Here is a 1,153,433-nt window from a genome sequence, read left to right on the forward strand (position 1 = left end):
AAAAATATCTTAAGTGATAATTTCGTAAAAGAAATTCACATAATAAAATTAACTCAAAATAAAATTCCGTGACTCATTAGGCAAAACAAAAATTCGTGCAGAGATTGATTTCTCAGAAATAACCCAAACCACTCGTAGAATATCAGGAGAAGTCTCGACAGGAATAATAACGAGCAAACGAAGAATACCATCAAAATATTGACAGAAATAATCAGGAGCACATGGAGAAAACCAAAGAACGTTTTTCTTAATACAAGAAAATGACAGAAAAATAAAAATAAAATAATAAATTTAATAATGAAGATAAAAAATTAATCTCAAATTAAAAAATGAATAAAAAAATCACAAAAACAGCATCTGCCAGTTTGTGAGCAACTATCTGAGTTCTAGTACAAGTAAGGAATTTTTGTAATTTATTATTAATTTTTGTTTTTTATTTTATGAATAACAAAAATTGACTTCCATGTTAGGCAACTCGACAATAAATATTAATTCGTCGGACAGGTATCTTGTATAGTGTTTTTCGTAGAGAGAATGAATAATAAACTCCACGAAAGGTAACGGGAAACAGAATTTAAAAATTTATTTAAGCTTTAGTTATCAATATCACTGACAGAATCAAACCAAAACCTAAATATATCGCGTCAATTATTATTTTTATAAGTAATTTTTTTTTATGAATTTTGAATTTTTTACCGATTTTCTATGTTCATAATTTTAAATTTTTAAGATGGTGTTCAAAATGTTATCATCTGCTTACTGGAGTCTGGTGTTAAGTAATTTAAATTTTTAAGGACTTTTCACCATATTTATTGAAATTATTAATTAAAAATATTAAATTTTTGTATCAATCAAATATCCAAAAAAGGACAGGAATGTATCGAATCCATCAATATATTAATTGCAGTTTTTTTGATGAATTATGTAATTTTTCCTGAATTTCTAGCTAAATAATTACGGATTTCCAAGACGGCGTCCAAATGTCAACATGGCAGGTGCCACAGTAATAATAATTATAACTGCACTCTAGCGGGTAAAATTAAAACTAATATTGTGGTACCGCTTTCTAGAAGACGAAAACAAGATTGTGACCCTCCAGCAGATGAAACAAGATGGCAGACATGACGACCAACTAGCTGACGATATATATACCCTTATATTAGTGGTGGGAGATTAGTCTGTCGGCGGCTTTAGTGGAGAAAAGATCCTTCGCCGTTTTTTTTCCCCTCACCAGGTTTGAACTAATGATGTAAGTGCGTTTTTTAAGTACTAATTTAATTAAAAATTTAATAAATTAAATGTCTTATTAATTGTAATATTTTTCCCATTTTCTATCTAAATATATAAGGATTTTCAAGTTGGCCACCGCGACGTAATAATACAAGATGGCGAAATGTTTTATATCAATTTTTATTATTTTTTATAAGAAAATTTTCCGTTTTTTTCTGATAATAATTACGGATTTTCAAGATGGTGGACGTAAAGCAAATTGCAATGGCATTTTTGAATAATTTTTTTATGTTTCATTTGTTACATTTTTAATCAATTATTGTAAAGTTTTTCCTAATTTTCTAGCATAAGAATTAGGGAATTTCAAGTTTGCGGCTGTAACGAATATTGCAACATTAAGGAGCGGTGCATTCGATTCCAAAAGGCGGAAAGTTCTAGAAAACAAAATGGTGGAATTCAAAATGGCAAAAAGTTCTAGAAATACAAATGGTGGATCCAAGATGGCCGCCATTACGTCACTATCAATTATGTCACCATAACCAGAAGCCAGGCGCCGGAAATACTTTCCTATTCTACTGACGATGTTACACATTCCATTGGGATCTGTGTCATTGTGAAGTGTGAAAGTGTACAAAAGTGCGTAAATTGTGGTAATGTTATTGTGTAAATGTTAGTGTACAAAATTTACTGCGCTAAGGTAAATAAGCTTTAGTGTGCTGTAAAGAGTTGTGTACATAATGTGTGCGGTAGTGTGGAGTGTGCTGTAGGCCATGGTAAATTACTTGAATCATAAAACCAAACAATAAAAACACGCATGGATGATTACTTTTGTAACAAACATGGTGAGGAAAACTTCCAAATATTTTTAAATTTCTTTGTTCTCTATTTTATTTATTACAAGAGCATAACTTAATGATCTTTTTGGTTGATGGACAAAGAGAAATTACATCCACTGTTTGTAGGTTTACAATTCATGTTCTATGACATACGTTCTATGCATTTGTGTTAGTCCAGGAAAATGTGTTTAAAATTTTAACCAAAACATTTTATTTTTTTAAGTCGTGATTGAAGAACTTACATCCAATTTTTGACACATATATTTGTAGGAAGTGGTATTTTGAAATGCATTGATTCAAATTGATGTCTTCGAAACTGGTATTATAGTTACCTCAATTTGTCAGCGTTGGAAAAATTGCATTTTTATCCAGGTAGGTCTGAACAACACTCATAAATTTTCAGCAAATATTCTCAACAAAAACTTAACAGGAAATGTCATATTTTTACAATAACTGTGTATTATCGCCCTTTAAAATAATGACAATCAGTAGGTATATAAATTAAAATGGTAAGATTTTATAAAAATGTAGTAATTTTGATAATATTTCATATAAAGTACAATTTTTACATTGTTTCACAGATAATAATCAAAAATATATTCAAGTATATAAAGTAACTTCTAAAAATTTTGAAGTAAAAAAAATAAATATTACATCACAATTTAAACAATAATAATGTTAAACAATTTACAAAGTATTTTGCATGCTCTCAAGAAATCGAATAAAATTACTATTATTCTATAAGACTACATCCATACTATTAATTGAAACAGAACGTTGATTAAGAATATCGGAATTTTCTAAACTAGGTAACTATATTAAAATAATGATTGTACATTTTAAAGTCTGACTAATATTGTTTACATTGTGGTTGGTATTATCTTGGGTTTCGATGTTCTTGGTTAGAGCATACTAATGAGATCAATAAAGCTATCTGCGCTCATAATAAAGAAAATCTATCACTTCTCCTCTCTCTCTTTTTCTCTCTTGCTCTCTCGCTCTCTCTCTCTCTCTCTCTCTCTCTCTCTCTGTCGATTACAGAGCTATGATTATCAAAGGAACTATTTTGCGAAAATAAGTATGTATATGTAAGGTACAGTTTTTGCATATAATTATTTTGGTCCCGAAACGCAAGTCAGTTTAAAAATTAAATGGCACATTTAAAAATAGGAATTTTTGTCACAAATGTAACACTTCTCTTTTCACAGGAAAATATGGAATTTTCAGTGAAATATGGCATTTCAACATAATTTTTAGTTAATCATTCCTAATAGAACTTGGCACAAAACATATTGTTTTGAGTACTATTTAGTTTTTCTATCTTTTAAATAAATTTTTATATTCAAACAAATGCACTAAATTAATGCTTCATTTCTTTGAAATAATAACAATCTTTTAATAAAAGCATTGGCAAAAATTGTCTTTCAAATCATGTACTCTGTTAAATTATTTCGAATATGGCGCCACTCAGTCTGTGGTGAAAATAAAAAAGTTAGTTTAAAGAGTCTAATTTAAAAATTAGAATAGGGATAACAACACATATACATCCGATTGCAAGCAGTTTCATTTTTCATATTCGACTCTTTAGAATGCAGTCTTAAGAATATGAGTTTTTGCACTAAATTAAACTTTAACATGGAATGCTTAAATATTATAAAAATATACCTGTGACATTAAAGGATAATTGATCGTAAATTTTTTAAAGTTTATTTTTTAGTTTTCTTGATTAAGAATAAGTTTACAGTAATGAATAGAAAAGGGAAGGCCTATGTAGAATTTTGTTTACATAAAAATATAGATATGTACTGTTGGGTTATAGACTAATAATTGTTGCATTGACCGATTATTGTATTTGTGCATGGAACTATCACTAAAATGCTATTTGCCAACAGAAATTTAAATTTTGTATATACCAGCAAAGTGTAACACGTATTTAAAAATCCTGTACTTAAGACAAAAGAGCACTGCGTGCTGGCGTGTCTTATAAATCATTGACCAATATCTGTAAAGTGTAAACATGTAGAATAAAAATCTTTTGAATTTGAATTTGAAAAACAGAAATGGCAACATTAGATGAATTTAACAATAAAAATATAACTGCAGCGACAAATCAAAGATAAGATTCAATCGGACGCAGTACACAGTCATGCAAAAAAACGTATTAAAACACAGACAAGCATAAATATTTTTTATGTTATATCTATAAATACTTATAAACTGTGATCACCATGACAAATATTTCTAAACATTCTATTGGCAAATTAGCATTTAAATTTTTGGAGCCACGCACCACATCTTTACAATGCAACTTGCGTTTTCAGTAAATATCAATATTGGTCTGTTGTCTGAATTTGTTGTGAGGGTAACCAGGAGGGTCTGAGAGTTGCCACTAAAAGAGTTTGCGATGTCGCTTGCTCTGGAGCAGCAAATCTCTAGAATCCTCCCGGTACATCGCCAATAGGAGTAGCCGCCACTGGAAGAAGCCGTCCCTAAAAGCTGTTGCCCTTAAAAGAAATGGAACTTAGAATAAGCCACTTATAAAAGTAGCGGCACTTAGAATTCACCGTCACTAGAATAAGCAACTTCTAGATGTAGCCACATATAGAAAAGCAGCTGCCCCTAGATGGAATGGAACTTAAGACTTAAACAGCTGCTCTTAAAATCATTCGCCCTTAGACGCAGCTGCGCTTAGCTGTAGCCATCCCTAAAACCAGCATATCATAGAATCAGCCGTCTCTAGAAGAAGCAACCTTTAGATGCAGCCACGCCTGAAAGCAGCTGTCCCCAGACGGGTAGTAACTTAAGTCTTAGAAAAAGCTGGTCTTAAAATCATCCGGCCTTAGAAGCAGCAGCACTTTTAAGTAGCCGCTTCTAAAAGCCACGGCACTTAGAATCAGCTGTCTCTAGAAGAAGACACATCTAGATATAGCCACATCTAGAAGCAGTTGCCCCTAAAATGGATGGAATTTAGTCTTAGAAACAGCTGTTCTTAAATTCAGCCGCCCCTAGAAGCAGCCACACCTAGGAGCAGCCGCGCCTAGAAGCAGCCGCATTTCTCCACCGTCATGCCGGGTAGCGTGCTGTGCAGGATGTTGTGTTCCGTGTTGAAGTAGAGCATCGAGATGGAGGACATCTTGCGCGGCGCGCAGCAGATGGTGCGGTTGGTGACCTGCACGAGGTAGCTGTGCGGGTACTTCTGCAGGAAGACATAGGGACAATCGCCGGCGCAGTAGTTGGCCTGGTAGGTCTTGGGCGCGATGATCCAGTCCCACGCGAACTCCTCGAAGTCGATGATGAGCGGGTAGCGGCAGCAGCGCTTCTCGTCGGTCTTGCCGTCGCAGTCCATGCCGAGGGAGCGGCGGCTGCGTGGCGGCCGAGGCGGCCACAAGGGCGTCAGCTCGATGAAGGGTGTCTGCGAACAGCGAGGCGCGCCTATCAGTCCCCGGGCCCCACTCGCGTCTGTCTCCGAGGGCTTTAGCGTCTCTGTGATCTCACAACGACGAAGAACACGAGGAAGAAACTAATGACGACATGGTAGCTGCGTCCTTGGCGAATAATTCACCGACGTTTCGGTCGACATTGAAGTCGCCATCATCAGGGAGCAGAATATCTACTGCTCCCTGATGGTGGCGATTGAAATGTCGACCGAAACGTCAGTGAATTATTCGCCAAGGACGCGGCTACAACCCAAAAGCCAAGCTACTTCAGACAATGGCCGTGAAAGCCTAACTTTAATAATGAGTTTATTGTTTGAGATATAGTTGAACATAAAAATAATTAAGAGGAGTAAGAAGAAAACATATTTAATTTTATTTTAACACAGTTAAAGTAGCGTTTGTAATCCAGTGTGTGCTTATAGCTATGGTTAGCTCGTATTGATTTGTTTATGGAATTTGCAATATACGATTTTAAAACACATCGTAGCGCCAATAGCCCTAGTAGGTTACAGGAATCATTGTTAAGAAGAATTAAATTGCAGCATGGAACAGAGAAATTGTCTATTAATAAAATACAAAACTCCTAGAATGCTCTCACCATGGATAATATCTAGGAGAAAAAGACAGCTAAGCCGATTTGTACGGAAACGGCTGTGATCTTGAGGTCTCTTCGCATGAACGGGAGTCACAGGAACCAATAGACACAATTTCCGTTTCAAAAGTTGTTAAGTCAAAACTACTTTTGTTTTTTTTTAACCCAGCCATGAGACAGGAAAGGTGTAATATTTTAACTATTATGAAGCAAGATTAAGGCATGTTTTAAAAATACAATTTACCTTCATTAAAAACTGTACTATGCATGGCAAAATAAAGAATATTTCGGTACGAGAAAATTGACTTAATGGTTAAATATAACAGGTACTAGTTTCTAAGTGTTTTTATATTTATTTGAATATTTTAAACTGTATAACTGTATAAAATACAACAAAATTTATGTATAGTAACTTTTTCTGAACATATACTCTTACACAATGTTTCCTTTTTTGCAATGCACAGTGCAGTTATGTCTTAAAAATTACTCAATAGCAATTAATAAACATTTAACACGTAAAACCCTCTCTTGACACACAGATGGGTAGAAAATGAGTCAGGTCCATATTTATGTCTAATCCTACTTACACGATGAACTTTAATGAACCTTGGAGGTGCAGAGGTAAAATGCTTGACTCTCATTCTAGATGACTCGGTTTGAAATACCCATTGTTTCGAACGCAGACAGGACCACGACGCGCGCCAGGCTCGGAGTTGGCTGGCGGCCCCGCACGGCCACTGAAGTCACGCTCTGTCCACTGACGTAAGGCATGCCACGCGTGCCTGGCTGGATTACACAGGTCCTCGCTACCCCATACCCCCCTTCTGCACCCCTTGCACCGTACCACCACAGACCATTGCCAAATACCCTTTTAGTGGCGTGGAAATTTTGCGGGTTTGCCGATGTCGCAGCGCGAAGTGGCGCGAATAAACTCCGCCTTTCTGGACTTTTCAGGCGTCGGGTCGGCCCAAGGTGACGCGACACTTGTAAACACCCCTCATCCCCCCAAACAGTTCCAGAAAATCTGCCAAGAGTATAAAAGCAGCGACACCGACCTCTGCGAGATTTTCTAACGAAGAGCTAAGAGCATAGAGCGGAGCAGCAAAGAAAGTCTCCCACTCAGGGAGTGATACTAGCGATACCAGTGGGATCAGCGAGAGGTGAATAGTGCAATTGGCCCTTGCTGAGCGAGATCCATCGGGAGGCGATACCTGTTAGAAGGCCTGTTGAGCCAGTCGGGTGCGATGAGCGATAGCTGGGGACTGTACTGCGGCGCGGCGTGGGTGAATGTGCGAAAGAGGCGGACAGAAAAGCAATCACTGTCGAACCTAGCTCCTGTGAAAGGTGTGAATGTTTCTTTCAACGACCAGTGTAAGACTAATTGTTGTAGACAGAGATCTTGAGTATTATTTAAATTTATGGTGATTTTTTGGCCATATAAAATTGTTATCGATAAATATTCAGAATAAGACGTTCTTTAAAACATGTTTTTATAAAGTAAAATGCCTGAAGATAAACGTGACAGGCTGCTACAAGTAGTTTACCATATGAAATATTTGGCGATTCGTATTGAATTAATTTTTGAGAATAACTAGAGCTATCTTAATTATGTCGATAAACGCGATATTCTAGTCTGCAAGACATTTCAAATTCCAAAGAATGCCTCACATTATGGAAACACTATATCATCGGTCAGTGGCGTAGCCAGGATTTGTGTATGGGGGGGAGGGGTGTTAAGAATCATGGCCCCTCCCCGTATTAAAGCGGGGTGGCCCGGGGGTCCTCCCCCGGGAAAATTTGGATTTTAAGGTGTAAAATATTGCTATTTTAGCAGTTTTCGGTACTTAAATTTAAATATTGTAATGGTAAAATTTTTATTAATTTTATTATGAAATTTATTTGAGTGATGATAAAGAAATTAATTAAAGATTATAGTGCTAAGGGGCGGGGGAGGGGGTTGGGGGGGGGGGGTTGAACCCCTAAAACCTCCCCTGGCTACGCCCCTGTCATCGGTGCTTACTTGCTGCCCGTTGTGGTAGTCGTCATCGGAGAGCTTGATCTCCTTCCCGCTGACGTCGGCGGCCGTGAGCACCAGCGCCAGCTCGCCGTCCATCCTCCGGAACCACTCGGCGACGGTCCTGGTGAGCTCCACGTGCACCCACTTGCCGCGGTGCGCCGGCACCAGGAACTTGTGCGACGCGAGCACCGACCTGCGCAGGCCGTCGCCCGCGCTCGCGTCGGCCAGCTCGACCGTCAGCACGACCGCCTCGGCGGCGCCGCGCTGGCGCGCGTGGCGGTGCGCGTGTCCGCCGCCAGGGGCGCCCCGGGCGGCGCGCCGCGCGCCCGGCGGGAAGGCGAACTGCGGCGGCACGGTGGCGCCGCGCGGCGGCAGGAAGGCGAACTGCTTGCCGGCCGGCGCCGTGAAGTTCAGGTAGGCCGGCGGCTGGAGGTGCACCCACAGCTTGGCGCTGGCGACCTTGTGGCGCATCACGTCCTTGGAGAACCGGAAGAAGTTCACCTGGTTGCCTTCGTACCGCTCGCACTGCTTGGAGTCGTTGCCACCTGCGCGGAGTTAACGCACGGTTTCTTGACGGTAGTACGTTCAGCAGCAATGTTAACAAATTTATCTTTTTAAAGTATTTTGCAAAATTTTAAAACCATACAGTCACCAAAATCTCTTTTAAAAATATTGTAAAACAGGATTATTAATATAAAAAATTTTCCTTAATTAATATAAGATGTTTGAAGTCTAGATATCTTTCGTTAAAAAGAGTCTTCTAAAGACGTTGTCGATAAAAAAGAATGCTATAACTCTTAAATTTATTTTTTGAAAATAATATTTCTGGAAAACTCAATCATGTATACAATTAAATGCTAAAATACAATTCCAGGAATAGTGATTTGTGGGTTTCGTTAATTCGATATGTTTTTTTCCGTGTTTTTGAAAAGCATTAACACAGTGAATAAAACAAGTCCCTTTTATTGTAACTGCTCAGGACAATACGTTTTACGTACCATCATTTCACAACTTTCAGCGCATGGCTAACAAGCTATCTTGCAGACTACGCCAGGAAAGTGACAAACAAAATGTGCCAAAAAAAAGTGCGGAGGGCTTTCACATTTGCGAGATGAACACTAGCCAATGCGTTTGCGAGACGCTTGCGAACCATTCTTTGAAATTATTTTCACAGCGAACTTCCAGCGACCCGTTAGAACTGCCCAACCGTGAACCAAGAGTAGTCATTTCTGCCACAAATTGGTTCAAGAATTTCAAATATGTTATTTATTTATGAATCTGTATGTATTTTCAGTTCAAATGTGAGACTCGTGTAATATTAATAACAAAAGTTGTGTTTGGCTAAAACACAAATTTCGCAGGCAAAAGTAAAAAAAAAAGTGTGTACTCATGTTTGCGCGTTCGAAGTACTTCATTTTGATTTAAGATACTGATTTTTTAATTTACTGTAAAAAATATTTTAATAAATAATCGTAATTCAATAATAATATTTACATGTGTATAAAATAAATTATTTCAATTAGTAAATTAATCTAGATACATTTTAATTATTAGTGAAAATCAGCTAATATTTTAATATTTTAAATTTAATGTGTTATTTTTTATTATTCATGAACAATAAATTATAATTTAAATGTATTTAAATCATTCATATGGGGAAAATAACCTGACTTATATAAATACATTTGACAATACACATGATATATTTAGTAAACACTATTTATTTCACTATTAATCAAAATAAGGGTAAATATCTTACGTCAAGGATTTTCCAAGTAAAAATAAAATTACGAAAATACCAGTTTGCAACACCAGAGATCGTCCATGCACAGGTATTGTAATTTAAGTTGAAATTATGATTTCGCATAAACTTTTGCGTATTTATTAACACTGTTTTCAGGGTAAACACAGGAACGTCTATTGTGTTGGAAAATTGTATTTTCGTAATTTTATTTTAACTTTGCTGGAGAACTGTGACCTAAGATATGTACCACAAGTTTCTTTAATTGGTTCGTTAAGGGGATGGAAATGGGGAATTTGTTATTATTTAAAAAATCATAGCCCTGATAGGAATAAAGCTGGATGTAAAAGATTGGGGTAGTATGTTAATAGTAATAAAAACATTTTATTTTACAATTTTGCGAGATATATACTCCTTAAGTCCTTTAAACTATTTTTGCCATTGGGAAATTTGATTTAATTATTTTATTACGTAAGCCATTGCTGGTAAATCATCAAAGGTACATATGTTCAAAAATCATCAAAAATCTAAAAAGGTGCATTTGATTTTAAGAAGAAAAATGCATGCTTCCAAATCTGCTATAACTAGATGTAAGAAACTAAGTATAAACAACATGCATATAAGTTACGCATTGAATTGTTTTATTTTTTTTTAATTCGTCCTTTAAATGTGAGAAAAGAGACCACCTAAATATGATTTAATTTTAATTTTTTTTCCTCAATTAAATTAAACTGAGTAATAATAACCGACAAATGCATTTCATAGCATCAGTTAAAATTTTATTGCTATTTAATCGAAAAGGGGGTAGAGAAGGTGATAATATTATTTTAAAAGTTAAATTTTGCAGTTAATCAAGAGGTAAATAAAGTATTTGGTAAGATTTCTAAACAAACAAAAACCTTATTACTCATTTATAAAACTTTCGGAAATATTAATCGGGCAAATAGGGTTAAAAAAATTTATTTTAAACATTCCTTCATTATAAGCAAATCCAACTTAATTTAAAATGTAACACATGATTTATTAACCTAATTTAAAATACTTTCTTTTGATAATCGTTTCCCGAAATTTTTCTCCTAAAGTTGTAACAAGTGTGAGCATTGTTTTAGAGAAAAAAATTGTATCCATTGTATTACTAGAAGGTCCTTTCGGCAAGGTAAAATAAATTAAAAAATATTGTATTTTACACCTTGGATAGGAAAAACGGAATGAATTAGGTTTTATTTGGTTAACGCACATCGCTGTGTTTACTTATCTATTCTGAATTTTCACATAGGCGTCCTTGTGGGAAAGTAGGAGAAAAGTTAAATTTTGGTTATTTGTATTAGTTAAACTAAGCATAATTATTTACCTACTAATACGTAATATAAGAAACTTTATACCCGTATTGTACATTCCAAAAACCGTTTAAAATATCTTAAAATAATGCACCTACGTATCTATTATGAGGTTAAAAAGGTTAAAATTAAATTTTAACTATTTTGTGCATACAACTAAATTTGATGAAAGAGGAGGAGTAAAATAGGACAAAATATAAATTCAAACGAATGAATGTTTGGAATTTATCACATATTTTTCTTGAAGAAGTAACATATTAGCCATAATCTAACATTTGTGCCAGTTAGGTCAGGAGTTATTAGTGAAACGCCCCTCGTGTCCTTGTTATTAATATTGACAAGATGTCGACAAAACAGGCCTTGGAAGTGGCGGGCAGGAAATAAAAATTAAGAACAAAATTAAACGTCAGAGGCGGACACGGGGTGGGTCCAACGAAAATTTGTAAACTCCCTATCAAGACCTGGGAGCATAGTATGGATCGTTATGGCCTTAAGTAATAAAAACAAACAGTTATGTTTATAGGCATCCTTTTATTTAAGATCAAAGTTTGTTTTCAAGACTTTCTGTTACAAGCTATAAAGAAAAAAACACTTCTATAATTTAACCATTATTAAAGAGAGCTCAGTTTACCTCATCATTTGCCGACCCGGGACGCGAATAGAAAATTACTTTTCCAACCCATCATTCTTAAAGAAACCGTAAAGTTTTAACATTTTACAATAATCTGTAATCACCATATTAGTTTATCATTGGTTAATTATAACCATTTCACATATACAATTTCGAGATGGCTGAAGAGACCAAAACTGTTAAACTGGTTCGAATCTGATATCTGAAATTACATTTGGAAATTAACAAAAAAAAATTTCACTGGCACTCGCTCTCACGAACTGAAGATTTTCTGTCGGTTCGTAGCTGATGGCGAAAAGGCCGGGAGTGAGGGCTTCCACTGGCCAAACTACCAATTCAAAATTAGAGGTCGCCGGGCTTGCTTAGTTCCCCATGATGGTTTCTTTCTCTTTGGGAGGGGGGACCAGGACCCTGTTGTGGATAGTTCAAACCAAAAAAAAAATAGATCTGCACCACAGACAGAACAAGTTCGGGTCAGAAAACGACCGCAAGAGAGACAAAGTTCAAAGGACCGAAGAGAGAACTTACCAAAACAGGGTAGTAGTTGTTAGGCACAGCCATGTTGCATGGTCGGAAGATGGAGGGCGATGCGCGGCTGACGTCGCGGTTAAAAGAAAGAATATATATGCGGCACCAGACAAGAAATTTGGTTCGCGGAGAAACTAGGATTACTACGTAGAGGCTATACTGAGATGACTAAAATAAAAAACCAAAAGGTAAATAGGGAAACATCCCTTTTCTGATCAGACTACATCTTAGTACTGTTGCTCGGCGTCAGCTTTGATTTAACTGGACGGAGCCCGAAACATGATCAGCGGACTACCGACGCGGTCGTTCCAGAGTGCAGAGCAAGAGTCCCCTCACATCTGCGCCGCGTCGCTAATTAAAACAAGGACTTCGTCCTAGAGGGTGGAGGGGTGTCGGAAACCTTCGGCAACTCTCGTCGTCCGGCCCGAAGTGAACTATCGTAAAAGACTTGCCTCTGTCGGAGTTTGCACGCACTAAGGTCGACCAGGGGCGAGTCGCGGTACAGTCGACTTATGGGAACAAAATTATTTCCAAAACTAATTTAATATTATGATAAAATTTAAAAAAACACGTGGCGTAATACCTAATTTCCGGCACATTAGCTAGTATTCTACAAGGTTTTAGTAATAAACAAGCAGTGATAATACATAAAAATAATAATTTTAATATTAAAAAAGATCAATTATTTACTGTAGCAGTCGTTCAAAAATTAAAATATAACTGCACAGAAAATACATTTTACTTAAAGAGTCTAAAAAATATCTGACTTGATGTAGGCTTTTGGACATACGCCATTGCTTAGCACATGTATGTCTGCAAAAGAAAACTACAAAAAAAAACACAAATTAAGCAAAAATTGCTGTTGTCAGGATTTAACGCCACACAATATTCCACAACAGGAATATGGCCAACAAACAAGGAAAAAACAAAGAAAAATGGACTAACAAACGAAAAACCCCCCACAAATGATGACAGCACAAAAATTCCGAACCCAAAAAAATTCAACACAACAGTTGAAACGAGACAAAAAACACAGCAAAACGAAAAGACGAAACAAACACAATAGTTTTCAAAAAAAAAAAAAAAAAAGAGAAACGAAAAAACCCCCACAAATTATGACAGCACAAAAAATATTGAACCCAAAAAATTCAGCACAACAATCAAAACGAGACATGGTACGGAAACACAGGTGCGACTCCCTGTGTCACCTGTGTTTCCGTACCATGTGCGTCTCTGCCTGAGGACGGGAGCAGATAGCAGTTCCCGAAACGTCGCTTGTCTCTGTTTTAGAAAACTATTGTGTTGGTTTCGTCTTTTCGTTTGGTCGTGTTTTTCTCTCGTTTTGACTGTTGTGCTGAATTTTTTGGGTTCAATATTTTTTGTGCTGTCATAATTTGTGGGGGTTTTTTCGTTTCTCTTTTTTTTTTTTTTTTGAAAACTATTGTGTTTGTTTCGTCTTTTCGTTTTGCTGTGTTTTTTGTCTCGTTTCAACTGTTGTGTTGAATTTTTTTGGGTTCGGAATTTTTTGTGCTGTCATCATTTGTGGGGGGTTTTTCGTTTGTTAGTCCATTTTTCTTTGTTTTTTCCTTGTTTGTTGGCCATATTCCTGTTGTGGAATATTGTGTGGCGTTAAATCCTGACAACAGCAATTTTTGCTTAATTTGTGTTTTTTGTCATTTGTGTTTTTTTTGTAGTTTTCTTCTGCAGATATACATGTGCTAAGCAATGGCGTATGTCCAAAAGCCTACATTAAGTCGTGCACTCCCATTTCACAAATCTTTCAAAGATAAAAAATATCTCTCATTTTTTGAAACAACTTTCAAAAATATTAGAATATTTTTCGTAAAGTTAAACAAACAAAGTATACTTACATTTAATTCTGAAAAAAAAAACATCAGAACATAAAACTTTTTTTCGCAATGCCAAAAAATTGTAAATAATTGAGGATTTCCCATAACCGTTTTATAATTTGGATGGGTTTCACACATCAAGTTAAATTTTTTATTCATTAGTTAGGCTTATGGGCTATTTAAGTAAATTAAACACTTTAAATCTCGTGCACAGGTTTCTGTGTTTCCAATTGTTTAACGTATATTTACTAATAGTATTATAATTGTATTACAAATTTGCGCAAGTAAAATTAATAACTAACTATTTTGCGGCTCTTTGCAGGCTTAAAGCTGTTACTTCATAATATTTATGATTGAACAAGAGAGGTAGACCGTTAAATTTCCAGAAATATGCACTTTATTGATAGTACTGACGAGAAAACTAAAAAAAAAAAAAATAATAATGCTTGCGAAATCCTGCCTTTAACCACGCAATGGTAACGAAAAACAGCCTAATGGAATTTCTGGCAGTTATAAAAAAATTACGCAGTTGTCTAAGGTTTCTTTAATGACCTTTATTTATTTGTTATTTGAAAATATGTATTAGATTAATATAAACTTTTAAATGCATAAGAATAGTGAAGTAAAATGTACATAGTTACAGAATACTGTATTCCGATGTTACCGTAATTATAGCTCTTTATATTCATTCTTATACGTGATTCATTTTCGTTCTTTTTATTAGTACCAAAAATGTTTTTATGGATTTTTATTTTATTTTCCTACAGCTTACAAGCAGTATTCGCTAAACGCACAAGTGATGATTGTTTCTCAATGTGAACTGTGGGAGGTTTCTGCAGGGAACAGCATTTTTTTTTATGCCCTCGCCGCGAGCATGAGACGTATGTGACGTGAATGCCCACGGGCTGACCTCTCGCAGCTCGTCGGCGCGGAACAAGTTCACTGACTCTTGGAGAAGCCGCGCAAGTGGCCGGTTGCACCCAATGAACCGTACAATATGTGCATACGAGATGCACGAGCACACCTGCGACGCCGCACATAATCACCTCGGAGGGCCGAGTGGGAACGATTATGAAACCAGGAACAAGAGAAGTCTTGTTTGTTTCTCAATAAGCTCTAACTTTTTTTTCTCATCCTCCTCGTCCTGCCGTTTGAAGCTCTTCACTGACCCCGTGCTTGTCAAGTCACATCATCACGATGTTTTTTTTTTCTATTTTCGGGAATCACTATTCATTCACTGAGAGAAAGGTTTGTTCGCCTCAACAAAATATTTGTTTTATATAGCGAAATAAATCTACATATTTTGTTAATTCAAACAAATATATTGTAGTAGGAAAGATTCTGTTGACCCAACAAAAAATATTTTTTTCAACTCAAATGTATATTTGGTTAGGTGTAACAAATTATTTTTTTGTTACTTACCGAGTTTGGTTAAACTAACAAAATATTTTGTTCCACCAAGTAAACATTTGTTTTGCCACATGTAAACAAATATTTGTTTGATTCAAACAAACCTTTTCCTCTGTGATTCTTTGAAAGATTATTGTAATGGGATAGAGATTTTTTGACACACTCAACGTATGAAAAATAAAAATGTTTGAATGAATCAATATTTAAAATATAAAATTATGCGACAGTTTGCGTTAGAAATACTCATTATTATCACGAAAAACGTGTTTCATATGTGAAAAAAAATTACATTTTTCGAGATAATACTGAGTGTTCCTTACAAAAATTGGCGCATATCTTAAATGTGAATTCAATAAAAAATTTTTTTTAAAAGTTTCATGTGTCAAAAACTCTATCCCTAGAAGAATCTATCAAAAAATGAAATTCAAAAAATTAAATAAAATACAACAGCGCGCGTGTGAGAAACAAGGGTAGCCACGTGTCGTGCAGGAGCGCTCACCGGCCTCGGCGAAGGCGATGACCTTGCGCGGCCTCACGTCGTCGTCGTCGTCGTCGCAGTCGCCGCGCCGCAGCATCTCCTCGTCCAGCGACGGCCGCGGCGCCTGGTCGCCCTGCTCGTCCCAGCCCGCCTCCTCGAGCGCGCCGCTGCTGCGGTTCAGCAGCACGTCGATGGCCGACTGCGGCGGCCGCAGGTGCGGCGGCACCCGGGGCGGCTCGCTCAGCCCCAGGCGGTCCAGGATGTAGCGCTTGATGCCCTCCACCGTGTCCTGCTCGATCTGGCGGCGGTGCAGGCAGGCGCGCGAGCAGGCGGGCGCGGCGCCCGTCGTGGCGCCGTAGTCGTCGTAGTCGGCGCCCGCTGCGCACACGCGCCTCCCCGTCAGCCTTCCTCCCTTCCTCAGACACGCACCACTGCGGTACTGCACTGATTGTCACGGGAAAAACATTCATCAGTGCAAAATAATAAATAAAAAAATTGGTTGTCTGTAAAGTAGGTTCACGGACGATAGTTTAACGTGACAACGTCATAACAAAACATTAATGAAATGATTGCATACTTTTTATGAATAAAATTGAATGAATTTTTATTGAATTATCACTATCTTGTATGGATACAAAAAAGGAGTGAAATGAAATCTACAATTTAATTGATAAATTTACTTTTATTTGCACTCTTTAATTCAAATATGTTTATTACTTTTACTAAGAGATTATTTTAACTATAATTTTTATACATGTTTGCTATTTAACTTTAACTTCTTCCAATCTGTGTTATTCTGTTAAGGATATGACGATGATAGGAAAAGTAGGAAACGAATGGGAGTGTTTCAAGTTTAATGTGCCTCGAAAAAGTCAAATCGATGGCTGTTCCAATCGAGTGGAAGAGAGTAAGATGCGGCGCAAGCGTGTAATGAGTGTTACGGGACAAGCGTAACGGGACAATGTGCGTAACATGACACTTTTTCGTGCGTGCAGCCGGCGTTCGTTGTTTTATTAGACGTTGTCACGTCAAAAAAACATTCATTTATGAATTCCTTCCCATTACAAACTGCGCAAAAACTCCAATGGCGTATGTCCAAGAAATTGTATTAAATCTAACTTTACATTTATGGGCCACCACGCGGATACAGTAGGTACTAACCCAATCAGCGGTACTACCGCCGTTACAAATAACACAGGAGAAAATATTTTAATGTATAGAAGTATGCTATTTGTTTATGTGTAAAATAAGCAGTTCCCCAGATTAACTAATACATACTTTTTTTTATATCTACACCAAGAATCTCTTACAAGTAATTTTTAAAGAAAAAATAGGACACAAACATTTTACCATATTTACAATTTCGTCAGATATGTATAAGGCACAAATTATTTATTCTTCTAAATTGCCTACAATAAACCAACATAAACAATTTATATTAACTTTTATAATATTTAACCGTAAAATTATTTTTATTGGATATTTTAAGGAAATAAAAAAAATAAAAGAATAAAATATTTAATTATAGGCCAATATTTATAACAAAACATTGGAAAAATCATTAAGGAAATGTAATTGTTCTTTTAAATGCCAAAGTTAATCAAAAAGTGTGGTTTCAAACTATTTTATTTTTATCTTAATAAATGTAGTCACACGGACTATTAGGTTATTACTAATATTTAAGGGCTTTACATCTCTTGCATTTAATGTTATGTCACAAACATTTTCAACATACATTTTTTAAGATGTATGTACTAAGTGTAAAACGTCGCGCAAGTGTTAATTGTTATCACTTGCATGACTTTTTACAACGAATATATAGTACTCAGTAAATTTATATTGAAAATATTTGTATGCAATAAAAAATTAAAGAGCGTTCTACTGCTGAATTACAAAAATGGGTATAATACTAAAAGTAATGAAAATAAATTAAAACAAAAAATCTACATGGCAAGTGAGATCCTACCTGAAGTAATACCAGTGTTCTACGACTGTTGTTCAGTAAACAGTTTTTTCAAAATACCTTCACGTGCCTGTCTTCCTTTAACGATCATCACGTGTTGCTCTGCAAGAGACGCTTGCTACTGCTTTTTATAACTGTCGAATTTTTAACACATTACATGACAGCTTTTACAGTCTTTACATATTTATATGTACCTATAGGTGCATATAAAATGGATTCCCACAAAACTAAACAGCTTTAAATTATTTTAAAATGTTTATTTTTCCCCAAGAAGGCGTGAAATCATTAAAAAAAAGACATAGTCCTCAAAGGAAATCCGTTGAAACGTGTTTAATGCAGACTACGCTTAGGTTCAAATTTGTATAATTATTTAGAGAAAACAAAATGTTTGGATTAGCTTCAAAGCATTTCCAACCCTTGTTCAGCATTCTGAGATTCAAGGAAGCTTTTGACAATCAAATTCGTGTCATGCATTTGAAAATTATTTCAAAATATCGTTCCTTTTCAATAAAAAAATGAAGGTTGCGAATCTTTTATTTCCACTTTAGTTTAACCATACATCGCTTTAACCAGTTTCCACATGAATAAATATTCAAATGAAATTAAAATTTAAGAAAAAGGTCTTATTTTTGGTACACTCTCATGTAACCATAAGCTAAGTGTCAGACGCTACTAATGAAGTCCCTGAAAGATAGGCAAAATGTACTACATACCGTACCTAAGGGTGGCATATCACCAAGTGGATTCTGTAGAAAATCAGCAGTACTACAACCGTTAAAAATAACATCCTAGAAGCTAATTTATGTATCAAAATGTATTTATGTTTACGTTGGTTTATATAAAATGCCTTGAAGAAAGCATGTGAATTGTATTAAATTACCTTTTAATTTATTTAAACGTAAAACAATTTAAATATATTTATAAGAAAATAAAAAATTAACAAATTGTTTTATTGTAATACAATATTTATAGCACAACATACATTTATTAAAAAAATTTTTCTGTATAACGCTCCCGCTCTTATGGCCAGTTGCAACATTAGAGTTCAGGCGTGATTTCGAGTCCTAAGCTGTTTTGATCATTGTTCGACAACATGTTCTGTTGCGACATTTAGTTGTGAGCGCTGAGCGAAGGTCATTGAGAACTCCGATTCACAGCAATGATCTCGGAAAGACACCGCGCGAACAGACATGGACGGCATTTTCACGGACTTTATGAAATTCAATTAATCAGACGTAAATATTAGAGTACTATTTACAAAATGTCAGAACATATGTAATATTCGTATAATTTTTTTTACGTACTTTAGTGTTACAGCCTATTCTTATGAGAAAAAACCCATATTTAAAATATTTGAAGGGCTTGTTTATTAATTGAATGATATAGTATTTTATTTTGTAAATATTACTTTACATATTAAACAGAAGCAATTTTTAGTAGAAAACTGTTCATATTTTCAACTGCTTCGTTTTGTATTAACTTTTAAACACCGGTATGTATATTCATTCGTTATTAAATTTGAAAATATGTGTTAGCGACTTTTGCGTCAATCATTCGCTCGTTGTGTCGCAAACGATTGTAGCGACTTAATACCGTTCCAGCTCACCAATATAAATGCACCTAACATTTCTTTGACACCGTTGCTGACCGTTGTCGCACATTTGAAATGTATGATCAATACGTAGTTCACGTGAACGAAGATCGTGTAGTGCAACATTTAGAGGAATGATCCTTAAAACATTCTTGAGCCAAGATATTTGGATCGAGGATTGAAGAGAAAATTCTGCAGCTGGTTATTAGTCTGTTGTTATAAACGGAGTTGATTTTATAGTTCAATTTAACTGTATCATAATTAATACAGTCACACATTCTATGCCTGTCCTAATTGGAGTGGAATTGTTGTACCCCTCGTTCTAAAGTAGGCACTTAATGCAACTATACTTAGAAGGTTGACTCACATAATTAAACATATAAACTCAGCAAAAAAAAAAATATTTTTTTTTGCAACAGAGGTTTCACATCTGTGAAACCTTTGATTCAGGTTTTATTATTTTCCTTTAGTGATAAAATGAGAGTGGCCAATCATCAAAGAAGAAAATTACGTAACACTAAGCTGCCATACACCTTCAATGGATTACTGTTAATAAGTAGAGAAAATTATCCATAAATATCTTATTTACAAAATGGCTTACAAAAAGTGTCGGTCCCTTAATTTTAAAAGACAACAAGCTTACACGTGGTATGAAATTGTGGTGCTGCACCAAGGGACAGAAATATGAAGCGATGGCAAAAACCAACACGCATCGTCGTGTAGTTGTACCAAGGTCCACTCCAACATGGCGTCACTATCGCCACTAGCAAGAACTGTCCAGAGATGCGACGGTGAGCACCTGGCGGGCATCGTTTACGCAGCACGTGGAACTGCGTGTTCCCGCCGGACAAGATCCTCGTGGGAGTCGCCAGGCGAACCGCGCGCTGCAGTCGGTTGGTACGTACATTTGTACAATTGGCAACCCTTGCGCTTATAAAACACATTGCTTCATTATATTTTGTCTCTTTCAATGTCACTGATGTCATGACTTTTTCAACGATCCAACTCTTATCATATCTTATACATCGTAATCATTCCAATATTTTGTGGAAGAAAAAAAATTAAAATGTACTTATATATTAATTGTAACGTTATATCAATGATTGCCTGTGGTTAACTGGTTTGGACGGTCGTGTTGCTGCACTTTTCAGTTGGCAAAATTTTCCTGATTCAACTTAATGATGTTATGTGGACATTAAGTCGTTAGTAGGCAGCTATGACAATGTAGCCCTTTTTTAACGTTACGTCACTTTTTTTTTTTTGTTAAGTTATGGCTGTGGGCTTATTCCAACGGTACCTGCCATCAGTAGATGAAACGTTAAAAATAATTTACATTGAGTTTTTCGCAGAATCATTACACTCGAGGCTAGATTTGACTTGCTAATGAATAATAAAGCATTTTAAGAGCATTCATTGGTTACATCATGTCGCTGGTTACGCTTGATTGGGTAACCACGCCTTCTCCTTGTTAACAACTCGCTCGAGGTCGTCAATAGCGTGTCAAGAACAATGTAAAAAGTGTCGGTATGTTTGGTTAAACGTTTGGGAGGGTGGACAGGCTTAAAATCAAGGAGGCATTTTTGAGAATAAGTAATGTTTGGGTCTTAAAGGGTGATGGTGGTGAAATAGGGGTAATTGGATTTACGGAGGGAAGAGTATATGGAACCTGTCAGCTTGTTTTGTAATGATGTCGGGGAGTGGAGGGAAATACGTATACAACAAGAGGTCTGGGAACAGGAGTCCAGAAGAGTCTCCCCAGGCTTCCACTACCGAATTCAAGTGGACGTTACTTGAAAAATTTTATGGTAAGTTTAATATCACGTCATCTTGCGGGCAAATGTAGAGATCATAAAGCGTATACAATAATACACACAACTTTTTTTTATTCAAGCCTTCGCTTTAAAAAGACACCATACTGTTGTATTAGACTAACACGCAAGTTTCTGCCTACAACGTGCGCACACGTTTAATATATATATATATATATATATATATATATATATATATATATATATATATATATATATCCTGAGACATTCAAATAGTTCACGCACGCTTACGTTAAATAAACACAGTATGTGTGGCGAGGTATTGACCATCGGCTAATTTCGCATGTAAAATGTAAAAAAAAATATTACACATGTTCGTTATTCTTGTAGTTTGTTTAACTAATGCACGTGAGGAGTCGCGCGGTGTCGGCGCCTTTGCTGGTACATGGAGAGAGCTCCCGGGTCTATATCAGCTCACTGTCTGTCGGCGAGTTGCTGCCGACAGAACCTGGAAGTGCTCGTTACGATGATGCGGGATAACGTGCGTAGGGCCAGCGAACACAGACCATCTCGGCTCGTTTATTTTCAAGCTTCTGCGAGTAATCAACCTATTATTAGCCTAAGGAAAGTTTTTGGAAGTTAAATCATAGAACACTAAATAAAGAAGGGCACTAAATATTTAGTACGTGGGAAGATACAATTTTCTCTTGTAAATAGAGGGTGCTACAGTATGTAGGCTAATTCTATGTAGGCTAATTCCGATGGATGCCAAAACATGGAAACGTTTCCAAAAAATTGAGTCACAAAAAAAATTTTGTCCGGCACACATAGGTGACATATTTCGCAATCGACCCCATGGGAAATAACTGGGGCGTACGGGTGCAGTAAACATAAATATACTGAAGCGAATTCGGGCTACAGTGCACCGTTACAAAATCAGCTTCGCTCTGTTTTCACCTTACATTATCCATGAATGCTCAGTACAAGTAAGACATTTACTCGAAATATTTTATATCGACGTAGATTGCTATTTACACAGTTTCGATAATGAAATGCAAAAACAACCCGATTTTTTTTTAATTTATCGTGAGTTTGAAGAAATCTGTAACGGTTAAGAATACAATATATTTTTTTTTCTTGCAGTTTTATTGACGTAAAAACGTCTAATAAATCGATGAACGCCGGCTGCACGCACGAAATGTGTCCCGTTACGGACATTGTTCTGTTACGCTGTGTCCCGTTACGCTCATTGTTCCGTTAAGCTGTGACCCGTTACGCTCATTGTACGCTTGCGCCGCACCGACAGAAGTGAAAACAATCTTTGTTTACAAATGTGTAATATGAAATAATTTCTACGTCAAATGTACGTAAGAAAATGAATCTGATTACTAGTAGAATTTCAAGTATTCATTCTTTTATTATTAAAATAAAGTAGCATCTGTAGGCGAGTGCAGTAATAATTGGTTATGATAGATATTTGATTACAGTTTATTTATATGAAAACTTGTTCATAATTATATTTAAACGAAAAATTAATGAGGTTTTCATTGCTTATTACAACAACAATTTCGGCAACAAAGTATAATTATTCTTGCATTTTAAAAATCTGATTACTAGTATATTGCTAATATTTATTCTCTTATTATGAAAATAAAAATGATTAAATTTTATTCATAAAAGTATGCAATCATTTCATCAATGTTTTGTTATGTCGTTGTCACGTTAAACTATCGTCCGTAAACCGACTTTACAGACAACCAATTTTTTTTTAGTACGAATCCCTAACGCTGGCTGGCCAAGCCATCGCGTCACGTGTTAGTAGGCATGGATGAATACTCGCTCCTGCGCAACGTAGCGCGCGCTCTACCTCCGCAACTGCACACTCCGGGTCCGGGGCCGAGCGACGCGGCCGGGCGAGCGAGGAAGTGTTTGCAGTGGGGGTGTGACGGGCTGAATGCGAGCTGGCGGAACGGTACAACGATTCAAGTTGGCAGGACCAGCGCACGTGCATTCGGCGCGGGGCGGGATGAGATGCAGCTCTCGCACCACGGTCCGTGCTGATTCACAAGCGAGTGCCCCATTATCACCGACTTGGTGTCCGGGAATATGTGCAGTTGAGTAACACTAGTGATGAGCCATGAATATATACTTGATTTATCTATCAGAATTCGTGTTTAATAATACAGCATGTCTGTAAGAGGATGTCCCAGGTATGAATTTCAATGCAATTAACTGTAAGCGTTGTAGAGTGTTGGTTCGCGGTCACAATGAAAGAGTAACTCAAACCTTTTTTTAGTTACGGTGCATGCGCGATTACTGCTTTGTGGTTTTCTCGCTTGCAGCGCCACCTATCGTAAAGAATGTTTCTTCCCCCAATTAGTAAAGGGTTAATGTGCAAACTTAATTAGGCAACAGGATGGAGTTCCTCCCCATTGGAATATCTTTGTAGGAGAGTGATTGATTGGACGTCGCCGTTTTTGACCATTGGATTGGTCGTAATGGTCGAGAAGACAGAGCTCTTTTTCGCTGGCCACCACGTTCACCTGACATTACCCCATGAGAGTTTTTACTTTGGTTGCTTAGAAAATATCTTTCTACGTTCCGCCGCTATCTAATGATTTTCCAGAGTTAAGACACAGAATTGAAGATGCTATTGCATCCAATACTCCGGACTTGTTAACCAACGTGTGGGAAGAAATGGACTTTAGGTTGGATGTGCGCCTTATAACTAAAGGTGCAGATATGGAACATTTGTAAGAAAAACAAGGTTAATTTACCTTCAATATGACGGATGATTTTTTGTTAATAGTCTAAATTATTGACTGTTATAGTAAACCATTGAAACTGAAACAATATTTTTATAGCTAGCCTGAATTAAAAAAAAAATATTAATCATATTGTTTTATTGTAGCTACAGGTCCTCAAAACTCAAATTTTCACTTGTGTACACGTCAGAATTTTTTCGTCCAGGCACATGCCCGTTTTGAAACCGTTCTTGATACAGGTTGGCAGGTTTTCTGTCATGACACTGATTTGGAAGATCTGCACAGGAGAAAAAAAACTCATGGACTTGTAAGGGTATTGCAATAGCTATGCCACCTTCGATTGCATGGAACCAGTTAAACTCGCTAAATTGCTTACAGGAGATTTTTGGGTGATATATTTATTCTTTCTTTGCACTGCCCTTTTGTTTTTGTATGCTTTTATTATAATTGCTTAGTTATTAAAATGAAATTTTGTAATTATTTTTTATATTTTTCTGTAACTAATTAAAAAACATTGATGACAAGCGAGTACAAAGAAAATTTTATCAGTCTACAAAGCCACGCGTTGCCGCAAAATGAGCAGTAAAGTGTTTTTCCAATCTGAGTTTTCATTCAGTTGGGAAAAAAAATTAAAACAGGGCTAGTGTTAAAAGCATTGTTTCATTGGATTTCCTTTTAATTTTTTTCACCATTTTTTAATAGTGAAAGGCCAATATTATTTATTTATATATTTCTCTAGACTAAGATCTCTCTTAATATGCCTTTTTTCTGTATCCAGTCAGCTGGTTATTAGTACAAATTAATATCATGACTGGATTCAGAGTTCAAGGGGCTAAGGACGACAGTGGCTCGCGCACCACACATCTCCGCGCCTCTACGCGCAACACACATCTCCGCGCCTCTACGCGCAACACACATCTCTTCGCCTCTACGCGTAACACACATCTCTGCGCCTCTACGCGCAACACACATCTCTTCGCCTCTACGCGCAACACACATCTCCGCACCTATACGCGAACCACACATCTCTTCGCCTCTACGCGCAAAACACATCTCCGCGCCTCTACGAGCAACACACATCTCCGCGCCTCTACGCGAACCAAACATCTCCGCGCCTCTACGCGCAACACACATATCTGCGCCTCTACGCGAACCACACATCTCTGCGCCTCTACGCGCAAAACACATCTCTTCGCCTCTACGCGCAACACACAACTCTGCGCCTCTACGCGCAACACACATCTCTGCGCCTCTACGCGCAACACACCAAACCATCGTGCAGTTTTCGTATCAGTTACGCATTTGAAAATGACATTAAATTTAATTAAATAATTTAACTGTAGAATTTTATAGAAAATATCACAACCGTATGCACTTATATTCATAATAATGTTTACTAAATCTTTCATACAAAAATAAGTTCATAAAAACACTCGTTTTACACATTTTTGCAGACCCCAAATTCAATCATAAAATTAAAAACAAATAGAAAAACAAAATTGTTAAGTATATTATTAGAAATAGGATACCTTAATAATTCTTGAGCGATCTGTAAATAGTACGTTAATATTGCACAGTGTTTTACAGGCCATTCTTATGAGATATCTCATCTAGTGTGACGAAAACACATTTAAATTTTCTAAATATTAATTGTTATTAAGTATGTATATTGTATTCTTTTTGGACAAGTCAAATCCAGCAATATTTGAATCATGAATTAATTGATGTTCATTACAAGGATGCTTGTTTCTTTTTATACCAAAAATATAAAATCAAAATTTAACATGATTTTATGTCAACTGAAGAAAAATTTAAGAATAAATTAAAAATGGAAAAGGCAATAATATATTTACTATAAAAACTACGTCAAAACAAAAGTGTTCACCGAAAAGAAAAATTTGTTCAGTTAAGATATAAATATTGAAAATTTTCGTGCTGGACTCACGTAAGCCTTGGCATTATTTATTACGTTTCGCGGTCAAAACATCTTGACCTTGGACCCTGCGAAACACTTCCACGAAGGCGCCATGTCAGTTCTACTACTCATCACTTCCCAGACAGAGTTTTCCATCTCTCTCACCACTCCCGTTGGGGTTGTGAGGGAAGCTGTAAGGGAAGGTAAAAGGAAAAAGGCTAGTATTGATCAATTTGCAAGAGAAGTGAAGATCTGAATTGAGACGGCCAGTGAGGAGAGTGTATGTCACAGCCAATCAAAACTGAAGTGCATTGGCAGGGCCGACTTATTCCCATTCCTGAGTGACGCGTAAACGTAAAATCGGAAAAGGATCACAGACCCGCAATATATTGACGTCTTGCCATCACAACTGCCGCTTTCACAGTGCACGGAAACGAAACAAACGGGAATAAATGAGAACTAATTTCACGGATACCATAAAATAATTTAATAGAAAGAAATTTGAGCTTCGAGAACATCACACAGTCAGGAGTTAAAATTAATAAAAAACATTTAGGTTAAAGTAATGAAAGAACACTGTAAATTCTCGAACTTGGTCATTTTTCAAAGCACTTTAAAACGCAAAAAAACTTGGCCACCACGGTGGCCAAATACTCGGCGCCAGCGTACACGGAATAACTGGGAAATGAGATAATCCCGGCGGGTCCATGTCCTCATGCGCAGCCATTGTAGACTCTCCGCCTCTTTTCACGTGATCCGTCTCCGCTTCTGTCTGGAGCATACGCAGAATTTCATTTCTGTCGGATGGAATCTCTTAGCCTGCTGTTTTCTTTCAAATTCTTTTCTCATGTATGTTGCTGGATATTATAGGATTGTTATAAATTCTTGATGTGTAAACATCTTAGCTCTCGGTAAACGTCATTTGGTAGGAGTAATTACGTGTTTTGACGGAAGTAGATAAAAACGGAAATGTGTACCCGCAGTGCCTAGGTCGTCGAGATGACGGACCCACGTGTAGCAAAATAAACCCGTATATAGTCACTTTCGTGAACATTACGAAAATAAACGTACTGTTGAGCCAAATTAAACTTTATGATAGTGAAACTACCGTGGAATTGGTAAACCAAAATAGTCACAGTAGTAAGTAACGTAAGAAAACTGCCATTATATATAATAATATATAATCTTATTTAAAATCCCAATTGCCTCGGTAACTTAGCGGTAGAACATGCAATTGTAAAGTAAAGTGCAAAGGGTAATATTTAACGTTGTTTAAACCTTGTTATTAAAAAAAATAAAACTTTTACTTACATAATATTATATCTTAATTATGTATAATCAGCTCAATATGCTTAAGGCTTGTTTGTAAGAACTATCTGCAGACTTATTTCAGTCGTTTGAGAAAAAAACAAAAATACAAACATTTTTCTTTATGTTATAATATGTTTCAGTTAATCATTTTTATATTGCCTAGAAGTATAAATTCCAACTTGTGCGAAATCTTTTAAGTATTAACTGTTTAGATTGGTAGGATCTTAATAAAATTCCTAGACGAAATTCAGGTCCAAAACAGGGGTTAAGAATTTTTGCAAGCTTTTTTCGCTTATACCGGAGTCATTTCTATTAGTTAAAATTTGCCGTTAGTTTTGGTTCTGATATCCACAAGTGATGGTGACAAAGCGACGTTTACGATTCAGGCAGTGAATTCTGGCTGCGGGTGCAGAAAGTATGTTTGTATCATTCGGAACCAGAAATTTCAGGTTTTAGAAAGCCAATATAGGTTGTTTTTTTTATCAGAATGTATGCATCACGATTGCCATAATTTTAAGGAATTCTACATTTTATTTCGTTTTCGATTTTCGTATTGAAAGTTTATTTGCAAACATGGACAACATGAAAACACATGAAATTTTCTCGGTAGGGAGGTTAGATGTTCACACATCAATGGCGAGCACTGATATACTTTAGTGCACGCTCCTGGCTCCCGTGCAGGGGCGTAGCCAGTTGGGGGGGGGGGGGGGGGGGGTTAGGGGTTCTAACCCCCCCCCCCCCCCTTAGTCAACATTTTTTTCTCATCTGAAAGCAGCTTAGCTAAAAGCCAAGGTGTCTTACTGCTATCACCGGCCACTTCACTGGAGGGGAAGAGTAAGCGAGATCTATCGATTCTCCTTCCCTTCCCCTACCCCTGTCGCGTGCAGAAGCTATAAGGTTGTGACGCCGTGACAGGTCCCAAGTTTTCAAATATCTTACACCCATTGTATTTAACCAGCGCGGTAATTATAAGCAGGTGGTGACTGGGTAACTCTTCAAGCTAAAGCTAATTGTTTCCAGGAATAGGCCAATTCTGCCATAACCCAACCATTTTTATTCCTTTTTTTTTTTTTTTACTGTCGAGCTTCGAGCATGATTTATGATTTTGAGTGGACATGGACAAGGCACTTGGATTGATTAAAATATCTTTAATTTATTTCTTACTTCATCACTCAAACAATTTTTTTATTAAAAAAATAATAATATTTTTACCGTTACCTACAATATTTAATGTTAAGTACTGAAAACTGCTCAAATTGCACTATTTTACACCTTAAAACCCAAATTTTTCCAGGGGAGGACCCCTGGACCCCTCGCTTTAAGAGGGAGGGGGGGGGCCACGCTACTTAACCCCCCCATACACAAATCCTGGCTACGCTACTGCTCCCGAGTGGTTGTAGAGCGGGCCTAGCGGGGGGCTAGCGCCGTCGAGGCGGTGCAGAAGAAGCGGTCGTCGACCTGCCGAGGGCGGGAACTGCCGAGGAAGGGTGGTGACCGGTCTGCATCGCCACCACCTGGTGCCTGGCCCGCGCCCCGGGGCAAGAGGGCCGGCGCTGCGGCGCGCGATACCGAGAACAGCACAGTGCGTCCACAAAACAATGTCCCGGTTACACATTTCAATAGTACCAACTGTAGGCGATGCAGAATTTTTTGGGGTCAAGATCACAATAATTAAAGTGTAAATGTTTTAGATAAGCGCATGCTCGAATACCACTTTGTTTTTTTTTCCTTCTCTCTTGCACAGCCACCTACGCAAAATGGCGAAAAAAAAAAAAACGTTTTGTAACTCAATTTTCTAAGAGTGAATCTGTAGTTTCAGTTCAACCTGCGTTTTGTTTAAAGTAATTAACTGTCGAAGTCCCTGACCGTTGGATTGGTTGGTCTTAATGGTCGAGAAGACAGTGCTCATTCTTGCTGACCTCCACGTTCACCTGACAAAATGCCATGCTGATTTTTTTTTCCGTTGGCGCTTGATAAAAGATCATATCAACGTTCCGCCGCCATCTAATGATTTTTCGAGTTGAGACGCAGAATTTAAGAGGCTATTGCTTCCATTATTCCGGATGTGTCAACCAAAGTGTGGGCAGAATCGGATTTAAGGTTGGATGTGTGCCGTATAACTAAAGATGCACATATTTAACATTTGTAAGAAAAACTGGGTTATTTTACCTTCAATTTGATGTATGGTTTGTTGTAAATAGCATAAATTAATCTTTTATAATATACTATTGAAACTAGGATATTCTTTTTTGGGCATCCTGTAAAACTGGCTGCAGCGTGCATCGCCGTATTAGCTCCATGCAGGGAAGCCGTACGATTCATAGACTCCCGATCAGTCCCCGAACATACAATTTCAAGTTCGCCGCACGCTCGTACATCTTAGCGGCTACAATCTTACGATTAAAAGTATTCACATTTTTATAAGTCTGCACTGCCGAAATATACATATATATATGTGTGTGTGAGCAAGTCTGTCACTACTCACAAAATATGTGTAACATCGGTAACGTGTAAATTCACGTGTTTTCATGTTGCAAATAGGCCTACACTTATAATTCAAATCTCGGACACGAAATTTAACGTAGAATTCTTTGAAACAATGTCGAGTGCTATAAATATAAGCAAATGTTTTTTCGAGGGCATTACTTGACATGAATCAAAAGTAGTGTCCACGCCCGTCGCTAGAATTCGCCACCGGGGCAGCTATGCTGACTATTGAATAATTTGATTTGCTGATGGAAATTTTAGACTATATAAAGAAACGGTTCCGATAAAAGCAAAAATGGCTTGAAAAAAATCTTTACCCCAGCTTTAGACCTGATTGCCCACAAATATTTTTTTAAAACACTGCCTACCTTGGTTAAATTGACTAAACAGTGAGGTATTAAAACAAAGGTTCCCTTTGCCAAAATCATCTAATATCACATTACGTTTGCAGCCGAAATAATGTATGGGAATTGTTTTTTCGTCAGGAATGTTACTATGTAAAAATTAAAATAATGTTTTATCATTTAGATTTTGTTTTTTTATCACTTATACTTTTTATAATAAATATTAAGTTATGTCGCAACAATTTTTTACTATATAAACTCATATCAACGTCTTATAAAAACTTTAAACCACCCATGTAAGAAACTTTCGCTAGAAAATAAAAAATGTAATGGAATTGTACAGGCGTGTACAAAGTTTTTTTTAATATATTTCTTTTAACGAATGCATGCCCAAAATATTGTAAAATTTTGATGTTTAGGCCCTTTGTATGTGGTTGCGACAAATATACCTATTTTCTCGCCTTATTCTCTGTGTATGTTTAGGTGCATGTACATTTCTTTACATCTCAAAAGACAAATATTGTCTCACTTTTATTTTACTTATCAGGTTATTGAACATAATTTGTTTATGTAATTTCTAACCGTAGATACTTAATTGAAAATAGGTCAAAATTAAAAAGAAATGGGTAACGCATACTAGAAGATACTAGCCTTGTTTCTGTCTGAATAAAAAATACAGCTTTTCTCAGTATGGCCTCTAATTCGGCCTGTCACCTAATCCCTTCGCGTAGGTTATCAAAACACTAATAACTAGTTTCTTAATTATATGATGGATTCATGAATGAAATAACATGTATAAAAATGTAGAGGAATAAAAATGTAACACGAAAATTGTCAAAATTTTATGTATACGTTTACTTAAAGTGTCATAATTTTTTACATCACTTTGCTGCAAGATTAATTGCTTGCGTTGAAGTAATTTTTATTCACGCTTTTAATTGTAGTGTAGGGAAATAAACCATTCATTCTGTACCCTGGTGCAATTAAAATGATTGGTTTAAGGCACTGCCCACGCCCATTTTCCCATTGTCACTAATCGATTTCAGAAGCGACTGCGTTAACCCTTTCTGTCACACTTTGTCAATTCCAAAGATATACTTAATTTTAATTTTTCCTTTGTTACGGAACATATTTTTTTCCTGTGTTGTGTGGTAATAATCTTGCGCTTTAAATATAATAATTATTAAAGGTTAAATAATTTTTATTTTATTACACAGCATTAAAGTATAATGTCCACTAGAATGTGGGTACACCTTAACCCGCACATTCTTCATGTATCACTGAGAAATAAATTGTCCACTTCAGTGTACGGATAGACTGAAGTGGTGAAGAGCCGAAGGCCAGCATATGGCCCGTGTCAACTCGGAGAAGAAGCGCGCAGTGGAAAAGCGCGCGAGTCGACGGTTGACCCGCCACAAGGTCGCGGGGGACATCTCGTTAAATCACTGCGCTCCTGAGATACCCTTGGGCCTGAGGACTTTACAACACCGTAGTCGGTGTTTCGTGTCCTTCTCGGTTACTTCCTATCGTCAACGACTCAACCGCGTTAACCGTACAAATTTACATGGGCAAGATGCTATCTCTTGGTGCGCAGGACCTGGATATCTGATACACCGTTCAATTCGGCCTGTTCTCGAATATCTTTTGATAAATGTACAAGACTCCACCATTTTCGATATTTTTTTATTTCTTTCTTATTTAAATTTTTTAGTAGTGTACTAAATTCCGGGCAATATGAAAAGTATATTTTAAAGCTTTTATGCTTCATTATAAGACACATCAAAAATTTACGTTTTAATTTAAAACGAAGATGTGATGCATACGAGTTTACACTTGAACAGCGTTCTCATTGGACCAAAGATAGTTTAGACCAGCCCTGAACAACGACAAAATATATCAAAATAACATAAAAAACTTCAGATGACCCAAACACATGCAAACCGGCTGGTAGATAAAATTGTGGTAACAGCGAAAGAAAATTACACACCGAATTATAAGTGTGTGGAGTTCATTCGGATATCAGAAAAAAAAAAAGAGTACCTGAATATTTCCCTGATTATTAAAGCCTGGTGTTCACCACAAGGCTGCAAATATTCGACTGTGCTTTGGCATGTTAACCCGGCGCTCTTAGGCTAAAGCCCTTTCCGTCCTGAAAATTCACTTGGGTGCGGGAAATGGACACGCCATTTCATCACAAAAAGGAAGGTGCCAAGACCCCGCTGTGACGAGAGGTTGAGGCGACACATCTCAGCATCGCCACAGCCGGAATCCTCTTAGACCGCTCATTGACTGAGTCGAGAGTTTGTTGACTTGGTTCAGCACTACTGGCATCTACCGCCATCCATCGACTCACTCTGGGACCTCTCACTGCCAGCCGCAACGTTCTACTCTTCGATCCGCGATCCTATGATCTTAGCTTTAAAAAAAGTGTAAGGATCATCCCTCTAAACGTTACGCCAGCACATACTTGGACTATACCCCCGTCGCTCGCGTGAACTGAAGTTCATTCATTTCCAATCTGCGACAATTGGCAGCAGTAGTATTGGAGAGATACTACTATTGGTGGGCTGGAATGATATGAGTCGCTAAATTTGATTGTAACACAGCAAGCAAATGATTGACGCGTTTGAAAAAAGATAGCAGCACATATACAACTGAAAACACATTTTGGCATATAAAAGTTATGACAAAATAATGCAGTCGGAAATATCAATCGGTTTTGATTAAAAACACGCTTCTGTTTAATATGGAAATTAACCATAACACATTTACTAAAATAACAAGCATTTCTTAAGTTTTTAATAAAGGCTATTAATTGAGAAGTGTTTGTAAAACCAGAGTAAGTAAACTTTTTATAAATGTATTATATTATAAACTCAATTTTGTAACTAATACTCTAATATTTACGTCTGATTAAATTAACCTGCATAAAGTTCGTGAAAATGCCGGCCATATCTGCTGGTGCAGTGTCGATTCGCGATCATTGCTATGAACCGACTCGAAAGTGGGTTCGCATCGGAGTTCCCAATGACCTTCGCTCAGCGCTCACAACACAATGGTTCAACAGAAAATGTGGTCGAACCGTGATCCAGCCAGCTTATTACTCGAGATCACACCTAAACACCAATGGTGAAACTGGCCATCATTCACCCAGCGTGATCCAATGGAAGTCAGTAACTAGGTCACAGTCTGAAACCACCTACACATTATAACTGTTTGCTTCACGCACGTGGTTGGAGTGACCAGGTCAATTGCCTCCAGCCTCTGAGCCAAACACGAATTTTTTTCCGCAAATGGGAATGTTAGCCGTTTGAGCTTTCTCAGGGAAATTCCGTTTCCCCCAAACTGTTCACTCCACCAATGCTCCATTAAGGATCTCTCCAAATTTCATCTGTTGTGTGAAGTCATCTCTGTCAACGACAGTTTAACGCTCATACAATTTAAAATCCATTTCACGTTGGCAGCTCCGACTAGCAGTAATCACTATACCAGACAACGAATGTTTTTACCTCAACACACGCCCAAAAAAAAATACTTTTTACAACGAAAATAGCACTGAAAGCTCTGTATTAACCCAAGTAAACTAAGGATGTCAGTACCCGATCCCTCTCAAGGCACCCCTAATCAGGGGTTTATGTATGTTCGTGAGGAAGGTTGATAAGTGTGACGCTCGCTGGTGCTTCTAGCGTGATTTCGCCTCTGAGCGCAAGGCTCCGAGCTGGCGCACTGTGTTCTCTTCGTGTATTGGGCAACTATGAGATTTGAGTGGTCACAATAACATTAAAGTCAGATAAATGAAGATAAATGAGTGCTTCAAAGAATCTGTAGCGATGTTTCGGGCCTAAAATTTATTCTCAAAACATTTTATAGATATTTTCCTTCCAATAATAAAAGTTTAAAAATGAATTACGGAACCAAAATCCATTCGTCCAACCTCAGTGTAACTTTTAATGATTTTCATAAATTGATCCAACACGGATATCTTCAACAGTTTTCAAATCACGTGGTTTATTTTCTCTGAAGCTCTGCATACGGGGAGTTTGCCCGGGTGGGCGGGCCACTTGAACGAGGTTCTGCCAGTTCAACTTAAAAGGGTCTTCGGCGGTCGTGGTCACTTTGCGAGGGTCGTGGACTCAATCCCGACGATTGATGCTCAAATGACTCGGAAATCTTAAACGCAGGGCCGTACAAAGGGCATACAGAGAGGGAAATCCCGGAGTTGGAGCCTAATATCCAGTGGCATTTTTTCGCTCTTAAATCCGCGGTACAATGATCTTAGCACAAAATGATCTTTGGATCATTCATCTAAACATTGCGCCAACAATTACTGGGACTACAATATTTTAACTAGCGTGAACTATATATAGTTCATAAATTTCCAATCTATAACAATAGGTAGCAACAGTGTCGAAGAAATGTAAGGTGCATTTCTATTGGTGGGCTGGATGATATGAGTCGCTACAATCGATTGTGACTCGGCAAACAATTGCCACAAGATAGCAGCTCATATAGTTGCTGCTTAATATTTTTAAATTTAATAACAACTTAAAACACATGCTACTATTTAAACGTTAATTCAAAACGAAACAGTCGGAAATAAGTACAGGTTTTGTTTTAAAAAAAATTGCTTTTGTTTAATATCGAAAGTTATCATGATGAAATAAAATATTAAACATTAAACTAAAATAACTAGCATTTCATGCATTTTTAATATGGACATTTCACGTTATAAAAGTTAGTACCACTTGAATAAGTAAAATAAATTACATATCGTATACATATTTATGATCGGAATACTCCAATATTTACGTCTCATTAAATTTACATGCATAAAGTCCACGAAAATGCCGGCCATATCTGATGGCGCAGAGTGTATCCAAGATCATTGCTGTGAACTGATCCGAGTATCGGTTCACACTGAAGTTCCCAGTCATCTTCGCTCAGCGCTCACAACTTAATGGTGCATTAGACTATGTGGGCGAACGATTATAAAACCAGCTAATGAACTCTTATGGTGCAACCGGACATAAGCTTGGACTTAGGGTTGGCGAGACGGGGGTGGGGCAGGTTGAAGTTATCCCTATGGCCCGGAATCACAGGTGGCTCGGTCGAGTTTTGAGACATTTTTATAAATACTTTTGTTCGTGAGTTAACCCTGATAGTAGGACGAAAATAACTAATCTTTTGTATACAGGTAGACTTAATTTAATTCAGTGGAAACATTGCGAGATATAAAATACGCGGACATCACGTTTACAGGTATGGCCACGGTAACGTCTTATGATAATTTTTTTTTTAAGTGTGGCATCTTAGCTCTCGATATAAGATATTTGGTAGGAGTAATCTTGTGAATGCGAAGGACGTCCAGGAACAAAAATGTGTAACAACCAAAGTGCTGCCATCTATCGTGTAAAGCGCGAACCAAAGTTCACAAAGGCAAAGGGAAACTTTACAGTATTAACTGTTTAATGAACTTTAACAATAGGGGCAGTCTAAAATCAGGTATACAACAAAGGTTTTGTATTTTTTCCAAATGTATTTTTTCGCTATATTTGTAGCCGATTTATTATATAGTTTAAAATTTCAGTCTGATAATCAAATTATTCAGTAGTCAACGTAGCTGCTCCGGCAGCGAATTCTAGCGGCGGTTTCGGAAACTACGTGTGTTTCGCATCCATAAATGTAGTTGGAAACATAATTTACGCATATTTTATCACGCTCGGCATTATTTTAAAGTTAAAATGACGTTAAATCTCGGGTACAATTTTTTTTTTTTTTTTTTGGATTTAAAATGTGTAACTTACATTGATTAACCGGTCGAGTTACCCGATATTAGTATCTGCTCCCAGGGTCCTAAGCTTTCTCTCTAAGACCAGCGACCCTGTTGGAACGCACGCGTCGAGCCTGGTAGTTGCGACACGCTGTATAGCGCGCGTGGTTTTATTTTTCTAATCGCTCCACGAAGAAGAGCGGGTGGTTGACTCACCCTCAGGAGCGCTGGTGGCGGCGGCGGCGGCGGCGGTGGACAGGTACGAGGCGTGGTCTGCGGCGGCGGCGGCGGCGTGTAGCAGCAGCAGCACGCGGGCGGTCGACGTGGTCGTCGGCAGAGGGGACATCTCGACTGGAGGGGCGGTCCTTCTCGCCTCGCCACGGGACGGCAGGTGTCGGGGAGTGTGCGAGTGTTGGGTTGGTGCCCCTGGCTCAGCGGGGCGTGCGGAGGAGGCTAACAGTAGCGGCGGTTTTCCTGGCAACGCATGATATTTATACATGAATCTCTTTCTTTCCTCTCCCATCACCCCACCACGATTCCTTTTTTTTTTTATCTCCCCCTCCCTCTATCAAACTCTCTCTCTTCCCCTTTAACCCCTGCCTTCCTCCCTTATTCATGAATTGTACAACACCGGTTTGGCCGGATAAAAATAGGAGAGCTCGTGGCCAAAAAAGAATCACGTACTGACAGTCTATCAATAACGACACCATGTTCTTGCCACCTTCTTTTCTTTTTTCTCATTTGTATATCCTCTCACTCAATCGCTTTTTTTTTTTTTTCATGTTACGCGCGTTTCACTGCAGGGCAACTGGCCCAAATAAGACGATTCACTCATGGCCTGAGAATATATTTTTTTTATCGTCAGATTTTCTGAAGGTCACAAAAAAAAGTTTTGTTTTGAGTGTAGTGAATGGGGGAAAGAATGAATTCACGTATGCTTTCATCTTTTGTTTACTCTTTGACCCTGAGGAAATTTAGAGCAGTAATTTATTTTTTAGTGATAATTTATTTCAATTTCATTCAACTGATGCGAATGCTGTTATTTTCTTCTTACGGCATTACATGCATCATAATTTGTCCTACTTTGTATTACGTAAATGTTTCTACACCAACGGCTTATTAGCTATCTTAAAAATTCACCTAAGCTCTTATGGAAACAAGGAAAACTCATAAGTCATAAATCACATGCTTCAATATATATAATCAGTATAGGATATTGTTTAAAAGATATAACAAATATCGTGAGTTGATGATAATTTTATCTCTCTTATTTTGTAGTACATACATCAGTTGTTTGTTTACTATTGTAAGTAATTGGGTGTGTTATTATTATGATTATTAAATTACTTACAAATTTCTTAGACTAACTATAACTTACAACTTCTTATTTAGTTATTTTTTAAATCACATTTGGCTATACACTCTCGTCTACATAGAAGATCATTACACTGTTAAAAAGTTTCATATCAAATTTATGAAAAACGTTGTTTCAAAATTATACACGATCTTCATAAATGTATTATAATCTTCGTAAATTTAGGGATATTTTGTTAATTTAAATTGGACGTGAAACCTTAACAATTATATTGGTATATAAGTAAAACAATAAAAATAGTTGGAGAATACTGTATAATCCACCCATTTTGCTTCCACGCGTTTGTTTACCCTGTTTATACCTAATAAACGTAACGCGGAAGTTAAAATACTACGTTGTTTCTACGAAGAACTTGTAATCAGAAATTCCGTAGGACTCTTAGTTTATTTGAGGTAATTCTTCGTTGAAAAGTCCGTTAATAAACTGTAATTTCTATAGTTGTATATACAATAAATAACCAAAAAAACAACAAAATCAGAGAGGAATATCGAGAAAGGAATTAATTCCCATGGCCTATAGTAAAACAATTTGCTGGTAATGACAACAGGAACCCACGTAAAACTCAAATCAAAATGGCAGCGTTCACTGTCTAACAGTGTTAAACCTCCGTACTGTGTGGCCTTTACGCTTAAATATAATATATTATTTTGGAGTAAAATAAAAACAAAAATATATTAAAAACTTGTCATAATTTCGTGATTGTGAATTCATAAAATACAGCCTGCATTTACGCAATATAAAGCTGTGACATACAGCACATGAATTGTCAATTTTTTTACAAAGTAATTGGTTATTTTTTAGCTTTATATTCAAAGTAGTAAAAATGAATTGTAGATTTATTATAATTTACAGAACCAGTTTTAAAGTTTTTGTATATATTACTTAATAAGTAAATATACTTTTTTATCAAACGATATTTCTTTTATCAATTTTTTGTCTTAAAATCAAGATGATTTTAGAATCTAGTAATCAACGTAAAAAATTACTAACCAAATTACGCTTAAAAAATGGGGCAGTTTGAAAATTTTTGTTATATATTCAGGTTTATTTTTATTCTTATATAACTAGACTAACTGAGGAACATATGTTTTCAGAAAAGCTTTTAATAGTAGGCCTAAATTTATTGCAATAAAAATGTTTATTGAAGAGGCTTTTGAACAGAATGATCAGCGACCTTTATAACGTTGGGGCCTACATTAATATGGCTTACAAATTTACTTCGTTACTACACAAAACTTAACCAATCCCGAAGCAGTTTGGGAAAATGACTTGTCCTTACTGGGATTCCAACTCACAGCCTTCCGATCATCAGCAGAACAAACGAGCTGTTTCTGATACTTCTCTTAGGTTTATACCTAACAAATTTTTACCTCAAAAATCTACGAATGAAAAAAATACAAAAACAGCTTCTGCCAGCTTGTACACTTCTCCTTTCTTGAGCAAAGGATAGAGTTCTAGCAAAACACAGAATTTTTTGTATTTTTTTCGGTTTTTATTTTAAATTTTTTTAAATTGTTTTTTTTATTATTATTTGGTAATATATTATTTTTTAGATTTTTTAATTCGTTTAATTTTTCTGTGATTTTCTGATACTGATTAAAGAAAACGTGAGTTAGTTTTCTCCGTGTGCTCCTGGTTATTCCTGCCAATATTTTTTTATGGTATTCTACATGTGCTCATTATTACGGCCGAGACTTTTGATGTTCTTTGAGGGCTTCTTGTTATTTATGAGAAATCAATCTCCGTACGGTTTTTTTTTTTTTGCTTAATGAGTTGCGCAATTTTATTCATAGTTACAGACTTTTGGAGCGAAAGACTGATGGAGGCAAATACTTTTTTTGGAGCCAAAGAATTTTGGAGCCAAATTCTGTTGGAGCAAAAGACAGTTGGACCCAAAGACTGATGGAGCCAATGACTGTTTGAGTTAAAGACTCTTTGGAATAAAATACTTTTGGAACCATTAACTTTTGGACCGAAATAATGTTGGAGACAAAGACTAATGGAGCCAATGACTGTTGGAGACATTATATCCTATCAGAAAATGGTGATTGCATCCTATTGAATTGAATTTTCGTGAAAGAGTACGTCCTTTTCGTTAAATGTACATATTCATACCTGTATTATTGTATCCTACTGACGATATCGAATCATACCAAGATTAATTTTCGTCGAAAGGTGTTAATTTTTAGTCAAATGAGTGTCCTGTGTGTGTGTGTTTTGTCTGTTTATTGCGTGTATTATGTGTCCATTGCATGTCCACTGTGTGTAGTGTATGTCAGTTATGTGTCCAGTGTGTGTATTGCGTGCCCATTTCTTTTGTCGAATTTGCTTCCAAATGTGCTTCCTTTTTTGTGTGTGCTTCCTATTTTTAATATCGTTTTTGACTCGTACATTATAGTAAATGGCTCTTGTTTTAACTAGCATATTAATCGATCGGCCACGGGTATGTAAACGAGTCACAGGCGAAAGGACTGTCAGTTTGTTACTGGCTACGACGATGTAAGGAGCACCTAATTTGATTCGTCTAGTACATAGGTCACGTTATTACATATTTTTAGATATTATTGGCATCTTTATCATTTTTAACAAATAAATCGATCAAATTTTTACTATTTTCTACGGGAACCCTGAAAGCAGCGACGACGATGGTGAAGCACATCCTTTTGGCATCATCGACGACAACCACGAAGACCTTAATGGAAGCTGTACCATCGACTGCGGAGATCTCGCCAGCCAGATTGCAGAGCCTGGTGGAATGTAAGTATATCATCTTCCCAACAAAAATAGAGGAGACTTCAACTGGCGTGGTTCTACCAGCAGAAGAGACTTTAATGTCAGCAGTGCTTGCTGTGGAGGAAACCTCGATGAATGATGTTTTGCCAGAAAATGACACTTCAATGGCTGTTGATTCGTCAACAACTAACGAGCACCGATGCCGTTACTGTGACAAGATATTCTCGAAAAACACTCGTTGACACGGGAAGAGCGAATGTGCTAAGAATCCTCCTTGCAAAGTGTTTAGCTGTGAGAAATGCCATAAGCAGTTTGCCCGAAAAAATAATATGAAAACGCACTTGAAGATATTCAGAGGTCGTGCTGCATGGCAGAAAATAAATGTTTCGCTGCAATAACGATGCACCGATGTGCATAATAATACGTTAGGCATTGGTACAACTGCAGTAGCATCAGCATCCAATTTGGGTGTGAAAGGTTCGTCTTCAACGACTACACATTTTTGCGTTTACTGTGATATGACGTTCTCGTTTTCCCTTAATGCAAGAAGACACTAGAGAAGTAATTGCACGAAGAATGCCTCTCGAATGAAGTTTCGCTGTGATGAGTGTCGTGTGTGGTTTACTCGTATTTACAGTTTGGGACGACACGCAAAAAAACTGTATATGTGAAATCCATGTGCAAACTGTGGAACTTCCTGCACACATTTCGACTCATCGGTTTATGTTGAAGACTCATATGCGTACAAGCACACAAGCAGATGTTCAGAAACCAATCGCGATAACATCTGGACATGACACTAAACGCACGTCTGTACTCGGTGTATTACAGAGAAATGATCATGGATTCCACTTGGCGCAATCTGCATTTCGTGGAATTTAGAAGTACTACTTTTATCTCAATACGGTCAGTGAGTTGAAATACATTTGTACTTTTATTTACGATATCAAGCAGAACATTATAAATCAGCTTACTGATGAAGTATCAACGTACGTTTACTTTAAAATATGACTTGTGGGTGGGTTGCGTGTATGGTAAACCGTATCCTTTCGAGAGCCAAATAAAGAAGTGTGCATTCAAGACAGTGAATACTCCCATTTACAATTCCAAAGATGTGAGGCAGTCTGTTAAACACAGTATCGAGAAACTCTGTCGGGAAGAAAAGGGCTATGTAGAAAAGGATCTGGCTGGTCTCTGTCTTCGATAAACCAATTAGAGCTGAGAATTAGTCAGTTCAAGACAAACTAAATGTTTATTAGATTTCTAGCTTTAGGAAGTGTTCCTGTAGTAGTGTAGGATATATTTAATACAATTTTTTGTTTGTAATTTTGTTTTTTAATTTCTGTAACCTTTTTTTTATGGTATTTTTAATTAAATAAACTTTTTAGCATTGACCAAAGATTGAAGCAAAGACATGAATACTTCGATTCAATCAGTAAATTAATGAGTGATTTTTCTGATGATGTTTGAATTTTTTCTGATTTTATAGGTTAATTATTACAAATTTCTAAGAATACGGTCAATATGTCATCATCGGCTTACCATAAGCTGTTAGTAGAGGAATTTAAGCTGCTTTTAGGACTTTTCACCATATTTATTGAAATAAATATTTTTTCCATAAAATAATTATTTGTATCGGTCAAGTTAAAACAAGGACAGTAACCGATCGAATCAAACAGTTTATTAATGAATAGATTTTTTGATTAATTTTTTTCATTTTTCCCAAATTTCTAGCTAAATAATTACGTATTACCAAGATGGCATCCAAATGTGAAGCTGGCAGGCGTCACAGTAACAAATGATTTCTGCACTCTAGTGGGTAAAAATTAAACTAACATGTCGGTAGTGAACTATAGCAAACGAAAACCAGATGGCTGACGTGATGTCATACTAGCTTGCGATATATATTTACATTATCATTAGTGGTGATAGGTCAGCCTGTCGGTGGCCTCCGTGGAGGAAGGATCCATCATAATTTTTTTTGTCCTCACCATGTTAGAACCGAGTACTCCGAACTCCGTGATGTAAATGGATTTTTAAAAAACTATATTATTAAAATTTTTATTAATTAATTTTTTTATTTAAACATTTTCTCCATTAAAGTCTGATAGTAATTACGAATTTTCAATATTGTGGCCGTGACGTCATAATCCAAAACGGCGGAAAGTTTTTAATTAAAATTATTATTTATTAGTATTTTTATAGGTTTTAAATTTTGTCCCAAATTTCTAGCATAAATATAAGGATTTTCAGGATGGCACAGTACCGAAAATAGAACGGTTACGTAACAATTCAAAATTGTGGCCATTTCATCCTTATTGACAAGGTCATGACGTCGGTGGCATATGGCGGCTTGCTTTACGGACTTTTAATCCGCTTTTAGGAATTTTTAAGCCATCGGAATTTTTGAGAACTAAAACGGGAAATTTTCCCTCAAAATGGGAATTTTTCTTTCGTAATAGAGAAACTTTTTTTTCCCAGATTTTTTGAGAATTTTCGGTGTAATTTTATTTTCTACAAATTGGAAAGTTTGGCAGATTTTGACGAATTTGATAAAATTTTGGCCAATTTTGAAGTTTATTGTCAAGGTCAAGGTCAACCAAAATAGCCGCCATGACGTCATAATCCAATATGTCGGACATCAGCACCACCACCACAGCCAGAAGCCACTCCCAATACCGGCAAATATATACTACTTATACACGATTTTGTAACATTAAATCAATTTCAATATAAACTCTACTCTATTAGTAGTTTTCAAAAACATACCGTTTGAAAAATAGCAGAATTGTTTTAAATATTCTAAACACTGCTTCATTAAACTTTTTTAAATTTCCAGCATGCTCGAAAGAATATTTTCCCGACTTAATGGCATTTCTGTTTGGTAATGATCAAATTGAATTTCACTAACGTTATTTAGATGCTATTTGCATATAAAAAGCAAAAATTATAATTGAAAATGTCTTGTTTTTTATTTGAATAGCAAAGCTATGCGTGCTTAACGTTATTTTGTTAGTATAGTTGATTTTAGATACATTTTAAATACAAAAGAAAACAAACTAGCATTTTTTATTGTTTAAATATTTTCTCAAATATAAAAAAAAAAACATTTTTAAGAACATACATTTAATGCAATTAATGTCTATAAAAATTCGTCTTTAAGGAATTTTCTTCTAAAAAGGTATAATTTATTTGCCACTATCTAATTATACAACAGATATTTGACAATAATCTTTTTCAGTTCTTTTATTCGAAAGAAAGTCGAAATCTTTAAAATATACACTGACTTTTTTTTACAAATTATTTATTTATGTGAACATTTTAGAATAAAAAATTACATACATTTGTAGCGGTTAGGTCCGCTACTTTCAAACGGTGCGCGTCATCGTGGGCCTCCGGCACTCCGTTCCCCTCCTCCTTCACCCTCCTTTCCGCCCCCTCCCTCAGAGTTTGTTCAATTTGTACTCGTTCCCCCACCCTTTTGAATATAGGCGCATGCGCGCGCTGCGGCGCGAGCTTATAAATTAAGATGCAACCATGTTGAGAGCCTTCTTCTACTGGTTGACTTTGTCAGGCTTGGTTGTCAGCAATAGCTGATCTGTTGTAATTCTACTAGCATGTAGTCCGAGAGCTTCTAGTTAAACTTCGTGCGTGTGCGACCTCAGGGGAGAAATGTAAGTTGGTTTGAGTCGTCAGGGAGGCGGTGGCCCTCACCCTAATGTAGAATCATTTATTCTTGAATTTGTTCTATCTAAATTCCTTTTCGGCCGCCACCATCAAAAATTTTTTTTGATTATTGCATTAACTTTAACTTCACCTTCGCTTCCGTTTTTCTGTTTGTAAATGTCTCCCCCTGAGACGTCGTCGCACGTATTTTTTGTTAAAGTTTTTTTAAAGAATAATGTAACTTCATTCTTTCTTGTACCTGCACTTTGCAGTTGTTTTGTAATTTAATGTATTCAGCCTTGCATTGTTTAAACTTAACATTATCATCAATGTTAACGTAATGTTATTTTTAATTAATTTTGATTATGAATAAAATCTATTCCATTCACGTATACCCTAGTCCATGCCAAGTTATGGCCTCCCTCCAACCCCTAGTAGGCCACCTACTTCAAATTGATTTATTAATTCAGTTCACATTTGCACCAAATCGGAACTGTTCATGGACTTAAACAATGAACATTTTTTATTTTATATCTTCAATATAAACAATCATTTTTGATCGCTATTTTTTTAAATGTCTACTAGAATATTTTGTGCACTGTTTTTCCCCATTTTAAACTATTTTAAAAATAATTTTTGTTGAAAAAATTTTTCTTGAGCCTAAAACAAGTGAACATGAAAATTGCTGATATTATACAATAATGTTTTTTTTTTTTGCTATTGATGATAGACTGGATAAGAACATTGTAATTAATATTTTTAGCGTGGTCATAGCATACGTGTATACATATATAGGCCTAAGTTATTTTGGTATTACCAATATTGTGTCTTCTGGGATTGTAATATTCTATCCGACCATTTCCGCTTACGGAAATTGTATTTATGTGCTTATTTATTTTGTGGTTTTTAACCAAGCATGAGTAAAAGAAACTTAATAAAATTACATTTACGTTTAGTAGTAATAATCGAACCCTTTAAAAATAGAAAACTCTTATTCAGATATAATTTACAGATCTCAAAAATTTAATTAATGAATTTCGTAATATCGATTCACAGACTTTTTTTAAATATTAGATTGAGAATATTTATATGTATTGATACTTAAGATCTATTTTAAACTAAAGATGGCCCACGTTTACGTTTAAAATTAACTTCCTTTATTTTATGGTAGACTTCAAATCACCGATGAAACATTCCTGCAGAATCATTTACTTAAGCACATATCTTTTGAGACAAATAAAATCCGATAGCATATTTTTAACAGCAAACTAACCAAAATTTAAAAAATTACCCAAAGAATGTTTATTAATGAACTTCCATTTAAAACATTTAGCGGTGGTAAAAAAATTTTATTGAACTGAATCCTTAACTGGAAGAGTTATTTAAATATTAGTTGATGCAACTATGTTAACCTACATAATGTTATATAAAACCAGCGAAAAGGTAGAGTCTAGGATTATTTCGTGCATAGGAAGGAAGGAAAATCAGTGTCTGCCATTAAGAAAGAGGCGTAAACCAGTGAAAATGAGTAAATAACCAGAAAGTTGTAACAAGAAGAGAACCGTACAAAGCTTTGTTTTAAGTTCTAAAGGCATTTTTTATTAATGTCTCTCTCAAAAGAGCCCGATGTTCCACCACCCTTAACAACTAGATAGAATTTCGTTCAATATCAGGGCCACGGTGACTAGGTGATTCTGACCTCTGTAGCGCAGTTAGATTCACATCTGGTTACTGTGTGAAGGGTTGTGGATTCGAATCTCGGGTAGTCATAGATGTAAGGTTGTATCGTAATAACTCAAAAAACATGTTATAGTAATAAAAAAATTTCAAATACAAATTAATATTTTAATGAATTACCAACGTGTAATCATTTTATTTTTAAAATATATTAAAAAGTGGTCAGAAAACTTAATTTCCATTAAGACGATCAAGCATTGATTACCGGTGGTGTTTAATCCCGGAATTTTTTGCAAGTAGGAAACTTAGGGGACATTTATTATCAGAGGGTGAGTTTTCTCGGAAGTCCCTTTTTTAAGCCCAACAAAAACATTCCCTTATTGCGTCATTCTCATTATTTCACACCTAATCGTCCCAAATTACCTCGTTAATTTATTAATTATAAATTATAAATTATTTTACAAATGTAATAAAAAAATTTACACGCATATTTAAAACACTAAATATTAAATATATAATTAATTTTTTTAAATTTGATTAAATTAATTCTTTACCAACCTTATTTGCAATATCATTGCCGTCAATTTATTATTTTCTTATCATTTTTATTTGCATGCAAAAAAAAAGTTCGTTTTTACTACTTCAAGATGTTTAACCTATAATTAAATTTATATTTATTATTTGACTAATTTAAATAATAAATTTTATACATTATTTTATAAGTGTTTAATACTAAGAATTTATTATATTGCATTAATACTTTATCAACTGTTTTTATAATATAATGCCAGCCATTTTATAAATTTAGTTTCTCTCATTATTTCCATGCAAAATTCAATTAAATGTAGTTTCTTATTATGCCAAGTAAGTATATCATCAAACGCGCGTACAGATGTATGTAAACACTTTTTTTTATTTAATGCCCCTCATCTCCACCTTAGTGTTCTCCGTGATCCCAGTGTGTTACAACCAGAGCGTGTTCATGCACACCACACCGCACATGTGCAAAACTCTCGCCCCCCCCCCCCCCCCCCCCCTCTTCCAAAGCAAATTTCTTCAAACCGCCTTCTGATTATCCTACATATTTGAGCCCCTCGTTCCAATTATATTTGTTGCTATCATTTCTATGGAATGTGTGAACCATGTGGTGACCTTCGTGGGCCATTGATAATTCATATTGAAGTTCAAGTAAATAATATATCTGGTACGTTTTCTAAAACTAATGTAATTTATCCTATTTAGAGATTTTAATTATGCTTCTGGGCATTAATGTTATTAAAAAGATCGACGCAGAAATACAAATGATTTGTTTAGTTGTACCAGAAAATTGTTTGTGTAATATTGTTACGATATTGAACGAAGTTTCTCAAAGCTTCAAAACAAATAAAAAAAATACTAATAATTTTTTTTCTAAATATCACGTGATGTGACCAGTTCAGTGCTTTTTAATATTCACTTCTAATTAGCAACGGAAAATTAAATGTGAGAGAAAATAATCGTCATCATATAAGATAGTTAAGAACAAATTAATCTTAACTCGTAAATATAATTGTTCTTAAAATATTTTTAACACAGATTCTATAAATTAAAATAAAAAAGAATCCACTATCGAAGATAATATCTATTGTTCACAAAATAATATTTTAAAAATTTTATTCCATTTCAAGTTGCAAGCAGTAGGGTTTATGAAGGATAGGGCAGACTCATGACTGGGTATATAGAATGGTCTTTAACGGAGAAAAAGATCCTCCATGTTGGATTCCAGTGACCTCGTCTATGAACTGATAGCCTGATGTTTGACGAAAATTCGATACCTTAAGTGATATTTGACATTCCAGATTTCTTTTAAAACTAAATCTAAAAAATATTAATCGTAATTTAATAATTATAAAAAAATACGTTACGGACTTACAAATCGCCAAGTTGACTTGCTACAGTAAAACCATTTTATTATTAATAAATTTTTCAAACTGCTTAATTTTTTTCTAAGCACTTCCTTCATGGAATTTGGAGGGGCTCCCGAATTGTAGGCCCTCTTTTCCCCACGACTTCGGTTTGTGGTCCTTTTCTAGCGGAGCATATTTCGCATTGTTTACACCAAGCCTTCACATCCCAGCGATACTTCAATCAATAGTAGCGTTGAAGGATGTTGGAGAGTTTTGTTCACCCCTAGATGACCACTAGAGGTAACATCATGGATTTCTTTTATCAACTCTGCACTAGACTCTTCGATAGGAGTAGTCGCATGGTAACTACTTTTGGATTTGGACTCTCCTATGTACTCATTACCATTCTTAAGGAATACCACTGTGCCCAATAAGCTTTCACAGCCTTTCATTCACTGTATATATCATGCCATGATGAATGTCCAGTACCGTTCTCTAGCCAGCTCATAATGGGTTCCAGATCAGGATCTTGTTGCTGTGCTGTTTTCAAGCTGGCGTTATCCCACAGTTGTTCGCTTAAAGTCTTCGATTCTCTCATTCTTCTCTGCCCTTGATAGGTCTACCTTGCAAGATCTTCAGTAGAGATTGTCGGCATTGCTGTGAATTTGGACCCTTCTTGTGTTCTATGCTACAATCATACTGCTGTATCTGTTCAATCCACCTAGCAAGTTGTCCCTCTGAATTCTTGAACTGTGAAAGCCACTTTCCATCTTGAACCTGGAAAAATACAACACCCAACCCATCTTCGCTTGCATCTGTGTCAAGGATATACCTACTCTTAATGTTGATGGGAGTTAAGCAAATATAGGGCTAGTATGCAGGGATTCTTTGAGGTATTGAAAGACAGCTTCACATGCTGAAGTCCATAAAAATTATCTATTTTCCTTGATCAACTTATGCAGTTGTTTTGCGAATGCTAAGAAACCAGGCACAAACCATATATAGTAGGCACAGAGTCCCAATAAATTCTTACAACATGCTTATTCTTAGGTTGAGGCCATACCTTAACAGTCCAAATCTTTTTTTCCAGGATAGGTTCGCACTTAATCCTGCGATACCAACTGTCCCATGAATGTTACTCATGCTGGATCAAGAAGCACTTCTTAGGACTTGACTTAATTTGTGCATGGCGAAGCCTGTCGAACACATCCTGGAGCTTTCGCAATGTTCCTTCACTGTATTTGCCACCATAATAATGTCGTCTAGGTATACTAGGCATGTGTTCCGAGTCAAGCTATGGAGCACAAGTTCCATCAATCTCTTAAATGTTGCAGGAGCATTACATTATCCGAACGGTAACAGTGAAATGGAAAAACCCAGTCCCTGTTGAGAAAGCAGTCTTCTCCTTGATCTCAGGGTACAGCTTCACATGCCAGTAACCACTCTTCGTGTACAGTGTATAGAACCATCTGGTCCCAGAGAGTGTATTAAGTGTCTCATCGATACATGGGAGGGAGTAGCTGTCCTTTTTGCTGATGTCATTCAGCTTCCAGCAGTCCACACAGAACCTCATTTGGCCATCTTTCTTCACTACTAAAACGACTGGGGGAAAACAAGGGCTATCTGATGCTTCTATATAATGACCCCCAATATACCTGAAATCAACGTCTCTGCATCTTCCTGTTTGGTCAGAGGCAGCCGCCATTGTGTTTGTCGGATTGCATCTGCAACACCTGTGTTGATGTGTTGGCAGAAAATACTTATCCTCCCAAGGTCTGTATCACCCTAAGGAAAATAGATCCTGGTTGCTGACCATAAAACACTAACTTCTTCTATTTCTTCATCTGTGAGGTTATTTTGGCCAGTCTTAGTAATGGCTCTAGATTTTGGTTCAGTAGATGATCGATTATGCATAAAAGGTGAAGAAGACTCATATTGACCTACTTAAGTTACTGGTTCACAGCAAGATATAAGGTTCACGAATCGAGGTTGGCCACCCTGACTAGTACAACCTTGCCAATCTTTTAAATGATTCGAACTACCAGTAGCTTTTCTAATCATTATGCCACATATGGCTCAATCAGGTGGCTCAGGTTGCCTTTAGGATATCCTATTATCGTGGCTGCTACGATCTGCTCATGCTTTGCTGTTATTGAAACATATTATCTACCTACCACTTGCATTACATAAACTTCCAATTGGTGGACGTAAAAAAAGCTACCTCTTCCCCTCTTAAACGCAGTACATTGCCTTATGGTGGCAGAAGTGGGATAACATGTTCGTAAGTATAGTTCAATTATTTATATATAGTTTCATTTGCTACTAATATTTTTGTTACTAATTAAATCACCATACTTAATGTCTGTAACAAATCACTAAGAATCTGTAAAATCCACAGTTCTCACTCCTCACTGGAACTAGGCTCAACAGTATCTCGCCCCTTACCTAGCACCTGTTCACACAAAAAGTCTCGCGACACTCGGTCACACACGCATGGTCCTATCGCTCCGCCATTGCACTTTTCGGTGAACTCGCACTTCATTCAATTCGCATTCCGGAGGCCGGCGTCATCGATTGTATAAATGCTGGCCGTCTTTCTGACACTGTCTGGATTAGTTGTGACTTGTTGCGTCATCCCGGGCCGACCCGACACTCGGAGAATCCAGATCAGAGGTGCTTATTCACGCCACTCCACGCGGTGGCCTCAGTAAGCCAGAATTCCCAGACTGATTTATAACAGCACCGAGGAAGGAGGGCGTGGGGGCAGGGGTTGCCGAAGCTGGGCTGCTATAATCCCCAAATGTATGCGCGCGTAACTTCAGTGGCAGTGCAAGGCCGACAGACCACCCGGGTACCTGGCGCGCGTAGCGCCTTTGCTTACAAAGTTCGTAACAATATAATTATCATCGTAAAGTGTTAAAAATTTAATACATCTTAATTAACTAGTTTTTAGAAACTTAAAGGCCAATTTTATGTCCACATAAATATGAACTAATAGCACGTAATAATACAGTATGCATTTTTTAAATTATTCGTTTATGTGTAGCATTTGATAAGTATTACTTTCTTTTTGTATATCATTTATAGGTAAATTAAAATTTGGATTACCCAAACTATGAAGACTCAGATTTGTAAGACTTTGAAAAAACTAATTTGTTTAATGTTTTTAAATCATTTAAAAAATTAATTAATACCTCTGAACGTCTAGATACAAAAAACATATTTAAAACTGTATATTACATGAAATCGTGGTTTTATTTCTTGCTGGGGTTGACATAAAAATTGGCCAATTTCTATTTCAAATACAGGAAAAAAATGTATTAAAATTAATGATAGTTATATATTGAATATTGTTAAAATAAATATTTAAAATACGATATTATATATATATAATTTATGATACAACTCCTTTAACACAAGTACTGGTAGTCTTATGATAAAATAACACTACTGAAGTAGGGGAGGTCCGTGTAATTTGGACCACTTAAATTTAGATGCTTGTAAAATTTATAATATAATTTCAAAACTCTTCAAAATTTAGGGGCCGATGAACCATAACAAGATTTAACAAATCCTTTAAGTAAAATTCCATTTACTTTAATATAAGAAAGAAAATTAAAGATCTTCTAATATTTAGGTTACCGTGTAATTTGGGCCAAAGGCGTGTAATTTGAGCTTCATAGGTGTGTAATTTGGTCCAACCGAAAAAAGAAGAAAAATGAAATAGAAAACATTCTGCACTTCAAATGTATTATTAGTTACTCTTTCATGTATTTTAAAATGTAAAAAAAAAAAATCTTTAAAATGAGAAATAAGCCTTTTGGCCTAAGGAATAAAATGAAATACTTAGCATTTCACACAATCATCACAAAAGTAAAAAAGTGCATCTCTTAAATCTGCACACTCGTCGTGTGACCAAAGTTTACAAGATTTGCACTGGATCCAATCTGTGTCATAAGTGTCACCACAGTTGATGCACATTGTATCCGAACTTTTTGCAATAAACACTTTCTTCTTCTTTTGGTATTTTGGCTTTCCGTTAGTAAATAATTGTTTCATCTTCATTGAAGCAGTAGTCTGAGTTGAGGAACATGGACTCCTGTTAGGTGTAAGCGATTCCTTATGAGGCGTTGATGTCAGCACTATGCCTGAAACCTCCCGTCTTCGTCTTTTCTTTTGCTGTGGTGAAAATGAGCATGAAGGGAGAGGGCTTATTTCCTCTGCAGACACGTAACTCGTTACAGGTGAACCAAGAACATCACTTGAACCATAACTAATGTCTCTGGAAGTTGTAGGCACATTTATTTCTAGTGGATGACAAACTTTAGACAGTCGTACTTCTTCAGCATGCTCCATTTGCTCAGGAATCATCACATCTAGGGTAACAGGAGTAGGCTCAATTGGCTGTTCTTGCTCCTTGCTAGCTGGTTTTTGAAATGGACGATCAGTGACCGATGAAGCAGCAAAGTCAGCATCTGTAAACACGTGGCGATCAACTGGCCACAGCCCAGATTTCCTAAAGCCATTTATTGCAGTGTCCATGGAAGAAGCTCTAGGAAACTTAGCTCCAACTAAAGAGGCGATATGCTCAACAGTAAGTCGTTTTCCTGGAGACGTTCTGAGCTTTTTTGCAATTGCGGAGTCATAGTAGGTGTTCAGTGGCTTAAAAAAAGCCAAATCGAGTGGTTGCAAACGGTGTGTGCAATGCGATGGCAATGAAAGCATAATAACACCATTTTTTCGAGCCAGATCAATCGCATGTAAGCTCTGGGTGTGACTGCTGTGTCCATCTAAAATGAGAAGAACCTTTTCTGTAACGCTAGGTTTTACGTTCCGAATGAAGTGCGACATCCATTCCGTAAACACATCTGCAGTCATCCAACCTTTGTCCTGACAACTGAAAATTGTCCCAGAGGGAGCACCAAACGCTAGAGAATACTTCATTCTTTTTCTCGCATAGATAAGCATTGGAGGGATAAATAACCCAACAGCATTCATGGAGTATACTCCTGTCACATTTTGTCCTCTTTCGCAAGCTGTTATGCCGCCAACTTGGTGCTTCCCTCTTTGTGCAATAACTTTTTCCGGGCGTTGAAGTACAGTATGCGAAGTTTCGTCCATATTAAAAATCCTGGCTGCTGTAATCTTTTACTGGTCTACTATTTTTTCCAACTCATCGAAGAATTTGTTGACAACCGGTTTATTGAATCCAGCAGCTCTTGCTAAAGAAGTAGCTTCTGGCCGTCTCAAACTTAACTGTGGATGTCGTCTCATGAATCCTTCGAACCATTCTTTTCCAGCCTCTTCTTTTTCTTTATTGAAGCTAGTGCTGAGGTTATTTTTCTTTGCTATTTCGAAATCTAGTTTCATAACTCCTTTCCTGGTTAATCTGTAACAAAATAACCAAATATGTGTTGCCACTCAATAAAAAAATAATTGAAGTCAATGTTTAAAAGACTTACAGTAAAGGGACACTCGTGACAAAAAATGCCAATTCGGGAAGCAACATAATAGGTACTATCTGTAGGCCTACTAGCACGGTGATTGTGCCTTATAGCTGGATAATAGGCAAATTTAAAACTTTTCATAAATAATTAAAGGATAAACAAAGAGAATTTTGAGTTAGATATGTAGAAAGCAGCCATTCTCCATTTTATTACAATTGAGAGTCCTACAGGACCAACAGCTGACACTCTAAATTGTGGCTCCAAACTTACTGTAAGAACTTTACAAAAATATACACACCCATAACACATGTTTTCCAAATGCAAGAGATGTTCAACGAGATCTTCTTCGACCTCTTTTGGCAGATCAAGGGGTCGGCCTATACAATTTGAAACTGTAGAATGTTGTTTTATTTTTCTTTTCAGTGTACTCTTTGGGATCTTGAAAATATCCGCAGCTTTATTAATCCCCACTCCTTCTTTCACGGCATGTACGGCAGCAATTAAGTCTTCTTCCTTCCATTTGTTATAAATCCCCCTAGATGTACTTCTTCTCTTGTAGTCATCTAAAACAATAATAATAAACCCGTTTTTTATTTATTTGTACTCATTTTTAATGTATTCGTGTAATTTGGACCACATTCGTGTAATTTGGACCAGTGGTCCAAATTACACGATGACTGTTGGACCAAATTACACAACGACACAACTTAAACGCCATATTTGAAATCCCGGTAAATGTATTTTCATATACGTTTGTCAATACACATAAATAAAGTTTACTTTACGAACTTTAATTCTAAATCAAGCATAACTTAAATTGATGAAACTACTTCACTATCCAACGCTTGTAAAATAATTAAATTATTAAATGAAAACTCTAAAAATCCTACTTACCTTCTTATTTTCCTTGTCGCTTCATCCACAAGCAAATAACTTTGAACCAGCGCTGTACTGGAACGTACGCAACTGCCAAACGTTCACGGTGCTGCCATCCGTTGGTGGCTCTGAGAAACACAGCTGGCCCGAATTACACGCTGGTCCAAATTACACGGACCTCCCCTAATAAGTTTTAAAACGTATTTTTTAGATACGATTTTTTAATAACTTTGTATAACACCAATCTTAAAAATTTACAAAAAATAAACAACTTTTGATACCAAAGCTTTTCTATGAATTTTGACTTAAATATTTGTATTGATCACGCAAAGCTATACTAAAAAAAAAATTATCTGCCACCACGCCTGACCGAATTACACCGTTTTAGAAGTTAACATAATATAAATAACGCAACCTAGTAATAATAAGTATTCATTTTAGTAAAAAACAATAAAGTCATGAATACCTATATTAATCTTAACATGTTATTTTTTTAATGTATTAAATATCATGAATTATTTTTCCTTAGAATAAACAAAGTTCTGGACTAATTTCTGTAGGCTTATATAGTGGATATATTGTTACGATTTACTGCGGGTTCGTAAAGGATAGCCCAATTAATAGATTTTACTACACACAGATTTATTTATTGCCACTATTTACTTTACTAGCTAATAATCTAAAAATTCCAATTAATCAATTGTACTTAAAAAATGTTGCTTCCTCCAGTCACTCGTTTCTCACATTCCACACGCCTTGCTTGGCCACACCTCTGAAGCAACTCTCGACGCAGCACCCCTCGTGCTCCTCCGTCGCAGGACACCGTCGCCGCACTCCGCCGCCGCCGTCGCACTTCCCCTTCGCCGAGATCGTACTCGACGCTTCGCTCGGAACTTCGCTCGGAACGCCGCCGCGCCCGCGACACTATCGCCCAGAACTGAACTCTTCGCCCTGGATCCTTCGTCCAGGGACTTCGCCGCTCTATCGCCTGGAAACTCCGCCGCATGAAAACTCCCGACTTCACTGAACTCACTCACTCACTGCCCTGGAACCTTCGTCCAAGGACTTCGCCACTCTGTCGCACCCGTGGCACTATCGCCCCGGAAACTCCACCGCGGGAAAGCTCCCGCCTGAACTCTCACTGAACTCGTGCTGAGGCCGAAGTCCTCTTTTTATATATCAGCCGTCATTTCTGAAACTCTCGAGCGCGGCTGGAACCAGTCGCGTCATTCCGAGCCGACACGACGGCAGAAATCTCTCGAAACACGTGTCGGCAGCTTGCGTAACTCCGCAGCTGTCAGGTTTCAGATACGTGTCAAAGGCATGGCGCCACACGAGGAGTGGGGGGAAGGAGGGGGGAAAGCGACAGTCCTTGTTATCTTCCAGACGCGCGCGGCGCATATCATGTTGCGGCAGCCGCCAGTCAGCTCTGCACCTGCACGTCTCCCGGCCTTGCTCACGTTCGTAACAATATGTATTTTAACTACAGCTGCATTAGGGAACGTTAAAAAAAAATTGGGGTATTTATTGAGTCAATTTTATTTAATTTATATCATTCTATATATATATATATATATATATATATATAAGAAAATGTATTTGTGTATGTATATTCACCTAAAACTCGAGAACCGTTAACCCAATTGATATGAAACTTTGCATACATATAAGGGGCGACATGACCACTCCGACAACATAGTTACGTTAGTACCGGATAGGTGGCGCCAATGGCAGTGAATTTTATCTTTTGAACAATAGGTCGAATTGATATGAAATTTTGTATATATGCATGTGGCAGCATTGGAACACCAACTTATATGGTTACACTAGTAACTGATAGATGGCGTTAATACCGTTTAGTTAAATAATTAAATTTTGAATCATAGATCAAATTTATTTGAATCTCACTATGTATAACAAATAAACAACAGAATAAAAATAAAAAATTTAACGACTGATTTTGGATACTAATTGGATAGCGAAATTATTTTATTTAACAGCTTAATTAATAGGTTATATTTGCGATTCCACGCCGAAAACGATTATCAATTGGCCAATACAGCCAAGCTGCTAGAAGGATGACACTGACACGTGAATCAGAAAGTGATGAAGTACGATCCCTACGAAATGAAAGCACCAGAATAATAAACAAACAAACAAGGGCATCAGAATCTCAAGAAGATCAATAAAATCGTTTAATTGCAAATCAACAACGTACAAGTGAATTACCCTCTTTAGAGACTGACAGCGAGAGAAAATTACGTAATAAAAATAATCGTATTGCAGTATCTCAGGCAACAGCAAACGTAAATATTGATCAACGACAACAAAGAATTGCAAATAATCGTTCAATAAATTTAATACGACGTAACATGCCATTATTTTATTGTCTCTCATTTAATTACAATAACACCATTGACTTCAGTCAACATGATAAATGCATTATTGAACCAATGAATAAAATTTTTATATTTTGTAATGCGTTGAAATTCAGCGGTGAAGCACCAGTATTGTATTGTTCAAACGGTAAGATTATGTTGCCAAAATTACGCTCACCACCAGAACTATTATTATCATTGCTTTCTGGTGTATCACAAAATTCAAAGCATTTATTAACAAACATTCGTAAGTACAATTCATGTTAATAATTTTATTTGTTTTTGCTCAAGATGGCAAAACCAAAAATATTGTATACCCAAGTGCTTCAGAATAACAAAAATCATAAACAATATAAAATTGTTTTTATTTATGTATTAAAATTGGTAGATTTTTTTTAGGTGAAGCGAAGCGCACCGGGCACCAGCTAGTTTATAATACAAAAATTTCACTATTTTACATACCAAACCAAAAACATTCTTGAAATGTATTTATATATATATAATAGTACATTTCAGGAATGTTTTTAGTTTGGTATGTAATACATATATATATACATATATATAGTAGCAATTCGCGATACTACTATTTAATTGCACTACCCCATCTTAATTTATTTCTTATAAAAATATGTTTTTTATGAGATGTGCTTGCTTATAAAGATTTAAAAAATTTTTACCGCAAATGTGTAATATATAGTAAATAATCGTAAACATGCGTGATATTCTTACAAAGTTAATATGTTACAAGCGTATAAACTTATTTAAATTATTGAACGAGTATAATACATATATTTATTTTATTTGAAAAAAAATACATGAATAAAATTTTATCAATAATATATTTCATTTAAATATGTTTTAGTTTATTATTTACAATTTTATTTTTCTTTTGCTGATGTCTTCATTCTTGAAGCTTTTGCGAGTGCAATGTTACCATCGAAATTTTTTTTCTTTTCGGCACAAGATGCATTATTCAGCTGACTTTACTTTTCATGCACAATGTCGTCGGCGAGACGCATGTGTCGATCGGTATCCGGGCAAGTACACGAACACGAAGTACGTAGATTTACCTGAGCCGTCGCCGTGAATGTCACCTCGCGCAGATTACCATTGCATCGCCGGTAGTCGCTCGCCCGCGCGCGGAATCCTGGCGGAGTCGCTTGCAGGCGGGCGAGCTACTCGCCACGAGTAGCGACTGCGTACGTCACAGAAGATTTTCACGGGAAACTCACGTTCAGAATTTTTAGACCCAATCTTCACTTACTGTTTTTTTTTTACTTCTGAAATAAAAAGAAAATACTATAAATATAAATATAATATAAATATAAATATAAATATAAATATAAATATAAATATAAATATAAATATAAATATAAATATAAATATAATATAAATAAAAAGAAAATACTATAATAATTATTTTTCTATACTTGTGAATAACTGGTTTAAGATATTCTCTGACATAAGAAAATCCTTATTACACGAATAGATAAATTCTGGGGAAGTTTTACTCAAATGCTGATAAGAAATTCTATTCATAGCATAGCAATGCGAACTTTTTTAGTTGTTTATCTGTCAAGGGTATAAATATTTTTAAGTTTATAAAGCTATAAATATTGTCTATTAAGAGAACCAGAACGTTTTTGTAAGATTTAAAATTGTTTATTGCGAAAGTATTCTAATATTTATATATTATTTTCAATCACTAAGCCTTATGTACGTACCAGTATTTAAGAAATAATAGAAAGTTTTAAAAAACTGCAAAAACGTTAAGTTATTTTTATAAAGGACAAAATATTTATATTTTTGATTAATAACTCTGGTCAACACGATTATTGGGTCTGGCTTCTGCATGTGAAATTTTGGTTTTTCGTACGTTACAAATAAAGGAAAAAATATTTTTCTGATACAAGTTTGCTTTTGTAGAAACTAGAGCTTTTTTTTTAATTTTCAAGAAAAATGACTGTTTTTTATACTTGTTTTATAATTGTATTTTAAATTACGATCATAAATCAATATAAAAGTGTTTTTTATTCAAGCATTGTGATAAATAATAGCACAAAAATATAAAAAACCGAAAAATCAAGTTCAAAAATGAACATTTTTAGTGGATCTTTTGTGTTTTTGTATAGGCTTTCTCGTATTAAACCCCAAATGTTATCTCCCATCATATTATTATTGTACTACCCTTGGTAACGTTGTTCAAAGTACATCATAACTTGATGCAAACATTATCCTTGCTCTTCTGAGTAGGCACCCATATTATCTTTAAATTGGTCCAGGTGAGCATGTGGCATATTAAGTTTATGGGACATTCTGCAGCCCATAAATTTAAATCTTTCAAGCATAGTTTCAATAAATTTTTTATAATTGTCAGGTCTGTTGTTTCCAATAAAACCATTAACCCCCGCGGTCCTGCTCTCCTAGCTTAGGCTTGTTTTTCATGAGCATTGAGGAATTCTGTGAAATCATCACTCCTCACTATTTGTTTTATTTTTGGACCGACAAAAATACTTGTTTCACTTTAGCTTCAGATAATTTGTGAGATTCCCTTTAGATATTCAACAGCTTCAAAATTGTAATCAATAGCTTTCACAAATTTCTTCATTAGGCCTAATTTTATATGTAACGGTGGCATCAATATATTTTTTGGTTGTACAATTGGTTCCGATTTAACATTATGTTTTCCTATCTGAAATTCAAGTCGATCAGGCCATATACCCCGTTGGTAATGTACTGAATCTGCTCTGCTATCTTATAGGCATAGGTGAAAGGGTATTTATTACCAATACCCGCCTTGCATTCCTATCAGAAAATCAACCATCTTAAAATCGCCTATTACCGGCCAATAATATTCTGTATATTTATCTTATCCAGTATCAATTTTACATTATCGTAACTTTCCTTAAGCATAACAGAATGTGCTACGAAAATTCTAAGAAATTGGTTTCCGTTGTGAAGAACTGTTTTTAAGCTTTTTGAAGAATTGTCGATGAAAAGTCGCCTGTTAGAAGTTATGCATGGTATTCCAATTTCCTCGAATAAATCAGTCACGCTGTTACAGTAACAAATTCCATCTTTCTCAGTGAAAAAAAAATGAAAACATTTTATAACGTTCTCTTTGATTAGATATTATCACACCATCTTCAAGCAAATTCCACTGTTTCAATTGTGAACCTAGAATCTCTGCTTTAGTCTTGGGTAGCTTAAGATCTCGTACTAAATCATCGAAGTCTGTAGAGCTGATGAAATGTGGTCCAAAACTCTGCGATTTTATCATGAATTCACTACTATCGGTGTTAGTTAGCGGTGTATTGGATTCTGTTAAACTTTGGGACGGTTGAATTCCGAATATATCTAGTTCTGAACGAGATGGAACGGAAATATTTTCACTATGAGGTACTGGAGAAGACGTCGAAGGAAGGTCAGGATAAAAAATCTTTTCAGCATTTTTGCCAGATCAGCGCTTACTTGGATTAACGATACAAAAATAACAATCTTGCACATAATCACTGGGATCCCTCCAAAGTCTTGGCACTGCAAACTTCGTACGTCATTTTTCTCCTCGATACCAGGCTAAAAATAAGGAAAACAATGTGTGTAACATAAGTTTTATGTATTAAAAAAGAGATACTAAAATAAAATATTAATACGTTTGACACGTTTAAAAACTAAGAATTTGTGTTTCTTACCTTCTAAAGCATATTTGCAATTAACACAGGCAAAGTGAGGCACCCATTTTTTTTTATCTTGATTCCGGATTTTGAGGTTAAAAAAGGCCTCATAACCTTCGCAATGCTTCAAATTTGTTGATAAAGCAATTGTTTTTACTTCTTACTTTAATAAATTTACCGCAAATAAAACAGAATGAATCAACGTCTTGTTTACACTGTCTTGACGCCATTTTCTAACTTAGTAATACACAAATTCGGTTGTTACAGCTGTGATAGACAAGCAAACACTCACTACTGAAACCTTCACAAACAAAATGTAATTTGCAATCGGGATAATCAAAGTGCTACCATCTATTGCTCATAAAATGAATTAAAATCTTAAAAATATACTTATCAACGTAAATCGGACAAAAGCAAGCTTTAAAATATAAAAATGGATATTTAAGTGTTTTTAAATGTCTGGAATCATAATTAAAGCATTAGAAAAGAACCCCCACCCAAAAAAAAAACTTTTTTCGTTGACCTGTGAATATTTCTTTATAGCGATGATTATTATTTAGATAATTCAACGCTGCTCGTATTTATTAATAAATAAATTTTTAACATGATTAAACAACCAATATTTTTAAATACAGTTCATTTAAGAGTTTTAACAAAATATCTTGTAAAAATAGAGCCAGTTTGCCAAATCTTTATTATTATTTTAAGTCATTCTGATAAAAATTCAAAGTTAGAAAGAGATCGTATATAAAATATGGTTTAGCCCCAAACATAATATTGGTAATTAAATATGTAGGCTATACTTAATTATAACTTACCATAAGGTGCAAATAACAAAAAATAAAAATAAATTAGAATTTTTTTATTTATTAAGAAATTACTTTGACTGTATTAAATTAAATAATTACTAATTTAAAACACTTTTATTTTGTTGTTATTTGGAAAACTTAGTTGAAAATTTAATAGTTTTAATAATATACCTACACTCTGTATACATCTTAGACTAATTAACTTACATTTTGAACAGTTAAATAACTTAAAATGTTTACTGTCTAATTCAAAGAGTTCCTAAATGCTAGATTTAATGCCCTATCACATCTGAGTACCAAAGTAACCCCAATTTATGAAGATTTTTTGTAGAACATTAACAATTACTTGCTATGTGAGAAATAAATTATGTTTCTTTTTAATCTTACTTGATACTTACTTGCTCTTAACCACATAAATTCCGTTAAACGATTAATAAGTGTATGATATATGTTTGTAAAAAAACACGGGTTTTGGAAAACTGAAACTATTCGACTATAGTAGACTCTCAGTGGAAAGGTACGTTTTGCGAATAGTTTGGATTGCCTCAATAAACAAGGCTAAGGAGAAATTTAGGAACAGAGAGATAATTTTATAATGACTTTGGATTTTATTTTAATGAGACTGGTAATGCCGAAGAGGAGAAATTCACGAGAAAATCGTCACAACCCTTTTTCTACCTGAGACACCCTTTCCCGCTTCATCCCACCCGAGCCGCTGCCTCTTGTGGTGGTAGTCACACTCCCGATAACTTTTTAGAGCAGCGCTCAGATGATTATTCAGACAATGCTGCGATTGGGTACGCTGCAAAATGTATTGTCATCATTGCGGTGACGGGCCTAGTGATGAGGATGTTTCGATGGGTATCGAACAAAGAGTCCCACACGACGAAATTCCGTGTATTTATTTAAATACCGATTTATAAAATTAGGATTAAATATTCGTGTGTATGAAATAATATTGATTTTTAGCGCAGTAGCAATCAGCACTCAAACCTGTACTATGCATTTTGCTAATATATGAAGGTAAATTGTCGAGAAAAAAAGGGAAAATATTAAATGTTTTTACGTTCGGGAAGTGTGGGTTTGAAAACCTTCGGAGTAGGTTTCAGCTTTTCTGTCCTTCTAGCGTGCCTGCTTGCCATTCTTCGCCATATAATTTTGGACAGTTGAGTTGATGTGTTGGTGTTAAGTGTTGTGTTATTCCAAGCACACGTGGTTCCCAAAGCTTGAACATACGTTCCCAGCGCTTGCCTGTCCACGAAATGCTATCTCGTGGTTGTATTATTAATATTCGACCGTTGTGGTCCAGACATGGAACTTGACGGACGAAAGAACGTTCCGGTTAGTTCCGCACAGACCAAGTGTGTGGGGCTGTGGAAAAGGATTTAACATTCAAGGAAACGTTCCTCACTGTAACGGAGCGGTTGTTGGAAAATACGTTAAAATTTTACAGATACAACTCAGGCGATCAATGTATTTTAATTATAAAAGTTATTTTTGGGTATTCTTTATGGTCGTAGCAGACAAAAATGACTAATTGAAATACGTTATCTTTGCTGTGTACGGCAGTGAATGTGAGCTAACGTTTTTTTTCTTTTTTTTTTCATTATGGAATAGTATTAAAGAAAATCACCCAATCCTGCCTCTAACGAGAATGTTGTGTTATTCTGTGATCTATTTTTTTAAACATTTTGCATTAAGGAAGAGTAATTAATAAATTCACCAACTTAAGTCTCCAGAGAGACCTTTTAAGGTTTTGTGAGCACCAATGTTCTATATTTCCTAATGGGAGATAAAGCTTTTGGCATTAATATGCACTCACAAAGATCTTATGGAGGAAAACAATTGACTAATAGGAAACGAAATTTCAACTACTGACTCAGCCGAGTAGTAGACAGATTGAATGTACTTTTAGCATATTGACTAATAAATAGCGAATTTTTCACCAACTTGTCCACTTAATTACATACTTATGTAATAGAATTTTCAAGGCTTTTAAAGTGCTGCAATATTAAGTGAGGACGCGTTATGGTTTCTACTGTGAAGATAAAATGAACATGGTAGGTCTGGAAAAATTTTATATATTACAATCACAAAACCAAAAAAAAAGTAGGCGGAAAAACAGCCAATGCCATGAGAAATGTTTTAGCCGATTACAGAGCACCAACACGCACAGAACAATGCATGTAAACTTATTTTCTCGTTGCTCTCCCGGAACTGCCATGCAAATGATAAAATCTGGCACGTACCTTAATGCTGGAGGTGGTTGCAGACGACAGACACGGATTTCGTTGTTGGTTACGCCATTTGCAGCCTCGTGGCCTTCGCGCAGTCCTGTCATGCCACGCAACCATCTCGTGTGCCGCAGTACACTTCCTCTCGCCGGTTAGCCCGTTTACTTCGACGGTGCGGGCGACAGCATCGCTCCAAGCACCCGTCACAGGAAACAATCCAGTCCAAGATTCTAGTCACCAAGACATTTCACTCAGCTGGTGTCCAGCCAAATGGCATTTTAATTTTCTTGTTTAGCAAAATACCTAATTTTTAATTTTTGTACATCGCCATCGACACGTTATTTAAACGGTTGTAAAGTTGCAAATATATTTCAAAAGAAAAAGAAATTCAATTAAAATCTGAATCTTAGAAAAATACAGAGGTGCCAACTGTAAAAAATTAGCACTAAATTATAAGCCAATACAAGTAAAGTAACCAGTAGGGGAAGCCGAGGAATAATTCAACAGGGGCAGGTTGCAACAGCTAACTTTTCTCGGCGTGTATGAAGACAAGTGGCGGTACACTGCGACGAAATAATGTACTAGTAGAGCGCACTTGTTAGCTAGAGTCAGTTAAAGGCATCGGAAGTTGTACTTCATGTGAAACGGAATAATCCTTTTTTTTTTTTGCTGGTGAGTTATATATATATATATATATATATATATATATATATATATATATTAATGTTTTGTTTAACCATTTGATTTGTAATGTACAGGTGAAATACAGTAACTAGCTGATAGCTTATTTATAACAGTATGTAGGTATTCATGATGTGGGTTTTATTTTGGTGTTGAAAACTGTGCCCAAGGACAAGGTTTTATATACGAATACACAACGGGGCACTTTGCAACATCGTTTTGCAACGTGCCTTAGCCATTTGCAACATGTCCCTTGCTGTGTCCTGAAATATATTTTACTTTTTTACTAACGAAATATTTATTCACTCTTCTAGGTAAAAATATAATTTTAATATTATATAAGGTAAGAAAAAAAAACCGAATAAAAAAGTTGTACATTTTAGGTTAATGTTGAATAAGTGCTGTGGTAGTGAATTTTACATTACCTTAAATAATTTTGCACAAAATAATTTTTTGGCTTTTATTACGTCATATATAACAAATGAATATTATTTGAATTTATTACATGTCGGTTATTTTAAACTATTTTTTAATAATACATAAATAAAAAAATATATTTCCCCAGAAATTTTAATTGTAAAATTTATTTAGAACCTAATTTTTTGTTCTTTTTTATCTATCTGCAATTGTTTGTAGCGTTTCTGCAGTCTTTATGCTGCAGCAATATTAATATTTCTATATGCATTTTAAAATAAATCTTTTTTTAATCAAAGTAGTCTTCTAGTTCGTGACTATCTTCAAACAACAATGTTTATCTTTATTTGTTAGTAAGCCTCATAAGTTAGGGTAGCGGAAAAAATATCCATGTTGTTTCCTGCCTTAACAAGGTCAAAATAGAGGAATGAAAAAGGAGATGTGAAATACTCACCGATACACTTGAGGAAACATTGCTGGAAATGGAAAAAGGCGCAATATAAATCTAGAAGAAACACAAACTAAACAGTAAAACGTGAACATCAAAGGCAGTCTGAAAAATATCTAAGAATAAAATATGAAGCAAAAGGAAAATAGATAATTCTTCTGAGAATGGAAAAAAAAAACTTTGTCTAAACTTTGCGGGAATAAATAAAATAAAATTTGAATGGGTACAATGTTTAAGGTGCAAAATGTGGTCACTTGGTCTTGTGCAGATAATAATCCATATTATGTGTGTATTGATCGTACAGATAATGACACAGATAAATTTAGAATCTGTAAATTCAGAATAACACAATATTACATTGTCGCAATATGCCCCATATGCGAGGTAAATTGAAACATGTGCAAGAATTCTTTTAACTGAATATGTCGATGATAGATATTTCTTTCCAATTATAATTTTTATTTCACACTAAAGATAAAATGTTATAGTTCATATGGACTGTGAGAATTGTTTAATATTCATAAAAGTGATCCAAAAATAAATAAATATTTTTTGTTGTAATACGCCCAGACTTTCCCTATGTTACCAATCCCTACCGTTAAAAATAGGTCTTAGTTACAAAAAAAATATTTATACATCTTTTTTATAAGAAATAACCTAATCACAAAAATAAAATAAAATTGATAAGTTAGATTAGATGAAAAAGTGGAATACAATTTAAAAGAAAATCAGAAACTCTTAAATATAGTGAAATAATTCACAAGAAAGCACAGGACCTCATAACATCAGTAGAAGCATATACCAAAATACTCATAATACTAATGGCCGTGAAAAACATAATTTAAATTAAATAAAAAATAATAAGTACGATCTCGATTTAAATTTAAGTTAATAAAACATATTCCATAGAAAAATTAGTTTTGCATTAATTTGTTTCTATGTGACTTAGGTGAGCTTAATGAGTTTTCAATTGGTTAAGTACAGCTTGCAATAAGACTAATGCAAATCCTTAATACAATGCGATTTTTACTGGCCCACCAAAATAATACTCAAATTATGTTAATTTATAATTCACCTTTTTACTTTGAGAAAACTGCTGACACAAAAAGGTCACATACTATGAACTGGCTAGCAACACTTCCTTTGTTAAACTGGGCACTCATTTTTTCATAGCGTTTCCTAAATCTTCCAAATCTTATGCATTTTATTTAGGTACTTCGTTTTTAATATTTTATTTCAACAGCATAGAGACAAAGAACACGTTTCCAGACTATAGAATTATAACACCCACCTCTTTGGAAATGTATATTTATATTCATTTAGTATCATGTTTTGGAATCTATCATCTGTTTGTTTTAGCAGCTATGTGTACATTGATACAATCAAAAATTGTATTATTTTTATGTTAAATATTTTAAAGCATATTATGCAAACTGTGATAATCAAAAACCTTTTAGACTCTAGTCCAGTTAACCAACCGGATTGGTTTACAGTTTAATTGGAGCAATATTCAAATGGTATGTTTTAGGTGGAATCACAATGCCCCGACGACCCCGATACGACAGTCCCGACACGACGAAAAATTTTCAACAGCCAATAAGAACCTGTTTCGTCTTGTAATTTGCTGGCATTGTTTGAAAATTAGTGATAGTGAACTAGGAAGTAGAGATTGAAGTAATGGCTCTTCTGACATGATGTAGAAAGAATGAATTGAATTTTGCTTGGCCCGTTTTAAGGCATAAAGAATATATTAGGCATATATCCAAGTTAAAGTCTGGTTGCTGTTAAAGCAACATGAGCCTAAAGAGGTTCCTGATAAGATTATGCGTCGTAATTATTAATTGGAAGTTATTGAAGGTAAAATCATTAATGATTTTTATTATTGATCATATAAATTTGGGCTTCTTCTGGGTAAGTGGAACTTTTCACCAACTGAAGTAATATAACTATTTTTGGCTGCATTGACATACCCCAATTTAAGAATCGTTTTTGATGGGATTGTTTTAAGTGATCATTCCAGGGATACAGATTTTGTGCCTAAACTTAGATTGGCACCCAAAAATACTTTGATTAAAAATTAATCTGCAATAGTTAGAAGCCATAAACAGAGGTTAATATATTGAGATTAAAAAAAATTTCCTTTTCAACCGATTGAGCATTATCTTCCATAAATTTTTTATGTGAAACCTTAGAATTAAGAACTAAATTCAAGTGCCTCATATTAAATAAATAAGTTTATGAAAAATACTAGTCAACAATTAAACTTCTAAAGTTTTAAACACTAGCGTAATTTAGTAGCTAGTTTGTAACAACTTTTTGCTTGATTTTATTAATGGTGAAAATTATTGTTTTCAAAATAATAAAAAAATAAAATTTAGTTTTAAAACTTGTAAGTATGTAAAATATGACATATATAATATACTAGCTGCCCGAACGGATTCGCACGGCTATACTAATGGAAAAAAATTAAGCCACATCTCTCATTTACAGTAATGGTAAATTAAAAATAATTCAGTGAAAATTTATTATAATGCTGTATAATGTACCGGAGAGAAAATGAAAAGCACCGATTGTTTCCCGACTCGTGCACGCAACGTAAAACTGATGTACCCGTACTTCACTACGGCAGTCTACAGGCAGATCACTCTTGCGCCGCTCATTATACATGCCCCTCCTTGTAGGTACGCCACTGCCGCGCGATGCCCGTTGCCATGGAGACGCAGAAGGCACGAACAATGCCAAATCCTGTTCTCATGCAGACAAAGTACCCACTGTTGCCTGGTTTTAACCACCCATGGGATCTAATTTTCGGATAAGGTCATCCTGCATAACATAAGGAACATTACTGTGAAGTTTCAAGTCTGTAAAATATATATACTTGAAAAAAAGGGCAATAAAAAACAAATTAAACACAGAGAGAGGAAAAAAAACAGAATTTTAGGTTTGCGATTTAAAGTGATAAAAAATATTTAAATACTAATTGAACTCTTATGAGGGTACTGATTTCTTCGTTGTTAATATCACACGTGTGTTTTTTACTTGTATGGGAAAATTAAGAATGATAAGGCATCTAGTGCGTGGCAACAATGTTAATAGGCAATAGGAAATAAACTTCTATGCGACTGCGGCATTGTCAACACACACTTCGTACGTGTACTGCATGTTGTATCTAACCCCCTCCAACGCATTTTATTATAAATTGGACTTTTAGTAAGGATCCCTAATGTAATTGATAATATAATATAGCCTATAGCCTTCCTCGATAAATGTACTATCCAACACTGAAAGAATTTTTCAAATCGGACCAGTGGTTCCTGAGATTAGCGCGTTCAAACAAACAAACAAACAAACTCTTCAGCTTTATAATATTAGTTTAGATTTCACATACATACATAAAACGTGAAAATTCAAAGCTACATAATAATCCACTTCCCTTTAACACGTCTTCATTAATCTTAAACTAGACATACCGAAACTTTCTTTAAAGTTCTACTAAACCTTTAATTGTAGGTGGGGTAAATTCCTTTCCATAAAAATTTCTGAGGGCTTAAACTTTTTGGCCCCATATTTCACAAGGAAATTTGATTCATCCCGGATTCTCTGATTATTTGATTGAAGATGGCAAGTGCCACCTTTACAGAATTATGTATACGCTTGACTAAATTCGGACACATGTAATATGGTTTTAAGTAATTACTCTTTACATCTCCCCCTCCAAATTTAAACACATGCTAACAAACCTGTGGTTCATAAAATATTTAACAATATCGGAAATAAACATTTCAGGGACCCTACAAATACTCCAATATTTTCGGTCAGTGCTCGAATAGTTTGTCCATGTTTCATTACCCTCAGAGTTATCATGAAAGTAAACTTAATGAAAACAACAATAATTAAAAAAAGAAGTTAGTAGTATGTAAATGTATGTCCTGAAACTGGATTCTGGTTGTGGATTGCGGGGATTGTGACGTCACGGTGATCATCTCGGATTGTGACGTCACGGAGGCCATCTTGGATAAGCGTAACGGTATACAGCGTAACGGGACAAGTTGTACCTTGACCTTGACCCCGGCGGCCATTTAGGATCCGCCATATTGGATCCGCCATTTTGGATGACGTCATTTTGTTTTCTCGAACAATCCGGCGTTGTGTTATCCGCCATTTGGATTTATGACGTCACCGTTGCAATTTCCGTTACGGTCGCCATCTTTAAAATCTTCATTTATTATCCAATTTTAATGAAAAAAATTTAAAACTTATAAAAAAATTCAACTAATTAAATTTGAGTAAAAAATATTGAAAAAACCAACATTTACGACATGGAGCTCGGAGTCCTCGGTTCGAACCCGGTGAGGGCAAAAAAAAAATTGCGACCGATCCTTTCCCCGTGGTGGCTGCTGGCAGACTGACCCCACCACTTGTTTCATAGCATATATCAGGTAGTATGACGTCATGTCCGCCACCTTGTCATCATCCGCTGGAGACCACCATCTTGTTTACGTCAGCTAGAGTGTGCTGATACCATGTTAGTATAATTTTCTGTTCACCATACCTTTGTCCTCAAATGTTGACATTGAACTTTGGCCTTAACGTTGAACAGTGACAAGTGTAAATAAATATGAAAGAAATTTAATATTCTGTTTTTCCATTACCTTTCACGGAGTTTATAAATCATTCTCTCTTCAAAAAAAAAAAAAAAAAAAACACAAGTCAATGTACGACAATGTTCGACGAATTAAATACGTTGCTGATAAGCCTAACATTAAAGTCTAGTTTTTCAATAATCTGAATAACCTCTAAACCATTAATGTACAAAGCCATACATACATATAGACCAAGCGTCTTCGGACCGAAAGACCAGGTCATAATCAATGTCAGACGTATAGACCAGTTATTTACGAACCTCACGTCCTTCCTCATCGTCAGCTAATTATTTTCAATTGAACCAATGGACGATGTTTTTCATGCTTCCAAGAGGACCAAGAATCCAATTAATAAAAAATTCATAAAATTCATAAAAAAATCACAAATTCGAAAACTGATTCTTGCTTGGACTAGAACTCTATCTTTGCTCAGCAATGAGAAGTTCACAAGCTAGCAGAATCAGTTTTTGAATTTTTTGTGATTTTTTTATTAATTTTCTATTAATTTTTTTTCTGTAAGTTTATGAGAACAAAGAAAACTTGTGGCGGTTTTCTCCGTGTGCTTCCGATTATTCTTGTCAATATTATTGTGGTTTTCTGCGTGTGCTCCTGATTATTCTTGTCAAATATTATAGTGGTTTTCTCCGTGTGCTCTCGATTATTCTTGACAATATTATAGTGGTTTTCTCCGTGTGCTCCTGAATATTCTTGTCAATATTTTGATGGTTTTCTCCGTGTGCTCCTGATTATACTTGACAATATTTTGATGGTTTTCTGCAAGTGCTTCTGGTAACAGATGAGCAATTGATCTCCGCATGAAGACTTTTTTTAATTAATGAGTCATGTTAATTTATTTAAGGTTATATTTAATTAGTGTATTTCCGTTACTTAATCAACACTTGTAATATTTTTATCAGGTCGAAATTTTAAAAAATATCATTTCTCAGTCAAATAATAATAATCTCTGAGAAATCTAAGAAGCACTAACAGGAAGGACGGACTTCCTTCTCCTTGGAGTCTAGCGAAGCCATCCTTCTTTTGCGATAGTTAGTGAGCATCCCGCATCCCGCATAAAAGAACTAAATATTATTTACCTGCAAGCAACATGTGGCGACATCTGTTGTTGAAAAGCAGAACTACATGCATCAAGTACCTTTGCATGAGATATATTAATTTACGCTGATGGAATATGAAAAAAATCTATTTAAGTAATGTATCTAATTTAAAACACTCGCACTGGCATTAGTCTCAGTAACTAATATGAATTCCGATTTGGGATCTGACGCTGTATCGAAAGAACATATGTGTAAGTTTTGCAGCAAAGAGTTTATCTTGAGAAAGAATAAAAGGCAACACGAGAAGAATGACTGTGTTAAAAATCCACTATGCAATATGATAAGTTGTGTTCGATGTAGCAAGTCGTTTACGCGGAGAGAGAACTTAAAAAGACATGGCAGAACTTGTAACGCCAAGCCTGCGTACAAGCTAGAGGACAACGATGAATCTACTAGACTAAGGAAGAGTGGGCTACATAACGACAATAATTTTCTTGGCTCTTCCGATCTCGACAAAGAACTTAAATTGAAGGAGGTTGATGATTTACGGAAGAATGAAGAAAATGGAAGAATCCTTAACGTGAAAAGTGAGAATATATTCCAGCCGAAATCAAGTAGATCTTTCCTACTTTGTAAAAATGATGGACTCCTAAAAAGGAAGCATGATGACGATGAAGTCACTTCGACATCATCAACATCGAATTCTTACGGTAATCTGGGTGAAGACGATGCCTTCTACGGTGATTGTTACAGTGACTCTGAGGCTGTTGACAAAGACATAGACTGTGATGAAGCACCTAACGCTGACAAGATCGAAGAATGTGGCGGTGTCCTGAGACCGAAACGATGGAAACGACGTGATATATTAAATAAATCTGATCAAGCTTGTGATGAACACTGTCTCAAAAATGAAAGTTACCCTGAGGTTGGTGGTAAAACGAAAGACGCCAGAGATCATAATATTTATTATAAACGTGCAAGGAAGATGGTTGTAGAAGAGAATGATTACACATCATGGAAAGATCCAAACATATTGGTTGACCGGCTAAGACTTCTACATGGTTCGCTTTGTGCAGGAAACTATTCGTGCATCAAAGAAATATCCTTTTTACTCAAATAACTGAGGGAAGCTGGCTACATACAATAATGGCTTGTTTTACTTGCATTTGTATAAGGTAAAGAAATAAAATAAATAATTTTAATTATAAAAATTTAATGTTTTTATTTCTTGTATTCTGATTTCTAACTAAGACTTAGTTCTCGTAACTTGTGCTTCCTTTTTGCCTTTTTGCTGATGGTGCTTCCAAAATGTGCTTCCTTTTTGATTATGGTGCTTCCAAATGTGCTGCCTTTTTGATTATGGTGCTTCCAATTGTGCTTCCTTGTTTGATGGTACTTCCAAATGTGCTGCCTTTATGTTGATGGTGCTTACAAAATGTGCTTCCTTTTTGATTATGGTGCTTCCAAATGTGCTGCCTTTTTGTTGATAGTGCTTCCAATTGTGCTTCCTTTTTTGATGGTGCTTCCAAATGTGCTGCCTTTTTGATTATGATGCCTCCAATTGTGCTTCCTTTTTTGATGGTGCTTCCAAATATGCTGCCTTTTTGACTATGGTGCTTCCAATTGTGCTGCCTTTTTGATTATCGTGCTTCCAAATGTGCTGCCTTTTCATGATGGTGCTTCCAATTGTGCTTTTTTTTGATGGTGCTTCCAAATGTGCTGCCTTTTTGATGATGGTGCTTCCAATTGTGCTTCCTTTTTTGATGGTGCTTCCAAATGGGATGCCTTTTTGTTGGTGGTGCTTCAAAATGTGCTTCTTTTTGGTTATTGGTGCTGCTTTTTTAGTTTGATTCTTGGTCCTCTTGGAAGCGTAAAAAACATGGTCCGTTGGTTCAATTGAAAATAATTAGCTGACTATGAGGAAGGACGTGAGGTTCGGAAATAACTGGTCTATACGTCTGACATTGATTATGACCCGGTCTCTCGGTCCGAAGACGCTTGGTCTATATGTATGTATGGCTTTGTACATGAATGGTTTAGAGGTTATTCAAATTATTGAAAAACTAGACTTTAATGTAAGGCTTATCAGCAACATATTTAATTCGTCGAACATTGTCGTACATTGACTTGTGTTTTTTTTTATTTTTGAAGAGAGAATGATTTATAACTCCGTGAAAGGTAATGGAAAAACAGAATATTAAATTTCTTTCATATTTAGTTACACTTGTCACTGTTCAAGTATTGCATCGAGGGCAGGAATCCAGCGATTCAATATGTAAATTAATGAGTGATTTTTTTGATGAATTTTGAATTTTTTCCAGAATTTCTAGCAAAATAATTACACGACTTCAAGATGGCACCCAAATTTCAAGATGGCAGGGGAACCTCGGTTATAAATGTTTACTGCACTGTAGCGGGTTGGAATTAAATTATCCAGATGGAAATTTACTCTATAAGACGAGTACATGCACAAGATGGTGTACTCCAGCAGGTGGTAGCTCCTGGTAGCATGTACTGAACTTAAAATGTTGGATCCATGATGGTCGACAAGGACAAGGTCAAATTTCAAGGTCAATGTCAAATTTCAAGGTCAAAGTTCAATGTCAAGGTCAAAGTTCAAGGTCATGGTCAAATTTCAATGTTAAGGTCAAAGTTCAAGGTCAAGGTCAAAGTTCAAGGTCAAGGCCAAAGTTCAATGCCAACAGTTGAGGACAAAGGTATGGTGAACAGAAAATTATACTAACATGGTATCAGCACACTCTACCTGACGTAAACACGATGGTGGTCTCCAGCGGATGATGACAAGGTGGCGGACATGACGTCATACTACCTGATATATGCTATGAAACAAGTGGTGGGGTCAGTCTGCCAGCAGCCACCACGGGGGAAGGATCGGTACCATTTTTTTTTGCCCTCACCGGGTTCGAACCGAGGACTCCAAGCTTAATGTGGTAAATGTTTGTTTTTTTCAATATTTTTTACTCAAATTTTATTAATTGAACTTTTGTATAATATTTAAATTTTTTCATTAAAATCGGATGATAAATAAAGATTTTAAAGATGGCGACCGTAACGGAAATTGCAACGGTGACGTCATAATTCCAAATGGCGGATAACACAATGCCGGATTGTTCGAGAAAACAAAATGACGTCATCCAAAATGGCGGATCCAATATGGCGGATCCAAAATGGCCGCTGGGGTCAAGGTCACGATACAACTTGTCCCGTTACGCTGTGTCCCGTTACGCTCATCCAAGATGGCCTCCGTGACGTCACAATCCGAGATGATCGCCGTGACGTCGCAATCCCCGTAATCCACAACCAGAATCCAGTTTCAGGACATACATTTACATACTACTGAAGTTTTACCTCATTTTGTCTGGTAATCACTTGGTTTTTATACCGATCTTGCTATTAAAATAGTTTTCCAGTAATAGGCATTCCTTATATTCTTTAATGAACTTCCCTCTGTCCACTCTCATCCCTGGCCAGGAAAATTCTCGTATAATCTGGTCTTCCTTTTTTGGTACTTCTCTGTGTCCTCCAATCGAATTATAATGGAAGTACTTTCACATAAACGCCCATAAATCTCAAGATAAGAAAATATTTTGCCATTGCCTCTTTTCAAAATACAAAAGCCCTTTTTCGACACATACCCATTGTTTTTGTTGGACCCTATTTTGGCATTCAATTCCTGAACCACTCTATGCTTTGTCTACCATTCGGATATTTTACAAAGGCTTCCTGTTATCCTTGAAAAATACTACATAAATCAAGGGGCCTTAACAACCTCTATTACCTCTTTTAAATACTTCTACGGAACAAACATAAGGGAAAGAGTATCTGCCACTACATTTTCACTACCCTTTACATGTCTTACTTTAAAGAAAAATGTGTGAGACACATAATCCAATGGCCCATTTTTCCTATTTGTCGTGGGTGTGAAAACAGCCAAGCTAGGACTCCTTGGTTGGTCCAAAATTAAAGCTGGTCATGTTATGAAAGATGTCGAATCTCCCTACAACAAATATGCAAAACAACGCCTTTTTTTTGTACGTACTGTAACATTGTTCATTTTTATTCATCATACTACTGTCGAGCATTAGAGGTTGCAACCCCTGACCCAGATCCTGCAGTAAGATAGTGCCCGTAGCAATACTGAAATCATCAACTTAGACAAAAAATATTATTTTCAAAATCAGAAAAAAAATCAATACTGGAGTGTGTGAAATAGCTTTATTGAGATCTTAAAAAAAATTCCGCTCAGCATAAATCCCATCCAAACCATTTGTCTTTCTTCTTGAGCGCATTCAGTGAAGCACATAATGTGGCATAATCCTGTATAAACCAACTCAAATAGTCCAACATACTTAAAAATTATTATAATTCCTTTTAGGTTTAAGGTTTGACAAACTTGGCTATGAGGGTAACTTTTCTTCACCTATAATCATATTGCCTTTAGAGAATTTAAATTCTAGAAATTTTCATTTCCAACCTGTCACAAAACACTTTCCCTGAATTAAAATTTGCAGGTTAATTATACACAGAGGTGTCAGATGTCGAACTAAAGCTTTTCACCAGAAACCATCACAAGTAGTTGGATAAAATTTTAATTTGATCCTTCACTAGCATTTGTTGTCCTGCTACAATTTTTTGTTGCAGTTACTTACTACGCATCTTCGGTTTATAAAGGCACGCTAGACTTCGTAATTGTCATCACTTGCGTGCCTCTTTACATCTTTGATATTTCGAGTAGGGTAAGTAAATATCTGTTGAAAATATTTGCAGATGAACAACAAATACACAAATACAAGGGAAGTACCAAGTTAAAATTTTAGAAATATCCCTTATATAAGGGTAAGAAGAAATAAAATTTCAAAGTCAACATTTTTGCCTAACCGAGCGGTAAGATAGATGTAAAATTCTTGTGAATTGATGTATAGTTATTTATATGAAATATTTTCTACTATTCGCCTGTTCACAGAGACGCACTGACGTCACACAGAGAGAACACAGTTCCTTCTGAAGTTGCCACTCGAATGGTGCATTTATTGGGCAGAGCACTGGCATAGCACTATGTACTTCTCCCCTGCGTGCTACGCTGTGGATTATACTTTATGAGTCGCTGTTAGAGGTTTTTATAATCACAAATTTAATATTTCCTTACTTTTTACTAGCTCATGTAACAGTGCTTCGCTTTGGAAGTCTACAGGCAGAGCAATCCCGCTCTGGACATTATGAATGAAGGGGACGATATTGCCTTTGTTGATGCTGTTCTTACACCTACGAAAAACTTATATACCTACGATAGGTATTTACATATTTTGTAATTAATTATACAACGTGATCAGTCAGGGAGGGTATCAATATTGTTTTCTATAGTTTATATATACAATGAAACATTATCCTTATTTATACCGTGATATTAAACCGACTACTTAAACACATAATGTTTTGGTTTATTCTGAAAATTTTAATGCAGTAAATTTACATAGTTTCAGCCTTAAATTAATTTAAAAATTTAAAACTGAAACAATAATATTAATGTAACTCTGAACCAAAGATAAACATACATCTTCAGAAAACTCAGCATTTTAAAAATTTTTTTTCTGAAAATAAGAAAAAATCTATTTATTGCTTATTTCCTGTGAGTTAAAAATAAACGCTCTATCAAAAGCATACCTAATGTACTTACACTGGTTCACCATAAATCAGTTTTTGTTCAATAATGTATAGAGAAAAACCTAATTATTTGTGGGGACGCACCACAACGCCGAAAACCACAATGCCTAAATACCAAATTGACCACAACGCTGACAGCTAGAAAACTGCTGTGTACCACAACGCCGAATTACCACAACGCCGAAATACACTAACGCCGAAAAATGTCATTGCAGGACTGCCACAAAGGTTAGGTTAGGTTAGACTAGGTTAGGTTAGACTAGGTTAAGTTAGACTAACCTAGGATAGGATAGGTTAAGTTAAGTTAGGTTATATTACACTAGGTTAGGTAAGGTTAGGTTTGATTGTGGTATTTCGGCGTTAAGGTACATTTAAGAAACACACACAAATTCATTCAGTTGTTATTTTGGCGTTGTGGTACACAGCAGTTTTCTAGCTGTCGGCGTTGTGGTTAATTTTGACATTCGGTGTTATGGTATTTCGGCGTTGTGGTAATTCGGCGTTGTGGTAAATTTTGACATTCGGCGTTATGGTATTTTGGCGTTGTGGTAACGACCCATTATTTGTGACTACACTTGTTTTAAAAAAAAAAAATATTTGGCTTCCTTCCTACATTCTGTGAGACTTTCAAATGGCTTTGACTAAAATATTTTCTAAGATTTTAATAGCGGAAATAATATTATTTGAAGATTATTAGAAACTTATTGTGTCCCAGCCCGTCTTAGTTGGTCCACCAATGATCTTCCTCTTGAGTACGGCTCCACCTCTCCACCAATGCCCCTCATGACACCATCACTGCTCTTCCTCGTAGATCCACCACAGCCTATTTGTTTGTGTCTGCCACTACATAACCTCGTGGGTCTGCCACTGCACTTACTTGTGGGTCCACTACTACCTGAATACACTTTTCCAGCTCTGCCTATCCTTGTTAGTGAGCCAATGCCCCTCCTCGTGGATCCACCATTATCCCTTCTCGTTGGTACGCTATTGCCCCTCAAAATAAGTTCGTCACTCCCCTTCCTTCTGGGTACACCGCTGCCAATTCACATGGGTTCCTTTTTTTTCTTCTTTCTTGGTCCCCTACTGCTGCTTCTCGTAGGTCGGCCACTGCCCCACCTCATAAGTCATTGCTCCTCAACGTCGTTTGGCCACTACTTGTCCTTGTGAGTCCAACACTGCCCATCCTCATTAGTTTCTCATTTACCCTCTACAATGGTCCACTATAGGCGTTCACCTCGGGTACGCCATTGCCCCACCTCGTTGGTCTGCTATTGACTCTCCCTCCCCGTAGGCCCACCACTGCCACTCCTCATGGGTCTGTCACTTCCGATCTTCTTTTGTGCACTACTGCCACTCCTCATGGGTATGTCATTTCCAATCTTCGTTTGTCCACTGCTGCCACTCCTTTAGGTTTCCCTCTGCCCCTCCTCTTAGGTTCACCACTGACCCTCCTCGTGGTTCCTCGAAGGTCCTGTATTGCCTCTTCTCGTAGGTCCACCACTGCATTTCGTTGTGGGTCTGGACGGCCTTTCCTCGTGGGAATGCTGATGCCAATTCACGTGGGAATGCTGCTGCCCATTCGCGAGGGTAACACATGTCTTTGTTAAGACAGGAAGATCACATCAATAATTTACTCAAATTACCACAAGGAAATTATTGAAACGTATATTGGTTTATTTCTGACGTAAAAAGGAACTGCCATGTTAATGGTTACACACGATTGCTGTAAATAAAACGAATACACTGTTAAAATGAAATATATGCTGCATTTAGATTATACAATTGAGACAAACATGGTGACAATTAATTAGCAAGAGTCTGAAAGTTTTTTCTCTACTGAAATACCAGCACGAGATTACGAGGAGCGAAAATATAAACATTTTTAAAAAATTAATTGTATTTTGAATAAAAATACTTCAATGTGCAAACAGAACCACCTCTCCCCCACCCATAATGTTTTTATGTAGCAAATTTAACTGCTCTAAGCCCCTCAGTTTCTGGACTAAGTGGAAGATAGACAGACAAATTATTTTATATTATATATACAGATATTAATACAGAAATAATCCCGAAATTACGAGGGTTGGCAGAAAATGTCTAAACTAACTATTGAACATTTAGCATCAATTCCGAATCCCACAATACTTAGGCCATCTTATTCACTATACGACGTCCTAGGCCTCCGGCTAAAATTGAATTTATTAACCACGTATGGCCATGGACAAACAAGGCTACATATATATATATATATATATATATATATATATATATATATATATATATGCATGACCTTTAAAAGTACCTAACATGACACATATCACCCGCATCAAAACCCACCCCAACCAGAGCAATATTAGATACATCAGTTCCCCTGCCCCGAGCTGAACATCTCCAACTCCTTCGAGGCTTAGTTGACTCAGTCGTGTTGTATGCCTGCGCTGTGTGGGCTTACATCATACCGTAAACTCAACATCCCATACACTTCCTATTCCACAAGGGACTCCGACTCCTTCTCGACCTCCCTATCATTACACCGGTCAAAACCTTGTATGACCGGTCCGGCATGCCCCACACCGAATAACTCATCGATCGAATAGCCACTGAATTACACCATAAACGCTCACGATACACCAACCCAAATAACCTCATTACGACACAGCCATCCTCAAACCCCATCACCAACCAAGATACTTATATCTCCCTTAACATCACGGTCAAACTATCCGTGACCTCCAAAACCTCGAACGTGTACCAAGACTCCAAATAACGGAAGATATGAAACCATCAAGAGACGAATTTTGCTCCTTTGGGAATAACAACCATTATCACTTATTGTCACCATCATCAACACATCTGTTGACTATCATCATCACCAAATTGCATGTTTATATTAATTTCCCTGTTTTTTTATAACATTTCCTGTTTCATAATGGTTTTTTACATGTATTTTTTACGTTAAATCTTTACACTTATGCAAACTGTGCCGGAAATGAGGAATTTCGACATGTTTTTTTAAAATTGTTATTATAATTTTTAATCATTTTTGGAAATTTTCTTTTCTGTATATTTTAGTTACTATAGGGTGATTTACACTTTGTTAGACTGGTGTACTCTACGTAGTTAAACTTTGTGCCAGTAGATTGAAGCACCTTTCTCAGAGACCTATCGGATCTTTTGCAAATCTAAGACTTCGTTGGCAGCCCGTTTGACATTTCTCCCGCTTGCAGGCACGTCCCAGGCCTGTAACATTACTTACAACAGCTCTGGACGAGTTGTTACCTTTTCTCAGAGACGAGCTGACCATAGTCTTTCCTGTCACGAATATGTCTTACGTTCTCTCCTCGAAAGTCACATCATGAACGCTCGTTCCCAGCGTCGTTGCGTTTTTGCCCACCCCCTCCCCTCTCGGTTCTAAGAATTTAGCCCCGGAGCATTGACTGATCGTGAACCTCGCCAAGAGTTGACCGACTCCAAGGACGACTGGCATAAAAAATGTGTGTGCAAAGATGGACCACACACGACATCTAGTTGCGGACATAGTAACTTCTTCTCATGTTACGAGCCCGTGGAGCTGACCCCCACGACATCTGGTGACAAACTTACTAACCTCCCAGCTACCTTCCCCTGTAGGCCGCCAGAGTGCAGCACCAGACTGCGCCGTTAGCCCTATGTTAAAGCAGACGTCTTGGGCGAGTCGATTCTTTTTTATTTCAGACACCCCTCAACAGGTAGCGCTAAAGTAGGCCAGTGCTACCAACTTCGAGACATCAAAGTCAGAGTTTTTTATAAGTCCCACTCGGGGAACTTCGGAACATTTCGGTCCGGACGTCCCAGTCTCACCGTCCACTTTTGATTGAACATTTACTTTTAATTACGTCACGCGGTTCTTCGCGAGACACTTCGCGTTGCGACTGCAGACGGACCGTTTGTGATTATCGGCGGATCAACGCACTGTAAGACTTCCATCCGGCCGTAACCGACGATGTAGTCGATTAAATAAGTGATGCTATCCCTGTAATCTTTTTTAAGTAGTTTAGTCCGTCTGCATAGTACAACGAATAGTAGTTATTTTCTTTTAAATAATTTATTTCTGAAATGGTGGAAACGTCCGCGCCCAGCCACGTATTCGCGGGCTCCAGATCCGAACCAGCGACGCATCAGAAAATAGAAGCCAACTTCCCTGTCTGGTGAGTTATGATCCGCGACATTCCCCAACCTCCCCTTAACTTTTGCGGGCATTTTCTGCCCTGTTTACTGTCTGTGTACAAGTTCTGATCAGTTTTGATTCGGACTGTTCCAGACAGGGTCCGAGAGCCGGACGCCGTATTGGCATTTTCACAACCCTTCCTCAACAACACACCGGTGCCCTGGCATCATGTTCCCGATTGATCTCCGGGAAACGAAGCCCCGACCTCCGGTGCTACTGTATGTTTTAACCTTTTCTGAACTTTCTTAAACTACGCCGTCAGACGAAGTTCATCAGATAAACATCATTTCTGGACTTTAAGAATATATACTGGGATGGTTTAAACTTATTTGTATTTTTTATTGGTTTATGTATTTTTTAATGAAACCTTTTTTATATTTTAATTTAGGGCCGGCACATATTTTTTCTTCTTTCTGAATATACCTGAGAACTGTTTAAGTACGTAATTGATATTGTATGTTAATATTTGTGTTAATATATGTTATAAGTTTCCTAAGTATGGAGTAATTATATTCAGACGGAATCACACCTTGTTTCTGTTCGTTTCTAATATCATTGTGAAACCTTAAAGATCCACCCAGCACAAAACAACCAACATTTATAACAGCGGAGGTAGCTAATATGTTACTTCTATTTCAGCGTTACTATTAAGGCTTAAATCTTGTATTTTTTTACCAATCACAATATGTAACAGCCCTATAAACGGGAGGCTCATTTAAATTTCGGAACTAAGACTCTGCCCACCGGTTGCGTCGTGTTTGTGTCGTAACTTCATGTCGTAACAGCGCGAAATTCAAATTTGTGCGTTACCGTATGCTCCTGTACCTTGGAAAGGTTGCGTTTCATAACATGTATTCCTACCGCCCAATAAATAATTATATATATATATATATATATATATATATATATATATATATATATCACAATGCCCAATTATTCTATATGTAACCAGATTATTTGAACAAATATGGGAAAAAACAATCACTTTAAAAATATTAAGGACTAAAGTGGTTTTTTACCACAATTACTTTGTGAAAAAATTAAAGAATATTAAATATCAGTTAAAAATTAATACAGGAAACCGGTTTGAAACAAAATAAACAAGTCGACAATATGTATAGGATAGATGAAATATAAATTTAAAATTACAAAATTATAACAAAAATGGTTATATTTTTCTTAAAAAAAAAAGAAAAAAGTTATTTTTGCTAGAAATTTGTAGACAATGGTTGTTTTCGATGAATGCAACATATTTCATACCTCGTACCATACAGAATATGGTGTTTTTTGCATTCTATGTATGCCTACCAGGGATCACATCAGGGTGGACAAAAAAAACGCCATTATAAATTTTTTGGGACAATGGTTGGTTTTTCTAATAGCTCTTAAATTTTTTTAAGTTTTTTAATGCTGTTATATAATTATAATTATAAACTTATAATTTTCCGCACTTAACGCTCGAAAAAATAGACGAAATTGTATCATATATACTTAGATAACACATTATTGGTAATGCAGAGAGATAATAATATAAAATTTAGTGACTCTCCATTTAACTGCACACTTCATTATTTAATCAGAATCATACCTTTTTATTCCATTCGAAGTCACAATGGTAAAATCGAGTTTTGTGCTCTCGGGAAGCTATAGCAGGTAGTTTTTCCTCTTGCGACAATCGCTGCAGAAGCCCTACATTGCAACAGAGCAGCTAAAAATATATACATAATGCTTCGCTCACTGAAGCTTTTCCGTCTAATTACACAGCAATTTTTAATCCACATGTTTCTTACCAAGATATTAAGAAATGGTGTGAAATTTCGGTTACTAACCTTCACGGTTTTGGAATAGTTACCAATGCCGTATGTACGTCCAGAAACTTGAACCGAAACCGATTGCCACATATCTTGATTTCATTAGTCATTTTCCCTATGTCTGCAACAAGGTACGCCGAAACGTCACGCACACCATTAGTTAAACCGATGTTGCCTCATCCTAGAAGCCAAGTAGTGAGCGCCTTACATTTTGCTGGAAATACATATAACTGGATAACTAATAACTTGCAGCCTTAAAATACTGAATGTAATTCAAGAATTTGTAACGGAAAATAATTGTGAGAGAGATGAGGGCCAGTGTTACTGCTTATGACCTTGCTGCGACTTTTGTACACCCAAAGCAGAATAGTTGAAGCGATATGACTCACTGTCACGAACTTTCTGAAGTGTTTATTTGGTATTAGAGTGTAGCGTATTTGAGATCTAACTTTAGTGCTGTATTATGTCACTCATACTTTATTATGTATCTTTTACTTTTATTTCAAATTGTAATTAATATTTTATTAATTTCTTACTTACGATTGTTTGACCAACGTAAATATTAAAATCGGTAATTCTAATTTTAAAAACATTAAAAAATTAAAAAAATAATTTTTTTCTCAAAATTATCAATATTGGTATTTGACCTCTAATAGTGGGTTTTTTATTGGGGACGAAATTATGATAGAATGGGTGCATAATTAACCATGGGATAATTTATTTTGCAGATAACTTAGCTGACTAAAATTTTGGGTTAAATCACATTAAGTAATAGAAATGGTTTTACTCAGGACACTTTTTTTTATTAATTTTGAGAAGAATATCACAACGTTTTTACCAAAAATATGAATTTGAAAAGAGGTGTTCGTGATCCTTTACGATATGCATACTTATTTAACCAAGTAAAAATCTACATAATTTCTGAAATATCGTATGGCCGAGGTAACTTTTCGGGGTAGTGCTAGGTAAAACGTAGAAAGGATGAAGGGGAGGGTTTCCTTCGGCAGTTTGGTACAGGGAACTTCGGTCCGGTAACACCTTCGTAAATAGTAAAATCGAAACAGTGCTGGAAAGAGTCTATAGCCTGTGACTCAGTTTCGCGATTGATCATGTCCAATAAGGTGTAAACATATAAATAAAAATAATTTATGATCTTTAAAAAAAATATTGAACTATTTGCTTTACAAATTTGCTGAATTTTTTTATGGTGACGTATTAATTAGTTTATATGTTTGACATTCACTGATACGATGTTTTCGTAGCATTTTAAAATCAATAAACGTAATCTTTACATGTATATTGAACATTAAAATAATATAAGAGATAATATTTTTGTTTGTATCATTGTTGCATCTTTGGATGAAGAGTTTTTTGCATTATATTTTATTATATAATTTTAATTATTAATGATTTAAATCAATGACACACGTTCATGGAAATACGTTGCTGGTATAAAAAAACCTTATAAAATTTGAAAACAATTTGATTATTATAGAGCTTATTGCTTTAATTGAATTATGTATATTAAATGAAACCTTGGGTTTGTAATGGAAGGAAATATTTTATTTAGAGTGATTAGGTCACGCCATCAGCATATTTCTAATATTTTGATAACGTTTGCAGTAAAGCTCGCGTGCTAAATATTTTGGATCGACATGACAATAAGACTTAACTTTGGCTTCTTGTTGAAGCCAACACTCGTGAACTGGTGTGATTATCATGGCAGATTCAGTCGCCCGCGAGAAATAATGAGTTATTCCCTCGCAGCGCTTACAGACTGTTAGTGAATGCGTGGTTGCAAGGAGGTATGTATAGAAGGTCTGGGAGATATGATCTGTCCCTTGAGAAGCCAAAAATTAGGATGGGTGGTTAAAAACTAGAATTATAAGGAAATGATGGGAGAAAGTGACCACAAGATGGCCTTAAACTAGGTTAGTAATCAATATATATTTTTGAAGAAACGTGTACCACTGTTCGAGGGCAGGCCACGCGGTGTCCGGCCGGCGCGGGGGGCACCGGATGTCGCGTGGACAGGAGGCTCGCCTGTGACGCCTGCGGAGGGTCGCGCCGACCCTGAACCGGGGGCAGCCCGCGCTCCACTGACCCCCGATCAGTCCCGTCCAGCACGCTGGTGCGACGTACATGTTATACTTGCTTACTTGACGCAATAACCAGACTAACTTGAATTTTGCATGACAATATTTAATAGAATTAATAAATAATAAAAAGACTGGAATGCTATTATAAGTAATTTTTTTAAGCATTAATTCAATGAAATTAATTTTTTAAATTTCTATTTTGTTCCTATTAATATTAATACGAACACATAATTTAGTAAAATAATACAGGTAAGTTTTAATTAATAATGAAAACTGTAAATACGCTGAATGTTTATTGTATTTAATAATGTTAGTTTTTACTTAATAATAAAAAATAATTTATTATTTATAATTAAATTAAATTATGTAACTAGGAACTTAACCTTATTTCCGTAAATACAATTAATATTCGTACAACATTAATATTCACAAAAAATTTATATTTTTAATTATATGTACCAGTATTTAATGACAATCACCAGAGTATGTGATAAAAAGCACATATAAAATTTTTATTTGTAAGAACCTTTTTTCTCATCCTGTGAAAATTTCGTTGCATTGTGAGCAGGCATCATAAAATCACTTTAGTTTTTTTTTACAACGCGCCTAAAGATGTATAACTAAAAAGATTTTTTGGAAACTTCACACATTCTCATGCTAGAATGTCGCTGACCTAACGTATCCAACTTCTTATTTTAGCTGCGATTACCTGAAAGGGGGAAACCTGCTGCTCCCTCTCGAAAAAAATGTAAAGAACAAATTTTTAATAGAAATTTAATATTAAAATTTTTTTACATGCTAATTATGTAACTGACCTTACCTAACCGTTTTATTTAAGTATCAACCCTTTCGAGAAAAAAAAAGAATTTTTAAGAGACTTTTATTTGTCAGATCTCACCTAACCTTTTGTTTACTATTGTAATTGTTTTCCTAACCTAACTATAAAATAGTGCATTTTGAAGGCGGGGTCTGGAATAGGAAGGGGCCTAGGTATGTCTCAGCCTGAAGCCTATACGCTTAGTCATGCTGGGATCAGCCATGCAGGGAGAGAGTCGCATGCATCGTGTACTTTGTTGGGAAATAGGCCAGTCATAGCAGCGATTGATGCCATGACCAATTCCCCTACCCTAAACCTATATTAAAATTATGTTAAGTTGTGTTCAGGTAAAACATGCATTCACACAAGGAATACCTTGGACTCAGACATGCGGGGTGCAAGAGACATGCATCAATAGTGTAGTAGAATCAGGAAACAGATGATGGTATGGATAGAGAGTTGGTCTGGGCATAAAAGAGTCTACCCTGCGGGAATTCGGGGTACTAGGCCCTCTTTCATATTTTTGTCGCACCTAGATTCTGATTCTCAGAGATGCAAGCGCACCTATTAGTGGGTGGCTACATTTACCCTCTCGCACCCCCCCCCCCCCCCAATTAATTTCCGCAGCACCAATAAACTTAAGAAGGAAGTAAATCCACAAATCATGCAGATGATTTTTTCATGGGCGCACAATGCTTAGGCTAAACTTAAGATAATAGGCTAAAGCTGATTAATTTTGTATTATATTTGTATGGATATATATATTTTTTAATTTTTGGGGTGTTTTGTTGTTATATTTAGGACTTCATATCATTAATGACTAATGCCTTAATTTACTAGATTTACAGTTAGAGTAGAACTGTCGGCGTGTGCAAATGCCAGGCAAATTAAGATGCGAGCATTCGTATTCGTATAAGTTATTTTATAACCCAGTTGCGTTAACACGGCACTAACCCAGCAAGCAGCGTGCCACTCGTCGGTATCTCAGGACTCGATCGGTGTGTGTTTGCACCGACTTTTGCAACAAAAAAGAAAACAATTCCGGACGTGCACGAACGCGGGAATATTCGGGCGCCTGACTCGGGGTCTGTGGATGGTGGAACTCTCCCCGGGCGATACTCGCCTAGTGACGGCCGCGAAGGACACGTGGAGGTCAGCCCGCGGGCCAATCATTTCCCCCGTTGGAAGGAAGGGGGGGGGGGTGTGGAGAAGGGAATCGGGGACATTCGCCGGAAGATATCATCGCGCATGCGTTGGAGTTGGGGGAGGGGCGGTGGCCAGAAGGTTCACGCGGGGAGTGTAGGGAGCTACCTGTCATCTCCTCTCCCCTCCCCTTTTCTCTTCTTCGTGGACCACCTTCCCCTTGCCCCCCTCGGCGCTGAAGGTCACGCCGACCATCCCGCATACCCTCAGAGGTTGCTTGTACCGACGGAAAGCGTATTCAAGGAACAGAGCGGGAGTCACCCGATTCCCAAGATGCATCTCGGTAGCGCACCTGGGGGACAGCTGTGGAGATTAAGAACACTGAACGAAGAAAGTTCACGTGCTTTGTTCTATAGTTAATAGGGAGAAATACGATCCAAAAACCCCAATATTAGTTTCAGTTTTTTTTAGTAAAAATTTCTTACGGTTTAAAATGGACTATTAACATTCGGCACGGCAGAAATTACGCACATTACGTAGTTCGTGATTCTTTTGCCATTTTCGTAGGTGATTTACAGAAATAATAGTTCGTGTTTGTTTCACCACGTTCGTGGTTGTTTTTAAGTAAGTATTAGTTCGTGCTTACTTTTGGGGCATTTTTTATTTTTTCTGTGTTGCATATAAGTGAGTCCAGCAATTGCCGTTTCAATTTCATTTATGATTGTTTTGACAGCAAAAAATTTGGTACGCCCAAGTGGCATATATATATGTGTATATATATATATATATATATATATATATATGTATATATGTATGTATATATAAGCCTATGTGTATATATATACACACACCATAGATTCAGGGGAACTAACTTCAGGATTACTAAGCAAAAGTCGCGCCAAAGTGTGCTTAATAGTTTATGAGAAAAAAAACCAAAAATAATAAATACATAACGGGGACAATCGCACTACAAACACCTGTTTAGATGAACAAAGAACGAAAGACCCGCAGAGGCGATCGGGTTCGCGGCAGGTCGAGGCCTTGCCTCCCGATAGCCGGACCGCGAGGCCCGTGCCTCTTCAAGTTTAGTGATTATTGTGGAGTATGGTTTCCTCGGGTGCTTGAAAATCGCTTGAAATATCGGAAGACTTAAAATATCCCCAAAATAGCTTAAAAACCCATCTACCGGCCACCAGTATTTCGATGGGGTCCTATCACCTTAACTTTAAAACTGCCGACCATCATTGATTCTGACCACTGAGGCCCCCATTTTGAATTTTAGAACTTTCCAACATATTAGATTCCGCCATCTTGTTTCAAAGAACCTTCCACTATTTTGAGTTCTGCCATTTGAATTAAGATGTCACGTTTAACATATTGACAATTATTTATTACACCTACAAATAATTCGAAAAAAAAAAAATATAAGTTATTCAAAAAAGATAAATCATGTTCTGAATAAAATTTTCTTAAAAACACTTATGTTCAAGAATATTGAAGTCCTCAGTTCAATTCCCGACCAAGTCATTAGGTTTAAATGTCGACAGGTTCTTCCTTCATGAAGGCTACTGGCAGACAGATCCCCGACTACTGATGCCAAGGAATACATACTACGCCAACCAGTTATACGTCGTGGCAGCCTGCTTGAATCCGCCATCTTGTATTCTCTTGTAGTCTCCTGGAGTTGGCTGTCGTCATCTTGGATTAATTTGTACTCGCTAGAATACAGGGGCGTCAAAACCACATCATAGCCATTTTAGCCACCAATTGAAATTTTGTAGTTATGAACCAAAAAATTCATAAAATAATATTATAAAAATTATTAAATAATTAACCTAAATATATATTTATTGATTTAATCGATTTCTATCAGTGATTAGATTTTTAATCGGTGTCAAAACATAAATGTTACAATTCAAAAATGTATATTTAAAATTTTTTTATAGCATATCGACAGGCATGTTAATCATCCTCAATACAAAAAACTCTGTACAAGACAACTGGCAGGTTGAATAAATATACTACCTAATCTAATTACGCCTACCAAGAATATCATATTCGGTGCACCTTATGACTACTAGGCTGCCAAATACAAGCACACATATAAAAATATCTCTGAACCAGTTGACCTTCGTAGTATATATTTGTATTTTCGGTTACAATGTATATTTTACGGGACTATGGCAAAATTCAATATCTAAGGGATAAAAAATAATAATTATGTCTCGAATTTAATCAAGCGAAACCAATCATTAATGGTATCCAAGAATAAAATAAAGCCAAACATAATTTACATATTTTTGAAAAATTCGACATAAAAGTAGTAAAAGAGAGGTAGGTTTGCTTTTAAAATTAATAATTATAATTGTAGCAGTAATAAATACACGAAAACTACCAAACCACAATTTTTATATTTTGCGAGAAAAAAAAAACCAAAGGGGTGAAAAACTCTCAAGTATGTTTTTAAGAATAACGATTATATCCCTATATAAATTAAGCATAATAAATGACATCGATACCAATATAAAACACATAAAAAGTAAAAACCACATTTTTTTCCCGTAAATTCAATCGCTAATGTGTGAAAACGGTTTAAGTATGTTTTTAAGACAAATAATTATAACTCAGTATTTAATAAGGGTTATCAATTATAAAGGATGCCAAAAATAAACATAGAAAAATTACCAACAACAATTTTTTTTGCGAAATGCAAACCCTAATGTGTGAACAATATAATATGTGTTTAAATTTAATACTTTAATCTCCCAATAAAATTAAGAATTATAATTTTTTGTTGTATCATTAATAAACTTAAGAAAACTAGCAATCACAAATTTAATAGTTTGTGAAAATCAACCACTAAGGCGTAAAAAAGAAGTAAATATGACCTGGAGATAATTGATTATATATCCTAAGCTAACCAATCAAAACAAAAGATACACGGGACCAATAATTACCATACGAAATCTACCAACCACAATTTTGCCATTTTGTTCATGCAACACCTTATGGTCGAAATTTGGAATGTATGGTTTTAAGATTACTAATTATATCTCTGAATTTAATTAACATAAATTATTTTGGGATTTCAATAATAAACCTACTAGCATCATTAATCAAAATTTGTACTATTTTGCAAAATTCAAACCCTTACGTTGTAAAAGGGTATGTAGTTTATAAAAACAAAAATATAACACTTCAAATACAATTGGAATAAGAAGTAAGAAACTAAATAAACTTGCATCTAGAGTAAAGTATTGATAATTTTTATTATTTATATAATTTTTCTTTTAATGGAGGTGAAAACTGATAGAGTTCATTTACCACAGAAAAATTGTCTCCGAAATTAATTAAATTAATTTCACATAAATTGTAAAAATAAAAATATATTAAATTATTATTTAACTTATGTACCAGATTCCGTCCCTAAGAGGGCTAAAGTGGTTAAGTTTAGTTTAAAGAAAAATTAAATGCATATTTGTGAATCTACTAGATCTAAGGGCTAGAAATTAAGAAACAACGTTAAGTATGCATAGTTAAAAACAATTTTAAAGTTTTTGGTATTTTGTATATTTAAGGTGTTAAAAGTAACACAGGCGTGAATTATCATAAAAATGTCACATCTACATAGCAAACAAAGCGGATTGTAAGAATCTTAGCGTAAATCACGTAAATAATTAATTAAGTAGAGTACATTTTGTCTATTTCTTTACAAACAAAAATATTTGTTATTAGTCACTACTATTCTTTAAAAGGTAAGACTTTAGCAATACTCTGAAATTGCGCGTTTTTTAAGCTAGTACTATATTATGGTATATATATGAATTTGATTAATTTTCCAAATGTATTCTTAGTTACTAATTTTTAATATGGCATTAAAAAAATGCATCGGCGGCTTACTGTAATTGATGGTATTTTAAACTGATTTCATGATTTTCAAATTTAAAAAAAAATTAACCAAATGTTTCTTTTCAGTGACAATATATAGCATCTTGACACGTTTCGAAGGAATAAACATGTTAGAAGGATTTTTTTTACTACTATTATAATTTTTTCCGAATACACGTGTTCTTAAGAGCAAATATTTAATATTTCGAACAGAATGGTGGATTCTACGACAGCTAAAGGTCTGATGATTAATACTACTGCACTTTAGCGGGTATTTAATTAACCTATATGCCGGTATTACATTTTAGTAGAGGGAAAGAAAATCAAGAAGGCAGATTCAAGATGGCTGCCAGGTCATCAAACTGGTTGGAATAAAAATTATATATTCCTTTGTCATAAGTTTGGAGGAGGGGGTGGGAGGTCATTCTGCCAGCAGCTACCATTGGAGAATGACTTGTTATAATTTTTAACAAATGATCTAATCGGGAATCGACCCGAGTACTTTGAGGTCCATGACGTTAGTGCATTTTTGATTAAAAATTATACTTAACTTAATGAAAATATTTTCAAAATAAAGTTTCAATATATATGTTTTGCATTCTTCTACAAAAATTATTCATTTTCATTATTACAAAACTGAGATAACTCAAAATGGTAGAATCAAATATGGTGGAATGTTGCAGAAATTAAGATCGTGAAATTTCAGATGGCCAAAGGTTCTAGAATTAAAAATGGCGGATGTAACATAACAATCTAAGTTTGTAGCCAGGTTCAAGGTCAAGTTCAAAGGCTCAGTTCAATGGTTTCCAGTGGTTTATTGGGACATGTAAATGCGGAATTTAAGCCGCTTTCAGGACATTCAAGCTGTTCCGACTTGTGTATATAGTTTGAGACTGTTTAGTGTAGTGTATAGACTTTGAACATTTTAAACTTCCCGCCCTGCAGGGCATTGTGGTTGGTCACTCTGGAGTGGCCAGGAAGTAGGTTGGTGCACCTGCGCACAGGAAGAGGACAGTCGACAGTCTGACAATCAAAATGGTGGTGAGTGGACGTTGGTTACTATCGCGACACGTTTTCAATCGAACTATAGCTGTTTACAAATGTTGCATCCGCTAATTATTTCAGTCCACATCTCTTCGTGCAACACAAGCCTTAGGGAATACAATGGGAAATTTTCTCTTAAAACGGGAATGTTTTCTCGAAATGATTATTATGTATTTTAAGATTTTTCGTTAGGTTTTTGTGTTTGGAAACTTTTTTTCTAGGGACGGAAAAATTGAAGTCGTTATTTTGAATTGTGGCTCCAGTTTGGCTAATTTTGGGTGAATGTTGGTGAATTTTGGCTAACTTTGAATGTCAAGGTCAAAGGTCCAGTTTATCCAATATGGCCGCCATGACCTCACAATACAAGATTAAGTATGACACCGGAATACCAATTTGACTCTATTTTTTGGACCGGCTTTTCATACTACTATTGTGTACCTACAATAATTTAAATATTTTTTAAAAGAATTTTTTTAGTTTGTTTTACTTATCAACAGTATATACCATTGTAATATGAATGCACAAAAATATTTTCAATAGTTAACATGGTGTGTTTTTATAGCAAAATGCCCATCTCACTTTCCTTCCTGGTCGTGTATGATTCCGTTCATTAATTTTTAAATATTTTATCATTAGCTTTAAGTTTTTTAAGGCTTCTCAAATAACATGTGTTTCAATGATAAGATATATTCAATGCAAACATTTTCAATCAAGACTGTGGTCATGTAACCCTAATTTTCATGTCCCCAGTTGAGGTATAATACGGTAGCAGAAAGAATGTTGAATGAGATAAGTGTCAATTTATAATTAAAATTCAGTAATTTACGGAATGTAGGACACGAATTAATATCACTTACTTCTCTTAATATCACTTGGGTTATCGTTACGTAAGTGCCACCTTATTTTTTAAATTAAATACATAATACTATAAAGTATTGAGTTTTAAATGAAGTTTTACCAACCAACTCTGTGAGACAAGGTATTCACACTTACATCAAATGTTTGAAATTTGTATGAATCTTGTTCTACCGCCAATGAAACATGAGTTTCCTCGAAGTCAAACTTCAAGACAATCACGTAAGAAATAAACAAACTGCATTCTGCTGTGTTATTCATGACGACTTGAGTTTGACAGACACATGTTTAGCTGCAGATAAAGCCTTCGCAATGTGTCATTGCCAAACATAAAAAAATACGTCCATGCATAATTTGAAATCTGGTTTGAACGTTAAAAAATAGATTCTGCTATAGTAACGATTTTCTGGCAAATTTTTGAATTCTTTATCAAATATTTCCACAATAACATAACATTTTTTGGTTAACAAAATTTAATCCAGCTAAGTAAAAAATTCATGTTTTTCTTGTTTGTTTTGTGAGATATTTGTTAGAAATAAGTGTAGAAAATACATTTTGTTAAAATTTTGTATTTTTATACAAACGTGATTATTATTAAAAAAAAATTTTTATTAAAAAAAATCTTATTTATAGGCCTATATAAAATACTAGTTACATTTATGCTGAAACCGAAGTACCTTTGGTAATACCTATTTCATTTCTTTTCAAACTTGAAAAGGATTTTTTAACTATTTGTATTTTAATAATTATTAAATGTATTTTCTTTCACTGGCCAAGACAGGTAGATATTTAAAAAAAAATTTAACTACTGGTGAGGCGGACTTTCGGTAGGATATTTTTTATTGGCTGACTGATTTATGTGTATGAAGATCTGGTAACGTTATGCGGCATTTAAAACGATTCTTTTGTATACACGTAAAAGTAAAATAACTACTAGATCAGATTCAGGCAGTTGCGATTAGATTCTATAAAGATGCAAGTAGAACCTGATAAATTTACGAGATAATTAAAATTTTTACCATAAAACATGACGAAATGATGCGAGTATACATCAGATTCCACGTTTTACAAGTTAGTGGTAATGCATTTTTCCCTGCTCTATGAAGATAGCGAAGCTGTTATGTCGCTGATTGCAACAGCATTTAGTGTCGGTTAATAGATAATGTAGTGAGCTTGAGCCACGGATGATGCTTACATTACTGTGTGAGAGTGGAACTAAATTAAAACAATTATATGAAATATGTAGGTAAAATTGTGAGCTTGTTACATAAACACGATTGAACTCGTAACTTATGTATTGTGATTGTTTTTTTCTATATCAGTATGAATGCGTTGAACGTATTATACTTTAAAGAAATAAAAGCTCTATTTAAATATAGTAGTTCACATACGATTTATTAAAAACTTTTTAATTGTGTCTTCATTCTTAAGAGAATTTTCATTTAAATCATATATTGCATATGTTTTCCAATATATATTATCACTGTCAATGTATAAGATGTTCACATAACTTTGTAGTCCTACATGAGTCCAGAAGAAAATTTATCCTAATTAAAAAAAATTAACAGGTGTTGTATTTGTAACATTCATAGTTTAGTCTGTTTTCATTTTGTATCAATAAAGTTATTTGTGCGTTCTTGAAATGATTCATGCAATGGGAAATTTTCATTGAATTCAGTTCTTTGGTCATACGCCTTTAAAATTTTGAACTCTTTGTCATGGAAAACTTCCGAAAATAAAAAAAAAATCAGTAAGAAGATGAAGATAAAAAATTAACATAAAACGAGACTGAATCAGCTGATGTCGGGCAAACGGAACCCACGATGAAACTAAACAAGTATTACGGACAGCACAACTACGGCATTTGGCGGACATAATGTCGGAATCGGAAAAGGGGTTTAATTTCAGATCCAAGCTGGTAGACATGAAGTCATAAGTGTAAAAGTGGCTTGAGTCAGAATTTAAGATGAAGGATGTAACATCAGAATTCGAGATGGTGGACATGATATCAAAATTAAAGCCGGTAGACATAACAAAAAGCAATATTCGGGGAGTTAGAGGCATTCGAATTCAAGATGGTGGCTGTGACATCATAATTTAAAAACTATGGAATGTTTTAGTTAAAATTATATTGTACAAATGTTTTATAAAATTTAAAATTCTTTCTTTTAACGATATTAATTATGGGTTATCAATATGGCGACCATAACGAAAATTGCAATGGTGACACAATCATTTAAGTATGCTAAAGCCAAGATGGCTGAAAGTACTATAATATTAGATGGAAACAAGTTATAGAATCCAATATGGCGGAAAACAAAATAGAAATGTTATACTGTAATGAAAACTGCAATATTTGAGGGTGGGGAGCTCGATTATATCACTATAACGAAACGTACAACGATCATAATTGGTGAGCTTGATGATGTATTCGTAATGAAAAGTGCAATGACCTTGAGTGGGATACTCGATGGCACGATGGCGGAATTCAAGATAGCAGATACAATGATGGCGGCTGAGGTGAAAGGTCTAAGTCAAGTCAAAGGTCGAGTAACAGGCGATTTGCCTAACGGCGGTTTACCTAAACATGAATTCGTTACGGCGATTTGCCTAAAGTCATTTCGCCTAAAGGCGTTTTGTCTAACGGCGATTTGCCTAACGGCGTTTTGCCTAACGGCGATTTGCCTAACGGCGATTTGCCTAACAGCGTTATGCCTAACGGCGTTTCACCTAACTCCGATTTGCCTAACGGCGTTTTGCCTAATGGCGATTTGCCTAACGGCGTTTTGCCTAAAATGTTACTATGATGACAAAACCTCGCTTTGCCTAACGGCGAATTGCCTAACGCCATTTTGCTAATGGCGATTTGCCTAATAGCGTTTTGCCTAACCTAACCTAAACTAGCCTAACCTAGCCTAGCCTAACCTAACCTAAGCTAACCTAAGCTAACCTAAGCTAACCTAACGTAACGTAACCTAACCTAACCTAAGCTAACCTAACCTAAGCTAACATAAGCTAGCCTTACCTAACCCTACCTAACCTAACGGCGTTTTGCCTAACGGCGATTTGCCTAACAGCGTTTTGCCTTACGGCGATTTGCCTAACGGCGTTTTGCCTAACGGCGTTTTGCCTAACGGCGTTTTGTCTAAACGGTGTTTTGTCTAAAATTAGGCAAAACGCTTTTAGGCAAAACGACACATGCCCCAAAGGTCATGGTGAAGTATCAATGTCGTCAAATATGGCTGCCATAACGTCACAATCCATGATGACGGGGGTGTCACCACTTACCATGCCATGGACCCTGCACCAGATTCTCCATTATTTAAGTAATAAAGTTGTATAATTACATTATCGTAATAAACCATTGTATTTATAATAAAGTGAAATACTTTTTAAAAAACGTATATTAATGTCTATTTCGTAAATTATTTGTAGTCTGGTAACAACCCACTAAACCGGTGTGTACTTTAAGTCGCTCCTTCTCTTTGTTCGTAGTTATAATAATTATGCTTTCCTAAACTTAAAGCTATAATTTTATTTTTCTTAAAATTTTATTTTAATTTTCTTGCTTATTTTGTACTATTTGAGCTTCGTTTAAATTTATATTATTTTTGATTTACTTGAGGGAGGATTTTCGGAAGAGAGCTTACAAACTGACTGATTCTAAAAGCATTAAGGCCCAAATTAGGAGTTGATATCCTCTACTTCCATAACTGTAATTTAACTTGTGTTAAAAACATTTTTATAGTGGTTTTATTGCGATACAGAACAAACTGTCAACGATACTACCTGTTTTATCCTGAGGAAAATTAATCGTTTATCTTAGAGTTAGCTATTTTTCTGCGGTCTATTTGAGTAGAGTTCTGGAGAAATAAACCATTAATTTTTTTTACATATATTTCATTAATGTTATTTAAGAAAATACACATACCATACATTCTAAAATAACATGATCCATTTGCAAATTTTTGTCAAAGCATGCAACAATCATTCAGCCTGTCCATTATTTGATGTTAATTCATTAGCCTTTGGGGTGTTTAAAATTACAATTCACGTAGTTTTGTTTATTTAAAACATTTTCAAACACCTGAAATTTGGCATTCAAAACTTTAGTCCAATATCTTTATAGAATAACATTTATATAAAACAGTTACAAATTATTTTATATTATTTGAAAAAGCACTTTAATATTACATTCAGTGAACTTGAAATCAGCATTCCTAATCTTTTTCGGTTAGACATTTAACGACCGGCTTTGTAGGTAATATTCAATCTTAGTTTAAAATGTAACATATGTATTTCTCTTTAAATGAATGCAAAAGATTTAACAATCGATTTTCCACCACTACAGTTTAATTCTACAGTTATATTATATATTAGATATTACGTATAACTTGAGTTAGCAAACGTCTGACGAATTATTTGTGTTTTTGTTGTATTTAAAAATTCTAAGATTTTTTTAACCATTCTGTACGATTGAGTGTTTTACAAACATCCGTGTAAATAAATTTTCAACATATTCTAAACTTAAAATATAATATATTTTTAAAATTATTTATCACATTAAGTAATTAAGGTTTTTGACCTTGAGCAATTCATGCCTATAAAATGTGTAAATAAAATAAAATAATTTTTTCAGGCTCAGGTATTATTGAAAAAGTTTTAAATTGCATCAAAGTTGATTATTAACAGCAATTATTGTTTTGTGACGAAACTAAAAGTAACAACAGCAATTTTTTTTAAATTCCAATCTCTGTACGTGGTTTTTTTTGTATGGAGAAATAATGATTTGGGAGCTTTCAATAGGTTTGCTCTTTATTTATCTATTTTTTCCAGCAAATAATTAAGTAAGCATATTGATTCGTTCGTCAAAAAAAAAAAACACGTGACATTGTTTAAATGATTCATGCAATGGGGAACTTAGATTTAATCAAATTTCTTAGTCATACGTCATTGCAGTTTTGCACTGTTTGTTATGGAAAATATTCTCTAACGCAAAATAAGAAACAAAAATAGAACGCAGAGAGAACAAGCTTAAATAAGCTATGTCAAACAAATAACCCCAACGATGAACCTAAACAGGTATTATGGACGACACAACGACGAAAGCACAGACGAACACATTCAAACTTAAATGTCCGACAGCACAAGAAATCTGTGAAATGAATTGTCATGTTAAAGTAATAACAGCACAGGCGAACACAGTGTGCTAACAACGACGAGACAGTCACAACAATAACAGTAAATGCCGGCAGACATAAAAAAACTGGACAAGAAATTGTATTAAATATAAACGCGACGTTGGCATTTAGAATTAATAAATTAATAAATGTAACTCAAATAGACTATGAACTAGTTAACTTATTCCATAACTAAAATATTTTTCATCGAATTTTCAAGAAAATGCAAGTCCCCAAATATCAAATAATTATTTTGACATTAAATGCTGAAGTAGTAACGGGGGAATAAGTTCTTTACGCGGTGCTCATTTGGGTTTGTCTAGTGTAACCTGCGTCTGGTGTAACTTTGTCGGTGACCCAGCTGTACGCAGTAACTGACAGGCGTGTGACGTCAGCCCGTGCGGCGAGACTCTGTTTCGACAGTCGCCGAGTCTCATTCAGCGAGACCAATGGAAGCGGTAAGGGAGACGACGAGGCTGTGCCGTGCTTGATGCGGGTCGTCAGCCGAGGACGAAAGGACCGAGCAGAGGCGTGGCTTGTCCTTGCGGCCACTATGACGGGCTACGCCTGCTGTACCCGAGTGTCGACGAAGCGAGCTTGTTCTGCCGGGTCCCGAGGAGGTCGCTCCCGGAGGAACGCGGTGTGCCAGTCTCGTCGCCCAGAGCTGGGCGAGTGTGGGCTCAGCCCGCGGGAGAGGCACAGTCAGTCGCTACGGTGAGCTGCGGAGAAGTGTAGCTGCTCGAGGGAGCGAGCGACGACACCGAGGAGGAAGGAATGCAGCGAGTAACGAGGTAACAAGGTAACGAGTAAGTAGGCAACGCGTCACAAGAAACCGAGGTAACAATAACACGACGTATCAAGGCAAATTAGTAATAAGGTATCGAGGTAACAAGGCAAAGAGGCAACAATGGAACGAGTTACACGTAAACGAGGTGATATGGCAACGCGTAACAAGTGTAACGAGTAACAATTATGTGACAAGGTCACGAGTAATAAGGTAACGAGTAACTAGCTAAGAACGTAACGAGTACTCGACAACTTGTCTGTCCATAGAATGTGTCACACTTAAATGGTGCTTAATGGTGTATAACCTCTAACATTGTAAGTTTTTACCATATGGACTTTATTTTTGTTTAATTTCCGGTTTTTAACAAATATTTATTTATATGGGATATTAATCAGTATATGATTAATTACGATAAAAAAATTTTAAACTAAAGGAACCTTTTGCGTGTGTTCGAAAAATATATATTTTTTTTCATTTAAAACTAAGACCATAGCTCTAAAACCATTTGTGTAATTTTAAACAAAATTTGTGTCGCACCATATTTTTTACTGAATGATGGTGTAATTTTACATCTTTTAATGATTAGTTAAAAATATTATCATATCTGTAGTACAACTGCTATGAGTTGATAAAATTGTCATAATTGGTGTATTTTTACTGCGTGTTATTTTAATTTTTATTTGCGATGTATGATTATTTTGACACCAATGCGAGTAAATCTTTGTAAAATATAAAATAAATTCACACAAAATGTGATAGTGTAATATTTCTTTCAAAAATACTGTTATTTAAATAGCTTGACCATGTTAAAGCACGTTCTAAATTTTTAACCATTTTAATAATATTACCATTTAATATCCATAGAAACACATAATTTCAGGTGGGGTTATCGAACCTATTACCTAAGGATTGTTGGTCAACTGTTTCGATTTCTTAACTTCGTGCACAATCGTGCTATTGTGATAGGTCTCTTCAAACAACGCTTTGAACAAATGCTATATGATCAATAACCTATTGTGAATTTAATGGGGTTTTGTAAAATATTTTTTCTTTGCAATTACTTACTCATTATAATTTTACAATGACAAATATTGTGCACTTTTACAGTGACGTTTGTGTGTACATACAACTGGACTGTACTTATAAGAAAGTAGGAAATTCAATTATTTAACTTTTGCTGTGCATATATATTCAAATATATCTACAAATTGGTAGTTTTAAACTTAAGTTAACGATGTACATTCAAATATTTTAACTTACGCTGTAGCAGATTTTTGTTCTATAAAAACCTTTTAGTAAAATACATAAAAGTATTATTTTTAGAAATTACACGATTAAACTGTTAAATTTCTTAACATTTGAATATGTAGGCTAATTTTACAAAATATTTTTACTGAGTAAGTTAAAACCATGCAAACATACATACCAAAATGAACTTTAATGACGGGGTAATGTTAAATACTTATTCCATCTCATATGAAGAAAAATAACTTCAATGGCATAGGCGGTTTAAGCATAATTGAAAAGCGATGCTATCCATTCTTAGTTCATATCACTAAGAAAATATTTATTGATTTTTTTTTTTACTTAGGTAAACATTTACTTTATAATTCAATTATGTCTTTCCTATTTCCTAACAGCACATCAATATATATATAATTTAATGTACTTATTGTATTACTAGTATGCGATTTAAAAATATTTAAAAAGCAAAAATAAAAAGTTTTCCCGAAAAAGAGTTGACAAGGTGTTTTCTTGTAAATAAATAACAGTGACATGTGTAACATTTTATTTTAAGTTAGATTTGATGAAAATGTAATTTTATCTGAAGAAATATTTATAATTTTATCCAAATTTAAATAAACACAAAGTTACAGCAAATATTTTGTAAGTACCTCAGAATTGTGTTAAAGAATTAACAGTTTTTTATATCACAACAATAAAATGTTTCTGTCTCAAAGTTTCAAAAAATTCTTGTGTCGAAGAAAGAATTTAACTTATTGCCAATAACTGTTTATTTAATAATACGTGTAAAAATACTTTGATTAAGTTATATAAATCCTTTCACCTTTTTTGAAATATTAATACTAAAATTTTTTAATGGAACATTAAAAAACTTTTATTCAGTGCTAAAAGTAAATAAAAATATTACTAGTAATATATTTTTAAATCTCTTGTTTTACATTAGCAACATTGTTTCTCTTATTATTGTAGAAATTTGTTAACTTTGTTTTACTGTTTTTTAAAGTTTAAAACTGTTAAAATTCAATATTTAAATCATCACAACCACCTAAAGAACTTGTGGTATTTTATAAAGTTAACAGAGTAACGACTTATAAAAAGACAATGTTCAAAATCAGCATAATATATTTTATTTACATAACAATTTGTACGTTTATAACAACTTCCATAACCTAAAATTTTTTGATCATGCTCACATTGAAATACTTTTAACGGCATAATGTATGAAAAATCAAAAAACATATTTTTTTCTATTGGTGATGATACAAATATTCTCCCGTGTTTTCCTTCGATTCTAAGTTTAACCACTACGTTTACTTCTTTAGTTTTAAAAAAACATAGTTTATTAAAGATTAAAACCTGCATAGGCAGTAAAAAAATATTAAATGTGGGACAAAAGAAAAAAGTTTTAATTTCAAGACAAGAACATCACAATTACAATTTTTTTTAGTGAATTAAAGTTTATTTTTAACTATTTGGAAATATTTTTGACATTTCCTTCACAAAATCACTCAAAAGATAGATACATATTACAGATAAAAACAAACAAACACAAAGAAACGGAAACGTGATAAAGTTCAATCAATTTTCATTAGCGTATTATTAATGCTATGTAGTAAATAATATTCTATGAGTTTTTAGATTATATTTTTAGAAGGAAAAAATTTGTACGTTAAAATTGGGGTTAAGAGAATAGGAATATCCATTTATCATAAAAAATTAATTTTTTTTAATCTTTCACATTATTTATGTTCCTATATGGAATAATTTTTGTTACTCGTAAATGTAAAATAACTCTCTATAATACTCGTAATAAATTTAAATAAAAAACTGTCTTTAATTATTAAAAAATCTTTTTCAATTAAATTTGTGGGAAAAAGCCTCACATAAGCGTGAATTAAGTACATTGCACATAATAACGACATTTTTAATATGAAATACTCATATAAAAATGCCCTTAATTAATCATGTCTCACATTATATTTGGTTTCTGTGTGTGTGTACTGGATGAATATTCTAAATAAATGTTTACTAATTTCATGCCAATTTTAAGACTTTGTGAATAAAATTGAAGTGTTCATTGACATTATAATTTAACAATTTAAGTGCTTTATCACAATTTTATACTATTTTGAGAATAGGTACTATAAATTCGCTTTATCAAATCATATTATCTTTTATGGTAAAAATAATATGTATACAATATTTTGCAAGTATCCCACACACGTGGTGCCGCTTGAAATAGGTATACAAATTATTTTGATTTTATTCACATGGCTTGGAATAAATCTCTTTAGAATTATTTAAATAAACTTCATTTTACAAACGTGAGACTTGGTGCTCGATGCGTTGGTGATAAAACAATAAGGCAACTAAATTAAGTATCTTTTAGGAGTTCGATAATGGATTCTATTACAATCTCTACGTCCACGCGTTAGATTCAGATAGTACCATCTATTTCCGAAGATAACTCAACAACTTCACAAAATGTTTCTCCAACTTGCTAGAGAAAAGTCTTTTAAGCAATGTTTTGGACCCTAACAATTAAACAATAGTCTTCGAACTTATTCATTCTATGCGAATAATAATATTTTAGTAACTAACTGACGTGTGGTTTTAAACGTCAGGTCCCATTGGCTGAAACAAAAATGAGAGTTCATCTTTGATCACTGCTTTGATATTGATTCCGTTGTTTCAGAAGTATATGAAAAGAATAATTCAAAGTTGCACTTTAATTTTAATGATTTACGCATCGAAGCCATTTCTTGCGGCAGCCGGCTTCGTAAGCAAAGTCTGCTTGTCTTGCGCGCGAACGCCCACCGCCCTCTCTTTGGGCGTCGATATCAGCAGACTGGTGCTGCTACCTCTCGGTCGCCTGGTGGAGTTAGTTGCAACCAGGCTGCGCTGCTGCTGCTGAACGGAGCCGTCTCGACTGGAACGAAAAAAAGTAATAATTAGCTATAATATACCCATATATTGGGCATAACATACTTATTTATTTAGAATCATATTGGGCATAAGAAGGTATAGTTTTATATTTTATTTTAGGAAAGCCGTAACTAAAAAAAAAACTTAAATTGTATTTGTAAGGAAACAATATTAAAATTTTTGTTCAAAACTAAAAACAATAAGGCAAATAAATTAAGTAACATTTAGGAGTTCGATAATGGATTCTATTACAATGTCTACGTCCCCGCGTTACATTCAGATAGTACTACAATTTGTTATAAGAATAACTTTTTTTTTTCGAGAATTTGTTTTAACCGAACAAGTGTGGCAAAATTAATGTTTGGCAAAAGGCGTAGTTATCCGTTTATACAAGAAGAAGTAATGGTATTTTTTAATTTTCTATAAAATCTGTTTCTTAATTTATAAAATAAAAAACATATATTTTTGCATTAAATAAACAAAATTTAACACAATAAATAAGTAAGCATAATTAAAAGTCAGAAAGTATTATTTTCGTAAAAAATAAGTGTAGTTTTAAAATAAAACCACACTTAGCAAATTTTAATTTATATCATGTTTCGCAGATGACCAATGTTATTGATTTTTTCTGTACCTACTTTGTGTATTTATAAATTCAATAGATTACAATATAAGAAATCCCTTTTGGCTCAGCCTTTAGGCGTAGGTAGATTTCGAAGTACATATTTATTATAGGAATAGTTTGGAAACTTCTATAAAATTCTGGAACATCTTAAGAACTGAATGTACACAAAATATTCATGTTCTCCAATATTACAAAATGTTCGATTAAAAATTTGCTCAATTTCCATGCAACGAAAAAATTTAGAATATTTTTAATTCAATGTAACCAGCATTGAATAGTTTAGAACGCAGCATTGAACAGCTTAGATTGAATATCATATTATCTGCCAACTAAGGTATTTATTTAATTTTTTGTACCTTCAAACACTATTTTCTCTTTGTTGACTTATAACGTGGTCGTATAAATAATTTGCTTTGCATTAAATTTTTAAGAAAATATTTATATGATTTAAAATAAATTCAAACGCATTTGATACTAAAAAAGTATTTTTTTTTCTACTTCCATCCCATGTTTTTACAATGGTTATTTATTTCATCAAATATTGTTTCAGAAATAGTTTTTGATGAAATTTAGAATTCAATGAGAAAGGGTAGGATTGTTTTATTAATGTCCACATTGAAACATTTGGTCCAAATCTTTAGGATTTATTTAAGCATCAACGTTTTAGAAAATTAGTGGCAAATGTATTGTAACGACCTATTGTAGGGATAACTGGGTTTGTAAGGGATAAGCCAATAACGTTTAATTACAGTATTATTTACTAAAATTTACATTCATATTAAACAATTGTACTTTAAAATGTCCGATCATAAATCACTGGCACTTAAAAAAGTTTTATTCTCAAGTCACACAATGACTGTCAAGTTCCGCAGTTCGCACTCCTCACTGGAGCTAGGCTCAAAATTGATTCACCCCTATCCACGCGCCTGTTCACACACAGTCTCGCGGCACTCAGTCGCCGCACTCAAGATCCAGTCGAACGCCATGTCTCTTTCCCCCTTTCACCGATGTCGCACCTTCGCTCTCGGAACTCCGGAACTGCCGCGGGTCACGCTCGGAACTCACTCGGAACTGTCGCGGAAGCCGTCGCGGGTCTTGTCGCCGAACTGCCTTGGAGCGCGACGTCACTGCTTAAGTACTGGTGTGTCGTCTTTCCAGAACTGACAAGCGCGGTTGTGACAAGTCGCGTCATTCCGGGGCGACCCGACGCCCGAACAGTCCATAACGGGATGGCATGCCTTAGGTCAGTGGACAGCACGTGACACGGTGCGTGGCGCCAGTTACCGTGTGGGGCCGCCAGCCAGCTCCCAACCTGGTGCGCGTCGTGGTCTTGTCTGCGTTCGTAACACTGCCACCTCCTTAAAAATATTCGTCCCGAACAAGTAACTCGTTTTATCCTGGGTGTCCCCACGCTACTCGAAGTTTAGACCGCCTGCATTTCCTCCATCGTGGGCTGTACAGCCTCGCCAGATATCCCTCTCTCGCAGCAGATGCAGCCTCTCTCGTTACCCGGTGACACTTCTGCGTCGCAAATACCGCATGTCGTTCAGCCAGCTTGCAGAGCCAGGTCGACCATTGCCTCAGATGGGCCCGATACTCTTGATATTATTGCTCACTACCCTCCAACGGTTTGCTTGATTCTTCCCTTTACCTCTCTGTTCCTTCTCTCTCGCAGCTACTTGTTCATACAGCATTTCCTCCCGGCTTTTTTCGTCTCTTCTTGGTTCCTCAATTCTTCTTGGTTCTTCTGAATCTCGTCTGAACTGCACTTAGTCTTTCCCTGTACCATTTCATTTTCTTTTGTTTCTTCTTCATGTCTTCGATCTCGGTCTTCAAAGCAATTTTAATATCACCTTGGTAGTTTTTGATTTTTCTCTTTAATTAGTTCTTAATCTCTTCTTTGTATTTCCCCATCTCTTCTTGACTCATGTACATCACTTCTCGGCTATTCTTCTTTCATATTATTTTCCTCACTGTTCTCTTTTTTGCTGCTATTCTCCTCTTGGCTTGAATTTAACTTCATTAATTTTGAGCATCATAGCATTCAACTTCTCTTGTGAGTTATTCTTTTCATTTTTCACTTCATTCTGCTTCTCTATTCCTCTATTTAGTTGCATTTACTCTTCATGGCCATACTAGCCTCTTATTGGTGGTCCATTATTTCACTATTCATTTCATTCTGATTGGCCTCCTGAATTCTCTTCAACTCTTCCTGACCAACCTTCGTCTCCTCTAGGCTATTATTGACTCACTCTTGTTTTCTTAATGGTGGTGCATACACTCCCTCATTTCACTCTTAACGTCTTTTTCGTTATTCATACAGGTTATCATTTCCCTCATGTCATTCGAAATTTTTTCTAGGGCAAACCTTATCTTATTAATATCCTCAAAACTAACCTCTTCAGCAGCCTCTCTCACTAAAAAATTTAACTAATTAAATAACCTAAAAATTTTATTTATGTCTATAACTGTTGTTATTTTTAATTGACCCAGCCTTAAACGTCTAATCCAAAATAACAATAACTCATACATTCAAAGCTAGCACTTATTACAACATACTAAAACTAACATTCTAACATTCAAAATCCACTAAAGTTCTTAACACTAACTTCATTGTCGAAAAACTAAATTCAATTTTTTTTATTTTCATTTTAATTATGTAACTGAATCCTAAATATATTAATTAGGGCTATCCTACTTCTGCCACAAAAAATGTTACGACCTGTTGTGGGGAGAACTGGGTTCGTAAGGAATAGCCCAATTATGTTTTATTAGTTATATTATTTACTAAAATTAACATTAATAATTAATAATTGTATTTAAAAATGTCCGATTACAAATAACTGTCACTTAATGTTTATTCTCAAGTCAATCAATGTCTGTCAAGTTCCGCAGTTCGCACTCCTCACTGGAGCTGGGCTCAACAGTGGTTCGCCCCTTACTTCGCGCCTGTCCACACACACAGTCTCGCTCCACTTGGTCGCCGCACTCTCACGATCCAGTCGAACTCCGCGTCACGCCACTCTAGGGAGGGAGGGTGTCTCTCACCCTCTTCACCGCTGTCACACTTCCCTTTGCTCTCGGAACTCTTGTAACTCCGGAACTGCCGCGGGACACGCTCGGAACTCTCAGAACTCACGGAACTGTCGCGGAACCCGTCGCAGGACTCGTCGCCAAACTGCCGTGGAGGCCGGCGTCGCTGCTTAAGTACTGGTGGGTCGTGTTTACAGAACCGACGAGAGCACCCGTGACGAGTCATATCATTCCGGTCCAACCCGACGCCCGAAAAGTCCAGAAGGGTGGCATATATTCACGCCAATTCGCGCGGCGGCCCGCGGAATCCCCGAGGCCGCTCAGCGATAGATAACAGCTGCGAGGATTGACGATGCGTGGGGAGCGACGACCCTTGCATTCATGCCAGGCACGCGTGGCATGTCTTAGGTCAGTGGACTGCACGTGACAATGCGCGTGACGCTATTGGCCGTGTGGGGCCGCTAGGCATCTACGAACCTGGAGCGCGTCGTGGCCCTGTCTGCGTTCGCAACACTATGTTGTTTATTAGCTGCGAAAAAAAATGTCATTCACCAAGAATTTACAAATATACTAATGGTCGGAGTGTCTTTTAGACATTCCGAAAGGTTTCTCGTAAGTAAATATGCTTGGACATGAGCTTACCCAAAATTGCATTTCTCTGTTTAGGGGGAAGGGGGATAGAACAGCTTTGTACGCTGTTTGTTTTAAAATTCTTTCGTTTTGTTGGTGAGGATAAAATTTTTTTTTTTTTTTGGGATTTGTTGGTTTATTTCGAATAAGGGGGGGGGGGGGGGGAAGTCGTTCCAACCCCCTTCTTCAAATCCTTGCGTACGTCCCCGTGCGTGAACATTAGATACAGTGCATTAATTAGAGTGCACAGAGCAACCAAATATTAATGCAATATCAATTGATATTATAAAATAGCGGAAGGAAATAATGTTATTCACACTATTTGTTTTACGGACAAACAACACACTAATTATAGAGCCCTGAAAACCACTTGGTTACTAACATGCTGCTCATAATTTGAGTCATGCCGGGCATTTTTCAAGCCTCGTGAGCGTGACGCGTTTGCGAACACGAAACCGTGTCTCAATGTGTTTGAAACACACGTTTTTTTAAGGACACTATTTTGTTTTAAATTGATATTTCGTTACCAAAAAAAATGCCAGTGAGACTTTCATTCCTGGCCAGTGATGTGTTAACATCTAACTTTGGTAACATCCAAATTAAAGTGTTTTCATGTTGCAAATAAACTTATAATACGAAACTCGGACACGAAATTTAACGTAAAATTTTTTAAAATAATTCCGAGTATGATATGAGGGTTGTCTGAAAAGTTTCCGACTTCAAATTGAAGATGTCAGCACCTGTCAAAAAAAATTACGAAATATGTTTGTTTATGCTTTGGAAAGTACTCTTAGAAATTTCAGCCATTTTGAACGTGCGATTGTTTTTTAACAATTAATTACGTGATTCAATGCGCGTGTTTTTTGTAAATATGGAAAATTAAGTATCGAGCTGTCATTCAATATTTGTTTTTGAAAGGCAATACGCCTACTCTAAAATAACCTAATAAAAATAACCTAATAGGACTTTGCACCATCATTTACCACAGTAATATTTTGGGCAGTTGAATTCAAACAGGCTTTACCAACTTGGGTGACGATGAACCTTTGCGACACCAAAAACGGCGAAGGAGGAATCAGCCCCGGGAAAGTGGTGGCCACTGTTTTATAGGATGGTCGTGGAATAGTCTTAATAAATCACCTTTAAAATGGAAAAACATGGAACATGGAAGAAATATACTACACATCAATACTTGACCAGATGAAGACAAATTGTAGTAAACGGTAACATTTGCATAAACAAAAATAATAAGTTTCACCAAGACAATGCACCAGCTCACACCTCAGCGGTTGCCATGGTGAAAATCTACGAATTGCGGTTTTAACTGCTTGACAACCTTACTTGCTCCCCAGATCTAAACCCAATTGACTTTTTCTTCGTACTCTAGGCTAAGAATTGCGCTCGGAGAACAAAGATTTTGTCGAATGATGAGGCCATCACATTCGTAAAAAACTATTTTGCAGGGACTCACGCAAACAATCGTTACAAAACAACTGCACGTTAAATATGGTTTAAATTTCAGAGGGTGTGTTCCAAAGCATGAGGAAACACATTCCCTAATTTTTCTTTTGAGTGCTGTCATCTTCATTTTGAGGTGGGAAACTTTTCAGACATCCCTCGTAAATGTATAAAAAATATTCATTTTAAGGAAAAATGGTAATAATATTTTCCCCTTTTTGAAACCTAACTATAATTTTGTTTAGCAAAATTGTAGTTTTGCATTCTCAGGGCTAGTCGAACAGCATGAGTACCAAACGTGTCGCATGTAAATGCCTCAACGTTAAAATGTGGCATTTCCCCCTAGGCTGAATTATCATCGCCTGCGTTTTTTTAGGTTATCCTTTTTTAGGCAGTGAGTGTGAAATTTAAGTATCAGCCAAAAATGCTACTAATTAGCGCGTATTACACTTCGGAAATTTAACAGGTTCAAAGTACAATGCGCATGGATGCAGTAACTGTTTTAGCCAAGATACGAAGTCATCAAGATGACGGACAACGTGTGGCAACATGCACCCTATATATATATATTAATTTTCGCTAATATCGGGGGAAGTAAGGAGCGTGTTGGTGTGGTAACGTAAACGTCATTGTAGTGAGAACATCCTTGAATACTTTAAGTAAACTTGAATAGATATAACAAGATATAATCGAAACTTTAAAACTACCAATTATTCATTTGCCAGGAAAATTGTGTTTGAACAAACATGTCGACAAAGAAATGGAAGATTGTGTTGGTTTTCTAAAGAATTACAAACGCGGTGGTTAATTATAATATTTTTTTTAAATTAAAGGATTGCAGACCAATAGATTCATTAAGAAAGTTAACCTGAAATATTTTAAAGCACAAATTATAACTACAAAAATATTTTTGTTTATTTGATGTTGATTTAACGATAGAAATAAGTCTGTAAATACTTCCTACAAATATACATAAACCTTATGAAACTGAATCAAAATAAAGATTTTTCAGTGAGAATTGCATTATGAAATTCCTTTATTCAAGATGGCGTCGAATAGGCTAACAAATTTTTGCTTCTCTAAATTTAAATGTTAACTAAACGTTGTCAAAATCGCAATGCCAGGAATGTAACGTCCGTTTATGTTGTCGTTATTTATTTTTATGACATTTAAATAACAACATAAATAATTAAAGAAAAGTTGTATTATAATAATGCACTTAGTACATCCCCCGTATTCGCAAAAGTTAACATATACTAATTAATCACGCAGGTCCGTCATATTTTAGAGATTTCTGAGACTTTAACAGATAGCAGCACCATGTTTACCCATTTCTGTTCCAATCTACTGCCATTCGATTTACGGAATTCCTCCTACCAAAAATGCCGTATCCGAGAGCTAAGATGTTTTCACATCAATTTAAAAAAATTTGAATATGAAAGATTACTGCCTTAAAGACGTATAAGGTTAATATTTGAAGCTCTTCATCACGGACTTAAAGGTCACTTTCAGGCCATACATACAAGAATACCCAAAAGCTTTCATTAAACGATTTTACAAAAAAAATTCATAATTGTGATATTATATGCAAGCACGTAGCCTATTTAAAATAAAAGAATGAGTGAGAAACTACCAACCTCAGGGTGACTTGAGACAACGAGAGGTGTTTATATTTGAGAACGGAGCCTTGATGAAATACGTGGATGAGGTAAACTAAAGTATCCTGAAAAATAATGCTGACCAACACACGCTCGATCGCAAAATGGTCAAAAGATGAGTGAACTGATCGTTCGACCACCGTGACCCTGCCATGTGCGTAAGGGCGAGTCTGCTCTTGATGGAGCATCAGTGTCAACCTTAATGCATTCTGAAAATTGGAAAATAAAAAAAATGTATATATTATTTCCAAACAAGTAGCCCTCTTAATGATGTAGTATCATTGATTTTTTGCTAAAAATTGTTTTGTATTTATGGTCATGATTTTTATATTTCTTAATGTGAATAAAGTAAATTTTTATAACCTTTTTTTTACGAATTTTAGTAGCTGTGGGGCTAATTTATATTTCAAACCTTACATCAGCTATAAAAAATATCTGAGTTATTTTAATTTTTTGCTAAAATATCTATTTGACGGATAGAATTCATAAGTTAAAAAACATGAGTTAATTTTCCAGAAACTAACAAATAATATATTTTTTGGTTTTTAAGAAATATATATTTTTAAATTATGAATGTTTTCAAAAGAATATGTATTTTTTGACAAAAGCTACACGAGAAAGATTTATTGAAAACTGTACGCTATAATACTGTATGCTATAAAGATTATTTTATGATTAAATACATATTTGCATTAAAATTCCTGATAATTTTTAAAAAACACATAATTTTATTACATTTTTATTTACAATCATTAATAAACAAATTAGGAATACAATCAAAATTATGATCAATGTTACGAAATTTTAGGAACGAAATGATTTAGAACACTACACAGTTCGGAGCACCTAAATAACTTTTCCTGTGATAAATAGGCACATATCATTTATTAATATTCAGTACCAATTCTATTAATTCTTTGAAAAAATAAATATATATAGTTTTTTTTAAATACCTCGAAAACAAATAATTTTTTTGTTATATATGACGAATACTAGACACTTTGCAACCAAAGTGTTACAGCATTCACTTTTGTAATTTAGAATTCCACTTGCATTACGTCTCACAAACTGGTTTACTCATTTGAATGAAAAAAAAATGCTTGGGAAACCCATTTTTGGAAGAGTTCACTGGCACTCTCTCGAATTGCGTCAGCTGCTTGTGCATAAATCACAGCCTTTACATTTAATTTTAGTTTATGACTTGAATGTTCAAACACTTATATTTGTACATCTCAAAGACGTGCACATTTATGGATAAATTAGTGAAGGAAAAGCATTAAAGCTAACTTATGAGTGTTATTAGAATTCAGGAATTTAAAAGCAGTGATTTTGGATACATAATATAACAAAATACTAATAACAGTTTCAAGAAAGCTTGTAAATGATGTTAACATTTAATGCTACAGCAATAATACATAAATGCATGTTCTTCCACGACAGCTGATTGAGGAAATCAAATTTTATAAATTTACTAGCTGCTCGACCCGGCTTCGCACGGCTATACTAATGGAAAAAAATTAAGCCACATCACCCATTTACAGTAATGGTAAATAATAAAAAAATCAGTGAAAATTTATTACAATGCTGTATAATGTACCGGAGAGAAAATGAATAGCACCGATGGTTTCCCGACTCGTGCACGCAACGTACAACTGATGTACCCGTACTTCGCTACGGCAGTCTACAGGCAGATCACGCTTGCGCCGCTCATTATACTTGCCCCTCCTTGTGGGTACGCCACTGCCGCGCGATGCCCGTTGCCATGGAGACGCAGAAGGCATGAACAATGCAAAATCCTGTTGCCTTGTTTTAACCACCCATGGGATCTAATTTTCGGAAAATGTCATCCTGCGTAACATAAGGAACATTACTGTGAAGTTTCAAGTCTGTAAAATATAAATACTTGAAAAAAAAGGGTAATTTTTGATATTTAGATACCAGCTAAATTTCAACGGTGATGAGGACTGCACTAACAATGAAATAGTCGTTGTCATAGAGACGAATGAAGCATCAACAAAGCAACAGCCGTTGCCATGGTGATTTCCTACCAAAAAATGGAAATTTTGATATATTACCCCCCCCCCCCTCCACCCTCCGAAACTGCCCTTGGGATCGGATTTCCGCAGAATCCGTTCTTAGTGAGCGTCTACATCACAAAATGAATAATTATGCTAAATTTCAAGTCAATTGGGTTTATAGTTTTAGAGATCTCGTGATGAGTGAGTCAGTGAGTGGTATTTCGCTTTTATAAATCGCAATAAATTAAAATTGCGACTATAATTTGAGATTTAAACTATCCTATCTCTCAAGTTGGATCGAACTGCACATGGTGTGCGAATTTTATTATAATCGGTTAAGTGGTTTAGGAGTCCATTGAGGACAAACATTGTGACACGAGATTTATATATATTAAGATAGTTTTTTAATCCATACTTACTAATATTATAAATGCGAAAGTATGTTGGTTGGTTTGCTGGTTTATCGTTTTTTACACAGCCACGCAGCAACGGATCGACATGATTTTTTGCTTAGAGATAGTTTATGGGCCGGAAAGTGATATGGGCTACTTTTTATTCTGAAAAAATGAACTGTTTCTGTGGGGTTGATCTGGAGCGTAATTCTGTAATTACTTCTTCATGCCAAAATGGCTGAACCAAATGCAATGCAACCCGTGTGTATTTCTCTATATCCGCCACACGGTAATATAGTACGATGTTGTAACTTCTCGTCCTTCTCCTTGGCGAGACCCGTTCATTTGTAAACCTCGCGGTGGCTATCCAACTAACGGCTCTAATAACAGTTTAGTTTTAAATTTACTCAATAGATGGCGTTGCCTTATTTTGAAAGGCGCAATCTTTTGGCGTGCCCGTCATGTCTTGCCTAGAATTTACCTACTTTACCATGAACTGGAACTGAATGTTGGCGTCCCATATTTGCTGACTCGTAACCTTGATGCATTAAGATGCAACGGTACCAGGGTGTGCATCACAAAGCTGGGGAGAAACATATTCTCACCGGATCAGCTAAAGGAGAGGCGTGTTGATTACCCACATATGAATAATTCACAATAATTGGCCATCAAAATTTAAGAGTCTGTAATTTCTGCTAAAGTTAGGATTTACAATGACAATAAGTCCCAGTGCCAAACATAGAAAGTGACAGGAATTCAGCTGAGCACTCCATGCTTCTCGCACGTTCAGCTCTATGTTAGTTGTTCAAGAGTATCGGGTGCCCAAAACTTATACCTACAGAAACATATTGCATTGAACTAAGAATGAGAAACAATATAAATTCCAAGACTTTATCATGTCAATAAAGCGTAAAAATGCAGTACAAATCACAATTGTATATCTTTTATATAGAATTAATTTTCCCTCTTTATTCATTCCTCTCTAGGTCCATTTCTGAAGTCAACGCAGACGAAGTCGCGGGAAAATGCTTGTTATAAAATTAGAAAGGTGCTTAATCTATAAAAAAATAAAAAAAGGCTTACTAAAACCCATATTAAAAAATTACTATTCTTAAAACGTTTGATTACGAATTAAATTACGTACCTTACAATTTATAGTGTATATTTATTTAGTAAAATTGTTTGGAATTAATTGCATACTTTCATTTCAATGTTATGATATCAGCAATACCCTGAAATCGCGTGAGCGAATTCGCGGGTTTTTAGTTAGTATTTTATATCTGTTTAAAATCTAAAAAAAATATTTAAACAATGCAACTTCAAGCTATTTTTTAACACCTTGTCACCATATACTAACACAGCGTTTTTGTAAATGTTTATATCAATTAACGTAATTTTTTTATAAATTCAGGTGAATTTTCATGTTTTTATTTTAACTTAACCAACTAAATTAATAAGGTAAACAAACTCATTTAATGCGTCCGTTTACTTTACGCTGTTTCGTCTATGTATATCATCTGCTTTTAACTGACCTATGATATAGGGAGACCAATCATGAGATCATATGTCGTTCTACTGTTGTCACGTTTGTATTATTAAACATTGATTAGCTTACTAACAACATCCAAAGAGAAATCCTCTTTAAAAGTTAATTAAGTACGAATAACTACTGTGTTACCTGTGCAATTGTTGTAATTTATCAAAAGGTCTGAAATGATCAAATTTAAAAAAAAAAATCGTAAAACCGGATGAAAATATTTCATTGTTAAACGGTTGTTGTAAAGGCCGGTTTATTGATTTTCTCCATCGCGAGAAGAAGCCAGTAACTGAAATGAATCGCGTGGTTAAATGTGAGGTGGCGCAGTTTTGTCTCTGTCTGGCCTGAAGCTGCCCATTATGTCCGCGTGAAAAGCTTCAGGACATCTCCTAATGTCAGTTGCAGTGTTTCAACAGCTGCGCACCCTCTTTTTGGCCATCATTTTACTTGGTGGAACCATTATTTTCAGAAGAGACGCCAGGAAATAAGTTTCCTGAGCGGGAAGCGTAATTCATAAGGACTTTCTTTTATCTCCCAGCAGAATTAAAACCAAATTTCATTAAACACGTATTGCAGACTAGATATGAATTCTATCAAATCACAAGTTTTGGTGAACTTAAGTAGATGGATCGGTCGGTCTACTAACGCATGTCTTCCACGAAGTTATTGCCTCTTATTAATCTTAACGAAATTAGCAGTGTGAAATACCTAGTCGATATATTTAAAATTCTCATTTACTTATTTGGAAATTTATTGATTGGGAAGTCCTCAGAAGATTATTTACTTCTGTAATGATTTAAACGAAATGCTAAAATCGCAAAAGAGTCTGGGACTGTATCAGAAAGTTAAATACCGAGTAAAGAACGTTTTTAACTATTTGTCTTAGGAAAATTATGTTTGAAGGAAACATTACTTTTTTGATGGAAGCTACAATAAAGGAAATCTTAAAAGTTTAACTCCTCACGAGTTAAAAGCTTTTTAAGTCTTCATTCTGCATATATATGTATATATATAGCGAGATTTTTTTTTGGGGGGGGGGGGGGGGTTGTTTGTCTCTTTAAAATATAGTGGTGTACGACAAACATTTTACAGTTTAGATTTGGAAACAGGTTTCAAATTTATAAATTTAAAAAAAAAAATCTCGGATTGCAAAAACAAATGTAAAACAATCTTAATTATCACCTTAATTTTTGGTGTCCCTGATAAGTAAATAAAAAAATAAAAATAAAACTTTCCGTTTATTAGTTTGTTGTTTTGTACGTTTATTTGTTGGTTTTTAAAATTAAAATGTATAGTTTTACTTCAAACTTGATGATAAATTGCACACTTGCACCTTTGAAACAAAAAAAAAAGTCACTGTCTATATGACATTTTTGAAAACCACCCGAATGACCATTGAATACCCCTTGAACTTGATTCGGGTGTTTCCTAGTGAAATTTCGTTTAAAATAATGTTAAACATAGAAATAAATTAATTTCTTCTGATTTAAAAACGGGCACTTACCTACATATTACCGTTCAAATGAAGTTTTAGGAAACCCTCAACTCATTTTACCCCAAATGGTATTTCTGTATTAAATTTGCATTGTTGGAAAATTTGAAAGGAAATTTGGTTCTCCAACCGATCAAAAAAAATTCAATTACATTATTTACTTAAGATTTCGATAAATAACGCCCAGTCCTCTTTACTTCCCCTAAATGAGTATTTGTGTACACGTTGATAAAATTTTGTAAACTGGACGTTCTAGTTAAGAGAAAATTAAATGTCTCCATTTGATTGAAAAACATTTAACCGCATAGTATTGTATACATGTTATTTAAAAAAAACAACCCCGTCTACGTTTTCCAAACATAAACTGGCAACACCTGATAAAATTTAGCACACTTGACGTTTAAATGAAGTGTAAGTATACAGTCAAAATCTGATTTCAGAAATGCTAAATCCACCCTAAAACTACATTAAATTTTAATAACTAAAGCACCCTTTTACTTTCCCACCCATTTGAGTATAATTTGGGCATTCGTTGATGAAATTTTAAACACCTTACATTAAAAAATATAAAGCACATTGGATCCTATATATGGATTTAAAAAAATACCTTTCGGCACAGCCTACAGGCGTAGGTAGATTTCGAAGTACCAATTTTTTTAAAAAATTGTTTTGATACTTCTTTAAACTGCTGGAACATTTTAAGAACTTTTTGTAGGTGATATAACATCTTATATGTTCAACAATATTTAAAAAATTGATTTTACATTTTCTCCTATTCAATGCAGCGAAAATATTTTGAATTTTTTTTTTAACTTAATGCATCCAGCATTAAATTTATTAAAGAATTTTATAATATGCGTAGTATATATTTAATCCCTTGCACTAATAAGTGGTCCTATAATTTTATTTTGAACAAGGTTAGAGATAATATTAAAATATTTATTATTTAATTCCCATGAATTTGAAACTAAAAATATTTATTCTTTAAAATTCGAACCCTTTTTTTACGATACTACTTATTTTTTTTCTTCAAAAATTATTCCAGTTAAAGGCTTTATACAAAATTTAAACGTTTTCCAATAAATTGTAATGGAAATGAAAGTAAATGTATTAAAAAAGCAATGACTTTTTGTTTTTCGCCCCTTATTATTCCATCCCTTGCAGTAATGGTTTGTACTATCAAAAATGTTTCAGACAAAAGTTTAGGATAAAAATTAAAAGATTAATACACAATCTGTATGAATTCGATGCTGTGCCTTTTTATTGTCCTCCAATCCTTGTTTATTCTACCCTTTGCAGTAATGTTTAATCATATAAAAAAATTATTTTGCCGAAAGTTGTAGATAATAATTTAAGGTTTTATAGTAAAAAATAATATATTTATCAGTGCACATAGTAAAATAAGTACGAATTTTTAAAATTGTACCTCTTTATTTTTTAACCCTCTTTAACAATGGTTCATCTTATTAAAAATTGTTTTAGACATAAGTTATAGATAAAAAATATAAGATTAACAAACAATTTGGACGGATATGATAGTATTCCTACTTAGGGCGTTATGATTATTTTTTTAAAATTCTACCCTTCTTTTTTTCAACCCCTTGCAGCGATGATTTGTCTTATCAAAAATTATTTCAGACATACGTTTTAGGTAAAAATAAAAAGAATAATACATAATTTATATAAATTCAAAGTTGTGCCTACGAAGGGAGTTATAATTTTTGTTGTTCTCCTACCCTTGCTGTTTCAACCCCCTGCAGTTATGGTTCAGTTGTATCAAAAAATTATTCAGACAAAAGATTTTGGTATTACTTCTACGAAATATAATACCTTTAAAAGGATGTCATCTTTTCCATACTATGGGAGTTACAGCGATTTTTCTGTTTTTCAAAAAACCTCTATTTCTACCCTGTGCCGGAAACTAGCATTTCGGCACGTTTTTTTAGTTGTTATTATGATATTAAATAATTTTTGGAAATTTTATTTTTCTTTATAATTCGGTTACTAAAGGATGATTTACACTTTGTTAGGCCGGTGTACTCTACATAGTTAAACGTTGTGCCGGTAGCCTGAAGCACCTTTTCTCAGGGACCAATCTGATCTTTTGCAGTATAATGAAATAGTTGGCAGCCTGGTTGAAATTTCTCCCGCTTGCCATCACGTTTTCGGCCCGTAACATTATTTCCCTGCGTGACCAAAACTGCATACAGCAGCTCTGGACGAGTTGTTACCATTTCTCAGAGACGAGCTTACCATAGCCTTTCCTGTCACGCACACGTCTTAGGTTCACTCCTCGAAAGTCATGGCTAGGAGGCTCGTTCCCAGCCTGGTTGCGTTTTCTGCCCCCCTTACTCCAACTACACCCCCTTGATTCTAAGAATTTAGCCCAGGATCATTGTCCTGCGGTGAACCCCGCCAAGTGTTGGCCGATTTCAAGGTAGACTTGACATAAGAAAAAATATGCGCCAGGATGGACCACCCACGACATCTAGCGGCGGACATAGTTACTTCTTCTATTGTCGCCAGCTCGCGGAGCTGACCCCAGCGACACCTGTTGGCGAGCTTGTTAACCTGCCCCTACCTTCCCCTGAAGGCCGCCAGAGTACAGCACTGGCTGGCCATAAGGCCCTATGCTTCCTCCTCGCGGCCTGTAGAAGTCGATTGTTTGTTGCTTTCTGTGACTGCCGGTAGACACAGCAGCAGTCGCCTTTCGCCGCAAACAACTGAAGTCGTGCTTACGACCACTGGGTCACTTCCGGATGTCTTCGGCCCAGAGCCGAACCTTCTCTCTCTTTTTCCCTAGGGCCGACCGCCCGTTTTAATTAGGAGCTTTGTCCGCCATCGCGGCACTTAGTACTCTAACTTCGGCTACTTACCACGTCTTCTCGGCGTCACCTCGGTTAAGAGGCTTTTCGCGGCAATGGCGAAATCGTGTGAATAAGGAATGTAGTCAGCTGTGTTAAGGGATGTGATCCCAGCTAAATTTCAGTAGTAGCCAGTCAGTAGGAACAATGAGAACAAGTCATGTCTTAGTTTAAAGTTTTATTATTATTTTTTTTACTTATTGATGATTTCTGCCGTGTCATCCGCGCATTTCTCGGTCCGCGCCATTCTGATGTCAGCGCGAGACATCTCCTGAGCCCTGGAGCTACACCCTGTTTGGTGAGTGACTTCGGTCTATTTTTCCTCCCGAATTCCCGTTTGTTGGCTTTTCGCGTCGACTGTGTTTGACTGTCTGGAAGCAGGTCTAATTCGTTTGGAATTTGGCTTGTGTTTCAGACAGGGTCCAACATTTGGGCGCCAAAATTGCACCCATCATGTTGTCCAGGACCTCCAGCTTCATTTCTCTCTTACAAAAAAAGAGCTTCCTCTCGGCCAGAGGTCCAACTTCAAATCCCGGGTGATATTTAACATATAACTTCCCCCTACCGGCAACAAAACAAATTATTTAAATGAAGACCAGCAAACAGTGCCATAGCGAACTTATCAAATAAAAATATGTGAAATTGTAATAGTCATGAGTGAACGAACCTAACCCGCTATAAAATGTAATTTTTTATTGTTAAATTTATAGCATAACATGTGTTAATAATTTCGGGCCAGCCCTCCTTTTTAATACTTGCTAATATATTTTATTGTGAAATAAAAACAAAGCTAAAACAAAACCTATTTAAATAAACCAAGGAAACCTATAGACAAAGCTACTTAAGTAGTGTTTATTTATTTATCATAAACCTTAATCTATTTAAACGATCCACTAGCTCCCAAGTGTGCAGGGAGTATAAAATTGTCTTGTTCACCACCTCGTGCCCCCTTTGGTAATGCTTGTAAGTTCTCTATAATTTGGCTCAGCTGTTTCCTAGGCTTTTTAAATTAAATTAAAATAAAATAATTTTAGGGCACGAGGGGCGTAAAAACCCCTTTGGCCGGATATTGCCCATCAACGAACCCTACCTAGATTTTTCACTACTAGATTTTATGTATCAGTTAGGAAGTGATTCAAGAAAATTTTCGGCATTTATTGAGTCCACTAAATTTATATAAATATATGTAAAAACGTCGGGTTAGTTACACCATTTATAACTCACTAGCTGCCCGACCCGGCTTCACACAGCTATAGTAATGGAAAAAAATTAAGCCACATCTCCTATTTACAGTAATGTAAATAAAAAAAAATCAGTGAAAATTTATTACAATGCTGTATAATGTACCGGAGAGAAAATGAATAGCACCGATGGTTTCCCGACTCGTGCACGCAACGTACAACTGATGTACCTGTACTTCGCTACGGCAGTCTACAGGCAGATCACGCTTGCGCCGCTCATTATACTTGCCCCTCCTTGTGGGTACGCCACTGCCGCGCGATGCCCGTTGCCATGGAGACGCAGAAGGCATGAACAATGCAAAATCCTGTTGCCTTGTTTTAACCACCCATGGGATCTAATTTTCGGAAAATGTCATCCTGCGTAACATAAGGAACATTACTGTGAAGTTTCAAGTCTGTAAAATAGATATACTTGAAAAAATATTTTTTGATATTTAAAGAACCCGCAAAATTTCAACGGTTTTGAGGACTGCACTAACAATGAAATAGTCGTTGCCATAGAGACGAATGAAGCATCAACAAAGCAACAGCCGTTTCCATGGTGATTTCCTACCAAAAACTGGAAATTTTGATATATTACGCCCCCTTGGGATCGGATTTCCGCAGAATCCGTTCTTAGTGAGCGTATACATCAGAAAATGAGTAACTATGCTAAATTTCAAGTCAATCGGGTGTATAGTTTTAGAGATCTCGTGATGAGTGAATCAGTGAGTGGTATTTTGCTTATATATATATATATATATATATATATGCAAGTCCTTGTCACAATTGTAACGGGAGAGGAAATTTATTGATTGTCCGAAAAATGAAAATTAATTAAAATAATAAAAATAATTCTACTAAAAGAAAAAAACAACAAATTAATCTCAGAGAGAAGAAAAAAAATAGTTTAAGTTTGCGATTTAAAGTGATAAAAAGTACTTAAATACTAATTGAACTCTTATGAGGGTACTGATTGCTTCGTTGTTAATATCACACGAGTGTTTTTTTACTTGTATGGGAAAATTAAGAATGATAATGCATCTAGTGCGTGGCAACAATGTTAATAGGCAATAGGAAATAAACTTCTAGCGCCTGCGGCATTGTCAACACACTTCGTACGTGTACTGCACGTTGTATCTAACCCCTCCAACGCATTTGATTCTAAATTGGACTTTTAGTAAGGATTCCTAATGTTATTGATAATATAATATAGCCTATAGCCTTCCTCGATAAATGTACTATCCAACACTGAAAGAATTTTTCAAATCGGACCCGTGGTTCCTGAGATTAGCGCGTTCAAACAAACAAACTCTTCAGCTTTATAATATTAGGATATATAAACGACTGGACCGATTGTAATTATATTTGATTTGTTGGATTCGTCTCCAACCCGATTAGCAGAATAAATATTAATTCATTGATAAAATTCACAGAAAAAAATAAAAATGATATTTCTAAAAAAATTAGGTTTGAAACCCCGCCACATTCCGCAATTGAAAGCTCATATCTCGCAGGTTGGCCATATACATACAAATTTACAGACGTACAGACTGTGAGTGTTATTTCTCTATGTCCGCCAAACAATAGCCGCAAAGCTATTCTAAAGAATAAAGTAGAGATAATAAGAAAAACTAAAGCTCTAAACCGTTTGTCGTCGCCATGTATGGGACAATTGTTTTTACCAATTTTGTGATTTGTTGTTTACTTTTATCAGTAAAATTAATTAAAATGAATCACCCAATTACGTTAACACTATAGCACTACCATAGAAAAAAAATAAAGAATGACAACACAGAATGTATGAGAAACTCTCGGAAAATTCCAGCGCCGCTCCCTGTCAGTATATGAGCTGTAATTCGCGAAAGTGTAATTTTTTTTGTTTCATGTTGTCTATGATTTGTTTTAAAAAAAGCATATAAATTTTACCAGTCGATTTGTTGGTTTTGTGCGAGTGTTGTAAATGAATCTTATTATGCGAGTATTATTATCAACAATACCGCAGAAAAGAATATCTATAGTCTTTCCCAACAAAGCCGTAATGCAATTAGGCTTCGGAACATTGCGAATAAATCCACTGAAGAAGAACGAGAAATCGCAAGAGAAGAGCTCCGCGTTAGTATGGCCCGACTTCGTGCTTCTCAAACACAAGAGCGGATTGATTTCATTTCCTCCGAATTTTGGCAATTTCGTCTCATCGAAAGACGAGCTCATCAACAAAGTGTTCCCGAACATCATTGCTAACCACAAAAATAACAAATGGTTGTGTGAGCGAGCAATTTTGGCGGCTAAGAACAAAGATGTGGATGACTTAAACTTCGTAATTCAGAATCAAATCGTTGGTATTCTGCATTCATTCAAATCTACTGACTGTGTAACGAACGAAAACGCAGCCACCAACTATCCAACTGAGTTTTTAAACTCCTTAGATGTGCCTGGCTTACCACCACACAATTTGCAAATGAAGGTTGGCTCGGTAATCATCATGCTTCTAAATCTAGACCAACCAAAACTATGCAATAGAACGCGTTTTGTGATAAGAAAACTGATGATCAATGTGATTCATGCGATGATACTCAAAGGAAAATTCAAAGGTGAGGAAGTTCTCATTCCGAGGATTCCGATGATCCCAACCGATATTCCCTTTGAGTTTAAACGAATTCAATTTCCGATTATTCTTGCATTCGCCATGACGATTAATAAATCACAAGGTCAATCCTTAAGTGTTTGTGGTCAATTGTACGTGGCATGTTCACGTGTCAGCAAACCATCCGCTTTAATTGTTCTTGCGCCTGATAACAAAACAAAAAAATGTCGTATATCACAAGGTTATTCACTAAAGAGAATCAACCTGAGTGCATCCCATGCAGAAAAAAAAAGATTCAATAAAGCAAATGTATTGCTGACACGCCATTGAATACTTGATTTTTGTACCTTGACTGAATTTTTAGTATAAGTATTCATTTTATTACGTTAATAAAATCCTAAATTAGGTTTAGCTAAAAGTTACCACGACATACATTGACTTTTAGGCGGTACGAAGTTCGCCGGGTCAGCTAGTATGTATGTATGTGTATGTATATATATATATATTTTTTTTTTCAAAAAAAATTACATAGTTTTTCGTGACTTGATGTAGGCTTTTGGACATACGCTATTGCTTAGCACATGTATGTCTGCAGAAGAAAACTACAAAAAAACACAAATGACAAAAAACACAAATTAAGCAAAAATTACTGTTGTCAGGTGCACCTGTGTTTCCGTACCATGTGCGTCTCTGCCTGAGGACGGGAGCAGATAGCAGTTCCCGAAACGTCGCTTGTTTCTGTTTTAGAAAAATGTTGTGTTTGTTTCGTCTTTTCGTTTGGTCGTGTTTTTTGTCTCGTTTTGACTGTTGTGTTGAATTTGGGTTCAATATTTTTTGTGCTGTCATCATTTGTGGGTTTTTTTGTTTCTCTTTTTGTTTTTTGTTTTTTGGAAAACTATTGTGTTTGTTTCGTCTTTTCGTTTTGCTGTGTTTTTGGTCTCGTTTCAACTGTTGTGTTGAATATTTTTGGGTTCGGAATTCTTGTGATGTCATCATTTGTGGAGGTTTTTTCGTTCTGTTAGTCCATTTTTCTTTGTTTTTTCCTTGTTTGTTGACCATATTCCTGTTGTGGAATATTGTGTGGCGTTAAAGCCTGACAACAGCAATTTTTGCTTAATTTGTTTTTTTGTCATTTGTGTTTTTTTTGTAGTTTTTTTCTGCAGACATACATGTGCTATGCAATGGCGTATGTCCAAAAGCCTACATCAAGTCATGCACTCCCATTGCACAAATCTTTCAAAGATAATATAGTTTTTCGTTTCTTGGTCCATTAACCCCAAAACCATTGTCAAATATAATACTTTTGATTTGACGATGGTTTTGGGGTTAATGGACCAAGAAACGAAAAACTATGTAATCATTTTTTGGTAATCGCACCATGGTTAAAGCTACAATAGGTAGTATATTTTTTAAAAATATACCTAAAAAGGAATTTTTTCATAATAATATGAGATGTCGGAAACACTTTCCCCAGTCCCCTCTTTTCTCCTACCACTTAAATCAGAATGTGCTTACTTCTTGATGAAATTTTGTACACTTGAGATTTTAACAAAAAGGAAAAAAACACTCTCTACATACAGCGTTTTGAATGAACCTCAACCCTCAGTAGTATAAGAATGGGACTCCGAGTGCAGGGTGCGATGTGGATTGATGATTGTCGGTCACCATCTAGGATCGTGATGTCACGGCAGCCATCTTGGATGACTTTGAGCTTAACCTTTGATCTTGACTTTGACCTTTATATTTGATCTTGAACTTTGACCTTTACTGAAACTTTGGATTCCGCCATCTTGGATTATGCCATTTAGGATTCAAGAACTTTATACCATATTGGACTCAAGTGCCCCACATACATACATTTAACTTTTTGTTATGTAAGAACCTACTGCCATTTTAAATTTTGACATTACATCCACCATATTGTATGATGTCATGGTGGCCATCATGTTTCTGTATGCTGGGGGCCACCACCTTGGATGATGTCACAGTCATTTTATTTCGATTTTGACGACATAGCCACCAACTTGGATTCTGACATCACAGCCGCCATCTGGTTTTATTATGCTGAAGGTCACCATCTTGGATTATGACATTACAGCTGCCTTCTGGTTTTCGCCTGATGGAGGCTACCATGTTTTATGATCTCACAGCCGCCATATTATTTTGTTTTGCTGGAGGTCGTAATTTTGAATGATGTAATTCGCCATATTTGTTTCTGCTTTTGTTCCTAGAATTTGCTAGCATCACTCCTGCTCATGCCCATAAAGTTGATTATACATTACCTACCAGTGTTATGACAATTTTTGTACAAACTACATTGGAAGCGAGGTGATTCGAAAAATTATATTGCGGAAGTCAGGGTTGGATAACATACACATTTAAACACCAGCCATAGAGATATTAACTACTTATATTGAAAATTAAATTAGGTACATAAATAACACACATATTTGGACTTGCAAAGATCACTTTCTAGAGGGGATTACTGCCATATATATTTTCAATACTTGTAACTAGGCGTGTTAGTGTCATAGAGTGCACACATCGTTTGCTAGAGGGTACTGGCATAATCTTTGTTTTCCGTACTTTCTAATTAGAGCGCTAGTATCACATAGCGTACACTTATTCCGCCAAAGTGCACTGCCTCAACAATGGTTTAGTTTTTACCATCTAGAATTCAATCACCAGAACATATTGGTATCCGCTATCTTGTCAGCTATCTTGGCTCCATCTAGATATTCTATAATTATTATCCTAGACATTCGAAAATAATTTAAAAAGTCATTAAAAAATAACCTATTAAAATATTGATTGATATAATCAATTTCTATCCTCGGGTCGATTTTTGGTCAATGCAAAAAAGGTAATTTCCGCAAACAAATATTCACTTCATTTAATACAATGAAAAGTCCTAAGAGCGGCGTTAATTTATCATCCACCAGCCACCAGTAAGCTGCTAATACCATCTTGACCGCCATTTTGAAAAATAAATATTTTTTGCTTATGAATTCGGGTGTATTCTAAAATCATCAAAATATTACCTATTTACAAATTTATTTTACTCGATCGATTGTATTACTTAATTCGATCTTTGGTTGATGAAAAAAATGTAATTTATGGTCAAAAATATTTATTTAATAATCATCCTCACTGAAACAAGGATCTGGGCTCGGCTGAATAAATCTGTGATCGATATCACTATGCCTACAATGGAGGCCATATTCGGTGCACTTTTTAAATACTATAGTATTAACAACATGCAAGTAGGCTAAGTGTCTCTGAACTACGGGGACTTTTCAGTACTTACTTTGCGATATGTCCAAGTAAAAACTTACGACACCAAAGCATATAAAACGTGTCTCTCCGAAACACGAGGCCAGGCCATGTCCAGTATCTAGCGTGTAGACCAAGCGAATCCCAACTGCGAGAACATTTTCGTCGATACTTACCATATATTAAAAAATATATATATGTGACATTTTTCAAGCAGACGAGGCATTTTTTTCCGAACTGTCAGACCTATTGTATGGATATAATTTATCACAAGAAAATAGGACAAATATCTAAGCATGTTTTATGCTTACAACAGAACTGAGTATTCCTGAAAAATGTATCATGCCTACTTTAAGACAGAGGTTTTGATCTATTAAATGTCGTGAATACAGACTTCACTACGTACATTTAACGAAAAGGACGTTCATTTGTAAGAAAATTCAACTCAGTAGGATGAGAGCCCATTAAAGTGATATGAATTCATTAGTAGGGATGTGATCCAAATCAAAGAGAAAATATATCATTAGTATAATACGTTCCCAACAAAGGTATACGATCTTATCAGTAGGATACGATTCCATCAGTAGGGATACGATCCCATTAGTAGGGATACGATCGACAGCTGGCTTACGCGTCAAGAATTATCGCAAAATTTGCGAATAGTGGGGAAGAAAACGCCGCACTATTAGTCCACCCACTTCACAGCAGCGTCGTGAAGGAGAGAGAGGGCCAGGCGCTGGATCTGTCTATCTATTCATTGGCGGCTAACGTCTTCGAAGAAGGCATCTAGAAGCTTGTGTCACGATATGAAAATGCCTTGATTGTTTTGACGATTATGTACAAAAATAAGTAAGACCCTGCTGAACTTTTGGTAGTAAAATTATTATGTTATGTAAATAAGTCTTTTTATAGCCCATCGTCCAAAATTATAGGGAAATTAGGTACTATCAACATATTATTTTGATAGAACTAATCTCTTTTGCCATCTCAAAACTGAAAAAATTATTTGGTTTATACCTAATTAAATTTTGCAGACATGACGTTCAAAATAAAGGAAAATTTTTGTTTACATCGGATTTAAAGTAAAATTATCCCGTTTAATCTGTATGCATGCAATCAGACAATTATTATGTCACACTTTCCCTCTAGTTAAAAGAAGTATTTTCGTAATTTTTAATTAAATCTTGCACCCTTGACATTTGAAATGATAGGAAAAATTGTAGTACGTTTTATTCTAAAATAACCAAACCCATATCCATTTCCCACCCCTTAATAAAAATTTAGGAAATGCCTGAATTTATATTGCAAACTTAACGTTAAAAATAAGAAACAAATACTGCCCAACTGATTTGGAATATATATACATTTAATTATTATATATAAGTTTAGGTATTATTTATTATGACAGTACTTTCAAAGTTTGAGTTTAAAAAAATTTATGTATACATAAACCAGAGGAAATACCCGGCCTGGCTCGAAAAATATATTTTATTTTCTTTTTTCCGATATCACCCATAATGTAAACCACCCATTTTTTACGTCTGTAAATCCTTAAAATTAGCTGTGCTGATTTGCTTTTTAAAAGCTGGGTATTTTTTATGACATCAAGAGATTTTTTTTTTCGAACCTCCAGCGTACTTGAAACGATAAAAGTAAATGTGTGTGGTAGAACTTGCAGATTTTTTTCTTACTTGTGCAGGCATTGTTTGCACTGCTTATACATTGGTTACCTTGTAATAAATAAACCTAATTTTAAATATATTTTTCTCTTTTCAGTCTAAAATATAATACGTACATTTGCAACTTTTGATAAATTATTTAATAGTATTTAAAGTTTGAGTTTTCATATCGATAAAAAGAGTTGACAAAAAATTTAAATGGAAAGAAAGTAAAAAATAAGTTTTTTTATCCACCCTTTTCTTAATAATTGTCAATCTCTACCTATTATTCTATTATAAAATTACTATAATTTAACACAAAAGCACAAGGCGTTGGCGTGATAAATATTTATTAATTTAAAATATATTCTGCAAAAAAACCTTGTAAATATAAAATGCGAATAAAAAAGTAGACCAGGCGAAAAACTTGTCTTGTTTCCAAATATTTTAATATCTCTGTGTGTATAAATTTTAACATTAAACATTTTCTTGTAAAATGCGTAATGGTCGCATTTACACATTTGTTTGCAGATATTTTTATACATATGTATCAAAATGAAATGTGTATAATTGTCAGCAAATATTTCAATTTATTTTCTAGCTGAGTAAATATTTGTGGGATAAGAATATATAAACACTTATAACTAATTAAATGTGTGGCGGTGAAAACGCTATTAAGAATATTGCGATGATAAATCAATGGTTGGTAAACAAATCTGGCAAAAAAACACCCAAACTTGAGAGATGTTTTAAAAACATTTCAGTGAAATAATTATCTTTCCTTTATTTTATTTAACTATATAAAGAACTATTTTTATTAATGTTATTTTATTAAAAAGCAAGTAAAATAAAATATAAATCATATTAAAAGTTTATAGCTTAAAAGGCTCAATAATATGTGAAAAGCAAAAACTAAGGAAAAACACAAATTTTCGTTACCGATTATTTCGTTTTTAGAAAGCGTGAATGTATGTACAAAAATATTCTCTCTCATGTTTAATTAAAAAAGAAAAAAATTAATGAGTAACAATAATGTTATTAATTACTTAAATTAACTAATTTTTAAGTTTTCTCTTTTGGAATTTTATTAATATTTTTTGAGCAATTCATTATTAATTATAATGGAAAGAAGAAATATCTTTAATTACACGTGTTTATTTATGAAACGAAGTTACAGATATTACTTATATAAATACGTTTCCACGCCTGATGATATCACTAACGCCTTATTTTTTTTCTTTTACGCTGCCTTGTTTCAAACCGACCCGGTGCCATTATGTTCTAACAGGGAGTGTAATTCCGTATCTCAAGAAATTTTGTCTCTGTCATGCATTTCTTTTTCCTGGAGAAATGTTCCCTACTATTACCATACGTCACTAGAAACCTGTTATCTTTTTTTGGAGCTTCCAGAGATTGCGCACACGATAAACATAGTTTAACCAAGTTGCAACGACTTCTCCTCACACTATTACTGGTCAATATAAATGCAGTGCATTTACGTGGTAACACTCGAGAAAATAAATACCTGAGAATTTTTGGTTTAAGAAAATTCTTTAAAAGTTTTGTTGAAACACAAAACATCAAAGTGAACTGAACAGTGGCAAAAATTAATTATAACCACCCGACAATGGTTAAAAATATTATTAATAATATTATTTTTTGGGTAGTCCTTATTAATATTGATACCCTAGGGTTTATTCCTGCCATTTATTTAATAATCAATTTATTTACACTCCATTTCCCACAAAATCGTGTTTTCTTAATAAACATTTCTATCAAGAAATCCGATATTTAATTGTATGCTACGGAATTTAAATTTATAATAATAAATTATAATTCATAGTCATAAACAAACCCTTCACAACCTTTGATGCATAATACAACAGTACAACCAGATTTCAGTTCACTGAATTGTTATAATCGGCCTTTGACGCTATTGACATAAAATCAAAAAATTGTTTCGATCAAATTTTTAAACATGGAGGAATAACACAGAGATTCTGAAAAAACTTCTAAAAAGCTTTTTTTTTTTAATATGGCGGGGCATGACGATTTTAGAGTCAAATATATTTAGTTTTAATAAATGACAAGAATGAAGTTTTTGAGTATACTTTGGTGAACTACACGCTCTTTAATGCATTCTTATTTAAGCTGTGTTGTAATATGTAAATCTAAACAAATCAATATGCATAAAAGCTACACTTTAATAAAACTATGCATATGTTGTTCTCCAATTTTATTTTCATTTTTTAGCCCTACTTCTGAAATTTGTATGCTTTTCTACACGTGGGAATTTTAAGCCCATTTATGTCCTGGTTTGAGCGGTTCTTTCCTTTGCATATACGTCGTGGTTATCTTTTTCGGTAGCCGTGTTTGCTAGTCAAGATCTCATTTTTCCAGGCATTAAAAAAAGTCGTCAAACTGTGCTGTGCACATTTTCGTCTCTTTATGTTTTGGGTTTGTTTTAATTTTTTTAAATTCTAAATTGTACTTTCGTTATTGTATAATATATTCAAATCACAACATTTTTCTTCTCTGCTTTAGTTATCTACCTCGTATTCAAGCTTGTTATCTTTCTTTATGGCCTTCACGACATCTGTTAGTACCCTTCCTACTTTCTTTCTCTCTTTTTCTAAATATCTTTTTTATGCATCCTCTATTTACTAGAGAATTTACTAGAAAGACTTATGTGAAGTTCTCTGTAATGGTTAATTCGGTGATACGATCCAGTAGGTTTTATGAGACTTGTTAATAATATACAACAACGACGTGTAGGATCGCGACTGTGCGATTTTTTTGTCAGTTTTATACTGATCCAATAGACGAAAGAGCTAGCTACTTGATATTACCATGGCGAAGTGTACTTGGATTACAAAAACTGCTTGTTGTTGATAAATAGTTACGATATTATGACAAGTAATTTAGAAATGAAACATTTCAGCATTAATTTTACTTAAAATATTCTCGATTAATTCAATTTCAAAATCCCTGCATAGTTTCGACTCAGTTAATAAATTTTAAATTATTTTGACACTTCTATTAGATTATTATTGTTATTAATAACAACGTTGTGAAATATTCATCACCGGTCACTTAATTGTTTAGTTTATATTTAACATTGTTTGATATAATTTAAGTAAAGACATAGGTACTTGTGACACAATATTTAAATTCGTCAAATATTTCAAGTTTAAACATATTTCAAAATAGTCGGTTTTAAAGTTGTTTGTATTAATATATTTTAAAATAATATTTTTTATTATAATAAATTATGTAATTTTTTTGTTTCTTAAATAAAAGATGAATAATAGTAAATTTATTATTTCTATATTTTAATAATTAAGTTAAATTAAGTTAAGATAACACTATAGCTGTTTTAAATTCTTTGAAACCATTTTCTACGTTTTTAAACTTATATAATCACAATCAGAATTTATTAAGAAGTGGTTATATTAAACAACTCTTAAAATTTAAAAAGGACCTAACATTTGTTACATAATTCAACAAAATGCATTTTGAAATTTTTGCAGTAGGTATGATTTATTGAGATGTAGGACTAGATATTTTTTAAATAGTGCAAAATATTCAGATGATAAATAAGATAATGCTTTACATATATTTTGAACCTATGCCGATTACTACACTATTTCCTCTAAAAATTATTCTCTGCCTCTATTCTCACATAACTTACACATTACACAGGAACCTAAAGTTTGTTTCATCGATAAAATAACGATTATTTCGCTGAACCATTCGGTACGAAAGTAGACTTGAAGCACATAAAACCAAACTTCAATATTTGAATTAAAGTTCTCTTGGTGCGTCTAACGACCTTGAGTCAGTTATAAAAAAGTATAACAAAATATCACGCAATCAAGTGCACTACGCCCAATGATGTTAGCTTTTTATCGACCAATTAGCGTTCTTAAAAGGTCTCATTACATATAGACAAGTTGAGTCCAGCGATTTATTCTCCTTGTTTACAACTGTCTCAGGGTTTTCAAGGGCATGTCAAGATCACTGTATCCAATCACGAACCTGAATGTATATATGTTTTTAAAGTCTGCTTTGCTGCCCAATGAATCAGCGAAATTATGGTGGCTATTACCTATTAAACCATAAAAATAATCGTTTACTGATCACTAGGGGTATGCATTTTTCCCGAGAAAATCTGAACACTCATTAGACAGCAATAGGGCATGATTTTACTAGCGATTGTTCCCTTTTATTTGGTGGCCGTCTGCACGAGAAGCCATTACGCTATTTGACCGGGCCATTCAGAATTCGTTTTCTTTCGAAATGGATAGCTATGATTGGTGTGATGACAGTAGACATTTACATGAAATAAAACCCAGTCAACCACCAAACAAAGACAATGCTACTAAAAAGGTTTCACACACAGCTGGCATGGAAAAACATTTCGTGAAAAATAAATGGCCCTGCTGATCACACTGTTAGAAATCGCAGTGAATTTACGGACATTTCAACGGAAAATTTAACTCAAGCAAACGAAGAGTTCTTCGTAATTTCAAATAAATGAATCTTTATAGTAACTACGCGTATTTCTACTTCTGGGTGGTATGTTCCGTTACAAATAACACACACATGGACAAAATAAGAGTTTTCTCGTCGTAGAATTAACCAATTCTGAATGTTTTGTTAATATAGCAAGAAAATTCTTTTGGATTTATGTCCGAAGAAAGTGAACTCAGTGTCAGTAAATTTACGAAGAAAGCCGTAAATTTACGAAGATCCCTGGATGATTTGTAACCTGCATTCAGCGTAAATTGAAGGTGAAAATTAATACGGTACACGTCTACTCGGTATAATGAACGCCCTAAGGTGACTTGAACGTGCATAGAGTAGTTGAATCGAGCCTGAAGCTAGCTACAGTCTTGGCTGTGCCGTGAGGCCATTTGTGTTGGCCTCAGTCGTCTTGATTTTTATTATAACTTTTATTGTGCGTAAAGTTTGTTTTAAGATGAGTAAATTGTTTTATAATATTATTTATAGTATTATATTAGTTAATGGTGTATGTAAATTATTTATTTGTTGTTTTGTTGTACGTTTATTATTCTTATTCGGTAGTGGCAACCGCTAGATTTAACCAGAACGTTCCAGCGGAGTCAGGGGTGGCAGGACAGGAGGGGGGGTGACGTCACCTGACGAGAGAGGGGAGGCGCCGGTCAGCTGTTTTTGACGTTCGGACAGGGGAGTATGTGTTGAGCGCGGGCCGCGGAACTATCCGGCAGAGACGAGAATTGGCTTTTCAGCGATGAGCTACGAGTGCGACGTTACGTGATTAATATTGAAGATGACGGTAATGCCATACACCCTCGGCGAAGTAACACCAGGCGCGGTGTATGAAAACGCGATATCGTGGGCCTAGTGCACTGGTCATCAATGTAGCGCGATGCTACAGGCGCTACAAGGTGAGCGGGGTTTACATCCGACCCCGGCGCACACCGACTGCAGAGGTATGCCTCTAGAACAAGTAAGTGCGAGAACTGGATTTGTAACTTTTGGCTTCGCTGGTTTGACTTGCGGGCAACGTGTTTAAAACAGAGTGCGGCGATGGGAATTTCTGCTAGAACTATTTAGACGTCACTATTTCGTTTTTGCACTTTCCCCTCCTCCGTAATAGACTTTATGGGACTTTGGTTTATTTTTAAGTATAGTGTAAGAGTGTTTGTATGCGAATGTCCCCAACGTACATTAAATTTAATTATAGCAATTGAAATGGTATCAGGAATTGGATTTATAGGTTGCTTTCCCTTCTAACCGTACTTAATGCTGGTCATTTTATTTCTTGTAATTCATTATATATATGTTAACTATCACAATAAGTTTAACAGGGCTGTCGGTCAATTTAGTACGTTAATGATTGCTTTTGCGCACTGGTCAAATTTTAAGCCAGTCTATGCGCGTCTATTTAAGTTAATTTTACGACACTTTCATTTTCAATATGTCAATATACACGCGTATACAGGACTGGCGTGGCGGGTGCGGACGTGTTCAACTACCCCGGTATAAGGGGGGTTGGCCACAAGTGCGCCACTCTCCTTGGGGCAGTCCTGTTGTTGGTCCTTACTGTGATAGTATTTCTGAGTATCCTTGAAACAAGCAGCCTAGCTATGGCCGTAAGCTGGTTGTATAATTTAGGCAAAGCTGAATTGTTGGCTAATATTCGAGCGGCGGGTTTAGTAGCGGGCGAAGACCTGGACATTGACGGGCTCAGGAAAATTTTTTCAACCCATTTGAAAAGCAAATTACGTGTGGAAATTCCCGAAGGCCGAGAGGAGGAGGTACCGGGAATTAGTGGGTCGATTAGTGAAAGAATGGGTTGGGTGAATCAAATTGAGAAAAATCAACTGGTAGAATGCGTAAACAGTATCCCGAAAATTATAAGAGGAGACGCTGGGGAGTTGATTGAGTTTTGTGTGGAAACTGATAAAGTGAGGGAATTGGGTATTTTTGATCAAATAAGGACATGTTAAGGTGTTTAGTAGGAAAGTGTGGAGGCGTAGCTAGACAGATAATGGTTCGTTGTTTGGAAAATTGTATGGATTGGGAGCATACTAAGTCCAGTTTGTGGGAGAATCTTTTCCCTCGTAGATTAAGGGAAAAACTGATTAAAGAGAAAGTGTACCGTTTTCAAGGGGAAGAAGAAAACACAGGGGTATTTGTTGAAAGCATATTATCCATGAATAGAGTATTTGGGACCGGCCTTACTGATAAAGAATTAATAGACATAATTCTTGAAAATATGTACGCCAGCAAAAGAAGGGAATGCTCATTTGTACAGAGGCCTACAACAGTAAGGGATTTGTTTACCTGGGCTATAGAAGTGGAAAATGTGTGGCAAGCCCGGCGTGATTCAAGGGACTGTAAGAATGATAAAGTAGAAAGGGTGCAGGGGAAATCGAAAGGCCCTGGGGGTAATAAAAGGATTTGTTTTAAATGTGGCCAGGAGGGCCATTACAAAGTCAATTGTACAAAATTGAATAAAAATACATACAAGTGTGAATTTTGTGGAAAATATGGGCACCTGGAAAAGTTTTGTTTTAAGGCCAAAGCCAATCAGGATTGAGAAGGGTCGGCGGAGGTATAATGTGCTATGCTTATAGTTAGGTTTTACGTGGTTATAATTAAAAGTCTTGAGGACTGTGTGTTGCCAAGAAGTTGTTGGCGGAGAAAAATATGAGCTTTTTTCACCCGAAAATGGTTTCCAATTGATATAAAAGAGTTGTGATGTTATTAAGTCAGAAAATTGATATACTTTCATATCTATATTTATATTTAATTTATGATTGTAAGAATACATTTCGTGATTTTTGAAAGTGTTTTAGCGAGTCTTTTATATTTACATATTGTAATGTTTGCCGTGATTTTGGCAGGTAGCTGGATTTTTGGACTCTAATAAATTTAGTATGTATTGGACGTTTATCTAAGTTACCTATAGCCATTTGTGGAAAATTTGTTTGAAAAGAAAGTTCAATGGTCACTGTACTTTTTTAAATGGTTAAATTTACATCCAGTATTAAAATATTTTAGTTTAGTTTACTTTTTTTGTAAAACCTTTGGGAAGTTTAGCTATGGGTCGCGCTTTATAGTTAGTGTTTGGTGCTATTTCGAGTTTGCTTTCTGTGTCTTAGTTTTGTGTTTTTCTCTTTCGCGGCTCTTTTGAGTCTTTCTTACTTCGTCTTCTACGTGTTGCTTTTAGTGTTACTTACTTTACGCGGACCTAATAGTTAGATAACTCAAAGGGTTATTATAATTTTTTTTTATTTTTTTTTGTCGGGGTGGTTGAGGCCATTTGTGGTGGCCTCAGTCGTCTTGATTTTTATTATAACTTTTATTGTGCGTAAAGTTTGTTTTAAGATGAGTAAATTGTTTTATAATATTATTTATAGTATTATATTAGTTAATGGTGTATGTAAATTATTTATTTGTTGTTTTGTTGTACGTTTATTATTCTTATTTGGTAGTGGCAACCGCTAGATTTAACCAGAACGTTCCAGCGGAGTCAGGGGTGGCAGGACAGGAGGGGGGGTGACGTCACCTGACGAGAGAGGGGAGGCGCCGGTCAGCTGTTTTTGACGTTCGGACAGGGGAGTATGTGTTGAGCGCGGGCCGCGGAACTATCCGGCAGAGACGAGAATTGGCTTTTCAGCGATGAGCTACGAGTGCGACGTTACGTGATTAATATTGAAGATGACGGTAATGCCATACACCCTCGGCGAAGTAACACCAGGCGCGGTGTATGAAAACGCGATATCGTGGGCCTAGTGCACTGGTCATCAATGTAGCGCGATGCTACAGGCGCTACAAGGTGAGCGGGGTTTACATCCGACCCCGGCGCACACCGACTGCAGAGGTATGCCTCTAGAACAAGTAAGTGCGAGAACTGGATTTGTAACTTTTGGCTTCGCTGGTTTGACTTGCGGGCAACGTGTTTAAAACAGAGTGCGGCGATGGAAATTTCTGCTAGAACTATTTAGACGTCACTATTTCGTTTTTGCATTTTCCCCTCCTCCGTAATAGACTTTATGGGACTTTGGTTTATTTTTAAGTATAGTGTAAGAGTGTTTGTATGCGAATGTCCCCAACGTACATTAAATTTAATTATAGCTATTGAAATGGTATCACGAATTGGATTTATAGGTTGCTTTCCCTTCTAACCGTACTTAATGCTGGTCATTTTATTTCTTGTAATTCATTATATATATGTTAACTATCACAATAAGTTTAACAGGGCTGTCGGTCAATTTAGTACGTTAATGATTGCTTTTGCGCACTGGTCAAATTTTAAGCCAGTCTATGCGCGTCTATTTAAGTTAATTTTACGACACTTTCATTTTCAATATGTCAATATACACGCGTATACGGGACTGGCGTGGCGGGTGCGGACGTGTTCAACTACCCCGGTATAAGGCGGGTTGGCCACAGCCGGTAGACATGGACTGGCTTGGACGTCCACCTGTAGTAGTACATGCTGTTGCTGCCTCCCTTCCTCCTCTTGGGCCGCCACAGGTGGAAGGCACCGTATATCAGAGGGTTCACCAGGCTGTTGGACATGCCGAAGAAGAAGATGCCGTTCTTCAACTCCTCGCTGAACTGTAAACAACGTTCACGCTAGTTCACACGTGTGTACTATGTTTTTAAGATAGTAAATGTAAATGTTAACAGGCTTCTGTTAAAAATATAGATTTGGTTTTACATACCTGAAGTGGTGTCAATAATTAAAGTGGTTTCGGACATGTCGGATATAATACATAGTAGGAATAAATTTAAATAAATACATATTACTTTATGTTAAGAAACACTTTGGTTAGAAACATGTAATTTTCAGGTAAGGCACAACTAAGAGATAATCAATATATTGATTGTAATAGTCGTGTAAAACGGTCAATTTGTACTTTATATATATATATATATATATATATATATATATATATATATATATATATATATATATATACACAATCCTTTTACAAATTGAAAATTTTCAAATTATTTTAATTAAAAAAATACAAATGTACATACTTTTAAAAATTTCTCAGAAATGAGTTATTATTATAAACTACCTAACAAACGTTAAACCAATAAACCAATAAACTTTAAATCTCAAAGATAAAAGAAACATAGTTTAAAATAAGTTTAACTTTAATGTTCTATAAATTGTTTTAGAATCATTTGTTAATAAGTAGTATATAAAAGGGGCTCCTGAGGACGATCGCCATTTTGGATTGAAACATCACGGTGGCCATCTTGGATGACCTTTACCGTGACCTTTGACCTTCAAAATTTGCCCAACATTTCCAGTTTTTTTGGAAAAAAATTCCTCTAAAAAATCTCAAAACTTTTTTTAATTCGAAAATTAGGATTTAAATAACCTCAAAGTCCTCTTTGCCTTAGAAAGAGCACAAATTCCTTAAAGTGGTTTAAGCATCTATGTCTACAGCCTTCGATAAGCAGCTAAATCGGCAGGAAGCCGCTGTAGATACTGTAGCAAGGATTTTGTCATGAGAAGGAATGCTAGACATCTTGAGAAGAATGATTGTGTTAAAAACCCACTACGCAAAATGTTGAACTGTAATCGGTGTAGCAGGTTGTTAACATGAATTGACAGCATTAAAAAACATGGTACAACATGTAAAGCCAAGCCTACTTACGGCATAGAGGACATTGATAAAGACACTACACAAAGGAAGAATGTACTGGTTGATGTAAATAATTTTCCTTGTCGTGAGCGTGATGATATTAGCTCACCCGATCGTGACGAAGTACATAAATTGAAGGATGCTGATGGCTTCGGGAAGACTGAAACTAATGGAAGTATCAACACCGTGAAAAGTAAGAATACATTGAAGCCCATATTCAATAGATCCTCCATACTTTGGAATAATGATGGACACTTAAAAAGGAAGATTTTAGACGTTAAAGAAGCTCCAACGTCATCAACGATTTCGAGTTCTTACAGTAATTCAGGTGAAGATGCTGACTTCTATGGTGATAACGATAGTGACTCTGAAGCTGGTGACGTGATCGAAGACGGTGCTGAAGTACCTAAAGCTGGCAAAATCAAAAGCTGTGATGAAGCCCTGAGACCGAAACGATGGAAACGTCGTGTTATAATAAATAAATCTGGTAAAGCTTATTATGATCACTGGGACGACATAATGACCATGCAAGGAAGATGGTGGTAGAAGAGATTGATTACACATCATGGAAAGATCCAAACATATTGGTTAACCGGCTAAGACTTCTACATGGTTCGCTTTGTGCAGGAAACTATTCGTGCATCAAAGAAATATCCTTCATACTCAAAGAACTGAAGGAAGCTGGCTACATACAATAATGACTTGTTTTACCTGCATTTGCATAATGTTGAGAAATAAAATAAATAATTTAAATTACAAAAATTTAATGTTTTTATTTATTGTATTCTGATTTCTAACTATGCCTGTGTTCTCGTTACTGTATGTGTGTTTATTCCTTGTCTACTGTGTGTACTGTGTATTCATTCCGTTTCCGGTGTGTACTGTACGTTCATTCCGTTTCCTGTGTGTGTTGTGTGTTCATTCCGTTTCCTGTGTCTACTGTGTGTACTGTATGTTCATTCCGTTTCCTGTGTGTACTGTATGTATCGTGTGTTCATTTCATTTGCTGTGTGAACTGTGTGTTTATTCTGTTTTCTGTGTGTACTGTGTGTTCATTCCGTTTTCGGTGTGTACTGTGTGTGCTGTGTGTTCATTCCGTTTCCTAGGTGTACTGTGTGTTCATTCCGTTTCCTGTGTGTACTGTGTATTCATTCCGTTTCCTGTGTGTACTGTGTGTTCATTCCGTTTCCTGTGTTTACTGTGTCTACCGTGTGTTCATTCCATGTTCTGTGTGTACTATGTGTACTGTATGTTCAGTGTGTTTTTTCATGAATGTGTGGCGTTTGTTAAATGCGGGTATTCCAGTTTGTAGTATCTCTGAATGTACTCGTCCAAAACCTCTTTGTCTTGATAAATCATTTTTGAGGGTTTCTTGGTCTTCTTGTAAGCATAAAACATTTTACGTTGGTTTAATTGTATATAATAGGCTGATGTCGAAGAAGGTAATGCGGTTAGGAAAAGAATGGTTTACTGATATGTTGACATTGTTCATGACCCGGTCTCGCGGTCCGAAAATGCTTCGTCTATAGTATGTATGGGTTTGTACATGAACGTTTTAGAAGTTATTATAAGTATCGAAAAACTATACTTTCATGTTAGGCTTATCGACAAAGTATTTAATTCTTCGGACAGTTATATTGTTTTTAATGGTTTTTTGTAGTGAATGATTATTAAACTCCGCGAAAGATAATGGAAAACCCAATATAAAATTTATTTAATATATAGTTACACATGTCACTTACCGAGAATCAAATCCGTCGATTCAATATGTAAAATAATGAGTGATTTTTTCGGTGAATTTTGGAATTTTTTCCGATTTTCTAGGTCAATTATTATGAATTTCCCAGATGGTGGACATAACGACTTATAGGATGTTGGTCGGCTAGGAAACTAAGCTTCTTTTAGGACTTTAAAAATTATTTATTGAAATTATTAATTTTACGTAAAGTTAAAAAATTTTGCGTCGCCCAGGGACAAACCGAGTATATGAACTGATGGAATTAAACAGTATATTGATTGGAATTTTTTTTTGTGAATTTTGGAATTTTCCCTAAATTTATAGGTTAATTATTACGAATTGCCAAGATGGCGCACAAATGACAAGATGGCGGGTGACACAGTAATAATAAATGATAACTGCACTATTGCGGGTAAGAATTAAACTAATATGGTGGTATCATGCTCTAATAAAGGGTAACCAGATGGTGGCCTCCAGCAGACGTAAACAAGAGGGCGGACGTGACGTCAAACTAGTTGGCGATATATATACCTTGGAATTAGTAGTGGGAAGTCAGTCTGCCGGTGGCTTCCATGGAAGAAGGATCCATCGACATTTTTTTTTGCTCCTACCGGATTCGAACCGAGGACTTCAAGGCCTAAGTGAGTTTTAGATAGTATTGTATTATATTTTGATTAATATATTTTTTTTATTTTTTCCAAATTTCTAGCATTTAAATTATGGTTTCCCAAGATGATGATTTTTTTTTGCCTTCACCGGGTTAGAACCGAGGACACCGAGCTCCATGTCGTAGGTGTTTGTTTTTGAAATATATTAATTAATATTTTATTAATTGAATTTTTTACAAATTTAAAAATTTTGTTCATTAAAATCGGATAATAAAGATTTTCCAAGATGGCAACGATAACGGAAATTGCAACGGTGATGTCATAATTAAAAATGGCGGAATGTACGAGAAAACAAAATGGCCTCAGCCAAGATGGCGGATCCAAGATTGCGACCGTAACGTTATGTGCAACATGTTTTTGTAATATTTTATTAAAAGTTAATAAATTATATTTTTATAAAAAATAACATTGTTTTCTTTAAAATTAGATAATAAATAAAGATTTTCAAGATGGTGGCCGTAACGGAAAATGCAACGGTGACGACATAATCCTAGATGATGTCAGAGGCTTATCGGAGGCTGTAGACATGGATGCTTAAGCATCTTTTAGGATTTTGTGTTCTTTCTAAGGCAAAAATCTTTTGAGATTTTCGAAATCATAATTTTTGAATTTTTGTTGAAGAAAACGAGAATTTTTCCCTCAAAACGGGAATTTTTCCCGCGAAAACGGGAAATTTTTTAGAAATGTTGAGTCAATTTGAGTCATATTACAGAATTTTGAGGAAGTTTTGAGTGCATGACAGCCGCCATGACGTCAGAGGTCGGTCGGTCATTGATCCCACCACCCACCACAGCCTGAAGCCTGGCGCCGGTCCGTCATTTGCATACTACTCCGCTCACCTGCTTGTCGGGGCTGAGGAAGATGAGCACTATCATCATGGTGTAGTAGGGCGTCCACCACACGATGAATGTGGCCACGATCACCACGGAGATGCGCATGGACTTCATCTTGGCGCGGTGGATGAGCCGCTTGCGGTTGAGCTCCGAGGCGACAGCGCTGCCGCCAGCCGCCACCTCGGCGCGGAACACCTTCTCGCTCCCTGGAGACACGCCAGGGCTCATGGTTACAATTCCCTCGATTACATTGCCCTTGTTTACAATTCCCTCGGCTACAGACCTCAGCTACAAAACAATTGTTTACAATGCCCTCGTTTACAATTCCGTCGATTACAATGCCCTCAATTACATGGTCGTTGGTTAAAATGCCGTTGGCCACCATCTCTTTATAACAATGCCCTCGGCTACAATGTGTCAGTTACAAATCCATCATGACAATGCCCTCAGCCACAATACCCTCGACTGAAATGCCCTTGGTTAAAATGCCCTCGGCTACATTGCCATCGTTTACTATTCCCTCGGCTACAGTGCCCTTGGTTATCTGCCCCTCGGTTTCGATTCCCTAGGCTACCATGCCTCGGTTGCAATGTCCTCAGCTACAATGCCAACGTTTTCAAAACCCTTGTTTTAATGCCATCGGTTACAATGGCCTCAGCTACAATTTCATCGTTAAAAATTTCCTTGACTACAATGCCCTCGGTTACATGGCCGTCGGTTAAAATGCCGTCGGCTACCATCCATCGATTACAATTCCCAAGATTACAATGCCCTCGGCTACAGTGTCCTCGGCTTCAATGCATTTCTTTAGCTGCAATGCGTCGGCTACAATGCGCTTAGCTACACTGTCATTGGCTACACTGGCCTGAGCTAAGATGAACTCGTTGGCATGGCCTTTAGTAACAATACCCTCGGTTAAAATTTCCTCGGTTGCAATGACCTCGGCTACAATGTCCTTGATACAATGCCCCCGGCTACAATGCCTTCAACTACAATGCCCTCGGCTACATTTACGTCGGAAAATATGCCATTGGTTACAATTTTTTTGGTTACAATCTTTACGCCTACAATGGACTTGGTTAAAGTTACCTTGATTTAATTTCCTCGGCTACCTCAGCTATATGTACTTTACTAACAATACCCTCAGCTACAAAGTCCTCAGGTACAATGCCTTCGGCTACATTGTTCTCGGCTATAATCCCCTCGGCTACAAGGCCATCGGATATAATGCCATCGGCTACATTTTCTTCGGTTACAATGCCATTGGTTTTTATGGCCTTGTTTAAACGTAACGGAAATTAAATATAACAAAATTTAAAAAAATTAAAATTATATTTTTTTTGTGTGGGGATATACTCTAGTTATGTTTGGTATTATATGCTGCACGTTGATATGGTTCTGAAATGGACGAGGAAAACTAATTTGCATTCAATCCAGTACTAGCAAACATTCAACTGTTGGAACTGTCAACTGATTGTTATTAAAACAAATGTCAGAAATTATAAAAGTCTGTTTTTTCCTTAAACCTCGTTAAAATAAATCTTCTTTCAACAGTTAGAAATAACATTATTTTTTTCTGACTTTAAAATGAAGTATGCTATTAAAATGAAATGGGTGTTCTTATTATTTTTTGTAACTAATTATTTTTTTAAATATGTCGTTTCCTGATATCGTTGTTCAAGGATCCATTTAAAACAATGGAGAGAAACACGGTTTTTTTTGGTAACGACTTCACAAGTATTTAAATATTTTTAAATACTCTATTTTTAAAGATGAGTTCATGATCAAACAAAACTAGCTCAGTGTTCATAAACTAACGATGATACCTGTTAATTGACCTACAACACTGGGTTATTTGCAATATATAAATAAATAATATAAAATATTTTATGCATGAAATATAACATTAAATGTGCTACAATTTATTGTCTACAAAAGTAAATATAAAACGCGCACAAGAAATTAAATTATATAATAATTGTTTTTCGTTAGTATCAAAGAAAGATAGTGGAAAAAATATTTATGGCAATTTTCAAAAGAAAAATAAATGTATACAAGCCCATTTATTCAGATAAAATAAAATGTTAACAAGAAGGTGAACAACATTTTCGTAATATTTTTCATCTTACTGGTTGGAGTAATGTTTATGGGTATGTTATTTCTGTGCTTCGTGACTTGTCTAATATATTTGAGATTTGTGGCTATTGTCAGTACACCTATCTTGATCATTCAGTGCAGAAGCAAACGAATCCTGAATAGCGTAGCCTGGACAAATAAGCCAATGTATTCTCTAGCAGCAGCCGGCCGTTGAGAGGTCTCTGGTGCAGATATACTATTTTCAGTCTAAAGAACGTTCAGATATTTTCGCGAAATATGTAGACCCTAAGTAGTGGTAGCCTTGGTAGTGGTAGTGGGGGGTTAGTCTGCTGGCAGTTCCCATAGAGGAGGAATATGTTGTCATATTTTAAAAGGGCATTCATTGGTAATCAAACTCAACACCTTAAAAGGATATGGAGTGTTTCTTTATTTTAATATTTTTGTTTATTTTTGGTAAAAAAATATATTATTTTACTATATTGAACTTTCCGGGATCAAAACGGAGAGCCCGAACTCAATGAATTAAATGTGTTTGTTATATAAATAAGTTTTATTTATTCTTCAAATTTTTTAATAAAGTATTTTTGTGATTTATGAGAAAATGTTCGGGTAATATTTCGGTGGCGGTTATCATATATTAAGGCCAAAGTAATACAAGATGGCGGCCGTGAATTCACTTCCAATATATCAGGCTCCAAAACCTCACAAAACCTTATCTCTATTGCTCATTTGTATAGGTACGACTTTTAATAATCCAAATACAGTCCCTTGTGCGATTCACTGAATGACTCACGCATCTATACAAATTCTAACCCACTTCCAGTCGATCTAAAAATTTGAAAATTTTACAGGAGGCACATCTCGTCCCGTAACCGACGCGAATATTTCGAAAAGTTGAGATTTGAAATTTTGTACTCCACCCCCCCCCCCCCCGAAAATATAAAATTAATTTAAAACTATCAAAAATCTACCAAGCCAGTCATCATAGCATTGTTTTAGATATGACAACACGAACGGACCAATGTTTGTTTATTTGTAAGCCATGGCCATAAACTGCAATAACACGTGAACAAAGAAATAACTTGCTCTTTACTGTGAGCTATATATTGTTTGCTGCGTAAAGGTTTTGAGTATTGTAGCGTCCTCAACGATTTAAGCTGTATGTTTAGTATTCCATTTCATACTAATCTAACAGGCGTTTTTCTATGATGTTTACGTTGCGGCTGAAAGCGCGAATAGATCAATTTCTAACTCAAGGCATAGATTCGGATAAAGGTTAATTTTACAAGTTATGACTGAAAACGTTGGAAATTTTGCACACTTAAAAATAAAAACAATTTGCATCCCGTTGCATGTCTCGCGTAACGTAACGTAACTTTTAGCAGTGCCCGAAAAAAAATATCACTTAATGATTTACATTTTGGTGGTCAAAACGAAGCAGAATTAGTGATCAAGTATTAAGGATGAATTCAAACTCCGTAAATTTACAACGGTAGTAGTCTAAAGTCATGAATTTTACGGAGAAAAAAAATTAATAAAAAAAATTTTGTTCTAAAATACTACTGTGATCATTTTGTAATTGAAGTATTATGATATACCAACAATCATATGATTTTTTATTAAATTAATGGTTGGTTGTTTAGGTATTCGTTTAAAATAATTCAAAACCTTTTGAAAAGTACTTTTGGTTATGTTAACTAAATTATAAATAATTTAAATAGATTTTTTAATAGTTTTTTAAGATTAGTTTTTTGGGCTTATCAAAGAAATATAGTTGTAAAATAAACCATTTTAAGATTTTTTCCATGCAATAGATTTCACTCTAGAATACCTATCACTTTCACATCAGAATACTCAAAACCTTTAAGGGCCTTACCCCTTACGTTGTCATGCGATTGGTCCATTTAGACAATGGAATTCTAATTAAAAATATGTTAGTTTGCTTTTAAAATATGTATACCACCACAATTTGCTGTTAATAACATCAATCTTAAAATCCCTTAGTTTTAAAAACAAAGAAATAACGACAGCACACCAATTTATAGAATTTTAGCCTTTATAAAGCTTCGATTTGTTTTTCTATCCAATTTTTTAACCAGTTAACTACAAATTTACATTTACGCATTAAATAGCAATTAAAGTAAAATAGAAACCCAAAAATCTCGTACTAACAATATTGTTTACATCACTAGGTGCAGCTCATACCACAAGGATCGTTTGGCATCATTCGTCTGACGGATTTTCGACGACATTCATATATTAACCTACTACAATATTTGACTGCAGGGTATCCTTTAATCACGATCTTATATATAGGTTTGTCAACTTCCTATCCTTTCCTTGTCGTGACCCGTCCGCTTAGTGAAGCTCGTTGCGTCTAGCGAACAAACGGCAAATATTGTAGTAGGTTAATATAGAAAAGTCATCGAAAATCCTGGAGACAAGTAATGCTAACCGATCCTAGTGAGAAGAGCTGTACCTTGATTTGTAAACAATTTGTTAGAACAAGAATTTTCAGTTTTTATTTCACTGGTAAATAGGTTACAAACAAATGCATTAGATGTGTGTGGAATATGTGGTTTTATTAGTGACATTTAAAATTCTTAGCAGCACTTTCCGGAACTAGGCGTACTATAAAAAATACTATTTACATTTTTTTACAGAAGAGCGTCTACTCTAGGAAATTACCAACATATTTATTCTAAATATTGTACTATATTATAAAAAGTTGAATTGCCTGTATCCATCAGTTATATGGGTAGAATATGTAAAATTTAGTCAATTTTGTTGACTAAGAATGTTAAGCGTTTATGAAAATGTGAAGCATTAATATATTTTTTCAGATATTTGTAGTAGTATGAAAAATACATAATAGCATTATTTTGTGTAAAAGAAAAAAATTCCAGTAATTAGGGAAAATCCATGTCTAAGTCACCTATTCAAATGTACAGAAATTAGAATTTAACTCGTATGCTTAAAGCTCGCGCCGCTAGGGGTGCTGTAGTTGCGCGTGTTGTACTTCTATGTTAACAGACTTGAGTTTCCTTTATTAACTCTACAATACTTTTTACAGTTCACAGGGATTAAACCCCCAACTATAAAAATGAAATTTCCGTATTTCACCGAAGTAAAAGGCTAGGTTAGTTTGGATTAGTGTCATAAATAACAGTTATTTATATATTTTTATTTTTTGTGAGGGTAGGTAAGGTTAGGTAAGGTTATGGTAACTAAAATGAAAGGTTGGTTAGTTAAGGTTAGCGTTTTTTAAAATACTCTTTGACCGTAAAATATATAGAGCCTTGCAAAGTGAATTTTTTTTTCACAAGCGATTGGCAAACTTCAACTCGGAACTGTCCGTATGTGACTTTCATCTTTGTGAACTGTAGACTTCCTGTTGTTATACAAGCTGTACGTTCTGTACAGCATTTGCCACGTCTTACACATAACGCATGCATTTATCTATGATACCTACGTTGATACTGAAAACGTGCTTGGATTCAGGTTACAGTTTACTCTACCACAACTACATAAAATAATTTATTTAAGCTAAGGACTTCATAATTTTCAACAATTTGCATCCCATTACATTTTTACACACATTTTTAACCTTCTATGAAGTTTAAAGCCATGTCCTAAACAATACAAGCTTGAAGATTAGGATTAATTTTTAAGGAAGGTGTATTAGTGCTCACACCCAACGTTAAATAACACTTCAAGTATTAAAACTAAGCAGACCTTTCCATGAAATATGAAAATGTGTTCCAATTAAGTTTTATCGTAACCAATTATGTAATATCTTAGATATACAACGCCCACGTGGCGGCTAGGGGCCGTAGCTCCCAAGAGCGAAAGTGTATAAATATATATATATATATATATATATATATATATGTCTAACGTCAATAAATTCCGACAAAGGCACATCAAAGAATTTTTCATGGAGAACGTCAGGGTTTAATTTAACAAAATAAAAAATTGTAGTTGGAAGTTTTAGTATGTAAATTGTTGGTAACTAATATAATTTCTTAATCTTGAAAATATTCAAAACTATATTTAATTATCTTATAAAACCTATTTTATAGCTTTTCATACCCTTTGGCGTGGAATTCAGTAATTATGCATTTCCATGTTTTTAATTTAGCCAAAGACATTTAATTAAATATTTTATCAATATCTAACAAATAGTTTTTGCAATCAAACATATAACAGACAAAAGACAAAATATAAACAGGCAAATAGAAAAACAGACAAAAATAGAAACAAACAGAAAATATTTAAAAACGATATATTTATGTTCTCAAAAAAGAAAATATCAGTTTACAATACTTTATTTTCTATATTTTATCTAATTTTTCAGACATTTTGCCTTGAACAGTTTCAATATTAGGTTACATTAGTTTCTGATATTTATTTTATTAAATTATATTTTAGAGGCCAAACTCATACAATCATTCAGTCATACACTCATCACTCATTCAGTCTTTCTTACATACTTTAATAATCTTCGTAAATAAAGACTGTCAAAATATCGTGAGAAATTATAAAATCAATAAGTTTTCTTCTGAATCTCTGAGCGTTGTTTTGTTTGGTCGAGTAAGTGTGCCCCTAAGGAAGAGTAACACAGGAACTCCAAACACACAGGAACGCTCTTTCCCAGCGCCTATAAACAACTTTGTATTATGTATGAAGTTCTGACCCTCATTCTCTACTTACACCAACCTTTCCACTCCCTAGTGTCCGTTATTCTCCAGGGCGAAAGTACAGTAATCGTACGTTAGGTTGGATTGTTTATCTGCACAAACTACAATGTAAAGTTTTTATTTATTATAAATGGAACATAAATATTATTGCAAAATTACAGATATTTGTAAATTTGTAAATTTCATATGAATATAACTGTAACACTACAAAAAAAGTGTTCGCAGTAATACCCGACATTTATCCTTTGTGTTGTCCCAGTATCTCTAATAGTTAAATTTATTTGTAAGCTGTTCTCTGAATAGCATTCCAGTATTAACTGCGCTCATTAATAAGCATTATAAAACTAATTAAAATCAAATGGTTTATTGTTTGATTATTTTTCCATGGTTTAATAAAATATTAAATATTATTATTTCGTAAACATATTTCATATATGCGAATATAACAACAGACATTTGTTACACAAAGTTACAATATATATTTTTGCAGTAGTTATTAAAGTATATATTGGCAACTGTCTTCCAAGTAAATATTTTGTTAAAGTACAGAAAATTATTTCCTGTGTAGCAGCGTCGAGAAATTCCGAATGAATCAGTTCTTTCAGGAAAATGTTACATATATTTTCTTTGTGTTATTTTTTGGAACCAGGTTAGAATAAAAAAAACGTTTGCGTGATCTAGTCAGTTTATGGTATTCATTGGTTGTTGCCACATTCCACTTTCTCTCCTTGTCGCATATGATTTAGTTACATGAAATTTAAGTTTTCATGGTTGGCTTTACGTCAGTGTCAAAGCAAGTGTACTCCAACGAAAGTGTAGAAACATTTGCAATTGAGACTTACACTAAATAAGAACACGTATTTTGTTAGTCTCTGTTCAAGATAACACAATGAATTAATTTAGCTGTGATAAAACATTATCTAGAATGTTTCCACTATTTTTTTTAAAATTACAACTTCTTTAATTAAAAAAATTATTTATTAAAGTGTTCTACAGGATAATAAAATACATTACAAGCAATTTATAAATGTATTTGATGAATAATTGAAATAGTTCCCTTCAAAACACGTCGACGCTTCACATGTATACAAACCAAAGTAATAAAATTACATACACACGTACGTCTTCTTAGTCATCGCCACTGAAAATGAACGAACAAAATGTGGTGAGATGGCGTGGGGAAGGATAGTAACATTATCATAGATAACGTGAATAAACTTACAGCTTGAAAATTAAAACAATGGAAATTTTTTGTACTAAGAAGGCAACGATTTAACATGTTAAAATTCAGGCCAAAGTAGACGTATCATTATAATAATTTCGAAAAAAATCATAACTCATTAATTAGCAGCTTTAAAAAGTGGCCTCAGTAAAGGTTAACAAGAAATTAAGCGTATTGGTAAAACATTTCACTAGCTTCCGGAAACACTATAGCGGAATCCATGCCCAAATATCATAATTTATAAATTACATTGTTTGTCCTTTTATACTCTTGTTACCTTTCCTAACTTTAAAGAAAACTTAAACTAAATTGTACTTTTACCTGTAAAAACTTTTCCAAATAAAGATAATTTCAATTTGCGACTAAAATGGTTTCTTCAGAAACGTCACTGTGCCGGTATTTTTGTAAGTAGGATGTTTAAATTTACTTAAAAATCCGTTGTTGATAATTTATGTTGAAAAATGCTTGAATGGTTGTGGTTGAATGTATTCAAAAACTATTTTTTTTATCGTGTACAAGTTGTAACATAAATTACAGATGGTTTACAATACAAAACAAGTGTACAAGTATTTTAAACCATCAAATCATATATTGCATTTAAATTGTCATTATGTTTGTGTGTGTGTGTCGAATGGGTACGAGAGTGAATGGTCGCGTGAGACCGCGGCTTCTCTGCAATGAGGATGGAGAACGCTTTTACAATCGGCGCGGCCTCGAGGAGGGACCCGCCTCCGCCACTCGGCGGCCCAAGTGCTTCCTCGCACTTTTCACTTCCCGGAGGAGTTTGTCTCGGCGCGGGGACCACGACCCGGGGACATAACTCTCGGGAGCGAGAGTTACATTGTTACAAGTTCCGCCGGGTCGTTTAGGAAGGAGGGCACGGCCCGGCCTCTCTCTCTTTTCCTCCACTGAGCTCCCTTCTCCGGAGGAAGGGTCGGAGAAGGCGGAGAAGAAACCGACGATGAGCGAGGAAGGTCAAACATCCAACAAAGGAAAAGTCGCACACGCTAGAAAAAAATAAAAAATAATAAACAAATGAAATAACTCTCGCCATTTCGCGCTATAGCTGATCATTCATAAATGAAAACTATCAAAACATTAAACACAGAAGTAAGGATGCTCACTAATTGTGTAATTTTGTTTGCCTTGTGGGTTAAAGCTGCGTCAAAGACAGAAATTTAGCCAACGTTTCGGTCGACATCGCGATTACCATCTTCAGGGTATCAGTCTTCTGTTGCAGCTAGCATGAACAAGCCAACTCACCTCAATAAAGTAACTGCTAGAAAAACATCGAAAATTGTATATAGGATAGTTATTAAAATATAAGCACTGAACACATACTCGGTATTATTACTTTATAATGAGAAAAAAACATTTATCTGAATACTGCGATATAAATCAGGATTTAATGTTACAAATTTGTATATGTTATTTAGCAAAAACAGGGATAACACTCATGTATTTAGTAAGCAACAAATATAATCAAAATAGTCAAGGTTAATAACATCCATACTACAAGGCACAACGTGGTTAAATTATTCAGATCACATGTCATGTCTCTCACAAAGGTAATCTTGGTTCGATACCTGGTGGGGTCAGATGCTGACTTGAACCAGTGGCATTTCCCAGTTATAACTCCACATCCATCTCTAATAACTTCGATGTCGAAAATAGAAACTCCATTATTAAAGGTTTGTCATCACCATCATGTTAGGTTTTATCAATCTATTAACCTGCACATTAACCAGGTTTAGCACACTTCAGACCATGATCTCAATGTGATTAATAATAAATGACTGCTAAAATTGATGTTACGTTTGTGTTCTAGATTAAATTACACAAACATAAGCATAATCTGGTGGATTTAAGTGTTCACTGGGTGTTGCCACAGTTTACTTTCTCCGTTGATAACACACGATTCAATAAGATACTTTTCAGAATTGTTTTCATTGGCTTCAATACAATAAGTGACAATACACAAAATCAATATTCCCTACCAAGCAAAAAAGTGGAGTTTGGCTTTAAAGTTCCTATGTTCTGAGAGTAACTGAACTGTAGCATATATCACCTTTATGTGCTTGTATTGAAGCACATATTTAACACTAAGAAACACTGGGCAAGTGTCCCTGCCCTTTTCGGAGGTACCCCAGCTGCGCTGCCACTCCTCCAGGGTTAGCTCCCCCTGCATTACTTGGTCTGCTGGCCTGAGGTTTCCAGTAGTTTTGATAGTGGCAAGACTGCCCCTCTCAGACACCAGCCGATCCAACGGGCTCACCCCAGTGAATACTTGTAGAGCATAATATGATACTGAGCGATAAACTTTGGTCACCACTAGAAGCACTGCATACTGCACCGACTGTGGTTTCCACCTCATGCATAAACCCAGATGGATGGTACCATGCAACCTCACTGTGGGTCAGGACCAGAGTGAACACACTTCTTTACAGGCACAACAATATTTTAGTGGATAGTCCGTGGTTGGTCGAGGACAAACCACGAAGCAGATAGAACAACTCCACAGCTTCCCGAGACACATACTCTAGATTGCGAAGAAAAAGAGCTGGTCATCGAATATGATTCCCATGAACTTGAAGCTGATTACAAATTTCAGGTACTCTTATTGTAGGACCACTCATGGAAAGTAAACCCAAACTCATTTAAAGTGGCCCTTCAGCATACTACATCAGGACATGTTAGACGAGAACCCTAACTTTATCGATGCAGCCCATAAGGTAATATGCTGTGAAAACAAGCTCGCAGCATCACTGAAGGTCAGCACACGAGTTGCCTAGAACAAGGATCAAACCATCATCAGCATACCCAAGGATCTCGCCCATATCAGGCAGCCGAGACAAGAGAAATCCTCCGAAGAGGATTTTCCCAAGCAAGGTATTGCAAACCAATCCTTGGGTCAGATCATGGATAAGGTCTTCTCAACTTTCGCAAACCGCAGATCCATAGACGTCTGCGGTCACAAAGGTTATCCATCGCTAGGAAATAGAGGTTCTGAGGACACTCCAGTTCGCACAATCGGCTGAGAATCCCCATCCACCAGGCATTATTAATTGCACTGGTGATATCCAAATATATCCCCACCAGGTATTTCTCATGAATTCATCCCCCCTACATTCTGCTGAGATTATGCAGGGGTTTCAGTTCTAATTTGCACCAAAAGCTGTACTGATGGACATGTAATCCCCTATTTTCTTAAAGGTGTCTAGAGAATCGAGTGTTGAACGAATTCTCAACAGCCTTACACAGGACCGGGAGGAGAGTTAGTGGCCAATATGACTTAACTTTAGTTGGGTATTCTCCTTTATTAAGTGTTCTCACAATTCCTTCTTTTCATTTCTTTGGAAAGCAGCACTAACATAGGGCTTTATTGCATATTTGCAATAGTTGTTCTGAAATCCAGGGATAGACATGATTCAACACCTCATCAGTGATATTATCATTGTCTGGGGCTTTCTTGTTCTTCATCTTGTATACCACATCCATAAGCTCTTCCCCCCTCAAAAGACTGAATGTCATGTGCATCATATGGCATTCTCGCATTTTCTTGTGCATATTGATGTCCCTCCCAACAAGAGTGTCTTCAGGGAGTATGACCCTTAACAGTTCAGCTTATCTTTCTACAATATCAGAACTGAATCCCATACCCAAGCTCAGAGTATGCACGTTATTTACCGACCGCTGCTTCTTGGCAGCGATCCTGTACATAATACCCCAAGAATCCCTGTAACTTTCATTTTCCACAAGACATTTCCATGACTCATGCCAGACTTCTCGGATCCTCTAGTGATACTCTCGTCAGTGCGCCCGATACCACAAAGCCCCCTCCACTTGGTCAGTACTTTGCAAAAAGGACATTCTATATCGACCCTCAGCCGGGTATGAGCAGCATCCATTTCGTCCATTCACCAGGAATTGCCTCCCCAGCCATGTTTCTGCTTCTTGCGCACAGATTAAGATGTTGTTTGAATTACTTCTGTAATTGCATGTGCTCTCACTACTATGGAGTCAGACAGAGTAGATGCTGGTACTCCATTAGAGTAGGTTGAAGATTCTTATCAAAGACCCTCCAATCATTCCATTGTGGATGTAACAGGTTCTCAGGACCACTGCAATTTCAGGATCTCTCAGCCTCAAAATGCTAACTGAAAACTGTGTAAGTCTGTTGTAACTCGAAGACTGTTCCGTGACAATACAGTCTAACACCAATCCATTTCCATTAATGGTTCATAGTTTCACATCCAGGAGAGATTCACACCCTGTGCCATAGAAACAAAGGTAGGCAAACTCCCTGATGATTGATTCCACTCACAGAGTCCGTAGACCAGCAATTACTTGTCTACCTCCTTACCCTTAGCATCTGTTATGGATGAATGCCAAAACTCTGATTTGGCATTAACATTGGCAAAGAAGACAACCTTCTTGTGACCGATTTCTCGCAACATTCACTCCCAGCACACAAGATAATAACGAGCGTCATCAGCGAACTAGATTTTGGAGGAGACAAGGTACACTTCCTCATGGTTGGGCTCCCATACTTAGAAAACTACATGATTCTGACTGGAGAGGTAACTACACACCACTAGATCCAAGGACTCATTGCAGACCAAAATCACCACCATAGAGTGTTCCGCAAAGGACACTTTATGCCTCGTAAGTCCGGGGAGCTAGCCATTCACAGAGTAAGGTTCAGGCAAAAACCAAGATAATTATTTCAATAATGTGTCATACAGCAATGTGTGCTATCGGGTTTATATGCCAGCAATGATTTTTATGCCAGAAAACCTCCTTCTGTTCTCATAAAATAACACTTTCTACCATGCCTAAGCCTGCCACGCCATACAGTCATAGGTTGGCTGGCAGCCAGGTGGGAAATAATGATGGGCACCCCCCTGCCCCTCCAAATATACAGTAATGCCCAAAACAAATGGGGTCAGTACTGTCCAAGTTCCCGCCCTTTGCTTAGTAGAATTCTTAGACCATATTAACTCTTCTTCCTAGACAGCACTGTTTCTTGTAACCAACCACCTGCTTGCATAATCAATGACCTTCACACCCCGCATGAATGAGCCCAGAGGGAGCACATGATTATGACCTGGATTTTCCAGCACGCCCAATACTTACGGTTTACAGTACCAGGGTTATGGTATTCTAAGGTGGTATTTATGGAACATTGGCGACTATTCAAGTAGAAATTATCGTACTCAGTATGTGTGCCAGAAATATTTTATGGTACACACTCCTAGCCAAACACACCTCTCCTCACCCAAAGGCACCCAAAATAACTAGCTTAGTGTCAAGCAAGAAGGGGAGTTAGTCATGGCATCAATTTTTGCCATAGATGGCCAATCCCATCCTAGCACAAGGTGTGTGCTTCCCATCCTGCATTGCTAAAACCCTGCTTGATAAGACATATAAGCTTCGGACTGAGACGCACTTGGAGAGTTTTTTTTTTAGTTAGGACAGGAAAAATCATCCGTACAGTTAACCTCAAAGTTTACAGATACACACCGAAAATGAGCTGGTTAAACCAGGAGAAGGTATAAAACCCACCCAAAGTATCAAACCCGGTGATTGTGCGGGACCATTGCGTTGTAATCGGTACGACCGAACACGGTGGGTGATGAGGGGCCTTAACAGGAATTGGGGGTTCGTCCTGTAGGAGCAGCCCGGTGACTTACCCCAACGTGGGAGGAAGGCTGGGCGGTAACCGATAATCGATGCGACTGCTCGGCTGACGCGCGCCCAGACGGCAGACAGCGCGGGCTCTGGCTCAGACCCAGAAGGGAATCAGCCTCGACTCGAGCGTTGCGATGGTTCGGAATTAATGAACTGCCCCAGCTCGCCCGCCGGTGCTAATTTAACCAGCTGCTGATTCGCTGAAGTAGGACTTCCGAAGGCCGGGTACCTACAACCTGTTATTTCTGTGCCCAATACAGGTGAAGTGGAGTAAGCGAACTACAGGATGTCCATTAAATTATATCCCAGTCTCAATGGTGCATTATAAGTTTTATTTAGACTATTGACAACAAAGCATACATCAATTTGAAGGCAAACTAAACAATTTTTTTTATTTCTTTTTACAAGTGTTCAATATGTGCTCATTTAGTTACAAGACATACAACCAACCTAAGGTCCCATTTTCCCCACACTTTGGTTAACACTTTTAGAGTAATGAAAGTAATAGCCTGGCTAATCATTAGGTAGGGGCAGAACGTAGACACGATCTTTTATATAGCTCCAAAAGAAAAAAAAATAGCGCATGACGTTATGTAAGATGAATGTGGATACCAGGGTAAAAGTGCTCGGTCGTCTCGACCATTGCGACCAATCCAAAGATCAAGTACTTTGAAGTTCAAACACTCTCGTACAAAGAGATTCCAATGGGGATTGGCTCTATCATATTGCCAGATAAAATTAACAGGTTTACCCTATACTAATTGAAAAAAAGAACCATTCTTTCGAGCGGCAAGCGAGAATAAACAAAGCAGTATTCGCGCACGCGCTTATCTACAACTATGTGAGTTACTCTTTAATTGTGACCTTTACCAACACTATATATCTGGGACATTCTTTTATGGACATACTATACAATCGGAGCATACCTCTAAGCAAGAAGAAAACAGATAAAATATAGCTTTGACAAATAAAAAAGTGGCAAAATGCTAATAAGAATTTAGTTAATGTAATAAATAAGGAGGGACAGCCAATAAGAAACAAGTAGTGGCTAAGGGGCAGCGAATAAACGACCAATATCAATCTTTAAGTGGGGAGGGGGGTTTCGGCCAATAATAGTAATAAATTTAAAGGGGAGACTGTAGCAATTTATAAAGTGTTTAGGGAGACAGCCAAACAGAATTAAGTGTGGGGTGTGCAAAAAAAACAAATGACGTTTAGTCAATAATAAAGCCAGCGTGGGGAGTTTTTGGGTTAGGGGATACGTGATGTGTCCGTATATGCCTTGTTAAAAGTTATGGGGTTTAGTATGCTGCTAGTACCCATGGAGGAATGAGTGTTAACATATATATTAAATAAGTATCATCTGGATCGAACCTAAGACTTAGGGGTTTATGCTGTTGGTGGGATTTTAATTATAATTATATGAAATTTGTGTTTAAAACATTTATAATACTTTTAATTATACTTTCTTATTTATAATAATCAAGGATTTTCAGTATGGTGGACGTAATTACATAATTCAAGATGGTGGAAAGTTCTGTAAAAAAAGGTGAATTCCAAATTGGTGGAAAATTCTAGAAATAAATGGTGGCGGCCAAGATCAAGGTCATCCAAGATGGCGGATGTAACGTCATAAATCCAAGTTGGCATACCGGTACTTCCGCACTTCACCATGGATCATGTCGCCGAGGAACCAATTTATATTACTCACTTGTACATATGTTTAACATTTATATTAGTATAGGTAACATTTTTGAATAAAAAAACCATTATGAGTCCACTCTACTCAATTTGGCTTATGTCTAAAGAATTATATAAATTTAATTCAATCAATGAAATATACAAATATATATATACATATATACACACTTTATATATACACACACATATATATATATATATATATATTCACTTTATACGTCACCAATTCTAAAAAAAAAATTTTATAATTTAATTTAGTAATAAAAAGTGGAAATCTTCCGGAAGTGTATGTGGCTAAATTTCTCTAAAAAAAATTTTTAAATCTTACCATAATCATATGTATAAATGACCCTACAATTTCATCATTGGAAAGAGTGCAACGAAGTTAGATTTATGCTCCCAAGGTGGTTTGGTAAATATTAAGTCTTAAGTCTTTTACTTAAATATTGGCCACGATATCTTATGAAAAAATATACGAAACACCTAACTTTATGAAAATAAACAAAAACATCCACAATGGAAATTCTGTGTTTAGAAAAAAAACCTGGAATTCACAAATTTACATTTTTTGTTAATTTTTTTTAGAAATTATGTTATAAATATAAAGATGTTAACGAGAAATGCCAAAATTAAATTCAATTGAAAGTATTATGCCACACAATTTCGTGATCTTTTTATACATTCTAGGTTACAAAATTTTAAAATTTCTTAAAAGTTCCCGAACCATAAAATTGACAATTATTTAATTGTTAAAAATTATATATATATATATATATATAACAACTTCTGCCATCTATATATTATAAAATAATTTTAAATCTTGATGAAAAACACAAAATTGGTTGAAGCAATTTTTTTTTTAAAATACTACGTTCCTAAAGGCGTGAAACTCAATTCAAACTAGTTCCCTAAATGATGAAGAGGTGAGGGTTCGGGGTTGAGGTAGTGATCTCGGAAGATGAGCAGCGGTGCCATTGGACGGGCGCCCTTCAGTCTGATTGGAGCCAGCTCCGCGCAAGCAGCGACGGCTGGCCATCCCGCGCTCGACCCCAATCAGCCCGCCCCTCCGGAGCGACTCTCCGGCCCCCAGGGCCGGATGAAGAGGGTGTCAGTTGGCGTGCACGGAGGGTGCGGCGCGGGGTGGGAAGAGGGGTTGTTCCCCAGAGTGGGATTCGGGCCAGTGACTCGGAGATTGCCAGCGGACAAGGCGTGATCGGGCCCAATCCCTGGAAGTCACGTGACGCCCAAGAGACTCTTTCAGTTACCGAGTGGGGCAATTCGTTGACCTAGATGAAGCAGTTCAAAACTCACTGTGTTAAAAACTTTCACCTTAAACTATTAGGGATTAAATGTAAAATATATATTTTTTTTCAGTTGCCTTCGTAAATTTACGTGTAATGTGTTTGCCTGATTTGAATATGAGCTTGTAAAAGTATTATATTCTTAGAGTGTTAACAAAACTTTAAAAACTTTGCAAGGGTACAGCGAAACAACTCTTCTTCATTTTACGTGTCTGTTTAAAAATTTACATGGAGCTTATAAATGGAAATAATGTAATTTTTTAAGAGTATCCAGTTGAAATGTTACACTTTCTGCAATGTATATCACTAAATAGGTAATTAAAAAACCTAGAAGGCGCGGTGGATGAGTGGTTAGAGCACTCGCCGGGATCGAACCAGTATTTATCGCAAGTGGAAAATTTTGGCGGACGTTGCCTAGGTCTGTGGGATTTTTCAGAATACCTCTACCCCTCCCCCCAAATTCATTCCATTACTGCTCCATATCAATCTCATATCACCCCACAAACACTCTACGTTGTTAGGAAATACAAGCCAGTCCGTTGGGCTGAGTACCCGGCTCCTACGGTTGTCAGCCTCATGTATATCCTGCTTCAAGGTGGGCTAAAAGTCACGAAGGAGTTATAACTGTAGGTAATGTTTTTATGAATAATTAATTTCCATTGATTTTTCACAGACGTAAAGACCACGGATGGGCGATTCTGTACACATATGTGCTATGTTTACACTTAGGTGTCCGCCATTATGGGCCTCGCAGATACGGGCCCTGTTTAGCACATGATTCATGACAGGGGTCAACACTTCTGGTCCAAGTTCCCGTATTTCTGTGCACGAATGTTGTCCTTGAGCTGCTGTATTGTTTGTGGATTGTTTGTCCTCAAGACAGCCCCCAAGGGAATAAAAAATCAAGCGGAGCGTGATCAGGCGAACGGGAGGGCCAGTTTATGTCAGTGTTTCTCGAGATGATACGATGGCCGAAAATGGTCCTCAGAAGCCCAATTGAGGCACTTGTCGTCCCACGTGGCCGTGCCTTTGCCGCGCTGAAACCACATCTTATACATGTTCCTCCATCTGCAAGTAAATTACAGAGAATGAAGGCGAAAATTATAATTACCCACCAAACAAAAATTATCACAAATGGTTTTCCACCCATAAGTGCTGACAGTCTCCCCGCCTTCGTCTTTAAGTCTATGAAAGTCAATGCAAACTAATAATAAATTTAAAAAAAAATTAATTCACAATTATAATAACCCCTTCGTGACTTTGGGCCCACCCTGTACTCCTGCTATAAAAAATTTCATCGATCATGAATTCATTGGCAGTATCATCAAATTTATTTGATTTTAGTGAATAAATATCGCCGGCAAATTTAAATCTTGATCTATATCTGTGGAGATGGTATACGGGCACCAAAGTACTTGGAATGTTAGTGTGAGTATTTTGTGTACAATGAGTCAATTAATGAATAGGCTTTAAATTCGTGGACACCATGAGGGGCGATAAGATAAGGTTAAGCCTCAACGAGCTGAATGGGTCGGGGAAAGGTAATCCTGTGAGAAAACCCTATCGGCTCATGTGTAACAATCGTGAAAATTTCGGATTTGACACAGCCGGGGATCAAACACGGATATTCGTTGGTAGTAGGCAAGTGATGTGATCAATACAAACGTTGTGGTCCCTACAATAAAGAAGAAAAATTGCATATTTGTTTTATGTATGTTAGAATTGCCTGCATTAATTTTGTGAGACGATTGCTCACGAGAAATAAATTCGTGACTTTAATTTATTGTAAATATTTAATTGAGCGAATAATAACATTGTATTTAAAATTGAACGTCTATTTATGAAGTAAATTTTATCACCTAAATTTCAGTGAAATAATATGTACATAGTAATATATTTTTTTAAATTTTAAATACATTGGTTTAGAAATTTTATTTTTCGGATTTCAACTATTTCGTAAGATGTAGATAATCTTTTGACCGGTCGGTTGGAATACATATATAACTGTGTTTACTTCCAATTATGAATAATCTACGTGCACTGAAAAATAAATAAGTTAATATGATTTTTTAAAACATTGCTCAGAAAAGCACAAATATGTTGAAATGCACGTTTCTTAGTTTTATAAAGTTATTATCACAATTTAAATTTAATCTCAGAGACATGTCTACATTAAATGTTATCCATACTTTTTTCTTCTTTAAAGGAGTATACATACCTACGCGCGAACGTACACATAGGATCATCTGAGCAAGTAGCAACATGACACTCATTTTTATTAATGTTTCACACTCATAAAATATATTTTTTTTTCCCAACAAATTATGCGTAAAATATATGTGAAACTATTTACCTATACCAAATAAAAATAGTGGAAAGTTCTAATAACACAAAAGAAAATTTGTTGAACTAAAAAAGTATTTTTTAACAAAATACGTTGCTAGAATGTTGTTTCATTATTACAAGAATATTTCTTAAAAGAAAATTAAGAATCTTCTTTAAGGTGTTTTATTATTTCTTTCAAAAAATATTTTTATAAGGGAATCCGTAACAGATTTATTTAATCATACCATAAATCTACAAGTAATTAATATGTTAAATTTTTGACAAAATTTTCGTCATAGTAAAAAGGCTTGTTATTAATACCTTTATGTAATTCTATTATGGCAGCAAGACTTTACGCATCTGTTCACATTACACATTTTTATTTTATTTTAAACAACCATGCAGATAACGAAATCATTTTTTAAAAGTCTGTTCTCTTATCTTTGCTTGTTCTGCATGCCATATCTGTTCGGTAACAATTTTTTGTACTTTTTCGATTTTATAAATCACATAAAAAGAAATGAAAAATGCTAATGAAAAATCAGTTTGCAGTATATCAGATTTAAATGGAAGGTATTTGTGCACATAAATCAAACCTAGTTGTGTTTGTCGGCGAGGTAAAATACATTTAAAACCACGAGTGGGAGATATTATTTGTTATGCTGTTTTACAAACGCTAAATAATTAGGGAATATGGAATGATATAAAATATGTTATAAACACTTTAAATGATATTACTTTTCTTCTATTAGGAGCATAGAATAATCTTTAATGACAGTAGCTCGTCGTAAAATTAGTGACCTATTTCAAATTCATTTAATATTAAAAAAATATTTTAAAAATTATATCTTAATTAAAAAAGAGAAAGACAGTGTAAAAATTAATCATAATTTTTCCAAAAACAATTCTTTATTTTAAATTCCATAAAGTTGTGAAAAATTAATGTTTTATGCTTAACTAAAAATATTTAAGTTAGCGGATATGTTTTAAATTTACTTAAAGCTTATGCACCCAAATATTAGTATTACCAACGTCAGATCTTCGTACAAACCAGTGAAATTATTGAACAGAACAAAGCTCAAGAGTATGTTGTTGAGAAACAACAAAACGTATCATAGACAGTACAAATTAAATCGGGTAGAAACTTAAAATATCACAATCATTAATAATGCTTGCGCAGAATAAAATAATAATAGAAAAATTATAAATTACTAATGGGTAGTATGAATTATCACTACAAAACGCCATTCGTACAGGGTCATGTAGGCTATCAAAAATTAGCAAAAGTGATCGCAACCTTTTTGACGGTTCATCACTAGACATCATAAACTTCAATAAGCGATTTCATACAAACGTGAGGCCACGGAAAAGGTTAATCGTAAATTCATAAGTGACAAAAACATGAAGACATTCAATAGTTAATTAGTCCCTAGCAAAAAATGTTATTCAAAGTGTTTTAAAGAAAATATCATGGCTGGAGAAAACATAACGCAAGGATAGACCACACAGTTATTAAATGAGACACTAATTATTTGAGTAGAACCGAAGAAAATGAAAAGGAAATAAATATGAACTAGACAAATAAAGTTTCTGTCACATAAACGGGCTCAAATTCAACAGTTTTCAAAAGTAGTTCCATCATTACATATATCTTATCACTTGAAAAGATACAAATATGTTTGTTAGCAAACGCTGACAGACGCTGAATTGCTCAGAAATATATTTGACAGAATAATAGTGGTAGAAGGCTATATGTGAGCCAATGTTATTCAAAGTGTTTTAAAGAAAATATCATGGCTGGAGAAAACATAACGCAAGGAAAGCCCACACAGTTATTAAATGGGACACTAATTATTTGAGTAGAACCGAAGAAAATGAAAAGGAAATAAATATGAACTAGACAAATAAAGTTTCTGTCACATAAACGGGCTCAAATTCGACAGTTTTCAAAAGTAGTTCCATCATTACATATATCTTATCACTTGCAAAGATACAAATATGTTTGTTAGCAAACGCTGACATACGCTGAATTGCTCAGAAAGATGTTTGACAGAATAGTACTGGTAGAAGGCTATATGTGAGCCATTGGTCCTACTTTCAAAAACAGTAAGATTTTATACATTTTACCTGACCGACTATAGCTACAACATTCACTCAATCTCAATACTGTCCCCAGAGAGTCTATGATTAGTCCACCATGACTTGTTACTCGCGGCCACAATACACACTAACCAACAAACAGATACCTGGACAAGAAAAAAAAAATACCTTCCTCGAATATTTATACCATGTACCCAGACTCTACACTGACGGTAAGGCCGGTTTTATGAACTAGGAAAGCAACATTGCAACACGAAATCAATGCTATAAAATCACGGTCGTTTATAAAGGAAGAAAATGGCAAGACGTCACGAAACATAGAATATGAAAATGTTAAACCGACATAAAATGTTTCTCCTTCGGGAGTCTTTTGAATATTCATAGTTAACGTGAAATCATAATAAATTGTTGATAATTTGATTTTAAAGTTTTTTTTTCACTGTGTGATGATTTAAGGGGCCCGCCTCGTCAGGGGTGTATGTGTGTTAGTGAGGCGGGATGATAAGCGCGACGCTCGCTGGTGCTTCCAGCGCGGTATAGCCTCTAAGCGCAAGTCTCTGAACTGGCGCGCATTCGTCTCGTCGTCACAGGATAACTGTGAAATTTGAGCGGTGACCGTAACATTATATAGCGGATAAATGAAGATAAAGGTGTTATGCAAGCCCCTTAAGTGCTTTCAAGAACCTGTACTGATTGTTTTATGCCCAAAAATTACTCTGGAAACACGCGTTTTAGGCATTTTAACGCTTCTAAAAATACAGTTTAAAAACTTAATCAGAATTAAAAGTACTTTTCGGGCCTCAGCGAACTCTTAAATGCTTTTCGTAAACATACCCCACTCGGATATCTTGAGTAGTTTTGAAATCGCGTTGGTTTCCTGAAGCTCTGCACACCGTGTGTGTGACCAGGTAGTCGGGCCCCTTAAGTGTAAACATTTGCTATATATGAATAAACTTATAATTAAAAAACTTTAAAAAAACTGCTGTTGTCGTTGAATAAACTACAAATTAAAAAAATCAATTTTAATTTAAGTTTTTTGTCAAATAGTCAAATAATGCACCAAACTCTGTATAACTAAAAACGTGGGGTGTTTGATATAATGTGTTTAAAATTTTCTATCACTATTAACAATATGATTTGTAATAGATTTTGTATCACCAATTTTATGTTACAGTCAATATAAAATTTTTACGATATATTCATTACGAAAACGAACATATGAACTTAATAAAATTATTGAACTTAAGATTAGTAATGTGGTGCTTCAGGGGTGCAAATCTGTAGGAAATTTACAGGGGGGCGAGAATATTGCACAAAGGGTTAACCGACACATCATAACTGGATGCAGTGTGCATATGCTGTACACTGCCCATATTTTGGCCTACATGTATGCAATAAGAAGAAAACTTTAAAAAACACAGAATTTTTTTCATATGACATAGTTTTGACATCAAACACGTTCCACAGTAACGCTTTTGCAAGTACAGGCAGGCCCACTTAGTGAAGGACTTCTTATTTCCAGGGGGCCCGTCACCCCCCCCCCCCCCTCCCCACCCACACTCCTCCACGGGATCTACGCCCAGGCGGTGCTTAATACTATTGACTTAAATTTTCTATCACTAGTTTTAGAATATAGTCATTATGAAAATAAAATAACACAGCAACCCACGCTTTTAGTTATACAGAATTTTGGTGTATTATTTAGCTGTTGGATAAAAAACCTAAGTAAATTTACTATTTTGTTTTTTAGTTCTTACAACGATATGGGCGATTTTATTCAGTTTTTATAAACAATAAACATATTTTTTTTTTTAATTGCAAAATGAAATGAAAATATTAAATGAGTAATTGAAACAAATTAAAAATTCTAATTTATTTGTTGCAATGAACTTAGGAATAGTCAATAATGTTCACGTAATCTATTAATTTCAGCTAATGCGTCAACATAACATAGACATTATCTTGTTTTCTTAGAGCAATCAAGTTCTTCTAATTGGAGGCCATCCGGTGAATTGACGCGAATAAATTCCGGCAGCAAAGAGACGCGATCCCAAATAAACAACTACATAATCTACAATGCAGTCATGAATTTATGCACGATTGATGCTCAACTCATTATTATTGGAAACATTCATCTTTCAGCAATACCTTAGCGGTATTTCGCTGGAAACTGAATGGCTATTGGTTGTATTAAATGAACACCATCTGTGCCGAAATCAACACGGACAAATGGAATGTCCGTATCATACACTTGATCATGCCGGAAGAGTGGCCAGATAATTGTCGATATAGTACCCATATTGCCATTAATGAACCCCGAGCACATTTTCCACCGTGACTCAACCTCGGAAACACACTTAATCAAAAATAATATATTTTTAAAATTTACGAAATTAGGGGCAATACGCTCCACCGAGGGGGAGAAAGTCTTACCCCGGACTCATTTTCCACCATAACACGATATCGAAAAATTTTAATTCGGAAAAAGAAACTTTTAAAATTTTCAAAATTTAGGGGCATTTTACGGCCCCGCCCCCCCTCCCCCTTCCCCTTCTCTCTTTAACGAGCACATTTTACACCATAACCCGACTTTTTCGATCGGAAACACTCTAAATCGAGAAAACATTGAGTTTAAAAATTTTCGATATTTTGGGTCTTAAATTTCCACCCCCTTTTATAGTAACAGTCGACCCTGGGGCAAATTCACAACATGCCCCTACCACATGGATACACACAAAGCCTGGTTATTACTCATAGCTTGAAATATGTGGTTTTTTGAACCCCTGACCTCACACGCCCCCTTAACCATATGGTTTTAAGTATTAAAATATTGTAGTGTTAGAGTTTTATATTAGCTATGTAGGCTTTCTAAAACGCAAGGCAAAACATAAGATAATTGGAAGTTTAACAATATCTGCTTTTGAGTTTTCAGCGCCTTGCGTTGTTTAAAAACCGGTAGTCCATAATGTGATTGCTGAATATATTACGTCTTGTGTTCTTTCATTATTACGTGGTTTATAAACTCGGCCTTGAGGTTCAGCTATTTTGGTCGTAGTGGGAGTACAAGGCGTTTGGATAACTAAATGGAAGGGGACAGAGACTGGATAAGTAAAGACTGTGCAATGCTAAGTTTTCTACACCGTTGAAGTTCTCAAGCCGTTTGAAGAAGGGCGAAGGGCGAAGGATAGCCTTAAAGCTCACATCAATTTTTTATGTGTAAACATCTTAGCTCTCGGTAACGGGATTTGTTGCTGTATAAAAACGTCATCACTGTAGATACTGTAGCTAGGTGTTTACCTTGAGAAAGAATGTTAAACGACATGAGAGAAGCGAGTGTATTTGGGTCCTTGTCAAAAACCATTTCATTGCAGTCAGTGTCAGAAATCCTTTGGTAGAAGATATTACTTGGATAGACATTACAAGACCTGTACAATTAAGATGAATAAAGATAAAGAAGACTGGGCTACAACATCGCGGAAGAGGAACGAAGGCGAAAAAGCTAATGCTAAAATAACTGATCTGGATCAAGATAATAATTTAAAATTTAAAACAAACGAAGGAAGTTGTAACCACATTAGAAATGAAAAGATATTTACTCCAATATCTAGTCGTCTCTATGAAAATGAGAAAGATGGAGAACCATCTGAAGCTTACAAAGTCGAAGACTTTGATGAATCATCTGAAGCAGGCATGATTGAAGATTGTGGTGACACATCTGAGGCTGACATGATTGAGTACTGTACTGAAGCACCTAAAGCAGGCAAGATCGAAGACTGTGATGGCGGCTTGAGACCAAAACGATGGAAACGTAGTAATAAAATAAATTATCCTGATCAAGCTTGTGATAATCACTGGCAAGATGACGAAAGTGACCTTGTGGTTGCTGTTAAAACGATAGACACCAGAGATAATAATATTTATTATAAACATGCAAGGATGATGAACGCAGCAGAAGAGATTGATTATACCTCATGGGAAGATCCTAACATATTGGTTGACAGGCTACGACTACTACATGGATAGCTTTGTGTAGGAAACTATTCGAACATTAAAGAAATATCCTTCATACTCAAAGAACTGAGGGAAGCTGGCTACATACAATAATGGCTTAAATTAAATGTATGTGTATTAACTTGAAGATAAATTAATATATTTTCTTTCGAGATGGTAGCTACCATTTATCGAAATCTGATTTCTAAATAAAACTTATAACTTAAAGGTGTAAAAAAACGTTACCACTGCCAGTCAAAATGTATACTAATAAAGTCATGTCAGTAATCATGCCAAGTTCGATAAGAAAAGTAATTGGAATCAGTTGGAACCAATTGAAGATGGAGTTGTTGGAGCATTTGGACCCTTTTGAAGCATTTGGAGCCTTTTGTAGCTGTTGGAGCCATTTAGAGCATTTGGAGCCATTTAGAGCTGTTGGAGCCATTTGGAGCCGTCTTAATCATTTGGAGGCTGTTGGAGAATTTGGAGGCTGTTGGAGAAATTTGAGCCTTTTGAGCATTTGGAGCCTTTTGGACCCATTTGGAGCATTTGGAGCTGTTGGAGCCTTTTGGAGCATTTGGAGCTGTTGGAGCCATTTGGTGCATTTGAAGCTGTTGGAGCCATTTGGAGAATTTGGAGCATTTGGAGCTGTTGAAGTCATTTGGAGCTGTCATGCATTTGGAGGCCGTTTGGAGCATTTGAGCCATTTGGAGCTGTTGGAGACATTTGGAGCATTTGGAGCATTTGGAGCTGTTGGAGTCATTTGGAGCTGTCAATCATTTGGAGGCCGTTTGGAGCATTTGGAGCCATTTGGAGCTGTCAAGCATTTGGAAGCTGTTTGGAGCATTTGAAGCTGTTGGAGCTGTTGGAGCATTTGGAGCTGTTGGTTCTAAGAAGTAGTCGTTGCACGTCTATGCAGGGCTAAATGTTTATAAGATTTCTGGCTTTCGCATGTGATTCTGTAGGATAGAAATTGTGTAATAAATATTATGTTTGTAAAAGACTTTGTGGTGTTTTATTTCTCAAACCTTACACTTTTATGGTACTTTTTTAAAATTAAAGTTGTTTTGTATCGACCAGGGATCGAACCAAGGACCTTAGTCGATCTAATCAATCAGTATATAGATTACAAATTTATTTAATGAATTTTGAACTTTTTCCCGAATCTCTAGTATTAAAATTATGAATTACCAATATGTTGGTCTTGATGTTTGATAGGATGAATGTAGTAGAGGATTTAAAGTCTCTTTAAGAACGTTGAACATGGTTTATTGAAGTTATTATTTTTTACATAAAATTAAACATTATTGCATCGATCGAGTATCGAACAAAGGACGGGAATCGATTGAATCAATATGTAAATTAATGAGAGATTTTTTTGATGAATTTTGGACTTTTCCCCGCTTTTCTAGCTACATTATTACATGATTTCAAGATGGCGGCCGAATTTAAAAATGGCGGGGGCACCTCGGTAATAATGGTTACTGCACTGTAGCGGGTTAGAATAAAATTATCCAGATGGAAATGTACTCTATAATACAAGTACACACACAAGATGGAGTACTCCAGCAGGTGGTAGCTCCTGGTAGCATGTACTAAACATAAAATGACGGATCGATGATAGTCGACAAGGACAAAGTCAAATTTCAAGGACAAAGTCAAATTTCAAGGTCAAGGGCAAATTTCAAGGTCAAGGTCAAATTTCAAGGTCAAGGTAAAATTTCAAGGTAAAGGTCAAATTTCAAGGAAAAGGTCAAATTTCAAGGTAAAGGTCAAAGTTCAAGGTCAACAGTTGAGGACAAAGGTATGGTGACCAGATAATTATACTAACATGGTATCAGCACACTCTAGCGGACGAAAACAAGATGGTGATCTCCAGCGGGTGATTTCAAGATGGCGGCCGTCACGAAAAAGTGCAACAGTGGTTTTAAGCATTTTTTATTATTTAATTAGTTTGATTAATTTTTAATGATTTTTAAATTTTTTCCCGAATCTCTAGCATTAAAATTACGGATTTTCAAAATGGCGACTAAATTTTAATATGGCGACCATAACGATAATTTCAACATTAATAGGATCCAATATGGTGGTCGTAACATAAAGTGTAAGAATGACATGGTACTCTACCAAGATGGCGGGTGTAACGAAATATGTAAAATTTATATAATCCAAGATGCCAACCGTAACGATAACTGCAACAGTGGTTTTTAAAATTGTTATTTAATTCGATCAAATAATTTTTTTAATGATTTTTAAATTTTTTCCCGATTTTCTAACATAAAAATTGCGGATTTTCAAGATGGCTGGCGTAACGAAAATTGCAACGGTGACGTCATAATCCTAAAAGAGGCTTATCGGAGGCTGTAGTTAAGGATGCTTAAGCCTATATCAGGAATTTGTGTTCTTTTTAAGGAAAAGAACATTTGTGGTTTTTCGAAATCCTAATTTTTCCTCGAAACGGGGATTTTTCCCTCGAAAACGGGAAATTTTCCCTCGAAAACGGGAAATTTTGAGTCATTTTGAGAAATTTTTGAGGAATTTTGAGGAATTTTGAGTCAAAAATGGCCGCCGTGACGTCACAATCCAAGATGGTGGCTCGGCTCCCAGCTCCACAGCCTGAAGCCTGTTTCAGGAAATACTATCCTATACTACTCTCGATAAATCTACAAATTTTGAATTAAATCTGGCAGTTTAAAGTGGGTCAAAATAGCACCCAAAGGAGTCGGTTACAAACATACAAACAAACAAACATACAGGTGAAGCTAATATAAAGCGTGTAAAAAAGGTATGTACGAAAATTTAAGTGTACAACAAGCTTAAGATATTTCTGAATGAAGAACAAACCACTCTTAATAAAGCTTTGTTTAATTTTCGATCTAAATTTTATCCCAAACAATAATCACAAAACTCAGCATTAAAATTAATAAATAAAAATATTTATATACATCATGATGGGTCTGAATTCAAAAGACCAACTTTGACTACGAACTACAGACCAAAGTTCTTCCTAAGACTGGTAAAAGCCTGTGAAGTTGGAGTTTCACGACTAATTTATTGCATAACAATAGAGAACGTTTTGAAGATACTTGTGAGGTGTTTTCTGTTTGTTTGTCTTCACATCCACACCGTGAGAAACACATAGAAACAGCAAAGAACGAGTCAAAGAATAAGTCAGGTAAGTGTATTTCTTCTTTCTTCATTGATGTACTGTACATTCATCAAGGGGAACTCTTCTAACTGGTGCCATCAATAGCCTGAGTGAGTTTGAAGTTCAACCTCTGTGACTTTGCACCATCCAGGGAGAGCGATCCTTCCCCATTAACTTAACGACCCTCCACTGTTTTAAGTCTAGAACGAATTCGTCTTGTCAGTGCCTGAAAGCTATTTGTTATCGGCCACAACGCCTCAGAGCTATCGCTGCTAGGCAACATTCTTTGCACTACCACGTTTAGAACAGTTTCAACATCGATTGGGAGATTCGAATAGGACTTTATTACTTGGCACACATGGGGTTGTTGGGTAACTACAAGCAACTTCCGTTGATCTTTCTTTTAACGACGTTATCCCGAATGTACTGAATATTTGTTATATGGCCTTTAGAAAAGCAATGATACTAGATACAAAAACTGAAACATATAGTTTTAAATTGGCTAGATGGACAATAACTACACCAAAAATTATAATGACAAATAAAAGGGTCTCAGATAAACTTTTATTTTTTTATGTTTGAACATATTAGCTCTTGGTCTACGGCATTTGGTAGGAGTAATTTCGTGAATGTAACGGAATATGAACGAACGGAAATGTGTAACCAAGGTGCCGAAGTCGTCAAGCTGGTGGACCCATGTGCAACAACATAAACATGTATATTGTCACTTTCGTAAACACTAGGGGACATAACAATTGTATCAATGTGCCAAATGAAGCCTTATGATAGTGAAGCTACCCTGGAATATATTTGGTAAACTAAAATAGTCAAAGTAAAAAGCAAATGCAAGTTTTAAAATTCGTAAGTAAACTGACATTACAATTATGATGATATATATTCTTCTTTCAAATACTTAATAGGCTCGGTAGAACAGCGGAAGAACGCGCGCTTATTAAACCCAAGGGGTAATTTTTTACTTGGTCAAAACTCCGTCAATGAAAAAAAAAATATATTTAATATCAATATTAAATATTATTATCAAAAAATAATGTTGAATCAGCTAAATAGGTTTACGTATTGTTTGCAGGAAGTATTTACAGACAGATTTCACTCGTTTAAGCAAAAACAAATATACAAACATATACTTAGTGTTGTAATATGTGTTTTAAAGTGTTTCAGGTTAATATTTTAGTAATTCCATGGCAGTATAACTTCTGACGAGGACTGATTCTTTATAGTATTAACTGTTTAGTGAGTTTTAAGAAGATGGGCAATATTTTAATAAAATTCCTTTTAGAAAATCAGGCCCTTAACCGGGCTAAAGAATTTTTTCAAGTCTTTTCGTTTTAATTGGAACCATTTATAAAAGTTTGAAATTTCCTTTAGCTGCTATCTGCGCGTAGTGGTGGCAAGCAAGTTTTAAGATTCAGGTAGCGAATTCTAACGATATGTGCAGAAAATACGTGTGTCATTCGCATCCAGAAAAGCGAATATTTAATTCATCAGTATATTTATCATTATCGTCATATTTTAAAAAAATTATACGTTTGCATATCGTGCCCGAGTTTTGTATTATAAATTTATTTGCCCCACAAAGTAAGTACATTAAAAAAAAACATGACTTTGCTCGTTATCGAGGTTAGATTTTACACATCAATGGCGAGTACAGATAGACTAACTCAAATTTCTTTTTTTTTAAATTTACTATAGAGACTAAGTAACATATATATACATGTTTGTGTGCGTGGATACTCTAACTCAGCATAAAGAATTAAGTAAAGCACAATATTTCCAGAATAATTAATTAATGGTTCTGTTTGAAGGTAAACTTGCTTTACATAAAACAAATACTCTAATAAACTCCAAAACAAGCTGCAAATTACGATCATTACATCACAACCAAACGTTAGATTCAAGTGAGCATTACCACAACAATAAAATGAACAACGGTCTATCTGTCTTTTTTGGGTGAGCCTAATATTAATTTCTGTAATATTTTGTGACACGTTAATTATTGTTCATTAGTCTTTAAATTCGTCAACTGTTACCATACGAAAGCTTTTTTTTAGCTTTTGACCCTTGATTCTCCGTTTGTTAATATTTGTTGTGCTTTATGTTTCGTATCATATAAAAGTTATGAAATCTTAAAATGTAATTGCAATTAGTTATTTTTTAGTCTTTTTTTTCAGTTAATTTGTAAAAAACACAATAACAAAGAGATACTCATAATTACTTTAATTTACGAATTATTTAACAGAATATTTCCTATTCATGTGATAAATTCTAGTAAAAGTAACTCATATTTATTTGAATTTGTGAGATTTCTTTAAAAATTATATTTAATAAAAATTTTACAGTAAAATTTGCGCAACTTCGAATAAACCTATAAAATAATAGCAAGCGCAGTAATAAAATAAAATAAATTTCATGCCATCACAATATTTAACATTGTAGACGTCATAGTAATGATTTCTCCTGTATCTCAACACGCACGTGTTACGCGTCAGGTTGGATGAGAGTATTTTTTGAACATCAAACCTTTTACATGTTATTTAAATAAAATATAGGTATAATCCATTATGAAGATATAAAAAATAGCGGATAAGATAAATATAATAAGTGTATATTTAGTGAGATATATTATGCCATATTATATGTAACAGTAGCGTGACTATGAACATAAAATTCAGTTAGTAGAAGATAATAACCACTTCTAAGCTTCGAGAAATTTTAATTTTTGATTTAAACATGATAAACTGTAACGTTAAAACTTCATTGTTCAAAATTAATTCATCTCTATTTGCTATCCGTAAAATATTGTTTTATTAATTAATTTTATTAATGAGATACAAATATATATCATCCTCGACCGGGGTATTATTGTTTTTATTCGGTTAAAAATTATCAGCAAACTAAAAAAAATAAGGTTAACATTTTTTTTTTTCGAAATTTTTAATTTAAAAACTTAAATTTTGGAACACGTATACAAAATTCAAGTCCAAAATTGTAACTTGAGAAAAAATGTACGTTATAAAAATAATAACATTCCCCACAAAGAGTTTGAAAATGTCAGTATAAAAAACATTCAAGTCAAAAGAAAAATATTTTACGTGTTCTATACATCCCTTCGTTTATAAACAGTTAAATATCTTACTTTAATTAGTTTAATTCATAAGAATTTGTTTTGACACCATTATATGAGGATTTTTGTAACTGCAATAAAGTCACATTGATCGTGATTTATAATGGGCCGTCATCTGAGTAAAATGAGGTTGCAATACTGGTCTATACATTCTGTTTTAGATTTTCCATGTTCTCTGTAGTGATTTTAAGAAAATGCTGGCATCTCTCTTTACTATGGACCATGGTCTATTTTTACACTAATTTACTAAATTAAAATGATATATCCATGTTCTTAAGCTTTCTTGGTCGACGAGAAGTAAAAAAATATATAAATAATATATTAAAATAATATAATATATAAATACTATATTAATATAAATAATAAATAAATATTTAGATCATAATAGTTTCCGGTTAGAGCTCCACATAAAAAAAAGGTCTGTATTTTTACAAAATATTTCTTTAGAAACCAATTGCCAAGAGAGATATTGTAACTTTGTACAACACATGGCTATGATTTTGTTTGCATAAATGAAATACGTTTTACGGGATAATACTAAATATTTCTTATCAAAATTGTAGTTTCATTTAATATATTAATTAATGTTTCCTTCAAGTAATTTTTTTACAACCATGGAAAAGATAACAGAATAATAAACAATTTGACTTTATTTATTGTATCAGTTAATAAAACCAAGCTGTTCAGGTAACATTTTACAAATAAGTTTTAACAATTGGAGGTACTAGGACCACTCAAAGCATAAATGATCGGTTAAGAATCCGTACCCAGTATTTGTTGTTTTCATGTAATAGTGAAAATTTACAAATATCTGTAAATTTACATGAATATTTTTGTTTGAATACAAAACAAACATTAAAAAAACATACCGCTCTTACTATTCCTCGGCGGTTTGAACTGATATGCCGGTGGGCCAATACGCAGCGCTGGAAGGCAGACCTGATACCGCATTCTGAGAGCTTCTGGAGAACAAAGGGAAGAAGGGGAGATAAGAAGGGCTAACGGGATCACAGCTCTGTCCCGAGCCGATATTTCCGGGAAGCATCCGGTGGCTGCTGTGACAGTGGGTAATGGCCACCCGAGTATTTTCTTTTTTCTTTTTCTTTTGCTTTACCGCCCGGCTCACGTAGAGATTCTTCCTTCCTTTTTCGCTCACCGTGGCATGAAGTCAACCAGGACCTTAAAACCGGGCGTTTTGTGACTAGTGATGGGGAAAAAAAATATTTTTTTTTGAATAATCGTTTTTTCAAAATATATTCCAAAAATATAAATCATGTGTTGCTCAAAAGCTGTATCCTTACTCATATTATAAATGCGAGTGTGAGTTTGTTTGTTTGTTTGTTACGCTTTGACGCGGAAATTACTAAACCGATCATCGTGAAATTTAGTGCGCATATTTTCAAGGGTATAGTAAAGGACATAGGACACTTCTTATAAATTTAAATTTATATATATGTATTTTTTAAGGGCAAAAAAATTGATATTGGTATGTATGATCGTCAAACTGAGAGTTTGGGTAAGTTGAATAGAATTTAACGCCATCTGGCGTTTCAATAAGTGAATTAAATAATACACCAATCTAATACTGTAATACCAGCGGTCAATTCACTATTTAATTTTATTTTTCTGTCATCGCCAAACAATACTTAAACTTTTATTAATTTTTGAGGTTAGGTGTCTGTTTATTTTCTTCGGTGATGATTGTTTGGACGTTGATGTTGAAGGTTATATTTTACTTTTAAGAGAATTTTGTAATTTAGTAGAAAATTATGTGGATCTTATTACCCAAGTTTTCCCGGACTTGCAACAAAATTTGAATAGTGATCAGTGGTTGTGTGCAAGAGCAATATTGGAGCCAAAAAATTATATCGTTAATAAAATCAACCCTTATATTTTAAAAGAGGTGCAAGGGGAAATGAAGGAATATTTGTCAATATATACAATTATCACTTGAACTTTCGGGTGTACCCTCACATAAACTTCAAATGAATTAAATGTACAAGTCTTGCTTATGCGAAATCTAGATGCTCCTCGACTATGTAATGGGACGAGGCTTCGGATCATACATTGGGGCAGAATATACTTGGTGCCAACATTTTAACAGGTGTCGGTAAGGGGGAAAGTGTTATCGTACCTCGAATTCCAATTATCCCCACTGATCTACTGTTCCAATTCAAAAGAGTTCAGTTTCCCGTCAGGCTTAGTTTTGCTGTTACCATCAATAAAGCGCAAGGGCAAACATTGCAGGTAGCAGGTGTACATTTGGAAAAGCCGTGCTTTTCTCACGGCCAGTTATATGTAGCCTGTTCGCGTTTGTCCAATGCCCGAAATCTACACATGTTTGCATCGGACAGAAAAACTTATAACATAGTATAGAGGAGCATCCTAGAATATTACTCTGATTTAAGCTCTTTTAAAGAAAAAATAATTTATTATACGTTAATACTTTGAATTTTTAAAATTTTATTATTTAAAATTAATTATTTTTCTTAATAGTGAAAGATATTTCAATAAAGCATGTTTTCAGTTTTTTAAGCTAAATTGTATGTTAGAATTTTTAAATACTGATGATCCTAGTCACACAATAAAAAAAACAATTACCATATTATTTTATTTTATTTTATTTGCAATGATATTTGGTACTGGTTTAAGGATATCAACGCGAGCGAAGCCGCGGGTAAAAGCTAGCAGATTATATTTTTTGCAATCGTAACACATTTGAGCTCGGCTGAAGCTCTTTTTTATTTACTGGTTTGTGAAATTAAAATATAAACATAAATACTACAAAAATACTACGAAATATTTACTCTGCAGCATAGTTGGTTTTTGGTGTAGCACAAAATATTAAAATATTTATATTTATTACTGTGCAAAACGGCAAATTCATATAGTTATAGACTTAAAAGAAAAATATATATATATATACTAATTTCGATTCTAAATTCGATTAATGAGTGATAATATACAAAATGAATAATCGTTTTATTCTTGAAAGTGGATGGATTCGCACGTGAAGCCCTGCAGACGTGCTGCGCGGGTGGGATTATCTGCTATCCGACGGACGCGACGGCTTTGCCCGGTCCGCCAACGTTTTTAGCCGCGCGTCAGGATTTCCCTGCCGAGATAACTACGAAAGAAAAACGATGATCCTAGTTCCGCCTAACTTTGCGTCTCAGCGCTAAGTAGTATGTAAATGTATTTCCTTAAACAGGCTTCTGGCTGTGGTGCCTGTGGTGCCGACAGCCATCTTGGATTGTGACGTCACGGCGGCCATTTTTGACTAAAATTCCTCAAAATTGACTCAAAATGACTAAAAATTTCCCGTTTTAAGAAAAAAAATTCCCGTTTTCGAGGGAAAAATTCCCGTTTCGAGGGAAAATTTCCCGTTTTATTCCGTAAAAATCCCAGCAGCTAGAAATTCCTAAAACTGGCTTAAAACTCCTAAGAGATAGCCGCTTATAAGCCATTTCTAGGAATAAGGATACCATGACCACCATCTTGGATTATGTCGTCACCATTGCAATTTTCGTTACGGTCGCCATCTTGAAAATCTTTATTTATTATCCGATTTTAATGAAAACAATTCCAAAATTCATCAAAAAATTAACTTATTTGAATTCTGTTTGATTATATCGATGTACGTCCTTGGTTCGATTCCCGGCGAGAGTAAACGGTCGATCCTTCTTCCATGAAAGCTACCTAGACTGATCTACCACCAACAATACCAAGGTATATATCGACAACTGGTATGACGTCATGTCCGACATCTTGTCTTCATCCGCTGGAGACCACCATCTTGTTTTCGTTTGCTATAGTGTGCCCATACCATGTTAGTATAATTATCTGGTCACCATACTTTTGTCCTCAACTATTGACAATGAACAATGACCTTTGACCTTGACTTGAACCTTGCCCCTGAAATTTGACCTTGACCTTAAAATTTGAACTTGGCCTTGAAATTTGACATTGACCTTTAAATTTGACCTTGACCTTGAACTTTGACCTTGACCTTTAAATTTAACCTTTACCTTGAAATTTTACCTTGGCCTCGAAATTTTACCTTGACCTTGAAACTTGACTTTGACCTTGAACTTTGACCTTAAATTGAAATTTGACATTGACCTTGAAATTTTACCTTCACCTTGAAATTAACCCTGACCTTGAAATTTGACCTTGACCTAAAATTTGACCTTGACCTTGAAGTTAGACATGACCTTGAAATTTTTCCTTGACCTTTAAATTTGACTTTGTCTTTGAAATTTGACCTTGTCCTTGTCGACCATCATGGATCCGACATTTTATGTTCAGTACATGCAACCAGGAGCTACCACCTGCTGGAGTACACCATCTTGTGTGTGTACTCGTATTATAGAGTACATTTCCATCTGGATAATTTTATTCTAACCCGCTACAGTGCAGTAATCATTTATTATTACTAAGGTGCCCACCATCATGAAATTCGGCCGCCATCTTGAAATCATGTAATAATGTAGCTAGAAAAGCGGGAAAAAATCCAAAATTCATAAAAAAAATATCTCATTAACTTACATATTAATTAGATCCGCTCCAGTCCTTAGTTAAATACTCGATCGATGTAATAATGTTTAATTTTATGTAAAAAATAATAACTTCAATAAACCATGTTCAACGTTCTTAAAGAGACTTTAAATCCTCTACTACATTCATCCCATCAAACAGCAAGACCAACATATTGGTAATTCATAATTTTAATGCTAGAGATTCGGGAAAAAGTTCAAAATTCATTAAATAATTTTGTAATCTATATACTGATCGATTAGATCGTTTAAGGTTCTTGGTTCGATCCCTGGCCGATACAAAACAACTTTAATTTTAAAAAAGTACCAGAAAAGTGTAAGGTTCGAGAAATAAAACAACACAAAGTCTTTTACAAACATAATATTTATTTCACAATTTCTATCCTACAGAATCTTTTGCGAAAGCCAGCAATCTTATAAACATTTAGCCCTGCATAGACGTGAAACGACTAATTCTTAGCTCCAACAGCTCCAAATGCTCCAACAGCTCCAACAGCTTCAATGCTCCAAACGGCCTCCAAAATGCTTGACAGTTCCAAATGGCTCCAACAGCTCCAAATGCTCCAAATGACTCCAACAGCTCCAAATGGCTCCAAATTCTCCAAACGGTCACCAAATGCTTGACAGCTCCAAATGTCTCCATCAGCTCCAAATTCTTCAAATGCTCCAAATGGTTCCAACAGCTCCAAATTATCCAAACGGCCTCCAAATGCTTGACAGCTCCAAATGGCTCCAACAGCTCCAAATGCTCCAAATGACTCCAACCGCTCCAAATGGCTCCAAATGCTCCAAACGGCCTCCAAATGCTTGACAGCTCCAAATGACTCCAACAGCTCCAAATGCTCCAAATTCTCCAAATGGCTCCAACTGCTCCAAATGCGCCAAAAGGCTCCAACAGCTCAAAATGCTCCAAAAGGCTCCAACAGCTCCAAATGCTCCAAATGGCTCCAAAAGGCTCCAAATGCTCAAAAGGCTCCAATTGCTCCAACAGCCTCCAAATTCTCAAAATGCTCCAAAAGGCTCCAAATGCTACAACAGCCTCCAAATGCTCCAATGGCTCAAAATGCTCCAAATGGCTCCAACAGCTCCAAAAGGCTCCAAATGCTTCAAAAGGCTCCAAATGCTCCAACAGCTTCATCTTCAATTGGTTCCAACTGATACCAATTACTTTTCTTATCGAACTTGGCCTGTCAACCAATATGTTAGGATCTTCCCATGAGGTATAATCAATCTCTTATGCTGCGTTCATCATCCTTGCATGTTTATAATAAATATTATTATCTCTGGTGTCTATCGTTTTAACACCAACCACAAGGTCACTTTCTTCATCTTGCCATTGATTATCACAAGCTTGATCAGGATAATTTATTTTATTACGACGTTTTCATCGTTTTGGTCTCAAGCCACCATCACAGTATTCGCTCTTGCTTGCTTTAGGTGCTTCAGCACAGTACTCAATCATGTCAGCCTTAGTTGTGTTAGCACAGTCTTCGTTCATGCCAGCTTCTGATGTGTCACCACAGTCTTCAATCATGTCAGCAACACAAACTTGATCAGGATAATTTATTTTATTACGTCGTTTCCATCGTTTTGGTCTCAGACCGCCATCACAGTCTTCGATCTTGCCTGATTTAGGTGCTTCAGTACATTACTCAATCATGTCAGCCTCAGATGTGTCACCACAATCTTCAATCATGCCCGCTTCAGTTGATTCATCAAAGTCTTCGACCTTGTAAGCTTCAGATGGTTCTCCAACTTTCTCATTTTCATGGAGACGACTAGATATTAGAGTAAATATCTTTTCATTTCTAATGTGGTTACAACTTCCTTCGTTTGTTTTAAATTTTAAATTATTATTTCGATCCAGATCAGTAATTTTAGCATTAGCTTTTTCGTCTTCGTTCCTCTTTCGCGATGTTGTAGCCCAGTCTTCGTTATCTTTATTCATCTTAATTGTACAGGTCTTGTAATGTCTATCCAAGTAATATCTTCTACCAAAGGATTTCTGACACTGACTGCAATGAAATAGTTTTTGACAAGGTCCCAAATTACACTCGCTTCTCTCATGTCGTTTAGCATTCTTTCTCAAGGTAAACACCTTGCTACAGTATCTACAGTGATGACGTTTTGATACAGCAACAAATCCCGTTTCAGGATTCATATTAGTTATGGAGACTAATGCCAGATGCAAACTAACAGTTTTAAATGAGATATATTATTAAATAGAATTTTTTAATTATTTCATCAGCAAGAATTAATTTATCTCATTCAAAGGTACTTTTTGCAAGTAGTTCTGCTTTTCAACAACAGATGCCGCCACATGTTACTTGCAGGTAAATAATATTTAGTCCTTTTATGCGGGATGCGGGATGCTCACTAACGATCGCAAAAGAAGAATGGCTTCGCTAGACTCCAAGGAGAAGGAAGTATGTCCATCCTGTTAGTGCTTCTTAGATTTCTCAGAGATTATTTGACTGAGTAATGATATTTTTTTTTAAATTTCCACCTATTAAAAATATTACATGTGCTGATTTATTGGCAGAATTTCAATAATTAAATGAATCCTTGAATAAAAAATGACATGACTCATTAAGTAAAAAATTCTTCATGCAGAGAACAATTCCTCATTAGTAACCAGAAGCACTCGGAGAAAACCATCAGATGTCTAGTCAGGATTAATCAGAAGCACCCAGAGAAAACCATCAAACTATTGTCAAGAATAATCAGGAGCACACGGAGAAAACTACCATAATATTGTCAAGAATAATCAGGAGCACACGGAGAAATCCACCATAATACTGTCAAGAATAAACGGGAGCACACGGAGAAAACCACCATAATATTGACAAGAATATTCAGGAGCACACGGAGTAAACCGCCGCAAGTTTTCTTTGATATCATAAAATTTCAGGAAAAAATAATAATAAAAAATAAAAATGAATTAACAAAAAAATTTAAAAAAATTAAATTGAAAAATACATAAATATATTCTGCTAGCTTGTGAACTTCTCATTGTTGAACAAAGATAGAGTTCTAGTACAAGCCAGAATTTTATGTATTTTTTATTTTATTTTTTTTAATTTTTATTAATTAATTTACAATTTTTTATTATTATTTTTTCATGAAATTTTATATCAAAGAAAACTTGCGGCGGTTTTCTCCGTGTGCTCCTGATTATTCTTGTCAATATTATGGTGGTGTTCTCCGTGTGCTCCCATTTATTCTTGACAGTATTATGGTGGATTTCTCCGTGTGCTCCTGATTATTCGTGACAATATTATGGTAGTTATCTCCGTGTGCTCCTGATTATTCTTGACAATAGTTTGATAGTTTTCTCTGGGTGCTTCTGATTATTCCTGACTAGACATCTGATGGTTTTCTCTGAGTGCTTCTGGTTACTGATGAGGAATTGATCTCTGCATGAAGAATTTTTTACTTAATGAGTCATGTCATTTTTTATTCAAGGTTGCATTTAATTATTGAAATTCTGCCAAAAACCAGCACTTGTAATATTTTTATCAGGTGGAAATTTAAGAAACAATATCATTACTCAGTCAAATAATCTCTGAGAAATCTAAGAAGCACTAACAGGATAGACATACTTCCTTCTCCTTGGAGTCTAGCGAAGCCAATCTTCTTTTGCGATCGTTAGTGAGCATCCCGCATCCCGCATAAAAGGACTAAATATTATTTACCTGCAAGTAACATGTGGCGGCATCTGTTGTTGAACAGCAGAACTACTTGCAACAAGTACCTTTGAATGAGATAAATTAATTCTTGCTGATGAAATAATTAAAAAATTCTATTTAATAATATATCTCATTTAAAACTGTTAGTTTGCATCTGGCATTAGTCTCAGTAACTAATATAAATCCTGAAACGGGATTTGTTGCTGTATCAAAACGTCATCACTGTAGATACTGTAGCAAGGTGTTTACCTTGAGAAAGAATGCTAAACGACATGAGAGAAGCGAGTGTAATTTGGGACCTTGTAAAAAACCATTTCATTGCAGTCAGTGTCAGAAATCCTTTGGTAGAAGATATTACTTGGATAGACATTACAAGACCTGTACAATTAAGATGAATAAAGATAACGAAGACTGGGCTACAACATCGCGAAAGAGGAACGAAGACGAAAAAGCTAATGCTAAAATTACTGATCTGGATCGAAATAATAATTTAAAATTTAAAACAAACGAAGGAAGTTGTAACCACATTAGAAATGAAAAGATATTTACTCTAATATCTAGTCGTCTCCATGAAAATGAGAAAGTTGGAGAACCATCTGAAGCTTACAAGGTCGAAGACTTTAATGAATCATCTGAAGCGGGCATGATTGAAGATTGTGGTGACACATCTGAGGCTGACATGATTGAGAAATGTACAGAAACACCTAAAGCAGGCAAGAACGAAGACTGTGATGGCGGTCTGAGACCAAAACGATGGAAACGACGTAATAAAATAAATTATCCTGATCAAGTTTGTGATGCTGACATGATTGAAGACTGTGGTGACACATCAGAAGCTGGCATGAACGAAGACTGTGCTAACACAACTAAGGCTGACATGATTGAGTACTGTGCTGAAGCACCTAAAGCAAGCAAGAGCGAATACTGTGATGGTGGCTTGAGACCAAAACGATGAAAACGTCGTAATAAAATAAATTATCCTGATCAAGCTTGTGATAATCAATGGCAAGATGAAGAAAGTGACCTTGTGGTTGGTGTTAAAACGATAGACACCAGAGATAATAATATTTATTATAAACATGCAAGGATGATGAACGCAGCATAAGAGATTGATTATACCTCATGGGAAGATCCTAACATATTGGTTGACAGGCTACGACTACTACATGGATAGCTTTGTGCAGGAAACTATTCGAACATTAAAGAAATATCCTTCATACTCAAAGAACTGAGGGAAGCTGGCTACATACAATAATGGCTTAAATTAAATGTAGGGAGAGTAGGGTATAACGGGGTACTTAGTATAAATCGCTTTAATTTATTGTTTTAATATTGCTGTATCTGTCTGAAAAGATCAGCATGCGTAGATTAGAATGTGAGTTTAATTCTGCATCTAGTACCGTGTCTTCTGAAATATTATTCTTGCAGAGATATTTATTTATTTGAATGTATGCACACTACCCTGTTTTACCCAACTGGTTGGGTAAAACGGGGTACAGAAAGCAGATTTTTAAAATGATTTTACATGTGCATTATAAAAAATTCTGAACAACATGTAGTATGACAAATAAATACAAATGTCAGTAAAAATATGAGAATTTAAAAAAAAATCAATTATAAGCCTTCACCTTACATTTTCCTCTGTATTTGCAGTAAAACTTCACAAAAACATTGGTTTGCGGAAAATCACAAACATTGTTTGAACAACAATAACACAACACTGTTAATTTTGAGGAAGTGGTTAGTCTAAAAGCATAATCTAACTATGTATAATACAAACTTGCATATGCGGTGAACCCAAATATCTGACAAAACATATGATTGTTTAATTAGCCTAATATGGCATAGTAGGCCCATCAGAACACAAAATAAGGCCAGAGTCTTTATTCCAAACTGGCAGAAATCACATTCAAATGGCCTACAGTCATCTGTGTCTACACCAGCACATCCTTCATGGCTCCAAGAATGACACTTTAATCATTGCACCCAACTTTCGGCTGATTTTGAAGTGGAGAACTGTTCAGCGCAATAAATGCAAGGAACGTCATCATCATCAGACACACGCAAAGTTACTGTTGGTATGGATTTGTTGCTGTCTTCTTTATTCTTATGTGTTTTAGAACTGTTTTGAGATTTAGACACACCAACATTTTTCTTTTTTAAAGATTTTGGTGAAGCTGACTGAATAATAATTAGTTCGTTCTTATATGGCGAGTCGGTCAGCACAGCTGCCTTGCCACGTCGTCGTCCTCTTCCTTCTTCAGGATTCTTTTTGACATGGGAAATCGGCATCACTGTAGTCGGTGGAATTGTGAAGCTACTGTTTGATGAAGCATTTCGATTGTTTTTATCAGATAGGCCTAAACGAGATTCAGTTGGTGAAGATACCAAACCAGATGTCCCAGGAATATTACCAACACTGACATTTCCATGGGACTCTGAAGGCATTGTGTAAGCTCGATCAGTTGTTGCAGCAGTCACTGGAATATCACCTACACTGTCATTTCCACTCGGTTTTGAAGGCCTGGAGTTAGCTCGGTCAGTTGTTGCAGCAGTCAGTGGAATATCACCGACAGTGTCATTTCCACTCGGTTATGAAGGCCTGGAGTTAGCTCGGTCAGTTGTTGCCGCTGGCTAAAACATCCAATCTGGGAAGATACTTGCATCAAGGGGAAATATTCCAGTTCTTCTGAAACCATTTACCGCAGTTTCTATAGAAGCGGCCTTCATAAATGCAGCGCCATAGAGTTTCCCGATCTGGTTAATTGTAATGGGACGTCCAGGATGTAAACGAACCCATTTCCTTGCTTCATCACTATAATACTGCATCAATGGGGACATGAAGGAAACATCTAAGGGCTGCAACCTATGGGTGCAGTTGGGGGGAAACACAATAGGACGACATGGTTTTTTCGAGCATGGTTTTTATTTTTAAAAATAGAAAAAAAGATAAAGTCAAATTACAATTTAATTACATGGGCCTACAACATTTTTACGTTTCCAATTTTTTTCCTCACCGATACAAGACTTTTGGTTGACTGTATAAATGTACTGTAGGTAACTCTGTATAACATTTAGTATGCATAACAAAACTGTTTTTAATTTTAAAAGTCATTTGCACAATTGATCGAAAAGATGATTAAAACAGGAAACTGGTTGGACAGAACGAGGTACTACCCCGTTTTACCCATTACCTGTGTACCCTGTTTTACCCTACATGCAGGTTCTCAAGCAAAAAGACAACAGAAAATCTTAACACCCGTCAATTACATCGGTTACTATGGCACAACATAGCAAATATAATACTTTACTTGAATACAACTTACCATAAAATATATCTGCAACCACTGATTAAATATTGTATAGCCAATACACGCTAAACATTTTAGTGAAACATCATAAATTTGTAATTTCCATTATTACGCACGAAAGAATACTGTGCGACACTTCATACTACCTCACTCTAGTGACGACGTATAGAGGAGTAACTTACCAAACGTACACACAGATAGCACCACGTGTACGGAAAATAACAGTGGTACCCCGTTCTACCCAACTACCCTGTTTTACCCAACTCTCCCCCTATGTGTATTAACTTGAAGATAAATTAATATATTTTCTTTCCAGATGGTATCTACCATTTATCGAAATCTGATTTCTAAATAAAACTTATAACTTAAAGGTGTAAAAAAATGTTGCCACTGCCAGTCAAAATGTATACTAATAAAGTCATGTCAGTAATCATGCCAAGTTCGATAAGAAAAGTAATTGGTATCAGTTGGAACCAATTGAAGATGAAGCTGTTGGAGCATTTGGAGCCTTTTGAAGCATTTGGAGCCTTTTGGAGCTGTTGGAGCCATTTGGAGCATTTTGAGCCATTGGAGCATTTGGAGGCTGTTGTAGCATTTGGAGCCTTTTGGAGCATTTTGAGAATTTGGAGGCTGTTGGAGCAAATGGAGCCTTTTGAGCATTTGGAGCCTTTTGGAGCCATTTGGAGCATTTGGAGCTGTTGGAGCCTTTTGGAGCATTTTGAGCTGTTGGAGCCTTTTGGCGCATTTGGAGCTGTTGGAGCCATTTGGAGAATTTGGAGCATTTGGAGCTGTTGGAGTCATTTGGAGCTGTCAAGCATTTGGAGGCCGTTTGGAGCATTTGGAGCCATTTGGAGCGGTTGGAGTCATTTGGAGCATTTGGAGCTGTTGGAGCCATTTGGAGCTGTCAAGCATTTGGAGGCCGTTTGGATAATTTGGAGCTGTTGGAACCATTTGGAGCATTGGAAGAATTTGGAGCTGATGGAGACATTTGGAGCTGTCAAGCATTTGGTGACCGTTTGGAGAATTTGGAGCCATTTGGAGCTGTTGGAGTCATTTGGAGCATTTGGATCTGTTGGAGCCATTTGGAACTGTCAAGCATTTTGGAGGCCGTTTGGAGCATTGAAGCTGTTGGAGCTGTTGGAGCATTTGGAGCTGTTGGAGCTAAGAATTAGTCGTTTCACGTCTATGCAGGGCTAAATGTTTATAAGATTGCTGGCTTTCGCAAAAGATTCTGTAGGATAGAAATTGTGTAATAAATATTATGTTTGTAAAAGACTTTGTGTTGTTTTATTTCTCGAACCTTACACTTTTCTGGTACTTTTTTAAAATTAAAGTTGTTTTGTATCGGCCAGGGATCGAACCAAGAACCTTAAACGATCTAATCGATCAGTATATAGATTACAAAATTATTTAATGAATTTTGAACTTTTTCCCGAATCTCTAGCATTAAAATTATGAATTACCAATATGTTGGTCTTGCTGTTTGATGGGATGAATGTAGTAGAGGATTTAAAGTCTCTTTAAGAACGTTGAACATGGTTTATTGAAGTTATTATTTTTTACATAAAATTAAACATTATTACATCGATCGAGTATTGAACTAAGGACTGGAGCGGATCTAATTAATATGTAAGTTAATGAGATATTTTTTTTATGAGTTTTGGATTTTTCCCGCTTTTCTAGCTACATTATTACATGATTTCAAGATGGCGGCCGAATTTCATGATGGTGGGCACCTTAGTAATAATAAATGATTACTGCACTGTAGCGGGTTAGAATAAAATTATCCAGATGGAAATGTACTCTATAATACGAGTACACACACAAGATGGTGTACTCCAGCAGGTGGTAGCTCCTGGTTGCATGTACTGAACATAAAATGTCGGATCCATGATGGTCGACAAGGACAAGGTCAAATTTCAAAGACAAAGTCAAATTTAAAGGTCAAGGAAAAATTTCAAGGTCATGTCTAACTTCAAGGTCAAGGTCAAATTTTAGGTCAAGGTCAAATTTCAAGGTCAAGGTTAAATTTCAAGGTGAAGGTAAAATTTCAAGGTCAATGTCAAATTTCAATTTAAGGTCAAAGTTCAAGGTCAAAGTCAAGTTTCAAGGTCAAGGTAAAATTTCGAGGCCAAGGTAAAATTTCAAGGTCAAGGTTAAATTTAAAGGTCAAGGTCAAAGTTCAAGGTCAAGGTCAAATTTAAAGGTCAATGTCAAATTTCAAGGCCAAGTTCAAATTTTAAGGTCAAGGTCAAATTTCAAGGTCAAGGTTCAAGTCAAGGTCAAAGGTCATTGTTCATTGTCAATAGTTGAGGACAAAAGTATGGTGACCAGATAATTATACTAACATGGTATGGGCACACTATAGCAAACGAAAACAAGATGGTGGTCTCCAGCGGATGAAGACAAGATGTCGGACATGACGTCATACCAGTTGACGATATATACCTTGGTATTGTTGGTGGTAGATCAGTCTAGGTAGCTTTCATGGAAGAAGGATCGACCGTTTACTCTCGCCGGGAATCGAACCAAGGACGTACATCGATATAATCAAACAGAATTCAAATAAGTTAATTTTTTGATGAATTTTGGAATTGTTTTCATTAAAATCGGATAATAAATAAAGATTTTCAAGATGGCGACCGTAACGAAAATTGCAATGGTGACGACATAATCCAAGATGGTGGTCATGGTATCCTTATTCCTAGAAATGGCTTATAAGCGGCTATCTCTTAGGAGTTTTAAGCCAGTTTTAGGAATTTCTAGCTGCTGGGATTTTTACGGAATAAAACGGGAAATTTTCCCTCGAAACGGGAATTTTTCCCTCGAAAACGGGAATTTTTTTTCTTAAAACGGGAAATTTTTAGTCATTTTGAGTCAATTTTGAGGAATTTTAGTCAAAAATGGCCGCCGTGACGTCACAATCCAAGATGGCTGTCGGCACCACAGGCACCACAGCCAGAAGCCTGTTTAAGGAAATACATTTACATACTACTGCGCTACTATTTCATTCACAAAAAAAAAAAACAATTTTGGTACGGTTTGCAAAATATTTTTTGCAGTTTGATTATTGAGAATATTATTCTCACCCTTACAAATAATAAATGTTCTATTCCTTAACCGTAATTAACAGAAAATAATCGACAAATACAGTTTGTTTATGTGTATCATACGCATAAGGATAACGATAACTGCATATTTTAATACACCATTTCTACAGAAATGTTTTGTAAAATTTCAGCTTCTGTACACATAACATTGTCTTACAATTTTTAATTTCAAGAGATTTCAAAGGATTTGTTAGACTCATTCATTTAAATTTATATGTGCAAGTAATCATAAAAAATACACCGATAAAAGTAAGCGTTACAACAAGCCTAGAAAAATATTCATTTAAATTTTAAATAAATTATTTCCCCTTTAAAAAACCCAACATATTTTCAGTTGATTGATCGTATTAATAAAGTACTAAAACGCTATTAGCCCTACTCCAGAAATTTAAGAACAAGTAACCAAACCTTAATTTAAATTTAAAAAAAAAAATTGTTTTAAATAGGTTAAAAAATTACAAATATGGAAACACAAATATAATAAAAATTATTAACAAATTTCTTAAAATATGTGTGCGAAATAATGAAATTGGCGGATCATTTTTACTCTCCCACGCTGCAGAGGCACTAAAAAGTAATATTATTAATTTAAAAAAAAAAACTGTTTTTCCACACAGAAGGTAGTGCGTTAGTTCACCAAAATTATATATGGCCACGTGATGTTTCGAAATCTCGTAGTTTCCAGCACAAATACTGCTTCTTTTCTCGTTTCCTGCTCGTCCAATAGCAGACACTGCGGACCGTTATTCAACCCTAGGTCTCCGCCCACTAACGCACTATGTCCGTCGGGAATACAGTTGCGAAAAGGGATTTTATAGTGCCAACTGCCAGTACAACAAATTTAATTAAATCTATTCTCATTTAAATTAACTGGAGCTTTAAATGTTTACAACTTTTTTTTCTTAAATAAAGTCTAAGCTTTGTGAACAGTCAGTTTTACGTGGTGCCAGTTATCAATATATTTAGCCTTAAACATAAAAAATAAAATGTAGTGTATATATTTTTTTCCTTTATCTAATAAAAATCAGATATATATTACGAACTACAACATGGATGCACTATTTGGGAATGATTTTTTTAATTCCTGCAAACGCTGAATAGTTGCATTTCACACAGGATGGATTGTAAATAGTTAATATGCTAGCGTCTTACGAAACCCTGGAATAATTCAAGATAACTCAATAAACGGAAACTACTTTCCTCCAAATAACAGTGAAGTATTACTCGTATTAAATTTGACGTTTAAAAGCACTAGCAAACAGTACCGATAGCGTAACGATTATATTATCAAATTTAAACAACACAATGCAAAGAAAACGGATGAAACCATTGCGCGAAAAAATTTTTGTTAGAAAAATAATTTTTCGAACAATGTCTCACGATAAAAAAAGCATTCTGGAACGGAAATCACAAAATACCAACATTTGAAAGATATGTAAGCCCAAGCGTAAAATAAGTTAAAGTATAAACGCATTACATCCAAAATCAACAATGAATCATTCCAAAAACATCAGCTATGTCGTAGTAACACAGCCCTGAGGTAATGCCACACACGTGGTATTCTGGAGCCTGGTTCTTACGCAGCAAACTTTGCATAACTGAATCATTCTCAGGTGACATGGCTGCTACATTTCACTTTCTCTCCTGGTCACAAATGATTCCGAAATTTGATTTAAATGTGTTTTTGTCATTGGCTTCTATAGTCCTTTAAGGTGTGTCTAATAACCTCTGCTCCAATGATGAGAGTCATTCAGCGTACTAACATTTGCAATATATATTGCCCCATAATAATGATTCGAATTTGGCTGGTATGTACGTACACATTACCGATATACATGTGAGTTGCTGCACAAAATGTTAAAAGTTTTTCCTGTTTAACAAACCATTCTACTTTTAAATCTGGACTAGTTTTGTTGTAAATTGTGGGCCCAATAGTAAAACTTAAAAAAAGTTAACTGTTGTTTATTAATCATTGATACATAATTATAGATATATTCAAAACCAGAAAAATACGGCAAAAGAAGTTTTGATGACAGGGATTTCTCAATATTAAAAAAAATAATCAACATATGCGATTTTTTCACTAAAAAGGTAAAATGAATTCATACAAGTTACCCATGTTCCATCTCCTCATAATTATTTTTATTTATTTTCCTATTTTAACTGTTGAATTTTGTTTTTCATCTTGCTATAGTGCGTAGAGGAGTTTAGATGAAAAGTAATTATTGGTTATAAAGTTTTTACACTTATGTGTTAGCGTTTGTTTATGATTAATTTTTGAGTTCAGCCACATGCCATATCCAACATTTTTGTTTTAATGTTGAGAAAAAAAATGGATGCGTGTACTTATGTACGCGCGTGAGAAGTTATAATTCTTTGGCATCATTAAAAAAAGTTTTTAATTGCATGAAAATAATTATTTACAATAAAATAATAAATGGGCTGGAAAAAGATAAGTTAACACAGTCAATAATGTTCAGTTTAAATTTGTAAAATTAAATAGATAAAATTTAGAGAATAATAAATATATATGACATAATTTGTAGTAAATAGTATAATATTCTTAATTTTAAATATTTATTATTTATTATTATTTAATATTTTAAAATAAAATAAATAAATTTAATAATAAATTCAAAAATTTAATTTAAGTTTATTCATGTTTTAAATATTTATTATTTTATTAATTTAATATTCACTTTGATTTTTTATCAAAACGTTTTCATTAAATTTGTTCAATAATTTTTATAAATATTTATTATATATTCAATTTAATAATAAATATTAAAAATTAATATTTTTATTTTAAGTTTTATTTTTATTTTTATTACAATTTTTTATTAAATGTTTCATTAAATTTATTTTTTTACTTTTAAAAAATAAATAACCAATAATAAATATTTAACAATAATAATTAATAATATTTAGTATTAAGTACATTAAATAATAATATTTTAATTTATATCAATAAATAATACATACGGATAGTTAACCCAATTATATTGGATCACTTGAAAAAGAATAAAGGGACAATTTTTTTACTAATATTTACGAATAGTATATAATAATAATCAAAATATTCAATTTAAATCACATCTAAATAAAATTTATTAGCACATATATAATAAACACTTGTATGAAACTAAAACACGTGTTGTGAATGTAGAAACTAGAAACATGTGGATAAATATTATAAACATGAAAACAGTGATCAGAACAGGGGACAGGGTTCAGGGTGTGGTGCCGGTGCCGGGAGCCGAGCCACATCTCTGACGTCACGCCCATCTCTGACGTCACGGCGGCCATCTTGTATGAGCGTAACGGGATACAGTGTAACGGGACATAACGTAACGGGACAAGTAGATCACGGCGGCCATTTTGGATCCGCCATCTTGGATCCGCCATTTTGGATGACGTAATTGTGTGTTCTCGAAAATTCCGGCGTTGTGTTTTCCGCCATATTGGATGATGACGTCACCGTTTCTTTTTTTCGAGACTTAATGAGCGGTTTAGCGGGCAGCTTCAATCTGTTAATTTTGTGTTATAGTGATGCGCGCGCATCTTAAAATTTCACTCTCATAATTTTTTTATAACGCGCCTAAAGAAGTATAACTTCAAAATATATCAAAATATTTTCTAGTACTTTATTTGTTAATCATAAAATTGTAAAAAATAATAATTCGCGGGAAAAATAGGTGATGAAATTATAATTTTGATAACTGAACAATAATTTGTTCACGATACAAGACGTCATGTTTATACAACATTTAATACTAGTAATGTAAAAAATAGTAATTTGTTGTAGTTGCTTGGCTTGTTGGTTGTAGCTGCGTCGAAGGAAGTGATTTCATCGATGTTTTGATCGACCTTGCAGTCGCCAATAACATGGTAGCAGTTGCTTATTCAGGTTTAGGTAGGCAACTACTATTCTGATGACTGCCACTGCAAGGTCGATCGAAACGTTAGGGAAATCTCTTCCTTCGATGCGGCTACAACCCAGAAGCCAAGCAACACCAGACAAGTGCCGCGAAAGTGTGCCATATTCATTAAAATAGATTATTGTTTATAAATAATTTATTGTTTAAAATTTAATGCATATGATTAAGGTTTTTTAATTAGTAAAAATTTTGATATTTTCGGTAAAGATGAGCTTCTCAATGACATGCTTTACTGTAGGCCATACATAAAAAAGTTATGAATGATATAAATTATTTAAATTTTTAATCTTTAAAACGTTTAAGTTTATACATAAAAATTGTTGTAAACATGGTATAGTAAACATCAAAATCATGAATATCTCAGGAATTATTATTTATGTGAAACTGAATAACTTTCCTTAATTGTGGATAAAACATCATGTAGCTTATTATGTTTACATAGTTCTTTCCACTATATTAGTGACGTAGAAAAGTTAAGTTCTTTGCATAAAAATAAAATAACTTAATTATGTTTTGTTAAAAATGTATGAGTTGTTTTCGCATTTGTGGTAGCCAATTATAAATCGAAATTTTTGTTTGTTATTTTTGTTTAAATTAAATAAAAATGAAAAATTTTCTGTATTTAAGTATGTAAGTTATAATGCATTTCATGATTTATTATAAATATATTATTTTTCGTAGTAATAAATGTCAAAAAATCTTATATCAACGACATTTTCCCGCTGAGTTCAATGACCAGAGGCTGGTGGCGAGCTGCAGGGAAGGTATGGGAAGCTCGGAGCGCCAGCTGTAGTTCATCTCGCGCTAACCGGCCATTGACCCCTTGCCAGCACAGCCTCCGCGCGCCTGGACCTCCTGCGCCCGAAACACGAGGCGCTCCCCCGAGGACGCCGCTGACGCATGGACAAGCCTCGCCTCCCTGACTCCGGCTCGGTTCCTCCATCGCAGAGAACCCGGCTATCCACTTTCAGCCGCAGTATCTTTGTGTTACTGGGGGGAGGAACTTTGTCAAGCACTTGCCTTCACGTATGCTGACTATACAGTTGTTTTTGGTACAAAGAAAATTTATATGAAAGCACAGGAGAAAATTTTCATCGTACGTACATAACAAAGTAAAATAAATACATATATATGAGATGATTTTAAAATTATTCATACTAAAATTACACATTCTGAAACCAGAATTTTATACCTGTATTTACGAAATATTACAACTTTTGTAAAAAAAAATGTTAGTAGGTCATAAATAAATATTATTTTGTTTACATTTATTTAGTATTCACTCATGGCTACACTTTCAGACTACACCCTGTGTGAAAGAGTTTTATAAGAGTGAAAGTAGAATTGATTAATTGAAATAAATTAACATACACTGTAAAGAAGAACCCACTATGCGGTCCCTCAAATGGCAAGTAGCACACCAAATTTATGTCACTTGGTAGATTAGTTAGCCAGTGTAAGGTGTGCTGGTAGGCCAAGTTGCAGGTGTAGAGGATTCGAAACGTATTCCTCAGATACTGTTACGAGGTCCATGCAAGTCAATTTTTTAGGCTACAGCATTTTTATTCATCACCCAACTCTAAAGCAATACGGTAGAAGAGACTATCTGTAGTATGTAAATGGGGCTCCGGGCACAGGCTTCAGGCTGTGGTGTCTGTGGTGTTTTCCGCCATCTTGGATTGTGACGTCACGGCGGCCATCTTGGATGAGTGTAACGGGACACAGCGTAACGGGACAAGTAGGACATTGACATTTGACCCTCAAAATTCGCCAAAATAGGGCAAAAATTGCCCAAAATTCCTCAAAATTCGCCTAAATTTCCATTTCTGTGGAAAAAATTCCGCCAAAAAATCTCAAAAAATAGCACAATTCAAAAATTAGAATTTCGAAAATCCTCAAAAGTCGTTTTGCCCTAGAAAGAACCCTAATTCCTAAAAGCGGCTTAAAACTCCTAAGAGCTAGCCGCTCTAAGCTGCCGAGGTCATGACCTTGAAAACTAGGATGCCATGGCAGCCATATTGGATGATGACGTCACCGTTGCATTTTCCGTTACGGTCGACATCTTTAAAATCTTTATTTATTATCCGATTTTAACGAATTTTTTTAAAAAAATTATAAAAAAATTCAAATAATCAAATTTAATAAAGTTTTAATAAAAAACAAACATTCACGACACGGAGCTCGGAGTCCGCGGTTCGAACCCGGTGAGGGCAAAAAAATAAAAATGACGACCGATCCTTCCCCCCGCGGTGGCAGCTTGCATACTGACTCCCACCACTTTTTTTCAAAGCATATATATCATCATCTAGTATGACGTCATGACCGCCATCTTGTCTTCGATGCTGGAAGCCATCATCATTGTATCGTCGGCTAAAGTGCACCGACGCCATGTTAGTTTAATTCGTAATCGCTAGGGTGCAGTTATCATTTATTATTGCTGTGACACCCGCCATCTTGAAATTCGGCTGCCATCTTGAAATAGTGTAATTATTTAGCTAGAAATTCGGGGAAAATTCCAAAATTCATTAAATATATCACTCATTAACTTACATATCGATTCGATCCGCTCCAGTCCTTGCTTCGATCCTCGATCGATGCAATAATGTATAATTTTATGAAAAAAAAAATATTAATTCCAATAAACCATGTTCAACATTCTTAAAGAGATTTTAAATCCTCTACTACCATCATCCTATCAGACATAAAGACCACCGTATTGGAAATTCGGAATTGTAATGCTAGAGATTTGGGAAAAAGTTCAAAATTCATTAAATAAATTTGTAATATATATACCGATTGATAAGATCGACTAAGATCTTTGGTTCGATCCCTGGCCGATACAAAACAACTTTAATATTAAAAAAAGTACCATAAAAGAGTAAGGTTCAGGAAATAAAACACCACAAATTATTTTACAAACATATCATTTATTACACAATTTCTATCCTACTACAGAATCACTTGCGAAAGCCAGCAATCTTATAAACATTTAGCCCTGCATAGACGTGCAAAGACTACTTCTTAGCTCCAACAGCTCCAAATGCTCCAAATGGCTCCAACAGCTCCAAATGGCTCCAAATGCTCCAAACGGCCTCCAAATGCTTGACAGCTCCAAATGTCTCCAGCAGCTCCAAATGCTCCAAATGGCTCCAAAAGGCTCCAAAAGCTCCAAAAGGCTCTAAATGACTCCAACAGCTCCAAATGGCTCCAAATGCTCCAAACGGCCTCAAAATGCTTGACAGCTCCAAATGTCTCCAGCAGCTCCAATTGCTCCAAATGGCTCCAACAGCTCCAAATGCTCCAAATGACTCCAACAGCTCCAAATAGCTCCAAATGCTCCAAACGGCCTCCAATTTCTTGACAGCTCCAAATGTCTCCAGCAGCTCTGAATGCTTCAAATGGCTCTAACAGCTCCAAATGCTCCAAATGACTCCAACAGCTCCAAATGCTCCAAATGACTCCAACAGCTCCAAATGCTACAAAAGGCTCCAATTGCTACAACAGCCTCCAAATGCTCCAAATGCTCCAAAAGGCTCCAAATGCTTCAAAAGGCTCCAAATGCTCCAACAGCTCCAAAAAGGCTAAAATGCACCAACAGCCTCCAAATGCTTAACACAACTCCAAATGCTTCAATAGCCTCCAAATGCTCCAACAGACTCCAGATGCTTAAGACAGCTCCAAATGCTCCAAATGGCTCCAACAGCTCCAAATGCTCCAAATGGCTCCAACAGCTCCAAAAGTCTCCAAATGCTTCAAAAGGCTCCAATTGCTCCAACAGCTCCATCTTAAATTGGTTCCAACTGATTCCAATTATTTTTCTTATCGAACTTGGCATGATTACTAACATGTCTTTATTAGTATACATTTTGACTGGCAGTGGTAACGTATTTTGCACCTTTAAGTTATAAGTTTTATTTAGAAATCAGATTTCGATAAATGGTAGATACCATTTGGAAAGAAAATATATTAATTTATCTTCAAGTTTATACACATACATTTAATATAAGCCATTATTGTATGTAGCCAGCTTCCTTCAGTTCTTTGAGTATGAAGGATATTTCTTTAATGTTCGAATAGTTTCCTGCACAAAGCGATCCATGTAGTAGTCGTAGCCTGTCAACCAATATGTTAGGATCTTCCCATGAGGTATAATCAATCTCTTCTGCTGCGTTCATCATCCTTGCATGTTTATAATAATTATTATTATCTCTGGTGTCTATCGTTTTAACACCAACCACAAGGTCACTTTCGTCATCGTGCCAGTGATTATCACAAAATTGATCAGGATAAATTATTTTATTACGTCGTTTCCATCGTTTTGGTCTCAGACCGCCATCACAGTCTTCGATCTTGCCTGCTTTAGGTGCTTCAGTACAGTACTCAATCATGTCAGCCTCAGATGTGTCACCACAATCTTCAATCATGCCAGCTTCAGATGATTCATCAAAGTCTTCGACCTTGTAAGCTTCAGATGGTTCTCCATCTTTCACATTTTCATGGAGACGACTAGATATTGGAGTAAATATATTTTCATTTCTAATGTGGTTACAACTTCCTTCGTTTGTTTTAAATTTAAAATTATTATCTTGCTCTAGATCAGTAATTTTAGCATTAGCTTTTTCGCCTTCGTTCCTCTTCCACGATGTTATAGCCCAGTCTTCGTTATCTTTATTCATCTTAATTGTACAGGTCTTGTAATGTCTATCCAAGTAATATCTTCTACCAAAGGATTTCTGACACTGACTGCAATGAAATGGTTTTTGACAAGGACCCAAATTACACTCGCTTCTCTCATGTCGTTTAGCATTCTTTCTCAAGGTAAACACCTTGCTACAGTATCTACAGTGATGTCGTTTTGATACAGCAACTAATCCCGAATCAGGATTCATATTAGTTACTGAGACTAATGCCGGACGCAAACTAAGAGTTTTAAATTATATATATTACTTAAATAGAATTGTATAGTTATTTCATCAGCGAGAATTATTTATCTCATTCAAAGGTACTTGTTGCAAGTAGTTCTGCTTTTCAACAACAGATGTCGCCACATGTTACATGCAGGTAAATAATATTTGGTTCTTTTATGTGGGATGCGGGATGCTCACTAATGATCGCAAAATAAGGATGGCTTCGCTAGACACCAATGAGAAGGAATTTCGTCTTGTACGTTAAAGCTTCACAGAAGTCTCATGATATATTATTTGACCGAGTAATGTTTTTTTTTTGTTTCCACCTGATAAAATCCTTCATGCACAGATCAACTTCTCATCTGTAACCAGAAGCACTCGGAGAATACCATCAGATGTCTAGTAAGGAATAATTAGAAGCACTAAGAGTAAAACCATAAAAAATATTGTCAAGAATAATAAGGAGCACTCGGAGAAAACCACCATATTATTGACAAGAATAATCAGGAGCACACGGAGAAAACCACTATAATATTTACAAGAATAATCGGGTGCACACGGAGAAAACCAACACAAGTTTTCTTTGATATCATAAAATTACAGAAAAAAATTTAATAAAAAATTGAAAATAAAAACAAAAAAATACTAAATTAAATTCTACTAGCTTGTGAACATATCATTGACGTGCAAAGTTAGAGTTCTTGTACAAACCAGAATTTAATTTTGTATTTTTTTGTTTTTATTTTAAATTTTTTATAAAATTTTTTTCTGTAATTTTATGATATCAAAGAAAACTTGTGATGGTTTTCTCCGTGTGCTCCCGATTATTCTTGTCAATATTATGGTGGTTTTCTCCTTGTGCTCCTGATTATTCTTGTCAATAATATGGTGGTTTTCTCCGCGTGCTCATTATTCTTGACAATATTTTTTATGGTTTTCTCTTAGTGCTTCTGATTATTCCTTACTAGACATCAGATGGTATTCTCCGAGTGCTTCTGGTTACAGATGAGAAGTTGATCTTTGCATAAAGGATTTTATCAGGTGGAAACAAAAAAAAACATTACTCGGTCAAATAATATATCATGAGACTTCTGTGAAGCTTTAACGTACAATACGAAATTCCTTCTCCTTGGTGTCTAGCGAAGCCATCCTTCTTTTGCGATCGTTAGTGAGCATCCCTCATCCCACATAAAAGAACTAAATATTATTTACCCGCAAGTAACATGTGGCGACATCTGTTGTTGAAAAGCAGAACTACTTGCAACAAGTACCTTTGAATGAGATAAATAAATCTCGCTAATGAAATAATTAAACAATTCTATTTAAGTAATATATCTAATTTAAAACTCTTAGTTTGCGTCTGGCATTAGTCTCAGTAACTAATATGAATCCTGATTCGTGATTAGTTGCTGTATCAAAACGACATCACTGTAGATACCTTTGAATATATATACTGTATAGAAGTCGCGAGTGGATAGGATTTCCTCTACGTTTTTCAAAAGCGTATGATGAGCAGCTTGGGAACTTCACCGCTGCAGTGCGCTGCCGTAACGCCCTGTATCGTCTTAGTTGTTATTTACACGTTAGAGCGCAGCGCTGTCGCCCGCTGTCATTCCACGCACCCCTAATCCATCATTCACTGCAGCTCAACGTCGTTCAACGGGAGGGGGAAGGGGTGTTTGAAGAGTTCGGCACTTGTCCGCTAGGGACCACCACAAGTCCTTGCCCTAGAGATGGTGGCGATTGCGGCGGTGAATTAACCAACTACCTCAAAACCGTATTAGAAATTTTAACCTGGGCTGGCGACTTCTATACAGTATATATATTCAAAGGTAGATACTGTAGCAAGGTGTTTACCTTGAGAAAGAATGCTAAACGACATGAGAGAAGCGAGTGTAATTTGGGTCCTTGTCAAAAACCATTTCATTGCAGTCAGTGTCAGAAATCCTTTGGTAGAAGATATTACTTGGATAGACATTACAAGACCTGTACAATTAAGATGAATAAAGATAACGAAGACTGGGCTTTAACATCGTGGAAGAGGAACGAAGGCGAAAAAGCTAATGCTAAAATTACTGATCTAGAGCAAGATAATAATTTAAAATTTAAAACAAACGAAGGAAGTTGTAACCACATTAGAAATGAAAATATATTTTTTCCAATATCTAGTCGCCTCCATGAAAATGTGAAAGATGGAGAACCATCTGAAGCTTACAAGGTCGAAGACTTTGATGAATCATCTGAAGCTGGCATGATTGAAGATTGTGGTGACACATCTGAGGCTGACATGATTGAGTACTGTACTGAAGCACCTAAAGCAGGCAAGATCGAAGACTGTGATGGCGGTCTGAGACCAAAACGATGGAAACGACGTAATAAAATAATTTATCCTGATTAAGTTTGTGATAATCACTGGCACAATGACGAAAGTGACCTTGTGGTTGGTGTTAAAACGATAGACACCAGAGATAATAATATTTATTATAAACATGCAAGGATGATGAACGCAGCAGAAGAGATTGATTATACCTCATGGGAAGATCCTAACATATTGGTTGACAGGCTACGACTACTACATGGATCGCTTTGTGCAGGAAACTATTCGAACATTAAAGAAATATCCTTCATACTCAAAGAACTGAAGGAAGCTGGCTACATACAATAATGGCTTATATTAAATGTATGTGTATAAACTTGAAGATAAATTAATATATTTTCTTTCCAAATGGTATCTACCATTTATCGAAATCTGATTTCTAAATAAAACTTATAACTTAAAGGTGCAAAATACGTTACCACTGCCAGTCAAAATGTATACTAATTAAGACATGTTAGTAATCATGCCAAGTTCGATAAGAAAAATAATTGGAATCAGTTGGAACCAATTTAAGATGGAGCTGTTGGAGCAATTGGAGCCTTTTGAAGCATTTGGAGACTTTTGGAGCTGTTGGAGCCATTTGGAGCATTTGGAGCTGTTGGAGCCATTTGGAGCATTTGGAGCTGTCTTAAGCATCTGGAGTCTGTTGGAGCATTTGGAGGCTATTGAAGCATTTGGAGTTGTGTTAAGCATTTGGAGGCTGTTGGTGCATTTTAGCCTTTTTGGAGCTGTTGGAGCATTTGGAGCCTTTTAAAGCAGTTGGAGCCTTTTGGAGCATTTGGAGCATTTGGAGGCTGTTGTAGCAATTGGAGCTTTTTGTAGCATTTGGAGCTGTTGGAGTCATTTGGAGCATTTGGAGCTGTTGGAGTCATTTGGAGCATTTGGAGCTGTTAGAGCCATTTGGAGCATTTGGAGCTGCTGGAGACATTTGGAGCTGTCAAGAATTTGGAGGCCGTTTGGAGCATTGGAGCCATTTGGAGCTGTTGGAGTCATTTGAAGCATTTGGAGCTGTTGGAGCCATTTGAAGCAATTGGAGCTGCTGGAGCAATTGGAGCTGTCAAGCATTTGGAGGCCGTTTGGAGCATTTGGAGCCATTTGGAGCTGTTGGAGCCATTTAGAGCCTTTTGGAGCATTTGGAGCCTTTTGGAGCCATTTGGAGCCATTTGGAGCTGTTGGAGCCATTTGGAGTATTTGGAGCTGTTGGAGCTAAGAAGTAGTCTTTGCACGTCTTTGCAGGGCTAAATGTTTATAAGATTGCTGGCTTTCGCAAGTGATTCTGTAGTAGGATAGAAATTGTGTAATAAATATTATGTTTGTAAAATAATTTGTGGTGTTTTATTTCCTGAACCTTACTCTTTTATGGTACTTTTTTTAAAATTAAAGTTATTTTGTATCGGCCAGGGAAGAACCAAAGATCTTAGTCGATCTAATCAATCGGTATATAGATTACAAATTTATTTAATGAATTTTGAACTTTTTCCCAAATCTCTAGCATTACAATTCCGAATTTCCAATATGGTGGTCTTTATGTCTGATAGGATGATGGTAGTATAGGATTTAAAGTCTCTTTAAGAATGTTGAACATGGATTATTGGAATTAATATTATTTTTTTTCATAAAATTAAACATTATTGCATCGATCGAGGATCGAACCAAGGACTGTAGCGGATAGAATCGATATGTAAGTTAATGAGTGATTTATTTAATGAATTTTGGAATTTTTCCCGAATTTCTAGCTAAATAATTACACGATTTCAAGATGGCGGCCGAATTTCAAGATGGCGGGTGTCACAGCAATAATAAATGATTACTGCACTCTAGCGGATACGAATTAAACTAACATGGCGTCGGTGCACTCTAGCCGACGATACAATGATGATGGCTTCCAGCATCGAAGACAAGATGGCGGTCATGACGTCATACTAGATGATGTTATATATGCTTTGAAAAAAAGTGGTGGGAGTCAGTATGCAAGCTGCCACCGCGGGGGGAAGGATCGGTCGTCATTTTTATTTTTTTGCCCTCACCGGGATTGAACCGCGGACTCCGAGCTTCGTGTCGTAAATGTTTGTTTTTTATAAAAAATTTATTAAATTTGATTATTTGAATTTTTTTATAATTTTTTAAAAAAAATTCGTTAAAATCGGATAATAAATAAAGATTTTAAAGATGTCGACCATAACGGAAAATGCAACGGTGACGTCATCATCCAATATGGCTGCCATGGCATCCTAGTTTTCAAGGTCATGACCTCGGCGGCTTAGAGCGGCTAGCTCTTAGGAGTTTTAAGCCGCTTTTAGGAATTATGGTTCTTTCTAGGGCAAAACGACTTTTGAGGATTTTCGAAATTCTAATTTTTGAATTGTGGTATTTTTTGAGATTTTTTGGCGGAATTTTTTCCACAGAAATGGAAATTTAGGCGAATTTTGAGGAATTTTGGGCAATTTTTGCCCAATTTTGGCGAATTTTGAGGGTCAAATGTCAATGTCCTACTTGTCCTGTTACGCTGTGTCCCGTTACACTCATCCAAGATGGCCGCCGTGACGTCACAATCCAAGATGGCGGAAAACACCACAGACACCACAGCCTGAAGCCTGTGCCCGGAGCCCTATTTACATACTACTACTATCGACAGCCAAAGAAGTGGTGTAGTTCTGGTTGTACACCCAGCTGTTAAATAAACTTACAAATATATGTTCATGTAGTACATACTGCAGATGGTAAACCATAGAAACTAATGGAAATTTTATGTTATTTCATTTATCCGAAAATATTTCTATGCTATTGTATATTGGCCATTTAACTGACAATAGCTGATGCTGTTTTGAAACAATCTTAAATCCTGCCCGCTATTTCTTCGAAGAAAAAAAACAGTTCAGCTCCAATAAATTGTTATACTTGTTGTGTTTCTATTCTCCTAACTTGTGAGCTGGCATTACATTCCTCCATTTTAATACTTTATAAACATTTAGATATTTCCAAATTCCTAAAGACCCATCATCCGAATGAGATACATACCTTTAAGAAAGGAGGCTCCCAAATTTTGACCTACCAGATAATCAATAGCGAAGCCCCGTTAGTGTTGGAATATTTCAGGGATGGAGCTAGATGGCGCAGCGACAAGACATGGCTCCCATATCAGAGTACCCGGGTTTAACGTCAGCCCAGCTCTGTTTTTATAAAGAGTTTCCTGAGGTTTTCAAAACAACTCCAGGCAAATGCTGCAATGATCCCTTGCTATTGAGCCATGGTTCATTGCTTTCACCGCGCTTCCTTGAACTTTTCTGTTGAGCCATACTATTTCCAGTTAAACGAATATTCTTTTCTCTCACAAGTTTAAAGTTTGGATGCAGTATAGGATAGCAGCGCTATTCTAGTTCCAGAAGACAATACAGGACGATCGATACAGCCAGCCGAGCGTGGGAATGTACTTTTGAAGGAATGGCCTCGCATTCGCCTGAATTTGCGTTCGTTAACTAGCTCAGCTTTGGGTTTCCAACCCTACTTCGTATCTCAAAATAATTTAGGTTGAGTGTCATTATGGCTCGACCCATCTCGGACCAACCATATTGTCCCCAGAATATTTCATCACAAAATTTTGTCAAGATCAAACAGCTTATTGGTGATCACAAAAACTTTCATAGTCGTTTTACATCTTGTGTCATGTACACAGTAAAAATTTCGTGAAATTACATTTACAAATGTTTAGTTTTTTTTTTTTTAATTTTTGTCGTGTAATTTTTAAAAAAAGCTGGTAAAATATTATCTAAATATTTCTAAAAAAAATGTTCTACAGGCTTTGGTAAAAATCACGAATTTACATTTGTTATTAACATAACTTACGTGTTAAATTACACAGTTGGATGTATAGTTAAAATTAATCTTTGAACCAGTGATAAATATATCAATGTTCTGTGATTTTTTAAGTCCACAATATTTATAGACATACACAAATTTGTAAATATTTTTCACATTAAATTTTAAAAATACCAAGGAACTGCATTTTTTTGAAATTTTATACTGAAAACCCCCATTTAATATAAGTAAGGTTACGAAAGGGTCATTCTCATTACACATAGATCTATTAGCGTGCATGATAGACGATAACGTTAAGACGTTAGATTAAAAACCATGTGCTGCTCTAAGTCACTTATATCGTAAGAAATGTTTACTTGAACAAATGCAGTGATAAAATTAAAAATCGCTCTGAAGTACACAATAAGATCTAAAAGCTAAAAGCTAAAAGCTAAAAAAAAAAAAAAAAAAAAAAAAAGTTTTTGGTAGTTATTGTAAATTTACTCAAAGATGGGGTAAATTTAGCTGAAATATTTAAAAACAGACATGCATAAATATATGAATTTATATATCACAAAATAAAAATACAAAAACAGTCATGAGATTTTACCACAAAATAACAATTCTACTTTTACAATTGTGATAGTATTTTAACTTGAGCACAAGAGTAAAAATAACCAACTTTTATGTAAGTGTAAAATTAACATCGGTGGAGAGTTTGCGGTAACACACATATTATGTGTGAAATTTCATTCTCAAACTATTTTGAAGTGTGCATGTAGTAGAAAAATATTTGTTTGCCAATGAAAATTTGAATTCCTACGAAATGTAGAGGGGGATGCCACGAATTGGTAATCTCCAGCATAGGTACGTGTCTCGCAGTAAAAAAGACAGCCCGCAACAGGGCATGGACCGCTGAACTCGGAATCCCGATGCGGACAATGCTGACGGCGGTGTAGCGATGCCGCATTGTCAGCGGAGCGCACACTCGACCCGCGTAGGAGCGGCCGCCGCATTGTCTCCGCAAATCAATGAGCTCGTTGTCGAGACGTCGAGAGACGGGAGCCTCCCTCGAGGTCCCCCTGGTCTGGCGGGGAGGAGGGGCAGCCAGCTGGGAGCGTGGGCGGACACCTCGGGCACCAGGGGTGTGGCGACCTGGCGCCGAGTCGTCACAAGACCAAGGAAAAAAAAAATTGGTTGTCTGTGAAGTCGGTTTATGGACGATAGTTTAACGTGACAACGTCATAAATAAACATTGATGAAATGATTGCATACTCTTATGAATAAAATAGAATAAATTTTATTGAATTATCACTATTTTGTATGGATACAAAGAAGGAGTGAAATAAAATCTACAATTTAATTGATAAATTTTCTTTTATTTGCACTCATCAACTCAAATGTGTTTATTACTTTAACGAACAGATTATTTTAACTATAACTTTTATACATGTTTGCTATTTAACTTCTTCCAATCTGTGTTCATTTGTTAAGGATAGGGCGATGATAGGAAAAGTAGGAAATGAATGTGAACGTTTCAAGTTTAATGTGCCTCGAAAAAGTCAAATCGATGGTTGTTCCAATCGAGTGGAAGAGAGATAGATGCGGCGCAAGCGTACAATGAGCGTAACGGGACACAGCGTAACGGGACAATGTGCGTAAAAGGACAATGCGTGATCCTTTTTCGTGCGTGCAGCCGGCGTTCATCGATTTACTAGACGTTGTCACGCCAAAAAAAAAGGCATTTTGTACACCACTACTCTTCTATTGCGTTGCTACTCTAGGACAAGTTGGAAAGGCAAAATTTCCGTGGAATTAAATTTCTTGCCATTTACCCATTTTCAAAACATGAAATATTTTACAAAAAAAAATCATCCCAAATAACTAAAATGTTTTAAACTAAAAATTAATTTAAATAATAATAAAAAATTATCTGTCCTTTCAATCTACCAATTTTGTAACATACGAAATAACTTTCAAAAAGCAATGCTGTTTCAGTTTAAGTTTATCTAAAACGTAGAAAAACATCACAGTGTTTGCACAACATTTTAAATAATCATGTTAGGTTAATGTTTTTTATAACCGGCATTAATCCATTTAAATATTTATGTATAATAATGTATATTCAAATAATATATCATATATTTAAAATAAATTTAAATATTTAATAGTTTTTATATTAAACTACATCAAGATATGCAAACGTATGTTTCTTTTTGATTTCTTATGATATAAGAAAAAGAAGTAATGTAACGGCAGAAACATTACATACAGATATAAAATAAATTCTAATATATTTAAATTTAACGGACCAATTGCTGCGATAGCGAAATTTAAATGCATTAAAAATATTAATAAATAATATTAAGGTTGTGAGACATAATTGCCAATGTTTCTGTTTCGGCGTTTCTGTAGCATCTTTTTGAAAGAGTTTTCTCTGGTTGTATTACATCTGAGTATTGCATGTAGCTTCACTTTTTAAAACCCAGTTTTTCTTCATCACAATCTTTGAAGACATTGATCTACCATTAGTATGGCCAAATAACGCAAAAGTAGATTTCATTAACTGTTACATCAGTTGTTAACTTAATAACATTTAGCCCTTTTGTCACCAGAATATTACTTAAATATTTGTTACGAATAATCATAGTCCTTAAAAATTTTAATGCAGTGGTTTTTAAAGCTCTTAAAATGTTTTCATGCTAAATCCTATGATTTAAAAAATACTAAGACATGGCTGATCATGTTATGTGTATTGCTGTGGCTCTGCTATCCCAAACGATCTTTAAATTCTATTTGCTTACATACATGATGCCAGTAGTGTGAATTGGAATTGTTGAACGTAGGATCGAGGGTGAGGAATTGAAGATGAAGTTAATGAACGGCCAATATACTGGATTGTGATGACATGGTGGCCATTTTGGAGAGCCTTCGCCTTGAAAATTGTCTGAAATATGAAATCTCGAGTGTAATTCGAGCTCACTATTTTATTTTCCCCTAAGCATTTTTTTTCATTTTTTTAAAAATCACGTGTTTTGTTTTACTTGAACTTTGTAAGTACTGGGTAGATCCTGGCAAAACCCATTTTATAGAATATTTGTAAATATTTTCTAAAAAAATTATTAAATTTTTTTAAAAATTAAAATTATATAATCGAATGAAAACCGTACTTATGTCATACATTTCAAAGTGATCAGTTTGATTCTCGGTGAAAAAACATATAAAATAAACAGCATTTTCCAAAAAAAGAATCCACTAAACAGTCCGAATATTACCCAGGCATATAATAAAACAGCCAGTATAACGTCACAGCAGCCATCTTGAATCCACCATATATTTTCACGTCTGCTGGAATGTGAACCCACCATCTTGGTTGACTTTTCACCCACTACAGTCCATTATTACCAATCACCAGTTCGACGTCAAGCACTATACCTTGTGGGCGGGCTTATCCTTACTTTATTTTACCAAATAAATATTTCAATATTTGAAGGATTAAAAAAATATTTACTTATTTAACACAAACCTTCGATTATTAATGCCTTGTTGACTCACTAGTGTTTCAGTTTAAAAAAAAATAACAAGATTGCTTTTTTACATTTTTGCATTAGTAAAATAAAATGTAGTTTATTTTTTCTAGTAAAATAATATTTATATAATAAAATTTATAATTAATTTATACTGAAACCTAACATTCATGTTACTCAAATCATCCCGTTTTCCCGTATCCTTTTACACTTCAATTTATACGTGTTTAGATAAAGATAAAGCTTTATTATGTCTTTCTGTGTTTTTTTAAGGAAACTTTTAACAAACTTTTTAAATTTGTTCTTAATGTGAACTCTTCTTCTACATTCTTCCTTGCGGCGGAAAGAAAGGGTGCTGGTAATGCGGTAGGAAAGTTTAAAAAAATAGCTTTGAAATGATCAAGTACACGACATATGTTTATTATTACTTTCCACCGGTTCACTTTTCATTAAAACTCACGCAAATAAAACTTTAGGGCACGAAGTTATTCCTGAGATGTTCTAACTATCAAAAGTTTTTAGCTACGATGTATCGGAAGGTTTCCTCCTGTGTATCTGAAAGTCAGTTGGAAATTCTATTTGTTACTTCTTTAAGATAATATACCTTATCAGAATCGTATTAATAATTAACACGCATATGATGATGCCTCTTAACAGAAAACAAAATATTTGAAGAAAAATATTTAAATTTTAATACGAGTGCCTTGAAGATTGCTTAGTGGTGGTGTGTGAATGGGAAGTGTGACGCAGGATTCAGGTTGTGGATAGGGATTGGACATAGGACAGACGACCATCTTGCATCCCAGAGACGATGACTCCTATTGGTGACCTCGAAATTGAACACATTCAATACCATAAACCTTGATAAACTTTGATTAAAACAAAACACTGCCAGTGAAATTTGATGTCCTGATTATATTTGTAAAAAATGTGGGGTTAAGTGAGTGCAAAAGTTCAGTTTTTCCATTAAAAATTGGGTAAAAAAATTAATATGCACAATTATTGAAGTAATTTTATAAAATGTTTTAACTCTCGTAAGCTTAATATTATATGTATTTTTAGAGAAATAAACCACAGTGCAGCCTTCTGAAAACCAGAATGCTGAGCTGACTGAAACTCCAACACTAGACACTATCAAATGAATAGATATTAATGCCTGATGTGACATCTTGACGGACATATTGGACGCTATATTGGATTCTTTCGTTATATACTTTAGCAGAATGGATATCAATTGTAGAGCACTGTAGCAAACCATCACATCATCTGCTATCATCACGTCAGCCATGTTTTCGAACATCTGGGCCGCATTAAAAAAATCCGTAAATACAAACAGGAAATTACATATATATTTTTTTATTAATTTTATACTGGAAACTATTATATTTCCTTGATTGATTCATGGCCAGTGTAAAAAAATATTTTTTTTTATGTGAATGCATTAATAAAACACTGGCATAACACCAGTGGCATCTTTCACGAAAATATCAGGTATACTATAACAATTCCATTTATTATTAAGTAAAGAATTAGACTCACTAAAAATATTTATTTTGGCCTATTCTACAAGCTGAGGCAGATCTCAAATATTTTTTGTTATTTTGTAAAAGTGTGTTAACTTCTGAAAGACAACAGGACAAATATATACATAAAATGAAATATCTCCGAACCCTAAAAATACTTTGGGGCCAAACTCACTATACAATTAAAAACACAATAAAATATATTAACCAGGTCACTGAATTTTGGACTCAATATATACGCATCACTCCACATCGCTTCACACGCGGCTCTACATGGCTCCAAATGTCAACACATGACTCCACATGCCCACACACATGGTTCTACATGACCACCAAAATGATACAAATGTATGCACCAATGTCTGTACAAAACTAAAAATGGCTTGACCTGATGAAACATGGCTACAGAATTAGCTGCACATGACTACATAATAATTTGCTCCATAAGGTTAGACACACACACAAGACCATAAAAAATCCTACTAATATTATAAACGCGCAAGTTTGTAAGTATGGATGGATGGATGGATGGATGGATGTTTGTTACTCAATCTCGCAAAAACGGCTGAACGGATTTGATTGAAATTTGGCACACAGATATTTAATAACCTGGATTAACACATAGGCTACATATTTATGTGAAATTCCATCCCTAAGGGAGGAAAAGTGTGATAATTTCATTTTATAACAGAAAAAATCATGGGTCATAGACATAAAAATAGTGAGTTTCATTTCTCTATGTCTGCCACACGGTCATAAACATAGTAAGGTCTGGCAAATTCATATCCTTCTCCTTGGTGAGACCAGCCCGCTTAGTGGAGCTCGCAGTGGCTAGCAAAATAAAGGCGCTAATAACAGTTTTGTTCTTAACTTCGTCAATAGCTATAGTTGCCTTGAATTTTAAACGCACCATCGTTTGATACGTTTGTCATGTCTTGAATTTTCTTTTGTTTGTGCCATATGCGTTCCTATACCACTCATCCGATTGCGATGAAATTTTGGTGAGTTAATAGGTAGCCCGAGAGTCGTTTCAATAAATGTGTTTATTTCATATTATATAGCGGCACTTTGTCAGTTTTCGTTGTATAAGTGCGCACGCATTACACAATTAAATTAAATATAAAAGAGAGACAGAGATAGAATGATATATATATATATATATATATATATATATATATATATATAGTGAGATTGAGAGAGACAGAGATAGGTTGAGATAGAGCTAGATATATGAAACGAAATGGAGTTAGATAAAGAGATATATAGATGTATAGAGCTATATAGTGATTGTTATATAGAAGAGATAGAGATGGTGTAGGGTATAGATGTATATATGTATATATAGAGAGATAAATATAGATAGAGAGATACATAGATATATAGATGCAAATAGAGAAAATGATATATATATATAAAGATGGATAGATAATTTGTATATGTATAACTACTTCAAACATATTACAAAACAAAACTGAATGAGGCATTGCAACACATGGAGAGCATTAGCTAGCTAATAGAATCTTTTCTATATAAGTAGTCTTATATTTTTTCAGCTTTTATCTATAGTGCTTTATAGAGTCTAGATTACATACAGACCACCAATGTTTAGATATATAAAGGTAAATAACTAAAAACTGGCAGAACAACGTCTACTGGGTTCTGCCAACGATATAAATTATTTTGCACACTTGACATTCAAACGAAGAAGACAATATTACTGTCTACATCTGATTTCGAAAAAGGTTCCCTTCACCTTGTGTTCAGCCCGGGCAACGCCGGGTACTGCAGCTAGTAAACTTATAAATCCGTTGTTGTGTTAAGAAGGTTGGGCACAAAATAATTTAGTAGCAGTGCCTTAAAAAAACTATCACAATAGTGAAATTTTATATATTTAAAATACAATAATATAATAGTTTTTGTTATGACTATCTGACAATTTACAGTTTCTTATTTTATGTAAATATGTACCGAAATATTCATCTTTAAAATTCTGTGTGGAATCTTCACTGTGTCTATTAAGTTTTCTTTTTATGGTGAACTATTTTAGAATATATAAGCTGTACAAATTAAAAAAAAAATTAAATAAATACATTGAACTTCGCGTATGACGTCACATCACAGCCACCGCCGTCCTACCCCTCCCTCCTACTTTCTCCTCCCTTGGTTCTCGCCGCCCTTCTCCTTCCCTCCCCACCCCTCCGTGGCTCTGCGCATGTGCGGTGACCCGGGTGCTAAGGTATTTAAGCCCCGGAGAGCTTCGAATCGTCCTTGTTAATATTAAAATTTCCTGGGTAGCCTGTTCTCATTAATTGCTTCGGACTTGTAAAAGTTTCAATGTAGGAGTTTAATTTTCTTTAGGCATAGGAGCGGCGTGGTACCCGGCGAGCATGGCAAGTAATGGTTCCGTAGGAGTAACTTAGTTTCCAACAGAAGGTGGCTATGTCTAAATATAGGCGATAGATAAGGTATAGTTTCTTCCCCTTTGGTAAAATTGACTAATTCGGCCGCCACCTTATACAAATTCAGTTTTGGTTGGTAGATGCGGTTGCCGATTCGTTTGTGTGACCGTACCTTAATTGTTTCCTTTTCATGTGATGTCTGCCATGAGTCGTCTAGCCGGGCCACGCTCTCGAGGTTGTTTTGCTTTCCCTTTCAAGTCAGGCTTATAACTCGGGCACGCGATGTTTTCTGAACTTATTGCGCTCGCTAATATTTTTGGACACTGTAATATTACGTTTTGCTATAAATCCTTTGAGACTGCATGGCTCGCTTGTTTGTATGGAGCATAAAAGCTACCTTTGAGCCTATTGGAAGGAGCGACTTTGTTTTGTAGTGAAAGAGTCATAGAGCTAGGTATTTGCTTCTGTTCACGACATCGTTGACCCTTGCTCCTTAAGAGTTTAACGTCCGATATGTTACAGCTGGAATTGCTAATTTGTGACGTAGAAGTAGTATATAATAGGGGCTCCGGGCGCACGGCTTCTGGCTGTGGAGCCGGGAGCCGGTCCGCCATCTTGGATTGTGACGTCACGGCGGCCATCTTGGATGGTTGTGACCTTGACCTTTGACCTTGACCTTGACATTTGACCGTCAAAATCGTCCAAAATTGGGCAAAATTTACCCAAAATTCCTCAAAAATCTTCAAAATTTCCATTTATGTGGAAAAAAATTCCGCCAAAAAATCTCAAAAAATTCCACAATTCAAAAATTAGGATTTCGAAAATCCTCAAAAGCCGTCTTGCCTTAGAAAGAACCCAAATTCCTGAAAGTGGCTTAAGCATCCTTAGAGCTAGCCGCTTTAAGCCGCCAAGGTCATGACCTTGAAAATTAGGATGCCATGGTAGCCATATTGGATGATGACGTCACCGTTGCAATTTTCGTTACGGTCGCCATCTTTAACTTTTTTATTTATTATCCGATTTCAACGAAATTTTTTTAAAATTTATAAAAAAATTCACTTAATAAAATTTTAATAAAAAATATTTAAAAATCATACATTAACGACACGGAGCTCGGAGTCCGCGGTTCGAACCCGACGAGTGCAAAAAAAAATTAAAAATGGCGACAGGTCCTTCCCCCTAGGTGGCTGCTGGCAGACTGACCCCCACCACTTTTACCAATGCACATATACCATCAGGTAGTATGACGTCATGTCCGCCATCTTGTCTTCGATGCTGGAAGCCATCATCATTGTATCGTCGGCTAGAGTGCGCTGACGCCATGCTAGTTTAATTCTTACCCGCTAGAGTGCAGTAATCATCTATTACTAAGGTGTCCGCCATCTTTAAATTTGGACGCCATCTTGAAAATCCGTATTTATTTAGCTAGAAATTCGGGAAAAATTCCAAAATTTATTAAATAAATTTGCAATCAATATACTGATTGGCCCGGTCAGTTCCTATCCTTGGTTCGACACTCGATCGATGCAATATATTTTTTATTTCATGTAAAAAATAATAATTTCAATAAATCATATTCAAAATTCTTAAAGAGACTTTAAATCCTCTACTACCATCATCCTATCAGACATCATGTCCGCCATCTTGGAAAATTCGTAATTGACTTATTAATTCGGAAAAAATTCAAAATTCATTAAATAAATTTGCAACCAATAAAATGATTAGTTAGATCGACTAAGGTCCTTGGTACGATTCGGAATGAAGATGAAAAAAAAAATAAACATAATATAATAGTGGCAGGTCCGAGAAGTAAAACAACACAAGTTCTTTCACAAAATAAACTTTATTACATAATTTCTACTTTACTACACGAACACTTGCGAAAGCCAGCAATCTTATAATCATTTAGGTCCGCAGCGGAGTGAAATGACTAATTCTTAGCTCCAATCGGCTTATACTAGAAAGAGTCCAGCCAGAACCTTTACAGACATAGTCCTCCTCTTCCTGACAGAGTTTCTGGATACCGTTTTTAACAGTATGCTTCACATCGTTAAAACTGTAAATTACTGCAGCCGATGTCTTGAATGCACACTTCTTCACTTCGTCTTCGAATGGATACGGCTTTCCATATATACAGTCCAACCACAAGTTGTATTTTAATGGACCGTTTGTTGCTACATCATCAGTAAGCTGATTGATTATGTTCTCTTTGATATCATCAAGAAAATTACAAATGTCTTTCGACTCACCTAACATATTTAGATAATAGTAGTCTTTCAATGTCCCACGAAATGCAGACTGCGCCAAGTAGAACCCATTATCATTCACTTGTAATGCGCCGAACACAGTCTTAGGTTTATTTTCATGTTCAGATGTCATACCAATCGGTTGCTGCACATCGGTTTTCTTGCTTGTTCTCTTACGAGTCTCCAATCTAAAGCGAGGAGTCGAAGTTTCTACAGGTAGTTCTTCAGTAGACACACGGACTTTACCGTTGCATTTTTTCACATGTCGTCGCAAACTGTCAATACGTGTAAACCATTCATGACACCCATCACAGCGAAACTTTATACGAGATGGATTCTTCTTGCATTTACTCCGCTCATGTCTTCGTGCATCATGAGAAAATGCGAACGACGTATCACAGTAGCTGCAAGGATACCGTGGTGATGAAGACGATCCTTTCAGACCCGAACCAGATGATGTTGTTGCAGCAGTTACACCATCTCCAGACATACTCTTATGAACATCAATACATCGTTGTTGCACCGAAACCTTTACTTTCTGTCGCACAGCAGGACCTTTGCATGTCTTCATGTGCGTTTTCATATTATCTTGTCTTGCAAATTGCTTGTGACATTTCTCACAAACAAACATTTTACGATAAGGTTTCCTAGCACATTCTCTCCTCTCGTGTCGTCGAGTATTGCTGCTGTTTGTGAAAATCTTGTCACAGTAACAGCACCGATGTTCGTTAGTCGTTGTTGAATCACCAGTCATTGAAGTTTCCATCGAGGGTGAAACGAAGTTCGACGAGTTTTCCTGCATAGTCAGCACCACCGGCATTAAAGTCTCTCCTGCTGACGGTATCGCGACTGTTGAAATCTCCTCTTTTGATGACGTCGTCTTTGCCGACGGGATCTGCACCTTCTCCACCGTAGCTGACGTCAGGGTTCCCGTAGACGATGGTGCGTCGTCCATCAAGCTCAACGTTTTAGATGGTAAAGATGCCATCGAAGTCTCAAGAACAAGCAATTACACGACGTATGCACCTGATGAATCAAACTAGGTGATCCTTACACCGACGACGTCAGTAACAAACTGAGCGACCTGCTGTCCAGGACTCGCTTATATACACGCACCGGTTGGAATAATACTCTAGTCAAATCAAGAACCAATTACTATAATACTCGAGTCAAAACACCATTGAAAGAAGAAGCGTACCAAAATAAGGTAACGCATTTGGAAACAAATTCATCAAATGAAATGAACACGCAATGTACACACAGTACACACAGGAAAACGAAAAGTACACACAGGAAAACGAAATGTACACACAGGAAATCGGTACGTACACACAGTACACACAGGAAACGGAACATACACACAGGAAAACGAAATGTACAAACAGGAAAACGAAATGTACAAACAGGAAAACGAAATGTACACACAGGAAAACGAAATGTACACACAGGAAAACGAAATGTACAAACAGGAAAACGAAATGTACAAATAGGAAAACGAAATGTACAAACAGGAAAACGAAATGTACAAACAGGAAAACGAAATGTACAAACAGGAAAACGAAATGTACAAACAGGAAAACGAAATGTACACACATGAAAACGAAATGTACACACAGGAAAACGAAATGAACAAACAGGAAAAAGAAATGTACACACAGGAAACGGAACGATCACACATACAGTAGCGGAAACACAGACTTATTTGGAAATCAGGATACAAGAAATAAATCATACTTTTTTAAAATATAAATAATTCATTTTATTTTTCATTAGTACACACATGACAGTTAATCAAATGATTATTGTAAGTAGCCAGCGTTCCGAAGCTCTTTAAGTATGGTCGATACTTCCACGATATGCGAGTAGTTTCCTCTACGAACAGATGCCACCATCAGCCTTAGCCGGTCAACCAATATGTTTGGATCTTTCCATGATGTGGAATCAATCTCTTCTGCCACCATCTTCCTTGCACGTTTATTATAAATATTATGATCTCTGCTGTCCTCCGTTTTAACACCAACCTCAGGGTTACTTTCATCATCGAGCCAGTGATCATCACAAGCTTGATCAGATTTATTTATTACATCACGACGTTTCCATCGCTTCGGTCTCAGGACACCACCACATTCATCGGTCTTGTCAGCTTTAGGTTCTGCATCACAGTCTTAGATCACGTCGCCAGCTTCAGAGTCACTGTAGCAATCACCGTAGAAGGCATCGTCTTCACCCAGATTACCGTATAAGAACTCGTTATCGTCGATGTCGAAGTGTCTGCATCGCCTTCATGCTTCCTTTTCAGGAGTCCATTATTTTTACAAAGTATGGAGTATCTGCTAAATATAGGCTTGAGTGTATTTTCACTTTTCAAGGTGTTGATACTTCCATTAGTTTCAGTCTTCCCGAAACCATCAGCATCCTTCAATATTTGTTTCTCGTCACGATCGGCGTGCTACGGCTTCCATCATTTCTATATTAATAATATTATTTGTCTTAAAATCTCCGCGTCCGTGTCACTATCACAGACGTAAAGACATCATCTTCGTAGCTGTCATCAATATTGCCATGAGCTGCATCAATATCACTCATTTTATGATATCGTTTCCACATTTCAGTTGTCAGTGATTTACCCGCAATCTATGATCTTGTGAGCTCCATTCTCTTTTTCTTTAAAAGCCTATGTGTCCAGTTTTATTATTTAATCCTTCAACCCATCATCCCAAACCCAATTAAATCATCTTAGTATATAGAAAAAAATCAACAAAGTTCCTTTCATTTAATCTTAGGAACCGCATCATCCTTTCCACCTATATTTTAGTTTCTTGAACCCAAGAGTCTTTCATTATATATACCATGCAGTGTTCTTCAAGAGATGTGGTATACAACCATTTCTACATAAAAATCCATCCTATCGATGATTTGTTTACACATAAAAAAACCTTCACGTTAGTTTTACATGTTTTATCAAATTATCTTTTCAACTAAAATAATTACCACACATAGTAATTTCTACAAAGGACACTTTGTCCAAGACATTTTAACCATCATCATCTCTCTGAAAACAACCATGTTCCATCTATATCACAAAGTAAACGAGGGTTAGAGGAGATGGGACAAACAAGTGCTAGTCACTCATAGGGTAAGAACCATGTGTTCGATACCTATCTCAGTCAATGTAGCATCTATGTATTTCTCTTAGCTCATGTAGAAAAATATGTTCCAATGCATACGAATTTAAACTTATTCACGTACGACTAGTCAAAAGTACATAAATTCAAGCACGTTAACCTCAAAAAAAAATTCTCAAGGATAGAGGCAGAGACTTCTCGATCGAGACATGCCTACCATCACCTGCAAATGAACATTGACCCCTCGCGCGGGAGTTGCAAGCTTGCAGAATGCTGCGACACTCATATGTTTTGCTCGAGACATGCATACATCACGCCGCTAGCCTTCCAACTCAGTGCACGTAAAACTCCAGTGAAATCGTAATCAAGCTCATGTAAAGTACTTGACGGAACCACTTCAAAGTATACATCACCGAACCAGAGCAGAAAATCAGCCTACGAATGTATATCTTGCTACCTACAAAAATAAATGTGTAGCACATATACGAGAGGAGTCGATTCCTACATAGCATACTCCTTACGCTGATAATTATAAGCGGCAAAATACTTCAAATCATGACCCCGGCTAGTATACATTTTTTTCGTGAACCCTAAATTCATGTTAGTAATCGGTACAAATGTGTGAGTAATTCGGACGAATAATCGCTTACCAAGTATCCAGAATCTTACTGTTACAGCCCCGCCAGTGCACCAGAGTACCCCGAAGTGTGGTCATTTGATAAACATTCTTTAATTTTTTAATATCACCTCCGTAGTGTACACCGATATATGACAGGTTACGATTTAAGACCATAAATTTCCCACAAGTCTGTTAGTTTTATTTCGGGAAGTAATAAATTATTTCTCAAAAATAATAAATCAAGTTCTTAGTCAGATTTGCTCTAATGCTACGGTATTACCTGTACCAGCACTTTACCAAAACATCTCCCATAAAAATCTTAAGAATGCAGATGGCATACTCAGACAAAAATAATTTTAGCAAAAAAACAGTCTTCATCATTATTGGTAAAAAAAATAATACACACAAACAAGACATAGCGCGCATTACAAATTCGACCAAAATTACGTGTCACATGTAGTTTATTGCATTAAGATAAACGATGTAGGTTAGGGAAAAATAAATAAAAAATTCTTTACTTCTATAATTTATTTAAAATTGTACATTTATACACATTAAAATCTGACACTATATATATATCGTATACATTTCTCAGTCCGTGCGACATTCATTTTTATTAAAATAAATTATTATAGTTCGTATTAAGAATGACAAAATACAAATAATTCATACAGATCTCGATACATCAGTTCAGGAGTGTAACACCTTAGAGGACCAGAAATTATGCTAGAGACCTTCCTTTACAAAATTTATAATGTTTTTTCAAGTAAAATTTTCGTGTAACCTGTATACCGCACTTCTCACACAGAAATTTTACACGATCAAGATTTCTTCTGCAGCCATGCCTTTCATGGATACGTGTACTTCGTAGTCGTTCAAAACGTTTACCACAGTAGCGGCACTGATACAGATATTCATCGCAATTATCATCGCTTCCCCGCTGTACAACTTGCAAATGAACTTTGCTTTTACAATGCCTAATCAAATTATTTTGTTTGTGAAATGTACACCACACGGGTCACACGGAAATGTCACACGATTAGCGTTTCTTCTACAGACATGATTTTCATGTCTTCTTGCATGTTGACGGTATTTAAAACTTTTGTCACAGTAACAGCACCGATGTTCGTTAGTCGTTCTTGAATCACCAGTCATTGAAGTTTCCATCGAGGACGAAACGAAGTTCGTAGAGTTTTCCTGTGTAGCCAGCACCACCGGCATTAAAGTCTCTCCTGCTGACGGTATCACGACTGTTGAAGTCTCCTCTTGTGATGACGTCGTCGTCGTTGCCGACGGGATCTGCACATTCTCCGCCATAGCTGACGTCAGGGTTCCCGTAGTCGATGGTACAACATCCATCAAGTTCGTCGTTTTAGATGGTAAAGATGCCATCGAGTTCACAAGAACAGGTAATTACGCGTCTTATGCACCAGAAGAATCAAACTAGGTGATCAGTACACCGTCGTCGTCGCCAGTAACAAACTGAGCGACCTGCTGTCTAGGACTCGCTTATATACATGCACCGGTTTCAATAATACGCGAGTCAAATCAAGAACCAATTACTATAATACTCGAGTCAATACATCATCCATTGTTATTACTAAAAAAAAATAGGAATTTCAAGGAATAAAAGTTTAAATTATATATTGAAACAACTAATCTCTCATCCTACATACACGGTTTAATTAGACTTACTAGAAGGATTAAGAGTCTCTGAACAATGGAACTTTCAGAAACCAAACATAATTTTAACTACTCAAATTTAAATTTTATTATGTACAGCTACACATAACCTCCAACTGACTCCAAATGTCTACAACACATTTCTAAAATAATTTATACGATAGCGGGCTAGGTCCAAAGTCAATTATTTTTGTACCTCTCATCTACAGTTCAGAGGACCTTCAGTGTTGATATAGCTACAGACAAGACATGTCCAGTACCATACATCTTCAAAGCCTTCAGAGTCGATCCTTGTTAAGCCTTATGACAAAAGTCTCCGAAACAAGAGACCTACTCTATAAGTTTACTATACACTTTTATGCTTTATATAGCACACATCGATAAATATCTTCGTAAATAACCCAAAATATTATCAGACCACTAGCATTCGATTTATGCACATACAGTAGGACACCAACATATCCATCAACACAAGTCCATTCTACATTAAGCTCCTCACTTATTTTCATCAGTCTACACTCATTACACAAAAACTAAATTAAGTCAATTAACAACCTAGTATTTATATACATCCAGTCATTTAACAGCATACCGATGGCTAGTTAAATAAGATTGACAGTGAACATGTTAGCAAAGTTTAAATTTATATAGGACCAGGGACCCATTGAACCTTTAGAACCGAGCTACACATACTCAGTGCTGGATGCAAGTTAATTCTACACTCATTTGCCATCACTCATATTACATCATCGTCACTCAATTTGACACTCATTTCCCATCAACTACACTCAATTCGACACTCATTTTCCATCATAGACACTCAATTCGACACTCGTTTTCCATAAGACACTCAATTTCCATAATCGACACTCAATTCGACACTCAATTTCCGTCATCGACACTCAATTCTACATACGTACTCTTTCCTTCTTCAACACTCATTTTCCTTCATCTACATAAAATAAAATGTAAACTCACCAACACCCACACACACACACACACACACACATAGATATATATTAAAATAGTCATCCGCAACTCAATTCTTTAAAGTAGCAAACACATGAACTTTATTATGGCATGAATAACGACACATTTTAATATCAATTTTTAAAATTATATTTATATCACAAAATACAAAAGTATAAAAATCCGTCAGTCAATACACATTACTAACTTATTATATATACCCTGAAATTCTAAGTTCATTATGAATAGTCCACGTTTCTTTGATAACTGATACAATTTCGTCATCTTGCGAAACAAGTAAAAGTCGCAACCTGTTCGTTAACACGTTCGAGTCTTTCCACGATACATAATCAATTTCACTTGATGACACCATCTTCTTCGATTGTTTGCTGAACATATTCTGAAAATCGTTGTAATAATGATTATGATAATTTGTATCATCATCATCGCTGCTGTCCACATCTTTAACAAACACACTGACATCTTCATCTTGCATATCCCAGTATTTCGAATTTTTTGACATTGGAGTGCCGTCATTGGTATCAAGCTTACTTGCTAATTTTCCAAAAAAAATATTCCAAAGTCCGTATAAGTCTACTATAAGACGACTTGTCACTTTTTCTGGAGATGTTACTTTCATTATCTTCTACCTTACTTATATCTTCAACACCAGTTAAGCTATTTCCTTCCTCAAGACCTGGAGAGATTTTAACACAATCGCTTTTAAGACTAGGTCGATCAATTTCATTGTAAGACATACTGTCCCCGAGCATAGCGTCTCCATCTACGTACTTTATCTCCTGAACGAGCTTGGCTTTACAAGTTTTATAGTGTATTTTTAAATTCTCTCTTCGTGTCAACCGTCTTCCACACTTGCCACAAATTAGTATTTGACGGTATGGGCTTTTAACACATTCGTTCTTTTCATGTCTACGAGCATTATAGATGTTATCAAAGTATTTGCTACAGTATGTACAATGTCCTCCAGATCGAGATCGATATTTGTGTATCGTACCTTCACTAGTCTGTACGTACTCCATAATGGTTGAATAGCAACTAAAGGTATTTTTTAGGTACTTCGTATTTTCATGTATGAACATTCATCAATTATTTACGAAAAAAAGATTTTTTTTCTCATTTTGAAGAAAAAATCATTTTCCACGTAGTTTTACTACCCACCTTCATATTTCCTCATATGTTATGTTGTAAAAGCAACCAAAGTTGGTTGTAGGTTATGGAATGCTCACTCACGATCTCTTGAAAAAGGTGTACCTCCCTAGATCTCAAGAGGAAGAACATTGACCTTATTTAAAAATTAGTGAATAATATCATGGTCTAGCAAGAATCACAAGATAATCTATTCTCATATTAGCAACCATCATGTACCAGTTGTCTGTATATGCAGTCTCTGTTGTCTGTATAAGTAGACAATGTTTTGTGTGGGATGCGGGATGCTCCCTAACGATCGCAACAGAAGGAGGGCTTCGCTAGAACTCAAGGGGAAGGGAAATCTTCGTGTGTGATAGCTTTTCCCATTTGTTTCAAGACAGTGTAATCGTCTGATTAATGAACTTTTGTTTTTGTGTGATTTTCACCTGTTAAAATTATTTTTTAAGTGTTGATTTGATAATATGATTTCGGAAATTTATACGAAACTCTGAATAAAATTACCTGTCTTAGACACCAAGGACAATACAGTTTGTCCTTCATGTTAATGCTTATCAGCTGTCTCAAAGCATATTATTTGTCTGAGTAAAGTTATTATTTTTTAAATCCGCCTGATAAAAATATTGTAAGTGGTGATTTATTGACAGAATTTCACTAATTAAATGTAACTCTGAATAGAAATGACATGACTCATTAAGTAAAAAATTCTTCATGCAGAGATAGATTTCTCACAAATAATCAGGAGCACTCGGAGAAAACCATCAGATGTCTAGCCAGGAATAATCAGAAACACTTGGAGAAAGCCATCAATAAATAATATCAAGAATAGTCAGAAGCACTCTGAGAAAACCATAAGATGTCTAGTCAGGTATAATCAGGAGCACACGGAGAAAACCACCACAATATTGTCAAGAATAATCGGAAGCACACGGAGAAAACCACCATAATATTGTCAAGAATAATCGGAAGCACACGGAGAAAACCACCATAATATTGTCAAGAATAATCGGAAGCACACGGAGAAAAACACCATATATTGACAAGAATAATCGGGAGCACACGGAGAAAACCGCCACAAGTTTTCTTTGATATCATAAAATTTCAGGAAAAAATAATAATAAAAATAAAAATAAATTAATAAAAAATTAAAACTAAAATACAAAAAATACATAAACAGATTCTGCTAGCCTGTGAACTTCTCATTGTTGAGCAAAGATATAGTTCTAGTACAAGCAAGAATTTTATGTATTTTTTGTATTTTATTTTTAATTTTTTATTAATTTATTTTTATTTTTATTATTATTTTTTCCTGAAATTTTATGATATCAAAGAAAACTTGTGGCGGTTTTCTCCGTGTGCTCCCGATTATTCTTGTCAATATATGGTGTTTTTCTCCGTGTGCTTCCGATTATTCTTGTCAATATATGGTGTTTTTCTCCGTGTGCTTCCGATTATTCTTGACAATATTATGGTGGTTTTCTCCGTGTGCTTCCGATTATTCTTGACAATATTATGGTGGTTTTCTCCGTGTGCTTCCGATTATTCTTGACAATATTGTGGTGGTTTTCTCCGTGTGCTCCTGATTATACCTGACTAGACATCTTATGGTTTTCTCAGAGTGCTTCTGACTATTCTTGATATTATTTATTGATGGCTTTCTCCAAGTGTTTCTGATTATTCCTGGCTAGACATCTGATGGTTTTCTCCGAGTGCTCCTGATTATTTGTGAGAAATCTATCTCTGCATGAAGAATTTTTTACTTAATGAGTCATGTCATTTCTATTCAGAGTTACATTTAATTAGTGAAATTCTGTCAATAAATCACCACTTACAATATTTTTATCAGGCGGATTTAAAAAATAATAACTTTACTCAGACAAATAATATGCTTTGAGACAGCTGATAAGCATTAACATGAAGGACAAACTGTATTGTCCTTGGTGTCTAAGACAGGTAATTTTATTCAGAGTTTCGTATAAATTTCCGAAATCATATTATCAAATCAACACTTAAAAAATAATTTTAACAGGTGAAAATCACACAAAAACAAAAGTTCATTAATCAGACGATTACACTGTCTTGAAACAAATGGGAAAAGCTATCACACACGAAGATTTCCCTTCCCCTTGAGTTCTAGCGAAGCCCTCCTTCTGTTGCGATCGTTAGGGAGCATCCCGCATCCCACACAAAACATTGTCTACTTATACAGACAACAGAGACTGCATATACAGACAACTGGTACATGATGGTTGCTAATATGAGAATAGATTATCTTGTGATTCTTGCTAGACCATGATATTATTCACTAATTTTTAAATAAGGTCAATGTTCTTCCTCTTGAGATCTAGGGAGGTACACCTTTTTCAAGAGATCGTGAGTGAGCATTCCATAACCTACAACCAACTTTGGTTGCTTTTACAACATAACATATGAGGAAATATGAAGGTGGGTAGTAAAACTACGTGGAAAATGATTTTTTCTTCAAAATGAGAAAAAAAATCTTTTTTTCGTAAATAATTGATGAATGTTCATACATGAAAATACGAAGTACCTAAAAAATACCTTTAGTTGCTATTCAACCATTATGGAGTACGTACAGACTAGTGAAGGTACGATACACAAATATCGATCTCGATCTGGAGGACATTGTACATACTGTAGCAAATACTTTGATAACATCTATAATGCTCGTAGACATGAAAAGAACGAATGTGTTAAAAGCCCATACCGTCAAATACTAATTTGTGGCAAGTGTGGAAGACGGTTGACACGAAGAGAGAATTTAAAAATACACTATAAAACTTGTAAAGCCAAGCTCGTTCAGGAGATAAAGTACGTAGATGGAGACGCTATGCTCGGGGACAGTATGTCTTACAATGAAATTGATCGACCTAGTCTTAAAAGCGATTGTGTTAAAATCTCTCCAGGTCTTGAGGAAGGAAATAGCTTAACTGGTGTTGAAGATATAAGTAAGGTAGAAGATAATGAAAGTAACATCTCCAGAAAAAGTGACAAGTCGTCTTATAGTAGACTTATACGGACTTTGGAATATTTTTTTTGGAAAATTAGCAAGTAAGCTTGATACCAATGACGGCACTCCAATGTCAAAAAATTCGAAATACTGGGATATGCAAGATGAAGATGTCAGTGTGTTTGTTAAAGATGTGGACAGCAGCGATGATGATGATACAAATTATCATAATCATTATTACAACGATTTTCAGAATATGTTCAGCAAACAATCGAAGAAGATGGTGTCATCAAGTGAAATTGATTATGTATCGTGGAAAGACTCGAACGTGTTAACGAACAGGTTGCGACTTTTACTTGTTTCGCAAGATGACGAAATTGTATCAGTTATCAAAGAAACGTGGACTATTCATAATGAACTTAGAATTTCAGGGTATATATAATAAGTTAGTAATGTGTATTGACTGACGGATTTTTATACTTTTGTATTTTGTGATATAAATATAATTTTAAAAATTGATATTAAAATGTGTCGTTATTCATGCCATAATAAAGTTCATGTGTTTGCTACTTTAAAGAATTGAGTTGCGGATGACTATTTTAATATATATCTATGTGTGTGTGTGTGTGTGTGTGTGGGTGTTGGTGAGTTTACATTTTATTTTATGTAGATGAAGGAAAATGAGTGTTGAAGAAGGAAAGAGTACGTATGTAGAATTGAGTGTCGATGACGGAAATTGAGTGTCGAATTGAGTGTCGATTATGGAAATTGAGTGTCTTATGGAAAACGAGTGTCGAATTGAGTGTCTATGATGGAAAATGAGTGTCGAATTGAGTGTAGTTGATGGGAAATGAGTGTCAAATTGAGTGACGATGATGTAATATGAGTGATGGCAAATGAGTGTAGAATTAACTTGCATCCAGCACTGAGTATGTGTAGCTCGGTTCTAAAGGTTCAATGGGTCCCTGGTCCTATATAAATTTAAACTTTGCTAACATGTTCACTGTCAATCTTATTTAACTAGCCATCGGTATGCTGTTAAATGACTGGATGTATATAAATACTAGGTTGTTAATTGACTTAATTTAGTTTTTGTGTAATGAGTGTAGACTGATGAAAATAAGTGAGGAGCTTAATGTAGAATGGACTTGTGTTGATGGATATGTTGGTGTCCTACTGTATGTGCATAAATCGAATGCTAGTGGTCTGATAATATTTTGGGTTATTTACGAAGATATTTATCGATGTGTGCTATATAAAGCATAAAAGTGTATAGTAAACTTATAGAGTAGGTCTCTTGTTTCGGAGACTTTTGTCATAAGGCTTAACAAGGATCGACTCTGAAGGCTTTGAAGATGTATGGTACTGGACATGTCTTGTCTGTAGCTATATCAACACTGAAGGTCCTCTGAACTGTAGATGAGAGGTACAAAAATAATTGACTTTGGACCTAGCCCGGTATCGTATAAATTATTTTAGAAATGTGTTGTAGACATTTGGAGTCAGTTGGAGGTTATGTGTAGCTGTACATAATAAAATTTAAATTTGAGTAGTTGAAACTATGTTTGGTTTCTGAAAGTTCCATTGTTCAGAGACTCTTAATCCTTCTAGTAAGTCTAAATAAACCGTGTATGTAGGATGAGAGATTAGTTGTTTCAATATATAATTTAAACTTTTATTCCTTGAAATTCCTATTTTTTTTAGTAATAACAATGGATGATGTATTGACTCGAGTATTATAGTAATTGGTTCTTGATTTGACTCGCGTATTATTGAAACCGGTGCATGTATATAAGCGAGTCCTAGAAAGCAGGTCGCTCAGTTTGTTACTGGCGACGACGACGGTGTACTGATCACCTAGTTTGATTCTTCTGGTGCATAAGACGCGTAATTACCTGTTCTTGTGAACTCGATGGCATCTTTACCATCTAAAACGACGAACTTGATGGATGTTGTACCATCGACTACGGGAACCCTGACGTCAGCTATGGCGGAGAATGTGCAGATCCCGTCGGCAACGACGACGACGTCATCACAAGAGGAGACTTCAACAGTCGTGATACCGTCAGCAGGAGAGACTTTAATGCCGGTGGTGCTGGCTACACAGGAAAACTCTACGAACTTCGTTTCGTCCTCGATGGAAACTTCAATGACTGGTGATTCAAGAACGACTAACGAACATCGGTGCTGTTACTGTGACAAAAGTTTTAAATACCGTCAACATGCAAGAAGACATGAAAATCATGTCTGTAGAAGAAACGCTAATCGTGTGACATTTCCGTGTGACCCGTGTGGTGTACATTTCACAAACAAAATAATTTGATTAGGCATTGTAAAAGCAAAGTTCATTTGCAAGTTGTACAGCGGGGAAGCGATGATAATTGCGATGAATATCTGTATCAGTGCCGCTACTGTGGTAAACGTTTTGAACGACTACGAAGTACACGTATCCATGAAAGGCATGGCTGCAGAAGAAATCTTGATCGTGTAAAATTTCTGTGTGAGAAGTGCGGTATACAGGTTACACGAAAATTTTACTTGAAAAAACATTATAAATTTTGTAAAGGAAGGTCTCTAGCATAATTTCTGGTCCTCTAAGGTGTTACACTCCTGAACTGATGTATCGAGATCTGTATGAATTATTTGTATTTTGTCATTCTTAATACGAACTATAATAATTTATTTTAATAAAAATGAATGTCGCACGGACTGAGAAATGTATACGATATATATATAGTGTCAGATTTTAATGTGTATAAATGTACAATTTTAAATAAATTATAGAAGTAAAGAATTTTTTATTTATTTTTCCCTAACCTACATCGTTTATCTTAATGCAATAAACTACATGTGACACGTAATTTTGGTCGAATTTGTAATGCGCGCTATGTCTTGTTTGTGTGTATTATTTTTTTTACCAATAATGATGAAGACTGTTTTTTTGCTAAAATTATTTTTGTCTGAGTATGCCATCTGCATTCTTAAGATTTTTATGGGAGATGTTTTGGTAAAGTGCTGGTACAGGTAATACCGTAGCATTAGAGCAAATCTGACTAAGAACTTGATTTATTATTTTTGAGAAATAATTTATTACTTCCCGAAATAAAACTAACAGACTTGTGGGAAATTTATGGTCTTAAATCGTAACCTGTCATATATCGGTGTACACTACGGAGGTGATATTAAAAAATTAAAGAATGTTTATCAAATGACCACACTTCGGGGTACTCTGGTGCACTGGCTGGGCTGTAACAGTAAGATTCTGGATACTTGGTAAGCGATTATTCGTCCGAATTACTCACACATTTGTACCGATTACTAACATGAATTTAGGGTTCACGAAAAAAATGTATACTAGCCGGGGTCATGATTTGAAGTATTTTGCCGCTTATAATTATCAGCGTAAGGAGTATGCTATGTAGGAATCGACTCCTCTCGTATATGTGCTACACATTTATTTTTGTAGGTAGCAAGATATACATTCGTAGGCTGATTTTCTGCTCTGGTTCGGTGATGTATACTTTGAAGTGGTTCCGTCAAGTACTTTACATGAGCTTGATTACGATTTCACTGGAGTTTTACGTGCACTGAGTTGGAAGGCTAGCGGCGTGATGTATGCATGTCTCGAGCAAAACATATGAGTGTCGCAGCATTCTGCAAGCTTGCAACTCCCGCGCGAGGGGTCAATGTTCATTTGCAGGTGATGGTAGGCATGTCTCGATCGAGAAGTCTCTGCCTTTATCCTTGAGAATTTTTTTTTGAGGTTAACGTGCTTGAATTTATGTACTTTTGACTAGTCGTACGTGAATAAGTTTAAATTCGTATGCATTGGAACATATTTTTCTACATGAGCTAAGAGAAATACATAGATGCTACATTGACTGAGATAGGTATCGAACACATGGTTCTTACCCTATGAGTGACTAGCACTTGTTTGTCCCATCTCCTCTAACCCTCGTTTACTTTGTGATATAGATGGAACATGGTTGTTTTCAGAGAGATGATGATGGTTAAAATGTCTTGGACAAAGTGTCCTTTGTAGAAATTACTATGTGTGGTAATTATTTTAGTTGAAAAGATAATTTAATAAAACATGTAAAACTAACGTGAAGGTTTTTTTATGTGTAAACAAATCATCGATAGGATGGATTTTTATGTAGAAATGAAACTAAAATATAGGTGGAAAGGATGATGCGGTTCCTAAGATTAAATGAAAGGAACTTTGTTGATTTTTTTCTATATACTAAGATGATTTAATTGGGTTTGGGATGATGGGTTGAAGGATTAAATAATAAAACTGGACACATAGGCTTTTAAAGAAAAAGAGAATGGAGCTCACAAGCTCATAGATTGCGGGTAAATCACTGACAACTGACATGTGGAAACGATATCATAAAATGAGTGATATTGATGCAGCTCATGGCAATATTGATGACAGCTACGAAGATGATGTCTTTACGTCTGTGATAGTGACACGGACGCGGAGATTTTAAGACAAATAATATTATTAATATAGAAATGATGGAAGCCGTAGCACGCCGATCGTGACGAGAAACAAATATTGAAGGATGCTGATGGTTTCGGGAAGACTAAAACTAATGGAAGTATCAACACCTTGAAAAGTGAAAATACACTCAAGCCTATATTTAGCAGATACTCCATACTTTGTAAAAATAATGGACTCCTGAAAAGGAAGCATGAAGGCGATGCAGACACTTCGACATCGACGATAACGAGTTCTTATACGGTAATCTGGGTGAAGACGATGCCTTCTACGGTGATTGCTACAGTGACTCTGAAGCTGGCGACGTGATCTAAGACTGTGATGCAGAACCTAAAGCTGACAAGACCGATGAATGTGGTGGTGTCCTGAGACCGAAGCGATGGAAACGTCGTGATGTAATAAATAAATCTGATCAAGCTTGTGATGATCACTGGCTCGATGATGAAAGTAACCCTGAGGTTGGTGTTAAAACGGAGGACAGCAGAGATCATAATATTTATAATAAACGTGCAAGGAAGATGGTGGCAGAAGAGATTGATTCCACATCATGGAAAGATCCAAACATATTGGTTGACCGGCTAAGGCTGATGGTGGCATCTGTTCGTAGAGGAAACTACTCGCATATCGTGGAAGTATCGACCATACTTAAAGAGCTTCGGAACGCTGGCTACTTACAATAATCATTTGATTAACTGTCATGTGTGTACTAATGAAAAATAAAATGAATTATTTATATTTTAAAAAAGTATGATTTATTTCTTGTATCCTGATTTCCAAATAAGTCTGTGTTTCCGCTACTGTATGTGTGATCGTTCCGTTTCCTGTGTGTACATTTCTTTTTCCTGTTTGTTCATTTCGTTTTCCTGTGTGTACATTTCGTTTTCATGTGTGTACATTTCGTTTTCCTGTTTGTACATTTCGTTTTCCTGTTTGTACATTTCGTTTTCCTGTTTGTACATTTCGTTTTCCTGTTTGTACATTTCGTTTTCCTATTTGTACATTTCGTTTTCCTGTTTGTACATTTCGTTTTCCTGTGTGTACATTTCGTTTTCCTGTGTGTACATTTCGTTTTCCTGTTTGTACATTTCGTTTTCCTGTTTGTACATTTCGTTTTCCTGTGTGTACGTTCCGTTTCCTGTGTGTACTGTGTGTACGTACCGATTTCCTGTGTGTACATTTCGTTTTCCTGTGTGTACTTTTCGTTTTCCTGTGTGTACTGTGTGTACATTGCGTGTTCATTTCATTTGATGAATTTGTTTCCAAATGCGTTACCTTATTTTGGTACGCTTCTTCTTTCAATGGTGTTTTGACTCGAGTATTATAGTAATTGGTTCTTGATTTGACTAGAGTATTATTCCAACCGGTGCGTGTATATAAGCGAGTCCTGGACAGCAGGTCGCTCAGTTTGTTACTGACGTCGTCGGTGTAAGGATCACCTAGTTTGATTCATCAGGTGCATACGTCGTGTAATTGCTTGTTCTTGAGACTTCGATGGCATCTTTACCATCTAAAACGTTGAGCTTGATGGACGACGCACCATCGTCTACGGGAACCCTGACGTCAGCTACGGTGGAGAAGGTGCAGATCCCGTCGGCAAAGACGACGTCATCAAAAGAGGAGATTTCAACAGTCGCGATACCGTCAGCAGGAGAGACTTTAATGCCGGTGGTGCTGACTATGCAGGAAAACTCGTCGAACTTCGTTTCACCCTCGATGGAAACTTCAATGACTGGTGATTCAACAACGACTAACGAACATCGGTGCTGTTACTGTGACAAGATTTTCACAAACAGCAGCAATACTCGACGACACGAGAGGAGAGAATGTGCTAGGAACCCTTATCGTAAAATGTTTGTTTGTGAGAAATGTCACAAGCAATTTGCAAGACAAGATAATATGAAAACGCACATGAAGACATGCAAAGGTCCTGCTGTGCGACAGAAAGTAAAGGTTTCGGTGCAACAACGATGTATTGATGTTCATAAGAGTATGTCTGGAGATGGTGTAACTGCTGCAACAACATCATCTGGTTCGGGTCTGAAAGGATCGTCTTCATCACCACGGTATCCTTGCAGCTACTGTGATATGTCGTTCGCATTTTCTCATGATGCACGAAGACATGAGCGGAGTAAATGCAAGAAGAATCCATCTCGTATAAAGTTTCGCTGTGATGGGTGTCATGAATGGTTTACACGTATTGACAGTTTGCGACGACATGTGAAAAAATGCAACGGTAAAGTCCGTGTGTCTACTGAAGAACTACCTGTAGAAACTTCGACTCCTCGCTTTAGATTGGAGACTCGTAAGAGAACAAGCAAGAAAACCGATGTGCAGCAACCGATTGGTATGACATCTGAACATGAAAATAAACCTAAGACTGTGTTCGGCGCATTACAAGTGAATGATAATGGGTTCTACTTGGCGCAGTCTGCATTTCGTGGGACATTGAAAGACTACTATTATCTAAATATGTTAGGTGAGTCGAAAGACATTTGTAATTTTCTTGATGATATCAAAGAGAACATAATCAATCAGCTTACTGATGATGTAGCAACAAACGGTCCATTAAAATACAACTTGTGGTTGGACTGTATATATGGAAAGCCGTATCCATTCGAAGACGAAGTGAAGAAGTGTGCATTCAAGACATCGGCTGCAGTAATTTACAGTTTTAACGATGTGAAGCATACTGTTAAAAACGGTATCCAGAAACTCTGTCAGGAAGAGGAGGACTATGTCTGTAAAGGTTCTGGCTGGACTCTTTCTAGTATAAGCCGATTGGAGCTAAGAATTAGTCATTTCACTCCGCTGCGGACCTAAATGATTATAAGATTGCTGGCTTTCGCAAGTGTTCGTGTAGTAAAGTAGAAATTATGTAATAAAGTTTATTTTGTGAAAGAACTTGTGTGGTTTTACTTCTCGGACCTGCCACTATTATATTATGTTTATTTTTTTTTTTCATCTTCATTCCGAATCGTACCAAGGACCTTAGTCGATCTAACTAATCATTTTATTGGTTGCAAATTTATTTAATGAATTTTGAATTTTTTCCGAATTAATAAGTCAATTACGAATTTTCCAAGATGGCGGACATGATGTCTGATAGGATGATGGTAGTAGAGGATTTAAAGTCTCTTTAAGAATTTTGAATATGATTTATTGAAATTATTATTTTTTACATGAAATAAAAAATATATTGCATCGATCGAGTGTCGAACCAAGGATAGGAACTGACCGGGCCAATCAGTATATTGATTGCAAATTTATTTAATAAATTTTGGAATTTTTCCCGAATTTCTAGCTAAATAAATACGGATTTTCAAGATGGCGTCCAAATTTAAAGATGGCGGACACCTTAGTAATAGATGATTACTGCACTCTAGCGGGTAAGAATTAAACTAGCATGGCGTCAGCGCACTCTAGCCGACGATACAATGATGATGGCTTCCAGCATCGAAGACAAGATGGCGGACATGACGTCATACTACCTGATGGTATATGTGCATTGGTAAAAGTGGTGGGGGTCAGTCTGCCAGCAGCCACCTAGGGGGAAGGACCTGTCGCCATTTTTAATTTTTTTTTGCACTCGTCGGGTTCGAACCGCGGACTCCGAGCTCCGTGTCGTTAATGTATGATTTTTAAATATTTTTTATTAAAATTTTATTAAGTGAATTTTTTTATAAATTTTAAAAAAAATTTCGTTGAAATCGGATAATAAATAAAAAAGTTAAAGATGGCGACCGTAACGAAAATTGCAACGGTGACGTCATCATCCAATATGGCTACCATGGCATCCTAATTTTCAAGGTCATGACCTTGGCGGCTTAAAGCGGCTAGCTCTAAGGATGCTTAAGCCACTTTCAGGAATTTGGGTTCTTTCTAAGGCAAGACGGCTTTTGAGGATTTTCGAAATCCTAATTTTTGAATTGTGGAATTTTTTGAGATTTTTTGGCGGAATTTTTTTCCACATAAATGGAAATTTTGAAGATTTTTGAGGAATTTTGGGTAAATTTTGCCCAATTTTGGACGATTTTGACGGTCAAATGTCAAGGTCAAGGTCAAAGGTCAAGGTCACAACCATCCAAGATGGCCGCCGTGACGTCACAATCCAAGATGGCGGACCGGCTCCCGGCTCCACAGCCAGAAGCCGTGCGCCCGGAGCCCCTATTATATACTATTCGTAGAACATTTGTTTTGACTCTCCAGGTAGTGTAAGATTGTTATAATTTGGACCATTGACATTCTATACGAATACACACACACACACATACATATATATATATATATAGCTAGTAATCACGTGCAACCTAGCCTTACTGTTTTTTGTGATTCTCGAGTAAATACGTTGGGTTAGTTATTGCTCCAAGGCATCTTATGTAACCAGTTAGCCTCGTTTTGCTTGTTTATTCAATATTTCACTTGGTAGATCGCTTAGGAAACGATTTATTAAGTGTACAGTGTTGGTTGTACAGCAGTGAGATCTATGTTTGATCAGATATTTCATTGTATTTCCCAAAACAAAACATTAAAAACTATAAAATGAATTGTCTTTACATGCAGAATAATTCCCACTCTGAAGTCTGTAAAAAAACAGACGCTTAAGTATTTCTCCTCTCGTGTGAGCGGCATAGCTGGTAGAGTATTGGGTCGGGCTCGAACCCAGTACGTTGCAACATAGTTAAATTAAAAAGTAAAATGTAAAAAATAATAATTTTTACACATATTAAATTACTAAGAAATTTTAGCATTAAATTAAGATAGGCCTACAAATAAAAAAAATATATATAAAAGGTTTAATATCTGGATGTTAATATGTTTCTCTAATGTTTTGATATTTGTGCCTCAATAACGTTTTTACTACGAAACCCACTTGGATAAAATTTGAACGAAGGTAGCCTATGTACCTACTGCATGATTTCAGAGACTGCTTTGTATTTAAGAAATTTTTAATTATAATGGGTAAAAAGTTTTCAAGTTTTAGGCTACATATCTTCGAAGTGAATGGGGTACATATAAAACAAATTATACTAAAAATAACGTAGTATGTCGTATACTCTATATAAGTACGTAAAATGGCAGTAGGTTAGTTTTTTTCTATTCCAATAATATCTCCAAAACTATTGAAGTGGAAAGGATGCGGGGAAGTACAACACAAGTTAATAAAATAAACATTTTAAAACAAAATTTACAATAAACTTTAAAGAATTTCCATGCATTATAGTATAAGATAGTGAAGCTGTTTAATAAAAAAATAATGTCCTCTAAGACAATCAAGCAAAACTTTATACATCAAGAAAAAATATCAATACTAATATTATAAAGTTGAATAGTTTGTTTGTTTGTTTGAACGTGCTAATCTCAGGAACCACTGGTATGATTTGAAAAATTCTTTAAGTGTAGGATAGTACATTTATCGAGGAAGGCTATAGGCTATATTATATTATCAATAAAATTAGGGATCCTTACTAAAAGTCCAATTTAGATTCAAATGCGTTGGAGGGGGTTAGATACAACATGCAGTACACGTACGAAGTGTGTGTTGACAATGCCGCAGGCGCTAGAAGTTTATTTCCTATTGCCTATTAACAATGTTGCCAAGCACTAGATGCCTTATCATTCTTAATTTTCCCATACAAGTAAAAAACACCCGTGTGATATTAACAACGAAGCAATCAGTACCCTCATAAGAGTTCAATTAGTATTTAAATACTTTTTATCACTTTAAATCGCAAACCTAAACTATTGTTTTTTTCCCTCTCTCTGTGTTCAATTTGTTTTTTTTCTTTTACTAGAATTATTTTTTTTTATTTTTTTTTTTGGACCATCAATAATTTTCCTCTCCCATTACAATTCTGACAAGGACTTGTGTGTGTGTATATAATAAATAAATATATATATATATATAAAAGTGAAATACCACTCGCTGACTCACTCATCACGAGATATCTAAAACAATACACCCGATTGACTTGAAATTTAGCAAAGTTACTCATTTTGTGATGTAGACGCTCACTAAGAACGGATTCTGCGGAAATCCGATCCCAAGGGGAGTTTCGGGGGCGTAATATATCAAAATTTCCAGTTTTTGGTAGGAAATCACCATGGCAACGGCTGTTGCTTTGTTGATGCTTCATTCGTCTCTATGGCAACGACTATTTCATTGTTAGTGCAGTTCTCATCACCGTTGAAATTTTGCGGGTACTTTAAATATCAAAAATTGCCCCTTTTTTTTCTTCAAGTATATATATTTTACAGACTTGAAACTTCACAGTAATGTTCCTTATGTTACGCAGGATGTCATTTTCCGAAAATTAGATCCAATGGGTGGTTAAAACCAGGCAACAGTGGGTACTTTGTCTTCATGAGAACAGGATTTTGCATTGTTCATGCCTTCTGCGTCTCCATGGCAACGGGCATCGCGCGGCAGTGGCGTACCCACAAGGAGGGGCATGCATAATGAGCGGCGCAAGAGTGATCTGCCTGTAGACTGCCGTAGCGAAGTACGGGTACATCAGTTGTACGTTGCGTGCACGAGTCGGGAAACCATCGGTGCTATTCATTTTCTCTCCGGTACATTATACAGCATTTTAATAAATGTTCACTGAATTTTTTTTTATTTACCATTACTGTAAAAGGGAGATGTGGCTTAATTTTTATCCATTAGTATAGCCGTGCGAAGCCGGGACGGTCAGCTAGTAAATAATAAAACTATAAAAACCTCTTTACCATTTCCTTAAATTTTTCCGTAAGGGATATTAAATGGTAAGATTTGATTTTATAAAGAAAATATTTGTAAAACTAGATCAACTTAAGATACGTTAGAAAATTATACGTAAACTTCAAGATTTGGCGTTTTATAATGTGTGTTTACCATGTTTCAATTTCAACTGCTCTGAGGTTAAAATGGGGCTAGTTTTGGTTTTATAGGAATATAATAGTAATAAAGCATACCTCTGAAGCTATATTAGATGTAAGCTATTAAGTAATTAAAATGACCATGCTGAAGCTACTTCCTCTTATCGACGCAATAACTTTAAATTCCTTATTTAACATACTAAGTTTCTCATAAACTGTAGCACTTTAAATTACTATTGATAAGTTACGAGGGAAATCATTTATAGTGGTGGATATAAATTTGAGCACAAAACTAATAGACTATGTATTTGCATAATTCCAACCCTTTAATTTAACTTTTGGCCATTTAACTATTTTCAAGTGCCAAAAATCTACATGTTTTAGTTTTAAATAAGTCGTTTACTTTGTGTAAACCAAAACACAGGCAAAGCTAGTACTTCAATAAAACATGCGGCTAAAAGTTACTCGTAATCTATCTTCAAATTTTTTGATAAGCGTTTCAACTAGATTCCTACTGTAAAAATTACTAATGCAAGCTCCTAAATGTTAAAGCATATCAACTTTAGTGTGCAAATAAGTGTTAAATTTATATATATGCTGGTTAAAATATGAAGTTATTTTTGTCACTGCAGCTATAGAAATACGCATTGATTGTTTAGGTTTGCAAAAAAATAATCTGCAGTGATATGGAAGGACACATTTCTGCAAATGAGCTTTATGATAAGTTCTAAAGTGTGTTAACTTAGAAATATAAAAAGTGCGCAGAAGGTTACTTACACAATTGAGTAAAATACCGTCCAACCCTTTATTAGGGCTAATAGCGTACTTTTTTATAACGTTTCAATAACACGTTTATTTTTAGTATTAAAAAATATAACTTGTGTAAAAATAATAATATTTATTTAATTTTTAACTAAGCAAGTGTAGAATATTTATTTTCGGGGATTTGTGGTATATGTTCATTAATAATATAATTCATGTGTTTTTTTTTTCACTTCAAATATTTGGACGAAATAAGTTATTAAATCAAACGACGATAAAGTTACTCAATGCTGAAACCACTCTGGCCTTAGGTGAAGACGACGGAGGTCTCGAGACGTGCTCTTCCTTGATGGTGAGGGGAACCTGCAGCACACTCTGAAGTGCGCGTGGCGGTAAAAATGCGATTTACTATTCCATCAGGGAGAAGGTGGAAGTATGGAAGACGGGCGAGATCGAACAGAAGGCGCCGTGGAGGAACCGAGCGTAACCGAGTAAGGAAAGACGCCACACCTCATATTGCCCATGGAGGTGCCCTTGAAGCTCAATCGCGCTGGGAACGTCCCGGCGAGGGCACTCTTGTTGACTGTGCTGCCTCCGGCCTGGTGCCGTTTGAGCCCTCCGACTCACAGCTCATCAGATCTGAAGAGACGTACGACCTCACCAAGGTTCCACCATTTGGGTGCAGATATCATGTAACTGGCCCCTGGAAGTGGAGACATGATGAAATATTTTTTTGTAAAATCTATTGACGATGCATGCAGTGACAATACTTTCTATAGTCCATTTGGTACTCAATGAAATACGATATTACATAAATCACCTTGCTTGACGAGCGTGTCTACACTGTCGTGTCTTGGACCATCTCACAATTATCTTTTAGTAGTTATTTGCTAAAACTTAGTGTTTTTTGCGGCACTAAATACGTTTCTAGTAATAATGTCCAAAATACAAACGTGAAAAATTTTAAAATATGAGAAAGATTCTAGTTTATCATAACTAGAGACCTGCAAAATTCGCTGTTTCGATGGCCTTCAGGATAGACTGCACATACCCCTGTACACTCGGGAAAATAACGCAAGTTCATTGGCTGCCGACTTGTAAGTCGTCTCAGCTGGTTTGTCTGTGATTCGATCTTCTTTGGTTGAGGGTTTATAACTGGTTGAGATTCTTCCAGATGAACAGTAAGCCAATAGCAAAATTATCTAAGAGTTATATGTGTTTGAATTCTAGCCTATCACCGAATGAATCCGCGAATTTTGCAGGTCTCTAATCATAACATATTTTAAAGACACGATAACAATACTTATTGTTTTCAGACTGGTGTATATTAATAGCAAGTAACATTCTGACTTAAAAATATGATTTAAATAATATGTTTTGTTTAATTTGCAATTCCATAAAATAATAAAAAAAATGTAAATATAACCATGCATTGCTCACAATGAGCCTTTTAACAAAAATTTTGAGGATTAATTACCAAAATAAATATTTAAGTATGGCTAGCGAAAAGCCATTTTTAAATTTAAATAAACGTAAGCGCGGAAGAGCCGAGTTCGACTCTAGTTGGTGTATCGGTAAATGCATCACTTTAACGCAAGCGCTGAAGTGGCCTACAGTCTATACCTACGTCGTAAAATTGAACCTTAAAGGATAGGACTTCAATTCTTAAATATTACTGAATCCATAATTGTAAATGGAGATATGATTTAAAAAATGAGAACAAAGAAGAAAGTCTGACGTCATTTCCAAGTGAGTTTGCACGACGCAATGCCAAAGAAAAATGTTGATAATACTTTCAAATTTTAAATAACGTTAAAGCAGAAAAAAGAAAACATAAAATGCAATGCACACATATTGGGAAATTCTACGTAATCGTCTTTCGTAAATTAAATTGGCTTCAAAATGTGATATTCCAATATTTCGAGCAAAGCCAAGCTTTGGGGAAGTGCCATTATGAATAGGGGCTTAAAGCGAAGGCACTGTCAAGAATATAGATGACTCTGAGACACTTGGGTGTCGATTATGGAGCGTAAACCAAACTCTTCACACTAGCTACTCGAACGTCATGCCTCAAAGTTCAAGACAACAGAAATACTGTCAGTATTTTTTGAAGATTGAATGAATTCCTGTAGTATTTGTGTTTGGGAAGTTACACAGTGCGAAGCAAAGATAGTGAACAACAATTCACAGAAGATGACCAATGACCAAATGCCTATTATTGATTTATTGTGGTTTGGTTCATTTTCAAGATTCTGATACTTGGCCGGATCAATAGTTTAATTCAAGGCTAATTTTAAATTCATTTCATTCAGGAGACATATTCTTAGCTTATTCCTCAAAATGTAATAAAGCTTTTTAAAGTAAGGAATAGGTTTTAATCTTTAACTAAAAGGTAGCCTAATTCTGTATAAGTGATAAATTATTTTGGACTCTAGTGTCTATAATTTTCCGTATTTAATTTAATTTTTCTCAGAAATAAACTTAATTGTTTATAGCATTAAAATATATTTTTTTTTGTAGTAGGAAATTTTCTGCTAGAAAATTTTAAAATTAAAGAAGTTCGAAATACGTGATATAAATAGTTTTCCTACGCTGCTACAGGCAAAAAAATATATTTTACATAAAATGTGGAAAAAAAGGACAAGAGTCAAAATCAGCTAGTTACAATTAAATCTATCTATTTCAAAAAAACTCTTCCGGAGATGATGTAATGAAAGTAATGTAAGATATTTCCTGCTTTAAAAATTTATTCCCCAGTTTTTAAAAAAAAAAAAGTGGACTGAACTGAAGGGATAGAAAGCTATCAAAATAAACATATGAAATGTGGAGTCATTTTTAATACAAACATATTAAAATCGTCTTAAACAGACAGAATGAAAACAAGAAAAATAAACAAGATCTAGTACTGAAATCATTGCCACGATAGCCTTACTCAAACTTCACACATAAAATACGATTTATCAATTTAATACATGAGTTTTAATATAACTCGTATGTATGAGTATTTATATACACTGCATTGTAGTTACTTTATAATTTTCAATTCAAAGCTAAGTTTTCGTCTAAAGATACCTTTCAAATTATTACTTTTTGAATATTAAAATTATTTATTTTACTAAGCAAGCGTATAGCTATTTTTTTTTATCGTTTTATTCGATGATTATACAATTTCGCATGGTAGTTACAATGCATAATTTTCTTGTGCCATGCGTTGTGATCCCAACAGTTTTATCACGCTTTTCAGAGTCATATTTTTCTCTTAAACATGTTAAGTATTAAAGCTACGATAAAAAAATTCAAGCAAGAGTAATGAAGGAAAAATTACGAAGGTGGCTAAGAGTACGCACTTAAAGGAAACACGAAAATATCTTGACACATTTAATTCAAAACAGAAAACATAATATGCATACAGTTACTGTAATGGTTTAGTTTCAAAAAAATATTTACAAATATGTTTCAAAATTGCTTACAAAGACAGTAAAAGGTTTTCAATGTAATCGTACACTCTGCGTACTCTTGGACGACATGGAGGGCAAGAGTACGAACTGTGTCGGGCAAGAGTCCGCAACACTCATCATAAACAATGATCGCATACATATGGTTCACTGCCTTCATAGTCGGAACATGCCTCATGCCACCATGCACTACAGCTATTACACTGTACCCAATCGTCATCAAAATCACATCCACAGCCTGGGCATTCATATTTCTCCCCTTGATTATCGTCTAGCATATTATCCTATCTTCGTTTTGCTGCCACAACAAATCCCTTCCTCTTCTCATCCCATTTTCTTTTTCTTGCATTTTTCATTCGTTCCTTTTTTTCACTCTCTCACTTTTTCAATTACATATTATTCTGCACTGGTGTTGACAACAGTATTTCAGATTTTTGTGCTCGTATTTTTCGTTTCCCTGCCGAATTGTCCTTTGGAGATGGTTGTAGCTCGGATATTGGTGTGTAGGGCAGTTTGTGTTGATTACCTGTCGAGGTACTTGGTTTGTCATGTAAGTTTATCATAGCCTCTTTGTTAGCTTCTGAAGGCTGTCATATTGGGATCTGACAAGGGTTATCTACTTTGTCCAATGGCAGAAGCATTATGGCTGGAATGAGGAGGAAGATTCAACAATGTAATGCTATGTTCCCCGCAAAACAGAATTGCATCCAGGGTACAGTGAGAGCGGTGATTGTCGATTATCAACAATGCCGGGTGGTCAGCTGATGCTTTCATTTGTTTTTGATAGTGCTTAAGCCATTGTACAAACAGTTCTGACTTCATAAATCCAGAATCCGATATTAGAGGAAGGGTTACTCGAGGCGCGTCTTTGTGTAGTTCATTGAGCATTCTTTTCCTAGGAAAAATGAATGCCGGAGGAACAGGAAAACCTGTAGCACTAACACAACAGACAGCTGTAACATTTTCACCTCTTTCCCCAGAGGACACTTGCATACTGCCCGTTTACCTGTTGTTGTTTGAACTTTGGGAGTTGTGTTTGGCACCATGGAAATGCCCGTTTCATCCATATTTTTGAAGCTGTGGGGAGGAAATTTTAAGTTTTCATAACACATACTTAGGTTCTCATAAAACCTGTCACACTGCACTTCATTAAACTCAATTACTCGACCAAGACTACACTGCTCAGGTGCTCTCAAGGAAATATGACGCCATTTAACAAAGTCTACTACCCAGTCCTTGCCAGCCATTCGCTTATCTTTGTTAAATGGATGTGCAATGTTATTTGGGTCAACAAACTAATACACGAACAGAATTAATTGTTTCCTATTAATACCGTAAAATTTTCAGTCGAAGTCTTTGATGAGGTCTTCAATTTCCTGTTCTTGTTCATCGGTTAAAACTTTGTGGAAACGCCTTAAGAAGGAACGAATTCTTCCCTATAAACATATAAGAACATTCGGTATTATTAGCCAAATGTATAGTAGAGCATTGTAATATTAACTTAATGTTTTATAGAATAATACTTACAGATCTCAGTCTCTTTCGCACAGTGGATTCATTCTTGCCCAATCGAAGTCCAATCTGGCGTATGCTTAATACTTCCTCCCTCAGACTTACGGCTATCTTCATGTCTTCAGCAGTGAAAAGCTTTTTGTTCGTTGCTCGTCTCCGTCTACCCATTTCTGCACACATAAAAGGCATTCCTTTAGTGTTTACATATATAAAAAACAAGCATAAACAGATAATTAATTTCTTTAATCCTCTTCCCTCTATTAACGTTCATATTATATGATGAACACAGCTGGAATAGTGGATCGGGTAAGAGTACGCAAACAGTGCGGGCAAGAGTACGCGCGAACTCTTAGCCGATATCACCGTGAGTACTCTTGCCCGACATTGTAGTGATTACTTAAAAATCCAACAGATGGCATCAGATGCTACTTTACGGGAAACATACTCGGGGGCTACTACAGGAAGACATTCATCAATTCTTACACTACTTGACTTAGACGATGCGAACTCTTAGCCACCTTTCCCCTACCTATGAATTTTTGTACTGCGGATTCTGAGAGAAACTTTAGGCTCGCTTGAAACCCGCCTTCCGGTCAAATTGGAAGGGAGGTCCCGTCCCCGACTCACCCTGGGTAGCTATCAATACAAAAAAAAGGAAAACAAAAAAAAGATAATTCGCTCCAAAAAGTCGCACCCAGGCGGTCGAGCTATGAAAGGCATAAATACTACGAACGTATACAGCAAGACTTTGGCTCATTTCAACAATCAAACAGATTAAGGCTACTCAAAATTTTATTATTAATACCATTTTCAAAAGATCCAAAATACCTATATAATCAGAAAATACAAATACTATAAAAATACTATATGATAAAAACAATTAAATATAAAAGTCCAAAAAGAGTCCTACTGGGAGCCGGATTTATTTACGTGCACGATCATGAATATTTGCAGGTCTTGCTTCCAAGAATAAAACAGCTGATAACCGTGACCTTCAGAAAATAAGTAGTTATAGTTCAGTCAAATGCGCCATGCAAAATATCACTCAATCGCAATGAGGCGGCTGCACTAAAACTGTTTTTAGTTCTGAGGGCAAATCTCGCAGGTAAACATAATGTAAATAATAAATCTCTTCAGGGCATAGCAGCAAATTCTACACTCCACCTTTATCATAGTCCAGCCAAGGATCATTGATCAATTTTATAGAACGGGAAGGTCTAATCCATAAGCTTGCACCGTTATACGCAGTTTATATAAAAGTTCGCCTCACAAAACTATGCTTCTTTTTAATAATAAATCTTGATCCACAACCCGCTACTGCCAAAGCTATGTGTCGCCTCTTTACCTTAGCGTAGATTGCGAATATATTGCCGCTGAAGACGCCTCTGGGTAAGGCAAGGCACCATCTCAGCAGGCCCCGGCAAGGGCTGGCCGGTGCAGAGTTGAAAAAGCCGTGTTCCCCGCCTCGCGACACACGTCAGGTCGCGGCGACTCCCAAAACCAACAGACCGCGGCGCACAGTTCAGTCCGCCCCCGCCGGCACGCGAGCGCTCATGACGTCATCGGTGCAACGAACCCGCGCTCCCAGTAGCCGGCCATGAAAACACAATCGATATATATATATAGAATAACAATAAAATTAGAATGACACCAAATCAGAATAAAACTATAAAAGGAAAAAATCACAATAATTAAATAATTAACCAAAATAACATTAAATAAGATTTAACAAAAAGAAATCATTTAAAATGGAAATAATTCGTAAAATAAATAATAACTAAAATAAATAAATAACATAAATGTGGCCTTGGGGCCACAAGTGCGTGCGGAAAAGGTGTTCCAAATTTCTGGAAATAAAAATAATAATTTAATAACAAAATAAATTTGTATAAAAATACAAATTTATTTGGTAATAAATCATCGTTTCAAAATATAAATGTTAAATTTAATAAACGGACTTGTGTATGTTATGACCATACTTACGGTGATACAAGTGAAATTAAAATCACAAATTTAATTTTAAGTGATTTTCAGAAAATTAAAGCGAAAACTTGGTTTTAATTTGATCATAATCAATCATTTTTTTATATTTTTTTACCTAATACAACTAGTAAATTTAGACTTTTCACGATTTTCATATTTTATTAACATAATTTTTATTAGAAGATAAATTAATTAAGTGAGTTAGCCTGAATCATTCCATTTGAATGACTTAGGAAATCTTAAAACTTAATCTTACAAGTTAGCTTGTTATGTTTTGTATTTGTTTAAAATAATTTGATAGCTTTCGAGTGAAAACTTGTGGGTTCACCTGAATTAATTTTTTTCCTAAAAAACTAATTGACAATAATTTTTTTTTAATTTTTGAACTAAGTTTTTCTTGACGTCAGTACAGTAAAAAATATTTTCATGCGATAGTTTAAAATTTGGTAAACAAAGAAATAAAAAACCTTAAACTCCTAGGATAATAAATGATCTCAATTAAGCAAATTATTTTATTTCATTGGTAAGTTTTAAATATATGTCACTGATTAAAGCCACAACCATCTGGTTGAAAAATTTTTTTATCAGAAAATAAGGCTTTAAGTGTTTTAGAAAATAAATTTTCTTGAAATCAAATTTTGTATTGCTTGTTATAACACTGGATCCATTAGTTCCTTAAATATCAAAACTTCATGCTCGGATGGTGGTTTAATATGAGCTCATTTATAACTGAAGCATTTTAATTTAATGATATTTTATGTCAATATATTTTGTAAATGCATGAAAGGATCTTTAGAAGGGGCCATCAGGATATGTTGCAAGCCAAGTAAAATACAGGCATACTTTCTGTTTCACATTTTCGTCACTGGAAAGTGGTTTCGCTTCTGACTGCTCGCCACGCGTGTAACAGTCTGGATGGGAAAGAAAATCTAATTGCCTACATTAAGACCTAGTTTTTCAAATATTTTGGGCCCATTCACTAGATAGTAGCTTTTAAAATTATGACTAACATAGCTACATTGATTGTGAGAAGTAACACATTACCTGTTATCAGACAAGCAAAAGTGAAAATTTAGTTCACTTTATTTTGGTAGTCACATATTTTGTGTTGTGTCATACTAGAAATTATGCTTCTCCTACTCATTTTTATAGAATGTTATTTTTAATTAAAAACCAGTATTAAGTGTATTTGCAAAATAATTGTCTTGTACGAAGCAAAAGTCATCGATTAGTTAAATAATATTTGTAATGCCAAAACTTTTGATTTGAACCTCTTGTTCGAGTTTTAGGTAGATTTTGAAAAAATACTACCTATTTTAGCCGTTCCCATGGTGCGACTTTTGGAAAAGTTGTGTATATGTTGTATTTTTATGGTCCATAGACCCCAAAACCATCGTAAACTCAAAAGTTTATATTTATTTATAAATATCACACTTTTATGGACACGAAAACTGTCGTAATTTTTCACAAATCACTTCCAAACTCATATATGTAAATAAAGTAGCGGAAATAACGGTTTTATTCGTTAGCGAACAATATCCGACCAAAGGAATATAAATGAAAAAATCAGGTAAATCGCTATTATTCCCATATTATGACGAATACCACATCAATTTAAACAACTTTTAACTTGTAGGAGTAATGCCAAAAACGTTTGTCTAAACAAATTTTCGATATGACCAAACATAACGAAGATAAACATAGGAAGGGGTGAAAAAAAAGGTTTGAAGACCAACAAAATCATAACTCCCTTTGTAGGCACGCCATCAAACCCAATTACATTGTTTGTTAAACATATAATTATTATTTAAAACTTTTGATGGAAACAATTTCTGATAAGACGAACCATTGCTTCATGGGGTTGATTAAAAGAGAAGTAGAATTTAATTAAACTCATAATTCCCTTAGTAGGCACACTATTACGTCCGTTCGAATTATTTATAAGCCTTATAAAGGTTATTTAAACGTTTGTCTGAAATAATTTTTGTTACGACCAACCATTGGTGCAAACGGTGGATAAATATGTGTTTTAATAAAAAACGAAATTCATGATAACCTGAATACACACACCATAGAAACCTTTTAAATTTTATAAATTTTTTAATATTACCAATTTTATTTAAAAAATTTTGTCTGTAAATGTTTTTGATAATATGCGCCATTGTTAGGAGATTTGAAAAAAATAATAAAAAGCGTAAATTTTTAAAAAATCTTAATAATAAATCCGTTCTCATTTACTGTAAAACTTTAAATTACTATATACAACTTTCGTCTTAAATAAAAATAAAAATAAAATTTTTACGACCAACCATTACTGCAAGGTGTGAAAAAACAGGCGTTGAGTGACAAAAAAATGCATAAGTCTGTTTGTAGGCACACTATCAAATCCGTTTATATTGTGTATAAATCTTATAAATCTTATCTAAAACTTTTGTCAAAATACATTTTTGATACAACCAACCATTGTTGCAAAGGGTGGATAAAGAGTGTTAAAATAAAAAAAATCGTAACTATCTTTATAAGCCCATACTTAAATCCGTTTAAATTAATTGTAAATATAAATTTTATCTAAAACTTTTGTCTGAAAAATACGTTTGATAATATTAACTATTACTGCAAGGGGTTGAAAAAAATCTGGCGTTAAAATAACAAAAACATATTACTTCTCTACCATGTACACTATCGAAGCCATTCTTTTATTGTTTGGCTTTTTAAATATTATCTAAAACTTCTGCCTAATTTAAATTTTTATGTTGAATGGGAAAAAAAGGGTTGAAAGGCAAAAAAGTCGTTACTTTTTTAATAGAGGAACATCAATTCCGTTATACTTTTTTGTAAATATCACTATGTTTTATCTAACAAAATTGGCTGAAACAATATGTGATTAGACGATATATTACCGTTAAGACAGGGGTTGATATGAAAAATAACTTCCTTAGTATCAAATTCGTCCGAATTTATTTTCAACCATCTTAATATTATATTAAACCTTTGTCCAAAGATAATTTTTATATGAATATGTATTAGTGTAAGGGATGAAAAAGTGCATAACTACACGTGTAGGCATAATATGATATTCGTTTAAGCTATTCAATGCTGGATGCATTGAGTTAAAACATTTAAAATACTTTTGCTGTATGGAATATGAGAAAATATTTAATCGATAATTTTTGAATGTTAGAAAGCACTTAGAATGGTATGTACATTAAGTTCATTAAATGTTCCAGAAGTTTATAGAAGTTTAAAAAACACTTCTAGAAGAAATAGTTACATGAAAATCTACCTACGCCTGTAGGCTGTGCCAAAAGGGATTTGTTTTTGCTAGTATTTATGGGCCCACCCAACATGGTTTCAGCCGCCACTGTTAGAGTCATACTTCTGTAAATACCTCCTTACTCTATGACTATCTGCCTTGCCATTTGCTGGTTGTTTTAATGTGTAACAACTTAGTTCTCGGTATACGCAGGAGCAGGAATTTTACGCGAACAAATCCAAATGCCCAATAAGGCTGCAATATGGTATGTCCGCGCCAGATGATTTTTCTTTGTAATTGGCGGCTGTCTGCAAGAGAAGCCATTGTTTTATTTTACCGAGCCACCCAGGGCGCGTTTGCTTCCGCGCTTAATTATTGTGATTGATGCTCTGACAGTAGACATGTACCTTAAAGAATTAGACAAAGCTACTGTGTTTTGAACCTAATCTAGTCTTGAAAGCTTATCGCAAAAAATACGTTATCTTAGGTACACGGTATTTGGTAGGAGAAATTTCGTGAATGTAACAGGGAGTAGGGAGTGACGGTGCTGCCATCTGTGGAGAATGGCGCGAACCAAAGTTCACAAAGTTAAAGGAAAACGTTAAAGTGTTAATTTTTTGGAGAATTTTAAGAAGATGGGCTATATTTAAAGAAAATGACTTGGAAATAATGTCCAAGCCGGGGTTTGATATTGTTTAATTTTTAATTTTTTTTTTTTTTGCTTTTTTAACGGAGCCGTTTCATAATAGTTAAAAATTTCTGTCAGCTAATAAAATGGTTTGAGAGTCAACGTAGCCACATTTACGATTCTGTCAGTGAATGCTAGTGGCATGTGCATAAATGTACTTGTTATTCGTGTCCAAAAAAGTCAATTAAAATACATTTTGCGTGTAGCTATTTATCACGCTCGACATTATTTTAAAGAATTATATGTTAATTTACGTGTCCCAGGACCGAGGTTCGTATCATAAGTGTATTTGTAATATAAGAGCACATTTAATCTTCTTGTTATCGAGATTCGATGTTACACATCACTGGCGAGTACTAAAAGACTCGCTCATAGGTTTTCTTATTGTTACAAAAATCTGCACTACGCAAGAATTACAGCTGGTTCTAGGTTCCTGTCGCAAGAGAGCACAGTTGCGACCAAGTAGCTTAATCCGCTATTCAACACCTAATGTGCGTGGATAGCGAACAATAACAGTAATAAATATGGCCGTTGAACATACCTGCATATCTTTGACGAGAAATGCTGTTTCAAAGCCGAGGATGCAATTCTATTATCAAATACCCGCCCAATTCACATTTTTTATGGTACCAGGATGAACTCCATACAATTATACTTAAGCAAGTCGGTCTCTTTGGTCCAATGGCTGCTGTCACATCTTATCATCCGGACAGACTTCACATGGTTTTGTTAATAGGATTTTGTAATGTTCCTATTGTTAATTCAAAGATCAATTGGGTGGCAATGTTCATCTGATTCATTTTGATGATTAGACTATAGTGCCTTTTTCCCGCCCCTGACGACCGTAAGCCAATAATCTAGGAGGATAAGTGGTAATCCTATCATATGTAACCCGCTAAAGGATTGAATGTTGTAATCGGTCAAACTGCATTTGTAAAAGTTGAAATTAGCCTGGAGTGAAATAAAACCACCAAGCAGTCGTGGTTCTACATATGAGAGATTTCCACGTACAAAAAATCAGCGTATTCTATCGTAATTTCTTTGAAATCTACGTGTAATCAAAGTGTATATGTTATAAAAACTGATGCAACTGTTGGAATGGTTCTAGCGTAATTTTTTTGTATTTTTTTTTAAATCAGCTCTATTGGGATGCTGATTCAATTCACTTGTTTACATTACGTGTTCTCTTTGCGTACAGATAAAATGATTTTAAAACCGAAAATAGTCAACCAAGCGTTGCAGTTGGTCTGAAGACGTGATTTTTTATCACTGAAAGATAAATGGTCACATGAGTTAGTTATTCTTGTTATTTTTTCAGCGTAATTTTGTTAACTGTTGGTTACTTCCACTATTAGAACTCAACACATTTATGCAGTTACCATTATTTGCTTTGTACCGTCATTTTTTAGTTTTGGTAATTATCGGACCAATTATTTCATTCGCATCAGCTACAAAGAGGTCTTGTTTCCTATGGTAAAATTAAATGAATAAAAAAATCGACTCATTTCCGTTCAGTTTATTGACTTAATTACATTACTAAATTATAATTAATTTATAATTCTAAATTGAAATATACATATTCCTATTTTAGAGTGTCAGAACACCTCTTATAGTAGGTAAAGGAAAGTGATTAATATTTAGGTGAGATAAAATACAGTTTCAAAACTTACTGTGATTTCATTTATGTTGCATATTCTAACTGTATTATAAAATGACTAAACCTTAACAAACACGTAAACTAAAAAAAGTAACTAAACATTTTGTTTGAAATGCTTCTATACAAAAATTGTATATTACTTTATGTTTTAACAAATGTTTCTTAATAAATTTAAGAGAAACTTACCTGCGATTTTTAATCTATTATCACACACATATCACGTTATGTTCAATTCCTGAACATAGTATTTCAGTGATATTGTTTGGTTGTAAGAATTAAAAGATAGTTATACGTCACGTTAAATTATTGATAAGAAGAATTTTATTACAAATGTTATCGATAACTGTCTTCGCAGGCAGTTTATTTAAGGAGTTTCGCAAGAGAAATTAGCGAAGCGAGAAATCCCTCACGAAATGGGGCTCGTCGCATACTTTCTGGGGCTTAATGAGTTATTTAAAAGTTTTTTTAGCGTTAATATAAACTCAAATAGAGAACTGTTTGTTGACGCGCAAATCAGCGGGGTTCATCTGTGCTTCAGACAGTTTATTGCAAAAAAGAACGGATGGCATCCCGGGAGACCATCAGGGCTGATGAGATCATTTTGGAGGTTGATAAACTGAATCAGCTGAAGGAAAACGCGAACACACCTACACTGTAGATTTTTTTTTAAAAAAATGAACAGAAATATTCACGTAAAATAATAGACATGTGTAAATTTGTATATTTTCATGAAAACAACTATCACTACAAAATAACGTTCGCAGTAATTCTGAGTTATGATTCTTAACCGTGCTTTGCTAAGTAATTTGTAAACTGTTCCTTGAATAGCCTTCCAGTATTAACTGCGCACAAAATAGGCATGATACAATATAATAAAGTTTAATGGTAAATATTATATTATCTTATAGGTGGTAAATAAATTATGCTTGAATGAAAATCCATAAAAATACGTGTTATAGCCTACAAAAATGTACAATGTATTTCTGGTAGCATTACAAACTATTTCTTGGCAGCTGGTTTCCAAGGGAATTTTTTTTTGTAAAAGTACAGCAAAATTTCATGTGCAGTATATCCCACCGGCTCAAGACAACATCCACCACGATTCCCACTTACGAAATATTTGGTTTCGACCCTGCCTGTAATCGAACCCGTCCCACATAAACAGTATAGGCGAGTCACGTGACCGCTTGACCAGCATGGCCATCCTCAAAGAAGTGGGATGGCTGCAATATGAGTGAAATCAACTGTAGAATATTTCGGATTCAAGAAGAGAAATTTTAATCTATTTTCAATCAAATTTATTTCGATAAATTTTCACTGTTTAAAACCTATCGTGTAGAACCTGTGTCATGAACGAGCCTGTCCTCCATGAACTAAACGTAAAAGATACTCTGTAGACACTCAGAAAAAAAATTAAACTACCAAATTCTTAACAAAAATGTTACCTGAAATAAAGGACGTGTTCTTCGGAATTTCCAGAGAAATAGATCTTCTTAAAACTTTAAGCTGGATCCCTACTTTCGCGTTCAATTAATGCAGTAAACAGTAAAAACATGCACGTGTATGGAAGAAGAATGTTTATACTTTAGCTTTGACAAGTTTTTGATTTTAAAACGTCTATTGGCAATGGTAGTCAGTCGATCTTTTTTGGGTAACAAAATACCGTCATATTTAAATAACTTTTAACTGCGAGACTTGAAATGGTTCAGCGCACAACAGATAGATCATTCATGTACGTGTTTGTGCACAGTATTTGTTTTGCCTCTCGACGTCATCGTACCAGTGTAGGCACATGAACGTGATTGTTAGGAATTAGCTTCCTGTAAAGTTATAAATTGGTGTAGCGTGGAAACACGTTTACCCAGTACATTGATTCGGGTGTCATTGTGAAGAGCTTTTGGAGCACTTCTTTAGCCCCAAAGTTATGCAGACAAAAATTCACAAGAATACAAGTGAAAGCCGGTATTAAATTGAAAATGAGCAAATAATTAAATACGCCGTCTTATATGACTTGATCATATTCTCGGCATTACAGCAAGAAAACGCAAGACAGAGGAAAGCTTGCGTCGAAAGGAATCCTAAAAGCGAGCGAATACGATAGCTTCGGCCGCGTCAAATGAAATGAAATATCGACGATTTCACGAAATATCTGCGCCTTTCTTCATGTTATTGAATGATTTTGCTAATACTCTTAATAATCTGTGGATTCTCGTTTTAAGTAAAACTCAGTACTCTCAAATTTACGATACAATCCGATGAGTAGCGAAGAAGATACGTGGATAATTTTGGACTCGTGATCTTTGCACATTTTAGGTGAAAAGTTTTAGCAAGGCGCTAGAGCAAGTAAAGATAAGTGGACTCACACCGGAACTCTACAGTTCAGTAATGTGGAAAATTTTGAAATTATGACAAAACCTGATCTACTTGGCGATAGTCTTAACCAAATCATGTTTAATATTCTGATTCATGTAAGTTTTCATAATTAGGGATATGATATGTCTACTTGGTGATGTCCTCTAAGTCACGCAGTAAAGCATGAGTGAGACGCCAAATATTAAAATAAAATTGTGGTTTCCAAAGTCATAATTTTACATTAGTGTCACCTGGGAATAGACTACCGTTTAGCACCGGAACGTCACGATTATTCCAATTTTGGACAATTTTTAATTGTAATTGGATTATATACATTTTTAACGATCACTAGATATTACGCATTTGTTCATTAGATGTGTAATTCAAACAAAAAATTTACTTTTTGTATCATTAGTTAGAATAATTTGACTATTTTTTGTATCTTTTACTAGTAGGTTGGTTTGTTTAAATAAAATTGTGACAGGACGTATGTGGACAACATAAACATTTGCAAGTGAAACAAACGACACTTACTGGAAATTTTAAGTGAAAAAAAGGCGCTGAATGCGAATGGAAAAAAAAAATAATAGTTTTTTTTGAAAATAAAACTAAAAGAAGTAACATGGCATAAAATAAAATATTTTTAAATAATTAATATGAGTTCTTTCTTATTAGTTTTCGTGTATGTCTGTATGTAGAAAATAAGCGGATTTTTTTTTGTGAAAGTGTCTAAGGTGTTTTTAGAGAGGGGGAGGGGGAAAGGAAATAAATAAATTACGTATGTGTAAATGAGGAAATACGCGCCTGTTTCTCTCTGGAATTTTGTTCCGCGGTACCTACGCTTGCACGCAGCGCAGTGGAGCGCAGGCCTCACCAGCCACCAGCGCGGAGTTCACCTGAGACCGCAGGCACGCGGCCACTCCGACGCGCGCCGTTAACACCGCCGCGAAAAGCGACGGCAGAACTGCTCCTTCCCCACGAGAATGAATGCCTGTGGACGCGCGCGACCTCGTTTCTTCCACAGCTCCTGCAGTCTCTCTCCGCATTCCACCCACTTCACACTGATGAAATTTTTAATATCTTGCCAACTGTTCAAGAGCATGAACGCAAGGTTTAATAATGTTGTCATTTTCACACACACATACCTATATTAACAAACACAATAATTGAACTAAACTAATGTGTAACATTTTTAACGTAATTAATTGTAACTAAGGGCAATTAAAAAAAATTGGTCCGTAGGCTCATAATAAGAGTAATCCAAAATTCACGATATTTGATGCTGTCAGGTAATAATAAACAAAACGTTTGACTAACCGAGTCAATATCAGGTGTTCGTTGTCTGTTTGCATAATTTTTGTTTGTAGTACATTATTCAGTAAGATTAATTTTTAGGTGTTAATAATCAATGGCATACGTTCATTCAGCTTCAATAAAAATTGGTCATTCTGTATGTTGAATATTGAAAAAAAGACTGTCATCTAAAATAACATGAATATTGAAGGTTTTTACTCATAAAAAAAACCTCAAACAGGAACCACACGACAATACAAGATGTTGTTTCTGATAAATACAGCCAAGAATTCAAAATTAATTTGAATCATATTAAAGGAAATAAATACCAGAAATATTTTGCAAAATAGTTTGTGAATATTATACCTCTTCATTTCAAAATACTGCCGAAAAAGGAACTGTAAATAATCCCATAGATTTATATATATATATATATATATATATATATATATATATTCGTCAATGCTTTGTAAATGAACAAATAAATCTTCTGTTTATTCCCACCAAAAATATAAATTTGAAAACACATTTTATATGGAGGACTTCATACATAACGAAGCCACTTCTGAAATACACGTAAATCAAAGACTTTAAAAATATTTTTCATATTTTCCTCACTAAACATTTTAATCTTATTAACTAAAAAAATTCCTGATTCACACAAAATTATAAATAATTATTAAAAACTAAATTAAAAATTTATAAAATTTTGGGATTTTACACTTAAAAAGTAAATTATGCTGTAGTTTTCCTCGGTACACTTTTTTCATAAGTCATAAGATTGTTGTTAAAGGATTCTTGTGTTTTGTGGACGATTGAAATGTTTTGAGATTAAACGAATTAATTAAAGCAGCCAAATTTATGATTGCGTACCATCTGGTTTAATATTAAAGTCAAGGTTATTTACTTGTGAGGTTTAAGCTCGTACTAATGTCAAGCAGCCTTCTCGTGACTGCCGTCGCGAATATTAATGGACGTCGTATCTTGCGTACGCAGGTCATGTACGTCGGAAGGAGAAGACGCTATCCTATCCGTGCAAAATCCTGTTAGTTTGAAAATCTAATTAAAGAAGGCTTACCAATACAGAAACCGTTTAATTTTGTCTGATAGTATTTTTATTCGCCTCTCTGCGAGCGTTTTCTAACAGTTCAGTTAGCATGTACATATTTATTACAACAATAACTATATGAGTTCACCTCCTGTCAGGTTATGTCTCCGTTGTGTTTTAAAACGTTCTCTTGTCCTTAGACACTGAGTGGTTCTATACTGTTGTGCAAGTGGCTTGTTTCAAGCTCAAAGTATTGTTCAAGTGAAAATTTAAGTATAATTTAATTATTTATAGTAGTGTACAAAAGTATGTCCGGGTACAGGGTTCAGTGTGTGAAGCCTGGAGCCGGACCATCATTTTAGATTGTGACGTCACGGTGGCCATCTTGAATGAAAATTATGAACTTTGATCTTCATCGTAACCTTGAACTTCAAAATTTGCCAAAATTTGTCCAATATTTGCCCAAAATTCAAAATTTCCAGTGTTATGGAAAAACATTTTACCAAAATCTAAAAAAAAAAAAAAAAAAAAAAAAAAAAAAAAAAAAAAAAAAAAAAAATAGATAATTCAAAAATTCGGAATTGGAAAAACCGCAAAAGTCTTTTTGACATAGAAATAACACAAAATCCTAAAAGCGGCTTAAAAGTCCTAAGAGCTAGCCGCTCTAAGCCGTCCAGGTCATGACCATAAAATTATGAATCCATGGCAGCCATTTTTATTTATGATGTCACCGTTGCAGTTTCCATTATGGGAGCCATATTGAAAATCTTTGTTTATAATTCAATTTTCATGAAATTTCATTAAAAATCATAATAAAATTTAATATAGAAAATTTAATAAAAAAATTAAAAAAAAAAAACCTTTTACGTTATGGAGCTCGGAGTTCTCGGATCGAACCCAAAAAAGGCAAAAAAAAAAAAAATTTAATTGCGACCGATACTTTCCTCATGGTGGCTGCTGGCAGACTGACCCCCCACCACTTATGTCAAGGTATATATAGTCAGTTAGTATTACGTCATGTCTGCGATCTTGAAAATGCGTAATTTCAATGCTAGACAATCGGGGGGAAAAATTAAAACTTTCAAATTATAATAAAATTTTATTTAAACTTTTTTTTGATAAAATACTATTTTATAACGCACTTACGCCTTGAAGTCCTCAGTTCAATCCTGGTAAGAGCAAAAAATTTCGATATATTCTTCCACAGAAGCCACCTGCAGACTGACCTCCCAACCAACAATATCATCAGCTTATATGATATCATGTCCACCATATTGTTTTCGTTTGCTGGAGGCCTCCAACTAGTTTTGGTTTACTAAAGTGGCGTACCATAATATTAGTTAAAATTTAACCTGCTAGAGTACAGTAATAATTTTTTTTACTGGGCGCCATCTTGGAATTCTGTAATTATACAGCTCGAAATTCGGGAAAAATTCCAAAATTCATTAAACAAATTTTCAATAATTATACTGATAGATTCGAACAGTTACTGTTCATGGTTCTATCACGGGACGATGCAAAACAATAACTATATTATAAAAACCACAGATATGACAGGTTCGAGAAATAAAACACAAGTTCTTTCATAAAGATACTATTTATTACATAATTTATATTCTACTACAGGAACACTTGCGAGAGCCAGCAATCATATAAACATTTAGGCCTGCATAGGCGTGAAATGACTAATTCTTAGGTCCAATCGGTTTATACTAGACAGAGAGCAGCCAGAAATCTTTACTGACATAGTCCTCCTCTTCTTGGCAGAGTTTCTGGTCACCGTGGTTTAAATTTTGCTTTACATCTTCAGAACTGTAAATAACTGTAGCCGAAGTCTTAAATATAGACTTCTACACATTTTCATCGAACGAATATGGCTTTCCATGTATACAATCCAACCGCAAGTTATATTTTAATGTACCGTTTGTTGCTACGTCATCAGTAAGTTGATTGATTATGTTCTGCCTGATATGGTCAAGAATAGTACAAATGTCCTTCTACTCACTAAACGTATTTAGATAATAGTAGTCTTTCAATGTTCCACGAAATGCAGACTGCACCAAGTAGAAGCCATTATCATTAAACTGTCGTGTCGTAAGTACCTAGTTATTTTAGTTATTTTGGGTTAGTATTAGAAATATAAAAATACTATAACTATAATTCTGGTATTAAATTGTATTATAAGCATAAGGTGAATAATGAGTAATGTTTCAATAGAGGGTTTCATGTCTTGTGTATCGAACGATGAGTATGCCTGTCGAAGGTTTACAAGCCTTCTACGTCAGTTGGCTAACCAAATGTTAGTTATGTGTGGTGGTTCAAACAGACTGTTTCCTGCAGAGGAAACTACGCATCACAAGGTTAAACAATGACTGAATCCTTGGACTGAACATGAAACGAGTGTGTAAATGAAAACGACGAATCACGAGAAAGCGTGGGGGAGAGTGCGCTCTGCCCCGGCAGAAGGAAGCGGACGGAAAGAGAGTGTGTCGGGAGACTCCCGAGGAGGAGGTCCTAGGATGGGGACTGAGAGCTTTGTCAGAAGGAACAGACTTGTAGAATCTTAAGTTTGTACTTGTAATTTCTATGTATCAAGAAGTGGACGTAAAAGCTTTGTAGAGTTTAATACTTGTAACGAGCCAAGAATGAAGAATAATAATAAGAGTTGTCCTGTCTGCAGTATTAAGTTATTGCTTTTAATCGTTCCGCTGCCCCACATAGCCTCACCTATAAGGAACCAGCCGCTCGGTCACGACATTATGGTGTCAGATGTGGGGTTTCTGTGAGTGAATACTGCGTAAGGACAGCCAGATACAAATGTACGAGAGAATAAGAGAGAAAGGAAAATCGTCCGTCACTGGTATCAGAGCACCGCATCCCAGGAGCGACGGCGAGTCAGAGTGTTTGAAGAAGATATCAACTTCCGCGAGGCAGTGACTGGTCTACTGATAATCAGCGAGGAAACAACATCAACAACGAAGACGACGTAAAGCCCCACTCGTCATACTCCAAGAGTCCAAGAGGATGTTGACATAGAAGATAGGAACAGCCGACGCCGCCAGCCGAAGATAGCCCCGCAGTAGGGAAGAGGCGACAGCTGCAGACGGCAGCGCGAGGGACGACCAACCGGAGCTACGTGTGAAGAGCTGAGGGCCATGGGTACCCTCACGAAATTTATTATAATAAGGTCAGTACGGCTAATACGTTAAGCATGATACCTACAGTTTGGTATAAATAGGAGGGTTACGTTTACTCCACAATTATGGCTGACAGTAACGAGGAAAGTGAAACTGGGGAAGTTTTTATTTCCGTAACAGAGGCGTTAAAGTTGATAAATCAACCATTTGATGGTACAAAAAACAAACTCAAAGAATTTTGCGATAATGTTGACACGGCTTTTGAACTAGTGAACCCAGAACGTCATAGAGTGCTGTTAAAGTTCGTAAAATCAATAATAGTTGGGGACGCGAAAGCCAAAATTTTAGTCCGCGAAAACACTGATACTTGGGAAGAGGTAAAATAAATTTTAGAGGAGAATTATGCGGTTCGCAGAACTTTAGATTTCTACGCTTTTCGATTATTTAATGCTCGACAGGGATCACATGAGCCTGTTGTAAACTGGGGTAGCCGAGTCGATACAATGGTAACTGAACTTAAAGAGGCGGCCTTAAAGGTATGCACCCGCCCGCAAGAAAACGGGGCAATGGCCTTAATACAACATTTGGCTAGAGCCTGCTTCGTACAAGGGTTATCTGATGAAAGAATTCAAACAGTTATTCGGAGCACGGGTGCTCAAATTGAGACTCTAGGGTTAGCTGTAGAATCGGCACTAGAGGAGGAGTCGAATCTTTTGTCTCTTAAGGAGAGAATTAGACCCCCAATGTTAAAAGTAGGAGATACGGTAACAAGAAGGCCCAGTTGCTCGAATTGCGGAAAAGGCGGACACACACTAGAAAAATGTTTCTTACGAAAACCCGATAAAAATAAAGGATGGAAAAAATATGTACACGTAGGAGAGCTATTTTGTAAAAATTGTAGCACTACAGGACACACAGACGCGAATTGTCGACGTAAAAAAGAGATGACAGAAAGACTTTTCAGCCCCACAAAGAGGAGAGAAACAGGGGAAACTCCAAATGCTTTGAGTGCGGTAAACCGGGACATTATGCCCGAAACTGCTTTAACAAACACGGAAAATACAACAATAACAATTTTGCCAAAGGAAATGATTATCCAAATCAGTACAGGTATGACCAAAGAAATCACAAGGAATTAGGATATATTAACAAAGGAGGGCGAGAGGATAGACCTTCTTATACCGAATCGCGATTATGGAAACATGGGGAAAACGGGGGAAACTAAAAGGGGGGCATTACGAGCAGCGGTATATGCACCCTAAGGAGCCGAACACAGACAGCTGCAATAGAAAATCTAGAATAGAGTATGAACAAAGTAACGACGATGCTATCTGTACCAAGAGTAGTATAGTTTCTTTAAAGCTAGACGAAATACGTGAAGCAGTAGACTGCCTTATAGACACAGGGTCCAACATAACACTAATCAGAGAGAATGTTCTAAATAAGAGTATCCTATCGGCCAGTGATAAAAAGGAGAAGACTAAGATTCGTGGTTTAGCCACCAATGTAATGGCTACAAAAGGGACTGTTAATTTAAACTTTTGTTTACCATCTTCCACAGTAAGATATAAATGTCACATTATAGAATCCTGTCCTCATGCCTGTATTTTGGGCAAAGATTTTCTAAGTTTTACTAAATCTGTTGTGGATTTCGAATGTAATAGACTGATAATCAACAAGGAGCAAATCCCATTTTGTGAAGAAGATCATGCTGTCAAAAATATGAGAATTCATGTACCAGCTAGGTGCGAAAAAATAGTGCAATTAAATGATAGCAACGCAGGATTAGGACTAGTAGACAAAAGGAGAAGTATAAAAGGGAGTTTATCTAGGAGATGGATTGACGGAAGTGATAAATGGCAAATGTTTATGTTCTATATTAAATACTAACGAACACGAAGTAGAAGTAGATATGCACGTCGTTAAATTAGAGGAAATACCCTCTACAGCGAAATTGTTGAGTATTCAAAATTCCGATAGGGAAAGGAAAGATAAATTGGAATTGATGTTAAGGGTAGAACATCTACACGACACAGAAAAAAAGCAATTGCTAAAATTATGCAAAGAGTTTGTAGACATTTTTCACTTGCCCGGTGATACACTCACATGTACTCCGACCATGGAACATAGTATCCCTACAGGTGCTGAGACGAGGCCCATTAATGTAAAACCATATCGTATTCCGGAAATTCACAAGGAGGAAATTAAAAAACAAGAGGCACAGATGTTAGAACAGGGTATTATCAAACCCAGTCTGAGCCCTTGGAACGCGCCTATATTAGTGATTCCAAAAAAACGAGACGCTTCCAATCAACAGAAATGGAGGGTCGTTGTAGATTTTAGAAAACTGAATCTTGTGTCAGTGGACTCGGTGTATCAGATGCTGAATATTACAGAAATATTAGATCAATTAGGACAAGCAAAATATTTCTCGACCCTAGATTTGGCTAGTGGTTATTTGCAGGTAAGGATGAAACAGGAAGATCAACCCAAAACTGCATTTAGTACCCCGACGGGTCACTATGAGATGTGCAGAATGATGTTTGGGTTAAAGGGAGCTCCTGCGACCTTTACGAGATTAATGAACACTGTTTTGTCATAACTAAATGGAATTAAATGTCTTGTTTACTTAGATGATATCATAATACATGGCCAATCAGTAGAGATACATAACGACCGGTTAAGAGAGGTTTTCACTAGAATGAGAGAGCATAACCTTAAGCTACAACCTGATAAATGCGAGTTTTTACGCACAGAGGTAACGTTTTTAGGACACATGATTAGCGACGATGGAGTGAAACCAGATCCGGAGAAAGTGATCAAAGTACAGGGATACCCTAGACCAAAGAACGCTAAAGACATCAAAATGTTTTGCGGATTAGCCTTGTATTACCGAAGATTTATACCGAACTTCAGTAAAATTGCAAAAAACCCCTCTACAACCTTGTAAAAAGTGACGTTCCCTTTATCTGGGGAGACGAACAGGAAACTGCATTTAACACCCTAAAAGAAATCCTGACCTCAGAACCAATTTTACAGTATCCGGATTTTAATAAACCGTTTATCGTGACGACAGACGCTAGCAAACTAGCTATAGGAGCCATTTTGTCCCAAGGAGAAGTAGGTAAGGACAAGCCCGTCGCCTATGCCAGCCGTACGTTGAATAAGGCGGAGGTCAATTACTCGACGACTGAGCGCGAAATGTTAGCGATAGTGTGGGCTGTAAAATTTTTCAGGCCCTATCTATTAGGTCGCCATTTCATGGTGATAACCGACCATAAACCTCTACAATATGTTTTTAACGTAAAAGACCCTAGTTCCAGGTTGTTAAGATGGCGGTTAAAATTGGAAGAATATTCATATGAGATTAAACACAGAGCCGGTAAAACTATCATGCATGCCGATGCGCTGAGTAGGCTTTGCGAAGTAAAATAAATGGAGGAATTGACAACAGACGTATCTCACTCTGTAGAGGATAGCACTGAGAAACAAGAGGGTGAATTATCCACAGAAAGGAAACGGGAAATTATTAAGGAATTTCACAACACACCGATAGGAGGCCATCAAGGGATCGCCCGAACATACGACCGAATAAAACAATATTATAAGTGGAACGGGATGAAAACAGACATAGAGACCTATATTAGAAGGTGTGACTCTTGCCAAAGGAATAAATTAACGCGGCCTTACATAAAAATGCCGCTTGAAATTACGGACACGCCTAATGAAGTATGGGAAAAATGTGCTCTCGACATTGTGGGACCACTAGTTGAGACTGCCAATAATCATAAATATTTACTAACGTTTCAAGATCTATTATCCAAGTATACGGTAGCCATACCCCTTTTCGACCAAACAGCCGAATCGGTGGCGCGAGCTTTTGTGAACGAAATAATACTAAGATTTGGTATACCGCAAGTGATAATCTCAGATCAAGGAAGCAATTTTACAAGTGATCCGTTTAAGAAGGTGTGTTAATTGTTCAAAATTGCCAAAATCAAAACAACTGCCTATCACCCTCAATCTAATGGGAGTCTAGAGAGATAGCACCGTTCCCTCACTGAATTTTTAAGACACTTCATCGCCACCAACCAACTCGATTGGGACGAATGGATAAATTATGCCACTTTTGTCCATAACACTACGCCTCATAGGTCCACGGGATTTACACCCCATGAATTATTATTTGGTACATTACCTAATATTCCTGGCATCCTACAGAAGGACTTTATAGAAAAGAATTATAATTATGAGGATTATGTCAAAACCTTAAAAACAAAATTGCAAGAGACTTTCAAATTAGCAAAAAAACATTTAATCATCTCTAAAGAAATAAATAAAAGGAATTATGATATACATGTGAACCAGCACATTTTTCATATTGATGATCGAGTCCTTCTGTATGACGAGACTGTCAGAAGAGGTAGGTCCAAGTAACTGTCCAGCCAATATGTAGGCCCCTATAATGTTGTAAAAGTAGAAGGAGTAAATATAACCATCCTTACCAAACGTACGAAGCTTGTGAAGGTACATGCAAACAGGTTAAAGCCTTACTTTTAATTGGTATGTTACAGTCAACTCATTTTTACCCTGTTGCTGAACCCTGAACATGTGAGTGGAGTGTCATCAAGACTAGACATTCAAATCACTAAAATTGAAGAAACTTCGGGACTGTACTACGAACATAACGGCAATCGACGATTGTATAATACTGAATGGAGATTAATCTCCTATTTCAATTTAAGTCAGCCTGAAAATAATTATAATACGATAAGACGATATGTAAGTGTTGTAAATGAATTATGTAATAAGGAAATTCCGGTGTATAAGGGTAAAACTCTATGTTCTAATACTATAACAAAATTATCAAACAGGTTAGACGCCACTGCGCGCACCATAGAAATTATAGGAGGTATAACTAAAGACCATGTTAGTCCTAGAGTAAAAAGAAGTTTCTTTCCATTTAACCTAATAGGGCAATTGAGTAAAGTGATTTTTGGTACGCTAGACGAAGAAGATGCAGAATTTTATAATAATAAAATTACGAAACTTGAGAGCGAACAATTAGACTTTCTTAAGCTGAGTAAGGAACAAATTTTTATTGTAAAATCGACCTTGCAAACCATGAACCGAACTGTTAAAGACTTAAATGAGAATCAGCAAATGTTAGCTGACCAACTAGTAAAACTTACAGATGAGATAAACCGCATAAACTCAAATGTAACCGACGCTTTATCTCATCATAACCTGCGAATACGAGTAAACGAGCATTTGACTCTATTAAATCAATAAATTGAAACCCTTTCATTTCAATGTGAATCTATTTTTAATTCCATAATAAATGCATTTGAAGGGATTTTAAACCCCCATATTATAACACCACAAAAAATCGTTGAATATTTCAATGCATTTCAATATACTCATTCTCGAGAATTTAATCTACCATTACCAGAAGGAACAATCAAAGATAGTTCCCTTCTTAACCTGATGGAGCTGGAAGTGTTTAGCAAAAGGAACATTTTATGTTATGTAATTAGACTACCAGTAACTGATCATTTAATTTTTGATATATATAGAATCATTCCATTGCCTGTAAAAATGAAAACTGCCACAAACAAATATGTTTTCATAGATCCGGAAACGGATTATATTATGATGGAACACTCAAAACAGTACTACGCAAAAATAAGCAAGTATGAATTGAGTAAGTGTAAAGTAATAACTAAAACTCTTAGAGTGTGTAGACAAACCTTTCCATTGATCAATATTTATGCACGGGAAGATTGTGCAGCCAAATTATTGTATAATACAGGTCCTATACCTAGCAATTGTGTTAAGAAAATAGTAGAGCTAAAGCAGACCCTATGGATTCAGCTAGAGCACAATGAATGGTTATAAATTGCGCCAGATAAAGAAAAAATTACTATCGTTTGCGATCAAACTGGACCTTTTGACGCAACAGTGGAAAATACTGGCAAACTTAAGTTTATAAGTGCATGTAAAGGTTACGGTACCAACATCTTTATATCCTCCCAACTGGAGTTAACTACTAACACTAGCACAAAAGATGTTATTCCCAAAATAAATCTTGACATAGATTGTTGTGATGAAACAAACTATAAAGTAACACTTGAGAAATTAAAAACAAAGTTACATTTGAAACCTACAATAACTCGGTTAGACGATTTGAAGATTGCCGGTCACAAAATAGAGGAAGTAGAGCATATGATAAATGAAGAGGAATGGAAAATAAAACACACAAACGTGATTTCACGAGTATCTGTAATGTCCTATATCATTATCATATCATTAAGTTGTATTTTATGTATATATTGTTGTATAAAATGTGGATGTTGTAAAACTATTGTCGTAAATTGCTACAAGAGGTGTAAGGACGGTGATTGCTGTAATTGTAAAACCATATGTTTTAAACCAACAATTGTAAACAAATACAGACCTAGGGAAATTATACATAACAGTGGAAGCAATGAGCTGGTCCATTCCGTTAACGAAAGCCAGATAGAGGAAAGGATCGAATTGAGAGGAAATAGTTTACGGAGAACTCAGACTAGTCGTTGATGGCTAAGTCCCATTTCAAACTAAGAGAGGTGTAAAGAAACAATTGTATTTTCTTTAATTGTTTCTTTTTCCCCCGCAAGGGAGGTGTCGTAAGTACCTAGTTATTTTAGTTATTTTGGGTTAGTATTAGAAATATAAAAATACTATAACTATAATTCTGGTATTAAATTGTATTATAAGCATAAGGTGAATAATGAGTAATGTTTCAATAGAGTGTTTCATGTCTTGTGTATCGAACGATGAGTATGCCTGTCGAAGGTTTACAAGCCTTCTACGTCAGTTGGCTAACCAAATGTTATTTATGTGTGGTGGTTCAAACAGACTGTTTACTGCAGAGGAAACTACGCATCACAAGGTTAAACAATGACTGAATCCTTGGACTGAACATGAAACGAGTGTGTAAATGAAAACGACGAATCACGAGAAAGCGTGGGGGAGAGTGCGCTCTGCCCCGGCAGAAGGAAGCGGACGGAAAGAGAGTGTGTCGGGAGACTCCCGAGGAGGAGGTCCTAGGATGGGGACTGAGAGCTTTGTCAGAAGGAACAGACTTGTAGAATCTTAAGTTTGTACTTGTAATTTCTATGTATCAAGAAGTGGATGTAAAAGCTTTGTAGAGTTTAATACTTGTAACGAGCCAAGAATGAAGAATAATAATAAGAGTTGTCCTGTCTGCAGTATTAAGTTATTGCTTTTAATCGCTCCGCTGCCCCACATAGCCTCACCTATAAGGAACCAGCCGCTCGGTCACGACATTATGGTGTCAGATGTGGGGTTTCTGAGAGTGAATACTGCGTAACGACAGCCAGATACAAATCTACGAGCGAATAAGAATTTGTGCCTGTTTGCTCGCAAGTCTCCAATCTAACGCGAAGAGTCGGAATTTCTGCAGGTAGTTCAACAGTAGGAAAACGAACCTTACCTTTACAGTTTATGGCATGTCATTGCAAACTGTCAATTCGAGTAAACCATTAATGGCACTCATCACAGCGAAACTTCATGTGAGATGGATTCTGCTTACGTTTACTCTTCTCATGTCTTCGTACATCATGAGCATATGCAAACGTAATATCGCAGTATACGCAAGGATACCTAGTTTATGAAGACGAACCCGAACCAGAATCTGATGTTACTGCAGTTGTACCATTTCCAGGCATACTCTTATACAAATCGATACTTCGTTGTTGCACCAAATCTCTACTTTCTGTCGTGCAGCAGGGCCTTTGCATGTCTTCATTTGCTTTTTGTATTATCTTTTCTGGCAAACTGCTTATGAAATTTCTCACAGCTAAGCATTTTACGATAAAGGATCTTAGCACATACTCTCTTCTCGTGTCATCGCGAATTGCTATTGTTTGAGAAAATCTTTTCACAGTAACAGCATCGATGCTCGGTAGTTGTTGACGAATCACAAGCCATTGAAGTCTCCATCGAGAGCGAAACAGCGTTCAACTAGGTTTCCTGTGCAACCAACACTGAAGTAATTAAGCTCTCTTCTGCTGTTGGTATCACGACTGTTGAAGTCTCCTCTAGTGTTGACGTCGTCGTTGCCAAAGTGATATGCTCCATCATCGTCGTCGCCGCTGACGTTAGGGTTCCATAGTCGATGGTACAAACTCTATCTAGTTCGCCATTAAAGACGGTAAAGATGCCATCGTGTTCACAAGAACAGGTAATTACGCGACTTATGCACCTGATAAACAAACTATGTGTTCCTTACACCATCGACGAAAGTTACAAACTGAATGTCCCGCCGTCTGACGACTCGCTTATATACATGCAACCGACGGAATAATATGCTTGTCAAATCAAGAACCATTTACTATAACACACGAGTCAAAACCACATTAAAAAAATAGAAGCCCATATGATTGAAAAAATTCGATGCAGTGTTATACGTTCTCGTCACAGGATTTCGATCTCCCTAATAACAGCTAGGCTCCAATAGCTCCAAATCGCGCCATCAGATCCATCTATATTTGGCTCGAATGCTTTAATTGCCCGTCGTCTTCAAGCGTTCCAAGAGCTCCAAAGCTCCATTCACTCCAACACACAATGTTCTCGCAATTTACGTGCAATACACGCAATGTACACGCAATGTATGCAAATTACACGTAATGACTACGCAATGTTTACGAAGGTCAAGCATTTAATGAAAAAGAAGCACATTTGGTTGGAAATTCTACAAAATGGAGGCGCATTTAACAAAATGTGGGTGCATTTTCACATACATTTAACTGAGTAGAATGTAATCGACAATGTTAGGTTCAGATATCATGCCTTTAATAGTATATGAATACAACAGTTTTTAGTTCCAAAAGTTATTGGCTTCAATAGTCATTGGCTCCATGAGTCTATGACTCCAACAGTCTTTTAGCTCCAAAAGTCATTGGCTCCAACAGTCATTAGCTCCAACAGTCATTAGCTTCAACAGTCATTGTCTCCAACAGTCATTTGCTCCATAAGTTATTTGTTCCAACTCTCTTTGACTCCAACAATCAATGACGTCAAAAGTATTTGACTGCAAACAGTCTTAGGCGTAGCGATATTTGACTACAAGACTATAGCTGCGAATATACGAGACTACAGGACTGCTTGTCTACATGAGTACTTAACTACGAAGCTACAAATATACAAGGCACCAATTGCTGCATGTCTTAGGCTGAATTTTTTTTCTTTGGCTCAACTGCTCCAGCAGCATTATGTTATAAGATTACAAGGCTACTTGGTTATGTAGCTACAAGTCTACGAGGTTCCAAGGCAAAATGACTACGCGACTACGAGCCATGAGGTTAGGAGACTTCGCGACTACGAGTCTACAAGGTTACAAGATTGCGAGGCTACAGGGCTACGAAGCTTCCAGTACACAAGGTTACGTGATCGCGAGGCTATAGGACTACGAAGCATCCAGAACGCAAGGTTACGTGGTCGCGAGGCTATGTGACTACGAAGCATCCAGGACACAAGACCACGTGGCTACTAGACTACTTGTCTCTAACTGACTACAATAGCACAATTCAGTGGTGAGAGTTATTTTATTTCATGGGGAAAAAAAACGTGTTTAAAGAAGTGTCTATTCTTTTCAAAAGATGACACCGAATTTTTCTTACAGGTAAATATTATTTAGTTCTTTTATGTGGGTTTCGGGATGCTCACTAGCGATCGCAAAAGAAGGATGGCTTCGCTAGACAACAAAGGGAAGGATGTTCGTCTTTGCATGTTGGTGTTTCCCAGATGTCTGACTCCTCATTATTTGACTGAATTATTGTTGTTTATTTTCTGTATTCCTCCTGGTAAAAATATTGCAATTGCTGATATAGTAGCAGAAATTCACTAATTAAATATAACACCTAATAAAATGACATGTCTCATTAGGTAAAAAATTCTTCATGTAGAGACAGATTTCTCAGAATTACTTAGAAGCACTTGAAGAAACCATAAAAATAATCAGAAGCACAAGGAGAAAACCATCAAAATATTGACAATAATAATGGAGCACACGGAGAAAACTATTACACGTGTTACTTAATATCAGAAAATCTCAGAAGAAAATTTTGAATAAAAAAAAACTATGGCTTGTACTAGAATTATATCCTTTCTCGTCAACGGAGACGTTCTCAAGCAAAGGTGAAGTCCATGTGACTATTGTTTAACTTAATATAGAAATTACGACTCCTCGGGGTTGATAGGAGACTCGTGAACGTACAGGCACCAAAACAGATGAGCATCAACCGAATGCTCTCATTACTGGACATGAAACTAAACCTAAGACTGTGTTCGGTGCATTACAGGTAAATCATAATGGCTTCTACTTGGCACAGTCTGCATTTCGTGGAACATTGAAATACTACTACAGTGGAACCTGGATAATTCGAACTTCTTTAATTCTAAATCTTCTTTAATTCGAATTTTCCTCTTGGTCCCTAGCATTTTGTATCTAAACAATGCTAAAAATCGTGGATAATTCGAATTTTATTTTGGATAATTCGAATTTTTGGTGCGTCTAATTTAGTGAATAAATTATAAACTACGGCTCAAAAAATTGTAAATTTATCGGGAAATACGTTTTACAAACAATACTCGGCAAAAGTTAAGAGTTTGACCAAATGCGCGGTAGCTTGTAGTGTGATGACTCACCCTTCCCCTCCCGCACACTTGTGCCGAGTGCCGACCGCCTGCGCGTAGCAACAACACGCAGCAGTAGTGTCTCCAAGGTCACCCCTCCCCACACTCACCCCTCTCCTCACCGTACTGTACAACTGTGCATCGTTCTGTGTATCGTCTGTTTTGTAACATACAGTGTACTGTAGCTTATTTAAAATTGTCTTTTGATGTGTGATTACGTGTAGTTTTTACGTACAGTGACGTTAAGTGAGTGAACTGTGAGAGTAGCAACCATGGCGTCGACCTCGTCTACAAAATCCCGTGCTTATAAAACTTTGACTCTAGCTGAAAAAGTAGCGGCGATTAGGGAAGTGGACAAAGGCGTGAAAAAGAAATTGGAAATCGCGAAGGACTTTGGGATTCCACCCAACACTCTATCCACTTTCTTGAAGAATAGAGATAAAATTCTCAGTAGTGCAGAGGAATTTGATAAAGACCGAAAACGACTACGAGAACCAGATAACCCAGACGTCGACAATTGTGTTCTTAAGTGGTTCAAGCAAGCCAGAGACAAAAAAATTCCATTGAGTGGTCCCCTAATAAGGGTAAAGGCCGAGCAATTCGCTAAAGAATTGGGCAAACAAAATTTCAAAGCTAGCACTTGATGGCTGGATGGTTTCAAAGAACGTAATAAAATTACGTTCAAAGCAGTCTGTGGCGAAAGTGGGGCAGTGAACCAGCAAGAAGCCGGCCAGTGGAAGCGAGATTTAGAAGAGATGATCCAAGATAGAGACTCAAACAATATTTTCAATGTTGATGAGACTGGCCTTTTTTTTTAATGCACACCGGACAAAACACTGGCATTTAAAAGCAAAAAATGTCATGGTGGAAAACTAAGCAAAGAAATAGTGACGCTTTTAGTCGGAGCAAACATGGACGGCTCAGAAAAGCTGCCCTTGTTGATGATTGGAAAATCGGCTAATCCCCGTTGTTTTAAGAATGTCAAGTCGAAACCGGTGGATTACGTTAACAGCTCAAACGCTTGGATGACAGGCGACCTGCTTTCAAAGTGGCTAATAAGGTTGGACAAGAAGTTTATTAAAGAAAAGCGTCAGGTGGTCCTCTTCATCGACAACTGTACTGCGCATAACACCATACCAGTGTTGAAATGTGTTAAAGTGTTTTTTTTTCCCAGCCAATATGACATCTGTTGTCCAGTTAATGGACCAAGGGATAATAAAAAATTTGAAACATTTCTACAGAACCTTGCTGGTAGAAAACATACTGTCCGGAGATGGAAACGCCCTGAAAATAAAGCTCGATATTCTGCAAGCTTCCAGAATGTGTAAGCAAGCGTGGGACAGAGTGATGCCAGAAACAATCAAAAACTGTTTTAAAAAGGCAGGTTTTGTTAAAACCGAGGACGAAACTGTGGAAGCCACTGAAGCGGAAGCCATTCCAGCAGCAGTCGACGGCTGGGAGAATGTGGGAGCCGACCCGACCATCTCGTACGAAGACTTTCTCAATGTCGATGAAGATGTTGCGGTGTGCGGTGACGTCACTGACACCGAAATCATCGCAGAGGTGCTCGGCAGTGAGAAGCAAGACGATGACGGGGAAGGTTCGGAAGAAGAGATCGCTGGAGTAGAAGAAGAACCGGTGCCGAGTGCAGCTGACGCCATGAATCACATAAAAGAACTGAGACTTTTTTTGAGAGCCGAATTAATTTAAGTGATTCATACTTCATCTCTTTGAATAAGTTAGAATCTTTTGTAATGGCCGAGAGCCTTAATTCGAGAAAACAGGCCAAAATATCATGTTTTTTTCAAAAACAATAGGTTGTTTTTATGTTTCAGTTCAATAGTTTTAAGGTCATTTTAATATGTATGTATCGTTTAGGCATTAATCGATGTATTTATTCAAAAAATGTCAACCAATAAAGAGTTTTAATAGAAAATATGATTTTTTATTGTTTTGGCCCTATTTATATTACGAACTTCCTTAATTCGAATTTTTGGATAATTCGAAGTTTTTGACTGGTCCCTTGAGGTTCGAATTATCCAAGTTCTACTGTATTATCTAAATACGTTTAGTGAGTACTTTTCTTGACCATTTCAGGCAGAACATAATCAATCAACTTACTGATGACGTAGAAACAAACGGTACATTAAAATATAACTTACGGTTGGATGGTATATATGGAAAGCCATATCCGTTAGACGACAAAGTGTAGAAGTATGCATTTAAGACATCGACTGCAGTTATTTACAGTTCTGAAGATGTACAGCAAAATGTAAACCACGGTGTCCAGAAACTCTGTCAAGAAGAGGAGGACTATGTCAGTAAAGATTTCTGGCTGCTCTCTTTCTAGTATAAATCGATTGGAGCTAAGAATTAGTCATTTCTCGCCTATGCAGGCCTAAATGTTTATAATATGTCTTTCTTTCGCAAGTGTTCCTGTAGAAGAATAGAAATTATGTAATAAATTGTATGTTCATAAAAGAACTTGTGGTGTTTTATTTCTCGAACCTGTCACTTTTGTGGTATTTTTAAATATATTTATTGTTTTGCATCGTCCATTGATGCAACTATGGACAGTAACTGATCAAATTTATCAGAATATTGATTGCAAATTTATTTTATGAATTTTGGAATTTTTCGTGAATTTCTAGCTGAACAATAACACAATTCCAAGATGGCGCCCAAATATTAAGATGTCGATTGCCTCAGTAATAGTAAATGATTACTGCGCTCTAGCAGGTTAATTTTTTAACTAATACTATGGTAAATCACTCTAGTAGACTAAAACAAGATGGAGAACTCCAACAGACATAAACAATATGGCGGACATGATGTCATACCAGCTGATGATATATATCATGGTACTGTTGGTTGGGAAGTCATTTTGCAGGTGGCTTTCGTGGAAGAAAGATCTATCGACAATTTATTTTTATTTTTGCTCTTACCAGGATCAAACTGTGGTTTTCAAGGCGTAAGTGCGTTATGAAATAGTATTTTATGAAAAAAAAAAAAAAATTATAAAATTTTAAAAAAATATTTAAATTTTTTCCAAATTTCTAGCATAAAAATTACTGTTTTTCAAGATGACGGCCGTAACGAAAAGTGAAACTATCTAGAATTGAAGATTGTGCCCATAACCATATGTGCAACGATTTGTTGAAAGAATTTTTTTAATTTATTTATTTATTTTTTATTCTAAATATTACATTTTTCTTCGATGTTCTAGCATTAAAATTACGCATTTTCAAGATGGTGGACAGACGTCATACTAGCTGACGATATGTATACATTAACATTAATGGTGGGGTGTCAGTCTGCCAGCAGCCACCATGAGGAAAGGATCGGTTTGCCATTTTTTTCGCCCTCTTTGGGTTCGAACCGAGGACTCCGAGCTCCATGGCGTAAGTGGTTTTTTAAAATATTTGTTATTAAATTTTTTATGATTTTAAAAAAATGTCATTAAAATAAGATTAAAAATAAAGATTTTCAATATGGCTCCCGTAACGGAAACTGCAATGGTGACATCATAATTCCAAATGGCTGCCATGGCTTCCTAATTTTCAAAGTCATGACCTCGGCGTCTTAGAGCGGCTAGCTCTAAGGACTTTTAAGCCGCTTTTAGGATGTTGTGTTCTTTCTAAGGCAAAAAGACTTTTGAGGTTTTTCGAAATCCTATTTTTTTAAAATTTTATATCTTTTTTATATTTTTTTGCGGATTTTTTCTCCAAAAAAATGGGAATTTTGACGAATTTTGAAAGTTAAGGCCACGATCAAGGACTAAGTTCAAGGTCAAGTTCATCCAAGATGGCCGCCGTGACGTCACAATCAAAGATGGCGGTCCGGCTCCAGGCTCTACACCCTGAACCCTGTCCCCGGGCATACTTTTGTACACTACTATTTATTTTAATTAAATCAAAACTTTATACAGAAAAATTCTTCGTTACAAACCTTTTTTTAATATTGAAATACCAATCTATTTTTTTTAAAAATGGGTATGTATCTACCTTAAAACATTATTTTTCTGATTTCAAAAGATGATAAAATATATAGAAGTGATATCACAAGCCGAATTCACTAATTCCCACGCAGATAAGTATAAAATTTCATTCCCAATACGTGTTTCATAAATAAAAGTCAACGTTTACAAAAGAGCCTACACAATCACAGAAAATAATATTATCACGATTTTGCAAATTATAAAAACTTGGGTGGGCATGCTAGGAAAGAAAATTATTTACAATTTGAAAATATTACACGAGTATAATGTACCAGGATCCGTAGCTGCTGTGACACTTACTGATATCTCTATATATTACATTTTAAAGTTTTTACTTTCTTTCCATGTTAGTGCAAGTATAAATATCAGTGTGTATTAGCACATAACATGTTGAGTTGTGTCACACATGTATTTTTATGGAATGAGGCTCCATGTTTGTTGAATATGTGAATTTCCAGTTCTCTCTTGCGTTTATTTGCGGTGTTATACGAGATGGCAAAATATTTTCTTCGCGTTATTTTTGTTGGCAATCGTGCTAGAAAAATTCGAGTCGGTTTCTTGGCTCCTAACCGTACACACGAAATATTTTTTTTTTTTTTGTGTGACTTTTGGCGTAGTGCCAGGGCTCTATCTCGGCTACTGGTAATTTTGTGGTTGTAATTCAACGGTATTTATTTAACACATTTTATCGAAACTCCCTAAAAAGTGCAATTAAAACATTATTGTTTAACTTCCAAGTTAACAGTACCGAACGTCAAATAATTTACTCCTAACTTGTTAAGAATTTAATTAATCCTTTTTATAATGGATATACTAATGTCGTTTATATAGCATATATTTATTTAAATGAATTATTAATAGTTTTTAGAAAATTTTGTTAATTTTTTTAAGCTTTATAATAAACACTAAACATCAACTAAAAAATTTAATTTTTCCAATAATTCTTTAGGCATATATGTATAAAACATGGGTGTTCCAGATTGTTTTATGGCGTTAAAAATTAAAGAAACTACCGATATAAAAATTTGATCATAGGAATAAGATTTTTTTAAGTTTGAGTCCTCTCAATATATTTTTCTAACTCCCCTTTATCAAATGTAAAACAATTAACATCAATAAATTTGAAAATAATAAAAAAAATTTTTTTCTAGATTATACAAGAAAGTATATTTTTATTATAATATTTACATAAAACGCCTTAAATTAATATACCGAATTAAAATTTGAAAAGAATTTTATTCCAGATACATATTTTTAGAACATTTTTGATCTTTTATTAAAATTTCCAAAAATCTTCAAAATAGCGACAAACGTATATTTCAGACCGCAGTTGCTTTAAGAGATGGTTTCTCATACCAGATTAGTTTATTTATTTTTTGTAATTACATTTTCATAGCAATTCCTAATATTATTTCCAATAACTCCTTTACGTTTTAGTCTTTTTTGGACAATTCGGTCATTATAAATTTGCTAAACGTTATTTGCGAGTAGTAAACTATCACAAAAGTAATTATAGTAAGGATTTAACACCTATACAACAACACAGTTATCACGTTTGTCACAAAAATTTTTAGAAAACCGTTCTAGAAATTAAAAAGAATATCTGTAGCATTCAAATAAAAATGAAATAACAAGTCGACCTTTTAGAACTGTCTTTAAAACGTAACTGACCCATATTTATACAAAACTATAATATTCACAAGTTCATTGGGCTTCATGGAAGATATTCCATCAATAAACTGTACAATACGGCTTACACAGAAATAAAAGGTTTTGTACTTATAAAAAATATACCTATGTAAACCAGTTTCCAAGTAACAGTTTATAAAAGTACAAGGAAGATATTGTAACAGTAGGTAATTATAGTTCGTTCTGGGGCAGGGGGTGAGGGGTCGGGTTCCGGGGGATCCGTGGCGTCCATCTTGGAATACGTAACTTCCGGCGGCCAATTTATATTACGTCACTTCCGGCGGCCATCTTGTATGACGTCTCTTCCAGCTGCCACCTTGGATTTCGTCACTTCCAGCGGCCATCTTGGATGACGTCACTTCTGGCAGCCATCTTGAATTATGTCACCTCCGGCGGCAATCTTGGATTACATAACCTCCGGCGGCCATCTTGGATTCCGCCATTTTGTTTTCTAGAAAATTCTTCCATTTTGTTTTCTAGAACATTCCACCGAATTATGACGTAATGTCCACCATCTTGAAAATCCTCAATTATTAACTTAGAAAATCGGGGAAAAAATTATAAAAAAGTATTAATTCAATATTAATTTAAAAACTTGATGACTTCGTCATCCAGCTCCTCGCTCCTGTGCGTTGCACTTTCCGTTACGATACCATCATCGTTAAGCTCCCCACTCCTACCCATGCATTATAGTCTGCTGGAGGCAGCCATCTTGTTTAGTGACGACCGTCATCTTGATTTCATCTGATGGATGTCGTCATTGGGTGTAGGTTTCTAAAGTATGTCAGTGTATGTAAGGTAGAGTTTATATTTTCTACCAGTGTTTTTATGCTCCTAATAAACCAAAAAAGTCACAAATTTTGTTAAAATAAATCCCAAAATCCACAGTCATTTAATTTCTGTGACCAACATTTTTTCTTAAAAGCATAATAATTTATATGTATTAACTAAAATATATGACATCAATACTATCGTTGTGGATGCAATGGTTTAAATAATGATAATTTTATTACTGCATCTTAACGGACCAGAACTTTTTCAGAGTCCTCACAAGTCCGTGTTGGCGTACTCGTGTTTTAAAGCTGCATGGAAGCATTAATTTTAATGTTTGCATACCTGTTTTCACTAACTCTACAACGTAAAAATACCTTCTAAACTATAGCCAGGTACCTTGAAACATAAATTCAAAGAAATAAATTTAAAATATCATTTATTAACGAAAAAACACATAATCAACAAACCCCCTCAAAATATTTATATCATCAGCCACAAAATCGACCACGTAAAAACATGTTCAGGAGCCACACCTCAACACTCAACCCACCGAGCACATACTCTAGACTGTCGTACCGAACGTTAAAGCCCTCTTCCAACATTCGTAGTCTCTCGCCCAGCCCGGCACACCCACACACTTGCCTGCTGTCCCCTTCCGATGGTGTGTCCCACCCACACTGCAACAGTGGGGTAGGGGATGGAGCCGAATTGGGTGTAGGCAGTGGTGATGGCGTCGACATCGTCAGAATTGTAAATTACTGCACCCTTTGTCTTGAATGTACACTTCTTCACTTTGTCTTCGAATGGATACAGCTTTCCATACAGGCTGTATCAAAATTCATGTTACAACGCTTGAGGGTAGAAAGCTCTTATTATTTAAAACCATTTTTGCCAGTAAACATGTTGCCGGAAACGCGTAGTTAAGCCCCTGTAGCCCCAGAAAGAGTCAGCGTAGGGAACCCGTTGTAGAGTGTTATGTTGTGGATGTACGGGCGTTCGAGTAGAGAAATAACCTTTTTAATCGTGGCAAAGATTTTAATTTCACTCTGAAAACAATCACAGCTTCGGCTTTGTTCCACAACATTTAAACTGTTGCATACGTTTTAGCAACGTGACAGCCTAAAGCAACGGCTCAAAAACACGCCCACCTTGAGCGACACAGAGGTGGCAACGGCGAATCATGTTTTCACGGATACGCTGGAGCATGTGTGGAGTCGATCTTATCATTTCGAACGCTTCAATGATTCGCTGTGTAAGCTCTTCTACTGTTTCTACTGGCGTAGCGTGGATAAGCCCTTTTACGTAACCCCACAGAAAGAAATCTAACAGGGTTAGGTCCAGTGACCTTGGCGGCAATGCGACAGGGCCCGCTCGTCCAATCCATCGGTTTGGAAGTGTTTGGTTTAAATACTCTTGCACTTGCAGGGAAAAAATGAGGTGGTTCCCCGTAATGTTGGTACCACATCACACATCGGACATGCAATGGAACCTCTTCAAGAAGACCCTGTAGTTAGTTCTGAAGGAAGTGGAGGTATCCGGCGCTGGTAGGTCGTGGCGGAAGAAAAAAAGGTCCGATGAGTACGCCGTCAACAATACCGGCCCACACATTAACTTAAAAACGTTCCTGGCGAGGTCGGCCACCTGAATAAAACACGTTCGTGCAACTTTTTTTAATGGTTGTAAAAGTAAAAGTTAGACACGTTTAAATGCTACACACTAATAAAATTTTTGAAAAATTTATTTCGGTTTTTAATGTAGTGTTTTTTCACTATTCAGTGATTAAATAAAAAATAAAAAAAGGAACTGGTCATTAATATTTTTTTTTTTGTTATTCAAGTAAACAATACGCAAAATCCTTGCTTGAGTTTACAATTTCTATCAAAAAATTGGGTTTTTGTTTTGTTTTCCTGGAAGGTAGGATTTCGCTCGTGAAGGTGATGGTAACTTAACAGAAGGGTTGGTTGCGTTCAGGGGCGAAACAACAAGGAGGGGGGGCAAGGGTATTTTGCCCTCCCTCTGAAACCTTGAAGTGGGGGCAAACGGGGGCAAAGAAAGTGCTGTGTAATCAATTTTTAGATAATAAAACTGCTTAAATAGCACCATTTTCCACCTTGAAATACAAATTTTCCCGGGGGATGACACCCGGAACCCCCCGCTTCAATAGGGGGGGGGGATCAATGATTATTTATAGAAAATATTATATTGCCCCCCCCCCTCCCTTTGGAAATGTAGTTGTTGCGCCCCTGGTTGCGTCAGCTCAGGTGCTGTTGTTCTCGCGGGAAGCGAGACCGCGAAGTCGTACGGGTTGTACAAGAAGGAGGGGGGGGGGGGGGTGGACTCACTCGCGATGGTGGCCACGGTGCACACGTAGGTGGCCAGCAGCACCAGCAGCGGCAGCACGAACATGAACAGCAGGCTGAATGCGGCGTACACGTACTCCTGCCACGGCTCCGTGTAGAAGCCGTACGTCACGCACTGCTCGAAGTCCTCGTAGAACGGGCCCTTCATCACGCGGAAGATCACCAGCTGCAACACAGCGGGGCCCCCGAGGGTTCGGCACATCGTCCCGGGTTCAGTTTGAATACTTTACTGCCGTACCGGCTGAAGTACCCGGCGCTGCCTGGGGTACAACACACCATTACAACATTACACATTGCTAATGCAAACAAATGTTTTAGAAATTAAACCAAGGGAACTGACTGTAAGATTTTGCATTTCATCTTGGGCCCGTGTTCATGACATCTTTATTGGGAAATGTCACAATGTAAGCCGATAATAATCATAGCCATAGCCACTTAGTCTGAGAGTGTATTTAACCACTTTTAAACAGCAATCTCTGCTCAGCTTTAAAAATGTGGGGAAATTCTTTGTTAAAAATTATTTTTAATAATTGGGGGGGGGGGGGGGTGTAACCTATTTGAGAGAGTAAAACTGCCCGTGTAACTATGGTGTCAATAAATCTTGTGATATATTTGGTCCTAATCACAGAGCGGTAAAAAACTTTCAGAAACTCAAATCGATAACGTGTAATTTCTTTCAAAAGGTCTTGGAATATTCTTGCCAGAGTCTGCAATTTGCGATACTTAGATAATAGAGTGGTCTAACCACTGACCGCAAAGTCTCAAGTTTTGCTCAGCCAAAACTGCACCAAGGCGGAAAGTTTTAACTGCCTATTAGCTACAACATGAAACCAGAAACCAGACATTAGAGTGCATGATAGAAGTTTATTTTAATCATATCACACAAATTTTATGCAGCAATATGTATGTTACGTATATAAACTACTCTACCTGCTTCTCAAACCAATCCGCATGAAGGTAGCCTATTATATTTAAGGTGACCTTTATTCAGCATTATTTTATAAAATAGGTAATTAACTTTTTTACAATATATGAGTAGTCACTTTTTTTATTATATTCCATTAAATTTATCCCATCACTAAAATTCATTAAAAAAACATTTGAAAAGAGGACACCAGTAAATTCCAAACTACGTAATTAACACTATTCTGAATAATACTGACACTTGACAGCCAAAGTTACAATCAATAATCGAAATAAGGACAGCATCTTAATTTATGTGCTAAGACCAAGAATCGATATATTTTTCCTAGTCATTTTCCATTAATGTTTTATTTCTAATACAAAAAAAATATTCTCCAGTTGTACGTTAAACTGCAAATAAAATTTACTTTTACTTGTTTTTCTGACTATTTGTGCTATATTTTGTGACATAAATGAATGTTTCGTTATATTATTCAAGGTAATTGTTTAATACATTTACATTCGCTGTATCAATTTTTAAATAGTTAGTGATTTTTTTTGCTTTAAAATAATTACTACACACAAAAACATTATAGTAGACGCTTTTAATAACATTTGAGACACAGGTACGCGTAATAATCATTACGTAATCTTACGACTGAATTAGTATTTCTATATATATATTTATATTTAGATTCCTCCAAAAACTCAGCAAGATGATCACAAATTAAACATTTATTTATTCGTTATTATTGTTTACTATATATGTTTGCGCTATCGTATTTCGTTGTATTACGCTGTCAATTTTTTAAACTTTAATTCCGAGAACACATTTTATGTTTCGAATAGCCATTAGGGTTTCTTATGTTTTTTTTAATTTTTTTCCGGAGATATCGTGTGGCACTAAAAGGATTCGCATTGTTTCATTATTTTTTGTGGTGAAACCAGATTATAGGTTTTTATCAGTGAACACAGAGTATTATTCGATAAAAAAGACGCCGCGATTGAGAGGTCTCATATCCGTCTCGACACGAGGAAGCTCTTATTTTTTCTTCTGCCCTCCTTTTATCTCAGATTTTCATCAAAAACTTTCAGGTCGAGATCTTTGTTTAGCTCCGGCCTCGGCTACGTCATACGAGTGATGAATATCCGCGGTGCCTCTTTTGTGTGGGTCCTTTGTGCGCCGAAAAACCGCCCGATATTAACGACAAAGTTATCCGCCTCCAGGGATGCCGAGAGAATTGCCATCCTTTGCATTCTGTAAAAGATAAACAACACTACACGTTCTCTATAGTATACTTTCACCACCCATGACAAAGTTCGTACTTTTTTTTTTTTGTCTTTTTACGATTTGAAAACCCGACGTTGTAAAGCTCAGCGCAGGAAAAAATGGGACGTTCTTCCCAATGTAAAGTGGAACTACACGAAGAAATATTTACCTAAGTAAAATTGCCTGGCTTGTTGGCGCTGACCCCTCATAATGGTCGGTCGAGCGTGCGTCGGAGGAGTTGGACGCCCGCCAGCTGTCTGTGCTAGGGTTCTCATGGATGTGTGGGGTAGCAGGCACTAGACCGAAAATCACTTGACCGAAATTTCTGAGAAACGATTTTCGGTGTGATACCTTTCGGCCTAGTGCCTTTCGGTCTAGTTGCGTTTAATTCAAGTGATTTTGGCCTATTTCCAGAGTTAAGACATATTCACACCCAGATAAATTTTCAAGTTTTCTATTTACTTCCTTTCGATCTAATGCATTTCGGTCCAGTGCCTTTCGATCTAACGCTTTTCGGCTAAATAATATTCGGTATAATGCCTTGGTATAGTTGACTGTCTGTTAACATAATATAATACTGCACTTAAGCGGCTTAGAATTAAAATAATTTGGCGCCAAAAATCTCTAGCAGACGAAGTGTGTACTACGTGGCACTAGTGCTCCTTGTATCGATTACTAAAATCAAGATGGCTGCAGAGCTCTCTAACAGGTGATGTGTGTTAACTAGTGTCCCTGGTAGCATGTATTGAAAAAAATAAATATTGCGGTTCAGTCACAAACAGGTGATGATATTTATTATTTATAAACCTTGTTTAAATCTAAATCTGGCAATTGTCTCGATGGTCATGTGGTTAAAGGCGTATGTTTTTCAAACCAAAAGTCTAAGATGTGGTGTTTTGTATCTTAGCATTTCTAATGTATTTTGTTTAAAAAATTATTTTTAATATGTCGATAAGAACCATAACAACTCTTTTACGTTAAAAATTTCAAAATATTTTTACATAAATAAACTTTAAAGTTATATTGAGGCCCCTGTAAGATATAGAAAATAATTTTTATTACGTTCCTGAAACTGGTTAAACTAGACGTATTGTTAGAAAAATGCAATATAATTGTTTTTTTGTTTGTTTAGAATCCCGTCTAGGCGGAAAAAATCTTCAAAGATACGGAAAAATTAATAACAAATTAAAGTATCATCATCTAAGTTTTCTAGAAAATGACAGAAATCAGAAGACCTTAGAAGACTGTAGGAGGATGAGAAAAAAACTGAAACAAATGCAGAAATTGCGCTTTTTTTGGTGGGGAGAAATTGCACTCCTTGAACAATCTTTGGAAGATGCTGACTTGATCTCTTGCTATTGACATAGGTCCTACCAAACATGCTGAACTATCAGAACTACATGACCTCTCGCGAGGTCGGATGTGCATCATGACCGGGCCACTGAGTCGGAAGTAGGTATTCGGAACCGTAACCGATTTGCAGAACCGAGAATTTCGGTACTAGTCTTCAAAGGAACCGAGAATCCAGTGTACTTTCGGTAATAGGTAGTATTTTTATTAATGGTGCAGCAGTCGGTTAATGAAGAAGTAATACTTAATTTTTTAACATTTAAACATGTATAAAAAAGTGAACTTTTGTTTTACAATATTGTATTTAAAAAAGGATCTACTAACGTCAACAAAGCACTTTATTCCAGCCTTTATATCAATCCTTAACTTAAAAAAAAATATACAAATCAAACAAATCATAATTTTAACGCATGCAACATCACAGAATATTTAACATTAAATAACATTTTTTTTTTCTTTTCATAATAAACTTAAAAGGAACAAATATACCGTAATTTTAAGAAGACCGACTAAACAACCACAGGCAAACACACACAGACACACACACACACACAGCATTTCCGAAAATCGATTGGCGACAGAGTAGCCAGCACACCGCCCTCATAGATCACCTCCCCAGAGGAGAGTGTCAAATGGAAGTAACCTCAGGGTGCAAATAAAATAAAAAATGATATTTCATGCTGTCGATGTCGAGTCCCGAAAGTACCGAAAGAGCCGGGGATCTGTTTCAAAATTCCCGGTTATTTGACTACATCGAAAGTAGCGGGAAATCCCGGTGAAGAGCGTAGTGGGGAGCAGGGCCGACTCGCTCCCGTGGGCGCCGGTCTCCACGTCAGTAGGAGACCTCGCGGGACGGGACACCTGCCATCTCCCGCCGCGGGCCCTGGCAGCCCACAAGGCCGAGGTCTGACAAACTGCCTGTTAGAAACCCCTTCCGTGTGGAGTTCACGCATTTCTATACAGTTCATCACAACATTTGTTTTTCCACATATATTCTTTACAGCGTAAATTTTTTGGGTTAAATACGTCGTGTTTATTATGTTTTGTCTGTGCTTTACAATAGATTTGATGAAAATACTGTTCAAACACACAAATTCCTTTAAAATGAACTTACTTCCTTACAATATTATTTTTTTCATGCATTAATTATAACTATTCAACAAGTAGGTATTCGTAGTATGCTTATTATTTGCTCGTTTATGATGTGAGAATCCTACAGTAACATTCTCACATTCATAATTATATAAGAGCCTTTGCTGTTTAATTTAGTAAAAAATAATTTATTATAATTAATGTTTTTGTATGAATAATGTAGCTATTATTTACGTTATGCAAATGGTTTTAATTAAGGCGGAAAAACTTTTCAAGGTGAAATACGATGCACGAAGTGTTGTTTTTTAAGGGGTTTAATAAATATTTTTTTTTTGTTTCTGGATATTATGATTTTTTGTTATTTTTTTTGTAATGTATTGTGAAATTGAGATACTTCTTTATTTGACTAACTAAATTTCAGATACAAAATTTTTCTAGGTTTAGAGAGTAAATATCAGATGGTCGGATAGGGGTATTACTAGAATTTAATGTACCTACTACTTATTAACGCGGCGTTATCTCGAGTGTTCGCTCTTGGACATGGGTATTAAAAAACACCCATAGACTGTGTCCCTTTTTGCTTCTAAGGGTTTAAAAATTATGACATATTCTTTTAAAAGACAATATTATGTCGTGAAAACTGTTGAATGGTGACTTTCATTTTTAATACCACATGGCCAGGGTCTTCATTTTAGAAAACAGAGGGGCTTATACAATTTTCGCTATAATTTGACATACATATGTTTGTTTGTTTTTTTTTTGCATAGCAGCCTAGAATTTTTTTTTCAGTGTTTGTCAGCGTAAACGGCTCCGGCAGATAAAAACAAAACAATTTCCGGATCCACGGTCGTATGAAGTGCAGCCTCCACTGCACACACCACAGTTGTGACGTGTGTACATAAACCACGTGTCTCACCACCCGACTCCGCACTTCTCCCCCTGCTGTGCGCAGGAGACAGCTGAGCTCACTACTATTCCTCCTGGGACAGGAACGCAAAGTCCTTGACACGAAAAGGGTGCATTACCGCATTCCCCCCCCCCCCCCCAAACACAGTTTTTCCCTCAAAGTTTTGATTCCTTTATATCTTAATTATCTTACCAGCTGAAATTCTCGTCGTAAATAAGTCAAACAGAGCACAAACCAATTAAAATGTGTACATATATATATACATTTATATGTTTATATATACATATTTATATATATTGATTGGCTTACCTATTTTTTCTTATTCTTTTCTTCCCACAAAAAAAAACACACACGCTTATTCATTAATACATAATGAGCCAGATAACCAAAAATCCTGTTATTTGCGGTAGAAATTAGCAAAACTGAGCTCCAAACACTAATCAAATTGGATCTTCGTTAGCGTTATTGAGGCCGTAAAACATTCTGGACTGGGGAGGCGGGAAGTGGTGGAACTCGTGGCATGCACACCTAACAGCTGCGGAATGTACAGTGTAATTATAAAGTCCGTGAAACATTTCATAAAATTGGTACAGCGAAATGGAAAATAATAACGTAACAAATTATATACCGCGTGAAAGAACAACTCTCAGAGTTTTTTTGAATGTAGCACCAAAAAGCTATTTTAAAAAACAACCGAGATAGTGCATGTAGTTGCTGAAAATGGCTGTGAACCAGACAGAGAAAACCTTTTGTGTGCTTGAATAGGCTCGTAGCGAATCGGTAGAGAGTGTCCAAAGAGCTTTCCGTGGCAAGTTTAACCAAACACCCCAGTTTACAATAGCATAATGAAGTGGTACAAGAAATTCGAGGAAGACGGTTATTTGTGCGACGCAAAACGGTCGGATCGGCCAGGCGTGTCACAACAGACAGTGGATTGTGTACGGGACATGATGGTGCGGAGTCCCAAGAAGTCAATTTATCGGGCTAGTGCAGAATTGAACATCCCTCAGCTAACAGTGTGGAAAATTCTTCTTAAGCGATTAAGAGTGAAGCCGTACAATTTGCAGCTTCTGTAAGCCATCAGCCACGATGACAAATTGCTCCGACAGCAGTTCTGCATTGCCATGCAGAACCGTCTTGAAGACGATGACTTTGCAAGCAAATTAATCTTCAGTGACGAAGCCACTTTTCATCTCTCAGGAAGAGTCAACCGACACAACACACGCATATGGGGGACAGAGAATCCACATTCAACTCTCGAACACGTCCGAGATTCGCCAAAAGTTAACGTGTTCTGTGCCATGTCAAACAAGACAGTTTATGGCCCCTTCTTCTTCACTGAGAGAACTGTCACTGGTATCACCTACCTCGACATGCTGCAATTGTGGCTTATGTCACAACTTGAAGCTGATAGCAAGGACTCTATCTTCCAAAAATATGGTGCTCCACCTCATTACCACAATGTGGTACGAGATTATCTGAATGAGACGTTGCCACATCGCTGGATGGGCAGTGGGGCGGCCGCTGACCAAGTGCTACTCCCGTGGCCACCACGATCACCGGACTTGACACCTTGCGATTTTTTCTTGTAGGGATACATCAAGGATACTTTTTATGTTCCACCTCTACCACAGAACCTTGACGAATTGAGACACCTCATCGTATCAGCTGCTCTTACCATCACTCCTGATATTCTGGGTCGGGTATGGTCAGAATTGGACTATCGATTAGATGTGTGTCGTGTTACGCAAAGTGGACACATATAACATTATTTATAACTAGTTAAAAAAAACCTTGAGAGTTTTTCTTTCACGTGGTATATAATTTGGTTCATAATTCTTAGCCATTTTACTGTACCAATTTTTTGAAATGTTTCACGGACTTTATAATTACCCTGTATTAGTGATGGTGGACGGGAATCGTTAATGAGGAGGTGGAAATTTAACTTGGTCGGTGGAGTCTCTTGTTTCCGACACGGGTCGTACGCGTTGCCAGTCCGTAATAAGGAAGGAGGTTGAACGACGGAAAGGGGGGAGGGTAGGTGTGATCGCAGCGATGAGTTCGCGCGAACAAGCCCGTGGGATCGTGTAGCCAAGATCGTTATTGTCGAACGTGTGTCCGGTCGTGACGGATGGGTCGCATCGGCAACGGTTCGCGACAATGCTGGCGGAAGAAGAGGCGCCATTAAACACACGTCAGCCGGCGCGTAAGAGTGGGGGGGGGGGGGGGGGGGTGAGGAGGAGTCAAACATAGTCCACCCCATTAGATCACGGCGCGCCACCGCTGGACAGGGCAAACAACATCCTCACACCCCAGCTGAGCCGTAAATCCTCCGCTATCCGCGCGGGTGCCGAGAGCTTAGTCCATCCGTTGCTGTAGCACGACGGCTCATGCACCGGCCTTCGTAAGACACTGTTAACAACTATGTATCAAAGTCCGCCATTTTTGGTCTCTTGCCAGATGGGACTCCTGCTCCCGGCCAGCGCAGCAGTTCACTACGGTATAATAAACTTGCCACTTTCCACGTAACTAACAAACCAAATTCCAAAAAAGTTAAGGTTCTGTTACTTAAAATACACAACCTCCAATGGTCGAGTTTTTAACACTGTAGTTGCTATAATACGACAACAAAAAATGAATACATCGCAAAAAAATTTTGAGGTTTGTGAGAAAATGTTGTAAATTTTCTTTACCGAAAAATACTTTCTTTGCATGAATCATGCAAGGGGAATTTTGATTTAATGCATTTTCTTGGACATACACCATTGCACTATTGCACTACTTTTCATGGGCAAAATTCATAAATGCAAAATTAGAAATAATAATAAAAACATAAACCCACATAGTACCGAGCTTATATCAGGTGTTGACAGGTAAACCCTATGAATAACCTAAATGAGTTTAATGGACAACATAATGACATTAGCACATAGAAAAAATTTAAGCGCAAATATCAGACAGCACAAGAATTCTGTGGAAAGAATTTTGGGAAAAAAAATAACAGCACAGACGAACACAGTGGGCTCAAAACGAAGAAACAGTTTCTATAATAAAAGTAACTGCAGACAGGTAATTAAACCTGGATAACGCACCAAATATACGAACACAACGATAAAGATAAACATAATGTTTAACACAACGACAACAACGAATAAATACAGTAGGTTTCATATGACAAAATAGTTGTGACGTTTCGGGAACTGGAATCTGTTCCCGTCATCAGTACCTGATGAAGGGAACAGATGTTTTACCTAAATTTAAATAAATTTAAAGAAAATTAATTTAAATTTTAAATTTTGTAGTAATTATTTTATATCACGAAATCTTATTTCTAACTAAGCCTGAGTTCTCGTGACTGCATGTTCAATGTGTCCTGTGAGTGTGTATTGTGTGTTCATTGTGTGTCCTGTGTGTGTACTGTGAGTCTGTGTGTTTTCATTGTGTGTCTATTTTGCGTGTACTGTGTGTTCATTGTGTATGTGGTATGTGTTCATTACGTGTCCAGTGTGTGTACGGTGAATCAATTGCGTGTAATGTGTGTGTACTGTGTGTTCATTGTGGGTGTACTGTGTGTTTATTGCGTGTCCAGTGTGTTTGTGAACTGTGTGTTTATCGCATGTATTGTGTGTTCGATGTGTATTTTCAGTGTATGTACTGTGTGTCCATTGCGTGTACTGTGTGTGTACTGTGTGTTCCTTGTGTGTACAGTGTGCGTAATGTGTGTCCATTGTGTTTGTATTGTGTGTTCTTTTCTTTTGTTTAATATTTGTCGTTTCATTAAATGTGCGTAGACAAAGCTATAGTACCTCTGAATATTTACTGGTTTAAAACCTCGTGGTCTTGATAAAACCAATTTCAGAGATTCTTGGTCCTTAAGTAAGCGTAAAACATGTTTCTTTGGTATAATTACTTCTAATTCATTTTATCGAAACTATAGGTCTGACAGTTCAAAGACTTTGTATTCACTGATTGAAATATGTTATTTAAGCTATCGACGAAGAAGGCCTTGTAGTCCGGAGACGACTGGTCCTTACGCCTGACATTGTACATGGCCTGTCTTCGTTGTCCGAAGGTACTTGGACTATACGCTTAACATAGTACAAGACCTGGTTGGAAGGTATTCCAGCTATCGAAAAATAAGACTTGCATGGTAGGCACAGCAAGAGTTATCTTATATAGTATTTTTCGTAGAGAGAATGATTAATAAAATCCACAAAAGTTAATTGAAAACAGAATTTAAATTTTATTTTAATCTTTAGTTTTTCTTACCACGGGCCAGAAATCAAAACAAAGACGGAAATCCATCGAGTAAATCATCATTTTAATAAGTGCATTTTTTTATGAATTTAGAAAATTATTTCCGAAATTATAGTTCAACAAATACAAATTTCCAAGAAGGCCGCCAATAATTTAACGGCGTACTCGAGGCTGGTAGATTACGAACTTAAGATGATTTTATTGATTAAAATTTTTTATATAAATTTAAGTTTTTTGCATCCATGAAGTATCGAACCAAGGACAGGAACTGAACAAATTAATCGGTATACAAACTGCAGAATTCTAATAATTAATTTTGGATTTTCCCCAAATATATAGTTAAATAAATACAGATTTACAAGATGGCGACCAAATGTCAAAATGGCGAGCGTTCTGGAAATTACTGCACTCTAGCGGGTAAAAATTAAACTACTATGGCGGCAGCATACTCTAGCTGACGAAACAATAATTTGGATTCAAGATGACATCCTCCAGCAGACAAAGACAAGATGGCAGATGTACGTCATACTAGCTGGTTATATATATACCTTGGCATTAGTGGTGGAAGGTGAGTCTGCCGGTTGCTTCCGTAGAGTAAAGATCCAACGAAATTTTCATTTTCCCCCTCACCATGTTCGAACTGAAGAAACCATTGTGTAAGTGGGTTTATTTATTAATTGATATTTCATTAAAAATTTTTTTTAAACTTCAAATTGTTTTTCTATTATCTAGATAAATAACAACGGATTATCATGATGAGGGCTCTTACATTATAATCTAAGATGGCGGCATGATTTTTATTACTTTTTTATTAATTATTGTTTATTAATTTTACAATATTTTAAAATTAATTTTTCGAAGGCAAATTTTTTCAAGGTGTTGGCCGTAAAAAAAATTGCAATAGTTACATAACAATTCAACATGGCAGCCATGACATCCTAATTGCCAAAGTCATGACCACAGCGTCTTTTGGTGGTTAGCTTTTAGAACTCTCAAGCCGTTTTTAGGACATTTCGTTTTTTATGAGGCAAAAGTACTGTTACGAACGTGAGCAAGGCCGCGACACGTGCAGGTGCAGAGCTGGCTGGTGGCTGCCGCAACATGATATGTGCCACGAGCGCCTGGAAGATTACAAGGATTGTCGCTTTCCCTTCTTTCCCTCCTCTCCTCGCGCGGTGCCCTGCCTTTGACACGTAACTGACACCTGACAGCTGCGGAGTTACGCGAGCCGCCGACACGTGTTTCGAGTGATTTCGGCCGTCGGGACGGCGCGGAATGACGCGACTGGCCCCAGCCGGGATCGGAAGTTCTGGAAGGTGTCTGGGCCTATATATATATATATATATATGTGCCCGGAACGCCGGCCTAGAGAGTGGAGAGTTCAGAGAGAGTTCGGGCGGGAGCCTTCGCGTGGCACAGCTTCCGGGGCGATAGTGCCGCGGGTGCGGCAGAGCGGCGAAGACCTTGGACGAAGGTTCCAGGGCAGAGAGTTCAGTTCCGGGCGATAGTGTCGTGGGCGTGGCGGAGGCCCGAGCGAGGTTCCGAGCGAGGCGTTGAGTGGGACCTCGGCGAAGGCAAGTGCGTCGGCGGCGGCGGAGTGTGGCGACGGTGTTCCGCGGTGGAGTTCCACGAGGGGTGCTGCAGCGAGAGTTGCGCTTGAGGTGCGGCCCAGCGAGGTGTGTTAATTGTGAGAAACGAGTGACTGAGGAAGCAACATTATTATTAAGTGCAATTGATGATTTGACATTTTAGACTATTATTTGTAAGTGGCATAAGTAGTGGCAATCAATAAAACTGTGTGTGATAAAATCTTAAAATGGGGCTATCCTTTACGAACCCGGTAAATCGTAACAGTACTTTGAGATTTTTCCAAATATTAAAACTTTTTCTTGTATATTTTCTCGCAAAAACGGAATTTTTAATTTTCAAATTTTTTTTAGATTTTTTGCTGAGATAATTTTTCAAAAAACTGGAAATTGCAATGGATTTTTACGAATTTTAAGACTTTATGGGAATTTTTGGCAAATTTTGAGGTTAAGATCAATTTTCAAGGACAAAATCATCAAATATGGCCACTGTGACGTCAGAATACAAGATGGCCGTCAACTACACTGGCTCCACACCTTAAGAGCGCGTGGGAGATAATATTTTCTCGCGCGCGGTCAGTTGAAGTGGTTCATTTTTTCCTCGTAGGATAGCATTGCGTCTGGCCACGGGCGTATGGAGCGAATCCAAGTGGAGATACCGCGAACTAGTAGGAAAACGAAATGTCACCCGGGTGAGGTTTGGGGGGGGGGGGAAGTGAGAGACAAAGAATGATGGACGGCTGATAGGGGTGGGATGAGTCAACTGTAGCAGCCAACGCAACGGCTTTGTGATGTGCTGAGAAGCACAAGACGACACTGGACTATCACGCCCGTTTCAAACATAACCAGGCAGAGCGGATAGAACTTTTTTTTTCGTTTAAAGGAACGCCGTTTTTATGCTTAACTGTTTCGGCGTCCGTGGATGTTACTGTGTGATACAACACCACTTCGTTTAAATAAAAACCGTACAACAGTTCTGGTACATAAAATATTACAAAGTAAATTATCACTCATGTTTATTTTACATTTTACTGCAAGCGAAACAAAAAAAAAATAGAATTTTCGTTACAAGGTTACACTACATACCTAATAGTTTAGTATCGTCATCTGCCTGTCAAATTCAGAACGAAACTTCTTATTTATAACTTTTTTAATACACTGGACGTTTCTGACACGTGTTTTGTAACAAATGTACCGTTGATTTGTAGAGAATAAAACACAACATAATTTGTTAATAGTTTGAGAAGATAACAGCATATTAAACTCTGAAAAATCACCGATCTCGGCACTTTCCGCATTACAAAATATCGGCTTGACCACAACTTTTTCTGCTCTTATCGCGCGAGGTGGCGTTAATACCAATGGCGCGTCCTGATAGGCTGGAACAGTTTTCCGCTCTGTCTGGCCGGCGTCCCGGCACCCGAATTACTAGGTACTGGCTCAGGCAACTGAAGCTGAACTACTCCAGGAAATATTATTCTAATCAGTTTGCTAGTGTACTATTTTCTACATGAACATTTGTTAATTGTTTCTCCAAATTTCGTTTCGAAGTTTAAAAAAAAACATGAAGTCCGTGTAGTCTACGTTTTTGATTGAAAAGTCAAACAAGAATTTGTCCTTTTTTTTCCCCCCGCAATGGACCTAGATACTAGTTTCTATATTTTCTCTAAATCCAAATGTCCATTCTTTAATTTTAACTTTAATTTAACTTTTATAAATGTATGTTGCGTATAATTAAGAATACCTTTTTTTATCGATCAACATAATATTTTCTCCGTAACCAATTAAGTGAACTTAAAAGTGAATGTTACTGGCATTACAGTATATTACACATAAATTATTATTATTGCAATCACAACTGGTAATCATAATTTAAACAGAACTACTATAATATATTTCAGTGTCCGAATTTCGACGTTTATCTTGTGAGAAAGGTCTCTGTAAACAGGATTGCAAAGATCTTATTTTACCAGAAAACTATTGGCCTGCCAGAAACTTTCTAAAAAAGTGAACGTCAAAATTCGTACAACATGGACTTCATCTCAATGTAAGTTATATCGGTTTTTCGAAATTGAATGACAGTTCACTATATAATTATTGTGTTATGTTGAAATTGAGCCAACTTCTCGCTACAGAAAGAAAACTTCTGTCTCTTCACATATAACGTAGTAACGTAGATCATGGTCGTGGTAACTACCCACCTATGTATATACTACCTCTGAAGGTTCAATTACTGAACTCGCATTCGCGTTGGCCTTAGTTTAAATCATTTTCCAGCGAGTCTTGTTATATTTTAAGTAGTGTATCTATATTGCGGCAAATTTTAGACTAAATTATATGTGTCGTTAAGAGCGTCTATGGTGGAAGGCCGCGGCCTAAGGTGTGGGAGGGCTAGCTGCCTGTCGCTCAGTGGCTATTCTGTAATTGAAGTTACGGTTTATCTAAATATGATACAGAGACTATAACAGCTAATGAGCGACAGCCATTAACCCTAGCACACCGCGGCCTTCCAATAAAGATGCCCACGAAAGAGCCCATCGAAAATTAATATTGAAACATGTAATAAATTTGGGTGAAAAATTATGTATTACTTTAGAAATTTTTTTCGTTCATGTTACGTAGCATTTTCTTTCAATTGGCTAGTCATAGGTTCAGCAACTTAACCAAAGTAAGTTTACTCTTGGTTATTGAGCACTATATATATATATAATACACATATATATATAGAATACATATAAAGTTGACATATATACACAACGACTATTTAAAACATACGTACAAACTTCGGCAGGCTGTTTCTGGAAAGATTACAAGACGAAAGCCTAATAACCATTTTACTCATAAATCGAGTTACGAACCTCCAAAAATGGAATTTCCCATATCTTGAAATTAACATCATCAGAAAGTAAACTGTGGCATATGATTTTTAGGAAGGAAACTTTACACCTTGCAAACGTGCTTTGTAATGCCTGCCCTGGTTTATTTTTTATTTTTTATTAGCTTTTCAGGTGATAAAATTTGCTAAAACAGAAATGCCGTTATATTCATTGAAGGATGTTCATTACCAGGGGCATAGCCAGGGGGGGGGGGGTTAGGGGTTCAACCCTCCCCCCCCCCCCTTTAGCACCAAATATTTAATTAAATTTTTTATTCATCACTCAAAAAAATTTCATATTGAAAATTAATAAAATTTTTAACATTACAATATTTAAATTTAAGTACCGAAAACTGCTAAAATAGCACTATTTTACACCTTAAAATACAAATTTTTCCGGGGGAGGACCCCCGGACCACCCGCTTTAATACGGGGGGGGGGGGGGGGCATGATTCATAACACCCCCTATACACAAATCCTGGCTACGCCACTGTTCATTACAACCCACGTATCTCGTGGTGAACAATTTGCGTTCTACAAAAACATCAGACGCAGTGCAAAGTTATTCAAGAATAGGAAAATTTTATTTTTGGGGGTCCAAAACTCCAAATCCATTTACGAGAAAAAAGTATGGTACAAAGGTTTTCGTCTTGTATTTTCGCCAGGAATATTCTGCCAGAATTTGTCAGTATGTTTTAGATACACGTTGTATATAGAATGCATTAGAAAGTTTACACACACACACACACATATATATATATATATATATATATATATATATATATATATATATATATATATATAAATGGAATACAGGAAAAAAATTGGTTGTCTGTAAAGTCGGTTTACGGACGATAGTTTAACGTGATAAGGTCATAGAAAACATTGATGAAATGATTGCATACTTTTATGAATAAAATTGAATCATTTTTATTGAATTATCACTGTTTTGTATGGATATAAAGGAGTGAAATGAAATCTACAATTTAATTGATAAATTTACTTTTATTTGCAGTCATTAATTCAATTATGTTTATTACTTTAACGAAGATATTATTTCAACTATAACTTTGATACATGTTTGATATTTAACTTCTTCCAATTGTGTTATTCTGTTAAGGATATGACGATGATAGGAAAAGTAGGAAACGAATGGGAGTGTTTCAAGGATGATGTGAAGGAAAATGGCTTACCCAACACCAAGATGCAGTCAAAAATAATATATTTGCGCCACGGACTCTGCAGCCATGCTAGGAGGAACGGGTTAGCAAAGAGCAATGAAAATGTTACATTGAAATGCATGAAAACAGAATTACGCCACGGACTCGGTCGCAATGCTAGGAGGTTCAGGTTAGCAAAGAGAAATATAAAATGAGCGAAACGGGACAATGTGCGTAACGGGACACTTTTTCGTGCGTGCAGCCGGCGTTCATTGATTTATTAGACGTGGTCACATCACAAATTTTACACATTACTAACTTCAAAAATGTATATATAATACTTTAGAAAGTTCAAATTCCGTGTTCGGCCCTTGCAAGAATCGAAGTTTTACAATTCGCATCCAAATAATAATAAGTAATGTGTGCAGAAAAGATAAAATATTATGGATTATATATTAAGTTAACGATATGAAATGAATTTACAGTAGGATAGGTCTTACAGTAAAGCACACAAAAACACATTTACTATGTACTTCTTGCATCAGAAAATAACTTTGGCGAAACCTTGTATTCATTCAAACCTTCTTTTGAAAGTTAGCCTATCTTGTGTACGTGCATCGTAGTTAAAACAAATTTTTGATTGAATTTATACAGTTAAAAATAGTAAGGAACATATTCACATATCATTATAATTTAGGTAACTATTCTATATGTAAATTAATCATGAACATACCTTACAAAATGGCGGGTTTTAAAGCATGCTTTCTTATAATAGACCTACTTACACATTTTTATATTGAACCATACAATACCGCACATAACATATATTTTGGGTTTAAGTTACAAGAACAATGAGATACTTAATTACCAACAATATGTAGGCTACACTGATACAATTATGATTGCTGCAATGAGTATTTCAAACAACATAAAAGAAAACATCTGTTGTTTGAATTAATATGCACACAACTGGCACTTGTCAAAGCTCAACTAACCAAATTTTTTTTCATGAATCGTACGCATCTAGGTACATAAATACATAACGAAGTAGTCGTTTTATTACATTATTCTACTATAACTGGGAAGTTACTCCACCTGGCTCCACTTGCATTCAAACATGCTAAATGTTACTAAGATTACTTTCTTGTGTAACTAGAGAATTTGACTTGAAATAAATTAATGTTGTAGATAAATTCAAACCTATAATGTCGGTTTTTAAATAAATTAAATGAAATTTTACAGATGCTTTGAATAATAATAGACAATTATCTTCATTTTGAATACAAATAGTGAACGAACGGTGCGCGATTGTTAAAGTCGCTAGTAGCTAAAGTATTGGCGCCTACGGAGCTGTATTTGATGTTATGAAACATTTTTAGATAGTGTTATAAAGATAAGTATTAGTAACGGTTGTTCTTAAATTTCATTAAGATCTTCGGGGTATCGAATTGCTTCGAAGCTGTAGGTTCCAACAAGTCTTTGAGCGATAAAATACATAAACTTACAAGTTATTTTCCACCAATAAGTATTTTAAATTTACTATATAAATTACGTCAAAATTTATTTTAAAATGAAGCATAATCTTAGTAGAAAACCACATATGATACCACAAATTAACGATTAATTGTTAAAAAAAGCTGGAATAGTACTTTAGTAGTCTTTGCAATTTGTTTTCTATTCATCTGTTCATGCGTATTTATGAAATTTTTAGACACGTGAGATTTTTTACAATGTTCTCCAGTATCAGTCGCGGTGAAAATTACGATTATTGTAATGTACTCGCACAAAACAGAACAAGGGTACAAAAAGTCTTCACCACCAAAAGTAGTACACATTTAATAATTGAAGCTATAGCATCTCGTAAGATTCGTTTACCGTGCCCAAAAGATTGAAATAGTCCTCACTTACAAATAAGTGTAACTAATGTTACACTGCGTACTGATACAAACATTTCGGGACCAATAACATTTTACGATGTAATTATAATATTCTATTAAACTGTACTCCTCCCCTGTATATCCGGCATCCAGTTATCCGGAACTACAGTTATGAGGAAAAAATCTGCTGGCCCGTACAACCTCACAACACGATGCCCTCCTCCTTTTTCCCCTCTCCAGATGTAGCAATCCCAAATATGTAATGACCTAAAAGAGTCCTGGACAAATGTTTTAAATTCTTTAAACTAATGTTTTTAATAGACGCGATATTCGATATATAATTGCTATGCTACGCTTATTTGATAAGTTTCCATTTACGTGTGACATTTTAGAGAGTAGTATTGCATAAGGCTGTACGAACGTTCGAAATTTCGAACTCGAACCGAACTTTAAAATAGTTCGGTTCAAGTTCGTGTCAACAAATTTGGGTTCAAGTTCGTTTTTTGGGACAACACTAGAACTTGTTAGTTTCCACATTTTAATAATACTAGAACCACGATTTTATGTATGCTCACGGCAAGGGCGCCCATATGGCAGTTTTTAAGGGGGGCCAGACTATAAAATAGTTTGTAAGGGGAGGGGGCAGACCTTCAAAAATTGACAAAATGTGTCAAAAATTACAATTTGCCAAAAATCCTCAAAAACCCATACATTTTTTCCTCTTCCTGAAAGCTGGAGGAGGGGGCCGCGGCCCTACGGCTGGCCCATTTGCCCCCCCCCCCCCCCCTTTTTTTTCTCCCCATTTTATTTCTTTAACTTTTCTAACTAAATATATTTGGAATTACTTGTGTGTATTTTTTCGTTATAAACAACATATCATTAAATATTAACGACTATTACTGCAACGAGGGGGGGGGGGGGGGGGGGGGAAACCTCCGGCCGCAGCACATAGAGTAAGTAAAGGGAGAGGCGCCACTCCCATAGTAATGATCGTTTGCTTAAATTTGTAAACAAAACCCTTGCGATCATACCATTTCTTTGCAACTTGAAAACAAAAAAATTACAGCCAGATACAACCTGAGAAAGGTTTAGTGTGTGATTGTTGGCACCTTTGTAGTCGCAATATTTTATATTGTTTCGATAAAGGCTACTGATATTGTAAAATTGCTTTATGTTAGTCCTTATAATGGGACGTTAAACTATTTCCGCAATAGAAAAAAAAATTTCGTTTCAAAGTGGATTCGAACCCTCAATTGTTAGTTTAGAACTAAAACACTTTTACCCACATGACCACCAATTTATCTACAGTAAATTTTAAGTGTATGTACTTATATATATTTTTCTGCACTAGTAAAGTCCAAATTAATTATACAGCCGGATTGAAACTGATGATCGTTTAGTAATGAATTTTATTTCTGTTTATTATATTTATTTTCCATTCCATTATTTATTTTTATTTTATTTTTATTTTCAACTTCAAAAACTACAGTAGCAGCCCTAGCAGGTAATATGGAGAACGACAGGCCAACGTGCTCTAATTTTCGTTTTCGGCAAAATGCCACGCAGCATCTAGTTTTCAGTGACATTTTAAATTATATACTTTTACTTTCAAATCCCATTATTACCACGAGACAATACAAAGATGCCCGTATGTAATTATAATAACTGTATATGTAATAAACTAAAGAGATCAAAACATGTAATTTTTTTTTCCGGTGTTGGTGAAACATGGTATGATCTCATTTTTAAGGATTCAGTTTGACCTATCTACTGTCACCAGCGTGTGAACGTGGAATGCGCACTGGCTTCGCCAGCCCGGCGCCGCCCGCCCTTTCCCGCGCTATCTTCCCACGCTGCGGCCGGTCTCGGATGCTAGTCTCTGCGCTGCTGTTATTTGAAATATTCAGATACATGGAAAGTGTTTTATACACTCGTTTTAAAGATTTTGGAATCAAAAACTAACTAATATCATCAATTTAAAAATAAGTTACCTAACTTTTATTTTTCCGCCTTACAGAAAGAAGCAGGTTTCCTTTGTCACTGTTATTTTTAAAACGCATCTTATTGCCACCAATTGCAGCGTTTTCCATCTATTTCAATTTATAAATGTGGCTTCGTGGTAGCGCGATACAACAAAACAAGTAGTGACGATCTCCCACTTGTGCGACATCTGTTATGTGTTACTGCAATGAACCTCTGCGTGTGGAGTGCCCGACATCTGTGTGTGGACGCGTGAACTACGATGTGTAAAATTCGTTCTTCGTCTACCGATTACAAAGGTTACGGCGGAACAGATTTTTCAACTGGTATTGCTTCTAAATGCATCCTGCTGTTTCTAACTCATGCATACATATGTGTTGTATAATATTATTATTTTGTTTCCCATTTCCAATCAAATTATACTAGCATTCGTCTACTAAACTTCGCCGTTTTTAGGAGTAATTAGTTAATAAAATAAGACGCATACCGAAATTTCGAGTAAAAACATTTTAAGATCCATCCTTACTCTGTAAATAATATTTTACCAAAATCCAATTTATGTCATGGTATTTACAGAATCTGCTCCACCGCAAACGTCGATTTTGCTGCTCGGAACCACATGTATCGCGCACTCTTAATCACAGCGTTCGGACCGGCTATCATATTCTAATCTTCTCCCATTATATCACTATTTTGTTTTTTTAATTCGCTATTTTGGACCTAAACTACGCCCCCATTTCGTTCACAGCGTTTAGTTTTAAATTTTAATTTTGTATTTTAAGAGCTGAACGTCCACAGTATTTGGTACCTGCCTGTATTCCTCAATAGAAACTACGTTCTTTTCCTTGGGTCAATCCATGTCCGCCTCTACATGTCGCCTGTTTCCCTACCAGGGTGGGAAGCTCAGCGAAAGCAGGCGACACGCGACACGCGACAGGATTCTCGGGAAGATTGACGGGTTCGACACTGTCGCTTGCGTCGTGCTACGTCTGTTGAACCAGCGTGAACGCCCGGGGCTAGGCGACAATGTCTATGTCGCATTCCACACGTTGCCCCGGAGGAACCGCGCCTTTAACCGTGACGAGCGAAATGAGAACGCGCATAGCGGGCGCTGGAATGCTCTCATTTCCGTTTAAAGCTCCGCGTCCACTGAGAGTTCGCTGCATTGTTAGTTAATATATTTTTTTTTTTCGTAAAACAAACTTGCAGCGCTTGAATTTCTTGGTTTCTGCGTTGAGAACAACGCAAATCTCGTGAAGTTATAGAATGACGCAATGAACATGGTGAGCCTTAAGGAAACGTCGGGCTCTATCAAGTCTACTTTTCGAAGTGATTAAAGTTAATTTAAAATCTGTTTCATGTAAACTATCACAAATTTTACATCTCTGAAAAGAAGTAACAGTGGTACCCATTTCCTTAATGATACTCCCATAAAAAACATTTTATTTTAGTACTGAAAATCACTTCTAGTTGTTTACAAACAATGTTTACAGAACATCAGTAGCAGGAGGATAGACAACTGTAACTACATTTAAGGACTGTAAAGTTTGAGAGAAGTTACCAAACACGGACTGTACTTAGATCTTCAAGAAATATCGGTATGTGGTATGACATTCTTATTCACACAGGAAGGTTAAAGTGTTACATTCTAGGTTATTAAACATATATTGTCTCCACAAGTAGTACCTGAATTGTTAAACACTGAAGCTCAATATTCTTACGTGCTTTTTCTCATGTGGTTTCTAGTTTATCAAAATATTTGTGCAACACGTGAAATCTGGCTTACCTTCCTAAAAACATGTATGTATGTATATAGTAGCTGAAGTTGTTTAGTGTAAATTGACAAGTGCTTAGATAGCATTTTAATGAAAACAAAAATAAACACGTAAATTAACCTATGTACCGAATTGTGACTGCCTCACGTTTATAAGACTCGTAATTTTAAAATATGAGTGTAATTTGCTATTAAAGTTGGAGTCATGATAAATAATTTAAAAATCGATTCAAGTTATAATATTTTTAGCAGATTTTAAGCATATTTATTAAGATTACGACTTGCATTTAATTTTTCATTAGATCCAAAATCATTTACATCGTTTCTGAACGTATGTGGATCATTTTGTTAATAGGTGTTTATAAATACTAGGAGCTTTTCTAAACCAGTTTACTAAATTGCTCAACTAGAAAACCACACAAACTTGCCGAATGTTCGCATTGTATGAGCGCTCAAGCCGACGTGTGCGACGAAGGCCTAAGGCTACCTTAACTACTAAGGCCGTAATCTTTGGTATTGCGCGAGAAGGCACGCAGCAGTAAAATAAACTCGTCATTGTGAATAAGATAAGATAAATATAGCATAAAGCTATAAGTTTTGCTTCCTTGAAATGCATAGCCTGCAATGGTCCAGTTTCAACAATGTAGTCGTTATAATAAGGCGTAAAGTAAATACTTCGCGAAGAGTTTCTGAGGTTATAAATGGGTTGTTAAATTTTCTTTATCGGAGGATTTCCTAATTACTCTACGTAGGTAATTTATTCTAAATGTATTAAATGTGCAGTAAGGGTGAGAAAAAAAAATCCTATTTAAATTTTGATAAATTTATAATGTTATATATTTAAAAAAATTTCACGATTTTCTAGCTAAATAATTACCGATTTTCAAGACGTGAATCCATAATCCATTATTTTTTATTAATTTTTAAATGTTCTCCATCAATATCAGATAATAATTATAGATATTCAAGATGTCGACCGTAACGAAAATTGCAACGGTTATGTAACAACCAAATTAGCGGCCATGACATCCTTACTGTCAAGGTCATGCATGACCTCAGTTGCTTACCTATGGCAGTTTTTTTTTTGGGACTCTTAAGCCGCTTTTAGGACATGTGTTTTATAAGGCAAAAGTCTTTTGAGATTTTTCCGAATTCCCAATTTTTTAATATTTGGCTGATTTTGCTCTCGAAAATTGAATTTTCAATATTTTTTAGATTATTTGGCGGTATTTCTTTTTCCAAAAATTTGAAATTTTGGTGAATTTAGGGTAAAATTTGAGGACTTTTGAGTCTTTTTTGGCAATTATTGGCAGATTTTGAGGGTCAAGGTCAAAGGTCAAGGTCATTATAGATGGCCGCCGTGACGTAAGAATCCAAGATGGTGGTCGGCTTTACTGGCTCCATGCCTTAACTTAAACCCTGTGTACGGACCGGCTATCATATACATACCATCAAGAGGATTTCCTAAAATAAATCTAAGGAATTTGTAGCTGTCTCTTGCAGTTACAAACTATAACATTGACCACAATCTTACTTTTGTGGTACTAAAATATGATAATTGGTTTCACATATTACCTTATTTTTGGTTTATATTTTTCTATAACAGGGGTCTACTAACTCAGGCCTACTGACAGCCTGCAATGTGGATTTTTAGGGCCCGCCGACGATTTTACTGATTTGTTAACGTCTTAGCTGTCGGTATATGGCATTTGGCAGGAGTAATTGCATGTAAATGGAACCCAGTCGATGAGCAGAATTGTGATGCAAAGTTGCCAGTCTCACGTGTAGCAACATAAACCCGTTTACACCTTGTCACTTTCATTCGTGAACATTAGGGGATACAACAAAACTATTTATGATAGTTATACTGCCCTAGAATATATTTGGAAAAATAAAATAGTCTTTGTGAAAAGTATTCACAAGTTTTAAAATACCCAAGAAAACTGGTGTTACAACATATATATATACACACTATTCTACAGTTCTGAAGACGCTTACTAGCACAGCGGTACAGCGCGTGTTTAGCAAGATTAGAGAACAGGGTTCAAATCTCGTAATTTAATTTTTTTAACTTTTTAATGACACAATATAATGTTATAATAATAATTTTTAATCATCTCAGTGAGGTTAGTGTTTTTTATGTATGAAGTATTTACAGACTGATTTCAGTCGTTTAAGGAAAAAACCATATAAATACTTACTGTTGTAGTATATGTTTTACAATATTTCAGGTAAGCAGAATTTTTATAAAAATTTTTTTGTCGAAAATCATGTCCAAAGCCACAGTTTTATCGAACCAGTTTCTAATAGTTTAAATATTTCCAGTTGTATCGTGCTGCTTATTGCTATCTGCGTTTGATGGTGGCAAGCAACGTTTACAATTCAGGCAGCAAATTCTACTGGCGGGTGCAGTGTTTATGTGTGTGATCCGCATCCAAAATTTTAGTGTTTGAAAGGGACTATTTAATAATCAGTTTATTATAACACTCGGCATTATTTTTACGAATTCCACTTTTAATTTCGTGCCCGAGTTTCATATTATCTAAATTTATTTGCAATATGAACAACATGAGAACACATTAGTTTGGTCGTTACCGTAGTTACATGTTTACACATCACTGGCGACTCGCTCAAAATTTTTTTAAAAATAATTTTTTTCTTCCTAAATATTATTTCGAGTGCAAAAGTTAACATTTGATACTTTTATTCAATATGGTTGAATATATGAATTTTTATCGCAACTAAATTTTTCCAGGAATTTATTTTATAAACCTAGAACAAATTTGGTATAGAAAACATAAAGTGTGCCGTTGTGCACTTGTTGTGTGGGCACGCGCCCATTATTGCTTATATGTTGTTTAATTAAATGCAAACTGGGAGGCTACTTTTTTTATTATATCTTTTTTTAATACCTAATTGTTTTTAACTTTTTTGATTATTTGAAGTATAATGAAATTATTATTTTAAGTATCAATTTGTAAGAAATAATTGTTTTTGTATAAAAATCATTTTTTTGTTAAAATATATTTATGTCTTTGTTAAGCTTTGTGGATTTAAAAGAAAAACATATGGACTTTAAAAGACTTTAAAAGACTTTAAACATCATAAATTAATTTTTCCTTTGGTTTATATTAATATTGTGTTTAAGATTAATTATTGAGTTATTGCACTTAAGTGCAGGAAAGTGTAACTTTTTAAGTTTCTCATCTCTACGTATTGTCATATCTATGGTCATCTTCATATTGGAAAGGAAAAGGTAGATACCTTCCTTTCTGTTTTTGTCAGCCATAATGTAGACTTCAAAAATTTTTGTGCTCGTTACGTATCCATCGACATCCATGTCGAAAGTTGTGTATTTACTACCGCATTAGGTGAGTTTTGCCGCCTTTTCCCCGGGAATCATTGTTTTATAATTATTTATGGGATAGTTTAATTTTTTGTTGTTAAAAAACTTGTTTAGCGGTCCGGGTGTTGGCGACTTCTCGCTGCCCCATGCCTGAGGTGTGATCCATAAGCTTCGCCCATAACATCTGGGCACCCCAGGGCTTGTCCCGTGGTTCTACGGCGATGGGAGCCGCCAACAAATATCCCAGGAAAGTTTTCGACGACTAAATCCTAAGCATGCAGCATGGGTAGTTAACCTGTTTCGGCCACGCGTATCTTGCAATTTCATCGACTAGTTCATCAAACTACCCCTTTGGCATCGTAATCTACATTTAATTCCTGAGCAATATTTTAATTCTTTCTGTATCTTAAATTTACGTTAATTATTTTGAAAATGTAACTAAGTAATAATTATTTTGAAAATGTAACTAAGTAATCATATTGTGAAGATGTAACTAAGTAATATTGGGGCCCCATTTTTGTTTTGACTCTACGAATACTCAATTAATACTCTTTATTGTGTTTTAAATAAATATGTTCTGTTATGGCTGACCCGATATCTGTGTATTTTATGTTGCATTTACCTAACCTTTTTAATTAAATTCTTATCTATATAAATTCTTAACAGGTTATCAACTTTTGTTCGGTAGTTTTCCCAGTCGGCATATTTCCTCTCTACTCATTATTTATTCAATACAACAAAGTGCCGTGCCATTGAGCCTAAGGTCCTGGAGTCGTCCGTCGTAATTTACCTTGGTGAGGTTTGGTAAACCGAACCAAGAGTAAATTAATGGCAGAAAGATGGTAGCAGAGCTGGTGGTTCTGTCATGTTGCTTTGTTGTGTTTCTTGTGCATGTGTAGGATATTTTATTTTCCTTGCATGTGTCCCTGCCTCAGAGTTTTGCATGGCTTGGGGATGGCAATAGTTTGTTTTGTTAATTTGGTCTTGGTATAAGTTTTGTAAGTTATTTGTTTATCATGACGTCTACTATTGTGCCTGAGTTCTTGTTAAAAGATGAACTTACTTTTGAGTGTCTTTCACGTGGTCTACCATGTGAAAACACCACAACTGCCGTTTTGCGTAAATCTCTGCGCACTGCCCTTCAGAATAATGTGCCTGTTGTTAGTGATAATTTAAAGGACATTGACCCTAATGAGGAATTTAATTTGGTCTCAAGTAAAATCCTTGTGTTACAAGAGTTAGTAACAAATCTTGTTGATGATGAGAATTTTGCTCTTACTTTGCCTAGAGTGAGAAATAGGTTGAGACATTTGGAACGACGCGTTCAATCCCTGTTAGAGTTACATTCTCTTGTTTTGTCTGAGGTCCAGGTTGCCTCATTAAAAAATGTTTTTGCAGAAGTTAAGAAACTACTTGAACTTGTCAGTAAATCAGAATTAGATTTTTCCCTTTTAAGAGACCTGAATCCTCTGTCATCTATGACACAAGTCTGTGACCGTCTTGCTGGGCTAGCATTGCCCTCTGCCTCTAAGCAGCATCCGACTACTGCACCTATTCCAGGTCCTTCTCATGTGAATTCCAATCCTCCTGTGGTTGATCTACCTAACCTAACCTACACCACGGTGACACCGCCCACGAGTTCAAATTCTCGTGTCACGTTTAGTAACGCATCATGTGTACCACACCCAGTGACAACACATAACACTTCATTGCCCAATGTTTTTGGTAAATTGACTCACCCGCTAGAAAAAATGTTAAAGGATTTTCCGACCACTGATGGTCTGCATATTCCTACCTTTTTGAATTTTCTCAAGCTTATCGTCAAACTGAAACAAAGTAAAAGTATACATGAAACTCAGATTTTAGAGGTTATATACCCTTTTACGCTTGGTCCGTTGGCTGAAAGGACACAGTTGGCCATTACACAAATGTTTTCATTCGATCAGTATCATGAAGACATACTTAGTTTCTTCATCCCATCTAGGCTACTGACCCAACTACAGTTGAATAATTACAACAGATTACAAAAGCCAGGTGAACATCTTGCAGCCTATGTTAATGAGGTAAAAGAGGCGGCTGCTATTTTTCGTTTGCAAGTTAGTGAACAGGAGGTGATTAACACCATTCTAGATGGGCTTACACCTGATGAACGGTCCAGATTAGTTTTTCTAACTAAGCCTTGTACATTTTCTGAATTGGATAGGATGTGCATTCACTCCCAAAATGTCCGCTTTGCGGATCATCAAAGAAACGGGTCGTTTTCTCAGTATCCTGGAAATAAACAATTTAAGTATTATTCTAGCCCGCGTACTGAAATGCATCCCAGCCATAATACAGTATTTAGGACCTCAAACTCACGATTTCAGAATAATACACCAAGAAATCAGAATCAAACTTATCATGGGCCTATCTGCCATTTTTGTAAGAAGCCTGGGCATGTAATAAAAGAGTGTAGGGAACTAAAACAAAAAAATGCTTAAAGCAGGGAAGTAAAGTGAGCGGCTTCCACTGCAAAACTAAACAAGCCAATAATTCTCAATACAATGCTCACCTATTTCGTCAAATCAAATCTGCCCGGCATTTTCAAAGAAACTTTGGAATCCAAATTCCTTATATGCGAAACCCAGATCATATAGGTAGTCTTGGTCTTCCTAATTTTGTGGGTTTAATTCCTGCACCTGTTCCTCGTATTCCAGTAAGTTTAAATAATTTTGAGGAAGAAGCTCTTGTAGATTCAGGATCCACACGTTCCATTATTTCATATGATTTGTTTTCTAAGTTAAAAGCAGCTAACCTAGTCAAGTTTGTGGAGAAAGGTGATTTCAAGTGTTACACTGCATATAATGATGTGTTACCCATATTTTGTCGTGCGACTATCAAGTTGAAAATTGCACATTTTACTTGGATGTTTCCATGTTTGGTTTCTAAAGAGGTGATTTTAGATTTTATTCTAGGAGCAGATTTTATGTCCAAATCTGGACTTGTTCTAGATATGCAAGAAAAGAGTGTTTTTTTTTTTAAGTTTCAACCTAACCTTAAAATTAGTTTTGTGGGCACCAAGCAGCAACATGATAACCTTGCAGAAATTAGTACAGAGAGCTACAGTAATAAAGAACATGACCCATTGGATCATTTACCTCATCAACAGCGTATCGCTATCAAAAATTTGTGTGAACAATTTCCTAAGGTTCTAACCTCAGAATTAGGGCTTACCAAACTGTTAGAATACGAAATCAAACTTAATGATAAAAGTTATGTCAAAAGTCAACCTTACCGTCTTGCACCTCCCCAAATGAATCTTTTGAGACAGGAAGTACAACAATTATTGGATAAAGGGGTCATTCAACAATCTACTTCACAGTATGCGAGTCCCGCATTTTTGGTCCCTAAACCTAATGGCAAACAACGTATGGTTGTAGATTTTCGTAAGCTTAACCAAAAAATTGAAATTGAGTCTGTCCCTTTGCCTGATTTGCATTCGGCATTTCATTGGTTTTCTAAAGCAAAATATTTTACCACCATTGATCTAAATTCAGCATACCATCAAATTCCGTTGAAACAGGAGTCAAAACCAATTACTAGTTTTTGCGTACCATGGAATTTATACCAATTTACTCGTGTTCCTTTCGGTCTTGCGACAGGCGCACAGGTTCTCACACGATTGTTGGATCAGATTTTTCATGACATCAAATTTAAGTTTGTTTACAACTATTTGGATGATCTGGTGGTATATTCCGAAAGTTTCGAGGAACATTACCAACACCTGAATGAAGTACTGTTTCGTTTGGAAAAGGCAGGTTTAACAGTGAATCCCCAAAAGGTTAAATTTGCAGTTCAGGAAATTTCATTTCTAGGTCACAAAATTTCTTCTCAAGGCATTTCCATCGACCCTGAACGTACCAAAGCAATTAGAGATTTTCCACCACCACGTGATGTCAAGGGTATAGCCAGATTCATCGGTATGATTCAGTTCTTTGGAAAATTTATCCCTAATTTAGCAGAAAAGGCAGTCCCTTTAAATCACTTACGAAAAAAGAATGTGAAATTTAAATGGGGAGAGGAACAACAAAAGGCATTTGAAACTTTGAAACAGGATATTATGAGTCCAACTGTTCTCCGCATGGCGGATTTTTCAAAACCCTTTATTTTACAAACTGATGCTTCTAGTTCAGCCATAGGCGCAGTTTTGGCACAAGAGTTCGATGGTGTTAGACACCCTATTGCATCTGCATCCAGAACACTCACTTTTCAGGAGAAGAAATCATCAATTTATGAATTAGAATGTTTGGCTGTTGTTTTTGGTATCGATAAATTCAGACCTTATTTAGAACATGCAGAATTTTTGTTGGAAACCGATAACCAAGCATTATCGTGGCTTTTGGCTCACCCACGTCAACTAGGCAAAATTGGTCGTTGGGTTATGAGAATTTCTTCATAAAAGTTTAAAGTTCAACATATCCGTGGAACACAGAATGTAGTTGCGGATACCCTTTCACGCATGTTTAATGATACTCAGGTTGATAAACCTCTAGATGAAGCTGCTTGTAAAGTACTCTTAACCGATTTTCCCTTAGCTTTCAAAAATATTCAGGCTCATCAGGAAGAGGATGAAGAGCTGCAGAAAATTGTAACAAGTTTAAGATCCGGCATTTCCCAGGGCCCATTTTTTTTATCTAAAGGTATCTTGTATTCAAGAATTCGAAATAACCAGAAACGTATTGTGCTACCTAAAATTCTGAAACCAGTTGTATTTGAATATTTTCATTCCTCACCTATTGGCGGACACCTTGGCATTTATAAAACTATAGAGGCTATAAGAAAACATTTTGTGTGGAAAGGTATGCACAGTGAAATTTCAGAACGAGTTAAGAAATGTTACTTGTGTGCTTTTAGCAAACCTGCTCAAAATACCCATTTGGGTTTATTGGCATCAGAGGTCGCTGAACGGCCAATGCAGAAATTATTCATAGATTTTGTTGGCCCTTTGCCAAGGAGTAAGCAAGGGCATAATATGTTGTTAGTTTGTGTTGACGCCTTTTCCAAATTTGTTTGGCTTATTCCACTTCGAAAAGCTGATGCACCTTCCACTATCAAAGCTCTTTAAACTCAGATTTTTCAAAATTTTGGTATTCCATCTACTATTGTTTCTGACAACGGATCTCAGTTTACATCAAAATTATTTAAGAACATGTGTTTCACCCACGGCATACGCCGCATTACCTTGTCTCCATACTATCCTCCGCCTTCGCATGCGGAAAGATTCAATCGTAATCTCCGTTCAGCATTAATTGCTTTCCATGCGAAAGACCAGTCTAGTTGGGACAAGAATTTAGTTTGGCTACAAATGGCTTTCCATTATGCCCGCCATGAATCTCATAAATCTACACCATTTAACTTAATGTTTACTTTTGCTCCAAATAACCCTTTGTCAAATCTTTGGTGTCTAAATGATTTGTTACCACAGGATCCACAAGGTGTTAAAGAAGTTTGGGCAGCTGCCCTCAAGAATTTGAAACGGTCTCATGATAAAAGTCTTATAAAGTATAACAAGAATCGTATTGCAAATCCCTTTCGGCCAGGTGATCTGGTTTTGTGCAAAGCACACCCTACCAGCAAAGCAGTTGATAAGAGAATGGCTAAATTGTCTTTTTTTTTTGGTTAGGTCCATACCAGATCCAGCGCTTTCTTACCCCTATTACAGCTAGTCTAGTAAATCCTGAAACGGGAGTTTATGTGACGAGAGCTCACATTTCCCATTTAAAAAGGTATTATTCTCAGCCTTCAGTTTAAGTGTGCATTGTATAGGAGCTGCAGCCTAACCTTGTGTCCAACTGTTGGCGTTGTTTTGTTATTTGGGTCTTTGACTCAGTTGATCGTGGACTGATCACCCACGTGTCCTAGTCTATGAGTCCCTTGTAACTTTTGAACTCGAGTCATAAAAATAATTAAATAAAAAACCATGGTACTAGTTTTTTAAGTTGTTGCAACATTTTTTTTTATATATTCTTTTTTTAATCTCATTTCATGGGAACAAGTTTGGGTGCATAATGTAGTATGTTATTGTATTTACATGTAAGGGTAATTTTTTTTGTTTGTTTGTTTCTTGGGTTAATATTTTCCAGTTGTTATGTGGGATCTCGGGTCGATATGTTTGTGACCACATATTTTTTTGGTTATGTGTTTTAGTGTATTTTTTTCGTCTGCTCCGGGATGTTGGGCACCTTCGCCATGTTCGGGGCGGGGAGTCTTCTTTCGTGTCTCTTCTATTTGATTCTCAGCGATGTTACGGTAAACCCTCTCAACTCTGGTATTATTTTTGAAAAGGAAGATCCACTGTTGTTCTCAGACAATTTCTATTCCGTCGTGTTGAATTTTGACTTGATACAATTGGAAAATCAAAGTAATCAATTGGAGGTGGCGTTAAATGACATAATTAAAGTAAACAATGTGCACCTTATGGAAAACGATTCATGGAATGAAATCTTTGCTTTTGTGATCCACCAACTTGAAGATAATTTTAATGCATATAAATCAGAGACCAGTGCAATGACTTCTTTGTTGCCTCGAAAACATTTGCGCACTAAACGCGGTTTGCTTAATTTCGGTGGAAAAATTTTGAAAACTGTCTTTGGAACTCTTGACAATGATGACTTAATTAGTTTGGAAGAACGTCTCAAGGAAGTATCACTTAGTCAGGATGAAATTTCGGCCAGTGTTGTGAACCATATGTTTGTTGTGCAACATTTAGAAGAAAGAGTGATTAATAACACGAGACTTGTGAGAAATCTAGCTGAACATTATCTTGATAGCCACAATGCATTTTTTAAGCTTTTTAATAATACAATTCATGAGATTTGGGATAAAATCATGTCGGTGAATTGGCGAGTTGATTTGAATACCCTTTTATTTAGAATTAGTGAAGCCCTATCCACTGCACGTGTTGAACTTTCTGATTTGAGGCAAGCCATTGAAAGTAGTGTACATGGCAAATTAAGCTCTGTTTTGTTGCAACCAAAGGTTTTTATCAACATTCTAGAAAAGGTTCAACATTTAATCTCTTTACCCTTACACATGTTTGCTCCAGTTTCTTTTGATAATCTATATATGTTTTATGGTCTTAGTTCGGTCCAAGCAGTAATTTTTAATGGTTCATTGAATGTTGTTATTAACATACCTCTTGCCAATAAGGACAGTAGTTTTTAGTCATACCGTGTTTTTGCTTTTCCATTTTTCTTTAACAAACTTAACCATTACCTGTTACTTAAGGTTCACGATATCCAGTTAGTTAGTCCTGACAGAAACCTTTTGCTACTGTTGACACTAATGTTCTGTCTGGTTGTAAAAAACATGGCATAACTTTATGTCCCTCTGTTTTTCCTTTTTTTGATTCCCATGTCAATAGTTGTGAATTTAACCTTTTTCTTGGCAAACCTTTCTTTGAATTTTGTGATAAATCTATTGTTTCCCTGCAACTACCTTTCTTACTGAAGACAAATTCTTTGTGGATTTTTGCAAGCAACACATCCATTGATGTTACCTTTTTATGTCGAACGACCACCAAATCTCTTTCACCGTTTACCATACCAATAATCGGTAGTGGTTTTATCAGTAACGCCTCACATTGTGATATTGTAAGTCCTTTTTTTAGAACTTTTGGTTCTGTTAGTTCATCCTTGACTTTCAATTTAACATTGCCTACTATACATATTTCTAAAGTAGATTTTAATGTAAGTAAGTTGACTTTTGCACCATTCACTAATTTAACCTTAAATAACTCCATTGTTAAAGATATCAGTAATCTTTTAATATCGCAACCCAGTGGTGCATCTTTTCATGATGTGATTAATCTTCTACGACCTCACTAGCAAGTTGAATCCAGTTCCTACCTTAACATTGTTGCTGTATCCTTATCTGCTCTGGTTGGCTTTGCCATTTTTATTCTCAGTCTTACTCTTTGGTTCAAGTTTCGGTCTCAAACGACCAACCCTCCTGTCTCTTCCTCTCCTATACCTGCAGGTACTATCTTGATTCCCTTAGCATCATCCTCCACCGTGGATTAATTGTATCTTGTGTAATGTTAATTTTGCTTTATTTTTGGGTGTTACCTTTGTCATGGGTATTTTAGTTTTAGTTAGTGCACTATTGCCATCTGCCAGCTGTGGTGTGCTTTGAGGGGGGGAGTGTGTGCCGTTGTGCACTTGTTGTGTGGGCATGCGCCCATTATTGCTTATATGTTGTTTAATTAAATGCAAACTGGGAGGCTACTTTTTTATTATATCTTTTTTTAATACCTAATTGTTTTTAACTTTTTTGATTATTTGAAGTATAATGAAATTATTATTTTAAGTATCAATTTGTAAGAAATAATTGTTTTTGTATAAAAATCATTTTTTTTGTTAAAATATATTTATGTCTTTGTTAAGCTTTGTGGATTTAAAAGAAAAACATATGGACTTTAAAAAAATTTAAAAGACTTTAAACATCATAAATTAATTTTTCCTTTGGTTTATATTAATATTGTGTTTAAGATTAATTATTGAGTTATTGCACTTAAGTGCAGGAAAGTGTAACTTTTTAAGTTTCTCATCTCTACGTATTGTCATATCTATGGTCATCTTCATATTGGAAAGGAAAAGGTAGTACCTTCCTTTCTGTTTTTGTCAGCCATAATGTAGACTTCAAAAATTTTTGTGCTCGTCACGTATCCATCGACATCCATGTCGAAAGTTGTGTATTTACTACCGCATTAGGTGAGTTTTGCCGCCTTTTCCCCGGGAATCATTGTTTTATAATTATTTATGGGATAGTTTAATTTTTTGTTGTTAAAAAACTTGTTTAGCGGTCCGGGTGTTGGCGACTTCTCGCTGCCCCATGCCTGAGGTGTGATCCATAAGCTTCGCCCATAACATCTGGGCACCCCAGGGCTTGTCCCGTGGTTCTACGGCGATGGGAGCCGCCAACAAATATCCCAGGAAAGTTTTCGACGACTAAATCCTAAGCATGCAGCATGGGTAGTTAACCTGTTTCGGCCACGCGTATCTTGCAATTTCATCGACTAGTTCATCAAACTACCCCTTTGGCATCGTAATCTACATTTAATTCCTGAGCAATATTTTAATTCTTTCTGTATCTTAAATTTACGTTAATTATTTTGAAAATGTAACTAAGTAATAATTATTTTGAAAATGTAACTAAGTAATCATATTGTGAAGATGTAACTAAGTAATATTGGGGCCCCATTTTTGTTTTGACTCTACGAATACTCAATTAATACTCTTTATTGTGTTTTAAATAAATATGTTCTGTTATGGCTGACCCGATATCTGTGTATTTTATGTTGCATTTACCTAACCTTTTTAATTAAATTCTTATCTATATAAATTCTTAACAGGTTATCAACTTTTGTTCGGTAGTTTTCCCAGTCGGCATATTTCCTCTCTACTCATTATTTATTCAATACAACAAAGTGCCGTGCCATTGAGCCTAAGGTCCTGGAGTCGTCCGTCGTAATTTACCTTGGTGAGGTTTGGTAAACCGAACCAAGAGTAAATTAATGGCAGAAAAGCCTACTTAAATACAAAAAAAAAATATTTAATTTAAGTGTATTAGAAATAAGTTATTTTTGATTTTGCTAAATAATGAAAATTTATCACGAATATAAAAAAACTGTCATCGTAATAGATATAAAACATTTATCATGTGTATTGTACAGTGCGGCCTCCAACACATTAGCCAAAGGAATGATTGTCCCTTATTAAAAAATATATATATTATTTTTTATGGCACGTAAATAGTTTTGGTTATATATTCATCTTGTTTTAACGTTGTAGAAATTTTTTTTAAAATCTCCTGGTATGTTTGGTGGCCAACTCGTGACGGTGATTGAAGCGATTGTGATCAGGCGGCGCCGATCCACAGGCTCCAGCCCCGTCGGCGGAACAGTGGCTTCGATCGGCGCTCAGCCGACGGCAGGATAACACCCGCTCGCTGGGCAGCTCAGTGCGAGCTCGTTGGAGTGCTCCGAGCCGCTGACACGCAGTTCCCTGCCTCGTGTGTTCCTGCCAGGAGCAGGGCCAGGCCTGGTGAGCTTCTAGTCCATGCAGTGGGGTGATCCGTCATTAGCAAGGGTGGGCCACGTCTGCAGGTTTACATGCACGGTGTTCAGAACTGTCAGGAGAGACAGCAAGTTACGACGCAGTTGAATTAACTTTTTTTTTTTAACCTCGCCATATTGTTCCACCCAAAACATTTGCGGATATGGTGCTTGATAGCTTCCGATGATAGTGAATATGAATTAGAATCTCCGTCTTTAAAATGGCCATTTTCATAAAAATACAAGTCAGTTAAAACTGTTTGCACAGTGCAAACATAACACTTTAGCCATTGTTTTGGGCGTCTTACCAATATTGCGTATCAATCAACAATAAAAAAGGGGGTTGTCTCTAAAGTTGGTTTACGGACGATAATTTTACGTGATAACGTCATAAGAAAACATTGATGAAAAATTGAATACTTTTTAATTTTCAACTGTTATTTACAGTTTTTTCAAATTTAATTTATATAATTTGTTTAAATATAATCAGAAAAATTAGTTAAAAAGCCCGCCTTAACCTGTTTGATATTATAGAAGATTTTCTCGCACGGTGGTTGGCCGGTTCTTGCACGCTCGGCTCAGGCGAAACGTGACAATGATTCATGCTTTTTCGTGCGTGCAGCCGGCGTTAATCGATTTATAAGACGTTATCACGTCAAAAAACAATGTTCAAGACCACTGTTCTTTAATGTTATAAAAATCTTATTTTCTCATTCTAGTGAAATTTTTTGAATAAGATTTATTCGTTGGCCGCTAGTTTTACCACAAAATCATCTAGAAGTGGTATACTCTCTAAAAATATCTCTCTTCTCCACCAACGGTGTTTCCTTTTTCGCTTTACATCAGCAGAATTCATAAACAAAAATACAGCAGCTGCTATCGTTGCCTCCATTTTGAAGAACCGCTGCGTGTATTTGTTGAAAGGCGTGTACACGGGCAGCATGTATCCGGCCACAAGCGACAGCAGAACGATTCTTGTAGAAACGACATGTTAACTTTTTCAACATGCCGCATGCGACATGACAACAAAATGTCGCCTGACGACTCTTGCACGTTGCCTCAGTGGAAGCGTGCCTGTGGTCGATTGTCGTGCAGTCGCAAACAATCGACTGCGCGGGAATCAACCCGCCAGCTCCGCGCACTCCGCCCAGCCGCGGGAATGACAGCATCGCGGAAGTTTCCTTACCAGTCTGTTCCACTGCATCGAAGCCGCCATTCTGGTGGACTACTATCGTCACTAGTAATTGACCGGAGTACCTGGGAATTCAATTATACAATGTACCAAAACGTAATGATTTCAGACAACACGGGGGACAAAACGATTAGCAACTAGTAAATATTTTGACCGCAGAGCATTAAAATATACTAATGATTAGATAATAATGTCATAAAATCTAGTTTTAAAATTTACGGAAGTCTGCATTTCTTGCCCCAAGTATCGTAATATAAATCCTATATCTATTTTAATACTAAAATTAATGTTTTACTTTGTATGTCTATGATAATTTAACTCATAAAATCCTGGACAAATATCGAAAATTCTTTCAATGTTAAAAAGCTCCCTTATACTAAATAGATATAAATTTTTTTATGTGTAACATTTAATCTCTCGGTATACGGAATTCGGTAGGAGTAATTACGTCAAGGGAATGTAAGTCGCGTGAACGGAAATGTGTAACGACGTTATCTCCATCTGTGGCGGTGGCGCGAGCCTAAGTTCACAAAGCCAAAGGGAAACTTAACAGTATTCACTGTTTAATGAATTTTAACAAGATGGGCAGTGTTTTAACAAAACTCCTTGTCGAATGTCCCGTCCAAAGCCGGGGTTATGCATTTACTCAAGTCATTTTTCGCTTTTACTAAAACTGTTTTATTAGATATTTTTTAACAATTTGCCCTACAAATTGAGGGATTCAATAGTCAATGTAGCTGCTTTGGCAACGAATTCTAGCGGCGGGTTTCGAAACTACAAGTGATTCGCGTCAAGAATAAATGAATTTGCTCGGTCCCGAGGTCAGATGTTACACATCTGTGGCGAGTACTGAAAGGCTCGCTCACATTTTTTATTGTATTTCCGTAAAATATAGCATTATTTGTAACTCAAATAGGATAAAAATACCAAATTTATACATTTCTTGGGTTACGGTAGTTAAAAATGAACAGATGAAACCAAATAACCACGGGGCACCAGCCCGCCGTGCGAGCCGGGATTTGGTGCACAAGCGCCTTCAAAATATTTTATCTTATGTAACTTTCTTACACATGTCGCTATTGGACTAATGAATCAAAAAAAACATTATTGGTTTTCTACCAGTGCGAAGTTGGATTCCTATCACAGCAAATAAAAAATAAAGCAGAATTTACTCTTGACTCATAAACCTCAATTCAAGAATACAAATGTGATTATCATTTACCAATACACAACGGGAAAATTCTTTTAGTCAAAATACTTGACTGAATATCGTCAACAACTGCTGGTAACCTACATAACAGCATTCTCAATGTTATCACAGTAGCATAGTAACTAACATCTTATAAATGAAATAAAAATCACTCACTTTTGTTCGAACACATACTTAAACACAGAAAATGATAATTTAGCTTATGGGAATACTACATAGAATTTGATTTATCTAAGCAGCAACTTTGGTCAAAAACTGTCCGTTTTTCTATCCATGTATGGTATTAATGGTATTAAAAAACACTTAAAAACAATTTACAAATCTTTGCAAAGATTCACTAGAATCTTAGATTATTTATTTGATCAAGGTATCATTTTTTGACAAACAACATTAGGAAAATAAAAGTTTGTCGAGAAAATTATTTTTGAATTGGATTTTTAAATTAAAACAAAATCAACCATTTTTTAACACATTATTCTCAGTAAATATTTAAAAGTTATCTTATAACATACTAAGATTATAATATTTGTTTGAGCAAATTTTCTTATATCTACATTCGATTATTTCAAGTGATATGGATCTTTATGTAATTTTGGTTTATAATTAAGTGGTTGCAGTATACATTTTTGTCACATAAAATCATTTTGAATTAGAACACGCTTAAAAATTAATATAGCTTCAAATTTAATTAAAAATTGGTAGTTTCAAAGACTTAGTCTTAAGTTCTAATAAATTGTAGTATAAAGTTAGATTTCTTGACAAAATGAATATATTATATAAAAAAAATTAACATTTTCGAAGTAGAAATATTTTGGTGCTTTGGATATTTTTGAGGTACCTCTAAATCTGTATAACTATAGTGATTTTCGTCAAATTTAAAAAGAAATATAATTTATAATATGTTAAAAATGGTAACTATCAAATTAAATAGAAATCTGTAGACTACAAGCTTTAAAGTAAAACCATTTTAAAACAACTTTTTACATATAAAAAAATATATTACTTATTAGTATGGTCGTAGTAAGTATTTTCATGCTATAAGTTTTTTTTTTTTTTGAATGCTTAAACCACTGCACTTTGGTGGGCCATTAACAATGTTCAAGCGTCTAACAAACTAATGTCTATTGATATATTTTTAAATTTCGTAGAACAAACTTTTTCAAAATTGGGTTAATATATTTAGCTAAAATAACTCAGATTATTTATACTGTTTATATTGTTCAAAGCCCTTGATATAAATTTAAAATCATTCTGGTAAATAATAAAATAATTAAACTCTTTTGAGGTATGTTTTTTTTCATATATTCATTTGGCCCATTATTTTTTATATTGATTTCAAGTGTGATTTAATGAGAAATGGCGATATTATTTTGAAAGAGGTTAGTTAAATTCTAAGGATTACCTTGACCTTTGACCTTGTCTTTGATCTCAGTTGCCATCTTGAATTCAGATATATTGACATCGAGCACCGACTCCCCAAACGTTGCACTTTTAGTTCATGGCTGCCATCTTGCATTTTGACATCATGTCCGCCATCCTAGATTTGACATCACAGAAATTTTTTTCGATTCTGACAGTAAGTCCGCCAACTTGTTTTCGTCTGCTGGAGGCCACATTATTGGATGATGTCACAACCACCATCTTGTTTTTTAAAATTTGTTACTAGAGGCCGCCATCTTGGATAACGATATCTTTGTGTCTGCGGTTTGTTCTAGACAGCGCCAGTATCGCTCATTCTTATGCACATAAGGTCGATGTTCCATACCTGCCAATGTTGTTGTCCTTATCAATATACAAAATTTAATTTTTTATACAAAATAAATAGGAAGCGCGGTGACTCGAAACATGAGCGCTTTGACCTCTGGATTTACAAATCATATGCCTTTGACCACACGTCCATTTAGATATTTGCCATATCGAGAATACAAGAGTCATATAAAAATATAACTACATATTGGACTTGTAATTTTTCTTAATTTAAAGGAATAATAGTATCATCTGGTAGAGAGCGCTGCAGCCATATTGTTTTCAGTAATCGATTTAAGAGCGCTAGTGTCACATAGTAGACATGTTGTTAACTAGAGGGCGCTACCTCCATATTGATTTAATTTTTATCTGGTAGAGTGCAGTAATATTAATAACCGTGGCATCTGCCATCTTGTCAGCCATATTGTCCATAATTTTAAAAGGTTTATATTGTTGAACTAATAAATTCGGGAAAAATTCCATACACCATCCAAAATTAACGTTTTATTTTACTAATTGATTCGATCAATTTCTTTCCATGGTTCAATCCTTGTACGATGCCAAAAATTTGATTTTATGCAAAATAAGTATTTATTAAATTTTATATGGTGAAACATCCAAAAAAAAGGCTTTAATTCCTCCGGTACCAGCCTCCAGTAAGCTGATCATGACATAGTGACCGCCATCTGAATTTCTTTAAGTTTAGGCTATGAATTCTGAATAAATTTCAAAAAGCACTTATTAAAAAAAATGTTTCATTCAATAAATTAATATCCGTGATTTGATACCAGGAAGAACATTGTTAATTAGATTTATTATTTATATAAAAACAGTCAAAGGTCTGAGATATGATAGCTAAAAGTCATCAATATCACATGAAACAGCAGGACAAGAGGAGAAAGGATTTAGCACACGCAATGTAAAGTCACTCATGTGGTAAGGACATATAAGTGTTCGATACCTACCACAAGCATAGTATCAACATAATAATTTGTTCCTCTATCGTGTAGGAAAATATATACAAATACAAATGAAGTTAAGAGTAATCAAGTAGTTTTTTTTTAATATCTAAATTCAAGCACTTTAGCCGCAAAGGTTTTAAAAATATTCACGAGGCTGGACGAACGAGGAAGATTTTGGTCCCCAAGCACACGGGGAGAGATTCGCAAGCATGCATAAGCATCGGGAGTTTCGTATTATAAACATATTTGTGGCATAAGAACACACGAATTTACTCGTTACCGAGGTTAAATGTTTACACATCACAGGCCAGTACTAAAATATTTGCTCAAATTTTTTTACAGACTTTCTGCTTTTAAACTGTATGATCAATGATTTAAAAAAAAAAAAAAAAAAACATTAGTTACTCAATATCGAAAGGATTACTAAAGTATCGCACATGGATCTGATGATAACACACTAACTAACACACGATTGATTTTTACGTGACATTAACAAAATTGCAAATGAGAGCAATATTGTTTAATCATTTGTCTCGGCTCTATGTCAGTTCCCCGACCTCGTCATAACCCCGACCGTTTCCCCTGCACTGCTTCGACCTCCCTCCACGATACCTCCTGGCAGCCCTTGGTCCGCCCCACAGAAATATCACTGTTCCCATTGGCAGTGGCCAAATACTCTCCCATTGGCTGAGGGGTGGTGGTGGACCCGAAGGGGGGAGGGGGGACCCAAGGGGTGGGTGGGACCCGCACGGTGGTTGGGACTCGAATGCGGAGTGCTCGGGCGAACTGGGTATTAGGCGCTCATAACTGTGTGGGAGGTGAAGGAAACTTCCTGCGACATTACAAATGCATTCCTATGGTCTTTGATCATTGGTCTTTTATTTGAAATATTTACTGCATTCCACTTAAATTATAATGCTGTATGAAACATAATATCTGCGTAATTCGCATTTTTTTGTATCAAATACTAGTGTTCTCTCACCATTCAATTATATATGTGCTTACGTGCTTGATTTTTCATGAAAATTATTATTTTTTAAGTGCCGCAACTATTGGTGAAAACTAACGGGTAAATAAGTTACGAGATAATACAGTAACATACATACTTAAAAGTGTTCAGGTTATTTATTCCCCGCAATTTTTTTTGCGTGAAATTGTTTTGGTTATATTTTGTAACAATTAAATACAAATCATTCTTTTACTTGTCAACAAGCTCTATTTGTATCATATCAATATCTTCTAAATCCAAATAAACATCTCTAATATGATCAAAAATTCTAATGAAGGCAACTATTTTGTTTACTGCATGAATTAGTTTCATAAAAATTGGAAATCTACTCTGTGGTTGATCATTCTATTTAGGAAAAGAGCTCAACACGTTTTGGAAATGTATTAGCTAAAATAATTAAACTTTGTATTAGTGTTTATGAAATATTTTTTTCAAATTTATCAGTTTTCAAATTTATTTCGTGTATGATCACGACGATAAAAATTATTTAAAGTAAAGCGCTAAGATTTAAATACATGATTCCTTTTTAAAGTTTTCTCTGTTTGCTCTACTATTAAGAAATTTTTAACAAATTCCCCTAAAGATTTGAAACCACAAATTTAGAAGTATTACACAACACTCAGAACTGGACAATTAATAAGCTGCTGTATTGACAATGAAAATTATGTTTGTGACATCGATTCTTTCCAACTGAACAAAACTGAACCATTAAAATATGAAGTCATAGTTACAAAAAGAAAAAAAAAACTGTTTGCATTATTTTAACATTTAATGAAATATATGTTTATTTTAAGTAATGATTGGCGTCTTTTTGTGGTAGGCCTACGTGTTTTTTTTTGTTGCCTTGTTAGGTAGATCTCAAAGAAATACTACCTATTGTAGCCGTTAGCATGGTGCGACTTCCGGAAAATTTTTGTAATGCTTTTCGTTTTAGGGTCCATAGACCCCAAAACAATAGTCATCTCAAAAAGTGATATAGCCTTTATATTAATATATCTATATCTACTATATATATACAATTCAAACTTTTATAGTCACGATAGACTAACTGTCGTAATTTTGCACAAATAACTTTCAAACTGATAAATGAAATCTCGGTCGAGTTCGTTAATGGGCGATATCCGACCAAATGGGCAGAGATGGCTAAGGTTTTAAGAAATACAGAAAAATCGAAATAACTCCCAAAGTATGATTAGTATCACATCCGTTTGAACGTTTAATAAATGTTATGAGTAATGCCAAAAAATTTTATCTTAGATAACTTTTTGTACAACCAATCATAACTGCAAGAAGTGAAAAAATCTGGGTTGTCAAAAGAAATCATAACTCCCACAGTAGGAATAATATCAATTACATTCAAATTGTGTATAAATCCTTTAATTTTTATCTAAAACTTTTGTCAAAAACAATTATTGATGAGACGAACCATTGGTAAAAGGTGTGGAAAAAACAGGGTTTGAATATTTAAAGATAATAATAATTTCCGTACTATGTACGTTATTGATTCCTTATCTTTTTTATTGAAAGAGTATTAATTTTATTTACAATTTTTGTCTGAAATAATTTTTTATACGACGAACCATTATTGCAAGGGGTGGAAAAAATTGGGGGGTTGAAAAACCAAAAATTCCATATCTTACTCAGTAGGCACACTATCAATTCCGTTAGAATTGTGTATAAATCCTTATATTTTATCTAAAACCTTTGGTCGAAAATAATTTTTTTATAAGATGAACTCGGTGCAATGGGATAAAAAATGTTGTGCGATTAAAAACAAATTAATAATTTCTGTACTATAATCACTATTCAAACTGTTCTTATTCATTTAAATACAGTAAATATTAGATACAAGATACCTCTAAAAAAATTTTAATTAATAAACCATTGTTAATATTTAAAATGTCTCTAAGCGGATATTTATGATTTTTCTGGTAATGTTGTTTAAATGAATATAAGTCACTTTTCTTCCAGCATAAAGAAATATAAACGTCGAAATCTACGTGCTCTTGTAGGCTGCGCCGAAAGGGATTTTTTTCATGTGTTATGTGTCAACCTTGTTCAAACAACTAGGCTTTTATATATATATATATATATATATATATATATATATATATATTTATATAGATATATAAATCACAGCCAATGAAGCAAATTGTCGCAGTTTAAAAAATATGGATAGTTTTATAAGTCACTATAGGCAAAACAAAAGGTTGTTTTCACTTGCAGGTCATGACATATCTTTTAACCCACCTGATTGTTATTGATGAGTTTTTCCGTCTCGTATGACCTCATTTTGACGAAACGTTACCCACCCAGATTAAACATTTAGTTGGCCTATATAAAAATAGAAGTTCAACGAAATTTGTTTTTTAGTAATTGGAATATTAATTTTATTAAAACTGTAATCGGTAAGTCACAATATTCGCATTTTAAGTCATATATAAAGAGGATATGGACATAAAAAGGGATTAAAAATAGAAAAGGTAAAAAACCCAATGAAATGTGATGGGTGTGAAAGAGGTCTGAAAGGATAATCCAATTAATTGAATACAGATTTATGTAGATATTGAATAAAGACTAGCTATTGTAGCCGTTATCACTGTACTTCTTTCGAAAAATGTTTATGTAGTTTTTCTTTTATTTGTCCGTCGACTGTTGTTGCCACCATATAAATTAATTGTTTACCCAAGTCATTGCTTATAATTTACTCACATACAATAAAATATTTAAAACCCCATATAATTTCACAACGAGCCTTCGGCAAAATTTTCATGGAAAGTATTAATGAATATAAAAATTTTTTTCGAAACGACGGCACTTTTATTAGCGAAATGTACTGCAAACTTAGTTTTTTTTTTTTTTGGTTCTTCAAACGTCATACTGCTACGCCAAAAAGAAAATAAAATCACTACCTACAGTATTATTACTAAATAATGTGGAGAGAATCTTCTGGATCTCAGAGAAAAAAATTAAGAATGAAAACCAGCAATTTGAGTTACAAATTTTATTATTTAATTTTTTTCTTATTTCGTCTTTTAAGCGTGGGGAAAAGGGTTCAGTTATGTTTAATCATAAAACGTTATCTATATATATAAAAATGAAACTCGTTTTCCTTGGTCACGGCATCACGCGTGAACAGCTGGACCGATTTCACTAATTTTTTTTTGTTGTGTTTGCTATGGTCAGGAGAAGGTTCTTATGAAAGAAAAAATTAAGAAAATTGTGCGGAAAATTAGAAAATTTAAGAATAATGAATTCCTATTTCCCTTGGTCACGCCATCACGCGTAAATGACTGAACCGATTTCACTAATTCTTTTTTTGTTGTGTTTGTTATTGTCACGAGAAGGTTCTTATGAAAGAAAAAATTTAACGGAAAATTAGAAAATTTAAGAATACTGAACCACCATACATAAAATTATTTCCAAACTAACCCAACACTTTGTACAATATAAATATTTTTAAAGTAACCTTATGACGTTTGACATAGAATTGACAGAATGTAAAGAAACTGTATCGTTTAGGAAATATTTATCAACATTAACGTTTTACTACATATTGTACCGGTACATTCGGTACAGAGCTGCTGGCGCAGGCTATTCTGGCTGTGTACATTCTGCCTAGGCCATTGTCATGCCATAATTCGTTATTACTGTGTTGCAGTTTAAAAATAGAAAAACAAATCAATACATTATGTAAACATTTTCTATGTTTGTTTTTGTGTGATATACTTACTTATAAAGAAGAATACAACCGTTTTCTTTAATTTACAGTTGAATTTTCATTTTTGAACTTTTTTAATGTAAATTTATGTCGTTTGACATATAATTGTTTTAAAGACTAAGAAGATTTTTGTTTGCTAATAAGTGTTTGTTAATCATGGTAAGTTCACAGCTTCATATTGATTTTTAGAACTTTTTGGTGACTACACAATACTATAATTTGGTATACATGGTTATACAGAAAATGTATGAGAGCTTTTTATTTTCAGTTGGATTTTCGTTTTTAACAATGCCACAAACCAGACATACAAGCTTAGGCCGCAGAACTCGAAATACGGCAAGTCAAAGAAATATACGAGCAAATCAAAGTGATGAGCAACGCGAAGCGCGAAATGAACTTGAACGGAATCGATATCAAGATAGGAATGTTGTGTTTAATCCCCACAGAGCTGCATTCAGTTATAATGTGGCAATTGATTACAGTTCAGAGCAAATTGTTGCTATTGGACTAATGAATATTGTGTGTCCACATTGCAAGGCATTGAAATTTTAAAATGAAGCCCCTGGATTGTGTTGCGCCAGCGGCCAAGTCAAATTCACGCCATTTGTACCGCCTCCAGAGCCACTACATTCATTGGTTTCTGGAATTGGCCAAGATTCTTATCATTTTTTGTCTCATATCCAGCAGTACAATAATTGCTTTCAAATGACATCCTTTGGAGCAACAAAAGTTATTCGAGACAATTTTATGCCTACTTTCAAAGTAAGTAAGTATAATGGTAAACAATTTTTTTAGTTTTACAACCATGTAGCTGGTGCAAAATATGTTGAGCCAGTGATGTGTTTATTTTGTAAGCAATAAGTCAAATACTTAATAATAGTCTATAATCAAATGACTTAATCAGCAACATTTTATAACATGTTGTATTTCATAGTGGCATGAGCAAGGTGTTCCAATACTTGGTAAAGACTATTACCTAAAGCTGCCATTGAAGGCTGTTCAATGTCGAGGTTTAAAGTAGTTTTAATTTGAAAAAATGATGTAAAGTATTGTGGCAATATTTTTCCAGCCACATGGTGTTACAATTTGCTATACAATAACCTATATACATATTTATATTTTTGCAGATTCAGGGTCAAATATATCATCGAACAGGTTCCTTATTGCCAATGCCTGATGAAGACTATACATTTTTGCAAATATATTTTATGGGCAATTCAGCTAGAGAAGTCGATCAGCGTTGCGCACACAACAACTCAGTGAAAAGATCCATTGTGGAACAACTTCAAACATTTTTCCATCAACACAATGAATTAGTTGCATTATTCACAACTGCATTAGACCGCATGCCATCAGATAATCACAAAATTGTCATCAGAGCCGATAAGGCGCCTGCAGGACAACATGCTGGACGTTTTAATGCGCCAACAATTGATGAAGTGGCTATTGTTGTCGTGGGTGAAAATTTAGAAAACCGAGACATTGTTTTACATCGGCGGAACAATCAGCTTCAGCGTGTGTCTGAAACACATCGATCATATGATGCCTTACAATATCCTATCTTATTTTGGCAAGGTGAAGACGGCTATCATTTTTCAATGAAGATGATAAATCCAGTTACAGGTAAATTGTTAACAATATGTTTACTACATTAAAATATATGTTTACTAACTTAAAATTTATATTATTAACACAAAAAATTGTTTACAGGTGCTGACACGAACAAAAAAGTTAGTTCAATGAATTATTATTCATACAGAATGATGGTTCGGGAAAATGAGGACAATCACATCTTAAAATGTCGGCGTCTATTTCACCAATACGCTATGGATATGTATGTGAAAGTTGAAACTGAACGATTGACATTTATCAGGTTGAACCAGGCAAAACTCCGTTCCGAGGAATACATTCATCTTCGGGATGCCATTAATGCTGATGGAAATGCACAGAATGTTGGCAGAACAACTATTCTCCCAGCAACATACGTCGGAAGTCCGCGTCATATGCATGAATATGCTCAAGATGCTATGTGCTATGTACGACATTATGGCACACCAGATTTGTTTATCACATTCACATGCAATCCAAAGTGGACAGAAATTCAACAAGAATTATTTACTAGCCAATCACCCATTGATCGCCACGATATCACTGCAAGGGTGTTAAAAATGAAATTAAAATCACTCATGGATTTTATTGTTAAGCATTGCGTGTTCGGCGAGACGCGCTGTTGGATGTACTCAGTTGAGTGGCAAAAACGCGGATTACCACATGCACATATCCTCATTTGGTTGGTTGAGAGGATAAGACCGAATGAAATTGATCATGTGATATCAGCAGAAATTCCCGATTATAATGAAGACCCACTGTTACATGAGGTTATTACAAAAAATATGATACATGGTCCATGTGGAATATTAAATCCCAACTCTCCATGTATGGTTGAAGGTAAATGTTCAAAACGCTACCCAAGACAATTAGTAGCAGAAACTATTACTGGAAATGATGGATATCCACTTTATCGCCGCCGATCCATTGATGACAATGGAAAGTCAACAATAGTCAAATTAAATCGACAGGACATTGAAGTTGATAATCGTTGGGTTGTTCCGTTTTCGCTATTACTCTGCAAGGCATATAAAGCACACATAAACGTCGAATTTTGCCATTCCGTAAAATCTATTAAATACATTTGCAAGTGTGTGAACAAAGGTAGTGATATGGCTGTCTTCGGAGTTGCTGCCGAAAATTCAAATGATGAAGTCACTCAATATCAAATGGGTCGCTATGTTAGTAGTAACGAAGGCATGTGGCGTATATTTTCGTTTCCTATACATGAACGACACCCTACTGTTGTTCACTTGGCCGTAAATTTGGAAAATGGTCAACGGGTGTATTTTACAGATGCAAACGTATTACAACGAGTTGACAGGCCACCATCGACAACATTAACCAGCTTCATTGAAATGTGCCAGAATGATGATTTTGCCAGAACGCTACTTTACTCCGAAATGCCAAGATATTATACCTGGAATCAATCATCAAAAAAATTCCAACGACGTAAACGAGGACAGCCAGTTCCAGGTTATCCACAAGTATTTTCCACCGATGCACTAGGCCGTCTTTATGCAGTCCATCCCAGTCAAGACGAGTGTTTTTATTTGCGTTTACTGTTAGTAAATGTTCATGGTCCAACATCATTCCAACATCTGCGAACTGTTAATGGTCTATTGTGTGGCACATACAGAGAAGCCTGTCAACATTTGGGATTGTTAGAAAATGACACTCATTGGGACCACACTCTCGAAGATGCTGTGATTTTGTCAAATGCTAAACAAATACGAACATTATTTTCTATAATTTTGTCTACATGCTTCCCATCAACACCGACTGATTTATGGCATAAATACAAAGATCATATGGCGGAAGATATATTGCATCAGATGCGTCTTAGAACATCGAATGCAGATTTACAAATGAACGAAGAAATTCACAATGAAGCATAAATTTTAATTGAGGACATGTGCTTGATGCTTACCAACAAAGTATTAACACAAATAGGAATGATAGCACCCAATCGCCCAATGCACGACTCATTTGATCAAGAATTGAGACGCGAAGCTCATTACGATTCTGAAACATTACGAGAAATGGTTGATATAACAGTTCCCCTTTTAAATCAACAACAAAAATATGCCTACGATACGCTCATGAAAGTAGTGAACGATGGAACTGGTGGATTTTATTTTTTAGATGCTCCTGGTGGAACTGGAAAAACGTTTTTGTTATCATTGATTTTGGCCACGATTCGATCGCAAAATGGAATTGCACTAGCCCTAGCTTCATCAGGTATTGCAGCTACGTTGTTGGAAGGCGGTCGAACAGTTCATTCAGCTCTCAAGTTGCCGTTAAACCTTCAAATAAATGAAACTCCAACTTGCAAACTTTCGAGGAATTCTGCCATGGCCAAAGTGCTGCAGCAAACCAGATTGATCATTTGGGATGAATGCACGATGGCACACAAAAAATCTTTGGAGGCATTAGATCGCTCAATGCAAGATTTACGAAATAACAAAAACCGGTTTGGTGGTGCAATGATACTATTGGCAGGTGATTTTCGACAAATATTGCCAGTTGTTCCACGCTCAACGCCAGCTGATGAACTAAATGCATGTTTGAAGTCGTCCATTTTATGGAAATACATTAAAACACTTAAATTGAGTTTAAACATAAGAGTCGAATTGCAAGGAGACCAGTCTGGAGAACTTTTTTCCAAACAGCTGCTCGATATTGGTAATGGTAATATTGCTGTTGATACATCATCTGGATACATTACATTCCCTACCAATTTTTGTAACTTTTGTGAATCAAAGACCGAACTCATGGAGATGGTTTTCCCAAACATTGCTCAAAATTACGTAAATCACGTTTGGTTAAGCGAACGTGTTATATTGGCTGCAAAAAATGTTGATGTGAACGAAATGAATTTTCTGATTCAAGAGAAAATAGCTGGCGAATTGAAGAATTACAAATCAGTTGATTCCGTTACTAATGAAGATGAAGTTGTCAATTATCCAACAGAATTTTTAAATTCGCTTGAATTACCCGGCTTACCACCTCATAATCTGCAATTAAAAATCGGATCAGTAATTATTATGTTACGGAACATAAACCAGCCACGTCTGTGTAATGGCACCCGGCTTGCGGTGAAGAAATTATTGAACAATGTCATCGAAGCCACAATTTTGAAAGGGAAGTACAAAGGCGAAGATGTTTTAATCCCACGCATCGCTATGATACCGAACGACATGCCATTCAGCTTTAAGCGTTTACAGTTTCCAGTGCGGCTTGCATTTGCAATGTCAATAAATAAATCGCAAGGGCAGTCGCTAAGTGTATGTGGCATCAACCTAGAAAATCCATGTTTTTCACATGGCCAATTATATGTCGCCTGTTCCCGTGTCGGAAAACCATCAACATTATTTATTTACGCGCCAGAACATAAAACTAAAAATATAGTTTATCAAAAAGCATTAGAGTAGAGAGAAGCAGTGACTATTAGTTGATTTATAGAGCGCGCGTGGTATTGAGCTCATTGTTTACTTAAAAATGCCAAGTTGTTCAATAGCAATTTGTAAAAACATTAGTGGAATTATTGAATCCTATGGAATAAACACTATTTTGACAATATATATTTTGTTTTTTATTTAATTAAATTAGTAAGGTCCTTTTCAGTTATAGTGATACCAGGGAATTATGGATTCATTTTTATATGGAGGATATTATAGATTCCAGTTCAAATTGAATAGGTACTCATACCTAAGATAGGTCAGCTATACAAAATAAAGTAGTGCATCATTGCTACGCTAAGGCGGTACGAAGTTCGCCGGGTCAGCTAGTATCTCTATAAAAATAATGCTGGATGTAAGCTTTTTAATAGTATGATTTTATTAATACTCAGAAAATGTGCTAGCGAAGACGCGGGTTATTAGCTAGACCCTGAATAATACCATGAATAATAATGAGTCTCGCAATGTCGCGCTGGCCGTGAGAGCTTAGAACCGTTGCAGTGTAAACCCCCTGCGAAACTCGGTCCACTCTAGTGAACCAACCTGTTTAGATAGACTCTCAATCAATACACTGTCTTAGAGCTTAAAGAATACGCAAAAATATTTATACCAAAATTTTTCACATTGGGCTCTTCAGTTCGTTGCAAATCTTATTTTTAGCTGTTCGGGTGGTAGAGATTAAATATAAAACTTACTTTATAAATAATTTGAATTAAATCCTATCCTTAATCTAAACACACGAAATATTTTTAACATAAATATGTTAAATAGCGTTTATACATTATTCCGATTGGTTATTGGAAAAATTCTTTTAAAACTGCATAATTGGGAAGCATTTTAAGGGACTGCTTTAAGTCGCTGTTATATAGAACTTAATTGCATGTTTTCGGTGATACGCACAAGGTCTATAACAGTAACTAACGGTATGTTATTAAGCATAGTCAACTGTACCAATGTATAAAATTTCGTATTTGCACAAATTTTTCACAGATATGTCCTTTTTATTTCTTTGTTTCCTGGGCTAATAGCTGTTTTGAGCGGCAGGAAATAGGCGCAGCGCTGGATGGTTTATTTCTTGGATTCCCTGTAAATCTAAACATGACATTAGTGACCATGACCTGTCCGTGTATTTTTGTTCAGATATTCGTTCCCTTGCCGAGAGTTAGGCTAATCCCATCCTTGCCTTCATTGTTCGGCTACTTGGGGCTGCCACTGTCGATTTCTACCTCACCTCGCAGCGCAAATTTTTTTCTCTCTTCAATGACTCATTTGCATTAATTGATGTTGGATGTTCTGATGTGTAACATGTTAGCTCTCAGTATAAGTTACGGCTGTGTTGGCCTGTGGAATGTTTAGAGGCAGGTCATTAATATAGACCAAAATGTTAATAACTTTACTAGTGAAATTATGTATAGCATTTAATGTTGATTTATGTTATTGAAAACCATATTGATTATTGTTCAAAATATTGCAGTCTCTGAAGAAAAGTGATAGTCTATTGTAAAGTACTTTTTAAAAGATTTTGGCAAAAATTGGTAGTAAACTAATAGGCCTATAGTTTGCTGCATCTGTTGTAATTCCTTTTTTATAGACAGGGAGTATTTTTTGTTTTTTTCTAACAGTATGGTATAATACCTTCCAGAAAAACTTCATTCATTAGTTTTGATATTTGCTTAGCAATGTGATGTCCAGAAACTTTTATCATTTTGTTTGATATGCCATAGATATCTGAAGAATTTGAGTTTTTTAATTGTTTTATAAATTTTATTATTTCTTTTTCTGATGTTGGGTATAAGTAAATGGTCTTATTGTTAAAGGGACAATGATGAATCAGACTTTGAATAGATTCTGTTATTTGTCTGTTTTGTGTTGAATTTAGTGTACAGCAATATTAGTGAAAAACATATTGAATTCTGAAGCAATCTGCTCACTGTCCTGTATTACTTTGCCATTTATTTCTAGTTTATTGATTTATTTTGCCAGTTTAGTGTCCCTACCTAGTTCAGAATTGATTATTTTCCATGTTGTGGTCATTTTATTTTCACTTAGATTTATCCTGTTCTGTAAATACATCCTCTTACCCTGTCGTATTACACTCCTATAATTTTTTTTTGTAGTCCTTGTAATACTGCTGAAAATGTGTGGTCTTCTTTAGCTTTTTACTGGATGAAATTATTCCCTTGGTTAGCCATGGTTTGGGTTTTTGGTCAGTTGTAACGTGTTTTAACGGAAATGTGGCATTTATGATGATTGTTAATTTTTCTGTTATGCATTTAAATTTTTGTTCAATGGTTATCATTTCATCGATATCCATCGAGTTTCCTTATCCAAAATATTTAAGAAAATTGTTTTATTGTGCCTATAAATGCGCCTATATTTTATTTTATTTTTCCTATCAGGTACATGTCATTGATGCACTTTAACTATCTGAGCCATATGATCTGAGAGTCCATAGTCCATTACATTATTTGTAAGGTATTTTGGGTCAAGGTTGGTAATGAAATAGTCTATTGCAGAACTGGATTGTTTAGTGATTCTGGTGTGCTTATTAATTATGTTATTTAAGTTATATGAATTAAGGATGTGCACTATTTTCTTTTTGCATTAGTCTCTTTTAAGAAGTCAATGTTTAGGTCACCACAGAGTATTAATGTGTTTTCCATGCTTTGTTTATTATTTTATCGAGTTGTTTAAAAAATGAATCAATGTCTCTGTCAGGTGGCCTATAAATACATAATATAATTCATCTGTCAAATACAAGTTTGATTTGAATATAGATACAACTACCTCCATTTATAGGTTCAGTTCGACAATAATTGGAAATCATAGTGTAATTTGGTATTGAGTAAAACGCAATTTCTTCATTATTTAACCAATGTTTAATAAAGCATGTAATATTTGGAGTAGTTGCTTCACTTTTTAACAGTGTAGTGTTAAATAACAAATCGAGATCAGTGAGTTTGTTTCTCAGTGACTGCATATTCTGGTGCAATATGAGACGCATAGGTTTGTTAGAAGCATTGTGTTTGTCTTGTTTATTGAGAATATTATCTTTAGTTTGTGTACCATATGTATTGCTATTCCTAGATATTAAATTCCGGGACTTTACATTAATACTTCTGTTGACTTGATGTAGGCTACATCAAGCCTACATAAAGTCATGCACTCCAATTGCACAAATCTTTCAAATATAATACTTCTGTTATTCGGAAAAAAACTTATTACCATTGTCAGTACTTATAGGTAGTGTGAATACATTCTCACCAAAATCAACTTTAAAAGTACTTGTGTTTGAGTTTGAGAACCGAGCTTTACTGTATTTATTATTTATTAGTTCAGTTCCATTCTCTAGTTCCCCTGTACAGTAAAGCTTAAAGGAATAATCTCGGATATGCACTCCCCACCTGACATTGTTTTGGTAGAGCTATGGATTAGAGTAGTCAGTTTCTGTTTACCTTCGCGGCTCAAGTGCAATCCATGCCTGGTAAATAATTTCCTAGCTTATGTACTAGTTTCTATAACTTGAACATTTTTAAACAAATTACAAACATTGTTGATACTCCTATTTATGTCCTTTACTACTACATTAACACACGACCAAGTTGGTTGATCGGGACGGGCCGGGAGGGGGGGGGGGGGGTCGTTCTGTAACAATATCACATTTGTTTCACTAAAAAGTTTCTGTTTTTGTTTCAGCACATTAATCACTTTATCACCTTCATTTTTGAAACATCATTGGATCCACCAATGATTACAGCTGAATCGTTATGACCAAGTTTTTCACTTTTTACCAGGACGGTTTGTATACTTGCACCTGGTTTAATCATACCAAATACACATTTTTCAGGCATTACATTACTCAACATGCCAGCTATGCCTCTGCCATGACTGGCAGCAAGGATAACTATGTTACCTGACTTTTTGTGTTTCACTGAATCGCGTTTGATTGTGTGGTCTTGTTTGGTAGCCTCTTCTGCCCTGTTTTTCAGAGCATCAAACTTATTTGATACACGAATGGAAAAATCACACGGTAAAGTTGTCTTGCTGAACTTCCGCTTACGCACCACTTGCGACCACAATCACGGAGAAGGAAGACTCACTGCAGTTTCTTTACCTTTGTCAGACAGATTTAAGCTCAATTTGCAGTACATTTATGACTTCTCGTAGTGAACTCACCTCTTCCAGAAGTTGGATGACAAGGACCACCTGCGTTTTCGTAGCACTATCGTCTGAGACAGTTGCACAAATGTTATGCGTTGTGTTGTACTCCCTCTACAGTGATGCCGTGTAGTTTTCTTCATCATCCATTAATTTGTATTACACAAGTGGCACACATGGCACAGGCCCACTCATTTTCTGAAATATTTCTTTCCTCTATATTGCGACACTTATTGAAGTGATACCATTTGTCACAGTTTTCACATAGAATACCATTTCTTACTACTTTAGTACATTTCCCGAGTTTGTTATCTCTTAAAACACAGTTTTTTGGCGGTATTAACGAACAACACTTCCGAGTCGGATGCAGTGACATCATGTTTGGATTGACCCCTAAGGAAGTGAGACAACTTGCGTACCTTTGTGATAAAAAATATGGACTAAAAATGCCCCCATCTTGGGCAGAAAAAGAAACAGCAGGAGTGAACTGGTTGTGTGGATTTTTGAAAAGACATCCAGAGCTATCAATAAGACAACCGGAAGAAACTAGCTAAGCCAGGATGACAAGTTTTAAAAAGCATAATATGAATGAATTTTACAAGAAACTCTCTGATGTTTACTCACGTCACCCATCAGGGCTACTTCCTTCAAAAATTTGGAACTGTTATGAATCTGGAGCAACTACTGTGCTGAAACCAAATAAAATTGTCGCAGGAAAAGGAGTCAAACAAGTGGGAACAGTCACATCAGCAGAACGTGGTGAACTCGTAACTGTTGCTGCAGCGGTGATTGCACAGGGAACCTTTATTCCTCCTATGATTATCTTGCCAAGAAATAAATTCAAAGACCACTTCATACAAGATGGACCAGCTGGTTGCATTGGTGCTGCTACAGGATCTGGATGGATGACAGAGGACAGTTTTGTGCAATTTATGAAACATTTTATTGCCTAAACCAAACCGAACAAAGACGATCCACTTCTATTGTTGTTACTAGACAACCATTCCTCTCACCTTAGTGTTACAGTTTTGGATTTGTGTAAAGACAATGGTGTAGTACTCTTGTCATTTCCACCACACTGTTCACACCGGCTCCAGCCCCTTGACATTCGTGTTTACAGACCATTCGAGAAACTCTATAGCAGGGGAGTCGATTCCTGGATAAAAATAAATCCAGGAAAAACTCTTAATATCTACGACTTGCCAAGTATGATTAAAGAAGAATTCATGACATCATTCACACCTTGTAATATTACTTCAGGATTTTCAGCTGCAGGCATTTTCCCACTGAATGTTGATAAGTTTCAAGACAGTGATTTTGCAGCTTCTTTTGTAACAGATCGTACTCTGCCCGAGGAAGGCATACAAAAAATATAAGTCAAATAAGGGAAGTGAATGAAGTGTTTTCGGGCAGTGATCACCAACTAGATATCGTCCCTGGGCCCAGCGGTGTCCAAATATCAGACTATGGAGATTTAACGCAAACATTTTCACCTCAAGCTGTTTGCCCGTATCCTGAAGCAGGGCCACGGCAAGTATGCAGTCGAAATAGGAAAAAAATGAAATGTGGAATTCTCACAGATATCTACACCAGGAAAAACATTGCTGGAAATGAAAAAAGCCGCAAGAGAGAGTAAGAAGAAAAACAAACAAAAAAGTAAAACCTGCCCATCAAAATATCTAAGAAGAAAACAAGAATCAAAAGGAAACTTGAATTCAGTGATGATTCTTCGGAGAATCATCACAACACACTCACTGTCTGAACTGTGGAGAAATATATAAGAATAATGAAGAATGAGTACAATGTAAGGTGAAAAATGTGGTCACATTGGTCCTGTGCTAAAAACAATCCTTTTTTTGTGTGTATTGACTGTGCAGATAATGACACAGAAGATTTAGAATCTGGAAATTCCGAATTAGATAATGTTTCAATGTGGCCCTTCCAATGGTGCAATATGCCCCGCATGTCGGGCAAAGTGCAACATGTGCAAGTGCTTTTTAAATAGATTATGTCAATGATAAATATTTTTTTGCAATCATTATATTATATTGAATACTGTGGATAAAAAATCATAGTATTCATAGGATGTTAAATATTTTAAATATTCATAATACAAAACAAGAAAAAAAAAATTATAACTAATTCCTCTATGTATTCAGCTATAGTTTTTGTTTTGAACTCTTTCCAAATGAAAAAATATTCATGATGGAAATTTGTTTTTTGTTTTTTTACTTATTATATAGTTATAGTAATTTGGTTTCTAGTAGAACTATTACTTGGTACCTAAAACCACAGTTTCACTCCGCAACGCCCCACCGACACTTTATTTTCAGTGTTGTGCAAGTCTTCCGCTGCTGTTCTTTCTTAGGATAATACTTTATGGTTATTGCTGAACATTAAACTGAAACTTAGTTTAAAAAACGCACGATCGCAACAGATTTTATTTTGTACAAATACGTTAATTTCAGCTATGTTTCTTTCAAACATTAGACTCTTAGCCAGCGTAGCAAAATGCAGTGCAGCTTCACTGGCAACACCAGCCGGTGTATGTATACTAGCATGTTCGAATGAAATGTGTAGCTTGGCTTAGATTCAGTGCAAAATTATTGATGAGATCCACAAAGAACTGTTTTGTATTAAGATTGTGTACCATGGAAACGTACAAAGCATGTCATACATCGAATTAATACGGCATGACTACAATGTTTACACTTATAAAAAATACCTCTAAATTACTGTAGATTACTGTCGTTATAAAAAAACAATATTCTTGATAACCGTAGGATATTTAAAAAAATTAGATAATTTTTGTAAAAATGCCTTCTCTACATTTTCACTATCCAAAATACATACTAGTTTATTTATTATTTTCACCTAAAATTGTAAATTTAAGTAACAAATTAGTGAACAGTTTTTATTTAGAAGATTACGATTAATTGTATATTTAGGTCATACAACACACAAAAAAGATGGTGAATTAGCTTTTCAAAATAACATTTTCTCTACATAATATTAAACGCAACTTGTTGGAATAGAAGCTGCATGTTATATTAAAAATGTTTTTCTATTAAAATAAATATTATTTCGATGTTTCTCTGGTGCTCAGCCACACTTAAATTTTTGTGTTTTTAAATATTTTGGTAGAGAGCTGCGTGAGCTACCCTATAACCGTGTTTGTAATTAGTGTTCATTTCTGTATACAATTAAAATAATAATAAATAATATAGGTTTAAGTAAAACCACTTTATATTGCGATTTTACCACGAACAGCGAATACCATACCATATCACAACTTAAAACATATAAAGTCCCGTTTTTCTCTTACAAAATATTATAGTTATAAGTCATTTAATGTGCTTTGTAATCGCCTTCAATCCTCTTGGAAGATTTTGGGCGACGTTATAAAAGCGACTAGGCTATAAGGTTATACTTAACTATAAAATTACAACTATGAGAAGGAACCGTTCACTTCAACTTTTAGCATACAGTACTATTTTTTGTGGGCGTTTTGCATCGATATGTATATGCGCTATCAAAATATTGGCTACATACAAACTAGAAAAACATCAAACCAAGCCCAAATTCATGTTGAATTATTGTTATATTGTTCGTCTGCTGTTATATGAACACTTTTCAAATTTACAAGAAATTCATTTATTTTATGAAAAAAATTTTTTGTACTCATAGTGATCTTTGCAGATATTCAGTTATAATTGGTCATTATTAAAAGTAGGTAATTATATTTTCAGCCAGTTCCATGTCTTATTAGGAGAGAAGTAAGAATAAATTGATCATATTTATAGTTCTAACAGTTCTACGTGACTTTATTCAATCGTTCATACTAGAAAGTATTATTTACATACGCCAGTGAAAGAAGGCACTGTAATGTGGCCATCTGTGTAAATTGATATCGCGATTTTACGAGCTAATATAGTTTTATACCACCAACGAACGCCACCTCCCGTCTCTAAAATAATCTTTAAAAAATACTTCATATTTATTTCATGTTTATCAAGATACGGAAATACAAAGTAGATGATATTTTATTGAAAAGTATGAAATTTACTAACGAAACATAAAAACTGGACCCGAATAATTCTAAATACTTTAGATCCTGATATCGTTCCAGACAAAACTACATTTCTTTGTGCTCATTGGTGCCCTATTTCAGGAAAAGAGAAGAAATTATATTTAGCCTGGGAGTGAAATCTCTGATAACTTCTATACTCCAGACAGCATTGTTGTAGCTTCCAGTCAGACAGGATTATTTGCTGCCACTATGTCTTGTGTGTAAGAAGTTGAGCCGGAAGCAGCTTGTCGCAGAAGACAAAAACCTCAGCCAGATGCAGGTGCGCCTTCAATCCGTTATCGCTGCTAAGTACCCTGCCGGGACAAGACGATGCCTTTCACCCCATCCCCATTCCTTACATATTTTGACCAGCTTTGTTGGGAATGGGAAAGATACCTGGTTGTTCCAACATTACTGAGAATGCAAAGCTCCTCCAACCCCAAACCCCGACTAAATGCACGTGTCTGGCAAACCTATCTGACGTTCATAAACAACCAAATGTATGTTGCTGGCCACTGATTGTACGTTGCTTCTTAATCGACTGTCATATATAACTGCCTTGAAAATACATGTCAGTCCATGCAAAGAACTCGATCCACCTTCCAAGAAGACTGAAGAGTTCGAGAAATGCTAGTAATCCTTGTTTGTACTGGTGGAAATAATATAATAAATTTTCTTATTTGTAATTTTGTTGCATTTTTCCTTTAACATTGTAATTCAATATTAAGTTTAAATAGAGAAATATATTTTAACCTAAAATTATCTGCGCATTACTGGTGGTTGGTGTATGATGAATATATATCTTAGGATTTTTTTTTTTTTTGTAATTTATTACATCTTTTTTCCCCTGATATTACCATTTGCGAATAAGGCAAGGATCGAATACGTGCAGGAATCACTCGAATTAATCAGTAAAATAACAAGCGAATTTTTTGATGATTTTTGGTCTTTCCCCCAAATTTTTGGTCAAAATTAAAGAATTTCAATCTTACAGTCCATGTCGAGGCAGCTCAGAGTGGCTTGCTTTCAGGAGTTTTAAGCCATTTTTAGGACATAAGGTTCTTTCAAATAGAAAAACCTTTTTTCTTTTTAGATTTTAGAATTTTTATTTTTTTTATTTATTAATAAACATGAAATTTTCTCTTGAAACGGAAATATTTCCCTCGAAATATGGAAATTGTTTGGAATTTTGAGTCATTTATAAATAATTCCGATAGCGCACACGCCCAAACATAGCTGAACTCGTACCATCGCTGAAATGGTTTTACTTGTGATGAAAGTTTATTCAAGCAATGATATGGGTAAAATTTTAATTTATATGGTGGCTGCAACCTCTTGCAGACGATAACAAGTTGGTAGATTCAAGATGGCTGCCATGAAATCATACTGGCTGACCAGTCTGTTCTGGCATTAGAAGTGGAATGTCTATCTGCTGGATAAAATGATTTTAACTTAAAACTTAATCAAGCACAATAAAAAAATTGGGAACGAATAATAATCATACAAAAACCACCAAACTCAACATTACCATTTTGCGCAATTCAAACCCTAGGTTTGATAAAAGGATAGGGTTGTTTTTAAATAAAAAACAAAAGCTTCCAAATGAATAAGTAATAGAAGTAAGATACTAAAAAATTTGCATCTGAATTTACGTATTACTTTTTGTCGTTTATTAAAATACATCTTGTAATGACGTGGAAAATGAGGTAGTATGTTTTTAAACATCAAATTTCGGTAACTAAGTAAGATGTAAATAAAATGGTAAGATAATAAATTAAAAATTGTTATTTTACTTATTTGTATGATTCCGTCCTTACGTGGAAGGGGCGACGTTTCATGTAAAGACAAAAATTAATACTTTCGAAATTAATAAATAAAAGAATTAGAAATTAAGAATCAACAAAAAGCACATAAAGGTAAGCACTAAGCATATGATTTTTTCTTTAGTTTTTTTTGCCTTCATTTTTACTGGTGCGAATAGGGAGTAAGTTATGTTTATTATATAGAAAAATTCATATCTCCTTAGCAAATACAGCTGGCTGTAAGCAACTTCACATGAATTACTTTATTAAATTATTATCTGGAATACTTTAAACATTTTTAGATATTCGACCTCAAAGGCAGTGCGTGAAACGGGGCACGTTAGTTTTAATAGTAGTCTACTAAATCATATATTCAAGCAAATTAAGATGTTAAAAACTGAGAAAGAATAACTTTCAAATGAGTTATTATGATTTTATATCGGTTTTAACGTTTATCATTTTTCCACATTCTACCACAAAAGGGGTGAAAAACCATTTGAATTTGTTTTTTTTATAAAAGTCGTATCCCTAAAGCTAATGAAGCGGAATGTAAGTTATGTGGTAGGATTTACAAGCATGCAAAAACTATCAACTCTTTTCTACAAATTACAGAAGTTAACTTTTTAAGAGGTTAAATATTTCAATTACCGTTTTAATATTAAAAAAATATACTATGAACAAATCCCACAAATTTGTGCCTAAGGAAATGATAAATGACCATACCTACGCTACCTAAGTTATTCAACATTCTCCGAATTATCACTTGTCAGTCTTAACAGAGGTTAATATTATTTTTAAAAAGTAATAAATTTATTTAATCTAATACATAAGCTGGGTTTGGTTTTTTTCTGGTTAACCAATATTGCTATATTTACTTAATTCTTAATATTTACATCAGTACCTATCCTAGTGGGAAAGAAGAGATTGGTAAACATTTTGATATAGGCCTACTGCTTAGTTAATAACAAAAAAACTAAGATTCAACTAATAAGTTCGATAATAAACTTTATACATGTATACATTTAAAAGAAAGATGCGATTGCATCAAATATTCTTAAAAACGGGATGTATTTGTCTAAATGTCATATCCTTTGATTATTCTAAGCTTAGGTCCAACCATAGAAAATGAATGTGACATTGAAAAAGATTCGTAATCGTAATTGAAATAGTATAGATGTAAGTTTAATAAATATATTTTTTAATTAACTACCTCATGAAATGGCAGGAAGTGTAATTTCATCAAGGTAAACTATATCCTCGATCAGTCTAAAAAATATGTTCTCAAATCCGATACCTAATCTTTACTAAAAATTAAAAATAGCATACCCATAACTACTTCGAAAATGTTTAGGTATTTTACAAAATATATTTTTATGCACCTTAAAATTTATTGTGTCTGTTTATTTAGTCCAAATATTGGGAATTAATCATAATACACTATTTTAAATTGTAAGATTTTAGCAACCCTCTTATAATTGCTAGAGCGAAGACGCAAGTTATTAGCTATTCATTTAATAAGATTCTTCTGAGCGAAGCTTGGTCATCCAGATATTGTAAGGAAAATTTAGGTCACGCTTGACACCTCGAATGTTACAAATTTATTTACTTCCAGTTGTTATAACATTTTGAAGTCTTGTTCATGTAATTTTTAGACGAAATAAGTTATGCTTAAATTTACTGTCCATGCCGAACATTTCCAGTGGATATTATTGTAACAAACAATAGTCAGCTAAGTCGTCACTAATCTCAGCTCCAATGATATTGTCAAACTTAAGTTATTATGAACATAAATAATTGCACATAATAAAACGTAAGTTTACAAAATTAAAATAATCTAGTTTTGTTCTCAACTATAACATTTTATTTGCAAATTAAAGATTTTTATGAACTCAATACAAACAAAAAAGAATGGCCAGTACCTTGTAATTGAGTTTCTAACGAACCTTAATAACGATAAACCATTTTATCTTACTGAGGAAAGTTATACACAAGAAAAGTGTGGTGAAATGAAAAAGATTAATCGTTGTTTAAAACGGAGAGGTAACATTTAACAGTCGTTAATAAAACATTGTTTAACGACTGTGGTTCAATTGGCCCTTAGCCTTTTTTACATACACAACCGTTATATATATATAATGTGTGTGTGTGTGTGTATGTATGTGTGTGTATATATATATATAAACTGCTAGTGTGGTTGATTGATATTTTAATTTTAAAATATATCAAACGTAAATTGTTTCACAAAATGAAGTCTCGTAGGCACGATCAAGCAGTATACGTCCATGCAATTTCTAAGCGCCGGATATTTCTGTTGGTTCGGCTCCTCTGCTGGAAAAAAAAAAGGTCTTGCGGGAACGATCAAGGCAAGCAAACGTTCCTGCTACCGCCATCTGCCTTGTGGTTCCCGGATACGTTTATTAAGAAAATGAGCATTATTTCTATTATTTACAGTTAAGAAAACATAAAAGTTTCCTTAAGTTTTTCTATTGGCTTAAACATTTCGCTACCCGCCATTTTACGAGTCTTTGCCGCCGCGCGGGGGGTCCCACCCCATAAGCTGGGCAGACAAAGGGCTGACAGGATGTCTCGTGGATGGTGGTGCGGGGGGGGGGGGGGGGGGGGGTCCCACCCCTTCTGCGGGGCGGACCAAGGGCTGGCAGGATGTCTCGTGGAGGGAGGTCAAAGCAGTGCAGGGGAAACGGTCGGGGTTATGACGAGGTCGGGGAACTGTCCACTGGCCTTTGTCTCAAGTCAAAGTCTTGTTGACATTAATTTTTACAGAGAGGTTTCGCTGGCAGCAATCTCAATAGAGACGATAGAACTAGTAAATTAATTTTTTTTTGAAAATGGGGGGAGGTGTAGAAGAAAGTGAGAACCCAGCTGATGAACTATCCCAGCACTTGACAATAGTTATTTAAGGAAAACATTCAGTACAGAAATAAGTTTTTCTGTTCCGTTGTCTGATCCATGATACGTTCAAATGCGAGTTCAATAATTTACCTCTGTCATTTGATGTTGTTATTTTAGAAATAAGTATAAATAGGTTGTTATCTGGTTTTTGCTCACAAACGATGCGTATTTGTCTACAACTTTAACTGGCACGACACTCTCAAACGAAGTTCGCAGGTCGAACCTACTCATGTTGAAATACGTACATATATATTTGTAGCAAATATCGGTGCCTTGTTGTGATATTTACTTATACTTTCGTTTCCATGCAGTGTACAAATATTTTATTGAATTTACAAAACTTTTATTTAACTATACCTGGTATTTTTTTCAGATTTTTGTTTTAATTAGTGAATATTATAATGTAATATATTTTTAACAATTCATATGAATTTCGAAGATTAAATATTTTTTTAAAACTATAAGTGGTTCGTTGTGATAAAGTATCGCTTCACTTCAATCCGTGTGTTATTAAGTGGTATTCAGAAATGATGGCGACCTAAGTCGCAGGTGTCTTATGACAACGCGCTGTCCCTGACGCCTGACTCAGAACTACTCGCCCACTGGAGGAAGTTGTTGCGAACACAAACTGTCAAATTGGGGAGAAGTTGAAGATGTCGCGCCAAGTCCCAAACGAGAGACGTAAGGAAAGGCGGTACGCCGAGGAAACTCACAGCACAAAGTGTAGTAGAGCAGTTCTAGCAGCATCACAATGCAGTCGCGCAACAAGTTTTCACGTCTTCTAGGTCAGTTTACCTGGGTCCACCCGTCTACTAACGTAACTCTCAAAACTCCAGCCGGGTAATGCAGAGAGAGATATAACGTGATATTTGGTGCCCTTATTTCCGGCTTAGTAATGTACTTCGTCGCAGTACGTTTATATAATTTATCAATATTTTTAGAATATTTTCTAAACCAAGATTTTCATTCCAAAATTGTTTAAGAAAATTAAATTATATTCTTTGGGTTCATGACATTCCGGTATCTCGTTAACAAATAAAAAAAAGCGTTGTTTTTTTCGCTTGAATTAGTTTTTATACTGCCTCCACATGACATACGAATAAAATATAGCTGTAGTTAAGTAACATTAAAAAGTAATTATTATATGAATAAACAAACTTGGGATGTGTTAGCGGTACATCAAAATGAAAATAGAAAGCATAAAGCAGAGATTTGTAGGAATATTTCTTTATTATTCGTTTTTCAATGAGTTTCTACACTCACCAAAATAGTTAAAGATTTAATTATAATAATTCCTTAGGCAAATATCTAAAAAAAATAACTTGTAACACACAATACTATCAACATTTTTTTTAAAAACCTTTCAGTGAAAAAAACCCTCGATAAATATATAAAATATTATTTATAACTAAACAACTCACAGTAATTGTTACGGATATAATTTTAAGTAAATGTATTAAATAAATTTCGTTAACTTCAAATGACTGGATAGTATTAGATCACGGCAAAATTTTTGAAAATAACCTTTAGTGAGGTTTCTTTTAGATCCATTGTACTTGTATTATCTAATTTTGTGTGTAATAAGAGATAGTAAGGGATAAAGGCTTATAACTTAAGAGGAAAAATTTTTTTTAGACAATATTTTGAATAGGAATAACATGAAAAGCTTATTTTGTTAATCAAAGCTTGCAATGTTCTTTTTAATAAACTAAATAACGAAGTAAATTTGTAGTGCCAGAAAGTATGTAGAATTTCAAAGCAACATTCGTTTTGCTGCATCATAAAAATTCATAGTGAAAACGCAAAAAAAAAAAAAAAAAATTGCTTCTTCCATAAGCATTTGTATATTATCTCAAATAGGTTTGTGCCACTTACATTTACCGACAGTGCTAAACTTATCCAGTTTCATCGTGTAGACCCTTAAATATACAATTTTAAATTTATTTTTAAGCGGCTTATTAAAATCAGCTCACGCCCAGAATCAACCCAGTTTCATAGAGATTTTCACGTCAAAAGCTGCAAACAATAAATGGGTGTATTTAAGATATCAAATTTTATAATTTACCTAACGGAAAAGCAGTAAGGATAAAAAAAATTAATGCCTTTATTTTGGTTTTTATTAAATTTGTAAACGAAGTGTAAAAATTCATAAATTTTTTTTATTTTTTTTTTTTTTGCTTTTCAAAATTTATTTTTTTCTGCTTCTTTATTTACTGTATTTATATTATAATTATCACTAAACTTTGTAGTGAACAGCAAAAGTATTGTTTATTCGAGACATACAGATATAAAGTGTGTGTTGTAAGGAAAGGTGTTATATATTAATACATTTAATGTATCCAGGTAAAACCAATACATAATAAATGATAGGCTGAAAAACAGGAATATAGGAAACAATTTTAACTATTTGTAATGTTAAAGTATAATGAGCTACAAACTTTATAAAGGCATGTTCATACATATAACAAATACACCAAACTCTCTATTTACTTTTGTTTTCTTTACTCACACAATAATTTATTCAATACCCTGTAATAAACTATTGAAACAACGGTCTTGTATTACTTAAGTAACAAATCTAAACTAATATTATAAAGCTGAAGAGTTTGTTTGTTTGAACGCGCTAATCTCAGGAACCACTGGTCCGATTTGAACAAATCTTTTAGTTTTGGATAGAACATTTATCAAGGAAGGCTATAGGCTATATTATATTATCAATAAAATTAGGGATCCTTACTAAAAGTCCAATTTAGAATCAAATGCGTTGGAGGGGGTTAGATACAACATGCCGTACACGTACGAAGTGTGTGTTGACAATGCCGCAGGCGCTAGAAGTTTATTTCCTATTGCCTATTAACATTTTTGCCACGCACTAGATGCCTTATCATTCTTAATTTTCCCATACAAGTAAAAAACACCCGTGTGATATTAACAACGAATCAATCAGTACCCTTATAAGAGTTAAATTAGTATTTAATACTTTTTATTACTTTAAATCGCAAACCTAATTTATTGTTTTTTTCCCCTCTCTCTGTGTTTAATTTTTTTTCTTTTACTAGAATGATTTATATTATTTTTGATTAATTATTTTTTCTGAGCATCAATAATTTTCCTTTCCTGTTACAATTCTGACAAGGACTTGTATTTATATATATATATATATATATAAGCGAAATACCACTCACTGACTCACTCATCACGAGATCTTTAAAACTTTACACCCGATTGACTTGAAATTTAGCATAGTTACTCATTTTGTGATGTAGACGCTCACTAAGAACGGATTCTGCGGTAATCCGATCCTAAGGGGAATTTCGTGGGCGTAATATGTCAAAATTCACAGTTTTTGGTAGGAAATCACCATGAAAACGGCTGTTGCTTTGTTGATGCTTCATTCGTCTCTATGGCAAAGACTTTTTCATTGCTAGTGCAGTCCTCATCACCGTTGAAATTTTGCGGGTACTTTAAATATCAAAAATTGCCCTTTTTTTCAAGTATATATATTTTACAGACTTGAAACTTCACAGTAATGTTGTGACGGGAGTTGGAAAAACGGCGTGAGAGAAGCAAGTCTTGCCATGAAAAATTTGTTGGAGCGCCGGCTTAGTTTCAGCAAGCAATGGTTAAAATGGGTTGGCGGTTGAACTTTTGATGTAGAAGAGTGATCGACGAGCATCATCACGGAAAGGTGTTGATGGAGTCCGGGATTGTGCAGCCCCTTCTTTTTTGTTTTGAAATACTATAATACGGATCTACGTAATTACGTTTTGCTAACGTGTGTGTTGGTAATGTACGAGAATAGGTCTGAGTTGTGGTGTCCCAGTTAATGTGTCTACGAGCGTACATCCCGTGTATCTGCTACGAGATTATAAGTCCTGTTTATATGTGAAATTTTTTTCAAGAACAGTTTGGTAACCAAGATTATGCTAGGGGCACGGAGAAGTCTAATGGGGAGATTGAAGACAAGAAGGGATGTTCTAAAGTTGTCCGCAGTCTTCTGACAACGGGACTGGCGTGAGGAAGGCGAAATCTACTGAGACATGCAAGATACTTCAGGCTTCGAGTTGGTGCTCTTAGTTTTTGTGCAAACAGCTGTAATTTGCGGGATGCAATATTAAAGGCTGTTCGTCGTGGTAGAGGCTTCTAGAAAAATGTAAGTGATGGACATCCTTTTTTTTTTCTTTTTATGTTGGGAATATTCGTCGTAACTATATAATATATATTTTTTTGTAGACTTGTTGATTCTCTTAGGGTTTTCGATCGTCGCTTATTTGACGAGGTATTCGTTGTTTTTCCCATTTGGGGAGGTTTCGACGGCGCGTCTGATATCTATTTTATGGGGTTATTTTCGCTAAATATATTTTTGTTGTAAAATTTTAAGCCTTTCAGGGTGAACCCCAGTAAATGAGTATCTTTTAACGCACTTTGCGAATTGAATTTATAATTTGTAATTCTGAGAACATCGCTGTCTAATACTGTCTTTTGTCTGGTAAATGAAGGTTTTGTGCTGTGAAATGCAATCATTTTTATATACATGTTATATATTGTTTTAATGATAAATATTTTATTATATTTTTATATTATTTATTTGCTGGTTATCTGGTGAACTTTTATCAGTCCAGTGCAGCGGAGGATGGATAGTAAATATAATACTAGGATTTTGTCAATCCTGGCCAATGAGTACAAACTTGTAAACTGTGGTGTAAATTTTATTTTTGCGCTAGAGATTTTTGAGGCACAAATGAATTAGTTTTGATGTTTGGTCCACTAAACCATTATTATTATTTATTACCATATCTTAGATATTATTCCTATTTGTTGTTTACGGTTAATATTGAATGTCACAGATAGTCGATTTTACTATGTTGCCTTTTTGAAACTTAGTACTGTGTTATATAAATAGTTATTTATTATAGAAGTTTGATTATAAAAATACCACCTGAGATTAGTAAATCTATTTATAATAATTTTGTAATTTTGTTTTGTATAATAATTTTGTGGGGATCAAGGGAATTGTTTTAGGGGTGCACCCATGGGAGGGGCAAGAAAGAGGTTTGTTTATGAGTGAAGTCACTGATGGGTATGGTCTTGTTTTTTGAAGCTAATGCATGTGAATGCAGTGGAGCTGCCTAGACCCTCTCAGAGTTTAATGCCCTTGGCCCCTTTTTTGGCTGTTAATACTTTTTTATGCGTGCATATTGTTGGTTTTATCCCTTTTTGATACTTTTTATTTAATTGTTTTGTATAGTAATTTGTTTTGGAAGTGGAAGTTGTTGACGTTGATTTTTATTTGGCCAATTACAAATAGCATCACACTCTATTCCTTTTCTTTCTTACAACGCCACCTCCCTTTACCTTTTATTTCTTGATAAGCTCTGGGGGTGTTTCACATTTATGATAGTTTGTTACTGTGACTGTATATTAATAAAATTAGTTTTACTTTACGTAAGCAAAGTATTTTGTTTTCAAATAAGATTTTTAACATCTATTACTAGTCTAGAAGATGCTTTAATGTTTGAATGTAGGTGAGGCTAGCGTTGATGGAAATTGTACTTACTTAAAACACTCCTACTATCAACACCTTTGTAGGTAATATACTACATTATACATTTATACAATTAAATAACTTAAAATTTCAGCAGTATTGTTGTGATACTGCTAAATTAAGCAGTCTTATTTCCACCAAACTTCACACAGGCGTCACTTATTTCAGTATCACCATTTTAGAAACAGGAATCTTTCTAATTGTTTATTCAAAAACGTACTTAAATTGATATTCTGGCCTCTGATTGCCTGGAAGGCCGTGCAGATAAAAGTTTTTATAAGTAATAATTACACAACCAGAATGTCAACAATGGAAATAAGGTGTGGTAAACACTAGTTTTAATAATAAATTCACATGGAAAATGTAATAGTTCATAAAATAATAATATTTCAGCTTTACATTATTGACATGACCAATAGTCCTTAAAGGGGCAAAAGCATTGTGTTTGCATTGGAACAAAAAGGTGCCTAGAGTCAGATGTATCGTAGATACGGCTCAGTTTATATGCACAGTATTTTTTTAGTATTGCTAAAGTGATAAATACAAAATATATTAAATAATATTAAATCACCTGTAATACATGTTTTAGCACCATTTATAACAGAATTTAAGAACCAGATATTTACATAGTAAATGTTTTTCACGGATTTATAACTTTGGTAGGACCTGTAAAGTCTACAGATAATATAAAAAAAATCAAAGTAAAGTTGGTGTTTATGCAGGAGGAAGCTTGGACAGTAGCCCAGCGTGCCAGGATAATGGTCTCTGGAGCCACCAGAAGGCCAAGTTTCGGGCATTGGGCCGCGGGATGTGTCGTGGGTCGGCACTCGCGTGGTCGATAACCCCTGCGTGGCTTCGCGCGCCGCCATGCAATCTCGCGAGGCAGGCGTGCCAACTGACCGCCGCACCGCACCACGCTGCCTCGCCGGAAGCCGTAAACCCCCCCCCCCCCCCCCCGCCGATGGGACGGCGTTGTTTTTATGTTGGCGCACCTGGGGCTGTTTGAAGGACTGGAGAACTCGGGGTCATAAGGGCCAAGCTACGGTGGCTCAACGCGCGTAAATTCGTTTTTTTTCCCTCCTTTTTTTATTGTTATTTTTCCTACTCTGCCACATCTGCAGGCAGGCAACTCGTGACGCTTCAGGTAAATAATTAGCAGTATATCTTGGATGTTTGTGTTTCAGTGTTTTTTTCACAACGTGGCCCGAGAGAGTTGATGATGCACATTTTCGTTTTGCCCTGTATGATATCTATATTTTTAAGTTTTCTTTCATTTCAGTCACTTAAATTTCCCACGGCACTGTTTTTTATTATTATTCGTTATTATAAAAATAAAGTGCGTGAAGAGAAAAAAAAATAAATGGCAGAGCGACGGAAAAGAAGAATATAACAAACATATTAATGTTGCGTGAACTGAAAATACATTTTTGATGTTATAGGTACTTCTTTAGGCGCATTATGGAAAAAAAAAAAGGATGAGCGTGAATATTTACGATGCGCGCGCACCATGCAACAAAATATTTACAGGAAGATGGTGAACCCACGTATATCAACATAAACCATATGTATTTACTTCCATAAAAATTAGGGGACATTGCAAACTCATCGGAGTGCCAAATTAAAATTAATGATAGCGAAAACTACCCTGGAAATATTTGGTAAACTGAAACAGTCATAGTAAAGACTAATTTCAATCTATGAAAAAATCTTGTATTACAACAAATATAATTCAATATAAATCTCCCGTCCATCCTGTGTAACGTTTCGTAGAGCAGTGGTTATAGCGGCCGCTTAATTAGCATGGTTTTTGACACGGCCGTGGAATATATATTTTTACTCTTTTTAAATTACATATTACTGGATTATACAAATTATGCTTTAAGCAAATATATATTAAAAAAAAAATTTTTTATATAATTCTATAATATTATTAAATACATAGCTCAGTCCATTGGATTGGTTTTCTCATACTAGGTAGGCCTATATCCTATATGTTTACTTAATGTTATATAAGGTTAATAGCTGCCCGACCTGGCTTCGCACGGCTATACTAATGGAAAAAAATATAAGCCACATCTCCCATTTACAGTAATGGTAAAAAAAAAAATTCAGTGAAAATTTATTACAATTCTGTATAATGTACCGGAGAGAAAATGAATAGCACCGATGGTTTCCCGACTCGTGCACGCAACGTACAACTGATGTACCCGTACTTCGCTACGGCAGTCTACAGGCAGATTAATCTTGCGCCGCTCATTATACATGCCCCTCCTTGTGGGTACGCCACTGCCACGCGATGCCCGTTGCCATGGGGACGCAGAAGGCATGAACAATGCAAAATCCTGTTCTCATGCAGACAAAGTACCCACTGTTGCCTGATATTAACCACCCATGGGATCTAATTTTCGGAAAATGTCATCCTGCGTAACATAAGGTACATTACTGTGAAGTTTCCAGTCTGTAAATTATATATATATATATATATGTGTATATATACTTGAAAAAAAGGGCAATTTTTGATATTTAAATTACCCGCCAAAATTTCAACGGTGATGACTGCACTAACAATGAAATAGTCGTTTCCATAGAGACTAATGAAGCATCCACAAAGCAACAGCCGTTGCCATAGTGATTTCCTACCAAAAACTGGAAATTTTGATATATTACGCCCCCGAAACTCCCCTTGGGATCGGATTTCCGCAGAATCCGTTCTTAGTGAGCGTCTACATCACAAAATGAGTAACTATGCTAAATTTCAAGTCAATCGGGTGTATAGTTTTAGAGATCTCATGATTAGTGAGTCAGTGAGTGGTATTTTATCCCCTTGGGGGTAGAATTAATCAAAATCCTTTCTTAGCGGATGCCTACGTCATAACATCTACCTGCATGCCAAATTTCATCCTGATCCGTCCAGTGGTTTGGGCTGTGCGTTCATAGATCACTATGTCAGTCAGTCACCTTTGAGTTATATATATATATATATTAATGTTTGTTAGGAAATGAATTTCCATGAATTCGCATACGTAATGAAAATAAAATTAACAATAGTACAACTATCCTTTAATACTTAATAATTAATAGTCATCTAACCTGTGCTTTAAATCTATAATATTATAATTTTTTTATTTAATAATGTGAGCAGTATTTTAATAATATTTCTTGTCACAATAAGGTAAAAGCCGGGGTTAAGTCCTTTTTCAAGTCTTTTTCTTTTTATCATAGACTTTTCATTTTATAGTTTAACTTTTCGCTCTGCAAATAGAATGATTGGATAGTCGACGTAGCTGTTCCGGTAGCGAATTCTAACGACTGATGAACTATGTGTGAGTCGCATTCAAAAATTTAGTAACTGATATTGAAAATTGTTTCATATAATTAAGAAACATTTAATTATTGTGAATATTAGTGATTAAAAATTGGGTTTATAAACTTTTTAAAATGTATTTTCAAGTTTATTTATAAAAGTGGGCTAATGTTTCCATATGTATAATTTATGTATTTTATTAAAATTATCTCTATTATTTTAATATTAAATAATTAATTGTTTACTAAATTTATATTACTATTAAATACTGAGTATTTATTTTATTGATTTTTGTTACTTAATTTTAATATAGTGTCTTAAATCATAAAGAATTATAAATTATAACGCGCGTACATAAATACACACACCTTTTTTATTGCGTTCGTAACCCACCTATTTAATTTATAGGCTAATTATATTTATATATTTCGTGAGAAAATTAATTAATATCGTGTTGTTAATATGCGGTTAGTTTCAATTAAAAGAAGTAAAATTAAGAGATTACAATTATTAATATTTTATAGCCATAAGTATTATGTTCTAATTACTGGAATTACGAAAGATCGCAGGCTTTCGCGGCAATGTCTGTGTGCTCATGAATATTCCTGTGAATATATGGTTGGATTTTTACGTGTGCTCCAGGATAATTCTGACGAGATTGTTGTTGGTGTACCCGTGAGCTCCTGATTATTCATGACTAGACTTCTGTTGATATTTTCAAGTGTTTATTGTTATTATTGAGAAAACAATCCATGCATGTAATTTTTTTCGTAATGAGATGAGCAATTTAATTAAGTTTCGTTTTCATAATGAATTCCTGTTACCAAATCAGCACTTACAATATATTTATTTATTTTGTATGATTAAAACAAAAGAGATTCATTACCAGACTATTACTGTGTCTTAAAACAAATGAGAAGCACTATCATGCAAGACTAACTTCCTTCTCCTCGATGTCTAGCGAAGCCCTCCGCTTGCAATCGTGAGTGAGCATCCTGCAGCACACATAAAAAATAAATTATATTTACCTACATGTAACACGTGGTGCCATCTGTTAAGAAAGAATAGGAACTACTTGCGACAAGTTTCTTGTATGAATTAAATGAACTCTCGCAAACGAAAAATAAAAAGAAAAATCTATTTAATTATTGTTCCAAATACAAACTCTCAGTTGCTTCTGGCATTAGTAGTAGAAGCTAACATGTTTACTGGTTCGTTGCCTGTGGCTGTATCAAAAAGACAACGATGTAGCAGCAAGAAAATTATTTTCAGAAGGAATCCTACACATAACGAGAAGAATGATTATGTTACAAACCCGTTACGCAAAATGTTAAGCTGTGATCGAATTAGCAGATAGTTTACAGAAATTGATAACTTAAAAAGACACAGCAGAACTGGTAAAGCCAAGCCCACTTACGGGTTAGAGGACATCTATGATGTCACTATATTAAGGAATATAATGCTGTATGATGTAAATGATTTTCTTTGTCTTGAACGTGACTATGTTCATAGCTCTTCTGATCTCAACAAAAAACTGAAATTGAAGGATGTTGATGGTTTAAAGAAAACTGAAACCAATGGAAGTATCATCACATATAAAAAGTGAGAATACATTAAAGTATATCCATACTTTGGAAAAATTATGGAGGAATAAAAAGGAAGCTTTCGAACTATGAAGAGGCTTAGACTTCAATGATTTCGATTTCTTACAGTAATCCGTGTGAAGACATTGAACTCTACGATGATGACAACAGTGACTCTGAAGCTGGTTACAAGACCAAATGCTGTGATAAAGCACCTAAAGCAGAATATCTAAGACTGTGATGAAGCCCTGAGACCAAAATGATGTAAATTTCATGATAAAATAAATTATTCTGATAAAGCTTACGAAGATCAATGGATCGATGACGAAAATGGCCTTGAGGCTAGTGTTAAAACGTAAGACTCCAGAGATCTAAATAATATTTAATATAAAAATGCATGGACGATGATGGCAGAAGAGATTGATTACGCATTTCGGGAGGATCCTTACATATAGGACGACAGGTTAAGACTTCTACATGCTTTGCTTTTTAGTGCAGGAAACTATTCGCACATTAAAGAAATAGCCTTCATACTCAAAGAACTGATGGAATATGGCTACGTACAATAATGATTTGTATACCTGCATGTGTCTAATATTGAAAAATAAATTATATGTTTTTTTAAGAGATTGTATTATTTCTTGAAATTTGATTTCTAACTAAGACTGTGTTCTCGAGACTGCATGTTCAATGTATGCATTGCATGTTATGTGTGTGCGTCGCATTAACGTTGCATGTTCAGTGGGTGCATTGCATGTTCATTTTGTGTTCGGTGTATGTATTTCATGTTCATTGCATGTGCAGTATGTGTACTTTGTGTTTATTGCATGTACTTCTTGTGTGTAATGTGTGTCCAGTGTGTGTGTATTGTGTGTTCTTTTCTTTTGTTGAATGTGTGTCGTTTCGTTACATGTTCGTAGTCAAATATGTAGTAGCTCTGAATATTTGCTAGTTAAAACCCTCTTGGTTTTGATAAAACATTTTTCAGGCATTCTTGGTCCTTAGTTAGCGTAAAACATGTTCCGTTGGTCTATTTGTTTATAATTAATGCTATCTATACTTTAAGTCTGACAGTTCTGAAGCTTTGTCTTGACTTCTTAAAATATGTTAAATTAGCTATTGACGAAGAAAGAATTTGTGGTTCTGAGACGTCTGGCTTACACATCTGACATTGTACAAGACCTGGTATCGTGGTCCGAAGACACTTGGCCTATACGTATAACATTATACATAAACTGGTTGGAATGCATAAAAAAAAAGAATTCCGTGTTAGGCAGTGTGACTACATATTTAATTCGTCAGACAAGTATCTTGTTTAGTCTTTTTTTCGTAAAGATAATGATTAATAAACTCTACGAAGTGTAATATGAAACAGAATTTAATTTGATTTTTTAAGCTTATTTTACTTTTATCACTGACCGATAATCGAACTAAAAACGAATATCCATTCAATCATTTGTTAATTTAATAAGTGATTTTTTGATGATTTTTGTATAATTTTTAGAATTCCTAGGTCAATAAATACAAATTTCATAGATGGCAATATCGGCTTACTGGAAGCTGGTAGATGAGGAACTTAAGCCGCTTTTAGGATTTTAAATTTAATTAATTTAAGTCGTAATTTTTGTCTAAAATAATTTTATTACATCTATCAAGTATCGTACCAAGGACAGGAATCAATCGAATCAATTATTACTTTCACAAATAATTTTTTTATTTTTTATTTTTCCAGAATTTATAGCTTACAAATCACAGATTTCGAAGATGGCAGTCAAATATCAAAATGGCAGACGCCCTGGCAATAAATAATTACTTCACTCTACTAGCAGGTAAAAATTAAAATACCATGGCGGTAGCACCTTCTAGTAAACATTGTGTATGCTAGCGCTTCTTGTATCGATTACTAAAAACAAATTGGCTGTAGCACTCTCTAGCAGGTGACGTGTGTTAACTAGTACTCCTCGTAGCAAATACTGAAAATAAATTTGGTGGTCTCACCCTCTAGCTGGTGATGCTATTATTCCTTTAAATTAAAAAAAAAATAGAAATCCAAATATGAGTGTCATTTTTTATATTTCTTTTTTAATTTTTGGTCTGGAAATTGTCTCGAGGGCCATGTGGTCACAGACGTATGTTTGTCAACCCAAAGGTCCGCGATGTCATGTTTCAAATCATCCCGGTTCCAATGTATTTTGCATAAAAAAATTAATTTAATATGTCGATAAGGACCACAAAGGAATTGACAGGTAATGGAAAATCGACCTTATGTGCATGAGACAGAGCGATTCTGGTGCTCCCGAAAAAAAAAAAACACCAAAAACAAAGACGACGGAATCCAAGATGGTGGCCTCCAGCATAACAGAAAAAAATGGCGGTTGTGACATCATCCAATATGGCGGCCACCAGCGGACAACAAAATGGCGGCTGTGTCGTCAGAATCTAAAAAGTGGTTGTGATATCAGATTCAAGATGGCGGACATGTTATTAGAATTCAAGATGGCGACCATAAAGATAATTGCAACATTTAGTAATTGAGGCGTTCGATAGCAAAATGGTGTTATTCAAGGTCAAGGTTTAGTTAAAAGTTCAAGGACAAAGTCAATTTTAAAGGTCAAGGTCATCCAAGATGGCCTTCATGATTTCAGAATTCAATATGGCAGCTGTAACGAAAAGTGGAACAGTGACGTCATAATTCAAGATGGCATGTGTAATGTAAGCAGTTTTTTTTAATTTTATTAAAAATTGTAATTAAGTTTTTTTTAATATTTTATACATAAAATACATGTTTACTTGCGCCGGGAATCGTTCCAAGGACTTAGATGAATGCGATAACTACACATTTGAAGTGAGGAATTTTTGGGGGAGATTATTTCGTCATTTTTGGTCAGAAATTAAAGAATTTCATGTTTACGGTCAAGGTCAAAATCATAACCTTGGTGACCTAGTGCACCTTGCTTTTAGGAGTCTCAAGCCGTTTTAAGGAACTTTGTTTCTTTCAATGGCATATCTATTTTGAGGCATTAGAAATTTTGAATTTTTGAGAAATAAAACTGGAACATTTCCCTCAAACCGGTAATTTTCTAGGAATTTTGAGGAATTTTTAGTCATTTTTGAGGAAATTTGACACCAAGATGGCCGCCGTAACGTCACAATCAAAGATGGTGTGTCGGCTCCAAGCTCCACACTCATACTCCTGCCGCAGGAGGATCCAACCTATACTACTTAATATAATGCGCAAAATTTTGTAAGAAATACACAAAAATATCTTTAAAACGTATTTAATATATGCGAAATAACCATTGCCTTGTAAAGTGTAAAGTTGCAATATATTTCTTGTAGTATTAGTCCGGTCAAAATATACATTAAAATAGTGATCAAATAACAAAAATTCTGACAGAGCTGAATTTTAGTAGAGACCTTGGGTACACCAGTAGAAATAAAGTGCCAAAAGTCCCCATAAGATCCCATGTGTGCTAAAATGTTATTCAAGGTCAATGGTCAAACATTTTTTTTTTTTATTTTTCTCAAAAACGGTAAGTTTTATCATAAATATAGCCCAGACAAAAATTGTAGATTATCCTTATAAATGGTCGTGATAATAGTTTTCCTAAGAATCACCATTCCTAATATATCGCCTTTCTAAAAGTTGAAGGAGTTTGATTCTACATGATATGCACACAAATGTCACGTAAATACTTATTTAGGCACTTAATATAAGTAAAAATGCCTATTTGTGTTTCTTATATGTATAAAATATACAATTCTGAGAATATACACTGAATAGAAACTGTCTCTTATCCATTCCTTTCTACCCGCATGGCCTTGAGCAACATATGCTTACTCTATTGTCCACGTGGCAACGGTCTGCTTCTTCAAGTGGTTAAATTGAAATACTTTTAGTGTTGAATATTTCATCAGTATTGAAATTATTTGAGAAAAGGGTATTTAATTGATTGCGCTAAAGTTTTTGAAGAGATTGACTCTACTCCTCAAACGATAATCACAATCTCCTAGCTGTTTATAGAGCTCCAAAAAAATTAATTGTATCGACAAGTATGGATATCCAACTTTTGTAAAAAAAAAAATACACGGAACAAGAAACAAGTAAAACTATCTTATCTTCCTCCAAAATCGGCTTCTGATCAACACTTGTATCGAGTATACTATCAAGTTCAGACATGGCTAGGCAATCAACTGAACCCCGAAGACTGGGGTTGGAAATTAGATAATACTCTGGAAAGCGATTCAAACTATACTCCCACCTGCTCCGGAAAAACTCCTAAACACTATTTTTTGCAATTGCAAAAAAGGTTGTAGTGCTAAATGTGGCTGTAGAAGAGTAGGTTTGTTGTGTTTACCAGTGTGCACTAATTGCCAAGGTCAGTCTTGCTCGAATGTTCAATTTAATCCAATAGACGAAGATTCATGTGATATCAATGAAGAGACAGCTGATTCATCTTCAGTTGAACTATTTCTGAACATCCATCAATAAGAAATGGAAAAATAAGAATAAATCGAAGAAGACGTGACTGTTGAAGTTTAATTTGAAGAATATGAATCAGATTATATCAAAATCAGTAATCATCATGCAGTAAATACAGTATTTTCCCATAAAACTCCGTCATAACAGATCGTGGAGTAGGCCTACCGGGGAAACCACGTTAAACAAAAGCGTCAAGTACACTACCTCACAGGTGGCGTGTAAATGTGTGCATATGGTGTAGAATCTAACTCTTTCAACTTTTAGAATGGCCATATGTTAGGAATGGTGATTCTTAGGAAAACAAGTATTAGGATTATTTTTGTAGATAATTTTATAATCTAATATTTTTGTCTGGGCTATATTTTTGATAAAACTTACAGTTTTCTAGAAAAATCAGAAAACCAAAAATTTTAACCTTTGACCTTGAATAACTGTTTTAGCACACATGGGATCTATGGGGAATTTTGGCACTTTAATTCTAATGGTGTACCCAAGGTCTCTACTAAAATTCATCTCTTTCGGAATTTTTGTTATTTCAAATGTATATTTTGACCGGACTATATTACAAACTATTTCTTGGCAATTGGTTTCCCAAAGGAATCTTTTGTAAAAATATAGACTATTTTTTCTGTATAGTAATCATTTATATCTTATGTATTATTAGTAAAGTTTTTTTATGTCACTGAGATTTGAAAAGTTTAAATGATTGCAGCTTTATGATTAGATAAAAGTGCAGGATAATTTTTCGGGCGCAATTTTCCCGATACTTGTTTAACAAAACATATTGGTTATATTACTTTCTTGTAATTACAGCGTTTTGAGGGACTTTTCTTTCAAATTAGCTCCATTTGGAAATCTTTTGTGAAAAATATCCCCAAATATTTTCCAGGAAATTTTTCTTTTATTCAGCATAATTATAAATAGGTGAGTATATATAATACAAAAATTTGTTTTCTGCAAATTGGTAAGAACTGTTCAATTAAATATTTTTTTTGGTTCCATTCAGTTACTATGAGTACTCCAAATCTCCAATTATAAGTGACCTATTAGGTGGTAAATAAAGCTAAAATTATGTTTTATTTGTATTTATTTTAAAAATATTTGAAAAAAATTTATTTGTATGTTTTGGTATTTTAGAAATGTTTCTGATTTTGCAAAAAACATTTTCTGGTAAATGACTAAAAATTCCCCCAAAAAAGTTTCTTAAAACTAAACTCTCTATTTAAGATAATAGAGGTGACAAAAACAATGTAACTTGTATATGCATGTAGCTTCTACCTGTTGGAACTCTAAGTAGTGTATTTTTGTGATATGTTTCCACCCGTGTGTAATGCTCTAGAAATGCAGGTTTATGGAAAAATAGCTAACGCAGGGATGTGATGTGCATTTAGCTACAATCCAAACATTAGTAAAAGATGACATAAACGTTAAATAATTTTTTGAGACTTTTTTTTGCCTCAGAAACGGTACTAACATTGCATGAAATAAAAACCATTCACTCGTGTAAACCTAACCATTTTAGATCGAAAATTGTATTTAAATTTTACTAAACTTTTAACTTCGGAATTTTCTCTTGCAACAAGGCTATGATAATATAAATATTTATACATTTACAGTTTTGAAGGTGTTTAGTATAAACTTGGAAGTTGTGTCTGTGATCTACTAAATTGCATAATTCTCACGATGGCTTAAAGTTTAATATGATGCAGGACCAATTTGCTTTCGAAGACCGCTATCGCGAGTGAAGTGATTATTTGCCTGTAGATATTTTGTTTAGTTATTAAGAATATTTGCGTTATCCTTACATCCGAGCAAAATTAGCAAAATATTAAAACATTTATTTCTCTCATAGAAATAAATTTTACAAAATTAGCTAATTTGATTCCATACCACTATGGCATTATTTTATTGGCCAGTTTATGAATTTTTATATATATTTTTTTAATCATGTGCTAAGAGTTTCGATCGATAACTCGCTGATTTAGTTAAATATTAATTTCATTTTAGAAGTTTGTAATTTTGTTCAATAAAACAAGTAAATTACATATTTTTCAATAAATAAATCGTATTAATGTGTTTGCAGTAAAATACGATTTTTTAAGAATGAATAAAACATTTAAAATGTGTTTTATTACATTTACTGCAAGACCGCATTGTAACAGACGTTGGATATTTTACATTTTCCAAGATGTATCTTATGTTTTAAAAAGTGATAACAATTTCAGAATCGTTTTTTTATGCTGTTATATGTATGGTATTTAGAGGTCTAATTATAAACCTCTAATAATTATTTACATTTGCTTAAATATTTACATAACATAAATTAATTTGTTGATTGAACTAAAACCAACTTCAATTAGAATTGAAATTCTTTATTTAGTCTGTAAATAGTTTTATATTATTATTTTTAATTTACGATTGCTATTAACAATCACATAATTCACACACCCTTACAGAGTCCATATTAATTTTTATTGGTCAGTTTGTCGATATGGAGCATAAAATGTTACAATATTGAAAGTCTTTAATTAACATTATTTTCGTGTCTCAACACAATATTTTCAATGGAATATTTTTCAAACAGCGTTATTTTACAGTTATTCTCTCTTCATAAAAAATACGGAACGAAGTTACACACACAAACTCAAAGTTAATCTTCGAACAGAAAAAACATTGAGATAAAAGAAATCGGCTGACGTTTTGCGAAATAACACACATGTGGCGGATTTTGTAGAAAGTAAGTTCTTTGCTTCATCACGAAATTGTCGCTTTAAAATAATGTCATTTCATTTGGTTTACGTACCTGAAAGCTTTAAAAAAAATCATGGGAAGAAATTTCAGGTAAACCAGGAAGATATATTTTGTTTTAACGTTTGTGAAGGGAACCAAACATAAACGTAAAGAATAGCTGTTCGTATCAGTAGTATTTATTATGATACATTACCATCTTTATGTTATTTTTGTCAATTTAAGGTACAGGATATTTCGAGAACTCACTGGGAGTGTAAAAATTTATGTATTATAATTTTCAACATGTCAAAGAAAAAGAAGTGTTGTTTTGAACGTGTGTCCACTAATGGATTTAAGTTTTTTTGACTATGAATCATTCAGTAATCACTGCTTACACAGAAGCTGCGACATTTTAAGTGTCACGAGCATGATAACATAGGCAAGGTAATTTAAAAAAATACCAATTGTTCTAAGCACCTTTCCAAAAGCAAAAAAAAAGTACTCTTTATGAGCTGTATCACTATCAATACGCAAATTATACGACTGTTAAATTGCTGTTTGTAAAACAAGTAAATCATCCAAAGCATTTTAATATGTATTTTAATTACTAAACATTATCAATTAGACAAAACTAATATTTTTGACACTTGGTAGAGGGGAGGGGGAGGAAGTACACCTTTTACAAAAGGTTTTTTATGTAAGTCAATGATCTCTATTTGAACCGTGCAAGTACACTACTAAGTAAAAAAAAATTACACAAGCATATTAAAACATATTCATTAATGGCAATGCTTGCTATTTAAACAAAAATTCATTTAGTTTTTATGTTATAAAAATAAGCTAATTAATTAATCTTACTTCATACTTTATGAATTAAAATACGCTGTAATAGGTATATGCTCGTTGTAAGGGAAAAAACAATGTAAATGTAGGTAGTAATATCAACACACAGTACATGTTATAAATGTAAACTATTTAGGTGCCATGCGTGTAAAAGGAAAATGTATTTTTTTGTGTGTTACCCAACGTATATCTCCATCGCATCTGGATCTAAAATTTCCAAGAATATCTCGTAATGGATATATTTCCTCGCGTTTTTTCAGTGAAGTTAACAGTTTTACTGGGATACATGTTATTGCAGTTACCTTTTGCAGAAAAGATTACAAAACAACACCTAAACGGGGAATATTTATACTGAAAAACAAAAGTAAAGAGAATTAAAAATAAATATATTATTGAAGTCTTTGTGATTATTGCAAATGAGGCTTTGGATGAACACTTTAAAGCATCGTAAGATATTTAGCACGTTTAAAAATTTGCACTGCCTTCTTTCTACCGATTTGTTTTTGCCTATTTTAAACGAAAATATATACTTGTTGACGTAATAGAATGACTAGTGAATATTTATAAGCGGACTGTAAAATAAAAAGTATTAATTTTCTCTCATGCTTAATGAATCACTAAAGACACGCCGGTAGTAAAATTAAGTGAGAAATGGTACAGATTGCAACGTGTGGAGGTTATCAGTAACCACAAAGTGAATATCCTCCTCTATGCTGCCAAATAGTAAAAACGCATGTTCTCATAACTGTCAAGTAAGATAATAAAGCAAACAAGCTCACTTTAATCGGGCTTAATGCTTGCTCACGATAAAGAGATGAGCTTCAAATATCATTATTGTAAATTTATTTTGTTTAACGTACTGAATTTTTGATAACTGTTTGGTTCATTCGTCATATATCCTCATAGACTAGTGTCCCGCCTCGTCACTCTGACCTGATGACTGAGGGGAACGAGTGGATCTTTTTGTTCCAGAAGGTAAAAAAAATGATTTTGTCCAGGCGTTGGTTTCTTTGTTTTTATTTTACTTTTGTATATTTGTCATAATATAGAGCTACATCATGTGAGTTAATTAACAGAAATCATATACAACATGGAATTGAGATTACTTTAATACAAGAATGGGCTGGCCCTTATTATACAATAAACACAAATTAAAGAAAGTTCGTGACAATTAAACATTTTAAATAATCGTAGTGAGGTTCTTGATTTCAGATCGAATAAAAGTCGTGGTAAGATGCTAGTCCGAAAAAGGTTTAAAAAAATTGAAAGGCTGGCGTTTTGGAGATTGTTGGATGTAGTGGGACCTCTGACGAGATGTCAGAGGGTCTGAGTCATCTGCCCCGAAGAAGGCTGATCCGGTCCTTGGAAAAGTACCCTGGTTCGGTACTCGGTGCCTTGGTCCAGCGCTTGTACTCTTTTACTTGGTCCCTGTCAAACAGGATGATGTCTTCCAGGGTCTGCCCGCTGGTTGAGCAGACGAGCGCGACGCGGATGATCCATGATTCTCAAAAAAATATATATTATCTACGATGACTTATACATGACTACTTAAGGTAGATTTACGTCGAATGACTAACGCCTAAACACTACTATGTTGGGAAACATCCCTTGTCTTATCTGATCATATCTTAAGAGAACAACACGGCGAGGCGTCCCGATGATTTCTGGTTCTATGCAGTCAGTCCTGAATCGCGGCGCGCAGTGCAGTGAGTTAGGGACGGCCGAGACTCTTAATTAAAAGCGATGTCAACAGAAGAAAAGGAGGGGGGATCTTCAGCTTTTGAACCGAAAGGTTCCAAACATTACCGATGTGCTTGTCGAGAAAGGCAGACTTGGATATCTCTAAGTTGGTGGTACTGCCCGATGTCAGCGCGACCTACTGAGGCATGACTGAACTGAGTAGAGATCGACTCACGCGGGTCAGCTCGTAGCAGCATTTAGCTTATGGAGCTGACGATACCAGCGCTCTAGTGCCCTGGTGGCCTAGGGATGAACTACGGGAAATGGTTACTGCGGGAGAAACCAGAAAGCAGGCGTTCCGCGGCGTTCAAACTCCCAGGGGAAATGATTCGCAAAACTACTGCTAGGTGGCATAAGCATGCACATTTGGGACTCGTGTCGTGGCCTTGGGGACAGGCCGAGCCTGGCTGGGGTTAGTGGCCGTTCAAAGACCCGGGGCGGTGTTCCCAGGAAAACTTGGGGGGGGGGGGGGGGTTGGCTTCTGATGACAGTGGGAAAGGCGGTCTACAAGACCCGGAGGCGTGACTATACTTTGGCGAAGATGATTCGCGATAATGCCAAGGAGTGCTCGCGAACTGGCTCGTCCTAAGAGCTTGCCGGCCCTAGAAGTTCTCGTCAGGAATCGGGACGAATTACAGGAGAGGTCTGTGCGCCAAGGCGGGAATGAAAAGGATCGCCCTGCTGGGTTATTGAAATGGTAAGGCTTGAAAAACTTAGAAATATAATAAACAACTAATTAATTCTCAGCTCCAATTGGTTTATGAAGACAAGATCCAAACAGATCCCTTGTTGACATAGTCTTCCTCTTCCTGACCTAATTTCTTGATATTGTATTTTACAGGCTCTTCTATGTCGTGTGATAGGTAAAGAACAGTATTCATAGTATTGAAAGCGCACTTCTTTACTTCGTACACGAACGTATATGGTTTACCATATACACATTCCAAACACAAGTTATATTTTAAAGATCCGTGCGTTTCTACTTCATTTGAAAACTGATTAAATATGTTCTGTTTGATATCGTCAAGAAAAATACAAATGCTTTTTGACTCACTTAGTGTATTAAATTTTAGAAGTCTTTCAACATTCCACGAAATGCAGATTTTGCTAAGAAAAGCCTTTATAATAAATTTACCTGTTCTGCACCGAGAAAAGTGTTGGGTTTAGAATAATGTCCAAGCGTCATCGCAAATCGGTTGCTGAACACAAGTTTGTGTGCTTGTACACATACTAGTCTCAAACCTTATCCGAGGAATTGAAATTACCGCATGCGGACTTCACCTTTACGGTTTTTCGCATGTCGTCTCAAACCGTCAATACGAATAAACCAAACATGGTACTCATCGCAGTGAAATATCATACGAGAAGGATAGATCATGCATTTGCTTCTCTAAAGATTTGTGCATCATTCACTAATGTGAATTACACATCACAGTAGCTGCAAAGCTATCAAGTCGATGAAGAAGAACTTTTCAGGCCCGAGCCAGAGTACGTTACTGCTATGAATGTTATCGTTGTTGTATCAATACTCAGTGAACTCTTAAGCGCATCGAATCATTTCAATTGCAGCGAAACCTTTAATTTTCACCGCCCAGCATGGTCTCTGCATGTCAAAAAATGTCATTTCAAATTATCCTTTCTTGCAAATTTCTTGCGACATATTATACAGCCAAATGTTTTGCGTGTATAAATCTTAGCACATCGTCTCTTCTCGTGTCGACGAGCATTACAGTTGTTTAAGAAAATCTTGTCACTGTGATGACATCGATGTTCGGAAGACGACGATGCACCTTCAGTGTGCATCACTGATGATAGTGGTTTTGCAGCATTGAAGTCTCCTTCGCTGATAAAAAAAAAGGATTAATTGAGTTTTCCTCTGCAGACGGCAGTGCCCCCATTGAAGTATCTTATAGTGTAGTCAGTGATGTTGGCACGCCTTTCATCGGAGTCGCCACAGCCGTTGGTCTGGATGTCATCAAGATTCCCACTGTCATCAGCGTCGCTGCCAACCTTGTAACCCCGGCCTCCAGCAATCTCAAAAACCTTGATCGCTACCGGGGTCTACAAAAAACCTTCCACAGCACCGTCACAGGGAAGCAAAGGAAAATAATAAAAAATCTTATGTGTACCCTTCCCCCGTCTTGTGTGTATGGGATTCCAAAAAAGATTCTATAAGCAACAAATTGAAGTGGGGTCGATGGGGCGTCACGTGTAAAGCAAACAGACGTACGGTATAAGTATTTAATGCAATTCTGTTACTGCGAGTGATGACGCCGTACGATAATAATAATATACATTTAGCGCTGACATGAAAAATTAATAAGTGATACAGGGAATATAAACGCAACAACACCATGCGCATGGATTTACCAAAAAAAAAAGGAATTTTATTATGATATATTATTATAAAAGTTCAAAAAGTCTGTATGGCCATTTTCACCGAACGGTATTTTCCACATTGTTTTTGCACCAAAGCATCGAGCTATATCGAGCACGCTTCAGAAGTAGTTTTAAGTTCTTGAGGGTATTAATCACATTAGCGCCAGGCGTTAAATGCGGTCACGATCGTTTTACTTATCATTAAATCAAATTGCAATTTTCTTTTTCCACTTTCCGTGCAGGTGAACAATCACCAGAAATAAATAAGGGTCTCTAGTCTTACTTTCAGAGTCGCAGCGAGTCCACCGCTGCCGTGGCACTTGACCACCCCGGGGCACCAGCGATGTCCATCGCCTCGCGTCTCTCCAACGCGGCCCGGCCGTCGAAACCTCCACGCTCGTTCAGCGTAGGCACTCGTCCCTTGCGGTCCGTCCACACCGGCGTCACATCGAGCAGTCCCAGTTCCTCGCGGCCTTCACTCGGAGTATTCCACTCGGAAATCTTCGGCTCGGACCGAACATTAACGAAAGCGTGCAGTATAGTGTACCAACTTAACTCTCGCTAGCTCGAGAGTGCAAATTTATAAAAGTTCAAGTAATTAATTTTACCAATTAAAATACCAAAAAGTAAATAAAAGTAATTAAATATAACAAGAAATTGAATAAATATAAAACAATTATATATAGTGACCAGCAAGTAATCACACACGGTCGAGGCAGTTACCAACATGGTAACAACCTTCGATGGTTGGTCTTCTATCGGGGTCTCCACAGCCGTTGGTGTCGTTGCCATTATATCGCCACTGCCATCAACGTCGCTGCCAACCTTCGATGGTTGGCCTTCTATCGTGGCCTCCACAGCTATTGGTGTCGTTATCATTGAGATCTACACTGCCATCAGCGTCGCTGCTAACCATTGATGGTTGACCTTCTATCGGAGCTCTACAGCCGTTGGAGTGGATGTCATCGAGATCTCCAATGACATCAGCGTCGCTGCCAACCATCGATGCTTGCTTTTCTATCAGGATCTCTATAGCCATTGGCGTCGTTGTCAAGGAGATATCCGCTGTCATCAACGTCACTGCCAACAATCGATGGTGTGCGGACGGTGGGACATGTTCCATCATGAAATACTACGTCGCGGACGTAGCTAGTATCGGGTACTGCGCCGTTCATGGTACAACTTTCATCAAGGTTGACTTTAATGATGCCCATCGAGTTTATAATAATTGATTTTCTAAACGTACATGTCAGACGATACAACAAGACGATCCTTACATTGACGTAGCCAGTAACAAAATAGGGACCACCAACATCTGGACCTGGCTACTTTGCTACATTTGTAGCCTTGTAACCTCGTAGCCTTGTAGCAATATATTCATTTTCGAATTTTATTGGTGAATCTTAAATTCATCAAGATTAAAAATATTATCTATAAATAAATAAATTAAAACTTTGGTTGTTGTTTTGACTCATAATGAAATGAATTACACCAGTGGCGTGTTACACCAGTCGCTGAGATTATATAATTGAGATCCAGATACAAAGATATATAGTAGATAAATCTCAATTGTATGTAATTAAATCGTAAAAAGACGCTTTTAGGGAGCTTACATGGCTTTCAATGTATTTTACATGACTGACACATCAAATTTATGAACTACAGAATCGTAGGTCATAAAAAGTAATAGATTTGAGCGTTGAGTCATTTCACATGGACAGCTATATGCAGCGCTTTAGCGTGTGACTTCTAAACAAAATCTGTTTGTGTTGTTTCATAATAAAAAAGCTGTTAACATTATTTACAAAGAAATTCTATTGTTTTAGGCAGTACGTGTTAGTACATATATATTTTTTTGAAAACACCTACACTTACGAGAACGTGATAGATATAATTACTTACTTATTGCGTATAAATGACGCCAAATTAGAAGAACGAATCCGTGCAAACCTATGTTGGGTGTCTAGATAACAATTAATACATATTTTATGTTTTAAATAGTTATTAACGCGTTATATTCATTTTTAAAGATTCAAAGCACAATGATGTAGAACAACGTTCATAGTTACAGCTGGAAGTTATGTATGGGATTATGTACTGGGATTAAAAAAAAGTGAAGACTTGATCCATTATTCTACTCAAAGAAGCTGCTGTTACTCTTGCGTGTCCTTTTAATAGCTCTCTCTGGATTAAATTCTTCTTTAAAGTATGGCAGCTTTTCAGAAATGTGTGTGTGTATCTTATGTGTGTGCTTTTGAACGTCGACTTGAAAGCACTTACCTTCCTTGTCCAAGCACAGATACGTCAGTTGGCGCAAAAATAAAATAAAAAGGTTGAAAGGAATTCGCTTACTCCGTAATTTTTAGACAATTACATTATTGTCGTTTCTATTACTAGTATTATAGCTGTTATAAACTCATATCCTCTACTCTGTTATAATTCTACATCAAAATAAACATGCTAGAAACATTGTTTGTTAGTGTTTTGATTTAACTTGCCTTTTAACATTTTTGAGATTATTTCTGTAAATTTTCTTATAGGCAAATCACAGAAAATTAATTAAAATTTTTAGTGATAGTCTGTAAACTATTTAAACATTAATAATCGTCTCAGTGAAATAGACAAAAGTGTAAAAACCGCTTCTACAAATTTTCGGCAGAAATATTATGAATTATATCCATGTTTTTGGTGGGCTTGTTACTTCATACTGAATTCACATAAGCAAGTTATAAAATGCCTCAGAAGCTTATCACTCAGAAAAGTTAGGGGATATTATCGTTTATGTAATATTAGTTACATCATATTAGTTCAAAAAACACCTTGAACTAGGGAGTCTCTGAAAACATAAATACACTTAATTTTACTGTAAAATATTTAAAAACAAGTAAACAGAATTTAACCTTGGCATTTCAAATCAAAAATTTAAAAAAATATATAAAATTTTGTAGTAAATTGAATACATTATTAATATATATGACTAAAAAGAAAATACATACGTTTTCATACAAGAAACTAAGGAAAATGTGTTACAGCGCATATATGTGTGTGTGTAAATCTATTATGTCAAATAGCTTTGAATAGCACTATTATACTGCCTGTTTATACTTTATTTAGGTTTTGATTTTATTTCTTTCTAAAATCATGTCAGAATCAAGGAGATTAAAATTCGTTATTATTATTTCATTGCTTTCAAAAAATGTGGCAGAATAAAATAGACGGATTTAGTAATCCTTTTGTCCTACAGCCTTATAAGAGACATCTCAATGTGAATATTTTACATAAAGCCAGATACTAGAATTATTATGTTTAAATTATTCGTTACAAGATAAGATATTAAATTGAAGTTTAACCTAATATTACAAATATTAAGTAGTATATAAATGTTCATTATGCTATTGGTGCCTGGTGCATGGAGCTTGGAGTGGCTCTATTACCGACCGCTCTGACGTCATAGGAATCAATGACCGACCGCTCTGAAATCACTGCGATCATCTTCGATGTCCTTGACCTTTTACTTTGTACTTTGACCTTGACCTTGGACTCAATCGCTATCTTGGATTCCCTCATCTTGTCATCAAGAACCCCAATCCCCTAACGTTGCAATTTTCGTTACGGTTGCTATCTTGAATTATAATGACATGTCCGGCATCCTGGATATGATGTATTATAAATGTTTTAATTAGCTCTATATAAGGGATACCTATTTTTATGAAAAATAATAAGCATTTATACTGACATTTTTTCCTAACATACATTTTATTATATTGATTATATATTTATAATTATAATACATATAGCCAAACGTTCATATTTTTTAGAAAAAAAAAGCTTTCACTATTACTCAAATATAACGAACAGTAGAAGCACCTGCAAAAATATACAGACACAACAACTCGCAAACATACTCATTTGCACTAGATAACGTTAAATTAAACGCTACATAGCTACTAAAAAAATTTAATGAAGGCACAATTCAGCTCTGAAATATGGAGAGAAAATTGAGAATTTTCCAAGAACATTATTTAACATTCATGCAGATTTACAAATACAAAAACTTTAATATTCTTACATACTTTATATCATTGCATAGTCAATAATCCCTTATTCCCAAATAATTGCAAAATATTTCAGCCAGAATGCTAACGGGTATTTTATTTAAAAGCACTTTTTTAACTTAAATATTTCCTAATCATTATTCTATACATCCTGTGGTAAAAAATTCCAGAATCTTGGTGACAAACTTCAGTGTATTAAGGCAGTACTAAATTATCCTTTTATAAAAGAGCGTAAGCTTTGCTTCAAAACATCTCGTTTTAAACTGGTACAAAAACATCGGCAGTGGAATAAAAAATAGCTACAAAAAAAATAAAAGCAAAACATAGATAAAATATGCCTAGGCCTGCACGATTACGCAGAACTAGTTCGGGATTATATTTTTCTGTTATTTCATCGTCCACACAGGAAATATGGCATTTAACAAGTAAGTTAATGGCGTAAAGTGGCGTGCCAAGTTTTACTTGGCCTAAGTGACCCCAATACACGACCTGATTATTTTGAATATCATTGATCCCGTGCCAGGAATGGCTGTACTACCAACCGGTAGGGACTACACTATTTCGAGAATTCATTTCGCAAGTGGTAATACTTCAAAATTATTCTCGTATCGCTTTCCTGATTGGACCAAAACGAATCCGATACCCTACTTTAAATCCCGGTACATTGTCAAACATTCGTCTCCAAATATGTTTGACATTAAAATCCACCGGGTAATGTTTTAAAAACTTTACCTTCAACTTAATTTGAGAAAATAATTTCTCTTCAAATTGAAAAACTGTCAAAGAACCTAATTTTTTAATTTTAGAAATTTATTGTTTCTATTTTAACTTTATTTAAAAATCATGAAACAACAGTGTAATATGAAATAATGAACAATATTGAATTGAAAACTTCTTTAGCCGCGTTGAGCTTTGTTAGGGGCAAAACGTATGGGTTCGCGTCACCGACATGCTAGTGATATAATACCAAAATAATTTTCTTAGATACATTTGACGTAGTAATGATGTCATATTAAAGATTTAAAACAAAGGTTTTACTTCTGTCGACAGTCCCCATGACTGCCTTTTCGTTTGATTTTTTTTATTTAAAATTTAATTTCCATATATCGTTGAATCATATCATTTTAAAAAAGATTTTTGGCCTTTTCTAAAGTAACAATTAAAATTGTTTATTTTGGTTTTTATAGTTAAGTATTTGATTTTTGTAAATTGTTCTTCTTTTTTTGATATGGTTAATAAAGGGAAAAAACACTAGCAACAATCACACAAGCTTCCTTTGTGTTAAATTTCCTTATAAAATTAGTTCCAGGCTTATAAAACATTTTATTTTTTTATGCCATGAAACTAATTCAATTGCCAAACAAATTTAATCTTGTCTTTCCAACTTATTGAGGCATTTTCCAACCATTCAAAGAATTTTATTTTGACTAAAGTGTTTTATGAATCTATTAGTTTACCTTCATAAACATTTCATAAACCTTTTTTTATCCTACATATACCCTTCGCATTTCATTACATCTTTGCTACGGAAACATCTGTCATGTGAGCTTTTACTAGATATGATTAATCTGCTAATCTCAATACATGAAAAAAAAAAATTAACAAATTTGAGAACTTATGTAAGGTCACGATACACTTGAGATGTGTTGGCTTTATTTTTATACAAACAACACAGTTGAGAACTGGATAAATAGGTACTGAACCGTACCTGAGATTAGTGTGGGGAACATGAAAATGTGTTTCGTCATAAATATTATCAATATGTCATAGATAGGGTGATGCAGTGTGCTGAAAAAAAGGTATACATTCGAAAAATCCATGTACTGAGTAAAGGGTTTAGTGAAATTTCTCCTTGTCAACCTTAACCAAATAACTCAGTGGTACCAAGCGGATAGGTCGATCGCTTAGAGAAAAAGAAGACAAGCGGAAGTCTCGTCTTGCAATCAATTGAGCCGAGACTACTACATAATAGTGAAGAATATGCTGGAAGGATTTAGTTGCTTCTCCGATGTTCCAAATTTCCTGATGATTAAGGGGAAATAAGAGGTCGGAGATTCTAGGGTATTAATGCTCGGGTTTTAAGCAGAAGAGAACCACAGAGAGGTGATACACGATGCTGACACTACTTTGACAGAGAGAGAGTGTGAAGGGGGGGTGAGAGGGAGAGTGAAAAGGGGGTGAGAGCGAGTAAGAAAAGGGGGGTGGGGTGAGATTGATACATGTGTTAAAAAATGAGGGAGGTATTGGAGAGCTAAGTAGGTATTTTAGTGTTTATTTTTTTTGGCCAGTCATTTTTAAGTCTGATTTTCTGCTTTCGTGTTGTGATAGTTTTATTTAATATATATTTTTCTTATAGTATGATGGAGTTTGTCTATGGAATTTCCTCGTGTGATACACATATTAAAAAATAGAAAGAGCTTTTTATGTTAGTCATTTCCAGGTTGCACTTATTACGCTTTCTGCGCTTGTTATTCTAACGAATGTTACGTTCTTTAAATGTTTCATGCAATGGTGAATTTAGATTTAATGCAGTTTTTTGGACCTACGCCATCGCAGTGGCGCCAACTGCAATGGCGTAAGTCCAAAAAACTTCATGAAATTTTTTTTGTGGCCCTATTAGTTTCAGCTAATTTACTTTTAACTCTCGAAAAACCTGAACATTTTCCCTATAAATATATATTTAAAACATTTTGAATTTTTCTGAACCAATCTTATATTTTTTTTTAAATTTGATACAGCCTGTTGAGAGTTTTATTTTGAATTATTTGTTCTTGCCATCACAACCTTTAAATTACACCTATAAATACACATATTTTGTATATTATTAAATATACATATTTTCCTGAATATCTTTATCAAGAATAGTAAAATATGTGTTTGGATAAGAAATTATATTCCTGAAAACTTTAATTATTTTAAACAAAAGAAAATTTAAATTAAAATTCAAACCAACATACTTAATCTTGTTGTAGAAATTCTGTCACTCTTTGAAGATTTCGGTCTTAGGTTATTATCCTTCTGTTTTAGTATTTAGTATGCAGGTTAGGCCCCATCTGGGCCAGCAAGTCTACCTTGTGTGTGAGCTGAAACTAGGTAAATGGTGTAGTATACTTGCAGTGAGTCGAGGGTCCAGGTGGGACTGGCCTCAAGTTCTTTAAAAAAATATATTTTTTTGAAATTGAAGCTTTATGTAAGAGCGAAGTTTAACATTTCGTCATGATCCTCCAGTTTTAGTGCTATTGGAAGTTTGGCAGCACGACAATGTGTTCGGATTTTTAAGACACCAACAAAAACAAGCAGGAATATATCAGAAATAACAAACCATGCGTAACCTAGCTGCTATATACATGTTATTTTCATTAAGGCAATGGCTCATTGCCTTGAATGAAAAAAAAAATACTCTCTAGTTTATCCCGAACAGCATTTTCTGAAGTTCATTTACATCGCCTTTAATGCAGGCATAGTCAAGATTTTATTTATCTGGGCCCCTTTATTTTTTCTTGCTATCGTATTAAACTTGTCTGCCCCTTTCCCCGGCATTTGCTTTATTCGGTTTCCTTACGTTTGTCATTCGTCTTCATCCCCATCCCTTTTTTTTAATATCTTGTATAACGGGTTTCCACCCGTCGCTCCCAACTCGGAGATGCGGGAAAACTCGCGAATGTTCTGTCCCTCTTCTCGCACTATAGACGGGTAATATCAGTGCGTGGAAACGTCTGTGCGGACTACGAGAAGAAGGGCGACAGGAAATTATGGCGGCATTTCTCACGCAGAACTTTCCCTCCCTTGTTGGCGGCTTGCGATGTGATGAATGATCGCCGAAGACGGAGGGTTTGAGACGTGGGAGGGGAGGCGCCGGCGGCAATTCATCCCCGAGACCCGCCATGATTATTCATCTTCCTCTCTCTCTCTCTCTCACGCCGTTCGGAATGTTCCTCCCGTCTGCTCCCCAGGGGACGGCTGTGGCGTAGCTCGCTGGGGCGTCGAAGGGGTTGATAGCGTTTATCGACGCGATGGCAGGCGCTAATGCGGGTCCCCGCCTGGATTACGTACGTTGCATGCGTGATCGCTTCTAGGGCGAGATCTCTCCCCCTCCTCCTGATCCTCCCAAAACCTCGCCCTGGATCCGGCTACTAACAGGTGCTCCTGTGGTCCGAGCTGAGAGCTCGCAAAGTGCCTTGCGGTATGAGTAAACATAGACAGATATATAGGATTTGCATTACGTCCCTCGTACTTTGGGTAAATGCAATTTATTTTTAGAGTGATAACAATTACATATTAAAACAAACATTTAAATTTGAAATGCAATTATAGTGTGATTAATTTAAACGTTTCTTCTGGCTCTTTGAATGAAAGAAATTACTTTTTTTGTACCACGGTGATATAACCAAAATGTTTCAAAATACATCAGAGACATTATTTAATTTTCCGACTCGTCAAGTTTTTTATGTATGCCTCAGTTACCAGTTCATGACACAATTATTAGCCTCTAACCCAGGCTTTGTGTTTCACTATCACATGAAGCGTTAACCATAAACTTAGATTTTTTCCTACCGCTGGCGATTTCATATCCCGCTGTTCTTTTCTGTATCATTTTAAGGAGACACATTTTCATTTAATATGCAGGAAAATTTTGCCACATTTATGTACGATAAAAAAAAACAATGTTTTTGCTGCCATTTTAATTACATGTTTAATTCGTATCGCCTCTACCCATTTAAGAGTTTCCGTCCAAATCCAGATCCACTAAATCATCGTTCCCTTCATTTTTATCTCTGTATATACCTTTCTAACTTGTAGAGTACATTCCACTTTTAACAGTAGTATATGACTGTATTTTCTGGCAACATATGCGATTGAATCAATTGTTATTTTAACAACTGATATGTTTGATGATTTTTGGAATTATTACACAATTTAAATATGGCGGCCGAGATTGCCGACAATATGGAGAATATCAGGGTAGTAAATAATACTGCACTCTAACGGGTAAAAATTAAACTAGCATGGCGTCAGCAATTTCTAGAAAACTAAAAGAAAATGGTGGTTTCACGCTGGCCACCATAATGTCACACTGGATGACGTAATAATATTCCTTGGCATTAGTGGTGGGAGGTCAGTCTGCTGGTGGCTTCCGTGGATTAAGAATATGTCGCCATTTTTAATCGAATGGCCTCACCGGTTTCGAACCGAAGACTCCATGACATTAGTACGTTTTTTCTATCAAAATTTTAATTAAATAATTTTTTATTAATTTTAAAATTTTACCAATATTCTAGTATTAATAATATAGATTTTCAAGATGGCGATCGTAACTAAAAGTACAAATTAGGTAGAGGGGCATTCTATTCCAAGAGAAAACAAAATAACGTAAAACAAAATGGCGATAGTACAAAATTATGGCAAAACAAAATCGCGGAATACAAAATAGTGAATCCAAAAAGGCTGCTGGGTCAAGGTCAAAACTAAAGATCAAGGTTGCGGCCATCCAAGATGGCCACCGTGACGTCAGAGGTCGGTAATTGGCCCCACCTCACACCTCAGCCTTGAACCTGCCGCAGGAGCCCCATTTATTTACTAATACTCGAGTCGGTAGGTCATACTTGAAACCAGGAAATTAGGATCTGTAACGACACCGTAAGATTTTGTAGAACTTAGTGTTGAAAAACTTTTTTTTAACTCCCTTGCAACTCGTTTTTGGTAGCTGATTTGTGGAAACCCTCGTTCTCTGTTGATGTCAATGTAATATAAGGCACATATCTGATCAATTTTAAGTCTAAGGACATATAAGTACTTAAAAACAAGGAATTTTTATTTTGAAAGCCCACAAAAAGCCATTTTGGGAGCTGATTTTCGTAAAATCCTTTCTTGGCAGAGCGAATATACGTGCCAAGTCTGCGGGTCGTACTTCCGGAGATTTCATGATGAGTTAGGTATTCAGTGGTATATCACTTGGTTTTGAGAATAGTTTCTTGTTTATTTAAACAAATGTCTAGTTCTACTCTGAGCTTAATGAAATTGTTTTCACTTGACGCTCAAAATAAAGAGGAAAACTAGTGTCTATATTTCTGGACTCTCGGGATGGACAAACGAAAAATATTAAATTGTTTTCATAATTTAAAAAAAAAATGTTAATTTTTTTTACATCAATAATAAAACCTCTAGTGTAATCATAGCTTGAAAGATTTTGCACAATTGACCTTGGACCAAAACAGTGGAAAATCTCTCCCTCCTTTGGATTTCGAAAAAAAAACTGCTAATGAAGCGTAATGCCAGGGCAACGCCTGGTACTTAAGTTAATTTTTTATAAAACTACATCTTAATGATTGGAGATTTAATTTCATCCTGAATGAAAACACTGACCACAATAGCGTTTGTAATAGAGAGTAGCATAATGCCAATATTTAAAGTTTCAGTAACATGTTATTTTGCATTATTTCCAACATTTTAAAACAACGTTGTATACGTAACCTTTAACTCAGGGTAATCTTGCATAAGCTCTGATTTGAGTTACAAGTATTGCTTTGTTATACGGAACCATAATGTGTTTTTTAATATCTAAAATGAAACAAACCTGTTTTTCTAACATTCAGGGAAAGATTACAACAAATAAAAATGTGTTTAACACACACTAAATTTATGTATACCTTTTCATATATTTATGATGTGATTTTATTTATTCTGAATATGCATGATTTTAAGATATATTTATATAGTTTATGTGCTTACTGTTATTTTTAAAAATAAAACTTAGCTAATGTCCAACTAAAATATTTTAGCTTTATAAAAGTGAAATAATTCTTGAACTCGGTCCAGTAGAGATTAATTTGAACATACTAACAAACCAACAAACTCAACATCTTTCATAGTAATAAAAGTACATACTTACAAAAACTGTGAAAACACAGTGGACAGATTTCTCAATTCAAGGATTCGCTGAGGTATCTTGATATGTATATACCTGAAACAGAGAAAATAATTTAATATTATTATATTTTCATGCTTAAATTAAGAGAAAAAACATTTAACACAACTGTAATGGTTTATTAAAAACATTAATCATAAAAATATTTTCCATTAAATTGACCTGCCATTTCATTTATTAAAATATGTCTGTGTGCACTACCTTTTTATTTTTCACTTAGTCTTTATTATTACATAAACTCAATAAAAATATAATTATGAAAATGAGCCACATTGTTTTGAATTTAATGTTTGAGCATATTATTGGAAAGGATTAAAAAAATCTTTGATGTGTAAACATCTTAACACTCAGTATACGGCCTAATTAAGGAGTAATTTTGTGAAGGGAACGGAGGTCGATTGAAAAGGAAACATGAAACCAAACACGGTTTTGCCATCTGTAGAAGTCTCAGAAACCTCGTAAAGATAGCATACCCGCATGATTCATGCGTGATTCATTCGCAAAAACGGAAGATGTACTAAGCGTATTGGTATGCCAAAGTAAACTTTATATTAGTGAAAGTACCCTTTAATAAATTATGTTATAATTTAGCGTTATATAAAGAAATAACTTAAAAATTTAACTTAAAAATTTGCATTATAATTGTAAGCAATACTTTGTTAACATTGCAGTGTAGAGTTAGAGCAGCGTTCGTCATATTGAAGAGACACAATAAATTGTTAATATACATTTATTGTACGCCATTTTGAATAAAAGATTGTCGTGATGAATTTTTTTCTGTTAGATTTTAAACGTTGAATCATCTCTATAAGGTTAAGGTTTATTTGTAGAAAATATTTACAGCCTGATTTTTGTCGTTTAAGCAAAGACGTAGTTTAAATATAATTCGCGTTGTGTATGTAAAATATGTTACAAGATTTTTTTGTTTTTAAGGTATTAATTTGACTGCACTTTTAATTTCAAAATACTTTAAAGAAGTATCCGCGTTCGTAATGCTTTAGAGAACCAATAAAATGTTAATTATCTTGGGTACCATGTTTGTTTCAACACAATTTTTCAGGTTAGTAAATTATAGGATTTAAAAATTTGCGATTATACATTGTTATTACTATTCAAGTTCACAAACTGTATTCCAAGGTTGTTTCAACACAATAAAGTTTACGTTGGCACACCAAAACTTTAGTACATTCCCATGTTTGCGAAAAATGCACGTTTGATTTTTTGCCATAGGTGGGTCCGCCATCTTGACTACTTCGGCTTGTGACTATAGCACTGGACTTTCAAACTGTTAAATTTTCGTTCTATATTACGCTCTTATTTTATTGCATTTCGGAGGGATAATTCTGTTCTAGGGAGCGATGTCAGAGATTCAGCGTGGAGACATTTACATGGGACGCGTTCGATAGTTCTGTTGTTCGGCTAGCCCCGAGAAATCAATAGTACCAACTTGTTGAAGAGAATTATAGTTAGGTTTTAAAGAGGGGAAAATCCATTACCGTTTATTCCTTAAATGAATACTTTTCTTATACTTATCCCTGTCTGCTTTACTTTAAACTATTCTACCTTAAATTTTGGGTCAATTTTTTTATTACTTATAAGTTTGTTTGCAAAATGATAAAACATAAATTTTCTCATTGTCGAGGTTAGGTATTTACAGATTATTGGCGAGTTCAAAAAGAATCGCTCACAATTTTTTTCTATTGGCTACTATACGTTCTAAAAACATGTAATATTTTAACACTTGACATTATTACTAGGTTGGTAACTTAAAAGGAATATTAATGATACGGTCAATGATATTAAGATAAGATTTAGTGAAAATTTATTGATACAAAGATAAAAACACCAGTTGACGATACCGCGGTACACTGCGTGCAACGAGATCTTAAAAAGTATACTATTCTTTCTATGCCATATAAGGGACACCACAACGGAACACAATCCACAATCCTAACCGGCTGCGAAAATTATTCCAAGTCGGATTTCCACATTGGGTATGTTGCCCCTACCCTTCAAAATTGTAAGGAGACTATCACAGAGCTTTGAAAAATATATCCCGTGAAAATTTTCGATTGATAAAGTGGGGAGTGTCTTAGCTATCCTTACATATCCTTGGGACGATTTTGAATAACGAGCGAAACTTATTTTTAAGAAATGAGTAGGCTATGACACAGAACCGAGTTTATAGCACAATTTTAAAGTCAAATATAATCATACAGTAGAACATTAAAATCAGTTGTGTTTATCATTTAATATATTAAAAACCATAGCTATTATAATCCTTCAACTCAATTTGAAATTGAACACATTTGACAACTTAAGTGTGTAAATTATTTCCGTACTGAAACAGTACTATTTTGACTTCATTAAATTTAAACACACGAGGAATATTAGACAGGTTTACGCTCACAAATGATCGTAGTCTTTCTGGGAAACAAACGATTAAAAGTTAATGAATTGGAAACAGTGAAGAAAACCAAGCAAATTCCTTACAAATTCCAGCAATGTAGCATAGCTCATTTGATTTTGTGAAAATGGTTTAACTTACGTTAGTCTTCTAGACTGTTGTGAGTAGTGCCTACCTCTATCTTGGAATGCGACGTCACGGTGGCCATCTTAGACTCAAAATTCCTCTTAAAAGACTTCAAAATGAATTAAAATTCCTAAAAAATTTCCCTATTTCGAGGAAAAAATTTCCGTATTGAGAGAAAATTTCCTGTTTTATTCCTCAAAATTCAAGTATTCGGTATTCGAAAAAACCTCAAAAGACTTTTGACTTAGAACTAAAAATCCCCAAATAGGCTTAAATCCCCCCCCCCCCCCGATAAGCCACCCTTAACCTTTAGCGGTAATCTTGGATGACCTTGACCTTGACTATAATATTGTAATAAATTCTTTAATTTTTTACTAAATAATTTCGAAAAAATTTAAAAAAATATAAAAATTTGCTTACTTCAATTGTTGAGTTACTTAAACGATTTCGTTTTTTGGTTAGATTCTCGGCGAGTGTAAAAATGTAATTTATAAAAAAGAAACTAAACAAATTTGATAAAAATTAACAAAAATTTCTTACATCACACCCACCATCTTAAATATGACGTAACTGCTACAATTATCGTTACGAAAACCTTCTTGTAAGAAAGTAATTTTAATGCTAGAAATCAGGTCGAAATTTTAAAATTCATAAAAAATAATTCTTTTAATTTAAAAATAAAATATTATTTAAAAACACAGTTGCACATTTCGTTAAGGTCGTCATCTTCGATACTAGAAACGTTGCACTTTTCTTTACGCCCGCAATCTTGGATGTAGGCTACATGATACAATCGTCGAAAATTTTTTACGGCAGCACATTGCAATTTTCGTTCGACCGCCAAATAAATAATTAAAATTTTTTATGCTAGTAAATTGAGGAAAATTTTAAAATGTATAAAAAATAATAAAAATTAAAATAAAATACACTCTGCCATCATGTATTATGAAACCAAGGCCGCCATTTTAAAAATCTGAAATTATTATCAGAATTTAATAGGAAAAAATTTAAAATTTATAATATTTAAATGATCAAATTGAATTAAAATTTTAATTAAAAACACAATTACGTCATTTAGTTCTCGAATTTGGGGTTATAATGTAATAATTTTTTATTGTACGTTAGTTAAATATGGTAATATCTGTAGAAAAAATGCATAGTTGTAGCCAAATTTTCAAAAAGGGTAAGTATAAACAAATAAAAGAATTCTAATTATCCGTAAATTCACGAGAGTATACAGAATTGTGACAGTTTAAACAATCACGTAAAAAGCGCAAAAATCTATGCAACAACCTTATAAAATTTGAAAGGGCAAAATTGTAAAAAGTGTGCAAAATTAGGCGAAAATATGCAAAAGAATGTAAAAAGTATGGAAATATGTTAAATTAATGCGAAATTGTTCAAACATAAAACAGAAGTGTGCAAAATTATGTTAAAGTATGAACAGAGTACAAAAATAGGCAAAAGGTAAGCAAACGTATGCAAATACATATATGCTAAAGCAAGCAAAATTATAAAAACAAATTTTAAAGTGTAAACAAATAAGAGAACAGTAATCACTAGATGCACAAGTATAAGGATTTAAGTAAGCATTAGTATAAAAAAGTATTTAAAATTACGTACATATAAAATTACATACATATAAAAGAAGGAAAGTTTTAAGTATGAAAAAATATGCAAAAGTAAGCTAAGGTAAGAAAATGTATGTGAAAGTATGAAAATTGTGCGAAAGTGGGAAAAAATTTGCAAAATATAGCCAAATGTTTGAATTTATGCAAAAGTGTGTGAAAATATGCGAAAGTCTGAGAAAGTATAGAAAGTATATAAAATCATGCCAAAACATGCAAACATATGCGGAAGGATACAAAAGTGTGCTACAATGTACAAAATTGCAACAAAATGCAAGGAAGTGTGTGTAAGAATGAATGTATGAATGTATGTTAAACACTCGAAAAGTATGTAAAATATGAAACAATATAGTTTTTAAAACGTATGTAATCTTAGGGATCATATGTGACAGTATGCAAATTTGCATAAACGTTTTTCTAAGGTTTGAAACTTTTTAAGAACTTTTTTTTTACTTTTTAAACCTTAAAGACAGTGTGCAAAGTGTAGAGAAGATAGAAAAGGAATTGTACAAAAATAATACTGCAAACAAATGTGTGCTTTAGCATGTGCTAGTGTGAGGTGTGTAGCAGTGTGTATTTTGTTATAGAATGTAATGTGCTATAGTGTGCTGCCATGTATGGTAATTCACTTGAAAGATAAACCAAACCAAACGAATACGAAATGTATATTCATAATTGTAACACACATGGAGACGATAATCTGCAAAGAGTTTTATAACGTGTATAGTCTCTTCTTAATTCATTACCTGAACATAACTTCATGGCTTCGCGGTTATTCCTAAGCGTTCATTTATCTACCTAATTATTCATACCCTTTGATATACTTCCTATGATTTTCTATTGTAAAACTGAATATTTCCCCTTTTAACTTCATTTAGGTGTGTAATTTCATAATTATATTAAGCCTACGTGTTAATTCAGGATATGAGCTAGGTGAACTTAAAATTTTATCTACTTAGATTCAGTATTAAATATCCAAGAACAAACATCAAAATATTCACATTTATATATTAGTCGGATTTTACAAATTGTTGGTGGAAAACCTCTACAATATGAGAGGAAACCCGACGAACAAAATATTGTCAGCCCTTTTGCAATTGCAGTTATTGACAACGTCCTTTGAATAGCGGGTTTTAAAAACTACAGCAGTTTATTTTTTTAGCCGTTGTTGCTTGTTGAGGCCTTTGCGTTGTTGCGGTTCTCGCAAAGTTGATAAAAACCTGTGAACGGGGGCGCCCGATGTGTTCGGACCACTGAGTTGACAAGGACGAGTGGGGTGGCCTGGTGGGAATGTTGCGGCAGTCCGGGAACATCTCCTCCAAGGTCAACCAGGTTGCTGGGTTGAGGTGCAGGGGGTGGAGGGATAGAGAACTTGCTTGTAGCCTCACGCGACCCCTGACCGGGCAGGTCACTGCTGACTAGCCACGCCCAACGGACGGAATTCAGCCCGGAATCCTGTGATATACAAACCCTATCGTACACGTCCGAATACTTGTGCCCGTGTAACTTCGGGATTTACTGAACTTCACGTGTAACTAAGGGCGCAGCCTACCCGCGCGCACACAAGGTGTGCAAAGCTTAAGAAGAAAACTCGCGATTAAGAAACTGCTCAAAAGATATCCGAGTGGGATCTCGTTAAAGCTATTCTTTTGAGAATGCGTTGTAGCTCAGTAAGAAGTTATTTCCTCATTTTATTTTTAACCTGTATTTTTATAAAAGTTATACTGGATAGAAAAAAATATTTTCATAGAAACTTAAACACACTGAACGTACGGGAAATATTTTTGAACACACTCGAGGGACTTTTATTACATCTTCATCTTCATTTATTCGCTAATTTTATGTATGCCAATTGGAGGAATTGGAACATTGGAGCTCGAATTTAATGGTTGCCCCATGCTCTACCAGAAGACTGCGCAGCCAGTCCACAGCCTTGCGATTAGAGGCGATAACCGCGTTAGAAGCACCAGCTGACGTCACACTTATCCCTCTCGCCTCACTAACATAGAAAAGCCCAGACATTTGAACGTTCGCCTGCCGCAGTAACGCGGGCGCCACCATGCGGGAGTCCCTACTGTTCTTGCAGACAGCTTGTCTCAATGATGACAGGGACATTCAAATCAGAATCTTTCGAGTAGCATATGCCATTACAAAGATAAATGGCTGCAATTTTCAAATCAATATTATTCTCGTTTTTAATGACTTGAGTATATTTCTTACGCGATTGGATACCGTTATGAGGCACTTTTATCCCGCTCGTAATTTTTTTTATCAACTTAAAAAGAAATGAAATCCCAAAGTTACAACAGACAAGTATTTGGACGTGTACGAAAGGGTCTGTGAATCGTAAATTTACCTTTACAATCTTCTGGCGAGGGCGATGGCAGTCGGCAGCGCTAGGGGTGTTCGGGAAGGATGACAGTTAGTTTACGATTGAGCACTTAAGAATTGTCTCACACAGCTTTAAAATTTTTCTTCTTTAATCTTATCGTCGTAACTATTGTTTAGGGGATCTTTCTGAAATTCCAACACAACATCTCCCTTGCAAATCTTGTTATAAGTAAGAGTAATGCAATACGAGAAAAAAAGTCGCGCAAAACGTCCGTAATATTGTAACTTGTAGGTTTGCAAAACAGGCAAAGCATTAAAGTTTCAGAAAAAGCCTTTTATTAATAGACGCGGCTAGTGGCGAGGCTGACCACCCGGCCTGCCGGAGGGGCGCGATCCATAGAGCGCCCACCCCTCTCCCCTCGACAAAGTAATCCGATTAGCGGCGGCCCCTCACTACCCCCTCAAGGGATCGGCACGTTTACCGATCCCCACCTGTGGCGTAACTAGGACGCCACTGTTCTCGCAGTTTCGAGTGTTCTGTTGGGTATTCTGATGACGCGAAACTTCGAAGGACTACGAGACATTTTCAGGGCTGGGCTGAGAGGTATATAAACGGGGCGGATGACCTACGAGAGCAGTTAAGTTATGATGGCAAGTGACCTGTGGTGAGTGATAAGCGTGAAACGATAATCGCGTGCCAAGGACAGTACATCGGGGACTGTGTCGTGGCACAGATAAGTGAGTAGTGCAAAGCAGTGTGTTGGGACCAAGGTTCGTGGTAAGAGATGAATAGTAAAGAGAGCCACAATAGTGGACTATGTGCTTAATTTGTGTATGTATCATAAAATTGTTAAAAATTAATTCAAAGTGAAATTTTAGTTAATAAATAAAACTAAGAATTATTAATTCAGCTAAACTTTCCGGAAATCGTCCCCCCCCCCCCCCCCTGATACAAAATTAAAGACAGAACATTAAAAAAAAAATATCGTGCGTGTAAGACAGAGTCTTAGGAATAAACAACAAGACTCTGTCGCGTCCCTAAGATATGACCAGTCGTATGAAATGGAGAGGTGTGGGACAAGTAACAAGTAGATGATAAGGATAGGGTCAATAACTGGGAACTGGAGTCCGGCGACCTTAACAAACGAGTTTCTTGCAGCAAGAACACTGGTCACTATCCTCTCGCATGATGCACTTGAGAACTTCGATTATCTTCGACAGGAATTTCTAGATTCCAGCTACTGTATAGAGCTGTCTGTTCGTCATGTACATGTAAACCCTTCTTCAGAAAAGTAGACTTTTATCAGCTTGTCAATGCTGAAGTTTAATTAATGTCTGAGTACACAATTTACAAGCATGGTGAGAGAGTGGCCTACAGAGAAGGAAAAATACTGACCACTCTGCCCCATCCAACTCTTGGCTCAGTACGCCTTCTCGGTGTTGTGTCGGTTCCTAGAGTAATTTTTTTTAGCTGATGATTGTCATTATGTAGTCACAGTACCACAAGTAATTTAATTAGCGAGAATACATTGGTACAAGGCAGGTCAGTGAGACAGGCCACTGGGCATCCAGTGGCCAGCCCCTGGCTGGAGCATGGTGAAGCACGGCACATTCCTCGAGGAAACAGTGGCCTGGCATCGCTCTTTCTTTCCCTCGCTACCACGATCCGCGCCGCTTTGTCATCGACTCTGGGCTGTCCAAATGTATGGTCAAGAAGAGATGCGAAATTAAATAATTACTGCACATGAAGAAATGCGGACTGAACTAGTGGCTGCTCAAGAAGAACTGAAGAACAGAATTGACGAAACTATATTTCTGTTTCAATGTAAAGTAAGGTGTTTGGAGCAGCATATCGTGCAACTGGAATTACAGCTAATTCCAAACAGGACACCGAATGGCGTCTAGAAGCTGTAACCGAGGAGTAACGCATGATTAAGGAAGTTTCTCCAGGAAAGTCCAGGTGGAAGGCGCTGCCAACAGCAACCCAAGATTAAAACCACCCACTTTCGATGACCAATCTTTGTGGAAATATACAGGCGACAGTTCGAGGTGGCTGCGGAGGTGAATAGTTGGAGCGAGGATGAGAAGGTTACAGCATTTGTCTGGGACCTGCGAGGACGCCCACTCGAGCTGCTTCAGACCATGCCAGTTCCGGACCAAAAGAACTATGGAGTACTAGCAAAATATCTTGAGCTGAGGTGTGGCGATCGACACATGGGCTAGGTGTAGAGAGCAGCCATGAAGACACGTCAAAGGCAAACTTCAGAAACACTCCAGGAATTCAAAGCAGATATTGAGCGGCTCGTGCATCTCGCCCACCCATAAACTCCTGCAGAAGCTCCGACAGCAGCTACCCACCGGTTCATTTATAAACGGTCTCAAAGATGCGGCGGTTCAGCAAACTCTTCGGTTCGCTCACCACAAGAAGAACTGCGACGCGTTGGTCCATGCCTTGGATATTGAAGCAGCATGCAGTGCTTCAAGAAACACAAACGTTAGGACAATGAGAGCTGGACTGGAATTCCATCATGGAGTAAACACCAGTTTCACCACTAAAGAAGGTGATATAACCAGTGCACTGAAGAAAATACTGAAATATCCTCCAGGTTCCCAGGTCCAAAGAGCAGGAGGCCCCAGTGGTGCGTTCCATAAGAGGGCTGAGAGGTATAAAATCGGCGATTCCTGTCTCCGAGCTAGTGAAGTGAAGAATGAAGTGAAGAGGGCGAGTGGCCATTTGGCGAGCGATAACCGGACAGCAAGCGACTGGCTTTTTGGGCGGAGACTGGTGTATCGGGACTGTGTTGTAGCCTGGACGAGTGAACTGTGAACTGGACGAAGGCGTGATTAAACTGCGGACAGATATTTTAAGTGTTTTAATTTAATTAATATTGTAAATATATATTACAAATAAAGCCGTAGTTAGTTAACTGGGCTATCATTTTCGAACAGTTTTTATCCAATCGTAATAATACGAAACCAGCTGACAGCCACACATAAGCTTTAAACTGAAAAAAAAAGTATATCGTGGTGTTTTAAAAACGTGAAAGCGTCTCGGACCTAATCGCATATGGCTAATAATGTCAGTTTTTAATGTTCATGTAACTATCCTATTTTTTATGTGTTTATTGTGGAGTGGCAAGACATGGCGGCGATTGGTGCAATGACTAACTCCCAAATAATAATTCAGCTTTTCACTAGCTGCGTGGCAATATAAACATACATTTTATTTGTGGAAGCTTACAGAATGAAAATATTGCATTAAGGAAGAACGATGTATACAGGTCTAATATGGTCCCAAGGAACCGTTTAGTGAGGCAGAAATACCATATTTTGTGTAGCATAGAGTTTGGATTACTAAAATTGAACATAAAGTCATAAAAAAACAGAGAGCATATATCTATCTACTATCATAATTATAAACAATTTCGCTCAAAAAATCAAGATATGAAATGTTATAAAATTTATTAATATATTTTTTTTTGTAAGTAATTACAATACATTCCCGATTATCCGCGAAATTAAGAGGCAGGGCCACCGCGGATGGTGAAAATCGCGGATAATCCGCAAAAAGCCGCAAATGGGAAACAAGAAAGGAAACATTAATTTCAACTTAAAAATCTAAAAATGTATGTACAGTAAACGTTAAAATTAACAGTATAAAAATTTTAATGATGCTAATTTTTTTGTATTTTACTGAATAATTACGCATGCCAGCCTACTGTGTGAGTTCCGAGAAGGCCTGTGGCGTTTTATTGTATACTGCACACAATACACTCGTCAGTAGAGTTAAAATTTGCTCACTTGTAATAAAATACAGATTTACATATTTGCTGTATTTTTTCGTAGAATGCGCGGATAATAGGGAGTTAATTGTAATTTTATTATTTATATATGTTTTTGCACCCATTAAAGCATCTAACGAAAACGGAAATTTTAACATGTATTTAAACAAGTAAACTAATATGTTAAGCTGAAAAATCACGATAGATATTATACATTTTTTGTCTCTTTGATTATATTTTGACAGTGTGCTAGATATCGATATTTTATAAGCACTGAAGTATTTTTAATAATTTCTAGCGTTAAAAAGTTTTCACGAACAACGATGATAGGAAAAGCAGTAATCTTCACAAATGATATCGTAACGTTTTATAAAATCTAAGCACGTTTCACTTTTAACGATGAGTGCAATCTTGTAGAAAATCCCGCGGGCCGCAGTTACATTCAACAGAGGCAGTCGTAGTCAGATGAATTAAATGGGCAGGCTAAGAGCCCTTTTATACCATAGAGTGTTCTCATTAATTAAACCAAGAGCCACGAAAAGACGTTGTATTATCCCCCTTATTATTCTTAGTTATCTTTCTTTTCACTGCATACTTTTAATATCTTTCTTATTTATTGTTGCTCAAAACCCTTCTTCCAAAATATCAACTCAGTCTACTAACACAGGTAGATCTGGAAAATAATAAAAAAAAATATTTTCCGTAAATGAAATCCATGAGTGATTTGTGTGTGCATGTTAGTGTGTTTGTGTGTGGTTTTCGGGACTTGAATCCACGAAATTATAAACATATTTCAAATTTACCAGAGTAATATCATCGTAATGACAGAAAAAGTATTCTTTCTGCACAATCTACCTAAAATATATAACGTTTCCCACTCTTCTGACTCGCTAAGAATATGATGATGATTATAAACAAATTTGAAGTGAAATTTTAATCACAGTTCTTATTTTATTTGTTTCAACGTTTATTGTAAAAAAGCGAAAACTGCATCGATGGCATTTCGGAATTTCAAATACGCGCTGTTTTTCTGTTGCAGACGTTCTGGTTAAAATGCCGAATTCGGCTTGGACGTACAGTCAAATACTCTGAAATCGACAAAGCAAAAGTTAAACCCATTATCGGTCTTCATGAGAGATAATGTAAGCGTTATTTTTAAATCCCATTATTAGCAAGAAATTTTGTTATCATGCTTCTGATTGGTAGAGTTAAAGAACCTAACTTCCTTTGCAAGTATCATCATGTTTTATCTCAGTCTCATAGCTAATAAACTCATTGGAAAATGGTAAAATTTGAATGACTCTTAGCTTGTAAAACAGTTTGCTGAGTGGAAATGCGTTAATAAAAAACTCTACAAAACTTTTCGTACCTAATATTTTTTTTAATAACTAAGAAGGCAATTTTTAAGATTTTTAAAGTTTTATTACCTAAAAAAATAATTTTAATTGATAGAAGAGTTTTTTTATAATTTAAAACTTAATGAGTTTATGTAAATTGGAATACATTTTAGCTCACACACAGGCACGCACATACCCGAGAGCTGTTTTCCTGCCACTTACCAACTTTAATCTCCTATTGTGGTGACGCACAGGATTTAACCCCCCCCCCTTCCCAATTCCCAAATCAACGACTGATCTCGTACCCACGGAGAGAAATTTGCCACTTTATTTGCTGATCACAGTTAGGCCTAGTGAGAATAGCAATATTGCCTTGTGTTTCAAGTAATTTTATTTAATAATTTCTTTTGGCAGGTATGACTTTGCTCAAAGTAAGAACAATACATTTCCAAAAAAACTATCAAAAATAAACAAGCATTATTATTGATTCGAACATCTAAGTAATTCTTTTGTTATTAGCTAAAAGATGCTTTCGATGAAAATTTTTAATTATTTTTTTTTAAATTATTTATTGTGTAACTTGTATTTTACTATTCGTAAACACAACCAGCAAGTTATTATTTTTTTAAATAATGGGTCGGTTCCGACGCTCATTTAACCAGTTTTGTGCACGACACCATACGTCGTATTTACTTACGAATACTTCTGCATGGCTTAAACACATAAACGAACATATCACCTGACGTAAGAAACCTATGAACCGGTTTCTTGTAATCCGTCACCATAAAGACCTAAAATTTATTAGAATAATAGTTGTGACAGGATGTTATTTTTTTAGGTGGGACTATGTAGAATAATAAGTACAAATTCACTTACAAACACATATAGCAGAAAATCTATATTTTTAAAAACCTTACTGTGCACTAAATTTTATTAACTTCACTAAACGATTATTGACTTTTTTTTCATTTTTAAGATGAATCATCCATGCAAAAGAGATAGCGTCTAATGTTTTAGTTACTTATCTGTTTTCTTTGCTTCGTTCGATATCAGTTTCATCACTTTTTTGCTACACAGTAATCTCCCCGAATAAAGTCGAGAACTTAATGTTTATCTTTCCTTAACTTGCTGACGCCTAGTTCCCAGATTGCTTGCCATATATTTGCAATTCGCTTTTTTGTTTTGCAATTCACTTTTTGTAAGCAGAATATTTACTTCAAGTTTGGAAGTGGTTTATTATCGACGGTTTTTATGATGATATTTAACATCTGCTGAGCAAAGGAATTTAAAAGAATTCATGGCAGTGTCTCCAATAATTTGTAGTATTTTGTTGTATCAGTGAGTTCTTAATAGATAATTACCCCAAGAGTACTTAGTTACATTGGAATTTAACACTTCCCCTCGCCACAGCTAGGCCTATATTTTACCAGTTAATTTCTAGGTTTTTTTAATTTTAATGTTTTGGTGTTTTAATAGACCTTTCGTACCTTAACTTATATTAAACAACAACCTTTGAAAATAATATCAAATTTAAATCTGCAATTGGTCAGCAAATGACTTGAAACATATTTCTTAGTAATGTGAAATTTTTCATAAATGATATTGTAGAAGTCACTGCCCAAGATATAACATAAATATTTGATTAAAAATTATGACATAAGTATAGTATGACACGATTTCTTGTGAACCATGGTTGTCATACAAAAACTTCACAAAAATACAACTTAGTTAAATGCATAAATACACGGAGAACGATGTAATATCAATTGATGACTAATTTTAAATGCCTAGAGAGCACAAATAATTCCGTGGAAAGAATTTATTCTAAAATATTTCAGCACTGACGAACACATTGGCCTGAAAACGACGGGAAAGTTGCAACAAAAACAGTTAATTTAAAAATACAACCAATTTGAACAACACAGCAACGCACAGATGAATCCAGATGAAGCTTAAGTGATAATATGGACAACACAACCAAGACAGCATGGATGTACGCAGTTGACTTTCTATGACAAAAACGTTTGTAAAGTTTTTATAAATGGCGTATGCATTTTAATTATTTTGTATTAATCATTTCAAGAAAACGTTTTACAGAAAAAGTTTCATTAAGTGATGTTTACTTTTCAATAAGTGAATTAAAACTTCAATAGTTTGCAATAACACAAAACCCAACAGTGGTGTGTAGCGAAAGGTGTGCTATTGGTTCCGCCGAGTTATGCATTGCAGGCGTTTAGTTCTCCAGCGCCTTGAACCCATAGTGGTTTAATTTCCTCGCCCTTAAAGGTGTAGCACTTTAGTAAGAGAGACCTACAAGGCACGCTACTGGGAGCAACTACTCAATGCGTTGACTTAGAAAATTTCTAACCTTTTTAACAAGCTACCATGTCCGCCTACATGGTAGATGGATAGCCTAACTTGCAGGCGCATTATTTCAAACAGGCGTGCCGTAGTTTTGGCAGGATGTTGTTCTCGGTGATAGTGGCAAGTAATCTTTTTATTATTAAATAAAGTTAACATTTGTGTCATATGAAAATAAAGTGACCATTGTTTTGTATTTAAAATAATACATTTTTACTAAAATCTAAAAATGTTTATTAAACTAAACTTTTTCGATTACATTTTCAAAAATTTGTATATTTCGTAACTAAAGCTACGCTACTCTTAAGTTTTTCACCACAATCATTAAGCTATGCGATATCTGTTACACAATAGTCATCATTCAACTGTGTCACTTTAAACATTACAATTTTAAATAAAACACTTCATTTATGTATACACATTTTTTCCCTTTTTTTACTTAATAGTAGTTTAAGAGTTTAAGTCTTCTTGTTAAATCAGAAGATAATTTCCAAACTAAAAGCTTTAAATCATTGTACTAAAAATGTTATGCTACCCAAAATCAATCATGACTTCGCTATAATAACGTGTTCTGCAATTTTTCGTACTGAATAGTATTTTAATGATTAAGGTTACAAGTATACTATCCAATTTGAAAGTATTAATTTTAATTATCTGTGCTGGTGTTTCAATAGTTAATTTTTCTTGTACCATTGCGTGAACTACAAATACAAAATGACATGAACTGGACAGTATGCGTTAAAAATATCAGGTTTGTATAATATGTTATAGGAATTAATACGTTTGCAAGACAAACGTTATTTAAACGTGTTTAAAGATGATAAGATATTATTGGCATGGAAAGATAATTTCCGAAATTATTTCCCTGGTCTGATTCTACATTTTCCTAGTAAAATTTAATACCCAAGATTCTCTATGGCTAACACCACTATCGTCGTTAGTAGACTATGTCGGAGAAAAAATAATGACAACAAGCCTTTTTGTAAAAAGAAAAAAGGGTTATCTGTAAAGTCGGTTTACGGACGATAAGTTTACGTGATAACGTCATACGAAAACATTGATGAAAAATTGCATACTTTTTAATTTTCAAATATTATTTACAGTTTTTGCAAATTTCGTTTAAATAATTTGTTTAAACATAATCACGAACAATTAGTTAAAAAGCCCGCCTTAACCTGTTTGATATTATAGAAGATTTTCTCGCACGGTGGTTGGCCGGTTCTTGCACGCTCGGCTCAGGCAGAACGTGACAATGAGTCATGCTTTTTCGTGCGTGCAGTCGGCGTTCATCGATTTATAATTTTTAATTTTACGCAAAACTATGCATTTGGGTAATCTTGAAAACTATACGTTGCAACTGTAAACGTATCGGCAGCTCGTTGTGTCATGACTTTAAACGTTCGTCTGATTCCGGCGTGGTATTACCGTGACGAAAATCGAGTGACAAAACCGACGAATAAATCACATGTACGGACACTCATAGATTGTTTACTAGACAATTTACGTAAAACAAACATTAACAGCTCACGTGACAACACCCAGAACTGCTCGGTGAGTTTTTGTGGCGTGACGTGGACACAGCCGGGCACACCTGAAACATTTCCGCGCCAGAGAACCTCGCCGAGCCAAATCAATGCTTGCGGGTTCTCGCCGGCCTGAACGACAAACCGAACACGGGCACCGACAAGCGCCGCGGTAGTTCCTGTGCTGGTCGGTAACACCCACGGCTGCGCCACCGCCAGGCACCTCGGCTACGAACCACCCCCCCCCCTCCCCCCCTTCTCATTATTATACCAGCAAGCTTCATGAGGCGACAAAACATCCAGTGTCTTCAACTACAAACCACGGAATGGGAAGAATACAAGTGGAGTCCACGCGCGGCAGAGGTGAAACTTCTTGATTATTTGGTTTCAGATAGAGATAAATTATTATTAGTATTTTTATAGAACAAGATGATAATAATAATAGTAATGATTTGGTTGTGATCTCAAATAACACACCTATAATAAAATTTTAGATTCTTTAAAATTAAAAAAAAAAATACAAACAAATTTTTTATCGAGCATTTAAAACAAACCTGCGGCAAATACAATTAAATTTAAATTTTAATAAATTTTAAACTTGAAGCTTGCCGATAGTTAGATAGTTAATGCAGATTAACTAATTGTTCATATTGTGCCGCCAATTAGCATATTTCGGCACAATTATAAATTTGAATTTTTTTTAATTTATTATTTTAGCATTTGTTCAGCCCACTATACACACTCACTTTTTTTTTCTGCTAGTTCCTCGAGTCGACCCCAGCGCCGTATCTGAAACTTTGCAGATATAGCACCTTGCCTCATTTCCCCCGTGCCCCGCGCCAGAATCCTTTTCGCAACTCGGCAGCGTCCTGGCCTGCCCACTGTTACCCTTCCGCGGAAGTAAAGTTGTATGTCTTGCCCCCTCTGTCCATAATACTCCCATGTTTGACCTGCCTCGACCTCTCGCTCTACTTTCGGCTCCCTGCGCACTGATACACAGTGCATCCCGCGTTCCTCGAGTACCGCCGTGACGTTACAGAGTGAATTCTTGCGCCAGACGCAACCACCGTGTTCGTCTGAGTTTTGTTGTTGTACAAGTGTGAGTGCTGGATGTGAATTAAAATGTCATTCCCGGATGCGATAAGTTTCCAAATTTTATTTATTTGTATTATGTTGTTATTTTGCTGGCATCTTTTTTTTTTTTTTTTTATCTTCAAGTGTGTAAAACCACGCTTCTAAACTTGAACACTAACATGTTCCAACTTCTTCTCGTCATGTCTTGACCACTTGTTTTCTACCCACATAATTGGTAAGTGGAACTTTAGGTTTCATAACGTCTTTATCGCCCCTTTTTGTAACGTAACGACTTGTGTCGGTTTTTGCGCCTTTTATATTTGATGCTAATATGCTGCATTACTTTTGTTGCGCAGTGGGTTCGCGAATACTACAAGTTTCAAGATGTTCACGATTTTCAAGTTTTTCAACTCTTTTCTACTGCATTCCTGGGGGAGATCTCTGAATGCGCAGCTTCCGGGACATCTCCTGAGATCCTGTTTAGGGGAAGCACATTTTTTATATATTGAAATATCTGAGAAGCACTGAAAATGCAATACTTATAACTATTTAAAATCAATAATTCATTATATTACAAATTTTCTTATTTTAAGTACATTTTGTACAATTGGCCCTTCATTACTATTCATTGCTTGATAATGTTGATAATTCAGTGTAGTGTTAAAATGCTTATAATATATCCCAAAATAAAAGACCAGCAAAATACATAGTTGTTTTCATTTTTATTTATTTAACTATAAATCCTTAGTCTTTATAAACACTAAGATTCACTAGGTACTTTTGAACGCCTATCTCAACATCTATTGATTTGCATTTGTTAATTAATTCTTATTTATCAATGTGCTACAGGCAATAATCATCAGTTCATCATTCGTGTTGAAGCGTCGTCCTCCAAGCCACTTTTTTAACGTGGGGAAAAGGTGATAGTCACTCGGTGCCAAATCCAGACTGTAAGGAGGGTGATCAAACACAACTGAAATGTGAGTTGGCCGCTCCACATGGTTGGTGGAAGGGGGTAAACACTACGAGACGTGTCGATTCGTGTATGAGCGATTAAGGTATCGATTAATGGGCATGCCATGGATAAATGAAGCTGTAATCACACTGCAGGGCACTGTTAAAACGTGGCTGAATAGGCAGGAGGCATCATTTTATGCAGAGGGTATTGGAAAGCTGGTGCATCGGTATGACAAATGCCTCAATCTGCACGGTGATTATGTGGAAAAATAGAGTAAAGATGTACGTTTCTTTTGACATTAAAATAATTTCCCAATTAATTCCCGTTTTTTTATTATAGCCGATCGGAGGTTGAAACAAAAATAACCCTCGTATATTTTCTCCTGGGTCCACACAGTTCTCCTTAATAGTACTTCTGCCTATCTTCTTTTTGTATTTACGACCGTCGTTCAGGGGAGTTGCGGTGTTTGGAATCGCACTTAGTTCGTGAGTTTTGGAACTCCTGACAAAGAGCGGCGAAATTATGCTCCACTGCGGTTTAAATGGTCATTTGATCAGCACGGGAGGCCACGAATCTGCGCAACTCTCCTAGCTTTCGAACTGGGCAAGTAAGATTTTGGATTATTTGAGTATAATGGCTGTAAGCTGGATTTATAACTTATAAAAGGATGATTTGTTTACGAAAGTAAAGAACACTGGAATATTAATTGATGAGGAATATCATGTGGATTTAATGCGGTTAAAATTATGAGCGCATAAAGGGGTTTCGATGCAGTGGATAGTAATCTTCAGTTATTTGACAATATGAGTGAAATAAAAATATTGGTTGTCTGTAAAGTCGGTTTACGGACGATAGTTTAACGTGACAACGTCATAACAAAACATTGATGAAATTATTGCATACTTTTATGAATAAAATTGAACCATTTTTATTGAATTATCACTTTTTTGTATGGATACAAAGAAGGAGTGAAATGAAATCTACAATTTAATTGATAAATTTACTTTTATTTGCACTAATTAATTCAAATATGTTTATTACCTTAACGAAGAGATTATTTTAACTATAACTTTTATACATGTTGGCTATTTAACTTCTTTCAATCTGTGTTATCCTGTTAAGAATAGGACGATGATAGGAAAAGTAGGAAACGAATGGGAGTTTTTCAAGTTTAATGTGGCTCGAAAAAGTCAAATCGATGGTTGTTCCAATCGAGAAGAAGAGAGATAGATGCGGCGCAAGCGTACAATGAGCGTAACGGGACACAGTGTAACGGGACAATGTGCGTAACGGGACTCTTTTTCGTGCGTGCAGCCGGCGTTCATCGATTTATTAGACGTTGTCACGTCAAAAAGAATTTAGAAGTTAAAATTGAAAGTAAAATGATATGGGAAAATATTAAGAGCATACCCAGGTTGAATAATGGAGACAGTATCAATATTTAAAATTTTTGTCATGCGTTTGAAGAATTGCCGAATTTAATTTTTTTGAAAATGATGAGAAATTAATTAGATGTGTTGTAAGCAGTTGTTTTGGGGTCGCCAGAGGAACTCTTTTGTGGGGGAAAAATGTAGGAAGAAATTAATATTGTGTTACACTTTATGCCCTAGGTGAGTTAAGGTAAGTTTAATAAAGTATTATGTGTATTTTTTCCAGAAGGAAGTGCAAATCACCTGCGATATTCGAGAGGATGTAGTTGTGAGTGCAAAGGCTTTGGTAATTACATTTTTGATGATGTTTTAATAAGTATTTTGATAGAAAATATTAATGTGGGGTAATTTTATAAATAAGCATGGAAATAATCCTGAATTATTATATTGGGCAGTTCAGGTTGATAATATTTTGCTGGGAAACTAAAGAGAATATAGTGGAAATGAAATCAAGCATTGGGGATGGAAAAGGAACAAATAAGGTAATAGTAGGCCTAGATGAAATGTCTAAGAGTTTCAAGAGTGAAGAAAATGGTGATGTTAATAAGTTGTCTAGTAAACAGGAGAAAAGTATTTTTATCTGTGCGATTTTTGTGGGAAGATGGGACACCTTGAAGGGTTTTGTTATAAGGAAAAAAGGTTACATATTGAGAGAAATGTTAAAGGAAAAGCAATTTATATTGTGGGGAAATGGAGAATAATAGGTGCAACTGTAAAAGATTGAACCAGAAAGTTAAGGGTTACTGTTATTGTGGTAAACTTGGTCACATGGGAAGTAGTTGTTTCATGAAAAAGAAATGGAAACAGGCAAATTTTGGAGATAAATATAGTTTAGTGGTTTTGCGTAAGGGAAATGATTTTTGCATCTTGGTGGAGAATTAGCAGAAGGCAATTAAGGCTCTGGTTGACACTGGAACTAGTCGCAGTTTTGTGAGTCAGAAATCTTTTAGAGATTTTGTTAAAGAAAGGATGGATAAACAGCATTGTATAAAGGTATATGAAGGCTTTGAAATCCAATTGGCCGATAGTAAGTTGCAAATGGTAAGAGAAAAATTTGGTTACATATTAAGATGGGGAAATTTTTATGGAATAAAACCTTTTAGGTAATTCTTATGCTCATCGATGATATAAGGTTAGGTATGGATTTATTGGAGGAATACCAGGTGGTCATCGGTTGTAAAAATTGGAAGTTAAGTTTTCTGGTCAATTCAAAAATTAAGGTTAAATTACATACAAAGAGGAAGGGTATCAAGGATATGTGGAGGGATTGAAGAGGCAAAAGTTTGCTTCGACAGCGAGCCAATTAAGAAAATTGAAGAAACAAGTTATAAGTTCCGGGATGTAGGAATAAATACTAAGTTGGTAAATGTAGCTTAATGCCATACCGTACTAAAGTTACAGATGAAAAGCCGGTGGAATGTAAACCTTATCAGTATGTTCTCCTCCCTAAATATCAGCTTTTTATAAGATAGTCCAAGAGTTAGTGTAAGATGACATGTTTACGTGTGTTGTCTTAAAGCAATTAAAATCATATGTAGACTCTTAGGGGTCCATATTACCACCATGTATGGGTCAGCAGGTATTTTTGCTCTTTGCGAAACAACTCATTTCAGACTATTTGTGTCCAATAAAATTTCAGTAAATGCAAAAAATGTGTGTATGATAAGTTATAAAAGTTATACACCCATAAAATAATAGATCGAAGTCGTAAAGTGGAAAGTAACTTTCAAAAAACAAAATGGGAGTACATATTACCACCCTTTTCTTTAAGTGTACATATTCCACATAAGTTAGAAATTCTTTGTTGTATGTAGCCAGTAATTTGGAAAAAGCTCGTAAAAAGCAATATAATCAAATTATAATTGCTAACCCTTATGGTGTGGGGCAAGAGGTTTTTTGTCGACGATTTGTTTTGAGGATAATGGCAATTTTAAAACATCAAAGTTTGAAAATGTTTATAATGGGCCATATTTTTTTTTAAAAATGTTAGGTCCTGTAATGGTCCTTCTACAACAAGTAGAAAATGCTTTTAAGGTAAAAAAAAAAACATTTATCTCAATCAAATATTTTCATGAGGAAACGTAAATAATCTACCTTTCAAGGTATTTTTAAGTAGATTGTAAAGTTAAGTTGGTAATTTTTTTATTTGGTTAGCTTGGTAATCTTTATTTGTAATGGTTAATTATTATTTATTTTTGGATCTAAATTGGTGTTATCTTGTGTTTTACTTTATTTTTGTCAAGGAGTAAATTTTGAGTACGAACTAGTTTTTAAAAAATTAAATTTATTTTGCATGGGGAGAATTTGTGGCTAGTTCCCTGGCCTTGTAAGGAATGTAAGTTTTTCCTTGTAAATTTAATTTTTTTATCATTTATTTTTTTAGAATTTTATTATTTATAAAAAGGTATGATTTGTTTTAGTGATTTATTTTAAGTATAGAGTAGCGATTTTTGTAAGTTAAATTTTTAAAATGTTTCATAAGGCAAGGCAGAAATTTATTTTTGGCAAGTTTAACGAAGTGGAACCTGAACTTGAGTGGAAGGCACCTAGGCTGGAGTGCGCTAAAAATGAATTTGCAAACTGTCACGGTTGCTAGCTTGGACCGCGCTAAAAGTGTATTTGCGAACTGTCGCGGCACATACGTTAGCCCGCACTAATGTAAAATTGGGAGCTAGTACGCACCCGAGTTTCAGCGACCGTTTTTGTTGCGTGCAAGAACGACTCAGCGAGCTGGCCTATGACCTCAGCACACGCACGGTGGCCGTGTAGCTGCCTGGAAGTGAGTTAAGCGGTCAGCTGGTGAAATCGCTTACCAGCCGTGGCACGAGCAGGGTAGAATTTGGTGTGTGGAGGCAGACGAATTCTTGGAGGCGTGAATTCTCGTCCTTGCAGGACGTGAAACAGATTAACTTCGTGTTAAATAGTTTGTTATTGGTGACGATCATGATGCTCAAGTTTGTGATTTTTGGTCCCGCAATTACGACGCCACGAACTATAAGTACTGTCTGTTCCAAATTTGTTATTATGTTGGTCGTCCGGAATTATAAGCGTGGTTTTGAATACTTTTGCTCGGTCATGCCAAGGAAACAACGATGTCTTAGCAAGCTCCCGGTTTTAAACAGTTTTAGCAACGATCGTGATTACACTCGTTAAAGAAGAAAATTGCCGTCGTTACTAGGAAGGTGTCTATTATAAAGTGTGAGGTGAAACTTGCTTTTGCTGAGAATACATTTTTAGTAGCCCTAAATAAACTTCGTGATGTGTTGGGTATTTTTATAAAAACTATTTTAAGAAAGTAATTTAAGAAATGTTTTAATAATATTTTATACTCTGACTTGTTAACAAATTGTCATTTAGTTTTTATGAATGGTTTTGGTGTATTTAAATTTATCTAAGCAAAATCATTTTAATATCATAGCACCAGGCAAGTTGCGTAGTTTTAAAGTTGGTTATTAATTCTAAAAATGTATACAAAAATTGTGCAGAACATTTTTTTTTGTTATTCGATATTTTTATAATTGAATTGGGTAAGTCCAATGGTAGCGGTAAAATTGTAAATGAAAAATGTAGTACACAGTTGATAAGCTTTGAGTACGAACAGTTGTACGTTTAGATAGCATTTCCAGTGGCAATATATTTTTTTTTAATTTTACAGTTGGCCCAATTCTACAGCGTTGCTTTTGGTTAACCTCTTTTGCTCTGTTTTTTTAAAGGGCCCCCGGCGAAGGTATTTCGCAAAATAATAGTTTGGAATTAATTTTTAAACTAATTGAAAATAATTTAAACAATATTTGCGTGGTGTTTGGATTTTGTGATCGGCCTCTAAAGCTGAGAACATACAGCGTCCTTGGCCTCAGACTTGTTTCATTTGGATTCCTGCCGGAGAATAAATAACTTACGAATGTTAATCTTGGCCCGTGTTCCCGGGAGTTGATAACTTTATTGACGCTCTTAGTGCACTCTGGAAAAAAAGGCTATTTGTAATTTATTGTTATTTATTGAGTTTCACGTAGTGCCAACAATGAAAGCATTAGAAAAGTAACACGTACAATACTAACCAGGAAATGTGGGGAAGGAATTGGGCATTTGCTCAAGGATTGGAACCATTCATGTATTTAAGCGAAGAGAGTGAGAAATCATGGAAAACAAAACCTGTGTAGCTTGGATGGTATTCTAATCAGGTTTTAACACTGTTATATCTTGCACCGTCACAAAGGCATTTACAACGTTTCCTGGGAAGGGGGGGGGGGGGTTGTAGTGTTAAGGTTAGCGGGAGAACATCTAACAGAAAACATTTTGACCAGCGCGCAGCGTAGCTATTGGTATTTACACATATTTTATAAAAAAAAAAACTAATAACTAAATATAGATAATGCTTCATCTGTGAGAAGTATTAAGAACATACCCTCCCTCCATCATGAGTGATTAAAAAATCAAAAATTAATGTTCCCCCTCCTTTTCCTCCTTAGGGTTCCTTTTTTCTGCTAGATACGCGCTTGTCGTCTCAAGACTTGGGACTAGTTCCTAAATAATCACATACCTCTTACCAAAGTTAAGGCGAAATGAACACACACAGACGCATATATACATATATATGGTAGCTATAAGATATCCATGAATTACTTAGTCTTATATTTGTATATAATATAGCTATTAAAAATTCAACATTTATTTCTCTAATGCTGTTGATATAATGACATAGTTCTTCAAAATTCATGTAATTATCACTGTCGTGATAAAACATCAAGAAAAGACGTCTTCTCAACGTAATTTTGAAGACTAACAACAATAAATTCTGTAGTTGCGCGTTGTTATCGCTCACTGTGAAGCGACCCTGTCGCTCGCGACACGCTGGGTGATTCGCACTTGGGACTCGCTCACTCACCAGGCTGGCCAGCACATTAAAACTTAACATTTCCAAATACGTTCTGCCACTTATATGGACTTCTTTTTTTCGGTTTGCGTTGTTACCAAACACGTTTGAGCCACTTATTATATATATAAATATATATTTGGAACATTTACTTCCCCCTTAACACCACTTAGCTGGAGAGATCGCTGATCAATACATGAACGCATTATGGAGGTGTAGCTTGTCATCAGGATGGTGCTCGCCTCTTCTCTAATTAGCTCCACACCACGCAACACAGCGTTAATGGCTGAATTAGATTATCGCCACGCACTCGTATCGCGAGCGCAAAGGAAGTAATAATTACATCAACTTGTCTACGGTCAGCGACGTTAATTAGTACGCTTTCTGCTAATCGCGCGCATGACTGCGCGCGGGTTTGAAGCACAGCGAAAATATGCGCTGACATCTAGTGACGTTAACGGTTTGGTGAAAACACAACAAACTTTACAGCCGATGAGTAAACAGATAGCTAAAATACGATCCTATAAGATGCAACCGTACATCTGTTTGACATAAAGGTTCATATCCAAGTTTTAATTTAAAATACCGTGGAAGTACTAAAAATGAAAAAAGACTGTCGTAAAATGCAGTAAAGATAATTGATTTGAGTATTTCCAACACAAAAAAATTTTTTTATATGGTAAACGCCAAATATGTTAACATATAAACTCGGTAACGAGCAATTTTTTGAATTTCTCATTTTACAAATACTCTTGTAATAACAAACTTGGACACGAAATTTAACGTATAATTCTTCAAACAAATTCCAAGCGTGATAAAAACACGAAAAAGGTTTTTTCAACTTCATTTCTTGATGAGAATCACATGTAGTATCTGCACCCGCCATTAGAAATCATTGCCGTAGCAGGTATAGATATATATTATTTTATCATTCTATTTTCCGAAAGAAATGTTAATGTATATAATGAAAAGTCTCCGATGAAGGCAAAAAATACTAGAAAAAATACTAAACAATTACTTTGGACCTGATTTTAGACAAGGAATTTCGCTGAAATATTGCCTATACAGTAAAAATTCATTAAACATTTAATACTTTCAATTTTCCTTTTGGTGTCACAGATGGCAGCACCGTGGTTACACATCTTCGTTCAATGTGACTTCCGTTCCATTCATGAAATTACTCCCACAAAATGGCGTATAGCAAGAGCTAATATGTTACACATGAACAAAATTAACCGCACGGTTGCCTTTCCATTACGCTGTGCAATCACACTAGTATACATGTAACGTGGCGACTTTCGTAAATCTGCTTGTTATTGCCATTCTTATCCTCACACGATTGTCCAATATAGTTCCGAGCGCGCGGAAGAAGATTCGGGCTTTGTCTGGGAATTGTGTCTGGTTTCCTCGGTACCGACTAATCCACTGCAAATTCATCCGGACGAGGGTTTTCCTCGACTGTTCACCGTTCTCCTGGTGTTCACTGCTTGGCTGAACAGTCGCCACTGTGCACGGTGCTCTAGTTTTCTTGTGCACTCTCACTCTCAACTTTCCGCACCCAACCATATTTGACCACAAATTTTCATTGGTAATATTGGAAAAAAATGCATTTTTACCCTCACCATCAAATTAATTTGGATAAAAAAAACTCCACGTTCGTTATTTTAAAGTGTAAAAAAAAATTAATTTTCGGTACACGGCTTTTGATAATCAAAATTTCAAGAAAATGGAACGGATGTCGATCAACGGAAATGTGACACAAAAATAACGTGTACACGTGTAGCAACATAAACCTGCATGTAGTCACTTTCGTAAACATTAGGGGACTTAGCAAACGTAGTAGTTTAAAATTCAGTTCAAAGTATCTTTCTTGCAGTGTATGCGTACTGAGCTAGAAGTAAAGTGTGTCTTCAAAACCGATGACTCCGAAGAAATTCATTAATTTCTCTACTCGGATAAATACTATAAATCCTTTGCAGATTCTACAAGCGAGGAGGACTGGCTATAACATATCCAACTAGCTTTTATATACAGTATAGAGCAGTTGTTTAAAAAAAAAATATTTGATTTACATAACATACAAGTTAAAAGACAAAATAACATAACCACCTGCTTAGATGAACAACTAGTTGACTTATAAATTCTAAACATTTGTAATCCATAGAGTAAGATAAATAGTTATTTTTATCATAATATATTCAGTACAGATCCAATACTATAAATAAATTGTCACAATTTCTATCAAAGGAATTTTCTTACAGTGAATTAACTTAAGTGCATGCCTGTATATTTTAAAATTAGTATATAATAGCCGGAGCTGGCACAGGCGCCGGCGCGTGGAGCCGGAGCCGGCGTCCGCCATCTTAGATTGTGACGTCACGGCGGCCATTTTTGACTCAAAATTCCTCAAAATTCCTCAAAAATGGCTCAAAATGACTCAAAAATTCCCGTTTTAAGAAACAATTTCCCGTTTTCGAGGGAAAAATTCCCGTTTCGAGGGAAAATTAGGATCTCAAAATCATTTTGCCTTAGAAAGAACACAAATTCCTGATATAGGCTTAAGCATCCATGTCTACAGCCTCCGATAAGTCTCTTTTAGTATTATGACGTCACCGTTGCAATTTTCGTTACGCCCGCCATCTTGAAAATCGACACTTTTTTTGTTAGAAAATCGGGAAAAATTTTAAAAATCATTAAAAAAATTATTTGATCGAATTAAATAAAAATCTTAAAAACCACTATTGCAGTTATCGTTACGGTCGCCATCTTGGATTATATAAATGTTGCATATTTCGTTACATACGCCATATTGGTTAAGTGCCATGTCATTCTTACACTTTATGTTACGACCACCCTATTGGATCCTATTAATGTTGCAATTATCGTTATGGACGCCATCTTGAAATTTAGATGCCATCTTGGAAATCCGTATTTTTTATGTTAGGAAATCGGGGAAAAAACCAAAATTCATCAAAAATTTAACTTAATAAAATTCTGATTGATTATATCGATTCCCGTCCTTGGTTCAAAACCGGTGAGGGTAAAAACTACAAAATAAAAACGATCAGATTCTTCCTCCACAGAAGCCACCTACAGACTGACCTACCACCAATGTCAAGGTTATATCGTCAGCTGGTATGACGTCATGTTCGCCATCTTGTTTTCGTCTGCTAGAGTGTGCTAGCGACATGTTCGTATAATTATATGGTCACCATACCTTTAACCTTGTGACCGTGTCTGGTCACGAGACGTTAAATTAAATTTCCACCACCAAAACATTTAAGGACATGAAGAAGCTTACCTTCTATGTTGACATGTGGGAATAAACTGACCTCTTGTGACGTCACGACTCATAGATAAGCTACGGCTGTGTGCGGCAGAAGACAGTGCACTTTCAACAAAATACCATAGACAAAGTGGAGACTTCATTCCTACACAACATCGAATTCAGTGTTACCAACTCCGAATTTAGCAAGAAGAAGAATAAATCCCGGAAATTGGTTGTTTATCGATTATGTGAACTGGTATGAAGATCTTTCTGGAACATTCGAAAATAATCTCTATTAATCCCGTGATTGGAGGGGCAATAGGAGGGAAGGGGGGGTGAGAAATGGGTATATATGCCCGGGATTTTGATCAGTTAGGCATGGAGCAGCAGGACCATCACAAACATCATCATGAGGCATTAGAGAGAGAGAGAGATTGACAGAAGGCAAGGTGTTTTGGAGAGCTAAGTATGGGTGTTATAATTATTTGTTATGACATGGCCAGTAGAGTTTAAAGTTTTGATAATGATGAAATCAACTGTGAGTAGTAACCATTGGACTTGTGTTTTGTGCGAATATGATGCACCAGTTTAAGCTTAGTGTTGCTTTAGGTGTTCATAATGTGGATTGGCACTTGGTAAATTTTGTTGCACCTCCTGTGCATTTTGCTGTTGTTGGCGGCCATATTGCTTTCAATAATTAATTGATTTTTAGCTCTCCAAAGACCTTTTCCTTGCGAGTTGATTAATGGTTTTGTTTATTTTTGGTTTAAAGTCATTAAGCATTTAAATGTACCTTGTAATAAATTTTTGGCTCTTCTAGCCTAGAGTATTGAAACCAAAGAAAAGTATCAAAGTCAGGAATATTTATTGTGTGTACAGTATAAAATATTTGTTATTTATGAGATCTAACTATTCTTGTATTATTTATGAGATATCTCTAGTGAATTATAAACATTTGTGATATATTTATGAGATCTAACTATTTTTGTACTATTTGTGAGATATAAAGATTAACAATAAACTTTGAAAATATATTTGATGTGTTCGGTCAATGTTTTTGCCACCTTACATTTTTCAGCATAGGTTTTGATGTTCACTTTGATTTTGAAATTTTAATATACAGGTTAGGCCCCATCTGGCCAAGTATTTACCTTGTGGGAAGTAACAGGGATTTTGTGCTTGCAGTGGGAGTTGGGACTCTGATGGGGCCCGGCCTCAACCTCTACTGTTGGCATTGAACTTTGTCCTTGACATTGAACTTTGACCTTGACCTTTGACCTTTAACTTTGAACTTGACCTTGAAAATTTAACTTGACCTTAAAATTTGACCTTGACCTTGAAATTTGTCCTTGACCTTGAAATTTGCCCTTGACCTTGAAATTTGACCTTGACCTTGAAATTTGTCTTTGTCCTTGAAATTAGACTTTGTCCTTGTCGACCATCATGGATCCGACATTTTATGTTTAGTACATGCTACCAGGAGCTCCCACCTGCTGGAGTACTCCATCTTGTGTGTACTCGTATTATAGAGTACATTTTCATCTGAATAATTTTATTCTAACCCGCTACAGTGCATTAATCATTTATTACCGAGGTGCCCCCACCATCTTGAAATTCAGCCGCCATCTTGAAATCATGTAATAATGTGGCTAGAAAAGCGGGAAAAAATCCAAAATTCATCAAAAAAACACGCATTAACTTACATATTGATTCGATCCGCTCCAGTCCTTGGTTCGATACTCGATCTATGCAATAATGTTTAATTTTATGTAAAAAATAATAACTTCAATAAACCATGTTCAACGTTCTTAAAGAGACTTTAAATCCTCTACTACATTCATCCTATCAGACATCAAGACCAACATATTGGTAATTCATAATTTTAATGCTAGAGATTCGGGAAAAAGTTCAAAATTAATTAAATAAATTTGTAATCTATATACTGATTGATTAGATCGACTAAGGTCCTTGGTTCGATCCCTGGCCGATACAAATCAACTTTAATTTTAAAAAAGTACCAGAAAAGTGTAGGGTTCGAGAAATAAAACACCACAAAGTCTTTTACAAACATAATATTTATTACACAATTTCTATCCAACTACAGAATCACTTGCGAAAGCCAGCAATCTTATAAACATTTAGCCCTGCATAGACGTGCATCGACTACTTCTTAGCTCCAACAGCTCCATTTGCTCCAACAGCTCCAACAGCTCCAAATGCTCCAAACGGCCACCAAATGCTTGACAGCTCCAAATGGCTCCAACAGCTCCAAATGCTCCTAATGGCTCCAACAGCTCCAAATGGCTCCAAACGCTCCAATCAGCCTCCAAATGCTTGACAGCTCCAAATGCCTCCATCAGCTCCAAATGCACCAAATGGCTCCAAACCTCCAAAGCATTAAAATTATGAATTACCAATATGTAACCAACGAATATTGGAGACAATGAATATTGAACATTTAGAGCTGTTGGAGCCATTTGGAGCATTTGGAGCATTTAGAGCCATTTGGAGCTGTTGGAGCCATATGGAGCATTTGGAGCTGTTGGAGCCATATGGAGCATTTGGAGCTGTTGGAGCCATTTGTAGTATTTGGAGCTGTTGGAGCCTTTTGAAACATTTGGAGCTGTTGGAGCCATTTGGAACATTTGGAGCTGTTGGAGCCATTTGTAGCAATAGGAGCTGTTGAAGCCTTTTGGAGCATTTGGAGCTGTTGGAGCCATTTGGAGCATTTGAAGCTGTTGGAGCCATTTGGAGCATTTGGAGCCATTTGGAGCTGTTGGAGCCATTTGGAGCATTTGGAGCATTTGGAGCTGTGGGAGCCATTTGTAGCATTTGGAGCTGTTGGAGCATTTTGGAGCATTTGGAGCTGTTGGAGCCATTTGGAGCATTTGGAGGTTTGGAGCCATTTGGAGCATTTGGAGCTGATGGAGGCATTTGGAGCTGTCAAGCATTTGGAGGCTGATTGGAGCGTTTGGAGCCATTTGGAGCTGTCAAGCATTTGGTGGCCGTTTGGAGCATTTGGAGCTGTTGGAGCTGTTGGACCAAATAAAGCTGTTGGAGCTAAGAAGTAGTCGATGCACGTCTATGCAGGGCTAAATGTTTATAAGATTGCTGGCTTTCGCAAGTGATTCTGTAGTAGGATAGAAATTGTGTAATAAATATTATGTTTGTAAAAGACTTTGTGGTGTTTTATTTCTCGAACCTTACATTTTTCTGGTACTTTTTTAAAATTAAAGTTGATTTGTATCGGCCAGGGATCGAACCAAGGACCTTAGTCGATCTAATCAATCAGTATATAGATTACAAATTTATTTAATTAATTTTGAACTTTTTCCCGAATCTCTAGCATTAACATTATGAATTACCAATATGTTGGTCTTGATGTCTGATAGGATGAATGCAGTAGAGGATTTAAAGTCTCTTTAAGAACGTTGAACATGGTTTATTGAAGTTATTATTTTTTACATAAAATTAAACATTATTGCATCGATCGAGTATCGAACCAAGGACTGGATCGGATCGAATCAATATGTAAGTTAATGCGTGTTTTTTTGATGAATTTTGGATTTTTTTCCGCTTTTCTAGCCACAATATTACATGATTTCAAGATGGCGGCCGAATTTCAAGATGGCGGGGGCACCTCGGTAATAAATGATTACTGCACTGTAGCGGGTTAGAATAAAATTATTCAGATGAAAATGTACTCTATAATACGAGTACACACAAGATGGAGTACTCCAGCAGGTGGGAGCTCCTGGTAGCATGTACTAAACATAAAATGTCGGATCCATGATGGTCGACAAGGACAAAGTCAAATTTCAAGGACAAAGACAAATTTCAAGGTCAGGGTCAAGGGCAAATTTCAAGGTCAAGGTCAAATTTTAAGGTCAAGTTCAAAGTTCTAGGTCAAAGGTCAAGGTCAAAGTTCAAGGTCAAAGTTCAACGTCAAGGACAAAGTTCAATGCCAACAGTAGAGGTTAAAGGTATGGTGACCAGATAATTATACGAACATGTCGCTAGCACACTCTAGCAGACGAAAACAAGATGGCGAACATGACGTCATACCAGCTGACGATATAACCTTGACATTGGTGGTAGGTCAGTCTGTAGGTGGCTTCTGTGGAGGAAGAATCTGATCGTTTTTATTTTGTAGTTTTTACCCTCACCGGTTTCGAACCAAGGACGGGAATCGATATAATCAATCAGAATTTTATTAAGTTAAATTTTTGATGAATTTTGGTTTTTTCCCCGATTTCCTAACATAAAAAATACGGATTTCCAAGATGGCATCTAAATTTCAAGATGGCGTCCATAACGATAATTGCAACATTAATAGGATCCAATAGGGTGGTCGTAACATAAAGTGTAAGAATGACATGGCACTTAACCAATATGGCGTATGTAACGAAATATGCAACATTTATATAATCCAAGATGGCGACCGTAACGATAACTGCAATAGTGGTTTTTAAGATTTTTATTTAATTCGATCAAATAATTTTTTTAATGATTTTTAAAATTTTTCCCGATTTTCTAACAAAAAAAGTGTCGATTTTCAAGATGGCGGGCGTAACGAAAATTGCAACGGTGACGTCATAATACTAAAAGAGACTTATCGGAGGCTGTAGACATGGATGCTTAAGCCTATATCAGGAATTTGTGTTCTTTCTAAGGCAAAATGATTTTGAGGTTTTTCGAAATCCTAATTTTCCCTCGAAACGGGAATTTTTCCCTCGAAAACGGGAAATTTTTTCTTAAAATGGGAATTTTTGAGTCATTTTGAGCCATTTTTGAGGAATTTTGAGGAATTTTGAGTCAAAAATGGCCGCCATGACGTCACAATCCAAGATGGCGGACACCGGCTCCGGCTCCACGCGCCGGCGCCTGTGCCAGCTCCGGCTATTTTATACTACTTTTAAACTTGTTAGTAGTAATCACAACGTTTCTATACTTATATTTTAAGTTATTAACCGTCAAAAATTTAAGGCATAATTACTAGACTAATATAAAATCTCTCCTAAATTTGTTTTAGAATAAGTGAAACACATAAAAAAGGGATCTTTTTCGTTCAATAATTTCTCATGCAATTAGACAGGATAGTTCTTTTTCTTACATATCTAACAATTTTAGAAATCATTTTTACAGTGTTTTTATCTGGTAGACACTTTAGTACTTGATAATGTTTACATTTATTATTTAATTTGTCACAATAATATTTGTTTTAATTTTTTTTAAATAACAAAATTATATATTTATGTATAAAATTAAAAATATGTTTACTTTTTAGGAGTGCATAATCATGTCGTAAAGTTTATTTTGGTATTTCTTAGCAAAATAAAGTTCTAATTTTTCCTTTGTCGTCCTTTTTTATCTTTGCAGGAAAAACACCACCTTCCTTTGCCAGCACTCAAAATTAGAGTTTCTAGTGCTTAATTCTAAAGCGGAACTGTAGCTGGGGAAGACGAAGCGAGCGTTCCAAATTCACTGCAGGGTTATTAGACAAGGACATTAATGATAGTCGCGTCTTCAACCTCCAAACACTCATTACACAGAAAATTACTGCACGATCTTGGAGGCGAGTCACAGATAAACTTAACTTCACAAAGTCTAGCCTACATCATGAGAAATGACAATTTAACGCTGCTTATTAAGTTACGGTATACATTAAATTACATATCCACGTTCACCATTATTTAAACAATTTAATATGTCGCACACATTTTTTTTCGTAAATATAGACGAATCATATGTACATAAAAGCTCAAAAATATATAAAAATATATAAGATTAATTCCTAAGGTATATGGGGAGTCCAATTTCATCCGTATCATTTAGCAGACGGATAGCGACTACCTGTGTTACCGTAGTTAGCTAGGAAGGTTGGAAGTAGAGGTGGTAATAACTACGCCCGAATTCCCGTGTTAAAAGATACTTACTACATTTAGTGACTAAAGTTAGTCACTACAGTCAGTCAGTGATACTACACATCGAACTGAAATATGGCAATATGGGAATTCAATTAAGGTCCTTGAGAGGCTGACTGCAACGATAAGGTTTCTTGCAACTGGCAGGAGCTACTTTTAATTGGAATTTACAGCGATCGTGTCCAAACAATTTCTAAGTACAATGATACCTGAAACATGTGCAGTTATCTACAGGGTTCTGCGCAATGAATATTTGAAGGCGTTTGCCGCGCGATCTACCTCCATTGTCTTTCAAGCCTGCCCTTTCTTAATTACATCACTTTACTCTTTACCTTTAATTCTTCACAAACAAGAGTAACATTTTTGTAGTTCATTCAATACGATTTATAGTATGTTGTTTATCTGGGCTTTCTGCGAACGAAAAACTGTTGTCTTAACGGAACGGAAGAAGGAGCGGGAGTTGAGTCCCACAAACTTATCTGCGTCACGGAACAACTTGTACAGTTTCTTGAGATTTCAGCTAATTGGCTCAGGGCTGAGTCTTTCAAAAGCGCAATCTACTCTCGTTCACCTGGCAGCCTCTCCACTTCTTAGTAGTTCATAATCGCCTTTCGAGTGACTGCCAGCTGGGAGCCTGTATCCCTTCCTCTTTCGGCAGAGATCTGGCAATATTGCAGAACATTTTCTCGGATGAACTGCTCACAAGGGGAGGGAATTACTTGGGAAATTCACTTCGGGATGAAACTCGGTGTACTAGAAGTATACTTTTTAGGTGTTTACCCCTTTAAAATGTTAAAAAAAAAAACTGCACTGACCAGCCAATTTCGAGAAAAAAGCCTTTAAAAATTTAAGTACAATTTATAAACTTGTTTAGTTTACATTTTGCGAACGGCGCAGTGACCTAGGTGGTACGTACTTGCTTGCCACCCAGACGCTCAGGATTCGATACTCGCTGATGGGACAGTTTTATTAATAATTAACATTCTCTTAAATTATATTGTCTGTGAACAAAGAGTAAAAATTTAAATATAAATAATTTTAAATGTATTATATATAACTTTGTATTAATATTAAGTGTAACAATTCAATCTTTAAAATATAAAATAATCACGGGTATAATAAAAGTTCTCATATTAATTGAAAATTAGAATTTTTATAAATAAAATTTTCACATATTTGGTTTTCAAACAAAAACATGGTAGATAATTATCACAAAAACATTTCAAAGAAATTTTGTTTGTCATCCTGCACAATTTATAAAAGATGATTGTTTACACGAACAACGTTGTTTGAGGGGACTGGGAATTATGAAATTGTTTAAAAAAAAAAAAAACATTTTTTATGTTTTTGCAGATTATTTTTCTTCAGAATGTTAGCTTTAAAATGACATATTACACTAAGGGTAAATACTAAAATAATTTAGTTAAAAATAATAATTTAAAAGTTGTGATTTTCACGAAAAACCATCAAAGTACGAAAACAATTACAAAATTCAATGTTCAATAACTTTTTATTTTAAAATGCTATTATATTGGGACTTTTATAGTTAGAAAGATATTGTTGGTCTTGCCTGTGAAATGGTTTTGCATTGTAGTGTGTGTGAGGAGAAACTAGAGTTTTCTAATAGTAATAAATATCATTAGCCTACAGAAAATAAATAGTAAGTTATGATGAAATTGATTTGAGACTGGTTTATGGGTTACGTAGTATTGGGAAAGGAGGAAGAGCTGGCGAGAAGCTTTGTGGTGCCCTGAACTTACCCAAACCTCCATCGAAGTTTCAACGCTATGTAAGCATTTTAGGTTCTGCTGTAGAAGAAGTATGCAAAGACTCAATGAAATCAGCTATGGAAGAAGCAGTGGCACAAAATAATAATGATCGTGATTTGACAGTTGCCCTTGATGGGTCGTGGCATCGTAGAGGGCATGTTTCACTGCATGGTGTTGTAACATGTACGAGTGTTGATACTGGTAATGTTATAGATGTAGACATTTTATCAAAGCACTGTACATGCAAGGATAAACTAAAAGGTTAGCATGAAGAAGCATGCACTGCAAACTACAAAGGCACTAGTGGTGGCATGGAGGTTTCTGGTGTTGTAAACATTTTCAATCGATCAATATCACAGTACAATGTACGATATACAAACTATTTAGGTGATGGTGATTGCAAGGGACACAAAGCTGTTCTTCAGGCTGCCCCTTATGGCGATAAAACAGTATCAAAATTAGAATGCTTAGGGAATGTACAAAAGAGGATGGGTACTAGGTTGAAAAATTTGAAAATCAAATTGCAGGGAAAGAAACTAGAATATGGCAAAGTTTTTGGTGGCCGAGGACGAGTTACTGATTCAGCCATAGCGGACATTCAAAAATATTATGGTTTGGCAATAAGAAGAAATTCAAATAATCTTCAAGGAATGAGAGAGAGTGTATGGGCAGAGTATTTCCATTTACTATCATCGGATGAAGACCCCCAGCATGGATTCTGTCCTAAGGGTTCAGAAAGTTGGTGTAAATATCAGCGTGCAAAGAGTAAAGGAGAATGTTATAAACATGCTGATCACTTTCACCTTCCTCGTGTCGTGGTTGAATAAATGAAACCCATTTTTAGAGACCTAAGTGAGCCCAAGTTGCTGAAGAAATGTTTACATGGAAGGACACAAAATCCAAATGAGAGTGTAAACAGTGTTATCTGGAACAGACTTCCCAAAACTACATTTGTTGGTTTCCGTACCTTGCATTTTGGAGTGGTGTGTCATGTGTATGAAAGATTGGGTTTCCCTCCTGGTAAAAATTGTGTGGAAGCAATGAAGAGACTAGACAGCTACAGAATAGACGAAGCAAAGCGTGTGGTGAAAAATATTGAAATGAAAGCCAGGCAGAAGAGGAATGCAGCAAAACGGAAGTTGGAGGATCTGTATGAGCAGCAAGAAGACCCGGATGAGCCATCATATGGAGCTGGAATGTATTAGAATGTTAAGTGAGATTGTATTGTATACAGTATTTACTTTAAATGCATTTTTCTCAAAATAAAAATTTTCTCTGCAAATGCCCCTTTTTCTCAGGAACTATTCGAGATAGAATAATGAAACTTGGAACATAAATTGCTAGTATGATTATGCGACTTTTAACACAAGATTATTTTTCTAAATTAATTAGAAAAAATGTTATTGCAAAAAATTTTGATAAAATTTTGTAAACAAATTTTAAAATGCTAAATATTCCCCCCCCCCCCAATTATACCACAACACAAGACAATTTCCTTATGTCTATTCCATAAATAAGGCTTCATGAATACGTAAAAAAATTTCAACATGCTGTGACAAAAGGATCCTGAGAAAATGGGACATTAAGATGCTAATTTTAACACTGTCAAGATAGGGCATTCCCGGTCCCCTTAAGTAGATCTGTTTAAAAATAAAACTTTATTCATTCAAGTATAAACAAGCGTGTTTGTTTAGAGTTAGCAGAGAAACAACAATGATCAATTTATAAAAATTTTTTATACAAAACTGGTGTAAACAATAGCATTTAAATTAATAATATTTTCAATAGAAACCATAAAAATTTATAAAAAAAACGCAACTGCTCAAGCCAAATGAAAACCCATTTTAACATAATCTTTATATATATATTTCTTGTGTGCGTGTGTATGTCACTGAACTCCTCCTAGACGGCTGGACCGATTTTGATGAAATTTTTTGTGAGAGTTCATGGGGATTCGAGGATGGTTTAGATTCACAATTGGATACTTTATCTCGATTCTGAGTTAAGAAAAAACTAAAAAAACACGCTTTAAAAGCAAAAAAAATTAAGCATTGTTGATAATTAGCCTCCATGGCAACGGGCTTTTGCATTGTTGTTGCCTTCTGCGTAAACATGGGAAAGGTTTTTGGTAACGGCAGTGGCGTACCCAAGAGGAGGGGTATGTATAATGAGAAGATACAAAATGTCCAGCGTAGAAATACTTACCGCCATATGTACATTTGGGCAGGACAATGTCTGTCGGGTTCGCTAGAAAGATAAATAGAGATATATATGTAGAAAGATATATAGAGATAGAGATATAAATAGAAAGATAGAGAGAGTTATAGAGATATACATAGAGAGATAGAGAATTAGAGAGATAAAGAGAGATGCTTAGTATACGTTAAAAAAATTACAAAAAAAATTGATTGAGGCATTGCAACGCATGCCGGGCACTATCTAGTATTTTATAAAAATTTAGATGGAATATTTTAAAAACTATTAGCTACATATTACTGACCAAAGTCATTACAATTTTATTTATAACTATTATCTTTATAAATACCCAATAAAAAATTTATTTCAAAGATTGAATAATTGCTGTAATTTAAACATCAATTATTATGTAATAAATAAAATATTTATATTTAAATAGTAAATATTTTTAAACAGTAGATTATTTAAAAATGTACCAATAGCGAGGACGTAAACCCGAATTACTGGCCAACAAGCAAGTACATTACTTTCTACGCCACTGTGCCGTTGGTTAAAATGAAATTACACAGAACATAAAACTGTCTTGAACCTTCAAATGCTTTTTTCTCGTGATTGGCTGGCCAGTGCGCTTTTTGAACTGCAGTCGCCCACGTTTCAAAATATAATGCATAGATTTCCAGACTTTCGAAGAATTCACAAAACTTGTCCACGTTATTAATTAATTCCTCCAAATCTACTTCAGTCGCTACACAACACAAGTTGCCTATACAATCCTTATGGGTGAAATGATATTGATTCCTACGGGTTTTCTTTCAAAATATATTGTATAGAAATTAAAATTACGATTCTTCCATGCTGCAAATATGTTTTGTACAATTAATAAGCAAACGTTTAAGTGAAAACTTATGTATTGAAAACGTCAACTGTCTCGTCAACATTCAACCGAACAAGCTTTCGATTGAGCCGCTGAAATCATTGTCTTTCAAGTGGTTGGCTTTCCTCGTCCAGCAGTCAACCGAACATCGAAAGGTGTCTCTGCCGAGAAGTTTCTATTAAAAAGCCTTTCGGTGATTGGATAACCGTCGAAAGACGACTCTGAATATTCGACCATCGGTCTTTCGTCTCGTCCATCCGCCTGTTCACAATAATGCGTGGTTTGCTGTCCAGACGCCACGTATTGGTTGCAACAACTTGAACTGCGCAGGTAAATCGTTGCTGAAAACGTGGCAGGTGAATCGGTCTTGATGATGGCGCGTCTTGACGTATTTTTGTCAGCGCCGACAGTTGGCCGTGGGTTGCGTACCGCTAAGGTTTATTCTACTACCCGTTCGATAAATCCCTGTTAGTATGAGTCTGGCAAAATCAAATGATTTGTTTTTCCGCCTGTTAGCTCTTATGTTCTTCTGTATTAAGTGAAACTCTTTACTTGTTTGCTGCTTTCACGAAGACTTGTGAACGTTATACTTTACCTGCGTATTTGTCATTGCCGATAATAATTAAATCGATATGTGGTCCTTGCGGGGTTAGAATATTACTGAAAACTGTGAAACTCTTGTCTTGTTACACTTTCATTCAAAATATAGATATACTTTCCATCCCACTTTAACATTAATATAAATTTGAAACCGTATGTTAAAGAAATAGTATATATTTGAAACAATTCCAAATTTGGCATTTAGGGTTATGTTCTTATGGAATATGAGTCCATACATTTTTTTTTACAGGGCTATGGGTTGATTCAGTTTACTTTTAACCCGATTCTATAAACTATTTACAACCCTAAATTGATCAGCAATTGGTCGCTTTAAAGACTAAATTGGTGATTACGAGCACGTTAGTTAGCTTTTCAATGAAGCAAAAGTGCAAAAATTGTTAATTTACGATATATTTAAATACCACTTAAATAATAAACAGAAATATAAAAAAAACACACGTATGCACTATACACTGTAAACATTTACCCTGGAGAGTTAATCCAAAAAGATTTATGATTATACAATAAGAAATAGAAAACATGCCACGCTTAGACCCAGGCAGCTAACTGCCGAAAATTCTCTTGTGCCAACTTGCCGAGTGAAAACTCTCTGTTTTTTCTAACATGTTGTAGAATAAACCTTAGTACCGCTGACCAGTAAAGCATTAGATGGGCGGGAGGATGGTATTCGGTTATTTACCCGTTATTTCGGGACAATTCGTGTTTTTTTTTCCATCCATTGATGGAAAAAAACTTAGTTTTGAAAGAGAATTACTATTTTTATTACTCTCCTGTAAATAGGCACAATCGCGACTTACAATCGTTTGATTCTGAGGAAAAGAAATTAATTATTTAGCAATTAAAATATGTAACCGATTTGGCGTCAAATAATCTCTTTAGAGCTGTTTTTATAGACAAACATTCATCATTTAAATATAAGTCTTGCAGTTAATTATGGTTTCGTGTACTTACTGATCACTAAAAGAATAAATATGTAGAAATTTGTTTCGGGTAAACGCACCTTGAAAACGACATTTCTCTCCTGTGGAACTACGGAATCGTGACAAAGTATCGCTTGGTCCTGAGGCACAGGAATATGGACTCACAGCAGCACACTGGTGTATCTCAGATGGCGGGGTATGAACTTCTTTGAAGGTCCCCCGTCCCCCGACCGCGCGGAGGATGACAGGAGACGCCGAGCCCCGCCAGGGAGTAATATCCTTCAGGATGTGAAGGGGGATCGGCAGGAGGAGGGGATGACGTATCGATAAGGAACCCGCGACCCCTCAGGATCGTCCCCTGGAGCGGGATCGAGGCCCCGACCTCTGGCTGCACGTCGTGCGGCGTCGCTACTGCAAAGCGACGGGGAGGTCCGGAAATAGGGCGAAGCCCCCAGGACGGTGCGGACACGTCTCCTCCTTGCCATATTTCCGTTCATGGGTTCCACGTCGGCCATCACTTTAAAGTTTAAAAAACCTCCACGTGACCTTAAATAACAACTGTGCCCGATAAAAACAAAACACTTACTTATTTTTACACCCTGGCTTATTAACGGATCCTAGCGAGATATTCCCTCGCACTATTTTTTTTGACGTGACAACGTCTAATAAATCGATGAACGCCGGCTGCACGCACGAAAAAGTGTCCCGTAACGCACATTGTCCCACTACGATGTGTCCCGTTAAGCTCATTGTACGCTTACGCCGCTTTCACTCTATTGGAACAACCATCGATTTGACTTTTCAATCATGTTTTCGTCGTTTGAATTATTAATATTATGTAATTTAACGATCGTCCACCGATTATCAGCACAATCGGTACGGTTATTTAAAAGTAATGTTAAATTTTCAAATACGTTTTTGTACGAACAATGGTGTTTTAAAGTTACACATAATAATTCAAATTACATCCGGGATCATTTGCACAATGTTTTAAAAAAATATATTGTAACACATTATAAATAAGTTTGGTGTATTTGGGATCCGTATTTGTTGTAAAATCGTATTATAAAAACGAAATAATATTATTTCCATACGGTACTGCCATCTACGGTGACGGACGCGAACAGAACGAATCGCCATATCAATCCGCTTCCGCGGCAACCAGGCACTGGTTAATACATATTTTCCTTCGTTTTTCGTGAGGGGAGTTATTATTAATGAATTATGAATAAAATTTCGTGCCCGGGGCCACAATTGCATATCATTTTGTGCACTGGAAGACATAAAAACGTAAAATATTCTCGACTAATTTTAATCTCGGCCCCAGCGCACCACGAGCGTCTGGGTTGGAGAATAAAGCCGAAATTGTTTCTTAAACTTACTAATACTTGTTTTATTAACTGCAAGGGCATTTTTATTAAATTCTATGTTTAATTTCACAACGAACAAACTTCGTCGTTAAATGTGTAATTGCGAAAAAGCGTAAAACATTCTCGACGACCTTGAAGTTAAATTGCAAACATGTATAAAGGTTATAGTTAAAATAATCTCTTCGTTAAAGTAATAAACATATTTGAATTAATGAGTGCAAATAAAAATAAATTTATCAATTAAATTGTAGATTTCATTTCACTTCTTCTTTGTATCCATACAAAATAGTGATAATTCAATAAAAATGATTCAATTTTATTCATAAAAGTATGCAATCATTTCATCGATGTTTTTTTATGACGTTGTCACGTTACAGATAAACAAATTTTTTTATTCTGTTTAAATTAAATTATTGTAAATTTAGAGCATTCATCGTTCACTGAAAAATGTAATATAAATATGGGTACACATCCTATATATAGTTACACTTATCACTGACTTAATGATCGCGTAATGCTGTAGGCTATATAATTTTCATTGCTCTTTGCTAACCTGTTCTTCCTAGCATTGCGACCGAGTCCGTGGCGCAAAGACAATGTTTTTCACTACATCTTGTTGTTGGATAAGCCATTTTCCAGAACATCATCGGTGAGTGAAGAATCTTAAATGTATGATTCTGTGTTAGTTTATTTGTATAATTTTATGTGTGAATGATTGTGTGTTTGTTCATTATCTTCCCATATACATGACACATATAATTGAATATGTATGCCCATTATCTTTCCTTAAATAGTTCTGTGTTTGAATGACAATGGCATAAGGTAGATGAATGGTCTTTCCTTTTTTGTTGGTATCACATTTATATGCAATGAAATATGAAATACATTTTATTGTTTTATTTTATTGTAATATTTTATTGTTAAATATATCTTCACACGACCAAATGTGTGTGGATTTGTCACAATCAAGAGTTGCATCAAGTGAAAGTATATAATAACGAATAATTGATAAGATGAAAAAAGGCTACATATATATATATAAAAAATACGTAAATGCTTTTAAATCATATATCTATTTGAGTGAATGATAAGGAATACTGGTCCATATAGTTTAACACTTTATTTATAGTGAATATTAGTAATAGAAATTAAGTTTATAAATTTTTACAATTATATTTTTAATTGTAATTATGTAAGTGAGGTTATGTTCTCGTATGTATTATTTATTTGCATTATAAATTATTGCATTATTATTTTAATATAGTATGTTTATTGGTTTTCATTAATAATTAAAATTTATCTCGATTATTTAACTAAAATTAATCATTAATTTTATACACGGATTTATATTAATTTTAAATACTGTTTATTTAATAAAATTGTTTAATTTGGTCACATTGAAACTTTACCAACCGTAATTCTAATCACTCTAGTCCTTTTTATTATTTTATTTCTATTAATTATATGTATGCAGAATTATAGTATTTTTATTATTTTTTATTCGGAGCGTAAAAGCCATGAAGCATGAAATGGCGTACCCACAATAAAGGATAGTGGCGTGCCCAAGAGGAAGGGCAGTGGCGTACCAACGAGGAAGGTCAGTGGCGTACGTAAGAGGAGGTGCAGAGGTAGAATTAAGTACAGTAGCAGTCATTCACTAACTTATTATAGACAGCAGATTAGAATAGATATTCAGAATATCAATTTATTTACATTATTAATTTAAATTTATCTCGATCATTTTACTAAATTAAATAATTAATTTTATATACATGTTTATATTAATACTATATATATATTAACGTTCATCACTGACTAACTTACTCTGTAACGCCAAACAGAGTTGTATATCTTGGAGACAAGCATATCATGAAGCTCAAATATTAGCCTTATCCATAGACATTATGCATAATATGGAAAATTGAAGTGTAACAATAGAGTAAAATTTGAAATTTAGCTACATAAGTGGAACACATCTAAGATATTAAATAAAATATTGTTTATATTCATAATTTATAAATGGTGCTTTAGGTACCTTACGAATAACTATGCTTATAATTAGTAAAAAGGATTATATCTCCAAATTTTAGTTCAAAACTAAAAACGGTGAAAATATTTCCCTTTCTGGAAATCTAAGTTTGCATCACTGGGAATCTTTTGATATTTTGAAGTTTTAACTTATGCCCGTTCGAAAATATATGTTTTAATTGTACGCTCAAAAGTTTTTTTTTTGCAAATTTGCTTTTTTGTAGTAACGCCCTTTCGAATTTTTACATTATATTCTTCTTTTGTGGTCACTTAATTACTTGCTGCTAAAATTATCTGAACTTAGCTCGGGAATATCAGAAATAATTTTCATATTCACATTCTTAAAATAAATATAATTTTTAATAAAAATTTATTGTAAATTAAATTAAAGGGGTTTGTTTTATTCATCACTTTTCAACGGGCGCCTTAGGCGCCTTACAACCTCCTAGTACATAATGTTGCGATTTACCGCGGGTTCGTAAAGGATAGCCCAATTAAAGATTTTATTACACTGCACAGTTTTATTGATGGCTACTACTAATGTCACTTACAATTATTCTTATAATAATGTCAAATAATCAATTGCACACCAAAAATGTTGCTTCACCAGTCACTCGTTTCTTACAATCCACACGCCTCGCTGGGCCGCACTTCTTGCGCAACTCTGCCGCAGCACCCCTCGTGGATCTCCGCCGTGGGACTCCGTCACCGCATTCCGCCGCCGCCGACGCACTTGCCTTCGCCGAGGATCCACTCGACGCCTCACTCGGAACTTCGCTCGGAACTCCGCCGCACCCGCGACACTATCGCCTGGAAACTCCGCCGCGGGAGAACTCCCGACTGAACTCTGAACTGACTCTCTCTTGCTGAGGCCGACGTCCTTTTTTTATATATCAGCAACCATTTCTGTAACTCACGAGCGCGGCTGGTGCCAGTCGCGTCATTCCGCGCCAACACGACGGCAGAAATCTCTCGAAACACGTGTCGGCGGCTGGCGAAAATCCGCAGCTGTCAGGTTTCAGATGTAAAACTAACAGCGCCGCGCGTGGAGGGAAGGGAAGCGGCGACCCAGGTGCGCACTGCACATCTCATGTTACAGCGGCAGGTGATGCAGCCCAGCTAGCTCTGTACCTGCGCGTGACGTGGACTTGCTCACGTTCGTAACATTGCCCCCTCCTTAAACCTGTTCGTCCCGAACAGGTAATGCATCTCCTCCTGGAGGTCCCCATGCTACTTGAAGTTTAGGCCTCCTGCCTTTTCTCCATCGCGGGCTGTATTGTCTCACCAGATAACCATCTCTTGCAGTAGATGTAGCTTCTCTTGTCACCCGGCGACACTTCTGCGTCGCTAGCTGCCCGAGCCGGGCCGACTGTTGCCTTGGACGGGCCCGATACTCTTGAGAGCATCGCTCATTGCATTCCAATGGTTCGCTTGTTTCTTCCCTTTTTCTCTTTTTCTCTTCTCCCGTAGCTACTCGTTCACACAGCATTTCTTCCCTGCTCTTCTTCGTCTTCTGCGTCGCTAGCTGCCCGAGCCGGGCCGACTGTTGCCTTGGACGGGCCCGATACTCTTGAGAGCATCGCTCATTGCCTTCCAATGGTTCACTTGTTTCTTCCCTTTTTCTCTTTTTCTCTTCTCCCGTAGCTACTCGTTCACACAGCATTTCTTCCCTGCTCTTCTTCGTCTTCTGCGTCGCTAGCTGCCCGAGCCGGGCCGACTGTTGCCTTGGACGGGCCCGATACTCTTGAGAGCATCGCTCATTGCATTCCAATGGTTCGCTTGTTTCTTCCCTTTTTCTCTTTTTCTCTTCTCCCGTAGCTACTCGTTCACACAGCATTTCTTCCCTGCTCTTCTTCGTCTTCTGCGTCGCTAGCTGCCCGAGCCGGGCCGACTGTTGCCTTGGACGGGCCCGATACTCTTGAGAGCATCGCTCATTGCCTTCCAATGGTTCACTTGTTTCTTCCCTTTTTCTCTTTTTCTCTTCTCCCGTAGCTACTCGTTCACACAGCATTTCTTCCCTGCTCTTCTTCGTCTTTTCTTGGTTCCTCATTCTCTCTTCGTTCTTCTTAATATCGTCTGGACTGCACTCAGTTACTCCTTGCACCATCTTCACTCCTTGAACCATCTTTATCACTATTTGTGTTCCCATTGTCTCTTCTCGTTTTTCCTTCCCCTGTTCTTGGTCTTTATTCATATCTTCTTGGTCTTCCTGCGTCTCTTCTTGGTCTTTATTCGTTTCTTCTTTGCACTTCTCTATCTCTTTCTTGAGTCATGTTCATCTCTTCTCGGCTTTTCTTCAGCTTTTCTTGGCATTTTCCCCTCTCTCTTTTGTTTATCTTCAATTCTTGTTTAATATTCCTCTCTTTGTAACTCATCTTCACTACTTCTGAGCTTTTCTTCAGCTCTTCTTTCATCTTCATGTCCTGGCTGTTCCCCTCTCCTGGGCTAATTTCCTCTTCGCTGTTCTCTTCGCTGTTCTCCTCATGGCTGATCTCCTCTTGGCTGGTCTTCTCTTGGCTGGTCTCCTCTCCTTGGCTGGTCTTCTCTTCTTCGCTGGTATTCTTTTCGCTGGTATTCTCTTCGCTAGTCTTCACTTTGCTGTTCTGCTCTTGGCTGTTTTTCTCTTGGCTATTCTTCTCTAAGCTGTTCTTCTCCTCTAAGCTTATATTCACTTCGGTCTTCATTTCATTCTTCATTTATTCCTGACCACTCTTCATTTCATCCTGTCCCTTCATTTCCTCCTGTCCCTTCCTCAGTTCCTCTAGGCTATTATTTGACTCACTCTTCTTTCCTTCATGATGGTTCTTACTCTCCTTCCTTTCACTCTTCATTTCTTCTGTAAAGTTCTTCATACTGGTTAATATTTATTCCTTGAAGTTCTTCATACTAGATACCATTTATTCCTTAAAGTTCTTCATACTGGCTAACAGTTCTTCCTGACCCTTCTTCATACTTACTAACATTTCCTCCTGGCTACTCTTCATTTCTTCTTCAAAGTTCTTCATACTGGTATTCATTGCCCTCATGTTATTCACCATTTCTTCCAGGGCAACCCTTATCACCCTGTATTGCTCGACACTAAACTCTACAGCAGCCATCTCTCTCTAAAGCATTTACTAATTAAACAACTTAAATAATATTTTTTTCTAAAACTATTCTTAATATTAAATGACCTAGCCTAACCTTCCAATTAAACTAACAGTAACTCTTACATTCAAAACGAACACTAACTACAGTATAACTGCACTCAAACGAACTATAGGAAATGCCAAATTCAGTAAAGTTATAAACACTAACTATACTCTAGAAAAACGAAATTCTAATTCCTAATTTTTATCCTAATAATAAAACTGAATCATAAATTTATGAATTAGGGCTATCCCACTTCTGACACCAAAAATGTTGCGATTTACCGCAGGTTAGTAAAGAATAGCCCAATTAAAGATTTTATTACACTACACAGTTTTATTGATGGCCACTACCTATGTCACTTACAATTAATCTTATAAAATTGTCAAATAATCAATTGCACTCAAAGAAATGTTGCTTCACCAGTCACTCGTTTCTTACAATCAACACACCTCGCTGGGCCGCACTTCTGGCGCAACTCTCGCCGCAGCACCCCTCGTGGATCTCCGCCGCGGGACTCCATCGCCGCACTCCGCCGCCGCCGACGCACTTGCCTTCGCCGAGGATCCGCTCAACGCCTCACTCGAAACTTCGCTCGGGACTCCGCCGCGCCCACGACACTATCGCCTGGAAACTCCGCCGCGGGAGAACTCCCGACTGAACTCTGAACTGACTCTCTCTTGCTGAGGCCGACGTCCTTTTTTTATATTTCAGCCGCCATTTCTGGAACTCACGAGCGCGCTGGGGCCAGTCGCGTCATTCCGCGCCAACACGACGGCAGAAATCTCTCGAAACACGTGTCGGTTGCTGGCGTAAATCCGCAGCTGTCAAGTTTCGGATGTCAAACTTACAGCGCTGCGCGGGGAGCGAAGGGCTGGAGGGAAGTGAAGCGGCGACCCAGGTGCGCACTGCACATCTCATGTTACGGCGGCATGTGATGCAGCCTAGCTAGCTCTGTACCTGCGCGTGAAGTGGCCTTAATCACGTTCGTAACATTCACTTAATTTCTTGCTGCTAAAATTATTTGAATTCAGTTCGGAAATATCAGAAATAATTTTTATATTCACATTCTTAAAATAAATATAATTTTTAATACAAATTTCTTGTAAATTAAATTCAGGGGGTTTGTTTTTTTCATCAATTTTTAACGGGCGCCTTAGGCGCCTTACAACCTCCTTGAACATAATATAAATATACACGTTTACGTTAGCGATAGTTTTCGCGTTGGTATTAGAGACATCGGAACGGAAAAAAAATGTAAATATTTTCCTGAAGTCGCTCTTTGATAATGTCTGCCAATGCTGAAATATTACTAACAACTGGATTACCTTCAAAAACGAAGAAAGTTTTATGAATTATGAAGTGGTCTTTTACCTACAGTTTGATGCAAAAACAAAAGTAAACTACAAACCCTAATAGCACTATTGTACCGTATAGTGTGATAATTTAGTGTCAGAATATATTTAAAACCTTGCGGTGAGCTTTTTTGACGTCTAATGCTCATTCCCTGATTATCGAGATCCTGGCTGACTATATTCTATGTTCTCCTTTTGTCACCGATAAACAACTTTGTGTGGATGCCCGGTAGCTATGTTGTCAAAATAATAAATCCTTGTGGTTCTGGCAATTCGTAAAAGTGTATCGTAAGACACATACTGTATCAGTTCTTTTGTGTTTGAAGTCGGTCTAATGCGCATACGCATGAGCGAAGCTGCTATACCCACCAGCTGAAGTCGTCCACACAGTCGACCGAGTGTGGCGACTTTTACCTCTTTATAGTCGCTTTTGTGAACATCGGGTGACGCATCAAGCGTATAAGCGTACCCAATAAATCTTCGGGATAGTGAAATTATGCTGTAATAAATTTTATAAGCTTAAACAACCATAAAAAGAAGTAATAGCAACTTTAAATTACGATATAATCATAGGATTACATCATTTTAAAATCTATATATATTTCACATTAATGGATTGTCTCATCAGCTTAGTGGTTTCATACATTATATGGAATCATAGTGTTTAAAGTTCAATTTTCGCTTGTGTACAAAACCTAATTTTTTTTATAAAACTTATTATTGCATTTATATATTCAAATAAGAACACTATACATTTACATATTAGTTATTTGTTTAACTAATTGTTGTAATGTCATTAAATGCCATCCTCCGAACGTTGGTTTACTTATTTTACATTTGGTAGGCATAGACGCACAAACAGTGAGCTTGTGTCATTTCTCCATGTCCGCCACACGGTCATAGCACTGAATATAAATAAGTATTCTAAATATTTAATAGTCATCGTAAGTTATGGCAACTTCTCGTCCTTCTCCTTGGCGAAACCCATCCGCTAAAGGCGCTAATAACCGTTTAGATTAGAACTTCGTCAATAGATGGCGTTGCCTTGAATTTGTTACGCGCTAATGTTTGCCAAGGGGTTATATGTCTACCCATAAAATGAAGCTGAAGATTTGCTTCCTGATTTTGCTGATGCGTATCCTTGATGTGCCGAGATTGTGCAATCAATGGGGCATTAAAATCAAACTTTCCCGTTTTTCATGTGCATGTCCCTACAAACTTTAAACTCGGTAGTGATGTTCCTTGTACTTTAATGTGTTTAGACCGGGCAACGCCGGTTACTTCAGCTAGTAATCTATTAAGCGTAATTTTGGTATTTTTTGATGACATTGAGCACAATTGAAATCAAAAAACGAAAACAAATTACTCCCTGCATCTGATTTCAATATATATATATATATGTATATATCCTATTCCGCATATGTATGTAGATTAAATTATTGGAATAAAATATTTTTTTGTCGTAATCGAGTTGCTGTCTAAACAAAACAAAGTATCTTTAAGCTGCATAAAGCCCGGGCAATGCTGGGTAATCGATTATAAATACATATTGATAATCATATGTCCATTCGTGACAGTGTGAGTTTGTCTCACCTGTTACGTGTGTTTAAAAAAGGTTTAACAACTACTTATGTGATTAGCGCCTGCCGGTGCTGCAACCAGCAATGCCCAGAGGCGGCCTGGGAGGTAGAGGACGCGCACAGCTAGGGAGGGATTCGACCGCCACGCGGCCGGATGTTGTGTTAGTTTCCAGCCAGTCTTTTAAAGAACGTTCCAGTTCCAGATGATCACGATCACTGGTGCCCAGGGGTATTTAAACCCCCTGGCCTTGGAGAACACAGGCTTTCTCTACGTCTAGAAACGCCGCAACAACGTAGTCTCAGCGGTTGTATCTCGGGGCACACGCATCTCTCCTGCGAGCTGTTGGCCGGGAGTGACCTGCGACCTATTGGGTTACCGAAGGCTGGTAGTGCGCGGGAGATTTGTGGCCGCCTGGGGGCGACTTGGCAGTGCCATTTGCTAACAACCGTGTCCCGCGGGTGGCGGATACGGGAATCCCAGCCCGAGAGTTGCAGTCTCGCTGGGGTGGCTGTGAATAACCAATAGCAGTCCGCGTACCACTAGCCTATAGGGTGGAGTCGTTATCACGGCTATCGGTGGTGAAAGTAAGCCCGGATGCTGGTAGGCGCTGAGCTGGAATCAGTTCCGTCGGTGAAGGCACCGCAGGGGAGCTCTATGTGCCTTCGATGCGAAGTGTAGACGAACTGTGGGCTGGAACTTGCGGAGCTGCGGAACGCTGCGCGCGCAACGTAACTGATCAGCATTGGAACTCGGAAGGAAGACTTCAGGGACCTTTCGCTGGGGCTACTGTATGGCTGGCAGTAGTAGCCCCGAGCGGTGCGACCTTAAACCGACTCGGGGATTTTGGGCAGCGAGGTTTGGGATCCTCCCCCACCCTGGCTTGAAAAGTACAAAGCTGTTGACTCGAAGAAGGAAGTTGAAGATGAGCACCGCCAGGCTGCCTGGCACCCCGTGCGCCCGCAGTTCTAGTCTGTATACCGGCTCGTCTGCCCACCGCAGAGAGCACTTGTGCTCTCGGCCACAGCGCCAGGCCTTAGCTGCCGGCGAGTCAGTGGGTTTACCCGCTTGTAGGGCTTGCCTTGCCGTCTTCTGCAGCTGTGAAATTGCTAGAATCGAGACTGTCACACTGGCCTGGCCGCGGCTCCTACAATAGGGAAAGGGAATATTTACAGCAACCCATTTATTTTTTTACAAGCGGCTGCCTGGGCAGCTGGGCTGGGTTGACGAGTGAAGTCGCCCGCCCCTGGGGGCGCATGCGCCCCTGGTAAAAACAACCCTGGTGTACCCAACAAATAAATGTCAAGTGCGCAACCCCTGCATGGTTGAATCTTTCTGCCCCACCAACTCATATTACTTGGACCTTTTTCTCTTTTGTACAGTAGTTCTCTTACTTGTTTTAATGCATGATTAATTCATCCCCGTTAACTTTAAAAGATTTGTGCAATGGGAGCGCATGACTTGATGTAAGTTTTTGTACATACGCCATTGCTAAGAACATTTCTGTTGAAGAAAAACTAATAAATAAAATAAATAAAAATACACAAGAAAGACAAAAAACACACAAAATTAAGCAAACAATTGCTGTTGTCAACAAGAATATAAACACCACAAAATATTCCAAAACAGAAATATGGTCAACAAACAAAGAAAAAACAAAGAAAAAAGTACTAAGTGAACAAAAAACACACAAATGATGACAACACAAAAATATTGAAACCAAAATAATTCAGCACAACAGTTGAAACGAGACAAAAACACGACAAAACGAAAAGACAAAAAAATACAATAGTTTTACCAAAACAGAAACAAGCGACGTTTCGGGAACTGCTATCTGCTCCCGTCCTCAGGCAGAGACGCACATGGTACGGAAACACAGTCGCACCTGTTCTTAGCAATGGCGTATGTCCAAAAACTTACATCAAATAATTCATCCCCGCATGACCCGGCACAGAGTTTTCCCTGTGTCTATGCATGTTTAATCAAGGTCACATTAGTAAGCTTTTAGCTAGGCAACCTAAGACGTGTCAGACATGGAGCCAATCGCAGCCATGGCTGGCCAATAAACTCCAATTAGTACATGATGCACGCGCCTTGTTCTCCATGGTTAAAACCCTGCATGGTAGAGTGTATATGCTTCAGCCTGAGACACATTTAGATCCTCCCCTAACCAGAACCCCTCCCTCCCCCACACACACACACTTAGAATAACTTTGGCTAGGAAAAAAAAATAAAATAAAGAATACAGGCAGACACTGGTCGACCACCGAAGGCTCCGCCGTCCTGAAATTGGAACTTGGTATGCACGAACGCTACGATACGTCACTATAAACTTAAAGAGTCAAGAAGAGAAATCACGGTGGTTTGACGTCAACGATACCGCCCTTTTGGGGAACGAGTAGTGTCTGGCTAGAGAAACATAAAACTTTTGAACTCGTGTAACGAGTGGTAAAGAGGGTGTGGCGCATAGCACAGCGTAAGGCCGGCGAGGGAGGTTAGCGAAAGTGTCGGAGTATTTCACCATGACCAGCACCGTCTGTTACGCGTGACTGACCATTGCCCTGATGACTTTTGTTACTAGCCGAACATTCCGAGACGACGTCAGATAGAGAATTGGGTTAAAAGATTACTCGTGCTCGTCGTTGATCCACACTTTTGAGTAGCGGCGGAGAACGAGTGCTGATATCTAAGTTCTTGATGTAGATGACGAGAAGGCAAATAGGATGTTTAGCGTTAAGAAACCCAAGGTGCTTCCAGGTGACTAGGTCTTCATCTGCACCACCAGGGCGAGTAACCCACTCGTTCGCAGTCGTTTCATGCGTTACGACAAGGAAAAAGATTAGCGCGAAGAGGCGAGTAGAATTCCCACGCTATATCCACGAGTTCAGCGGCTGTTTAAATTTCTTGCCACAATCCATTCTTAAATAACTTCTCTGGTATTATAATCAAAATGTATATTTAATATTTTCTTTTATATTATTTAACTGTGATTTTACACTCCAAATAATACTGCCAACGCTCCATTGACTTAACGTTTAATTGTATTACATTTAATATTTTTGAGCTCATTGGAAGTATGTTAGTATTTATTCTTTCGCTAGTATTTTGGAATGGAAATTAAAACAATCTAAGCCAGAATCTGAAAATAAATTAAAATGACTTTAAAGTTTGCTTGTGAGGCAAAGTAATGGTTTATGTGAGAAGATTATAGTAATTCATACAGCCAATTAATTATAAAGTGTAATTGTTGCTTTAGTGTGAGATAAAGTTGATTATAAATAAAGCCAGTCAACCTCTTTGTTCACTGCTTTCCTGAGTTTTTAAATTTTGTTTTAAGCCAAGCAAGCACTATCAATCCCAATGTTATTTTTAAGTGTTTGATATTGGTTTGTTATATTTCTATTATTATAAAATTTTCTGATAACTTTCGCCCTCTCACAAATTTCTATAACCCTGTGTTGTCTTCTTTCCCAAGGCAGACAACATATTATACTCAAAAATATTTTATTGTGCGATACATAAGTAACTTAACCAAATTTTGAATTATTTTGTAACTTTCATTTTTAAAATATATTAATGTATTTATTAAAAACTAGGTACAATTTCTAACGTGCTTACATAAGTGCACGCACCCTTTATTTATTCGAATTTTTTTTAATATTTTCTTTAATACTTTATACTAACAATATTAACACCAAATATTTGTTCAAAACTTCTTAATTTATTGGAGCGTAATAGGTTCCACGTAATTACAATAAAAATAATAATAATCCATTTGACAAGGTTTACAAGTGAAACTAATAACTCAGTAAGAGTATATAAATAATACAATAAAATACTTATCATTTCTTGATAATCCAAACACAATGATTCACAAAATTCTTGAAACATTTAATTTTTAAAATAACAAAACTCATCATTTAAAATTTTATTATTAATTTTATGAATGAAAACTACAAATTTTACTACCCTGATTATTTCACATTATATTAGCATAAATTCTTTATTACTATTTTACTTCAAATATAAATTACTGACTGTCTCTGCGAATTCGTATGCGCGGAATAGATTATGGTAAGTTTGCGTTAAAAACAAAGGTGAGTGCCCTGCGGAAAAAATGTCATAAATCTGAAATAAACGTTATTACTGTTTTTTATAGCAGGTTATATTAGTAAGGCTGAATTACATAAATATATATTGGATAATTTTTGCTTGATACCTTAACAATTAAAATGATAGAGAGTTTGAAAGAAGTTTTAGAAATAATTATTGTGGCTTTTTTGCCACGTCGTATTACCGAATCAACAATTATTTTTAAAATACATTATTAGTATAAATACAACTCCGGTACCGTTTAATTGTATGCATGGTTTATATTTCAATTACTTTTTTAATATATGTAAGCTCAAGCTCAAAATTTTTACTTTATAACATTATTTTTAAAAGTCTGTGTAACATGTTTTGCAAATATTTAAATACAAATGTTATTCTTACGAACTACTTAAAACATGATCTCGAAAACTTCCTGAAAACTTCTAAAGTATAACCCCTAGTACTTAATACGGAAATATGAAAAATTAATACCAGAAATATTTTTAAAAACTTTAATAAATCCTTGTATTACATTATAAACTGCTGCGTCTCGGATGGTTTGAGCATAAGTGTTTAGTATATCTATCTATCTATCTATATATATATGTGTGTGTGTGTTTGTGTGTGTGTGTTTGTAGGTGTGTGTAGGTGTTTGTGCGTGTGAGTATATATGTATATACGCGCGTGTGGACGTGAGATTTTAAGTTTATTCTTCATTACAATTCCAAAAAGCTGATTTTATTTTAGCGGCAAACAAAAAAGGTTTCTCTATACGAACAGTAGGAACTGCTATCATGATCCCTTTTTGCGAGACGTGGAGTGTGTGCACGGAGAGAGACCAGGAGGTGTGGATATCTCTGCCTCGAGCCACGTTTCTGCGCGCTCATTACCAACTCTGCAACTCACCCCGTCTTGCCAACTTCCCCGGCACAAAACCTCTCCTCCTCCCCCCCCCCTTCCCCTTCCCAAAGGCGTGGCGGGTCGCTATCCGCTGGGTTACCTTCCATACATTGAAGCCGAGTCAGATTGCCGAATAACCCACCTTCGTGCAGCTTCACATTTGTGAAGTTACATCTCTTCAAGAGCTTTACGGAAAAAAAAAAAAAAGATGAGAGTGAATTTTTACGATGCGCGAGTACCAAGCAACGTAATTTTCACAGGATAAAAAAAATGCTACATGCAAATAAAAATCATAAACGTGCTTTAAAATCCTCTACTTAAGTTATTTATATTAAATACTCGTCCATATCATTAAAAACATTTATTTAATATGAATATCAGATATATAAATTGTGTTTATAAAACATTTCATGTGTATATTCAAGTGTTATTTAATAATAAAAGTTTATAGTCCCATATTAAAATTTATTCGTAATAAATATTCAAAAAATAATATATAAATAAATAATTTGAATTAACATTCAGCATATTTATTAATTTTCATTATATATTATAAATAATTTTACACACGTGTTCATATTAATATTAAATATAGAGTATTCATTTTAAAAAAATTTAATTTGATTGAATTTATACTTTACCAATTGTTTTATATAATCCCTCCAATACTTTTTATATTTTATTTCTTTTAGTTATTTGTTTTTGTTTATTAAATTTTTATTGGTCCAAGTAGGTATAACTTTTAATGCGCGTACCTACTTAAGTACAAGCATTCATTATTTTTATATATATTTCTTTTGCTGTTTCAAAACTAAAACTAGGTTTTGTTAGGTGGGTTACATAAACATAGTTTTCAAAAAAAATTTCGTTCATTCTTTTGGGAAGGTACGCTTTTGAAATTTGAATCAGCGGTAACCAACTGTAGGCCACATCCGGCCTTGTGAATATTAAATAAAGATAGCATAATTATCTCTTACTGTATAAAAGGTCTTTTCTTTGCATATATAGAGCTTCAAACTGTTAATTGACATTCTTGAGAAGCCACAGTATGATCACAAAAACACTGGGAAAAAAAAAATACTTTCATCTATATCTAATTCTTCTGTATGTGTGTATGTGACTGAACTCTTCCCAAACGGCTCAACCGATTTTGATGAAATTTTGTGTGTGTGATTAAGTTGGTTATAGAATGGTTTGGATTCACAATTTGATTCAATAGAAAATGATTTTTTAAGTACATTTATTTATGTTTGGATTTTGATCTTTGGATGTTTTAGGTTCATAGTATATATACGTATGTGTGTGTTTTGTGTATTTATTTATGTGTTGTTAATATTTGGATAGTTTAGGTTCACAATTGGATCCGGTAGGCAACGCTGCGATCGTAATTAAAATATATATATTTTTTAATTTTTGGCATATCAGTTAGTTGGTGCTGCGGTCGGATTCTTGGAGTTTTTTTTATTTTGTTGCATTTTCACATATCAATTACTTGCGTCGTAACTCATTATGAAAATAGAATTGCGCGCTTATTTAGAATATTATGTTATTTATTGAAATAACGTTTTAAAGTATAATTAAATTATACATTCTGCAAATTTGTGAGGTGCAGTTATGAAGTGAGTATTTTACATAATTTTTCGTAAATTTTATTGTGTATACACGTGCATTCAACACCAATCAACTTAAACTAAAAATTTAAATTTTCAGTTCTCATTTTATTCTATGCAACTGATGACGTATTAAACGCCTGTTTGAAAATATAAATATAAGTTTGTAATATAAATTATAACTTTTATAAAATAAAAATGTGAATTGCTCATAATAATTATATTTTTAAGTATTTATAAAAATTGAAGTTATATATTTTTAATTTATAGTTTATTTTAAAAAATTTCTAATTCTTGGATTTACAACGTTTGAACAGGACAACGTCTGTCGGGTCCGCTTTAAAGTGTGTGTTCAGGTGAATTCAAGAATGGTTTAGATTCACAATTTGATCCGATAAATTATGTTTTATTAATTAATTAATTAAATTAATGTTGTTGTTGATCTTTGGATGATTTACATTGGATCCGGTAGGAAGCCATGTGATCGCGTTATCGAATATTAAAATTTATTTTATTTTTATTTCAGTTCGATCCGGCAGATGGGGCTGCGATTAGATTCAGAAAAAAATTTCCTGTAAATTGGTTACAGTTTCGTACATCTGTTACTTGCGTCGTAGCTTAGTGTGGTTATTATATTAAAAATTCTGTTATGATGGAGAATATTATATTAAAGTGTAATTAATGTGTAGAGGGTTTTGAAGTGTATTTAAACCTATACATTGTGGGATTCGTTAGGTGCAGTATTGAAGTGAGTATTTCACATGAATTTATATTAAATTTACACGTGCATTGAATTAAATTCAACTTAACCGACAAATAAAGAAGTTACTTATATTTATGTGTTGGGCACTTTTTTACAATTATTTATTTATTTATTTTTTACAGAAAAATGCCACGTCTTCGTAGAAGAGCAGGAAATATTGGTCGACGTACCTAACATGCGCAAGTGTTCCATAACCATCGATTAAATAGAACGGCAGAAGAACATTCAGTGGATAATGTAGATTTAAGAGACCAAGTTGCAAACTCATGTGCAAATGAAAATCAAGAGCAAATTAATTTTCGAATTTAAAACATTTGAACCGAGCAACGTCTGTCGGGTCCGCTAGTATAATTTATATTCATCTAAGATATATTATATTGATCAATAAATTTTTTCTTACTTTTTTTGTAATAATATTTTAGGACTTATTTTTGGTAAATCCATCACTTGACACATGTTTTAATCATTGGTCACCGTACCGAACACACAGGACAAAAAAAAAGTTTGTCAATATTCAATTTTAATTTCAGAAGTAATATATGACCTTCACAATGAGGGAATATGGCCGTCACTGATCTAAGTGATCGGAACTAAAATTGAAAGGTTGGTGTGGTTATTGAGTCAGTCACATATGAATTCCTTTTTTGAATCGTAATAAACGATTATTCGAAGCGATGTTTTCTTTGTCTTTTATTCTGACCACGAAGTTAACAAGTGAAAGGCTAGCTTCATATACATATATATATATATATATACACACACACAAACTCACACACCGAACTGTTCGGGCGTCTGACTTGGTTCCAGTGAACCTCGTGCTCTCCTCCCGAGTTGCACACAATCTGCCCAGCATCCGTTCGCGCGCTCTGCGCGACACGCCCTCGCTAGATTACGGGCGACCCGAACCATCAGTTCTCGCCCCCGCGGCGGCCGGAGATGAAGGAGGCAGGGCGCCCCGACGACGTAAATACCGCGCGCACGCCTCGTTGCGCCGCGCAAATCAAGGCGAACGTGTCTTCACGTGTTTCGAATACATTCACACTTCTTTTTTTTAATCGCGGGAGCTGCAGTAAAATATGAGAAATGGAAAAATAAAAAATTATTTTCTCTTCGACGTGATTTCTTTCGCAGTTATATTCAACCATTTCACAAAAACCCTCTCAGCATCAGTTTTTTATTTTTATTTTTACGCTAGTTAAATCGCCCGCGGCTTGGCTAGTGCGAATTTTAATTTAGTTCCGACATTCAAATATTGTTTAAAATACATTATGAAAACGTTAATTATCTAACAAAGCTGAAACAAAGTAAATTATCAGGTTTAAATTGCATTGTATTCATAACAAAAATATTTAGGAACAAAATTTTGACATTTTTAAAGTGTAAGCTTGATGATTTTAAAATACAGATACAGGATGATACATTTAATAACTTCTATTTAAGTGTATTTGTATGTATATTATATTATGAAGTCACACGCTTTTATATTTAATTCAATATGAAAGATTTTTTTAAAAAAAACTGTGAAACACGCATTTAATTTAATTCATATTATTAACATTATGGCATCTTTAAAATTTACATCAGTAGTACTTACCTATACTGTGGTATGTCCTGCTACTGGGTCCCGCGGGAGGCGATTGAGCCGTATGTTTGCCATCTGGGATATTGAAGTAACGGTGGCCATCTTAAATGACCTTGACCTTGGTCTTAAAAATTAAACAAACGAACTCAAAAGTTTCCTAGTTTCACTTAATTGGCCCTAAATTACTATTTTTAAGAAATATGATTCACCAAGTAGCCTAATTTCAAAATAATTTATTAATATTCATAACTTTTCATTCAAGATGAAATTTTTTGTATCAAAATTAAAAAAATTCCACATATGAAATTCCTCAAACGATTTTGTCATTTAAAGGACCAACTAAAGTAAAAGAGGCGTAAGTTTCCTTAAAATGACCTAAGCATTGACCATTGACCTTGGCCTTGAACCAGGCCATCATCTTGTATTCCGCCATCTTGGATTCTTAAATGTTCTATCAATTTTACATCCATGATGTAGGAAACTAGAACAATCCGCCATCTAATTTTCTAGCATTTTTTACCATTTTTGTTCCAAAAATTTTAAATTATGAGTTCACGTCCACCATATTGAATATCCGTAATTATTTTATCAAAAATGTGAAAAATGTTAACCTGTATAAAAATTTAATTTCTATTTTAATAATTTTTATTTATAAAATCTCATCATGGACGTTGAGTCCTTGGTTACAGTCACGACGAGCTCAATTGATTTGGCAAGGATCATATGGTTACGCCAACCAGTATGACGTCATGACGGCCATTTTGTATACGCCATTTTGTTTTCGTATACCAGAGTTCGTTGCCAATATATTGGTTTATTTTTTACTGGCTAGAGTGCAGTAGTGTCAATCACCAGACCGTCAGCGATTGTAGCATCTTCCAACTTAGCAGCCATTTTTTCCGCCATATTAAAGATATGTACTTATAAACCAAAAAATTGGAAAATTTCCCCAACTGAAGAAAGTTTTAACTTTAATTATGCAAAAAAAATTGAGTTGTAGTTAACAAATTTATGCGTTTAATTAAACTGAAATTCATTTTATTCACATGTAATATTTTTCCTTACGAATTCACGGGATAAATACTACGTGTGATTAACAGAAATATTTTTTTAAAATATATTAATTACATATATTCTATTTAAAAACACGGAAACTTGCAAAAGTCCGTAATATACAAATCATTTATTTCTGTATCGGTTTAAAATTGCTGAAACTCAGTTCTAGTCGGATCACCGCAGACAGTGTCCAACCATATTCTTTTCTCATTTAGTCTTTCACTTACAGAAAATGTTTCTCGATAGTGTGTTTAGCCAACTACTTCACTTTGTTGGAGGTTCGTGTGAAAACATTACATTTTTATTAAGCGAGGTACAATTTAATTGTATATGTATTTTTAAGCGAAAGTACTTTTCTTGCATTGACAAAGTGTTGAACTAAAGAGGGTAATCGATAGAATTAATCAATATATAATTTGAAGTAAATTTTTGAATAATTTTTGGAATATTTTTAATTTGTTTGGTTCATAAATACCAATATTCATTATGGTACCCGAGATGGCCGACAATATGGCAGATGCTACGATACTGACGGTCTTGTAATTGACACTACTACACTCTAGCGAGTATAAAATAAACCAATATGGCGACAGTGAATTCTAGAAGATGAAAATAAAATTTTCAATTCAAAATAGCCACCAGTAGCCACAATTGGGGACTGACCTGACAGCATTTTTGATATGTGCTCGTCGGGATACGAAAATAAAATAAAACTGTTATTAAATCTTAAAATATTGCTTGTTTTTTATGTTACTAGCGGATTTTCAATATGATGAACATGACAGTTGTTATAATATCCAAATCCACGAATTTCCAAAGGAGGTTTTTCTATAGAATCCAAGGTGGCAGAATCTTAAACGGTTTTCTGTTGTAAGTCTCATAGGCTAAAATAAAAATTAATTTTCAAAACTAGAACACAATATCAGAAATATATTATAATAATATAAACGCTTATAAAATAACGAACAAAGACTCACCCACATTTATTTAATTTTTTTACAAAGCAGCAAACTGGTCTAAGTAGGCTTGACGAAGGCGCAAGGGGCAGCCCGGCTTCAAAGGTCTCAGAATGGTCCGTATAACTTGAAATTCTTTCTTGATATGGTTCCAGTTCAACTTTTCTCGTCCTTATGCTTGTATTCCTCGATTTCCAGGGCATGGAAAAGGGCATCGCAGCTCTTCTTGTGGCGGGACAAACGAAGGGTCTGCTGTGGGTACTTCTGCATCCCTGAGTCCATCAATGAATGCACTAGTGGCCAGTTGCTGTTGGAATCCTGCTGGACTCATAAATACCTAGGCGTTCAGGGTGTATCTGTGTTTATGTAACCATCGCTAGTTTCACCTGCATGCAACAAATATTACAACCATCTTTTATACTCTACGGTTACAGCTAAACGTGTCATCCGTGGTATGGAATTGTTCAATCATCTGTCCATCTAGAATAAAATATTTGATTTAAATACTATTATTTGGAGAAAATTGTTACCAATGCTGTTTAAATTTCTCATGTTAAGTTCACGAAGAACATTAGTTACAAAATATCTAGACATTTTCGTAAATTTATGTTATTATTCATAAAATTTTCAGTATCCGTGTTTTTAAAATCTACTAAAAAAAATTTAAAACCTTTTCAAGAAAAAAGTATTACGCTATTCTTACTCCGACGTGCATTTTACCCTTTGTATTCTTAAACTGGAATATAATGTCGTTTCTACGAAAATCAAATTATCGCTTCGTTTAATTATGTTCGTTCTTTATTGATCAGTCCATAAAAATGTTGTACTTGATTTCAAAAAATGTGTTGATTATCAAATGGTATTAAAAATAATTATAAAATCAGTTTGGTTTCATTAAAGTAAGCGTATTCATGGGAATTTCAAAGCCGCGCAGCAAAAATCACGTTATTTTTACGTGACAATTTCCTCTTAAAGCATGAAGATTGTCAGTAGAACCTTTCTGTAATAGCAGTACTTAAATGCCCTTAAAATGGTGGAATATCGTTAATTTTTAATAGATGGTTTGGTCCGCTGAAGTATTTTACTTGAGAAGGTAAACTCTACCTGGGTATATTTCGAAAGTCTGCCGCCGAAGAGCGGAGTGGTTTCAGTTTTATAGACGAGTGATATCGCGAAACTCGGTTACGTCGCGTAATTAAGTCACAGCGTGATTGCAAGATTCCTCCTAGTTCCTTGAAACTTACTGAACCATGGGTTACCACCTTCAGGCGAAGCGACTGTAAACCGTTGGCAAATTCTGGGCTCCCTAGTTGGGCTTCGGGGAAATGGCTAGGGAACGAAATGGCCGCATTAGACGGGTGGGAAAAAAAAACGAATTGTGTTGCTGGTCCCTGTGGCATGAGACACACAGCGACCAGCCCGTGAGAACTCTCTCGTTCCAGCGATTCCACATTCGACACTGCACGTAATCCATATTCATGTTCACAGTCCTTTCGGAAGCCCGGTCTCTGAACGGAAGAACTTCACGTCGCGCCGGAAACAGAATGGTTGATGTACACGAACCTTTAATGAAATTCTCGCATGATGTCTCCTGTTATATGCATACATTACCAATTTTATAGACACGTACGACAAATTTAATATTTCGTTATCATATTATCCAGTAGGTATATATGATGTAATGTATAATTATTTGCAAATTCAGTAAACTTTAATTAGTAAAGAGAAAATTTTATCTGTAAAATGTAACATGCTTTGTCATAAATTATTAAGAAAATTTTAATGACATAAAGTAAGCTTACCGGAAAATTTGTGCTTAAGACATAATAAAATCAGAAAATAAAACTGCACACCGAATAAACTCCAAATCGTAATGTGACGTATTAATTTAAAAATAACATAAATGCTGCAATGCAATACAATAAATCTTATTTAAATTCTAAATGTTTTTTTTAGAATACAGGAAAAATGAATTTGGCTAAGAGATAGTTCATTTTCCAATTTGGTGTCCATTGAGCGTTTCAAAAGTGAGCTACGAAAGACCCGTACCTCCAACTAGAAGCTCGTAAATTACGAGTCATATCGGGAGTTGGGATCGACACATCCGCATCATCCGACTAGCATATTTCTCGGTTTCCTCAACGGTGGAGCGTAATCTCTGTAGCGATGCCATGGTGGTTGAATGGACTAGAATGTCAAGATAACTGTTTCTAAAACTAAGCTCCTTTCCTGCAGTGTAAAGCCGGCTGTAGAGGTGTAGAATATGATTTATGTGAAGTATTTTGGGGACGAAACCTTGAACTACAAGTACCTGCAGCGTTGATGAGTTGTACCACTAAATGATTCGGGAGGATTCCCTTCACCTTGTTTGGCTGTTTATGTATTTTACTTGCTATCCTAAAATTCTCGCAAAGTATATCCTATCAATATAACAATGTAACCAAAAATTAAAATAAAAAAATTTACAAAAGCTGGTATAATTGAAACCAATTACTAAAATATGTACTGAAAAAATATCAGTTCCATTATATTTAAATTGTTTATATAATTTTAACATTATTTCTCTTGTTTATGTTTTTTTTTCCTTGTGTGCTGATTTGGTATGTAAATAATGTTTGACATTTTACGCTAAATATATTCACTTATGTACTGAAATTTTCAATTGTTTGATACGTGGTTTTGTATGTTCAGTTCACAATGAAAAATTATAAAGTAGTCAGATCTCTCGCCAAAATGAAACAAATATTAGGATTTTGCATCAACTGCCACTTACCAAAGTAATCTGGGTTCGATTTATGACAGAGAATCAACCGGAATTTTCACAAGTGTGAATCATTTGTTGGCTTTGCCATTAACTGATCAGTCTCCTGTGTGTGCTTTGGTTTCCCCCACGCATTACCTTCATCTTTTGTGAGTTATTATTCTTGTCGCGATTAATATTGGCTATATGTAGTTCTATTAATCTGCTTATTCTGCTACCGCAATTTCTAGGGATGAACACGAATATTTATCTTCATTTTCAATGCAGATACGAAACACCACAAAATAATTACTGTAATAGCTAGCTAGTAAACACAATGCATCGAAAAACCATCCCGCAAATACAATTTGAGTAAACTCTCCAAGTAAATCAATGCCACATTAAGACTTGAATAACACGTGGTCGTCGTTGTTAAAAAGTGTTTACCAAGCAAAGCTGCACATCATTCATTAAAATAGAAACAACTAAAGATAAATTAAATGTTGTTGAAAAATTCTTTGCGGTGATTATTGTAGTGAAAACTTCTAGGATACTAACTAAACGTTTTGGTAGAGCCTAGAGTGTTGTAAATTAGTTGTTACTAAAACAACAACTTTTCTACTTTGCATTTTGAGTAATTATTTTTATTTAAACATGATAGTTATTTTTTAATATTTAAATGTTTCCTGTTTTATCTTGATTAAATCGTTCGCTTATGTATAAATTATTTTTAAATTAATTATATTTTAAGCCATTTTCTTAAATTCAGACAGATGAATTACCTACTCTTTACGTTAAAATATTATTTCATACCCAGTAGGTTTGTAAGTTCAATTTATTTCAAAGTGGTCTTTTTTCGAATGGAAAACTCAATTGAAGCTTTTGTTTTCGTTTTTCTCAATTTGAAGCGGCCAGAATCTCCTTTGCATGCCTCATCTGATAACGTTCATACCACAACCAAAGTCGGCCTGAGGGTTACGGTAATGGCCAAAATCTCCATGGCGCACCTTGACTTATGAGTGCGTAGATTGCTCGTTAAGATTGGTCAGGTCTTTCACACGTGCCTGGCACCGCTGAAAATTCATTTTGACCTTCCTTGGTGAAGGGGTTTTAAATGACCACTTACACGCAAGGGGGTGTAACTACCACAGTAAATACGCATAACTCACACTCGCTATTACAAACAAAGTAATTGAAACAATGAGATTGGTGTGTATCCATACACACACACGCATATGTAGGCCTATAACTATATATATATATATATGTGTGTATATATAGCCCTTTTTGCTATCCAATGACTCACTCATCTATACAATTTCTAACTCACTTTCAGACGAGATAGAACCTTAAAAATTTTACTGGAGGTACATCTCGTCCTGTTACCGACGGGAAAATTTCGAAATTTTAAAATTTTTAACCCCTGAAAAAAATTAAACGTATCATATATCTACCTATCTAGGTCATCATCTCATTGTTGTAGGCATGATAACACGATAGGTCTAATGTTTGTTTGTTTGTCAGCCATGGCCATATACTGAAAAAACGCGTGAACAAAGAAAAAACTTGTTTCTTACTGTGAGCTATATATTGTTCGCTGCGGAAAGGTATAGAAAATTGTTGCATCCTCAACGATTCAAGCTACATGTATACTAATTTAACGAGCGTTTTTCTATTATGTTAACGTTGATTCTGAAAGAAGCAAAACTTTTATTAAATTTTAAGTCTTTTCTAATCTGAATGTTTCTAACCTAATTTCTTTAAACCTAAGACTCATTCAAAAAATGTATTACCCCTTTTCAAAATAGTTTTGTAAGTCATACTTCTTCAAGAGCATTAAAGGTTTAAGTTTAAGATGCAACAAACGCAAGGTCCCCATGCAACATAAATATTACAGTATGAGGTCCAATGGGCATGCGCGTTTAGTCCATTTGTCGTCAGACGCAACACATACAACGTAGCACTTGGTTAGTTTCAAACGAACGAATAATAGATCGTAAAGTAAACAAATTTGAAAACAAAAGCGCATTTTTTTTAGTGTTGTATTAATGACTTCGAATACTAGTATCTCTATTTTTTCTTAACAAGCAAATATATTTTCTGTAATTTGGTTTTCTCAGGATGACTTCTAATTAAATAGCCGATAAAACTGTGTTTCAAAATGCATGGCGTAGATGATATTTACCTCTTTATTAAATCTATTAAATATGACGAACACTGTGTTATCTAGACCTTTAGAGGCTAACTCCATACTACAGCTAATAAGTTAACTAAACTTTGGAGAAAAAAAGGTTTTGTTTTCAGCTTCTCTAAGACTCTCGATTTGTAATTATAAATTCTCGTATTTTTGTAAGGATTATCTCTTGTGCCATAAAAGATAATGTTAGTGGGACACAAAGTATTCCCGTGTGACTGACAAGAAACTTTTGTTTTGGGTCATCGACTGCGTGAAGCGGGGTCTCCTTAACAACTGCTGCTTGAACAATGAGAAACGCAAGCGCGCTGGTAACAAATATAAGATAAGATTCAAGGCATTCACAGCTGACTATATAAGATACCTATGTATATTTTCTAAAACAAGTGCATGCGCACACTCTCTGTCTTATTCTTTCGTTCATCTATCTCTCTAGGTTCTATTTGGGGGGGCGGGTGGGCAGAAAACTAATTATCGCTTAGAGAGGAGGATGAAAACAAGCCCAGCAACGTTTATAGCATAGTGCTCTGTTTATCTCTTTTTGACCAAGTGCCTATTTTCTGTCCTTTACTTGTCAGAAACGTTTCACAACTATTTTTCACGAAAAAATTGCATTAAAATTCGACCTTAAAATAATATTCCCTAGGCGCCCAAAGAAGTTTCACTTCAAAAATATGCACAAGTATCTACATCTCGTATTATTTAGTTGTAAGGATGTCGATTAATTTGAAATTATTAGTTTTTAGTTGTATATTTGGAATTATTTTAATTAAAGCATTTCTTTTGTTTGTTTATTAGTTCATCTTTTTCATCTTTATATAAATAATTCTTCTGTCCGTGTGTATGTGACTAAACTCCTAAATGGCTGGACCGATTTTGATGAAATTTTTTGAGTGTTTTCCAGTGGATTAGAGAATGGTTTAGATTGACAATTTAGGCCACTGGAAAACGTTTATTTAATTAATTTTTTTATTGTTGACCTTTGGATGGTTTAGGTTCACAGAAATATAAGTATGTTGTGTATTTATTTATGAGTTGTTAATCTTTGGTTGGTTTAGGTTCACAATTGGATCTGGTAGGCAAAGCTGCGATCGCGTGTTAGAATATATGTATTATTAATTTTTGGCATATCAGTCAGACCCGATAGTTGGTGCTGCGATCGGATTCTAGGAGTTTTTTTATATTGTTGCATTTTTGCATATCATTACTTGCGTCGTAGCTTAGTGGTGTTATTACATTAAAATTAAATTCGTATTGCGTGCTTATTGAGAATTTTATATTATTATTTATTTAAATAACGTTTTTAAGTGTAATTAAATTATACATAAGACATTAATGTTTATTGAAGTTCCTAATTTTTTTACATTGAATAAACAATAAAAAAAAATTGGGAACCACGGAAACGAAGCGTTCCAGTCCCACAATTCGCCGACATATTTATGGCAAATACTTTAGGCCGATTATATACAGTTCATCCTAAGCAACGCAAATGCTTTTTTCTGCGTTTGTTGTTGATCAACGTTCCTGGACCGACATCGATCCAATATTTGCGAAAAGTCAATGGTATTTTATACGACACTTTCTTCGATGCGTATCGTGAATTACATTTATTGGAATATTATAACCACTGTGATCTCACACTTGCAGATGCAGAACTGAGTTTATCTCCACAACAAATTCGTCAATTATTTTCATTAATATTAACAACGTGTTTTCCCTCTGAAGCACCTGCTCTGTGGAAGAAATATAAAAACACAATGAGTGAGGACATGGGCGCAAATCGGTAGGATTTCCAGGGGGGGCCCGTGAATTCTGTGGTTTAAGAATTTTGCGCTAGAGGTCAACCGAAACAAGTCTTCTCTGGATGATAAGCTCGTATGTTATACACTTTATTTTTACGTTTGCTCGATATTGAAAACGGCAACAGGTAGACGCTTGAAATATTCACAGAATATTTAGTTATATAATTATTCACTTTAAAAATAAATGATTTAATTAAAATAAAACAAATATTTAAGGGGTCTCCCATACAACAAACGTGAAATCAGAATAAAATTTCACAAATGATGTATTTCTGTTGCCGCTATAACAAGAAATACTAAAACAGAATAAAATACCTTTTTAAGTGGAGCTCCCATAAAACAGACATGATTTTTTTTTTGCCGTTTTTATAGATACTAATGGTACGGAACCCTTCGTGTGCGAGTTCGACTCGCACTTTGTCGGGTTTTTTTATGCCACATCACATAATTACTGCGATTCAAATGCTGTTCGTGGAATTCTTTGTTCACAGTTTTTTGATGCGCCCTAAAAACCCAAAGCGCCAAAGCTAATAAACGGATCAACATCAAATGAATGATCGAGTCATATTAAAACCCTTAAAGACTATTTTATTTAGTAAAGGCATCAACCAGATAAAAAAGAAAAAAACTTAATGACACAAATGAAAAATATCGGAGATAGAACTATGAAATTTATCCTACAGCTAATTGAACCACATACATTTCTCGGCTTATATTTAGTATAATCAGTATTTTGGCAGTGAATTATTTAGTTAAAATATGCCGCTTGATTAGTTATTAAAGAGACGCGTTTGATTCCTTATTAACTTAAATACGGATATGTAACATTTAAATACTTCTTTCTCACTCTTACTTCTGTTTACTCGTGCAGTGTTGCAGTTATCAAATAACAAATGTTATAAAGTGATTATCGGCCATGAATTGTGAAAATTATAGTTTGATAATAGAAGGGGATTGATTTTAAATTCCATATTGACGAGGAAAAAAAACTATTCCCTGTATATTCACATGTAACGTACAGAGCAGCTAGCCTTACAGAATGGAGATGAGCTAAAAAATCCAGAAAATGGTATATAAGTTTCAGTTCGTAAATAAACTAAATTCTGCTATAATTACTGTTAAAGTATTAAGTTGTTTATTTACTGGAAAAAAATAACGTTAAATAATCACTTAAATAAAATATATTACCTAAATAATAGTCACTACTTATAAAACAATCAAGCTTACCAGGTGAGAATCAGATTCTGTTTTCCGTTTCTTCCGCTTCACGAACTTATCCATGTTGATGTTTGCCAAGAAAGCAAAAGACTGGCGCACACGAGAGCAAAACCACTTTAAAAACAGATTACCTGAAACCTCTAATACTGTCGTTTCGGAGGACTAGGTAGTGTGGGTATCAATGGGGAGGAAATGCTAACGGAACCCTACCCTAGCTTCGTCCTTTGGAATGAACGGTTTCTAGGAATTAAGGGTTTCAATGTTCTCACTGGAAAACTCCATACCATGGCTTTCGCAGAAGGGGTAAGGGAAAATAACTACGGAACTCGAAGGTATGAATGTAAAGCATGTCAAAGTGTCTGTCGTCGTTGTAAATAATAATATGATATATATGTTGTGTACACCATTAACTTTAAAATCACGAAGTGGGCCCCCCAAGGAGGGGCCCATTAATTCCAGGGGGGGCCCGGGCCCCCCTGGCCCCCCCGGGATCTACGCCAATGAGTGAGGATATTTTGCATCGGATTAGAATTACTTATCAAAATCACAATATCGAATTTTTTGCTGAAATATATAACGAAGCATTAATAATGATTGAGGATATTTGTATTCTTATTTCGCACATGCCGTTCATCCATTTTGGCATGCCAGCGTCGATCCGCCCATCAGCAGATATCATCAACAGCGATGTTCAAAGTGAATACCAATTTGATATAACTTATTTGGCTACTTTTGTTGCTGATAATTGCTTACTGCTGAGCAACGAAATGTATATGATCAAATCAACTTATCAATTGCAGCTCGACTAGGTGGATTCTTTTTTTTTTTGATGCACCAAGTGGCACTGGTAAAACATTCCTCATCTCACTGAAACTTGCGCGCATTCGATCACAAAATCATATTGCATTGTAAATTGCTTCATCAGGCATTGCAGCAACCCTACTTGATGGTGGACGGACTGCACATTCAGCACTTAAATTACCTTTGAATATTCAAACAAATCCCGACGCAATGTGTAACATAAAGAAGCATTTTGTCATGGCTGAAGTTTTGAGAAAATGCAAAATTATTATCTGGGATCAATGCACAATGGCCCACAAGCATTCGCTTGAAGCTCTCGACAGGTCGCTGAAAGACATCAAAAATAATACTAGGTTTTTCGGTGGAGCTTTACTACTGCTGTCTGGTGATTTCAGACTGACATTGCCCATCATTCCACGTGCTACATATGCGGACGAAATAAAAGCATGTTTGAAAGAATCATATCTATCTATGACGAAGTGTCAGTAAATTATGCTTTACCATAAATATGCGTGTTCAACTGCAAAATGATTCATTAGCGTCGGGATTCTCTGAACAATTATTGCTAGACATTGACAATGGTAAAATTCAATTGTATGAAAATACACAATAATTATATTCGACTGCTAGAAAATTTTTGTAACATGGTGGCTACCAAAGATGAGTTAATAAAAAGTATCTTTCCAGATTTACGACATAATTACATTAATCATGCATGGCTACGTAAGCGAGCTATTTTATCCGCAAGCAACTTAGATGGTGACGCCATAAATTAAAAAAATACAACAGTCATTGCCTGGTAATGAAATTACATTAAAATCGATTGACTCTGTTTTTGATCCTGATGAAATTGTCAACTATCCTGTATTGTTTTTAAATTCACTGGATTTACCTACCTGGAATGCCACCACATAACTTGCGATTGAAGTTTGGCTCACCTATAATTTTGCTTCGAAATTTTAATGCACCAAAATTGTGTAATGACACGCGATTGGTCATAAAAAAATCATGGGCAACATTCTTGAAGCCACTATTTTGAGTGGAAAATTTAAAGGTGAAGTTGTACTTCTACCACAGATCCCAATTATTCCCAGATTCACCTATCCCATTCAAACGTTTACAATTTCCAATTCGCTTGGCATTTACTATGACTATTAATAAGTCACAAGGTCAAACAATGACGATTTGTGGCTAAGGTTTAAAAAAGCCGTGCTTTTCTCACGGCCAATAATATGTTGCGTGTTCCAGGGTTGGCAAACCATCGAATTTGCTTGATTAAACCCCTCAAGGATTAACCAAAAATATTGTACATCCAATGGTATTATGATAAATTAAGTTATTGTACATTAAAAAAATATACCTGTTATAAAATATTTTGAGTTTCAACTTTTTCACCTTCAATTAAAACAGGTTAAAGTTTTTATTCAACACAGTTTCTAAATTCAACTTACCTCATAGTATACACATAGGGCCTACCCACACACTATCAATTGGTCGAATTATAGTAACTGTACATGTAATGACGTTAGATATTGTAATAACTTTTTAATAAAGATTTTCATCAAAACGGTCCAAACTGTTATGGCTTATTCAAAAAAGTTGAATTTTTTTAAAATTTAAGACGTGTGTACAGGACAACGTCTGTCGGGTCCGCTAGTTCCTATATAATTTTGTAAGGAATATTATCTAAATAACTAAAATTTATATTTTTTTACTGTATTGCTTTTTGATTTAATTTGAAAACATTAGTTATTAAGTAGTAGTTCATTTTACTTCAAAATGTTTCGTCGGTTTGTTTATTGGCTTCTTTGTATGTACTTATATGTATATAGTCTACAAATGAGTCATAATACCATGTCGGAGGCAACTTACCTACATTTATAGGTTTTCTATTAACTTCTTTCATGATTTGAAAGGTAAATATTATCTATCTTTAAACATTTTTTTAAAATTTAGTAGTGACTACTCCTACTTACCATATATTTGTAGGTTATCTGTAAAATATCGTATATTTTATAAAAATAATCTTTGATGTTGTGGCTCAGTTTAAATAACAAAGCACGATGTTTTGAACAAAAAAGAAAACTGCTGACACACACGTTAGAGAAAGAGCTTAGCAAAGAAAACCTGAAGCTTCTGAGGAATGAGAATATTGTCCGTCTTATCAATGTCATTACAACAGAGACTCTCATACAAATGAAACGCCGCAAAAAATTCTGAAAGTTTAAGTCTAAATTCTTTAAAAACGGAAATTCATAAGGTCTCAGTTTGGGGCGAACTACTAGTTTAAAAAACTGCATCTAATTCAGTACATGTGATAGAAGTGAAACGTCTTCAGAAATTTAAACTTCGACTGGTATGTATATCGTACGGCGGAAAACGGCAGAAAGAGAGAAACAAAGACAGAAAGAAGACAGTTTACTAAGTAAATATAACTACTGTTGAAATACCGACACCATGAAGAAAAACTGTGCGTGTCACCTTTTCTTCAAACCATTCGTCAAAATGAACCGTCGCACAAAGAGAACATAAATGAGCCCAGCAAAGTATATAGCATTATTCTTTTTATATATCTTTGGCCAAGTACCTATTTCCTGTGATTTTTTTAGTCAGAAACTTTTCATTAAAATTTATCCTTGAAACGTTACTTTCATCGCGCCCAAAGAAGTTTCACCTCAAAATATCTTGATAGAAACTTGCATTCCCTCAAAGCAATTACTAAACTCCATTCGCCACATTTACGTCGTTTATTACTTATGAATGCAACATCCAGCGCAGCGTCTTTTGGTACAGGAGAAGAAGCGTTACCAATGATTCTAAGTGGAAATTTTAAGGTCCGTTTTGACGTAAAAAAATGGCTGCTTGTTGACTTTTTAAAACAGCATCTAAGTTTAACATGTTCTTTCAACGACACATGATATCACAATTGATGCTCTATTCACTTGATATCTAGACAACGTTACGAAATAATAATTTATATCTTTCTTTAATAATAACAAACAATTTTAAATTATGTACTATCTAAGAAGCCTATGAAAGTAGATATAAATATCTAATTCATTTTATTGAGGTTTACTTAGCGTACGTATTTAAAATCTCACTTTATTGTTTTCATCGTTATTTTTACTTAAACCCTGAACCCGAAACTTAACTCTTCGTTTTTTATTATGTCAAATAAGTAAAACTTCTAACTCTCGTACATAAATACACACATACATTTTTCCCTTCTGTTTTTTTGGGAATGTTAAGAGTAAGAACTATGCAATATGCATAATGAAAATAAACCAGAATATTTCTCACATTAGAATAGAAATCTATTTGGGGAAACAGGCTGTAGCTGGTATATATAATAAAATATATAGCTTATATATGCAAATCCCCAAAAACATAATTTTAGGAAACTCGTACCAGTTTATCTCCATATTAACGCCATTGATTTATAAAGGGTCAAACAAACCAATTTAATGTCTACGTTAAATTCTACTACCAGGCCTCGGAGAATACAAGCAAACTAATTTAGCCTTGTGTATATCCAGACCTGCAAGACAATTAAACCCATCCGAACAGTTCAAGAAACACTCAAGACTTTGTGAATGATGTTAAACGCTTAATCTCGAGCGCAAGAGAGAATAGAATTTCCTCTGCTGGAGGGAAATTTTCGCTATAATCGTGCATCACAGATAACGAAGCGGAAGGTCCGGAATGAGTTCGTAAGCCGGCCTAGCAACTCTCGGGTTAAATCTGCGGGAAGAAGGGAATCGCACACACCCAGTACACTTCACCGGCACAGCAACTGAACAGACAAGCCATTCCAACAACTCAGTTCCTCGTGTTATTCTCCTGGTAGCGTTGAGTGTCAGTGATCAAGTAGTACTGGATATCACTATCGTAATATTTGGTACAGGCATTCTTCTTTTGCGACAAACCACAATTTAAGTGTTTGAATTAACTTTAAAAAATAGTAAAAATAGAAGAAAAAAATTTGTCAAATATAAATCTTTTATGAAATAACAAATTTAATTTTATTCTCATGTTAAACTCCATATAGCTTAAACTACTGCATTATATTGCAGACACATAATAACTTTAATTATTGTATGCTAAATAAAATGTTTATTTCTTAAAATTTAACAAGCCATAAGAATTTTAGAACTTTTTTAGTAGTCAGAATTCAAATTCTACAGTGTTCTTTTAACAAATCACACGTAAAATTCGTATTTGATTATTAACATATCCTTATCTATGTCTTCTTATTTTATGATTTCCTTGTGTTTCGTGTTGATTACAAATTTAAGTAAAATTACACAGAATTTTAATTAAATCGTTAAAATATTACTTTCAAGAATAAATTTTAAATATTTATTAATTTATTAAATCAGAAGTCAATGATTTTGAGCAATGTTCATATTACATTTCATATTTTGAAGCGAATATTATTGAACCAAGCGTCGGATTATTTATAATTATTTTCTTTACACAATAGAAGTAAAACTATATGAACTCTAATATTTTTCTACAAGTATTAGTTTCTTTGATGTTAAGAAACTACGTTACCCATTGATGGGTGTAGTGAATATAGACAATGCCACGGTAATGACAGCCATAACATCATATGCTTTTCAAGGCAGCATGATTCTTCGTTGGTTTACCATTGCCATCCGCGGGATGAAAGTGAAAGGGACGTCACAAACATCTAGTAATGAAACCAGTGGGACGGTTTTAAAAATATACCCTCCCCGGACGGGAATCGAAACCTTAGCCTACCAGCCAGACACACTAGCCACTAGACCAAGTGGGCGAACATTGTTTGCTTTAATTGTTTGTATTTTCTTTCTCAAAAAAGTTGTTTTTTGTATCCTCCCAATAAAATAATGAAAGGTTGGGAAACTTAACGCTCATTATATGCATTATTACTTCCAATTATTCTGAAATATTAAATTTTTTCTTTGGAAATTAATGTTTAAAATATTTTTAATACAAAAAAAATATTTTGTGCTTAACACATTGTGTTAGTTATATCTTTATTGCTAAAAATGGAAAGTATTAAAATAAGTTTTGGTATCAACCACTAGCTGTGAGCTGATTGTAAAAAGAAAGTCATATATTGAAAATTTTTGTTAAATGTTAAGTGTTTTTTATGGTTTCTGGTTCTATGTATTTATAAACAATAATCCAAACACATCATCGTTTAAAAACTGAAAGAATAATTTAAAGGCCATATGATGCGTATTTGTTTGTCGTAAAATCCAAAATGTTGTAGTTTTATTATTTTTTAACGAGCATGCAACATTGAGGTCATAAAACAACGCCTTCCATAGTTATTGGGGTGACTTCAGTAAAACACAGATAATTAATTTTAGAATTTCTGGATTGAGATTCGAACGTGGTTGCTCCCGAATGCGAATCTAGTGCTCAAACAATGAATAATCTTGCGTGGTGTGAATCTCAGGTTAAAAACATTTGTGTATAGAGAATGATATCCTATGATTTTTTGTTACATTTAAATTATCGTTACCTTGAAGGTATTTACGCCTGACAGATAAGCAGATTGCGAAGTTTGCAATACTTGCTCGATACCTCACTCACTTGCCATCTTACTCGACGATACTGAATTGCTTTTACCGAGACCACATCAAGAAACTGTTTTAAATAATGAATGTGGTTAACTTAAAGAGGGGATATAAGAGGATTGCTACTGAAAGAATTTTAATAAACTTCTTCCAGTGATTAACTTGAAGTTTCTGATTGAATCCTTAAAATTGTTATGCATCGCCATTGAATTATGTTGATAGAATAAATTACCGTGATCGACGCAAAATGCGTAACATGAATCATACTCGATAATGTAAAAAAATTCCTTTTAAAATTAAAGTAAGCGGTAACACATCATCAAAGCTATTCAATTTAAAATTAAAAATAAGAATTAAGTGGCCGGCAACATAAACCTCCTAGTAAACGTATCCGGGGTACAATCAGGTGCCGGACCATTAGATCAATAATCTGATGTCAGGTTTGGGTTTACTAAGAACATATTTAAACACTAAACATATATAAACACTTCAACATTACAACCCCAAATAACATTTCACTGAGACGTAAGAAGGAACGAGGGCTTAGTTGTAAGACAATGGAATCGCATTCTAGAGGACCCTGATTTGAATCTCTGTCCGGAAATTCCTGATTTTGGCCATCCTTGTTTCCCCTATAGATCTCCTTGAAAACGATGTGATGCTTTATAATAGGCGGTGTGTGGTTCCTTTCCTTTTCGTGTCGTTCTATGTTACCGTTGATAATGAAGTCGTCAACGATGGTAAGTTAAAAACAAATAAAATTAAAAGAGCTGGCATAACGTGAATGCGGCAGATATCGTGCACTACCAATTTGTATGGCATGTGGATGTTTTCTGGATAAGTATGTCTAGCGTTTTAACTAGGTTTATCCTGGAATAACGTTTCCTTGGCCATTGCGTTCGCCATCATCAGGTTAGCAGTAATCTACTGAGATAATAGACAGTTATTTTATTTATCTTGAAATACTTTAACCTGAGAGGTTAGCGTAACCTGATTGCCTCTTACTTTTTACCAATCAGAGGCTACTTTTTATTTTGGTTGGATAAATGTTTTGGCAAATCGAAGATGGAAGTATGTGATTGGTGACGCTGGCCAACCAGTGGCCTTTATCGTATAGTTGGCTGGGTAGGCAATCAGGAAACCCTCACCTCTCAGGTAGAAGCGTATAAAGATAAGCGGATTGCTAAGACTATCAGAAGGAGAAGTTACCCTGATGTTGGCAAATGCAATGTCGACTGAAATGACCGTGAACTTTTTTTTTTTTTTTTTTTTTTTTTTTTTTTTTTTTTTTTTTTTTTTTTTTTTTTTTTTTTTTTTTTTTTTTTTTTTTTTTTACGTGGATTCAACCAACAAGCCTAGAACCCCTAGTCAATGGCCGTCAAACATTGAGATGTAAATTCTGTAATTCGTTGCAAAAAAAAAGTAATTCTTTTTTTAACAATATATTTTACATTACAATGTTAACACGTAATGGTACTGAAAAACACGTTAAATAAGCATATTACGGCAGGATCGGATGTAAAGGTGCACATGCTGCCAGGACTATTATCATTCATTAACTTCCTTTTGGATTTTTAAAGAAATAAGGCGTGGTGCTAAAGTGGTTTCCACATAACAACCACGAGATTGCAGTTACAGTTAAAATATTGCCTCGCTACGCCACAGTAAAAATAAAGGTAGGCGAGAGAAAATACATTTTTTCGATTCTGGTTCTAATGTTGCTAATATATGTAGATACCAATGAAATAACAATATTAAAAAAGTATATATTATTGAGTAGGCTAATGATCTGTGGTTCATATGTTCACCTAGTATTTTTTAATATAATTTGTATTGTGTTTATTTTTGAAATAATTTAATATTCGAACTAAACTAGTTTTAACGAGTTACTAAGAATCCATGATAGTGAGCAATTAAAATATATTTTAAGTATAAAATTCGTAAATAAGTTTGAAGTAACTTAAATTACACGTAAGCAGGTAATCGGTAAGAATTAAGAACAATTAGTTGACATAGAAAATGTTTGATCGAGTATTTTCGCACGGAATCTTACAAATAACATATGTGTGTCAAATTATATAGTGACCAATTCATATCACCAAGGACATAATGAAATTCGCGTTTTAATAACGTAAACTTATCCAATTTGGCAGGGTTTTCTTAAACTTATTACACTAATGAATGAAACTGAATCTCCTGGGTCACATCTGTATATGTTATTAAACTCCATAACAACCTATTTCAGGGATGGTCTGAATTCTCAGGTCGAATAAATTCCAGGAAGTTATCCCATTTAAGTAAATTGGTCCCGTGATAGCCATGGAAGTAATTATAACTGAACATTGCAAGTTGGCTAACTGTCATCCTGAATGCAACATTGGCAAATAAATACATATGGTATTTTTCTACAAAATTAATCAATACATACACAAGTGCATCAAAGAGAGTCCTCAAAAGTGCAGCTTGCAAAAGCATATTGAACTTCTAGGCATTATTTATAGATACTGCATGTCCTAATGCAAGAAGAATTTTAAGAATTTTATTTATTCTCTTTTAACTTATTTTTAATTTTGGTAAATTTTGTACTGGATTTCCGAAATTTCCCATAAAATACCTTCTAAAAAAATATATGAAAAAGAACATTTTACTACAGAATAAATTTAGGCAATTTAAAACTTATTCTTAGAGGCATTGCCAAAATTTCATTAAAAATAATAACGTTTGAAATAAGGATTGAAATACTTTGAGCTGTTCGTACAATAAAACACTGTATATTCAAAGCCAGAACTAGGTAATATAGAAAACAAAGTTTTAAAAACTTTACATCTTTATTCGTCCATACCAAGTGGGAAAAACAGAACAATATTTTACTGGCGTAATTCCCATTCATACATTTTTTATTTGTTCCTTTAACAAAAAGAAGACACTTCCCGAATGGTATAAATTTCTTTTAAATTAAGAAATTACCATATTTTACAGTTTAATGTATTTTGGCTGTAGCTTTCCTTAAAATTACTAAATTATTTTATTTTATTACAGATACCAACATTATTTTAGATGTTTAAAACAATCATATATATCTCTGAAATGTAGAGTAAAGGTATCAAATTTCTTTTTGGCGTATTTGTTGATACTTAGATTTTGCTTAGCATTACTAAAATCAAAATCCCAAAATTTTTACTCTTGTCCTCTTTTCCTACAGGGATATTAAGATACATGACTTCCTGAGTTTCCAAACTGTGTGAAGATTTTTAAAAAATATGTACTTAGAAAAAATGAGTTCAAAGTATCTTAATGGTGTCTGTTTTATCAAACATACAAAATTTAATAACAGTTGGAATGATATTTCTTGTCTTGGGTTACAATTTGTATTATGTATCTAAATTATCAATACACCTAAATTTGGTTGCGTTAATACATTTCTAATTCACAATAGGTACTTTCAATTTATATTAATGTTAGTTTTAATTATGAATAAATTAAGAAATTCTCATAGTTTTACCTAATGTTCAGCTTTTTACAATGATTTTTTTTAAACAATTCCGTCAACTCAAGACCAGATTTTCTGAGACGTCATCTGATCAACACCTTACAACTCCTCGTTATCAAGATCCTTGGAATGTATACAGCATGCTGCTATGGTCAAAACTCAGAGTCTTATAGTTTCCTTACGGACGCAAGTTCCTTACCTTGCGCTTGGAGACGATTTTCCACTAGATTAACCATGTCACAGTTATCGTTTCACTTCACAAACACAAGTAGTCCCTTAAGGCTTGAGCTCCCGTTCCATGAAATTCCATGGAAAACTCATCGATGTAGCTTTCTTGCATTTAATATTTGGCCGTTAATTTTTGCACGAGTTTCGTCAACAGTGTTACCTTAAAATTTTAGTAATCTACTATTTAAAACCCTTTCAAGTGATTTTTAAGATTTATATACTTTTTGAAGTTAATTTTAGCGTTTTTAATATCTTGAATGAATAAAAATATTTTAGCAGCATAAAAATTTGCCTCTCACTGATCTTCTAAACATGATCTTAGTTGTGGCTTAAGTTCACAAAAATTTTGGTTATTACAATTAACACTTAGTACAAATTTGCATGATATAATACAACTGACAACGAATGATAAATTTATAATAATGAATTTTAAAAAGCTATGGTCATAAATCTATAGAAATTCCTTTGAAACCAAAGAAATTGCTCAAAAAAATATTACTAATATGAATAGTAAGATACTGCTTCTGTATCTGTCCATAAAAATAATGTAATTGAAACGTGTTTCCTTATCTTTTACTAACGTAGCGCTACATATTTGTGAAGTATGACTGTTCAGTGCTGTGCATGAAGACCTTTTTAAGGAAAATAAGATAACCCTGATTGTATCACGTTGATTCATAAGCATTTAATTAACTATAATTAAGTGGCTGTACAGTTTTATATATTGTATATAGGATTGCAAGTCGCATAATTACATTCTTCTTGGGCATTAATTGCTTCTTACTCTGCAAAATTTAAATTTTTTTCAGGTAATCCTTTTCACGGTATACTAAAAAATACACACCTAAAAATTAAGTTTACCGTTATTAAACATTTTTGACAATTTTTTTTCATGGATTAATTACATAAAATATAATCTAATAAAATTTATTTCTTGCAACTATATTATTGTTTGCTTTACGTTTTAGGCTAAATTAGTTTAATAAAATGTTCAGTTTTATTTAATCAATGTGTAATTTGTGTCGACGACGCATAGTAACAAATCACCCAATATACATATAGCTAAATGCTTTGTGTCGCTGGACCAAAAGCAACCAGCAATAATAATACACAGAATTACATTACACTCGAGTATGATACATGACAGCACGCATTATGAAGCCATTTGGGACCCATATAATCCTAGTTAATACTTAAAAATAGCTCTTAATGGTTTTGGAACGCATGGAAACTGCTGAATGTAATAACTAGATTGTGTTAAATTTATGAAGGTGGCTATTTTCATCGTACAATATTAAATAAACTTTCAAGAAGCTTTTAGTTTTTAAAATTATATCACAAAATATAAAAACTGATGTGTAAAATTCATCCTTGTATTTAAAAATTTTTAGAAGTATTTATTACACGTATAAAATTAGATAACAAAATTATAAAGTGGTGTGTATAAGATAACATACATTGCACAAAGGCATGCACTAATAAAGTAAAATATATTTTGCGTTTATTATGTTTATTTCAAAAATCTTCCATATTTTATAATTTATAAAAAAAAAAGAATGACAATTTATGTACCAACAGTAAATTATCTATGTGAAAAAACTTAAAAAAAGAGCTTAAACAATAATAATTTTAGGGTAGACTAAACATTCCAGTCTTAATTTCAGTACTTTAGATTGCCATCAGCAGTTGAGGTACATATTTACATAGAAAACATATAAATTGGAAGTTATATAGAGTAAAAGTGTTTAAATTATTGTAAAATTTTATTTGTGCTCAGATAAATGTTCGTTCAGAATTAAACCCTAAAATGTAAATGGTAAAACTTAGTTTTAATATACTGAACTTCACCGCAAGAATTTACTGTTATGCTAGAAATTCGAGAGAAATGTAATAAAAGGTAGTAAACACTTAAGGGAGAGTGCTTCGATGGAAAAAAAATTGTAAAAACGTTACTGCGCTTTAAAACTTTCCACATAAAAATAAATTTTATTTGGTAATGCCCACACACACATTTAAGTTCGAGACATCAAATCTCATTTAAAAATGTATATCATGTTAAGAATAAATAGCTCGCCGATATGGTGAAAAGTACTGTATTGAAAGTGCCAAACATATTGAGGAAGAAGTAAGTTTCGTGCTGATTACGTCAACAGTAAACGCGTTTAGGATCACCTGTGATTGCATTAAATTTTTTTAAATTAATTTGTATGACTTAAATTCATAACCTGTGTCTGTTCTGCTTCTGTGCAAAATAAACGGGCAACTAACTCTACGTGTATCTTGGACATACAAAAAAAATGGTCCAAGAATTATTTGATGGTTTTCTTTTGAGTCTTGTTCTCTTAAATAGTTAAATATTCTCCAAGTAACGTTGTATTAAATAAAACAATAATGAATTATTCAAATTAAACAGAATTCAAAAGATAAAATGTCATTATTGATGTAAAAGTTGAAACACTTTACAAACCGTTAAATTGGCTAATAGTAGATTTCTGATTTATTAATTATATTTAAAATGCATCATGTTTGCGAAATAAAGAGAATTAAACCTTTAATTAAAATATTAATGCCCTTTCAAACCACTTAGTTAATTAAAAGTAAGTGTTTGGTTTAATTCTTACCGTTACGGACATAAATCACATGTATATACACTAGGAAATGCCATTTTTAAATAACTTAAGGTAAAGAGTAATTTTTTTTTAAGTAATGTTATGAAGATATTATATGTGTTACATATTTCAGAATAAATACCCGTAGTGTCCCTTAATATTATTTACTGCGTGATATTTCTTTCTCTTAGTTACAGAAAAGTGCTGTTGATTAAGGTCACAAAAGATATCCGTTATTTGTAACCTGATTCCGAGTGTCCGTGGAAATGCACTAACTTGTTTTATAAACGTAAATTTTTTGTGTGGTTTAAGAATATTATTTTTTTAAATAAAAGGTGATTTCGGTGATGAGACTAGAGCAGGGGTCGGCGACCTTTTGAGTCGAAAGAGTCAAAAAATACAATTTACAAAATTTCAAAATTTTTAAAGAGCCACAATAATTTTTCTTGCCCACAATAAATAGTACTTACATAAATAAAGTTTTTTGATAAAAAAAACAAATATATTTATTCATAAGAAATGTATACACGCTTATTCATATATGAGTAGTGTTTTTTCACAACAAATTAGATAATATATGCTATTATTAGATAATCACTTATTATTTAAATAAGAAGTTAAAAAAATTAATCATTTACTTACAACACTAACTTGTACTTCAATAACAAACAATTGAGCAAACAAATCCAATGGCAGCGATGGCTTTGCATGGTTATTCAAGTAGAAAATTTAAATTTTACTAAACAATGTAACTAGTACAAAAAAAACAATAGCATACATTTGAGCAAACAATTTCAATGGGAGCGTTGGTTTTGCATAGTTTTAGAAAGTTTGGATAAATTTGGCTCATAACTTGTTTTAAGTTTCAAACACGACTCTAAATTTTCATTTTTTAGTTGGCTTCTTACTTTACTTTTAATTATATATTTATGCAAGAGAACGCTTGCTCGCACGAATATGTCGATCCAAATATAGTCAGCATTCCAAATGCCAACTTCTTCACCTTACTGTAACAATCTGGAAGACTATTTATTCCATGCGTCGAATGTAAGTGCTTCAACTCGCAGCATTTCTTTTAAAGCTGTCCACTTTTGTTGCGTTACGTACATAGATAACATTTCTGGAGCTCCAACTCGTCCAACTTGCTTTTCAACTCTGTAAATTTTCCACTCCACAAAGCTTTACTTTTTACATCGATCAATTGCATTTCTAGAGATCCAGTATCAACTCCAAATGGCTCAATGTGAATTTCGTTACTATTTGTGTTGAGAGGATTTACTATGAATGCTAGAGTGGTTTTGTTGGTTTTGAATTGCTGAAATCTGTCAGCAAATTCATCTCTAATTTTTTATAACTGTGATGAAGTTATTCGTGTCAACAGTTGCACTGGTTTTATCGCGATATTGCTTTGGAAATTGAAAATGAAGTTATTTACCGCTTTGAATATCTTCTGCAAAAATAATTAATTTTTCTTCGAAACAAACTAATTCTTCTATCAAAACATAGGCTAGGTTTCCCTTTCCTTGCAGTTTTAGATTCAGCTCATTTTATTTCACTGTAATATTCAACATAAAGTAAAATTTTTGCAACCACTTGCCGTTCCCTAATTCAGGGTGATTAATGCCTTTTTCATTGAGGAATGTATTTATTTAATTCAAGCACAAAGCAAAACGTTTCAAAACCTTACCTTTGGAAAGCCATCGCACTTTATTGTGAAGAAGGAGGTCGGAGTACTGAGTCTCCATTTCGTTTAAGAATTCTTTAAACTGACGATGGTAGAGTACTTTTGACAATATGCTGTTAACAATCTTGATTACCAAATTCATGACCTCAACTATTTCGGCCGGAAATGTTCGGGCACAAAGCGCTTCTTGGTGTATTATGCAGTGAAATGTAAGAATTTCGTGGTTTATTTTGCTCTGAAGAATCGTTGTTCCTTTTTTTTCTGCCATACTTCTAGCTCCATCAGTTTCTATTGAGACGATTTTATTTAAATCGATCTTATTATCTTCGAGGCATTTTTGCACAGCATTCACTATATCTTCCCATCTAGTTTGTCCCTAGAGCGGTAGCAATCCTATAAGTTCTTCTTTGGACCTTGAGAAAACATATATCTGACAAAGAGGGCAACTTGTGCCGTGTCTTTTATGTCGCAAGACTCATCTATAGCAAGTGATAAGGCAGAAGCCATTTGAATGTCTTCCACCTGTAAATATGTTAAATTTGAAGACATTTTAGCTATTCTATGGTGTACTGTTTTAGCAGATAGTGGCAAATCTTTGATTTTTTTTCAAGATTTCTGATTTGCTTTTGAAATCACGAAACAGTTCTTCAGATGCACGTATGAAGCAATATTTGACATACTCACAATCTGTGAACAGTTTGCCTTTTTTTGCAATTTCTAGTGATGCCGCGAAGCTTGCCAGATTAACATTACTTGCAGATTGCGTCCAGTAGTTTCTTAACATGGAACCTGATTGCTGTTTTTGTTTTTGGAGCTCGTTCACAGCTTTTTTTCGTTCTTCGCCGGCTAGATATTTACTAGCAAACTGATTATGTTTTGTAGTGAAGTGTGTCTCTAAATTCTATTTCTTATTGTGTGCGGGTTTTTGGTGGCAAACGAGACAAGTCGGAAGGTCATCTGAGTTGCATATGAAAGTGAACGACTCCGTCCAATCCCGATTGAATTCTAGATGCTCTTCTTAAGTTCTTCTCTTTTTTTTGTAGATGCCATGCTTGCGGTGAAGCTTTAATAAAGAATTTTAAAAATTATTATTTAGGTATCCAAAACAGCAGATGACAAGTTTTGCAATTATTTACTATGTCAACGTATACCTACGTAAATACAAACGAGAAGCTGGGTATAATGAAATATAATTTATCAAAAAAACATTTTACAACGATATTTCCCAATTAAAAATACTTACCTAAATAAAATAAATAATTCTCTTACTGCGTACTGATTGACTATAAGTACATAGTTTCGTCACATCTGTGGTCGCCTCCCGTGTGCGGTGATCGCCGACTGGCACGAACGGACTTGTCAGAAAGTGTTTATCACGGCGCAGACTGCACAGTTTAGTTTTCTTTTAATTTTGGCAAATATAAGGTACTAAGTTTACGAGTAAAGGTGTCATGCTCAGCTATGCCGAAATCAATGAAAATTGCCAACCATATAAACAATCTAAATCTGCAAAAACCTACCTACTTTGATCCTCAGAGTTCAAAAATAGGTTTATTAAATAACAATGTATAGGTACTTACACTTATAATTATTATTTTAACACTAATTTAAAAAAATAAATGGTATAAAGTAGATGAATAACAAAATAGGTAATTTATTAAATATATATTTTAATAAAAACACTTTCTTTTGCGGTAATATCAAACAGTAGTACTTTTTTTTCTTTTTTGACAATTCTTATTGACTTCAAAAAAATTAGTTAGGTATCTTTTTTGGGAAAAAATATGTATAGTATGTGTTTTAAAAATATAATACTTATTATATTACCTACCTTTACTTCGGTTTTTTTTATTATTATATACCTATATGTACATACATACCTTTGAGAAGATAATTCGCTTGTAACCCTTCTACTTAAAAAAAAAACTATACGTCACAGCCAAAGCACTGGTGCAGACGCCGAACTGTCTTGCGTCGAAAGCGAATTAAAACCTACATAGAAACATCCGACTACGGCGTCATTCGAGGGCTTCCGACGGACTGACGAAGTGACGGCGCGTGTCATGGGGGAGGGGCGCGGTGGAAAGCGAGTACAAGTGGCTGACAGATATAAATAGTGCCTAATCCTCGTTCATCGATTTAGAACGATTTTTAGATATTTTTTTTATAAAATAAATAATATTTGCGTATGGAACTAAAGAGCCGCATGTGGCTCGCTAGCCGCAGGTTGCCGAACCCTGGGCTGGAGCATTGTTTTTAAACATGGTAAAGTAAAAAAAAAAAGGTTTTGATTGCTTGGTTTTTAACACGCCAGATACTTAATAGGGTTGACATTTAAACACAAAAACATTCTTATACTAGCACAGTTTTGCCATTTTCAAGAATTTCAAGAGTTTTTCGTATACTTCTGGAGGTTTGATCTACATTTGCAGAAGTATTTCAAAGTGCACGTGGTGTAAACTTCTCATCTACAAAAGGAAAAAGCATTTGCTGCTGTTAATCGACGTAAAATTATTTTGTAGCTTCGGCAATATTTGTCCTTGATTTACGAAGTTAAACAAAGTATAGAAATTTCAATATTTAAAATCTTCGTAATTTATGTAGTTTATGTTTCTGACATTACATGCACCAGTTTTCCGCATAAGTCTCTGCATTTTTCCGTAACATAAGACTTTAATTTACGAACATAGTTAAAAGTATATAAACTTTATTAAATAACACCACTGATCGATGTTTCCTTATTAAAAATAACTTTCTAAAATTAATTTCTGTGGTGTTATACAATATTGTTTGCAGTTATTAAATGTAGTTCAGCTCTAAGTAAACTAAACACACCGTGTTTTTCGTTTTGTATTTTGATAATTTTAGAAACACCGAAATTAACTACTAATTGTTGAACACGAAGCAAATATTAAATGAAAATTTTCAAAATTGTATAGTGGCTTGACTTTAACAGTTAAATTCATAATGCTACATTTTAATAGCTTAATTAATTTTCACATTACACTATTAAAAATTTGAACTTAATTCTTACGAAGGAAACTTGTTAAAGATAATTCAGAGATATTTATAAACATGCCGCAATAAAGTTTACTCAATTTGAAACTATAGTCACAAAATCTTCTTGGAGAAATAATAAAACTTTCAAAAACTGTTCAAGTCTACAGAGATACCATTCTTCCACCTTCTGTTTATATAGGTACTTCATTTACAATGCAACACAGAACTCTAAGGTAGGAGGAGTTGGTAGTATTTTTTTTTTACGAAAATACATCTATTTTAGCTATTTAGAATTATGAAGGACCATGCCTTTATTTTAAAATCATTGTTTAATGAAAAGTCCAATACTGACAATTCTAACTTCAAGGGTTGTAAATTTAACTGGAAATCGACGTTAGTTTGTATCAACCAAGGGTGACGCTTAGCCTTTAAGAAGTTGGAATCCAAAATTATTTTGCTTTACATATTTCGTGTATTTGCAGGTGATTTTAAATACATTCGTAACATATTTGTACTAGTTTTTTTGCAAAATGCCTTTATGTTACAAAAATATACTTAATTAATTTTTTCAATGAACCGAAGTAACATTTTATATCATTCCTAGCATTTTTTTAAAACACGAAATAAATTAGTATAAAGTTTTTGATTGACCGTTAGTATGTACGTAGACTTTGTCTTAAAAATCTTGATTTATAGAATACTTTTAATTTAACCAAAGAAAATTAAATTTTCCCGAAACCATATAAACCTGAGATTTTCGGGGTTTTAGAAGAACCAAATTTTCATTCATTTAATAAATGATAAAAACAAATAAAGAGTTTTAAGATGAAGGCTATATATGCACAATCAACCCAAAACTGTATAGGACATGATTTCATGCTTTTAGTAAATGCTAGGACAGAGACAAAAATTAGCCATTAAGTTCATTAAATCAATTTATAAGGTCTTGCTTGGTAGAAGAAACCTTTAACATAAAATTATAATTGGTTATACTATGAATTAATTTATAATCGTGTTCAAAACCACAAAATGTTAGAAATGAAAGTAATTTTGAATACTATCCCTGAACTCTCAGTTCAAAACTCAATATTGTTTTATTTGTTTTTCCTTGTGGTTTATCTTAAAAATTGACTACACTACCCTACTTGCAATTTGTGATTCGTCATAAATATTGTCACAGGTTATTAACTACATGATACTAAATATAGTTTTTAAGTCACGCAAGTTTTAATTAATAATGTTTAATTTCGTGATATTTAAAAGGTCGGAAATATTTCTTTAGGGGTGTGTGTGTGTGTGTATATATATACATATATATATACATTTTTATATATATGCATACGAAACTCGTGACCGAATGTAAGTTGCGGTAGAGCTACCGTGATAAATGCACAGGAATAGCCGATGTTTTTGAACGAAGGTCACCGCGATTCCCGCGAAACGAGACCACGCCCGGCGATGACGCCGGGGTGAGGAGCGACCAGGCGGGTAATAATCCATTTAACCGCGTCACCGGGTGGTTCCCGGTCTCGTCGCCGGCCACCGTGCGAGTTTCCCCGACCAGAGGCCGGGATAAACCCCGTCCCCCTCATCCCCCTGGTCGTGCAGCTCGGCGCGGCACACCTGACAGCTGCTGGCTGTCGGAGTGATCCTTGCACGGCAGTCGCTAACACTGGTCCAGGTGAGTGCTTCCCGCGGTGAAGACGTGAAACTTGAAGCACTTCAAAAACACTCACTAAACGATCACCTTTACTATTACAATAATTTTTAGTTAACTTCACTGATAATTTTTTACCTTCACGTTTTCTTACCAAATCTATAAATTTAAGAATCATCAAATGTTTTATTCTGAAAATGTGTTTTTGTGATGCCGTGAAAAAAAGGATGTGTTTTAAATATAATTATAAAATAAATTATTAAATTAACAAATTTTTGTTATTTTCATTTAATAAAATTATTATTTTTTTGCTTCATATTCCATCTAGGCAGAAGGATCCCGTGTTCCCGGTAAGTCTGCAGAGTTGGCGTTCGACCAGAAATGTAAAATATATGACTTGAAATCAGTCATTTTATAACACATTTTGTTAGTTAAAAGGCGAGTAAATTCGCGTACATTTCGATTCTTCACAGGACACAGCCCGTAGACCTTGAGTATTGTATGTTCGTTCTTCCCATCTTCTTATTTCTCGGCTTTCGCAATTTAGTCATATTTAAAATAACAATATAATATTAATAAAAAAGCTTTATTGTAGCCACGAACACATGTTTATGTCAATATAAGTACATACTAGCAAATTTATTGTTTTAATAATTATTTATTTTGCAGTCCCTGCAAAAACGTTTATTAGTGATACACAAATTTGCTGCCAAAAATAAGCCACATAATGAACACAAACATTTTTTTAACATTTTAATTTTTAGTTTCTTTATTGGACATTTTTGTAGTAGAATTTAAAATATCAGCTTTCTCCACTACATGGAACTTTTCCGAGCATTTTTATAAAACTTTACTCTTACTGTCGTATTTTAAGAAAGTATAAAATATTTGGAGCCTATTTGTGTTTCACTCGAAACATAATTTTATACAATTATTTTAGGTTCTGGGTGTATGAGAGGGTGACTGTTTGACAATAGTAGAACATTAAGCAAAACATGGCATCCACACAGCCTATATTTCCCCGTTTATAGGTTTTATTGGCATATATTGCTACTAGATCGCTTAGTACACATTCTCATGTTTCATTATATCCTTCTGTGTACCAAGAGTCATGGGTCCCTCTAAAAGAAAATTCTTGTACTATTCGTTGTCATTACGCGTGTTCTCAACGCAGAGTAAGAAATCTAGAAGCCTACAAAATTGTGCTTATTATTTCACTGAAAGATTTTTTTTTGATCACAATATCCCAGCACAAACATTAATCTCGCTCTTGAAAAATTGCATTTGGAAAATTCAAATATTAAAGGCATGTCTCTCAAGATAAAATGCCATTCATTTTATAATGTATCAAACATAAGTTAAAATTTAAAGAATAAACTGAAAAGACTGAAGCTAATGTAGCCTGCAACGCTCAGATATATGTTAAATGTGGTGGCAGATACAAAGATTCGTCAATATCAGATAATTTCCTGCAAGGATACAACCAGGCATGGCTTGTATATTACAAAGTATAGTAAGAGGTTTTCTCCAAAGCTAACTTGGCACGAGAGTGGCTTGGTAAAGGCAGACAAGATAATCATTAACAACATTAATATTTTCATAAATTATGCTAAAATTCACAAATTTATAAACAAATGTTTATGCAAAGGTGAATGAAAAGAATTTTCTGCATTTAGCTGTGAAATCTATAAAACTATTGCTTTTTACGAAAAACTAAACAAATTTATTTTAATAACCGAACTAAAAACCAGCATTAAAATTGTATGGTCGGCATGTAAGTGAAGTACCTTTAAATTTAAAAACGTTACATGATATTTTACAACATAGTTTAAGTCTTTTTTTAATATTTTTTCAACTTGACAATCATGATTTGTACGGTATGAATATAAAGCTAACTTTTTATAATAACTAATCTGGTATCTTTGCGTGATAAACCCTTTATCTTTATTCATCCTATTTTTTTAGTTACGGCAAAGATCAGTTTTAAGTTAGCACTAAACGCATTTTAAATAAATTCCTTACCTCATAGTAACTAAAAATGTTTTAGTTTAAAAGTCCTGAAACAACAAAACATACTAAGTATCAAAGTCTGAAACATAAATTTCAAAATTAACTGCCAACACAATTTTACTTTCACTTTATATAGGCCTATATATATAGTTTTGACAAATTTTACCTGTATATTTTTTGGAATTGAAAAATAATTTTAAAAAGTCTTAAACTAAAACGGATATTTATTTCTAATTATATTTGCCTAAAAATTGTTATTTAAAAACAAATATTTCTTATTACATTGCTGCAAAAAATATTTTAAAACATTTGAGCTGCTTTTAACATTAAATTCAGTACTACAGCATATATATCTATTAGAAAACACATTCAGCAGAATAATCTAAATAAATTATTTAAGTAGTTACCTAGTGCCCAGTAAAGAATAAGTTTAAATGCGGTTGTGAATTAGTAGCTGTTATACTGAATATCATATTAAATGTTTTTATATTCTTTTTGTAGTAATTTAAAAAGATTTTTTTATGCAAATATTTTAATAAAAATTATTGGTTTTACCTTAAGACTGTTCAAGAATTTTGAAAATGCAAAAATTTATTACAGTTTAAATTTGTCAAACCTATTTTTATGTTGTCAAAAATATATTTTGAAAATGTCATACCAATTTGAATGTTAAAAAACCCATATAAGATTTGCAAGACTATCGCCTGATCATAAATATTGATCAGGAATAATTTTAAAGTTTTTTTTCTATCGATCTATGACCTCGCCGAAAGAAAAAAACGTATTACTTGATTTTTCTTGGAAAATAATCCCTTGATTGTTTCATTAACAGAGGTAATTATTCACAATGACACGCAAAGCTATAGAATTTCTTCAACCGCTGTTAGACAAACTGTCATTAACTCCTGCTAAGCCACGGTTATGTAATTCCGCAATTCTATTAAGCGATTTGAAAATTTCATGAACGTTATAGCAGAGGTAATTTGTTCTGAAAACACTATATTCAGGCTGTACGGTGATTTTAACCGGTATAGCAAGGCAAATCCGGGAAAATTTAGTCTTCTGCCTTTTTTTGTTTGACTCTAAAAGAATGAGACCTAAGCGAATTACTTTTATTCATTTCTCAAAGATTTAAGCAATTCCTACTTAAAACTGACACTGCGCGTATAATTTTAGTACTTGGCCTGTATAGTAGGTGGGCAATGGAATAGCTCAAGATTTAGAGAAGGAAGAACTTCAAATGACGTCATCGCTACTACCGATGCGTTGACGACAGAATAGCCCTAGCAATTATATGTTAATTGCCTGGTGGGTAACACCGACGTCTAAAACACTTCCGCTTTCACACGGTTACAAACGTCGTCTCGTTCTCTGTATTTAGTCCCAAGTTACAGGTGTGCAAGCTCTTGGGCAAACTTCGCTAGGGTCTTGCCGAATTGCATATTCCCCGAAGTTTATCGCATTAGAGATTCATATTTAACATAAATATTCGTCCAAATTGCAAGAACCATTAAAACGAAATACAGGTTACATTTGTATACATACTGTAACTTACATAGCATTAGGACGTGTTATAAATGAACGTGTTTCAAGCCGAGAACACTTGATAGGCGTAGAAACATGATTTTTAAAATTGCATTCTTCGTTTGAATTCTTAAAAAAAAAAATAATAAAAAAAAATTGTTCGTGACCGCTAGGCGCGTGAGAATTGCGACTTCATGTTCCGAGTGAATAACTGATTTTTTATATGGTTAACGTAATTAGTTATTGAGCATGAAGTTTTTATTTCAAACATTCACTATTCCAACTAAAAAAATAATCACAGCCATTAAAAAGAAAAAATAATATTTTGTCGCGGCAATCCGAACACCTTAATTATTTACATAGTTACGAATAAATTTCTACTGACTAAATGAATGACACATTTTTTTTTTACCATTTATCTCATATTCCGCTTAAATTTGACGCGCAAACGCTATAGACTATTGACGCAAACATGAAACTGTTAATCTGTTAAAAACCTAACATTAAGGAAATAAAAAATTCTTGCCACTTCCTGCTAGTTTTCAAATAACTGAGAATTTGTTGAAATGTAGATCGCCGGCTGGTAATTGTTTCTGTCGATCATGAGCACCAAAATTTGGTCTAAAACGTTATTTGAAGATTAGCTATTACTTGAAGAATTAAAAAAACTCCTTAACTACTTCTTGACAAAAAAAACTGCTTAGTTACTTGAAGTTCTTAAAAATGTCTACTGCTGAACGATTATTTTATAACTGAGAACAGCGTGAAGGGAAAGCACGATATAGATAGTTTCGTTCATAAAATCGTTGTTGCTGTTTGAGAATCAATAAAGCAATTAAATACACATATCGCTACACCCAGCGGTAACACAAGAGTTGTAGTTACAGTATTTCATTTTATCGCTAGATCCGGGATGTGCGCTACGGCACAGTTGAAAATTAAATTCTCTTTATTCTATAACCGGTTATCAGAGACCCAGCAACGTAACGAAACGGCTATTGTTTGGTAAACGTGGACTATACCGCCTTTCTTAAATACCGCTCATCTCTACTGTTTACATGAAAGGGAGAGGAAAATTTTTGGGTACTATAATATTTGAAACAATCATAATCATGCTTTCAAAATAGACTTTTATAAGTGCCTGTCAATGTCTTCAATGGGATATAAGTAATAATGAATCAGTGGGTTTATGATAGCTACAAATTTGATTAATAACCCTATTGAAAATGTCTATAGCCTACATATTGTCACATTTTTAATGCTCACACCGGATCCAAACTTATATTTGAGGGTTTAGACTTGCGAATTACGAGATGCGAAAATATGCAAATTAATGCAAAAGTAAGAGAAAGTATGTAAACGTTTGCATAAGTATTTGAAAGTATATTAAATCATACTCTGTTGTTGCCATCAGTAACTGTTATCAGTAACCCCACACCATCGAGAAATATTCGTGTATTGCGCCATCGAGCAATCACTCACCTCCTATCTCCCTCTATCTCCCTCTTTATTTTCCCCCTCCACGGCAGCGTTAGAAAGTAACGGAAACATTAAAAGTTTCTCGTATAAGAATTATAACTTTAATAATTGTGTGTGCATGTGTGACACAATTGTTTGTCCTATTAAGACAAGAGCCCTACTAGAGTTACACACCAGAAATTCCACAGAAACAAGGGTCACAGAGACAAACTACCAACGAAAAGACTGCAAGTCAGTTTATTGCAAACTAAGTGTGATGCAGTTTGGTGCTTCCGTGCTTCCGTACATCGGAACTTGGTCCAAAGAAGAAAATCCCTGGCTGATGGTACTTGTATCTCAGATTTTGAGTCAGATTTGTGTCCGTAAAATTATTTTGGTAATTGTAAGCTATTTAAATGCGTGCAGATAGGAATTTTCAGGAGATGGCATTCTGTGACGTAGTCGAAGTCACTTGCTGACTCATCATCACCATTTACAACACTCAGAACACTGCATAAATTGTTCTTGACGACGCCTGATGATGATTAATAGATTTTGTCATTAAACACAGCTACTTCAATAGAGTAGATTCCATTGAAAGGGTTTCCACTATGCAATCACTAAATTTAAGATTTTTTTGGGTGTTCCGCAAACACGGTGCAGATAACAGCGCAGATTTACTCGTCGTCCATGCAGTAATGCACCCATAAACCCACCCCCTCCTTCAAATGTTTAAATGTAAGCAATGGGTGTTTGTGACTAAACAAAAGTGTTTAAATTGTAGTGACTAGTTACTTTCGCACAGCGTGATAAAATAAAGTGGTTTTTTGCCCTTTGCCTGGTCGATCAAAGCTCATCTTACGGCATTCTGCGTCTGGTCCATCTTGTGCGTAAAAAAAAGAAAATTCTCCATGAAGTGATGTTATTTTGACGCAAACTATCTGCAAGCATATGGTTAAAGAGACCTGTGAAATAAGTGTAATTGTTGGGCAACAAACTATACAGCAAATGTAAGTACACTGAATTAACCACGTCATTATAGCAGAGGTTATATGATACGCCTTGAAGGATTAGAGGCCAATGACAAGCACATGAAAATTACCTTACCGAATAATGTGTACCCAGAAGAAAAAGTGAACTGTGGCAGCAGCCATGAACACCTAAGACTTATGACTCCAATGGGCAAACGTTTGAACACTCTACCTAGCGCTAGAAAACCATGCCGATTTGGCAGTTCACTAATCAAAGCATTTGAATTGTAAGATTTTCAAAGTGGGCATAGTTTAGGTACTCAAATCTGCTATTGTATAACGCAGGAAGCGCATATATCTTGAGGTACAACTTCAACATGCTGAAATAATTATAATTATTAAAAGTTTTCTATAGGACCACAAAAGACATTGTACCATCGTAAAGGGGAAGTTTGAAAATTGGTCATAGTTGCCTTTACTTATTTCCGCCCCTAAATGTTTAAACTATCGTTGTGCCTTGAGATCGTTTTCCGTTTCCATCTTATTGTCATTTATCACATAATTTTAATTTATTTTTCAAAACATTTCTTTCCTTATACTTTCATTAGCATAAGTTCAAAGGAAACAAACTTTGAAATTTTTGCATGTTATGTTTCCACTCTTTGAGCACAGCACATCCTATTATTCACTTAAAACATCGCTAAACGCATCCCTCGGTGTAGCAGTCCTTTGTGGCGACGCCCTGCAAAGGGCCCAACAACCAGAGGCGGGACTCCCCCGACTCCCCCATGATAAGCCCAGAATGGAATATGTTGCGCAGTCAAGAACTGCCTTTGTAGGGCGTAGAGACCGCCTTCTCTTCAACGGAACAGCGCTGATAAGCGTGTTGAAACACTTGTTGACCAACACCATTAAACGTGTTTGAAATTTGTACACTTGGAAAAAAATACACTTTAGAGGTACGAAACTGAATCATAAAAACTTAGGAGGAGATATTTTTGTAAACGATAATTATAACATAATTTGTTTTATGTTTATTTATCATTGTCAATATCTTATAGTAAGCTTTATTAGTGTATATAACTTTCAATGTTAAAAACATAATTACAAACATTAACTATTAAGAGATAGGATTTCACAATTGTATTGTAAATATTGTAGGTTTTTTAAACCATTCTGATTAATTAACCTTCCGCCTAATCAGCTTCAAATATATTATATTTATAATATGTGTAATATAATCTGGTAGATTATGGAAATATATTTAAAACATAGAATGAAATTTTATAATTTTTGATATTATTAATTAGTTTCTTATCTCCCACTAATTTGCTGGAAGATCTGAAAAATTATTTTAAAAACTAAAAAGAAAAACTTTTTTACTACCCTTAGAATATAATGTCTACAATGTTATAAGCAATCTACGTAATTAAGTTTGGTATTATTCATACTTAATTTCTTACATTTAACATGATTTTCATTAAAAATTTTATCTTTTAATGTGAAACCGGTAAACGTATCAACTGTTAAACCTTTCACCCTCTTTGCAGTCGAAAATCGAGAAAATATATAAAAACGTGCAAGGTAACTCATTACAAATGTTATTCGTGCTCAGTTTTTACCTCCCGATTGATTTTCTTTGGAGATCTGGATTGTTATAATAAAACGAAGCTTACCCTTTGTAACACCCTTAAATGGATAATTTCAGACAATTATAATATGTGCAATTAGTAAAACTATATTAATTTTATTTGCGTATTCTTACAGTCTTAGCCATAAATATAGTAGATTCTAAGAATGTAATTAAATATTTTTTTTTTTTTTAACTATTCTAAACCATTTACACCACTTAGGGGCGGAATCTCGCAAAATAAGAAAAGCATAAAATGTTGTTTAGAGTTGTGATTATTTTTACCAAATATTTGAAGTCTTACATTGTTATTTTTTGAGAGATGCGATGTTTATAAAAAAACACGCATTTACACCTTCTTAAATAAGGAATTTCTATAAATGAAAAACCATTAAAATATGTTACCACACTTATATGTTAATCATGCTTAGTTTCTCACCTCTAGTTCTAATAGCTACGGAAGAAAGCATTTTTATTTTTAAAATCATACTTACCCCTTTTACATCCCTTAATGGTTGAATTTCGCAAAATGGTAAAATTGTGGTTATTTGTGATTTTTTTAATCTAATATATGTTTATATACTAGATTTGCATCGGAGATATAATTAAGAAAATTAAAAAAACTATTAAACCATTTTTCGTCCACTTAAGGGTGGAATTATGTAAATATAATTCGCCTAGTGTTTTAGTGAGCCAAAGATATTAAGACATCTATACTAATATTATAAAGAAATAAAGTTTGTTTGTAAGATTGAATGTAGGGGGCAAACTCGATAACTACTGATCTTATTCTGACAATTCTTTCACTATAGAACGCTAAATTACCTCTTAGTGCTATAAGATATTGTTATTCTGATAAAGATGTATTTTCAGTAAGAAACCACAATAACTATAATTGAAATCAGAAAAAATCTAGCCAAATGGTTGATTTATCAGCGTGCGCTACCTATTATTTTGATATTAAGATGTATGATGAAAAGCAAATTAAAATATCAAATATATATCAAAAATATTTATCTTCATTATCTTTACAAAAAAAGTCCGTGATACCATATATCCAAGTTTAATATTCCATCCACAGAGACTGTTTTATATTAGAAATCAATTAAATTTTTCAAGAGGAGTTTTTGAAGTATTCTCTATGAATCTCTCTGTGAATAGTTTAATCATTATAGAGCACGATCATATAGATAGGTCTGGTAACTTCTTATCATTTGCCTTCATTTATCTCGTCCGCTTAGCTAAGCTCGCGGTGGAGTGCAAACAAATGGAGCTAGTAGTAGTTGATCATTAACATTGTGTTTATGAAGAAGTGGTAACATAAGTGGGTTGATAATCTGTTGGCTCAGGTTCGATACCAGTTAGGGTTTTTTTTTACATTTAAATTTTAATATTTCTCGCAAAGTGGAAATATTAATTACAGAAATTAAATATGTTTAAACAGTTAAATTACATATTCAGATGAGATTCTGAATAAAATATACATTCACGAAATTTTGAGCAAGTAAAGATCTACTCTGTTTTTTTATTATTATTTGAATAAACATTACATTATTTTTCCAATTTCAATAAAATGATACGTTTTTAACTCTTTGAATTTATTTAATTTCTGTTAAAATATATAACTCCCTTTCTAGTGTTTTCCGAAATATATTGTAACTTAATGAAATCAATCTTATATGCTAGTTATTTTATGACGGAACCCAATCACCATTATTTCACCCACTTTTTCAGTCGAATTTAAAGAATAATTATAAAAACATACAAAAAACATATAAAATACATATAAATAAAAAAGAATAAATAAGAAACTTAAAAATAATTCGTGGCCAAATTCTTACCTCCCACTTGATTTGCTTCACAGACATTTTTTTTTCCAATCCAAACTTACCTCCTTCAGACTCCCCACATAACTGTTGAATTTTAAACAAATTAAAAAAAAAACATAAGTTTATATGCATAGTATTGGTTTTTTTGTTTATTATCTATAGTTCTAGTAGATTCAAATATATGGATTTTCCTTTTTTTTAATTGAACCTACCGCTTTTACATCCTGCCAGTTGGAATCTCCCAAAATGGTGAAAAAGAATGACTAGTTTTATTATGCTCATTATTCTATCCCAATATTTTAAGCTATGACTAATTAGTTTTGGTGACCCAGTTTTTTTAAAAATAAAATAGAACGATTTCCATTTTCACCCGTTTTAACAATTAAGTTTTGACAAATGGAAAATTTCGATATGTTTAAACTTAGTATTTTACTTCAAGTTCTAGTAGATTCTTTAGGAGGTACAGATTTATCATCTTAAAACCCTTAGAGGTAATATTGCAAAATTGTAAAAAAAAAATATTATTAATATTCTTTTATGTTTCCTTAGATACTATTACCAACTATATATTCCACTGATGTATTAGCTTCCTAGAGTATATTCTTTAATTAAAAAAAAAAAAAAAAACTTACCAAATTTGGACAACTTTTAAAGGTCAAACTAAAAAAAAAATTAAAAAAAAACAATACCTAACTTTATTAGCACAAAGTATGCAATTTTCTTCTTAAAATAAAACATTTCTATAATACCATTTGGGATTGGAATTCCACAAAATTGTAAAAAAAAAAAAAAGTTGCTAGCTGCTACGTATTATATTAAAACCATGTTCACCCTCTTTTCACCACCTTAAGGAGCCTGCCTACCTGGGCACACAAACAGTGCATTCGAAGAAACCAAGCAATTTAAAATCCACTCAATATATTCTAGTGGTGCCTGTTTGCGAAAAGCATTTGAAAACACGATGAGGGCGTATGGGTTGTTTAGTTTCCATATTTAGGGGAGTGCAGAAAGGTTAAAACACCTTTATCTTCATTTAACTACCATCTAATTTTATGGTTATCGCTAAAAGGCTTATCCTATGCACGATGTGAAAATCGCGTTCCAGTCCAGAGCATTGCGCTTGAAGTCAACACTGTGCTAGAAGCACCAGCGAACGTCGCACCTATCATCCCGCCTAATGTTCAAGTTAACCAAATACATTACGAACAAAAAAAGAGTTATCGACAACCGTTCCAAAGTTCTTGAGTGATGCCGGAACAAACACACAAAAATTTAAAAAACTATATTTTTGGGTTTCAAAATAATACAAATAGTAATTCAAATATCCATATAATTATGTAGTAAGTCCATGCCATATGCAGAACTTCCACCTTAAACGATTTTATGCCTCTGCAAGAAAAGTTCCGCGCCAACTAGCCAGAACGGACTAGTCAGTGACGTCCACAATCTTCATGAGCGCCGGATACTACTGTCGTTACGTTTCGAGCGGGTCGCGTCTGCGGCGTGTCGACCGGGCGTCCCGAAACTTTACGCAGTCCGCGACATAGGGCGAGCACCACGCCATGGTGGGCGCGCGACCTCGATGAGCACCCGGTCATTCCGACGGTAAGCTGACCGCGCCGCGCGCGCGGCATTCAGAGTCGCTCTCCTGCGGTCGCCGCGTCGCCCAGTCGCCGCCTTGTATCCGGCGAGCATGAAGCGGCGGGAGGTAGGTTGCCTGGTAACGCCGTGACTGTGGTTCTTCTGTTGCTGGCGCGGCGGTGCCGACGGACGGCGATGACGACGGAGCACTACTGCATCGCTTCTTACCAGGAGCACATGGCAGCTGAAGAGGTGTTGCGAAGTGTGTGCTCTCTGGATATCCGTCCAAACCAAATTTCGCGGCTTCGCTCGCGCCAATTTTCAGCGTATTTTCTGCTGATATTATATCATTTTTAAAAAAGCATGTGAAATATTACAAACTTTTTGTGAAACCCATAAACCAAAGTACAATGTAATGCTGATAATATAATGCTTATCATATTATGAGATTCTCTCCATAAGAAAAAAAAAACATAAAGCTTGAAATTTTAAATGTCGTGATGCATAAGCCTCAAACTTTCTATACTAATAATGAAACTGTCTGAGGTGTAAAGTCTGTACATTGAATGAAATTTTGGATAACTATTAATATCATAACTAAAATCTCAAAATGTAATAAAAAAAATTTTTTTATCGTCTGTTTGTTTGTTTGTTCCGGCATCAAAAGAAAACAACTTGATGGAAATTGATGATTTTTTTATTAGTAAGATTTTTAGCTTACCTAAACACTAGGCTGTAAATATGTAATCAAAAAACTTTACCTCTAATGGGTGAAAAAGGGGTTAATATGGTTTTAATATAATTGAATTTCCGAAGCTAATCCTGTATATTAAACCATCCTTGGTACCAATAATAAACATAAATAACAACTATTTACAATCTTACCATTTTGCGAAATTGTACTCCTAAGGGGTAAAAAGGGGTTAAATATGGTTTTAAAAAAAATTAATTACAGTTCCGAATCCAAGCAATCATAATAAAAGATATTGGATACCAATACTAAACATATGAATACAATCAACCACAATTTTACGATATTGCGAATTCAAGTTCTAAGGCGTAAAAATTGGGTAGTAATGGTTTTAAGTGAATTAGTATATCTATGAATCTAATACGCATAAGTTTTGGTATTTTGTACCAATAATATACATACAAAACTAACAACCACAATTTTATCATTTTACGAAATGCAACCCCTTAGGGGTTGTAAAAGTGGCAAGTACAGTTTTAAAACAAAAAAAATTACTTAAGAATAAGTTATAACTAGACACAAGAAAGTATGAAAATAACAAATGGCATATTTAGTTTGATGTTTTATTTAATTTATAGAAATTCGTTTTGAAGGGTAGAAAAGAGGTTATGCTTCTATTTATTTTAAGGTGATTGTCTTTAAAGTTAATAAACACGACATAATTATTTGGTAAGCATTATAAAAATAACAAACCAAAGATTGTTTTTTTAACCACTTTTCGAATCTTCGCCATTCAGGAGTGTAAAAGTGGTAAGTAAAGTTTCTAGGAAAAAAATGAATATTTCCAAAAATACTAGATCTAAGGCTCTGAAATAAAGAATTAACAATAAACATTTAGGGTAACGATTTATTTTTCATATTTCCGGAATTCAATATTTATGGGAGTGAAAGGGTAGGTAAACTTTTTATCATAAAAATTCATATCTCTACAGCAAATAAAGCTAGATGTAAAAACTGAGCATGAATGACTAAATAATTAATTACTTAGGACAAATGTATAATTTTTCGAAATTCTACGCCAAATGTAGTGAAACGTGCGTATATTAATTTTAATAGACATAAATAATCAATCCAAGCATGTTAAGCTGGAGGTAACCAACGGAGCAATCATCAAGTATATTAAAAGAATAGATAGCAGATTTTGTACCTTTAACATTTTTCTATTTTCAACCGCAGAAGTGTTAAAAAGGCGGGCAGTTTGTTTACAGTTAATAGTTCTGAAGCTGATCAAGCGGTACATTAAATACGTAGTATGAAACATGCAAAATCTAACAACACTTTTTAATTTCTTCCTGAAGTTATACATTTAAAGAATGAAGGATTGTGTATAAATTTTTAACATTAAAATATATTATCTCCTTATCAAATTAATATTTATATAAGATTTTAGCAATTATTATACTAACTATATTTTAAACTACATTAAAATATTAAACGTTCTATGAAATAACATAAAATAAAGTTGTAACAGGAGTGAATATTATTTAAGAAATAATATCAAAACGTTATGGTTCGAATACATCAGTATTGGCAAGTTTAAAAAAGAAGGGTATGAGTGCGGTTTTACTTGGTTAACGGATATTGCCATATTAAATTAATCACTAGTTTTGAATTTTCACATAGGCATCCATGCAGGAAAAGAGAAGAGGGGTAAAAAAATTTTATGTTTTGTTTAAGTAATACTAAGCATATAAACAAATACATTTGAGAATAAATTGTTTACCTTTACTCTACATTTAAAGAAAGATGCGATTGTTATATTTTTTTTTAAATTAAGGTATCTGTAATAAAATTATATAATTAATGTTTGTGATGATAGCAATAACCAAAATAAATGGAAGTGTAAACGTTGGCACAATCTTAAATAAAATAATACAGCGCGTATCTCACTTTTTTTAAAAATTGGTTATCCCATGAAATGACAAAGAGATGTGATTTTATCTGGATAAAATAAATATTTAAACAAACTAAAACAGGGGTTATAAAATAAGATACTTGTCTGCTTACACATAACAACTTAAGGAAAAATAATTCTTAAACGGTTTTGTTGTGAATTAAATATTTCATTCTTCTGACAAATTACTATGTCTATTTATTTAGTAAACATTTTTCAATAAATAAAACACTTTTCTAGCTTTGGTAAAATATCAGCAATATCATTAAATTGCCCGAGCAAAACCATGGGTGTTAGCTAGTATTTAAGATAAATTAAAGGAGGGCTAATTAAATAAATACAGTTTTAGTGTGTTTGAAGGTGTAAGCTATTAGAATTTTATGAAATTAAAAATTTTCTTTTTCATTTTAAGATGTAGGCCTAACTTATTTTAAAATATGTGGAACACACACCTATTTAAATAAAATATTGAAATCATGCCAGGATTAACCCAGTGTAAGTTGCGCCTGACCTGTTTTGCAGCTCGCTCTACGCACTGGTCAAGCAAAATGATACCATATATACCGGGCGAGTAAGGGTGTCCACATAAAATTGTCCCAGTTTTAATGGTATATTATAACAGCTTAATTTAGAATATTTGCAAAAAATCATACATCAAATTGAAGGTGAACTAACTTTTTTTTACAAATGTTCAATATGTGCACCTTTTGTTATTCGGCACACATCCAACCTAAAGTCAAATTCTTCCCACACTTTGGTTAACACGTCCGGAGTAATCGAAGCAATAGTCTCTCCGATTCTGTGTCTCAAATCTGGAAAATCATTAGGTGGCGGCGGCACGTACACACGAACATTTATAAAGCCCCAGAGGGAAAAAAAATCGCATGGCGTTATGTCAGGTCAACGTGGAGGCCAGCGAAACAAAAAAAAAGATCTGTCGTCTCAACCATAACGACTAATCCAACGATCAGGCACTTCGACATTCAACCACTCTCGTACAAAGACATTCCAATGGCGTGGGAAACCATCCTGTTGCATAATAAAGTTAACAGGTTCACCGTGTACTGATTGGGGAAAGAGCGCTGCAAGCGAGAAAACAAATTAGTATTCGCGCATGCACTTATCTGAAACTGTTCTTAGTTCTCTTTAATTGTGACCTTGAACCAACCCTCTGCAACGCTTACAGTTGATAATTGGGGCAGTCTTTTGTGGACACGCCGTATACTAACGCAGCCTTCCCTAGACAGTATCGGACATGACTAGTGCGCGACTAGACTACAGTGGTGCGAGACGGGCGGGGGAGAATGTCGCCCACGGGGTCCGGAACCGTGGCGAGTAGAAGCGCGCTCGCCAGGCCGGACGAAGCGGCGAGTAGCCTGAAGCTACGGCCACACAGCGGGCGCTACGCCAGCTGCATCCCAGCTGCCACTGGCCTCACACAGCTGTGCTCGCCATGTTCGCGACGTTGGTGACGTAACCACGTGTTCGGTTCTCAGTTTTTTTTTTAAAAAAATTTTAAACGTCACGTCGCTGACTTCGCGCATGCGCAGATAAACAAAAAAAACACCGGTCTTCGCGTGGAATTGTGCTGTACTTCTGCGTTTGCTTCTTTTTATGTAGTTTAATTTCAGTCAGTATTGTGCTTTAAACAGTCAAAATATCCGTGTTTATGGAATAAATCTATGGAAGAATATAGAAGGCAGGATATGCAGGACAATGACTGGGATTTGATTCAAAGGGAATGCTATCAAACTGAGTAGAATTTATTCTGAAATAATCCATAAATTTGGTTTCGCCCTCACAAGCAACTCCTTCATCAAATGATGAAATTCTTCGAATTATTTTGTATTTATATTAAATTCATGAACACATTTATTTTCCCGTTTATAAAATGTGAGAGCCAGCAGAATATTTTCATCATCGGAATCATCACTGGAATCCCACGGTATGCGCCTCTCCGACATCGCGAACTAGACTACCCTGTCTGGCCGCCTCGCGCAGCGAACATAATGAACATCGCGAACATATCGTAGCTTCCTGTTGTGGCCTCGGCTTTAAACCTTGTCTACGCTACGCTAGAGAAGGAGCACCTGCTCGCAGAGCGAGTGAGAGTACGCGTGGCCTACTAGCGGCGAGTGCTCGGTCGGTTTCTGCCTCGGTAGCGCGGTACAGCCCCGGCTTCCAGGCAAGTTGAGGCGGACACTTCACCGCGAGTCTCTACTCCTTTGCTTCTCCGATAATTGGAGTACGGTCTACATTTTAAAAAAAAAGCCTGTACTTTTACAAATGATTCCTATGGAAACCAGTTGCCAAGAAATAGATTTTTATACTGTAAGAAATATATTGTAACCTTGAAGAACACTTGGCTATGGTTATATTTGCATATATGAAACACGTTTTCGAGAAAATATTGAGTAGGCTATATCTGATGAGAATTTGCGCATAATGTTATATTTTAATTGGTGTTTCATTCAAGCGTATGTATTTCAAACCATTGAGAATATAATTGAATATTCAACAATTTGGCTTTGATTTGTTATATCGTGCTTATTATGTGCGCCGTTAATACTGGCAAACTATTCAAGAAACGGTTTAGAGAAGATATCTATAACAATTAAGGGTGCTTATACAACACAAAGCATAAATTCCTGGGTAAGAATCCGAACTTAGTATTTCTGCGATTTCTTTTTTTTTTTTTGTAGTGATTCAGTCTTTTTCATGTTAATGAAAATATTTACAAATATCTGTAATTTCGCAGCAACATTTCCGTTCTATTTACATAAAAAACATTTACAGTGTTTTAACTTAGCAAGTCTGACAGCTTGTTCGCCGGACATCAAGTTATTACGAAGATAGATGAATGCGCCAGCGACAGTACACGCCGAGCGAGTTGATGGATATTCACAACTAAGGCAAGTCCCCTGCACTGACTTGTTGCTCATTGGCATTACAATACACGAACTTAACGCGAGATAGCGAGTTGACCGGGAGAACTTTAGTATTTGGTACACGTCATCAAGTTAATTCACAGAACTTTTAATAATCTTGTGTACTTAGGAGGTTAAGTTTCCAGTATGCAGGAGTACACAAGTTTAGTAGGTGAAATGTTGATTTAACATGTGAAACCCCTCCTTAATTACGTATTTGGCCCAGTTTAATATAGAGTCACTGTGACGGTCCTCTGTTGTCGCATAAAATATTTGTGTAAATTCAGCCTAAGACACTTTGTAAACTTATTTATTATGTTGTTTAATTGCTTAAATCTAAATTCTTCTAAATGCTTGTTAGAATGTGGCATCCGCTGCAAGTCATTCTTATGCGTTGTTTAGAACAGGTCTTTTGTAAAATAAGTGTTAATAAATATAAAATATTTGATAACGACTCTTGTTACACGTTCGTCTGGCTCTAGTCCTCAACCTGTTCGTTTCATACCCAGTAATTATATTGAGACAGTACATGACTACTCCTTAAAATCGCTTTTTTCTATAAAATATTATTTTCCTGAATACTGCAAAGTTATATTAATAATAAAAATGTAAGTAAATAAGTTACAGTCTTACAGTTGTAAACAGAAAACAATCAGAAAGTTTTTCAAGAAATTATTTTTCTAAATATTTACTTAAGAATCCGCCGTTTACTTATCTAAAACATGCTAAAGGAAAATCACAAAGTACACTTTTTGCATTCTCCCAAAAACATTAATATATTACAATGGTAAATGTCAGAAAGGGCCCATTAATAAAAGTGATATAAATTATGACACACAATGAGCCACATATTTGTATTTTAATATTTGGAACCACAGTTATGTGACTGGTGGTTTTCCGACGTAGAAAAGTTCAAGAATGAATGTTATAAGGAACCATGCAACATCATTCACGGGAAGTCTCCTGACTTTTCGCGAAACCAAAAAAAAAAAAATTCGGAGACGTGAGTCGCTCGCGAAGTGACTGACGTCACAGTCCACTCGCAGCCAGCACACGCAGTGCGGGAGGATGGACGAGCAGGTGTCGAAGATAGAGCGAACAAGCGGGATGAAATATGAGCGAACACTTCCGCACTACCTCTAAAGCAGAATAACTTCTCTCACAATATTCTTATTTCTTATTTAGAATTACTCGAAAGATAAATATAATTCTATGGCACCTTGGGGTCAGATTTTTTAATTTCATCCTCGGTTGCATATTAATAAAAAATCCTACGTGCGCATTTTAATTTGTTTATGGAAAAAAAACTGTTTTGTTGATATCAGGCAAAATAATTGTTTACGTGTTGAAACTCGCAATGATATAATGTTCCAAATGTGTAGATTTGAAGATATATTTCTGACCGTACAGACATACATTCAAAAGACTAATGAGATAAAAAGTGTTTATTATTTTTTATAGTTTATTATTATTACCTTTGTTCATTTTTTATACATATTCTTCCATGATAATAAGTTTTTTTTTGTCTTTTCGATAAAGTAAAAATTTCAAAAGATTTTTTTTTTTTTAGTAAATAATTTATTTAAGCAAAGCATCCAAAAATCCAGATATCCTAATATATGTTAGCTGCTAGCTTCTAGTTAGTATCAATGAAATTGATATTACCTTTTAGTAGTAACTTTACAGTTCTCTTAATATACTGCACATTTATACAAAAAGTAGTTACATTAAGCACTTCCAAACGATTTACTTAAATTACACATAGCGTTTAAATTATTCTAAATAAAAGAATGGACAATATTTTATAAAATATAATACATTTTTGTTTTCCTTTTTCATTTAAAGGAATAATATATTAAACATAGCGTGTTGAATGAAGTAAGGCTGTTCGTGTAGCGTGTAGCTTACTTCAAAGCCTTACCCTGCACGAAAGGAAACAGTTTGGATTTCTTATCTTTATTTGCGTTCTAAGGACGTACGCAGTTTATATTATCAGGTACGCCATTCATCTGAGATAATACTTTTACATGCACGAGGCTGTATAACGAGTAACACGCAGATCGCAGGGTCTAAATGGGGCAGGGCCTAGTATTTTAATTAGGTTGTTTGCTAAAAAAAAACAGCCATTAAGTTTGTGGTTCACATGGTGTCTCAGGTCTAGAAACGAACTTATGAACGTTGGTGTAAGTCATTTCAAATTAGTAAAGGAGAAATGAATGTGAAAATAAACTGATAATAAATATTTCGATACTTTTAACGCACAAAAACCACAATATCCTTATATATGAACACGTAATTACCAAGTTCTCATAACGTGTAAAAGAGAAGAAAACAATATAAAAATTAAATATACATATTGATTATAAAAGTCTTCAATATTAATTTTAAAAACGCTACTTTTTGGTGTTCAAGCATTCTGAAAACAAAGACCTGCCATTTTATTAATATTTGCAGTTTTCATGTGTATGTTATGAGATCTTCACCCAACAATACTTGAACTTTCTTCATTTATACAAGCAAACTCCAGTAAGACAACGATATCTCATACAAAATAGTCATACATAATAATTAACTAAAAATCGTTGACTCTACTGTAGGGTTCTGAACTTTACGTAGTAAGCCGTTCATCTCTCAGTGTAATGAATGCCATCTTAATTTTGGTTTGTGCTGTAGTTAACTGAAAACCTGAATGGCCATGTTTCTGTTCTCATGTTCATGTAACTATTCTCTGTTCTCATGTGTCATTCTGCTAATTACCTTGTGTCGTTCTGTTAATGGCGTTCAGTTGTCGGATTGAAGGCAAAACCTAATAAATATGTAAATTCATAAATAAACATATTATGATTATATTTGATAATAAGGAGATAGGATGATGTACTACAATTTTTTTGCGACGATACAGTCAGCACTCTACTGTATACTTTCTTCAGACTTTAAGTTGTAAGTGTGGGTGTAGCTTTTTCCGTTCAGCCACTGTTTACTTCACATTCTGCGGCGTTTCCGTTTTCTCTTCTCAAATACGCATATAATCTCTGTATATGCAAGCAGTACCTGAACATATGGCATTTTCCTCACGAGAACTTTTTCCTCGCGTGTGCACTCAACCGTATCGCAAGGTGAACTGATGATGAGGAAACTTTCGGTCCGAGCTGTTGGTGTGGAGAGAAGGCAGGACAGGCTGGGCCAGCCAGTCTGAGCTGAAGGCCGAACCGTGCGTGCCTGGGGCAAGGAAATGAGTCGTTTAGACCAGGGGTCTCCAAACGTTTCAGCCCAAGGACCACACTGACATCTTCACCAGTCCCAAGGGCTGAGCCCTAGCTAGCCCATCACACCGACATACTGTGGAACTGTGACTGACCTGACACCGGGCATGTACATGCATGTAGGGTTAGCGGGCTGGTGTTTGCCCACGGGCCTGTAGTTTGGAGACCCCTGGTTTAGAGTTTCGCCTGACTGCCCAGGATTCAATATGCGAATCGGAAATAATAACTTTTCAGAGGTGGTTGACAGAACTGTTGAATATATCCGCCGAACGCCACGAGCGCGTAGAGTGCGAACAACATAAAAGGTGAAGACGTTTACTGACACAGCAGGTAAGGTGAACGACGTTTTGATTGGCGTGTGAGAGAAATGAAAAGGCAGTGAATGCGCTAGACTTAAAGTTTGCGAAGACGGTAGAACTAACCACAGCAACATATGATCCCCCAGGACAGTTTCAAACATTCGGCGCTGTACTAAACATTGACAAAATACTGCCTGCATTCTCATTGTGGACAAATTCTTGCGAGTTTTACTGAACACACTGAAGAAAGACTTTTTGTTAATCTATGGCGCAGAAAACTGAGGCCAAAAAGAAACAGATAAATTGAATATTTACGTGCACTGTGTGTTATTAAATATGAATTAAGGCAGGCGCGTGTGTTGCAACACCCAAAGCATACGGTAGAGAATTTTATATTTCTTTTTACTCGTCTCGTGTCGCCTTGGGACTAGTTATATTAAAAATCGACGAGGAAGAGAATGGACTAACACTTTCAATGCTAGCAGGAGCTGATATCAGTAGATCTACACGGCCTATTAGTGATAGGTGTACGAGACTTTAAAAACACAAGGTATGTGTAAATCTACCCGATCAGGTAGGCCACAGCCCGAGTAGTGATCACGCAATACTGTAAGGACATGATCAGCTTCACTTATGTTTCCATTAGTACTTGTATGTCCTTGTCTATTATTCGCCTTTCGGTCCTTGCTGTCGGGGTCGTTCCAACTTTAAAACATTTTAACGGATTTCTGTGCTCCCCGATATGAAAGAAAAATAAAAGAGATAAAGGGTGCAATCAGGTAGCGGGTGGCTTGCCTCAACGGATAGGATATAGGAAACAGAACGAAAAAGTGGCCTAGGTATATGAAGAAAAATAGAGTGGTCATATCAATAATATTTGCCAACATTTTAAATAACATTGTAAATAACAGTCTTAAAGCATCTTTGAAGGAAAGTGGTATTTATTTACAGTAAATGTGAGATGGCCATACACAACTAAATTATATATTAAATCATATAAATTTAGATTATAGTTATAAAATTTTTATATTACTAAAAATTACTAAGATAAAGTACATTTTTGTAACCAAAACTAAGTTCATGAATAATTTGGTAACACTTGTAGTAAATATCGAATACCCTCAACTAAATTATTTAAAAATAACAAATTATTTGTAATATTATGTGTGAATAGGTGTTCGATAATAATGTGCAAATAAAATGAGAGAGTAAGACTATTGTAACGAAAATAAAATTTTATAAGGTGGCTTGAATTTCCGATGTCACGACATTCTGAAGTAAAATTAAGGGATGGGTACACTTAAGCTATAAAAACCTTATGTACCTAGCATCAAATGAAATTATTTTATTAGTTTATTTTTTGGCTGAGAGGATGTTTAATTTACAAGCAGCCCTTCGAATGATTTATTGTAAACTGTAAGAGAGGTAAACAGATACATAGAACAGAGATCTAGGCAACGTGGCTGGTGTTCTAGTTGAAAAAGGGGGGGGGGGGGGGGGGGAGAGACCTGGGAGGCCATGTCCCAAGCCGGCGGCTGGAGGAAGATATAAGGTGTTCGGTCAAGGAGCAGCAACCTCCGGGCTGGGGCGTGACTCAGCTGTGTGTTATTGGGAAACACATTACCTCTGGTATCGACAAGCTTCACCGTACAGCCGCGTCGAGCTGACGGCGGACCGGGCAAACCGCGACCAACCAGTAGTATTCAGTAACAATGGCGAACCGACTAGGTTGGTTCTTCAGCATGAGACTCTAGGTTCAAGATCCCGGTATAACAGCCGCGCGTATCCGCACTTCCGTGGTGCCAAAACAAAACTATTTTCTTTATTTATTTTTTAACCTCCGGACTTGCAGCAACGATATAAGCGGAGTCTTATAGTTGTGCCGTGCTGCGCACGTCACATTTCTGGTTGGCGAGATTCAGCTGTGATGAGATGGCTGAGATGTGGCTGTTGCTGCGTTCTGTCCCCGTGCGCGTGATCTGCGGTAGTGCGTGAAGCGTCGGGAGTTTTGCGTTCGCGTTTGTCTAGCGGAAATTTTGTTTTCCTGGTTGGTAGTAACAGGAAACTTTTGTTTTGATAGCGAGGTGGCTGTTGTTCAGCTGTCCAGGAAACTGCCTGGACGACGAAGGTAGGAAGATGTCACAGGACGAGCGACTGGAAGATTGCAATTTTTAGCGATTTTACCTGACTTCGGGGTGCCATGTCGTGAAGAGGTTATTGTGTATCAACATGCACTGCTGGAGGAGATGGCTAGTTGCGGTGTTGATTTGCTACTCGTTGAAACAGTTTTAATGTTTAGTGAGCCTAGATGATTTTCGTCTACGAAGTCTGCAAAATTTTTTGTTGGTAGAGGCGTGCCAATTTGCTTGCGGATTCGGCATATCTTGTGTGTGAAGAGGATTAAATATTTGAATGTTTTGGATTTAAACCTGTTTTTTCCTGCTCATCGACTAGTAAGTATTAGACTTTTAGTGGGTTTGTAAGCATGTTGCCGGAATTTTTGACTTGTATCGGCTTCGAGAGTACTGCTGGCTTTATTTTTAAAAGATGAGATTACCTGAAAAGTGTAGGCAGGGAAAATTACTGGTAATTTTCTATCTTCCTGTCTGACTGTAAAAGTACTATTTAAGGTTGCTGGTGAATATGCGTTGGGCAAAGAATTTTCGTTCAGTTAATAGTCAGTCTACATATTAACGAACTAATATAATAACAGTTAAAATGAGCAGTATTTGTTGTTTTGACTGTGTTTTTTATTTAATGAGGCACCCAAGGGATGAATAATGTATGTATTGGATTAAATCCTGCTGGGCAAAAGACAATACATAGCACTGAACCAAAGTTGAGAAAGCTGGATGTGTTATAAAATAATTTTGTTGTTTATATTAAATTTTTGGGAAAATTTAATTGAGGCTATCGGAAATATGAACACAGTAAAAATTTTTTGTGAAACCCGGAAGCTATCGACAGAGAGTTGTAGTCTGAACACTTGCAAGTAATACGAAATTTAAGATTTAATGTCGTTAGTAAACGTATTTAAATGGTTAAATATATATGTTATATATATTTATCAAAGTAATTTTTTCTAATGATGTATATATATATAAGTATTTAATATAGAATATGGTATATTAGATAGGCTGCCACTTTAATAATATTTCAATACAAGGATTAATAGTTAGTTACCTTGATATATTTTGTTCGATTATTAATTGAGAGAAATTGAGGCAAAGGTGTTTAATTACATCTGTGTTATGATTTCGCACCTTGCTGATAAAATAATTGTGCATTTTGCCAGAGCTTATTTACCTGTAAACGATTTGGATTTGGTCTTGTGAGTTCTTTATATTTCTTTGTCGACTTGCAAGTCAATACTGAGAAATTACACGAATATATTTTAGTTTTATTATTGGCTGTGCTATTTTCACATACAATATTTCCTTTGTGAGAAATAGTGTTACCAGAAAGTTTTCACTTCGGTGAGTTTCGAAGTATTTTAAAACTACTGGAGTAATTTTAAATTGTTTTTTTTATAGAAACTGTAATAGGTTTCGATTTTAGGGAGAATGTGCATGTGTTATGCTCTCGTAGCAATGCTCTTATGTGAACATGCAGCGTATGTTGCCTTTTGCTACCTACAGCTTACCATTGTAATTTTTGAGGTAACCTTAGAATCATTTTGCTGATGAGTAAAGTAAAAATATTTGTGTTGATTATATAATATGAGAGCTTAATAATTTTGATTTCCTTTCTTAATATTTTTGGAAGCTCTGTTGAGTTGTAAAGTAACTTTGTTGTTGTGTGATTTAATGTTTTGGAGAGCTTATATTACTGTTTTGATTTTGTTGATCTTTTGAGAACTTAAAGGCAATTAAACTGACCTGACTTCAACCTAGTCTTTTTCCATCTTTACTACATTTTGCCTTTATTGCCTCCTGTTGAGGTTGTGAAAAGCGAAAAGGTAGTGACATAGTTAGATGAACAAGTGTGTGGAGCTTGTCCATTATCACAAAATATCGCAAATTTTGCAATATGCAAAGTTATTTGTTAGTTTAATGTAGGCGTTGACAATTGCAATTTGTTTCTTGCCATACGTCTATGAACGAATTAAAAAATCATTAAGTATTTTTAGAAAGCAAAAGTATTTTTTTTTGTAAATACTACATAATTTTATTAATTGTAGAATCATTAATCGGGTCAAATCCATCATTCTGTTAAATATATTAATGTTTGTTTTTATCTATTAATTAGCTTTTTTCTAGTCTCCCAAAATTTATTATTTCTTTAAATGGTCTAAATAAGTATTTTTCACTGTTATAAATAGAAGGTATCATAATGTTTCAAACAAAAATGTAATAAGAAATATGAGATACACAATACGGCATACTAAATGTCAAGTTTTAAAATGCATACATTTTACCGTCAGTACAAACAATACCCATTTAGTGGTATCCCTTGTTTCAGTTTAAATCAAAACCTATTTTTCTTTTAGCTTGAACCTGACCTAACAAAGAATGTATTTAACTCTTTTCTACATTGTCCCTCAGCACGTGAGTTTTAATTTTGAAATTCCTTTTTGTTAAGTTCTAACATTCATTACATATTAACTTGCTTGCCTTTTATATGTAAATATTTTTGCACATTATTCAGCTTCTTTAACCACAGAGAAAGCTTTACACTTATTAAAGAACGCTTTTTGAATTTATATTGCAAAGTTTGTACGATGAGTTATCTTTTTTAAAGATTCTTTGCGAACAAATTGTAGATCAAATTACTTGTAAAATAATTTATGATAAAATCATTGCTGGACAATCCAAAACCACAAAATAAACCGAAACTAATTTTGATAGATAGTGTATAAAAATTGCAATTTTAGTGCAGTTTTTGAAGCTGCGTCAATTGAAATTATTTCTGAGAAGTTACCATATACCCGTTAGGCCATGTAATAATATATTTTATTTAATTAGTCAGGTGACAAAGTAATAAGAAACTGAACTGGAATTACAGATGACTCCGGGTTTGAATCCCTGTCTCTCCATCCTTATATGGGTTGTTAATGGTCTCCTGAATTTTAAATCACTCCAGGAAATTGCTGGGCTGTTTTCTAACTAAAGGCAATGATCGTTTTTACTGATATTCCCGTTCTAATGGTGTGGTGCTAGCCTAAGTGGTCCGGCATTGTTCTTCATCTAGTTCTTGTGGTCACCTGAGGTGCAGACATTAGCTGATTGCCACTTGCGCCCGATTATCTTGGCGCGGCGTTGGCGGTGGACGCTAAGGTAATCGTTTAAAGGGTCTAGCTCCAACTCAAATGTTGGTTTAACGCACTCTTACATTTAATTTTTAATATTATTGCTATTATTATCTTTACATTGCATTTTTAGAATGTTTAAAAATACAAACATTGTGAATTATTAGTTGTTAAATTGCTTTCAGATATAGCTACTTTAGACGTTATCTTTTATTTGTAGAAAGTTAGCAGCGATAAATTACTAAAATTTTGATTAAATCCGTGCGAAAATGTCACTTCCAAGATGTTTATTTACTGTGTCCTCGCACCTGGGTAGTGCATAGGTACGACATTATTTTAAAAGTTCAATTTTTTTACTATTTGTTCATAAAGATCTCAAATTGGCCAAACCCAACAATCTAGCACATCTCACTTGTTTGTTACGTTTATCATAGCGCAACTTGTTATGTAGAAATCTACGAGATAGTGAGGGTTCTATTTCTCAAACTCAGTAAAGAAGGATTTTTTTTACTTTTGTAAGGTAAAAGTTGAAATATTTTGCCCAGTATGTATTAAGTAACATCATTTTATTTTTAAGTTCTCATAAATATAAGTTGTTTAAATAAATACTCAAAAAATGCATTATATTTTAATTCACCTCCCAGTGTACCTGGCCGACTCGAGTCCGCGCTGAGGCTACCGGTGTTACTTAGCCGCAGTGAGCCCACACATGCTGGCCTGGATAGTCGTGGCGACTTTTGAGTGATGCGGTACCGGACCATTCTGGAAGGGCGTGTGAATTGTTTCCAAGAGGGTGCGGGTCATTAAGACCTCATCACACTTTTAAACTTTTGCTTCCAACATATACAAAATATGTGTGGTAAAATATTGTTGGAAGGTTGTGACATTACCAAAAAAAAAAAAGCTCAGCCATGATTGTTTGACAAGTTGAATGACTTGAATCGCCATAAATATTTTGCACATAGTAAGGGTTCTACAACATGTTAAATGTTGAACGGAATCAGCTTATCAAAACCATGCCCAGCAAACAAGAATTTCACCCGATTCCGACAAAACTAATCATTAAAAAGGTGAAGAACAAAGATTACATGAGCAACTAATTAGGTTATAAAAGAGAAATAACTGGATCTAAACTTAATATGAATGTCGTATACAAATTAATTTTTAGTGTTAAATTATACAACATAAAAAATCACAAGACGTAAGTTTTAATATTTAACGATATTTAATTAAGTAAAAATAACAGAGACTTCATAATTTAAAAAATGAACAAAAATCATAACAATTATCCATCCAGCAATGTGCTGCGTTATTTGAAGGTCAAAATGAGATTAAAATATATAAGTTTTAAGTAACTCAGTAAAAAAATTAACTCTGACAGAGTGACATGATTTAAAATATTTTTGACGTTATCAGTCTTAACTTTATTTAGTGGAGAAAATTGTAAACCATTTTTATTTCGTTTTTTTCCCCAACGCTTTTGTAAAATATTGTTGTAGAAGAAAATTTGATATTGTTGTAGGGCCATTAGGCGAAGCTTCCTTGGACGTGATATGCCCGCGGTAGTGAAATTCATGTATCGTCAAATTGCTTTACATTTCGCTCATTCGGAACGCCCGTGGCAACGAGCGGAAAGGCAGTCGTCAGCGCTAAGTCCTAGGGAGGATGGGCTAAACTTCAGAATCGGTCATCACGTGAGGCGTAAGATGAACATCCTCCGTGAAAGGCTTTCTCTCGCGAGGAGGAATAACAGATTAGTATTTGCCATGGAAGTCACTAGCATTCCTAACAGTAAACCTGGAAACCAAAAACTTCTTTCTCTTATAAATTGATATATAAAATTGTTGTTTGTTTGTTTTTTTTCTATTACAACTTTGTTACAGGTACCCGTGTACCCAAAATAAGGTGTGTTCCCCTAATTTGTGTGATACTGTCCTCGCCGAGTCGAAGTCGGGAAACTTCAGAAATCCTTGGAGCTCCCGCACAGCGGCAATGGCACTCGCCGAACGCGGCTGTCCAGGCTAGTCTGGTCGTTTCGACGACAATATCAAAATCATCTGAAGGGGTATATAAACCGCTTTTCAACTCGTTCAAGCAGGAGAAGCAGCCCAGTGGACGACACCAAAGATTGCCACGCTACCACAACACCTCGCGAGCTGTACCGTCAAAAAGCTGCCCGCTGCCGCTGCCCCGCCTGTGACGTCAGAAGAAGTTGGACTTAGTCTCTGGAGATCCTAGTCGTCTACACATTGCTTGACTGGTCGGAAATAGTTGGAGAAACTAACTTAGTTTGAGACTGCGGTCGTAAGGAGTAGCGAGTGGTAATCGACATTCGTTTACTAAAGTGGAGCGCACGAGCAGTCAAGTAGATAGTCACGAGGGGAGGCGGCGGTATTGAGGTTCGCGAGTTGCAGGCAGGCAAACTACATGTAACAAACACTACCGGACTTGACACTTGTTTCCCAGCAGAGTAGCCGATACCAGGAATTACGTCGACCATTCCCCGTTACGTATACGTCATTTTGTAGAGTCACCGACAGCCAGTTGAAGTTGCGAGCGAGAGCACAGACACTTTGTGCGATTTCGAGACTTCGAGGCATGACGAGACTTGCGAAACCGAAGGGAAGTCCTGCGCGTAGACGCCAGCGGGGAAACTCGTGTCGCTGGTCGCCCGACTGCAGGAACTGCGAGTGGCGAGCTGAATCCGTTACTCGCCGATAGCACGGCTCCGAGCGGAGGCAGCCGTCAGCAAGTTCGCGGCCGGGAGACGACCTGCGGCAGGAGTCGCCAGGTCGAGGCTCCGAGTGTGTGCGGCGCCCGGGTGAGGACGTTTACAACTCCGAGGAGCGACTCGTAAGCACTTAACTTAAACATTGCGAGGCGAGTACGTGAACGAGAGGAATCGCATTTTCAGGCGGTGTTTTCGTTGACGACCACATGAGGACAAACGACGGCGGATTCTGAGGCCATCCTTCAATTACAAGACATTTTATAGTTTTATAAAATAATAATTTTTTAAATAATCTACGTTTTACAATCTTTCATACACGCTCCATATTAAATTTTGTTTTGAATATTCTAGTCTATCGGGCTATCACGATAAGTAGAATTTAATGTCAACTCTTTAAGAGCCGTGTGTTCCCCTTTGTTACTTCCATAGCTGCCTTTTGTAGGCCTATAACATAAAATTAAATATTTTGGAGTATATAAATTCACGTCACGTAAATATTGTTAGCACGAGAGCTTTAGTTATCAAAGTGTTAAGTTAGTAAACATTCACTGTTCAAGTTTTCAGCTGGTAATAGTGGGTCATAATAAAATATGGAGTTTTGTTTTATAAAATGATCGACCACGCATTTGTACAGTTTGTTTTGCAGCGCAGTCGTTTACCTATTGAGTAGCAGAAAACGTTATTATTAAGGTTCTTGCTTGTCTTGATATTCAGGCCCTTGCAGTGTATGATTTTTCAAAATATTGCTTCCACTTAAATTACATTTGTTATGTTTACAGACATGGTGCCGTAAAGAAGGCAATAAATAGTATACGGAAGCCTGAAATTCAAGATTAACATTGTTTTTATGATTATATTAATGAGGTGGAAAATGTTTCAATAAATTGTGTGTCAACATACGTATGCATTTACTCTTGCGTCTTTGTCCCTTTAAGTTGTCTTGGTACCCTCTCCTTTCAAGGGATAGGTAACACCTTATTTAATACCAAATTTTCTATGTGTTTCGATTTTGGTGTAGTGGAAGGCATCTATCTTCATGCCAGAGGTCCAACCTGTAGAGTAAGACAGGGCAAAAGATCCTCGCGGGGCAATGATCCAGTTTTTAAATATTTTCTAGAGTTGAAAACATTTGGCAAAACAAGTAGTACATAGTTAGTTGTGCGTTGTTACAGTTGCGGATCTTTGGCCCACATTATTCCGATCTTTTCCTTACTGTTTGGGGCAAATATCGTTTACTGCACTTCTCAACATATTTGTGAATTAAGTTGTAACAAATTTATTTTTCACAATCATACAACTACAAACGTTGCCTTAATATGAATAAATTTCAGAGATTTGGTTTAGTGCAGCTTCCTCCATTTTCTATACTCACGATAGGTCATTAAATGCGTCCCTTTTGCCACACCTTACTCTAGCATTATTAAGATTACTTGTAGGTAACGGAATATCAACCTAATATGCATGAGACAAAGTAACGCTGGATCTCATTGAAACAAACACATAAAACAAGATGGTGGCCTCCCACACATGAAATCAAGATAGCATCCATGATGGCGAAACTTTCTGTAACTCAAAATGAAAGAATTTTCTTAAATACAACATTGCAGAATTTTGTGTAATCAAAAATAATGTCACAGTCGATCCACGGGTTCAAATGTACAGGTCAAAGTTCGTTATTCAAAATGGCAGTTTTGGTGCTACAAATTCAAGATAGCGGACCCCAGGCAACCCAGTATTCGAAGATAAATTTTAGTTTATTTTAAGTACTTAAGTTCAGACATTTAGGTCTACGAAAAGTTATTGATAGAATTTAATTTATAGATTTAAATTATATTTCTTTATATTTTAGTTTTAGGTCTTGTAATCTGTATTAGGCATATTACTAAGATGTGTTTTTAGCATTTTGTTAAATTTAAAGTTTTCAATTTAAGTGCTGGTTATGTTTTGTTAAAATTAATCTGATCTATTATAAGTAAACTCCTACCAGAAACGGTCTGTGTAAAAGGCTGGGACGTAGAACTGATTCCATAGATGCTGATTTAGAGGTTTTTATTTACTTTTTAATATGTGTTTATATCTCGTGAGAATGATATACTGGTTAACTTTGAATTAGGTTTTTAAAACTGTGCAATTCCTTTTAGTAGTAATGTTCAGATCATAGATGAGTTTAAAAAAATGAAACCACAATATCTACTTTATAAATTAAATTTTAATTATTATATTTACATACTTTAAGTCAAAAAAATTTATTGCATATTAACATGTATGATTAAGTTAATTATTGAGAAAAACATATAACATATGCATTTATATAAGGGGAAAAAAAAACAGTAACTGATTATTATTGAGAACTTGAAATACAACAGTTACAGAATGCAAAAATAATTGAATTTAATACAATTATAATGAGTTTATATTTATTTTTTCTACCTTATTATTTGTATTGCATGCCAAATTTCTAACAAACATGGCTTTGAATCTTAGTTAAAGAATTTAGATTTAAGAATGGTTTTATTTCGGAAGATATAAATATTTATGTTATTTTGTATAATAATAAATAATAACTCGCAATACCGTTATTATGTGTATTATTTTAGTTCAGGTTGGCCCCCTTATGGTCTCGTACATTCGAAATCATAAAGTTTACTCCAATGTATTATTATTAGTATTACTATTGAAGGATCCCAACATCCAGTCGAAAATGGCATTATATTATGTTTAGAGATAGTTATTGAAACAAACGTAAATGCCGATATCAAAAAGGAATTTTTAACAATTTAGATATGGAAGCTAAATTTATGGTATTTCTGCAGCATTTTATCAATTTACCCACCCAATTACTAAATGAAACATCAAGTTGGAGACGGCTGTTGGTGAAGGCTGAGCGGAGCTGCGAATGAAACTCCCCTTCTATAATCAGAGGGATAAATACAGGTGAGGAAGGAGAAAGAGCGAAAAAAAAATGAAAACTGTTTACTGTATTTTCCTTGTGCGAATTAAGGAGTTACGAGGGTAAGCCAGCGGTGGTAAAGGCAAATTGGACGGGTGAGATGCCAAAGCCTGTGCTATGCCGTGAATCTGGTAATCTAGTTTACAGCGACGCATGCAAAGTGATGTGTTCTTTCCCTCCTGCCCGGTTCGAAGTAAGCATCCTCAAGGGACTTAGCTCTCTGAAATTCTTCAAGGAGGAAATCACAGAACTGTTTACTGCCTTTAAATTAATTCCAAGATTCTAACCTTAGCCTTTTGAAACACTGGCACTGTGTCTTGTTTATTTTTATGAAATAATGTGCTCGTAAAGTTTTATACATCCACGGTTCCAAATAATGTGTAAGAATTTATTTACCAATTATATATGTATATGTTAACTTTGTATCTTAAAAAATTAACAAAATGGAAACCCTTAAATAACTCGAAAATTGACCCAACTTGAAAGTAAAACAAAAAAAAACAATGGATCTTAAAAGTTAGTGAATGTCTGTGGCCAGTGTTTTCATTTGTTGGAACTTAAATCAAAGACGAACAACCTTCCATCCCGTAAATTTCTTTTCCTTATTAATACACCTTTTTTTTGTTATAATGAATTATAACTCTGATTCCTTGCTCATGTAGTGTTGAAACATTTGTTTAAGAAAAATATTTATATGATGACATTTTTTACTATAATTTCCAGCAAGTACCTTCCCAACTATTGAACAAACTTCTAGCATAGATCTTAAAAGACCTAAGATTTATTTGGCTAACCAGGGTGACTTCAACTTCAGCACAGACACCCACTTCATAGAACAATACCAAATACTAAAACAATAGTTCTATATTATTTCATTTTACCATATTAACAAATAATTACTTGAAAATACATAAAAATAATAATTTTATCTGTTGTTTATAGCTTTTCATTAAAACATAAATTTTAGATAAAACATAGGCTTAATAAAAATTAATTAAAAATAAAAACTGCATGTTAAATAATGAGCAGTTTCATGGAATTTTCAGCTAATTAAAACGTATATTTATTTTGTCAAATTTTCTTTCATGGTTAAAATAATAGTATATTTTAATCGTCCATGAATTGATGTGACAAATAAGAAGCAAGATTAAACACAATATTATGATCCTAAGTATTTTAGCACAATACCCAAATGTACACAAAATAAGAGATTTAAAATAGGTACGACCTTAAACTGTTTTAATGGCAAATTAAATTTAAATAGTGAAATGATACTCCAGAGAATTTTAGCAATGGCATCGCGGAATATTTAAGAAAATTTTACTATACAGAAAACTACCAAGTTAGATGCGTCTAACGGTCGAATAAACCAGGAACTGCGTAAAGATAAGGAAACCAACGAAGATATGCTAGCTCATGTCAGAATAAATAATTTCACGAGTTAATTTGTTCCTAATGCTTTCATAGGAAATAATATTATTCTTACAAAGCTACATTCGATCTGGGTTATTATATATTTCAGAACTGTCGGTGGTTAACATATCACCTTTATTTTAGTAGCATTTACTTGTAGAAACATTAATCAAATATTGACATAAAATTTGTGTGCGAATTATGCACACATCTACATGAACCCATTTCAAATAATATTTGTTATATTAATCCGTCTGTTTCCTTCTTTCAGTGTGAAATGCGATTTTCAGGGGTCGGAACCATTATTCCGTAAAAACATGGGGCGCGTTTATAATCGATCTGCAGGAAAGCTGAGCACGTCACGATAGATTTCATTTCCTTAGATCGAAACGCATTCTGTGAAATGACAGATGAATTGACAGAAAATTGGATTTGCTAAGAAGAAGAATTCGATTACTGACGCGCAAGCAGTCACGGTGGAGAAGGAATGAATATTGTAATTGAATTCAGAGATTGTAAAAGGAAAATCGCTCGGGTCTTCAAAAAGCTGGCGTTAAAAAAAGAAGCGGGCGTGAAGAGCCAATGTGCTTGCCGCGGAAGAAACTTGGAAAAATGAAATTTTGATACTTATGGAAAAACTGTGGCGTCAGACATGTATTTATCATGGACAACAGCCAAAGAGTTCTCAGACGAAAATGTTATATATATGTATGTATACTACGTTAAAGCGTGATGCAATTTATTGGGTATAAAATAATTTTTATAGAATGAGCTATTATTTGAATCTATGAAACAAGAAACAAACATTCATCTCATATTTAGAATGTTGTAAGAGTTTTTGATTGATTTGCCTTGGATGTGTAGTTTTTGAAAATATAAATATATTTTATTATTCTTATTCCATCATCTCATGGTGTGTTATTTATTATCTTATACGAACTGTTGTTAAACAGACTCCAGTTAAAAGGTAAAAAAAAATGTTGTGCCGGTAATAAAGAGTCTTAATGATATTTGAAAGGCATTTTTATTAATTGAATGTAATAATTTTTTAATTGAGACAAATTGCTGAACACATTTAAATGATTTTTATAAAAAGAAATAATGATATATGATATTAAAGTTTACGTTTGCAAAATGAATCTCCAACATTTAAAATGTGTCTAGTTTACAAAAAGAAGTTAATTTATTGAATAGTATTTATGAGACACATGAAATAATACATGACTGAAGTATTTCTGAATTTTTATAACAAATCCTGTTTGTTTGAAAAGTAAATTTAATAAAGTTTTCTTGTATTGAAAGTTTTAACTACGAAATATTGAGATATGTATATCATTTATTTTTGAATATATTTGATTTTCAGAAGTGTTTTTTGAAAAAGTAATGAATTGTAATAAAGTTTTTCATGGTGGTCTCATATATAAATAATGAATATTTATTTTTATCTGTCTTTACGACCGTCTTTTTTGTTGCTTGGATGTTTGAAATCAAATTAAAACAACAATTATTGAATATCACACGTAATTAAGTAGGTCTTAATTATTCTGTTTTGTTCTCTAACTTAGAGTAATTTCAAAGACAAATTATTCGTTTTAATTAATTTTGTATAAAGTGTGTTTTATGATGTGAATAAAATGGTTTTACTGGGGGAAGTTTGTTTCAATGATGTGTAAATGTTTTGGAATTTTTAAAGCAATATTAAGATTTAATTTTTTATGTATTGCCATTTATAAGTCACCTAAATATAATAGCAAATTATTATTGTAACGTAGTAGTTTAGATGCAATTTATAGTTTTTATTTCTTAATTTACCTTCTCTGCAGTTGAATCTTTTAACTTTATAAAAAAGGCTTCTTAAAATTAAATTTAAATCTTTTTAATCTTCAAAGGCACAGCGCATATTAAGAGACTCAAATACGAAATAACTAAAACACTTACTAACACTCAACCTCGGTAACATGTAAAGTCTGCACTGGATAGAAGGCGCATGAGCACCTATAATGGTGCTAAATTTGGACCAGATCGACTACGGTAGGGATACAAACACGTTAATTCGCCATTGTTTTCCATTCTGATTAACGTTTTATTTGTAACTCACCCATCTTCAAAAGAGCGTTTTAGTAAAATAGCGATTATCACTTTAGAAAATTAAGGCTAGATTTATTTTAGTACACATTTTGAAATTATTTTAACACACTTATAATCAAGCTACCACTTATTAATAAAACATATCGGTCTTAATTGTTTTTGTAAATTATACTTAGGTAAAATTATATATATATATAATTTAACAGAAATATATATTGATAAGTCATTCGTCCAGACTGGATGATTTGTCGTGGCAAGATGAGGGATGATTAAATTATTGATCCATAGATATTACTTTTGAGCTAGACTTCCAGAGCAATATTTAGACTTTCACTTTAGGAATGTTTTTTTCAAGACGAATGTTTTTTAAAGCCATCACTTATCAAGATTCTTGGCATATGCCAATAGGATTGTGTAATTTAAGTTATAATAAGTTAGTCCAATTCAATTACTTAATATAAAACTATTAAAATTTCAAATATTTTAAAGCATAATAAGAAGGATCAGTAATTAGAAATGTAGGAATACATCAGTGGCAAGATTTTTTTCCTATTTTTTCTCATAAAACGTAATTTTATTCAATAAGTTGCGGCTTGAAGGGAGGGACTCTTCAAGCCCTTTGCCAACTCAAATCCGTCACTGGAATGTAATTATGTGAAATGTGAGATGTGATGAAGTCTTATTAAAACCGAATTTTGACAAGAAACCAATGATTTAACTTATTACTTATTTGCTATCAAAACATTACAAATTAATTTGATATAGGCTGCATACTAAAAATTACACGACATTGTTTTTACCTGTGGATTTCGTCTTTAAAATTATGTTTTATTTTGCTTGTAAATACTTAAAATTCTTCAAACTGTAATTGAAAAGTAATCGTTTGAAAAGATTTTTAATTGTGCGACAAACCTTTCTCAAAGGGCACATTAACATATTTACTTATGGATATTTAAAAACTAAACATTTTGGTAAGGTCAAGATCAATGTTTAAAATCTGTTGCCTTATTATGTTAAACTATCTACTTTGTATTTGTCAAAGGTACAGTAAAATATCCTTATACTTTATTATACTTACGTAACGAATCTGGAAAAATGTTTAAGTACTATTAGTAAATTTATAGGTTTTTTTGTTGTTAAATATTTTTTCTTTGCCGGTCTTTAGATTTTTGTTGCTAAACGAAATTTTATCAAGATATTCCGTTTTTGTTTGCTCATGAAAATATTTAAGCTTGCCAATATTGTCTATTTTATTTTGTATTAATATTTATTTAAAAAATTGCAAATGTGAATCTCATTTGACTTGATCAAGAAATGTAAACAACAAATACACAACATGTCTCTGCTATATCGCTATAGACCTGCAAATAACGTGTTATTTTCTAGCGCCAGGTTGGAATCCACAATTAGTTTCTTAATGGTGTCGGTCTCGTTTGTGCATTACCTGCTGCCGCATTTTACTTTTTCTCCTGGTCGCACATTATTTGGTAAGATTAATTTTAAGTGTTTGTTCATAGGCTTCTTGTCATTCGAAGCGGGTGAGAACAGCATGTGGTCCAATGACAAGTTTCATAAAGTGTAGTTAACGAGGCGACATTTTGTCGCCACGATGCTTTCCACATATTGTTTCATGTCGTTACTACAAGAACCGTTTCCACTGCTGTCGCTTATGGCTGGCGACACGTTGCATATTTCTACGTGTTTACGCTGCTTTCTACAAATACACGCAGTTGTTCGTCAAAATGGAGGAAACTATAGCAGCTGCTGCAATTTTGCTCTTGAATTCTGCTGCTGTTAAGCTTAAAAGAAGACCCAGTTTGTGGAGAAGAGGAATATTTTTAAAGAGTATACCATTTGAAGATGATTTTTTGACGAAGATGTTGGCCCATGAACATTTCTCGAAAATACGTAAAGAAGATTTTGATTATTTTCTAGACATATGTGAGCAAAAAATAAGTAAATTTGACACAAATTGAGGCTTAGCAGTGTCACCAAAAGTTAGGTTGTTAGTAACGCTACTATTTCTGGCTACCGAGGACAGCTACAAATCACTAATGTTTTTCTTCAGAAATTCTGTACCCATTAGATCACGTATTGTTTCAGACGTCTGCCAGGCAATATCGAAGTTCTGCAAGATTTTGTGAAGGTAAACTGGAATAGAGCAATATATCACATATGCAATCTCTTACAAATAAATATGGATATGTTTTTTTATTTCTAATTATCAGATAGGCCTACATTTAAAATTTTGCGAAAATGATTTCAAACAACATTACAATGTAAAAACACACTACACACAAAATAGTTTTTACTTATATATTGCTTTAAATTAAAATTTTCTCTTAATTACTAGACAACTTTCGTTAGGAATAATACAATTAGGCTAAGTATATTTTTGTTTATAACCATCGATAATCTCTGATATTGCGCCTCTAATAAAGAGTTTGTGTGAAGATGCTTGACTGACAATGTTCAAAAATTCACCCAGTTCTTTTAAACGATGTGCAGGTGAAGCCTGACATTTTGTACAGCTTTGTTGAACTGTATTTTGTTCTTCATGCAGTGGCTGGGTAATGAAAGATGCAGAGGCGGAAGATGTGTCTGAATTGTCGTAGATGTTTAGCTTTCGAGAAACGTTGTTCAGAGTGACCAGTGTATCTTGATGTATGGAGGTGTCGTACTGAATGCAAAGTATTTGCTGTAGAAACACAAATAGGATATGTTTTATCTGCTTCGTCAAATTTTCCAATTCCTCCGGCTAAAAAAAAAAAAAAAATACTATTTACTATATTTTTGTAATTGTTTGTGACTTTTTTGAAAGTTACCTAATATAATTTGCGACATGCTCGCCATTAATTGCGCAGCCGTCCCTCATCGTTCATTGTTGTAATAGGCTTCCTCTAACGGTTATTCCTCATCGCTTTTACGTTGTTTTTTATTTGTTCAAAATTTCGTGATTTTCTATTCGCATCTGCTTCCTGATCCTGTTTAGGACTCTCTGCCATTTCATTTTCTGATACTTCTTGCAATAAACAAAATATTTTTGTAAACATATTTTCTTTTATCGGCCATTTGTTCACACAATATACAAATTATTCGTTTATTTATATCTATATGTTCCAGTTGCCGCAGATCAAAGATGACGTTGTCAAGGTAGTATGAGCATGCTTGGCAGTTTCCTCATTGTATCGGCTCGGTAGACGCCAAGCACGTTATGTTGCAGCGCCCAAACTTGAGTTCTTTTAGCTATCACAACTACAAAAGGATTGTTCAGCATTCTGTTGATGACTGTTTGTAATGCACAATGATGTTTCACATTTGCCAGTATCGGATGCCAAGGTAGAATTTCCGAAGAATGTGTGATTCGTGGCACTTTTCTCTAGAGAAAGTTGTCGGAAAACAGGTTGCACGTACCACCCCCAAGAATATCTGTTGGTAATACAGAAACCATCCCCATATGTGCTGGTAGCGGACGATTTTTTCCATTACAAACTAACATCATGAAACCCTATCCAGGAACACACGGAAAAGGATCGCACGTGAGAGTATACAACTACAGGCTTTCCAGAGGTCGTAGAGGGGTCAAAAATGCATTCGGTTTATTGGCAAGTGTTTTCAGAGTATTTCGGAAACAATTACTGCTTGAAGTGAAACATATTGAAACTGTAACAACCACATGCATATATCCAACACGATAGAAGTTTATACCACAAGTTCACCTCCAAAATAAATTTTTAGCTGATAAGAAATCGCTGTTATGAAATTAGCTACGCGGCATCCAGTTACGACACGGAAGGTGCCTTGCTCGCGGTGTTTTACCAGCGCTGCGCATTCCTCAGCGCTGCTTTAGTTGCTAATGGGGAAACTTTGGGGAATTAACGCGGCAACGTCACCGCAAAGATCCCGCCCGTGTCGCACAAATTACGTAATGACTTGCAGTTAGCAGCCTGGCACCATATGGCTTCATTTTGGAATCAGACGTTGAAAAAAATTGGAGATAATTTTTAAAAGCATTGAAGTCAGAAATGAACGAATTTTATATTGAAAACCTAATTACAAGATATATGGCCTCAATTACTTTAAAAACTGGTATACGTCTTTGAAAATAAAGCTGAACAACTGGTTTGTTTTAGAAAATGAAATTTTTTTAAAGATTTAACTCTTACCTACTGTCTGGATAACGTTAAATTGAATAAAGATTTTCAACCACAGCAAAATTTGTTACTGTAGTAAAATAATTTCATTGAAATAATTATCAGCAACACCATTCTTTGCCAAACATTTTTCTAAATATTCATTTATAAGTACAACTATTTTAATAAAATAATTGTTCATCATTTACTTGTTTTGCGGTGGTAAACACTACCAGGCGAAGGCCCACAGCTTGCAGGGGAATCTTATAATGGTATATGTCTGCTGGGCCATAGAAGGCACACACCACAAATAAGCACAATCCACAATCTATACCGCTGCAAAAATTATTCTAGGTTCAATTCTCACCTTTACCCCTCTCCTAATTTTAGAATGAATTCTAAAGAGCGCTAACACAATCCAGCCCATGGACACTTTTAAATGAGGAGGGGCTTGGACCCCCTTCCATTTCCCTAGGACAAGTTCGAATTACGAGCGAAACTTTCGTTTTTGAATAATGAGTACGATCCAAATGCTTTGTGGCACATCTTAAATACTTTTTTTACAATATTTTCATTAAACCATCTGCTCAGCTTCAACTTTAAAATCATATATCAGCCTTGGGATGTGAATTCGAAAATAAGTCATGTGGATGTTCTAACATATTATTAATAATTATTGTTCGGCTTGTAGCCGAAGTTTGTACAGTTCTTACTCGACAGAAATATATCATTTCAACAAGATTGACTTAGTTTTTATACTTAAACAACTTTGTAATGCGTACATATTAGAGTACATTCCGCAGATAAACAAGGTCAATGTTATACTGGCTGTCACATTGATAGCATGTTTCTCATTCCTGGAGACTCAACAGGGAAACCGGTTCCTGTGAATAATGTTCGTATGAAATTCAAGTAGAAACAATATCTGAGTAATTCCAAGACATAAAAAGGCAGGCAGTGAAAAAATGACGCTTGGAGCTAATTGCTTTTGCAATAAAAAAGAGTTTTACGTGTTTTAGGTCCTTTAATTGCTGTTCCCTAGCCCCGAGATTGTCACCAGCATCTGTCTTCCTACCGCGTATCATTATTACTTTAAAAATTTAACGATAAATATTTACAAAAATATTAATGTTGCCACTGAGTTATGAAAAGATTTGTTCAAATAATAAATATATTTTTTAATCTAGTTGTTTGGCTTTATTTATTTAACTCTAATATTGTTCTGATCCAGAAAATAAATTAAAAATCCATTTCAAAGCTGAAGACAACCCTTAATGATGCAGTTTAACAAAACATATCCCATAGTAGATTTTTTTTCCCACTCAATCCAAACGATTCAAGGTCAGCTCAAAACTAATACTCTTACGGCTTATTTCTACATGTCAATGTCAAGTTCGAGGTCCAATCGCCAACCCTGAAAGTGATCAGGGTATTATTTCCGGCCAGAAATGCTTGCGATTTGAAAACGTGGTGAACGTTTGCTTGTGATTTGTTATGGCATCACGTTAACACTACTCATTCATTCCATAAAGGCCCAGTTCTCATCTTATCGTCCTTCATCTTCCCTAATGAAACCTGATGTAGAAAATATCTACAGTGCTTATTAATTCATGAATTCTTGGCATTTGCTAATTCACATTATTCGGCAACAGTATTGCAAAAGCTATTTCACTGAATGACTCTTGTTGTATACACTCCTTGCAGAACAGTAAATTAATGACTAAAACTAAAAAAAAAACAATCTTGTAATCGAATCATATGCTACCAGGAGATAAATTGAAATGAGGCAGAAGCCAATGAACAATTGAGACATTCTCGTTCAAGCGAACGTTTGTGCATAATAACCTGACATCAGAAATTACGTGATTTATTCATGTCTCTAAACATGAGAGGGCTGGAGTCTGTGCTGTCACTGAGAGCTGTAACAATGGCGTACTCTTAAGAAGTGATTGTGTTAGAAGCTGCTCACCTGTTGCTTGAAAACAATTTTTTTGTCACCTCATAAAGGCGAGGCCACACAGAAAGTTTCGCTGTGTTCACGATGTTCGCTATGTTTGCGATGTGCACAATGTTCGCTGCGCCAGGTGGCCACACACGATATTCTAGTTTGCTATGTCGGAGAGACGCGTGCCGTGGCATTTGAGTGGTGATTCTGATAATGTAAATATTCTGCTGGCTCTCGCTGTATGTAAACATAAAAAAGTAATGGGTTCATGATGTCAATTAAAAAAATAATATAATTTGGAGTATTTTCTCGTTTGATTAAGCAAGTGCGTGAGGACGTAGCCAAATTTGTGGATTATTTCAGAATAAATACAACCCAGTTGGATAGCATTGAGAAGAAAATTTTAAATAAAAATTACAGGGAAAGCATTTTAGCAGAAGAACAAACAATTGACTGGTTGCTTGAGGTCAGTAAACAATGATTTAATGACGATATAATTATTTAACGATTAATTGTCAACGAAATGAAAGGAAAATTAGGGAAAATAGTAATTCAAACCAATAATAATTATTTCCTTAATAACTTCCCATGAAATAAAATCCCAGGATCATCTCACATATCTTGCTTTCTATTTTCTTCTATCGATTTATTCCATAAACATGGATGGTTTCGTACTTCTTCAATAAACTTTTCCATCCACATAATACTTATTTAAAGAAAGCATAGAAGTACAGATAAATTCCACGTGAAAACGGAAGGTTTTGTTTATCTGCGCATGCGCGAAGTCAGCGATGTTTTAGAAAAATAGCTGAGAACCAAACACCTGGCGAGGTCGCCAACATATCGAACACAGCGAACACAGCTTTGTGTTGCCAGCTATACCTGAGATGCAGCTGGTTATATTTTACTGGCGTTGCGAACATCGCGAACATAGCGAGCATAACGCTCCGTGTGGGCGTAGTTTAAATGGTTGCTAGTAGAAGTTCCAAAGCCACGTGCCAAAATGTAGATAGATAAATGACTGCTTCTCGTGTTCTTGTTACGATGCAAAAAATTAGTATGTGAACACTCCAGTTGGGTGACAAGTCATGTATGTGGACAATGTGTATATTCGATTATAGGTAACGACATAAAATTTATTAATGAAATACAGTGAGAGTAACATAACATTTTTTACTGACACATTTCGCTATACACAGCATACCAGTCATTAAATTGAATTTCTTCTAAGGGTCAAAAAATTTTTAAAAAAAACTGGAGCCAACGTTACAACAAATTCTATTTAGGTTTTTAGGAACTATGCACTGAAATTTATATAGCAAGAAATCGTATGCATATTATACAAAATATATATTTAAAAAACTCAAATTTACAATATTTTTCAATTACCTGTTCAAAAAACTTTTTAGGTCCACAAAGCTCATTGTAAGAAATGGTATATATTGATGATATATTTTTCTGGTGGAAAAAACAATAGTAAGTATTAATTTTAAAATATGTTCTTGTTGAACATAATGCCTATATTTGTGATGAAATCTTCAGGTTCACGGCACTATTATACAAAATATAGTTAAAATATAATTGTACATATATGACTAGAAATTTTCTGCAGTTATTAATTTTAATAAAATCTTAAATGTATTCCTGTAGTCTGGATCATTCGAGGGTACAGTTTAAATAAATATTTTACTAGGTATTCTACAATATTTGGTTTGATGTAATATACACAATTCCCCAAAATTATTGAGTATAAATGTAATAATTCTGTTAATATATATTATTTAAGCTTAAAAACAATTAAAAATATTACTCATAAAATTTGAGTTGTCATTGTAAATTGAAAAAATTCACTTTTTCGTATGAAAACCAAAATAATCACCTTAAACTTTTCGTTAAAACACATTTTCGCAACTCGATTTTTCTTGCCAATGTTTATACAGAGTAATAGTTTACAACTAACACTTGAAACACAATCCAAGATACATTGCATCTCTATATTTTTACTTTGCAGCGAGTTTTTTTATAGTGATGTTACCTAAAATAATATTTTAACGAGATATAATATTTAAATATATATTGGATGATTTAAAGTAATGTGTGAGCAATTTTCTCATACGGATTTTCTCATAGATATAAATATATATATATATATATATATATATATATATATATATGAATTATTTTGTAGTTTATTTCATTTAGACACAATTCCATTATTTCACTACCTATAACAAAGAGAGTATTATTATTTTGGAAAAAATCTTTATTTAACATGTGAAGGCTTTGCGAAAATTAATGCGTAGTTTGTTAGTTATAATCAATTATTAATGTCTGATAAGATTATATTTGCCATTAAATGCAACATTCGATTAGTATTTATAATATTTTAAAATAAAATTTTTTGCATACAAACATGAAAAAAATTAGTACCATATGCGATTTTTTAACTTGATCAGAATTGTCAAAGATGCAAACAACATCCTTGGATTAAAATTAAGGTGTGTTTTTCTTTACCACCTGATTCCATAACGTATTGAAATTCAAAATGTTGGTTGCCTGAGAGGTTTTTAAAACCGCGACTGGCATTCTGGCGGCCGAGTCGCCGGCTAGGAGATTATTTACAGGAGACCGTGCCACACCTCACACCTCTTTTTGCGGTTGAACGGAGTACGGAATTGAAATCTGCGCACAAAGGGTAGATCGGGTCATTGGTTTTGGGAGCGGGGGAAGTTTATACGTGGGGGTTGGGAGGGATGGGGCCGTGGCTAATTACCTGTCAACGGGAGGGTCTCCAACACAGATAAGGGCCGGGTAGGGGCGGAGGAAGGTGACTGCATGCAAATTTATACTGCCCTACCTTAGCGGCCGACCGCTGTGGCGTCACAGCCAGCCGGGCCGTTCGTTCCGCGCGGCGGGTCTGCGCGAAGGCCGGGCGCCCGCGAGACTGCTGGGCCACTCCTCAGCGACACGGAAACACATATATTGTTTAGAAAGAAATCATAAGTGAAGCTCGTACGAAATGAGATACCCAGGGAACGTAGCAGCGTCAAGTCAACAATTTCTAAGAACTCGGTTTTCCAATAAAAAATTTATAGTTTGAACGTTTCATATTTGTGAAACATCGTTAACTCAAAACCGAAAAATGGTTTGGCCTACGCCTATATGTTCCGGACCACTATACCTATATCATTATAAACAAAATAAATATAAATAAATATTGATATAATTATGTACTGAGAGAAATAAACAAACAGAGGAATATAATATAATTGTTGAGGTTTTTTCAAATAATAATAACTGGTTAAAATCATCAATACACTTAAATGTCAAGTTGGTGGTTCAAACAACTTATTTGGATAATAAGTATATATTTTAATATTTTTTTTAATATTTGAGAACAAGCATTAATTGATTGCTCGTTGATATGTTATAGTCTGGTTGTACGAAATAATAAGTAAATTAACATAAAAAGGAAAAAAATTATTAAATTTAAAAAAGAATTTTGAATAAATAATAAATGTATATGTATGTAAGACAAGGATATAAAAACAAGCTTTTATTATAAAATTTACTAATGGTATCCATTATAAGTGTAATAACTGATATCTTCCCTTTAATAAAACCTTACCTCATAACATATATGTTAATAAACACTTTCATTTTATAAACCCATATTTGCCTGCATATTGCACAAAAATCATTAATATAACCGATTTTTTTTACCTGCTTGTGATAACAAAGGTATTATTTGCAGAAATTACAAAGCAAGGATAACTGGTCGTTAATATTTACTCATGCTTCACTTCGAATCGTGGGAAATCCATTTTTTTTTCTTCAGCAAAAGCATTTCACATTACGTGTAAAACCTTAGATCCTCTCCAGTTGATTTCCCCCAGGATCACATAATCCTTTCGTGACATCGATATTAATATCCTGTCTCTTTCTTTTATGAACTTCCAAAATATGACTACTCCCCAATCGAATGACCATTGGGACAAATAATTGAACGTTCACAAAATTCACAAAAGTTAACGTAGCTTATATTGATTAAATCAATTTGTTCTCAAAATAAATTTGCAAACATCAACAGGAATCTCTGAACAACCGCATCACTATCCAAGATGGCGGTCGATAATAAACAATCCGGACTCTGGACCCTGTAGCAGGAAATACCAATATATACTGCTGACGGGATGCTTCTCTGTGAACATGTTTATATTAGTAGTAACATATTTATACCAACAGTTGTGTTATGTTATTAAATGTGTTTTAAAATTGTTTCTTAACCTATAAAGAGCGTGCACTATTAACAGTCTTTACACGCACTTGATTTATTTTTGTTTTAGTTTACCCACTAATCCATATAATACAATTAATAATGTCTGTAATACACGGCCAGTTTTTAGTTATATCTCCTAGCATATTGTCATATTAACAGTATATATATTATATATATATATATATATTGCAAAACACCCTACCTTTATTAAACAAATTTAAAATAACCACAACGAATTAAAAAAAAATGCATTCCACAAATAGGAGTAAATTAATCATTCAAATGATTTTTTTAATCGGCTTAATTAAAGTGGAGCTATTTTATGTAGTTTTTATTTTAATAATATGATTTATTGATAAATTGGTTACTTAAATGGAAAAACGATCCTATGGATGTAACCAAATAAATATAAACGTATCAAATCCACAATTACACAATCATCCTAGTCAAGGAACTCTGTTCAGCATGGCCAGAGTTCCTTAACTACGTAGGAAGGAGCCGCGGGTTAACTTTTATCATTCCCATTTCACAGTTATGATTCCAGGGGGTCCGGGTCTCCCCCCCCCCCCCTCCTTTCCAAGGATCTACACCCATGCAGTTTAGCATTACAGCAAGCACCAGTGATACGTTATTGCGGCGGTGGAGTGGTCCGATCACTCGCCTCCTTCCAAGGTGAATTGTGTTCGATTATCGGCTGGGTCGAACCAAGGTTCTTCGCTGGGGGGAATCGTGGCGGACGTTACCGTGAGTCAGTACATTTTCCAGAGGGGCCCCTTTTTTTTCCCCACCACTTATCATGCCTCAATGCCTCTAACCACACTTAAGTCGAAGAGACGTTAAAGACGTAAGGCTTTAATCTGTTCATTCATAATTGCAATGCGTGAAGAACATCCACTCAGTTGAATTAAATGCTTCATATAAACACTGTTTGCAAGATTCAAAAAAAATTAATTCCATTTTAATCCAACGCGTGGTTAGATTTCCTTAAAACTGCATTCATTTGCTTACCATTTAATGTGGAAATAATAAAAAATGTGGAAAAATAACGAACATGCGAGAACTTTAACAAGTACCGAATATTTTATTTAATGTATGAAATAAAATTGAACGTTTAATGCATATTACACTCACCAACACTACGTGCATCAGGTCACTAGTACTTGTAAATTAGTTATAATTATTCCAATAAATACTTTACAGAGTTGTCGTTTAAATGCGAGTGAAGTAGCTCTTTGAAATGAAAACGAAACAAGAAAATAGATTTTACAAGCCAGTAAAAAAATATTTCAATAAAAGAAAAACTTTTTTCACATTTAAAACATCAAAGCCTATCAGTGATAAACAGCTAACACTCGCGCCAGGCATGGGCCAACATTGTCGTAGGCAGAGTTGAGTGGGTATTTTCCCATCCTTAATGAATGACTGGGGATTGGCACAGAGAGGAAAACATTTTGGTAAGTTCAAACTAAAAAAGGACAATTGCATGCAACTCAGTCACTTCTATACTACCAAGTACCACAACAATGTATGCTTTCTAACTAACTGTTTCTCATAATTGAGTTTCATTTTTGACGTGACAAAGTCTAATAAATCGATGAACGCCGGTTGCGTGCACGAAAAAGTGTCCCGTTACGCACATTGTACCGTTTCGCTGTGTCTCGTTACGCTCATTTTATATTGCTCTTTGCTAACCTGAACCTCCTAGGATAGCGAATTATTCCGTGGCGTAATTATATTTTCATGCAAATATATTATTTTTGACTGCATTTTGGTGTTGGGTAAGCTATTTTCATTCACATCATCCTTGAAACACTCCCATTCGTTTCCTACTTTTCCTATCATCGTCCTATCCTTAACAGAATAACACAGATTGGAAGAAGTTAAATAGCAAACATGCATAATAGTTATAGTAAAAATAATCTCTTCGTTAAAGTAATAAACATATTTGAATTAATGAGTGCAAATGAAAATAAATTTATCAATTAAATTGTAGATTTCATTTCACTCCTTCTTTTTATCCATACAAAATAGTGATAATTCAATAAAAATGATTCAATTTCATTCATAAAAGTATGCAATCATTTCATGAATGTTTTGTTATGACGTTGTCACGTTAAACTATCGTCCGTAAACCGACTTTACAGACAAACTTTTTTTTTTTGTATTCCTGAGAGCGTACCCAAATTTTCAACACACTTGAAGATCATCTGTACAGGATCTTAATCTGACTATTCTACAGTACGAAAATTTAAATGTATATTACGAATAATCTTGTACTATTCCGTAAGTTCTGGACACATATGTATACACTACAGTTTATAGGGCCTTTGTATGAAGAAAGAGTTTTTGCAAAGGAAAATAGTTTCTTTTCTTAGTTAGAGTTATGCGGTTACATTAGGAATGAATAAATGTTTAATATGTTATATCATACCACTGAAATTACTTAGTGATTGTATATAGTTAAAGAATAAAATTTAAATCACTTTAATAAATAACAAAGTGCGTTCCAGACATTCTCAACATTTTTAAATTGTAATTTGGCAATTTCTCACAGAAACAATATCACAGAATTCAATTAAATATATATCATGTTAAAACAGTTCAAACTGAAAAACATATTAGAGTAAAAAGTTTCATATACATTTCTTCACTATACAAAATTTTATCAAATATACAAAATTATTTAGATAGAGGGGATGCACTGTACTGTTTCGCACCACTCAGAATCAGATACTGCAGAAACACGTGGCAGCTGCTGTTCGTCATATCCCTATCACTATTAAAGTTAATTACGAAACATGCAGAAAAATACTTAATTACTCAGACACCCATAATTCCAAACGCCATAAGTAATAAAAAAAGTTGTATTAAAAGTGACGAAAAAGTATTACCATAAAAAACAAATTACAACAGTCGTAGATTAAAAAAAAAGCGCAGCCGAGAGTGCATCAAAGGTTCGAGTGCAGACCTGCTCGCGGCTGTTTGAGATGCAAGGTGGTAGTGACATCCGGTTTACTGGAAATGTTTTGATTTGTCTGTAAAAAAAATATATTTTTTTATGTTCATGTTGGTTTTCCACAGTCTTTAAGTGACACCGAGCATCAAAAAAAATATTCCTTTCTTTTTTATCAGGATGATATACGAATAGTTACCACCACTCACAGGTCTTATTCTTTACACTCTTTTAAGCAAATTATATAAATAAAATAAAGGTCCAATCCACAATTTTTTAAAACATAATAAATATATTTCCTACAACAACTCATTCAGAGTTAAATATAGTAATATATATTCAGACCATATTGCATATTTGCTTGCACTTGCACTAGAAAATATTGTTCAAAATATTTCCGTCCGATTCCACATACTAGGCCGCACATTCTTGCATCGCACGTGTCGCTCTACTTGGATGCACACGACAGTCTTTGTTTGCTGTAGAGACTTAAGCATTATATGTGTTTGTGCAGGCCTTTGGCAAACAATGTCCTTCATCCATGTGTCCATTGTATCCTGGGTGCTGATTCTGCTCTAGAAATGGGAGAACCCGGGAATGAAAGAATGCTGTAAGCTCTGAGGCACCAGAACTGGTGGAGTATACGATGGGCTGGCCCTACGGGACCAGTTACCAGTGCGTCTCCTGCGTCCTGGACCGTGGTAGTTACCGTACTAGCTCACGGGCTAACAGACTCTACAAGACTGCAAGTGCATAGGAAATCTAGGCAGTACCCTGTATAATATTTTTGTACTGTTTACAAGGAAATTTCTTGGAAACCCTGTTGCCAACGACATCACCTGTAAAACTATGAGGCAGAGTTTAGTAAAATTGCATGTAGTACGAAGCATTGCCTTGAAAATTTACGAGTTATATCGCTGGCAACAGGGTTTCCAAGGAAAATCCTTTTGAAAGTACAAAATGAATTTTTAGAGTGTAGCTGCGGGACGACCTTTGATGATAGCTGTGAACTCCTCGGTGAGGTTTTCTCTACCGACCCCGGTGAGGACTCGCTCTGACAGTTGGTAGCTCTGACTGCTTAGAGCACGCCCGGAAGGGTCCCCCTCCCCGCTGAAGGATGGACGCGATGAGCGGTGATGCAGCCCCGGCACTAGCCTGGACAGCTGCTGGAGGCTGGATGTACCTCGGCCAGACCACAGCCTCTCTGGGTTGTCTGCTTATAATACTCTTGCAACAGGGTATCCCTTGAGTGAGTCAACCACAGGTTAGACGAATAAGAACGGGGAGTGTGTGGCTGTTATTCCTGGGGTGGGTTTTCCTCAACCTCTCACCGTAACTCATTCCCAAACACCTCCAAGACACGCTGAAATGGCGTATACTTTTCCCCGTGGCTCTAGGGAGCTCGAGCAATCTGGACTAAGTGGTAACGAGAATACATGCTAGTTAAACAAATGCAGGCCTTTCTGTGGATGTTGAACGATCTGTTCATTGTAGAGAATTTTCAAATTTCCTAACTATACTACATTATTATTAAAAATAGGACGCATGTATACTAAATATTTTGCTCCAATTGATTAAAAAAAAGTAAGCTCTATGTGTAGCGATAACTCTTCCTGAAGCATGTTTTTTCCCCCAAAAATTAATGATACATACTAATATATTTTTTGTATTTTTAAAAATTTAATTTTTGTAATAAAAATTTTTAGTCCATTTATTATGAACTGGAAGTATAATGAAATAGATTCGGGGTTAAAGCGCCCGTTACTTAAATAACAGTCGGAAAACGCATCACTGGCGTTCCCAAACAGAAAATCGAATATTCATTCGAGTCCATTACGCAAATGCAAACGACATTGTCGGGAAACGTGTCCAACACACGCGCTCTCCATAAAGTGTCGTTAGCGTACAGTTGCATGCTTCACGAATTTATACTGCCATCAGTTTTGCAAGCGTAAAACGACCGAGTGTCTTTCAAGCATCAACCTTCGCTTATGCAATACACTTTTAAAGTCAGACACTTGTCGAAAATACAAAATTACTATAGTATTTATATTTAATCAATTAGAAAATTCGCATTTATCTTAGTTTGATGACAAAGTGTTCAGTAATAAGAATCTGCTAGCCAAAACTAAGTAATATCTGAAGCATGCAAGTATCTACGTAACACCATTCAAAAGGCGGGAAATTAAAGAAGATATACATAAGGCCGAGTTGAAAATGGTAAAGTTTTAGACAATTTTAATTTACGAAATAGTTCAAAAATACATATTTTCAGGCAGGGTTAGGAATTTTAATATCAGTTCTTTTCACGAAAAAAATGACTAGTTCCCCTCCATTTACAGTATTATCGTACAAAACTAATAAATATTTAAGTGTAAACGTTTTTGCGCAGGTAAGTGGACCACTCGCCCTAGCAACACTGTAGGCTTTCTTAGCTGCGTTGACTTGGCAATTTGATGTCAGTATTTTTAACTCTCCTCGCCACTTCCATAAAAATCGCTCAGGTACATTTTTTGCTCTTTCAGAATGAGCAATTGTTTTTGCAGTCACGATAGGATATGTTTTTTTTTCCCCGACGCACAGTGGGAGATTTGCCCGAAAACGTGGTCAAAATGCAAATCGCTAACTTAAAATCCCGACGAAACTGGCGATGTGGTAGTAATGTTAGATCATCCCTGCATGGGAAACCGGATATGGCAATGAGAAATTCCCATATCCTGAGGTTTCACGGAAAATGACAAGTGAGGGTAGAGTGAGTTGGGTGGACCTAACTATGTTGAAGATAATTCCATGCTGTACTAAAGTGAATGTCGCGGCTGTAAAAATTGATATTTTTAAGTTCTGAAAAATGGATGCAATTCCTGGAGATATGGCGTCTATATCGCTGCCTTATGTTGTTATATATAAAGCTGTAATGTTTTTTTGCTTTATTTTCTAAAGCTACTTTGTGAACATAATGAAAATTTAGTTTTATCATATTACATCGAGGCTTTTATTTAGGTATGCCACATTATGCACCTTTCTTTCGAAATAGAGTGTTTAGTTTATTGTTTTAGTAATACGAATTTACAATAACTAGCTGCTAATATGTGCTACCCTTTGTGTACGATATTTTTTCCTTCATTGCTGCACTGGTGGCGACTCCCTGAGGCTATGGCGGGTCTAAGCCGACCCATCATTGTCGACAATGTGCATAGCCCGTTCAATACCAGATGCCTTTTTTCTTATTCCTTCAAAAGTTTCACTAATTGTCAGTTCATTCTCGACATCGTCATCGATGTATGTTAAAGTCTGGAGAAGTTTACTAGTGGTGGTCTAGCCTTTCAGAAATCTTTGATGAAAACCACATCTAGTGTTGGTATAGTGCGATTTTTTATTGATACGGAATTTTTTACTACTGGTAAGAAACAAATCTAAAGTCCTTCAAAGTTGTTCACTAAGAAGGACAATTCTTTTAGATTTTCCAGCTGTAAAATAACCATTTAATGATGGGTGGGTACACACAAACCCATAAGGAATTTATTAAGTTTATGTCTTGTGTTGTTTTACAATTCAATGATTGTTATCTAATGAGATGAAGAAACTTCCTAAATTAGTTCACGAGACTGTATGGAATGATGGGATGGAAGAAATGGCAACAATTGAGAAATTTGAGCGAAGTTTAACAGCCTAGGTCTTCAGTGCCAGTGACTGTGATTTGGGGTAGAATCGAAGCATGAATGGAATACAACAGTGAAATGGGAAGCACTCCGAGAAAACTAGCTTTTCTAGGGCCAAGTCAGTTACATTTCCCTCCTTAAGAAATTCCGGATTGACCATAACCAAGAATGAATCCCGCGAATAAGACATTATTCCTAAGGGTCTACTGTTGCGAACGCAAATGAGCACTGAACAAAGAACTTGTTAACGAATTCACCAAAAACAACACAATGTAATGAACAATTTTTGACATCTTAATTATGGTATAATTTTTCACTATAACAGAATGGCATAAAAATATCAGTGCATTTTATTACACAATTGTAATTATATTCAACAAAATGGTATTAAAAATTTGTGAATATTATGTTTTTAATATTCCAAATTGTTTTTCATCTATGTTACTCTATTCATACAAAAAATAATCCAAGAAAGGGCTCCATTACTGCAAACCAATTTCCCTCTTTCCCCGATCTGAACATTTTTACCCGCCCAATGATTTTAATAAGTGCATTTGCATTGCAGTCATGCAAAATTTTCATTTTAGGATCAGGAGAAGAAGAACTGGCATATACTAGGAGGGAGCTATTCTTAATGCTGAAGGGCTTCTTAACTTCAGATATAAGAACAAGTCTGGAACACCTACAGAAAGTGTTGTCCAAGAAACGGGGTTGCATTATAACAATACCTGCGAGTGCAAGGCCTGCTTTGTCCACGTTTTTTTCTAAGCTAAACACTAAATGTAAAGAATATTCAAGAAACATTGACTATTTTCTGAATAAAAATTAAGCATGGCTCAGCAAGAACATTTGTATTCCGGTAAGTAATCCCAGTTCTGGAGAGTCGGCAAAGAAACGTGGATGCCCTTCCGTGAAATTTTGTTCAAGTAGTGAACGAACGAAACGAAGGAGAACAGGGCAACTACGTACAAATGTAGACATGTCGATGTTGTCTTATGCCACTCAGATGAGCCTTCGTTCATCTGGTAATATAGATACTGCCAAAATAGTAAAAGACATAACCACAACTACCCCAACAAGAGCTTCGAAATATCGGAAGCGTTATATAGTATGCAAGTCAAGAAGACAATATCTGCAGATGAGGCTTTGTCTACAATAATTGAAGCTAAATTGAGTAGGCATCAATACAGTGTAATTAGATCAACAGCGCGAAAACACAACTGCAAATTGTATCCCAGTTATGAAGCAGTAAGGGAAGCGAAATCGAGGTGTTGTGCACCTCGTACGAGTATCACAGTTACTGAGAAAAGTGCAGAAGTGAAGTTTCAAAGTCTGTTAGATCACACCTGTCAACGTATTTTACTAGTCAAAGAAGAAGTGATACAAAGTTTACATCCCGACGATGTGCGTGCATTAAGTTTAATTTGTAAATGGGAATGTGATGGGAGCTCGGGACACAGTGAGTACAAGCAAAGATTCAACAACGATTCTGATTCGGATGAAAATGGGTTCTTAATGTCTTTTGTACCATTGCAACTTGTTTCTTCTGAACTGAAATCTCGGGACGAAATTGTTACATGGAAGAATCCGAGGCCTTCATCTCCCAGGTTTTGTAGGCCAATCAGACTGCAGTTTCTCCATGAAAACACTGAATGCATTGTAAGAGAAAAAAAACTATATCGAGCAGCAAATTAAATCACTTGTTCCACTGACTGTAACAATAAATGGGAATGAGATATCTGTTACATAGAAAAATGTTATTTACCATGATGAGCAATTTTCAATAAAATTACAAACATTTAATATGCATATTATAGACCACAAATTATATGTATTTTTTGTTATTTTAGCCTCTATAAGATGAACCGCCATTAACTAATTGATTTTAACATTAAATTCGTAATCAGCGACCTCTAAAACCCCTTTAATGAAGTTTGTATGAAATAACATTGGTTTTTGTATTTTTGACCACGTTTTCGGGCAAATCTCCCACTGTGCGACGGTTGAGTTGGAACTGCTTATTCGGATCAGGCCAATTCATCTTGTAAACACGCGACCCTGTGGGTAGTAGGCCTAGATACATCGACTTTACGGCCCCATTTTGTTGACGCCGAGGATTCCTCCACGACACACGATCTTTTCAATATTGTCGCGCCATGATCGTTCCAGCGGGCGTTAGGGTGGCCACGTGAGGGGGAGGTGTGCGTAGTAATTAGGTGCGACGTAATGGGACCAGGAGTATCGATTCGAGGGCCTGAGCGCCTGCGAAGCATTTCGCGGTCCCGGCTTTCAGAGGAGACACCGACGAAGAGCGGCACAGAATGCAACATGGGCATTCTGGTGTAGACGTTTTTATTTTAACACCAGTGTTATTCGTTTACTTTTTATGACATAGAGAATCCTTCAGAACAATGGAATTAGGAATAGCTAGGAGACAGCATGATGTGACGTGGTTGAAGTCACTTTTTAATCGCGCTTTTGCCGTTACTGTTCCACCCAAAACATTGAGGAAATGGTGCTTGCCACGTCTAATTTACAAGTTTTAATTAGAATTTCCGTCGTTTGGCCCAATTAATTGTTGATGTTTTTTTGAAGTTAGAAACGGAAAACAAAGTTCGCGTTTGTGAGCACCTAGAAAGTCTTAAAAATTCCGTTAACCGGCCCTTTAGTGTTTACATTATTATTTAAAGGCAGCTGCAAGTAAATGCCATAACATTAAAATAAAAGTATGTTTGTTGGCTTGCGAAAAAATACTGGATAAAATCTGCTCTTTGCATTTAGCGGTGGACTAAGAAGTGTCAGGCCTCTTAACTAGATTTTGGAAAAGAATAATCGGTATTTTTATATGTTAAGTTGTCTATAGATTAAATTAATTTTAAACACTTCCAATTTTTTTGAAAATCATTTGCGGTTAAATGTAATTTTTATTCGAGTATTAAAAAAAACCGTTTTACTTATAAACATGGGAATGATTTTTACTTTTATTCATAATCCTTGGAAATAGTTAACACACACTGTAAGAAATGTTTGATATTGTTACGAACACGAGATACCAGACCACGATGCCAGGATCGGAGCTGACAGGCGGCCCTGCACGGTGACTGGCGTCACGCGCCGTGTCACATGCCGTCCACTGACGTAAGGCATGCCACGCGCGCCTGGCTGGATTACAAGGGTCCTCGCTACCCTCTCCCCCCTCCACCCAACCGCATCATCCTTCCTTGGGGCTATTTTCTATCTTTGAGCGGCCTTGGGAATTCCGCAAGACACCGCGCGGAGTGGCGTGAATGAGCACCACCTTTCTCGGTGTTTCGGGCATCCGGTCAGTCCGGGATGACGCGACTCGTTACAGCCACTCTCGTCGGTTCGAGAGGGCGCCTCAGGTTCTTAAGCGGCGACGCCAGCCTCCGCGGAGTCCCGCGACCCAATCCCGCGACGAGTTCCGAGCGAGTTCCGGGCAAGTGAAGGGAAGTGCGACATCGGCGAAGAGAGTGAGACCCCCCTCGAGAGTGGTGCGACGCGGAGCGACAATATCGAGAGAATGCGATCGAGTGGCACGAGACTGTATGTGTGCAAAGAGGTGCGTGGTAAGGGGTGAACCACTGTTGAGCCTAGCTTCAGTGAGGAGTGTGAATTGTGAAACTAGGCAGACACTTACTGACTTGCGAATAAACATTCTTCAAGTGTCAGTAATTGTTGATCGGACATTTTTAAAGTGCAATTATTTATTATATTGTAATTATTAAAACTGTAATAAAACTTTATTGAAAAACGTATTTGGGCTATCCCTTACGAACCCAGTTCTCCCCCAAAAAAAGGTCGTAACAGTATTATTTATAAACACTTAATGGCAGTTTTAATACTAAAACGAAATTCTGGGAAATATACCATACAATAATTATCTGTTAGCCTGTTCATTTAACCCTCCTTAAAAAAATGTTGGAGAGATACTTTTGATCTGCAGCGGACGTTTCCATCTGTGAAGACCGGGCGCGTGCCATCCTCCTTCCCCTCCCCACCTTCACCAATGTGTTGTGACATCACGTTGTTTTATACTCCTTCTTTTCCCCTCCTGTGTCTCTGCTCTTGCGCACTGACTTGATCTTAGGGTTCATTGTGGGTTGCGCTATGGTACTGGGGCCACTTCTTGTTAGGTCCTTCATGTTTTAGGTTATGCTTGTGTGACCCATGGCAGCGGGAACGATGACTTGGCATGACCATTACGTGGGTGAGTATCGTTCTTCTGTTGAGTGCTGGGTGCATGAAGGCTGCCCACATAGCATGCAACAGTAGTAACTTATTTAAAAGTAATATTTATCTACGCGCGTTATGACAAATATAATGAGAGTGTTTTTTTACAATGTGCGCGCACCATGCAACGAACTTTTCTCAGGCTGAAAAAAGGATACATTCGAAAAACCTACATACAAATAAAGGTTACAGAAAAATAAAAATTATTTATGTGTTTTTTAATCTTATACATTTGTGATTGATATTGAAAACTAATTCATATAATTCAAAACATTTATTTTTTGTGAATATTACTGATATAAATTGTGTTTATAAATTTTTTCAAGTGCATTTATATAAGTGAGTTTATGTTATTGTATGTATAATTAATTTGCATTATAAACTACAAATTATAACCTCATTTTTTATAAATAATAAATAATAAATTTAATAAATTAGACTTAACACACAGTAAGTTTACTGATTTTCTTTATTAATTTAAATTTATCTCAATTATTTTGCTAAATTAAAAAATTAATTATATAAATGTGTTAATATTAACATTGAATCCTGATTAATTATTGATTTTTTTTAATCAGATTGAATTTATAATTTACCAACCGTATTTATCATCACTCCAGTCCTTTAATTAATTTATTTTTAAATATTATTTACACGCAAAGTTCAAGTTAATTTTTAAATAAGCCATATTAGTATAACTTCTAATGCGCAAACATCAGTACACACATCCATTTTTTTTAAATATATTTTTGGCGCCTCCCTCCATATTACGTCTAGTTTAATTTCGTTCTGCCGATGACCCTTTACGTGCCTTCTCTTTTCTTAAGCTTTCGTTTTGAATGGCCATGCCGAATGTGGGCGTGTCCCGAGTGCCTGGAGTTGCTTAAAATTTTATATTCTCTTATGCCATCCTTGTAAGGCTGCTTATCTGCTTTGCCCGTTTATGACACTGCCGTTTGATATATTTTTTATTTCTCTGCAGTTTGCAAACATGTTTTGTGCCTTTGAGATATCTGGTGTTTCTACATTAGCCACGTTTTTCCGTGACGTAGTGATGTGCCTAACTTGTTTTCCTGATAACGTCATTGTGGGTTATCACCCTCGTTAATGATTTCCATGTGCCTATTTGGTTGTATTATTGCTATTAGTGATAAATGTCATTTTTATATTGTGTATTTTATTGATTTCATTGTGTGTCTGGAATATTTAGTGTTGGGTTTTATTAATTGACTCTGGCCTGCTCTATTGTCATAACTATTAAGCACTATTACCATTGTGCTTAATTTTTGTTAGTGAATATTGGCGTTAAGTTTTTCCGAATGTCACACTGGCTGGACATGGCATTGTGATTGTGCAATATTTGTAACATGTTTACTCCCAAGCATGACGATCCAGCACGTATGTTGTATTTATGTTATGCTTTGCTACGGGTAATGTTAGGATAGTTTTGTGTCCTTTTGGCAACATGACAACGTAATTTTTTTTCATGGGACTATGTTACTTTCAGGCATCTTTTTAGCATAGATTTTCATGGATATTAAGCGTTGATTTAATGTAAGAACCTATTTATTTCGCGTGAGACTGTTACATAAGTTAGCCGCGTGTTTTCGCTTGATGTGGCTGTTGCTGAATAAACATTTTTTAAATATATGTACGAATGTTAAAGTATAATGTGTCTGGCCTGAGTTCTGACATTACTTTGCTTATTGTCGTTGGCTACGATGATGATCGTAATTTTCAATTAATTTTGACATTGAATAAAAAAACATTTTTCGCATTTTGCCGTTTGAAACCGCTTTGCCAATGTCATTTTTCCAGCACCCTCCAACCCTCTGATCCCGTACCATAACGGGCACTGCTTGCTTTGTGATTGGTTTTGGCGCGTGTGAGTGGGCTGCTCGGATATCTGGACCCAGGAGGATGCGGATCAATGGAATATTATCCATACAATTGATCAGTTAATAACTTACATTAAATATTTAAGAATGTTAACTATATTTTCGTTTCTACTTTGTTTTATTGTAGCGAAATTAAAGCATTATTTTCAGTGCCCTAAGGACCTTCACCCTTTTTCCAGTTCACCGATGCATGTTTAACTGCCACGAAGTTGTTTTAACCATACCTCGATGTTGCTCACTTAAATTCGTTTTTTTTTGTCCGTTCGGTAACAGCTAGCTGTTCACCACACGATTCATTCCTTTTGACAAGCCATCCGTAATGCTATAATAATGCAGCAAGGAAACATGAATCGAAAACTTAGTTCTAATTTATTTAAAAGCACTTTTTATAAGGAATGGCTTTACCGTAAAGTGAACCCACATAGGTGCGGATCTGACTCGTATTTACGGGTCGGTAAACTTGGCTCTTGAGATCGACATGTTTTTTTTTTTTTTTTTTTTTTTTACCACGCTCGATAAGAACACGTTCCAAACTTTGATCGTAAATACAAGCATTGAAAATGAGTACGTCGAAGCAAGTTGCAGCTGCAGTGCTCGTACTAGACGAGGTGTGTTAGCGAGGAGGAAAAAAACTATATTTACTTGTGGGCTGAGTAGTTACAACAAAGATCAAGATAAAAACCTTTAAATTAAAGTATCTCTAATAGAGTTGACATTCAGGCCTGATGACTACAAAAATTATTCAAGAATGACTAACGAGTATAAGAAATAAGTAATTTCTAAACAATTTTTTTTATCTGTGCTGAATAAAAGCAAGTTAAAGCACTGTCACGCATCATCTGCTATAGCACCACCTAATTGCATCAAATGTTCATTCTGAAGGATGGCAGAATTCAGTCAGCTTTTTTCATAACTAGTTTCAATTTGGCATCGAGAAAGTTTTCCCGTGTAAATTGCATGTGCGTAAGACCAGGCTTCATTTTACTTTGCCCCATTCGAAAAAAAAATTGTACTACGAATCTGCAACAAACCTGTAATCGACAAAATTCGTCAGCAAATCCTACCGGAAAGTTAGGGCACGTAACCACCTTCGACCTGGCAGCCGACATGTCTCCTTATCCACAAATTCACACAAACTGCGTTCAGTGCCTGGCGCATTGGAACCCGAGCCAGATGCGATTCCAGAGCCACGGGTTTTCTGGGTGACTGAGGGGTCCCGGAACGATGTGGCATCAGCAGCACTTATAAGGCCAAAGGGCTAAGGACACAGTTCTCCGTCTGGTTAGCTGAGGGAGCTAAGGGATCTTGGTGGTGATATTGAATATTTGACGATGCTGGGATGAGTGGCCTCAGCCTCTCGTCTTTACCGAGGCGCTAGCGCCTTTCCCGATTACGTAAACGGCGTGTCCTTTTCCGAGCTCATGGGGCCCCCAGGGCGGTAGGGCTAACGCTGAGAGCGCAGGATTGGCAAATAAAAGGGGGATAAATCTCTTTCTTGGTCTGTGTCTATGTTTTATATTCCTGCCAAAACCAAGCCGGACTGGCGAGCATGACTCGTACGCGTATGGGCAGCGCAATCCCATTGCAGAAGCATAACAATGAAACTTAAACTCAGTCATACGTATTTATCTGAACCCCAGGCTAACGTTCATTCTGGAACCGCTATATGGAACACCGTGCGATATAATAAGTAGAGACATGCCCATTTCGGGAAATTATTTGGTTACAGTCTAAATTACAAGTCTTAGTGCACTGAATGATAAACGTCATTTGGCACACAGGTTACTTGGCACGCCTTCAATGACTATATGCCACAACTTAAAAACCATCCATGTGAATCGTGTTGGTCCAGGAGAGAAATTAAAATATCAATCATGTGAACTTTTTGAATTCTTAACTTGTACAAGAAAAAAGTAATTATTTTGAAGGTCTTTAATAATAATAATAGTGGATCCATTTAATATCCACGTCCTAATATTCTGTTTCTTCTAACAACAACAATAGTATTATACTCAATTATTTTCAAAATGTTGTGTGGTATTTAAGTGTCATCTCTATGTTTTGTTTGAAAGTTTAAAATACGTGGGGACTGGAAAAATTCGCAGGTCACTGGTTCATTGGTTTCTCACTCGAGAGTTTTCTTAACTGCGTTTATACAGATTCAATATTTCTCTGTTTAAATGTTTCTCATTGGCTCTGATTGCTCCAAACTAACAGTAGGTCAGTCTCAGCAGCAGATCAATGGCAAACATTATTGGATCTTAGCTTCGGGAAGGGGAAAAAGACGTTCATTTTCCTTTTTTTGTCATTTAAAGTATTTTTTTTTTTGCCACTGTTGCGTTTCTGGAACATGTGTATTTTAAAGCTATTTTCTTTGTCACATATTAGATAAGTAAACTGCCCTTAGTCAGTAAATGTTTTTTTTTCTTAATATTTATCAATACGCAAACCTGCGAAATAATATTCCGACATTAGAAAAACAAGAATGTAAATTTTTTGAAATACTTTCACACTTTTTTGAAGGTTAAGATAGTTGTAATAGATATTGGTGAAAATCGTATTTTGTGTGTGCTTCAACACATTTCTCAAATGTTGTGGATACAAATGTGGCAATGGAGCATGTAGTTTTTGTAAGTGAAATAATAGTTTTAGTGGCATGACTGTCAGATGCAGTAGTCTTGCGTTAGTTTCTCTCACAGTCTCTTAGCTATATTTTCACTGCGGAATACATGTCACAAGTTGTTTGGGCTCTGCAGGACCCTAGTTTAATGGAATAAAATTATTGTAATTATTGTAATTCTTTTAAAATTTTACTATTCCTCAGTGAAATATAAACTTTACTAATAACAGAAATTCATATTAATTGATCACCACAAGTAATCTGCATCATCCTTTGATTTCTGAGGACACTTTACCTAACTCTTTCCTTGCATAGTATTTAAAAATTTGGAAAGGCAGAATTAAGAAATTCTTAACCTTATATTTTCTTGCTACATAACTAAGCTCATTAATGTGAATTTAGCTAATGAATACAATGCGAAAATGAGCTGAAACAAACCTCGAAATATAAAGAATAAAATAACGACATAAGCCATCTAAAATATGGAACCAAATTGTTCATTGTGCAAAAGGGCATAAAATTGGCATGAATGAAAATAACAACGAACTATTACTTTAAAAAAATGTACATGATGCACATTGCTTTCACGTTTTATTTCTCTTTACAAAATGGATGTACCTACATTTTTCACTAGAAACTAGTTAAATGAGTGTCAGCAGAATGACCTTGGTCAAAAACCTACTAATGTAAGTAGCGTGTTCTAGCGTAATTATAGACAAGTTTATTTAGAATTCCTGTCATGTGTGTTTTATCTTAGAAAATTTCTTTAAATAAGCAATTGTTGTAGATAAATAACACTTTTATTAATTAAGGGATATGAATAGTTAGGTTACAGTTGCTCTATTACAAACATTCGCCACCTATTAATATGAAAACACTTTGCAAACAAGTTCAGTAGTTTATTTTTTACAGTTGTGTTTCAGACACCCTACAGAACAACCGACGAGCTAGTTAAATTGTAAAAAAACATATATGTGATTTTTAGGTTTTTTGTAGCAGCAAACAAACCGTGCTTTAGTGTGTTCACCGCAAATATTTAACAACCACTTTCAAACCGAAGCCACGTGTTGATCTAGTGCCCTGTAATCTATGACCTCATGTCAATTAAAAGTGGTTTTGTCAATCTACATAATTAGTTTTGCAGTTACTTAGTCGTTGTAAATTTACTCTGACAAATAGTATGCAATTTTAAAATGGCGTGTGTATGTATATATATATATATATATTCATGGTGTACTGATAAAAAAATGGCATTGAATTACTTAACAGTTGTTGTATGTGTGAATTCACATTTAATATATTCAATTTAAAATGTGCATTTTGGTTTTCAAACCGAATCTCGAAGACAATTTAGTAATCGTTAAAATGTATGTAAAATAGGAGATCCTTTTTTTTTTGTAAATTACAGGACAAAAATTTAAAATTAATTATCCTTTGCAAATTCAATTTTATTTTTTTTATATAGATGAAAATCTAGGTATTCAAAAGCAGGTGAACTATTTAAAACTACCAGTTAATTATTTTTTCGCCAACAACGGATGTGCTTTGCACGACAAGCATGCGAAGTAAATATTTCCACTATTTACACGGAACTCAATCCAGGATTAACTAACCAGTTTATTGTTATTTGGAGAACGTACCTGAATAATTCAGGAATCCCACGCCACTGACCTTTATTTAATTAACCTTAATTATAATTTCCAGTTTCTTATTGTCCGGTGCAGCATTCTGACCACGATTGCGTTCTTCCGAATAAGGGCAAAGGATAACGTCAAACAACCTTTTGACATGAAAGCAAATAAAAAAAACAATATCCAATAAGCGCATCGATAACGGAAAGCAAACTTCAATACTATTAAAATACTATTCGGAAATATAATTTTGTTATTAATTTAATAAGCAGCGAAACTTAGGTAACGTTCCAGTAACGGACCATACTTACTATTAAATATATTTGAAATCAACTAACATTAAGTGCCAGTTTATATTTTATTAACTTGGTGCATTCAAGGCAGATTTTTTTTAGCACAGTAAATTAATGAGCGAGAATAAGGCACTTAGAGAAGCAAATAAAAAATAAATAACGGTATTTAAAAAATTTCCCACGAAGATTAAATTTCTATTCAACATAATTAATTCAAATGATTTTTTTTACGTCAAGTCTAATGATTTTCTCAAACCAGTAGTAATAAAAATTGAAAATTTAACACATACACACACTTCAAAAAGCTTGAATTTAGAATTAAATGGCCAGACGCAAGGTATTATTTTATAAAAAATAATAACTAAGAGTTTTATTTCATTCTTTTGCAGTTCCTCCCAAAATTATTAACAGACAATTATGTTACTTTTTTTCGTTTAGAAAAGAATAATTTCGAACGGGAGTTTTTAACACTTTAAACACATTGCATTGTTTGACTGCCGAGCTTAAATGATAATCATTTATTTTTGTTTCTGTATTAAATTTTATGTAAATCAACTTTTATTCCATCTAAGGCCAGAATACTTGATTTTTTCCTTCTAGTTGTATACTACAAAATATATTTCAGAATAGTCGGCAAACGTGTCCACTACGAACAAAGTGTATTTGACATAACACTAAAAGAGAATATATTAATAGGAGAATTATAAATATATGCGTGTCATATACCTAATGTCACAAGCATGATTTGTAGCGGATCGTATCACGTACGAGAATAGCCCCGAAAAGGGTCTAACGTGTGCAGATCGTTTTACCTAAAGTTTTAAATCAGAAATCAACATACTTGTGATCGCTTACACGTACACAATGTCCACAGTTATTCGTCCTTTCTGCCGGTTGGTTGTAGAGAAGAAGGAAGAAACAAAAACAATTTGAAGAGAAGGTGGAAAGGGATAAGCCGGTTTGTCACAGTCCCTTCAATCTCAGGCGAACGGACGTTCAATAAAATCGATGTGCGGGAAGCTCGGTGCTCAGGATCAGGCGGAGACCACGGCCGCGCTCATATTTCACGGACCGAAGGCCGGCAGCTCATAGGTCGCGCCCAGCTGAGCTCGTGCGAGGCAGATAAGCCCGACGCGGTGCTCAAACTGCCGGGTAAGGATTTACGAGTGCCGAAACAACGCAGCCTCCACGCTGTATTTAAAGGCTTCCAGGCGTGCTCCTCTTTTGTGATGTGTCCCGAAGCAAGGCTAGGCCGCGACCGAACAGCTCACATACATGTGGCCTGCAACTTGAGGGCGAGGGATGGTAATCGAAAGACGTCATTTGTGTTTCAAAATTTTTAATTTTTGTTTTACTTCCAATATTGAAAAATAGCCTTCGATAAGGCTTCATCGGATGACGAAGCAAAAATAACTGCTGCTCACAATAAAGCGATGGAAAAATCAATATCTAGGGCACACTATGAGAGGTGAGCTACTGCAACTAATCACTGAAGGGAAGTTACAATGGAAATGTTCTGTGGTGAGAAGGAGGAATTCGTGACCTAAGGACATTCGAAGGTGGAATAATTGCACGCCAGAAGAAGCTTCCCATGCTGCAACATCACGTCCAGAGCTGGCTTCGTGGTCCGCCAGCCTCCATTTTGAGAAGGCGCCTTAAGAAGAACAAAGATGATATAAATAAAATATATTTTTGAACAATCTTACATATTGTGTTTATTTATAATAATGTTACAGTTGTAATCATTCCCAAGATATAATTTAATAGTAAACGCTAATGACTTTACATAAGACAGTTTTTTTTCAGTCATTCCGGTAAATAATATACCTACTATGCTTAAACAAGGACAAATTTGAAAAAAAAAATTGGTTGTCTGTAAAGTAGGTTTACGGACGATATTTAACGTGACGTCATAACAAAACATTGATGAAATGATTGCATACTTTTATGAATAAAATTGAATAATTTTTATTGAATTATCACTATTTTGTATGGATACAAAGAAGGAGTAAAATGAAATCTACAACTTAATTGATAAATTTACTTTTATTTGCACTCATTAATTCAAATATGTTTATTACTTTAACGAAGAGATTATTTTAACTATAACTTTTATACATGTTTGCTATTTAACTTCTTCCAATCTGTGTTATTCTGTTAAAGATAGGACGATGATAGCAAAAGTAGGAAAAGAATGGGAGTGTTTCAAGTTTAATGTGGCTCGAAAAAGTCAAATCTATGGTTGTTCCAATCGAGTGGAAGATAGATAGATGCGGCGCAAGCGTACAATGAGCGTTACATGGACACAGCGTAACGGGAAAATGTGCGTAACGGAACACTTTTTCGTGCGTGCAGCCGGCTTTCATCGATTTATTAGACGTTGTCACGTCAAAAACAAATATACGGTTGTAACAAAAATTACGTTATGGTCTCCCATTAACCATCATTGCCCCCCCCACCCCCCGGCCACCCCCCTCACACACACACACACATGCAATACCATGGTCTGACTCGCCGTGTTAAGTAGTAGGCCTATTTAGTTTTCTTCTCATTACTTTTATTTAAGGGCTTTTACTATGAATTCATCATGAATGCTACCTCGCATTTTATGTAAGCTTGCAATTTTTATCAACTTTTTAAAGTGTTTCTAAATAACGGTAAATAGTTAGGCAGTTGTTGATTTATACGAGTACTTTTGTGATGTTATACAGCTCGCTTGTAACATTTATTAAATATATTAAAAAATAAAAAAGCGCATTATAGCCATTGTTATACATTTAATAAAACAGTCCCTAAATGTTTAGAAATATAAGAGCATAATATAACCAAGATGGGTGTAAGACAGAGCCTTAAGATTTGGCTTTACCAGCTGGTTGGAGATTGTTTTCATTTGTTGCATTTTTTAATATTGAAATACATGCACAGTGAAATTGTAGAAGTAACATTTTATGTTTTACCAGATGCGGAAAACCAGAAAATCAACTCCTTTGAAGAAGCCATGAAGCAAATATTAAGGTAATATTTTTATTGTAAAAATCTGACTAACAATTTTACCAATACCAGGTAATACTTAGCATATATCTGGTGACTCAATTTCGTTAGAGGATTCAAAAAAGTGCTTATATAGGTGCAGTTTGATTCATACATAATTCGTCCAACAAAGTTCCGCTGCAGTTGAAAAAGTAATGCATACAACCTAATGTGAAAACACATTCTAAGGCTGTTTTACACCTTTGAAGTTGTGTTTGAACACTGAGACCTTTGGAATAATGCTAAATTAAACAAAGCTCTACAACCACTGCAAAACTTGTCGCTCTCTATAATGATGTCATTTAAATAAAAATGTAGACTCCATAGTTGTTTTAAACATTTTCATTACAGGTTTCTCCCACAATATTGTAATAAAAATTAATTTTCTACAATGATAAGTTGTATTTTCAATTGAACTTTTTCCAGATTGTACTAGGTATAATTTTTTGTAAAACAATTTATGCTAAGCTTGAACTTAAATTATGTATTGCAGCTCTGAGAAGCATTATAAATCATAACTCGTGTATAATATGTTTTCAAATTATTTGTTGATTACGAATTTGCAGAAATGCTGTGTCAAATTTTGGAACACTCTGTATAGTTAAACATGCGAATAATTTGTCTTGGATAAAAAGGTTAATGACATGATAATGCATCTTACATGACGAGTGAAGCCGAGTGGTTAGGCAATGGAAGTCCATTGTGACATTGTACCTGCCGCGGTGTGTACACTGTAGACCTACACGCTTGTACAAAAAACAGTTTCTTGTTGATATCCTAGTCAGCGAAAACCTTACTCAAGCGATAGCTCTTGAAAACCATCCGTTACAATAGGTTTACAAGCGCAAATTTTATCATGAGATATTAGGGAAGAGTTGTACCGTTTTCAGATTACATAGTTAATGCTTAAAATATTATTTTTTAAAGTAATCTAAATAGATTGGCAATTTTTTCCTTTTTTTACAATTATAAAATATATAGGCAACATCAACTAAACATGGCATACTGCGACGTATTTCAAATCATTTTTCATCTCATCATTACCACAAATAAACACCAAAAATATTACGGAAACGGTTCTTTACCACGCCTTGTGATGGCGTACAAGTAAAAATTAGGATTCCAGTCGTTACAAGCAGTCTCTGCCATAAAATAGAGCTCTGTAAAACTGTTGACAAACTGCAAATATTACAATCATTTCAAAATCATTTTCTGCTAATTAGTTTGTATAGGCCCTATATATAAACTTTATGAATATAGCATAAACTTCTCGAAACATTTTGGTACTTCATTATAAAGCACCATTTACACCATATTTTAAGTATTCCAAGGTCCATCAAATAAAGATGAATTCTCAATGATTCAAAATTACATTTTAAATCCATGATGAAATTATCTATAGTTTTTTAATAATGTTTATTAGATAAAAATTGCACGAGCTTAAAATTTGCCTGGCACCGGCAAGTAGGGAATGTGTTGTGTCGCCAGTGAAAATCAAATTAAAAAATTTTATTAATTAATTTCTATAATATAGCACTTAGATATATACATACTGGCTCAATGAACAAAAGGTTTATGTTATAAAAAGATTTCCGAACAGTTTTTTTATTTTTTTTTTTTTTTTTTTTTTTTTTTTTTTTTTTTTTTTTTTTTTTTTTTTTAGAAATTGTCCAACCATTCTGAAAGGATTTAGTATTCGGTTGAATAAGGAATTAATTTTAGGTTTTTTTTTTTCTCTTTTGAGTCTTTTTAGTAGTAGGAGTTGGTTGTATCACAATTTTTTTTTTCAGAAAAAAATGTAAGCTTATATTTAACAGTTTTTTAATAACTGTGAGCAGATTTAACACTGTACCTACTAAGAAAGTTATGAAATTTAGTACTTTAATACCTACTTTTTCCCTTATAAGCATTAATGTTTGCTTATATATCAACATTTATCTGAGACAAATTTTTAAGATAATTTTTGGAATTACTTCGATTATTACAAATTTTTTTATTAATCTTTCTAAAGGATGTATTTGTTTTCCATTTAGCTAATTTTTTCTTTCTCTTGCAGTTATAATTTATGGTTCGTATAAAAAGAATTATTTCATCCCTCTTGGTCTGATTTTGGCCACTTGGCAGAGATTTTTAAAATCTCGAATAATGTTTGGAAATTACCACAGTTTTCATTTGGCTCCAATTTTAATCAGAAATATATACGTACCTATAGATATCTAAAAAATTTAACTGCATTATGTTTTGTGTTTGTGGACCTCGAAATGAAATAATATGTAAAAAAATAATTCCGAATTTATACTATGGTAATGGCTGCAATCCGTAGCACTTCTTCAAAATCTTCCCAATAGCTAACTTAATGAATAATCCATTATAAGTTGGATCTCGTGTATAACAAACAAATTACACCCTTACAATGAATAATTAAATTCCTTGCACAGTAATCCTCTAGGCCTTGTTAGGGTATTATTAGTGCGATGAAGAAAAAACACATGACAAGGACCAGCACAAATTATAAGCAGTGAACTCGTAAGTAGAGTTTGTATTATAGATTGTAATGTATGTGTAGGTCTCGACCCATTGGCTGCTAGAAAATAACCCGCGTTTATTTCGGTCACGTTCCATTGCTTGAAGACAAATTACAGGTTGGTGAACCTCAAGAGAGTGGCTCTATCTACCTGGCACACTTCTGAACTCAAAATATGCACTTAATCATAATTCGATTGAGTTGAAAATTTATTTTTTCTTACTCAGAAGAAGTGTTATTAAATTACAAGCTATGTGAACTCAAGTGAATAATTTATTTAAAATTTGTGAAAATACCATTAAACTTTTTAAAATAAAATTAATTTCAACGAAACGATTCACATACATACTCAGTTACCTGCACGTAAAATCAACTAGATTTCATTATATTAGCACTCAGTGTTAGTCAAATTCGGAATAACTTTAGACAGGCAAATCTTTTAGCCAAAAACGTAACTGAAAATATCTCAATTGTATACTGTGGTATTTCCTGTCGCTGGAGTCGGAGTATGTTGCTGGTGTCTGTGTCCGCCATCTTAAATTATCACGTCACGACGGCAATCTTTAATGACATTGACCATGACCATGATCCCGGTCCCCATTTGGATGACCGTTACCTATCCTGGCCACCATCTTGGATCTCGCCCTTTTCTTTTCTAGGCTTTACTGCCAATTTGGATTCCGCCATTTTAAATTATGATGTCACAGACACCATTTTATAAATTATGTCAGAGATACCATTTTGAATTTCGACAGCTTAGTTTCTGATGACACAACCGCGATATTATTTTCGTTTTCGTCTGTGGAGGCTGCCATCTTGAATCTAAAGGTCACTATCTTGGACGACAATATGTTTGACATATTTTTTATACTGTTTGTTCCTAGAGTGCACCAGCATCTCTGTCTCATGCATGTAAGGTAGTATTTACATTACCTACCAATGTTATTATGACCCTTGAATAAACATTAAAATTAATTTTTATACAAATTATAATGGATGTGAGGTGATTCGTACCATGACAGGTCGGACCTCTGGTATGAAAAATCAAACACACGCTTTTGACCACACAGCTACAATACTACAATATCACAATAAAATACAATAAATATAACAATATCACATATTTTAAAAGTTTGTAATATTAATAAATAATAGCAGCAGCACCTGTTTGAAGATGAGCCACCATCTATGTAATCGATAATTTCTACTAAGCAAATGTATGGCAAATTACACACATAATCTGCTAGTGTTTGCTACTACTGTATTGGTCTAATTTTAACTTGATAGAGTGCAGTAGTGTCTAACACCAGACGGTCTTAGCATCCGCCACCTTGTCAGCAATTTTGGCCACCATATTAATAATCGGTTCCTATCTACCTCAAATATATAGAAAACTTCAATAATTAATTAAAAATGATGTATTTTATTTTAGTGATTGATTTCAACGAACTCTGTCCTTGGTTCGATCCTTGGTCGATAAGGAAAAAAAAATTTTTCCTTACAAATACTTATTTAATTGAAAAAGTGCCAGATACCAGAAATATAAACAACACATTGTTATAAATGAAACTTATTGAATGAAGTCTGCATTACAGCAATAACCAATAAGCACATTGTTAAAGTCTTTAACATTTCTCGATTTCCGCATCTGCTACCCACTAATTTAAGTAAACAAGGCGGGAACTTCCACTACTCGGCGCAAAGTTATCCATTTATTCGTTTCAGAATCTTCTCCACCAAATTTGTGTCAGAATACATCGTAGGTTGAATCTCTTTGGCATAGGAGACACCACAAATAGACTTGTAGTCCAAATATTCGAGGTAGTTAGGTATTGGGTTCCGATTAGCGAAAGTGGTTCACATGTAAACTACAATTTGAAGTAAAACCTTACCCAGAGAATTCCTTTTGCTTGGATGTCAGTACAATGTCGCTGACATTACTTTTAGCTATCAAGGATTTTTCTTATTTGTGTTAAGAAATGTTGACTGGAGCAGGTTATCGTACTTGAGGTCTTTGGGCTTCATTTTCATGGTATAATTGTATTCGATTAATAGTTTTGGAAAGATAACCAGCTACTTGTTTAAGTTCTGTTAGCCGTGAACTGTCACCACATCATTGTGTGTAATGGTCTGTTTAACCTCTTTAATATGGAAGCTTTGAATTAACTAACTTTAAATTAGTGTTAGATGCCAAACTTTTTCATTCAAACCTAAAATGTCACATTGTACAATTCTTAGCCGAGATCCGTTTGTAGATACGACGGTACACGTTCAACGCGCATAAAATCTGCCACTGCCTTGGATATATGTCACCTTCTTCAATTTCATAGGTCTGCCCAAGTGAACTTGCTGTCACATCAGTAACCAAAAACATGTATTTGAAGTCCTTGTTCATTCGGGAATATGGTAACATCAATACAAGGTCTGCCATAAATAAATCGTATTTCAGGAGCGTGAAGTTCGCGTGCAATTCCAATTCGTCTCATAGTTCTTTAGCGTGCTACTTTCAGTTTTTAAATATGAAGACCATTTTGTTGGAATGCGAATAGTTTCCGGCCTTGGGCTTGGCGCGGGCTGAGACCAGGCAGTAGTCTACACCTCCGAGGAGACGACAGACGTGTCCCGCCGGAGCTGTGCTCGTGAGTAGTGCTAGCCTCACATCCGGCCCACAAAAATTGCTCGACGTAAGCATACGCGCAGCATTATCCCTCCACAGTCATCACCAGGGTATGCCATCGCCTCGTCACAGGTCTACGGGCACACACACGTAGATCCTAGGAGACTTGGTAGAGTCGTAATCGCGGAGAGCGGACCTCTCTTTGTGCATGGCACGCGCGGGGCCTAGAGTAAATAGTTGTGTAAACCATAAGTTCGTGTATGTGACTGCCGTGAAAGTGGCATAAACTGTTTGTAAATACCAGTGTAATTTGTAGTGCATCTCGTAACAAAACTGTATGCCCTGAACCAGCAGAGCTTCCGCCCGTGTAAAACTGCGTAATGTAACATTCTAACTCGCGGGCACGAACTAATGCTAGTAATTGCGCCTATCACCGTGCTAAAATCGGGAGTGTCGGCTATCACCATACCAAGTGCGGCGGGCCGTGACCCGACACTAGATCCGAGACGGGCTGAGCTCCAAGGCATCATGAACTAGATGTTAAGCGCCATCATAATAAACCCAGCGGCGCGAATCCAGTCTTCTTATTTCGTAACATAGCCACCCCCAGTCCCCTGCCACGATGGCCAACACCCTTTCCCTGAGTTCGAGCTGAACCCAACCCTAACCAGCGACCGCCGAGTGACCGACGGAGCGGGGGAGCACAACAACACTTTCTACTTTTTGACTAAGTATCGAAATATGGTATAAAGATTTCGAAGTCGTAAGCATTGAGAACAATAGGAGTTAAATTTTTAATCCTCGAAGTACAAGCGCTACTTCTGAATTTGGAAATACTATGACTTATGTTTGACGACAAACCTGATCGAAACATTTTTGGTACCTGATCTTATATAGACGCCAGAACCTGACTACAACTAGGAAACTGTGCTTGATTTTCCATCACAAAGAGCACATATCTTTAAATTCTTGTAATTTTTAATATGTGCTTACTTGGTCGTCGTAATCATGATATGATTTAAGTTCTTCGATGCAAAACGTGACGACATTCGCAATGTCACGCAGCAAATGTTTAGCTATTAGACTTTATGATTGACAGGTAAATACAGTCACTTTTGGTTGTCTACCCATGGAAAAGTACTCTTGAATCAATCCTTGCTTCTCGCACACGATATCGTCGAAACCTTTTACAGAATTGGCTCTTGCTTGGCTTGGAAAACATTTCAGGCCTTCCGCCGATCGTAGCCAAGCACTGGTTCTTTGACTGTTGCAGCGACTTGGAATACAGGTACACACTCTCGAAATGAAGTCCTATTGGTTCTTTTAGCAAACTTAGTTGAATGCACATTTTTCCAAAGTTTGATGGCCCTGTGATTATGCATCGTCAAGTAGAAGGTAATTAAGAGCCATGTCGTGATTCGCGTGCCCTGGCTCATCGTCCTTTGTAATGCACTAAGGCAAACATTCTTCCTATTTAACTATCGCCATTGATACTGATCGCAGGACCGATAGAGAAAGTCTATTTATAGTTTTACATCCACTGTGTGTAAAGTCTCTAAGAGTTAAGAATAAAAACCTATTGGTGAAGGACTTGTAAATTTACTGATTAATAATTTAGCTACACATTCCCAGCTACAGATTTTGTGGTCGAGGAACTAAATTAGCTAAATAACTACCTAACTATGACGTGGGCATTAATTTTCTTGACACATCGTGCAAGCAGCACGATATTGCCTTTTCTGTCGGCAAAGATTTGTAATCGAGGCACTAAACTGCCCAGATATTGGCAGATAAAACTGAAGATACCATCAAATCGCCATGCAGTACTAGGACAAAATATGCCGGTGTATGATGGTTTGGTGGTCAAGAAGGATAAATCTATATTAGGAAGGGTTATTTACGGGAATCGAGCCATAAACAACAGTACTAAGGCCCACTCATGCAAAACTGGTGCAGGCATGTGAATGATCAATAAAAAAAGGAAAAAGAAATTTCGATAATATTACTTGTGGTTTTTACCTTTGCTTTTGCCTACGTTGGGTATTCTCGATAGCCTCATGACTGCTTCCAGCTGTATTGTGCAGGTAGTCAACGTTTCGAAGAATTATTATACTATTATACCAATGTCTGTGGGTATGTAAGTGAGGCTCAAATGATATGACCCTCTGTCCTTGTCTAGTTGTGGTGCTGTGCGGATCATTTTGTTTGACCGGTCTGATACATATGTTTAGTTAATGGCTATTCTTGTGAATTAGGTGAAATTTTTACCATCATTAATGCCGACCTTGATGGCAATGATACGGACAGCTCTACAGATCCCGATGGCCACGATGCCTGCAGCCCCAAATAATCCGATGGCAACGACTTCGACAGTTCAAGAGACCCCGATGTTGGCCGCACCAACAGTCTCATCACTGCCAGATACATCAATATACGTAATGTCTTCAGCAATGGTGACAACATTGCCAAAATCAATACCGAATCAGACGACTTTGCCCTAGAAATATCCTGGTCGATTGGAAAATTGCTGTGGAAGTTCTTCACTATAACTTAAAGTGTTCATAGTCATAAAAAAATTATAATAATGTATTAAAAACACTGTTTCAGTGCGAAAAGTGTAGTAAATGATTTGGACACAATGAAAACATAAAAATATATCTTATAACCTGCAGTATGTCTCTGACATTGTCTCGGAACACATATAAGTATAACAAAAGCGACAAGGTATTTTCACAATGTAACAGTTAAAGTTATTACAAGATGTGCAAAGGGATACAAGCGTGTAATAAATAGTAGTGCTTACTAACATCATAAATAATCATTTATTGTATTACCTGAATCATTCATCAAAAAAGAGCAGCAGTGAAATGCCAGTACTCAAATGATTAGTTTTTTTTAATGGTGTATTTTGTCAAGACTTGTCGAGGGAAGTCTTCAAAACCATGTTTATAAGAGAATTTGGAGAATATGTACGACTTCAGTAGTCTGGACTATCCATAAAAAATACACCCGATAAAACATTTTGAGTAAAACAATCCCAGAGTGTCAGTTAATGTGTATATACTAAATGAGAATATTAATGTGTACCCAATTTGTATAACTTAACAAGAAAGAAAAGACCATCTCTATCTGTTGCTCGTGACAGATAAAAACAAAATGCACTCTACTGTTACATCAGAATCTTTTCCCAACTTGTGAGACTCCAGATTACAAAACATCAGCGAAATATTCATGTGTGTAAGAAATCCTTTAAGTATTTAGCTGATCAACTTCAGAAATCGGGTTTTTAAGAGTATACATTGTCTTAAACTGCTCAAAATTAAAACTTAATATTTACATTGAGCAGAAGATGTTAAGTTTATGTAATCTTAAATATGTATTCATTAAATGTGCAATGTGTGTAGCTATATGTTAACTTGTAGTGGTGTAAAATTATATCATTTAAAGTTTATATGTAAAAATGTGTTGTTTCATTTCTCGAACCGGGCACTTTTATAGTTAAATGTTAAATTCTACTCATATTTAATTATATATGTATTTTTAACAACAAATTACGTTTTTAACATCGACCAAGGATAAAACCAACGATGAAAATATGTTGAATAAATCAACATATTAATAGGCACATTTCAAATGGATTTTATCATTTTTCCCCTTATTTGTATGAGACAAAATACAGATTTGATATGACAGCCAACATGGGCGCAAATCTGTAGGATTTCCAAGGGGGCCCGTGGATTCTGTGGTTTAAGAATTTTGCGCTAGAGGTCAACCGAAAAAAGTATTCTCTGGATGATAAGCTCGTATGGTATACAATTTATTTTTACGTAAGTGATATTAGCAATAAAGCAGAGCAACATATGTTTTAGTAATTATTAATTAATGACTATAAAAAGTGATCTCTCAAACATGTTTGAATAATTTGCTAACCTTAATACATAAAATATCCATGAAAAAATCTATAAAAATAATATACGTGATTATAATGCAAATAGATAACACCCCACCCATACATTACCATTTTCCAAAAGTGTTTATTCTAATTTCAGATCTTAAAGCAAAATCTTTAGCTAATTCATGTAAACTAAGTTCATCCAAACGACTTTTGTGAACATGACACACAGTCACTGAGTTGAGACGAGTTTGAGTCGTGGTACTTCTTAACCGTGTCTTCAGACGCCTCAGAGCGCTGAAGCTGCGCTCACCTTCGCATGAAGAAGCTGGAATAACTAAGAGCAATTTCACTAGTGAAAACAGAATCAAATTTCACAAATGATGTATTTCTGTTGCCGCTATAACAATAAATACTAAAACAGAATAAAATAAATATTTAAGTGGGGCTCCCATACAACAGGCATGATTTTTTTTTGCCGTTTTTATAGATAATGGTACGGAACCCTTCGTGCGCGAGTTCGATTCGCACTTTGTCGGTTTTTTTTATGCCACATCACATAATTACTGCGATTCAAATGCTGTTCGTGACATTCTTTGTTCACAGTGTTTGATACGCCCTAAAACCCAAAGCGCCAATGCTAATAAACGGATCAACATAAAATTAACGATCGAATCATATTAAAACCCTTAAAGACTATTTTATTTGGTAATGGCATCAACCAGGTAAAAAAGAAAAAATCTTAAAGACACAAATGAAAAATATCGGAGATAGAACTTTGAAATTTATACTACAGCTAATTGAACCACATACATTTCTCGGCTTATATTTAGTATAATCAGTATTTTGGCAGTGAATTATTTAGTTAAAATATGCCACTTGATTAGTTACTAAAGAGACGCGTTTGCTTCCTTAATAACTTAAATACGGATATGTAACGTTTAAGTACTTCTTTCTCACTCTTACTTCTGTTTACTCGTGCAGTGTTGCAGTTATCAAATAACAAATGTTATAAAGTGATTATCGGCCATGAATTGTGAAAATTATCGTTTGATAATAAAAGGGGAGTGATTTTAAATTCCATATTGACGAGGAAAAAAAATTATTCCCTCTATATTCACATGTAATGTACAGAGCAGCTAGCCTTACAGAATGGAGATGAGCTAAAAAATTCCAGAAAATTATATATAAGTTTCAGTTCGTAAATAAACTAAATTCTGCTATAATTACTGTTAAAGTATTAAGTTGTTTATTTACTGGGAAAAATAACGTTACATAATCACTTAAATAAAATATATTACTTAAATAATAATCACTACTTATAAAACAATCAAGCTTACCAGGTGAGAATCAGATTCTGTTTTCCGTTTCTTCCGCGTCACGAACTTATCCATGTTGATGTTTGCCAAGAAAGCAGAAGACTGGCGCACACGAGAGCAAAACCACTTTAAAAACAGACTACCTGAAACCTATAATACTGTCGTTTCAGAGGACAAGGTAGTGTGCGTAACAATGGGGAGGAAATGCTAACGGAACCCTACCCTAGCTTCGTCCTTTGGAATGAACGGTTTCTAGGAATTAAGGGTTTCAAAGTTCTCACTAGAAAACTCCATACCATGGCTTTCGCAGAAGGGGTAGGGGAAAATAACTACTGAACTCGAAGGTAGGAATGTAAAGCATGTCAAAGTGTCTGTCGTCGTTGTAAATAATAATCTTATATATATGTTGTGTACACCATTAACTTTAAATTCACGAAGTGGGCCCCCCCAAGGAGGGGATCATTAATTCCAGGGGGGGCCCGAGCCCCCCTGGCCCCACCCGGGATATACGCCCATGACAGCCAACATGGGTGACAAGATGTAGGATTCTAAGACCCAGGTGTGTAAAAATTAAACCAATATGGTGGCAGCTGACTCTAGCAGTAGCTGTGTGCAATATGCGACACTAGTACTCCCAGATTCAAGTATTGAATACAAAAATTAATATGGCAGCAGAGAACTCTAGCAGACGTTGTCTGAAATTAGCAACTCTAACGCTCATAATAGCATTTACCTAACACGAAGATGGTGGCTTGGCCTTGAACAGGTTCTGCTATTATTCCTTCATATTAAATATTACAAGTATAATTTTCTTAATTTTATATATATATTTATATATATGTTATTTAATTCTTAGTCTGGTATATGTCTTGATTATTGTGTGGTCAAATGCGTATTATTTACGACCCAGAGGTCGAGCTGCCACTATTTTAATCATCTAGCTATCTATGTATTTTGTATAAAAAATTTAATTTAATATGTCTATGATGGTCAATACAACAATGGTAGTTAATGGATAACCGACCATACATGCATGTCTCAGAGTGATGCCAGGAATCTCTAGGAATAAACAGCAGATTCAAAAATGGCTAGCATTGTGTCATCCTCCAGCAAAGGCAAAAATAAGGTGTACATTTCATCATCCTAAATGGCGACCCCAGCAGACGGAAACCAGAAGCCAGCCTCCAGCAAACGACAAACACGCCATACTCAGAATCCTGGGCCAGGAGAAGCTATTATATACTACTGATAATTATTGAATAAACCAAAAACAGAAAAGAAAATTTGACTTGCAATGATAGTATGATTATATGATTTTATATAAAATTTAATAAATCTGTACAAAAATTATCGCTTGGATGTATTTTTATGCTCTGACTAAAGAAAGTGAATTGTCAGTGAATGCCTCCCGGAGCGGCCGACGTTCCTGCATGCCTCCGATGGGCGGTCGTCAACGGACAAGAGCTCTCGCGCCGGCACAGCAGCGCTGGTGCTTACGGTCGGGGAATTCCTCTGAGCCTCTCGTTACGATGGGATTCTCCCTTCCATTCCACCTCTCCTCTTACCGACCCACTTTCAACACCGCCCATACATCTCCGAGCATTCCTTCTGGAGCGGCTGGCCAGTTCTGCAAATAGCGCGGATGTCTACTCGGTCTCACGTGCAGAGGTGCTTATTTCATTTTCTTCACATTTCTGTGCATTAAGGAATTTCCACGTGAATTTATTACAATATCTCTCTTGAAATGTTTGCCAGCTTATAAATTTATCTCATCAAATATTTACCAAACGTTATTTTTGATGGTAAATGTTCGTTGAGAAAATTTCGAGACGAAATATAAAGAGGCAAAATAGCTTTCGTAATAAAGTGCCAGGAAAATCCCCCAAGCAAGAGTGTTTAAAAGAGACCGTGTCTCAAATTCTAGCACTGCCGTTAGCAAAAAAAAAAAAAAATTAAGATGCGGTCCTAAAAAAAAAATCATTAATGCATCGGTGACCAGATGTGTAATTTCAGCTTTTTCAACTGGGGTGGCAAGGCGTACAAGGGTTCTGGGGATGTGGAATGTCCCCACGTGTAAGGGAGGTCCGGAGGTCCTCCCCCGGGAAATTAAAAAAAGAAATTATATTTTTTAATGGTTTTAGACTACAACATTATAATATACATGTTCCAATAAACAATTAATTTTTCTGAGCTCAAAAATACTTGATTAATAATGAATTAAGAAAGTTCCATGCTTGTAAAATTTAATTTTACAAGTGTTTGTAAATTATTGATGATTTAACTTTATGGGATAGCTTAATGGTGGGTTGAACCATTCTGTTGGCAAATACCACTCTTTGTCTCCCCCGAATTACGTCAATGTCGGTGACCCAAAGTAACTTCTAATTTCATGTAATAATATGTTTTAATTACTCTTTAAAATTAACTTCAGCAATTTGAAACTTTTTAATCATGCCGGATAATACACTGAATATACAATGCTGTTACATGTTACACTTAAAACAAATTTCTCCATGGATTCTTTATGCTCCAAACATTGTTTTATTATTTTCTAAGAACCTACCTGGTTTTCTTAAAACTGGTCGCAATTTTAATGGTGACCCTGAGTTTCTATTCACTGTTTAAGCATACACCTGTCATATGTATAAGAACTGAAACAGCATGATATTAACTATTTCCATCAACAACGGTAGTATGGTTCTCTAATCATTCGCTTCCATTTAATGTTATCCGGGGACGATACCTGCATGGTCTTTCCCGAAGATTTTTCCAGTCCGAAAAGTGGCGGATGTTGCCATGAGCCGTTGCTTATTCTCATGAAGTGCAGTGCTCGCTGAGTTACGATTTTTTACTTAATTCTGCGAGTTGAGATAATTGCTGGTGTATGTTCCGCTAGTTTTTAAACCTGCGATGAATGGTATTAGTGGAAGTGTTTGGTCATGCTATACCATCTGGATGGTGTTCATTTCATTGGCTGCCACTTGGGTGAGATGCCAGCTACGTCTTTTAATGTCCACGTGTGACTCGCACAGCACAACCCAACTCGTTCAGTTGCAAAAACTTACCGCCAGCAATATCTCAGCTCGCAGAATTGTGTTCAAGAGTGGTAACTTAGCACGCACGACACTTTCCGGGATATCATCACACTTTCTGTTTGTGCTCATTAACGTTTTCCTCTGAACCATATCCTTATTTCCGAGAAAGCAGTTTGTCGTCCCCTCTTCCCCTGTCCGACACCACGGAGGTTGTTATTCTAGCGCAGGGAAGGAAAAAAAAGCGTTTGAAACCATTTTCTTCTCGCCACTCGTCGAGGGATTTTCCCTAAGTTCGTTGCGTAAGTTTCACGCTCGCGACACGCCATTGTACCGACTTCCTCAGGCGCGATCCCACACACACAGCCGTGGGAACTGACCGTCAACGATGTTTAGCGCATTCACAGGCTGCAAGGGTCGGTTTCCAAAGGACCAAATACGCAGGAATACGCGACAATTGTCTTAACTCGCTTGTCTTGTGAGTTCCAGACGCAGCGAAGTCGAATAATTGGTAGAATGAGAACGCTTGCCATAACGAGGTGACTGCAGGGTTCATTGAAATGTGACAAAGCTACATAAGTGAAAAAAAAAAAAAAAAAATTGAAAGTTTTAAACTAACGTTAAAAAGAAAAAAATACAAACTACAAAATATAATATAATTAAAGGTTTTTATTTGACAATGTGGGGTAGGGATTGCATGTTCTATTCAATTTGAAAATCATTAAATGTTTACTGAATTAAAGCGATGAGATGTATATACCACTAATTGAATTTATAGCGAGAACCTATGTAAAAGTATAAAAACCCAGATCATCAAACAACGCCTGAAACATGAGATTATTAAAGTCTACCGGTGTGGTAATAAAATATAATTTATGGTTGCTTATTTATTTTTCAAATTATGTTTGTTTCTCTCTAAATATATCAAAATAATCAAGACGAAATTTTAAACCGAGTAAATGAAATAAAATGATTGCAATACTGTAAACTTTGGTCAAATTAGCAGTAGTGCTGCATTCCGTGGCGTTCAGATGTAGTATACATGATCTAAAAAACTTATTTGTTGAATTTTTACCCATTATAATTTCTATGTTAAAATAATGCAGTGAATTTAGTGTATCATTTAATTTTATTGTAAGGTTTTCTTTAACAGACAACAAATATTTTTTCTGAAATTTATTGGATTCGTATATTGATTTTTGAGTTATTATTGCATTGAAATATTTAAAAGATAACTAGTGTAGAATATATAACCAATGAAAGTCGACTTTTTTCGTTCATTGAAAGGTTCGTGGGTCTAGTTCTCGGCTGGGTTTTGGAAATAATTTGACCAAACATCACGTAAAATATTTATGTACCAATCATAAACAACATTTTAATTTTTTTTATATAAAACAGAGGCGCAAACCACATCAAAGTCACGTCAACTTGTATTTATACATCTACGAAACATATGGAGCTAGCGATACGCAGGGTTCTGAGATATAATCCGGGAATGTATACTTATATGTTTGTTGTTGTAAACTTATGTTATTTTGTACGGAAAGCCACGATCTGTTTAAAATTGCAGCGTGAAAAAGGAAATTTTAAAGTTAACTAAACATAATTTATTTTTTATTTTTTTGCACGTATAAAATCCACTTTTTCTTAAAAAGCGTTAAACAAAAATGTGTTATTTATTTAACAAAAATTATTTGTAAATAAGATCAACAAAGTTTTAAAGGCAAATAAAATATTCTGTGTTTAGTTGAAGTACATATATGTAGAGTTATTATCATTTTTAAATAATTGAGCACAGTTAAGATAGCAATAATATTATGTATTCACATTTTTTAACAACAGGCCTAAATTGTTTTAACTTAATGTTGATTCTTTCTTCGTCACCGTGCCAACTGCCATTGCATTTTTTATTTATAAATCTTTGCTTGACTAAATTAAGCGATGTTTGTATACCGGGCACTTTAGCAGGTATCGATATAAGTAAAGAGGAATTTTTGTAAACTCTCCGTTTTCTTCGCAATAACGGACTGCCTTCCACTCGCGAATGTGTTGGTAGATAACTCTTGTTCTACCATCAATTTTAGCTGGCCTGGTGGACGTGGCAGTGTGTTTGTTTTAAATTTAATTTTCAGTAATTACGATTTCCCTATACTAATCTCCATGGCAACTATTGCTGCAATATTGATGATTCCTTCGTCTCCATGGCAACGGCTTTTGCAGTGTTAGAGAATTTTTCAATTAGTAAAATTTGCCAGGAATGCCACTGCACTGCCTAAAAATGATGGTAGGCCCACCAATCTTTTTTCTGCAAGATCGAAATTCGCAGAAATTATGTTATTGCACAAGAAACGGAATTAAACGTTATCTGGATAGCATCATCGAAGCGAGAATAGTAATAGACAAAGAAAAAAGGGTAAACGGTATTTATACCACGAAAACCTTTAATTTCCACTGGAATGCTCTTAAATTTTAAACTTTTGCAATTTATTGTGGCATTGACTTATAGTTTGACAATCAACAAACTATCAGTCACCCACTTTAATACTAAAAACATGATATATTCTTGTTCGGGCAACGCAGGGTATTGCAACGAGGTTATTATTAATTAAATAAATGCTTAGGTACTTGAGTGGCCTTAGAAAACTGTTTAATCAAATATCTAATCCGGTTGCCTTAGTTCTACGAAATATTTTTGTCTCATTTTTATTCCTAAAATAGATTTATTTTTGTTTTTATTTTTTTAGGCATGTATAATGAGCAGTGCAAGAGTGTTCTACCTTTAGATTCCCGTAGAAAACAAGGACACATAAGCTAGTAATACACAAAAAAAAAGGAGTTAAAAGGAAATTTTATAGTTAAGACAAGAATTGGGGAATTTTTCCTGAGACAACTGTGAAGTTACCGAAAAACAAGGTTAAAATATAGTTTTCATCCTCGGTGATAGGTTATTTCATTTAAATGCAGTTGTTGATGTTTAAACTTCATATCTTTCAGTATAAGGCTTTTGGTAGGAGTGATTTCGTTAAAATGTAACGGAAGTCGATGAACGGAATTGTGACACAAATACGGCAGACCCACGTGCAGTGAGTGACATAAACCCGCATACAGTCACATTCGAAAATATTAGGGACCATACCAAACGTGCTGGTGTGCGAAATGTAACTACATTTATAATATTTAAACTACCCTACGGAATATATTTGGTAAACTAAAATAGACACAGCAAAAAATAATCTCAAGTTTTAAAATATCTAAGAAAAATTTTATTATAATTAATATAACACATATTCTTGATAACCTCGAAGAGCAGTGTTATAAAGTCATCACTAATTATTTTTTAAACTTTTTTAATAACATTTTAATATAATTATATTATTATGTTGAATCAGCTCAATAAGGTTAAGATTTGTTATTTACAGACTGATTTCAGTCGTTTAGGCAAAAAAATATATACAAACATACAGAGAGTGTAATATTGCGGTTTTAAAATTTTTTTGACGTGATAACGTCTAATAAATTGATGAACGCTGGCTGCACGCACGAAAAATCATGACTCATTTTCTCGTTCTGGCTAAGCCGAGCGTGCAAGAACCGGCCAACCGTCGTGTGAGAAAATCTTCTATAATATCAATCAGGTTAAAGCTGGCTTTTTAAAATCAGCAATTTAAAAATTTTGATTTATTTGTTCAATTACGTCATTTAAAATTAACAATTTATTGACATTAATTTGATTTCAGTTTATTTCTATAGCCAATTGTTCGTGATAATATTTAAACAAATTATTTAAATTAAATTTGCAGAAACTGTAAATAATATTTGAAAATTAAAAAGTAGGTAAATTTCATCAATGTTTTCTTATGATGTGATGTTATCACGTAAAATTATCGTCCGTAAACCGACTTTACAGACAACCCCCTTTTCTTAGGGTCATATTTTAGTAATGCCATCAAAGAATAACTTATAACGTGTGCAGAATCTTTATCGTATTACCTGTTTAGTGAATTTCAATAAGATGGGCAGTATTTCAGTAAAATTCCTTGTCGAAAATCAGGTACAAATTAGGGGTTGTATAGGAGCCGTTTCTAATAGTTTAAAATTAATATGTTTTTTTTTTTTGCTGCTCTGCTATCTGTTTATGATGGTGGCAAGCAACGTTTACGATTTAGGAAGCGAATTCCAGCGGCGAGCGCAGAATATATTTGTGTGATTCGCATCCATAAATTTGGATTTTTGGAAAGTGACTATTTTATTTATCAGTTAATTTATCACGTTTGAAATATATATATATTTTTTGTGTTTAACGTTGAATTTCGTGTCCCAGTTTTATAAGTTTATTTGCCACATGAACAACATGAGAACACACACTGAGTTTGCTCGGTGCCGTGGCTAGATGATTACACATCACTGGCGAGTAAATTTTTTTTATTTACGAATTTTTTTTACATATGTTTAACTTTAAAACCATTGCGTTTTGCGATATCTATGCAGCAACAAAAAAAATGTCGCCAGATGATACAAGCAACATTTCATATGCTATGTAAAATTTCCGGCAAATATTTACAACCAAATTTTTTGCCTGACTAATTGCGTCGTGCTCGTCACTAGTTTGTTTGTTTTCGAGAGCTTTGTAACGAATACATAAATTACTTCATGGTTTGATTTTTTTCGTATTTCTGCATTAAAAATACAGTGGTTTGGCAAGCGGAAGAATCAATTATAGTGGGTGAAGCTAAGCTTTGCATGCTGCACCACTTTGTGTGTTTCTAATTAGTCCCTTTCGTTACGCTTGACCTCAAATACCAACAAACAAACAAACAAAAAAAGTAGAGTTTTGATTCCCTCGGTGTTCCTGAGTACGCCTTTGTCGATCTGTTGTGCGTCTACTCGAGCGAGACAAAACAGGACCCAAATTCTCTGAAATGCATTGTGTTTGGTCGCGGCTCGATCAGGGGTGCGGGTGTATCAGAAGGGGGTAGAGTGGGGAGGCAGCTATCGAGACGGTGACGAGAGAGCCACATACGATCTGTCGCGCCACAATAGCAGTCCTCTCGGTCGCAGACTAACGCGGAGCAGAGATGTCGTGTGCCAAACATCGAGCATTGTACGGCTTAAGGGGGAGGGACGAGAACTGAAGGACGCCATCTTTGTTTCAACACCTTTTTGCAAACAACCATTTTCCTTTTTCAATTGGTTAATTTAAGAATATTTCATCATTTACAGTAAAGACTATATATAATAGCATTCAATATAATCAGTGTTGATATACACAGCCTCATGTGCGACTCAGTGTCTGACTCACTCACTGGCGGATCCACAGTTAGGCCGGGGGAGGGGGTGGGGAGCACAGCGATTAATAATTTTCAGATCCCCGCCAAATTCCTGATCATAGATTACAACACTTACAAAAGTATTATTTTATTGCGGTGCTAAAGATGATAGGATGTTTTGAACCATAACAAAAAGGTTCTATTTCACTAATTGTAAATGTACTAAAATTATATTACAAAATTTAATTTGATGTTCCCTTGTCCATCTTTTTGGATGCGCCACTGACCCATTCATCAATACAACAACTAGGAACGTGGAATTTTGACAGAAGGTAGATTTACTCCCTTAAACGACGGGATTATTCCGAAAATTTGAATTGTTTTTTCAAGCCCTTGAAATAAAAATTATCTTTCAAGCCAGCCCATTGTAGTATTCTTATAGAATAATGTTCATGACAACACCATTGTAAGAGGTGGTGGAAATTCTTATAAACGATACAGCCCTGAATAATTGATACATAATTGATGAGAAAACACTATATCACTAACAAGCATATTTTCGCGACACCATTATTCACGCTTGTTCCATGTTCACGATGGAACCAATGATTTTTTTTTAGCGGTGGCCATAGACTGCAATAACACGTGAACAAAAATAAAACTTTGCTGTCTTCTGTGAGCCATATATTGTTTGCTGCGGAAAAGAATTGAAAAACATGGTGTTCTCAAAGATTAACTGTATGTTTTGTACGTGTGTCATATCTTACAAATCTAACATGTGTTTTTCTATGACGTTTACGTTGCTGCTGAAAGAATGCATATATTTGGGTTAAAGTTAATTTTTGAAGTTGGGAAAGAAAATTTTAGATTTTTGGCGCACTAAAATGTTAAAAAATTCGCATTCTTTTGATTGTTTCACGTAGATGTGTAACCTTAATAGATGTTTAAAACCGTGTTAAAAATAATTACCACCTTAAAGATTTACGTTTAAGTGGTTAAAAATCACTGATCTAAGCTGAAAGTAAACTCCGTAAAATTCACACTGGTAGTTGTTATAGTCACGAATCATGTGAAAAAATTGATATAATTAGGTACATAATCATGTTTTCAGTTTTAATAAATAAATTTCATTACTATGTAAATGCAGGTTTGTGATATTCAAATAATATTACCATCCTTTAAAGTGAACGGTTGGTTTTTTTAGTTACGTTTAAAACACTGTAAAATATTTGGATAGTTCGTTCGGATAGGTTAACTACATTAAATTATTTCATTGTTTTTTCTTTATGTTAGGTTTTGTGGGCTAATAAAAGAATTATTTTCGTGAACCATACCATTTTTGATTTCGTTACTCTAGAGAATTACTTTTACACCAGAATTCTCAAAACTATTTAGGACCCTAACCTTAACTTTGTCAATCTATTGGTCCCATTACACACTGAAATCGTAATTTAGAATTTATAGTTTGGAGAGCACAACAATTTATTGTTGATTAAATCTTTCTTGAAATTCGTTATGTGCAAAAAAAATTACGGCAGCACACCTCACTTCATTCAACAATACTAATTAACATTTTTCGTGGAAAGGTTACATTTTTCATTTCACGCATATACATACAACAACCGTGCTTATAGAGATCAGAAATGTACGCTTTACTGAACTTGCCCATGACAAAATCAATTCAGTCCTTACCTGTAGTTGATTAAACATGAATCCCGGTTAATGTTTTAAAATTTCATATAGCATTATGTGCTGAACAAAATTAGGACATTTCAATTTAAAATGAATAATTTATTTGAAGTTTGGATGTAGGATACATTTAAAATAAAGTAAACCGGTTTCAAATTATTAACTGTATCTTAAAATACTTAAAAAATTTGTGAATATTAATAAACGCTGTAGAACTTAAAATAAACGCATTAAAGTATAATCATAAATGCTATTATCCATCGTCATAGAAATGGTTGAAATTACAATTCCTAAAATTTTTAAATTTTTCATATGAGGACGAATAGCAAAGCACTTTATAATAAAAATAAGAGTATGGATTTAAACCCATTTGTGCGTTCTGGAGGCATATTCCTAAAGAGCGAAAGAGAGATGAGCTAGGGGCGTTTTTTTTATAGTCGATTCAGACTTTTCTTCGGAGGTCCGTTGTGTAAGAATGTTAAAACGTATTCAAGCACGGATTAAACAGTCGAATCAGATTTGGAGAGATCTAATATTTTGGTTTTGTGACTTATTATACCTTAGTTATACCTTAATCAATTATACCTTAGATACAGTCAAATTCTTAGGTCCAAGGTAATATTTATATTTTTTTTATTCACGAATTTTTCATTAATGAGATCTGTTATCTCTGTCATCGGTTACCAAATTTGTTATAAAAGGCATTGTGCTTTATTTACCTATTTAAATTTTGCTGCCCATGCTTATGCGGCATCTATAATCATCAAATTTAACAGATTTTACGCAGTTGGAAGTGCGTATATTCGGTTCTTTATAGCCAATAAACATTTAAGTAAATATTTTTTTTATTTTAATAAATTTATACAACACACTAAATATACAGCAACAGACCCCAAAGGGGGCCTGGGTAGTTTGGGGGTGAAGCCTCCACAGAGTGAAAGCGAGTGTAAATAAATTTATGAAGTCATCACAAGCCATAAATAAATTTCACTGCACTTTTGAATGCTAGTAAGGTTGTCCGATACGAGATGGAAATGCGATTACCTCGTCAAGCTGGTGGTGTCTTTGTGCGGTGAGCAGAAAAAGGAACCAATCATTCATAATTCCGTCTCCTTTTGATAGTTTCACGAATGGCCGAGGAGAAAACAAAAAAATTAAAACAGTTAACAAGCTGCGCGATTCCTCCTTGGGATAGCTGAGATTATTTTAACTGTCTTGATAAATATATATTTTTTATATTTTTCACTTTATTTTACAATTAAAATGGGAACAGATTGATAAACTATAATGCTTGTGTCCTACTATACTCTCTGAGCTTATTTTGATACCCACATTGATTTAAAAGAACTAACCTTCAAACTGTGCATTGAGAATTTCAAAAACCTAAGAAAGAACTTCATAAATTTCATCATAACGTAAAATGAAACCAAAAATGCCAACAAAGAAATCGAATAAAATATCAAGTGATAATAGCTCAATACATTAGGTTATCATTTTATATTTAATTCTTGAGATTGTACTTTTAAGATTTACAGTTAAACCTCTATAGATTTTGTCACTGAAGAAAACCCTAGATTGAAAGAATAAATTTTAACTTAATAAACACAATCCAATATCAAACAAAACTATATAGTAAAATTCTCACTATTAGTAATTATAAAATATATAGAAAATTTGTTTTCTTTCAAGCTTCCTAAATACATGTTTGTTAGGTATTGGACGTTATAGACAGGCACGAAAGTGCACAATAATGGTGACTTAATGTCACGAAAAATCTTTTTATCCTATTATTACCAGTTATTGGAGACATTATTCTGATCGACATAATCTACAATGTTAAAAATAAAAAAAAACACCGGCAAAAAATTCAAATGAAAGAAAAACAACTTAAAAATGCATTAAATAAAAATTATATATTTTACTTAATGATATCAGCAACTTTATAAAACTATATCATTCAATAGACGATATATAAAATTATATGCTCTGACAATTTCATTACATTATCTTGAATAGTGACGAAAAAAACGGGAAATGAGTTGATCAAATTTAACGTGTGTGATACCTTTCTTACTACCCTTAAGTTTAGTTTATAAATTTTTGGTGTATTGGAATATGTTCTTGATCGCAATACATATTTTAATTTAATAATTAACTAAGTCCGTTTGTAAAGTGGAATTATTTTAATAGCGCTGATAAAGTTTCACGAGTTCATGCTGGCTTCTTGCGCAGAAAACCAGTTTTGGTCTGCATGCGTCAATGGTCTGCATGCGTCATTGGTCTGTCTGCATGCGTCATCGGTATGCGCCCAGGACGCGCGTGCCCCACAGCGCATGCGCGCATTCCGCGCATTCTGCTTCTGGGCCATGCTGTGAAGCCGAAGATTCATTGGATCCCGGACTATTCCGAGCGTATCAGCACTGTCAAAAATGTTCACCTTTAATTTACGAAGAACGCTGGTTACAAATTAGCCAGGAATTTGAGTAAATTTACCTCTTTCTTCGTACATTTACGTACATTGTGTTCACTTCCTTTTAACATGAATCCAAAAGAATATTCTTGGTATATTAAAAAATATATATAGGAAAATAGTTCAGTTGCTGTAAGAACACTCTTATTTTTAAAATGTGTGTATTTACCTTTGTTTATAACCAAACAAATTACTCGGAAGTCGAAATACGAAGATTCAGTTATTTGAAATTACTGAAAACTCTTCGTTTATTTCAGTTAAATTATTCGCCGAAAAGTCCGTAAATTGACTGTAATTTCGAACAGTGTGAATCTCGCCCACCGTTCCCGCAGCTTTGCGTCGAAATAAAAAAAAACCGTTGTGCCATATTTTTTGACAATTTGACAATATTATAGAATAATTTTAATGTCCCTTAACATACTCAACCAAATTTTCTATTATATTTAGGATCACCTAGATGTGCGAAAAACGAACTTTGCAAAAAGAATAAACAAAAATAAGAAACAATTTTTGTACGTTCACTGAATCTCTCCAAAACTATAAGGCTTACATTACAGACTTTAAATGTTAACAAGTATTCATTTCTTTCGCTACATATGCATATTCTATGAATGGATTTTACGAAAATCAGCTTCCTAATGGAGTTGCGGGGGCGTTAAATATCAAAATTCCCGTTTTCAAGTACCTACATATTGGTCCTGTATACTTGAAACTCGCGAAGAATGTTCCTTGTATTACATTGACATCAACTGAAGACGTGGTTTACCGAAAATCAGCTCCCAAGAGGGGTTGCGGAAAGGCTAAAAATTAACATTTCACGTTTACCAACAGTAAGTTCTACAATATTTAATGTTCATGCTTTCTTCGTCACACAAGCTACAGCAACAGCTATTGCATTTTTTTTTATTTGTAAATCTTTATTTGACAAAAATAATTATCTTCACGGTGAGTTTAGCCTGGTTAACGCTTAGTAGTTCATTTAGTATGTATTATAAATAATAATATACATGTGTGTGTATTCGAATATTCACAATAAGTGGTTTGTTTGGGCATCTGAATAGGGGTTTATGAATTTTTAGGTTGCTCAGGCCACACGTGGCGTGGTGAATGAAGAAAATGAAGAGAGGGGTGTAGCGAAACGAAATAGCTCTCGGCGAACGGCGAAACATCAATCTACAGCAACGACCATTTCCGCGAGACAGGAGGCGTGTAGCGAAGTACGTCATCAGCCCGACGGAGCGAGAAGAAAAACAGAGGCCAGGCCCACTGAAAACACTGAAGGAAGTGTGTTCACTATGCCCTTAGCGCATTCCGGTTGTACGGTCCCTCTCCTATTCATCTCGGGTATTTTCTTTCAGTTGAGTTAACGTTGAGTTAGAAAACTACTTATCATTATACGCTCTCAGTTGTAACAAGTGTAAATCATTCTAAGCTTAAGGTTTGGTCTCGCACGCACTGTTAGTTTCTTTCCATGTATACTTATTTATCAGGGCTACAGCTGTTTTACAATTTTAAGTTATAGGTTGACATCTTTCGACTTGCCTGCTTTATACAAACGACTGTGATTTTCTTGCGTTGGTTACGTAGTTGCGTTTTTTGTGTCCCGTGCATAGTTTATAGACCAAACCTTAGCCACTATGGCCCCGTTGTGCAGTGGTTGCCGTCAGGATTAAACTAGATCGTCTCCGTTCACCATACACATTTCCTTTTCCACTGTGCGACCCATATGTGAGAAACCTGAAGTTAATTCTAGTTGAGTGTACGAGATCCGCTTACTTAACTGTCAACTGTCAGCTATTGTCTTGCGACCGTAAAGATGCGTGACAAAATAGGCGGAGCAGTCATGCTTAAGTAGAAAAGTTATTAATCTTACTTCCAACAAGGTGAATTTGTAGATTTTCCTGGTCAACGCCTGATAAATAGAGGCCTAAAAAATCCGCGCTAAAATTTGGTGACAGTCTGTACCGAAAAAACTAGCGCCTTGAATGATCATTTTGATTGGAGCACAGCTTATACTTGGCAAGCCTTGAAGGATAAGAAGCCGATGGCAAGCACCTAAAAATAATCTTGCCGAATCAAGTGCGACCAGGAGGGAAATTGATACTGAAATTAAACAAATGGTTTAGTATTTACAAAATTGCTGATACATAAAAATTCGGGTATCTTGAAAACTAAATGTCGTATCGCAATGTTTTTTTTTTTATAAAATGTCTCGTGGTTTGATTTGTTCACAAAATATCCAATATATTATAACTAAAAAATTCACTAACTAGAGTAATTTTATAAAAAAGTAGGCTTTTGTTATTTAACTTTTATTAGGCACGTAAAGGTAGAGCCAGGATTAGTTTGCAGATTCGTTTGGTAGCAAAGTAAACTTGGAACACAAATACCTGTGCTTCACGTTGATGATTGTACTGCAGTGCTCTTGACGCACTTAAACAAGGAGAAGAAGTGGCAGTCGAATAACATTTAATACACCAAAGGGCATGAATTTGTTACAGACCAGTGAACCCTCTAAAGAGACTTGAATATGTATGGATGTGTTGAGTTAGGCCAAGCGTGAAATGAATCAGCGAAATAACAGACTCGGTGTTCGAGGGTGAAAATTAGCCTTTCCGTATGTGCACAGGTGTTGAAAACTGAAACCTTGGCAATTTTCAAAGCAAACTTTATTCACTGTAAAGGATATATATATAGGCCTATATAAATCCTTTACAGTGATATATATATATATTTATAGCTGCTGCAACCATCATTATTCCAAACTTATTTGTAAAATTAATCCATTAAGTATCACAATATCAAGTGTTCCTCCTTTTAATGTTGCTGATATATATATATTTATATATAGCTGCTGCAACCATCCATATTCCAAACTTATTTGTAAAATTAATCCTTTACGTATCACAATATCAAGTGTTCCTCCTTTTAATGTTGCTGATATATATTTATATATATCCATATTCCAAACTTATTTGTAAAATCAATCCATGAAGTATCATAGTATCAAGTGTTCCACCTTTTTATGTTCCTGATATTTTTTTTTACTCGGTTAAAAAACTTTTTAAATTTTTGTTTGTTTGTGTATTTTTTTGCTCGAAATTAATTCTTAAGGAAACATTAAACTGTCTTCTGATTGTGTATAAGCTCTCTTAAAAATATATATATTTAATGCTAGCCGATAATTAATCCTTAGCACTACATACACGATAAAATTGTATCCCTAATATTTTTTTTGTAAATTAAAGAACAATTTGATACTGATGCTAAATTGTTTTAAATATAATTATATTCCTCTCTCTCTCTAACATTATGTGACTTGATAATCTTCTTGCCGTAAAGGTCACGTATACGTAATATTAACTTTTAACGAGGTAAGTAAAGGATAGTACAGTTAAAACAAACTGAAAAATGGTTCAAAATGTTTTCTGTTAAACATATTAATTAAACTCAATATTATTAACAACCAGGCTGATTTTCGCAATTTTTATATTTCAAAAAATGATATTTATATAACTTAACGAGCATACACAGAAAAATTAGGTGGTTACAGTTTACGAGTTTTTTAGACTTAGAAACCGTATTGGAATCTATAAATTCCTTATTATTAAAATGGAACAGCTTCAAATAAAACATATGATAGTGACATAGTTATCAATGACAGAAGTGGATAATGTTTCTACAGCTGTATCAAGATTTTGAATGAATGAGTGAAAATGTACTACATTTTAATAAAACCAATAAAATAGCTGAAAGATTCTTATGAACAAAGTAATTTAAATATCATATAGTGCGCAAAGAAATTATGATGTCTTTTTTCTCTGGATCTATGAAGAGAGATATATAGTTCGTGAAGTGTTTATAAACTTTTTAATATTTTTTTAAAATATTAATTAATAAATGCTGTACAATTATGATGTTTAGTGTAACGCGCATGGGCTCACACACACATAAATATAGCAAGAATATTCTTTAGTAGAAAGTTTCTCGAGTGCTGGAAAAAAAAAACAATTTAGATTAATCATTTTTTTTACAAAACAAATAGATGTTGCGAAGATATGAGATAGCATTGAAAACCAAGTAAATTCACCATGAAAGAGACCAAAATTTATTTTCAACTTTTCTTTTTTTACATTGCAGCGTAATTTTTGATGTGTAACATCTTAGCTCTCGGTATACATTTGGTACTGAGAAACTCGCTCACTTTTTTTTTACGTTTTTTTACGTTTTTTGGAAAATTTGTAACCAAGTTCCTTTTATAAAATGAAGTTCACATTACAAAGTTTGTTAAATTATTTTTAAATTAATTTATACTTAACATATTTTGTAAAAAAAATATATTTTAATGCAATTGAGCTCACCGTGACTAAACGCGAGTATGCAAAAAAAATCTCTTACGAGTAAGATAATATCCAACAACATCTTGATCTGCGACTTGTAACCGTGCCGTATAATAAAGAAACAATATACTCCCGTGTAGCTGACATCGTGGGTCTACCCTACCCCCCGCGTCACTATTCACAGCACGTGTCGGTTCCACGAAGCAATAAAGCGGAGAATGGTAAAGCGATGTTTTATTTGTCGTCTACAAGCACGCCGACACCGCACATGCTATAGAATCTCTCGCGTTTAGTGCTTTTTGCCATGTGTGAACATCTTATCTCTCGGTATACGGCATTTGGTAGGAAGTCGCATGGAACGGAGATGTGTAACAACGGTGCTGCCATCTGTGGCGGATGGCGCGAACAAAAACTTCATACAGATAAAGGGTAATTTTAAAGTATTAAATATTTAATGAATTTTAACAAGATGGTCAGTATTTTATAGATTCACCATCGAAAATCAGCTGCAAAGCTGCAAGTCTTTTTCGCTTCTATCGGAGCCGTATAATTATAAAGCTAAACCTTTCGCTCTGCAAATCGAATGATTCCAGAGTCGACGTAGCTGCTCCGGCTCCGGCAGCGAATTATAGTGGTGGGTGTGGAAACTACGTGTGATTCGCAAAAAGAAATTTAGTTTAAAACAAAATTTTCTTATATTTATCATGCTCGGTAATATTTTTTAAGAATTCTACGTTCAACCCACCAATATGCTCGTTGCTGAGGTTAGATGTTTACACATCATTGACTCACTCACTTTTTTTTTAGTTTAAAGCTTATGTTACATCGATTTATAAAACACTGTTTTCAAGACTCACTGGTTTAATAAGCCACATCATATGACACTCAAAATCACATATGTCTTCTGCGAGTCATTATATCAGGCGTATGTTATTACACATAGAACATTAATAATTAAATACTGCAATAGATAAATAGTCATTCAGTGGCTCCCAAGCTAAACATTGCGGACATATTGATCAATATTCAAAACTATAACTGCCAAATATATAATAGCGTTAGGTGTGAACATTCACTTCATGCTTTACATTGAAAATAAATATGTGGCTATGGCTTTGTAGTTTCACCCCTGAATTAATGGAGAAGGGGTTAGTGAGAGGGAAGAGTTAGGATGTGTATTATTTCGCTTTTATGATACCTACGCCTATCATTTATTATAAAAATATGGAAAATAAGTAATTTGAAAGTAGTTATATACTCATGCATTCAATAAAGTCGTTAGGGGTTTCCATTTTAATTTGTTTTAATTTCATACGTTATAAAGTGAAAAGTGTTGTATCTTATGAAGTATAATATAAAATGCAAACAAATGTAACTGTAATTGTGGAAGTTTGCTTATCCTACCTTTAAAAAATATCGGCATCTATTGTTTTTTTTTACAATTTAATAAACTCAATTTCGTGAGAATGAAATGAACATGATTTTTATGAAGGTTAAATGTATGTCCGAATATAGTGAAAAGAGAGACAAGAAATTATAGTCGTAAACGTAATTTTAAAAAAGATCTTAATTCATTAGCAATTAGAATATTACAAACCTAAAGTATTTTGTAATGAATAAAAACCGGAAATATACCTGACGTATTATGGCGAATACTTATTGCTTTACTTATTGATGTTTGGAACTTATCACTAGAGGCCTGCAAAATTTGTCTCATTTTTGGAAAGAAGCTGGAATGCACAACATGATTTAATTTTATAGGTTCTCTTTTAACCATATGTGCTTTGGACACGCCTCCAAATGTAAAGAATCCAACTTCAAAATACAAAATTAAAATGATCCAATGAACTACATAATCCAGCCGGTAGGTAAATGTAGCAGGTAACTATGGAGAAAACGAACCGACTTATTTGTGTTCATGTGTGTGATATTTTTTAAGTAACTGAGTATAAAACTGATTTTTTTAAAAGAGAAACGATTGTTTCGTGGACTCATTTATCTTCAGTCAAGACTTGATTAGCCTAGGTTGCTATCTATCCTTCTTCAGCATGTTCATTGGTCGATACAACGTTACATAAGTAGTATATAATAGGGCATACTGGCACAGGCTTCCAGGCTGTGGATTGATGATTGTCGTCCGCCATCTTGGATTGTGACGTCACGGCGGCCATCTTGGATGACCTTGACCTTGACCTTTGACCTTGACCTTTAATTTGATCCTCAAAAATCGCCAAAATCCGCCAAAATTGGGCAAAATTTGCCCAAAATTCCTCAAAATTCGCCAAAATTTCCATTTCTGTGGAAAAAAATTCCACAAATTAAAAATTTCTCTTTTCGAGGGAAAAATTTCCCGTTTCGAGGGAAAAATTCCCGTTTTTAGTCCTTAAAAATCCCAGCGGCTGAAAATTCCTAAAACTGGCTTAAGAATCCTTAACTCAAACCTCAGTTAAGCCATTTATAGGATTATGACGTCACCGTTGCATTTTCCGTTACGCCCGCCATCTTTAACTTTTTTATTTATTATTCGATTTTAATGAATTTTTTTTTTTAAATTATAAAAAAATTAAGTTAATAAAATTTTAATATATTTTTTTTAAAAATTGCACTTTTTAGACACGGAGCTCGGAGTCCTCGGTTCGAACCCGACGAGGGCAAAACAATTAAAAATGGCGACCGATCCTTCCTCACAGTGGCTGCAGGCAGACTGACTCCCAACACTTTTTTTTTCAAAGCATATATAACGTCACCTAGTATGACGTCATGTCCGCCATCTTGTCTTCATTGCTGGAGACCACCATCTTGTTTTCATCGGCGAGAGTGCGCTGATGCCATGTTAGTTTAGTTCTTATCCGCCAGAGTGCAGTAATCATTTATTATTGCTGTGACACCCGCCATCTTGTCATTTGGCCGCCATCTTGTAAATCCGTAATTATTTAGCTATAAATTTGGGAAAAATTCCAAAATTCATTAAATAAATCACTCATCATTTTACAGATTGATTCGTTCAGTTTCAGTCCTTGGTTCGATACCCGATCGATACAATAATGTTTAATTTTATGTAAAAAAATAATAATTTCAATAAACCATGTTCATCATTCTTAAAGAGACTTTAAAACCTCTACTACCATCATCCTATAAGCCATCAACACCACCATATTGGAAAATTCGTAATTATATTGCTAGAGATTCGGGAAAACGTTCAGAAATCATTAAATAAATTTCCAATCAATGTACCGATTAATTAGATCGACTTAGGTCCTTGGTACGATTCTGAACGATGAAAAAAATATTAAATATAATATAATAGTGGCAGGTCCGAGAAATAAAGCAACACAAGTTCTTTTACAAACATAATATTTATTACGTAATTTCTATTCTACTACAGGATCACTTACGAAAGCCAGCAACTTTATAATCAATCATTTAGTTCCGCATCGGTGTGAAATGACTAATTCTTAGCTCCAATCGGTTTATACTAGACAGAGTCCAACCAGAACCTTTACTGACATAGTTCTCCTCTTCTTGACAGAGTTTCTGGATACCGTTTTTAACAGTTTGCTTCACATCGTTAGAACTGTAAATTACTGCAGCCGATGTCTTGAATGCACACTTCTTCACTTTGTCATCTAACGGATATGGCTTTCCATATAAACAGTCCAACCACAAGTTATATTTTAATGGTCCGTTTGTTGCTACGTCATCAGTAAGCTGATTGATTATGTCCTGTCTGATATCATCAAGAAAATTACAAATGTCCTTCGACTCACCGAACGTATTTAGATAATAATAGTCTTTCAACGTTCCACGAAATGCAGACTGCGCCAAGTAGAACCCATTATCGTTTACTTGTAATGCACCGAACACAGTCTTAGGTTTATTTTCATGTTCAGACGTCATAGCAATCGGTTTCTGCACATCTGTTGTTTTGGTTGTACGCTTTCGTGTCTCCAATCTAAAGCGAGGAGTCGAAATGTCGGCAGGTAGTTCAGCAGTAGGAGCACAGACTCCACCTTTACATTTCTTCGCATGATGTCGCAAACTGTCAATTCGAGTAAACCATTTAAGGCACTCATCACAGCGAAACTTCATGCGAGAAGGATTCTTCGTGCATTTGCTCCGCTCATGTCTTCGTGCGCCATGGGAAAATGCGAACGACGTATCACAGTAGCTGCAAGGATACCGTGGTGATGAAGACGAGCCTTTCAGACCTAATCCAGATACAGGCGTTGCAACAGTAGTACCATTTCCAGGCATACTCTTATGCACATCGATGCATCGTTGTTGCGCCGAAACCTTTACTTTCTGCCGCACGGCAGGACCTTTGCATGCCTTCATGTGCGTTTTCATATTATCTTTTCTAGCAAACTGCTTATGACATTTCTCACAAACAAACATTTTGCGATACAGGTTCTTGGCACATTCGCTCCTCTCGTGGCGTCGAGCATTGCTGTTGTTTGAGAAAATCTTGTCGCAGTAACAGCACCGATGTTCGTTAGTTGACAAATCAGCATCCATTGAAGTCTCCATCGAGTTCGAATCGTTGTTCGTCGTGGTTTCCTGCACAGCCAGCTCTGTAGTCATTAAGCTCTCTTCTGCTGGTGGTACCACGACTGATGAAGTCTCCTCCAATGTTGTCGTCCTCGTTGCCAACGGGATCTGCACCTTCTTAGTCGTCGCTGACGTCAAGGTTCCCGTAGACGATGGTACAACGTCCATCATATTCGTCGTTAAAGTCGGTAAAGATGCCATCGAGTTCGCAAGATCAAGTAATTACGCGACTTATGCACCAGAAGAAACAAACTAGGTGATCCTTACAACGTCGTCAGTAACAAACTGAGCGACCCGATGTCTAGGACTCGCTTATATACATGCACCGGATGGAATAATACGCTAGTCAAATCAAGAACCATTTACTATAATACTAGAGTCAAATCTACAAATTAAAAAAGAGGATCATTTGATCGAAAAAAAAATTCGATCTCTCCAATATACGCCAGGCTCCAAGAGCTACAATTCACGTCATCAGATCCATCTAAATTTTGCTCCTATGCTTCAATTGACCATTAGCTGCAAGTGCTCCAACAGATCCATCAGCTCCAACACGTAATGTACGCAATGTACGCACAATACATGCAATTTACATGCAATAAATGTAATGATCACTCAGTACACACAGGAAACGGAACGTACACACAGTACACACAGGAAACGGAACGTACACACAATACACACAGGAAACGAAACGTACACACAGTACACACAGGAAACGAAACGTACACACAGTACACACAGGAAACGGAACGTACACACAGTACACACAGGAAACGAAACGTACACACAGTACACACAGGAAACGGAACGTACACACAGTACACACAGGAAACGAAACGTACACACAATACACACAGGAAACGAAACGTACACACAGTACACACAGGAAACGAAACGTATACACACAGTACACACAGGAAACGGAACGTACACACAGTACACACAGGAAAAGGAACGTACACACAGTACACACAGGAAACGGATCGTATACACAGTACACACAGGAAACAGAACGTACACACAGGAAACGAAACGTACACACAGTACACACAGAAAACGGAATGTACACACAGTACACACAGAAAACGGAACGTACACACAGGAAACGAAACGTACACACAGGAAAGGAAACGTATACACACATTACACACATGAAACGGAATGATCACACATACATTAGCGGAAACACACAGGCTTAGTTGGAAATCAGAATACAAGAAACAAAAACATTAAATTTTTACTTTTAATATTTAATTACTTCTCAACATTACACAAATACAAGTAAAAGAAACCATTATTGTATGTAGCCAGCTTTCCTCAGTTCTTTGAGTATGAAGGATATTTCTTTGATGCACGAATAGTTTCCTGCACAAAGCGAGTCATGTAGAAGTCTTAGCCGGTCAACCAATATGTTTGGATCTTTCCATGATGTGTAATCAATCTCTTCTACCACCATCTTACTTGCTTGTTTATTATAAATACTGTTAATATCACAATCGTCCCAGTGATCATAATAAGCATTATCAGATTTATTTTTTATAACACGACGTTTCCATCGTTTCGGTCTCAGGACATCGCCACATTCTTCGATCTTGTCAGCTCTAGGTGCTTCATCACAGTCTATGCCTTTGTCAACAGCCTCAGAGTCACTGTAACAATCACTGTAGAAGACATCCTCTTCACCCATATTACCGTATGAATTCGCTATCGATGATGTCGAAGTGTCTTCATCGTCTTCATGCTTCCTTTTTAGGAGTCCATCATTTTTACAAAGAATGGAGGATCTACTGAATATAGGCTTGAATGTGATCACTTTTCACGGTGTTGATACTTCCATTAGTTTCAGTCTTCCCGAAGCCATTAGCTTCCTTCAATTTATGTTCTTCCTCACAATCGGGTGAGCTAATACCATCACGCTCAGGACAAGGAAAATTATTGTCGTAATGCAGATCACTCTTCTTTAGTCTAGTGGATCCATCGGTGTCCTCTATGCCGTAAGTAGTCTTGACTTTACATGTTCTACCATGTCTTTTTAAGCTGTCAATTCGTGTTAACAACCTGCTACAACGATTACAGCTTATCATGTTGCGTAGTGGGTTTCTAGCACAATCATTCTTCTCATGACGTCTAGCATTCCTTCTCATGGCAAAATCCTTGCCACAGTATCTACAGCGGCTTCCTTCCGATTCAGCTGCAGATAAAAAACCACGATCCATGGTAGCTTCTGTGACTAATGTTAGATACAAACTGTCAGTTTTCTCCAATTGGAACCATTTCTTAAATAGAGTTTTTGAAATGTTTCATCAGCGAGAGTTAAGTTATCTAATGCAAAGAAAATTGATGCAAGTAGTTCTGGCTGTCGTCAACAGATGTCGCTACGTGTTGCTTGTAGGTAAATAATATCTATTTCATTAATGTGGGATGTGTAACGCTCACTATCGATCGCAAAGGGAGGTTGGCTTCGATAGTATCCAAGGAGAAAAAAAGTTCGTCCTTCCTGCTAGTGCTTCTCAGATTTCTCACGGTCCGCCATCTTGGATTGTGACGTCACGGCGGCCATCTTGGATGGGTGTGACCTTGACCTTTGACCGAAACCTCAGGAATGATCGCAAGCACACGGATTATCCATCAAAATATTGATAAGAATAATCAGGAGCACACGGAGAAAACCATCATAATATTGGCAAGAATAATCAGGAGCACACGGAGAAAACCAACACAAGTTTTCTTTGATATCATAAAAATATTAAAAAAAAATTAATAAAAAATTAAAAATAAAAACGAAAAAAAAAATCAAACATTCTGGCTTGTACTAGAACTCTATCTTTGCTCAACAATGAGAAGTTCACAAGCTAGCAGAATGTTTGATTTTTTTTTCGTTTTTATTTTTAATTTTTTATTAATTTTTTTTAAATATTTTTATGATATCAAAGAAAACTTGTGTTGGTTTTCTCCGTGTGCTCCTGATTATTCTTGCCAATATTATGATGGTTTTCTCCGTGTGCTCCTGATTATTCTTATCAATATTTTGATGGATAATCCGTGTGCTTGCGATCATTCCTGAGGTTTCGGTCAAAGGTCAAGGTCACACCCATCCAAGATGGCCGCCGTGACGTCACAATCCAAGATGGCGGACCGTGAGAAATCTGAGAAGCACTAGCAGGAAGGACGAACTTTTTTTCTCCTTGGATACTATCGAAGCCAACCTCCCTTTGCGATCGACAGTGAGCGTTACACATCCCACATTAATGAAATAGATATTATTTACCTACAAGCAACACGTAGCGACATCTGTTGACGACAGCCAGAACTACTTGCATCAATTTTCTTTGCATTAGATAACTTAACTCTCGCTGATGAAACATTTCAAAAACTCTATTTAAGAAATGGTTCCAATTGGAGAAAACTGACAGTTTGTATCTAACATTAGTCACAGAAGCTACCATGGATCGTGGTTTTTTATCTGCAGCTGAATCGGAAGGAAGCTGCTGTAGATACTGTGGCAAGGATTTTGCCATGAGAAGGAATGCTAGACGTCATGAGAAGAATGATTGTGCTAGAAACCCACTACGCAACATGATAAGCTGTAATCGTTGTAGCAGGTTGTTAACACGAATTGACAGCTTAAAAAGACATGGTAGAACATGTAAAGTCAAGACTACTTACGGCATAGAGGACACCGATGGATCCACTAGACTAAAGAAGAGTGATCTGCATTACGACAATAATTTTCCTTGTCCTGAGCGTGATGGTATTAGCTCACCCGATTGTGAGGAAGAACATAAATTGAAGGAAGCTAATGGCTTCGGGAAGACTGAAACTAATGGAAGTATCAACACCGTGAAAAGTGAGAATACATTCAAGCCTATATTCAGTAGATCCTCCATTCTTTGTAAAAATGATGGACTCCTAAAAAGGAAGCATGAAGACGATGAAGACACTTCGACATCATCGATAGCGAATTCATACGGTAATATGGGTGAAGAGGATGTCTTCTACAGTGATTGTTACAGTGACTCTGAGGCTGTTGACAAAGGCATAGACTGTGATGAAGCACCTAGAGCTGACAAGATCGAAGAATGTGGCGATGTCCTGAGACCGAAACGATGGAAACGTCGTGTTATAAAAAATAAATCTGATAATGCTTATTATGATCACTGGGACGATTGTGATATTAACAGTATTTATAATAAACAAGCAAGTAAGATGGTGGTAGAAGAGATTGATTACACATCATGGAAAGATCCAAACATATTGGTTGACCGGCTAAGACTTCTACATGACTCGCTTTGTGCAGGAAACTATTCGTGCATCAAAGAAATATCCTTCATACTCAAAGAACTGAGGAAAGCTGGCTACATACAATAATGGTTTCTTTTACTTGTATTTGTGTAATGTTGAGAAGTAATTAAATATTGAAAGTAAAAATTTAATGTTTTTGTTTCTTGTATTCTGATTTCCAACTAAGCCTGTGTGTTTCCGCTAATGTATGTGTGATCATTCCGTTTCATGTGTGTAATGTGTGTATACGTTTCCTTTCCTGTGTGTACGTTTCGTTTCCTGTGTGTACGTTCCGTTTTCTGTGTGTACTGTGTGTACATTCCGTTTTCTGTGTGTACTGTGTGTACGTTTCGTTTCCTGTGTGTACGTTCTGTTTCCTGTGTGTACTGTGTATACGATCCGTTTCCTGTGTGTACTGTGTGTACGTTCCGTTTCCTGTGTGTACTGTGTGTACGTTCCTTTTCCTGTGTGTACTGTGTGTACGTTCCGTTTCCTGTGTGTACTGTGTGTATACGTTTCGTTTCCTGTGTGTACTGTGTGTACGTTTCGTTTCCTGTGTGTATTGTGTGTACGTTTCGTTTCCTGTGTGTACTGTGTGTACGTTTCGTTTCCTGTGTGTACTGTGTGTACGTTCCGTTTCCTGTGTGTACTGTGTGTACGTTCCGTTTCCTGTGTGTATTGTGTGTACGTTCCGTTTCCTGTGTGTACTGTGTGTACGTTTCGTTTCCTGTGTGTACTGTGTGTACGTTCCGTTTCCTGTGTGTACTGTGTGTACGTTTCGTTTCCTGTGTGTACTGTGTGTACGTTTCGTTTCCTGTGTGTATTGTGTGTACGTTCCGTTTCCTGTGTGTACTGTGTGTACGTTCCGTTTCCTGTGTGTACTGAGTGATCATTACATTTATTGCATGTAAATTGCATGTATTGTGCGTACATTGCGTACATTACGTGTTGGAGCTGATGGATCTGTTGGAGCACTTGCAGCTAATGGTCAATTGAAGCATAGGAGCAAAATTTAGATGGATCTGATGACGTGAATTGTAGCTCTTGGAGCCTGGCGTATATTGGAGAGATCGAATTTTTTTTTCGATCAAATGATCCTCTTTTTTAATTTGTAGATTTGACTCTAGTATTATAGTAAATGGTTCTTGATTTGACTAGCGTATTATTCCATCCGGTGCATGTATATAAGCGAGTCCTAGACATCGGGTCGCTCAGTTTGTTACTGACGACGTTGTAAGGATCACCTAGTTTGTTTCTTCTGGTGCATAAGTCGCGTAATTACTTGATCTTGCGAACTCGATGGCATCTTTACCGACTTTAACGACGAATATGATGGACGTTGTACCATCGTCTACGGGAACCTTGACGTCAGCGACGACTAAGAAGGTGCAGATCCCGTTGGCAACGAGGACGACAACATTGGAGGAGACTTCATCAGTCGTGGTACCACCAGCAGAAGAGAGCTTAATGACTACAGAGCTGGCTGTGCAGGAAACCACGACGAACAACGATTCGAACTCGATGGAGACTTCAATGGATGCTGATTTGTCAACTAACGAACATCGGTGCTGTTACTGCGACAAGATTTTCTCAAACAACAGCAATGCTCGACGCCACGAGAGGAGCGAATGTGCCAAGAACCTGTATCGCAAAATGTTTGTTTGTGAGAAATGTCATAAGCAGTTTGCTAGAAAAGATAATATGAAAACGCACATGAAGGCATGCAAAGGTCCTGCCGTGCGGCAGAAAGTAAAGGTTTCGGCGCAACAACGATGCATCGATGTGCATAAGAGTATGCCTGGAAATGGTACTACTGTTGCAACGCCTGTATCTGGATTAGGTCTGAAAGGCTCGTCTTCATCACCACGGTATCCTTGCAGCTACTGTGATACGTCGTTCGCATTTTCCCATGGCGCACGAAGACATGAGCGGAGCAAATGCACGAAGAATCCTTCTCGCATGAAGTTTCGCTGTGATGAGTGCCTTAAATGGTTTACTCGAATTGACAGTTTGCGACATCATGCGAAGAAATGTAAAGGTGGAGTCTGTGCTCCTACTGCTGAACTACCTGCCGACATTTCGACTCCTCGCTTTAGATTGGAGACACGAAAGCGTACAACCAAAACAACAGATGTGCAGAAACCGATTGCTATGACGTCTGAACATGAAAATAAACCTAAGACTGTGTTCGGTGCATTACAAGTAAACGATAATGGGTTCTACTTGGCGCAGTCTGCATTTCGTGGAACGTTGAAAGACTATTATTATCTAAATACGTTCGGTGAGTCGAAGGACATTTGTAATTTTCTTGATGATATCAGACAGGACATAATCAATCAGCTTACTGATGACGTAGCAACAAACGGACCATTAAAATATAACTTGTGGTTGGACTGTTTATATGGAAAGCCATATCCGTTAGATGACAAAGTGAAGAAGTGTGCATTCAAGACATCGGCTGCAGTAATTTACAGTTCTAACGATGTGAAGCAAACTGTTAAAAACGGTATCCAGAAACTCTGTCAAGAAGAGGAGAACTATGTCAGTAAAGGTTCTGGTTGGACTCTGTCTAGTATAAACCGATTGGAGCTAAGAATTAGTCATTTCACACCGATGCGGAACTAAATGATTGATTATAAAGTTGCTGGCTTTCGTAAGTGATCCTGTAGTAGAATAGAAATTACGTAATAAATATTATGTTTGTAAAAGAACTTGTGTTGCTTTATTTCTCGGACCTGCCACTATTATATTATATTTAATATTTTTTTCATCGTTCAGAATCGTACCAAGGACCTAAGTCGATCTAATTAATCGGTACATTGATTGGAAATTTATTTAATGATTTCTGAACGTTTTCCCGAATCTCTAGCAATATAATTACGAATTTTCCAATATGGTGGTGTTGATGGCTTATAGGATGATGGTAGTAGAGGTTTTAAAGTCTCTTTAAGAATGATGAACATGGTTTATTGAAATTATTATTTTTTTACATAAAATTAAACATTATTGTATCGATCGGGTATCGAACCAAGGACTGAAACTGAACGAATCAATCTGTAAAATGATGAGTGATTTATTTAATGAATTTTGGAATTTTTCCCAAATTTATAGCTAAATAATTACGGATTTACAAGATGGCGGCCAAATGACAAGATGGCGGGTGTCACAGCAATAATAAATGATTACTGCACTCTGGCAGATAAGAACTAAACTAACATGGCATCAGCGCACTCTCGCCGATGAAAACAAGATGGTTGTCTCCAGCAATGAAGACAAGATGGCGGACATGACGTCATACTAGGTGACGTTATATATGCTTTGAAAAAAAAAAGTGTTGGGAGTCAGTCTGCCTGCAGCCACTGTGAGGAAGGATCGGTCGCCATTTTTAATTGTTTTGCCCTCGTCGGGTTCGAACCGAGGACTCCGAGCTCCGTGTCTAAAAAGTGCAATTTTTAAAAAAAATATATTAAAATTTTATTAATTTAATTTTTTTATAATTTTAAAAAAAAAATTTCATTAAAATCGAATAATAAATAAAAAAGTTAAAGATGGCGGGCGTAACGGAAAATGCAACGGTGACGTCATAATCCTATAAATGGCTTAACTGAGGTTTGAGTTAAGGATTCTTAAGCCAGTTTTAGGAATTTTCAGCCGCTGGGATTTTTAAGGACTAAAAACGGAAATTTTTCCCTCGAAACGGGAAATTTTTCCCTCGAAAAGAGAAATTTTTAATTTGTGGAATTTTTTTCCACAGAAATGGAAATTTTGGCGAATTTTGAGGAATTTTGGGCAAATTTTGCCCAATTTTGGCGGATTTTGGCGATTTTTGAGGATCAAATTAAAGGTCAAGGTCAAAGGTCAAGGTCAAGGTCATCCAAGATGGCCGCCGTGACGTCACAATCCAAGATGGCGGACGACAATCATCAATCCACAGCCTGGAAGCCTGTGCCAGTATGCCCTATTATATACTACTTACATATTTTGACGTGACAGCGTCTAATAAATCTATGAACGCCGGCTGCACGCACGAAAAAGTGTCCCGTAATGCACATTGTCCCACTACGATGTGTCCCGTTACGATAATTGTCTTCCGCGGAAACCAGGCACTCGTTAATAAATATTTTCCTTTGTTTATCGCGAGGGGCGTTATTATTAAATGAATTATAAATAAAATTTCGTGCCCGGGGCCGCAATTGCATATCATTTTGAACACTGGAAGACATAAAAACGTAAAATATTCTCGACGAATTTCAATCTCGGCCCCAGCGCACCACGAGAGTCTGGGTTGGAGATTAAAGCCGAAATTCTTTCTTAAACTTACTAATACTGTTTTATTAACTGCAATGGCATTTTTATTAAATTCTACGTTTAATTTCACGACGAACAAAATTCGTCGTTAAATGTGTAATTGCGAAAAAGCGTAATACATTCTCGATGATCTTGAAGTTATTATAAACATGGCGGCCGACTAGCAGCCGACAATATATTTTTAATTTTTCGCCTATCACTATAAGAAATAAACATGGCTGACTACATACGTTTTTAAAACTTCCACAACACAAAACAAAATTTTTATAAGTATATATACAACATCTGAAAGTGTTCTTTCCAATATGACTACGTGGCCGTGCGGTTTGAATCGCTGACTACCATTTCAAAGATTGACAGATCGAATCCCGCCACCACGAATCTAAAATTGTTGTACTTGTAAAAATAAATACGGCGCGCGTGACACTACAAAAGTGATAAACATATTTGAATTAATGAGTGCAAATAAAACTAAATTTATCATTTAAATTGTATATTTCATTTCACTCCTTCTTTGTATCCACACAAAATAGTGATAATTCAATAAAAATGATTCAATTGTATTCATAAAAGTATGCAGAGGTAGATTTTATCATACAAGAGATAGAAAAATTTAAAAAAAAATTACTTCCTCAAAGAAAAATATATATTTAATGCCTAAATGGTTTGGTTGCAAAAACCTATTAGGCTCAGTCTCAGGCCGAATTGGATATTTCATTTTCTTCTGGATCAATCATTTCATCAATGTTTTGTTATGACGTCACGTTAAACTATCGTCCGTAAACCGACTTTACAGACAACCAATTTTTTTTCAGGTTACATGTTACTGGGTAACCAACTATGCTACTTGTTTATAACTGGCTCGCTTTGGGTCTTCAAGGACATTTCAAAAGAACTATTGTCCAATCATCAACATGAATCAGATGTATATGTGCTTGAAGTTCTACTTTGTCTCCCAATGAATTCACAAAATATCCGTGGCTCTACTTTTTATGTAGTTTGCTAACAATGTTACAATGTCAGTACTATCTTGATTTTCGCGTGAGCGAAGCCGTGTGTGCGTAACAAACTTAGGTACAGAATGAGTAAGAATTTAACAGACAAACTTCGGCCACAGGTTCATTAGGAACAAAAGTTGAATACATACCTACATACGACTATGGACTAAATTTTTTAAAAATCTTGTAAAATATCTTGGAAATTATATTATAAGAATTATTATTTCCAATCAATAGATAAAATGTTTAATACGAAGCATTTAATATTTCTTATAACAAATTTACGCAACTACTGAAAAAATATGCCACCGAAGTAAAATGATTTAATTTTAAATAATAATTATATAAACACGTCATAAAAAATATGGAAATAAATGGCAATAAGTTAAATTATTTCAATGAAAATATTTTACGGCAGCGACAAGGTTTTGGTGGTTGTAGAACTTTGTGCAACGAAACATTAACCAGACGCTCATGATTACATAAAAAAATTGGTTGTCTGTAAAGTCGGTTTACGGACGACAGTTTAACGTGACAACGTCATAACAAAACATTGATTAAATGATTGCATACTTTTATGAATAAAATTGAACCATTTTTATTTTAATAATAAAAGAATAAATACTTTAAATTATTCTAGTAATGATATTTTTAAAATGCTAGAATAATTAACCTTTATTGTCGAAATTGTTGTTGTGATAAGCAATGAAAACCACTTTTCACTTCACTTTATAAACAGTCGACGAAACAGTTCAAGTGTAGCCTACTTTACCATCATATATACAATACTGACTGAATGATCGCGTAACACTGTTGTATTACTCTTTGTTAACCTGTACCTCCTAGCATTGCGAACGAGTCCGTGGCGCAATTCTGTTTTCATGCGCTTACTATGTAAAATTTTCATGGCTCTTTGCTTACCTGTTCCTTCTAGCATTGCATGCCGAGTCCGTGGTGCAATGATAATATTCTAGCTACATCTTGATAAGACATTTTCCTGCACTTCATCGTTGAATTAAGTATCTTAAATGTATGATTCTGTGTGTTAATTGATTTGTATAATTCTGCGAGTGAATTATTATGTGTTTGACCATTATATTTCCATATGTATGTCCATTATCTTCCCTTATGTCGTTCTGTGTTAAAATGATTAATGTCATAAGGTAGATGAATGGTCTTTCCTTTTTTGTTGGAATCACATTTATATGCAATGATACATGAAATATATATTTTATTGTTCAATATAACTTCACACTACCAAATGTATGTGGCTTTATCATGATCAAGAGTTGCAAGTCAAGTGAAAGTGTATATTAGCGTATAATTTGTAAGATGAAAAAAGGCTACATACAAATAAAAATACATATGCTTTTAAATCATATACCTATTTTAGTGAATGATATTGAAAACTAGTCAAAATAAAAAATATATATATTGTGAATATTATTGATAGAAATTGTGTTTATAAATTTTTTCAAGAGTATTTATATAAGTGAGTTAATGTTCCCGTAAGTATTATTTATTTTCATTGAAAATTATAAAATATTACATTTTTTTTAATTCAGAGTGTTTATTGATTTTCATTAATAATTAAAATTTATCTTGATTATTTAACTAAACGTTTTATTAATTTTATACACGGATTTATATTATTATTTAATACTGAGTAATTCATTTTTTTAATTTGATTACGTTTAAGCTTTACCAACCTTATTTATAACATCACTCCACTCCTTATTATTATTATTTTTATATTAATTATTTCAATGCAGAACTAAAGTTAGTTTTTATTATTTTTTTATTTGGAGTATAAAAGCATTGAAGCATGGAATGACATACCCACAATAAAGGACAGTAGCGTACCCACGAGGAGGAGCAGAGGTGGACTTAAGTAGCGTAGCAGTCACTCACTGACTTATTATAGACAGTAAATTAGAATAGACAATTGGAATATTTATATATTTTCATTATTAATTTAAATTTATATTGATTATTTTACTAAACTAAAAATTAATTTCGTTAACGTGTTTACATTAATCCTATATATAGTTACGCTCATCACTGACTCACTGACTCTGTAACGCCAAAAAGATAATTATACCTTGGAGACAAGCGTATCACGAATCACAAATATCCTACTCCATAGAGATATTTACAAAATATAAAATGTAAGTGTAACTATAGAGTAACATTTGAAATATACAGCTACATAATAGAACACGTCTTAATTATTAAATTTTAATGTTTGTTATAATCATAATTTTTAATGGGTGCTTTAGGCACCTTACAAATAACTATTCTTATAATTACTAAAAAGGCTCCTATCTCAAAAAGGTTTAGCTCTAAACGAAAAACTGTGAATATGTTTCAATTTTTGAGAAATCTAAGTTTGCGTAACTGGGAATCTTTTGATATTTTTTTTATATATATTTATATCTTTGAATTGTATTATTTTATTTTTTAAAAAACGTGGGGATTTTTGTATTTGATGTAAATATGTTTGTACACTCGAAAGCTTTTTTGGCGGATTTGCTTTTCTGTATTAACGCCCTTTAGAATTTTTATATTATAGCCTATTATTATTTATTTTGTGGTCATTTAATATCTTGTTACTAAAATTATCGGAAAATATAACAGAAACAATTTTCATTTTCACATTATTAAGGAAATTTTAATTTTAATAAAAATATCGTGTATATTAAATTAAAGTGTGTTTTATAGTCATAATGAATTTTTTTCCAACCGGCGCCTTATGCGCCTTACAAGTGACTAGAAAGTCATGTTATACGTTTCCAACTTATTGTTTCGTTTGATGAACCTGCGGCCTTAGTTTCTCGGCGGTGTTGAGATAGCGAAGCACGGGGAAGCCCGGGGGCGGGAACCCTTCCGGCGGGGGTCGCCGCGCTATCAGGTCCCGGGACGTCCCGCCGCGCCGGCCCTTGCCGCGCTGATAGCAGGCGTCGCGGCGATTATCACCACTCGCGGTGCAGTGCCCCGAGCATCGCCTTGCACCCACACTCTTACGCTCTTACCAATTACAGTCCATTTAGGCACTCTTTCGACGAAGAGTTTTAACCGAAATAAACCGTACTTTCACATAACTGAATCTTCGGGAAAATTACGCTGCATTTCGACTTATTAACAGTGGTAGGCACACACGCGTGAACAAAATAGGAGTGTTCTTTCTGTAGACTTAACCGGTATTTTAATGTTTTCTCAAATGCATCAAGGATATTCTTTTGGATTCATGTTCAAAGTAAGTGAGCTAGGTGTACGTAAATTTATGTCTGAGGCAGTAAATTTACGAAGATCACTTTCGTAAATTGAAGGTGAATAATTTAACAGAGCAGAAACGGTTTGAATGCGCCACGGCTGTCATTTTACTTCCGACGCACCTGTCACGTAAAGTTATAGTCATTCAACAGTAAAATACTGTTACGATTTACCGCGGTTTCGTAAAGGATAGCCCAATTAAATATTTTATTACACACACAGTTTTATTGATGGCCAGTACTTATGTCACTTACAATTAATCTTATAAAACTGCCAAATAATCAATTGCACTTAAAAATGTTGCTTCCTCAGTCACTCGTTTCTTACAATCCACACACCTCGCTGGGCCGTACCTCTCGCCGCAGCACCCCTCGTGGATCTCAGCCGCGGGACTCCGTCGCCGCCGACGCACTTGCCTTCGCCGAGATCCCACTCGACACCTCGCTCGGAACTTCGCTCGGGACTCCGCCGCGCCCGCGACACTATCGCCCGGGAAATCCACCGCGGGAAAACTCCCGACACCACTCACTCACTAACTCCCTTCCCTGGAACCTTCGTCCAAGGACTTCGCCACTCTGCCGCACCCGCGGCACTATCACCCCGGAACTCCGCCGCGGGAGAGCTCCCGCCTGAACTCTGAACTTACGCTCTTCTGAGACCGACGTCCTCTTTTTATATATCAGCCGCCATTTCTGGAACTCACGAGCGCGGCTGGGGCCAGTTGCGTCATTTCGTGCCGACACGACGGCAGAAATCTCTCGAAACACGTGTTGGCGGCTCGCGTAACTCCGCAGCTGTCAGGTTTCGGATGTCAAGCGCCGCGCGTGGAGCGGAGGGTTGGAGGGAGGGGAAGCGGCGACCCAGGTGCGCAGTGCACATCTCATGTTACGGCGGCATGTGATGCAGCCCAGCTAGCTCTGCACCTGCGCGTGACGTGGCCTTGCACACGTTCGTAACAATACGTTTCATTATTATAACGTAAACGTAATTTTTTCAGATTTTAGTAACTACATATTCCTCTTTATATTAATATTATTGGTAATTATAACCTTTAAATAAATGAGCAAACCAGTCATCGAAGTTTAAGTTCCTGTTTGGCTTTAAAAAAAAATGCTATAAAAAGTTTTCTCTTGGGAGCTGTTCGAACACTGAAGAGTCTCACTCTCCAATGCCCCCAAACCTCCACCAATCACCGCCCCCCTACGTCGTAAATCTACTCATCAAAATATAAGAGCCCTGAAAAAGTAGTTGGCCAATGGCCCAGCAAAGTCCGGGGCCATCAATTCACCTACCGCCGCATCCCACGATTGTGAGCGAACATGCCTTGTACGTTTCGTTATGCTCCGCGAGAATTGCGAGTTCCGATATGATCCAATGACGTCAAATGGCAAGCAGCCACTGAATAGTTAATGTGTTGTTGAATAAACATTTTTTTTGGTTAATCTTGACTATTTTGTCTCACGCCTAAAAGTTATAATTATTTTACGTTTTAAACTTTCTTGTCTCGAGGATTTTAAGTTGATTCGTGATTTTTGAAATAACATATGTGTTGGGAATTTTTGTGTTATCAAAGTTGCTAACCGAATGCATGGCCGGAGCACGCGTAAAATTTAATAAAACTCAAACAATGACTGACTTACAACTCACAGCTTAAACCGGTTGGTCTGGAAGCATAAAATTGTTCATAGGAGTCCCCTATATAATGTAGGTGAGCACTTTGAAAGTCTTTTTGAAAATACATTCCATAAGGGTTTTAAATAGAGAATGAAAGTTTGTATGGAAAATTGTAGAATTTGAACTTATAAAAATGGCATTTGGTGTTTAAGCTTCTGTTAATAAATAAAAGATGGTTATATTAGCGTGTTAGCAATTCATCAGAAATAAGGATAAAAAATACTTTCCCATCGGGCACATGGCTTTTACACTGATAAATAAAACTGAAACACTAATAATTTCCTTATTTCAATTACTCATTACGTTAAGTTTCGATTTTGGTAAGTTTGGCTTACCAACAAACTCAGATATTTATGTTAAAAGATAATTGTACCACTAAAATTTCATTTATGTCGTACTTGTTTTAGTTCAATTACACCATACCACCAACGGCCAAACTCGTAGGATATAACATAGAACCAATGAGATAAATACCATCGAAAATGCGTGTTCATAATCATTTCATACTCAAGTTACCGTCACAACGCTATCGACAGTCAAATTTTAACAAAAAATGTCATCTTCGTACTGGTGTACCTTCTTTGTGCGGTGACTCTACGACCTTCGTGGTTCACCATGTCTTGTATCGCATCAAGTGTGCCGGTGATCAGCTCGCTGGCCCGGCAGCCGGGGATGTCTCATGTCCGCGCACTCAACTCGGTCGCACTTAAGCTTAGGGCCTGGTTATATTACAGGAAACTATGGGTTACGAGCAAATTTAGGTTATTTCGTCATTTGAAAATAAATAATTTCTCAAAATGTAGAAAAAAATGAACAGTGGAAAAAAAACTTGTGTTCACTGATGCGAAAACAAAATTTCTAACCTATCTGACAGAAACAAAGAGATAGTTTAAATGTAAGTTTTTTTTTCTCGGTCGTAAGGAGACTAAAAAACACACTTTAATGCATAAGTAAATAGCTGTTCAACAAACTATTTATAAGTAATAACGGTCACCAAGAACACTGCCTTTGTGAGAGGGACCTTAAAAAATTTTTTGTTTGATCAAATCTCATTAAGCTCACGGTTGTGATGAAACAACCAGGGGCTCTCTTGAGGAAGGCACTCCAAGCATCATTGTCTCACATCCGACTGTATCACAGCTCGCGCTGCTACAACAAGTTGGTCCCACGGACGTGATCAAACATTTCCCCCGTCACTGTCCCCCCTAGGGCGGGACGTGAGGGAGGTTTTGGCCGTCCGCCACGTCAGCCAGACTCGAGGAGTTCCCCTTCGCGCTTCGCTGGTTTGGCAGCGAGCCCGAATACCGGACGCATTACCTGCTGAACGCGTTTCTGCTTGCGTCAGAGAGCTCAACGGCTCGTCATCACGTGATGATTTGCTGTCCCTCAAGTTTCATTTGTTACGTAATGCTCTTTTCCTCACTGTTAGAAATTGAAGTGAAGCTACGGACTTTTCAAAGGAATGTGCAACTCAAGTAAACCGAAAGTCTTTCGTAGTTACATATAAAATATATATTCTTACACATCACACCAGGTTCCAACTTCAAAACCCACAGAACTATTTTTTATTGGGTAAAATGTAATGCATTAGGGAGAAAAATATTAATTTGTTCCCGTATATTTCACCAATTTTTAAATTTTTTTTATTAGCTATTGCAATATATTTTTTGAGTCCAAGTTGAAAGTTTGTATATTCAGCATATTTAAAGAAGCTATCCGTGAATTCGGATAATTTTTACCCTCCTTTCTTTGTAAATTTAAGGTGACATTTATAACAGTGTAGTTAAAACCAGCTAAGCAACCGGCAATTTTCTTAAGGTCCCTCCCACAAAGGCAGTGTTCTCGGCGACCTTGATTATTTATCAATAGTTTTTAAATAGCTATTTGCTTATGCATAAAAGTGTGTCTCCTTGCGACTGAAAAAAAAAAACCTAAGTAATTTTCTAAACAATCTCTAATTCTGTCGGATAGGCTAGGAATTTTGTTTACGCATGAGTGAAAACAAGTTTTCTTTCCATTGTTTATTTTTTCTTCATTTTGAGCATGAATTTATTTTCAAATGACGAAATAACTCTAATCTGCGCGCAACCAACAGCTGTCTGTGATAAAACCAGGACCATAGTAACGCAGAGCTCAACTGCGACCGAGTTGAGTGCGCGGACGTGAGACATCCCCGGCTGCCGGGCCAGCGAGCTGATCACCGGCACACGTGATGTGATACAAGACACGGTGAACCACGAAGGTCGTAGAGTCACCGCACAAAGAAGGTACACCAGTAAGAAGACGTCATTTTTCAATAAACTCTGACTGTCGATAGCGTTGTAACGGTTCATAGAGAGCTCACCAGTAGTTTCCCAGCTCCTCTACAACGTATAAAACAGTTGAATTTCTTCTTCTACCTGGCCGCCATTTCAGAATACTTTTCAGATTCTATATTTTTCAGGATATTTAGCAGCGTAGCATTGCAACAGGATTCTGAATAATGACATTTGTTTTTGGATACTTTCAGGTTTTTTGGGGGGGAACCACTAAAATGTGTCCAGTTCTTTATTGTTACCTTAATTTTTGGATATTTTTTTTTCAGAGTTTTCAATTAATATCCATCAGGGACAACTGACGAAACAGTTAGTATGAATTCAGAATTAGAACATTTTCAGTAATCACATGATTTTAAGGGTTATGATCTTATTTTTCGTCATTATTATAACCTATGAACAATTGTTTTCCACTTATTTCGAAACATTACAGGATTTTAGTTATGATGTTCGAAATAAATAATCTTATCTTAACGAGTCCCGGGGAAAACAGTGATTTGTTATGTTGGCTATACATCATAGACTTTGTAAGCTGGATGCTGTGTGAACTTTACACAATTAATTACTAATTACTAATAGGTATCAAATTTACAGGTGAAGAATTCAAATCACTGTAAGGTAAAGGAAGTATTTACCTTTATCGATTGTCGCCCGTCCAGCAAGACTAAAACGGTCTAGCGACTAGAAGATTTAGTTGCGTCTCAGATGTTTTGTTTCCTTGGCATACAGAAGGGAAACAGATAAATAGGAGGGGATTTGTAGTTTTTAGACCTCTAGTTTAGAGTTAGCGAGGAGACACAAAAAGCAGACACAAAGAGACACGATCAGGACAGAGAGCGAGAAAGTCAATTAGTAATGAGAGCTTAGTATTTCGTTTGTGGTCAAAGACGGTAGCTTTTTGCCTAAATGGGTATTATGATGTATTCCTTTCTCATAATTTCGTGCACTATGTGCTTGTTAGGATTTTCTGTGCTCTTGAGCACGTTTTTTTTTATTTTTTTCTGAGTTTGGGGCTTTATATGTTCATAAGGTTTTTGTACTAGTGAGCATCTAGTTTCTCTTTGTCAGTTTCGTCCACTTAATAAATGTCGTGGTATTTTTCTCTCAATGTAAGAGAACACTTTTAATAACAAAGCGTACCAAAGCCATCATGAGAATTTAGAGCCGATTATATAATCTAGTTTTTTTGTAGGTTTTGTTCATGGTGTGGCCAAATAATTATGAAAAAAGTTATCTTTTAATAAAAATAAATAATTTGAATTTTGCCTTCAATTAATATAGCTACTTATGTTAAATAATATTTCATTCATTACATGCATAGTATTAAAATATTTTAACTAAAGTTATATATTAATTTAAGTTTTTGAAATCACTTTATGTCAGTTATTCCTGTTCGTAAATTTTTATTTATACACTCAGAATAAAAGAGCGAAATATGAATGAAAATATAATATATTTTTTTTAAATTTAATTCTGCCTTTGATATACTGGTACCCTTGACACAACATGACATACGCTGTCAATCTTTAGGCATGCCCCTCTATGGGAAAGCAAGTGATACCTAAAATATGATAAAAAGAATTTATTCTTGCAGCGAGCAACGGGCTCGAGTAGGTCCTAACTCAGAGTAACATCTGAAAAGTATCCAATCCTTAATAGTAGCCATTTAAGATTGGAGAGTATCAGAGTTGTAACTGCATCAATTTCATGGCAAAAAAAAGAAAGAATGGTTACCATTCTGTGCGGGAAAAGCCTGAGAATTATCAAATTCTGAATTATAACCATTTGGGTTTCTCTGCATTATGTAATACGTAGAAAATATACCTTGATGGATAGAATTCTGAGTGAATAATATTTATCATAACTGACGATGAAGTGTGATTTTTTTAAATATTTACAGAAACATAGTAAAACAATCAATGTACAATGCAGTACCAGGGTGTTTATGAACTTAAACGAAAACTGTGTTTAGTCAAGGTAACCTGAATCATATCAAAATCTAACTAAGCGTTTTATTTGAGAGAATGTTTTTAAATAACGAAACATGAGAAAATATTTGCCTTAATAATGTGTTTGTGAAAAAAGGAATAAAGAACATATTTTTATTTTCAGGTTAGTCTAAGGATCGATAATAAGAAGTCGAGTCCACAGGTGGAATTCTCTTTAACAAAAAAATCGTTAGGTGTCTGAAAAGAAGAGCAATGTTTGTTGATGTATTCCGGAGGTGCGATTATTCCGGTGCCAAGGCCGGTCTCGCAAGCCTAATGACGACGAGCTGGGGAGGTGTTCTTAATGTGTCCAACGCGACGCCACACCTTCCCCCCAACCCTTGCAGATAAAGGACTCGGAGGGTGGTGATGCATCGCCCACGCTAATGGCCGACGGTAAGGGCTCTCCGCCGGTGATGATGTCAGACACGCACCGCGTGGCACGCAGAGATATCCCCCCCCCACACACACACATAAAAAAAAACTGACTCACGGGGCAGCCGGTGACAGAAGTCGAGGAGTCTCGACCTGCCTCGCGAAGCTCTGATCAAACCCGAAAATACTCGGAACATACCCGGAAAAAAAAATAAAAAAACAATTGCGAGATATCCAAATTAAACTAATTAAAAATAATAAATTTAGTCATAGTATTTTACATTACGTCTAATGCCACGAAATGTACACCAACGCCTCGGCTGTTGGCTATGAATATCATAGAAACTAATTAATCAAGTGTCTAGTATGTAAGTTTTAAAATTTTTCTTTCTTCTCTAGTCCCTAGTGCTGACTGGCAGCGGAGTGAGTGGCCAGTGCAGCCACTCACCACCAGGATTGCGAGCGCCCCTGGTCATCAATCTATAAATGGATTAAAATATAAAAGCGGACTACGCGTCCAAGTTCGCAACAACCCCCCCCCCCCCCCCCCTTTTTCCAAACCGCATGCCATCCTCTGTATCCTGTATTCTCCTAGGCAATTAATGCATGTCCTTGCACCCCGCATGTTTATGCGCCTGTGTCCAAACAGGTTTTACCTTGGCCCAACTTAACATAGTTTTAAGATAGGCAAGTTAGTCGCTGCCATGGGTGGCCAATCCCCTCCAAGCCCATGGTGCATGCGACCCTTCCCTGCATAGCTAATCCCAGCATGGCTATGCGTATAGGCACTGGCCTGATAACGCACCTAGGTTCCTCCCTTACCCAGACCCCTCCTACAAATACATTTAGTTTTGAATTATTGCGACAGTAAAAGCGTTTTTACGATTTAAAATTTTTAAAACTGTATTCGACAAAAAAAATATACTATTTTTTTTTCAGCAATTTGCACGTGTGAAAAAACCACCCTGCATCGAAAAATTAAATAAACCTAATTTTTTTTAAGATCTCAATACGGTAACAGTAATTTACTTATTTTTTATGTAATTGACCAAACTTTACCTTTCATTTTAGTTTTGATCACCTAGACGTTTGGAAACAATAGGTAAAAAAATTAATAAAATAATAATTTAAACGAGAATTGTATTACGTATCAGACCTCACGTAACCTACATTTTTACCTTTACAACAGCAAAAAAAAAAAAAAAAAATCTCAAGATGCGCCAACACTCGGGTTCAGTGCATCTCAGGGCTCTACCGACTGGCACGATTACATGCTGCATCCCTTTACATGGCTCGTCGCTCGCTGATGCGACTTGGCAACCCGTCGCGTCAGAGAGCCATTCCCCGTGCAAACAAAAGCAACAAGTGACCTCAAGCGACAGGGCGTAAGGCAGGATTCACGATTTAAAAAAAAAAAAAAAAAAAAAAAAGTAACGTGTAACAGTAGGTCCGTGCGCGCAAGATTTGACCGCCATGTTTTCGAACACTGATTCACAATGGCGCAAAGGAATGGTCGTGTGCATGGGAGGGAAATTAATACAGACGCATGGCGCAACAACCAATGGGAGTACAGTAGGAAGCCATTTTGGCCTAACTAGAGAGCTGTGTATATTTGTCACTTATAGAGTGGCAAGAAATCGTCGAGATATTAGAACGGTTCGGTGCAATTCCTGCTTAAAAAATTAATAAATTATATTACTTATAAGTCACTAGCAAAAACTGTATATAAAAATGTGTCGTGGTTAGAATGATTAACCAAAAAAAATTATATAACCCTTATTTAGTTATATGTTGAAAAACTGTGCTAACAAATTGCTAGTCAGATGTCACGGGATAATGATTTGCTAACGGATGTCGGATACACCCCGAAATTTCATTGGCTGAAATTAACAGCAAGATTTCAATTGTGAACCGATTTCGCACAAGTCGTGTACACAGTCGAGCGCAGGGCCTGCTCTGCACTCGCTTATGTTTTTTTAACAGTGAATCCAGCCCAAGTTTCACGCGACTGGTCCTGCCACGGGGTTTTGGGCATTAGGTTTCTCTTCTCTCGCAAACAGCTGTCTTTTTCACACACCGTCCAACTTCCCCACAATACGTTGCGGTAATCGCACTTGGAGGGTTGTGCGTTATTGCCTAACTTCTGGTGGTCTGGCGTTGTAAATGATCCCATTTGGACAAAGTTTTGTCTGCGATATATATATATATTTTGAAAATTCGACAACTAATTCTCTAACTGGTTTCCGCTTTGATTTCGTTATTTCGAAAATCATTCTTTACTTTTATACGTTGTTTTATCAGAAACCTTAACATTCAAAAATAACTTTTTTTTTAAACTTTTAATTGGATACAAGTAGACAAAAAAATTGGAACTAAACAACAAAGTTAACAGGATTTTTTATTTTTATTACCTATTTAAAGTAAAGGAGGGTACAACTACACAAATTGTATCATACCCATGTTTGCAAATGACAACTCAAATTGTATCGATTTTGATGTCCACATACTGCACTTACATTTTATCGCTTTCATCGTTTTCAAAGAGACCCAAATTTCTTTCTCGAATTTGAAACATAGCGGACGTTGCCGTGAACCAGTGGAATTTTGTAGTGGTACTCTGAACTACCCCACTCATTCATTCCACCAATGCTCCATTCTCAAATCATCAAACCTCGTCTCTGATTACTTAGATGCCAACAAGACGTTAGGCCCATAAAACACTTGCGGGTTTTCCTTTAGATGGGGTTTTTATTCACATTGCATAATATTGTTTGCACTTTTGCTCCAAATTGTGGGGGGGGGGGCAAGTATTTTCCTGACAATTGCAGAATAAAGTTAAAGATTTGGCATAAAAATTCATTATTTGCACTGAAATTCTAAAGGTGGCCTTGTACTTCGAATACTGGATAATTACAACCACGTTTAATCTGCGGACTCATTGGGTATCAAAAAGACTTAAATCACATACAAATACCGTGCACGATGATTATTGCACTTCAGTTCTTTTTACACGACCTTCACAACCCTATGAGCGAGGAGAGAAGTGTTGTTTATCCACCAGAGGAACTTGACCAAGTGATAGACAAACGAGCAATGTAAAAAGGCTTAATTATATATAAGCAAGTTGAGTATAGTCGAAAATCCAAATAGGGAAAATATGGGAAAGCTGGTAAGGAAGGTGCGAGACAAGTTACGCCAGCGAACCTGGTGGGGTGGAGTGTGCCTGAGGTTTTTTAATGCGGGAAACTAGTTTGTGCAGTAGCGGCGTGGAGTGCAAAATAGCTTGAAAGCCATGCAGTAAACTGTCTCGCACTTCGCAAATGGTCATTGGCCAGAGCTTCCTTTATTGTCCTATTACGATGTTTGGTACAGTCTGAAGAGAAATGAGTGGACACGCGCATCGGGCACGCACGCCCTGGGCGCGAGGCAACGATCTGGCAAGCAACCGTTGCACAGACGTTGACCGACCAGCAATAGAACGACTGTCATTTCACCGACAGCTATTTAACCGAAAAGTCATTGTATTCGACAGGCGTTTGTTTGTCCAACAGTCATCACATCTAAAACCCGAATATTCATTTTCCAGAGGGAGGGGAAGTGTGAGGTTTGAACTCTTACATAACTGACAGTTGACTGATGGGCACTTGACCAAAAGTCACATTGCCGATAGTCACCATTTGACCGAAAAGAAATTTGACTGGCATTCGTTTCTCAGACATTTCGGTCAAATGACTCCTAAGCAGTCTTTTCCTCGTGATGAGTGCCCTTTTAACTTTGTCACTGAAAATTTATTGCGCAACGATGTTCAGTACACATGCTTTACGAGGATTAGGAAGGGTCACATCGTGAATGAATAAATGTAAATACTACAATTTTATCTGAACGACTTGACACCATCTATGGGGTTGGTTTTGTCGCCTGTATATTTTCATTACGGAGCCCTGAATGTACAGAAATGGTCAATACAGTGTATTAATTGCAAAACGTTTTTTTATTAAATAGGTTTTTAAAAAAAAAAGAAACAAATATTCAAACATATTTGCTGCCAAATCAAAAAAATCACATAAGGAAAGCCTCTATAGCCTAAAACGAAAAATTAATTCCAATTGTAAGCTAATTTAAACCAATTTAACATTTTATTATGAAATTGAAATATAAAATCATTTACATTTATTTCTTTCCAAGATTTGGGTATTTTAAAAGTTATTATTATGTGGTTTTAATAACTTACAGCCAAATGTTTCCATGTTTGTTAATTTTTTCAAACCCTTATTTTTATGTAAAAATCGCTTGCAATTTTTTTTAAACCTATACACTTTATTAAAGTTTGCTGTGCGTTGCCGTCTTCATAATTAAAATATCTATCCAACAAAATCAACCCCATTAAATTTTGTGATGTCATTCAGATTCTATTATTGTTTTTATATTATTGTCATTCTTGCACGATGTGACCTTCCTTTCCTCTTAAGTTGTTTTCCTGTTATTCATTTTAAACGTTCTAAAATTCAGCCAGCTAGAAAGAGCAATTCTTGTTATGTTACAGGACTTAGTCTCTATATGTATCAAACGTTTATACGGGTTTTTTGGTTATTTTAAATAAATCAATAATATTCATATTTAAGTGTTTATAAAAATTGTTTTACGAACCATACAAATCACTCAAAATTGTGAGATGTACTATTGTTTTAGCCTGTGTCGTAAAACTCTTTAAATCTTCTTGTAAGAAATCATTCATGAATAAATAAAAACTTTGTACCACAATATTAGTTCTTATTAATTAGCTCATGTTGCAGCAGAAACATAAATTTCACTTTAATATTAAAAATATATATTTAATAAGCAATTTTTTTAATTACAATTTGAACAAAAATAAATGAGCGTTGTATTATGAATTTATTTATAAGTATGAGCAAAAATACGAAATCGTATAAGCAAAAAAAAAAAAAATATAACCACATTAATGTATTAAAATGAGCATCCCATGTAGTTCGATTTCTTTTTATATATTTCTTGTGAAAACGTATTGCGATCATGTTACGTAGTTGCATGATGAAAAGTCCTAAAGCGTGATTTGGGAGCTTTGTAGGTGGATACGTTTAGGTAACGAGTCGAGTGACTCGTTCAACAGGAGAGCCGGACTGTCCAGGGCCGCTCCAAAAAACCGCGAAGCGCAGTGAGACTCAGCTTCCAGCCACGCTGTGTACGGTGTACGACGACAGCGCGCGATGGCATTCTGGTCGACGCCCTCGTTTGGCGATGGCTTTCTGTCGCAGACGATAAACTTCTAGAAGCATGTTTAGGAATATATGGGGGGAAAATATATTTACGTGAGTGAGTCTTTCGGTACTCGTCAGTTGATTTGTAAACATCATTCTAACCTCGGTACCGAGCACATTCATGTGCAAGTACACTTAAAACACGAAACTCGGACACAAAATTCAACTGGAATTTTTTTAAATAATGTCAAGTGTAATAAATATACGCCAGTTGTGTTTTCAAATCTAAGTTCACAAAGCCAAAGGGGAAACATCTTAGTATTAAATGTTTATTGAATTCAAAAAGAGATGGGCAATAATATCATGAAATTCCTTGTCAAAAATTTGACCCAAAGCCGGGGTTAAAATTGTTTTAATGTCTTTTCACTTTCATCGGTGCCGTTTCTTTATATAGTTAAATATTTCGGTCTGCAAATCTAATGACTGCATAGTTGACGTAGCTGCTCCGGCAGCGAATTCTAGCTGCGGGTGCGGAAACTACGCGTGATTCGCGTCCAGAAATGTAGTTGAAAACACATTTATTCATCACGCTCGGCATTTTTTTTTTCAAGAATTGTACGTTACATTTTTGTGTCCGAGATTCGTATTGTAAGTGCATTTGCAAAATGAGAACACGTGAATTTGCTCGATACCGAGGTTATATGTGTCACATCTCTGGCGAGTACTGAAAGACTAGTTCACTTTAATTTTTTTTTTTTGCGCGAATTTCCTTATACCATCGAGTGTTTGCCCAACTGATTACCCGAGGGTAGAGGGTTTTACGTGAGGGGAGAGAGAGAGAGAGATAGTGAGAGGAGGAGGAGGAGTTAACAGCGACGTCGGCAAACGTCCGAATAAATGAACTGTGATCACGAGGCGGCAGCAGATGAAAGATGGCCCTCTGATCGCGGTGGGGAAGGGTGGGGGAGGGACGCCAGAAGCAGGAGAGAAGCTATTTCTGGGGGATTCGATTCGCGGGACCGCCTAGTCGTCGACTCATCGCCGTGCAAAGAAAGTACAGGCAGCCCGCGACTGTCGGCGGCAGCGTCAACTCTTCCCCTAAGGACAGCCTTCTCTTTAGAGGAAGAGTCGACGAGGGGATGGGTAATGAGTTGCTCAGAATAGCTCCAGAGACAGTAGCAGTTTAGCACACATCTATTATTAGTAGATATGTTTATCACAGATCAAAAAGATTAATTCATAAATTAATCTGTACATTAATATTTACACCTAACGATTTGAGTTGTATAAAGTAAGGTATTTTAATAGTTGAGTTGGAGCCAAAAATATTAAAAATTGTAATTTATTTGCTTGTTTAATATGTAAGAATCTCTCAATTTTATTTTATTTCTTTCATGAAAATAACGTCCCACAAAAAGTCTTGAAGTAGGAAATAGTTTTGGGTTAGTATTAAAAAACGATTTCATGTATGCTCGAAAAACGATTTCATATGTGCTCAAGTATGAATCCTTACTCTCAGAAGTTACATCTTTTCTATAACATGTTTCTAAATTTTTTTCAGACAAAATAATTATTTACATAAACACTTTAACCCTTAGATTTTATAGTTTGTTTAATGCAAACAAGCTCAAACAAGTAACAACAATAAATAATTTTTCACTGTCAAAGATTAACACTAAAATTTCAAAGGTATTTCCTTCATGTTAATATCTAGCCTTTTAAAATTTAGAAATAAACTCGAAGAAATTAAAAATGATATCACTAAATACTAATAAATTCAAGTGTTAATTTTTTTATTTTAATTTAGTCCCTTTAAAAATGTTTTACGATATAATAAAATTAAATATTTTCCTTACAAATAATGAATAAACACAAAATTAAAATGTTTGTAAAATAATTAATGGAGTATTTCAAACAACATTATACAAACTTATAAGTATAAATAAATTTTGTTGAAATTACATTTAAGATTAACCACGCAAAGTATATGTATAGTAATATCATGCCTCCAAAGCCAGTGGGATTTTCTTCGAAGTTTTTTTGAATTTTAATAATATTCTGTTATACGAGTTATGACTGTGAATGCTAATGAAGAAGTTATTCTCCGAACTCCTAGCTTAAAATACTTTCGCGCTCAAAATACAGTATGTATATAAAAGAATATTCCCGTTACAAATTTTAATAGTATCATGTATAAGCATTGTAAAGTATTGGTTCAAGGTTACAATTAAATAGTAACAAATACAGTTTTATATAAGCGCATGCGCGAGTACTGCTTTGTGGTTTTCTCACTTGCAGCGCCACATACGCAAAATAGCGACTCCTGGGCGTAAAGCGTTTTGTGTTCTGCAATTTGCTAAGAGCGAATATGTTATTTATGTTCTAGGTGCGTTTCGTTTAAAGTTAAATTGTGATCCCCCATGTGGCAAAAACATCCACCGAAACGACTGGATGTGTTTGTAAAGGTAAAAAAAAGCACGTGATAACTAAAAGTGTCTGTAAAGATGTTCACCATGTCAGAGCATCTTACCTGCGTAGTTTTAAGAAATCTGTTCGGAAAGCAAGTCTTTAAGCCAAAGGCGACCATGTGGAAGGTTTTAAGATCACGTTTACACATGCGTCCATACCTGTTACAGTTTCTTCAAGCTTTAAAGGTGCACATATTGAGCATGTTTAAGAAAAAATAAGTTATTTTACCTTAATTTGATGTATGATTTGTTGTGAATAGTCTCAATTAAACTGCTAAACTGGGGCATTCCCTTATGGACACCCTATACTTACCCGGTTAAAGTCGCGCCCGTTAACGGGAAGCTCGACAGAACTCCATCCTCGTGCAGATAAGATGGAGGTCTTCCTGAGGTGATGCTGATCCTCGATCACGTGATCGGAGGTCACCGGATGGAAGTTTCCTTGTTATCTCCGACTGTACAGCGGGCGTAGCTGTTTCGAGCTCGTGAATACCTCATCAAGGCGAACTTGCGTAGTGCCTGATAGGGGTAATGAGCTCTCCTTACCTGCAACAGTAATCAAGGTTCAAGTTGGCAGCGCAAATCACCAGAGACGTCCAAGTCATTAACCAATTAATACCATTTGTTACAAGAACAGTCATAACGTTAGAAAAAAAAAAGTTAATTCGTTTACTTAAAGATGTTTTTTTTTTTATTATTTCTGATACGAGTGGACCAATTCGACATCAAAAATTTAAAAAATAAATGTGAGCTAGTCTTTTAGTACTCGTCGGTGATGTGTAAACATCTAACCTTTGTAATTATCAAATTAATATGTTCTCATGTTGCAAATACATTTATTTACTATACGAATCTCGGACTCAAAATCTAACGTATATTTCTTTAAAATAATGCCGAGCGTGATAAACATACGAAAATTGTGTTCTTAACTATAATTCAGGACGCAAATCACACGTAGTTTTTGGAGCAGCTACGTCAACTATTGAAATATTTGATAAGCAGATCTAAATTATAAAGTATCAAAAGAAACGGCTACGATAAAATATTAAACCCCCGCTTTGAACCTGATTTTTGACAAGGATTTTTTTTAAATACTGCCTACGTTGCTAAAAATTCACTAAACATTTAATACTATAAAGTTTCTATTTGTGTTTGTGAGCTTTGGTTTGAGCCATCCGCCACAGATGGCAGCACAGTGGTTGTTACAAATTTCCGTTCCTTGACCCGTCGCTTGCACGAAATTACTCCCACTAAATGCCACATACCGAGAGCTAATATCTTACATGAAAAAAATCCAAGTTTTTACTAAAATTAAACTAATTGATAAACCTAGTTTTGCAAAATAAAAGTTTGTAAAATATTTTATAATGTAAGTAAAATTTGCAACACGTGTATCGTAGAAGCTAATATGATTGAGTTTCCTTCAAGATTTTTTTTTATTTAATAGATTTTATTTATTTCCTTATCTAAAGACGGAAATATTTGTGCAAATTTATTTGTTGGGAGTTAGAAATTAATAATATTGATATTTCATAGATATATTATAGGATTTGGGCCGCAGATATTTTTGCAGGCCCTTATACACCCATTAGCAAATAATTAATGTTGTAATTTATTGTAAAGATTGACGAAGGATCAGAAAAAATATAAAAATATTTAGTCACCAAAAAAATACCAATGAATGGAGAAATATTGATACGGAGAACCCTAAATTTTATTGTTACGTTAAATTAATCTAAATTATTTCTTTAATCTTTAATTTGTTGCTTCCAGCTTGTAAACTCTTCATTAAATACTAGATTTAATTAAGTTTATTTCTTAATTTCTGATATCTTAAACTTAATTGAGTCTTATAAATGGAAAACTGATGACACATTTTGTCTTCAACAAAAATATTAAAATAATATTTACGTTTTCGACAATGTGTGATCAATACACGTAAGTGTTACGTACGTGGTAGCTATGAATTTAAATTTTAAGCAGTAGTCCTATACTTAAATAATAGACTTTGAATTTTAAGTGATATAAATTTATTTAAACTATGGCAATTAATTTTGAAAATCTTGTTTTTTTTTTCATAAAGTTAAAACAAAAATCTGTGTTTAAAATAATTACTATTACTTTGTTAAATTAGGCACACGTGAGTGTAATAACTTACGACATAGCCATCCAAACAGTCTTAGCTCAATACACACGATTAAAAATTGTTGTCGCACAAGTCTTCCAATTATTTTTTTCTTCCTAAAAGTATAAAAAGTAAGATTTTATTTTGAATTGTTTTTAATAATAATGTTATATATGATTGAGAAGCAAATATGTATAGTCACAATATCTAATAATTTGTAAATAATGCCTATAACTCTAAAACTACGAAACATTTTGAATTTTGGTTAATTGATTTAGAACCGTGATTAATTGGCCTATGAACGGTTCTCTGCTTGAGAATGAGTTATGTAAAATTCTGTGTACACTAAAATGAGTAAATTATAAACGCTTATAACGAGTAATAACTTCTAGGTAAGTTTTACAAAATTTTTAACATTCAACGCATGTCCCCGGGATTGATCAGAATGAAACATTTGTTTAACTTATTCAGCGAATCAACTAATTTGTGTAAAACTATTTGCACTTTTTAAAACTGACAACTTATTGTCAGCATTAACTTAACGGTCACGTTATTTCTTTAGTGTATCTACATATACCACTATGTTACCACATTTATTTATTCATAAAGTAGGGTTTTTTAAATCTAAAATACATTATTAACCCTTACATCCTTAACATTGAAATCACAATATTTTTCTTTTTACGGCGCTTTTATTAGCTTGACCTGTATGTATGAATGGACAATGTAATAAAATCTTTCCATTCAATTTTTACCCACTTTTCGACGTCCAAATGTATTTAAATTTTACATACAAATCAAGAAACTCTGTAAATATTTTCATAACTTAAGACCTTAGAAATAATGGGTAGTTGGGGGAGGGGGGTCAGATGTTAAAAACACCACTAATTTCGAGCTATGGGTAATAACAATGCTTTTTTAGTATCCATGAGGTCGGGGCATGGTGGGAATTTGTCCCGGTGTCAACTCTGCCCCTAGGGAAGGGAGGGAGGTGTTTAAATAACCAAAACTACGCAAATTTTTAAAATCATTTTTCGATTTGGAGTGTTACCGATCCAAAAGTTCGGGCCATGGTAGAAAATGTACCCGGCTGGACGGGTGATTGATGTGGGGGGGGGGGGGGGGGTTTAGGGGAGGGGCCGTGGGTGTTGAAGCCCTTAATTTTAGAAAAATTTTAAAATATATTCTTTTCGATTAAGAGAGTTTTCAAGGTCGGGTTATGCTGGGAAATATGCCCAGAGTTGGACTTTCTCCCCCTCAGTGAGGGGAGGTGTAAATTACCGTAAATTTAGAAAATTTAAAAAAATATGTTCTTTTCTATTAAGAGTGTTTCTGAGGTTGGGTTATGGTGTAAAATGTGCCGGAGATGGGGTTAAAGCACCAAAATCTTCAACGCTTCCGTAACCTGCCTTGGAGGCTAATTTTAGGAAAACCCCGGGATTTAATGTGTATGTAATATAAAGAACATCCCTGCTGAATTTCCAGCCTGTAGACATATACTTGAAATACGGTCAAGAGCTTTTATTTTACCTAGAACTCACCAATTTAGAACAGTCTTCCTTTAAGTTGGTTTTTAAAAACCATAAATGTTTTTTACTGAAGTTCATAATAATTTTTAACTGGCAAGCTAATACCATTGTCGTCTTAATGGTTATTTATTAATATCTGCAGCGCTGTGGTAGTGCTGTAGTGGTAAACAATAATGTACGAAATGGGTAGTGACAATAGTATAAAACATGGTCAAGAGCTTTCATTTTTCTTACTCTCTACTTTATTCCTTATAATAGCACAACGTAATGGCTCACGGCTATGGTTTTGGTGGATATAGAGAAATTACACTCATAGTTTTTATATGTAGGGTAGACTGGGCACGATTGTGCCAGGGTACGGTCGTGACGAGTCTTCGTATTGGTGAAACTATAAGGAATACGGGTGGAGAGGGGTGCAAGGGAAGAGAGGAGCGGCGCGCCTGTCCGCACGTGTTCCACAGTATTGCGTCAGGCGGCGCGCGACGTAGCGGCTTGCAGAGTACCACATTACTATTTTCCCATGAAATTTTTTTTTGTTCGGTTTCGTTGTGTGATTGTTGTTTTATGTATAGAGATGGAGTGATAAGTGTTTATTTCTCGTAAAAAGGTAAAAATTAGTGGTGAAATCATAAATCACAGTGATTACTTTAAACGTAGGTTATCCGGTATAGTAATAACAAATGTTTTTTTTTGCGAATGAATGCAATTGGTACGGTTGTGCCATATTTTCTGGGTACAGTTGTGACATAAGTAAACAATTTTTTTTTCTTTTAGATGGATCAAATTCCAAGGAAAATGTAAGCTCTGGGCCCACTTTGAGTGCACAGATGGTAGTCGCCATTACATTTGTCATAACTGTGAAGAGTCTGACTAGATCTCAATAGGTTACTTTTTTAGAAATAAGAACCTACTTAGATTTTATTGATTTTGTTTTTGTTGTTACATGTTCACTTACACAAATGTTTATTTAAGCTGTAAAACAGCTGATTAGAATTTTAGTTAACTATTGGCTGATTAATATGAAGACTGATAATTAAAAATGCTACAAAGCCGTATTAGATATAAGTGATGCAAATTTTTCTTTCTTATCGATGTATTTCATCACAAAATGATAGTATGACATTTATAACGTGCAATAAAGTTGATTAAAGACCATTTATGTGTATATTTTAACCTGTCACTTTCGACCCCAGGCACTGTCACAACTGTCCTTGGGGTGGGGACGATTGTGACATTTGTTTCGTTTTATTCAAATGGCTCCTATAAGTTAACCTTTTCACTTATAGACAAAATTGTAGTATTTATAAGTAGACAAATGTACATTTCACTATAAAACACACCTTGATTCCAGCTAACTGGAATACTTACGGAATTATGGGCGATCAAATGAAAATTGGCACAACCGTACCCAGTCTCCCCTACCAAACGGTGAGTTTTATTCTATTTCAATTACAGTTAATTGTGATTTGTTATTAAAAATAAATCTCTAGAATAAAAAATAGCCTATATCACTCATCAATAATGTAAATTCCTATTAATGAAATGATTTTCAGAACGGATCAGAAGTTTCAGAGATTAGCTACCCCTTCATACAAACTTAAAAACTATAACCTCTTCATAAAATAAAATAGTTTTTTTAAAACTGAAAAGAATAAAAATATATATTTTAAAAACTAAAAAACATGCTTTTAAAGTTGAATTAACTAAAAATTTAAAAATAACATTTAAATTAAAGTATTCCCAACAGCCAAATAATGCACCATAAATCCATATAACTAAAAGCGTGGGTTGCTTAGTATCATTTGTATTAAATTTTCTATAACTATTTTTATGATGTTGCCATTAGAAAAATGAATATATGCAATTAATAACAATGTGAACTTAAAAAATAGGAATGGGATGCTTGAAACCATTTCTTTAAAATTTTCTATAAGTAATAACAGTATTATTTGTGATAGATTTTCAATCACTAATTTAGGATATAGTCCATACGAAAATTTTAAGATACAGTAATTTAGAAAATTTTAGAATGTAGCCATTTGAAAATTTTAGGATAGTCACCATGAAAGAAGATAATATCTCACGCTTTTATTTATACAGAGTTGTGGTGTATTATTTGGCTGTTGGACAAAAACTTAAATTTATATTTTATATTTATTTTAATGTTAGTTAATTGAAAGTTAAAAATGGGTTTCTTAGTTTTTTAAACTACAAGTTTGTTTAATTCTCACCGACAATGGTCATTAGTACAGAAAGATACATTACAAGCGAAAAAAAATTGCATTTAAGTGGGAAAGATAAGAACTGAAAAATAAAAACTTTATTGGGTTTTAAAGTTCTAATGCCACAAAAAAATTTATTGTTAAACGCCAAACAATTTTCATTAACGCATAAAGATATTTAGAAAGACCATAAAATTGAATCTATTTACACTGTTTTATGACATGTACTCATTCATCCAAAATTAATAATACACTACACGCAAAAGACTTTACAAGGCAATATTATGTAGCAGCCAGTAATTTTTATATTTAGGTATATCATTTATTTATAAATTTTACTTTAACAAAGCTAAATTTACACAGTCAAATGATACAAAATTGTCACGGCCTAGATTTTGTTGGCACCAAGACCACATTTTCTGATTTTTACATCCTTCCCCCTTTAAAAATTACGAAATGAGCTGGGAAATCTTGGTACCATTGACCGGGTAGTCGATATCAACAGGTTACAAATGTTCTCAATTTTCTTTTACGATCTATTACCATTTCTAAAACAACGGAACTTTACTCTCTTAATCCCAGAGAGGAAGCTCACACTACAGTCGCTGACCCTAGGGAGGCTGGAGCACCACAGGACGTAATCCTTGTGTTTATGGGAGAGGAATAGAGAGATAGAGTGAGTGAGAGAGAGAGAGAGAACTTGCTCTTGCCCACATGGCAGTAATTGGATGGCAGTGGGGGATTTCTTCTCCGGGCCAAATGGTCGGAAAGAAAACCATCCAACCTTTTTTTTATCGTGGTCGTTCCTCCCGCCAGTCGCAGCCCACGAGGACACCGGCAGGCAATACCCGCCCAGCCTTCTTCCACGGCTATAAATTTATAAAGCGCGCCGCGGGGCGCCGGCCCTGTGATAGGCCCGGTACTTCCTGCCAGTCACGGCCTTGCCGTGGACTTGAGCTCCGCCGCTCTTCGCTGGCCACTGCGCCCACACGCCGTGCCCAGAGTTGCCGTCGTCCCCCGCGCCGCGCCGCGATCCTTGCTGGCGTGAAAACGCCTGTTAGCTCGTTACAGCGACTTCACTCTGTGGCGAAACACCGTCAGATTTGAATACTTGATAACTACGGGACAATAACAATGCGTCTGCGATGTTTGAGCCCACAACGGGTGGATCATGACTTGTTAAGTGTTTGTCGCGCGGTATTAGGTATGTTTTTTTTGTTTTTTCCTGTCACGACATCGAACCATTATAGGCGCATGCGCGTGATTGTTACGAATTAGCTTTGAGTGAAGTTATAAATTGGTGTTGCGTGGAAACGCGTCTGGCTACGACATTGGTTCGGGTGTCATCGTGAAGAGCTTTTGGAGCACTGCTAGGACCCAGAGTGAGACAATTAAAATATTTTCCGGAATAAAATTGAAAACCGATGTTAAATAGAAAATTAAAAAATAGTTGAAGATATCGTCTCATATGATAAATAAATATTATTTTTATATATATATATATATATATATATATATATATATATATATATATATATGCTCGGAATTATGGTAAACGCAAGCCAGAGTAGAGTTCACGTTAAAATGAATCCAAAAAAGCCCCAAAAGTCTAGTGCCGAGCAAATGCAAGAGCTACAGCAACATCTGAAAGAAAATAAAAAAATTAGATTGATAATTGAATCACATATTCTTACAAAACACTTGTTATGATTTTATCCCGACGTTTTCACTAAAAATATACTGTGTGGGCCCGAACTGCACCTTTCTTATTATTTTCTTCCCCTTGTTTACTGTCGAATTTGCTAGGAGAATAAATAAAAATTCGGCCTGTCTCTAAGAACGAATGCTCTGGAACGTTTTGTCTACTCATGTTTCACCAAAAACATAATGAAATTGATTATGTGTAAGTAGAAATACCTGCAAAATTTACACTATTTGGCGACAGTCTATATTGCAAACTCTGGTACACTGGACGTAACTTCTTGAATGTTTGATGTTCACGAGTGGTCGGTGCATGGCACTCTCTATGTTAAAAGAAGTTAAGATAAACGTCGCGAGGAATTCAATGGTTTAATAGTAACTGTGTGTTTGTTGCATTTACCGACTCCGCGGGGTCGTAAAATATGTAGTAATTTAATTGTTTAATAGTATTGCAGTTTGTACTTCACGGAATAGAGCATTGTGATCGTATACTTACGAAGGTTCGTGAATCCATGAAATGGTTAGGTTAGGTAGTCATGTGCAAAGTTTGTTGTAACCTTTGTCAGATGCGGTAAGTGTATTGTATTTTTATTGTATTGGGTTCATTATATTGCATCTGCATGATTTAAAGGTTAGTCATTACTCTTGCGACGGTATTCACGAGTTTTTATTGCAGTTACGTCTTAATTGTTTTTGTACCTTTATGTGCTTACTTCAGACTTATCGCTGTCAGTTTCATAGTTGCATGTTACTTGTTTTGAACAAATAAACTGTTATTTGTTGAACGTTATTGTGTAAATTCCTTGGAAAGTATTATGTTTTTTGTAAGAGTTCACATGTCCTACATTAGGCACCTTGCTTTTTCAATGGTAATGTTCTATTGCAGTTTTCTATTAAATTAATTGTTAAATACTTGTACTAATCCCCGAGTTTGGGACAAATTCTACGCAACTGTGCTGGCTTGTGTGTCTAATTCTTTGTTTGTCTTTGTTTCATGTGAACACGAGCCAACAGTAACCATGTCCGTTTCTTGGGTTTACACTGTCAGCAAGGTTGAGTTGCTGGCATTTCTATCTGACATGGGCGTGGCTAGCGAGGAACGCGAGACGGTGCAAGATCTAAGGCGAAAGGCAGTTCAGTTTCTCCGCGCGGAGCTGTCCGCACCGCCTTCGCAGGAAGCAACATCTGTGCGTCCAAGCATCCCTCCTTCCTTCAGTCAAAAGTTATTTATAAAATCCCTGCAGGGGTTGCTAAAGTTTTCATCCGGGGATCTTTGTGCGGTCTTGGATTTTCTGATTGCTGCCAGAAAATTGTGTAAGCTCATGTTAGTGAGCGAAGCAGATTTTGTCCACTCGCTTCTTACGAATTGTGCTGGTCATTTTCTACAGTTATTGTGTGATGTCATTAGTGTGCACGGTAAATTTGATGACTTTGCGAAGTCCGTGTTGGACTATACTTGTCCTCCGCGGGTGAGAGAAAAGTGCAAGGCTGATCTAGTTTATTGTTATCAGGAACCGAATGAGCCGATGATACATTTTGTCAATTCAGTTATAGACTTTTCGAACGTGTTTTTCACAGGTCTTCCCGAGGCGACTCTAGTAGAGATTATTGTGGGGAATCTATCTCCTCTTACCCTGCAGCACTGTAGTTTTGCGTCTGTGCCGCGCTCCTTTGCGCAGTTGAGGGCTAGTGAAGTTGAGAACAGACTGTTGGCCACGAAGGAATATGCAAGGAAATTTTCTGTTAGTGAGACTCGTAGCCAATGTTCTGGACAAGGCGTCCAGCTCTCTAGTAGGGCAGTCGTGAGTGGTCGCTCCAAACAACACGTTACGAATCGTAATTCGCTGAAGGTGGAGGCATTTGGTGCGACTCTGTCTGGCGCTGTAAATGCTAGATGTGCTAATTGCTGTCAGTATGGGCATGCGTCCTCGCTTTGCACTAGTCCACAGATTGCTTATTCTGAACGACTGTGTTTCCATTGCAAGCAACCAGGTCATGTTAGGGGGAAATGTCCGGGAAACGAGGCCGCTCCGCTCATGTGAGGTGTGTGAGTGGGGTTAGAAAAAATAAAGGTAATACGCCTCGTGTATGTCAAGTCCCAATACTCTTGTATGGTAAAAATGTTTTGGCACTTGTGGATACAGGGACCACGCATTGCGTGGTTAGTGTTAAATTTTTCTAAAGTTTGTTTAGGGAATGCCCACATTTATACAGGGTGTGTTCAGAAGACCAGCAGTTGCGAGCTTGTGTAGCTAATAGAGAAATGGTGTATTCTAGGTCCTGTGTACTATTACATTTTAAAATTTATTATTTTTCCTGGAGCTTTATTTTCTGTATAATTCCGCAGATCACTGTAGACATTTTATAGGCTTAGATTTTTTAGGGCATGCTCAGTGTGATGTAGATGCAGGCAAAAGGTGCTTGCATTTTGCTTTTGCATCGGATGTTGAGATTCCTTGGGCTAATGAGGGAAGTTCTTCTGTGATGGAAGTGGTTGTGAAGGAAGGAGAGGACCAGATTAAGCAGTTGAGTAGTATATTGGAGGAATATTCTGATGTTGTCACAAAGAACTTGGGAAGATGTGATTTGTTTCCCTATAGTTTTCGTGTCAAGAAAGACTTGCCGGTTAGAGAGCGTCCATACTGCTTATTTCCCCCTAAAATGCAGATTATGCGAACTCTCATCGATAAATTGTTGCAGGCGGGTGTCATATCTCCCTCGGTATCTGAATATTGTACCCCGACTTTCTTGGTTGCCAAGAAAGAACCAGGTGAATTCAGAATAGTTCATTCCTTTAAGCAGGTTAATGACCTCATAGTCTTTGACCCATTTCCCATGCCGACGGTTGAGAGTGCAGCAGCATCTGGGTTGTGCCAAGTATTTCACTATTGTGGACCTGAACTCTAGTTTCCATCAGGTGCTAATACATCCTGAGTGTAGGAAATATGTGGCCTTTACGACCCCATGGGGTCATTTTGAGTATAATAGGGTACATTTGGGTTCCTCATTTGGGTCACAGGCATTGTCTCGAGTGCTGGAAAATATACTGGGTGACATCAAATTTCAGTTTGTATTCAACTATATAGATGACATTATTATTTATAGTAATTCCTGGGATGAACACCTGGACCATGTTCGACAGGTTTTTGACAGACTTCGGTTAGCAGGTCTTACTGTCAATCCGAAAAAGATTTCCCTGGGTAAAAGACATGTTAAATTTTTGGGTTATTTGATTTCTTCTGGAGAGCTGTTGATGGATCCTGATAAGGTTGTTCCTATTCTTAATTTTCCGCGCCCAAAGAATATGAAGGGTGTACAACGATTCCTTGGTGTTTTGGGTTACTACGCCCGTTTTGTTGAAGATTTTTATGTTCATGTGGCTCCTTTGAACCGTCTGAAGCGAAAAGGTCAAAAATTCGAGTGGGGTGAAGATCAAGAATCGGCATTCAAAATTCTCAAGAGTAAGCTCGCCTCTCCTCCAGTTCTCATATTGCCTGACTTTTCTAAGCATTTTGCATTGCAAGTGGATGCCTCTTCCTTGGCTCTGGGGGCGGTTTTGGGACAAATTGAAGAGGGTAGGTTGAGGCCCATAGCATATGCTTGTCGGGCGCTCACAGTTTCTGAGCGCAAGCTTAGTGCTTACGAAAAGGAAGGTATTGCATGCATTTATGGTATGGAAAAGTTTCAAACATATTTGAATTGTTCTCAATTTGATTTATATTATGACAACCAGGCTCTGACATGGCTCTTGAACCACCCTGATCTGCTGGGCAGAATTGGTAGATGGGTGTTGTATCTCGCTCGTTTTTGGTACAAAATTCATCATATTCGTGGAGCTGATAATGTGGTCGCAGATGCACTTTCGCGCATGTTTCCGCCGGAAGAGTACCAGGTTGAACCTGCCGAAGATATCAAGGTAGCGGAGGTGTCGGCCTTGCGGGTCATTACAGAAACTTTAGTCAACCTGAAAGAGGCTCAAGCGCAGGACTCTTTTTGTGTAGAATTGTCCCAAAAAATGGCTAATGGAGATACTTTTCCTTATTGTATGCATAATGAGCTAGTCTGTTATACGGGGAAGAAAGGACGAGCAAAAAGGTGCTACTTCCCTTGTCATTACGTTCAGTTGTGTTGATGTATTTCCATTCCTCGGTGTTTGGAGGACATTTGGGGAGGGCAAAACCGTTGAAGAAGGTTGCTTTACATTATGCATAGCCAACTCTAATTGAGGATGTTAAGAATTATGTGCAGAAATGTTCAGTTTGTCAGCGTTGTAAGCCTCCCTGTCAAGCTAACTTGGGCTTGCATGCTGCTAGTTTGCCTGAAGCCCCTTGGCATACTGCGCACTTAGATGTGTTCGGCCCTTTAGTGAGGTCCAAAAAGGGTAAAGTGTGCATTTTGATTTTATTAGATATTTTTTTCAAAATTTCTGTTTTTGCTTCCTATGAGAAATCTGAAATCCACTTCTGTGGTGAAAGTTTTGACATCCCAGGTTTGGAAGCTCTTTGGGGCTCCGTGTTTTCTGACTTCGGATAATGCCAAGTGTTTTCAGTCAGTGGCATATAAGAATATATGTTTAGAATGGGCAATTAAACCAATTTTCAGTACTCCATATTTTTCCAAGGGTAACATGGTAGAACGATTTAATAGTAACCTTAAGTCTTGTCTAACAATTGGGATGAGGATCTGGACTTGATTAATCTGGGTTTCAATGCTGCTGAGCATGGGTCAACAGGGTTCCCTCCTTCCCTGCCCTTCCTTGGTAGGCATCTTGCACATCCTCTGCTGAATGAGTGGAGCATCCCTCTAGATGATGCTTCCCGCGAAGAGCTTTTTGAAACAATGGTTTTTAATTTAAAATGGGCTCAAGCGATTGTAGCAAGGCGTTATGATGCTTCACATGAAGAGCACAGTTTTCACCCAGGAGACTTGGTTTGTTTCAGGAATTATGTGCTGCCTGATGCTGCGGCTAAGGTCAGCAGTAAGATTATACCTCGTTCTGTTGGGCCATTTGTCATAAAGAAGTTTTTAGGTAAAAATACTGTGATACTTGTAAATAAAGATAGCAAGGTGTATATAAAAGCTCACACTAGTCAGATAAAAACATTTGTTAAGTAGTTTGTTACAATGGTTCTATTTATCTAAAGTTAATGCATTTTGGATTATTGATTTATTATGTGGGAAAGGGGTAATTTCTCTGTTTAGCAATTCTCACAGGTAATGATATTGAGTATGCTTGACACACATATAGTCATGAGATTTGTGTGTTTCTGTCAGTGTAATGGTTTAGTTCTAACTGGTTAGGTTAGAAAGGTTGTTAGTGTTCATAATCTTGTTGAGATGCTATTTTGATATTTTGTTATTGAATTTTTGGTACGATAGGTAAGCATGCGCTTCTCCCAGTGTTTTCCTCTTGTTTCCAATGCTTATAACCTATTCCCATTCTTGATATGGATCGCCGTGCTGTAAGAAGTTTGGCTGTTACATGGAATCGGATGAAATTGATGCTGCATCATTGAAGAAGAGGAATTTGGACTTCCTTGCTGCTGACACCACCCTCGTCTAGACCGGAGGACGCTCTGGAAGATGGATACGACTGAACTCTGCTTGCTGTGGTGCTCATATCCTGAAATTCGCCGGATGGCTGCCTGCTCGTGGAGCATGTTCCTGAACTCAGCGTCCTGTATGACACCGCTGGTCAGCGGTGGACGAACTTCTAGGTGCTCTTTGCCTAGAGCTACTTTGTTTCTGTCTGCAGCGAAGTAACCTCTTCTCTATTCTTCTGCACTTCGTCTGCTCTGTTCTTCTCTTCTTGAGTGTGCTACACTTTATCTTCATTTGACGACGGACTTCGATTTGGGAGAGCTGAGTGTATAACTATGTGGCTAGGAGTGTTGGAGCATCAAGAGGCAGAATACTAGGGTGTCAAACCCTAGTCAGGGTTTTAAGGGTGGGTGGTTGTGCCAGCAGCAAGACGACATTTGTGAGTCTGACGTCATCGCTAAACAAGAATCTTCCCTCCTTCCTCCCCTCCTTCTTATTGCCCCCTCCCTGGTGGTCTGTACTGCCTTCCGTCCTTTTCCCCTACTCCAGTCTTCTCTCTGCGCATGCGCTCTAGCGGCCGGTTGCCCTGGTAGTTGCAACGGCTGCCTGACGTTCTTATTATTTTAGGTTCGAACGAGGCAACATGTAATTATTTGGGTAGTAGGTAGTTCTCCGTGTCCGACGTGTGTGGGCAGAATGAAGGTTTGGGTATGTGATTAAATTTGGATTAGCCTTATTCCTGAAATGTTTTTGGATTGTCTTTGGAAACTTTGTTTGCCTTATCATTAATTATATCGTGTAGGAATCATTCGTGTGCAATAATGTAGCTCAGTCGTTTTGATTGGCAGTGTTGCCTATGGACTTTGCCCAGTACTATTTTTTTTAAGGTCAAATTTGATGTTCACGAGTGGTCGGTGCATGGCACTCTCTATATTAAAAAGAGTTAACATAAACGTCCCGAGGAATTCAATGCTTTAATAGTAACTGTGCGTGTATTGCATTTACCGACTCCGCGGGATCGTAAAATATGTAGTAATTTAATGGTTTTAATTGTATTGCAGTTTGTACTTCACGGAATAGAGTATTGTGATCGTCCTTACGAAGGTTCGTGAATCCATGACATGGTTAGGTTAGGTAGTCATGTGCAAAGTTTGTTGTAACCTTTGTCAGATGCGGTAAGTGTATTGTATTTTTATTGTATTGAGTTCATTATATTGCATCTGCATGATTTAAAGGTTAGTCATTGCTCTTGCAACGGTATTAACGAGTTTTTAGTGCAGTTACGCCTTAATTGTTTTTGTTCCTTTATGTACTTATTCCCGACTTATCGCTGTCAGTTTCATATTTGCAAGTTACTTGTTTTGAACAAATAAACTGTTATTTGTTGGACGAAATTGTGTAAATTCCTTGGAAAGTATTATGTTTTTTTATGAGTTCACATGTCCTTCATTAGGCACCTTGCTTCTTCAATTCTAATGTTCTATTGCAGTTTTCTATTAAATTAATTGTTAACTACTTGTACTGATCCGGGAGGTTGGTACAACTGTTCGCCTAAATTATTTTCTGTGATTAGGAAATTATTACTCTATTAAACTTATTGTTCCAATTAACTAAATAGGACATATATTTTGTTTGACTATGTTAAAATAAACTATTAAATGTGGCAAAAAAATACATTTTTTTTGTCTCAGTGAAATGAGAATTAATTAACTAATAAGATCTATACGTCGCATACTCCCGTTGCAAGAAATCTATAAATAGAATTATTTTAGTTAAACTTTGATAAATTTAACAAAATTAAAAATAGTGTAGTTATAAATAAAGTGTATTGATTTTTGGTTTAATTATTCTCTTAGAACAATTTAAATAACTATCTATTTGTCAAAAGTAACAATGCTGTTTCGAATATGCATCTCCATGTTGAACCAAATACCAGCAACATCACGCCAAGACTTAGAAACAAGTAACCTGTGTGGAGGCAGCGAGAGGAATGCAGGACGTCCAGATGAGCGATAAATATTATGATTTATTCCTCCCTCGAGTCGGAAGTAGTGGCGCCAGCGACTGGCGTAGAAGGGTTGGGAAGAGTACGAATAAAAACCTGGCAGGAAGAGGAAGACGAAGTTAGATTGCCTCTGGCTCTTGTATAGAAGAGTTCGTTGGCACGCGGACTTCAACGCGTCGTGGACAAGGGGTCAAATAAGTTTTTTTTTCTTCCCTCTGTTTGGGAATTTGATCAAAGAATATGAATTTACTTTGCATGAAATTTCTTTTTATCTAATAGTTTTTGTAGTGATATAAGTTATGTGAAAGTGCTAGACTAGGGATTACGTATATTGTACACGGTAAATCCAAATCAGTTAGTTGACCAAGAGAATTTTAAGTGACAGAAAATTCTGTTAAAAAGTGGGAACTGACTAATAAATCAAGGAGTTTCGCTTTAAACACGGGCTTAGGAAAACAAATTCACTTTGAGATTATGGAAGAACACTGACGAATCAGTGAGATCAAGTCACTGAATTGAACTGTAAGACTTTACTGATAAATTTGGAGCGGTATGAAAATTTTCCCGTTAACAACATTGATTTGGAGAAATTTCGACTAATTTAAATGTGTATAAGAGCTCGCAGTCTTCCACAACGAGTTGTTACAGACGGATTAAATTTGATGAGACGTAAATGGAGCAATGAAGGGTTATGTTTGTGGAGTGGTACAGGGGAAACGAAAGACACCCGAGAAAATTCAGCTGCCTTTATGAATGTCCGCCAAGTTTACAAAATTGCTAAAAACACTCCTGGGTCTGACTCTCCAAGGAATCGAGCTACCTGTTGAGGGATGCAAGTAGACTAACAGTGGTCGAAATGGCTCACCTCCGACTCAAAGAATTACACTGTGGTCGCAAGTGGAACAACAGATCAAATTCAATTGAAGCTTATGCTCTAAATTTGATTATTACTTTTTAAATGCACAATGAATGCAGTTATTAATGTCTTATTTTAAACAATCTAATCCAACAATTGAATAATTTTGTCTGAGGAATGGAGCGCGGCAATACGACTCCAGCAATGTGTGTTTATTGCTGTACACTTGCTGCCTGATACTATGTTTTCCCCCCTTAAGCGCGGTCATAAGCAAATTAAGTCACAATGGTTGACAGTATATAAGGATAATAACGACTTCCTGTGTGTGGGATACACATTTTTGTAAATATAGCTCGGTTCGAAAATTTAAAATAAAAAGGTTACTTTTTAAGAAAATATTTTTAAAATAAATTTGCTGTAATATGGTTTTGGAACGATAGTAAAATATATTCACTTCAACTTCGCACTGCTAAGGAACATATTTTTGTCGCATTTATAATATGATCATTTTAAGCCGCGAAAGGAGAATGCCTATTTGATTGTTCATTTGAGGCACAAGTTTGGTTTACTCTACATCAGTAAAGTATTAAATATAAATATTTAACCTAAACTTTATTTTGTAGTAAATGTTAAAATAACTATATTTGCAAACCATATCCAAAAAAATTTTTTAGAAACAGTACACATTATAATATAACCGTAGTACAGAGCGCTGAAACAATGCATTCATAATTTTATTTACGTTATGATTGCCATAGCTACGATACCTGACGTAACTATTTGAGTTTTTTTACATATATGAAAACAATCTTTATAAAACTGCTTTAAGATTGAACACTGTTTCGGGCACATTTACAGACGTTGCCAAGTAACAGATTGTTTTATTAACTGTTTTTTATATATTTATTTTTTAGATCGTTCAATTTCGTTTTCTTCGATTTTCTGGACAGCACTTGTGATTGGCCGAGGTTTTGACGGCGCCTCAAATTGAGCGCCTGGTGCCAGGGATGATGGGAAATGGAACGTTTTGGTCCGGTTTGTGAACTACAGCTTCCCGTCAGGACTTCCTGTCAGAAGCATTAAAAATATAGTAATTTTGCGTGTGCGGGAAAAAAATATCGGTTTGTGTTGGCGTGGAACAGTGTATGTGATAAAAGGAACGTAAAAGTTTCCCTTGATTCGCGCAAATAAACAGATTGCGTGTGAAAGTGCATATGGTACAGGTATCTTGCATCCAGGTAGGCAATATTGAAAAGTCATTACGACACATTTTACCAACACCACGCAGTATTCAGCCACTTTTCATAGCAGTGTGTGTGAAAACTTTATTTTTGTGAGGCCTAGACCTGAAACTGTTTAATTACACACGTTTCCTTTGTCCACGTTTTCCACGGCCTAATTTTAAACAATACGAACATAAGCAGTCAGACTGAGACAACTAAATTCAGAGGTCCTACGTAATGGCGTTCTGTGGCTTTATCGCTCTGAGTTGGCTTGATTATAATTTCCAAATGTACCCTGAAAAATAACAACTTTAAATGTTTAAGAAACGGTTACAATATTACTGAAAACAAGAGGGAAATGTGAAGGGTTTTTGTACAACATACCTGGCAACTTATTTTTTTCCTCTTTTAAACATAATATTAATTTTTTGAGTGATGAAGGAGTGTCTAAATAATATTTTTTATTCTTCAAGAATAAATATTAATATTGTCTTATTCATGTTTTTTGTCATTGTGAAATCTGCATGCCAAATCAAACCCTACCCTATAAATGCATTACAAAGAATGTATTTTATTTATATAATCTGTCCACACTTAGCCAAGTATTTGTTTATAGTAATAGCTAGAGGGGAAATAATAAATAATAAATCTTAAGCAAGCAATAAACTGTCAAAGAATTAAATAAATTTTAAAATTACCTTATATCTTACACAACAAATTTTCTTACACTTCAACAATCTTGCAGAATTTACCATTTAAATCTGAGGGACGCAAACACTACAGAAAAAAAAATGTTAAACAAGGAGAAAAAATTTATGATCAGTCAAACAATACAATCGGTTCTCTTGATCTTATATACAATCACGGTAGCGTAACCCTCGGCTGCATCACATGCTGTTCGTCGCAAAAAAAAAAAGTACGTTACCTAAAGCAGTAACAAAAAAAACTTTGTAATACTTTGTTCGAATGTGATAAGACAGAATGTTTATGACAGTGCGGATTTGGAAAAGCGGTCAAAGCGCAGACTTTCAAAACGAATGTTTTCAGTTCAGTTTTTATAAATGTCCTTTATCCTATGAAATAAGTTTTTAGGAGAAGAAAACAGATTGATTAAGGCAATATATTTGGTGCTGGTGCTTCCTAAAGTATTGTTTGGATATGCTTTCTGGATGTGCTTTCTGTAATTTTTAGTCACTGCGGTAACAAAATTTTCCTTTAAACGCGCATTTATATGAAAAAACCTAATAATCTCATCATATTACAAATAACGAGCGTAGACAGAAACAACGTGGTTTTTCGAATCAGTTTAGCAGATGGAAATGTGTTTTTACTTTCCACAATCCGTTTATCGAGAAGAGTATTAGCTGAAGTAAATGCATGACACGATAAAAATAAAATGAGAAAGATTAAGGGAAAAAAATGTGAAGGTAATAAAAACGCAAGCGCTAAAAGGTAGAAGAATGAATTTTCTAGGACAATTAGAATAGATTTTACGGCACGTTTCCTCAGTTTCAACCGACGTTTCATAGCAGTCAATCATTTGAGATCCTACTCCTTCCTTTCTCTCCGCGAGTTTCTTAATAAAGACCATGTCTCATTAAGCAAAGTACTTAACTTTTATAACCAGCACCATGCGCCAACTTAAGATTCCCCCAAATCTACATTATTAAAATCCTTCTTGCCTAAATGAAACCTTAGTCAACAATTACTTTCTCCCATGAAATGTTCATTGATTATTTAACGAACACGAACGTTTCTTGCATCTATATGGTAATTTCTGATCTCCATCATAAACGCTTACTTTTAACAAGAATTTTCAAGAATTTAATTCGAATTTTAGATGATATATCTCGTAAACCAGCACTCAGGAGCTAGCTACTATTTATATATTACCGATACTTTACAATATATTTTCGATGATTAAATATAAAAATTTTCTTGGGTTACTTGAACAAAATAACCTATTTATAGGCTGAAGTTACACCAAAATATCTCAATAATATGAAACCAAGCGATGTGGTTAATTAGGGAGGATATACGGCTTGAATCTCAATTTTCCACATGTTTCCGGTTCCCCAAGCCTTCCCGAAGACCCTTCAGGAAAATCTGGAACGGTTCTGCCATGGCCTATTCATTCTCCGAATTTTCGGAATTGTGGTATATACAGTCCATGACAAAAGACCGTACGCACCGTAACATCAAAATGAATTGTCGAGGAAAGGCAAGTATGGTGTTTCTGTATTGAGAAAAGAGAGACTTGTGATGCATTAACATTTAAACTTAATGCATATCGTAAGGTGTATCGTATGTATATTCGTGTAAGGAAATAAGTTAGCCATATACTTACTCTCGATACTCACCCTTGTCCTCACTGAGCGCATTGCCTAGCCTACTTAGCCAACTCTACCAAGAATGAAGCCTAAGTGTAGATTGTCTAATTAACAGAACTTGATCATGAAAACTTCAACTTATACAGAAGCTCTGCTGGCAATAAAAGAGAGTTGCATAGACGGTGGTTCCTAGTACAACGGTTAACATCGAGTAGCCTTCCAGGTGTTCCCCGATGCTATGGTAAAGCACATGTGAGCTGGGCATACATATCTAAGATATAAATAAAAAATACAAATCGAGGATAGTTCTTTTATTTCATAGCAAAAACACAGTACAAAGATAGTTGACAAGAATACAGATGGAAATATTGAGTGCATTTGCATACATAAAGCCTTCACACAATCCAATACGTTCGATGTATAAGCTAGAAATACATGTCAGACCGAAGAAATACAGAGTCATGTTTTCGATTTGAATTACTGAATACATTATGAAAACGTTATACAAAACACTACAAAATGAAATTTATACTGCACTTATGCACATGAGTCCCTCGCACAATACACTAGACTTATCTGTAGTCAGATTAGCACGTAGCACGGAGTATGAAGCAGCCTACATCTCCGAAGCACTTCTAGAACCACTGACCCGTGGTCCGACGGTGCTCTTCCCGCAAACGTTGCTCCTCCATTCCACGTCTCGCTTCGAGGATCATCCGTGCTTTTTTCTCGTCGACATCGCGTTTCTTACGATCATGTTCTCTCTTTTCTTCTTGTTCTTTACGCTCTCGTTCGCGCCTCGCTTCTTGTTCCTTACGCTCGCGCTCGCGCTTCTCCTCTTGTTCTTTGCGTTCACGTTCGCGCTTCTCTTCTTGCCACTTGCTACTGTTGCCGAATGACCACATATCCAAAGGTCTTTGCTGATTGCTGGTCACGTCTGAATTAGCGAGATGGGCCTCATCGATCTGTGAGGCACCCAGAGGTTTCTTTAAACTCGAACACAACCGTGTGTTGCGTGAAAAAGCTGAAGCCAAACTGTTGTCGCTCCTCATTGCTTATTCCGTTTTTATAGTAATTTCCCCAAAGACCCGATACCGCACATTGGGTGTGGGCATACGTGATAAGGTTCAATTATTTCCCGAACAGAAATACCCAGTAGGTTATTATGAACTCATAATTTTAACAATGAGTATGTCACCGTTACCATTTTAGGTAATCATGATACAAATATAGGGTATAACGCGTGCGCACGCGCACACACACACACACACACACACACATTCGTCCATTTCCATATTAGGTGAATATAATGATTCGGGAAAATAACATGTTTTCCTGCTGAGGTTTCATGTTCCAAGAGTGTACGATTGCATGCACTTTCTGTATGCATCTGTCGATTCAGCATAAACAATTTGTAGTCCAAGTGGTTAAGGCTTGCCAGAAACATCAGGACAGGGCTAAGCGACCATTCAATTATAACAACTTGTTAAGATCTATCAGACATCTCGCTCATCCGCAGCTAGCAATGCAATGTGCAACGAGATGCACAACCTCAAACACACAACGCGTTCTGCACCCGCCATGAAAGATCGCACGTGTCACACTTTCGCTCGGCACCCGGAAAGTTTGTAGTTGTTAATTATAATCGCGCTAATTAGCTGGAATTTCCATAATTTCTGCGCAATCGTTATCCCGTTAATAATGCATCTAAATAAAGTTTTTATCGCTTTGGTTTTACCGGGCAATGAGTGGTTACCTACGTACATAGCCGCAGCTACCTATACCTCACCTATAAAGTTATTTGAGCGATGATCTAATGCCACCTATGGTTTCAATACATGAAACTGAAATTCGAAATTTTACAATTGTACTTTCAACCTTTCGTGTTTTTCGTTAGAGTCTGATAATAAGAGAAATTAGCTTCTTTGCCTATGCACACCAAGACTATATAAGCCTTTAACGCAGATCTTTACAACACCCACTTTATGGGTATATGGCGCTGCAACGTCGCAGCGTCGAACGACGACATGCCCCTTACTTTCGTATAAGATACGACGACCCAAGATAAACCGGCGTAAGCTTCATGTATCCACGTACTTTTGTGAAGTGACGCCGGTTCTCACGATCATAAAGCAATTGGCTACAACACCGAAGTGTGTGCAGTTGCACTCTTTCATTTTGCAATGCAGCGTCCGAGAGTGTTTTAACGTCATTGCATCATAAACCCACTTCCCTCAAATATACATGCACATGTTTTTTAGGCATTTTTAGTCGGAATTATTATTATTATTTTTTCGAGTTTCAATGCTAATGCATGACATGTCCCTTTGTCTCAATACAGAAACACCATACTTGCCTTTCCTCGACAATTCATTTCGAAGTTGCGGTGCCGTACGGACTTCAAACATTCACTGTAGTGTCAAACCTTCGCTAATTCTCTGAGTTGAAGTAAAAAAAAAAAAAAAAACTGATTGGACCTCGAGTACCCAAAAAGTAAATGAATATTAAAAAATTATTTTAAAATGTGTAGGGGCACACACGTGGTGTTCCTCGCATGGAAGTAGGAAGTCGAGGAGTGTGGGTGAGCAAACTTGGAAATTTTTTAATTGAATTTAAGTAAAAACGAGAACAACTTTGGTTGTAATAATTGTCAACGTTGATTGCTTGCTGAGGTCTTGTTAACATCTTTATTGAAAATTCTTTCTTCACAATGTCACAAATGTCTCCAAAAGTTTTTTTTTGTCTCAAGCTACCTACAGAACCGAAACTTCTGTAATGGTTTGTTCCGCTGCAGTAAGTGTTGTCAACCATTTGATAACAACAGTGACTTCAACATTAGAAAAGACACCCATCCCATGGACTTGTACCTCCAAGGTTCCCGACTCCTGACCTCGTGTCGCCGTCGTGGCTGCTCCTTCCTCGAGCAGCGGGTCGGTCTTGCTGATTCGTATTCTCCCGGCGGCCTGCTGCTGCCGAAGAAAATGCAAGAAGGGGGAAGGGGACAGGGGGCTTCCCCGGGCCATGCGTCAGCGAGGTCCCGCCGTAAACTGCAGTCCTCTGACAGCTGCCAGCGGTCTCACCCTGTAGCTGCGGAGTCTGCGGTCCGGGTCGGCGGTGGCTAACTTCTCTCTCTCCGAAGGTCACACATCTGACTATACTAATCCGAGAAACTTACACGTATCCATACTAATATTATAAAGCTGAAGAGTTTGTTTGTTTGTTTGAACGCGCTAATCTCAACCACTGGTCCGATTTGAAAAATTCTTTCAGTGTTGGATAGTACATTTATCGAGGAAGGCTATATGCTATATTATATTATCAATAACATTAAGGATCCTTACTAAAAGTCCAATTTAGAATCAAATGCGTTGGAGGGGGTTAGATACAACATGCAGTACACGTACGAAGTGTGTGTTGACAATGCCGCAGGCACTAGAAGTTTATTTCCTATTGCCTATTGACATTGTTGCCACGCACTAGATGCCTTATCATTCTTAATTTTCCCATATAAAGTAAAAAACACCCATGTGATATTAACAACGAAGCAATCAGTACCCTCATAAGAGTTCAATTAGTATTTAAATACTTTTTATCACTTTAAATCGCAAACCTAAACTATTATTTTTTTCCTCTCTCTGTGCTTAATTTGTTTTTTTTATTGCCCTTTTTTTTCAAGTATATATATTTTACAGACTTGAAACTTCACAGTAATGTTGCTTATGTTACGCAGGATGACATTTTCCGAAAATTAGATCCCATGGGTGGTTAAAACCAGGCAACAGTGGGTACTTTGTCTGCATGAAAACCGGATTTTGCATTGTTCATGCCTTCTGCGTCTCCATGGCAACGGGCATCGCGCGGCAGTGGCGTACCCACAAGGAGGGGCATGTATAATGAGCGGCGCAAGAGTGATCTGCCTGTAGACTGCCGTAGCGAAGTACGGGTACATCAGTTGTACGTTGCGTGCACGAGTCGGGAAACCATCGGTGCTATTCATTTTCTCTCCGGTACCTTATATAGCATTGTAATAAATTTTCACTGAATTTTATTTATTTACCATTACTGTAAATGGGAGATGTGGCTTAATTTTTTTCCATTAGTATAGCCGTGCGAAGCCGGGTCGGGCAGCTAGTTGAGTTATATTACATTTCTTAGATAAATAATGTAATGTTTTATGTTGTATAGTAATCAATAAATAGAGACCCGGAAATTTTTGGGTTCGTCTGGCCTCAGGGTAGAAAACATATAAATAGTTTTGCTCAACGCATTTTCGTTTTCCCATTTGTTGATTTATTAGCGGGATTATTTAATTTACTGGCACTAACTGATTGGCTTACTTCTCTCCTATTTGGGCATCGTTCGACTCACGGACGTAGAGGAGCGTGTACCAATAACTGCGGTACATTCATGAACACAGTGCGAGTGTGTGAAGGTTTGCATTCTAACTTCCGACTAAATGAATTCACAAAATTTCCGTATCTCTACCAATAAAAACAATGTGTGGCCTTTGGTGAAGAAACAAAAAAAAATCTCTTAAAAAAGGTGTATTGTACTTACAAAATATTTAAAAAAAATATAGGAATAAACGCGCAACATTAAATATATTGAAAAACGTATCATTTAAATTGTTTTAATATTTCTGTGAGAATATTATGGTTTCCGAACAGTTTTTTTGATAACCTACTCTACAAATGTACAAACAAAGACGTCTTAAAAATGACAGGATACCTGATATTTCCTTTTTTGGAAGATTCCTTATCCGGCCACCTGCGGACTAACATGAGCACTTGCGGAGACATGCGGTATTCTCCACGCTCTAACGAAACACGTAACGCACTCGGTGATTACAAGCCAACATGCGGTATGTGTTAAAAAATGACGTGAAAGAGTAAGCAACCTCTGACTAGTTGATGTGGTTGTTGATAAAAATACTTTTTTCAAGAAGTCATAACTGTTTTGTCTTACTGATGTTTCAAAAACATATTTTTAGTACTTCATTTTTCTGTTCCAAAATGTTTAAATTATCACCGTATTACTCCGTAACTCGTGTTCTTTGTGATGACGATTTTTTTTGTTTGTCTATTCCTGGGGGTCCACCGCCCTGCATACACCACAGTGTTTCGGTGATCCCTGGGAGGTATACCACCAACGTAACTTCGGCGACGAGCTCTTAGAAGCCTCCAGACAATTCGACCCCCGTCTAGAGCAGCTCGAGTATGTAAGTTTGTGTGAGGGGGGGGGGGGGTCTGGGGGTGGGGGATATCTGGGGGTTCAGAAGAGCCTGGATGCCAACAGTTGTTGACGAAGGGGGGAACAGAAACCCCTCGCCGCGAAGGGGCACCGCTACAGCCCGCCACCTTCAGTGACGTCACACCACCGTCAGTGACGTCATGCCACACATCCCGCGGAACCCTCGGAACCGGGCTTTGTGATGCTGCCGCTCCTTAGTTTTAAACATAGCCAATTAACGAGACCGTTTCATAGTTAAGGCTCTCGGAAGGAATAATCGTGGGTTAATTGTTGGCTATGTTTAATCGCTGAACGAGCCGGCGAGTGGAGGAGGCGAATTCAGAGTGCATTGCTACGGGCTGGGGTGACGGCGCAGGTGAAGCCAAGTTGTTGTCCGTGGCCACGCCAATCTCGACACATCATCCCCGTCATGACAGCCTCCAAATGCATCGAACAACGTGCGTTGCCGTGAAAATGTTATTGCGCTCGCTGATGGAGCAGTGAGGCAATGTCGTACACAGGAACGTAATTTGGCTGAGCGAGCCAACGAGTTAGAAGAGTGGCTGCCCGCTACGCCATTTAGCGGCCAGGGGTAAAACACAGGGGGGAGAAGGAACTAGTTGCGGGTGGAGGGTGAGGATCGAGGGGACGCCGTCATCCACGAGTTGCGGACTCGCTGCGAGCCTCGCCTCTGCCCAGACTGACAGCAGAGGCGAGTTGCGTGCGGACCGAGTACGCTGCGAAGCGCAGCAACTGGAGCTAGCGACGGGCACCCGAACGAGTTGGCTAGGACGGCACACTACACGTTGGTCCCGAGTCGAATTCACAAGGCGAGTGACATTCCGGTGTTTACGCCCAATCCACGAAGTGCTTCTTAACCCCACAATTGGTTTTAAGAATTTGTAAACAAATTTTTTGTCTAGTATTAACTTTAATATCATATAAAGAATTTTATATATTTTCAAACAAGTATTTTATTATTAAATCCGTTATTATAATATTTTATAGTATATTTGTTATTAAGGTATTTTGCCAATATTTATATTTAAAAATGTAATTACAGAAACAGTTTCTACCAGCTTGCGAACTTCTCCTATGTTCAGCAAGGATAGAGTTCTAGCACAAGCCAGAATTTTTGGTAATTTGTAATTTTTTTTAATATTTATACTTTTTTATTCACTGATCTTGATTAAGGAAAACGTGCATGGTTTTATCTGCGTGCTCCTGATTATTCCTGCCAACACTTTGATGGTGTCGTTTGATTCCTATCCCTTCCCTTTAACACGTTATTTACCAACTACTGAAGATTTTTTAAAGGTGTCTGTTAATAGCATTTAGAAGCCATCGCATTTTCGAATGGTAGTTTGATTCTATGATTTCGTTCATAACGTATAATTTTTATAGGGCTTAAATGTTAGTTCACAGCAGCGCAAGCAGTACACATAAGTATATTTTACGGTCTTCACTAAAGGTCTCATAGAGGTGTGCTGCCGATACAAAACTGCACGCTCGTTCATGTTCTGTATGCATGTTTCTGGACACATTAGTCATAAATTTAAAGGGGTGTGTGATGTGCGGGCAAATGTCAATCCTTAGCGTTCACATGCTTTAAGACCCCGTGCATACAATGTCGGGCACATAGCCGTTGCTTCGCGTTATATCTTCTGCTCCTGGAAAGCATGTTAGGTCTTTCCTTCTGATTTGGATAGTTGCATCTTATTCGGGTGTCCATCTAGAAGGGCCGAAAGGCTGCTGAGCGTCCATTCTCCTTTGAGGGAATATTATACGGTTGGTATGCTTGCGTAACTTATTGCTCTTTCCCGGGGGAACAGAACACAGAGGCCTTTCATCTTCTTTTTAAGCTTATGTATTTAACAATTTTATTTCCTTTATCAAGAGTTGGTAGAGCCAAACTTGAGATAAGTATATACCGCGATGGAACTTCGCCCAATTTATGAATTAATTTTATTTCTTGCGTCAAAAAAATCACGTTCACCTCTAAAACATTAACTGTTTCGCTGAAATTTCTAATGCTATCTTAAGTATTAGCAACAAATATTGCGTTTATGATATTATATGTTTATAGCTGTGCTCTAATTATGGTTCCTTCACGCTTAGTTTGATAAAATAAAATAAATTCAGTTTGTAAAAAATCACGTATGCAATATGGATGAAGAATTTTTAAATATATTTTCCCATGCTTCTGAAACAACCCGTGGATTGTTTTTTTTATATGAGTGACAGACACTGAGTTTATTAAAAAATAATCTGTATGCACCTTTTAAACCACAAATACAACTCAGAGACATATAATCCAAACAGAGACGTCCGATAATTAGTCTTAAATGTTATATTAAAATTTAATTCTAAATCTAAATATTTTAAGTATTAATTTTAAATAACATTGTAAATTATATCTTAAAATACTTATATTTGGTTATTTAATGTTAGTATAGAGTGTAGACACAGATACGAAGGAAAGTTTGTTTAATTTTTATCCGAATATTGATACCAACTAAGTTGTGTAAATTTAAGCATGTTAGTAATGATTTATATTTTTATGATATTTCAGCCAGTACTTCAAAGATTTTTGAATGTATCCATTGCTGAAATGTAAGTTATTTATGACGTCTTTTGTAGACACAGTAACCTGAACTTTTAAAGAAATCAATATGTGCAAATAGAAGGTTTCTTCCAGTCTAGATTCAATGAATGTGATATTGAAAGACACTGTGATATATTTTATGAATTAAAATAGAAAATAGCTAGAATTATGTGAATATATGCAGATTATGCTACACTTGGAAGGAATGTAACTATTTATGCAGAAAGAATTTTGAAAATATCTAGTCTAGAAATTAATAATAAGTGTTTTTGGGCTCAGATATTGAGGTAAACTATTGAATGTATGCATTAAATTGACCTCAAGTATGTCGCACTTAAATTGGCAGGTAAATGTTTTGGAAATGTTATTTATAATATTCTATGAACTATAATCCTGCAATTGACTATAACATTTTATTATTTTAAGTAAATTTTACCTAGTAAAATGTAAATGTCTCAATGAATCACGGTAAGAAGATGTGCGATTTAAGATACATGCTAGAATAACTCTAAGTTTCTAATCGGAGAAAAACATTAAATAATTTATCTGGTTTACGTCTCAATACTACCAATTTTAATCAATTCAACGTTTACTTTTTCAGTGGATAGAACTTCTTGTAAATACATCTGTGTGTCCTTCATAATTCCTGTGTTGTTACATACATGTGTGGATAGTGATCGTAAAACAGTTTCAGTTTCTATAACAGATTTAATTTTCACCATTTTAGTAAATATAATTTATGTTATTTCAACTATAGTTGTGCATGAATTTGGTTGCCTTGTCGAAGGCGTGACAATAAACTAGACCAACATTACATTAATTTTCGTATGTTATTGAACATTAAATTATTTATATGTTTAACGCTATCCACACGTTGAGTAGAGTTTAATATTGACGAGACTGTGACCAGACATTAATTACGTACATACAATACGTGAGGTATGTACCTACGTTATATCGTGTAACATATATCGAAGCACACGTATACTAGAATAAATATACGTGAATGTACATAAAATATTTATTTATTTTATTTATTGCCTTATTTTAAGTGGCGAAGTTAAGGCGTACCGCCTTGTCTTACACTTAACCACATACATCTTTACTAACTAGGTACATGCAAAATACACCTTATAAATATTATAGCCTAGACATACCAAAAAATGTCACAAATAAATTTAAATAATATTGAATTAACATATCAATACAAATATTAAAATAAAAAAATACCATATTGAAAACAAGAACAAAAAGTAAGTAAATTCAATTTTATTTTGACACCGATTGTAATTGTTTTACTTTTGTACCCTCTATGGTAGTAAAGTTCAAGAATTATACAATTGAAGAAAACGAAAAAAAAACATATTTCAGGATTTCTATTAATTTAATCAAGTTAATAATTATATACGTAGTATATTCTAAAGTCACCAAAAATATACATAACTATTTCGCTCACTGTTTACATTTTTTCTACAAAATCCTTTCATCGCTTCTCCACCATTTTAGTTTATTTGTGTGACAGGCTACATTCCACTCACTTGTACAAACAAAGTAATAATTATCAATGGCTTGACGACAATTTTTCTCCTGTCAGTATGGTATATGTATGGATCATATGAATTTTAGTATTTCTTATAGTTTTTTTTTAAGAAATGTCAAACAAATGCTAATTAAACTTATAATTTTAGATGTATTCTAGCCTCTCTAAAAAAAATTTTGAGCAGATATTTTTAAAAATGCCATTGCACAATAACATGGAAAAATATCAACGAGCCATTCATGTTGAATATCAAAGTAAGTGGTTATAATTTCTGGCTGCTGAGTTGAAGGTCGCAGGTTTGGTTCCCGGGCGGCTCGGCGATTGTTCACTTGTGGGAAATGTCCTCCTGGCATTCAGGTCCATCCCTTTACTGCCAAAGCGCGGAAGGCAGTGCCCGACCACTGCAGAATCCTCTGCCCCGATAGCCTCAGATGCATCGCAGCCTCCAGCACCGCGGCATTGTCCGGGTACCAGCACGCTCGGAAAGGGTTCTAAGGTGTGTTGCTTCATCGCCGGCTTGCTCGTGCGTAGCTGTGGCCACAACGTGCGTACAGCTTCGGTATAGAGCCCGCTTAGCAGAACGGAAGGTTCGGTTTTCGTTTTTCTGTATTTTACAAAAGATTCCTTTGGAAACCAGTTGCCAAGAAATAGTTTGTAATACTACAAGAGAGATATTATAACTTTGTACAACACACGGCTGCGGTTTTTTTTGCATACATTAAATACGTATTTAGAGATAATACTAAGCATTTCTTACGAAAATTGGCAAATAACTTTATATTTTATTTAATGTTTCATTCAAGCGTCAATTTTTTAAACCATGGAAACAATATCGAATATTAAAAATTTATTATTTTTATTTTATATGCTTGTTAGTGTGTACAGTTATCACTAGAAGGCTATTCAGGGAATGATTTACAAATAACTTTAACTATTGGAGGTACGGGGATAATACTATTCATAAATGCCCGGTTAAGAATCCGAACTCAGGATTCCTGCGAACACTATTTTGTAGTGTTTTTATTATGTAAATGTACAAATTAACAACTGTCTGTAATTTTACATGAATATTTATATACCATTTACAAAAAAAAATTCTGAATACAAGTAAAAAAAAAGTGGGTAACAAATCGTAGATGGCCTGCATAAAAATAAACCCATCCGTTTTTCGGAAAACAATTGAAAACCGAAATAAAGATATAACGACTGGAAACGAACCTGAGTTCCTTCTAAAGTTAATTTAAAGTTTAACCGTTTCATTATCTCTCCCGGAAGGAAAGGTTCTTCTTTTCTTCTTAAGTGCTAGGAAGGGCCAATAAGTTTAATTCTTGTGTCGTTGGTAATTAAGTAGCGTCAAGGTGAATGGAGGTGAAATCAATTAGCCAATTCAAAATATAAAGATTTCCAGCCAAATTTTCGACCATATAAATCTACGAAATAGTTAAGTGACGCTTTTGCCAATGTGGCCCTACCATAGGACTAATCATGAATAAATGTTGCAGGTCAAATGCGATCATTGTGACAAATGCGTCATAACCATTACGGCTTAATGAATGACTATTTCGTAATAACAGGAAACATAAAAAACGATAAAGTTTCCTTTAATTACATTAATGGCATCTTACATAGAGAGTTTTAACTACAACGCCTTAAAACACAACTTACTTGCAACAGTTTGTGTTTCTGACGCTTCAAAATTCTTATGTTTCTGAAGCCTTGTTGTCATGTTACCCAAGTATTACACTCGTCGGCTGCTCAATAAGCGGAAAATACTTGATGTTTAGATAATTATAAAGAAGTGTCGTTTATATTTTAAGGCCGCTTTATTACAAATTATGCCTTAAGACTCGGTTTATACGCCATGTTATTTAGTTTTCTTGTAATATTTATATTATTTATGATTTTTACCGTAAATTAATTACGACAGAAAAACGCATTTAATTTATCATATTAAATTTCGCACAAATATGTTCGTATTAAAGTAGATATTAAATACAGGTAAAAAGCCAACCTTATGCTCATAACTTTGATAACTTAAGTGAGACATTTTATACATAGAAAAAAGTTTTAGTGAGAAAAGTTGAGACCAAATGTAAATTAAAAAATAGTAACAGGAATATGTTTTAGCTAGTGGTACTGACAAAAAATTAACTAACAATCATGGTGCATGAGACCTGACCATAACGTTATGACGGAGCGAAGAGAGTTCCGCAATTGAACCTGCTTGGCGCCGACGTGCGAGGGACTGGTCTTAGTCGCAGTGAAGCTGGGTGCACAATTGATAAAACAACAGCTAACAGTAAGTAACAGCTGGTTTTGCGCACAATATTTCACCGCCATGTTTTCCAATCTTCTGATTCACAGTAGCGCATAGGACGGTCGTTTGCACGGGAGACAAATCCTGCGCGTAGGAGGGAAATAAATATTTTTTATTTCAATTGCGGACGCATGGCACCAAAGCCAATCAGAGTAGATTATGATGCCATTTTGGTGGGACTATAGAACTGTTTTTATTTATCAATCATACTATGGCAAGAATATATTACAATAATCAGTTGTAATTTCTGCTTTAAAAATTAATTAATTCTTTTATTTATAAAAAAATTATTAACAATTAATAAAAATTAACAATATCTTGTTGTTAGAATTTTTACTTTAAATGTTAATTTGGTAACACTAATTAAATTATATATTTTAAATATATCTGTTCACATATTACAGGTGAGATGTCACTGGATAATCATTTGGTAGTTTATATAGTTATTTATTAACTCTACCGAAATATGTCGGATGTACCGCGAAATTTCGTTGTCTAAAACTGACAGTGAGAATTTTAAACTGCGAACCGGTTATGCACAGTCCTGCTCACGGCCTGCCACGCACTTGCTTGTGTGGTTCTTGGTTGTGCACCCGACTTTACTCCATGGATCTTCCCGTCGACGAGCCGCGGCGCCCTCGAGCAATAGACGGGCCGCGCGTGTTTCCCATTCCGGCCGGGGAACTATGCGCCCCGGAGCGCTGCCGTCACATCGGTCCTCTCCGCGCAGTCGGAGCGCCTGTGGCTTTGTTCAGGCGGCGCGGCGTGGATTCCTCGACGGCGGAGCGCTGTGCAGGCGGGGTCGCGAAAAGCCGAAACTCATTTGAGTGCTGTTCAGGCGGAGGCGCGAGGAGACGAAACCCATTAGAGTGCTGTTCAGGTGGAGGCGCGAGGAAACAAAGCCCATTTGAGTGCTGTTCAGGCGGAGGCTCGAGGAGACGAAGACCATTTGAGTGCTATTCAGGCGGAGGCGAGAGGAGACGAAGCCCATTTGAGTGCTGTTCAGACGGAGGCTCGAGGAGAGAAGACCATTTGAGTGCTATTCAGGCGGAGGCGAGAGGAGACGAAGCCCATTTGAGTGCTGTTCAGACGGAGGCTCGAGGAGACGAAGACCATTTGAGTGCTATTCAGGCGGAGGCGAGAGGAGACGAAGCCCATTTGAGTGCTGTTCAGGCGGAGGCGCGAGGAGACGAAACCCATTTGAGTGCTTTTCAGGTGAAGGCGCGGGGAGACGAAATCCATTTGAGTCCTGTTCAGGCTGAGGCGCGAGGAGACGAAACCTATTTGAGTGTTGTTTAGGTGGAGGCGCGAGGAGACGAAACCCATTTGAGTGCTGTTCAGGCGTAGGCGCGAGGAGACTAAACCCATTTGAGTGCTGTTCAGGTGGAGGCGCGAGGAGACGAAACCCAATTGAGTGCTGTTCAGGCGTAGGCGCGAGGAGACGAAACCCATTTGAGTGCTGTTCAGGTGGAGGTGCGAGGAGACGAAACCCATTTGAGTGCTGTTCAGGTGGAGGCGTGAGGAGACGAAACCCATTTGAGTGCTGTTCAGGTGGAGGTGCGAGGAGACGAAACCCATTTGAGTACTTTTCAGGCGAAGGCGCGAGGAGACGAAACCCATTAGAGTGCTGTTCAGGTGGAGGTGCGAGGAGACGAAACCCATTTGAGTGCTGTTCAGGTGGAGGCGTGAGGAGACGAAACCCATTTGAGTGCTGTTCAGGCCGAGGCGCGAAGAGACGAAACCCATTTGAGTGCTTTTCAGGCGAAGGCGCGAGGAGACGAAACCCATTAGAGTGCTGTTCAGGCGGAGGCGCGAGGAGACGAAACCCATTTGATTGCTGTTCAGGCGGAGGCGCGAGGAGACGAAACCCATTTAAGTGCTTTTCAGGCGGAGACGCGAGGAGACGAAACCCATTTGAGTGCTGTTCAGGCCGAGGCGCGAAGAGACGAAACCCATTTGAGTGCTTTTCAGGCGAAGGCGCGAGGAGACGAAACCCATTAGAGTGCTGTTCAGGCGGAGGCGCGAGGAGACGAAACCCATTTGATTGCTGTTCAGGCGGAGGCGCGAGGAGACGAAACCCATTTGAGTGCTTTTCAGGCGGAGGCGCGAGGAGACGAAACCCATTTGATTGCTGTTCAGGCGGAGGCGCGAGGAGACGAAACCCATTTGAGTGCTTTTCAGGCGGAGACGCGAGGAGACAAAGCCCATTTGAGTGCTGTTCAGGCGGAGGCGCGAGGAGACGAAACCCACTTTTTAAAGTTACACTTCTTTAGGCGTGTTATGGAAAAAAAGACTAGAGTGAATTCTTACGATGCACGCCTGCACCATGTAACGATTTTTCCACAGGAAGAGGGCGGACCCACTCTTATGAACATACATGCACTCACATAGATCACTTTCTTACCAATTGGAGGACATGCGAAATGTATTTGAGAGCAAAATGAAACTTTTTGTTAATGAATCTACCTTGGTATATATTTGGTAAACTAAAAAATTGATAGTAAAGAGTAGTTTCCAATTTCAATAAACCTAAGGATTTGGCATTACAACAATTATATTACAAACATATTCTCCTCATTGCCTTCCTTCAGTGTTCGTAACGCAGCGGTTATAGTGCGGGGTTAATAAGCTAAAGAACCGTGGTTCAAAAATCGGCAGTATTTTTTTTTCATTTGGTTATTTTGCAGATTTCTGGATTATACGAATTGTGCTTAAGCAAATATATATATATATATATATATATTAAATTGTTGCTATAATATTATTTTTTACACGTGTTTATATTATAATTGAATACTAAACACTTATTTAATTAATTTTTCTAGCAGTAAATATGTAAAGAGATTAGTATCTTAAATAAAAAAAAATACATATTATTTCTAACGCGCATACATAAGTACACACATTAAAAAAAATAAAGATTGCGCAGAGAGTATTCCAATTGCAGTTGTTACTATGGGGCAACTTCAGGAAAATGCGTGTCTAGGTTTTAGTTCCATATTCCCTAGACCTAGATAACTTTTATGAACTCAGGTTTTGTGCAGTTTAATAATTAGTATAAAGAGATGAAAACATCTCGGTTGACTAAGATAATGAACAACATTTGGATCGAGCGAGTATAAATGTGACTTTTTTATTTTTATTTTATTTTTTGTTAAATGTAAATGTAAGCTAGTCTTTCAGTACTCGCCAGTGATGTGTAACATCTTACCACAATAATGAGCATATTTATGTGTGTTTACTTTGCAAATACACTTATAATACGAAACACGGACTCGAAATTTAACGTAGTATTCTTGGAAATAATGCCAAGCGTGACAAATATGCGTAAGTTGTGTTTTAACTACATTTCTACACGCGAATCACATGTGGTTTCCGCACCCGCCGCAAGATTTCGCTACCGGAGCAGATACATCGACTACCGAATCATTCGTCTTGCAGAGCCAAATTCAAACTATATAATAAAATGGCTCCGATAAAAGAGAGAACGACTTGAAAAAAATAATATACCCCTGGCATTGAACCTGAATTTCAACTAGGAATTTTATTAAAATACTGCCCATCTTGTTAAAATGCACTAAATATTTAAGACTATACTAGGTTTTCCTTTGAACTTTGGTTCCCACATCCGCCACATGTGGCAGCTTCGGGATTGTTACATATTTTTATTCCTTGAATTCCTTTGCATTCACGAAATTATTTCCCTCAAAAGCTTTATACCAAGAGCTTAGACGTTACAAATCAAAAATATTTTATTTATCATAAAAATATTGCATCCGTTTTGAAAAGAGTACATAATGATTTTACCTCAGATAATTTTTTATACGTACAACCATACTACAAGGGGTGAGAAAAATAAAGGTTTAATGGGCAAAAACGTTGTTATCACAGTATTAAATATGTTCAATTTTTTAAAATGATTCAAACACAAAATACCTTCTTACAACCTTTAGATGTTGGCTGAACTGAAAAAAAAAACCTTTTAAATTAAGGTTTCAATAAAACAATATAGAAAACACAGTAATCATTTTAGTAACTTAAAACTTTAGTATCTTAAATCAATGGAACATTAAACAGAAGCATTTAAAAATATTATTTTTTTTTATTAAATTTAATATTTGGGTATTTCCACAAAAAATGGGTAACTCAATGTCATCAGTCAATAAAACGATGTATAATTATATTTTGTTTATATTTTATGATTAATTTTAAAACAATTAATAACCTTTTATTTGGTCACCCAATTTCAGCTATTTATTCTTAATACAAATTTGTAAAACTTCACAATATATTCTCGAAAAGTCAGTACTTTGGCGTGTCACAACCTGAAAAGCGCGCAATCAAATAGCTGTGTATTAAATATTACCTTTAATACAATAAAACTTAATATTTCACTATAATCTGTAATATATTTAATATTATATAATTACAACTTTCATAATTTTAATTCTCACCGTTGTTGTAAAAATAATAAGAAACTTTGTGTTCAGTTTTATTCGTCAGTCCGTTGTGTGTTGTTCGATTTTGATTTTCCCGCTAAATACCGGCGACTCAAATTCAAAACCGTGTTAAATGTCAAGGTTGGTACTAAAGTTAGCTGCAGACCGCGCCATTGTTCGGCCGCCATTACTGTGCCACAGCTAGAGTTGTGTTTGTCTCGTGAAGACGTGTAGATCCAGACAAAATATCAGTCCTATGGTGAGTCGCTATTTCCTTGTAAATCTGTGTTATATTTTAATTTATACATAGTTAACTTTGATTTGTTAAAATGTAGCTTCTTGATATTCGAAAACATCAAAATAAACGTTAGTCCTGAAGATAACCTCAAATTCATGTTTGTTTCGTCAGTCCGTTGGCGTCAGTCCGTTGTCTGATATTGCGCCAAAGGACTGACGTGTTTCCAGGGTACTGACGTTTTGAGCGTGTCTAAGCATTTTTTTTTTACTTATTTCAGTTTAAAACATCAGGGCTCCGAAAGAAAAACTAAACATGTCTAAGGATAGAGAAAATATATTGATAAAGGAAAGAGAAGCCGAAAAGGCTCGCTTAGCTAGAATAAAAAACGACCCTATTAAATTAGCTGAATACAAAGAGAAACAAAGGTTGCAATACTTAAAAAAGAAAGAAAAGGGACTAAGAAAAAATATTAAAGACATGACGCCACGAGAGCAATGATTCACTAGAAAAGAATGGAAAAAATATTCATCAAAGTACAGACAACAAAAAAAACTTTTGAAAAATAATACTGATAATTTTGTACGCCAAAATACTCCTTCAACTACTGACGATGAAGCACAACCAATAGTTGGTGAACTAACATGGTCCAATGTGAACGCAGTTCGAAGAGCAAATGAAGCAAAAAGAAGAAGTGAAAGACAGAGAAAGTTTAGAAATAAGCAATTAAAAAAGATGAAAGCAATGGTTTCAAAACTAAAAACTAAACTGATCAATTAGCGTCAAAAATATAGAAGAGTCAAAAAGCAGTTGAAGAAAGTTGTGTAGTCTGTGGAAAACACTCCGAAAACCAGACTGACCTATAAGACATAGATTTATATTTGTAAGCAATATAATGATATTAGACGTATCAGAAGGCTGCTTTGAAGACTGAGATAGTATTACTTGGTAACTGTTATTACGTTAATTGGTATCTTTAAGGCAGAGAGAGTTATATTTTTGTTTCAATTGTTTGTTGATTGCTTAGAAAATGTATATTGTTAAGTTAAACTACCTCAAAGTAGTTAAGTTAAGTAAAATAAAATTAATAAGAAGCTGCTTTAAAGGTGGAGGAAGTTGTTCCTCACAGTATTACGTAAATAATTTTTGTTTCAATTGTCACTTAAGTGAATTAAGATTAAAAGTGAGACTCAAAATATGTGCCATTATTAGTTTCTAAGAAATTTCTTTTAAATCTTAATAAATTTCTTACATATCTTATGAAGTTGTGCGTTTTATCAGTACTTTGTCACCCTCGTCAGTCCCCTGGAAGTCAAATTTGGAAAAATCTAAATATATCCGCATCTACTTTAAAAAGTGACTGGCCCTATCATGAGCAATATATTAATTAGATTAGCTATCTTATAACGCGAATTTTAAGGAATTCAATTAAAAAAACTATTATAAACAAAATATCCCGAAAAGTTACCTAACTTTTGTATATTCGCCCATTTATTATATTACACTTTTACATCGGCAAAATTTACAGAAAAAATTCCAAAACCATTTTGCGAAGGTAAAATGTGACTCGATGAAAGAATTCTATAAAGTTTTAGATTAGTCTAAAGTAACGCACGTAATTTCGGGTTGGTTTAAAACCCATATATATTGTCATAAACACATTACGATCTTCATTCCACGATTCACAATTTGTTTGATTTTTTTAAAATCCCGTGAGCTAAAGTTTATAAATATTGTTAATTGTGAGGAAAAGTGAATCATTTTGAGCTTCAGTTCCATTAATATACAACAAATTGTAATGGTAACAGCTTCTCAGTAAAAAAAATTATAAAATTCGAAATGTAATAATAATTTTTGAACACAACAGACGTTCGTAAAAACAGCATTTTCTAAAACAGAATTTCCTAATTCCTGCTGGTTTTTATAACTACAATTTTTACGTGATAATTAACGAATGTTTTTATTGGTAATGTTATTTTAAATAACTTTATAGTATTAATTTTAAGACAGAATACAATGTTTTTACTTTATATATATATATATATATTAATTTTAAAAAAAGAAACATTTTCACGTGAATTTTTGTGATAACGTCATTAACATTACCGCCATATTTACTTTGTGTTTGTAACTGTTTTGGTACCATTTGTGAAGAGTGTATTTTATTACGAATGGAAACAGTCAATATAATTGGTGGTTGTGTGTTTGTAACTGAAAAAAAAAACAAACAATATAATTTAGAAATTTGATATTTTATGTTCTTCAGATTGTTTCATTGCACTTTAATATGATGAATTTGTGATTATTTCATTCAAGGTACTATTTTGATACTCATAGGGTTGAACAAGACGGATGGAGGACTAAAACGTAAAATAGATTTTCTGTCGTGTTTATTTGCTGCATTAATTGCTTTGTGAAATCATTTAGTAACCGTGACATGAATTTTTTTTTTTTTTTTTTTTTGCGTTCTTACTGGATTCGTTAAAATTTTCCATTGTATTTTCTGTAGTTCGGGGAGCGCATCTGATGTGAATCGGCTATGCAATGGGTATTCTTGAACGTTTTCGAGTTGCATGTTTAGTGCATTCATGGAATTTATTGTTTGTTTTATGTGGATCGTAAGATTTTTTCTTGTGAGTTAAAGTACAGCCAATATCTGGCGGTTATTAAGTTGGTCGAGAACAGCGAACGTCTACATCACTTTCTCCTCACGGCGAAGAAAATGTACCCGCGTCCTACGCCTCTTACCTGGGTAAGTGTTCTTTCTTTCATACATTTGTGTATGTTTTAATAGGGTAGCTGAGACTTTTATACACGAGAGATTGACATAATTGTTATCGTTGCCCTACTGTTTACTTTATACAGACTGCAAATTGAACCTGTGGTTCTCCAGAGATCCTCAGGTATACAGCGTAGCTCAGGCTGTTTTCAAAAAGAGAGGGATATTAAATTTCATTGCGTTATGACCGGGTCCAAGACTGTTTTCCACCTTAATTGATTTTCCACCCTGATTTCTTTTCACTTGAAATGGAAAGATAATAGTGTGTAAAACAGATCACTGCTGAAAAAAAAGTCTCAACTCCTGCCGTAAAGCAATGGCATTAAAAAACCCCATATTTCTTAAAACAGCCTAGGCTACGCTGTATTCCTAAGGATCTCTAGAAAGCCACAGGATCAAGTTGGAGTTAGTATTAAGTATATAGTAGGCCAGCAATAACAATCAAGCCAGTCTCTCTTGGAGAACAGTCTCGGCTACGCTATGCAAACACAAAGACAGTAGCCGAGTCACTGCAAGGAACAGTAATTCCACACAAACCAGTAGAAATTTCAAAACTCTTTATTCAGGGTTAGTCGAATAATGTCTTTAATGTTGAAAAACACATTTCGGTTTTATAATTATTTTTTTTTTTTTGCGGAAAAGTTGCAAAACTTGCAAAGTTGTGCCCCGTTGCTAAATAAGAAGAAACATGTTAACACTATAAATTCGGTACGTACAACCCGTATGTTTCAATGGCTCTAAATGTCCCAATATTGTAACTTTGTGCGCAACATTTTTAACGTCTGTAAGTACTATACGTTATTATAACGATTTCTGCACCAACAGACCGATTGCGGCTACTGGAAAACAGGAGTTAGGATGTTGTACGAAAGCGTCGAAACTTTGTTTTTGTGGAGAGCCTACTGTGCTTCTTGTCCGTACTGTCGTCGTTTATTTTTGTCCAGATATTTTATTTTAGTTTCATCGTTGTGTTCTTCTGCGCATCGCTGAGTTTTCCAAGGTTGCTGTCGATCTGTATTTTCTGTTTCTGTTGTAAATATCTCGTTATCAGACTTTGTTTCGACTGTGGTGAAAATATTTTGTGACCTCATTCCCTCTACGTAATGAATTACGTATATTTTGCTTGTAACATTTTACATTATTAGATAGATATTGGTTTGTTCTCGTAATTTTTTGTTGTCCATTCACGAGGGTAATATATGACAACCAGTGCAAATAAGCAATGCATTGGCCCAATCATAATAAATTAATTTTATTTTCCACAGCTAAACGACCACAGTGGCAAGTTGCTTTGCTTTGAGCGTCTACCAAGTTCTTGATCCATTAGGTACAGTTGTCAAGTTAAAACAAAATAATTTAACACTATTTAAACACTTTATAGAATAGGTTTGACAAGGAAACAAGTGAATAGTTTTAAGCAATTAAAATTTGTATTATTATTATTTCCAAAATTTTGCAATTATTTTGCTAATAAAACAACGAGTACATTATTGGCATTCATTAAATTACTGTATAGGTTTCTCCAGTCTATCCCCGGAGTTACAATGGTATGACTAACTCGACACGACAAACCCGATTATACGTGGTACATTGTTCCAGCACCACAGAGTTAATATCGTCGGGTCACAATACCACGACATCTACACGACTAACACTAATATAGCTGTCGGCTAATCTTCCTAAGCCAAATGCGTCCATAAAAGCCATTAAGGGTAAAAGGAAACATACAACTTCTAATAATACAACCCTTGAACCAAACAAATAAGGAAAATAATATTGTTTTTATTTGATGCTTCATTGTAAAATGAATGTTACTGACGAATTATCTATTGTAAGCTACCTCAATTTCATAACAAAGGAAGCGGCACTTTTCATTTAAACAAACTCATAAAATTTTTATAATTTTTGTGAAAAAAAAAATATTTTTGTACCATTCTACCGTTATGATGAAAATAGTGAATTTTTCATTCAAATTAATTTATATTTATAAAATATGCCAAAATAACCTTTAATTTTACAAACAAATAAAAACTATAATCACCATTTTAGTGCACATTTCAAATATTCAAAATTGAGTGTTTTGGGCAAACCAAAAGTTGACACATTTAATACAAGGTGTAATACAAAACGTAAATTTTGTAAGTACTTGACATATTACTTGAAACAGAGATAATTTAATTTTTTTATTATTCCTCTACAGAAACTATTAACTTTTCGTTATCATCTGCCACATCCATTTTGTAAACAATTAAATATCATCTGATAAGAATTTTCTTCTTTAATTATATTGCTGGAACTACCAGCTAGCCTACCTTTTTTGTAGTTACAGCTTGTAAGTTATTAATTTCATGATAAAACATATAATTTTGTGTGCAGAAAGTAAGAAGCAAAAAAGCTATGGGATTCCAAAATCCAAATTTTTAGATTTATGAAGTTTATTTTGTAAGTAATTAACAGTTTTTAAATTACACATTTTTAATGTAACATAATTAAAAATCATCATTAAATATTTCTTGGCGAATAACCGATAGAATTTACATTTTTTTTATTTGGTGGTGATTGTGGTAAAGTGATGAATATATTATATATTTTGGATAATAGTTATTCCATTTGTGAATATTTTACTTTTTAAACATTTGCAAGGCATAAGCTTGACAGTAAAATCAAGCAAAATTCCAAACATAATGCATTCAAAGTTACCAATGCAATGAAAAAAACTTTTATTGTTAAAATTTAATTAATTGAGAATTTTACCAAATAATTTATGAAATTGAAATAAGCGAACGAAATTAGAACACCCGAAATGTTTCTATTCAGTGGACATTCGTAAGTTTTTTTGACCTCTGCTCGAGTCCGGGCCAATATTCATTACTTCCTTCCTCTATCACCTGACTAAGGTGTGAAAAGTGGTTTCATTTCAATTCTATCAGACCACACAGCCCGTTGCTACTCGACTAATAATGAAGGGAATATTTCACTTGCAGCCTGGAATCGAAATTTAATTATTCAAATAAATATTGTTGTGGCAAAAAAATGATGGATTAAAATAGTATTTCAGTAACAAACAAAATTAGTGTCTACATACATTGGTCACCAACAATGACTGACGGAACAATCATAAAATATTAAGCTTTAGGACTGCAATGAAATTAAAAACGTACTTAATCATTTAAAACATACTTGAGAATTATTTCTTAAATTAAATCCAGAAATATGACAAAATTACTTTTTAAGAAAATAATATTTCACAATTGATATGATTGTAGTAGTATGTGATATAAAATAAATTATAGACTAGTAGTGGAATTTTATGTCATTTATTAGATGTAACTCTTTAAAAGGATTTCTTTCAATTTAATACGAAATAATGAAGTATGTGTGAGTTGATAAATAGGCTATCTTGACATGTATTTAAAGTAATATTTTTAATGTTACTCATATAAACGGTATAGTATACATTTACCCATCGCACGAGCTCTTACCTGGTATCTCTTCAAGCTACGCAAACGCGGTGCTAAAATATTTAAAGACGATTGGAAAGCTCGCATTGAGCGTGAATGAGGAAAATGTAAACAACAGTAATATAATTTGAATGACGTAGTAGAATTCTATGGGGTATGTTTGGACAGCTGTATTTTCGTTACGGTGATTTTAATGTACAGAAGTAGTCAATACAACGTATGGTTTAAAAATAATGCAAATGATTTGTCACAAAATAAGAGCTAGAAAACCAAAAATAAAATTAAAAATTTTTGGCTGTACAATAATTAAAATCACTTAAGGTAAACACTTACAATAATTTAAATTAAATATGTATATCAATGACGGTTTTTTTACAATCGCATAATAAAATATTATAGTAAGTTAATAATAGCTTGAAATTGCATTGTATTGTCAGGCATATATCCATTAAACTTTTTAAAATTCAGATTATTATATAACATGATAATATTTTCCTACTGGACGCTTTAAATACGTTTTTAAAAGACGCAATTTATGTTATTTTCTAGGAAAAATAATATCTACGGCAGTTTATAAAATTTATATCGCTACTTTAACAGGCACGCTTTTCTTGGCCTCCTGGAACATTTTAACAAATTTTTCGAATGAACTTTTCGGTTGCAGAAATTAAAAAATAATAATAATACCTTCAGTGTGTCAATTAGCGAGCTGCCACTGAACTGCTCTAACACGTGCATTCGTTTTCATGCGCCGGGCGCCCACCATTCGTCATCCGGTGCTTGCTGATTCGGCCCGCGGTGGGGTGTAATTATTTATTTACTTCCGTGTCGCTCCCACATTTCCTGATCCTCCCCCCTCCCGACCGACATCCCTCTCCCCCCCTCCAAAAACATAAAAGTGGTGGTCCGTGCCGGCGAGTTGAATAACGCGCTCACGCCGTGGAGCCGACAGCGCGCACGAGGCTGTGCTGTGGATGCAAACTGCGTCAGAACGTCTGCCACGCCCTACGCACACGTGACACGTTCACTTGACGTACCAGCGTCAAGCATGCATGCCAAATAGAGGAGGCGGACATTTTTTTTAATATGTGTAACATCTTAGAACTCTCGGTATAGGGCTTTTGATGAGGGTGATCTCGTGAACGGAACGGAAGTTGCATTGAACTGAAGTGTGCAAACCCCCCCCCCCCCCCTTTCCCATGCAGCAATCTGTGGCGGATGGCGCGAACCTATGTTCACAAAGCCTAAGCAAAAACATTGTAGTATTAACATTTTAATGAATTTTATCAATTTTTGCAGTAATAAAAAATAAATATTCGTCTAAAATCAGGTCCAAAACCGGGGTTTAGTATCTTACCGGAGCTGTTTCATTTTCTACTTTAAAATTTCTGTCTGCTTATCAAATGATTCATTAGCCGACGTAGTTGCTCCAGAAGCATATTCTAGCGGTGTGTCCGGAAACTAAGTGTGATTTGCGTCCCTGAATGAAGTTGGGAACACAATTTTCGTATGTTTATTAGGCTCCGCATTAATTTAAAGAATTGTACGTTAAGTTTCGTGTTGAAGTTTCGAATTAAAAGTGTATTTGTAACATGAGAACACGTGAATTTGCTCGTTACCGGAGTTAGATGTTACACATCTCTGGCGGGTCCGAAAGACTCGCGCTAATTTTTTTATGTAATATTAAACATTGAGGCCAAATTCGTACATCAAAACCAATTTAGAACTCATCCATACGTATAAAGAAGAGTTTCCGTTCGTTTGTTTGCTTGCTTTTCATACAAATGCACTTTTTCCCCGATCTCAAAGAAATTTGGCACACTTAACTTCGAAACAAGAGAAAGTTCACTGTCTACAGGAGATATCGTGAACCCCCCCCCCCCCCCCTAACGCCACTATCGCCGTGAGTTTTTCGACTGCTGGAGGCCACCATCGTGGATGGCATCACACCCGTAATCTTGATTTTTTCTGTTCAGCTGGAGGCCCCCATTTTGGATATCGACATTTTTGTTTCTGCTTTTTGTTACTAGAGAACTCCAGTATCGCTCTGTCTCAGGCACATACTGCTCATTTCCCATTAACTGCCAATGTTATTGTGGTCCTTAACGACATTTAAAATTAAAATTTGTGTACAAAATACATTGGAATTGCGGTGTTTAGAACCATGACAGCTCTGACCTCTGGATTGTAAAACATACACTTTTGACCGTATGGCCATCGAGACATTTACCATACTGAGAATTAAATAAGGTATATAAAAACTAAATATTCGGACTTGTAATTTTTTTTTTTAATTTGAAGGAATTTCAGCATCATCTATTCGTGAATGAACTGCCATATTTTATTTTAAATACTCGATACCAAGAGTGCTAGATAAAACACATAACCTGCTAGAGAGCGCTGCCGCCATCTTGTTTTCAGTAATCGGTACATGAAGCGCTACTGCCATGTAGTACACACACCGTTTGCCAGAGAGTGATGCCACTATGTTAGTTTAATTTTTACCTGCCAGAGTGTAGTATTATTTATTAACAAAAATTGAACTCTCGCGATATCCGCAATCTTATCAGCTGTCTTGGTCACCATCTGGAAATTCTGTATTTATTAACCTAGAATTCGAGGACATTTCCCAAATTCATAAAAAATGGGTGCGTGTACTTATTTACGCGCGTGAGAAGTTATAGGCACTTCTTTGGCGTAGTTAAAAAATTGTTTTTAATTGCATGCAAATAGTTAATTACAATAAAATAATAAAATGGCTGGAAAATCATAGTCAACACAGTCAATAAAGTTCAGTTTAAATTTGAAAAAAAAAATAGAGAATAATAAATATATATGACATAATTTGGACTAAATATTATTAGATTCTTTATTTTAAATATTTATTAATGATTATTTAATATTTTAACAGAAAATAAATAAAATTTATAATAAATTCAAAAATTTAATTTATGTTTATTCATTTTTTAAATATTTATTATTTTCTTAATTAAATATTCACTTTTCATTTTTATCAAAAAGTTTTCATTAAATTTGTTTATTTATTTTTATAAATATTTATTATTTATTCAATTTAATAATAAATATTAAAAATTAATATTTTAATTTGATGTTCGATTTTAAAATTTATCACAATTTTTTTATTACATGTTTTATTAAATTTATTTCTTAATTTTGTAAATATTAAACATTTATAATTTAGTAATATTTACTATTAATAATATTAAATAATAATATCTTAATTTATATCAATAAATAATACATACTGATAGTTAACCTCAATTATATTGGAGTACTTGAAAAAGTATAAAGGTACAATATTTTTTTTACTAATATTTACGAATAGTAAATAATATTAATCAAAACATTCAATTTAAATCACTACTGAATATAATTTACTAGCACATATATAATTCGCACTTGTATGAAACTAAAACACGTGTTGTGAATGTAGAAAATAGAAACATGTGGATAAATATTATAAATATGAAAACAGTGATCAGAGGCGACGAGTGTGCCAACATGCGCGACTAATATAAGTTCTATTTCTATTTTGTTGGTAGCTTTTTTTCGAGACTTAATGAACGGTTTAGCGGGCAGCTTCAACCTGTTAATTTTGTGTTACAGTGATGCGCGAGCATTTTAAAATTTCACTCTCGTCATTTTTTCCATAACGCACCTAAAGAAGTATAACTTCAAAAAAAAGTTTAAAAAAACCGCAGAGTGTTGAACCACGGCCCTTCAGCATATTGGCCGCGCCGTATAACCAATGCTCTGACAGAAGGTTAAGAGGAAAATGTGTATTATATTTGGTGTAATACCAAAATAATGTGTTTTTTTTTTAACCTTGGAACATACTCTTTACTATGACTATTTTAGTTTACCAAAATAAATTCTATGGTAATTTCACTATCATAAAGTTTCATTTGGCACACCAATACGTTTGGTATGTCCCCTAATGTGGGTTTATGTTCATACACGTGGGTCCACCATCTTCCTGTGAAAATATCGTCACATGGTGAGCGCGCAGCTTCAACCTGTTAATTTTGTGTTACAGTGATGCGCGCGCATCTTAAAATTTCACTCTCATCTTTTTTTATAACGCAACTATAGAAGTATAACTTCAAAAAAAATTATTAATTTACTTAATTCTACTTAAAAATTTATCAAAACAAATCTTAACAGTAAGAGTAAACTATAAAAAAATAAATAATGCAAAATAATACTTAATCTATAAATATAAAACTCAAATGAAAAATAATAACAGGAGTTTGGTATAATTGCACCAAGAGAAATTTTTAATTTTCATATTTGTTTAGAGTATTTATGTATATATTTTAGAAATTTTTGACTACCTTTTTCCAATGATCTCCTGGCAACAGCTTTTTGATTATTAATACAATAGCCACGAGGAGGGAATGTACCATGAGCAGTGCGAGCGTTGCGCCTGCAGATGCCGTGGTGAAGCCCACGGGTTCATCAGGAGTCAATGGTAAACCACCAGTAAAGAACCCTTCCACTAAACAGCATCTGCACCGTGGCTTCCAAAACCACGAACTGGGACCACAATGAAACATCATTTCATCATGTAGTCGTATTTCATCAACAGAGAAAATAACTTCGTCTAATACTTTGGTAATCTAAATGAAAGTCGCAAGGTTTCTTTTCAATGAAGAAGCGCATTCATCAATTATTGTCGTTTGGTATTTGACCCAACAAGCTCAATCGTGGTATACTACTTACTATTCTACTTTTATTGATTATTCGTACTGCTACCAGTTCTTCGTGTCTTACTAAATACTTAATTATTTAACACCTGATGTTTTGCGTAACTTTTATTACAACAGTCTGGAATGCAAAATTTACTATACGGAATGACTCCTGTTGTTGGAGCACAGGGCATGTTAGCATTTTACACGCCTTGAAGAGCTATAATCCAATGACTAACCCCTAAGAATCGCAATACTAAAGAAAAACTTTTTATTTACCTTCCAGCAGATGGTTTCAATGGAAACATTAGAATCCGAACGAAATATATATTTAGATATTTGGTTTGTGGAAAAATAATTCATATTAAATTAATCACACTTTTAAAAATCTTTGTATGTTTAAAAATAATTTTGTTATTAATACAGCACCATTTTAAAATCCCCTTTCCTAAAACACGTCTTCACAACACTATCAAGGCGATACGAACACCAATGGAAACTTAAATCTAAATTTATATTTTAAAGTCCTGTAGCAATTGCCTGAATTTGATTCAATCTTCCTGTTCCAAACCAATGCTATGTATGCTATACACCTTTCCATGTTGGTTCTTCAAGCAGACGGACCGATAGGTCAAGCCCTGGTGAGTACGAATTTTGTAAAGTTTTCCCCGGGAGTGCAGGTCAATCAAACCACTCGTCTATTGATAATAATTTTCTTGATTTTCTCTTGTCAGCTGCTCCCGCAGCGTCTATCTGATTGCCCCGTCTACTTCCAGTGATGAAGATAGAGAGAGCAGCATTGGATTCCTCTTCACTTGTGCTCGCCAAGAGGATGTGCGCCGAAACCAGTTTTGCCTACGTCTGGCGTTTTCACCCGCGCTAAAATCTTAATTCTGAGTTTTCTGCGATCTATTGCTTGACAATGTATTCATAAAATAAAGCATAAATTATGATTCGGAAACGAATTAACAGGATATTTGTACCTATAACTTGGATAACAAGCTGCATTTAGATAATCTAATAACAGATAACGAATTTTTATTAAATATTTTTAATTCTTCGAACTGAGATTTATGAAAGAATATTGTTCTAAGTATTTGAATTGCCAGTGGATAAAAATAGTGATATTAACCATGTAGACAGCTCAAAATAACGTAGTTTTATGATCGTGTGGTTTTAATTCGCTGTGTTAATGTAATAAGTGTAAATCAATGCCTTGAAATTAAATTTCAATGGAAATTTTAGAATCAATGATTTTGAATCACAGAATGAATCATGCCATTATTATTTTTCGATTAATCATAAAATATCTTTAAAAATAATAGTAAATAAGTTGTTTATAGTCTTTATTTCATTCCGAGTAATCTTTAAAAAAAATTTAATGCATTCTTTGTAGTATTAATAAACAAAGCTTTTAAAATGATACTGACGATCTTATATATATATATATATATACTACCCCTTGAGTATTTGGGCCGTTATCTTACATTTAAACTAACCTATATGCAGTGGCAAAGATAGGTGTTGCATAGTTTAGGATTTAAAAGTTTTCCCCGAAAAGTTTTCTTCTTCTATTACTATGGCATGATCTTATCAACTCAGTTGAGTGTATATATTATTTAAAATCCTAAAAAAAATTTCTTACTGAATGTCAACTTTGAAATTCTAGTATGGCACGTGGATCTGCCTACGCAAGTAACTACCTTTCTTTAAATAAAGTCATATGACTTTTTATATGACTATTAATGAAACAATAATTAAAAAAGATCACATTTTAAATAACATGAATATATATTGGAATAGGTTGATGTAAAAAGTTATATTTAAAGAAAAATATCAAAATATTCCTTAACTCTTTCGGTTGTAACTAGTGGAAGGGGTCTGGGGGTGAACTTCAATTCCTTAAAAGCCATCTTTTTGTGAACCGATTTATATTTTCTTCCAGTAACTCATTTTAAAAGCGCATTATATACAGCAGACCGGCGAAACAGTGTTGTGTTTGTGACACGTAAGACTTAGAAAAACATCCTCTCTGATAAACACCGTCAAATTTGTCTTATGTTTCACAAGGAAATTTTTTTCAAACTAGTTTCCAAAACTATAATTAACTATCGTACTCGTCAAATTTGTTTATTACTAAAACACTGCTCTAAGATATACAAAATTGTTGGGCTTATCTTTATGTTCATCATAATACGTTCGGTTACAATCAGATCTTCCTTAGAAATACTGGAAACTAAAAAAATATATATATTTCACAGTGCTATGTTGTAAAATTTACGCTTTTTTAGTTGCGAAATAACAATAACATATGTTGCAATTTATAGCTTGCAAATAATTTCGTTGTAAATTTAAATATATGTATGTGTATATATATATATATATATATATATATATATATATATATATTTGAGGTCAAGTAGTTGTACCCATACAGAAAGTTTTTAAGTTGTGGCAGAAATATGTAGAGTAACATTATAACGTCATGAAAGTTAAGAGTAAATAAACACGGTATTATTTATAACTCTGTATCATGGTGAAGTACTGAGAAGAAAATTATTCCAACATAAAAGCAAGCATTGGCTGTAAGATTGGACTTGCTCTTCCGCAAACAGCAATGCATCTACGTGCGCCTGAGTTTAGACCTTCATGAACTTAGGAACTTCTAGGAACTTATGATGAAGGTCCTATCTTGCCGCTATCAACAAGGCGTCGGTAAAAAAAAAAAAAAAAAAAAAAACTTTTAGCTGTCAGCGCACGCATTATTATTTAATAAGCAAACTTTTGCGGTACATGTGGTTGGGATCCTAATGAAATCTCAACGTTTTAGTCTTAAGCCTTCCTGTGCGTGTGTATGAGACTGAATACCCTGCCATTATTTGCTCTCGTATCATCGACATAAAAAAAGTAATTAACTGGAAAATACGGTAGTAATATCTGAGAATAGTGCACTCCTTGATTTCAAACCCTTCAAATATAATCTTGAAAATAGGTCGACCATTAGCTATTTGGGATTGATTAGTATGCAGTGGTAATATACGAGATACAGACATGTTCATTAGTGGTTAGTAATGATATTCACCTGTATTTTAAAGTAACAAATTCTCCTAATCTCACAGCTTCTTTGATAATTTTGGCATCAAATAAAAGTATAATCCAATTTTTTTATTATTTTTTTTTTTAGAAAAATTGTAATACTAAGTCTGTAATAAGCCAAATTTTTTACATATTATATCACTTTTTTACAAGGAATGGATGGAGGTGCAAAACACTCGAAGATCACGGTATACGCTAATCATAACGAGGAGCCACAAATACCTAGATGACTCCGCTGATTTGGTGAAGTTTTATAGATTCAATTTATGTTTAAAAGATCGATTCGGTCATTTATGTTTGAAAGATTGATTAACAAGCTTAAGTTGGCGGGAGGTGGAACAAGTCACTTAACTGTATTTGGAGCGTTTTTACTGTTGAGATTGTATTACAGGCAAAACATTCTGAAATTTAATTCGATACATGTTATTATCTGAAGCACGTAATTCACATGCTTTCGTTGTCTTGGATGTACTACGTTTTTTTTCCCACACTACTTTACTTCGACAGTGTCGATTTATTTCATAGATTACACCTAATTTAATTATTTAATTTTTTGGGGGGTCATGGTAGGATGGACCTTACAATGATTTTGTTATGGCTCAGTAGTACACGCCATGTTGTTAATTTAATATTATGTTCTATACTAGTATGTGAGAAATAGCTATGTTTATTTATTTACATAGCTCTCTTGAATTTAATATTTTGTCATATATTCGGCCACCTAATAGCCTATTGTCTAATAATGGTACAAAATGACGCAAGCCTTATTAGTTAACATCATTTGCGTGACATTTAAAAGCTCACAAATAAATGTTTCATATTTATCTGGTAAATACGTTTGTAACCAAACCAAAAATCATAAAAGAGTATTGTGATGAATTTACTGAAATAACTATTTAAATGGTAACTAAACAAAATTACATAACAAAAATGATGTTTGTATCCTATCCTTAAGAAACGCTTTGTAAATTCAGTTTACTATAAACATTTAGATTTTAATCAGGCGTATGCAAATGTTTTGGTTAATCAGTTTTTTTATTCTTAACTTACATATACATAAATATGCATAATATATATCATTTAAAAAAATATATAATAATATTCTGTGATATAAAGGATATTAAGGTAATTTTTACATCACACTCATTAATAACCGTAAGAAAAATGTACATGACAGTTCTTTCCATACCGTTTTAATTTATCAATTTACTCAACTAACTAAAATCATTTAAGGTTTGTTATATAATCTTGCCATGACGTATGGATAACATAATCCACATAAAATTTAACATTATGCATTATAAGGGTTTTCATGTTTAACGTATTGTATTGCTGGTTTTTGCGTCTGGTCAGGATTTTAACTGGGTCTGTATCCACCATTCAGAGGTAATATATGTAGCCGTCCCTCTTTGGTTGGTTCAATTATTAATTATTGTTTACAACTGCTTGGATGCACACTGGAAAAAAAAACTATTTTTAAAAATTCAGAGGTTGAAAGGTCCTTTGCGATCTCACATTAAAATAAATTAGTGCCTCTTGAAACTACTTGTGAAATGAATTAATTTATATTATCATGTTTTAAGGAATACTAAATCTAATTTTGAGTATATTTTATTTTACTGGCAAAGCATTTGAGTATTCACGACATGATCATAGAAAAAATATAAAGAACAATTTAAATTGAAAAAGGTGACCCATAAAAAACTATTTAAAGTTTAATTACAAATTAAATTCTCTTTAGTTAATTATAAATATTAAATTCGATCACAATACTTCCAGTTTTCGTTATTATAATGAATAAAATAAAATAATATTTTTCCTTAACTGTGAAACACCATGGTGGCTTGGAACACGACGCAGACGGCATGGCGGCTTATTTAGGGGACTCGGTAGGAACTAGTATATGAGAAGCTATTCGGAAGAGCAGTTGTAACCCGGAGAACTGGAGTACCGAGTACGGAGTACAGTGGACGGAGGACCCACAATTATGTGCGCTCGGATTGCGTCCTCAAGACATAGCAAGCACTGGTAGATGAAGCACACAAAAACACAATTTGCCATGTTGGTGCGAGCTCAACCCAAACAAGCGCGCGCGAGACGACGAGAATTCGCTAGCCGACCAGCAAAACGACTTAAGAGGCCACTCCAGTGTTTCAGGGGCACTACGCAACCCGCGTTAACCTCATAAGATTCAATGATATTTTCATTTTGCTTATAACTAATTAACTAATATAGATTTCAAAATGATGCTTGCTTGATATGTAAGACAACGATGCTCTTATCAAAGCCCCTTTCTTCAAAAACGTGCATAAATTATGGTTTTATACTAATCTTTACTAATATGCATAAGTCTATTGTATAGGTTTGAACCATAATTTATGCACGTTTTTGAAGAAAGGGGCTTTGATAAGAGCATCGTTGTCTTACATATCAAGCAAGCATCATTTTGAAATCTATATTAGTTAATTAGTTATAAGCAAAATGAAAATAGCATTGAATCTTATTAGGTTAACGCGGGTTGCGTAGTGCCCCTGAAACAATTATTTCAGTTAGATTCCCCAATCTAGGTGACTACATCGTATTCAAACAAATATACGAGCGAACCGGCGAGAACACTAGACACCAATGAGCACAGAGAGAGGTGACTGGCTGCGGCGGAGGAAGGAACAGCGGCCGCAACAGCGCGCGAGCATGCCAGGGAGGCACTGCCAAGTCGCGCACAGCTTCACAGAGGAAGTTTTTGGACTGAAAATTAGCGTAAGACAGTAAATAAAGGTAAAAAATAATTGCTGATACAGCCTATGTGAAAACAGAGAAAACTGCAGGCTTCCGGCAAGCGCGGGGAAAGATCGTAGCAACAGGTGCACCAGTGAAGAATTCAACTTTCAGGCCGAAAGGTTCGAACTAATAAATGTGCAATTCACTAAACTTTAAAATTTCCTTTAAAAAACTGAAAAAATATTGTTTAACTTTATTAAAAAAATAGAAAGTATTTTAAGTGTTCTTAAAATTACATTAAAGTGATTCATGACTTGATGTAAGCTTTTGGACATACGCCATTAGCAATGGCGTATGTACAAAAGCTTACATCAAGACATGCACTCCCATTGCACAAACCTTTCAAAGATAATAAAGTGATTCATATTCTTTTTAGAACATAAAGTATATTTTGATAATTTGTTGTAAATTAATTTTTAAAAATCTGAAATTACTTTGATTTAAAACAAGAGCCGATATTTTGGTTTATAAGTAGGCCTATTCAAAATATTTGATATTTAGGTTTATATTCCAGCTCTTTATGACCAAGCAAAATACATTTATTGTCTGCTATCGACGCAATTATAAAGCGTATGATCGTAGAATAAAACTACCAATTTGAAATTTTTGCTATATTTCAATTAATTGAAATGACAAGGTTTAATTTGTTTTAACATATTTAGGAAAATAACTCGAACTTAACATTTAGAATCAATTATTTCTTGAATTTTTCAAATTAATTTTTTAGTACAATATGGCGTTAATACTATATATTGATGGGAATGTCACCTTGATAAATAATTTGGTGATGAATCATATGTTTAGAGTATAAACACATTTTTCCGTTTCAAAAAATCAAAAAATTAAAATATATGTAAAAATAAATACAACATATTTTAAAATGCTTTAGAAAACGCATATAAAACTTGAATGAATGTTTCATATATTTTAAACAATACTTATAAAAGTAAAAAATAATAATAAATTGTTTTTTTAGATATTTTAATGCAAAACTTAAAACTTTTAATTATATAAAAAATAATTAAAACTATAATTAGGCCTAATAAAAATAGATTTAGCTAGAAAACCCGAGAAAAATAGAAACATTTCATTATAGTACAAAAAATCATTTAAATATTCACCGAACTATATACATAGTTGATCTGCCGAATATTTTTGCCTATGACTTATAAATGTTTTGTTTTAAACATTTATAATTATTTCATTTACACGAAGACCTTCATTAAACTAATAAAATAAATACGGTATTAACGTTTTAACGCTTTAGCATCACTTACACGCTGTACTGCAATAAAATATTAACATTTTAAAAATAACGAAACCTTTTACAACAATACAACAGTATAAGGTTATACAGAACTTTGTTGTTATACAGAACAGGCTTTGTTATATGTTACAAAATCCTTTTTATTGTTGCTTTCAGAGAGCATCCAGTATCACACAAGGTATAAAACCACATTTTTTTAACGTTTCCCTTACAAAACATTTCGTGGTAGAACATACTAGATTCCACATATTGAGTCCACGGTAAGTTCATAGACTAGTCATAGTAAGTTAAGCCACATTACCCAAAGTACGTCATCGTTCTTCTTATGAATTTTCAGTCGTTGTTTCTTATATAGGAGGGCTGGCCGGTATTTCCCTGTACACCTTTTTTAAACAATGGACGAGTCATAAGAATAGCTTTCACATTTAATAAGCAGTGAGTTCTCTGTAGCTTTCGAATTGTTTTAGGTGAGAGAATCATATTGCGTACTGTTGCTGATTATAGTGATGTAGTAGGGGTGTTTTGTCAGAAGGTGATGCAAATGGCGTGGCTAGGTTTATGAACATCTCCGAAGTACACGGAGTTGTAAATTAATATGTAAACGCAACTTGATAATGATGTGCGATTGCACAAATTACTAGGAGCAAATGCTATCTCTTGTATTACTTGATTAACATGGAAATATTCATGTAGCTCTAACTCATGACACTGAATTTTTGGGGTAGCTGCTCGTGTCCAGACTTCAGGGGAAAGTTTTCCTAACTGAAGTTTTTCTAATGGTCTTTCTATATGGTTTTTCTAAAATCGTGTATAGGAGATTTGCAATGAACATTCATAGACATAAAAACTCTTGACTAGGGGTTGTAGTTCATGGCTACATTGCAGGAAAACTTAATAATTGTATTCCTAAGCTTTCCGCAACATCTAGCACACTTATCTAAATAACTACTATGTAATAACCAGCTCCTTTTTGGGTATTCTGTGTGAATTAACGGGACCCAAAAAGTGGCCGAGTTCCCTTTGTACAGTATTATATGTAGAATAAAGTTTGTGTAACTTATGTTAGTGCAAGCCAAAACAGTTACAGTTTCACCTTTTTCTCGGTGAATTGCTTCATGTACACGTTTGCATCCTTTTCCAGCTAAAACTTGCTGCGAACAAAAGTGTAGGTAAATTACAATCCAATCTGCCTGAAAATTCAAAATGTGCAATAAATAGTTTAATTTATTGAATCTCGGGCGTCCCCTATAAATACGATTTTCAGGCTTTCTAAGCTCAATATCATTAATTCTTGTTAAAAATCCATAATATTAGTCTTTTCCATTTTTATTCTTAGCGAAAGGGTGAGTAGAAATTTCTCAGCGTATGTATGTAAATCAAAGAAATAATCTGGTTCTCAGTTAATATGAAACCTACCTGCTGGAAACGAGAGACCCTACTTTTATTTCCGCCTCTAAATTAGGACTTAAAATTGGATAAGGGTCAAGTTTACGTTTTAGTGTTTCATCTCCTCTTTTTATCCAGTCCCTTAGTGCCTACCTAGTAATCTTAAAAGTCTTGAAGCTGCTGTCACAGACAGCCAAGATTTAACTTCTTTCAATAGGTAAAGTTTGTGCAGATCCTTCGTTTTCCATTTTTTTTTCATTATATTTAAGCAAATATTTCCCCATTCCTGGCATTTTGCATTAGTAAAATTTAAAACCAAAACTTAGTGACTAATATTTAAATTATATTAACTCACAACAAATCAAATTTAAGTTACCACTACGACTAAACCTTAAGAGCTAGGTTCATATTAATAATTACTAAATTCCTCCTTGTTCTGTAGGAAATTAAAATTAATACACACAGAGTCATACCCACAAAAAAAAAAGCATTTTATACGCCTAACGAAATATCCCGTTACGGTTTTCATTCACCTATTAAGTCATTAGTTGTTACTTTACTAATTATTATTTAAAGATTATCTTAGAAGCTATCAATGATTATTATCAAATACTGTACCCATTAGTTTTTACATTAAATAATATAAACAAAAAGTGGATTGTTTTAGTAACTCTATAAGAGAAATAAGCAATGACGTTATTGCCCCCATTAGCATGGCGATATTTCCTGAAACGAGGTGTCCCATTCTAAACGAAGGCAAAAATTGTATACGGGAACAAAGAATTGGATATATAATACAGAAATATACGTTATTAGGTGCTTATGCATTTACATATTACATTCAAATCTTCAAAAATAATTTTGTTAAATGAACTCTCTTTCTTACATTTTGTTCCATGTGCACTCAGAAGTTCACAAACACGATCCTTGAAATGAAACCGCTGTCCGAGGGTGGGAGATTCTTACGCGTCATGGTGAGGGAACAAATAAAATAACTTGACAAAAAAACACATACCACACCATTATTGGTTTTCCTGGAAACTTCGTGTATGATTTAAAATAGCGTAATTTTCCGATCGGCGTTATTCCACGAATTTACCTTTTGTCTGATACTTCAATCTTGACACATGTGAGAACTTGGCCTTTTAATTTTTCTTTTTTCATTGCTGATCACGAGTCAAGATAGCAACTTCACCAATTTTTCAAAATAATGAAATCCCCGGGGGGGAGGGGGGGACATTTTTCGACTTGTGAAAGAAAACCTAGCATTCATCAAGCAAGCAAATAAATGACGACGCAAACAATATCTAGGTATATCATTGTGTCGTTTGGTTTTAATTTATCATAAAATTTCATTTTTCATCTTAATTATTTTGAAACCTTTTACCTTCGAAAAAATATGATTAGAAAACACAAGTGAATATGTATATTATATATTTGCGATATAAGACAAAGATTGTTCGAAATTCCTGCAGTTCTAAAGCCCAGAGGAAGGTTTTCATTACGTGCGTTCAGTTCAACAAACCATCTGGATAAATTATTTTCACGTGATTTTTAACGATAGTAAGTACTTTTGTTCCTGTTTCTCCCATTATTTCCCAGCGCGAGCTACCCAGCGTCATAAATCGGCGATGAGTTACACATCCGCCCCACCCCACCTCGATCTGCGGAAAACAAAGGGCATGCGCCACGCCTCGTTGTGAGGCATGGCTCGCGACTTTTGCCCGCGGAGGAATACCGCGCCGGAAAACGGAGGGGACTTCGCGAATTGGCCGTGACGTGTGCAACGTGGGACGCACCTGAATTGAAAAAAAAATCTTTCCAATGTCAGAATTTACAGTACTTTCACGAACTTTCCAACGCAGAATTCGCCTCAAATAAACGAAGAATGCTATGTAGTTCCAGAGAATCGTTACTGGGAATAGACTTCTACTCATTCAGAATTCTGATTTTTGCCGTCCCGTTTCAAACTAGCGGAAGGAAGAGTAGTGTTTTTTTCTGTAAAGATTTTGAATTTTCCCTAAGCATTTGTTAAAACACTAATATGATTCCAGGGAGTTAATTTTCAAAGAAAGTTATGAGCTTAGAAACTGTAAATTGGCGAAGTTGTACGCTTGTTTACGAGAAGCTCGAGATCATGCTTTTCCTGCTTTGCCATCATTCTTTCTCTGGGTTTGTTTCTGATCAAAACTTTTTAACAGGTAAGTTTGTAAGCGACATTAAACTTTTCTAAGTATTTATACTCTTTCTACTGGGATGTACCTACACATTTGTGTATATATGTGTATGTATATATTTTTATATATACATGGTTCTGTCTGGTATAAATAAATCAGATATTACTACTAGACCGATGTTTTACTTGGCAGTTTATTAGCAGCTTACTTTCCCTAGTCACTTTAATAATTTGACTCTTGAATAAATAATTATTTTGGAGAATCTATATACCCATTAATATTACGCATAATTAAATGTAAATTTTTTTTAGATATATAATACAAGAAATGAGGGCCACTTGGTCCGTATGCATAGTATCAAAACTGTTTGGTTTTTGCCTAAAATTGCGACAAAATAATATTCAGGGTTTAAAGATGAGTTTTGTCATAAAGTAGGTTTCATACATTTGAATTGATAATGAAGTAAGATTTGAAGGTTATTTTCTGCACTCTTTATTTTTATTTTATGTTATACAGTTTTAAAGTTTTTAATGGTTGCAAGCGTGTAATTATTTATAATTAAATCTTTTGAACACTTTGTAAGATAAATGTAGACGTTTGGATGGTAAAGGCAGTGATATAGATTACTAGCAATTACCATAATTTGTGACTTTTTCTGGGTATCGTGTGTACCGGTAATTCTAGTTATTTATACATAAAAAATTTTGGCTACACTGTTTAAAATTTTAATTAAATAATAGACAAACAGTGGCTAAGGAAAAGTCGAACTGGTTTTCCCAATGACGAAATATCCTGGTTCGACCTCCGTCGGGATTTGAACCCACATCACCTTGATTGGATGCGGAGATGCCTAATATTCACACCAGTCCATTCCGAGGCCCTAACAGTTCCGAAGTTCAATGAAGTTCACCGTTCGGTCGTGCAAATTCGGTAGCACATATTAGAGGATAAAAATGCACATAAATTATGTCAAAATCGACTCTCATAGACTTAATTGACGGATAAATTCGAGACATATCTAGCTACATAAAAAATATTTTTTAAATAGTTTGGGAGGTTAATAATGTTGGGCTATCTATAATGAAAATACTGTGAAATCGTATGACCGGTTGGATAGGTTAGGTTAGGCTATCTGCATTACAAAAATATAAAAAAAAAAACAGTGCGTGTAACTCAGTAAATATGACAAAAGTGAAACTTCTTTAGCAATTCTAAACTCGACACGTAAATACATCGAAAGGGGTAAAACGGCAAAGAGAGATAGAAAGAGATAAAGAAGACAATTTTATAATTAAACATGAATTAGCAAAATTATTACTCACTTCAAAATTACAAAACAGGATATCACTAATTTCACAGGTCAACGTAGAGAAAAAAATTTGTAAAAACCTTTTTGAACCAATTTTACCTAAATTTCATGTCTTTTTGAGTGCTGAAACCATATTTGGTATTCGTTTTTTTTTATAACCAAAGGTTCACTCCCAATAAGACATCAATTATATATTTCGAAAAATAGGGAAAATTTAAAATGAAATTTCAAAAATCTGAGTTTTTTTATTAAGTTAAAATTACCACTTACAATAATATAAAATAACTGAATGCAAATATTCGGTGCTTATTTTTTTGTATTTTCTCTCCCTCTTATCGGTACAATTTCTTGCATAGCTTTTTCTTCGATATGATACATTTTGTTGTTCTCTGTGAAGTGATCAACAGTAATTACCCATCATCTTTTTATTTCAACGTCCCTGGTATCGTTTCACCGTCTCTTTTATTTCCTGATGAAACCGTTCCCCTTGCTCTTCACTCACATCACCTAAGTCTTGAGGGGAAAAATCAAGATGATTATGCAACAAGTGTACTTTAAGGCTTATCAGACACCAAGAGTTTTGAACATGTTTATCATATTAGTGAATTTATAGTTAGGGGCATTCAAATTGCCCAAAAACTTAGTCACGACTTCTTTAAATGATATCCAATCATCTGTTTTCTTTTTTATTCATCGTTGCTTCGAAGTTGGAAACAAACATCAGTTTGCGAATATCAGACCCAAACTAAAATCCCTTCTTTCAGTGTAGCTTCTGATAAATGAGGAAATTAACTACACAAATATTTAAAACAGTCACCATATTTAGGCAAAGTTTTAACAAATTGGTTCATTAAGCCCAGTTTTATATGGAGTGGTGGCAAAATAATCTTTTTGGGGTTTACTAAAGTTTTATCCAAAATATTTTTCTGTACGGTGTCAAAGTTTTTCTTACGGGCCATTGTTTTTTGGACCAATGTTGATTTCTTGTTCTGTTGTCCCATTCACATATAAAACATGGAAAATTTGTAAATGCCTTACTTGACCAAGGAGCGTGGAGACAAGTTTTAAATTTCCACACAGCATCCAATCATGAACTGTATATTTAATTTTCTGTAAAATCATATCAAGATTTTCGTAAGTTTCCTTCATGTGGACTGAATTAGCAACAGGCAATGAAGCACAAATATTTCCATTATGTAATAATACACCTTTTAAACTTGTTTTTGATGAGTCTATGAAAACTGTACAATATTCCGTCTTATACTCGATACCAAATTCATTCATTAGACTGTCAATATCATGGCAGTAAACCGAATTCTCTTCTTGCGTGAAAATGTTTGAAAACTGTTCATCTCTGGTTCTATAATGGTAAATATATGTTCCAGATTCCAATAAATGTTTTTTTTTTTTTGGTCTAGAACCCAGTAGTTCTGTTTTTTTCTTAGTCAAACCCAAAACTCTCACTAAATCATTTAGCTCAGCTTGTGTAAACAATTGCGGTTTCAAATTTTCTCGAGAACATTTTATATCATCATTGCTCGGTTGTATAACATTTAATTCAGGACTGGACTGAAAAACCTCATCACTAGAATCAGATGGTACAGGAACAGGAAGCCCCGGTCCATGTTCTATGGGCCGATTAACTGAATTAGGGTTATGATAGTCAATTACTTTCTTATTTTTAGAGTTTTATCCAGAAATATCTATGCTGCAAAAATAACAATCGTTTGAATGATTTTTTTTTTGTTCTCTTCATACCATGGGTATTTCAAATTTAAAAGCTTTCTTTTCTTTCTTATACCACTTCCTAAGATCCTCGACACAAAGATAACATACTTTGTGAGGAGCCTAGCATTTGTATTGATTACCGATTTCTACACCAAAATATGCAATGTATACTTTTTTTTACAAAGTTTGTAATGTTCCTTTGATGATTTTTAATTACAAAGTCACCACATATATAACAAAATGCGTTAGGAAAATTTTTGCTACCACGATTAGCCATATTAAAAAGTGAATAAAAAGAACATATGTTAAGAACTGCAATTCGAGATTGTATTAACTAGAATAAAACGAATTGCTGTGTAGTTTATCCGAACTACCACCTTTATAACATTTGATTGTATTGGTAGCCTTATGACACTTAAATATATTGTCAACTTGTTATTTATATGATTACAAATATTTTTATATCTATTTTTAAAAATAATTTATGTTTGCTTAATATATTAAAATGTGAAAAATGGTTAGGTTATACGACTTTTTTGTTATTATTTTCAGTATCAGCACACTAAATAACACAGGAATTAGCTAAAATTATTTAAAACATTTTTTCATCATTGGCCTGTGTTATTGATCAATCAATATAATTATATGGATTGATAAACAATTAATATAATTTACTGTTGAAATACACCATAAAGAAAATTTGTTTAGTGAATATGAAATTAGGATAGATTACAATAAATTAGTTTTTAATATAATTTTATATACTGTATAGGTTATATTTAATCAAGCATTCTAATACTGATTTTGTTGTTCTGCAAATATCACCTTATCATCGAGTTATAGTGCAAAATATTCTGAAAATAGACTACATAGACACACTGCAATGCATTGATAGGCATAGTTAATGTCCTGCCGTAGAATGAGTGAACAATGAGTGACATGTCCGCCGCTCCGCGACGTGACACTGAAACTAAACGGTACGGACCTACCTTACAGAAATTCTTCACATTACAACTATATTGCCACAAAGTTAAAATAATAAAAAACAATTAATATTTCACGCACGGGATTTGTTAAAACCATTTTTTTAACTAAAATATTCTTATTTGGAATTAACATATTTACACGCTTGTGGGCTCGTAATTGTAATACGGTGTGTGGTTTAGAAGGAAGATTAAGATGAAGCATCGCCAGGCTGCCTGGCACCCCGTGCGCCCGCAGTTCGAGCCGGTTTACTGGCTCGTCTGCCCACCGCAGAGAGCACTTGGCTCTCGGCCATAGAGCCAGGCCTTAGCTGCCGGCGAGTCAGTGGGTGTACCCGCTTGCAGGGCTTGCCTTGCCGTCTTCTGCCGCTGTGAATATTACTAGAACCGAGGCTGTTCTGCTGGTCTGGCCGCGACTCCGGCGCTAGGGGAAGGGAATATTTACAGCTGCTCATTTCTTTTTTACAGCCGGCTGCCTGGGCAGCTGGGTTGGGCTGACGTACAACCCAGGTGTGCCCAACAAATAAATGCGGGCTGCAAGACTCAAGCTCCCAACCACTGCATGGTTGATTCTTACTGCCCCGTACAACTCTTCTTACATGGACCTTTTTCCCTCTTGTCCAGTAGCTCTCTTGCTTGCATTAATGCATGATTAATTAATCCCCGCATGATCCGGCCCAGGATTTTTCCTGTGTCTATGCAGGTTTTACCTGGGTCACATTAGTTAGCTTTTAGGCTATGCAAAATAAGGGGTTTCATCCATGGCGCCAATCGCAGCCATGACTGGTCAATAAACCCCAATTAGCACATGATGCACGCGCCCTTGTTCTGCATCGTTAAAACCCCGCACGGTAGAGTGTATAGGCTTACAGCCTGAGACACATTTAGGCCCTCCCCTAACATGGACCCCTCCCGCGCACACTTAGATTAATTTAGGCTAGAAAAAAATCGTTTCACAACTATGTTTCACGAAAACGTTGCATAAAAATTTGGTCTTCAAATTCAACTCGCATCGCGCTAAAAGAAGTTTGACTTCAACAAGGGCAATTAGTTACGTTAAATAACCTAGCTACATTTTAAAAATTAAATTCCTTATAAATTATTAAAATTATTTTAATCTTATTTCTAATGTCGCTATTCTAACATATTTAACGATTTATTCCTTTAAAGTATTTCAAAAGGAGTTTACCTAGCCTATCTGACCATCCACCGTAAAAAAAATAATAATAATTTTTAATGTAACTAACGTAACCTAACCGACCATTTCCAAGATACATATAACCAATTTGTTGTGTTTACACCAAACCTTAATATTGGAATACTAAAATGTAGAATTTTTTTATAGTTTCAAGATTGGTGGCTTTTCTTCAGAATTACCGAATTAAACTTCTAACCACATACCCTATAAATGTAATTAAAATTTTAAGTTGTATAAGTGCTTATTAAGGACTAACATAAAGGGAGAAACTAACCAAGGAGAAAAAAAAACGAACTTGCACTACCGTGTCCTGAGAATGGAGTCATGTGATTCTTAGGTTTGATTGTTTCCCAATTGCGAGATATCCGGGTTGGTCTTCGCCGGGATTTGACCCCGAATCACCTTGATTAGGGCCGGTTGACCTGGCCACTGAACCAGCGGTGACCCCATCACCCAAGGGAGGTAGGGAAAGGGGAGGTCAGTATCAACCCAGGAGCGAGAAAGGGAAGGATCAGCAAGCTCATTACGGACACACATTTTACGACATAATACACGGTAATCAACGAAGGTCGTGGATACCACCGCAGGAAAAAGCAACGAGACCACGAACAAAAAATTATTCGTGGAACTCAAACGAGTGATGAAGTCGACCGTAACTGTTCAGTATGAACACACATTTCGGATGTTTTTTTATCACACCAGTGCTACGTTATAGGTATTCCATGTTTGTATCACTTGGTGGTATGAAGCAAAACAAAAAAATAATAGCGATGTAATTTAACTCGTACAAGTGTAAAATAGCGTAAAATTGTAGAGGTACGATTTTCTTTTAAAAGTTTTGAATTTTAAAACTTCAATTTAATGTAAAAATATAATCCAGATTAGGAATTGCTACCGCAGAGATCTTATTTTTTTAATCTGCGGTTTCATGCTTGCAATGGCAATGCTCACGACTGGCAACATTGAAAACACAAAATTTTGTAGTGCATCTTTTATTTTAAATATTTATAAAATAAAAATCAGCAAAAGTTTTTACTTCTTAAAATAAGAAAGTAATGGAATAGATATAATATTTAAGGTATTGGTAAGAAGAAGAAAAAAAATCCATGTTCAACGGACGAAATGGTTTATTCGAAGCACACTTTAGCTATTCATTGGTTGCTAGCCCTTTCACGAAATCGATTCATACCGTGGCTCCCGAGTTCAGAGGATTACAATGGAACACAGACACACCGCGTGTTGGTTCGCGACCACACGATGCTGTCTGCGTCTCGGCGGAGCGAGGCGATCACTGCTCGTGGTCAGCCCGCGGGAATCGAACCCCAGCTCAGCCGCGCAGAGCTGCTGACTGCGGGGCGAGGCGTCTAGCCACAGGAACAGCAGTGTTTGGTTAGGAGTGGCGAGACGACTTCTGCACGTTATCGTGACATTCCTGCTCTCCTTGCAGAAACCTTTTAGCGTTCGCAAAAGTATGCAAACGGTAGGTCAATTATGCGAAAGTATGGCAAAGTACAGGATGTCCATAAAAGAATGTCCCAGTGTCAGTGGTATGTTATAACAGTATAGTTTAGAATATTAAAAAGATTTCAATATGTGCACATTTAGTTATACAGCATACGTCCAACATAAAGTCCAATTCTTTCCATACTTTGGTTAACAAGTCCGGAGTATTGGAAGCCATAGACTCCTCTATTCTGTGTTTCAAATCTGACAAATCATTAGGTAGCGGCGGAACGTAGTTAAGATATTCACAAAGCCACGAAGGAAAAAAATCGCATGGTATGATGACATTTGAACGTGAAGGCGAGCGAGAAAGAGCTCTGTTGTCTCCACCATTACGACCAATCGAACGTTCAAGGATCTCGAAGTTCAACCACTCTCGTAAACTGTTTCAGTTACTCTTTAATTGTGACATTGAATCAAAAAACTATAACACGTACAGTTGATACATTAAAATTTATAACTGGGACATTATTTTATCGTCAGACCGTATATAAAAATATGCGAAGGTATGCAAAAAATTCACAAGTGTGAGAGTGTATGTAAACGTTTTACAAAATTATTGGATAATATTGTGCTGCCAACTAGTATTTTTGACACAATTTTCAATTTGAATTTTTTTAAATTAAATTATGTCACCTGTCATTCTTTGCTGCAAGAACTTAAACTTGTTCCTCCTCCTGTACACTCCCATTCAACCTTTGTCAGACCTGTCTCCCCAAGTTTTCCCAGCCCTAGATACGATTTTTGCCGAGTTTTTGCCAGTCAGACTCAGTATCGTTTTGTCCCCGCCTTGGCGCACGAACGTCGCCTGTAATTCGCCTCCGATCCGTGACGAGAACTGCTATGCCTTGCAAGCTCTTAGGGCAGGCCACTTCCAAGACCTCGCCTGACGCGAGAACTTCTTGACATGATCGCGAATCATCTTCGCCAACGTTCAGTCACACCTCCGGGCTCAGAGAAGCCACTTTCCCACTGTCATCAGCAGTTCCCACACCCCCCACCTCTCCAAGATTTCCTGGGAACACTAGCCCAGAGCGATAACCGGCCACAAACCCCGGCCAGGGTCGACATGGCCCCAAGGCCACCACACTAGTCCCAAAAGTACATGCTTATGCCACCTGGCGGTAGTTAAGCGAATCACTTCCTCTGGGAGTTTGAACGCCCGCTGAACGCCTTCCCTCTGGCTTCTCCCGCAGTAACCAGTACGCAGTAGTTCCTTCCCAGGCCACCAGAGAGCTGGCCTAGTCCGCTCCATAAGCCCCATGCTGCTAGAAGTGGCCTCGCGCAAGTCGATCTTTATTCGGTTCAGCCACACCTCAGTAGGTCGCGCTGACATCGGGCAGTACCATCAACTTCGAGATATCGAAGTCTGCTTTTCTCGACAAGCATATCGGTAATCTTCGTAACCTTTCAGTCTGAAAGCCGAAGCCTCCCCCCTTTCTTTCTTTAACGTCGCTTTTTAATTACGAGTCTCTACCGCCCGAAACTTACTGCTCGCCGCGATTCGGGACTGACTGCTCCGCATCTACATCATCGGGACGCCTCGCCGTTTTTCTTTTAAGATGTGATTAACTAGACAAGGGATGATTCCTACAACGGTAGTGTTTTGGCGTTAGTCAGTCCGTATTGGTCTAGCTCGTAGAAGTAGTCATGTGGTAGTCATCATAAACATTTTTTTTTAAATCATGAATCATCCGCGGCGTGTCCGTGTGCTCAACGCCCAAGCAGATCCTGGAAGACATCGCCCTGTTTGGTGAGTTTCTACTACCTATACTCCCCGACCATCATCGTGAATAGAAGGCTTTTTCTGCCTATTTTGCTAACTTTCCGTGAATCAGTCCTGAACATATGTGTTTCGGATCTGTTCACAGACAGGGACCAAGTAACAGGCACTTTCCAAGGACCAGATCAGTCTCCACGGACCGGATGACTAAGCCCCTCTGACGTCCTGTCAGCTGTTCCACTTCGTCCAGCAATCTTCAAACCACCAGCCCTTCAGTTTTTAAAACCTTTTCGGACTAGCTTCCAAACACGACGTTTCTCAGATCAAACAGCCAGAAGTTTCCTACGACTCTTTAACATGTTTATTGTCACGAACTTTATTTAAATTGTTTTAATCATGTATATAATTGTCTAATAAGGGTCGGCCCATTCTTTTAATAATGTGATCTTAAGTCCATGTTGTATATGTTTTTTGCTAATCAACTTATATTATATACTTATATTATACAATGGAAAATAATCAAAAGTAAAATAAAACAGAGGAACTAATGTCTGGACGAAATCATTATTTTGCCTTTTAAAACCAAAAGATCCACTAGTTACGCCCAGTCTTCAGGAGAGACTGACGAGGTGTAACAGTATACGAAACAATGAATTTTTTTACATCTGTAACCTGCTATAAAGACGTTTCGATAGTTCAAAACCACTTTTTAACTCCGTGCCATCGAGCAATATTCGTTGCATACGTTACAAAAGTTAACTCCGAAACCTACACACCCGTTATAGGAATGTGATTCTAATATTTCTTTGCCGGCTGTAGAAAAGATTACCTTCAAAAACATTATGAAAAAAATTGTGAAATTCTTAAGAAATATACTTTTGGAAAATTAAGAATTCAACTTGTTTCGCTCTTTAGTAGACAGTAAGTGAAGTACTTTATATTTATACAGTTAGAAAACACTGTAAATTTACATAATTTTTAAGGAAGAATTTTGTTGAAATAAACTAAGCGTTCTTCATAGTTCCAAATGGTTGGATCTTCGTAGAAACTAATTCGTATTGAAACTTCTTAGTTCAATGTACCGTCGCAAACAGGGTAAGCATGCACTTGAAAGGAAGAACGCTTGTTTTGCCGTAGACATGACTAGTTTTTGATGGTTCATCACGCCCCAAGAAATTTATTGCGAGTTAATGTTTAACGTATTAAATCAAAATACCGGTACATTACGAACATATTCATCTGTATCTATATTTACTGAAATTGCGGGATGCTTTGAATCTATGATTCTTCGTAAATATATGGTCACTAGCTTAAATATCGGGCGTTTACAGGCTAACACATTATAATATAAGGAACATCCCTACCGAGTTAAAGGTTATAGGACATACACTTGAAAAAAGTGAAATTTTGATTTTAAGGTCCCATTGATTGCACAATCTCGGTGCATCATAGTTCTGCATCAGCAAAATGGGGAGGACAATCTTCAGCTTCGTTTTGTGGGAAGGCAGGTAACCCCTAGGAAAGACGTGACTGACGCACCAAATGATAACGAGTTACAAATTAAAGACGTAGCCAACTATTGACGAAGTTCTAAAATTAATTCTTATAAGCACCGTTAGTTCGCTAGCAGCCGAAAGCTTCACTAAGTGGACGGGTTTTGCCAAGGAGAAGGATAGGAAGTTGCCAGACCTTACTATATGACCGTTTGACGGACATTGAGAAATGACACAAACTCACTGTTTGTGTGTCTATGAATTACCTCCTATGATTTTCTATTATAGAACTGAATTTATTCCAGTTTCACTTCCTTAGGAATGGAATTTCATAAGTGCGTGTAGTCTTTGTCACTCTGCGGCCCATAAAATATCTATATGAAAAAATGATATCGATCCGTTGCTGCGTTGCTGCTTGAAAGAAGGACAAACAGACAAACATTTTCACATACAGCTTTCGCATTTATAGTATTATAATATTATTTTCAACAGTGTTTTTTTTATTTGTGCAACTTAAAACTAATTTTTATTTTATGTATCACGCGTGTGTCATTTCCGTATCAAAAATAATTGTTCAAAGTATTTTTCTCCGTATTTCGAGGTTATCACAAGTCATCATCGGCAATGACAGCCTTGAAAGTATCGTGTAGCGACGGGTTTTCATAGTTTCTTAAAATCCAACCCTGTATATTTGTCAAAACATAAGTTTATGACATTTTACTTACGGAGAAAAGACAGATTCAAAAAAATCCACATTGGTTTCAACCGTTTTCATACCAAACAAATTTTTAGTATTCAATGTTGGATATTTCCTTTCGTTTAGTCCTTAGATCAAATATTAACATATTTACGAAAAAACAAAAAATAATAATTATCTTCTCAAATTATTATTATAAATGAAGTCATTTACAAACCTCCAATGAAATCACATGGTAAAACAACTATAGCAGCTAATTAATTCCATTTAACATTGTGTATTAAATGAATCCCAAATTTTATATTAATTGAAAGAAAATAGTTTGGCCAGGAAAGCTGTCTCATGATACCTTTCGGTTTTTATTTTTCCTTTAATCACAATATGCTAGCAGCTCATGCTACTGATTAAAGTAATTTCATTTGGTTTTGTAGTTTAATATTGCAATCTCCGCCGATAGAAATATGCCAGTGGTTGTTTTAGGCCTTGGTGAGTCCACTCATTGAAAACTTAACTCAAAATAAGAATTACTTAATAATATGTAAATAAATAGCTAATAGCTTTGAACGTGAGGATTGAGTGTCTAAATTTATAAAAACTGAAAACATATCTTACATATTATCTTTATACACCAAAATTAATACGAGTGTGGGATTAATGAATTGTGTTCTTACGACGATTTTGCTAATTCTTGAAAATTCTTACATAACCCGTGATTATGACACCATTCACAATGAATAATACTGGATTTTACGAGGAAGTATTTTAGAAACTCCTTTCCAGGAGTATTTTAATTATTTCTTTATAAAAGTCGTTGTACATTTTCTAACATTGTATTAAACAGTTTTTTTTGTGAAGGGTTATAAAGTACAAAAAAAAAGTTTGACTTATTGTTTAAGAATAATTATTTTAGAAAATTAAAAAGTATTTTCATAGAACTTCTTTTTCTTCATAATGTCTAACAAATTTTACACTTAGGCCTAGTTAATTTGTCAAGATATTTCAATACTCTGATTTTAATTTTTTTAAATAAGCAAAAAATTATACATATGCATTATATTATTTTACTATATCATTTTATTATATTAAGTATCTATCAGCTTAATAATGATTAAAAACACTGTTTTGTATACGTCATGTTCATTTTAAGTAGAAACTATTCTCACTTTGGTATATTTTCAGTGTATCTTTAATAAGGTTTGGAGCTATGGAAATTGTATTTCAAGTTGGACTGAGAAGTAAATGTGACAGGTAAAAATCATAATTTATAGTGAAATCACTACACAGAAAATAATTTTCTATACTTTTGTAAAAGCTTCCTTTGGAAACCAGTTACCAAGAAAATGTTTGTAATACTACAAGATAGTTATTGTAACTTTAAACAACATAAGGCTATGGTTGTTTTTTGCATATATGAAAATGTTTTCGGAGATAATACTAATTTTTCTTACGGAAATCGGCGCATAATTATATTTTTAATGATGTGTTATTTAAGCATTATCATTTAATGTCTTGAAACAAATGAACAATAATTCAATAATTTGACCTTATTTGATTATGCTTATATATGTGCGCAGTTAATATTGTAAAGCTATTCATGGAACGAATAACAAATAACTTTAACTATTGGAGGTACTGGAACAATACAAATCAAAATGCCCCAGTAAGAATCTGAACCCAGTATAACGGTGAATACGATTTTGAAGTGATACAATTGTTTTCATGTGAATGTACAAGTTAAGAAATATATATAATTTTACATTAATATCTCTGCGCCATTTACAAAAAAATACACATTGTACTGCCAGAATACAGTTTGGATACACACCGATAACCACTCTTGTATTCAGAGATAGCGGGCACCTGATAGTACATTAAAAACATTTCCTTCCAAACTTAAAACCAAATGGCGTGTTCAACTGGGGAAACCACTAACAGCAGTCCAGAGGGGCCACACGGCTCGTGGTGGCTGATAGACGCTGAGTGCTTCACTGCGATACGAACAAGTGCTCAGCGATAGCGATGGTTCAACGTCTGCCGCGCAGTTCTTCGATACGAAGTCCAAGGTAGAAAATAGTAGAAGAACTCATGGTAACTATACAGGTCAAGCACCATCGTGTCGTTAGGTAATGTTTCAACCAAGGAAGCTCCAGAGATAAGCAAATGTAAACACTTGAAGCAAAGTAACCATTTTTTGTAAATAAAAAAAAATAATTCTTCATCAGCGAGAAAGCGCATTCCTTCGCTGAATCTGCAGAAGATGGTATGGTAAAAAATAATATTTTAAAATTATGCTTAGCAATGCGATACTATGCGATGCGATGCATTGCGTCCGACGCTGGCAACTGACAATGAATTTTTCCTCGGTTTTTTTTTGTTATGTTTGTTACATAATTAAAATCATTGTTTAGTTACTAAAACTATGGCCATGAAAGGTTTTTAATGTTTTTTTTTTTTTTCGGAATGGTAGGTTTTTCGCACGTCTCGATCATCGTGTCTTAAATTAGCGATTGGTAATGTAAAGTCAGCAAACATTTAAATTATTCTTGTTTTACAGGGCAGTGACAACATTGTGTTTTTTTCCCGAATACGTAGCTGCACAAGCAAGCGCGAAACTGCATGAGTATGCGATTAATTTAGGATATGTCCGGGACTGTTAGGTTGGACAGGAAAAATAAAGTGAAGCTTGGCTTCCTTATCGCTAAAGACTTGCCCGAGATAAAACGCTGTCATACATTGTCTCACGGAAAGTATCACTTACAAATGGAACGAAATTACGACACTTAACAACTCAATTAAGTCTTACAGCACAACACTGTTTCAATTTCGACAGCAATCATTTTCACACAGAATTTCTAAATTGCTGGTGTGTGGAGGAAAGGTAAACAATCTGCCTGTTCATCGAAGAATATCTGTGATAAACGCAACCTACGACGACGTTCGTGGAACGCATTCAATGCGCGTTTCATGCGTCGAAGCGCTCTCTGATCGGCTGAAGCTCTTTGAGTTGAAATACAACACGCTAAGACTTTCCAAAGATATCGCTTGGGTCTAACTACATTCCAACGGAATGTATGATAAAATAACGTGGTTGCGTGGCTGCCATATGCGTTGGCAATCAAACTTTTTGGATTTTTGGGATACTTTAGTATTTAAAACAGGCTTTGAAATAGACTTTTATTTACTTATGTCTGCCTCTGCCTTCAAAGGAATCAAAGAATTAAATAAAGTGATGATGCTATCGAAAATATTACAAATGTCCGTACAAATTGTAAAAATTTTAAAGATAACGCCAGATCAAACCTCAGAGTTGAGAGTTTACATGTGTGAAATTATGGAAAGTAGGCAATTGTATGAGAAAGTACGTAAATGTAAAAAAAAAGTACTGAAAAGTATACGAAATCATGCGCTGCTGCTGCCATCTATAACCGACTGCAAAATATTTTATTGTAACCCCGCGCCATTGACCAATATTCGTTATAAACGTTACATATGTTATACACGTTGGTATATATTACATGTGTTACAAACGTTAACTCCGTGCCTATGGTACCCTGTGATTCAGATTGGATGTAAAAATGGTTTACCGACTCCTAAAATAAAATAAAATAAAATATATTACGTATCCTATTAACCTAGCTTCAGCCCTAAAAGTTAAACACGCACACACTTGGGCGAGGTTCGATTGCAATCCAAGACACGTCAACGCAATGCCGACCAGTCAATGGAAACGTAGTTTGCGAATTCATTACAGAAGGAGTAATCACAACAGCGCGAGTGGATGGACGCGATGTACGAGAACGCGAGAATAATTACATCCTAACCAATCACTTGCGAATTATCAGTGACGTCAATGCGACAAAACTATCGGTCAGGACTGACGATCTAAATAAGGATTTTCTATTTCCAGACCTTAACCAAAAGTATACTCTGCGTTGGCAGCGCTTTGGATATTTACTATCCGTATATTTCGAAAGATTTTCATTTCTAAATTTATCCGTGAAATCTTTTGAATGTGTTCATTCACAATAATATTTTACTTAAAAACGAAGATTTTGGTTTAAAATGTTTCTCCACAGGAAAAAAAAACTGTAATCAATTAGGCACGTCGTAGAACTGTGTGACAGAAATTTAATGGCCAGAAACATTTTATACACCAGACAAAATAATAAGATTAGACAATTTTTAAAGGTATCGGACCAAAATAATAAGAGGGTCAAACAAAAAGAATTAGTGTATCATATTAAAGGTGTTTTCAGCATCACAAGCAGCGTATGCTAACTACCCAAAGTAACAGGGGGGAATAATGCATTGCTACTGCAAAATGCCTTGAAAATAGCAACCGGACACAGTAGTGTCATCTCAGACTGTCCGTAATCGTCTACCTGCAAGTGGCCTCCGTGCACTTAGGCCCATGGCGAGTGTCCCGCTAACCAAACAGTCCGTACAACTTGGGCGGAGTAGCATCGAGGATGGGGGGCCACGCCGAATGTATATCCTCTCTGTTCTCCGATGAGTCGCAATTCATTGCGGAACCTGATATCGACGTGTTCTCTTCTGGAGGGAACGTTGAACACAAAAATAAAATCTGAAAGCATGTGGTATTAATCCTCTTGTTTTTTTTTTGTCTGGTGGCCTGATAATTTTTAGCATTTTATATGGTAACCTTTTATTTTTGTCAGTAGAGATGAAAGTGCATTTTCACAAGAACGCGATATTTTCTGTCGCATCGCGTCACGTCCGTTGCGCCGTCGTGACCTCGGCACCACGTAGATGTTGAAACAGAAGACTATAAAGATTTTAAAAATACTAAAAAAATAAACATTTAATGAAGATGACAGTAGCAAAAGCGATTTATTACACGTAATGGGAAGATCCTAATATATTCCGCACCCGTTTAAACTTCTACTTGCTTTTTGCAAAATGTCCAACATTTATTTTCACCAAAAAAGTGGCCTAGACTTAATGAACTATGAGTTACGGGTCTAGAACAATGAATGACCTGTATACAATTGGACAAGTTATAAAATAATTGGTTTTTTTTTAAATTTTCAGCAGTTGGAAACATTGTATTCAGAAGGAGTAATTAGAGCATTTTGAGCTTTTTAGATCAGTTGGAGCAATAGGAGCATATGTATCCATTGTAGCTAGTTGGAGCAATTTGAGCAGTTGGAAAATTTTGTAACCAATTGGAGCCAAAACAAGGAATAATTGATGCTAGTTGGAGCTAAACGCAATAGAAACAACTGAAACTAGTTAGAGAAAAATGCAATAACAGAAATTGAAGAAGGAAGAGCTATTGTCGCTAGTTGTAGCCAAATGAAATAGGAGCAATTAAATCTAATTGGAGCAATTTGAATACGAGCAATTGAGACTAGTTTTAGAAAAGTGATTCGATCAATGTTGAATATGATATGTGAATATTCATAATTTTGTCTTAAGTTCTGTCCCTACTATTCATAGATTATTTGTCTACGCATATTGTAGCCTTTAGTACTCGTTAGGTATAACAGGTTGTTTTAGTAATGTAGTCTTAATAGTTCAGATATTTTCATCCTATGTGCTATACATTCGTCATGGTTTTTACAGACACTGAATCAGTTAATCATTAAGACTCACGACTGGAGGTAGGATCATTTGGATTGCAGGAACCAGAGCGTGTACATTCTCGCAACAGGGATGCGTTCAAGGTCAGGGTCAAAGTTCAAGGGCCATGTCATACATCATCGCCGCCATGATGTCATACTCCAGTATGACGGTCGGGACCTCACGCACCTCTGCCATGAAGCCAGGCGCAGGAGGAACTATTGTATACTACACTCTTTTAATATTAAAGTGTTACACGTGGCTTAAATATTATTATACATTTAGGAAACAAACTTATAAATTTCTTTGATAGAGTCTTACAATGTAGAATATTGATTTTTATAGTCAAACGCCTTTGCTGCGGTTCGTGTACTCATATTTCTTGTCGTTATTGTGGTTTCTTTATGATAACAGTGAAAACAAGCAATTGCGTTTGTCCATAAAAATGTTTCAAGTCAGTCTTATTACCCAAAACTTTTCTTTGACAAAGTGCCTGGACGTCTGCGGTCACTGTGTTTACAAACATATAATTGAAGTAAGAATAATTTTATACTCAAGGCTAATCTCATGAGCAACAATTTTGTGTAAGGATGATTCTGTTTCGAAAATTAGGCAACGGAATCCGGCACTTCACAATAATATCCTAGAAGAAAGAATTCAGTAATCTTGTCCCTGGACAGATGAGAGCGCTCGTCGACCCAACACCCTGTGATTTACTCTTGTAAATCTAGAGATGCTGGACTGACAGGGTTTTTAGTAACAAACCCGCTAGACAGTTACGACTCTGGTACGTCCCGTGGGCATTGGCGTGACTTGACGTAATTTCATCTCGCCTCACGGAATGTGTAATCTGTAGAGCGAAGAAGATAAACTGTGCGCCATCACGTTCTCATGTCAAAGTTACCACGCCGTCGCTGTTTTCAGAAGGTGGAGTCCTCCATTACTCCAATCTTTAGCTTATCAGCGTTTTTTTCTCCATGAACTGGGTCTTTGACGGTGCGTGCCTGCTAGGGCGACACGCTAATTTGGCAAAGATTGTTCTGACCCATGGAGGTTAGAAATTATGGAGTGGGTGTGTTCAATAATTGAATAATAATAGTAAAATTTGAAGTTAAAATGATAAAAACAACATATCCTATTTTCCCATATAAAGAGTCAAACATTTCATAAGATATGAACCTTAACCAAATTCGTCTCTGGGTTTCAAATCTTTGTTTAACAATACCCACATAACCATGGCTTTTTAACAATTCATCTCAGAAAATTCCCTTAAAATTTTTTAAAAACTTTTTATACAACTAAGTCGGGATTTGCTAACAAATTTAATTCAAAATATATTTTCACTCCATAAACTACTACCAAATATTGTAGTAGGTTATTATAGGAAGGTCTTAGAAAATCCACGAGACAAGCGATGCTCGGTGATCCTGGCGTCATGAGCTGTATCTAGCGTTATAAACAATGTTGTTAGAACAAGATTTTAAAGTTTTTTTATCCAATTAAATTGCTATTTTTCATGTATACAATTTTGGAGCATGAATAATTTACAGAACTTTGGAGTAATATGAAATGCACGTAATAGCATTATTTTCAGTACAAGAACAAGTTTTTTTACATGCTTTATATTAGCTTCACCTGTATGTTTGTCTGTCCGTCTGTAACTCTTTCGACTAAGAGTGAGTGACTCATCACAGTAAAATGTCCCACCCATTTCATTACGTTCGTTAGCCGAGCGGTCTAAGGCGCGCGACTTCTGTGACGTCAGGTTTCGGATTCAAAGATCGTGGGTTCAACTCCCGGCCATGCCGAAAAAAAAAATGTTTTTTTTTTTTTTCCCCGGTAAATTCTAATATTATATCCATACATCTAACTGCAAATGATTCGTAGAGACTTTACCATTTCTTTGTGACGTTGCAACTCCAAATAGTTATCTCAGATGGTAATAGGTAGTGTCGATAACTCATTTCCCTATGATAATTATACATAAATATAGTTTAAAAAACTAAAAAAACATGCTTTTAAAGAATATCAATCAAAAAGTTAAAAATAAATATAGTTTAAAAAACTAAAAAAACATGCTTTTAAAGAATATCAAACTAAAAAGTTAAAAATAAATATAGTTTAAAAAACTAAAGAAACATGCTTTTAAAGATTATCAAACTAAAAAGTAAAAAATAATTTTAAAATTAAATTTATGACAATAGTATATAAGCAATACTAGTATAAATGAGAAAAAAGCATGGGGCGCTTAATATTCAAAAAATATGGCACAAAGCGCCTCAAGCTTTTTTCTCATTTATACTAGTATTGCTTATATACTATTGTCATAAATTTAATTTTAAAATTATTTTTTACTTTTTAGTTTGATAATCTTTAAAAGCATGTTTCTTTAGTTTTTTAAACTATATTTATTTTTATTTAAAAATCGTGTCCATGTCATGGAGGCATTACTTCTTACCTCCATGGTCTAAGTCATCCATTTAAACGTACACAAATATGAATTTGATGTAAATGCTTACGGCTCATGCCGCTAGGAACGCAGCGCGCATCATGCTTCGCCCATGTTAACACGCCTGAGTTTTCTATATCGCCTTCTACAATATTTTTTACTACCTTCAAGGTTTGAAAAATAATTTGAACCCACCGTCTAAAATGACTAATTTATGAGCATGGAGTAGGCAACCAAGTGGTGTAGACATGACCTGCTGTAATATCGGAGCAACTTTCTTCCTGAGCCTGTTTGCGCAAACATTGTTTAGTGAGTTGAAGTGAAACTGTGGCGAATCAGTTGAATCGTTTTTCCAGTAAACCCGATTAGGAATCCCAGTACGCCATTAGGATCCTGGTTTTATCATGTGGTATCCTAAAATCACTTTAGGGAAATGTTCAAATGATTCCTTACACTAGGCCATGCTGATTACTTAATATCACTGTTCTGTATATTGTGAGACGTCTCTAGTAAATAAACTGTAGAAGATTAAAATATACATATAAAATTAAAATTTATAATTTTTTTATCATTTGCATAAAATTATCATCTTCTCTTCATGCTAATAACGATAAAAACGCTAGATTTAAGTACTTGTGTCTAAGCTGTGACTGAGGTGAGACTATTACGTCTTGAGTAAGCTCATCTCAAAGAGTAAGTCTAGGAATATAAATACAAATACATAAATCATATGTTTTGCTTTTAATTGATAGAAAAAAGTTTGCTTTTTAAAAATGGTGAATGTTGTTTCCAAATATATATGAAAAAAAAAATTATGTTAATTATTTTTAAAGAAACATATTTTCATCACAAGGTTATGAGCACATACTGTGGGGAAATCTTATTACTCATCAAATGAAATTTCGCTCGTAATTTGAATACGTCCTAGTGAAATGGAAAGGGGGGAGTGAATCGCTCCCCCTCACCTCATTCGAAAGTGTCCATAGTTTAAAATTTATTACAGATTTGTGGAAGCCCTCCTACATAAGAGCAATCCCCATAGGTCAAAATTGGACATGGAATACTTTCCACAGTCTGCATAGGAAACTATATATATAACAATATATTAATTGCATTTTTTTTTGTGCGTGGTTTGTGAAATTGTTGGATTACGAAAAATACTTTGTAGGCTATATAGAAACTGACGTATGCCCGAAGTTTTCGCCACCCTCCGAACCCTCCTATGATGAGGAGCAACCCCCCCCCCCCTTTTTTTTTTCCAAATGCTGGAAAATAATACTCTCATATCATTTAGAGACATCCAGATGCTTTTGGGTAACGTCTGAATCCACCGAGAAGGATACAGGCGCTCCCATTTTTCTAATACCTGCATATATTAGGCAAATATAATACAACTTATTCTTTATTAGCCTAGTAAAAACCTACTAACATTTGTGCATCGTGCAGGTTCAATATCTGCATTATATTAAACAATTTTTGTAACTTATAACTAAGAATTTAAGAATAATTCTTTATCTTTACACCACCACATTACCTATTTATATTTAATCCTAGTATGACATTTTAAATTATATATCTCAGATTGTAGAATTAACAGCCTAGAGAGATCTTGGTTAATTTTCTAAATGTACAAAAAACATTATGAGTCAACATCTTAGATCTCGGTATACGGCATTTAGTAGGAGTAATTTCGTGAAAATAGAACGGAAGTTGAGGAACGGAAATTTGCTAACAACATGACGTACCCGCGTCTAGCAACATAAGCCCGTATAGTGTGTCATATATAACTTTATAATAGTAAAATTACCCTGGAATATATTTTGTAAACTGAAAAAGGCATAGTACAAAGTAATTTAACGTTTTAAAATACGTCAGAAAACTGTCATTAAAATGATTATAATAAATATTTTACCTCTCAATTCCCAATAGTTTTAGTAGCACAGTGGCAGAGCGTGCGCTTGTCAATTCAAATCTGATTCCTGTAATACTTTCTTTTTTTTTTTACTTTTTTAACAAAAATTATAATATAATACCATTATATAATAATGTTAAAAACGCTCAATACTGTTTGTTTGTAGGAAGTTTTTAACGATTGATTTCAATCGTTTAAGAAAATAAACTTACATAAAATTATACTATTCGTTATATATATTTACTTGTACAATACATATACAAACATATACTTAGTGTTACAACATGTGTTTTTTTACAGGTTTCGGGTATAAATTTTAGTTATGCCATAGAAAAATAACTCGAGACGTGTGCGGAATCTTTAAAATATTAACTGTTTAGTGAATTGTATAAAGATGGACAGTATTTTAATAAACTTCCTTGTCAAAAATCAGGTAACAAGCGGGAGTTTAGGATTTTTTCAAGTCTTTTTCGCTTTTATCAGAGACGTTTCTAATAATTTAAAATTTCCGGTTGTTTCATATAGCTTTCAGCGTATGGTAGTGGCAAGCAACGTTTGTAATTAAGGCAGCGAATTCTAGCGGCGGGCGCAAGAATGTACGTGTGTGGTTTGCGTCCAAAACTTTTGTTATTTGAAAAATGAATATTTTATTTATAAATATATTTATGACACACTACCATATTTTAAAGACTTCTGTATTAAATTTCGTGACCGCTTATAGTATTAAAAGTTTATTTGCAACATTAGCAGTATGATAACACATGAATTTTTCGTTACCGAGGTTAGATGTTTACACATCACTGGCAAGTACTAAGACTCACATTCACCCCCCCCCCCCCCCCCCCCCCGCTTTTTTGAGGCTTGCAACAGGTTTTGGATAGTTCACAAATCATGACAATGAGAACGCGTGACAATGTTTTGATTGTTAAAAAAGTTAATTTTATAAAAAAAGAATGAAATATGTATATGGATTGATTAAATGGATTGTAATCTTCATTGGTGCGTGGGATGTTATAATATCTAAATATGGTTCAGTTAAATTTGGACCCTATTCTTTAATCGCATGTTAGTTTTGTTGCGATGATTGAAAACAATCGTGTCATAGGTTTTACATTACATTACATAACCATTTACTGTACATTAATACAAACAATTTTGTTCTTTAGTGTGGTTGTGCTTTTCACACGTGAATAACTAACCTTTTTACGACTTACTATTGTGTTCGTTTCACATAATACCTAGGAAGATGGGAGTGCCATTGTGACACTAGGTATTCTATGAGTGGTGTTCGCATGGCGATTTCCTTGAAGCGTTGTACGTTGTACGGGCTCTTCCCCTGGTTTTAATCATTCAGAATATAAGGGTATAATTTATCATTTAAATCATTTAAAGATTTCAACATCTAGTCCTCCCAATTGCAATAATCATTTAAATAACGTATTTTGTTTTTTTTGAAACAGCTGCTTTGCTATGGTCTTTTCGGCCTTCAAGTTAAATTCGTAACGCGTGCAAGAAGATAATAAAAATTATAATAATCTGCATCAACATCACGTGAAAAGTATTATTTTTAGATTTTTTAAAGCTTTTGCTCACAAAAATTTTAGTTTACTGTTCTTATAATTAAAATATTACTTTATAAAATCCAATAAAAATCATATTTATAGAGCGGTTCGAACATATAAGCTGTATTATGTGAGTTCTGAATGTATGCTTTATCTTTCCACTCACTCTTCTCTCTCTCTCTCTCTCTCTCTCTCTCTCTCTCTCTCTCTCTCTCTCTCTCTCTCTCGCTCTCGCTAACTCTAAGCGTCAAAGGTTATAAAAATGTATTTGTTTACGTTAGGCAAGCGGGAGCTTTGAATGGCTGAGTGCCAAACATCTTAAAAACGTGAGCCATAAAAAATTTAAATTAAGGTATTTTAATACTGTAACCTTTGACTTAAACGCCGGCCGCTACAGCAATAAAGATACTTGAATTTTTTTTTATCTCTCTAGCATTACCAAAACCACAATAATATAGTACTTTACAATAAGTAAAATTTGGACTTTGGCCACTGAAATAATAACTTATTGATAGGGATATGTAAATATTAAATCTCAAATTCTCAAATACGATCAAATCGTTAGTATTCTAAGCATTCGATATTCGATGGGAAAATATTGGAAAAAAATATTTAAGAAAAAAAAGTAAATTAAATATTTAACAATAAAAATTTGTGAAGTTTACTAAGTCAAATTTATTTTCTTCATACCAATACAGTTACTATTCCCCATGATATTGTACTTTATACAAGTATTATGTAAATAAAATTACAATATGCATTTATTCTAGAAATGTATTTGTGAATCAATTATTTAATTGTTCTGACACCAAGGTTAAAAAAATATATTTTTACTCTTGACACATAGATTCGGATTCCAGGGGTATATTCGAGGTACCCTCTAGGATTTGAATTCGAGATTCGTATTCGGGAAAATTGTGATCTGACCCATTCCTGATTATTGACATACAAGTTCCTAAAACCTTGCCGCCCTGCATGTACTTCCCGTGAGAGGCAGAATCCGACGTAATAAGGTTCGTCCCCATTTGGCGAGGGTAACGGCTACGCCGTTCCATCGCGGCTCAGAAGCGTTGGAGAAGGCTATGTCGAGAGACTAAGAAACCCATCCCAGCATCGGCACCACCACAGCATCACCTTTCAGCAAACCAGCGGCATCCTCACTGGCAAGCCCCAAAGCAAGTTACCATCTAGCACCTATCTGAACCTCTCACTGCTGTAACCCCCCCACCGGTATACCGATCGGTTCTTACAGATAGGCCGTGATCCGACTGACGTACTTCTCCAAGCCTCCATGTACTAGGTCTCCACTCTAGTGCTGGAGCAGATTAAACGCTGCTCACACATTCACCCGTTTCGACTTGTGGAATCCTAGGGCTTGCACGTAAAACTCCGAGCGACCACTCAACTTCACCAGACCAGCCGACCGCGGCCGAAAACCTGGATCCGAGTGCAAGAGCGAATCCCAACGCCACACGGCTCACAACATCCAGAGCACCTGGTTGGGGTTATCGATTGGTCGTCTCGCACTTCTGCTTAGATATTTCCTGGAACTCGGGGCTTCTCCGGCCTGTTATCCTAGTGAGTCCACGGGGCAACTGTCCCTGTCCGCACACACGGGGATTCATCTGGAGACCCGCAGGACCAGCCTCTCAGATGTCCCACCGACTGCTCCCCGGAGCTTACAGCTTTTACGACCCGATCGTGGAACTCGCCAGGACAGAAGCCGCCGCCCAGTCCGGCCTCTGCCATTTCGCCTTGCACACCTCACGTTGATCTGCAGGCCTTTGGGACCCAAGGCCCGTGGGCCCGGCAGTGCTGACACCCGATGAAATTTCTGTCCCTACTGCTGATGCAGTCCAGTTGGATCATGTCTCTGATACTATCGCCGGGAACGGCTCCGACACCTCACGCGCTCAAGCGACAGTCACCTTCTCCTGCGGGAGTTTTTAGGCTCATATGTGGGAGGCAGTAACACTCCCGATTATTTACTATTATACTGGTTATTGGCGAATAAAATGTCGAAAATTGTCGGTTTTGATTTTATTTTGTATTCATCCGTGCATTTCGGGTATCTGTGTTACATTAAAAATTAACATTTTAAGATTTACTTACTAGAGCGCATAACAGGGATAGGGATGATATTACATATGTTTGTTGGAGTACTAACACCAACAAAAATTATCGTAACTCTCCTATTAATCGCAAAACGTAAAATTGTTATTCTAATATCTAAATTAATGTTCAAAATCAAAATAAAACTTCCATTGTTATTTCATATCTCTCAACAGTAAATTCTTCATTTATAAATACCTACTTAGTACCGAATTAACAATTGATGTTTATACTGAAGTTTTTTGGACCTTAAGTTTAGCAAACATGAGGTGATTGTATTTTCTTGAATGTGAATATATAATACAATAAAACGAGAAATGAAATCTTGCTTTGTGTTTGTCTGCAAAGCTTTAGCTGTTTAAAAAAAATATTATTATTATTATATGCTCCGAAAACTGTATAATTACTACAAAATTTCAGAATAATGGAGGGCTGTCTGTATATTATTATGGGTCTAACCTTTGTACTTGAGAAATCATAAATTGGGTACTTAGTAACTACGTCCAATTAATTTTTCCCCGTATAATTTTTGATTGAACAAGTAAAATAATTAATAGGTAGGCTACAAAAAATAGACAGATTGCATGATACTTATAACTAATAAAAAAACACACAGATTCAAAAAAGAATTGAAGCAACAATTCAACTTATACTTATTACTTGATAATGAAAGGGGATATATTTAACAACACTTCCTAGTTACTAACTTGCACAAGGAATTACATTTTTATTCACATTTTGATAGAGATGGAATTAATTCTTCTGTGAAATGTAGAATACCAAAACTAAATTGTAAATTCACCTGTGTCCAATTCTCGGCACGTAATCCACGCACCATCTTGTCATGACTATAACAGGGCTAATAGAGTTTTTTACCGAAACAAACCTGGAGAGTGTAAGATGTAGAATTTACCAGTAATTTTAATAATCATTTTAATGGGGAACATTGGTTTTAAACATTTTTATGGACGTTTGCCAATTCTGGTTTTAATACGTATATATCATAGAGTAACGATAGGAATGGACAAGAAAGATGAGTACACATACAAAAGTAAAAGGCAATCGAACACATATCTGTACCTTGGAGGCATTAGACACGATGTCCACTTTAGAGCAAATTGAACTTTTAACCATAAATTTGACAATTATTTTACGATCTACGATATGTAAAAAATTCACACGTTTAGCGTGGAATATACTAGGGTAGACCGGGGGAAATCGGGTCACGGGGTAAACCGGGTCATCATAACAAGATCTGCTATCTTGCGGCGAAAGAATGAACTGGAGTCTACGGAACCTACCGAAGAGTGCTGCTATCTTTCTATACAACCGTCCACTACAAGGCGAATATCGCCTGTGACAACATTCTGGTAGTCTGTGCGACATGAACCCGAACCTGTGCAGTCCTGAAGTGGAAAATTCTTAACAATGTAAGTTTTATTTTGTGTTACGTAAGCCTTTACGTTCGCATTTCGAAATAGTATTGTAGTTTAAGTAATGGAGTACGAAAATATGTACCCAATTAACATTCTTCTGCATTACTGAAACTCTATAATATGTTTGACAGAATTTATAATATTTTTCTTTTTTTAAAGTGTGAAATGGGGTAACTCGGGTCGCTGCCGTTGGGGTAAAATGAGTCACTGCATACAGTGGGGAAATCGGGTTGCTTCATATATTTGCTATATATTGTGAAGCACTTTATTCTTCTTTCTCAATTTTTAAGTTAAGGCTTATTCTAAATAAGTGGAAAAAATGAATTTAAGGCACATGACTTCAACTTTAGTTAAAATTAGTAAGTACTTATAATAATATTTAAGTTTAGGACATGTTAAAATAATGAAAATATTATCCATGTAAATATAGAATCACGAGTTCACTGCCAAATGTGTAAGTGGAAGGAGCACCACAGGAGAAGTGAGAGGCCTGTTACCAACACCGGAAAAATTAACACCAAAGAGAATATAGGTGAACGAAAAACTGTTGCTTCTCTAAGGTTACTGTCAAAAGAGAATCGCACATTGTTGGAATCCAGGAAATTGAAAAGCAAGATGCAGGTGTTAAATTAAGTTCAAAGCAAAGCAAAATTGAACCTCTGAAGACGAAGAAGCGAACAAAAACTAAAAACACATCCGAGTTGGAAATTTCGGAAGAGGGCCAGGATGATGAGGAAGATGTTCTCTGCAACATGTGCAAAATTGCATACAAAGACATCAAAAGCTGCACTGCTGGAGATTGGATTCAGTGCCAGTCTTGCAAAATGTGGTACCATGAGCGCTGTGTCAATGCTTTTCAGTGTAAACAGTTTGTATGCGGAATGTGTCTGTCAAAACAGTAAAGAAAATCTGTTGACCCGATTTGCCCCACTTGTGATCCGATTTACCCCACTTCTGTCCAAATCGGCTCAAAACATTTCATTTTCTTTTTATCAAGTTTAATGTCAATTCATAAGGAAGATTGGCTAATGTTTGTATGTAAATATGTACATAAATGTATGACTGACATTACTGTAGATTATTTTATGGTAAATTAATATTGGTTTTATACTTATTCAGGAATTTCAAAAAAATTGACCCGATTTCCCCCGGTCTACCCTATAGTAAATAAATAAGGAACTACTTAAAATTCTTTAAACTGCTCTCATGGAAACTATGGTTTTTGTGACATGCAGTATTATTCCTCCGAAGTATATATATAAACCCTGGTTATTTGTTTGTGTCTGATGGGAACAGATCTCAGTTCCCAAAACTTCGCAACTGTTGTGTCTAAGGAAGCCTTCTGTGTTCGCCTGTACCGTCGTCGCCGTGTTGTACACAATATACATATTTATTTATTTTAGTTTCATCGCTGGGTACGTCTGTGTTCCCTGTTTTATCGTTGTGTTGTCCATATAATCTGTTTTGTATAATCGTTGGGTTTGTCTGTTTTTCATTTTGTCAAATCTGTTCTTTTTTATTGTAAAACCTTAAATTATTATCAAAAATTTTTGTCTGAAATATTTATTTATACAACCAACAATTAATACAAAGGGTAGAATAAACAAGGGTTAGAGGGAAAAAAATCACAACTCCCTTCGTAGGCACAACATCGAATTCGTTCGGATATTTGGTAAATCTTATATTTAAAACTTTTGCCTGAAACAAAATTTTATAATACAAACCATTACTGCAACGGATGGAAATAACAAGAGTAGAAAGACAAAATAACATTACTTTTTTAATAGATATAATTTCAAATCTATAATTAGTTTTGTAAAACTCCTAATCTTTATAAAAAACCTTTGGGTGAAACAATTTTTGATTAAACAGATTATTACCATAAAAACAGGGATATATATTAAAAAAATAAAAACTTACTTAGTATGAAAATCATCGGAATTTATTGGTAACCATCTTAAAGTTACCTTAAACATTTGTCCAAAAAAATTACATTACCACATATTAGTGCGAGGGATGAAAAATAGTTTTTGACCATCAAAAATATATTTGCATAACTACCTTAGTAGGAATAATATGAAATTCGTTAGGACATTCAATGCTGGATGCATGAAGTTAAAAACATTCAAAATATTTTCGCTGAATGGAATATGAGAAAATGTTAAATATATATATTTTTTTAATATTGGTGAACATATAGGATGTATATAGGCTACATTAAGTTTTTAAAATTTTCCAGGGGTATATAGAATTTCCAAAATATTTCTAGAAGAAATGGGTGCTTACGCCTGCAGGCTGTGCCGAAAGGGATTGATTTGTAAAAATGGCCAGCACATTAGTGACATAAACTAAACTGAAGAAACTCTGTCAAGATGTAAATTTTTTGTTATAATATTATATAATTTCAACATTTTAGTTATTTAGTGTAATATTTCTTGTATTCCTGAAACACACAACACATTTATTTTATATTATCGATTTATATGTTTTGTGAGTTTTAATTTCATTTTTAATAAATATAACTAAAATGGTTGTTTGGGTAGTTGTGTTTATTGCAGAAACCACATATGTCAATTACTTGTATTAATTAAAATGGCAACTTTGAATTTTTTTTTCTAACAAAGCACAGTCAACTTTCAATTATAATCAAGAATACTTACAAAAAGTATGAAAACTTTCACGTAGTAATTACAAATGTCCTGATTTTCTTGTACTTCCTTATCGCAAAAACTTTAACATGTATGGAAGAAGGAGAACTAAACGTCTTGATGATGTTTATTTAAGCAATATTCTACATAAACCGAAAAACTTGCCACTCTCAAACACATTTTTTTTGCAATAATGTCACGACTCAATACCTGCAAAGTGTGGGGTCAGATTTAATTCCACAACAGTTTGGGTAATCGAGTCAGTTTCATTTGTTCAATGGCTGATGCCTCATTTCACTTTATCTCCTGGTCGCAAATGATTTGATAAGATGGTTTTTAGGTGGTTGTCATTGGCTTGTAGTCATTAAAGGCGTGTCAAATAACCTATTCTCCAATTACACGGACCAATCAGTGAACCTACGTGAGCAATCTATACTGACAAAAAAAGATAACGCAAAATGTTTTTAAGGTTTCTAGTGATGGTACGACCGTGGATGTGTTTATGTGATTTGTTCTAGCAAGCAAAACAGCGCTACGATAATGTTATTATTGGAAGGTTTCTGGCCAGTGATATGATTAATATTAATTGCCTTTGATGCCTCCTAACATTACAAATATATGTAAACCAACAAGTAATTAATTTTTTAATTGGAAAATAACTGGGAATGATAGTGACCTTTATATAGACCATGTATTTATGAATTTCGTATCGTAGAGGTTTGCATGAAGGCCGAGGGTAACGGGTCAAAACGTCGACACCAATAAACATGCCGAGACAAAGCATCGAGGAAACGCACTGGTGAGGGAAACAGGCGTGCCCGCCGCCTCGTGTCAACGTCCGCTACGTTTCCCACATGCGAAAAATCCTTGTTGAACCCCACCGGGAATTGAACAAGGAACGCCTTGACGTGAGTCGAGTGATATGATTATACTGAAACACCGTAACGGCTTTCAAAAGGAGTAACCTAGCAGAAGATTCATTTCCGGCTCGGTCTCACACGCTGATTTGGTTATTTTATTTTCTAATGCATTATTATATTGGTTCTCCTAAAATATTATTCACGTATTTGTTGCTATGGCACCGAATTTCTCATCAGATTTTTACTAAACTTTATTTTAAAGTTGACACAACATATCTGTATGAGACTATTGCATGAGAATCAGTAAATATCTGTAGAGAAAATTTGAAAATAATCATAAAATGAGAGTCAGCAATCGATAATAATTCGTAGGAAAGACCTTAAAATAATAGTAACGAATAAAAGAATTAAATAACCAAAATGGCATATGAGACCAAGCAACAAGTGCCGATACAAGAAGTGATTTTCTTTGTTTACACTTCTTTAATATTTTATACCCGTTGTATCAATATCGTAGGTAATGCCGATACCTGACCACTAGAATTTCTGGCGAATGCATGAATTGTTGTAAATCAGATTGCGGCACGCTAATTGGTTTGAGCCTTTCAGCAACGGGTTATTATCATTAATTCCCTCCGAGTTGGCCTGTCGAATGGTTTCCCCTCCCCCGCTCCTCCACGCAGCTCGGTGGACAGGAACGCATGGCATGTTTGGTCGCGCGGCGCGGCGTGATTTGCTCTCGAGGACGGGCCGTGAGATTAGCCGACGAGTTACTGAATTGTTTCTCACGCCCACTCCAGTACGTCTGCTCACGTAAATCGACGAGAAAAGCTCCCCCCCCCCCCCCCCCAACAGCAATATTATTCTGTTTTAAGTTCACGACTAGCTTTATGTTCAATTAAAGTAAACGGACCACTTGCTGGTTTCCAAGAGTTGAGGAGTCGGGACTAGTACAGGTTCCAGCCTGGATAACTCGATGCACAGCTCAAAATGTTTACCTCAAATCGAGAAACTCATTTATTTGGGGTTCGTAATTGGTTCTATGTTCCAATTTTAGATGATTCAACATCTTAGCTCTTGGTAAACGGTATTTGGTAGGACTGAATTCGTGAATGCGACGGAAGTCGCATTGAACGGAAATGTGTCACCACAGTGCTGCCATCTGTGGTGGATGGAGGGAACCAAAGTTCATAGAGATAAAGGTAAAAATTTAAGTATTAACACTTTAATGAATTTTAACAAGATGGGCAGTTATTAATAAAATTAATAGTCGAAAATCAGGTCCAAAGCCAGGGTTTAGTATTTTTTCAAGTATTTTTCGCTCTTATCTGAGCTCTGGAAATGGAATGAATTGATGGTTGACGTAGCTGCTCTGGCAGCGAATTCCAGTGGTAGGTGCGGAAACTATGCGTGAATTGCATCAAGTCTTTACTAGTTGAAAAACATTTTTGTATATATTTATCACGTTTGGCATTATTTTAAAGAATTCTACGTTAAAATTCTTGTCAGAGTTTCTTATCATAAGTTTGCAACATGAGACGACATGATTTTGCTCATTACCAAGGGTAGATGTTTCCACATCATTGGCGAATACTGAATGACTTGCTTTTTTTTTTTCAGTGAGTCCTAATTTTTCTATGTAATGTGCCGGAATGTTGGCACAAATATTTTCATTTAAACAATTTTATGATTTGCTTATTTAATAAATTTTTTTCCTCTTGGAACATTGTGGCCTTGAAATAATACAATTGTACACAACATCAAATTTGTCTCCGAGTGGTCGATATGAACGTCAGTAGCTAGACCCCGCTAAGTATTAGTTGCAACTATCTAAGAACTTATTAATTACTATTTTAGTATGAACAGTAATGCTATCAGTGTGTTTATATTTAAAATCAGTGACCTTTCTTCATTAGTTTGGTATCGTTGACGTCTGATTTGTGCGCTGCTGAGTCTGGCGACATGACGTCAGCGTAGCAGCGCACCAATAGGCGCCTGCCGTTCAAACATAAGTAATAATCAAACTCTTTTATCTGTTAAACAGTGTTCTAAGTTTGGCGTCCACTGCCAGAAGATGCAATCGGGAAGAACATGCTACAAATAATTTGGTAGAAGCTGTTTTTAGTAGCATCCAGCAACTATCTGGTGCTTTATTCAGAGTACAAAATGCTATTGTTCAGTGGGATAGGGCAATACTTAAACAGTATGGTAATCAGAAGTTTAATATGAAAAAGAAAGAAAATTTTCACAGTAGTCTCCATGTCCTATGTACATTACTAGCATGATGAAAGATCGTCGATAGAGGCCAAAAGCACTATTCAAAAACTATTTGAGTATTTGAATTGAGTTGAATTACAAAAAAAAAAAAGACAAATTCCAATCTCGTTTAATCACAAGTGAATTATTTTAATAATAAATCAAATTTTAAACTGCAAGAACTCTCACACTCAGTGGTCTAGCAATAGTGTTTCGTAGTTCACCACTGATCTCTTCTAGCTGGAGCAAACTATATTACGTGAATATAACTAGAGTGTTGTGCTTTAACGATTGTACTATCGAAACAAAGATTTTATTACAGGCAGTTGATAAAAAAATTTTACCCAGCATACATCCTGTACAGTAATAAGTTTAGTCGGTAGCTAAGCATTGATACCCGATTTGGAACTGCCAATATTATGTTTGTGAGATTAACAAAATCTGAGACCCTCTTTGCTGTCAGAGAGACAATCGCTATTTTTGAGCAACATAAATAAATTTGTGGTTGTCTACACAAAAGCAGTAGACATATGTAAGGATATTTTTATTTAACATCTGATGAATTTATTACCTAATTATTTCAAACCTATTATTATTAATGTGTATATCTACCTACCTGTTTACAGTAATGTACAATAATAATTTCATGAAGCAAAACGATTTTTTAGGTTTTTTAAATTACAGGGATGGGTAAATAAAGAGCAGAAAATATGCGAGAATACGAGCATCGTAACTGTGAGGAAATATTGACTAGAGGAGTGGGACCAAAAAAATTGCTCGTAACTCTACTCAATGTGACCGGAATTCTGCTCATTATCGCAGTTATTTGTTACACATCACTGGCGAGTTATTTAATACTCGCACACTTGTTTTTTTTTTTAGCCAAAAATGTTTGTGTACTCCAGGTCAGGGACAGATCCACATTTTTGTATTCTTTGCGAGGGGGGGGGGGGGGGACCAGCAAATTTGTTTACTAGCACCCAAAGCTTGAAGCGGGCAGGTTTCTGGCCTTCCCCGGTTAAATGTTTGTTTAAAGATTCAAAATGGTGCTATTTCAGAAATTTTGGAACGATGACATTTGATATACAGCTTGTAGATGTAATATTTTAAAATATATAATTGGTTTCAGTTAACAATTTTACAAATAATTACCACAACACAATGTCTAATGTACTTAAATACTATAAAGTATAAAACACCGACCATTGTCATTATGTACCCAGTAGAGTATATGATGACTAAATACAATGTAAAAAAATTATGATGTAATAGAATAATTACTATATTTTTAATCCAAGGAAACATTATTTGCCAATTCATTTATGGTCTCCCTGTTTTTTAAATAACATAATTAATTATATGCTTCTCGCAGGTCGCAGTAAGTACTTCTTACGAACATAATACCCACATGTTGAAGATAAAAAATGTATTTGGCACTTTATTGGTGTTTTTTTTTTCCTCAAACGAAGTTTAAGGAAAGTTTTCTTTTGTGTTTCCTAGCAAAGATATCAATAATTTCTTCAGGCTTCCTTCCGGACGCGATTTCCTGGTTATTTTCATCTAAAACAGCTCATTTAACCTATAACCGTTTCGCTTACACGCAAAATGTTTTCGAATTGAGTTATTTTAGGTAGTGTATTCTATGGTCTTCTAGCAAGGGTACGTGTCCTCCCCAAATAACACCGCTGATGATGCTTTATGAAGTGTACCGCTGAATGGCGGCTTCGACTACGGAGCAGGAAGGAAACTAGCCCGTCTTCCTCCCAGCCGACACCTGGCTTAATACGCCTTCCTGGCGCTGTGTCGGTACCTGGAGTGCATTGTGCGTTCATATCAGGTTCTGACACTGTTACTGTCACAGCGACGCCAGGGGGCTTGAATCAGCGTGGACTGGTTCCAGCGCTTTGTGGGGTCACACCAGTCTTCGGGCTGATTTCCATAAATATATACATATATGCATATATACATGCATACATACTGTCACCTGATGGGAAAACAGGTTTGAAAAGGATAGCTCAATTAGCTAAAAAGATTTTTTTTTATTAATACTGTCTACACTATTAATTAAATTACAACGCTGAAATGTGTGTCCACATATTAATCACTCTCTCATTAAGTATACAGTTTACTCTCCCCACTGGAGCTTGGCTCGACCGTCTCTCACTACTGCCCGTCTCTTAACCTCGCACCTCTGTCCCTCGTACTACTAACTCACGAAGCCCGTCGCTCGTGGTACTCTTATCGCTTGTCGAGGAGTCACTCACCCTCTTCACTTCACTCCCTTGGAAGCTGGCACCACCGTTTTTATACCCCTCAGCCACCTTCTGGAATGGTCTTGCACTCCTTTGAAGTATCGCATCATCAAGGTCAACTTGACACCCAAAGCTCTCAGAACAATGACGTCCTAGTTATTACGCTCCTTCACGCTTGCACATAACTCCAGAGAGTCTGAGGGATCGATGACAAAGTACTGATGAAGGTGTGTGTAGGGGAGAAAGGTAAAGAAAACCCGCTAATCCAAAAAGGAATGAACCGTTTCAATGGGCCACGCAAACCCTTCCCCCTTCCTTAACCTTGGCGAGGGGGGGGGGGGGAGAGACTTACCAGCTGACCGCTAGCAGCCAGTGGCTTGCCTCGCGCTTCCGCCTTCAGTATGTTCGTAACAATGTATACAAATATACAAATATATATAAGCATACAATCATGCATATATACAGAATACATACATGCATACGTACGTGTATACACACATATTTAATTACATGTGTATGTTTTTTTTAACTACAACTAGTACATTATAGAGGGTATTTTATTGCAGTCACGTACTAACTGTATATCTGCAATATTTTAATTGCTAATGAAAATAATCGATGAAAATTTCACTTACACATTAAAAGTCATATTTATGTTGTACAAATACTCCATACTAGGTGAAAACAAAACAATACAGACAATGCATCTCCTGTAAAATATGTCGTTTTGAAAATACGCTTTTTGTGAACTCGGCGATAAGGAATTTTTTAGGTCTTAGGGTGCACAAAAGATTCTAAGTTAAAAACTGTGTGTGCAATATGAAGGTTCAATTATTTTGTGTATAACTACATGTCAATTTTGTAACGTTGTTTCGAATATGTTAACAAAAATTACTAAGTTTTGTATTCACATTGAGAGCACTAAATTATGGATGAATTCGTAAGTTTTTTTCATCATTAATAAGCTGTTATGATATTATAATTTATGTATCTTTTTTCAAAACAATTCAACGAAAGTTATAGAGTTTTATTTTAAACAAAATTCTAAACAGATTGTCATTAAAGCTATATGGCGTAGTTTTTGGTAGTATAAATTATGGTTTCTGCTGACGTAATGAAACTTCTGTGTGAAAATTAAACAATAGAGCTTACAAGGCTACTCATACACCTCATTAAAAATGAATTATTTACTCGTGTCGGCTCTCAAGTTACCGTGAGTGCGCGCGCGTAATGACGTGAAGAAGTGTCATGTTACAAGCTACCGCGGTAACTTGTTACGTCAAGTAAGTTGTAAGTTACATACAGAAGGACACAGCGTGCGTTGCTACAGTTGAGAGTCAACACTGTGCTGTCTCTGTAAGACACGACGAGAGCGCAGGTTTCATGTCTGGAGAGTGGTGGGGAGACAGTTTGCTTCCGTGGAATGTGACCTCGGCGGTGGAAGAGAGAACAAGCGTGGAATCCAACCCGCCTGAAGGAAATAATGTCCTCGCGGCTAGACGTGGAAGGAGCGGAGCCTGCGAAATTGCCGAATGCTACACACACAAACAAACAAGACTAAAAGAAAAAAGCACGCGAAACACTGGGTTAAATAGACATATCTGGCGTCTGGTCTGATTTAATACAATTATTTCTTGTAATTACGCCGTTGCCGTTTGTCACTTTTTTTCGAAGAAACAATTCAAGAATTCAAAACAAGAAATAAAATTAAAAAACACCAACCCTCAGAAAACAAGCCTAAATCAGCTTATGTCAAAATGATAAACCCAACGCTGAACCTGAACTGGTATTATGGACAAAAAAATGACAGCACAGTCGCACACGTTCAGACTCAAATATCAAACAAAACAAGAATTCCGTGGGAGGAATTTGGTCAAGAAAATAATAAAAACAGCACAGACCAACACCGTGTGTTAACAACGATGACATAGTTTTAACAATAACAGTAAATGCAGGCAGACAAAATAAATTATAGTTTAAAAAACTAAAAAAAAACATGCGTTTATAGTTAATCAAACTATAAAAGTAAAAAATAATTATTAATATAAGAATAAAATGATTAACGAGAAAATTAATGTCATTGTGGTAAAAGCGCGGGGTGCTCGATATGAATTGTTATAATTTCTTACTAGTTCTATTCCGAAATGCAGAATTAGTGTCAAAATGTAGTACAAAGCACCCCACGATTTTACCACAGTTACATTTATTTTCTAGTTAATCATTTTATTCTTATATTAAGAATTTTTTTTATGTTGTAGTTGAATTAATTATAAAATCGTGTTTTTAATTTTTTCTAAACTGTAATTTAATTTATTGGTTAACAGTGCAAAACTGCAACTGTCTAGGTCGAAGAAATCGTATTAACCAAAATTCTTCATTGCGTGAAACGTTAAAATAAAATATCTTTAGTCTTTTGGGGCACACAAAGTGTGAGGAAGTGCAGGGGAGGATAAATGGCACAAGTTGCGCCAATGAGAATTAATTAGGGGGGATTAATAATAAAATGATAATAAACAAAATCTACATTTTTTATAGTTGGCATTAATGTAGATACGTATTGGCATTGGAAGGTTATAATGAATGTTAACCATTGAATGTCTAAGGCAGCGGTTCCCAAAAGGTTTTCCGCGGGACCATGGGGTTCCGTGGCAGGGTCACAGAGGTTCTGTGAATCAGGATAAATGTCACATCAAGCAGGCACAATTATTGTTAAATAACTTTCTTTGTAGGAGTTAGGGTTCCGCCAAAAGAAAAGAAAATTCGATCTTATGGTTCCCTGGCCGGAAAATAAAAAAAAGGGGGCGAACCGCTGATCTGTGGTGTAGTCATTGAGAATCATTTACCCAGCGGAAAATGCTATTGCTTTGGTTGCGTTCATGTGATGCAACCCAGTCGTATGGATTATCATCCCTTCCAAGGAACAGGGAGGAGGAGTACAAGCATTCGTCAAGCCGTGCCCCGCCCGCATTCAGACCCTGAACACTGTATTGGCACTGCGTGTTTCGATTAGCCACGACATGGTTTTTGGACTAACTGGAATACATTTACGTTGTTTATTCTGTAATTTACGGTAAAAAATTAAATCACTTACACTTCAATGAAGATGCTTTAAATTTTCCTGTGGTTTATTTATTTCATTATACTGACGTGAGGCGTATTTTGGAGCACAATGTGAGGAGCGGTATTGGCCTTTTTTTTTTTTACAGAATAAAGTACTTTTTAATTAGTGTTTTTTTTACCACTCAAACATCACTATTAAATAAATTATTTTGTTTAATCATGTAAGGTTTCCAAAATTGTAAATAAAAATCGAGAGCTTTCCAAGAATTATTAATGTTAACTCAGTTGTTAGCATTATGACATTTTAAAATTAACATAAAATTACGTTTGCGTCCTACGGCATACTGAGCTGGGGTGGAATATATGCAGATGTTTGGCAAAACAGAAGCATATTGATTTATGTACTCTTTACAAAAAAATTGTACATTCCAAAAACCATTGTTAGGTTATAGTACAACACCAGACTCTCGGGCTTAGCACTATTCTGTATCCGCAAACTAAACCTACACCTTGCACATGAAAGAGGTTTGTGAATGATGGATTCTTTGCTCGGGGGGATTGGCTATTTATATTTAGGATTACTAAATTTATATCCTCAAGGTTTCGCTTAGTTTAAACTTTTAACCAGTATGACACTCAATAATTGTACTAAAATGGCAACTGATTTTATTTTCAGTATTTCAAACAGTAGTTATGATTACTGTTGAAATGAATATGTGTTCAATGTCTGAAAGCTTATTGGAAAGTAGAGAAAGTGAAGGTAAATATGGAGTAGAAGGACACCACAGAAAAATAAAATAAAATTTTAAAACCAACTGTCTACACGATTTTGAAGTATTTTTAATTTAGCTAACCTAACCTAATGAACAGTTCACATGTTTCAAAATTATGTTTAATGTAGCTGACCTAAACTAATCGATATTCCACATGATTTAAAAGTTTTTTAATGAAGCTGAACTATCGTAACTAACCGTTCACCTGATTTAACACTATTTCAAATGTAGCTAACCTAAAAAATTGACTAGTTGAACAGTTATACTATGTAAACCACCAACAATATTTCATTGTCATTTGGATGATCAGAAATAATGTTAGGAAGTTAAAATAAAACATTTTGAAATTTTTATAATTTTTTTTATTTCGGTGGTACCTACCTATCTCTACCTTATTTACCAAAGTGAAGAGTTTCAACAGGATTTGATGCACTGCAATGATTTGCCTGAGATTTTTAAGAAAACGATAACGCAAAAGGTAAAATTAAGGAGTGAAAAACGTGCATTACTACAAGCTATGAGTATTTTTTCAAGTACTTATTCCTTTCGGTATCGCGTATCACTCAAGTGACAATAATGTGCTCGCCGCATAGCATTGGTGTATGTCCAAAAGCTTTCATAAAGTCGTGCTCGCCAGTTTCAGCATATGTCACACTGCGTTGAAGTAAAATTCTCCAGAAAAAATCTAAAAGGCTGCGAGTATCCTGTAAAAATAGGAGAAACCATTCGAACTGCATTCAACTCTAATCTGACTTGCTTCATACTTCTGTCAATTACGTCAGGTTCAAAATGAAGAGAACACAATCTGCTGACTAATGTGGGTTTCCCGGTTTTGCTCTGGGCCGTTCGTATCCACTGTCTATTTAAAGTTTCATCAAAACTGTAAAATATTTAATTGAGATACAATACATACTAACAAAATCACGTATTCTTAAAATGTGGAGTCAATCTTCGGCTCACATTCATCACAAACCTTACCAATTAAATGGGTTAAAATATTAATACACTATATTTTAACTTGAAAAATAAGATAAAAAATAATCCAACTATTTAACGTGGCTGTTTTACGTATTTGAAAAAACAATAACACACCTCCATCCATATATATTATTTACTACTAAAATAAGCGACATTGTCAACGTTTTTGGTATCAATGGGGTCGTGGCACATGCTTCACATGTTCATAATTAGGGCGCCTCCTCTCTATTGCTTGATCTCTTAGGTCTTACCGCTTCTCATCTGACTCTCTCTCTATTTCTCTCTCTCCCCCTCTAAATACTGTAAAACAGTCATTCACAGTGCAATCAGTAGGCCGACATCCGACATATTTGTTTCGCCAGTCGTGTCGTTTTATAATGTTCTGGAACGGACTATGATTTAATTTAAATGTCTCATAAATTAAAAAAAGCCGTTCTTATATAAAAGCTTGGAACTTGTGTGTAACACGGTGCACCGAAACGATAAGCAGTTGGAGCGTTGTAAGAAGAAACACACCGACAAGTTCAAAACTGATAAAGCCATCAAATACAAAGTTATAGAAGTGAATGAAGGTGGTGGTCTGGGTACACACATTGACACGTCTATTGGAAAACTTCAAGACTTCGCAGCACCAACTTATGTGAAATGAACAACTGAAAAAAAGAAAATGATAAAACAAAATATTATTTTAAAAATTTGGTCTACAAAGAAACAATTAAAATTTTTGAAAATGTTATCTTTGAACATAATTATGTTGGAGTTGTAAAGGCGATTGAATTTTCTCGTTCAGTCTTTCTAAACAAAAAATATATGTCTCACATGAAAATAATAGCCTAAGCTTCCACAGTAGGAGATAATAAACTTGGGCGTCAGTTGTGAGTACTTGAGCAGACGAGCGACAAAAAGAATGGTGACCAGCTGCTGGGGCGGGGAACGAGCGACAAGAAGCACAGCGACCAGCTGCTGGGGCGGGGAACGAGCGACAAGAAGCACTGCGACCAGCTGCTGGGGCGGGGAACGAGCGACAAGAAGCACTGCGACCAGCTGCTGGGGCGGGGAACGAGCGACAAGAAGCACTGCGACCAGATGCTGGGGCGGGGAACGAGCGACAAGAAGCACAGCGACCAGCTGCAGGGGCGGGGAACGCGCGACAAGAAGCACAGCGACCAGCTGCTGGGGCGGGGAACGAGCGACAAGAAGCACTGCGACCAGCTGCTGGGACGGGGAACGAGCGACAAGAAGCACTGCGACCAGCTGCTGGGGCGGGGAACGAGCGACAAGAAGCACAGCGACCAGCTGCTGGGGCATGGAACGAGCGACAAGAAGCACTGCGACCAGCTGCTGGGGCGGGGAACGAGCGACAAGAAGCACTGCGACCAGCTGCTGGGGCGGGGAACGAGCGACAAGAAGCACAGCGACCAGCTGCAGGGGCGGGGAACCAGCGACAAGAAGCACTGCGACCAGCTGCTGGGGCATGGAAAGAGCGACAAGAAGCACAGCGACCAGCTGCTGGAGCGGGGAACGAGTGACAAGAAGTACAGCGACCAGCTGCTGGGGCATGGAACGAAAGACAAGAAGCACAGCGACCAGCTGCTGGGGCATGGAACGAGCGACAAGAAGCACAGCGACCAGCTGCTGGGGCATGGAACGAGCGACAAGAAGCACAGCGACCAGCTGCTGGGGCGGGGAACGAGCGACAAGAAGCACAGCGACCAGCTGCTGGGGCGGGGAACGAGCGACAAGAAGCACAGCGACCAGCTGCAGGGGCGGGGAACCAGCGACAAGAAGCACTGCGACCAGCTTCTGGGGCATGGAACGAGCGACAACAAGCACAGCGACCAGCTGCTGGGGCGGGGAACGAGCGACAAGAAGCACTGCGACCAGCTGCTGGGGCGGGGAACCAGCGACAAGAAGCACTGCGACCAGCTGCTGGGGCGGGGAACCAGCGACAAGAAGCACTGCGACCAGCTGCTGGGGCATGGAACGAGCGACAAGAATCACTGCGACCAGCTGCTGGGGCGGGGAACGAGCGACAAGAAGCACTGCGACCAGCTGCAGGGGCGGGGAACGAGCGACAAGAAGCACTGCGACCAGCTGCTGGGGTGGGGAACGAGCGTCAAGAAGCACTGCGACCAGCTGCTGGGGCGGGGAACGAGCGACAAGAAGCACAGCGACCAGCTGCTGGGGCGGGGAACGAGCGACAAGAAGCACTGCGACCAGCTGCTGGGGCATGGAACGAGCGACAAGAAGCACTGCGACCAGCTGCTGGGGCGGGGAACGAGCGACAAGAAGCACTGCGACCAGCTGCTGGGGCGGGGAACGAGCGACAAGAAGCACAGCGACCAGCCGCTGGGGCATGGAACGAGCGACAAGAAGCACTGCGACCAGCTGCTGGGGCGGGGAACGAGCGACAAGAAGCACTGCGACCAGCTGCTGGGGCGGGTAACTAGCGAGCAGCCGGAGCGAGTAGCGATTCCTCACACTTTCAGCCAGGCGAGTCATAAAACTAGCGGGAACTTTTCCTGCAGAAGCTTCGGTCTCTGGGCGAGGGGCAGACTCGCTGCTTACTGAGAACTGAGGCGAGTGAAGGAAGCAGTCGTACCTGGTTGTTCAAGACTAACTTTATTGAATACTTAGCTGCGCTTCACAGTTGAAACGAGTATTTTGCGAACTCAGTAACTTTACCATGAGTCAGTAGTAAATAGTTGACCGTAATGACAGTTTTAGAGTTCAGATATTTATTTGAGAGCACCTGAGTGTTACAACTATTGGATATGTGTTTTTATAAAAATTTTCCTTTGTGTTTCAATTTGTTTTCGTGACTGATCCCAAGTGAGTTTTATATATTCGGAGCTCAGTATGATAATTTAGAGTTTGTGCGGTAGTTTGCAGAGAAGTAAAGTTCGTGTTAGATTCACTTCACCGTAAATGTTATTGTAAGAGTGCCATAGTTTGTACATTATGTGTAGGCTGCCCGCGGGTTGCTGTGGAAGGAAGGGGAATCTACTTCAAAGTGTAACAGTACTTAGAGCAATATTGTGATTTTTTTTATATAATTGAAAATGTTTAAATGTAAAGGTGCGTTAATGTTTTTAACCCCTGTCTGTTTCCGAGCTTTGTTTTTTTTTTCTTAGTAAACGAAACAATGTTATCAATCGATGAACCATGGATGGACAATTTTTTTTTAAATTCAAACTCTTACGCCGGAAATCTCGGGGGGGGGGGGGGGGGGAGAGTGTGAAGTCCTTAGCCATTAAATATGTACGTCCAAGGCTGCGTTCCCTCGTCCCTTACCCGTCAGCTGCGTGATTAGCGTCCACTGTCCATGCCCACTGCATTTTATGATCAATGAATTATACATAAGGCTGTGAGATTGTCAGACTATGTTTGTTTTGATATTTGGGTTAGATTTATAGTTCGTTTTTTTTTTTTTTCCTTTTCAGATTACCGGTACCTGAACAAGAGAACATACGTGTTCTACTTTATACATCTGTGTCAAGTTGAATCACTAGTCAAGACTATAATGATATTCATGCTGGAGAAGTCAAATTAGCATCTGTAAACAAAAGAACAGGTAGTGCTGAAGTAACGTGTGTTATCAGTTTTGACCTATCTATTCCGTCTCATGCCACATCTACAGGAAAGTTTTATACTACTACTGAAGAAATTGAAAAACGAAGGCTTAAAAATTATAATTTATATTTTATCCTTCTTAATTTAATTCATTTAGAGCAGTGGTTTTAAAGATATAGCTAAGGTTTAGATGTTTATGATCCTGTTATATAACAAACCAAAATAGATTGAATCATTGCACATGTGTATTTTGTGTGTTTTTTATGCCACAAATAACATACAATATACAAATCAATAATCAGGACACAACATTCTAACATGTTTGGTATTGGTTTTTAATTTTTAATGTTAACCACATGTGATTCTGCTGATTCCCCCCCCCCCCCCCCAAAAAAAAAAATAATACAAAACAAGCACACATAAGTTATAAATAACTTTATAAACAATGTGATTCAATAAAAACTTTTAAAATGAGATTTCAATATTATTTAATTACTGGTGTATCCAGTACGTTAAATATATGTATGTGTAAATATATTTATTTAAATTCATATTTTTGTGGTGTAAGAAATGTGTGTAAAACTTGTTTTTAATGTTTTGCCTTAAGTAAAAGAAAATTGTGGGAAATAACGTTGTTTAGCGTTCATAAGCACAAATAGCTTACATAATCAGTTGTGGCAGATCGACCATATTTTCACCGAAAAGCTTTCACTTTTTTTTGCACGTAATAACCTTAATTTAAATTTTAATGACATTTAATTCGCAGAATTGTTTACAGTTCAGGATTGTATGATTGTATGAATGAAAATTTAAATTTTCTAACCACATAAAAAATGTTGTAATAAATCTAAGTTAAAAATTTTATTTGTAAATTTTGTAAATTAGAATTTATAGAATACAGTTACAGTACACATTACTTAATACGCTTATTTAGTATAACGTAATCCACTGCGTATGAGGAATTACGTCATTTTGGTTAATTGTTTTAACGGTTTGTGGACATTAAGGTCGATAAACTTAATGGCGGGATTGAACGACCTTCTGTGAGAAATTTATTTAACGTTTTTCAACTGTAAAATCGAGTAAAATTATGGTGGTGCTACTATTATGATGTAATTAGGTCACACAACTTATTACAGGTAACTTGTAGGACTATTTTTTTTCTTCCTGGGGTCAAGTGACGCGCTCCACGTAACGGTGATAATGACGTGTTTCATAACTCGACGTGTTGAGTTGATCACGATACGGGTTTGACTTGAAACCGGTCTCGCAGCTTTGTGGATCCCGTGGTTTTTACGCACGTCACGGGTTTCCCGGGATGCGGTATTAAAAACTCTGGAATTTTAGCTCATACCCAATCTAACAACTTAACAGAGATTTTATTATGTTGCATATTATTTCCTACCACTACTGTTATATTTTGTGAATCAATACTAATATTATAAATGCGAAAGTAACTCTGTATGTCTGTCTGTCTGTATGTCTGTTTGTTACCTTTTCCCGGCTGAACGGCTGAACGGATCGAAATGAAATATGGCAAAGAGATAGATTATATCCTGGGGATGGACATAGGCTATCTTTTGTCTAAAAAAATAATCTTTGAACGGGTTAGAAAAATATATTTTAATTTTATGTAATGTGTGTCATAGATATACAAACTGTTAGTGTCATTCCTCTATGCCTGCCGAGCAATAGCTTTCAAGCCATTACGTTACGTTTTTCTATTGTAAGGAACTAAGTAGAGAGTAAGAAAAATATAAAGATCTTGACAGTTTGTAGTGTCACCATATTCGTTTCAATTTTCAATACCGTTTTTTATATTACAATTTAAATTGCAGAAAAAAATCATTATTCATGGGTAAGTAATAAGTTTTTCTATTTGTCAATATTGTTATTATGGTAGATAGGAGTACAGTAAATGCCTACATTCTTATATTCCTTTATATCTCTTTCGATTTGGAGTGTTTCCGTCCCATTCGCCCCCCCCCCCCCCCCCCCCAAGTGGTTAAAGCCCCAAAATTTCGAAAGTTTAAAAATTTTTAAAAATCTTTCTCTTTCGATTTTAAGTGTTTTCGAGCCATTCAGGGTCCTCGAATCCCCCGCCCCCCTCTGGGAAAAATCCCCAAAATTTCGATAATTTTAGGAATTTCAAATATCACTTCTTTCGAGATGGAGTGTTCCGAAACATTCCAGGTCCTTAACCTCCACCCCATCCCCTTCCACAACAGTGAAAGCCACAAAATTTCGAAAAATTAGAGGAAATTGTATTAAAATTAAGTCATTACGAACTAAAGTGTCTGGGGCATGGTGGAACTTTTACCCAAAGTCGACTTCCCACTCAATTTTGAGGGAGGGGGGGAGTGCAAAACCCCAAAATTACTAAAACTTTCAAAAATTTCTTAAATTTAAGTATACCTTTTTACTATTTGGAGTGTTTCCGAGCCATTCGGGGTCCTCAAACTACCCTCCCCCCACAAGGAGTCAAAGACCCAATAATAAAAATTTTTTCCAAAATTTCTAAAGCCTATTCTCTTTCGATTTGGAGTGTTTACGAGCCATTCGGGGTCCTCAACATAATCCCCTCCCCCCTTCTCGGGGGACAAAGCCCAAAAATTTAGAAAATTTCAAAAATCATTCTCTTTCGATTTTTAGTGTTTCCCTGCCATTCAGAGTTCTCAAAATCACCCCTCCCCCTCTGGGGACAAAGCCCCAAAATCTCGAAAATTTCAGGAATTTCAAATATCATTTCTTTCGAGATGGAGTGTTTTAAACCATTCGAGGTCCTGAACATCCACTTTCCGCAAAAGTGAAAGCTCCAAAATTTCGAAATATAAGAATATATATAATTGGATGTTGGCATGTATGACGTCGATAAACTCTTACACCGTTGACCGATCGCCATGAAAGTTGGCATATTGAATGTTTTTATCATGAAGAAGGTTTTTATGCTATCCATTTTTTTTGTAACTCGCCGCTAGATGGCGCTGTAGCGCATAAACTTCTAAACCTTTCAACCGATCGCCATGGGTAAACAGAAAATCATAAGTCACAGATACACAAACAGTAATTATGTGACATTTCTTAATGTCCAACACACTGGACATATCGCTATCCATTTTGCTGTAACTCGCGGACAATATATCACCCGGTGATCAGCCCGGGCAAAGCCGGGTACTGCAGCTAGTAACTTAATAAAGCATATTGGAAAAAATTAGTTTATGGACAAGAAATATTTAAAAATGAGTGTATCGTATCTGATTCTTTAACGTTTGCAACGGAAATGACATATCGGGTTTCATCCAATCTTTACTATTGTAAACACGTGTTGCTGGTGTATGTTATCTAAAAGCAATATTTATAAATTGTTGACACAATGAGATTTAAAGTCCCGACACCATAAATATTTGTGGCCTTAGAGAAATGTAAATCATAAAAAAAGAAAATTCAAGAGAAGCAAGGTTTTTTTAATCCTTAATATTTTCGACAAGTATTTTCAGTGCTAAGATAGATAATGTTAAAGGTGTAGATAAATGCCCCTGTGGAGTTCGCTATAGACATTGCGGCCTCGCTTCAGTGTTGCCAGATCGTAAGTTTAGTCACATTCCGTGATAATATCATGGAAAATAAATTACAATTGGGAAAACGATCCTTTTTTTTCGTTTTGAGTGAATAAATGATGAGACACTTCACAAGTGTTTAAAGTTAATTTAAATAAAACCCTAGAGAATATAAATAAAAATCGTTATAAATATGTAGGCCTACATACGAATTTTTTTAACCATCTGTCCTACACGATACAACAACAGTATATATTTTTTAAAAAAATCTGTCTGAATTAGAGGAAAGCACAGAGATCGTTTAATTCCCAGTGTCAGAAGGGGTGTTATTTTTTTTCCAGATTGTCTTGATGAATAAACATGCTGCGGGATATTTCAGAGGAGAATGAGATGTGGCCGAACTTGCACGTGTTGTTTTCCCCACACGGGCAGGTGTGACAACACTGCGCTCGTGCCGGCGGGCATGTGTCCGCGGCCATCGCGATAAAGGCCGGGCGCTCCGCGGTCCACCTTGACCCCGAGCGTGGCTGTTTGCCTCCGCGCCCGGCCGCTACATCTCCAGGCGGAGCATGAGCCGTCAGACGCGAAGCCTTCCCGCCCCCTTTTTTTCCTTCTTATTTTCACACACCAATATAGCTGACGTTTGTTTATATTTGTTTCATCTCTCCTAGCATGCTTTTATTAACGTCTGTATTTAGGCTGTTCGGAAGAAAATTAGGTTGAAATATTAATGGTTGATATGTTTATATATATATATAACTAATATTCATAGTACAAATGTAATTATATGAATTTATATTTTGTTCCCATTTAGCCTTCAATACAGCTACTGATACATTTGTAAACAAATGGCCGCCATTTTGGTACGTTTAGTACACTGAAATCACCCTCCCATTTTTGGCCTCACCCCCCTCGCCCAGAATCGGACCTTAAGCTCCATCTGTGTATTCCCTAAGCTCGGCCTGGCCCCCGGCCACGTCTCCCTCTGCAACTACCAACTGAGAGAATAAAAAAAAAGAAATGTTGGCTCTCGTAGCAGTCCTTACTGCTCTCTGGGTAGGGGTACACAGAAAGTACGCCAGCAGAGTTACAAAAGCATTCTATAGGGAATGAAAAGTCACTAAAGAGCTATCGGACGCGGTTCATCTTGAACTTGAGGAGATTTTAAGCAGAAATAATGTTCGCTGAAACATTCTCCTTTAAACGCAAAATATCACCCGATGGGACGCAGTTCGAAGACCACTATTATAGTCAATGTCGTGTTAGTTTTTGACATTTTACTCTTCCTAGAAGTTTAACCGGAGCCACTCATTTCCCAAATGTCACTTGTAAATCATAACATGATGTTTTTATACGGAACACTGAGAATCAGATGAAGTTTGTTGCAAACTATTGTTAATAAAACAACATTGGCATAGTTTTACGTTGACTAATAGTGCTTATTACGAGAACAGTTGAATTTTTAGATTAGACACGGTACGTGGCAAAAACCATAGGAGAAAATCGATATTTCAGAATCGCACTTAAAAAACAGTTGTATATTTGCTGTATTTGATTTTTTTTTCTTACGACTAGCCAACATTCGGCTCTCAGGTCATTCAGGTCATTTTGCTCTCCCCCCCCCCCCCCCACCCCACCCCCCACAAAAAAAAAACTTGGGCAGTGGGCCACCACGCCAACAGCATATCAGTACTGAACTGCTAAATAAATTAGTATTAGACAATAGTACTTTCAATAGTAAGAAAATTAAATTTGTAAATTATATAATTGTTAATAAATTGATCAATTGAAAGTGGTGATATCAGTGATTTAACGTCCAATAGCTTGTGCTTAAGTTCTATCACAAATGTGAAAATGCCAATAAAATTCCTAAATATTCTATTACCATTTACTATTTTTTATTTGAAATATTTGATATTCGAGGGAAAATATTTTTGAAATTAATATATATATATACATATACTAGTGCATGTATATATATACACATATACTAGTACATGTGTAGTTGACCAAGATTAGGTACACAATTTATCCCTACATAATCTATCAAGGAAATATTTATATATGCTACCAGCTATAGTGAATTTAGAATTTGTAATTAGTACGTAATCAAACATACTAGATAAAAAAGTTGACTTCTAAAAATTTTAACGTGTTGGCTATTTAAAAAGAATATAATATTTTTCCTTCTTTTTTTTCAAAAACCTACAATTCCAGATTTTTCTCAAATTCTATTTTATCCCCGGCAGTTAAGATCCTATCTTTAATTAAATAAATACCTCGGATTTAAAAGATCTAATCTGCGATTTACTCTTTTAAACAATCGAATTATATATTTGTATTTAAGAAAAATTGGAGTTAACCCATAGCTGAACACAAATCAAATTTTATAATATAAATTTGAGGTAAGAGCGAAGACTAAAAGAAAATTCCTCGCCAGTTTGTTTTTTATTTATTTATTTTTTAAATCTTCTCCCTACTATAAAGTATGGTAAATCTTTGGCTAGGGATTTAATTGAAAAAATTTCTCAGCTTATTTAATGAAATAACCTGCTGGTTGTAATGCGGCACTTTATTTTTGACCGGTTTCTGAGTTGAAAACACGTCTTCAAAAAAATGTATTACTCCGACTTTTTGTCATGCCGAGAAGCAGTAAGCTACTGACTTTCGCTCAAAAAGCCGAATATTTAGAAACTATTTTTTTTCCTCAGGCTCTACAAGTAACAATAAATAGTTTCTGAAATCGTATCACAAATATTTCCATGTGTTCTTTGCTGCGTTTAAAGGATTTCATATAGACTTTTAACCTTTCTAAGGTAAAACCTAAGGTAAAGATTCTTGCTCATTATTGGCATGCCAGTTTCCGTTATTAGCGAGGAAATCGCGGAATTTATTTGCTGCCCGCACGTCAGATAAAAATAAATAAATCACTGCGAATTGTAAAAATAACATGCATTTTATTTAAATATAAATTAATGTAAAGTAAATAATTTGACTATACCTTGGGTACATGCCTGTTAAGATTATTAATCGTGTTCAGATGGAAAATGGAGTACTTCTGCAATTACTCACCCACAGGTTCTACGCAGTGATAATGAGGCGAAATTTACATGCATTACAACGCACGAGGAAATTTTAAAGTAATTTTCTTCGCAATGAACCGAACGTTGATATAAAAATACTAAATAAGTATATTTGCATTTCTAGTAGGTTCTCATAGCAGAGGCAATAACATTGCACAATTACATTTTTGCGTCTTTATGTGTATTTAAATTATTTCATTCATATATAATTTAACGAATGATGGCAATTAGGTTTATTAAAAAGTTTTGTTTCTTTTCTCTTTAATTAAAACTACAGTGTATAATAAAGTAATAGTTTGATGTGTAGAAAATTGTGCAATTTAGAAAATCATCATAAATATCAACACATTAAAACGTTTTCTGTATTTTACATGTACATTTATTAAGATATTAAGATGTTTGGTGATTTATACAGCAGTCAAAGCTACTATTAAAGACAATAAATTACTTCAAGAAAGGTTGGGACACCTGACGTAACATGGCTGTAACCGGTATTTTATCTTAAAGGAAACTATTTTTTTTTATTTGCAGGTGTTCCTTGTTCCACAAGATTGATTGAATTAATTTTTTTAATGAATAGTTCACACTAGATCTTAAAATGTTTCAGTAGTTTAACGCGTATTATTTGTGTAAAACCGTTTTCAGCGATAGTGGTGCATAGGCGTTTAATTATTTGTTAAATTAAGCTTACACATATTAACGTATTAGTGTCCTGTTTATAACGAGTGCAGTATTGAATAAAAACAAAAGGTGATTCATATTTTAAAAATAAAACTTTTTCTGTTCAACTAAACGCACACAATTCAGTTGATAGTTTGAAAAATTAACTTTAACATGTGGACCTACGATATAACTTGTAAATAACCTGTCGCAGTTTTACACTGGACATTAAAAGATTTCATTTTATTTCGTTTTTACCAACCAACATTTTGCAATATATGAACTAATAATAACCAATAAACTTATTGTTCTTACACCTGATCGATTGTAAGTAAATGCAATAAAAATTTCATGGTTTCCATCACTTCTGCGCATAAACACATAGGTATCAAGAAATCTGGTATTACTGTAAGTCCTTAGTGGCGGTAACTGTTCACCCTCATGTGGAAAAGGTCGTGGGTTAGATCCCGACTCACAAATAATATGACACACGTTTATGAACACCTAGACGGTATCGAAGTGGTGCAGTTGCCTTAATCCGCTATGCTTAACCATGCGACGTAAAACCATTTTAAACAAACTATAAATATTACGACACACGATTAACACGAACAGCTCAAGTCACAATGACTTAAATTTTGTAACTTTCAAGTTCTACACCTTCCGTTTGTCGTCAAGAAGCAATCTTTATAGTCACAGACTCGGCCGCGTTATTAATTCCTTCCCCGGAGTCGACCCAAGTAAGCTTAGGACGAGTAACGTTTCAACTTCAGTTCGCGGAGGACATATGGATGAGGCTAGAGTAGTAATTGCAATTGCGTAAAATAATGTTTCCGGCGGTATCACTTTACGAATTATTTTTTTTATATACTTAAATTTAATTTTTATTCACGTTCATAAGAATTCCTCGTGAAGTATATAACATAAGGGAGTTGTAAGGCGTCTAAGACGCCTGTTGAAAAAATGATGGATACAAAAAACTCCTTGATTTTATGTAGCCTACACTAAATATTTATTAAAAATTGTTGTTCTTTTAATCTTGTGTTTTAGATCAGTGATATTGACTAACTGGCTAAAGAGCAAAATATTTCATTATATCTTAAATTAATACCTACTTATATTTAAATTTTTCTTAAGTAATTTTTATGGTTATTTTTAATATCTAGCAATGAAAATCACTCTTTTATTTGATTCTTAGGTATGAATTCTTTTTAAGTCTTAAAAATAAGGTGGTTATTTAAATCCATTTTCAGCGATAAATTGAATATTTACTTACTTTACAAAGTTAATACTTTGCATTTAATTTTTTTTTTCAAATTTCTTGAATGAACATGAAACAACGGCCTGCAGATTTGAATCGCCCGCCTGGCCTCAGCGAGCTTCGTCTGGCCGAGAGACACTTCCCCTCTTTATCCCCTCCTTTTAGTTTGGCAGGGTAACTGTTTCCCCTCCGCGCCTGACCACCGCACCGTGTCGATTTTAAGCTGAGTAGATCTCGTCCTGGCAACGTGCAGCATACCATCTGAATTCACATAAAGTTTAACTTGTAGCACAACGGCGAAGTGCAGTTGGTTTAACTGCTCTTTCGTTTAGTCGTGCCACGTTGACTTTGCCTTGTTTCACGTGCTCCGGTTATGAGCATGATTGCCTTTGGAGACGAGTTTTGTGTTTTGGCTCACACTTATGTTGACTTTGCCAAGTCTGCCCGGCATAACGTGAGCTTTGTTCTGTGGGCTGTCCGCGTGGCTGTCTGGAACGCTAGGGCGTTAAGACCCTGGTTGACTCCCATTCGCTTCATTTCTTTAAGGCCATTTTTGGGTTTGCTCAATTTACGTGTTGTTAGCATTGCCCCATGAATTAAGAAGCCTTTGCTTCATCTGTTGAGTTATTTTAGTCGTTGTCTAGTACTCGGATTACGTTTGCACAGGGTCCGTGGTAAATTAAATGACTAAAATTTGTCATTACTTTATGTAATTTATTTGTAAGTAACTATTTTTTTCTAGTCATGCCATGGGTGTTAACTTTATTACGTGTAATGTCGTACAAACTCTAGTTAATAAACTAAGGTTAATGGTAGCCACAGATTAAATGTTCGATATTCAGTGGCCTTGCATTGAGATTTTGTCAAATGCTAATTTTGATGTTCACAATTAGCATGCTTAGCATACGAGAAACAAGCTTGTAGGTACAGCGAGCTTCTAAACGTCTTATATTGAGGTAAAGTTCCGTGGAACAGATAGCAGAAAGTAATTGTAATGGCAATACACTCATGTTAACTGCTTGTTATTTATTGCGCACGCTTCTTATGACATTTTCTTGCTCCTGGATTAACGAATTTTTGTGGCTGTTTCAGATATGTTGTGATAAGGAAAGAGGCGTATTTTATACAGCGCGTTTATTTGTTATGAAACGTGCTCTATCTATCGGCTTGGAATTAAATATCAAGGATAGTTAAATTTGGCCTGTTGATTAAGTTCACCCTCCTCACAGACGCAAAGCATAACACTATTTGGAGTCATCTGGCTGACTCCTGACATTTTTATGTTCTGCGAAACCTCGAGTGGACGAAGCTAGAACTCTGGCTTCAAACCCGCGACTTGTTCTGCTTCCTTTACCCTGGTTTGAAAGTGAGCTTTATAACAATTTACAATAGGCAATAAAAAAACACCCATCGTGTTGCTGTGAAAGCTGGAAACAGTAATTAAATATGTTGTTAAGTACGGACCTGAAAATTTCCCGTTAACACTTGGCGACAGCCTCGACTTTAAATGTTACTAGGTACACAGAATGACCCCTATTACTGAGGCATAGGTTATTTGACACTCCTTGAAGGACCAGAAGCCAACGACTGATAAATATCTTCAAATCCTCTTACCGGATCATTTGCGACCAGGAGAGAAATTTGAATATTTCAGCGACCAATGTACACCTAAGACTGACTCGGTTACGCAAACGTTCGTGGATTCTAAGCCCACATCAGTAAATATTATGTCTACCAATCAGTTTATGTTCTTATATGGCGTATACTTTAGGGGCATGTGTTTTTCGCGAAAAAAAAACTTAAACTCTTTACGCTACAAAATGTTTTACTCGCGCCAAAGGTATCTTCGCTGTAATTGGCGATCGTCTGCGAGAGAAGCCATTGCCTTATTTGGCCACGCCATTCAAGGACGCGTTTGCTTTCCGCACAGAATGGCTGCAGTAGATGTGCCGACAGCGGTAATGGAACTGAAAGAAACTGAACCAAATACGAAACACAGACGATTCTACCGTGTTTTAACATAAAACTGATCTCGAATCTTTTCGCGAAATAAACAATGCCTTACTTATAAAGCCTACATTTCTCTACCCATCCAGAGCGAAGCCTGCGAAGGATTATCCAAGGTCCGTGACTCAGCCAGTCGAGCGCATTTGCCAAATGTCATCTATCTCGCTGTTGCCGTTTTCATTTCACACTCCTGCCTCGCACTGGCGCGGCGAAGCTTGCTGCCCAATACATCATCTCTCTCTCTCTCTCTCTCTCTCTTTCTCTCTCTCTTTAACGTCTTGTTAACAGAAAGGTCATTGGAAACGATATATATAATCTTAACTACGTTGCTACAGCGTCACATGTTTTTAGAAGATTGGTGTTTGAATTGTTTTTTCTCGCAAAAGCTAAAACAATAAATATTAAAAACTGCCCCAAATTGTTCCGAAATGTAATGTTTTGCTTCACTGTCTGTATTTATTTTGTTAAGAACGCGAGAGACAAGACTGCGGGTTCGGAGCTGGCTGGCGGCCCCGCACGGCCACTGAAGTCACGCGCCGTCCATTGACGTAAGACATGCCACTCGTGCCTGGCTGGATTACACAGGTCCTCGCTATACCCCTCTCCGCGCCCCTCCCCAAGCATCGTTCCGCCTCGGGCTATTGCCACTTTTAGCAGCCAGGGAATCCCGGGCTTACAGAGGCCATCGCGAGGAGTGACGTGAATAAACGTCGCCTTTCTGGACTTTTCGGGCGTCGGGTTGGCCCAAGATGACGGGACTCGTCGCGGCCACTCCCGTCGGTTCAACGATGGTGCCACAGTTGTATACGCAGCGACGCTGGCTTCCGCGAGAGTTCCGAGCAAGTTCCGAGAGTTCGGAGAAGTGCGACATCTGCCAAGAGGGTGAGAGACCCCATCGAGAGTGGCGCGACGCGGATCGACTGGATCGACAGAGTGCGACTGAGTGGTGCGAGACTGTGTATAAACATTTTTAAGTGCCAGTGAATGGTGGTTGGACGTTTTAAAGTACAATTATTCATTAGTAATGTTTATAATAGTAATTAAAAAACTAATAAAACCTTATTGGGCTATCTCTTACGAACCCCTGTTTTTCCCACTTAGGTCGTAACATTTGGGTGTCATAAGTGGGAAAGCAATAACTAAATAATTTTTGAATTGTTAATAGAAAATTAGGAAAAATAATAGAATTAGTATTTTTAGTATTAAAATTAGGGCCAGGAACTGTATTTATTTTGAGTGCAGTTGAAGTAAAGTTGGTGTTAGTTTTCAGTAGAAGTTTAGGTTAGCTCGTAGGTCAAATTACACAGTAGATCGTAGGACAATAGTGATAGTGACAGACTGGAAGTGTTTGTGGTCAAGAAAGATGGATGCCGACATCTTAAGTATGTAATGGTTTTCCTAGTCAAGTTAAAAAATATATATAAAAAGAGGCAAAAATATATGAAGAATAAAAGTGACAAAAGCCAAAAAGAGATGAAGAATGAGATGAAGAACTGCCAAGAAGATATGAAGATTTAAAATAAAAACCGCCAATAAGCGATAAAGAATGAAATTAAGAACTGACAAGAAGATATTAAGAATGAAATGAATAATTTCCAATAAGAGATGAATGCAATAAAGACAGATATATAGTACATCAAGAAAAACTAAGAAGAAATGAAGAGATCGTCGAAACAACCATCCAGTTCCAGAGTAAAGTATAGTGTTTCAAGCAGCATCTTGCGCAACAAGAACAACTTGCCAGACAGGAGCAACAGCTAGTTGAACATGTAGAACTGATGGCACAACAGCATGCTCAGCTCGAGCAGACCACCGAACAGCATGTAGCAGCTGTAACCAAGGAGTGCCGGTGGATGATTAAGGAAGATACAGCTGCTGCAAGCCAGAAGAGTTACTCCGAGAATGTTAAGGGGGAGGGAACATCCAACAGCCACTCAAAATTCAAGCCACCCACCTTTGATGGTCAATCTTCGTGGACAGTGTACAGAAGATAGTTCGAGGCAGCTACAGAAGTAAATGGTTGGGGTGAATAAGAAAAGGCTACGGCACTTGTCTTGGCCCTGAGAGGATCTCCACTAGAGCTGCTGCCTTTTTCAGACCAGAAAGGCATTGGAGCATAGGAAAAAATGGATTGCAGATCTGGAATCAGCGCAAAAAATATATTTAGAAACACCTAAGATCAGATTATCATAAAAAGCATGTTGCATAGTGTTATTAAAGCCTAAATTTGTTTATAATGGCTTGAAAAACTATATGGTTATTTCAATGTAATTTTAACTCCCATAACATTGAATATAGCAACTCCTTATTCACTACTATAGAGATAAATTCTGATGGCTCAAAAATGGTGCTTGCTCTAATTTTATTTACTGGGAAGTAAATGTTACTAAAAAAAATACAAATATTTACCCCCGGTCCATTATGCATTTGCAGGCATTCGTATATTTGATTAGATAATTGAAAAAAAAAAATCGCAGTCTTTTCATGATAAAAGGGTATATTTGAGTATTTCTAATGTTCTTTAATAACCACTTCCCCCCCCCCCAAAAAAAAATGTCTTTTGAAATTCCTACTGGATTCTGAAATGCTTAATAGTTGGAAGGGCAATAAGGTCCAGGGAAATAGTGAGGTAAAAACATTTAAAACTAGAAAAAGACCGAAAAAGAAAACAATAATTAATGTAGTTATATTAAAGTCAGATATATCATTTTCAGACATAGCTCTATGGTTACGCTTAAACCACTACCCTCCATTATTAATAATTATACACCCTGCTACAGGTGTTTGACGTGTACAATTTTCACGATTTATCTGTGTTTTTATTCAGCTTATGCACTGTATAATTTTAGGATCTTGAAAAATGAATCCGCACAAACCTTACAAACTGATTCGTTACACTTATTTTTTCTGTTACCGACTATCGAGTTGTGTCAGGCCCTTTATGCTGTCCTATAAAAACTTTTTTTTTACTTGCAGTGTTTAATTTTTATTGATATAAATGTTAACAATTTGTAAAAAAAAAAAAAAAAAAAAAAAAACAGGAAAGCGTTTTTGTTTAGTAAAAACATTCTAGGACATGAGCACTTTTCATGTTCTAGGCCTACTTACACTTGATTTGCAACGACGTTTTCTGTGTGGAAGGGCTTAGTTTCCAAGGCGATGTGAACGTAAAAGTACTTGGCACTGTATTCTTCTTTAAAAATTTAACACCGCAGTCAACTCTAATGCAATCTGCAGCGATGAAGTGTTTTGAGCACACGCACATGTACGCTGAGAATTGCTCTTGGGCGGTCGTCTCTGGACACTTAAATTTTCTATATTTAAAACTTTCGATGTTTCTAAAATGTATGAAATGCTGTTTCAAGCGTAAAATATAAACTCTTATAATGAGTTATTACACCACATTGTACCTATTATTTAAAAGTTTGACATTAAAAATATTAAATGCTTCCTTGCGGCCATATGCGGCATTAGGCAGCAACTGTTTTGTGCCCCACGGTTACTTTCATATCCTCGTGTGTCAAGTGACGCTGTGACGTCAGAGGGTGGGTATGTCAAGTCGCCATATCTGTGCTCATTACGAGAAAATTCTAGCCAACCTTAGCAAAATATTAAAACTCTACCTTCTGGAATGTATGGGAAATATTCTTTCATAAATTAAATAAAATTAGTGAAGTAAAGTTACGCTAAAACGCCATTGTTTACTTACATTTTAACTAGTGTTTACAAAGAAAAACATGCATTAAATAAAAGTTTAATTAAAAACGAGCATGCACCTAGTTAAAAGCTTCACTTAAATACTACAGAAAATTTACATACTTTTCTACAAAGAAAGCATATTAAATAAACTAAAGTTTATTCGTGTCACCTAATAATTTGGTATTTGTAGAAACTATGCTAGGCTACACACGTGGAAAGAAAATAAGTGTTTCTGTTGTAGATAAAACCAGTTTTTGAAGGTTTTGTTAAAACACATAGATGATCATTATTGAGATACCCAAAGGAAGTAATTAAACTGAGTACCTAGATCCTCAAAAATATACCAATATATCTGTAAATTTACAAAGAATGGATAGTTGTAACCAATTTTCTTTGCAAAATTTAAATGAAGTTTTTAATAGAGATGCGATGAAATAGTTTGAAAAGTGAGCACAGACTATCGAGTATAAGAGATTACATGCCACAGATGTCTTACCTGTGGGGTGCTGAGCAGGAAGCTGAGCGCCCAGGAGAAGACGATGGCCTTGTTGAGCCGGCCCGATGTGCCGAGCGACTTCATGGGGTAGCGCACGACGACGAACCGGTCCACACCGATCAGCACCAGCACGAAGGTGCTGAGGTACAGGCTGAACATCTGCAGGAACTTGAAGAGCTTGCAGGCGGCGTCTCCCGCCAGCCACTGCACGGTGTAGCTCCAGGCCGCCTCGCCGCCCAGGCAGCACACCGACACCAGCAGGTCGGCGACCGAGAGGTGCAGGATGAGTGCGTACACCGCGCCCACGTGGCGCCTGGCCACCGCGCGACCCTCCCGCTGGATGCTCCAGATGGTCCACGCGTTGCCGACGAGCGACAGAAACGCCAGCACCGCCAGCACCGCGGCCTTGGTCGCGGAGGAGGACGTGAGGGAGGGCGCGTGCTCCAGGCACGAAACCCCTTCGCCCGAGGAGTTGGTCGCGTTGCCGCCGCAGTCCTCGATGGGCAGCACGCGCCACGCGCGCGACGAGTTGGCGCCGACCGCCGGGACCGCCAGCAGCAGCATGGCCCGGAGCAGGTTCGGACACGCGCGGACAGGTCCCAACATGCTGCGACTTGCTCGGACCTGCTGGCGACCGGCGGCTACCGGTTTGCCCGCTAAGCAGGAACTCTGTCTATTTATATCTGAAGGGACTTTCACTCGACGTGCTCGTCAGGAAATAATAATACTGTATTTATCTTCTTCAACGCCACCACTCAACACCCACACTAAAATTTAATTTTTAATTTTGAAATTTACTTTTTATTGGATTTTCAAAACCATTTAAGTAACTCCCGCACATAATGCATCTCTTGCTTTGTTTAACTTTAGTGTACTATCACGAAAAACACATATAAACTTCGTTCAGTTTCTACTTAAGTCTTCATTTAAAATATGAAAAATGTATGATATTTTTTTATTAACATATTAATAATACTACCAATATCTCAAGCCATCTGTAATATGATTGCAAAAAAAATTTAAATTAATTTTTTGATATTTTTCTGTAATTTTGGCAATAAAACATTTGTTCTTTCATTTAAAGTGTCTTTCCTCCACGAACATTTTAAGGTTTCTTGCGCCAAACTTGGAGGTCATTATGTTCTTTGAATTGGATCTTCAGTCATCCGATTTGGATGGCAATCCAGATCTATGATTCAATTAATAACCTGTTGACAATAAAAGATACATCAATCATTATTCAATTTTGTATATCGTTTCAAAAATAATCAAGCAACATGAGACCAATATATTTTCTAAATGAGCTGAAAACAAACACACACACGTATATATGTATATATATAATTTTGAGATTTGCAATTAACTGATATTGTCTCTCCTTGTTCCTTTTTATTAGTAATAACATATTTTATTTATTATTGGTAGTTAAATATGAATCTTTAATATATATATTTAATATATATCATATGTATAGCATATAACTAAAAATTTAAAATTACACAGTATTTTTTATTTTACTGAAATCATTTGTGTAAATATTTCATCTCAATCAAAGAATCATAATAGACAGTAACTAAAATTTTTTTAATAAATACAGCGACACTTTTACATCTAAACTCACAAATCATAAAAAAAAAATGATTTTCTGAAGCTATTATCACTCAAAACTGAACAGAACGGCTGTGTGGTAAGGTATTACCAATATAATTATATATTGTTTCGATTAACTATACTACATTTTTGGTATTTATATAACCTATAGTCTTGACGAGGGTTGGGCATGTAAACTTTAGAGATTATCTAAGCTTTGGATTGCTTTTAATTCATGGTTGATATGTAACACGCATTTAACGAGGATTTCACATTGATTGTGATTAGCACCCGACCAAATCCTTTCGTAACTCATAAGACATAGGGCCTAAGCATGAAACAGGTTACCGTTTGATTAAGATCTTAACAGTATCGGATATTTGAAGTTTTTACCGTTATATGTAATATGTTGTAGCATAATCAATTTATTTTAAAGTTAAAAAAATATAATAAAGATTTATAAAAACACATTTTTACAACCGTTTGTATTACGATATTAGAGATCATTAACTTCAAAACTGAAACCGTTCATTGTTAAAAATATATTAACTTTATGACTTTCCTACGATTAACCTTACTTTTTTTAAAATTCAAAAATATAGAAACAATAATTTAAGAATTGGCATCGTACGTTTAGTTCCATAACGTAGAAGTGCTGCGCTTAACTTGTAAATGTAGGGATAATTTCATTGTCATCTGTAACAATGAATACGGAAAACGAAATGGCGGAATTCAAAATGGTGGAACCAAGATGACCACTGGGGTCAAGATCAAGGTCATCCAAAATGGCCGCCGTGAAGTCACAATACAAGATTTCGATCGGCACCAAGCACCACAGCCAGAAGCCAGGGCTCGGACATAATTTGTATACTACTACTTTGAACGAATTAAATGGTGTACCTACGAACAGAGCTAAGATTTTTTTTGTCCTCCAACCCCTGTTTTTTTCCACTCCTTGCAATTATGGTTGGTCGTATCAAAAATGTTTTTTGAGAAAAGATTTTGGTATTACTCCTACGAGTTATAATACGTTCAACTGATGTGATATTTTCTATATTAGGGGAGTTTGAGTGATTTCTAAGTTTTTTTTAAAAAAAACCTCATTTCTACACGTTTTGTCTGAAATTGCCCATAAACGAACTCGACCGTGATTTTCCACAATTAGATTTTATTTATCAGTTTGGAAGTGATTTGTGAAAAATAACGGCAGTTAAAGAGTCTACAAAATTGTGATATAAATATATATATAAATTCAAAAGTTTATATATATATATAAACTTTTGAGTTGACGATGGATTGAGGACTATGTACCATGAAAAGAAAAACAATATAAAATTTTTTTGGAAGTCGGACCATGGTAACGGCTACAATAGGTAGTATTTCTCCGACATCTACCTAAAACCTTAGAATGGCTATTCATAAATATTTACATGTTAGTGAAAAAAAAATTATATTTATGCTTTTTCCGTGCAGGAATTTGTATGACGTTATAAAAAAATTAAATGCAATAGGTCCTTTAAACTATCTGATATAGCCTACGGTACTTTTCGGAGAACATGAAAATTATTTCGCATACGCATTGTGCAAAGAGATCTAAAGACCACTCGAAAGTACAGAGAGTTAACATAAATGACACTGAAATCGTCATCGAAACGTTCGCTGCTTTCGACATGCGATAGCGTCCAGAGCAGCGCTCCGTCATCGGATTTCGATAAGCGAGTATTGTATCTCGTCACCAGAGCCACATCTGTGAGCGCATATGACATCGCTAGAGGAATACTCGCTGTTCAGCCAAACGTGTACACAAAAAAAAAGTGGTACATTTACAAAAGATTTTGTTGGAAACCACTCGTCTGTAAATAGTTTATTTCAGAAGAAGAAAATAATGTAAAAATTTACAACACTTTGCTATGGTTATTTTTGCATGTCTAAAATAAATTTTAGTGAACAATAATGATTAACTCTGTCCCGCTAACGAAAAGTGGGGGAATAATTTCAGGAATATTTTAAAGAAATACTACCTATTGCAACCGTTAAAATGGTGCAACTTTCGGAAAAGATTTATATAGTTTTTCTTTTCATAGTCCATAGACCCTAAAACCAACGACTCACAAGTGTGTGTATATATATATTTATATATATGTATATATATAACAATTTTGTGGATACGATAACTGTAGGAATGGAAAGTACCACATATGTTGGAAACATTATAACTCGTGAGAGTAATGCCAAAATCTTTTGTGTGAATATGATTTTTAAACAACTAACCATAACTGCAAGGGATTGAAAAAAAAAACAAGAGTTAGAGGACAAAAGAAAATCATAATTCCCTTCGTAGGCACAACATCAAATTCGTACAAATGTTTTGTTTGATCTCAACATTTTTATTTTAAACTTTTTTTCTGAAATAATTTTTGATTGGACGAACCATTGCTGCAAGATTTTAAAAAATAAGGCTTAGAATTAAAAATATTATCACTCTCTTAGTAGGTTCACTATCAAATCCGTTCTGATTGTTTGTAAATCTTTTAATTTTTATCTAAAACTTTAATCTGAAACAATTTTTGAAAAGACGTAACATTGTTGGAGTTGAAAAAATAAGGGGGTAGAATTATTAAAAATATACATAATTTATGTAGCATGTACACTGTTGAATCCGTTCTGTTTTATTATAAAACCTTAAATTATTATGTATAACTTTCGTCCAAAATTTATTTTTATATTACTAAAATTTTCTGCAACGGGTGGAAAATAACAGGGGTTGAAAGACAAAACATTTCTTAACTCTCTTAGTATCCAAACTATTAAATCTGTTTATATTGTTTGTAAGCCGTATAAATCTTTATATATATATTTCTTGTGTGCGTGTGTATGTCACTGAACTCCTCCTAGACGGCTGGACCGATTTTGATGAAATTTTTTGTGTGAGTTAACGGGGATTCGAGGATGGTTTAGATTCACAATTGGATATTTTATCTCGATTCTGAGTTAAGAAAAAAACTAAAAAATGTAATGTGTGTCATAGATATACAAACTGTTAGTGTCATTCCTCTATGTCTGCCGAGCAATAGCTTTCAAGCCATTAAGTTACGTTTTGCTATTGTAAGGAACTAAGTAGAGAGTAAGAAAAAAAAGCTCTTGACAGTTTGTAGTGTCGCCATATTTGTTTCAATTTTCAATGCCGTTTTTGTATATAACAATTTTAATTGCAGAAAAAAATCATGTTTCATAGACACATAAATAGTGAGTGTGTGTCATTTCTCTATGTCCACGAGGTCTCGCTGCGTTATTTTCTCCTTGGGGTGAACCCGTCCGCTTAATTAAATAAACAGGTTTTATCGTTGAATGATTTCATGATATATTTCATGAAAATCTGCTCTCATAAATAAGTTAGTTTTATAGACATTCAATAGGTCTCTCTCTCTCTCTCTCTCTCTCTCTCTCTCTCTCTCTCTGAAGATCAATCTATGAATCGTTACAAATTTATTTCCTTAATTTTTTTAGTTTGATTTGATACAATATGATTTCACTAAAAATCAATTTCTACCCCTTCCTATTTTCATTTACACATTACGAAGTTTCACTTTTTACACGCGGAGGGACTCCACGCAATATTTTTGCATGCAATTAAAAACTATTTTTTAATGATGCCAAAGAAGTATAACTTCACATGTGCGTACCTAAGTACACGCACCCATTTTTTAAATTTAATTTCTTATATATATATTTTTCCACCCTACCAAGGGCACTCATAATTTTTTTTAAATTTCACGTGTATGTTTTCAATGTCATTCGAGTTGTACAATTTTTTTTTGTCAAATTGGTCATTATTTATACTTTGTTTCATTTTGGAAACATACGTATTTTAGGTATTATGAAAAATAAAAAAAAATAGTTTCACTAACATTCTTAGGTTTTTATTGTATGGATAGTTTCAAGTTTAATATTATGTAGGTACATAAATTCTTAAACTTATAAGTTTCTTCGAAATTTATTCATAGGTAGGTAGGGCCTACTAATATTTTCTATTTGTCAATATTGTTATATTTTTTACAGTATCTACTTATTTGCAAGGAGTTTGGTTTAGTGTTTATAATTTATCTGCTGAGCGTCAAGAGTCTTAGGGCAGCTGAGACCGAAGACCAGAACTATTTATCAATTATGTAATATATTGTTGAAAAATTTGAATTTAACTATTTCAGGAAAGTTGATTTTTTTTATTAATTAGAATAGTTACGTGTAATTGCCATATTCCTTTATTTCATATTAAACATTATGTTTGGTTGAGTGTGAGATAATTTTATTTATGTATGTTTTAATTTCATTAATTTATTATATATATATTCTTACCTACCTACTTCTATTAAATTTCAGGTGGATGTTAACATTGTCATTGCAGTTGTATAATTTTTTTGTCAAATTAGTTGTTATTTAAACTTTTTGTTTCATTTTGGACTATGTTTTTTTTTATACTTAATTCAAAGATTTGTGGTGTGTACAGGGAGCGATGTCTCTATTAATTTCTATACTCCTTTGGATAAGCGGAATATTGCCACCACAGTTTTACATATAAAGAAATCCTACAAATGTTTTAAACATTATGACAAATAAATATAGTTTCACAAACATTCTTAGTTGTTTTTTTGGTGTGTATAGTTTGAAGTTTAATATTATGTTTGTACGTAAATTCTTAAACATAGAGTTATTTATTAATTTATTTAGATAATTATTAATAGGTAGGTAATAAGCTTTCTATTTGTCAATATTGTTATTATGGTAGATAGGAGTACAGTAAATGCCTACATTCTTATATTCCTTTATATCTCTTTCGATTTGGAGTGTTTCCAAGCCATTCGGGGTCCTCAACGTCAACACCCCCCCCCCCCCCCCCCCCCCCAGGTGGTTAAAGTTCCAAAATTTGGAAAGTTTAAACAATTTGAAAAATCTATCTCTTTAGATTTTAAGTGTTTTCGAGCCATTCAGGGTCCTCGAACCCCCCGCCCCCCTCTGGGAACAAAGCCCCAAAATTTCGACAATTTCAAGAATTTCAAATATCTATTCTTTCGAGATGCAGTGTTCCAAACCATTCCAGGTCCTGAACATCCACTTTCCGCAAAAGTGAAAGCCCCAAAATTTCGAAATAGAAGAATATATATAAATTGGATGTTGGCATGTATGTCGTCGATAAACTCTTACACCGTTTGACCGATCGCCATGAAAATTGGCACATCGAAGTGTTTTTATCATGGAGAAGGTTTTTATGCTAACAATTTTTTTTGTAACTCGCCGCTAGATGGCGCTGTAGCGCATCAACTTCTAAACCTTTCAACCGATCGCCATGGGTAAACAGAAAACCATAGGTCACAGATACACAAAGAGTAATTATGTGTCATTTCTTAATGTCCACCACACTGGACATATCGCTATCCATTTTGCTGTAACTCGCGGACAATATATCATCCGGTGTTCAGCCCGGGCAAAGCCGGGTACTGCAGCTAGTATTATCTAAAACTTTGTTCTGAAATATACTTTTATGCGACCAATCATAACTACAAAGGTTGGAAAAAACAAGAGTTGAAGGACAAAATAAATTAATAACTCACTTAGTAAACACACAATCGAATCCGTTCAAAATGTTTGTAAATCTTATAATTTTTATCTAAAACTTTTGTCTGAAACAATTTTAAAAAATACAGACCATTATTGCAAGTGGTTAAAAAACCCTGAGGTTGGAATGAGAGAATAAAGCAACTTCCCTACCCGGTACACTATCAAATCCATTCTTATTTTTGTTTAACGGTTTAAATATTGGCTAAAACTATTGTTAACATAAATTTTAGTTTACACAACCATTACTGCAAGGGGTGAAAATAACAAGGTTTGAAAATAAAAAATAAATTTTTGTTTTTTATTAGGTTTACTATCATATCCGTTATAATTTATTGTATTAATCCTAAAACTCATCTAAAACTTTGGCTGAAACAATTTTTGATTAAACAAATTCATACTGTAAAAACATTGGTTGAAATTTATAATAATTGAAAACTTGCTTTATATCAAATTCCTTTGAATTCATTTTAAACCATTTTAATTTTATCTTAATGGTTGGTGCAAAGAAAAATTTTATACGACTAAGTTATATTGCAAGGGATGAAAAATATGTTTGAATAATTAAATATTTACCTTATTTGGCATATCATATGAAATTCCTTCTAAGCTATTCAATGTTGCGTTATAAACTATTCAACGCTGAATACATTGCGTTAGAAATATTCGTATATTTTCACTGCATGTAAAATGAGCGAATATTTAATAAATCATTTTGTAATATTGGAGAACATAAATATGTTATGTACATTAGGTTCTTAAAATGTTCCAGAAGTTTATAGAATTTTATAAAATCTTTCCGGAATAAATATGTACTTCGAATTCTATCTGCGCCTGTAGGCTGTGCCGATTGGGATTTTTTTTTAAATTCTAATTGTCATTTTATCACGCAAGAATATTTTAAATCTGGAAAATAATAACTAAAGATTCCTTATTGAACTTTATTTATTTATATTATGTTTATTTATTTGCGCAGTTAATACTGGAAAGTTATTCAGGTAACGGTTTACAAACAAATTTAACAATTTGAGATATTCGAATTTAAATGCCCCGGGAAGAATCCGGACCCATCATTACTGTGAGCATTTATTTTTGTAGCGATACACTTGCTTTCATTTAAATGTATATATTTGCTGGTATGTGATATTTGATATGATTTTTTTTTTCAGTTCAATTTACAAAAATAAGTAAATATTTACGTTTAAGTGAGCACGCGCATATCTAGGGGCAGGCAGTTGGAGGCGATTAGACTGCAACAAGGTATACCCGCAGCAGCGGTTTATTCCTTGTGATTGGTGGCCGTCTGCAAGATAAGTCGTTGCCTTATTTCACCGAGCCACTCAGCACGCGTTTGTTTCCGCAATAAATTACTGTGATCGGTGTTGTAGCACTGAACATGTACCTGCTAGAAAATCACCCAATCACGACACACACAGACGATGCTACAGTGTTTTAAATTTCAGCTAGTCTCGAAATATTTTCGCGAAATGTGCATGGCCCCTACGCATATCTTGTCTTTCTGCGAACAATGTTCATGTTCCTCCGATGACGTGTTCTCTCGGCGCGCTGCTGCTGCATGACAACGTTGAGTAGCGTGGCCGGAGGCGACCGAGCACTGGCTAGCACCACCGTCGCGTCGGTCTGGCCGCCATTTTTTTTGTTCTTATTCCTAACCAAATTATAACTAATTATAACTAAGCAACTAAGTAAACATCTCCTTGGAACCCTGTAATTGCTGTTATTGCTTATTAATATTTATAAAAGTCTCGGAAAAATCTTTCCAGTTACATTACCTACTGCTTTCTAGACGGCTTTGTTCGGTGATTGGCCAGGAGTTATCGATTACCGACGGGAGCTAACCAGATTAGCGGGAGTGGAGATCGTGGTGAATGTTGCCGTCGACTACTGGGTTTGTTCTCGATACTCCCGCTGCCCCTCTCCCCCCTCCACCTTCAGCCTTCCCCTTACGGTCAAACGGGGCAAAAACTTGTCCCAGACATTCCGCCGCTGCTCTACTGTTAGTGTCCTTATTCCCGTCGTTGTTAAACGTGCCATTTATTGGTACGTGTACTATAACCATTATTTCAGTTATGGTACTAAAATGTACCATACATCTTACAGCAATGTAAATGAAAATTGAAAAAAGTTTTGTTCGATAATTTTTATAGAATAGTTGTTTATTTTTGTTAGTAATGAAGGAATTTAAATTTTTTGAGTATCTATGTAAAAAGTTTTGAATTTGGATCAGCTTACAGAAAACGTTTGGTTAGTTTCGAGCTAGAATCTGGCCACTCAATGGAATTATTTTGTACGTTTTGTACTTAAAGCACTATACATTTCTTTTATAGAAGGCTTCTTAAAATACTCACTTCTACGAGTTGTGGTAAAACAGTTCATTCGCGGTGTAGTTAGGCAGTGCTGCAAGCTACTAAATGTAAAAAAAGTAATTTGTTTGGCATAACATACACCAGATCACAAATATCGTGTGACTGAAATTTGAAGTTTGATGAGGCCTGCAACAAGTAGATTCTGTCCGTGCTTTCAAGTTTCGTGGAGCGTCCAAATAGTTCTCCAACGATGCCAGTGCAATCTTGCACTGCTTGTATCGTTAACTGGAGTTTACAATGGCACTGTAAAACTCGCTACTAATATTCTGTTTTTAAATATTAATTTAAGCATTAAGCTAGTTGACATTCATTGGAAATATATTTTGTTTAAAGGTAAATTTTTCTTATTTTCCTTCACTGGAATCTGTAACGTACACAAATAAACACAAATAATTATTTTTCTTTAAAAAATTGGTATAGGAAAACATTCAGAGCAAAATATGAACGTATTAAGGAGGTCGGTAAATTCGCGAGGCTTTGCGTACGGTTCGTACACTGTAATATTTTTCTTTGTAAATGGGAAAAAAATATTCATGTAAAATGACATGATTTTTATTTAGATGAAATCAATCGTATCACTAAAAATTAGTGCTCGCGGTAGTACTGAGTTTGAATTCTTACGCGGGCAATTATGCTTGTGTGGTTCAGTTACTCCAAGAATTAAAGTTAATTGAAAACCTTTCTCTGAATAGTTTTGCAGTATTAACTGCTCACGTAATTAGCATGATACAACATACTTCATCAAATATATTCGATTATTTATTTCATTGTTTTAAAAAAATAATGTGTGAATGAAACATTAATTAAATATTAAGTTATGCGCCTATCTTTTGCAAAAAAAAACTCCTTTTTATCTCGAAAAACATATTTCATACATGCAAAAATAACAATGGCCATGTGTTGCACAAAGTTACAATATATTTTTTGTTGTATTACAAACTATATCTTAGCAACTAATTTCCAAAGCAATATTTTGTAAAAGTACAGAATTTTTTTGTATGAGAAAACGTTTCGTTATTCCAAACGGGATACGTCTTCAGAACAACAACGCCACTCCAGTGTTTCGGACATACGTACGATTGGTTTAAGTTCCGAAATGCCATTGCAACCAGAAAATTCAACAGTTATTTAATAGAAAATAAATTGGCTGTCATAATCTGCCATTTCTTAAATTTTTTTTATCTCAGAATCAGTATTTCCAAGGAAATATTTCCTTACTTTAGTTTTCTTGTTATAAATCGTGTGACCTTAACCCCTGACCTTTGGTTTAATCTTGTTTCAATACATATACTTGAAAGCTAAGTCCCAAATAACTGACCAGCATCATAATTATTAAACAACTGAATTGCAAAATAATTATTTTTAAAGTATCGAATTCTGTAGCTTTTGAATATAAAGGATGAGTCTGAATTCGACGGACAAACTAAGACTCCGGTTCCATTACGAGAAAAAATAATTTGGAAATATCTTTACGTCTTACGGTCTAGTGTCTTTTCCAAGGCTGATTTATGTACTGAATGTTGGGGTTAAAAAAATTACTTCAATTTAACTAACAGAGTAATTATTTAATATAGAACACTAAGCGTCTGGAATAAGTTTAATTTAACGTAGTTATACTACCACCGCGAATGTTGTCACTGTAACAACATTATACCGTTTAAATAGTTAATTTATTTTACAGATATTTTTGTGGCATGTAATGAAATAGTTATAATGAAATAGTTTTGCTACAGCGACAAAAGCCGCTTTGGTTGTCGAATTTAATTCAATTAAACATAATTTAGATATTCACAGTTTTATTCTTAAATACTTTCTCTATTATTTATACTAATAATAAAACTCTTCAAGGCAAAAAGTAAGTAATTTAGATTAATTTATGGAAAAAAATTATTGCAAATGGCTATTGCATTACTGAGAACACCAAAAATACAGCTATTAAAATTTTTGACTGTTTGTCGATTTCTTCGAACATAAATCGAAAATTACTTGATGTATAGTGCTAACTTTTTTGTTAAAAAGGTCTTTGGCTAACTTAAATGCTTTATTTTGTATAATTAAATAATTCCACACGTAAGGGGGTGAAAATGGGTAAATATAATTTTGACATAAGTAATTATATCTCTTAAACTAATCAAGCTAAAGAAAATATTTTTGGTACCCATCATTAAAATACAAAATATTCCATTAATTTTTTTTCCATTTTCTGAAATACAACCCCATATGGGTGAAAGAGGGCTAAGAAAATATTAAAGATGAATAATAATATATCCTAATTTAATTGAACATAATAAATGATATTGGGTACAAATAATAAACAAACTGAAACTAAAAACAATAATTTTATATTTTGCGAAACTCAACCCTTAGGGGTTAAATAGGGGTATGTTTTTAAGATTAGGCATAATAAAATATATTGGTACCAATAATAAACATACTAAAACTAAAAAAAAATATATTTTGCGAAATTCCAAATGGGGTGAGTAATTTGTGTAATAAACTATATTTAGTACCAATTATAAACATTTTAAATACTAACAACTACAATTGTTACATTTTTTTTAAGTTCAAATCATAAAAGGTGAAAAAGAGGAAGTATGCTTTTAAGATTAATGATAATTATATCTTCGAATGAAATCAAGCGTACTGAATTATATGAGGTACCAATATTAAACATACGAAAACTACTAACCACATTTTTTTTATATTTGGCGAAATTCAACCCCTAAGTAATGGGAATGGGGTAAATCTGTTTTTAAAAATAATAATTATATCTTCGAATTTAAATAAGCGTAAATTGAAGTAAGCTTTTAGACATACGCCATTGCTAAGCACATGTATGTCTGTGGAAGAAAAACAAAAAATACCCAAAAGACAAAAACACAAATTAAGCAAAAAATTGCTGTTGTCAACAGGATAAACACCACATAATATTCCATAACAGGAATATTGATAAAAAAATAAAACAAAGAAAAACAAAGAAAAATGGACTAAGAGAACGAAAATACCTCCACAAATTATGTCAGCACAAAAATATTGAACCAAAAAAAATCAGCACAACAGTTGAAACGAGACAAAAACACGACAAAACGAAAAGATGAAACAAACACAATAGTTTTCCAAAACAGAAGATAACGAAAAAAAACCACAAATGATGAAAGCACAAAAATATTGAACCCAAAAAAATTCAGCACAACAGTTGAAACGAGACAAAAACACGACAAAACGAAAAGACGAAACAAACACAACAGTTTTCCAAAACAGAAACAAGTGACGTTTCGGGAACTGCTATCTGCTCCCGTCCTCAGGCAGAGACGCACATGGTACGAGAGCACAGGTGCGACTGAGTAGGGGCTGGGAAAATGATGGTATTTATCAGAGAATGGACTACATAAATGCTCTCATTTTTCCAGCTAAGCAAACTAAGAATCAACTAATACGTTGGCTAAGAAATGTAATATCTTTTCTCTACATTTAAAATAAAGATGATATTGTATCAAATATTTATATAAGGATACGTATTTGTAACCTGGTGAAATTTTTTAATTTTTCTAAGCATAGCTTTAACATTAGTAATTGAACATCTTAGTGTAAACTTAGTTGAAATGAAATAGCTGCGTGTTTAACATTTTTTTAAATTGTTTACCTCATTAAATAAAGAGGAGGTAAAATATATCCTCAAACACCTTAAAACAAAAATTTTAAACTCAGATATAAATATAATTTTTTATAAAAATGAAAAAGGGCTCGCATAACCACTTAAAAAACATAATTCTTAAACGTTTTTGCTATGAAATAAATCGTTTATGCACATCACAGTTTATTGTGTCTATTTATTTAGTAAAAATGTTTCGAATAAATCACATTTTTTTTCTTTCAATTGTAAGATTTTAGTAATACTTCGTAACTACGCGGTGTAAAAGCTAGTTTAGAATAAAAAATTGTGGTTCGGCCGCAAACGAAAATACGTATGCCAGCCTTAGAAAGCACTTTGAATCATAAGTCATGCATATGATTTTGACTTATGTTTTTTTCTTTATGAAACTGCAACCTATGTTGTTCGGTCAGATTCAGACTCGCTCCGTATAGCGGAGTGTTACAGCCTTGCCATACCTTCTCTTGTCCTTGCTCGCTGTGATTGTGCAGTGCGGTATCCGGTACTCGGGTTTGTGGGATGCCTCGCGGCTCTGGGGCGTGGCAGTTTCTTTCACGGGACAAGAATATAGTGCTCTAACCTCGGAAACAAGAAAGTTCATCAGTCCTCAGGTTGCGAATAAAATTATTACAAATACCAAATCTCTGAACCCGAGATCAAACATAGAATTCTTTAAAACAGTGCCGATCGTGATTAAAATACACGAAATTTTTGTTTTCAACTAAGACAATTCTTAACGCGAATCGCACGTAGTTTCCGCAACTGCCACCATAATTCGTTGCCGGAGCAGCTTCGTCGACTATAGAATCATTCGATTTGCAGAGCGAAAGGTTAAACTGTATAATGGATAGGTTTTTTTTTGTCTCCGATATAAACGTAAAAGACTTGAAAAAACTAATCCTAATTTCTGGATCCGATTTTCACCAGGAATTTTATTACAATACTGCCCATATTGTTAAAATTTATTCAACAGTTAATTTTGTTACGAACGTGAGCAAGGCCACGTCACGCGCAGGTGCAGAGCTAGCTGGGCTGCATCACATGCCGCCGTAACATGAGATGTTCAGTGCGCACCTGGGTCGCCGCTTCTCCTCTCTCCAGCCCTCACTCCCCGCGCGGCGCCCTGACTTTAACACGTAACTGACACCGGACAGCTGCGGAGTTACGCGAGCCGCCGATACGTGTTTCGAGAAATTTCTGCCGTCGGGTCGGCGCGGAATGACGCGACTGGCCCCAGCCGTGCTCGCGAGATCTGGAAAATGCGGCTGATGTATAAAACGAGGACGGCGGCCTCTAGAAGAGAGAGTCAGAGTTGGAGAGAGAGTTCAGGCGGGAGCCTTCCCGCAGCGCAGCTTCTAGGGCAATAGTGCCGCGGGTGCGGCAGAGTGGCGAAGTCCTTGGACGAAGGTTCCAGGACAGGGAGTGAGTGAGATCAGTGGAATAGGGAGTTTTCCCGCGGCGGAGTTTCCGGGCGATAGAGTGGCGAAGTCCCTGGACGAAGGTTCCAGGGCGAAGAGTTCAGTTCCGAGTTATAGTGTCGCGGGCGCGGCGGAGTTCCAAGCGAAGTTCTGAGCGAGGCGTCCAGTGGTATCTCGGCGAAGGCAAGTGCATCGGCGGCGGCGGAGTGCGGTGATGGAGTCCCGCGGCTGAGATTCACGAGGGGCACTACGGCGAGAGTTGCGCCAGAGGTGCGGCCCAGCGAGGTGTGTGGATTGTAAAAAACGAGTGACTGGTGAAGCAACATTTTTAAGTGCAATTGATTATTTGGCAATTTTATAAGATTAATTGTAAGTGTCATAAGTAGTGGCTATCAATAAAACCGTGTGTGTAATAAAATCTTTAATTGGGCTATCCTTTACGAACCCCCGATCACAACAATACTATAAAGATCTTTTATCGGCTTTGTAAAATTTTGCTCACGCGGTCTGCCACAGATGGCAGCACCGTGGTTACACATTCTCTTTTCATGCTACTTCTGTCGCATTCACGAAATTACTCCTACCAGATGCCGTATGCCGAGAGCTAAGTACATTCGAAATCTGGGAAGAGATTTGAAGTAAAAATTATTTGGTATTCAGATGCGCCACTCACTTCTCTCTCACTGGTCAGGTCCGAGCTTCAAGACGTGTCGCTCTGCAAGTACAATCTACAAGTTCGATGCGTCTCAACTTTTAAAGCTAAAATATAGTACGAAACATTGACCGCGAATATCTGCAATCTACTCTTTTTTTGGTCAATATGAGTTTTAACTCGTAATCCTTGATGATATTTTCAGCTCTTCATTTAATTACACTCACTTAACGGTGGCATTTTTTACGATTATTCCTAATAAGGTTCTTCTAAAGCTATTAAAAAAACTTCTATAATTAAAAATAATAAAACATGGGTTTGTTCTGAAGACTAACCTCAGAGTTAGAAATTGTCAGGAGACAGCATGATGTGACGTAGCAGAACTCCCTTTCTAACCTTTTCGTCGCTATATTGTTAGGCCTAAGACATTGCGGAAATGGTGGTTGACCACGTCTGATGACAGATGGTAAAAATTAATTAGAATCTCCATCGTTATTAACAGTCACCATTATTTTAAAATATATAAATTAAAACTGTTTCCAAAATTGCAAACACAATCCTTCAGCCAAAGTTTTGGGTGTCTAACCAATATGGCGCCACAATTAGGTAAAAAAAAAAAACGGTTTCACACACAATGTAATCAGGGGGTGGACACTTATGCATGATTACATGTAAAGTATTTGAAACCTTTCTTATTGTTGACTAGCTGCAATACCCGGCGTTGCCCGGGCTGAACACAGTGTTTAGTTAGTAATTGTCTTCTTAATTTGAATGTCAAGTGTGAAAATTAATTTATATCACTTTCAGATCCCGACAGACGTTGTTCTGCCAGTTTATAGTTATTTACCTGGTCAGTATGTAAATTAGACTTTAAAAGCAATATAGAAAAAAGCTGAAAAATAAGAGATTACTAATATTGAAAAGATTCCATTATCTAGCTAATGCTCGGCCTGCATTGCAATGCCTCATTCAGTTTTGTCTTGTAATATGTTTGAAGCAGTTGCACATATACACATCATTAGAGTACCGGAAATTTCGCATATTCCTCTGGCCTCAGGATAGAATTCAAAGTTATAGGTGTGCTCGACCCATGTTTACTTTCCCATTGGTTGGTTTCTTAGCTAGAACATTTTTATCCTTGTTATTTGGCACTACCTGATTCGCTTATTTCTCTCCTAGCAGGACATCGTTGGCTCACGGTCGTAGAGGGGCGTGTCCAGATAACTGCGGTCCAATCATGAACACAGTGCGACAGTGTGGAGGTTTGCATTCTAGCTTGCGACTAAATGAATGCGCGAAAATTCCGTCTCTCTACAAATCATCTATCCATCTCTCTATATATATTTATTTCTATCTACATATATATACACCTATGTATCTCTATATCTCTATTTATCTCTTTATATCTACATATATACTTCCCACTATCTCTATATCTTCTATATATAAGTCTCTATATAGCTCTATACATTTATATGTAGGTATATATCTTTATCTAACCCATTTCATTCTCTATACCTCGCTCTATCTCAACTTATCTCTCCGTCTCTCTCTCTATATATACATATGTCTCTCTTTTATATTTAAATAAATTGTGTCATGCGTGCGCACTTATACAACAAAAACAGACGAATTGCCGCTATATAAAATGAAATAAACACATTTTTTTGTCACTATTCGTGCTCCAACTATTGAAAAATTGTTATTCAGTAACCTTCATGGGCATGCGCGTAACAAATCGCCGATTTATAAACATTTTAGGACAAGTTATTTAGAATTCGTTGACTGCATTTGTAGGTGTTGAGCCCGTAACGAGGTAAACATGAGTTCCAAGTATGCTGGTCCTTGTCTCGCACCGTGAGTTCGTGTGAAACCACGGGATGGAACAGCAGTGATAAATAACATTTTTTATCGGTAATTTTGGTACCATTTGACGGTATGAATTGTTTTCTTGAATAAATGAACCTTTTTTTGTGATGTTTGTGTAGGCCAATAACCTGAAACAGTCTTTTAGTCGGAAGATAACGGCCACTGTGCTAGTGTCAATTTTCTGTTAATTATAATAAAAACTGTAAAAACCAGTAACGGCTGTCCGAGAGACATTATTTCAGTAATAAATCATCGACAGAAATATTCTATATTTTCTCGGCACCCAATAAATTCTGCAAGGGTTAATTTCTTGGCAATTTAGACGGATTTTGAGCTAGCTTGAGGTTTAGATTTTAACAAGCTTATCATTAATGTGGCTGTTCTCAGGGTTGTTAGAGATTTAAGGTTTTCAGCGCAACTTAAGTTTTCATTTATCATGAGTCAAACGTTATTAAAGTTAAACGGCATTTTTCGCTGAAAATACTTCCACAAGTACATTTTATGGACTATAACATCAAGTCTGCGTTAAGGCTCCATTTCACACAGCAGGTTGATGATTTGATCTAAGAAACTAGCCTTCTTAGTTCTAAATGCCATTTCTGTAAATTTACCACGACAGTTCTCTTGCATGAAATGTTTTTTTTTTTGATTTTGTTTAAGCAACATACTAAAAATTATCTATGAGCTGTAAAAATAATGCGCATGTTACGTTATGACGACTTGCACGACTATTTTTACCACTTTTATTAAATCCAACGATCATCTGGAGGGCTCATTGCTCTCCTGGCTAGACTCAGCTTCCCTGTTTATAATAAAGCAGTTTTATACATTTAAGTGGTCGATAACAGGGGTAAAGCTTCAATTAATAAACACTTATTCTCCTGGTTTACAACTGGCTCAGGGTCAATGGCTTGTCAAGAGCCCTGTAATCGAATCATCAACGTCAACCAGATGTATATATTCTGAAAGTATAGTTTGATAACCAATGAATCCGCAAAATTATCCTGGCTCCAACTATTAGATTGCACTCATGCCAATTGATATTGCTTGACAAAATGTGTGGCCAAACAAACGTATGATCTTTGATATTGTGGTGAAAAAAGTTTTTTATATATTGAACATTGCGCATGAGACAAAGTCTTAAGGTGGAGACTCTTACACTATGTATTTCTTTATTCATTTTATTGTAAATAAATTTATTATGGGCTATTTATGTTAATTTAACACTATACCTATCTTGCATTTGTTGTTCTGTCACAAATAATTTTAACAGATAGCTATTTAATATGTATTAGATAATGGCTGTAAAAATTCGTGCAAGTGTTTACAATTGTGATCTTTTGTGCGTCTTTTAACATCAATTTTATCACACTTAGTAATTACCTCTTGAAAATATTTGTGAAACTAAAAAATTCAAGAGAGGTGGAGTAATAAATTTATAGAAATAGCCCTCAACTAAAGTAGGCCATAAACAGTCAATAATTTGATAAAAATATTAGTCAATCGATTGACGCGAGCTTCAATCAACTGGCCAATAAATTATTAAATCTTTTGATCAAAACTAATTCTTAGTGGAGTGTTTGTATGGAAGGTAGAGCTTCTCAAGTGACAAACGGGTTCCTGGACTGTCAGTCATGTTCGACTTAATCTATTGACGCCACGTTTTGATCAAAAAGTTTGATCGTCTATAGCCAACTTAAAAGCAACGACAAAACGAAAATAAACATTGCATGTGAGACCCCACCTTAAGGATTAGAAGATGGGATAGGTTTGTGTGCATTCTTATTTCGCTTGGCTTCAGGCGACCTTGGTGGATTTTCATAGGCAGTGAGGTTTTTTTTATCGACGGTCCCGCGGAAGTCGTGATCTTTCATATCGCATTACGAATTCTCGGCACGAATTCGGCCGGAATTGTGGCAGAGACTGGTACATACGTGTTTCGGATATGGTAAGTACTTCGGGAGCCTGTGAGTTGTGACACGCTCCTTCGTGCGCCAGTCACACAGCAGAAACGAGACATGACAGAACTTCGAGAGACGGGACATGAACCAAACGACGCCATATTGGTTTCAAACGTTTTTATACCATTACAGTATTTTTTATTATATGTATGTTATTTTGTCTTCTTGTAGGCTAATACCATACATTAAGAAATTTGCACGTTCCATAATATAGTGTATATTGTCAGTTTTACAACTGTTGCAGTCTTTCACAGACATGAGTTCAATTCTTAACGCTGGTGATTTCACAACCAAAACTACATGTAGTAAACAATCACTATTAACTTCAGTTACCTACAATTCCAAAAATAAATCAAAATTTAAAAGTAAAATGGTAGATAGGTAGGGGCATGCATTTTCAGCCAACGCAGTAGGCTACAGTAGACGTGTTTCCTCTTTGCTGTACCTAGGATGGTTGCTCGGTGACTAAATGTTGAAATCGTATTTGAGAGACAACGGGCTCGAAACCCTGTTTATTTATTCTGTGTTACAGTTTAAATGACTTCCCGATATCAAACTAAATAAAATTCTATAGTGATTGCTTTTTTGTTCGCTTTTACTGCGAATATTTCCTTTGCGGAATTTCATTGAACTCAATGTTTGTACCCTTTTATATTACTTCGTACACGAGAAATAACAAAAAAAAAGTAAAAATAAATCTTTCCTATGGTGGCATCTCTTTGACGTTAAACGGACTTGTGATGTTGCCTTGTTTTAAATAAAAAAATTAACGCTACCTTTTTGGCAGATATCATAGCTACCCGGGGTTGAAATATCTGGTATAGCAAGATACACAGTTTTTTATAGTATATTTAGAAATTTAACTCTAATTTAATCATAAAAAAGAGTTCACGTCCTTTTGGCACGCTGAATTTCCAGTGTGTATCATACAGAAAAACGAGCTATCTCCAGCTTGGCTGCTCACATTTCCGCTTTGTCATCTCGGTGTGCGTGCAAAAGTAGCACTTCGCTGGAACAGCAAATGTTGGAGATGCGGATCACTATGACGTTAATTTTTTTGAAGAAATTTAGGAACAGGTGAACATGGCTGTCCTGCAACATGGCTACTGCACACGCTCTGACACGACAGCCATTGGTGGACCCTGCGGCTGGATTGTGTGCAGAGCTGTTGTGTAGCGAGAACTGTGTGGCGTGAGCAGTGTTGTCGGCTCCGCCTTCTTCGCCAATCACACCAGTCTGCTGGCTTCTGTAATCTGCGCGTTGTTAAATAATTCAATTGCTTAAATGAAACAGGTTCACAGAATGGGCACATGGAAGCGAATATACAGCCTCTCCGCACCAATGGCAATCCTGTCTCCTCGTGGCACGGCTGTCTGGGAGTAGTGGTGGTGGCTATGCTGAGAAGGGTTTCCTCGATCTCTGGTCAAAGCTGCATCTCTAACTAAAGAGGTCTCTGTCGGGCGTAACCCAGCCTCACGGCATACTCAATTTCCGGGCTGGGACCAGAAATGGTGAATGGGCTGAATCTGCAGACAACAGCAGATGTGATTGAAATCTGTCTGGGGGATTCAACTGCCGAGCCCTGATGTCTGGGCCCCAAAGGCCCTCATAGTGAATGTGGTAAGTTCCATGGTAATGTTAAGGACTAAGCACGCCTTGGTGTGAATGAGGGAACCCGGGCCTAAAGTGCTGTAAACCGTCTGAGCTCTGCCCAGCGGTCGGGGGAAGTACCGAGGCAACTCCGAGTCCATCCTGCTCCTTTACACAGCCCAGGTGGTTAATTCTAGCTACGGCTTTCATGGTCACCGTCGGAGGAGTCCGGACATGTCCGGGCCTTGATCGGCTGTAAGCCCATAGGGCCGAGGTACGGTGGGTCGGAGGATCATCCTAGGACACGAGGTGATCCAGTGGAGTGGCTCCGATACACGGCAGGTCGGCTGGCTGTTGGCGAACAGTCTATGCCCATTAAATACACTGAAGTTGGCAGTAGAACGGGAAAATCCGTAAAAGTGAAAGGATCCCCGTTGAGATTTCCTCTATGGCTTCAATCGCTTGGAGCAGACTCTGAGGGTTCCCTAGCCCTTAGAGAAATCGATGTTGTGAACGACGATACCACTCCGGTACTAGCCCGGATAGTTAGGAGAGGTTGGATAGGTCTTCACCAGACCACGGGTTCACTGGGTGTTTTGAGGGGTCCCAGTGTAATGTGGTAGGTCGAAGTAGGCGCCAGCATTGCTGAGAAGATCAAAGGGCAAAGAACAACCAACTGTCTGGTTAGCTTAGTGAGGCAGGGGGCCGAGGTGGTGACTTTGCTGGGATGGGTAGCCGTAGACTCTAACCATAGCTGAAGCTCTAAAATCTTTCCCGATTCGCGAATACGGCTTATTCCGTATCCTCGCCCATTGGAGCCCCAGGCCGGTAGGGCTAATGCTAAGAGGGCTGGGTTAACAAACCAAAAGGGGGAGCAATTCCTTCAGACACTTCAAATTTGTTTAAGGTTTCAATTGTTTATGTCTCAAGTCTGTGTGCGGAGCTACGTCAATGTTGGGAAAAATGCGGGTGTCTTTGGGATATGTAAAAATTACAGCTTTACCAGAAATTAGCGCAGAAATTAAGGTAACAATTGTTTACTGCAAATAAAAGCTAATATTGGGAATGTTTAGACGGATAAAAAGCCACTTTAATAGCTCAATGTACCACTAATACGTCTTCTGTACTATTCTAATAGTCTGCCTTCAGGTTCGTTCGGAATATGTTCGGGACAAGTATGTACCTGACGAGGACGACACTCGGTGGTGTTGAAGAGTCGTGTTAGAGCGTGATCGGGGCCTTAATGTGTGATGTGGCGAGCCGAATGGGTGATGTTTCGTGCCTACAGTTCCTGGCTTGACGCATGATCCGTGAGGAGTTAGGTAGGCCTACCGCTCGGCTGGTTCAGGGTCTGCTTATTTAAGCTTTTGGTACATAACGGTGCCCAAGATATACCACCTAGATTCAGATTTGATTTTGCGTGTTGTTGCATATAAATACATACAAATGAATATAATTTTAAGATGCAGAAGCGAAAATAAAAACAAATTGGTCCACATTTATTATATATAGTTCTAAATTAATTCCTTAAGTATGTAAAAATGTCTTGATTTTAATTTATGTGTGCACAATAAAAAAAGTAATTTTATCCTCTTCGTACAAGCTCAAAAGCAGCTGGTTTATTTTAACTGTTTTTTTTTAATCAGCACTCAAATATTAGAATGACTTCAGTATTTGTATTTTCTCTCCACATGCTGGCAATTAAGTGCAGATACTAAGATAGCTAAGTATGAGATGAAGAAATGTTGGCATTAATAACATGCTGAATGTCACGGAACATATTCACAAAGAGACTGAAAGTTATTTTTACTTTTACCGAAGTGAACTTATTTGTATGTGGTTAATTCTAATACCATGACTAGCATAACATCCTCTTGTGGCCATAGGCGGCATGGCCACTTGATTTTATATTTATTTTAATTAATTTTGAATTATGGCTGTTACGTAATTTTAGTTTTAGTATTTGCCCCTTTCCTTATTTTTAAAAGAAAGTATTGGTTTGTTATTAGTTTTGTAAATCTTATTTTTAAATATGTTTTTATATTATGTTATTTTTAACATTAATGGTTTAGTTTCTTAATATTTAATAATAACGCTTTGGACTTTTAATTAAAATACTGTGTGCGACGCTTCCCCGCTGTGAGCATGCAAATGGACTGTTCCGAGGCTATAAGGTGGTGAGGGAAATACGTCAAAGGGGGACAGAATGAGCTGTGCGTGAGTCGTCAGCTGATCGCCGGGTGACGCGTATGCGCTTCGGGCGTAACTGGTGCGATGATGGCTCGTGGTATTGGGCCGGCGCGGACTCGCGAATACTTTTTTAAATAAAATCAGCTGACGTGTATTGAGCATTGGGAAATACTTACGTTGTCACGGGTGCTGACAAGAAGAAGAAGAGTTCACGCTACATTTTCCGTTGAATGCTGAGTTAATATGAAGCATTTAGCACCTCTGCTAAATTACAGCCCGCTAAACTCCGGGCCAGGAGGTCCGGGGTGTGATTCGACGTACATCGTTCATCCAAGTAAGTGATTCCGGCTTCGAACTTTGCCCCTGTAACCCCGGGGCGTTGATTAAGACTTCGCAAAAATAAGAGTGAATAATCCGAATAATAACTTCTGCCAAAAGACCCTGATCACAACTGCGAGTGTATGTTTCATCGTGGTACCCATTTTTAACGAACCTTGTATCATGCTTGCTGCGAAGCGTCGTAAATTAAAAATCACCCGGGTGTAATTAAGACATTTTAGAGGGACATTTATTTTTATTAACTTTTATTTAAAAAAAATTGTAATTCATTATTTATATACATATATATATTTGGAGCTGCTTGTCATCAATGTTAGATTTTACTACGGTAATAATTTATTGGTATATACTAAAACGTGGCTCTATTAAAAGCCTCTGTAGCACTATAGGGCAAAAGGTTATAGGCATTATTGCAATCTTTTTGTGATTTTGTTTTCAATTAAATTGCCTGCCATGTTCATGCGCAAGTAGTCCCATTAAAGTTGTTGGCATTGCAAGTAATTACGTGTTTTTCGTTTTAAATACTATTACTCTGTTCTCTTCCTTTTCCAAAAGGTCTTTGAATAATTTACTTAAGAATTTTGGGGCACTCGTTTATTGGAGCAGCGCGCAAAATAATAATTTGAAGAAGGCTGTTCCCAGACGGGTGTCTAACTTGTGGTGGTGTGACACAGGGGGTGTCAACCATTACAAAGTGCGCCACTCTGCTGGGAAGAGCAGATTTCTAATAGTATTTGCGACTATTTTGTGTTTGAGCATGGCGGTAAATTGGGTATATGAACTTGAGCGGGGCGGAATTATGGCTAACTTAGAAGCGGCAGGAGTAGTGGTCGAAGACGATGATGACGTAGAGATACTACGACTTAAATTAATAGAAATGATAAAAGAAAATTCAGATGGGGGACGCGATAATATTGAGCCTGTTTGCACAGAAGAAAGGGATGTGGTGAGCCAAGTAGAAGCTAACCAATTAATTAAAGAGATTGATTCTTTGCCTTTTTTGCAGAAGGGTGGTCCCATGGAATTGCTAGAATTTTGTAAAAGCGTAGAGGAATTGTTGCAATTGTGCATTTTTACGAGCGCGACCAGCCTTTTTAAATGCATAGTTGTACCTGTTCCACGAGTGTGTTCTAATTACGTGTTGTTCTATCTTGTGAAGCATACTAAATGTGCTTTGAGACTTTTGAGACTATTCCTAATACTCCCCTTTCGAACTCTAATTTTCATACTTGCCTTATTATTTGTTGCTTTAAGTGTTCAAGACTTATGTGGAACTTAGGTAGCTGTAAGATTATGTATTTTAGTTACAATTTTTAGATTCTTTTTTTTGGCCGGGGAGATTTGTGGCCATAGGCGGCATGGCCACTTGATTTTATATTTATTTTAATTAATTTTGAATTATGGCTGTTACGTAATTTTTGTTTTAGTATTTGCCCCTTTCCTTTTTTTTAAAAGAAAGTATTGGTTTGTTATTAGTTTTGTAAATCTTATTTTTAAATATGTTTTTATATCATGTTATTTTTAACATTAATGGTTTAGTTTCTTAATATTTAATAATAACGCTTTGGACTTTTAATTAAAATACTGTGTGCGACGCTTCCCCGCTGTGAGCATGCAAATGGACTGTTCCGAGGCTATAAGGTGGTGGGGGAAATACGTCAAAGGGGGACAGAATGAGCTGTGCGTGAGTCGTCAGCTGATCGCTGGGTGACGCGTATGCGCTTCGGGCGTAACTGGCGCGATGATGGCTCGTGGTATTGGGCCGGCGCGGACTCGCGAATACTTTTTTAAATAAAATCAGCTGACGTGTATTGAGCATTGGGAAATACTTACGTTGTCACGGGTGCTGACAAGAAGAAGAAGAGTTCACGCTACATTTTCCGTTGAATGCCGAGTTAATATGAAGCATTTAGCACCTCTGCTAAATTACAGCCCACTAAACTCCGGGCCAGGAGGTCCGGGGTGTGATTCGACGTACATCGTTCATCCAAGTAAGTGATTCCGGCTCCGAACTTTGGCCCCTGTAACCCCGGGGCGTTGATTTAGACTTCGCCAAAATAAGAGTGAATAATCCGAATAATAACTTCTGCCAAAAGACCCTGATCACAACTGCGAGTGTATGTTCCATCGTGGTACCCATTTTTAACGAACCTTGTATCATGCTTGCCGTGAAGCGTCGTAAATTAAAAATCACCCGGGTGTAATTAAGACATTTTAGAGGGACATTTATTTTTATTAACTTTTATTTAAAAAGAATTGTAATTCATTATTTATATACATATATATATATTTGGAGCTGCTTGTCATCAATGTTAGATTTTACTACAGTAATAATTTATTGGTATATACTAAAACGTGGCTCTATTAAAAGCCTCTGTAGCACTATAGGGCAAAAGGTTATAGGCATTATTGTAATCTTTTTGAGATTTTGTTTTCAATTAAATTGCCTGCCATGTTCATGCGCAAGTAGTCCCATTAAAGTTGTTGGCATTGCAAGTAATTACGTGTTTTTCGTTTTAAAAACTATTACTCTGTTCTCTTCCTGTTCCAAAAGGTCTTTGAATAATTTACTTAAGAATTTTGGGGCACTCGTTTATTGGAGCAGCGCGCAAAATAATAATTTGAAGAAGGCTGTTCCCAGACGGGTGTCTAACTTATGGTGGTGTGACACAGGGGGTGTCAACCATTACACTCTGATGTGTCTCACATAAATAGTATCGGCGGCTCTTCGTGGCGACTTATTCCCAAGGGTAAGTTTACACAAAATATATGTGACAGCAGAGTTTCCATCAATGTTAGTGTAATTTTACACTTACACGTATCGATGTATTTTAATTAATTAAACACTATAGTAGAAATACACCAACATATGAAGGTGTAAAATAACACTAACATTGGGGGAAACTCTGTTGCCCATGCCTTTAGTGAAAAAATAAATTTCCATTGTGTATTTATAGAGTGTGTTATATCAATTTATAAGTGTATGCATTTATAAATTAACCATAACTGTCAGTTAATTTTACTGCAACATTTACTAATTTACACTTTCACTGAACATATAAATTTACACTAATTTCAAAAATATTCTACTTTTTGTAGCTTATTATTATTTAATTTTAATTTTATCACATTTAAAAGATAAGTTATTTATTCCTTAATAATTATTACTCTATCAGTGAATCAAAACCACAAACTTCCAATTATTAGTTGAGCATTAATTTTACCTGACTACTATCGTGCACAATAACGATCACGAAAAAATGGGTGTACGACTTTCCTAACTTAATGTAAATTAAATGGGCTTTCAATAGTATGAATATTAAATTTTTTTTGTTGTTTATTGGTCGTTATAAATATTATGTGACAAATTTTATGTATTTTCTAAAGTCATGTGTATATACAACTACAGTGTACTGACTAAAAATAGGACATTGATTAATTTATCACTTGTTGTATGGGTAATTTAACATACATATCAAAATGTGTTATTTAAACATAAGTTATTCAGTTAAAATATTTACATTTTTGTGTTTTTACCAAAGCCTGAAGCAAAATTTGTTAACCCAGAAACATTTGTGTTAAATTATACAAACTGCAATATTATCATGAAAAATTACTTAACGTTTTTATATGTTTTTTAAGAAATATTTTTTCAGTGTAGGTGTTAAACTTTTAGAAAAATTCGTAAATTTACACGTCAACTAATTATTTTTACACCAATTTTGAAATTTTAGAATAATTCGAGCAAAATTACACGATTTTGTGGTAATTTTTAACTAATTTTGCCTGATAAGCACAAATGAAAGTACGTAAACACTAGCTTATAGTTTTTCTTTAATTAATAATTTTTGTGTCAAATCACACAAACCCCGTTGGTGTATTATTATCACAACATAACGTGTTTTTATACTTTATGTTAGTGAAATTTTATAAGGACATCTTGGGTGTAAAAATATGAGAAATAATGGTTAATTTACACGGCAACTGTGTATTTGTACATCACTGTTGGATTCTTTAAATATCTACCTACATTTTGTGTTAAATTAAATTACGAGATGTAGAAGTAACTTTATTAATAAATGTTTAAAAATACACAAACTTTATGTAATTTTTTTTTCAAATAACATGACATATGTAAAAATATACTAACACTGGATATATAAATTTACAAAATATTTTTACAGTGAAGCTGTTAGGCAGCTGGCTTGTCCTGCTCGTACGCACGTCCTAGAATAATTCAACACACACAAGGCAAACGGGCTCCACTCTCTGTGTCAGCCAGCTTGACCGGTCAGGTTGGCCACAGACTCGCCGCTTGTGTTTATCCTTTTTTTTTTAAGAGTTACATGAATGGAATTTAGAGATTCCTGAGTTACGACAGTAGCATTGAATCAAGTCTCAGCGGACAGCTCAAAACATACTATAAACTCAAACATCAGCCCCGAGAAGGCGCACTAAGTCAGGTTTTAAATGGGGTATAGTGGCCAGTTCCTTTCCCCCCTAAGTACACCATTCTAAGAGTAAATTATATAGTACCGGAGATATGGAAATTACGTGTTATACAGTATGTCCATAAAAGAATTTTACAACTATTCATTTTAATAGTATGACCTATAAGCGTTGTAGAGTGTTGATTCATGGTCACGATTAAAGAGTAACACAAACATTTTTAGATAAGCTTATGCGCGAATACTGATTTATTGTTTTCTCGCTTGCAGCGCCACCTACGCAAAATGGTGATTCCTGAGCGTAAAGCATTTTGTGTTCTGCAGTTTGCTAAGAGTGAATCTGTAATTTCAGTTAAACGTGCGTTCCCCATTAGAATCTCTTTGTACGAGTGTGGTTGAACGTTGGAGTCCGTGACCGTTGTATTCGTCGTAATGGTCGAGACGACAGAACTCTTGTTCGCTGGCCTCCACATGCACCGGACATAAAGCCAAGCAATTATTTTCCTTTAGGGCTTTATAATAGATCTTGTCCGCCACTACCTAAAAATTTGCCAGAGCTGAGACATAGAATTGAAGAGGCTATTGCTTCCTTTACTCCGGACTTGATAACCAAAGTGTGGGGAGAATTATACTTTAGGTGGTATGTGTGCCGTTCAAACAAGGTGCACATTTTGAACATCTGTAAGAAAAAATAGGTTAGTTTACCTTCAGTATGATATATATTTTTTTGTAAATAGTTTTGATTTAATTTTATACACCATTGAAACTGGGTCATTATTTTATGGACACTCTGTATATTACTGGAGACCTGCAAATTTCGTGTTATCTTTTGGAACTGGGCTGGATCCCACACACCTACACAAACCAGTCAATTTCTTGTGTGCATTGGCTACTGCCACATCTTAGCTTCTGGACGGATTGTACATGATTAGACCATATTAAATTTGTTATTTAATTTTTGTTTTTCTTGTCTTTCGGGGCGCGTCAAATTACCCACGTCAAAATGAAAATACCTCTCAAACGTAAAGTGTTTCAATTTCTAGCCTGTAACTAAAATAACATTTAAAAAAATTCTGTGAAAGTGTGAACCACATTATAATTCACGAACGCAATTACACAATTAGGAGGGAAAATTTTTAGATTAATTGTCCAACTCTTGATAGAATCAAGTCAGCCAGTAGGTTGATAAACACATATAATTAGGTCATTGTCATTCACAAAAAGTTAATTTTCTCTGTTTCTGCAGCTTTATTAAAGATATATAATACTACTACACTATTTTCTAAGAACCTTTGTGGTATTTTTTTTTTGGAAAAAATCAATTTTATAGCATAAAAGTAATTTTTATCCCAATAACCGCAGTGCTGTTGAAAAATATCATTAAATAATTGTAGATATATTAAGATAATTGCTAAAACGTAAAAAAATTATTATCTCAGATGATGTTAAAATTAAAAAAAAGAAAAAATATTTTCACAAGAATAATGGGGTGTCAAACTGATACAATATATTAAAAAACATTTTTTCGTGAACTATTTTGCACTTAATCATGTAATTTATGGGAGTTTTTCGTATATAATTTTGAAATAAGTATGAATTTTTATTTATGCCCAACACAACTGACGCAAACAGCCTCGTAATTGAACCCATAAATATTCAATGCTCAAATTAATGCAATATTCGAAACGAAAACTGAACCGCTGCGTCGACAAGCGTGAAAGACAAACTAAATGTATACCACTGAACCAGTTCAATAGAGCAATGTGTGGTTGGTAAAGCAGATGGATGGATTTAAAACACTACTACTAGGAACAGTATGAATATATTAGTGGAACAACCATGAGTTTAAAAAAAATTCAAATAAAACTAGTTTAGTATTGTTATGATGTACACAAAATTCATGACCTATGTAAAAAAAACTGTACGACGAACGTAGAATGCTGTGACAAGAATTGTTAGCCGTATTCAATGAAATTCGAATTGGTTTCAAATTAATTGTGAAATATTTTTACATATCTTTCATAATATTCAACGATGTAAATGGCTAATATTTAGGACAATAAAGCTATAAATCACGATTATCGGCGAGCTACTTCGGTAGTTACAACCAAGAGAACTCAAATTTTAAACTGAAAACGGATTCTGCGCATGTATTGTAGTCGTGTCTGCGTGAAAACGTTCAAAAAGGCAAAGATAAAAACGATGAGTATCAAACAGGGTAGTCCACATGAAAGCCAATCGTAGGTGAGGATAATCTCTAGGATAGTGTTATTTTAATTGAAAAAAAGGCTTCTTTTGTTTGTGAATACTTCAATGAAGCACCCCAATAGTTTTTAAGAAATTATAATTACTGTTTTAGAAAGAGCGTGATATCAAAAAAAAGTTTGATTTTTATATTATAATATTCTACACTACTGACTTATAGAATGATCTTCTTAAAAACTAAATTATAAGTGCATGATCATTTCCTTCAGTTAATTAACACAATTTCAAATTTAAAAGTGCTTTTTAAAACTTCAATATATCAAATATTGTCAAATAAGCTTTCATAAATTGATATTGTGAAAAAGCAAATATTTTAAACCGGATAATGTTTCAAAAATCTCCTAATTAAATCTTTCCATTTTTTTACCCAAATAAATATAAATAAATTCTAAGGTAGTCCTCTATCAAAATTCCCATAAAATCTCTTTCTCTAAATTTACATTTAATTGGTTGCCTGATTTAAGAAACATTCCTTGAAAACTAATATTCGTCTAGTAGTGTGTCTGAGAGTCGGACAGGATAAAGAATGTGGATAGTGGATGGAGTCCATGACTGAAACCCGGGGTGGCCATCTTAGATTCCGGTGATCTTCACCTTGATCTACGACCTAAACCTTGAAATCTGACAATTAAATTCACCTTAGGTGAAATATGATACATATAATATAATTTTACAACCCCAATTCCATATTACAAAAAAATTCGAAAAGATATTTTTTTTTAAAATATTCTTCAATTTTTTTTAGAAATAAATATGCACAAGTATTTGTACGTTATCGTGTCCGGTAAAGACCATATTTTATAAAAACTTCTATTTTTTTAATATTATAAAACATTTATTCAAATACTTAAACAACCGTAACCGCACAATTTATTTCGGAGTCCCTGGTTCAATTCCCAAAGAGTAAAATTAAAAAACCATAGAAATATTTTTTCTATACTATGAACCAGGCGTTTGACTGTCACTACTACTACCATGGCATACATTATTTCTGCCATTGTGATATAATGGCAGGCACTCTGGATGCCACCATTCATCTGCTAGAGTGTGCTGCGACCTTGTTGGTTTATTAAATATCCGCTAGAGTTCAGTGGTGTCAATCCTCTGGTATTGTCGGCCTTATTAAACATTTGTGGTCATCAACCTAAAGAACGCTATGCAAGCAACGAAGTCTAGGTGCAGTGTGGGGTTGGGGCCGAGCTAGTACTCTCGCCGGACTGACGTCACAGCCGCGGGCACGCAGCTCCGCACTTGACCGCACGCCACATCGCATGCTGGTGATTGTCGGGTCGTGGGTTCAGTGTCCGTCCGTGCTGTCGCGGCGGTGCTGCAGGAGTGCGCCGTCGAGAGCAGTCTCTGAAGGCGTGTCCACGCTACAGGTAACGCCAGGAGAAGAAGTAAACCTAGGTTTACCTGAGTCAACTTAGTTATCCAAGGTGGTAGAGTAAAGACTGAACAATCACTAACATAAATATGAATCTGGCGATTACCTGTGTACACCTAAGTCTACCCAAGGCTGGCTTTGTAGTGTTAGGTGTTCCGTCATTTTTATCAAGTAAGGTAAGGTTAGGATAGGTTAGGTTTATTATGTTAGGTTTAAAATAGGTTAGTTAAGATACAAATGAACTTAATTTATTAAATATTTGGTTTTTCTGACATTACCCAGTTAGCAATGGGTAGACCTAGTTGTACACGGATAAAAGCTGAATTCCAATTTAGTTCAGTTATTATTCAAACTTTACCCAGAAAACTAAGATAACCCTGGAAAGCGTTTACTTCTTCTAGCATTACCCATAACTAGAGACCCGTGAATTTCGCGGATTCATTTCGTGCTATGCTAAAATTCAAATAATTATACCTTAGTGCTGCTTCTGTCATTGGTTCTCTGTTAATCTGGAGGACTGAGGGCCAATTAGAGACCCTCACTCATAGAAATGTCGAATCACAGGCTGCCCAGTCGAGACGACTCACAAGTCAACAGCCAATGAACAGTTGGCATTTTCCCGAGTGTGTAGAGGATATTTGAGTCTATCCTGGAGGTCATTGAATCCGCGAAATTCACGGGTCTCTACCCATAACATCCATCAGATCAGCGTACCGGTTACGCTGGTATTTGATACGCGATCATAGTACAAATAGTCAATAACAAAGCAACTCGAAACGTATCACGTATCTGTATCATCTAAGCGTGTGTTCAGTTTGCCACCCACTAGTTTTCGCAGCAAGGAATTTATCTTCATAAAGAATAACTGTGTTAAAATTCTACTACACAAAATGATAAGTTACGTTCTTTGCAAATCTTTTACACAAAGAGAGAGCTTAAATAGACACGACAGAACTTGTAACGCCAAGTCTGCTTACAAATTAGAGGACAACGATGGAGCTACTTTTCTAAAGAAGGGTGTTCTGCAGTACGTCAAAAATTTCCTTGTCTTGAACGAGATTATGTTCATAGCTCTTCCGATCTCGACAAAGAACTTAAATTGAAGGACGTTGGTGATTTATGGAAGAATGAAGACAATGGAAGTATACTTAATATGAAAAGTGAGAATACATTCAAGTCAAATTCTCAAAGATCCTCCATACTTTGTAAAAATGATGGACTCTTAAAAAGGAAGTTTGAAGACAATGAAGAAGCTTCTATGTCAACGATTTCGAATTCCTACAGTAATCTGGGTGAATACGCTGACTTCTATTATGATGGCGACAGTGACTCTTAGACTAGTAACAAACCAAAGACTGTGATGAAGCACCTAATGCTGACAAGATCGATAGTTTTGATGAAGCCCTGACACCAAAACTTTGGTAACAGCGTGATAAAATAAATTATTCTTATTAAGCTTACGATGAACACTGGGGCGATAGTGATCTTAAAAATATTAATACCATACATTCCAGGAAGATGACGATAGCAAAAGAGATTGATTATGTCATGGGAAGATCCTAACATATTGGTTGATCGCCTGAGACTGTTGGTGGCATCGGTTCGAAGAGGAAACTACTCACACATCAACGAAGTGCCCTCATTTCAAATTGAACCCCCATGACTATATCTGTCGACAAAAACCTTTTTGATCCACCTTCTTTAAGATCTTCTCGTTTTACATCTTAATGCGTGATGTATGGAAATGTAGCTGGCGGCAGCCAACTGAAGTTCGGGAGATACAAGGCCATCGCCGGAGCTAGCACTAAAATAATTATACCAAAGCTCCTTAAATTTTCATATGTGGAACTGTTTCTGTACTTAATGACTCACGTAAATGTGGGAAGTGCAGAAGTAAACTACTGGAATTGTTCTGCGGCTGCGTAGCTCTTGTAGCGATGACACAAACTATCAGGAAACAAATCGTCCACTCTGTCTGTAACTGTATCATGTGTCTTCCCTTTGATGTGACTGCGAAAGGCCTACTCCTGGCCGCATTATGTCCTATCCGATCATTGAATCAATTGCTGATACCCACACTTGATACAGAATTTTATTTCTTACAGGCCGATCATGAATTTGATATAATGATATTGTTACGAATGTGAGCAAGGCCGGGACACGTGCAGGTGCAGAGCTGGCTGGCGACTGCCGCAACATGAGATGCACTGCGCGCGCCTGGAAGATAACAAGGATTGTCGCTTTCCCCCCTTCTTCCCATCACTCCCCGCGCGGCGCCCTGCCTTTGACATGTAACTGACACTGGACAGCTGGGAGTTATGCGAGCCACCGACACGTGTTTCGAGAGATTTCTACTGTCGTGCCGGCACGGTATGACGCGACTGGCCCCGGCCGCTCTCGTGAGTTCTGGAATTGCGCCGGGGCCAATATATATGCCCGAGGACGCCGGTCAGGAGTCAGGAGAGGGTCAGTGGAGTTCAGAGAGAGAGAGTTCAGGCGGGAGCTTTCCCACGGCGGAGCTTCCGGGCCGATAGTGTCGCGGGTGCGGCAGAGTGGCAAAGTCTTGGACGAAGGTTCCCGGGCAGAGATTTCAGTTCCGGGCGATAGTGTCGCGGGCGCGGCGGAGTCCCGAGCGAAGTTCCAAGCAAGGCGTCGAGCGGATCCTCGGCGAAGGCAAGTGTCGGCGGCGGCGGAGTGCGGCGAGAGTTGCGCCAGAGGTGCAGCCCAGTGAGATGTGCGGTGTGTGAAAACGAGTGACTGGGGGAGCAACATTATTTTTAAGTGCAATTGATTATTGGCCATTTTATATTATTTGTGACACAAGTAGTGTCAATAAATTAAACTTTTTGTGTGATAAAAATCTTTAATTGGGCTATCCTTTACGAACCCGCGGTAAATCGTAACAATATTATACATGTCTGGACGCGGCTTAACTTGCATTTGGTCACTTTACACTACATTGTAATTTTTTTGTAAATAAATTTAAAAAAAAATTATTATTGCAATTATTTGTAATTTTGAAAATTTACGTGAGAATAACTGTATCGTCATAAAATATGTTTTCAGTAATACTGGGCATGTATTACTTTACTTTAGAACATACTTTAGTCGATGTAATTTGTAAACTGTTCGCTCACTAGCTTCCAAGTATTAACTGGGAACATTAATAAGCATAATAAATAAAGTTATGTGAAATTGTAAATTATTTGATTATCTCTTACACGGTTTATAACATTCTCGCTTGTGTCAAACAACAATGAAATTCAAAATTATGCGCCAATTTACGTAAGCACAACCAGAAATACTCAGTATTGTTTCAGAAAACGAATGTCATATATTCAAAAATAACCGTAGACACGTATTGTACAATTTTACAATATTTTTATTCTAGTAGTATTACAATCTACTGGTTTACAAATAATGTTTTTTAATAGTAGTACAAAAAACTATTTTCTGATTAGCCATCGCCGTTTGACCTATTGCGAGCGCTATAAAGAGAGACTTGTGAAATTTGTAGAATCATTCCACGACGGGCTTAAATTCAAACAATTATTGTCCCCGTTTGCACCATCTTCAACTGACCAACAGTTCACGCGGCGAACTCTTCTTCAATTAAAAAAAAAACGCTACTTAAAAAGTGCCGAATAATGTTCGACTCTCGCGCAACTCACAACTATAGAAGCCAATGAACAGACAACAACTCAAGTACGGAGAAGACCGTGGAGAGTGCCATTCAAGTAATTAACCAAGCAATTTATTCAAATCCTTAGCGTCAGTCGTCTCTCAATTAGCTCCCTGGCACAACGGGCTTAGTAAGCATTCATGGAATAATTTAAAAAAAGAAAAAACACTGCAGCTTAATTAAAATAAAATTAAGTACTTACTTTCAAAACTGTAATTGGTTTTTAGAATTTCTACAAATAAATTCGTTGCAAAACAGATAGGGGAAAAAACTTTTATAAATTTGCAAACAATAACCATCATTAATTGTACACTAAATTTATTTAGATTATTATAAAAATAATTGTTTAGTTGAACAACCATGTTTTGCAATTCTCCAACAATACACATGCTAAGAGTAAAATTATGAAATTATGTCTTTTCATAGGAAAAATATATCAATTATATATTAATTTTCTTGTTAAAATTAAGTTAAAAATATTTGGCAAATAATTTCTAAACGGTTTCCTTCTTAATTGTACAATTGACTTTCCTTTAAATGCTGTTTTTTTACAGAATACATTTTAGAACATATCAAAATAGGTAAAAAACTAATTGTGTACCTTTTATTCTAAAAAAAATATATTGTGTTAGGGTTAGAAATAATACACAGACATCTTTTTTAATTAAAAAAATAGATAAAATATAAGCTTTTATTAGAGTTCTGCCAATTTCACGTTAATATTCAGTGGCATTCTAGACCACAAAAGCTAGCACACTGGGTGACCTTGTAACTGGAATAAAGATTAATATTTCACGTCTTCAAGGACCACTATGAGCCAATCATAAACACCTAAAAAAATCATCTTACACAACCATCTGCGAGCTGAATGGAAAGTGGAGTGTAGCAGCAGCCAATAACACATGAGAATTGTTCCAATACGATAACGTTTGGGTATTCTTTTCTGGCACCAAAAAATAGCGCGGAAATCCCACTTCTGTAAATACAACAAATTATAAAATTACATTTAAAATACTTCAATCATTCAATGTCCTATATTATAAGTAAAACAGTTTCAGGTAAATAATCTGAAGTTTAGATAAAATAACGAAGGAAAAATACATTCAAAACGGCTGTGAACATATTTAAGAACTGAAAACAAATTTAATATGTTTTATCTGATTGTTTGTTCTAGCATAAATCAAAGTCTACTTTATGGATTTATATGAACTTATTTGTGAAAACATGTTTTAGCTAGCTTACTTAGGCCTAATTTTATATATAATTAGAGAATTCCACCTCCACGGGGATGAATAATTGGTAAAAATGTTTTTTTATATAAATTATGTGTCCTATGTCAATCAGGCCTGAGAAACGATATTGGGTTTTAATTATAAAAATACCGAAAGGACTTTTTTTTTTTTACTATTTTACGAAATTCCATACGAAAGAGTTATAAAAGTGGAAAGTTTTTTTTATGAAGAAAAATCATATTTTCGAATATACTGAAACTATAGGTATAAAACTAAGATTAAACTACTTGCATATAAGTTTAGGACGTGTTTTTATTATTCTGGCTTCATTCATAAGGGTATACAAGCTGGGGAGGGGGGTTTTGTTTTATAAAAAAAACTATAATCCCCGAAATTTATACAGCACGACGTAAAAACCGGATAAGTGAAACAAAAATAGTAAAACTGAAAGTAAACTTATATATTGGTATCTAAAGAGAAACTTAGACATAAAAAACTTTTATAAATAAATTTAAAAATTTAAATATTAATAAGACTCTTAAACGATTAATAGTTAGCAATGGAATGCTTGATAAAAAGATTATTTTGATGTAATAAAAATTTAATTAATATTACTTCCATTATATTTAATAGAATTAAACTATTACCTAAACTATCAAAAACTTTTATGCACAATACAACAAAATATAGAAAAATAACCTCAAATTAATCTAATGCCTTCATACATCATCAATGGATTTAAACCATTTATATAATTATGAAAAAATCTACAAATAAATTATTTTTAATTTTATTAACTGCAAGAGTAATAATTTAAAATTCGTCAAATTCATGATTAATTGCGTGATTTCACCCATAAGAGGTTTAAAAGCTGGGTTGTGAAAAGAAAAATTCATATTACTAACCAACTGAAACTTAAGTTTGAAAAATAACAATGATGACCATATAAGAACATCTGTGTATTTTGTCCACCTCCCCCATATTCATACATTCTAGTTGATTAAAAGTTTGCAAGATTTGTTTTATCTTAAAAAAATAACTCCTAAGAAAATTATAATGTATATATTTTATTGCATTGGACATTCTAACACATTTTTTTTTAATATTCGACTCAAAAGAGGGTAAAAAGCCGTATAGTTAGAAATAATAACCCCGAATAAAATCAAGCCAGGGGGTGATAAAACTGTGCACAAGCTATTTACATAATGAGTTACGTAATGTGTTTTTTACTTTCTGATGTGTAAACATCTTAGCTATCGGTAAACGGCATTTAGTATGAGTAATTCCGTGAACAGAACGGAACTCAATTGCAACGGTAATGTGTGCAGTCTCAGAAATCTCGTAAAGATTGCGGACCCAACTTATACAACTATATATATTGCCTTCGTGAACATCGCAGAATTTAAACCACGTATAGGTAATAAAAAAATACTATTTCAACAATATTATATTAAATTATATTACAATTTTTAGTAATAAAAATGAATAATGAAAAATTTTAAAAGTACCCATTACAATTTTGACAATCCTTATTAACATTGAAATGCAGAGATAGCGCAGCTTTCTTCATACTGTAGAGACTCAGGAAATCGTTATGCTACATATTTTTGACGCCATTTTGAATAAAAGAATTTTGCGATAAAATTGTTAATGTTAAATATTAAATGTATAATTAGTTAAAAAAAGGCTAGGTTTTGTTTGTAGGAAGGATTTACATATTTCTGACTACCAATATACATACATTGTTTCACTGCCATAAAGTTTACATAGGAACACCAATACGCTTAGTAAATCATTTGGTACTCACGAAAAATAATAAATATGGGTGCATGTGGCCACACGTGTGTCCGCCATCTTGACTACTTCGGCTCGTGGCTATAGCAGTTTCTATACATTCATAAGTATTGGACTTTCAACCTGTTAAATAATTTCCGTTGCGTAATGCACGCTTATTTGTTAATGAATTTCTGGTGCATACTAAAATTGTTCGTATATTAATCACGCTTGGCATTATATTAAAGAATTCTACGTTAAATTTCGTATCCCAGTTTCGTATAAGAATTTTATTTGCAACGTGAGAACATGTGATTTTATTGTTACTGAGATTAGATGTTTAAACATCTCTGGCGAGTACTGAAAGACTCGGTCACATTTATTTCATTATTAGATTACAATAGGGGTGAAAGGTGTGTGAGTTTGTTTTTATAGTAATTATGAATCCACAAAATCAAGCGCGAAGTAAGAACCTGCACAAGAATAACCTACATAATGAGTTATGTAGTGTGTTCTTTTTAATTTTCTCTTTTATGAAAAAAGTGTTTAAAAAGATATAGTTTGTTATGTTATAAAAATGATATCTTTGAAGATAATCAATTTGAAGGTAAAGAATTTAGAATGATTTACAAAAGTACACATTAAAATAATTCCTTTAACCACTTAACCGAGTTTATTCCCCTTATTGTATGGGAAGGAGATACCTATGCTTTAATTATTGAAAAAAACTACGTATCTTATAAAATTTATTATCAAATAAGTATATTTAGTATTAAATTTTGATATAAAAATTTATCTTAACGTATTAATTAGTTTCCACAATGTTACCTCTTAAGTTGTAAACGCTGTGAGTATTGTTTTAGAGAGAAAATGTTTATGGATTATACTTAAAATAGTTATGTAATATAGTTCGCATGAAAATAAAATTTAATAAAAGTATAAGTTTACTCTAAAAAGGTTGGGTTTTTACACCTGTGGTGGTAAAAACAGGATGAATCTGTAGTACTGAAGTTGTACGTACTTCCGGCGCAATGTAAGTCGAAAATTTAAATTAGTACATTTTTAAATAATTTTATACGGGAAAAGCTAAAAGGGTTGAAATGGTGGTGAGTTTTGTTTCATTTATACTAAGCATATCTACTTATCAACAAATATACTTCATTAATAAATTTTTACCTTTTTTCCGTTTGTTTCAAAAATCTGAAAGTAATAAATTCGTAATGAGGTAAAATTGTGTGCCGGTTGATTTTAATTATCCTGCGCACGTAGCGAAAATAAAAAAGTATAAAAGTACAAAAATACATTCTTATTTAAATTTAAATAGGCACGTGTATCACTTCAGTTTTTCTTTGCTCCCCATGACGTAAAAATAAGGCCGATGGGATTATATGCAGGCAAAATATATCTCCGAAGACACAAAAATTAGAGTTATAAATTTGACATATATATGTAAACTAGTTTTAAAAATAAAAGAGCTCAGTCATTTATACTGTCAATATTTTTATATGATGTAATTTAGTAATAAATTATCGGTGGCTGATTATAATATTGTGTCTTTTTCTTTGGTTAAATCTTTTATAATGAATAACATAGGCTACTCTTCTTAAATGGTAACATATCAGCCATATTCAGAAATTTTGCGAGAGTGAAGCCTTGTGCGTTTAGCTTGTATCTATTATAATAAAGTATATTAATGTTGATAGGTATAAGGAGTAAGGACACTATCAAATTTATAATTTATCAGAATTTGGGAATTTAGAAAAATAAATTTTTCTTTAAAAATATATTATTAATCCAACTGTTATACATTATGAACTAAGGAAAATGTATTGATAAATTGATTTGACACAATAAATTGTAAGTTATGTTAGCAAATTTCATTGAAATATTTAAACATGTTTCAAACTTCTGTATTTGAAAACTTAAATATTAACTTTCAGTGAATCTTGAATACCAATTGCATTAAACTTTCCTGCAGTTTTTCCATCGATAAAATCACAGAGGCGCCAATGAAAGTTTATTGGCTTCAGTTATCACCTGCAATTTTCTGGACTCCAGTTTACTTCGTGATCGTAATTGCGACAGATTATTCTATGCGAGTTTTATATCAAGATAAATTATTTCTCTCCCTTCATACAAACAACTTTCAGATTTTATATTTTATTCGTTTTATGTATGACATTGTTAGTAAATATTTACGAGAGAAAAAAAATTCGTTGAAAAAGGCAAAAAAAATTAAAGCAGTAGATAGAAAGAAAATATGAAATTCTTAATTTATATATAACCACTGTACAAAAATTAGAATAAATTAATACTTATATTACTTTGAAGAGAAATGGTTGTGGAGGCATGCTTGAGATTCTGAACATACATGTTAAGTACTGGAAGCCCGTGATGTAATATTAAATGACACAACGTTCCTGAAACTGGAGTGACCTCCAGGAATGGCTGTCGTGTGTTTGCGTGAAGTAACGAGAGGGCAGAACTATTTTCATATTGGCTTCATTCCACATGCACCATTAAGGTAACCCCTCTCCAAACTTCCATGTACTCTCTTCCTCCGTCCAAACAAGCTTCGCAGGCAAATTAAATTGAACATGCACTTTATCTCGCAGAGATTCTAGCTATCCAGCTCTATGGTAGTAACGTTTGCCAAACTGAGGAATATGTCACTGACTGTCGCACAATAAGTACACTGTTTTACTACAGTAGCTGTAGTAAAATTTATGTATTGTTGCACTTACATTTTATTAAACCTGGACGATAAATTAATCCACAGTACGTAAAAACTAACATGTGTATTTAAAATCCCTTTGTGGAAAGAAGTGATTATTAATAAATCAAAAGTTTTGATAAAAAATTTCACAAAATAATCATTACAAAAATGTGATGTAAACGTTTTGTTAAGATTAAGATGATGACTCAAGCGAATAGTCCTCATTTACAGACAGTTTTTTTCAGCCAAAAAAGAAACCACCACTACAAATATTAATCGTATATACATTTAAAACATTTTGGCATAGTTTAATTTAAATAATTGGCCTATACAAGCACATTTAGTAGTGAATTATAATTCAGATCATTATCAATTTTTATACAATATTATTTAAAGTAAAGGTTTTTTAAAAAACACAATACCAAAAAGAATATACCTTACATCAAACCTATTGTTACAACACTAAATTTTTCTGAGCAGCATCTTGAGAGTTACACATGTAAAGCCTAGACGAAGAATTGAGTTAAGCATTATAGTTGAACTTTATTATACTTACGTTGTGTTACCTTATAATTATTTTACACTCAACTGAAATGAGTTTACTTGTGTTATTAATATTATATCCAATATTTGAATTCCTAGGCTCTTTATATGGGTATATTTATATTGTATTAACACGCAAATTACTCTACCATTGCTTAGAAATAATATGGTCAACTGTCGTTAAACACATAGGAATAAGTATACAAATATATTTGCATTTATCGAAATAAGTTCCCACGTCGAAAAATTTTTGTAGTTACCCCGGTATTTATTATTGCCATACACACTAGCCTTCACAACTTTGAAATTGAGTTTTAATGTTGATTAAATTTATTCATTAAGTAATTTAATCATCAAAGTGAGAAAGTAGGGGTAAAGTTTATTGGTGTTAAACTATACGGTTATAATGCTGCTTAAAGTCACGTAACCTCCAAATAATACCGAGCTTGAAATGACGCGATATCCAACTTTACACTCCTTAATTGAGTCACGATGGAGTTTGGTACTGAACCAATGATACATATCGTATGAGCAAAAAGAATCTACGATCACAACCACTGAGTATGTATATTCTAGAACCACATTAATTCGGCTAAATCTTATTTATCATACGCAACTCGCAATTGTTTTATGTTAATGTGTTTAAATATTGATTTTCAATTACTCTAATAGTACTTGTTCTGCGCCTTATATATATATATATATTTAGTTACCTCAAATAAGTTCATTTTCTGAGATTCGATATTTGTTTTCATCTCAAGAATTCCGATTTTATAATTTTTTCTTTCTTTAAGAGCGTTATTGTTATCTCAAAAAATTTTCCTTTCCTTATTGCCTACTTGCTTTACTGAATAAGAGCTGTATACATTATTCATTTGAAGGTATCGGATTTTTGATAATTGCTTTGTCATAAGAAACAGCCAAGAAGAGGTAAAAAAAATGTCTTGAAGAGTGAAACAAGAAATGAAAAAGGCACAAGATGACACGTGGAGTGAACTAGTGGCCTCTCAATAGGAAATGAAGAAGAGGATGTAAGAATCTAGTATTCAACTTAAAAGGTAAGTTGCAGTGTTTAGAGCAACATATAACCGAACATTAATGGCATGTTGCTTCAGCAGACTACCTAACAGTGTATAGCAACTGTAACTGAAGAATACCGACGAATTATTAAGGAATCTACAGCAGATATGAACCGAAAGAGTTTCTCCGGAGAATTCGGGGTGTAAGGCACTGCCAACAGCCACCCATCTTCGATGTCAGTCTTCATGGGCAGTATACAGGCGAAAGTTCGAGGCAGCTGCAGAAGTGAATGGTTGGAGCGAGGAAGAAAAAACTACAGCACTCGTCTAGGCCCTGCGAGGATCTCTCTTCAAAATACTGCATACCATGCCAGTTCTGGACCATAAGAACTATGCTGTATTAGTAAAAGCCCTTGAGCTGAGGTATGGGGTCCGATACATGGGTGAGATGTACAGAACTGCATTGAAGATAAATCAACAGCAATCCTCAGAATTCCTCAGGAGTTCAAGGCTGACAACGAGAGGCTTGTGCACCTTGCCTACCCAGAGGCTCCTGCAGAGTTCTGATAGCAGCTAGCTACTAGCTCATTTATAGATGGACTCAAGGGTGCTGAGGTCCAGCAAACCCTTCGCCTGGGGCGCCACTAGGAGAGTTGCGATGCCCTGGTTTATGCCCTAAAGGTATAATTGGCGTGAAATGCATCTTGGAACACCATCATCATGGCAAGAAGACAAAGATTAGAACCAGACAGCGAGGTAAATACTAATGCCTCCACCAACGAGAGGCATATTCTCAGGGTTCTGAAGAAGCTGCTGAATAACGATCAGGGCTCCCAGTTCAGGAGGACCCACGATGCTTTGCCTGCCAAGAACGAGAGCATACTTAGTGGGACTGCCTGACATGCAAGAAAACCTCACAGGAAGAAGAAAAACAGTACCGACAGAAGCTGGTGGGAAGGGGCACTCGCCAGCTTTTCGGGACATCAGAGCCCCTAGGGTGTTTCCCATATCTTTACTTCGTAGAGGAAACCACAGCCTATTACTTAATGGATAGGTTTGCATCATACAGTGCGTACTTACTATATACACTGGAGTATCAACAACTATAGCTTTTATAGACATCATTAAAATGGTACAGCTGAGAAATACACCACTCCCATACAAACTGAAACAACAACTGGAGACAGATCACCTGTGGATAGACAGTTGGATCTGACGGGAAAGAGAGCGACTTCGAATTTTTGTGAACATTTATTGTTACTGATCAAGTAACCTTGGGTATGGACATCATGAATCGATATGGTATTGTTCTCAACATGTAAGGTCATTTATAGCAAATAACCCCCAAAAGTTAGGTGTGACCTTAATGTAGGTAGTAGTCGACATAACTGTTTCAACTCCGGCCAATAATAAAAATATTATAGTAGCCCCGAATGCAAGGAGACCCTATGGGCAACATGACCTATATCATCGATCTAGATTTGACAATAGGACTGGAGAGAATCCTCGTCGACCGAAGCATTACCAAGGTTGGTGAGATTGTGCCAGTAAGGATGGCCAACCTCGATTCAAAAATGAAGGTTTTGAAGCATGGTGAATCAATAGCTAACTGTGACTCAGTTCTTTGGGTAACCCAGCGTGAATTTCCTCCACCACGCAAGTATACTCTGCCACCACTAAGCTCTGAACTAGAGCAGTTATTAAAGCTATCTCAGAAGAACTTTGGCCCCTGAAGAAGCCGAAGAAGTTACTGTTTTTATACATAAAAAAACATTGTGTTTTCACTGTGCGATACAGACATCGCAATATTAAACCTTAGTCTACCATCGCATTAACACAGGTAACGGAGAGCCAATATGGCAGACCCTGAGGCGACTGCCTTTGGCAAAGCAAGAAGAAGCTGAGAAGATTATGACAATCATCGGTAGGGGCGATCAAGTTCGTAAAACCTTGGGTTAGCAACTAACAGAATAAAGTCAATATATGACCTGAAGGCTAACTCGACTGATATAAGGAAAACGATTTGGTGTGGCTGTACAACCCACCACTCTAGCCCTTTACTTTAATGATATGTTAAGGTTCTTATAAAATGTGAAAATGGCTGCATGATGTGTTCCAGATTGGGAACGAGGAAAGATGGGACGAATGAAAGTGGTATGATTGGAATTATCGAGAAAATACTCCTCAAGAAATGTGTTACCTGTTAGAGACGAACAGGTTTAAGGAGGGAGCAGTGTTACGAGCATACTGGAGGCAGGCCAGTGTGCTTCCTAGTGGTCAGCCAACTTGTTGGCCACCAGTTGGGGCGCGGCTTATTGACGAGACGAATGCCTTTTCAGATTAACTACGTTCCTCGCTACACCGTTCCACCAGTAGTGAGCCCTCCATCCATTTAGAGGATTCTGAGGGCTCCCGGAGGCTATCACGTGAAGTGGCGTCACTAGGACGCCATTGTTCTGGAAGCTTCGGGCGTTAAGTCATTCCTAATGATACGACACGTCAAAGGAGTGCGAGACCATTCCAGAAGAGGTGCTGAGGGGTAAATATGGCATTGCCAGCCTCCGAGGCAGTATATTGAGGAGGGCGAGTAACCCCTTTGTGTGCGAACACGGACGACAATCGATGGGTCTCGTCTGCGGAGACTGGTACTTGCGGACTGTGTTGTGTATGACAGTAGAGTGACGGGTGCGAGGTAGTGTGTGAGGTAATAAGCGAGCGGTAGGGAGAGCCACTGTCGAGCCAAGCTCCAGTGGGAAGAATGAGCTGTGGACTGAACGGAAGAGTGATTAATTTGTAGACATATATTTTAAATGATTTCATTTAATTAATAGTGGTAATATTAGTAATAAATAAAACTGTATTAAATTAATAGGTCTATCTGTTTCGAACTTGTTTTCCTAAATGTAATAATAGTAAAGAAATACTTCAATATCATTGCGTTACTTTTCTTTAAGTAAAAATACTTTTCTTAAGATATAAATAGCTACGTGCGAATCTGAATAAATTGTATGTGAATTTATGCCAGACTTGAAGCTCTCTTGCCCCACTGAGCGGGTTCTCGGGTACTAGCGACGCAGAAGGGTTTAAAAGTCTCGGCTCCACATGCGTGGCACGTACAAGTTCCGTGTTTGCGATTCGGGTGGAATTTCGTCGGAATTGAAATTTCCAGTGTGAGCTGGGAGCTCTTGGTGTCGGTCGTGGGCATGGATATGGGAAGGGGAGGACCTGAGCGATGTATATTTGAGGATAAGTGCAAGCGCAACGGTAGCATTCAAACATGTTGTTGGGACACGCGCCTGCATTTCGAGACGTGCTTCACCACAATTGCTTACTGAGAGTTCAGCTTTGTGCAGCCCAACTTTAAAATTATTCTGCAACTTTCATTATAGGTAAATAACTACGTTCAATGCTTCCGTATATGATAGTATATATGTGCCATATTTTTTAAACCATGTCCGATCTCTTAACATTTCAAATTTTATTAGATATTAGAAAATCGTAGATTTAATTTCGGTATTATTTTTAAGAGCGTATTTTTCATAAATGGATGTGCTAATTTGGCACAGCAATTATAAATGAGTATTTTTAGAGAGGTTTTATTAAAATTTCTACCACACATATTTATGTAAAGTATAATTAACTTTCATGAAAATTATATACCAGTTGTTTTTTAAATCAAAACACGTAAAAAAATTTACCTTGAAAAATATGTCTGTCCCAAACGTGTGCGATACTTAATAACATAAGTAATACTTAAGCTAATTAGATGACAATTATTTTTCATAATTAGTCAATAGTAAAACAAAGTTACAACATGTAAGTTAAGGTACGGGATAGAGTACCAAACCTAAAATTCTCTGAAAATATAATTAAATTCTAACTGTCATTAAAATAATAATCATGAGTCACCTGGTGGATATAATTTTAAACTAATAAAATTATTTTTCGTAAACTTGCGTTTTAATCATTCACTTAATATAATTTATTTGACAAAGAAAATCTTTATCATATATAATTAAAAACATTTTTAATTGATCTATTTTCATGGATACTATTAAATAACATTTTAAGATTCGTAGTGTTGAAAACATTAAAAATTGCCACTTTATTTTTCTCAAAAAAATTTTTTTGTGGACATTTTCAAGAAACATGTAGTGTTCATTAAATGTTTTTTTGCTTTTTTGTAACACGTATGAGCTTATAGTTACCTATAAATATATACACGTAAATACATACACTTGAAGTTGAAACACGAGATTAATATTAATTATTTATTGCGTGATTTAACATAATTTTTTAATCTATGCAGTGAAAAATAATACCGCTAAGAACAGGTACTTTATCTGGTTAACATTACGAACTAGGTTGTCGTACTTTGGAAGATTTAAGTGTCTTGGATTTATTATACAAATAGGTTTGGCACCTAATACACTAAATACGATAATTTAATTTTTCTGTCATTCCAGTAAGGTGTTGATTTCCTGATGAATGCCCTAATAATTTGTGAACACATACACATTTGCATAAAATGTAAATTCTCGTTTAATTTTATGATTCACATAGGAGGGTAAAGGGTGACCATTACAACTTATTCGTACTTTATTCAACGGGAGGAAAAGTTGGTTTCTTGACTTGCGGTTTGGTTGCTTCACGACTGACGAAAGTATTATTTCGGTACTACAGTTTGAAATTTCTCAGTTCCTAGGCTGAAGATGGCAGCTGTACTAGCCGAAACGTCAGCTCACCTCGTAACTGCGACTTGTCTACAACCCACACGCAAAATTTATTCTGAGAATGACCGCGATAGCTCACCATGTTTACTACGCTGTCACAGCGGTTTCTTCACGCATGTTGTTTTCTTCGTGAATTTAGTGGTGATTTAAATTTCAAATCAGTATTGTGTATTCCGTCCTATCGTTCCAGAAAGGTTGGAAACAGTTTTGGCTAGAGTAAGGAGGATGTAATACATTTTTAACAACAATGTTTGACAACATTGTTCATACTCGAGTTATAGCTCTAGCTCAGATTTTGGCGCATTGAAAAAAGTGATAAGAGAAACAACCCAGAAAAATGTTCGCATTCACAGTGACACGGCATTTTATAAATAGTATTTCAGTAAATATAACAGCATTAAAATATGTAAAAAATACCAATATATAAAAAAAGCATTAATTACAAGCATCTTTAGAAACACTTCAGGGTAATTTTGATCTCCAAGAATCACAATAAAGAGTAAATATAATAAACGCGAATTTTGAAGTAATTAATTTTTTTGCACGTGCTTGTACTAATAAGTTGAATAAAATAATATATATACAATAAATTCATTTTATGTGCAATATTCTGTAAATAAAATCACAAACTTTTACACTTAAGTAGAATAGAAACTAATCAGGTAACCCTAATAGGTACCATGAATAATTATTAATGAGGGAGCTAATTCCCACTAATGATTATTAATATTAGAACGTAAATTGTAATCTTGTGGGCTGAACTAAGGTTCACTATTTAATGTACTGAAGTGTCAGCCAGTATACAACCTTGCAGACCTTATTTGTAAAATATGTGTGTATGGTTTTTACATTAAATTTGTAGATATAATCTGAGTATAACTGACATTAGGTAGAAAGTATGAGAAACCCAATACTGAGATAGTATAGCAAAAAATTTATATTATATGTTTACCATAAAAATTGTCGTAAATCTTTCATGGTTTTAAAATAGTCTTAACTGTTAACACATTTAAGTAAATAAATGTATCTTTTTTTATTTATATCCATGTTAGAAAATAAAAATAGGCTATTATTAAAAATATTTCCTTACTGCAAGAAATCTCTTAAATAATTCCATCTGTAATGATCCTGCGAACAACTGAAGTTCTTTGAACGAACGCAAACAAAATATTTAGCACGCAAGTTTTCTCTTATACGTTAGTGTGTTAACTTAAAAGTTACAAACTACGAAAATCTTACAGACTTAATTTTTATCAGTCATTATCAACAATAATACAATACTTTGCCTACGGTTTTTAAAGTAAGTTTTTTTGGAATATTTAATAGAACTTGAAAATTATCTTAAAGTAAGATTTTAAATAGATTGTTTTATCTTGAATGTGTTGACTATTTAAGTATTTATTTGTACTAATATCTAATATGATTATACTAAATTCGAGGTTAGTAATGATCACACTTTGCCTGAAACCAGCCGCTGGTATATGGCTGACAATTCCTAGATTCCAGGCGAACAATCTACCAGTGTCCCCCATGAATTAACAGAGAAAATGTTTCTGCTGTGTGCGAACATGCATCATCACCAGTACGTGCGATAGGAAGCCCAGCGGCGTGAGCTCAAAGCAGAGTGCGTGTTGTAGCGTGCACTTGACAGGTGACAATTTGAGGCTGATTTAACGTTATCAAATCTCATTGGTATTGATTAGCTGTTTGCTCGTCATCTAAATTAAAACCATTTGTAAATTACTTCTGATATTTGTGAACAAGTAAGCTGTGAAATGTTAATTGCAAATTTGCAAATATATCTAAAGTTTGCAAGTAAATGCAAGTGGCATTAGCAATGATAAAAAAATTATCGATACATATTTTTTACGAACATTCGTAAACATGTTTTGTGTGATTAAATGGAAACAATGGAAACCTTAAATCAGAAATTCCTGACCAGGTTCAATCCTGCGAACTCTGTAACACGCATCTAGTGTTTTACTACTTTGCCAATTTGACCTGTCAGCCGCACTGTATAACTGCGTGTTGAACACATAGGTAAGATTATAAAACATTCCAATTAAATAATGTTTTATTTGCGACAAATAAGTTTTAGGTGTCATATCGCATATTTATATTTCTTTTGTGACATCTGTTTTGTCATTTCCGGCTGGTGTTATTCCTTTTTGCATATGCGTAACGCATTTGAAGTACCCTTACGCGTACCTTTTTATCGATGGTAGAACTTTTCGTAAGTTTTCAGTATTTTTTGAAGACTGTTAGTTAAGATACCGGTTCGAAATTTTTGAAATAGTAGCTATTTTACGAGTGAATAAAGAAGTAAATAATACTTTAGGAGTATTTTTAACTATCTCATTTTTTAAACTTTCAATTCACCCGTTAACACCATCTGTCACTTTCTGATGAAAGCAATTCCCGTTCTGCACTTTTCAAATAATTTAAAAGTTCTTTTTTCTCAGTTATCACAACATATAAATACCCACAATTAAAAAAAAATAACATATCGTTCGGAATTGTCCATTCGTCTTGTTTCACATATAAACTGCGACGCATTGTTCCGCAGATATAATGTCATTAGTAATTAAATTATTGTGGCATCATAGTTAAATCTGAGTTAAAAATAAATTCACTTTTTCTTATAGTTGATTTATTTCGCATCTTACAATATCACGGCCTGCAAAATTGTAAACGTTATTCGTAGTTTGATAAACGTTCCAAATATATAATAAAATAAAACTGTTTCATGATTGGCTGGTAGAGTCGTCGAGTAGCGAGTGAGTGGAGCTTCCAGAGGACCGAACTCTCTGACTGGCCTACGTCAGGTTGACATCGGTTTAAGAGAACAATGTTTTGTAACATCTGACTAGTATAAAGCTTCGCGACATGACGGCACCGTCGGGCAGAGTTTGGGAGTGGTACTGACTCCTGCGATATAAGGTACTTGTTGTTCGAGGTGTCAGAGCTCTTGCTGGCTCTAGTATCCGAGGCATAATCCAACAGGACCACGGAAAGTCCGCACCAATGCAACAAGATATATACTCGTGATACCAAGGGTGTTTACCAAAGTGAACTCTGCCGAAGAGTCCTTGTCCCTTGACAGGAAAGAGGTATCTTGTGAGGTGCAAATGTCCTCTCTGCAGGGGGTCAGCACTGCCAGACTCTCAGGCCGTGGTCCAAAAGGTCTTGGATCAATGTGAAGATCCAAAAGACATGATGACAAAGGCCGGCTTTGGGCGGGGTTTCTGCTCTGGAAATTGACTGCGACTGGGCCATAAAAGCTGTAAACCCCGCGGTGCAGTAGACAGTGGGATATCTAAAGGTCTGATCCTTCGGCTCACCAATTCCCGAGGTGATCCTGTGGTCCGGATTGGGACAGTTACGCCGTTAGCTTACGGGATAACAGGTCGGAAAAACCCCAAGTCCCATGAAAAATTTAGTCAGATGTGTGCTAAACAGCAAGTCCCAGGAGTTCCCACTCCAAAACGAGCAGACGGGTGAACAGCGCATCTGCTCCGGCACTAGACTGGATAGCTAGCAGAGGTCGGATAGGTCCTCGGTCCGATCACGGGCTCTGGGTGTTGTGGTCTGAGGAGTCACAGAGATGTAAAAGGCTCTGATAGGCGCCATCATTACTCGCTGAAGAGGCTTAGCCAGCAAGTAATGTTGGTTGCTGAATGTGTTAAGTGGGTAGTGATGGTGACGATGCTGGGATAGGTTTCCTCAGCCTCTCGTCATAGCCTCTTCCCAAACACCTCCGTGCCGCAATGAAGTGGCATACCCACTTCCCTCGCCATTATGGGGCAATGCCAAGTCTGGTGCCGCCCCTTCTGGGGAATATACACCGGCCCTCATGGGTTTTCTGGGCGTGTAACAAATTCCGCTCAAGATACTGTGAAATTTATGTCGTAAAAAGTGTTGGTGGCACCTAATTTAATCGAACAGACTAATTTTATTAGTATCGTTGGTCCACCATTTAAATATGTTTCTAAATTCATGGTATACCCGTTCGGGGGTGACAACATGACAAGACAACACAAATAAACATACAATATATGCTCGGAATTCAACCGGTGAAGCACTAGAGAGATATGTTACCCTTTTTATGGAAATTTAAAAAAAGAAAGAAACGTAATGACTGAAAAACAATGTTTTTGTGAACTTCAACAACTTATAACTACGCAATTCCCACACCACAAAAATTGTTGAAAATTGCGACTACCAGATGTGACGCAGGATGGTTGTAAACTGTCTTTGGTACAATCTCTTTGCTTCAGCTGCATTGCCGTTCGTAAGCCTGTTCGTGTAATTCAAGTCATCCTCCTCTTAATTCGTGTATTCATCCATCTCGTTTGGAGATCCACAGAAATAACGACGTTTGTGCGAACTGCGAGTTTATGTCGTTCGCTGGGAAGCGCCTTTTAGTGTTTTACCGGTTCAGTTCCAAGCATTGTGTTGCATGGTGAGTTGTGCCTACCTAATTATTTTCAATCACCCCACTAACTTATAAAACACAACATTTGAAAAAAATTATTATGTTACATGCATAGGATACTAAAACCGAAAAATTAATGAGAAACGAAAAATCACGTTCACTCAAAAATACTGTATTTTTTGACTGTAGCGATAATTAAAACAGTGACTACACAATTTAAAATGGCTACCTTGACATCCTAATGGCCGAAATCATGACCTCGGTGTCATAGGGTGGCTATTCGCTGGGGAATTTAAGGTGCTTTGGGGAATTTTCTTTTTTTTTTTTCTAAAGAAAAATATTTTGAGAAATTTCGAATTTTTTTTAATTTTAATGGTTTTTTTTTTTCGAAAATTGAATTTTTTAATTTTCTAATTATTTTGAGATTTTTTGGAGGAATTATTTTCTAAAAACTGGAAATTTGGGTGAATTTGGACTATTATTGAATCATTTTTGGCAATATTTGGCCAAATTTGAGTTCTTTTTGCCAATTTTTAACAAATTATAAGTTCAAGGTCAAAGGTCAAGGTCTTCCAATATGGCCACAATGACGATATCGTAGATGTAGATTCCAAATCAGCAGAGACCATCTCCGCCTCCACACTCCGACTCCTGTCGCCGGACCTACATTCATATACTACTAACTTCTGTTTTATTTACCGTTAATAATTGGCTGTTTCACAGGCCGCCACTGGGTGCGCGACGTGAGACAGTGACGCCATGGGTAGCGCAGCGCCGCAGGAGCAAAAGATTCGCGACGTGGGTTTGAATGGAATCGTACGTGTTTGGCTGCCGGTCGGCGCGCGAAGTGGATAAGGACTGCAAACTTCCAACGCCCGTTTCTAAACTGAGCTTGCGATTCCGGCTCATGGTACTCAGTTGATAGTGCACGTTTCTTCAGCATCGAACAAGATAACGAGTATTGCTAATGACTTATTTGGCCTCCCCGGCGAAACGTCTTTAACCGCGAGTCAGTATGAAACTTTTGTCAGTTTGCGAACTGAAATTTTTTTAATGGCAATTTATTATCCACGGCCACAACAGCTTTTAAACTTATGCAGCAAACGCCACTAGAAGTACTGTTTTTCGTGCACACGAACTTTAGCTTACGTGCTTTATCTACTGTGCTCAGTTCAGGCGTGTAAACTGGTGATATTTGGTGTACAGACATCGCTATTAATTTTAGGTTTTTCTAGTAAAAGGTACGTAATGCATTTATGGCAGTTAAACGTTGCAGAAAACTTCAGTGTTGAACAACTACGTTATGCTACGTCACGCCCAATTAAACTGATTGCGCGCACGCACAATATCACAATATTAACTGATGATGTTGCAGAAGCAACTCCGACGTTACAAAACTGTCTGAAGATAGATTTTTGGAAATTATTTCGTATTTGAGTCACCCTCAGCCAAACTGAAGTAAAAGGAAACTTAAACACGCCGTTACTTTTACGTAGGGCGTTGCACCACCAAATTTTAAAGACTGTTAAAAAAACTTTATTATTTTAATAACCATCATGGACTTTCAACATTGTAATAGTTTTATATGTTATGTCCGTAGTTTTTAAGTTTATTATAAACATCCAGTTAATTTCCAGTTATATTTTAGAACGTAAACTGAGTTAATACTTTTTCGCATTCATATGCTATATAAATAATTTTATCTTTAGGTTTGGTTTTCATTGCAGCTCTAATAATAACACGTCTGCGTTTTGCCTTTATTACTGTAGCTACATACTTGGCTTTTATTTGTTTTTCTTGACACAGCTGTTTTGGGTGGGGTACCGATTAATATTTGGTGGCAGATGTTTGATTCTTAAATTTTTTAATATCTTAATTAACTCCACCATCCAATAATCGTCGGGGACGAGGCCACTTGTTGCAGTTGGAGTAACGAGAACCAACAATCTGTGTGTTTAAAACATTGTAGTACTGTTTGTGTTTCGCGATTGCCTGGGTTTCTTCCAGGCACATGTATTCCGTCAGCACACCAGTCACAGCCATCCAGTGCGGGAACAAACGCGTCCTGAATGGCCCGGCCAAAAATGGCAATTGTCTTCTCTTGCAGACGGCTGCCAATTAAAGGAAAACAATCGATGGAGCGGGCATTCCTTATTTCAGTATAATGAGCGATCAGTTTATTTCGCGAAAAATACATGGCCTTGTTCTAAAGCATCTACTTGATATTTAGTCTTAATTCAAAGCACAGATAGTGTAATTTATTTTAGGAATGTCTATATATTTGGATATAAAGACACACACACGGTTGGTTATGATCTAAAAACTGTTTAACCCCTTTATTAAAGGGTGTTATCAGTCTACTAGAAAATTAATATAATTCAGGAAGGTGAGATTGTAATAGTACCGAGTGGTTTTCAGTTCCAGCACAGAGTAAGGTTGAGGTGATGTTCTTCTCACGACCCTCTACCTTAAAGCTCCCTCCCTCTCACGAACGCGGTTTGCCTCTCGCGGTAAAACCAACCAGAATACGGTGGTGTACATCGTGGCTTTGTCAGGAACGCCGTGCATAATTTATTTCCATATTCACTTCAGTCTGCCCGCACCTATATTAAAAACCTGCGTGAATTTCCGAGCTGGGGCCAGGGACGAAATTGATGGGTTGTACACCGACGCCATCGTCTGCCGCCAGCTGCGCGCTGCGCTAGTGTAAGCTGTGCGTCTCGCAGGACTCGACGAGCTTGAAAAATAAATGTGATGGACGCAGGTGGGTTAAGAAAGGCTTGTAGTGGATACGGTGCCACGCTCAGCGATGCATAGAAGAGTGAACTCTTCCTTCAAGAAACGTTGTTGACCTAACATAGTTAATGACCAAACACGCGAACTTGCTAGTTGATAAGTGTCGTCATACTCGATTTTTTTATATTTTTTTCTTATTTTTTTATTTATTCAAAACTAATTCATATCTTGACTTAACTACAATATTTATTTTCCAATGCTAATTATTTGTTGAAATATGATACTTTTATGTTGTAATGCAAACAAAATTCTTGTTTAACATGAATATTTGCATTGTCGTTAAAATTTTGCAACTACTATCTTAATGATAAGTTTCGACATTAACCTCATAAGGAAAAGTTTGTTATACAAACCAATTATTAAAACTTCAAGGTATTATTTTTTTTTTCAAATAAACCTAGCCTATATTAAATCCAAAAGCAATTATTTTATTATTTTTAATTTAATGTTTTATTTATGAAATTTTAATATCAAAATGTTATGCAATATTTTAATTTGCCTGAAAGCAAGTGAATTTACAATAATTTACGTAGGGCTCTAATCCACAACAAAATAATGTCCTGATGTAAACATGTAATGTAATAAGAAAATGTAAGTACTATTTGTAACGAAGTGTTAATCCTTCTTTCTAATAAAGTTTTACTTAAAAAAATTAGAAAATTTCTAGTTTTAAAAATTAAACTTTATTGAACGGTATCACTAGGAATAACTTTGTAAGTTGTCATGACTGTGGAAATATTATGAAATCCAGCCTGAAAATCACAGATAAATTTAAATAAAGTACAATCACGTTGCAGCTAGATAAAAAAAAATGTTCCGCATATCTATCCAAAGAGAGCATTCATTTTTTTTTATAATTTTTGAAGTGAAACTTCTAATGCGACTTCCAACAAGGTTGCATCAAACGTTTAACGCTACCATGGAGGGGGTATGAAAGCACTGTTGCGTTAAAAGTTCAACGCTCCTGGGGAGGGGGAATAGAAAGAGACAGAGCGAGAGTGAATGCGTGGCACTCGAACGCATGCGCGTAGTATACATGGTACAGGCCAGTGCGAGCGTTAGCAACGAGTTCTATTTTTTCAATATTTCTAGTGCAAGTTCGACATCATCCAATCGATCTCCATTTCCTATCTTCGTTAAAATCGTCGAAAATACAACATTTACAATGCTAATGTTAATAAAGTTTGCCTTAAAGAAACAATATGATTTCACTTAAAAATCAATTTCTACCCCTTCCTTTTTTCATTTCCACATTACGAAGTTTCACTTCTTCCGTGCGGAGGGACTCCACGCACTCTTTTTTTTTTTTACCACATAAGTGTTATGTATTTTTAAATAGTACTTTATTTAAAAAAAAACAATAAATAAAAAACTTTAACCCTAATTTTGGTGTTTTAATTTTGTTTAATACAATATTGCCAAATTTTGATTTGCAAATATCATATTGTTTTAACACCTTACTTAACAAATTCAAAAATTTATTATTTTAATTTTTTATAAAAATATTTATACCTTTAACTCAAGATACCTAAATGCCAAATTGAACTATTCCAATTGTAAAACATACACAATTCAAATTCTTAAATATACAAGCAAAGTATAAGTATGTTCGTATTGTGTGTTAGAAAAAAAATCACCGGAGCTTGGCTCGCAAGCCAAGTTGGTCGAGCAGGACTCACGAGTCAGACTCGTACGCGTATGGACTGCTGTATTTTTGGTGGAATCGTGAGTGCTGTTTCGTGCAAGTGAGTAGCCGTTGAGAGTATTTGAGTGTCTTAAAGATTCCCGAGATAAAGGACTGTATGCAGGCCAAGACAAATGAGTGGGCGAAGACTTCTAGGCTGCGCGGCGCCGGGGCGACAAGTGTGCGTGCACACAAGACCTGTTGCACGATAAGTATTTATGTTGGCACCAATGCTCTGTACAGGCTATATAAACTTCGAAAGTGTATATATATGTGTGTGTATGTGTGTAGGTGTGTGACTGTGTGTGTGTACATCAAAGTGAAATACAACTCACTGACACTTTTATCATGAGATCTCTGGAACTATAAGGGGGCCATTAAGTTCAACTGACTTAAGATTCGAACTTTCTTTGTGTCCGTGGTAACGGCTGTTGTTTTACTGATGCCTTCTGCGTCTCTTGGCAAAGCCATTTCATTGTTAATGCTTTAATCACTTTTGTATCCAACATCGTGATAGGTGAAATATTTTTAAAAATATGTTGTGGAAAACCTTCAAGAACAGGGTCAAAAAGGTAATCAAGAACAAATCGGAACTCAAATTCTTACCGAGAAATAATCGATAGACAGATAAATATTATCCATATATTTTTTTTTACTCTGCTTAAAGCCCGGGCAACGCTGGGTACTTCAGCTATATAAATAAATACATATATTTGAAGTGAAATTTTAAAATTGCTTGATAAATTAGGAAAGTTAAATATTTTTTATTGAGATAGGCCTTTCATGAAGACACTTTTTTTTAACTGTTTTTAACATCTGTCACATTCAGTGCTTGGCCGATACGTTTATTTGAAACGTAATTACACAGCCATTATTTAAAGCGTCTCAACCAAGAACTATTTAAATTGTAATGAACATTCGTTGCTTAATTGATGGCAAACGATTTGTAGAGATTACGCAGTTTTATTTTGGCACGCTATTTCGCAAGGTAGACTTAAAACAATACGTAATAATTTGCCGCATATATTAGGTATTTGCTTACTATAGAGTTTCAATAAGAACTATAATAATATCTGTAGAGCGTCTAATAATATTCGTGCCACAATTTAATAATGTTTCACCTTTAAGAACGTGACATCTTTATGAAAGATTAACTGGTAAATTTTCTAAAAATTATCATTTAGTATATTTTAATATTTTTACAAGATTTAGGATTTACGTATCTCATCACAGCTGTTCGAAAAATGGCCAGTTTGTGTGACGAACAAATGATTATTAAAATGTAAATTCAAATAAAAAATATAAGTTTTATATATTTGTTTGTTCATTAAATAAATTGTTTGCCGTCAGAGTGTTAGTAGTATACGAATGGGCGCCCTGGGACACGGGTTCAGGGTGTGGTGCTTGGTGCCGACTGCAATCATGGATTGTGACGTCACGGCGGCCATCTTGCAAGACCTTTACCTTGAACATTAACCTTGACCTTTGAACTTCAAAATTAGCCAAATTTAGCCCAAATTTAGCCAAAAATCGCCAAAATTAACCAAAATTTCCATTTTTTTTAAAAATCACGCCAAAAATTCTCAAAAAATTCTACAGTTCAAAAATTAGGAATTCGGAATTCTCAAAAAAAAAAATTGTTTTAGAAAGAACTCAAATTCCTGAAAATGGCTAAAGCATCCATGTCTAATGACTCCGATAAGCCATTTCTAACAATTAGGATGCCATAACCACTTTTTTTAATTATTATGTCACCGTTGCAATTTTCGTTACGGCCGCCATCTTCAAAAACCGTAATTTTTATGTAGCAAAATCGGGAAATTTCTTATAAATTATCAAACAAATTAATCAATCGTATTTAATAATAAAAATTTTATAAAAAATTATTTTTACAAAATGTACATTTACGTCATGGGGCTCGAAGTCCTCGGTTTGAACCCAGCGAGGTAAAAAAAAATTCCCACAGGTCCTTCTCCCACTGAGGCTGCAGGAAGACTGACCTCCCACCACTTATCTCAAGGGATATATCTCTCGTCAGCTAGTATGACGTCATGTCCGCCATATTGAAAATCTTTATTTATTATCTGATTTTAATGAAAAAATTTTAAAATTTATAAAAAAATAATAATAATTAAATTTTGATTTATAATATTTAAAAAACCGTTGCAAGTTTCTTTACGGACGCCATCTTGAAAATCAGTAATTTCAATTCTAGAAAATCCAAAAAATTCCAAAAAATTAATTAAAAATTGCTTACTTCAGATGTTTAGTTATTTAAACGTTTCGGTCCTCGGTTCGATTTCCGGCGAGAGTAAACAAGTATTTTATTCATGTTTTTTTAAAAATTCTCAATAAAAAGTAATTAAAACGTTTTATGGTACTCCCAACATTTGAATTATGTCAGAAATGTATCAATCATTGTTACGGACGCCATATTGAATAATCTTAATTTATTATACGATTTTAACGAAAAAATATCAAAATACATCAAAAAATTAACTTACTAGAAAACTGATTGATTAGATCGATTCCCATCCTTGGTTCCTAACCAGTAAGAGCAAAAAATAAAAAAACGACAGATCCTACCTCCACAGAAGCCGCCTAGACTGACCTCTCACCACCAATAACAAGGTATATATCGTCAGCTGGTATGAGATCATGTCCACCATCTTGCCTTCGTCTGCTGGAGACCACCAGCTTGTTTTCGTCTGCTAGAGTGTGCCCATGTCATGTTACTATGATTTTCAATTCACCATACCTTTGACCTTGATGTTGGCATTGAAGTTTGACATTGACCTTGAACTTTGATTTTTATCTTAAAATTTTATTTTTACGTAGACGACCATCATGGATCAGACATCTTGTGTTCAGTACACACTACCAGGAGCCACTACCTGCTAGAGGACATTGCCATCATCTTGTTTTCGTCTGCTGGAGGACACCATCTTGTGTGTGTACTCGTCTTATAGAGTACATTACCATCATGCTAGTTTTATTATAACCCACTAGAGAGCAGTAATCATTTATTATTACTGAGGTGCCCACCATCTTAAAATTTGGACGCCATCTTGGAATAGTGTAATTATTTAGCAACAGATTCGGGAAAACATTCAAAAAACATTAACAAATTCACTCATTAAAGCAAAGATTGATTCGAAAAATGGTTCGATCCATTGGCGATTCAAAAAATAATAATTTTATGTAAAAATACCCAAAAATGACAGGTTCGAAAATAAAACACCACAAGTTCTTTCACAAAATAAATTTTATTACTTAAAGTCTATTCTACTACAAAAACACTTGCGAAAGTTAACAATTTCATAATCATTTAGGGCTGCATAGGCGTGAAATCACTAATTCTTAGCTCCAATCGGTTTATACTAGACAGAGTCCAGCCAGAACCTTTACTGACATAGTTCTCCTCCTCATGACAGAGTTTCTCGACAGCGTGTGTAACAGTTTTCTTCACATCGTCAGAATTGTAAATTACTGCAGCCGATGTCTTGAATGCACACTTCTTTCTCATAGAATAGATTTGTCCTTCTATATATACAGTCCAAACAAAAGTTATATTTGAATGGACCGTTTGTGGAATACGTCATCAGTAAGCTGGTTGATTATGTCCTGTCCGATATCATCAAGAAAATTACAAATGTCCTTCAACTCACTTAACGTATTTAGATAATAGTAGTCTTTCAACGTTCCACGAAATGCAGACTGCACCAAGTAGAAGCCATTATCGTTCACTTGTAATGCACCGAACACATTCTTAGGTTTATTTTCATGTTCAGACGTCATAGCAATCGGTTGCTGCAAATCGGGTTTCTTGCTTGTACGCTTACGAGTCTTCAATCTAAAGTGAGGAGTCAAAATTTCTGCATGTAGTTCAGCAGTAGGCGCACAGACTTCACCTTTACATATTTTTGCATGATGTCGCAAACTGTCAATTCGAGTAAATATTTATGGCACTCATCACAGCAAATCTTCATGCGAGAAGGATTCTTCTTGCATTTGCTCCGCTCATGTCTTCGTGCATCATGGGAAAATGCGAACGACGTATCACAGTAGCTACAAGGATACCGTGGTGATGAAGACGAGCCTTTCAGACCTGATCCAGATACTGACGTTGCAACTGTTGTACCTTTTCCAGGCATACTCTTATAAACATCAATGCATCGTTGTTGTATAGAAACATTTTCTTTCTGCCGCACAGCAGGACCTTTACATGTCTTAATGTGCGTTTTCATATTATCTATTCTGGCAAACTGCTTATGACATTTCTCACAACCAAACATGTTGCGAGGAGGATTCTTAGTACATTCTCTCTTCTCGTGTCGACGAGCATTGTTGATGTTTAAGAAAATCTTTTCGCAGTAACGACATCGATGTTCGTTAGTTGTTGACGTTTCACCATTCATTGAAGTCTCCTTCGAGGGCGAAACAGAGTTCGTCGAGGTTTCATGTACAGCCAGCTCTACCAAAATTAAAGTATCTTCTGTCAGCTTGTGAACTTTCCATTTGTAGAACAAGGATAGAGTTCTGGAACAAGCCAGAATTTTTTGTAATTTTTTTATTTTTATTTTTATTATTATTTTTGTATTATTTTTTAATTTTTTCTGTACTTTTTTGATATCATATATATATATATATATATGTGTGTGTGTGTGTGTGTCTGTCGGTTTTCTCCGTGTGCTCCCGATTATTCTTGTCAATATTTTGATGGTTTTCTCTGTGTGCTCCTGGTTATTATTCTTTTGGTTTCTCCAAGTGCTTCTGGTTGTTTCTGCGAAACCGATCTATGCATGAAGGATTTTTTTACATAATGTGTCATATCATTTTATTCAGAGTTAAATTTAATTAATTGAATTTCTGATACTAAATAATCACTTGTAATGTTTTTATCAGGTGTAATTCAAACTACAATACCATTACTCAATCATATATAATAATTAGCTCTGAGACATCTTAAAATCACTAAAAAGCAAGGCGAACTTTCTTCTCCTTGGTGCTTAGCGAAGCCATCCTTCTTTTGCGATCGTTAGTGAGCATCCTGCATCCCACATAAAATAATTAAATAATATTTACCTGTAAGCAGCATGTGGTGTCCTATGTTGACAAGAATCGACGCTACTTTAAACAGGTTATTGCATGAGATAATTTAACCCTCACCGCTGAATGGTGCTATTGTATTCAGTTAGAGCCATGTAGTCTCGTAGCCACGTAGCCTCGTGTCCTGGAAGCTTCGTAGTCCTGTCGCCTCGCAGCCTCTTAACCTTGTGTTCTGGAAGCTTCTTAGTCCTATAGTCTCGCGTTCACGTAACCTTGTAGACTCGCAATCGCATAGTCTCGTAACCTCATGGCTCGCAGTCACGTAACCATGATGTCTTGGAGCCTCATAGACTTTAAGCTATGTAACCAAGTAGCCTTGTAATCTTATAACATAATGTAGTTGAAGCAGATGGAGCTATGTATCTTCGAAGCCTCGTAGCCTTGTAGTCAAATAGCGTTAGGCTTAAGACTATTTGGAGTCGAATACTTTGACGTCATTGATTATTTGAGCCAAAATACTGTTGTAGCCAATGACTGATGGAGGCATTCTATCCTAATGTAAAATTAACGAACGCAACCTACTGATTTGAATGTTCGTGAAAATGTACGTCCTTTTCGTTTGATGTGCTTCCTGTTTGTTCAATGAGCTTCCTATTGTGCTTCCAAATGAGCTTCCTTTTTGCGATTGTGCTTCTAAATGTGCTTTCTTTTTGTGACTGTGCTTCCAAATGTGCTTTTTTTGTTATTGTGCTTCCAATTGTGCTTCGTTAGTTGATTGTACTTCCAAATGTGCTCCCTTTTTGCGATTGTGCTTCCAAATGTGCTTCCTTTTTGGGATTGTGCTTCTGAATGTGCTTCCTTTTAGCGATTGTGCTTCTAAATGTGCTTCCTTTTTGTGATTGTGCTTCCAAATGTGCTTCGTTTTCATTAACTGTGTGAGTGTTGTTTGGTCAATGCATACATTACGTGTACAATGCGTGTATTGCGCGTCAATTGCGTGAACATTGCGTGTTCGTTCCGTTTCCTTTGTGTACTGTGCGTTCATTCCGTTTGCTGTGTGTACTGTGTGTACATTGCATGTCAATTGCGTGAACATTACGTGTTGGAGCTCTTGGAGTACTTGAACCCGATGGGCAAATGGAGCATTGGAGCCAAATGTAGATAGACCTGAAGGCGCGAATTGTTATTTTTGGAGCTATTGGAGCATTTGGAACTTTGGAGCTTTAGAGTCTAGCGTATATTGGTCAGATCGAATTACTGAGATTATCTTTGAAAGATTTGTGCAATGGGAGTGTATGACTTGATGTAGGCTTTTGGACATACGCCATTGCTTATCATTCCAACTTCCTCAGAGAAATATGCATACCGGGTCCATACCGGGCATTGATATTATCTTTGAAAGATTTGTGCAATGGGAGTGTATGACTTGATGTAGCCTTTTGGACAAACGCCATTGCTTAGCAATGGCGTATGTCCAAAAGCCTACATCAAGTCGAATTACTGAGACTAGAACGTATCACAACGCATCGAATTTTTCCGATCATATGGCCTTCTATTTTTAATGTTGTTTTGGCTCGTGTATTATAGTAAACTAGCTACAATACCCGGCGTTGCCCGGGCTGAACACAGGGTGTAGTTAGTAATTGTCTTCTTAATTTGAATGTCAAGTGTGAAAATTAATTTATATCACTTTCAGATCCCGACAGACGTTGTTCTGCCAGTTTATAGTTATTTATCTTGTCTTTGTGTAATTTAGACTTTATAAAGCAATACAGAAAAAAGCTGAAAAATAAGACATTACTAATATTTAAAAGATTGCATTATCTAGCTAATGCTGGGTAATCCATCTCTATATATAGGTATATTTAACTCTATCTATATATATATATATATATATACATCTATGTATCTCTCAATCACTATTTATCTATTTATATCTACATATATACTTCCCGCTATCTCTATATCTTCTATATATGTCTCTATATAGCTCTATACGTCTATAGGTATATCTCTTTATCTAAACCATTTAATTCACTATACCTCGCTCTATCTCAGTTTATCTCTTCGTCTCTACCTCACTCTCTCTCTATCTCTCTCTCTCTCTCTATATATATATATATATATATATATCACACTCTATCTCTGTCTCTCTTTTATATTTAAATAATTTGTGTCATGCATGCGCGCTTATACAACAAAAACAGACGAAGTGCTGCTATATAAAATGAAATAAACACAATTTTTGACACGATTCGTGCTCCAACTATTGAAAAATAATTATACCGTCACAGTAACCTTCATGGGCATGCGCATAACAAATCACCAAAATATCATCGCAATTGGTATAGGAACACATACGGCAAAACAAACGAAAATTAAAGACATGACAAAAGCATCAAACGATGGTACGTTTAAAATTCAAGACAACTCTATCTATTGACGAAGTTAAGAACAAAACTGTTATTAGCGCCTTTATTTTGCTAGCCGCTGCGAGCTCCACTAAGCGGACTGGTCTCACCAAGGAGAAAAATGTTAATTTTCCAGACCTTATTATGTGTATGATCGTGTGTCAGACATAGAGAAATGACACTCACTCAATATTTGTATGGTTATTACCTATGGTTTTTTCTGTTATAAAATGAAATTATCACTTTTTCACTCCCTTAGGGATGGAATTTCATATTAATATGGTGTCTATGTGTAAATCATGGTTTTAAGCTAGCTGTAGGCCAAATTTCATTCAAATCCATTGAGTAGTTTTTACGTGAAAGAGTAACAAACATCCATCCATACTTACAAACTTTCGCGTTTATAATATTAGTAGGAAGGTTCTTGTTTTAAATTTATCGATCGGTCGCGGGTATATAAGCGAGTCCTAGACAGCAGTTCGCTCAGTTTGTAACTGTCGTCGAAGGTGTGAGGTTCACCTAGTTAATTTCATCTGGTGCATAAGTCGCGTAATTACCTGTTCTTGTGAACTCGATGGCATCTTTACCGTCTTTAACGTCGAACTCAGCCGAGGTTGTACCATCGACTACGGGAACCCTGACGTCAAAACTGGAGGAGAAATCAACAGTCGTGGTACCACCAGCAGAAGAGACTATAATGCCGGTAGTGCTGGCTGTACAGGAAACCTTGACGAACTCTGTTTCGCCCTCGATGGAAACTTTAATGAATGGTGAAACGTCAACAACTAACGAACATCGATGTCGTTACTGCGAAAATATTTTCTCAAACATCAACAATGCTCGTCGACACGAGAAGAGAGAATGTACTAAGAATCCTCCTCGCAACATGTTTGGTTGTGAGAAATGTCATAAGCAGTTTGCCAGAATAGATAATATGAAAACGCACATTAAGACATGTAAAGGTCCCGCTGTGCGGCAGAAAGAAAATGTTTCTATACAACAACGATGCATTGATGTTTATAAGAGTATGCCTGGAAAAGGTACAACAGTTGCAACGTCAGTATCTGGATCAGGTCTGAAAGGCTCGTCTTCATCACCACGGTATCCTTGTAGCTACTGTGATACGTCGTTCGCATTTTCCCATGATGCACGAAGACATGAGCGGAGCAAATGCAAGAAGAATCCTTCTCGCATGAAGATTTGCTGTGATGAGTGCCATAAATATTTACTCGAATTGACAGTTTGCGACATCATGCGAAAATATGTAAAGGTGAAGTCTGTGCGCCTACTGCTGAACTACATGCAGAAATTTTGACTCCTCACTTTAGATTGAAGACTCGTAAGCGTACAAGCAAGAAACCCGATTTGCAGCAACCGATTGCTATGACGTCTGAACATGAAAATAAACCTAAGAATGTGTTCGGTGCATTACAAGTGAACGATAATGGCTTCTACTTGGTGCAGTCTGCATTTCGTGGAACGTTGAAAGACTACTATTATCTAAATACGTTAAGTGAGTTGAAGGACATTTATAATTTTCTTGATGATATCAGACAGGACATAATCAATCAGCTTACTGATGACGTATTCCACAAACGGTCCATTCAAATATAACTTATGTGTGGACTGTATATATTAAAAGCCGTGTCCATTCGATGAGAAAGTAAAGAAGTGTGAATTCAAGACATCGGCTGCAGTAATTTACAATTCTGTCGATGTGAAGAAAACTGTTACACACGCTGTCGAGGAACTCTGTCATGACGAAGAGAACTATGTCAGTAAAGGTTCTGGCTGGACTCTGTCTAGTATAAACCGATTGGAGCTAAGAATTAGTGATTTCACGCTTATGCAGCCCTAAATGATTATGAAATTGTTAACTTTCGCAAGTGTTTTTGTAGTAGAATAGACATTATATAATAAAATTTATTTTGTGAAAGAACTTGTGGTGTTTTATTTTCGAACCTGTCATTTTTGAGGAATTTTTACATAAAATTATTATTTTTTGAATCGCCAATGGATCGAACCATTTTTCGAATCAATCTTTGCTTTAATGAGTGAATTTGTTGATGTTTTTTGGATTTTTTTCCTGAATCTGTTGCTAAATAATTACACTATTCCAAGATGGCGTCCAAATTTCAAGATGGCGGGCACCTCAGTAATAATAAATGATTACTGCTCTCTAGTGGGTTATAATAAAACTAGCATGATGGTAATGTACACTATAAGACGAGTACACACACAATATGGTGTCCTCCAGCAGACGAAAACAAGATGGTGGCAATGTCCTCTAGCAGGTGGTGGCTCCTGGTAGTGTTTGCTGAACACAAGATGTCGGATCCATGATGGTCGTCTAGGTAAAAATCAAATTTTAAGATAAAGGTCAAAGTTCAAGGTAAATGTCAAACTTCAATGCCAACATCAAGGTCAAAGGTATGGTGAACTGAAAATCATACTAACATGACATGGGCACACTCTAGCAGACGAAAACAAGCTGGTGGTCTCCAGCAGACGAAGGCAAGATGGTGTACATTATGTCATACCAGCTGACGATATATACCTTGTTATTGGTGGTGAGATGTCAGTCTTGGCGGCTTCTGTGGAGGTAGGATCTGTCGTTTTTTTTATTTTTTGCTCTTACTGGTTAGTAACCAAGGATGGGAATCGATCTAATCAATCAGTATTCTAATACGTTAATTTTTTTATGTATTTTGAACTTGTTTCGTTAAAATCGGAAAATAAATATTCATTTTCAAGATGGCATCCGTAACTAAAATTGATACAGTGGTGACATAATTCAAATGTCGGGTGTGCCATATGACATTATTATTAGGTTTTTTTTAGAATTTTTAAATACAATAATAAATAACTGGTTTACTCTCGCCTGAAATCGAACCGAGGGCCGAAATCGTTTAACCAACTAAATGTTTGAAGTTGGCAATTTTTTAATTAATTTTTTGGAATTTTTAGGAATTTTTAGCATTGAAATAACGTTTTTCAATATGGCTGCAGTAACGAAACATGCAATGATTTTTATATATTTTAAATCAAATTTTAGTTATTTAATTTTTCTTAAATTTTAAAATTTTTTTCATTAAAATCGGATAATAAATAAAGATTTTCAAGATGGTGGACATGACGTCATACTAGCTGACGATATATGTACCTTTACATAAGTGGTGGGAGGTCAGTCTTCTGGCGACATCCGTGGGAAAAGCACCTGTCACCGTTTTTTTTTTACCTCGCTGGGTTCGAAGCGAGGACTCCGAGCTCCATGATTTAAGTGTACATTTTTTATAAAATTTTTGTTAATAATTTTTTATTAAATTTTTATAGTTAATTTGATTGATTTATTTTTTAATAACTTATAATTAAATTCCCGATTTTCTAACATAAAAATTACGGATTTTCAAGTTGGCCGCCGTAACGAAAATTGCAATTGTGACGTAATAATTCAAAATAGCAGTCATGGTATCCTAATTCCTAGAAATGGCTTATCGGAGGCTTTAGACACGGATGCTTAAGCCGTTTTTAGGAATTTTGGTTTTTTCTAAACCAAAATTTTTTTTTGTTGTTTTCTAAATCCTAATTTTTGATTTGTGGAATTTTTGAGGATTTTCGGCTGGATTTTTTTTCCAAAAAAAAATGGAAATTTTGGATAATGTTGGCTATTTTTGGCTAAATTTGGCTAATTTTTAAGTCCAAGGTCATCCAAGATGGCCGCCGTGACATCACAATACATGATGGCAGTTGGCACCAAGCACCACGCAACCTTAACCCGTGTCCCAGGGCGCCCATTCGTATACTACTAGTGTTGTATGTGAATAAAAATAGATTTTAAAAGGTTAGAAACCACCAATTATTTAAAAGATATTAAGTATGAAGATATGAAATTTACCAAGATAAGGTTTCCATTATTTTTTTTAATTATTATTTTTCAGTCAATGGTTTTTATACTTATTTATCAATTTTCAGCCGCCCAAGCTTAATTAATCTTTTGATTGCTTACCTTTGCTTATATTTTATCTTGTACTTTTAAAAATCAAAGTAAATGTAAGAAGTTAAATCCTTCTTATGTGTGCCGAATTCTTCACAAATTGTTATTTAACCAACTTTAGAATATATTTTTTTCCCGTGCAGATTACCATTTTATATTGAATAACAGTTTAACAGAGGACAAATTTGTTGGTAAAAACTAATGTCCAAAATGATGCATGAGTGAGAACACTGTAAAAAAGAGAACATAAAAATTGGTTCCTAAGAAATTAATGTTACTTAATAAACACATTTAAACAGTAATGAAAAGAAAATATAAAATCCCATACTATTTTGCAAAGCTGTAGACAAAACATTCTTCAATTCATTCATTGTTAATGTTACTGTTACATATTTTAGCAGAAGATAAAGCGAATAACTAACCGATAAATCTGAATTTACTTTTGTGTGTTTCGTTTAATATAATCTCTATTCAAGTTTATTTTTTATTTTTATTTGCGTTTTGTGTGATTTGAATGTTTGGGTTTGTTCCGCAATCTTAGTGTGAGTTTAATGTGCGTTTGAAGCGTAGCTTTAATTTCGCACAAGTTTCCTTGTTCAGCGTGGAAACTCACTGCCACACAGCTGTTTTTCACTGGAGCGAATATCTTGTTTCGTGAAACTCTAGTGTGGATACAGGGGATTGTTGCTTTAGAGATAAAGCGGATTAAGAGTGGAAAGGTGGGAGAAGGGGTGATGGATAGAGAGAATGTGTTTTTTTATTGTTTTTTTTTTATAGATTTTAAAGCTTTGTTGACAAGGAAAACTTATACATGAGATTTGATATAGCACCAATAGTTAGTCTGTGCCATGTACTACGCCTAAAAAAACATTTGTATAAAGTAGTACCAGTGCTACCAGTATCCTAAATGTCGTTTGCAAAGCACAACGTGATATTTGTTGAGGAACACAGGTAATCACTCAAATGTATTACAAACAATATTATAGAAGGATTCGTCAAACATTGGTGGTACCTTTCAGAACTGTCTAATTATACACAAGCTATTTGAGTCAAAATAAAGTATATTTTCTTGTGTAATTTTTTTTAATGATGATATTAGGTATTGACAAAAACATTGGAGACGGTTATGTACATATCCAGACAAGAACCCTATGGACGAAATAATAAACTGCCTATTGTGAAGCACCATCACAGCATTTGAATGGAGAAATTTCAATAATACGTCGAAAACCGAGATCATGATGGACAGACTTGGTTTCAAACATAAGTTCTCCTTTATGCTGGACCAACATTTAAACTTTCGGGCACCTCTCTCAGTACTCTTACAGAATATTTCTTTTGATATTTACTGTCTAGCTATGAAGGCAGTACTGTTGATAACCCAATATGAGTTAGAGAGTTGAATGTATATTTTTAAAGATTTTCCGTGCTATCTTAATTATTTCCTCGTGTCAATAACTTTTGGGAACCGTGTTGGTAAATTGGAAAGATCGCTGACTTTCTATCAAGGCTATCAGTTTTCAATACCGATGATATCGCCCGCAGACGTGAGTATTTAATTTTTTTTTTTTTTGTGAATGGAAAAGATATATTCAATAAGCTTATAGATATTTGTAAATTAGTAAATTTACACTAAAACCACTGTATCACTGCGAATAATACTGGGTTCAGATTATCACCCGGGTATTTATAATTTGTGTTGACCCGGTACCTCCACTGGTTAAATTAATTTGTAAACCATTCCCTGGATAGCATTCGAGTCACGTTAATTGGTATGATAAAACGAAATATGAACTCCAATTATTTGCTATTCGATTATATTTTCATTGGTTTAAGGAAATATTTCATAATTTAAACGTCAATTGAAATATCAAATTAGCGCCAATTTTCGTAAGAAATACTCAGGATTCACTCTAAAACGTATTTCATAAATGCAATAATAATCATAGCTATGTTTTACGCAAATTTACAATATATTACTTTGCAGTAAGACAAAATATATTCCTGGCACCTGGTTTCCACTGAATCTTTTGTAAAAGTGTTTTTTTTTTTTTTTGTGCGTGATTTTTGTCAGGGTTCTCCCGTTTCCCTCCACGAATGCGCTATGTTACTGATGGCGAGGCTTTAAGCACTGACGGTTTCATTTTTAAATTTAATACTTTGAAACAGAAATTCTTTTTTTCAAACGTTGTTGGAAGGATGATACCCATGATTGTTTTCACTCTAATTGAGGTAAGTAGGTAATTATAGTATGTTCTGGGGCAGGGGGTGAGGGGTCGGCACTATAAATGGTGATTATTTCATCCTCCTCCGCACTCGACCAGCCATGCACGAAGTCGCTTTCACAGAAAGACATAGCGGGTTTTTTTTTTTTTAATATTTTTCAGTATCATACAAAAACTGATGCGTGCTTCCAGCCGTCTACGGTATTTATGCTATCCCTCCCCCCCCCCTCCCCCACAACCCTCCTTGATAGCCGTGTCCAAGCGCGCGCTTCCCCGTAACGTACAACCTCTGACGTACCTACCCCCTGCACCCCTGCTCACACCATCCTAATAGCCCGAGCCTGTCGCCACTCGCTCCAACCTCCTAAGTACCTTCGAGGGCATCCTAGCCGAGGCACAACATGAAATTTGCAAGAAGTACAGGAATAAATAAAAAACTATTCATTTTAAGATATGTGTTTATTAAAACCAATTTTTACACTATATTACAATACATAAAAATGTGGAATATTATAATTTATAAAATATCAGTAGTTTTTATCCAACTGTTTTCATATTTATCAAATCCTAACCACTTTACAAATAAACGTTCATCTTTTCGCCTTAACCCGACCTCTCACCCCCTGCCCCATAACATACTATAATTACCTACTGAGGTATTAGTACGAATCATATCAAAGATTTGTTAAGAAATATGAATTCTGCTTAAAACCTTAAATACGTGAAGTATTAGAACCTGGATTTTTTTCTGGCTCCAGATTATAATACTCAAAGTTTGTATAACTGTGTAAGTTTCAAGTGTTCATTGGCTACTGCGTCATTTATCTTTCTCTATTGATAGTACATGGATGGGTTAGATGTTTTTTAATATTTGATCATCATTTTCTTTTAGTTTCTTACGGCGTTTCTAATAACATTCGCTCCAGTGAAGTGTCATTCAGTGTGCGAACATTTGCAATCTAGTCTGTTGTCAAACATTAACGCAAATTGTGCGTGTCTCCATTAATGAACTGCAGGTAGGGTTACTCATTTTTTTACAAAAAGATTTCGTGACTATCTTGAAGTAAAATACTGTAGCATAATCTGTGTTTCGTGTTTAGGTGAGATATTTTTCACGTACATGCGAATTGTCAGCAAACCAATAACATTAGTAGTTCGTTCAAATATTGCAGACTGACACCTACAAGGAAGGAACCACTGACGCGGGCACACTATGTTGCAGTCTAGTGGGCGTTGAAAAAATTTTCCGTGAAAAATGCTTGCTCCTAGATATAGATGACGAGCGATGAAAAGTACACAAGATTTTCGGTTTTTTGCATAGGGGTATACACTATTTCGGCAATAGGAGTGTAACCAATCATTAAAGGAAGTGCCATCGGAAATAACCATTCGCTGAAACCTATACTGGTGGTGTGTGACCCACTCACTTCCTGTGCTGGAGTGCGGGAGATTGTGAATCCTGCAGGGAACCGAACAGGCTATGGCCGTGTCGCGTGTACATGGCTTTATTGAGCACGTCTAATGGAGTGGCATGTTTCGACCATCCGTCCATGTAGTTGCTTGTTCGTTCGTGGTCGTAACTTTTATTTACGTGCGATATTTATCGGTAGCGTTCGAGCAAGCTTTGTAGGGTGGATTGCTTTAGCCAAGCGGGGCTCGGGCAGCTATTGTCCGAATCGTATTTTTTTTTTTATTGTTTGCTTACCAACAACTCCTAATTTTGCAAGTCGGCTACTCCATTTTATATTTCTAAATGCTCATTTAGAAATAAATTTTAAGTTAAATATTAACATAGTACCATTATCATGGCACATCTGTTAGCGGGTGTGTTCCTTTGTATGTATTTCATAATATCAAACTGCATAAGATTATTTCAAATATGTGGCCAAAATAAAATGTGAGCAAATATTTTGCATTTTTACTACCTCACATGAGGAAATATAATGCCGCTTAATCTACAATATTACCAAAAAAACCTTCATGGAGTTTTCTGTAAAAAAAAATTAGAATTTTATAATATATAATTTTTAAAAATTTTTACGAAAATGTAAAATATATTTTAAAGAGAATTGTTGTAGAGTAGAACCTATTTACAAAGATGAAAACGTATTTTGTTAATAACAAACAATTACGCTTTCTTAACAAGTTTACTATTAATTATTATTATAAGCAGTTTTAAACCAATTTTTTACTCTTAAAACCTTATATGGTTCCGTGCTTCAGATAGGGATAACATGCATCTTTGGAAATAAAAAAAGTGCAATTGCTTGTTCTTTCACTAGCAAAGTAATGCACTTTTAAAAATAGATCTACTAATGGAATATTCTAAGTATGCTATATCCGTGCCCTCTGAGTAAACTTTTAATTAATTTAAAGTCAGAGAAAAATATCTGGACGAAATCACTATTATATATAGATTAGCGCTAACGGATATCTTCTTGAACTAATAGAGAGAGCAATACTTCGCAAAACATATTATAACTTACAGACGAAATAAAACATCGATAGACTTCGCCAGAACCAGATGAGATACAACGTTCTGGTTGTTATTTAAAAGTTGGCTACGCCTGGTTCCTATGTGGCCCGCGAAGCATGCGAAAGCCACATAATGTCTACCTTTAAGTTACACCGACGAAACACCGTCTAATTTATTTGCTTGGGGCTATTTTAAGAGACAAGAGCTGAACATATTATATTGCCTTTAAAATAAAGTACACATCCAAATCTGTAAGGAACACACTTAAAATGTCGCCATATATTCATTTGAAAATTTTTTAATAACAGATCATAAAAAAAATGTTGATTTCTTAATAAGGTTTAAACATCGTCTCTTAATCATAATTTTTTACAGAGAAAAAATACGAACAGCATGTTTTAAGTGAGAGTTTACAAATATTATTATTCTGTGTAAAAATATGAATGGCCTTCAGGGATAAGAAACCTTTTTATTTAAATAACAACTAAATGTAACATTTAAAGATTCCCAGGAACATGTCAACGAAGAAAAAAACACGCAACAACAATCATCCCGCAAGTAAATTTAATACAGGAAATAATGTGCATTACAATGTAGTTCTTAGCGCTTTAGCAATTATTTAAGAGGCTGTTATGTGCACCCAATGTAAGAAAAAAATAAATGTAATTTTATAGTAATGTACACAATATTAACTTATTAAACAATTGTATCCTTTAATCATGAATGTTAACTGCATTTAGCGTTAGTACTGGCCTTCATATTCGGTTAAGTCCAAAGTACGATGGGTTTACTTAATAGGTTCTCAAACTTCAGTGAACATTCAAAATAATTAGAATTATTGATTTCAAAAGTTAAAATACCGAAAATAGCATCAAGAAACTAGTAGCATTCACGCACAAGCTTTTTTTTGTCTTAATTTAAATTTCATGTTAGTCTTAGTGTGATTGGGTGAATAATGTATAACAGGAAATAAACAAATAAAAACAATAGTAGTATGATTTGGTATGTTCGAGTGCAATATATTTCTTATGAAACTACGATTTTTGTGATAGCTTGGTGGTAGCTTATTAATCGTGGGGAATCGGCCATCATGGATGACCTTTGACCTTGACATTAACCTTCAACATTTGCCAAAATACTCAAAAATGACTAAATTTGCCCAAAATTCCAGTTTTTTTAAAAAAAAATAACGGCAATAATCTAAAATAAATAAATAAATTCCATTTTAGAGGGAAAACGCACAAAAAATCCAAAAATTAGGAATTGGAAAACCAAAAAATTATTTTGCCTTAGAAAAATAATTTTTTCTTAAGAGTCCTAAATGCAAGCCGCCCTAAGTCACTTAGGTCATGACCTTGGCAATTAGTATGTTATGGCCACCATTTTGAATTATGACATCATCGTTGCCATTTTGTTACGGCCGCCATCTGGAAAATCCGTATTTTATGCTATAAAATCGGAAAAATAAGTAAAAAAAAATTTATAAAAACATTCCGCCATCTTGGATTATTACATCACGTCCGCCAACATGAAAATTCGTAATTTCCATCCAAAAATTTCGGAACAAAGTAATTAGGTTTTTACATTTTTACTAAAATACGCACTTAGGTACATCAGGGAGTCTTCGGTTCGAAACTGGTGAAAGATCCTTCCTCCACGGAAGCCACCGGCAGACTGAACTCTCACCACTGTAATTATTACGGCAGCTAGTCGTCACTTCCGCTATATTGTTTTCGTCTGCTGGAGGCTGATATCTTCGATCCGTCATATTGTTTTCCTCTGCTAAAGGGAGCTACCATTATGTTAGTTTAATTTTCTCTCTCTGGAGTGTAGTTATAATGTATTGCCAGGACTCCTCCCCCCCCCCTAATGTCAACCATTTTAGCAACCATCTTGGAAATTCGTAATTGTTTAGCTATAAATTCGAGAAAAAGTCCAAAATTAATATACAAAATCTGCAATTAATATAGTGATTGATTCGATATATTCCTGTCCTTGGTTCGATACTTCATCAAAGCAAAAAAAAATATATTATGTAAACAGTATTAATTTCAATAAATGCGGTGGAAGTCTTCAAATAAGCATAAATTCCTAGTTTACCAGCCTTTAGTAAGCTGTTAATGACATATTAGCCACCATCTTGGAAATTCGCAATAATTAACATTAAAAAATTCTAAAAATCATCATAAAATTGTCTATTAATGTAAGATTAACTAGACAGATTTTCGTCCTTGGTTTGATTCTCGGCAAGTGATAAGAGTAACTAAAGCTTAAAATAATTTTAAATTCTTTCCCATTACCTTTCGTGGAGTTTATTAACCATTCACTCTACAAAAAACGACTCTATACAAGATAGGCTACCTGTCCGGCGAAAAAATACGATGTCGCTGTGACTACCAATGAAGTCTCATTTTTCAATACTTAGAATATGTTCCAACCAGGTATTATTTATGTTAGGCGTATGGACTAAGCGTTTCCGAACCAAGAGATATTTTTCGATGATATTTTTAACAGGCCATGTCCAATGTCAAGCGTTTAGACCAGACATCCCCAAACCACGAGAAAAATCAAGTCCTGAGTACAGACTTAATGATCCACAAACAATGAAAAGGCAACACAATCGGAAACACAATCAACGAAAAGGAAGCTCAATAAAAAAAGGGTGCACAGTTGGAAGCACAATCAACGAGAAGGAAACAAAATAAAAAAGGACGCACAATCGGAAGAAAAATTAATGAAAAGGATAGTACAACAAACCGGAGGTAAAATTAACGAAAAGGAAGCACATTTGGAAGCATAATCAAAAAAAAAGGAAACGGCATTACGAAAAATAAGATTACAAGAAATAAAACAATATTTTTGACGTGATAACGTCTAATAAATCGATGAACGCCGGCTGCACGCACGAAAAAGTGTCCCACTACGGATGTCCCACTACGGGTGTGTCCTATTTGCTCATTGTACGCATGCGTGGCATCTCTCTTCATGCTCATTGTAGGGCCTACGCATGCGTGGCATCTCTCTTCCACTCGTTTGGAACGACCATCGATTTGACTTTTCAATCATATTTTCGTCGTTTGAATTATTAATATTATGTAATTTAATGATCGTCCACCGATTTTCAGCACAATCGGTACGGTTATTTAAAAGTAATTTTGAATATTGAAATACGTTTTGAACCAACAATGGTGTTTTACAGTTACACATAATAATTCAAATTACAACCAGGATCTTTTGCACAATGTTTTAAAAAATATTGTAACACATTATAAATATGTTTGGTGTATTTGGGATGCGTATTTGTTATAAAATCGAGTTATAAAAACGAAATAATATTATTCCCCCACCGTGAACAAAATTTTTATAAGTGTATATACAACATCTTAAACTATTTTTTATCGAATTTGGCCTCGTACATGAGCGATCAGCGGCGCTAGTTTCTATTTGTAAGGTTGTCGGTTCGAATCCCGGCAGGTGCGAAATTTTTTTTGTACTTGTAAAAATAAATACGGCGCACGTAACATTTCAAAAGTATTAAATATATTTGAATAATGAATGCAAATAAAAGTAAATTTACTAATTAAATTGTACATTTCATTTCACTCCTTTGTATCCATACTAAATAGTGATGATTCAATAAAAATGATTCAATTTTATTCATATAAGTATGCAGAGGTAGATTTTATCATACAAAAGATAGAAAAATTTAAAAAAAAAGATATTCCTCAAAGAATATAATATTTTTAATGCCTAAATGTTTTGGTTGCATAAACCTATTTCGGCTCAGTCTCAGGCCGAATATATTTCCTTTTCTTCTGGATCAATCATTTCATCAATGTTTTGTTATGACGTTGTCACTTTAAACTATCGTCCGTAAACCGACTTTACAGACAACCAATTTTTTTTTTTCAAAATCTAACTAATTGATTAATTTTTCAATATTATACACATGCAAGTTAAACAAGTGATTATTGAATTTAGCCAGCTTCCATCAGTATGTAGGCTACTTCGTCTATGTGCGAATAATTCCCTCCACAAACCGATGCCTCCAAAAGTTTCAGGTGGCCATCCACTATGTTACGATCTTTCCACGACGTATAATAATCTCTTTTCTGTTATCATCATCTTCCTGGAATGTTTTTTGACGTGACAACGTCATATAAATTTATGTACGCCGGCTGCACGCACGAAAATGTGTCCCTTTACGCACATTGTCCCATTACGCTGTGTCCCGTTACGCTCATTGTACGCTTGCGCCGCAATAGATGGCAATTTTATTTCCATTCGACCAGGGAGTCATAAACAAGGAGGGGGTGTTATTAGGTTACCAGTGCGCCAATAGTTGGCAGCACTAGTTCCTAAACCCAGCAACTAGCCAGCGATTTTATTTCCATTCTACCAGGGAGTCATAAACAAGGAGGGGGTGTTATTAGGTTACCAGTGCGCCAATAGTTGGCAGCACTAGTTCAAAAACCCAGCAACTAGCCAGCGATTTTATTTCCATTCTACCAGGGAGTCATAAAAAGGTAGGTGGTGTTATGAGGTTACCAGTGCGCCAATAGATGGCAGCACTAGTTCAAAAACCCAGCAACTAATCCAGCGATTATATACAAGGAGGAGGTGTTATTAGGTTACCAGTGCGCCAATAGATGGCAGCACTAGTTCAAAAACCCAGCAACTAATCCAGCGATTTTATTTCCATTCTACCAGGGAGTCATAAACAAGGAGGTGGTGTTATGAGGTTTTAAATGCTCTCAAAATATGGCAGTATTGCCAATAACAAGCATCTGACCTGGAAGTTATAAATGTAGAAGAGGTATTATAACTTTAAATTACTCATTCCAAACATGTGCTAAACCCATTTTATGAATTTGATTAGTACCTACTTGCTTGAATGAATGGTTTTTGACGTGACAACGTCTAATAAATCGATGAACGCCGGCTGCACGCACGAAAAAGTGTCCCGTTACGCACATTTTCCCGTTGCGCTGTGTCCCGTTACGCTCATTGTACGCTTGCGCCGCATCTATCTCTCTTCCACTCGATTGGAACAACAATCGATTTGACTTTTTCGAGGCACATAAAACTTGAAATACTCCCATTCGTGTCCTGATTTTCCTATCATCGTCCTATTCTTAACAGAATAACACAGATTGGAAGAATTTAAATAGCAAACATGTATAAAAGTTATAGTTAAAATAATCTCTTCGTTAAATTAATAAACATATTTGAATTAATAAGTGCAAATAAAAGTAAATTTATCAATTAAATTGTAGATTTCATTTCACTCGTTTGTATCCATACAAAATATTGATAATTCAATAAAAATTATTCAATTTTATTCATAAAAGTATGAAATCATTTCATCAATGTTTTGTTATGACGTTGTCACGTTAAACTATCGTCCGTAAACCGACTTTACAGACAACCAATTTTTTTTATTAATATTTTTAAGATCACTAATGTCCCAGTTTCGTCGTAAGCTTTATTAGAATAGTTAATTTTATCACGCCGTTTCCATGGTTTTGGTCTCAGGGCTTCATCACCACTTTCGATCTTGCCACCTTTAGGTGCTTCATCACAGTCTTGGGTCATGTCACCAGCTTCAGAGTCACTGTAACCATCATCTAGAAGTCAGCACCTTCACCCAGATAACTCTAAGAATTCAATATCGTTGATGTTGAAGCTTCTTCGTCGTCTTCCAGTTTCCTTTTTAAGAGTTCGTCATTTTTACAGACGATCTACCTGAATTGGGCTTGAATATATTCTCACTTTTCATGGTACTGATATGTCCATTGTCTTCCGTCTTCCATAAAAATTTATTTTAAGCTTTAGTTACTTTTATAACTGGCCGATGATCAAACAAAGGTAGGAAATCTATGAAGTCATTTTTTATTAATAGACGATTTTTTGATGATTATTATATTTTTTCCGAATTTCTAGGTTAATTATTACGAATTTTCAAAATAGTGGTCAATTTGTTATCAAGAGTTTACTAAAGGCTAATAAATTAGGAGTTTTAGCTTCTTTTAAGACTTTCGACCACATATATTTAAATTAATATTTTTTACATAAAATGTTTTTTTTTTGCATTGATCCAGTATCGAACCAAAGACAGGAATCGATCGAATCAATCAGTATTACAGATTTTTTAATTTTTTTTTTTTAATTTTTCTCAAATTTATAGCTAAATAAATTTGTATTTACAAGATGGCGGCCAAGATAATCTACATGATGGCTGGTGTCCAGGGGCAATAAATAATCCCTACACTCTAGCGAATGCAAATTTAATGTAGATGTTGGAATTCCCTCTATCAGAAAAAAAATGTCAATCCAAGATGGCAGCCTCCAGCAGACGAAAACAAGATGACGGACTGACGAATAGCTGCCATAATATATACATTGACATAAGTTGTGAGAGATCGGTCTGCCGGTGGCTTCCATGTAGGAAGGATCTGACGCCATTTCTATTTTTTCCCTCGCCGGGCACGAAACGTAGACTCCATGATATAAGTGCGTTTTATAATAATAATTTTATGATTAATTTGTTATTAAATTAAATTGCTCTTTCCCAAATTTTTGGATGAAAATTGGGAATTTTTAAGATGTCAGGAGTGGTGTCATATTCCAATAAGGCTCATGTTTAATATTAAAATTTAAGTAATTAATTTTTTTTTTTTGCATTTTTCCCGATTTTATAACATAAATATTTGGATTTTTAAGATCTCGGCCATAACGAAAATTACAACGATGATGTTATAATTCAAAATGGTGGACATAGCATACTAATTGTCAAGTTAATGACTTTAGCGGTTTATGGTGACTTTCTTTTAGTACTTTTAAGCAGCTTTTAGGACATTATTTCTTCTAAAGCAAAAATCTTTTGAGGAATTCGTATTCCAAAATTTTTAAAGTTTTTGCATATTTCCCCCTTAAAATTTTAATTTTTTAATATTCCGTTTTTTTATTTTTTTTAGATTTTCGTGATTTTCGTGGATTTTGGTGAATTTTGGCCAACTTTTAGCAGATGTTGAGTCATTTGTGGCAAATTTAGGCCAATTTTGAAGGTCAAGTTTAAAGGTCATACAAGATGGCCGATTCCTAACGATAGACAAGCCACCATAAAGCCACAACCAAAATCGTAGTCTCATAAGAAATACATTGCGCCCGAACATACCAAATCACACTACTTACAATCTAACATATATTCTGGACAACACTGCGGCAGCACGAACGAACACAGAAGGCTTTCTAGATCAAAACAGCAACTGAGCTTTTTCCAGGACAGTCAATATAACCCAACAATGGCGTAAGTACTATAAATTATTTGAAATTAATAATAACCATTGCAAGAAATATTCGAAGAAAACAGCCGCATCAGATTTTGTTTTAAATTTTTTTTCGAGTTTAAAGTTGGAATACCGCATACGCACGTTACTATTTTGTCTCTTAGCGAGTTCAAATGGCCAGTTACACACAAGAAAAAACCTACTTTTCACAACACGATAATAGTGAACATTTTTTAAGAATGCATACTTCCAGACATGTCGGTAGGCGAAGTAAGCTCACCATTTATATATTTCACATCCAATGAGTTTCCATTCAAGACAAGTCAAGTAGTTTAAGACAAATCGTTTATAATAGTTTCTCCTACGGCTGTAGTATGAATGAAGAAATGAAACCAGGTGTCCGCTATCTTTGATTGTTACATCACAGTGAAAGTCTTTGGATAAACTTGCACTTTAATTTTGACCTAAACATTGACCACAGACGCCATCATGGATGACCTTGGCCTCTGCCGCTATTTTGGATTCCACAGTTTTTCATTAATACGTCACCTCCACCATCTGAGAGTCTAGGACTTACCGCCATGTTTTATCCTGCCATTATGAATTGTTACATCACAGCCACTATAATGTTTTCTAGAACTTTCTGCCATAGTTAATTCTAGAACATTTCGCCATTTTGTATCCCGACATTTTGAATGATGTGATGTCCGTCATATTTATCATCGATAATTACTATCAAAAAGTTAAAAAAAATGAAAAAAATAACTATTTAATCATTCTTATTAAAAAAAATTAAAAAACTTCATTAACATTAAAGTTTTCGGTTCAATTCCGATGAGTCATTTCATTAAAAACGACGACCGGTACTTCCCCCATGGTGACAACTTCCAGGTGACTCCCACCACTAATACAATGGGAAATACATAACGCCAATCAGTATGCAGTTATGGCACCATATTGAATCTGCCAATTTTTTTCGGCTGCAAGAGTTCGCTGCCACCGTGTTGTTTAATTTTTTAATCGCTAGAGTGCAGTTGAGTCAATAACCAGAACATCAGTTGTCGTAGCACTTGCCATCTGCTCGGCCATCTCAGCTGCCATAGTGAAAATTTGTAGTTATTAACCTAAATATATATAAAAAAATTGGTTGTCTGTAAAGTCGGTTTACGGACGATAGTTTAACGTGACAACGTCATAACAAAACATTGATGAAATGATTGATCCAGAAGAAAAGGAAATATCATATTCGGCCTGAGACTGAGCCGTAATAGGTTTTTGCAACCAAACCATTTAGGCATTAAAAATATTATATTCTTTGAGGAAGAATTTTTTTTTAATTTTTCAATCTTTTGCGTGATAAAATCTACCTCTGCATACTTATATGAATAAAATTGAATCATTTTTATTGAATTATCACTATTTTGTATGGATACAAACGAGTGAAATGAAATGTGCAATTGAATTAATAAATTTACTTTTATTTGCATTCATTAATTCAAATATATTTATTACTTTTGAAATGTTACGTGCGCCATATTTATTTTTACAAGTACAAAAAAAATTTCGTAGCTGCCAGGTTTCGAACCGACAACCGTTAGTTTAAAAGTTAAGTACGCTAACCACACGCCCACGAGGCCATACTAGGGTAATATAGTTTCAAATGGTATATATATATATTTATATTTATAAAAACTTTGTTCACGGTAGGGGTATAATATTTACACGATTTTATAACAAATACGCATCCCAAATACACCAAACTTATTTACAATGTGTTACAATATTTTTTTAAAACATTGTGATAAAGATCCCGGGTGTAATTTGAATTATTATGTGTAACTTTAAAACACCATTGTTGGTTCAAAACGTATTTCAATTTTCAACATTATTTTTAAATAACCGTACCGATAGTGCTGAAAATCGGTGGACGATCGTTAAATTACATAATATTAATAATTCAAACGACGAAAATATGATTGAAAAGTCAAATCGATGGTTGTTCCAATCGAGTGGAAGAGAGATGCCACGCATGCGTAGGCCCTACAATGAGCATGAAGAGAGATGCCACGCATGCGTACAATGAGCAAATAGGACACACCCGTAGTGGGACATCCGTAGTGGGACACTTTTTCGTGCGTGCAGCCGGATTTCATCGATTTATTAGACGTTGTCACGTCAAAATAAACATCACAAAAAAGACCTGTTAATATATTGATTGATTCAATCCATTACTGTCCTCGGTCCAGTACGTGATCGCTCCGAAATTGGTTATTTTAGTAAAACCTTTTTTATTCACTATCACCTTAATATAACATTTTACCACAATTTCGTATTCGCGGGGGCAAAAAATAAACTTACACATTTCCACAAAAAATTAATGAATTGCATAAATTCTACTCTTCTACAAGTACAAATGATCCTTTATCGTTTCTCGATTTCCGCATTTGCTACCCTCTTATTTAACGAGGTGGTGAAGCCCCACCACTTAGACGTAAGATCGTCCATTTATTCGTTTGAGAATCTTCTTCACCAAATACGTGTCGGGATTCATTGAAGGCTGGATCACTTCAACAAAGAGGTCACCACAAATACGCAATATGGTCCAAATTTTTGAGGTTATCCTAGGTTCCGATTCGTGGACGAGAGAGAGACACATTTCCCGAGGACACCTTTTTGCTTGTAGATCCAACTTTAGCTTTAAGCTTTCGTGGATCTTTCTTCTTCGTGTTAAGAAACACTGCCTAAATCAGGTGATCATACTTTATGTGTTTGGGCTTCATTTTCATGGTAGAATACACCGTGGAATTGTATTTACTTGTTAGTTTTCGCAATATATGCGATTGTTTCAAAAATTAAAATATAATAAACATAATTTAATAAAGTGGAATAATTGTATAATTTTGAGCGTATCTATAACCAAACTAATTAAAATGTGAATGTAAACGATGGCATAGTCTTAGTTAAAATGAAATATTTGCGTGTTTCTCATTTTTACTTAAATTTAGTATTCCAAAAAATTAAATATATCCTCAACATACTTAAACGGGAAATCAGATACTTCATATATACTAAATATAAAAAGGTTTACTCATAAGACCTTTAGAATATATCATTCTTAAACGTTTTTGTTTTGAATCAAATCTTTTATACACCTTACAATATTTATTGTTTATATTTCTTTAGTAAGAATGCTTAGAATTAAACTTTTGTTTTAATGATAAATTATCATAAATACCCTGATATTGCAGGAGCGAAGCCGCAGGTTACTAGCTACTTTAAAATACAAATTTAAATAATACTGAAATGTTATTTTTGAAAAGATCATTTTATCTACCAAAGCCCACCTATCAACATGTTTGAGGTTGGATTGCCGGAGAGATTTAATGCAGATTCCTTCGCGAGTAGGAAACGTAGCTGACGTTGCCGTGCATTGGTAAGTATTCTCGGGGTACTCACGTTTCACCCTTACATTTATATCGTCAATGCTCCGTTAAATTATTATCACCTTTCATAGTCTCTAGCGACCTCAATGTCAAGCTCCATTCACTAATGTGTACAATTTTACAAATGAAAGAAAAATAGTAGTATTATAAGGATTATTTACACTTAAATAAAAACATAATATTACAGTTATTTTCTGTAAATCTCCATCAAGGTAGTAAAATAAAAACCAAACTTTATTGAAATAATTAAAAAAAAAACATGGGAGCGAATCTTTTAGTATTCGCCAAAGATGTTTAACATATAAACTAGATAGCGAGCAAATTCATGTTTTCTCATGTTGCAAATATACTTTCAATACGAAACTTCAACACGAAATTTGTTGGGTTTTTTTTTTTTTAAAAAAAAGCGTGATAAATATACTCCAATTGTATTTTCAACTAAATTTCTGTACGCGAATCACACGTAGTATCCGCAACCACCGCTAGTATTCGCTGCCGGAGCAGTACGTCGACTATCGAATCATTCCATTTGCAGACTGAAATATTTTAATTATTTGATAAATATGCTCCGATAAAAGCGAAAACCACTTTTTAAAAACACCTAACCCCGGCTGTAAATCTGATTTTCGACAAGGAATTTTATTAAAATGCTACCCATCTTGTTAAAATTCATTAAATAATTAATACAATGAAGTTTTTCTTTTGATTTGTGAACTTTAGTTCGTGCTATCCGCCACAGATGGCAACACCGTGAATACACATTTCCGCTCCATGCAACTTCCGTGCAATTCATGAAATTACTCCTACCAACTGCCGTTTACCGAGAGCTAAGGTATTATACATTACAAAGTTTGCTATTTGCCTAAATACATAGACACTGCAGTAAGGTGCACTAAGAAAATAAATACAGAAAATGAAAATTGTTTGTAACGCTGAGAGTACGGTAATCCGCTAACAAATTTGCGTGTCTAACTGAAACATGTTTATGCCTGATAATTGACAGACATGAGTTAAGCTCTTATGACATTCCCACGAAGAAGCATTACTTGCATTCTAACAATATTAAATATTAGTAGTTCCGTCTTGAGAAGCAAAAGATGAAAGCAAGCTATCTTTTATTGCAAGGCATTCAGAATTAGTGTCTGCGTGAACTTTTGTTTGTCTTCATTTGGCTTCAAAGACACTGCACATTACTAGATATACTTCGTTACGTCAAAAACTAAGAAGTATGAGGAAAGTATTAGCGTTAAAATAATCATTTGGTTTGCTGGACATATTAAAGTGTCATGTAAATGTGGTACGGAAGGAAAAACCTTTTGTTCTTCGTGTAGGCCTATGTATAAGTTACTTGTATTTAAATTACTAAAAGCTAAGCAAAAATATGTTTAGTTATAATAATATCACGCAACCACAAATAATTTAGTGACGTAAGAGGTTTATACGTTAGAGTATATTTCACAGTTTAATAGATGTCTGTACATAAAAATTACACAGTAAAAGATTTACACAATCTGGTGTTATAATATGCAAACAACTACACACATTTAAAATATACATTACAGAAGGAAATATGTTTAACAATAAGATATGTGAATCAGATAAGTATATAATTATTAGTATTGCGAGATAACAATGGTAAAGGTTTCTAGGTATTGATTTTTTTTTTCTTTTTAAGAAATAAGTTAATGAATATGTGAACATTAACTATTACCTAACTTTGTCTAGTGTAGATAAATAGTTAAACATTTGAAGCATATTTTCATTCCATAAATAAAAATGCCAACAATGAAAACAACTTGTTTAAAAATTGTACGTACGAGCTCGTATTTTTAGAAATATAATCACTTTTTTGTGAGTAAATTACCAAGAAAATTAAGAACAAACTATTACGTGTTTTCTCGCTTATTTAAAATAATTTGTTCTACCTTATCAATCATTTAAGTCTCTTTATGTACCCTCTATTTAAATTTTCAGGTGGTTCACAGCGAACAATGCAAATAAACTACACATATTCTAATATGTACAGCTGTTAATAGTATAAATTAAATAGCTTTAAATACGAATTTGATAAAAAATATATATATTTGCAAACACAGAAGGAGTAAATTTTATACTATAGAAAAAAAAATTTCTAATTCTGTTTTAACTGGTTTTTACATTTACAGTAAAGAAAAAATGAATTAATGTTATCATAAAATCAAAACTTGCATAAGAGGTGATAGTAACTTACGGCATTCATTCGAACTAGCGAATGCTTCCACAAAAAGGCTCGAACCTACATACAAACAATGAACCTGATAGAATTTAAATAAATTTTTATTGAATACTTAAATCACGAGGAGTCAAACTAAGCAAATACATAATTTTCAAACGGTGATCCTTGAAGTTCCGGGTACGCGAATATATGTGAATTATTTCGTACAAACACGTGTCATAACGTCAGCAGCCAAACATTTGGATTCCGGAAAAAGTAAATTTTGAAAAGAGCAGGCCCAAAAAAAATTCTTCGTATTGTAAATAATACATGCAGCAAGCAGGTACAGTGATAGGAATAATCTACTCGCTATCGGGCACATACGCGCTCGAATTCCGATAAAATCATTCTGTATTGACAATTTTCCTGAATTTTTTTAATGACTCAAAAACACTAGATTAAATTATATCACCCTTTAATTTCATCACTCTTCTCTAATTATCTCTATGACTACAACCGAAAAGTCAAGCCAAAATAAAATATTGATTTACAAATATATATGTGTGTGTGTGTGTGTGAGCGAGTCACTCATTGCTTCAGGTTTTCTCATATTGTAAATACACTTATGAAACTCGAAAACTAAATTTAACGTACATTCTTTAAAATAATGCCGAGTGTGAAAATTATACGCAAGTAATGTTTTCTACTAACATATCTGGACGCGAATCAAGCGTAGTATCTGCAACCGCCTCTAGAATTCGCTGCCGGAACAGCTACGTCAACTGTCGAACCTATCGATTTGCCGACCGAAATTTTAAACTATATAATGAAATGTATCCGATGAAAGCGAATTAGACCTGAAAAAATAATAAATCCCGGCTTCAAAACCATATTTTCAAAAGAAAATTTTATTAAAATACTGTCAATTTTTGACGTGACAACGTCTGATAAATCGATGAACGCCGGCTGCACGCACGCTAAAAGTGTCCCGTAACGCACATTGTCCCACTACTATGTGTCCCGTTACGCTCATTGTACGCTTGCGCTGCATCTATCTCTCTTCCACCCGATTGAAACAACCATCGATTTAACTTTTCAATCATGTTTTCGTCGTTTGAATTATTAATATTATGTAAATTAACGATCGTCCACCGATTTTCAGCACAATCAGTACAGTTATTTAAAAGTAATGTTGAATTTTCATATACGTTTTTGTACGAACAATGGTGTTTTAAAGTTACACATAATAATTCAAATTACGCCCGGGATCTTTTGCACAATTTTTTAAAAAATATTGTAATACATTACAAATAGGTTTGGTGTATTTGGGATGCGTATTTGTTATAAAATCGTATTATAAAAACGAAATAATATTATTCCCCTACGGTGCTGTCATCTACGGTGACGGACGCGAACCGAACGAATCGCGCTATCTATCCGCTTCCGCGGCAACCGGGCACTCGTTAATGCATATTTTCCTTTTGTTTATCGCGAGGGGCGTTATTATTAATGAATTATAAATAAAATTTCTTGCCCGGGGCCACAATTGCATATCATTTTGAGCACTGGAAGACATAAAAACGTAAAATATTCTCGACGAATTTTAATCTCGGCCCCAGCGCACCACGAGCGTCTGAGTTGGAGATTAAAGACGAAATTCTTTCTTAAACTTACTAATACTTTTTTATTAACGACATGCGCATTTTTATTAAATTCTACGTTTAATTTCACGACGAACAAACTTCGTCGTTAAATGTGTAATTGCGAAAAAGCGTGAAACATTCTCGACGATCTTGAAGTTGAATAGCAAACATGTAGATTATAGTTAAAATAATCTCTTCGTTAAAGTAATAAACATATTTGAATTAATGAGTGTAAATAAAAGTAAATTTATCAATTAAATTGTAGATTTCATTTCACTTCTTCTTTGTATCCATACAAAATAGTTATAATTCAATAGAAATGATTCAATTTTATTCATAAAAGTATGCAATCATTTCATCAGTGTTTTGTTATGACGTCACGTTAAACTATCGTCCGTAAACCGACTTTACAGACAACCAATTTTTTTTTACAATGGGTAGTGTATTTCTGGCTCAATAACTCATTAAAAATCCAATGTGATATTTATGTGCACACATGGAGTAATCTATAACAAGGCTAGCATGGTATTAACCAACACAGCACATAGACAATTAAAACCACAGAAATATTGCTATTCTTACAATAAAAATATGAGCCTCTTAAATATTACCAACAGCTGTATCAGTGATTAAACAAAAACATTAATATGGTAAACCTTTACACTGAACATTACATTAATTGTTTGGTCCCAGCAAATTTCATAGTACAAGCCAACACTACGTAACAAAGTTAAGACTGTCCACAATACTCATTGGTCCCATTTCAGACATATTATTTCAGACATGCAAATATCATTGCAAATTCCTTCTTTTGGTGTTAAGAGATAGTGCTTACCACCATAATAAAAGTTGGGGTCATTGCATGCACTTTACAATATCATTTTTTAAATTCATTAAATCGTTACAACAATAACGTTTCATTTTGTCTGTGGGAGGAGGGTGGATATGAATCACTCAAACTTTCCACAACAGCCGCTACGATTCGCTGCCGAAGCAACTACGTCAACCTATCGATTTGCAAATCGAAATTTTAAATTATATAATGAATCGGCTCCGATAAAAACGAAAAATACTTGAATAATCACAAAAAAAAACTGGCTCTGGACCTGGGTTTCGACAAGGAATTTTATTAAACTATTGCCCATCTTGTTAAAATTTATTAAACATTTGATATTAAAAAAACCTCCCGTTGTCTTTGTGAACCTTAGTCTGCACCACCCGCCACAGATGAATTCACTGTGGTTACACATTTCCGTTCCATGAGACTTCCTTTACATTCACGAAATATTCGTAATAAATGCCATGCACCGAGAGCTAAGATGTTATCAAAAACTTTCCCGTATTCATTATTTGACTAATTGCACTCTTCATGCGGTTTCTGCCCTTTCTGAAACAGCATAAATTTTATGGTTTAAATAAAACTAACGTTGAGTCAAGCCGGATGCACTTCAACAGCGAAATACGTTTTGCTCAGTCCTGTTGAGGCAAGAACATGCACGTAAACTAAAACAAAAATTTGAAATTTTACCTGTTTTATAATGTGAAGGGACCTCCAATCTTTGTGGTGGATATGTCCCCACGATCCTGCATTATCTCATATATCACTTTACTGATGAAAATTTCAAAAGTAAAAGCTCATTACGACATTCAGAATGATTTAGGAGGTATTTTAGAACTGGCGATGATAAAGTGATATCCGTTAATTTTTGGAAAAGTTTAAAAAATAATATATTATATTGGTTAATGGTTGTACACGTGAAATTTTACCTACAATGCAAATGAATAATGGCAATAATATTTTTGCCCTGATGGAGCTAGCTTAGTAATTTTAGGTAAGTTGTTAATAAATATTTAAAACTAATGGGGCCTCAAAACGTTCGGAGGTTAAGCTCGAACTACTGCTTCGTAAATAGCATCACTATGATACCTTTTCCATATATTAACAAAGAGATTTTATAAATTTTTCATAAACTTAGAGTTTCTTTGGAAAATTGTAAAATATGTTCTTGTAAATAAATAAGCACAGTACCGGGTTTTCTTCATGAAGTTCGGTGAATTTTTAAATGAACATAATATATTACTTAAAAAAAAGTAGGTGCCAGAAACTGTGCTTCAGAGCAAAACTATAATATGTGAAAATTTGGCAGACAATGTCATAATAGTTCTTTTTAAACGAACAAAACATCGTAACTCAAGAAAATATTTTGCTTGTTGATTTTGCAAAAGTTTTAAGATCCTAAATCGAAAGCTATAATCTCGCCAGTCAAGAGAAGTTCAATTAAAATATTATGATGTGCTTGTCGGTTTTGGAAAACGTTCTTCATATGGAAGAAAATCAATCATAATACATTAGCTGTCACTAAACAAGAAGTATTTTTACCTATTTTTAAGAATATTTAATTATTACTTATGCCTATCTGATTATGAAGTAGAGATATGTTAAACCAGGAGTAACTGTAACAAATTTGCTGGTATAATTACAAAAAAAACATGATTTGTTTCTTAAGAATTTCCTTGTAGAAGGTAATCAATCATTTTGTTTCACAGTTGCGTGAGCCATACAAACAACTATTTGCCGTCAACAAAGAATCTCACTTAAACATAACCCTTACGTCCAACGCCCACGCTCATATAATTAAATATTACTTTGATTCTGCGCAAACACAGTTCCTAATGTTTTGGAGAGAGGATCTGAGCAGAACTCTGTGTTGGCTAAATAGTTTTTAAATACCAAATGTAAACGAATAAATATGTTTGTTTATTACTGAAGTCGATAAAGTACACCTAAAATCGGAATAACAAAAAAAAAATTACTCACGCCAATGTAATTAATTTCTACTTTGTCTTAGGCATTTTCATAAGTTCTTTAACTAGTATGATTGTACAATTCTCTTCTATGCTACGTAAAAATCATGAATATGTTTTTTAATTTCATCAATAAAGTCGACTATGTTGAAAAGTGAAAGAAAGTTTGATCCCAAAAATTTATAAAATAAATGTAACTGCTGTTTAATAAAACCTAGTAAATAGTCCGTAGTAACTAAAAATCTACACGGTGTCAACAAAAAGTATGATAGTTATAGAGTGTTTCTTCTGGATTTTAATTATAATCGCGCTCCGTTGTAGTCATATCTACACTACCTTCTCTTTCAACTGTTTAGGCTGACATTTAATAACTGAACGCTTCGCCATGTAAATAATGAGGCGTGATCGTGCGTACAAACTATGTTCATTAACTTCAGTTTATTTTTGTTTTGTTTTTAGTTGTGTCATACTCAATGCGCGATAAAAAAAAAGCTTATGCCGTAATTAACTCGGAGTTTCTTAATGAACTACGCTAAGTTGCTTTCCTTGCGTGTCTTTAGTGTGCGTCATGGTATCACTTTTTTTCTAGCAGGTTTATAACAAAAAGCATATTCAGGTTCTAGTCTTATATTATATTTTTAACCTAAAAACATGTGTTGAAGGTAGGGCCTAAGTAAAAATTAATGTTTAAGTTTTTCTGTTCTAAAATTTAAGTGTAAATATTGTACTAGATACTTAAAACGTACACTTATAAACTAATTTATGCAAGGCATTGTTATTACAATTTCCCATATTCAAACCATAGTAAACATGAGTGCGAAAAAATTCCGAACCTTTCCAATTCAAATATTCCCGTCGGTTGCCGTGGCGGAGCTCCGGCGCGAGGTAAACAACAGCGAGGTAAGCGAAGGGGAGAGACGCGAGCACAGACCGGGGGGCGCCCCGCGCGGACGGCGAGACAACTAAACCAGGAGACGCGCAAACGCGCACGCGCACGGCGCCCACACACGACGAACACGACGCTCCTTCTCGGCGCGAAGTCCGCCGACGACTGGCGGGCTTGTTGCGTCGCGGCGGCCTTCCGTCGGTCGGCTCCGCTCCTCCCCTCCCCCTCCCCATCCACCGCACGACACGGCCCTACCTCAAGCCACCATGCGCTGTGCGCTACAGATCGCCGCGCCACACTGCCAAGTTTCCCCTTCCCCTCTGCTGCACACCGTACATTCTGTGAGCGCTTCTGCGCGCCTGATGTGACCGCAGATAAGTGCAGCGCCCCTTCACCCGGCTCAAATTTGACAGCTGTCAGAAGAGTCGTACCATTAGTGCCCATTTCCAACCGTCACGTGCAAAGCTACATTATAAAGTTTGTTAACGTGCACTGACAATTCCATGAAGTTGTTTACAAAACACTGTTGACATAATAACAGTTTCAGGAAAGTACGTAGTCCAGTGGTATATTCTTTTGAATACTGTCAAAGTTGACACATGTTATGTAACACACACTATAGCCCACGCTAATGGATGCTGTTTTTAAAGGTTAATATAACGACATATTTTTCCTGGTCGTACAATAGTAATACCGCACAAAAATATTAAACATTTAAATGAAATTATTTGTGTTATTTTGATACTTTTATGTAAATAACTAATCGGTTTATCAAAAAATATGTTAATAATTAATTATTTTAAAATCGTTTACATCGCGAATTGGATTCAACTCTATTGAGAAAAACTTAATTCTATTTAGTCAATAAGTTCATCAGAAGCGAATACATACAGTGGACACAAAGCAGGAAAACTGTAGGAGGATTAAGCCGTGGGACATGCTAATCAAGCACCCCAAATTCAGGAAAACAAAATCTAACAAGGGCAGCTATGCCGGAAATCGGACCTGAGTCCTCCCTAATATGAGGCTAAGGTGTCTCCATTGCACCATCTTTCCCAGGACATGAGTAGATAGTGTAACTCATGTCAATAAAATAAAATAACTTTAGTTCTTAAGGAGCACAGGTAAAATTCTAAAATCCAGCTGGCTTGAAAATTTTAGCCAATACAAAAAAAATAACTAAAACTTCTTTAGGCGTGTTAGGAAAAATGATGAGAGTGAATTTTTACGATGCGCGCGTACCATGCAACGAAATTTTCTCAAGAAGATAACGGATCTACGATATGAACATTAACCCATAATATAGTCACTATCATAACAATTAGAAGACATACCAAACATATTGGTGTGTCAAATGAATCTTAATGATAGTGGAACTTTCCTGGAATATATTTGGTAAACTAAAATAGCATAGTAAAGAGTAATTTAAAGTTTTAAAAACCTAAGAATACTGGAATTACAAAAATTACAATACATATTTTACTTACAATCTTCCTTCAGCTTACGTAGCGCAGTTAGTATGCGGTTAGTGTGCGGTTAATGATTATGTGAACGTGGTTCAAATCTCAGTGATGGAATTTATTCCCCTTCTTTTAAGTTACAAATGAATGGAATATGCAAATTGTGCTTTAATAAAATACATATGAACACATTTTATTTGTTTTTGTATTGCTATAATATTATTATATACATAGTTCAGTCCAACGTATTGATTATTTCATACTAGGAAGCCCTATATCCTTTAATTTTACTTAAAGTAATTATAAATTATTTACGTTTGCTAGCAAATGACTTTCATGAATTCGCATAGGTATTAAAAATAAAAATTATGATAGTACAATAATTATTCTTTAATAATTGTAAATAATTTATAGTCATTTAATGTGTGTGGAAAATCTATAGTAGTAAGGTTTTAATTAATTTTTTTACAAGGAGGGCAATATTTTAACAAAATTCGTTGTTATAAATCAAGTCCAAGCAGGGGTTTAGTAATTTTTTTAAGTCTTTTTCGTTTTAATCGAATATTTTTCACCATAAGTTTAACCTTTGGCTCTGCAAAACGAATGATTCGATAGTTGACGCAGCTGCTCCGGAAGCGATTTTTAGAGGCGGGTATGGAACTACGTGTGGGTCGCATTCAGAAATGAAGTGATTGATATAGAAAACTGTTCCATTTAATAAAAAGCATTTATTTTTTGTGAATATTAGAGATATAAATTGTGTTTACAAACTCTTTCAAGCCTATTTTCAAGTGTATTAAAATAAGTGATATTTTCTCGTATGTATAATTTATTTACATGTAATAAATAATTTAGATTTAAAAATTAGATTAAAAATTAAGCATATTTATTAATTTTCATTATAATAAAATTTTTGATCAATTATTTTACTAAATAAAATAATTAGATTTATGCAAATGTTTAAATTAACGTTGAATATTAAGTATTTATTTCGTTAGTATTATTACAATATTTTCAAAATAGTTTATTGTCTTAAATCAAAAAGAAGTTTAACTTCTATCGTGCGTAAATAAGAACACACACTTTTTTTATTATTATTTAACTATTCGTAGCTAACCTTCTAATATAAACCTGACTACCCACATCGCAATACATAAACATATTTGTTAAATATAAATTCACCTAAATAACATAAGTTAACTTGCATGAAAATTATTTTTTGACAAATATATACTTTTTATCTTATCATTATGAATTATATTGTCAACATTGTTTAATCATTTTTAATATTTGACACAATTTGTTAATTATCAATGTTTTAAATTTATAAGCTATTTAAGTTCAATTTATTAACAAATATCCTTTTAATTAGTTTATTTTAAATAAAAAGCGTTGATATGAACCACCTTAGTATTGGGTTTCTGTAGTTTTAAGACTTTTTATTTATTTACTTTACAAAATACTTACTGCTGGACTACGCTTAGTTTTAAGAACATGTACTTTTAATAAAAAAACTTTCTTATTTCGTAGTGCACCTGTAATGATATCGGCCTATTTTGTAAACCGTTTGAAATTCGGCCGGTCTCAAGGATATGTGTTTTTTGGATTCTCATCAATGAACTAGGTTTTTCTTACTGTTTTCAGTTGTCCTTATTCACCTCGTTACGTGGATGTTAAAATTTAATGATTGTGAAATAGAATGTTGGCCGCCACGATTAGTGTCGCGTGTAGCACAGAGCACACACCAAAGTGACAAATTATTGCCTCAACATTTTTTTTAAATTTCTATGCAATTATTACATAAATTTTTAAGTGTTAACATCTTATGTCTCAGGATACAACATTTGGCAGGAGTAATTACGTGAGTAAACCGTAAATTGTTTGGAACGAAAATGTGAGTAGTATAGGATAGCCGGTCCGGAAACACGGGTTCTGGGTGTGGTGTCTGTGGTGTTTTCCGCCATGTTGAATTATGACGTCACGGCGGCCATCTTGGATGATTGTGACCTTGACCTTTGACCTTGACCTTGACATTTGACCCTCAAAACTTGTCAAAATTTGTCAAAATTGGGCAAAATTTGCGCAAAATTCCTAAAAATTCGCCAAAATTTCCATTTTTTTGGAAAAAAATTCCACCAAAAAATCTCAAACAATTCCACAATTCAAAAATTAGGATTTAGAAAATCCTCAAAAGTCGTTTTGCCCTAGAAAGAACTTAAAATTCCTAAAAACGGCTTAAGCAGCCATGTCTAAAGCCTCCGGTAAGCCATTTATAGGAATAAGGATACCATGTCCGCCATCTTGGATTATGACGTCATAGTTGCAATTATCGTTACGGTCGCCATCTTTTAAATCTTTATTTACTATCCGATTTTAATGAAAAAAAATTAAAATTTATAAAAAAACAATTAATAAAATTCTAATAGACAATTCAAATAAACAATCATTTACGACACGGAGCTCGGAGTTCTCGGTTCGAACCCGACGAGTGCAAAAAAATAAATATGGCGACCGATCCTTCCCTCACAGTGGCTGCAGGCAGACTGACTCCCACCACTTTTTTCAAAGCATATTTATCACCAGTGAGCATGATGTCATTTGGCCGCCATCTTGAAAATCCGTAATTTTTATGTTAGAAAATCGGGAAAAAATTTCAAAATCATTAAAAAAATTAATAAACCGAATTAAATAATAAAAATCCTTAAAACCACCATTGCACTTTTCGTGACGACCACCATCTTGAAATCATCCGCTGGAGACCACCATCTTGTTTTCGTCCGCTAGAGTGTGCTGATACCATGTTAGTATAATTTTCTGGTCACCATACCTTTGTCCTCAACTGCCGACATTGAAATTTGACCTTGACCCTGAATTTTGACCTTGACCTTGAAATTTGACATTGACCTTGATCTACGACTTTGACCTTGACGACCATCATGGATCCGACATTATGCATTCAGTACATGCTACCAGGAGCTACCACATGCTAGTGGTCATTGCCACCATCTTTTTTCGTCTGCTGGAGGACACCATCTTGTGTGTGTACTCGTCTTACCATCATGCTATTTTTATACTAACACGCTAGAGTGCAGTAATCATTTATTATTACTGAGGTGCCTGCCAGCTTGATTATTTGGGCGCCATCTTGAAATTATGTAATTATTTAGCTAGAAATGCGGGAAAAATTCCAATATTAATTAAATAAATTGGCAATCATTCTACAGATTAATTCGATCCTCTCCTGTCCTTGGTTCGATACTCGATCGATGTAATAACGTTTAATTTTATGTAAAAAAAGTAATAATTTCAATAAACCATGTTCAAAATTCTTAAAGAGACTTTAAATCCTCTACTGCCATTATCCTATAAGCCATCAATACCAATATCTTAGAAAAATCGTAATAATTAACCTAGAAATACAGGAAAAAGTTCAAAATTCATTAAATAAATTTGCAAACAATAAACTGATTAATTAGGTCGACTAAGGTCCTTGTCACGATCCTGGACGAAGCTAAAAGAAATGTAATTTAAATACCAGAAAAGTGTAAGGTTCGAGAAATAAAACACCACAAGTTCTTTTACAAACATAATAATTATTACACAATTTCTATCCTACTACAGGATCACTTGCGAAAGACAGCAATCTTATAAACATTTTATATATCTATATTATTTATCTCTCTATATTTATTATTGTGTTTGTATATGGATGGTGGTAACACCCCTCTGACTTGTCGACTGTATGTGTCTATTTCTCGTATAATTTTCAAATTACCCTATGGACATAACATAGCTAATTAAAAGTTATTAAAATTTATTGGGCGCCGTTGCTATGCTAAGTGAGTGTCCGTTATATATGTTGGGCGTAGTGAATTAGCTATGGAAACAAATGAATTAAAATAATAAGAGTAAAAACTGTAATTGTGTAGAGTGAATGGGTATTACAATGTAAACAACACACAGTTTAATGACAAAAGACATGCAAACAACTATAACAAATACACTAAACCATATTAATTCTAAACAAACAATTACCCAACAACATTAACACTTCTATTGCCACACAGTGGGAATTTAATGGTATTGTTATGAATGGTGATAAATTGTGCAGATTATTAGTGAGAAAAAAATTATGAATTAATCAGGTTAATTGTGGTTTTCCTGATTAGGTTGACTGGTTAAAAATGCAGGAGATACGTAGGCACAGATTTATACTAAAGTTCATTATGTTGAAATTATCATTTGTCACAAGTACTTATACGAGAAACAGTTTAATAGTTAATGTATTGAAATTTCCGTAATTTAAAGTCGATCAGTTTCAGTAAAATATACAAACACTAAAGAATTATTATGAAATTACTTCAATAATTAATATTATCACCTCGGCTAGTGCTCAGGGTTAGCATAAGTTCTGCTTTCAGACCACTGAGTAGAATATTCACTATAAATCATTCTGAAATAATCATTCAAATCTGTAATAAAGTTCAAATTAATTAAAATAAAATAATGTTCAAAATTGTCCGAAATATCTGTAGTTGATTGGAATATAATTATAGTGTTCAATAGTATTAATTTGTAAAATTCCGTGCTAGTGACGCTATCCAGCAAAAATATGGCAACTTTTAGCTTAGGCTCTAAGCCTCTAACTAATATGCAGATAATTTATCTATTTGCCGCCGGATCCCGTTGTAAATACGGTATTAGTCACCAAAACACAAATTAGTTTACAATCACTGAATTTATATTATCTTACAAGATTATGTTAATTATATCAATTTCTATAAGGCCGGCGTCGGGATAGGCCCAGACGAAAAGACGCCTTTTCTTACTTCCCTCTATCATCATAATTCACGGACGCACTTCCGCCCACGGCGGCATGCTATTATACAGGATAGCCTGCGGCTGTAAACACTGCAGCCAGGAACAGGTAATCTGATGTACGTGATTACTAATCACATCAAAACAAAGTGGAAATACTATTAAATATAAAATATCTGTGGTGCGACAAAAAAATACAATAAATAACAGAAGTGAAGTTACAACAATGAGTTAAATATTAAATCAGGATAGGTTTGATGGTAGTATAGTTAGTTCAATGTTTATGAATGCTAAGCTGTAGCATGACAGTTCCGTAGTCTGAAGGTCAGATATATTATATAACAGTTAAACAACATCATAGTATTATGAATAATAAAGAAATACATACATGATAATAAAATAATTAATAAGTAGTCTTATGTTGCTGTACGCGGTACCATGTAACCGTACAATTTAGTTCTGCATAGACGTGCAACGACTACTTCTTAGCTCCAACAGCTCCAAATGCTCCAAAAGCTCCAACAGCTCCAACAGCTCCAAATGCTCCAAATGTTCCAAATGCTCCAAATTCTCCAACAGCTCCAAATGCTCCAACAGCTCCAACAGCTACAACAACTCCAAATGCTCCAACTGCCTTTTCTTTCAACAGCTCCAATGATATTGGGCTACAATGCTACGAGTCTAAGAGACTACGAGGCTACAAGGCTACGAGTCTAAAAGGATCTAGCTGGTTACGAGTTATACATGGCTGCGAGACTGCATGACTTAAAGACCGCATGGCTACGAAACTACATGTCTATGAAGCTACAAGGATACAAGTCTAATCGACTCCAAAAGCTCCAACAGCTCCAACACGCAATGTACGCAATGTACATGCAATACATGTCATTTACGCGCAATAAATGTAATGATTACACAGTACACACAGGAAACGAAATGAAGAAATAGTACACACAGGAAAAAAACGGAATGTACACACAGTACACACAGGAAACGGAACGTACACACAGTACACACAGGAAACGGAACGTACACACAGTACACACAGGAAACGGAACGTACACACAGTACACGCACAGGAAACGGAACGTACACACAGTACACACAGGAAACGGAACGTACACACAGTACACACAGGAAACGAAACGAACACACAGGAAACGGAATGATCACACATACAGTAGCGGAAACACAGGCTTCGTTGGAAATCAGAATACAAGAAATAAAAACATTAAATTTTTACTTTCAATATTTAATTTATTTCTCAACATTACACAAATAGGTACAAGTAAAAGAAGCCACTATTGTATGCAGCCAGCTTTCCTCAGTTCTTTGAGTATTAAGGATATTTCTTTGATGCACGAATAGTTTCCTGCACAAAGCGAGCCATGTAGAAGTCTTAGCCGGTCAACCAATATGTTTGGATCTTTGCATTATGTGTAATCAATCTCTTCTACCACCATCTTACTTGCTTGTTTATTATACATACTTTTAATATCCAATCGTCCCAGTGATCATAATAAGCATTATCAGATTTATTTATTATAATACGTCGTTTCCATCATTTCGGTCTCAGGACACCGCCACATTCTACGATCTTGTTAGCTTTAGGTGTTTTATCACAGTCTATGCCTTTGTCAACAGCCTCAGAGTCACTGTAACAATCACTGTAGAAGACATCCTCTTCACCCAGATTACCGTATGAATTCTATATCGATGATGTCGAAGTGTCTTCGTCGTCTTCTTGCTTCCTTTTTAGGAGTCCATCATTTTTACAAAGAATGGAGGATCTACTGAATATAGGCTTGAATTTATTCTCACTTTTCACGGTGTTGATACTTCCATTAGCTTCAGTCTTCCCGAAGCCATCAGCATCCTTCAATTTATGTTCTTCGTCACTATCGGGTGAGCTAATACCATCACGCTCAGGACAAGGAAAATTATTGCCTTAATGCAGATCACTCTTCTTTAGTCTAGTGGATCCATCGATGTCCTCTATGCCGTAAGTAGGCTTGGCTTTACATCTTCTATCATGTCTGTTTAAGCTGTCAATTCGTGTTAACAACCTGCTACACCGATTACAGCTTAACATTTTGCGTAGTGGGTTTTTAGCACAATCATTCCTCTCATGACGTCTAGCATTCCTTCTCATGACAAAATCCTTGCCACAGTATCTACAGCGTATTCCTTCCGATTCAGCTGCAGATAACAAACCATTATCTGGTAGCTTCTGTGACTAATGTTAGATACAAACTGTCAGTTTTCCAATTGGAACCATTTTTTAATTATAATTTTTTAAATATTTCATCAGAGAGAGTTAAGTTATCTAATGCAAAGCAAATGGATGCAAGTAGTTCTGCTTGTTAACAACAGATGTCGACACATTTTGCTTGCAGGTAAATATTATTTATTTTATGTGGTATGCGGGATGCTCACTAATGATCGCAAAAGAAGGAAGGTCCTTGTTAGACATCAAGGAGAAGGAAGTTTGTTCTTCCAGTTAGTGTTTCTCAGATGTCTCATGGTATATTATTATTTGACTGAGTACTGGTTGTTTATTTTTTTAATTCCACCTGATAAAAAAATATCGCAAGTGCTGATTTAGTAGCAGAAATTCTCGAATTAAATGTAACTCCAAATAAAATGTCATGTCTCATTTGGTAAAAATTCCTTCATGGAGAGATCAAGTAATCATCTGTAACCAGAAGCACTCGGAGAAAATCGTCAGATTTCTAGCCAGGAATAATCGTAACTACTTGGAGAAAACCATCAAAATATTGTCAAGTTTAATCAGGAGCACACGGAGAAAACCACCACAATATTGTCAAGAATAATCAGAAGCATTTGGAGAAAACTATCAAAATATTAACAAGAATAATCGGGAGCACACGGAGAAAACCATCATAATAATGACAAGGTTAATCAGAAGCACTCGGAGAAAACCTCCACACGTTTTCTTTGATATCATGAAATTACAGGGAGAAAATATTTTAAAAATAAATAATAAAAAATTTAAAATAAAAAAAGGAAAAATACATAAATATATATTCTCCTAGCTTGTGAACTTCTCATTGTTGAGCAAAGATAGCAGAATATATTTATGTATTTTTCCTTTTTTTATTTTAAATTTTTTATTATTTATTTTTATTTTATTATTGGCTTGTTATCCTTTGTGTATGTATTTATATTTCTGGTTTATTCTTGTGGGTTTTCTATGCGAATTCCAGTAGAACAGTTACATCATTTAAATTAAATAAAGATAATTGTAAGTGCACTGGCATAAGTGTAATTTGCGCTTTGAATTCGGAGCGAGTGCAATATGGCTCTTTGTCCGTTAATGCAGCCCACAAAACGCGGAGTTAACCAATCGGCAATCGCATTCTTTTAACTCCACCCCCAGATTAAATATTGTGGAAATTAACTTCGTAGCAAATCCCAGCGCTGATTAAGCTGCTGTTGCATAGCATACCGAAGCAATTTGTGGAAAATAAAATCTTTTAAAGAGTAGCTATGAACGTTTGAATAAATTAAGGCTGCTACGGGAAAAAATATTATAACTCAAAAATAGTAAAAAATTTTAGTCAACCTTATGCTAACAGTAAGAATCTGCGCGTGTATTATTTGCTGTATAAATCAGCAGTAAAAATTTCACTTTGGGTTTTGTTTAAAAAAGACATAATTTTAAAATTTATATAAGGAAAAAAGATGTAAGTCAAAACTTGATCTTTACTATTTTTCCTGGCAGTCTATGATCTATCGTAACGCCCTTTCTGCAAAAACGCTTACACGCAAGTACACGAAATATATATGTATATATATTTTTATATATATTCTTTAACTATCTGTCGATTCCAAATGACAACCATTTATAATTCTAAGGGATTTTGTGACAAATGCAACTATAACGAATTTATCTGCCTGCAGTAAAATTGATGTTTATTTATAGCAGTTCTAAGCACTAGGCTACAAAATGTCTGGACGTTTCAATTTTAAGGAACTGAATTAGTAGTGTAGTATAAATAAAAGTACGTAACTTAAATATTATCTTAAATGTTTCATAAGCCAATACCACGTTTCAACAAATTGATAGAACTCTAATAGTCCGGTCAATTTAGACATCCGAGGGTAAAAAAATTCGCACTCAGTCGAACATTTGTAGGATTGTTTAAAACACCATCATAAATGAAATCTAAAAAGTCCTCATCGATCCTACACTTGGAAAAAAATTTACTTGTGGAAAAAGGTCACAAAAACGGGTTTTTAGCGATTTTCAGCAAAACGGTAAGTTTTAATTATCTATAAAACATGTCTAAATACATTTTTTCCCTAAGAGCCGCCGTTTTTGAGATATAACGATTCAAAAAGTTGAAAGAGTTGTAATCATTATGTTTCAGCATAAACAAATTCGTAAACATTTAGGGGGGCACCAATCGTACTGGTGTGCCAAATTATAATTTTTAGTAGCAATACTATTCTCGAATACGAAGTGTAAAATTAAAAATTAATTAATAATATTAATCTCAAGTTTAAAAATACGTTAGAAAAATGCCATTACTATATTAGCTACCAACAATCTATTACTTCATGCTGTGCTTCAATTGCGCATTAGCAAAGTGTGAGCCTCTGAATGGGTTGTGGTTACTTTTGACTGGGTACGAACCCCATCACCGGAAAAGAATGTTTTTGTGTATATGAATATTACACTATACATATTGTACTTAATCAATAATAATTTATTATTTATTTATAAATCTAATTGCTGCATGTGTGAATATATGGTGGAAGCGCCCTCTAGCATACGACGTGTGTACTACGTGACACTAGTGTTCCTGATGAGTACTGAAAATAAAAATGGTGGCCTCCAGAAAACGAAAAATTTCTTGTGGCTGTAATGACATCCAATATGGTGGCCTCCAGCAGACTAAAACAAGATGGCGGAACCAATATAGCAGACGTGACTTCATACTGGCTGGCGTAATATCTACCTTAGCATTAGTGGTGGGAGGTCAGTCTATGGGTGGTTTCCATGGAGGAATTATTTTTCGCTTATATTTATTTTGTTCTCAGCGATCTCGAACCGAAGACTCCATTATGTAAGTGCTTTTAGGTAGATTTCAAATAAATACTGCCTTTTGTAGCCGTTACCATGATGCGACTTTCGGAAATTTTTCATATCGTTTTTCATTTCATAGCCTATGGACCCAAAAACCATCTATCTACACAAGGTTTACATATATATATATGTGTGTGTGTGTGTGTGTGTGTGTTGTGTGTGTATGTGTGTTACAATTTTGTGGACACGATAACTGTCCTAATTTTTCATAAATAACTTCCAAACTGGTACATAAAATCTAGTAGTAGAAAATATCGGTCAAGTTCTTTAATGAGAAATATCAAACCAAAGGGGTAGAAATGGGGAAGGTTTATTGAATACCAGAAAAGTCGCTGTAATTTCCTGATATAGAAAATATTACATCCGTTTGAACGTATTATAACTCGTAGGAGCATTACCAAAATCTATTGTATGAATAAATTTTGGTTACACCAACCATTCCTGCAAGGGGTAGAATAAACAAAGGTTAGAGAACAAAAAAAATCATAACGCCCTTCGTAGGCACAACATCGAATTCGTTCGGATATTTTGTAAATCTTATAATTTTTATCTAAAACGTTTGAATGAAACAAGTTTTGATAAGAAAAACCATTGCTGCAAGGTGTCTTAAAAAGAGGGTGGAAATTTAAAAAAAATTATAAAATCTTTACCTTTTTGCACTATTATATCTATTCCTTTTATTGGAAGACCTAAAAATATTCTCAGACTTTCGTCTGAAATTATTTTTTATATGACCAACCATTACTCTAAGGGGTAGAAAATAACAGGAGTTGAAAAACAAAAAAAAAAGTAACTCCCTTAATGTGTACATTATAATATCCGTTCAAACTTATTGTAAACGTTTTCATATTATCTAAACATGTCTGCTGAAAGGGTAGTAGAAAACAAGGGTTTGAAGTAAAAAAATATATAGGACACAATCGAATACGTTAAAATTGTTTGAAAATCTTTTAAATTGTATTTAAAACTTTTGTCTGAAACAATTTTAAATAATACAGATCATTATTGCAAGGGGATGAAAAAACCTGAGGTTGGAATGAGAAAATTAATAAAACTTCACTTCAATGACCGCTATTGAATCCATTCTTATGTTTGTTTAACTTTATAAATTTTGTGTAAAACATTTGTTAAAATTAATTTTTATCGAACCAACCATTACTGCAAGTGATGGAAATAACAAGGTTCGAAAGTATACTATCAAATCCGTTTTAATTTATTGCGTAAGTCCTAAACTTTATCTTAAACTTTGGCCGAAACAGTTATAGATGAAACTAATTATTACCATAAAAACAGGAGTTGAAATTAAAAAAAATATCAAACACTTCTTGGTATAAAATTTGTTAAAATTTATTTGAAACCATCTTATTATTATCTTAAACCTTCGTGCAAGGCAAATTTTTAAACGACTGCGTCATTAGTTCCAGGTATGAAAAATAGTTTTTTTAGGTAAAAAAATTTGTATAATTACCTTAGTTGGCATAATACGCTATTCATTGCTGAATGCATTGAGTGAAAATAATTTATATTGTTTTTGCTGCATAGGAAATGAGAAAATGTTTAATCGACCATTTTATAATATTAAATTCTTAAAATGTCAGAGAATTTTATTGAAGTTTTTAAAATATTTTCAGACGAAAAAGGTACTCCGAAATCTACCTACTCCTGTAGGCTATGCTTAAAGGGATTTTTTTTTATTTGACTAATATGAGCCTCTTAAGTTCATATTTGGGTAAATCCGAATTGCAATAATGAATTACAAACCAACTCGAAAAAACTCTTTCAATGTCTCTGAGGCCGACTTCACCTTATCGAACACAATTAAACATTCTCAGCTATAGTCCTCGGTTGACGTGATCGTTAGCGCTTTAATCCATTCTTGTTATTGTTTAACTGTCTAAATATTGACTAAAACTATTGTTAAAATAATTTTTTGTTTATACAACCATTATTGCAAGGGGTGGAAATAGGTTTGAAAGTAAAAAAATAAACATTACTTTTTATTAGATATACTATCATATCCGTTATAATTTATTGTATGAATCCTAAACTTCATATAAAACTTAGGCTGAAACAATTTTTTATGAATCGAATTATTACCGTAAAAACGTGGGTTGAAATTTAAAAAATCAAAACTTACTTGGTATCAAATTCGTTTGTTTTTACTTTAAACCATCTTATTATTATACTAAACCTTGGTGCAAAGCAAATTTGATCACGTTATTAGTGCAGAGGATGAAAATAGTGTTTGAAGGTCAAAAAATTAAATTATTACCTTATTTGGCATAAAAATGTCTTTAGCTATAAGCTATTCAATGCTGCGTTCTAAACTATTCATTGCTGGATACAGTGAGTTAAAACTATTCGCAATAATATTTTTTACGGCATGGAAAATGAGCAAATATTTAATCGATTATTTTGTAATATTTGAGAACATTAATATGTTATGTACATTAAGTTCTTAAATTTTCCAGAAGTTTATAGAAGTTCCCAAAATATTTTCAGAATAAATAGGTACTTCGAAATCTACCCGAGGCTATATATTATATATACATATATATATAACCTATATAATAGGAGTGCTGAAAGGGATTTATAATCAAAATTTTCTAAAATTGTATTTGAATATTTGTTTATAAATTAAAATTTTTTCCAGATTTTTTTTTTGGAAAACAATCACTTATTATCAATATGGCAGACAAGGCGACCGATAATATGGTGAAATATTTTTTATTCAAACTTCCATTATACCTATATACATTATTAATCAATTTTAAAATTTTATCAACATTTTATGATGATTCCGGATATGCAATATGGCGTCCGTAAATATAATTGCAACGGTTACGTCATAAGTCAATATAACGGCAATGACATCCTAATGATTTAGGTCATGGTCTCGGCGGCTTAGGGCGGCTAGTCGACGGGGAATGTAAGCCGATTTGGGGAGTTCCCGCTATTTTGAAGGCAACATTTTTTTAGGCATTTAGAATTTCAATTTTCTAATTTTTCATGGTTTTTTCCTCGAAAAGTGAATTATTTGTGATTTCCGATTTTTTTTAGATTTTTCGGGGTAATTTGTTTTCTTGCAACTGGAGATATTTGTCAATTTTGGCGAAGTTTTGGAAAATTTTGACTCTTTTTGGCAAAATTTGGTTAATTTAGAAGTTCAAAAGTAAAGGTCATCGAATATGGCTGCCGTGACGTCAGAGATCGGTCGGGCACTGACCTCATCCACATCCATGCACCGGCACCAGCACCAGTAGCCTGAGCCCCATTTATATACTACTCACGTTAAAATTAATACATATTTAAAAAGTGATTGCATCAACTATTTATTTTAACGCCAAAATAACCATATTCACACGCAATTAATTTGGTAGCATATCAAGAAAATTAGTTCCCTGACCTAAAGTGTTTTAAAAGTTCTACGTAAAGAATGGTTGGCTACTGAAATAGTTTTATTTTCATTCATGAACTTAAAGCAGAATTTAATATATCAGTTACGTAATTAAATTGTGAGTAATTCGCATTTTCAATTGCTATCGACGCACGAATGGAATTCGCTAGGCTCATAGCAAAGTTTTATTTGATATATGAGAGAAGGGTATCAAAAGTATATTAAAGAACTTCTTCCAGGAAGGTTTTGTTAAATGTGAACCAATTATGTGTAGGTATAGTTGCTCTGAAAGAAAATGCATCATATTAGTAGAGCCACTTAGTTGAGGGGTTTTTTTAGGCGTAAAGTTTGTTTGGCGAGAAGGGGAACCAATGATTGTCCTTGAACAACCTTTGGCAATGTTTATAATCCATGTGCTCTTAGAGTATGTCATGATGTTTGAATTCGTTTTGATCATGTACACTGTTAAAACAGTTCTTTATAGCAAAGATAAATATCCCAATATATGTGTGGTTAGTTCAATAAATATAGCGTTTGTCAATACTATTAAAATTAATGCAAGTAAAATGTTTATTTTTTGTGTTTCGTTTTTTAGACATTTGTATTTATTTGCGGCTACAAAATTTTAGATATTTAATAAAAAAATATTATTTATAATCTAGTGATCTTTTCGTTCTAAAGGAATCTTTTTTTACACACTCCTATTGGCAACGCAAGCCTACTTTTACAGTAAATAAACATGTCAAACAAAACTTTCGTTGGCATAAAAATAACTTTGCATTTGCTCAACTTTGACAAAACGATTTGAATTTATGTGAAAAAAAGTTGTTGAAACGAAAGTGTTGCATCGAGTGTGGTTCAATACAGGACACTGCTTTCTGGCTTCACAAAGTTGGTGGAAATTTTTTAGTCTGTTGCGTAACTTACATTTTAATTTTTGCCTTCTCGTTCATAGCCTTGAAATACTATCGGAGAAGTCGGTGAAGTCCCTGACTGATTTAAAGCCACGATACGTTGGTAAAAGGCTAGCGAGATAACTCGCTATTTCCGCCTGAAGGTGAAAAGAAATTGCTCTTTTATCGCTCTCTCTCTCTCTCTCTCTCTCTCTCTCTTTCTCTGTATATTTACGTCACATGAGTTTTGTAATCGCTTGTGGCGTTTGAAACGCTTCAAAAAAATTGGTTGTCTGTAAAGTCGGTTTACGGACGATAGTTTAACGTGACGTCATAACAAAACATTAATGAAATGGTTGATCCAGAAGAAAAAGAAATATCCAATTCGGCCTGAGACTGAGCCGTAATATGTTTTTGCAACCAAATCATTTAGGCATTAAACATATGTTATTCTTTGAGGAAGTAATTTTTTTTTTAATTTTTTTATCTTTTGTATGATAAAATCTACCTCTGCATACTTTAATGATTAAAATTGAATCATTTTATTGAATTATTACTATTTTGTATGGATACAAAGAAGGAGTGAAATGAAATCTACAATTTAATTGATAAATTTACTTTTATTTGCACTCATTAATTCAAATATGTTTATTACTTTTGTAGTGTTGCGCGCGCCGTATTTATTTTTACAAGTACAAAAATGAAGGTATAGCGACGGCTGGGATTCCATCCGTCAACCTTTGGATTGGTTGTCAGCGATGCTAACCGCATGGCCACGAGGCCATATTGGAAATAACTGTTTCAGTTGTTGTGTATATTTTTATAAAAATTTTGTTTTGTGTTGTGGAAGATTAAAAAAAGTATGTAGTCCACCATGTTTATTTCTTATAGTGGTAGACGTTAAATTTAAAATATATTGTCGGCTGCTGGTTGGCCGTCATGTTTATACTAACTTCAAGATCGTTGAGAATGTTTTACGCTTTTTCGCAATTATACATTTTACGACGAAGTTTTTTCGACGTGAAATTAAACGTAGAATTTAATAAAAATGCCCTTGCAGTTAGTAAAAAAGTATTAGTAAGTTTAAGAAAGAATTTCGGCTTTAATCTTCAACCCAGACGCTCGTGGTGCGCTGGGGCCGAGATAAAAATTCGTCGAGAATATTTTACATTTTTATGTCTTCCAGTGCTCAAAATGATATGTAATTCTGGCCCCGGGTACGAAATTTTATTTATAATTCATTAATAATAACGCCCCTCGCGATAAACAAAGGAAAATATGTATTAACGAGTGCCTGGTTTCCGCGGAAGACAATGAGTGTAACGGGACACTTTTTCATGCGTGCAGCCGGCGTTCATCGATTTATTAGACGTTGTCACGTCAAAAAAAGTTATATAAGTTACAGAAAAATTTTCCTCGAGAAAAAGTATTATTTTATTTTATTTCATTTCAATTAGGCTTTACGTTTTGTCAACCAAGATTTAATTTGAGACGGTAACACCACAAGATGATTCTGAGACAGTTACCTGCCACAGTGTGTCTTTTGCAAGGAACCGTTCCACCATCTGCTTGGAGTGATTCCTTGCGAACGAACTAGAATGAAAACTGGGGTGTTCACTGCGGGATTAAAAACCGGGCTGTCGGTATTCTGATCGCTCCGTGGCTTCTGCGTGGCTGGCGGGGGATTGCTTAATGGCCCCTGAAGCGATGTCGTGGAAGTGGGAGGCTCGGCGGGCTTCAAGGATACGCCCATTTCTCACGCCGAGTTCCCGCGCCAAATTACGAATGGTAATAAGCAGTGTCGACCTTCAGTGGCCTAGACCTAGTGGTGGCCCAAAACACCCGGTTGATTTCACAAATGCCGTTTGTTACACCACGCCAGGAAACACTTCAAAGTTTAGTTATGAACACGACGACCTCAGTCCGTTCTCTAGAGATACGCAGGTTGAGTTAAATGATTATTTTAGGAAGTTTTGGAGAAGTTGGGCATATAGTGGACCTTTTACAAGAATTATCGAAATAATCTTACGTCATAAATTTCCATCAATATACAGCGTAATGGGAAAATATATTGTGCGTGTAAGAAGTCTTATAGGATTTAATACACATAAATAGTTTTAAATTTATATTCGCAAAAAAATATCGTAATTTGGTTGCATAAATTTTGGAAAAAATATATATTTTACAACACAATGGATATTGAGATAATTATAGGTGTAAGTTGACATAAAATTCATTTCCTGGGATTTATGAAGCTAATGTGCTTATAATTATTAGAAATAAGTTATTTGCATGAAAATGTAACAATTTAATTAAATTTTTAAACTACTGGTGAATGAACGATGGGAGAAGTTAATTCGAAACCAGATGTAGACAGTTATATTCGTATTTTTTTAATGTCAGATGTGCAAAATTTCATCAATAACTACCAAAATCCTTTTTTTTTTTAATTTAGGCATTTAGGAATTTAGGATATTATTTTTCGAGCTCCTATATATCGACAGAGATATTCCTTACTCTTTTTAATTAAACGTAAATTGATTTCTTTTTGTGTATACAAATTGTCATCTATAAATTCCAAAATTCCGCTTTAAGTATTGAGAAAGCGTGGCTGGAATGTTTTTTTTTCGAAATCTTATGCAAACAGTTACAGTCCTTTGTTTTGAAGGTTAAATGTGCACTATTCCTTCAAGCTCGAAAGATCGAAATAACTATGCAGATTTTCATTAAAAAGCACGTAAACTAACGAACCCAAGTTTTTTCTTTAAATTTATATATATTATATATATTCCCAGTCATTCACATTGGTTGTACAAATAATATTTATTTGTGTTGTAAGTAAAAAATTTGTGTTACATGCCTGTGTAAAATAACCAAATCCACGATATTATGAATTAATCTTTTTCTACATTTAGTTAAACAAATTACAAACTTATATATATATATATATATATATATATATATATAAAACTGGATGTTGATATGTATGTATGACGTTGATAAACTCCGACACAGTTTGACCGATCGCCATGAAAGTTGCAACATGGAAGTGTTTTTATCATGGAGAAGGTTTTCATAGCATCCTTTTTTTTGTAAACCCTTCGCTAAATGGCGCTGCAACGCGTCAACTTCTAAACCGTTCAACCGATCCCCGTGAAAATTGGTATTCATAAATATTTGAACGCTGAGAATATTTTCGTAATATCCATTTTGCTGTAATTCGCTGCACAAAAATGAAACAACTTAAAATTCATATAAATTTAAACTTTTATGATTATTTTATGAATTCGATCATTTTCCCGATTTTTTAGCACAAATAAAATTACAGATTTTTAAGCTGTCGGCCATAACGAAAATTGCAACATTCTAGAATCCAAGATAGCATCAGTAACTAAATGTGCAACGATGACAACAAACACATCCAAGATGGCGGGCGTAACGAAACATGAGACATTTCTAGAATCCAAGACAGCGACCGTAACGAAATGTGCCACGTCGATGTCTTAGTTCAAGATGGCAAAATTTTTATTAAAATTTTATTTATTAATTTTTTAAAAATTTTGTGATTTTTTCCGTATTTCTAGGTTAATTATTACGAATTTTCAAGATGCCGGTCGTAACGATAACTGCAGCGATTACGTCAAAAGGCAATATGGCGGGTGTGACTTAAATATTGTTGTTATTTTTTAATTTTTATTAAGAATTTTTTTAATATATTATTAATAGATTACTGTTTACTCTCGCCGGGAATCGAACAGAGGACCTAATCGATTAAGTAACTAAACATTTGAAGCAAGCCTTTATTTCGAAATTTTTTTATCGAAAATAAAAAATATAATTTTTTTTTGGTCAAGAACAAGGTCATGTCATGACCTTTGTGGCTTAGGGGCAGCTTCCTCTTAGGACTTTTCACTGTCTTTAGGAATTCTGGTTCTTTATAAAGCAAAAGTCTTTTGAGAATGTTTTAATTCAGAATTTTTTTTAATTTTTAAGGAATGAAACGGAAAATTTTCCCTCAAAACGAGAAAATTTTCCAAAGGAGTTTTGAGTCATTTTGAGCCATTTTTGAGGAATTTTGAGTCCAATATGACCGCCGTGACGTCACAATCTACGGAGCCACGCTCCACAACTAGAAGCCAGGCGCCGGATGCCCATTTGTTTACTACTGATTTATATTTTTTCAAATAGAGAATGAATCAATTTAGACTATGTATTATAATATGTTAGAATTAATTACGGCTTACGGGTCATTAGAAACTATGAGGGGCTATAAGATTACTAGCTGATATACCCGTGCTTCGCTACGGTAGTCTTCAGGCAGAACAACCTCGTACTGATAGATATATATGTCCCTCATCGTGGTTAAGCCATTGCTGCGGCTCGAATAAAAAAAAATCATACGATGCAATGCCCGTTCCCATGAAGACACTGAAGGCTTCAACAATGCAATAGTCGTTGCTATGGATCCGAAGAAAGCAACAAAACAATGCAATAGGTAAATTTCTAAAAACAAATATGTATAATTATAAAATAATGATACATATGTATATTAAATACATAGGCCTATATTATATTTTGCAGAGTTAGGTTTTTGGACAATCCCACAAAAACTATAATTTTTTTATGGGATGTTTCTTATGTCCTACACAGGATATAAAGTAACTGCATACCTACCAAGTTTCATAAAAATCCGTTCAGCCGTTAAGTAACTGATACACACACACACCCGCACAAAATTTTGCATTTATAATATTAGTAGGATAAAGTAGTATTGACGGAATTTATATATAAAGAAAAACGAGAGAACCCTGAGAAAATACATCGTCAGTAGTATGTAAATGTATTTCCTAGATCAGGATGCAGGTAGTGGATTGAAGATTGTCGACCGCCATCTTGGATTGTGACGTCACGGCGGCAAAAATTCCTCAAAATTCCTCAGAAATGACTCAAAATGACTCAAAATTTCCCGTTTTCGAGGGAAAAATTCCTGTTTCGAGGAAAAATTAGGATTTCAAAAAACCACAAATGTCTTTTGCCTTAGAAAGAACACCAATTCCTAAAATAGGCTTAAGCATCCTTAACTCAAGCCTCAGTTAAGCCATTTCTAGGAATAAGGATACCATGACCTTTGACCTTGACCCCGGCGGCCATTTTGGATCCGTCATCTTGGATCTGCCATTTTGGATGACGTCATTGTGTGTGTTCTCGAACATTCCGACGTTGTGTTTTCCGACATATTGGATCCTATTAATGCTGCAATTTATGTTACAGTCGCCATCTTGAAATTTGGACGCCATCTTGAAAATCTTTAATTATTATCCGATTTTAATGAAAAAAATTCCAAAATTCATCAAAAAATTAACTTATTCGAATTCTGATTGATTATATCGATCATCGTTCTCGGTTCGAACCCGGTGAGTGCAAAAACAACTAAAAATGGCGACAGGCTCCTTCCTCAATGGTGGATGCAGGCAGACTGACTCCTACCACTTTTTTTTCAAAGCATATATATCATCACCTAGTATGACGACATGTCCGCCATCTTTTCTCCGTCCGCTGGAGATCACCATCTTATTTTCGTCCGCTAGAGTGTGCTGATACCATGTTAGTATAATTATCTGGTCACCACACCTTACACCTTGACATTAAACATTGACCTTGACCTTGAACTTTGACCTTGACCTTAAAATTTGACCTTGACCTTGAACTTTAACCTTGACCTTGAACTTTGACCTTGACCTTGAACTTTGACCTTGACCTTGAACTTTGACCTTGACCTTGAAATTTGACCTTGACCTTGAAATTTGACCCTGACCTTGAAATTTGACCTTGACCTTGAAATTAGACTTTGTCCTTGAAATTTGACTTTGTCCTTGTCGACCATCATGGATCCGAAATTTTATGTTCAGTACAGGCTACTAGGAGCTACCACCTGCTGGAGTACGCCATCTTGTGTGTGTATTTGAATTATAGAGTACATTTCCATCTGGATAATTTTATTCTAACCCGCTACAGTGCAGTAATCATTTATTACGGAGGTGCCCCCCACCGCCATCTTGAAATTCGGCCGCCATCTTGAAATCATGTAATAATGTAGCTAGAAAAGCGGGAAAAATTCCAAAATTCATTAAATAAATAAATCACTCATTAACTTACATATCGATTCGATCCGCTCCAGTCCTTGGTTCGATCCTCGATCGATGCAATAATGTTTAATTTTATGAAAAAAATAATAATTCCAATAAACCATGTTCAACATTCTTAAAGAGACTTTAAATCATCTACTACCATCATCCTATCAGACATCAAGACCACCATATTGGAAATTCGTAATTGTAATGCTAGAGATTCGGGAAAAAGTTAAAAATTCATTAAATAAATTTGTAATCCATATAATGATTGATTGGCTCGACTAATGTCCTTGGTTCGATACCTGGCCGATACAAAACAACTTTAATATTTTAAAAAAAAGTACCACTAAAGTGGCAGGTTTGAGAAAATAAAATACACCACAAGTTCCTTTAAAAAAACTTTTATTACATACATACTACACTACTACATGTACAAAAAAATACACAGACAAATTACTAAAGCCTTTTGGATTCCTCGATTCAAACAGTCTTCTTACTGTACGGACTAAGCCTTTTACATGACTTTAAATGTCTATCCGATCCGGTCATCACCGCAGCCAGAGACGGACTGAAGTTCATATCACTTATATAGTCTTATTAGCCAGTACAAGACATAAGTCAAATCAATAACCATGTTCATTATAGGTCTCGGAGCATTTTTTATAATGACGATGTAAGCTATCGAGACGTGAAATTAGTTTATTGCACTTATTGCACTGAAATAGTATTCTTTGAACATTATTAGAACAACCGCTTCTTTCATGTCTGCGAGCATTTGAGGTGATAGTAAATGATGCACCACAGTATTTGCACTGATGCGAAGTACGCTCTTCATTAATTGAAGTATTCAATGCTGATGAAACTTCAGCTGATGGTGGAACAGCACATATCGAAGTCTCCTTTAGTGTTGTCAGAGGCGTTGCCAACGGGATCTGCTCCAACATCGTCGGCGCTGACGTCATGGATCCCGTAGTCGATTCTACATCCTCCATCGAGTTCGAAGTTAAAGTCGGTAAAGATGCCATCGAAGTCTCAAGAACAGGCAATTACACGACTTATGCAGCAGAAGAAACAAACTAGGTGATCCGTACACCGACGACGTCAGTAACAAACTAAGCATCCTGTTGTCTAGAGCTCGCTTATATATACATGCACCGTATGGAACAATACGCTAGTCAAATCAAGAACCATTTACAATAATACTAGAGTCAAAACAACATTAAAAATAGAAGGACCATCAACGAAAAGGCAGCACATTTGGAAGCACCGACAACGAAAAGGCAGCACATTTGGAAGCACCGACAACGAAAAAGCAGCACATTTGGAAGCACCGACAACGAAATGGCAGCACATTTGGAAGCACCGACAACGTAAAGGCAGCACATTTGGAAGCACCGACAACGTAAAGGCAGCACATTTGGAAGCACCGACAACGAAAAGGCAGCACATTTGGAAGCACCGACAACGAAAAGGCAGCACATTTGGAAGCAGCGACAACGAAAAGGCAGCACATTTGGAAGCACCGACAACGTAAAGGCAGCACATTTGGAAGCACCGACAACGTAAAGGCAGCACATTTGGAAGCACCATCAACGAAAAGGCAGCACATTTGGAAGCACCGACAACGAAAAGGCAGCACATTTGGAAGCACCGACAACGAAAAGGCAGCACATTTGGAAGCACCGACAACGAAAAGGCAGCACATTTGGAAGCACCGACAACGTAAAGGCAGCACATTTGGAAGCACCGACAACGTAAAGGCAGCACATTTGGAAGCACCGACAACGAAAAGGCAGCACATTTGGAAGCACCGACAACGAAAAGGCAGCACATTTGGAAGCACCGACAACGTAAAGGCAGCACATTTGGAAGCACCGACAACGTAAAGGCAGCACATTTGGAAGCACCGACAACGAAAAGGCAGCACATTTGGAAGCACCGACAACGAAAAGGCAGATCATTTGGAAGCACCGACAACGAAAAGGCAGCACATTTGGAAGCACCGACAACGAAAAGGCAGCACATTTGGAAGCACCGACTACGAAAAGGCAGCACATTTGGAAGCACCGACAACGAAAAGGCAGCACATTTGGAAGCACCGACAACGAAAAGGCAGCACATTTGGAAGCACCGACTACGAAAAGGCAGCACAAATGGAAGCACCGACTACGAAAAGGCAGAACATTTGGAAGCACCGACAACGAAAAGGAAGCACATTTGGAAGCACCGACAACGTAAAGGCAGCACATTTGGAAGCACCGACAACGAAAAGGCAGCACATTTGGAAGCACCGACAACGAAAAGGCAGCACATTTGGAAGCACCGACAACGAAAAGGCAGCACATTTGGAAGCACCGCCAACGAAAAGGCAGCACATTTTGGATGCATCATCGAATAAGGAAGCACATTTGGAAGCTCCATCAACTAAAAAAAAGGCAAAAAGGAAGCACAAGTTACGAGATCTAAGTCTTAGTAAGAAATCATAATACAAGAAATAAAAACATTACATTCTTATAATTTAAATTATTTATTTTATTGCTTTACATTATACAAATGCAAGTAAAACAAGTCAATATTGTATGTAGCCAGCATTCCTCAGTTCCTTGAGTATGAAGGATATTTTTTGATGCACGAATAGTTTCCTGCACAAAGCGAACGATGTAGAAGTCTTAGCCGGTCAACCAATATGTTTGGATCTTTCCATGATGTGTAATCATTCTCTTCTACCACCATCTTCCTTGCACCTTTATAATAAATATTATGATCTCTGGTGTCTTTCGTTTTACCACCAACCTCAGGGTAACTTTCATGTTTGAGATGGTGATCATCACAAGCTTGATCAGATTTATTTAATATATCACGTCGTTTCCATCGTTTCGGTCTCAGGACACCGCCACATTCTTCGATCTTGGCAGCTTTAGGTGCTTCATCATAGTCTATGTCTTTGTCAACAGCCTCAGAGTCACTGTAACAATCACCGTAGAAGGAATCGTCTTCACCCAATTTACCGTAAAAATTCGATGTTGATGATGTTGAAGTGTCTTCATCGTCTTCATGCTTCCTTTTTAGGAGTCCATCATTTTTACAAAGTAGGAAAGATCTACTTGAATTCGGCTGGAATATATTCTCACTTTTCACGTTAAGGATTCTTCCATTGTCTTCATTCTTTCGTAAATCATCAACCTTCTTCAATTTAAGTTCTTTGTCGAGATCGGAATAGCCAAGAAAATTATTGTCGTAATGCAGATCACTCTTCCTTAGGCTAGTAGATTCATCGTTGTCCTCTAGCTTGTACGCAGGCTTGGCGCTACAAGTTCTGCCATGTCTTTTTAGGCTCTCTCTCCGCGTAAACGACTTGCTACATCGAACACAACTTATCATATTGCGCAGTGGATTTTTAACACAGTCATTCTTCTCGTGTTGTCTTTTATTCTTTCTCAAGATAAACTCTTTACTGCAAAACTTACACCTATGTTCTTTCGATACAGCGTCAGATCCCAAATCGTAATTCATATTAGTTACTGAGACTAATGCCAGATACCAATTGAATGTTTTAAATTAGATTCAATACTTAAATAGAAATTTTTTCATATTTCATCAGCGAGAATTAATATATCTCATGCAAAAGTACTTTATGCATGTAGTTCTGCTTTTCAACAACAGATGTCGCCACATGTTGCTTGCAGGTAAATAATATTTAGTTATTTTATGCGGGATGCGGGATGCTCACTAACGATCGCAAAAGAAGGATGGCTTCGTTAGACTCCAAGGAAAAGGAAGTTTGTCTTGCATGTTGGTGCTCCACAGATGTCTCATGGCGTAATATTAATTTGACTGAGTAATGATATTTGTTAATTCCACCTGATAAAAATATTGCAAGTTTTGATTTAGTAGCAGAAATTATCGAATTAAATGTAACTCCAAATAAAAATGACATGTCTCATTAGAACAAAAAAAAATCCATGCAGAGAGCGGTTTCTCAGAATAGTCAGAAACACTTGAAGAAACCACAAGAATGATTGCAAGAACACGGGAAAAACCATCAAAATATTGTCAAGAATAATCAGGAGCACACTGAATAAACCACTATAATATTAACAATAATAATCGGAAGCACACGGAGAAAACCATCATAATATTGACCAGATTAATCGGAAGCACACAGAGAAAACCACCACATGTTTTCTTTGATATCATAAAATTACAAGAAAAAATATTTAAAAATAAAAAAAAATTAATAAAAAATTTAAAAAAAAAAATGCATAAATTTCTGGCTTGTACAAGAACTCTATCTTTGCTCAACAATGATAAGTTTACAAGCTAGCAGAAACTGTTTATGCATTTTTTTTTTAATTTTTTATTAATTTTTTTTTATTTTTAAATATTTTTTCTTGTAATTTTATGATATCAAAGAAAACATGTGGTGGTTTTCTCTGTGTGCTTCCGATTAATCTGGTCAATATTATGATGGTTTTCTCCGTGTGCTTCCGATTATTATTGTTAATATTATAGTGGTTTATTCAGTGTGCTCCTGATTATTCTTGACAATATTTTGATGGTTTTTCCCGTGTTCTTGCAATCATTCTTGTGGTTTCTTCAAGTGTTTCTGACTATTCTGAGAAACCGCTCTCTGCATGGATTTTTTTTTGTTCTAATGAGACATGTCATTTTTATTTGGAGTTACATTTAATTCGATAATTTCTGCTACTAAATCAAAACTTGCAATATTTTTATCAGGTGGAATTAACAAATATCATTACTCAGTCAAATTAATATTACGCCATGAGACATCTGTGGAGCACCAACATGCAAGACAAACTTCCTTTTCCTTGGAGTCTAACGAAGCCATCCTTCTTTTGCGATCGTTAGTGAGCATCCCGCATCCCGCATAAAATAACTAAATATTATTTACCTGCAAGCAACATGTGGCGACATCTGTTGTTGAAAAGCAGAACTACATGCATAAAGTACTTTTGCATGAGATATATTAATTCTCGCTGATGAAATATGAAAAAATTTCTATTTAAGTATTGAATCTAATTTAAAACATTCAATTGGTATCTGGCATTAGTCTCAGTAACTAATATGAATTACGATTTGGGATCTGACGCTGTATCGAAAGAACATAGGTGTAAGTTTTGCAGTAAAGAGTTTATCTTGAGAAAGAATAAAAGACAACACGAGAAGAATGACTGTGTTAAAAATCCACTGCGCAATATGATAAGTTGTGTTCGATGTAGCAAGTCGTTTACGCGGAGAGAGAGCCTAAAAAGACATGGCAGAACTTGTAGCGCCAAGCCTGCGTACAAGCTAGAGGACAACGATGAATCTACTAGCCTAAGGAAGAGTGATCTGCATTACGACAATAATTTTCTTGGCTATTCCGATCTCGACAAAGAACTTAAATTGAAGAAGGTTGATGATTTACGAAAGAATGAAGACAATGGAAGAATCCTTAACGTGAAAAGTGAGAATATATTCCAGCCAAATTCAAGTAGATCTTTCCTACTTTGTAAAAATGATGGACTCCTAAAAAGGAAGCATGAAGACGATGAAGACACTTCAACATCATCAACATCGAATTATTACGGTAAATTGGGTGAAGACGATTCCTTCTACGGTGATTGTTACAGTGACTCTGAGGCTGTTGACAAAGACATAGACTATGATGAAGCACCTAAAGCTGCCAAGATCGAAGAATGTGGCGGTGTCCTGAGACCGAAACGATGGAAACGACGTGATATATTAAATAAATCTGATCAAGCTTGTGATGATCACCATCTCAAACATGAAAGTTACCCTGAGGTTGGTGGTAAAACGAAAGACACCAGAGATCATAATATTTATTATAAAGGTGCAAGGAAGATGGTGGTAGAAGAGAATGATTACACATCATGGAAAGATCCAAACATATTGGTTGACCGGCTAAGACTTCTACATCGTTCGCTTTGTGCAGGAAACTATTCGTGCATCAAAAAATATCCTTCATACTCAAGGAACTGAGGAATGCTGGCTACATACAATATTGACTTGTTTTACTTGCATTTGTATAATGTAAAGCAATAAAATAAATAATTTAAATTATAAGAATGTAATGTTTTTATTTCTTGTATTATGATTTCTTACTAAGACTTAGATCTCGTAACTTGTGCTTCCTTTTTGCCTTTTTTTTAGTTAATGGAGCTTCCAAATGTGCTTCCTTATTCGATGATGCATCCAAAATGTGCTGCCTTTTCGTTGGCGGTGCTTCCAAATGTGCTGCCTTTTCGTTGTCGGTGCTTCCAAATGTGCTGCCTTTTCGTTGTCGGTGCTTCCAAATGTGCTGCCTTTTCGTTGTCGGTGCTTCCAAATGTGCTGCCTTTACGTTGTCGGTGCTTCCAAATGTGCTTCCTTTTCGTTGTCGGTGCTTCCAAATGTGCTGCCTTTTCGTAGTCGGTGCTTCCAAATGTGCTGCCTTTTCGTTGTCGGTGCTTCCAAATGTGCTGCCTTTTCGTTGTCGGTGCTTCCAAATGTGCTGCCTTTTCGTAGTCGGTGCTTCCAAATGTGCTGCCTTTTCGTTGTCGGTGCTTCCAAATGTGCTGCCTTTTCGTTGTCGGTGCTTCCAAATAATCTGCCTTTTCGTTGTCGGTGCTTCCAAATGTGCTGCCTTTTCGTTGTCGGTGCTTCCAAATGTGCTGCCTTTACGTTGTCGGTGCTTCCAAATGTGCTGCCTTTACGTTGTCGGTGCTTCCAAATGTGCTGCCTTTTCGTTGTCGGTGCTTCCAAATGTGCTGCCTTTTCGTTGTCGGTGCTTCCAAATGTGCTGCCTTTTCGTTGTCGGTGCTTCCAAATGTGCTGCCTTTACGTTGTCGGTGCTTCCAAATGTGCTGCCTTTACGTTGTCGGTGCTTCCAAATGTGCTGCCTTTACGTTGTCGGTGCTTCCAAATGTGCTGCCTTTTCGTTGTCGGTGCTTCCAAATGTGCTGCCTTTTCGTTGTCGGTGCTTCCAAATGTGCTGCCTTTTCGTTGTCGGTGCTTCCAAATGTGCTGCCTTTTCGTTGATGGTGCTTCCAAATGTGCTGCCTTTACGTTGTCGGTGCTTCCAAATGTGCTGCCTTTACGTTGTCGGTGCTTCCAAATGTGCTGCCTTTTCGTTGTCGGTGCTTCCAAATGTGCTGCCTTTTCGTTGTCGGTGCTTCCAAATGTGCTGCCTTTTCGTTGTCGGTGCTTCCAAATGTGCTGCCTTTTCGTTGTCGGTGCTTCCAAATGTGCTGCCTTTACGTTGTCGGTGCTTCCAAATGTGCTGCCTTTACGTTGTCGGTGCTTCCAAATGTGCTGCCATTTCGTTGTCGGTGCTTCCAAATGTGCTGCCTTTTCGTTGTCGGTGCTTCCAAATGTGCTGCCTTTTCGTTGTCGGTGCTTCCAAATGTGCTGCCTTTTCGTTGATGGTCCTTCTATTTTTAATGTTGTTTTGACTCTAGTATTATTGTAAATGGTTCTTGATTTGACTAGCGTATTGTACCATACGGTGCATGTATATATAAGCGAGCTCTAGACAACAGGATGCTTAGTTTGTTACTGACGTCGTCGGTGTACGGATCACCTGGTTTGTTTCTTCTGGTGTATAAGTCGTGTAATTGCCTGTTCTTGAGACTTCGATGGCATCTTTACCGACTTTAACTTCGAACTCGATGGAGGATGTAGAATCGACTACGGGATCCATGACGTCAGCGCCGACGATGTTGGAGCAGATCCCGTTGGCAACGCCTCTGACAACACTAAAGGAGACTTCGATATGTGCTGTTCCACCATCAGCTGAAGTTTCATCAGCATTGAATACTTCAATTAATGAAGAGCGTACTTCGCATCAGTGCAAATACTGTGGTGCATCATTTACTATCACCTCAAATGCTCGCAGACATGAAAGAAGCGGTTGTTCTAATAATGTTCAAAGAATACTATTTCAGTGCAATAAGTGCAATAAACTAATTTCACGTCTCGATAGCTTACATCGTCATTATAAAAAATGCTCCGAGACCTATAATGAACATGGTTATTGATTTGACTCATGTGTTGTACCGGCTAATGAGACTATATAAGTGATATGAACTTCAGTCCGTCTCTGGCTGCGGTGATGACCGGATCGGATAGACATTTAAAGTCATGTAAAAGGCTTAGTCCGTACAATAAGAAGACTGTTTGAATCGAGGAATCCAAAAGGCTTTAGTAATTTGTCTGTGTATTTTTTTGTACATGTAGTAGTGTAGTATGTATGTAATAAAAGTTTTTTTAAAGGAACTTGTGGTGTATTTTATTTTCTCAAACCTGCCACTTTAGTGGTACTTTTTTTTAAAATATTAAAGTTGTTTTGTATCGGCCAGGTATCGAACCAATGACATTAGTCGATCCAATCAATCATTATATGGATTACAAATTTATTTAATGAATTTTTAACTTTTTCCCGAATCTCTAGCATTACAATTACGAATTTCCAATATGGTGGTCTTGATGTCTGATAGGATGATGGTAGTAGATGATTTAAAGTCTCTTTAAGAATGTTGAACATGGTTTATTGGAATTATAATTTTTTTCATAAAATTAAACATTATTGCATCGATCGAGGATCGAACCAAGGACTGGAGCGGATCGAATCGATATGTAAGTTAATGAGTGATTTATTTATTTAATGAATTTTGGAATTTTTCCCGCTTTTCTAGCTACATTATTACATGATTTCAAGATGGCGGCCGAATTTCAAGATGGCGGGGGGGGGCACCTCCGTAATAAATGATTACTGCACTGTAGCGGGTTAGAATAAAATTATCCAGATGGAAATGTACTCTATAATTCAAATACACACACAAGATGGCGTACTCCAGCAGGTGGTAGCTCCTGGTAGCCTGTACTGAACATAAAATTTCGGATCCATGATGGTCGACAAGGACAAAGTCAAATTTCAAGGACAAAGTCTAATTTCAAGGTCAAGGTCAAATTTCAAGGTCAGGGTCAAATTTCAAGGTCAAGGTCAAATTTCAAGGTCAAGGTCAAAGTTCAAGGTCAAGGTCAAAGTTCAAGGTCAAGGTCAAAGTTCAAGGTCAAGGTCAAATTTTAAGGTCAAGGTCAAAGTTCAAGGTCAAGGTCAATGTTTAATGTCAAGGTGTAAGGTGTGGTGACCAGATAATTATACTAACATGGTATCAGCACACTCTAGCGGACGAAAATAAGATGGTGATCTCCAGCGGACGGAGAAAAGATGGCGGACATGTCGTCATACTAGGTGATGATATATATGCTTTGAAAAAAAAGTGGTAGGAGTCAGTCTGCCTGCATCCACAATTGAGGAAGGAGCCTGTCGCCATTTTTAGTTTTTTTGCACTCACCGGGTTCGAACCGAGGACGATGATCGATATAATCAATCAGAATTCGAATAAGTTAATTTTTTGATGAATTTTGGAATTTTTTTCATTAAAATCGGATAATAATTAAAGATTTTCAAGATGGCGTCCAAATTTCAAGATGGCGACTGTAACAAAAATTGCAGCATTAATAGGATCCAATATGTCGGAAAACACAACGTCGGAATGTTCGAGAACACACACAATGACGTCATCCAAAATGGCAGATCCAAGATGACGGATCCAAAATGGCCGCCGGGGTCAAGGTCAAAGGTCATGGTATTCTTATTCCTAGAAATGGCTTAACTGAGGCTTGAGTTAAGGATGCTTAAGCCTATTTTAGGAATTGGTGTTCTTTCTAAGGCAAAAGACATTTGTGGTTTTTTGAAATCCTAATTTTTCCTCGAAACGGGAATTTTTCCCTCGAAAACGGGAAATTTTGAGTCATTTTGAGTCATTTTTGAGGAATTTTGAGGAATTTTTGCCGCCGTGACGTCACAATCCAAGATGGCGGTCGACTATCTTCAATCCACTACCTGCATCCTGATCTAGGAAATACATTTACATACTACTATCGTCCCACGCCAACGTCCGCCAAGTTTTTCATCTACGAGGGCCTCCTTTTTTGACCTTGGAAGTCGACTACAGATCGCCTTCACGGGAGACGAGAAGCCTGACCTCCAACCACACTGAACTTAAACCAAACTCATTAATTCACTCTCTCTCTCTTTAGCTTTTTCTTTAGTACCATTTGCATAGGAATGCTCGAAATGTATTTTCAGTTAAAATTACTATCTTTCTTTTTGTAATTGTAATTACGAATAACGAATTAATTATAATTTTCCTGTTTTATTCTGTTATTCGCAACAACAACTATTAAGATTCGAATGCACGAAAACCGGTAAATATTATAAACTGGAATAAAACTTTTAAACTAAACTTTAAAAGAATTGTGGCCTAATTTTCTGTGTGTTTCTTAAATGTTTTTCATCGTTTTTTACGTAGACTATGACTTGTAATATGAGACTATGTTTCTTTATATATACCTACACATGTTTTTACTACGTTTTTTATTACCTTGTTGTGGTGTTCCATCTCAGCAGGCAGAGATACTGTAAAATTTTGTGCGACCTTGGATGTTCTACGCCAAGCCTTCCACAATAACAACAAGCAATGAATGACCTTAGAGGAATTTATTTTCCGGATACTTTTTTTAATTTTTTTTACTTCAAATTGTGAAGTATAATTCCATCGCTCTTCATGTGTGTATTTGTTTTAATTTTTTCCATACTTTTCTTCCATATTTGCTTGTTTAGAACTAAAGTCGATCTTAAAGAAGGGTATAATAAATGAATTGAGAAAATGTAATAATTTTTATTGTGTTAAGTTATGTTCCATTTTTGTGATTATCAAACGCCTGCTTTTACAAACCATTTGTAGCTTAGTACTTTTCTTATAATACTGTACATTGAATACATACGAGATAAGTGTTGTGCTCTTCGACTGATGATAAAACTCAAATTGCTGTTAATTGTGATTTTATAACAAAGCGGAAAATTAAATCTGAGCCAAAAAAAATCATTATCTGCTGGTCCTTGTATGTTTGTTTTTTGAAGGGGTATTTGTATATTTCTTTCGAAACAGCGGCGTTGATCTTGTTATATGTTACAGACGAAAACGCAATAAAGCTCTAATTTTTTACTTATTTTGTTTGCCCCCTTTTCTCGTTGTGTCTTGTATAATCATTTCTTTGTTTTCTTCCGTGTCTGAGTAAATATAAATGTTTTAAATAGATTTTTTGGCGTAAGAGAAAATTACTTGTTTTTTTTTAGTAATAGATTTATAATTTTTTTTACTTGATTTTTTAAGTTTAAATAGCTTGAACTGTTATATCGTCGGGCATTTTCTACTAAGCTTTTGGCTTTTCTCTATTGTTGTTTGTGTTTGTCTTCTGTTTTTATTTTTCAAACCATCCCTCCCAGTTAATTTTCAAAAGCATTTATATTGATTTTAAATCATCAAAGCTGTAATTGCAACGTATGGTATCAATGTACATTCATAGTATCTAGTAGGAATTTTTTTTGTCCACTTGGGAAAATTAATTTTGGTTTCAGATGTTGGTTAATTTAAAGTAGACAAAATTGTACGCTGTTATACACTCGCGTGGTAAATTTCAAATTTTACTTTATGAAATGTGCTAAATAACTTGAAAATGTATGTAGGGTATATCATTAAAATAATTCGGGTTAAGTCTTCTATGATCTTTTGAGTATCCAAGGGCATAAAAGTGTAAAGAAACAATTAATAATTTTTTTACAGCTCAAAACTTTTTTTTAAGTTGAGGATATCTTTTTAACTTCGTCTGCATTGAAACCTTTGCAATTAATCACTACATCCATAAACTACAAGAAATATATTAAATAAGTAATTTTGTTACATTTTGTTAAGTAGCTATGTCTATGAATGTTTAAATCTGCCTCCAAAACACCTGATATAATGTAGGCGATGTGTTGTAAGTAACTCCGTCGGAAAGTTTCAAACAGACAACGAACAGTTTGTCATCCTCACTACAAGAACATTACAAGTGACGGTGAAATTACGTGAACAACTAGCGAAATGCTCTGTTAAAGCTGCTGAAAAGCCTCTTAAACAGTCGGTGTGTGTGTATGTGTAATGGTTTCATGTACAGACTAAGTGTAGTAGTAATAATTATCACACAACTCTACACAACTTTTGTCTTACATTTCCGCAGTCATTTGATTGAAAATCTTCCTAAAACAAATATTAATCTGGCTAAGCGCGAGTTTGGCATTTTCGCAAGATCTTCTCAGCGCAATGAAATTGCGCTATTATTGGACACGTTCGTTTTGTTAAAAAAAAACTGTTTGCTTATCCATCATACATATCACATAGTCACTTACATCACACAAACGAAAAACAACATTTTAATGCAAAATAGGGTAATGCTATAATATCATAATATAGATGACAGTGATTTAAAGAAATAACGTAATGATTTGTAAAATTTTTGTTCAACTATTTGTAAATTTTGCCATGATACATTGTAATTAGAACAAAAAATTTCAGAATTTTTTTTAATAAGAGATGTAAAAAAACATTTCTTCTCTCGTATTTAAAAATCCAAACATGATAACGTTGGGTCAATGAAACTTACAAGTGTTATATCCCAGTAACTTCTACTACAATTTGCTCTGCTTGAAGTTTGCGTTTTAGTTATGGAATCAGTTTTTATACCGTTTAAGAAACTATAAAGAAAATTATCTGAATTTCCATTTAATAATTCGTGAAAATGCAACGAATGCCTACATTTTTCTTCTTAGCAAAATTATACCCGATGAAAGTAATATTTTTCAATTTAAACCTAAAGGTTTTAAATAAAGTCATTTTTTCGTAGAAAATTACTAAATTAAACTATAATTGTTAACCTACATAAAGGGAACTTACTTCATTCAACATTCGAAAAGATTACGCATACCAGAAACACTTAGACAAAATGATTGTTCACAAACTCTATTATAAAAGTCTGACGTTTGGCCCAGCGGTCAGGATATAAAATGTATATGTCATAGGTCTACGGTTTGATTTTCAGTTAGGTAGATGATGTTAAACTTGAGAATTTTTCTTCTGAAACAAAGTACTTAGCCTCGCATGAACAGATGTGACTTTAAGGAAAGAAAATTATAACCAAATTAACGAACACTACACCTATTATAAATCATTCACGTTCTCTTCTACAATTTTTGAAAAGTTTTCAGGATTAAATATGTCTACGTGTGCATAATTGGTGTTTTAATATGGAATGCTTATAAAAAAATGTGATTGTCTATACAACTGAGTTTTTTTGAAGTTTTTCTCCTTTAGGCACGTTTAAGTTAGATATAATGCAATAAAGTACGCATGCATCATAGACGGAAGTTTACCATGATTTAGTCTAAAACGTGTGAGCGTTTTTGCTATACCCACGAGCCGTAATCGTCCAGATAGCCTATCACATATGGTGGCATTAACATGTTTATATTCACTTATGTAAGCAACGGGGGACTTACCATGCGTATCCGTATGCCTAATAAATATTTTTGGTAAACAAATCATTCTGGAAAACTTTTAAAGAATTTTAATACCAACAAAAATAAATAATCGATAATTTTAAAACACATGATAATCCTGGGATTACAAACTTTGATAACTCAATATCGTCCTAAAATAAGGCATATTTAACTCATTGGTTAAAGTCATAGTTTAGGACTTTGAAGATTCCAAGTTTGAATCCCGCCACAGAAGAATATTTTTAATTTTTTTATTCATAACAGATTATTGCACTTCAACACTACAGTAAAAGAAAATCACATTAGGTTTATTACTTTTTATTTGTACAAATGGTTTTTGGATTAACGTTTAATACTTAACTAATTCTGTTAGTTTAGTTATTTTACACTAGGTAGGCATGTACAATTTCTACGTGTAGTAAAAATTAAAACTTATGAATTGTATCAAAATTAATTATTGAAAAAATGTATATATATATATATATATATATATATATATATATATATATATATATATATACGGATGTAACGAAGAGTTTGTGTATGTTTGCACAATTGTTTGACTTCTATACAAATCTACAGTTTTATTTTGAGATTGAAAAATGTTTTGTACAATTTTATCTTCAAAAGAAGACTGTAACTTTATACATAATATTTCTAAAAACCAACTCCTATTCCCATTTAAAGTGGAATTACTGTATTTCCTGGTAATTTTTTTTTAAAACTTACGTCTGAAATAACAATAATATTGCCGTCTACATCTATATTTAAAAAAAAAAAACAATATCTACATGACATTTCGCAAAACCCACCCAATTACTTTTCCCACCCAATAAAACATAATTTTGGTATTTCTGAATGAAATTTTGCACAACTGAAAAATAAAGTAAAAGGAAAACTACTGTCTTCATCTGTTTTAGAAAATATATATCACTATCCACATGAGAAATCGGAAATGCACCCCATCCCCATTTTCCATCCCTTGAAGAAGTATTTTAGTAATTCTTAATGAAATCTTATACAATAAAAAAATAAACGTCTACAACTTATTTTAAGAAAGGAGTAAGAAAGACCATTATATATACATGATTAATTAAAACATCCCATTCTATACACTTACACCTAAAAACATTTTTTTTTATAATTTCTTAATAAAATTTTTCACACTTGATAGTCAAAATAAGACGAAAATACTGCATACATCTGATTACGGAAAAAAAACTACTTTCTTCCTCAATCCGCTAGTACTTTCGATTGTTGAATTAAAAGGTTACATTTTTGTATTCTAATAACTCTCGCTCTCTCTCTCTAGCCCTGAAAAAAAAATTATTTTTTTTTCACTAAATAAATCCCAGCCAAAACCGGGTGCTCTAAATTTTTTTCTCTTACAAAAGTTATCGAACTATTTGATAATTTTTATAACTATTAATATCAAAATAGTTTACAACGCATTTTCAAGATGGCGGCTGTAAAGAAAATTGCAACCATGAACTCATAATTCAAAATGACCGAAACTTCTAGAATCCAAGATGGCGGAAGTCTCTAGAAAACAAAATGGTGGATGTGATGTATGGCGTAATAGAATATTGCGGAATCCAAGATGGTGGAAACCAAAATGACGGGGGGAAATATGGTGAAATCCCAGATGGCGGCCGGAGTTAAGCTGAAATGTCAAGGTCAGTGGTTATCCAAAATGGCCACCCTAATGTCACAATTCAAAATGGCGGACAAGCACCTGGTATCTCACTCTGACTCCAGGCTCCGGACCTACATTTACATACGACTAACAACCTTTTGAAGAGCATGGCGCTTATTATGACTGGCACAGATGTACCTACAACTAATGATTTCATGTCAGTATCCAGTACACAGTGAGATGAGACAGGACCTTCTGCTTTTAGCTTTTATTTTTAGTGCACTAGTTTCACTAGCGAGTACAAATAAAAGTAACTCCCCAGGACAGACTGATTTCCTGGAAGACGTATTTACTAGGATTATGCAGTCAATAGTAGCCGTTTATATAATCGATGTGCTTACTTGTCTCGGACTTTTCAGTCTTTTAGACTTAGTCACACTGTGTGGTATCGCTATCGAGATAGCTCTGACATTGTTTACTATACCTTTGACATTGAGAACGATATGTCTTAACAGCCAGCCGTCTCCCCTGGTTTTTTTAACCACCGACATTTATCACCATTTTTTGATAAGGGCAAAAGTTGGGTATTACGTCACCTTCCAATGCGCAATAAAACATTACTTGGGAAAAATACGTAAGCTTATAACTTACTCTGAATATGTTCTACTTTGCTCGGGGTTCGTAAATCATCAGTCAGAATGGAGGGTAGGCACCTACCATCATGGACGTTGTGCCTTAGCGTACACGACTACCGACTACCCCGTCACTCTCACATCTGCGAGGCACAGCATAAACACGATGTTTTCTCGAGGAAGTTCTCGTGGCTTCGTGTTAATTGTACTGAAACTTCAGTCCTAAATTAGCTGAAGTTCACCAGGAATGACGAACAACGAAGAATTACAGGATATCAGCCAAGGGGAATATAGTTGTGTGTATAGAACTACATTTTGAAAATTGGCTGTCTAACTTAGTTCCCTAAGGAGAGTGCCTCTAGTTCAGTTGATTTGCCACTTTTTTAACTTATTTAAAGTAAATAAAACACACGAATAAACGGTTTGACCTATCTTATTCGATTGTTTTGCAGACATTAGTTTATTTATAGCTACAGTATTATCTATTATTAAAAAATTATTTTGAGTGTTTGTTTACATTCTGAAATACATTTTGCCAGTTTAATGATGAATCTGACGTGCGAACAGTGAGAAATAATGTATATAATTATAGAACAATCCTCATGTTGTACGTCACAATGTTCTAGAGTGGTAATGGCAAACCTAAAATGAAACTGAACCTGGCGATTTTTTTCAACTATTTAAAAATAAATTACTGTATTTCAGTTTAAAACCAAGAACTTGGAAGTGGGATTTGATTATCTTATCACTGATCAATATCTAAAATATATATATTTATATATATATCGCATGGCACATATACATATACATATATATCGCATGGCAATTAATTCTGCTGGGCTGTGGAAGCACCTGACTTGAACCCTTACCCGGATGTGGCTCCACCTGAGGATTTCAGTCTCCAGGTTCCTGTGAAGCCACTCTTCTAGCCCAGCGGGTACCATAGTGGTGGAGGGGACATGTTTTCTGGATCTGGTAGCTTCAGTAGGAAGGGGCCCTGGACTATACAGATCTGCAAGCAGACTCCCAATCTACCCTTAAAGGGCGCACATTTGGGAGGGGCGGAAGGCGGGTGCGTTGGCCTTCGGGCCTCCGAAAACATGATCAATATCTAACAACACATGTCCTATAGTATTACTTTCTTCCATCATGGAATTAGAGAAAGAATAAATTAATAAATTTGCTAAACGTCTCATCGACTTCAAAGGTGATAAGATCAGAATGAAGAATTGACTGAGTTAATAGATGGGGGAAACAGGAGTAATCAGAGAAAAACTCCCACTACATGACTACGTCCGCCACGTTTTCTACTGGAAGAAACTTCCAGGTTATTTTCCGCCGGGAATATAACCCGGGTCGCCTTAGTGAGAGATGATTGATTTGACCACTCAACCACCGCGGCTTCCCCACCATCGGTATATGCACAGAGTAAATAAGGATAGCTTTATATAGCATAGACTGCAAATTTATATATTACCTGTGCACACATAGGGTGTGCAGAGCGTCAGAAGAAATCACGTGATTTGAAAACTGCTCAATATATCCAAGTGAAGTCTTTTCACGAAAAGCATTTCAGAATACGCTGAGTGGGAACGGGTGGTTCTGTTTCCGTATTTGGTATTCAAACTGTATTTTTAGGAGAGTGAATAAATTTTAAAACAAAAACATCCGGTATAGATTCTTGAATTCACCCTGCATTACACATTTAGATGTTTTCTTAGTGTTTTATAATGTGTTGAATAAATTCGTGCAACTGGTAATAATTTCGAAGACATGCACGTTATTTTACACCTACATATTATATTTTACATTAAGTCAAAAGCTGTAGAAAATACTTTTAGCAGAACAACAAATGTAATGGAGGCATCGAGTTAAAATTTTATAAATCCCTCTAACATAAAAGTAATTACAAAAATAAAAATTATCAACATGGCGTATGAGATCACAGTAGGTCGTGAGCACAAGACTGGACGGCCATGTTTTCGAACCTAAGGATTCAAAAAAGCGCATAGGACGGTCGTGAGCATGGGAGACAGGTCGTGAATATATTTTATTTCTGTTAGGGGCGCAAGACGCAACAACCAATGAAAATATAGTAGGAAGCCATTACGGCGGGACTAGAGAACTGTGTATATCTATCAATCACATTGTAACAAGAAATTGTCGAGATTTTACAATGCACAGGTGTAATTCCTGCTTTAAAATTAAATAATGTTATTACTTATAAGTCACTTGCAAAAATTGTAAAAAAAAAATTGTGTCTTGGTAAACATGGGTAACTAAATATTTTATGTAACCCTTATTTATTTATATCTTGAAAAACTGTGCTCACAAATTGTTGGTAAGGTGTCGGGGGATAATAATTTGGTAGCTAATATTGCTACGAACGTGAGCAAGGCTGGGACACGTGCAGGCGCAGAGCTGGCTGGCGGCTGCCGCAACATGAGATGCACCGCGCGCGCCTGGAATATAACAAGGATTGTCGCTTTCCCCCCTCCTTCCCCCCAATCACCGCGCGGCGCCCTGCCTTTAACACGTAACTGACACCGGACAGCTGCGGAGTTACGCGAGCCGCCGGCACGTGTTTCGAGAGATTTCTGCCGTCGGGTCGGCGCGGAATGACGCGACTGGCCCCAGCCACGCTCGGGAGTTCTGGAAGGTGACTGGGCCTACATATGTGCCCGGGACGCCGGCCGAGGTTGAGTCTGAGCTGAGTCAGAGTTCAGGCGGGAGCTTTCCCGCGGCGGAGTTTCCGGGGCGATAGTGGCGCGGTTGCGGCAGAGTGGCGAAGTACTTGGACGAGGGTTCCAGGGCAGGGAGTGAGTGAATGAGTGGAGTCGGGAGTTCTCCCGCGGCGGAGTTTCCGGGCGATAGAGCGGCGAAGTCCCTGGACGAAGGTTCCAGGGCAGAGAGTTCAGTTCCGGGCGATAGTGTCGCGGGCGCGGCGGAGTTCCGAGAGAAGTTACGAGCGAGGCGTCGAGTGTGTCCTCGGCGAAGGCAAGTGCGTCGGCGACGGCGGAGTGCGGCGGCGAAGTCTCGCGGTGGAGATCCACGAGGGGTGTTGCGGCGAGAGTTGCGCCAGAGGTGCGGCCCAGCGAGTTGTGTGGATTTTAAGAAATGAGTGACTTGGGAAGCAACATTATTTTTAAGTGCAATTGATTTTTAGCCATTTTAGAAGATTTTTGTAAGTGACATAAATATTGGCCATTTATAAAACTGTGTAGTGTGTAGTAAAATCTATTAATTGGGCTATCCTTTACGAACCCGGTAAATCGCAACAATATAGTCACTTACTAACATTGGCAACATATTTTGGGATACATTGCGAAACTTCATTGGCTGAAATTAACAATAAGATTTAAATTGTACACAGGCCGTGTGCACAGTTGGCCGCATAGCCTGCTCTGCACTCGCTTATGTTTTTTTAATTGTTAACCCAGCCTTAAGCGCGCAGTAAGCAATTTGTGGTCCCAACGTGTAACTGCTCATTTTCCTACAGAACCGTAGAAAACTAGCGTCTTGGCGGACACAGATGCAGATTTTGAGGTTACAGCCTCTGGAAGCAGTTTTTGTGTTTAGTTAAATTTTGTTTAGTCTTAAAAAAATATTCAGTGAAATGTTTTCTTCTTAAAATAACTTCTTTTCTTTCAAACACTTAGCTAAACGCATGTGTTTTTTTGTAATACCTATCGTAAACTATAATGTGAGCCGTTGAAACGTCAGCTGAATTCGATAGCTCTGTTGGCCATTCAATAGCTAATGAAGTCTATTGCGCAAGAAACTTTAATCGGCTTACATTCATCATTAGTCTATGGGATGTCGCTCTAAGGGGAGCGCTTCGCCACGTGCATTACGATACGCTAACACGCTGATCGAAAGGAGTATTGTAGTCGACGTATGTCCTTTGAGTAGGTCCCAGCCAGCATGCTCTAAAACACTATGTAAATAACCGTTAAGTCGCCGATACGCTGTTCAAAACTACATTAAAGTTACAGAATTTGCAGCGAAGAATTAACCTGAAATAAAAATGAGTTCGTAATGTCAGATAACTGCATCTACGTAGAACAACTCCGGGATCCGACTCCGACGTCTGTGATACGTAAACATACACGCGGAAGAAAAAAGAAGGTTTTGTTGTAGACTCAACAAGATATTGAGTGTTCTGCTAATATAATGAGATTATTATTGTTTAATAGTGTTCAAAGCAAATAAAATCAACTTCCGTAATCATACGAAGATAACAGTAATTCAAAAAAGAAACCTAGATAATATATAACCAGCATTCTTTGTAAATTGAAGGTGAAAAGTTCAAAAAGTTTACGATTACATGCAGTTAGAATGATGGTGTACTGGAAGAAAACTTAACGGTTCAAAAGAAGCCTCTAATACAATTTATTCACATTTTCAATAATTTTTCTTATTGGTTCTAATCGAGTAAAACATCTCGTTCTGCACTTTAATCGGCCAATGAGACAATATACTACAGTAGTAAAGGACTGCGATTCAACCTTAAATAATTTGGTTTTTTAAATAAATTAAATAATTTGGTTTTTTAAATAATTATTTCTTCCGATCATAAGAGTAAGAAGAAGCTAGCGTGGATTAAAGACGATCTTGACCCAAAATATATTCATGATATATCATCATATCAACATAAAGTTTGATCTCTATATTCAGTTTGTTTTAAATAACCAAGCCTTGCTGTGATTTGAGTAATAAAAGTTTTTTATTAAAGGCACAAACAGTTTAATAAATAAATAACAAATGGAAAACATTGTAATTAAAGCACCAAAACTTTTCTTTTATTAACATAAATTTTATTATACTTATACAAAATATTATTTGGGAAACCAGTTGCCAAGAAATAGGTTTGTAGTATTACAATAACAAAATATTAACATTTGCAACACACTGCTATGGTTATTTTTTTTGCATATAATACGTCTTTGTAAACAATGGAAAATAAAATTGAGTGATGGCGAATTTTACTGACAGCATTAACAAATCTTATATGGGCCTATGTACATGTATATTTAACTGCTACAATGAAGATGGCGATTGCAATGTCGACCGAAACTTCATTCAAATCATGGCTTTCAACGCGGCTAGATACCTCAAGCCAGGAAATTTTAGAGAATGGCTGCGAAATCCTGCTATCTTTACCATATGTTTCTTATGTGATTTTTTTGTGGCTGTAGCACGTACTTATACTGAACCAACATATTTCTATTCATGCGTACCAGGGTTTTGAATACGGAAACCGTCTCACTGTGAGCCACAGTGCACTGAGCTCGGCTGCGTCGACCAGCGAGGTCCCATGACACTCGGAACCCCCGCAGATACATGAGACAATAGTCGCTAAGGCTACCGTAACAGTGGACGCGTGTTTTGACGAGTTCTCCAGAATAATCAAACAATGCGAATGAAATGGAGGTGTTTACACTGCCTGCTGACTGGGCACTAACACGCCAGAACTGGCAGGTCGTTGAAACCAGTTTGATTTTTTTGAATTTAGTTGTGACGTCATCGTGCTTGTTGGAAGTTAATCAATGGGTCCTAAAAATGGCGTAGAAAAATTAATTAGTCTTGTATTTGAAAATAAATGTCTGTTGGATATGCAAGAAAATAATTACCTTGACAGTGATCTTTTTCGGTAGAAGTGGGACAAAGTAGTACCTATAATGTGGGTACACATTCATATTTTTTTATCTTTAAACTTTTAAAATTTAGTTTAAAATTTACAATTTTTTTTAACTTCTATATTAATTAAAATATACTATATTAAAATTAAATTTCTCCTACTGGGCCAACAAAATAGTTTATAAACTTTCACCACGCATTAATAAATACTTCGATAGTGGACCTTCAAGGAGATGCGCATCGTCTATTGGTTCCATTTTGGCTGGAGGATAGAATCAAACTGATATGAGACACGCCTGCACTGAAACTAAAATGTTCTGACGAACAAATCTGAGCTGTTCTGACGAATTTATTTTTGTCAGAACACGCATCCATTGTGACCTAGCCTGACTCTACAGTCCTTCTATTCGCGCGTTTGCGTGCGCAAACGCTATTTACAGCTGTTTTGGTGGAGTTTTAAACCAATTATGCCAACCCAAACATACTCAGTTGAGTGGAGTTCTTTATTTTATTTATTCCGACTTTAGTTTGACGCAGTTAAGGCGTGTACGCTATCTCTTCCACTGAATCATTAGACGTTAAACAGCGTATAATTAGTTATATCTAGGAATTAGACATAATAGCATACTAACAATTTACGAATTACAGCAATTACTGACAAATCTTCTACCAATTTAACATCCTTGTTTAGTACCAACATTATTCATTTGCAACGTGTACAATTAATTAAATAATAGTGTAAAACTTCAAATGACTTCCGAGAGTAAAATAAGAGGAAATTGTGCAAGTAGCCTTGGAGGGAGTGTCAAGGTTGGCAATCCTGCGCACGGCGGATCGCAGCGCTGGGAATAAAAAGTAGACCTTCCACACAACGCAATGCTATCGGGGAACGATAAAACGCTGCGCATCACAGCTACGAGCTTCCCAGTTTACGAATTACGCTAATTAACTCGTCCCATCGCGAAGGAAAAAGCATAGTGTAACCCAGTGTAGTTTTGACAGCGTGGCTTTCGAGCGAACGCGAAGGTGTACGCGCGAGGAAAAGGAGTCTTTGTCACTCGACGTTTTCTGAGATATTTATCCTCGCTGGTGGGCAGCCCACCGCGACCGATGCATGGGAGAAACACTAATAGTCGAGACTGAGACCTATTTTTGGGCTCACCCGCTATATAGTACCTTTAACATGCCTACTATATAAATAACGTAGCTATATTGATTGTGAGAAGTAATTCATAAGCTGTTATCAGACAAACAAATCAGTGAAAATTATTTCACATATTTTATTTTTTGGCATTCCAGAAATTTTACATCTCGTACAAATGTTAAACAGAACATTTTTTTTTTCTATTACAAAACAGCATTAGGAGTTTCTCGCACAATTTAAATCTCTGTTGCTAAGCAATTAGTGTTCGAGTAGGTAAATCAACATTATAAACCTTACACTTTGGATAGGAACCTCCCGTGCGAGTTTTTTTTTTTTTTTGCTAGTAGTTATGGGTCCACCCAAAATATAGCGCCGCCTTTGCCAAACATGGTTTCAGTGGGAACTGTAAGGGTTCCACTCCTGTGTCTCCGTCCTTGTTCTGTGGACCGGTGGGGCCGAGCGGGCGGTAATCGACCGGGCGGGGGGCCGCTCAGGGGCTCGGCCGCCTCGGCGCCGCTGCTGACCAATCAGGGCAGAGAAGTGGCGCCTCGCTCCCCCCAGAGCGCCTGGCCGCTCGCTTCCTCGACCGCGCCGAGCGAACAGTCACTCCATCGAGCACTGAGAAGACGTCGTTGTGGCACCTTTTCGCGTACCAACATGGCTGTCATTGACTCTGTCATTTTGTCGCAGTCTGCGTTGCAAATGTTAGAAATACGAATGACCACTGTCCTTTGGAAGATTTTTTTTTCACGCCTAGTAGAACTATAAGTCCACGAAGAACACCTAACATTTATCTTACCAAACCATTTGCGACAAGGAGAAGAAGTGAAGCGTGATAGCCGCCAATGAACACCCGAGACTACTCAATTACGCGGATGTTTGGGATTCCAACCCGAGTCAATAAGAAATGGGCATTTCAGATTACTTTTATTTATATCTTTAGGAACTGGAAAATTTTAAGAATTCGGTGATTACTGGAATAAACTTCGCCTCCCTAAATGTGTTTGAACAAATGTCACCTGCTCATTTGCTGTTCTTCTCAGGGGTGTTGTTAGAGAGAGTTTCTGATTGGTTCTAAGTCCTCATAAACTGTGAGTCAACACCATACGCAGGCCTGAAGTATAGTTTTGATTTGATTGGACACGGTTTTATGTCACACGTATAGTCACGGACGCTTAAGGCGACGACAGCTCCAAGATGATAATGGGGCTCCAAATTACTCGGCTTCTGACTCAGTGTTCGTCAATTTCAGCCATTCCTGGGTGTTCAGATCAAACCCAAGACTCGTGGAGAGAATCTGGATGTAAACTCTGAGTAAGGCTTGGATATGCATGGAGATTTATCTGTACGATAATATTACGTTGATTTTGCTAGTCCTCGCACCTTCGATATAGTTTAAAAACGTAATAATAGGCCTAATAAAATGAAACGTATTTAACGCTTTGTTAGGCTAAGTAATCGGCTTTGAGGCATAGGCCTACCTACATGCAGATAAAATATAATTATTTATTTGCGCAGATAAACGATACTCTTTATATTGCTGAAAGTTTTTATGTTCGGAACCAATAACTCACCCTCGCCTTTCTTCCTTTTTTTTTTTTTCAAACATTATCCAAAACGTCACAGAGATGTTATTTTGTGTTCTTTGTCATTTCGTCCCGTGTCATTGTGTTACCAATGTAATTTTTTCCACTTTTCCGGGTCTTTCCCCTACCGTCATAACTTTATACATAGCCTACAATCTTTATTAATATGCCAATATCTGTAGTAGCTGCAACTTCAGTTTTGTCTTTAGACCTGATTTCACAGACATTTAACTAGGAGCATTCAAGTGGTTTATTTTTCTTTCAATAATAATTATCCTCTATTAGTTTTATATTTAGAGTTGGTACAAGCTGAGATGTAAAGTATTTTAAAGAGAGAGAAATTCATCGCTGCTTCATAAAAGTTCTATATTTAAATTTTTTTACTACAGCTAAATATATAAAGTTTTGAATATTTTAATTGGGTTCGTTCTATACTTAACTGAAAGTGTTTTTGCCGGTTCACCGTGTTAAGTTTAACTTCGCACGAAAGCAAAAACGCAATTGAACGTGTTTATTGTTACATTGCAGCTCTCGGTGGAACAGAGGGGTGACGGAGTTGAAGATGCCTTCCGGACGTCTGGAGGGGCTGCAGTTTGAACTGCCGGCAGCAGCGACGCGGCGACGGGAGTCTCCCAAAGAGCGGTCCAGGGGGAAGGGGAGTTGAGGCCGCTGTATTCCCGGCACGCTGAGGGCACGAACGTGAGCCCGCGTGCACGTGCCTCTGTCGTGCTTTATGACGCCTGCGCCCCACTGGCACAGCCGGCGTCGACAAAAGAGATGCGAGTGGCCTCGGCCACGACGATACTCTGCCCAGAAAAAATAATTTCTTTACTTTTCACGCTTTAGTTTGACATTGGTAATTATTTTTCATGAGTTATTATTTGATCAACTAAATCACACACCGTATTATAGTTATGAGCCCACGAACGTGTAAATATTTCGAGTCCAACAGAGAAAATGCTAGTTAAAAGAAAGTCAAACAAATATCGTGCGTGGAATATTATTAATTTATATCATCTGAAACAATTGTTTCCAATATGGCCTCGTGGCTGTGCGAATAGCAACGCTGACTAGGCTGAATTTTTTTTTTGTACTTGTAAAAATAAATACAGCGCGCACGACACTTCAAAAGTAATAAATATATTTGAATTAATGAATGCAAATAAAAATAAATTTATTAATTAAATTGTATATTTCATTTCACTCATTCTTTGTATCCATACAAAATAGTGATAATTCAATAAAAATGATTCAATTTTATTCATAAAAGTATGCAGAGGTAGATTTTATCATACAAAAGATAGAAAATTTTTAAAAAAATTTCTTCCTCAAAGAATATAATATTTTTAATGCCTAAATGGTTTGGTTGCAAAAACCTATTACGGCTCAGCCTCAGGCCAAATATGATATTTCATTTTCTTCTGGATCAATAATTTCATCATTGTTTTGTTATGACGTTGTCACGTTAAACTATCGTCCGTAAACCGACTTTACACACAACCAAATTTTTTTTAATGCTTTATTTAACCCTGAGAGAATTACGAAATTTACAAGTCTCTTTCTAATGCAATTAATTAAAAACCTACATTTTATGTGATATGCACAGATCACATTTACAGTTATGGCCGTGGCAAAATATACTGTCTTCAGATTTAGTTTTGTTTTTAAATTCTGAGATTCGAAAAGTTATGTAATAAATAATGGAGAGGAGGCACGATAAAATGTTTGTCCCCGTGGCGTTAGTTTTTTTTGGTAGCCTTGCTATGGGGTAGTATTATTACGGAGATTTAATTAAAAGTTTTGTCGATTTTTTGCTCTATTATTCAGAAGGAAAATATACTCATGTGATTACATTTCTCTCTGTGTTTCTGTTACTTTTTGTTCCTACTACACCGATTTTCACAGAATTTTGTACATTTCGGTTTTCCATTTTGAAAATTTGAACCTCTGTATTTTTTGCTAAAATTAACCAAAACATATTAGGAATACTGCAAAAAAATATATGAATAATACCCTACAGTAAGGAAACATTCCAGGATTGCCAATAATTATTTCAGTAAACCAAAGAAAACCTAAATCAGAATGACTCAATATTAATTAGGAAATGGATTCAGCTATGCCACACTGGTAGTTATCTTTCGTTGTGATTTTTAGCCCAGTCATAATCACAAACTAACTAAATTTATTTTCAAATCGGCTGTGGAAAATATCGCCTTAAAGTCGGTCCCGTGATCTAATCACTACCATAGCCTTCAACATTAGCTAATTATGTTTAAATTTTTATATTCATATTTGTTTTGGTTACTTTCTATGTTCTTCTAGAAAATACTTTCTATACAATACTGATATGAGGTATGTATAGTTTCGTTACGCAAACTGAAAATGTTAAATAATGGCTAAGTACTGTAAACTTGAAACTTTCTAAAGATCTGTGTTTGACTTCCATGGATGATAGATAATTTATAACACATTTTACGTAGTTCCCATTGAATAAAATATTGTCGCAACTCCATGTGCGTCAGAATCAGATGAAATTATCTATATATATAAAATTGAAACCCGTTTTCCTTGGTCACGGCATCACGCGTGAACGGCTGGACCGATTTCACTAATTTTTTTTTATTGTGTTTGCTATGGTCAGGAGAAGGTTCTTATGAAAGAAAAAATTAAGAAAATTGTGCGGAAAATTAGAAAATTTAAGAATAATGAATTCCTATTTCCCTTGGTCTCGCTATCACGCGTAAATGACTGAACCGATTTCACTAATTCTTTTTTTGTTGTGTTTGTTATTGTCACGAGAAGGTTCTTATGAAAGAAAAAATTTAACGGAAAATTAGAAAATTTAAGAATAATGAACCACCATATATAAAATTATTTCCAAACTAACCCAACACTTTGTACAATATAAATACTTTTAAAGTAACCTTATGACGTTTGACATAGAATTGACAGAATGTTTGCTGCAAATATCTTAAAAGAGGATGTAAAGAAACTGTATCGTTTAGGAAATATTTATCAACATTAACGTTTTACTACATATTGTACCGGTACATTCGGTACAGAGCTGCTGGCGCAGGCTATTCTGGCTGTGTACATTCTGCCTAGGCCATTGTCATGCCATAATTCGTTATTACTGTGTTGCAGTTTAAAAATAGAAAAACAAATCAATACAATATGTAAACATTTTCTATGTTTGTTTTTGTGTGATATACTTGCTTATAAAGAAGAATACAACCGTTTTCTTTAATTTACAGTTGAATTTTCATTTTTGAACTTTTTTAATGTAACTTTATGTCGTTTGACATATAATTGTTTTAAAGACTAAGAAGATTTTTGTTTGCTAATAAGTGTTTGTTAATCATGGTAAGTTCACAGCTTCATATTGATTTTTAGAACTTTTTGGTGACTACACAATACTATAATTTGGTATACATGGTTATACAGAAAATGTATGAGAGCTTTTTATTTTAAGTTGGATTTTCGTTTTTAACAATGCCACCAACCAGACGTACAAGCTTAGGCCGCAGAACTCGAAATACGGCAAATTCAAATTGAATAGGTACTCATACCTAAGATAGGTCAGCTATACAAAATAAAGTAGTGCATCATTGCTACGCTAAGGCGGTACGAAGTTCGCCGGGTCAGCTAGTGGAATAATAATTTCGGGTTTGGAAGAACAATTTAAAATTACTTTCATTTATATTAAACACTATATTGCGATCTTCTCTGTCACTATAAGCGTGGAAACATATTAGTACTTTGCAACGTTACTGGTCTTTATTAGTATTAATATTAATATTAATAATACTATTAGAATAATGAATGGGTTGATAAACATAAATAATTATTAACCTTACAATTACACATACAGAAGTAGGAAGACTAGCAAGGATACTTTTTTATGTAATTTCTATGATAAACTATTATTTATTACCATAACACATATAGGTAGTAAATAGTCCATAAAATGGTTAGTTAAATTATTAATAGGCCTACAATTAATTTGAAATTCGTGACATGTGGTTTGATTATTCGCTGTATCAATTGTAGGAATTAAGGTCGGCACAGAAATACAAATTCAAGAGTTTATTAGTAAAATTATTAAATCCTATTGCTTCCATTCAATGTGTAGGTTGTAGAAATTAGAAATGTTATTATAATATTTGAGGGTTCAATGAAAATTAATTATTATTACCACGGCTTCGAGAAACTATTAAATCGGACCACTGGTTTTCAAATTCTAATTTCCAAACTGAAAATGTTGATGTTTTATACAATTTAAATGTATTTACTCAAAATCATATAATGCTTCTATTTGGTTATAAATTCATGTAAGGACTAGATGAATTAACATGTATAAATGTCCAGGATGATGTTCCAAATCACGTTCCTTACGACGCGTAAACGTATTTGCTAAATACGTGACTGAACTGTCAAATGATGTCATAATTAATACTCACAAAAACTATGTGACGTCTGGTGAATTCTTTTAAATATATATAAGAACACTGAAGTTAAAACTTTCATGTTCAATCACCAAAATAAGTGGCGTATTGGTAAAACCCATACGATGAAGACGCCATATTTTACATTCCCTTACTAACAATTAGAATTTAATTAATATCCCTGACCTGAACCGGCTGCTGATTGGCTGAAGAACATATAAAACATATGGCCTTCAGACAATAACCCGCGGCAAAGAACCAGGTAAGATATAATTAAATTTAAAAGAAAAGTTGAAGCGCCCGCCGCGCTTCTGTGACGTCATCTCCGTGCCGCAGCCTTCCTTTCCTTCTCCCCTCTTAACCCCTCTCCGCCTCAAGGTGCCAATTTCCCCTTCCCTTTCTTTCCCCCTAGCCTCTCCTCAATTGTAGCGACTGCAACGCCATCTAGCGAATAGTATAAATGAGCGCGTATAACTTTTAATTGTCTATTTCGTGGGTCTCTCTTGGTGGAAGCAGGTCGTCTCTGGCCCGGTCGAGGGGCAGCTCGTCTAGGTAAAATTCTTCAGGAGACGGAGTTAGTGTGTGCACACGATGGCCGTGCGAGTAACGTAAATATTAAATATGCTTGCCAGCCTTGATTTTCATGTAGCCATCCCTTTTGACTTTGACCTTCACTTAATTTATTTTCTGTGTAATATTTTCTTTTGGTTCTTCTTTCTGCTGGAAGCATTTGCTTACTCCCTCCTGCATGTGGTTTTGATTTTAGTTGCTGCGCGACTTGCATTGTCGGCAGTGGACTCTTAACTTATTTCAACGGCATCCAGACCACGCTTTGATTGCTTTTGGTTTAGAAGTAAGCACGTTAAGTGCCCGATGCCGCCTTTGTATTTTTTTTTCATAAGAGCTTTCAGCTCCGTATGACGTAACTTTACGCATCGTTTTGCCTCGATTTTGCCCTCTTTCTTTTCCTCCCAGCTGTACCCCCGACCGGAGCCATTTGGTTAAGGCATACCCCCCGTGATCTAGCATATTTTGTTTGAGCACTTCTCTGTATTACGCTTACCTGGCCTTGGCAGTGAATGTCATCATGACGAGACCCACTGAAAATTGTAGCTGTAACAAACCATGTAACCGATCCCTCGCTTCTCTCTTGGGCTTGCATTTCTGTCCGCGGGACTACGCTCTCTATGAGTAATAGATATTTAATATGTTTTTTTTGAGGAGTGCACAATTAACGTTATATTAGGTGTTGGTTTATTTTGTAGTACATAATTCCTTGCCCCTACACGTGTTTGGACCGCTCGTATAGTCTGTATGTATATTGAGTCAGTTCCTAAAGTTGTTAACAGCAACGTACGTCTTGTGAATCACGTGTGTAATGACATAATGTTCACTATGATTTTGGTCTTCGCTCGCCTCCGGGCCGTAACGTAATGCGTACGCACGTATACTTGAATATTGGTTTCTCTCCTCTCTTATAGTGTGTGGTAACTGAGTAATAATTTCGCACAGAAATTGAGAAAATGTCTATCCCCATTGTCAGAGGCGACTGTTTTATACTGCATGATCCAGGGCATGCCTAGGAAATTCAACTTGTAACGGAGAGAGAGAAAGAATATTAACTTGTTGCTTGTTGCTTGTTTTTTCGTACGATTATAAGAGATACGCAGTAGTAGTTTGTTTGTTGAATCAGAGTACATTGGGCACAAGGTTCACCCTAGTTTTTTCCATAAGTAAGGACTCAGTAAAGACATAAGGAGTGAAAATCATTGTGAAGGGAATAAACTTCATTAAATGTATGCTAATTTGTATTTGCTACGCACATGCCTCTAGCTGGCATCGAATCCGTTGACAGTGTATGTATATGTGTTAAGTTTGCGAAATTATAACGTTGTTGAGTGCGACTCATGTTCTTTATTTGTATTTATGATTTATCACTTTCTGCTTAACTGTCTTTTCTAGCAAAGACCCCACACACGATTTTCTTGTGCCCCCATACACTTCGCTTGCATGAGTAGGATAATCAGTAGGAGTGTTTGGTGGCGCATGGATGCACCCTGGTGGTATGCTTAACTGGATACCCCCACGCTGCAAAACTGCGCTACTCTGCTATTTAGGCAGATTATAGTGATAAATCCGTTTGTATTGTTTGTTTCGGTGCACCATGGCCGTCTCCGTGAGCTGGGTTTACCAGTTGCACAAGACCGATTTGGCGCTGCATCTCGAGGAAAATGGTCTGCCCTTGGCGGACACCGATACCGTCGCCGAGATGAGGGCGCGTTTGGTTGACTACCTGCGTAAATCCGCAGGAGCCGCATCTGAAGTCACGACCAGGCAGCCCCCAGCTGATGTGAGTCCTTCCTCGTCCTCCTTTAACGTAAAACTTTTTTTTGCCGCCCTTAAAACCATCCCGTTCCTGGGTGGAAGTGATCCCAGGCAGATCTTAGATTTTGTGATTAAGGCTGAGAGCCTGCATAAATTAAATTTAGTTCCACTTGAGGCTTTTCTGAAAGCACTCTTAAGTAAAGTTACGGACATCCATGTACCTCTGTTAAATGAGGCCATTGCTCAGGGTACGAGCTTTGATAAGTTTAAAAAATCACTGGTATGTTCAGTGTGTCCGCCTAGGGTTCTAGATGCCTGTAAGAGGGAGCTAGTGTGGCGCTTCCAAAACCCAGATGAAACCATTATGGAATATGTCACGTCGGTTACCGCGTACGCGGGAGCCTTAGAGCTGGGTACCCCGGAAGAGGAGTTTGTCCAACTTATTTTGGGTAATTTGGCCCCCGTGGTGTGGCAGAACTGCTCGATGCTCGCTCCTCCCACCTCGCTCGCAAGCCTACGGACTTGGGCGGGCGAAGTGGAAAGTCGCCTTGTTTCTCTTGCTAAGTATCAAGCTGAGTTCCCGGCAAAGCGCCCCAGCTCGGTGAAAAGTGACTCTCGTTTTGACGGACGTATTTTTACGTCGCAGTCCGCCCCCCCCGTTCTCACTCCCCGTAGCCCGAAACTCCGTGACGTGGCAGACACCTCCACGCCTCGTGTGTTTGACAGCCTGCCTCGCGGCGAGCGTTCGGCCCATTTCACGCCTGGGCCCGAGGCGCGGGCCGCAGCTCGCGCGGCCATGAGTTTACCGCCTGAGGTAACCGCGCCCGTGGGCTCGCGGTCCGCGACCTTGACCCAGTCACGGCAGCTAGTGACCTTGGACACCCGCCGCGGAGCCGGCAGGTGTGCCAATTGTAGCGCCTTTGGACACGTCACGTATGAGTGTACTGTTCCGCGGGTGGAAATAAATCAACGTAGATGTTTTCGGTGTAAGGCAGTGGGACATTATAGGAGCGACTGCACGGGAACTGAGAGACAGCCTCGTGCGGAAAACTAATCTGGACGGGACGGAAAAGAGGTCGTATCCGTCGGCTACTCAAAAAATCCTCTGAACCCACTCATTTACATTTCCTCCCAATTAAAATTCAGAAACATTTATTTCCAGCCTTAGTCGATACCGGTGCTACCCGGTCTGTTATTAGTGAAAAATGTTTCATCACATTAGTGCAGTTGTACCCTCAACTTTCACAACGAGTTGTATCGGATGATTCCGTAAGGAATATCGTTGTCGCTAACGGGCAAGGCATACGCACATGTAAATCTATTATAATTCATTTTAAAATCCATGGATTTTCCTGGAGTTGGCCGTTTGTCGTTGTCCCCGGGATTTTGCCGAATCTAATCCTTGGCTTAGATTTTTTGGGCAAATCACGCTGTCGACTCAGTCCCGCCAACCATGAATTGCAATTTGATTTCGCTCCTGCTGTAAAAATTCGTTTGCGTCATGAGGTCCGCGAACCCATAGTTATGAGTTGCAATGATTCCGATAACGCGATGCGCGATCAAGCCATCGCCGCTCTCGTGCGGGAGTTTCCTGACGTGATAACACGTAAGATCGGCAGATGTGACATCTTGCCTTTTCGTTTTCATGTTACCGACGAAGTGCCCGTTTTTGCCAAATATTTGAAGGTTTCTCCCCCTAAGCTGCAGGCCATGCGCGCCATTATCGACAGATTACTCGCTGCCGGCGTCGTTACCCCTTCGACATCCGAGTTTTGCACCCCTACTTTTTTGGTTGCTAAGAAGGGGGGCTCTGAGTGGCGCCTTGTGCATAACTTTAAACCTCTCAACAAGAAGGTAATTCATCCAGTTTGGCCAATACCGACGGTAGAGAGCGCCTTACAACACTTGGGTAAAGCCAAAATATTTTCCATCATCGACCTCAACGACAGTTACCATCAATGCTTGCTTGATCCCGCCTGTAGAAAATACACTGCCTTTTCAACCCCTTTTGGCCACTACGAATTCAACAGAATTCCGATGGGTGTAAGTTTCGGGAGCGAAGCCATGAGCCGTGTTCTGGACCATGTGCTAAGCGACCTTAAATACAAATTTGTTTTTAACTATATCGACGACATAATTGTATATAGTAATTCACTTTCAGAACATCTTGATCACCTTAAGCAAGTCTTGGCACGTCTGAGAAACGCGCATCTTACTGTTAATCCACATAAAATTTCCTTGGCACAAGACTCAGTAAAATTTTTAGGCTATGTAATTTCAGAAGGGAAACTTCACATGGATCCGGATAAGGTCGCCCCCGTGGCTACTTTTCCGCGTCCAAAGACTTTGAAGGGAATTCAAAAATTTCTCGGCATGCTGGGGTATTATGCGCGTTTTATCCCAGATTTTGCCACGATTTGCGCGCCGTTGAATCGGTTGCGAAAGAAAAACGCTGCTTTTGTTTGGGGTGAGGAACAGGAAACGGCCTTTCAATCTCTAAGAAAATGTTTGTGTTCCGCCCCCGTGTTAATTCTCCCCGACTTCAATAAACGTTTTGCCCTGCAGGTTGATGCTTCCTCAGTAGCCCTTGGAGCCGTCCTCGGACACATGGAGAACGGAAAATTGAGACCAATTGCTTTCGCAAGTCGAACCCTCTCAGAGTCAGAGCGCCGCTTGGGCACCTATGAGAAGGAGGCCCTTGCGTGCCTTTTCGGACTCGAAAAATTCGAGTGTTACTTGGATTGTAGAGAGTTCGACCTGTATACAGACAACCAGGCCTTAAGTTGGCTGTGCAATCATCCCTCGCAGCTCGGGAAGCTTGGGCGTTGGATACTGCGGTTGTCAAAATTCCGATTTGTAATCCATCACCTAAGAGGTGCGGAGAACGTTGTGGCCGACAGTTTATCTAGAATGTTCAACCCGGATGATTTTGAAATTGATAACCCTTCCCCCCCGGATGCGGTTGAGTTTATTTCGGTGTGCAAAATCTTCCCCGAATCCTTCATAAACCTGAAAGCCTGCCAGCAGGATGATCCTGCATGTATTCGAATCCGGAACGATTTGCAATGTGGAATGGCCTTACCCTTTGCCGAGAAGGATGGGTTGTTAGTGTATGCTGGCCCGTCAGGACGAGCTCAGAAAGTTGTCGTCCCTGAAAAACTTAAGGGTATGATTATCACATATTTCCATGCCTCACTTGTGGGTGGGCACATGGGAATAGATAAAACGTATCGTAAAATTGCCCAACATTTTTTCTGGCCAGAAATGCGTCAAGACGTGCGCGATTTTGTACGCGCCTGTATTGACTGTCAGCTATCAAAGCCCCCACACAATGCTAAAGTAGGGCTTTACTGTGCCGACGCTCCCGTCGCCCCTTGGCAGGTTCTGCATATTGATATTTTCGGACCGCTGACGCGATCAAAAAAGGGCAACGTATGCTTATTAGTAATTCTAGATATTTTTACTAAATTTGTTGTTTTAACCCCCCTTAAAAACATGAAGGCGTCGTCCATAGTAAAAGTTCTTAAGGAACAGGTGTTTAAAATCTTAGGCCCGCCGTGTATTGTAGTATCAGACAACGCTAAATACTTTCAGTCGAACTTATACAAAAATTTCTTGTTTGAATTTTCTGTAAAGCCGGTGTACAGTTCACCGTATTTTCCACAGGGAAATATGAGTGAGAGAACCAACAAGGTTCTCAAGGGAATTTTCACTTCGTTCTACCGCGCCGACCAGACTCTCTGGGACGCCGATCTTGAACTTTTAAATATTGGTTTGAACGCAGCTCATCACAGTTCTACAGGGCATCCCCCCTCCGTGCCTTTCCTGGGGAGGGAACTTACCTTACCCTTGCTCAACCAGTGGGGGTTGCCACCTGTCGACTCTAGTTTGTCAAGTGTAGAGTTAGATCGTGTCTTGGAAGACGTTACTAAGAATTTAGCTAAGGCTAGGGAAAACGTGGCACGAAATTATGATGCAAAAAGGGCAGCCCATTCATTCGCTGTTGGCGACGTTGTGCTCTGCCGCTCTTACGTTTTGCCCTCATTAGCGGCTAGCCTAAACGTCAAACTTTTGCCGCCCTATGACGGGCCGTTTTTGATTACTAAGTTTTTAGCAGCTAACACTGTTCAGTTACAGCTAATGAGCAATAAACGTAAGTGGCGTAAGGCACACGTAACACAGCTAAAGCGTTTCATTCAGTGAGTTAATGCAACGTTTTGGCGGCTAGTGGAAACCTTAAGATACTTAAGTTTTTTTTTTTTTTTTTTTTTTTTTGGTGTGTGTATTACTACTTTAGGTATGTTTTCTAATTAGATTGTAGAATTGTTAGTAACAGGATACAGTGTTCAGTCGCAGTTCAGTTGATGATTACAGTTTCCTTCAAGCGCGCGCGCCTCCTTTCTACCCCTCCCTTGGGCTGTGCGCGGACAACTCTACGAGAAGCCTGCTACGTCTCTGCTTTGCCGCTGCCCCTCCGCCCCCTACGCCGCCAGCCCTTGCCTGCTGCGGGGTGAGGAGACTGTTGGACGGCGTGGAGATCTGGTGACAGACTCTCCGCTGTTCGGACGCCACCGCCGCCGCGGTTCAGCTCTAGAGGTATTCTCGGCCCGCCAGAAGACGTCTGCGGGAAGGATGCTGCAGAGTTCCGATGTCCGCCACTTAGCGCTGAGTGGCTGAGACGAGGAAAAGCGCCGAGCGCTGCCTGAACCCCTTGCAACCTTGTACCGCCAGAATAGGTCACCTGATACGGCGCTTATCGTTTCTCTCTTTCACTTCAGAAAAAATGGAGGGGGACCTGTCAGCGACACGTCGGACGCGAGTCGCCTGTATTCTACTTGTGCAGCACCAAGGAGATCGCGGTCCCCTGTTGGAGCTGCCACCCGTCGCACCGCTGAAACGAACACGTTGCTGCCCCCTCCAGCGGCACGATCCGGCTAGTTTCAAGTCATTTCTATATCGTCTGAATCAAGGCGTTCGCAAGATACAAGAAGTTGGCTCATGTCACAAACACTGAACTTCAACACGACTTTAAGCTCGGGCTCACAGGGCAGAAGACTTCGTAAGGGGTGGGGGTTGAAGCGCCCGCCGCGCTTCTGTGACGTCATCTCCGTGCCGCAGCCTTCCTTTCCTTCTCCCCTCTTAACCCCTCTCCGCCTCAAGGTGCCAATTTCCCCTTCCCTTTCTTTCCCCCTAGCCTCTCCTCAATTGTAGCGACTGCAACGCCATCTAGCGAATAGTATAAATGAGCGCGTATAACTTTTAATTGTCTATTTCGTGGGTCTCTCTTGGTGGAAGCAGGTCGTCTCTGGCCCGGTCGAGGGGCAGCTCGTCTAGGTAAAATTCTTCAGGAGACGGAGTTAGTGTGTGCACACGATGGCCGTGCGAGTAACGTAAATATTAAATATGCTTGCCAGCCTTGATTTTCATGTAGCCATCCCTTTTGACTTTGACCTTCACTTAATTTATTTTCTGTGTAATATTTTCTTTTGGTTCTTCTTTCTGCTGGAAGCATTTGCTTACTTCCTCCTGCATGTGGTTTTGATTTTAGTTGCTGCGCGACTTGCATTGTCGGCAGTGGACTCTTAACTTATTTCAACGGCATCCAGACCACGCTTTGATTGCTTTTGGTTTAGAAGTAAGCACGTTAAGTGCCCGATGCCGCCTTTGTATTTTTTTTTCATAAGAGCTTTCAGCTCCGTATGACGTAACTTTACGCATCGTTTTGCCTCGATTTTGCCCTCTTTCTTTTCCTCCCAGCTGTACCCCCGACCGGAGCCATTTGGTTAAGGCATACCCCCCGTGATCTAGCATATTTTGTTTGAGCACTTCTCTGTATTACGCTTACCTGGCCTTGGCAGTGAATGTCATCATGACGAGACCCACTGAAAATTGTAGCTGTAACAAACCATGTGACCGATCCCTCGCTTCTCTCTTGGGCTTGCATTTCTGTCCGCGGGACTACGCTCTCTATGAGTAATAGATATTTAATATGTATTTTTCGAGGAGTGCACAATTAACGTTATATTAGGTGTTGGTTTATTTTGTAGTACATAATTCCTTGCCCCTACACGTGTTTGGACCGCTCGTATAGTCTGTATGTATATTGAGTCAGTTCCTAAAGTTGTTAACAGCAACGTACGTCTTGTGAATCACGTGTGTAATGACATAATGTTCACTATGATTTTGGTCTTCGCTCGCCTCCGGGCCGTAACGTAATGCGTACGCACGTATACTTGAATATTGGTTTCTCTCCTCTCTTATAGTGTGTGGTAACTGAGTAATAATTTCGCACAGAAATTGAGAAAATGTCTATCCCCATTGTCAGAGGCGACTGTTTTATACTGCATGATCCAGGGCATGCCTAGGAAATTCAACTTGTAACGGAGAGAGAGAAAGAATATTAACTTGTTGCTTGTTGCTTGTTGTTTCGTACGATTATAAGAGATACGCAGTAGTAGTTTGTTTGTTGAATCAGAGTACATTGGGCACAAGGTTCACCCTAGTTTTTTCCATAAGTAAGGACTCAGTAAAGACATAAGGAGTGAAAATCATTGTGAAGGGAATAAACTTCATTAAATGTATGCTAATTTGTATTTGCTACGCACATGCCTCTAGCTGGCATCGAATCCGTTGACAGTGTATGTATATGTGTTAAGTTTGCGAAATTATAACGTTGTTGAGTGCGACTCATGTTCTTTATTTGTATTTATGATTTATCACTTTCTGCTTAACTGTCTTTTCTAGCAAAGACCCCACACACGATTTTCTTGTGCCCCCATACACTTCGCTTGCATGAGTAGGATAATCAGTAGGAGTGTTTGGTGGCGCATGGATGCACCCTGGTGGTATGCTTAACTGGATACCCCCACGCTGCAAAATAATTAAGTTTATTACATACTTGACCCAAATATATTACAAACGTATTAAAAGTTTGTGCTGAAAACAAATACAATAACAAACAATATTATAGGTTAGTGTTTGAAAATAAATATCTTCAACTGCTATTATATCGTCGTACTGGAACAATTAGTGTTTGTAAAATATATATAGTCTGTAACTGTAAACATACAAATGTGGAAAATAAACATGACATAATTCATTACTCTTAAATAAAAATAAATAATAATAAACAGAATTACTGTGTGGGAAATCTTGTTACCGCACAACTTGGGTATACTATGCTGGTTTTAATTTTAAAAATATATTAAATAAGGTTATCGAGAAAAAATGCCTGTCTCTACATAAACATAGTCACTGACTATATGTTAACTTGTGGTCTTAAAGTAACGTTGTCTTATAAAAACTTAATTATTTAGGAATTATGTTAAAAGTATTTTTAATTATGTGGTACCTACTAATCGCACTGTTTATTAAGTACCTATGTGTACATAAACTGAGGTTATCGAGGTTTTATAGTAAATAGTTCAATAAAACTATATCTTTAAATGGACCAGCAGTGAATAAAATTCTCCTTTCAAATATATTTAATATCTGGTCTTACATTCTAGAACTATACGTATTCATGGTCATTCTTGTTTGAAATAAAAAAAATCACTTACAATAAAATAAAATCTTAATAGATCTTTTTTCCCTCAGAAACAAAAATCTTAATAATATACTAATATTTTAGTCTAATATATAATATAATATATAATATAGTGATATAATATAATAAAATATAATACAAAACTAATATATAATATAATATATACTAATATTTTTAACACTAATATTATTTTACATATATTTTTTATAATTAGGGTCGAGTTAAAGGTGTCAATATAGACGGTAACCTTACAAACTCACAGACCAGAAATATTTTATGATAAATTTGCCACGGAGCCATCAAAGAATTTTCCTAGCTTGATTTCGAGGAGCCAAGCATACATATCCTGAATGTAGATGGCCCTACCGGGATCTAAACCCAGATCCCCTGAGATGCGAGTCCAGCATATCACCGCTGCGTGTCACCTTACACCATACGTTTGTGTATACTTACCCAATCAAGCCCTTTATTTTTAAGTCCTTTACTTCAAAGTCTAAATTTGAGCATGGCACCCTTAACTCCGTAATGTTCAGCTTCTGCCTACCACATTGCTGACGGAAAAATTTGTAAACTATATACAAGAGGACTCAGGACAGATCTGGAAAAAAAATAAAAAATAAAAGAAAAAATTTTTGTCGGTTTACAATGGGTGAAATGAAATATTCAACGAGAAAAATTATTTTTAAAACTATTATTTACCTAATACGAGACTACTAATTCACCAGTTTCTGGATTAACTACTGTGTAGATATGCTGAATCCAAATTAAGTATTTAAGATATCTTAGACTCTAGGCATAATATTGTTAGTTTCGTGTATGGTATTAACGACCTTATTGTTTTTCATTGTTGCTTAGAAAACTAGGTCTGCAATTTATTATTTATTATTTTTTACAACAAGAATTTTTTTTTGACGAGTACTCTTATTATGGCCAATCAGCTGAAATAACATAAGGAGTAGGTACATTCAGAAGTAAAGACACTTTTGTGTGTTTTTTATATCTTGAAAGTCCTAAATTAATTAAAAGAAAGTTCAGAAGTACTTGACATCATGAAGTGTGTGTTTTCAGTTAACTGATTGAGGATAAACTGCAAATTAGATATAAATACATTAAAAGTTTTTATTGGCCAATTGGCTGAAAGTTTTTAAACCAGTCTCTTAACGTTCATTCGTGGGCAAAAATTCGTCGAAGAATCATTCTCACGCGAGTGCAATTAAGTCTACAAACTAAGAGCTTTCCAACATAATAATGGTATTAGTTCGTCGCTTAGCATTACTATAAATTGCTAAGCTAATTGATATAAAATTAAAACTTCATAATTACACTGAATAGGCATACATATTTAGTGTTAGTTGCTAGTCAGACAGTAATACCTTTCAAAGTTTCCAGCGCACTTATGCGTTCTTCTGATACCAAAAGAAGTAACAAAATTTGTAGTGATTATAATAAGTGTGTTTTTGTTCTCCGTCAATAATATGATTCTGTAGCATTAAAACCTGCATATTAAAATGTTTATATTTTTTAATTTTTATTTGTTAAGGAGGATTCGGTAATGATACAGGTGCTTGCGCCATTGATAAATTATTTGAACCGGAGAACCGAGTTTCTGGAAAATGTCATAGCATGGTGTGATGATGTAACATAATTTTGATTTCGATATGATTTTCGTAAATAAAGACCTGATGGAATGTTATATTCAGTTTAACTTAATGGCATGGATGTAACGTTCAGATGTGTTATGCCAAAACTCTAATGAAAAATCAAAATGTTCGCAGTAATCAAATAACGATCACGAGGTCTTTAAAAATTAACGTAGTGTTTGTTTTAATAGAAGAAAAAATAAAGTTGATAGTGAATATAAAACAATTATTGTTTATTTTTATAAGAAAATACCACGTGATTTTCTAGCCTTCAGCTTGAGATGATTTTTGTTTTCTCATTAAGGGGACGATCTCCATAGCTGAGCTGGAAGCATGTTGGCCTTTGGCACGAGATTTTCTGGGTTTGGATACCGGGAAAGTAATGGGTGTAAACTTGTATTTTTTTAATTTGTACCAACTCTGTAACACAGCCAGTAAAGCATTAAAATAAAAAAAATGTGTGTAAATCTTGTGGTTGAAACTTTGCCGACGAACCAAATGTATTTTAAAAAAATACTGTCACGTGCGTGGATCAAATTCCAAATTATGTGAGTTCGATTGCTGTCGTCTGCACTGAGTGGTTTTCTCACTCACTCCCCCATTAGGGGTATAAGTACTGCTACAGTTCCTCGACACACACCTTCCATCTTCCCTATTTTTCACAGTACTATCCAGTGTTTGGCACTAAACAACTGATCAGTGCCTAAAAAAATAATTTATTTTTCAAATATCAAAATAATTGGCTGTTTGCTAGTGATAAATGAATGAAATGTTCTTTAAGTTGGAAAATAAATTAACTTATCTAAAGATATCAGAAAACCGGTAATCAGGAGGTTCTAACAAACACAGTCACAAACACACACACACACACATATATACATATATATATATATAAGAGTGAAACATGTGCTCCTTTAAGTAAACGAAAAAAATATCTCAGATCCTTTATAAAAAATTATATAGGACGTCCAAATTTTATATTAACACACAAAGTATCATTTTACTTAAAATTGGGTAAATTCAAAATATATGTTTGATAATGTGATAAAATAGCTTTAAGCTAATATACAAAATATTAAATTGCTTTTGTGCATATTTCTGTATTTTGGCATATTTTATCTTTTCTCTTATAGAAAGTTACATTATTATTTTTTCAGGAATTAATATTATCTACTAATTTAAAAATATTCGTAAATATTTTTGACCTTGCTAGAAAAACCAACATGAAGAATGGTTATGTTATATCAAGTTCTGCTTGTTTATGAAGTTACTGATTTAACACAGAAAAATCTTATGGTTAAACATTAATTACGATATTAACAAATATATATTTTTGTAAATTTCTTCCTATTAAGCCGAAATATCATTTACGAAAAAACACAAGAGCAAAAAGTGGTTTTATATTGCAATTTTTTTAATTTTATTAGGCAAAACTTGCCATTCTCAATTAATTGCAAGTCGGTTCTTTTCGTAGTTTTGAGTTATAATTTTTACCTGCGTTAAAGAAAAGGGTCCACAACTATATCTGAAAGATAATTAGGCGTAATTGTTTAAATTTGTTTGAGTCTGTGTAACTAATGTGTTCAAAATATTATAGGGTTGTATATTGGATAAATGAATAATTTTACCCCGTAACCGGTTTAACCAACATTACTTGCATAACAGAATCAAAAATAATCAAAACTACTAAAACAATATAATTATGTTAAAATCTTCGTGCTTAATTAGATGGCAGTTCAAGTGCTTGTAGAAGATACATTTATCTATGTCCATTCTGTATGTACTAAAGTGTGTGAGCGAATAAGAAGTATTAACAATAATTTTAATATAATAAACAATACACAAAACTCTATTTTTTTTTTCAATTACTATGTAAAAATATTTTCAAAATATTTAGATTTCCAAACCACAACTTATCGGTTATGCAAAGATTATCTAAGTATTTGTAAATTTTAAGTTATGCATAATCGCAGCCATAAGAAGATTAGGTACATGTTTTTCAAATATTATTTTGCAGTGCAATAAAATAACAAATTTTAATTAAATTAATTTTCCTAACGTTTTTAAATCGCTTAAATATACACATAGAGACGGAAATCATTACAACTTCCCAGAAGGAACTCCTCCTGCGACAAAAGCAAGGGCATTGCTATAAATATAGGACGCTATTCAAGTCTTGAGTTTATTCTGGCGCCACTTACACTCCAAAATCTCATTTGACGTTCAGCAGTCTTGGATCGCGACGAAAGAGCTGCTCTTTTCAAACATCGGGGTAAGTGCAGGGTATACAGAGCTTGAGAACCATGCCGACTTGACGTTGTGCAGACTACTCAAAGTTAATTACGGGAAATGGTATCGAGTCATCCTTCAGCTAGGTGGTAAGCCCTTCTGAAAGGTTTATCTGAGTGGCTGATGGCGAGTGGAAAGGTTGGATGCTGCCCTTGATCTTGACCACTGCTCCCATCTTCACGTCTCTCGCTAAGTGAGTATCCACGGAGCTAATACTTAGATCCACCTCCACATAGTATTGCAATTTCGGGCTTCGAAGACAACTCTTCAGATAATTCAGTTGCATGATACACTTGGTTTTGACTTCATTCTCATGGGATCAAGGGTGGTTTAAGAAGCCAACCTCCGTTACTCAGTTCAACGAACGCGGGCTTTCTGTGCAAATGGTGTTAGGTTTTCTAGAACCGAATAAGACATGCATGTCAATTTAAATGGTATTATTGCGTCCGTAAAATATGTCAAAGTCAATTAGACCGTCAAATTCAACTAATTCGTGCGCGTTAATTAAAAAGAAGTGTTTATATCATTCACCTCCAATCTTGGTGAACTGGGTTCGAATTCCGGCGGGGGTTAAAAAAAAAAATTTTTTTTTTTTTTTTTTTTTTTTGCAAACTGGAAACGTGGCAGTCATTGCTGTGGCCGTAGGGTTTTCTAATGGTACTCCCTCGATGTTGATAAGGAGTTAAGCTCAATCATTTTTTTATCCTCGTTACTTAAGAGTCGTGCAAGAGACTCGAAACGAGTCATTGCGGATTCGGGCTTCATCTCAAATGGAGTGATCTCTCAGTCAAATGGGGTGACCTCCCAGTCAATTCGAGGTGAGCTCTTTGTGAAATGGGGCGAGCTCCCTTTCAAATGGTGTGAACATTTACCGAGAACCTCAAACGCTTTCTAATGCTAAAACATGACATATGTTCTGAAATTGTAACTGGAGTTCTTGAAACGTGTGTGACTGTTTCCTTAATTTGCAACAAGTGCAGACAGCTTTTAACGTCACGCTTTCGATATTGCTATACATTTATATTTAAAAAAATATATGTAAATGTATCCGTGTTAATAAACGGTGAGTGTTGTCATGAGTCTCCTATTTAAAATTTACACTTCCTGCTTTTAGATGATTTTTTTAGACCAATAATTGTTTTACTAAAATACGCATCGAAAATGTAACAATACAAAGAACGGACATTTGAAATTTTTCAGAAATAATTTAATTACAATTATTTTGAGGCAAAAAGGTTTTCATCACTTGAATTTTATAAATTTTAAATTGAAAACTTACTAACCAGTGAAACATGTAACTAAGCTTATTTCATGAAACCCAAGAAGAAAAGCCATTCAATTTAAATATCTTACTGATAAAAACTGTGATTTTAAGTAGAAATTATAAAATTGTATTTATCTTCTTTAAATTTAAACTTCTATATCGTTCCTTGTATGTGCAAACTTTACAAGAAGTAATTGAAATAAACTATTTGTATCGATATTTTTTAAGAGTGCGTGCACATTTTTATCCATATACATATTACTAAAATTGTATTGGCTATTGAAAAAAAATATATTGTACTGTATCCAAGAATAAAAAGAGTAGGTTTACTCTATAAATTAATGTGTCATCTTTAATGGTCCTTTTTCATAGTAAACTTAAAGTCATCTGTATATAATGTATACTAAACTATTTTTAAATCTAAATTAGTTCCAGTATTCCTTTATATATGAAGTATTTTAATTTATATACTTTTGTTAATTTTCCAAATTATGAAATATGTAGAATTTATTAATAGTTTTGGATATATTTATTACTACTAACACTTTTACTTTTCATATCTTAAAACATGTTAACATACATTGCCAAAACGTTTTTTAATACATAGGCCTACAATATAGAAATTTGTTGTTATGACCAATTATGTATTTACATATCTTATTTCATTTTATAATATAACCAGCTTAATACTTCGTAAGTAAGTAGGTATTTATAATTTTGGTAAATTACTTATTTAGAAAAAAAGTCGTTTAGAAACTTCATAGCTAAAATTAGAAACAACATTTCTGGTGAAGTTTATTAGGTGTTTCATTTAATATGATGAGATCTAGAGCACTTAGTGCTCATAAGCTTAAGCGCAAAAGAGTAAAAGAATACTAATATCTTAGCGAAAAGAGATTAACTTAGTTTTAGAAATTGCTCTCTAAACGTTTTAAATATAAGTGATGTTCGCGGTTACATAGAAATAATAAAATACGTTGTTAATGAATGTTATGTAACGACAATTAAAAAATAATTTGTAAAAAAATTTCAGATAACGCGCTTTGAGTTAGATGTAAATGAAAAAATTAAAATTTAATATATTTTAACGTTTTTAATTTACCTAAACTAGTGAAATAAAGAATTTGTGGCCCTTTTTTTATGTAATAATTTCTGTAAATACTTGTTTAATAAAATGTTAAAGTATATGTGATAGTTGAAAATTTATTTTTACTTGTAGAGGTTTCTACGTTAATAAAAATAACTGCCATATATTTCCACCAGGGCTATACGGGTTTCACTCCTGGTGGGGTCGAAACCAGATTTTTTCAACTACTGCGAAACATGGCGGACATTTTCATGACCGAAGGAATTTATTGAGGTAAACTTGCCACCCCCAACCCTTGATGTTGTTTCATAATGCTACATATACGTCTCATCACTTTTGATTGTCACAAATGCAATCCATGTCAACGACACAATAAAGAAGATAGATGAAAACCAAAGATGCCATATTTGTTTCAACCATTTTTACATCACGAACACCTTTTTTCCAGTAGGATATTGAAATTCTTTTCTTTCATTAAGCAGTGATCATACAGTAGGAAATTCACAAAGGCGATTTCTTTGTGTGTATTGTTGTATTATTACTGTTGAAGACATTCCCAAAAAACAATTTACATATTAAATGCCAGTTAAACCCCTCGTAGAAGCTTGTCACTATTATGATCAGTCATTTGTTCAACTATATCCTTACTAATATTATAAATGCGAATGTGAGTTTGTTTGTTTGTTACGCTTTCACGCGGAAACTACTCAACCGATCATCGTGACATTTTGTGCTCATATTTTCAAGTGTATAGTAAAGGACATAGGACACTTTTCATAAAATTAAAATATATAAATATTTTTTGAAGGGGAAAAAAATTATATTAGTATGTATGATCGTCCGACAGAGAGTTTGAGTAAATTGAATGAAATTTAACACTATCTGGCGTTTCAATAAGTAAATTAAATAATTCACCAATATAATACTGTAATACCAGTAATCAATTCACTATTCAATTTTATTTTTCTGTCACCGCCAAGCAATACTTAAACTTTTTTAATTTTTGAGGTTAGGTGTCTGTTTATTTTCTTCGGTGATGGTTGTTTGGACGTTGATGCTGAAGGTAATATTTTACTTTTAAGGGAATTTTTTAATTTAGTATAAAATGATGTGGATCTTATTACCTAATTTTTCCTGGACTTTCAACAAAATTTGAATAGTGATCAGTGGTTGTGCACAAAAGCAATATTGGCGCCAAAAAAAAATTATATCGTTAATAAAATCAACACTTATATTTTAAAAGAGGTGCAAGGGGAAATGAAGGAGTGTTTTCAATAGATACAATCATCATTTGAACTTCGGGTATACCCTCACATAAACTTAAAATGAAACTAAATGTATAACTCATACTTATGCGAAATCTAGATGCTCCTCGACTATGTAATGGAACAAGGCTTCGGATCATAATACATTGGGGCAGAATATACTTGGTGCCACCATTTTAACAGGTGTCGGTAAAGGGTAAAGTGATATCATACCTCGAATTCCAATTATCCCCACTGATCTACCGTTCCAATTCAAAAGAGTTCAGTTTCCCGTCAGGCTTAGTTTTGCTGTTACCATCAACATAGCGCAAGGCCAAACATTGCAGGTAGCAGGGGTGTATTTGGAAAAGACAAGCTTTTCCCATGGCCAACTAAGGTACCTTGACCAAATAAGGCCCGGGTCCAAATAAGGCCCGTCATTGAGTTTACTAGGATAGCAAAGAGGTTTTCACTGGACGAGACATGCTGCTGACAGCCTCTGGTATCTAGTTGTCAGCGCAGGTACTACTTGTTGGGACGCGAACTGTTGGCCATTTTACACGCATTAGAGACCAGCAAGGAATTCGTAGTGGCTGTGGTTACTAATTTCAACGAATCGTGAAAAACGACTTCACATTAAGGTAATGTAACTGACACAAAGTATCTATATACCATTTTAAAGCCCGTAGTTTACAGAATATGTTAGTATGGTTATATATTCTGAACTCTTGTTGTGTATTAAACTGTGAGTAAAACACTTAAAGAAAGTGTGTGTTTGCCACAAACTCCAAATAAGGCCCACTTTGGAGAACCAAATAAGGCCCGCGGGCCTTATTTGGAACATCTGTTTTCTGAAATTTTTATCTCATTGTTGCAGCACTAAAGCTTTTTGTAAAACACTGAAACGATTATTTATTGTAGAATAAATATTTTAAAAACCTTCTAAAAAGGTTAAATTAAAAACTATTTTGTAAAAAATATTTTCAAAAAAATTTGCGACATTCAAACCACAAGGTAACATTTTGCTTATCTTTGATGGTGCATCATCACACTTGGACATAGGCATTGTGGAAGCTGCTGAAGCCTACGGAATCACACTATTCTGCTTAACAAGCAACACAACACATGAGCTGCAGCCTTTTGATAAATCTGTTTTCGGTCCTCATGAAACATTTTGGGATGATGAAGTGTTACTACATTGGTCAAAGCAGACAAACATTCAAAACCGCACAATAACCAAAAGGATTTTTCGGAAAATATTTAGTAAGGTTTGGACCAAAGTTGCTACGCCTAGTAATGTAGCAAGTGGGTTTTCTGCAACTGGCATTTCCCAATTGACCCTACTGTTATCCTCGAGAGTGCTTACGCTCCTTCAGAACTTACCAGAATATAAAACCCAGATGAAACAGCACAAGGATCACAGTCTGCAGCCCCAGTTCACCCACAAGAGAGCAAGCATGGGCAGGTAAAAGAGAAAACTTGAAAAATAGCTGACAAACTAAGGTATGTAGAAGACTCATCGTCGGGAACAAGTGATTCAAGCGACTCTTCTCTTGTATCCTGTGATGGCATATAACCCAGTCTGAACATTTCATTCAAAGATATCATACGGACACCTGAGGTGATGAAAAAGAATAATGTAAATCTAAAAAAAAATCGCTTTGCTACAAAGCTGTTGAGGTAACGAAGACATTATTTGAAGACAAAATGAAGACTCAGAATGATCAAAATCAAGACAACAAGCCAGGCAATGCTGCCCCAGGAAGTTCCAATGTTAAAAGAAATAAAAAACCTTCTGAACCTGCCACACAAAAACATCTTACTATTGGATCAAGTGACACGAAGAAGAAAGGAAAAGAAGCCTGGTATTGTTTCATTTGCACAGAGGACAGGATTGCTGACATGAGGCTGTGTGTAAAGTGTAGCCTCTATGTTCATGAAGAATGTGTGGGGCTTACTGCTGACAAAATACCAAATTTCATTTGCCCAGTTTGTGCTTGTAAGGCTACTTAGTTTCACAGACATATTGCGTACCTACATGTTCATTTTCAGCTGTGACTTTTCTTTAAAATTTCTGGTTTGTGATTTGAGTGCGAACTTTTAGTATTTACATGTTCAGCTGTAGGAATTTTAATATTTATCGATAGAGGTTCTAAAATATTACAATGTAATTAAAATTATCTGAATGTGGACTACCACCATTGCACTTTGTAATTTATTGATAATTTCATTACACTTTATTGTTATTTGACTTCAATTGGCAGTTATTTAAACATGGGCCTTATTTGGTACTGCTGCTGGGCCTTATTCGGAACAGGTGTTCCTAATATGGCCCTATGCATCATTTTTGGATAAAGTCTTTTGGTACATACAATTAGCTTACTTTTGGTACTTCTGATCATGTATTATCGAAGCACACATGTTTAAGAAGGCTGCTGTCCAACATTCATAATTTTTACTATCTTCATACTATTTTTTTTTTAATTTTACAATTAAGGAGAGCCTTATTTGGCTAACTTACCTTATATGTAGCCTGTTCGCGTGTGTCCAATGCCCGAAATATACACATGTTTGCACCGGACAGAAAAACTTATAACATAGTATACAGGAGCATCCTAGAATAATACTCTGATTTAAGCTCTTTAAAAGAAAATTAAATTTATTATAAGTTAATACTTTGAACTTTTTAAAATGATTTATTTTTTGTAATAGTGAAACATATTTCAATAAAGTATGTTTTCAGTTTTTTAAGCTAAATTGTATGTTAGAATTTTTAAATACTGATGATCCCAGTCACGCAATAAAAAAACCAATTACCATATTATTATATTTTCTTTGCAATGATCTTTGATATTTATTTAAGGATATCAACGCGACCGAAGCCGCGGGTAAAAGCTAGTACTATAATAAACAAAGCCGAGTATAAATAATCTAAAGAAAATAAATTATGGCCTAAAATAGTTTGAAAGCAAGATGGTGTTTTACGTTTCCTATTTCTTCCCCTAAGAACCATCGATATTACTTCACGTGAATACTCGTGTCACCGGGCTGAAGGAAATATTGCCAGGAAAATTGATAACCGAAATCATTAGCACAGCCCTTGCAGAATATCAGCCACTAACAAGCACGTGGCAGAAATGAAGGGACTTGCCCTACAGTGTTGCCCATGTCATCGTTGTAGGACTCCTCACACCGTCTGCAAGAAAAGCCATTGCCCTCTTTGACCAGGGCATGCATGACGGTGTGCAAAGCTTCAGAAGAAAACTCGCGAATTCAAAACTATTCAAAATATCCGATAGGCGTCTGTTCCCAAAAAGCATTTAAGAATATGTCAGGGGCGGATGAGTTTTTTCTGCTTCCGCACTCCGTTGTAAACTGTATTTTTATGAGATTGAAAACGGATAAAACGCATGTTTTTAGAGTACGGTGCAGATTCTTGAAAACACGCAAGGGACTAACGTTACACCTTTACAGCCATATATAGGGGAAAGTCTCCTATATTGGACCAGTTTCCATAATTTTTTAATTTTGTTGAATCAAACATGTGTTTTCAAGAAAATAATACTTGATTATTATTTAGTATACATTTCTACAACATAATATAAAGATAGAGTTTAAAAAACATTTATAAATTTTGTGGGAAAAAAATATTTTTCCAAGACCCTGCAATTGGTTCAATTTAGGCAACCGGTTTCTTAAATTGGACCACTGGTATCTCTAATTGGACCACTCATACAATTATATTTTTTATGTCTGTAAGAGATATTAAATTGAACTATATTGTTTTCAAATCTCAAAATGTTCACAAAATACTTTTTCAAGTGGTACTCTTAATGTTTAAAAAATATTAAAATACTCAAATTGTTTATTTTCACGTTATCTTCAAAACACCCTTAAAGTTATATTCTCAATTTCTGTTAAATACACTAGAATGTATTAAATTATATTTTGTCCTTACACTGACCACAAAAATACTTCTTCACTCCTTTCTTGACACCCGCACATTTTGAATGTACCATGATTTACATTTCATACACTGGATCATGTCTTCAATGCTTACCTCTTCACAAAAATTGCAGAACCATGTACTTTCACCCTGGCTTTTTCTAATCTGTTTTACTTCCTGTAACTGGGTAGGAGAGCGCAACATTTTTGATGGGCGCACTCGCTTCTCATTGGCACTGATGAGGCTGTTTTTGTACGGGCTTGCTGTTAGCTCACCTGCTATTCCTGCACTTCTCGCCCTCCCCTTCTTTCTTTCAACTACTGGGTCAGGCGATATGTCACTCAGCGTAACTTTTAAAACAGCTGTTCTCTCTGGGGTCAGGTGCTTGTCACTAAGTGCAACCGTATTTGCTACTGGAGCAATAATAGGCCTATCTGTAGACGAAGTAGAGGGAACTGAATCTGGTCCATTGCTTTGGTTTAAAATATCTGATGCCATAAAATGTTGGTCACTAAACACTGTGCGATCGACTGGATATACTCCTGATTTTCTGAAACCATTTGAAGCTGTTGAAATAACCGCAGCTCGTTCGTACGCTTCTCCCAACAGCCCAGCAACTTGGAACATGGTGACAGTGAGCCCAGGATGGTTTCTCAACCATTTCTGCACAGCTTGATCATAGTAGGTTTGTAGGGACTTGAGGAAGGCTACGTCAAATGGTTGTAGTCGATGTGTAGTATGAGCAGGAAGCTGTAAAAGTATAACACCATTGCTTCGAGCGAGTAGTAAGGCTTCTAGATTCTTGCTATGAAAGGAACTCATTTAGACTAATAAGTATATATTTTCCCAGAGTAATTAAAAAACTGTTCTATGAATGTCAGCAAGGTTGTTTCAAAATAAGAATGAGTTTTTTTTTTTTTAAGTTTCTTTAATTGGACCGGTCTAAATTAGGAAACTTGAAGTAGTCCAAATTAGGAAACTCGGCCATTTTTACAAGTTTTATCACTGAATTAAATTAATGCACAATATTTTGATATACTAGGCATTGAATTGAATTGAAAATATGTGACGATGTTGAATATGTATAAAAATCATAATAATTTCTTACCTTAGTTGGTAGTTTTCTCTTAGAAACACTCATAAAATTTTACTTTCGTTGAACAGAAAACACGTTTACCGTCACACACTAGAGCCCGAGTCCATTTCAGCGCTCACAAAGGAACGAAGGTCTCGCTTGGGCAAGTAGTTCATGTTGACGCCGGTAGATGCCACCTCATTCCACAAACGTGCTAAGACCTGTGGTCCAATTTAGGCGCCGGTCCAATTTAGGCGACTTTCCCCTACGTCATATGATGCTGTTGGTCACCTCTCAAATTCCATAGTTGCGCCATGCACGACGAGAAGCCAGCAAGTTCAACGTTGCCCTTAGAGGCGATACCTTGCTATAAGCACCTGCGAATGTTGCACTTGTCAGCCCGCCTCACCAACACATACACCCCTGACTAGGCAGGCATGTTAAAGAAGTGCAGTTAGGCTAGGGATTGCACGTGTCAGTAAGGTATCATTGAGCGGGCGAGGGGCGAGCAGCGATGGAACTCTCTCATTGGTGCGGGAGGAACGGGACAGCCCCGGCTCACGGCAGTGTCCGTCACGTTTCCCGCTCGTGGAACATCCGAGTTTTTAAGATCGGTATAGTTAACAGGAAATTCTTGGTTGTGATGCGAGTCATCTGACTACTCAACCACCGTGGCACACAAACGATGGAAAAAAAATTACCTTCTTTGTTTGTTTCGTGATACAGGGAAGTGATTTTAGAAATAATAGTCAAAATACAGGATGTCCATAAAAGAATGTCCCAGTTTCAATGGTATTTTATAACAGTATAATTTAGACTATTTACAACAAATCATACATCAAATTGAAGGTGAACTAACTTTTTTTTCCACAAATGTCCAATATGTGTACCTTAAAATATACGATACACATCCAACCTAAAGTTCAATTCTTACCAAACTTTGGTTAACATGTCCGGAGTAATGGAAATAATTATGTGCCTCAATTCTGGCAAATTATTTGGTAGCTGCTGAACGTAGTCACGATCTTTAATAAAGCCTTAATGGAAAAAATCGCATGGCATTATGTCAGGTGAACGTGGAGGCTAGCGAAAAAGAGCTATGTCGTCTCGACCATTACGACCAATCCAACGGTCAGGGTCTTCGACGTTCAACCACTCTCGTACAAAGAGATTCCAATGGGGAGGGGCTTGATTATTTTGCCAAATAAAGTTAACAGGTTCACCCTCTATTAATTGGGGAAAAAGCCATTATTTCGCGCTGCAAGCGAGAATCTACAAAGCAGTACTCGTTCATGCGCTTATCTAAAACTGAGTTACTTTTTAATTGTGACCTTTAACCAACACGTTACAACTCTTCCAGTTGGTAACATTAAATTTTATAACTGTGACCTTATATTATTGCCATGGTGTGCTTTTAATGAAGTGCTACGTGTAAAATAAAAAATAAAAAATTTTAAGCAAAATTATGTGGAACATACTGATTCTTTTTACTGTAAGTAGATGTTTAATCGTTTAGTGCCGGAGACTACAAAACATACCTCTTTACAGAAATCAATAGTTATTTACTTTGCACGGGGAAGCTTTTTACGATTAACGCTTTTATTATTGGAGATTTACAAGACTGGTTTATATAGAATTTCCGTATAAAAATAAATAAGTTTACAGTGCAATTGTTTAGTGCATGTACATTGATATAATAGTGAAACAGGCGAAGGCGTTGGATATGGTTAAACGGGAAGGGGGAAAGTTATCGTTGTCCAACTATAAGGGATGCCCCACTTCCACAGGTTTCTCTCTATGCTATCTCTTTCTCACTCACTCCCGCAAGACAGAGTTGGCAGAGAGGAGCCCAGGTGAGTTTGAGCAACTGTCGAACTGCTAACTTCTGCTTCGTGGCGACTGTGGCGCTGCCTCGCGGCGCTCTCCTCCAATCACGGCCGCCATCTTCGCTTCTACGTCATCCTGTTGTGCAGCGACTGTGCGGGTATCCCACGGTCAAGTTGCAGCTTTAGGAAGCTACAACTAGGTGGTTTCTTGTCCAACAGAATCGCTATCTACTTACAGAAGCACAAAGAAACTTTGTCGAATGTTCGGTCAACTTAGTCTCAGTGCTGAACACAATGAAGAAGTTACAAAAATATCTACATCTATATTACCTCTAACTTTTCCCACTCACATAAGATGCTAAATAAACAAATTGAAATGATCATCAAATTAAGTTTTATTAGCTTCATAAGAAATGGAGATAATTAACTGCGTTTGCCTTGGTTTAATATCAATCGATCTCGTTGCAAACTGTAGTTGTTCAGTATCATTAAAGATGGCCGCTGAACGGCGTGCAGAATTCCAGGTGGTAACGCGCCATTTTCAAAGAGTTCAACATTTACTAAAGGTGTCTGACTAAGAAATAGCATTTAACGGTTGCATTCCAAGACGTTCGAGTAAAGTATCGAATAAGCACCTATCCCATCAGCTAATGGAATACAACCGTAACCTAACTCGCGGGTCGTATTCCAAAACGTGTCCAGACCGAATCCCAATAAGGTAAACATATCGGCAATTGTTTTAATAAACGGTGCCCTCTGCGAAGCCAGAAACTTATTCTAATGCATTCCAGGGTAAAAAAATATATATATATATTCTTTAGATAGCAGCACCATTCCACAAAAATGGAACCTCCTTTCTAATTTTTTTCAAGTACATTTGAAGTTGCGACTATTTCTTGTTATCACCATTGAAGTGTACAAAATGTATTCCATAATAGCTTCGCATCCGTAAATTTCATTTGGCACACCAATAAGTACGGTACGTCCTCCGATGTTCACGAAATTGAATATATTTAAAATAATGGCGCAAGACACGGGTCCGCCATCTGGACGAAATCACCGAAAATATGAGCGCCGAATTTGGGCAACGGAATGGCAATTGATATGACACCGAAATCCGTTCCTTAAAAATAAGGGACTGGCCGTGTCCTATCGTGCACTAGGAATAAATTTAAGGTACAGGTGTAGGATATTCAAACCCTTAAACCCTTATTTTTGTATCTTGGAATAATGGCCTAAGAAATGGCCATTGAAATTTTCAATATAAGTTACGTTTCTAAGTTTCGTCTATGACATATACTATTTGGACAGTGGAAAAGGCTAAAACGTGTGATTTGCATAGACGTTGTTAGAATGAAAATTATACACACAGTGTTGTAATGTATAAAAAAAACTTTAAATTCGGTATACCACCGTATAACTAATGGATAGCCGCTTCAAGTCCCATACAGGCACGTTATCGACGCTCTCAAGTTCCGTGCCTGGCGCGTAGAGGCGTAGAGGCGTGTGATGCGCGAGTCAGTGTCGTCCTTATCGCTCCCGCGCATTTAGAGCTCGTGCGCCCTGCCAGTTGGCCACCTCAAGGGCAAGTTTATTTTCATTTTGTGTGAAACTTCTTAAATGCAAGGGTGTCAATTGATCACTTTATTAATTAAACAAAAGAAAAAAAATTGTTTTAAAGTTAAATGTATGATGTAACAACGCTGCAAAAAATCATTTATAATTGTTATTGTTATTTATTATACTAAAAATTATCCTTAGGAAGTATACAACTTCCTCCCTTGGAACAAGTATGCACTTTCATTAACTTTATAACTAGGTAGTTCATTGCTTATTAATGACTAGTTTATGCTCGGCAAGCGTTACTATGTCTCTTTCAATTATATTTTAATTTTGTTTGAAGTATGTACACGTATACAACCATATATACTTTATCTCTCTATATATGTCCCTCTATAAATTTCAAATTTCTCTATACATGCTATCTTTCTATATTTGTCTATGTATCTATGTTTCTATTTAAATGTATAAATATAAATATAAGTATATATATCTCGATCGATCTGCCTATATATACATCTCGCTATATATCTATATCCCTCGTATTGGTCTATATATCTTTATATTTCTATATCTCTATATTTTTATACCTCTCTATATATCTCTCTCTGTGTGTTTATTTCTTGCTATTTTTTCTTCATCTTTACAAAACAGAAGACGAACATACAAACAGAATCATTTATACCTATTTTTACCTATCTATCTTTTTTACTCATCTCAGGTATAACATAAGTATATAAAAACTCACTCGTATTCTAATGCAACTTTGTGTTAAAATTTCAAAGTAATTGGTGAATAACTTATGGAGATTTAAGATTTTTAACGAACGAACAAACATGTAGATTTTTATTTATACATATTATATTTTATTTTTCGTGCCTGGCTAGAATCCACAATCGTTCGTGTAAACGAGTCATTTTCACGTTTTACGGGTGACTGTCATATTTCACTTTCTCTGCTGCTAGCACATAATTCCATAAGATTAATTCATGTGTTTATAATTGGCTTTAGGTATTTCACGGCGTGTCTAATAATATTTTATGCAATGGCGAGGGTTATGTGTTTAAAAACATTTGCAATCTACACTGTCGCCAAATGATGTAGGTAATTTGGCAGTTCCTGCCAATACTTATAATGCCATTAAGGTTATATATATAAATATATATATATATGACGCGTTTTGTTTTCACATACCCCCTTGAAATTGTTTTCTCCAGATTGAACGAATAGCGACTGAAGCCTTTTCAACGTGGACCGATACATACATCCACGATTATTTCGCAACCTCATTTCACTCTAATTTAGACTAAACATACGTACCTATATACAATCAAGACTTGTTTTAGATTGTCCATTGGTCGATAGTGAGCTCACATTATTTAGCGCGATTACATGTTATTGCGTATTCACTTCTTCTCCTTATTAACTGGCTGAGGATTCTAGAGGGCGTTCCAAAAGACTGTAGTCCAATAATCGACGCCAAACATGTGTGTGCTTCAAGTCTTGCTTGTAACCCAATATCTCCGTGAAGTTATTGAATTAGGGGCATGTGGTTTCCAGAGTAAAAAAAAAACAGTTCGCTCATTAGACTGCAATAAGGTTTGACCGCGCGGGCGATTGTTTCCTTGTGCTTGGCGGTCGCCTGCAAGGAAAGCCATGCCCCTGCTTCGCCGGACGCGTTCGCTTCCTCACTGGATGGCTAAGATTGATGCGCCGACAGTGGACATGCATCTGAAATAAACCTAAACAACGGCAAACCAAATACAAAGTTTTAAAAAACATTTGGTTAAAAAATCTTTTCGCGAAAATTGCATGGTTGAATCCTATGCATGGGGTGCAAATCTGTTGGATTTTCATGGATGATGGGGGGGGGGGGGGGGTGGAGTCTCGCGGAAATTCGTAAGACGTGACTGAGAGTTTTGCACGTGGGTTTTAACCGACACAAATGATCTCTGGATATGGTGCTTGTATGTTGTATACTGTTAATATTTTGTGCTGGTTTCAGCAGTAACTATTTAAATTTATTACATTGGTTTGAAGAATACTTATTCAAATTTTCTGCGCCGGCTTAGCTACTTACGTAACGAGCATAAGACCACTTACTTCAGACCACTGAGTGAGTAATAAAGGTCCTTATTGATGTAGTCTGGAACACCAAGTTTATAACAATTTATATCTTTTATAAAATAATCATCACAATTTCAAAAGAACACGCACTTTTTATTTTCTTCTGTTTATCCTCCTCTCCATTACATGGAATAACAACCGTTTTCTTTTATTTTTTACCAATGATATATCAGGTGCCATAGAGCAAAATTTGTTTCTACATATCACACACTCTAAAAATTTTTTGTAAAATTTACAAGAAATTTGTTTGTACTTCCACAAACCCTTGTAAAACTACAATAGTGTCTCTTGTAAAAACATTTGGTTGTAAAATTACAAGAGCGATGCTTGTAACTCTACAAAATAATCTCTTGTATAATAGCGTAGATACTGGCAGTCGCAACAGGTCACAGCAGCAACATGACAAACATGATTATCGCAGTTAAAAATATTTCTATCAAAATTGAACGAAAACACTTAACGTAAGAGGTTAATAAATAAAGTGAAGTACAGCCTTTATATATCTAATTTTTTAGGTGTTTTGGCTGTTTTTGATGAAGAAATAAAATTGTGAATTCGTGAACACCAAATATTGGATTTGTTGTGAGATTGGTACACCAATTTCCGTTACCGTTTCCGTTTGTTTTACCTTATGAGCGAGCGTTGAGAATTGGAAAGAAGCGTGGTGAACATTTATTCGAGGTTTTGAATAGAAGATACGTTTTATATTGATGAAATTGTTTGTTTCTACATAACACCTAAGGATGGCTGGTAAGTAAATTTACGTCTTTTAAGTAAATATATACTGAGATAAGTTCCACTATTTCTCTGGGTTAGATTTGAGTTAGTCTCTTTTAATATGTGCACTTATACGTGAATTGAAAAGAAAGATACATTTTTCATATGAGAATCAAGAGTTAATATAAAAAAAATACTGATTATCTGTAATAATCCAGAGTTGAAAGAAAATATAACTGTATTTACCATTAAATGCGTGTTTCTGAATTCTCTATATTTTGGGAGAAATTTCACTTTATATGTTCCAGAGCAATTGTTAACGTGTATACTACGTGAAAATAGTTACATTATATGTACTTAGTAACACTGAATGGTTAGTTAGGTTAGTATAGAGACATGAATTTCACTGTAAGCTGTAGTTAATTGTTTAACAGAATTTTTAATGTAGCTAATAGCAACAATGTTTTTAAGTATTTTTTAATGCAGCCATACTAACCTTAAAAAATCTTCAAATGTGAGTGTATTTGAATGGTCAGTTTGGGTCATCTATTCATGGTTTTCGATGTTCGTGGACACCGGCGGGGACCATTCACAGATGGATAATGTTAATTAATAACCCACATACACAACACAATTTTACTTAGCTTGAATGTAATTACTTATTAAAAAACTGCAAATCATAAAATTGAAACAATTTATTGTTACATTTGCACAACCATTGTTATTTCAATTCTTTTATTTTTTACAAAAATACTTGTAACATTAGAGATAAAAAAACACATAAACAATGATGATGTGGCATGTACACACAGAAATTCCACTTTAAGCTGTTAACGTGATATTTTACAAACTTGTTGGACTAAATATGTAATTTAAACCACCATTTACAAATTATATTAAGGAAATCTCCACTATTAAAAAAAAATAAGAATTTTGAATTGTTTTGGTGTTCCATATATTACTCTATTGTGATCCAATTATGTAAATGCTGGGGCTTTACATTTCTGATACTATGCTTGGGCTATATAGGTGTTCCAGAGATAATTATGGACAAGAATGGCATATCTGAAATAACCATAAAATTTTTTTAGTTTTTTATTTTATATTTATAATTTCTTGAGGGATTTTATGATATTACAAATAGTTTTGTAACTCTTGATAGTGGGGAAGGCGATAAAGTAACGGGGTCTTGGGGTCTGTTTTCAGGATAAATAAAGAAATGTATTTAGCATTCAAAAAACATTTTCTGGGTTTATTTTATTTATGAAAATGCTGCAAAGTAAGAACTGTACAAAATCTAGAATTGACCTTAAAAAAAAATATAAAAAATTACATTTGTTTATTGATGTGTTTTTTTAGACAATATCTAAGAGTGTTGTGGTAATTTAAATAGAATGTTTATCACCAGTAGTTTACAGATAGAACAAGTGATTGGTTCAGTTATGTTAAATATTCTTTAAGATATTGTGAATGGTGGGTTAGATTAAGTTACTTTTATAATACTTTAAACTAGTGTGAACAGTTGTTTAAGTTAGCTACATTATAAATAGTATTAAATAATGTGACCAGGTGGTATAGGTTTGTTAAATGAAAACTACTCTAAATTATGTTTAAATCATTGGTTAGGTTAGTTAAAGTTAAAGTAAGTCATTGCTAACTAACTATTAAAACAATTTAACATTTTTTTAAATGTAGCTTCCCTAACAAAATTCTCATACAAGTATAAAATATTTTAGATCCAGCGAACCTAATGTAACAGACAGTTTACACAATTTAGCTAACTTAATCTAAAAACTTGTTGAAACTGTAAACTACTTGAACTGCAAAACAGTCTCTTAAGCTTCAGCCTCACAGAAAGATACACTATGGTTGCAGAGTTTGCAATATTCACTATGCCAGGTGGCCATACAGGATAGTCTAGTTCGTTATATTTGAGAGGTGCATGCAGTGGAATTCAGGTGATGATTCTGGCAGTTATATTTTGTGCTGGCTCTTATAGTATTGTTACGATCGCGCTTGGCTGCAGTGCTGGCGTCGCCACGCTCGTTCGGCCTGTCTGCGCCCCCTTCCACCCGCATCCTCTCCCTGGTATCTCGTGTCATACTATCGCGCGACATCCTGACCGTCGCAGCGCGCACCTGCCTCAGATCGGGTTACTTAAAAGAGGCCGCACTGCGGAATAAAAGGACTCAGACGCCTTTATCGGCGTTCTTAGAGCAGCCACCGCGTCCTTCGAGGACTCACGACGCGTTTCTGGGCATTTCGACGGCGAAGGTCGCGAGATATCTCGGAGACATGCCCGATTGTTCTGGATGGGAACCTAAGGGCTATTTAAGGAGGTTGGGCCGACCTTCGAGTCAGTCAGTCAGTTGGTGACTGAGTGAGTTCTCCCGCGGCGGAGTTTCCGGGCGATAGTGCCGCAGGTGCGGCAGAGTGGCGAAGTCCTTGGACGAAGGTTCCAGGGCAGGGAGTGAGTAAGTTCAGTGGAGTCGGGAGTTTTCCCGCGGCGGAGTTTCCGGGCGATAGAGTCGCGGGCGCGGCGGAGCCGAGTGAAGTTCCGAGTGAGGCGTCGTGTGGGATCTCGGCGAAGGGTGTGACGGCGGCGGCGGAGTGCGGCGACGGAGTCCCGCGGCGGAGACCCACGAGGGGTGCTGCGGTCAGAGTTGCGCCGGAAGTGCGGCCCAGCGAGGTGTGTGAAACGAGTGACTGGGGAATTGGCATTTCTTTAAGTGTAGTTAATTATTTGCCAATTTAGAAGATTATTTGTAAGTGACAAGTAGTGGTAATAAATAAAACTGTGTGTGTGAAATAAAATCTATTAATTGGGCTATCCTTTACGAACCCGCAGGGAAATCGTAACAGTATGTAAATGTAAAAAAATTTGGTTTTTAAGTAAATTAAAAAAAATTGTTGAGTTGTATCATTTTATGAAGCAGTAGCTAGTGAAGTTAGTCTAATTTGTGGATATTTTCAGAATAAATACAACTCAGTTTTATAGCAGTCCCTTGAACTCAGATTCGATATACTCATATCCTGCATACTATTTCCAATTTATTTATTCAGTAAACATAGATATTTTCATACACAATGTACTGTTTTTATATTACTATTTAAAGCACAATACTGAGAGAAACAAAACTTCATAACAAGCAAATGAAGCATTTAGGTGGCTTAATATATTTTTATTCAAACTTTCAATATACCTATTGTTAATGTTTTTCAGTATTTTTATATAATTTTGCCAATATAATTTCTAATGTTTTATGAACAGTTTAAAGGTTATATAGTTGAGCAAATTAATAGTTTTGGCAACCCCAGGTCACTAAATCATATAATTTTATAAAAACATTTAACCAAAAAAAATTTGAGTTAATTTTTTTTTTTGCAAAATGGAGGAAAACTTATTGTGTCATATTAGGATCGGAAGAAAATTTAACAGCAATAAAATATTCATTGACAACATCATCTTAATAATCAAAACTTTCCGTCACATACAACATTAGTTGATGGCTGTGAGGATGCATCCGAACAGATATTTATTTGTTTGCAGTTAATTGTTAGTTAATAGTAATATAGTGTAATGTATAGTCTAGCATGAGTTCCTCATTCATTGTAAGCTGAATTTTATATTACAAATGTGGCTGTAATTCTGTAATTTATGTTTTCAGGACAGTGACTAGAAACAGTGTTTAAACTCAAAAATAAGTTTCAGATGCCCAGAATGTATTTTACAATTTGCAAGTGGTTTTGGTGTATTGAAGCATCTTCATTTTAATTGTACCCTCAGAAGTAAATTTTGATTTGGAATGTCCAAAATGCCACACAAATATTGGAGTTGACAGAAGGGCTGTTCGGTCTCACTGTGGCACACACATTATTAATAACGGTAGCAGTGATTGCCCAATTAATGGTTGCAACAAATCGTTCAGAAATTATTCTTCTTTGAGAACAAATTTGATTCGCAAACATGAAGGTTGGGATATTAAAGATCTAAATGTTGCATTTTACAAAAGCAGAAGCATCAGTGCCGTGTGAAGGTAGTAATCTGATTAGTAACAGTGAAGAGGAAATTGCAAATGTGGAAGAGGAGTTCATTTGTGATGTGGAAAATTATCTTGCTAGATTACAACTAAAAATGGAATCACAACTTCACATGACTGAAGCTTCAATATCAAACTTGTTTGAAGAAATTCTTCTTTTGCTCGAAATAAATTCTCACAGTTCAATAAAAACTTTAAAATCAGGTTTAACTTCTGTTGGTGTTGGAGATGAATCAGCTACTGAAATTTTGAAAAAAATTAAATCATCTAAGACAACATTACAATATGCACTTGAACGAAATGGCAGAATGTCAACAACCCACAGACGAAAAAAGTTCCTTCAAGAAAATTTCTCGCAGTACTTTTTCCCACATTACGAACACATTCTTGGTGTTTCAGGTTACAGAAAATGTAAATTTCAATACATTTCTATTTTGGCTGCACTTCACAAAATGCTAAAAATGCAGATATTTTGAACAGTATATTAGACTGCTGCATACCTACTGATGTATTAAGTGATTATTCTGATGGTTCTATATGCAAGTCATCTGAATTTTTGTCTGATCTCCTTACATTGAAAATTAATTTGTACTTGGATGAACTTGAAATCTCTAATCCATTAGGGGCTCACAAAAATGTTCATAAACTTGCACGTTTTTACTGGCAGCTCTTGAACCTTTCATCGAAACATAAATCTGTACTGCAGACCATACAACCATGTATAATTGCTTACCAGAAAGCTGTTGTGGAATATTGTCTCCGCTGATTGAAGAGTTGAGAATTTTAGAAGAAACTGGAATTTACGTTGATAGCTTGCAAGCAAACATGAAAGGCACAGTTGCATTTGTATCAGGTGATAATCTGTCATCTAATATGTTAGGAGGATTTAGTATAGCTTTTGGCTCAAGTTCAGGAAGAACATGCAGATTTTGCCTGATACAGAAGAAAGATATTAAAATTAAAGAATTTGATGTTGAGAGAACCCATGAATCACACATGAATCATGTAAAGAAGATTGAAGAAAATGGTGTTATTGTGAATGCCAGATTGTATGGCATCAAGGCTGACTGCCCATTAGCTGAGCTGAAACATTTCAGAACAGTTGAGGGTATGCCACCTGACATTATGCATGACCTGTTGGAAGGTATTGTGCCGTATGAAATTGCTTTAGTGCTTAAATAATTAATGAAAAATATTTTTTTTTCCTATGACACTTTCAGTAATATTCTTTCATCATTTACATATGAATCATCAGACAAGAAAAACAAGATTTCTAAGATACCCAAGACCTTTCATCTCAAAAAATCACTTGGTGGAAATGCAGCCATTCACCATACATTGCTTAGACTTTTTCCATTGATTATTGGCCATTTAGTGCCAGAAGGTACTACTTGCTGGGAATTGTTGATGCTTTTGAAAGATATCGTAGAGCTTTCTTGTGCTCCTGTAATATCTTCAGATATGATTGGTTACCTACGATATCAGATTGAGACTCACCATCAACTTTTATTGCAAGTTTTTCCTCAAGAATCAATGAAGATGAAGCACCATTTTATTCGACATTATCCAGAGCTGATTGAGAAGTTTGGTCCTCTCAGAAATTGTTGGTGCATGCGCTTTGAGGCAAAGCATTCATTCGTAAAAAGTTTAGTGGCCAGGTGCAAAAATTTTAAAAATGTACCACAGTACATAGCTAAAAAGCATGCAGTAACCATGATGTTTTACTTGTCGGGTGATTTTTTTTAGCAGCAGCAGCAACAGCAGTAAGCATTTCACACTTGTACACAACTCTCAAATGAACCCATTGTTGCTAAATGAGCTGAAACATGTGACAGGAGAACAATGCACTGTATATAGGAAATATGACAAGATAACTTTCAACCATGTAACATACGAAAAGGGTGGATGTGGCACGTCCTCGGTGACGTACGTTGCGGGTGGTTGTGGCACGCTCTCGGTGACGTACGTTGCGGGTGGCTGTGGCACGTCCTCGGTGACGTACGTTGCGGGTGGTTGTGGCACGCTCTCGGTGACGTACGTTGCGGGTGGCTGTGACACGCTCTCGGTGATGTACGTTGCGGGTGGTTGTGGCACGCTCTCGGTGACGTACGTTGCGGGTGGCTGTGGCACGTCCTCGGTGATGTACGTTGCGGGTGGTTGTGGCACGCTCTCGGTGACGTATGTTGCGGGTGGCTGTGGCACGCTCTCGGTGACATACGTTGCGGGTGGTTGTGGCACGCTCTCGGTGACGTACGTTGCGGGTGGTTGTGGCACGCTCTCGGTGACGTACGTTGCGGGTGGCTGTGGCACGTCCTCGGTGATGTACGTTGCGGGTGGTTGTGGCACACTCTCGGTGACGTACGTTGCGGGTGGCTGTGGCACGTCCTTGGTGATGTACGTTGCGGGTGGTTGTGGCACGCTCTCGGTGACGTACGTTGCGGGTGGTTGTGGCACGCTCTCGGTGACGTACGTTGCGGGTGGCTGTGGCACGTCCTCGGTGACGTACGTTGCGGGTGGCTGTGGCACGTCCTCGGTGACGTACGTTGCGGGTGGCTGTGGCACGTCCTCGGTGACGTACGTTGCGGGTGGTTGTGGCACGCTCTCGGTGACGTACGTTGCGGGTGGTTGTGGCACACTCTCGGTGACGTACGTTGCGGGTGGCTGTGGCACGTCCTCGGTGACGTACGTTGCGGGTGGCTGTGGCACGTCCTCGGTGACGTACGTTGCGGGTGGTTGTGGCACGCTCTCGGTGACGTACGTTGCGGGTGGCTGTGGCACGTCCTCGGTGATGTACGTTGCGGGTGGTTGTGGCACGCTCTCGGTGACGTACGTTGCGGGTGGTTGTGGCACGCTCTCGGTGACGTACGTTGCGGGTGGCTGTGGCACGCTCTCGGTGACGTACGTTGCGGGTGGTTGTGGCACGCTCTCGGTGACGTACGTTGCGGGTGGCTGTGGCACGTCCTCGGTGACGTACGTTGCGGGTGGCTGTGGCATGCTCTCGGTGACATACGTTGCGGGTGGCTGTGGCACGTCCTCGGTGACGAACGTTGCGGGTGGCTGTGGCAGCGTTGGGGGCGGCGTCTGAGGCGTCAGTTGCAGCGGCATCGGGAGTATTGTCGTCTCAAGCAGTGACATTGCGAGCAATGTGTCTGCGTCCGCAGTGTGACCACTCGGCCTTCATGGTCGTCGTGACGATTGCAGCAGCGTCTACACACAGCTTCACTTGGCACCGATGACACGTAAACCCAAACATCCACGCCTCTGCTAGATCGGTCAGATGTAAACACTCCTCGTGCCATAGATTGCCGCACTCTCGCAGAACCACCCAATCAGGTGTCCCGCCGGGGCATGAACGCGCACCGCACATTGTCATGCCATACATCCGGTATTCGAAACAAATCCACATTCATAATCTGAGAAGTGAACGCAACTCTTTCTTGGCTCTGGAAAGTCCGCGCCACATCCATAATTTGAAAATTGATCGCAACTCTCGCCCGGTTCTGGAAAGTCCGCATCGACCCAGGATTTTACGCCTCTTGGAAGTCGTTCATGTTTGTAGCAACGTGCGGATTCCGTCTCGTGGTCGCGGCACACCGAACTCAGCGACGACTCAGGCGTCTCTCTCCCAGGCGCGGGCAGGATCCTTTCCACTCTCGACTCCAATTCGTCTTGTCTCACGGTAATCCGCACCACTCGTACACACTATCTTCCAGTCACTATCAGTCCCGTTGACATCCGCTATCTTCCCGTCGCTATCTTCTCGGTGTCTCCGCCCGGCTTCTTTTACGCGCCAGCGCCGTGGGACGCGTCGCAACTCGATCCGCTGCTATCTCGCCGCGCCGGCTTCCGCATGCAGCTGCGTCTCCCACGCTCAGCCCTGCCGCGCCGCGTCTCTGCCCGGCCCGCTCAGAATTTAATAAAAAGTTCGTAAAAATGTTCAGCATGAATTTCTTAAGAAATTGGCCACACAAATTGGGTGACACTTGTAGCCCCGGATATCACCCCCGTGATGCGGGTTGCGTTGTATTCTCAGGGAGGGGTTCAGGCCTCGTGGCGGGGGAAATTAACACTATCCGAGCTACAATGATGTGTCGACAGTTTGACTGCAAGTATTTATTGAGCCCTTCTCGCAATCTATGTACATGGGCGATCCGCGGCACAACACCCGTCCCTCCGCGGAGTGAGGCTCGGCTGCACGTGTTTGGGGCGGGCAGGCGCCAAGTGCGGACTGCACCCCCGGGTCTCGTATGCGCTTGATGAGCTGTCTCTGCCCTTTCCCTATGATCGCGAGAAACTTATTAAGTTGGAACGCCGTCGCCGGCGACGTAAGGTCCGGTTCGTTGCGGCATGCACGTGTCCGCTGAATGTGCGGAATGTCCCGCCTCAAAGGAAACAAGAAAATACTTATACACAATTAAATTATTTACAATGGCGACCGACAACGTAACACACGTGATCGCGCGGTTCCCGATCCCCCGGACCCAATCTCACCAGCCGTGGCTCTCGTCTTGCTGCGACACTCGTCTCCTGTACGACCGCCTCGCTCAGCCGCCAGATGACTACACCCCCTCCTGCCGCGTCTCCGCCTCTCCGCCCGTCCTCCTCCGCACTCCGCGACACGTGCAGCGCTCGGAGAGATTCCGGGTTTAGCCTCGGCTTCGTCGCCCGGTGACACCAATTACAATAATACTTTAGAAAGACATATAACAATAATAAAATTACAAAAAATTACTGAAAAATAATACATAAAATAATACATGACCCATTATTACATATAAAAGTACGTTCTTAATATATACAAATTAAAATGTCACACTGCACGGGCAGGGGTGGTTCAGGAGTTGGCGCAGCATAACGGGCTTTATGAGCAGGGGAGACACCTGGGTCGACGTCATGTTTTAATATTAAGTGGGTACAAAATTATTTCATTTTTTCTAATCCAAGTCATTTGTGCTCTTTTATAATCATATCAGAAGAGTCAATTGCATTCAGTATAAAAAATTGTATTACAGCATGTTTGTTTTTTGACATTGTTAAACATTGCAAAACATTTACCAACTTTCTATACACATCACCCCCTTAATCATGGACATGTAGCGTGTGATGATGTTAGAATCTGCCATGGTCACTTTTCTTCGATAACATGCTCAAGCAGCTGTTCTTCACTAAGAATGATATATGAACATTGGTCAGTTGTGTTAAACAGTCAAAATGTGACTCCTTTTATGCTGAAGACAATATTTATTTGCTTGTGTTTTGTAATAACTTATTTAAATATTATGTGAACCATTTGTATGTCTAAATTCAGGTGATTTATGTTTAACAAATTATTCCCTCTACCATATTAATATTTCTGGTTGATCACATTTGTGAGTTACTTGTAATTTTAAAGTGCATAATGTTTTGATTGATTGTTACAGAATAAAGAAAGCGAAGACCCATCTGCCCACATAGTTAGTGGAAGAGATTTCAGTATCAAGGCAGAGGGAAAAATATTTGTCGGAGGACTTTCAAGTTTAACAGAAGCTATTACGGGCCTTTTGGCATTTTATTATTCATGCAACCTGGAATACCCGAAGAAAGGAAAAAAACTCTCTAACTTACATTCAATTAATGGGCGGAATTGAAGGTGGTGCGATTGCGCAGAAAGTTTTAAATTTATTTTGCAAATTGAAAGCAGAATAAATTTGTTTTGTCTTTATTTTAGCATCTTTTCACAATTTTAATCGACCTACGTATTTCATTATTTAATATGTATACATGAAAGTTTTTATAAATCTGAACAAATTGTATCATTACAGTAAATATTATTTATACATTTTTCTATTGTAAATAAGTTTGTTTTCGACATGTTATGTTCAGTGATGTTCAGTTATAATTTTAAAAAAAAAATCTTTTTATTTTAATTATTTTTTGTTTTGTTTCCTTCTGTTCTCATTCTTTGACTCTTCGTAAGACTCTGTAATTGTAAAAAAGTTGTGTATGTACATAGTAACTAAGAAATAAGGTTCACACCTGGATTTAAAAAACTATTAACTACTAATAATACTGTAAAGGTAAAATGTCAATAAAATGAATAAAATGACAAAACTATTGTAAAAGGTTATTTACATTATTGAGAGAGAAAAATATAGTTATTAAATTTTTTTTAGTCCGTCCTAGCAGCAATCGAAAACTACTGGTAACACATTTTGATAAAAATGTTTTATTAGAAACATACTAAAACTACCAAACACAATTTTTGCAAAATTTTAACCCTATATAATATAAAAGGAAGCAGGTATGGTTTTAAAATGACAAGGCAACCCTTATTCAATTTAAATAGTTAGAACTTTCATCTAGACTCATACTGAATTTTTTATTCATTGAAAATTATTTGAAGTTAAAATTGCATCCTGATAAGTATGGCTCAAATTACTTGGCAAGTAGTATAGGATAGGGCATCCGGGCGCACGGGTTCTGGGTGTGGATTGTGATTGTCGGTCCGCCATATTGGATTGTGACGTCACGGCGGCCATCTTGGAGGAGTGTAACGGGACACATCGTAACGGGACAAGTTTGACCTTGACCTTTGACCCTCAAAATTCGCCAAAATTGGGCAAAAATTGCCCAAAATTCCTCAAAATTCGCCAAAATGTACATTTCTGTGGAAAAAAATTCCGCCAAAAAATCTCAAAAAATTCCACAATTCAAAAATTCCCGTTTACGAGAGAAAAATTCCCATTTCGAGGGAAAATTTCCCGTTTTTAGTCCTTAAAAATCCCAGCTGCTAGAAATGTCCATATGTAGGCTTAAGCATCCATGTCTACAGCCTACGATAAGCCTCTGACGTCATCATGGATTATGACGTCACCGTTGCAATTTTCGTTACGGCCGCCATCTTTAACTTTTTTATTTATTATCCGATTTTAATGAAATTTTTTTTAAAAATTATAAAAAAATTAAATAATAATACTTTAATAAAATATTTAAAAAAAAAAATACATTTACGACACGGAGTTCGGAGTCCTCGGTTCGAACCCAGTGAGGGCAAAAAAATAAAAATTAAAAATGGCGACAGGCTCCTTCCTTAATGGTGGCTGCAGGCAGACTGACTCCCACCACTTTTCTTAAAGCATATATATCGTCACCTAGTATGACGTCATGTCCGCCATCTTGTCTTCGTTGCTGGAGACCACCATCTTGTTTTCGACGGCGAGAGTGTTTTGACGCCATGTTAGTTTAGTTCTTATCCGCTAGAGTGCAGTAATCATTTATTACTGTGACACCCGCCATCTTGAAATTTGGACGCCATCTTGAAAATCCGTAATTATTTAGCTAGAAATTCGGGAAAAGTTCCAAAATTCATTAAATAAATAGCTCATTAATTTAAATATTGATTCGATCCGCTCCTGTCCTCGGTTCGATACCCGATCGATGCATTAATGTTTAATTTTATGAAAAAAATAATAATTTCAATAAACCATGTTCAACCTTCTTAAAGAGACTTTAAATCCTCTACTACCATCATCCTATCAGACATCAAGACCGCCATCTTGAAAATCCGTAATTATTTAGCTAGAAATTCAGTAAAAAGTTCTAAAATTAATTAAATAAATCACTCATTAATTTACATATTGATTCGATCCGCACCTGTCCTCGGTTCGATACCCGATCGATGCATTAATGTTTAATTTTATGAAAAAAATAATAATAATTCCAATAAACCATGTTCAACATTCTTAAAGAGACTTTAAATCATCTACTACCATCATCCTATCAGACATCAAGACCACCATATTGGAAATTCGTAATTGTAATGCTAGAGATTCGGGAAAAAGTTCAAAACTCATTAAATAAATTTGTAATCTATATACTGATTGATTAGATCGACTAAGGTCGTTGACACGATCCTGGACGAAGCTATAATAAATTTAATTAAAATACCAGAAAAGTGTAAGGTTCGAGGAATAAAACACCTAAAAGTCTTTTACAAACATAATATTTATTACACAATTTCTATCCTACTACAGAATCACTTGCGAAAGCCAGCAATCTTATAAAAATTTTGCCCTGCTTAGACGTACAACGACTACTTCTTAGCTCCAAATGGCTCCAAAAGCTCCAACAGCCTCCAAATGCTTAACACAGTTCTAAATGGCTCCAAATGCTCCAAACGGCCTCCAAATGCTTGACAGCTCCAAATGTTTCCAGCAGCTCCAAATGCTCCAAATGCTTGACAGCTCCAAATGCTTCAAAAGGCTCCAAATGCTCCAAACAGCCTCCAAATGGCTCCAACAGCTCCAACAGCCTCCAAATGCTTGACAGCTCCAAATGTTTCCAGCAGTTCCAAATGCTCCAAATTCTTGACAGCTCCAAATGCTTCAAAAGGCTCCAAATGCTCCAAATGACTCCAAAAGGCTCCAAATGCTCCAACAGCTCCAAAAAAAGGCTCAAAATGCTCCAACAGCCTCCAATGCATAACACAGCTCCAAATGGCTCCAACAGCCTCCAAATGCTTAACACAGTTCTAATGGCTCCAAATGCTCCAAACGGCCTCCAAATGCTTGACAGCTCCAAATGTCTCCAGCAGCTCCAAATGCTCCAACAGCTCCAAAAAAAGGCTCCAAATGTTCCAACAGCCTCCAAATGCTTAACACAGCTCCAAATGGCTCCAAATGCTTGACCGCTCCAAATGCATAACACAGCTCCAAATGGCTCCAAATGCTCCAAACGGCCTCCAAATGCTTGACAGCTCCAAATGTCTCCAGCAGCTCCAAATGCTCCAACAGCTCCAAAAAAAGGCTCCAAATGCTCCAACAGCCTCCAAATGCTTAACACAGCTCCAAATGGCTCCAAAATGCTTGGCAGCTCCAAATGCTTCAAAAGGCTCCAAATGCTCCAAATGGCTCCAACAGCTCCAAAAGACTCCAAATGCTTCAAAAGGCTCCAATTGCTCCAAGAGCTCCATCTTCAATTGGTTCCAACTGATTCCTATTACTTTTATCGAACTTGACATGATTACTAACATGTCTTTATCAGTATTCATTTTGACTGGCAGTGGTAACGTTTTTTACACCTTTAAGTTATAAGTTTTATTTAGAAATCAGATTTCGATAAATGATAGCTTCCATCTGAAAAGAAAATATATTAATTTATCTTCAAGTTTATACACATACATTTAATTTAATCCATTATTGTATGTAGCCAGCTTCCCTCAGTTCTTTGAGTATGAAGGATATTTCTTTAATGTTCGAATAGTTTCCTGCACAAAGCGATCCATGTAGTAGTCGTAGCCTGTTAACCAATATGTTAGGATCTTCCCATGAGGTATAATCAATCTCTTCTGCTGCCTTCATCATCCTTGCATGTTTATAATAAATATTATCTTTGGTGTCTATCGTTTTAACACCAACCACAAGGTCACTTTCGTCATCTTGCCAGTGATTATTACAAGCTTGATCAGGATAATTTATTTTATTACGTCGTTTCCATCGTTTTGGTCTCAAACCACCATCACAGTCTTCGCTCTTGCATGCTTTTGGTGCTTCAGTACAGTACTCAATCATGTCAGCCTCAGATGTGTCACCACAATCTTCAATCATGCCAGCTTCTGATGTGTCACCACAGTCTTCAATCATGTCAGCACCACAAACTTGATCAGGATAATTTATTTTATTACGTCGTTTCCATCGTTTTGGTCTCAGACTGCCATAACAGTCTTCGATCTTGCCTGCTTTAGGTGTTTCAGTACAGTACTCAATCATGTCAGCCTCAGATGTGTCACCACAATCTTCCATCATGCCAGCCTCAGATGATTCATCAAAGTCTTCGACCTTGTAAGCTTCGGGTGGTTCTCCATCTTTCACATTTTCATGGAGACGACTAGATATTGGAGTAAATATATTTTCATTTCTAATGTGGTTACAACTTCCTTCGTTTGTTTTAAATTTTAAATTATTATCTTGATCTAGATCAGTAATTTTAGCATTAGCTTTTTCGCCTTCGTTCCTCTTCCGCGATGTTGTAGCCCAGTCTTCGTTATCTTTATTCATCTTAATTGTACAGGTCTTGTAATGTCTATCCAAGTAATATCTTCTACCAAAGGATTTCTGACACTGACTGCAATGAAATGGTTTTTGACAAGGACCCAAATTACACTCGCTTCTCTCATGTCGTTTAGCATTCTTTCTCAAGGTAAACACCTTGCTACAGTATCTACAGTGATGACGTTTTGATACAGCAACAAATCCCGTTTCAGGATTCATATTAGTTATTGAGACTAATGCCAGATGCAAACTAAGAGTTTTAAATTAGATATATTACTTAAATAGAATTATTTAATTATTTCATCAGCGAGAATTAATTTATCTCATTCAAAGGTACTTGTTGCAAGTAGTTCTGCTTTTCAACAACAGATGTCGCCACATGTTACTTGCAGGTAAATAATATTTAGTTCTTTTATGCGGGATGCGGGATGCTCACTAACGATCGCAAAAGAAGGATGGCTTCGCTAGACTCCAAGGAGAAGGAAGTTCGTCCTTCCTGTTAGTTCCTCTTAGATTTCTCAGAGATTATTATTATTCGACTGAGTAATGATTTTTTTTTTAAATTTCCACCTGATAAAAATATTACAAGTGCTGATTTATTGGCAGAATTTCAATAATTAAATGCAACATTGAATAAAAAATGACATGACGCATTAAGTAAAAAATTCTTCATGCAGAGATCAATTCCTCATCAGTAACCAGAAGCACTCGGAGAAAACCATCAGATGTCTAGTCAGGAATAATCAGAAGCACCCAGAGAAAACCATCAAAATATTGTCAAGAATAATCAGGAGCACACGGAGAAAACCATCATAATATTGTCAAGAATAAACGGGAGCACACGGAGAAATCCACCATAATATTGACAAGAATAATCAGGAGCACACGGAGAAAACCACCGCAAGTTTTCTTTGATATCATAAAATTTCAGGAAAAAAATAATAAAAAATTAAAATAAATTAATAAAAATTAAAAAAAAATAAAATAAAAAAATACATAAATATATTCTGCTAGCTTGTGAACTTCTCATTGTTGAACAAAGATAGAGTTCTAGTACAAGCCAGAATTTTATGTATTGTTTTTTTATTTTTTTTTAATTTTTTATTAATTTATTTTTATTTTTTATTATTTTTTTCCTGAAATTTTATGATATCAAAGAAAACTTGCGGTGGTTTTCTCCGTGTGCTCCTGATTATTCTTGTCAATATTATGGTGGATTTCTCCGTGTGCTCCCGTTTATTCTTGACAATATTATGATGGTTTTCTCCGTGTGCTCCTGATTATTCTTGACAATATTTTGATGGTTTTCTCTGGGTGCTTCTGATTATTCCTGACTAGACATCTGATGGTTTTCTCCGAGTGCTTCTGGTTACTGATGAGGAATTGATCTCTGCATGAAGAATTTTTTACTTAATGCGTCATGTCATTTTTTATTCAATGTTGCATTTAATTATTGAAATTCTGCCAATAAATCAGCACTTGTAATATTTTTATCAGGTGGAAATTTAAAAAAAAAAATCATTACTCAGTCGAATAATAATAATCTCTGAGAAATCTAAGAGGAACTAACAGGAAGGACGAACTTCCTTCTCCTTGGAGTCTAGCGAAGCCATCCTTCTTTTGCGATCGTTAGTGAGCATCCCGCATCCCGCATAAAAGAACTAAATATTATTTACCTGCAAGTAACATGTGGCGACATCTGTTGTTGAAAAGCAGAACTACTTGCAACAAGTACCTTTGAATGAGATAAATTAATTCTCGCTGATGAAATAATTAAATAATTCTATTTAAGTAATATATCTAATTTAAAACTCTTAGTTTGCATCTGGCATTAGTCTCAATAACTAATATGAATCCTGAAACGGGATTTGTTCCTGTATCAAAACGTCATCACTGTAGATACTGTAGCAAGGTGTTTACCTTGAGAAAGAATGCTAAACGACATGAGAGAAGCGAGTGTAATTTGGGTCCTTGTCAAAAACCATTTCATTGCAGTCAGTGTCAGAAATCCTTTGGTAGAAGATATTACTTGGATAGACATTACAAGACCTGTACAATTAAGATGAATAAAGATAACGAAGACTGGGCTACAACATCGCGGAAGAGGAACGAAGGCGAAAAAGCTAATGCTAAAATTACTGATCTAGATCAAGATAATAATTTAAAATTTAAAACAAACGAAGGAAGTTGTAACCACATTAGAAATGAAAATATATTTACTCCAATATCTAGTCGTCTCCATGAAAATGTGAAAGATGGAGAACCACCCGAAGCTTACAAGGTCGAAGACTTTGATGAATCATCTGAGGCTGGCATGATGGAAGATTGTGGTGACACATCTGAGGCTGACATGATTGAGTACTGTACTGAAACACCTAAAGCAGGCAAGATCGAAGACTGTGATGGCAGTCTGAGACCAAAACGATGGAAACGACGTAATAAAATAAATTATCCTGATCAAGTTTGTGGTGCTGACATGATTGAAGACTGTGGTGACACATCAGAAGCTGGCATGATTGAAGATTGTGGTGACACATCTGAGGCTGACATGATTGAGTACTGTACTGAAGCACCAAAAGCATGCAAGAGCGAAGACTGTGATGGTGATTTGAGACCAAAACGATGGAAACGACGTAATAAAATAAATTATCCTGATCAAGCTTGTGATAATCACTGGCAAGATGACGAAAGTGACCTTGTGGTTGGTGTTAAAACGATAGACACCAGAGATAATATTTATTATAAACATGCAAGGATGATGAAGGCAGCAGAAGAGATTGATTATACCTCATGGGAAGATCCTAACATATTGGTTAACAGGCTACGACTACTACATGGATCGCTTTGTGCAGGAAACTATTCGAACATTAAAGAAATATCCTTCATACTCAAAGAACTGAGGGAAGCTGGCTACATACAATAATGGATTAAATTAAATGTATGTGTATAAACTTGAAGATAAATTAATATATTTTCTTTCCAGATGGAAGCTATCATTTATCGAAATCTGATTTCTAAATAAAACTTATAACTTAAAGGTGTAAAAAACGTTACCACTGCCAGTCAAAATGTATACTGATAAAGACATGTTAGTAATCATGTCAAGTTCGATAAAAGTAATAGGAATCAGTTGGAACCAATTGAAGATGGAGCTCTTGGAGCAATTGGAGCCTTTTGAAGCATTTGGAGTCTTTTGGAGCTGTTGGAGCCATTTGGAGCATTTGGAGCCTTTTGAAGCATTTGGAGCTGCCAAGCATTTTGGAGCCATTTGGAGCTGTGTTAAGCATTTGGAGGCTGTTGGAGCATTTGGAGCCTTTTTTTGGAGCTGTTGGAGCATTTGGAGCTGCTGGAGACATTTGGAGCTGTCAAGCATTTGGAGGCCGTTTGGAGCATTTGGAGCCATTTGGAGCTGTGTTATGCATTTGGAGCGGTCAAGCATTTGGAGCCATTTGGAGCTGTGTTAAGCATTTGGAGGCTGTTGGAGCATTTGGAGCCTTTTTTTGGAGCTGTTGGAGCATTTGGAGCTGCTGGAGACATTTGGAGCTGTCAAGCATTTGGAGGCCGTTTGGAGCATTTGGAGCCATTAGAGCTGTGTTAAGCATTTGGAGGCTGTTGGAGCCATTTGGAGCTGTGTTATGCATTGGAGGCTGTTGGAGCATTTGGAGCCTTTTGAAGTCATTTGGAGCATTTGGAGCCTTTTGAAGCATTTGGAGCTGTCAAGAATTTGGAGCATTTGGAACTGCTGGAAACATTTGGAGCTGTCAAGCATTTGGAGGCTGTTGGAGCTGTTGGAGCTATTTGGAGGCTGTTTGGAGCATTTGGAGCCTTTTGAAGCATTTGGAGCTGTCAAGCATTTGGAGCATTTGGAGCTGCTGGAAACATTTGGAGCTGTCAAGCATTTGGAGGCCTTTTGGAGCATTTGGAGCCATTTAGAACTGTGTTAAGCATTTGGAGGCTGTTGGAGCTTTTGGAGCCATTTGGAGCTAAGAAGTAGTCGTTGTACGTCTAAGCAGGGCAAAATTTTTATAAGATTGCTGGCTTTCGCAAGTGATTCTGTAGTAGGATAGAAATTGTGTAATAAATATTATGTTTGTAAAAGACTTTTAGGTGTTTTATTCCTCGAACCTTACACTTTTCTGGTATTTTAATTAAATTTATTATAGCTTCGTCCAGGATCGTGTCAAGGACCTTAGTCGATCTAATCAATCAGTATATAGATTACAAATTTATTTAATGAGTTTTGAACTTTTTCCCGAATCTCTAGCATTACAATTACGAATTTCCAATATGGTGGTCTTGATGTCTGATAGGATGATGGTAGTAGATGATTTGAAGTCTCTTTAAGAATGTTGAACATGGTTTATTGGAATTATTATTATTTTTTTCATAAAATTAAACATTAATGCATCGATCGGGTATCGAACCGAGGACAGGTGCGGATCGAATCAATATGTAAATTAATGAGTGATTTATTTAATTAATTTTAGAACTTTTTACTGAATTTCTAGCTAAATAATTACGGATTTTCAAGATGGCGGTCTTGATGTCTGATAGGATGATGGTAGTAGAGGATTTAAAGTCTCTTTAAGAAGGTTGAACATGGTTTATTGAAATTATTTTTTTTTTCATAAAATTAAACATTAATGCATCGATCGGGTATCGAACCGAGGACAGTAGCGGATCGAATCAATATTTAAATTAATGAGCTATTTATTTAATGAATTTTGGAACTTTTCCCGAATTTCTAGCTAAATAATTACGGATTTTCAAGATGGCGTCCAAATTTCAAGATGGCGGGTGTCACAGTAATAAATGATTACTGCACTCTAGCGGATAAGAACTAAACTAACATGGCGTCAGCACACTCTAGCCGACGATACAATGATGATGGCTTCCAGCATCGCAGACAAGATGGCGGTCATGACGTCATACTAGATGACGATCTATATGCTTTGAAAAAAAGTGGTGGGAGTCAGTCTGCCTGCAGTCACCTAGGGGGAAGGATCGTTCGCCATTTTTATTTTTTTTCGCCCTCACCGGGTTCGAACCGAGGACTCCGAACTCCGTGTCGTTAACATATGTTTTTTATTAATAATTTATTAAAATTTTATTATTTAAATTTTTTTAAAAATTTTAAAAAAAATTTCGTTTAAATCGGATAATAAAAAAGTTAAAGATGGTGGCCATAACGAAAATTGCAACGGTGACGTCATCATTCAAAATGGCGGAAAACACATCACCGGAATTTTCTAGAACACAATGACGTCATCCAAAATGGCGGATCCAAGATGGCGGATCCAAAATGGCCGTCGTGATCTACTTGTCCCGTTACGTTATGTCCCGTTACGCTGTGTCCCGTTACGCTCGTCCAAGATGGCCGCCGTGACGTCACAATCCAATATGGCGGACCGACAATCACAATCCACACCCAGAACCCGTGCGCTCGGATGCCCTATCCTATACTACTTTGGCACCATATTATAAAAAAAAACTAGAAATTTCACTTTTGCAAGATTCTTCTATGAAAAGGGTAGGTATAGTTTATAGAGAATAATGTAAATTTCTAAACGTACTAGATCAGGGAAGATGAACAAATATGTAAAGTTTTTATTTTATTTTCTGGTATTCGAGTTTAAAGCATGTGAAAGGAGTAAGTTTTGATTTAACATCATAGCAAATAAAGCTGAATGTAAGAAATTGAGCATGAATAAATGGCATAATTATGAGGGTTTTTTTGATATTTGAAGTAAAGGGCGGTACATATTGAATGTTTTCTGAAGTATCACCTCTTAAAGGGTTAGTATTGTTTAAAAAAGTTGAATGATGTGAAATATAAAAACCAACATTACCAAGATAAAATTTATGTAAGGTGATTATAATTACCGTATTCACATCTAATAAAATGGAATAACTTTTTTTGTTAATGGACATGCCATGTGTATTTAGCTCTAAATATTAACGAAAGCATCCCTGTGGGATAAGATGAGAGGTAAAAAATTTGGGGAATTTGAGTAATATTCAACATAACTAAGTATCAACTAATGTATCAGAAGGAAATTTGTTATCTACCTTTAATTTCAAATAAAGATGCATTGTATCCCAACATTTTAAAATTAATGGAGGCATTTGTAATAAGGGTAAATTATTAAATTATTCTAATCATTGCTTTAACTATTATAAATGAGTGTTTGTGTAAACATTGGCATAAACTTAATTGAAATAGGTGCATGTTTCACAATTAGTTAAATTTCTACCTCAGATGAAAAGGTTGTATGATTCCATCAAGGTAAAATATACCCACAAATACAATTAAAACAGGAGTGCAAAAAACAAAATAATTCATAACAATATATTAATTTAATTAATGTGTAATTTAATTTATAATTAATATTTTGATTAACCCTTTCTAACATTCCACTAACTTTACAAATGCGAAAATAACTTAGCTTATCACGACTAAACGGCTCAATGGATTGTAATGAAATTTGGCAAGGAAATAAATTATATCCTGGGGAAGGACATAGGCTATCTTTTGTCTCAAAAAATATTCTTGAAAGGGTTGAAAAAAAAATTTCTTAATTTTATGTTATAGATACATAAACTCTTAGTGTCATTGCTGTATGTTTGGCGAGCAATAGCTGTGTGAAGCCATTGCAGTTTGGGATGGATTTGTCCATTAGTTAATATTTCTACTCAATTCAAATCATCTACAGCAAGGGAAACTTAAAGCAAACACGCTAACAATTATAAAAGTTCAAATATATTTATTTCTGTGAAGCCTCCAGGCATTACAAGGAGAAGCTAGGAGAAATTGCAAATCAAACCTTGGGAACAAAAAGGGAAGTCTTGTAAAACTGCAAAGCAGTCTTGTGAAAATACAAAGCAAAATCTAGTATAATTACGAAGCATAGTCTTGGGAAACTACAAAGCAGTCTTGTGAAAATACAAAACAAAGTCTAGTGAAAATACAAAGCATAGTTTTGGGAAACTACAAAGCAAAGTATTGGGAAATTACACATATTGGGAAAATACTAAGCAAAGCCTTGGAAAATTACAAAGAAATGTCTTGGGAAAATACAAAACAAAGTCTTGGATAGTTACAAAGCAAAGCCTTGGAATATTACAAAGACAAGCCTTGGGAATTTACAAAGAAAAACCTTGTAATTTTGCAGAGCCAACTCTTGGGTTACTACAAAGTTAAGCCTTGGGACATTACAAAGCTAACTCTTGAAAATTGCAAAGCAAAACCTTGGTATATTACAGAGCCAAATCTTGCATTAGTACAAAGCTAAGCTTTGAAAAATTACAAAGCCAACTCTTGAGAAATTACAAAGCAAGGTCTTGGAAAATTACAAAGCAAAGCCTTGGAATATTACAGAGCCAACTCTTGGGTAACTACAAAGCTAAGCCTTGGGAAATTACAAAGCAAAACCTTGGTATATTACAAAGCCAACTTTTGGGAAGTTACAAAGCTAAGCCTTGGTATGTTACAAAGCCAACTCTTGGGAAACTACAAAGCTATGTCTTGGGAAATTACAAAGCTTAGCTTTGGGAAATTACAAAGCAATGCCTTGTGAATTTGCAAGAAAAATCATTGTAAAAATACAAGATCATATTTTGTACTTCGTTACAAAGCTCTACCTTGTAGTTCTACAAGAGATTTTCTTGGCAACAGGGTTTCCAAGAAATTTTCTTGTAAAAGTACAAAAAGTTTTTTTCAGTGCAGTAATAATTTTATACCATAAACATAATTACCATTTTGATGCTCATTAACCAAAACAATTAACGTAAAATACTCTGTATGAGTGTAACAGTACAATGTTTTCCATAAAACATAGTTTTGACGTGTACGTTTATCAAACCCGTTTCACAGTCCCGATTTTGCTAGCTAAAGTGGGCCCCCTCAGTGAAGGGTTTCTAAATTTCAAGGAGGAATGACCTACCCCCCCCCCCCCCCCCCCCCCAAACAATCCCCCCAATCCAGACAGGTATTTACGCCCATGGGCCCTATGCCTCTGCCGATTCATGAGCGAGAGGAGCTGGATGTGATTGACGGCTTGGCATCGCTACTGCTTTGTGGTGGGGGCAGGGGCTGCTGCGTCCGTGCCCGACAAGTAGAAGCAGCAACGTGCGTCTCACGTGCGATGCGTGAGTTGGTCGCCGCCCATTTGCCGCAGCCGGCGCCGAGCGAGCGAGCTCATTAAGGTGCCCCCCCCCCCCCCTTTACCAAGGATCACCAAGCGGTGCTCGGAGCACACACCAGTGACCGATACCAGCCTGCTCTTGTCTTCTGCGCACATCTGTCAATGCAACTGTCGAGTTCAGCTCCACACGGTGCTAAAGACCCATTATACAGCTTGTTAATAAAAGGATGTCCCAGTTATGAAATTTGATAGTGTCAACTGTAAGCGATTTAGAGTGTTGGTTCAAGGTCACAATTAAAAAGTAATTCAAACCGTTTCGGATAAGCGCATGCGCGAATACTGCTTGTTGATTTCTCGCTTGCAGGTGAACAAAAATGACTCTTTCCCCAATTAGTAGAGGGTGAACATGTAAAATTTATTTGACAACATGATGGAGACCCTCCCCATTGGAATCTCTTTGTATGAGAGTGGTTGAACTTCGAAGTCCCTGACCGTTGGAGTGGTTGGTATGGCCGAGACGACAGAGCTATTTTTCGCTGGTCTCCACGTTCACCTGACACAACGCCATGCAATGTTCTCCTTTGGAGCTTTATAAAATATCGTGTCTACGTTCCGCCGCTACCTTATCATTTGTCAAGAGATGAGACACAGGATTGAAGAGACTAGTGCTTCCATTACTAATTACTCTGGACGTAGTAAATAACGCGTGGGAAGGATTGGGCTTTAGGTTGGATGCGTGCCGTGTAATTAAAGGTGCGCATATTGAACATTTGTATAACAAACTAGGTTATTTTACTTTCAATTGAATGTATGATTTGTTGTAAATGGTCTAAATTAAAAGTTTAAATTATACCATTTAAACTGGGAAATTATTTTATGGACATCTGTACTACACCTGAATTTCTGCTAAAAATATTTGTGGCAGAACAATAAATTTAAGGAACCTATTGAGTTAAAATTTTACTATTTGCTCTTAAAATCAGTAATGAATAAATAGCGAGAAAATTAACATGGTGGGTGAGGCTGAGCCATGCGTCTATATTTCAGATATGTATACAAACCCGCGCAATACAATTAATCCGTGTAATGTCTGATCAGGAAAACCAAACAAAAAAAAACTGTATCTGGATTTTGTTTTAAACTGTTTTAGAAAACGCATTACTGATTTTAAAAGCTTACATTAAAATTTTAACTCGAAACCTTCCTTGCATTTATTTTTCGTATAATTTTTATGTATCTGAATTCCAGTTCAGACGTTTAAGACAACCTAATCACTCTTTCGCAATCTTTATTTTATTTGAGTCACATCTCAAAGTCTCACGCTGAGTAATTGCCCTATCGACGACGAGAAGGTTGCACAAAAGTAATGAGCCTTGCACTTAGAGGCGACACCGCAGTAGATGCAGTAACGAGTGTCAAACTGTCATCCCAACTCACTTTTACAAAAAAAAAATCCTTAAGGCCCTTTATCCCTTTTAGACGATTTCCATAGTTTTACAAACAGGTGGCTATCTCGCTCGTTTAGATAAGTTGGCTACTTTTGCGGTACAAAAAAAGGTGCCGATAAAGATTCTGATAACAATGAATTGCAATAATTTTGCAAAGCATGTATACAACCAAATGTACTTGAATATAACAAACGGAATGAAATCCATACGATTTGTTGGTTCAAATTCACTTAAATGGATTCATAAATAGCTATAAAGGGTTACGAAGTATTTTATGACCAACTCAATATCCTCATGTTATGGATCAAGCTGCGGTTCGGGGCAATACATTAAGGGTCTAGCCTTTATGTCGTGTTAATGTGACACTCCAGTATGCACGGCTCCTATGGAAATAATTTGATATAATATTAGTTCATACGGAAAGGATTGAATATATGTTAACGATCACGTAATTAAGCGTAAAAATTATACTGATTTTAGTAACTAAAATTAATAAATAATTTATATTTTTTGTGTTTTTAGACGAAGAATACCAAAAAAATATATATAATGTTCTGCAGTAGCAGCTCAAACTTTTTTTAAAATTAAAAGTGTTGCAGTAAAATTTTACTTAAAATTAAGTTACTTTTTACCTAAAACATTACAAATAAAAAACTATTTGAAAAGGTATCCCATGTACGTGCATGCAATGACATAACGATTATGAGACAGATACGCCATATAAGTGATTATTTCGCTCAACCTCTGACACTCAGTTGGTATCTCCGTGATTCAAAGTCGATTACAAAAATTATTAGTGATTACGTTACCTCACAAATTTACTTGCGAAACAAAGACAATATATCCCTTAACTTAACTATCAAGCCTTGAAAATACTAAGGAAGTACCACACAATTCTGGGACGTTACTTTCCTACATGGTTGGGATTTCTGACCTGTTTTGCAAAGAATTTCTGTCACGCGATGAAAGTTCATCTATTTGTAAAGACATATATATTTAACGGGAAAAAAATATTTGAACGCTCATTAGACTGCAGTGAGGTACGCACGTGCCAGCTGTTTCTTCATTGTGATTGGTGGGCGTCTGTAAGATAATCCCTCGTCTTCTTTGACCAGGCTGGTCACGACGACGCGTTTACTTCCGCACAAAGTAGCTGTGATTGGTGTGCCAGCGGTAGGCGTGTGTCTGTAAGATCTTCAACCAATCACGGAAAATAGTTCATGATATAGTTTTTTAACAATCAACTTGTCTCGAAATCTTTTCCCGAAAAATGCATGCCCCTAGTGATTTAGCGGAAGAAGTGTCCAAAACAAATGCATTCAGGGGTGACTGCTGAACTTTTGCAAACTTGTCTACTATTTGCTTCAGATTATTTACTTCCTGGCTGACGCAATAGTCACTGCAATGTTTGATTTTGACTACTTGACATGTGTGAAACGGTTGTCTCATCACTTGCTTTTGGATGGTTTTTATGAGTCGATAATTCCCTAACTCCGCGGCGAAAACAGGCCGTAGCAGTATACCAACATTCGTTTGGCAGACAGTAAGTATACCGACAGTAGTTTCACGGACAGTCATTTAATCAAAAAGTCATTTGCCCGTCAGTCGTTTGACCAACAGTCATTTGAATGAAAACCCGAATATTTATCTTTCTGAAAAAAATATTTCTTAACTCAGGCAACAGGCATTGGACCAACAGACATTTAACCAAAAATCTTTAACAGAAAAATCGTTTCACCAAGAGTCATTTCTCAGGAATTCAGGTAAAATATTTACGTGAGACAACAAAGCCCGCATTTTCCTCTCTTCGCAAGCCGCCAAGAAGTGCATTTAAAATCTGTTTAGTGTGAGTGAACTGTGAAGGCTTTGGAATATAATTATAGCTGTACTAGACCACGCTACGGCAGATTTCACTCCTTTTGTTGTTTTGAGGCCTGCGTGACGCTGCAAAACCTGTTTTAAGCTATCTGCTGCTGCTGAAATCTACGTACAGGAAACGAACTGGATGCACAACAGGTTTTTGCGATGTTATTTCTTCCTAAAAAAAAAAAAAACCTGCCTGGTCACTTAGCACTGGAAATACAAGATTTCCTCGTGCTACTCACAGGAACTACTTAATGAACGTGAAATCATGCATGGTCAAGGTCTTTTACACGAGTTTATTTTTCCTGCCAGCAGAAACTCTTATATTTTTAATGGAAGCAATGATAGTTCAGCTCATTCATAAAATAGTGTTTAGTCCAAGAGACTATAAGATATTTTTTTTTACTTTTTTCATTAAACCAGTAAGAGGAACTACGAGTACTATTTTTTATTAGTTAAATACTTATAAATATGAGGTTTTACATTCAGTAAAAAGTTTAAAAATAATTTTTTAATAAAGTTTTGAAGTCATGAGCACTTTAAAAGTCAATTTTTGTGCTATAAATTTCGTGTGACAGTAAATCCCACTTCAGTGCTTAAATGCGGGGATCTTATTAGTCATTTTGATTTACGTGTACGAAAGAGTTTGAAATTAACCAACTCACTTGCACCTCTTTGCATATTTACGAGTTCACATTAATATCATTATAATAACGTTAATTTTTAATTTACGGCTGCAAGTACTTAAAAATCCAAATCTTCGTAGACAAGAAATAGGCCTACTTAAAGTATTCAGTTAAGTAATTTCGACCCTGGACACTTCACATGCTCTTGTTGTATACTTGATCAATTCATGTATTAAATATTTGTCTTCTACAAATGGAATTATTCAACGAAACCAGATGTTTGCACTATTTTTTTATAAATTTATTTAATTCAAACAAATTTTTAAAATGAAATTGGTAATTTTTTATACTTATTTGCTGGTAATACAAATATAATGCGCCTGCTTTAAGATTTTCCAATTTTTTTTTTAGTTATGATCAGTATCTATGTAATGCCATCATTCCTTTTTTTTTTTGCAATATTCACAGTGCATCAGATGGCCGCTAATGGACATCAACCCCTAGCCAATACTGTCCTCAAAAATCACCTGTTCGTGGATGATATCGTTAATGCAGTTGCATACATAAGAGAAATCCTTGCACCTTTTAAAGTTATCTTGTTTATCTAGGTTTCTAATAATAATATGGACATTAATTAAAAAAGGAAAATATTATTTTTTTTGTTAGCATTTATTTTTTTAGGTGCTGGCCAATACCTTTTGATTTTTACTAACGATATTTCAATGATTTTACTGCCTCATGAAATGACGTGATTTCAACGACATTTGATCGTTAGCGTTCGTAAAACTAGCTTGAGTATTATTTGTCAAGAAAATATCGATATTTATAAAATAAACCAGAAGTAAAATCTTCATCGAAATTTATGTTCCTGTTTGGTTTAAGAACGTTTCAAATTGTTTCCCCATCCCACCAACCCATCTTCTCTGGGGCTATTTCATAAACCCCTGGCGTACCGATAAGGCCCTTCACCAAGACATAACGGCCCCGCAAAAGTAAATGGTCGAAGGTTCCACAAATTATAGAGCCACCACAGACATCGGACAGAGTGGTTTTACTGCACCCCCCCCCCCCCCCCCTCTTTTTCCAAACAAACCCTGAAATGTAATTCTGCGTGCATTCCTGCTTGGTATGAGTCCAAGATTATGAAGGTTTGTTAAAGCATTTTTTTATCGTTGCTTTTGCAGCAAAGTGCATGCTGACACTCCTTCCAACAGTCTTGTGATAAGGTCAGTTATACCACACGTTGAGAATATAAATGTCATAAATGTGGCTCACTAAAACCTTTCGCCGCCAGGTTGACGTTCTGCATCAGCTTCATTCATAATTAGTTTGCTGTTGCTGTGTGAACAAGGACTTGCGATTTTTATGCTTCCCAAGCGTATGTATCATTGCAAGCATTAATCATGTCAATTTATCATCCTTGCAGGATTGTAAAAATGCTTAAAATGGAATAACTCTAGTCTACGGTCACCCTACTATTCAAATAACAAGACGAATGTAATTTTAGTGCATATTAATAACTATCTCTCATAACTAATAAATTTTGTGTTTGAAATTATGACAACTTAAGAATTAAGGTTTTGGTTATTTAAAGTAATAAATTCGTCTTTGTGTAATCTCAGTAAGTTTAGACACTAAATCAAAATATATTAAGGACTCTAACTTTGTCGTGTAACTGGTCGCTTTGTAGCCTGAAATGGCGATTCCGTGCACGTAACTTAGGTGGGGTCTCACTCTTAAAATTTATGGAAACAATTTTTAATTTCTTCGTGATTGCCTACCTTTAATTCAGAACTTTCTGTAAATTTTACATCATAACTCTCTTTCATTTGTTCTGTCATAAACTATTTCAACATATATTTACTAAGTGTTATATAATGGGTGTAAAAAGTAGCGCAAGTCTCTGTAATTGGTATAGTTTACGCGAAATTTTACAGCCAATATATCGCACTTAGTAAACACCTCTTTAAAATATTTGTGACACCACGACAAATGCAAAATTAATGCCGAGAAAACTGGAAAAATATTAACATGGCGCGTAACACCCCGCCTTTACTATTCAAGGATGAAGACCACAACAATTTTTAATTTATTATTCATTTAAATCCCATATTCATAAAAGCAAAAACTGAAAGTATACTATCAGGTAATTTGGCCGAAAATTTTCAGCTGCAAGTTCATAACGACGAAATAAATTGAAAAAATATAAACAACTTATGGTCTAAAAGTGCTTCCTATGTCTTGTATTCGTGCACGTCTTTGAAAATGGAGCTGAACAACATTGGTATGTAAATAATAGAGAAAATATTTAAGATGAAACTCTAAGCGTCTAAATTATGTTGAAGTAAATGTGATGTTTAATACCTTCAATTATTTTAATGAAATCATTTTGCGACAGCCAAAATATTTATGGTGGTTGTAGAACATTATTAAATTTAACATAATCCAGGCACTCAGTGTTCCATACTAAACACTTTCTCTTTATTTATAATAATAATGTTGTTCAGCATCAACTTCAAATACTTATACCAGTCTTGGGAAGCATTTAAAACCATAACTCATACCGATGTTATCAACTTATTTTAACGTAAAGAACCAGCAGCTGTAGTTTGTTGGCGAATGCTGACTGGCCTTTTATATAGTAAGTAATATATTTTTCTGGAGTGGTTATTTATCATGATTTATGAGTTTCCTATTTCATATAGCAAACATGTCACGCTGTCTAGCAGTCAAAATTTTCCCTGTTCTAGGCTCGCCCATAAAAAACGTTTTCTTCCTAGCCGACAGTAGGATTAACCCTTGCGAGCTTGGGGTGGCAAAGTAGTCCATCGCAATTTGGTGTGAAGCCCTAGTGGGTGGCAGTCAATTGCTCGAAAGTCATTCAGCCAAAATTTCAGCGAAACTAATGTCTGTGAAATGAATGTAGGTCAAATTACTCCTGGTTAAATTACTTTTGACCAAAAATGACTCTCGTTCTAGTGCTTGTTGGTCAACTGCCTATTGCTGGAGTGAAAACGTTTTACCAATAAAAATAAATGTTATGATTTTTTTTGTCAAACAACTCTTTAATTTAAGTATTGTCAGCCAAATGATCGTCAGTCTAAAGATTTTCGGTCTACTGTCTATCGGTTAAATGCCTTTCGGTAAAACAACTGTTGGTGAACTGCCCGTCAGTCAAACCATATTCGGTCTTCTGTCTGTCTGTTAAATGACTTTCGGCAAAATGACCGTCGGTGTGCTGCCAGCCAGTCAAACGGTTTACGGTATACTGCCAGTCGGTTTAAGTGACGTTCGACGAAATTTCTGTCGGTGTACTGCCGGCCAGTGAAACGACTGGCTGTCAGTTAAATTAATCTTAGAAAAAACGACTGTCGCTGCGCCGTCCATCAGTCAAACTATTTACGGTCTACCGGCTGTCGGTTGAATGAGTTTCGACAAAATGACTGTCACTGTGATGTCTATCGGTCAAACTATTTCCTGTGTGCTGCCGCGGCGCCGCCCGGCATCCCGGTCGCGGGTCGGCGCGGGAAGGAGGGGGCCGGGGGGAGGTAGGTGTCGACACGGTCGATCAAGTGGCCGGGACTGCGTCTGGCGCCGGCGTCACATACATACTCCCGCCGGGGGGAGGCGCGTCGTTTCCGCAGTCCGCGTGATTTACGGCGGCCGGCTCGGAAAATAGGCTGCATCGATCACGCGCGGTGTACTGTCGTCACGTGTGCAGCAGGTGGGCGGGACATGGGGGGGAAAAGGCCTGTGCCTTCCGGAGCCGCTGCGCGCTGCTTGTTATTATAGAAAATTGAGCTCCTGCGTCTTTTTTTCCCCCTATTTTCCTTTATATAAGGTATCGACCATAACATGTAGTATAATAATTATCCTTGAATATAATTTTAAAATTATTTAGTTATTAAATGTAAGTGAAACACATTAGTTTTAAATGCTTATTTAGGTTTCGGATTGGAACTAGGCCATGCCTATTGAAATTTCATTTATATGTATGCATTAGTTAAGGCAAAGTCTCTTAAATTTTACATTAAAGTTTTGTTTTTTTTAAGTATTATAAAGCTGATATTTTGTAAGTCTAATATTTTACCAAACGGTGTCATTTGATTCTTTTAGTACATAGTAAGTTCTTAACTATGAAATTTAATTAAAATAATTCGAAGTTAAAAATAAGCGTTTAAAAATGATCGTCCAAAATTATTTATTTGTTGAAACCAACAATATCATAAAATCATATTTGGGTAATTTTTAATACCAAAAAAATCAAAGAAATTTAATTTTTATGTGTTTTTTAAAACTATATTATGACTAAAAAACATTTTTTTTTTACAAGGTTGAAACAAAATCATTCACTTTTAAATAAATAAAGGAAAAATTTATTTCTCTTCCATTTCAAAAGTATATTTTGGACAGAAACAATATTGTAAAATGAAAAAAAAAATTAATTTTTACTTGCATATTCTTTGTAAAATTGTGCCTTTTCAACAAAAAAATTAAATTTAATTACAAATTGTGTAAAATTTAGTACTTACCTTGGTTTAGTTGATAAATATCTACCAGCAATCATTTAAAATTAACAAAAATCTTTCATGCTTATATTTTAAGAAATTTACTATCAAAACAGGATTGTAAAAAGAATGAATTTTAAAGTCACTTATTCATTTTTGAAACATATACAAATATCTTATTGCAATAGCAGCTTTTCTGAGAAAGTTTCAGTTATATTGATGGATTATTTTCATATGAGATGAGTTTTAAATACACCTGCAAAATAAAATTTAAGGTTTATTATGACACATCCAGCCTACATATACATGTTAGCATATGTTAGTTTGATGTTACGGAGGTAAATACCTGACAAAGAATGTTGCATATATTTATGATTTTTTAGATTTGCATGTATATTTATAGTCTAAATTTTAAAGCAAGAATTATATTATATTCTTGGTTAAAAATTCATAGTTGTTTTACAATCGCGTATTTTTAATAATAAAGTTACCATACAGGGAAAATGCAAAGAATTCCAATGTTCACAGCTATATTCAGAAAACATGAAACGCTGTAAAAAGTAATGCTTCAAGTTAAGGTTTTTTTAATGGATACACAGTTTTGGAGGTGATTCTTTACAAAAAAAAAATATTGTTTGTGAAGTTTTAACACAATTTTTGCGTAAATATATTCGTCAACTACATATATTTTTAATATTGAAAGTTTCTAAAAGTGTAAAAGTCAGTGACTGCCACTATCAACGGTGTTGAAGTGGGTTGCATGTAGCCTAGCTGGCAGGTTTCCAAGCACACTCTTAGGTTGGAGATGAAAATCACTTCTGTGTGGCTCCCTGAGTAAAAGCGATGGAAATGTTTTGATCAATACAATTTCATGGACATACGCCATTGCAGTTTTGCACTGTTTGTCATGGAAAACTTTTAAGAACGCAAATTAACAATTAAAAATGAAAACATTATTCGAAGTGAGTTTATGTTTTCATTTTTTATTCTTTATTTAAGTTTTTGAATTTTTTTCTTTGAATTTGAATCCAAGATTTTTCCAAACAGTGCAAAACTGCAATGGCGTACGTCCAAAAAAAATTGTATTAAATCAAAATTACCCTTTGCATGAATTATTTAAAGAACATGTTTTGATAATTCGCCCCAAATTTGTGGTCAGATTTTCTTGGTGTACCAATCGCAAACACAATTGTGTCACCTGTGCAAAATATATACTAACTAAAACTTAATTTGTACATTAGCTAACAAATAATTAATCTTGATGATAAGATTTCGTGGTTACAGCTACTGACTACTTCTTGGCTACGGGTTGAAACCACATTCGTGAAAATAATGGTGCGCCTGGCGTTTCGGTAACCTTATTGCAGCAATCTTCAAGAATAATAAATGGACGGAGGACCTGGTGTACCGGCACATATTTAAACAGTGCCATTCACAGCTGAACTGTGGTTGGTTCTTGAGGGCGGCCATGATTGGAGGAGGATGTTGCCAATGAGGAAGAGTCTGCTTAGTAGGTGGTCAGTTTTATCATGTTGTCTGTTATCAGCAAATATCTCATCCCATATTCGAAGACTTGAATCATACCGCTGACTTTCGATACCCAAATATTAGTATGTTATTAATGTGCTATTATACTGTTGATATCCCTGAAGATTGCTGCAACATGGCATGCTGAAACGTTGGGTGTACTATCATTACCACGGACTTGTCTTCAAGCCGAATACCAAGAGCAGTTAGTTAATTATTGTTAAATTAGGTTTTCCACCAAATGTTTGTATAGGGACCTGAAAGTAAACTCAAGCAAAAAAAAAACTATTTTTTAAGGATGGTCATGGTTGTGAGCTAAATCATGCGCTAATTGGCCCATGTGGAGTTCCAACTGGCAGTCTTAGGCGAAAATAAAGCAAGTGAGCCTTCACCTAGGCCTTTTGCTTATGAGTGACTTTTGTTATGAGATCTCAATTTGTAACACATTCCTATTCCCTATTGCATACATAATAAACTGCTTGCTGGTATATGTTCAGGAAGTTAACGATAGAGAATTTCTTTTAATTTTAAGATTATTTATATTTTACTTTTACTTGCTGGTTTTCGTAGAAAAAAATACATATTTTACGAGGAATGTGAATGTCAATATTTAATTTTACTCTCTATTTTACCTTTGGCTGCGCTATCTGCAAGAAATATTTGACTGAATTTAGTTTGGCTGTCAAGGAAGAATTTACATAACGGTATTTTAATTAGTAATTAGACATTTACGTGAGACGAAGTGAATCGCTTGCATCCTCTGGCATTGAGCTTTACATCGTCAAATTTTTCTGCAGTGAAAAATTATAGCACTATGTGGCATAAGACATATAATCGTCTTAATGCCGGCATTCATGTACTGATGTTAGGTTAATGACAGTCGTAGTTATCGCCGTGAACTAATAAGTTATTTTCTCCGGCGTTTCTAAACTGTAACATTTTAGTGATTTTAGGCTTTAACAAGATAGAACGGCTTAGGAATTTTTTTTTTGGCACTCTGACAGGCGAAAAGTTTAAATAGAAAACTTAAAATTTAGATTTTAAACAAATATTTAAATATCTATAATGTCATAGCCTATTCACTTGTCCTGAACTATGTAGTAGTGAATATTACTAAAATATGCATCGATTTTAAAATTCTTTTGCAAACACATTTTTATATCTATATAAATCAGCTAATGATGATAATAAACCCACAGACACTGCCACTTCACCCCAATAATAGCTGGTTAATTTTTTCCTCTTCTGCAGCTCCTCTTATTTATCAACCAACAAAATATATTCATTTGTCTAAAAAATTAATAAAATTAAATAAACAGATATTAGGTGTTAAAGAAGAAACGTGGCTGCGATAGTTTGAGCTTTCATGTCGATGAGGAAGAGACGTGGTCGAGAGATAGGTACTAGTCATGGTCACGGCACTGTCAGTGAAGGAAGCAGGTGCAAGCAGCCTGCGTGTATCCATCCACGCACGTCACCGCCCAGCCGAGGCACAGCTTTCAAAGCTAATACCTACTTACCAAGCAGTGGAATGGAATCATGTTTGACGTCACATAGTTAGCCACGCGCAGGCGTGATCCCCGTTGTACTCTGTGGGTTGCCAAACACGTTCGATATCGACTGGGAGCTAATTCGCTGAGCCGTACCGGTATGCTGGGATCCAACCCACGACCCTCCCCTCATAGGCGTGACGCATTCCGTGATCACCGACCACTGAGGACCCTCCACAACGAGATAACTGCTGCCTTGTGCTAAGAGACTACTGCGCAATTGATAGGCGAGCCAGCGTAGCCCTTAGCACTTCCTTGTGTGCCACTTGAAGGAAATTTTATGACATATTTGAAATAAAAATTGTTCATGTAGTTAAAGTTTAAATAATTTAAATTTTTTTATATTTCAATTCTTTTTTTCTTTCGAACCTTTCGGTCTGGAATTTTTTAACACTCCGCCGTCGCTAGCAATCGGTAGCTCAAGTTCGTGTTTCGCCATCAATCCGGGGTTCTTTCGGCCACTTACGTACCACTTTCCACCTCTTCAGCTCAGTCTTTTTTCCCCCCGCGCTAAAGTTTTCCCCGTTTCCCATGCATTAGTGCTTTCCAACTAAAGTTTTTCCGCAGTTTATTTCCTCGCCTCTGGCACTCATTCCTCTTCCTGACCACAAAACTACCAAATTCAAGCCGCTGCGCGCAATCCAGCGGCGACTTCGCTAACTACTCTGGAATATCCTCCCGCTGTGTCGCGCACGCGTTTGCACTAGTGTTCCCATCGGCCAGAATCTACTCTGTCCCCGTCTTTTGGTGTTTTTCGGTGCAGAATCTGTGATACGCAACAGCGTTCGAAAAGTTTCCCGTCACTTTCCTTCAACGTGTAATGCTAGTGCAGTGTCAAAAAAAAAAACACACATTTCTTTCTGCATCGTATTTGTGGTTCTTACCAAAATGCGAATTACCGTTTTCTTCATCCTTACAGTTGTCATGTCTTGACGACACGTATCAACCAACATGATTGGTAATTGAATAATTCCATGTAAATTAACCTCTAAAATTTAGTCTTTTATTGCAAATTTACGTCTTTAGTAACGTTTTGTTTTAGCACTGCGTGCCTATTCTGTGCAGTGAACCCAATATTCCGATTATTGAAGTCTTCGAGTCTTGAACTCCGTACTTCCCGCCTTACAAGCTCTGTGAAAATCCAATCACAACTCTGTGAAAATCCGTTCAAAGCTCATCTTGCAGTTCATGTTGTAATATTCTGATTCTGCTATGAAAGCATCTTCCCTTCGAATTATCCGATGCGCGTGTAGCTACCATCTAATGGCGTGTAGTAATCTGGAGATAGATAAATAATCTTAGCTTTAATTATTTTTAATATTCATATGAACCCAATGTATGACAACATTAACGTGTAAAAATCTAATTATTTTGTTTTGTGTTCTATTTTTAAAGTAAAATTTGCTTGCAAGTGGGGTTCATCTCTTTTAATTAAATCGTTCTGGTGTATTTAATAATTTCACAGAGTCATATAACAATTAAAATTTTTTATATATCATTAAAATGTGAAGTCCAGAAAAATGTCAATCAATCATAAATGGTAAACATAAGTAACATATTATTATACAGGATATGAAGTTTTAACATTGATTACAATAAATGCCTGTAAGTTTGACATAATTATCCAACCGGGTTTAGAACACCAGTGTGGTAAATTAATTTTTTTTTACATTCTAATTTCTAACGTATATGAAAAGCGTAACTTTAAACACTCTGGGTATTAATATATAAAGTCTATACTAATAATAAAATTGTTCGAAGAAAAATGTCTGTACATTAGAAATGATGAAATAACTATTGCAAATGGCTATTTACATTATTTAGAACTCAATAATATAGTTTTCAAAATTTTAGTTTGTCTGTTTGTTCGAGCATCAAACGAAAACTATTGGACGGATTTTGATGCATTGTTTTTAATGGAAAGCTCATTGGCTAACTTAGATACTAGGCTATGTATAAATACAGAATACCAGGAGTAAATATAGTTTGGTGATTAATTATATTTCAGAAACTAATAAAGCTTAATGAAAGATAATAGGTACCCATAATTAAAATTTGAAAAATGCCCACCACAATTTTTATATTTGGCGAATTTCATCCCCTAAGTTGTGTCAAGGGATAAGTATGATATAAATATTAATAATTACATCTCCAAATTTAATTAGGCGTAGTAAATGATTATGGGTACCAATAATGATTATTCGAAATTTCCCAACCACAAATTTCATATTTTGCGAAATTCAACCCCTAAGGTGTGAAAACGGGGTAAGTACCTATGTTTTAAAATTTGTAATTATATCTCCGAATTTAACTAAGCGTAGTGAATGATTTTGGATATAAACATACGAAAACTTACAACAACCATTTTTATATTTTGCGAAATTCAAACTCTAAGGGGTGAAAAACAGGGCAAGTGTGTTTTCAAAATTAGTAATTATATCTTCAAAAATAATTAAGCTTAATGAATGATTTTGGGTAACAAAAAATTACTCTACAAAAACTTCCAACCAAATTTTTAGTATTTTCGAAATTCAGCCCCAATTCATGGATACGGGGTAAGGTTGTTTTAAATATGAATAGTTACAAGTCCGTATGATTTCGGGTACTAATGATGACCACTCGAGTGTTGCAATTGTATGAACTGGCGCGTGCAAGGCAGGCGCGCATCTGCGGGCGCGAGGCAGGAGAAGTGACCAGTGTCGGGGATCGAACTGCGCGCGCCAGGCGTGCAGTCCAGAGCGCAGTCGGTAACACCCGCCACGCTGGCGTGTGTTCGCAGTGGGCAGGGTAGTGAATAGCCCAGCCTTTGCGGGGTTACGTTTTTGCATCCAAGAAACTTTCCTGTGACACGCTGGAAAACTACAATACTTTGATCAGCGATCCTCCTGAAACTTCCCCACCTTATCATACGAGCGTGGAGTCGTCACTTAAGACAGAAACAATTTGTATTATTATTATTATTATTTCCGACGAGCCATCACAGGTTGTAACTTTAGCGAAATAATGTTTCTTAAATTTTGGTGGCACATCTAGGTCATTCTAGAGACACTTATTGGAACGACTTTAAGTATTTAGTATTTAATGTTTTGGAAGCGGTTCAGTATTTTGAAAGTATTTCTTTTGATGTGTAAATTACGTGTTTACACTTGCGTACATAATTCAAGAAGCACACAAAAATACACGAATAAATATCAAAGAATGCATAAATAAGTCATTACAATTATTTCTTACTGAATGGGCTTGAACATGCCTTCTGTAAATATTGATTACCCCCTTTAGCAATTCAGTTTTGCTATAATTTTTATGCATTTTACAGTATTGGTGTTAGTTAACATAATTTTTTGTTGTACCTCTGAAGGAAGGAATGGACCGGGGGTTACAATACCCATTATTTATTAGCCAGGAAAATTTTGTTTGAACAATCATTGCGTCAAAGATATTTAACCTTTTTTGGTTTTCTAAAGCATAAGGAAAATGGCGCTATCTTTTAAGTATTTTTCAACCTAAAAGTTGCAGTTCATTTGATGCATTAAAAAATATTAAACTGAAACATTTTTTAACACATATTATAACACTAATTGTATCTGTTTTTATTTGATTTTTACTTAAACGACAGAAATCAGTCAGTAAATACTTCTTACAAACAAACCTTAACTTTTTGAGCTGATTAACAATGAAGATTTAACAGTAAAAATTTTATTCCGAAATATTTTACCAAACATTACATTCGAATATAGTAGGCAAACAATTTCTTGTATCTCTACAGTATGACGAACGCTGCGCTATCTTTAAATTTCAAAATGGTAAATATATTAATGCGTATTTTAAGTTGTCGTTATTTATTAAATGACTATAACTTACTTATAACATAGTGTTAAAGGATAGTTGTACTATTATAAAGTTTAATTTATCACACCAATTCGCTTAGTACATCACCCGATGTTACCGAAAGTTAATAATATCCCACGAAACAAGCGGGTCAACGTATTTAAGGACTCATTTCCGTTCCTATCGACTTCCGTTCCATTCACGAAATTAATACTACCAAATGCGGTACACGGAGAGCCAGGATGTTTACACAGCACAAAGAGGCATGTGTGCACAAAGAGGCATGCTGTTTCAGTGGTGTTCAGGCGGTGGTTTACTATTCAGGATATATTAACATTTTCCATTATTTCTGCCTATTGAACTGCATGTAATAAGCTAACGTACGAGTATGTGTGCAAAGAGAAAGTAAAGATTGAACTCTTCACTGAGCTCGCCAGAGCGACGCGGAAGGTAACAACACGTGGTTACAATAATAACAGCCATTTTCGTCTGTCACTTAGATGGAACGGCCCCAAAGGTGACCTGGGATGCAATGTAAAAAGTCATGAAGCATCAGCTACTCTAGGTCACCTTTCTAGCGCGATGATTGCTGTTCTGATCTGAGACAGCCCCCTGAGATCGGCGAGTCGGAGCCGATACGATCGTAATAACCGCTGATGTCGTCAGCGCCTGAGGTATCCAAGCATGAAATTATCTACGGGAATGGCAACCATGCAAAACGTCAGAGTTTTCTTGAAATAATCTTAATAAATGAGATACGTAGTTTGAACGTCTGTCTTTCTGGTAGCGCAGAGACGGAGAAGCCAGAAACCGTAAAATTTGATACATGGATTCTTTAGGGGGTGTCCAGTCGCACCTCGTAGCGGTTTTTAAAAAATTCGATTTAATTTTTGATGTGAAAGATCTTAGCTCTCGGATTACGGCATTCGGTGGGCGTAATTTCGTGAATGCGACGAAAGTCAAGGAATGGAAATGTGCAACAACCATTATTCTGTAATCTGTTGCAGATGACGCGAATTCATAATTCACGAAGGCAAAGTGAAACTTTATTTTATTGACTGCTTAGTATTTCACGAAGGCAAAGTGAAATTTTATAGTATTGACTGCTTAGTATATTTTAACAAGATGGGCCGTATTTTAAAAAAAATTCTTGTCGAAAATCAGTTCCAAATCCAGGGTTCAAAATTCTTTCAAGTCTTTTTTGCTTTTTAAGAAGCCGATTCATTATATTGTGTAAAATTTTGGTCTGCTAATCCAATGATTCAATATTCGACGTAGCTGTTCCGGCAGCGAATTCCTGTGGGTGCGATAACTACGTGTGATTCGAGTTCAGATATGTAGTTTAAAAAAAAAATTCCGTACCGTATATTAATCACGTTGGGCATTATTTGAAAGGATTCCAAGATAAATTTCGTGTCCGAGTTTCGTATTGTAAGTGTATTTGCAACAGTAAAACGCGGCCTAAATTTGCCTCCTTTTAAATTTCTGCTCCTCGTTGGACGCGGTAATGTTCTCTTAACCTTTTTTATCTAATTACAGCTCGGTTTTACCGCAGTTCGTCCCATTTCGGGAGAAGGGATACCTTCTTCCTCTCCCACTGGGCCTTCTCCCCGACTGGGGGATGTTCCTGTCCCGCCCTCAGCCCCCCGCGGGTCTCAGCCACACCAGTGAGGCGAGGCACAACTGACTCCCTCTTCACGCCGGGCGCGGAATGCGAACCTTTACTATATTTTCTTTCATCTGTCATCTTGATATCAGCGTAGCACATTTTGGACTTAGCCATCAACAACCATCTTAAAGCAGGAATAATTACTATAAAGGACGCCAGACACAAACAGAATGAGATTCTTAGAAAACTTAAGTTATAAAATATGCATAAAATTTTGAAATACATTTTAATGCTAGCCAGCTTTCCCTCTCTTAAAATGTATTTCTTTTGCTTCGCTGCTATTCCGTTTCTCTGAATTAAAAAAATTAAAACGAAAGACTTGCAGGCTAAAAGGGAATAAAAAAAGCCACGCACTCTACTACTTTCGTAGAAAAGGATACATTTGGTGCTGGACACCGAACAGTCAAACGAAAGTCTTGGTTAACAAATCGTGAGCCATATATATATATAGTATATATGTATATAGTGTATATATAGTTATATATATAGTTTTTCGTACTTCCGCAAGCTTCTTTAGCTTAAATAATTTTAATAACCCACATAACTTATAATTTTTATTTACTTAAATAATGTAACCTCCGCAGTTTATATCACATACCTGTAATAGCGTTTCCTGATTGTAAATATGTCTCTATCTCGTACAAACTTGCGCACATGCTCACAGCGATACAGGATAAGTTAACGTGTTTAAGAATACTGCTCAACAATTTTATAATCAGAACTATGTAAATAAATTACATACAGGTAACATATTCAATAATATTGTTTTATACATTGATTTAATGCACAGTTGTAATCTACCACCTCAAGGGTCGACAAGCCTTACGGGTTTTTCAAAAGAAATAAAAAAATATGTTTCGAGCTTATAACTGCAAACCTTTATCCAAGAGCGTATGTAAAGATTTTCAGCTCTCTCATGCTTTAAATAAAACCTGGTGTTGGCTATAAAGAAACTAACCCTGTCCAGACCCTTCTTTCCTATACATTTTAATACAGTTCCGGACGTGATATGTCGACGAGACAGGCTATCACCCACGTGGTCAGAATAAACTCACAAGCCCTCCCCGGGTGGACAGTAACATCGACCTGGTTCTCCCGGCGTTTCCAAAGGCCTTTGTTTCGGTCAGCAGCCATCACAGCTTGCTACGTGAGCGCCCGTATCAAAGCTCCGTATACGTCATTAATATTCTAGAGCGCGTTCCATCCTTTCAAACAACTCACCCCAGGCCTGAGTGAATGTTTGTTGGCATCCCTGTGGCATTTTCGCCAGCGCTTTCTTTCATCAAACCTTTCATTTTCTCAAAATAGGCCCATAAATCGCTTATTTTTTCTTCATCTACAACAACTCCATATTTCCCCATCAATATCTTCTTATGTGTAAGCCTGTGTGGGATTTATTCTTAAATTGTTGAAGTTTATTGGTGCAGACTTGCTCCCATCATTATTCAATCCCCGCTAGCGCGTAAGACCCAAATATAAAAAAAATCAAAAGGTAATGTTGGTCATGTTACCAACACAATCGAAAAGCGTTATAATTGTTGAATTTAGTTATGTTTGAAATATTAAGACATAATTTACAAAGGATAGCCACAGATTTTATTCGCAAACTTGTTACTAAATTAACAGGCCGCATAGCGGAAAACAACAAAGGAAAATAATCGCATTAAGTTAAAACAATTTTAACGTTTAAAACAAGAAGTAAGAACGTTAGTACAGGACAAGATTATAATGCTTTAAAATTAGTATTATTTTAATAGCTATAAAATATTACACGGCCAGTAGAGGAAGGAATCAGATTTATAACATTTAAAACATTTATATGTAAGTAATCCTTAGAATCAAAGGATATTTTCAAAAAGAAGAAAGCTACTGACTATAGAGTGATCAAAAAATCACACGCACAAATTTAAGGCAATTTATAAGCGTTAACGGTGCAAAGTTAAAAACATCTTCGAATAAGTACCAAGGGATAATGTCACAAAGATTAGCAGGAAAGATTAAAAGCGATTAGCTATGGTACATAAGCGTAAACGTTAACGACTGATATAAAATTTGGTCCCTTTACTCGTTCTCGCTAAGGCAACAACTAGACAGAGATTATTATGGCTTTACTTTGCGTCAACCACCAAATAACAAACACCCATGTGGAAGACGTGAATGAAAACCATATTCTTAGTAAATTCCAACTTTTCGGGTGCCTCCAGGAGAAAACTAAGGAAAAGTCATAGCGAGCAAGCGCAGTAGGAACACTAGTTAACTAAAACAAAATTGAGTGCCTGAGAAAGAGAAGGGGCTATGCCACAAAATCTTCAATATCGACCTTTGTCCAGTTCTTGTTAGTGACTTGATGTAAGTTTTTGGACATACGCCATTGCTAAGAACTTTTTCTGTTGAAGAAAAACTAATAAATAAAATAAATAAATAAAAATAAAAATAAAAATACTCAAAAAAAAAAATACAAAAAACACACAAAATTAAGCAAACAATTGCTGTTGTCACCAAGGATATGAACACCACAAAATATTCCGAAACAGGAATATGGTCAGCAAACAAAGAAAAAACAAAGAAAAATGTACTAAGAGAACGAAAAAATCCCCACAAATGATGACAACACAAAAATATTGAAACCCAAAATAATTCAGCACAACAGTTGAAGCGAGACAAAAAACATGACAAAACGAAAAAACAAACAAATACAATAGTTTTACCTAAACAGAAACAAGCGACGTTTCGGGAACTGCTATCTGCTCCCGTCCTCAGGCAGAGACGCACATGGCACGGAAACACAGGTGCGACTCATGAGTATTTTTATTTTTATTTTTATTTATTTATTTTATTTATTAGTTTTTCTTCAACAGAAAAAGTTCTTAGCAATGGCGTATGTCCAAAAACTTACATCAAGTCATGCACTCCCATTGCACAAATCTTTTAAAGATAACAGTTCTTGTTAGTGCTGCTATTTGTAAATGATCTGTGGAACTATTTGGACCTGTGGCACATCCCCTTGTCTGTTTGTACACAGTTGAAGATAGAGAGGTTGGAGCTGCAGCTATACTGTTAGACAGAGAAGAGGTAATACCACTTGACCAGTGGTGGGGGAACATCTCAGCTGCTTTGTTCTGCTCACAATAGTGCTTGTAAACAAAACTGACTTTACTAGTTGCTAACCTAAAAATGTAAAGTAATTATGTAATGATGATGTTGGCATATTTAGTCCTAAAAAAAGTGTACGAAACTGTGTTAATTGGAAGAGAAATGTTGCTAAAAGATTTAGGAACAATGGTGAAAGTTATGTAAGTGATAAAACTTAGAAACATGTGACAGAAAAAGTACGGCTCGAAGGTTGTGACTGTGTTATGAAAAATGAAAAAGCCAAACAAGGTTGGTGTGAGTTTCATACATTGACAGACAAAGACAAGGATAACCTTTTCATTAGGATTTGATAAATTAGGTGACTATAACTTGCAAAATTCGTTTTTGTGGGACTTATTAAGCAAAGTACCTGTAAACATTCATACAAAAACAAACGTACCAATACAAATAAGAATAGGAGAACACAATTATTTAGTAATTTTCTGAATAATGGAGAAGGGGATGATGTTAGGGTGTATTTTAAACTTTATTGAACACTTTTTCCATCTCTAAAAAAAGAGTAGCAGTCGTAAGGACTCAATGGCGGCTTCAGGATGACTTTTCGGGAGGAGCTTTCGCACAAAGAAAGGTCGTAGTTGCAAAAAATGAAAGTGGTCAGATATTGGCCTTGGAATATTATTTACAAATTACAAGTTTCAAATACAGAACCTTAGTAGCTCCATGCAACTTTTGATGAGATAAAAGTTTAACATATGAAATTAAATATTTATGTAAACATAAATATACACTAATCAATAAAATTTGTCTCGGGAGGGGCTATCACCACCCCCTGCCCCCCTTCTGGAGCCGCGCTTGTAAGGACTGGAGATCAGCCTACGGAAACTGTGATTCCTGTAAGCCCAAATGACGAAGAAATTGAAGATTAAAATCAGTCACTCCATTCAAGAAAGCCTATTTTACTTCATACAGATAAACGTGGCGAACACGGTAATGTGAAAAAACTTACTGACTCTCAAACTGATTTTGTAATGAACCAAATAAAAATGTTTCCTCGGTATACCAGCCATTACAGAAAGAAAAAAATTCCTAACAAAAGTTTTATTAGAAGTGTATGGTCAGTAAGTGAAATGTACAGACTTTACATGAAAGAGTTTGAAAACTGATTTGCTGATGATATAGGACCGCCTGTTAAATATGAAAAAATATCTATTTTCAATCAAATTTTTAACATTGGATTCAAACTCTCCGTATCAGACTCTTGTTCAGTGTGCGATTAATTGAAATTTAAGGTAAACGACCTTACACCTTGTGCTCTTCGCCTTCACCAAATGAAGGCAGAACAAGGGTATAAGATGATTTCAAATTCTAAAAGGAACTTTCGACTATTGTCTCATAACTTATTACCTAGGTTCTCATGTTTTAAACAATAACAAAAGGTTTCATGTGTATGTGGCCAGAAAACATAGCGTTTCTTGGCGCCTGTGAAATCGTGTCTTGTGTGTAGAAAGTTCTATTTAACACACAAATGGTGGGAAATAAAAAGAAGTTGTAGATTTTTTTTTCAGTATCTTGCAGTGGTCAAATTAAAAATATGGTACTTTTCATTTTATATTACTTTTTGGTTCATATTGATAAATTTGATGAAATTAATCTTTCTTTTCTTGTTTCTGAGCACACTTTCATGCCTAGTGACAGTGACTTTGGCGTTATAGAGAATAATTTCTGGATTAAGAATACTTTTTTTGTGTAGATAATTGTAAACAAATTGTCAGAGAATGTATAACATAAAAAAAGGTGAGATACAGTGACAAAAGACAATAAGAGTGCTATATAAAAAGTTGGCATCAGAGATGCTACATCAGTGAAAGTATCTAAAAACAGTCCCGTATACATTTTTTTAAATACTCTTATTCAGAACTGGAGTCATGTTCAAAAACCAACCTTGTTGTCGTAGAAAAAATAAGACGGAAAATCTCTGACTGCAGCAATGTTGAAAGAGACTTTGGAGAATGTGCCAGATCTTTATCCTGAGGAAAGAGAAATCAACTCCCTGAAACACCCTGACTTACTGTCACTCCTTCCCTTCATACTGGCTGTGTACCATGATCTGTACAACAACTTGAAACCAGCAAAGGCAAAAGGACATGAAGATGAACAAGATAATTAAAGTTCCTATTGACTTGTGTTAAACTGATATTGACTTTTTTACATTCAAAAATAGTACATTTTTTCATTAAAACCTCGTTAAAATAAAAAATATATATGTATTATGTTCTGTTGTAATTTAAGAATTCGTAAAATCTGAAACAAAATTTTCTGAACTAAAAACTTACTTTTGTTAAATTCGACAACTAATTTTTAATTGAAATCTTATTTTTTTGAAAAATTATATGTATTAAAATAGTTTTAAACTATTCATGCAATAACCCTGGGTATATTCGAAAGCAAATAAGGCATTAGTTAATTAAAATAAACGAATTTTATGTATTTTTTACTTCGAGTAATAAAACTTCAATTTTCCCAAAACTTTGTTTTTGTGGCATAGCCCCTTCTCATCCTCAGGCACTCAATTTTGAGTGTGGAAGCTGAAACAGGAATTAAAAAGAAAAAATCTAAGTCGAACAATGTACTAAAGGTGCGTCCACAACACACCAGCAACAAAACTTGTTAACATACTGTCATAACTCCCCCGAGAACCTTCCTGGGACACTCACGGACGTGTTAAAATGTGGCATATCTCTATCCATCTCTTTTTATCATCACACTCCCTGCAATACTTGTTCCCTAAACTCATTACCCTGCCATTACATACAGACACAAACACAAAAATATTACGCATAGACACTGAGCTCCGCAACTTTCGGAAGAAATTGCTGTGCTTCGTCTTTCACCTCTCCTTCCCCTGTTGTTCCCCCTCCACTTTCCCCCTTCGACTAACATCTGACCTACCTCACTTTCCCTCTATTCCTTCCCCTGGCGCCTCTCCACTGACATTCGTGCATGCGGATTAGCTTGTTTTTTTTTGTTTTTTTGTTTCATAAAATGGAGGGTGCAAGAATTTCAATTGATTTTTTTTACTGAGAATACATTGATTATTTGCATTAGATAATTATAAGATACTTTTATTCTGTTTTCCCAGCAAATAAAATTAAACGAAAATACAAATAAATAATAAAAATTTATATTCAGTAACTAAAGCCACAGTGCGCTCTCTCACCGGATCACTCACACGATGATAATGCCTCCGAGTGCGACTGGCCAGGTCTTGGCTTGGTATGTCAGGTGACTGAGATCATGCACACAGCCTGAATGTCAACAACACGCACCACGAGTTCACCTAGTTAATGGAGGGCGAGACCGCCACCGTGTCTTCGTAGACCAGACCGGGACATAATTCGCAACGTGGGAAGTCAATACACGATGGCGACTCCATCGCTTTGTTTGAATCATAATATACGATTGTGGGGCGTGGGTTTGGGTGTGCTTTATTTTATCATTTAGGGTGGCTCTACGGTCTAGTAAGAAGTAAACTATCAGTGGCACGTTGTTTGGCTATATTTTTAATATTGTTGATGTCAGGTGGAAGGGGAGGTCACAATTTAACCTTAGTTGGCTAATTGATGCATATTAATGTCATGGTATCTGGATTTATAGATTTGTAAGGTATTTTGTATCAAGGCAGCTTGGGTACACTCGTTGTGTAGCATAAAGCTCCAAGGTCACTCGCGACTCTCGAGCTGTATGCATATTATGTCACGTTGCCTGGCGTACCAATGTGCGAAGGTAAGTACGTTTAGTACTATACCAACGCACCGCCCCCTAATTAATAGTCCACGTTGACTCTTTGGTCCCCTAACTGGTTCTCGCTAAGGTAACAACTATATTCTAGTAGTTCTGAATATCTTCAGATGAGACGAGTTGTAAAGTACTTTGTGCTAATTTCCATCGTTGGGAGGTAGGCCACCTGGTAGGCCTCAGCGGAAAAAAAAATGTTACTTACTGAAAAAAGCTTCGCTTGGATAAAAAAAAAAAAAAGTTCCTTGTATCATGAGACCGGGAAATGGTTTTGTCACCATCTTGTTCTGGGAGAAGGAAGAAGGTTCTTGTCCGAGATTCTTCGTGAACTGGACGAGTATGTAAGCCCCTCGCAAGCTGTCGAAGGAGAGAGAGGAGGAGGAGGAGGGGAAGCCCTCGGAGAGATTCGTCGACCAGGAGACCCCCGCCCCGCCACTCACTCCGGGTCGTCACTATGCCCGTCACAGTGCTGCCACCAAGCCCGCTGCCGAAGAACACTGTTGGTATGCCATCGTCACTAGGTTAATGCGGAGGGATAGCATTATTTCGTGAAGCCAGCAGTGGGACATAGAATAATTTACAAGCTTTGGTGACAGAAATATTTCGAGAGAGCGTCGTTAGGTTTTTGACTATTTTTTGTAGTAATCTCTCGTCGAAGTGACTGGTAAGACGAGATTTCTAGGGATTTAAGATCCTTCTTCGCTGGGTTTGGCCTTAGTGACGAATCTGTTGGGATATAGTTGGTGAGTAGTCGATAAAATAAGTACAGTGACATTCGTGGGTCTCGTGTTGGTCCAGTTGGTCGGCAAGGCAGTTAAGAAAGGTACGTAAGATACGTCGTACGTTACGTATGATGGGTACATTATGTTATGTAAGGAATTTTCCTAAGCTTATTTGAGATCCTCTCATCTTTGCCGACAAAATTCTTAAATTTCAGAACTGTAGCTAGAAGTTTGCTTTGACGCTCATAAAGGCTTATGTCAGGTGTACGTAAGGGTACTTAGTCTTTTCTCCTCCAAAAAAAGTGTTAAATGAAGATGTTTCGTAGAGGCTACTATAAAAGATTGACATACAGTTTTGCTCGAGGTCAATAAATCAGGGTGTTCAGCATATAAACTACTTGTGTTCTGCAGTGTGGTAATTGCTTCGTACGTGCTGATCGTGAACTTAGTTTTCGCTTGAGCTGAGCCGCCGAACAGGAAGATTACCTTGGGGTGGAACTCCGGGTGGCAACAACGACTGCTAGCGGCGAGTGCTGACCACGCTGAACTTCGGCTATAACGAGGCATCGTGTCGGCGGCGAGAGCTCCGAGTGGACCAGTTCTCTAAACAGCTTTGTTATAAGGCGATTTGTTGTTTTTGATTGTAGGCACCAGTTGTTGGGTTCATGCTTACTGCTTACTCATTCTCATTCTCTTTTGTTTATTACTATCAAAATTATTTTTATTATATGCTCTAATCATTGTAGGTAATATGGTTTTTAAGATATGTTTTAATATTGTTTTTTGAAGACACTTAATATTGCAGCTTTTTGATTTCTCTGTGGTTTGAGTTGTGTCATATATTTTACTTGTGCCATTGTGAAGATTTAAAGCCCTTTTCTTAATAATATTGTTTGAGATAGGTATTTAATATGCTGAGTGTAAGTGCCTAATGACATTTTTAATTATATTGATACATTTGATGGGCTTTTTTATAACTTTTTACCATGAGCCTTAATTACTGTATTTCTATTGCTTGGTTTATGCCATGGTTTGTGTGTTGCAGAGATTATCATGACAAGTTACTGAGAAACGCCCTGGTAGCAGATGCCTCTAAGTTGATTTAGTTTCTGTTTGTGAAATGCCCTATGTTTGTGTTTAATAAATTTAAAATTGGTTCTAGTCATCCAACTCTAGTTTGCTTTCTTTACAGTTACACGCTTCGTCACAGCTTTTGCGTAAAATGGAAGCCCTTTTCATCACTGAGGCCTTGAGAGATAAAGTCTGCAAGTTTAATGTAAAGCTGGTAAGGTTAATGTAAAGCTCGTACCTCCGTTTATCAGTTCCGTCAAGATAATTAGGATGCTGGGACCGAACACTGTCCTAGAGAAATTGGGTTCCAAGGGAAATTTCAAGAAAGCCCATGTTACGCAGTTGAAAAGGTTTTGCAGTTTTTTACGTTCTTCATCTGGTCGTCGCTGATCTTCCCGTCGTCTCTACGGTCGCCCACCTCCTGCTGTCTCGCGCCTGGGGGTCCTTCTGCCTCTTGAACTGTCCTTACCAACGCCGTGGCCAGGGTCCGCCCTGCACGCGTCAGAGTTATCTTGCCTGACGAGCTGCTTCTCCCGCTTTTCCAGATCCCGCTGGTGTTACTACTGACCGGAGAAGTGGTTGCCATATCCTCGCTTCCATGCGAGAAAACTGCCGCTGGGTCTCACCTCCTGAGGCTGGATGCGGCGTCCAGATCTTCGATCACCCTCCCGCAGAGACTCTTTGTCGCAACGCGCTGTAAACCTTCAGTCTTACGCCCTGACCACCCGTTTCACTTGAGTGTTTGGCGGGTTGCCGATCCTTCCCGGCGCATGCTTTTAGCGAGTGATGCTGAGCTCTTGTCTCCGAACCTGTCGCTGTATCCGGATGTTCGAAGCAGTAAATTTTCGCCGGCTTCGGTGACCCTGTTTGGTGTTGCCTTCTTCTGTTATGGACGCTACTATTGTTCACGATCTGGTTATTGACTTAGTTTGCTCTAGTTGGCAAAAAAAACGTTTTTTTAGTGGCACACACTAGCAGAAAAGAGAATCCACTATGGTGGCATCCAATATTGCTTCCGTGGTGTCATAATGGCGGGAGTAAAATATGTTTTGGTACAGTTGATAGGGATCAGTCACCAGGTAAATATTGTGGTTTATGATATTTTGACATTTTTATGGGTGCATTTACGGTGAATTGAACATTCGTCTTCAAAGACAATTACGTAAGCTTTTTTTAATTATTTTCTCTTTTTTGTAATTTTTAATTTTTATAGTCTTTTATAAGTATTTTATTGAATCTACCTCTATTTGTTTTAATTGGTGACATCAGAATCGATGGCCAACAAAATCCTTGTTAAATATTTTTTTTAAAGAAATTTAGTTTTTAGTTTTTAGGTTAAAACATATGATAAGGAATAAAACTCCACCTGAGACATTAAATTTCAATATTAAAGGCTATATATCAAGGTTTAAGTGATCGAAATCCAAAATATTGACTATCGGGCTCCTGCTGTGTTCGAGTCGTCCCCCCCCCCCCCCTTCACCACCCTGCGCGGGCCAGAAGCCTGCACCAGACTCTAACAAACTCTAATACTTAATACCATGGGATTTAATTTTTTTTAGATCTCTTACAGTGTCTATCTTATATATCTTTACCAAGTTTGCAAATATATATAATATAAATAGTAAAAGTCGTAAAAAGTACCTAAATCAAAAATGATTACGTGAAAATACATTTAACACAATATTAGGGAGGGAGGTGGATCGAGGTTCTAAAGTGTAAATTATTTTTCTCAACTCTGTAAAAACTTTTAAAAAAGTCATTGGTTTTGTGGTTCTACGCACAACGTAACCTTGGAAGTTCTGTTGTTATGTTTTTTATAATTTATGTTTTATGTTTAGTAATTATTTAACACAACTTATAACGTGTAATGAAGGTTAATTAAAGTAAGACATATAGGTTTCAGTTCTTTTACATGACGCATTAGAACCATTATGAAGAGATCGTGGCACGGCATAATGAGACTATACAATATATTTAATGGGATATGTGTAGCGGCAAGTTGTTGGTCAGTATCGTGTGAACCTGGTTGAGTCACGCGCTGCACACGCCGTCGTGAACACAGCGGCGGAGCCGAGGTGAGACTAGCGACCCGTCCCGGCCAGGGCTCGAAGCTTGCCGGAGACGTCTCTATCGGTGACGCTCTCGGGCGCCGGGACGTCAGCGATGCTCGACGCCGCTCCTCCTGGCGACCCAGGAGGGAAGCACCTGTCTTCACCCGGCTCCTCTTGTTTCAAACCTCGAGGAGGCCTGGCAGTTCCGTGGCGCGCTGCCACCGTCGCCGGCTGCTCTTGCGACACTGTCCGCTGCCGTGCACTTATTGTTGCCACGGACTTCTTGCGGGTGTTTTTCTGCTCGTGTTGATCGCCCCTCATAACCCTTTCATGCTTCTGAACAGGTACCATGTATCAAATACGTAAAGATTATAAATGCTGGCCAATAGACTGACAAAAAAAAACATTAGTTACTTAATAAATGTTAATTTATACAAAAAAACTTTGTAATGTTATTACTCATTATTTATGTATATTTAACTAATGTATTCTTTAAAATATTCTGGTGAAGATGTGATGACAAAGGACTTCTTTACTTCCTATTATTTTTTCAGTTTTCTTTTGTGGTTTTATTCGTGTGTAGCGAAGTTCTTAGTATGCCTTGACATTATTGATTAACTGTAAGCATAAAAAAGGATTTTTATATCATATTGAAAATGATGCAGATCTCTTCAAACTGATTTTTTTACTGCAACTTGTATGTCCATGGAATTTTTTAATCTATAATTTTCCCAGTTAATATAAATAGTAAAATTACAGCTAATTGAAAATTTTTTGCCGAAATAATATAAAAAGGCATTTAAAAATATAAAAGGCATTTAATCATTAAAATAAATTTTTTGACATAGTTTCTTTGCCACTGATGCGTCTTTTATTTTTGAAATGTAACTATCTTATGTTCACCACACACGAAAGATGTATTTAGGTAGTACATGTATATCTTCTTTTTTAAATTTTTTATTAACATTATCAACCTTTCTCAATAATTTTAACGTATCTACAAGTAGTTGAGCCAGTTGTGTAATTTCAGACGTACTGAAACAACTAGTATAATTTCTTGGGTTTTTTTCCCCTTTACACGGAACGAGTTTAAAACTTCAAGCTGTTGTTAGATGTGGCTTCACAGCTTCACGAGCTCAGTTAAATGGTTACGAGTGCAATTTCCGCTAGCAATTATTTCCAGTGGCATTTCGAGGTACAGCAATAAAACATGAGTGCAGACCTTGTCATTTATGATTCCTGTTACGTATTTTAGTTTTTTTTCTTGTTATGCGATATTGCTCTCTCAGGACGTACAAACGGATGTGCGTGTTAGTTTGAATGCACATATATTGCATTTGTTAGGAATTATCAAAAACGTTTATGTAAAACCATTTTCATGTTTCGTCGTTGACTTCAGTCATCCAACAACTCTACTTTATACTTCCAAGGCGAAAAATATTATCATTAACTTCTCAAATAAAAGTATATATGAAAAACGTTTATTTATAAATCCTACAAAATATCGCAAACTGTTAAATATTTCTGCAATCACCAATCAATATTTTAGCTTTTATTAAATCTGTAACGGATTATGTCTGTAAATGATATAAATTATAAAAAAGATTGTGGATTTTGAGAGCACATGTTTTAAGTTATGTCTGTCATTCTTTTTATCATCATGATAAAACAGTTTATTTAATTTTCATGGAATATTACAAAAGTATTCCCATATACTGGATTAATTTAAAAGGCCTTTATATTTGCGATATCACAAGCATAAAGAAGTAAAAATGGCTAGTTTTGTCTTGAAATAATAAATACTATTATAAAGGCTATTGGTACACTATAAAAGATGCCACAGCTCCGAAAACAGTGAATTTTGGATCAGTTGATAACTAAGATGTCTCGATGGAACTGTAAAAATAATTATCGGGGGAACAGTACATAACTTGGAAAACAAGCCCACTAAGTCCAGATGGCAAATATAACGTTTCATGCTGGGTATAGCTGGTAACGAGCACAAAAATTTTCAATACAATTGTCTAGATCGCATTTAACATTAATTGACATATACCGTCATTAAGAGCAAATCCCCGATTCCATTGACTACGGTATGCCCGCTTACAGAATTTTTTATTTGATTGAATTTATGTTTTACCAACAGTCCAGTCCTTTAATTATTTTATTTATATTAATTATTTGCATGCAAAATTAAAGCTAGTTTTTTCAACCCCAAGTAATTATTACTTAAAACGCGCATACAGAAGTACACGCAACCATTTTTTTAAATGACTGTGTGTCCTTTTCATTTAATGCGCATCTAAAATGCGCGTTCACAAAGTGTGACTCCTTTTAAAGATATACTTTTTAATCACGTTATGGAAAAATGATGATGGTTAATTTTTACGATATGCGCGCATCATGCAACGAAATTTTCATAGGAAGATGGCGGACCACATGTATGAACACAAACCCATACATAGTCACTTTCATTAAAGTTTTGAGACAAACCAAACGTATTGGTGTGCCAAATGAAACTTTATGATAGTGAAATTACCTTAAATATATTTGGTAAACTAAAATAATCATAGTAAAGAGTACTTTCAAGTTTTAAAAAACCTAAAGTTACTGGTATTACAACATGTATAATACATAATCTTCTTACAATATTTCGACAGATTTCGTATCACATTAGTTAAAGTACGGGGTTAATAAGCTAAAGGAACGTGGTTAAATACTCGGCAGTGGAAACTATATTGTACTTATTTTTAATTACAGATTACTGGCTTATACAACTTCTACTATTAGCAAACATATGGTAATATCTTTTATTTGTTATCATTATTTTATAATATTTTAAAATACATACTTCAGATTCAATATGTAATACTAGGTAGGCTTATATCCTTGTTTTTACTTAATGTGATATTAATTCAATTAATTACATTTGCTAGTAAATGAATTTCCACGAATTAACATAGATAATAAAAATAAAACTTTATAAAAGTTTAAATTTCCTTAATGCTTAATAATTTATATTCATCAAACGTGTGCGGAAACTATATGACATTAACGTTTTAAAGAATTTTATCAAGGTGAGCAATATTTTAATAAAATTCCTTGTCAAAAATTAGGTTTAATTTGCGATTTAGAATTTTTTTAAGTTTTAAATTTTTATCAGTGACTTTACATTTTATAGTTTGTTTACTCTGCAAATCATTATTCGATAGTCTGCGTAGTTGATCCGGTAACGAATTCTAGTGGAGGGTGTGGGTTGCGTTCATAAATTTAGTGATAGATATTGATTACTGGTCCATATAACTAAAAAAAAATTTTGTGATTATTAGTAATATAAATTGTTTAATTAACATTTTTCATGTGTATTTAAATGTGTATTTATATAGGTGAAGTTATGTTCCCATAGGTATAACTTATTTGCTTTATAAATTAAAAATAATTAAATTATTATTTAAAAAATAATTGCAATTAATAAATAGAGTAAACATGCGGTATATTTATTGATTTTCATTATTAATTATAATTTATCTCTGTTATTTAACTCAACTAAAAAATTTTATATTACAGACTATTTTTTTTGTATATTTTTCAAAATAGTTCAATATATCAAATCAAAAATAAGTATAAATTCTAACGCGCGTACGTAAGTACACTCGCCTTTTTTATGTACGTCCCACGTCGGGGAAAGATCCAATCATATTGTACGACTGAAAAAGACTTCTAATTGCTTCGTAGAATGCCGATAGTTATCTATCATATTTATAATTATTTCATGCACTAAGAGGTGGTGTCTACATTCAATTAATTACTTGTTTGACTTGCATTCGTATAAAATTTAAAAAATAAATCTTATATTTATATTCAAAAATTATTATTTCTCATAACCTAACTTCTATCTTAGCTTCTAACTTATGCATTTAAGAAAGCGTTCTCAATGAATAGCAACGATAAACGACGCCAGCTACTGGTCCAACTAGTTCCTGGGTTGACTCGGTGAGTACGTTCCGGGAAACCAAAGCTTTTGGATTCCGGAGGAAATATGGTTGCAAAGCAGAAACTTAAAGGAGCCATGGATAATATTTGGAGCAAAATGCAATTGGAATCAGTTGGAACAATTTTCAATGTAGCCAATTAAAGCCAGATGCAATTGGAGCAATGGAATCATTGTAGCCATTTGGAGCAACTGGAGCATTTAGAGCTAATTAGAGCAATTGGTGCAATTGGAACCATTGAAGCCTTTAAAGCCAATTGGTCTAACGTTCGATTATGATTTGTGTTATATTCCATAATTTTTTCCATAGGTCTGTCAGTGTAATTCGTAGTTATTTTTGTAATTATGTTTGTAGTGCAGCTTATAAAATTAATAAGAGCATCAGGATATGCTAATTGTATAACTCACAGTTTTGAAATTCTCATTCTATGACATTGGTCATGGCTTCTTTAAAGAGGTTGGCCAAGTTTGGAAATAGAAAGCCTCGTGATTCGGAGACGATTGGTCTTTATACATTTAAGTGGTATTTACTAAGGCGTATCGCATACTTAGTATTGACAAAGATGACCTCGTGGTTTGGAGATGTTTGATTTTAATAATTGTCATTGGTTATCACTTGGACGTATCGCATTATAAGTATTAACAAAATAAGGCACTGCCGTTTGGAGACTTTTGTTCTATAAACTTGCCATTGGTATTTACTTGGGCGTATTGTATACTTAGTACCGACAAAGATGCCCTCGTGGTTAAAGAGACGCTTGGTCTATATAATGTACATCTACAAAAAAATTACTGTTAAACAAGTTTCCAAGAAAAAGTCTGTAATACTAAAAGAAATATATTGTAAATTTGTGCAACACATCGCTGTTATTTTTGAATATAATATATATTTTTTAGATAACACAGAGAATTTCTTACCAAAATTGGCGCATAGTTATATACTTTAATTGATGTTTCGTTCAGTCATATTTTTTTAAACCATGGAAAACATAATCGAATATTCAACCATTTGAATTAATTTTGTTCTATCGTGCTTATTATGTGCGCAGTTAATACTGGAAAGCTATTCAGGGAACGGTTTACAAATAACTTTTACTGTTGGAGGTACAGGGACGACAAAAAGCATAAATGCCCGGGTAAGAATCTGAATCCAATGTTACTACGATCGCTATTTTGTAGTAAATTAGTCATTTTCATGTAAATGTACAAATGTACAAATATGTGTAAGTTTAGATGAATATTTCTGTTCCACTTACAAAAATATTTACATTGTAGAGACCTGCAAAACAAGCGTTATCTCCTGGAGGCAGTCCATGTTCCACAGACGTTTACGTAATCGAGACAATCCCAAGTGTTATTTAGCTGCTACCACATTACGCTTTCTCTCCTGGTCGTACGTATTTCGGTAAGACAATAATTAGGTGTTTGTCATTAGCTTCTTGTCATTCAAGGTGTGTCCGATAATCTTTGCTCCACAATGACGAGTAGTCATACCAGCAATCATCTGTCCATAAGGATCGCAGGCTTTTCCAGCCATTGTCTGAAGTTGTTTGGCTTCTAGGTTATAGCCGCGTCGAAAGCGAAGATTTCACTGACGTTTCGGCCGACCTTGCAGTCACCATTCTCAGGGTAGCAGTTCACTACTTAGGTAAAGTCATGTAGGTAACTTCGTCGCGACTAGAAGTCAGGAAGAATCCAAGCAACTTCAAACTTCACTTGCGCCAATAATAATAACGCGAATTTTGACAGTCATGTATTCACAAGTATACACAGTCCAAGTGAAACAGATATTTTTTTCCTATTTTTAATTATAAAATAAAGCAAAACTAATTTTCAAATCGTCAATTTTTTCCCCTCCGTGGCTGAGTCAACGTCCTGTCCCCATATTTCCCCATGGGAAGTGATCCCGTATCAACGCCGGATCTACTGCGAGCAGCCGACTGCCGCTTGGCGCCGTGTCAACACTAATTAATCACAGCGAGCACTAATGAACGAGGCGCCTGTTGCCCCAGGGCTCGGGTTGCTCAGCCCGCCACCGCCGCGGGTGTCGGCTTTACGCACACTCGTGCAGCTTTACAGCTGTGTCATCGGCACGGCCGTGTGTTGTGCGTGAATACTCTATTTTCTATACATAATATAAGATACGCTATTTTTTTAATTCTACACCATATATTTTCACTGTAACTATTTTACACTAATGGTTTATATAATGCAATCGATAGATTTGGACGAGAGCTGACGATTGAAACTCAAACGAACGTCGTATCTTCTCCGAGTCAAAAGTTATACTAAATGGAAATCTCGAAACGCAGCAAAACTGACTTAAAAATGGCGGTGCTTCCCCCTCCACTGCGCACGATGCGTCACAGTCCTCACTTAGCGTAACGAATTCTTTGATATTTTAGCTATCCAGTGGTGTAATTAAATTTTGGATGGAGATGATAGATATGTAGCTGCAACACCAAACTGTATCCCTCCATTTTATCATTCGCTTTTTGAATGGCCTCCCACTATAAGTAATTTAAAAGACGTATTCACTTCAAAATTAGAAACGAGTTGCAAAGTGACTTTATTAAAAAAAAAAAAAACATTACAAGAAAAATGCTGTAATATCAGTGGCATGTTTGTGGGGGAAATACAAAGAAAATACAGCATTAAAACAAGAGGTGTTTTTATAGTTTCAGTAACCAGTTACCATTATCACTCAGGAACTGGAAGAGTAAAAATTGTTATTGGAAACATACTGTCTAACTCACTCCTAGTGCTTAATAACTGTAGGAAATATTTTCAAATTTTACGTTTTCTTACAAACGTCATCTGAGGGTTGCTCTCAAGAGGAGAGACCAACCTCCAACTTATTATTTACATATATTAATTTTCCTTGGTGATCACTGGCGAAACTATTTTTTTTTTCTTTTTTCCATTGCAAAATATGACACGACATTTGTTGGTTCATACATTTAAAAGGAAATTTTATTTTCAAGATCAATGGAGTATTACACCACTTGGGAATTATTACTCTTACCAATTCCAGAGCGATAACATACAATTACAAGCAGTTTTTGGCTGAGGACAAACATCACAAATAACAATTGAAGTACCATCTATCGGCAGTGGGCGCAACTTACTGGGCCCATAGGCCAGGGGTTGGCAAGTGGTTTTAGGTGGGGTCCGGATACTGTGGGAAAATTTTAACGAGGTCCAGAAAAAAACAACTGATAATAATTAAGTGCTACCTATTTATTATATGGTTTCAAATAAAATTCTGAATTATAAAACACAAGACCTAAAATTAATGTGAGAAACTGCACCGACGGTCTTGAGCCAGTTTTTTATAGTTTGGTTCTCGCGAAGAACAGCAAATTCGAAGTGTGTCTTCTAGGCGGGCGTCCGTTAATCTCGAACGATGTTTGTTTTTCAAAAAATTCATCTTTGAGAAAGATGTTTCACATACGTATGTCGATCCATACACAGTAGGTAACCAAATTGATAGCTAGTTTTTTGCAATTTTCATATTTTTCTGGGCGTTTGGCCCAAAATTCTTCAGTGGATACATTTTTTATATATTTGCAAAGACACATCTTCTTGCATAGCAATTGTTTCCATTTGAAGTGATGGCTTTGACAGATTAAACAACTTGGCAGCCACATCTGTCAATTATGCCACAACATCGATTTCAAATTGCAATTTAAGAAACGGAGATAGCTTGCCCATCTCTGCAAAGTCTTGAAATCTTGTAGCAAATTCGTTCCTAAGAACGGCCAAAAATTTTACAAAAACTGCAATGTCTTCTTCAGAGTTCTCCTTTTCATATTCAAGAATTGTCGGAAAATGAATAAATTCTTGCCTTACAATATCTTTTTCAAAGATATCCATCTTACACGCTTTGTATCTGATCAGTAGTATAGGAATGGGGCTCCGGGCACAGGGTCCAGGGTGAGGATTGAGGAGTGTGCCGACCGCCATCTTGGATTGTGACGTCACGGCGGCCATCTTGGATGGTTGTGACCTTGACCTTTGACCTTGACCTTGACCCCGGCGGCCATTTTGGATCCGCCATCTTGGATCCGCCATATTGGATGATGTCATTGTGTTCTCGAACATTCCGGCATTGTGTTATCCGCCATATTGGATTATGACGTCACCGTTGCATTTTTCGTTACGACCGCCATCTTTAACTTTTTTATTTATTATCCGATTTTAATGAAATTTTTTTTTAAAAATTATAAAAAAATTCAAATAATAAAATTTTAATAAATTATTTATAAAAAAACAAACATGTACGACACGGAGTTCGGAGTCCTCGTTTCGAACCCGACGAGTGCAAAAAAAAATTAAAAATGGCGACCGATCCTTCCCCCGTGGTGGCTGCTGGCATACTGACTCCCAACCACTTTTTTTCAAAAGCATATATATCGTTACCTAGTATGACGTCATGTCCGCCATCTTGTCTTCGTTGCTGGAGACCACCATCTTGTTTTCGTCGGCGAGAGTGCGCCGACGTCATGTTAGTTTAATTCTTACCCGCTAGAGTGCAGTAATCATTTATTATTATTGCTGTGACACCCGCCATCTTGGAATCGTGTAATTATTTAGCTAGAACTTCGGGAAAAGTTCCAAAATTCATTAAATAAATCACTCATTAATTTACATATTGATTCGATGGTTCCCCGTCTTTGGTTCGATACCCGACCGATGCAATAATCTTTAATTTATGTAAAAAAAATAATAATTTCCATAAACCATGTTCAAAATTCATTAAATAAATTTGTAATCCATATAATGATTGATTAGATCGACTAAGATCCTTGGTTCGATCCCTGCCCGATACAAAACAACTTTAATATTTTAAAAAAGTATCACTAAAGTGTAAGGTTTGAGAAAATAAAAACACCACAATTTCTATTTAAAAAATGTATTACATAAATTCAATACACTACTACAAGTACAAAAAAATACACAGGCAAATTACTAAAGTTTTGTGGATTTCTCGATTTCCGCATCAGCCACCCACGAATTAAAGCGAGGTGGAAAGCCCCACCACTTGACGTAGGACCGTCCATTTCTTCGTTTTATAATCTTCTCCACCAAGTACGTATCGGGATACAACGTAGGCTGAATCTCTTCGGCATAGAAGCCTCCATGGATAGGTTTGTGGTCCAAATCTTCGAGGTAGTAGGTCCTAGGCTCTGATTCACGTACATGTGTCACACGGAAAAGTTCGAAACTCCAGTTTGCAGTGAAACCTTTCTCGAAGATACCTTTCTGCTTGGAGATTCGCACAATGTCACCGACGTTAGCTTTACGCTTTCGTAGATCTTTCTTCTTCGTGTTGGAAAACACTGTTTGAAGCAAGCGATTGTCTGTTACGTCCTTTGGCTTCATTTTCGTGGTAGAATGCACCGTGGAATTATACTCGCTTATTAGTTTCGGCAAGATGTCAAGACACTTGTAATTTCCGTTAGCCGTGAACTGTCGCCACATCTTGGAACGCAAAGTTCTGTTAAACCTTTCGACAACGGAGGCTTTGACATTACTAAATGTAGAGTAGTGTTTGATGCCATACTTCTTCATCAAAGCCTTGAAGGTCGCATTGTAGAATTCTTTCCCGAGGTCCGTTTGCAGGTGCGACGGTACACGTCCATCACGCAAAATATTGTTCATGGCCTTGGCTACGTCAGTTGCAGTCTTTGATTTGACAGGTCTAGCCCAAGCGAACTTGCTATAAACATCGATGACTGTCAACATGTACTTGAAACCTTTATTCAATCGGGAATACGGTATCATCTCAACAAGGTCCGCCTGGAATAAATCATCAATTCCACGAACTATGACTTTGCGACGAAGGTATTTCCGTCTAGCAGGAGCATGAAGTTCGCGAGCGATCCCGGTTCGACTCATTGTATGTATCCGGCTTCCTTCAGTTCTTCAAGTATGGAGACTATTTCGTTGATGTGCGAATAGTTTCCTACACTAAGCGATGCATGTAGAATTCTAAGGCGATCAACTAATTCATTAGGGTCGTCCCAATATACATAGTCAAATGTCTGACCACTTTCTAGCTTTTTTAAACCTTCTCCATGTATTGTTAGTTCACTGAAGAGATTAGCGAGAATGTCGATTTTTTCATGATCTACGTCTTTATATACACCACTATCTGGATCGTTATCGCGAAAATGTGCATTGGTTAGCTCTAGCAGTTTTTTGTACTCTTGTAAGTCGTTGTGAGAATATCCTTTAGGCTCCCTGCGAAACAGCAATTCGTACAGACCCGGAGTCCCGCGCGTTTTGAACTCTGCTACGCGCACGATATTTCCTGGTAGAAAGTCTATTTCTTTAGCACCGAGGAACCATTTATTATGTTTTCTGTACACTCCGTAGGTCGTGTCATTATTCCGGCTCGTAAACGATATCAGGTATGGTCGGACCATTGCATTAACTTGATGTCCCTTTTTCGGTATTTTTTTCTTGTGCATGGACTCTGTACTTGATAAGTCCTCTTCTTCTCGATCTGGTTCATACTTTCTCTTCTTTACAGTCGGCATTTCATCTTCAACTTCTGTCTTCACAATGAAGGCTGGTTCTTCCTTGTTTTTAAGTTCGTCGAGGCGACTAGTGATTGGTTTAAATATCTCCTCATTTTCCATCTCACGTGCAAGTCTGGTTCGTCTAGCAAGTAAATATTTTTCGCGAACAGACTGTATAGCTCGATGAAGGTCACTGGCCAGGTCCGACATTGTACTGGCTGAAAACTTATTGCAAGACCTCCTTTTATACTTTTTTATTCGTTCGCAGAAACTTCTTTCTTGTGTTTGGCCAAATCTGAATTTGTTGACGATTGAGATAGTGATGCTTTCAGACTACTTTGAAAAGTCCTCAGATCATCCCGTCTTTGTGCATTCGATACTTCGATCATGTCGCGAATGCGAGAATCCGAAGCTTCCACGCGCTGGTCTATGGCTACGAAGTACTCAAGTAATTCCTTTTTCACCCCGTCTATTTTTTGAGCCAGTAGCGAAATGTATTTGCGGATAACGTCGTCATGAGACTTGAGAGCAGTACGTAAGTCTCGACTGCTACGACCGAATTTCGAAATGCTATGACTCATTTTTGGCGATAAACTGATCGAAACCTCGTCTGTACCTGCCCTTATATAGAGGCCAGTCTTTGACTATAACTAGGAATCCGTGTTCTTCTTTCCAACACAAGGAGCACATGTCTTTGAATTCCTGGAATGTCATGTCGGTGTTTACGTGATCATCATAAGCGTGGCGTAAATTAAGTTCGTCCATGCGAAACAAAACTATGACATTTGCGTTGTCTCGTAGGAGATGTTTTGGAATACGACTATACGTCTGACACAGGTAAACGCAGTCTACCTTGGCGTGTCTGCCCTAGGAAAAGTACTCTTGTATTATGCCTTGTTTCTCGCACATTACATCGTCGAAAACAAACACGGAATTGGCTTTTGCTTCGCTTGGAGGTACAACATCGGTATTATCGCTAAACGGAAAATACTCCAGACCATCCACAGATCGTAGAACGGTGGCCAAGCGCTGGTACTTTGGCTGTTGCAACGACTTGGAATACAAGTAGACGTTCTCGAACCGAAGACCATTTGGTTCCTCCAGTAAACTCAGTAAAACACACGTCTTGCCACAGTTTGACGGGCCCGCCATTATGCATCGTACGGCAGAAGGCAACAGTAAGCCATGTCGTGATTCACGTGCACTAAATACATCGTCTTGCGTAATGCGCACGGGCAAACACACGTCTTGCTTGACGACCTGCATTGTACTAAAGTATTTGTATAAAAGAAGCGTATTTATACTTTCTGGTCAGTTGTGCGTAATGACTCGAAGAGGTAAGAACAAAAAACACATCGGCGCGGGACTCGTAAACTCGCTGATAAACAATCTACCATTCGAGCTACACATTCCCGGCTACAGATTTTGCGGCCCCGGCACGAAACTAGCGAAAAGGTTAGCTCGCGGTGACGTGGGCATTAATTCACTCGACGAAAAGTGCAAGCAGCACGATATCGCATATTCATTAAGCAAGGACCTGGAATCCAGACACCGGGCCGACGAGATATTGGCACAGGAAGCCGAAGATATAAGCAAATCGTCGAACGCGGGACTAGGAGAGAAAATCGCAGCGTGGGGCGTATCAAAAATCATGAAGGCAAAGACGAAATTAGGACTGGGTGCTCGTCGAGCCAGCTCCATCAAGTCAAAGATTAACTCACGCAAGACCAAACGCAAGATCGGTGCAGGCGTGCAAAAAACCAAGCAAAAATTACAGACTCTCGACAAGAAGATTATAGGAGGATTTCTTCCTTTGCTTTTGCCTGCATTGGGTGCTCTCGGTGGCCTCATCGGTGCAACGAGCGGTATAGTGCGGGCAGTCAACACTTCGAAGAATGAGCGCAAGCAGTTAAAAGAAGCACAGCGACACAATGCCAGCATGGAAGCCATTGCCATCGGTAAAAAAAACGGCGCAGGACTCTACTTGCGACCTCACAAGACAGGCCGAGGCATGAGAAAGAAACGAATGAAAAAATCCTAAGTTCCCTACCGAAACGACCGCTCACCAACGTAGATTTAATAAAGTACGCACGCAAACTGAAAATACCAAATTTCCGCGGTGTGTTTATGCGAGACACTTTGCCCAGCAAGCCAAAGACACGTGAGCGCGCCATAATTAATATAGACACGTCGTCGGGTCGAGGCACGCACTGGGTGGCGTACATAAAGTCTGGAAAAAAAGCCACTTACTACGACAGTTTCGGTAATTTACGGCCTCCGCCAGAACTGCGACAGTACCTGGGCCGGTCCACTACGTTGTTTTACAATTACGAAACGGAACAGAAGCCTAATCAAACAAACTGCGGACACTTGTGTCTTCGCTTTTTAACAAACAAAAATTAGCTGACAAACATAAATTGCTACTTAAAGGTTGTGCAGTGATGATAATTTATTAGTCATGTCGATAACACTTACCTTGACAGGTCACGCATCTGAGCTGCGGGCTGTTCATTTCCCGCCTCTGGATTTAGACGGAGAATGGTGTATCGGTCTCGTAGATTTTCAAACGTATAATGCCATACCTAATATCGACGAAGAAAATTGCAAGATCTGCTTCCTGAAAAGCGATGGGATCGCTCATGAAATACGGTTACCTGTTGGCTCTTACGTAATTGACGACATTGCAAATTACATTAGGGATATGTTACCACAGGATGTAGACTTTCAACTGCGTGGAAATCCAAACACTCAAAAAAGCATTCTAACATGCAGTGAAAATGTCGACTTTACGAAACCTGGCACCATAGGTACAATGCTCGGATTCGAATCAAAGGTTTATGATACGGGAAGAACATACGAATCTACGCGCGCAGTAAACATTTTACCTGTGAATGTCATAAGAATAAACTGTAATTTGGGAAGTGGAACGTATCTCAACGGAAGACTAAGCAACATGCTGCACGAGTTTTCGCCGATGGTCCCGCCAGGATATAAACTGGTAGAAGTACCGCGAAGTATCATTTACGTTCCAGTCATCGTGAAGTGCGCACAAGAAGTCGTCGTCCGAATCGTTGACCAGCGAGGACGATTGGTGAATTTTCAAGACGAAGAAATTACATTACGTCTGCACTTGAAGCGATGGGCATAAAGTTCGTAACACCGAACAATTATAAAAGAAATCGTATTGCCGTGAATAAGAACAGTTCTCTACCAGACATCGGTGCATTAACACCTGACAACATAAAGTATCTTCTCAGTATTGGACAAGTGCCGAATAAATATGGAAGACGAAATCCTCAACGTGGAAGATCCGGTCATTTTTGATGACAGCATTACGAAAATGGAATTGCACGAGTACCAGCCTTTCCTGCTCGGACCGTACGCACTACCATCAGAAGTACGCATTGCAGTACAGCACCAAGATATTTGTACTTTACCTTCGCAGTCATTTCTACGTATAAGAGGCACACTTACAAAAGCGGATGGTACGCATCCGACAACGACGTCAATATCCTGCAATGGTATTCTACACCTAATCAAGCGCATTACGTATGTACTCAATGGCGTCGAGGTAGACCAGACGAGAGATGTAGGCATAACATCTGCTATGAAAAATTACCTTTCGCTCACTCCAAATGAACTGTCTGCTGCAAAGATGGTCGGTTGGGCTCTCGAGGATGAATATAAGCTTCCGGTTTATGCCGAAGGGAAGTTCGAAGTTTGTGTTCCTCTTTCCATGCTTCTCGGATTCGCGGAGGACTACAAGCATATAATCATTAATTCGAAACAAGAGCTCGTACTACTTCTAGCCAACACGCACATTAATGCAATTGTCGCCGCTGCAGAAAACCCTCAAGATGTCTCGCTAACACTACAGTCTATCGAGTGGATGCTGCCCCACATCCAAGTGAGCACCGTTGAACGAGTCAAGATGTTGAAGAACATAGAAAATGGCAAGAACTTCGATGTGCCATTCCGATCCTGGAGCCTGGAAACTTATCCTGGCTTGCCTCATAGTCAGCGTATCAATTGGATAGTAAAGTCCAGCTTCGCTACGGAAAAACCAAGATACATCATCGTCGGGCTTCAGACCGGAAGACAGCTCAATGCAGGAGTAAGTCGGTCCGTATTCGATAACTGTCAAATACGTAATGTAAAAATATTTTTAAACAGCGAAAGTTATCCGTACGTTGACATGAACATGGACTTTGAAAGTGGAAGATTTCTTCTCGCATATCAAATGTATGCCAAGTTTCAGCAAGCTTACTATGGGCGGAGACAGTCACCGATACTGAGTCCCGACAGTTTCAAGAACAAGGCTCCGTTAATGGTGTTTGACGTTTCCAAACAGGATGATCGAATAAATTCAAACATCATCGACTGTAGGATCGAGATAACGACTAGCGGAAATATTCCCCCAAACACCTACGCTTTTCGTCTGATACTTCACGATCGGCTTGCTTCGTACAATTGTCGAGACAAACTTGTGAAAATTCTGACATAAATACTGTTTCGTTTCCGATAGTAATTTAGTTACGACTGAGCATTGCTAGCGACAAGATGTACTGCAACCTGCCAGGTTTCCAGAGCCAAAATGGGTTCGTGCTCAAGGAAATTGCCGTCACTCACGACGGTCGGACTCGAACCCGCAACTTCCGACCTCCGTATCCTTGGAAACTACTAGACGAAAAAAGTAAACGGTCGAATGAATGGCTATGCAAATACTATCACGGACTAGAGTGGGACGAAGGAAAAATTCCGTACCATCAAGTGAAAAACACACTTCAAGATTTACTACTGCAAAATCCGCGTGGTATAATCTACGTCGCCGGACCTGAACAGAAGAAATGGCTACGAGAACTGTGTGACGACGGAGCAGCTGAAATCGTAGATATACAGACCGACTACGGCTGTCCTTCCCTGCGCAAGCTTAGTGCAATATATGACATGCAGCCACGTGACAAGTTTGAACATGTCTGTGCCTGTACAAACTCGCAGTTAATGCAGAAATGGCACACTCGATGTTAGTAGGAGCCTGCATATATATAAATGGCGTACATACGTACGTGCCTTCAGTTGACGTTCGACCTGCAAGAAGATGTTTACGTTTCATCCTGCTAACGTGTACGTGAGCGCAAGACCTAGCTTCAGCAGTGTCGAGTACAGCTACTGGGATTCCGGATATCTACGTACATATACAGAAACCTGTGATGGAGGTGCTCAGCATTGGCGGTTTGCTCACTTTCCTGTGTCCTACGAACCGACTCAGCAGCTGGTAGCTTGTTGCGAACCTGGAAACTGTGCCGTCTATCACATGAGACCACACACAATCCTTCCTGCTAGCATCGCTGAGGTAGTCGCCTCGTCTGCATGTGCAACACCAAACATGGACGTGTTGCAACCTGTTGCGACCTGTGATGCATCTACGCAGACGTCCAAACGGTGTGCGTCTCGTCATCGCAGTTCAGGCAGTGAATCTGTCCCAACTAGCACTGAGCCAAAGCCAAGGCGTAGACATGGTCACAGACGTCATCGACCATGTCTTGTCGGAGTTGTCAACGTCGCAGAAGATGACCAGCTGGAAACCTGTGTTTCTGATCCTGTGGCCTGCGAACCAGTTAAAACCGGAGTCAACGAACCAGTTGTAACCGGAGTCGACGTGTCAGTTCGTGCGGCATTAAAGACTGTGCTTGTGAAAATGCTTGATTCCTTAACCTAATATGTATTTGTGTAATTTTTTAAATAAATGTGTAAAACTTGAACTCGTATGCTTTTTATTTCTACAATTTTTAGGTACCTAATAGGAAAAAAAAAATTTTAAATACAGACATTATTTTGACTCATGAGGTATACCAGTAGACCACGGGTATATAAGTGAGGTTCAGACGACTGGACCCGCAGTTCACCTCTGGTCGCGGTGCAGTACGGACGTGCTCTCTCCATTAAGTTTCGTGAGGTTTAGTTATGTCGACCGGAATAGAATGTTTACCGACAGCAGCGAGGACCTCGATGGCAGCAACGATGATGGAGTCGGAGATCCCGATACCGACTGCAGAGGAGACCACGGCGGCGGTGGAGATCCCGATACCTGCTGCAGAGGAGACAACGATACGTGCAGTTCCACCATCAGCTGATGTTTCATCATCTGCATTCCAGACATCAAGTAATGAAGAGCATACATCGCATCAATGCAAATATTGTGACGCATCATTTACTTTCACTTCAAATGCGCGCAGACATGAAAGAAGCAGCTGTCAGAATAATGCTCAAAGAATACTGTTTCAGTGCAAAAAGTGCAATAAACTAATTTCACGTCTCGATAGCTTACATCGTCATTATAAAAAATGCTCCGAGACGTATAATGAACATGGTTATTGATTTGACTCATGTGTTGTACCGGCTGAGACTATATAAGTGAGACCTCAGGTGATATGGACTTCAGTCCGTCTCTGGCTGCGGTGATGAACGGCTCGGATAGTTAGACTTGTATAACATAATGGACCAGTATCTATCTAGTCTTGAGAACTCGATGGCATCATTACCAGTATCAACACCAACCTGGATCTAAGGTCTACCATCATCAGTGCAGAGCCCGATGACAACGATGTCTACAGCTACACCTGCTCTCTCAGCACAGCGGGAGATTTCGACGCGTGCAACATCTTCTGCAGAGCAGACCTCAACGGCTTCAGAAGTTAACATGTCAGCAGTGTTACAATGGTTGTCAACTGTTCCAGTGGCATTGATGAAGGAAGGTGCATCCAACGGTGTTCCATCATCCGGCTGCACGTACTGCGAGAAGATCAAAAACTTTAAATTACGTGATTATGTAATACACAATTGTAGTAATAACTCTGAACGTATTAAATATCAGTGCAACAAATGTTTAAGCAAGTTTGTACAATATGGAAGATTAAAACGGCACCTCAGGAATTGTGATAGACTGGCTGTACATTCATCGGAATCAAGCTGTATATTTTGTAACAAAACATTGGTAAATATTCAGAGTGCACAACGACACGAAATATATCACTGTCCTTTTAATGAAGTCGATAATTCGGCTTTGTGTGAAAATTGTAGTGTACCAATATGTCGACCTGATAAACTGAATAGACATTTAAAGTCATGTAAAGGACTTAGTCCGTATAGTAAGAAGACTGTTTCAATCGAGAAATCCACAAGGCTTTAGTAATTTGTCTGTGTATTTTTCGTACTTGTAGTAGTGTAGAAATTGTGTAATAAATATGTTTGTAAAAGACTTTGTGGTGTTTTTATTTTCTCAAACCTTACACTTTAGTGATACTTTTTTAAAATATTAAAGTTGTTTTGTATCGGCCAGGGATCGAACCAAGGATCTTAGTCGATCTAATCAATCATTATATGGATTACAAATTTATTTAATGAATTTTGAACATGGTTTATGGAAATTATTATTTTTTTTTACATAAATTAAAGATTATTGCATCGGTCGGGTATCGAACCAAAGACGGGGAACCATCGAATCAATATGTAAATTAATGAGTGATTTATTTAATGAATTTTGGAACTTTTCCCGAAGTTCTAGCTAAATAATTACACGATTCCAAGATGGCGGGTGTCACAGCAATAATAATAAATGATTACTGCACTCTAGCGGGTAAGAATTAAACTAACATGACGTCGGCGCACTCTCGCCGACGAAAACAAGATGGTGGTCTCCAGCAACGAAGACAAGATGGCGGACATGACGTCATACTAGGTAACGATATATATGCTTTTGAAAAAAAGTGGTTGGGAGTCAGTATGCCAGCAGCCACCACGGGGGAAGGATCGGTCGCCATTTTTAATTTTTTTTTGCACTCGTCGGGTTCGAAACGAGGACTCCGAACTCCGTGTCGTACATGTTTGTTTTTTTATAAATAATTTATTTAAATTTTATTATTTGAATTTTTTTATAATTTTAAAAAAAAAAATTCATTAAAATCGGATAATAAATAAAAAAGTTAAAGATGGCGGTCGTAACGAAAAATACAACGGTGACGTCATAATCCAATATGGCGGATAACACAATGCTGGAATGTTCGAGAAAACAATGACGTCATCCAATATGGCGGATCCAAGATGGCGGATCCAAAATGGCCGCCGGGGTCAAGGTCAAGGTCAAAGGTCAAGGTCACAACCATCCAAGATGGCCGCCGTGACGTCACAATCCAAGATGGCGGTCGGCACACTCCTCAATCCTCACCCTGGACCCTGTGCCCGGAGCCCCATTCCTATACTACTCTGATCACATATTAATTTTCCATTTCCTTGTAACTCTGTGTTGAGCGCATTTAAATATTTCAAAATATCTTTTAGAAAAGCTACAACCAGCATATTTTACTTATTCGTTACGAACTCAAAGTGCTTCTTGGCTCCCTGCGTATCTAAGTTTTGCGAGAAGGAGGTTACTTGTTCTTTTATTAGCCAGAAACGTTCAATAGCTTGACCTTTACTTAGCCAACGAACATTGTTGTGTTGCAGTAAGTCAGAATACGCTGAATCACATTCAGAAAGAAACTCCTTGAAATGTCGGTGCTGAAGAGCAGAATGAGGTCTCATAAAATTAATTAACTTGACCAAGATGTCAATCACTATCTAAAAATCATGTCACAATGTATGCTTTTATCCCTGTTGTTGGAATCTAACTTTTGCTAAATTAAACAATAGTGAAGTGCACAATGTGAAGGCCATACTAATTAAATTTTACGTTTCTTATTTACATTTTGTGAATCTATCAGGTACAAAATGAAAAAAAAGTCAATTTAATTTAATATAATCTTGGCATTTTATAAAAACGTCAAATAACAAACTAATATCAAATATAATATTTACTCTAATCTTACATAAAGCTAAAATGTAATGATATTTGGCAGGAGTCCGAGATAGGAAAGGACAAAGTGTATATTGGTTTTAATTCTATACACGTAGTCTTTCTTAGTGGTCTAATTCAAGAAGGAAAGACGTTACAAATTGAGAACCATATTTGGGAATACTAAAGTTACGGCCACGATTGATATCGTGACTAACTTCCCATATTGATACAATAAACTTATTTAAACTAGAATAACCCAGAAAATAGTGTGAACATGTCTTTCAGTACTCGCCAGAGATGTGTAAACATCTAACCTCGGTAACGAGCAAATTCATGTTTTCTCATGTTGAAAATGAACTTATGATACGAAACTCTGACACCAAATTTGTATAATTCTTTAAAATAATGCCAAAAGTAGTAATCATCCGAAAGAAAAAATCTGTAAAAATGTTTTCCCCTTTTTAAAACTAAATTATAATTCTGTTTAACAACATGGTACTATTGATTTCTCAGGGCTAGTCGTAAACCAGGAGTACCAAACACGTCGCATTTAAATGCCTCAACTCTGGACATGTGACATTTACCCCTAGACCTGGATTATTATTGTATGCGTTTTTTGAGGTCATACTTATTTAGGCGCATTGAATTTAATTATGGACCTAAAATGCATTGAAATAAGCGCGCATTACACAACGTAAATTTGACAGGTTGAAGGTACATGCAAGCAGAGATAAAGTCGTCAGAATGGCGGACCTACGTGTGCAACATGCACCCGTCCTTTACATTTTGTTGGTTCTCAAATGTATTACGAATACTGGGCTATCTGTTATGTATTTATTACATAAAAATTGTAGTCCAATATATTCTGGCTTTGGTCAGGATTTTCGAAAAGGAATTTTATTAAAATACTACCCATCTTGTTAAAATTCATAAAAAAGTCAATACTTTAAAGTTTTGCACACGTTACAAGTTATACTTACATGGCATTACAAAAATATTAACCTCAAAAATTTTGAAACACATATTATACCACTAAGTATAAGTCTTGTATGTATGGTTTTGTTTAAAAGACTGAAATCAGTCAGTAAATACTGCCAAAACCAATACTTAACCTTATTCAGCTTATTCAACATTATTAATACAAGATATTATTATATAATAAATTTACTAAAAAAGAATTAAAAATGTTATTCTTCCAGTGGCGAGTTTATAACCACGTTACTTAAAGTTAGCAAGCACACGATATACGGCTGTACTATGAAAATAATTCGGAATATAGAAAGATAATACGTATAGGTAATAACTAATGTAATGCCATTTTACTTAGGTATTTTAAAAGTTGAGATTACTCTTTATTGTAAATATTTAGATAGAGAATACGTATAATAACCACGTTAATGCCAGTTTTCTTAGGTATTTTAAAACTTTTGTTCACCAAGTATATTCCAGGGCAGTTTCACTATCATAAAGTTTCATTTGGCTTACTAATATGTCTTTTGTTCGCATTTCCAGACAATCATCTTGTTCGTCTGCAGTATCACTTACGGGCTTTGTACCGCGTGTGAAATTCGTGACCTCTGTAAATTGACTGTTTACAGCTATCAGGATGTTTAACCAGCAATATACCTACAGCGTGTTTCTGCCAGCAAGATATCGTGTGTTTCTTACGCTCACTCCAGGCAGAGCACGTATGCAGCTTCTTACCTCGACCGCTGACCGCTGGAGTAAACTCCACGATAACATGGTATCGATATAACAATAACTTGGGTTTTTTACAATCCGAACTCTGCGCGGTACACCGATTGTGGAGCAATAGCGAATCTTTGGATTGGGATTACGGAGGATATGCCTTCGAAACTCAGTCCAGACTTCATGATTTTTATTTTTCATTGTTGCTCTAAATTATTATTATATCCCAATGAATAATATCTATTTTTGTTAGAAAATAATAAAACAATAATGTTCTATCCTATTTGTAATAACATGTATTTAATATATTATTTAATAGTAATTAATTTAATTAATTTAATATTTATATTACTTAAAATCTTATTATATTATAAGTATTTGTATTAAATAATATTATTTTAAATATTTTTGAATATCCTTAAATTTTGTTCTTATCATAATAACTCATCTGGATGCCGGATGGTTTCTTGCAATTAGCCATGAGTGGGTAAAAATAATTTATACACTTGTATGCACTCTGTGATCTTAAAAAAGTAACTTAATTTATTTTTACAAGCAACTAACAATACCAAAATATATATTACTTTTATAAATATATATTGGTTATACTCAATGTGGTTGGGTTGAATAACCATTTTTTGACGTATTTAACTCCGTATTTATCTAAATCGTTGTGAAAATAACTGACATGCGCAATATAATCACAATAAAGCGGTAAGATGTGATGGGATGTTTTACATTTGTATGTTTTATTGTAAAATTTAAAATAAATAATAAGACAAATGAAATATTTTTTTTGAAACACTGAACACAATAAGTTACTAATTGCCATAGTTATTGCCACCCGTGTTGATTACCTTTATCTTTATAGATAAATTTTAATGAACAAGTATTTTAAACTATTTGAAAAGTTGTTTATGTTTATTTAAGTGTACTACCTCTGTTTAGAAATTATTTAAAAGCGGTTTATTAGACCTAAAGGATACATGATTACAAATCTCCAGATATCATAAATTACACATAAAAGTAGGATTTGTTAATCCAGTATGTTAAATTTAGTTTTACCTTTAAGTAAGTTTTAGAGAGAAATTAGTATACTTTGATTAAAAAGTATTTAATATTTTACGATGATACCAATTATAAGGGTTTTTGTATATTGTTTATTTTCAATAATGTGGTACGCTAGTCCTCTAGATGATCTTATTATACGTAGTTTTAATTTTTATATAATGTTTTGAGCTTATCATAACCATAATGCTTGGTTTTAAAAGTAACAGAAGTATAAATTCAAGGTTTTACTTTTTTTTTACTTGGCGGGTATTGAAAATGGTATTTATGTGTTTAATATACTAATGCATGTATATAATAAATTACCGTATACTATTTATTATTATAAAAAAAATTCTCCATCTTAACACCTTGGGAATTTCGTATTTATATATTGGCTGGTGTACACGTGCGTCGCTACAAGAAGCTACATGTAGAATACCCTCGCATATATATATATATACCTACACACACAAAAAAAAAGGTATGAAATATCCATAACGCTGTTTCAGTGACTGGTTCCTATATAAGATATTTAAACTTTTTTTTTTTAAATTTAGATATTCTACGATCGGTCAGTGAAAGACTGCCCAGCTACTTAAGCCCCCTCTGCTCTTAATCGTGGTTACACCACTGCCCCTTCTCGTGGATACACCACTGTCCCACCTCGTGGAACCCCCTTTATCCCTCCACGGAGAAACAATACTGTCACTCCTAGTGGTTTCACTACTGTACCTCCTCGTTAAGCTCCCATTGCCCCTCCTCGTAGGTTCAATGCTGTCCCTCTTCGTGGTCACACCACTGTCCCTCCTCGTTGAGCCCCCATTGTCCCTCCTCGTTGGTACAATACTGTCCCTCCTCGTAGGTGCAATACTGCCCCTCCTCGTGGTTTCACTACTGTACCTCCTCGTTGAGCCCCCATTGTCCCTCCTCGTAGGTGCAATACTGCCCCTCCTCGTCGTTTCACTACTGTACCTCCTCGTTGAGCCCCCATTGTCCCTCCTCGTAGGTGCAATACTGCCCCTCCTCGTGGTTACGCCACTGTCCCTCCTCGTGGTTTCACTACTGTAACCCCTCGTTGAGCCCCCATTGTCCCTCCTCGTAGGAGCAATACTAACCTTCCTCGTGTATACACCACTGTCATTCCTCATTGGCCCCTAATTGTCCTTCCTTGCATGTGAAATACTGTTCCTTGTGGTTACACCACTGCCGTCCTCATATTTATGCATCTGCTGCGCTACATTAATTTGCCTCTTCTCATTTGCGTGCGTACGCCACTGCTTGTCCCCTTGGGTCTGCCGCCGCCCCTCATGTGTACACCACTGTTCTTCCTCGTGGAGCCGCCACTCCCCCGGTCTTCTGTAGTCCTCCTCTGTCCTTTGTTGTGGCTACTGCCGCGCCCATAGGTCCTCCCTTCCCCTCGAAAAAAAGCTCTATCTAATTTTGGAAATAAAATTATAAAAAAAAATTAAAACTAAGATTAAACTGGTAAATATAAACAAACGACTTCATATTTGTTTAAGACGTTCAATATTTGCATTTATTTAACCAACGCCGTGTCGATATTATGGATAATATAATTATTACAGAACGAAAGGATTACGATCTGAATGCGAATGGGGCATCAACATAGCCGTACCCGTTGTCATGGAGACGAAGGAAGCATCCTAAATGCGACCGCCATTGTTATGGAGATCATCAAACAAATGTGTTCTACAATCGCCAAAAAAAATACTTTAATAAGATCTAAAAGAACAAACACAAATTTCGAAAAAAATCTCTTCGAGGTGTATACGAACTTCTTTTGAAGAATCCACGTACCAAATGTCACGGCTCTAGCCCTTGCCGCCTCCGCGCTACGCGAGTTACAGGCCGAAAGACAAGCAGACAAACTATCTCCTTTGTGAATATTAGATATATTTAATCTTTTTTACCGGCTCTAATTTGAGGCAGGTATTTTTTTCGGGTGAAAGATTAAGAGACTAGGTGAGAGTCAAAATAATGTAGCATCATCGTCTGTGTCTCGTGATTGGTTGGATTTATTTCAGGTTCACGTCTATTATCCGCTATACCAATTACAACAATTTAGAGCGGAAGCAACGTGTTCTGAATGGCCAGGTAGAACAATAAAATGGCTTCTCTTCCAGACAGCCGCTGATTAACAAGGAAGAAACAGCTGGTGTGGGCATACCATACCGCAGTGTAATGGGCGTTCAAATTTTTTTCGCCAAAATGTCTGCCCCCAGCTATCATGTTCTAAATTTTATCGAAATCGATTGAGTACTAAAGACTTTATTGGTTTACGAACTTCTGAACTCACCAGATTTTGAATGATTTGTTAATACTTCAATATATTTCGTGTGAGTTTAAGCTCAAAATAAGAAATGACTGTACTTTCAAATAAACAAAGGTATACGTTTGCTCCCGAAGACTCTTGGGTAGACTGTTAAAATTGTTGACCTTATATTTTCGAAAAATGATGGTTACAAATTATCCAGAGAATCTTCGTAAATTTACAGTTTATATTCGAAAATTTACGATACTGAGTTAACGTATTTTCAACATGAATCAACAATAATACTCTTACTATACTTAAAAAAAAAAAAAAAAGACATTCAGAAACTTGATGAAAATACAGCAAAAAAACTTATTTTCCCTCAAACGCTTATTTTTACTACGTTTACAACGAAACACTCAACATGAAGTTGGAACCTGGCGAAGTTTCAACGAAGATCCCGTTATCTCAGATTACGAAGGATACTTCGTTTATTTCAGGTTAATTTGTCGTTGAAAAAATCTGAAAATTAATTGTAATTTCTAACAGTGTAATTTTAAAACTTGTGTTCTTTGTAAATTAAAATGAAATTTTTTTAAAGTTTACGGCAAGTGAAGAACGCCGTCTTTCTTCCGCGTCCGCTCTTTCTCGCTGCTCCGGCGTATTTCCATTTCCTCCCGGCTCAGATGTTATAATTTATTTTGAAAACTTACATTAAACTTCATCCCGAACAAGGCGGAAGCGCATCGGAACATTTAACATCCCAGCCCTTCCGCGGCGGGCTCATTCGAATCTACGTCCTAGCAGGCGCGCGCACTCGCTGCAGAATGCAACGCGAGAGCCGCGGTAACTCTTCAGCGAAGCGGGGACCACGGAGAGGGGAACAAGTCTGCACGTACGTGTTTTTTTTCCGCTGCTCCAAGCGTGCGATATGGGGCACCTGGGCCCCTTTCAGACGAGCGGGCTCCTCAGCATACTGTCGCATCTCAAGAGCAGCTCAGTTAAACGCTTTTTTTTTTAGTTTCTTCTCAACCGGTATTTTTTTACGTAAAACATCCCAGCTCTCGGTATACGGCATTTTTGGTGGGAGTAACCATCGTGAATGCGACGGAAATGTGCAACAGGAAGCAGGGGGGCGCTCGTGCTGTAGCGAGTCAGCGAGCGCGAACATTTCAATGGCGTTTTGAAAAAAGAGAGAAAGGGAAAGAGAAGTCACTGCTATTTACCGTTCGTTCCGCTAACGGTAGTCTTGAACAGCACGACGCACTGCCATGCGGCTTTTGTAATACGTTATAAATACTCTGTGTATAATATATGATATAAATTCAATAATTTTATAATTGTATTAAAATACGTGTTGTGTTAACACATAGTTTGTGATACCATAGATGATTAGCTGTTGCACTTAACTGGCGAGTACTGAAAGACTAGCTCTTTTTTTTTTTTCCATTATTTTCACGAATGCACTATGTTCAACAGAAATAAATATAACACAAAAACTAGGGTGTGCGAGTGCTATATAAGTGTAATCTATATCTGATGCAGTGTTCTTAAAATATAAAACTGTATATAAAAACTATCTTATATGTTATATCAATTATTTCATCTGTAAAATATTTATAAATTGAATAAATTGTTATTTTGGGGAAACTAATGCATCGATTAAAAAATATATAATACTTTAAATTATGATTAAAAATAACTCCATAAAAGCTACTAGAGAAAAGAAAACTATATTTAAATATTCAAAAGTACTTAAAATGTGTTTTTCTGATTCATAACTACGATATCAGGAAACTATAATTTTTAACACTTCTGAGAGATAGTTTTTGTCCACGCCGAAAAGAATAATCACGAGCTCGTCACAGACGGTATACACACAGCACAGTCCAGGACTATGGGAGCATGAATCGACCACAGTCTGTTGTAAGGAACTATCCCAGCATTTGCTTGGAGTGATTCCGAAAATGCAGTACCATTAAGTTGTTAAGTGTCTCTGTAATGTTATGCCATTGTCTTACCGATACACTACATCGCTTATATAGGTTAGCAAGACTATAGTGTTATGTGTTAGTGAGAACAAATCACTCAGAATTAAAAGAGATGAAATTTGTTGCTGTATTAGTGGGCAGCAGCGAATAATACAAATAATTATAGTGGAAACTTTAAAATGATTTTGGTAAAAAAAAATATTAAGAGAAGCAGCCTTATGTTTTATTTTCTGTATCATTAAATTTCACTAAAACTTTCAACAAAAAACCAACAAGTTTAAAAACCATATCTCGTTTATCTCAGCATCTAATTTTTATCTTAGAATTGTTGTTAAACATTTCCACTAAACACGAGTAAAAAAAAGTAAGAAACGTCTATAAAAATTTTCAATTTTAAGCTTGCAATTAGCTTTTGTATTTAAAGTTCCAAGGATTTCTAGCCAAGAACTTTTAGAATTTCTTTTTAAATGGCCCTGTAGATACCTCCCAACTATATCATAATATCTAACTTGAAAATACATTTCCTCGCTAACAAAAAATGATTAAGTTTCTTTTTTTGAACCAAATCTTTTAATTACTGTTTTAATTACAGTTTGTTTTATTGCACGAACCCAAAGTTTAGTCTATGTTATTCAACTTGTTTGAAAATGTGAAATTTCTGAAAAGTAGTACCAATAAACACTCCCGCCGCTATTTTTCTGTCAATAGTGTTTATAAACAACTTCATGTGTTTGTCTGTGCTCGTAAACAAACATCATAGTATTTGCACCAGACCATAATTATGAGCAAATGTGGCAATCCAATGATTAAAAAAGCTTAACAGTTATTTTTCTACAGTTATTATTTTTATTTTTATGATTGCTGATGAAAATAAGTTATCCTTAGGGGCATGCATATTTCGTAAAATAAACTGATCGCCCATTAGACTCAATAAGGTATGCACACGCTAGCGATTGTTGCCTTGCAATTGGCCGCCGTCTGCAAGAAAAGCCGTTGACCAATTTGGCCGGGCCATTGAGGACGTGTTTGCTCCCGCACTGAATGGCTATGATTGGTGTGCTGACAATAGGCAAGCATATGAAATTAACAAAGCCAACCACGTAACACAGACAATGCTACAGAATTTTAACACATAGCTGGTCTTGAAATCTTTCGCGAAAATAACATGACTCTAGTTATCCTATTTTTGATATCACAGTTCACTCTCACGTCTATACGTAGACGATGGTATTATTTACCCGATGTCACAAAGATGTGATGTTTTTCCCACGACGTTATAATTTATAACCTGGCTAGACCATCGATGACTGTTGTTTTTTCAACATTAAAAAATTATTTATCGTAAATTTCCGAAAAGTGTGATTTTCGATTTTTTTTTTTTCCATTAACGGATATTGGACTAACTTAATTCGAACATGAACTCGCCAAAATCTTATTTGTCTGTTAACAAAACTTTCAAAACTTTTCACAAACACAGTTAAGTACACTACTTCCTCCCAAGTGAACATTTATTGTGTTTCAATGGAACACGTGGGCAATTTTAAATTCTACATTCAGCGTAGTGTCTAAACGAAATTCCATTTTACTGTAATTATCAAGTACCTGCCGTTCATTTGTTTGAGATGTGTCCTTCGTTGAAAGGACAGTATATTTAATACAATTTTTAATAGTTTAGAAGCAGTTTTCAATTTCATTAGTTTGACGAACAATAAATATTTATCTTTCCACCGTTTAATAAAGGTTGACACTTTTAAAATAAATTCCAAACACAGGTGTTCTACTAGGATGTTTTTTTCTAGACATCTGCGAAGTTCGCACCATTATTTGGCGCAGTCTATGTTGCGAGTGTAAGTGTACTGAATGACTTGAGGTACGATTATTTTGCGGATTCTTTGGGTACCCGTCTAGACTTGAAGCACATATGCATCAGGTTCGCGTTAGTGATTCTGATTAGTAGGGGAATGCACATTTTGCGAAAATATTTCGAGACTAGCTGAAAGTTAAAAAAAACTGTAGCATCGTCTGTGTTTCGTGATTGGGTGAGTTACTATTAGGTACATGTTCAGTGTTACAACACCAATCACAGTAATTCAGTGCGGAAGCAAACGCGTGCTGAGTGGCTCGGTGAAATAAGGCAACTACTTTTCTTGCAGACGGCCACAAATCACAAGGAATAAACCGCTGCTGCGGGTATACCTTGTTGCAGTCTAATAGGCGTTCAGTTTTTTTTCGCGAAAAATGCCTGCCCCTAGTGATTAGCCTGCAGTGTTCTTGACACATCCTTGACAACCCTGAGATGCAGTTATGAATAAAGAATAGGAGTCGTTTCCGAGTAACGTGTAACTCGTCATAGACTGAGACTTTCTCATAGAAAAATAAACACTCTAAAAGACTTGATATAATAAAGGCAGGTTGAGTCTAGGCTATAGTGAAATAAATCCGCGCAATTATCGTGGCTTTACGATTTACCCTTGTCATTGTTGCACGTGTTATTAGACACGCCCTGAATGTTTATAAGCCAATCAAAAACACATAAAATCCATAATACCGAATCATTTGCGCCCAGGAGAGAAAGTTAAATGTGGCAGCAGCGAATGAACACCTGATATTGACTCCATTAATTTAACATTTACTGAGTATAAACTGGCACCAAAAAATTACATGAAATTTTCAGGTTTTCTAGTGATTGGCCATTTCCTTCGTGTAAAGCACTTTTTAACAGTTACTTTGGTTGCGCATAGCTCGTCCGTGTTTTGTAAACTCAGTATTATTTTCAGGGTGTAACAAAATATTGTTCTTACCATTTCTAAATTAATGCTTACGTGTAATATTTTGGAGTCTTTCCTGTCACAAACTATATACGAGGATTTCTTTTTAATATTTATTTGCACTGTATTTTCAGATGACTGATTCGTACAACCTTATGAAACACATTCTAAACCAAGAAGCTATTGTGTGTATTTTAAAGTAAATCTACAATAACTTCTAAAACAAAATAAAACAATGGTTTCACTTGTGTCTTTCCGAGAGATGTAAAATTTCTCCCAATTTTTCTATGAATAAAGCGACGATATTCACTAATTAATTTTCCCCAGACAAAACTAAACTTTACCATAACATAATCAAGCTTTTTGATGTGAAACATTTTAGCTCTTAGTACCTATAGGCATTTGGTATAAGAATAATTTAGTAAATATAATGGAAGTCACATATAAATAAATGTGTAACCACGGTGCTGCCATCTGTGGTGGATGGCGAAAACCAAAGTTCACAAAGTCAAAGGGAAACTTTTAGTATTAACGGTTAAATTAATAGTTAGTATTTTAATAAAATTCCTTGTCTAAAATCAGATCCAAGATCGGATTTAGTATTTCTTCAAGTGTTTTTTTTTTCTTTCTATTTTCTTTTGTCGGAGCGATTTCATTATATATAGCTTAAAATTTCGATCTGCTAATCAAATGCTTTAATAGTCGATGTAGCTGCTTCGGCAACGAATGCTAGCGGCGGTGCAGAAACTACGTGTAATTCACGTCAAAAAATTAAATTGAAAATACAATTTTGCTTGTATTGAAATTGTATTTGCAACATGGCAAGAACACACGAATTTGTTCGTTACCGAGGTTTCATGTTACACATCTCTGGCGAGTACTAAAAGACTAGCCTTATTTTTTTCTTTTTTTTTTTTAGACTGCTCATATTTGACGGGCTACGCGTGGTTGGTTAACCAATTCTTCTCCTTGTTTGCAACTGAGTCAGGGTCATCAAAGGCGTGCCAAGAGAACTGCAGTCCAATCATCGACTCAAGTCAGTCAAACATGTTTCAGCTCTACTTTGCTCCCCCAATTAATCCACATAATGATCGTTGCTCCATCGTTAAGGAAATTTTATTTAACGACCATTGCAATGAATCAAGATAAAGGATTCTTATGATTTTTTTTTTTTTTTTTGCGATTTACTGTCACCGTTTAAAAAGATCGTTTGCCGATGGAAAAATTCCAGGAGAACTGGTCGTGAAATTCGTATCGCCGTATCTAGGACTCGAGGATTTCCAAGCACGCGAGACGCGAAACAGGGCGTCACTATGATAAAACATGACTTGTAAGCAGGCAGCGTTAAATGCAGGGTCCCTTCATTATCAGGCAGCGACGCTGGCGATGAATGCGGACGGCGGCATTACAGGGATAACGACGCGCTGTTATACACTGTTGCCGCGAAGCGCGGAGGCGTCAAGTTGGTCGGAAACGAACTCAGTAACGCGGAAACTTATGCAGCTCACTGCGTTCACCTCCAAGCAGTTTCCACGCCGAGGAGCACTCGCATAAACAATCGCCACTGCTGGCGGGTGATCCGAAGAGCTCGTGCAAAATAAAGATAAACTGAACACGCAAATTGAAATAAAAAAAACTTTCCGTCGAAAAGGTAAACGATAAGCCTATAGTTCTATGCATAAAGTCACCCAAGTCCAGCTCACTAAGTCATTATCTTTAACAGCTACAATTTTAAGTAACTCTTTCCAAACAAAATATAAATGAAGTGATTATTTTATATATATATATATATATATATATACATACTGTTCTTTTCACTAAAAAAAATTACAAAAATATTTTTGAATCTCGTTTGCAAAAAACGTGTTCAAAAATGAAATAAAATATTAAAATCTACACTTAAGAGCCTAGTACAATTCCTCATAAAAATGTTTTTACTTCGTCAGTTTATTCGTAGCGATTCAAAGTTAGCCGAAGCATGAATTAAAACATTTTTACACGACTTATTTTTGTGCACCTAGGGTTAATGTTTAGTTGTTTTTTTTTTCTTTTGTAACTAAATCTCTGACAGATTTGGATTTAAAAACCATAAAATTAAGATGTTAAAATTTAATGTATCCGTGGACGTGCATTTCCTTTAAAATCTATATTTTGGGTTAGAAAAGGGAGGGGGGAGGGGAATTATAATTTTTTTTTCTAAAATGTTTACCAATGAATAGAAGTTGTTGATCCATCGCAAAAAAAAAATATAACAAAAAATATGCTAATACGAAAAAATTTCCAATTGAAACTTTTCTTTTTTTAGAAGACTAGTACATTTTTTTTTATGAATTGTGCATTCGTTCCTCCAAAAGAAACGAAAGACCAATTTTAAACACTTCTCTGTGATCGTCTTAAATTGCTTGGAATTCAAAACAGTTCAATTCAACTTTGCTCCCAAATAACCAAGGGCTTTCCGTAGAAAAGTACCAAAAAAAATCCATGTACCAATACAAATCTTGTGGGTTCATGGCCAATTAAGTTACCTCAGTTTCCGTAAATTTTACAAGGATATCCGAAAAATTATGAAGATCATTTGGTAATATTAATAACCGGTGTAATTATTAATTTCAAAGTGAAATTTGAAACAGTGTACCATATTTGTATGGTGAATTTCACATACAATCATAACAATTTATAATTTCCACTACATGTTTATAAACGCCACCAGACGGGTAAAAGGGCTGTTTTATAATATTTGTATATAATACTTTCGTGTATTTTGCACGGTTATTTAAAATGTCGCTGGAAAATTTGTAAAGATTAAAACATTTTTTGCATTACACCCAACATAAATTTGATTGTTCATATGTAAATTTTTATGTTGTTAATTTCTTTCACACTTGTGTCTAAGATTACTAACAATCTAGCAAGCTAATTTGAGGAAAATTCATCTACAATTTGTATCCCTATGTAGACTCAGATTTGAAACACAATTTTACCTATATAAGCTTTGTAATATTTGTGTTTTCGTACCATGTGCGTCTCTGCCTGAGAACGGGAGCAGATAGCAGTTACCGAAACGTCGCTTGTTTTTGTTTTAGAAAAATGTTGTGTTTGTTTCGTCTTTCTTTTTTGACGTGTTTTTGTCTCGTTTTGACTGTTGTGCTGAATTTTTTTGGGTTCAATATTTATGTGCTGTTATCATTTGAGGGGGGTTTTTCGTTCTCTTCTGTTTTTGGAAAACTATTATGTTTGTTTCGTCTTTTCGTTTTTCTGTGTTTTTGTCTCGTTTCAACTGTTGTGCTGAATTTTTTGGGTTCGGTATTTTTGTACTGTCATCATTTGTGGGTTTTTTTTCGTTCTCTTAGTCCATTTTTCTTTGTTTTTCTTTGTTTGTTGACCATATTCCTGTTGTGGAGTATTGTGTGGTGTTTATATCCTGACAACAGCAACTTTTTGCTTAATTTGTGTTTTTGTCATTTGTGTTTTTTTGTAGTTTTCTTCTACAGACATGCATGTGCTTAGCAATGGCGTATGTCCAAAAGCTTACATCAAGTCTTGCACTCCCATTGCACAAATCTTTCAAAGATAATATGGAAAATTTAACTGCATTTTAAGGTAAATTCCAAAATGCACAACTTTACAGTTTAAGGGGGTTGTTCAATATTTTTTTCCTTCAGTTATTTCAAGTATTTTTATATTAAACTATTTTTCATCGTTATTAAAAAGTTAAATATACTTAATAGGTATTTACTTATTCGTTTTAAGAATGATTGCGGCCAATATATGAATCCTGGCATGAACTAAAAGCTGGTAATCAAGCTGTTGGTAGCATTGAATTAACCGTCTGTATGTAGCATTTCTTGTAAAAGTATTTTTTGTTTTTGAAATTTCTAATTAATCTTTGACATTCTAACATTCTTATTTACTCGAATAATTCAGTTTATCCAGCATTTTGGCCGAATATTTGTTTGTTTCTTTAGATTTATTAATGAGTTCATAAAACTTTATTTTTACAAAAATGACTACATCCAAACGGTTAATTAAACTCTGCAAACCTCTTCATTACGAGAACTCAGTTAATGCATTGAATAGAATACCAATTGGTTTTGTTGTACATAGAACCATTAAATTTAATTGATTAACCATCCATAAACGCTCAAACTCGGAAAAATTACTAATTTCATTTAAAACGTAGACAAAAACAAAAATACTTAGAAACAAGTAAATTTATAACACCTTTGGCTGGGATTTTACGTAAACTTAAGTGCACATAAATTATACTAAAATCTTAATACATATTTTGACATGTTTTAATTGGATGACTCATATATAGCCAATTTCCACAAGTTTTAAAATTAATTTGAACGTACCTTTATTTTAGCATTACAGGAGTCAGAAAACAATATTTTTGGAAAGTGTTCTGCAATACAATTTTCTAATTTCTCTCTTCGCCGAGAGCAATTATGTGTACACTGCGCTCGCACTTGGTGATTAATGGCGCATCGTGCTTGTTTTATGGGCTATATTTTTTCGAGGACACAGTAGAGGCTTTTGCACTGATAACTATGAAATATAAGGTCTTTAATTCAAGCGGGTTTTATAAAATTAGCTAGCTTCCTGATTAATGATAACACATTAAAAACCATTTGCATGCGAATGTTGCCGCTTTTCAAACCGAAAAACTCACATCATGAAAGGAAGAGTGTTTATTATCACACAACGACTGATATATTCATCGCAAGGAAAAAGTACGTGTTCATGGGGTTAAATGAGCCCACTGAAATTGCCTCTTATTAAAAAAAATACTGATTCAATATTTGTTAACTCACTGAAAATATTAGCAAAACAGTTGCTAAAGTTAAATTTTAGATGTTGCTCGAAGTGTTAAGCGCCTATCAACTGTTTACACAGTCGCATATGGATCAAACGACAACATGGATACGATTTACTTTTTTTTCTAATAAAACTTTAAATAGTAGTGTTATTATCACTAAGGACCTAAAGTTAAAAAAAATTTTCATTGTTTAAAATTAACTGATTTTTTTTTGTTTATTATTTTAGTAACAGATGATACATTTGCACTTATATCACTTCAGTCTTAAGAGTTATTCAACGATTTTATAAATAAGAAATGTAAGTCGTCTAGTCATCCACTGTCAACGTGAAAAATTTCTTATTCTATTTTAAATTTATAAAAGCCATAAGAACCATTTTCCCATTTACATTTATTTATAATCTTGAGCAAAAACACGAATTTATAGAATCACTATTGTTAAGTATACATAACTTGTCACGTAAGACTGTTCCTCTGAGTGTTCACTCGGCAGTGTTGAGGAAATGCTCATTCAGATGTCGCATTCTCAGGCTCGCAAGTCGCTCGCATCACGCGAGGATTCGTTACGTAACTCTGACCAACTTCGCAACAGTGTTTGTGCATCAGTGGGCTATCGTCTCAAGCGATCCAACTGGTCTGGCCCATCGAACCTCCACCGGAGATCTCCGGTTCTGTGGATCGGCGAAAAACCACTAATTGCGCGAAAGTTTACTGACACGATTATGGTTTTCCCGCGGAATCAAGACGATTCCCGTTACAAACTCACAAGAGGAAAAAAAATCAGGGGCGACCCGTGGGATGAACTTGCTTGAATCACTGAACGCTTTCATCAGGAGAATCATTGTTGATACTTTTAACTTGTTACGTACTGGTCCACACTATCAGATGTCCGCTGTGGCTGTCTTAGTCGCTTGTAATAGTGCGCTGTAGAAAAAGAGAAGCGCAATTCACTTGCAAACAGATGCGGATCTAGCGGGGGCACCAGGGTGGGTGCCCAACCTGAAACATTAGTATTTGGGATTAATAAGTGCCACAATATGTAAGACACAACTAAAAATTCAAACGATGCATAGATACACTACCTAAGATTTTCAGATGCAAAGTCCTTGGAAATAATTTCGTTGCAGCATTAAAAACAGTTTTAGTTTGCAAAGTTCCTTATGTTAGTGCATATAGCTAAAACCTAGCTCCAGTTCGACACTGAAATACATCAATTGAATTATTAGTATCACAAGGGCAGTTTAATTCTGGCTTACCACGTTAATTCTACAGTTGATGAGTCCCGTCTGGATCTGCCACTGCGTTCGGAAGGGTTTTTATTGTATTGTTGGAAGCTTCAAACAATTCATCGTGTCAGTGACTTCATTCGCGTGGAATATTTTTAGGGCAATGCATGCAAAAAAAAGTTTTTTTTTGTCTCGCGGAAACAAATAAACTTACATTGGTAAAAAAAACCTAAATGTAAGATCACGACATATAATTTAACACTGCTTTAATTTCATCGAATTCCATTCCAGTAAGATTAAAAGGAGAGAAGTTTTAAAATGAGTTTTTTCGCCTCTGCATTAAATTTTTTATTGCCAAACGTACAATTCTTTCGAAAATATTGTGAAAAAAACTAGTGCATGCTGTAGCACTATGTTTATCAGAATTTAAGATGATTCAATACTTACTTTTTCGTATTAAAAATTAGTTTTTGCATATTCCACATGAATATATCATATATTTCCGCTGTTGGTCCTATATTTGTAGCTTTACCAGAAAATATTTTCCCATAATGTTTGCAATGATTTTATTATAAAACTACAAAACCTTTTAACTTTGCGTAAAACAATTGTATGCCGATTTATCACGAGACCTTTTTTAAAAAATCAGTATGTCATACTGATATGTATTTCAATTTTATTTATCTTTATTTTAGATGGCATTTAATGTTATTTATCAATATTTGCCAGTCGCTGGTGTTACATACAACTTTGTACGTTGTTGCATAAAGAGGAGGTATTTAAAAGTTACCGCTGTTTTTAATGAGTATATCTGTATCTCTTAGGCATAGGGCACAATGTCACAAAAACCATATTTTTCAAGAGAGCAGTTTAAATAATTTTTAATAGTGCTTCTTTTGTGTACTCAGCTATTTTCTACCCAAAAAAAATGTAAATTTTTTACATATCGTAGATGTTAGTGTTGTACGCCAATAGAAAGAACTTCAAGCTGTGGCCAAGTTTATGGTTAAAAGTCCATTTTGCCCAAAAGTGGACATAGTGTGTTATGCCTCCGAGGTAGAGATATATGCACGTGTAGTGAACCGCTCGCAAACGCGAACTGCATGCGATGGCCTGAGGAGATAGACAGTGCTTATCCTTGCTGCCTGACCAAGGTTGCAACCACAGTCGGTGAGAAGTGTAATAAGCGAGCACTTTCACGCGACCATATAATTGTATCTCGTCAGGTGCGTGCAACGGTTTTACGACCTGCGCCTTGCTCGCGGGTTTACCAGGAGGGGGGTGTCAAGGGGGTGGACGGTATTTCCCCCGGCACCGCGGAGTCACGTGGCCTTGGGTCGTCCAGCTCTGGGAAGCCCCTGCGTAACTTGGTGTCTCCCACTCTTTCACGGAGAGGGCAGGACTTTGGAAATTCAGTTCGGGTTGCGACTCGCTGTAGTCGTAGTAATTTTTATGATTCCAGGAGGAGGATGGATAAACGTTTATCATTCCCATTACACAGTTAAGATTTTATAAGCTCAAGCGGGCTCACTCAAAGAGGGGTTCATTAATTCCAGGGGGTCCTGGCCCCCCTGCCCCTCTTTCTTGGTTCTACGCCCATGATCCGTAGTATACCTGTTGTCAAACAATATTAAAAATTTTAAATATTATAATTTGTTATAATTGTTACTACACGTCTTCTTAACATCAAAAATCGTTATTTTGTATATCATTGTTGATTATAAAAATTTATGTTATAGACCGGTTGGATTCACGGGATTTTCCTGGTCTTAAGGTTATGTCCCATACGGCATGTTGAATTTTACGTTTTGAATCATTACTAGTATTTAATAACTAAAACTTAAAAATCAACACGAAGCCCCCCCAGCTTTATTCTTATCACAAATATTTTATCTGTCTTGTTACTATCTTTGGAAAGTATTTCTTACAGAACAACAAATGCGAAAGATTCATCGTATTAAAATTTTATAAATAGCTCTTCAATAATTGTTATGAAGAAGAAAATGGAAATTAAAATGAAAACAACAATGCGTGAGTTATATACCGAGCTTTAAGCAAGAATCCTCAAACGTCTGCGTAATCGAGTCAGTCTCAGGTGTTCATAGGACTGATTACACATTTCTCTTTCTCGCCTGGTCCCACACAATGCGGCAAAATGATTTTTAGATATTTTTCATTCCAGCTTTCACATTTTTTACATTATAAGGATTTTTTTTCTCAAAATTTTGTGATTTACGTAATACTCGGGTGGTATTATAATTTTTGTTTTTACGTCAGACAACGTTAAAATATTTTTTTATTTAAAATGAATTGAAATTCCATGTTAAAAGGGCCATTTTAAACAATAATGCAACAACCTTAAAACAAAAGTAGTTACAAAATTATTAACTTGTTCCCAACTGATTGTACCTGAAATTTTGGCGATCGGACCTCCGCCCAGGTTTGTTTGCGAGTTAATTATTTAAGAAAAATTATCAACCAAGCTTTATCAGAGATTGCGTTTTTTTTTTTTTTTTTTTTTTTTTTTTTTTTACCAAAATTAATGAATTGTGCACTTGTTAGAAGTTTTATCTCCGAAAACCGAGCGACATAAACTAACTCCGTCGTTTCATAATATATTTTTGAAAAAAAATATGTTTTTAAAACTCTGCATAATTTGTCTTCTGTTTCATTAACACGAAGTATTTCGCACGTGTGGAAATAACGCGTGATTTGTGACTGAAACAAATCATAAAATAAGGGCGCCTTCGCGGTTCGCCAGCTGCTGTTAAACAGCTCTGCCATTAATCACGACCGTGTGAGATGAGCACAACCGGTGTGCCGGCTACCTCAAAGGGAAAAGCGGTCGTTAACTGCGCAATTAAAGCGCCCTCCCCCCTCCCCTTCTGTACACAAAGCTCGTGCAACCGACCAGTTGGCGTGTCGATTATACCAGCACTGCCACTGCGATATCCGCGTGAGCCCGCAAGCAGCGCCTGCACCAACGTTGCACCAACGTTGCACCAACGTTCCGTTGCAACGTTCATGACATGGTCAATAACAACATTTCTTTCCTTTTTTTTTTTTTAGCCTTGTGGGGGTATTCAAATCACTCGGTGATTAATAACGTGGAGGAACAGAACGAAAATGCTTCGTCATAACTTCCTGTTTGCCAAAACGAAATTATGCTGGGATCACCACAGCGGCACAGACGTGATGCAATGAACGCGATTATTATTATTTTTCCAACCGATCACGTTTGACGCATCCGTGATGTCAGTGAGACGTAAATGGCGGACGCACACAGACTTCTCGATTATAATTATTTTTTATTTCTATCGTTTCGCTGGAATGAACTTCAGAATTTTGCTTTCGAAATATTGTTTCACCTGTGCGTTTGTAATTCTATTATTATTCTTAGCTCATTTTTTTATTATTTTCTGTTTTCTTGATTTATTTGTGAGATCTTTGAAACGTGTTTACGCACGGTTTTTTTTTTCTAGTTGAATGTTCAAAATGAATTAAATATGTTTCTATGAAAATATCGATTAAAGAAACCTGTTGGACATGTATTTTATATTGAACTTTTTTGCGTGGTTGTTGTGAGGGTAGAAACCTCACATTCACAATAACGCGATATTTTGTTGTCCTATTGTGTTTCCAGTATAATTGAGGACATGCAGTTATTAACCGCGCAACAAACATAAAAAAAACTAGGTAAAAAATGTTTCTTTCCTTTACTTTCACACTTCATATACATACAACAGCTATCAATGATTTAAGTGTTTTTTTTTCAATGGAATGGTTTAAAAAAACTGTTTTGACAAAAATTGAAATTTATTCGGCAAAAAGCACTGTACATGAACGTAATATTAACACAGTTTTCACAAATGAACTAAGTCAGCAATACATTTTAAAAAACAACAAATGCCTAAGCATGACCATAGCCAATGAGCTATTTACAACCGCTGAAAAACAAATTTTCAACGATCATTTAATAAAGTGTGCGCAATGGCACTATAACTAACCGAAAAAACTGTCGCGTCCTTGAATTTTGTTGCGCAGACGTGTGGGTTGGTTAGAAAGTTTTTTTTTTGTTGTGATTACACATTAAGTAGAAAAAAATTCGGTCAAGCCCGCGTTAATAAATGTTACAACCCACCGGATGTAATAAAGCGGCCATTAAGAGTAACTGGAAACATCTCACGCTTCCAACGGATATGAACACAATAGCACTTACATTACAAAACAAAATACGAAACGAATGCAACTCAAGGTAAGAGCAGTGTTTTACGCAATAAATGACCAAGCCATCGAGAGCTCCGATAATACAGAGCTCCGAACCATCAGGGCTCGTAAATTGGTGCCATGTTGGATAGTTGGGATTAAACCCATGGCCCCCGCAAAATATGCGTTAGTCGATATCTATACAACCGGCGAATTCTTTTTTTAAAAAAAATAAGTCTTTGAGTACCTACTTGCCAGTGTTGTGTAACATCTAACCTCTACAACGAGCAAATTCATGTATTCTCACGTTGCAAATACCTACACTCATAATACAAAACTCGGACACGATTGTCGCCAACTACTTATTTGCGTTAAAACAAAGAATAAGGTTTTCATTTCATTAAAAAGAGGAGATGTGATTTTTAAAATTATTTAATTTTATTTTGCAGACAGGGTTGTGTCCAAGGCTCAAATCCGCACTATTCTGAGGGCAAATGAAAATGATGTTAGTATGGAATCAAATCAATCAGATTTGGAACCATTGGTTCGAATCCCTGTGAGAGCAGCTACGGTTTCAAAGTCTATCCGGTTATATAATTGCCAAATTTAAAAAAAGAAAAGTTATTTTACAATGAATATCCTTGGAAACTTAGTTGCCAACGAGAACACTTGTAAATCTTCAAGAGATAGAGATTTGTATCGTTTAATTTGGTGCAAGCCTTGCCATGCAATTCTACAAGTGATGTCGTTTGCAAATGAGTTTGAAGGAATTCCCCCGTAAAAGCAATAAAAAATTCAGGTGAAATCTTCAAATTATTTCGTAGCTCTAGCCTTAGATAAAATATCTTGAACAATTTGCCATTCCTCCTAAAACCTCATCCCTTTTCCCTGCCTGCTGATCAATGACGGAGGCCCGCTATAAGGTCAAGTTTCTTTCCCTCTGGTAACAGCTCTTCCCCTATAGTTGCTGTAAGTGCTAATTTCATTGATATTTCACTTGCATCTAAATTAAATCCTTTCACGAAAGTTATAAGGTAATCTCAGCACGTCACTCGTTCAGTAAACATTTTTAACTTAAAAATCTGTTAACAATGTTAAAATCTTGTTAATAATGTTAAAATACTAACTTATGTATTACAATGGTTTTAGCACCTAACAACTGATACAATGAAAAAAAAGTATATTTTCAAGGAAAATTCTTGAAAACTTAGTTGCCGACGATATCATTTGTAAAATTACGAGGCAGAGCCTTGTAAAACTACACATGGTAATCGTTGGCAACTGAGTTTCCAAGGATTTTCCTTGTGAATGTACACAGTGTATCGCTGCAACATTGCGTCGCCTCGTAGCTACTGCCGCTGTCGCAAGCCACACCTTGACGCGCCAGGGCCGTGGTCAACGATGCACTCCCCGCCTTTGTGGAGGGGGCGAGATGGTTATCTTCCGGAAACATCTCGTCGCGTGCAGAGGCACCTACCGGCCACACCTCCATGCACACACCGCGTTACATCACGTCCTTAACGTTCGTTGATGCTTTAACTAATTACTTGGCGGAAAATAATAATCCGCTATTTTTTTTTTAACATTATAATATAACTTTGCAGTAATTTTAGAGTTTGTAAAACCCTTTAGATTGTGCTAGCTGTTGTTACGTTTCTCGTTGTATTTTTTTTGTCCCTGAGAAGTTTACCATTTATTTTGAACGTGTACGATAGTTTTTCAGTACCAGAAAAAGATGCGTGGTTGTGCTAACTGGTACGACGCTAATACCGAAATTATGGTGTGTTAAAAAAACCTGGCGCACGAATGGTGCGCGCGCATGCGCGGGGAGCCTTTGGAGATGAACTCACCCCCATGCCCAACAGAATGCCTCGTGTGACCTCAGCGAGAAAACACATGCTTGGAGCGGGGCCCTAGACGTCCACGGGCGTGGAGGGGGCTGCTACCTCCCGGACCTGGGACTGTGCGACGACGAGGCCGCGTCCAGATAGCCAGATTCCGGAAACACGAGAGTGTGGATGCACTATTCAAGTCAAGTTGAGGTTTATACAATTGACAAAACAGCAACAACGAGACCCGCAGCATGGCCAGTAAGATCTACGCCTTTTGAAGTTAATGGCGTTTGCAAAGCGCGAGTGAGAGCAACTATTTGGTCAAGCTAGTTTTTGAAACATCTTGACTCGTTTAAGCTCGTATGTGATTTTGAACTGATAAAACATGCTACAATTTTTTTTTACTGCTCGGTCAACCTCACAGCGAGTCATTAACAATGGATAGTAAGCTGTGCTCGTCTAAGACTCCTTCAGTTAGAACTATTTCCTTGGTAAACTAAAGTTACTATTTTTTTCCCTTAAAACACCTGGAACTGAGAGTGCGCGATTCGTTCCGTGCAAGCTAAACTAGAGCTGGTGACGAACATTTGAGCTGTCAACTGAGCCCGCGAGGCGCGCACCTGAGGGCCTGGCGTGTCGGAGCTGCTGTGTGGCGCCACACTAACAGCCTTGCTACCTTGGCCGAAACTTCGTCCAACATTTGCGCGCTTGTGATTTTGCTGTCCCCACATTGTGCTATAAAGAACAAGGCATTAAGTGAATGTTTCTCGCCAAACACCATAAACAGTTGGGAACTAGTCATATTTTGCAACGACCACAAGAAAGTGAAACTTTATTATTATTTTTTGACACTTTTAAATTTATTTCAACGATCCGTTAAACTTTACGTCTCTAATCTGTTAAAAAAAAAATCCCTTCAAATTCCAAAGAACACCGGTTACAAATTATCCGGGGATCTTCTTCGTAAATTTACGGCTATCTTCGTGAACTTACGGACACGGAGTTCACTTATTTAACACCAAGGAAGTTGCTCCCGTGGAACAACCAGAGGTGAGCCAGATGCAGACTCAGTCACCACCAGCAGTTGTACCAACTGCTTCACCGCAGCCAAAACCCGCGGAGAAGCCAGCGATGGGCCCGACCGATTTTCTGAAGCTTGTGGACCAATCGAATACCTTCACCCAGAAAACTAACCTAGCGCACACCCTGAAACCAATGTGCCACTTAATGTGCATTTGGTGTTATCCGACCAAGTCACTAGAGGACAAAATAGAAGCCACCACGGGCTTCGTAACGGCCCTAGCGGCCAGCTTTAATGCCGCAACTTAGACTCTGTCATTAATCTTATCCCCGTAGACAGTATATTAAGTATTGGCCTTTGCTGGAATGCACGAGGTATTATAAATAAAATAATCTAGTTTACAGATTATTTTATTAAACATAATATTCAAATTTCGGCAGTCAATGAAACTCATTTGATTACAGATGATCACATCACGATCTTAAATTATAATGTTTATAGGCGCGACCGTGATACTATTGGAGTAATAGAAGTGTAAGTGTTAATGTTAAGAGGCACACAAATACAATAATTACAGCGACACATTGCTGCGTCACTTTTTTTTTGTAATCGTATTAGTATGTGTGTTATCAGTACTGTTAATTTCCCTATGGTTGTAGTATAGCTGAATAAATATGATTGTCGTGAATTGGGCGCCGTTACTATACTAGCCAAAAAGGTAGGCTATAGTATGGTGGTTGTGTGTAATTGGGCAAGTACATAAAAAAATATGAATTAAATACTAATAATTAGGTTCAATGATCAAGAGGTATGTGCCTTGCAATAGAAACATAACACAGTTTAATAAACACAGAAAGACACACGACGATAACACATGCACTTAACAATCCTAACTCTAAACAAATAAATACACAAAAACATAACACTTCAATTGCAAATAATCTGTAATTAACTGTATTATTATGAGGAAATAGATATGGTATAGGTTGATAGTGACAAAATTCTGAGTTTATATGGTTTATTGTGGCTTTCCTGGTTATGTTTACGTTGTTTAATATTCAGGATAGGTATATGTAGGCACAGATTTATATTCAAAACAAAAGTTCGTTAATTTAAAATTATCATCAGTCAAAAGGTCAGGTACGAGAAACAGTTTAGTGTTCAAATTCTCCAAATTACGTAAATTACCGTAGCTCAGTTTCGGTAAAATATAAGTGAAATAAGTAAATATCTTAGTATTTCTTCAATAGATAATGTTTTCACCTCGGCTATAGCTCAGGGTTTGCAGGAGTTCTGCTCTAAGACCACTGAGTAGAATCATACCGTAAATGACACTGAAATAATAATATAAATTTGTAATAATGTTCAATCAGATGTTAAAATGTCCATCATATGGGTGATTAACTTTGCAATAATTATAAGATTCAAAATTACAATTGCGTGAAAGTCTGTACTAGGGACGCTACCAAGCTCAAAATGGCTACTTTTAGCTTAGAGCATAAGCCTCAATTTAATTTGTAGGTAACTTATCTCTTTGCCGCCGGATCTTGTTGCAAACGCTCACGGTCGTAGCTACCACAATACAAATTAATATCAAGACACAGAATTTACTTTATTTTATACGATTATGAAAAATATACTAATTTATATAAGGCCGGCGTCGGGATAGGCCCTGACGAAGAGACGCCTTTTCTTACTTCCTCTTTACATGACATAATTCACGGAAGCATTTCCGCCCACGGCGGTATGCTATTATACAAGATAGCCTGCGGCTGTAAACACTTCAGCCAAGAACAGGCAAAATAATGTTGGTGATTAACAATCACATCAAAACAAAATGTAATACCATTAAACATAAAATATCTGTGGTGAGAAAAGAAACAAGAAATAACAGAAGTGAAGTTACAACAATTATATAAATATTAAATCAGGTTAGATTTGATGGTATTATAGTCAGTTCAATGTTTATAGATGCTAAGCTGTAGCATAACAGTTCCGTAGTTTGATGGTCACAGTATTTTATATAGAAGTGTTAAACAATATCGTAACATTAATAATAATAATAATAATAAAGAAGACATAAATAATAATAACACAATTAATACATATTTTATATGTTTCTGTACGCGGTACCATGTAACCGTACACTATAAACAGTGGGGTTGCCTTAATGGTCCACAAAAGTATAAAACAAACATTATATAAATTACCAAGATTTAACTAATTTGAAGCGTTTGGTATAAATATTACGATAAATAATCAGCCAATAGTGCTAATCTCAATGTATGCACCGCCGGGCAGGTCACTAACAGAGAATGAGCTAGACGACTTATACTGCTCAGCTAAAGCATTTTTGGCATTTTGTGATATCAATACCAAACACAAAAGACTGGAACTTTCATAGCAACACAGCCAATGGCACGCTGTTGCAAAGAAACGAATTGAGAAAAAAATTATAAAATTTATGCTCCCACCTAGCCAACTCATGACAGTGGAGCACTAAGGTCCAATCCCGATACATTAGATATTGTTTTAAACAAAAGGGTTCAAACGGGCTTCAAACTCAGAGTGATAAACGAAATGTCACCTGATCACTTCCTAGTCCATTTATTATTCGATGACGCAGACACTGTCACCAATCCGCCGAGAAAAGTTAAAGACTATAAAAGAGCTGACTGGTGGGACTTCCAGACGTACCTACTTAATTGACTATTTGCCTGCAGTCGATGCTGCCAACCTAGAAACAAAATATAAAGTAGAATCAGCAGTAACGGAACTTGCAGTAAAAAATACAAACTGCAATCAACTCGTGCATCCCCGAAAATAAGGTTAAGTTTAAGCAGAATGAACTGCTGACGTATATAAGAGATTTAATTTCTCAGAAAAATCGTTTAAGGTGCGAATATACTAGACGTAGACCACGTGACATTAAAACGCACATTAATGAATTACAAAGAATAATTTCCAAATAAATAACTGTGGAGGAGCAGCCATTGGGAGGCGAAAGTTTCCCAGCCTTAGGTGCAAGATGGAAGCACTTGGAGTATTACATCTCCATAAGACAGATAAAATACCTCCCCTGCAAACCCACACAGCGGTCGCATTTAAACCGATAGAAAAGGCACAAGCCTTCGCAAATACCCTCAAATTAGCCTTTTCACCTAATCTCAAACCATGTGATCCGCAATTTAATGCAGGAATATGTAGATACCCTAAAATCAAACTTAATCAGCCTTTAGGTTCATAACCTTACTTACCCCAGTCACAGGGAGTAAAAACAAGGGTATGGAACCACGTAAGGCACTGGGAAACTATGGCATTCAGGCAGTAGTAGTCCACAAGAAACTGCCTGACGAAAATTTAGAAAACCTAGCTGAATGCATGAATGACATGTTTAAATTATAGTATTTCCATCTCAGTGGAGAGAAGCGAATATGATAGTTTTTTTTTTCATAAACCAGGAAAATACAAGACACTACCCCAAAATTATAAGCCTATTAGTGCTTAACACAGTGTCAAAAGTAGCAAAATACATAATTCTGCAGCTACTAAATACATCAAAGAAAATAATATACTACCAAAAGAACAATTTTGTTTTCGCATCACGCATGCAACAACGCATCAATTGATCTGTATGACAGAACAGATAATACCTGTGTTTTCTCGGAATAACTATAATCTCACAGCGTTTTTGGACATAGAAAAAGCCTTTGATAGAGTATTTCATGCCAGATTAATTTATAAATTAGATCAAACTGATTTCTCCGACTATTATGTTGAATTACTGTCCTCGTATTTAGACAATCGATCGTTTAGAGTCACGACAGAAGGGGCACGGTCTGATTTTAAAATAATTAAAGCAGGAGTCCCACAAGGCAGCGTTTTAGAGCCGGTTACATTCAATGTTTATATCCATGATATGCCTAAACCCGCACACCGATCAGTCCAGTTTGGCTGCTACGCGGACGATACGGCATTATTTAGCAGATCTTGCAGCAAACGATTTAAATTCAATAGGAGAATGGTGCACAAAATGGCGAATAAAGATAAAACCTACTAAATCAGAAGCTATATTATTTACGCGTTAACATATTCCGCCCCTCGATGATTCAATGAACAAATTCCTCACAAAATGTTGTTAAATGTCCAGGCGTGCACATGGATAGGAAACTACTATGGCGCGATCACATCGACGCAAAAATAAAAGCAGCTTTCACCAGGCTCATTACCCTTTACCTCGTCATGAGTAGACAATTAGGTAGCTCTGTTGAAAACTTTATGAAAACTTATGATGCGCTAACAAAACCAGTAATAACGGACGCGGTGCCGTGTGGGCCACATCAGCCGAAACGCATTTAATAAAGTTGCAGCGAATACAGAACAAGAGCATACGTATCGTGGCAGATGCACCTGTGTATTTCCCCGTCAGGTCCATGCACAGAGAGCTTCGACTCGAACTTCTGAAGGATTATTACATCAGAAACTATCAGAAATTTTATGATAAATGTGCATTAAGTAGAAATCCTCTTGTTTATTCTCTTAGAGAACACGATCCAGATTTTCACCGTAAATATAAAATGCCGATTGCAATCTTTCAACAGAGACCTCCATAGACGGGATGTGGTTGGTCGGCTTGCTGGCCACTCGGAACGCGGCGTACAATCCGAGAGGAGACCCCAGTTCCACCGTTGCTGACTGATGAGAAAACTTTAAATGGTGAGCACCTTTGACTTAACAAATTGCTAATTCAAGATGGTCCGAAGCGCACGGGTGTATGGTCGGTTCCTGGGGGTTCACTGCTTGTCGTGTTAGGGCTGTCTCATGTCCGATGGGCACAGCCCTCCTGGCAGGCCTCACCTCCAGTGCTGGCTGTGATTCTGAAAGGCATGGGATTTTGGATTTGCCAGCCGAAAACGAGACCATAATGTGAATGCATTTACATTCGCTTATAATTTCATACGCTGGCAGTTTTACCACTATATTTAAGTGATTATATATAAAGATTTTAATATTTACATTATATAATCTAATAGCCTTAAGAACCAATAGCTACATAAAAATACAAAACCAAAGAGAGAAAAAAGAATAAAACAAAAAATAAATAAAAAACCAATAGCTTTAGTTAACCTAAAATTTTATCTTTAGAATACTTTTTAGGTATGTACGCCCGGTCTCTGTGAAACATGTTTGTTTTATTATACATAGTTTGTAAGTTGCACTAATCTTTCTTCTTCTCTAGTTTTAGATGCTGCCTATAAGCAGAGTGAGTGGTCAGTGTAGCGACTCACCACCAGGGGCACTCGCGCCTATGGTTACAAAACCCAGAGCTGGACAAAATAAATAAAGTGGACCACGAGACCAAGAGCCCAACCCCCGCATGGTAGACTCTTTTCTACTCAGTCTAACACTTCATTCAGGCCATCCTCTGTCTCCTGTATTCTCCTAAATTAATTCATACAAATTTGCACCGCGCATGACTGTGCACAGGATTTGCCCTATATCTATGCAGGTTTTACCTGGGCCGAACTTATCTAGTAATTATAGTCTAGAATTAAGAGTGGTGGGGAGTTAGTCATGGCATCAATCGCAACCATGGCTGCCTATCCCCTCCTAGCACACGATGCATGCGACCCTTTCCTGCATGGCTAACCCCAGCATGACTATGCGTGTAGGCTTCAACCTGAGACGCACCTAGGTCCCTCCCTAAACCACACCCTCCCAAATACACTAGGTTTTAGTTAGTTTAGGAAAAAAAATAATATTTTAACATGTATATTCTTGGAATATTAACAAAACATTTTACCATTGGTTAAGTCTACAGTAAGAACATTCTTGTTTTGTCCAAGTGTGTGTTCGCCTTTGTTTAGAACAAAACATACAACTCGGAAGTTGAAATACGGTGTAGATTCTACGAAGATTCAGTTAATTTAAATTACGAAGAACTCTTTTTTTTTTAGTTAGATTCTTCGTTGAAGAGTCCATAAATTTACTATAATTTCTAACAGTGTAGTAAATTATCCTTATACTTATGTTGGCACACCTCGTAACAAACCATGGACTTTCAGTACTGTAGGCCCATTGCAGAAATCTGCGCATAATATTTTTCGATTTTTACTGGTGTATTCATGTTTATCGAGTCGTTCAGAAACCCCACTTATTAAAATTGAAATCCCAAGAATAAATACTAATTTATTACTGATGGTCCTTCACTATTCCCTCTGTGATAATTCGATCTCCTTTTTTGAGGTTTTTTTTTAATTATTATGTGTTTGTGATTTTATCATTTTTACGTATTAGTTGTTAGTTCAAATGTTGAGGTTTTATCTTCAGGGGGGAGGGGGGAGCGACAGAAGTGGCATACAAGTCGCGACCACTGGGTACTGGTTCTCCGGACCATTAATTCTGCTATTGCAAGTCATGTGATTCAGCACAGTATGTATGTATGTGTGTATGTATATATATATATATATATATATATATATAACTTTCTCGCTTTACCCAAAGGCAGCCGAGATGACCACATATGTCTGTGATGACCTACATATAGCGGGTTCCACCATGTAGGTCACCACCCGAGGCAGGGACGTATTTTTTGTGGGGGGGGGGGGGGGCCGGGGCCATGATTTATATATGAGGGGATGGCAAGGGAGGCAGCTTTCCTCGGGCATCGGGTTATAGTTGGCGTGGAATGGGCTGATAATTTTTTGTTGACTACAAAAAGTGTGAACTAAAGGCGAATATAAAAAACAATGATAATTTTTCTACTTATATTTTGATTTTACTCGTACACAATATTTTTTTTCTCAATGAAATCTTCATCACTCAGTTTCCAGGGAGTTTGCGCGTCATGCTTGCGGAGAAGCTGTGACGGATAAAGGACTGCGATTGAAGGAGTGAGTGTGAGGGTAGTGAGTTTATTTTCTATATTTTGTCAATTTAACAATGTGACTCAGTTAAAACTATGTTTTTCTTTAAATTTTGTGTTTCCATTGAACACTTTTTTTTTTGTTTTAAATACAGTACGTGAAATTAAAAGCGCAGTTCAGCTCTTTTTAAGAGCACTGGGTTTGAAATATTTAAATAATTTTTTTTACATTAAATTTACACAAATGCAAAACCTATTCCTGTTGAAGATGGGGTGCTTATCAAATTTCCGCCCCGGGCGAAGGAAAGCCAAGATCCGTCAGGGGTGGCTCCAGGAAGATTTTATTCATCAGGGGCTATCGTACAAAGAAAGGATGAAGCTGCGAAACTTGACGTTAAATAAGTCCGATATTGGTTTTGTAATATTTACATATTTTTGGTCTCAAAAACGGAACCTTTTTTCATGAAATAACAGCTTCACATATGAAAGAACAGTTTGACAAGTAATTTTAAGTATTTAAATAAACATAAAAAAAAGTGAGCGAGTCTTTCAGTACTCGCCAGTGTTGCGTAACATCTAACCTCGGTAACGAGCAAATTCATACGTTCTCATGTTGCAAATACACTTATAATATGAATCTCGCACACGAAATTTAACGTAGATTTCTTAAAATTAATGCCGAGCGTGATGAATATACGCAAATTGTGTTTGCAACTGCATTTCTGGTCGTGAATCACACCTAGTTTCTGCACCCGCCGCTAGACTTCACTGCCGGAGCAACTGCGTCGACTCTCGAATAATTCGATTTGCAGAGTGAAAGGTTTGTTTAATGAAACGCCTCCTATTAAAGCTAAAAAAGACTTGAATAAATACTAAACTCAGGCATTGGACATGATTTTCGACAAGGATACTGCAAAAATACTGCAAAATTTGTTTTAAAAAAATCAAACCGTTAACAATGTAAAGTTTTCCTTTTGTCTTTGTGAACTTTGGGTCGAGCCAGCATATTTGGTTGTTACACATTTTTGTTCAATGACTTCCGTCGCAATCACCAAATTACTCCCACCAAATGCCGTGTTCTGAGAGCTAAGATGTTACACGTCAGAAGAGAGTAAAATGCAGGACTCGAGCTCCGGAGGGACTATCATTACCCACCTCTGCTCCCCGCCCCCTCGTCCAGCCCGGAACCACGCTTGAGATCCGCCCTTGATCCGAGGCCGGATTTATCCTCTCGCCCTGCAGTCGTGCCGTCGTCCTTACTTCGTCCGTGTGGAGCGAGAGGGGGGAAGAGGTGACTGGAGCAGCGCTCGTCTTGCTCGTAAATACGGCCGCCCCGCCAAGAGAAGTGGCACTCGCGGGAGTCGTGCAGAAACATGTGGGATTACGTTAGGGTGAGAAAGGGGAAAGGAGGAGGGGGTTGAAGTGCGGGACCAACCACCGGGCTGCGACGTGGATTGCGAAGGCCCAAGGTCCAGTGCATGACCACGAGCTAGACCACGGAAAACGCAGGAATTCATTTTATTTACGTGGCCGAGGCATTCTCGTAAAAGTATTGTTGTCGAAAAAAACAACCAGTAAATATAATATATCATAGGAAGTACTTTATTAAAACCCTCTTATGCTGTTAACTGTCACATCCTTTATTGCCCACAAATTTTTTAGGCGCATTATGAGAAACAGATGAGAGTGAATTTTTATGATACGCGCGCAACATGAACGAAATTTTCAAAGGATTCAAAATGGGACTACATACAAAAAAACATGGGGGACCCGTGGTTGCAGTATAAACACACACACACACACACACACATATATATATAAATATATATATATATATATCCCAACTAGTAAACATTGGGAACGCACGATTCGTACTGGTGTGCTAAATGAAAAATTTTAGTAGCACAATTATCGAATAAAAATTGTAAATCTAAATATTCATAGAAATGAGTAATTTTAACTTCAAAAATGCGTGGTAAATTTAGCATTCTGATAATAATTAAACATAATCCCATACAGCTCATGGTGTTTCGGTAGCGCATTGATAGCGTGCATGATCAAAAATAATGCAATTATATTTTTGATTATGTTCGAATCCCGTTACCGGAAAAAATTATATAACGGTATAAAATTTTACTTGAGGAAAAATGTTTTGTTATTTTTTTTGTTTATTATTGCTGTAATAAATTGTAATTCATATTTTTGTCTGTTGGTTCAGTTATTTCATACTACGTAGCCATTATTTGTTCCATAAAGTAAAAATAAATAATATACGCAAAGCAACCTTGAAAAAAGTAAATTGTATAATTGAAAACACCAACGTTTCTAAATAAATAATTTTCCTATATTATTCATAGATAAACGAATTATTTACAGCAACTGCACCTCTGTTAAATGGAAAAGCGAGATGGTTTTATTTCACTAAGGATTTAAGTATGATAGGCATTATTATTACGTTAAAAAGTATTTGTTCCTTTGTCTCAATTGGTAAGATATATTTTTTTTACAATTTCTTAAACTAGTTTAATCAGTAAATAATAAATCAAAACTTAATAAAAAATATATTCGGTAGCTTTTTGAACTCGTAATGTTAAAATTGCTGTGAATTATTTAGATAAGTGACTAATTGCATGAAATGTCACTATTATATCATATATCATTAAAAACAACATACAAAATCAGGCTCCATTTTCATTATATTATTTTTAAGTTTTACTTCTTTATGCACGTTATGCAATAATGATGAGAGTGAATTTTTATGATGTGTGCACACCATGCAACTAAGCCGGAAATTTGGTATTTCGACACGTTTTTTTAAATTTTACTATAATTTTAAATTATTTTTGGAAATTTTATTTTTCTTTATAATTTGGTTTCTTTGGGTGATTTACACTTTGTTAGGCTGGTGTACTCCCCTAAGTTAAACTTTATGCCAGTAGTCTGAAGCACCTTTCCCAGAGACGTATCGGATATTTTGCAGATCTAATACTTTGCTGGCAGCCAGCTTAAAATTTCCCTCGCTTGCAGGCACGTCCCAGTCCTGTAACGTTACTTCACTTCATGACTAAAACCGCCTACAGCAGCTCTGGACGAGCTGTTACCATTTCTCAGATTCGAGCTGACCATAGCCTTTACTGTCACGAATACGTATTAGGTTCTCTCCTCGAAAAGCACGTTATGGACGCTTGTTCTCAGCGTCGTTGCACTTTTGTTCACCCCCCTCCTCTCAAGGTTCTAAGAATTCGCCTAAGGCCAATGACAGGTCAGAAACCCCAGCAGACAGCGACCGTCTCCAAGGACGCCTTGCATAAAAAATGTGTGTGCCAAGATGGACCGCACACGATACCTAGCGGCAAACTCGCGAACCGCCCAGCCAACTTACCCTGTAGGCCGCCAGAGTGTAGCATCTGACTGTCCCTTTAACCCTTGGTTTAAGCAGATGCCTTGGGCGAGTCGATTCTTTCTTATCTCAGACACCTCTCAACAGGTAGCGCTAAAGTCGGCCAGTGCTACCAACTTCGAGACATCAGTCAGAGTTTTTTTATGAAGCCCACTCGGGGAACTTCGGGACCTTTCGGTCCGGACTCCCAGTCACCCCCTCCACTTTTGATAGATTTACTTTTAATTATGAGACGCGGTTCTCCGCGGGACACTTCGCGTCGCGACTGCAGACGGACCTTTTTGCGATTATCGGCGAGTCGACGAGACACTGCAAGACTTCCATCCGGCCGCAACCGACTATGTAGTCGCTTAAATAAGGGATGCTATCCCTATAATCTTCTTTATGTAGTTTAGTCCGTCTGCATAGTACAAAGTGTAATAGTTATTTGTCTTTCAAATTTTTTTTTGAAATGATGAAAACGACCGCGCCCAGCCACGTATTCGCGGGATCCAGTTCCTGGCTGGCGACGCATCTGTAAACAGAAGCCAACTCCCCTGTCTGGTGAGTGACGATCCGCGACTTTCTCCAACCTCCCATTAACTCTTCCGGGCATTTTCTGCCCCGTATACTGTCTGTGTACAAGTTCTGAACAGTTTTGATTCGGACTGTTCCAGACAGGGTCCGAGAGCCGGACGCCGAATTGGCATTTTCATCTCCCTTCCTCAACAGGACACAAGCGCCCTGGTATCATGTCCCCACGTGATCTCCGGGAAACGAAGCCCCGACCTCCGGTGCTTCTGTATCTTTTGACCCTTTTCTGAACTTTCTTTAAATTACGTCGTTAGATGCAGTTAATTAGATAAACATAATTTCTGGACTTTAAGTATATATCCTGGGATCGTTTAAACATATTTGTATTTTTTTTATTGGTTTATGTATTTTTAGTAAATGAAACTTTTGATAATTCCATGTACGGCCGGCCAATAATTTTTTTGAATATACCTGAGAGCTGTTTAAGAATGTAATTAATATTATACGTTAATATTTTCTTGTATCTGTTATAAGTTTCCTCAGTATCGAGTAATTATATTTCAGACGGAATCACACCTTGTTTTTGTTCATTTCTAATAAACTGGTGAAACCTAAAGATCCACCCAGCAAGGCAAAGATGGTAATCAGACCGTGGTTTGCTGCTACAAAAATAATAGCAGTTAGCATGGTTTGAACCTTGCTACACAACGAAATTTTCACAGGACGAAAAAAGGCTAAATACAAATAAAAATTACTTATGTGGTTTTAAATCGTATACTTTAGTGATTGATATGTAATAATGGTTCATATAATTAAAAACATATATCTTTTTTCGATATTAGTTAAAGAAATTGTGTTTGTAAACTATTTAGGTGTATTTTAAAGTGGATTTATAACAGTAATTTATGTCCCCTTGTGTATAATTTATTTGCATTATGAATTGTAAATTTTAACATTATTTTTAAATAAATAATTATAATCAATAAATTTGGATAAAAATTCAGCATATTTATTGATTTCATTATTAATTAAAGTTCAATTCGAATATTTTACAAAAAATCATAATTGATTTTATAGACGTATTTATTTAAATATCTAATACTGGGTAATCATTTTAATTTTTTGATTTGATTGAATTTATACTTTACCAACAATATTTATAATATCAATTGGGTCATTTTATTATTTTATTTCTATTATTTATTTCCATGCAAAATTAAAGTTAGTATTTTATCACGCTAGGTAAGTATTTCATCTAAAGCTTGTACATATGTAAAAGCACTCTTTTTTTAAAATAAACATAATGTTCACTGCAGGAAGACATTGTCTCTGTCCGTCGTGTCATTTGTACAGTATCTCATCACTATTCAGTATTTAAATTAATATTCCTGTTTAGATGAAATGTTTTGCTATTGTTTAGCCCTAAGAATTTATTTTAGGTAAATACCAGTATTTGATGCAAAATACCGGGATTTTAAAATGCCCGGTACCAGAATTTTATTTTCGCTATGTCAGCACTGTCTCGTCCCGACACATCCTGTGGTGATATATTCAGTCACCGGTGACGTCATCAGCGGGAGAAAAAAAAGGGGTGATTTATTCATTCCAAAACTTACCATTTTAATTAAGCTGGCATGTTAACGGTGTGTGTTATACAAAAGCTTACAGGTTAACAAAATTTTTGTGACATCAAAACCATGATAATTTACAAAATGGCTTTCATTAGAACTTTTAAAATGATAAGCGAAAAATACCATTTTCTAAAACTATTAGATTTGTTTTGTTAATGAAATTGATTTATCCTCATCGTTTGATGACACGTAAACCAATTGTATAGTTTTAATTAGAGAAGTAACTTCACAGATTGTAAAGATAGAAACACTAAAAAAATTAAGTAATTAACAATGGGGTTAACTTCTCGTCAACACCGTCCTTAGAGAAAGCCCGAGGCAATGAAACACAGATGAATGAAGTGGATCGGGTAAACAGGAGTGACACATAAACCCCAACGCCTCACGCGGCAACGACCGCCACGTATCCAACTCACTGGAAATACAGCTTGTAAAGAAATCGTTAATATGAACACGTTAGTTATTAACATGTTCGTAACTGACATAAACGGAGGATTCATTTGGCGAAGTTCGTCGACTCGTTCGTTTTTCATGTCATAATTGAAACCATTGTTTTTAAATGTCAGTGCTCGTTATTTAAAAAGTTTTTTTTTAGTTTTATAAAATAAAAGTTTGAATAACTGTTGTTTTTTATTGAGTGACCATACAGTTTCAGTCTTACTCCCGGTAGAATAAACAAACTGCTGATTAATTACTACTACGTTGATTATACAACACGTTTAACGTTGTAAGTTTTTCTGCTCCCCCTCTCAGTGTTTTCGAGTGGGTTCCCCTTGCTACAACATTTTCAGGTCTAAATAAATAAAATAATTTGTCACGCTGTTTCCGCCATGATGAATACGACTGACCCAAGCCAGGGACAGTAACTGTTATTAATTTAGCAGCAGTATGTTTAACTGTAGTTAATATTTAACAGTTTGTGTTTAATTTAGTAATCTTATTTAACTCATGATTCTACCAGAGTGAAAGTGTCATGAGCGTAGGATATCAGATTTCTGCTTGATTATTTTTTGTAAGCATATATGTGTATTGCATCAAACGCGTAGAGTAAAGTAAAGTATTACAGTGGTATAGTTATTATCGTCATAAACATTCAGCGAGCCAACCTACGTCAAAATAACAAATTAATGTTGGATTTTTTTCCTTAGGGTGTGTTTTTTGATTCATGAACCGGTATTTATTCTATTGGAATCTGGTGCTCATGTTGCTACTCAGGTTTACGAAGAACGTGTTTATCCCATTAAGTGACGCCGGTGTTCAGTGGAACGTGGTTGCCTGGCAACGGCAGTGACTTCGCGTGCACACAAACACACCAGCCTGCGTACGGCGCACGGAGAGATAATTTCCAGCTCGATGTGACGTGCATTGTGAACGACTGCGTCCACTGGCGCACCGGTGCGTGCCGCGTCGCCGAGTTGTCCGCTCTTGCAGCGGACTCGTTCACCCCGATTATCAACGCAATCTCATTCCCAGGTGCTACGGGCGTGTTGGATATGGTCACGGCGCAACTTGCCGCCGCCGCACTAATGCGTGTTATTCAGTTCTGTACGGCTCGGTCGATACCATCGTGCACGAGGTAATTTGTCGCTACATTCCTCTGTCCCGTAAACTTATACACTCAGTTCAGTCGTGCAACGCAAGTGTGCGACTGTTTGACTACATATCCAAGCCAGGGTTACTTAAACAGTCTGCATGTTTACAGTTATTGTTCACGTATTTCATTACCATAACTATTACTTTTAATTAATCTACTTGTTTTATCTGATGATATGTGTATGCAAGTGAACTAGAGCAACCTTGTAAAAACCACATCTAATTGCAGCTAGGGTCATTAATTTGGTTATATTTTAATGTTTTTTGATGTCTCATCTGCATATTTCTTTGACTAAATGTTCCGTTTCATTATTTTCAGGCACCAAACACAATTTATTAGATGGTCTTCAGTCAATTCTCTTGGGAGCCTTTTTTTTCCTTGGTTACCACAACAAACTGAACAACAGAAGTTTTCTTTAAGAAGGGAAAGGGGAAAAGTGGTCCGCCATTGAAGCAAGACGTCGTTCGCGTGTGTGGGGGTCTGTGAACTCTCGGAGCCCCGTGCGAGTAACGAGAAGATCCGTGCCGACAGCGCCACAGATAAATCCTTGACTGGTTGATTTTACCAGGTTCAGGGTGTCTGCTCGAACTTTGTGATTCCTGCCGCTCCGGTCGAAACCGTGTTATGGTGCTTCAAGACTAGGACTAAGTTGAGCTGTCGCTGTAGTTTGACCATAGTGGGCCACCGAGAATGGTCTGCACCGACTTCGAAGGTTTGTTAGGGACTGTGGTTGCTGGTTTTCGTGTGTAACGATGGCGAGAATGATGACTGAATAATACAGTCATCCTAACTTCTCAACTGCCTTCCATACAACGTAGGTGTTTATAATAAATGACAATGTTTGCAAGGATACAAGTAAGCACACTAAATTATTACATATTACCATACTCCCGAATTGGGTTACAATTTAAAACAAAATTATATTTTTAGTGTGCTTCATAAACCAATGTCAGTGCTGTATTTCACCGCTAGTCTGCGAGTTGCCAGCGTACTGCGCCTACTGCTCATGAGGCACAAATGAAAAGGGGGAATGATAACAAACACAATAATAAGAAATGCGAAACACGCAAAAAATTAACTACGCTGGCTCTTTCTTAACTGAATACATTGACACTGTGTCTATTAGCGTTTTAATTTTGTTTCTTTTAGCCGTACTGTTGGCAATAAACATTGCGACGTTGTCGCTTGAAACCTTCCATTTCTCAATTCTTACAGCAGTAAAGAGACCAGCTACAAATAAAAAAAAAAAATCAAGGCGCTTAGAGACATTAAATTTGCGTTAAACTCTGATATATTAATTTACTCATGAATAGAATTTAAATTATAACATGTACAAAAAACGTATGGCGCTTAAGACACATGGCCTGTCATTCAAGTTCAGTTCCGAAACAGTCAAGTACTTTGAATAAGAAATATTGCTTTCAAAGTTTTGAATATAAAATATTCATATCATAATAAAGAAAATTTCTTTAAGGCCCTGCTTTCTCAGCAGAAGACGCCGACCGATGATTGCGGCAATAGATTATTCGCAACTGGCCTTAGTTTTCACTCGTGTCCAGCATCTGTCCTGTGGCGGTGGTGCAGCGGGTTGTCCTGATGTTGTTGCTGAAGACAGCTGTGGAGCCCCAGTTGAAACTGCCACACACTCGTCCTCCCACTGCCCTTCTCCGGCCGCGGTGGGGGGCTTGCACTGTTGGTAACGGCTGTTCGGTGGCGCCGAAGTTGAGATGGCCTCAACCTCTTGGCGTAGAATCCATGCTGCGATTGGAAATGGCGTATCTATTACCCGGTCCTCGGAACCCATGCCCAATATTCAGTTTTCAAAATTTGGACATGTAAAAGATCCACTTATCTCTTAATCGTATTAAGCCCTAACGGGATCAGATGCCGAGGGAGTCTGTGCAGGCAAGGTTGTAGACCATTGTTGTGTATGTATGACCTTCTGCGTGACGAGCTGGTACTCCTGGGATGGCTGTCTCGGATACCTTGGAGAACTTCCTCTATAGAAAACGCACGATCGTAAACTCGCGCTGCAACTAATTTCGCTGTCAAAGCGCGGGAGTCTACGCTATTGTGTGGGTGGTCAAGTTCAGCGCAGGTTTCTCGTCAAGTCCGTGCATGTCACCGCCGAGCTGCCCCGCCTGGGGCGAAGCCTCGCCCTTGCAGTGGTTCCTCGCCGTGCAGCTATCGCTTGCAGCCAGAGAACGAGTCTACGACGAGTCTACTCTCCCGTCGTGCTGGCGATACGTACATACTGTTACGTCAGTCACGTCCCAATTTTCTGGAGACCTGGTCTCCGTGCTTTAGGGCGGGCGGGTGACATTTCGGCGGGCAGCTGGCTGGCGACAGCGCGGAGGGCGTCTAGCGCACCCTCGTGAACCGCGCTTCCTTGCCTGGAGGTGCAGCGTCACTGCAGTTGATTTCGTCTCTCTCTCTCTCTCTCTCTCTCTCTCTCTCTCTCTCTCTCTCTCTCTCTCTCTCTCTCTCTCTGCGGCCCTTGACTCAAAACCAACTGTCTGGTTAGCTGAGTGTGGCAGGGGGCCGAGGTGGTCACTATGCTGAGATGGGTGGCCTCAGCCATTGGTCATAGCCGAAGCTCTAACATCTTTCCCGATTCGCGTATACGACGTATTCCGTTTCCTCGCCCATAGGCGCCCCAGGCCGGTAAGGCTAATGCTAAGAAGGCTGGGTTAACAAACCAAAAGGAAGAGCAATCCATTGAAATAACTTTATTTGTCTCTCTCTCCCTCTCTCTCTCTCTCTCTCTCTGCGGCTTTTGAGGTTGGGTATTTATATGACTTGGCTCCGGCGGTTACGCCGGTGGGCCATTCAGCGCGCTGGTTTCGAAAATGCCACAATGCGGACTTTTGTCGACGGGTTACGAACACATCAGGGATGCAGCTGTGAAGTTCCGCTAGCTGCCTATCGCTTAGGCGTGCAGCTATAATAGTCCATGCTTGTAGGCGGCACCCGCGTTACAGGAGCTGCGCTGCCACTCGTGACGCTGTGATGGTGTGCTTGATTCAGGGGACCGTTCATTCCATAACAGGTTCATCGCAATTTTAAAATATTTTCAGGGGTTTAAAATCAATAATTTGGAATTTTCCTGTCGTTTACGAACCGAGATTTATAAGCATGCAAAATTTCAAGTTTTTTGCTCATCTAGAAGTGTGTTAGAATTTGTATAGATGAAAAAGTGAGTGATTGAATGAATAAATCTCACATAAGGTTGCTCATATGTAAATGGATTATTAAAAAGGGGGGGGGGGGGGGGGGTTTGTCTGTAAAGTCGGTTTACGGACGATAATTTTACGTGATAACGTCATAAGAAAACATTGATGAAAAATTGCATACTTTTTAATTTTCAAATATTATTTTTAGTTTTTGCAAATTTAATTTAAATAATTTGTTTAAATATAATCACGAACAATTAGTTATAGAAATAAACTGAAATCAAATCAATGTCAATAAATTGTTAATTTGAAATGACAAAATTGTACAAATAAATCAATTTTTTTAAATTGCTGCTTTAAAAAGCCCGCCTTAACCTTTTTGATATTATAGAAGATTTTCTCGCACGGTGGTTGGCCGGTTCTTGCACGCTCGGCTCAGGCGGAACGTGACTATGAGTCATGCTTTTTCGTGCGTGCAGCCGGTGTTCATCGATTTATAAGACGTTATCACGTCAAAAAAAACTTTTGTCTTATTTAATAAAGATTTGGTGGCATTAAATTTGGTAAGCACATTAGCACATCCAACTGCCATTGCTACCTAAGAAGTATGGGAAAACATGTTATTTACGTGCTTCTTTTTGTCAGCAGATTAGTTATGGATCGGCTTACGAACCAGACCAAACATTTACTAACGTAAGTCCATGCGTGATATGGTATTCATCCCCTAAACACTGACACTACAGTTAAAATAAAGTGCACCATGGAGGTGTAGAAAAAAGCCCGCGCAGTAATTACTGTATCTCTGGATACCAGCGCATGTTTGCCTTTCAAAAAATTTAAATACTCATGTTGAAACCACGCTACAATAATTACGTAAGTTAGGGGAAACGGAACCTAGCTGACATCTGATCAGTTGCATCTTACCGCCTTCACAGTGGTGTATAACATCGGGCTGACTAGCTAGAGATGATGAAGGGGCCCAAAACTGTACTACAAAGAGGTGCGTACAGATTTAAATATTCATACTTTATTGTAAAACTACTTGAATAATGATGATGGATCTGTTTTATTGTAGCATGAGAGACGAGTTGAAGAACTCCAAGCTATGAGGCATCAGAAAGAAATGCATCAATTGTACGTCAGGCTCCTGAGAGAAGATGTTGCTGAGGTACATTAAAATTAGTCTTTTTAAAGGTATCTCAACATTTTTTTTTTCTTAATATAAACATGGAAGAAAAGGCCTCTTGGGAAAACTCACTATGTATAAAAAAAAAGAGAGATATACCGAATCGAATGCCGTACATCCAAAATACATCCTCTAAAATAATTTGGAAACCAGCATAAAATACAAGATATTAGGACGATGGAAGAAGGTCCGATAACATAATTTGGTACGATTTAGTATTAAATACGTATTACGTATTACGAATCTAGACCGCGGCAAGTACTATTACAATACATGAGGAAATATTTTGTCTCATGTGATTATCGTGCGCAGCAATAAAAAAATCCTTAAAATTGCTGATATTACCTAAAAGATATCAGCATTGATAATGTAAAATATAAATGTAATAAAAAACTGTTAGGAATAAATTTTCCTACCAATAGTTAACGTAATAACTATATATGTATGCAAGAAAGTTATTTTAATATTGCCTTCTGAGGTAAGCTGAAAATAAAAAGAATTTTTGCAATATTTTTTTTTACTATGATTATATATATATAAAAACCATTATCACATATTTGTTGACAAAATAAAGTAGCAACAAACTTAAAAGTGCCAAGAACAATTTATTGTTAATTTCTCACATTTGCATAGCCTCCTAATTCAAATCTTCTGGGTGGGAATTTGTAACCAAGATACTCTCGAGCAACGAACTTAAGGAAATGTTAGGAGTTTAAGCTACAGTCCATTAGCCAAGGTGCAGACAACCTACTGGAAGTCATGTCGAAATAATGAAGTATTATGTAGCTGATGTGTCTCCAGAGATAAGCCAGCGATAGTTTATAAATCAAGGGCAGCTCGACACGAAACTGCAAGTCACTGCAGACGGTGAACACTCACAGACATTGTAAATAAGCGGAACTTGATAAGGAGAGAGCTTGAGTCTTCAGTCTTTCGTATCCCTGCTTCCGCCAACTATAAATTGTCATTGAAAATACTTTGGGACCAGTGCAGTGCCTAAAATGTCATTTGGAAATCTCTACACTAGCAGCAATTATTTACATTACAAAAAATGTTTCGTTGATTTTTTCTTAGCGCACTCCTATACAATGTCTACAAAGTTAATTTCCAAAGTTAAATCCTTTTCAATTCACATTACGACTAACGAACTTGTCATTAGAAGGGTTGCTCTCTTAGCATATTTTTTTCTGCTTAAAACTGAACAATCTCTATCTGCAATACAGTGTTTGTTATTGGTAAGGTCAAAAACATTGATTTCAATTTAAAGATTGTGAAAAGTGCTTAATAAATTATTTTCTTTACATAAGTACACTTTAGGTAAGTATTTGAATCTTTCAAGTTTAAAATTCCTTTGAAAATGGATATTAGAGTTAACACAGTAATACGCGTTCACTTCTGTTACTATATATATGGTTTTATTGGATTGACTTCACAGTCTACATTTTAAACGAAGTGTATCAGCAGCCTGCACAACAACAACGGAAGTCGCTAAAAAAAAAAAATGCTGCCAACATTAACACATAACATCCTCTTCCACTAACAGAATAATACCAAAACCAGAATCACTTATATTACGTACCTATACTAGAAGGACAACGATACATATAAAGAACTAAATCGGAATTGTCATCAACAATGGACACACTCATTTATAAATTCTTAACTAATATCATCAGAGTACAGCGAGCAAAGTTTCAAAGCAGCATTCTTGACTTCTGATGATTCGGATCAGCACGTCAACAAAAGAGCGAAACCTTGAAATCTTGAGGCTATGACTTTCATATGCTCCTTTCCTTCTTGCTACGTTTGCTAGAAGTGAGTCCATTATCTTAAGGTACGTGTTATTTTTAAAATTTGTTCTTTCATCTAAGTCTCTAACAATGTATCATCTTCATCTCCAACAATTTTTCGCTTCCTTATTCTTGAGTAGCTAGGAACATCACATCCAGCAATTTTTATTGCCGATTGTTCATAGACATCAAACTCATCCCTTTTAGTTTTGAGAAATACTTCCAAAGTTTGTTTTATTCCTACCTCAAAATTAAGACTTCCACACTGCAAGATTTTATGACATTTTTCTACTATGTATTTCTAAAACCTCATTTCACAATAAATAACAGAAATGTGGTCTCGAAATTCTCAAATGTTCTTTCAAGGTTTCGTGTTTCAAGTCCACAAGCAGGTTTCACATTGCGGTCTTCAGATAGCTGCCTCAAAGATTCTCGTATTTCCTTGTAGGTAACCATTTACTAAAGCTAGGACAGCATCTGCTTTTGTAGACCATCTTGTTTCTGATATGGACTTTACCACAGGCGAACGGTGTTTTGCCAAGTATTGTTTAAAAATACTCCACCTGTATGTTGACATGGACAAGTAGTTACACAATTTCTGGACAAAACCAAGGAATACTACTGAAGTAGTGCAGCATTTTGCGGCGGCAGGGCCAACAAGATTCAATAAATGTGCATCACACAGTATGTATTAATCAAGGGAACTGTGCTGCTTTATTCGACCTGAACACCTGATTAGGGTTCTGACATGTTGAAGGCATTGTCATAACTTTGACCCCTACAATTATTGATACCTATTGATTTCAAACAGGCAGAAGTTTAATAAGTCATTCTACAGGCTTTGGTTCTGTTTGAGCAATTTGAGGTATATACATAGGGCGAGACGAAAACAATCGGGCATTGAATCTACAATGAGTTAGTAGTATCTACTACTTTTAACTCCAACTACTTTTTAAATCACCGGTACCCATAACTTCGATTACTTCATTTCTACGTATAAGACAAGTATAAGGTGTGCCTTTGACCCTTATTACCATACTTGTCAATGTGCTGGGCAAGGAATGGGTCATATTAGGTACTAATTAACTCAAGGCATCCAAGATATAAAACCTTCGAAGTTGATCCAAAAATTTCATTATCTCCTTAGAATGGTAAACTTTTAACTTCCAAACATCTGACAACAGAAAGCATTCTTGATGGTACAATTTGACAGTAGGTAGTTAACTTATTTTTCATACTCTTTATATGTAAATGGAATTTTCTCAAATTGCATTAATTCTTTTCATTTAGAGATGTACAAAGAATATTATTCCTATGGTCATGTAAATGTTCATGGTGTTTGAGTGTTTCATAGCTGTTTTGTTTATTCTTTACCTTGTTTTCATGTATTTCTTAAAACTCGTTTATTATAACATTTACATGTCACATACATAACTTAGTTCCTCCTTTACCAGTGTCCATCTTGAAACTGCCCTCTCACTCAACTGTCTCGTATTACCAACCTCACAACATACACAACACCTTCCCTTTACTGATATCTAATTGGTTTACAAATTTTGCGACCTACTCTGGTAACATACTCATTCAGAGGAGTGGCATGAACATTCAAATCATTATCAATGTTATTTGGTACATTTCCTGATAACGAACTGTTATCAAAACCTTTAAAGTCTGGGGAACTAATTTGTCCCTTTACCTTTTTCACTTCTTCCGCAAACTCACTTTTGTCAGAATTACTAATCACACACATGTCCCTGTCATCTTCAACACATTCTCTGCTTCTACTATTTGCATTATTAATCACACACATGTCCCTGTCGTCTTCCACATATTCACTGCTTCTACGATTTTCATTTACATCGCCCTTACTGAAACAATCACCACTTGGACTTGCACACTGGTCCTCTGGCAATACCTTTTGATAGGATGGCCTGAGATACTTAGTATTTCTACGCAACAGCTTGCCTGACTTGTCACTTATTATGTACGACCTGGGTGTTTCATGTTTTTTCACAATGGTGGCTGGCTCCCACACTTTATCTTTTTGAACCACGACAGGCTGACCCCTGGCATATTCTAGGGTCTTTCTCTGGGCCCTTTTATCATATTCCTGCTTGGTCTGTAACTGCTTGGAAAGTAATTTTGTCTTCACATTTGGAAATACCTTTGGAACTAGGTTATTGGTTGCTATAGGAATTCGTGTTCTAACAAGACGACTCATTAATATCTGTGCAGGTGCATACTCTAGACCAGCAAGAGGAGTGTTACGGTATTCCATTAGAGCCAGCCAATATTCAATTCCTGCTTCTTTGCTCTTGCGTAATATAGTTTTAGCAATTCCAACCCCTTTTTCAGCCATGCCATTTGACTGATGATAATGGGGACTGGATGTGCAAAACTCGAACTCATATTCACGAGCAAAGCATTTACATTCATAAGATTGAAATGGCATGTTGTCACAAACTATAGTTCTAGGTATCCCATGAGTGCAGAAGATACCTTTCAGAGCACTAATTACACTATGTGACTGCTTACTGGATAATAGCACAATTTCCAACCACTTCGAGAAATAATCATATACAACAAGGTTACTCTTGCCTTCGAACTCCAGAATATCAACTCCCACTTTTTCAAATGGTAATGTAGGGACTGGGTGTGGGATAAGTGATTCTTTCCTATTAGTGATCCTGTACTTTTCACAGACCTTGCACTCCGACACAAACCTCTCTATGTCCACACTCATACCAGGCCAATAAAACAAAGAGCGTGCTCTGGATTTGGTTTTACCAATGCCAAAGTGACCTTCATGAAGCATGTGTAACATTTTCCCTCGTAATTTTTTAGGGACAACAATTTGGTCCTCATAGAACAAGAGATTATCTTCTACATACAAGTCATTCTGAATTGGCCAATATGGATGACAACTTACCGGAGCATGCGTTTTTTTGTAAGGCCATCCCGTTTTCACTAGTTTGACTACATCCTTTAGCACAGGGTCTTCTGCTAGTTCACGTCGAAATTCAGTTTTTTGTGTCTCACTCATTGGTAGATGTTTACTCACACTATGTACCACTTCACTCATGTCTTCATCATCTTCATCTACTCCATTCTTGATGTAACTTCGTGACAGCAGATCCGCAATGTGCATCATTTTCCCTGGTAAATAATGTACATCCAGGTGGTACTTCAGCAATTTGAGCTTCAGCCATTGGAGTCGAGAGGACATTATTTTAGCCACAGGTTTTTTCATTATAGGTACCAGTGGCTTGTGATCAGTTAGAATTTCCACAGTACGGCCATAAATAAAGTAATGGAATTTTGTAGTAGCAAACACAATTGCCAATAACTCTTTCTCGATTTGAGCCCAATTTTTCTCACTCTCAGTTAGGCTTCGTGACCCATATGAAATAGGCTGTCCATTTTGAAGTAGGCAGCACCCAAGGCCATTCTGCGACGCATCACACTGTATCGTAAGAGGTTTTGCTGGATCAAATATTCCTAAGGCTGGCGCACTACTTACAGCAGATGTGATGTCAGTAACACAATCAGAGTGGCCTTTAAGCCACTGCCAGGTGACATCAGCCTTTAGCAGTTCTCTTAGAGGTTCAGTAAGTGTTGCCAAATTTGAAATGAATGGCCGCAAGTAATTAACCATTCCGAGAAACTTCTGTAGCTCCTTCCGATTTTGTGGATCTGGTAGGTGTTGAATAGCTACAATTCTATTAGGGTCAGGTTTAATCTGGTTTGCAGAAAACACATGTCCCAGAAAACTTACTTCTGGTATCTTATATTGAAGTTTCTTAGGGTTAAATTTTATATTCATTTCTCTTGCTCTGTTTACAAGTTGCATCACAATTTTGTCATGTTCTTCTTCAGTTTCTGCTGCAACAAGAATTTCATCAAAGTAAACAACAATGCCTTTAATGTCGCCAAATGCACGTTCATTTAGTTCCTGAAACTTCTCAGGTGCACACGATATTCCAAATGGTAAACGTAAGAATTTGTAACATCTCCACGGAGTCGAGAAAGCGCACAGGTCACACAAGGTCACGTCTAGTGGTATTTGCCAGAACCCATCTTTAAGATCAAAGATTGAAAACAACCTTTTTCCTGAAAGTTTTTCTGTTAGTTACTCCAGTGTTGGTATCTGGTAATACTCTCTCTTTATTTCCAAGTTAAGATCTTGGGGATCAAGGCACACCCTTAAAGTTCCATCAGATTTCTCAACTATGACAAGATTGCTAACCCATGAATTTGTCTCAGCCACTTTCTGTATGATTCCTTTTTTCTCTAACACAGCTAGTGTTTCCTTCAGCTTAACTGCAATAGTTTGAGGAGGACGTCGGGGTGGGTACATTTTTGGCACTGCATTGGCTGGCACATTGATCTTACAGTCATAGGGAAATTTTCCAAGCCCTGTAAAAATGTCCTCATTATCTTTGATGAAAGTGTTCTTACACTGTACTTCTTTCTCAGTTAATGGTACTTTTATAGATGTTTTGATGATGTTCTTCTCCTTTAGTATGAACCCTTTTAACTAGGTTGAGTTGAGCACATGCCTGTAACCCCAATATAGGAGTTCTGTCTGCATCAGTTATTCTGAAATCCATATACTGAACTGCATGTTTGGTTTCACATCGTAGGTTAACAACTCTTATTGGTTTGACTTTGAACCCCCCATAGCACTCAAGAACTTCACTGGTATTTCTTATCTTAAATTGTTTATTGATCTTTCTGAAAATGTTTTCTGGGATGATGTTCACCTCAGAGCCTGAGTCTAGCTTAAATTTGACCTTCAAATCTTCAAGTAAAACAACTTCAAACCACATTGTTGTACCTTGTTTACCTACTTCAGCATTTTGTACATTGTCTACATTTCTTAACTCCAGACATCTCTCTATACCGCTCACAAGATAGCATTCTTCATTTTCATCAGCAGTCATCCCTTCTTGATGACGCCTCACTATGTTTACACTATTAGTTCTACACATATTGGCAAAATGATTCAGTTTGCCACACTTAAAACATTGTTTTCCGAATGCAAAGCATTTATTTTTTTCATGCTGGAAGTTGCATTGTTTACATTTCAAATTGCTCCCGTGCATTTGTTTACTGGTCTGTGGGGAATACTTCGGCGACTCTTTGTTCCATTTAGCCTTATGTTGCACTGTGTTAACTGCTACAGAAGCACCCCACTCGGGCGGCACAGACGACTTTTGCGTTTCTGTAGACTGAAGGCACTGAAGTTGTTGATCGCTGATTTCTGCTAGCTTCGCTAAATCACATGCTTTCTCTAAGGTTAAATCTTTGGTTCGCAGCATTTCCTTCTGCAAAGTCTTGTCCCGCACACCCATGAAAACACAGTCTCTAATTATTTCATCTGTCTGGGACCCAAACTCACAGCTGCGCACCAACTTCTTCAAGTCCGTGATGAACTGCTGAAATGGCTCACCTTCCTTTTGTTTTCGCGAATAGAGCACAAAACGCTCATACGGAACATTTCTTTTCTCACTAGCATACGTTTCAAATGCTGCTATCACCGCGTCGAACTGTTTTCGATCATCATCACTTAGGTTAAAAGTATTGAAGACTTCCACCGCATCTTCGCCGACGAGGTTAAGAAGTATTGCAGCTTTCACTTCCGAAGGTTTTTCAGACTTCCCCGACGCCAACATATAAATATCAAAGTTCTGCCTGAACTTCCGCCAGTTTTCGCTAACATTGCCCGATAAATCCAACGCACTCGGTTTATTTGTGTCCGACATTGTCTCTGGAATGCCACGTGAGCGAATTAGCACTGTATCCTTACCGATTATGCGGGAAATGTTAGGTCCGAGTCACTCGACTGCGCCATGTTTTGTTTATTCTTTACCTTGTTTTCATGTATTTCTTAAAACTCGTTTACTATAACATTTACATGTCACATACATAACTTAGTTCCTCCTTTACCAGTGTCCATCTTGAAACTGCCCTCTCACTCAACTGTCTCGTATTACCAACCTCACAACATACACAACAATAGCTGTATTTCCAGTAATTAAAACGGCAGACGGTAGCTCAGTATGAATAATATATCTGTTTAATACACATGGTACCAACATTATAGCAATAAAAAATTTATTTTCTCTTACAAAAAATTTATTGTTATACACAAAAAAGGGGGAAATAAAACGTCAGTGATTCAAATTTCTTAAAATAAGTTAATTATTTTTGACACTGCACAATATAATACATTATTTAACAAATTATACATACATTATTTTTTTAGTCACACCTCTTGCAGCAAAGTTATTTTTCACACTTTTGTCTGTGTTGCTAGTAAAGAGATGTCCCGTATTCATCTCTAGTGTATTTGCTGATGTGATTTGTTTAAGCCTCTTCCTGCAGCATACCTGTTTCTTCCAGTGATGGTGAAATCAAGTTTTACACCGAAATCGTTATTTTATGAGTGCAGGAGAGTACTGCAATCCAGGACATGAAAGCAAAGAAATATTCTGACAGAGATAAAAAAAAGTTATAGCTAGAAATCATTATGCTATTCTCAACAAAGGCTCAGATAAATCCAACCTCATCTCTGCTTTCACAACATTTATTTCGCTGTAGCAACAACAAAAAAAAAAGGTAATTGCTTCCTACAAATCCATTTTTATACTAGCAATTTGAAGTGTTGCAGAGTGGAGCGTTCTTAGTAGCTTGAAACAATTCTTGGGCCTTTTACTAACGTGCCACATGCCTGCACTGTGGCACGTTTTGAGTGGCCCAGTGAGAAAGGAGCCTAAATAAATCAGAGATAGGCTTAAAGTTCATACATTTTATAATCTCAAATAGTGTGCTTTAAAATTTTCATACAACTTTGGATGAAAGAAAAGATTAACACATGAATTAAAGTAATTAACATAAATATACCCTACAAAATTTAATTCAGGTTGAGAGAGGTTGTCTTCTGTAAATTATCCCCGCCTCCTCCCCCCCTGGACCAAGTCAAAGTCCTTAACTTGTACCGTGAGTTTGTATGAAACAATGTGAATTTAATATCCATAATAAATTTGGAAAAGATATTACGGTGAATTGCGATAAAACCTATAAAAGAAAACACCGAAAAGCATGTCAATACGCCATATAACATCGAAATTCAAGTTAATACAAAACAAAAAACTAAAATGCAATTATAATCATGAAACTAATCAGCATTTCCAATCAAATTTAACTCTAATGATAGATACTTATTTATTAAAAATAAATTCAATAAAAGTAATTTATTTAGCATGATGTTAATACCACAATTTAATTTTAAAAATTGGAAAAAATGTTTACTTTTTTTAATCTTGCAACTATTATTAGTAGAGACCTGCAAAATTCGCGGTTTTTATGGCCTTCAGGATAGACTGCACATTCTCCTGTACACTGGGCAAATAACGCAAGTTCATTGGTTGTTGACTTGTAAGTCGTCTCAGCTGGTTTGTCTGTGATTCGATCCTTCTTTGCTTGAGGGTTTATAATTGGTTGAGATTCACCAAGATGAACAGTAAGCCAATACCAAAATTATCTAAGAGGTATATGTGTTTGAATTCTAGCCTATCACCGAATGAATCCGTGAATTTTGCAGATCTCTAGTTATTAGTTACTCATTTTTAGGTTATGATCTTATAGCATCACGGAACATTAAGTTATCATATTTGTTCAGCAATATGATATTTTTTTAATAAAACAGATTTCATAAATAAATAAAAACAATACCACAGAAATCTCTAGTTTTAAAAACAATATTTGCCAGAAAATAAAACCACAAAATCTTGTCTCTAGTTATAAATCTTCATATTTTTAATACATTTCGGTACCATTCAAAATTAATTGTTTTCTTGAAGCACAAACCATTGTGCTGGTGTAAATTTTCTTAATGGATACATAAAAAGAGTTAAAATCAGTAATTGTTGATGAGACTTCATTTTCATCTTAAATCATTTAGAGCAACATTTATAAAAAAATTTTAACAATATTTTTGAAACAAACAAATTCTTCAGGTGTTTTTATGTATGTGCAATCTAGACCAATCTAGGCCATACGTACCTAGCCGGAGGTACGGATTGTCACTCTCTCGCAGTCTGTATACATAATTTTTTTAAGTTCAAATACATTTCTTACACAAATATTAAAATATTCTGGAACATGAATATTGAATTTGAAGTGTGGAATTTTTTCCTTAAATTAAACAGTAGTTTAAAAGTCATACTTTAAACTAATCTTATTTATATTTTCTTTTACAGTGAAATCTCATTGCAACACACCTGTAAAAACCCACAGTTTTGGTACTTAAGGGGCCCATCTAGACAGAGTGTATGTGTGTTAGTGACGCGGGATGATAAGCGCAACACTTTCTGGTGTTTCTAAAGCGGTATCGCCTCTAAGCACAAGGCTCTGAACTGGCATGCACTTTCTCGTCGTCCATAAGACAACTGTGAAATTTGAGCGGTGACTGTGACATTATATGGTGGAGAACTGAAGATAAAGGTATAATGAAAGTCCCTTAAGTGCTTTCAAGAATCTGTACCAGTTGTTTTACGCTTAAAAATACTCTAAAAACACTCATTTTAGCCATATTAGCTCTTCTAAAAATACAGTTTAAAATCATAATCTGAAATCAAAAGTACTTTATGGCCCAAAGAGAATTCTTAAGTGCTTTTTGTAAACAAACCCCACTCGGATATCTTCAGTAGATTTCAAATCACATTTTTCCTGAAGCTCTTCACACCATATGTGTGCCCGAGCAGACGGCACCCTTAACATATAAAGTACTTTACAATGAACTGTAGGGACCTGCAAATTTATACTTTAAAGAATAAGTAAGAAATCCTGTAAAGATTGGTACTTTTAAAAAGGTTTTACTGTAAAAAATTATGATTAATTACATAAATATAATATTGCGACTGAGTATAAACTTTTTAATATTGCATAAACATAACTCAACATTAATGTCAATTTACAGAAGAGTAATTCAACAACTTTGCTAAATTTAAAATACTATCAAATATTCTTTATTTTAAATTGTAAGTACACCAATCCCTCAATAAGCACATCTTCAGATTGTGCGAATTCATTTAGTACAATGTTAATTTTACTACCCCAGTTTGAATAGCAAATTGTAAATTTCATTTAGCATGAAATCTAAACAAGAAAAACAAAGTCGGGCATGACTCCAAGAAGTCTGTTTCAACTCGGTAAATAACAGATGTACCGTGGCATACAACAGAGGAAGAGACACCTGCCCAGGTCTGATTACACTATCGGCTGTTGTAGAAATATCGGCTATGGCAAGTTCAGTTGCGTCTAAGGAGTTTTTGCATCCACACATATGCTGCCGTGCTGTGCTGTTGTCACCCGGCCACAGACCGGGCCGTGATGAACTCATTCTAGCCACTGGCAGGGACCTTGCACAAACACAAGTAACGTCTGCCCATTTGTATGCCGGTAACTGTACGTGCACAAGCACCTACAGTTGGAATCATAATGAAATCATGGCTTCCAAGCAGGCGCGCAACAGGCGGGGGGGGGGGGGGGGGGGGGGGCAAGGGTATTTTGCCCCCCCAGCCCTTCTGAAACCATGAAGTGGGGGCAAACAGGGGCAAAGAAAGTGCTGTGTAATAAAATTTTAGATGATAAAAACTGCTTAAATAGCACCATTTTCCACCTTGAAATACAAATTTTCCCGGGGGAGGACCCCCGGACCCCCCGCTTCAATAGGGGGGATCGATGATTCTTTATAAAAAGGTATATTGCCCACCCTTTGGAAATTTAATTGTTGCGCCCCTGCTTCCAAGTGAGATCATAATGCATCGTGTTCCCAAGTATTTGAGACAAAACTAGACTGCAGAATGTCATGAAGACCACACAAGTCAACTGTGCGCACTATATCAAACATTTATATAAGTCTGATGCTGTTGGTTGTACTAGCAGGAATATATTTGACATTAGATACGGGAACAGAAATGAACAGATGATTCAAATGGAAAAGGTTGTTAAATGAATGGTGCAATGACAAAAAAAAAATCACTGGCCCATCAGGATTGATGTAAACCAAGCAGTGATACACGAATAAGTATTTTAATTTTTGAAAACATAAAAATGTAAATATTGGACAGTAATATCGGTTTCACTGTCAGTGAAGGATGGTTTGGAAAGTTCGTAGAATAGTTGAAGGTCACTCCCGGGCGGCAAGTCAACCAGCTGATTGACGATAACTATCTCCTGATAAGCAGTGTCCTATTTGTCATACAAGGGATTTGATGGTAGTTTTATAAAGATGGATGGTGTAACATATTTATTGTTGAGTGTTATTCTACACATTTATATTTCATAAAGAATATTTCCTTACACATTTTGGAACAGATTAAGTAAATTAGCCTTGCTATTTATGGAGACCAATGATTCAGATTATGCGATTTCAGATAACACGAACATTTTTAGGAATGCATTAGTCATGTTAAGTGGGGGATTGGTGTACTGGTAATAAAATATAATACAATAATAAATTTGTTACATATATATTTGGAATATGGAACATTTGTACATGCATAATCATATTATTTATTGCATGTCTCAAGAAAATAATGAAAACTATAAGAACTTACATGGGTTACGATACAGTAAACATAATTTGTATTTACTACAAACAGTTGTGTTTGCCGCAAATGTAATTTATTACATTATATCTTCAGGTAAAGCTAGAAAGACCAATTTTTTTTTACGTTAGATCAAACATGACAGCATAAGGATCGAAGGTGCAATGTTACGTTAAAGCCAAGATTATACAAATATCAAGCAGTTTAACACGTGTGGTAATAAAATCTAAAATGAGCTGTAGTTGATAGTCTGTACATTCCCAGAAAATAAAAGAGAAAACATTTTAGTGGTATTTTAAATAAACTTAATAACTAAATAAAAAGTAAAATTTAAAAACGAAGTTATTAAGTTTCCTAAATATCATACATTGTTATATGATAACTTTCTTACATGTTTTTACATGCTTTAGCTAACTTCAATATTCTGAACAGATGACAAATGAAAGTTTAGTTTTAGCAATTATCTGATTCTAATACTCCTTACTACAATACAGGCATGAATGATCAGCCGTTGAAAATATTATGATTGGTTAGATTCTCCACCGGTCTTGGCCACTTGAATGGACCAATGAAAACTCAGATGCCATCAGTAATATTCTCCAATTAAAAGCAATGGCTCACTGGAAAAACATGCAGTATCAATAAAGCAAAGCAGAAATGGTCTAATTCCAGAGGCTGAAAACAATTGATTTTTAACTCTCTCACCAACAAAACCTCTAACATAGTGTAACTATATTATACAGTGATGTGGGTAGATTAACTCAGAATTTATTTTTTTGCAATTGTTAAAATTATTTATTAAACTTTCGCATGAAAGGGCATTAATAACACTTAAAACAAAGAGTGTTAAAAAAGAGTGTTTTCAAATATTCTTTTCACACTTACAATACAAAGACAGAGTTATTTGTAAGCCCTACTAATTGTGTGTGTTCCACAGCTATAAAATACTATAATGTTAATGTTACTGTAGGTCATGATTTTTTTCATTTTACTTCAGTCTTCATTGCAAAAAAAATAATTTCACAGATACCGCAAAAAATAAAACTTTTGTATAAAACGTAAAAAATTAAATTATATATATAAAAGTGACATTTTACTTATGTGTAAAGTGTGTTGCTGCCAATTGTCTAGCTGCATTGTATTTTGCAATCCACTATCTAAAGAGTGTTGACAACCACTGCACAAAAAAGGAGGAATGCCATACAAATATGCATAAAATGATGCTGCATAGTAAATTTGGGTTTAGAGATTTATTAAACAATTCATTTCACTATTTCAACAATTATAGTGCAGCAACAATGAGTAATGCTTTGAACAACATCACTCACACCCTTTAAACAAAAATGTGGAATGAGCTGCTGTTGCAGCAATTGAATAAAAACCAAATTCCAATAACTTGACTAGAAAACGTTAAAAATGTTCGATGAAGGACAGCTCTTCAAGTCACTATAAACAATTTTGCAAGGCAGTATTCTACAGCACTTATACACACTTTAAGCCTCCACTGTAAGAGTTATACATGCATTGCTGTTTAAAGTCAAGTACAGTTTCAAGACATGGTTACAAGACACTATTACTTGTTCTTGTGACCAGAATGAGAGTAGTCATAAGAGTTCACGCTTCCCTCTGACCACGATCGATCTTTGTCTTCTGACCATGAATACTTGGACGTTCGAGTCGAGCGAGATGAGTGAGAATGAGAACGAGAACGGGATCGGGATCGGGATCGGGATCGGGACCACGACCGAGAACGTGACCGGGAACGAGAGCGGGAACGGGAACGGGATTGCAGTCGCTTAGGCGAGATGGGAGAGTGGCACTTGGAGTGGACGGAGTCTAAGGACTGTTCCTTGTCCCCCCAAGCCAGCTTCTTGAAGTATCTATAGTAATCCCGCCCAACGTCTGCATATTCGTACACCCCCTGCTTGTACGCACTGCCCTGCCTTCCTCGCTGCCAGTACGGCACGTACGAGCTTCTACGCCGGCCGGGGAACCTGCCGCGGTGCTGGAAGCGAGGGCGGTAGTTGTTGCGGTGGTAGGGGCGAGAGTACTGGTATCTGCCTCTGAAGCTCCTTGGGCGATACCACTGCTGGTTCTTGAACTTGGATCCCATAGGAAAGTCTGGTCCATCAAAATTTCTTTTTTCTAGAAAATGAATACAACACAAAAAAATTTAAGCACAAAAAATATCAAAAGACATAACATGTTTTTACCATTAACTAAAGACAAAACAGAACATGGTATAAAACCTTTCTCAGCAAAAAAAAATCATAAAATTTTTTTCAAACTTATCAAAACATGTACAGTAAAATATTAAAAAACATGAGCTTTAAATAAATTGTTCCACTTATGTTCAACTGTAAATTCATATCATTAATAATTTATACTATGGAATTTTTAAAACTTGCAAGCAGGCCCAGTGACCAAAATGTGACCAAAGGAAAAGAGTGCTAATTAATGAGTCGTGATTGCTGTCTATTTTATTTGTTAATTAATACAGAATCACATGTCTATTACACGTGACTTTCCCCCACAATGTACTTCTTTCCTCGTTGCCCAATTTCCCATTTCCTGAGCCCTTTTAGTTCTTTTAAGATTATTGCAACCACAATTTATCAATATTTATCACAACGTTTTTCTCACATAAACACACACGCACAACGTGCAAGATGTCCGTCTTCCATTAATAAATAGCAGGTTAGCCAAACTTGGAACTTTACGAAACTTGTGGTACACAGCGTTGCCATGCAGCATTCTCAAATTTTGAATAAGCCACACTAGTGATGGGTTAATTCCTGTTTTTTTCCGGTTCTCGGTTCGGTACCGATTCTCGGTTCCTCGGTTCTGACTTAAAAAAATAAAATAAATATTATTCACACATTATTTATGAGGTGTTTTAAGTAATAAACCATTTATTGTTTTGGCTACTAAAAAGCATGTGTCCAGACTTACATCTTCAACAATTTACTGTTTATAACACTGAAAATAATTGTTTGTTTGTATTGTTCTGTCCTCAGTGTTTTTTATTGTATGCTTACAAAGTAATGCATTGGCATAATGATTCAGTCTTTAAAGAGGCTATCAAAGTAAATTAAAAGGTTTAGTATAGTTTTCAAGCTACAGTAAACACACCAACCTTAATAAAACTAAAATTTACTATATTAATCTAGTAATTACTTCAAGAAATCTACATACACCCTCCTTTAAAACATAGGAATAAAAAGAAAATGTTACAATAATGAAAATAAATACAATGATGGTAAACTTTCAAAGAATTAAAATATTAAATTGTCCATCAAACTTATTGCCTACATTGAATTCAGTTTGTTTGCATAGTCAACAGTAAGTTACTGCCACACTTCTGATGCCATTTCTTACACAATTTGCTCTATTTGGCCAGAATAATTATACTTTACAAGTGTCAAGAAGCATTTTGTAACTTCCTCCTTCAAAAAAATCCCGTTTGTCTAAAAGAGAAAGTTACTATCCATTACACTAGATGGCTGCAGATGCAGTGAACTTACCTTCCAAAGCACTGCACAAAAAAATGCATAAAATTTTTTAATGCCGAAAATTATTACGGAAATTTTTTAATCAATCATTAATTCTATTAAACAAATATTCTGTGGAATTTGCAATACACCAGTCACCCTTACTTCCGTGTCAACGACTCAATTAACCGCCTATTTTTAAAAACAAATTGAAACAAACATGGCGTCTTTCTGTTCTCACATCTCTGCTGAGGCACGTTATAGAGTTGCACATCTCTATGAACTATATCTATGGCACCTTCAACTGTTATGTTTTGATTGTAAAACGTACTTTGTTTACAGATGTGGTGAGAACATTAAATATTTTTACGTGTTATTTATTTTATAGTTAGAGAAATAGAGATGAATATTATTCCACGGAAGTCCAAAAAAATAATTCATATGTGGATTGGACGTGAGTTGAGCCATTTCATGCTGCAGTTAAGTTATAGTGAAGGACTATTTTCGTAAAGGGTTTTGCTATACTGCCATTTTAGCTGCGTTTCTCGGTGCCGGTTAAAATGCTGAGAACCGTAGGAACCGAGAACCGCGAATCAGTACCGACCCATCCCTAAGCCACACACCATGCTTTTCCAAAACACATTTTACCAAAATTTGTACACAAATTATTAAGGTAAATACAGTTACTAGTGGGATATACATTTTTGGCAAAAGTATTGTGTAAAATAACTGTACTTAAAGAAAACTGCAAAAACTAAAAGACAAACTATTCCGTTAAATGTTTGCAAAATAATAGTAGGTGATTTTAATTTTGTTACACTTCTTAAATTTCAATTGAGTTTTAAGAAAAATAATGTCAAGTATCGTCCTGTGGAGTATAATGAACTCAACTTTATAGCTGAGTCGAACAGTAGCTTTTCTCTGAACTCAACTTTTCAAGTTTCCACTCATCTTTACACAATATAATTATACGAATATGAAGTCAACTCTTAAAATTTGTAGTTGATATATTATATTTATGTAGTTCAAATTCTAAGTGAAGAAAGCAGTAGACTTCCAGCCATAGCAAAAATTAACACACACTATGTATAATGTTCAAGAGACACTTAAAACTTCATGGAAATAATAATTTTCATTTCGGTAACTTTCACTACGATTTTGGCTTCGTTAAGCTAAGTCCAGCCTCGTGTGTACCCATCAGTAAATTTGTTGACATAGCTTGACGTTTTTCCCACTTATGTTTTTTTTCCCTTACGCACCCTTGAAAAACATTATCACAGGGTTCAACAGTATTCGAAGGGTATTAAAAGTGAAAAATTTGATTGAAGATAGTGAAATTTTGGATGGAAAATTGAATTTTTGGTAGTGAAAATTCATCAAATTTGATGGAAAAATTGAAAATTTTTGACCAATTTGGAAAAAATTTAAATTAAAAATTTGGGTAAAATGTTGTCTTTATTAAGCAAAAAATTAAATTAATTTTTTATTGAATTTCAAAGAATTTTGCGAGTGAGACATAATTATCATATCTATACTACTGACACAACTACCAAATATTCACCCACCACTTGTAAAGGAAACAAGTAACCAAATTTTTACTTTTCTATATTAATATCACCTGAGCTGACTCTTATCTTTTAAAGTGCTACAGAATTTCCATTACGTTTATGAGATCCATCTCTATCCCTTAAAAGAATGCCTTAAGTTAAAAGAAAACAACTGCTGCAAGTAGTTTGCCCTGTTAAGTCATTAGCATTAATTTATTATTTAATTAACTTTTTTGAATGGCTACAACTGAAATAACACTGCCAATATACGCTATTTTAAAGTCATAAAAAATCTATAAAGGCTAGGTCTCAAACTCCAAGTTGGTTATTCGTTTTTCTTGTAAATACTATTTGTGGGCTCTAGCTGTAATTTATCACAATAGCTCTCTTGCATGTACCAGATATTTACTAAATATCATCTAACAGAGGTAGAAAGTAACACAACTGTTCAATATAATGTATTATATACTAAATATAATTTAATATATGTGAAAATCCACCCAAGTGGTCAAAATTATTATCACTTATATATGATATTCTACAACTTGAAAATTACAAAAATAATGAACAGTCATCTCGGCATGAGAGACTGAGCCTTAATGTGTGCTCCATGCTGTAACAAAATCTAACTATCAATATAAAACAATGTGAAGAACGTTGGAAGCTGTCAGGAACTGACTGTGTCTCCCCACGCGACCCACCATTCCAGGAGTCCTGGTAGCCGTCCCCCTCGGGCGGCAGCGACTCCTCCGAGCTGGAGATGGAGGTCTCTGACTCTGCGGCCAGGCCGCGGCAGACGGTGGACGACGCGGCCAGCACACTGCGCAGCCGGGTGCGCTGGTCAGCCATCACCTGCTCCTGCGCAGACTTGTACTCGTCGACCAGCTTGTTGCGCGAGTCGCCCTCTCCGTCGGGCCGCCGCTCCGCGCGCTGCTCCGCGCGCTGCTCCGAGCAAGCGTACACCTCACTGCCAACGCCTGTGGCTGCGTGCTCCCTTCGTGCGTGCTATAACCGAGCACAAATACACTGGAGAGCTTTGTACACGAATCAGAACAAACTACATACATATTATTTCCTCATTAACATCAAGGTCACCAGAAATGAGGCCCACAAAGTTCACTGTATTTAGATACAGGATAAAATATATTATATTTGCATTTTCGTTAGTTCGTAGGTACTTTGACATGGCACGAAAGAAAAGAAATTAATAAGAAAACCATTTATTTTATTTTATCCAACTATTTGAAAACCAAACAGAACAGTAAAATGTAGCAGCCATTGAAAAAAATGACATTGACTTGTTTGTGTACAAGTGCGTGCCGTCTAGCCTGATTCCATAAAATAACGAGAATTTTGCAGGCCTCCCGGATGAAGAGTGAAATAATGTGAATGGAGCAGTGATAGAGAATGCAATGGTAGGAGTAACGGGAGTAAACTGGAAAAAAATCTGGCTCACTGCAAAAGTCCCACTATTACTCCACGTGTGAAATGTTTCTGACTCCGCCCGGAATTGACCTAAGTTCACCAAGGATGTGGGTGGTCTCACCACTCAACCACCATGGACTCACTAGCCAGCAATCAACTCACCACATACCATTGCTTTGTGCTCCTTCTGCACGAGAGATATTCAAAGTTAGAGCACTACTGGAGAAACATTATTACATGTTTCAAAATTAACCATTCCAGGAATTTCACATTATGTTTACGACATTCATCTCTATCCCTTAATAGAATGCCTGAAGTTAAAAGTGAAGAACTGTTACAAAGCTGCCACTGGGCAGAAAAAAAATTAAGCATGCGGTGAAGAAATATAAAGATAAAAGTTACTTGCCAAAAGGTAACAAAAATGATGGATAAGATTAATTATACATTTATTTTGCCTAGTCAAAGCCTTAAGTTTGTTTCAGATTAAAGTTTTTACCTAAAAAGACTGATGCAAGTCAATGCAAAAACACAGATAAACTTTCACTCCAAACACATTCAAACAATGATAAGTACTCGTTATGTGACTTAAATGTAGTTCTCACCACCAATAATGTATATGTCTAACCCACAAACAACACAATCACTTGAAGTAAATTATCTATATAACCATAGTTATACTGGAATTGGTTGGTGAATAACCTAAACTAGATCTATTATCCCACAGCAGTTCTGTTTGATGAGGATGGTATCTCAGATAACATTATCACCTTACTCAACTAGATTCAAGACCACCAAATTAAATAATAAACAAAAGCAAATGAGCTGCAGTAAAGTAGAAGGACTAAGGAAGATATGGAAAAGGAAAAAAGAAATATAAATGAGAAAGTACTGGTATGGATAAACAAAGCGAGCCAGTAAGGAGAAAACTCAGGGGGCAGCATGCAAATCATACCCTACCTTTTTCTTCTTTAATTTGTCCTCCTTACGATGCTTTGAAGAAAGTTTACTTTCTGATTCTTTCTTTTTAGCTGCAATTTTCTGTTTAACCATATCCTGCAAAAATCCAGTAAAATAATTTCACACACAAACTAAGGGTTGGGGCGGCACTCGGAAAAATAAAGGAAATATTATGGAAAGGACAACCACCATAGGACACTACCACTATAATCCAATTGGATCATGTACAGGGCATTAAACAACATAAAGATGCTACTGCTCCCGAAGCAATTGGTACACCATATTACACCTCATCTCTCGTGGGTGACACCCCCCTCCATTCTCCTTCACCGCTGGATAAGGGTGGCCAGGTGTAACAGCAAAGAAGTTTAGTCTCAACATATAGGAAACAAATTTGGTTCTTTCATGAGAATATACATATGTGGAAATGGGGAATTTCAGAGCGACAGATCATTCAAAATGGAGGTGGATTAGCAAGGAGAGACTACATACAGTTTTCACATCTCTTGGCTACCTTTGACATGCGACAGGTTACACAGACATTGCCCCTTCCCCTCACCCGCCCAGACACTCACATACAAAAAGACCTACACACAATCTAAGCAGAAGAAATAAAAGCTGCATTCTAAAGTAAATTTCATCAGGAATGATAAAACATTATTTAGTCATGACTTTTTTCAACCCATTAACTAAAAAAAATTACTATCTGGGCATTCGTACAAGATGTTAAAATGAATTTATAAATATATATATATATATATATGTTATAAAGGACTGACCTTCACTCTCTCGAATAATTCATCCAGCAATCTGATACTCTCCAACTTGCGTTGGGCTATCAGCAGTTTCCGCTCCTCTACCATGATCTTCACACTTATTTCCTCTGCTTCTTGTTCCTTCAACTTTCTCAGTTCTTTGTGCTTACGTTTCTCCTCACGTTTCTTTCTTCTTGATGCTTTTTCCTGTGACTCTTCCAATTTTCGTTTCCTAAGCAGAAATTAAAATGTCACTGATTTACACATGAATAGGCATTTAAAGTAGCAAAAACAAAATTCAGAGATATCCCATTTATAATTTATCACAAACTGATGTGTTTGATGAAACAATGAGCGAAATTCAACAGTAGAACAAAAGTTGAAATAAAATAGATATTTTAATTCACTTACAAACCAGATATTAATTCACAATGAAATTATGAAATTCAAAGTTATGTTTCATGCACATTGTGTCGAGTTATAGTCACACCATAAGAAAGTGTTAAAAGCCACATGCAGTTCAGAACTCTGCATTACATTGTCATTGACACATTTCTACATGATGTATTTAATTCGTCCAGTTTATGAGCTCACCTCTCATCTTTCTTTTTCTTCTCTTCCTCTTCCTGTTCTCTGCGAAGACGTTCCTCAAGCTCTCGTTCCTTTACCATCAGCTTCTCCCTTTCAATGCGCCGCCGCCTGATCGATGCATCGCTCAAGTGCCTGGTGCGGTCAAAGTCCACCTTGACACCGGAGAAAATGACCCACTGCCTACTGTGCTCACACAAAAATTCACAAGAAGCTAACAAAACTCAATTTAATCATGACAGAACTCTGCATATCTTACACGATACTCACGTAATGGGGCAGCATTAGGTTGCGTAATTTATGAGCTGAAAATACAAAAATATTTACATGAAACTTGAATCAATAGAGAAAGGAGTTTTCGCTATTGTGAATAAGCATTACTGAAAACAGAGGTAATTTAAATCAACACTACACCCAAGGAAGTACATATTACCATTCAATACCAATATTGGCTGTCTGTCATAAACCCTAAATGTGTCATTAAATAAAAGAAGACAAAGCAATGTCAACTACTGATTTAGCTAATAGCTCTAAAGTTTCCAAACAAGGACAAGAATATAAGTTGTTGATAGTAAGAGGGAAACTGTTACAAAGGTATCTTAGGTGGAGTCATTAAGACTAAGATCCTCAGTAATATAACAACACATAAAGTTTTCTATTTTCTCAATGAAAAGCATAAGCTGTCCAGTTGGACGATGAAATTTTACATTACACTTTTTCAAAAAGGAGGAAGAAGTATTCAAAAAATAAAAATAATGTAACTTTCTAACAGACAATAATTATTTTGTTGCTACCTTCATGTATTTAAATATATTTATTAATAAATTTGCCAAAATAAAACATGTTAGTAGGCCCTAAATCGTTGTGTAGAGTTTAGCATTTAAACTTGAGAATATTCAATATGTATTTATATACTTCTTGTCGACAGTCATTCTCACATAAAATCAGCTATTTTCTTTTGGTCAAGATGTCAGTTATTTAAAAAGTTTGGAAAACCCAGCCTCCACCATCCCCATAGCTGGAAAATTTCCCACTCCAATTTCTTTATTTCAAACGAAACCTCGCATATGCCATTTTATAGTGTGTATGACTATGTAAGACAGGAACATGACATTTTACCTTAAAATTACTATTACTGGAAATTTTCCATCACTATATTCACATTTCAAGTAAATTCCTTGACTTTCCCTGACTGATTCCAGCTTATCTGACTTTCCAATATGTACCGTAGCATTCTGTTAAAAGAACCTATGTAACTGTTATTTTGCGCACAGTATAAAGTAAGGATTTTGACTATAGTAAAACACTTTTATATTCACCCAGAATCAATTTTATTATATTAAGATAAAAATTATTTAATTTTTTTTAATTTTTATGAGATTGTAGATTAATAAAATTGTTATTGTATTTGTGAGAAATTTGAAAATTTTATTTACAACTTTGTACACAGTGTTTTTATTCCCTGCTAATTAAGTTATAGTAAAAATAATGTTTTAGAGTATCTAAAAAATTACGGATTGAGACCTTAAGATAAAATATTTGCATTCACATAAAGATTTACAAAAGATTGGATAATTTGTTTACAACAAGCAAGCAGTATTTTGATAAAATATTTAAAGCATTCGAGAATAGCATAACAAAAGCTTCCAGAAATATAAATGTTTAGAAATTGAAAAAAAATTAAGAAAACTAGCCAGTCTGCATTTCTTTTGTTACTATCATTGGAGTACACACAGCCAACATGGGAAACATTGCTAGAAAAATTAACAAGCTACTACTTTCATTGTAAGTGAAAGCCCAACTAGGTTAAATGGAACTAAAAATTATCAAATCAGCCCCTACTTATTTCCTTTACATTTAACATAGCATTGGTGGAAGACTTCTATTTGGGGATCACAAATAAAGCTCAAGTATTACTGTGCAAATTCTACAAGCATTAGCTACTGAATATATATTTTTTATCCACTTATGCCCATTGCACCATTAGAACTCAGGCGTGATTTTGTTCCATAAACTGGTATTATCATAGTTCTATAAATTTTTCTGTCCAAAGTGTTTCCAGTGCTAAATGAAAAATATGATAAACACTTTGAAACTTTACACCAGAAATAGATAAGTAATCTGAAGATACATTACAAATGCCAACAACAGAACCACTACCCACTTCAAATCTAACTTAACACAAACCTATGAATAACAAACAATGATCAAAATATTTTTTAGAGATAAAAGTGGCACTTGACAATAAGGATATTTTTAGAATGCCCTTTGAGAGTATAATTTTATTCTGCCATTTCAAATAAACTAACCTTTTATTTAAACACCTCTAATTTTCTAGCAAGAAGACACTGAAAATGAATGTTGTTTGTCCTACTCGCTAAAAGTTATGCAGCACTGGTATTTTTATGAAGACCAGGGAGATAAGTGGTGAAGGACTCTTAACAAGAAGTTTGTGGTATGGAGGAGAGAAAGGTGAGAATAACAAAATATTTATTTCAATACAGAAACTTTGAATGATGTTATATCAGTATAACTCTGTACTATAATATATTTTTAGAACATAAGTCTACTGAAATCCATATAATATTAAAACATTGTAAAATATATGTCCCAAAATTTCTGTGTGGTTTGAAGCAATTTTGGGTCTGGAATGAGGCCAAAGTGGGACAAAGCAGATTCACATCATATTAACAAAATGTTTTCTGGACTTTTCTTGGCATAAAAAATATTATTTCACAAGATTGTTCAAATAAATTTATTTTGTTAATGGAAATTATCCAATACCTTAAGCAAAGTACACACCCACACACTTATTTAAACTACAAGAGCTCAAATGTGTTAAAATATGTTCAGTAATCATACCTGTAATTACACTATAAGAAAAAATTATAAATCAACAAGGTAATTAAGTATGCCCCAAATAAAAGTTGCATGACTCATGAAAACTGATCCAGTACTTGTATACTGTTAGGTGAAAACAAAAGCGGTAGCCAAAATAATAGACTTACAATATTATAATAACCAAATCTACATTTTTTACAATTAGAAATTCATAACAGAAGTGTCCATGGATCTATAATAATTCAGGTTATGGCAGATTCTTGATAACGTGAGTCAGTGATGGACTCAGCTTCAAATTTTGGGGAGGGCAGGTGACCGGAAGGTTTTGATGGGAATGGAACTAACTTCTAGTTAAATGGTAAGTCTAAAATTTTGAAAAACAGCAGACCTTAAAAAATTAATTTTGAAAGATAAACTTACAGAGACACTAAAAATAAAATATTTAAAATCATTGAACCAACTTTATAGGTCAGATGCGGACTTGAGTGGATTATATTTTTCTATCACTACTTTTTTTTAAGATATAGGTGGGCCTGTTTTTTTTTGTTGCTACATCAAATTTCACCACAATACAATCTGACTATAGCCCGTCCCACTCTTAGATTGCAGTACATGGCTTATGGCGTGCGCTGTTGCCAAATCTCTAACACATTACGAATTTCAGGAGATGCGTGTCTTTGTAATATATACAATTTTATATATATATATATATATATATATATATATATATATATATATATATATATATATATATATATATCACATTTTCATGGGCCCGATAAATGCCGTATTTTTGGACAAGTCATGTCCAAAATGATAAATAAAATACGGTAATGGAAATTCTCGGTCGAGTAAGTTATGGGAAAAATCCGAACAATTGGTTCGAAATGGGGAAGATTTTTTGAAAATCAGAAAAATCGCAACAACTCCCATAATATGAATAATATCGAATCCGTTTTAACGTATGATAACTCGGATTACCTAATGCCGAAAAATGTTTTCTAAATACATTTTTGATACGACCAGCCATAACTGCATGAGTTCGAAAAAAATTTTCACCGGACAAAAAAACGTAACTGCCTTAGTAGACACCTTATCAAATCTGTTTAAATTGTTTGTAATAATATCATAATTATTTTCCAAAACTTTGTCTAAAACAATGTTTGATAAGATGCTTGGTGAGAAGGATAGAAAAATAATTCAAAATTTTGTACCATGATCGCTATTAAATTCCTTCGTATTTATTTCATACATTTTAAATATTATGTTCAAGAATCGATTATAATATTTTTTGTTGACTAAGGGAGCCATGTATTTGAAATTGCTTGTAGGACAGAACCCCACTTATCTAAACACACGACCCTGTTTCCTCTTACGACGGCAGCGCGCGCTCTTGTACTGATAAGACACATCTTTAACAGCTATTTCCACGGAAACTGTAGAAGCAATTGAGATGGAGCTGCTTTTAAAAACTAATTCAATTCATTGTGAATATTTTTCTCGCTTTCGTCCCCCATCTATCTTTAATAGAAAAAAAATTTTCCGCGGGTCAACTTTTTGATGTGTCAGTTTGTGAGAAAATGCATTTCAATATATTAAAAAAATTATTTAAGTGAAACCTGTACAGTTTTTGTCTTAACATTTGTTCGGTGGCGTCCTAAGGCATTAATTTACTAATAAAAAAAATCTGAATGAAATACACATGTAGGTTTTTTTTTTTTGATGTGAAACATATCGGAATACTTCAAAACAGTTCGCAAAGAATAAGTTATGTTTTTTAATTTTTTCGGACACTTCAAATATTTTTAAGTATTCAAAATAAGCATTGCCTGATGCGTATTTTGATTCTATACAATATGAAAAAAAGCTTGGTCCAAAAATTAAAATTTTAAATTTTGTTTGATATTTGGCAACAACGCACGAAGAAACAAGGACAGTGCTAACGGCAATCGGCGTGTGTTAGAGAGAGAGATAATGCGCCCATTTACTTCCATACTGCAATCTAAGAGTGGGATGCTCTATAGTATAAATCCAGGTCTTATGTACCTAACTTGGCATTTAATGTCCCAGTAACATTCTTCAAACAACAGCTATCTTCAAAATCAGTAGATATTACCAAATATTCACTACTTCCACCGCTTAACCAACCATCTTTTAATTCTTCACTGTTACTGCTCATTTCTTTCCTTTTCCTAGGTGTTTTTGGTTTATATTTTGCTTTTGTTGGGCTACCTGTTTCTCTTTACTAGGCTTTGATGGCATTCACTATTTCTTCTCAAAACTTTTCTGTCATTATGACCTTAGCATTGCAGTAGATTAACATTTTCTTAGTTGAAGTTGCATATGTTTTTTCCAATCCTTCGATCAACAGATGTTCAAATGATGGTTGATTTTCTTGGACATCAGGTAGTAAGCCTAACACTGACATGAGGTAATTCACCATGAGGTATCTCAGCATAATGTACTTAATAATTAAACTTCAGCATAAGGCACTTCTCAGCATGAGGTTACTTCTGTGTGTGTGAGTGTGGGGGGGTAGGGGGGAAGGGAAATCCAAAAATAACTGGAATCATAATGTTGCGCATCATGTACTTGTAGCTAGGGAGCTGTTGTAATACCTCTCCTGAGTCAGTCTGCTAAGTGAAATTACCCAAAAAAGGCCATTTGAAAGCAATTATGACATCTTTAAAAGTCTGGCAGTTCTGTGCGTGTGTCTTTAGTGCACTCGTGACACAAAAAATTAATTCTTACGAACAACGTATGGCTATGAAGTTTTCACTGCATTCTCACAGAGTTTAAAATAAATAAATAAATACATAAAAAGCAATGTGAGAATTCCGAAGTAATTCAAAGATGGCCGTGTCCACTATGATTCACTTTTAGTGGAACCCTTAGCTAAGGAATCCATTAATCTAGTAGTCAGATGCAGCTAATGTATACACAACAGTGGTGGGTAATACAACCATTGCGATAACAAGGCACTGAATGTTATAAAATATGGTGTTTAGCATGTTTAAATTCTCCAAAACAATTTGAAACATATTAAAATTAGTGGTACAAATATAACATATTCATGTGAATAATGACAGTGAAATATATTTTTAATTCAAGCCAAAAATACTACTTAAGAGCAGTGCAATAGATAGACATTTCTAAAACACCAAGAGATTTAAAAAAAATCACAAATGAACTGAACCATTATCAAGTCAGCCAAACTACATACCAAATTGATCATATTAAGTATTGTTTTATACCTCATTATTATAAGAAAACTTCAGTAGAATAAAAAAAACACTCTTTTCTAACCCAACGAGTATTTAATTACCCCCTATTGTGAAAAATTACATCCAAAGCAAATTGCCCGCAATAACATACCCATGAATACTCCTGAAAACACCACCAACACTATCAGTCATAAGCCCTCTACTATAATTGCGCAGTACCATTACATAACGTGTCCGGAGGAGTGCTGTGATATTAAATTTGCATGCCTAAACCCTTTGAGTGCAAAATTGGTTACCAAAATGTTAATGGCTTGAGAACTGATTCTATAATTTTTTTTTTTGAAAATTGAGGCAAATAAGAACATTACATTACATGTCTTACTAAAACATGGTTAAATAATTTCATTATAAATTCTCACTATTTAGAACCGATAGAATCAGTAATCCCAATGACAGAAAGAGGCGGTGTTGTTTTGGTTGCGGTTAATGAACAAAACTTTGCATCAGTCCATCAAATACAAATCTATGATACCCTGGAACTGATGCACGCTGAATCAAAATTTAATTCTCAACAACTATTTTTTTTTTAAATCTTGTTGGTGTCATCTATATTCACCCACAAACACCTCCAAATACATATACATACAAAATACCTTAAAGCATTAGAAGAGAATCTCAGTAACTATCAAGACAATTTGATAATTTACGTTGATATGCCTGGTTTTGATTTGACTATCAAAACATTCTGCTAACAAATCACATTCATATTCAAAATCTAAGGAACATTCTTTACTTAATTTTACTACTAATTCAGGAAAACTAGAGTGTAACAATATTTAAACTTCCAAAAATCAGTACGTTTTGATTTTACAAACCTATCACAATGTTAAGTGACTAAATCAGTTAAAGAACTTCTTAAAGAAGACACTACACATCCTGCCCTAGATAATAAAATTATCACTGATATATATTTTAAAACCATGATCTCCAGCTATCGAAACTACAAAAATGGTGACTATCTGGCTTTAAGTATACAACTACATTAGAGTACAGGACTGGTTTGACATTTTTAGAACTTTTGAAGTTATGTAATGTCTTAGTTAAACAATTAACTAATTTCTAATGTAAAAATATTTACTCCTTTATTCCAAAATCTACCAAAATAGTCCGAAAATACTCCAATTTGATTTATAAAGGAACAAATAGTAGCTTAATAAAATAAAACCATTTTTTATAAGCTTTTTAAAAGAAGTAATGAATACAAAACTATACAACTCATAAAACCAGACCAAATATGTTGATCACAAAAGTAAACAATAACATCAAAAAATACTAAAAACATTCTGGCACTATGTAAATGACCTGAAAGACAGTTATCATCTTTGAATGGCCCTAATATATAATCTAATTGTATAGATCCAAATTTTTCCAGTGTTTTATCCACAAACAACCAACACCAATCTCAAGTATCAAATACAAGCCCTGATACAATCTCTTTTCCCTCCTGAGAGCCTGGTGGTTTATGGCATTACATCCCTCAAATCTACCATGCCAACAGGACCAGGACTACTTAGGGTGGTATTCCAAGATGTTCGGGTAGGGTAGCGAATAAGCACTACCTTGTTGGGCTACAACTGTAACTAATTCGCGGGCTGCATTCCAGAACGTGTCCAAGCTGAATCCCAGCAAGAGACCAGATATGTAGCAGTTTTAATAAAAGGTGCCCACTGCGAGGCTAGAAACAAGTTCCACATTGTGGAACAAGCACACTAATTAACGCATCACTACACAATGTTTGTTTACTTACGCTTACACGAGAGTAATGGAAGACAACAAAATTCAGTGAGGGTGATTTACACCTAATGAATAGACTTTCTTAATTCTTAACATTTGGTAACACAGTGTTTTCAACTGAAAAAACTTTCATGCCATAAAGAATATAGAAACACAGAATTTCCATAAAAGAATGTTCCAGTTTCAGTAGTTTAATTTAGACAATTAAAACAAATTATACATTATATTGAAGGTAAATTAACCTAGTTTTTATTACAAATGTTTACTATGTGGACCTTTAGTTATACGGCACACATACAACCTAAAATCCAATTCTTCCCACACTTTGGTTAACATCCAGAGTAATGGAAGCAACAGCTTCTTCAATTCTATGTCTCAACTCTGGCAAATCATTAGGTAGTGGCGGAACGTAGGCATTAACTTTTATACATCCCCAAAGGAAAAAATCACATGGCGTTATGAGAAGTGAACATGGAGGCCACCGAAAAAGAGCTCTATCGCGTGGGCCATTACAACCAATCCAACCATCAGGGATTTTGACGTTAAACTACTCTCATAAAAACAAAACACACGTAGAACTAAAATTACAGATTCATGCTTAACAAACTTCAGAACACAAAATGCTTTACACTCAGGAGTTGCCATTTTGCGTAGTAGGTGGCACTGGAAGCAAGTAAACAAAAAAGCAGTGCTCACACGCATATGCTTATTTAAAACTGTTTACCTGGAACATTCTTTTATGGAAATACTGCATTTATTCATATACGCACGCATATATGTATATGCATATATATATATATATATATATATATATATATATATATATATATATAGACACACACATACTATCAGGTACTGTATATTGAGTTTATCGGTTTTATTTTTATATTGAGTAAAAACTAAGAATTATAGGTCTATCTTATATGAAATAACCAAACCAACAAGCCAAGATATGTATTAGAAGTTATTATAACAATTACACAAACAAATAATATTTAATTAATTTTACACAAATGAGTCTTAATAATGCAATAATACATTTTAAACAAAGTTCCCTGCTGTCGGGAACTTGCTTCAAACAAAAACCTTGCTTTTATGTACTTGTCATTTTAACACTCTGCTACGGAGACATGACAGAAATTTGGAAGAAAATATGGGTATTTAATTTAAATTTAATTTTCTTCAATATTTTTTTAAGTTTTGATTATTTTTCATAATTATTAAAGTGTATAAAATGTATACAAGGATAGTTCCGCTATCATAAAGTTTTATTTAGCAAACCAATACACTTGGTGAAGCCCCTAATGTTCACTGAAGTGAATATATACAAGGTAATGGTGCCAGACATGGGGCAGCCATCTGGACGAAATCACCAAAAAAGTGAGTTCTGCACATGCTCAAAAGTTTGGGCAACAGACAGGTCATGGATAGGACACCCAAATCCAATACCCTAGCACCATGTGTTTATTTTTCAGAATAATATAAGGACAGAGTAGGACCATGCACCGAGTGTATTGAACGCACCCTGCTCAGAGGAATGTTTTTCAAACTCTATAAATATTGCCACAATTTAAGTTAAAGCAAAGTGGTTACAATGTGGTTCTTAAAATTGTGTGTATATTTTAAAGGGTTTAATTTGTTAAAACTTCGGCACAAATTCAAATATGATCTAACGGTCAGTCGGAAAGGAAGGTGATGGGAAGCTTCCCTTTTATGGATTTTTGACATTGTTTTGGGTTATCTTCAAACCAGGACATGAGGAGGCCTGATCCACACCATATACTGATTACACGCCATTGGCTTTTTAACAGCTTCAATGTTTGTTATATGGATTTTATTGTAAAAAGGCATATTCAATAAAAACCCTAGAACCAGAATTTATTATCCTTTTGAGTGACGTGTTTGACTTCGAGACTGACGCATGTGGGACGCATGGAGAGCCCACTAGTTACCATCCACACACGTAATTGTCTTGATCAGATTTGTTTATAGTGAGATTTCAGCCCAGCACCACGTGGGCCGAAGTCACGGCCCTGAGTAAGAGTCGTAGCTGGGTCCACATGCCCTCCCACTTGGTGACATCCTTGCAGATGTACCACCATTCGAAACCCTCAATCTCAATATGCCTGTATTCACCCCCATGTCAAAAGACAACATGAAAAAAAAGAGCAATGATTAAAAATATTAACAAAAATAATGAAGGCAGACCTTTCAAGCTTGAAAGGGTTATTCCATAGATAACTGTAATATTATTAAATTTAAAATTTGTTTCCAATGCATAATTATTATTATATGTTTTTAAACAGCTTACCTTGTCGATAGCTGCAGAATTTCAACAATTTTATTTAGTAAATGTTTGGGAACATTCGTTAAGACTAAAACCCTAAAAAAGACTGAAAAAAAGCATCTTAGAGCACTATGTTCCATGATTTTCCCCAAAAAAGAGGAGTTTTTAACTTTATACTGGGTTCTGAAATACTCAGTAGTGTCAATGGTGTTGAAGTCCAGCAAAATTGTGTAGTAAAAGCTATTAAAACTAAACAAATATTGATTTAAAAATTATTAAAATCACTGCAATAAAATAATTACAGGAAAATAAATATTTTCTCATAATTATTTACTCTATTTTTATTTGTTATTCACCAGTTTCATGCCATTCTTGAGTAGATACTGAGATTTAAAGAATACAGTCAAAATAAAAAAATTAAAATTCAGCAATTATTTTACACAATTTCAAGATATTACAAACGTAGTTGACCTAACCTAGCCGACCCTTCACTTTGTTTCCAATAGTTTAATAAATAAAAAACTAACATTGCCAATTTAATGTTTCAGTAATTCTTTTGTAACATGTATCCAAATTTATCTTGTGATTCTCTATATATTAATCCTATGGAACACAAGGCTTGCTATTTTAATTTAATACATCAAATTATCCTGGCCAAATAAAAACTCAAATATCAGAATACAAACAAATCATGAAAATACTTGTAGAATTTTTTTTTCCCCTTCATATTCACTTTACAATAATAATTTATTGTCTCTCAAGTTTTTGAAATATACAGGATCTTTGATGTACCGGTACAAAAAAAACAGCAAGCATTATGTACCATAGGATTAATGTATACAGAAGCATTCCATCAGGATTAAGGGATTAACTTGAATATGTAATATATAAATTTTTACCAAAATTTATTTTAGTGAGAAGCATCACTTATCTGGTATATTACCAGCATAACTATTTTATACAGTGTCTAAAATGTATTGCAAAGCTTTTTAAAATTTCTGGAAGTATTAAGATGCTAAAAAGAAAAATAAATTTAGCACCAAATAAATATTAGTAAAACAATATAAATAATATGTTATACTGTAGGTACATATGACTTATATGTAGCCTATGGTAAAAAAAATCCAAATTAGCCTACCTGTGTTTTCACTTTTCAAATACACTCACTAAACAAAGATCATAATTAAACTCATTGCCATTATTTTCACCTTGATACTAGCTGTATAAGAACTCTCTCCGTCCTTGTACAGCAATTTCATCCCACGAAGTGCATCCATTGCTTTCACGAAGCAGATGTACTCTTTAAATTGCACATAACCCTCAAATGTTTGATCTTGCCCGAAGGAAAATGTTTTAATGCCAGTAATACTTGTTTTCATTAGCTTCCTGTATGGGTCACTGGCAGGTATATCAACACATCTCACTTCCCCAAAAACTTCAAAAACTTTCCTAAACATATACTCGCTCGGAACATCACTGCCCCTTTTCTTATCCTCCTTTGAAACAAACCACTTACAGGGCAAATTGCTAACATGAATTGTGTCTGGCCTCTCTCCTGGTTTCATTTCATTCATGTTTTTCGCATCACGGAAATACGAGTCCCACGTGTGTCGATTAGGAAAAGAAACTTTTGCCACAGCAGCACGCACTTTCAAGGGTTCTGAAAAACCTGTTAATTTTATTGTTCTCGTGTCAAGGCATGCAATTACACTGGAGAGCTTTTTTTTGCTTTCAATTTCACACTCAAACCTGATAAATTCTAATGTACTTTTCGAAACTTTCATAGCTGTGAACTCCAGCGGATTGATCATCGCTTTTAATTTGTCCATAACCTCCCAATTTGAAATAGTTTTACCAGGAAGCTTCACTTGAGGCAACTGAACAGAAACGTAAAGGATTGCAGTTGGTTTCAAATAAAGCTTCTGGCTTGGGAAAAGTTCCACGGCATCACTAGTATCCAAACAATTTTGAAATGCGTTCATAATGACAGCCAAATATAATTACTTTGAAGAAAAAAATGTTTGGATACAATTCTGTGTGTGTAAGATTGCACTAAAAACAATAAAGCTAAATCCTGCGATTTAGTGTTAAAATGTACTTAGCCAAACTACCAAAGCGTAAAACATTGAAGCCTACAACCCAGCCAACTATAGTAAATAATAAATATTTTCATGATGAAAGACAACAAAAACCATTTGCATCCATCTTTACACCATAGATATCAGATATTTCTAGCTGTAATAAAATTTAGCTTCAAATCAAAACGTTCTATTCGCTGCTACGTTAAGTGCATCAGATTGTTGCATTGAAACCTTTAACGATTATCTGCTATACTTGAATTGTTTTACTGTGTTTATATACTTTACAATGATAATTTTATATTTTTCAGCTGTTTTATACATTTATGTAAACTAATACATTTAACTATACAATAAACTTTACGTAATAAGAGCAACAAACAAATATAAAACGGAACGTATTGAGTGCAAGGCTATCGATAGTAATTCTAGGCTGTTGCTGCAAAAACAAATTTGCGGGACGTAAGTGCAAAAAGTGTGAATTGTTTACTACAATCATGAAGAGTATTTTGAGGTTTCTTGTTGTAGTTATTATATTGTGTGCATTAGTATTTTGTTTTTATGCACGGAATCTTATGCAGAAAATCAAATTTAAGCTTGATAATAATCATAATAATAATAGGAAAGCAGTTAGCGATATGGAGACTATTTCAAATCCAGATTTTTATTTTGCTGCGAAAAGCAAAGGCTCCAATGTATTAAAATTAACAAGTAATTTTAAACAACAGTAAGTGCAATATTTGAAACAATTAATATTAATATAAATATTTTGTTAATTACTCACCGGCAACAATATCAAATTGAATTTTTCTCGTGTTTTTTTTTTTACAAATGTTGGTTTGTTGTTTCTCTAAATTTTGGTCTTTCTGATGTCACTAAACCTAAACAATAATTAATAACATTTTATGTTATTTAATATGTCTGTCCATGCTATTATAAAGTATTTTTAATTAGCCAACCTAACCAACCATTCCCACGATGATATTCTATTTATAATGGACCTAACTTTGCTTAACCACTCTGTAACATGGTAAATTACTGATAAACTACTTGAAGTAACACAATGCCCATAATGCCCACTTAAAAAAAAAGGCATTTTGGAATTTTTATTATCAATTTAATGGTAAAGTTGCTCTCCTTCAGGATAACCAATATATATTTTTTTTCAGTTTGCTATTTCTGACCAATAAACCATCCTTGCATTGTAAAATTTCAATTTGTTCCAGGGAGCCCCAGATTGTGCTGGCGGCGGTTGCCTGCGGCGACCGGCTGGCCGAAACCCTCACCATGATCAAGTCTGCCATCGTGTTCTCTCGCAGTCTCCTCAAGTTTTTCATCTTTGCAGACGATCCTCTCATTCCGAGCTTCAAAGAAAAAGTGAGTCATCTAAAAAGGTTTGGCATCAATATTTTTAGAAAGTTTGCATATGTGCATTAGAGGTGATCCATATTTGTGAGTCATTATTTACTATCACATTTCAAAAAAAAGTAATTTTCTAGAATGTAGGTACTAAGGTAATTCTCTATTGTAGGCACTTTTCTGAAGAAGAAAAAAACAGTGAAAATTCTGTAAATTTTTTTTTTAATATGGTTAAATTAAAACGGGCATTGCAAAATTCCATGTACATATTATTATAGGCCATCCTCAGAAAGATTTTTCTTAACCCTTTCCTGCCTGGCGGGACTTGTGAGTACCACAATGTTTGAAGCCCCATAGAAATAGTGTGTGCATGTTTGAAACCACATGCTGCCTGTCGGGACCTCTGGGTCCCTGTATAGCTCCGCTCTGCCAGTTGTCGAAGAAGTTTGATTGACAGCCGAGAGGTTGCAGCACTAAAACGGCAGCGCTGCACCTGTCTGGAGCGCCCTTTTTTTGTTAGTTGAGCTGGACATATGATAAATGCATGTCAGGACTTAAAAGTCCCATCATTAAAAAATATATTAAATAAAAATAAAAAAAATTGGAAAAAATTATGCTCTCCTTTTATGCCTACTTAAATATAAAAATGAAATAAAAATTACAAAATTCAATTTTTTTACATTTCTAGGCAGGAAAGGGTTAAGTGTCCTAATAAAGTTTTATTTTCATTTGTAAGAACAAGAAGGTATTGGAAATTTGTGCAGGTTTAGTCCTGTGCCCAATTTATTGTTGTTTACACTCATTAAAAATTTTGCTTTCTGTGGCTTGAAAACAATCAAATCATTTACAGGATTTATTGTTGTTATTTTAATTATTATTTTAAAATTATTTATATTTTAATTTTATTTAAATTGCAAGGTGTGCAAGCAACTAGCATAGTAAAAGCAACCATTAGGAAAGCCAATTCCATTTATCCTTGTTATCTACTGATATAAAGTAATTTCAGGACCTTCAATTATTAATTCTTTGGACTACGTATTTATTTCATTTCATACCAGCATTGTACTAGGCATACATATTTTTCATTTGATTACACTATTCCATAGTGTCTTTAGCTGAGTACATTTTGTCTAAGTGCACAGCTCGTGGGGTTGCTACAACAACCAAACAGAGAAGGCTTCGTTTTCAAACAAAACGAGAGTTGAACTGATGCCATTGCAGAATGTAAACGTCTCTAAGTATGGTGGACTACCAAATCCTTGCTGACCATGCTGGAGACATAATATTTGCGTCGCCCACGATATTTAGTTAGAATGTCATCTATACTTAATCTGATATCGGAATTCTAACTGTTCCTTCATCAGATTATAGGTAGTACAACGTCGAAGTACTTACTATAGCTTCGGTCGCTATCGTACCAATAATGCTTCAAAATCGACTATGACGTCTATCCTAAAATTTGATGTCTCTTTCTTAATGAGATGGTTCATGTTTGTAAACTTTTCAGGACATTACCCATGGATTTCTGATCCATGCACCTCGTTACAGTGTCTACTACTGTAGTTGTAGTGCCTCCTTACAGTTACCTTGTTCCTTCCTGTGTCTACAAAGATCATCTGGAGGTCCAGAGTTGAGTGAAGAATGTTCCTGCCAACAAACCTGAGCTAGTGCCGGTAGTTTTCGTATGCCAAATCTACATACAGACACAGATTTCCTTAGCTGTTGTAAAGCATATGATAACTGGAAAAACTGAGTCTCATATGGGTTCCATTTCTGATAGCTTTAAAGTTCAAGTTAAAAATAATAAGCTGCTTTGCAAAGATGGTCGTAAATATAATTTAGTAGTTCAGTATTCACGAAATATCTTATATGATTGAGGGTACATGTTTGCATGTTACTACTATTGTACGTGAATACAGATTTTTAATTTTGGACTGTGCAAATATTGCTTTATTTACTGATATTAAATTTAAATTTACAAGAAAAAATGATTTTCATTTTAATGCCAGTATTTCTTGTATGAGTAATGTTTGATAACACATTAGGGTTTACACATACAATATAAACATTTTGAGATCAACTTTCATAGTTAATTATGAAACAATAATTATTTTGATATTTTACATGTCCGAATGTTCTTTATCATATGCAGAGATGTGTCAGATGGGTTAACGTGGAGTTGTGTTATAAACGATTGCCATTTATTTTACATCTGTGTATGAAAACCATAATTCATAGGAAATATTTAAGTTGTAAATTCAAAAGAAACTGGAGAACATATATTATCATTAATATAATGGCTATAGAGATTGCTATTTCTTGTAATTCTACCACTATAGAGAGAGTTGCATAGGCTCATAACTTTTTTTCTTAATTTTAAATTTGGCCAAACAAACTAACCCTTCATGTATGCTCCGTTTATCCATACACATTTCCGACGGCATCCTCAATATAAGAATTTATCCAAAACTTGTTAAAACAAATTTAACAAACTTTCAAACTATACTTAATGTTTAAATGCAATTTAATTGATTTATTCAATTTAAATTTTTAATGTAATTAAACTTTGGCAATCTTTATTAATAAATCTATTTTATAAATAAATAGGTATCAAACAGGTAAAGAAATGTCCATATAGAATCGGTAAATAAGGTGCAACTCAAAATAATTAATTATTTTAGAAATTAATAATTATTTCAGAATCAAAAAACTATATTTTACATTGAAATTTTGAAAAATATATTTACTTTTTTTTTTTGTCTTAATAAGAGGGATGTGCTTTGTTTGTCTTTTATCCGTTGTTGGTACTTTGGTGTATTTTTTGGCAAAGCAACATGAATTTTTTTCTTTCATATTGAGGGTATTCACTCAGGTGTCTCAATTAAGCGAGTGATTGATGATACCGAAAATCTGTGGTGCCCTTTGCGATGCTTGGCATGTTAAATTCCAGGTTAGCCCTGTAAAGCAACCCAAAATTGTAACAATTACTTGAAAAAATGACATTTCTATGTAAGAACTTTAAGGCTATTTTTAAATTACGGTTTTTTAACCAAAGTTAGTACCTTGCAAAAGTTTTTATTTTGAAAAAAAAAAAAAGGATTTTTCAAAATTTCTTTGTTTATTATTTTCAAAAAACAATTCACAATTGACATACAATACCAATCACAATTCAGTTTTCTGATCAAATTTCGTTAATTAGAAAAGCTTTTTTTTTTCTTTTTCTTCCTTTCAAAGAGTGTTTTTGAATTTGTCTGGTTACTTTATGGGGGGGGGGGGGGGGTATTTGTTTGTTTGTTTGTTGGTGACGGTTACCGTGGGCCGATGCGATGCCTGGGGTCAAATTTATAATTAAACTAGCTGACCCGACAAACTTTTTTCCGCCTTAAGAGGCAATAAATGAGCAGATTTTGGATTTTATTAAATTGATGCTGAAGGTTATATTTTACTTTCAAGAGAATTTTGTAATTTAGTGAAAAGATGTGGATCTAATTACTCAACTTTTTTGAACTTTTTAAAATGTTATGATTAAAAATGATTTTTTTGTAATAGTGAAACATATTTCAATAAAGCATGTTTTCAGTTTTTTAAGCTAAATCGGATGTTAAAATTTTTAAATACTGATGATTCCAGTCACGCAATAAAAAAACAATTACCATATTTTATTTTATTTGAAATGATCTTTAATACTTAAGGACATAACGCGAGCGAAGCCGCGGGTAAAAGCTAGTAATACATAAGAATAAGTATAGTATATTATTATTCTACTGTATTGTATGCAAGTACAAAAATAAAAAAATACCTTGAATGTCGGATCAAATCCTCGTTCTTTGATAATGTCTGCCCCAAATGAGGTCATTTGGAAACAACTATTGTATTTTTGAGTGTTTGCTAGAAAATGTCGTGATTCGGTTGTTTCGCCACGAAGCAATGAATGCAATGGCTCAGGTGGCGGAGTCAATAATGGCAATTTCACTTTCCCACTAACGCAGCACAATCCTTGCGTTTCTCCGGAAAACTTAAATGTGCCACAAGACTCACAAACAACTTCCATTGGCCCAATGCGAATGCTAGTATGCAAGCAGTAATCAGCGCTGCAATCGTATCGAAACGCTGCTCGATTCAAATCAGTAGGTACTTGATAAATTTCTTCTTGTGCGTCGAAAAATATCTAGTTGTTGATATCTGAGGTTTGCTTGACGATTTCGTATTGCCAACCGAGCCGTTTCACAGGCTGCCTCGCTTTGCTCTTGTGATTGAGAAGCACGAAGTCGAGCCATAATAACGCGGCGCTCTTCACGTGCAATTTCTTGTTCTTCCTCAGTCCTTTCATTCACAATGTTTCGAATCCTAGTTGCATTACGGACTTTTCGAGAAAGATTTGATCGTCTTGGTCACGGCATGGTATTTTTAATGATAATATCGGCACCATAAGCCAATAGAAACTCGAAAAAAAAACATCAACCGGTCAACTTAAAAATTTTACTTTGTCAAATTTTCAACCATACTTAACCATAGACAACATTACGTTTAGCTGTCAGTTGTGTTTTGTTATTCCATGTCAGTTGCATTTTGCTATACCATTTTTAACGAATGAACGGCTAGACTAATGTTTTGACTGATAAATTTATTGTTTTGCTTTCAGTTGCGTTTTGTTATACCACTTTATTTACACGCTTTATATTAGCTTCACATGTATGTTTGTAACCGACTCCTTTGGATGCGATTTTGACCCACTTTAAACGACCAGATTTCATTCAAACTTTGTAGATTTATCGAGGACCGATGACAATACACTACTTTGTAAGATTATTCCATTATTAAATTTGCAAAATAAGATTTTCGTCAATTTATATAATTTCACAATATTTAGTAGGCTTTGTTTATATCGCGCCAAAGACAAACTGAAAGAAAAGACTTCGCACATTGTAAAGAAAACCATTTCGCTCATGTGCGAACTCTTTTCTTTCAGTTTGTCTTTGGCGCGATATAAACAAAGTCTACTAAATATTGTGACATTCAATTAAATAAAAAGTGACATTTAATTAAATGAAAAGTGAGAGTGGGTTATGATTATTGTGAACTATAAACTTTCTTGATTTTCCATTTTTTAGTTTGTTTTTCTATATAAAGCGTGTTTTTTAGTTTTTGTAAACTCTTATTTATTTTTTTCTCCGGGAACAGGATAAAAAGTATCCTATGTCCGTCTCCTGGTTCTAAGCTACCTCCCTACCAATTTTCAGCCAAATCGGTTCAGCCGTTCTTGAGTTATAAATGGTGTAACTAACACGACTTTCTTATATATATATATATATATATATATATATATATATATATATATATATATATATATATATATATATATATATATATATATAGATATAGATATAGATATAGATATAGATATATATAGATAATATAGTCCGAAAATACAACAAAAAAAATTTATCTTGGCCTGGCCCTAACCAGCAGGTGTTACTTTGTCACTTCACACATTTCTCATGATATATTCATGAGTTGCCAACGACCGCACATGGCAACAATCGAGCAACAACTGACTTGCACCACGCAGTTCCCTTCCTTTACAAAGTTAGAAACAAAGGTAGGTAACCCCTTGGTCACCCTGGCCAATCACAACACAGAAACAGATACATGACCATAAATGGATGGTGTGTTGCTGAAAATTGTTCTCTAAAAGTCTGGAAATTCACATTTGTTCTGATTGGGTGGCTGGAAATCATATAGCAAACATTCTCGGCTATTGCTGCGCAGTCTATTTGATGAGTTTTCCAGCAATCCATTTCTTAGAGACACAACAAAAAAATTATTTCAGGGTTTCAGTGTGTCCCATTGCTGTCTATCTCTCTTTTTAAACCTTCTGGAACTTTTAAGTTTGTCCAAACGTATGTGACACGTGTGTTAACAGCTCAAAAAAAGCCATAGAACAATAAAATAATTTTAAAAATAATTCAAACTACCAGTGAAACCTCTATTTAACAAATCTCAAGGGACCAAAATTTGTAGTGTTTGTTGTAAAGGGGTTTGTTAAATGGAGGTTTCGCACGATATATTTCTAGTCACCATAAAGCTTCACATAAATGGCTAGAACTGTCTTTCTGACTGTTTAATATGATATGAGGAATTAAACATGAAAAAGTACATAGAATACACTTGTTTAATGGCAAACCATTTGATGCTTAGAAATTATCAATTCCCATCCCCAGTGCTTCCTGGCATGCCTTTGTTGATGTTTGATGCCCTAGCCTCCATTAACAAGTCAAAAAGTATCTTGTCCAAATCATCATTTTTACATACTTTCACACGTTTTCGATCTGTTCCCGGTTGGATAATATGGTCGAAACGTTTAGCTATATCACTTTTTTTTCCACTTTCATCAACTGCATTTAAAATTTCTAATTTTATTTTAACTTTAATCTGTCGCCGCTTTTTACGATTAGAATTCATTTTACAGTAGTAACGTGTTGATCTCCGTAACTACGTGTGGAAATAAATAAACAACAGTGAAAACTGAAAAAACGGAAATCTAACTACACCATAGTTAAAATTATCTGCGTGTGCGCATCTTTAACCATAGAAACGCAAAATACACAAACTGTTCGTATTGCCAGAGCGATGGTACGAGAGGTTTCCGCCACTAGCGCTAAATGTACCCGCCATTTTGAACAAAGTGTGGCATGTATACACGACGTGTGTTATCCATGATGCTTTGTTTATTTATTGCCTTCCGCGATGTTGGGTTATACGCACGTATTTTTAAGCAGTGAATGCAAAAAAATTAGTGGATGTCTTGTAGGAGATGTTTATTATTGCGTGTTTTTCAAAAGCGGCAGTTCGTTGTAAAGGGAATTTCACTATTTCGGAACAAATAAAATTCGGTATTTAGAGGTTAAAACAGCATTTATCTTATGGCGGTTCGGCGGGACCAAAATTTTATTTCGTTGTATGGGGTTTTTCGTTAAATAGAATATTCGTTAATGGAGGTTTTACTGTATTTGTAAATCCTAACCAAAATTAGTAATATTAATTTTTATTTTAGCACAATCAAAATATGTACTTGAAATGCACATGCAAAATAAAAGCAACGTGATTACAAATTAATTATTAATAACGAAAAGAATTAACAAAATATTATTAGTAGCTGGTAGGAGTTATGCTATGTCACAGGCAGTTCCCTGAGCGCTGTTGCACACACTGTACAAACCCCTGGGCTACTGAAATAATCCGTACTTGTGCATCGTCAGAATTGTGCTGTCTAAAAAACATGATGTTCTTCTTTATCTTCTTCTTCAAATGGCTCACCGTACCCTACCAATTCTTCTTGTTGGTTATAATCTCTTATACCTAGGTTTTTTTTTTTTTTTTTTTTTTTTTTTTTTTTTTTTTTTTTTTTTTTTTTTTTTTTTTGCATAGTACTTGATTCCTGTAAGATTTATGCTACTGCACAAACATCCAATGCCAGGTTCAAAATTGAGACACCCCCAGAGCTTATCAAGAATTAAAAGGTAAAGGGGGGTGGCGTAAGAAAAAAAGGAATAGTGTGTGATGCTAGTTGTAATTGGCCAAATTAAAATCAACGTCAACAACTTCCACTTCATAAACAAATTACAATACAAAAACAATTAAATAAAAAAATATTAAAAAAGAGAAAAACTAACAATATGCACATATAAAACAAGCATTAACAGCCAAAAATGGGGCCAAGGGCATTAAACTCTGAGAGGGTCCAGGCGGCTCCACTGCATTCACATGCATTAGCTTCAAAAAACAAGACCATACCCATCAGTGACTTCACTCATAAAGAAACCTCTTTCTTGTCCCTCCCCAGGGTGCACCCCTAAAACAATTCCCTTGATCCCCACAGAATTATTATACAACACAAAATTACAATGTTATTATAAAAAGATTTACTAATCTCAGGTGGTAATTTTATAATCAAATATTTATAATAAATAACTATTTATATAACACAGTACTAAGTTTCAAAAAGACAAATAGGAATAATATCTAAGATATGATAATAAATAAGAATAATGGTTTAGTAGACCAAACCTCAAAACAAATTCATTTGTGCCTCAAAAATCTCTAGCGCAAAACTAAAATTTACACCACAGTTTATAATTTTGTACTCAAATGCCAGGATTTAGCAAATCCTCGTATTATATTCACATTCCATCTTCAGCCGCACAGGACTGATAAAAGTTCACCAGATAACCAGCAAATAAATATAAAAATATGATAAAATATTTATCATTAAAAAAAAATATTACATATATATAAAAGTGATTGCATTTCACAACACAAAACCTTCATTTACCACACAAAAGACATTATTAAACAGCGACGTTATCAGAATTATAAATTATAAATTCAATTTACAAAGTGCGTAAAAAGAAAATTTATTTGCTGTGGTGTACCCTGAAAGGCTCAAAATTTTATAACAAAAAAAGTTTATGCGAAAATAACACCATTAAATAGATATCAGACGCGCCGTCGAAAACTCCCCAAATGGGAAAAACAACAAATACCTCGTCCAATAAGCGACGATCGAAAACCCTAAGGGAAACAAGTCTACAAGAAAATATATTAAATGATTACGACGAATATTCCCAACACAAAAAGCAAAAAAAGGACGTCCAACACTTACAGTCAGGGGGTGGCAACTCTAATAGGCCATTATGTACCCAGATACTATTTTTAATCTGCACAACAGATAGCGCTAGTAGATTGACCTAGTTCTTTTGTAAATTCATAGGTAGCGATAGTGTTCATAATCAAATGTCAATTGAATGTTTATAAGAAACTAAATTTATGCAATAAATACTAATAATGCAATAAATATAGTGTAATATTAATTTATTTTGATTTCAAAAACAGTTGATTTGTAAAAATTGTTTTTTTTTTGCAGTAATATTCGTTTACAGATTGATTTGAGCATTATAGTCGCTCTTTTTTTTTTCGGTTTGTAGTAGATTTTGGTCGAGTGAAAGATGGATTTTACAATGGAGTTTGATTTATCATTTTGAATTATTTTCCTATATGATTGTGAATTAAGAATCCGATGAAGATGCCTGTGAATACACATCAATGTTTTGTGTCTTCGTGCAGGAACAGTATTACTGTTAATCCTGATGTGACAACATTCAGATTTCCATGAAGCCGAAGCAAGTGAGTACTGATGTTTATATTAAAAAAATTACAATAAGTGGTTTAACATGTTAAGGGTTAGGCATTTATGTTAAGGCTTATTATACAGGATTTATAGAGCGATATTATCGAGACCTGAATTTGCGCACATAATAATTTTGTAATTACGTAGTATAATCATTTATTTATTTTTAATAACCCACACACACACATATATATACACATACATATATATATATATACATACACACACATATGTATACACATATATATACATATACCCATTTGGGGATAGTATGGGCTTAGTAAAATTACCATAAATCAGTAATTTAAATGTAATGATTTGTGATATGAACCCTAAAAATCGTTTTGTGTTACTGAATTTATATTATTTATACAATATGTGATTCAATGAAAATTAATATATCGTAATTAAGAGAAACCCACCAAATTTATTACACTCTACAGCACTTTAATAATAAAACATTACCTCTGAAATATATACGTTCATTGAGTGGTAATGCTAAACTAAATACACATAATTAAATACATGTATGTTTATACCTTATATTTATAGTATGCTACATGCTAGCTAATAATCTGGAAATACTGATTTAAGTATGTACTAGCTCACACTATAAAATTTTTTTGTTTTGTTTCCAGGTTATTGAAGTGGATTGCTGCAATTGGCTATGACCTTGATGCCAGTAATGCTGAAACATTTAAAACTAAATATGTATGTTCCGAACATTTTGATATTGGAGCTTTCACTACATGTGACTGCATCAAATTGAATCGTGGTGCTGCTACAACATATTTTAATTCTGTGGACAGTGAAGTATGGATCTATTGTTATAATTTATTATGTCTAGAATGCTGCCAAATATAGGTGAAATGTTTATGTTACATAACATAACTTGTAAGATCTACTTCTGCAGATATATATTTTCACCTGCCTCTAAGGTCCTTTGTTATTCACAGGTAGCATTTACATGTGATGAAGCAGTATTTAACATTATTGGTCAACATGCAGTCCATCATTACAACCTTTGTACAGGCGCATACAAACATATATGTGTGGGGTATTTCACACTTTTTATTTGATGTTAAAGATTGGTATGGTGACCGGGATACTTTTTTTTATTAAACCTCCTACACAGTTCTCTACTGTTTCCCTTATCTGTTGCCTTAACATTTTTTTCCGATCAGTCCAATTCCTTGAATCACATTGCAAAAAAAGTCACAATACATGGGATTGGGCCACTCTCTTCAAAGAATTGTAATTCGAGTTTAAACATAGCAAGGCTGACCATAAATTGTAGAGGAAAATTTAAAATGTTGATCTTCAACATATTTATAACCTATGCTCATGTGATGTATATACAGCTAGTTAGAAAGTAAGTTGTAGTATAGTATGCAATTGAACCTTCAATAAGTTCTACATCCACACTTAAAAACTTATTTTACTTGATGTTTTATGTTCAATAACTATTCAGTATAAAGGTTTTTTTTTACATTATAAACTACAAAAGTATTCCGATTTGTAAATGTAATGAAATTCCACTGAGCCCTCTACCTTTTTTTTAACTACCATTTCTGCCGTGTGGCCTTTTTTTTCTTACTTTTGTGTTCATTATAAGTTACAACCACTCATTTGATTTATTGTGTTAAATTAAATGATATTTAAAATTGGATGTCACTTCATAAGAACATTCAGGATTACCTGTATTCACAGCGCACAATTATACAAAAGTTTTTTATGTATGTAAAAGTGTTTTACGTAAGCCAGTGGACACATACATGTATTGAGTAACATGAGAAAATTGAAATATCTAAAATAAAATTAAAAGGTTACAAGCTTTTATATACATGCAGCTCCCAAAAAAGTCTGCATACTAAAAAATAACACATGCTTTTAAATGAATTCTTACCATCTTATAAACTAGTAGTATTTTGTTATTTGATTTCAAATGAATTGTTTTTGGTTAATTTATTTGACTGTAGGGATTAAATATCATTTGTAGAATAAAGTGTGAAAAGTAGTATTGATCAATTTAACTGTAAGTACTAAATATGTGTTACATTTCTTGTAAGTTAAAATTGTTCAGGTATTATAAATTAGCTGAAAAAAGCAAACTCATGACTAGAATAAATTGTACTGTTAGGTATGTTTCGAAGAAAGACTACCTGTTGCAGTCGTTACCATGTGTATGTACCACATTTTTATTGTCATTATAACTGCCATAATTTTGTACAAATAAATCACTTAATACATAAAATATGGTTATGGAAATTCTCAGTTGAGTTTGTTAATGGATATAGGCCAACAAAAGGGGTATAAATGGGGAAGATTTTTTGAAAAACATTTAAATCACTTCAACTCCCATAACATGAAACATATCACATCTGTTTGAACATATTATAACTTAAAGGAGTATTACCAAAAATTTTGTCTACATACTTGAATATGACCAGCCATAACTGTTAAGGGGTGGGAAAAAACAAGGGTTTGAGGACAAAAAACTCCTAACTATCTTAGTAGGCACACCATAGAATCTGTTCAAATTTGTTGTCAATTTTAAAAAATTTTATAACCACCTGATAACCACCAAGGGTGCTGTGGGTAAAATAATGAGGGGTTAATGGACAAACAAATATTCTTAATTACTCTATTAAGTTAACTATAAAATCTATAACAATTATTGCAATTCTTCTAAAACTTGTATAAAACTTTGATCTGAAACAATTTTTTTAGGATTAACCAGTGCTGCAAGAAGTTGAAAATACCAGTGGGTGGAAATTTAAAAAAATAATAATAAAACTTCTGTACAGTGTACACTATCGCATCCATTCTTATTTATTTAAAACTTTCTAAATATCTTTTGAAACTTTAATGTAACCAAACATTACTGCAATGAGTGAAAATAATATATTCAGAGACAAAAAATGATAACTTTAATTATTGCACTTGCTCTCTGTATGCTGACTGCATTGCTAAAATGCACATAGACCTCCAATTAAATTAATAAAATAAAGTATTCTGCAAAATGTTGATAGCGAAACAATTAAAATTGTGCCAATCTCACCTGTGTACATGAAAATCTATATTATGCTTCAAATAGGCTATTTTATAAACCAGAAAATGAAATTACCTATTTAGGACTTTCCATTACCCTTAGCATTCCTTTACTGCATCTTATTTTTTTGTTCAGTTATAATTAAATTTTGGTATCTTCTTGTTATACGTGGGTAATTGTTCCTTATCACGTACTCAAGTTTAAGCCTTGATCCTGTATGATTGATCCTGTGGTACATGATGCTTGCTGTCTTAATTTAGTACATCAAAGATCCTGGACATAACAAAAATATTACAATAAAAATAATTTTAGGAAGTAAAAAAAAAATTACTTTCAGATTTTTATTTGATGTGATAATACCATCAGAATTCATTGTTACATCACCCCATTATTGTATCCAGGATCTTTCTATGTACTAAATTAAAACAGCAAGCATCATGTACCACAGGATCAATATATTCAGGATCATGCCATTAGGATCAAGGGATAGGCTTGGATACGCTGTGCGGAACATTTACCCACATTGTGTTTAAATATAAATTGTTTCATCTTGTGGGTGAAGAGAAAGAAGGTATCCTCAGTCCAATTCTTTCATCTACTCCATAGTACATATGTTTCTAAGAGCTATACAGTTGGTTTTAGATTTATTTAGCAGTAGTTAGCTTCAAACCAGAAATTATATTAGGTCTTTACAGCATTATTTATACTATTTTCCTTCACAAAAATTTATGAACCATCAGAAAAGTGTGGTGTGCTACCTTGTGTAATGTGAGAAAGCTGGTATACTTGAAACACGAGTGGGCCAAGGAAACTCATTCTGAGAACTATATATGATTTTATTTGTACACTTTAAAGTTGTGTAAGTGAGATACAATTACTAGGTCTTTTACTTTACTTTTGATCTTGAAATAACAACTTTTGAAGAAAATATTTATGATTTATGAGGTCTAAAGGTTTAGACTTAACACAAAAATAATTCATGCTGAATTTTAACTCAAAATTTCAAGGCTTGACTAGTAAACTTTAATATTGTATTTACTGTTGACTTTTTGTAAGTCACAATGTCATTTTTTTAATGTAAATTTTGAATGCAACAATATACAATATTATTCTTAAAAGTGAATTAGATAATAGGGTCATTCAAATATAAACCGGAATATTTTTATACAGATTTATTGGTGATATACGAAAACTACAAGTGGAATGCCTTTTTTTTCTACATAGTTTCCTTAAGCATATATACTTCCCCCCCCCCTCCCATTTTTGATCCCTTCATGAAAAGAAGACTGGTGCTCCAGCAGCCAACTGCACATGTACTGTTTGACTGCAGCATTGTCTTCAAATCATTACCCTCCTAATGCCTCTTTCAGTGGACCAAACATACAGCCTGAATATTGCCTTCATTGATGCTGGTTGCCGGATGCAATATGTGGCATCGATTTCCCACTTTCAAAACTTATGGCCCAATGGAACACTTGTGCATGCCTAGGTATCTCCTCCCCATTCTCCCGCCACCGATTCCCCAGCGGACTGCACCACTCAAGTCGCTACTTGAGTCGAAAGAACAAAATTCTGTGGACAGTGAAGGATGGATGTATTGAACTTTAAAAATAGCCTTTTTAGTGTTGTTTCAACCTTGCCATATTATGGTTTACATAGTTGTGTGAGATGCACTATGTACACAAAACTTAGTTTTTTAGTTTATTTAAATTGTGAAATCATCAAATGTTATATTCATGTTCCTTTTTTTTTTCTTGGGTTATGTTTGTAACTTTGACTCTTTTTGTTTATTCATCCCGCTAGGTTAAATGGGTTTTTAATGATTTTCCATTTGAAAAAGAAAAATGTAGTGCCCAAACGTGACTTGAAAGAATTGAGTTACCACCTGATCGTGTCTGTGATAACTAAGGAGAATTTTAATTAGCAGATCTCATTTAGTCCAAAGTTTAAATTTAAAAAAAAAAATGAACAGTTTTTTTAACACAGGATCACTTTCAGCACATTGAAATTGTATCGAGCATCCTGCAAATAAGATTATGAAACAAATTCAAAAGGCTATTATTATTATTAATATTATTATTATACGACGGAAAATAGCCAGTTCGATAGCTCGAAACACGTTGCTAATCGATTTGTATTATACATATCGATTTATATTGTTAACGCACTTTCGATCACGGTATTTCATTTGTAGATTCATAGATGGCAGCGTAATCGGCGATTGTTTGTAGGTACAGAAAAACAGCGTTGAGTTTCCGGTCTTTATGATATATGGTCGTTGCTTACAGTTTTCTAGAAGCCTCCACAACGACGAACAGCCTTTAAAATTGCATCCCGCAATTTACAGCTGTTTGCACAAAAACTAAGAGCACCAACTCGAAGCCTGAAGTATCTTGCGTGCCTCAGTAGATTTCGCCTTCCTCACGCCACAGTCCCGTTGTCAGAAAACTGCGGACAACTTTAGAACGTCCCTTCTTGTCTTCAAACGCCCCATTAGACTTCTCCGTGCCCCTAGCATAATCTTGGTTACCAAACCGTTCTTGGAAAAATTTCACAATAAATTGGACTTAAAAACTTGTAACAGATACACGGGATGTACGCTCGTAGACCCAATAACTGGGACACCACAACTTTGACCTATTCTCGTACTTTACCAGCACACACGTTAGCAAAACGTAATTACGTAGATCCGTATTACAGTATTTGAAAACAAAACCAAAAAAAAAAAAACTGCACAATCTCGGATTCCATCAAAACATTTCCGCGATGACACTCGTCGGTCGCTATTCTGCATCAAAAGTTCAACCGGCACTCCCTCAAAATTTCCATGGCAAGACTTGCCTCTCACACGCCGCTTTTCCCACTCCCCTCTCAAAACACCTCAACCTCGTCACACCAAGGCGGCCGAGACGGCAAGACTAACCACTTCTCCCAGCAGTCGCCAGAGAAACCACTTCTCCCACAGCTGACCACACAGTTGCCAACCCAAAGCCGCACGCGTAAAAAAAACAACACCTCAGGGATTACCAAACTCACCGCTGTGCGGCGCCACCAGGCAGAAGCCACAACAAAACCGGCATTTGCAAACAGAAAAGGAACGCGTCCACCAACTGCGCGCATCATCCGTCAACAAACAAAAACACAAGGAGAAAAAGAAGAGGGAAGGGACACTCAAAAAGAGTGTCACAAAATGATGGGAATGAAACAGCTGTAATTAATAGTTGAATAGCTGAAATTAATAGTATCAAAACATTAACTAACAGTAACTTATAATAATAAAAAATAATAGTAAGTTATATATATATATTTATTTATTTATTTATTTATATTAGAAAGCCACATTCTCTAGAAAATTACCGTAATCAGTAAAGCTGCAATCATAATCAGGCCTATGTTGGAAAAATATAGAAAAATAAAAAAAAATTACGTTTTTAGCTATGTACTTAAATTAATTTTTAAATTATGACAGAATGTTGCTTATTCAATTTTTATAGCCAAGAATTTATATTGTTATAAAAGAGCAAATTCTGTCATTAAAAATAAAGGGTTTGTCTTTATCATCATTAAAAATTAAATTGCATGTAGTACGTACATATCAAGCACAATTAAATTGATCAACTGCTCTAACAATTTGTGGTAAGACACTTTAAATAATGTGTACTACTATATATATTGATCAGATTAATTTTTAAATTTTTTTTTAAAAAACTTTGCAATTAAACTAAAACATTCAATAATCAAAATATATCTATAAATGCAATGAGATTAATTGTATATTTTAATAGCCAAAATGGGGTAATTAGGGTAAATTTGGCTGCATTTTATCACCATATCAACAAAAAAGGTTCTTATTTGTTTCTTTGTACTACAAAACACCTGAATTAATTTCCTTTAGTAAAAAAATTCCATTAAATTTGTGGTTTTTTTTTTTCCGAGCACCAATTTGCTCCAGCTTTTAACATGGATCAAAATATATTTTGGAGCATTACCTCCAAGCTACTACATTTCTCATGTAAAGAAATTCTCCTGAATTCTCAAGTTTTGTCTGCAAAAATTTAAAAATTTTTATTCATGAATCTTTATTTTCATGTTCTTTTTAGAAAACTTTTCATCATGTATAAACATTTATTTGGTTTCTAGCATTTATAGCAAATATACTGGAAAAGTAAAGAAAGTAAAAACAATGTTTAGTTGAAAAAACTTAGTTACGTGTCAGTTTATTTAATAAAAGCAGTCAATACCATATGTAATACAGACATGGCTGAAATCTACAGATGATTTTGAATTTTGAGCATGGCATACTGATATTTTTATTGATATTAATACTGTACATATTATTATAACAATAAGACAGTGATAAATTATAAAATTCAAACAAGAAACCATTTTAGCAGCATAAATCAATCAAATATTATTTTATTTCCTCTTGCTAATGATGCAGTGTACCTATGTTTGCTATATAGTGCCAATAACTTGTTTTCTTGCTTTACATGAAATGTATTTATGTCAGTTCTTTGTCATCTTGACACTGCAAAATTAATTTTGGTTAAATATTTTGTTTCTACTCGGAGGTCGGCTGAGTGTTTCAGATGAAGCTACAACCACATGGCAGAAATGAATGTGCAGTAATAAAGTTTTGCCTCAGCATGGTTTTGAGTCAGAATGGTTAAGTTCCTCTGTCCTTAAACCAGCAGTGTCCTTTGCCTGGAAATGGATTCCAGAGACTGAAAAATTAGTTTCACAAAGTAGTTGATTGTGATAGTAAAAATCTGTATTTTCAAGACAGAAGGTTATAATAAAGCAAAGTTAGATTTTTGTTAGCTTTTGAAGCCTCCTTAATATGCTATTTTAAAGCATTGTTCTAACTTGTTTAATTTTTTACTATTTTATTATTTTTAGATGCGAAGTGACGAGGGGGGGGGGGGGGGTGGCTCTCGCAGACCTGCTCAGTATGAAATGTTGCGATGCACTCTGTGGCCAGTGTAGAGGGTAGAGTGTGTCTGTGTTGCTGTCGCAGCTGAACGAGTGGCGGGGGGTGGCCAACTACTCGTTTGCGTTCGAGGTGCGACCCATCACGTTCCCACTGCAGGGGGACACCGGGGAGTGGCGGCGGCTCTTCAAGCCCTGTGCGTCCCAGAGACTGTTCTTGCCCGTACGTAGCTCCAGCCAAGCGACGTCGCGCTTTCCCACTCTTGCAGCTCAGGGACATGTCAGACATGTGTGGCATGTTATTGACTGTTGGCAAACATTTCCCACCTCTCGTCAATTCAACATGTTTTTCTACAAGTGCAGAAAGCCAAGAAAACCAGGAGTAATGAGTTTACCTGGAAGTGGTAAAGAGCCAAATAAAATGACTATTTTGGGAATATGGGAAAAATAATTGTGATAGCAAAAATGTTCTTGAAGATCTTGTTGTAAAAAAAATTTTAAGTGGTTAAACTGCATGCTTTGCATTCAAGTGCCTTTATGTTGTGTTTCCCCTAAAATTTTTTAATGTATGTAAAGTATACTCCATTCTTAATATTCTTAAAAAGTCATTTATTTGAATTTTATTGTTTAAGGACTATTAAATTTTACATTGAGTCCTGGAAAACTCTGTAATAAACATTTTATACTAGTGGCATATAATCACATTGTGCTATGGGTATTTTTTTTTCTCTTTTTTGGACTCTGGCAGCAAGCAGTGTTTCACAATTTGCGAGAGTTTCACAATACTGTAAGTGTAGCACCTAAAATAGAATATTGTCCCTCTGTTTGTTTGCTATGGTAAAGCAAAGGATTTTGATAATTTTAATCTTTTGATAATACTAAATATATAATTTTTTGTTCAAAGAAATTTATTTATATTATGTATATATAAAGTAATTAAATTCCTTAAAGTGATCTTTAAATATCTGTACTCAATTTATATTAGTGCTAGCTTACGCATCCATGCTTTGCTAACAGCAGAACACACTAGCACTATTCATTTAACGTGCTTTTCTTTATTGTGGGTATGCTACTTCTGCAGCTGGAATGAAAAGAAAAAACTTTATCAAATTTTAAGTCAGTTTATGAAGAAAAAAAATTATCAGGACTCAGATCCCTGGAAGAAATATAAACCAAATACATATACTCTATTTTGGATTCAACAGTTTTCAAGGCCTTCAAATTCACGCATATTTAACAAATAACTTACTATGTCAATATATAATGGCAAAGATGATTACAGAAAACTGTATTAAGATCTGAATGTGAATAAACCATCAACAGTGCAATAGCAGTTGCCTAGATTAGAGTGGCCCTCAAACTATTTGCTTACTAACTTAATGTTCATAAATTTGAGTCATGTCTGGATATTGGAGTCTAACCCACCACCATCTTTATATGAGCCTGACATGTTAGCGATCACAGACACAGAGGACCTTGCATAGACAAATGATTTTTAAGAATGTTACGAACTGATTCTTGTTTATCAGTGCATGACCCCTATATTGATACAGGCTCACAAAGTTGGCCAATAGAACAGTCAATATCAGCAGACAAAAAAAAACACTCATGCATTTCTTAACAAACGGCACTCCAACAAGATCATGTTTCTGTTTTTGGCATTACATATTATAATGCATTTGCCATGAAATATCAAACACTTAAAAGTTTTGTCTCACTTTTTTTGTGACATTACTTTTAACACAGGGATATTTGTGTAAATTTTTTACAATATCTTTCGTCCATTTTATGTGGAGGCTAAAATTTTCTCACAAGTACTAAATATGTATTGTCTAGCTGTAGAATGTCACGCAAGTACTGCTGCTAGGTACTTAATATTAAGTAAATCCTGGTGAAATAATTGGAGAAGAAACATAAAATGCAGGAGCACTAGTTTTACAAATTTAAGGGAAATATGTTTAATAATACTAATTACAAGAATACAAAATAACCAGCATGGTGTGCAAGACAAAACCTTTATGCATTGAAACTGTGGCACATAAAATAATAATAAAAGGTTTTAAATTTTCAACAGTTACAATTGTATCTGCCTTGATACATTTTTTGTTTTTCATATCTTTTCTATAAATGACTCCTACAATGGGGAATTTTGATTCAATACAATTTCTTGGACATATGCCATTGCAGTTTTGCACTGTTTATCATAAGAAAAATTCATAAATGCAAAATAAGAAATAAAAAATGAAAAACATAAATCCACAGAAAACAAGCCTAAATCAGCTAGCTGATGTCAAACGGATAAAACCAACAATGAACTTAAAACAGGTAGTATTATGAACAGCATAACAATTATAGCACAGGCGAATACATTCAAACTTAATTATCAGACAGCACAAGAAATCTGTGAAAGGAATTTAGTAATGAAAAAAATAAATCGTTTGTTCGTATATTTGCTACATTTAGGTTTTGTTGTCAGTCTGCATTTACTGTTTTTGTTGAAACTGTCTGGTCATTGATAGCCAATGTGTTCGTGTTGTGCTGTTATTATTTCTTTCATAACTAAATACCTTTCATGGAATTCTTGTGCTGTCTGATATTTAAGTTTGAATGTGTTCGTCTGTGCTGTCGTAGTTGTGTTGTCCATAATACCTTGTTTCGGTTTATCGTTGAGTCTATCTGACATCAGCTGATTTATGCTTGTTCTCTATGGGTTTATGTTTTGAATTTTGATTTCCTGTTTTGCATTTATATATTTTTCCCATGACAAACAGTGCAAAACTGCAAAGACGTATGTCCAAGAAATTGTATTAACATTCATTTCTTTTGTTTACTTAAGCGTGGTTGATATTTGACTGGGCATCTTGCATTGATAGCTACGACCATGCCAGCAGCTCTAGGTGTCGTGTCGTGTCGCAGACGCTGCTGCCCCAGGAGGATGCGCTGCTGTACGTCGACACAGACACGCTGTTCCTGGGGCCCCTCCGGGACGTGTGGGACCATTTCCGGCTGATGAACGCCTCCCAGATGGCAGCGCTCAGCCCGGAGCACGAGGAGCCCAACGCCGGCTGGTACAACCGCTTCGCTCGCCACCCGTACTACGGCAAGCTGGGTAAGCTCATTCCTCCCAATCCTCCTCTTCTTGTCTCTTCTCGGCTGTCGCCTGGAGACAAATGGACCAAACATTGGCCAACAGATAATAGCAACCTATGTCCATTAATAACATTGAATTTACTTGGAATTTGTAATACTAACATTTTAGCCATAACCATGTCTTCTCCAAGACAAAGGAAGAGTGTTTTGCACACTTGCACTTTTGACATAGTAAACTAACCACTGCAGTTTCTTACTTGGGCTGTCTACTGCATGTCAATAATAGAACTTGTAAATTTGTGATGTTACTTCCAGACTGAATCAGGCGCGGATCCAAGGGGGGGGGGGGGGGGCGATAGGGGTGATCGCCCCCCCCCCCCCCCCCTTCACCCTGGGAAGCATAATCGATGATGCAGCCAAATACATAAAGACCCGCGCAATGTCTTACGTGAAACCGAAATATATTGATAGCTGTGTGCCACATTGACAAAGAGTAACTTCACTCTGGGCATGTTTACTTCATCCTTCAACTTTTCAGCTGTCCTGAGCTCAAGGGAAAAGCGTGGCTTAAAATGTTGGAAGGGGGTGACGGGCGACAAGCTCGGCTGTCCCGTTACTGGAGTGGAGGGTGGAGTGAGGAGAGTTGCAGTTCGACCACAAACAAACCCCCTCCCCAACTATACGCCGCGCCATTAGACTACTGCCTTGCCTCTCGTCAGTAACCTACTGTATAGTCAGTGACAGGACAGTGTTCAGTGAAAGTGGTCAGTGGTGTAAGTGTCGCTGTCGGTTATTCATTATATGTGTATCTGTCTGATCATAATACATTCATGAGAAGTTATTTGCCAACAATACATTATGGTAAGTCTTCCCTCCCACGTTTATTTGATTAAATGTTTTTTTATGTGCCAAAGAATTCGTAACTGTCGTTAATTTATTACAAGAACTGGGCTTCATGTGCCATCGCAGCACAAAAACTGTGTGCGCACCTGGCAAGCTTGCTCCATGCATGCAATATCCCTCACATCATGTGTGTGAACCAAGCACAGAAACAAACAGTGTGTGCATGCTCTGTTTGATAAACAAATATAATCCTTCGTAGCTTTTAAGTACGTAAACTACCCAATATTCGTGTTTCGCTTACGGCCGTGATCTGTTTATACTTCATCTAGAGCAACTTTATTCAGCAAAACCACGTAGAATGAGTTGATTGGTAGTTGTGGGGAAGAGATTATTTCAAAAAATATAAAATGTGTGCAGGATTCCAAATTTTATAGCATCATTTTCGACGAAACTACTGATGCTTCACATTAGTCCCAGTTAACACTTGTTTTGAGGTACAGGGCCGGTGCAAGGTAAATTGGCGCCCTAGGCGAAAAACATTTCACCCCCCCCCCCCCCCCCCCCCCGAATGTAACCCCCAAAAAAAATTTTCCTTGCCTCAAAATACATGACGTAAGCCTAAGATTTTGTCAACAATCAAATGTAAGCAGGCTTGTGTTTTTTGTTTTTTTACTTTTTTACTTATTACAAATCGTAAACAGGTCACCGTGGACTTTAAATAATTACTTATATCAATATAAACATTCTAAAGTGTTACAAAAATCCATTTTCATCTAGTTTCAATAATCGTTAAAACATATTATATCAGCTGTTATGTGTCGTGCTGCGCCGCCCCCAGCTACTTGGCGCCCTAGGCGGTTGCCTAGTTCGCCTATATGGACTCGCCGGCCCTGTTGAGGTATGTACACGAAGATTAAGTGCACGAAGATTTTTTACAATTTTTAAATGTTCGATAATTTGTGAACAGTGAGGACAAGGGCCAAGATGAAGTATATCAACCAACTGTAAGTGGCAAAGATATTGGGCAAGTAGTACTTTCTGCTCTAAAGCATCACTGTCCTGACCTAAGCCATTGTGTTGGCATATCTACAGATGGGTGCAGTGTCATGGTGTCAGAAATTCGTGGTGCTGTGACTGAAGTCAGGCGAGAAGCTGTGAATGCTGTTAACTGTCCATGTCACAATCATGCTCTTAATTTGGCCATATCAAAATCTTCCAGCGTCCAAGCAGTTCGAAATACTATTGCAAAAATGAAAACGATAATCTCGTTCTTCACTGCATCATCAAAACGCTCAGCTTTACTCAAGAAAGTTTTATGTCACCAACTCTCTGGACTGTGTGAAACTCATTGGATCGAAAGACACGATGGCGTTTTGCAGTTCCGAACATATTTTCTGAAAGTAGCTCAGGCTTTACCTTTACAGTGTGTCACATCTTGGAAAAATGCTGAAAGTGCTGCAAAAATAAAGACTTTTTTGTCTGCACTTTGTGAGAGTGATTTTTTTTTTTTGTCACAGTCATCTGCTTATCTGATATGCTGGGAGACACTCATACTTTGAGTACACTATATCAGAAGACTTCCATAGACCTTAAGGTTGGCCAAGATATTCTGGCAGATAACTCTTTCTGTTCTAAATACGAAACGTACACAGTGCGAAAAGCTATTTTCTCAACTTTTCAACGAAGCTGATGGTCTTTCTCAGGAGCTTGGTGTAGATTTAACTATACCTCGACTTGTGAAAAGGCAAACACACAGACAAAATTACCCATCAACGAACCCTGTTGATATTTTCCGAAGAGCTGTATTCATTCCCATTCTGGAGCACATTGTCGAAGATTTAAAACATCGGTTTTCGGAATAAACGCAACAGCTTCACAGCTTGTCAGCTTTGTTACCAACTTCTTCTTCTAGTCAAGTAAAAGTCAAAAAAATTTCTACAAAGTATGGCTCTCTCCTTGGAGTGAATGGGCTAGAATATGTGGAAAGTAGGGATGTGCGAAAGTGACTTTTTCCACACGAAATGAAAGTGAAAGAAAATTTATCAAGTTTCGCGAAAGTGAAACGAAAATGAATTTTTCTATGAGATAAATATATTCTTAACGAAAGTTAAGCGAAATTTTTTAATTAACAAAGAAAAAAGTGCCCCAAAATTTGCTCTTCAGTAATAAATTCTATTACATAAATCATTTTGGTACCTTTTGATATATATATACATATAAATATTATTATTTAATATAATCAACATCCGCCCTAGACCACACAACACAGCCCCATGTCACTCGTAAATTTCAAGAATCAATCCAGATCTTTCAGCGCACAGACTATTTCCTTTACAGTCGTAATGTCGCAGTCTATGATAATATATTTATCACGTGCATGGTACTGATGAAAAAATACGTGACTACTGCGGAACGGCCGCCATCTTGCACCACTGTCACACATGGCTAGCTCAGGAAGCTGTAGACCAGGCAAGGGACATGGTCAAAACAAAACATAACATAACAAATGGTTGCTGCCAAGTGGTCATTACACGCAGTGACTTGTTGACCTTTTTGTCTAATTGGCTGTATATTATGAGGATTTTATATGCCAGTCAGAGTATGTAAAATTTAAATAAAGCAGACGACAATGTTTTTGTTTGGCTGTGCTCGAATAAAAGTAGGTACGTTCTTTGTTTATGTGTATACGGTAAATACTAAATACTGTACTAACAGTTCTGGAATGTATGTTTTACGAATATAGTACCTACACTACTGTTTGAAAGCAAATGAATCAGGTAATTTTTCAAATATTGCATGATTTTGTTTTGATACCTAGGCCTACTGTAATCACGGTTGAATTTTGTTTACTTTATCTGCCATGTTTGTTCAAATTATGATTTTACCGTATTTTCATTAATGTGAGTTTTTTTCATCACCACGTAAATTAATCTTAATGGAAATATTTTTTCTAATTAATGTCTTTATATGATTTGTATATGTTATTACATTATTAGTAATAACAAGCAAATCATATAAAGACATTACAGTAGAATCTCAGTGCTAAGTACTTACAGGTACCTCAAGTTTTTGTACTTAGTACTGAAACATGCATACATATCTTTACAAAGAGAAAAAAAATATATAAAAAATTGCTACAGAAGAGCCGCAATGCCATATGTATTAGCAACTGCGACTTGCTTTTTTCCCCTTGTCTAGTTCTCTGAGTATATCCACTTTTTCCTTAAGCGTGAATTGCTTTCGTTTCTTTTTATCTCCAGGATCATTTATATTGTAGCACAAATACAATGCGGTGTCTAAATAACGTAACCTGAAAATAAACTCAACAATAACAATAAACAATCCCGGCACAGACATCAAACAATATTTTTAGCGTAGCGTAACACTTTTGTCTAAATAATTAATACTTCTCTCAAACTTCCGTCTTTCGATGTATCGAATGGTGTTGTGTTGCTCACGTCGCATACTACGTACGGTATAATCTATGGTTGTGCGCGCAACTGTTTGTTAACTTTGTTTTGAGAATTTAGAGGTTAGAAAATACGTTGCGGTGGTATTTGTGTATCTTTGTTATACTACATTAATCATTTAGCTGGAAATTTATTTACCAGTTTAAGTAAATTTTGGTGTAGTAATGCCACGCTACTAGTAGAATTTTTACGTTATAGTGAAAATATGATACTTTAAACTGAAACCGTTTTGCATGGCGAAGATACGATTTTTGGCGGGGACTTAAAAAAAATACGTTAAAGTGAAATATACTTTATAATAAGGTACGTTATTGTACCGGTATTCTACTGTACATTTTTATTAAATTACGAGTTCTTTTTCAACTAGAACAAACGGAACTTCGGTAAGCTATTGAACTTTCGTTTGGCTCGAAATATTTCGCTAAAAACGAACTTCGACAGATGAAATTCTTACCGAAATCGAAAATGAAAGTAGCAAAATTTCGATTTCGGTATCGGTATACCGAACATTCGCACAACCCTAGTGGAAAGACAACTTAATGCTGAGGTTCGATCATGGGAGGCGAAGTGGACCCGTGAGAAAGAAATTAACATTACAATACCCTTCACAGCTCTCGATGTTCTCACTTCGTGTGACGAGGAGCTGTATCCAGGCATCTACATTCTCCTGAAAATCTTAGTCACCTTACCTGTAAGTGTCGCTTCGGCAGAGAGAACATTTTCGACATTGAGAAGACTTAAGACGTGGTTGAGATCTACCACAAAGGAAGACAGACTGACCGGACTTGCATTATTGCATATCCATTGTGGCTGCGAGATTGATAAAGAAAAAGTCATTGATCGCTTTGCAAGCAAGAAAACCCGCAGGATGGAATTCATTCTATGATGGAGAAAAACTGTTGTTTTGCAACTTCTAGTTATGCACAATCATTATATGTACAAGACATTTTAATTTTAGTTATTAATACAAATGTTATGCCCATTCTTTAATTATTGTATTTTATTTATTATTTTCTGATAAATTTATCATTTACCAAAACTAATTTTCTGTGAAAAATTTGACCGACTATACCAAAAGTGTATTTCACATTTAAAGCACAAAATTGCTATAAAAACATACCATTTTGCATGTGAAAATCTATAATTTTTGCGTGGGGTGAACCCCCGGACTCTCCCATTTTAAATACTTTTGAAACTTACATTCGCCCCCCTGACATCAAACGCTGGATCCGCCCCTGGACTGAATCCAATAAATAAGTTGGGATCCGGTAAATCAGTAATGCTTCTTAATTATATTAAAAATTCCTAGGGATTTTTAAAAGTCTCATTTAATTTTTCAATGCTATTTGCCAGTTTTTATGATTCATCAAATTTTAGTACAGACTAAATTTTATGGTTTTCTATTTAGGCCAATTTCAATTTTATATCAAAAGATTTCAAATATTTTTTAAGGTTTTTTTTTTTTTTTTCCATTAAGATAGTATATTATTGAACAATCATGACACTTCAATTTTACATGATACGTATTTTACCAAAGCAGTGTCAGATTGAGTGATACATAATGCACTTTTACAATATGATAATTTGTAGCAAGTAGGTTCATACGGTTCTGGGGTTCTGGTTTTTATTGGTCTGTTCGGTTCCGGTTCCATTTTACATCAAGAACCTTGGTTGTGGTTTCGGTTCTTATAATGCAAAAAAAAAAAATTATACTACTCTAGTATGAATGAAGTAAAATATGTCAATATTTCTTTTTTTTATTAAAAATAATTTCAAAATATGGAAAAGAGAAGTACACTCTTTTTACTATCCTAAAACATAATCTTTTAAAATATTTTTAAGTTGACCTCAAATCTGGTAATACGTAGATTAGTTGGTGCTGACCTCAAAATCCTGAAGCTGAAAATGCATTTTAATATTTTTGTTTATCATTTTTGGCATTATTTATATACTTTTTACAATTCAAATATAATTTGTTCTTTACAGTATACAGGTTTTATGTAATTTAGTTTTATAATTTAATGTGTTTCACTTAAATGCCCTGTTTATATTGTAATTGCAATTGGCCTTTAACGTACGAAAGGCCAGAAATCATAACATCCAAATGGCAAATAACATAACCAACCAGTACATGAAAGGAACTGAAAAACGCCATATTGTTTCATCAAATTTTGTGCCGTAACAGTTGGTTTCATTATTAGCTATTTGAAATTCCTTTTTTTGTTAAAGCTGATATCATACGTAAAAATGTTTGAAGCGGCCAGTTTTTATGAATTTCAGGAATTCTATTTAATATACTATGGTTTAACGAAGACAAAAATTAACTGAAGAAATTATGAATTATTGAAAGTTAAAACTAAAATGTCATCTTTCGATTCCTATCTCTCAAAATTCATTGTAAACTGTATTCTGTATCATACATTTTTCGTGCATTATTACATTGGGAGATGGTCATATTGAAAGAATGTGTTTGTTTACCTAGCCTACTTGATAAATGTATCGCTAAGTGAGGTATTAGACATGTACAAAAATTACCCAGAACCGAAACCAAAGATTTATAAAGTATTGTTTTTGGTTGGGATTTTAAAGGAACTGAAATCTGAACCACACAGGCCTAGTGATAAGCATGTCTAGGACAGATCTACTTGGAACAATGAAATCAAATCAGCAAGTATTATTGTGTCTGAAAAAATGTACCAACGTCGTAATGTAAAACTGATTTACTAATAATGGTTGCAAATTAAAAAAAAAGGGTAAAATTTATTTTTTCCAATTTGTTTAGTACATAATTACATTAAGGTACAAACTTTGCAACAATCCAAACCTCCAGTTCAAATTGGTTCGACTGTTACATGGTAAACACTTAAAGAAATTTTGATTGAATGTTAAAAAAAATATTTAAATTCTAGAAAAAATGTTACTGTCAATGATTGATTACTGAAATAAAGTCTTTTGGACAACCAGTACAGATTTTCACTGCTTTTTACTATCAATAACCAAATATTCACAAGTAATAATGGGCACCGTTTTCCGACCACATAAACAAGTATATGACGACAAAAACAACTTTGCAGAAAAATGCTGCGTAAACAACTCTTTTCATCACTTAAGCACCATATTAAACCTGTTTGTTAATTAAATCCAGTATTGCTTATGAGACTCAGTTCCAATGGTCGAGAGACCATTTTCTGCTTTACGCAGCGACCAATTTACTTAAAAGGCTCCACTATTGGGCCTTTGCTGGATGCCTGTGGTCAACTTATCTAATTTACAAAATGTTCGAAACGAGGTTCAAAACAGCACGGCCTGAACCACAGGTGTGGAATTCTCTCCACTTCATTAATGTGTTAAATTTGGCGAGCCGCCACACACATCTACTCTCGCAGATGCCTAAGTAACAACTAACATGGCGACCTACGAATTTATTGTATTGCCCATTGGGCAAAAACTGCACTTGTGATGCCATCAACAACCAATCACAGAGCATCTTACGATTACAACCAGGGCTAGATTTTAAGCAATATTTTAACCTGCCCAACGGACAGGTGTAATCGAAAATTTGCCTGTCCGCCATCCAATTTGCCTGTCCGCTGTTTTACCCAAATAAAAAAAATTTCAAAGTCGCTAAAAATGTGAGAAAAAAGGATTTTTGCTATATTTTGCACCTATTTTTATCACACACTTAACATCCTTATTTAATCATAATTTTCAGACGAGTCACTGTCTGAGTCACTGCACGAAGTACTTGGCTGATTCTGTCTTGAACATCTTCGATAAGGAGGCTGAAAGGGTCGACGTTTTCTCTGAACATTATGATACCAGAGATTTATTGCTGGTGCTGGATCAAACTCACTTTCAGCCATTATTGTTTATTTATAGATATTGTCAAAGACGTTTTATTTGCGGTCGCGGTCGCATAAATGTTATTAATCACCTCTGCTGCATTAGTGCGTGCGAATAACCTCGGCGTCACAAGTTGCACCTGTCCACCGGACAGTTGCCTTTTTTATTTTGCCTGCCCGGACAAGTTTTTGCCTGTCCCGGGCAGGCGGACAGGTGCTAAAATCGAGCCCTGATTACAACCAATTATAAAACACTTTTTGATCATGAAAATGGATGATGATGCCTTGCGACTTTCCCACAAGACCCATCACATGATTTACTTTCCTGCCCACTAACTGTACCTGTCTCGCTCTAATACTTATGTAACTAGAAAAACTATTTCATTAGTCTGCTTTCAAACAAAGAACCATAGCAAAAAATACTTAAGAAAATTACATGAACACACACAAACTCTCTAACCAACCAAGAAAGAAATAGATAAAAATTAACTTTGAGTGACTTTTTCACAATAATGTAAGCCAGTTATATTGAGAAAGTACTTTAAAAACTAAAATAAGGTAAATAATGATCATTAAACATGTTGCAAATTTGCAAATACTTTTCAAAAGACTAAACAGCTGTTATTTACATCAAACCAGAAAACCTACCCATGCACCATGTCTTATTATAAAAACATAATGAATCTTTAATAAACTGTTTTATACTGTGAGGAGGGCATTTGCCTGGGTTGCTACAACTTTTTGCTAATTACTACCTTACATTCATTGAATTAAGTACCTATATTAAAAGATTAAATTTTTGTGTTTAGAGTTAAGTTTTTATTAAAAATGCTGATTAATTGCATTATTTTAGTTACATTTTGGTGTATTGACATGCTTTTTGGTGTTATTTCGGTTTTATCGCTATTCACAGTATAATCTTTTCCATATTCATCACATATTTCTGTAGTTTCCAGCATATAAGACAATTCTGTACAAAAAATGGGATGTACATATAGGAATTTGTCAGTTCTGACAATTTTTATATAAAATTGTTTCTTGATGTAAGCTGTGAGGCCATTTGGTCTTAGTCTTGAAAGTAATACAACCTTGCTTATCAAAAAAGTTAGGTAGCAATTTATGAGGAAATTATGTCAGGGCTGAGAAGTAGTTCAAGAAAAGACTATGTTTGTTTTGTTGACTCTCAGTTAGTAATCGATGACTTGAAAGCCATGGTTGATAAGAAGGAAGAATAGAGAGAGTGAGATTTTTTTGCCCACTGCTCTCTATCAGAAATATCAGGGAAAGGTCGGTGACCGGAACTTGTCGAAGAGCAGTTTTATTACAAATTGGGGAAATCAGTATATGTACCTTGCACTTAAATTTTGCAGTATAGAACACCAGAATGTAGAGGTTTAAGGTGTAGTAAAATTCAGGCACACACTAGTGTTTTCATAGTAAAAATAGCTCTTTTCCATCCTTATTCAACATAATCGCCACAAGGTGTGGTGACTACGTACAACAAAATAAGTAGTGTATTACCGCATGAGATTAGCAGCAGCTGTAAGATATTAAAACTTTGAAAAAATATTCTTGCAATTGACGTCAGCCGGGGCTACGCCCCATGAGCCTAGTCAGTCTCCGTTTCCTCAACATTCCTCTCCCCTTCCCCGGCATTTGTACCGCCATGTACGTAGTCGTGTGTTTGAATTGCGCGCCACGAACTACCACAAGAGGGCGCTTAGAAGCAGTGCGGCGATCCCTAAAATTGCTATGTTAATATTAATTGTAAGCCTTTTTGTTGTTTTCATCCATCTTCGCCACAGTGCTGTGTAGTTTACTTGTGTTTCTTTAATTTAAATAAGTTACCTTAAATAACTATAGACGTTGCCCGGGCGGACCCGAACAGGCACGGACTTGGACGAGGATAGGAATGCTTTTATATGAATTATCATTAAATAAGTAAATAGTAACAAACTTTCCATTGTCAGTAATTTTTATATATTTTTAATGTTTATCTGTAATTTACTCAACTTTCGCCGGGGCACGGAGTCGTAGAATACAGTAACGGTAATTGTGTTGGCGCGAAGGGCGCCATGTTGCCACCTGCGAGCGATGAGCTCACCCCAGTCCATCTTCATCACTGACCGAGAGCAGACGCGCCAGCACCCCGGGGACTTCACCTTTGTTCTGCACTGACCAAGTAATTCTGTCTCGTTAAGTATTTCTGAATCTCTTTCGCTCGTCATCCTCGGGGCAGCTCTCGGCCAGCGGGCTGTTTAATTAATTAATTGTCTCAGTCGAGTTTTTTCATCACCGTGTAATAAGTATACTTTGCAGCATGGCCACGTGTGTGGACCATGCCCTCACCTAAACCGATTCGTGCCTCAGGCTTTTTAACCGTGTAATGTGTAACGTGTAACGGGCGTGTAGAGAGACGTGTTAGTGAAATTAAATCTGGAGAATAAATATAAAGTGAGTACTTATTTAATCACGTGGTGAGTGAGTCTAGGAGTGTGGCGTGCCCGACGCCTAGAGCGGGCCAGGTCTGGGTAGCTAGGATAGAAAGGGCTGGTAACTCGTCCCCACTTGGGCTACGTCACGCCCTGAGTGAGAGACTCCGCCGGGTCCACGTGCCCTTCCACGTGGTGGCGCCCATAGTTAACATCTCGAAATCACCGGCAATGCGCGATCAGCCCTCAAATGGCGCCCAAGAGCGTGGGGCGAGTTACATCTTCCGCGAAAACCAGACCTGTACGAGCGTGTGAGATAGGCGGTTGTTACGCGGAGCGCGCGGAACTAAAGTTCGCGCTGGAACTATTGTTCGCGCGGAGCGCATAGCGGGACTCTGGCGCGCCGGCCACGTGACCAGCCGGGCGCGCGCTTCCAGGAATTCGCTGCGAGCAGCCAGGTGGCCGCATTCCTCGCGACAACAGCAGCCGGGCCAGGTCAGTGTGTGTGTGTACCGCCATCCGCGTCGCGTCGCGTAGCGAAGGGAAGAGGGGCAATCGACCGGCCTCACCACCACACGACCATGTCGGACAACCACGGACTTGACAAAAATCCGGGCGCGATTAAGGCAAGTGAGTTGTTTCAAAAGAATAGCTTATATTGTGTTATGTGCGCGCGACCGCGCCAGGTGAGCGGGACGGCGATTTCTTCGTGGACGGACACGTGCGTGTGCGTAGGACAGTATGAAGCGCAGCCGAACCACGAGCAGGCAGAACGGGCGGATCAGTTTGAGGCGGGACACGGGAAGTGCACGGATGCGGAGTGTGAGGGCAAGACGCGGGAGGGAGGCTGGTGCCGGAACTGTCGCGCGTTCAAGCACACGGCGTGTTTCGCGAAGTCCGAAATAATCTCCTTTCAAGACGGGTGGTACACGTGCCAGTGGTGCCACCACGTGAGAATAGCGGGCCCGTCAGGCCGCAGCCCGGTGAGAGACGCCGCCGACACACCACGGAGCAGGGTACCTCTCATAGGACACGTGGAGCTACCGGAATTTGCGGGCAGAACCAGCGACGATCCGCGGAGATTTGTACACGCGTGTCGGGAACGCCTGAATCGCTACGGAGTGCCGGAGTGTGAGTGGGCGAACAGGGTGAGCACCGCGCTCAAAGGCGACGCCAAGACGTGGTGGCAGATCGTCCAGGAGTATGACATGCCGTGGACCGAGTTCGCGAGATTGTTCGAGGCCAGATTCGCGGACGTGAAGACAGAGATGAGAGTGCGGACGGAGCTGTATTGTCTCGAGCAAGGCGCGACGGAGGCGGCGGAGGCGTTTATCATGAAAAAAATACGTCTGTACAAGCGGCTGTTTCCCGGAGAAGAACCTACCGGAGTGCTGGAGCGGGTAGTTGAGCTGATGCGCCCGGAATTTCGCCCGTATTTACGCCCGATGACGCGGCGTCCGGCAGAGGAGTTCGTCCAACAGGCGCGCGTCTTAGAGCAGGACCTACGAGCTGTCAGACCGACCAGGATCCACGCCACCCTGAGCACCAAGCAGGAAGACACGACGCCCGCCGACACCAAGGCGCTGGTGCCCTACACGGCGCCCACCCGAGACCAAGCTAGGCGCGACGAACCCGGACCGAGCGGCCACGCGCAGCTGACATGGCGGAGACGGACTACCGGCGGCAGCCCACCACCTCAGTGCCACACGTGTCCACCAGGCACGTTCCATTGGCACGAGAACTGCCCGGTGAGGAACAAGTTCCGGCCTGACTTCGCGGCGCAGCAGCCGTCGGGAAACGGACGGCAGGGGGCGGCGCGCTAAGACAGCCCACCTCCCCCGCCTCACCTAACAACAACAGACCTACGGCGGCGGGGCCTCTCCTGGGTCACGTGGGAGCGGCGGAGGCCGACCTGTTGCGCATTCCGGTGGTTGTCAACGGGCGCGCAGTCCACGCGCTTGTTGACACCGCCGCCAGCCACAACTGTGTGGCGGCACGCGTGATTGGCCGTGACAACTTCGAGTACCACCCGGGCCAACTCCAGCTGGCTACCACGGGGGACGCCTGCTACACCCAGGGCGTCGCGACGCTGGAGGTGGACGTGCGGGACCAACGGTCCGTCACGACGGCGCTGGTGGTGGAGCAGTTACGGGATGACGTCATTCTGGGGCTACCCTGGCTCTACGAGCAGCACGCAGCCATCGACATCCGGGCCGGCTGCGTCCACGTCGGCACCCAGGGGCGGCGGACCATCCACGGGCTGGGTAAGCCTACTCCACCAGCAGTAAACCAGGTCAGTCTCGACGAGTTCCAGCACGGAGTTCCCCCCGAGTTTCGTGCTACCATCCAGCAGGTCCTCGATCATCAGTGTAATGTGTTTGCGTCCGCGGACCCGCTGAAACGTACCACCATAGCTGAGCATGCCATCCCGACCCATCCTCACGAGCCAATGTTTATCCCACCCGGTAGCTACGGCCACGTTGGTAAACAGACCATCCTAGACCAGGTTCAGGACATGTTGCATGACGGGATAATTGAGCCTAGCGAAAGTCCGTATAATTTCCAGGTCGTGTTGGCAGAAAAAAAAGACGGGAAACTACGCTTCTGTGTCAATTTCAAACCTATCAATAGAGTGACAATTAATGCCCCACCCCCCCTGCTGAACATGGCCGACACACTTTCAGGCCTGGGTAACGCCAAGATATTTTCTTCCCTCGACCTAAAATCTGGGTATTGGCAGGTGCCGATACGTCCGGCGGACCGACCCAAGACGGCGTTCACAGCCCCAGACGGGCGGAGATTTCAGTTTTGCGCGATGCCATTCGGCCTACAGGACGCCCCCGCTACCTTCCAAGGGATGATGACACGGGTCTTAGACAACTACTCGGGCAAGTTTGCGGCCGCGTATCTGGACGACATAATTGTTTGGTCTCAGACGTGGGAAGAACATGCGCATCATTTAGCATTAGTCTTGGAACGCCTGGCGAGCCATGGTCTGACATGCAATCGCGAAAAATGCCACCTGGGGACCACAGAACTAGATTTCCTGGGCTTAGTGGTTAACGCGGACGGAAACCGACCCACGGAAAAACAGCTGAGTGTAATTATCAACAAGGAGCCCCCACGCACGCGCAAGCAACTGCAAAAGTTCTTGGGGCTAGCTAACTGGCTGCGAGCCTTCGTCCCAGAGTTCTCGGTAGTAGCGGCGCCGATGACAGAACAGCTGTCACCCAAACGTCCGTTCAGGTGGACCGTGGAAGCCCAGAACGCTTTTGACGAGCTAAAACGCAGATTTCAACAGTGCCACTTACTCGCGCGGCTGGACCCAGGCAGACCCCTGATCGTACAAACAGACGCGAGCGAGAAGGGCATCGGGGCCATCCTGTTACAACTCGGCGACGACGGCGAGCCTCGGGTGATTGAATATGCAAGCGCCAAGTTCGGCGACGTCGAGCAGCGGTATAGCGTGAACGAGCGTGAGTGTCTAGGCGTAGTTTGGGCCCTCAGACGCTACCGCCCACACCTGGAGGGGCAGAAATTCGTACTGAGAACTGACAGCCAATGTCTCAAATGGCTGGCCACGATGCAGGGGCGACGTTCGAAGCTGACGCGTTGGGCCATGCTTCTACAGGCCTTAGATTTCGAAGTCGAGCATGTACCGGGAAAACAGAACGAACTAGCGGACGAGCTGTCGCGAGATCCGGACGTCACCGTCACAGCCTGTGACGATGCGGAGTGGGAGGAGCTTTTGCCACCACCCAGCGGGCGCATACCCAGGACCCCGCGCACCCCGACAACCCAAGCCGCATTGTGTGCCCTAAACCTTAACGTCACACCGACATTACCGCCAGGCGCGGAGCTTGATGACTTAGACGCCTACGTGCGAGCGGCCCAACTCACGGACACAGACACACAGGAGATCGTGCGCCGTTGCGGGAGCGGAGAATGTGAAGGCTACCGTGTATTGGACGGGACACTGCAGGCGCGACCTAAGGGGACAGCTGGCCAATGGCGGACGTTCGCGCCAGCCGCCACCCGCCGGGAGGTGTTTGACATGTATCACGTGAACAGGCTAGCCGGACACCCCGGCGCAGACCAGACGCGACGCTATCTGCGGGAACAGTTCTACTGGCCAGGGGTAAACAAGTTTGTACGGGACTGCGTGAGGAGATGTAAACATTGCCAGAGGCACAAGGCGCGCCGCACCGACGGGACAGCCCAGCAGGTACCCAGGCAGCCCACCGAGCCATTCCATACAGTCGCCATAGACCTAATGGGACCATATCCCCGCACGCCCCGAGGGAAAAGATTTTTGTTGGTGGTGACAGACTGCTACACGCGTTGGGTGGAGGCCTACCCCCTGGCGAACATCCGCGCCGGCACCATTGCACGCAGCCTGGAAACGGAGTTTTTTCCTAGGTGGGGGTACCCCCGGGTCCTGTTGTCGGACAATGCCACCCAATTTGTCGGGCGCCGGTGGGCGCAGCTGGGGAGAAAATGGCGGGTAATCCTACACACCACCCCCGTGTACCACCCCCGCGCGAACCCCACGGAACGACGCAACCAAGAGGTGAAGGTTCAACTGCGGTTGAGGCTCGCGGATGACCACGCCCAATGGGACACGCACATCCCGGACGTTCTGTACTGCATCCGGCGACGGGTGAACGCGGCAACCGGCGAAACACCAGCCACCATGGTCCAGGGGCGGAACCTCACCCTCCCCGGGGAATATCACGTGCGGCAACAACAAACGGACCCGGACGTAGAGAGCCCCGAAGGACGCCTGAGGCGATTGGCCGAGACGCACGATAGGGCGCGACGTAACCAGGCAGCTTACCAAGCACAACGCACACCCGAGACGACCCGCCCGCCCCCTGAACTGAAACCAGGCCAGCTGGTTTACGCGAGGCTCCACCCCCTCTCCTCCGGCCGACGCAACTTCTGCGCCGGCCTGGCGCCAAAGTGGTTTGGCCCGGTGGCGGTGGTCAAGGCGGGGCCCACGGCGGTCGTGATAAAGTTACCCTCAGGCCGGGCCGCGAAATATCACCGGGACGATGTGCGCTTGGCACAGGAAGAGACGGAGGCGGCGGACGAGGCGGAGACGGGGCAGGAAGAGACGGAGGCGGCGGACGAGGCGGAGACGGGGCAGGAAGAGACGGAGGCGGCGGACGGGGCGGAAGAGACGGAAACGAGACGTGACGGAGCAGGGACGCGGCAGGAAGAGACGGAGGCGGCGGACGAGGCGGAGACGGGGCAGGAAGAGACGGAGGCGGCGGGCGGGGCGGAAGAGACGGGAACGAGACGTGACGGAGCAGGGACGCGGCAGAGAGAGACGGAGGCGGCGGACGAGACAGACGGGAGGGCGGCCGCACAGCTGGTCACGTCCACCCCAACAGACGGGGGCGGGTTCAGAGGCTTCCCGGACCTGGGGGCGGGACAGGCGACGCCCCTCGCAGTCACAGATGTCCGGCCGAGGCGGCTGTTCGAAGACTCGGGGAGTGACGTCTCGCCTTTCAGGGGATTTCTCAGGGACACGCCCGGAGTGACGGAGGGCCAGTCGACATCCCAACCACTGATAAGGTGGCCGGAGGAAGTAGAGAGTAGGCCGGGTTCGCCGGACGAGCCATTATGGCCGCTGCATTACTCGTTGGCAGACTCCACGTTCAGGGTGACAGTAACCGAACCGCAGGAAGACGAAACACCGCGGGAAGAGAGGGGAGACCGGGCGTCACAAGACCCAGTTCCGGCTCCGCGATACACGCTACGACCCCGAGGGATCGCGAGGAAGCACAGCTGTTGTTGATAAGGGGGCGACCACGCCCACAGGCGACCCAGCGGAAACGTCGACATGACCGGCTATTCGAGGGGGGGGCAATTGACGTCAGCCGGGGCTACGCCCCATGAGCCTAGTCAGTCTCCGTTTCCTCAACATTCCTCTCCCCTTCCCCGGCATTTGTACCGCCATGTACGTAGTCGTGTGTTTGAATTGCGCGCCACGAACTACCACAAGAGGGCGCTTAGAAGCAGTGCGGCGATCCCTAAAATTGCTATGTTAATATTAATTGTAAGCCTTTTTGTTGTTTTCATCCATCTTCGCCACAGTGCTGTGTAGTTTACTTGTGTTTCTTTCATTTAAATAAGTTACCTTAAATAACTATAGACGTTGCCCGGGCGGACCCGAACAGGCACGGACTTGGACGAGGATAGGAATGCTTTTATATGAATTATCATTAAATAAGTAAATAGTAACAAACTTTCCATTGTCAGTAATTTTTATATATTTTTAATGTTTATCTGTAATTTACTCAACTTTCGCCGGGGCACGGAGTCGTAGAATACAGTAACGGTAATTGTGTTGGCGCGAAGGGCGCCATGTTGCCACCTGCGAGCGATGAGCTCACCCCAGTCCATCTTCATCACTGACCGAGAGCAGACGCGCCAGCACCCCGGGGACTTCACCTTTGTTCTGCACTGACCAAGTAATTCTGTCTCGTTAAGTATTTCTGAATCTCTTTCGCTCGTCATCCTCGGGGCAGCTCTCGGCCAGCGGGCTGTTTAATTAATTAATTGTCTCAGTCGAGTTTTTTCATCACCGTGTAATAAGTATACTTTGCAGCATGGCCACGTGTGTGGACCATGCCCTCACCTAAACCGATTCGTGCCTCAGGCTTTTTAACCGTGTAATGTGTAACGTGTAACGGGCGTGTAGAGAGACGTGTTAGTGAAATTAAATCTGGAGAATAAATATAAAGTGAGTACTTATTTAATCACGTGGTGAGTGAGTCTAGGAGTGTGGCGTGCCCGACGCCTAGAGCGGGCCAGGTCTGGGTAGCTAGGATAGAAAGGGCTGGTAACTCGTCCCCACTTGGGCTACGTCACGCCCTGAGTGAGAGACTCCGCCGGGTCCACGTGCCCTTCCACGTGGTGGCGCCCATAGTTAACATCTCGAAATCACCGGCAATGCGCGATCAGCCCTCACATTATACACCTGAAATTGCCGTAGTTGTTATTTATTGTGTGGATGAACGTTTGTGTAGGTGTGAACTCGGGAGTAATGCTCATGAACCTGACAAGGATGCGGGCCTTCAGTTGGACGGACTACGTAGTGCCTGTCTACAAGGAATACAAGCTGAGGATCACATGGGGTGACCAGGATATCATCAACATAATTTTCCATTTCCATCCAGGTGTGTTTCGCAGTCTTAATTATTGTGCACGGTCTTTCCCACTTTAGGAAATATCAGGGTGTTGTTTTTGACCATTGCACTAATGTCTATGGAGAATGAGCACAATTGTATGTTGTAACTACAGTAAACTCCCTATTATCCGCGCATGCTACGAATAAATACAGCACATATGTAAATCTGTATTTTATTACAAGTGAGCAAATTTGAACTCTACTGACGAGTGTATTGTGTGCAGTATACAGTAAAACGCCACAGGCCTTTTCGGAACTCACGCAGTAGGCTGACATGCGTTGCTATATTTGTCTCTGTCGCACTTTGTTTCTAGTCGTATGGTTGAGCACTTTTATGTTTACATTACTGAAATGTATTGTATGTTAATAATTCAGTAAAATTCTATAATTTTAGCATCATTTAAAAATTGTACTGTTACAGTAGAACCCTGTTATAATGTTACTGCATATAATGTCCCTGCATATAATGTTCCTGCATATAATGTTCCTGCATACATATAATGTTTTCCTGCTTATAATGTCATATTTTTAAAGTCCCAATATTTCCCCCATAAGGACAATGTATTTATTTCCTGCATATAACGTTCATAAATAGTGTAATTTCCTGCTTATAATGTTTGCTTTCTAACATTCAATAAATGGGGGAAAAATGTTTTAAAACCAAATTATTCCAACACTTACGATAAAGTTTCCTTTATGTCTGTTTATGTTTACGTTTACAATCACTGCCATACAATACACAAAGTTTGTTAAAATACAATTTTATGCAATATACTGAAGGTTCACAATGTTCCTAGTTACGTGTCAGTTGGCACCCTTAGTCAACTCTTCTCTTCCTTGCCATTCCAGTGGTTATTCAGATGCACGTACATAGTCCTACGATATTTAAGTTGCCAACCATTGAGTGAGGGCATAACTAAAAGTGTTTTCTATTGCTTACAAATAATTTTTTTTTCATTCATACGTAGGAATCCCAAAATTAAACATTTTCAGGTGGCAAAGGTGTATACGTTCTCACTCTTAATGTTGTCATCATGAATCGTGAGACAATTTTACAAAAAATGTGGCAGTGTATCTTTAAAGACAAACAAAATTTAACCAGGGAACAAGACGAAGTTGAAAAATTGTTGGCTTGTTTCAGAAAATTCATGTATCAAGTATACTATCTTTGGTTTTAACATTAAAGTTGTTTACATAGCTTGGTGAGTCCATTGGTACAAAGCTCGAACATTGTTAAGTGCTAAATTGAGATTTACTGCTTATAACGTTTTCCTGCTTATAATGTTTTTTTCTTGTGCTCCCTTGAAAAACATTATAACAAGGTTCTACTGTAATTGTAACTTTTACTGACATAAAGTTTTAGATTTTTAAGTTGAAATTAATGTTTCCTTTTTTGTTTCCCATTTTCGGCTCTTTTGCGGATTATCCGCGATTTTCACTATCTGCGGTGGCCCTGCCACTTAATTTCGCGGATAATCGGGAGTGTACTGTATCTAAATACAGTACATTAAACTCCCGATTATACTTTAATTGAGACCTGTCAATGACTAGATAATTGAAATTCTTTAAAACAAAGCCAGGTAATCTGTTTCACAATAAGGGCGGCCCTCTTATTTGGGTTGCAAAGTATACTTCATCTTCAGTAGAATTCTGTGAGTTACAAGTGAAGTCTTTGTGTACTGTGTCTCACCTTATTAGTCTGTAAACAATATGGCACTGTGTGGCCATGCGGTCTTTCTTTGCTGCCTAAGAGGCAGCAGTCACCCACTCTTCCCCCCTCCCTCTTCCTTGTATTTAATTTTTGTACGCCTCAGCGGCAAGTTATTCTTTCTTTGCAGTTCCTTGTCCTTTCATAAAACTAGCATGCAGAGGATTTTGTGCCAGGCTGCTGGAGATATAAGTAGCATTTTAATACACCAATTCTTAGAGGCATGCTTTTCACAGTCATAACACAGGAAAGTTTCCATAAATCAAAGATGGATGCAGCATCTTGTGGAGCCGTGGCTGCATTTATTGTCATGAAAGTTGCAGTTAAAAGCGTGGGAAATAAATAGCACGAGAAAATTATATTGTTAGCATAATGAAAACCTGTTGTGATAGAAGCGTGAAGATTGCTTTCATGTACGTTGCTAGTTCACTGTCATTTACTACGGCCAAAGAGAGAAAGTGAACTAAAACTGCTCAAGCTAAGCTAGTGCAAACCGTGCACAAACAAATTCTGTATAGTTCCTCCTCCCCCCTTCCTCCTTGGTGCCCCTTCCTCCAGCTGAATGCCAGCCAGTCACCTTACTCGCTGGGCACGTGCTGAGAGACATGCTGGCGTAAAGTAGTGTCGTGGCATTTGAAACAAACCAGATGGAGACATCAAGCAGCAGTCAGGGCATCTTGCTCAGGTTTAAAGTGCAACAAATGTGACAACTGAAGAAGATGGGCAAGGAAGGGAAGAGTCATAGGATCGGACCAAACAGGTTTCTGACACTGTAACAGGATGGTTACAAATATAGAATGGCCAAGCGAATAAGTGCGCAGAAAAGATGCCATTTCTTTTTACGGCTTCAGAATATCACAAACCAATAATTAAAATAAATTTAAACACAGATAAGCCAAGCCTGGATACTTGAGAGATTACTTATTATAGTATGAATGTCACTGTCATCAACTACCACCATAATTAAAGCATTAGGTTTTATTTCATCATCAACTGCTTTCAGCATGTGGTCAGGTCAGAAAGTTAAAATGTTTCCATTGTCCTCTGTCACTCCAACATTCCTCCTCCTTCACTGGATTCCAGTCTTCTCATCTCTCCTGCACGCCTTTAAGTATCTGCTCTTCGCACCTCCTCCTTTGGTCTTCCTTGGGGTTTTCTACCTGTGTACATTGACAGTCTCTCTTTCACCATTTTCTGGACATGGACATGGACATACCATCTCATTCTTGCATTTTCAATGACCTCGTTCAATTCCTGTACTCCTGCTCTTGTTTGTACCATCTCATTCCTGATTCTGTTTTGCCTCATAACTGCCAACGTGATCCTCATAAACTACATTCCTACTCCTGTGTTCTTCCCAGCATATCTCTTATCTACAGTTATACAGTTGAAGTGTCTTTTTCAAAGTTACTAGGAGCACTAAATGGGTATAGTACAACATTTGTTTACATTTTAATGGCACCTCCAGGGCTTAAGGCGATTGGTGCATGGAAAATATTACGACAAAACTAATTTAACTGTACATATTTATTTTTGATGCTTCTTTTTAAGACATAATATACCTAGGATATTTTTAATAAACTTTTTTTTTACTGAGTTATGTCATTTTAAATGCATTTATTTTTGTTCCAAGCCAGAATTATTTAGAAAACACATAATTATGTTAAACTTAAGTATAGTTCAAGAAACGAGTGTACGAATAGGTTTCTGCACCTATAAAAGTAAGAAAAAACAATTTTCATCGTCAAAATTACAGTTTAATATTGACAATTTCCTTTGATCACTGCTGGACTATTTCAGGAGCGATTTAAAGAATAAATTTAAATGAAAATGAAAACATAATTGGCAGAACACTATTGAGTTATGTATATATTTTCATATCCTTTTGTTTTTGATACGATCCGACTCAAAACACGCCCTCTGGAATGACAGTTCTAGTGCTGCGTGTAAAACTCTCGCCGCCAGGAAGAATGTCCCCGCGACGTGGCGCTGAGAGCGGCGCTTGTCGGAACCAGGTAGTCCGGCGGAGCTCCGGCCGGCTGGCCGCAGCCTGCGGTTGGGGAGGGGGAAGAATGGGGTGTAGAGGGAGGACCAGAGAGGAGGCCGAAGAAACGAAGGGTCTGTCAAGGTCGCGCTCATGGAGCTAATATACAGTAATACATCTGGAGAGGACAAGGGAAGGCCAGCAGAGGATGCGAGGTGAAGCCAGGTATGGGCGTTTGTTCCCTGCTTCCTACGCTGGAAGAAAACGAAAAAGAGCCAAACTTGCCTCGCGCGGCCGAAAAGTTCTCCAAACTAAACTCGCAACAGCTCTGAAACTATCAAAACAATCAAACTGAAAATTTTACTGGAGTATCTGTAAACATTTTCCCCCACATCGCTTTAATATTTTTTTCGAAACATGAATGCTTTCATTTTTAAAAATTAAATACCTATTTACTGCCAAAAAATTTTGTGAATACGCAGAGTAAATTACAACATTGAGGAAAAATTTTTGTTTGCTATTATAAGTGGGGGACACCAGCGTATGAAATAAGGAAGAAGCCTCAAATTTTATTTATATACCCCTTTTGACGCATTCAACCCCATACTTTTATTTTTACAGAGAGTTGAAGTGGGAATAATGTTTCAGTGGGTAACACTACCGACATATGTCTTCGGAACGCACTTCTTTTTGTTATTATACGTCTCAAAATTTATAATTTCATACACAACGTTTATAAAAACGAATTCTTACTTACTTCATTTAATCTATTAAAAACCTCTTGTAATATACGTGTATTAGTAGAAGAACCAACGTAACATGCAAACCTTAGGTAAACACTGGTAGAGAATTGTTTGGAATAACTGTAATGCTATGCATATACTGACAATGTAAGAAACTTTCAATTTTATTAATTGTTTGCATAAGAATTAATAATTTTAAAAAAATCATAGAATAGGCCTTTATAGACGGAAACCTTTCACGTAGTTTCAAGTCGCGTACCTACATAAAAGTTTTTTAATATATATAATTACCAAATATTGTTGAATATATTTAACATTTTTATACATGTTACAAACATATAATAACAAACCTATATAGTATATAAAAAGACAAACGCCAAATGTTAGCATTTTGTATTTCTTTTCTCTGTGTGAATAAAATAACAGTTCTTAACGTAGTTGCTAATACTGTACTATATTTCTAAAAGAAAATTATGAAAACCCCTGACATCGTCACCATAACAATGATAAATTTGCAAAATAATTAAGGCACATCTTTTAATGCTACGAAGCACACTCTTAAGAGAAATGTTTTAAACTTATGTTGGGATGTAACTAATATCTTAAAAGCATTGTGAAACCGTTACTTTGAGGGAAACCTTAATATACCGAACACCATACCATCCTTTAATCGAGTACGATTTTCGCTTCTTAAGACCCATTTGTCTTCAAAATGCACTGTACTGTGTAAGTAATAAATCAGTCTTAAAATCAGTTAATTATTTTTTCTTCCTATTTTGTATTCTAATTGAGATAAATATCAGATAAGCATGTGTTACTTGTATCACGACATCAAGGTATTATTTATCAGTAATTAATATTTCATTTTATTTTTTTGTTAACTAATGTGCATAGGGCAGTGCACTAGACATCACTACCTGTGTGTAGTGTTGCGTTACATTTTTTAACGCATTAGAGTTTACATAAAATGATAAATCCAAATTTCCTTTAAAAGTATAAATATCAGCGATCAATTTTATTAATGTCCAGTATAACTCAGTCAGTAAAACATTCGTAAATATGTATAGGACCTGTTAACCTAAATATTTGTTAACAGTTAAACTGAACTAAGATGTGTCAGAGTGGTTTTTTCTCTCTCCGTATATTAGAGGTATGGGACATCAAAATACGCATCTGTCGCCCATTTACTTTAAATACAGAATTATAAACTACATATTGTGAAAACATTCTGCAGCAGTTTTTGCTGAACGGAAAAACATGGATGAGAAGACAGACAAAATGTGTTTGGTAAGTGATGTTTCGTCAAATGAAATGGAACAGGACAGTGCTTATCAGAATGAAATTACAGAACTACTTTTGTGCAAGGAAATGTATTTTTCAAAGACATTTCAAGAGAAATCACCTATAAATGAAATAGATCTTGCTGACATGGAAGAAATAGACTTAGATTTAGAGGCCAGGCCCCTTTCAAGTGACGAAATTTCTCTTGAAGGGCTGAAATATGTTTCTGGCTATATAGCTCATCGTTTCAGAAATAAATATCCTGACCTTGGCATTACGGATTTCAATTCGGAGGACGATAGCTGGATACATGTACAATCAAAGGGTAACTTAAAATGTCCCACTAATGAATTTTTTGAATTAATAAAGATCGCTGAAATGTGTTTTGATAATGTTCATGGCAACAATTTGTGCAAAAAAGAGCGGATTTTTGAATCACTGACTAAAATTATTTGCGGAACTACTGAAAATAAATATCCAGAAGAAGTTATATACTGTTTTGTCAGGACAAGAACGTATATGCGTATCAAGTATTTGATCATGAAATATTTTAACAAACAAGACCAAAAACGCAAAGAAAGAAATAAGATGAGGAAAACTACCCTCTAAGATTTTTCAGTGTGATAGTGTCCACTTTCCTTCACCATAATATGTATGTTCATAATTTATTTACAATGTTTTTTAATTACTATATTTTATAAAAGCATTTATTGTGAATATCGCAGCAATTATGTAGGGCTTAAGGTATTTATTGTATTCCAAATATTGAGTATGTCATTTTTATTGCCTTTATTAAAAATAATATATATGTTAACAATGTAACAAAATTGCGATATTTTTGTATTGCTATTGCAATTTCGTTTCTTGTAAACATTATTGTAGACTTTTTCATATTGAAATTATATTTTCTATAGGGTTGTTTGTATTTTAATTTTACAGTTATAAGATTTTTTATATGTTGTTTACTGTTTACAAACATTTGAAAAATATTTCCTTAACCATATTTTCATTTCCATGGCAATAGTCTTGTTAGCTTTTCGGGTAACTCTTCTACATGGATGATAAGATGGTGCGAAATCTAAAACATATCACACCACCTTTACATAACTATAAAACTAAGAGGTGTTTTCTTTACATAATATTAAAGCACAATGTTTCCTTGTGGCGTAGGTGATTTAGAATTTCCATTTATCTAGAAAAATGGGCTTTCAGAATGTTTTTTAACACACAGTGTTTCGGAAGGTTTTTGAAGAAAAAAAATTGACTACCCATTTTATTTTTTTGCAGCTGAATTCGGGCACGTGCATGAAATATAATTAATCGGTAGGAAGCGCAATGGTTTAAAGTATTGATGTTGAAGATTTGAAAAGATTTATTGAAATAGTGTGAGAGAACGAGCGAGTTGAGTGAGAATATGTGCGGGAGTGGAAAGATTAGCCTCTCAGCCACATGTGCGCAGTTACGGACAAAAAATAATCCATTCCGCCTCCCCATGGCGAAGGATGAGTGAAAGAGAAACCTGCTAAACCTTCCCCTCCTCCGGGCACGATAGAACCTTATCGGCTGTGTGTTAGAGGGAGAGCGAGATACAATCTTCGAGGTTTTGTTAGTTACCGCTAGATGGCAGGCCGCAGAGCGACCACCAGCGACACCCTTCCCGTATGAAGGCCATCTCGCCACTGACGAGCTGGAACAAAGCTCCTGACCTCCCTACATAGTAACGGTCACCCACATAGGCATCTAGACTCTTTAGTGGTCATATGATACAAAATTCATTGTTTTCGGGCCTGTGACCGTTTTTTACCGTGCACCAATCGCCTTAACCGCTACGGGAATGGAGTAGACTGTATGGCCAGTGACTTAACGCTGAGTGTCAGATTCCAATGGATTTGGGCAGAGGAGACTTTGTAGGAAGGTTTTGAGCCCCCAGTAGAGGAAATGCTACTTGAAAACTAGCATTGTTGGAGGGGTAGTAGCTTCCACCATCTCTGGCATGAGGCTGAACATGAATGACATCAGCAAGGTTTACGTTCAGATAGTAGCAGGCATGGTGAGGTGTCGTTAATGGCTGCTACACTGCCTTGACCATAGGCTCATCTGATGACCTACAGGTGGCTATCCCACCAGCCTGATGTAGGACAAGATAGGCCTAGTAAGCCAGTGAGCAAAATTAAAAATTTACTTGAAAAAATAAAATTATATGATTGATGGATTAACTTGGAACACCTATGGATTGGCGTGGTGAAATATTATTTAACCTACCCTTCATGACATCACTTTTTCTTTCGTTATTATTTTGCATTTTTTATAAAGTGTCTGAGTAGTTCAATTTCTTGCTGCCCACCAAGGCAATTTATGTTCTATTTCTGACATGATGAAACCCAGATTTTTTGAAGGAAAAAAATGGTAGATGTTGCAGTTAGACGGTGGATTTTCTTGTGGTACTTTAGGTATCCTTGCAGTTCATTCTGTTGCTGCTCCATCTCATTATTTTATCCCTCTCTAATGACCTTCATGTTAACAAGAGTTTAAACCCAAACACAATGCACACTTGCACTTAAGAAATTATCTGTTCTTTTCTACTTCCTTGTTGGGTTCCTCCAAGGGCTGTAGTGTATAAGAGCTAGGAAACCTGTCAATGTGCATTCACACTTCTGAACAGTTTTGAGCTCTCTGCCTTGCACCTTGCAAAGATCGAAGGAGCACTAGACGAAGGTTGTGATGTTTGGCAGGGGAGCTGTACGTGTACTCGTGCCGCTACAACTACCGCCCAGACCACTGCATGTACATGAGCGTGTGCCGCAGCGCGGAGCAGCAGGGTGTCGCGGTCCTGCACGGCTCTCGGGGCAGCTTCCACGCCGAGAAGCAGCCAGCCTTCCGTGCGGTGTACCGCGCCTTCGAGGAGGTATTGCCGTGCGTCAGCTTCGGGTGGCGAAAGTTGTGGGCCCCTTGCATGACCCGGAGCATGAGCACAGAGTCCGTACCTGAGAGTTTCTGTGGCCATTTTGCTTTTTGCCATAAGATTCTGAGCTTGACCACTCTAGAAGGGTAAATTCTTTATCGATAATGTCGTGCAGTATTTTAGAATAGTTTTTTTATCTCTGAGAATGTCACCAGTTAATAAATGGTATACATACATTGATTAAAATATAATTAATAAGTTTTGTTTTCATTTCACACAATTTATTTTATGATAAAACAATATGTGGAGTATATATATTAATTTTATAGAGAATAATATGTACATACTTTACCACTATTTCCGGTCTTGGCGTTATTTGCAATTTGGGTGATCAGCTTAGCTCTGAGAATTATTTTATGGATTGACTTCTGGATTTTATATATATGTGTGTGTGTTTTTTTGTTTAACTATGAAGTTTGGTGTAGGGTTGTGTGAATAATCATTTGTGGTATAGTGTATTGATATCAATACCTAATTTTGGATCCTTCATCTTTGACCCCACCAAACATTATTTTTCCTAGACTCTCAATCAGAAAGTTTGTGTCCCATTATATTCAGAGTCGCAGTATCCTCGAGTAAATATGATAGTTTTATGTTGGGGTAGAAAAAATTATAGCTTAGGGGATACCAATCCTGGAAGGAAAACATTTTGCTGCTCTAAACATGGGAAATTTCCAAACTTTGATGATGGCTTGCTTGAATTTATACAAGCTCCTCTTGACTGAAAGAAAAATGTTGTGGTATGGCAGCTTGATGTCGACAGTTAGGTTACCAGTAGCCACAGCTGATGTTGTATATCTAGGGACAAGATTATGTGGTTAGTTTCGATAAAACTAAAATAACACCGAAAAGCATGTCAAAATACCGCATTGCACCGAAATGCAAGTTAGGTATATCTTGGAATTAAGTATAATCCAACTGAAACTTAATGCAAATAAAAAACAAGGAATCTTTTAATGTTTGAAAATCATTTTATTTCATTTCCGGACAAAAAAATTGTACCATAGTGCATGTATCAGAAAAATTAATTTCATTTATTTTACTGTGCATCTTGTATTGAATCACTTTTAAACTGCAAATGGTCGTAAATTTATTTTAGTTGTTCTGAATGTAGCTAGAAAGCCATTTTATTGACAAATTTATTACTAATTATTTTATCGTAATAATGCAGCATTAAATTTTACCACTATTTTGGCGGAGTGTTACAAAACAGCATTTATAAAATTAGAACAATCATACCTTAATCTTCTGTTTTAAAAATGAAAATGAACTAAAAAAAACTTAAAATCTTGTCTAAGTGTATCCTTGAGCGTACAAGCAAGTGACGTCTAGTTTTGTAAACTATTCAAATTTGGGTGTACAATACATTTATTTTGCAATATGCTGTTGCAAAAAAAAAAGGGTAATCAATATCTAAAGTGAGTTGATATATTGATTCTTATTAAAAATACATTTTTATGGATGTGTTTATTGCTCTTGATTAATTTATTCTGTGTTTATTGAAGTCAAATTTATAGATAATATTTTTTTATTGCAATGTACTTTTGAATCAAATTATTGTTTAAAATGTTTGGTTTTTATATAGTAAAACATAGTCCTATTAATTATAAGATACCATTAACAGGTTCAATGTCTCAAGATTCCAAAATGGTCACAACATCTCTGCAAATGTCTTCAGGAAAACAGATCCATAACCCTCTCACTCCCCCTACTAAGTGTCATTTTTCAATGCTCGAATCTTTATTTTCAAGAGGTAAACCTTATAAATGAATTTTTATTGGAATTTATTTTTGTGACAACCCCAACAAGGTATCATTTGGTTTTTTATGAATTTAAGGAAAAGCAGTTAGTATTCACACAACCTTACTTTTCTCAACATTTTTTGGAAATTGAATCATGAGTTTTAAATGTAATGGAACTGTTGTAACATGGAAGAGGGAAGTGAGCATGGATTGGAGGTTACGCCTGTTGGGGTGCGGTCTGGTTGCAGTACCAGCTGGGCTCAGACCAATACGCCAACCTGTACCTGCCCATGAAGAACTACCTGGAGTCGACGGCAGCCACGAACTGCGGCAAGCTGCAACCCGTCTTCACCCGCAACATGCAGCGCTTTCTGCAGTCTGCCAACGCCAGGTAGCGCTACCCTCTGCCGGAGCCTCCCGAGCTTCGCCGGCACTCTCCACCAGACGCGTGGTAGCGTCCAAGTCGAGTGGCGTGGCCAAGAAGACAGTCCAGGTACTGCAGCCTAGAGTGGAAACATAAAATGTGCTTCGAGGAACAAAGTATGCAAACACCGTTTTTGAACTATGGATCTTCTATGGAGCCTTCTGACGGTTTGCTTACATCATAAAATGTTCCTCTTGCAAATGATGAAAAGGAAGTTTGAGAATGAATGTCTCGAATTATTTTAGTCAGTGATCCACAACTGACTATTCAACAACTCGCTGCCATTGCTGTTCATAAATAAACTATTAGAGTGCTAGGTTTTTTTTACTTTTTTATTTTTGAATTTTGTTGTATCATGTAAAGCTCGTTCATGTAAGGCGATCACTCCTATGTGCGTCGTTCTTGTTTCCTTTTGTGGGATCGGTCCAATCGTGTCACCTTGCACGTATATCTCCAGTATTATTCCAATACACTCTTGCCGGATGCACTTGGGCCCTGCAGCAGTCCCTGCATTGTTCCTACATCAGGATGCCCACATTCTGGGAAAATGGAATTAATTAGAGAAAGCTGGGGAATTTACTTTAAATCCTGGAAGATGGTTTATGCAAAGTTATTTTTGAAATTTAATTTTTGTTGTTTAGCTCTAGTTTAAAATTAGGTATGATAATTGTAATCATGTGTGAGTCTACAGGATAGTGGTGGCTTATATTATAAACTTATTTCAGAAATTTTCAAAATAAAGTTATTTAAAAAATTCAGAGTAGGCTGTATTTTGGATTGCAGCTGCCAGTGGTTTGTTTCATGAATTTCCATTGCACTGAACGGGAATGTTGTATATAAAATAAATAAAATAATTTAACAAAATTTATTTTGCTTTATTTTTTGACGCAGATTCTGAAAAACATACTTCACAGTAGGGTGGCCACGCCAGAAAAAAATTCAACACCAAACTGTGACAAACTCGGCCCATCTTAAACAACCATTGGCTCAATATCAGAATCATCAGAGTGCATATCCACATCCATTACCCAAGGATTTTCACCATTTCCCGTTGCTTCTTGAAAGGTAGATGACTGAAACTCGCTCGAGCACAAATTTTGTGCCTCGTTCAGGGACTTGTTTTGCCCCAATGGCTCATTTCACTCTGCTACTTTTTGTCTTATTCAATAGCTATGGCACTACTCTTTATTTTTAATTGATTTTGCTTGTGTGATTTTGCTTGTTTCTTTCTTTTCTCCAAAATAACCTGTTTTTGCTTAGGCATTAGTAGAGACAGGTGTTTTCGGTGAAAAAATTTGCACAATTTCGTTACTTTTTACGAGATGATTTCGGTATATTTTTCGCTATTTTATCAGTAGTTTCGTCAAAAATTTCATTGATTTTAAAACTGCAATATGAGGTTTATAAATATAAGTTCTACATGAATGTGTTTAATATGTCATTTTAGAGTAGAACTACACCGTTTCATACATAACTTTACCAAATATTTGCACAGAACAAGCAACAATTCAACAACTATGCAGAGCATTTCTGTATTCTACTGGCGGACGGCAAGTTCCCAGCGCCTTAAAAAAAAAAAAAAAAAAAAATAGTGTTGGATAATTAAAATGTGTTGTAAAATTTTTACTGTAACATAATTAAATGTAACTCTCTCTTATTCAAACCACAAAAATAAATACTTTTCTAGACCTATGTATGCCTTTTAAACTCTGTAACCTGTAAGGCCTACCACAATTCCGAGTAGGATAATTCACAAGATATTATTGCACAATTTATACAAACTTTTTTGTCTGCATTGTTCAGGTTTTAAAAAATGCATATATTTACTAGGCCTAAACATGTTACAAAGCACAGTACTGAAACTGTTTTAAAGAATTTACTGACAAAAAAAAGCTCAAGTCCTAACCTAAAAACAAATAAGTTACGTCTATTTTTACCTGTGGCTAGGTTATATCAATTTTTTCCAATAAGTGCTGTAAAAAACACGACTCGCAGCTATATGAATATTTCAAGAGTAGGTAGGCCTAACAAAATTTATTTTCGTAACGTTCTGTTTATCTGCTTAAGAATGCACAAAACTGTTAAAATATCGTACGCCCTACCTGCAATGTACTTGTGCATCCATTGACGAAGTTTTGGGTCATCCAGTTTATAAATCGGGATTTTCGCTTCGATAAAAGCTCGAGTTATTGACATAATGAACCTACTTGTCAAATTTTGCTTTTTTTGCCGTGACAAGGCTGATTCCAGCGAAACTTGCCTTTTTGCACCGGATTGTTGACTTTCCTTGTTTTTGTTATGCGAGGCACTGTTTTTTTATGTGTTTCAAGCACGTGTCTTTCCGTTGCACATGAGAATTTTTTACACTTTGTCAAAGACGTAGAATTCTTTGCTCGCAAACTCCACCGCCCTGTCAAATACTGTCACAACCATTTTAAAATCAACGTTTTACAAAAAGAAACAGAGAAAAAACGTTTGATTACATCCACGCCATTTTAAGAAACTGTGGTGAGTGGCTTCTCTGACTAGGCAATAGCGCGACACGAATACGACTTCCTAGACTATCGAAAGTCGTTAACAATCAATTATAATCGACTACTGTTATCGAGTCATCAAAATACGGACGTTTAGCTATTTCAGTGTATTTTTTCTTAATTTTTTTCGTGATTTCTCCAAGTAATTGATAATTTCGCGTTTTTAAGTTTATGTATATTAATTTCGTTAATATTACGGCGATTTCGCGCATCGCGAAAAACACCTGTCTCTAGGCATTAAGCAATTAATGACTCCAAAATCAAAGGTAGTAACTTTATAATTATTCCATTCAACTAACACCATTCAGTGGTCACTCATGAGTAACTTAAAGTTTAAATCACAAAAATCATTCCATTACTTTTGGCATTACAGCTCTTACTGACTTCAGTTTGACTCTCCCCACCAATACTTATTACGTCATCACTGCAAATGTTAACGGGGTGAGTCATATCTAACGACCATGAGCAAAGTCTGCTCTACTAAGCTATATGTACTTCAACTCTGCAGCTTTCATAGTTTATGAGTTTTAAGCGGTCTCAAATCCTCAGCCGAAGTGACACCCAACCAGAGATTAAAGACATTCATGTTCCTGTCAGAAATTCATGTCAAAAAACTTTCTGGAAAATTGAAATTTAGTTAGGGAAAAGTCAGAAAAATCTTATTACAAATTTGTTTGTCATCCTGTACGTCTTTGTGCCATACAGCCTTTCATTGCACCAGCTAGCAGAACTATCTATCATAAATATTCTCCTCCCTAGGGTTACCCTCTCCCCATTTTGGGTTTGCTTACAACCTCATCATTTCTTAACTGTTTCTTGCAGTAAAATTTAGAGAGAGACTTAGTTGCATAGCTGGAAATAAGCTGAACACCATTTCTGAAATGCATTAGGCTGCATCTTACCTGGCAACTTGCAGCAAGAACGTCCTTGTAATTAATTTTCAAATCATTCCAGCATTTTTAAATGGTTTATGACTTAAAATAAAATGGTCTTTGTACTGTACAACATTAATATATAGTAAAGGCTCTTTGATTCAGTTCGTTTGGGACCATGGCCACGCCATATTATTGATTTCTGATTTTTTAACGTCAGTTTAGTTTTAACTGGAATACCCCAGGAAAATTAATACACAGTATAGTGTTATTTAAATTTTAAATAAGTTTTAATTCGAGTCCGTCCCCGCGGCGTCTGTGCTCTCGCACATCGTGCCCTCATCAGTTTCGTCCCGCTCTCTCATGTCAGATTCTGTGCACGCCACTGTCACCGTCTGTCCCCACGTCGCGTCCGTCTCGCTCGTGGCCTGTGGGGCCAGGTTCTGGAGTGACTCTCCCTCCTTCGTGCCCGTAAGGGCTTGCCCCCCGCGTCAGGGCTTTGTCCGTGTCCCCCGTCCTGGTCTGGGGGCGTATCTCTTTGTCACATTGGTCCGGTAGGGCTGCGCACGTGTCGGCGCGATGGGGTGCGGCGTGATTGCACCGCGCCATGTTCCTGCAGTTTGGTGGCGCCTGATTGGAGTGGTAGGAGAAGTGGTCTGTCCCGCCCCTGTGCTTGGTGCCCAGGGCAGTGGTGTCTCCCCGGCGACCATACGCAGTTCGTCCCGGTGTATTTTTGCCGGTCGGCCACTTTGTGTCTGTACCAGGTAGAACGTGGGCCCCGCCTGGCGGATGACCCGTCGAGGTCCTTGCCATTTAGGTGCCAGTCCGGCATGAAATTTCTTGGCCTTGTAGGACAGTGGGTGTTGGCGGATGTACACCAGGTCCCCTGGACATAGTACGTTCGGGGGCCTGCTAGACTGCGGCGTGTGTTGCTGCAGATACCTCTCCTGGTTCGCCCTGGCCTGCTCCCTGACAGCCTTCAGCTTCTCCCGAAGCTCCTCTCCCCACTCTCCTTCTGTCGCTGCCGATGCCACCCGGCACTCTCCCGGGAGGGCCAGGTTCTGCCCCTGCACCAGCTCCGCGGGAGAGTACCCAGTGACAGCACTGGTTCGTCGTCGTAGACAGTAGAGTAAGTTCGGAATGTGTATGTCCCATTTGCTGTGGTCGTCACCCAACCGGAGGCGAAGCTGTGCTTTGATTTCCTGATTTCGCCTCTTGGTCGGGTTTGCCCTGGGGTGATATGTGGGGGTGGTGTGGTGCTTCACACCCCACACACCGCCTTCCACCTGTGACCTCGAAACTGACATCCGTTGTCACTGAGCAGTACCTCCGGATACCCAAAACGAGGAAACACTTCCCCTTCCAGCAATGACACCAAGTTGCCGGACCTAACATTTGAGGTGGGGTAAGCCTCCACCCACCTGGTAAACAAGTCTGTCACGACTACTAAAAAACGTTTCCCTCTGGAGGTCCTGGGGTAAGGACCCATTATATCCAGGGCAATAGTCTGGAAAGCTTTTTGGGGCCGGCGGGGGCGCTGGGTCTCCTCCCCCTCCGTCCTCCTCACCTTACACTGTTGACAGGTGTGGCACTGCCTGACGTAGTTCCTAACATCGCCTGACACTTGGGGCCAATAGAATGTCGGTCTCAAGGCTTCCAGAGTCTGTTCGGCCCCGGGATGTCCTGCGAGTGTATGGTCGTGGAAAAAACGTAAAACCTCACCCCGCGCCCCTGCTGGTACCTGGATACACCACCTTTCCATGTTGCCCGGCACCCGTGTCTGTAGCACCTCTTCCAGACAGCGCTGGAACGGCATGACGCGCTCACCGCACTCCGCCACTGCTGCCTGCGTATATGTGTCACCCAGCTGAGCCTGACGCACTCTCTGAAAGAGGGCGTCCAGCGTGTCAGCGGGGCTCGGTTCGGGCGAGGGCTCTGGCTGTGTCACTGTCAAGAGGGTAGCTGGCTCGGGGACCACCTCATCTGCCCGCAGGTGGCCCTGTGGAGGCACCAGGTCCTCCCAGCTCCCCTCGTCCTCGTACTATGTGTGTGGGTCGGGGTGCCGGGACAGCTCGTCAGCTCGTCAGCTAATTGGTTGGCTTTCCCGGGCACATGCTCTACGTGAAAGTCATAGTTTTGCAACGACATGGCCCACCTGGTGAACTTTGACTTTCTCCCCTGCATTGTGTCGAGCCACTTTAGGCACTGACTGTCCGTGCGTAATGTGAAGGATCTCCCCTCCAGATGGTGCCGGTAGTGGCCTACCGCCCACACCACGGACAAGCACTCTTGTTCATTTACTTCATACCTGCGTGCAGCTAGGCCGAATTTTGCGCTCACGTATTCAATGACCTGTCGCTCGCCATCGGGTCCCAACTGATACAGGACGGCCCCCATACCGACCTGACTTGCGTCTGTCTGCAAGTACAGGGGCCCGTTCGGTCGCATTCGAGCCAGTGTATGACACTCCCTGAACAGGCGCTTGACTGTGTTCAGAGCCTGGTCGGCCTCCGCCGTCCAGCGGAACTTAGTCTTGGGCGATAACAAGTCTGTCATAGGGGCTGTGACCGAGGCAAAATCTGGAATGAAAGTCCTTAATCAGTTAAGCAGGCCTAGCAGCCGCTGCAGCTGCTTCCTGGTTCGGGGGGCTTGTTTCGCGGCGATCAGGTCAATATGCTCTGGGAGAGGCCTGCACCCCTCCGCGTTGACCAGGTGTCCCAAGAACTAGAGCTCCGCCGCCCCCAGACGGCACTTGTGCAGCGTGCAGGTCAGCCCGTACCTCGCCAGCTGCTCGAGGACCATGGCTAAGTGACGTGCATGGTCTTCCCACGTTCGTGACCAGATGATCACGTCGTCCAGGTAGTCCGTGACAAACTTGCCAACGAACCCGTCCAGGACGCGGACCATCATATCCTGGAATGTCGCGGGGGCATCCATCAGCCCGAACGGCATGATGCAGAACTGGAACCTGCGGCCGTCGGGGGCAGTAAAGGCTGTCTTTGGGCGGTCTGCTGGGCGGAGAGGCAATTGCCAATATCCCGACTTCAAGTCGAGGGATGAAAAGATGGTGGCATCGCCAAGACCGGCCAGAGCATCTGTGATTATTATTAACGGGGATGACGCCGGGATGGTGACAGAATTTATGGGTTTAAAATTGACAAAAACCTCAATGTCCCATCCTTTTTCCGGGCCATGACTACCCTGCTGTTATAGGGCCCCTCGCTGGGCTCAATAAACCCATTCCAAAGCATTTCAGCAATCTGGTCCTGAATGACCTGTCGTTCCTTGGGTCCAAAGTCGTGGGGTTTGACAAAAATCGGGGTGTGTGGTTTGGTTGGAATACTATGCTCAGCTACCGTGGTCCGCCTCAGCATGTCAGTGGTGGCGAATACCCCCAGCTGCTGGGCCAGCACGTCCTCGAACAGCTCCTGGTACTCCTGTGGAACCTCATTGCGGATTTCTGCGAGTCTGAAAGGTGTATGGGGGACTTGGGGTTTTGGACGGCCGACGCAGTACACTGTTCTACGGCCCTGCTTCCCCACATGTAGCTTACCCTCACTGACGTCGATACTCGCCTCCTCCTGGATCAGCCACAGGAGGCCTAAGATCAGGTCCTCTCGTAAGTTCTGCATCACTAGACAGGTGGTCCGACTGCACTGGTCATGTATTTCGATGGTTACCTGTGCGCGCCCAGACGTGGGCGCGCTGGCTCCCTCCGTGGCTAGCCAAACTTCCTCCCGCTCCGGCTGACAGCTCCTGAGCTGCGATGTATGAATGGGTAGCCGCCGTATCCACCAAGGCATGGATGGGTCACCCATTCAGGCGGACAGGCACCCGCAGAAGCGCAGCCCCGTCATCGCCCAGCCTGCCCAGGCTGGCTGGCTCTGCCTCGTGTGCCGCTGGCACTGCTGCCGCCGCTGATGGGCCCTGGGCGTCGCCAGGTGACGTAGCATGGTGGGCCGTGGCCCTTGCTGCGCTGTTACTGCTGCGCGGGGTGTCTGCCACAGCCACCCTCGCCATGTTGGTTGACGTGGACAGTGGTGCTGTCGGTGTCGTGTTGGCCGGTGGTACTGTTGTCCGCACGCCGCTCCTCGTTGGGGACCTGGGGCGTGAAAGGGGCGGGTTGCGCCGGTCACGTCCTGTAGGCGCCGTGTTGTCTCTCTGCTGGGCCACCGGGCGGATATCCCGGGGACAGTGACCGGCTGTGTCACTGCCCCCTACTGGGAGTTTCCCTGACTGCGTCCCTCCCGTTCCATCTTGGTCCACACGGCGGCACGAATGGGGCACTCGGCATGCCCATGGTGTTCTGTGCTGCTGCAGTACTGGCAGCGAGGCGGTCGGCCTCCTCGCTGTTCCCTGTCCGCCCGTGGTTCGTCCCACCGGGCTGCTGTCCCTGGTCTAGGTGCCGTTGGTGTCTGGTAGGGGACCAACGCCAAAGCGTCCTCCGATGCTACTACGTCTTGAAACGCCACTCGTGTCCTTGTTATTAATATTGACAAGATGTCGACAAAACAGGCCTTGGAAGTGGCGGGCAGAAAAGAAGAATTAAGAACAAAATTTAAACATCAGAGGCGGACACGGGGTGGGTCCAAAGAAAATTTGTAAACTCCCTATCAAGACCTGGGAGCATAGTGTGGATCGTTATTGCCTTAAGTGAAAAAAACAAACAGTTACGTTTATAGGCATCCTTTTATTTAAGATCAAAGTTTGTTTTCAAGATTTTCTGTTACAAGCTATAAAGAGAAAACACTTCTATCATTTAACCATTATTAAAGAGAGCTCAGTTTACCTAATCATTTGCCGACCAGGGCCGCGAATAGAAAATTATTTTTCCAACCCATCATTCTAAAGAAACCGTAAAGTTTTAACATATTACAATAATCTGTAATCATCATATTAGCTTATCATTGGTTAATTATAACCTTTTCACATATACAATTTCGAGATGGCTGAAGATACCAAAACTGTTAAACTGGTTCGAATCCGATATCTGAAATTACATTTGGAAATTAACAAAAGAAACTTTCGCTGGCACTCGCTCTCACGAACTGAAGATTTTCTGGCGGTTCGTTGCTGATGGCGAAAACGCCGGGAGTGAGGGCTTCCACTGGCGAAACCACCCATTCAAAATTGGAGGTCGCCGGGCTTGTTTTGTTCCCCATGATGGTTTCTTTCTCTATTGGGGGGGGGGGGGGGGGGTCTAGGACCCTGTCTGTGGACAGACCAAACCAAAAAAAATTAGATCTGCACCACAGACAGAACAAGGTCGGGTCAGAAAACGACCGCAAGAGAGACAAACTTCAAAAGGACCGAAAAGAGAACTTACCAAAACAGGGTAGAAGTTGTTAGGCACAGCCATGTCGCCTGGTAGGAAGATGGAGGGCGATGCGCGGCTGACACCGCGGTTAAAAGAAAAAATATATATGCGGCACCAGACAAGAAATTTGGTTCGCCGAGAAACTAGGATTACTACGTAGAGGCTATACTGAGATGACTAAAATAAAAAAACCAAAAGGTAAATAGGGAAACATCCCTTTTCTGATCAGACTACATCTTAGTACTGTTGCTCGGCGTCAGCTTTGATTTAACTGGACGGGGCCCGAAACGCGATCAGCGGACTACCGACGCGGTCGTTCCAGAGTGCAGAGCAAGAGTTCACTCACATCCTCGCCGCGTCGCTAATTAAAACAAGGTCTTCGTCCTAGAGGGTGGAGGGGCGTCAGAAACCTTCGGCAACTCTCGCGTCCGGCCCGAAGTGAACTATCGTAAAAGACTTCCCTCTGTCGGAGTTTGCACGCACTAAGGTCGACCAGGGGCGAGTCGCGGTTCAGTCGACTTAAAAAAAACTACACCCTTATGTAACCAGATAAATTTATAAAAATAAAATTTCCCAAATTAATTTAAAATTATAGTAAAAATTTTAAAAAGGTGTCGAAATGCCTAATTTCCGGCACAGTCTGCCACTCGTAGTCCGCGGCGAGTCCTCTGGTGTCCACTTACGCGTCTACTCGTCTGTACGTCCGCTTCTACTCGTCTGTACGTCCGCTTCTACTTCATGTGCCCTCTCCACAAATTCCGACAATTCGAGTCCCGTGGCACCTCGCAAAAATGGCGTCAAGTCCGCCAATAACAGTTCACATATCACTGGCATAATTGCATTAGTAGAGCCCTCTGGATCCAGGCGGCGGTACAGTCGCACCTTCTTATGAATGAAAGCTTTGATGCCCTCGCCCTCGGCCTGCCTCTCACTGTACAACATTTGCTGACAACAGACTCGTGCTGACGGCCGGTCAAAGCGTCTCTCAAACAAATTTACGAACTCCTCCCACTCCATCACGTAACTCCCCGTGTCCATCCACCATGTCCGCGCCCCGCCTTGTAGCTGTCCACACACTTTGTCCACCCAGTTGTCCTTTGACGCGTGTCGTTACCTGGCTTTGCACACCCTAACAAATGCCCTAGGATTTTCGTGCGGTTCTCCGGCGAACTCTGGTAACGGCATCGGGTCCTGCACAAGGCGCATGGCAACTGGCAGTTGTCCGTAATTTTCCGGATGTGTCCCACTGTTCCTTGCACTGCCCGCAAAATGTCCGTGACTCTCCTCGAGACCCTCTCCCTTCACCACCGTGCCCCACGGACACCGACACGTCTCCTTTGTCTCCCCTCTGACGTCACTCGCCAATGGATACGGTAAATCACACCACGCACATGTCTTTCCCGTGTTCCCTGCCGCCGATAACATGTTCTCCTTTTCGCGGTTGTTATCTCCGTGTTCCATGCTCGCCCGACACTTTCCCGTCCGACTGAAGTTACGCAATATCTCCGCCGCCTTATCACTCCGCTCAACCGATCCCGGCGTGAGACGCGCCGTAATACAAGCCGACTCGTTATCTTGCACTCCACGCCGCTCCGTCGCGCCGCTCCGTCGTGCCGACTTCCGCTGCACCTGCGTGCCTTTATTCCTGTCCTGTGGCATACGTGACTTGCACTTTTATTGTCTTTGCCGGACTTTTCCCAAATTTGAAAAAAAATTTGAAACTTTTAAAATTTGTGATAGGCCTTACATTGGGCGCCACTTGTCGTCGCTCCGCTCGCCCTCCCTCGTCGCTCGACGCCCGGTTGCTCAGTTGTACTAGGTAGAGTGGGGTTCGGCCAGTGTGAACCGGGAGGAACACGCTAAGATGTAGAATATCCACCAGTCCACGACGAACACCCGATTTATTGTTACAAGGCCCTTTACATGGGGCTGTCCCCACACCGCCTGTGACAGTCTGGTTGGCGTGTGGTGACACAAAGATTTATCCCCTGATTGAATACTCCACGTGACGCTCTGGCTAACCTGCACCGTGCTAAGTCCGGCGGTTCAGAGGCACCCGGAAAGGTGACGCGACACTAACACACTGTGCCACGAGCTACTGTATGAAAGCCTAATGTCCCGCGAGATATTATATGCACTGTAGAAGCTACTACTCTCCGCCACATAAATGAGCAAGCTATAATTAGGAAGCTGACGCCTAGCTGCCCCTATGCCTGCGTCGCGATGCACTTACTCCTCGTTGGCTTGCAGCTCAGCGACCGTCTCGAGGCACGACTCTCTCGTGACACGACCTCTCCTCGCGCCTGCCTGGCAACGACTGACTTCCCCTCCGCGCTGTGGCGCGGTTCAAGGCAGCTCATCCTTTCCCCTCTCTCGCGTCCTGCGCCTCCCCTGACGTGTCGCAGGCGGGTGGGACGTCGTCGCCCGGTGAACATGATAGGAAAACATAAGCACTTTAAATAATATAATAAAATATTTACAATAAAAGAATGTTAGTGAATATTTACAATAATTAGTCTTGCTGTAACACAGCGTCCAGTCCTTATGTATTTACCGCTGATTCCCTTGGCGCGCATGAATCTCTCGTCCCCCCCCCCCCTGCCCTAGCCGCACTGCACAATCGGCGCACACGCAACACAGGGCAGGAGAAGGCGTTGGCGTGGCATAACGGGCAGTGAGAGCTGGGTCGACACTTGGGTCGACGTCAAATGCTTAATGGCAATAAATATTACACATAAGCATTACTGTTGCATCTGTTAATAATTGATTAAATCCATCCCAATATATGAATCCGAACAGCTTGATCCATGCTTGAATAAAGAATGAGGCCAACAGAAGAATGCCGGATTGAAGAGCGACTGTATTCACAACCTATTTACCCGTAAGTTAAGCGATGAAGTTTACCAAAACTGCTGAAACAGAAAGTGGGATTCGCAATGTAATCACTAACTTGGATCTTGCATCTGGGAACAGCTTAGTTGAAAAAAAACGTGCTCTGATGCCACTTCGGTCCGGGGCTTCCTGGACCTCTGCGCTGGCATGACATGAGATGGGAAGGGGGTGGGGGAATAGAGTTTGTCACTGGGTTCTTTCTGCTTCTCTTCACTGTGGCTGCTGGGAAAGGCAACCCTCTCCACTTCTTCTTGAACTCTCTCAGCCCACCACTTTATATCACTTTGTTCTTTGCTTTCTGAACAGCAGCTTTTGCAATACAGTCATAAAACACACTTTGTTTTCTAACTCCGGCTTGGTTTCCAAAGAGGCATCTACTCATGAAAGTGGCACTTAATAAAGGTCTAGTAAATATGTAATAAATTTATTAATTTTTTAATAATATTCAAGTGCTGTGTACTTGAATTGTGATTTCTACTCCATTAAGTATTTTTCCTAAACTCACATTATAATCAGAAGAGTCACATTTTTTCAGGTAAGTACTGTATCTTATTTAAGCCAAATTCCAGTTAACTTAAAGGCAAAGTTTTTTTTTAGCTATTATTATTTAGTAACATTCCTATCAAATTCAAAGACAATTTTCAATGTAACATATTCGTCAAATTTAACAAAACATAAAGAAATCAGTGTTCAAGTTGCTTTGACTTGTGTGTGAAACAATTTACTGAATTTCGGGTATTATATAGTTAAAAATATATAAAGGCTGTCCATATAAATTGGAAGCCAGTTAACAACTTAGTTTAAAAAAAAAAAAGCAATATTCTTATTGCATGTGGTTTCCTATGCAAATTTAACTTATAAACTTGAATTATTGTGACTGTGCACTTGAAGATTGTTTGGATCTAATGTTAAAAGTGTAAGTATTCACTGCCAATTGCCATTTATGAAGATGTAAAGACAACCTGTGTGAATTGTGAGAATTTTTTTTATTCTGTTAAAGAAAACTGATCTATGTAGTTACTATGATGTCAATTTCACATTACATATTCACATTTTTGTAACTGTTTAAGAAATTTCAAAGATTCCAGATCCATTTTTAAGACAAGGATTTTGTAATATACTTAATTGGTGTTAAAGTTGTTGCGATGGTTAATGCTTTGCAGAGAAAGATGATGTTTTCACAGCCACCAAAACTAACATAGTCTGAACAGCATTTAAGAACAGTGCTTTTAATGACGATTGAATGGAATTCGGAAGGTTATTGTTTTAGCGACATTGTTTGTGTAATAGAGAAAGAGAAAGTACCTGAGATTTCTGAATGATAAAATTAAATTTAATATACATTGTGCTTAAATGTTTATGGTAGAATGGCATCACCTGGAAACCGCCAATTGTTATTAAAAACTTTGTACTAATTATAAATTTTTATAAAAAGAATATGTTGTTGTAACAGTTCTATTTTTTGGCTCCCAATGTATGAATGACCTTTGTGATGATATTTTTGTGAGGAGACATCCATGTAGTAATCATATTATTAAAGGTTTTAATTATTTAAGAAATAATACATTAGTAGGTTTTTCTTTTACAATACAATATTGCAAAATAATATGTCATACTAATGTTTTTGCAACTCATAAAGGGTTCAAATTAAATGAATATGTACCAAGTGAAATATCTTTCCAAGTAATACATACTGTGTTTTTTTAATTATATAGATGTAAATATGTGGAAAACAACAATGAAAGAAAAGTGTAGTTACGTAGAGTTGCCATTGGTGTTGTTGTAAATTATTCAATACTGCCCAGGTGAAAACCTTTCTATTTACATATGTTTTATATGTATGTATAGTATAAATGTATTACTATTGTCTTTGTGTTTTTTTTTTCTCTGTGTGAGAAATTTGTAATATATATCTAAAATAATGAAAGAGGTTACTGTGCAATGCTACAAAATTTAAGTAATAATCATTATGTGCAGTTTAACAGCTCACACTTTTTTTTTGACCACTTCCAGATCCTCGTAGCTTCACTCATGCACGCTCCAGGCTGAAGTCAGTTCCGTCCCTTGCACATGCCCGTGCCACTCCCTCGTCTCGCCACACCTGACCAGACCTTTGGCTGGAACACTTCCCTAGTAGAGACAGCATTTCATGGTTCTGTTTTCAGGCTAATCTCATTTTTAAAACATGGGATTTCTGCCTTATTATTATCAGTTTTTGTCAATTCTATTTCTTCATTAAAATATTGTATCCCTACTTAGTATCATAAATGCGAAAGTGTTTGGCCTTTCATGCAGCAGCAGAACAATAGATTGACATGATTTTTTTGTATATAAATATTTTATGGTCCGGAGAGTGACTGAGACTACATACAATTCAGTTTTACAATAGAAAATCATAGGTGGTAGGTCATTGACACACAAACCGTGAGTTTGTGTCATTTCTCTATGTCCGCCACACGGTCATATACCCTCTTTTATCGCATAATCGTCGCACCGATATTTTAGGGCGTCAAAATTTGGATAAAAAATACCTCTCGCGTAAACGTCGCATGATGTTTTTGGTCCCGCTTTTAGATTCCGAGCGCTTTGTGTAGGAATTTTTTCCATATAAAAAATGTTTTTTAAAGTAGAAATCTTATATTTATTCGGGCATAGCCACTTATTTAATTAACGTAAATACGAAGTTATCTGATGTGTAAATTTTCTTTTAAAGACTTTTTAAACTATATAACCTTTATCTGTTCGTCTGCGTTGCCGCGGTGTACCGTTTATAAAAATGTAGCCAGCATTAGTTGGCATCATTCATGTTTGGTTATGTTGCTTCCCGTATAGAGCGCGCACACGTAGTCGAATATCGATATCTCACTGATTGCATGCAATGTGCGCTCTCTGTCGAGTGCCAAGTTAACTGTATTTGTTACACACACTTTCCTTGTGTGTACTACGACGATAGTTATGCGTTAGTTCAGGCTCGCATTCAGGTCACAGATTTGGTTTTTCTATTTAAAATTGAAGAAAGATTTTTGTTGCATGACTTAATAATTTAAATTGTTTGGCGTGTTCTTGTATACTCCACTTTTTAAATAAACGTACTTTCCATGAATGGGATTTTTTTATGAATAACTTTACATAACAAAAAAAAGTTTTTTCGCATAACCGTCGCACCCCTACTTTTCAAACTTGGTTTTAGTATAAAATGTGCGACGATGATGTGATAAAATACGGTAACAAAGTCTGGCAACTTCCTATCCTCCTTGGCGAAACCCATCCGCTTAGTGAAGCTTGCAACTGCTAGCGAACTAAAGGCGCTAATAACAGTTTATTTTAGAACTTCGTCAATATATGGCATTGCCTTCAATTTGTAATGCGCTATCGTTTGTTGCATCTGTCACGTTTTGCATAGGCGTTACCTACCTACCTAACCACAAAATGAAGCTGAAGATTGGTGTCCCAGTTTTGCTGATGCACGAAGATTGTGCGATCAGTGTGACTTTAAAATCATAATTTCCCATGTTTAAAGTGTATGACCTAGAGAAACTTGGTAGTGATGGGTGTAACCCAGGCAATGTCAGGTACTTTAGAAAGTAAGTTCATAAATATGAAACAAAAATTTTTCTTGGTACTTCTTTACCAAAACAGTGTTTTATTGACTGTGATACGTGATGCACATTTTTCATTGAAGTAATTCATAATAAGCCTACTTTTAACATAATTACTCACAAAAACTGAAATGAAAATAAATCTATAAGCATTTGTGTGTTTGATAAATGTAAACACACATCTCAGTATTCCAAGTATGAGGTTATGAAAGATATAAAAAACAAGCTAAGTATAATTAAATTATATTCATTGAATTAAATATATCAAAAGGTATGTTTAAGTGAATTTGGTTAAGTTCTTTAAAATGATAATATTTATTGATATTTTTATGGTGTGTTAACTTTAATTTTGGTGTTACATGACATAATGACATGCTTTTCATTCTTATTTCAGTGCTATTGCAATTCACCATATAATCTGGTTCTTAATCATTAGTTCATTTTGTCTTATTCTGCAATGGAACCATCTTGTCGACAAACAAATAACCCAAATTTACTGTGAGAATTATTTTTGACGATTTTATCAAACCTTATGGTCCTAGATTGTGGACATGCTGGCAAATGATGTTAATTATATTATTCTATTAAACATTAAAACTGCAATAGAGTACACAACATTGTAAGTTAGAATGACTTATGTGTAGGGACATAACACTATCGAATTTACAATAATGTGAATATTTATGTCAATTTCAACATTTTTAGTAAAAAAAAAAAAAGTTTTTCACTTTTTTAAAAAAAAATATATATACTGAGAATATGCTTCCAAAATATTGGGATATTGAGAAAATGATGTTGAGAAATGGCCTTTTAACAATCTACATCATAATTTAGGTCCAAAGATTGTAAGAAAACAATGAAAAATATCCAGATAAATATTTTTTCTATCTACGTATTCTTTAGGTTTTACCTGTCCATGTCATCTTTCATTTAAAAAAAAAAACACTGCACCATCACCAAAGATAGTATGTAGGTATATATGCTTCAATACTAAAGTACATATATGAATGCAAGCAGCCAGATGCTGAAATTTTTAGTCAAGAGTAGGTTGTTAGGTCAATGTTCAGAGTTCTCTTTGCAGAGTCTTGTTTGTGACTTTTTGATTGAGAAATACTTTGTATGTATAGTTTTATGGAATTTTTATTCATGTTTTGTGTATATGTTGTTTGTTAAAGTGTTAATTTTTATTTTATTAATAACTGTCATTAAGCTGCAGATTGTAACTGGCATATGTAAAGGAAAGCTATTCGTGCTATTTTTTATGATGTATTTCCTACCGGTGTTCTATAAACATTTTTTGAGAACTCAGGATCAAAGGTTAAAAATCATTAAATGGAAAAAAAATTCTGTGGAAAAACAAGTGATTCATTAAGCAGTTCTGCTTCATTCATCTTTTTGGGTGATTATGATCCCGCCAACTTTAGAAGATAGGTTCTTTTTATTTCTGAACTACCAACCTTTTTGAGTTAAGTTTGACCATAAAGCATGCACACATCATAATTGTGTGCTGATTCCCTGAAATACAATGAATATAGGTTGTACTTGTACACCAGTCTCAAGTAACACGAAAACAATATTTAACATAATAACATTTTACAAGCTTTAAAATTAACCTCAGTATTTGTTTCCTTCTCGCAAATTTACATTCCCTTCTGTCAAAATAAAAACCTTCATAAGATCAACCTTTTTATTTTATTTTTAGCGTAATTTCAGTAATGCCAGTTTTATTGGACTATAGTTCATGTAGCTATCATTACTGCTGAGCAGTGCATTACTTTGTATAGCTGGTACTAGCGATTAGCTGTAGTGCTGTGTAAATTATATATGTAATTCCATTGGTTATAAAAGTACATTTTGACATAAATGTGTGAAATAACTGGGGATAAAAACTCCACTTACAACTAAACAGGACACACTTGAACTTAAAAAATAAAAATAACACCACTTTTTGCCATTAAATTTTAAAAATGCAATTTTACTTATACGTAATGGTTAAGGAAACTAATTTTTTTTGTATTAGTTACAAATAATGTGGAACTTGGAGGCATTAGGATGTCTTTTTACCTAAATTATTTTGCAATTTTTAATAACAGTATGCAAATACTTACTTACTTAAAACATCTGATGGTGACAACTCCCAGTGATACCACTGTATTTTAGGACAGGATGAACACCGGATTTTTAATTTTTGTGGATTCCAAATGCAAATATTGAAAATTTCTATAGTTCATTAAAAAATATTGAATTTAAATAGAATGAGTAAAATTGTTTTTTAATATAACTAGATAGTTAATGTGTCATATTTTAACTAATACTTGTACATAACATGGTTTTATAAATGGTAATCAATATTTTATTTAATTTAGCAATAAAACTACATCAAAACTAAGAAATATGTTATTTGTTTCTAATTCTTAAGGGTATTTTTAGCAGTAGTTGCAAATTGATTATTATTGGCTTGATTTTGACCTATCAAAAATTTTCTATTTTGCACAGTCCCACCATCTATACTTCATTCTGCAGTTCACTTTGCACATGCAGGTCCAGTAATATGTTTACTAAAATATCTATGAACACTTTTACTATACAACCGTGGAGGTAAGAAGTAAGAAAGTTGGCGTGTACAATGTTTGCCATGTTAATATTTTAAGTCAAAATGAGAATGACCCCTCACCTCTCCCCCTTTCATATCTGCATAGAAAAACTATTTTTTGTATTAATGAAGTTTAACACTAATTTTTTTGCGGATGTGTTGGTATTAGGTTTGTTTAGCAATATTCACTACATGATGACATCTTTACGTTTCTTCCTAGCGAGTTATTCCGATAAAGCTATCTCCAACGCATTCAAACAAACAATAAACAAATCTAATAAATTATCTATTTAATAATCTAGTACTAATTTTAACAAATCATGACAGAAAAAAACATAATAAAAAAGACCAACAAAAAGATAATGAGTGCGTGGTCACCACTCACGTTTGGAGTGAAACTTCACAGACACAGTGAAAGGTGATTGGTAGAGTGAAAAAAATATTTGAAACACCTGGGCAAGTGTTCAGGCATACATGCGTGTGTAAATAATACGTACAAGTGTCTTAAGTGCGAAATTTTGCATGTGCAAAACTATTCAAGTGAGCAAGTAATTATGAAATTGTGGAAGTATGCAAGTGCGCAAGTACACAAATGCGCAAGTATGTTAGTGCATAAGTATGCAAGTGTGCTCTAACGCAAACATGCCATCGAGCGCTGCTGTTTCTGAGTTTTTGGTGAGTCATTTTATAGCTATTCTGGTACAAAATGGAGATTGGTACAATTGTGAACCTCTAGTGTCCTGGCCCTGGGTTCTAAGTGTAATTGGGATTATTGTCCGCCATCTTGGATTCTGATGTCACGGTGGCCATTTTTTGATGACCTTGACTTTAATTTAACCCTGGGGGTCATATTGAATTACCTTGCATCCGGCCGCCATCTTAAACGAAGTTACATTCATCATTTTATTTTCTAGAACTTTTCACTATATTTAATTATGACATCAAGCATGTGATGAAATACTTGCAAATAGTCTTACAGATGTCTGACTCTCTACTTTATTCGCTCAGAGAGTTTCTTTTTTTTGGTAGGTAGATTTTTAATAAAGACTACCTATTAGATCCGTTACCATTGTGCAACTTCCGGAAAATTTTTACATACTTTTTAGTTTCATAGTCCATAGACTCCAAAACCATCATCAACTCAAAAGGTTTATGGACACGATAACTGCCGTAATTTTGCACAAATTACTTCCAAACTGATCAGTAAAATAAAGTAATGGAAAATCTCGGAGTTTGTTAATGGGCAAAATCCGACCAAAGGGGTGGAAATGGGGAAGGTTTTTTGGAAAAAAAGGAAAATCATTGCAACTCCCATAGTATTATGAATATCACTTCCGTTTGAACATGTGATAACTCTTAGGAGATGTTCCAAAATCTTTTGTCTAAATATATTTTTGATACAAGCAACCATAACTGAAAAGGGTGGAAAAAACTAGGGTTGGAAGACAAAAAAAATTTATTACTCCTTTAGTACGTGCACAATTTAATCTGTACAAATTGTTTTGTAAATATTATATTTATGATCTAAAACTTGTGTCTGAAACAATTTTTGATAAGATAAACCATTTCTGCAAAGGGTTGAAAAAAGGGTGGGAAAAAAACAAATCATAATTTCTGGACCATATACACTATTAATTCCATACTTATTTATTGTGAAACCTTCAAATGTTACTTATAACTTTCATCTGAAATATTTTATACGACCAACCATTACTGCAAGGGATGGAAAATAACAGAGGTTGAAAGATAAAAAAATAATAACGCTTTTATTAAGTACACTATCAAATCCATTCAAAATCTTTGTAAACCTTCTAAATATTATCTCAAAACTTTGTTGAAACAATTGTTATACAACCAACCATTGCTGCTAAGGGTAAAAAATGGAGATAAATGGACAAAAAATTTCTAACTCCCTTATTAGGTAACTGGTAAAATAATTAATTGTAAATCTTTCAATAATCATCTAAAACTAAAGTCTGAAACAATGGTTGATAAGACGAACCATTACTACAAGGGGTTGGGGAAAAATGGTTTAAAAAAAGAAAAAAAAATACAACTTCCATACTTTGCTCACTATCTAATCTGTTCTTATTTTTTTGAACATTCTATATATTTTCTAAAATAATTGTCTTAAGGAAATTTTTATGTAATGAAATGCAGGGGGTGGAAATAAGGGTTAAAGATAAATAAAATATTATGTTTTTAAAATTGTATATTATAATTTATTGTAAAAATTCTAAACATTATCTAAAACCTTTGGCTGAAACAATTTTTGATGAAACAAAATATTACTGTAAAAACATGGGTTGAAATTTAAAAAAAACTAATACTTCCTTTCTATAAAATTCTTTCAAATATGTTTTAAACCATCTAAATATTATATAAACCTTGGTCCAAAGCAAATTTTTTTACGATTACATATTAGTGCAAGGGATTAGAAATAGTGTTTGAAGGACAAAAAAAAACTTCTTTAGTAGGTATAATATGAAATTCATTCTAAGCTATTCAATTCTGTATGCATTGAGTTTAAAATATTTGAAACATTTTCGCTGCACACAGAATATGAGAAAATGTTTTATCGATTATTTTGGAGAACAACATGTGGGATACAAGGACGTCCATACCCAGGGAAAAGGGAACGGGGGGGGTGTTATTACGTAGAATGGTTCAACACTAAAATATTAAAAATACTCTATACTCCCAAGTCAAGCATAACCCCCAACCTTGATGGGATATCATGTACATTAAATTATTACATTGTTCCAGATGTTTATAATGGTTTCCAGAAGAAACAGTTACTTCAAAATCTACCTACGCCTGTAGGCTGAGCCAAAAGGGATATTTTTTCAATCACGCTTTTTTATTTATGGCTGTAAAGATTTCAAAAAGCATTCAAACCAAAGAAAGTTTATACGGGTGGCCACACTGGCTTAAGGCGATCGATCGTGCTAGGACAATGTTGCGCATCATCGCCCACGTACCAAATAATTTGATTCCTGAGTAAGTATTGTTTGCTCAGCACTGCACATGTTTTTGTACATGAAATAGGCCGAACAAACTACTGGTTAACGCTGTTCAGTGCCGTACAGTGTTTTAGCAAGATACTTCCCTTGTGATCCGATCTTAAATCCTTTGCATAATTAAATACAATTTTCCCACAAGTATATTTTCATATTATTCAGTTGAAGATACAGGTGGTGAAAATCTCCAAAAATTTGTTTCAGGATAAACACTATTTTGACCACTTCTTAGCAATATGTACTTATGTTTGTCGACACCAAACACAAAAAAATATTTTTTTGTACTTTTAAAAAAGTTTTCTTTGGAAACTAGTTGCCAAAAATATAGTTTGTAATACTATAAGAAAGATGTTGTAACTTTGTACAACACATGGCTATAGTTATGTTTGCATATTTGAAATTCCTACGTTTTACAATATAATAAGTATTTTGAATGGAAATTAATGCATAATTGATGTTTCAGTCAAGCAGATTTTTATTTAACCATGGAAAATGTTATCAAATTGTCAACAATTGGATTTTATTTTGTTGAATCATGCATGTTATCTGTGTAGTTAATACTGAAAAGCTATTCAGGGAACGGTTTACAAAAAACTTTAACTATTGGAGGTACTGGGACAAAACAAAGCTTAAATTAACGGGCAAGAATCCAAACCCGGTTTTACTGCAAACACTTTTGTAGTGATCCAGTTGTTGTCATGTAAATGTACAAATTTACAAAAATCTGTAAGTTTACTCGAATATTTCTGTTCCATTTACAAAAAAAATACAGAGCAACACATGATGAATCCTGGATGCCTTTAAATGGCAAGACAAGAATGAATGGTGTAGTTAACTTGGACTAATTAATGCCTCCCACACTCGAACAGTCCAGCTCCCAGTTCGGATTACTGAGCCCTAACTAACAGTTTAAATTGAAATGAGGCCCTTTGCGCACATTATCAGTCCATGTGCTCAGTTTGGATCTACCTGAACCCTTCTTCACACACAATCAATCTTGTGATTTCTGTTGCTGTTGGATGTATCATTTCATCGTATAAAATGGAAAAACTTTGGATTTTGCAATTGCAGTTGCACTTTTAGTTAGAAAAAAGGGCGAAAAATATCAAGTAACCATAGAGTATATATAATAAAAAATGTCTGCCATGACACTCAGTTGATGGACTGATTGATTGGACAGACAGTTTGGATTGGTGCGATGCTATTTCCACACAAAGAAGTTCGGACTGAGTGCTCTTGAGCCGACATTCCTATTCAATGGGAAGCCATCAGATCCGACTTATCAGTCCACCATCCTTGCAAACACACAGCAGTTCTGACGGTTTAGTTCTGACTGAACAGTCCAAACTGGCACTTATGATCGTATGTGGCGGCCTTTACAAAGGACAAGACCCCTGAGGTTGGGGAATGAACCACCAAAGTCCTGCAATAATAAGCTATCGCAAAATTTTGCCTGAAGTTAATAAATGTGTATCAAGTATTACTAGGATGAATAAGGAAACTGATAAATAATGCACGTAACCATTGCTGTCTGTTGGTTGAAATGTGTGTACATTGAAGGCCTCGGAAGGATGAGTAACCTACCGAGCAACCTTCTCTTTATGCCCCTGAGTATGAGTAGTTTTGTAGTCTAGCTTAGATTCGTGACTCCAGCTCACCACGCCACGTGACTGAAAACCTAAGATGACAATGATTGAATTTTCCAAAATGTAACTCAAACTGGACCACAACTACACCTTGGACTACCTTAAAATATATATTTGTTGTTTTGAACGTTGTTTAAGCTGAAACTATTTGGAATTAGTCATTACTGAACTCTGAATTATGAAGATACACAGGTATTAAGTGTAAATTGAAAAAAATATATATATGCCTAATATCTCTCATTAGCATGAACATATTACATATACATATATATATATATATATATATATATATATATATATATATATATATATATATATATAATTTACAAATATTCATGACAATTTAAGGGTTTTGAATTTGAAAACTTAATTACTATATGATAGATCAGTAACAACACAGGTGGTTTCCGAATACCTTCTTAAAAGGCCCTTTGGCCTCAATAATCTTTGAAAAGTGCATCTTAAAGGATTTCAGCCAATTTTTTAGACCTCTATAATATCTGCAAGGATATTTACAGAATCGCCGATTCAGCCTTATGTGAAAGGAAAGAGTAGCTCGCGTTTTTACATGCACCCTGTCTGCCTGTGACGCTATATACTTGAGTAGAAATGTAGATTATGTCTTTTGCTTAGTCAGCCAACTGTTATCCACAACCTTTAAAAAGTTTATATATTTCTGTCAGATAAACAACGTGAACGAATGAAAACTTAAAAATCCCCTAAAAATAAAACGAAAAAAAAATTAACGCAAACAGTTGACTGCCGAAACAGTATTTAGCATTTCTTTGTCGAAACACCAGGCTGCGTTAACGTCGAAATAGTTTAGGATTATTTGCCAATGAACACTTAATGCAGCTTTGAAATTAAAGGATAATTTGGTTAATGCTTCCTTATTATTATTTTTTTCGGATGAGGTGTGCGAAGCCTGGTGACGGCGAAGGGAAGCGGGCTTGCTGCGCTAGCCTCGCGCACGGGAGCGAAGGAGGATAGCCGACAGCCGACGACGAGGTGAAAGCAGCAGCGGCGGCAAGCCGGGAGGACCCGGTGCGATCACATCACCCTACTTCCCGCCGGGACTGTACCCGCGAGTGAAGTAACAATGCACCTTCTTCTGTACCCACGCGTCGCCCAAACGCCTTTCTCCTGTCGGGTCCGCGCCTTCTTGGACCTGGCTGACTCAAGCGTGGGGCTAGCTTGGAGCGGCCATATAACAATTCAATCGCGCTGGCGTGTGCTTTTGAAACCTCAACAACATGATCCGTAGGATATCCAAGCTAGTAAATCCCATAAACATTGTATATCCGAATTGTATTAACAAAATATGTGTGTAAAGTCCAAGATAATTCCTAGCTATCGGTACGAGCAATAACATGGCCAAACGAAGTATGGGAACTTGTCTAATGGGATGAGAATATATTATATTAGGTAAATTAGTATTTTCCGTGTAAACTGTTTATGTCAAATTTCGCAGGTCATTTGAAATTTTCCTTTAAAGCACTTTAAAACTCAAAACAAGTTTGTTGAATTGCCAACATACTAGATATACCAACATAAAATTACTTAAAATACTAGTTATATTCTGATAAATGTAATCTTCGTTTTTTTTACAACTTTTAGGCTCTAACGACTTTGTATTGATGTAAGTTTCAAAAGTATTTCTTTAAGGTGTTAACATTTTTCGAATGCCTGAACTTGATAGACTGGTTACTATACTTAGATACCGTGTAAAGACTAATGTGTTAAGAATTAAATTAATTTATGGTATTGAAACTAGGTAAAATAATATTTTCAATATATAATACACTATGCATGGCCTTTGAAAATCTTTACTATGTGATGTCTATCTCAACAAAGGCAATTTTTCAGAATTAAATTATTTAATGTTGTTGTTGAATAAAAAAAATGTAGAAAACAATATGGCATTGTTTGCTTCATATCGCTCCTTCTTAAAAGGAATATATAAACTGAAAATTGTATTGTTATTAAGCATAGTTGGTACCTAGTGACGAGTGAGTGTAAATGCGTGGTGACAGCGAAGGAAAGCGAGGCTAGGCCACACCACGCCTCAGGTGCTGTGCGGGTTTGCCTACCCTGCTCGCAGCACGGCGCTTCCGCCCAGTACAAGCCGAGATGAGATGGGCGTATTCCAAGCGTATGTAGTACAAGTGCGCCACCAGCCAACCCGATTTCCCTGGCTTCATTGCATGCAGGCGCCCACTCTCGAGATTTCCCTTCGCTGCCAACTTTCTTATTGTAATCAGCGTCGGCGCTAATGGCCCGGGGAGGAGAAACCTCGGTCAGCGGTAAACAGTGAGAGGATGACGAGGAAGATCCTTCACTGCTGTGAGATCCGAGAGGAGAGGTTGGGAAGCTGTAAAGGAAGAGAATGGTAAATAAACACTCGTTCTGTTTGTGTTTCTTACGGTGGCGAATGTATTTTTTTCTTTTTTATAATTTTTTCTGGCATTTTTCTATAAAAAGAGCTTTATACAAAATAAGTTGTAGAAAAGAGTGTGTCGCATCAGACACGCGCACCAGTTGTTGTGGGTGCGCTCGCCCCGGGTCGAGAGATGTCAGGGTGTGATGGGGCCGGGGCGACAGTCTTGTGGGGGTGGGGGGGAGGAGGAACAGGGGGGTGGTCGTGGAACAGAGCACTGGCGAGACTCACACTGTGGCCGGCGCTACGCACCACTCAGTCCTTGGGGGGAGGGCGAGGGGGCTCAGTAGGGGCTGCCGTAGGAGCTGGACGGAGCGCCGTACGACGAGGAAGGCGCCGCGTACGTGGCCGCGGGGTAGCCGCCGCCGCCGGCGGCGTACGACGTCTGCTGGTACTGCGCCACCTGGATGGCCTGGCGGATGCCTTCGAGGTCGACGCCCACGACGCGGGTGTAGTAGCCGGGGACGCCGTACTGCGGGGACGGCGCGCCGTACTGCGAGGACGGGTGGCCGCCGCCGCCGCCGCCGCCGCTGCCGCCGACGTACGAGGGCCCGGCCGCTGACTCCTCCTTCAGGATGATGGCGCGGATCTTCTCCAGCAGCTGCGGGTCCACGTACGAGCCCTCGTTGCTGGAGTAGCCCGAGCTCACTTCGATGTAGTTGCCGCCGCCGCCGATGCCGCCGCCGCCGCCGCCCCCGGACGGCCGGCCGTAGCTGTAGCCGCTAGGAGGCTCCGCGACCGCGGAGGCCACCAGAGCAGCGGCGAGACACTGTCGGCAGAACACACGCCGCGTCAGGCAAACACACTCCACTCTGCATCCCAGCCAGTGCCTCCAACACTGCCAACCTTCTTACTGATGGGCATCAATTCCAGCCTGCCACTCATTTTTTTTCTTTTAGGGATTAAATAATTATGACGTATTCTATTGAAACACATTTTTATGTCACAAAACTGTTTCCTGCTGCCATGTACGACTAAAGCCTTTCGAGTTAAGTTAGCAGATCGCTGACCGAAGGGCGTTATACCATGACGTTCGGATAAGGTACCAAATTAGCACTGCCATGTTGGAACACAACCGTAACCTAACTCGCGGGTCGTATTCCAGATTATGCCCAAGCTAAGGTTCAGTTCAACGGGACCCTCTGTTTAGAGTAAGGGAGAAGTAAGAACGTAAAGTACGCCATCTTGGTTTCAACTTTTTATTGGGCAATAAAAATTTTATAGCGTTTCATATTCAAATTTTTGCTGATTGTTGTTTAAAATTTAATGAAATATATGAAGTTATTAATGACCAGTTTTGTATTATTTTACCCTTTCAAGTCAGTGGAATTTATTTTTTTAATTCTTTTTCGGGAATTACTAAAATTATAGTTATACTGTCAAAAGTCACAATGTTATGGTCTTTGAAAATATCCAATTTGTAATCTCAGCCATAACGCTGGTCAATTTACGATACTAAAACATGAAAAAAAAAATAATGGCATAAAAACTGTTGAAAACATTTGTGGCCTATTGCAGTTTTCTGGCTCTCCCACGTAAAAATATATATATATATATATATATATATATATATATATATATATATATATATATATATATTGTTATTTCCGTGCAGAAATTCACAGATTCACAGATTCACGATTTGCTGCTAAATTTAACTGACATTTTTGAGCTGTTTGGAGTGTAGTAATTTTATAAACTGGAAAAACATTTTGGGAGGACTTTGGTCCGCATTCTGTTACAACCATCGATATGTTTTTTTATTGGCTAGTAGAAATCACTCCAGGAAAGAGAGTGCCGTACACCACGGCAAATTCATACCCCATTTTACCTGGAAAGTGTTAGTTCTCTGTCACCGTCTCTGGAGTAATCGGTTTCGAGGAGACGAAATTAAGTATCGCAGGCTTTGGCGGACATTGTCTGGAGTTTCTTGGCTTCTGGGTTCTAGCCACGTAGCAGCTACCCTTAAGATGGCGACTGCAAGATCGATCGAAACATCGGTAAAATATTCGCCTTCAACGTGGCTAGAGTAAACGTAAGTCAAATATGGGAATAATCTTGCATTATCGACGGGAATATCTATTAACGAAACTACAAGCTTTTAATGGTGTTTCTTGATTATGAAATGTTCACAGTAAAGATTTTTCCTGACTGGCTTAGATTTGTTGCTACTTTTATAAAGCTTGTTATAAATTAAATGAACCAATAATACCTGCTGGAATTCATTGGTGTAGTAACCGAATGTGATGAAGGTACGTTTGATAATCATAATCAATATACGATAATACACTAAGAAACTGTGGGATCCCGATAACAATTATTGGTTTCAATAATAGTTAATTCTGTTTCTATTTATTATTTTTAACGCTCTAGAGGCATGATGCATTATGTATTTCTAGGCGTTTGTTTAATGAAACAGATAAATTGTTCTATTTCGTGCTTAAAAAGACTTATTCAAACGAAACAGTGTACAAATTTACATCTTATAAAATGTTAGTATAGAAAATTTATATTAGATTCATGAACAAGTTATACCGCTCGTTAAAATACAAAACCATACACAAGGAACTGGACAATTTCAGGGACAAACACGACTCGCAGCGCACGGAGGTTAAAGGTAAAATGTGCTTACACGTGTAGGTATTTTCTAGTAACTCTGAATTCAGTAAGCTAATGATATGTGTGTGGTTTGACTTTTGTCGGATTTCGTTAATGCTAACAATTCTGTACGATGCCATTGGCAACAATTTAATTTTTTTTTACTGAAGCAGTTTATCGACATATTTTATCATTTTGCAGCAAAACAAGCAATGGCTAATTAATTATCCGGATTAAAAAGTATACGTTTGCATTTACAAGACGTATGTTATCAAGTTTTGTCATCGAAATATTCTTTCTATGTAATAGAAAAAATATTTTGAATATTTTTCCACAAAATTCAAAGATTTGTATCACTCTTCACCATAATAGTATTTGCTTTGAAATTGTTTGTAATAGATGTTGTATAGTACACCCGATAATTGTATGGCCTCGTTTGGGACAAAAATTCTTGTCTAATGCTTTCAACAAGTATATTTTATCTACTATTTCCACCATCTGAAATGTATTTTGATTCTTTGTCATCAGTAGAAAATTTTCTACCAAAGCATAGCTATATTTTGAAGTAAGAATTTTTTTTTAGTATCAAATATTTGCGTATAACTTTCAGAAGTAATTTGAAAAATTTTGTGTATGCGACATTTCTGTTTTTAGCACGTAGTTGGTGGGTTTTCTTTCGTAATTTATTATTTACTAGCTAAATAGTATTTCCAGTGAAAATATAAGCGACTATCTTAGTAAATAAACAAACTTTTTTAAACAGTAAAAATATTTTTGATTTTGGCATTTTTCCGATTACTCGGGAATTCATTCAGTTATAATTTAACGAAAAATCGCATCATTAGAGACCAAATTGCCAATTTTTTTTTTTTTTTTTTTTTTTTTTACGTGAACGCCAATTCATTAAACCGTTGCTCCTGTTGGTTTGCGGGTAGCTAATGTTCTAAAACAAAATCTTTCGCGTGTATCGTCCAGGAGTCAAGGGTGAACCCAAGCGCAGTGACCGAAGCCGAGATTGCCGTGACGCACTGGGATCCCACACTGCAGGAGCGCGATGACCGCTGGGAGGCGAACTGCCGATTGGCCAACGCTAGAAAGCGCGCACGAAGAAGTTCACGACCGCGCCGAGGGGTCGTGCCTTGTTAACCGCGCGATAATGCGGTGAAAGGAGGATGTCGGCCTCCCCTCCGGCACTCGCAGTGGACTCTTCCCCCCCGTCACCCCGAGCGGCCCAGGGTGTTACGTCACGGCGGAGGGGAGAGGAGCGCTCGAACCAGCCTCGCACGACCTCAATCTCCTCCACGCATCCTCGTTGCGTCACGGTGGCGGCCACACACTTTCTACTTCTCCTCCCACTCTCCGGCCACTCTCCCGGTCCATCTCACGGATCATTCGTGTCGACCGTCGTCCGCCGTTGGCAGCTTCGAGTCATGGGAAGGGCTAACGACCGTAAGGAATATCTTCGGATTAAATGGGGGCGCATTAAATTCTTAAATATAATAGCCCCTTAAAAAGCTTTTTCAAAACACTTATGACCATTCGTTATCAAATCTTTTGATTTTACATTATTTTTAAAGGTACTTAAGTTAAATCTAATAAAACTTTAGATGTGTAACATCTTAGAGCTCATGGTAAACGGCATTTTGTAGGAGTAATTTTGTCGCATCGAACGGAAATTTTTAATCGCGGTGCTGCCATCTGAGGTGGATGGTGCGAACCAAAGTACACAAAGCCAAAGGGAAATTCATAGCATTAACGGTTTAGTTAATTTTAACAAGCTAGGCAGTTCCAAAGCTGGGTTTTAGTATTTTATCAAGTTTTTTTTAGCTTTTATTGGAGCAGTTTCTTTATAGAGTTTAACATTTTAGTCTGCTAATCAAATAATTCGATATTCAGCGAAGTTGCTCCGGCAGCGAATTCTAGCGGCGAGTCGAAAACTGCGTGTAATTTGCGTCCAGAAATATAGTTGAAAACATAATTTTGGTATGTTTATCCCGCTCGGCGTTATTTCTAAAGAATTGTACGTTAAATTTCGTGTCCGAGTTTCGTATTATAAGTGTATTGGCAACATGAGAACACATGGATTTTCTCTTTAAAGAGGTTAGATGTTACACATCACGGGCAAGTACTAAAAGACTTTAAAAAAAATAGCTCCCTGGGAGTTACGGGGACCACCACTGGCTCGTCCAAGCCAGCACATCTTCCCTGCGCATTCGTGTTGGTCAAAACATCCGCACTCAATACGGGCAGCATCGTTCCTAAAACAGCCCGTACGTAAAGTAAAGCTCTAGACGACGAGGCCTTCAAGATTTCGCAAAAGATCCGCACCATTTGTTATGAATTATACACCTGAAAAAGAATTTACTTTTGTGATAAGCTGGCGAAAGAAAAACGTTGAAGAGCAAAAGTGACACCAAAAGGAAAATGCACAGACTCTCAAAAATTCTAGTTTATTACGACAAATATTATATTGAAAAATTCCATGAACCTACAAAGTTGAATATTAAAAGTGGTTCACTTATTTTCAGCAGAAATGAATTATGTTTTTGCGGTGACTTTGTAGCATATGATTGAAACTGTGCTATCATACATAAACACACATAGTTTTTAAATAAAATAATATGTACGAGTTTTACAATAAATAATACTCAATTTGGTTTATGTGCAAAGTGATACTTCCGCATTACGTTATTGTGCATCTACCAGAAATTATTTCTTGGAGACAGAAACTAACTAATTATTTTCCGAAGTACGATATCAGTTATTCCATAGCTAGTTTTAAAAAAAATTACTGAATTTTGAATGAAATATTAATTTATAGTTTCTTAAATAAAAAAATCTTTAAAATCTTGTTGTGAAAAAAAAATATAATGCTGCAAAAACTATTTTTTAGGTAAAAAATACTATTTTATATAAATTATTTTTTTTGATTGTGTTTCTGACCAGTATTCATTTTATTGGCGTTTTAAACAGGTTTACGTGCAGTAAAATTTTATAGCTACAGTTTTATATACCTATACTCTTTTGGTATCTTTTCCGGATGAGTGCTTTAAATCAGAAAAAAAAAATAAGATTTAAATTTTTTGCGAAGACTACTGCCACAGTACATGATAATGTTTACATAACTAAAATTGAAAAAAAAATTCAGCCATGTATAATACTATATCGCAAAGAAAAAATCATTCTACCATTAGATTTTCATCTTGCTGCTAGCTGGATAGTTCAGCCACTTGCGTTATTGGCCGACTAATTACAAGAGACAAGAATTCTCCCCCTACAACGCCACTGATAGAATGGCTTTCAGTGACAGCCTTCGCGACACAAGTGCCTGAGCATCAAGCCCAGTGGCGACACTAAGACATTAAGGTGGTCGCAGTGCGGATAGAGCAGCTAACATTTCGCTCTGCGCCTCTGTGTGTGGCTAACGCGGTGATCGGCTCAGCGGGTTTCATAGGAAGATAAGGATCAGCTTTATGGTTGTTTCGTGTTACAAACTGCGAGGCGCTTCTGGTGTAATGAAAAGTTCACTATTCCACGGAGAAACACAGATAACGGACAATTACATCGAATTACTTGTAAACGCAGATGCACAGTACCAAAAATCCCCGTCTTTGCAAGATAATTTCGTTTAAAACACTATGGCATAGAAGAAAACCTAAGAAAAACTGAGGTTTTTTTTAAATATGGCAACACAAATAAAACCCTGTATTCATTAACCATAATGTTATAAATGCATTTTTTTAATTAAGTACATAAGCAAACGGTAATTAGGTGTGATATTTTTTTCCCCGATGAACTTATGGAGAGACGGCTTGTTTACCAACTTAATAAATTTAACGTAACCAGTTCAAAAGCCGAATAAGAAAATTTTCTCCTTCGGTAGGGACTTAGACTAATTCCGCCGTGGCCATTTTTTTTTCTTCGTGACTACGGTCATACCCATTAATCGAAGTTTATTTAAGTTACAACTTTAAATTACATATTTACTCGTGGCCCTAATTGAATTTCTAAACATCTGCTTGGTAACTGAAGCTCTAAAAGACAGTTAGGACATACCGTTAAATACGTTGTTCGTAAAACATATTTATTTATTATTTTTAGAAATGTCTGCGCGATACTATATTCAATTTCAAAAGTTTCACAAGTAAACATTTCTGAATTTTTTTTCGAATAAGCATAGCTTAATTACATTTAATTTGTTTTAGGGATATGATCCGTTAAACAGTTGCTACTATTAAAGTATTCAACTTAAATAATAAAATAGATAAATATTAATTAGTTGTGTTTACTAAAACAAAATTCCTGTTAGGCTTTTACGTCATTTCAAGAATAAAACATATCTGAAAATAAATATAAAAAGTTTAATATTATTAAAAGTTTCAAATTATTTTAAAATTTCTTGGATTTTATAATTTACATTTTGGAGCAAAGGTATGTGTAGACTATTCCTGAACACGTGATCTCACAAGAATTCTGAAACCGCATTTGGTGCACTCGGTGCAAAAATCTTGACAGAGTTACCGAGATATCAGATTCGATGTTACAATAGTACCAAATGAAGTTGTCTGGCTTCTGGGTTGTAGCCGCGTCCAAGTCGGATGCATCACCGACGTTTCGGTCGACATTGCAGTTGCCATCGTCAGGGTAGAGTTATCTTATGAGGTTATTACAACCCAGAAGCCAAGCTACTTCAGACAATGGCCGCGAAAGCCTGCGATCTTTATTAATGGTACCAAAAAGAATTATTTACGAACTAAAACAAAACGCAATAACGAACTGAAAATCCGAAAGATTTTTTTTTTTTTGTTCGATAGAGCTGTCCCGCGCACAGCGAGCCTGCGGACTACGCAGACTCCGAGTCGCTACCGGGCGCGGACTCCGAGTCGCTACCGGCGCAGCTGCGCTTCTTACCAGTGTGAGCGCGCTCATGACGTGTGAAGAGTTGTCCCAGACGGAGGCTGCGGGTGGACCAGGTGACTGATGCGGCGACCGGCTGGCCGCGGCGCCTATATATACCGGGCGCGCTGCCGGGAGAGGCGGGTGGAGGGGCGGCCGCGCGAGTGTGAGTTACTGGGAAAGTGCGCTGGAAAGTCAGCCCGCCCCCCTCCCCTCCTCGTTCAGCCATACACCCCTTCTGGGTGCAGGTCAGCCCGACCTGAGCCGCGTTCAAAAGTTCGCAATCATCGCTCCGGTGCTTTCATCGCTGCTGCCTCTTTTTTTTTTTTACCGTCGCCGCACCGAACCGTATTCAACGAGTGTGCGATCATTAAGTTCAATTCGCTCGTGCCTCATGCGTCGGTCATGACGATGTATCAAACCAAATTCAAAAACAAGTAATTATTAAAAAATTGGTTGTTTGTAAAGTCGGTTTACGGACGATAGTTTAACGTGATAACGTCATAACAAAACATTGATGAAATGATTGCATACTTTTATGAATAAAATTGAATCATTTTTATTGAATTATCACTATTTTGTATGTATACAAAGAAGGAGTGAAATGAAATCTACATTTTAATTGATAAATTTACTTTTATTTGCACTCATTAATTCAAATATGCTTATTACTTTAACCAACAGATTATTTGACTATAACTTTTATACATGTTTGCTATGTAATTTCTTCCAATCTGTGTTATTCTGTTAAGGATAGGACGATGATAGGAAAAGTAGGAAACGAATGGGAGTGTTTTAAGTTTAATGTGCCTCTAAAAAGTCAAATCGATGGTTGTTCCAATCGAGTGGAAGAGAGATAGATGCGGCGCAAGCGTACAATGAGCGTAACGGGACACAGCGTAACGGGACAATGTGCGTAACGGGACACTTTTTCGTGCGTGCAGCCGGCGTTCTTCGATTTATTAGACGTTGTCACGTCAAAAATTTTCTCTGATTTATTAGTTGTGTGAATTTAATTTTTAAATTTAATAATTCATATCCTTACTTTTTCTTAAATAAAAAAATTAATCCGTACTCGCCAGCGATGCGTAAACATCTGACCTCGGTAACGAGCAAACTAATGTGTTCTCATGTTATTCATGTTGCAAATAAACTCATAATATGAAACTAGGACAAGTAATTTTATGTAGAATGATTTAAAATAATGCGGAGCGTTGTAAAAATAACTAATAAATAAAATAGCTGCAGTTTTGTTTCAAATTTTCAAACTTCTGGATGCGAATCACCCACATACTTTCTACGCCGCCGCTATAATTATATAAATAAACCAATACGTTTGGTACGTCCGCTCATGTTTACGATGGTGACTTTATACGGGTTTATGTTGCTACAATTGGGCCCACCATCTTTGTGACTCATTGCCGTTCATCGACGTTCTTTCCATTTTCAAAAAACGTACCTACTCCTACCAAATGCTGTTCACCGAGAACTAAGATATTTACACATATAAAAAAAGTGAGGGTAGGCCTATATCAATGTTTTATGATAAGTTAAATTGTAATATCTGATAACAATCTAATATCTAGCTTGAATAAACACGTATTTTATAAAGTAGATATTATTAAGGGCATACAGTTTTGAAGAAAAAAAAAATTTACGTTTATTTATGTACGCGATAGGAGTTATAATTACTTGGCGTAAGAAAAAAACTAACTATAATTTTGCATGCAAGTAATTAATAGAAATTAAATCATAAAAGGATTGGTGTGATGTTATAAATACGGTTGATAAAGTATAAATTCAATCAAATTTAAAACAAAATTAAATAAATACTCCATATTCAATATTAATATAAATACGTGTATAAAATTAATTATGAGTTTAGTAAAATAACCGAGAAAAATGTAATTGATATGAAAAATCAATAAATATGTCGAATGTTTTATCTAATTTATTAATTTTAAATATATATTAGATAATAATTAATTATTTTATAATGAAAATAAATTATATATACGGGAACATAACCTCACTCATATAAATACATTTGAAAAAGTTTGTAAACTCATTTTCAATCACCAATATTCACAATAAATACATACTTTTAATGATGTGGACCAGTATTCAATATCAATCACTAAACTATACGATTTAAAAGCATATACATAGTTTTTATTCACATGTAAACTTTTTTTTTTTATCCTTTTAAAATATCGTTGCATGGTGCGCGCGCATCGTGAAAATTCACTCTAATCACTTTTTTTTCCACAACGCGCCTGAAGGAGCAACAGTGGGGGAACAGCGTGAGCCACGTCTCGGTAACAGTGGACGGAGGAGGCTCAGGCCTGGTTTACAAGGACCAAGGAACCATGCACCACGTGTTGTCCCGGACTGTCCGGTGCGCGCGCAGACTGACGGCCAGAAGAGCATGCGCGCGGGGCCGTGTCAGAGCGATGACTGCGCGCAAGAAGGGAGACTTCAACCCCTCGATCATCCAGTTAAACAACAACAAACATACACAATAAAGTATGCTATGAAGGATCACATTTGAAACAAGCACGGCGGCGAAAAACCCTGACTTACACAGCATCCGTTATTTTCCCTCCCCCCCCCCTCACCTTTCATCATACACGCTATCGAGTTCCTTACACCTAAGCGTTGCACTTTCCGTTACGGTCTGGTGAGTCATCGGACTCTACTTACCCTACGGCTGTAAAGAAGTTTCATTTAAAGGAAACACTTGTTTCAACATATCGATGAGTTATTGAAAAAAAAATTGGCAACAGAACAGGTGCAAGTAGAAAATCTATTAACAATTAAGGGGGGAAATGTACTAGCCAAAAAATTTTTTAATGTTTTTTTGAAACATCCTTAAGGTATACGTTCTGCACTTCCTGACTTCTTCCAAACACTAAATTTGAGAAACTTGACTTGCCCCCTTCCGATTTTTTTGTCAGTGTTTTTTCTGACTGCGTAGTGCAGTTGGTCGAAGCGTAATCTTCGGTGCAATGGGTTCTGAGTTTCAATCCTGGGGAAGACATGAATGCATGTGACGTTTTTAATTGCAAGATTAGATTACGTTTATTTTATCAGCCACATATTCTCCCCCCCCCCCCCCCCAGATTACTATAACGGCATACATGACAAATACAGTAAAAAAATCTACACTTTATCCTAAATATTGATTTTGAGATTAATATAAAAACTATTGTTCAGCCTCAAAATAACTCTCCGGGTAGCATATTTCCGAAAGATTTTTGAATGCAATGAGTTATATCCGTTCGAAGAGCGCCCCTCATCAACTTGAGTACTGGAAGCATTTTAATTACACAGAAAGAAAAAAAAAACTTTCTGTATTGTTACAAAATATTCCTTTGACACCCATTGGCCAAGAAATAGTTTTTAATACTACAAGAAAGATTTTATAGCTTTGCAAAACACATGGCTATGGTAATTTTCGTATATATGAAATGTGTTTTTTTAAAAGATAATACTGACTATTTCATACGGAAATTGGCACATAATTTAATATTTTAATTCATGTTACACTCAAGCATAATTTTTTAAAACCATGGCTAAGATAATCAAACTATGAAAAATTTGACTTTATTTTGTTTTATTACGCTTATTAATTTTAATACTGGAAGGCTATTCAGAAAACGGTTTACAAATAACTTTATAACTATTGGCGCATAACAGCCCGGGTAAGAATCCGAACCCCGTATTACTGCGAAACACTATTTCGTAGTGATACAGTTTTTATTTTCTTCCTGTAAATGTACAGATTTACAAATATCTGTAGGTTCACATGAATATCATGTTCCATTTACAAAAAAAAAATTACATTGTACCCTCGGAGTGCACACTTCGGTAGGGACAGAAAGACATCGAGCTCGACGAGATAGTTTCTCGTAAATAAGCAAGAGCCGAATCGGGTTTCGATCTCCGGTGTGCTCCGGCTCGAGGCTCGAGGCACGGGACCTTGGCTCGGGGCCAAGGTCTCGCCGCGCGCCCCAGACTCCAAGTCATTGACTCGTCGGCTCGAGTCTGTGTCGTGTCACCTGCCTCAAAGGCACAGCTGGTAAATGAAGGAATGTCCCAGTCTTAAATTGTAATAGTGTCAACTGTAAGCGTTGTAGTGTATTAAAGAGTAAATCAGACGATTTTAGACAAGCGCATGATCGAGTACTGCTTTGTTGTTTTCTCGCTTTTCAGCGCCACCTACGCAAAATTACGACTACTGAGCGTAATTAGTAGAGGGGTGAACCTGTAAACTTTATTTGGCAACAGGACGGAGCCCCTCCACTTTGGAAATTGGAATCTCATTTTACGGCAGTGATCAAAGGGACGCACCACAACGCCGAACGTACAATAACGCCGAAAACCATAACGCCGAATGCCAAATTGACTACAACGCCTACAGCTAGAAAACTGCTGTGTACCACAACGCCAAATTGTACATTCGGCGTTGTGGTATTTCGGCGTTGAGGTAACGACCTAGTGATCAAACATCGAAGTCCCTGACCGTTGGATTGTTCGTAATGGTCGAGACGACACAGGCTCTTTCTCGCTGGCCACCACGTTCACCTGACGTACCACCATGCGATATTTTTGTTTTCCTTTGCGGCTTTATAAAATATCGTGTCTACGTTCTGCCGCTACCTAATGATTTGCCAGAGTTGAGTCATGGGATTGAAGAGGCCATTGCTTCCATAGCTCCGGACTTCGGTTGAGTGGGGGAAGAATTTGACTTGAGGTTGGATGTGTGCCGTACAACTAAAGGTGCACATATTGAACATTTGTAAGAAAAACTAGATTAGCTTACCTTATATTTGATGTGTGATTTGTTTTAAATAGTCTAAATTAAACTGTTATAATACACCATTGAAACTGAGACATTCTTTTATGGATACTATGTATGGTGCCAATGATACAATTTACAAATGTCATTTTTCAATGGGTCACTTTGTAATAATTTTCTTTGTGGTAATACCCATTATAATTGAAAGTTTTGTTAATTGATTACGGTCTTTTATAATTGGGGCACCTGGTATACGCTAGTAGTATATAAATGGGGCTCCGAGATCAGGCGCCAGGCGGTGGTGCTTGGTGCCGACTCCGCCATCTTGGATTGTGACGTCACGGCGGCCATCTTGGATGGTTGTGACCTTGACCTTTGACCTTAACCTTGAATTTGATCCTCAAAATCCGCCAAAATTGGGCAAAATTTGCCCCAAAATTCCTCAAAAATCGCCAAAATTTCCATTTCTGTGGAAAAAAGTTCCGCCAAAAAATTTCAAAAAATTCCACAAATTAAAAATTTCTCATTTCGAGGGAAAATTTTCCCGTTTCGAGGGAAAAATTCCCGTTTTTAGTCCTTAAAAATCCCAGCGGCTGAAAATTCCTAAAACTGGCTTAAGCATCCTTAACTCAAGCCTCAGTTAAGCCATTTCTAGGAATAAGGATACCATGACCGCCATCTTGGATTATGTCGCCACCGTTGCAATTTTAGTTACGGTCGCCATCTTTAAAATCTTCATTTACTATCCGATTTTAATGAATTTTTTTTTAAAAATTATAAAAAAATTCAAATAATAAAATTTTAATAAAAAATATTTAAAAAGCATACATTAACGACACGGAGCTCGGAGTCCGCGGTTCTAACCCGGTGGGTGCAAAAAAAATTAAAAATGACGACAGATCCTTCCCCCTAGGTGGCTGCTGGCAGACTGACCCCCACCACTTTTACCAATGCACATATATAATCAGGTAGTATGACGTCATGTCCGCCATCTTGTCTTCGATGCTGGAAGCCAACATCATTGTATCGTCAGCTAGAGTGCGCTGACACCATGCTAGTTTAATTCTTACCCACTAGAGTGCAGTAATCATTTATTACTGTGACACCCGCCATCTTGTCATTTGGCCGCCATCTTTAAAATCCGTAATTATTTAGCTAGAAATTCGGGAAAAGTTCCAAAATTCATTAAATAAATCACTCATTAATTTACATATTGATTCGATCGATTCCCGTCCTCGGTTCGATACCCGATCGTTGCAATAATGTTTAATCTTATGTAAAAAAAATAATTTAAATAAACCATGTTCAACATTCGTAAAGAGACTCTAAATCCTCTACGACCACCATCCTATCAGACATCAAGACCACCATATTGGAAATGTGTAATTTTAATGCTAGAGATCCGGGAAAAAGTTCAGAAATCATTAAATAAATTTCCGATCAATATACTGATTAATTAGATCGACTAAGGTCCTTGGTACGATCTAGGATGATGCAAAAAAAATTAAATATAACATCAATTTAACATAAAAGTAACAGGTTCGAGGAATTAAACACCGCAAGTTCTTTTACAAACATAATATTTATTACATAATTTCTATTCTACTACAGGATCACTTACGAAAGCCAGCAATCTTATAATCATTTAGTTCCGCAGCGGTGTGAAATGACTAATTCTTAGCTCCAATCGGTTTACACTAGACAAGAGTCCAGCCAGAACCTTTACAGACATAGTCCACCTCTTCTTGACAGAGTTTCTGGATACCGTTTTTAACAGTTTGCTTCACATCGTTAGAACTGTAAATTACTGCAGCCGATGTCTTGAATGCACACTTCTTCACTTTGTCATCGAACGGATATGGCTTTCCATATATACAGTCCAACCACAAGTTATATTTCAAAGGTCCGTTTGTTGCTACATCATCAGTAAGCTGATTGATTATCTTCTGTCTGATATCGTCAAGAAAATTACAACTGTCCTTCGACTCACCGAACGTATTTAGATAATAGTAGTCTTTCAACGTTCCACGAAATGCAGACTGCGCCAAGTAGAAGCCATTTCGTTCACTTGTAATGCTCCGAACACAGTCTTAGGTTTAGTTCCATGTTCAGACGTCATAACAATCGGTTGCTGGGCATCTGTTTTTTTGGTTGTACACTTTCGTGTCTCCAATCTAAAGCGAGGAGTCGAAATGTCGGCAGGTAGTTCAGCAGTAGGAGCACAGACTCCACCTTTACATTTTTTCGCATGATGTCGCAAACTATCGATTCGAGTAAACCATTCATGACAATCATCACATCGAAACTTTATACGAGAAGGATTCTTTTTGCATTTGCTCCGCTCATGTCTTCGTGCATCATGGAAAAATGCGAACGACGTATCACAGTAGCTGCAAGGATACCGTGCTGATGTAGACGAACCTTTCAGACCCGATCCAGATATGGACGTTGCAACAGTAGTACCATTTCCAGGCATACTCTTATGAACATCGATGCATCGCTGTTGCACCGAAACCTTTACTTTCTGCCGCACAGCAGGACCTTTACATGCCTTCATGTGCGTTTTCATATTATCTTTTCTGGCAAACTGCTTATGACATTTCTCACAAACAAACATTTTACGATATAGGTTCTTGACACATTCGCTCCTCTCGTGTCGCCGAGCATTGCTGTTGTTTGAGAAAATCTTGTCGCAGTAACAGCACCGATGTTCGCTAGTTGTCAAATCAGCATCCATTGAAGTCTCCATCGAGGTCGTATCGTCGATCGTCGTGGTTTCCTGCACATCCAGCTCAGTAGTTATTAAGATATCTTCTGCTGGTGGTATCACATCTATTGAAATCTCCTCCAATGTTGACGTCGTCGTCGTTGCCAACGAGATCTGCTCCACCATTGTCGTCGCTTACGTCAAGGTTCCCGTAGACGATGGTACAACATCCATCGAGTTCGACGTTAAAATCGGTAAAGATGCCGTCGAGTTCTCAAGAACAGTTAATTACGCGACTTATGCACCAGATGAAATAATCTAGGTGATCCTTACACCGTCGACGACAGTAACAAACTGACCGACCTGCTGTCTAGGACTCGCTTATATACATGCACCGGATTGAATAATACGCTAGTCAAATCAAGAATCATTTACAATAATACTAGAGTCAAAACAACATAAAAAATAGAAGGACCAACAACGAAAAGGCAGCACATTCGGAAGCACCGACAACGAAAAGACAGCACATTTGGAAGCACCGACAACGAAAAGGCAGCACATTTGGAAGCACCGACAACGAAAAGGCAGCACTGACAACGAAAAGGCAGCACATTTGGAAGCACCAACAACGAAAAGGCAGCACATTTGGAAGCACCGACAACGAAAAGGCAGCACATTTGGAAGCACCGACAACGAAAAGGCAGCACATTTGGAAGCACCGACAACGAAAAGGCAGCACATTTGGAAGCACCGACAACGAAAAGGCAGCACATTTGGAAGCACCGACAACGAAAAGGCAGCACATTTGGAAGCACCGACAACGAAAAGTTAGCACCGACAACGAAAAGGCAGCACCGACAACGAAAAGGCAGCACCGACAACGAAAAGGCAGCACCGACAACGAAAAGGCAGCACCGACAACGAAAAGGCAGCACATTTGGAAGCACCGACAACGTAAAGGCAGCACATTTGGAAGCACCGACAACGAAAAGGCAGCACATTTGGAAGCACCGACAAAGAAAAGGCAGCACATTTGGAAGCACCGACAAAGAAAAGGCAGCACCGACAACGAAAAGGCAGCACATTTGGAAGCACCGACAACGAAAAGGCCGCACCGCCAACGAAAAGGAAGCACATTTGGAAGCACCGACAACGAAAAGGTCGCACCGCCAACGAAAAGGAAGCACATTTGGAAGCACCGACAACGAAAAGGAAGCACCATCAACGAAAAGGCCGCACCGCCAACGAAAAGGAAGCACATTTGGAAGCACCGACAACGAAAAGGCAGCACCGCCAACGAAAAGGAAGCACATTTGGAAGCACCGACAAAGAAAAGGCAGCACCGCCAACGAAAAGGAAGCACATTTTGAAGCACCGACAACGAAAAGGCAGCACCATCGACGAAAAGGAAGCACATTAATTTGTCATTGACTCCAATATTCATTGGCTCCAATATTCATTAGCTCCAATATTCATTGGCTCCAATATTCATTGACTCCAATATCCATGAGCTCCAATATCAATTGGCTCGAATTGCTCCAAAAGGTTCCATCAGCCTTTTGGCTCCAACAGTTTTTTGGCTCCGATAGTCATTGGCTCCAATAGTCTTTGGCTACAATATTCATTGGCTCCAATAATCATTGACTGCAATATTCATTGGTTCCAATATTCATTGGCTCCAATATTCATTGGGTCCAATATTCAATGGCTCCAATATTCATTGACTCCAATATTCATTGACTCCAATATTCATTGGCTCCATCAGTCATTGACAACTACAGTCTTTTGGTCCCAAAAGTCTTTTGGCTCCAAATATATTAGGCTAGAATTCTTCGAGTCTAAGAGACTATGAGACCACATGGTTACAGAACTACGTGACTACGAATCTTCAAGTTTACGAGACTGCGAGGCTACAGAGCTACGAAGCCTCTAGTACACAGGTTTACGTGACTGCGAGGATACAGGACTACCAGTCTGCATGAGTACTTGACTACGAAGCTACTCGTCTACAAGGCTACAATTACAGCATCTGTTTTCGTCAGAATTTTCTCTTTTGCTCCAACTGCACCACCAGCATTATGTTATAAGATTACAAGGCCGCCTGCTTACGTAGCTTCAACTCTACGAGGATACTTGGATACGTAGCTTCAATTCTACGAGGTCCTAAGACTTCATGACTACGCGACTTCGAGCCATGAGGTTACGAGACTATGCGATTGCAAGTCTTCAAGGTTACGTCATCGCGAGGCTATAGGACTACGAAGCTTCCAGAACGCATGGTTACGAGAATGCATGACTAATTGTCCGCATGGCTACGAAACTTTATGTCTCTAACTGACTACAATAGCACTATTCAGTGGTGAGAGTTAATTTATTTCATGCAAAGGTACTTGCTGCAAGCAGTTCCGCTTTTCAACATCAGATGACGTCATGTTTTGCTTGCAGGTAAAATAATATTTATTTATTTTATGCGGGATGCGGGTTGTTCACTATCGGTCGCATAAGAAGAATGGCATCGATAGTCTTCAAGGAGAAGGAAGTTCGTCCTTCCTGCTAGTGCTTCTCAGATTTCTCACGGTCCGCCATCTTGGATTGCGACGTCACGGCTGCCATCTTGGATGGGTGTGACTTTGACCTTTGACCGAAACCGCAGGAATGATCGCAAGCACACGGATTAACCATCATAATATTGATAAGAATAATCAGGAGCACACGGAGAAAACCATCATAATATTGGCAAGAATAATCAGGAGCACACGGAGAAAAACGACACATGTTTTCTTTGATATCATAAAATTACAGGAAAAAAATATTTAAAAATAAAAATAAATTAATAAAAAAATTTAAAATAAAAACAAAAAATACATAAACTGATTCTGCTAGCTTGTAAACTTATCATTGTTGAGCAAAGATAGAGTTCTAGTACAAGCCAGAATTTTATGTATTTTTTGTTTTTATTTTAAATTTTTTTCGTTGGCGGTGCGACCTTTTCGTTGTCGGTGCTTCCAAATGTGCTTCCTTTTCGTTGGCGGTGCGGCCTTTTCGTTGTCGGTGCTTCCAAATGTGCTGCCTTTTCGTTGTCGGTGCTGCCTTTTCTTTGTCGGTGCTTCCAAATGTGCTGCCTTTTCTTTGTCGGTGCTTCCAAATGTGCTGCCTTTTCGTTGTCGGTGCTTCCAAATGTGCTGCCTTTTCGTTGTCGGTGCTTCCAAATGTGCTGCCTTTTCGTTGTCGGTGCTGCCTTTTCGTTGTCGGTGCTGCCTTTTCGTTGTCGGTGCTGCCTTTTCGTTGTCGGTGCTGCCTTTTCGTTGTCGGTGCTTCCAAATGTGCTGCCTTTTCGTTGTCGGTGCTTCCAAATGTGCTGCCTTTTCGTTGTCGGTGCTTCCAAATGTGCTGCCTTTTCGTTGTCGGTGCTGCCTTTTCGTTGTCGATGCTTCCAAATGTGCTGCCTTTTCGTTGTCGGTGCTGCCTTTTCGTTGTCGGTGCTTCCAAATGTGCTGCCTTTTCGTTGTCGGTGCTTCCAAATGTGCTGCCTTTTCGTTGTCGGTGCTTCCAAATGTGCTGCCTTTTCGTTGTCGGTGCTTCCGAATGTGCTGCCTTTTCGTTGTTGGTCCTTCTATTTTTTATGTTGTTTTGACTCTAGTATTATTGTAAATGATTCTTGATTTGACTAGCGTATTATTCCATCCGGTGCATGTATATAAGCGAGTCCTAGACAGCAGGTCGGTCAGTTTGTTACTGTTGTCGACGGTGTAAGGATCACCTAGATTATTTCATCTGGTGCATAAGTCGCGTAATTACCTGTTCTTGAGAACTCGACGGCATCTTTACCGACTTTAACGTCGAACTCGATGGATGTTGTACCATCGTCTACGGGAACCTTGACGTAAGCGACGACAATGGTGGAGCAGATCTCGTTGGCAACGACGACGACGTCAACGTTGGAGGAGATTTCAATAGATGTGATACCACCAGCAGAAGATAGCTTAATAACTACTGAGCTGGATGTGCAGGAAACCACGACGATCGACGATACGACCTCGATGGAGACTTCAATGGATGCTGATTTGACAACTAGCGAACATCGGTGCTGTTACTGCGACAAGATTTTCTCAAACAACAGCAATGCTCGGCGACACGAGAGGAGCGAATGTGTCAAGAACCTATATCGTAAAATGTTTGTTTGTGAGAAATGTCATAAGCAGTTTGCCAGAAAAGATAATATGAAAACGCACATGAAGGCATGTAAAGGTCCTGCTGTGCGGCAGAAAGTAAAGGTTTCGGTGCAACAGCGATGCATCGATGTTCATAAGAGTATGCCTGGAAATGGTACTACTGTTGCAACGTCCATATCTGGATCGGGTCTGAAAGGTTCGTCTACATCAGCACGGTATCCTTGCAGCTACTGTGATACGTCGTTCGCATTTTTCCATGATGCACGAAGACATGAGCGGAGCAAATGCAAAAAGAATCCTTCTCGTATAAAGTTTCGATGTGATGATTGTCATGAATGGTTTACTCGAATCGATAGTTTGCGACATCATGCGAAAAAATGTAAAGGTGGAGTCTGTGCTCCTACTGCTGAACTACCTGCCGACATTTCGACTCCTCGCTTTAGATTGGAGACACGAAAGTGTACAACCAAAAAAACAGATGCCCAGCAACCGATTGTTATGACGTCTGAACATGGAACTAAACCTAAGACTGTGTTCGGAGCATTACAAGTGAACGAAATGGCTTCTACTTGGCGCAGTCTGCATTTCGTGGAACGTTGAAAGACTACTATTATCTAAATACGTTCGGTGAGTCGAAGGACAGTTGTAATTTTCTTGACGATATCAGACAGAAGATAATCAATCAGCTTACTGATGATGTAGCAACAAACGGACCTTTGAAATATAACTTGTGGTTGGACTGTATATATGGAAAGCCATATCCGTTCGATGACAAAGTGAAGAAGTGTGCATTCAAGACATCGGCTGCAGTAATTTACAGTTCTAACGATGTGAAGCAAACTGTTAAAAACGGTATCCAGAAACTCTGTCAAGAAGAGGTGGACTATGTCTGTAAAGGTTCTGGCTAGACTCTGTCTAGTATAAACCGATTGGAGCTAAGAATTAGTCATTTCACACCGCTGCGGAACTAAATGATTATAAGATTGCTGGCTTTCGTAAGTGATCCTGTAGTAGAATAGAAATTATGTAATAAATATTATGTTTGTAAAAGAACTTGCGGTGTTTAATTCCTCGAACCTGTTACTTTTATGTTAAATTGATGTTATATTTAATTTTTTTTGCATCATCCTAGATCGTACCAAGGACCTTAGTCGATCTAATTAATCAGTATATTGATCGGAAATTTATTTAATGATTTCTGAACTTTTTCCCGGATCTCTAGCATTAAAATTACACATTTCCAATATGGTGGTCTTGATGTCTGATAGGATGGTGGTCGTAGAGGATTTAGAGTCTCTTTACGAATGTTGAACATGGTTTATTTAAATTATTTTTTTTACATAAGATTAAACATTATTGCAACGATCGGGTATCGAACCGAGGACGGGAATCGATCGAATCAATATGTAAATTAATGAGTGATTTATTTAATGAATTTTGGAACTTTTCCCGAATTTCTAGCTAAATAATTACGGATTTTCAAGATGGCGGCCAAATGACAAGATGGTGGGTGTCACAGTAATAAATGATTACTGCACTCTAGTGGGTAAGAATTAAACTAGCATGGTGTCAGCGCACTCTAGCCGACGATACAATGATGTTGGCTTCCAGCATCGAAGACAAGATGGCGGACATGACGTCATACTACCTGATGGTATATGTGCATTGGTAAAAGTGGTGGGGGTCAGTCTGCCAGCAGCCACCTAGGGGGAAGGATCTGTCGTCATTTTTAATTTTTTTTGCACCCACCGGGTTCGAACCGCGGACTCCGAGCTCCGTGTCGTTAATGTATGCTTTTTAAATACTTTTTATTAAAATTTTATTATTTGAATTTTTTTATAATTTTTAAAAAAAAATTCATTAAAATCGGATAGTAAATGAAGATTTTAAAGATGGCGACCGTAACTAAAATTGCAACGGTGGCGACATAATCCAAGATGGCGGTCATGGTATCCTTATTCCTAGAAATGGCTTAACTGAGGCTTGAGTTAAGGATGCTTAAGCCAGTTTTAGGAATTTTCAGCCGCTGGGATTTTTAAGGACTAAAAATGGGAATTTTTCCCTCGAAACGGGAAATTTTTCCCTCGAAATGAGAAATTTTTAATTTGTGGAATTTTTTGAAATTTTTTGGCGGAACTTTTTTCCACAGAAATGGAAATTTTGGCGATTTTTGAGGAATTTTGGGGCAAATTTTGCCCAATTTTGGCGGATTTTGAGGATCAAATTCAAGGTTAAGGTCAAAGGTCAAGGTCACAACCATCCAAGATGGCCGCCGTGACGTCACAATCCAAGATGGCGGAGTCGGCACCAAGCACCACCGCCTGGCGCCTAATCTCGGAGCCCCATTTACATACTACTTACGCTGTTAGTAATTGCAGTAAATTTACGGACTTTTCAAAGAATAAATCACCTGTAGTAAACGAAGAGTTCTTAGTCATTTCAGAAAACTTGGTCTTCGTAGAAACAACGCCGTTTTTAAGTAGTATGTGAATGGGGCTCCTGACCCTGGTTCTTGGTTTAGGTGCCGACCGCCATCTTGGATTATGACGTCCCGGCGGCCATTTATGGTGTCAAATTTCTTCAAAATTAATCAAATAAATTCCCATTTTGAGGGAAAAATTCCCGTTTTGAGGAAAATGCCTTGTTTTATTCCTCAAAAATTCAAAAATTCGAATTGACTAACAATATATTTGCCTTAAAACAATTCCTACAAGTGTTTAAAGACACCTAAAAGCCCTAAGCCGCCGAGGTCATGATCTCAACCTCAGCCGTAAGAATGAAATTCTTTAATTTTTTACCAATAATATATAAAAAAAAATTGTTTACTTTAAATGCTTAGTTACTTAATCCACTTCAGTCCTCGTTTCAATTCCCGGCAAGAGTAAACATGTAATTTATTAATTAAAAATACTTAATTTTTAAGGTGGAGGGTGTGACGTAGGCAAAACATTTTATAAAAATTTTATTTAAGTTGTAATTAAGTATATTTTTCATTAATAAATTACATGTTTACTCTCGCCGGGAATCTAAATGAGGAACGAAATGTATTAAGTAACTAAACATTTGAAGAAAACTTTTTTTATATTTTTGAAAATTATCGGAAATTTTTGATAAAAAATTCAAGAAATTCAGGTTAACGGTCAAGGTCAAGGTCGTGACCTTGGCGGCTTGGGGGGGGGGGGGGTGGTTAGCTTTTAGGAGTCTTTAGCCACTTTAAATAATTTGATTTTTTAAGGCAAATATATTTTCAGACATTACATATGAATTTCGAATTTTTGAATTTTTGAGGAATAAAACGGGAAATTTTCCCTGAAAACGGGAATTTTTTCCTTTTGAAACAGGCAATTATTATTAGAAATTTTGAAGGAAATTTGAGGAAATTTGACACAAAAAAATTCGTGACGTCATGATCCAAGATGGAGGTTGGCACCTCGGCACCTGATCTAGGAACCAGGGCCAGGAACACCATTCATATACTACTTATTTAGAATTCAAAGTTATGTGTGTTGGTGTAAACAGGGTAAACACACACGTGAAATTAATAATTGTTTTGTAGTAGTCTTAACCAGTGGATTATTATTTTAAATAAATGAATTTTGTTCCCAGAAATTTATGAAGAAACCGATAAATTTTAGAAGATCCCTGGATAATTTGTAACCAGCTTTCTTCGTAAACTTAATGTAAACATTTTTAAAAGTGTAGAATTTCCCCGTATAAATAACATAAGACTCTGATAATTACTTCTATGTTTAACACTGTTAATTATATGATGTATACTAGATATAGGTAGAGGAAACGACTGAACTTTATATCCACCTCTAGCATTATTAACAGTTTATAGTGATATATATATATATATATATATATATCAGAAGATTAAACTTTTTTTATTTACTAGATATATAAGGTATTTCCTAAATTCTTGGAGCATTGTACTTTATCTCAACAACGATCAATATAAAATTAATAAAACAATTAATAAAATATAAAACACGGAATTGTTTCTAAAGACCGTCAGCGGAACAACAATGGCGGAAGATACACGCTTTGACCATTTGTGCCACAGTGGAGAACTGTTAAAACTGAGGCAAGTTACATGACAGGCTATACATAATAGCGCGCGAAATGGTAGTTTGATCACGCGTACTTTGTTTTGCTTGTCAGCATATTACAAGTGACATATATACTTATACAGAATAGTCAAAAAAATTTTAAAAACAAAATTAAAGTAGGACAAACATGTTCTAAGATTGAAATATTGTAAACAAGCTCCAAGAAAGAGTAATACAAATTCGTGATAATTTATCAAGAACACTATACTTGAAAATATGGATTTCAAAAAGGATATTTCAAAGCCTGATACACACAAAAATTCAGAAGTAACATTAAATGATCTAGCAGTTCATGTCACTATCTTAAGACTGAATCTTAGTCCACTGCTCTTTCATTAACATGAATCTGAGGTCACAATCAAAATGGTGAATTTTCTTATTCAGATTTAGACTTTTTTTTACCGGCAGCTTCACATTTACTCAAACAGTGCATATATGTGGTTCTTCTTTGCTCCCCCCACCCCCTCCATAATCCTGGCACCCGTGCGAGAGGAAACGGAAGCTCGATATAATCTGAACCTCGGCGTTCCGCTAGCCAGTCGGGGAACGACCCGGGAGCCTGCTAATGCTTAGGGCCCTGCCACACTGTCGAATACAGCTGGCTAAGGAACCTGGGTCCCTGCGGGGAAGGATTGCTTACCTGCGACGTGTCGGAGCCGTAGCCGGCGCTAGTAACCGAGAGAGGCTCTCGCCAGGTATCCAAAACGGGCGTGTGATGCGAATATATAGCCTCTCCCGCCTACGGCAACCCATAGCCTTCTCGTGGCGTCAGCGTTGTTGACAGATATGGGCTATGCCGGGGATACTCACTCCTCTGACTTCCTCGGTGTGTCGGAACGAGTATTCTGGTAGGCTAGTAGGATGTGGACGGGTGGCTACACCCTTTGAACGATTCGAAAACCTACCGGGGGGTTTTGGACCCCCAAAGCCTAGGTGGTGTCTCAAGGCTTCGGGTTCACCCACGATGCGTATGGAATAGCGAAGGGCGCTTGTTTAGGGTTCGGTTGTTCCGGCAGGTCCTAACCGGGCTCTGGCAAAGCTGTAACCTTCGGGCGGGGGATAGTCCGAGATATCGAACCTAAGACTTCCCTGGTCCTGTCGGGGTGGCCTCGTCCTTCTCATCCACCCGGGACAGCACTCTACCCGGAGATGAAGGGTGCCCTGGGACTGATCCCTTGCTGTGAAAGTTCCCTGCTGAGGTTTTCTCTAATGGCCCTGGATCAGAATTATTGGAGATGGACTCGTGGTGGCAGTGGTAGCTTGGAGCACACTCAGAGGATTCCCCGCTCCGCTGATGAGTGGAAATGTTGAGCTACTCAATGCTTGGGTACAAGCCTGCTGAGCTAGTAGAGGTGGATTTCCTCGGCTGGATCACGAGGAACTGGGTGACCGAGGTATCCCAGGGATGTGATAGGTATGGGCCCGTGTCGGTACTCCTTGAAACCGCGGTGGGGGGCTTGCATTGTTGGTAACTTGGGGTATACGGTGGGATAGCGGCTGTTCGGTGGCTCCGAAGTTGGGATGGGTCTCCTCAACCTCTTGACGTAGCTGTTCAGTTGTTAGAACCATGCCACCATTGGAAATGGCGTATTTATTTCCCTGTTCTCGGAACCCATTCCCTATTAGGTTCTCCGAAGTAGGACATGTAAAAGATCCATCACTTCTCCTTCTCAGTTATGCCTCCACGGCTCAGATACTGAGAAGTGTTGATGCTGTAGGTTTGTAGACTTAAATCACGTGTCAAATTATTTTCTCCAACTGTACTTCACAATAGAGTTTGAGGGGTAACATTAGACTGATAATGGCTTCCAACTATCACCATCAAATAAATTTGGAAGGTTAAACTCAAATAAGTTTTAATCATGTGACACTTTCAAAATTTATTTTTGGTCTGAGATATCTCAAACTTTTCAATTTTAATCTTACTTTGAAATCAAGTAATGTATCACAGTGCTGGATGGAGTTTTTCTGACTTTTTATGCTTTTTGTGAATATTTTTTTTTTTTAACTTTTATAAAGGAACATAATATTCGTTCAGTAATTTTTAAAGTTTAACATGCAAAATTCCCTTTTTACACATACAATAATTTCGCATACGATATTCAAATTAATACGATTCAAGTTATTTAATTTTTATAATCTCTTTAAACGCCTATGTGTTCTTCGCCATTTGTTGTCGGAGAATATTCAATTTTCACTAGATAAGATTTGGATTGGCTGATTGCATCCAAACATCCTACATAATTTATAACCCGCTCTGTATGCAAATTGTTGATGGAGACTTAAGTATCACCTTGTCAAACGAACATGGCTGCGGTGACGTCATAACCCTCCAACATTAATTGACACAACATACTGGAAGGTGTTGGAAGCGAGAGTTTGACAGTGTGGCAGGGCCTTTACCAGGACAGCTCTCTGTGACGGACAGTGGCGGCGCAGCGAAGAGAAACTGGAATCGACCAGTGAACGAGAGAGTTCATCGTCCCGTCTTCATAGAGATCATTAGAGTCGACGATGTCGGGTGAGGAGAGAATGGAGCAGCATCACGCCGAGAAGCGTACCACAGTGGGCCAGGTAAGACGACTGGACTCGTGTTCATCCCGAACTCCGGATTTGTTTAAGTCCTTATATTTACGGGGAACGTTGGTCACATATTATCCAGTTATCTTTGTAAATGTATCGTTATCATCTTAAATTCACGGGTACTCAGTCCACTTACTTCGAACATGAATCCAGAAGAATAACATTAGTAGATAATCAAAACATTCAAAAACTGAAATACGGCGTTATTTCTACGAAAACACAGTTATTTGAAATTACGAAGAACTCTTCGTATATTTTAGGTGAATTCTTCGTTGAAAGTCCGCAAATTTACTGTAACTTCTAACAGTGTAGTCCGGTCATTCTTGTTTCGGTCTCGTACGGTTTCCCGAAATCAATTAACGCCTAAAGGTGGACCATAGTTGACTCCTTACCCATTAACTTTGATTTGGGTTCTGTGTTTTCATATTTTATGACCTGGCTAAGGACGATACTTAAGCATAATATATAAGTAAGTAACATAATCAACCTCTCTATTAAAACAATATTTATATAACAATGTTTAAAAGCGTAAACAAACGTATAAGGTAGGGAGGGTATTATTAGAAATCTCAGGAGATTTTAGAATCATAAGTATTTTTTTTCTCATAGTACTCATATTTAGTGCGCAGTCAATGCGCATTTCTAAAATACGAAACCGGTTTGTTCCCTGCTTCCCTTCGCTCGCGGTAGCCAACTAAATGTGTATGATCTGTATCCAGGAGTTGGTTTCCCGTGATTTATACGAATTCGCACTAGGTAAATGATCCGATGGTTCTTTGACATATGTCATGAGTTATTCCTTTTAGGTTTTCCCAGTACGGTGTAGGATGTACCTATGTGTGTCAATCTCGAATGGCCTCGGCCTAAGTGCACAATTCCTGCATGGTACAAACTTTTCTGTCCTGACCAACTCTCCATCCATACCATCCTATTGTATCCTGTATTCTCCTACACTATTTCTGCGTGCCTTTTGCACACCGCATTTCTATGCTAAAGGTTTTTCTGTATCAACGCATGATTTAACTGGACCTACATAACTTTAATATAGATTTAAGATAAGGGAGCATGTCATGGCTTCATTCGCTGCCATGGCTGGACAATCCCCTCCTAGCACACGATGCATGTGACCCTCTCCTTGTACGGTTAATCCCAGGATGACTAGGCGTATAGGCTTCAGTCTGAGACGCACCTAGGTCCCTCCCTAGTCCGAAACCTCCTGTAAACACACTTGCATTTAGTTAGGTTACGAGAAATATCTTTGCTGTTTATGAGATGTTAAGCGCAAGCCGAATAAAAAATTAATAATACACTGTATTTTTTGTAGCTGGAATATAAATATTCATGTAAATTGCAAATATTTGTAAATTTGAACATTTACATGAAAACAACTGTGTTACTACAAAGTAGTGTTCACAGTAATACTGGGTTTGGATTTTTACTCGGGAAACTTTGCTTTATGTTGTCCCAGAACCTCCAATAGTTAAAATTATTTTTAAACCGTTCTCTGAATAGTTTCTAGTATTAACTACATACATTAATAAGTAAAATAAAACAAAATAATGTTCTATTATTATATCCTTGACTACCTTTTCTATGTGTAAAAAATTATGCCTTAATGAAACGTTAGTTAAAATATAAAATCCTGCACCAATTTTCGTAAAAAAATACACAATATTATCTCGAAAAACGTATTTCATACATACAAAGTAACCTTAGCCATGTGTTGTGTAAAATTACAATATCATTCTTGTAGTATTACAAATTAATTCTTGTCAACTGATTTTCAAAGGAATCTTTTGTAAAAGTATGGAAAATGTTTTTCGGTGTACGACATTTCTTGAGTGTACACAAAGTAATAATAGGATTTTAATGGCCACCAAATGCAACAGTGTATTTATAATTTAACGTAAACTTATTAATTCACTGGAGTGCGTTTTCAGATGTTCTGAACACTATTGAATGTCTGCTAAGTATTTTCTTCCAACAAAGAGGCGTTAAAAATAGGAAATTGATGTTATTCGAAAGGCGTACAACCACGTTTAATTTGGACTGCGCGCAGTCGACTGAAGTGAATGTCAGAAATCCACTCCCACACGTTCCGGCGTCCTGGAATGCACGTGCAGCTTCGCAGTTTTCCTCCGTCACGTTGGCAGGTCGGTGCCCCACTTGGCGCCGCTGCTCTCCCTGACGGCCTGGGAGGAACCCGCGACCCACGCGGCTCGCAGAGAGCATCCCGCCGCCGATGTGGGTCGGCACGGCGTCCCGTGACCTCGAACCAGGATGAGGATGGTGCAGATGCAGCCCAGCCTAACCACGCACCGAAGACTATCTTATATCAAATATACAGAATGTCCATAACATAATGTCCCAGTTTCAATGGTATATTATAACAGTTTAATTTAGACTATTTACATCAAATCATACATCACATCGAAGCTAAACTAATCATAGTTTTTATTACAAATGTTACAAATGTTCAATATGTTCACCTTTAGTAATACGCCACACATCCAACCTAAAATCCAATTCTTTACACACTTTGGTTAACTCATCCAGAGTAATGGAAGCAATAGCCTCTTCAATTCTGTTTCACAGCTCTGAAAAATCATTAGGTAGCGGCGGAACGTGGGCACAATCTTTTACAAAGGCCCAAAGGAAAAAAATTGCTTGGCGTTATGTCAGGTGAACATGGAGGCTATAGTGAAAAATATCTCTGTCGTTTCGACCATTACGTCCAATCCAACGGTCAGAGACTTCGACATTCAACCTCACTCGTACAAAAGAGATTCTTTTGGGGAGGGGCACCATCTTGTTGCCAAATAAAGTTTAAAAGATCACTTTCTACTAATTGTGGAAAGAGCCATTCTTTCGCGCTGTAAGCGAGAAAAAAACAAAGCAGTATTCGTGCATGCGCTTATTTAAAACTGTTTGATTTACTCTTAAATTTTTACCTTAAACCAACACTGTACAACGCTTCAAGTTGATACTGTTAAATTTTATTACTGGAACATTCTTTCTATGGTTATATTGTATTGTGGTGCGTAAGGTCATATAGTATATAAATAACGTAAATTTGTGGATTTTCCGCAAAAAAGAATACGCCTCCAATGAACTAAGAGTTCTTCGAAGTTCCAGATAACTAGATCTTCTATAAAAAAAACTACACTATATTCCATCTACTGAGCTCTGTGTTGTGTAGTAAACAAGGTAAAAATACACGCGGAAGGAAGAAAAATTTTACGCTACGAACTTATCAAAAGTTAAATTTTTTTCATACACAGTAGTAGTAGGGCCTATAGTATAGTTGGTCCGGCGACTCGTGCTGGTGCGTGGTGGTGGTGGCTTTGTCTGCTGCCTTGGAACCTACATCTCCGAAGACGTCATGGTGGCCATCTTGAATGACATTGACCTTTGAACTTAAAAATTTAAAAAAAAACTAAAAATTTGCCGAAATTTATCAAAAATCGGCCAAAATTCACCAAAAATATCCAGTTTTCATTCAATTTCATTCATGCCCATCTCAAGTACATCTCACCGTACATTGGAAAAATGATGGACCCTTAAAAAGTAAGCTTGTAGACGATGAAGACACTTAGATGTAAACAATTTTCGAATTCTTACAGTAATTCCGGTGAAGATGCTGACTACTACGATGATTGCGGCTGTGGCTTTGAAGCTAGTGACAAGACTAAAGACTGTGATGAAGTAGACCTACCTAAAGCTGGCAAGATTGAAGACTGTGATGAAGCAATGAGACCAAAACGAAGGATAAAAAATAAATTCTGATTAAGCTTACGATGATGATACTGATAGTTATGATAATGGCAACAGTGAATTTGAGGCTGACCATAAAACCGAAGACTTCATAGATCTTAAAAATATTAATAATAAACATCCCAGGAAGATTACGGCAGCAGAAGTGATTGATTACATACAAGTAACGGGAAGATCCTGAACGTATCGGTCGATCTTCTGAGACTGCTACTGGCATTGATTAAAGGAAGAAACTATTCCACATCAACGAAGTAGTCTTTATACTTAGAGAACTGAGGGAAGATGGCTACATACGATAATCACTTGTTTTACCTGTATGTGTATAAATTGAAAAATACATTAAATTTTGGACAGCACAGCTAAGGCCCTGTCTTATTTTTCGAAATCAATTTTCTTACTAAGACTGAGTTCTCGCGACTGTGACCATCGTGTGTCCAGTGTGTACATTGCGTGTCCACCTTTCTGAATGGCAAATAATTTTTTTTTTTTTTGTTTTTAACTAAGTTTAACGCAAATTTTAGTTGATATGCTGTTAACATCTTTGTTCAACAACACTCAATTCACGGTGAAATTTTTACATTTCTTCTCAGTGAGTTCCTTTCAAATTATTAAATAAACTTATAGCATTAAGTTTTACACATCTACAGTTTGTTTTGCTGCTATAAAGCTGTCATAAAATTGCTGGCTAGAAAGACTTCAACTTTAGAACATACACCCACCTAATAATAATACAATGTTACCTCCATGAGGATCACTATGAGATCTTAGTGTTTACCCTGACATTGTATCGTGAAGAAACGAGGATAAAGTTTTAATGCACGTATCTATGAAGCTTTTGGGTGTATCCATCAAAAAATTTTACACCTAAAACATATAATGAAAACACTTGCTTTTAGCCATTTTTACTCTCAAAATTATGAAAGAACTAAATTCGGAGAAAAAAAGCCATTCCAACCACATCATTTTTCTGAAATTCTTTCTCGTGGACAGTCACCAATCGTATATCTGGAGCAGTTTGTGAATCGCGTGGGTTGTTAGAAGGCCTCGCACGCCGTGCGTGTGTACAGGCAGGCGGGGGAATGTTGCTTAGGTAACATTAAAGTCAAGGGAGGATCAGGATGGGCCGTGGCCACCCTCTGCAAAAACTCACCAACCAGCTTAAAATAACGAATTATTGGTTCAGTTTATGGCAACATAATATGAAAAATTATGGAGTCAGTAGTCATCCTTTGGACATGTATTAAAACACAATAATGAGTAGTAAGTAATACATAGTGTAAGGATATGTCTTTCATAAGTGTCACGTTTTATTAAAAAAAAAATTACGTTTTTTTTAAAAAAAAAGCACTTGAAGGTAATAAGATAGTCAAAATGCGTATTAAAGCATCAAATTTTTAAAGCTTTTCTGTAAGAGGAACACCAGATCAGCAGCTTTTCTGTGAAATGTTGGGGGGGGGGGGGGAGAGAGAGAGAGATAGAGAGAGAGATAGATAGAGAGAGAAGAGCATTCCATACCACCCCCCTTCCCCCACCCCCCGGATCACCAGAAACATGCCCATCTAAATTTATTCTTGTTATAGTTTCATTTGGCTCCCCTCTCCAGAAATCTTGGCTGCGCCCGGGGTTGGAGTCCAAGAGAGGCATCGAAAGTACACATAATGCACGGTAAACGCGGTGAGCGGTGACAAGAGAAATCTCACCGAGCAGACGGCTTTCCTCGGACCATAGTCGAGCCCGGCCACACTCTCGGCGACAGTGGTGACCACTGAGCGTGCAACGAAAAAAAAAAATCTTAAAACTTTAATTATTATCGAGTAATAAAAAAACATCTAGCTCAATTTGAGTAACTAATAATTTTTTTTGACATGCAGCATTACTGGTTCATACTGTATACCATAGATAAACCTCAATAACGAACACATTATAGGTATAAACGCCCAAACACACAGAAAATAAGCCAGAATCAGCCGATGTCAACAGTTAAATTCCTAGCCAGCACAGAGATCCGTGGAAGAAATAAGTCAGAAAAAATATCACAGAACAGACGAACACAGCAATTCTTTGTCAGCCCACTGCTTCCACGGGGAACATTTGAACATCACGGCACTGCGACCGCACGTTGTCTCAGACAAGAGAGTAGCGCCTAATGTGCGGGAAATTCAAATTCAGGCACTACTGTTCACGGTACAGGGTTGCAATTCCGGATAAATTGTCCCGATCAAAATTTTTATAGTTTTGGTTTTTCCTACCACACACTAAATTTATGACCCGCAATTCGCGAACGATTTGTATACTATTAATGCCAATATTAACAATATATTAACTAATATTTCACCTATTTAAAAACAAAATATGTATCACATATGCATTCACATGGCTTCCAAGTATCGTAACTATTTTGAAAAAGGAATTTTCCACAGTTCTGCCTACTGTCTATCCAGTCACTCTCCTTTCTTTGACGGCCTTGCCATACAAAAACTATCTCTCTATTTCTCTCTCTCTCTCTCTCAAGCTACAGACTAGAAAATTATTATTATTCTTTTTTTTCATTTAGCTTAACGCCTCACCTACGATGAAGATACTACACACAATACAACCAAGGGACCTCGGGGCAGTTATCGGCCTCGGCGTACAGAAGGGAATCACCCAGACATTTTCCTAGAGTGGTTTCGGTTTCGGGGAATCAAAGTAATAATCTGAATTCACTTTCGCAGGACTGGACTGAAAACCACGTCCTTCCGGGATGCGAGTCCAGAGACGTATCAGAGCCTCTACCTACCCCCCTCCTCCCTACGCAGTAAATCCTTTCCGGCTACGTCATTACCTAGTGACACGAGTGGCCACCTGCGGGTTTACACGATAAAACGTCGGCTGTCCCGTTATAACAAAGGGTTTGGTTATTCCGTATTCCATAATAGATGTTCTTAAACGTAATTGGTGAATATTCCCAGCTACGAACGACCAAAAAAAAAAAAATCAAGGTTGCAAACTTTTACTTTCGAAAATTCAACGAATTTTAAGTTGTTAGGTTGTTTATAAATACCGCACAGTTCTCTGATTTCCCAAAGAAAATAGGTACGTTAGTGATAGCACCGAGTTGCGACTTGCTTCGTGGACACAGCGCGCTTCTTGTATTCGCGGCGCGCGCGAGGCGAGCGTCATCCTTGACCAGCCGAGGAGTTGAGGAGTGGGGCGGGGGTGACCGCGGCGACCTGCGGGACGCGACGTGTTGGCCAACGGCGCGGGGAGACGGGGTGAAGGCCGCCCTGTGTCTCCTGCTGGGGCGTCTCTTGGCCGCCGGCCGGTTGCGACCCCAGCGCGCCCCTCGCGACGTCACTCGCCCCCTGCCCGCGGCTGCCTCGCGTCTGGGCCGATCCCGACCTCTGCAATCAGTGTTAGTACACCAGCTTGCTTCACTGATCAGCGGACGGGACTCAATTCACTGATGAAAACCGATATTCGGTTAACGGGGAAATATAGGAATCTAAAGACGCCATACTTCCATAACAATTTTGTTAAACCATTAAAAAAATATACTTCATTGGCAGCTAACTTTTATTTTGAGTTTAACATTTAGTTGACACTTCATATACAAAGTTTACTGTTAAAAAATTTATCTTAAATTTACGAATAATGCTGGTTACAAATTTTCCAGGGATCTTCGCAAATTTTAGGGCTATCTTCGTAATTTTACGGTCACAGCTTTCACCTACTTTGAATATGAATACCAAAGAATAATCTTGGTATATTAACGAAACATTCAAATACTGGTTTTGTTCACGTTTGTGTTTACCTTTGTATTGAACGAAATATACAACTCTGGAGTCGAAATATTGTGTAGTTTCTACGAGGATTCAGTTATTTGTAATGACGAAGAAAACTTCGTTTAAATTCTTCGTTGAAAAGTCAATAAATTTACCGTAATAATTCAAACAGCGTAACTACAATACATTAGTTCTATAAACACGTACCAGGAAACTCATAGAAATTATCTCACAAACCAAGCGAGTCTTTACATCAAACACTAAAAAAGCCCAGAGATCTGACATGACTGTGCCACTTCTGCAGATGAAACGACAATGCAGATGAACATAGCACTTCCATGGCACAACAGCCCATTTAAACGAGCCAGATGGTGCTAGTATACAGCACAAGGCGTTGTATTCCAAGACGTTCGGGTAAGGTAGCGAATAAGCACTACCTTGTTGGGATTAAACCATAACCTCACTTGTGGGGCGTTTTCCAGAACGTGTCCCAGTAAGGAAACATGTCAGCAACTATTTTAATAAACGGTGTCCTGCGCTAGGTTAGAAACTGGGTTCAACCTATTCAAGCGGGCGTTTAGCAAACCATCGCATCAATGCAATTGTTACGGGAAAATATCGAAGAGATAGCACCACCGTCGCACGAATTAAATGGTGCTATAATAATTTTCCGAGTAATTTTTAAATTGCTATTATTTATTGTTATGACCATTGAAATTTACAAAATGTTTCAATTGGAACACCAACACGCGTGGTACGTCCCACGATATTCACAAATGTGACTATATTCGTGTTTATGGCGCCAGACGCGGGTCCGATATCTAAACGAAATCAACGGGAAAGTGAGCTCTGCGCATGCGCGGAATTTGGCCAATAGAACGGTAACGGATAGGATACCAAAATCCATTCCCTTAAAATAAGTGACTGCCCTTGTCCTGTCGTGCACTAGGGATATGGTAAGGGTACGGGATTAGCATATTTAACTCTTAAACCCTTATTTTTATGTCGCAATACTAGCCTGAAAAAGGGCGCAAATTTGGGTTTCCCGTGCATTTGGCGCCACTCCAGTGGCTGAGAAGACGCGCGATTGTAGCGCCGTGACGTTCAAATACTCCGCGGGAAGCAGGAGACGAGAGGAGCGTAGACAGTGAATGGTTGGTTGCGGTACGTTTACATGTTTGGCTTTGGGCGCTTAGCTCAGTGTTGACGGCTTAGAGAGTGAGGTGCTGCTACGACCTAACATTCGCGGAGATATCCGATGTTCACACGGTGTACGTTGCAGAAGGAGCTGCGAGCATTCGCCAAGAGTTCTTTAACGAAAGAAATGTATCACCAAAGTAATATCAGTATGTCCATAAAATAATGTTCCCGTTATTAATTTTAATAGTATCAACTGTAAGAGTTGTAGAGTTTTGGTTCAAGGTCACGATTAAAAGACTTTTTTAGATAGCGCATGCGCTTGTTGTTGTTTCCCTTGCAGCGCCACTTAAGCAAATTGGCGACTCCTGAGCGTAAAGCGGTTTTTGTTCAGAAATTTGCTAATAGTGAATCTGTAATTTCAACCCTCCCCATTTGAATCTCTGTGTACGAAAGTGATTGAACATTGAAGTCCCTGACCGTTGGATTGGTCGTATTGGTCAAGACGACAGAGCTCTTTTTCGCTGGCCTCCACGTTCACCTTACATAACGCCATGCGATATTTTTTTCTTTTCAGCTTTATAAAAGATTGTGTCTACGTTCCTCCGCTACCTAATTATTTGCAAGAGTTGAGACACAGAATTACTCCGGACGTGTTAACCAAAGTTGGGAAGAATATTACTTTAGGTTGGATGTCTGCCGTATACCTAAAGGTGCACATAAACAACATTTGTAAGAAAAACTAGGTTAGTTTACCTTAAATATGAATTATGATATGTTGTATATAGTCTAAAATAAACTGTTATAATACAAAATTGCAACTAAGACATTCTTTTATGGACAAATTGTATATTTTCACTTCTTAACCAGCGACTGCCTGAAACTGGGAGATTCATGCCACAAAGTGATGTACACTAAACATCTGCTTGCCAGTGCTAATGGCTAACTCTAAACCTTTCTGCTTGATGCCTGCTTCTACGGGGAACATTTGAACATCATGGCGCTGCAACCACACGTCATCTCAACCAATGAGTGGCGTCTAATGCACTAATGTTCGCGCCTGTAGCAGGGATGCGATTTTGACACGTGGTCCGAACACAAACATTGCTGGTTTTTGTTTTCCCTACCACCCACTAAATTTGTGCCTCGCAATTCACGAACGCTTTGTATACTATTGATACCAATATTATCAATATATCTTAACTAATTTAACTATTTAAAATAAAAATTATGTCTCACATATGCATTCACATGGCTTCCAAGTATCGCAACTATTTTGAAAAAGGAATGTTGCACAGTCTTGCCTACTGTCTATCCAGTCTCTCTTCTTCCTTTGACGGTCTTGATATACAAAAACAATCTCTCTATCTCTCTCTCTCGCTTTCTCTCTCAAGCTACAGACTAGAAAAGGATGATTTTTTTTTCTCTTAGCTTAACGCCTCATTTACGAAGAGGTTACTACACACGATACAACCAAGGGGCGACGTGGAAGTTATCGGCCTCGGCTTACAGAAAGGAATCACCCAAGAATTTTCCTGGAGTTGTTTTGGTTTCGGGGAATCAACGGAAAAAATCCGAAGTCACGTTGGCAAGACTAGGATAAAAATCACGTCCTTTCAGGACGCGAATCCTTAGACTTACCAGTGCATTCACGCCCCAATCATTTCCAGCTACGTCAGCTGCCTAACGACACGAGTGGCCAGACGATGCTTTTTTATTTATGCTATAAATTAAATAAAAATTCTGCTTTTAAGCTTCTAGCAGTAACTCTTATTGAAGTGATAAAACCTCATATTATCTATCAACTATAGTTAGACTATTGATTCAGTTAAAATCATCAGCGAAAATACTAAAAAAAAAAATTGCTAAATAATTAAGAAAATTATTCCCTTTAACAGAATAAATCTGATTGGCTACACGAAGCACAACAATATAAATCGTCAATGAAGGATTAGAGTACTTGTTTCACTTGTATGCAAGTCATGGTCTGGGCCAGACCTGGTGGGAAGAGGGGGGGGGGGGGCGGGGAGGAGGCAAGGAAGGATACGTGCCTCGTGTATTTAGATGACTGCACAAGTAGGCCAGCTCGGGTGAGCCACGGAGACCTAGCAATTACTGTCGACGGGGAGGCGGAGACGAAGGTTCTCAAGTTGGAGAGAAGGAGAAATACTAGGTTCACCGCATGAATACGGGCGTGATTAACACTTCAATTTAATGAGATTCTTATCGAACAAACTACCATTACGTGTCACACAGACTTTAAGTAAATGGTAGTACCTATACTTTAAACATTACAACCTATGAAGTCAAAATTAAAAAATATATCTTTTTTCTCATAGAGACTTATATATATTTTCTCATGCAACTAATTAATAATTGATGGAAAGTTTGAGTATTTTTTTCTGAACTGGCATGAAGCTCAAATAATATAATTATTATTATTACACAATGAATCAGGGTTAACATAATACATCAAACTACTTGTTTACAGTAACGCGTATGGATGTGCCTCCACTGGGAGGGTTTCTGTGTTAAGATTCTGACTGCAGTCATGATTGGTCTCGTGATTGGGAGATGCGTGGTCTAAACGCCTGACATTGAACATGGCATGTTTAAAATTTTCGTCAAGTATCGTCGAAAAATACTTGATTCGGAGACGCTTGGCCTGTATGATTATATATATTTTTTTATTATTATTCGTGGTGATGTCTTTTTTGTGGCATATTGCCTGGGTTTGAATCTGGTCAATGCACTAATAAATTTTTCGGGGCTCAAATGTTACATTCGTAACACTTTCTAACTCACCATTGCCATATTGAGACACGCTAAACATTGCGGAAATAGTGCTTGACCACTCCTGATGAAAATTAATAAGTATGAGTTAGGATTTTCATCGTTAAACTCAGTCAATTCGATGAATTAAGGTAGTTTAAAACTGTTTCCACAGCGCTAACACTAAACTTCAACTAATGTTTTCGGTGTTATGCAAAAAGGCACAGACTCTCAGCTGGATAGAAAGCGGCTTCGGGCAGTAATCATTGAATAAATACATGCATAACAACTACCTGGAGTTGCTTAAATCGGCGTTCTTCTTATATTAATAGGTACTAATCGAGTTACCGCAACCCAATTGTTCCACTGGTAGGTGTGGCTAAAACTTCTGCAACTGTTCGCCGCGCTCAACACCAGCTCCATATGTGGTGCTGTAAAAGGTGCTAAAAGTTCAGGCGGGCGGAGATAATGATTTTGAATACCAGGTTTAGAAATTTGGTGTTTTGAGAATATAATTAGGTTTGTCCATAGCCAAAAAATAATATCCGCAAATAATTAAGGTATTGTCATAATATTTAGTGAGATATAAATGTAAAACCATTAGTATGTATTTATATACGAGCTCTGGAGTCGATGTGAGTATCTGGATCAGAGTGCCTGCCATCATATATTGCGACGTCACAGTGGCCATATTAGATAACGTTGATATTGGACTTTGACCACGGTCACCATCTTGGATGAACATGAACTTGAGCCCAGCCTCCATCTTGGATTCCATCTGCCGATTTTAAGAATGACTTCACAGCCACTACATTCTTTTCTTCAGCTTTCCACTGTATTGGATTATAATGTCAGAGACTCAATTTTGGAATACCTTGACTCCGGCCGCCAACACGGATTCTGACTTCACAGCCGCCATTTTGTTTTCTATAATATTCCGCCATATTGGATTATGACATCAGAGACACATTTTGTTTTCGTCTGCTGAATGTCACCATCTTGGATGATGTAATGCCTGCAATATTGTTTTCTCCTTCTGAATGTTACTATATATATAATATGTGTGTGTGTGTGTGTGTGTGTGTGTTTGCTGCTTGTTTCTAAAGTGCGCCAGCGTCTCTCTGTATCGTGCATCTGAGGTCGATGTTCCACTTATAACTTGTTTACTCACTAAAATGCAGTAGAATTAATCACCAGACCGTCAGCAATCTTAGCTTCCACCATCTCTTGTTGGCCATTTTGGATGGTGATGATGTCAGGTCCATCCTACTGAAAATCTGTAATTATCAACATGAATATTCGGGTAAAACTCCAAAAATCATTTTAAAAAACATTTTATATTATTATATTGATTTGATCGATCTCTTCCTGTTCTAAGCTCGATCCTTGGTGGATAAAAAAGTAATTTTTGATTAAAAATAATTAGATGTGATGAAATGTCCCCGAAGTGGCTTAAATTGACAATCTACGAGCTTTCAGTAATCTGTTGATGTCATGTTTACCGCCATAATTAAAATCCATAATTATTAAACAAAGTAATTAAAGCTTTAAAATCATTATTAAAATCAATCATTCTCACTATGATACATTTGAACACGCATTCAACAAATATGACACACATTAGAACACACATTCATCTTGCTCACAAATTTGAAAGCACAGCCAAAAAAAAATATCGCATATTCGCTATCTAGGACACACATTTGGAAACACATTCAACAAAAATGACACTTATTTCGACACACATTAGTCATCTAGAACACACATTTGGACGCACATTCAACAAAAAGGCTACACTTTAGTCATTTAGGACACACATTTTAACACATTATAAACTAAAATGACACACGTTTGGGCACATATTCGTTATCTAAGACACCGATTTGGACACACATTAAATAAAAAAGATACACATTAAATGAAAAGGATGCACATTTGGTTGCACATTCAACGAAAATGACACACATTTGGACGCACATTTATCATCATGGATAATAATTATATTTCAAAAAGGTCACGAAAAATATTTGGATTAATGATTTAAGTTTTTATTAACCTTGCAAAGATAACAATAATGCATACATATTTCAACCAACGTATCAACATTTTGTTCTATGAATCCTACTTACTTCTCTTTGGACATCAAATATGGAGAATATCTCATCCTTGCGAGAATAGTCTCCTGTACATAGAAAAGCAATCAAATGTCTCAGCGTGTCGACCACTCCATTTGGATCGTCCCGCGATACGTAACAAAGTTTGTAGGATCTAATTTAAATCGGGTTGAATATATTCTCACTTTACACGGAAGGATACTTCCATTGTTTTCAGTCTTTCTTTAACTTTAAACGTCCTTCAATTTGAGTTATTTTTAGAGATCAGGAGGGTTACGACATAGTCACGTCCAAACATATAATTCTTGTCACGCAGCACACTTTTATTTCGCATAGTAGCTTCATAGTTTACCACTCTTTTGTAACTGTGCATGGCTTTACAAGTTCTAACATGTGTTTTTAAGCTACCACTTCACTTAAAGAACCTGTCACACCGATCACAATTTAAAATTTGGCATAATGGGCTTTTAACACAGTCATTCTTTTCATGACGTCTAGCATTATTTTACAAGGCAACTTCCCTGCTACAGCAGCTACACATTTATGTTCCGATAATACTGCAGACATAAATCAGAAATCCATATACATCTCTGACTGTGGTTAGTATACTAAAATTTTATATTGAAATTAAATACTGAGATTGTAATTTAAATAATCTATCAGCAAGATCAATATTTTAATTTTGAAAAATTCATGCTCCAAAGTATTTGTTTTTATCAAAATATGTCGCATATTGAAATATCTGAAAGCTTGTTACAGCTATTAAAAAAACCTGAACACAAAAAAAACTCCATAGATAATAATTGATGTCCCATGAATAACTAGAAATACACTAAGGAAAACCAACAGAATTCTTGCAAACTTGAGCACTGTGAATGAACAAATATACAAGGGAATTTTTTACTTATTAATAACCAGGACCATACGGAAACCCACAAACTTTGTGTCATGAATTACCTGGAGTCCATGGAGAAAACCAAAAGAAGTTAACCTAAATCATGCTCTGTGAATATTTCATTTAGACTAATATATTTATAGTATTCATATGTTTATATGTGTAACAACTACGTATATCACATGCATGATAAAACTTTAAAATGTTCATATGCATAAAATTTATATAGATACCCTAAACATATATATTATAATAAATTTATAAAATATAAGCACATATACGTATAAATGTATTCACGGAGATAACGATGCCTACGAGTAGATTGCGATGTCCTGTAACATTAAAAAAAGCTTTCTTTGTCACAGCGGATTATTTGTTAACACAAATATAAAAAAAATAGTTCTACTATGAGGTACTGCTAATTTACTACGTTGAAAACTAAAGTTTTGCTGTAAAATTGATTGTAAAGAAACGCATTGAATTAAAAATATAGGTTTTTTTATATTTGGTGGTAAAATTTTTTAATTATCATTAAAATAGTGCAACAACTTTCCTGAAGGTAAATTTTCTGTAAAAAAAAAAGCTGGTTTTACAAGTCAAATATAAATATTAGCTGAAATAGTAATATTTTTCTCTGCGAATTCACAATGTACCCAACTGCTTGACAGTCACCCTTTGTTTCATCAGCAACTTTTTTGACACGGTACTTCCCATGTAGTTACTGATTTTATCAGTCAACCAACCAATTATCCGGGTGGCAAAGTTGGACATGCTAAACTTTAACGCAGCGACTTCATTCTTTTATAAGCCAGGTAATTCACTGTAGAATAAAGGATATCGCTCATAGCAAACAACAGCAGCACCGTGTCAATCACCCTTAAAATTTATATTTTAAAAACTTGATGAAGTCCCCCTGCTTCATCGCGGCAATCTACATTCAGAACACTTTCTCACAGATAATCATACATGCCCCTCCTCATGGGTCATACTGTGCCTCGAACAGAAAAAAATCAACAAATGCAATAACAAAAGATGTTGCTGGGATATGAAGAATGCATTAACAATGTTGTCATGGAGACGAAGAAATCATCAACAATGCATGAGCGAAATTTCAACAAGAATAATAAATAATAACGAAAATTCTTCTATATGCATGTATCTCGGAGGCACAAGACAACTATGTCCGATTTTGTGCAAAAATGCACTTTCAATCATAAACTTGACCAACGTTTGACGTTCTTTCTAGTGGAATACAACATTAGGATCTACGATATGCCAAAAATGCTCATATTTTGGAAATAAAATAGCTGAGTACATAAGTGAGGCACTATTTAAAATTATTTAAACTTCTCTTATGAAAAATATGGTTTTTGTGGCATAGTGTGTTACGCCTCCGAGGTACAGATATTATAGATTACGATTTAAAAAAAAAGGCCTGTGTGGATATTCAGTTGACTGCGAAGGAAATGTTGGTCGAAGGGCCAATCAGCGCGAGGGACGGGGGAGAGGCGCGGTGCTCGCCGGGAAAGCTGGCCGCGGGTCGCGAACCCGGGAGAGAGGCGCGGGTCACTCCCGTAATGAGGGGAAGGGGGGAAGGAGAAGCGCCGGCCGCCGGAGGGGCGGTAGCGTCGCTTCACGGCGGACATTCACCGGATAAACGGTTTCCGTGTCCGCCAACCCACTACAGATGAAAGTACATTATGTCCGTAAAATAATTTCCCAGTTACAAAAATTTAAACTTTAAACTGTAAGCCTTGTAGAATGTTTTTTTTTCGTGGTCACAACCAAAGAGTACCCCAATCAGTTTTAGATAAGCGCATGCGTGAATACTGCTTTGTCGTTTTCTCACTTTCAGCGCGAAAGAACGTATATTTTACTAAACTTTATTTGGCAACAGGATGGAGCCTCTCCCCATTGGAATCTCTTTGTACGAGAGTAATTGAACGTCGAAGTCTATGACCGTTCGATTGGTCGTAACGGGTGAGATGACAGAGCTATTTTTCGCTGACCTTCACGTTCACCTAACATAACATGTGATTTTTTTTTCTTTTTGGGCTTTATAAAGGATCGTGTTTACGTTTCGCCGCTACGTATTGATTTGCCAGAGTTGAGACACAGAATTGAAGAGGTTATTGTTTCCCTTACTCTGGACGTGTTAACGAAAGTGTGGGGAAAATTGGACTTTATACCTATTGGTTGTGTGCCTTATAACTAAATGTGCACATATTGAACACTTGTAAGAAAATGAAGGTTAGTTTACCTTTAATTTTATCTATGGTTTGTTGTAAATAGTCTAAATTAAACTGTTATAGTATATAATATATTATTTTCTGGACAATCTGAACTGCACCCTGTTAAAGATAACGCAATGGCAGTGAAGTGATTTTGCAGTTTCCATAAAGTCATTTTTTTACACTAACAAGAGAAAATATAATCTCTTGTCCAAAATAATATCTTGTGATAGCATAATTAGCGGATTCAGAGAAGCAGTATCCCGTGGTATCGACTAGAAAGCTTCTTCTGTGACTCCCGAAGAAATTATGATGAGGCAATGAAGTAATGGAATGTTGATGGAAACGGGAGTAACCCGAGAAAATCCACCAGCTCACCGTCAACGTCCGCCACGTTTTCCCAATTGCGAAAACACTCGGGTGCAACCCCGCCAAGAATCTAACTCGGCTGACCACTCACCTATGCAGTGACCCGTCTCTAGAAAGCTATGTTGCTGACCACCTACAGTGACCTATCACTACTAATCTATTTTGCTGTCACCCGTCGCCAAAAAATATTTGGCATTTCAGCGACGCGATCTCTCTAGAAGTGTTCCTGTATTGTGAGTTCCGTGCTTTTAACCGCTGCGCTCTCCCATACCGACCAAGGGAAAGAGACAGAAACTGAGATACACCATCTTCTTTTCAACTCAATCGGACCTTAACAAATTTTTATCGTTTAAATGTGAAAATTTTCCTTCGTTAAGGAAGAGAGAACACTTCCAATAACTTCACAAGGAACACTATTTGCAGCAGCTACTCACTATAAACCCCAGCCACTGTATTAAATAATGCACTACTCTCAAACGATGAAAAAATTTCAACATTAAAGAATAAAACATTTTTATTGCGTAAAACCTGTTAAAACCAAATTTTTTTTTGTCCGGGTTCCATCCCTCCCCCTTAACTTAATAATTATCGCAGACTTCCGCAGCTAGAGTCTGTATTATGGTTGTGGTTTCTAGGCAGCCTAAAATTAAAAATTAAATCTCATATTATTCTATTGACACTACCGTTGCCATCTTCAGGCAGTAGTTGCCTGTTCACTTCTGACACACCGAAAATAAAATTTCCTCAGCCTTGCGGTCACATCCAAACACAAGTGCGGTTTACCGCAAGTTATGCAACGTAAACTATATTTTGGCTTAGCCAATATAACTCTCTTCAGTTCATAAAACACGCATAGTAAGAACCATACCTCTGCAGCTTTAAAACCTTACAAACTAGAGAATACTTCATCACAACTACTCACCATTATGCAATAAGATTACCTTTCTATCTAAATGGCACATAAATCAGCAACAACATGTCATATACATACTAAATAATGTAAGTCTGCCACGCACTTGCTCAGTGTTCTTTAACTACTGTTTCATTTATGTCTTGTTTACCACAGCAGTAATGTTTAATCAACCGTTTGAAAAAATTCTTTAAATCAGTCTTACATTCCTTTATCATTTAAATAAATATCAAAATTCACTTTGTCATTACCTGCGAAAAGATAAATCTTTGTAGAAAGTTTTCCTCTTTTCCTGATTGTATTCACCGCCGATTCCTTTAAACACATTATAAATTACTTTCAAGTAGGCTACTTTAAAATTCACAACTTTTTTCCTCTAAATTTCTAGAACTGTATCCTTTTAACCAAGTATCAAACAGTTCAGCATAAAGTGAGTTAGTATTTTAAAGAGTTGGCACATTTCCAGAAGAAATAGGTACTTCGAAATCTATCTACGCCAGTAGGCTGTGCCAAAAGGTTTTTTCTTTTAATGGCCAAGTTCTCCAACATGTTGTGATTGTGCTAACACCTTGTTTAAAAATACACCAGAGCCTATGTTGAATGGATTTATAAATTCTATTTAAAATAATGTTAGCACCACACAATGTGACACCAGTAGTATTGTTCATGTTCCGTTTTCCCATCACTCTGCCTCTAACACGAATACCATATATTCAACTCTGGTTTATACACCAGAAGAATGTTAAATGCTCGGACAAAACACACGTATAGTTTCAAATGACGAATCACTGTTTAGGAAAATTATGCAAATCGTTACCGCAGAAAAATCGTAAAATGCTTTTGCAAAAGTTGTCGTGCGGCTTAGTGGGGTCCATCTTCTCATGTCTTGTGTAGGCACTACTGGATACATAATTGCAGGCAGAGGAATCAAGAAGCTGTGAGAGTGGTTGTATTCGAAGCAAACACCTGGGAAAATGATGAGAGGCCATTCTTATTCAAAAGCCCTAAGAGCATTCGAAAGCCCTAAGAGCACGTTTTCTTACATACATAACAGTACATGAAACATTTTTTCAGCATTCTCCACAAGAGATCGATGACAATACTAAAAGCAACAGCCGATATGTTATTCATGCACTTATGGTTACAAGTAGAAGCAGTATTAATGATTTTCAAAGCAACATCTGCATTAAAAAGCTGATTAACTCTGATAAAACAGTTGTAGAAAGGGAAACTTTTCTTGAACTGATATACTGTGGTTAGTTCGTGGAACAGGTTACACTTATTCTCTCAACTTTCAAACAGATTGAGCTGGGGACTGGAAACTCATTTTTATATAGTATTAAATATATGATGCCTTACTTTTATTCAGCAGGCCACAATTGTTATGCCATATGTTCAGCAAATAGAAGAGTTAACATGATGATAGAGAAGAATCTTTTGAAATCAATTAAAGTAGCAGAATGCTTAACACAAGGCCGAGGAATGAAAGATTCAACTTCTTTCAAGACGGATTTATTCATGCCCTATGAACATGAAAGTATTGGAAGTTTTGGAAGCTTTTTGTGAATAACTCTTGTATCCTCAGAATAACTAATTGAATTTCGACCTTCGAGACAGTCAAAAGATGATTCTAATTTGACTACGCTAACCGATTGGTTGCTGCTTCACAATCTCTTCGATAATCAATTCCATAAACATTTTCTGCTGCATGTAGCTAGGGGATTGGCTGCTGATTATAAAACAAATGGTGACAATGCAGAAGATTTTGAAAAGTTACTGTCCTTAGTTACAGAATGGTCGTTTAGGAAAGTTAAAATTCAAAGGAAAAAGGAAGTTACACCAATATCTTCCACGAACAAACAAATTGATAATAAGGAATGTAACTGTGGTTTTCAATCATCTTCAGTTCTTTTGGGATCAAGTCAAAAAAATATCTAAGAGATCATTTCAAATAAGAACTATCCCCTCTACCATCAACTTAACTTGCTATCATTGAAACAGTTGAGCCATGAGTTGAACCACCATCAACTTGTTCGTTCATTAAGATGGAGGATTTCTTTTGCATGCATTAGTTTGGAATGAGTCTGATACCTAGAGACGTATGCCTCAAATATGTTAGATTTGTCCAAAAATGCTTCTTTCCATGTGAGGTAGTGGTTTTTGATGGGTACACTTATGTCTACTCAAATAAATGTGTGGAGATGCAAAGAAAGGTTGATGTCGAAAATGTCTGCAACTATTTCTATTGATGAAAACTTGGTGGCCACAACCAAACAAGCGAACATTTTATACAACTCCGAAGAAAATGTCAAGGCTTATTGCATGGTGATGGACTACTTCCAGGCTCTAGGAATAACTGTCCTACGGATGGATGGTGATGCAGATAGACTTATCAGTTCAACTGCAAGTCTTACTAGTGCTATATTAGTCGCAATATTAGTTACTGATAAAGATATGCTAACCATTTTCATTGCACGAAGTAACCCAGCAAAATCACTCTTATTTTTACGACCCCAATCCACTACGAACAGAAATACTATGACATATCAAAAACACAAGAAGCATTTGGCCCAATAAGGATTACATTCTCTTCTTCCACTTCAGGAATTATCAGGAAGGTAAAATCCTCAGCTTTTAAACTGGTAAAAAAATCACGAACTGCAGTCTTTGATTTTCCAGTGTAACAGTCCTCAACTTTATTCCCAAAAGATAGTTGAAATTGGCAAGGTATTCATGAAATAAATTTTTGAAGATGATAAAGTAAAATCTCTAGGTGAATTTTGATACAACTCCTACAATTAGGAAGTAACAAAAACCCTTTTATCAAAATTAAAGCTAGCCATTCTTCCACCAACAAATGCAACAGCTTCGAAACATTCATTTCGGGTTTACTGTCAAGTTAAACAGTAGATGGGAAAAAACCTAAATCCTACTGAATGGGATTAGTTCATGAAATAAGGGAGAGTAAACCAAGTCCGTTCAATGTTTCCACATCTTCCGAAGAACTTCTGCATCTAATATATTTTGATTGCAAAATATCTGCTACAAGGGACTGTAACAAAGGATGCCAATTCAATAATGTAGCCCTACAATGTTGTAGACTTTGTACTTCTTTATTAGGAGAGAAATCTACAAATTCAGTTCCTCCTACTTGCGGAATTGAAGATTATGATAATGACAATGATGTTTTATGAGTGGCTTACTCGTATTGTTGTTTTGAATTTAATTGTTACAAGTATGGCTATAATATTAAATTGTGCCTTTACTTTTGTTTTAAGTTTTAGTGTCTTATAATATTAAAATGTATCTTTTAGTTTGATGATACAGGATAGTTGGCACCATTCCGTAAAGTGGTTCTTTATTTTGTCCCTTAATTCTGTCAGAACACCACCAGCAACGCTCCGGCAGTACGTCTCTTCAATGCCAGTAGATATCGGATCAGCCAAGCTTGGCCCAGGCTATGGATGTCGCCGGAAGTTCGCGCCGCGTGGAAGTCGAGCCTGTTTAAGAACGTTCTGATTCTCAAAGTTCGCTGTGCCGAAGGGGTATATAAACCTCACCTGAAAGCCCAGAGGTGGAAAAGCAACCCGACCGCCATAAAAGTACAACCTCAAATCGCTGCCACGCGCCGTTCCGTTGGATTGTGAACTTTTCCTTTGTTCAGCAAGGATAGAGTTCTGGCACAAGCCAGAAGTTATTTGTAATTTTTTTTTTTTTTTTTTTTTAGATTCACTGATATTTGTTTAGCAAACCGTGCGTTGGTATTTTCAGTGTGTTCCTGTTTATTTTCTCCAATATTTTGTTGGTTTTATCCATGTGCACCTGATTATTTATGGCAATATTTTGTTGGATTTCTCCGTGTACTCCTGGGTATTCCTGGCGAGACTTCTATTGATATTTTCCAAATATTTCTGTTTATTCCTGAGAAAACAATTTCAGCATGTAATTTGTTTCGAGATTTGACGTGCAATTTTCTTCTGAGCTTCGTAATAATTGCTGAATTCTTGTTACCAAATCAACACTTACAATATTTTAATTAAGTGGAATTCAAACAAAACATTTTCATTACTCAATCTAATATTATGTCTTGAGACAGCTGAGAAACGCTATAATTTAAGACGAACTTCCTTCTCCTTGATTTCTATCGAAGCCCTCCTTCTCTTGCAATCGTGATGAGCATCCTGCATTTTACATAAAAAAATAAATAATATCTACCTCATCTCAACACGTGGCTGGATCCTTGTTCGTTGTCTGCAGCTGTATCAAAAGGACATGATGTAGATACTGCAGATGTAGATACTGCAGCAAGGAGTTTGTCCTGAGAAAAAATGCAATGCGCAAAATAATAATTTGTATTCGGTGTAGCAAGTCGTTTATGCGAAGAGGGAGCATAGAAATACATGGCAGAACTTGTAAAGCCAAGACCACTTACAAGATACAGGACAAAGATGGAGCTACCATTCTAAAGAAGAGTGTGCTGCATGACGACAATAATTTCCCTTGTCTTGAACGTGATTATTTTCATAGCTCCCCCGATCTCGACAAAGAACTTAAATCGAAGGATGCTGACGGTTAGTTTTCCATATGAACCCCAGTGACTAATGTTTCAGGATGTGCTTCTTGCTGCACACCTGACTTGGTGTATCCGCTGGATCCGCATCTGTTTGCAAGGAAACAGTATTAAGTGGCCCACCTTAGTCTTGCACGGTGGTACGTAGCAGTGAAATTTAATTCCGTGTTGTATACAAGTTCCAGATGATTGAGGAACAGGAGCCAAGGGAAATACTGTATGAATTTTACTCGAATATAATTAGTATTCGATAAAGGAAAATATTTATACATACACATCCAATAATATCTTTGAAACCAAGTATTTATTAAAATAAACATTTATAAATACTACATTCAAAATAGATTTTATAACAAAGTATTGCTTGAAAACGTATGTGCAAATGAATATAATTTAACAGTATGAAATAAAATGAATAATTAGTGAACATTTTGCTTTATGCTCGCGTTGGCGCAAATTATTAGCAGAGTTCGCGTGCGAAACGTTGCCAAGAGATCCGAGAAAAAATAAAATCTTACGAATGATTAGCAGAAACAATGATTCTTAAAAAAAACTTAATAGTTAAGTGAAATTCCAAGTAAGTTATCGCCTGTTGCAATTCAAGTATAAACATAACCTATCTTTAGTTTTTTATGACTTATATTCTCATATGTCACGAAATATAATTTAATGTTCTTGTACAAAGTTTATTGTTATAAAATTTAATTCGCTTTGGAAGTTAATGTTGTTAAATTATTAGGAGGTATATGCACGATGTCAAAGTAACGGGACTACGAGGTAACGCAATTTACCACAGCAAAGACTTGAGCGGTCATTGGTTACGGTCATAGGCACACCGTCATCAGCCTCCAACTGCAGTGGTTGTAAGGAGGAAGAGCATGCGGCGGACTACTTTCACGCGCGGCCCCGGTGGACCACCGCAACCACTGCAGACCTAACATCGCGAGGTTGTTCCGTTGCGCCACGCGCGTCTGCTTGCGAGCGATTTAGATGACGCGGGGCGACTCGACGCAGATGCCACGGCGTCTGGCGACGTGCGGAGACTCGTCGACAGCCTCACCTGTCATCACACTCTCTCCTCTCTCGTGCCGAGAATATGGAAGCAGTGGAGTGGAACGTGGCACACGACTGTCATAACTAACAAACACACAACTTACAAACACGTACCTCAGAAACATACAAAAAATAATCTTACTTGATTGGTTTTAGCGTCTGATATATGTGAGTTGTGCGTTTCTAAGGCATAACAGTTCCAATTTATGGCTTATAACATAAGTTGTGAGATTTTGTGGTGCGTGTTTCTAAGCTATAAGGTTGTATTGATTTATTACAGTTTTTTGGGCATACGCCATTGCAGCTTTGCACTGTTTGTCATGGAAAAAATTCAAGAACGCAAGTTAAGAAAGAGAAATGAAAACATAAACCCACAGAGAACAAGTCTAAATTAGCTGATGTCAAACAGATAGACCCAACGATGAACCGAAACAGGTATTATGGACAACACAACTACGACAGCACAGACAAACACATTCAAACTTAAATATCAGACAGCATAATAAATCCGTGAAAGGAATTTAGTCATGAAAAACAATTAATGACAGCACAGACGAAAACAGTGTGCTAACAACGACGAGGCAGTTTCAGCAATAACAGTAAATGCCGGCAGACAGCAAAACTTGGACAACGCAGGAAATATATGAACACAACGATGAAGGTAAACCGATATTATGGTCAACACAACGACGACAATACTGACGAAAACAGGTTCCCTATAACAAAACAGTTGCGACTTTGGTATCCATTTTCCAACTTTCACTTGCAAAGCACCACATTATATTTATCATTTACTAACACCAACAACCCCATGAAGTTGTTTGCAAACACTGTTGACATGATTATAAACTACGGCAGAATGATGTGCAGATCTTTGGCGCCACTTTTGTCACAGAATATAGGCGTGCATCCAAGTGGTTTCAGTTTCAACATGGAGTTCCTTGCGTGAAGCGCACGGGCTACCCAAGCTTTATGCCTGGGACAGCACGAGCTACATTCCTCGCTTGGACCTATATTCTCGCTCTCTCTGAACTTTGTTGGCATTTATAATGTATTGCCAGTATTACCAACAGTTCAATTGGACGTTTCCCTCTGTCTAACACGAGTCCACTCAAATGACCAACGACAAAGTTAAACAAATGGCAAGTACCTTTAAGACAATAAAAATAGAACTGGGACTAAGAAATAAACAAAAATATCCTAGTAGTCACATAGTTATTATTTCTTTTGTTTTGTTTTCATTTTTTTTGTATATGGAAGTGTAAGTATATGGAGCGTTAGCATAACAAATCGTACCTCTTTAAAGGCTTATGCCAGAAGTTTAATAGCTTGAAAGGAACTCGCCAGGAATAATCTAAAAATTGTTACCATGAAGTGAGTATTGCCAAAAAAAGATGTTAACAACACATCAGCAAGGATTAACGTCGAATTATTTATAACAAAAAAAAAACAGGCAGATGCAGTTTGGGTCCGTGCCGTAGATTTTTCGTGAAAACGTTGGGATAAAATCATAACACGTGTTTGGTATTAATATGTAATTTAATTATCAATTCCTTTAATAAAATGTTACTCAAAGTAGTATAATGGTTACAGAATAGATAAATCACAAGTTATCGCTTTTAGCAAGGGTCTGTGGTAGCTAAAGTAGCACACATACACCTCACACTGTATTGAATTCAAGTATCTAGTGAAAGTCGTACAAGATGTTTTAGGCTTTTGGATACCTTTCGACGCGAGCTTTCCTCTGAATTGCATTTTCTATCATTCCGAACATATTTGCTAGTCTTATGATAAGACATATTTAATTATTTTGTAATTTTCAATTTTATACCGAATTTCACTTACATATATTCCGGAGAATATTTTTAGTGTCTCACTTTAGGTCCCAGTAGCGTTCCTCAAGTTCTTCACAGTGACACCCGAATCAATGTCCTAGCTAAAAGCGATTCCACGCTACACCAATTTATAACTTTACAAGCAAGTACCTACACTGGTACGATGACGTCACAGAAAAAAACAAATAGTGCGTGACGATTATGTACAGACAAGATCCATCCTTAGTGAGCTCAACCACTGTTGGTGCATGATTAGTCTCGAAGTTCTTAGCGATTTAAATCTGACGGTATTTTCTCCCACAAGAAAGTACGGCCATCCAACACTGTAACGAGCTAATAGACGTTTTCCCGTCAAAAGCCTTGATATCTAGGGAAGTATTGACGGAAACAAGTAGCGGAATAATTATAAATGGTTTGTAAGGTTATTTATGAAATCAGGTACGCAGATGACACTGTTGTCGTAGCAAATGAACTACCCGCTTTCCAATGCACGATAGATAATTCCAGCACAGTGAAGAGTTTGGTGTGTATGTCAACACTTCCAAAACAAAAGTTGTAGTCCTCTCTAAGAGAAGAATCTAGGAAACCCTGTAAATAAAAGGCAATAAGGTCAAACAAGTTCCCTCCTTCAAATACTTGGGCACTCTGCTGAATGAGCAGTGTGATTGCGAGAGAGAGAGAGAGAGAGAGAGAGAGAGATCAAATCTAGAGTAGAGCAGGCCAGGAGACAATTTATTAGCATGATAAAACTCTTTATAAGAACAGATCTTAGTCTGCAACTGAGATTGCGAATGATTCTTTGCTATGTGCTCTAGATTTTTTTCAATCGATGAGAAAGCTAGGCCCTTGAATATAATGTGGAAAAAAATATTTTATACTTTGTAAATTTAATATATCGACATCTCTAACGGATACCTTAGGTGCTGAAAATTGGTAACTACCAAGTCCTTCATCCTATCAAGAAGTAAAAAGAACTGCTGATCACTATAACGAAAAGAAAAAATATATCTAGGACACATTATGAGAGGTGAGAGGTACGAGCTATTGCAACTCATCTTTGAAGGGAAGATACAAGGGGAAAGATCTGTTAGGATGATGATGCATTTGTGATTGAAGGTCATTCGAAGGTGGTACAACAGCACGTCGGAAGAAATTTGTCATTTTGCGAGATCACGTCCAGAGCTGGCTTCGTGGACCGCCAGCCTCCGCTAGTAGAAGGCGCCATAAGAAGATCCATCCTGGAAACTGCGGTTGGATGTTGTTTTCATGGTGAATTTATTTATTAACAAAGCACTCTCACTCCCTATTTTCTTACATATATGGAGTTTCGTGTAAGTTTTTTTGATCAAGATAATCATTTGTTTCGTTATTTTAGAAAAAATAATATCCAAAGTTAGTTTGATTGTATCAATGGGGGAGAAACTCTAATTTCTGAAACTGAGATGTAGATTTTGAAGTAGTTTTTGGACCCACCCGTTAGATAGTAGATGTCATAATATGTTATTAACATAGCTATATCGATTGTAATAAGTAAAGAATAAGCTATTATCAGGCGAGCAAACCATTTAAAATTCATTCACTTTGTTTTAGTAACCACATATTTTTTGGTGTAGCATACCAGAAATTTTACATCTCTTTCTAATTTATATAAAAATATTTTATTTTTTTATTACAAAACAGCATTACTTTTTCTTGCGCAGTTTAAATCTCTGTTACTAAGCAGTTCGTCGACAAGTAATTAAATTAACATTATAAACCTAACACTTTGTATCCTTCCATCCTAGTTTTTTTTGCTATTAGTTACGGGCCCACCCAATAGATAGCGTTATATGTCGCGCAAAATATGATTTCAGTTTCTACTGTAAGTCACACTTCTATATCTCTCTCCTTGTTCTATTAATATACCTAGCTATTGTGCTTTACTGTTTGTTTCTTAGATTCTTGCGATATTTATTGGACTGTTAAAATATCTTTTGATTCATACGTATGTCTGTATGTTTGTGTTTTTCAACTTTAAATGTTATTTTCATCACTTGTATTGCCATGTCCTTTATTTATTTCGTGGCACTCTTTTATTGTGACCTTGAACTATCACTTTACAACGCTTACAGTTGATACTATTAAAATTTATACCTGGGAGATTGTTTTACGGGCATGCTGTATTTCTAGGACGCTGGGTGACAGTTGAGGCATCCAGCGAGACACTGCACTATGCAACACTGTCTCTCTCTGAACGTGACGGCAGTACACAGACCTGCTTCTCGTCTGACGAGGGAGAAGACAAAAGCGTCTGTCCGCCTGACGGTTCGCCCCGCCCATCCCGCTGCAGTTGTAACACAGAGCGTTGCCCAACCTGGCACTAACAGTGCGGTAACGATGCTCCACCTCAAAGGAAAACGAGCGCAACTCCACTTTTGGCAATTTTTTTAAATTTTTTTAGACTACGGCTCAAGAGCTTGTTTTCGATCGAATAAAGCACCTGGACTCATTCTAAAAAAAATATCCATTTGGAATAAATTGATCATAAGCTCCACGCATGTGGCGACTGGTGGAAAACACTGTATCATTGAAAGATTATATTTTTGAAGAGAAATTTATCTACAGCCAGTAGGATAAGTCTAGCTTATTACGACATAGGAACGTAACGAAAGTGTAACGCTTAGCGGGCAACGAAAAGTGCAAATATCAGGAGCGGGAAGCTCGATGTTGGAGAAGGGTAAGGAGCATGTTTGTATTATGGCTCACTCGCATACTGGCTAATTATAATATTGGCTCAAATTCATATACATACATTCCTATACCTCTATCTATCCAATATTATTATTCTTCGTTAGGTGTGTTAAAAAAAATTATTAGTACGATGCGAGAACACCATGCAACGAAATTTTCACAGAATGAAACTAAGACATAATACAAATAAAAATTATAAATGTGCTTTTAAATATTATTTATTAGCAATTGGTAATGAATACTGATTCATATCATTAGAAACATTTATTTATTGTTGATATTAGTGATAAAAAAGTGTTTATAAAATTTTCAAGTGTATTTATTTAAGTGACATTATGTTATCGTAAGTATAAATAATTTGTGATTTTCATTTTAAATAAAAATATTATTAATTAACAATAAAAATAATAAATTAGTTTAAACATTCGACGTATTTATTGCTTTTCATTAATTATTAAATACATTTTTCATAATTTTTCTAAACTAAAAAATAAAATTATAACATGTGTTTAAATTAATATTTAGTATTTATTATTTTTTTTTAATTTGATTGAATTTATAGTGTTATAACCGTATTTATAATATCACTTTAGTTCTTTTGTTATTTTATTTATATTAATAATTTTTATGCTAAACTAAATTAAGGTTTTTATCACGCCAAGTAATTATAATTTCTAACTCACATACATTAGTCCACTCATTCAATTATTTTTTACTTTTTTTTTTTAACTTACGTGTTAAGTTTCCAAATAGAGATTTATGCCCATTTTGTCCTGAAGCAGCAGATGGTCACACGCCATTATTAATTACCTTTCGCCGGGCCGTCCAATCGTCACGACCGCCGACCGCCTGCTCCCCTTCCTGTCGCCCGCACCCCCTTCCTGCGGCGTTGCAACACCGGCCGTGCTGGCCGCCTCTCGCCTCGCCTCACGACCACTGGCGATCCACGCGTCACTCGGCAACACTCGGCCGACAAACACACGGCGCAGCTTAAGAAAACATTACTTACAAGTATCATAACTTAGAATAGCACATCTTAGAACTGTCATAACTTAGAAAACATCACCTTATAAAAACACAACGCCGAGCCATACAACTTAGAAACGTCGCAACTTAGAAACAAAAATCTTAGAATTACCATAACATAGAAAAAAAAATTATTACTGCCATAACTTTGAAACACAAACCTTACAATTAGAAATGCTGCAACTTAGATAACCACAACTTAATAATATCAAAACCTATAATTGCCATAACTTAGAAACACTTAGGGCGGTATTCCAAGACGTTCAAGTAAGGTAGCGAATAAGCACATGCCTTGTTGGGACACAACCGTAACCTAACTCGCGGGTCGTAATCCAGAACGTGTCCAAACCGAAATCTCAATAAGGAAACAAATATATAACCGTTTTAATAAACGGTGCCCTGAGCGAGGCTAGAAACTGGTTTCAACACATTTTAGCGGACGTATCGCAGCTATCGATACAGTTGTTACGGAAAAAAATACTAGAGATTGCAGCACCACTGCACAAAAATACGTAGAACCACCATTCTATTTTTTTTTTCTCAAGTACGTAGCAATTTGCAACTATTTCTTGTTATGACCATTATAGTTTACAGAATGTATTCCAGGATAGTTTCTCTTTACACAGTTTCATTTCGCACACCAGCACGTTGGCACGTCCCCCGATGATCACAAAAACGAGTTAATGACGTCAGAGTGGGTATATCTGGACGAATATCAGATCGCCAACGGATAGTACACCAAAATCCGTTTCATAAATATAAGTGGCTGGCCGTGTTCTATCATACTCTAGGTACAGATGTAGCATATTCAACACCTAAACCCCTATTGAAATGAAACTTCTTTGCTAAGGGGGGAGGGCTACAATTTTCCAGCGTTACGAAAATTCCGATCGCATGAGGGGAATTGTCAGGTACGTGGAGGGGTATTCGGTATGGGAGGAGAGTGCGTCAGCGGCGACGCCAACCCAACGCATGCACTAGCGTTCAAATGAGAAGGTGGCAAAAGGGGGGATAGGTACGCAGCGTAGCATGCTATATGCTAGTTGTAACGGCCGGTGGGAGAGACGGCAGAAGAAAGGTAAAAATGACGTAGTAGTGATGCTACGAAATTCTCATACCCCTATCCTTACTGTTCTCAATAACTATCTCTTGTTTAATAAAAAAAATACTAATAATTTATCTCTATCTGTACCTCAATTAGCAAGACGTTTCACTTTTGTCGTGCGTGGAATCTACGCCCACACACTTTTTTTTTGCGTGTGTTGGAATTTAGGCCTTAATTAAAAAACACGCAAAGGCGAATCAAACAAATTAGAAACATCGTAATTTAGGAAATCATAACTTAGAACTATCACTAATTAGAAACACACAACACTAAACCAAGCGACTTAGAATTATCTCAAGCTAGAACCACTCAGTTTAAAACAGGCGTAAGTAGAAAATTCTATCCTTTGTTTTTCTAAATTATGACAACACATCATGCCGGAGCATGGAGTGAGGAATTACCAGGATACGCAACCTGTGACGTAATTGGCTCCGTTTAAAGGGCAAGCCACATTCACGCAGTCGCGTCTGACTGCTGTCGGAGCTGATACGGATATGGCACTGATTGGTTCACGTTACCTGTGACGTCAGGTGCTGATGGCACAGTCACGTGGAGTGGATCTGTCTGACCAACAAAGTGTAAGATTGCGCGAAATTCTTTTTTACAAACATTATAATTTTAGTTTTAAATAGTTACGTATTTGACACTACTTTTTGTATTTGTTTTCCGTAAAGGTGCTTTGAAACGGAAAACGAAGTACCGAAAGTGTAAATAAAAGTTATGAAAGTTTATAGGCATGAAAATAACAGGTTGTTTCAAATGTATATACATCTTGGTTAAATTTTTAATTTAAACATCAAAATTCCATTAATTTACATTTCAATTTATTTAGAAAACTTATCAGACAGCATGGTCGGACAACACGATCAGATACATCAGATGGACGCGACTGCGTGAATGCGGCATGGCTTTGATCTCGGCGTCGCCATATTGCACACACAAATCATTTCTGAAATGGTTAATCAAGTAAGAAGGAGAGTTTCCGTCGTTAAGGGGCCCGCCTACCTGGGCAAACATACGGTGTGCAGAGCTTCAGGAAAAACAACGCGATTTCAAAACTACTCAAGATATCCGAGTGGGGTATGTTTACGAAAAGCATTTAAGAGTTCGCTGAGGCCCGAAAAGTACTTTTAATTTTGGATCATGTTTTTAAACTGTATTTTTAGAAGCGTTAAAATGCCTAAAACGCGTGTTTTCGGAGTAATTTTTAGGCATAAAACAATCAGTACAGATTCTTGAAAGCACTTAAGGGGCTTGCATAACACCTTTATCTTCATTTCTCCGCCATATAATGTTACGGTCACCGCTCAAATTTCACAGTTATCCTGTGACGACGGGACGAATGCGCGCCAGTTCAGAGCCTTGCGCTTAGAGGCTATACAGCGCTGGAAGCACCAGCGAGCGTCGCGCTTATCATCCCGCCTGACTAACACACATACACCCCTGACGAGGAGGGCCCCTTAATGTGCCCGCCTAGTCACAGGTGTATCATTTAGTGAGGCGGGATGATAAGTGCGACGCTCGCTGGTGCTTCTAGCGGAGTATCGCCTCAAAGCGCAAGGCTCTGGACTGGCTCGCCGTCCTCTCGTCGTGCATAGGGCAGCTATGAGAGTTGTGTGGTAACCATTATATTATATGGAGGATAAATAAAGATAAAGTAGTAATGCAAGTTCCTTGAGTGCTTTCAAGAATCTCTACTCGGAGTTTCATAGATAGGTACATATTATTTTAAAAAAAACACGTGTTAAAACACAGTTTAAAAACTAAATAACGTAACAGAACTACTGATCCGCCCTAATAAGAGTATACTTAAGTGTTTTTGTCGTGAACAGACCCCACTCGGATATCTTGAGTAGTTTTTAATTCGAGTACAGGTCGTTTGTTTGAAAACCATTTTTTCCTAAAGTCTTATGTCTTAATGTCGCTTGTCCTAAAGTCGTTTGTCCTAACGTGTTTGTTCTACAGTCGTCTGTCCAAACGTCGCTTGTCCTAGAGTAGTGTGTCTTAATGTAATTTTTCCTAAAGTCGTTTGTCCTAATTTTTAGGACCAACGCTTTTAGGACCAAAGATGCACCCCCTTTAATTCCCGTGGTTTTTTTTCTCTCAAGCTCTGCACACCGCGTGTGTTCCCAGGTAGGCAGGTCCTTATATACAAACACTTCCAAGTTATACAGTCCTTTACAACTGTTAGCGTAATTGACACACTACGCTTCAACCAATGTTTTGGCTGTTCTGCAACCACGGCGCGGACCACCGGCTGGACTTCACCAGTGTCCTTACAGGAACGCAAGACTGGTCCGGGCCTCCCAGCCATTGCCACTGGGAGACGAACCTGCATGGCGCGGGTTCGAGCCCCGACTGCAACCACGCCTTGTTATTCGATTACAGCAGGCTCAACTCCATGATCACCGCAACTACACATTCCTGTGGGTGTTGTTGTACAGTTGTACAGTGGAAGGTTTAACTTTGGATAAAATTCTTTTTCATATCGTTAAAAGTATTTTGAAAGATAACGTTTGTTCCATCTGCGGGTGCAGTTTTTAATTTTGAGGAGGAATTGAGGGGGAAGTGGCTGATATGAAATACCTCCCAGTTAAATGAGGAGTCCGAAATATTGAAAAATAATATGACCCCTTTAAAAGGCTATTTGAACGCATTTCTGAAGTCTTGGTAAAGTGATTATCAAAACTATGAAGTAGATTTTTTTTTGCTGTCCCTATTATATGTATATATTTTTAAGTTTTAAGTGTTTATTGAGTGGGGGGATGGGGGAGGGTTCGCCCCCATTGCCAATCACATAGGATGTCATTGGCATGCACTGGTATGTTTTTTGAGCACATGTCGCGAATGTTCGCAGGTATCAACCGTGTATGTGGGAAAGTTATCATGTCTACTGCCTATCCTCGACCCATCTTACACGTAATTGTGTAGGAAGGAAGTCTCGTCGCCGCAGTACATACAATCGTGGCGTTGTCTGAACGAGCACTGTAATACCCCAGTTCACGGAGAAGAGGGGATAACACGACACTTGGTTTGTAACCCGAAAAAAAAAACATGATCATTCCGGAATCGAACTCAGAACATTTGGCACCAAACCAAAAGCTCTGAACATCGAGCTAACAGGTCAAGCACTCGTTCAAAATTTTCCTTGAAGAGGGCGATTTTGATGTTTGCTAATGAAAAAAGTATTAAAAATGCAATGGTATAGAAATGGTATAAAAATATAAAATGGTATACCTAGTATAATAACTAGTATACACCTATAGTACCTAGTGTAATACCTCGTATTACACTTCAACCGAAAAATTTTGGACACCTAAAATGGACCTTAAAATAATACTTTACAAACAAGGCGTAAGTTTGTGTGTTTGTAAGAATAAAACTCGAAAATAACGGGACCGATATAACTGTCACAAACCTAGTCAAAGCACTTATGTAGTTCCAGGGTGCACAGATATAATATTGACGATTGATTCAGTAGTAAGGATCGCAAACTGCCCATATTAACTCTAGAGCCTTTAAAGTTTTAGCTTAAGTATTAAATATGGGAAATATTTAAAATATAACGTGGTCTTGCCTGCGGTATTTGAGTAAATCCTGTGACAAAGTTCCAGCTTTAAGCAGGAAAAGTTGGTAAACAGTGATCTTACCCACATAAAATGTTTTGAGGCATGTCATTCATTCGTTTACAGAATGAATATTAAAAAAAAACTGAAACTCAACGTTTTGAATGTTTTCTTACAACATTAAAATTAACTTAGAGCTTACTTATACTTTTTATTAAGACTGATAAAGAGATAAAATAATACCAAACACCAATTATTGACGAAAGACATACATGTTAGGGGAGTTCACTTCTTTATTTCTTGGAAATGTGGCCAGCTGAATTTTGTATTCGGTCACAATTTAGTAGACGCTACGATGCTCTGATTTAGGTTGTTTATTACATCAGTGGTTTAGAATGTAGATTTTTGTAGTCCCGTAACTAATAAGCGGTGGGTGACGAATGAGGTTGAGGATAAAAAGTTTCGTGTGGTGGCGCGCTCTCTTCGTGGACTGGCCAGCCCGTCACAGATTTCTCCCATTAGCGTCCCTCGGCAGACTTAGCGGGCCTGACAAGAGGCACGAGGACATCCGTCAACGCGAGGGCTGTCAGGGTACGTGTCCGCGTGCCACGAGCGACATCCGCCTGTTTAACGGACTACTGATGCTCTCGCTTCCTGAGCCAAAACCTGCACCACAAAAGAAAGTCCCATTTTCAATGGTACATTATAAACAATTTAATGTAGACTATTTACAACAAATCATACATCTAATTGAAGGTAAATTAATCTTGTTTTTCGTACATTTGTTCAATAAGTACACTGTTAGTTATATAGCACGCATCCAACTTACTAACACGTCCGGAGTAATGGAAGCAATAACCTCTTTAAACCTGTGTCTCAACTCTGGCAAATGATTATATAACGTCGGAACGTACACGCGAATTTATATAAAGCCCCAAAGAAAAAAAATTGAATGTAGTTATGTCAGGTGAACGTGGAGGCCAGCAAAAAAGAGCTCTGTAGTCTCGACCATTATGACCAATCCAACGGTGAGGGACTTCGTCGTTCAACCATTCTCGTACAAATTGATTCCCAAAGGGAGTGCTGAAATCATGGATTCACTTTTAGAAAATTGCAGAACACAAAAAGCTTTACATACGCTCAGGATTCGCCATTTTGCGTAGGTGGCGTGCAAGCGAGCAAACAACAAAGCAGTAGTCGCGCATGCGCTTATCTAAAACGGTTTGAGTTACTATTTGTGACCTTGAACCAAAACTCTACAACGCTGACAGTAGACGCTATTAAAATTTATAACTGGGACATTCTTTTATGAACATACTGTACTTCTTGACTTCTGGTTGGAGGCCACGACCGTGGGGATGATGTGTGCGCGATGTTTCGGAACGCCTTGTTGCAGCCATCCTCAATGACGATTAGCAACTGAATGCCTGGTCTGTTGATCCAGGTGTTCTGGCAGAGTATTTATAGGACCAATCACAACCGAGCTGTGATCTTGTGGGTGATCATGATTGAAGAAGGGGTCTGGCCAATCAGGACGGGTCTGCTTAGTAGGTGCAGCAGCTTTGATTACGATTAATTACACAGGTCTACAAAAAAAATTTGCATTTTGATTTTATTAAAGTGCTTATCTTTATGTTTTGGGGTGTGCTGAAACCGAAAATGACGTCAGTTTTTCTCCATCACGTACAGTTTTTTTTTTCGAAACCATATAACATAATAGCATGTGTGTAGCATGCATGCATACCTACATGAATAAATTACACTTGTGTCAGATTGTGTTTATTTATAATTACAATTAATTTAATTGATAAATTAAATGATAAGTAAAGGAAAAAAATAATTAACTAAATAAATACATTAATAAACTTAAATAAAATATAATATGATGTATTTCGTTGACTTGTAACTAGTAGTGTATATTTTTTCCGTAAATGCTGCTACTTAAAATGAATAAATATATATATATATAAAAGTATAAAAAAGATTTAAGTTATTACACTTGTAACTGCTAGTGTTCGTTTTTCATTAAACGTTTTCTATATTGCATTTCTCTCCCGCATTGGGTGGTGCAGGCACAACCTGTACAGACAGGAACGTACATCTTGTCTGTCCTCATTAGTAAGTGTTGGAAGTTAAACCTGTTTAAACTTGTTATATCTGGACTTTAGAGCCCATGTGGCTGCTCATTCTCGCAGTCAGCCAGTCGAGTTGTGTTAGTGAAGTGAATACGCGTAGTTGCGTGCAAGTAGTTACACAATTTTGTGCGTTTCGAACTGGAATTGTCAAAGATGTCTCATCGTCGTTGTGTTACCAGTCCAGACTACTTCAGTTTTATCTGTAGTGAGTACACAATCAAGAAATACAAACGAAATACAAACGATTTCGTCAAGATGGTTTATTATGCATATTTAGGTTTAAGAATAGGTGATCAAGATAAAGTGTGGGCTCCTCACAAAGTATGCCATAGCTGCATAGAAAAACATCGCTTGTGGTACAAACGAGAAGCAAAATCTTTTATATTTGCTATTACAATGATGTGGAGGGAGCAAAAAAAACATGAGGATGACTGTTACTTTTGTACCTCTGATGTTCAAGGTTATAATTCCAAAAACCAGAAGCCAATTAACTACCCTAATCTTGAATATGCTAGTCGTACGGTACCACGTGGTCCGTGATTGCCAGTTCCTCAGCCTCCTGATGACTTGGACAGCCTTTATTGGGAAATAGAGGGGGAAGCTTCCAACGTAGAAATTTTTAAATCAAACAGTGATTTCAAACCAGACCGTTCAGATAACGAACCGCAGCTTTTTTCACAAGAGGAATTGAACTACTTTGTGCGAGATCTTGGACTTTCGAAATATGCTACTCAGTTACTTCGCTGCCGCCTTAAAAACAAAAATTTATTACAACCAGGCACATCTTTTTCATGGTATCGACATCGCGAAACAGTTTTTGTGCCTTACTTTGCACAGGATGAGAATCTTGTGTAGTGTAAAGACATTCCTGGACTGTTGGACCATTTTTGTATACAATATGAATAAAATCAATGGCGTTTATTCATTGACTCTTCGAAAAGAAGTCTGAAGGCCGGTTTATTACACAATGGCAATACATATGCCTCAGTGCCGGTTGGCCATTCGGTACATTTAAAAGAAACATACGAAAATTTCGCTTTACTTATCAACAGAATTCGTTATAATGAGCATAAGTGGTTGATCTGTGCGGACTTAAAAGTAATCACCATGCTGTTAGGTCAACAATCTGGGTACACAAAGTTTCCTTGTTTTTTGTGCTTATGGGATAGCCGTGATAGAAATTTCCACTGGAAAAAATGACTGGTCATCAATAGATTCTCTATTGCCAGGCGAAAAGAATGACATTAGAGACAGTTTGGTTCCTTCTGACAAAATCATGCTACCTCCTCTACACATAAAGCTCGGGTTGATGAAACAAGTCTCTGAATCAAGTAGGCGCATGTTTTAAGTACTTATGATCCGTGTTTCCTGGTTTAAGTGACGTCAAGCTGAAAGAAGGGATCTTTGTAGGTCCAGACATCAGAAAACTTTTCACAGATGCACAATTTGTTCTGACCATGGATATTGTGTTTGTATTGTATTTTACGTTATTTTATGTTATTGTATTTATTGTTTAACATCTTACCAAACGTTCAAGGGAGAACAAACACTACACTTTCCACGTATATTATATAGGCCTACATATAGGTATGCTACACACCTGCTACTATGTTATATGGTTTTGGAAAAAAAACTGTACGTGATGGAGAAAAACGGACATCATTTTCTGTTTCAGCACACCTAAACACATAAATATTAGCCACTTTAATCAAATCAAAATTTTTATTGTAAACCTGTGTTATTGGATTGTGAATATTCAATATTATGGAAAAACAAATAATTTCATATAGCAGGCACCATTTTGGGTTAATCATATGTAATAACAATAAAAAATTAAAATCATATATATTGTATCAATGACTCTGTAGTCATCCGTTTAACTCTACCGGCAGTAATTAAAAAACTTAATAAAAATATTTTTAAAATTTTGTTTCATCTTCATTTTAAAATTAGGCTAATTACGTTTGAATCTGACGATGACAATTTTAAAAAAAATACGCCTTTCCTCCGCAAGATTTAACAGGCGAATGAACTTCACCACCTTTACAAAGGCAAATATTAATCCCACCATTTTGACGTCATGGAAGACATATTTGTGGTCATATTAAATTCTCTTTTCGTCTGTTAGACTTTCCTACCGCTATATTGGTTTTTAATTTTTTTATCTTCTAGAGTGCACAAGCTTTCACAATGTTCGAGGTTTTGCCATCTCTCGAAAATCTGTATTTTTATCCCAAAAAAATTATAAAAATTGGTTCAATCGTTGGTCGGTACAAAAATATACCTTAAGAACATATTAATGATTTATGTAATTAAAAATCATCTCACCTAGTAAAATTTATATAATATGGCCATAAAATGTTTGAGTCCTTAAATCATTACTATGTTCGGTTACAAAAAAAAACCTTTTCACACATTATGTATTAATTACAATTCTACTCTACTACAAGTACATACATGCTAAGTATATACAATTATATAATTAATATTTTCCGGTGTACTCTAGCAGATAATAGATACAACAATATAGCGGTACCATACTCTAGCAGACGAATAGCGAATCCAAGATAATGGGTTAGATGGCGGACGTAACGTCACAATGGCGGGAGTAATATATGCCTTCGTAGTTGTAGTGGGTGTCATTCTTTTTGGGAACACAATGAAGGAAGTATGTGTTAATATTTTTTATAAGTGCATTTATTGATAATCAAAATCAAGGACTCCAATCAATATCTACGATGTTAAAGTTTTTTTATTTTTTTATTTTTTTAAACAGTTTTGTTAAATTGCACTTAGTGGTTTACAACCAGTGTTTTATATATGTTTCTTTCTTTAATTATAATCCAAGATGGCAACATCATAAGTCAAATGAAAGAGCATGAGAAAATAGAATGAAATATAAGGTGGTGGCTGTAAACACAAGATGGTGTCCACAATTTTTTTTATATATTTCTTAATTTTTAAGTTGAAATTTAAAGACTTTCAATTTAACAGTCAAGAGGTAAGGCCAATGTCATGACCTCAAGTGGGATATTTTAAGTATACAAATTCTACTTTAAGGAAAAGTAACACTCTTTAAGCAAAATAAAGCATCTCTGGGGAAATTCGATCTATCGGGAACTGTTCAAGCAAATTAAAAGAATAATTTGTCCTCAAATTTGGGGGAATTTTCCTTAAACTATGGCAATTTTATGATTTTAGTGTACTTCTTAGACATTTTTGAAGATAAAAGTAAACTTTTAAACAAAAATCCAAGATGGCAGCCAGTCATCGACCCACACCACGCACCATAGCCTGAAGCCTGTGACTGAATCGGCTTTTATATACTACTTTAAAGTGATCGACTGTGTTCTAGAACTAACACCACTTGAGTAATGTGCAAGTAACAGTTGAGGAATGGGCACCATTGGATTTTGTTTCGAGAACTATAAAGTATATAAAAAGTCACATGTCACACGACTAGAAATCCGGAGATTTCGTCAGTTCGTTGACCTGCAGGCGAGACTTGGTAGAAACATGTTTCCTTCAGTGACAGTCATTTGTTCATTGGCTGCTGTCATCGAGAGAAAACATTTAAATCTTGAATTTCCTGAAGTTGTTCAGTCTTTGCTGGTTACTTATACATTTGAACTACCCCAGAGCAGTTTAATTAAACACGAGGCAAAAACATTCGGTTTCACTTCTCTTTAAATGAGCCCACGCGTTTTGCCTGTCTCTGCACATGACTATAGCATCACCATCACACATCAGTGCTTATGGAGGAGTGTCAATGGTGCCATGCATTTATTAGCAATTACACAATGGATGGGAATTATTTAATAAAACAAATATATTCTGACAATTTTTTTACGTGAAAAGGTTACAATTGTAGTTTTTATGACTTCTCACAAACGACACAGTGTCTCTGTTTCGTCATTAGTTTCTTTGAAAGTCTTTGAATACCAACAACCAGAAGCGTGAGCAGAATATAATTTCAGGCTAAGGCTTTATCATTATTTTATTTGTTGGTGGGAATGATAGTTTTTTTATTTTTTATTTTATTTTAAGGATTTCAGGGAAAGGGAGGGGATCGAACACGGACACCTTTCTCACTTTCTCATGCTTACGCCTCTGCCAACGACCAATATAAAAGTGAAATTTCCAGAAATTTGTTGTTTATAATTTGTTGTATGTGTTGTTTTATTTGAGCATTGTTGCGAAGGGAGAGGGGCCTCCCCAGAGCCGGTCTCACGCGGGGCGGGAACTCCGCGGACGAGGCCGAGGCGATGGGAAGCGCGGGAAGTGTGACGCGCGACAATGCAGCGCGGCGTGAGAGTCTTCCCCGGGCTCCGACTTCCCCCTTCATCGCTCAATCCCTCCGCTGTCGTCGGGAGCGGCGTGGGACCCCGGCGCGTCTCTGTGCCCGCTGGGAAGCCTGCCACGTTCAGAACCACCCGACCATACCCGAACAAGCCTTTCGGCCAACTCCGGCATTTCGTTTTCCTTTTGAAAATACGTGCGGGAAAAAAGACCGTAAACAACACTAGCAGTGGTAAAAGAAAACTGCTTCAGAAATGCGTTGTGATGAAGCTAAATCACATCGAGCGAGAATACGTTAGCTTTTTACCCCAGATTATCGGGACAGCTGAAAAAAGTAAACCTCAGCTTGGTGTTAAAAACAGTCTACGTCCCTCATATTCACCTAAAATGATTATGTACTTACAAAGAGACATTTTACACCTTGCTCTGCTGTGTGCAGTTCAGCATACCAGATTTAGGGTTAATACACCTTTATGTTCATTTAGAAGCCTTTGCACTGGGAACTTTTAATTGGAATTTGGCTGAAATCGCCAAGTTTAAAGGGCTATAAAATATAAACATAATTTAAAACTCCATAGATTTGGTTTCATTATACTATTGTTTCTCTGTATTACACATTTATTTTTTGTTTGGCGAGAAACAAGCAGTAGTTTTTGTAACTAGCGGAAATAAGGTCCTTTCAAAAATATTTAAGCTACTTATTGAATGAATTTTTTTGTACTTACTAAACACGCTCCTTATAAGAATAAATACAGCTAGAGAAACGGAAATTTCACGCATTCATTTAATCGCGAGTTAGAATGCAAACCTTCCCACTCTCGCGCTGTGTTCATGATTGAACAGCAGTAATTTAGATCCACCCCTATAAAACCACGAGCCATGCTCAGCTAGGATTGGACCAAGCCTTAAGAGCCACTCCAATTTTTATTGTTGTGTAATTTCATGGCATAATGTTTAGCATGTATTTTATAGACAACAAAAAGGGATAAAACTAGTGTATTCACGTTTTTTTTTAGGTATAAAAATGTGCTTGGAGTCCACACGTGACCTAAGTGAAACTTCTTGCTTATTAGGTATAGATAGAGATAAATTATTATTAGTTTTTTTATAGAACAAGATATAATAATTGAGGATTGTAAGAACGCGGGAACAATCTCAAATGAAATAACTATTTTCCACGCGATTAAATAAATTGCAAATTCTTTAAATAAAAATGAAACGAAAATTATTTTCTCGTACAATTAAAACAAACTTGCGCAAATAAAATTAAAATTGATTTTAAATAGTTCCTAAACCTGAATCTTGCCTTTATTTAGGTAGTTTATGGAGCTTAACTAATTGTTCATATGGCCGTGTGGAGTCTTAGGTAGGTATCTGGCATGTGAAAGTGACAACATGGCATACGAATAGGACCTAGCTCAATGGTACTATTGTTGAGCCACAGTAGCCCACAGCTACAGTCTGATCGAGAAATATTTACGCATCTTTGTTGGCCTTAACATATTTACACACTCTTGGGCTCGTAACTATAATACGGTGTGTCCATCAAATAATATTTCGTGACAAATAATTATCCATATCAAACTTAAGTGTGAAAAGTATTAAGCCAACAAAAATATTTAGTTACACATCTGAAACAATACTTACATAACATTGTTTAACAATACTGATTTACACAAGTAATTAAAATAATAACACGTACATGAAAGAACAAATTTTTCTTGGGTATATGGTGCGTGGCACGGTGCACAACAATAAGCTCAAACCCCGTTGTGTTGCTCTCTGCCAAATACTCCCTGAAGTCGGGGTGGCGTCAGTTGCAGGCGGGTCCCTACCGCCGCGACCCGCCTATCCCTGCAGCGTGGCAGGGTTCAACCTGAGCCGCACGCCGCCACGTGGAGTCCGCTCAAGGCTGCTCCAGCGATCACCGACCGCACCAACGGCCCCGGAGTAGGGATAGTGCGACGTCCGCCCCCAAGAAACTACCACGTACATGAATGTGTGCAAGTGCGCGAATGTGCGAGAGCGCAAGTGTGCAAGTGCACAAGTGTGCGTGTGCGCAAGTACGCAAATGAGCAAACGCGCAAGATAGCAAGAGCGCAAGTGTTTAAGTGCGCAAGCAAGCGTGCAAGCGTGTTAGTGTGCAAGTATGCTGCGTCATTTCTACTTTTCCCTGCCGTCTCCTCTACCGGTTCCCCCTCCACGTACCTAACTATTACCCTTCTCTCCCGGTTCCTCCACCACTTAGATAGCTATTTCCCGTTATGCGATCGGAATTTTCGTAATGCTCGAAAATTGTTGTCCCCTCAGCAAAGAAGTTTCACCTCAAAAATTTGGTACTCAATGCTGTACTTAAAGTAGGAACTTGCATGCAGCCTTTATATTCCATACTCCACCTTAAAAAATGTTAATTTGCAGTCGAAATCTCTTAGAGCCGCGTTTCCGACCCAAAGACTGCGCACCAATTCAGTGCCTATAGCTCGTGGAGGTGAAAATGCCAATCATATCCAAAAAGTGAAGAGTTTTATGAAGGACGCTACATACGAATGGTTAATTCGATACCAAAACTGTACACTACACGATTTCATACTTCGAATGCAGACTAGGATTGAAATAAGAACTTACTGTTAATTTTTTAAATAAAATAAGTGCATTGAATAGATAACGCTATTTATAAACAATTATCAAAGTTATTTTATGAATTTATTTGAATTCATAACCAACATATCACCACTATGGAAGCTAAATAGTTTAGTAGCTGTACTGCCCCCTTGTGATGTCGATGTCAACAAGGCACTAACAGTTACGTAGTAGTCCCGCGCGGCCTTGCAGCAGGTAGGTTACTCGCAAGGTCGACTTAACACGCTTTCACTCGGCACATCGCATCTCGTCGTTAGCGCGGACCTGTCGCTCGTACGCGATAACTTTTTATTGCTTCATTTAACACGGTACCTCAGTTGAGTCAGAGTGGAAAGAAGGTTTAGTCGTTTCAGGTTTTTCAACAGTACGATTTTATAATGATTAAAAATTCAATTTTAGTGAGAAAAAAAATTGCCTAAGCGCCAACTTAGAAAAAGCTCTCAAACGTACTGGCATGCTTTCAGTTCGTCCTGAGAATCATAGAAGACGTTGCTTTGAGAATTTTCGAAATTTCTGCAGCAAGTGAATTCTCGGACTCTTAAGGCTATTTCACAATATCAAAAATTTATCGAATTCAATGCATTGAGTTCAGTCCATTAATAGATATGCACGTTAGTACTTGAAAGTTAGAACTCAACAAAAAATTTAAAGAAATTACTGGATGGCATTAGGTACACGATGTTTTGATACACAAATGTAAATAGTTTTTGGATTCATATTATTTTCTTTTAAACGTAGGCGCTGTTTTGTTGTAATTGATTTTTGCAGATGTAAACAGTTTTAAAATTGCTTCAGGACAATGAAATGTTTTAATTATTTAAAAGTTGCATTATGTTATTATGCTATGTCATTTTATATTACCACATAGGTCTATATATTAAAACTTTTTTTTAAAAAATATGTTAGATCGTTTTCAAAACACGTTTACGACTTGCACGAAAAAAAAAAAAACTAAAAGGCTTCAAAATGATGACCGAAAAATCTAATTCAAGAAAGTTAACAATTAGTCCGGAACGAAAGTTATTTGATGAAATTGTAACATCTAATCCATTGAATGACAAAAATTACCTTAAGCCCCTATCACACGAGGGAAATTTCCTTAGAAGGTCTTTCATCGCAGCTGGTACGGATGGTTCTGTGGAAGATTTAGAAGAGGCTGTCAATTTTCATGGAATTTTTTGTAATCGGTCATGTTTGTATTTCTGTATATCGCTTCGAACAATGTTAAAATATTAGACAATATGAATGAAGTGTTAGTGTAACCCTAGTGTTTAAAAAATATTTTTTTTTGGAGGGATTGTAGTGTTTTGATTATTAAGTAGAAATTTGGTGAACATCTGCTCTGTGGAAGCAGTTTCAGCATTATGCAAAAATCCATGTTTATACAATACAAAATTTACCAAAAAATATTCTGACCTTAACGCCAATTGTAGCAATGTCAATGCATCGTGACCATCATATCTTATTTTCTTTACAACTCTCTCGCCTCACACAAGCTAGGCCTACCCATTCACAATTCTAAATGTGATAGTTTTCCTTGTGGGATCATTACGTTCCTCAATATTTTACCTAAAACTTAAAATTCCACTTTTTGGAAAAATACCAATTTTTGAAGTGCTGTATCCCAGAAACTATGGGCCCTACAGAGATGCGATTAGACTCAAATTGTGGCGAGTTTAGTCTTCTTTAAAAACGGTAAAATATGTTTTGTGCTATTACATAAACGTTTGAAATTATAAGTGAATAACCAAAAAAAAGTGCGATACCTTTGCTGGTTTTTGCAAATATCTTAAAACGCTCCAATAAATTTAGTTTTTGGTTCCAGATTTGGAGTCAGCACCCCAAAAAAACATAGGAAATGTTACTAATAAAACCGACTACTGACTTTTTTGCAACGGGAGGCCGTTCTTTGACACCGTTTGCCTGGGTTATTTCTTCCGAAGAGACCTCCATGACTCATGACTGCTGCCATGGAGGTTTGGCTAGTGGTATTGCTGGGAGCTTCTAGCGGAGCCTGTATGAAAGCTTCCGTCATGCTATGGGGCTTATAGATGTGAGTTATTTTCTTTGGGTTCAACATCAAGTCGATAGCGGTGCCATAGGCTTAGGTAACAAAAAGGGATATTGGGAAATGAATCGTTCATTGCCTGAGGTTATTCCTGAAGACTCTGGAAAACTATAAACCAGGACGGTCGGTCCAGTATTCTAACCCGGAACTTCTGGGATGCGAGTCCAGTGTCTTACCTCTGCGCAGACTCGCTCCATGCATTACCCTTTGGCGAGGTCGTGCAACATTCGAAGGATTAAATTCTATAAACA

General features: G+C 36.1%; 6 protein-coding genes and 1 long non-coding RNA gene across 25 annotated transcripts; 3 read left to right on the plus strand and 4 right to left on the minus strand.

Moving 5' to 3' along the window:
* Window positions 1-2,123: 2,123 nt before the first annotated feature.
* LOC134529031 (growth/differentiation factor 8-like) lies at window positions 2,124-23,960 on the minus strand. The gene is made up of 5 exons (XM_063362751.1): window positions 23,954-23,960; window positions 23,294-23,467; window positions 16,109-16,465; window positions 8,116-8,657; window positions 2,124-5,478 (listed from the first exon to the last, which is right to left on the minus strand). The coding sequence occupies exons 1-5, from the start codon at window positions 23,958-23,960 to the stop codon at window positions 5,104-5,106; spliced, it is 1,455 nt and encodes a 484-aa protein (XP_063218821.1). The 3' UTR covers window positions 2,124-5,103.
* A 75,909-nt stretch (window positions 23,961-99,869) lies between these two features.
* On the minus strand, window positions 99,870-784,403 carry LOC134536959 (gonadotropin-releasing hormone receptor). 3 transcript variants are annotated; one of them, XM_063377083.1, is made up of 6 exons: window positions 784,184-784,403; window positions 693,854-695,061; window positions 272,860-273,043; window positions 139,535-139,734; window positions 135,107-135,243; window positions 99,870-101,685 (listed from the first exon to the last, which is right to left on the minus strand). In XM_063377083.1, the coding sequence occupies exons 2-6, from the start codon at window positions 694,457-694,459 to the stop codon at window positions 101,499-101,501; spliced, it is 1,314 nt and encodes a 437-aa protein (XP_063233153.1). In that variant the 5' UTR covers window positions 694,460-695,061; window positions 784,184-784,403; the 3' UTR covers window positions 99,870-101,498. The 3 variants fall into 3 exon arrangements, with proteins under 3 accessions (XP_063233153.1, XP_063233162.1, XP_063233145.1); XM_063377092.1 differs by having other exon boundaries at window positions 135,119-135,243; window positions 784,184-784,401; XM_063377075.1 differs by having other exon boundaries at window positions 135,050-135,243; window positions 784,184-784,388.
* Window positions 253,125-832,974, plus strand: LOC134536980 (uncharacterized). 13 transcript variants are annotated; one of them, XR_010075911.1, is made up of 4 exons: window positions 253,125-253,406; window positions 307,173-307,336; window positions 520,786-520,840; window positions 584,458-584,539. XR_010075911.1 is itself a non-coding variant. In XM_063377118.1 (4 exons), the coding sequence occupies exons 1-4, from the start codon at window positions 253,375-253,377 to the stop codon at window positions 830,789-830,791; spliced, it is 387 nt and encodes a 128-aa protein (XP_063233188.1). In that variant the 5' UTR covers window positions 253,125-253,374; the 3' UTR covers window positions 830,792-831,244. The 13 variants fall into 13 exon arrangements, 4 of the variants coding, with proteins under 4 accessions (XP_063233188.1, XP_063233196.1, XP_063233203.1 ...); XM_063377118.1 differs by lacking the exon at window positions 584,458-584,539 and adding an exon at window positions 830,656-831,244; XM_063377126.1 differs by lacking the exon at window positions 584,458-584,539 and adding an exon at window positions 592,548-593,964.
* A 152,178-nt stretch (window positions 832,975-985,152) lies between these two features.
* Window positions 985,153-1,007,313, minus strand: LOC134537013 (A-kinase anchor protein 17A). 4 transcript variants are annotated; one of them, XM_063377195.1, is made up of 6 exons: window positions 1,006,295-1,007,313; window positions 994,947-995,095; window positions 994,377-994,584; window positions 993,598-993,693; window positions 991,917-992,220; window positions 985,153-988,322 (listed from the first exon to the last, which is right to left on the minus strand). In XM_063377195.1, exons 1-6 carry the CDS (start codon window positions 1,007,066-1,007,068, stop codon window positions 987,751-987,753), a joined length of 2,103 nt encoding a protein of 700 aa, XP_063233265.1. In that variant the 5' UTR covers window positions 1,007,069-1,007,313; the 3' UTR covers window positions 985,153-987,750. The 4 variants fall into 4 exon arrangements, with proteins under 4 accessions (XP_063233265.1, XP_063233275.1, XP_063233283.1 ...); XM_063377205.1 differs by having other exon boundaries at window positions 1,007,198-1,007,302; XM_063377213.1 differs by having other exon boundaries at window positions 1,006,225-1,006,358.
* A 290-nt stretch (window positions 1,007,314-1,007,603) lies between these two features.
* Window positions 1,007,604-1,058,274, plus strand: LOC134537032 (glucoside xylosyltransferase 1). 2 transcript variants are annotated; one of them, XM_063377234.1, is made up of 7 exons: window positions 1,007,604-1,007,891; window positions 1,008,391-1,008,541; window positions 1,025,780-1,025,914; window positions 1,028,608-1,028,800; window positions 1,046,406-1,046,555; window positions 1,055,015-1,055,187; window positions 1,057,235-1,058,274. In XM_063377234.1, exons 1-7 carry the CDS (start codon window positions 1,007,662-1,007,664, stop codon window positions 1,057,379-1,057,381), a joined length of 1,179 nt encoding a protein of 392 aa, XP_063233304.1. In that variant the 5' UTR covers window positions 1,007,604-1,007,661; the 3' UTR covers window positions 1,057,382-1,058,274. The 2 variants fall into 2 exon arrangements, with proteins under 2 accessions (XP_063233304.1, XP_063233315.1); XM_063377245.1 differs by lacking the exon at window positions 1,046,406-1,046,555 and having other exon boundaries at window positions 1,007,613-1,007,891.
* Window positions 1,015,960-1,019,964, plus strand: LOC134537038 (uncharacterized). The gene is made up of 2 exons (XR_010075918.1): window positions 1,015,960-1,017,706; window positions 1,018,349-1,019,964. It is a non-coding gene; the product is annotated as an uncharacterized LOC134537038 (long non-coding RNA).
* A 24,016-nt stretch (window positions 1,058,275-1,082,290) lies between the features above and the next one.
* LOC134537044 (pro-resilin) lies at window positions 1,082,291-1,089,899 on the minus strand. The gene is made up of 2 exons (XM_063377267.1): window positions 1,089,830-1,089,899; window positions 1,082,291-1,083,089 (listed from the first exon to the last, which is right to left on the minus strand). Exons 1-2 carry the CDS (start codon window positions 1,089,845-1,089,847, stop codon window positions 1,082,604-1,082,606), a joined length of 504 nt encoding a protein of 167 aa, XP_063233337.1. The 5' UTR covers window positions 1,089,848-1,089,899; the 3' UTR covers window positions 1,082,291-1,082,603.
* Between the last annotated feature and the right edge of the window lie 63,534 nt (window positions 1,089,900-1,153,433).

Source organism: Bacillus rossius, chromosome 1 (genome assembly GCF_032445375.1).
Source record: "Bacillus rossius redtenbacheri isolate Brsri chromosome 1, Brsri_v3, whole genome shotgun sequence".
Lineage (NCBI taxonomy): Eukaryota > Metazoa > Arthropoda > Insecta > Phasmatodea > Bacillidae > Bacillus > Bacillus rossius.

What these genes read in the sequence shown, in the direction of transcription:
- LOC134536959 (XM_063377075.1), bottom strand. Translation starts at nt 694,459, where the DNA reads ATGTTGGGACCTGTCCGCGCGTGTCCGAACCTGCTCCGGGCCATGCTG. An exon ending in CACCGTGGCCACCATCGCGA is followed by an intron (nt 139,735 to 272,859) that starts GTGAGTCCACCC and finishes GCGTGTCTCCAG; the next exon opens with GGAGCGAGAAGGTGTTCCGC. An exon ending in TCCTCAGCCCCGACAAGCAG is followed by an intron (nt 135,244 to 139,534) that starts GTGAGCGGAGTA and finishes CGTTGTTTACAG; the next exon opens with TTCAGCGAGGAGTTGAAGAA.
- LOC134536980 (XM_063377118.1), top strand. Translation starts at nt 253,375, where the DNA reads ATGGGTACCCTCACGAAATTTATTATAATAAG. An exon ending in ACGAAATTTATTATAATAAG is followed by an intron (nt 253,407 to 307,172) that starts GTCAGTACGGCT and finishes GCCGATCCACAG; the next exon opens with GCTCCAGCCCCGTCGGCGGA. An exon ending in GCCATGAAGCAAATATTAAG is followed by an intron (nt 520,841 to 830,655) that starts GTAATATTTTTA and finishes GTTACATTGCAG; the next exon opens with CTCTCGGTGGAACAGAGGGG.
- LOC134529031 (XM_063362751.1), bottom strand. An exon ending in CATCGCCTTCGCCGAGGCCG is followed by an intron (nt 8,658 to 16,108) that starts GTGAGCGCTCCT and finishes AACTCCGCGCAG; the next exon opens with GTGGCAACGACTCCAAGCAG. An exon ending in ACTACCACAACGGGCAGCAA is followed by an intron (nt 5,479 to 8,115) that starts GTAAGCACCGAT and finishes CGCTGTTCGCAG; the next exon opens with ACACCCTTCATCGAGCTGAC.
- LOC134537013 (XM_063377195.1), bottom strand. Translation starts at nt 1,007,068, where the DNA reads ATGAACGCATTTCAAAATTGTTTGGATACTAGTGATGCCGTGGAACTT. An exon ending in CTTATACAGCTAGTATCAAG is followed by an intron (nt 995,096 to 1,006,294) that starts GTGAAAATAATG and finishes TCCGGTGTCAAG; the next exon opens with GTGGACTTTGACCGCACCAG. An exon ending in CTACCAGGACTCCTGGAATG is followed by an intron (nt 988,323 to 991,916) that starts GTGGGTCGCGTG and finishes TTCATTTTCTAG; the next exon opens with AAAAAAGAAATTTTGATGGA.
- LOC134537032 (XM_063377234.1), top strand. Translation starts at nt 1,007,662, where the DNA reads ATGAAGAGTATTTTGAGGTTTCTTGTTGTAGTTATTATATTGTGTGCA. An exon ending in AATTTTCCATTTCCATCCAG is followed by an intron (nt 1,046,556 to 1,055,014) that starts GTGTGTTTCGCA and finishes GATGTTTGGCAG; the next exon opens with GGGAGCTGTACGTGTACTCG. An exon ending in TGTACCGCGCCTTCGAGGAG is followed by an intron (nt 1,055,188 to 1,057,234) that starts GTATTGCCGTGC and finishes GTCTGGTTGCAG; the next exon opens with TACCAGCTGGGCTCAGACCA.